We start from the raw sequence: 1051535 nt of genomic DNA, 5'->3' as shown, positions 1-1051535 counted from the left end.
TTTCTTTATTTATTTGTTATTTTAAATTTTCCAAAAATTCAATTACTTCCAGGATGGAGAGTCTCCTGCAAGTCGCTGGAAGTAAACTTAATGTGTTGACTAATGCAGTTTTCTGGCATATTCATCCGAGGAGAATTTTCTTTTTCAATACTTGGATAAAACGGCTGGGGCACATTAGTCTGTGTCACAGCATTCAAGCTAATAGAACCAAGGTATTCATAATTCTCTAGTTGTCGTGCTCCTACATTTAGGAATACGATTATTTTGAACCATAAAGGTGAAACAAGCTCACATTGAAGTATACTACCTTGACTTGATTGATCACTCATAAAAGAGCTTCCAAACATAGATGATGTTTGACTTTGGACAATTCCAAAACTGATATCCTTGTGCCTGTTGGCTGAGAATCCAACCCGATCTTGGGCATCTAACTCTTCCATGTTCGAAGGTAATCCTGATTCATGTTTTGCACCAAAGTGAAATGGAATCCCTACACAAAAAGAGATTGAGTGATGTTATAATATGTGCATCCTTGGCATCGTAGTTGGTTAACTCACCCTGAACTGGAGGATTTTTATGTATTAGAAGACGGTGGACACTCCTAACAAGTAACATGTTTTTGTAGTGAGAAATTGACTAGAGATTTTGCTTATACGTGTATTGGGTACTGTTTCAGTAACCTCGGTTTCCTTGCTTTATATACTGCGCACGTTTATGATCTATTTATAGTCTAATAACAGCTGCCAAAGAAATGTTTAGAAGAGACTGGTCAAGTTGGCCGTCGATTTTGTTTTCGACGCAACTTAAAAACGCCTGTTTCCTGTTGCTACCAGAAGAAAAAACGCCAAACTTCAGCTTTTAAGAAAGTTTATGTAACGCGTCGTAAAAAATGTTTACAGTGCTCTTTATTTTACCCGGGACGAAAACGAAATTCAACACCATTATTATGATAAGATAAAAACATTACTGACGAAAGTTCTTGTTGCCAAATATTATAATATAACCGATGAAATTGGTCAATTTTAATGGCTATTTATCTAAATTTAAACTGCTAAAAGAAACTTCTAGTGAAATTCGCTGTACATGTGATTTTTCTGTTCTTAGATATTTATATTATTAACTGTATGTGTATGACAGATTGGGTTATTTTTTAACGTAGCCAACTGGCTCAATGAAATGTTTTGAAAGCAAGTTCAAGGTAATTGTGAAAAAAGCATAAGAATTTATTGGTTATAACGCACTTATTGTTTCTGTATTCTAGAATTCATCGAAATTTATTGCAGACACTCACTTAAATGAGCTTGACAAGATTGAATAGATAGAAGTTCAAATACCAGCTTGTTACGAAGACTTTTTTCTTGTTTTCATCATTTACTTCTACAGAATCAGAAATCAAGTTCTGTTAAGAGATCAAATGTATTGGGTTCAAACCTAGTGTTGTGGTGAAATTAATGACAAAATGCTTATTTAAAAAATTATTTCAATCTATATATTATTTGTTGTGGACGGAATACGAGAATTCTGGCACGAAATACATTTACAAATTCAAAATAAAGAGCTACATTTTTTAGAGATGCGAGCTTATTTTTCAACGATTATGAGCCACGTTACCCCTGGCGTTCATAGCGGGATTTTTTGGAACCATCCCGATGTTAGAGGTAAGGGCTATTTTTTCACGATTATGGGTGACGTTACCCGTGGCGTTCGTAGCGGGATTTTTGGAACTACAGAAAACGCATGATATTACCCTTAGGCAGTAGTCATAACGTAGATTTTTTTATCATATAGAATAACCAATTGACGTTAAAAAAACGCAAAGTATAAATTAGAGAAATTTATTACAGGTTTACGCGAATTTTGTTGTGAAATACATTTTAAAGAACGAGACTGTTTTTTAGAGATACGGTCTTTTTTTTTACGACTATGGGGCACGTTACCCGTGGTGTTCGTAGCGGGAGTTTTTGGTACCATTCTAAAATTCATATTGCTTTTAGTCAGAAGTCAGCACATAGGTAGTCAGTCATAACCGATTGGTATTCAAATATACAAAGGATGAATTACATAAGCTTTACCTGAACAACCCGACAATTTGCCGTGAATCCTTCTTGTGATTGTGTGTCCTTAAAAGTAAGCACGACAGGCACATTGAGATAATGGTTATTGCTACCTTCTTGCTTTTTAAAAAAGGCATCAAGCCAAACTGCTCAACCATGCAGTTAGGCTTTGCACTTTTTTTAAAATTAGAATTAATGAAATAAAACAAAGCTTGTCATTTCAATCATTTCAGGATTGTGGAGACAAACATAGTGGTTCAGTGATTTCCTTAGTTACACAATTCGTTTAATAATGCTTGGTGTTACAACTATTTTTTTAATCAATTTTAATTAAAATTTTTTCATTCACGACATTTGCAGGTTCTGAGCTGCTGTTGATGTAGAGTTTTGTAACGGTGGACCCCTCAGTCTATGACAGAAACAAGTAGGACAGAAGATTCCATCTTCATCACTAACAAAAGAAAAAGGGAGGTTTGCATTTTAAGGTTAGGTTAGAAACAAAACAACAATAAAACCATTTGCTGATACTACCTTTCATACATTATCACAAATAGGAGCAGTACATATTGGCAGCCATGTAGCTTTGTAGTTGCTTCAAAGAATTTTTTTCCTTGTCTGGTAATTGGTTGGTAATGTTGCCCATTCTATTGTTAACTTTTTTCTCTAGTTCATGCTGTAAAACATTTATTTTAGAACTTTGAATACCTCCTATCCTTATAGCCATGGAACACTTGACATTGACTCCATTTACACTTGCAGAAACAATAACGAACATATTTGCAACAAGTATTTTTTTGTGACCATGAAACAAAAAATTGTGAATTTTTCTAAGTACCTATATTTAGAAGACATCTAGCGGAGGAATTGCTTGTTATTGAGTACTCTACTGAACTGTCAATTTGTTCGTTGTCAGGGGGCTATATCTAGTGTGGTTGCCATAATAATGGTTGCCTCGCGTATTGGAAATGCTTTGCCGAATCCCAGGATATCGCCAAGTGTGCCATATTGTCATAATCGTTTTTCTCTTTAGGATGGTTACCAATGTGCAGTTGAATTCTAAAAGGTAAAAGCACAAAATCTTGGTGAAAACTTGTTGTGCAGCATACCACACCATTAATAGCTTATTGAAAAGTTCTGGTTACTTTCTGCTTTGTTTCCAGCTTTTGTTTGATATGCTATATTTAAAGAACTGATGTTGGCATCAGCTTGATGGGAAAAAGTCATTTCCAATGTGGTAGGAGATTTATCTAGAACTGCATTAACCTTCTAATTAAACACGAGAAATTTTCTAGGGCACAAACTTGGATTTATTTGATGATAGAGTCGGATGGTTTTCCTGAAGTTGCAGTTTGAAATAACCTTTCAAAGCATAAACTCGTCTTCGTAGAAAGGGACTTGTAAGTAAACAAGAACTGTTTTCTGGTTTTTTGCTAACTATATCTAACCTACATAATTTTCTGTTCAATAGTTAATGTTGTTTTTGTTTTTTTAATAAAGGTGAAAAGTAACGCTGGCTCTGTAAATGTTCTTGGTTTGGGGCAAGATGTTGAATAAATTGCGATGATTGGATGGACAACATGGAATTCCTACACTTTATTCGTATTCCCCAAGCGGTATTTAAAATTCAAAAATTGAAGTGCATATCTGGGCTCCCTTCCTATCCGCAGCCCCGTTTCCCCTTGACTCGTAATAAGCCCGTAGGGGGTCATGCCCCTACTGTACGGTATATTAAAAAATAACATATACCGAGGTTTGGAGGGCTCTGGCCGGAAAGGGGACGTGGGGGTCCGCTTAGTCCGATGATGTGTTCACGGAGGGCGACGTGGCTACCCACAAATCCGAATTAAAGGTTAATCGCTCCAGTAAAAATGTTCCATATCTTCGGCTCTTCTTCCGGCTTGTCTTAGCCAATCACCGGGTAATCTCCCCGGTGGGTCAACAAGGCAGTGTCTCCCCCTGCCTGGGTTGACGGCAACTTTTGAAAGGGCTATTGTGCCTTTTTAAAGTTGCAAAATCATTTATAAGTGCAGAGAAATGTCAATACAATTTATTTTTTTTTAACAAAAAAAGCAAAACTCTTGTTTTTGACTTTATACTTACTGTTCGTTTTTTTTTCCTTGTTTTTTTATTCCACACATGTAGCCACAATGTATGTATTAACTTTGGCTATTGATACATACCTGATAGCCTTATTAGTTTTGATTGAGATTTCAATTTTGAATCATTGGGGAATCGAACCCTGGATGTTCAGCATACCGCGCCGATGCTCTACCAATGAGCCATGAATCATGTGCAGTTAATTTGGCTTTTTTCTTGTCACTTACGGACTTACATTTACACTTAATAAAGCATAAAATTGAAATATACTGCTGCAATATTCTTTCTGCAATTATTCTGATTCATTTTTCATACATCAACTGAGGTTTGAACCCAGGGTAACAGGTATCGCAGCTAAAGGCTCTACCACAGAGCTACGGACCTTATAAACACATGAGAAAGATAAACATTAAAATAAATTCAAGGTAAGTTCTTTACACTTGCAATAATAATTAATGTAACGCGAGTTAATCATTAAATCTCTTTAACACCAAGTAATTTATTACTTTTTCCACTACATTCGCGATTTGAACCCTGGCCATTCACCATACGTAGCCGACGCTCAACCATTGAGCCATGGTTCACATTTTTGTTTCTTACACAATATTTTTTTTACCATTTGAAGGATTAGTCGAACTTACATTAGAAATAATGAAGTGAAGGAAAACATATATGATGACTGGCCAAGTTCTACTAATCAACTAATTATTTATTGAATAAATTGAAGACATTGTTAGACTTGACTCTGTACGGGCTCGAACCATATAATTACGACATTCAAAGCCGACGCTCAACCATTATGCCATGAAACACATCACTTTTGTGGCAGGACCTGTATTAAAAACACTGATGTGAAGGAAATCGACAGTATGCATAGATTCACTTTTTCACTCAAGCGGGATTTGATCCTGAGATATAGCACTTAGCCACCCGATGCGTTACTTTTCAGCTATGGACTACGATGACGATGTTGTTAAATGAATGGTTTGATCACACAATCTTCGCTTTCTAATATAAAATTTTTTAATTTGTCGATTACATAACTCAAGTAAAACTACACTGAGATTTTAACCAAAGATCTTTGTTTTCTCTCGCTAACGCTTTACTGTTAACCTATCTATTCACATATTCAAAAGTGTTCTGCACGATGATAAATGGTCTGAATATTTTCGAGACATCTAGCGGACAAATAACAATTCATTTTCATGGCCTTCACAACTGTTCTGTCAGCTGTTCTGACAGCAGTTCCATTTCGCTTGGCGTTGGATCTCAGGATGGCAGCCAAAATGGACGTCTTCCTTCTTGATGTTTCACCACTGACTTCGTGTTTTTTTTTAAATCTGGGTTTTGTGAATGAAATCCAAGGAAACTTGTTAAAGGTATTATGGCAAATATTTACGTCAAGTGTTATAGCACTATTCATTAAAAATTACATAGAGAAGGAGGAGGAGCAAGGCTCGACTTTACCAGCACGTTTGTCATCTCCGTTTGGCCAATACGCCCACCTTTGTACCAAAGCTGCTACATAAAGAAAGCAGTTTTTTTAAATTCATTTGATAATCTAGATCTTCTAGATTCTTACAGGTTCAACTCAATTCTATCAGATGATGTTACAATTTATCGTTAACAATTTTAGTTATGTAACTATTTCTAGATCTTTGGGATGTACCTGGTGTGCAGCGTGGGATGCAGAGTTGGTCCGTGGCAGAAAGGAATGCTGTGAATGTTCGTTTTTTAGTGTAAATAAAAGATTTTCAGTTCAACATGATTTTAGTCTTCTCATTGTTCGGAACTGGCCGGTCAAATGTGTCACTTTGTGAAGGACACTGAAAATGTGAGTTTAGATAACTTCTTTTTCAATTGTGTGTTGAAGACTGACTCCTTTTTTTTTAACTTAACGTGGAACAGGTAGGTAGAAAAGTTAAGCTCTTCTGATTTTGAATAAGTGTTCAATAGCTGGTTTGTGAAGTGTTATAGGAGTTGGAACGTGTATCCCAGGTTTTTGATAATTTCTATAGTTAAATAAAATTCACCAAAAAAAGTAAATTGAAATGAATTGTTTTATTGTCCCTCCTCCACCCAACAATTCCACCACTATTTTACATATATAACAATATACAAATATATACATACATACAAATACAGAAACATACATACACTTAACTAAGTTAACCCATTGGCTGCCAGGCCATGCAACCTTTAGTTGCGTAAACTACAGTAGCTACGCGTGGCGTCGTAAGGATCGCCACCAAGTGGGACTTTGTCAGAAGACAAAGTCCGGGCTGGCACAGTGATAGAAACCTTTCCGGGAATGCACACCCCAGGTAAACTATCACTGTACCGACAAGGAGAGGCCCTGCTGGTGCATTGCCTACTATGCGCCTAAAGACACAAGGCCTTGTGCCTTTAGGCGCATTGGCGACTGTCCCACCCCATGGTATAGAAACCATGAGGCAGAACAGCGCCACGGTTCCCTAAAGCTACAAAAAAAATGGGACACAAGCGGGGTGGCAGCCAATGGGTTAACTTAAATACTACACACACAATACACTACAAAATAAAATACCAAGATGACGATCCACGATGAACGCCGCCATAGCCGCAAGCTGTCTGCTGAGCTACATCCTTTATCGGTCGATTTTTCCATGAGTGGCGACGGGGAAGACGGCGATGAGATAACGGCGAAGGCTTTGATGAGACGATGGCGATGGCGATGACGACGGCGATGGCGAAGACGATGGCGATGGCGAAGATGATGGCGATGGCGAAGATGATGGCGATGGCGAAGATGATGGCGATGGCGAAGATGATGGCGATGGCGAAGATGATGGCGATGGCGAAGATGATGGCGATGGCGAAGATGATGGCGATGGCGAAGATGATGGCGAAGGCGAAGATGATGGCGAAGGCGAAGATGATGGCGAAGATGATGGCGAAGATGATGGCGAAGATGATGGCGAAGACGATGGCGAAGGCGATGGCGATGGCGAAGGCGATGGCGATAGCGAAGACGATGGCGATGGCGAAGACGATGGCGATGGCGAAGACGATGGCGATGGCGAAGACGAAGGCGATGGCGATGGCGAGGCGAAGACGGCGACGAGACGATGGCAAAGGCGACAGCTGAGGCGACTACCAGGAAAATTGTTCTTATATGCCCTGGGAAACAGATGATAAACAAATCAGATTCGTAAACCACATGATACTTGATAAAAAAAGAGATCAAAGTACGGTTATGGCTAACTGGGGTGTCAAAATGGCACAAGTTTGAAAACAAAAATTAGCTCAGGTGATTTCCTGGATAATAGGACCGTAGTGATGAAATGAACTTAACATAGGGGGTACTACTTCTACGATATGTCCTTCTACACTTAAAAAAAGACACTGGCTGCATGGCAATCTTTTATCTTCAATCTCCTTTCAACAAGAACTGGACGCAAACAGTTGTGTTATAAAGCTATGCTTGTTGAATGAATGTTGAAGGAGTTCAAACAAGGAAATGCCTAGTGCACCCAGAAGTCACAAACATTGAAAACAAGGGTGAAAAAGGTTGATAAAACATTTCGTTCTCTAGATATACATGAAAAAAAAAGAGATATCTTAAACAGTAATAGCTCAACTAGTGGGCTTGAGCTTGAAATGATTCAGCCAATACTTTTGAGTCTACTTACAATTCTATTGAGAGGCTCATTGCAAATTAATACTCTTGCTTAAACTTTACCAATAACATTTCTGCTATTCTCCGAAAAAGAATTGGGGACATTTAACCCTAGAAAAAATCTGAAGATTGCATTTTCCAAAGCACAGTCTCAGCATTGACTTGCTAGCTTTCCATGCTCAAGTTGTCATAGCTTGTTAACATAACAGGCATCCACTTTCCAATTCTAATAATAATGCAATATTGTGACAGCTAAAAAGTAAAATGATCATATGGTACTTACTTGTTACTATAGATGCACAGAACCACGGGAAAACTTAAAAAATCAAGAGAGCAAAACGTTTTGCATGTTGACGTAGCTAATGGCAGACATAGCAGACGACGGTCGCATTCAATTTTCTAGGTTTTAATCCGACACGACAAAGGTTTGTTAAAACGTTATAAAATAGGTATTCGGAATATTTAGTCACCCTCAGATGGGTTGATTTTGTATTTGGACTTCCTTACTTCCTTTTATGCAAATTTTCCGGAAATAATTCGGAAGTAAGGAATAACTTGAGAATATGAACCACACAAAGAAAAGAATCAGACTAGTAGTTCATGTAAATCTGGTACACAGAACGAATGATTTTTACCTAATAACTTGAATTATGATCAGTTTTGTGAATTTTTTTCTAATACATGAGTTCTATCCCAAATTGTGTAAGAATCTCAAAATGTGGTTTTTTCGTTCTTGCAGAGACTTGCTGACAGGCACATAAGTCTGTTTGCCTGGATTTGAATATGACAAAAGATTGGACAATTTTTTTGTTTAACTATTGGCCTAGCAGGAGCGAAATGCTAATAGTGTGTAATACTACACAGAAAACAAGCGATGACAAGCTGTATACGTTCAGCGAGATTAAGTTTATTGCAAGATGTTAAACCTCGTATTAACTATTCTCATATATATACAGCCTACATATATTTTCTTTCAGGTGCAATTACTATTGCAGAAGATGCCAGGACTGCATTTCATTACAAACAGGCAATCCAATGTGGTGATCTGGTAATTTGTTTATGATTCCTGTCCTCTGGCTGTCCATCTTGGCTTCCAGCGATTGGTGTTCTTATCGTATACAACCAATAGTGCAATCAAAAGGAAAGAAAAATAAATAAATTTAAAAAGCAATGTCGAATGAGGGCAGTAAAAACATGATCAACTTAATATAGCATAGCCAAATAAAGTTCACTGCACTGGAAGACAAGAAGGATTCGCGGCAAATTATCGGATTGTTCAGGTAAAGCTTATGTAATTCATCCTTTGTATATTTGAATACCAATCGGTTATGACTGACTACCTATGTGCTGACTTCTGACTAAAAGCAATATGAATTTTAGAATGGTACCAAAAACTCCCGCTACGAGCACCACGGGTAACGTGCCCCATAGTCGTAAAAAAAGACCGTATCTCTAAAAAACAGTCTCGTTCTTTAAAATGTATTTCACAACAAAATTCGCGTAAACCTGTAATAAATTTCTCTAATTTATACTTTGCGTTTTTTTAACGTCAATTGGTTATTCTATATGATAAAAAATCTACGTTATGACTACTGCCTAACGGTAATATCATGCGTTTTCTGTAGTTCCAAAAATCCCGCTACGAACGCCACGGGTAACTTCGCCCATAATCCTGAAAAAATAACCCCGTATCTCTAATATCGGGAAGGTTCCAAAATATCCCACTATCAACGCCACGGGTAACGTGGCCCTTAACTGTGAAAAATAAGCCCGTTTCTCTATGATGTTTCGCATGGTTCCAAAAAATCCCGCTACGAACGCAACAGGTAACGTGCCCCATAATCGTAAAAAATAAGACCGTATCTCTAAAAAACAGTCTCGTTATTTTAAACATATTTCATGCCAAAATTCGCGTATTTTCCCAATTGTTTCGTTCTTAGCAAATGTACAGAGTAAATTTGTTAAAAAATTAGGCTGTTACCTAATAAGTGCGAGCCTCTTAACGGCGGCAGACGCATAAAAACAAACCGAAAAAAGTAATTGAAAAATGTATTATCTGATGACTGATGATTATCCGATGCTACCAACCGATTCTAATGTAATGAATTAGCAATATTTAACACCAATCAACCATGGTTTTCCAAAGGTTATATCGAAATGTAAGGGCAACCTTTACTTCAGTTACTTGATATCTATTCAGTTTAGGATGTTCTTGTCCTTCTGAAATACATTCATGTCACACACCAACTGTTATCAACTGACACTGCCCTTACCTGTCACCAAGCTTTCTGTTGCTCACAGGTTTAAGATAAAGATACAAAATCAAACCTAATCTATAAATGCATGATCACTCAATATGCAGTGATTCAGGTCCATTAGTTTCTTCAGATATTTGTATCCTTTCTAATTTAGTAATGATTGATCATAACTGATCTATTTATAAATACCTTGGACAGGTGAAGGAAAACTAACCGACCTTCACATTCTGATGCCAACAAGACCCAAACCTATGACATCGTTCAATTGATTGAACTACAAGCATGAAAAACCTTAACCCTGAAAAAAAATTTATTAAATGTTTGCTGTCACTGTGGTAATTAGATTGAAAATAAATTTTTTGGTGTTACCTTTGTCAACAAAGTAATAATCCAGTGGCTTTGATGGTATCCAATCTACTTTTGATGTTGCAAATTTCTGTAGGACTTCGATTAGCTTAGCAATGCTTCTGATGGATAGTGGTTCACTCAATCCTTTTAATAATGAACTTGGTTCAATTGTAATTGATTGATATTTCATTAGATAAATGCCTAACCTGTAATAATAGACTATTTTCTACTGTATAATGATCGGTTTTGATAGCAACACCATCTACAATTGATTTCTAGAAACATTAAAACAAATAAGGGGCTCTCAGCATCAAACTGAAAGCTACAATTTTAAGAATCTAAAAAGAAAGTAATGTTTTGGGCAATTTATCAGGGCAGTATTATTAAAACATTAGGTTATTACCTGATAAAAAGTGAACCTCTTATCCACATATGGGGTAAAGAATGTACAGGAGGTTGCAGTGAAATGTGTCAGGTTTGGCAAACAAAGCATAGGGAAAACCGCCACATTTTTCTGCAATATCCTGTACATAAGAAATAAAAGAAAACTGTTCTCGTCTGCTGCCTGGATTTGATACATAAATTGATTTTACTGTAACGGATTAAAGACACTTAATACCAACCAACTATTATTTTCAAAAGTGTTATTAAAATTTAAGGAGAAAGTTGAAGATTACTAACGTGATCATCTTTTTTGGGGCTTAAACTTTTCTTCTTGTCTACCTAAATACATTTATGTCACCTACCAACTGTTTGCAACCACCTTTCATATACTTTTCTAGGACTCACGGCATTAAGATTAAGACAAAACATGCTGATCAACTAGCAACTTACAGTGTTTTCTTTCTCCCTCTCTCTCTCTCTAGTTCTTAGGGTTCGTTATATACTTCAAATGTATGCACCTGTCTCTTGATACGCAATTAAATTGTTCGTGGCTCATCTATTCATACATACCTTAGACAAGGGATGGAAACTCAACAACGACCATCGTTTGAGGTTGTGAATATCACCTGTAAGTCTGTATACGTATTAGTCAAATACTAAACGAAATCATACAGAACTATTCTGCCTAAAACTTTAAACAGATAGTTATTTCCCTACGAGATTACAATTACTCACGTGAACTGTGGCAGAGGATCTCAACTCAAATTAACTAATTACGGTGCCACTCCTCTTATACTCCCCTCAGCAATGCACTATAGACGACAGTGGCATCGCGTGGTAGAAAAATCGCCACCTGTCGGGCATTTAAGAAAGCTTAGGTAGTTACTCTCAGTATTTTTGATCGATTTTGAATCTGTTGAAACTGTCTATATATATTCAGTCTCGCTTTTCTTATTACATTCATATTCCAAATTTTTAGTATATTTATGTGTAGATACTCAAAATCAAGTACATGACGGGGTTGAAATCTATTTTTGGCAAGTTATACCAGCATGTGGTTGTCAAAATGATCACATTTCTTTAGTAACATGCTTTTAAATCTACCGCTTAACTATAATGCATTCAGCTTTCAAGATGAGCCATTTCAACCTTACTTTTGTATGTAGATTAATGTAGACCATGGTAAATGGCGTTCAACTTTGTGATGAGATATTGCACTACTTTTCAAAATGATGTGAGGATCAATGTGTGCTTGCTCGTTTCAGGTACAATGTGTTGTGTAACATGTGGGACCAATACTTTATGGTGAAGCAGCATGGTGCCATGCTGTATACCGTTAGTTGATTTTACTACCTGTCACAGGTTGTATTCAAAAAGAAATTGTTTTTATTGTCCCATTTCTTTCCACAATTCCACCACTGTTTTACATATTTGGATTCGTTATGAAGTGATTAACTTCTGTAGAATACGCGGCTTAAAATGATAAAATGTAAATTGTGATGGAGCCATTTATATCCCCATTAAATAAAAACCTTTCTTCGACCAATAGTGGATTGTCTTTGTTTACCCATTGCGAAAACGAGTGAAATTGCGTACACTGTCCCATCCCTACCACCAATTCCACCACTGTTTTACATATTTCAAACCGTTCCTCAAGCGAATCGTTTTTGCCATAAAACATACGACATATAATAAGAATATGGCGATGCTTCCCTTTTTTTTAAATTAGATTCATATTCCAACTATTTAGTATATCTGTCTATAGATACCCAAATCAAGTACATGACGTGGTTGAAATGTATTTTTGGTAAGTTATACCAGCATGTGGTTGTCAAAATGATCACGTTTCTCTAGAAACGTGCTAATTAATTTCCCGTTTAACTGTAATACATCCAGCTTGCAAGATGAGCCATTTCAACCTTAAATTTGTAAGTAGATGAATGTAATCATAGTAAAGAGCGTTCATATCTGTGATGAGATAACGATCTAATTTTTAAAAATTATATTACGAGTGTTACTGTGTGCTTGCTCGTTTCAGGTGCAATATGTTGTGTAACATGTAGGACCAATACTTTATGGTGAAGCAGCATTGTGTCATGTTGTATACCGTTAGCTGATTTTACTTCATGCCACAGGTTGTATTCATAAAGGAATTGTTTTTATTGTCCCATTTCTTTCCACAATTCCACCACTGTTTTACATATTTCAAGCTATTCCTCAGGCGAATTCGCCATATGACATTTCATAAGATTGCCTTACATTCCATCATTTTGAATATATCTGCGCGTAGTTACTCAAAATCAGTACATGTCGCTGTCAAAATCTATTATTGTAAGTTATTATACCAGCATGTGGTTGGTAAATGGCGTTCATGTTTGTGAATAGAGTACTACTTTTTAAAACCCCTCAGTGTGCTTGTTCGTTTCAGGTACAATATGTTGTGTAACATGTAGGACCAATACTTTATGGTGAAGCAGCATGGTGCCATGCTGTATACCGTTAGCTGATTTTACTACCTGTCACAGGTTGTATTCAAAAAGAAATTGTTTTTATTGTCCCATTTCTTTCCACAATTCCACCACTGTTTTACATATTTCAAGTCGTTCCTCAGGCGAATCGCTTTCACTACCTAACGTACGACACATAAGATTTTGGTCAAAAACAAATAACAATTGTTCCTGTTGATTCCATCGGCTTCATCATTGCAATCTATTGCAATGAATCGATTTCCAACAAAATATTTCGCTACAAAAGCTTCATCTTTAAGGTATCCACTTAAAATAGTTTTGCATGTTTAAATGTTATAAATTTTTTCCTTTATGAAATCGTCTGTTTCATTCCTTTTGTTGTCCCTTTTGTTTTTTTGCCCCATCCCTATTTTCGTTTGAACGTTGCTACGTTAACGATTTAAAGTTATATTTTGGCTCGATAGCAATGTACGGGTATCGATGTGTTCATAAACTTTTAACCGTAAGACATTTGTCCTATCTTGATGAGACCGGTTTACGCCGTTTTTAATCCAAAGACATTTCAAAAGTCATTTCCGTTTGAAATGGTAAATCCTAAAAAAATTCGTCGACGATCTGACATTTTATAAAAATGTTAGCTTCAGATGGTTTCGAGTGTGGCAATTGCATCCCAAATTTGTCGAAACTTTCTACAGCTTTGAAATCTAAATTTCTTAACGCTCTTGCAAGGTATCGGTTTGTTAAAGACACTTTACATCGATATTGTATTTTATCTTGGTGAGACCAGCCAATGCCGTTTTGGTTCAAGTAACTTTCGAACTTAGGCATGGCACTATGTGGGGAACTTTTTGGTCTAATTTTGTAAGCAAATTCGGTGAAAAACAGCCTCATTTTGAAAATTCACGCATAAGAAGGCATGAATTTCTTCGAAAAATCTAATTTAGTACACCTCTTCTCGAAGAGGAAAAATTTCATGTATCTTGTTGTACATCATCAGTAGTCAATAGGTTGGAAGAACAGATATGAGTTCATCCAACCTATTTACTATTGTTGCTACAAAAAGATAAATAAAAATAGTAGGTATGAAGTTCTGGTGTTCGTCGGTAAGACTAACCCGCTCAATTTCTAAAAGCAGACTGACTAAGCATCTGTGAACGGCCACAGTTTTAAGGGGGAAGACCAAGGTCATCAACACAAACCAACGAAGATCATAGGACATTTGTTAGGCTGTAGCTTTCACTTCAAGGTTGCCATGGAAGTGGATGGGGATGACACCTGGGAACCAAATGATCATTATACATATGTGATACAAACTTCCATCATTAAGAAACACACGGGTTCCAGAAAAATGCCACGATGTCTCTCTGATAATTGTTTAACTTTAGTCGCTAGGGAATCCGTACCCTAGGAATGCAATCATATGGAGAATATCCATTTTATTGACAATAACACAATCCTCTGGGTATGGCATTTTGTTACTGCTCTCACATCCTGCAATAAACCCAACAAAAATATTTTTTAATGCTGTTAAAAGCAGCTAATGAAGTTCAAATTTATAACTTGCAAGTCATCTACCAACCTTTAAAACAAACTTTTTCTCCACACTGTTGCTTGTTCTTTCCATTAGGTTTACACAAGCCAATGGTTAGCTTGTTTAGAATGCAGGGCAATCACTTTTCGGGATGACAGAAACCCATTAATCCCAGAAAACCCCTAAATATCAGTGGGGACAAAATAGGAAGTTTTGCACCACTGATCATGAAACCAGCAACTTACACACTTGCATCAAATCCTATTTCATAATTTTTTTTTTTTGCAGTTTTCGCATCCAATAAGTTTCACATCTGGCATGGAAGAACAGAGTATTAAGTATTGATGAACCAATTACATTTTTACTGTAGAAAACACTTACGCTATGAAATCTCTGATCATGTTTAGAATAAGATTTCTACACTTGAATTGCTTCATTTCTTGTTTTGAATTTCTGTATTATGTTGAATATCCGCGAACAGACGCGAACAGGCGCCAGAAGCATCCCCAGAAAGTGACACCGCTATTGGCAATGCCCACCACTAAATAAATCGAATGCATGAATAAGAACGACCACGTCTGTGTTTTCGCATCGTATAAATATATTTTACCAAACACCGCTTAGGGAATTTTTCCTTGAATAAACTGCCTATTTTCCTGTTGAAGGCATGGCGACCAAAGTGAATGTATAAGAAGAAAGCAGACGGTTTTTGGGCGCTTCTTTCCAACGAAGTCGTGCAGCATTGCCATTATTAAATTTTGACGAATGTTCAAAATGGATGATCGTCAGGTCCAATGTCTGGCAACATCACCTAAAGGAATGCCAAAATGGAGCAGTGTCAAGTATAAATTTTATCCAAAATCAGTATCGCTAGGTTTTGCGTAACGGTGACTTAATTTACGGAGACCACCGAACTCGAAGTAAATCATATGCAAATTACAGATCTACGAAAGGCTTACCTATTATATTACTGGTCGCCGACATGGCCATCAGGGTGCATAGTGACGTGTGTGGATTACAACACATGCATTGGATCAGAATTAAGGCTATGGTATTCTAGAAATGCAGCCTTCATAATGAATAGTAAACCTCCCTCGCCTCAACAACTTATACTTTGATTTTGGAAATTAAAAGAGAACCAATCGCTTACCAGCTTGTATATCATAAGTCCTCTTGTCAGACTTTTAAAAACTGAAAAAGTAAACAAAATTGTTCCTTGCCTATCAATAAATGAAAAGATTGCGGAGATCGTGGAGCAGCAATACATTAGAATCAAAGATTGCTGTTTACCCCTCTACACTCTTTACTGGTAATAGTTTCAGAAATGAATGCATCTTCCAACACGCCATTTGGTAATAGCAAAACTCATCTTGAATGCCAATTCCAGCTGTGGCGGGGTGAGGGGTAACTGGTGTTCCTGGTTAAGATCTTTGGTCAAATTCGTCTAATACTTCTTTTCGCAATCGATTGCTACTGCTGGTCACTGGGTATCAGTCTGTCAACTTTGATCAACAATTCGGCGAATTTTACATATATGTCTGATGCCTTTCCAAACTTTCATTTGACGAGAGCGTTTAGTCTCAGTTGACCTTTCGTAGCACTCGATAACAACAAACACAGTCACACTACATATGCTTTTCTTTATAGGATTCCATTCTCGAAAACAGGTCAGCAGTGTTCAAGTGCAACACACACAGCAATAACAATAGCCTTAATTCCAGAAACGGGTAGAGCCCATTCTGAAACTGCCAAATAATTCAGAATTTGGGGGACGTAACAATAGCAAAAGAATTGGCAATCGGGAAGCCATGAAATTAGGCGCCATTACGACTTTAGCAGACGTCTTGCAGACGATGTGTTAGGCCAAAACAGATCCATCAAATCGACGAGGAAACTTGAATCCAATTTGCCCGAGCTGCAAACCCAAATTCAATCAGCTGATTGCGGCACACACATTCTGTTCGCGTGGACGTGATAAAAATGAAAAAGAACAAAAAAAAACTTTGTCTTCACGGCGTTTTCGTCGCTGCAATGGCCGTTACTAATTGAGGAGAAAGTTGCAGTTCAAAGTCTGTCCGTCTTGCTGTTAGTTTTCCCCCGCCACTCGAGCGTCCTGATAATTCCGCCGGATATAGACAGAGAGGAGACATGGAAAGAGAATTTTCTCTTTGTTCTAGCATTTTAGCTGTACGCATTTCTGCGAATTGTTTGGCGAGCATTAAACGGCCGTGTCCGACGACCTAATAGAAAAACTCCCCAGCTTTTTCATTCTCATTTTCCATAAGGAGAAAGGTAAAAGAGTTTATGACCAACAGCTTGTCTATACACTTGAGTTAGTTTCTTTTCTTCCAGGAACTTCAAAGATTAAATATCATGCTTATTGTTTTCATCCTCTGATATTGCCAGGATACAAGTCAAAGGCCACCAACAATGTTAAAACAAAAACGGTTAGTCTAAAGTGAGATTCAAAATAGGCTGTTAGAACTATTGAAACAAGACTAAATCTATTGTCGTTTTCGATGTAGATGTCAACGTTTGAAACCAGATGCGGGATATTCAACGAATCAGAATCTTGACAATCGAGCCTCAACTCGGTTTTCTATCGAAATACAGTCACTGTTTTTTATTGATACTACTGAAAAAACAAACCCAAACAATATAAGTACATATAGTTTGCATTTCCGACTCGTTAAACCGAAGTAGCAACAAACGTATTGGTTTTCGTGTTCTCCATAGATAGAAATAGCCTCGGTGATGCAAGACATAATGCCTGTGCAATGGAGAGAGAGCTATATGCACATTCACATAGCAACTCTTTTTGAAAGACAAATATCAAAGCCTGAAAAGCTGAAGTCTCCGATAGAATCCGGAAGAAAAGAAAAAAGAAAATCCAGTTACGGATGGATTCTCAAGTTTCAAGACAGTGTAGAAGAATGGTAAGAGACGTGAGTGCTTCCCTATTTTCAGCACCGGATATTGGGATAACAAGTGCAGAAAAATGCTATCCACTACTACTTTTCTATTTAATGAGGTGAAAACCTTTTATCCTTGCAGCGCTTCACATATATCGATTTCAAAGAGGAAAAGCCTTTCTTTTAAATTGAATAAGTCAAACGACTAATGAAAACAAAAAGCCTTTCTTTCTGCGAATTCCATTTTGCTTGAAGACGCCCACGACGTGCTTATATTTATCTCTGAGCAGCTCCTTTCATCCGCTCATGTATAACATCAGGTTAAGAAAAGCGGGGAGTTGTTGCTGCGAACGCCGTACACGCGGAGAGCCGGCAGGGGGTTCCATTCAATTACGTCGCCATTAATATTCGCCTCACGCACGGCAAAAGTGTAGCTTGAAGAAAAGACCATCCATCTGTGTCTGCTTCGATCCCGCTTCATCCGCAGGATATGGAGAATAATGTCGCCGTGAAGTGAAAGCCAATGTAATTGGTTGTAGGCAGTGCTATAATTTGGCTGGTCACGCAAAGTCGCGCGTAATTGACTTTGCCATGAAAGGGCTTCATAATATGGCAAGAAAAAATAAAAGATGTCTCATTTTGCCGGAAGCCAAACAACAACATCAACTCAAATTTGGTTTTGTTTTTATTTCCGTTTTTTTTCTGTTATCTTTAAGATAAAAAAAAAAATATGTTGATATAACGTTAGTTGTGCAATCGGTTACGATAGCGAATGTTTAAGGACTCGTGTAGAAGTGATACGAACTTTTGGATGGATCAATATTAGTTCCAAGTTGCGTGCAACAATTCGCTTGACAGTTGCTTTTAGCTTGATGGATGTCTAGGCACACACGGCCATTCTTCTTTTTCTTTTCTATCAACAATACAAGAGCCGTGCACGTCGCAAATGTCGAAAGGTAGAAGTTAATCTGGGGTAGCGTTAAAAGAAAAGGCTTCCATCACCGGCATCAACTGGAGGCTCCATAAGACGGATATGGTCTACGAGCGGAAGGTTGTTCAGTCGAATATAAAACAAAAGACCCATGGGTTTTGCTTCTCCTATTTTGTGGGCGTTTTCACTAACCTTGGATAAAGTTCAAGGTGAAAAAAGATCTAATGTATTTCGAATAGATCAATCAAGCCCGTCGTAGTTTTTAGTATTGAGTGGAAGGGGAGGGGGCTTTAACTCCATCAGCTAAAGCGACCTAGAAATTTTAGTTGATAGTGACCTCGTAGTCGGTTACACGTGCACATTCGCAGTGAAACAAATTTCATAAGATACAATTTTTTCTTCTTACTTAGATTGCAGGACATGTAAGTATTGCAATAGAATCGCAGTTGTCACGTTAGACTCATTTATCGCTTTAATTCTACGAGTTACGCAATCGTTCTTATCAAAAGTTACGCGCACCATTGGGCAATCATTTGCAGTGGTGGTTCACCAATTGGCCGTTTATAAAGACGCGAATCACGGTGTATAAGAAACCGAGCGTGTCTACACATAGCTAAAGAAAACAGCGTTGAAAAAAACTGGAACAAAAAAGGGGAAACTTGATATCACTGCAAACAATAGGAGAAAACTTGCCAAGATGGAGAGATCATTTAGCAAACATGCCTCCGAGAACTGCTTTTAATTCAAATAAGCATAACGTGGAATCAGCTTTTCATTTTGCAGACGTACCGCAAGAGGACATGACATTTATTGCTTTTTATTATCGTGCTCGACTTTCATTTTTCTTTTTTTTTTCGCATGCGCAATTATTGATCCGTGTTATATCAGCTATTTTTGTTTTCCTTCTTACATCCTATTGCCGCATTTTATTATTCCTTAAAAAAAAAAAAAAAATACTGAACTTGCCCAGCAACGGGTTATTCATCCGCTGCCCGTACTATTCCGCATCCGTACGTTTCACGCATCCGTCGCACACATTTTTTCCAAAATAGAAGGATCATATTTTTTTTTTTTAAGGGGAGCTTTCCGCCATTGAATTACGTTGTTTTCCTTGAGCAAAAGCAAAGTGATTAAATTCTGTTATTATGTAGATATCCATTATTGCTGATGGCTCTTGTTATTTCCCGTTCTACATCAAATTTGATATCAAATTATAAGCTTCTTTGACGGAAGTGATGTTTTTCTTTCTTTTTTCCTACCCGCTCCAAGTCTTTTCTTTTTTTTTGGTTTAATGCGTTAGCCATGACATAAAATAAAGGCAGCCACACCCCACCCAAACAATCTAATAACTCGCCGACAAGAAGTTTGAAAAGCTTTTTCAGAAGAGCGGGGGAGGGGGTTAGTATATTCTCTTCATCGGGAACGAGACTATAAATCCAGCGGAAGTAAAGTGCGGAGCTGATGGGGTATCTATTAATTCAAAAAATAAAAACAAAGCAACAAATCTCGTTTGGCTCATGTTTTTCAAAAAGTTCTTCCATCCCCATCAGTTGGCTATCTCTTAATATGCTGTGCGCAAAGTAATCAAAAGATGATTAAGGGGGGGACGACAAAAATAAACGCGTTTTTTATTTGGTATGTTTAAGATTATTACGACGCTCATCTGCCGTGTTTTGGACACCGAAAGGCTTGGCGTGTCGCTCACGCCCGTGTTACTCGGCCGATTGAACGAGTTGATCGTTTTCCCGCTGTCAGCGCGAATGAATGCTTACTCTACCGAAATGTGTGTATGGCCATCACAAACTCTTGGCCGTCTGGTGCTGATGGGTCAGTGCAAGTTCGTCCCTTATTTTTATTTAACCCTCGTATAGATATGTATAGTTCCTTGACATGCTTGGCGCTATCGTCAAGCGCATAGATCCCCTAAGGCGAATTATCCGCTTCCCTTTTTATTTTCAAAAGCCCCGCTATCCTTCCCTATTTTTTTTTTTTTTTTTGTTTAACGAACTGTCTGTCAGAGATGCTGGCCTTGGCCGTCTTCGATTCGCAAGGGAATGAAAAAATTGTAGAAGGGAGTTCACAAAATTCTGACAGGCTCGACACTTACCCCCTCAAAAATGACATTTTTTAGCTTCCAAGTTGAATAAATGCAGCGTTTCTTTAGTATGCTTACAACAGAGTATGTTTGTTTTTTTTAGAATGAAATACGTTATCGATCGCAACCACTTGGAGCAGTACTGACCGTGCCTAACTAAGAGAAGCCACTTGGACTTTTGAAGTTGGACTTTGTCTGATTAATTTCCCCTTTCTTCTTTGAAAATGCGTTGAAAACTTTTCTCTTTTCATCGATTCAACTTAACGTCATGTCACGAACAAAACATAACGCCATCACAATGCCAACTGAACTCGTACGCGATAGCCGAAAAAGCTTTTCGAATTGGACGGTAACATCAAGTCGATGCAATCGAGCTAAACGCGGATGGCGTTTGTTTATGCAAATCACTATGTGCACTAGCATTTGACGTCGTTGAGATTCGTGTGTGTTCACTCTTCAGTTTGCCTACGCCCACCCGCCCTTCAAGTACTTTGAAACTTCTTCGCGAATGCCGAGAGCCTTTAGATGTAACGAGGAACTCTGAAATTATTATTCAAATGCATTTCCAGACATTCCCCCCCCCTCCCTTTTTTTCAAGTTGATATGAAAAGAGTGCAAAAAGACATTTTCTTTTTCCTTTTATTTTCTTTTGAGCCGTGCAACAAAAGAATATGGGACACACGCCTTTTTTGGGAACACAAAAATATGCGCATTCCGGTCCATCCCACCGTGATTTTGATGCTACTCCTGCTTGTCTTTACATTTCTTTTCATCTCCGGCTGTTTGTTTTTTTTTCTTTCGCGAAGACGCCAATCTTCTCAAATTGGCCAACGCATCGTCGTTTGTGCAGAAATAAAAAATGGTAAAATGTCATCCCTAAAAGAGAAAAAAAAAAAAAATGTGCTTGTCAAACTACGATCGTGAGCTACTAGAATGATGAAGTCTCTTTTCAAAATGTCGAATCAAATCATTGAGATTCGACACGTGCGTGCCCTTTCACCCACCATTTCGGAAGGAGGATCTCCGGAATTGACACTATTCGTCAAGCCAAACGCATGTTTTTTTTTTAAAGTTGAATAAGAAAGTCGAACTTGATCTAATCCACTACGCTAAAACATCTTCGTTGATGGCTGATAGAATTTGGACGCTTTGGAAAACAGATGGCTCATTTGCATTCATTTGCAACGTTTATGAAAGACACATTTCATATACCTTTTATTGTGCATAATCAGCCGTATAATGAACCAAAGAAAAAAGAAAGAATTGCGCCTTTCATTGTGATAGGGGAAACAACGGTAATCTTCACGTTTGATTCATGTCGTGATTGAATAATACACGCTGAAAATTAGCATTCATTGTTGTTGTTTTTTGGGGGAGCGGGAGTCGCTTTGAACGCCCATGGCGACAAGTGTTGAACAACCGGTGCGTGATGTTTACGGCCGTTTAGCTTTGTCTCTCGTTCTCGTAGTTGATTGTACATTCGAATGCAATTTGCGAGTTCAACTCGGGTTCTGCACGCTTGCCAACGTCATGAATTACATGGGGAGGTAATTGAGTTGCATGTCGAAGCGTTAACCTGTGGGCTTCATTTCATGGTTTAATTGGAGGTGAGTTCTGATTGTTGTGTTCGTGAATGGAAGAGCTGCAACTGAACGAGCGTTGCCATAGCAAAGAGACAACGTTCAAGGTTTCCCTTAGCTTCGTGCAATTATTACAATGGGAACGGGGGATCTGAAATCAAATAGAAAAATATGTTACAGAGTTAAAGATAAATTAAAGAAAATTGCATTACAATGATGACCTAATCTCTTCGGGATAGGCACGTGTCATCCACAATCCGCAACGTGATTTGAATTTCACGCAGTTCTTTTTGCACTGCAAAAAAACCGCCTGCGGTATCCGCATCGGCTTCCCCCCCCCCTCCATCCAATGGCCTTCGGCGTGACTGTTATCATCATTTCTGTGTCCTCGAGCAATTTAATTTTTTTTTTCATCCGGGTTTTGGTTTAAAAGAAAAATAAGGCTGAGTAAGATTTCTGTTTTTCACGTAATATACGCCCATCATTTGCATAGCTACACGAGCTGACCAAACCCCCCAAAAAATTCGTGGAAACGAATGGATCATCAATTTGTGACCTTCACCTCCTTTTTTTGTTGTATCGTCCTCATCTTATCCTCCACTTCCTGTTCGTCATTTTGTCCAGGTATGGCGCAACCATTTCTATACCTACGTAGTCATGGCTGTGGCACCCAGACAGTACACACCTTTTCAAAGCACAACTCCAAAGGCCACACATTTATACTATTTCTCATCGTCATGCCGTCCAATCAGTGTCTTATCTTCGTGTAAGCCACAAAGTTGGGAAACTTTGTTCGCTTTTAAAAAGCATTCACAGTGATCGAGCCCATCATTTTTGTGTTTCTCATCGAACCCCGACGTGCACACCAAGGTACGTGTAAATATTGCACCATTCAACCAACGTTAATTTCTAGTTAACGGTGAGACTCTTTGATTTATTACAGGCTTTAAAATGGATGTCGTTTCTTTGTTGTTCTCACCTGTTACGTTGACGGTCACGGCCATATCTTGTTTATATTTCCTTTACTGGTAAAAACGAAATGCTGTTTTTTATGGTTATTGCGTTTTGTTTAAAGTGAAATTTATTTAAAAGGTATGGGACATCGACGTTCAGCTATTTTCGTGATCAAGGTATTACCGGCCCTAAGCCTGTACCTTATGTTGGTAACATATGGGGCTTGTGGAAAGAGGTTGGTTTTGGTTTTCAATTCAAGTGATTGTTAAATTCTAAGAATCTCGATGATAATCTTCGTTTGACTTTCAATAGAATCTACCGGAATACGACAAGAAAATGGTGAAGAAATACGGCAAGACGTTCGGGACTTTCGATGGCACGTTGCCGAACCTTTACACGATTGATGCCGACCTTATCAAGTCTATTTTCGTCAAAGACTTTGACCACTTTGTCAATCGTCGAGTAAAGTTCGATTTTATTTTGAGACACTTGCCGCCCATTGCTAATAAAAAATTACTGCAATCATTCATTTCGAACAGAACTTCGTCATAAAGCGCAAAATCTTTCGCAAGATGTTGTCTATCATCCAAAACAAGGAGTGGAAAGACGTTCGTTCATCCGTCACGCCCATTTTCACGACAGGAAAAATCAAACAAGTAATGCCCCACGATGTGGCCCAGATGGTTAATTACGTTCAAACATTATCTCTTTTAATTTGACAGATGTCGGTCATGATAACAGATTGTGCCAATCAACTTGTTCCTAAACTTCGAGCGATAGCCGAAGGCGAGGGGAAATTCGATGCTAAACTGTATGCTGAAACTCATTAACATTGTGGAATCAATTAATGATCGTTATTTTTTAAACAGACATTTCAGCGCTTTTACGGTGGACGTGATTGCCCGGTGTGCGTTCGGCATGACGATCGACAACCTGAACGGCAAAGATAACGAGTTTATGACGAAAGCCAAAGCAGTTTTCAGCCCACCGGCCAATAAGTCGCCTTTGATTATGATACCTTGTCAGTTTTTTCTTAACAATTTATTTTTTTATGCAATTAATTTAAGTTCTGGTATTGAAACAGTCACGTTCCCGAATCTGATGGCTACCTTTGCCGATCGCATTTTCTTCCCCAAAGAATTTGAATTCTTTACCAACTTGCTGACTGATCTGATCCAGCAAAGATCGAATTCGACGGAGGCAAGTCTTCTTTTTGTCTTGTTGCTGGACTCAAATTAATTCGATGTGAATGTCATTAGAAATATCACGATTTTGTGGAGGTGGCCACCAATGCCATCATGGAGTACACGAAAACAGTCAATGGCAAGGAGATGCCCATGTGGGACAGGGAGGAAGTGGATGAAATTGTCATTTCTCAGGTTCAGTTATTCAACATTAGTTTTTGTTGTTTTACACTGCTCATTGAAGTGATTGCTATGTTGCAGTCCATGTTGTTCTTATTGGCCGGTTTCGACACCACAGCCACTACACTGACGAATTCCGCTTTCTTGCTGGCCAGGAACCCTGGCGTTCAGGACCGATTGTACAAAGAAATCATCGAAAAGCACAAACACTTTGTAAGACCCAACATCCCTATTGTTATTTAATTTAAAAATCATACAAGACATGTTTAAATTCTGTACAGGGTGAAGTGAATCACGAGATGATTCTCGATTTTCCTTACGTGGATCACGTCATTCACGAGGTTCTGCGCATGTGTCCACCCGTCATTAGGTAAACATAATTATTAAGATTTTAATTTTGAAATAATATTGAATGTATGTGTTCATTCTTACAGGGTGGAAAGAGGTTGCAATAAAGAGGTCACCTACAAAGGCATTCACATCAAGAAGGGCATGGTCGTAACCGTTCCAGCCTTTCCTCTCCACTACAACGAAGAGTACTACCCCGATCCTTACAGGTTCAACCCCGACAGGTATAAACATTAACATCCTCTAATGTGGACTGATAAACAAATGGACGATGGATGCAGGTGGGCTCCTGACAGCGATATCAAGCCGAATCCTTACGCTTTCATGCCATTTGGAATGGGACCCCGCAATTGTGTCGGCATGCGATTCGCTATGGAAGAAATGAAAATTGCTTTGTGCACACTTGTCAAGAATTTCCGTTTCTTTCCTGTCGCTGAAACTCCGGTAAGTAACAGAAATGATATGTTGACATTACATTTGAAGATAACATGTACGTTTTTACAGGAGACGATGCAGTTTGAAGATGGATTTTTAGGAGTAGCCCAACCCATTGGTGCCACAGTTGGCATTGAATCACGTTAATTCCATCTGTTTTTAATTGATTTGTCTTTGAGATGTTTCCGGTGGTGCGTCGTATACATTTGGGTCTTCTTTTTTTTCAGTGTCGCAAAGTATATGCAAAGTTATACAATCAGCATTAGTGATCACCATCCATCTGAATGGCTGTCGGATTCCGGTTTATTTTACCTTTTGAATATTTTAAAACTTGATGTTCTCTTCAAGCAAAGCTTATGTGGCTTTGGTGATCCATTTGAATTTTTTAAATCGTAAGTATAATGGCTTTTAAATTTTGATGCATTCATTTCTTCCGTAAAGTAAGCTTAATCACTCGTGCGTCATTATGTGTGATGTCGTGTTGGTTTGTTCCTACAAACTGAATGGAGTTAAGTTTAACGCTTCCAATACGTTTCAAAACGTAATAATAACGAAGAGATTGGACTCTGCGTTAAAAATGATTTCATTTGATTGTTATAATAAAAAAAAAAAAGAATAGCTTCTATTCGTACGTAGTTGCAGAAAATGATGGCCTAGTTTGCAGGTAATGAATTCCTGTGCGAAACTAGTTGCGGTTAACCAAACTTGCTACACACCGGGCAAACTTTTGGGCAGGAATTTCTAAGTGAATGACGGCCGGGCGGCTATTATTTAAAGTTGAGCAAGCTTGTTTTGCCTGCGCGTCCGGGGCGCATTGACGTGAAAGTCCATCGCAACAAGTTACGCCATCTCGAGTGTTAAAAACTTTACGTACGCACCATGTCTTGTGATGCGGTTGGGTCCAGCCATTTCGCCCTTCAATCCATTACCCGAGCCAAAGTTTGCATCTCGCCATTCGGCTGACAGGACGAGGCTGAAACACTTGCGGTTTGTTTATCTCCAACGTGTGCACTTCAAATGAATATTTCCAGGATTTTAAAGAATGTTTGTCTCTATGCTATATGGTTTAACAAACCATGTTGTGCATAGTTTTGCATCTGGCGATTTCCGTCAACGTCCAATAGCGGACGCTTAATTTGTTTCGAGTTTTCTTCGAATGCGGAACGAACGGGCTGCATAATAAGTTGAAAAGCTGAAAGTTTGATGATTCAATTTTGAGTCGCCATAAAAACGTAGGCAATTTCAAATGCAAGTTTTGCAAGGTCATGATTTTGTCGGGTCCGTACTCAATTTCAATTCGTAGGGCGTGTCAAAGTGGTCGAGTTTAACGACATCATGGCCTCTCTATAGTGATACCTTAATTAAGTTCTACGTACGTATCAATTCTGTTGCTTTTCTTTTCATTTTTGGTTGAAATTGTTATTGTAAACACACTCTGTCGTACGCGATGAAGGGAAACTCAAAAATCAATAGACTAGATCTTGGCTAATTGGGCTATAGTCTCGTTTATGCGCAATCCTCACTTGCCCTGATTTTCGCCACGTGTATAGTTTGACGTCACTTCACGACGTAGAAAACCCTCATTAGTAATTAATCTGGAAAACGAAAAAAAAATGTTCTTTTTAAATATCTATGCATTTTCTTGTTTCCTAGAGGCGTATATCAAAGCTGCTTGTTACGAATCGAGCATTCAAACGAACTCGTTATTCAAATGAGTTGTTTCAAGTTGTACGCGATTGCATAGATTTAAGGATACGTGTCTGATTAAGGATACCGTTCTATAATTGATACGCATTAATTATTTACATTGGTCTAGTTTAAAAAAAAAAAAACGATTATCTTTGCACATTTGGTAAGACGGACGTGGTGCACGGACTGATTGAAGAAAGAAACGTGGGCATGATGCGGCGGACGTGATCAGTGAAACAATAAACGGTCGTGAAATAATTGAGATGGCTCGGCGAATGTGTGCGTCGGACTGCAACGCGCGTCATAGCGGGGCAATGGATAATAGACGTCACAATCTATTTCAATTCGGCAAACAATTAGTGGATGACGCTTGTGAAAAAAAAAAGAAAAGAAAAGCTGGAACACCATTTCAAACCCACTTTAGCGCAAGATTGAAACGCTTTTGTCCGGACATTATGAATCTCTATGATTCCCTACCGAAATGAAGCGAACCTCTAGGAAAAGGGGGGGGGGACGATTATCATGTTAGAAATTGACCACCCACATTTGAAAGTGAGCTTTGATATCAAACCGAACGCCCAACTGCACATGCAAAAATCGATACGGTGTAACTCGGTTACGCAACATCGCTTTACGCAAAGCAATCATGCAGAGATTGAAATTCCATGCGAATGAATGTTTCTTCCATGCGTGACATATTCCGAACCGTTTCGACACATTCCGATTTATTTTCTAAACTGTGACATGGCGTACATATCTCAGCGTTTTGATTATGCAAGCGCAACGATTCGATTCACGATTGCCCAGTTGAACGTCGCATCTTTCTGTTTGCGACACGTCAATAAATTTGTACTATGCCACCACCGCAATGTATTGGGTCTAGACAATAAATCATCAATAGCCACGGGTTATACACGAATTGTTATCCCAACCAAACCTCCCCTTTTTTAAATTAATTAAAAATCTATTGAGGTAGGGGTTCGTATTTCAAAGACGAGGAGCTAATGAATGGGGGCGTCTTTTTTTTTTCAAAAGGTAACCCCACACTTCTTTTTCTTTTTTTTTTTTTGGCGAGACATGTTTCATGATTCAGTGAGGTGTTGGAAAGAAAACACGTGTCACTCACGTCCTAGACAACCAGGAAATCGATCCAGTTGGAAATGGGTTGCCCGGAGCTGATTGCCCATCTTGTCTGTGTGTGTGTGTGTTCTTCTCTTCCGGGATTCTTTTCCTGCTTCGGTGAGTTTGTTTTAATTTCCTAATAGTTTTTTTTTTGTTATTCTATTTCTTGTTCGTTGTATATCCCGCCCCCCCACAATGTGCGATCGTTTCAAACAAAATGTTGTTTCTCTAATGAAATCCGTCCGACTAGCGCGCGCTTGTATCTGAAACGATTGCATCTGAATTATTCATTTTGATGGCAACCGGTGATGCTGAGATGTTATCAAACAGTTTTCAAATTACCTCGAGTTGTTGGAAGCGCAAGGGGATCCATACGCTCCATTGGCATCGAATCTGTTTTGCGTAGATTGATCAAGTTTCGTTCGCCCTTCAGATTGAAATGGGGCAAGGAAGATTGATGGCAGCAGGGAAATTCGCAAGTGTAAAGTGTGTTACGTAACGTGTTGAAACAAGAACGTTTGCACTTATCATCTATTTCAATTCCAATATAATGAACACATTTTTTCCAAAACTCTAATTGGCGTCACACTCGGGGAGGTAGGAGACACTGATCCCAATCCGGCCAGAATTTATCTTTCATTCTCTCGCAAAAGTTCTTTAAATTGATGAGTTCATCTATTATCAAGCAATTTGTCTTTAAAATCGGGAATAAACAGTTAGATGATTGTTTAAAAACATACCTTTCATGTACGGTTCGAACGGTGAGCCTTGCATGCCCCAAACGAACTGGGCCAGGATTCCAAACATTGCGCAATCCATTTCAGTTGGTGTATCCCCCATAAAATAAGGTTTAGTCCCTACAACAAAACACGCATAAATTAGCAATTGCACAAGTCTCGATTTTTTGTTTTCATCTATACCAAGATAGGCTGAGATGGCCCGCAAATCTTTCATGCCCATTTCAATGACTTCTTGTTCGCTGTGCCTGCCCAGGCCCTGGGCCGATGCTTGACCTTTCATTATTCTCACGGCGATAGGCATGACGTAACGCAACAATGCAGGTAAATTCATTTGAATGTTCGGCAGCGTTTTACCTTTGGTGTACACCCATCTCCACAGAACAACGACCCTGTTGCATTTCAAATTCTACATCACCTTGAAAATGAGCTATTTCTAAACGCATTTTTTACCAGTAGAGATGCTCTTCAGCCATGATTTGAAATGCCCGTCCGATGGCCCGTTCCTCGTCTGTTAAATGGGAGCTGAAATCTTTGCTAAATTTCGTGGCCAGCAATTCCAAACAAAGTTGTGAATCGCTAAAATCTTGTCCGTTCAGTGTCATCCAAGGTGTTTTGCCTTTAGGTCCCATCGGGTCTTTAAAATCGTTCTGCCAATTTGGAAATTCAATTAGACAGTTTTTTTCTTTTTCAAAATAATTTTCATTTTTAGGGGAAGTACCTCGTAAGAGATGTTGGCCATGCGTAAATAGGTTTCTAATTTTAAAGGGAATGGTGAGTTGCTCGGCGTGAATACGCCTCTCTCCAGTTGGTGAAGTAGCACGACATCTTTGCCGATTGAAACCTTTGCTTTTTTCATACATCCTGCCATATTCGTGTGTGAAACACGAACTGATTCAGATTGGATTTGAACCAACGTATCTTTTGTTTTTAAATCGTCGTAGACGTTGATCGCCGTAGATAAACCTCGTGACGACGAGTGGTACCTTCAGTTCTGTTTGCATCGTGACTTGCTATCGTTGTCCTACAAAGGCTTATTCAAAAACGGACTTTGATCTCATTTTACTATCTATACGATATTGATGATACCATACGGTTTAACACCATTAACTTTTAAATATCTTACGTTTGTAAACAAGCCGATTGACTTTCCCCAGCGTTTCGTGCAATGGCATTTCGTGAATACCTGTTTTGTAATATATCTCTGTCGTTTGCTTATCTCTTACGTGCAACGAATATCATAAGAGTTTCATCCTTGTTTCTTCTTATCGAGCTACAATGTTGACGATGATTCAAAATGCGCGTAATTAAATGCCAGTTTTTTTAAAACGAAGCAGAGAAATTCCGCCCTGGATAAAGCGGACCTTGAAAGTTCAGTAGATTGTGAAATCGTTCACATTTGAGACTTGCATTACTCATTATTGCAGACTATAAATGAATGCTTGGAATTGTTCAGTTGAAACTGCGTTTTCCTGGGCGTTTCGTCATTGGACGAGTGATGAGAAAGTCTCGTTATGATGGCATTCCTGGAACGTATTTTTCTTTTTCGGCTCTGATTCCCTCATACACATGCAATTTATCCTTTTAGAAAGTAGGCTGAGGAAAAAAAAAGAAGAGGGAAATCAGTCACAAATGTTGGTGTCTTGTTGCTGATTTGGCAGTTCACGAAGAACCAACTTGTTCAAGTCTGCAATCATATGGAGAAAGTAGTTGTGTCATCTTCTTCAAGTAGGCTTGATGAATCCATTCAAGTTAGGCTTTTCTATCTCCCTTTCCGAATCAAAACGAAGCGCTTGCGCGATTTGCCATTGGCATCAAGTTATCCTAGTTGTCTGTATAACTTTGATGGTGAGATTTAAGCCGGCCAACAGCCTCTAACTTTTTCATTTTCACTCACACATTTTTTCTTTGCTTCTTTAACGTTTACATGATTTTTTTTTTTTTTTTTTTAATTAAGTATCAATTGATGCTCCATTTCAAATGGACAAAACCATCCCTGGAACTCTTTGTTTTCGATAGAGAAAATCAGCAGCTCCGCGTATTTCTTTGATCTGCAAATAAATAAATTACAGCTTAAGGATTGGGGTGATGGGGTACAAGTCTAAAACTGTATATCATTACGTTTATGCTGGCTCGAGGGTTTTTGCTCCGCCTGCTGACGACAATAGAATTCCGAGTAGCGTCACAACGAACGCGAGTCTTCTACGGCCTGTACGTCATGAGCTTAAGACACGTGCCTGGGTTTTTCTTTCTTGCCCGTATCGAGCACTGCCTTAATGGAAACAACAGAGTAAACAAGGACGGAACATCAAATCAAAAAAATGCTGGGCTTCTCACGTTTCCATCCTGCTACGTCACACCCGTGTAGATGAACGACCCGCTTATTGGATTTCTTTTTTCTATAGCAAACGAAGGGCCAAAAGTTTTGTAATGAAGAATTCGAACAGCATGGCTGTTCCCTCTCGAGAAACAAGAGATGAACTTTTTTTTTTTTTTTTTTCAAGGATATATCGAACGCCATTTTCTTTTGTGTTTGGCACGCGCTACATAGTCACTCTATTGACTCAACGGCCCCAACCGTTAATTGATATTATTAGATCCACTCACCGGCTGGCCGTCTTGTTATGTCGTTAATCATCGATTATCTATCTGACGGCAACACCACTGCGCCGCTCTTTAAAAACCCCCCCAAAAATGTACGTCAAAACATTGGAACATCTGCGAGAAATGAACGAGGCCACCTTTAAGGAACGATCGTCTATCGTTGCCCAGCGTAGATGGCCACTCGTCTAACTGAAGAGATAGATTGCGTTAAAAAAAAAAAGAAAGAGGGTCTGTTGTATAGTGTCTGGACAGCCTCAAGAGCCAGTGGATTACGTGTGTGCACGTCTATCGCCGTGAAGTGGCCCGCTTCTACAGTGTTACATTAGCCCAGTGCAGGGGTCAGTCTGTCTATGTATAAAGAAACCCATTGTCTATTCTGTGTAGATGTAGAGCGATGGCGTCATCGATTTCCCAGCGTCCCTGTGTATCCTCGGTGTGATGCAGACAGTATAACTGAAAGCGCGCGTTAAATCCCGTGAAACTGGGCACGGCATTTATCAATCGGTAATTGGCAGTCTAATCAATTGCGCAGCCGGAGTAATTGCCATGCTTACTCCCAGCCCTGCCTGAGATGAATGATTCAAATCGAGGCACGTAACAATGATCCGAGCCGTTGCAAATAGCATTTCAGACTGGATTAATTGCGTTCGTTTGCTTTCTCATGTTGTTTGCTGTATAACAAACTCTCGTCTTTCCTGGAAGGCTACTGGAAAAAAAAAATGTATGGACGTCCCAATTGTCCGGCGTTCTTTTGATCGTCGTGAGCGGATGATTCTAGATCTATGCATCTTTGTACGGGATCGTGACGCAATCGCCTATAGTTCCCTGGGCAGTTTGCTGCTGGTGCATACACATATTGTAAGTCTTTTAAACGGGCAAGTCGAAGACGTTTTTTCTGTTGGATACACTGGGTTGTATTGCATCACATCCATTGGAATGGCTGACAGGCTTTTTTTTTTCTGTTCATTTATGCGGAATTCCCTCGTGAGGAAAGCGGCGGGGGGGGGGGGGCGCTTTTAAAAATATCCGCTGCACGTCAAATCAGCCGGGATAACGACCGCCCAAAGGGAAATGAAAAGAGAGACTGGCTCTATATCTAAATACTGTTCCACATAAACTACAATGCTAATTCAATTCATAGGCATTTCATACATTTTTGTTTCTATTTTCTGCGACCAGCCAGAATAGCTTCGCATTTCCCGATGTTTTTATTTCCTTATTTTTCACGCTAAAAAAAAAGATGGTCTTTACACGGTGCGGACATGACACGAGAGTGTGAATACGTGTTGACATGTTAAGTGCCCAAGAATTGCTTCAATAAAAAAAGCGGGGGGGGGGGGATCGACTGATGCATCAGTCGATGTGAATAGATTTTGATCTTGCACACTATATAAAAAAAAAAGGAGGGAAAGGGAGCGTGAACATCCACACACAAATGTTAATGGCATGCGACGTGAATGTCAACCGCTTGACCCAAAGCCTTTCACGATTGAACCTTCTCCTTCGTTCCCTGTCGGGAAAAGAAAAATGTAACGATCCTCTTGGCTCACTTTATTGGCTTTTGACGAATTTTTGCGGGGTCTTCCATAAAACTTCCAAGTCAATCTGGATTCCTTATTTATTTATTCTTTTTTTTTTTCTCTTCATTATTCTCGAGTTCACGGTAGAGCAAAGATAAATGAGCTGAAGGTTGTACCGTTTGCGGTATACATTAGACAAAATAAACGATAGCAGTTGTTGAATAAATTCACTTTCCTTTATCGGGAATAGGAGGATTTGTTCAGTAGTTTGCTATCGAAATGTTTGAATGGGTGGAATCAAGAGAGAGAAAGGGACATAACATAAAAGTCGCAAACTGAGTTCTAAGCAATCATATCGATTCGATTCACAAAGAAAAAAAAAGGGGGGGGGGGGGGAAAGAAAAGATCGTTTGAAAGAGCCACTGAGAGAACGATTCGGCTATAGAGCAAGATGCGTGCGTGTCGTTCAATTTATTCGATCAATCAAAAAAGAAAAGAAACGATTGCTGCAGTTGAAAATTCTTGGCACAAACTCCTCCCACTGATGGCAGACGTACATACTCGTTTTTTTAACTCAGTATACTATGATGGGAACCTTGTGTATCATAACGATAGAGACATTACGCAACATATTCTTTCAAATTTTACTTTTTGCTACTGTTCTATATGATTCTGTTCAATTGATGTTAGTTCCTCCTCCCCCGAATGGCCTATTTGCTCAGCTTACGGATGCTGTGAATCAAACAACTGCCGTTGGCCAGGGACGGCGGACCAGCACAGTTATCGTTTCCAATTGTTCTTCTGTAATAAAAAATTCAACGTCAAGTACATGGTGCAGTAAAATGTAACAGGCTCCCTCTCATCGTCTATAGAGTTGTAATGAATTTAAACAAAAAAAAAAAAAAAAAAAAGGATGGGGACGAATGGGTGCCATTCTCAACATATTCTCAGCTATACTACATCACTATAAAATGTAGACGAAAGTCTTTGATGTCGTTCCCTGTCTATTCTTTTTTTTTTTTTGCTTCTTCTTTTTTTTCGCATCTCTTTACTTTTTCTTTGATGTTATTTCTTTGTGCCATCGATTCGACATCAGCGGATGCCGTTTATGTCATGGCGTTCGCCGACACAAGCAGACGCCGTCTTAAACTTGCCCAACTATTATCCTCCAATTTTAATGCGTATTCTAAAAAATAAACAAACAAAAAGTCTTTTGAATTGGGGAGTTTGCTTTTAGGCTACATTTAAAATGAATTCAGCCACCGTCCATGGATTATTATTTTGTTCGAAAAGGTTCTCGTGTTTGTGGTTGTCACATGTTGTCAGGTGATGTTCGTTACGTCGTCTTTTCTAGTAGTAATCGTCGTTATCTATAGTAAGAAAAAGCTTCGCTAGATGGAGGAAAAAAAAATAAACGCCCATTACTTAGTTGACTTTCACCTATTAATTAAGCATGTCGATTCCCACTTTCTTCGAAACGTCTCAAGTTACTCGTTTAATTTCCACCTGTTCCTGCCCCAATTGAACGAGTTTTACGCATTTCCTGCAGATTATCGGATCTCTCACTTTCCCCCGAGACGCACTCGTTCTCTGTTACTAAAACTTATTCTAATTAGTTTTAAGATCTTCGCCATAAATGTCAACTCCCTTTGGTCGTTTCGTGTGCCATTCTCTGAATAAAGAACGCTTTCATTTAAAAGAAATCCCGGTGATAACCTGGCTCAGTAATTTCCTACCCGCCTTGTTCTTTGTCTTTCGTCGTGTAAATATCGTTTGCTGTTCGTCGTCCACCGACTTTTGCCCATGGCTGTCATTTCAAACTGTCGCAGTACACAATGTAACAAGATTGACCATTGGCCAGTCAATGTGTCTTCTCATGCGTCCATCATGAAAACGTGGCGCCATTCCTGCTGTGAAAAATAGACTGCACTCTTGAAAATTCATACATTTCTAGTTGCACGATGAATTATGACAACGTTTCGCGAGCTGTCAGTTCCGTGCCCAGTCCACTGGTGTACCATTTTTTCTTCGTACCTCTTGGTTCAGCTGTCCAGCGACTTCCCTGATGTGTCACACTAGATCAATGACAAACTTGATCAACAACTTCCGTGAATTCACACTTGGTTGCGTTGGAATATCATGAATGTTTTCTCGATCATCGTTTTCCAATTCGCACGTTCAGTGACATTCGTATCGATTTCGACAGATTCTCTTTCTAATGGATGAACATTTAGGATCTGGGTTGTGAAAGTGTAATGATTCGGGATTCTGATAATGTCGTAAGATTTTTGGCGTGGGGGGAAGTGGAAACGACACCATGCCGTCTCCCATAATGTAATCAGCACAAAAGTGGCGCCAGAAAAACGCTTGAACTGAGATCCAACTGAATTCCATCAGTTGATTGCATCTTAACGTGTACCATGTGTTCGAGACGGGATGAAAAAAAAAAATAATTACGCCGTCCAAAGAGAACATGTTTGATTTGCTTTTTTATTTTATCGGAATGGTATTCTTAATCATGGATGGCGACTACGGTGGGTCATTTCCGTTTCGCTTTTCGTTAGCCTTTCTGACGTCGACCAGCAAGGTTTGTCATTCTGCTCTATCAAATGAGGCAAAGAAGGTTCTTTTTTTCTTTTTGGTTTCATTGCTCGCATTTAATCGGAATAGCTTGAATGGCTGACGTAAAACGTATTTCCAGCACTATTCAGACAGCGTTCCCTCTGGTGAGACCACATGGTTTCAGGCGATTGTGGATCGAGTAGAATTACGTACATCCAACCAACTGGAAATTCAGCTTTTTTTCATGTCCTTCCAAGTGACGGAAGGAACTGAAATGACATTTCTGTTTTCCAAGTTCCAATATCAATTCGATTTTTATTTCGAAAGGATACGTCAACTTGGCGACGTCTTTTTTTTTGTTTGTCCCTGACTTCCTGTTTTTTACGGTTTGATGCGGCAACGTCGTTGTGTAATCGAATCTCGTGTTCGCAGTTTCAAAAGTGTATTCAGTCCTCGTTCATGGCTGTTCTTTTTTTGTATCGACATACATCCATCAAAATTTACGAACGTGCGTTTAAGTCAACAGACGTTTGCTGTGAAACAAAAGAATTGAGAAATAGTAAGTATAATTCATGTTTCTTTTGGTTTTGATTGTTGAAATGTTTGGCTGCCTGCCTAAAAAACGAGAAAGTTTCACGCGCCCACGCTGTTCATTGTCTTTGTCTTGTGCCGTGCAGCGTTAGAACATAATGGAGCGCGAATTTTGCATTCTCGCTTTGTTTAGTAAATCAGCAAAGATGGGTATGCCTCGGTTCTTTATCTCTGAAGTTTCAACATCTTAGTAGAAAACTCATGTGTGGTACTGATTGTCAGTTGTTAAAGGCAAAGAACAAGAATGGGCAAATAGCATTGCCAAAAAAATAGTTGCATGTGCTCGTTGAAAAGAAACATCCAACTACATGTGCTGGAAAGATATTTTGAAACTCTAGAGGAATTGATGGTGAATGAAATCAAGAGATTAGTTCTACCTTCTTAAATTTCATTGTTCTTTACATTGTTGAGCCTAAAAAGCAGCTTTACTTTATCTTTAATGAGGTTGAAAACTTTTTATCGTTACATGTTACAGGTTCCCCACACTTGGAAGCAATAAGAAGCAAGTCAATCCTATTGAAATGGATCAGTCAAAGTTTAAAAGTTTTAAAGCTCTGGTAAAAGTACTGTTTTTGTTATACTATTACAAAGAATATATTCTATCAACTCTTTTTATTTACGTAATAGTGGATTGAGCAAATAGTTCTGTTGCTGCGTCCCCTACAACATTACATCGCCAGTAACATCCAACGTTCGTGTTCAAAAGGTATGTGTAGAACCATCGATTCTCCGTAACAATACGAGTAGAATAATGTTACCGCGTGGTGAAACTTTCGAAATCTTTTTGATACGTTTGAATTGAATGTATTCGTCACAGGTTTAATTTTTAGGGGTTCGCCTACCAAAGGTAATGGCAATCTCTGGTGGATCAATATTTGGTCTATCTTCTTATTGTGTATGCAACAGTCGCTTGGCAGTGCTTTTAGGTTGATGGATGTGTACAGAGTAAACCCTTTTCTTCTTGCTAGACAATATGGCTGGTAACTTGTGTACCTTAGGCAGACGCGTACAGCCGATGTGCAAGAAAGGCTTTAGCCACGCCGTCTGTGTGGATTCACAATGCTATAATAGGGAAACAGGCAACTAAAAAGAAACGAGATGGAATGGAGCGTAAAACTCAACGGATCGAATAAAGAGCTTGTCAAAAAGTTGAGTTCTTCTAACAACATCCTTTGAGGACAAAAGAAGTCCAAGGGTTCGAAACGGCGAAATGTTTTCTGTCGGATAAACACAGCCAAACAGCCGTATTTCTTTATCGTGAAACAAGCATAAAAAAAAAAAGGCTAAACTAGTGTAGAATTAAAGCTTACGTACGTGAGATGTGTGAGGCAGTAGCAAAAAGAAGCGAAATTTGGCTGTTACCTAGGCGACTTTAGCGAAGGGATATCGTAGTCGAATGGATATAATTTTTTCCAATGATTTATAGACTCGACACATTTTGTAGTTTTCCTTTCTGTTTTTTTTTTGTGTGTCTGTGCAAACAGCATTTGGTAGTGTGGGCACATCCAAGAGTTCTAGGAGAACAAAGAGGGTCACAAGCTCCTTATATATTGGTTCTTTCCCTTATTTGTATTTATTTTATTTCATTTTCTAGAGCTTCTGTGTTCGGGCGCTCCTTATCAAAGTTGCTGGGGGCGACCCGCCCATCCTGCAGCCTAATAAGCCTCCTTGAGCTTCGAGTGGAAATTTACCCGGCCTTTCCCTACTTTTCCTTCTTTATTTATTGGGAATGGAACCGAAGAAGAAAGAACGAGGGGGAAAAAAAAAACGTCCAGTCGGCTTCTACAAGCAGAAAGGAGCCTTGAAGGATCGCTGATACAGATCCAAGTGGCGATGTATTTTCAGTTGTATACACAAGGCCATCCAGCCATTACAGCATACGAGATGCCGAGGAAATCGGAAACCCTATTACACACACACACACTGCGGAAAACCAACGGTACGTATAATCACACACGTTCGATAGTAGTCTAGAATCAACTTTCATTTCGAATCTTGCGCTCTGACTCTGTTGCGGTCAGCGCTAACTGGTGTGGACGATTTCCAATGAACGTATCCGTCTTTCACGTCTAAAAGGTCTCGATCCGGGTTTTGCTCTAGGATTGAAAGGATCTATCGATAGGCCGGGGGGTGTTTTTGCTGTTCAAACTCGAGGGATTTTTCACGTTTTGCAGGGGAAAACTATTAATCAAAATTTATTTTTTCTTCATCTCTTGGAAAAAAAAAAAATCTCGTCTTAATCGATCCCGAATTTGTTGTGGTTCACATCTTTTGCCTGCAATCTCGATTGAATTTATGGGATTGGCCTTGAGGCATTTCTCAAATGGCGTCTTGTTTGCTGATGGATGACGCATGAACTGATTCGCCATGAAATACGTCTCGTGGCTGTCATTTCGGATCAAGTTCACCATCAATTTTTCTTTCCTTCATCTTTTCTTTTTATGTATCCGTAGATGGTAGAGAATTCACAGATTTTTCCCAGTCTGATTGGATGCTCAGATGGGTATTTCATCAACCATAGCCTTGAGCGTTATTACTATTTTTTTTTTTTCTGGAGGGGCGTCTTTATTTTTTGCCTTTGCAATGTCACGGCGGAAGAACACGTTGTATATCCTTTCGTTTTTTTATTTTCTTCTCTTTTTTTTACCGCTCGATTGAACGACTTGATCGTTTCTGCCGTCAGCGAGCGCCAATGAACGAAAATGCTTACTCCTCCTTACGCTATTATCCGCCTGCCACATGTTTGTCGCGTTTCTTTTTTTGTTTTGTAGGACTAGAATTTTTTTCTGTTCCTGTTTTAGATCGACGTCTCCTGTTCGACGAGTTTATCGCTTCGTTATCGATATTTAAGCGGCTACAAAATGGCAGGTTTACTCTTTATTTCAAACTATTGGTTAGTTGTTTTATTCATTTATATCAGATAAATGATCGAAAGGGAAAAGGATCGTAGGAAATGCGAGTCGAATCTTGTTTTAGAGTCTTGATTTTTTTTAATGCGTGGCAAATAAATAATTCAGCTGAAGGAAGTGATCGAGTTTGTCTAGTCCTCACAGCGGCGTACGTATCGACTTTGAATTTATTCAATAAATAATCAAAACGCGTGCAGGCAAAACCAGTGGACCGTGTCCTCATCATTTCGTCTCTCGTATTTCTTCTTTGACTGTTGAAGCATTTTGTCTGACCCAGCTGGAGTGCTGCACATACTGGAGATTGAGACATGATCGATGCCGATTTTTGATGCAAAGAAATGCGCGGCCATATCAAATCTCGCGCCCGTTCGACGTGAAAGATGTACGAACTGAGAAGGCGATTCGTATTTTCCTCCATTTCTGTTATTCACTGGGAAATTGGATCGCAGCTTTTACTTATTTCGGTATGTTTAGAAATTGATCATTTCTTTTTCTGCGTTTCATTTAAAAAAAAAAAGAAAGAAAAGGGTTTGGGAAGGGAAGTAAAATAGAAATGCGTTGCCAATGGAATGAAGTAATGCGCCAAATAATAGAAGAGTCTCTACGATAAATCGATAGCTACGACATGATCAAATCGAATCCTTTTGGTTTTCCTTGTCCGTTCTTTTCTTGAAAAAAAAAAAAAAAAAACTCGTCCCTTATTCGAGAATAATATTGAAATTCCATTCCTTCGACAAACTCCTCACATTTCGGGTCGATTGCGGTGTAGTACAATTTTTTTTTTTTTTTTTCATCCGGAAGCTTTACCTTTTCATTTCCCAATTTTTTTTTTTTTTTTTTTTTAAGTAGACGGATCGCTGCCGGTTTGTGGGCGGTTGGATATAAATCAGCATTCCTTCCGCATCGTTGATTTTTCTTGTCTCTCGTTCGACTTTACATTTTTCTAACGTGTCACGCACCGCGATTAGTTTAAATTTTTTTTTTTTTATTTTTTGGCCAATGATTTTTAGAGCGAAAGAGAGAGAGGCTCTGAATTATTATTCAGTGGGTTGATCGAAAAAGAAGTTTTTGCTTTCCGTTCAGCAGCAAAAAAACGGCAACGCCGCCTAACACTTGGATGCCATCAACTATTCTCTTTGGTTCGATCAGGCTCAGTATAAATGCCTTTAAACTTATCGTTTTGTCCTTGAAGTTTTTTCAAAACTCGCCCTCCTCAAGCCAAGAAGTGACCCTGAATTTGAAGGAGAAAGTTGCTCACGGTCGTGCATCAGCCCTTTCGGCTGGACCATTAGCACTTTGACTCATCCAAAAGTTTTGCCTCTCGTTTTTTTTTTTCGTGTCTATGTCAGCCAACTGGGAAACAAAAACTAAATCGATAACGTCAACAAACCGCGTGACACGTCGAATCAACAACTTTGTACATGTCCACAGCGTTTACCAAAGAGTCCCGTCCCGAGATAAGGCAACCCGCTCATTAGTGAAATCTCCTTTTTTTTTTTATTGTTGTTGGCTTCTCGTCACACTTTTTTGCTTACATGTGTCCCTCAACTTGGCATTATTGATGCCTTCGTACCAATTTCCCTATGTGGGCTGTACACATCAAAGGAATCCCCCCCCCCCCGTCATTAACTCTTAACGTGTGGTGTTTGGCATCCACTTATCTCCGTTGACATCCACACACACCGTAACTTTGCGATTTCCTCGTTTTCTAAAAAAAAAAAAAACAGATTCTTGTTGCAGCAAGTTCGAATGCCAACGTGGTGTCATGTTTCTAATCAGCAGCAAATCACAAAGTGTGCGACTTGTACAGTCGGGCCTTTTAGACGCCATTTTGATTACGTTTTTAGAAACGAAAGGAGTTTGCTTTACGTCTTTTAATTTCAGATAGCTGTCTGTGAAAGTTTCACGTTGAATAATTATTGTTATCACATCTAAATCCCTCCTTTTTTATTTTCATTGTTTGTAGGGTGTTTTTTTGTGTGTGTGTGTTTGCGCAACGCGGGCGGACGGAAGGATTTCGACTGGAGTGTGAAAACCCCCCTCGCGTGTGTGGTCTCGGATGATGTGACGGCCGTTGATGCGTGACGATGTCAGCGGACACGACTAACAAGGGGCGGACAGGATGGTGTGTGCGCCAGATGAAAGCCCAGCAAATGAGAGGAAGGATCCTTAGGTATATATATATATATATATATTTATATGTACTCTTTTTGAGCCTATATTTTCTTCTTGCTTCCTCTCTATTCATGGGACGACGTCAACAAGCTTTTCAAAAAGAACAGGCTTGTGTTTGACGGGTCGATATAGATGTTGGGCGAACGGACATGACAGGTGATGATGCTGAAATCTTTCCCCTCTCTTTTTTTTTTTTCGGGAAGGAGGGGGGGGGGATCTTTATCGACACTTTTCTTTTCATCGGCCAATGTTCTTGGTGCGTCATCGCCTCCTCTCTCTGTACATACAGAAATAGAAACGAAACAAAAGGCCGGTCTCGTAGTCGACGCTCTCTAGATATGTATCTATCAGCTATTAAAAAACATTCGCCTCTACTACTTCGTTTTCGGTGAAACGTGTCAGTTCCGTCTCTACGACACGGTGAACAGTTTTTTTTTTTTTTTTTTTTTTTCAAAGTTGAAATTGGACGATTCTTAAAGGCCCCCCTTGCGTGTTGAATAGGACAAATATTTTACGCTTTACATTCGGTGACAATGCGCTTGACTCGGGGAAAAAGAAAACGTCGATGCGTTTCTCTCGTCGTGCGGGACAAGAATCTGTGCAACAAAGTGCGACGCTTTGCAGTTATTCTAAACATGTCACCCGTTATGTTTTTCTTTCTTTAAGCGAGTGTGCACGTTCACCGTCTTATTTCGTTTCGCCGCGGCTTCGCGTCCTATGGATTTGTAAAGCAATTGTGGCAACGAACAAGTTTTCTGCTGATGCCCTTATTGACCGTACGCTCTTTGCTCAATCGAATCACAAATTGAAACGACGACACAGATCTTCCCCCACCCCCTGACGTTGCCTTCGAACCCCCCCCCCCCCCACTTTTTTTTTTTCTTTATACAATTTGAGTTTGGGCTGCTAGATATATATCTATGCTGTGTCGTGGAGAGATGGTTTAGCCCTTACGTCAACAAAACCAATTCCTTGAAAAAAAAAACAAAAAACAAACAAATAATTTGTTTACTCTTTTCTTGCCAACGTGGAAGAACAAGGGAGGGGAAAAAAAAATGTTTTGACATTTGTGGCTGATTTTTTTTTTTGATTTCCTGCCGAGATCAGGAAATGATTTCATCAAGCGAATTGGGCTGCCGTCAATAACGTTGACCGTGTGTGTTTGAACTTGATTGTCTTTCTTCACACAAACACACACACACCTTTCTTTGTTTTTTTTTTTTTGTCGTTTGATTGGAACGCCGAGTCTTCGACGTGTGTATTAGCCGGCATACGAAATAAAATGAAGGAGACAGAATTTTCGCTGCGGGTCTTTTTTATTTTTTTTTTGTGTTTTTTTTTTTTTTTCTCACGTATTTGCCGAGATCTAAAGAAAAGCAGCTCGAATCAGCAATGCGAGCAGATCCTATTTCCTTCATTTGATCGACGGTGTGTCCTAGACGCTTAGAAAAGAAAAAAAAATGCCCTTTCTTTTTTCATCACTGGCCGTCGTCATTCGGTTCGATTCCCACATTCGATTTTTTTTTTTTTTCGCCTTCTGCATACGACGAGACACACACGCGCATTAATGGGAAACGAGATACAGGGAAACATTTCCGATGTGGAACGATCTCCCCCTTCTCTGATCAAATGAAATCATCTTTCTTTTTCGTATTCGACGGTGTTGGGACGTGCCATGATTCCCCGAGAACGTGAATTTGTTTTCGAAGAGAAGCGATTCGAAGGATATTTATAGAGGATGGGAAAAAAAAAAGAAATCAATGTAGGGAGGGGTGGGGGGGCGAATCTGATGAAATCGATCTCTTTGGAATTTTGTAATATAACTGTCCTCTCGTTTAAGGTGGGCGGTCGAATAAACGCCTTCTATGTCAAGTGGGCGCCGATGGTTACGTCAAGTGTCTAAAAGCGGAACTGTTTCCTAAAGCCATTTCAATTTCGATAACTTGCGTGTCTTTTTTTGTAAACACTTTTATTTATTATTGACTTTGACTTGAAAAAAAAAACAGTTGTTTACTTTTATTTGTTTTAGGTCGTTGGTGAAAGTGATTGCAAAAAGAAAAAATGTTTTCTTCCGGATCTGCGTCACGTGGGCAATAATCTTGGAAATCTTTCAACGTCAATGTAGTCTGGAAAACAAATTTTTATTTTTCGTTACAAACAGGGAATTTACATTTCCGGAAGCGACCCTCGCTACGCGCCGGAATATTTTTTATTCCATTTTCAAGTAAAGCGGAAGGGAAACGAAAGAAAAAAAAAAAAAAAAGAATATCGGCGCCGGCGCAGATGGCGACATCCTCCGTGCCCGAGTTGTGTTTCGTATCTCTCTTTCTCGGTTTCACAATGATGATATCCCGGCTCTATGTATGAAAAAAGAAAGGACGAATAGCGCGCAGCATCCAGCCAAGGAAATATCGGCGAGTGCACGCACCTTGTTAACGGGCAGTCGGTTGGCGTAAGGTGGGCCAGCAGGATCCTTCCTTTTGTCCTCCCACTCGACTTGTTTCTATCTCTCTCTCTCTCTAACCTCTTCCTTTTTCCTCCCCATTCGAAATTTCATCATCCGTTATCCATTTCCCTCATATTTTTTTTTTTTCAATTCCTAACCAACCCCATTATTATTTTTTTTTTAATGAATAATTTTTAATTCTTCTTTCAGCTGAAAAAATCGCGAGAAGAGAAACGTGTTTTTTAAGTGATCAGTGGTGAATTAACAATTAAACAAAAAAAAAAAAAAAAATTGTGAACGAATGACTGGGCAAAAGGGACGGCCGAAGCCATGAAGAAGAAACCGTGTCATCGTTGTTGGCTCTTACTATCGGTGTTGGTGATGGCCACATTGGCACGTTCGGTGTCCAGTCAACTGACGTTCACGTTTCAACAGCCGCAACGTGAAAGCGAATACGCGCACCATTTGATCCGCATTCCGGGCGACATCGTTTTCGGCGGATTGTTCCCCATGCACGAGCACCTTGTGCTCTCCGATCACGCGGCCACGGACGGAGCGTCGGGGAGCGGAGGCGCGGCCGGCAGCAGCAGCGGCGGAGGCGGACTGGAATTCCCGTGCGGGGCCATCAAGGAGGAGAAGGGCATCCAGCGGCTGGAAGCCATGCTCTACGCCCTGGATCTCATCAACGACGACCCCAACATTCTGCCCAACATCACCATCGGCGCCGTCATCCTGGACACTTGCTCCAGCGACACCCACGCTCTCGACCAGTCCATGGAGTTTGTCCGCTCCTACATGAACAAGGTACCTACCTACCTTTCAATTTCGTACTATCATCCGCCTGCGGCTATTTATAAAAAAAAAAAAATCCCCCGCTAACCTCTCCCCCCCCCCCCCCAAACGTTGCCGATGGTTTTTTTAAAATGTACACGATGGAAGCAAGATGTAAACAACATGGAACACATGTCGAAACATAAGCGCCGCAGGGAATCCGCCTTGTAGTTTGTTTGCCTGTGGGTTCGTACTGCCAAATTCTCTTTAAACGAAAACAATCATTTTTATTTCTTTAACATTTTTTTGCGAACCCATAAAGAAAAGAAAAAAAAAATGGAGTAAAGGTAAAGCTTCGAGTTAATGGCATTATGAGCTTCCTAACTGGAACGAACGGTCCAGTTTTCCGTGTGTGTGTGTGTGTATTAGTGTGGCAGAGCCACTAGATGGATATTATTTTTCTTATATGGCAGCGGGGGTGGGTGGGGGGGGGAGAGGATGTTGTGTTTTGGCCAGTCAAACTGTTGAGACGCTAGAGCTAAAAAAGAATTAGGAGCGCCCATTTAGCACGTCACTGACAGCCGTGCGTGTGTGTGTGTGTGTACGTACAGACACACACACATAATAATAGTACAGCCAAACGGCCGTAGGAAAAATAGGGAAGCTTTAAGGAGCTCTGACGTCGGGAATTGAGTCTTGACATAACGAGGAGAAATAGGGACGCGCCCTTTTTTTTTTTTTTCTTTTTTATTTCTCGTCGAATAAAAGAAATAAAAAGAACGTGTTGTTTACGCCGCTGTCGGGATGGATGACAATAAAAAAAAAAGAGATGAGCCCCCCCCCCCCCCTTTTTTTTTTAATGAAGGCAAAAGCTAATTTTGAAATGTCAATTTGCTTTGTTGTCGATTTGATTGCGGTCTGAGGGGGGGGGGGGGAGGGCGTTAGTCGCAGACATGCGAAACTTGGTATGTTCCTTCCCAATATCATTCCGTTGTTTATGACCGATACAGACACCCCCCCTCCCCCCTTGCTGAAAATGATTTACAGAGACAATCAAGTCGTGCGGGGCAGAAAAGAGAGAGAAACGCGTTGATGCGGGAAGAGAGGCTCGTCTTCGCGCCTCTTGTGGGAAACGTGGGCAAACTTGACAACTGGCCTATTGATATTACCAAACGATTTCTTCTCCGTTTCATTTCGTGCGTCTGATCCAGACGTAGCGGCGAATCTCATCAAGTAGCGCCGGGATTTCCCCAATTTGTTTGTCACACACACACACACACAAGAGTCCCATCCGATGGAAAATATTGGCTTCCTTTTATTTGTTTCATATTGCCCAACACACAATGTGTTTGCCTGGAGGCCTGTACAAAACATTTGCTCTGATAGCATCGAGAGCTTATGGCAATTGAATGACGAAAATTGACCCTTTTTAATCTTCTTTAATTAATTAATTTATTTTTTTAAAACATTCTTTATGGATGTGATGGAGGAACAAGGACGTGTGTGTCTCGTGGTGGGTTAGATAGCAACATGCGACGTGCTTTTCATCCGCCTGGCCAGCTCTAGACAACTCTCTCTCTCTCTCTCCATTGACACACTCTTAACTCTTAGATGAACTGGGAGGAGGGCTGGTGATTCTGGGGACTTTCTATCTACGCACGACAAAGAGCTGCTTCTTTCTTTTGCTATCAAAGTTTGCCATCATCGATCAGTTCACTCCTTCTCCATCTTTCAAGCGAACAAGATGAAGAGAGAGAGAGAGAAAAAAAAAAAAAACGCTTTCTATCAATATCTAATACACATTCGAGAGAGAGGCAAGGGGTTACCCAGTCCTGTGCATTATATATCCTGTCGTATGGAGGCTGGACCTTTGAAGAAAAAAAACAAAAAAAATAAAATCATTTTCTTTTTTTCTATCTCTCGAGAAAGAGAAGAAGAGAAAAAAATTGGAACGTCATCAATATGCGATCATGGCGCCCTCCCCCAACAGCAGCCGAATCAATCAGCTAATGGGTGTAGGAAGCGATCCCTTAACAAATAAGTTAGCATTTGAATTATTTTTTTTTTTTTTAACAACGTTAACATCTAATGTTTTGAAAGTAATTCTTTTGTTTTTTTTTAACAATGCAATTGTATTTGATCGCATAGTCCCACTAAACTATCGATCGTTAGCCTTGCGCTTATTTTTTTTTTCTTCCTTGTTATTATTTTTTTTTTTTTTTAACATGTGTCCTAAATCTATTCGGTTTGATTTCCATAGCTTTTTAAAGGGAATAAAAAAAAAACATCATTTTTTTTTTACATTGTGACGGAAGGGAGAGACTAGAGTGTTGCAGCCGGAAGGCGTCTGTTGTGCACACGCTAGACGAACGAAGAAGGGTAGCACAAAAGAGATGAACGTTGTCGTTCGACGATGATGGTGCATTGTGTATCTTTGCCCTCACCAATTCCTCTTTTGTCTGATTATTTTTTTTTTTTTTTTCCTGTTGTATATTTTTCAATCATCAAGTCCTTTTCCTGTAGGCAGAGTGTAGAAATGTTGACGACAACGAGAACGCGCATAAAGATTTGAACAAAAGGCATCGAACAAAATTGGAGGCACGCAATCCATCGATCGCCCCCCTCCCCGCCTTACCACTCGATCAGTTATCAAGATCACGAAAATATTCACAAGCGCTCACATGTTTTAGGACGATATATCTTTCGGCGTGCACGGCATTTGCAATTTATTATTAATTTTTTTTTTTTTTTGTGTGTTTCGATTGTCGAATTCCTTTTTTTTTTTTTGTTAAGGATCCAATAACTTTGCGGATGGAATAGCGCAGAAAATGACAGCCATGGAAATGGTGCATCATCTCGAAATGCCTTGCACACGGAAACGGGACGACGTGATGTGTGAGCTCACAATCAGTCCCGCAAACAACAGCAACCGCAGTTTTTTCTTTTCCGCTTTTGTTTTTTTTTTTTATTAGTTTCCATCTCGTTCCGAGTTTTCTCTTTTTTTTTTCCCCTCTCGTTGTTTTCCTATACTCGTCACGTCCACCATGACTTCCGTGAAACTTTGAGCACGGCCTCCCTTCTCGGGAAGAAACGGGTCGATTTGACTCTCGGCAGGAAAACTTCTTTCATTTTTTTTTTTCCCTCTTTAAAGAAAAGAAAGAAAAAAAAAAGAGAAGCAAATATGACACGCAAGCGATCGAAAATGGGGGAGGAAACGGGGGTTGGGGGGGGAGAAACTAAATAATAAGAGAAATGAAGATGTCGGATCGATGAGTTTCCGTCATGCATTTCAAGTGGGATAATATCCATTCATCACTCATCGGGATCAAAAAAAAAAAAAATGGTGGGGTTTGCTCGAGTTCTTGAACGTCAGCTGATGGCTGTCATTCACAACAAATAGGATTGTGTACGTGTGTGTGTGTTTTTTTTTTATTATTATGCTACGTGGATTTAATATCTCATTTGCTAGCATCCTTACTTGTAATGGCAATTCTCTAGCCCCTATCGTTTCATTCCATAGAAGATGCAATTAAATAATCATTTATTTCTTTTTCATGTGCTGCTGCTGGCGATCGAATTGGATTTTGCAGGATGCCTCCGAGTACCAGTGCGAGTCTGGCGAAGCGCCGCGCTACGTTCCGCACAAGCCCATCACGGGCGTCATCGGTGCCAGCTTCTCCACCGAGTCCATCATGGTGGCCAACATCCTTCGCCTCTTCAAGGTATTTTCCCCTTTTTCTTTTCTTTTTTATTTATTTATTCCAATTCCAGGCGACGCTTATCCGCATTAAGGTGATGGGTGACAAAACACAAGAAGACGCTATCAAACAAACTGCCTTTTCTTGAAACCTGACGAAATGAGAAAAAAAAAAAAAGAAGAAAATTGGAGCGAATCTAAAAAAATTGTTCTTTTGTTCACGCTGGAACGTTTTTCCTACATCAAAAGAAATCCCCCAACCCCCTTTTTTTTTCTTCCTCTTGGAGAGGGAGCAAAAAAGGAATGAAAAGACATGTTTACCATTGAAAACTACTGGCTAGCTGGGGAAAAAAAAGGGGGGGGTCATGAAAGAAACAAGATGAGCTGGGCGAAAAAAAAAAATGAGTGTGTGTGTGTGTCTCCACGTTTGATAACGGATCGATTGGATGGATGTTACTACACGCTACTACATCTAAAGTGTCGACTTGGTGTGTGTGTGTGTGTGCGTGTGTGTTGACACTGAACACGAAATGCAAATAAAACGAAGAGCATCATGGCGAATGCGGAGGATGCGTGAAAGAGTTCTTGTTGGCCGCGTCTGGCGATGATGGAGTGGCCCCCCCACAATTTCCATTTATCTATTTCAATGCGAACGCACGAGAGTCGACAGTTTCTTTTAACGACGCCGAGGAAAACGTGTCGGTTTAAATAACCTACTTGGCTTATCCCTGCCATTTATTTTTAAAATAAGAGGATTATTACATCATGGAGAGAAAAGCGCTCAATTTCGGCCGTGCGTGAAACAAAAAGCAAAGCGTGAAGTGCTTTTATGTATTTTTTTTTTTTGAAACGCCAATTATTAACGAGCATTGATGAAATTGGAAAAAAAAAATGGAGCTGCAAGGATTTATTAAGGTGGCTGAAGGGAAAGATTTAAACTAACAGGAATTGTGAAGAAAAATGGCCTCTCTTTTGCTACATAACTCATTAGATATTAGATTTGTATTCGTTTAACAAGAGTCTGCAAAGTTTTTCTCCTACGTCCATCAAAAGTTTTGTGTAACACCTCCCCAGAAAAAAAAAAAGGTGGGGGCCCATGTGCAATTTGAATAACAGAAATTGTCTCCTTTTGAAGTAGCAAGACGAACAAGTTTTCTTGTACTGTAAAGATGGAGACTTGTGTGAGTGCAGCAAAGTTTCGCAGACCAATTTTTGAGGCCTCACCGTTTCACCCCTTTCAAAGTTGAAACTACCTTGTAATTGAAAACTTACTTTCAAAACTAAATATTCTTTCGCAGACCAATTTTGAGGCCTCACCGTTTCACCCCTTTCAAAGTTGAAACTACCTTGTAATTGAAAACTTACTTTCAAACTAAATATTCTTTCTTAAAGCTTATTCAAATTTCGTAATCATTTAGAATTTCGATGATGAAAAAAATGAATTCAATGTTTGTTTTTGTTTTTGTTTTTACATAAACAGATACCGCAAATCAGCTACGCTTCGACCAGCGCCGAATTGTCGGACAAGTCGCGATTCGAGTATTTCAGCCGAGTCGTCCCGCCAGACAATTTCCAGGCTCAAGCGCTCGTGGAAATGGTCCGCCAACTCGGATGGAAGTACGTCTCTACCGTCGCCGTCGAAGGCGATTACGGCGAAAAGGTCAGTCAGCATTTCTTTTCAACTGAAACCGTTCACACAATTCAATGCAAAACGAAGACGATCCAATTCACTTGGAATACGAACGTCTTTACGCGTCTTCTATTTATTAAAAAAAAAAAAAAAAAATCGAGCGCTGGAAATGAAAGATGCTCACGTCTTCATTGTTCCAGGAAAACAAATGACATTGAGCCGACTGAAATAACAGAACTAAAGTTTCCTTCAACATCTTACGTGTGTGTGTGTGTGTGTGTGTCCACATACACACACACGTAAACAAAAGACAATAGGATTCTCTTCGTTTCGCTCTCGATCTTGTGTGTCTGCGCTTCGTGTTCTATTTTCTTAGCGCTAAGTGATGCGTTATGTTCGAACCGTTTTCGGGGACTTAATCTTAAGCAAATATTTGTAGATCCACATGCCCAAGTGTGCCTCTTATTGAGCCACCTCCTCTGCCGGCAGACAAGAGAAAACAAAAGATTGTCAGACTTAACTAGGATGTATGCACTCTTATCGCTGATTGGCTATAAATAATCGAATTATATCCAAAGTCTTTCCGGAAAATGTGCCTCACAGCCGCAAATATCAAAGAATTTCAGTCTACGTTAAGTTATCGTGTTGTTTTTTTCCAACTTGTCCATTAGATTCGTTCATCAGCGATCGAGTGCAAAACATAAAAAAAAAATGAAAACGTCGTCTCGTTTCAAAAATATTGAAAATAATCTTTTCATTTTTCTAAATAAATTATAGGGAATCGCTTCGTTCGTAACGTTGGCCGAATCGGCGGGCATTTGCATCGCCGTGTCGGAGAAGATTTTGCGACGGGCCGAAGACGCTGATTACGATCGCATCATCGAACGTCTGTCGCAAAAGTCCAGCGCTCGCGGCGTTGTCATGTTTGCCGACGAAGACGAAACCAGGTAACATCATCGACTTTCTTTCCCTCATAAAACTTAACGTAACGGCGACGGCCGTAAACATCTTTGGTGAATGATTTTGTTTTTTTTTTTGTTTTGTTTGCGGCTTTCGTGTCGTGAGTCTCTGATGAATGGTCTGCCGACGGCAATAACACACTGCATGACGGCACGATCCAAATCCTTCATAGAAAAATAACATGACGAAGTAGTGCGGCATCATCATCTACTACAATGGCAGGATTTCCGCCGACGGCGAGTTTATAAAAGCCTTGCGGAGATGGGAAGGGAAAGCTGGGAATAGAATACCAGATAATAATGGAGTCCCTCTGCGTGGGGGTAGGTGGGTGGGGTTTTTTTTTTTAGAAAAGAGGATGGAGGAATAATATATGCCACTCAAATGTTATCGTGTTGAGGCACACATTTTTCGAGACCCAAACTAAATGATGCACTATATATCATTTCACGCTTTACTTCGCTAACAAGAACGCAAATGATGGCTGATTATTTGATCAAATGTTTTGTCGCCATATTGCATTTTAGCTCCGCCAATCCAACGTTTTTTTTTTTTTTTTTTTTTTTAAATTTCTAATACCAAGTTCTTTTTAAATGAAGAATTAGATTTGGGGATAAAAGAAAAAAAAAGAGACATAAATAAATAATGGGATAACAAATAAAACAGGCGAATGCTGGCGGCGACGATGCGGCTCAACAAAACAGGTCAATTCCTTTGGGTTGGCAGTGACTCGTGGGGAGCCAAATTGCATCCGGTGCGGGATCAGGAGTTCGCTGCTGAAGGAGCCATTACCATCCTACCCAAAAGATCCTCATTGGCTGGTAAATATACTCTCTGCTTTTTACCCAACCTTTTTCTTTTTTTTTTTTTCTTCTTTCGTTTCCAACGTCATCCAGTTAACAGCTAAACAGTTTAGATTACACTCTTTGTAGCACGCACAAGTTAACCTTTCTATTTAAAACAAAACAAAAAAAAAAAAGAGAAACTTAAATCGAGTCCCTAGACGATTATGATCAAAGCACGCGGGAGTTAATCATTCAAAGTGCAGCGCAAAACACCTGATGTACGCCATCTTTTATGCCTATTTTAAGGGAATATATTCCGCTGCAATTAAATATTGAAAAAAAAAACGGGAACGTAAAAATCAATAAAAACAAAAAAGAAAATTTGTTTTGAATCACGAAAACAAAATTTGTTGGTAACGTTGTTGCCATGGATTCTGGGCTAACGACGTTCACTGTCAGCGCTCGGCAATCAACTGTGAAAAACGAATACGACGTGCATACAAAAAAAAAATGTTTTGAATTGAAAATTGGCCACGAAAATGAATTGCTATTAAATATTGAAATTTTGGTGTTATTCGGGTGCAGGTTTCGACACGTACTTTAAAGCGCTGCGACCAAAGACGGCGAAAGTGTGCGGCAGCGTTGGCGGTTTGGCTAATCACAATGGCGGTGGGTTGGCGGCAGGTGCGGCATCGTCGGCGGCCAACGCGACCGGCTTCGGAGAGAATCAATACTATCGCAACGCTGTCAAAGGCTCTCGCATTTACAACTGCCGCAATCCTTGGTTCCGCCAATTCTGGGAACAGCATTTCAAATGCAGGTTCAATACGAGCGCATCCGGCAGCGCAGGCGGAACGAATCTGCCCGAATGCAAAGGGGGAGATAAGCTCACTTATTACGAGCAAGAAGGTCTCGTGCCTTTTGTCGGTGAGTTGTTTTTGTTGTTGTCATCCCTCATTTGCATTTTTTTTCTTTTTCTTTTTTTTTTTTTCAATTTAAAAGAATTTTTTTTAGGGAAGAGGGTGGGGCGTTCTTGTTTCATTAAAGTTAGGGAAAGTTGTACTTCCTTGGGCGGTTGTGTGTTCTGACGAAACTTTACGTTCGCCGTACTACTAAGAAAGGGGAAGCGCGTCACTTTGATGAATTTCATAGCCGCGAATCGAGTGAAGACTCTTCATTTCCAAGAAAAACTTATTTCTGCGTGGAAAAATCTATTGTTGGGCCTCATTTTTTTTTTTTTAATGAGGGGGGGGGGGGTTGAATAGAAACGCGACTATGGGTTGTACGCAGGCCGGCTGATTAGGGTGACTTGCAGCCGTTAATTAGATTGCGATGGAGGAGATGTTAGAGGCGTACGCAACAATGCCTTTCATTTGATTCACTTTGGAATGAATTCGCATCCACGATTATGCCGTTCAATCATTTCCATTTTTAAAATGGATTCGTTTTTTTTTTTTTTTTTTTAAAAAGGCGGCAAACAAACGGCATTCATTATTATCTAGTCTTAGAAAATAAACCACGCACACACATAGTCCCTCTCGCAGTTTTGGCAAGGGCGTTAGCAGACAAGCACTTGGAACTTTTCACTCCCTTTTTCTTTTTTTTTTTTCTTACGTTGCTCGTGTTCTTGTATACGCGGCGACAATATCCAATCAGCTGAACGGGCAAGAGCTGTTTCCGTCGGATAAAGTTTTTCTTTTCTTTCGTGAGGAAAGAGAAACCCAGAAATAAAAAAAAAAGAATGAAAGAATCTCTAGAGATGTATTCATTTGCTATTCCGTGTGTTTGGCTTCTCTATTCCGCTTTTTAACGGCGAAATGTTTTTATTTATTTTTTTTTATGTATATATATATATATATTTTTGATACGTGCGGGACTCTCGAATCAATCAGACGATTGTAAGGACACGAGATGCGACAAGTTTTGCGCGAAATGCCTCCGAGAATTCGCTGGATGCGCGGGTCGAGAAAAAGAGAGGTGCGAAATTGCGAATGGACTCGTTCGACTCTTTTAAACGAGTTATTTTATTTGAGTGATTTCGCTGGAACTGGGTGAAAGTTGTAGTTGAGTAACTCTCTCCGCCTCTCAATCCTGAATCGTTCTCCAATTCAATCGGAAATTTCGTTATGCCCAACGAGCCATTATATGGCGGACGGATCGATACCGCCCCGCCGACTGTCCATTGTTTTCGTCCGTCTACGGTCAAAACATGGAGCAGCATCACGAGCCGAAAAGATCCATCTATAGTACTAATGAACTTGCCCTTTTTTAAGTGGGGAGGGTTTGCTGCATTTAAATATCGTGTCACATCTCACTGCAAAATGTCAAACTCTTTGATGTCGTTTTTCTTTTTCAAAAACCTTATTATTATTTTTTTTTGAATGTTGAATTTCTTTGATGTTTGTCGACGTCATCGGTTCACCCAGTGGATGCTGTTTACGCCATGGCGCACGCCGTTCACCGCATGATTACTGATGTGTGCGGACCCGATGCTCGTGAGCTTTGCGACGAACTCAAACCCGCACCGTCCGGCAGGAATTTGCTCAAGTACATCCGAAACGTCAATTTTATCGGTACATTTTTTTTCCCCCTTTACATTCAATCCATCGATAATATCCCCCCTCCCCCCCAAAAAATAAAATAAAATAACAATCATTCAATTTCACAATAGGTCCTCAGGGTCAGCCGGTCCGGTTCAACAAGGATGGCGACGCCTATGGTAGCTACAGCTTCTATCAGTATCAGCGTCACGGCGGCAAGTACGACTACGTGCGCATCGGTGATTGGAGCGCCTCGTGAGTATCGCATTTCATTTGTTTTTTTTTTTTTTCCGTTTTCCTACCCCCTCCCCACATCTAGTACCTTCTTTTATTGCACGTCCTCTGACGACGACACTTGACGTTTGATATCGTCGTGATACGTTTCGCGTGTAGTAAACGACACTTTCATTCGCCATGCCAAGAAAACATTCTTACGATATTTGGCGGCCAGCTACTGACACTTCCGTCCTTTTGTTTATGTTTTTTTTTTTTTGTATTTTTCTAGGTTGGTGCTTAATATGAGTATGCTGGCCTGGCCCAACAGCACCAGAGGCACCATACCCAGATCCATCTGCAGCGAGGCTTGCCCCAACGGATACATTCGAAACTTTCAGGTGAAATCCATTTTGAGCGAGAAGGACGATGATACTTTTATTTTATCTATAGAATTAAATCTAAGCAGACAAAAATAAAGAGGGAGAAGCAAATCTCTGTTATTGTTCCAGGAAAGCGGCCAATGAATATTGGGGCTCTATAACATTGATAGGCATCGAATTGAAAAATTCCTTTTGCATCAAAACATCTACAAGATGATGGTCTTTTATTTTGTCACCTGATTGTTGCCCATTTTATTGCGCGTGCAGCTTTTACGTCCAGCCAAAAATGGCGAAAAGAAAAGTTTATGGCTTTTCTTATTTTCCCTCTCTCAACGTTCTCCCCTTTTATTGGACGTAGCCAAACGTTCGCTGCGGGTATTCAATAAAAACAAAATTCCAGGGAAAAAAAAAAAAAACACAAATTGGCGGGGAGAAAATTGCGAATAAAAACACAAAAGTTCGTGCGGTACGTAAAAAAAAAAAGAAAAAAAAAACTAACGTCTATTTTTTATTTGTTGACGCAGGATCAGTGTTGTTGGAGTTGCGTTTCTTGTCGCGAAGACAGCTACTCTTTCAACGACACTTGCGTCGCCTGCGCTCCCGGTTACGCGCCCAATCTGGAGCACAACGGCTGCGACAAGATTCCGGCCGAACATTTGACCTGGGACAGCCCCTGGGCAATCGTTCCGCTTGTTTTCTCCGCCCTAGGCGTCACGGCCACGCTGTTCACGCTGACCGTCTTCTTGCGTTACAACAGGTTTGATTCATCATCTCTCTCTTTTGAAATTAGTCATGAATCATATTTTTAAAAAAATTTGAATAATGCTGCCAGCACGCCGGTGATAATGGCATCCGGACGGGAATTGTGCTACTTGCTGCTGACGGGCATCCTCATGTGCTACTTGATGGCCATCCCCATCCTGGCCAAGCCCAACATGTTCACTTGCAGCGTCCTGCGCGTCGGACTCGGCTTCGCCCTCTGCCTCTGCTACAGCTCCATCCTGACCAAGACGAACCGCATCTCGAGAATCTTCAACCGCGGATCCAAAGCGGGCATCAAGCGGCCGTCCTACACCTCGCCAAAGTCGCAAATCGTCATTTGCTGCGGCCTGGCGTCCGTGCAACTGGGCGGCAGCCTCTTGTGGCTCCTGATTGAACGTCCCAGCACCAAAGAAGTGCACCCGCAGCCGTTGACTGCCGTGCTCACCTGCGGCGTCAGTAACTTGTCGCTGGTGCTCTCGCTCCTCTACAACATGCTGCTCATTATCCTCTGCACCTTTTACGCCTTCAAAACGCGGAAAATACCCGAAAATTTCAACGAGGCTAAATATATCGGTTTCACCATGTACAGCACCTGCATCGTCTGGCTCGCCTTTGTCGCCATCTATTTCGGAACTTACAACGATTACAAGGTAAAAGTGGCATCATTTCTTTGTTTTCAAGTCCGTTTTCGCTAATTGTTTTTGAAATCCAACAGATTCAAACGGCAACGCTGTGCGTTTGCGTCAACATCAGCGCTTCCGTGGCCCTGGGTTGCCTCTTTGTTCCAAAAGTCTACATCGTTCTCTTCCAACCGTACAAAAACGTCCGTACGCCTGGCAGCGGGGTAAGAATAAAACGACATAATTTATTTTCTTTTAATTGAATTGAAAAAAAAAATAATAATAATTTTTTTTAATTCAAAGGTGCAACGAGGTGGGGATCACCACCGAGGATTGAATAAATTCAGTAGCAGTGGCGGTGTAGGCGTAGCAGGTATAGTAGGCGCGGCCACGCCGAGCCACAGCCAACAGCCGTTGGCGAGCAGCATTAGCCATCCGCCGGCCACGTTGAGTAGCGCTACTCAGTCGATGACTTCGCTGAGCCGCTTCGCCAATCCCACTACACCGACGGCCACGACGACGGCGGCCGCCAGCAGCCTCACGTCGTCGCACAAAGCCATTTCGACGATATCGTTTGGCAGCGCCACGGTGGCCGTGCAGGCCAACGGCTCCGACACGAATCAAAGCCGGTCCGAAGCCGAACGCGATGCCAATAATCTCAGCTAGGGAAGGTGCGAGGTGCTGCTTTAAATACTGAAAAAAAAAAAACCCACTTCTTTTTCTTTTTTGTTTAAGGGAAAAACAAAAAGGTGAGCCCAATTTTAATTCATTCACATTTTTTTTTTTTTTTTTTTGAATTGTTTAAATGACGAAAATCGAAACATTTGGCGCTATGAAATGTGTACTCAAAATGGCAGCACCTCGACTTTCAGCAGCGAATTTATTTATTTTTTTTTTTTAATTAAAGTAAGAAATTCCAATTTGCTTTGCTTTTCTTGGCCAAGAATTACGTTTCCTATTTGTTCTACTCCTGCATCCGTCCTCGTGCGATTTTTCTCAGTTCTTTTTTTTTTTTTTTTTTTTCTCAGCCCTTTTTCCTTATTACAGAAATTATTGAAAACGTTAAATTGTATCTCGGGATCTCTAAATTCGTTTAAGTTTTTAAATGATTAAAGTTCTTTCTTTGCCAAGTTAACCGGAAAAAGGTCATTTGGTGTGGGTAGGCCGCCACGAGTTTTGTTTTAAAATGAAAGATAATTATGTCATTGCTACGTCAGTTTTTAAGTGTTTCAATGGGCCGTGCGTCAAGTTACGTTTTTATATGGCTTCTTTGGATAATTCTGTCTCTGGCAATCGCGTCCCGCAATTCTCTTTTGATTTTCATCTGCGGAATTGATTCTGGAAATGCAACACCCCTACCCCCACAATCCTAGACGAAATTCAAAAGGGTTGCGGGATGACTGAGCCCCTTTTGTCGAGACAGAATCATCACAAACAAGTTAACGAGATAACATATAAAAATTAACAGGTTCTTCGTTCAACCCCCCTTTAATAATAATAATAATAAAAAATGAGAATTATCATTCCCAATGAAAAGAAATAATTAAATGGCCGACATGTTAGGTATGTATGTGTGTGTATATATTTTGATTATTATCAATCATTTTTTTATCCTATCGTTCACGATGTTATCCCAATCTCACCTCCACAGCACACTTCCACGCCCTACATATTTATTTGATAAACAAATTCAACTCCCCCCGGTCTTCGTCTCTTCTGTAATGTAAATATTTAAAAAAAAAAAAAAATGTCTTTTAAACATGTATTATATTGCTACATACAAAATATGAATAATAAAACAATTTTTATATTGAAAACAACAGGTCATCTTCCCCCAAGATTGCGCCCACCATCCATTAGCCAGTGATAGCCCTCAATAGAAAAACGAATAGCCTGTCCCTCAGCCATCCGGTCCGAATAGTTTTCCCACCCAAACCGGAAGGAGAAGGAAACTCATCTGGACTCGCTGGTGGCGGTTTTTCAATTTATGGCGACATGTATCGTCGCGTAAAAGCGGTAGTAGTGACATTGACGCTATTTTATGCTAGACATACAGTTAGAACTATAATTATTATACATAGATCCGCAAGCTGTGTCACTGTTGATAAACTGGCAATGACGTCGTCTCTTATTATTAGCCCGGGCCTCAATGGCGATGAGTAACAGCCCCCCGTGCACAAATGTCTACAAGCATATCTCACATTGGCCCCTTTTTTTATTCCTCCATTTCACCAACCCGAACCAAAAAAAAAAAGAGAATAGAAGAAGACGATTGTGGCCACTGTCGCATTTGATATAAAGAAAAAGAGGCTGCTGGGCTGCCGCTCCCTGGGTGTCACAAAGATATGAGCACAGTCGTAAGCGATGACGTTCCTCTCTTTTTTGTTTTTTTATCTGGCGAGAAAACGAGAGACTATGTAGACAAATGAATCTTTTACGTCAAAAGATTTCTTCTTTCTCCTTTCTGCTTTCCCCCCATTCGAGTTATACTCCCTGGTTGCCATTCCTATATGTAAAGTAACCTTATATAGCATTCAGAGATCATCTGCGTCGGCCCCTTTGGATAGTTGTCCCAAGACGATACAAACCAAAAGAGCGAGCGGGGGTAGATAAGTCTGTACAGCACATGTGCATCATTCATGACTGTGGCAAGCGACAAAGACGGAGAATGCAACATAACTGTGCTAGTCTACATTAATCACAAATTCTCTGTTTGTACCCAGTCAAAAATGAATCCGTCCAAATATTTCGGCTTCGGTAAGCAATTCAGTGTGATTCTTTATTATTTATTCATTCATTTATTTAGAATTCTGTGTCGTATGGACTACGAGAAGAACGTCACTTTCTGGCGCAAAGTGGAAGCGATCAAAGACAAGTTGAGTGCAAAAGATGGAGATGTGCAACTGGATTATTGAACGGAGGCTATTTATACCGAGGTAAACCTATCGGAAAGTGATTGCTCTTGCAGCACGCTCCATTCCTGTTTTTAATCTCATACAAAACACGAGTCCCCCCATAATAAGATGGATTGCATAGCGTAGGTTGAGCTCTTTACGCATCCATTTAGACGAGAGGTTTCTATTGAAGCAATTTCGCTGTAAAGTACATAGAAACCAAGCCATTGCAAATGGTTGAATACGTAGCTGACGGAAGCTTTTGTTTAATGGCGGATAAAGTGGATACCAATCGATAAAGAATTCAGCGTGGAACTAGGTACTCTGTTTCAAGTATTTATTCATTTTTAAATGGCCGTATATCCTGAGATAACATCAAAATACTTTTAAAGGGCAGTCTTCGTGTGTGTTTTAAATTCTGAATAGCAATTGCTCCGAAAAAGGTTTTTATTTATATATTCATATGCCGTTGAATAATCCAAGGTTTTAATTTGGTTTAATGTACCATTGTTATATTTCAAATCTGTTCGAAGAATTTTCCGCTAATAGGATATACGGTGAAGTAGAGGAGCACAGGAAATCAAGCTAATTAACCAATCCCATTAAGGCCCTGTTATTGTTGAAAATCAACAGAATTACAGCCGATCCTGTTAAGGATTTTCATGGCAAACTGATTGCAACGAGATTTTAATGAAATCGGGTGAGTGAATAAGCATGATGATTTCCACTGCTTGCCCTCAGCCTACAAATTGAGATAAAACTAATCTAATATTAGAGCAAAACATAAACACCCAATTCAAGAAACAAATCGTTCAAAGCGAAGAAATCTATTGCAACATTTTAACATGATTACAATGTACACAGGATTTCACGGAGGTTATATTTGACTGCAGATCGTGTGGTTAAGTATCTCAGCTGATTATAAACTACCTGAAAAACGACACTTGAAATGATATTTCAATTTATATTCTAGGAAATTAATAAACCTCAACGAATCAAGTGCCGATTTCTTCCGCGCCTCTTCGGGAGCTTTGAGAATCTACTTTGAACGGGCGCGCATCTTCCTGCGCTTTCGCTTCAGTCTACGCATTCGCTTTTTGCGCCACTATTCAGACAAGTTTTGTTATTTAATTACCACACCGAGTACACGTAAGCAATTCTAATTTTCTAGTACAGACATCCGAGGAACTAAACGAAAAATCTTTATGTTTTACCTTAGCTCTCATGTTGCAATCGGACTCTGGAATCTAATCCGAGATCACCCAACTATATTCGAGAAAATATTTAACGTGAGATGAAGTAGAATGGAAGCTGAGAAAGAAACACTTACCTGTTTCAGGCTGCTGGAGAGAATGATAAATGTAGACACATTGCAGTCACTAAGTTACCTTCGACCGTCCAGGCTTCCCAACCTTTTTCAAGATCTGAGATGAAAGAAAGGGAATCTCCATCTGCTAGACAAAGGATCTCATTGGAAGAACAGAAGAGGTAAAGACCAATATTGCGCTTAAATTGTAAAGGAAGGAGGGGGTGGGGCGGTGGTTCGAGTCAGATAGCTTACCTAACAAAGGGACCGGCGTTTGCTGTCATTTAAAACAAAAGCTTGATGACTATCGAATTATTTTATTTCATGGTGTTTAAAGACAAACGCTTATCTTTGATGTTTACGTTTTGATTTCATATCTGATAAAAGAACGTCGGGTTTCTTAAGATTTCTCTTTGGTTTGCCATGGCATATTGGCGCTGTGTTCAAATTTTCTGAGGACATGAATCATTAATTGGGAGATAGCACCTGGCGGACAAAATTTGAACTTCACTTAATTGTTTTAGGGCGCATTTTGGCGTCAACCTTTTGTTGAACCTTTTTAGTTCAACTTTTCGTCAAGGTTGACGCCAAAACGGAAGAGTTGAGAAAAAGTTGAGCAAGGGGAGGAGTTGCAGTTGGCGGACAAAACTGGCGTTTGCCAAAACTTCTAGTTGAACCATCTACCGGGCAGTTGACGCAAAAATACAAGTTCACTAAAAAAGTTGAACTAAAAGTAGACGCCAAAATGCGCCCTTAGTGTGCAGCCTGCTTTGTTCAGTACCACGTTTTCTTTGCTAGGCAGCCGGAAGTTTTCGCTGCTATCATCTGAATGAGTAAGTATTCAGATATAAATGTTATATTACTAATATTTAATATATAAATATTAAGATAAATATGCATATGCCTCGACCGTGTCATTAATTTATAACAATTTCTTTTCATGTGACTCAGTCAACACATAAGGTTGTCATTTCAATGGGCTAAAAAATCAACTGGATATCAGCACTAGCATGTGGAATAGTAATTTTCTGTGTAAAAGATGAATTTCCAGATCTCACCATTTCTGCAGTGTAAGTTTGACAAAACTTGGATATTGATATAGTTTGTTCTTTAATTCACAGATTGATAACCCAATTTCAATCAGCTCATCTGAGCAGTATCGTGACATGATTATGTTTTTCCTGTCCTCATTCGACATTGCTTTTAATTTATTTATTTTCCTTTTCTCCTTATGATTGCCCTAAAGGTTGTATGTGATAAGAACACCAATCGCTGGATGTCAAGATGGATAGCCAGACAACAGGAATCATAAACAAATGACCAGAACACCACATTGGAATGCCCATTCGTAAATGATGTTCAGTCCTGGCATCTTCTGCAATAGTAATTGCACCTTAAAGAAAATATGTGTAGGTTATATATATATGAGAATAGTTAATACGAGGTTTAACATCTTGCAATAAACTTAATCTCGCTGACTGTATACAGCTTGTCATCGCTTATTTTCAGTGTGGTATCACACACTATTAGCATTTCACTACTGCTAGGACCAATAGTTAAAGAAAACAAATTGTCCAAATCTTTCGTCATATTCAAATCCAGGCAAACAGACTTATTATGTGCCTTTTAGCAAGTCTCAGCAAGAAAGAAAGAACCACACTTTCAGGGTCTTACATAATTTGTGATAGAATTAGAACAGGAAAAAGATAATAAATTCACATATCTGATCATAATTCAAGTTATCAGGTAAAAATCATTCGTTCTGTATACCAGATTTACATGAACTACTACTCTGATTCTTTTCTTTGTGCGGTTCATGTTCTCAAGTTATTCCTTACTTCCGAATTATTTCCGGAAAATTTGCATTAAAGGAAGTAAGGAAGTCCAAGTACAAAATTAACTCATCTAAGGGTGTCTAAATATTCCGAATACCTATTTTATAAGGCTTTAACAAACCTTTGTCGTGTCGGATTAAAACCTAGAAAATTGAATGCAACCGTCGTCTGCTATGTCTGCCATTAGCTACGTCAACATGCAACACTTTTTGCTCTCTTGATTTTTTAAGTTTTCACGTGGTTTTGTGCATCTATAGTACCACGTAAGTACCATATGATCATTTTACTTTTTAGGTTGCACAATTTTGCTTTATTTTTATAATTGGAAAGTGGATGCTAGTTATGTTAACAAGCTATGACAACTTGAGCATGGAAAGCTCGCAAGTCAATGCTGAGACTGTGCTTTGGAAAATGCAATCTTCAGATTTTTCTAGGGTTAAATGTCTCCCAATTCTTTTTCAGAGAATAGCAGAAATGTTATTGGTAAAGCTTAAGCAAGAGTATTTATTTGCAATGAGCCTCTCAGTAGTATTGTATGTAGACTCAAAAGTATTGGCTGAATCGTTTCAAGCTCAAGCCCACTAGTTGAGCTATTACTGTTTAAGATATCTCCCTTTTGTCATGTATATCTAGAGAATTAAATGTGTTATTAACCTTTCTCACCTTTGTTTTCAATGTTTGTGACTTCTGGGTGCACTAGGCATTTCCTTGTTTGAACTCCTTCAACCTTCATTCAACAAGCATAGCTTTATAACACAACTATTTGTGCCCAGCTCTTGTTGAAAGGAGATTGAAGATAATAGATTGCCATGCAGCTGGTGTCATTTTTTAAGTATTGAAGGCCATGTCTTAGAAGTAGCACCCCCTACCTTAAGTCCATTTCATCAGTACGGTCCTATTAATCCAAGAAATCACCTGAGCTAGTTTTTGTTTTCAAACTTGTGCCATTTTGACACCCCAGTTAGCTATAACCGTACTTTGATCTCTTTTTTTAAACCAAATATCATGTGGTTCTCGAATCTGATTTGTTTATCATCTGTTTCCCAGGGCATATAAGAACAATTTTCCTGGTAGTCGCCTCATCTGTCGCCTTTGCCATCGTCTCGTTGCTGTCTTTGCCTTTGCCATCGTCCCGTTGCCGTTTTCGCCATCGTCCCGTTGCCGTCTTCGCCTTCATATCGTCTCGTCGCCGTCTTCGCCTTCATATCGTCTCGTCGCCGTCTTCGCCTTCGCCATCGTCTTGCCGCCATCTTCGCCATCGTCTTGCCGCCGTCTTCGCCTTCGCCATAGTCTTGCCGCCGTCTTCGCCTTCGCCATAGTCTTGCCGCCATCTTCGCCATCGTCTTGCCGCCGTCTTCGCCTTCGCCATCGTCTTGCCGCCGTCTTCGCCTTCGCCATCGTCTTGCCGCCGTCTTCGCCTTCGCCATCGTCTTGCCGCCGTCTTCGCCTTCGCCATCGTCTCATTAAAGCCTTCGCCGTCATCTCATCGCCGTCTTCCCCATCGCCCCTCATGGAAAAATCGACTGAAAAAGGATGTAGCTCAGCATACAGCCCGCGGCGATGGCGGCGTTCATCGTGGATCGTCATCTTGGTATTTTATTTTGTAGTGTATTGTGTGTGTAGTATTTAAGTTAACCCATTGGCTGCCACCCCGTTTGTGTCCCATTTTTTTTGTAGCTTTAGGGAACCGTGGCGCTGTTCTGCCTCATGGTTTCTATACCATGGGGTGGGACAGTCGCCAATGCGCCTAAAGGCACAAGGCCTTGTGTCTTTAGGCGCATAGTAGGCAATGCACCAGCAGGGCCTCTCTTTGTCGGTACAGTGATAGTTTACCTGGGGTGTGCATTCCCGGAAAGGTTTCTATCACTGTGCCAGCCCGGACTTTGTCTTCTGACAAAGTCCCACTTGGTGGCGATCCTTACGACGCCACGCGTAGCTACTGTAGTTTACGCAACTAAAGGTTGCATGGCCTGGCAGCCAATGGGTTAACTTAGTTAAGTGTATGTATGTTTGTGTATTTGTATGTATGTATATATTTGTATATTGTTATATATGTAAAATAGTGGTGGAATTGTTGGGTGGAGGAGGGACAATAAAACAATTCATTTCAATTTACTTTTTTCTGTGTATTTCATTTAACATTAATTGACTAGAAATTATCAAAAACTTGGAATACTCGTTCCACCACCTATAACATTTAACAACCCAGCTATCAAAGAGTTGTTCAAAATCAGAAGAGCGCTTAATTTTTCTACCTACCTGTTCCACGTAAAGCTTAAAAAAAAAGGAGTAAGAGTCTTCAATACACAATTGAAAAAGAAGTTTTCTAAACTCACATTTTTAGTGTCATTCACAATGTGACACATTTGACCAGCCAGTTACGAACAATAAGAAGACCAAAATCATGTTGAACTGAAAATCTTTTATTTACACTAAAAAAAGAACACTCGCAGCATTCCTTTCTGCCACAGACCAACTCTGCAGCCAACGCAGCACACCAGGTACGTTCCAAAGATCTAGAAATAGTTACATAACTAAAACTGTTAACGATAAATTGTAACATCTGATAGAATTGAGTTGAATCTGTTAGTCTCTAGAAGATACAGATCGTTAAGCATGTTTGGTACAAAGGTGGGCGTATTTGCCAAACGGAGATGACAAACGTGCTGGTAAAGTCGAGCCCTGCTCCTCCTCCTTCTCTATATAATTTTTAATGAATGGTGCAATAACACTTGACGTAAATATTTGCAATAATACCTTTACCAAATTTCCTTGGATTTCATTCACAACACTCAGATTTAAGAAAGACACGAAATCAGTCGTGAAATTTTCAAGAAGGAAGACGTCCATTTTAGCAGCCATCCTGAGATCCAACGCCACGCGAAATGGAACGGCTGACAGAACAGCTGACAGAACAGTTGTGAAGGCCATGAAAATGAATTGTTATTTCGCCGCTAGATGTCTCGAAAATATTCAGAACATTTATCGCTGTGCAGAACACTTCAGTGTATGTGAGTAGATAGGTTAATGGTAAAGCATTAGCGAGAGAAAGTAAAGTTCTGAGGTTCGAATCTCAGTGTCGATAAACAAAAATTTTATATTAGGAAGCGAAAATCGTGTAATGTAAGCATTAATTTAACTACCATTGCCATCGTAGTCCATAGCTGAAAAGTAAAGCATTGGGTGGCTAAGCGCTATATCTCAGCACAGGTCCTGTCACAAAATAAAAATAAAAATTTTTAAATACGTATTGAGATTCATGGCTCAGTGGTTGAGCGTCGGCTTAGAATGACGAAAGTATATGGTTCGGAACCTTGTAGAGTCAAGTTTAACAATGTAAACAGTTTATCAAAAATATAAATAGTTGAACTGTAGAATTTAGATAGTGATCATATGTTTTCCTTCACTTCATTATTTCTAATGTAAGTTCCTCTAGTCCTGGAAATTAAATATTGTGTAAGCAACAAATATGTGATTCACGGCTCAATGGTTGGGCGTCGGCGTATGATGCCGAAAGTATATGGTTCGGAACCTTATAGAATCAAGTATAACAACGTATGCAATTTATTCAAAAAATTAATAGTTGAATAATAGAGCTTGGATAGTTATCATATATGTTTTCCTTCACTTCATTTCTAACGTAAGTTCCACTAACCCTCCAAATGGGAAAACAAATATTGTGCAAGCAACAACCATGTGATTCACGGCTCAATGGTTGATCGTTGGCTAAGTATGCCGAATGGCCAGGGTTCAAATCTCTGCTGCAATAGAAATAGTAGTAAACTACCTGGTATACAAGCGATTTAATAATTAACTCGCAATATAAAAATTTGTTATTGCAAGTGTTAAGTAGTTACCTTGAATTTATTGGCAAACGCGTAAGGTTAAAAGTGTGACTCATGGCTCAACGGTTGAGCATCGGCGTGGTATGCCGAAGAATTGGTGTTCGATCCCCAAAAGAGTCAATTTACATTCTAATCTGATAACAAATTCATTCGTGAAAATTCCATCCATACATGAAACCTTGTATGAGTAAAATGAATGAGACTTACGCATAGGTGTGTAAAATCAACACCTGAAGTGTCTAACTTGATAAAAGCGAAACCATACAAATAAGACGAAGAAGATATAACACTATATGGACATATACAAATCCATTTATCAATTTGTTAAAATTGAAAGCAATATTTAGCAATATTATTTCCTCGCTTTACGTGAGATCACGTATTGTGATGTAACACTGTTATTGCAGATAGACTATTCTGGGATTTGAACACCAGTCATATAGCTTAGCCATCCAATGCTCTACCAATGAGCTACGATGGATATATCACAGAGATCCATATCTTCAAAACATTAAGGTAGCTATGACGACGAGTCAATAGAAAACCTAATCCCAATGGGGGGATATAGGGGGGCAAGTGCCAGAAAGGCAAGGCGTCCGCTTCCCAACTCGAAGGTTCCTGGTTCGATTCCAAGTCAGGTTTCCGATTCCACAGGTTTCCAATCTTCCCAGGTGTCGCGATTCCACGGGGCCAGTCGAGTTGGGAAACTTCGTGCGAAGCACGCGAACGGATATTTTGGTAACAGTTACTGCAGTAACTAGCAATAAATTTTAATAAATAAGTTAGTTTCTCTTTACTATATAAGTCCCATGTGACTATTTAGAAACTTATATATTTTTATATGGATTGATATATTTTACAACGGATTTTAACCGTAGGCGTTAAGTTCTTTTTAGATAGATCTGATGCACATCTATTCCAACATTTGGAAAATGTTTGCATGGTGCTTGATATATTTGAATGTATACAACTTTGTTGAAACTATTATATTTATTTGATTCGTTCGAGAGTTGAACCCTTAATCTTCGGCGTGCAATGCCGATGCTCAACCACTGAGCTATGAACCATACATTTATCTTGTCTGCATTTCTGAATCTATTAAGGACAACATATTTACACTTAGAATAATTTTTGTTGCATGGCTCCAGATAAATTTATATTAATTCACTCATTTTCGGGATATGTTCAGTTATGAGAAACATAAATGGAATTATTTCCTTCATGAGTTTGTCGTGTTGCACATTAGATTTGAACACAAGGCCTTTGAAACCATGGACCAATGCTTTACCACAGAGCTACGAGCCGCGAATGTTCCATATATGTTTTTTTAATGCGTTACAAAAAATGCCCTAACAAAATTTTATTATTATATTTCCTAGTAATAGTCATGTTTTGCATGTAATTCATAGCTCAATGGTTGAGCAGCGGTAATGTACGCCGAAGGTTCAGGTATCGATACCCGAATGAGTTCAACTACAAATCAAAACAAAAATCAAGTTTAGGTGATAAAGTAATATAATGGCTATCATTATATATAACTATGAACATCATCAAACATGGCCACAAGCAGAAAATAGCGTAGCCATAAAAGTATGGTACGAGTCATATTTTCTTTGCTAATTCCAACGAATTACAAAAACTTAAAGTAAAGCTCAGAGATCTTGTTAATTTTCCCCAGTTGTATATAATTATGCTGCATTTTTCTCAAACAAATAAACAAGTAGAAACAAACAGTAGTAAATATTCACTGTGAAGACTAGAAATTAGAGAATGACTTAACAGCTTAACAAGGACAGGAGATCAATTTATCTTTTGATATAAAATCATATCAAATAATGGTGGAATTAGCTGAGAGTACGTTCTAATCGAGTGTGTGTGTGTGTATGATTAACATGTACAGCTTTGATATTCATAAAACATTGTTAGCCTAAAAAAGTGACGTGGATCATAAGATTTCACAGGGAGTGTGCGGTGGAACACAAGGAACGTGAAAATGCTCTACATGGGGTGGTAGATGGTGCCCAGATCGATACGATCGATCAATAAAAACGCGAGAGCAGCAGTAACAGTGTAGCACAAGAGATTGGGAAGATGTCCTGTGGTATTTCCCGTTAAGGTTCAATCACGTGTGAATTTTACGCGGAGATGACACAGGGAACTGATGTAGCGGAGAAGAGACTTGGGGGTCACTTCAGTACACAGACAGTGCTGAGAGAACAAAGTTACAATTATTTGAAGGGACACTCGGCACAGTGAGCAAATAATCTCTCCTTGTTTGTTTTTTCTTCTTTTTTAAATCAAATATATAGAATTTGTTATTCATTATTATTAGAATTTATCAAATTTCGAATCTTACCTAAAATCTATTTATTTATTTAAAGATTTTATTTACTTATTTTTTCTTTGTTGAAAGAAATTATTTTCAGAGGAGTGTCACGTTCTCGTGGTCGTCCAGCATGAGGCCATCGGAAGACAGTCCAACGTGAACGACGTGCTGCCTCCGGTTGATTGCGGGCGTGTTGTTCTTGCTCGTGTCGTCGGCCGTCTCTTCGGCTGATTCATTGCACAATGATGAATTCTCCTGATCCACAGGAGCCACAATGACTCGAGCCACTGCAGAGATGGATTGCTTCTGCTGGTTTTGTTGCGTTACGACAGTTTGTTGCAGCTGCACTTTTTCGCCGCCAGTTGAGAATTCCTGTCCGCAATCGCAACAATATCCTACGGCTAACCAAAAGACGTTATTGTTTTGTCCTTGAATAAAGGTAAAGATGCGTACCCGAATGATGATTGGGTAATTTATGATTGGAATTATTGGCCGGCGGAGAGCTGGTTGCGGTACCCTGTCGGGTGGGCGCTTTCCGATAGGTGGCAGTCATGGTGAGTTTCCGGACGTTTTTATCCGGATGGAACACGATGATGTAGACTTTGGGCACGTAGAGACAGACGAGAGCCACCGTGGCGCTGAGACTGATCGTCAGACACATGGTCGTTATTTGAATCTGTTTCCAAAATGATCCAAAAATGATTGTTATTTAAAAAAAATTAATTTATGAAAATAATTTCACCTCGTTCGTGTTGGCCGTCCCGAAGTAAATGGGCAGGAACGCCAGCCAGATGATGCAAGTCGTGTACCTAAATACAACGACCCCCCCCCCCCAAAAAAAAGGATCGATCAATAAACATTTCAGAAAAATCAATTCAAAAAACTGTTTCGTTTTTCTTCTTTTTTTTTTTTTTCTTACATGGTGAATCCGATGAATTTGGATTCGTTGAAATTTTCGGGGATTTTGCGCGTCTTGACGGCGTAGACGGTGCAGACGGCGATGAGGAGGACGTTGAAGACTTGGCTGAGCAAGAAGGAAGAGTCCTCCATTCGGCACTTGAGGATGGTTTGGTCTCGTTGCGGGTAGGCGGCCCTCGTACCCGGCGGCTCCATCCACATCCAGAGGACCGTGCCCAAAAGCTAAAATACACAAAGTCGTTTGACATTTTCTTTCTTTATTTTTTTTTTTTTGCCAACATCAAAAACGAGCGGCTACAAACTAAACGAAAATATTTAACCTGAAATGAAATGATGCACGAAGTAATGACCATTTGAGATTTTGGGCTGATGAAACTTGGCCGCTTGGCTGAGCGTGAAGCCTAATCGTATTCCAGCCGAGGCCAAACGTTAATTAATTAGTTAATTAGGTGAAGAACATAAATAAAATATACATAAAAAAAAGCCCTCGCGCAAACTAGCAACGAAAAAATTACCGAGTCAAAGATGCGCGATATCCGGTTGGTTTTGGTAAAGAGGGCTCCGTAGACGATGGAGAATCCGGTGCCGACGCAGAGCCGCTGGATGGCGCACGTGAATATCATGGGCTTGGCCAGGAGGGTGAACGTGTTGAAGTAGCAGAGCAGGATGCCGCCCAGCAGCACAAAGCTCAACTCCCTTCCGGATGCCTTAGAAAAATAATAATTAAATACAATTTTAAATAAACAATTCTGCCCTTTTTCGATAGATGAAAGAAGAAATCATAAGAAAACATCGAATAGAATTTTTTAAAAAATCTATTTTCCAAGATCGACCCACGTCTAAATCGGTCCCGATTTGGCGGCATCTTATAGTTCCCATTGTAAATGTGTGTACACAGAGTGTCAATCTCGATGCCACCCACCCCCTCCGCTTTTCTGTCTCTCGGTAGATAATAGATGGGAAAGATTTGGGCCCCCCTCCCCTGTTTCTATCACAACATCAAGTGTCGCTGATGGCTTCCATTTCCGATCACCAAGAGTGTATCTTTTATAAAGCCATTCCGATTGGCTTCGCTCTCTACTGCGCAAACGACTTGGGATTTCCGAGAGGACTTTCTGTGAGTACACGTTAAGTGAAAATCAAAGCCAAAAAAAAAAAAAAAAAAAAAAAAGAAATGTTCCAGCTGCCAACGGCAGATTGTATACATTACAAAAAGCTTTCGATTATGATCTATGTGTAGTGGATTTTCCCATATTTACCTTGACGATGGGTGTCTCGCTGTGCCTGACGAAAATCGAAATGACCGTGACAGTGAGGAGGATGCCACAGCACGAGACGCAGATGGGAACGATGGCTAAAAGCGAGTCCCATCTCATGTACTGCATTTCCAGGTCGAAACAGCCTCTTTTGTCGTCGTAAGGCCAACGTCCCGGACCGCAGTCGGCGCACTTGAACTCGTTCTCGACGTATTCCCACGGGTCGCACCGATCGCAGCTCCAACAGCACGTATCGCCCTATCATAATAAAGACGTTGATTTTATTTTATTTTTTTAGATTTTATTGTTTTTTTTGTGTGTGTGTGTGTTTATATAGAAAGTGCACAGAAGATAAAAACAAACAAAAAACGCCCAGCTATCGTATTGATCCAATCAACGAGAGCTGACGAGGAAAGAGAAATTCGGTTCGCTTTTGTCCCAGACACGCGATCCTCGAATAATCGATAAATAAATAGGCAAGATCGGCGGAAGGGAGAATTCGAGAAAAACTGTCAAACTTAATGTGAACATGACGACATGAACACAAAATGACGCCCAAAATCGATAGATAATTTTCGCAATTGTGGCCAGTTACATTCGTCCGACACGGATGATCAGCTAATTATTAGAACCCCTAACGTCCGTTTCCCTTTGCAAGATGGCTTTAATAGCATTTCCCTTATCTTCCCTGTTTTCAATAGAAATTCGCTGCATCAACTTTATCCAGTTAAAGGGGCAGAAAAGAAAGGAAAAAAAAAAAAAAGAAAACGTTGCCATTCCCGTTTGCTGATTAGAAACTCGCTAAAGTCCATCACCGCACACAGAGACAGGCGGGACGTACACACATAAGAAAAGAAGAAATGGATAGCTGGCAGATATGGATGTGGACCTGGGACTTTTGATTGCCCGCAGCCGAATGTCCCGTAAGATCTTTGGGTATAGACGGGCTCAAGCTGATGTGCTAGGGGAACCAACGTATCACGATCTAATATCTATATCCATATTAGACAAGAGCCGTAGCATCTCTGATGAAAGCGGATAAATATCCGTCTGCCTTTGGAAAAAAAAAAATAAAAAATGATGTCCTATAAAAGATAAATAGATCAACATGTATCTATAAGAATTTTTTTTTAGGGGAAGAGAGGGTTAGATATAAAAAGAAAAATGGTCCGATACTGTGGTGCATTAGTTCCAGTCTCGCAAACCGGGCGATGATGATGAGCTATTAGAGACGCACAGAAGTGGAATAACAGTTACACACACTGACGCTGCGGGCGGGGCGAGGTGAAGAAAGGCAAAAAGAGCCAATTAACTTTGATGTCTCCCCGTTTTTATAGACAACCGACCTCCCCCACCCCTCGTGTAGATAAATACTGGAAAAAAAAAAAATAACATCAACTGCATCCAGCTCGTAATTTTTTTCCCCCGTTCTTTGATGATGCCATTTAGTAGGCAATTCTATCGTGTAATCGAACTTTTGAAGAATAGCGATCGATACGGTGTGCTGGAAGAGAAATAGAAGATGATTGGGGAATGAATGTTTTGATGACGACTAGTGGGAAAAAAGGGGAAGAAACTTATTGGCTTTCTTCCCTACTATTGTTGCGTCTACTTGCAGATGAAATGGCGTTTGCATATATTAAAAAGCTTTTCTTGTTATTTAGGGAAAAAGAAAGGGATAGATCCCGCGGCCGTGAATGAGAGAATAAGTCCTTTTCATGCACACACACAAATGCGAAGCACATGTGTATGGTGTAGTGCATAATAACTGAATTGGGGGGATTCTTTTTTTTTTTTTTTTTTTTTTATTAAATATGCAAAATAAAAGATATTGGGGATTGCGCATGGAAATCGATTGAATGCCTCCTGCCTTTTGTGTATATGTTTGCCTCCCCCAGTGAATCGATCCTCTACATCCCTTTTTTTTTCTCTCCATTTCTCCTGTGTTTGTTTATATCCCCGTGAATTTCATATGTGCTGACTTCCCCCATTTTGTTGTTTGTCTCCGTGATATATGGAGACGTTCCCAATGTCCCCAAGGCCTTCTTGTATATCTTTATGTTTAAGTTTGAGTTTGCTGAGCTTTTAAATGTGTGAGAGAGAATAAAAGAGGAAGTTTTAAAAGAATACGTTTCGTATTTACCTGCTGAGTGATTTTCACTTCACCGACGCCGCACGGTTGAGAACAGACGCTGGATGGGATTGCCGATTGTTTGCGGGTCCAGACGACGTCAGCCGGATCCATTTCCAGCTCGTTGTACCATTTGCCAACCTCCTGTCATTGAAAATTGAGATTACTTACTGCATAAACAGTGTTACCAAGGATTTTTCTTAATTACGTCTAACTGAGATACCACTTACACCTGTCAATACAGTTCTATTGAAAGATTAATTACCCATGATAGATCTTGGGTAAATTGGGAAAAAGGGGAGTGAGTTGAGTTTGAGATGGGCCACTATGTCACACGTGATTCCTTGAAAATCATTTTGCAACATTTAGTTGATCAATATCGTTAACTGCTGATAAACCTATCAATGGTACAATGAAATTAGCAAATTTGGCCAAAGTTTATGAAAACAAACTGGACATCTAAGTTAAGATACACTTTAAAAGTGACATGTTAAGAAGGAAAATCATTTCTGACTGCTTTGCACATGATTGTGTGTCATATAGTTCATAAAGGGAAAGAGGACAATGTATACCTTGTAATCGTAGCCGTTGTTAGCGCCGTTGGGAAGTCGACGATAATTCATAATAGTGTAGCGAGCCAGTCCATCTCCTCGGGCGTCAAATTTCACTTCGCTTCCGGCCGGATCTGAACAAAATAATCATCACAAATTACTTCCAACGTTTTACTGCAAATAGAGTGTGTCTCTCGTCCCTATTGAGTTGACTGATATGAGAAAACAAAAAGAAAGTACTATTATACACTTCTAACTAAGGCACTCTAATATAGTTGCTGCTTTTAAACGTACTGGACTGAAGGACTGTGTCTATGTGCATCTAAAACGTCATAAATATCATGTCGTAAATGCATGCAGCACAATGCTGCATCGTGCTGATATGTCACGCGGTTGGGCAAACTACGTCTGCTACTGAAAAGTAAAGAACGGCCATTAGTATTTATGGCGATAATGCCAAATCGCATTTTCAAAAGACAGAAAGCTTGGCAACTATGTTTTAAAAAAAACTTCTTTTCGAACCGCCTTTTTCTTTTTCTTTATTCGATATAAATTTGCATATAGGAAGAGCGATTTTTGCGTGTGTCCTGTTGAAACCAATTCTCTCACGTTGATCGCAGTAGACTTTGCACGATCCAAAGTTGGCCGATCGCAGTTGAATACAAAATCATGGAAAATTATGTATACAGGCTTTATATAAAGCTATTTTCTATACATATACAGCCAGGTGTGTCGCAAACGAATATAAATGATAGGCTCTGGTCAGTGCGACAAGCAACCGATCACGTCCAGGGACGATTGATCGATGAAGACGATGGATGGGGACCCCCCCCCCCCCCCCAAAAAAAAAAAAAAAAACACGCCAAAGTATCTAGGGATAGACCAACTGCTGTGCTTTATATTAGATATGCATTATGTATATCCTGGTTGGTCGAGAACAATATATCCGAAAATGTGTGTGGTTTTCTTTTTTTTAATACAATGCATAGACATGAGCTATTTAATCTCCGTATTTTTTGTTTTTTCTCCAGGTGGTTACTTTCCTATGATCAAACTCATGTTTTTTTTTGTTTTTGCTTGCGTACATCAATGCAAGGACGCTATTGACGTCTATCTAAGATGTACACAATGCGTATGTACTTTAGATGTATAAACGACGTGAAAGCGCAGCAACCCAAAATAGCCATAAAATCAATCGTTGTCGTGCGGGAGATGCACTTGTCTACATAGCCCCCGGGATTATTTTGTAATATATGCAAATGATGAAACGTGATGATATTCGAATACAAAGGAAAAAGTTTGTTTTGAAAAGTTCCTTTACGTGGTTATTAATGGTTTCAGCTTCATTTTCATCCTGAAGCCTTGTTCGCAGAATGAGCAGGAATTGCTAAATCTATATAGTTGTGATTGTTATTCTTTCTAATGATTTTCTCCAACTCTTGGTACGTAGATAGTAAACAACATTCACAAATTACAATTCTACATGATCAAAGGTCAAAATCCTCTGCAATCTAGAAAAGCTCTACTTTGATGTAAAAGTCTTTTTTTTTTTTTTTTCAAAGCGCAATTGAGTGTCATTCGACACTTGGCTGTAGCTTGGCAAATTCTATTTTTTCATGTTTGAATCAAATTTACTAAAGTAGCAGTGATTTTGAACAGTATGTCAAACTGAATGTGAATATTTTTGTCATCTCTGATAGAATAACACTCTCAACTTGTGTGTGAGTAAATACAGGCACAGTACATATCCGAATGATGGCATTTGCTTTGTTGCAACATTCTTGCTCTTTCATCTGTCACTTGCATGCGTTTGAAAGCCGCACAGTAACTCTCGCCTTTTGTCAATCTTCGTGTCTACTTTACATTCTCGTGAGAGCCAAACGATTTTGTAAATCGCTTGAACAACAATCACGAGAAAACATTCCCAAAACATTTGAATCATCTTTAAGCCGGATCCCAACTGACTCCGAAAGTCAATCTAATAAAAAAAAAAAAACAGTTTTTACGATAGTCTACAGATCAATAAACATCCAACCGTTTCTATATCAATCGTAGTCCTGAAAAGAATATCAATCGCACCGAAAATAAAAAAAAAAGAGAAGCCCTTAATAGTAAATGAATAGATCCTGTATATATACGCGCGCACACACACACACACACACACTATCTCTGTATGATAGATATGCCTTCAATGGCTGATGTATCGTCATATGAAAGGGGAAAAAAAAAAAATAAAAGTCATTTGCCTCTCTCTTCTCCGCCGTCCGAACGAAAATCGATTCGTTAAGAGGAAGAGACAAGTTGGTCGTTGTAAACTAATGGATCGAATCAGTACGCACAGGGGAGGACAACGTTCACACGCTGGCGATGTGGAAATATTTTTCCTAGAAAAAGTCGTTTGCGCTTCGAGATGACACTCGCCCCTAAAATATGATTACTCCATTACGAGGCTATAACATAGAAAATCGAGTCGCCCCCCCCCCCCCCCCCTCAAATATTTTATTCACACCGAGATCTTTTCTTCCCTATTACGAAGTTATCCAATACGGTAGAACAAAAGTATTTCCAGAATTGCATGTTTTTTCATAACTACCCCATTGTTATGAAAATACATGCAAATTCGTTCATGGCATTTGTCCGTCATTTACCATAAACGTCTTCATTTGCCCCGATTCCCTCCCCCCCCTTTATTAAACAAGAGAGACACGCCCTCTCGTCCCATCCCCGAAAGAAGACATGAAAATGAATAACTTAACATTAAAATTTCCTGAAAAAAAAAAATAGAAAATGGTCCTACCTAAGAATGAAACGTTGAGTAGATATTTCGTGTAGAAATCGCCGCCGTCGTAACTCAAAAGCTGCGGGCAGGCGCCGTAGACTGGGCGTCGGCCAGGGGCCGACGTCGCAGCGTTGCCGCAGACGTCGCGCTGCAGGGCCGATATGGCGTGAGCGAAAGCGTAGACGGCGTCGACGACAAACTGAATCTTCGAGTCTTGTTCGTAGCCGAGATGCGTGAGCCTCAAACCGGCCGGGCAAACGGAAACGTTGCCGATGGCCGGCTGATCATCGTGAGCGGACGTCGATTGCGGATGATGTTGATTGTGGGGCAGGACGCATCCGTGGACTTCCTGCCAGTAGTCGCCGTACCACGGGTTGCGCTGGTTGTTTCCGGGCGTCAGCGACAGCATGTAGTCGTCGAATCCCGGGACGCTCTTCGACTCGAGATCGACGGTCAGCGCACCTTCGGCCACATCTTCCAGGCCTTCGACCAACTTGTGCTGGCGTCCCCATCCGTCGCTGGCCACCCAGATGAAATGTGACGTAATCGACAGTCGTTTGGCCGCTGCTAACAGTCCCCTAATTTTTTTTTTTTCAATTGAAACTTGTTAATAGCCAAATATTTGCAAAACATTTTAGAAACACAAAATAGATGCGGCTGTTATTGTGTTGTTCGTATTGACATCGATCGATGGGGTATGGAGGGCAGAGAGACAAAATATCAGGGGGCCAAACAATGTTCCAGGGTGGGGCAATTGTCTCTCTCTATAACCACTATGTTTATGTCCTCCCCCCACTCTCTTTCGTGCACGTACTCGCCCCCGATAGTATGCACGCAACGTCACTAAAGGGACAATAAAAAAAAAATGATCTAATCCCATCGCCACATCCTTTATCAGATGATGCAACATTGCCATACGGAAGTACTTTTATTTTTTATTTTTTAAAAACCCGCAAACATTTTGGAGCTTCCAAAAAAATGGATATAGAAAAGTTTAACATACGGATGGGGCAGTAAAGGGCGGAATAGTAACAGGACAATGAACTCTATACTGTTTGTAATAGACGTACGAAACAGGACGGGCAAAAAAAAAAAAAAACGAGCTGGCCTGACAATAGACAGAGATAGAAGGCTCCCCCCCCCCCCCCTGCCATAAATGTGAACCACTCGAGAGAAAAGACTAGATCAAAAGGGGTTGGGTGCCGACGAGCATCAAATGCGAGCAGAGAGAGGCTCGCGCGGATGACAGAGCCCCAAGTCTAGCGAACGGGAATTATCATATCCATCTTTGCAAAATTTCGCATGCACGTAGCGCATTCACAAGCGTCCCATTTCTATTTTTAAAAAACGTAGCGTACGGGGCTGCATATGTAAATCAATCAGTTTCACGGTACCCCATTTTCATCCAGCTGTGCATCAAGTTGACGTATTTAAACTCTCATATCGATACGATTTCACATGAATGCAAATTAGACTTTTCAACAAAAAAAAAAAAAAATTTTTGTTTTCTCCTTTCTTAATTCCGGCACGCAGGGCCCCTCCCTTTTTATTTGACTCGGTGTAAAACAGGGGAGCATTGTGTGAGCGACGCTGGCACACAATCAAGCATGACGCATTGATCTATAAAGAACAATCGATATTAGAATTGCTGCTTGAATGGCTTGTCCTCTTCATTTCACTGAGTCTCAAAAAAAAAGAAAGCGGGTAGGGGGAGAACGGGCAAATAATCGATGCAAAAAAAAAATCAGTCCGTTGGACCGTCACAACGACGGGCACTAGCCAAGTTGAACGCACATGTAAAAAAAAAAAAAAAAAAAAAGACGATACTTTCGATACAAATTTCTTCGTGTTGATACCCGATAAAAAAAAAAAGAAACCCCCTCCCGGCCTTTACCTCTCGTATTATTATATTTTTCTATAAATATAAAGACTGCATCCATTGAGAATGGCATAGAGAGAGAGAGAGAGAGAGAGCTTTATAAAAGTCAACGAGAGCCTTTATAAATATAAATCTCCAATCTGGCGGTCCATTCAAACACATCACGCGCTATAAATTCGTTGGCTTTTCTTCTCCCTCTCTCTCTTTCTATCGAGTGCTTTTTTTTTTTCCTCACCCGAATTCTTATTTTTTTTTTTTTTTTTATTTATTCCCGTTGTTACGTCATCCGCCATTGAGGCAGAGTTAGTCGATTTGGACTGGACACGGTTAGGTTGTATCGACTTTGAAAGTTGGTCTTTCGTGATTCGTTCCAGACACGATATGAAGAAAAGAGTTTTCTTGTTTTGTTTTTTTTAACAAATGTTCAGTTTTAAGGGCGTGGCTGTATGGCCGACGAGATTCATTAAAACTCAATTTACCTGGCGTCGTCTGCTCGTGTGAAGAGGACGATGGCGCGAGCAAAGGGTTTCTTGTAGAGATTGCGGATGATGTTGTCGAAAACGCGTTCGTCGGCCGTCGAAGAGACGCGCTCGGCCAGCGCGATGCAAATGTTGCGCGCGCCCGCTTCGCGATGAAACACCTCGATGCCCGACTCTCCGTACGATCCTTCGCTGGCCACCGTAGAGACGTACGTCCAATTGAAACGCTCCACTAAATCCACCAACGTAATTGCCTGATAATCATCCGGCGGAACTACAAAGCATTTTTCACAAAAAAAAAAAAAAAAATCAAAATTTGCATATATGCAAATTTAAGAATAAAAGAATTAAAAAAAAAACCAGTTCGGGCGAAAAATTCGAATCGCGACTTGTCGCTGAGGACTTTGGCCGTCGAGGCGGGCGAGATTTGCGGAATGCGGAAGAGTCTCAAGAGATTGGCCACCTGAATGGAGACGGAACTGTAAGAGCCTCCGACGACGCCGAAAACGGGGCCGAATCCTTTCGTCTGCTGGCTGGGCGGCCGGCGATCCCTGGGCGTCGATCCGTCTCGACACTGGAAGGAAGCCGCGCCGGCCGTGGCCGCGCTGACGCTACTCGAATGGTCCATGGCGTTGAGAGAAGCTCGGATGAATTCCAGGGAGCGATTGAGAGCGTAGGTATCGCGCGAGCACGTGTCGACGACATTGACGCCGAGGCGGATGCCGGGCAAGAGCCGGCCCTCGCGGTTGATCTTGTCGACGGCGAAGAGCATCGCCTCCAGCCGCTGGATCCCGCGGTTGTAGACGGCGCTTCCGCAAGGCGTCCGCTCGCCCTTGACGTGCACCGGAAAGAGGCCGCCCAAAATGATGTCGCCCGCCAACTGGATCGACGATCCGGCAGAGTTCGAGGGCGACGTCGCGTGTTGCTGGCCCACCACACGCAACACGGCCAGCCACAGAAACGTCCAAGCGACGAACCAAAACGAACGCACCAACCATTTCGACGTCGAATTGCTCCGCCGCCTTCCACTTTCCCTCTTCACATCCGCCATTTTTTTTTTTTTTTTTTTCACGCACTAAAATCAATTTAAGGTAATAAAGGTGTCACTTTTTGTTTTCACCGACACGCCCACAAATTTCACTAAACGAAGCAAGTGTTGACTTTAATCATCTCCCCTTCTTTTTTTTTGAAAGGCCTCAAGTCAACCAATGGGGTTTCACTGGGACGCGTGTTGGGGGGATGGATCTGTTTGGATCATCACCTGCGGGCGAGAAGCCCTGAGGCGACGGCCAAGCAATCTACACTCTTGTTTATTAAACACAGAGAAGAGTCCTGCTCCTCTTCTTTTTTGATTGCTGTTGTTGTTGTTTTTGTTGTTAGATTGACTCGGATCAATGTCGTCCACCGGGAGCCGGCGGGAGTCGACGTCGCGGCGCTAATCATCGGTGCACGAGATGCAAGTCATCATCACGTCACAGGGACTTTTATTTTTTTCCATGTGTGTGTGTGTGTGTGTGTCGTGCAGCAGAGAGCAATTAAGTGCCGGTTTGTTTTCCTCGGCCGTCTGATGATTGCCCGTTCGTTATTTTGTCGGTGGCGCAGCGATGGTAGCTACCACCTGTCACGTTGTCATACCATCCGCGTGCAGCCACGGTTTCGTGTTCCGTCGCCCGCGGCAACACCCCTTCCGGATTCATTCTCTTCTCGACCTTATGTATCACCACTTGTTTTGTGTTTGGCACTAATTTTGGATGTTTAAATGACGTCACACTCGGCTAGCAACGATTGCACTTTCGTTCATTTCGTTTTTCACATTTTTTTTTTGTTTTTTTTTTTTTTGCACCGCCTGAAAAATGAAAAAGAAAGATCCAAACATGATCAAGTATAAAGCCTGAAACTTTCCTCTTCAATCAATCACAAAAAAAAGGGGGGAAAACAGTTAAAATTTAAACAACAAATGGAATATAAAAAAAAAGAAAGCGATGCCAGTTACTCTTTTATGGCAACAATACGTGCGACTCTTCTCTTATTTCTTTGGGTTTGAATAGCCCATGTCCACTCTGTTCATCCTCGTTCGAGGAACTGGACAGACCTTAGTTTTCCAAAGTGCATTTCAAGTCCTCAGAGTAGTCTATGATTGAGTTATTTGACTTTGTGATTAATAACTACCAACTCCTTTCCCTTAATCTTTATTTTTTTTTCAGTTACCATAGATCGATGGAAGGAAATCGCATTAAATTCCATTTACGTCCAATCATAACTGACATAATTTTTTTAAAAAAATCGAGGACGAAATGTGAAATGAAAATGTCAAGTTTCAAGACTTGCCAACTAATTAAAAAAAAAAAAAAAGTTTCCAAAACAAAAAAAAATTAAAAAAAAAATAGCCCCTCTCTTTTAGTTTTAATTATAATCCGTTGCGAATCGTCGACACGGCGGACGTTGTGAAGGTACAAGGCAAGACTTTTTGTATCACATCTATGTGGAATGCAGTCATTCGTGTAGGACACGCGAGAAGTACTGATTAAAAAAAAAAAAACAAGAGAAAGCGGCGAATGTTTTTCTCATTAACAACGGACCCCGTTTGCAACATGATGCGTGATGCACGCAGACAAGAATCTCTTCCATTCTTCTTTCACATTTCCTCTGCCATTTTCGTTTTCCACTTCCCTCCGTCTGCCCGATATCATAATGAAAACACACACCACCTTCTCCGCCTACGTTAATTTCATTTTTTTTTTTTGGCTGTCAGTCAACCAACCCTTCCCCCAAAAAGCTTTTCCCTTAAATCAAAACGCTTAAAAAAAATTAAAAAAAAAATCTAATAACATTTAGTTTTTCTAAATATAATAAAACTAACCTTTTCGTTTGGAAATAGAAACAAGTGCCCTCCTGTGTCTTTGCGCGGATATCCCCAATGGAACGATTTTGTTTGTTTGTTTTTTTCTCTCCAGGAACGGACGTCAAATCATTTTGTTTGTTTGTTTTTGGGATGGCACGTCCACGATGATTACACCGCCAGTGCGGGCCGAGACACACAGACGCACTGATGTATACGAACACACTTGCAAAGGCCTAAATCATAATCATAATAATAAAAAAAAAAAAAAAGACGGGAATTATTTTTTTGTTTTGTTCCGTCCCTCTCTCTCTCTCTCTCTCTCCGCACGGACGTCCTCCCTCAGGGTGGTAGCATCTCTTACCCAAGTTTAGAGCTATATAACCTTGCCTGAGGCTATCTGTCCGCGCTTGCTCCAAGCAAAGCGATACAATCCAGCGCGCCGGCTTGGATTCCACATGCGCAGCAGCTAAAAAAGAAAAAAAGATTTGTCGGGGTACATCCGCATCCGATGGACTAAAAAATATCGAATTCAAAAAGTCCATGTATTTGTGTGTGTGTGTGTGTGCTGACTATGTCTTTTCTTCGGCTCCATTTGACATACACACACACACACACACACACAGAGAGGAGAACTATATACTGCCGCAATAATTCTTTTGGCCTGATTTTTCGATCTTGACGGCCGGGAAATGACGGGAGTATAACTTTCTTTTGTTTCTTTATGTACACGGAAAGGAACATCGCTGTTTGGCCAGATGGTTTTTTCCCTTTTTTTTTTTCGTGAATATTTCTTCGTCTACCGTCGGCAGAAAAGAGCGCAGTTGATGTACGTGTGCGAGTAGAGAAGCCTAGATAAAAAAAAGAGGGGGTGGGGAGAAGTTGTGGCTATGAATAAAAAAAAAGCGGAAGAATATCACGTTCCTCTTTTTCCAGAGTTTTTTTTTTTTTTTTTGAGGGGGATAGATCCCTCTGTCTCTTTTTTTTGTGTGTGTGTGTGTGTGTGTGTTGGCCCGTCTCTCCTCTTTGCGTGTGTGACGACTCTGTTTGGCAGTCGATTTTCTTTTTCCCTTTCGGTCCGTTCGTGAGTCTCAGAGCAAATCGATGCTGCGAGATTGACCCCTCCTCGCTATCGCCTCCAAAAAAAAAAAACTATAGTCATCGATGCACAATCTCAATTCCGCCTAAAGCCATGTTTTCTTTCAAAAAAAAAAAAAAATGTCATTTAAATCATAAAAAAAAAACTTAAAAATTACCACATAAAAAATTGAATCCACATTTCCTTAGCGCATCCTGAAAAAAAAATAAAAGAAAAAGGGGAATGCGGATATGGCCGATTGCATTTATCTCCCTTGAAGCATCCGCATGCGATAACAATGGCAGTACTTACATGTAGATGTTCCTTTTTTTTTGCTTCTCTTCTCCTCTTGCCAGTCTATTTATGCGAATAACTTTTGCAATTCAGACATAAATGGGTAGAGACGTTGCTATTGTTGTGGCTCGATTGTCAGTGTGTTTCAGTTGCAATTGGATGCAAAGAAGGTGATGTTGCCACAGAGGCTAAACCAGGCAATCCCATCGGCTGTAGACATCGAGATCAAACAGCTCACATTTCGCCATCATTATATTCAAATTGCGTCTGAAAAACACGGGTCGCATTAAATGGGGAAGCTGCAAGTTTGCCGTGTTCCTCAACTGCCTAAGGCCAAAGAAAGAAAGAACTCACGGATTTTTTTTATAGATGGAGGTTTGAAAACTGTAGGCACCAAACTCAGACGATTGTGTCGCACGGATAAAGCCAAGTTTCTCGTTCACTAACTTGCTTTTAGAAGGGGACGGAGGAAGACTCCCACGTCGAGTTGCACAACACACACACACACATATGCAAAAGTCTTTCACGTACGTTGCACGTGCCGCACTAATAAAGGAGACGAGCATTTCTAGACGATCGGGCATTACAGTTCAAAACTCGATGAAACGATGCAGCTCATCCGTCTATGTTCGTACACGGCCAAAAGGAATCAAACTTTGAGCATTCCAATATTCAGAAATGTCACCTGAGAGACAATTGGCCTTCCCCATTCACCGACTTTCTGTAAAACACAAAATGAATGCATTAAGTCACACTTGCAATCGATACTCAATAATAAAAAAAAAAAGAAAGAAAATGTTTGACATTCACAATACATCCGTAATGTTCTTTCACGCGGCGGATCGAATAACCAGACAGAGCAGCAAACCGACATCCCTCTTTGAGGCGTGTGTGTTCCATGTATCCGCATTGCACATCCACACACTTGAAAAAAAAAAAGAGAGAAATCTTTTCATTTCCCTCGACGTGATTCCATCTTGTATGTGAATCATTACTATTAGAATGACATTTTACATGCGGGAGTGTGTGTGCGTTTTACGAGAGATGCTGTGATACTTAACTTTGTCTGGCAACAAAGGCGTCATCGCTGATGCTGAAAAAGATTTCCTGATTTCTTATTTCTTTAAAAAAGAAAAGTTGCAAAAAACTTTTCGTGTTTAGACGGCGAAACGTTAGAAAAACGGGATTCGCTAGTCACAGTTGAAGTTGTCAGACTTTTTCTGCTTGGCGATTCAAGTCCGGGCGTCGTGAGAAACGCGCTCCCGGAGCGCGTTAATGATTTTATCCGCATCGTACTTCCCACTCCTTTTTTTTTTTTTCCTCTCTGTCAAAAGCCATGTTTCAAAATAAAAAAAGTTTTAATTCAACAAATTTAAAATAAGTTGTAAATGCCACTAAAGTACGTTCCTTTGACACGTCTAATGACGTAATAGAATTTGACGATTGATTAGGTTAATACAAGGGGGAGGGAGCTTAACAGCCCGTCTTTGATGGGCCGTTGGACGCAGGACGTCCAGGAACCATTTTCAAGTGTTATGTCCACTGCAGGGCTGTCACACTTGTCATCTACCAAAAACAAAATAAATATGAAAAAACTCAGACTTTGCTTTTGTACGTCAGGCGCATTAAAAATAAATACAACCATATAACACGTCCGAGAGTGGGCCCTGCAGGCGAAATGTCGGTGCAAAACCAAGCACTTCAACTGGCCCCCCCCCCCTTTAAGCAGCTAGTGCTTCCTAAAAGAAGACAAATGTTTGACGTGCTATATAGACTTCCATCTGTCATCGAGCTTATTTAATGGCGAAGCAGTCGGAGTAAAAGACGCCTGCTCCTGAAGGTCTTTCATCATCATCTTAGGGGAGAGACACTCTGTACGCCGGATTAATTCGCAAAATTTCTTTTTTTTTTTCTTTTGACCCTCTTTCTAATTGACTTCGACGAGCCAAAATAAAAAATAAAAAAAAACCCTGACGCACTTGCCGGGTTGTGTTGATTACATAAATCAAACGCAACGCGCGCGACGCCAATTTCAAAGACTTTCACACGTAATTGCCCTGTTCATCGAAAACAAAAAAAAAAGGAAAGAAAATTAAAAAGAAAATCATAATTTGTGTGCAATTTCAAACCTTTTTCTTCGTAGCCAATGGCTAATATCATTAATAATGCTTCAACGTGAAATCAAAAACATATATAAATCTGAACGTATTTTCTTTTAAAGAGCTACATATCCCCGAGGCAACCCTTTGCTTACCAAAAACATCAAATGCCTTGCGCTCTCAGTGTGTCTCCATCACGACAGCTCCTAACATCCTCTTTTCTAAAGAAAAAACAAAGAGCTTTTTCTTAGAAGTCATCGTAGGCTCTTGTTCAACGATTAAAATAAATTGAGCCACCTGTCTCTCGTGAAAAACAAAAAACAAAAAATGGGGCGATTCATATGAAAAATAAAAGAAAAATGTTTTTGGTGCCGTTAAAACAAACCCGTTCGACATCAGATTGACATTGCGATGGGGCGACACCCTTTGGTGCAAACGCGCTGTGCCCCTTTAAGTGCTTTTTCCAGGCAAAGTTTTGTTTCCATGGCGTGTCCAGTGTACCTTACCGTCCATCCATTAGACACCACACCAATGTTTTCTCTTTCCCTCTCTCACTCGCGTTCTTCATTACCTATTCAAAGCTTTAAAAACAGCCGCGATACATGCATATAAAATTTTAAATCACAACAACAACCATCCTTTACATATTTGACCACACACTCCCCCCTTTTTTTTTTTCAAGCCCATATGCTCGCCTTTATTTAATACGTACCTTTCAAAGCTTGTCTTGGCGACGCATCGATGGCTGTTAACAATTCAAAAGTGTCTACTCCCATCGCAAAGTTCTTCTTCTAGCCGGACAACAACAACAAAAAAAAAATCGCGTGTCTTACTGAATAATAAATACGTCAAGAGTTACTACCCCCGCCTCTTCTCGTGTGTTGCACATTGGCAACGACGCCCATCGCAAGTCTTTCTATCGTGCAAATAAGCGATGATTCGCCCCCAAATGCGCCAGACAAAAAATCGTTCCAACCGCACGACACAAAAGAGATGGGCGGACAGGCGGGGGGGATAAAACAGCGCTCAACAAGATTATCACATACGTGAGGAGATAACTTTAAAATAAAAAAAAGATTAAACACATTACCAACATAAAAGAAAAAGAATTGAAAAAAAAATCAAAATTACCTATGTACCGAAAACGTGCAGTGCTGAAGCCAACTGGAAAAACATATGACGTACGCAATTGTATTTTTTTTTTTGTTTCTTCAATTTGTTTAATTATCATGAATGAATTTGTTTTTGCCTATCAAGGGAGGAAACGAAAAAAAAAAAATTATCGATGAGGTGACAGTGTTTCTCTTTTGAAAGATAAGGTTACACATCATGTCCTGCTAGAAACAAAAATATTAGGAAAAAAGACGTTTAAAAAAAAAAAAAAAATCATTTCTTTGTAGCAGCTGGACCAACGGCTGCTTGGGCCGTCTTTTTAGCTCGAACAAGTTCCACCAATTCCTAAACACACGGAAAAAAAAAAAAAATGATTCCCAAGAATGAACAGCAAAAAACTTTAAGCGGGCGAGGGATGTAAAAGAAAAAGTCACTACCCCTCCTACACCAATAAAGAAAAAAGAAAAAAAAAAAAGAAAACAAATATACCTTGTATCGCTTCATGCACTCTTTCTTCGATCGATTCGGAATGGCCTCGGCAATTCGGTCCCACCGATCTGTCACAGAAGCCGGATAGGTTTTCAGGGCCTGCTCCAACAAGCGCTGCTCTTCGGCCGACCATGGCGTTAAATTGATTCCTAGCTGTTCGGCCGGAGCTGCACCAAATAAAAGTATAAAAAAATAATAATGTTACATTGTTCGATGACCGATGGATCCATGACGTGTGCCCGTCATAAATCAAAAAGAAAGAGAATATTCAGACTTTTACTTTCGTAGCGTTCAGACGGAATCGATTCCTCGGAAGCGACTCCGGCCTTGGACTCCTTTTCAAACTTGTTGTAGGCCGCCTTGTTGGCCGCTTCTTTTAAAGCCGAACGGGAAAAGTCGCTTTGCTGGAGCTCTTTGGCTTGGGCCAAAACTTCTTTAGCCGACCGATTGCCGCCGTGGTGCTGGTTGATAAAGTTGGCCACCACTTCCCATCGCTGATTGGTGCCGGCCGGGAAGAGGTTGACGGCTTTGATAAGAAGATTCAGCTCTTCGGGGCTCCACTGGTTGGCGCCGCCTTTCTTCTTGCCGCTGCCTCCGCCAACGTTACCTACACCGGCCGATTGGCTGCTGACGCCGCCCTGCAAATGTTGTTGCTTCTCTTCGTCAATGCGACGATTCAATTCGGCCACGGCTTCATCAAATATGGGACGACCTTGATCGGACGAATCGACCGACAGACTCGCCATCTTTTTGTTGAGTTTATCCAACCTGAAGACAAAAAAAGGGGGAACAATTTTCAATTGAAAAAAAAAAAAATAATAAATAAAAAATATTCATCGATTTCCATTAAACAAAATGAATTTTGTACTCGTCAATGGTAAGCAGCTCACAGAGGCGATCAAGATCCGCCATCCGGTTGACGAGTTCCGCTTCATCCGCAGCAGTAGTCGTAGGGCGACCGACAAAGTAATTGAATTGCTTGCCGTAGTTCTGCAACTGTTTCCGTTCGCGTTTTAACGCCCGCTTGGCGTTCTCCTTCTCGCGCTTGGCCGCATCCTGCCGGGCCTTGGCCGCTTCTTCTGCTTCGCGCTTGATCCTCAGCTTATTCTCTTCTTCTTCTTTCCGTCTCTTTTTTTTTTTTTTGCCATCACAAGAAAGAGAAAAAAAAATGATCATATAGCAAAAAAATATATAAAAGAAATAGACAACCGGAGGCCGCTCGTTAAAAAAGAAGCTGTGCATCTACACACACACACGCAATGATGGAATACAACGAAGGGACAGCCCTGCGATTAGGATCTTTCCCTCTGCGTCACACATGGCCTGCAAACCGGTTAAGCAGAAAATGCCATTCTTCTTTTTTTTTGCTCATCCTCTCTATCAAAAAGTGATGATTTTCGTCGTTACGACACATACAAGACAGACCATACATAGTGAGAGAGAGAGACGAAGAAAAGGGGTAAAAGAGCGGATTGATTGCCAATAACGGCCGTAAGGCCAGTAAAGAAAAGCCCCCCCCCATGCCATCCGGGGTAAAGGATAAATGGTGACACGAAATCAATCAAAAGGCATTCCGGCAGCAAAACATACGGGCCACCCTCGAAGAAAAAGGACCTCCTGCCGAGCAGTAATCGGATTTACTACAACACGGAAATAAAAAAAAAAAAGAAGAATCCTCTTCTTCCTCCCCCTCCTCCTATACACACACACCCATGGGCAAAAGTACTTAATCAAACGCATTAGTACACATCATCATCGTGTCTCTCTCACGGACATTATGTGTCTAGTACCAACGACCCTCCCCCGGCATCAGAGTTGGGTAAAGAGAGAACGTGTTTATGTACCCTCTCCTCCTCCTCCTGCCGGGCTCGAACCGCATCTTGTTTAGCTTTTTTAGCGTCCAATTTCTTTTGTTTGTCCTCCTCTTTGAAACGCAGGATACGGGGATCGCAGGCGTAGGCGGCATCCACCAGCGAACGCAGTCGACTCATCTCCTCTTTTTTCCTCCGAGCTCGCTCCGCCTTGTTCTGCTTCTCGATCCATCGCCGCTCCTCGCGACTGGTGGCCGCACACATTGACAGTGAAAGGCGGGAAAAAAACAAATCAATAAAATAGTTCGTTTCTTTTTTTTTTAAATTAAAAGTTGCTTACTCTTGGCCTTTGTCTTTCTCCTCTTCGTCGAGGTAGGAAAATTCGCGCCACGATTCAAAATTGTACCAAAAATCGTAAAAGTTTTCAACGTGATCGCGCGATGAATTGATGTCGCCCAGTTGGGGGACGTTGCTCCTGACGGACCAACGCGCGTTCGCCGCTACGACGGGACCGAACACCTAAACAAAATAATAACACCATCTATCATACCAGCTCTAACCATCATTAGTCAATGTTCACTCTCTTTCCGCTACTTTGCGTGCGACTATTGAATTAATCAACGTCCCTCCGCCAACAAAAAGTAGATGTAGAAATTATTCATTCATTGTTATGGCGTTTTACCTCAAAGAAACGGGATTTGTTGGATGCGTTGCTAGATGGAACTTCGTCGTCGAATTCAGAATCGACTGAATCGTATGCGCGCCTCTTCGACGCTACACTCAGCGTTTCGTAAGCTTTAGTTATGCAAGTGAAATAATCGTCGTCGGCTCGAACCTCTTCTCCGGCTGCTTTCCGCTTGTCAGGGTGGTGGCGTAAAACTTTCTGCCGGTCTAGAAGAAGGGAAGAAAAAAATAAGTCCAGTGAAAGAAAAGGAGGGTACAAACAATGATACATCATTTGTAAGGACGTCTTTCTAGTAGTGCCATTCATCACTTACACGCTCGTTTGATGTCATCTTCTGTGGCGTTAATCCGAACTTTCTTCAGGCCCAGCACTGCATAGTGGTCTTGATCCTAATAATAAACACACGAGTGGGTTCACATCATGATAGATGGTGCCTGGTAATGCATGGGACAGGTTTTTAAAATATCAACTTACTTTCCATTCTTTAGGATCTAGACTTCTGAGGTAGTCAACATCATCTTCAATTTCAACAGTAGAACATTCTACCTCCTCATCAGATTGGCTTCCAGACTCTGCAAAAGAGAGCCCTTCACCTGAAAGAGTTCCATTTCTCTGATGGTGGTACCACCAAGCTCTGAACCAGCGACCAACTGGTTCGACATCTGTGTGGTAAGGACCTAGAAAAGATTATGGTGCTGCTTTGTAATTATTCATAGATTCAGTGCAACACAGGATCATTCTTATACAGCTAACTTGTCTCAACAAACAATTTCACTGTGTGAACCCCACTGAGATAACCTTTTCCAAAAGTGTTTAAATAACAGAATAGTTACAAGGTTTCTCATTGATGGTGAAATAATTTGGTAGATGATCAACCAATGTTCTTACGATTTAGTTTCACTTAGCTTAGCAATTTTCTCTCAGTTACGCTGACACACACTGCAACGATCACACCATTTTGAACAGAACATACAGTATTCTCTAGCTGGTGAAATATATAAAAGGTTTCAACCAACAAAATATCCGTATGCCAAAAAGAATTTGAAATGTGGTTTGCCAAAGTCAAGAAACAGGTAAAATTAGACATTTTACAATGGAATTTAAGAGAATAATTAGATACTTTCAAATGCTGCACTCACTGGATAATTTACGAAAGACTTCACTGTGCCCCACGGTCTGTATTTCTACCATTCTTTAAAATTTTATTTGATTCAAATTGTTTTTTCCGGCTTTCAAACACCTATAATGTGCCCAAGAACCGACAATCTTCCCGACTCAACTCAAAGCATGCCGTTGTAGCAGACAACTTATTCCAGCGTTGTCGGTTGCTAGAAATGTAGTCTCATATTCAAATTAAATGCGAAATTGCCAAATCGAACTTCACGCCTTTCATTGTCTAATATTTAAGCCCAGTAATCTAGAAGCATACACCGAAGCCCAATAAAAGTAACATCCAACTTTAGGCTACTCAATTATGCAGCCCATTTCAATGCAAGTTTCGAGTTGAGTAATGTATAAGGTGTCTCGATAGCAGAAGAAATAAGTGATACGGTTAGGGTCTAGTTCTAACCTTCTAACTTTTCATTTTAACAATGAGTTTGTGACCTTTCAAAGAATTGCACATTTTAAACTAAACCATGAAACAAACAGTTAACTAAAAATGTGAATAAAAACAAAGACTTACTGGTACAGAAAGTGCAGCGATGTTACCGGTTTCAAAGTCAAACTCGAATGAAGGTCGACTAGATGGACGAAAGAAAAAGAAACTGTACCCTAAACAGAAACTTTTCCCGCCAATGTACCAGATTTCTTTTTGAGGAAAAGTAAAGCTCAGGAATAATTTTCGACTTTTTATCAGAGAACCAAAGTTTTTCGCGGAAAAAGGAAGGGACTAGAAAAGCAACTCCAAAATGCCCTGTGGCCCTTTCTTCCAGGAATAAAAGGTTACAGAGTACGAACAGAAAACTTTGCTCAAAGGACTTTGCTCTTAGTTGTCATAATCAAGAACATTTATTCAAGTTAAGTACCTATCTTTGTACACGAACAAACAAAGGACAGTTAAAAGCCATTTTTTCATGAAATTATTGTGAATTTGCAGTATGGCTGTTCGCTGACTCATCATGAAAATCTCGGTCGATTTTTTTTATTTCTCTTGACGTCCACATGGCGCTTTCATTGACACACGAACGCATAGACACAACTCAGAAAAGAGAAATTGGCCCGACGCTTCCGACTCACGTTCTGCTCAATCCCATTAGGACTTTTACTGACGAAGCGCCTCTCAATTGTCTGCTGTGGCGTTCGCCAACTGGATGTAACGTTTCCAACTACTGCTCCACACACACACGTCTTTGCACTATATACAAACAAAAAAATAGGTGCAACCAAGAGAAAGAAACTGCTGAGTTTGCTTGGTTAAACACATACACACGTAGAGTGTGTATGTCGGCAATTATTCGTTGGTGGGTACAATAATATATATATATATATATATTTTTTAAAAAAAGGTCTTTTTAAACCGATTTTTAGGTAACTATGGAGTCGTTTGTGGTTATGGGGAAATCGGTTGGTTAGTGATGTTTAAACTCTTTGGAGCAGACTATTTTAATTGCATATTGTTCTATTCGACCTGTCGTTTATAAACATCAACAGGTTTGGGTGTCTCCGTTCACCTTGCACATGTTGTGATTGTTCAGCAAGTCTTCCGGAAGACATTTGAGCCAAGTGGTGGTTTCCTGCCAATTAAAATCGTTCTTTGTTGATTGAAAACGAGACAAAATCAGCATTCTGGATCTGAGCATTTCAACGGAAAAATGCAATCGATAATCGAAACTAAATGAGCCCATATATTTGACACACATCACATTCAATAAATGCGACCCAATTGGATTACGATTCTCTTGTGCGTACGTGATAGTCGATTGGAACGACAGTATAAATTGAATGCCTACCTTTGTCCAGTTAATTGAATCGTCTTTCATCGTGTGAAAGCCGTCCAGTCCATGCATTCGAACCTAATGACCCTAGATGAAATACGCAGGTAGAGTTAGATTTCGTCTTTGTGTTACAGTTGTTTTCTCTTTTATGCAGTCATCGTTGTTCAACATTTAAATCACCCAGTATTTCCATTACGTGACGAGACATTCCAGTTATAAAAACTGTGGATGAAGGAAATCCTGTTCAGAATGCACGACATTAAAATGGCCGACGACGCGTCGATTTCCCACAAACGATTTACAATTCTTGTTAAGGATTGTAAAGTGCTTAATGAATTTCTAGTATTTCAAAAGTGTTTTGAATATTCCACTTTCATGGGATGCGATAGATCGAATAACAAAGAATAAAAAAGGGAAAGTTGAAGAATTTGAGAATTTTCGTGCAGACGAGTTTCTAATTACAATGGATTGAACAATGTCCCGTCCAAAATGATGAGCGGAAGCCCTAATATTCGAAGAAAACAACTCTTCAAGCCATGAGGAAAAAGGCCATAATGAAAAAATTCAAATCAGATCGTTGAATAACATCTTGGGAAAAACCTTTTCCTGGAGAAAAAGGTTTAAATATAGAATATTTATTTATATCCACGACAACACACAATGTCTAGACTTATGTCATCTATATCGAAACAGAATCTCCCTTAAATTAAAAAAAGGCATCCACTCGGGATGTCTAGTTTATTTATAGAACCTATATAGATACGTGATCGTGGTAAGAAGCGACAAGAATCCAGTTCCTTCCTACAAAGAAAAATAATGATGCAACCTATTTTCGTCTGACCATTTTCATTCCCACCCTCTTCGTTATCTACGTAAAGCCATCACTTTCCCATTTTTCGAATAAAAGAAAACTGTCTTTTTTTTTAAACTGTCTCTCCACAGACAGACAGGTAGTTATTGAAATTGTTTTTTTTATCGATAACAATGATAGCCATACTGTTTGAACTCACAACAACTCACCGAAGGCAAAAGCGAAAATGACGAATGCCCATTTTTCGATGATGAATTCATACCCATCGTCTGTTACGTGTGTCATGATGTAACAATCCGGCCAACGAGTTCACCTTGAATTGGAGAAATTTAAATGTCAAAACATGTGAGTCAAGTTGAATACAACGAGAACTTTGATATCAAACCTGATGTGCATCACGAAATTAGAAAACGAACACTCCTGAACAACCTTTTCCAAAGTGCTTACTCCTGCAAATGTCACTTATTAATCAGTTTAAAAAATTAATCCATCATCGCCAATGAGATTGATTTGTTGACGCATTGCTCTTGAAAAAGAGCTTTTTGTTCTCTCAATCAATCTTCCACAATACGATGAATTGCAAATACCTTTCTCCTCATTGCCCACGTTTGTAATGGATTATGCAAATAGATTACCTCCATAGCAGAGCTCAATGTCATCATCACCTACACAACCGAATAATCACAAATACAAAAAGAAAAAAAAAAAAAGAAATACGCACACAAATTTCAATCATCTTTTGAAATACTGTACCACATAGCGTGTCTCTTTTCAAATTGTCCCTCCGGCCGGTTCGGCAACAGGAAATCTAGTTCCGTCATTTCCATCGACAGCTGTCGCTCGCGTTCGATTACCATCGAGCCAATACAAATCATCGTGAATTACGCAGACGGTTGCGTAGATGAAATCGATTGACCCGATGGCCAATATCCAAAATCATGTTCTCTCTTTGATAGAAAATAAAAATGAAAACCAATGTTTCGTTGTTGTCCAGAGTTCAGAGTGAGGTACCTTAGCGAGCAAACAGCTTTTTCCCAATCCATCGATCGCGGGGTCATCGTGAACGCCATCGAGAATTCCGGAGCAATGACATACAAAAAAAAATTACCTTTTCCTGTGTAATGTGTGTGTGTCGGAGTCGATCGTTGTCAGCTGTGGACAAGCGCTCGCTTGTATACAGACTTGGAACAATCCGTTTGCCAGCTTGGAAAGATTTGCGTCAATCGATCCTTTCGTCCAACATGATTGGAAATGAGATGGATACTTTCCTTCCGGATACTGTCGCGTAGAAGAGGGACTGCGCTAGTGTTGATTGTCACGCATCTATTGCGCGAAAACCCGAAATTGCGTTCTAAACAGAAAAAATGGATGTAATACGTTTCGAAATTTGGCAAACACGATGAAATAGTTTTCTCTTTCCCACCGGATAATGTTGGCTGGGCTTGGGTTAGTTAACCATCACCATCTTTTTGACAACTAAACGCCTCTGTAAAAAGAATGAACGCCCTTGAATTCATTTCAATTTTACAATTAACTCCAGAGGGTCTATGAACTTGATGCGAACGATTCAAACAGCACAACTCCCACCAATCCTATTCTGTGCCAATCACTTGCTCTGATGCAAACACTTCGTGAGTAGATCGTGCCTACGTGTCCGCTTTAGAAAAGACAGGTAAAAAAAAAAATTACATGGCTACGTGACAGCTTCCGTGATAGCCCCCTATATACAAAACGCAAGGAATTTTTATTTACATTTCGAATGTTGAAACTGGATTTTTTTGCCAAACCGTGAGAAACACCTGTAATTACCCTATGGGAACTATTTTTTCTTTTTAAATTAAAAACTTACGAGAGGTCAGCGACTGCTTTGCGTGCTAACCGTATTTTCAATCTGATGTCGGCAACGTATCCAGTTATTACGCCATCAAATGAATTCGTGAAGATGTGAAATCAGAGGAGATTGACAGCAACGGTAATCACGTCGGGATTGACGAGTGGCCTCCCAGATGTCAGTTCACTTTTTTTTTCTAATTTGAAGAGTTCAATAGTTTCGTTAGATGTTTTAATACGATGACGCTATATCAAGGATTTTCAATTTATTAAACATTTGAATGCAATTCAACTATTTGGGGGGAAAAAAATCTATGGATTTCAGAAATGAAACTGCTAACGGTTTTCAAGAAATGAATTATTACCAAGCAATCCCGAACGAAATGTCTGCATTATCCGCAAATTATATACCCGTTCAAAAATGCAAAATGCGAATAAATTCATTTAAAACGAACAATCAAAATAAACGAAAACCAGACGAAAAATAAGAATTATTTGTACCTGATGCCCTTCAGCTACTCGGGCGAAGGCCTCGACGGGGGCTCGCAAGATATAAAAGACGTTCGCCGAGGAAAGGCAACATCATCGTCCGAGGAACAAAACGAAAGAATGTGGTCAATCATATTCAGTGTCTGCGTGATCGCCTTCACGCCGACCAGCTCGATGGAAGTTAGCGAACCTTTCCCGATTAACTTCTACGGAAATCAAATAGGTCATTTACATCCGTTGGTTTTCCCGCATTACATGTCGACCTATAGGCGATCGGGAGACACCAACCAGTACAACTATCGCCAACAAGGTAAGCTCGAGTATATCCTGCAATTTGATAAAATTATTTATGTAAATGTATTCATTTATTTGTAGTTGGAAGACGTCACGAATACCAGCCTACGTATTATCCAATGTATCCACCTGTTGGTACGTTACGCCAAAACGACCTGCAACCGGTAGACCGGAGGCTGTTTGGGTATCAAGAGAACGAAGATCTCTACAGGGAAACACCAAGTATTTAAAAGCAATTGAATTATCAATAGAAAACGTTCCGAAACTTAACTCTGATTTTCTTTGAAGGCACCATCAGGTTCTTTAATGGCATAGCAAGAGGACCTGAAGGTAAAAGACATTTATTGTTTCTTTACATTCAAGATAGATTTGTATACTTAACTTTGTTCGGAATAAAGGCCCAACTGGTCTACCGGGACCAGCAGGTCCTGCCGGCCCTCCTGGAGCTCCCGGTCCTCAAGGACCTGCCGGGGCACCTGGACCTGCAGGTCCTGCCGGAAAGGACGGGGCTGACGGTCTGCCCGGAACGAACGGACTGCCCGGAAATGATGGAGCTCCTGGAGCTGATGGAACTCCCGGAGATCCTGGACCCGAAGGCCCACCAGGAGTTGATGGGACTCCAGGTGACCCCGGAGCAGATGGCACCCCCGGTAATCCAGGAGTAGATGGTACCCCAGGTAATCCAGGAGTAGATGGCACTCCCGGCACTAATGGAGATCCTGGAACTCCCGGTGAACAAGGACCACCTGGTGAGCAAGGTCTACAGGGGTTACCTGGTGAGCCAGGAACACCAGCTTGAAATGTTCCGTGTCTTGCAAAAAAAAAAATTTACGATACAAAATCATCATAACGATGACACATTAAAGCGTAGTTTCTTTGGGGTTCTGTTGGATGGCGGTTTCAATGCATTTCTTTTAATTGGATTGGTTTTTATATGGAAATACTAATTATTGCCCACTGCTTACTTTTGGGTATACTGCTGGAATTGAATCAAATAAAAATGGTTTTAGAATTATTGTCAAATTTTCTATCAATTGGGAAAGTCAATGACGAACGTTTCCTTAAAGAAAAGCAATTGAATGAATCACCGTACGTCAGAGTCATCAAGAACGCACAGAGTTAAATGAATTGGAAAGAAAAATACCTTGAATTCACTGCTGCATGCTAATGGAAAGAACGATTCATTCATTCAGAGGGCAGGATTTACGTTTAATGTCGTGGAAATTTCGTACGAATTCATATTGATTTGATGCCCCAACTCAATGAGATCGTCCTTCATCCTCTCAAAAACATCTTCCAAGGCAGACGCTGTCACCTTCCGGCCGGATGCTCCCCTTCCTAAAGGAAACAGGTGTAAACGACATATTAAAAACACACAAAAAAGGAAAATTAATTAAGTTTTTGTTCGTTCCACCTAGGACGGAAGAATCACGAATCTACACGTCACCAGCACCCGACATTGGATTTCGTACCGAGCCACTACATTTGTAAGCTTTTTTTTTAGTTTGCAAACTTTGTCGGATGAAAGCAAAACGTGTATCGGAATATGAGTCTGTGTCGGCTGTTTGCCGACTGCATTTTGCAAAAGAAAACAGAGAACATTCGCGAAAAAAATGAAAGTTTGATTAGCAAGTCTTTCAGAACTACACCGACCGTGATGTGAATGTCAACCGATCCGCAAATGGAACCTTTTTACATAAATTATTCACGACCCAGCGACCCCCGAAAGCCTATGGCCGATGGCCAATATGGCTCATTGATCATCTTTAAAAGCCCAGTTAAAAAAAAAAAGTGGCAGGTGCTGCGAACGTCCACGACGCATACCAAAACGTCAACGATAAAATCTTCATTGATATTTAACCGGCGTGATAATGTATAAACGCAATAGCAATCAGATTTAAATGCAGTTCAAAGACAAGCTCCATTGATTCGAACTTGACTTGGGATAAGTAGGTATCTACTTTCCATTAGTTTGTACAGTCATTAACTACTTAAAATAATCCCCTTTTTAATTTAAAGAATAAGAAAAAACGAAATAACTAATCGACGTTATCAAAAAGACTGTCTTAATAATGAGATCGTAAATGACTTACCACTGAAAATTGACGTCATTCTAGGTGAAACTCATCCCGACGTAGCATTATACCCTCGAGATTAGATTGCAGAGACGCCGACGTCACCAACAAACTGGTTTCAGTGCAACTAATACTCTGTCCCAAACAATCGTGGGGAATACCTGTCGATGAACGTTTAGCTGGTTAATTATAAAAGGAAGGTTTATCATCTAGATTACATGCTCCATTTCGTGTGGTGGAATACCCAACGTTGTTCATCGTGACGTCCGTTCATGTTGCACATAGTTCAACAGATTAACAGCCAGTCATTAGCCAAAATTGATTTCTATAGACGGTCGTTAGCCTTTTCATCGTAAAACTTGAGGACCATCAAGTCCAAAATGTAATTATCTGCATTTACTTTTGATGATTGAAAAAGAATTGAGCAATCATATTGAATTGCAAGAATTAAAACAAATACTTTTAAATCTGCAAATGAATTAAAACAAGTATGTTGAATTCTTACAAATTCACAAGTAACACATAAGGGTGAGATTTAGGAGAAAATTTCATACTTACAGACAACTTCCAGCCCAGCTAACATCGAGACAAACAGCTCGTTAGCTGCCCGTACGTAAGCAACTGTCAAATCACCCTTTCAACGCAGTCGTTTTTCACACGTGAACGCACTTTTACACGAACTTCTTATAATGCAACTGAATCTCAGACTGCACTGGTGAACGGAGTGTTAGTCTGAGGTAATGAGATCAGGTAGGTAGGGATACGAAACGTAATTTTTCGTTAAACGACTCTACGGCCATTGACAAGTGCAGACGAATTTGCAAAGAACACAGGTTAGAGGATGGACGATCATTTTGTAAGATGGAAAAGGGGGCGTTTAAAAGATCATTAAAAAACCATTCAAATGTTGAAATTAAGTTAGATTCAATACAATATGATGTCACACTCAATTATTCTTAAATTTGAAACCTCTTCTGCACCGTTGAGGACATTCACTCGGTCGTACGAAACACCTGATCTGCCATTGTGTGTCAATTGGCACAGCTAAACAAACTGTGGGGCTATCAAGCCTTAAGTATCGAGCTGTGCTTATCAGGAAATCGGTATCAAATGGCTACCTAACTAAAAAATATTGGTAGCACTGAATAATAATTTTTTTCTCTATTGATGACATGGTCATTCAACTTGATTTTTTCTGTGGATCAAACATATCGGAATAAAATCAGAGAAAACCACGACTCGTCAGTTTTATTGACATCACTTGACAAAATTTCGTGATCAATAACAGAGGCAAAAAAAAAAAAAACGTGTGTAGACAGAGGTCGTGTGAAACGTGAAAGTATAAAAAAAAGGGAGGATACACTTGGCCAGCCGAACACGAACAAAGAAATGTGACCCTCTTTGTTTTCACTTTCGGCGTCCGTCGGCCACGTCAGAACAAATCCAGTTAGCGGTCAATCCTTATTTATAAGCATTTTATCCGCTGTTGTTATCCAATCACCTCCCCTAGAGCCGGCCAGGGTGAGCCTAAAATCGTTGAAGTGATGGCCATCCCAACAAGGTAGTGCACAACTAAATGTCAGTTAAAGCTCGGCAAATCATAATGTTTAATTATTTCGAGAGAGGGACACTATCCGGATTTAATGCCTCATCACCACGTTCTCAACATTAATGATCCATCGTCTAATCCACCGGTTGATCCCCAGTACTTTTATCTTTTGAAGTTCTCCCTTTTTTCATTGGCCATTTGATTCAGCTCCATTAAGACCAATGAGCTAGAACTACCTGGTCTCCCCAGTTCGGTCTAGACCACCAGGTCCTCCTAGAAAAGATGGAGTTCAAGTTCCCTCTAGAGTAGATAGAGTTGATAGTGCTCCTATAGCGGACGGAAATGATAGAGCGGGCGTTGCTCCGGGAGGTCTAGCAATAGACGGAAATGTTCTCCCAGTCCCCTTTTCGTAGTGGCTTATGACGGCGTTGGCATTCAATTGCTATATTGAATCTTAATGAATTTTTGTTTTCATCATTCCTTTGAATAGGGAAGGTAAAAGGCGAGTCCATGCCTATTGAGCAGCAAGTAACTCGTGTAAGGCTTCTAATAAATCGTTGTGAAAAATCAACGTATAACAAGCGAAAGGAAACGAAGCTTCGTTTAACGATCGATACGTTACCATGTCGTGCCAAGGAAGAAACTATTGGGGCGTGCAGATTTCTCAGAAAAAAAGGGAAAAGACGTAAGGACTCAAGTTATTCGGATGGAACTTGCCTGTGACTATGACGGTATAAAACAAGTCGTTCAATTAGCCGACGTAAATTCCCTTTTAGAACGTGCAAAAGTAAATCGAGTTTTTTCTTTTCTCCTTTCTGGATCGATGACTTTGACATTTGCTCGTTTAGCAGACGTTTCACGTGAATGTCTGCACGCGGCATTAACTTTCGTTGAAACTCATCGTTAAGACGCAATGCGGAAGCTGATTCCCGGATGTTGTTCCAATTATCAGTCACAACCAGCAGCGAAATGTTGATAGTTAATAATTTTGCTTAATTGAATCTTACCAGCCAGTCGGTGAACGCGTGAATTCATTTGCACTCTGAATAAAACCGGACCTTTGTCGTCTTTCCATTAACAAGATGTCAACTCTGAAGCCACTGGATGAACAGCAAATCCTTGTGCGAAACGGTTTGCCCAGCATGTGTCACACGTGTGCATGCGAATCCATTTGTTAGCCAGCTTCGAAATTTGTTTTGTTAAGATGCACCAGAGAAAATCCTGTTCAGAGCTGACTGTTCAATTTTGCCAAGCCGTAGAGGCCAAATTTACGAGAGCACACGTTCCCAGCGTACGTGAGACACGGCCAACGCCTAGTTTTCGTGAGCTCAGAGTAGGTCAGGCTGTTGAGGATGGAAGCAAATGGGTTAGAGATTTTGTTGGATGACGAATAAATGAATGCTTGAATATTTATTCCTTCTGGCTTTTGAATTGTTCGACTACTTGAATAATGGTTTGATAGCCAAACTGCTAATTAGAACCTTCCACCGTAAAGATAAAACCACTGTTCAACTCCAAAAATAAAAATGGCTCGTATTCAAGAAGATAACCACCCAACTAAAAAAGGAAAACAGTTCGATTAAACACAATTTTGAAAATAAGCCTACGTATATTTTTTTTTTTCAAACTTGCAGCGCCGAATAACGATGGGCAATCAATTTCCCATTTCAATGCGTGTGTCCAGTCTTTACGATCGAACATGTCGTTCGAGAAGACTCAAAATTCGATCGCCGTAACGGAACACCAAACATCTTCGAATTTCTCTATTTGCCCAACATAAAACTCGGTTAAATCAGCAGCTGCTAAAAACCAATTGTAGCTTTAAATGAATATTTACTCTTGCGATACCTGGCAGAGCAATCGTAATAGCGATGGACGTACGATTGAAGAATTTGACGCGTCACTCGGAAATAATTAACGTTATCGCAATTTTCCGTCACCAGAGCCGAATGCAAAATCAAGCACATGGACGTTTCCACTTTGCCGGTTAACCTAACAAACGAATTAAACCGAGTGATTGATAACAGTAACATTTGGCTTACTGTTGCATGTTTTGAAGGCGGACGTAGTTCTCTGACGGGCAAAATCGAGATGATTCATACGCGTCGCGAATCATCAAATGCAAATGAGTAGAAAATATCATCAAAGTGCGATAAACTTCTTCCAGTTGGATCTGACCCTATTTCAATGATAACATATAATTATTGCAATCTATAAAATGGGGATGTTTGATTACCGTCGGTGAAACTATGAGATCCTCTTGTGGCAACGATTGCAATTGAAAACCTCCGCATTTATGTAAACCCTTTACAAAATTTAAGAATTCAATTGAGTTCAATTTAGGAAATGCAGATACAAAAGAAAACTAACCGACGGCGCGTAAATGCGGCGGATCAAATGCCCAGCTTCCGTGACGACGAGTTTCAATTCTTCCGTCAAGGAACGCTGGTCTTCACTGGAATATTTCACACCGGAATAGCGAGAGCCGTTTGGTGCCGATAGGACTTCGCGGAATGGAATGAGAAAGGCAAGACTCTGCTGGGCCAACGTCGATTCGCCGCTAAGGTCTAGCGTCCGCAGATTGCCCAGCGGAGCAGGTGTCGTCTCGTAGTGGTTCACATGTCGTTCCGTCAGCCAACTTTGTATAGTCGGGAAGGACGAATTTGAATTCAACGCAAATCCGCACGGATTGGCCAGAGAATGGATGAAAGGGAAACGCAGCAGCGGCTCCACCGTCTTCTTCTTCGCGTGGGATGCCATGGCGGGCAATTCAAATTGAGGCAGGTCCGTTGCCGATACAATTGGCCATGTCGAATAATTGCTGTAAAGGTAATCTGTTTAAAATCATGTTCAACGACCATTTTTATTTTTTAAAGAAAATACATGATTTTTGTTTTCCCTTTATTTTTGTTTTGTTTCAAATTAAGACAGCTTACTTAAAAAGACGAAAATTGTGAGTTTTGCGAACATTTAGGATGCAGCGCGGAAGCGATCCAGGCTTGTTACGATCGAACGAAATGTTGGCAGGTAAATGAGAAAAAAAAGGGTTAGGCACTTTGAGAAGGTATAGCGTGATTTAGAGACTGATGATGATACCGGGGTACGACCAGTTCTTTATAGGGACGGATTGATTAGAGGCGTCCGATAACTTTGAGGGGCCATGACTATACAGGGGGAGCCTGCGAGTTCATTGGAGTGCTAGTCCCTTTACAGGACCTGGCAATAATGTAGTTGTGAGTGTCGTTCGGTGATTGCTTAGATGTGTCACGTGGAAATCTACGCGATGCAGCCCAAATTTTCATTCAAATGAGGAACGCGTACTCACGTCTCTGGTGATTTGAGAAACGCTATAGTTATTAGGACTACCCAGCGCTGTAATCGGCTTGTCAAACGTGTTTTCTGTGTGCCGGCTTGTTCAAGTTCCTTCGACCCGTAAACACAGCCACTTTCAGAACTTTGAAGGCCATGTATTTTTGAAAAAGACTAAAAAAAGAACAGTTGGTCTGTGTACAGTCGGAGGGAGCAGGGTGACAGTCGGAGAGATCACGGCCTACTGATATGGTTAAAAGTTATTTTTGAAACACCGTGCATCAGTGATCTATAGACGAAGCAACAAGAGCTTCTAGGACAGGTTTGATGGATAACGGGCTTCCTTAAGACCAGCCTTTATAATAGGGAAGATGCGCTGGTCGGGTAATGCGATCAGGTTCCTTCTTTTTTTTCAAACTGCACAGCACGATTTCATCGACGAGTTTCTATTTCTACCTCAAAATACGGCTGCCCTATCGAACTCACGCTTTCTAGAAAACATTGTCCTTTACTTTAAGGAATTTGACAACCTCGATCTTAACGATTGATAAATACCGTTTGATTTAAACATTCGGAAATCTTAATGGAAAACTAATTTCTCTCGCATTTATAAAAATAACTTGCATCAGTTAAGTATTAATCAAATTTCTCGCAATTAAAATAAAAAAAGGGGCTAGGACGTAAATATCGACAGGATTTTTTCTATTTATTTTCTGGACGCCTTGCTGAAGACGATAAACCCAAGCTGTCCGACCATGTTAGTCACATGTTTATGTGACGGATTGTTATTGTTTTGTAGCGTGGCTGTCAACCGTTGGGATTTTATCTCTGGCTTACGGTGGCTGGTTTGTTTCAACAATGATTAGACTGACAGATGGAATTCCTCGGAAGGAGAAGCTGCAATTCAAAACCGCCCTCATTCTCTAACCATTGTTCCCAAGCAAAATTCTCATGTCAAGGGAGCGTCGCTATCGACAAATGTGCAGACTTCAATTCGGAAAAATCAATAATTATTTCTAGCTCCCTCAAATAATTAAAAATTCGTTGGATAAATACGAATGATGGTTCTTAAAACATTTCCATTTGATAAATGACCCGAATTAATAATTTGAAATGACATCATCGCTTTTGACTGCAGGCTAGTTCGTCTGTCAAACACAAGTCTGGCACGTTGAAGTACGTTAGCTCTTAAATAGAAAAACAAGTAAAGTATTGCTGTTTTTAATCAACAAGTTCCTATTGTTTTAATTGCCAAATCTTTTTCTTTTTCAGACCTTTAAATTCTTCAAGTTTTTCATGCGTAAAAAAACCTATTGTCGTGGTGCAAATCGAATGAAACAAATTTAGATTTTTAAACTCATTATTCTTGTTCAGTGCATCTAATGTGCCAATTTCAGTAACTGCCTGGCAGTTACAAGATGTCCAAATTGCGAGAACGTAATCGTCCACGTCTTTGTTTGTGGACAAAGCAACAAGAGGCTTTACGGGCCGGTCACGTTACGACACGTGAACCTAGGGGATCGTTACGACGTCAATCATGGGAAAGCGATTTCGAAGAATTACGAACGGACAGAATGCCTTTGAAAACGGTCAATCGGGATCCTTCGACGAAACGGACGAAAAAAGAAGAAACTAAAGTGACTCGACGATTGCACAAAATCACGGCCGAAATGCAAACCTTGATCGATTATGCCCTTGATAATTGTTTTGATGACGATCAAGTTCTGTGCAATGCTTTCAACATTTCCATCACTCGACGAGATATCAAAACACTCGCTGATTGCAATTGGATCAACGATCAGGTACATTGAAAATGGAACGTTAACCTTGATTGCCTTTCGATTTTTATGCCTACTTTTTTATAATAAGATTATCAACTTTTACTTATCTCTCATCGTGGAGCGAAGCCAACCAGACGAACGTCCTAAAGTATTTGCCTTCAACACACTCTTCTATCCAAAGTTGATGAGTTCCGGCTATGCTGCTCTCGAAAGGTGGACAAAAGCTGTGGATCTTTTCCAAAATGATGTCATTCTGATCCCCGTACATTCTGGTTGTCACTGGTCTCTGGCCACTATCTGTCCACAAGAAAAAACAATTCGATATTATGACAGCCAAGGACGAAATGACCAGACATGTCTTAACAATTTGAAAATGTACATAGAAGCAGAAGGTAAAGCGAAGAATAAAAGCGTGACGAGGGTGGGACAATGGAAACTAGAATGTGCAGAGAATATACCACAACAGGTGAATTTCTATGACTGTGGAATGTTCACCTTACGGGTATGCAAAGAATGTTGAAAATTTCGATTTTTTTAAAATTAATATTACGATTGCAATGTGTTTTCAAGTATGCCGAACATGTATCGCGTAAATGCAAGATGAGTTTCAAACAAAAGGACATGCCTTACTATCGTCGAAGAATGATGTACGAAATTATGACAAGGACGTTGATTTCTCCCTAAAGTTGTGTTACGATTGTTTTCTTTCCTTCACTATTGTTTCATTTATTTTATTTCGTTTCGTGATTTGCTGCCAGTTTAAATACTTCATTTTTCAAAGTGTACCGTTTTTGTATAGAATTCTTTAAAAAAAACTGAGTTGGATATTTGAATTTAGGCTTTAGCGCTTCTTGAATACGCCATCTACATTTTCTTCTGCTTGGGCTTTGGACTGTGACGTATTATTTTGATTTAAAAACTTAAAACTTAGTCTTTGAATTGAGGCTTTGTCAAATCTCTTCTAGTACCTCCAAAAATTTCCCTTTCTTGAGATGGGGGAAACAAAGCTACGTATTTTAGAACTTTATAGTGGAATTGGTGGCATGCATTATGCAGCTGAATGTAAGTTAATCTCAATGTAAATACCACAAATTTCAGCTCACATTTTTGCATCTTTCTTACAGTAGCAAATGTTGGAGCAGAAGTTGTTTTCTCTGTAGACATCAATACGTCCGCGAATGAAGTTTATCGACATAATTTCAAGCAAACTAATCAACAGTCACGAAACATTGAATCCCTTAATGCAAACGAAATCAACAAGTTAAAGCCCAACTTTATAATGATGAGCCCACCCTGCCAGCCATTTACCAGAGTTGGCTTGAAACTGGATGTAGAAGATTCCCGTTGTTCATCATTTCTTCACTTGTTAGATGTACTCCCACATTTAGAAACAATTTCATTTATTTTAATGGAAAATGTTGTGGGTTTTGAAACATCTGAAATGAGAAATGCATTTACCAAGGCATTGAAAAGCTGTGGTTTTTACTTTCGAGAATTCTTACTGTCTCCTGTGAGCTTGCAAATCCCCAACAGTAGAAATAGATACTATCTCATAGCCAAGAAATTTACCAACTTTGCATTTGGAACAGAAACAGATATTGTAAGTTACACTTAGTTTTACTGCCAAATAAATTACCTGTTGATATTCAGTGAATAATGTGTGTTTTCCACAGATGACAACCTTTCCAAGCAACAGTTGTGAGGTTACCATGCCAGTTGGACAAAAGACATTGGAGCCCTATCTGGAGAAGAGTTTTGCAGACGAAGAACTGGCGCGCTTTTTACTTCCCGCCAAAACTTTGATGAAGTACTGGCGGATTTTTGACGTGCGACAAAGATCCGACGTATCGTCTTGCTGTTTCACCAAAGCCTATTCTCACTATGCAGAAGGCACTGGATCTGTGCTGCAGCACGTTTCAAGTGAATCATTTCACGAAAAATTCGCTGAATTCGAAAAAGATGGAAACGTTGCACATCTGAAACTCTTGCAGCTCAGATATTTCACACCTCGAGAAATCGCCAATTTAATGGGCTTCCCTGCTCATTTTTCGTTTCCTGAAAACACTTCCCTCAAGACTCGATATCGACTCTTGGGAAATAGCTTAAATGTGCACGTTGTGTCCAGACTCTTAAAAATATTGTTGGAATGAAATAAACAATCACTTAAATATTTTTTTCGGTAATGTATAAAGAATAAACCAAATTAAGGGAACATGGCTAGCGTTAGAGTAGAGATTAACAGGCAGATGGATCTTATTTTCACTGTTGGCCAGGCGCCGATCCCTTGCCTCGATTGACGTCACTTATGCATACCCACTGCCCTTCAACTGTTTCTTTCCATAAACTGACTTTGTTGTCTCCACCTGAGACAGCCAGGATATTGCCCGTTACGGACCATGAGACGTGCCAAACAACGTCCTCGAAGGTGTGAAGAACCCTCTGGTTCCAACTGCTGGATACACCGTCGTTTGTCCATAAAATAACTCGTCGATCTTGAGAACAGCTGGCAATGACGGTACGAGAAAGTCCAATGGACGGAGCCCAAGCTGCATCACGAACCCAGTCCGAATGCCCTTCCAATTTGGCTTCCTCTACCCATTCTTTATCCTCCCTACAATTTTTCAAATCCTTCAATTATACGAAAATTTGTATTATGATCAGAAATACGGAGACTTACCGCCAGACTTTGACAAGGTTATCACAGCCGCCGCTAACAAACCGTTTGACGGGGGCAGATCGCACACCGGACGAGGAGTCGAAAGCTGCGTTGGGTCCAATAGCCGGGGCCCAGCTAACTGCATTGCATCCAATCTGTAATTCCATAAAATATTCTAGCTAACATCAAAACTTTTTAAAATCATAATAACTAATTTTACTGTGTGGGCATTGTTGATCTTCTTGGCTTCCCATCCCCCTGCAGCTGTAGCAGAAAGAATAGAGATGGATCCATCAGAACTTCCACAAGCAAGAATCAAGCCAAAGTCATGAGGTGCCCAGCAAACAGAGTTCACAGATGAATCATGGTTAGCATATTCATAAAACTTGACCCATTGCCCACTCATTTCTTTCCAGATAATGACTTTGCGATCATAGGAGCAGGAGGCAAGAATGTTTCCAAACTTGGGATGAGCCCAGGCAATTTGCCAGACCTGGTAAAGTAAATAGACTCATTATAATGTTGTACTAAAATGTGAAACATAAGTTTTTTATTAGCTTACTGGCCCTTCATGCCCTCTTAAGTCTGCTGCCAATGTCTGTGTACCGTTTTTCACATCATAGATCCTTACAGACCTATCAGAAGAGCATGTTGCAAGTCGGCAACCATAATAGTCCATCTGAGCATCATGCTATGAATTTAAAAAGTTTAAAAAATCAACATCTTACATCACTATTGCAAAAATAAATGCCATAACGTTTCAATACTCACAATCATGTCTTCGTGCCCAGTATCGACTGTGGATATGACAGATACCTAATAGAAACGGAATTTTGTATTTACACGATTTCTATACTGTAATATAGCTATTTAATACTATATAATACCATTTTTCGATAACTGGTAGTACGGACAGCCGGATAAAATATTCGGTTTAGTAAAAAAATACCGACAAAACTACACACTGAACGTCAGTTTCAGTCGACGTGTACTAGCAGTGTTGCCACATTTAAAATTCTCGAAATAAAATGATAAATGTCTTCGTAAGTTTTTTAATTTTCTCAAATACGCCAGTCAAAGATGGTCCAGTGTTAAATAAAAACAGAAATGGTGTTTGAAATTTTGTTTTCTTCTTACTGTTGAACAATACAACGATGAAAACATAACGGAAATCGAAAGAAAATTCAATTAACGCTGTCATCGTGAGGAAAGAAAGAGGAACGAACAAATTTGCGCGAACAATTAAATCAATAAACAAAAATTTTTCGGTCAAAATAATAAATAAGGTCAAAAAGAGTTACAATTTCATAAAATTTGAATAGGGGAAAAAGGAGAATAGTAAATATTTTCAAAAACATCTGTAATAGCAACTAATAGTTGAGTTTGGTGTTCATAAATAGTTTGGGTATAACTTTTTGATGTGATGGGTAACATTATTTGTTGATAAGTTTTTTGTTTGAATGCTAATAAGACTCAAAAACTTTAGGCTCAGTTAAATAACAAATGTGAAAGGAAAAGAGTTTTACAATTTCATAAAATTTCAACAGGGGAACAAAGAGAATGTTTCCCCATTAAAAAAAACTAGAATACCATCTAATAATTGAGTTTCGTGTTTTTTAAATGTGAAGGGCAACATTTTAATGTTTTGAGCGTAACATTGTTATCAGGTGCTGTTTCTTTTCCTGAATAAAATAAGAATCTAAAATTTTGTGGTCACTAAAAAGCAAATATAAAAGCCAAGCGAGTTTTCCAATTTCATAAAATTACAACAGGGGAACAAAGGGAATGGTATTTTCCCCAATAAAATCTAAAATAGCACCATTCGTTAAGTTCGAAAATTCAGGTACAGCATTTTTGTGTTCTGGGGATTACATTTATCTCGGACGCCTAGCTTTTTTTGATAATTTTGATGGAGTCAAAATTAAGAACGCAAAAGGGCCAGGGACCACATCATCGACGACTTCTTCTACTGGTATCTCGGTAGTTTCTGGCAGAACATGTGGTTCGTAGTGTCTTTCGATAAGATCAACCCCACCCGACGTGAAGAGACGAACGTGTAGGATTCCATCGACTTCCTTTAAAAATTTGATTGCGAAAATAGAACGTTTTACAAAACGTTTGACAAAGGAATCAGCATCTTCTTCCAACATAGATTCCGCTCCGACGAGGCAACATCTAAAGGCCTGTGCCGGCTGTTTAGTGTAATCGGACGGTAAGTTTCTTAAATGCCTCATTTTCACTGTGCGACTGTAACCGTAATCAAAGTAGTACACTCTGGCTTTGTCTCCATTAACTTCCTCAACAACTGCTCGATTCCAGCGGCCATCATCAGGAAAGAAAGAATCTTCATCTTGATAAAAGGCAAGGCAGGGCTTGCCAACGGAAGCAATAAAATTTTTTTGATTGATGAATTCGGGATGAAGAGCAAGCATTTCGAGACGTTCCGTAATAGCACCAACAGTCTTCGGTTCCAGCTGAACCCAAAATTCGGAAAGGGATTTTATGTAAGAAGCAACAGCCAGACGAGAGATCATTTCTTCTGGAGAAAAGTTGAAATTTTGGACTGCATGCATCAAGGGAAACTTAAATAACCGGCGCTGTACAAGCTCAACACCATCAGAGGAGTAAAGACGAACATGAAGAGTGTTATCGACGGTGTTGCAATATTTAACGCTGAAAGCCGACAGCTGAGTTAAATCGGTTTGGAAGGCTTCAGCAAATTCTTTGTAAAAATGCTCCGCTCCATTCAGGCAACATTTAAAAGCCAAGGGTGGTTGCTCAACCAAATCCAGTGGCAGTTCTTGTAAACAGCTATTCTCCACTACACAACTATTCCCGTAGTCAATGTAGCATATCGTGATGGCGTAGTGGTTCACATCTTCTATTAGAGCACGATACCAGCAGCCGTCTGATGCAAACAAAGCCAGGCAAGGTTTGCCAGCAGAGGCAACAAAATTATTCCGGCAAACGAAATCAGGATTATCCGCCAGTTTACTTATGCGTTTCGCTATGGTGCTGACCAAATCCGGTTCCAGCTGGACCCAAAATTCGGTAAGTGATTTGATGAATGGGGCGACAGCAGTAGTGGAAATAATTTGTTGTGCTGCAAATGTCTTTCTTTGCGGTGCATACGACAAAGAGGATTTTGACTCATTCTGACCAGAAATAGCTGTCTCCATCAGTACTGAAACATAGATTTAAAAAAAAAAAATACATTATTATCATTCTACTGTGAATTTTAGGAGCAAGAACTCACCGTTTTCCAAGCGAACAACTGCCGGTGAAGCTTCTTGCACAGGAATTTCGGAAGGATTCCTAGTAAATGCAAGCAGCGATGTTTTGGCAAGATTTGGAATGTTGTAAGATTCCGGCAAAATGTTGAGAACAGGCTTGAAATTTGCTGGATGCTCGTTTATAAAGTTACACATTTTTAGAGCCTTGTTGTATGTCATTGAAGCAATGCCCATTCTACGTTGAATCATGGTAGTGACAAACAGTTGGTAGGTAAAATCAAAGAGCCTCAGACATAGGTGCCCATCATATGTGCCAACTTTTACAGCTTTCCAAGTATGGTTTAACATGTGGGTCTTCACAAAAAACATAGCTGCCACACTCCATTGAGTGTCAGATCTGTTTTTTTCACATGGGAAACTTATGTCAGCAAGATTAAATTTGCTAGCAAGTGGAGGCCAGTTTCGAATATGCTCTGCCTCAGATCAAGGAAAATCTGCAATGCGCACAGATGCCAAAGGAACTGAATGTGTGTCTCCAAAATCAATGCAGAAAACTTCCAATGTTCCAGAAAAACTCAGTTTTAGTTTTGGTACTTTGGCCCGGTGCCATTGATCATTGATTAGCACACAGTAAATCTGCTTATTGTTTAGCTCTTTTACAGACAAAGGTGGGGCTCTGTATTTCAGCTTATCTTGAACAGAGACAATATAATTTTCCATGAGGAAATGTAAGCTCCAATCATGGGTCACACCCCAGAATTGTATAAATGGCTCTTGCTGGCCATGGGCAAAATCATCTACGTGGGTCACATGCACTAAGATACTACCCACCATCTTGATAAGTCCTAGTTAGGACTATCTGGTTTAGTTTAAAACTGAACGATGTTGATGTAAAATTTCTTAATTCAATTAAAATGCCTCGAGTGAGTCAGTAGGAAGTAAGAAGCTTTCAGTACATGAAGAGCTGAAGGATTAAAACCGAGACAAAGAAACCTACAGTTACAGCCACGTTAACGTCACAAATACACGACTATACTCTAGCAAGACTTGAATTCAAATGATGCAATTTCCGTTGAAAAATAAACGGTCAACTTGAAAATCCAGTGTTGCCGCTATGGGAAACTATTTTGCAAAGACAAAGAAACAAAAGGCGGTCTCGTAGTCTGCTACAACATACAATCTGTTTGCATTTTATTGTTTGACGAAAGATAAGATAATAAAAGAAAAGAAAGACATAATTTAATGTTTTAACGTTCAAGTAAACAACGGGGAAAAGATTAATGATCTAATTAATTTTTAGCTTCGAAAGCAACAAGTATTTTGGTATTTATTGAAGAAAATAAAGCTGACTCAGCCTTACTGACTGTCGGCACACTAAAAAAGTTCCAGCACAAATAAATTCATCCAATAATCAAAAAGAATTTCTATACTATAATATAGCTTTTTAATACTATATAATACCGTTCTTTCGAGAACCGGTGGTACAGACAGCGGGATAAAATATTCGGTTTAGTACAAAAAAAAAAATACCGATATCATCGAACGTAGGTTGTTTGTAAGCCTCCCCATGGCCACTAGGTTCATGGATGCCGGCAGCTAATCATCGGGATGTGTGACCCTCTTCGATACCAATGTTTTTGTTGGTACTTACCTTCGCTCCATACTAGGCAGGCTAGTACAACACCTAAATTACCTGATAACCAAGAACCAGGTTCAAATGTCTTTATTAGGAACGGTATGGGAATACAGATAAAAAGAGATGACAAACATTACAAAGAAAACAAACAAACATTTCCGGATAAGTAACGGTAAACAATAGAATCCACATCAATTTGACGTTCCAAACGATACCATGGAGGGGTTAAGGTTAGTTGTTGTAGTATGCATAACAACTTCTTTTTCCTAGACCGCTTCTACATCTGCATTTAGAAAATCTAAAACATTAGTTTCCCCAACAAACAACGAGTCAACGAAGATAACACCGTTCTCTTCTGCTCCAAAGAACGCTCGACATACTTTTTCTGAATCAAAACAAACGCCGTTAAACTTTTCCACTGTTGCTTGTGACCAGTCTTTTGGTGGTTTCTTTAAGCTGCATCGAGTTGCCAAAGGTGGAATACCTGCGCACTCGCTTGGCATTTCGCGGATGCTTTCCAAAGGAGTGGTTTGAGTATCACCATAGTCAACAAAATAAACTTCGGTAGTAGCCTCAGCTAAATTCTGAATTTGCGCACGAAACCAGCCAGCATAGATAGGATGATAAACTCCATAAATTCGACCGATAACTGGTTTCTCCATTATTTGAAAAGCGTCGGAGTCCTTTTCATAATATTCGACTAGAAGAGTTTGGATTTTTTGAAGCTTCATTTCATCCTGTTTGGATTGAAACCAGAATTCCATAGGAGATAGGCAGTAGACAATGTAGCCCTCCACATGTTGAGTGGTGGTAATTAGTTCTTTCTTAACCGACTCTACACATGTTTTTGACAAGACAGAATAATCTTGTGAATCACGAATAGAGGATTTTTCACGATATCCTTCCACCTGAGACGAAGTGGTGTTCCCAACAGTTGCATTACGTTCTCCGTCCACGATTGTAGTCGATGATGGTTGGGTGGCAGTATTTCCTGCATCACTTTCGACAGATGCTTCTGGCACCAAAACATCCGTGGGTTGTTCGCTGCATAGATCGCCAAGATCTGTCCCTTCAGGGTCGAAGATACGAACGTGTAATACTCCGTCGACTATATTTACGAACTTCACTGTCAAAGCAGTCATCTCTGCTATGACCTTCAAATAAATTTCAGTGACGTGTGCCAAATAACTTTCCGCTCCCTCTTGGCAACACTTGTATGCCAGGGCTGGAGTCTGAGCAAGATCGAACGGCAGTTCCCGCAAGTCGCAGCTTTTCACACTGCAACTGTTTCCATAATCGATGTATAAGACTGTTACTGAATCTTCGCTAATTGCCTCTACCACAGCACGGTACCAGCGCCCGTCCTCCATAAAGAACGCCAAACAGGGCTTGCCGATCGAAGCAGTAAAATTGTTTGTGTCGGCGAATTGAGGATCTATGGCCAATTTGTCGATCCGAGTCATAATGGCTTCAACGGATTCTGGTTCTAACTGTAGCCAGAACTCGGTAGGTGATTCAGCATAGGAAATGATGGCCTGGCTGGAAATAACTTGCGTTGGTGTAAAATTTACATTCTGGGAGACCAATTCTACTTCAGTGATTGAAGACATGCATTCCATGGATTTGAGTTGAGCCAAATATTGGGACACATTCCCTACATTGGGAAGGGTCAAATCCACCTCATGAACTTCATTGGAACTCTCTAAATTGTGGTACAAAAAATTATTCATAAGCATTTTTCGGAAGAAATAAGAGATTTAACCTGAACCAGAAGATGTGAACAACACAGAAAGCTTTTCTTTAGTCATAATGCACAAATCTATGGCTTTCTGAAGTTCAGCGCTGATAGGGCTGCTCGGCTTTCCTCCCTTTAGTTGGCACGACCACGTCTACAACAAAGCTGTTTAGTTATTTGCAATGTTATAAGCAAAAACTTGTATTTACCAATTGAGGGAACGTCATAAACAGAGGGATGATCCGTTTTAACTGCGACAACGGCGTATTTTGCTTCGTTCCATAGTCGACAAAAAGTATCTCTGCCACCTCATCGTGAATGGCTAGGACTTGCGAGCGGTGGTAACGTCCATCTTCAATAAAGCGAACCACGCAAGGTAATCCAACAGTTGGTTGGTCCTCTTGCAATTCATTTGGTGACAACGATGAATAGAAGTTTTCCAGTTCTTCCAACTGATTCTAATGAGGAATGTAATAAAGGAGTAAAAAAAAAATAGAGCAATTAGGTTTGCAAGCTGAAGCAAAACAACATTTAATATTACCTGATAACCTTTATCATCAAACGGTCTTAGATAAAACTGGTTAAGATCAGAACAACAAGTCAGGATAACATCCATTGATGTCTTAGAAATCGGAAGTTTCGTATACGCGGTAGACGGAGGTCCAACGGACGCCAAACTCAATTTTCTAAATACCCCATTAATGGTAACAGTACCACATTCACTTTTTTCTACCAAATGTATAGGGTATTTTGCTCCAGGATCTTGTTTGGCAAAAGTCGCTGAGAACACTTTCCCAATGCAGCAATTTTCGAATTTGCTCTTGTCATCAGATGTCCATGCTTGCAAGATATCAATTCCATCAAGCTTGCAGCGGAAGGCTAGCGGATTTAGTTTGACAAATTCTTCGTCAATAGCTTTAATTTGCTTTATTGGACAATGTTGAGTGTTGCCATAATCGACGAAGAACACGTTGGCCAACGGGACCGGTAAATGATGGTCACAAGAGCTCACGTATTGCCCGCGATACCATGCGTTATCTTCGTCATACTGAACAACACAAGCTGATCCAGGTGTGGGATTTTGTACAACTGGTTTGGATTCATCTTGGGAAAGAGAAAAGAAATAAAACGAAGTTCACGAAACATGATTATCAATAAAGGAAGCTTACCGGAATAAACTAAGTTCAACCTTTTAGCCAAGTCGTCGAGAGCGGCAAACGATTCCGAAAGCTGTACGTAAAAGTCTGTTGGATCGTTCACGGATACCACTTCCACATTCTTGACAAGTCCAGATAAACCTGGTTGTTGTGGATAAAAATACTGCTTCTGGATTTGGGACACTTCCAATTGTGGAATCTCATGCACCATTGCTGGTTTCTGAGGTTCCAAAGTTTCTGGCGAAATCTGTCGGTTCAATTCTTTTCGATTTTCTGAACTTTCAGTGCCATACGGAAGCAACTTTTGAAGTTGACTAGTAGAAGTAATGGGTGAACTTAACTTCGGTGTGCAAAACAAGTCCAGTTGTTCAGCTACAATTGCTTCTTTCACTGGGTTTTCTGTCGTACTGGCCTTGCGTTCCATGCGTACGGAGGCTTCGCAGAACCTAGAACTTACACTACCATTGCTTCTTGCATAAGTTTTTTCGTCTAATTTGAGACCATAAGAGGAACACGCATTTAACTTGTACAATAACTCTATGAAAATCTTTGAAAGTAAGCAACTCACCATTCGTTTCTGCAGAATTTTGTTTAGCGCATGGTCCATTTGAGAATGTAATCGAATAATTTCCACTGTCACTGCTTCTTATTTGTCGATAATCTTTATCGGCAAGCGGAGTTCGAGGGTGTACTAACTGAACAGACCCTGGCCGTGAGATTTCAGTACTTGAAGCGGTTTTGCTAACTAAATAGATTTTCATCAAATTCGTAGTACTATTAAATCGGAAAATGAATAATTTAACAATAATTTACCGTTTTCGACAAATTTGGATGAAGCACGCGCCCCGAGAATCTTGACAATTTCGCTATTACAGGGATCACTGGTAAACGTGACGGAGTAGGCCCCTTCGATACACGGGCCCATTTTAACCTTTATCCACTTATCGAGAATCAGGTTGTTCCATTTCGAGACCGGCAATGTAACATTAAGATCCAGTCGACAATCAACACCGTAAGGTGGTTGACGGAAACGAGTCAGATTTCCAAGCGGAGCCAGAATTTTCCTACGTGGCATGCAGACACTGTTTCCATAGTCGATAAATTGAACTTCGACATCGTTAGGGAGTTCTTTGGTAACGCGAACACGATAGTAAAGTTGATCCACTTCCCAATGAACAACGCCATGATGACCTAAGCGGCTCTCAACATCGACATAGAGATGAGGTGCGCTAGTTTCCGACGAGTAGGCTGTACTCAGCTCAATGGCCATTTCGTTTAGAGCCTTGGTTCCAAATTCAGTCTTTGAATCAGGTAGGCTTATTTTTTCAAGTTGTCCGTAAAAGTATCCAGGCTTCTCACTGAAACTTACGAAAAGGCTCTCCTCCGCAGCCAAATTAAGTGAAGGTATCTGAGAAACGAAATGCCAAGGTTCAATAAGTTTTGGTATTACTGATAAATATAATAATTAAAACAAAACACACACACCAATTATGTGATTGGATATTTACCTCAGCTACTGTCATGTACATCACATTACTAAATGGCGAGCTTGCGATGCCACGTGGAATATTTGTTGTCGTATTCTGGAGATTTGCAAAAATCGCGCCAAGAAGATCGCGTATGCTTCGGCCAGCTTCATCATAGAGATTAACTTCCTGTTTGTCGTCATCCACTACTTCGACCTGGAGGTTACTGGCCGAATTTACAAACGCGGTAAAAATTTGGATGAGGCCGCACAGCTTTGAAACTTCTTGTACACCAAATAGAGACACGCGATACGCACACAAAGGGGGTTCCAGAAGCTCATCCGGAATATCACAGATCAGGGAGATGTTAATTTGATTCTGACTACCGGTATCAACATAGTAGACGGTGCAACTACAGCCAGGAGTGCCATAATCTTTCACTGCCGTGATTAAACCACGATGAAACAGTTTATCAGCTGGAGAGATGGCCATACAAGGTGACCCAACGGGTGTGCCGTGAAAAGGAATGGGCGCTGCTGTGTTTAGTTTCTTGCGTATATTCACGAGAGTACTTGCCTCGCTTTTCATTTGGACGAAGAATTTGAAGGGTCCTTCCGACATGTGTGACACAGTTACATTATGACGACCTTTACTTGGTAAATTGTTGATCACGTATGCTCTCTGAGGCGCATGAAGATGTTCTTTCTGGGACAAAGGAATGGCGAAAGCGGGTCTGACTGGATTAGATAGAGCTGCCAGGTTGCATCCAGCAGGGAACAATTTCATGGCTGATGAAGTGTAAAAAGCAGGCTTCATGTAGGCTGGTTGTTTATTCATGACTTCACACATACTTAAAGCTTCATGGTAGGTCTGTGCTGCTACACCCAAGGATTGTTGAATCATAATAGTTGCTAAGAGTTGATTATTGGAATTTAACAGCCTCACACCCTGGTGAGTGCCATACATTCCCAATGGCACTGCTTTCCAAGTGTGATTCTCCACATGAATCTTCAAATACATAATGGCAAGCTCACTCCATTGTCGACTATAAGTCCCAGGTCCACACGGGGCAACTACATCAGCAAGAATGAACTTGGTGGCAAGGGGTGGGCATTCTCTGATGTTTTCTGCTTCATATCCAGAAATGTCTAATGTGCGCACAAGTGCCAAAGGAACTGTGTGTGTGTCGCCAGAATCAATACAGAATACTTCAATGGTTCCTGATTGGCTTAACTTCAATTCAGGAATTCTTGCTCGTTGCCATCTGTGGTTGATGAGCACACAGCAGACTTGCATATTTTCAAGCACACTAACGCTCAACGGTGGAAGCTTTGTTTCCAAACTATGCCGGATGGATTCCAGATACAGCTCCATTGTCAGATAGAAACTGCGATCATGAGTCATTCCCCAGAAATAAACACATGGCCCTTGGCGACCTCTGATGGAATCGTCTATGTGGGTCACATGCACCAACATGCTGGCTGCAGCCATTTGTGAACTATCTGGAGAGCTTGAAAAGATTGATACATATTCAATTGATTCTCAGAACTTCATTATTTCATATAATTAAAAAATAAACATACCAATTTTACAGATGAAAGTTGGTGGAACAGTGAAATTGCAAAACGCGTCTCGAACAATACCTTGAAAAGTTTAAACAATGCAAGTTTTAAAAAACAAATAGAAACAAAGTCGTATCCAGTTTCTTTTTATAACTTAATAATTTTTACTTTGAAACCATAAGTGACAAAAATATAGGTATATAAATCCGAAAACAATGCGAAGGTTTGAAAACATTTAACGGCAACAACACCATGTGATACTAACCTTCGATATCGCGTGGCTTTTTTAACTATGCCTTGCTCTGACGATTTATTTTTTTCTCAAACAACCATGGCGCCTACAGGATACTACGACGTTGTCAAATGTGTCTTTGAACTCCATTTTATAGAAGTTCTGTGGAGTTCTATGGGTCGGAGCTCTCCGGGTTACCCAGAACCAGAACCCACTCGATATCGACACCGACATAAACGACACACGGGCGGACAAGATAAAAAAAAAAATTAGAGAACAGTAAGAACGAATTTAACTTGTTTAAGGCAAGGTTTATAAATGAAATTAGTAAAAAAAAAGAAAAATAAAAAAAAAGGAAGCAGACATCCCACCCAATATCTCCCGGGGTATGGTACCATTCCTCCACCTGTTAAAAATAACGTGATAATTTCCCTAGTGATATAAATTGCTAAATCGCCATCGATTAATCTAATGTTTTTTTTTTTAATGTAACCTTGTTCTGCGAGTAGCCTATTTAGGGGAATGAATGCCACTGCCAAGTATTATTGAAATTTGGATATCTGTTTGTAATAAAGTGACCCTTCATCTGTTTCTCATAATTTCAATGAAAAAAACAAACAAAGGTGGGGTCACACAAACAATCATTATGAAGGCCGCTGAGTTCACCATAATGATTTTTCACCAAAAAGGAAACGCGTTAACTTTTCCCAGCATCCTCTTTCAACATCACTGTTCGATTGAAGACCAACTATAATGAGATAATTGGTAAAAAAAAAACCAGTGGGAACGAGGAAACACACACAAAAAAAAAAAAAATACCTTGTCTTTCGTGGAATCTGAATCAACAGAGAAGTATCCAACACGTTCAAATTGGAACTTGTCGTAAACTTTAGCTCCACTAATTGATTTGTCAGCAGCGGCGTTGACCACTGACAAAGAATGAGGATTAATGTCAGACAAGAAACCTCCTGGCACCTCGTTGATATCTTCAGGGTTTTGATGTTGAAATCTAATTTAAGAATCAAATTCATGGCTGTCTGAAACTTTTTGAATCCTGAATGAAACTTACAGTCGTTCGTAAACGCGAACTTCAACAAACATTGGATTTGACACCCAATGAATAAAGGCTTTGGGTTTTTCTTGGCAGTTAGCGGACGAGGTGCACTTGACCTCCAATTCCACAACTTGGCCACTTGCATTCTTTTTAACGTTCTCTAAACTAATAACCAGCCCAGCATAACGTAGGCCAACAGCTTGCCCCTTGGTAAGACGGCGGTAGCCTTTTTCTTCCACCTAGGATTAGATAAAATGTTAACGTTACAACTGCTGTTCGTAAAATGTTCTAAGAGTTGCACCTCTCTGAAGTCTGATCGGTCAATATAGATCACTCGATCAAGAGTCACTGAATGGGATCCACGTTGAACCTCCTTGGGAAAATCGGGGACCTCAATCGTTGTAGGTCCCTCAAATGGGAAGTTGGTGATGGTGACTTTCAATGGTGCAAGAACTACCATAGATCTTGGTGCAGTCACATCAAGCGTATCCTTCACAACGGCTTCAAGTTTTTGGGGATCAACACCCATTTGGGCACCTGTTACACCCATTCCCGCGCAGAAATTATTGATAGCTTCTGGAGGGAAACCACGGCGCCGAAGAGCCGTCAAGGTGAACAACCGTGGGTCATCCCAGTCTACAGTACACAGGAGCAATGTGGTAAATACAGGCTTGTCAATTGCTTACATCGACTTTCCACTACCATGAACAATCTTTTCGGTTATGAGTTTCGCAATTTTTCGCTTCGATACTACAGTGTAGTACACGTTCAATCGACCATATTCCCATTGAACAGGGCAGTAGATATCCAAAGCATTGCACAGCCAGTAATAGGATGAGCGTCTGCAATTGAAAACAAAATTTAACAATTTTGCAAGTGACGCGAAACTTTGTTGATAACTCGCCTTGACTGAAATTCTTTTGTGCACAGAGAGTGAGTAATCTGTTCAATAGAATCACAAAGGCAATGCGTATAATCATAGGTGGGATAGATGCACCATCGGTCTCCAGTGCGATGGTGGGCCACATACTTGATGCGATAGGCAACTGGATCCAGTTTGCCTTCTTCTAGCGTCACTTTCATTCTCAGCGTAGCGGCGCCTTCATCAAACATGCCATTTTTCATGTCCTAGACAGTTAAAACATAAAGTTAAAAAAATTCTCGTAATGACAGAAGGTTATTCTACTTCAAATAACTGAAGACTTTCGTCGATAGGGCGTTCTCTCCACGGAGAGGGGACGGGATTAAATCCCTTCATTTCCTCCGCTTTTTGATGGCAGACATAGGCAAGTCCTTTTTTAATAAGGACTTTAGCCCATTCATAAAGCTGATCAAAATTGTCGGAAGAGTGAGTAATTTGGTATGGCTTGTAACCTAGTCGATAATTGGGTAAGTAAGGCGTGCGCAATTGTTGAGCTAATGGCAAAACGAAAAAATTACCTAACCACTCCACCATGTCTTTGATACCAACGAAAAACTTCTCCTCCTCCTTTTCAGGGTTTGTATCATCATAACGAAGGAAGCACACACCATCATTAGCTGCAGCATAGCCGAAATTGATGTTGATTGCTTTGGCGTGCCCGATATGTAGAATACCGTTTGGTTCCGGGGGGAATCTGGTTCTTACCTAAAAATGCGTCAAGGCAGTGTGTTATGCTCGTATCCAAGAAACATTAGTGACGGCCATCTAGTTATAAATGATTCGTTTATGAAGTTACTTGGCCTCCTGTTATTTTCAAATGCTCTTTCAGTAGGTCCATGGTTTTCTCAGTGATGACATAGCCATCAGTTTTGAAGTTTTCGCCCGGTTTATGAAACTGGACCTTCTTCATCAACTCGGTTATCGTGGAAGCACTATCCGAATCGACTTCTGTAGAAAAAAAAAAAGAAAGGAATTCGATATTCAGCTTTGATTTATGGGTGTCGCTTTACCTAAATTTTCTTTATTGCTAGACGTTGGCTTAGCGACTTTAGGTTTTACAACTTTTTCCACCCTAGGAGGAGGAGCTAAATCTTCTTCAGTTTTTGGCCCCAAAAGGCTCAAAACCTGAATTTCGATTTCTGATTTTATCACTTTACCATCAGCCCATTTCAGGTTATTTCGCACTTCACTCATTAAGGGCCCAACATTGAATCGGTATCTATACAACAAATAAAAGCAAACTCACATTTAGTGTCTAACAGGAAAAAAACCATAAAAAAAGAACACACCTCTTTTCAACTAGTTCAGTCTGATGTTTTTTAATCACCTTTTCAACTTCCTGCTCAATTTGCTCTGGTGTCACAACAATTCCTACTCCACAAGATTCTTCAAATGCCTTCATGTCAACATCACCAAGCGGGTTGGAGATAAGGTAGTCCATTGCAGCTAGAATGACAATCAGAAAAGTTTTACTGTTAATATCGTTTCAAAGCTAGTTTTGACATACCATTCAATCTGAGTTCTGAGTCAATGTTTCCTTCGACCACATAACGCGAAAGAAGTGGGATTTGCATGCTAACCTGCGGTTTAATTTTTGTAGCAATGTGGTACAATAGCATACCATGAGCTTTTGAGATTTCAACAGATGAAACACTTGATGCCTAAACAACAATGCATTAGCCATGATTTTTTTACAGGAATGGTAAATAGAAGATGTCACCAGCAAAACGTGAGGTTTTTCTTACCGCATTAATGCAATTCTTGAGATTAGCAGATACATTCGAGTTCTTCGCAGTTTCTTTAGCTTTAACTTCGCCCAAGCCTATGCCAACGAATAGGTTCACTAGATCTGGGCCGTCCATTTTTATATCTGATGCAATTTTACAACAGACAGCGTTAAACTAGAGCAGTAGGAGCAAATGAAAATTCAAAAGTAAGGTTTGCAGACGACAGTAACAGTCACGAATGGCAACCACGGTATTGCATGTAGTTTTAATAAAGAATTCGTAATCTGACTACAATGCTACCTTGCAAATCGTCTCCTTTTTTTCTTAATTGTGATTTAGGCTAACTGAGCCGCAGTTTACTTTTATAACGGTAAAGGCATAGCAACTCATTTGGAAGTCACTAAGATCAGAGGTTCTAATTGTGAAACTGTATTCCGGGACTAAAATATGGCCGCCTTAGGAAGCCAAGGATTTAGTGAAAGACAACGGTGCCCCGATTGCACCAACCGACCGGAAATCCCGCCTTTTCTTTTCGGAAATAAGGTCAAGAAGAAACGCGCCGTCATTGAATATTTTCTCAAAAAAGAAATTAGCAACATTGTTTTCCAAGGCATCGTCTGAACATCCACTCAAATTATGCCGTATTTTCCTCTACTTGTAGGATAGAGTTTGCTTCGGACGCTACAGACTAGGGCAACTACTATTCAATTTCGGTTTTCATTGGTCGAGAGGGGCGAAAAGTCGAGCCAATCAGAATTCAGGAATACTGCTATATATTTCGCCTCTTACTCCCGCACAATGCAACACAACAACCACTGTAATCTCAATACTCACCATGACTGGTCGCGGCAAAGGAGGTAAAGGACTCGGTAAGGGAGGCGCCAAGCGTCATCGTAAAGTTTTGCGTGACAACATCCAGGGCATCACGAAGCCCGCCATCCGTCGTCTTGCTCGCCGTGGTGGTGTCAAGCGTATCTCTGGTTTGATCTACGAGGAAACTCGTGGTGTCCTGAAGGTTTTCCTTGAAAACGTCATCCGAGATGCTGTTACTTACACTGAGCACGCTAAACGCAAAACTGTAACTGCTATGGACGTCGTCTACGCACTGAAACGCCAGGGCCGCACCCTCTACGGTTTTGGTGGTTAAACCTACAGTCAAACTACAAAAAAAAGTTTTTCAAATCAACGGCTCTTTTGAGGGCCACCAAACTTAATGAAAAAGAAAGCTAACACTTTTTCTTCTTGGCTATGGAGTTCTTTATTCTGTCTGTAATTTGAGAAGACTGAGAATAAAAGCCATTCAAACGTGACGCATACCCTAAGGCACATAATAAACAATACAGCAGCAACGTATCTTGAATACGAGTTGTGTTTTTCTTCCTTAGCCGGAGGGGACAAGGTTCTGAGTAAGAAAGCACCCCAGGGTAACGTAATGAAAAAATGTAATGAATTACAAGTTTTCTCAAGGCTTGTAACACCCTTATTTCGTTGGGGAAACGAAGATGGTTGAAAATATTAACTAATCTTTTCCTCCAAGTTTTCTAGCACAAAATATTTAGACAAAAAAAAAGATACGGTTTCGAAGGTACGATTTATTTACGGTAAAACATTCAGGTAAAACGAGTACTTCAAATATCATACATAAATTATACATAATGGTAAGATCTGTGTCAGGTAAAAGACGACGTTGCTACGTTCCTTTCACAATTTTTAGTGGCCCTCACAAGAGCCGTGATGACGAATTTGGGAAAATTGAGGTTTCAGAAGTGAGACGAAACTTTCTACTTGGTGCTGGTATACTTGGTAACGGCTTTGGTTCCTTCAGATACGGCGTGCTTGGCCAACTCACCGGGCAAAAGCAGACGGACGGCCGTCTGGATTTCCCGGGATGTGATGGTCGACCGCTTGTTGTAGTGAGCCAATCGGGAAGACTCTCCGGCGATGCGCTCGAAAATGTCGTTGACGAAGCTGTTCATGATCGTCATGGCTTTGGAGGAGATGCCAGTGTCGGGGTGGACTTGCTTCAACACTTTGTAGATGTAAATGGCGTAGCTCTCCTTCCTCTTGCGTTTTTTCTTCTTATCACCTTTCGTGATGTTCTTCTGGGCTTTCCCAGCTTTCTTTGCGGCTTTCCCACTGACTTTGGGTGGCATGGTGAACAAAATCGATAATGCGACGTAGTTTTACTTCGACTCTCTGAGCGACCGGCTTTGTAAAATTAGGTTTTATATGCCGAGCTGGAAAACTAAGAGAGCCAAATACCTGCCTGATGGTAGCCAAACCCTCGTCTACATGGAGTTTCTAGAAATGGGAGCGACCGCTGGGGCGTGGTTACCCACAAAAGTTGGATTCTGATTGGCTGTCGTTTGGCTACCTCAAGCAAAAGCCACATAGCTATATAATGAAGAATTGCCTTTATTGTGTGCAATTGCGTTGTTGATTTTTGCTAGAAATTTCGTGCTAAATTAAACAGTATCATGTCAGGTCGCGGCAAAGGTGGTAAAGTCAAGGGAAAGTCAAAGACCCGTTCGAGCAGGGCCGGACTCCAGTTCCCCGTCGGTCGTATCCATCGTATGCTCCGTAAAGGATCGTACGCTGAGCGTGTCGGTGCCGGTGCCCCCGTGTACTTGGCCGCCGTCATGGAGTACTTGGCCGCTGAAGTCCTCGAGTTGGCCGGTAACGCCGCTCGTGACAACGAGAAGACCCGTATCATCTCCCGTCACTTGCAATTGATGGCCATCCGAAACGACGAAGAGTTGAACAAACTTCTCTCCGGAGTTACCATCGCTCAAGGTGGTGTCCTGCCCAACATCCAGGCCGTCTTGTTGCCCAAGAAGACCGACAAGCCCGCTAAAGCTTAAATTCTATGGAATTCTCATCTTGAACATTAATAAAACGGCTCTTCTCAGAGCCAACAATATAATTCGAATAGAGAATTTCTAACCTGTCTCACGTTACTTCACAATTGATTTAATTAGCAAAGGTGAAAATCTCTTAGGAACCGTGTCAAGCCACGTTACTGGCACTTCGTCTCACACGTGTTTTGTTTGCTAAGTCCTAAAGAAATTGTGCGTGATGCGAGCTGACGAAAGAATTGCGTGCAACTGAAATTCAGAAGTCGATCATCATTCACACAAGTGGAAAGGATGATTGCATGCAGTCCTTTGCTAGAAGGAGAAGGAACCAGCTGACGGTTATTTTCTTTGTTATTACATTACCCGTTGCTCCTGTTCGCTAATTATTACCCTAACAAAAGACGTAAATTCGTTATCGGCACCTGCAGCACAGACTGCATTGCAGATCCCACTTATCTCCTTTCTTTGAAGAAACACCCCCATGATTCTAAGACACAGGTGCAGCTTCATCCAAAAATTTAATCACAGGTCATTTACAATGATGTATAAAACCCATAAATTACAGTTATGCAGACCGTTGGCGACAAATAGATGCAATTTAAGTGAGAAGGTTCGTTCCCATCAAGTCGTAGATGTGGCTTTTTTCTTGTTCAATTCCTCAGGCGTAACTGAAACACGTTGTTGAAATGTTCTTGATTTAGATTCCTCAATATCAGCTTGATTGTCCTTAATCAACTGCTCAAACTTGTCACATGCTTCCCACGATATACGAGTTTTCTCAGGAAGAACAGCCGTAGGTGTAATAATCTCTCGCCTCTTGTAACCAAGTGGGACTAACGTCTTGTAATCGTGCTGATAGGTTGTTTCCAACGGGCCGTAACGCGCCGATCGATTCCACAATTCAGTCGATGGAGGTGGCCTGGCCTTGACCGGAGGCCCAATCATGATCGGTTTCCTATAGTCATGTTGATACGTACTTTCCATTGGTCCATAACGAATTGTTGGACACCAAAGTGCAGATGGACGACGCGTGTCGTACAGTCTGGGCAGTTTGTTGAAGAGAAAAGCATCTCTCCTCTGCGTGGAATCCATAACATTCGACGTGTTTCACAGCAGCATGGGTAAACGTTTGCCTTTTTTTCAATAATCCATGTTTCAGGTGTTTGTGAAAAACAGGGTGGATGCGGGTTTGCCTTTTAAAGTCGGTTGGGGACTTGTGCACGAGCGGATGTAACACTGTGCACTTAAAAATGTGTTTTGTCTTCAGATTTCTCTTTGTAATTGCAAACCTTTTCTTCACGTCTTGCTGTCTTTTTTGGGTGCAACAATTGACTGTTGAATGGAAGAAGGCAGGGCTTAGTCAACGTCATCCTAACGTTACACGTCAGAACAGTCACATGACGCAAAAGGAACTGAACCCAACAAAGGCGAGATGGTAACAATTTGTTCGAGTGACATACATTACGTTCCAGCATTCACCAGTTTCTGTTACGTTCACATCTGCCAATAGGATGGGTTTGTGGGACTCACTTGCTATTGATTATTGTGTTTACCTGAATTGTGAGATACTGCAGTCTTCGCACATCCAGCCGAAGACAACAGCTGAATATGAAAACCCGATCCGACACGCATCAGTAAACACAGGTAAAGAATATGCCATTCGCCTGATACCGGAATTGAAGATTGATTGCAGATGAACAATATCGGCGTGTGACCTGCATATGAATAATCATCTTTCGGGTTTTTGACCGCAGATAAAAGTGGCATAAAATTACGCAATCAATCACACATCTTTCCAGACTGTCTTCTGCTTTTGCCAAACTATTCATTTGGGTCTGAACACACATCAGGTTTCTTTTTTGTGTTTTTAGTACTGCAGACTGGGATTGGGTAGGTAAACTTGTCACTTTTTCTGCACATTGTGTGTCCCTAATGAAATGTAACATTCCAGGAATATGCCAATCTTGTAAGTTACAAATTTGAGCGAGGCAGGTATGACGAGAAGCTACAGGTTCGTTTGTTCGTTTGTACATTGTCCTTCAATAGTTTAAAACAATAACAGTCAGTTTCATTTCCTTCTCCTTTTTCCCTCTGCGACCCGAACGATGTTCTAATCCCGTTGTTAAACTTTCAGCTATAATTAAACTTGAATTACGTAATTTGCTTACCTTCTGTACATTTATAGCAGGGCCACGAGGATTTAAGAATTGTAAACACGAACACTTAGGTAACAGAATGCGATATTAAAGTGGCCTTCACTTTGTACAACTTCGGATATAAATACCTAAACACACTGTTTACCTAATTTATTTTCTTTTCCAGGAACAAATTAGTGTTTTTACAGGAAAAATTGCTACTATTTTACATTTACTGTAGGGATACACCTGCTTTTTTTGCAAGCGGGACATCTTTTGTTCTTACCGTGAGCCTTTCCCCCATTGGAATTAACGTCAATTGAAAAATTCCGTTTTCAAATCAGTCTTGTGTCGCAAAGCAGCGCTGTTGAACGTCCAGAAGACCAGGTGTAGTGAAAGTAAGAAAATAATTCCTCTTCGTTTTTGCTTTTCCCTAAGTTATTCTTTGCCTTAAATATTCAAGATGTGTTTTGTTTCGTGATCAAGCTAACTTTGTTTTTTATTCGATGTATAGATCTTAAACAAAGCTATCTGTGCTACATATCAAAGCCGCCACAATGTCTCTGGATGAAGTGAGTAGTAACTGTTGATTTTGCGTAGACGACTTGATTTCTATGTTTTACATTTTGCTAGAAATTCAACAAAGCCGCTGAAAGCATCAGGAACATGACCACCAGCCCTTCAGACGATGAAATGAAAGAGATTTATGCTCTTTACAAACAATCGACAGTCGGAGACGTTAACACTGGTAACTAGGATCTTTAAGTACAAACAAGTGATTTGATTTTAAACGCCATTACGTAGCTCGCCCAGGTATGCTTGACCTTAAAGGAAAAGCCAAGTGGGATTCATGGGAATCTAAGAAAGGCATGTCTGCCGATGAAGCCAAGGAAGCATACGTCACCAAAACGGAAGAATTGGTGGCCAAGTACAGTGCATCAAGTGCCTAGACAGCATTGGATATTTTCACGTTTGTTACTTACTGGTTGTTACGGGTTCGTTGTGCCACGCTGTTAATTGTTAAAACAGTTCATCTTTTGTTCATTACCTGAAGGTGCCTCTCAATACAGTTGTCTTGCATTCATATTTAATTCTAGCAGATAACCGAATTTCAATTCAGCTTGTAATAGGTGATTCTGTTCATCGCCGAAGATTCTTCGTTGCATCAGCATCAGTTAGTCAACAAAGCTGTTATCTCAGGGATGGTTGGCGTAATCGTTGGCTGATAAGCTAATGATTAGTTTCGACGCGTTATGTACCTGTATCCAGTCTAGGATATCACTAGTTTCATGCTTCGAAAGACCGTTTGCCAGTGAAATTGTATTAATTATTTTCTGAACTTGTACTTTATTTTCAATTTTCTTTAAAAAAACTTTGAAAACAATGTCTTTGGAAGAGGTGAGTATTGTAAATCTTACAGTGTATGTACCTGTAATTAACCCCTTTCTTGACAGAGGTTTAATAAAGCAGCAGAGAATATTAAAACGTTGACGGCCAGGCCCACTGACGATGAATTGAAAGAAATTTATGCCTTGTTTAAACAGGCCACTGTAGGAGATATTAATGTCGGTTAGTATACAATTATTTTCCAATATTTATAAGAAATTCCATTAACTAGTAACGGATTTTGTTTTCTCGGTTGTTTTAGCACGACCTGGAATGCTGGATTTCAAAGGCAAAGCTAAATGGGACGCTTGGAACTCTAAGAAAGGCATGTCTTCTGATGCTGCTAAAGAAGCCTATATTTCAAAAGCCGCCGAGTTGATGGCAAAGTACAAATAAATTGTAAGTCATGCCCTAGTGTGAAAACGAGAAATCTTTCTCATTTATCACGCAAACTTTAGCCCAATGAATTGTTATTAAAATTTTTCAAGACTGGCAGAAGTTTCAAATGAAATACACGACTGTTACCAAATAACAGACTCATCGTGAACGCGTGCACTGTCAAGGATATAAAACAATAAACTAGCCTTTTCTACGATTTTTCGAGTCACCCAATGTGTCAGACACCTGGGTATGCACGAGGTGAGGAATGGTTTGGAATCTGCTCCATTATGGCCGACAGGTTGCGAACCATTCCCCTCAGAACAGGTGAAATGCGTCATTGCAGGTAAAAGCTCTATAAAAATCTCACCCTTCCTTTAAAAACGGTGCAGCACATGAAGGTCATAAGAAACGAACAGCCACATAGACTTTTATACACTATTAAATTTGGGGAACGGCGTCAAAATAGATAGGTGGGGAATTAAGCTGTGCACTATCTATTCGGTATTCCATTACGACATCCTGTTCTATGGCTTGGGATTAGACAAGTTAGCGAAATGAATAAACGAAACAGTGGTTTCAGGAAAAATTCTTCGCGATATAGTCGGTACGTGCTGGTGCAATCACCATAAGGCTGCTGAATTAGGTCACTTACTTTCAATATGGTGAAGGAATAACGGCTTTTAAAGCAACCGTCGATAGCTCAGTTGGCAGAGCGGTGGACTGTAGAGTGAATTCACGAAATTTGTGAAAGTTGTTACACATTCAGAAGTTATCCATAGGTCGCTGGTTCAACTCCGGCTCGATGGAAAAATCCTTTTGCAACCTTTTTTTTCTTAAAGATGGGCCACATTTTACATCCCTCAAAAGCGGATTTCGAAGGGATCCGTCCCTGTCAATTTGATTATGAAGCACTGGATTGACATTCAGTCTAGGAATATGTTGCAATATAAACATCGAAACTTATATGATAAAAGCTTAACATAAGAGCATGCATGGAAGACCATTTTCAGAGTTAAAAGTACTAATTCAAAGACAGCCTTATCAATTTTTCACTTTTCAGATAATCGAATAGCATTTTACCTGTTTAAAGTCGTTCGATCAATTCGAGGTCATTTCTTCTGTTAATGATACACATGTCTGTAATCCAAGGTAATCAATTAGCCTTGACACTGATCAGGGTCGGGCCTTCACCTTTCGGTGGAGAGGGAAGAGTTCATAATTTGTGGGCGTTTCTGTATCAGGTATTCCCGCCGTCCGACTATATAAACTGCAGGTTGCAATCTCAGAATTCACACTTCGCCAACTCATCTTCAATTGATCGTTACCGTCTGAAGTTAGTCTTCCATCCTTACAATGGCTAATCGACTGGTTTTCGTAAGTTCATTTAATTCACTTTAATTGCAATGTTCCACCATTCTTAACCATTTCGTTGAATTGTAATAATCAGATTATCGCTGCCGTTGCTGTTTTTACCCTGTGTTGTAACGCTGCTCATTTAACACACGAACAACACAAGGAGCATGCCAAGGAAGCTATGGAACGCCACTGGAACAACACTGTTACTAAATGGGTAGCAGTCGGTTCTAAACTGGCCGACAAGGTAGAGGATGCCCTGAACAGGACGGCCGTCAGAGTGATGGACACTGCCCAAAAGATTGGTGGCATCAAGGAAGGTTTAGTAACGAATGTGGCTGCTGTTATTGCTCAAGGTTCCAACATGTGGAGTGAGCTGAGGAACAAATCTTCTGAAAAAATGGCTCGCACTCAGACTAAAATGGATGCTGCCAAGCAGAAGATGCACGATAAACTGGCGGCTGGCGCTGAAAATTTGGTAGAAAAGGGCAACAAGTTGGTCAATTTCACTGTAGGTGTCGTTGGTAAGGTCGTCAGTAAACTCGTCGAGAAATTCCAGCAAGCCAGGTCGAAGTTCCAGGAACACAAGGCCGAACACAATGCTAGGATTAGTGTTGTTCCATTGAATTCAAAGATGTCCACATTATCTGCTCGGATCATCACTTCTGCCAAGTCAGTAACTCCAGTTGCTGAGGTTTCAGTAAAAGAAGAGAGCACAACTAAATCTTCATCACCCCAGCCGACATACTCGTATTAAATTGACACGATTATCACTTTGTACATGATTTTGTTCATAACCCAGTTTGACTGTAACGCCCTTTTTTTTTAAATGTGAATATTACATTGACTAGTATTTTAACTCGGCAGTTTTTTGTGTGTATTAATGCTGACACATTCAAAATCTGTGGTGGTCGTGGAGTGTTGAACTTTTAGTGAGATTAGAGAAATGAATCCTTCAGGACGTGTCTTCTTCAGCCTGTTGGGGTTACTGAACTATTTTAGTGGACAGATTCTGGCCAGCGATGCCTTGTTTCGAAATGGTAATTATGTATAAAATTATTTTGCTATTCTGTTTTAATATTTTTTAATTATACCGGGAATTCAATTTCGTTCTGTTCGATGTTGGAACAAATCGTAATGGTGTCAAATCTCAAGTGCTGTGTAAAGTCCGTTTGAAAGTCGGACGAGAGTTTGTCAACAAGCAAAAATTGTTTTGATTTACAGGCGATGATCGAGTAGCTGACTCATCGAAAAGGGCTGCGTCATGGTTGTTGAACCGTCGTAATAGGCAATGGCATTGGGGTCGTTTGGTCAATTCTCAAGCTCTTTTAGCTCTTTCCAGATCTGAAGTCTTCAATTCATCTCTACCTGAATTTCAATTGGCCATTAAACAAGTAGAATTAGACTTTCTTCTAGATCGATTAAGGTAAAGAGAATTACTTAAGTTTTATTAAGATTCAGCTAATGTTTTATGTTTGAAGGCATGGAGAGTTGGAATTGTATTCAGACAGGTTAATTCCACTCGCTGTATCACTCACTTCACTTTGTCATAGTCCAACTCATTATTACGACTATGATTTGTTGGGTAAGTTGTCTATAATAAATTGATCATTTATTTGTGTTATAATTGTTTTGCTGTTGTTGACAGATGGACTATTGGACTACAGGAGAAAGACGAACAATTTTACGTTTGCTATGGAAATGCTGGCCGTTTGTGGTGGGGACGGAGTCATTCGACGGGTACACATCCGCCGATTAGTATGGCTACTCAATCCAAAAATGTGGACTAGTCCATCAATAAGTTTCGGTATGAAACCAAACTCTATTTTCATTTACTCAAATATTAATTCAAATGATTGAAAAGATACCTTGTCCATGGTGCTCATGGCAACTGGATGTATTGCTGAGCATTATGGTCATCCATACCTTTTGCCATTTGCGGATAAAATAGCAGAGGTCCTCATCAGCAAACAAGAACGCGACGGTTCGTTTGGCAATAGAAACATCATCTCCACTGCCATGGCCATCGAAGCCTTGCAAATTCGTGGATTGTCTGTTAACGTCGATCCAACAATTCGAGCTTCAATTGATTGGTTGATATCCAATCAAATGGAGGACGGTTCCTTCGATTCCGACTTGATGGCAACAAGTGAAGTTCTTCTAGCTTTGTCACCGAAGGGCGGTAGGTCCTATGTACACATAAACCAATGTCCACGAGAAGTAACGGCATCTAGGAATCCAATGCCCAATGACGTTCCAATTCAAATCCAAATTTGGATCGGAGAACAGCCTTCTGTAAAGCGCCAGACTTTTCATCTTCAAGTGCCTGTCAATTCAACCGTCTACGAAGCTCTTCTGATTGCCCAGGCTGATGGATTACTCCGGTAATGATCACCTTCTGAAATTATATTAATCCATGTTGTAATTCAAAATTTCAGTTTTGAAACGAGAGAGTATTCGTTTGGACATTACCTGCTATCGATAAACAACACGAGTGAAGTGTACGATGCTTCCAATGTCCACCAAGGCTGGGTGATCTATATCCTCCCATCAGCTGCTCAAGGTAAACCGGATGCTAAATATCAGATGAAGAAATCCATATCATCCTACAGGATCACGAGTGGAGATGGCATTTTGTTCTGGTACCGAAATCTAAACCGCGAGTAATTGGAGTGAATTGATGGGAATAAAAGAATTGAAACAAGAGACGTTGATTTTGTTTGTTCGCTGAACTTGAAAGGGCTGAAAGCTGTGTATTACAACAAAAGGCCAAGCAACAATCAGAAGGGGTATATAGGGGAGTAGAGAATGATTTCAAGAAGCGAGAAAGAGGATCTTTTCTTTTTTGTTTCTTGATTGTCTAAACATCGTCAATACCTGGGATTGAAACAATAATAAAAAAAAAAGGCCTGCACTGCAACAGACCAAAGAAAGAAGGGGGCAAGGAAATAAAGAAAGAACTTAATTAACCGACTCTTTGATTGCGCGCGATGATCATTATTTTTTGTTTCGTTTTTGTCTCAATACTCTCTCATATTACAGTGCGTGCGCCAAACTTTTTTTTTTATATAGCTATGACATTTTTTGGTTTTGTTTTTCAATTATTTTACGGATGCTCTTTCGATTCAAATGGTTCAACTCACATCAACAGCCATTTCTTTTCAATTTTCTTGTCTTCTCGCCTTTCGTCTTTTTCGATAAACTCGTTTGTGAAAAGTGCCCCGCCGCTTAGTTAGTCAAAAAAAAAATGTAGGGTTTTTTTTCTTTTCAGATGTGAAATTGGAACAACAAAAAAAATCCGCCTGGATCGAGTTTTCGTCAAACGAGGAGATTTGAAAGAAATCAAATCGAGTTGTCCATTGAAGTAGAGGATGAAACCAAACAATTTGAACCGGACTAGAAAACACACTCGCACACACTGAGGAGGGACAGGTGAAGGTAGGAAAGAGACTTGATATGACAGGGAAGAGAGAAGGAAACAAAATTCAGAAGAAGGAAGAAGGAACTTTTTTTTTTTTGGTTGGTTGTTGAAATGTCCATTGAGAGTTAATTGAATAACCAGCAGTGATTATTATTTACTATATCCGACACACACGCTGTTGAACACCTGTAGCCATGTTGGGTGGAGGTGGTTGGTGGAGATGGACCTTATTCAAAGTCCCTCTTGGGGCGGGGCTTCATCTGGGGCTGCATTTGCAAATATCATAATTTTAATAATAATTTAAAAGAAGAAAAAGAATATTCAAATGATATTTACGGGTGGTGAGAGTCGGGATGCGGATCCGCCACGGCCCTTTGCGCGCAGCTTGGAGACGGCCTGATCGGCCAATTCGGCGCGTTCATCGGCCTCCTCTAGCTCCTGTTGAGCTTTGCGGAATTTGGCCAGATTGAGGGCGGCAATCTCCTCGGCCTCCTCGATCTGTCGTTTGTATGTCTTGATCTTCTGCTGCAGTTTGTCAACCAGATCTTGCATCCTCTCGTGGTTCTTGCGGTCCTCCTCCGACTGGAAGGTGAGCTCCTTGATGCGGCGCTCCGACTTGCGCAAGTTCTTCTGGGCATCGGCGTGGCGGCGCTGTTCGCCGTCCAACTCCTGCTCCAATCCGCGCACCCTCTCTTCCAGTTTCTGGATGGCCTTCTTGCCTCCCTTGGCGGCGTTGTTCTCCGACTCGTCCAATCGGACTTGCAGTTCCTTCACCTGGACCTCGAGGGCCTTGCGCTGCTTCTCCTGTGCCTGGGCGTGATCCTGTTCGGCCCTCAGCTCGTCGGCAAGACGGGCGGCATCGACCATGGCCTTCTTGGCCTTCTCCTCGCTGTTCTTGGTCTCGTTGATCATGTCGTCCAAGTCGGCGTGCAGAGTCTGCAACTCGGTCTCCATCTTCCTCTTCAGAGTGCTGCTGGAAGCTGCCTGGGCAGACAAGTCGTGCAACTGCTCGTGAGCGTCAGCCAGCTCGGTCTCGGCTTGGCGTCTGGCACGGTCGGCCTGTTCCAAAAGCGTCCTGGATTCCTCCAGCTCGCCCTGGAGAGCGTTGGCACGGCGCTCGGAAATGCCGTACTGCTCGCGGAGGTCGTCGCGGTTCCTCTGCTCCTCCTCCAAAGCCGACTGGGTCTCCTTGATGTTCTGCTGGTAGCGCTTGATGCTCTTCTGGGCTTCGGCGTTGGCCTTGTTGGAGTGGTCCAAAGCGATCTCCAGCTCGTTGATGTCGGATTCGAGCTTCTTCTTCATGCGCAGTGCCTCGGCCTTACCCTTGGCCTCGGCTTCGAGACTGGCTTGCATCGAGTCGATGGCGCGTTGGTGGTTCTTGCGGGTGTTTTCGAATTCCTCTTCCTTCTCCTGGATGCGGCGGTCGATCTCCTGGCGCACCTGAGAAAGTTCCAGCTGAGCACGAAGCACCTGGGATCGAGAAATCGTTTTTTTTTAAAGAATTTTTCATTTCATCAATTAAAAGAAAATCGAAAATACCTTGTTTTCTTCCTGCTCGAGCGCGGATTCGGCTTCCTCGAGGGCGGCCTGGAGCTCTTCCTTCTCGACTTCCAAGCGCTTGCGCTGTTTGTCGATCTCGTGGACGTTTCGGCCACCTTCGCCGATCTGGTCCATCAGATCCTTGATCTCATCAGCCAAGTTCTTGTTCTCGCGGCGGACTGCCTCCAAGTGTTCCTGGCTCTCATCGTAGCCGGCCTTGAGGCGGAAGAGTTCGGTCGAGTAGTTGCGGCACTCCTTCTGGGAAGCGTCCAGCTCGGCGGCCAGGTCGTCAACCTTAGCCTTCCATTCGGAAACGACCTTGTCGAAGTTCTTGCCGCGTTTCTCCATCTGGTTGGCCAACAGGTGAGCGCGTTCGACCTCAACCTGCATGTCCTCCAGTTCGCCGGACAGACGCTGCTTGATCTTCTCCAAGGCGACGTTCTTCTGGTTCAGCGATTCGATGGCTTCCTCAGCCTCGCCTAAGCGGGCCTGCAACTTCCTCTTGGCATCTTCGAGTTCTTCGGCTTTGGCAACACCCTCGCTTTCGTATTTCGTGCGCCACATCTGGGCTTCGGCGTGGGATTTGGAGAGTTGGCGCTGAAGGTCGGCCTTGCCCTCCGACTCTTCTTCCAACTGCTCGCGCAGGCCGTCGATGTCGTGTTCGAGGTTGCGGAACTTGCCCAAAAGGGTAGCGCGCTCTCGGCCCTCCTCATCGGCCATCCTCTTGGTGTCCTCCAACTGGGTGGTCAGAGAGATCTTCAGCTTCTGCAGCTGAGACACCTGAGATTCAGCATCTTCCAACTGGCGGAGGTAGTCGCCGTTTTCAATGCTCAACTTCTTCTTGGCGGCGTCAAAGTCGTTCAATGATCGGTTGGCTTCGTCCAACTTGCTCTGGTTTTCGTTGAGCTGTTGCTGGAGAACCTTGGTCAACTTCTCGGCGGCGGCCTACATTCATTACGAAGGTGTAAATCAATTCATTAGTTTCAATTTGGAATTTTTTGTTTAAATATTGTTATGGGTTTTTAATTGTTTGAAATTAATCACTGGCAAGAAAAAAAATGAATAAAGAGAATTGTAAGTTGGTGAAGCAAAATGAAGCGCGTTATATACTCTACCTTCTCGGCGGTCATGTGGTCAGTAGCGGCCTTCATATCGTCGACCTGGTTTTTCATGGTCGAACGATCCTTCTCAGCCCTTTGTATTATTATTGTTGGTGGTGATGGTAGGCGAAGTTAAGTGTGTCAAGAAGAGATTATATCAGTTAATCGAGTGATCATATACACTTTTGTTTTTTTTTTCGCTGTTTCATGTGTGTGTGTGTGTGTGTGTGTAGAATAAGAAGATTCATTAGCTCATGCCACATGCAATAAAGTTAACCGTTCAGGCTCATTTTTTTTTAGATATGGCAGCCGTTTTTTTTTTCATTTCTTTTAGGTGTCGACCAAAATCACCTTCTCTCCGCTAACGTGATCCATGGCGGCGCGCAGGTCGTTGTTCTCACCGGCAAACTGGGAACGATCTTTCTCGGCTCTGCAGCGGATGTTTCACATCAAGCAATAAACATTTACCCATTGATTTCTCTAACAACTGGCTTCTCCCAAACCCGACAACAACAAACAACATCTACCACATCTGATACGAGTCTAAATAAAACATGTAGCCATTCTTTCTAAAAAGAATATGAAATTCTGTCAAAATAAAACGATTATTCGATTGGACTAGATCACAACCACATCGTCTGTAACGTGTTTCTCATTAAAACATCGTCTGCTTCTAGGATAAGAAACGTCACACTTACTTGGCCTTCATCTTGTTGAGCTGGTCGATTTGTTCGCTCATCTCGGCGACGGCATCGTTGTGCTTCTTGCGCAAGTTAGCCAAGACCGATTCGTGCTGGATGTTGGACTCTTCCAAGTCGCGGCGGAGTTTGCTCAACTCGGCCTCGCGTTTCTTGTTCAACTCGATCTGAGCAGCAGTGGCACCACCGGCTTCCTCCAAACGCTCACCCAATTCCTCGAGTTCGCGGGCCAAATCGGCGCGCTGCTTCTCGGCCTGAATGTCAAACAATCGAACGTGAGTGTTGAACTGCGATTTCAGAACCGGATCAAAATGTCGATAGAAGTACCTTGGCGCGAGCCTGGCGCTCAGCCTCGACTTCCTCCTCGAGCTCCTCAATGCGGGACTGGAGCTCCTTGATCTGTTTCTGGAGCTTGGCAACCAAGGACTGCTCATCTTCCAACTTGGCGTTCAAAGAGGCGATTTCCTTGTCCTTGCGCTGGATGGTCTGTTCCAGTTCCTTCTTGTTGCGTTCCAGATCGGCAACAGCCTCCTGGGTCAGCTTCAAGTCACCCTCAGTCTTGCGCTTGTTCTTCTCAATGTCGGCGCTGCATTGTTTGGATTAAATTCATTATTCAAATTCAAGAGAAAATCGAAATGATTTGAATGTATACCGGAGTTTCTTCTCGCGCTCCAAAGAGTCCTCCAACTCATCAAGGGTCTGCTCCAGCTTAGCCTTAACCTTGTTCAGGTGGTTGACTTTGTCTTCGGAGGCCTGGAGATCTTCGGCGGTCTTCTGGTTGACCTCCTGCATGTGTTTCTTCTCCTTGTTGAGCTTGTTGATGAGCTCATCCTGGTGGGCGATCTCATCGTTCAAGTTGCGGATCTGGTGGTCCTTGGTGGCCTTGTCTTGCTCGGTCTGTTCAAAAGAATATATCGTGTAGTCATCCGTTTCTATTTTAAATGTGTGATTCACCGTACCTTTTGGAGGGCCAATTCCAGGTCTTCAATGTCCTTCTTCAAGCCGGAGGCTTCCTGCTCGAGTTTCTTCTTGTTCTGGAAGAGCTGGTTGCGGGCATCTTCCTCCTGTTGCAGGCGCTCTTGGGTGTCCTGTTTTTATCATGGAACATTCAATTTTTGTTTTTTCTTTTTTTTTGCAGGATTTTGCACGCAAACACAAACAAGGAAAAGGTCGAAGGAGCATATAGAAAAAGGAAAACACATAAAACTAGAACCAGGACTATACCTGCAGGAGGTACTCTAGATCAGACATGGTATCTCTCTTTCAAAAACCCAGCCACACAACAAGAACAACACACAAACACACACAAAGTGGACTGTCACAGCAAGACAAATAAGGCCAAAATAATTCTACTCTCGGTTTCTAATCTCTTCGACTTATATATGGGGGTGTGTTGCTATTTGAAAAACCAAACTCAAATACGAGAGAATGACGACTTCAACTACTTCGTTGGATTGTCAGTTTCTCTCCAAGGAAAGCAACCAATAAAGCCAAAAAAACAAAATCAGAATAGGATGGATGATGATCCCTGGATTCAAAAGTGCCGTTGCTCGTTGGGGATGGTTCAAAACACTCAATGAAATGATTTCTTTTAAACAAAAATCCTGATATGGGAGAGCGTCGGATGTGTTTTCGATTCACAAGTGAAAAGGTTTCAAAACAAATTGAGAGAAGGACTGAACAGGACCGCCACGACCGATGGCTACGACTCGACTGGAGTTGCAGGATGTGGACAGCTGCAGCAACTGCACTCTAGCTGGATCATCCCGGCGACCCCGCCCCTCCCCGTGGCTCTGTATTGCACCCAACTTTGGAGCTGCCCAATCCTTCCCAAGTATTTCAGAAACGAAAAAATCCTGACATTTGTCGATAGACGCGTTCTTTAAAGAAGGTAAGCAAAAAAAAACTTGAGAATTCCTTTAGAGCTAAATTTAGAAACTCAACGTCTCTCACCTCGCCAAGCCAAACCCATCCAGCAGTCGATCCGTTTGTCAACACTGGCCTGATTTTGCGCTGTTTTTTTTTCCCCTTTCTGTTGTTGCCCTTTTTTGTTTTTTAAAACCCATCTTTACTTTTGTTTTTACCTCGTTGCGGGGCACTCCCTTATCCCAGCTGTCTTGTCTCTAGTCCGGCGCCAAACGGCCTGTCTCGCTCTATCACAATCTGGACAGATCCTTCCCACCTAAGGCTCGCCCCTTGGTAAAATCAACAAGACACCCACCCGGCCCGAACAAGCAAACATGCCACACCGATGGTGGATATAGAAGAGGCAGATCGTACCCGTGACTGGACATTTTTTTCCAAGAAGAGAGAAAAAAAAGAGCCCCCAATATGACACATCTAAAGGAAAGTGGTAGAGTGTGAATCAGCTTGGCTATTTTCAACCCCGACCTGCTTCACGCTGCATTTCATTCCCAATTTTAGCTCATTTCTCATTTTATTTTTCGAGGGGGAGGGCTTTAAATTCTGTGCGAGGGCAGGAAAGCTTCGCTGTTTTGACTTCGCCCACTTGCAGTCCGGAGATACCGTCGCAGCCCACCCCGCCACCGATGACAGTCACATCCTCCCTTTAGTAGCTCATCTCGGCTCTATTTTTATCGTTGCTAGTGATGCAACTCAAACATCTCCGATCGAATTGCAGGAAAATAGGTACTGCATGCAAGGGCCATCTAATCATTCCCCCTCAAAAAAGATGATGTGCAATAATGGCTATTAGAGGAAAGTATGTATACCGAAAGCTGGGCTTCCAGGTCGGCCTTTTGCGACATGAGCTTGTTCTGCTTGTCGTGGAAGTCGGCAACGGTGCCGGATTCGGCTTGCAGGCGGTTGAGGAGGTCGTTCTTCTCGGTGTTCAACTTGGCCAAAGCAGCCTCGAGCTCCTTGCGGAGTTTCTCTTCCTTCTCGAAGTTGGCTTGAGCCAAGGCGGCCTTGTCTTCAAGGGCCTTGATCTCATCCTCGACACGGGTGACGTTGAGCAGAGGCTTGACCTTCTGCCACAGACGGTACCAGGCCCAGGTGCGCATTTGCAAGTATTTGCGCAAGTTGCGCTGGACAACGCACAAGGCAACACTGCAATTGTAATTTTGATAATGAAGAACTGGTTCAAGTCTGTGAAAATGTTCAATTTGACTTACCGTTGGTCTTGCAATTGCTTGTACTGTTTGCGGGTGTGGTAACCACGGATAACGGATTGCAACCAGGTGATGATCTTGGCCAATTTGTCATCTCGCATCTCTTCGAGTTGACCCAAGACACCAGCCTTGAAGAAGACCTACATTTCGTTTTGTGTGTGTGGAGAGGTCACGGAGACACGTAAAACAGATCAAGAATTAACATCTGATTTTGTGAGCAACCGTCTGGAATAGGTGGAGGAAAATGAAAGGTAATGCAAGTGCTGGAGAAATAAGCAACATTAGCTGTGATTTTTTTTTTTTTTTTGCGAAGCTCAGTAGCGAAGATAAAAAGCAGCAGCATCGATGATCAGTTTTTTGTTTTGAGGCGTGAGGATTTGTTTTTTTTTTTGCAACTAGAACTAAAAGGATGCAATTACTTTTGTGACTTTTGCTCTAAATATTCAGCATCTATGTTTTGGAAGCAAACTTACCTGCACGATTTGCTAGACTATGCATTTCTATGTTTTGCAGCTCTTTCTGAAAAGTTAGTGGCCAACAAGTTACAGGCAAAAAGAATTGGTGTTAGGATTTGATGTTTCAAGGATAGCGTTGATCTGAAAGGCGGAATCGTTCCGGCTACCTTGTTGAAACCCAAACGGTAGACGGCTTCATCGAAACCCATTTTATCTAGGACCAGTTTGGCGATCTGTTCGCCGGTCATCGAATCCTTGATAAGTGACGGGCACAACAGCTTGTAACTAATGGCAAACAAATACAAGGTCGAAGAGGAAAGAAGAAGAAAATCGAGACATCAGACAAAATAGCATACAAACACACAGGGCACACACACAAGTAAGAGACCAGAACCTCACATCGTTCGCCTAAAAAAATGTGGTCGACTAAAAACATCATGTCTAATAACGCGTCGTCTGCTCGGTACCAGTCAAAGATGGCGGCTTCGGACGGTTCTAAACAGCTATAATTAAGGATTCCCGTACATCCGCCATCACGAATCGTTCTAAAATCTATTGAAAAGCAGCTTCTAAAAGAAATCTTTCGTTTTCTCTCTGTGGCATTTTACGTGTAGCTCTAAAAATGAACTGGCCCAATGCTCAAGTTTGTTCATTTTTTTTCGCAGGCGAAATAAGTCGCAGGCGAATAACAACAACGTGCCTTGGTGTGACCCAATCTGAACAAGCTCTCATCGAGCTTGGAGCAGTCCAACAGATTCGACGAGGCTTTCTTTTCGTCCATGGCGCTTCCATCTTTCTCCTTGGTTATGTTGGGGTTCAAGATGTTATACCTGGAGCATGGATATAGTGTCATGTGCAAATTCAGTGCCTTGTTTTCTTTCTGCTTTTCATGGACGGGGAGTTGCTTAAAAAACTCAAACCAAAATAGCTTAATAGTAATAGGTAAAAGAAGAGAAAATAAACAAAACTGTATCCAACAAATCAGTCTAGAGTGTTTGAGGACGTACAGATGAGACCACACGGTTTTCGTTTCAATCGCTTACCTTAGATGGAAGTATATCAGAATTTAACCCCTTTTTTGTTGTTGTTGTTGTTGTTCAATACTACCACACAGCACACACACACATAAGAGTTCAAACCAAGCTAAAGAGAAAGAGAGAGCGAAGTTTTGAAGTGAGAGAGTGGGATAGAGCAGAGATGAAAGAGCAACATCCCACACACTCATTTCCTTTTAGCTTTTTGTTTTGTTGGGATTCAAAAAAGAATGGGAGGACGTGGATATATGTATATATAGACATGCCTTGTTGTGGCCGAGACGGTAAAGCTCGGTGTCGAGCTGAATGGTCTCCAGAACGCCAGCTGACGATTTTTTGGGGTCAGGTTCCCGTTTGGCAACAGCCGGTGCTAGGATGGTGTAACTAATATCCATTTGGGGTCGATGGTTAATATGGTTTTTTTTAAATGGTGGAGGTCACATATTAGAATATAAGATAAAAGGTTCGTCTTCCAATCAGCAATCATCCGTATATCTAATAAGGATTCAAGCTGTGGACCTAATCTGCTAACATCAGGGACTACCATCTATCGAAGGAAATGGGAACTAAAAGACAACTAAATAGCAGTCTACCAAACTCACCTGTCGGATAGCTGCCCAAAACTAATTCATATAAAATAATCACTCTCTTTAAGTAAATACGAAGGAGTGGGGGGGGGGGAGCAGGGGGGAAAAAATTCAAAAATTTGAAATGGCACGTTCCATCTTCGACTCAAGATCGAGATTGATATTCGAGGGGGGGGGATAAAATCGAAAAAAATATCAAAAATTCTAGATACGGGGTCACCAAAAAATTCAAAGAAAAAAACGAAAGTGAGGGAGGGTGGAAGAAAAAAAAAACTGATGTTGGAAACTCCCGCTGCAATCGATGCTTTTGAAATCAAAATTTTGTCTCTTTATGTGAAGAAATGAAATGGAAAAGAAAACGAATGTTTTGTGTGCTATTGGAAATGGGGGAGAGTTCTTTTTGAGATATTACGTGCCTTGGTGTGACCGATGCGGTACCAGTCGGGATCGAGTTTGATGGTTTCGAGACAGACCTTGCCGGCCTTGCGCTCGTCGGGCTCGGCTTTCATTTCGTTGGGGGCCAGAATCATGTAACTAATTGGAATCGATTGGGCATTTTGATTGACCGATTAATTTTTTGGAGGATTCACGGAGGTTTCGGAGGGCAATTATTATATCGAACTTATACTTTTTCTATATGTCTTTCTTAACTAATTAATGAATAATAATAATATAAAATGAGATGGGGAGTCTTACCGATGCTTGAAGTCAGGGTAGACCATTCGGTTGGGGAAACCTTTACGGCAAATACGGATACCTTCAAGTACACCGTTACAAGTCAGCTGGTGCATAACCAAGTGAGAATCGATGACACCTGGGGGATGCATAAAAACACGAACATTAGTTCACCGGTTAATCGTGTGATTCAAAAAAAAAAAAGAAGAAGAAAGGTGCAAGAGGGAAAATGTTGGGGGTTGTGAGGTTTTGGACGTCGTCGATGTATAAATCTCCTCCTTTCGTCCTCCTCTGTGCCCGGATGTGCCGCCATCAGCAATCATTCGAGAGGTTTCTCATTGGCCAACACATTCTTACCGGGCGACTTGGTCTCGTTGGGGATGATACAACGGATGAAATGGGGCGCCGTGGAGCGGAGCGTCGACATCAAGTTATTCAATTGCTCCTTTTGTTTGTTTGTTTTGTTTTTCGCAACAAAAGCGACACAAAAAAATAATGTTTACGATTAGTTCTCGTCGCTAAAAGAACAGCAAGAACTGGGGCCCGGCAGAGGAGAATTTCTTTTTTTCGTTGGAGGAGATTCATCGGAGGGCTTCTCAAGAGAGAGAAAGAGAGATGGGAGGGTTTCGAATTTTTGAAAAATTGGGAAGATCTTTGTCTTGATACTGGAGAAAGAGAGAAGTGCGTTGTGCTGGGATTGGAGGGACTTGGGAGGGCCATCATTTACCAGGCTGCTTGAACTCGTTGGGGATGATACAACGGATGAAATGGGGTTGAGTCGAGTGCAAAGTCTTCATCAGACCGTTGAGCTGTTCCTGTAGTTTCCATATGTGTGTATGGCAACATAAGGAGAGAGAGAGAGACAGAGAGATTTGAGATTCTCGATCGGGAGGAAATTGTTTTGAAATGAAATTAAGAAAAAGAACTGGACTACTAAAAAAAGAAAGGGAGGAAAAAAAAAACTTGCAAAATGGACACTTGTCAATCGAGTGCTTTTTGTTTGTTGGGAGGGATTAAAAAATTGGGTTTCGTTCAATTCAAAATCTACTCTTTTTTGTTTGTTCATCTTCTTTCTTCTCTAATTTCTTGCAAAGAGAGAGAGATAGAGAGACGAAGGGAGGGATTTGTGGGAGTCATGCCTGCCATGGAGGATCAGTTTGGAGGGGACACAATCGACTGAATATTCTGGCCCCAACAGAACATCAGCCAACAACAACAACAACAAATCAATTCAGAAAAAAAATGTCAATTTGCAATGAAAAAATGTAAATATAACCACTGGAAAAAATACCACACCATCTTGTTCTTTTGGTTCAATTGAATTATTGTGAGTAAGATGTGACTGTTAGGAAGCGTTAAATGGGATCCAGCAACAGGTATCGTGCAGGCAACATATAAAACTGAAAAATAAAATATAAAAAATGCAAATGATAAATTAAAAAGAGCTTTTTTGGCCGAACCCTGTAAGCAGACGACACAGTAGCGAAGCCACCACCTTTGCCACGCTTGCCACCTGAATTTGTTTTTGTTGGGTCACGATGAGGAGGGAAAAGATATTTGTTGGGTCAACATTTGTGATTAAATAGAAACATGAAGCAATGTGTCAAACAAGCTCCTGACTTTTTTCCAAAAGAGAAATTAGCATCGTGAGCTGTTGCGCTATCATCATCAGAGATTCATTTGAGTTTGGAGGGTAGAGGTGTAGGGGAGATCATCATCGTGGATGTTGTTTTGCTAGTCATTAGTTTGGCTGAAAGCCTTTTTCTTGGACCGTCTGAACTTCTGCAAGCCATTTCTTTTTAAAAGTGTGTTAGTTTTGTTTTTGTTCTCTTTCATAGTGTGGTAGATATTCCATTCGATTTCTTTTTCAAAAAGATTACTGTACGTTTTTCATATCTTATTTTTTTTTTTTTTTTTTTTTTTGTAAACTAAAAAGAATATTTAAATTTACCCTGTAGAGGGCCGACACCGTCTGGAAGCCGGAACCCTTTGTTCGCTTGCCACCTGATGAGAACGGGTCAAGTGTAGTAAAGAGGTAAAGGGTTCAACAAGGTCCGCGCGCCAATCGCCGCAGATACACACACACATTTGGTAGGTAGGGTTACGATGGCAATGCTCGAATTTACTATTTTCTTTTTTTGTTTGGAATGAAATTTGTAAAGTCATTAAACGTGTGGGGGAGGGTTCGGGTCTCCATGTTGAAACCTCATTTTTGTTCCGAGGTTTTAGGGTTTGTTAAAAAAAAATTTTGTCAAACAATCTCATCCTTATGATAGCGCCACCTTTGATTTTGTTTTCTCAATGTGATAATAATAATAAAAAAAGTCCACTGTAATCCCCACCCGTTAAGAGGGGAACACATGGACCGTACCTTTGGCTTCCTCTTTGCCGCCGGATTGACCGGGGTGATCAGCGAAGATCTCCTGCACCAGTTTGTTGGAACCCTTCTTGAACTGGTCGACGACAGTGTCGTTCAAGGGATCCTTGTTCTTCTCGAGCCAGCCGGTAATGTTGTAGGGGACCTGGGGAAACGTCAAAGAGTTAAGGTGAGCGTGTCTGCCAATGTTAACTAAAATAGAAGAGGACGTACAGTTCCGGCGTAGTGGCCAATGGCGAAGTGAGCCTCCTGGCAACCGGGCTTGGGGGGCTTGGGCTTGACGAAGCAAGCAGATTTGCCCAAGTGGTTGTTGTTCAACTTGTCGGCGAAGGTCTTATCGGTGGCTTTGGGGAACATAGACTCTTCCTCCAAGATGGACAAGACACCCATGGGCTGTTTATAGGAAAGGTGTGAGTCAGCAAAGGCAATCAAGGTGGGCAACATTCTTTACTTTGTTTCTCGTTTAGCCAAATAAACCCCGTAATAATTAAAAGGGACCCATCTTAAAATTAAATTCACCAGTGTTCATACTTACCGCCATTTAACCATCCGGGTTCGTTTTTGGGTGGGGCAAGGAGGATTTCTTTTTTTTTTTTTTTAAATCTCTTTTACATATCATAGAAGTATGTGTTTGAAATGTAAAAAGAGATGGCACACACACACACACACCACTCAAAAAGGGCTTTTGTTTAAATCTCTCAAAATGAAAACCACACAAGAAAAAAAAACTGGATAAAAAAAAATCAAAAGTGAAATGGGCTGATTTTGTTTGTTTCAGCTTGAGGTACTGGAATAAACTACTAAATCTACTCAAGTAATTCGTCCAGGTACCGTTTTTTGTTCCATGGATGAATTGAACAAGGAATAATAAAGAAAAATACTGGAAGACACACGGGGGATACCTTTTCAAGGAGGTCGATGGTGTTTTGCAAGTCCATACCGAAATCGATGAAGACCCACTCGATACCTTCGCGCTTGTACTCTTCTTGCTCAAGAACGAACATGTGGTGGTTGAAAAATTGCTGCAACTTCTCGTTGGTGAAGTTGATGCAAAGTTGCTCGAAACCGTTGAACTGCGGTTTGATTGTTTTTTTTTCAACAAGGGGGTTTTTCACGGGTAAACAAACGCATGTGTAAAAAAAATCCACAGCAAAACAAACAAAGAGATGTGAAAATTTCAATTAGCCGATGTCATCTGAATCGGGTTCATAAGAAAAACACACGTGATTTGAGTCTCCCGCAGTCATTGTGTTGGCGCAGGTTGTGTGACATGCACAGGCATAGAAGTCGCATGCCTACTGCAGTTCACTCACCTGCAATTCTTCTTTTTTTTATATACAACGACCATCAAACAATTTCAATTAAAAAAAAAACAAATATTGGCCTAAATGTGGTGAAGAGAACCCCCCTGGCTTAGTGGCGCGAACGTACCTTCTCCATCAACTCAATGCAGGCTTGCAGATCCATACCGAAATCGATGAAGACCCAGTCGATACCTTCCTTCTTGTACTCTTCTTGCTCAAGAACGAACATGTGATGGTTGAAAAATTGCTGCAACTTCTCGTTGGTGAAGTTGATGCAAAGTTGCTCGAAACCGTTGAACTGTTTTTTTTTGTCACCGGTTTGTTCGTTGGTATTTCGAGAGCAAGAATGGAAGACAGAAGGTAAGGACACATCAAAACAAGACAAAGAAAGGCTCACATTATGTCAATCAAATGGCTTCCTTATCAAAAAAACAATGGCCGATCGTAGATCTGTCTCATCGGCTACCAAACGTTTTCGTCAAATGGGAAAACAATTTCAGAAGTAAAGAACCACATTCCAAAATTATGAAGAAAAAAATAATTTGGAAAAAATTGGTTGTCTTGAAAAATGTCGGTGATGGATCGGTTAAGCGCATGCAAAAATGCATGCATTCAAATCAGTTGATGAAAAAGAAAATGAATTTACCTGCATCCGATGTCATCCACTCGAACTGCCATTGATCCCCCCCCCCCGATCCCCAAAGAACAATAGCTGTCGTTTGTAACTAATAAAACACTGGCTAGTGTCAATGATCTAATTCAAATCCCCCGCTCGCCCATGGTTGGTATTTGTTTCTTGTTTCCCCCCCTGAAACGTACCTTCTCCATCAGCTCAATGCAGGCCTGGAGATCCATACCGAAATCCATGAAGACCCAGTCGATACCTTCCTTCTTGTACTCTTCTTGCTCAAGAACGAACATGTGATGGTTGAAAAATTGCTGCAACTTCTCGTTGGTGAAGTTGATGCAAAGTTGCTCGAATCCGTTGAACTGCACATGGCAAAGGCCAGCCAAATTTGAACTTCTTTTAATTCTGTTCTAATTCTGCGATAAGCCTTGTTAAAAGCCATGCAAATTTGTACGCTGCTAAATAGCATTTTGTCTTTTTCTTTTTCCAAATGGTAGTAGAAATGTGAAAGCGTCGTCAGCGTCCGTTCGTCATCACGTTGAAAATGATTAGATTAAACACTCGAATTGTTAGAAAGAATTCAAGGGCTGGTAGGAATAAATGTTTTTTTTTTTTAACGGGAATGAAATTCTGGTAATGGGTGAAGGGCAAGGATGGTCGTCTATACGTACGTCGAAGATCTCGAAACCAGCAATATCGAGTACACCAATGAACTGGACACGCTTCTGACCAGTTTCCAAAGTCTCGTTGACACGCTTGACCAGCCACTTGAACAGACGATCGAAAATGGCCTTAGCCATGGCACCGACCGAGTATACGACCTGTTTTCATTTTTTCAAGTTATATTTGAGATCATCTTTTACAATTGAAATAGAAAAAGAATATTACCTGGTTGACGTTACGACCCTGGGTGACGAACTCGTTACCGACCTTGATCTTGGGTTTCAACAAGTTCATGTACAGAGCGGGGCCATCAACACCCATCATCTTGGCGACCTTCTCACCTTCCTGTTAATTTTTAAAGCCAACGGGGAGATGGAGAAAGAAAGAAATGAATTAATTTGATGTGAAGAGCATCGTTTTTCTTGGACGTGCTGAATTTCTGTAAAAAAAACAAGGCGCAAGACAAGGTTAATTGAAAATTTGTAAGCATAAAAGCGAGAGAGGTGGTTAGTGAATTATTAATGAAATTTAAATGAAAAAAAAAATGTTGTGTATCATTCAGTTTTTTGTGGAGGGAAAGTCTTCGTTCATTCCTGACGAAGGTGCGTTCGCGTGGCTGAATTTTTTTTGGTGCAAAATTGTTTGAAAAAAAGCGTTCAAATTTTAAAAATCTGTAAATGAATAATTCTTTTTTTTTCTCTCTGTGGATCTCTAACGAAGCCAAAAAATAAAATTTGGAATTATGGTTGAGGACAATGCATAAAAAATTGAAGTTTAGTGCAGCTGGCAGCCTATGATTTTGTTCTCGTTCCTTTTACTTTTGAATATTAAAAAAAAAAAGCTAAAATAAAAAAAGAGAGAATTTTGCAAAAAGGAAAAGAATGGCGACAAGTTCTGTTTATCTTTCCTCTTTTCCTTCAGCTTCAGCCTGCTCTTCGCGACCCCTTTGCTTGAATTTCATCGAGCCAAGGTGCATGACGGCCGCAACAATTTGGTAGATGTTGTTCTTCTCATCTTGACTGAAGCCCAGAATGTCAAAGGCATCCTGGGTGTGGCCCCCGTCGTTGTTTAGGCGACGTGTGTCATTTGTGATTTTGTGTGTAAGTGAATGTGTTTTGTGTGTGTGTGTGTGTGATGGAAATAGGTGCGAGGTACAACCCGTTCCAGTCCATGGACACGGTCAGAAATGTTTTGGTCGTCGTCGAATAAATACCGTAGGCCGATATCAAATCGTTTGGTTTCAGAAGGGAAACAAAAAGAGAAAAACCGCACACCAAAGAAAAAAAGGGAAAAAACAAAAAAAAAAAGGTAGATTAGAAATCGTTGCCCTTTGACCACTCACCACAGTGCCGTCAGGTTCGGCCTGTTCTTCGCGACCCCTTTGCTTGAACTTCATCGTTCCAAAGTGCATGACGGCGGCCGTGATCCTCCAAATATCTTGTCTTTGTTCACCCATACCCAAGATCTCGAAAGCGTCCTACATGTTTTTCGTGTGCGACGCAAAGGCGGCAACAACAACACACAAGAAAATAGGCTCCCAGTTTTAGTCACGTTCGATAATCCAATTGGAAAAAATGAAAAGAAAGAGAAGAAGAGAAACCAGCGTGACACGTTACGTTGTTTAAGCCCTTGCCCCATTCTCTCTCACATTTTGGAATTTTTCTTTTTTTTTATATGAAGGATGTTGTTGCCGCCGTCGTCGTCGTCGATAATCATCGATGAACAAAAAATTCAAAGGAGAAACTAGAAACACTCTTGTTCGATTTGGCATTCGGGATCAGGGCCACTCATCAGCACACTCGGGTAAATGAAATGCTGAACCTGCTTTCGCTTTCATTGGTTCAATATCTGATATCACTAAAACATGCAATAAATATTTATAATTCAATCAAAAATCGAATTCTACTTTGTTTCTGTCTGTTCAAATGAAAAAACTTGGCATGCATGAAATCAAAATCTCAAAATCAAAAACGGAATTTGGAATTGAATTTGACCTGAAGCTCTTTTTGTTTTGGAAGTTTTAAAAAAATTGAATTGGAAAAAATTTGATTGTGGACGTCTAATGATTGAATTAATTCTTTTCTCATTGTTTAAGATCTTACGTCGGCCATTTGCATCTCCTCTGAGTCGTCGATGCTGGGAACGGTGACTTTGCCTTGGCTGACGAAGGGATAGTCGTAGATGTTGTCCGACAACGAGCACATGGCTGTACATGATTCAATACAAAGGTAATATTTTGATTTTTAAATAAAAAGGAAATTCAGAAAATGAACTGGTCCCGTTTCGCAAAGCAATTAGATAAAAATAATTTATCGATTAGGGTGGCTCTAACATGTGCGGCGCATTATCGGGAGATTAGGATTAGCCGGTGGGTCGCGGATAATCTCAAAAAATGAATGGAGGGGCAAGCGAGATCGAACCTATATATAAAAGAGTCAACTACTCAGATAAGCGATTTGGATGCCATGTCTTAAAGAGATACGGTTAAGGACAGGAGACTTTTCGTGACTTTCGAAAATGGGGAGCAACTGACACGCAAACTGAATGTCATGAACGAAATGTTTTTTGAAGAAATGACGATATATCAACGGACGAAGATGTAAAACGATTGGATCGAAAAAAAAAGTGAGAATGGAGAATGGAAGGCAAAACTCGTAAGGGTTTACGAGCTGGTCTCTCCACTAATTCGTAGTGAGTAGCTCTCCCTTACGTCAGTCAGCCCCATCTCTTCGCTGTCGTCCATACTGGGGATGGTGATTTTGCCTTGGCTGACAAAGTTGTACGTGTAGATGTCGTCCACCAAGCAACAATCCGCTATAAAGTTTGGAAATTGGCAAACAATTTGGGACGTTTAAAATCCTGTCTCCAAGCCCCAACATCCTACAATTAGCGCAATCGGCCCAAATTTCCTGTAAACATCGCATAGTGGTCCTGTTGCAAATGGTGGGATTGCCCAATTAAATGAATACAAATAAATAAATAAAAAAAAGGGGAAATGTGGAGGACAAGCAAAAGAATAAGAGACCCATGCTGTATCCCAATGGATTGCGAAGTATTAAGTACGATGCGATACGAGTTTCGTCGCTCTGTGTGCCTGAAATGGAAGAAGATAATGCTCGATTTGTTCGAGGGTGTCTTTGGAATAATACGAAGGAATGACAGACGACCGAATGTCATAGAGAGACATCTACCGAGAGGATTTTGCGTTTTCCCTTTTTTTGAAACGGAAATGGCTGACAAACGACTGGATGTCATGGCGAGATCGGAGGGTATTTCGAATGACTACATCAACGGACGATGATGTTGGCGAATGTTCCGATCGATTCAATTGTAACAAAAATTGAGAGTCCGGGAAAGCTGAGAACGTAAAGTGAGCTGGCCTCTAAGCAAAAAGGCTTTGGGATCAGCTCCTTACGTCAGTCAATGCCATTTCTTCGCTGTCATCCATACTGGGGATCGTGATTTTGCCTTGGCTGACAAAATTGTACGTGTAGATGTCGTCCACCAAACAACAATCCGCTGTGGAGGGAATCGTTTAAAACAAAATAATAATAAATAAATAATTCGACATGTAGAGCCTTTCGGGGATAGCGTGGCTGGGAATGTCCGGTAAGAGCTTTAATTATTCAGGTCCTGTATGCGAAAGGATAAAAACCCCTACGAGCCATTAACCCAAAGGGAAGGGATGAATCAAACCATGCAATTTCGGTGTGGTGAAAGGGGATTAATCAAATATAGATCAAAGAACACCTTAAGTAGCTATCCACACATAATCCAAGATTCAATTTGAAAGAAACGTTAAAAGTCAAAGGAGAAATTGGATAACGACGTGAGCTGACGGAAGTCATTTTTCAAAAATAAATTTAAGAGATCAAGAGAGAGATGTGAGGGTCAACGTAATGATGGTCAACTGGGCTCTTCACTGCGTTCTTTTCAAGTGAAAAGACTGTGAAAACAGCTCTTCCTTACGTCAGTGTTTGCCATTTCCTCGCTATCATCCATACTGGGGATGGTGATTTTGCCTTGGCTGACAAAGTTGTACGTGTAGATGTCGTCCACCAAGCAACAATCGGCTATTTATATGGGAATGGGTGGGGGGGGGGGGGAGTCATTAAAATTATTCATTAATATAGATATATAAGGCTCTATCGTTGACCCTGTTTGTCTTAACTAAATGTGAATGAGTCAAATTATGATATCAAAACTTTTGGTGAAAGCAAAAGTCCCTAAGAAAGATATACTGACCCTTGAGGGTGGGCAATCTTCCGGACATGATCTGGTAGAAAATGTGGTAAGAACGCTCCAAAGCCTGTTGGGAGATGACACGGGCTTTCTCGAGCAGGTCTTAAGATTTGAAAAGACATATGAGTTAGTATCATCATTGTGGTATTAGAGTTATCAAAAAAAGAAACTTACAGGTTTCAATGTCGGCACCAGCCAATTTGCCGGAGTTACCGAAGTGAATACGAATGAATTTACCCTGTATTGTAAGAAATAATTCATTATTATTTGTTATAGATGATTTAAAGTAAAAACAAATACTTACGAAACGGGAAGAGTTGTCGTTACGGGTGGTCTTGGCGTTACCAAAGGCTTCAAGGACAGGGTTAGTCTGGACGACTTGATCTTCCAAGTTACCCTAGAGCAAAGTGTCACGATTAACATCACATTTCTTTGAACGGGATTCGTCTCTCCCCCCATTAGCAAAAGGACAATAGCAAAACATGCTGATAATTGCTAAGTCGCATGCTTTCCGATTAGATCTTTTGTGCTATGACGGGTTGTAAAGGACAATTGAAAAAAAGGAAACGGCTGCAAATCCTCCGTTTTTCTCTCTTTTTTTTTTTGTTTGTACGTTTAGGGATTCGAACATACAATCGGTAGGTGTCAAAGACTGCCGATTTGATGACGAAAAGGAGTATACGTCTATTGGGGATGTGTGTGCATCAACTGGGGGTGTGCAAATTCTGATTTCGTTCCGTTTTCAGTTGCGGAATTTTGTTCAGACAAATCACACTCACTCACCACTTTCATAAACTGAAAAACAATAAAAAAAAATACAATAAAGAAAGTGAAAAACAAGTCGACAACATGATCTATGTCATATTGATCAATTGTCGACTAAACACCAAACTACTATGACTACCAACAAATATTTTTTTTTTTTTTAATGCTTTGCAAATTAAGGGTGTGTTTGTGAGCTGAAGAAATACCTTCTTGACTTCACCCTCCTTGGGCTTCTTGGTCGAGGCACCGACATTGGCAAAGTAGGCAATGACTTTCTTGGTGTTTTCAGTTTTTCCGGCACCAGACTCGCCACTGGGTATGATTTCGGGTGGATTACATTAAATGAGTCGACCGTGAGCAAACGTCACGAAACCTAATCACTTTGTCTATCTCTCATCAGAATTCGAAAAGTTTGTAAAAATGTATGAAGAAGTCGGTGCACGGCCATGGACGTATCGATTCAATAAAATCCGGAGGATTTGTCAATTGCTCGACAGGCAAAACCAAAATTTGTTAAAACGTTTGTTGCAGAAGAGAAATAATTTGAAAATTGTAAGCAAAAGCCAGAAGCAAAAAATTAAAATCTTTTGGCTGAAAGGTTCTTGTTTTGAACTTCCGGTTACTTTATAAGCAATCCATTAGCAAAAAGAAGAAGCTTATTTATGTTGATCATTTAGATTTCTTTTTGTTTGAATAAAATAGAAGTGTAGAAGGTACTGCCAGATTTCATCCCCCCCCCCCCCCCCCAGAAACAAAAAACTTACGCCGGATGAATAGGTTTGCTTGACGCCCTTGGTATCCTTGGCGATTTGGGCAAAGTACTGAATGACTTTCTTAGTGTTCTCCGTCTTGCCGGCACCGCTTTCACCACTATTTTTTTTATGTTCGATTCACATTTTTTAAACTTTCGTATTTTGTTGATCTCTTTCTTCTCAAATTTTTTCTACTCTTTAATATCTAATAGAGAAATCATACGTACGTAATCAACATGGACTGGTTTTCGTGATCTGGAATGAATCAAAAATAAAGAATTAGGCATTTGGTGCAAATGGCATTGGGTCTATTATGATGTTGGCTCGCGTGTCGAACATTATCGGCTATTGCTTTAATATTCTAGTGGACAAGAATATCAGAATAGCTGTAGCCAGAGCCCAGGCTCAGCCCAGGTTATAGCATTTCTAGAATTAAAAATAGACTGCTGCAACGCCGTGCCATGTGGCTTGGCAAAGGTAAATATATCACATTACGAGCAAAGCAGAAAAGAGCTAGCAAAATCCTCGAGGGTTTTGCTGCGCCCTGGGTCTGGCTGCATTCTTTTCTATAGCTCATACTAGTCCGGAAATAACCGGCCAGCATATGGGGCATACCATCGGACCAAGTTTGGTCTGACGACCGAACGCTGGCTGCCGATTGGTGGCATTCTTCCCGCGTGAGCTTTTTTTTTCAAAGGTAAACTTAAACACGATAGAGCCAACTCATTTTTTTTAAGGAAAAAATTTTGCAAGAGAAGATGATCAAACACTTACTGGTCAACATGTCCATGTAGGCACCGTCGGAGATGCAGAAAATGTGGGGCGGGACTTCATTACGACGCTTGCCAATGTACATCTTGATGACACGGTTGGTGTAGATGGGGAAGCGCTTGTAAGGGTTGATGGCCACGCAAAAGAGACCGGAGTAGGTCTATTGTTGTTGTTGTTATAGTTGTTGTTGTTTGTCCCAGGTTGGCCAGGAAGAAGGAATCAAAATAACAAACTCATTAGCATCGTTTTTTTTTTCTAGCACTTTTTGTGATGCTGTTGTTGTCATTCACATGGAAATCAAAACAACAACAACTGAAAAGAACACTAATATAAGGACACACAGACACCACACAACACTGGGACGGTTTTTTTTTGCAGAGAGCTCGTCTTTGACGCTTCTGGATCCGTCAACACTCGAAATCACACACAGCAAACAAAAGGAAAATATTCTACTCCAAAGGAATGGGATACCATTAGGAGATGGCTGATCGTTTAAAAGATCAAATAGGGATAGAGGTACGACGACATGGTCGAGATGAGGATAATCCTACTCGCAGTACGTTTGTTGTACTGGATGGTTAGGAAATTGTAGGGAGAAAAATGTCAGTTTGGCTAGAACTCTGATGTGGTTGGACTGGGTTATTTGGTAATATGGAAAGGCATGCAATCCTATGTAGCCTACCAATTCCCATTGTGGGTGCGTTCAGGAGATTCACACAGCAAAAGTGTTTGGTAAACAAGTGGAGGCTCCTAACTACAGCTGGAGCTAAGGAAAAGACTTTGCTTGCAAGGTTGGGTTACGTGAAAACTTTTACAGAGGTGGTTAGGTTGGGGCACAAGACACTTACGTAGATAAGCTGATTGACATAACGCGCTTTCAAGTTCCAAAGCACAGAGGCATCGTTAAGGTAGGTCAAGTTGGACATGTCTTCGGCTTTCTCGTATTTGGGGGGGTTCACTTGCTGCAGCTGGTCTTTCTTAAAGGTCTTCTCCTGATTTTTTCATTTTTGTGGGAATAGTTTCATCGTTTGGAGGATTTCCGTTGGGGAAAATGTGGAGGGTCAACGAATGGAGGATTATCGAGCCCATGGCGGTAAAATGTGTTGTATGGATAGAAAAAGAAAGAAACAAAACAAAAATTGATTAGTAATTTCTAGATCTTGGTTCACTTACGTAAATAAGTTTGTTGTAGTAGCGCTGTCTCAGATTGTGCAAGACGGCTGCGTCGTTGAGGTAAGTCAGATCGGCCATGTCTTCAACTTTTTCGAATTTCGGCGGATTGACCGGAAAGCACTGGTCTTTCTTGAACGTTTTTTCCCCCTATTTTGCCATTGTTAACCGCCAAATCATGACAAGGTTGCCCAATTTTTTATATTAAATTCCAAAGATCAAACAAGTTTTCCAAATTGAAAACATTATTACTCTTTAATCCCCATTGTAAATTACATTCTCCCATTTTAAATAATAAATGCCCTTTGTTTTGACCCAAATATTTCAGAAAATGTGTAAAAAAGTTGTACTTACTTCTCCACCGGCCAGCTTGACGACGACCAGGTCACCTTTGGTACCGGTGATTTCACCGAGGGCGTAGCTGTCCTTTTCGCACGGCACCCAGGTAGCCTTTTTACCATCGTAGGGCTTGGTCTGGTCCTGACGTTTCATTTCCAGGGAAACGAACAGGTATTGGGTTGGGTCGGGATCGGGTCCCAAATCCTTCTTTGCGGGGGCCATCTTTTTGTTTGATTTAGTGGTTTTGACGACGAAGACAAAAAATCAACAAGTGATGAGAGAAGAGGTTTGAGAGTGCTGGTGATAATTCGTGTGGGTTGGATTGGCGGATCTCCTTCACACACGGCGGCGGGGACAACACTTGCAGAACAGCCCTGGAGCGTGCTTTCCTGTGAGACAACAACATCATCATCAGCCAATAGGTAACAAAAAAAAAAACAAATAAACAACAAAATGTTTCAAGTTGAACATTGTAGACAAAAATCCATCGTCGAAAACTATCCGACATACTCGTTGTCACAACATTAAACTTTTTTTTTGCCTTCCTTATCTAATCAAGGAGGGTCTGTGTGGGATGGGTCAATTCTCTTTTCCGGGATTCACAATGTGTTGAAACACTTTTTTTTCAAACTAATTAGCAAATCTAATAACTGCTGGGGAATTTGTAAAAGACAATTTCAAGTACAAGAGAAAATCAAAAGGATTTTCTTTTGAAAAGTAGAATGAAACAATCTGATCAAAATTGAATCGAAAAGGCAGGTAGAGAGAGATAGAGAGAAGAGAGAGTAGTAGCTAGAGAGGAAATCCTCGTGTGCACACTTACGTTCGAAAGCTGTTCAACTGTCTTTCGGATCCAGCCAGGGCTCCTATTTAAACCCTAAAGACGACTCCGCCCTCTTTTGCAACAAACCTACTCTGGCTTATTGGTTCTATTTTTTCCTCTTCTCCTTTCCTTTCTTTAACATCCTTTACTTCCTTTTCTTCCTTCCTTCCTCTTCTTCTGGTTATTCTTCAGCAGCTCCTGCACGCAGAGCCAGCAGTCCGCCCTCGCAAGTATTTCGAGCCAAGCCAAAAGCGAAAAACGAACGAACGGTAGAAAGAGAATACCTCAAAGGAGCTTTAGCTGAGCGCAGAGGATAGCTTTGGCAAGTCTAAGGCGGCCCTATGCCTTTTTAAGGTGGCCCTCCCCCGTATATTCAGCATCAGCTTCTTTTGCTGTCGCGTCCATTCGCTTCATCGTTTTTTTTTTCCTTGTGCACACCGATCCTGAACGAACGACAAGCAGCCGCAATGGAATGCGAGCAGAGCTTTTCACGCAAAAAAAAAAAATAAATGCAAGAAGCAAATAGAAGATTTTGGCACTCAGTGAAAATGCATTTGAACGTTAATTTTTTTAACAGCTGTATTCTTTTTCATTACGTAACGACTGTATTTTTTCATTTATACTTTTTATAGGCGAATTTCAACCGACACGTATAGAGGAGGAGCTGTTACTTTTCCCCTTCAAAAATCAAAATTTGAAATGAAAATTGGCTTGACGTTGTTAATGGATGGATAGACATTGAGACCCAACCTCCAGGCGTCCAAAACAAATAGGTGACATTTAATAATTACATTATTATTAACTAGGAAAAAAAAATGAAAAGGAAGCAATAACGACAATTAAAAAGGAAAAGAAAAACCCAAAAAGAACTGGGCCATCTACAGTGTGATGCGTTTCGAGTTCCGCGCGGCGCCGTCTTTTTATAGACATAAGGTGACGGGATAAGACCTGCCGAAACCTACACGCTCCATTCGCTCTTCCCCCACAGCAACGTCTCGGGTTCATCATTGCTGTCAAATGATTTGCATCCGCATCGTTCGTTAGTTTAAGCAAGGCCAATCGAAAAACCTGGACACTGTCTTTATAAGGCTTAATCAAGAATAGTAGCCTAGCAGACGAAAAAACGATGTCAGGATCCAACTTGCAATGTCGGGCTTCCAGTTTGAGAAGAAGAGGAATGCGAGTCTAGTATAGAGAGTATAGACACAACGGAGTGTCTGCAAATGATTCCAACAGTGCCAGCAGGGGCTGCTTGCATTGCTCCTGTGATACGGATCCTAGAGCTGCCTCTTGTGCTTGAAAAACCCCGTCCCGTCTATTTTCGAAACTTCCACCGGCGGCAGAAACGCATAGCATATACGACTGCAGAGGTTGTGAGCGGTTGTATAGTGAGATCCAATTCGGAAACTCTCCGTTTGCTCCCTGTTCTGGGAGAGCAGCAGGACCATCGTAGAATAAACAAAGCAGAACGCTAGAGTAGAAATGCTCTCTCTCGCTAACGGCAGTCTTTTCCTATTATCCCGTTCTCTTTTCTAGATATTAGTAGCACCTCGCTGACTAATCGGCCTTTTTTTCACTGGTCAATCCTGGACGTCTGCCCCCAGGATCGGTCACTGATAACGATTCACATCCGGCAAGATGTCTTCTTGGGGGTCAGAATGTACCCTTAAGACGTTCGTCCAGATGATTCATCATGTCCATTCAAAAAGTTCAGTTTGTTTTAACATTGTTTATCTATATAATGAGGAAGGCAATATGCAAGGAATGTATTTTCGTTTATTCGGAAATGTACTTGCATTTTGAAATCTAATTAAGTAGGTAAACAATTATCTTTCGATATGAAAAAAAACAAACTAGACCAGGAAATGCAAAGTTAAGAGTTTTTCCCGTTGATGAGAGTTTCTGTTTCGAGAAACTCTTTTTCGGTTCAACCCGAGCCAACTCTTGAATTATAAATAGAGCAGACCTACTTCTTCTGGTCGTCGACGACTTTCGTTCTTTTCCCTCCTCCTTTTCCGACTTTTTTTTCTCATCACCTTTCCATCTTAATGAGCTTTTGTGTGTGTGTGTCGTCAAAGAATGGGCACTTGTCCCGCTTATTATCCTTTGCCATCACATTCCATTTGGCCTAGTCATATTCGTCAAGAAACTGATCATCGCCATTTTCTTTTCATTCACAATATTTTCTAGAAAAGATACCCTGGTGGCCGAAATTGACAACTTGTTTGAAGCAGAAGACGGTAAGTATAAGGGGTGACATTCTTTTTTCCCGGTTCAATTGTTCATTGTTCTTTTCTTGTCGATTGTGCCTAATTCTTTTCATGATATTAGATAAAATAACAGCACGAAAATGCGAGAAAATGAATTGGAAAGTGAAAATCATCGCACTCATGCTTTTGAATGGCGTTCAGACGACACGTGTCTTCTATGCCTAATTGAGATTATCCAAGCTGATTCCAGTACTAGTTTGAGGATCCATCGCCGTTTCGCCCTGGCTACACTCAACCATAGACTCAATCCTGACGTCATTCGACCGTCCCTGCAAGAAAGAAGCAGCAGCAGCCACAAGAATGTAGCCAGATTGTTGCAGAAAAATCGCAATGTTTCCTCACAAGTCCTCGACACACTGCTTGGTATTCCTGCCAGAAAGTGAAGCTCGGTCTCAGTTCTTGGACAGCCACCATGGCCTCATTCCACACATTGCTTCTAGTGTTATTGTTGATGTATTAATTCAGCTTTCATCAATTTCTAATTCTCTGTTTTTTTTCTGATTGCAGACAGTTTAAGTTTAATTGACGTTGTTGATTTGGCGATTGAAGCAGTCTACCGACTCTATCGTCACGTTCTACGAGATGAATTCGTCTTGGATCAAGTGCTGACGCACTGTATTCAGAAGGTAAATAAGCATAATCCTTATTTTTTGCTTGTTCCTCCCCTTTTCATAATCGCCTAGTTGTGTACAATGTTCCAGAGATTACGGCGCCACGTGTTCAGGGCTAAATCCAACTAAGAGGTCATTAATCCTAATCTCTTTTTCGTAACGTCGCATAGATTAACAATAGATTCAAAAATCAATGGCGCAGTTGGAATACGTGAAAGTCGGCTTAAAGGGCAAACGTCGTAGAAGACTTTAAATATGACTCAAGAAAAATGCCACACGTTTTCTTCAAAAGCGAGGAGATCGGATAGCACGACAGAGAGTTTGGCCTATTTCCATCGAGCATTCCAAGCTTTGGCAACGTCCCTTACGTTCTCGTTATCCCATCGTCTATCTTGCATCCGAAACACAGTTCAGGGTGGGCCGCAAAAAAGATATTTAGACATGGCGGCGGCTGTTGTCATTGAAATAACTTTTCGAATAATTTTTCTTGTTTTCTGTGTACATTTTTTTCCCCGCACATAATTTTTCTCCTCCATTTTTTCGTAGAGGCCGGAACCCGACAATTTTTCCATCCAAACATTTTCTTTTCGGCCGCATTTTAGACGCGGCATTGGCCTTTCGTCGACAAGTCGCTTGACATTCCGTGTACCGAAAGTGCGTCCAAACCAAACACAGTCGTGTAACACGGCCCCACTCATTTACCTCCACGCTAGTCTCTTTATCTAGTCCACACCGATATTTTAACTGATTATTAAAAATATTTTTTCATTTTCTTTTCGTTTTTTTTTGGGGGGGGGGGATTGCGGGGGCAAGTGAAGATCGCAAAATGGAAACGAAATTTGTGAGAAGTGGTGTTCGAAAGACGGAGAAAATAAAATGGGGGGAGGGGGCGTCCATATTTAGTATCTCACTTCTGTAGGGACCAGACCGTCGCCATCCAACAAACTCGCCCAGGTTTAAATTTAGACGAAAAAACTTGGCATCATCGAGGGGCCGCCTCCTTTTGTAAATGTCCCGCCCTCCTATTTCTCGACTGCCCTCTTTTCTTTTTTACCTTTGTCCTTACACAATGTGAGGCTGACGAATGAATAATTATTTATAAATGCGTCCGTATTCTATCCCAACATTTATTTTATACTTTGTTCCTCTATTTATTTAGATCTCTTTTTTTTTACGTCCATCATTTGCTATGAATTATTAAAAAGCATTTTTTATTTTTATTTCTTGCTTCTTGGAAATGGCCGAGACGGTGCCGAAACTCCTTTTGGTCGAACTCACGAAGGGTTTAGGATTTTTGTCCAGGGAGGGGAAAAGTAGGAGGCAAAGGGGTTGTGTGGAAAGAAAATTCGGCACACAGAGGCAAGACTTTATTTAGCCTGGGACCCAAGATCAGAGTTGGAGTAACCAAATTGGATGCATTGCCCACCACCGCCGTTTTGACGGGAGAGAGGGTTTCATGTTTGCTTTTGGACAGCCCTGACGATGCAGTCTGCATGAAATTTGCAATTCTAAAAGTATAATCTTTTTTCTTTCTCCCCTTTCTATGTATGTCAACATTGGAGCAGATTGGACAGAACCTGGACCAACCGGAAAAATGGGTGCCTTATCTGAGTGTCATGCAGCGTCTTGCGCATCTCAACCCATCTGCCATAGCATTGGCCATCAACCAAAACGGTATTAAAACCAAAATATTACTACTCAAAATTGAAAGCCATTTGGCGCATCGGTTAGTGTAATGTTACAAACAAAAGGATAGGAGGGCGTTAGGGCGTCTGGATGAAACAACTTGCGGAGGTGGTGCTGTCACCTGCTGTCGACTAAAACAACCTTCTGCCCTGATCTGTTTTTTAGAAAATGTTATGAGAACTTTTTACGTCGTCGCCTTTATTTATCTTTCTTTTCCCACTTAAAGACAAAAAAAAAAATAAAATTTATTTATTTATTTTTTAGCCAAGCTGAAAAACGAGATGGTGGAACACTTGAGCGATCACCTGACTGAGTTCGTCTCGTTACACGTCATCGCCTTGCTGGATCCCATCGTCAGGAACGACGGAGATGAAATTTTCATACGGCCAAGCAGACGGTCGATCCTGATGCTCCAATTGGCTCGCCTACTCGAAACAGCTCAATGCCAACAGTTAATCTGCGCCGTTTTGGGTATTAAAGCAGAAACATTCATTACCGCGTTCTATGCGAGAATTATTAGACTAAGTTTAGCCTTAGAAGAAAGGGAGCCTTATTAGTTCCGTCTGGCTGAAACGCAAACTTCTTTCCCTCTCTTTGGCCCAACGGCGATATGTAACAGGTTTCGCTCTAATGCTTTGGATCAAAGAGGATTTGCAACAGCTCGGTCATCAGCAGGACAATAGCGGCATGCCGAAAATTCAACAGCTGTTGCTAACCACGACCAACGGGCTGAAACGGATCGTACTTCAGAGCCAACCAGACATCCAGGTACAAGCTGGGAATACAGCACTACGATTACAGATGATTGACCGATACCTATCTTTATTTATATGTACCGTATTTCTCGTGTTTTTCTTTTCTTGATGATGGCCCGCCGATACGCAGGTGGCTGCTTTACAGGTGCTGGATGCCGTACTGCTCCAATGTCGCCAGCTGACGGACGGATCACGGATGATGGCCATCTTGATGGAACAACAAGATGTGGCCGAATTGATATACGATGTCCTTTACAGCAACCATCTGCCGTTATTGGAGTAAGCCCATCAAAAATAATTAGAACAATTTTTTTTTTGTTATTTTACGGACATTCTGTTACATCATTTGTGTGACAGGTTCGCTTTGCGTTGTTTGCATCACTTGTCCCGCTGTCCGCTTTTCTTCCAGCATCGATGCGTCATCTTGGGGGTGGAACCTTTGCTCCGAGTCATTCCTCACCTGGCTAGCAGCAACGCCAGCGCGTTGATCGTAGCCTACGCCGTCCACCTCCTCAGCGACATGTTGTCCAAGTAAACAAAACAAAACAAATAACAAGAGTTTTTCTTTCTTTTTCTCTTAATTGGGAGAAGGGAGGAAGACGACTGGTACATAACAATCAATTAATTGAGCCATCTTCAATGTGTGGCTCGAGGGCGAGTTGAGTCTCGAGTGGTCCTGACTTCTCGGGACTTTTATCGTTACACAAATAGGTTCCCCTCTTCCAACCCACTACTTGTTCAATAGCAGAACGAAACACTCGAGTGTTTCTGGCATGCCCATTGCGTGGATTAGTGCCGTGAAAAAAAAAAAAAAAACCAGGAGCAAAAAAGGGGAATCCCATATCTGTCCGCATCCATTGCACATCCTGTGATGTTCAAAAGAAGAAGCTTCACTTCTAATGTAGGCGAGCTGCTTCCTAGCGACAAGCTCAAAGGGAAATATTGAGATCTTTTAAATGAAAAAAATGTTCAAAGAAATGTACGTGTAAGAGCAGTCAGGGACAAAGAGAAGAATTGAAAACTTTTCCTATGGCCATGATCCATCAGCAAGTTTTGTGCGGCACAAGTTTGGTGAGAGAAAAAGTTTTCCCTTTTTTTTGGGGGGGGGGGGGGTCTCTTTAAGCTGTCGAGTAATACATACGAGCGGTCGGATCCATCCATCAAGCGACTCGTTTGGACACAGGACCCATAAAGGCAGGCAGCAGGTGCATCGTTCACATGTGCTACATTTAGATGTGTAGCATCGCGGTTATTATTAAATAATACGCCCTCTGTGTGCGACATGGCGCTTCGAAATTAGATGAGGGCGCGCCACTTACAATCCCCCCTTTTTTTTTCCTCTTTGTCGTTGCGTGTGTCGGAAATTCTTTTAAATTTTAATTCCCATAATAATTTTAAAGAAAAAAAAATATAAGGGAAACCAAATGAAATTTTTCTTTGGAAATTGGACGATATTAAAATTTTGTTTAAATGATTTTTCTTTTTTTTTTTTTTGAAAGGTACGACGGAGAAGAGTCTCTTCTGCAGCGTTGCATTTCTACGGATCGCTTGAACGACGGATTCTCCGCAGCTTGTCAAATCGCTTGCATGGCACTCAATTCGTGTGCTGTTCATCTGGAAACGGGCGGGGCTTGCTTGTTGGCCGCTCTGCTAGACAAGAAAAACTTGCCTGTTCCGATCCCGGTGGAGCGCGTCATGGAATTGATCCGATCCTGTCTCCATTCTTTGGCTCCTCCAGACAAAAAGTATTTACTCGTCATAGTTCCTCATTTCTTTTTTTTTTTTTACCTCATTCCTTTTTTATTTTATTTTGTCTGTTGGTGGAAGGTGGAAAAGTGAGACGGGCAGAATCCATCTGCAAGGATTGATCCAAATGTTTTCTTCTGCCATTGCGTACGTTTTTTCCAGGAAAAAAGGAAAAAACAAATCGTTGACGAAATTGAATTTGTAATTTTTTTGTCCCTCACCAAACGCTTCAATTCCATTTCAGATTGATTGGCTATTTGACGGACGACCCTTGCACACGTTTGAGCTCGTACGCGTCCACCAACAGCGACCAAGTGACGTCGCATCAAGAATCGTTCGATAAATTGATTGATTTCGTTGTCACTTCGATCGACCAGCTCATTACTGCGTTCCAGCAAGTAAAGCAATGCGAAAAAAAAAAAAAAAAAAAATCAGTTGCCCAAACAAAAAAAGGCTGGTATATATTAAAATCAATAATATCTTTGCCGCGCTTAGATCGATATAGATTCTCTTTGGTCTGAGCTGTTTCGCTTGCTGGCCCAATTAGCGTCCAGCTCAGACGCTGGTGCCATGTACGTCCATGGTGCTTTGAAGGCCGGCTTCTTGTTGAAACGATGCTGGACAGCGAGAGGAGGATCATCGGCATTAGAAAAGGAAGCAGCCGATGACCTGCTGACTTGGTTTCTGGTTGGCTCGCTCAACGGAAACCAGAATCCTGGCTCGGCATCGATGCGTGCCACTCTTCGCGGCTTGGTGCGATCCATCCCGTCCAGCGTAGCGCAATTGGGCGACTGGATATCGCACGGAGATAAGAGGTCCCCGTTCGGCGCCAAGTGCTCCGCCCTCGTCCTGCTTTATCAACTGGAACTATGCGAGACATCAAAGTAACGTCTTCTAAAAAAGAACATGTGGTTATGAAACTCGCTTTGGACATGAAATGTCTTTTCTCTCTTTGCACGTCATTGACGTTATAAAACCGGCAAACAGAGACGTCAGATTTGTCGGCGAGCATTCGGATGACATCCTCGCGGCCATTGCTGATCTCATGCTGACTCGTTCCCCTTGCGACATGGACGATCCCGATCTTCTACGCTCCGTCTGGTTCCTTATTGCTGTAAGGAATCTGATTCGATCTCGCTCGCATCTGATAAGCGTCTAACAAATGATTTTCTAATTGGCCGTGGCGGCTGTCACGTGGCCCTTTTCTTTTGTTGGAGCGCATATAGAGATACAGTGATGGATGCGTCCACGAAGCGTCCAAGGCTTTTGTCCATCTGGTGAAATGGTTCCAGCCCAATAGTTCGCTGCTGTTGCCCTGGCTCCGCCGCATTTACACGCCCCATCTGTGCTTGATGCGATGGGCCTTCGCCATCAAAGAGATCGCCGTCTACATCGGCTCGTACATGGTACGTATGTGTTCACCCCCATGTTAGACACTGACTTGGCCTTCCGTTTTTCACTGGTGCACGAGTACTGCTACTTCATTACTGCCAACGGCGGCGCCATATGGCGGGCTATGGTTCATCATCAAAGAGCTGCTCAGCGTCTCAGCTCCTTCTTTTCATCATGGCTAAAAAACCGTTTTTTTATTATGTCTTTCCTTCATCTATTTTCTTGTTTCGATCGGGTGTATGTTTTTAGATTCGCTTGTGGATCGATCGCGATGAAGATGCTAGACAAGCAGAAAGTCTTGTGGAACTGTGCTTGCAAAGGACCGACGACGTTTTACTCATGAGCGTTTTCGTAAGTGGTCCACTTCGAGCCATATCTTCCAAAAATTCATATGATTTTTTTTTTTGAAATTTTATGCTTTAAAATGCCAACAAAGGATTTGGCTTTTCACGAAGATGCCAACGTCAGCTGCTGCGCCGTGACCGTCCTGGAGCGAGTGGCCGATCGAAACGAGGCTATGCGTGTGGCCATTGGCCGTATGATCAAGTACAACATTCCACGATTCCTCCGGCTGACAGATGTCGCTGACGACAATTACAGTAACGCTATTTTCTTTGATTTAATCAAGTCGTCAAAGATTGTGAAGGTTTCATTTTTAAAAATAGGTCGATTGATAGGATCGTTGCGTTTGCTGTGTCGCTTGTCGTCATCGAATCATCAATGTTCAGGGCCGGCGGATGCCGTCGTTTTGCGAGATTCGATTTCATCTTGGAAAGATCCGGCCATCATCGCAGCGTTGGTCTCGTTCCTGCCTCGCACCATCCAATTTGGTGAGCACCAGGTGAAACACACTTTTGATTTTTCATTTTCATTCTCTCTGTCGTAGTCGAACGATTTACACCCAACTTTTGTTGAGATTTGATTGCCAACATATCAAATTGGATCCGCCCTGCCAAAAGAAATCGATTTCCACCTCGTCTATTATGTCGGCCGTGTTTGTTTTCTCTCTGTGTGTGTGTGCCAGTCTTTATCCCGCCCGTTTGTGTACAAATTGTGTGTGTCTATAATGTACAGCTTTATCGATTTTTCTCTACCAAAAATAGAGAATCGATTTGTTTTGTTTTTTCCATTTCCCCCCCTTTTTATGTCTTGCTCTCTTTAACTTGGAACAAAAGCCAAGTAGCCCCGGTAACTTGTTTGAATTATGGATTAATATTCAAGTTTTTTGTTTTCGCTCCTCATCGTCTAGTTGAAATTGGGCGCTATGGAACTGTGGTCGTGGAGTTGCCGTTACCTGACGTCCGTCTTCACTAGAACAGAAACGGATTTTTCTCTTCGTAATTACTGGATAATTATCATATTTTGTGTGTGTGTGGGTGGTTCTATATATCTAACAAGTCTGTCCCGTTTCTAAACATGCTCTAGTGCTCAGCCAAATTGTTCTGGAGAAACGTAACTTTCTCGAGTTTGTTGACGATATTTACCGTCGTGACGAGCTTCCAGTTTGGAAAAACGTGGTCCAGTTAGTTGCAGCCATGGCCGCTTTTCATCATCTCCACTGCTCAAAGGTAAGTTTTTATTTTATTTATTTTTTCCCTAGTAACTAGTTGAAAACGAAACAAAAACTTGTTCAATTCCATGGGATTCAAAATTGTTGACATCTTTTAAATCCCGTGAATTCATTTTTTCATGTTAAAGTTTCCAACTTGGATCACCAGAGGCTCTTTTATGTTCGCCTTCAAATCCCGTTCGTTTTGTTTCTTCTTAGCTGGTCTCGAAAACGCGCTGAATGTACAGATCGATAGTCTGGACCAAGTCTTTCAGCATAGCCCCCCCCCCCCCCACCCAGCAAGTTCTCCTCCTTTTTTTCCATCCTCTTCCGCTTTAACATCCCCTCCCCCCTGGAGGGTAGAGGCCATTGGAGAGGGGTTAGGATTTTCCGAGGGTGGTGAAAATTCTCTCGCGTGAACGAACATCTCATCGGTCGGGACGATGGGTTCCACTGTGCATAGGATTTTAAAAGAACAAGAAGAGAGGGGTGGGGTGAGGGTTAGTGTGTATGCTCATCGTCCGTCATAAGATGCCAACATACAATAGTTGTCTTCCGTCTTGGCTTTTCGCCCGGCTCGCTCTTTTTTTTTATTTTCTTTTTGCAAAAGTTTGATGGCGAGAGAAAAGGATCGAGTTGTGCACGTCCACACAGGATTACGAACGCCGACGCGTTCAATGACGTTCAAAACCACAGCCCACCGAAAAAAAAAAAAAACAAAAAACAAACATTCTGTGTACTTAATTCCAGTATTCACTGCCATGGAATATTTTCGTAAAGAAAAAAAAAATAATAAAGCACTTGAGAGTATTTTTAATTGCTTTGAAAATCCGATGAGAGCAGAGATGGACGTGTGTGTTTTCATGAGCTTTTTTTTTTCTTTTTGTTGATGATAGCGTCATCGATTTACCATGAAAATAAGAAGAGAGGGGGAGGTCTTTCCCTTTTTATTTTTCTGTGGGTTCCTACCGGGTCCAACGGTGCCAAAAACGGAGCTGAAAACATGTAGGGGAAAAAGAGAAAAAAAGAAAGAGAAACAGCCGTTACAATGCCAATAACAATTGGAGCGTGTACGTTTTCTGTATGTAGTTTTATTAGAGTGGGAACACTAACGCGAAATCATTGATCCGTGTTTTGTTTTCTTCCGTGTGCGAAACAAAAAACGAAATGATAATGTATTTTTTTTTTTTCTTTTTGTTTTCCATTTGAATAGGTCGTTTCGCCCATTCGCGTTTCCATGGTCCGGCTTAGTAGGAAACTGACGGCCGGGCTGGTTGGCAGGGACGTCGATGCTGACGAGACGTTAGACGTGATCCTCGAGCTGCTCGCGTGGCTGCTCGACGGCCATTCAAAGTCTCGTCTGGTTATCGATCCTTCGTTTGACGATGACTCGCGCACAATACAACACTGTTGCAGCCGAGAAAAGAACGCTTTGCTGGAACACTTGTGGGCCGTCTTGGTCAATTGGACGGCGCGTGCTGGCGATGCGTCGTCGACCCGCAATCGCCTCTTGGCCTGTCTGACGCAACTGATGCGCTCCTGTCAGCGATCCTTGCCGCCCGCTCAGTTCGGCTTGTTGGCTTCACAGCCGTGGAATTATACGCTTGTGCTCGATGCTCTCCGTTGCCCGTCTGGAGCAAGCCAAGAAGCCCTCGAGCTGGCCACCGCATTGATCCACTACTCCAAGACGACGACGACGATGAAATCTTGCGGTATTTCGTTTGTTTTTTTTTGTTCTCTTTTAAATCTAAACTGAGGAAATCAAAAATGTTTTGCATGTTGACCCATTCCCATGCGTGTAGGAGCTCACCCGTGGTCCATCCAACTGGAAGAAGCACTGAGTCGACATCCGCCATCACATTAACGGATTTTTGTTTTCTTTTTTCTTTTTGCGGGGGATGAAGATTACAGTGTCATAATTGTCACTTTTCATCGCCTGTTCCATTGCTCATTCCGGAATCTCCTAATGTTTTTCGCGTGTCTTTTTATGTTTTAGGTTGGTTGCCTTTTTTTTTTTTTTTTTTTTCATATATATATATATATACATATAATTTTAGTGGTGGAAATAGACAAGGCACACGCATACGGATACGTGCAATCTAACAAAGCCCCTGAAGCTAAAGCAGAGGCAACACACATTTCTTTTTATATATCTATTCTTTTACTTCCACAGGCTCTTTGTAAATGACCCTCTGCGGCGCAAGCGCGAGTATATGAAGGCGGCGGTTTACTCCCGAAAGGGAAGAAGAAAAGAGGAAGAATAAAAGAAGAAGAAGAAGAGGAGAAAGGAAAAGGGAAAATTTTACCGTTAGGTCGACCCTTTAAAAAAAAAAAAAAAAAGGAAAAAATAAAATGCAAGAGAGGGGAGGAGACATGGAAGGGAGGAGCTTATACATGTTGAACACGCACCCCAAACGGACTGTTCCAGAGGAGTCGGATGGCGAAACGGACGTGAATCGGTAGTCGAGTGTGTTGCTGCCAAGCCTGACGGACGTGTGTTACTTTTTTTGTTGTGAAAAAAAAAAAAAAATAGAAAAAACGTTGTGTTTCTTTTTAATTTTGCCATCACGTAAGGATATGTGTGTTACATCGCACGAAATATCTAGTTTTAGATATTTTTAGGAGCATCCCTGACTGGAACAGACTAACCGCCAAAGCGCCCGCGAGGACAGACGTGTGTGGGGGGGAACACACACAAAAGTGAGAGAAATTTTTTGAGTTTTTTATGATTTTTTTTTTTTTTTTTTTTGTGTTTTCTTGTACCACTGGTGTCGGCTGGGATCCGCAAGATTGGCCATGTGTGTTGTTACTACTTCCGCCCAACTGGAGTGTTAGTTGTGGAAAAAAATAATTTTTTCGAGGGCCACGTAGAAGGAAAATGTTTTTTTTTTTTTTTTTCTTCGTTATGTCATTAGAAAATTACAATTTCTAAAGTCTTTTGAAAAAAAAAGATGGAGGCTCTGTGTGAAACTCATCCAAGTAGGCATTACGAAACTGGTGTGTGCGTGTGTGGCGTCGACGCTGCGTGTCGAACACAACGACGCCGTCGGAGACGCCATTTCGATTCGTCGATACAACTGTCACACCCCGACGGTGGATATCGACAATCGATGCGATGATCATATCAACGTCAACTAGCCGCAAAAAAATAATATTCCACAAATGTCCGCCCCCTCTTGCGTAACACGCAGCGTACGAAAATCAATTAATTTCAACGCGTCAGCCAACGATTCAAAAAACGACGTTCCATTTGTAACACGTTTTTGGCCTTTTTATTGCGAACAGCACACCGATGCCTTTTGTGCGATATATTAAGACCCGGGTACGTTCACACAAGGCGAGGTAGTCCATTAACGTAATGATTTTGCTCTGCTTTCAATATGAAGCTGACGCTTGTTTGGGCTTTTCCTTCTCGTGTTATTTTATTTGATTTTCTTCTTCCATCCCCGTTGATGGTTTGCTCTGCTGCCTTTGGTCAACAACACGAACGAGAGTCGGTGCTCCTCTCGTTTTTGTTCGTGCGCTAGATTACATTCGACACACAGCGGAAAAGGGAAGCGCCCCTCTTTGTTACAATTTGAATGCCAATCTCTTTAAAAGCGAACGGGGAACACACAAAAAGTCAGCAAATTGATGGATCTGAAAAGCTCGAGCCAAATGAAAAAGAAAAAAAAAAATGTTAACTCGAAAATGAGTTACAATGTAAACCACCATTGCCCGTACCGCCATCATCATTAGGATGTATATGTATTTATAGCAGAGGGAAACATTCCACCCTTTTTTTTTTTCTTTTTTAGTTTCTTAACTTGTGCGGTTTCCCAAGACGAGGTCCCATTTCTAATCCGGCGTGTGCTCTCTGCTCCTGCGGTTTTTTTTTTTTTCCAGGATGAAAGTTTGTCTTGTTTTTTGTTTTGTTTTTTTCGACTGTCGTCACGCAGCACCGGGCGTCTTCACTGCCGACTGCACATGGTTGCACATACGCTATATTCAAAGTGTAGCTTACAAAATAAAAACGAAAAAAAAAAAACTTGCATTTGGAAAATGAAAATTCTATGGAACGAATTGAGTGCATTTTCAGCGTGTGGTTTTTGCGCAACACATTATTCACGAGGAAAAACATGACACATCTGAGTATAAAACCTTGTTTCCGTAGGAATGTGTGTGTTAGACCTAAGCCTGTTTTTGTGTTTGCATCTCTGAAAGAAAAAAGAAAAGATGGAGTGGGAAAGATTAGGAATGAAAAAAAAAAAAGGGCGTCACAGCGAACTAATTTTATCATTACTCGTCGTTTCCCTTCGGATGCGTCCGTCGCAATAATGTGTGCACCCAAAAGAAGACGAGCATGTGATGAATATATGCGAAAAGTCATTCGTGACGGGTGGCAAACTTGGTATTCGATCATCCAACTTTATTCCTAGATTACACAGCCCCATTTTCGTTCTTGGAAACACCAGTGTGTGTTCGTTATTTGAAAATGTACAAGTTGACGAAGAGTGAAATAGATTGTACTTTAATTTTATGAGAGGATTTTTTTTTTTTTTAGAGGGGGAATTTTGGTTATTAAACTCTCGGAATGGTTCCACACCCTGTGGATGTCCGGTATGTAACAGATTATGATCAATGTCAGTGAACCGTTGCTGATAATCTGACAGTCGGAATGGATTGGCCTAGAGCGCACAATCGCCATTGCCATCGGAATACTTTCGACTGCTGCTGCTGTTCCCCGTTTTCTTCAGTCTAACAGATATATTGGGCGTGTGCGTGTGTGAACGCACACACAAATAATAAATACCTCTATACGTCACCGTCTCGTTTTGCAAGTGTGTGAAACTGTCATGGCTGTTGGCCAATGAAATTCTGATGTTTCAACATTTTTTTCTTTTTTGTGTTTTTTGTTTTGTTTTTTTTTCCTTGAAGGCCATTAGAAGAGGAAGCCAAGCCAGACGACAGGAACAAGTAGCAGCCGACACACAGTCAACAGTCGACGCGGCTTCAGTTTGTCATTTGTTTTTGTTTTTTTTCTTTTTCTTCTGGGATTGGCGCCTTACACCATACCGCCCTAGTTACTGATACAGTTCCCTACAAACGTAAACATAACGTTCAGTTACCATCCGTGTTATTAGTGTGTGTCTTGAGTGTGTTTTTGGGGGGTGGTGGTGTGTGTGTGTGTGTGTGCAGATTGTATAATGGCGGCGTCCATAGCAGCTCTGCCTGCACCTCACAGTGTCAACAACAATGGTGGTAGTGTCATCACTAGCAACAATATGAGTGAAAAGGCACCGCAGGAACATTGTAGCGGTAGCGATACGGAGACGATGAGCATCTCTTTGCAACTGGATGATACTGCAAATAACGAATCGACTGGTAGCAATAGTGGCATCGTCAAGTCAGCCTCCATTGAGTCTCAACCAATCATCACGATTAGCGGCAGTTTTACTGACGGCAACTCGGTGAGTAAACACCAAAACTAAACAAACTTGTTTCATGTACAATTGTGTTTAAACAGAGAAACCTCACCTCCCTGTGTTCAGGGTGGGTGTGTGTGTGACGACAACTCAACTTCCCCACATGCAGCCCTTCTACGTAGAGTTTTTTATTTTCCTGCCTCCTTGTTTGTTTTCCTCCACGGTCCCAAGGCTAAGTCTCTCTCTCTCTCTCTATGTGTGATTACGGTTCATGGTGTTTGTTCAGGTCCCTCTGACTGGAACACACTTCAAACAAGAAAAGTGTGATTCTGTTTCACTTCTGAAAGCGGCAGCAGTTGAAGTGTGTTGTTTGAAAGCCCTCTCTTTATTTGTAGTGGAAACACATCAATTTGACTTGGCACGAGTACTCACACAGCCATTCACAAGTGTCTGATCCAAATGTGGGCAATCTATCTTAATATTCTATCCGACTACAAGTAAAGCTCCTCTACAAGTAAAGCCCCTCTCCAAGTCAGCTTCTCTCCGTCTCCAAATTGGAAGCTTGATGTTGATTGTTGACAGATCCCCTTTCAAAATGCATGGCGTTGACGATTCCAACATTTCTTACTTCAAGGCTGATTGACGTCAAGAATGACTTTCATTATGGCCGGGGATCTCGGCAGCATCTTGTTTCTTAGCCGTCCCTCGACGATTGCTCGTTTTATATATGAAACTTACGTCGATGTGTAATCAGATATCCGATTGCTTTGCGCGTCTCCAGCCACATAAGACATCGATCCTTCTTTTCTCAAGTTGGCCAAACCGCTAGGGAAATGTTGCTCCTAATAGTTTCATGTCTACAAACAGTAGGAACACCTACCTAAATATTGTTTGATTAATCATTTGCCTAATAATGTCGTCGTGGACACATTTCCAACCTTTTGATGTATTTAACAAAGTTTTAACGCCCCCCTTTCCAGTGATCAAGTCGCTGGCTTTTCCAATAGATTGTTACGTGACGTGTGTAACCCATAATATAAGGGACGGATCGATCGTCAACGAAGTGGGGAGGGGTTAGATGTTCCCTTTTTGTACGGTGTCGTCTTGGCCAAGGAGGCGCGTGTTTCCATGGTACCAAATCCCGACTATATGAGGTTGACACAAAAACTACGCTGAGCTAAGGGTTCAAAAAGAAAAACGGTTGGCGTCCGTCGTCGGAATCAAGCTCCGATGACGTCACACACCAAACAGTTAGCAGGAAGCCAGGCGTGTAGATGGATCGATCGTGATAAAAACAGAGGAAAGGAAGAAAACGCAGTCAAGAGTTTTGGCTACCAACTTTGTTACTCTATTGAACCATGCACATGTTCTTTTGTGTCTGCATTTCAAGTTGAGGACGAATGAAATGAGCCCCTCTGTTATTCCCATTTTGAAACAAACACCCCGATTTTTGATGCTCCCAAAAGTTTCGATAGCGTTGGAAATTTAAAATAGAAAAAGCCTCTTGGCCGTTCTTCCTTCATGGAATCTCCTGCCCGGCGGACACACGTACGAGGCCTTTCGGTGCGGGAAGGGGGCTCGTGTGTGTGTGGAAAAGACAACAGCTGGGGTCGGTCGGTTTTTTTTGTCATCGTCTTCTTTTCTCGCCCAGCTACTGCCTCTTTTCACGAGATGTGGGGTGGAGGAGGAAAAAAAAAAAAAGAGGTCACAGAGCGTCGTTTCATAAATCCCGGACGACGTAGACTTTATTTTCTCGTGAGGGGCCGCAGGGCGTAAGACAAAGATGGTTGGGTCTGTTGTTCTTCCTTCCCGAACAGCCATTTAAAAATGGACGTCCGCACAGAATTTTTGGTGTGTTGAATTCGGGATTCACGATGGTCAAGGCCGGCTAACTGTTTTTTTTGTTTTTTTCGTATTATGACTCGGCTGAATTTTGTATGTTGTTGCCACCTTGTCCGTGAATATTGACGTAAGCGTTCAAAATCGGGAGGAAAAGATCAGCTGGATTTTGTCGCTTGCTGGAAGTTTCTTGACACACAGAGAAAAATGCTGTGCTTGCAGCAACTATTCAGAAATAGAAGGACAAACCAGCGAGTCTACGATGACACGTTGCATTGTCTTCTTGTTTGAGTTGATGGATTTCTTTTTTCTCTTTTTTTTTTCTTTTTTTTTTTTGTTGATCATTTCGTTCTCTGTCACTCTCTTCGTAGAAAGTGATGAATACATTTTTAACGAGACGTGTTTATATCCGTGGCTCAATAAATATTGAATGTCACGTTATTCTTTTTGGCTGTACCTCACAGATATTTTCAAAATGGCGCTTGTAAACATTCAGATTTCTTTTTTTCAATCTTATTGATCGACAACTGTCATCCCATCATACCACAATTTCGTTTCCTACTTCTCCGGTGAAAATGCCATCTTTTCTCTAGATTTGAATAATCGAATCGGCTTTTCTCGTGAATTTTCACGTTTCGCGTTGTTCTCTCACACTTTGCTACTTGTGCGTGTTGTAGTTGTTTTGTTTGTTCACGCGCAACAATTCTCGGGAGAAACGATCTTCTTGTTTAGCAACAGTTAAAGATCATTGGGGGGCGGCCATCTTTGTTATCTGACGACAAAGCATGTTGTTCTAAAATGGCGGGGAAATTGGAACGAAAAAAAAAAATTGTTTTGCTCATGAATATTTAAATGACTTGTTTACTTAAAAAAAAAATATTTATCCAATCACGTTGTCCCTAGAGAGAGAACATCGATCATCGATCCATTTCAACCCATTAGCACCCACTTTCCCCCCCTCGCATTTCGGGAACGTTAATGACGAGAACGTGTAAATATTAAGGAAGGTTTTCCAACACGTTCGTTCGTGATTCACTCATTAAATTTGTACGCTTACTTTGTTTGATCGATGGATTTTTTATTTTCAATTTCAATAACAATTATCTCGGCACCACGTGCGAGAGTGACCAGAAATTTCGAAATGTTCGCCCGTTGTTCACCCACCTTCACCCCTTCTATACCCCTCTTTTGTATTTTTTTTGCCCTCAAATTGTGGACCAATCACAAGTGATTACATTGAATGGTCATTCGTTGGGCCGTTTGAAAAACAAACGTGATAGGGTGTTTTTTAAAAAAATGGAAAAGATCATAGAGATCAAAAAGCCAAAAGTTGTCTGTGGTCAGTGAATCTTCTGGCGAGGTGGTCGCCGCATTTGTTCGTTCTCTCCAATGTCGCCCTCGTCATCCGCTGCCACCGCCATGATGTCGACGACCACCACGTTGACCATGTTCGAAACGTGCTGCACGATGGACCGGTGGCAGCAAATCGGTTATTTTACATACAAAGCCAAGTTAAGACAGGATATCAATGATGATTGGATAGATATCAATCACGACATTTGGGTGAGTTTTAACGTAGTACCAGTTTTTTTTTTTTGGCGGGTTTTTTTCTTGGGGGGGGGGGGGGGGGGGGGGGTTATCGAATTCTCCCGATATGGAATTTCAATGCCCAAAAGGCATGCGTAGAGCACGTGCTTTCGTGTTATTGGATAAATTCCGCTTTTTCTTTTGGCATTTTTTCTCTTCGTTTCTACCACGTGTCTTTCGAAATCGTCGAATTTTATTGAATTCATTTGTTTTTTTCGATGTTCCCTGCCAGGAATTTTTAAAATGTGATTTCTCTACTTATTTTTTGAATAATTGATTTGAAATCGAGGAATGTGTCCTTTGTGGATTGAAATTTTTTCTCCCCCCCCCCCCCCCCCCCCCCCCCCAACATTCTATTTCTTTTGTTCGTCTTAGCTACACGTTTATTATTTTTTGCTTGTTTTTTTTTTGTCCGCATTATTTTAGCCATCTAGCGGTGCATTTTTTAAGTACAAAGAAGTAGTGTTACTTTGTACCGCTAGATGCTCTGCTAAACGGCCAATCGTTTGTTTTTGCGTTGCGGGGGTCTGCCTTGCTTCTTTTTGTCCGTGTGTGTGTGTCAAGTGTAATCGATCGAAGGCCGTTCAGCATGTCGACCAGCGCAACCTACTTGCCAATTTTTTGTTTTACGTCCTCCATAATGACCGATAGCCTTCTTGACTCAGCTAACATTCTGAAATGTGGGGGGGGGGGGCTTTTACGCAGCATCTGTTGTCTCTCGTATTTCCCGTTGAGCTCAGTCCTCTTAATCGCTTTTGATCGGGTCGTCCAATTGCGTTCAATTTGAAGAGAAAGGGGCTTTCCATTTATTTGACAACGGGTCTTTTATGCGTTTGGTTTATTTGCCTTTCTTTTGGAGGGGGATTCTGTACGAGAAATTCTACTTATCCTTGTGAAATCGAGATTGTCCTCTTGAGGGTCCGGGAGGATAAGAACCTTGTGGATCAATAACCGAAGTCATTACGCACCAAAACCACTGAACGTGTTGGCTTTGGAGTTTTCCTTAGAGTTTCTCTCATTTGTTTTCCATGAATCATTTGGGTTACATTAATATGTAGGACCGTCGTGCGTTAAATGATTTTAAGGAACTCTATTGTCAATTATTCGAACTTGACCTGGTTTTACTCCACCTTTTTTTTTTTTAAACATCAGTACTAAACCATTTTTATTCTTTCCCCCAAAGCTACCAGACAGTATCAGTTAGATCTACACATCTGTTTAGCTGATAGTTTTATGATTTCTATTCTTTTCTAAGAGTGAATTAAATTCTGAATTGGAATAAAGACGGTTGGGGGGGGGTGCAAGTTGTTGTTCGTGTGTTAATGACAGGCATCTGTTTTTTTATTATTATTATTTCTCTTGGGGAGGCCGTCCTTTTGAAGAAGTGGTGGTAAATGAGACCAGTGGGGGGGATGGAGGTCGTCCAAATTTGCACACATCCATTTTCTCACGTCTATGTCGGCCGCACAGTTTGCGTGGAGAAAGTTTTCATTTTGCAGACAATAGATGGCGTTGCTAGCATAGGGGGCTGATGAAGAAGAGGGATCCATACCAGCAATCGGCCGGTCGGAAGGAGGAGCTTGCGGGCCTGATGCGCTTGCGCTTTACTTGCCACCACATAGAAAGAAAGCCAACCCTCCCTCGATGGCACACAGAGTCGTAGTAGAGTTGAAGGTGGCTGGTTTAGGCAAAAAAGACATGTCCAATTGAGTGGTGCAGTGTTGTTTCGCCTTTGCTCTAGATTTTTATTTTTCGCTTTCCGTTTCATTGCCGCACATCTTATTCAATCTTTTGAAACCTTTTTTGTTTTAATTTCTCATCCCATTCATATTTTAAATCGAATTCATCGTTTGTGTTGACACGTTCGATTTGAATATTGTGGTGAATTCTAAGAAAAAACGTTCCTACTACTCAATTCGTGTTCGAGCCGTTCAGATACAACAAAAGTGCGAGTTTGTTAGTTTTTTTTTTTTTTCTGGAACAAAAAGCGAAACCCCCAAACAGCCGCCAAACTGTGGAGCGCCGGAGCATTCTTCCTTCCTCCGCAAGGAGTCTACTATCCGGTGAATTTCTTTTTGTTTTGTTTTTTTATTTTGGACTTTGATTTGTTTTTCTCTCGTCGTTCCAGCAATACCATTTTCTTATAGCGCTATTTTTAGAAGCTAAACTCTTTTTTTTTTTTCCTGTGTGTTTGCTTCATCTTGGGTCATGTCTGCGTATATACGTGGTGTCTGTACATCTGGAACGGTTCCAGTGGAACACTCTGGGGTCCTCTTCTAACACATACACACACACACACACAGAGAGAGAGAGAAGGAAAGAAGGAAAAAAAAAGGAGGAAAAATATATCCAGTAGCTTTTTGGTCAAAAGGAACCATGGAACGGGGGGCTGGGTAGGGGGGGGGTGCGCATAGAAAACATCTGCTCTGCTTACATTTTTATTTCCTTCCGTGCGTGTACGTTCGGAAATCTTTTTCCTTTCCCCCTTTTTTTTTCTTCTGGTTCATTGTATAAAAATAGTTTTAGGTTTGTACGTAAGTAAAAAAAAAAAAAAAATATGAGTTGGAACACGCGCTGGCTGGAATGAAGAGCATCGTTGTCATGGCGTCATCGGTCGTTTGACTTGAATCAATCGGTAGCTTCCTGCCCCTCTTTTTCTCCATGTGGGAGAGAGACTTATTGCGTTTTTCTTGGGTGAGCTGGGCGTGTGGTTATGTCCTGTGTTCCATAACGAACCAGATCCTGTGTAACGAGCCATTTTAAAATTTGTTGGGTAGTAGCACGAAGAAGCTCTGCTTCTTAACTCGTTTTAAAAATAGAAAATGTTTTTTTTCGAGGAGGGAGAGAGAGAGAGACTTGTGTTTAGACCTTTGCAACTCTCTTCGCTGCTCTCCCACACAGCCTCCCCCTTGTTGTCTTGTATTTCTGGACCAAAGAAAGAAAAAAAAAGAGAGAGATGAATAGCTAGTGTGTGTTCCAGATGTGGCCGTGTGTGCTACCGGAGACGATGGACCTCTCTTTCGTCTTCGGCTTAATTCGAAAAAGAAGAAGAAGGGGGGGATGGTTTTTACAGAGGGCTGGTGCATGTGTGTGTGTGTGTCTTTTTTAAATTTAGACCTCGTGTGTATGTGTGTGGGAGAGAGAAGATGGAACATACACACACGCCTTGACAAAAAAAAAAAGAAAAAAAAACACATCTGGAAGTCATCCAATAGAGAGAAACAGCCCAATGTACAACTTAGACTCACTGGCTCACTTTTCTTTTTCTTTTTCTTTTTTTGCCTTTTCCCCATCCGCCCCGTGAACTTTATTGATCCGCCGAAGTTGGTCGCCCTTCCTCCCCCGGCCGCCATTTTTTTTGTGTGTGTTCCTCTCTCTCTCTCTCTCTCTCTCTCTGTTCCCTTCCTCCCCTCATTCTCTTTGCAACGCAACCCCGTCGGTTTGATGACGGATGGATGGCTCATACACTCACACACACAGACACACACGCGGAGCTGGTTAGATGCGCCCGTTTGGTCCTGCCCCGGCAATGCGCCATAAAGGAATAAAAAAAAAAAAAAAGGGAATGGGGGGGGGGGGATGGATATGTTGTGTCGCTTTTAATTTAATTGTGAACAAGGACAGGCCTCCAGAAAAGCAAAAAAAAAAAAAAAAAAAGGGGGGGGGGTGATGTGTGTAGAGAAGTGAGGGAAGGAAGGATTTGAAGGAAAAAGAAGAAGAAGGAAAAAAAAATAAAGTCTAGCAAATGGTCGATCGATGCCAACCGAATAGAATTTCCCTTTTTTTGCTCCTGCCCGACCCACCCACGAGAATCCCGGGTCCAAAAGCCAATCCGACAGTTTTTCTTTTCAAACACGAGAAGTTGGCGACATGGCCATGCAACGCATCAATTTGTGACATTCCTTAAAAAAAAAAAAAAAATGTTTAAACTCAAATTTTATTAATAATAACATTGGACTATTTGTTTTTGATGACCTTTGACTAAAATTTGCATTGGGATTCTTTTGACACAGCACATGGTGCAGGCCGGACTGGCTCCGCCCTATGCCCAGTACGGACAGGGCGGAGGTGATGCAGCCGCTTTGGCCCAAGCGGCTGCCCAAGCGGCCGCTCAGGCAGCGGCGCAAGCAGCCGGTGTTGCCGTCCCGACCAGCGGACCCAACACGGTCGGCGTCGGAGGTGGACCCAATGGCGGCGGCCTCAAATTGGAGAAGGACGGCGACGCCAACGGTGCCGGATCTATGGCCATGACCATGGCCTCGACCAGCTCCTCCAACACTTCGACGTCCACCAGCTGCGTCCTATCGTCGGGCTCGGTGGGAGTGCCGTCGCTCGGCTCCCAGGCCGCCGTCGCCGCTGCCCTCGACAGCCTGTCCGGTGGCTCGGCCCTCGGTCTAGGAGGCATCGATCAATCTTCGCTCGCCGTAAGTGTTTTCGCTCCATTATTTTCCTTTCGTCTTGTTATTAATGTTGAACAATAAAAGATAGGAGGGTTTAAGACACAAGAAAAAGAAACGCGACTAATTGATGATCAAAGTCACGATGGACGGTCGGTGGCGCCATCTAGTAGCAATGGCCTAATTAAATCTTTTATTAATATTCTTTTTTTTGTTTGTTTAATCAAAGGCGGAATTGAATGCGGCGTTTGGATTGAACTTGTCTCATCAGCTGGGAGCTAGTCAACAACAGCAGCAGCAGCAACAACAACAACAGCAACAACAAGACGCGATGGCAGGTAATGATGTCGGTGGCGATCCTAGCGGTTGCGTGGCAGCCGCAGCGGCTGCGGCCCAAGCTGTGGCCGCCGCCACCAACACGGGCTGCTCGGTGTCATCGAGCAACACGACACCCACATCGGGAATGATCACCACCATCGATCTGTCGTCGGCCTCATCGTCAGTCGGCCTAGTAGGGCCCGGAGGCTCCGTCGTTGTTCAGACCAGCGGTGCCGGAAGCGTCGCCGGCGGATCATCGTCGCCCAAGGAGATGCCCAAACGGCTCCATGTCTCCAACATCCCGTTCCGCTTCAGGGATCCGGATCTCAGAGCCATGTTCGGGGTATGTACACAAACCTCCGGAACTAACATTCTCTTCTCTTTCCCTTTCCAAAAATAAATCAATACCTTTTTTTTTTTATTATTATTATTATTCCGGATTGGGCGGAAGAAGCCACTTCCCTCTTTTTTTCTTTCTTTCATGTTTGGCTTTTGGTTGGATTTGTCTTGACATAAAGATGATGGACGATACAATGGAGAAGGGGGGATTTATTGATCGATGGTCATCCTTGTGTGTAGTTGGGTTTCGTCTTGATTTTTTAATGGAAGTCGGAGTTAGAACATGATCGTTTCTGATTCAATTGATTGTGTGTGCAATTTGTTTCTTTCGATTTTCGTGTTTGTCTAATTTTAGTTTTTCTTTGTTTGATTGAAATAGCAATTTGGGCCCATTTTGGACGTGGAAATCATCTTTAACGAGCGCGGATCCAAGGTAAATTAGCAAAGCGAAAGAAAACGAATTTTCATTTTATTTTTATTTTTTTTTTTTTTAAGACAAAAAAAAAAACAAAATTCGTTTTCTTGTGTACTTCATTAGTGTAATAACCAGACATGATTATTGACTTTCTCATTCGCGATATTTTCCCTGGCGAACGAAAATGCAACACAAAGACACACACACTTTGAGTAATGAGAGAGGGAGAGACGCTCTCTTGATTTTCGTTCGTTTGTCTAATTCAATTTAGATTTTTCATCTTTTTTTTTTTTTTTTTTTTCATCGTCCAATCAAAAGAAGAGATTATGAATTGGTTTTTTCTTTTGGGGAAAAAAAAAAAGAAACAATTCCGTTTTTTTCTTTTCTTTCTGTATTGTATTATTTTATAGGCCCCCCAAGATTCTGCAAAAAATCTGTGAAGTGCCCCCTCCCAATTTAAAAAACAAAAAAAAAAAACCTCAAACAAAAAAGAAATTAAGAACGAGACACACACACAGACACACTCGACAGCTATAGGTCAGTTGTGGATAAACGACGTGATGTGTGTTTTGAACCGTACAGGTATTTTTGTTTTTCGATCTCCCCGTCATGGTGATATGAAACATTTTGGTGATGCACGGCTCTATCTCTCTCTGTCTTTTCTACTACTTTTTTTTTTTTAATTTCTTTAAAAAAAAAACAAACAAAGAAAAATTCCCTTTTCCTTTTCGTTTGTATTGTGGAAGAAGACAAGAATCAAGTTCTTTTTTTCTTTTTTTTTTCATTCTGTGTCCCTCCCCGTAAAAAGCCGCAATTTTAGTAGAGCGAAGCATTTTCTTCTTCTTTTTTTTTTTTTTTTTGAAAGAGAAAAACCAAAAAAACAGCATTTTTGATGAGCATTTGTCATGTGGTACATAACTGGGTAAAGAGAAAAACATATAACCCCCCCCCCCCCCTCTCTCTCTCTCTCCTCCAGCTACTTATTTGCTACTTGCTGCACTTTCAATTTTATTTATTTATTTTTATCCTCCATTTTTTGCTCAACTCTAATTATTAGCCAGAGTGTGCTGATTTACGTGTTATCGTCGTTAGTTTTGATTTCTTTATTTGGAACGACGGACCTCTTTTTTTTTTTTTAATTTAAATTGCTCAATCGAAAATAATCGCAATTCGGGATTGTACATTTTTTTTTTTTGTTCTAATTCCTTTGAAAAAAAAAAAACAAATGGGACGAGGATTTTAGTGGTGGCTTTATGTAGAAAAAAAAAACCCGTCAATGTTTTGAATATCGCAATGGATTTGGAATGCGTGAACGGGCGCGCATCAGAGAGAGACACCTGCTGGCCTGCCTTTCATTTAGTCGAGAGGAAACCTGCACTTTAACTTGCATTTTTCTTCTTCTTTCATTTTGGGTCTTTTTGGGCTGAGAAACAACACCGTGACGCTTCCCTTTATCGATCCTTTGTGTCTTCCTCCTTCAAACACAACGAAAACAACAACAAAAAAACAAAAAAAAAGGCTGGCCATCCATTCCGCTAGAACGGGGCGCATGCAAATGATCATCCCCTTGTATTGATTTTTTATTCCCTTCCTTTTTCAACACAAAAACCAACGAGTACCTTTTATTTATCGGGATTTGTTGTTACATTTAGTAGAATAGACGACGACACGTTTAAAAGGAGAGACGGAGAGAAAGACAACAACACGCAACAAAGAGCTTCAGTTGTTGTTGATGAAATTTTTTTTTTTTTTTTTTTTTTCAAACATAATTTGTTTATGTTTTAGAAAGGGAGGATTGTGGAAAGGGCATGTGATATGGTGCTCTGTGCCTGATGTAATTTATCATTTTTGATTTCCTCTCTCTCTCTCTCTCTCTCTCTCTCTGTCTCTATTGCGAATGGAACTCTTTATGATTTTCCTTGGAACACCAACCAAAACATTGCAAAACAAAGAACACACGAAATGTATTTTGATTTTTCCGACGCCTACTGGAAAAAGAGAAAAACAATTTCTTTTGGTATCTATTTCGAATGCTGGGCATTTATATACATATATATATATATATATATATCACTCTGCTGCTGCTGCTGTGCTACTTGACTGTTGGCCATCCATCGATATTTGTATGTGTGTGTGTCTGTGTGTTTTTTCTTTTTTTTTTTGGAAAGAAGGATACGAAGCAACAATTATCAACATTACCCTTTTTTTTTTACATATATATACCCATCCTCCTGGCCGAATTGAAACAAAAATATCTCTTTAATATTCATCTATCGGAGAACGATGCAATTATTCCTTTTTTTTTTTGTTTATTTTAGAATTTCATGTCATCGTAAAGAAAATCCTTTTTTAAATGTTCTTGAAAAAAGAAAAGGATGAAATTGCAACAAAGTTCTCTGATAAAAAAAAAAAAAAACGCGCGCTCTTGATTCTCTCCAATTTGATTTTTAATTTGATTGATTATCATTTTTTTTTTTTTTTGAAAAATTTTTTTTTCCTATTTTTTTTTTTTCTTTTTGTATTTTGTCTTGGCATGCAGGGGTTCGGTTTTGTAACGTTCGCAAGTAGTGCTGATGCGGACCGCGCACGAGAGAAGCTTCATGGCACCGTGGTTGAGGGACGCAAAATTGAGGTGTGCATGATCTTGATTTCCCTTTTTAAACAAACAAAACAAAAAAAAAAAAAAAGAAAAAAAATGACTTCAACAACTTTTGAAAACCCTTTTTTTTTTGACAACAACATACCTTACATTTCCTTTTTTTAATGTTTTCCCACCTTACATCCTGGCCTCCCCCCCACATCACCTGACTTTTATCGTTTTACGTTGTTAGTTAATCTCTGTATAACACATCCTTGATTTTTACTCTTCCTTGTCTTGATTTTTTTTTTTTTTTCTAACACCTTCGCTTCAGTTAATTTTTTTTTTTTAAGGAGGGGGTGAGGTAGTCTCGACATACAAAAAAAAAAAAAAAAAAAAATTAGTTCAACATTGATGTTGAACGTGCTGCCAGAAACACGAAAACATTTGTCTTGTTGCTGTGTGTGGGATGTCGTGATTCGAAGCCCAAATTCTGTGTGGTTTTCTTTTTTTTTTTTCATTCTCATTTAAAACAAAACAATTAGCAAGAAAGAACAGCTAGTGACATTGCACACACTCCCCTTCGTTTTCCATGCGTACCCCCCCCCTGATAGATGTCTTTCTTTTTCTTTCCCAATTCGGGTGATTTAATTTTGATTTGAATTGGTCAATGTCTATCCCGTCGTCAGATTTCATTGTTTTAGCCCTGGTGCTATTTTGTTCTTTTTTGCTAGCCATCCGCTGCCTTACCGTACCGCTGCTATCTAATTCAATTTTTGCTATTCATTCTTCTTCATTAAAAAACAAAACAAACAAACAAACAAAAACGACTACTACCAAACTACTACCACTTTGCTAGTGCGAAAGACGTGATTGGCCGATGTTTACGAGGCTCGGTTGTTGAATTTTCGTTATTTTGTGATATCGAAACACACGCACAGAAAAGAACCAAAAAAACAAATCCGAATGACAAAACCCATTTCGTTTCATTGTGCGTGTGATTTTATCTTTTCATTTCTTAAAAAAAAAAAAAAAAAATTCCAACATTTTTTTTTTTTTTTTTTTTTTCATCGTCTCGTTGTTTGCTATCCGAGTTCGTTCATTTACTTCCCGTCCCCTGGAACATCGAATTGTTTTGAAAACGTTTCTTTCTGTCGTCTTTAGATTCGTTTTGTTTTTCTTTTTTTTTTTTTATCACTGGCCACGTTTTGTGTGTCGCATTCGTAGTCAATTGTTCTCGCAAAAAAAACAAAACAAAAAATTTGTCCACACCCGTCCTCGAAATCAAAATGGAAGAGAGAAGTAAAAGCGTCAAGGAAAGAATTGAATTCTAATTGGAAAATGCGCGCGTAGTTCAAAAAAAAAAAAAAAAAATTCAAAGGGATGTTGCTAGGGCTAGAAATTGTAGGTTTGATCCTTTAACAGTTTATCATTTTTCCTGCCCTCCGTTTTCGGTTTGATTTGCATGTCGTGTCAAGAGAATTCTGATTTCATTTCACTTTAAAATGATTTGTTTTTTGTCTTCTTCCTTGCCCCGTTCTTCCCCCTTCGACAACCTTCTTCTTCTTCTTCTTCTCAATGTTTCTTTGTTTTGTTTCATTCCCTTGTATGACCAACCTTTCTCCTCACCTCACAATCTAAAAAAACAAACAAAACAAAATTCTTTCCTTTTTATTCAAAACTGTAATCGTAGAAAAAAAAAAACAAAAAAAAAACTTGTCTTGTGTGATTGTCAATCAGTGGCGATTGTAACGACGTTTGGCGCGAATGTGGTGGTCGCACCGGCTAATAATCTTTCCTTCCGTTTTTTTTGTTCCGTTTTTTTTTTTTTTTTTTTTTTTTTTTTCTTCGTCGCACCAAATTTTGCGTGGCTGTTGGCATTGCCTGATTATTTTTTTTTGGCCCGTCCATCAACTGCTCGCATTAGGTCAATAATGCCACCGCTCGAGTACAAACTAAAAAGCCCGCCACTCTTCCCACCGGTAAGACGCTAATTTGCATTACGTCATTATTGAATTTGGATTTAAATTGTTTTCTTTTTTTTTTTTTTTTTAATTCATCGCAGATGAGCAAGAATTCAAGTCATCCCAATTCCATTTAGGATTGGAAGCCGCCGCCGCTTTGCGAGGCGTCGCTCTACAGCGCGGAAGAGTGCGGGCAGCTGCGGCCGCATCCGCTTACCCGGCCGCTGCCGCAGCTGCAGCCGCAGCAGCTCTGGCTCGACCTCAACTCACTGCCGCTTCTCTCCAGTAAGTCTCAATTATTTGTTTGTTTGTTTTTTTTTAACTGTGCGTGTGAAGAAGATGGATGACATCTCATTTTGCCCTGTAGGGGTGCGTACTACGATAACCTGATGGCGCAGGTTCAAGCGCAAGCGCAAGCCCAGGCCACCGACGCCTACAGACTTCAGGTAAGCACCACACCATTTATTTATTTTTAAACGTTTTTTTTTTATTTTTATTTTTTCTACCTTTTATCTCTTTATAATTCGTGATATTTTGAAAAAACAAACAAACAAAATAATTATGAAAAAGAATAGTCGGGATATCGTTTTGCATTTTAACGAGTGGATGCATGCGTGTTTTGACGTCATTTGCTGTTGCGCACGTCAGTTTCGCAAATTTCGCCAGCGGCCTTTTAATTCGTATCCGAATGTGTGAAGCAGGAGGGGAAAAAATGCATGAAACTGGATGAACCAGTTGTTGTCTGACATTTGTCATTGTCGATTCAAATTTGTGTGTCTTATCTCAATGTGGGGTGTCGGGTCAAAAGCATCGATCATTTTAACATTGAATTCGTTTCGAGGGGCGTCAGCGGAACCTCCTTCCTCTTTTCTTTTTTAACGAAGCCGATTCGTATTGAAAAAGGAACTTGGTAGATGACTTCATTAGTTGCCAAGTGTGTCCGTCTGCTTTGTTGGTGGTTTGGGCCAGTTGCACCTTGGATACCCGACCAACTTTGTCCTTTAATTGACCACACCCTTTTTTCTTTTTGTCTAAAATTAATCATTTACAAATTAAGCCGTTAATTCTCTTTTTAAGAAATTATATTTAACTTTGTTGTTGTTGTTGTTGTGGCGACTGGCGTTGAATCACAATTTTTTTTTTTATTTCTTTTTTTTTTTTTAAATTTCTCCATCTACGCGCGCCATTTTGCCCTCTCTCTCTTTTGCTCCTCGTCGGTCCTTTTCGTTGTGTTGACGTGTGTTGCCGTCCGTCGTCTCGTCGTGCCCCCACCTTGCTCCTGTTCGTTTTTCTCGTGTCCGTCGTGCAGCAGCAACTGGCAGCAGCAGCCGCCGCGGCCGCCGCTACTCAGCGACCGCCCACTCTCTCGCCGCTTGCATCCGTACTGTCACGCAACTCCCAGTCCACAGTAAGTGGCTCCATAATTAAAAGCGACAACAACAACGAACATTTCAAACTACTAGCAGAGAGAGAAAGAGAGAGAGATTTCATTTTTCACGTCTCCATACCTCAAAAATTTGCATATCAAATTTTTGTTTGGATCTGAGCATGCGACATTCAAACCAAGACGATCCTCCTCTTTGTTTTATTTGACATGTGAACGTAGTCGATGTTGATTGGTTTAGATTTTATCCCATTCGTTGGAAGGGCATCGTCTTTGGTATGTTTCGAGATGAAAATCTATTCTTCTTTCATTCCTTCTTACCTTTACCCCCTTTTTTTTTTTTTTTTTTTTTTTTTTGTATGTGTTCGGTTTTCTTCTTTCATTTATTCAGGCATGTCGCAACATTCCTTTTATTTTTTTTTATTTTTTTTTCTCTCTCTTTTTTTCTTTTGGGTTCTTTTCCAATGTCTTTTGGTTTTCTTTACTCGTATCGCACCTTGCGTGTCTATCCTTCGAATCCTTTTTTTCGTTTTATATACGGACCCTCTTCTTTATTGTTATGGTTCGTGTACGTTGTTTAAAAGAGAAAACCCACCATTTTATGTGTTTCTCTCTTTTTCTTTTCTTTAAAAAAAAAAAAAAGAAACATTGCATGTCCACGGTCCTAACCAGAAAAATCCCAATTTTTTTATATATATATATATATATATATATATATATATTTTTTTTTTTTTTTTTAATTGATTTTTTGAAACACAAAATGTTGGGTTGAGAACATTTTCGGATGTCGTTTGTCGGTTCGATGCATTCATCTTTCATTTTGTTTTGTGTGTGTTCTCTTTGAATGTTCCGCGCAATGCGTTGACGTCGCAACAAATTCAGGCGGGTTATCTGAGCCAGGCGGCAGCTGCGGCCAATTACACGGCAGCGGCCAATGCGGCGGCACGAGCTTACGGCGCAGCAGCAGCCGCCCAACCTTCCACCATGGCCGCCTACGCTGCCGTCCCCGCTAGGTCAGTTTCTTTTTTTTTTTTTTTTTTTTTTTTTTTTAATTATTCTAATTCAAATCTGATTTTTGGAAAAATAAAAAAAAATTGCAGTTACGGAGCTGATCCTTATTTGGGGCACAGCATCGGTCCGATGCCCACGTACGGAATTAGTAACACTGCCGAGTTGCAATCCGTCAATAAATTGGTAATTTCAATTCAACGCGTTTTAATTAAATATTAATTTTGATTTAATTGTTTGTTGTTTTTTTTTTTTCGGCAGGCCGCCATGTACCGAAGTAGTTACAATAGATTCACACCGTATTAAGACAAACTCTTCTTATGGAAAGCAAACGATGTGGGGGAAGAGAAAATCACAAAAAAAAAAACGAGCCGGCCGACATTAAAATTGGCCCGTGGATTTAATGGTGCGTGAGTGGCTGTGACCAGTAGTCGTTTATTTCTTCCGTTCGGTCACACGAAAACGCCACCGCACGGCCCGTCTTCAAATTGAACAACAATTAAAACAAAAAATCCGAAACGCACAACAACATTCTCCCACGTTTGTTAGTGGTAAACCAAACAAACGACAAAGTAGCAACCTGCAATTTCAACTTTCTTCTTTTGTTTTGAAAAAAAAAAAGAAAAAAAAAGAAGAAGAATGAAGAAGCACAAAGTCGAATGGTTTCGTGAGTCCTCTGGTCGTCCCGTTTTCCCTTCCCCAGTCCTACCCCGCATTCTTTTTTCTTTCTTTTTTTTTTTAAATTAAATTCAAACTTTTTATTTTTTTTCAATTTGAATTTGAAAGAACAGTCAAAGTAATTGTGTCGTCCTCGCTCCTTTTATTCGAGGCTGGCAGCATCAAAAAAAAAAAAAAGAAGAAGAAAGAAAACAAAACGTATACCAAATAAGAGCCTAACGGACCTCGTTCTCCTCTTTATTCTATCGCACTATTTTCAAATCTCTTTGATGAGGCAAAGGCGATCGTTTCGCCCCGCCTCGTATTTGTACTCAGATGACGCCCGTTGTTGCGCACAAGTTTTTCAAAGAATCTTCAGCAGCAAAAAAAAAAGAAGAAGAAATACTCTCGAGAGTGATATAACTATTTGTAAAACATGCGCACCTGTATTTCTTCATTGACTCACACCAAACTCCTACGTTGACTTGAAGATAATTATTCATTCTTTTTTTTTTTAAACAGGGAAGATTTCTGATAAGTTTTAGCACAAAAAGTACCGTCTCCATTTTGGCTCAACGATCTTTTATTTTTCTGTTTCATTTCGTCATTCTGATTGGTTCCCTTTGCAGAAAATGACCTGCTCTTTTTTTTTTTAAATTCATTTCAAAATCGTTTAAGCAGAAGAAACGCACTCAAAGACAGCGCAATATTTCAAAATGATTCAAATGAAATACTCATCCCTCTGTTCCTCCTCCCCCCCGTTTTTATTTTTTTTTTTTTTTTGTGCCTGTCTTTTTATTTTTAAATGATTTTTTTTTTTGTCTTGCGTGTGTACCGCAGCTGGGTATCACTCTTTACTTCATCTTGCTGCTACTTTTATTATACTCATCACTTCGGGCTGATTTTCTATTCAAATCTTCTCGATATCCTTTTTTTTTTTTTTTTCAATTTTTATTATTCGGGATTTAAAAAAACAAACAAAAAAACAAATGGGCCTCTATTCAAACGAGGGGTCGAGCTTTGTTCAGAGCAGCAAATTGTTTATTGCAGTTTGATTCCTCAAACCCCCTTATTTTTTAATTATTAAAGAAAAGAAGTATGGGATTTTTTTTTTTTTAACTTAAAAAATGTTTGAAATTGTAGGCATAGTTTATATTCATTTTTTTTTTCTTCCGCCTCATTTTATGTAAGAAGAAGAAAAAAAAAAAAGGAGAACAACAAACATAAATTTTTTTTTTTTTTTGCGGAGGGGTTTCTATAATTTCCTTGAGTAAATCGCTAGTCGGTATCCCCTCTTCTTGTCTCTTATTTCTTATGAAAACATATTTCATATTCATCTCTTTGAAAAATCTTTCTCACACGTTCTCTCTATCTCCTTTTTTTTCCTAATTTTTTTTTTTTTTTTTTTGGAATTACAATATTATTTTGATGTGTATGTATGCGTGTGTGTGTATGTGTGTGGCTGTCTATCATAGTCCCCCACCCGAATGCTCCTCCTCAACAGGCCAGTTTTTACCAAACATTTCTTTCATTTCTTTAAATGTCCCCTAATGTTTTTTTTTGTTTGTTTTTTTCCTAGTTTCAAAACAATTGATTTTCAGTCCTGATTTTTTTATATGCAACTTGAAAAGAATTGCCTCTTCCTAGTTTTTTTCTTTTGTGTGTTACCCCCATCCTTTTATTGTCTGCCCGACAAAAAGAAAACCAAACAAAAAGTCTTCTTAAGCATATGATGAAATTTACCCCTCAATGTATGACTGTTTCTTTTTTTTTTTTTTTCTGTAGGTGTGTATGAACTTTGTGTATCGTTTCGATAAGAAGTTGATTTAAAAGGCAGAAGAAAACAAAATGTACGAGATAAGAAAAAAAAAAATCTAAACTCAATTGTCTGTTTTCTTTTATCGCGTGAAAAAGCTGCAATGTATTGATCGTGTGGCTCAGCTATTCCCACCGCTGTTTGTTCTTTTTATTTACCGCTCGAATGGGCCATCAGCCAAGATTCTTTTCGCTGAAATGTGGCAATGTCGCGACAGCCAAATAGCAGACGCATTTCTCATGCTTTGCTCTATGGAAATGAATGTGTGAAATCCGTTTTAATAATGTGCGCGTGCTGCTCGAACACACACGCACTTGTAGAGATAAATGATCCAATCTCGTTCGGTTGAATGCTTTGAAGTAAGTAAAGAACATTGGTGTGCAACCGCCTCACGAGAGTTTCCCGCAAGATTGCTGCATCTTGCCATTCTCAACTTAACTGCGTTGAGGTCGTGAGTTATAAGATCGATATCGGATAGCCCCACCTCGAAGGAATTGCAAAATAGAACGAGATAAAAGAAAATGTTTGTTTAGGGAATCTGAATCAATAAATCTGGGTATGTTTAGGTATTCATTATTCAGTCATAAATGAACGAGTGTGGCAACCCTGATCTTTTATTTTTCCTTTTATACGCCGGGAAAGCGAGGATTCTGAGCGGAAGTGATTCAGTCTGGTTCAATACTTTTCGTGCTTGACGGCTCGAAAACGAATAATAGTTGATACAATTCAATGTGATTTTCTGGATTGCCGATCCTGACGGTATGGCGAGTCATTACCGTCAGAAACATTCGATTTGATTGGCCAGTTCCTATAATAACTGAAAACACATCGAAAGTGGAGGAGGGGTTACAAAAATCCATGATGGCCGCTTCCTTTTCTCATCACCCAACCTCTACTTTTAAGAGACTACGGCTGAAAATGAACTAGTAATCACCAAAAGCAAACTATAACTTGTGCGTTACACACATTTAGCCTTGAAAAAAAAAAAAAAAGGAAAGTCTTTTAGGGCAGTTCGATTCTTCAGACAATTTCCTCCATGCCTGTCATCGCCACCGACTGAAATTTCTCAGCTCGTCAACCAAAGTGAAACAGAATTACCGCCTCGTGAGAACGTACCCCAGTGTGCACGTCCAGTGAAAATGGCTGAAATAAACTGGTCATTTGCTCTCAATGTGATGACTGAAAACAAATCGTTCTGAAACTACCGTCGTGCAACGTTCGTGCATCCAGCACTGAAAATTCAATGTCACATAGGCCATTTGTCAATTGGAGGGCAGCTGGTAAGGGAGAAACAAACAAAAATCGTTTTATAATCATTGTAAACGACTTTATAATTTCCGTTTTATGTTGTCAATCGGCTTGTTTCAGGTACACGATGACATGTCTTTTGAAAGACGAATGGCGAGTAACATCCTTGTTGAATCCAAAGGAAAAATGGCCTTTGTTTGAATATTAGGCCAATCTAAACAATCATAGACTGTTGATGCAGATGACGCACTTTGATCGTCATTCGCTAACTTTAAACATCGAAACGAAGAAGAAACTCTTTTGAAAAAAAAAAAAAACCGAGAATGGCGTGGCTTCACAAGTTTTATTCTCTCGTTTTTCAAAGTTGTCCTTGTTTAATGTTCACTTACTGATGGCTTCAAAGTTGGAAGTTAGGTTTGACGCGAAACTTTGTTCACATTTAACCTTAAATGGATTCAACTGACTGACAATCGCGTTAAACTCGTGTGCTATCGCAATTACAGCTCTACAACGAGGAAAGTTCAATTTTAAATGCAAGAAATCCTGAACGCAACGTGAAAGCAGAGGTAAATTTAACAAAACAGAATCGTGTGTTCCTAATCGTTTGATCACTGTCTGATCTTTTAGTTTCATTTTCGAGAATGCGGTCATCGTGCCCTAGCAGCCGTTGTCAGGGGATGTTTACGGCCGTCCAGGCAAGTTGAAATAAAAAGGTGCCAATGTTGGATCGATTCTACAAAACCAGTAGCGTTGATGTCTGTCCCTACACTGTGCTGCTTCCAACTTCTCGTAGATATAGAAAAATCAACTGTTTTGCTTCACCGTTGTCCTGTTTTTTGTTCTTTCACCGTTTTTACGTCTTCATAGACACCTGGCCTCAAACTAGCATCACTCCACCCCTCACAAAGAAATCGTTTGCTGGCCAACGATGGAAACGGGAGGAGCAAAGGAGACGGCCGAAGAGTTGTGCGCTGACAGCGGCCATCAATTGCAAACGATGTACGTCCAGGTGGAGCAACGTGCAACCTGCCCAGACAAGTCGAACGTAGCAGAACGATGCGATTCGCCGACTGCTACGGCTGGCCGCTACGTGGTCACAGTGAAGCTGGAATGCCCCGATTCTCAGGTCATCACTCAAGCCTGGACGCTGGCCACGTCCGCTGGTTCGCTCAAAGAGCGTCTCTCGCGGATGGTTGAACTGCCCGTCGCCACCCTACACCTGACTCACGCTGGTCGGGCCGTCCAGGATCACGTGACGCTCGGAGAGCTGGGCGGACGGGTCAACGAGACCATCTCTCTCTCGCTCCGATCCGCCGATCCCGTCTCTTTCCCCATCCGCATCAAGTCCATCCGACCCGAAGATCTCATGCCTCTGCCAGACGTCATCACCGTCCGCATTCACGCCAGTACACTTGTCTTTTGCTTAAACATTAAATCATCTGCGAATTTTCGTGTTCATTTCAAAATTTTTTAAACAATTGCAGAGAACGTTCCTGATAGAGATCTAGTGGTGGAAATTGAAAATCAAAGTGTTCGGCAAACGTTCCTCGGTGGTTGGCGCAAAAAGAATAACGGACTGTGTTACTACCATGCACAAACTCAAACGGATTACACCGTCGGCCCAGGTGATCGAATCCGCATCTTAACGCCAGGTAAAATTATCTTGGATATTCAAAAAAAAAAAAAAAAAAAAAAAAAAGACGAATTAAAATGAATTCGTACTTGATTGTTGTACTATTTTTTTAGATTAATGAGCTCATATGTTTGATCCATGATTGCTTATGAAGCAAACGTTACATTTCTATGAAACTCTTGTGTCGGTCGTACGTCAATCGGTCGCTAGCATGACGCCATATTTGTCAAGTCGACAACAAACAATTGGCTTTTGGCTAGCGAATAACTTGGAAACTTTTCCAGTGCCTTTCCACCCAACAGTCCCAAAATTCTCACGTTGTTCTTTTTAGCACCGGGTCGCACTCAGACGTCCTCGTATATTTTTATTGTTTATTTATTATTCAAAAGACATATTCCTTTATCTTTTTTGAAATAGAACCGAAGAGCAAAGATTGCCAGGTGGCTACCATACGCGACAATCACACGCAGAGTTCGTCTAGCGTCTCGTGCCAAGTGCGGGCCTTCGACTGGAACTTGTCGTCACGAGAAGATAATCTCAACGCGACCAGCCGATTCGTGACGGTCGATGACGACGAAAAATCGGTACGTTTCTGTTTGTTTTTTTCCCAGACGAAATAAAAAAATTTGAGAGAAGGAGGAGTTTCTAACTTTGTGAGGGGGGTTGGTCTACAGCGTCGATTTAAACGTCGGATGTCGGAAAGGGATCAGGACAATTCATCGAGACCTCCTTCCGTGACCAGTTCTCTATCGGAATCGATTGAAAATGATAAGCCAGCTATTGAACCGGTCGAAGCGCTCATCATCCGCTTCGGCGATGTCACCATCGAGAAGAACCGCTTCAATGACGTCGAAGATCAATTGGATAATCATCGCATCATTTTCCACGAAATTGAAATGCTCAATTCGACCAAGTCGTCGGCGGTCAAAGATCGAATACTTCGTCGTCTTTTGCATAGGGTAACCTTCTGTAATTAACAAATTGCATTTGCGAACGGATGAAATCATCTTCTAAATTTGGCAGATCTCGCAGCCGAAAGTGTGGAGATCTTCGACGGGGGCCGTCGTTGAGGTAGACACAGTCGAAATTGAATATCTACGTGAAATGCGGCTCATGTACGAAGCCGTTTGCAATTCAACTCTGACTGAGGATCGTGTTAGAGCGCTACATCTTTTAAAACGAACAGTGAGTACTTTTCTTTGTCATTCCAGGCTGATAGAATTCATGATTGCTATTATATTACGCAGCTTTGGAAGAAGAGCGGACCGTTGGTCAAGGAACTATTGCAATTGGCTGATCGTGAATTGGACCTGCTCGCCCGAGGGCTCATGTCGTCTGCATTGAGTGGACTCCAGTCGCGTCTTCGTGCGCTCTTGCGTCATTTCATCACTGACCAGCTTCCCCAACCGCCCTGCCTTTAACGACATCGACCTGCAATTTTTTGTTTTGGTCCTGTCTGGGCAAAACGATCACTTCGTTGGAACAACGTTAACTATGAATTAAACTTTAAGTACCACGAGAAAAGGTACGTTTTTTTTTTATTGACAAGGACATTCATTTTTCTTTTTGAATTTGATTGAACGATGGCTGTTGTCAAATGGTCGTTTGTCACCCGCACGCGTTGCAAAGCAATCAATAAAAAAGAAAAGGTGACGCCTTTCATGCAGCTATTAAAACTGTGGGTGTCGTGGTGAACGTTAACGTGCAATTTAAGATCGCTCGTGTCGCACGTAGCGGTTACGCTATTCATCCAGACCGCGTTCATTTGATTGCACGATCGTGCGGTTATGGCCAGTTTTTAACTGCAAAACCCCTCCCCCCCCCCCCCCCCCCAAAAAAAAAAAAATAATGGTTCGTACTATTTCATATTCTCGCTACAAGTAATAAATAAAAATATTGCCAACTGGTTTCTCTATTTAAGAAAATATGGGACATCAACAAGTATAGAACGCACATCAAAACTTCCTGCGGGAAACTGTCGATTTAAAGTTTTGACACGCGATCTGTAAAGAGTTGATTTTATTTTTTATCGTTCGCTATGTGAACTTTAGAAGGAAAGATAATGTTCTCACTTAAACGGTGCGTAGCAACAGTGATGCGCATGCGCATCACCTTCATCGATCTGACCTATTTCACGCGGCCATTTGAGAAATCGCATGTGATCACTTGGTACGCAGATTTAGGTGCGGTCTTCGATTTATTTTTAGCAAAAAGAACATCAGACTTGAATGATGGAAGCCAACAACAGATCTCGAGTGGCTGTGGTAAGTTTATTATTATTTGAATTGAATTTGAAAATGAAATAATAAAACCATTGCAAAAAACAGGTGACTGGAGCCAACAAAGGAATTGGCTACGCAGCTGTGATGGAACTGTGTGCCAAATTTGATGGGACTGTTTACTTGACATCCCGCGATGAAACACGGGGACGAAAAGCCATGGAAGACCTTGAGAAAATGGGACTGCGTCCGGCTTATCATCAATTAGACATTGATGACGAATCGAGCGTCTTGAAATTTCGTGATTTCCTCGTGCAAACTCACGGCGGATTGGATGTTTTAATCAACAACGCTGCCATTATCTTTCCGATGATGACACCTGCCGAATCGTTTGTCGAATCGATTCGAAAGACGATCGACACTAATTTCTATCACACGATGAGAGCGTGTAAGATCCTGTTTCCTATCCTTCGACCGCACGCAAGAGTCGTTCATTTGACAAGTGACGACGGCCATTTGCTGAAAATATCCGGCCGCGAGCCGGAAGCTTCCGTTTTGAGGAGCAAATTCTCTGCTCCTGATTTGACTGAACAAGAACTGTGTCAATTAATGGAAGACTTTGTCGAGTGAGTTTATTATCAATTGTCCAATCAATTCTTTATCTAAAATCAGTATATCAAAGGGCGGCTAAAAATGGCGATTACTTTGAACGAGGATGGCCAAACAGCGTTGGCGAAAGAGAAGACACTTGGCCTAACGAAGGCTATATTGTAAGCCAAATTGATTAATTGAATCTATTTTTATGAGCTGTAATTTATTCTTGAAAGGTTTCTAAAGTGGGTATCAGCGCATTGACACGAATTCATCAACGCCAATTCGATCAAGACCCGCGTGAAGATCTGGCTGTCAATTGCGTTCATCCCGGTTACGTCGTAACAGATGCGACGTTCCAAAAAGGAGAGAAAACGATCCAAGAAGGCAATTTAATTTTAATTTATGAAATTCATGATTTTGTAATGAAAATTGGGTTGGTATTTTTCAGGAGCGGAAGCGGCGTGTTGGTTGGCGATGCTTCCGCCATCTTCGCCGGAAAATGTTATTCCAAAAGGGGCGTACGTTTGGCACGATAAGCAACTCGTTGATTGGGTCAATGGACCTACCCCATCAGTTTATTAATATTCATTAATATGTAGGTAACGACTTTCATCGTTTAGTTTCTGTGTTTTTGCAAAATTTGTCTGTCTAACTTTTACAGTTCCATCTTCCCGGATTGTTCGTTTAGAAAAATTCATTCTAATAATATAGATGTTGTTTTTGCCGCTTAAATTTTAAATGTCACTTGGAAAGACATTGGGCAATCGTAAAAAAATGTTTCCGTCGAGCCGGAGTTGAACCAGCGACCTATGGATATCTTATCGTGAATGCAACTACTTTCACGACTTTCGTGAGTTGAATCTACAGTCCACCGCTCTGCCAACTGAGCTATCGACGGATGCAGTGAACACAACTAGGAAAAGGACAAGTTGCTGTACAGTGAAAGTCGTTAGAGCAACCAACCTAGACTTAGAGGTAGGGTACGATAAAATGCAATTTACGTAAACGGCAAAACGCAGGTGTTCTAAAGGGATGGGCTTGCATTTATCCACCACGATGCAACGCCTGCAGTACCTGTCCACTCCTCTTTACCTTCAGGTGTATTACATAACCTGAATCAAGGTCATTTTGCTTTCCAGTTGGTGTCGTCTGTTAGTTGTGTCATGGCAGCTCTGATGTATTCGCTTAAAGGCAACAGACTTCTGTGTATACAAATGTTTGTGGAACTATATCTCAAGCTTACAGAAGGCAGCTGTGTTTATTTTTGTTCCACGCGTGTGATCGTCCATCCGGATTGTATTCAAAGGATTGCCCGGCGTTTAAATGTATAGGTTTTGCACATTTGTTTTAATTTGCAATTTATTTAACGTTTAAATTTTGTGTTTGAGTGACGTGTATTTACCTTTTCATGCTCTAGAAAGCTAAGAGCCCTTGCCTTACTTTTCGTGGAAGCACAGACAATGTTTCCTTCGTCAAAAGAAAAATGTGCACGTCACAGGTACTCAACATTAAAATCAATTGAAAGGAAGACCGAGGACGACAGCCCAAACAACTCATTGTGGAATATTGAAACACTGTTTGGCGCACACGGTAACAGCCTTTTAATGTTAGTGCAATTTATTGATATCGTACCGGGCAAGCTACAAACGTAGTCAACAAAATAGACGAACTTAAAGTATAATCGAACGCAGGGGAAGTCGGATGTTATACCCAATCCTTCTAATAGGAAATGGCGGACAAATCAGACGTTATCCAATTGTGGAATCCCGTGATTTCCTTCTTTCGTTGTTACGCAATTATCCCTTTAAGACAATGTCATAAAGAGCCTCACTTTGAACGATGTCGCGGTTCGTTTTGCTGGTGTTTGCTAGTTGCCTTTGTTTATTTTTTCGCATTTATCATTTCGATCTTGCTCGTTATTGATACGTTTCATAGCTCGTCAAAGATGATTGCAGATGCGACGTTCTATTTAATTTACTATGCTCATTGCGAGATGACCGTAGTGTTTTTCGTATTTCGATCGTCGGACTTGTTGCACCTTCTTCAACACTGGATAGGAATTGAACGTCTACTCGAAGAGAATCAAATAGTTTTAGGAAAAGCTGTTAAATTTCAGTGTTGGTTCATTTTTATCGCTACTGTCATCATGTCCAATCTGGAGAATGGATTGTACATTACTGGCGCGGTATGTGCGGCAACCAAAACGAGTATATTAAGGCGATTTATCTTGATTTGGAATTTGATTTATTCACAGGTGATGGACGCTGAAAATGTGACCGACATCTTTTATTTACTGGTGAAGTTGGCGGGCAAAGAAACTGATTTAAATCCTTACTTTGGTGACTACAAGGACATCTATGGATTTGCTTTGATTTTTGTCGAATCGCTGAGCGAAGTCGCCTGGATTTCCGGTGATTTTATAATTGCGTTGGTCTCGATCATCTTGCGACGCTATTACGAGGTACACTGCGAGCAATTGCGATCGCAACACGACGTCTCTTTCCAACAATTGGAACGCCTGCGCCGAGTCCAGTTGGCGCTATCTACGTTGACCCACAAAGTGGCTGAGATTTTCTCGCCGTTGATTCTCATAACTATCGGATGCGACGTCATTTACATCCTGACGTTTTTGTACTCTGGACTGGACGCAGACATTTCTAGTCCTAGTCTGCTCGTTCGTTTCATTTTCACCTATTCGTTCGCTTACGTCATCCTGAGGCTGATGTTTTCTGTCCACCTGGCTAGTCGGCTAACAGAAATGGTAAGTCAGACTTATGGCACAAAATATGGTGTGGGCCCTTACGTTTTTATGGTAAAACAGCCAAAGAAGACGTTAGATTATTTGCATAGGCTGCCTTCTCTAGCTGGCCACAGTATGGAACAGCAAAGAAATAGGCTGATAAAGGTATTCATTTTTTTTTTTTCTTTTATCTAATATTAAAGAATTATTATCATTTTATTTCGATGTATTTAGATGAATTTGATAGCGCAAGAAATTCAAAATGAACCCACAGCACTTAGCGGAGGAGGTTTTTTTGTCTTGTCAAAGTCATCGGCCGCAAAGGTCAATTTGATACTTTCGGTTTATCGTTTGAATATAAAAAAGTCTTTAACGGATTTCCCTTTCTTAGCTATTCGGTTTGATCGTCACGTATGAAGTTGTTATGCTGCAATTACCGCGCTAAGACACTGTCACATACAACATCTGCTAATGTATGTTGCACGACATTACAATTACAAGAAAAATACTACAAGACAAAAATATACCAATATAAAATACTAAAGACAGAATATGTGTCTAGTGCAACCTTAAATCTTAATCGAAGAATAACGCTTTGTAGGTTAATTGGCGGTGAGAAGTAATGTCGTATAGAAAATAAAAAATTCCGAAGCTCCTGGAAGGCATCGTGGAGTAAAAAATACATGGCAATGGAAAAAATTTCCGTCGAGCCGGAGTTGAACCAGCGACCTATGGATGACTCGCGAAATTCACGATTTTCAACTATATCGTGAACAACTACTACAGTCCACCGCTCTACCAACTGAGCTATCGACGGATAAAGTTAAGAGAAATCAAATTGAAAGAGTTCTTGTTTTTCGGCAGGTAACTCCACCCCTCGTTCGTGACCTCTTAAAGTTTCAGCGCCTTTGGCATGAAAGTCGGAAAAAGACATAGCAAGCAAATCCCGTTATGTACAAAAGAGGTGCAAGGACCTGATGAATGAAAATTGCCTAATAGATATCAGTTTAAAGCTTCCTTACCATGGCTGTGGAGTACTGGCTATTCCTAAGGAATTTCTAAAACTTTTGCTGGTGCGTGTATACGTAGATTGTCATCCATGTTTCTACTAGGTTTCTGGTAACTTGCGAACAGATTTGTACTTCCTTGAAAGTAGAGTAGCAAATATTGTCAAATCCGAGTGAAACTGGGGAGAATTTTTCAATTCGAATCAAGTGCACTACACGTTTCTCACTAGGCAATTGGCCTTACTTGTGTACTGAACTATCAATGTCGTAAATGTATTCAGACCAAGCCAGTCCAGTGTCTATGTTAAACCAGAATAAACTTCCAAATTCTAATCACTGATGGCCAAGGTATTGAAATTAAAAGTAAAAAACTGAAAAAAAAAAGATAGCTTGTTTCATGATATTGCTCGGTAAATGTTTCAATGGCGTGTTAGGCGAACTCTGTCGGCTGCTGCAGTTCCTCACGAGAACACTGAACAGCGTGGACCATTGGCATGGACAGTATCAGCTGAATAAGTGAAGAGAAAAAAAGGTAAATAATTACTGTTCATATTTACATATATATTTTTCGTTTATAATAATGATTGCAACATACAATTTAAAATTATATAGATCTTGACGTAGATGTGCGATTTCGAAAAGAAGGGAGAAGTTGGGGATCAATCAGTGAATCAAGGAAAGGATCAGCGGCGTAGCCTAAGGTAGGATGTTTGACTCTCTGATCTTTAAGAATACAGAGAACTGTCTTCCCATTAGGTGCGGCTTTGTCAAGATATCCACCGGCATCCAACAAGGCTTGAAAAATGATGAAGTAAGACTCTGATGTCTCGTCTCTCGAATACTTTTCTGCCAAAAAGTGAAGTGGAGTTTTGCCGTGTTTGTCGACTGCGTTGGGATTGGCTCCAGCGTCCAACAGCAGTTGAATAATGGATACAGCATGACTTGTAGAATACAGTGACATGCCTCCATGGTAATCAACCATGGCGATCGCCACGTGTAGCAGACTAGTGACTCCGTTATTTTGATTGTAGAAATGGATGTAACGTGACAGGTATTCGGTTAACTGACGAATTTCGTCTTTGTTTAATCTTGGAAGCCAATTTGAAATGAAGAAGTAAGTTTTTTCGAGGATATCAAAGAGTTGCCTGTCGGGAAGAGTCACTGGTGGGACAGGTAACATATTGGCGAAAATTTCTAATCCGAATTTAGCGATTGCCAATAGGTTAGCAGACGATAATTCTTGTTTTAAAGTACCGTTGGTTGGCTGTCGTCGTTTCAAACAGACTAACATTAAATCAAATGTTTCTGCAAATATTTTGACACACTTAGGTGATGAGTTCGGGTTGAACCCTTTGGAATGTTCCAAGATTAGCAGACAAATGTTGGTGGCATGGATGTACTGTTGGTGAAATTTACAGTAGATTCCATAATGGAGTAAGTTTCCAAGATGGAAAGAGTTTGGGCCAGTTTCACTTGTTTTGTCTTGACTAAATATTCGTTTACTAACTAACAGAGCTTGAACTACAAGTGGTCCACAAAGAAGGTCCCAACCACCGATCGACCTGTGCATGGACGATTGCTCTACCAGCTCTTCCAGTTCATCTGGTGTCATAAATTCAGTAGCTTCCTCAAAGATGCTGCTGACAATCTCTGAGAAAACGTAAGGAATTTTAGGTATAGGTTCTTGTCCACCAGCTGTAGAGTAACGTAATGTTATTGCTTGTTTCCAGCAAAGCAATCCACGCCATGGCCCGTTATGGCATGGCGCTGTCTTGCACAATGACTTTCGTCGAGTGTGGAGAATCTGTTTGAAGATGAAGGCAGCACCCATCAATTCGAGAGCGATTATCTTCTCGTGTTTGGTAAGCGAGCTGGCCATAAACGAATTAAGAACGAAGTCCAACCAATATGCCTCGTCGTTGACTACGTCAATCAGGTATTCAATCAGTTTGATTAATGGGACGTGTTTACAAATGTCTGATATAACTGCAAATGTGCCTGCAGGTAAGACGAATGAGGGCAAAACTTGAGAACAATCCAATTTCTCCCATGAAAAAGGACATCTCTTCGGTTTGTTGTGTTTTCCGTGCGGGTACAGTTCTTGCAGGATGTGAAATTTCAACTGATGAACCAAAAACTCAACGACATAGAAGTGATTGTTCTTGACGGCGACTTGCAGGGAAGTCTCTTTTTCTTTGTTGCAATAACGCGTAGCTATAAATTCGATTGTTATTGATTTCCAGGTGTATTTGTCGCGAATGTCGATCAGCTCTGCTACTGACCCTTTGTTGACAGCTTGACTAAAGAGGCTAAACACGTCTGGAGTCATGGTTGTAGCGTTGTACAACTCTTACCTATTGTTCATACTGGTAAACAAACAAACACTTAGAAGTTTACTGTTGTGCTGAAAGCTGCGCGAGGAGTAAATTCGAATAATCAGGTAAGACACGACTTTGCATGACATACTCTGGATGAAGACTACCAGGTTTGGCTGTAGATGCTACAAAGGATACTCTTTTTATTGTGGGAAGATAAAGGATGGTTTCATCCTTCTTCCAAGTACTTGACTTTGCCCAAGGTCTATTTAGCAATCTATTTTTAGCTGCTGTCTTACATTAAAATGCAGTACAACGTAGGCGATCTAGGAATGGTTGAGGATTTATTTGTGCAAAGGCCTTAAACGCCCCTTTTATGGCCATATGTTGAAGGGTTTGATAGTAGTGCAAGTTTGAGGAACACTTTTGGGGATGGTTGATTCCGTTGGGAAGGCATTCCTCCGGAGTAGAAATGCACCAAATTTACACTCCAATGTGAATGCACTTTTATCTTTATGCATGGTCTATGCAGGATACTACTGGACGGTATCTATTTTTACGGGAGGTTGAAAATTTAACTTTGTTTCTTGGTAGGTCGTTGTTTCCATGGCAGATTAATCCCCATAGTTGATCGATTACTCTAGCAACAGTACCATAGACGATAAGAGTGTGGTATTCGTTTTGACCTCGACCGATATCTCTTCGCAAACTTCCAGGTAATTGGACTATTTTTGTGCTTAGTTTAAGCAGAAACCCAGAAGAACGACTTTTGATTTATTTTCGTTTTTGTAGCTATTTTAAGGATACGAAACTCTTTATGTGTCAAATTTCTGCAAGATATTTTCATTTGGGAGTTCATTGCCATTCTTTCTCAGAAAATGTTCTATTCATGTACTAAGTGGAATACCACGTTATTGTGTCACCAAGTAGACAGTTTGGCACCTGTTTTCTGTTATCTAATGGCTGATTGCAATTTTCTAGGTTTTTGGGTAATCTGTTGCTGGCCAAGAATATCGCAGCGTTGTTAACTAGATTTACGACGTTAATACATCATATTTATTGCAAGGTAACCTACCATCTGGTCTTGATGTTATCTAGATCGTGGGGGTGAGTTCCAAAGAATTCGTGGTGCAGTTAACTCTAATTCATGTTTTGCTTTATTTTGCATTACCTGCTATCCCGCAGCAACGTAAATGTTTTCTCCGCCAAAACAGCAGCCATTTTCCGATGACGGCTTTCTTTTATATTTTTAGGAAAGTCATCGTTCCACGGGGGACCAAACCTGAGGGACACAATGAAACTTTCCTGTTTAAGTGTTAGGTATACCAAATTCTATTTATTAGAAAGTTGTACAGTTTTCGGTGTCACCGTGGATTCAGCTGTATCGCTTTAATACTCTGCAGCCAGTGACTATTCATTAAAATTCTACAACAAAGAAGGTTAGTACCAATCAGCAGAAAGCTTCACAATTGCATTTATTCAAAGTTTACATTAAATTTACCGTTAAAAGTGCTGTGAAGAAGGTGCTTTGCAAATGGAATTTGAATTCAAATGTATTTTGTGCACAGCAACTGGCAAATTAGACGGACAGTGCTGTTAAATGAATGGATATTTGTTCAATATTGGAAGCTACCCGGTTAACTTGAGTATCAGCATCAACAAGAGCACAGAATAACATTTCGGAGTTACCTTCCTCGGATCAATTTCCATGCAGGTAATTTCTGTTGAACATGTCACATTAATAACCGTTAAGTGTTGGAACTTGCTGTTGTTTCACTTTTGGTTTCCAGTTTAACATTGGTATGTTAAGTCCCTTTTCTGGTTTCTGTTCTTTGAAAACAAACGTTTAGATGATCGAGAATGGTATTCCACATTTCATAGGTGACACAAAACTGATTCGCTATTCTTCGTCGAAGCTGTTCGAATGTAGTGGTCGTTTCACAGTCTAACGTGAAATGAAACGGTCAGGACAAACACGGAGGAGTATTTAGGCCGAGGTGTTCGCTCCAAATCTCCAAAGTTCCTGTGGGGTAAGTTGCGATTTGATAATTCGTTGGTTTCTCAGAATTACAGTAAACCCACAATCAAGATTTCTAGCTGAAGCTGAGATGGATGACATTTTGGCCAAAGACTCGCTGGATACGTGGAAATCTACGAGTTCCAAGGGAATGACGATGCCAACAGTCGGGCAGTTCGTTAGGGACAGCCGGAATCGTCAAAGAACTTTCTCTTACTGTCCCCCTATCGTTATTGATTCGATGATAAAAGAAAATTGTTTGAGCTGTCGAGAGAGTTGAGAGATTTTGAACAGATTGAATGAGACCTTGGAGGTAGTAGAACCAACGGACCAATCCGCCTCTTCCAATGTTATGTAAGTACGGTATTTTTCTTATTAAAGATACTGATTTATTTGTTTAAGATGAAAGCAGAACTTGTATGCCTGGGCGTTTCATTCCTTTTGTGTTAGGTAACAAACTTTTGTACTCCTTACCAATAGGCTTCACTGCAACAGTTTTCCTGAAATTGTGGATGCACGTGATCCGCACAGCTTGAAGAGAACGACGTGGAGTATTGAAGTAGATGTGGATGTTGGATGTCGGTTTCTTTTGCGTGAATTCCATCGCCATTTTTTGCGAATTGTCGCAGATCATTGCGTTCAATAACTCTTTTAATGAGGACAGTAGATAAAACAAGAAGAAAGTGAGCAAAGTTTCTCACCAAGGCCTTTTTTTATTTCGTCATTCATCTCTGAAATTGCCGTCGAACGGGTGAGTTAATTCGTGCACATGATTTTCAATGAATCAATTATTTACCTCATGGCAACCTTGTTTTGTTTTTTATTCTAGTATTTCGATTTACTGCGATCATTGACTACTTCGCAACTCTTGACGAGAAGGTGGTTTCTCTGCATCTGAAGAGCTTGTTGCGATCTGGTGTTTATATCATCCAAAGCCTAGAAATGCGGTAAGGCGATGTACTTTGAAGCACGGCCATCATTTGGGAGAAGGGCCAACGTCTTCGGGTGAGTCACACAAAATCTTTTCTTTCCGTTTTCGAATAGTTTATTTGTTACAATAGGGAATGCAATAGAGATTTGAAGTAATTCAAATGTGATGCAATATTCTAGTAAGATTGGCTAAGCAAAAGTGATGAAATCGTAGCAAAACTCGGTGATACACAAGAGAATAATAGTTCTAGAGCATTCTTTGTAATACGACCTAATGAACGTTCTTGGAAAACTGGGCCTGGGGCCCTATTTAGTATAAACTATTTTATATAACTGATCTTCTTCTCGAATCGTAGATCTACACTAGTAATGTGAGTGTATATTATGTAATTCTTAAAAAGACTGGCTATGCAGAGAATAGTTTTTTTTTTTTTTTAGTTGCTAACTCGGCAAAATGGATGTTGAGATAGGATAGGGTATAATGGATACTGTAATATACAATCTGATGGGAAATGTTGACGGAAAAGTGAAATGGTATTTCCCCTTTTTCTATGTTGCTTTTTTGCACGTTGGTTGTTTTCATAAGGGTTTATGATGTTATAAGGTTTATGTGCCTATCTATTCTGGGCTATTGTTCATATGCAATGTTCCATAGAGTGTCGTTTATTCAGCGTTTTTTTTTTTAATACTAATTATTCCTTTTTTATCTTTCAGGACAATCAAATCAAAAAGTTATTGTATCAAACATTGTAAAATACTAAGTTCGATATTCTTCGCAAGATCCATCAGTGGAATGCCCATCCTTACTGCCTTCAATGGACTGTTGCAGTTTTTGGCGATTTTCGAGAAGTAACAAAATGGTAAATTTTTTTGTAAAAAATCAGTAAATATTATTTCTTTCAAGTACAAAAACATTTTTATAGCATCGTGCTAAACAGTACAAAGACAATCGTATCCGGCTATCTGCTGAATTATCCATTTGGGGCTCTCGCGCTGCCGGTGGTCTTCGGAATATTGATCTTGCAATTCAAGAGAAAAGGCCATCACCTGAAAATGAAATAACTAAACAGGTAAAAGCAGAATAGATTATTAAAGTTTTTGAAATTGATTGATGTGAGCTTAAATTTACCTTTAAAAGCACAATGGCGACCAATCAATGATTGTATACTGGACGGAAGTTGATGTTCAAACGGAATTCTTGCTTGTCGTATGACTTGCGCGCAGATAAAGGAGAGAGGAGGTACGGTATTAATTGCTTGTTCCATGATTAGGTGATTATCTAACAGATACTTTGTTTTCTGTTCTTTTAAAATGGTGGTGAATGTTTTCTCATCCGGCGTCGTTTGATCAAGACGACCTCCAGCATCCAACAAGGCTTGAAAAACTGTTTCATACGATTTTAAATCCAGTCGAAACCATTCGTAATTCTCAGCCATAATGTGAAACGGAGTTTTGCCATTAGAATCCGTAGCTGTTGGATCAGCTCCGGTTTCAAGAAACAACTGGATAACAGGTACAATTTTACTTTGATATCCTTGTATGACGTCAATCTTCTTGATTGCCAGATGTAGGAGACTAGTGAAACTATATGCATTATTCGCGCCGAAATAGTTTGTTAGACAATCTTTCAGTTTTTGGATTTCCGGCTGGTTATGCGTAAGAATGCGATCTAATAGCAAGCGGTAAACGTTTTCCATGATGATGTGTTGCCAATAATCTATCGTCGTCCTCGTGACGGGCGATAATAGGGCAAGCTTATGTAAGATGGTTAAGCCGAATCTGAAAACAGTTAGGAGATCAGCGAAGGAAAGTCCCTTTTTCCGTTTACTGGTTGACTGTTGTTCCAAACATTCAAACATCAGGTCGAGAGCTCTAACGAAAATTCGGATACATTGAGGGGAAGAAGTCGATTGAAATCCATTCAGTTGTTCCAGAATTAGCTGCGAAATGTTAAACGCGCGATTGTAATCGTTTTCCTCGTAACAGCAACGATAACCGTAATGTATTAGATTTTCTAGATGAAATGAATTTGGACTCGTTTGTCCTTTGTTAAATTGATTCAAAATTCTTTCGCTAACTAATAGGCCCTGAACTTGCACGTCGACGTGCCTGTAATGACGTTGCCAAGTTTCTTTAAACTTCTGAAGCGATAATTCTGATGTAATTATTTGAAATTTATCCGTAAAAGCTTTTCTAGCAATTCCCGATAGAACGTAAGGAACATTAGGTATGGGTAAATTACCACTCGCTGTAGACTTACGAAGCATCATGGCCTGTTCCCAACATTGCAGCCCACGCCAAACATATTGTTTGTGCTTGAAAATAAACGCAGTGCCCATCAGTTCTAGCGCAACAATTTTGCTTGCTGATTGATCGAGCTTGAAACAAAAGAATTTAAAATAAATTCCAACCATTGGAAGGGTTCGTCATTGACTGGGTCAGTTAGATACTCAATCAACTTCTCGATGGGAACTTGGTGGGAAATGTCGCGAATTGTTTCCATTTCAAGTGACAGCGTTTTGAACGGCGGGAGAGGTTTGTTAAAATCTAAACTTGCCCATGAAAACGAACAGGCATAGTTAATTGTTTTCTTCCATTGCGGATAGACTTGATATTTTAATTCTGCAATCAGAAACTCGACTACGTTGTAGTGTCCGTTGTCAACGCCCACCTGAAGAGGCGTATTTCCTTCTTCGTTGTAGCACTTTACTATGAAGTTAACAGGTATCGCCATCCAGTTGTAATTTTTACGTATTTCGTTTAGTTCAGTAATGGAGCCTTTACGTGCGGCCTCCAAAATAAGATCGTCGACATTTGATGTCATTGTAATTCTGTCTGTTTTGTTTCCCAAAGCTTTCTTAGACGGCGACGAAGCACAGTCGTAACGATGATTCACCCGCCGCCAATGCGAACTTCTGACTCAAAATCGAGGAACTGAAGACCAATACAATATTGGATAGTTTGCGAAAAGAAATGCGACTTGTTACCACCGAGGTAAGAAATAGACTCAGAGCAGATTCGCGTCTTGTTACCTTCTTTAGGTTGTTTTTGTGGGTAATACCCCTGGTAAGGATTGGGTAATTCAGTCTAGTTCTGTGAATTAGCTGAAGTGAGACAATGTCGACCTCTGTGTAGCTTTCTTGTATTTTCTGGATAGAAAATACTGTTGCGTTACATAAGTGTTTGTAATTGCTGGAAGTAGTTGAGTAAGTGGATGTTTAGGCGTTATGTAAGCTATTCCCAAGTCACATTTGCCATAGATTTTCATCTAAATAGGAAGACAAAAGTGTCACGTTTTCTACGGCTGACAAGCTACTTGTTCGTGAGATTTCGCTAACGAGAAATGCAGTGGTTTGGGCAGCAAACGTAGAAAGGTAAAAATTTGATATTTCATGATACGATTACTTCAACTTAAGCTATTAGAGTAATTTTTCTAAGGCCATTTATTTTTTCTCTAATCATTTAACAGAGTATGGAATTTCTAGCCGACAATTAAATAAAATTACGTTACGGAATTACACAGCTGCAATCCATTCGTGAAGAACATTACGCGTTCAAGTCCACCTGCAGCGCTAGTAAGAACGTCATGTTAACCAAAATACTGGAGGCGACAATGTAAATAAACATCTTTACTTACTTGACGGTGAGTAATCAATGTTTATTTGCATCATTTATTAATGAAAAGTAATGGCCAAGTATTTTTATTCAATTTTTTAAGGAGAGTCGTGGAATTCCGAAAACAAAGTTTAATGAAACTTGGAATGAATATACTGGAAGAACAACAAAAATTGCCCATTTCAACGCGACTTGGAGACCGGAGGTTAGTTGTCAAAACACAAAACCTTGTACCCGCTGGGAAACCATGAAGTTCTTGTTGATTTTCCTGCAGAGGATGCTAAACAAGACGACAAAGAATCGTTAGTTGGTGTAAGACAAATTATTCACGGTGCTTTTTACTTTTACAGGCGCAATGCTGTTCAATGAATTGATGGACGCTCAGTGGAAGTTCATGCTCTTGTCCATCAATTTTGATGCTTTCTTTTCGTATGACTTGAGCGCAAGAACACTTCAAAGGTAACACACTTTTCGTCCACATATCAACTCTAGCATCAAAATTTTCGTTGGATTTGAGTTGTTTTTTCTTTACTCGTAAAATACTGAGAACAGTTTCTCCATCTGGCGCCGCCTGATCCAAGTGGCATCCAGCATCCAACAATGTCTGGAAAACGTTAAAAAACGATTCCTTCGAATGTGGAGTACACTGTTCGGCTAAGATGTGAAGAGGAGATTTTCCGTTTTCATCGACAACTTTAGGGTCGGCTCCAGTGGCAAGGTATTTTTGAATGATAATTATTTGCATTAGATGATCCGCATTGGTTGATAAAAACTTGTCAATTGCCAGGTGAAGAATACTGGAGAATCCGGAACGTAATTTTTCAATGCGAAAGAAATTTGCAAGGACAAGATTTAATCGATCGTCCTCGTCCCTGTCCAAGTTGAAAGTCGTCAACAGGATGATTATCAGTAAATGCATTTTCTTCATAACGGAATGCCGCCATTGGCCATGCTGAATGCTGACTGGAGGTAGTAATATCAAATGTGTTGCAATCATCGATCCAAATTCAATGGCAGCTAGGAGATTGGCGAACGTTAATTCTTCTGATCTCTCTGCAGAGTCGAACGGGCTGCGTTCCAGAACTATTAGGATGTCTGAGAAGAACAGAAAAGTTTCAATGAATACTTGGAAACATCTGGGAGAATCTGGTCGACTGAACTGTTCCATAAGAAGAAGGGAAATGTTGATGGCGTGCCTGTGATGCATCTGCGTATTTTGGATGACGTTTCCAGTCAACAAAAAGTGTTCCCCGAATTCTTGCAATGTTTTGAGGTGAAACAAGTTCGGCTCTGCTTCGTAAGGTTTTCTTTGTCCGAACGTCCGCTGAATCACGAGAAGAGCTTGGATAACAGTGTCGGATATGCCATTATGGCATTTTAGTTGTTGTTCCAATTCTTTCAGCTCTTTAAGTGTCGTAATTTCAACCGCATCGCCAATCGCCCTACGGGCAGTATCTGTCAGGACATATGGAATTTTCGGGATAGGCATCCGTCTATTGGCTGTCGAATTCCGGAGTTCTAACGCCCTCTTCCAGCATTTCAACCCACGCAAACCTACGGCAATTTCATCCGGCTCGAATTGCTCCGTTAAAGGTATTTTCAAAATGAAGGCAGCGCCCATTAATTCAAATGCTATAATCTTTTCAGGACGTGACATGTTGCTGGCCGCTATGGAGTTTAAAACAAACTCGAACCACGAAAGCTCGTCGTCGACAACGTCGATCAGATATTCCATGAGTTTGTAAATGGAAGTCTGTTCTGCGATGTCCCGGATAATGGCGACTTCGGGTGATGGCAGTACGAACGTTTGAGTGTATTCCTTGCCAAATTCTGCCGGACCAATCGAAAATTTATCCAAATCCACTCTATCCCACGAGAAAAGCGACATATGTTTCATTAATTTCGATCGTGGATGCTCGTCGATTTTGATGTTATCCTTGATGGCTTGCACCAAGAATTCGATAACTTCAAATTTTCTTTCTCTAATGGCCATTTGCAATGGCGTCTCACCTTGTTCGTTACGTTGACTCAATTTTTCCAACACTTTATTACTGTCTGTGTCAAGTATTTCACGTATACGACCTATAAGTCCCTGACGAACGGCGTCGAAAACAAAATAGTCACCTGGAGAAACCATTTCAAATTCTATTTTCGTATTTCTATTTTCAGGATTTTTCAAAAGTATTCGACTCACGACAGTCGTGCACTGCTGATTACGCTGCAACAAATAGTACATACAATGGCGACTGATACTATTTATACTGAAAATGGAAATCGACGTCATGCCGACGCCATAGTGAATCCTGCAGAAAGCGGCCCGAACTTCGCGGAAATGAATTTATAAATATACACATGGAAACGTTTTGGAATGTCTTCATAGAAGGTGACGTGAAGTAGACTATCTTTTCGGTCATTAACTTTGGAAACTTTGTTCAATAGTAGAAATTTCTCCATTTTGAGTTTCCCAACAATTGCGCCATGTTGGATTTACGACCGGTTATTTTTGGTAATAGCCGCCTCGGAATACGTGAATGTCGACGGCTTCAGTAATCAAATTGCTAAACTATTGAGCAACGGACAATTCCACAGAAATGTTACCTCGTCTCTTCTGTTAAAGAGATCAAATATTTTGGGTTTAAACCTAACGTTGTGGTGAAATTAATGACAAAATTCTTATTAAAAAAGTTGTATCACTCTATATAATATTTGTTGTGGACGGAATACGTGAATTCTGGCACGAAATACATTTACAAATTGAAAATAAAGAGCGACGTTTTTTAGAGATGCGAGCTTATTTTTTTAACGATTATGGGCCACGTTACCCGTGGCGTTCATAGCGGGATTTTTTGGAACCATGCGAAACATAGAGATACGGGCTTATTTTTTCACAATTATGGGCGACGTTACCCGTGGCGTTCGTAGCGGGAATTTTAGAACTACAGAAAAAGCATGATATTAACGTTAGGCAGTAGTCATAACGTAGGTTTTTTATCACATGGAATAACCAATTGACGTTAAAAAAACGCAAAGCATAAATTAAAAAATTCTCACTTTTTTAACTATGCAGTTCTGTAATAAAATACTGTTATATCAATTGTAATTTTGTAATTGATTTTCAACAAAAATATCAAGAAGTTTGGCATCGTTGTTTGACAAATTCAAATGGTTTGACATTTCGACGAGAGTGTATATAGTCACAGTCTAACTTTTGATAAAGCTGCATGGATAAGAGGTAGAGAATCTGCTTAACACTTCAATAGTCTTGAGTTGAAACCTTATTGTTGTGGTGAAGGTATTCAGAAAATGTTCTTTAAAAAATCCTGTTAGAAAGGCATTTTTCACAAGGAGGAGGCATTGGTGGCAGCAAGTGTTACAATGTAAATATCAATTGTATCTTCACAAAAATATTTTATGTTCCAGTGTTCATTGTTTTACCCCAGTGTCATGAAGCTGGCCACACCTCGAAAGGCTGCCAGAATCTATTCGGTGAATTGACGGAAGATGGAAAGCTGAGGGAAAAATACACAAGTGTTACAATGTAAATATCAGAAACTGTGACCCCAGTGTGATGAAAAGGAACTGAGATATAGGCATCGTCTGTAGAGATCACTTTAACAAGTTTGAGAAAGTCATGCTCCAGGTAAGCCATTTTTCGAACTGTATTGTGTGCTTTGAAAATATCTATTGGGTTTGCTTTAGGTTACAGGAAAAGATGTACCTCAATACATAACATCATTCTAAGGAGCCGGCCTGTGCCCAATACTACTTCAAAACATTAAGAATTCTGGTTACATAAAACCAACACCTGTACAGAAAGCTTCAGTTACAGTTATTCTTGCCTAAAGAGATTTGATTGCTTGCGCTGTCACGTACTCCGGCAAAACGACAATCCAATTAATTAACGCTGCGTAATTTTGAAACCTTGATGGCCTCGTACTGACTTGGTTCGAATGGGTCGGTATGAACTGGGTGAGTGGAAGATGGTAACTAAGATACTCAACAACCCCTTCGTGATATTCGTTGATTAAGTCATCTAAAATTTTACTTTTTTTCATGTAGGCGGCGTGCTTGGTACCGGTTATGAACATATTGTTAGAACAAGGTGTTGCTGGTGCGTCTCATGCCATGTTTCAAAAGCCAGAAGTTGTAATTGTCGCACCCATTCGTGAATTGGCCATTCAAATTCACCGGGTGGCGTGTAAATTCCCCTACAATTCGGTTTTCAAATCTGTGATTATCTATAGAGGAACTGTCACGAGCCATCAGCGGTCAAATCTTCAAGCTGGATGCAAAATACTCTTGTCGCGATCGCGGGGCGACTCAAGGATTTTCTCGACCGTGGAGTATTTGACTTCACCGGGGGTCAGGTTTTAAATTTTGGACGAAGCTGATCGAATGCTTGCAATGGGTTTCGGCCCCAATATTGAAAAAATTGTCAACCACCCAACGAAAGTATGTTCTCGGTGGCTTTTGAGTATGAGATTTTACTAATGTTGCTGCCCGTGGTTTAGGCAATAGTTTCTGCGTTCTTCGTATGTTTATTTACGTATTTGATGTTTGTATTGTTTTGTTTTTTTTCAGATATTGGCGGCGTAAACTATGTCGTAATTTATGACTTGCCAACTGATATTGAAGAGTATGTTCAATCGTGTTGATCGAATGGGCCGCGTGGTAAATGTTGGAAAACCAATAAGCTTCTTCGACGAAGAAAGAGATGACTGCTGGAAAGTTTGTGTCTTTGTTAACTAAGGTAAGAACCTACTCTAGTTTGACATCTAATTTTATTTCTCTGCCCTTGTGTTCGTTTTAATAATCCTACGTATTATTTTATTTATTTTATTATTTTTATTTATTTTTTTCCTCCAACGCCGATGTACCGCCATTCATGCAAGCGATGGTCTCAGGTGGGAATGGGTTACGACTTAAGCGCCCCTTCGACTCAAGGGGGCTTTGCTAGTCGATAAATGCGCCGAGTAAGTTTAGACCTAGGTAGTTTTTATTACTTGTAGATCTAATTTAATCTCTTCGCAGATCGGCGGTAGACCTGGATTTGTTGCCTTGCCTAATGAAGTTGAAGAAAGCTGTGATTAACTCAATGTCGTTCACCTGGTTGGCTTATTTCGAGTAATCCAAAACCAAAATTCTTTTCCAAGAACATCTTGGAACTTTCCTGCAATGCCTGCTTGCAAATTTGATGTGTTTATTTTGCTTACCAGATACTTGAATAAAAAACAAATTCATTATGTTTAAGGAAACAGGTAATGGGAAAAGTTTTATGTTGTACTCTTCCATTTCTAGCGAGATTTTTTTTTAAAATTTATCAAATAACTACATAGCTATCAAAATCTCAAACAGTATGTGTAAGGACAGTTATGGCATACCGGTAGCATGCTGTCCTACAGTGCGAAGGGTCTGTGGTTCGAATCCAAGAATGGTTAATATTGCTTGGCGCGGTCGTCCTAGAACGTTTCTGGAACGCTGGCGGCATCGTCCCAGAAAAATATCTGGGACGCTACCGATCGTCGAGAAGCTTGATTTTTTTCCCTTTTTTGCCATTTTTCGTTATTTTGACAGCTATGAAGAAAAAAACGTGCTTGGTGAATCTGAGCGTTGAACCCCAGACCTTCGGCTTCTGAAGCCGATGCTCTACCATTGAGCTATTTCATATATTTTAATACTACTAGTACTAATAGTATATTTAGGAATACGGTTTGGACTTGGAAAAAAAAAGCAAGTCTCCTTTTTGTTTCCTGACCATTCACTGGCTCAAAACATCGAACCCAAGACCCAGGCCACTTTTCTTTCCGAATACCATTACCTAAGATAGCCGATTACCCATTTTTTTCTCTGTCGGAAGTTTTTCTATCACACCATACGTTGTACATCGAAAACCATGATTTTTCTCCCATCGGTGACAGAACCGACTTCGTTTTTTTTTTCTTTTTCGGTTTTTCGTCCTGCAAGTTGCCTGTGGTGGCAATGACGCATTTAGCGTCGAAATAAACAATTGCAGTAATACAAAATAAAGTTCAGACAACGTTGTGTATTTGTGAAACGCAAAAAAAGAAAACAGGAATTTTTGAAATTTTTACAAAAGGACAAAACAAACATGGAAAAATCCGCCATTTTTATCTAACCCGAAAACCGTGCATCACAACATACGCAGACACGTTGCACGACAACAGAAATCTAAAACTTGTTTTTTTTCTTTGTTTTTTTTGCTGTTGTTTTTTTCTTTTCCCCATAGAAAATGAAAGAAAAATGAGAAATTCTCTTTACCGCTGCTGATGTTGCTGCAAAGGAATCAATGGCTGCCTGTCGTCATAGGATGGAGAAGATTCGTAGCTGATGTCATCGCTCTTCCGACGGTCGATCGTGTTGACCGAGCACTGAAAAAAAAACAGCTGTTCCACATCCAGATTGGTGCACCGACAATGCCTGTTGTGACGAATATGTAGTCTTCCATGTACGTCGCAGCCAGTTCTTGTACTTCATCTGGGAATGTAGCCGAAAACGTACAAGCATGACGGATTCCCTACAGAGAAACAAATAGTATTACATCAGTCAAATTTCATCACTCAAAAGCCATCGATTACATACTTTCGGATGCATCGTTGGATGGTTAACAATTTTTTCAACATTGGGGCTGAAACCTTCTTGTTTCGAAAGATGTTATGTATTGACGTACATCTTTTCTTGTAACCTAAAGCAAACCCAATAGGTATGTTTAAATTATAAAATACATTTTCGAGAAATGGCTTACCTGGAGGATGACTTTATCAAAATTGTTAAAGTGTTTCCCACAGACGATGCCCTTAAATAGTTCCTTTTCATCACATCACAGTTTCTGGAATGTATTTTTCATGCGGCTTTCCATCTTCTGTCAATTCACTGAATAGTTTGGCCAGCCTTTCGAGGTGTAGCCAGCTTCATGACACTACGGGTAAAACAATGAACACTGAAATATAAAATATTTTTGTGAAGATACAATTGATGTTTATATTGTAACAATTGCTGCCACCGTTGCATCCTCCTTGTGGAAAGTCCCTTGCTACATGGTCCTCTTCTTCGTAAAAATGTGCCCTAAAAATCTTGTTTTTTTGGTTTTTTGTTTACCTCATGGCAGGTACGACTTCCACTACCACCGCGGCCCCTCTCGTGGACAATCCTTCGAGATATGTCCCCTTCCCCATACTATGAAAAGCACCAAGAATTTAAGTTCGAACACCTTTTTCGATATTTTCATGTGTAGAAACACTGATGTGAACGAATATGACGGTACTCATAGATTCATTGTTTCACCCAAGCGGGATTTGATCCTAAGATATATCGCTTAGCCAACCAATACTTTACTTTTCAGCTATGGGCTACGATAGCAATGGTAGTTAAATGAATGCTTACATCACACAATTTTCACTTCTTAATATAAAATTTTTTGCTTGTCGATTATAACACTCAATTAAAGCTGCAATGAGATTTGAACACCAGAACTTTGTTTTGTCTCGCTGACGCTTTACCGTTAACCTACCTAGTCACATGTTCTGAAGTGTTCTGCACAGGGATAAATGTTCTGAATATTTTCGAGACATCTAGCGACGAAATAACAATTCATTTTCATGGCCTTCACAACTGTTCTGTCAGCTGTTCTGTCAGCCGTTCCATTTCGCGTGGCGTTGGATCTCAGGATGGCTGCTAAAATGGACGTCGTTCCTTCTTGAAAATTTCACGACTGATTTTGTGTCTTTCTTAAATCTGGGTTTTGTGAATAAAATCCAAGGAAACTTGTTAAAGGTATTATTGAAACTATTTACGTCAAGTGTTATTGCACCATTCATTAAAAATTATATAGAGAAGGAGGAGGAGCAGGGCTCGACTTTACCACGTTTGTCATCTCCGTTTGGCAAATACGCCCACTTTTGTTCCAAAGGTGCTTAACAATCTATATCTTCTAGATACTAACAGGTTCAACTCAATTCTATCAGATGTTACAATTTATCATTAACAGTTTTAACTATGTAACTATTTTTAGATCTTTGGGACTTACCTGGTGTGCTGTGTGGGCTGCAGAGTTGGCCCGTGGCAGAAAGGAATTCTGTGAATGTTCTTTGTTTAGTGTAAATAAAAGATTTTCAGTTCAACATAATTTTGGTCTTCTCATTGTTCGTAACTGGCCCGTCAAATGTGTCACATTGTGAAGGACACTGAAAATGTGAGTTTAGAAAACTTCTTTTTCAATTGTGTATTGAAGACTGATTCCTTTTTTATTAACTTTACGGGGAACAGGTAGGTAGAAAAAATTAAGCTTTCTTCTGATTTTGAACAACTCTTCGATAGCTGGTTGGTTAAGTGTTATAGGTGGTGGAACAAGTATTCCAAGTTTTTGATAATTTCTATAGTCAATTAATGTTAAATAAAATACACAGAAAAAAGTAAATTGAAATGAATTGTTTTATTGTCCCTCCTCCACCCAACAATTCCACCACTATTTTACATATATAACAATATACAAATATATACAGACATACAAATACACATACATACATGCACTTAAGTTAACCCATTGGCTGCCAGGCCATGCAACCTTGGGTTGCTTAAACTACAGTAACTACGCGTGACGTCATAAGGATCGCCACCAAGTGGAACCTTGTCCGAAGACAAAGTCCGGGCTGGCACAGTGATAGAAACCCTTCCGGGAATGCACACCCCAGGTAAACTATCACTGTACCGACAAAGAGAGGCCCTGCTGGTGCATTGCCTACTATGCGCCTAAAGACACAAGGCCTTGTGCCTTTAGGCGCATTGGCGACTGTCCCACCCCATGGTATAGAAACCATGAGGCAGAACAGCGCCACGGGTCCCTAAAGCTACAAAAAAAATGGGACACAAGCGGGGTGGCAGCCAATGGGTTAACTTACATACTACACACACAATACACAACAAAATAAAATACCAAGATGACGATCCACGATGAACGCCGCCATCGCCGCGGGCTGTCTGCTGAGCTACATCCTTTTTCGGTCGATTTTTCCATGAGGGGCGATGGGGAAGACGGCGATGAGATGACGGCAAGGCTTTAATGAGACGATGGCGAAGACGGCGACAAGACGATGACGATGGCGAAGACGGCGACAAGACGATGACGATGGCGATGGCGAAGGCGAAGACGGCGACAAGACGATGGCGATGGCGAAGGCGAAGACGGCGACAAGACGATGGCGATGGCGAAGGCGAAGACGGCGACAAGACGATGGCGATGGCGAAGACGGCGGCAAGACGATATGAAGGAGAAGGTGAAGACGGCGACGAGACGATATGACGGCGACAAGACGATGGCGAAGGCGAAAACGGCAACGGGACGATGGCAAAGGCAAAGACGGCAACGGGACGATGGCAAAGGCAAAGACGGCGACGAGACGATGGCAAAGGCGACAGATGAGGCGACTACCAGGAAAATTGTTCTTATATGTCCTGGGAAACAGATGATAAACAAATCAGATTCGAGAACCACATGATCTTTGATAAAAAAAAAAAGAGATCAAAGTATGGTTATGGTTAACTGGGGTGTCAAAATGGCAGAAGTTTGAAAACAAAAACTAGCTCAGGTGATTTCCTGGATTAATAGGACCATACTGATGAAATGGACTTAACGTAGGGGGTGCTACTTCTAAGACATGGCCTTCCATACTTAAAAAAAAGACACCGGCTGCATGGCAATCTTTTATCTTCAATCTACTTTCAACAAGAGCTGGACGCAAACAGTTGTGTTATAAAGCTATGCTTGTTGAATGAAGGTTGAAGGAGTTCAAACAAGGAAATGCCTAGCGCACCCAGAAGTCATAAACATTGAAAACAAAGGTGAAAAAAAGTTAATAAAACATTTAGTTCTCTAGATATACATGAAAAAAGAGATATATCTTAAAAAGTAATAGCTCAACTAGTGGGCTTGAGCTTGAAACGATTCAGCCAATACTTTTGAGTCTACTTACAATTCTACTGAGAGGTTCATTGCAAATTAATACTCTTGCTTACACTTTACCAATAACATTTCTGCTATTCTCTGAAAAAGAATTGGGAGACATTTAATCCTAGAAAAATCTGAAGATTGCATTTTCCAAAGCACAGTCTCAGCATTGACTTGCGAGCTTTCCATGCTCAAGTTGTCATAGCTTGTTAACATAACTAGCATCCACTTTCCAATTCTAATAATAAAGCGAAATTGTGACACCTAAAAAGCAAAATGATCATATGGTACTTACTTGGTACTATAGATGCACAAAACCACGTGAAAACTTAAAAAATCAAGAGAGCAAAAAGTTTTGCATGTTGACGTAGCTAATGACACACATAGCAGACGACGGTTGCATTCAATTTTCTAGGTTTTAATCCTACACGACAAATGTTTGTTAAAACCTTATTAAATAGGTATTCGGAATATTTCGACACCCTCAGATGAGTTGATTTTGTATTTGGACTTCCCTACTTCCTTTTGTGCAAATTTTCCGGAAATAATTCGGAAGTAAGGATTAACTTGAGAACATGAACCGCAAAAAGAAAAGAATCAGACTATTAGTTCATGTAAATCTGGTATACAGAACGAATGATTTTTACCTGATAACTTGAATTATGAGATATGTGAATTTTTTTGTCTTTTTCCTGATACATTCATTCTATCCCAAATTGTGTAAGACCGTGAAAATGTGGTTCTTTCTTTCTTGCAGAGACTTGCTAAAAGGCACATAAGTCTGTTTGCCTGGATTTGAATATGACGAAAGATTTGGACAATTTGTTTTCTTTAACTATTGGTCCTAGCAGAATCGACATGCTAATAGTGTGTGATACTACACAAGCAACGACAACACACAAGCAATGACAAGCTGTATACAGTCAGCGAAATTAAGTTTATTGCAAGATGTTAAACCTCGTATTAACTATTCTCATATAAATATAGCCTACACATATTTTCTTTAAGGTGCAATTACTATTGCAGAAGATGCCGGGACTGCATTTCATTTACGAATGGGCAATCCAATGTGGTGATCTGGTCATTTGTTTATGATTCCTGTTGTCTGGCTGTCCATCTTGGCATCCAGCGATTGCTGTTCTTATATCACATACAACCATTAGAGCAATCAAAGGAAAGAAAAGGAAAATAACTAAATTAAAAAGCAATGCTGAATGAGGACAGAAAAAACATCATCGTGTCATGACACTGCTCAGATGAACTGATTGCAACTGGGTTATCGATCTGTGAATTAAAGAATAAACTATATCTATATCATTTTTGTCAAACTTACACTGCAGAAATGATGAGATCTGGAAGTTCATCTTTTATCACAGAACATTACTATTCCACATGTTAGTGGTGATATTCAGTTGATTTTTTAGCCCATTGAAATGACAACCTTATGTGTTGACTGATAGTCACATGAAAAGAAATTGTTAAAAATTAATGACATGGTTGAGGTATATGCACATTTATCTTAATATTTATATATTATATTAAATATTGGTAATATAATATTTATACCTTATGCTTACTCATTTAGATGACAGCAGCGAAAACTTCCGGCTGCCTATCAAAGGAAAAGTGGTACTAAACAAAGCAGGATGCACATTAAAACAATTAAGTGAGGTTCAAATTTTGTCCGCCAGATGCTATCTCCTAATTAATGATTCATGCCCTCAGATAATTTGAACACAGCGCCAATACTGGCATGGCAAACCAAAGGGAAATCTTAAGAAACCCGACATTCTTTTCACAGGTATGAAATCAAAACGTAAACATCAAAGATAAGCCTTCGTTTTTAAACACCATGAAATAAAATAATTCGATAGTCATCAAGCTTTTGTTTTAAATGAATGCAAAAGCCGGTCCTTTTGTTAGGTAAGCTATCTGACTCGAACCACCGACCCCCCCCCCCCTTCCTTTACAATTTTAGCGCAATATTGGTCTTTACCTCTTCTGTTCTTCCAAGGTGATCCTTTGTCTAGCAGGTGGAGGTTCCCTTTCTTTCATCTCAGATCTTAAAAAAGGTTGGGAAGCCTGGACGGTCGAAAGTAACTTTGTGACAGCAATAATCATTCTCTCCAGCAGCCTGAAACAGGTAAGTGTTCCTTTCTCAACTTCCATTCTAATTCATCTCACGTTAAATATTTTCTCGAGTATAGTTGGGTGATCTCAGAGTCGATTCCCGAGCCCGACTACAACATGAGAGCTAAGGTAAAACTTAAAAATTTCTCGCTAAGTTCCTGGCATGTCTGAACTTGAAAATTAGCATTGCTTACGTGTACTTGGTGTGGTAATTAAATAACAAAACTTGTATGAATAGTGGCGCAAAAAGCGAATGCGTAGGCTGAAGCGAAAGCGCAGGAAGATGCGCGCCCGTTCAAAGTAGATTCTTTACACTTCTGAGGAGCGGAAGAAATCGGCACTTGATTCGTTGAGGTTTATTGATTTCCTAGAATTTAAGTAAAAATATCATTTTAATTGTCGTATTGCAGGTAGTTTTCAGTTAATTGAAATACTTTACCACACGATCTGCAATCAAATATAATCTCTGTGAAATAGTATGATTATTGTAATCATGTAAACATGTTGCAATAGATTTCTTTGCTTTGAATTATTTGTTTCTTTAAGTGTGCTGTGGTTTTTTGCCCTAATATTAGATTAATTTTATATCTCAATTTGTAGGCTAAGGGGAAGCAGTGGAATTCATCATGCTTATTTACTCACCGAATTCATTAAAGCCCCGTTGCAATCAGTTTGCCATAAAATCCGTAACAGAATCGGCTGTAGTTCTGTTGATTTTCAACAGTAACAGGACTTTAATGGTCTGGTTAATTACCTGGATTTCCTGTGCATTTCATTACTCGGCTCCTTCACCGTTTGTTCCATTGGCAGAAAATTTCCGATGATGAGGGACAGCTTAGGTTATCACAGACTAACGGTGGGCGCAATCATGGGTAAGATGACCTGTTGTTTTAAATATAAAATTGTTTTTTTTTTAAGTGTTTTGTATGTATAAATAAAGAAAAGATTGATGGGTCATTATCTGCTCTACATATTTGGAGATTTTGATTTTTTTGTAGGCGTACCTGTACTGGCAAATACATATCCATGTTCCGGTTTCGAAAATCGACTCTCCAATGCAATCTGGCCAATTTATGCAGTCAAGAAGATTTCCAGTCACATATGACTCTTCAGCATTCCATAGTCCACTAACTTAATATACAAGAAGCACAGATTACACTGCATAAAATCCAAATTAAATTCACTCTAAATTTGATCTATCATATCATTGATTTGAATGTATCTGCTGGTGCTATCTATCATTCATACCTATTTAACAAAACTTGTAAATAAACTTTGCTAGTGTTATCATATAATAGTCCTACCACAATTGTCCCTTTAGCTATGCATGTTTTATAGAAAGGAAAAAATTGTACATGTAAGTCAATCTACGATTGTTCTTGGGTTCATCATCCATAAAAAATCTGAAAATTCCAAATAATGGCATTAAAATACTTTATCCACTAACAATACACAGCAGACTACTTAAGTTTTTGTTTGAAGTCTGTCCCAGGTGATATAAAGGAATAGTCTACAATAAAGCTGCTACAAAGAATTCCTTGGCAGCCAAAAAATTTTGAGGTGTCACTTAAACTGGGGCAAACTTTCATCTACAAAACTGAAATGGGCTTGTTTGCTAATCAAAGGTTGCTGGCTGACACAAGCAACCATTAGGGATACATTTTAGTAAAATCGTTTGAGCCCTCTTTTGGATACAACTAATCAGCTCTTTTTGCAAGCCTCCACAGCCTAGTCACAAATGCCAGCCAGTTTTAGATACACATCAGCATTTTAAGAAATTAATTGACAAAACATAAGATTGTTATCTCCTTTTAGTATTTTTTACTCTAATGATTCTTCTTTATAACGAGGCAAGGCAGCTGCCTTGTGGTGCGAATAGGAATGCATTTATTGCATTTGGATTAACCATTGTCTTAAGGTATCTGCTTCACATTCTGCAGTGTTTTGCCTAATACACACACAAAAGATTAAAGTAATAAAATTATATAAACACAGTGCAAAGGCATTACCAGATGTAACATTTCCAATGCTGATGGAGAATCCTTGGTTGATCACATAGTAAGAAGCTTCAGCTACTGAGTTTCCATGGTTAGAGCGTCGAAAAGACGTATTACAAAAAACAGCTAGCACCCAGAATGAACTTTTCCCACTGTGGTTTGAATTTTTAATGCTTCACTTTGTACATTTAGATCATCACCCATGGATTAATTAATTTTCAAAATCATAAAGTAGATAAATGTGGGCATGTAGGAGCTACTCGGTTGAAAGACATTTTCATTTCTACATTTGCGAAGCGCGTACACTAAAGCTTATATCGCATCAAAATGGCCACCGTAGTACCTGTACTAGAATCTACGGTGTTCTGGTACCAAAACTTGCTATTGCCCCGTGGATACCAGGTGGCGCTGGTGTGGTGATTGTGCTGTATTGTATTAGGTATTCCGAAAGGTAAAATCTTAAAAAAATATCTGGATATAAATATGTGCACCACAGAGAATGAATGCAAAGCTTGGCAAATTTACAATTGAAAATCTATGATTGATCTTTAGAAACATTAAAATAAAATTCGCACAACCTACAAAATCGAATTTACAACAGTCCGTGAGAGCATCAGATCGGTGACAAAAAACATTTGAAAAAATTAATTACAAGCTATGCTAAGAAAATAATTTATACAGAACTAGAATTGTAATATTATTAATGAGACGAAAAACAATGTTAAATATGCCCGTCTCCAAGATTTAGTTTTCAAACTGAAAAAAAAAAAAGCAGGAACTCACCCATGGTCGTGTTGGTCCGAAGGAGGAAAATGATAACCCCCACGCAAATCAACCATGGAATCACTCACTGTTCCAGTAAGTATTATCCAGATTTATCTGAGATTTACCGAACGATTCAAAGAGAGATTTTTCAAGTGATTTTGCAAGCTATTTCAGTGCATTTCACCACCAAACTTCATTTTGTTTGGTATCCATCTGTTCATCCATTGAGTGAAAATGCCCGTGTTTGCACCACCAAAGCCTCTTCCTGGCAAGAAACGGCAGTTTCTCCATGTGCAAACTCGTGTGCGCAGTCACGTCGTTGCCGCCAAGCCGGCCAAGATCCAGTCCGCGTTATCTTCTGTGGCGACCATTAGCAACACAATTGCAGGCCAATTCGGATTCCATTCGCGAATTCCAGTCAGAAATCACACGGCGCCATTTAAACAGGAGAGCCTTGCTGATCCTCTTCCCAATTTGGCCTGTCACCAACAGCGATCCTTCTTGTCCCGTATTCCGGTGAGCGTGAATCGCATGTCCAAGGTTGCGAGGCAGCAGTTGGGTTTACGTGCAACCAAAAATGTCCCACAAAAAGACGCTGAAAAGTGTCGTGGTGTCCCAATTGACGAAACATGTGGTGATCACGAGCAACTCGTTCCCGATTGCCGGCCCGCAGCTTCGTTGGATGATTTCCTGTTGATTCCGGAGGATTGGATTGACATCGCATCTGACGACGGGCTTCTTGTCCAGTCGCAAAAGATCGTCATAATGTTGGACCCTGAAGAAGAGGAAGAACTGAGGCAGTTTGAAATAATCGAACATGACATTCGTAATGGATACCTTCCTGTCCTTGTGCGAGACCCCAAGAAAGAGGAGCAGCGAGAGTTTGAATTTCTTGAGAAATCCATCCTTCAAGACGAACTCTATCGCCATTCGCTCGTTTTCAAGGCGTCCGCACGAGTCAACAGCAAACGACGGTTCATTCCAACAATGGATGCTATTCCTGAAGAAACTGTCGATGAAGAACGGCGACGTGAGATCCGTAAGCGAAACAACAAAGCATTAAATGCCAGAAGGGCAAAGAAGAAGAAGGGTCAATACGAAGCGAAAAAGGCGCTGCAAGAGGGTCGAGACGTTTACTGGTTTCAGCTGGAAGATACTGAGTCTGATGGATTGCCTATTTCCACGCAAGAATGGATTGGATCACACGTCCCACTTATCCATCTTGCAAACCTAGACTCTTTGTCTGCATATCCAGTAACCAACGACGTCATATCTTATCCGCAAACGCCCCTCAAGAAGAACGGAGGTATCGCCCCTGCCGCACTTCATCCGCAGGGATCCAACTACCCCCCATTTGTCCCGTTCGTCTTCGTGAAGAATTGGACCCATCCTGTCTATTTCCTCTTCGAGTCGCGGAAAGACTGAGAACAGGATTGCAGTTTTACTATTTGACATCCCTTCGTCGACGCTTTCGATATCCACGATCCATTTCTGTTGGAAAATCAAATACTGACAGGCTCAAACATGTAATATGTAAATAGCTGTACATTCTTTCCTTTCCCATTTCGTTACTACTTTTGACATCTTCCACTGTAAATAGCAATTCCCACACCAACAAAATTTTTGTAAATTTTTCCTATCAGTTCAAACTTCTTCACTTTTTAACCTGTGGAAATATCGCTAAATTTTGTTTTCAAGTTTTTTTTATTACTACTCTTCCCACACTCCCTCTTGGCTTTTCCATGTACATACTACCCCCACACAATAAATTCTCATTTTATAAACTACAAACACGACTTTGTTTTTTATTTGACAATTTCCCCTTAGAAAAAAAAACTTATTAATTATCAAATTATTATGATAATTATTAAATTGGTAAATCAGCCAAATATCTTTTACGGAAAAACTTAACTCACAGGAACGACGGATTAAAGATCAAGAATGCAAATGCGTCAAGCTTTGAACGTCAAAACGTAAACCTAGTGAATTCTCTATCGTGACACGAAAATTTTCCCGCGCTTTTTTCACCAGCCATTGTTTGGCTATGAATAGAAAGTCTACAATTATCCTTTAATTGATCCCCACATATGTCTTTCGTTAATTATTATGTTCTTCGTTAATTCGCGTAGCGAATTAACATTTCGAGATAAGTAAACGACAGATGCACACCAAATAAAAATTAAAACAACTTAACTGTAAATGTGTGGTTTTGCCAAACATGCATATCACCAGCAAACACTGCCAACCACCTACCACAGGAAGCATAAAGCAGATATGAGCAAAGCAGATATCTGAGCAACTTGAAACAGTTTTAACTTTTTACCAAATAGCCCAGTAATTTCTACCAACTCAATTTCAACCGAAAGAACCATTTGTAGATGGTTTCCCAACGAACTCAGCCAACTTTATCTATGTCAGCAGAGATGCAGACAACATGTCTAACGCTCCCCCAAGTAACTAAAGTTGTTACATGCTTCTTATACAGTTGAAAACGCAAGTCCAAATTTTGCCCGCGAGATGCCGTGATCAGAAACACAGTTTCATTACTTTCGCGCCAATAGCTACCGGAATTTTATACATGCTTCAATACTTAAAGTTACATGATCAATAATTGAATTAATACATTAAATTACGATGTGACATTCCTTCTATTAAGACGGATCGAAAGAATACGGTAAGAACATTTAAAAAGTTAAAACAATATCCTAACGAAGGGCCTAAATATTTATACTTCTCGCTGGGTTTCCTTTCAGCCTCAACTTCAATCAACCTCAGCCATTAATTCTGGTGTCATGTCCGCCGTTTTAACAAACAAAATAATATCATAAGTATTTAATAATTTTAAAATCTTTTAATTCCTGCTTAAAATTTGACTCTTTTCATTGCTAGAGCTGTTTTTCTATGTTTTACAAATTGTAAATTACAATCCACTTGATGGCTAATATATGACCTAGCTTGGTGCCATGCCGTTTACTGTTAGCTGAACATCCTATAAGTTGAAGGTACCGTTTCCACCATCCACTGTTTATTCATCTTCCATATGCAATAGGTTGGAATGCATCTGTTGGACACTGGGCCAATTGAAACAAAATGCTATAACCCCCCGGATTCAGGAGGGCAATAGATTTTTCCTATTTATATGTCTCACTTGGTTTCCTTTCAGCCTCAACTTCAATCAACCTCAGCCATTAATTGTGGTGTCATGCCCACTGTTTTAAAAAACGAAATCATATCATAGGTATTTAATAATTTTAAAATCTTTTAATCCCTGCTTAAACTTTGACTCTTTTCATTGTTAGAGCTGTTTTTTTATGTTTTACAATCCACTTGATGGCTAATATAAGACATAGCAGCTTGGTGCAATGCCATTTACTGTTAGCTGAACATCCTACAAGTTAAGGGTACCGTTTCCACCATCCACTGTTTATTCATCTTCCATATGCAATAGGTTGGAATGCATCTGTTGGACACTGGGCCGATGAAACAAAAGTTAATAGGGCCAAGTGGTGCATATGAGCTCCAACAGAGCTTAAGGTGGCATTGCATTTAGCAGCAGCATCAGCCAGAACTATGACACAATATGAACTTTAAGGTAAGATCAAAGTGATAGATATTGAATTAAATGACTTCTGCATTGTTTCTTCATTTCACTGAAATAAGGAAAATCATTATAATTTGCGGGTGATTCAATCTCGACCGGAAAAATTATGGAAGGAAGTTAGAGATTCGGAAGTTCAACCTCAAATGCATTCGCCAACTTCCTTTTCCTTTACAATATCAACATTGGACTATGTTGCCACCATTTTCAACAAATTGTTTTAGTCCCGTGTTGGAAATTACAGTCACAACTGCGACTAATACCACAGGTTTCGGCTTAACCGTTTCTCGCATCACCAGTGCGAAGGAAAACAAAACAGGTAAAGATTGTAGGAAACATCAGGTGCTTTAAAATTTAAAAGTAGTGAAGAAAAAGGTTTGCGGGAAACCTTGCTTTATCTGTGATTGGCAAACGGCTGTGTTTTCCATTGCGTAACTATTCCAAGATAGACGCAAATGGAAATTCCGGTTCGCCGCCTAGTAACAGCCGAATAAAACATCAATAGGCGGAGATTTAGACAAAGGTGAAAGTTGTAAGACGTAGTATAGAATGAGTGCCACCTTTTCTGGCACATGCTTCAAAGCTAGCAACATAATCAAAGCACATCCAGACAGGTTGCGTTCGACATCGGTTCATTTTTAGTTCACATAACTTTGAAATATATCGTGTTCTCAATTATCGATTGTGCACTGGCTATGTTAAACTGTGATCGTTTGAAGACCGGGATTTTGTAGTAAATACGATTCTTTTTTCTTTAATTTCTAGACAGGTTACCAAGAAATGGTGCTTACATACGCTTTCACGTTGGCGTCTTTGTTATCTGCAATGTTTTGTTCAGTTGGTGGTAACGCAAAGGATTGGCATACCAGTGACAGTGGTTTCAAATGGTCCCCGAAATGCGACTTCCCAGGCAACGATATTGGCCAAATACTTAGCAGCTACGATACTAGACAACAGTGTGGAAAACTTTGCATTGCCAATCCAGAATGTACCCAGTTTGTCTATGGTGATCATGATTATTGTTACATGAAAAATTCATCGATAACGACTTCTCGTTACGAACTTCCCGACCATCCTACAGCACTATGCGGATTCGTTCCATGGAGAGATTCTTCTGAGAACGGTATTTATGACAATAATATCTTCAAATAATTATTAATCGTCACGGAAATTGATTTGGTAAACATTCTTTTTTTAAGTTCAAGTGAGAGATGATTGGAATACTACCGTAGAAGACGAAGCTACTTGTCGTTTTTATGGCAACAAAAGTGTGATATTCACAACGCCATGTCGCAAAGCCAAAGATTGTGGTATATGGTACAACAGCGTTGCAATGACTCCGGGTACCAAAACCTGCAAACGAATTGGCGGAAGGCGAGGTGTTTGTTGTCCGGATCTTCCTAAAGTGGAAATTACCGAAGGGGATATTCCTCCAAAACAGAAATTTTCCAAAGAAAGTACGCAACTATTTAACAAATTCCCTAGTTTTTTGCTGATTGTCACCTTCGTCCTTCTCTTCTAGGGCAGTGGCTGACCATGATTCCCGCAAAAAGTGAGGAAATAATCGATGCCAATACGACACTTACGATCACGTGCGTCTATGCATTTGAGGATGAATATCAAAGGGAAAATTTCAGAATTGCATGGGAATTACCAGATTACCTTTTAAAAAATGCAGAGGTAGAAAATTTCATATTTTTCATTTACTAATCGTTGTTTCACTGAATTCTTTCTATCTGTTTCTGTAACAGCTCACGGAAGTGGAACGCCGTCTTCGTAAGACATTTGGCAAAAATGTGACCCATATGACATCCTCAATGACTTTGACGAATACGAAAATCTTTGACACCGGCTACTTTGGGTGTAAGGGCATTCCGTATGGGATCCAACAAATAGCAATAGTATGGCAATACGTTTTTGTTTATGGGGAGTAAAAACTGAAATCACTACGGTAGATTTGTGAATTGTTAAACAAGTTTTTCTCTTTAGATGGTATCGAACTAGTCACCGTTGCAAAGAATGAATTCTATTTTCTTATTCCACATGGTCAAATAGATTTTGAAATTTCATGCAGGCCAACCCATCCAGATGTTGAAGTATATTTGATTCACAGGCATAAGTATACTGCTCGAGGCGAGAACTGGCTCGAATCCAAAGTAAAACAAAGAGAAAATAAGAGAACGAATAAAGAAATTTACCGCCGCCATTATAAGAATATAATTCCCATAATTGTTGTAGGTTAACATTTTAGAAGATCCTGATGCTAATTGGTCCTTCGAACCGAAAGTTGGATTGAAGCTTAAGAAAGCCACTATTGATGATACTGGTCATTATGAATGTGGTGGAAAGATGAACAATGAGGAACATTCCAGGAATATTTATGTGGAGGTACTAGGTACGAAGCGCATCCGATGAGCCAGTATTATATCGGATACATTTTCACACAGTACTTTTTTTTATACTATAACTAACAGGAATGGAGTTAACAAAATTTGTTGGTGAAGACGACCCATTGATAGGGAGTAATGTTACGTTAGTTTGCCGTGTTTTCTATGAAACCGACATGGCTAAACCCCCAACGTGGGCGTACCAGATCGGCAATAACGAAGCGATGCAACCTATGAATGAAACTGATCCTCCTGAAGGTAATAATTCTATGTACTTAAATAATTGTATTTGTTAGTCACTTGACCTAATTTAACGGGAATTGAAAACTTTAGGCACCCAGATCAAGACGGATTATTTCGATTACGAGGGAAGGACACTTTACGAAAGTCGATTAGATTTTGTGGCTACTGCACCGAGCAACTACGTCTTTCAATGCCAGGCAAATGAGATTCGCACCATTTCTTTCCGTGTCAAAGGTTTGGGTGTTAACATTCGAACATTTCTAATGAAAGGGTGATCAATTAAATCTTCCTTTTTTCATTTCAGAACCAATTAACAACAATCAGACGTTTATCTATATCCGATTGCAAAATGGAATATCACAAAATTTGACGTGTGTAGGAACGTCGACAAAAGAAACCTTCCAATGGTTTAAGGTGAACTGTGAGATTGGTTAATTCTTTAATAATGTAAAAATTGATGAACGTGTAATATTTTAGGATGGGCAACTCTATGCTGGCTTGTTACGCTTAGAAGGTATTTCTTCAATTCTGCTGCTTGAAGGAAAGAGAGAAGAACTCGGTACGTACACCTGTAGACAGACAAACCAATTGTTACCACGAAGATCAGAAAGAAGTTTTATTGTATCCTACGACGATGGGAGAAGGGACACGATCGTTATTGCAGTCTCGGTAGCAGCAGCAGTTTTATTTTTGGTCGGACTTGTTACCAGTGTTAAACTTTACGTAGATAGGGTAAGTGATAATGAAAAAGATATAAGGTTTCTGTATGATCTTATGACTGATTTTTACCTAACTTTTACATTTAATTGAGGTTAATAGAAAAAGATAGGAACTGCTGGTGCTTTTAACAGACTTCTTAACGGAAATGTTAATCAATTAAATACCCAGTTTCCAATCGAGGAGCAAGTTGAATTCCTCCCCTATGATAAACGGTGGGAATTTCCGAGGAACCGCCTAAAACTTGGTTTGTATTCCTTAAGATTCTGAATAACGCCATAAAATTACTAATGCAATAACCCGTTTGAAAAATCTAGGAGTTGTGCTAGGATCTGGATGCTTTGGTCGAATTCTGAAAGCCGAGGCTATAGGAATAAAAGACTCCGATAAAGCTGTGAAAACAGTGGCCGTGAAAATGGTTAAATCGGATACAGATGTCGCCGCTATGGAAGCACTCATCAGCGAATTGAAAATTCTTGCATATCTAGGATCTCACCTCAATGTTGTAAATTTATTGGGAGCCTGCACTAAGCAAATGGATAAAGGTATTTTATGAAAGACTTCCGTATATGTGTGTCAAGGTTTGATACAGTATCTCTTTTAATTACAGGTGATTTATTGGTAATCGTTGAATACTGCCGATTTGGCAATTTACAAACTTACCTGATCAAGCATAGAAACTCATTTATCAATCAAGTAGACGAATTTGGTAATTTAAAATCGGTTGGCGAATTAGATAATAATGATACCATAAGGTAATAACAATAATAATGTTAACCCCATACAGATTGTCAAATTATTAATTGAAATGATTAATGTTTCAAGTACACACACGGACAATATTGTAGTGGATTATGATAAACTTCATTCAAACACATCCTTCCAGATAAATTCGCCCACCGAATTTTTGAACGGATCCGCTTTCAACATTTCATGTGAACCAAATAGCACAAGTATGTTTCCATTTGCCAGAATTTGCATTTCCTTTGAATGGCTCATTTCATTCCCTGATGTTGTCAGTTGCCAAATCGACAGCTGATCCAGAAGACTCTAAACCTTTTTGGCAATACCAGCAAGATCCTTCTGCAACTTCGGATGGGTCCATGTCAACACGAGACTTAATCTCTTGGGCTTTCCAAATAACTCGAGGAATGGACTACTTAGTTAGTAGAAAGGTAATTGATACAGCATATTGTTACTTCATTCAACTACCTATTCACGTTTTAATGTAATCCGCAGGTTCTCCATGGTGATCTTGCCGCTCGTAACATTCTGCTCGCTGATGACGGACTTGCCAAGGTGGCTGATTTCGGCATGTCTAGGAAGCTGTATTATGATGAAAACTATGAGAAAAAAGGGCAGGTATCATAACTAGTAGTAATTAATTAAATTCAATGGCATTAAACAAAAAAGAACGATCTGTTCATGGGCAGGGACTGATGCCTGTCAAATGGATGGCCATTGAATCTCTTGTTGATCGAAACTTTACCAGCCAATCGGATGTCTGGTCGTATGGAGTTCTCCTTTGGGAAATCTTTTCCCTTGGCAAAATTCCATATCCAGGTTAGGATAAACTAATCCAACCGTTTCGTGTATATTATTCAACCATTTAATTTTGACTCAATGTCTATCGCAGGTATGGATGTTGCTCACATACTTATTAAGGAAATTCTTCGAGGATATCGCATGGATAAGCCAAATTTTACGCCAAATTTCATTGCCGATATGATGGCCAACTGTTGGAACATGGAGCCGAAAGGAAGACCAACGTTTAGTCAAATAGAAGAAATTATTTGTAGTCACATGGAGTCAGCCGTCAGCTCTAGTTACCTTAATATGAATGAACCGTACGTTAAGCTTAATGAAGAAAGAAACAACGGAAAGCCTGCAGACCTTTATGGTCTTGCAAAGATGTTACAAGAACAAGCCTCTTCAATGCCAAAAGAAAATTCCAAACGATACTTGAACTTTCCTGTGCGATTCTCCACAATCTCCAACAATGACGAATAACTTCTCCACAAGAATTTCCGTTCGGAATACAATTTTGTTATCAATAATGTTTCCTTCCCGCATAGCGATGACTGATGAAAAAGCTTTCTTCACCCGCCAAACGTAAAAAGTATTATTTGTGTCCTTACCAACGAAGTTCCTCGAAGATATTACGTGGACAAATCACGTTTTGCTCTCTGTTTTGCTTCAGATGTAATAGGTATTTGTTTAAACGAATAGCCAAAAGAGCTCAACATTTTCGTCAGCTGAGAGAAATTGTTTCAAGCTAAATTGTATTCGGTTATCAGCTCTAGAGATCTTCTTACCGGCAAGGCGTATGAAACTCGGTGGAAACTGATGACTATTCAAAAATCCTAAAACAAGAGAACGCGGTAAGTTCAAGGTATGTTCGTTTGTTTGTTACTACCGTGTTTCGCTGTTTACGTCTCGCACAAATGAATGTCTAGTATTCCCCCTCCTTCGTTATTTCGCACTTGCGGTAGGTCGGTATACGTGTTAGACACAAAACGAATTAAGACGTACGTCATGGTAAGATCAAGGGTATATTTTAATTATATGACTGCACTGTTGTTTTTTGTTTCAGCATTTTGACAAATCGGGACTGACAACCTCAATCTGAAAAAATATCCATGGAATTTCATGGAATGGAAGTGCGGAAGTTCAACCTCGAACGCATTTACCGACAATCTACCTAGGGGTAAATTATGTTATTAACGAAGTAAATCTCGTGTATGTACATGATGATTTTTATTTAATTTTTAGCGTCTGGTGCGTAAGAAGTTTGGCAAAGTTGAATTGCTATTCCCATCATTAAAACAGAAGACATTCGCCATACTTCTGGCAAAAGGCTAAATTTCCTATTACAGGTGACAATAATTGTTTAGTTGTTTTATTTGTACCTGTTTTCTTCAACACCTCTTACCCTCCTTCATACTGCTGTGAATTTATATCCTGAACAACACGAACGTTTCGTTAAGACATTTAGTCGATTGGGTAAGACTTAATTATGTGTAAATTGCAAGATTTCGATGAAAATCACGTCCAAGTCCTTGATCTTCTTAGATATTTCGAGTGTTGTGAAAATATTCGAACCTTTCAAGTGGTATGCTTGTAATGATGGTGCGCTTATTTGTTTGGTGAGGAATTTGCATAATTGGACGTCTATTACCACAGCATTTGGCAATATTTATGCCCGTGCCCCTAATGTTTTTTTGGCTTGTCACCAATATGGTATTGCCAGGTTCACAACTCGCTATGCGGGTGCTAAATATTTCAATTTTAATAGTTGGCTATAAATAAGAAGTAAAATAGACCCGCAGTTTTAAAAGCGTTTTGTAATTGGAAATCTTACTCAACGGCGTTTGCCAAAAGAGAGCTTAAGCGCCCGATGACACACCTGAAGAGAAAAAACAACCTAAGACACAACGCAAGACCAAATCCCAATTTCCCATACCATCCAAGCAATTCAACAAGCGGAGCCCCGGTAATCATTAGGCTAGCCGAGGAACCATACTCGTTTCGAGCAATGAACCTCACTACGAAGAAGAACTTCATTACAGCACTCATCGACACAATAGGCCAAGTAATACCGGGAACGAAATGGACTCAACGTGGAGAGCTGTACATCTACCCATCCACGCATATACAGAAAACCACCCTACTCAACACGAAACTAGTGAACGATCATGCAATCTCGTGCTCGCTCTGCAAATCCGAACAAGAAGTTAGAGGTGTGATATATAATGTTCCGACAAACAACAGTGAAGAAGAACTATTAGTTATTATCTGACCAAAGTGTAATCAAAGTTAAAAGGTTTACATCCCGTGACACAAACAACACACTAACTAACTTACCTCTGGTCACACTATACTTCAGCAGCAGTACGCTACCACGCGAAGTCACCATTGCCCACGAAATTTTCACGGTGAAACGATACATACCTAGACCGTCTTTATGCCGGAAATGCTGGCAATTTGGTCACCCTGAAGAAATATGCTCCAACGATACAGCTTGCAGATCCTGCTCCAGCGCCCACGACACGTACAGCCAATGCACAAATCCACCAAAATGTCCGACTTGCTACAAATCTGACCATGCAGCAGGAACAGCAAAATGCCCTATATTTGCTAACAAACAAAAAATAATTAAGTACGCTTACGACCATAACCTCTCGGTAATAGAAGCCGGCAGAATCCATTCCAGTACAGCACAAGTAATCAAGGAACCTATAAAAAAGACAAACATAAACACGGAAGAACATAGGATGAATATAGACATAACACTTAAGCAAGAAATTGACCAGCTCAAAGCGAAAGTAGTCGAACTCCAGCTAGCGGCAGAAAACCCAAGTATACCAAGTTCAATCGATAACAGGCTGAAAGAAGTTGAAAAAGAAATCAATACAATAAAACAACTAATAGAACCGATCCTAAAATTAGAAACACAGATGACAACCGGATTCACTAGCCTCGACAACCGCATGACACTAATATACAAAATGTTTGTCCAGGACAGGAACGACAGGATAGCTCGAAAAAAAGAAAAAGTCTTGCAAAATGAGACTAGACATCAGTCGAATGACACAACAAGGAACCAGGGAAAAAGAACACAACCAACAGCCTTAAACAAATCCGGAACTGAACCATCAAGGAAAAAACAGCCAAACCATGACCACCCCACTAAGAATTATCAAATGGAACGCTAGGGAACCCCACAGACCAAGGCTAAAAGAATTCAAAAATCAACTACGATAACACAACCCACATATTGGAGGAATAGTAGCCATACTGGCCAAGATAAACATCCAAGCAACAGTAATAGAAATCAATCCCTAAACACACTCGAGGAAATAGCGCGATACCTCGCAGCCATCCCAATGGAAACAATAATCAAATGAAAGAATGTAGTTACCCGCAGTGCGAAGTGTATATTTCCCTCCCTCCTACTTGTTTACTCATTGCTATTTCCCTATATAAATGTTTACCTTTCCTCACAAAAAATTCAATAAACCGAAGCGAAGGTGTGTAAGGGCGCCCATGGCGACCCGTAAACTGTCACCAGTGGCAACCAGCCATGGCCAGTGGCACCTATTTGTTAAAAGAAAAGAAAAGTGTGATTACTTTAATATGGTTTTGTTTAACAGTGCCGAGAAGGACATTTTGCCAGAGAGTGTCCACGAGCTGGTGGGGGTGGTGGCAGTGGTCCGTTGACGTCACAAACTAAGATGAAAATATCGAAAAAGATGTGCAAACTTAACTTCTTGATGCTTTTTATAGTATGGGGAAGGGGACATTTCTCGAAGGATTGTCCACGAGGGGGCCATGGTGGTGGTGGAAGTCGTACCTGCCATGAGGTAAAAAAAAAACAACAGAAAAACATTTTTAGTGTTCATTTTTAACGAAGAAGAGGGCCATGTAGCAAGGGATTTTCCACTAGGAGGAGGCATTGGTGTCGGCAAGTGTTACATCATAAACATCAATTGTATCTTCACAAAAATATTTTATGTTCCAGTGTTCATTGTTTTACCCCAGTGTCATGAAGCTGGCCACACCTCGAAAGGCTGGACGAATCTATTCAGTGAATTGACGGAAGATGGAAATCCTCATGAACAATACATTCCGGGAGCTGTGACATGCGATGAAAAGGAACTGATTAAGGGCCTCGTCTGTAGGGAATGCTGTAACAATTTTGATAAAGTCATCCTCCATGTAAGCCATTTCTCGAAACTGTATTTTATGATTTAAAAATATCTATTGGGTTTGCTTTAGGTTGCAGGAAAAGATGTACCTCAATACATAACATCATTCGAAAAAGCCGGCCTGCACCCGCTACTACTTCAAAACATTAAGAATTCTGGGTACATAAAACCAACACCTGTACAGAAACCTTCAGTTGCCAAAACAGATTTGATTGCTTGTGCTGTCATGGGCTCCGGCAAAACGGTAATCCAATTAATTAACGCTGTGTAATTTTGAAACCTTGATGCCCTCGTACTAACTTGATTCGAATGGGTCGGTATGAACAGGTTAAGTTAAGGTAAAAGTAGTTTTGAGTGGGCACGTCGAATGATGGGCGCTGATCGAATGCTTTATTGGTTTCGATCCCGATATTGAAAAAATTGTCAACCATCCAAGGATGCCTCCGGAAGTATGTTCTCGATAGATTTTGAATATGATATTTGACTGATGTAATGCTATTTGTTTCTCTGTAGAGAATCCGTCGTGTTTGTACATTTACGGTTTCACTGGCGCCCAAGTCGGAAAATTGCCTTGTCTGGAAATTTCGCAAAGTGTGACGGCTTTTGGCAGAACTATGATTGAGAAAACAAGAGAGGAAGTGGAGTCTAAATTTTGCGTCAAAAATGGCTATGTCCATGACGCTATAGTAATATCCCTGGATTGTGAATAATTATTTGCAGAAGTACTGACTAATGGATTTTCTTTTATTTAACGTCACGTCAGGTAATTTATTGTAACACAGATTCCGTAACAGTGAAATTCGGTGTACCCACGGTGGCCGAAGCCATGGAATTAGGCTGAGAAGCTGCCGCATTTGTGTCGGCAAAATTTGTCAAACCCATTTATTTGGAATTGGAAAAGGTCTATTACCCCTATTTATTGATCAACAAAAAGAGGTAATTACGGTTCTGATTTATAAAGACTTGTTAGATGAGATACCAGTTGTACTGACTGTTTCTGTCTTCACAGGTATGCAGGATTGCATTGGACCAAACCTGAAAAGTTTGACAAAATGAATTGTAAGGGTATAGAAACCGTTCGTCGTGATAATTGTCAACTCGTTGCCAATCTTATCAATAGCTGTCTGCAGAAAATTTTGATGGAGCGGTAATCAAAAAGTCGTCAATTTTAGTATTCGAAGTTTGAGGGTTTGATATTTTCTCTTAGAGAACCGGATGGAGCCTTAGAATACGCCAAACAAACAATTTCCGACTTGCAGTGCAACAAAGGCGATATCTCACTTCTGGTGATTACCAAGGTAGAGCGTAACTATGTTTTGGAATACTGTGATTTTATCACAAAATTAGGGGTTCGAGTTCCGTATGTCATTATAGCAGCTGCTAAAAATACACCAGCCTACCTCAAGGTTCGTCTTTGGATTTCAAATTTCTCATGAACTATTAAGTTTTCACACAGTCTTCTTTAGGCGGAAGACTTGATTTTTGTCCTGGAACACAGCGTACCTATTGATGCCCAATACTATTTGGAAAATCAGCTTTCAAAACCCCTTGTTCGGATTTTTGAACCCATACTTGGATCTAAAGCGGAATCATTGTTGCTACGTAAACACGGACTCATCGCTTTTATTTGCTTGACATAATTGAACCGTTTGTATTCCGTATTGTAGATGGTTACCATACCCGGACGCCTTCAGTTGTTACTTCAAAAATTGGTGGATTGGCTAGCTTTACCACACGCAAATCCACCTGTGTTGGATGCAGAATCGTCCTTCCAGACGATAGGGCTGTATGCAAGTAAGTCTAATTTCTGCCTAATTCGGCGATGTTTGTTAAAATTACTGTTCCAATTAAACAGATTTTGCAAGCCGAAAGAATCGGAGTTCTACCAGAGGGAAATTGGCCAATTTTATGCTCTCAAAGAGAAGTTTAATCGTTTATGGACAGAATGTCAACGGTGCCAGGGAAGTCTCAACGAAGAGATTCTTTGTTCCGAGTAAATAGTTTGAGTGATATCATAATCATGTTTCATACTTAATACTAATCATTTGTCACATTTAGCCGAAATTGTCCCATCTTTTATATGAGTACAAAAGTTAGAAAAGATCTCACGGAACAGGATAAACTTATGAAAAGATTCGGCCTGCCCTGACAACCTGCCGCTCTCTTCAATGATGGTGCATACAGGTAATGGCTTGGCTTCTGTAGAATAGATTGAAAACAATAAATTACACGACTCATTGTTCAGTAAGTTCCCCACAACCAAAAGATTTTAATAAAAATTGTGTATAGCGTCGTAAGAGTCTCGGAGTTAGTAGGCGGTAAAATGCGTGACGTCATGTAATTCCGTATTTTGAAAAACGAATGTTGATGGCATTAGAAACGTCACGTCGTTGTGAATGATCCAGTAGGCGAAACATCGTACGAACTAACGCACATTGAATTAATTAGATTAAGTTCTTAGTCTTTCTGTTTTTTGTTTTTTTGTGGTTTATTTCAATATCTAGATTTTTTTCTTCCCATCCCATTTTAAAAGTTTTTTTCACTGGCAACAAATTTTACTTCCATTTATTTATTTTTTTTTCTTTCCTTTTTTTCTTTTGGTTACTGCCACCCGCGAAAGATGTAGCAAATTTGCAATAGACTAAATTCATTAATTTATTTTTTCAAATTCAGTAATTGATTCATTTGTAATTTAATTTAACTTTTTAGGAAAGGCTAATTTATACTAACTCATTATTCTTAACGCCCAATTAAAGTCTTATTTGTCAAACAAAATATTTGCTTTAGTCTCGTAGGGGGCTAGTCGCTAGGTGGCCCAGTTGCTGTGCTGAGCTGAGCTGCTGATGGCCACATTTAACATGGCGTTGTAGCGACAGGTTGTATCACGGCAGCCGAACGTGGCAGACCTTCCTTTCTGTAAATGAAATTCAAGGGAGGAACTGCAAATGTTCGGCGCCATCTTGTACGAACGATGTGGTCTGGCGAACGCCTTGCCAAGATGACCATGCATTACCTTCGAGTGTATTTAAGGTATACCATTTACTTGCTTTGTAAAAGCTAGGTTTTTAACTTGTGCATCGTAACGATTTTGAATTGTGTAAGTTGCAAGTCGATAGATTTGCTCCGCATTTTCCCCGATACCAGCACCCTGCTTCGCGAGAACTACTCTACGTTGTTCTGGGGGACTTAGACGAACATCTGAATCCGATTTTGAAGAACTCTTGAATCGATGGACACTAACAAAATATAGGTGAAATAGCTAATTTTTTTATTAGCAAGGTTCATTTGTGTTCCAATTCATTTTTCCTCTTCACTTGTGATAATTCTGCAGCGCGTCATGCAGATACTGTGATCAGCAGAAAAGGTTGGAAGTGCGCTGCCCGGAGAGCAAATTTGGGTAAAAGAAAAAAACTTATTCCAACTAGTAAGCCATTTCCTAATTCAACCAACAAAAAGGTACACAGTGAAATTTGCTTAACAATTATGTTTCTTTAATTGATTTTAAATTGGGAAACGGTGGAAAGAAAAACTTTGTTCTCTGGTAGTTTTTTAGCTACAATCCTTTTTGTTCAAATTAATTTTTGACATTGTTTACTTCATTTTCGAATGGTTCCGTTCACATTTGTTGTTCATGTGAAATGTTATATTTACCGGTTACTGCATTATACTTACCACTATTGCAAGATGTTTGTCGAGGAATTACTACTGTTATATTTATACGGAATGTTGTGTGGGAGTCCATCAGGAATTGCTGGTCTGCAGTAAATTTGTCAGGTATATGTTAACTTTCATCAGCAAAATGTTCTGCACTAATTGTGTTTGGTTTTCTTGGTATAAGCTAGGTGATGAAGATCAATGAATCAGAAAATGTTTTGCATTGGTGGTAAATGTTCTGACAGTTTGAATAGTTGTGATGTGGTGTATTTCACTTCCACACATCATGGTATTTTTATCTATCAGTTGAATTGTGGGGTTAATTTACTGTTCGTGTAACCACATTTCCTCTTGACTCATCTAGTAGAAGTTGGTGACCTGAAACAATGAACATGGAAAAATCACCTGTGCCCACGCTGACGATGATACCTGTACTGAAGTGCTGGAAACTAAAATTAATTTTCTTTACAATTTGGTTTCAGGCCATCTTTATAATTTTTTAATAGTTTTGCCTTTATTGATGAGTCTGCAAGCTCTTAGGTGATCTACTCCTTTAGATACCGCCTGTCGACGATTTGACAGCCTCACACAATTAAAGAACGTATGCCAAAAAGTAATTGATCCAATCTAATGTATGCAATGTATACTAATTACACCATTCAAATAATAGTCCAGGCCAAAGTGAGCTCTTCCGAGCAGAAAAGTGGCGGCGTATCCATTTAATTGAAAATAGGCACAAGATAACGCACAATTGGCGTCCTTGTCTCAATGGGGAAATTTTTCCGTGGATCTTATGACCGAAATGCCATTGTAGCTGTTCAAAAAAAGAAAATTGTATTATCATACAGATGTTGACTAGCTAACAATCCAGAGATAGTTCAACTTGCGAAATTTCTAGATGTGTGTGAAGCGCAATCAGCATCCTTGTTGAACTGTGAACCCAAATCATGTATTTTCCTAGAAATATCTAGGTTTTTGGATAAATAAACAAAAGACAGTGAAAAAAATCGGGCTTAAAAACATGTTAAATCGCTATATTTTAAAAATGTCTTTCGTGGGTTTGGTCGCTGTATTTGTTAAAATAAAATTGAAATGGTAGTAGCCAATATGGGGGTGGGTGGGGAGGGATTCACGCTCCAAAAGTATGTTTATAGAGTTAACATCAGTGCAGTTCCCGTATCGAAAAAGCAAGGTTTTCAATTTTTATGAATCTTTCGTTTGTTAATTTTAAAACAAGATGACGCTGCTGTGCCTCTATTTACTTGCTGACTATGAGGGAGCGGTCAAAGCTGTGTTCGAAAGTTTCTGTTAAATGTCATATTCCAATGGAAAACTTAAGAAAATCTAATGATGCCTCTGTACGTTTTCATCCCTGAGTGTGTTTTGGAAGTGAAGCCCACAGAATGTTTGGTGTTTATGGTATATGTCTTTTAATCACCTATGTCAGCTGTCAAACCAAAAAACTATTAGCAACCTACTACGTTGCATTCATCAAACTATAGCAGTGCTCATTGAGAGGTATAAGACTAATGTTTTGTTATCAGAATCTCATTGACGGATTTTGTTTTCAAGGTTTAGCTCATGAAACTTCATTTGTAAAGAATACTTCCCGTTGAGAAATGTCACCAAAGATGCAAATCCTATGGGTAGGAATACCATAGTATCGTTCTTCTACTCTTTAACCACTCATGGTCTCCTGTCAATCGTGATCTGAGTGGTGCACCATATTCATCTTCATTGCAGTGTCAACTGTAATGACAGTCATTTTGGCAGTTGTAATGTCTACTTAGTCTACCAACGGACACAGACATGTACCTCAACACAATTTCTACTGAATTTTTCTTATGCCTCTTATAGTTTGCTTTTTTATTTAAATTGAACATTCAACCATAGAATTGCCAACTCTTAGCCGCCTGCTGCCTATTTGCTGGCCCTACAGTCTTTCTAGCCATCGGACAGCAGAAGTAAGTCAAATTGCTTTCAACGTTTGGTTACAACAACAATCTTATATTTCCCACTAACTAGTTCTTTTTCTTTACTTTTGTGATTTAGAACAAAGCCTTCTTCGTCTTCGCCACGCCCGTCGTCACCTCGCCCGTCATCCCGTCTTCGCTTCGGCCGTCGTCCCGTCATCGCTTCGCCCGTCATCCCGACTTTGCATCGCCCGTCATCCCGACTTTGCATCGCCCGTCGTCCCGTCTACGCATCCGTCGCCCCTTCTTCGCCTCGTGGTCGCGCCGTCTTCACCTCGCCCGTCGCCCCTTCTTCGCCTCGCCCGTCGTCCCATCTTCGCCTCGCCCGTCGTCCCGTCTTCGCCTCGCCCGTCGTCCCGTCTTCGCCTCGTGGCCACGCCGTCTTCGCCTCCCCTATCGCCCCTTCGTCACCTCGTGGTCGCCTCGTCTTCGTGGTATGGTTGTGTTTTGTTTTATGTTGTATTGTTTTGCAAATTAACCCGTTGGCTGCCACCCACCCACTTTGATCCCCTTTTTTTTGTAGCTTGACAGGGACGGGCCGCGCTGTTCTGCTCCATGGTCTATCTGCCATGGGGTGGAGCAGCGCCACTGCCCAAGATTGGCCGAATGGCCCCAGGCAATGCACCACAGGGTATCCCTTGATCGAGACGGCGATGTAGACCTGGGATGTGCATTTCCGTAAAGGTCTTATCGCCGTCTCAGCCCGGCCCACCCGGCCCCCTTGGTCGCTATCCCTTTGATAGCGACAGTAGCTATTGTAGATAGGTGGCGTGGCAGCCAACGGGTTAGTTTTAAGTGTATTTGTGTATGTATTGTATGTTGTGTATTGTACTTTGAAACGTATGTTAAAGTGGTGGATATGTGGGTGGAAGGAGGGACAATAAAAAAGATTTTACACTATTTACTTTTGTATTGATTATTTAGCTATATAAACTAGACATAGTATATTAGACTGGGACTTAAACCACAGACTACTTACATACAGGGATAGAACCCTGGATATTCGGTATACCGCGCCGATGCTCTACCAATGAGCCATGAATCATATGATGTCAAGTTGGCTTTTTTCTAGCCACTTGCGGACTTGCATTTACACTTAGAATAAAACTGAAATGCAATACTGCAATATTCTTTTCTATATTTATTCTGCTCCATTTATATACATCTACTGAGGTTCGAACCCAGGATAACATGTATCGCAGCTAAAGACTCTACCACAGAGCTATCGACTTTATGCAAACTGTAGAAAGATAAACATATAGTTGTGAAAGACAGCATAAGCATCCTAGACGATAACATATGATATGCGATAATAAAAATCTTTGATGTATCTCGTGGCTCAAAGTTAGAGCATCGGTGTTGCACGCTGAATGTCTGGGGATCGGTTCCCATACGAGTAAAACAAAATACAAATACAAAATTACTTCAGAAAATATCCAGGTATTACACGTTATTCCTTGAATCTAAATTGAAGAATCCAAAGAGTGTAAATAATAATTGAATACTTACAAATAAATGATAAACCAAACAATGGAAAACAATGCTTACAATGCTTACCATCAAAGGTGGCAAAAACAATGAAGAATGATGAATTGAACATTAAAAGAAAAAGTTGATGAATATAATGTGCGCAGACAATGAATGAAACAGTTAATGCAAAAATTAGTTAAAAAATTTTTTTTTATTGACGAATCTCTGCACAGCAGATTTATTTTTGCAACTTTAAAAAGGCACAGTAGCCCTTTCAAAAGTTGCCGTCAACCCAGGCAGGGGGAGACACTGCCTTGTTGACCCACCGGGGAGATTACCCGGTGATTGGCTAAGAGAAGCCGGAAGAAAAGCCGAAGATTTGGAACATTTTTACTGGAGCGATTAACCTTTAGTTCGGATTTGTGGGTAGCCACGTCGCCCTCCGTGAACACATCATCGGACTAAGCAGACCCCCACGTCCCCTTTCCGGCCAGAGCCCTCCAAACCTCGGTATATGTTGTTTTTATATATACCGTACAGTAGGGGCATGACCCCCTACGGGCTTATTACGAGTCAAGGGGAAACGGGGCTACGGAAAGGAAGGGAGCCCAGATATGCACTTCAATTTTTGAATTTTAAATACCGTTTGGGGAATATGAATTAAGTGTAGAACTTCCATGTAGTGTATCCAAACATAATAATTTATTCAGGACCTTGCCCCAAACAAGAAACCTTTTCAGATCAAAAGTTATTGTTCATCTATAATAAGACAGTAAAACACAATTAGGCATAAAAACTCCTAATTCACATACATAGTTCATACCTTACATGATTCGTGAGTTGATTGCGAGCATATTCTTCTGTCAGAAGCTTCGGAAGAGACATTTACGATTTTTGTTTACGATCTCCATGGATGCTGGTAGACTAGACATTTAAAGTTAAGACACTTTGCCCAATTCCAACAGTTTTGATTCTTACTTGTAGGTTCTTATTGCACAAGAATGCAGCGACGAAATCAGTGGTCTTTTTGTTGTCGATAAAAACGATACTCTTGGCATCACCGAGATCTTGTAAAACTTCAATCAGCTTAGCTCTCTTATCTCTTTTCGAACACTGAAAAAACAGCTGTTCAACATCCGGATTGTTGCCACTGACAATGCCTGTTGTGACGAATATGTAGTCTTCCATGTACGTCGCAGCCAGCGCTTGCACTTCGTCTGGGAATGTAGCCGAAAACATACAAACACGACGGATTCCCTACATAGAAACAAATAGTATTACATCAGTCAAATCTCATACAAAGCCATCTAGAACATACTTTCGGATGCATCGTTGGATGATTGACAATTTTTTCAACATTGGGACCGAAACCCATATCAAGCATTCGATCAGCTTCATCCAAAATTTAAAACCTGACTCCCGAGATGTCAAATACTCCACGGCCGAGAAAATCCTTGAATCGCCCCGCGATCGCGACAAGAATATTGCACCCAGCTTGGAGATTTGACCGCTGATGGCTGGTTACAATCCCTCCATATATAATCAGAGATTTAAAAACCAAACTGTAGGAGAATTTTACACGCCTCGCGGTGAATCCAAATGACCAATTCACGAGTGGTGCGACAATTACAATTTCTGGCTTTTGCCCCATGGCATGAGACGCACCAGCAACACCTTGTTCCAACAATATGTTCAAAATCGGTATTAAGTACGCCGCCTGCCTGAAAAAAATGTAAAATTTTAGATGACTTAATCAACGAATATCAAAAAGGGTTTGTTGAGTATCTTAGATGCAATTGGACCTTTTAGTAGTCGCAATTACTGGCGTGCCCACTCAAAATTACTTTTACTTCACCTTACTCAGTTCAACCGACCCATTCGTATCAAGTCAGTACGAGGGCATCAAGGTTTCAAAATTACACAGTGTTAATTAATTGGATTACCGTTTTGCCGGAGCCTGTGACAGCACAAGCAATTAAATCTCTTTTGGCAAGAATAACTGCAACTGAAGCTTTCTGAACAGGTGTTGGTTTTATGTAGCCAGAATTCTTAATGTTTTGACGTAGTAGTTGGCGCAGGCCGGCTTCTTCGAATGATGTTATGTATTGAGGTACATCTTTTCCTGTAACCTGAAGCAAACCCAATAGATATTTTTAAATCATAAAATACAGTTTCGAGAAATGGCTTACCTGGAGGACGACTTTATCAAGATTGTTAAAGCGTACCCAAAGACGATGCCCTTAAACAGTTCCTTTTCATAGCATATCACAGCTTCCAGATTGTATTGATCATGAGGCTTTCCATCTTCCGTCAAGCTGCAACATCAGGATCCTATGTATCCTACACAACATACTTTTTCGTCAAATTGAAATAACAGAGCTCAATAAGATCCCTGAACAGTATAAAAAAAAAGGTAGATTTAAATGATCATGACTTGTCAATCATAGATTAGTACCACCAGCCAATTACGCAGACAGCGACAGCGTTGCCGTTTTGTAAATAAAAATATCAATTTGATTTAATGATCTGCTTTGTTTGCATCAGTTGTTCACCGATAATTGGAAGATAGCTCATTAAATGTTTCATCCACTTCTGTTTTTTTGCTGTTGTTTGTAGATTCACAAGATCTTTCTTCTCTCACTTCTCTGTCGGCTAATAGACAAACATTCCTTTCATACCTAAAGAGTCCATGTATGATGTTCATCTCTGCAATGGCAGCAAAGTAAAACATCTTTAGGGCCATTTAAGTACCCAGTTTCACCAACACTCTGAATGTAAAGGACAAGTTGTTCTTTAGCCAGAGAAGCAGAATTATTTGAGGCTTCTAGCTGTGACAGAACTATAAAGGATTGCTGTTGTAACAGATTCATTAACACAAGATGGCACTTCTCATTAGACTATTTGCATACTCTATTACTTTACCTCATACCTTGATGGTAATGCACTTTCAGTGTTTTTTCAACTGTAGGCTCACTCTTCCATCCTGTAACACTTCCAGACTTGACTTGATCCCCTGCTAAAATTCTCTGAATGCAAAATAATAGCATTAAAAATACTTTTTCGATAGACAAAAAACCGAAAAGTACCTAATCCATGTTTTATGTTGAACTTGTGCCATTTCTGGGTTTCCGTACCACACCCACTTTCAGCCCAAATATGGTCCCACAATTGTTCAGTTCCTTCGCTGCATGGACTTATTACTAACGATTATTTTAGTGCAGCACTAACATAGTTTAAATTTAACACACTGTCAGGTAGTGGACTGAATCACTAAACAGTAAATAATTTTTTGTTAAAATTCTATACTTATTTTGAATTCTTATTTGGAAAGTTTAGGTACCTGACTGTGTTCACCTAATGCCAACTCATCCTCACGTTCAGTTAGGGATGAGTTTGGAAAAACCTCCTTCTTTGTTTGGAAAGTGTCCCGTTCTAGTTTTTTTTTCCAGTAACTGAGAATGTAGACTCAAAATTTGAGCTAAAAAATACAAATACAATCAATACGTATTACCATCCTTTGTTTTGTTGTTATCTAATATTCTGTGCTGCTGCAATAATTGAGCCTGCAGGTTCATAATTTGATCTAATAAACAATAATTAATAATTGAAAACCAATATGATAATCTTTATACTTAACATTCTTATCTTTTATTATCTTATCCATTTTTAAACTTTTTTTCTCCAGCCACCCTACTCAACTCACTGCCATTGGGATCCAATGGACTCAAATTGCCTACATGCCTGTAATAACGAGTCTCACCGGTAGATGGCTACGGGGAGAAAAAAAAGAAAAAAATGTGTTTTCTTTTTTTTTTTTTGGGTAAAACGGATTGCCATACCTATTAAGAAAATAACAACATAACAATTTGCGTAATAAAAGTTTTTATTAAAAATTTTCCACACTTAACAATGACTTGCAATTTTTGAAGGACAAAAAAATCCCTTCAAAACATGGCTGGTGGTGGTTTTCACGTTCCTCATCCAATATTAAAACTTACTGTAACAGGATATTCAAACGTAAGACATTTCCACGATTTAAGTCCTTTAGACACGTAGTGTACCGCTGAATCATTCGTTAAATACAATCTTCATTTTCTAAAGATGTTTTGTGGGATTCAGACCAAGCCAAGACTAGATCTAATTTTCGGAAAATTCTTCCCAATTTGTCCAATGTAGGCGTACAATTTTCCCGCCGGATGAGACTATTTTTTCTAAAACCATTTCCTATAGGAGAAACAGCACTTTGAACTGTGCGCGGAAACGTGGTAATTGAAAACCCCTGTGTGTCGCTATCAGCTTGGTTGAATTCCAAAAGAGTAAAACAACAATCAGAACTTAACGAACATACTGCTACAATGTGATTGCTGGGGTGGAATGCGACAGCCATGATGGGATGAGCTCTAGATGTATGCAAACTAGCTACGGCTACCAAATCTCCCCGCTCCAAGTCAAACCAATGAACAGAGCCATCCTCGCTACCGGATACCACGAAACCCCCACATGGGCTAATGCTGCTTATCAGTCTAAGTCTGCGGACGAAAATTGCTATTAGTTGCATTTATAACAAGTGAACTTAGCCACATAATACCTTGGATTGTAAATGCCAGTGTATGAAACTAAATGACGACCAGCCTTTGGGTCTAGAAGGCATATTTTATTTCCTCTATAATGGACTAGCAACCTGCCCCCAGACGGATGAAAACTAAGGCAGTTTATAGGGGTCTGATTGCAATATTCATCAGTGCTTTCATTGAGAACCCTGTTGATTAAAAGAAGTTCGTAATCAATTATATTTGAGAATTATTAAAAATGCAATACCGTTCAAAGCGTAAACCAGAATGATCAAAATTCCATATACAAATGGATCCTATTGCGTCGGCGCTAAATAGTCGTCCGTCGGAATCCCAGCAGAGGCTGTTAATTGGTGCTGCATGCTGCATATAAGTACCTATCAGTTGGGGAGATAACGAATTTAATTCCCATAATCGTATTATCTGATCAAAACATCCTGTGACAATGCGATCTGAATCTCCGAAGCGGGCACAATACACATAAGCAGGATGAGGCAGAACTACGTCATTTGTATCGTTCCAAACTCGAGCAGTACAATCAGAACCGCATGACAGCAAGCGCCAACCCTGTCCACGATCATTCGTATTCCAGTGCAAATCGTAGACGTTGCCGTGGTGTCCCTTAAGATATAAAGATATCGTCGAGTTTTGATAGATCAGGATATCTCCGTTTGTCAAAGCGATGGCTAAAAATGATCCATCGGATCTGTAGCAAGCCATTAGGGCCCCTGCTGAGGCCTCGTATGTAAAACTTCGCCTGGTCGGTAGCTTAAATGCCTGTCCGCTTAGTCGGCCTCCTCGCAGTGGGCTCGCTACACTGAATCGATTTTCTTCTTTTATAGCTGGAAAATCAGAAGTTTTAGAAGACACCAGTGTGACGTATAATGTAGCGGGATATTTCTCTTTTTGCGTGCTGCTGAACCAATTAAATAGGTCAGAGATATTCGGTCTTGATGGCTGATGAAATAGCCGACGGAATGGTACTTTATACAACTGCAGTTGAATTTTTTTGTTCAAATGTTTGACGCCGATCCTAGATATGGGCCGCAAGAAACCCCAAGCCAGTAGCGAACTCACGTTCGTATTGGGTTCATTCAATAACTCGAACAAAAAAATCATTTCTGATAAATGTTTGTCCGCATCTAATTCAAAAGTCATTTCTTGATTCCACTCAGGAAGCGTGTTTGAACTGAATGCTTGATGAATCCAGGCTCCCGTAAACTGGGGAGGAATAGGCACTTTATTGTTTAAGACGTAACGGCCTGTTTTGCAACTGACAGCATGGACTACAACCAACGGTTGGCTTGTTGGTTGATCTAAAATTAATCTTTCACACTGGTGAACAATTAATTTCAATACACTGTGCACTGATGGCAAAGACCCAACTGTTGGCTCACAATCACTCATCACTTCTGTGTCAGGATGATTCAATGATGAACATGGGCTTTCACCTATAGGATGTTGTGGTGTTTGTTGAGTTTTCTGGCTTTTTCCCTTTGCGTAACTTTTTACAGAAGAAGATGATAAAAGTGAAGTTCTTGACTGAGATGCAGCTGTTGCAACACTTAATATCTGTTCACTATTTTCATTATCACTGCTTACATCATTTGAGATAGGACTGTCATTTTTGGCTACTTCTCCAGGATTTCTGGATGACTGTACCATTATCGGAGAAGTAACATGACATTTCACTTCTGTTACATTGTCTGATTTTGTAGGGGATGAAGAGCTGGAGTTACTGCTCCTTTCATGCTGTTGTTCATCTTCATACCAAAAGGCTGGGTTGTTGTGAGATGATTTGACTTGCACAATGCCCTGCTGAGCACTTTCTTTTGCTTTGTGTTGTCTTGAAGGAAGCTCATGTAGTTCCACATGTTCTTTTACACTGTTGCAGTGTTTTGCCTGTTTCTTGAATCGTTGCCGTCTAGTTTGATTTCTTTGTTTGGCTTGTTTCACCTCATCTTCTTCACTTGACGAATTTGTACTTACAAGCAGGGCTTCGAAGTCTTTACGAGTACTTTCCAACACCGAAATAGGTGACGGAGATGAACTTTTAAATTTATCGTCGGATTTCATTATGCATTAAACAATAAAATATGATGAACTGTTAACATTAAAGTGCTGTCTAGAAACCTTCGAATGTCGGCGCACTTATTTGTTGTTGTAACAATTACGTGGGTTGCTACTGGCAACGCCATATGGGCCCCCTGCCACAGTAACAGATGAAATTCGACGCTTCCGCCCGGCCGCCAGACCAAACTATAAGCAATTTCATATCATATATTGCAACTCTATATCACACAAAGCAAAATTAAATTTTATATTAACGTTCAGGGGATAGCGTATCATAAGTTAATCCATACTATTTCCAGAAGCGCAACGGAAAACAAACGAAACATCTTCAAGCGCCGATTCCAAACAGACGTCCTGCGAAATTTTTTTCAATGGTAAATTTCAATAGACAAAAACGGAGGCATCTGTTACACAATTGTTTTTAAATTATACCTCAAAACTTCCTGAAGAGAAAGGTACCCCAAAATGCTCCCAATCCATAAGCTGGTCGACGGTTTTATGCAGTTCATTTCTTTTGCTTGATCGAGCACCGAGCTGGCATTCCCTTTCATCGTCAATGTCATAGTCGTCTAAACCAGGGGATGTTTGATTCGGTCCTTCCTGTGTGCAATGGCAATCGATCAGATCATGGGTGTCACAATTAGTATCTTCCCGAAGCGTGAACAGATCCTAAATATGATTGTCCATCAATGATATAATCACGAATATGTGTTACGATCATACGTAGTCGGCTCAAACCTTAAGTTCTTCTTTCGTGAAATGGCCTTGCGTGGAGTCACGAGTATCAACAATGGTACCGCTTAATCCTTGCTTGAGAATTTGACGTTGAAAGATTTTCTCCTCAATTGTGCCTGTTGTGAGCAATCTAAAACGAATGAAATTGCAATGAAAAAAAAATAATAATAATAAAAATTTACAATTACATTTGCAACTAGTCATAGTGGTTATTATACCTATAAATTTTTACTTTTCTCTTCTGCCCTTCTCGCCAAACTCGAGCCATTGCTTGCATATCATTGGCCGGATTCCAATCGATATCATAAAGAATTAGCCGAGAAGCTCCGATCAAATTCAAGCCAACACCACCAGCCTTTGAGCTCAACAAAAATATACCTAGAAAACGAACAAAATGAAACAAAAATGTATATCACTTGTAAGGCAAGCCGAATTACGTTCAGTTCCATGAGGGTCATTAAATCGATCAACTAGTCCCATTCGTGAACTGGTTGGCGTGCTGCCGTCCAATCTGAGAAAGCTATAACTTCGCTCAGTGCAAGCCTCGCCAAATAGGTCTAGCATCTGCAATCAGTAAAATGGCAAGGATGGAAGATATTGTCTACTTGCAAATTGGGAGGGATACCTTTGTTGAGTAGGACACCAAAATTATTTTTTCTTTGGTATTTTTCATCACTGAATCTACTATGGCATAGGTAACTATAAATTTTCCTGATGCCTCACGGGATTGTATTTGTAGATTTTTCTCTTTGCAATTAGCCTGCAATAAGTTAGAGCACTCAAAATCTTCATTGTCCGACTCCTCATCCTCTTTCTTTGACACCTGTTACAAGCATTAACTTTAATTTTGCATAACTGGCAATAAGTAAACTTGGGCATACCTCTGATTGTTTAGTTGTTATAGTGAACAATGTAGGGTGATTGCAAAGTTTACGTAACGCCAGTATAAAGGACAACTGATCATTCCCGCAGTGTGTTGAAGACAGAATCGATCGAACAGCTGACGAATCTAGCAAAGAGCGATACAACTCAATCTAAAATTGGACAAAACATGAAATCTTGAGTGTAAAATAAACGATTCAAATAAACCACTTCAGTAAAATCCGTTACTTGAATATATGTTGGTTTACAAAAGATGACACTCTCGACTTTCGGCGGAAGGTGAGCGTTCATGACATCCTGTGTGCGACGTAGAACGAACTGCGATGTTAAGTGAGCTAGCTCAGATGCACAGCTTTCACCTATTTCTCTTGTATCTTCGTCGCATTCAGGTTGCTGAAGAGCAACGATTGGTTCTTCATAGATTCGTCGGAATGCTGAAACAAAATAGATAACAAAAATAATTCGGAAATGTAGTCGATATGCTTAGTTCTCTCAAACTTAGTACCAGACAGGCTTCCTAAAATGCCAGGATTGACAAAATCGGCTAGAGTGAAAAACTCTTTCAAATCATTCTGGACAGGAGTTCCAGTCAATAGGACTTTCCTGTTCGTGTCTAGTTGCGACAACAACTAAGATAAGGAATAAAGTTAATTGCATAAAACCAAAAATGGTAATTGGAATTCAACTTACTGACGACGTTTTGTTGCCCGCATTTTTCAGTCTATGTCCTTCATCGCAGACTACAAGATCAAAATTAACTTGCTGTATTTCATCAAAGCAGCGGACTAGCATTTCGTACGAGACCACCATGACTGGACAAAGCGGCCGTTTTAAAAATTCTATTGGCCGAGTTTGCTGCAATGAAACATATTGGTGAAATTCCATAGTTCAACAAATGCAATCGAATACCTGATCGGCAGTAAAAACGTTTATCCTTTCTCTGCCTAACCAACGACGAAATTCCTTTTCCCAGTTCTTTACTAGGCTTGACGGCGTAACGATTAAAACACGCTGAATGGTTGGACGTCCATTGTAAGGGCCTTGCTGAAGTAGAATCCTATTGACATAAATATTCATTAATTTGAGCAGGTAATAGGCAAAAGTAATATAAGATGGTATTACCATATGAGTGTGATGCACTGCAATGTTTTCCCCAGTCCCATTTCATCAGCTAAAATTGCTCCATACATGTTAGGTGTTTTAAAACCCATTACGCATTCGTACAAGAAAACTACACCATCACGCTGATGCGGGCGCAGACTCTTGCTTAACAAAGGATCCACAACGACGTCGACGATGACCGTACCTCGCTGCGATTCTTTCCACTAAGAAGAAGTTAAAAATGAGAAATTCGAGAAAACGGAAGACTTTCATTCGGAAACGAACCTGGATATCGGCGGGAGGTCTCGGCATTATCAGGGCTGAAGGGTGGGAAGGGTTATATCTGGGTTTGATTTCGTTTGATGTAGAATTGAACTTGGGGGCTTTGTTTCCGGTTTTAAGGAAAGGTGATACAAATTCTTTGTTTTGAGGACGAGAATTTGCTAACGACGGTACCCCATCAGATTGTAACTGGGTTCCACATGACATTTGACTAGAATAATTTTCACTGATCTTCGCGGAGTCAATAATTTGATTTTGGATCTTCAAAAAATAATAAGTAAACATAAAAATAAGAAAGGTTAATAAGGAGATTTTTAAATTACAAAGAAAACTTACAAAAACTTCGCGGCCGCCAACTTTTAATATGCTCCCGTGTTCGAGTTCTTGTAGCTGGGCACATTTGAATCCTGTTGCTTGACTTATTTCTTTGCCTTCCATGCTCTGAATGGTAAATGCGATGGTATTAACCAGAATAATCGACCAACATGAAATTCGAATACCTTAAGAATTACTCCTCTGCCTCTCACAATTAAAATACCTTCTTCTTCCCAATTCTTATGTTTTTTAGCTGAAGCTTTACACCAAAATATGTTATACTGCCTGCAAAAAAATAAATAAAATAACACAAAATAAAACAAAATAAAAATAAATAAACAAATTTGATTAAAAATACAAGTAGTCTTTTAAAATTCAAGTCAAATATTGATTGAGAATACTTTAAAGCTTCCAGTGGTGGTGGCTCAATTGCACATTGGATTGGATACGAAGAATTTTCTGCAGGACTACATTTGCGTGACAAACTGGTATTAGCATTCTGCTGATTATTATCTAAAAGATCCAGAACATCTTGTGAACTTCTCAGTTTCGGTGGGCGTTCTAATTCCAGAGGTACACCCTGACTTCTAATTAATATTTGATGAGTTAAATTTCACAAATTTTTCCTTATTAGAACAAAAGTGTTAAAAGTAATTGTGTACTTCTGTATCCGAGCTTTTTTGAATGGGGGATAATTTGAGGTACTGGACGACTTTACATCTATTTTTGGGCTGATTACGGTGCAATTTTTACCAACATTCGTCTCAGATAAAATCAAAGATTCTAAAATTTGATCTTGAATCTACACAGACAACAAAATGAGCGAGAAATTTTGATTTAACTAGTGAAAGTGCTTACCAGAACTTCACGGCCGCCAACTTTAAGAATAGTTCCATATTCAAGGTTTTGAAGCTGCGTAAGTTTGTATCCTGCTGCTTTGCCAATTTCTTTTCCATCCATGTTCTTAACGAAAAACAAATTTTTATCATCATAGAATTCAAATTACGTCCCCAGATGATTAATGGTAACGTGATTATCTATGCACCTTCAGAATCACTAATCTGTCCTTAACAACCAAAACAGCTTCTTCTTCCCAATTCTTATTTTTCTTTGTTGAAGCTTGGCACCAAAACACACTGTACTGTCTGGTTGATGAGAACAGAATGATAAAAATGCTGACCTGCTCTGAATTAGTTAGTTTAGAATCACATACTTTACTGACTCCACAGATGCTGGCTTATCTGCGCTGAGTTCAATAAACATCGATTGGCTATTGTTCTTTTGATAGCTGCTGTTTGACATACTTTTGTCAACATTTTTATTATTATTTTCCAGAAGTTCCAAAACACTCTGTGAAGATCTTGTTGTACAGTCTACTTTTTCCAATTCAATATTTCCAGACTTGGTAACATTAAGTGAAGCTCCTGGGACATCATCTACGTTGAGAGCAAGGATTAAGAAAGAGTTACCAAAGTATGTTAAGATTATATTTGTAAAATTTGCATACTTATCCTGCATCGCTTTGCTGCTGGTCTAGCACCAAGTTGTGAAGGAGCCTGTGATCTTCTCATGTTAAAAATATACCTTATTTTTTATTTCCAAAATAAAGCATGACTTCTGAATCAGGTTTAGCTGAAGATGGGAATCAGATGATTAACCTGCCTGGTTAGACCATAGGTTCCCTTGAACTATTGAAAGCTTTATTCCCTGTTGTCTATAACTCTACAATACTTCGGGATTCCAAAAACTAGTGCAAACCAAACGTGGACGAAATTTCTCAGTCAGTTTTTTCAACTTTACATTCTGTTTGGTTTCAGCATATGGTTTACAGTCGGAGTATATCCCGATTGCTACTTCCTTTTTTCGAAGTTGATGGTATTTTTGGCTGATTTCGCGCTCGCCTGCTTTTTTGTTAGAAGCGACATCTATTGTTCAAACTATTTAAAACGGAAATTAGTTGTGCCATCTGTGATTTGCATTTACTTAAGCTGAAAAACAAAAGGTGATCGATTATATGAAACGATTAGTGTAAAGTAAAGTAAACTAGCTTCACTACAAAAATTTTAATATATGATTTTTAATGTTTCTTAACTTCTTCGGTAAGTTTTCGATTCATTTACGGAGTTTTACAGAGGTACACGCAATGATTTGTCATACAGTTGGTGGCACCTCAGTTGATGGAGCAATAGCCAAAATTCTTCTGATGTGATTGGCTGCATGACTTCGTTTGAATTGTGAAAGAAAACAGTTGGGAAAGTTGCAGAAGAAGACTGAATAGTTTTCAAGAATATTAACAACATTCTAAAGCTAAATGACTACTGAATTAACATTAAAATTAGGAGACATTAATGTCAATGTATTAGCGGAAATGGTATATGAAGAAAATCGTTTACAAACCTTTCTTAAACATGGGCAATGGCCTTTCCTAAAAGATTGCAACTGCACACCTGAAAAGGTAAATACAAAACTAAATAAACTGGAATACAATTTATATATTTAGTGCCCTTGGTTGAACAGATGGCCACAGCTGGCTTCTTTTGGTGTGGATCTGACGATCAGCCAGATTTAGTAAGGTGCTTTGTTTGCCTGAAAGACTTTGAAGGCTGGGAGCCCGATGATATCCCAAAGTATTAAAGGAAGCAAATTATATTTGTCTGTTAATAAACTTACATTTTTGTCCAGGGATGAACATAAAAGGCTCTGCCCACAGTGTCCCTATGTCACCTTGGGGAAGGTTCAAGATAACTGCACAGTCAGAGAAGTGATGGAATTATGCCAAAAAAGCTTAACAAACTTTATTGTGAGCACTGTTCATGTCATTAGAAATTCTGGAGGTACTTAATGCTTTTTTTTGCTTTAGGAAAAAGTATCAAACCATCAAGTGGAGCAATATAAAGCTCAAGCTAAAGAAACTTGCAAAAGGCTTGATGAGCTTTTTGGGGAACATACTAACCTTGATATATCTGATTAAATGTCGTATTTGTGCACGTCTTACGAATAATAAATATAATCTGTACGTTATGCTTTAAATGTGACTTGTTTTGGGGCAAACAATTTCTCATTTTTAAAAATTATTATTATTTATTATTATTAGTTTTACAAGTCGCACTCGTAGACACTTGTTCTTTATTTGCCATTTCGGGTTCCTGAAAATCAGCAGATCCTCCATGTCGATTGTACTATATACTTATGCATTCATTTTAACAGAGCAAAACTAGTTGAAAGCTAAGAATTTAAAACTAGACCATGACATAATAATTTCTAGATTTTTAAAACAAAACAACAGGCTCTTTTTGCGGGAAAACATATTATGTCCAACGAAAGCTTTTTTTTGCCAGTATGACATACATTTGGATTAAGTGGACTTGACATCCATAGTTACAAATGATGCAACGAACTAGGTCGGAAGTTTACAGTTCAAGCAGTTATGATTAGTTTACCAAAAGAGTGGGTCAATGAACGAAACTTCATAAAAAATTCCAGCCACGCCAATACACTATCATTCGTTAGTTCCTTGTCACATTTACAACATATCAATGAACGTTTGTCCTTGGCTGTTACAGACTCGCCTCTACACAGACATGGCGACAAGTCCATGAACGCAGATTGCACAAGTTCCACACACCTAAAAATGCTTTTCATAATGGATTTTAAATGCTGTTATTATTAGATGTATTTCCTTAAGCTTTTTATAAGATGACCGTGGATATTTCAAGGCCGCAACATACTAAAAATCAAATAGGCACTTGTAGTTCAATCTTTTTACCTAACAATCGGCAATTTATGGTTTCCTTAACAGATGTAATATAAATAATTTACGATAGGAAAAGCAGCAGACAACGCACTACATCCTTGTCTAACCTCATCTCATTCGAGAAATTTAGAAACCAGGACACGTCTCAGAACTTCCCACCACTCCAAAATATTGAGGTTATTAGAAAATGCTGACTTATTTAAAACACTTCCATTTCCATAACCGGTTGGGATGGGTACAGAAACTGCGGTAAAAGGCAAGCCATTAAAACATATTATATCTGCACGCCTAGAGCCAAGAAAAAAAAATCCAATTGCAATCTCAAGGACGTGTATGCCAAATGATGCCATACAGAAGCTCGAGTATCCTCCCTTCCGCAACGCCCCAAACATTAATCATTTTCCTAGAACTGATATCTATTCAGGGAGATGATCTCGGCTGAGAGGTTTGCCCCTCTACATGTTTTCGCTTAACCTAGTTTCAGAGAAACTTGTAGGACAGTAGCATCATGCCCACCGTGATTCAAAACAAAAGATCAGAGAAGGATTCGTGCTTGAGCATTGTAAGTCTAAAATTTCTTTGTTACTTGTACTGCAGTTGATTCAATTGTAAAGAAAAATGCAATGACCCATTGTGAATGTACTCGTGATACAAAACGATCACTTTCACACTAAACGAGAAGGAGGAGTTTCACAAAAACCACACAGCTGTTGCAAGTGTGAAAGCAACAAATTCATGTACGTTACCTTAGTCTACCTATGCCTAACAATTCGTATCTAGATAGTCTACGACCAAATTTGAAACAAGTTCATTGGAAATGTCGTGTTTCGTAAGTGCAAAACTTGTTCAAGATGGATCACGCGTTTTTTTTTGTCAAGTTAGCCCTGTGCTAATTTCAATTGATTGTAGCCTACCACAAAGAACCTTTGCCTAAAATGAACTTGACGGACGTTATTTGTGGGCGATTCGTGTCAGCTACGTAACAAAAAGCTGCGCAGCTTGAGAGACTCTAATAGAAGGACACTTAAATCACTAGTCACGTTTTAAAGCGAGGTGATCAAAGCGGAAAGTTTGATAACTTACTGCCGTTGAGCTTCCGTGATTTTACGTCGAATTAACCGCTGACGAAATTCATCACGCTAGGTTTTTGACATGCAAGTTTTGGTTCTCTTTGCAGTTTTTCCTGGAAACAAAAGGCGACTTTAAACTGTCAAAAAGAAAATGGCTACACGGAATGATAAACAAAAAGCACGACCCTGGAGAAAAGGCGGCTAGGGAACGGGGAGTTAGACAGAGGCCATTGTTACCTGGTTCTTTTTTTTTGCATTCATCCTCAAGGTTAGTGTAAACAATCTGGCTCGAGACAAAGGTAGGTAGCTTGATGATAATGGCACGTCACTTGGGATGGTAATCGACACTGGAGACGGACCAATGCCCGACACGCAGACAATACAGGTTTTGAGTTCGAGTTCATCAAGGGAAAGAGATGGGTTTCGAATTGTGGGGAAAGGCGGAGACGGTGGAGGTAGAAAGAAGTGGAAGGTACGGGGGAGGCTAGCAATAGCAGGTTGGATTCAGTCGGGCCGAGACTGCCTCGCAAGCTACATCATCCCCCACGTCTGTGTCTCTTGTTTGTTTTTGTGTTGGGTCCGCCAAGGTTTGTCTGTTCGGTGCCGTGTGTGAAGAGTAAACACAACTTTGTGGATTCATCAAAAAGCTGTGAAAACCACTGAATCTGTGAGACTGTCCTTCCAGCTTGTTGGACTACGAGAGGACGATCGAGAAGCTCTCGAGGTGATTCAGACATCCGTTTAGACAAGCCTCGTTTTTTTTTTATCTTTTACTGACTGCATTTTGGATGAGTTGTAAGTGAGGTTTGTTTCCAGCCATCCGGTGGGCTCACAATAAATGGACGCAAGCGGATGCGCGCCTTCCAAGGTCACTGGCTATAATAGAACTAAAAGCCAGAGAAAATGTGGATTTATTAGATTTAACCGGTTTTAACCGAACCTGCAGTTTAGTGCCTTTCATTCAGCACATGTAGGTTTAGTCTAGATACATCTTTCGGGATGTAGTTTTGTTTCACAGTTGAAGATGCTCCTTTCTCTATTAGGAATGGGGTCAAGAACAGATAAATTGTAGACATGTATGACCTCCCAACCTATTAAAAGAAAGAAAGAAAAAATCATTTATTATTTTAAATGAAGACACAAAAGAGCTTTCTTCCTGCCTTTGGCCCTTTCTTCTTAGGTTTGCGGGCTGAAGCAGGTACGGGCACGTGAATATACAGGTCAGAATTGAACCATGCGGCGATATCACGAAAGTGAAAGTATGTGTTGATGGTATTTTTGACCGAAGAAGGGTGTTTTTTTTTTCTTCATTTTTTTTTCAGGCATTATTTTCTCTTTTCGAAAATGGGAGGCGTTCTATTCCCGTCCTCTAGGGAAAATTGTCTAGAGAAAACCGGGGAGACTTGATGGGTCTGAAAAAAAAAATAGAAAATTATCTTTGCACTATTTAATCAGGTGGAGAAAGTCCAGACTTGTTTATTTGCTTTCTAGTCTTCAAATATCGTCTAATATCTTACTGCCTCTCATAAAACTGATATCGCTGATCCTACTTAAGATATCAACACGCAGTGCACAATAGACGTGTTACTAATTCTCGAATTTTTGGGTACGTCAAGGGCTTATTGGAAGACGCGCCGGCAAACCAGGATTCAGCCGTCCATAGCACCAGTGGCTATCAAAACCGCCGTCATCGCCGCTTCCTTGTCATATTCGTTACAGCCATGGGTTTGCTCGGAGTCGCTGTCGCCATTGTTTTGGCCACCGTTTACGGTAGTGCTTTCACCGAGGCTAAACCCTCGGCGAGACAATTGGAGGGTTTTACTTTGGACGAAGTTCTGACTGGAAAGTTTTACGCCGAATCCTTCAACGGAACGTGGATTTCAGGTTCACTTTGAAACAAATCTCAGGTCCTATAAACTTTAATGCTTATTAAGATCTTTTCTCGTGCAGATCACGAATTTGGCTACAGAACTGCACAGTACGGCATCAATATTTACGACGTCAAAACTTCAACGGCGACGGTGATGGTGAAACCAGAAATAGTGGTAAGGTTTTAGAAAATATTACTCAATTTGCGGGAGCTTCTTAAATTGTGTTTCATTCGTCAGGCGCAATTGGGGGCAGTTACCTACAAGTTTTCGTATGATCGAAAATACGTGCTCTACGGTTTCGACATTAAATCGGTATGGTTACTTTTAATGGGCAATTAAGTGGAATTGCCACATAAAATGACGCAATATGTTTACAGTCTTACCGGTATTCGAGTTTGGCTCGCTATTCCATCATCGACTTGGAAAAAGAAATTGTTTATCCGCTGAAACCTCGTCCAGACGAACCTCAGCCGCAAATGCGTTACGCCACATGGAACAAGAAAGAAAATAATATTATTTATGTGTACGCCAACGATATCTATTTCCGGCAGACGCCAGACTCTGCAGTACCTGATGTTCGCCTCACCACTGATGGTGAACACGAGGCCGTCTTCAATGGCGTCCCTGATTGGGTTTATGAAGGTTAGTCGTGCAGGTTTCTTTTTTATTTGCATTTTTTATATATATACTTTTACATTGTTTGTTACCCTTTCGTGAATCGCAGAGGAGGTATTGAGTCAAGACAACGCTATTTGGATTGCCGATAGCGGAGCTCGCATGGTATTTGCTTCTTTTGATGATCGTCAAGTCGACCACATGGAATTTTCTGTTTATGGAGAGGCTGGTTCAATAAAAGACCAGTATCCAGTTACCAATGCCATTCGCTATCCTAAGGTATGGTTGAATATTTCCTTTCCTATTTTTCCATAAAAATTTTAAGACAAGGGCAGCAGGAGACGTGAGGAAGACAAAAAATTAGTTTTTATCACGTCCTTACAATATGCTCGACATGTTCAGCCCGGTCGTCCTAATCCAACAGTGGCCGTATGGAGCGTCGATCTGCATAAGGATGGATCCGTCCATAGCGGACCGCATTTCAGCAAGGGTCTCATTCCCATTCCTGAAGAGTTCAGGCAAAAGTTAGTTAAAACACTGCAAAGTTGAATTTCTGCTGGCTAACGGACATTGGGATGGAAACGGAATTTTAACATTCACATAATGAAGCTTGTGTTCACTTACTTTAATTACCTCACACTTTTATTTGAATGGTTGAGGGGTGATGGTTTTTATAACTTTTGGTTTTCGCCTATATCTAATTCACGCAGGCCGGACGCACCAATCCCAACGTAACCCTTTCGGTTATGAATATATCCTCGACTACTCTGACTATTCAAACGCTGAATCCACCTGATAGCCTGGCCACCACGTTAGTGTCGACATCGTTCTAACAGACTAGCATGACTTTTAATGATTTTAAAAGACAGTTTAGTTAAAAACGAGACTTACAGATGTTCTCGTTTTCCATTGAAATAGGGATCATTATTTTACCACTGTTGCTTGGGCTACAGACGATGAGGTGATGATTGCCTGGTTAAATCGTCATCAAAATGTATCCCTCCTTTCCTTTTGCAACATCACGGCAGGAATTTGCCAAACGGTAAAGCCTAATAAAAACAATATTTAAATTTTCTGCCAAACACCTTTGCTTTAACAGGAATACGAGATTAGCGAACCCAAAGGATGGGTCGATCAATACTCACCTCCGAAATTTTCAGCCGATGGCCGAAATTTCCTGATTATTCTACCAGTTGATCAGATGAATGATGTGGGTAATTTCAAACACTTGGTCCTTTACGACCGTGACACGAAGCAATCACGCGCTCTTTCCAGTGGTCGGTGGGAAGTAACGGAGATCCTTGGTTGGGATGAACCAAACCACACGGCGTAAACGCAAATTCTTCTAAAGTCTTAAACTCTGCTATAGTTTTGTGTTGCATTCATAGGTACTTCATTGGCACAGCAACAGACAAGCCAGCAGTCCGCCATATGTACAAAGTGAGCACTAGTGCAGTTGGCGACGTTGTATGCGTCACTTGTGGCACTTTTAATGCTGATTTGAAGGAGTGCACGTACAATACGATCGAATTCAGTACCGATATGGGTTATTACGTCCACGGTTGCGACGGCCCTAATGCTCCTAGGTCTGTCATCAAAGAGGCAGCTGTAAGACATATTGAATAATATTGGAATGAAATGCTAATGTCTAATTTTCTAAATACCTCTTTTCCACTTAACAGACGAACCGGGAAGTTTTTCTTGTGTCGAACAACGATGTTCTACGCGATAGACTTGCACAGAAATCTCTTCCAAGACCACTGACTATGCAAGTGCCGCTGGACGGTAATTACTTTGCTCAAGTCAAGCTGTTGCTACCTCCGTCACTTAACAGGAACAGAGCTTCCCAATATCCTATGCTAGTTTATGTGTAAGTCTTTAAGATTCTGAGGTGCCATCCTGTCAAAGCATCTAATGAAAATATTATGTATAGGTATGGGGGTCCGAATTCGCAACAAGTCTCAGATCGTTACCGTGTTGATTGGGGCTATCATCTGTCCACCTCTAGGGGAGTCATTTATGCGTTGATTGATGGTAGAGGATCTGGTTACCAAGGAGATAAAATGCTTCACGAAATTTATCGGCGTATGGGTACTGTCGAAATTCAGGATCAAATTAAAGTGACAAAGTAAGAGATGCATTATATTATCATTATTGATAGTTTGTTCTAACACTTTGTTTTCTGTTTGATAAGGTTCTTGAAGGAAAATTTGCCATTTGTTGATGGAAATCAGACGGCTATCTGGGGATGGAGTTACGGTGGATTTGCCACGGCTTCCGCACTAGTTCAAGACACGGAGGACGTCTTTAAGTGCGGCATGTCAGTGGCTCCAGTAACCAACTGGATATATTATGGTAGTTTGTTTAACACTGGTATCTAAACGAATTACCACACAATTAATTAACATACTTGCCAATAGATTCTATCTATACTGAAAGATACATGGGTCTTCCCACTGCCGAAGACAACTTAAAAGCTTACCAAGATGGTGATGTATGCAAGTATCCAGAAAACTTCAGAGGAAAGCAGTTTTATCTGATACACGGAACAGCAGATGATAATGTTCATTACCAACAGTCCCTGATGTTAGCAAAATCCCTTGAAGGTGCTGATATTCTTTTTAGGCAACAGGTAAGAAATCCAGAAAATTTTTGACATAAAAGCTGCAAAATTACCTTCTTTATCCCAACAGAGCTATACAGATGAAAACCACAGCATCAACACCTTCAAGAAGCACCTTTACCATTCATTAGGAACATTCCTTATGACTGACTGTTTTGAGATCGAGAATGAAGTATGGGGTTAAAATATTTTCTTTTATCTTTGAACCCCGCGATCAATGTCATTTATTCCCGGGTATAACTACTCTTCTTTTGTTTGTACAATCAGCATAATACACAAAACTTTGAAGTTTTTCACATATCATGTCTGGTATTTATTTATATTTATTATATATTAATTAATTGTATAATTATATTAATTATAAAATTATAATTATTAATTATTATATAAAATTATTGGTTATAGAATTATTGTCATTAATTATTATACATTAATTTTATTTATACTACAATCTTGAATTGTATTCTTTGCACTATCCTTTGTTGTTGTTGTTGACTTTCGTAACAACAAATTCGTCAAACTTGTGAAGAGTTAGTAAAACTATATAGAAAATCTACACCAACCAAGCAATTTTCTACAGACAACCAAGTATGTAAAAACTAGAACCAAAGGGTGACTAAACAAATAGCCAACGTGACGTGATTGTGCAGTGAACCTGTACTGTACGAATTCATGGTGAGATGGCCGTAAACCCTACTAGAGGTAAACAAAGTAAGGATAAGGAGTTAGGGACACATCTGAAATACACAATTCACAACGAACGCAATGAAAGTAAGAAAATGCCGATTCGGCAATACTTAACCGTACCATCTTCTTTTCTTCCCAGAGCAAAGGGGCGTAGATCTCGGTTGGCTGCGGTGACGATCTTGTAGCTCTCACGACGATCCTCGTTGAGTCTCTTCGGTTCCTTGGTTGGCCATCCTAGATACATAAAATACAAAAAAAAACACAGTTATTACACTTTAATTTATCAATGATACCTGTTTGGCGACGCTCGCTAGTTTCTCCCACGATGCTCTTGTAGCTCCCACGACGATCCTCGTTGAGCCTCTTCGGTTCCTTGGCTGGCCAATCTAAATACACCAAATACATCAAATACAAAAAGCACAGTTATTACACTTTAATATCAATGATACCTGCTTGGCGACGATCTAGTTGCTCCCACGATGCTCTTGTAGCTCCCACGACGCTCTTGTAGCTCCCACGACGCTCTTGTAGCCCCCACGACGATCCCCGGTGAGCCTCTTCGGTTCCTTGGTTGGCCAATCTAAATACATAAAATACATAAAATACATAAAATACATAAAATACATAAAATACATAAAATGCAGTTAGTATACTTTAATTTATCAATGATACCTGTTTGGCGAATATCTAGTTGCTTCCACGACGATCCCCGTTGAGCCTCTTCGGTTCCTTGGTTGGCCAATCTAAATACATCAAATATATAAAATACAAAAAAAAAACAGTTAGTATAATTTAATTTATCAATGATACCTCTTTGGCGAATATCTAGTTGCTCCTACGGCGCGCTTGTAGCTCCCACGAAGATCCTCGTTGAGCCTCTTCGGTTCCTTGGCTGGCCAACCTAGATACATAAAATACAAAAAAACACAGTTAGTACACTTTAATTTATCACTGATACCTTACTGGCGACGATCTAGCTCCTCCCACGACGTTCTTGTAGCTCCCACGACGATCCTCGTTGAGCCTCTTCAGTTCCTTGGCTGGCCAATCTAAATACATAAAATACATAAAATACAAAAAACGCAGTTAGTATACTTTAATTTATCAATGAGACCTGTTTGGCGACAATCTAGTTGTTCCCACGGCGTTCTTGTAGCTCCCACGACGATCCCCGTTGAGCCTCTTCGGTTCCTTGGTTGGCCAATCTAAATAAATAAAATAAATAAAATACATAAAATACATAAAATACCAAAAACGCAGTTAGTACTCTTTAATTTATCAATGATACCTGTTTGGCGACAATCTAGTTGCTCCCACGGCGTTCTTGTAGCTCCCACGACGATCCCCGTTGAGCCTCTTCGTTTCCTTGGCTGGCCAATCTAAATACAAAAAAACGCAGTTAGTACACTTTAATTTATCAATGATACCTGTTTGGCGACGATCTAGTTGCTCCCACGGCGCTCTTGTAGCTGCTGCGACGATTCTCGTTGGGCCTTTTCGGAGGAGTGGCCATCCTAGATACAAAAAATACAAAAAACAGAGTTAGTACACTTTTAACTTATCAATGATACCTTTTCTTGGTGGTGACGATCTTCGGCGACGATCCTCGATGTCCTGCTGGCCACGGTGACGCCCAAAGATTGCCCTCCTAATATATCGTGAAAGAAAAACAGAAAAGAAAAAAAAATTGCTTTTGGTTAATCAAAAACAACAAAGTTCTGCTTAACACTAACATACATCAAGTACAAGATTGACAAACAGGATTTTACACAAAGGTCCTGAAAAATAACTTTCGTTAATGATGAATGGTTAGCTTTGTCGTTTGATCGTTATTTTGTTAACGTTAATGGTAAATTGCGTATTGTGGTTAGGAGTTTGTGATGGCAAAAATGCAATGGGAAAATACGAGATGCATTGAGTGCAGGCAGTGTAGTGCAAAAGCAACGTGTGAGGTAGCCTATGTACGTTTTTCTAATCTATCTATGCTAAACTAGACTAGACTAGTGCGAATGCAAAACCTAGTGCTTATGTGAGGCTTCCGTAGTGCGTGATTTGTGTATCCATAAATTAAGTAACCAATAACAGGTGAACGATATTCTAAGCCATGTGTGGAGGCGTGAAACACTACTACTAAAATACCAGAAGTGGTTTCTACACTAGTGTACACAGTGAAGGTGAGTGAACTACTGAATTGGTAAGTGAAATTGAATTTTTGTTTTTCAAACTGAAAAGCCTGAGGTAATTCGAGTTCAAGGTCATTGCTGACGGGTAGGTCAATAGAGGTGAAACTAGCCTTTTCTCAGGTTATGTCAAAATATCTTTAAACGGCTATTGGCCGTAAGATTTATCTTACCTCTACCCCAGTTTCTTTCGGGAAAGCCAGGTGGGTTCCATATAAACCATGTGATATTTTTTTACCATGCGTAGTTTTTCTCTTCATTTCAGCCAAAACATAGATTTACTATTAGTGTTGTTTTTTTTTACTAGTTATTAATGAAAATATACGGAGTCAAACGTAAAAGTCGACGAAAAAAGGTGAAAAGATACTAGCGCCATTTGCATTTGACAACAGCGGTAGAGCAAATTTGATATCTTCTCGTCTGCTCAGTGTAGTTATTCGTAACGTTAAACACGCGTTTTGTTTTTTGTGTGATTTACCGGTAAATATTTAATAAGATATAAGGTAGCTAGAATTATTCATTTAATTTTTTATATTGGGGACTAGAAAATTTTGGGGTTTGTAAGTTATAAAGGAACAAAATCGCGTAAAGTTTTCCACATTTTAAAAGTCTTATGTAATAAATGTTAAAACTAGCCAAATTGTTAAAATCTAAGTTGCATTTTAAATCGCACTTTAATAATTATCGCTGACTTCGTTCTCCTAGGATAATGCCTACTGCTATTAGGTTTTAGTGCAACAATGGATACTAAGGATCACATGCCAAAACTTGATGTCTCCAGCGACAGGCTAAAACTTTCACAAGCACAGCTAGATTATATGAAAATTCTTGAAAAACAAAACATTGACAGAGTCGCCAAGCTTAAACGATTAAGACGCAACAATATCCTTACAGGAGTTGCCCTCCTTGGAGGTGTTTTGAGCATATATAGCTATTCAATCTTTGCTGTCAAGCAAGAGAAATTTCTTGATGAATTAGATACCTCAAAGTAATAAGTAGAAAATGTCGACCCCCCTGATTTCTCGTTTACCCCCACTCCCTGCTGTACGTGACCTCCTTAATTTGTACCGCCTTCAAGCTGTGAAGCAACTGTCCCAAAACTTTTTGTTAGATCCCAAATTGACCAGCAAATTAGTGTCGGCCGCGGGAAACATTTCCGAGGGTTATGTTTGTGAAGTCGGTCCAGGTGCCGGCTCCCTCACCCGAACAATCTTATCTCGCAATGTCAAAAAGCTAGTTGTCGTGGAAAAGGATACGCGTTTTCATCCTCCTTTGGAGATGCTAGCAGAGGCCAGTGATAATAGAATGTCAATCATCTGGGGTGACGTTCTTAGTCACAACTTAAGAAACACCTTCCCTCAAGAATCAAGCCGTGACTGGAAAGACGTGACTCCTAACATTCACATTATCGGTAACTTACCCTTCAACATCGCCACGCCGCTTATAATTAAATGGTTATGTGCCATTTCAGAACGGTACGTACGTCTTCCAAGAGTTTACACTGTGAGGACTTAACACAAAGGTTTTTCTATCTCTATTTTACAGGTCAGATGCATGGGCCCATGGAAGAGTTCCTTTAACTCTAACCTTCCAGAAAGAAGTGGCAGAGAGGATGGTGGCACCTATTGGTACTCCAGAACGCTGTAGGCTCTCGGTTATGGTGCAACATCTTTGCCATGTGCAGCACAAATTCACAATTCCTGGTACGAATTTCAATTCAAGTCTCCTTACTCTTCAATGGATGTCATCGATCTAATCACCAAAATTCTCATCCATCAATTTAGGAAGAGCATTTGTTCCAAAGCCAAACGTGGACGTGGGTGTTGTGCATTTCACACCACTCATTGTTCCCAAGATTAAAGCACCCTTCAGTTTGGTTGAAAAAGTTGCCCGGACTACCTTCTCGTTTCGACAGAAATACTGTCGGCGTGGTTTGGAGATGCTTTTCCCTACATCGATGAGAGCTGAACAGGTCCAAACACTTTTGCGGCTAGCCGACGTCGACGGAACACTGAGGCCTTTCGAACTGAGTATCGAAGAGTTTGACCGCCTTTGCCAGTCTTACAGCGTTATTCTTGAAAAGTTTCCATCCCTTGCGCGATACAATTCGCGTTCCACAGAAGGCATTGAAGATATCCTGTTTGCTGATCAGTTGTGATGGTACAATTTTGTGGAGGTTTCCAGTTAAAAAATATAGTCAAGTAATTGATACTGTAATAACGTCCATTTCCCTCGTTCTATCAACAGAAATATTTTTTTTACAATTTGTCCACCACCTGTGACGCTTAGTGTAACGTTCAATATTGTGCAACAAACAGGCAGCCAGGAAGAGCAGGCAAAGGTGTAGGACCAACTGATGTGAGATGAACTTTTACAAAGAACTCACAACGTCGGCCTTTGTAAACAGAAAAGGCAAAACAGGCGTATATTAAATACTTAGCGGTATAACATAAGATCGGGGCTTTGGTAAAGGCACATATAGGCATCGGAAAATATACGGCGGACATAGTCCGGGAGACCTACGCCAGAAGGGTTACTTGAGGAAGAGGAGGATGAAGGATCCAAGCCGTTTGACAGAAGCTGCTTGTCCCACTCGTCTGAAAGCCAGCGGGGCAAATCGGGACATGCGATCACTTCGGGTATGTTGAACCCATTCTGTTCACCTTTACGGTCAGCCATCGAGTCAAAGAAACACCAAGGGGCATCGGGCCCCGGTCCGCACTTGACGAATGCAACATAATGGCTTGTAGCAATACAAACTACGGCGAACAGTTCCATGTACATGCGTGGTATAACACAGTGCTCCTGCAAGGCAGCAAAATCTGCCGGCACTTGCAACCGCTGGGCCTGATGCGTCGTTCGTTTTTTATGACTGTGGACCTGGAACAAAGTAATAATATAATAGTTATGGCAAGTACATGGTTAAAGCCTAACGGAATAAACGTAAATACTTTATAAAGACACGGTTCGCAAAAAGCGATGCTTTCGAGACCGGTACCACATTGACCAAGACATTGCTGACATTCCATTTCAGCCAAATGTCCGCAAACGATGCATTGTCGTGGAGCTGGAGGAAAATAAATAAAAGAGCTTTTTCAATTATTTTCTAGGAAAAAGAGACAGTCACGTGTATACGACGTACAGTTTTCTAACACGTCCGTAATGTCCAGAAGCGAGGATGGAAGAACATAAGGATACATTTTGTAGGATTTCCCGAATCGGGGCATTTGAATTATGAGTACTGGCGGAACCTAACATAGAAAAGTTAACCAATACAGCAATTTAATAATATTTTTATAGCTACAGACGAATTTGTAAATAAATACTTCTTTTAGCTTAATGCCACTGGAAAGGAAGCTTTGCTCAAAGAGCTGCTGGACTGTTGGCATGACGAGTTTGTCGTCTTTTTCAACAAAAAGCTGATGATGGTAAGCTTCTTGCCCAGAGCTCAATTTCAAAAATGGTTCCGCTTTAAGCGTTTGTGATAGCAGACAATGAAGGAACTCTTCGGGATCTGATAAGAAGTTTTTGTTTTATCCTATTTTCTATCGTAAATGTCCTGACAACTCACCTTTTTCTTCGTTGGTTAGACCTTTGACAGATCCTAGTTTTTGAAGAAGACGGCGGAGTTTCATAACTTTATCAGCCCGCACATAGTAGTGCTGGCGTAAAGGATTTACTATTTCTTCTTTCAATATTCTTTGCACTTCTTCGTATTGTGGTATATCGTTACGCGTTGGTGGTCGATAAAGAAGACCATCAAAAATGCTAGCATAAAGAAAAACATTTAATAAAAATTATGCTGTCTTATACACGAGTTAATAACACGTTTTACCTGGTGAAGGTGAACATGCTGAATAAGGTTGCATCCAGGTAACAAGAATTGTGATGACCCTGAATACCACGGAATTTACCAGTCAGCTTACTCCAATCACCAAACTGGCCGACAGGCGGCACTTCACCAATCACTGATGGGCACTCTGGTCCTCCATATTCTAAATGAACGACTAAATTATTGGTTTATTGTAAAGAAAAGAATTTGCAAAGTTAATACCTAGTTCGGAAGAAGCTTCATAATTTCTTCCAAAAGTTGTTGGTTTCGTGACATCGAAGGAACTACTGAACCTGGAGTCGGGTCTGCAGTGCCTAAACGGGACAAATACACCCCTACCAGGAGAACAACGAAAGAACTGTTGACCTAGGTAGCTTCCATCTGAGCCTTCATCAATATCACACTCCTGAAATAATAAATATTGATGTTAACTTCCATTAAGTGGAACTTTTTACTATGGAAATGTTACCAATTCAACTCCGACTAGACCTTGCTCCGACTTGTTTCTAGGCTTCCCACACCAGCGCACCACACCGTACAGCTGTCTTCCGCCTAAAAACACTTCTACTAAGGAGCCTACTTCCATCCCATCATGCAGATCACTCGCTAATTGGGAGAACTCTTGTGCCAAAGAGTCACTGTTGACTGAAGATGAACTTTCAGGTGTCGCCCTAGTAGCTTTGGTAGAAAAAAGTAGAAATTAAGGGATGCAGAAAATTCAAGTTGTTGATGAAGCCAAGTTACTCTCGTACTGACTATATTTAGAACTCAAGCCCTAGCTTCATTCAGCTAAAAATAGGACAGTTGGGGGGAACTGGTGAGCACCATGATTTAGGAAGAAATAAATAAAATGTAAAAGTGCCATGATCTCAATTCAGAGCCATATCAGTATGGCATGGAGAAGAGGAGTAATATCGAAATGTAAAACAGGTATAAATTTGTTTTCCACAAATAAGCCTTGTGCTTAAATCAATTATGGAAATCAACTTTAGGATTATTTACCAGGAACAGCATAATGATATGCTTGATGAGAATCTGTTGGTGATTTCAGAGGGCTATGCGGAGGTGATCCAAATTCAATCAAGTTTGTTTGAGGGTTGCTTCCTTTTAGCTTATGAGAATGTGATTTCCTTGATTCAAGACTCGACGAATAGTTACTGACACCTGTTTCTGGGCTAGAAGCAAATTCTAAATGTACTTTGGGGTGGTATTTGTGAGGAGCAGCTCTAGAAGTTTGATCACTAGTAGTATAGTAAGGTTGGTTTGCCTCTGTTGAAAAACTATGCCTGTCCATTGAATGACTTCCATATGACTGCATGAAATGGGATTTGTTTTGAACACTCGTGCTATTTGCACTTGATTTCGGCAAATCAGCGAGAACGAACGTGAAGGAGGAATCGTCTGAGGATGTTACGAAAACATTTTGGGTTGATAACTGTTGTGGGTAATGATTCGAGGAGAGTGGCCCAGGACCACAAAAACTTCTGGCGTTTCGCTGTCTGTAAGCTGCGGACTCCAATATTTCTAAATCCTGGAATTTCGCCATATTAAAAATGAAGAGGCAGTAAAACACCTCATGTCGTTACTCACGGAACAGTCATAATGACGATAACTGTAAATGTTTTGGGTACGGTTTTGACACAAGATTGCTATTTATCGGACTTTGACACAGATGTCTAGTTGGACGTTGCCAGATATAGAATTCCTGCTGAGGTTCGTGTTTTAATACTAATATGGTTTTTTCCGATTCCGATTTCTAATTACAATTCAACAACATTGATTCACAGATCATGATCTTAGAAAGATACGTCCATATAAATCTTACGTATTCAACAGAAGATTCAATCAGAACATTTTAGATAGCGCATCTTTTTGCTTAAAAGATACATTCCCTATCTGTACGGAGAACAACTAGTTTGTATTGATACTGCTATCAGCTGGTCCAACAGAAATAAACTTTCACGATTTGTAGTATTCTAGTAATTGTTCATCCTCAGGTTCAAAGATTTTCTTGTCTTTCATGTTGACTAACCATCCAGGGTTGAGACCAAAAAAGATCTGTCGAGGGTCTTTACGTTCAAGCATCATGGGCAGAAGTTCCGAATCTTTCTTTAAATCTGGAAGCTCATAACCATATTTCTGTGCAAGCTTGAATCGCTCCAATGCGATTAAGTCCGGGTCTGCTAGGTATCCTCGATTTTTTGGGTCAGTATAATATTCGACTGCATTTTCAGGTGGCATTTGTCTTTTTGGTATAGGGGTTCCTAATAAAAATGAATAACTTTAAGGAGCTAGTAACGCTAAAAAGCAATGAATGCTTCGTACCACTGGCGAAGAACTTCATGGGATCCCGCATGGCTATTAAGGATGGGGCATCATAAAAGGCAGTTGTTATGACTCCACCATTCCTTTCGATGGCTGCAATCACTTGCTCCGGAGCGTACTGGACTTCGATGTTTATCCTACCTTTGAAATTGTCAAGGCCTTCATCGGTGAGTTGAAACCCATATTGATTTTCAATTGGAGATAGTTGAAAAAGCTTTGTGTTGCATAATGCAGCCAAATCGATGGGTTTGGAGGTATCCAGCCTTCCTGTGTCAATCAAGGTCTGCAGCTGCATAAGGGAGATAGGTGGATATTCTCGTCTCATGCTACAATAGAGATCGGCACGTGGCAGAAAATTGTTGAATAAATTCTTTAATTTCATGGAGTTACTGATGTCCTTTGTAGTAAGGTTCTTTAGGAACTCGCAAGTAGAAAGGATTATTTCCTGTTTCATAACCAAGCCTCATGAAATTCTGTCTTTGGCCTGATCCTTTATTTCCTGCACCATGTTTCATGCCTCCATGTTCTCCTCTGCCACGTTTGTTCTGACGAAAAGATTAGGATGAACTAGTCTATTTTAATTTTTCTCTGGTTATGTTGAGTGTGATACCCGTTTGAACGCCTTTGGGTTACTCCTGATATTTGACAGAGAAAGTCGAGGTAACTCGCGAAGAAGGTCGAGGGCCCTATTGGTACCAGCTAACACTCGATTTCCCACACCGGCCATGTTATGCAGAAATTACTTTTAAAAAGAAATTAAATAGCCTTGCAATGAAGGTTACAAGATATAAAAGTTACTTTCTGTTTTATTAAACATAAATTTGCATAGGTCTTTTCACGGGTAATAGCCACACTTTGGCATGAGTCGTCTGCTTGTTACTATTCAACGACATCTAGCGAACAAGATTTCATTTTTGAAAATAAACTGTCCAGCAGCCAGCAGTGTTACGTATTAATGAAACAATAAATTTAACCTAACAACTAGTAGGTTGAGTTTTAAGGTTTCATAAAATTAAAAGAGCATTTATATGGAATTGAAAAAAAACTAGTTGTGCGTCTGTTTCATAGATGGCGAGCAAATATGAAAATAAATTCACAATTGCGGCATGTAAAATTAAATGAATAGGAAGTACTAATTGGTGTACGGTTATCACATTCTAACTGGTAAAACTATAGACGATCTTATGATCTCTTTTTAAACTCGACATTGAGAGCCTTATCTGATAGGTATTACTGACACGAGTAATAAATTCAGAATGTTTCACATGGCCATGTCGTGATGAGGCTATCTATTTTTTTTTTTTTCACTTTCTTTTCTGAAAGCATCGTTCCTTTCATTGCATTTTTTCTGAAAATACAGTGGCCATCAGATTATGTGGTTACGGTTGATGCATTTGGTTTTCAGGACCATTGCCTATTGGTACCGAATTCCCAACTTTTTCTGAGGCTAAATTGATTCGTAAATCAGCCTTTGCTTGTGACTTGTATTCCAATATCATTCGTAACATTCCTCGACAACGAAAGGCACAACATTTCTTTCTTGATGGCTATAACAAAAACAAAAACAAAAAATTAAGAAAACAACGACTTTTCTAATCAAACATAATTGCATTGCTGTCGGTTTCACCCGGAAAACATCGTCGCTTTTCTTTCTGCTTCAACACTAACGGCAAAGGATCCACCTGGATGACACCAGAAAAAAACATTCAATATTAAAACAGGGCTAACGATCGACAATTTATTGTTTTTCCCCGCTCGCAATCACCAGGCTAACTCATTCAAAAACGAGAAATTCCAATAACTTGCTGCAAACACATGAAATGTGCGTTTTGCTTCCAAAGTGCCAGCATTTCGCACATTGACACACTAGAACGTACGCAGGGGCAACGGTAAAAATTCGAAAGAAACTTTCAAAATGAGAAGCTGAAAGTAATTGATGAAACTGGTTTACAAAGGAGGGGAAAAAAAAACAAACTAAAAACTAAAAATTCAGGTTGAAAATTGCAACGACAAAGAGCGATCCGTTTCCCCGGCCATCGTTGGCTGTTTGAAAAAAAGTACGGGCGAGTTTTGAAGCGTGTATACCTTTTTGGAGCGAAGTGCTTCAAAATCAAAGTGATGATAGAAAGCGTGATTTTTCAGCGTCCGTAGACTGCGGACTCGTTTCAGTGGATCGACGGTCAGCAGGCCCCGAATGAGCCGCCGGGCGGATTCACTGCCCGACCACCCGCCATTCACGTCATCCTCCGAGAAGTCTAGCGCAGTCTCTTGAGCAGCTGGGACCTCCGAGTTGCCAAAAAAGGGGAACTATATAACAAAATAATAATAATAATGATGCACAACAAATAAGGTTACCATATACTGCACAATTCGGCATGGGGCGAAAGCGACCTAAAAGCGCCCAGTAACGTCCTTGGGACATTTTCCGATTTCACGCGATAATTATGACTTGCTGCTCTCTCAACACTATGCGCAAGAAGCCTCAACCTCTCTCTCTCTCTCTCTCTCTCTCTCTCTCTCTCTCTCTCTTACCTTCGTTTTTTTTGTGTGTGTACCGCGTACGTTTCTACGAGTCGATTGGGACCCTACATTGAGAACGCGTGACGTAAAGTTTGTCGTCCACTTGGCCCGTTCATTCGACTTTCGCTGAATCAAAAGTCAACAGTCTCACATATCAGATAAGAAAAAAAAACAAAAAAAAAAAACAAAAAAAAAAACAAACAAGACATTTGAAAGTTCAGACACGGAGGTCTTCATTTGCAAATTTAAACAATGAGAATTCTAAACGACATTTTTTCTATTCCCGTATTCTATCAACTGCCTTTTTTTTTGGAGGGGGAGGGGTGTTAAACATACGAGTACGTAGTAAATCAAGAACCAAAAAAACAAACAGGGGGGGGGGTTTAGGATAAAATACAATCACTTTGTCGTTTTTGCCGGTGCATACCGAAAAAAAAAAAAGAACCGCCACTTTTCACCTGGAGTACTACCTACTACTAGAGTCTACGCCCACCCCTTGGACGTGAGCTAGAGCGAGAACCAATCAGTTGCCACGCACTGGCGTTTGTAGAAACTTGCGTCTATAAAAGGCATACGACGAATGTTGGACTAACGTCAGTCGCTAAAAGCCCGAACCGGGACTGCACGAGTTGTTGTGTTTTGTTTGTTTTCTTTTCGGAAATACACACCAGTGGAAACATACACCAATCAAGCATAAACGCTTAACACAGGTACATCTTACGTACGTAATTTAAAAAAAAAACAAAAAAAAACATTTCATTTTTAATTGCTTTCTAAACGGTCGGCATTTCAAATTTTAAGTTCGAGGTTCGTGTGAAGTGAAAATCGGTTTAAAAAAAAAAAACCCGCCAATTATCAATTTTAAAATGAGATAAAATCTTAGACTTTCAATTTTTCTGCTTCAATGAAACTGGACGACTCAGCCACACACCTGTACAATTTGGAAAGGGGGATATTGAACGTTGTAGACGATCGATCAGCCAATACGGATGGCTAACCACGAGTTGCCAAAAGCATTTTTTTTTTCGCGTGATCACCTTTTTGGCAAAGAAAAAAAAAATAAATAATAAGAGGGGTCCGGTTAAGATGGTATGGTAACATCTGGGGCTGGAAACACTAGTAGTGGTGCCTGCCACGAAGGTCACATGCTCAGAGCAAAGAAGTGAAAGGAACAAAAAATAGCTCCGCAGCTGGGCAAATTCTTACGTGTGTGTCTTTTATACGTTCTCGTTTGTTTTTTTTTTCAATTATTTGTTCTTAAAAGACCCCATTGCGATTTCGTATCGAAGGTAATCCGCATGAATACGTACAATCGTCTCGATGACTAAGGCCAAATCGAACGCGATTTCTGACCTGAATTCAAACATCTTTTTTTGTTTCCCCTTACAATCTTTCAACAGGTTGGAAAAACAGCATTTAAAAAACAAAAAAAAACAAAAAAACAAAAATGACAATCTTCGAGGCTAGGACAATCTTAATTTGTTTGGCTATGGTCTCCGTTATCGCGACGTACCCTGTTGGCAACCCACAAACAGCCGAGAACAAAGGCCGAGGCAGATCGTTCCCATTGATCATCAGCCACTACTCGAACGTTCGGAATTCCAAATACAATTCACCGCCGGCCACGGAAGCTCCTACGACGACGACGGCATCGGCCGTCCTGGCAGAGTCCGACGACCTCATCAAACCAAAGGTGGACGAGGACGACGACGACGTCCGCAGCGCACCGGCTGCCAGCGACGATGCGAAGAAGAACGAAGAAGAAGAAGAAAAAGCCGATGAAAAAGTGCAAGACGAAGCAAAGGATGAAAAGAGCGAGAAACACGACGCAGCGGCGGTGCCCGATATGGCAAAGGCTGACTCAGCAGCACCGGTGAACGTTGCCCAAAACGAAAGTATTTCAGTCGCGACGCCAGCTGTTGAGGCACACACTCCCGAGGATTCTCTTCAAGTTTCGAAGGTCAGTTTTAAAGCGGCAAACCAAACACAAAAAATTTCATTTTGAATAATAATCAAAACGATAGACGTCTTGTCCCCTTTCTTAAAAAAAAAAAAAAAATATTTCAAAACCTGTTCTTTTCTCAAAAAAAAAAAAAAATAATAATAAATAAATAAATAAATACTATGGGAACAGGCTGAAGTTGAAGCGGTGCCCTCCAACGAGAAAACAGAGGTCGTCGAAAAAACGCAAGAGCCAAAAGTGGGCGAGGGATCGGCCAACGCGGCTGTCAAAGAATCCGCTGCAACTGGAACAACGTTGACTCACGTCCAGGAGGAAGTGCAGCCGACACAGACAACCAGTTCAATCGAGGCTGACAAACCGGCTGCCCTTGGAGAAAGCGAAAAAACAGACCAGCAAGTAAAGGGCAATCCCGAAATGGACATTCCAAACACGACGAACGCCGCCGCCACCGTCGCCGCGGCAGACAGCGTTGCCAAAATTGAAGAAGCGGCCAATGAAGAAGTGAAGCCATCGGAAACCATCGCGGCTCCAGCTGAAACGGCCAAGGCGGTCGAATTCACGACCGAACAAGTGAAGGTAGAAGAAGCTGCTGTTGCGCCTTCGGCTGAGGTGAAGGTAACACCTGAATCGACTCCAGTCGAAAGCTCCAGGACTGCGGTATTGGCCACGGAGAAAGAGAAAGTGAGTCGTTTTCATTCACGTCCTCCAACTTCCAATTCAAATTTTTTTTTTGGAAATTTCAATTCACTTTTGTTTGTACGCGGGGTTCTCAGACTAGCGAATTCTTTGAAGAGGATCGTTCGTTCAAGGACAGGCCAGATCCCGAGCTGATTTTGGCCGCCATCCGTCAGAGCGCTGCTGCTGCATTGGGTGTCGGCGAGGAGCAGAAAGTGCTGCCCGCGCAGATCGACGACGTGGCCAACGAAGGCATCCGCTTGCAACGCGATGATAACAAAAAGACGGCCGAGAAGAAAGAGAAAGAGAAGGAGAAATACTCGGCCAAGCCGACGAAAGAAAAGAAGCCCGTCAAACCGACGCAGAGCAACGATCCAGTTCAAGAGTACGACGACATCGTCACACGATCGGGCAAATCCAAGGACGACGCTGAGTCCACCACAGACACGACAGTTGACGTGAGACATTTTCCTTTTTTAAATTACCCTGATCTTCAGCTATTGACAATCATTTTTCCCTGCAACGGCCATCAAACTAAACAGAAAGCTGTGACATCAGATGAGCCCGTCACTGTTGGTCACGTGCCCACCAACTACCCAGTCGTTTTACCGGACGGAGGGTCCACACTCAGTCATCAAATTGCATCAGCGGTATTTAAAAAAAAAAAAAAAAAATGAATAAAAATGAATCTTCATTGTTTAAAATGTGAACGAAAACAGGAATCGCCAAAAGAAGTCATTAAGACGCCAGATGAGGCAAGCACGACAAGCTTGACGCCCACCAATTACCCAGTGATTTTACCCAGCGGAGAGTCTACCCTAAGCGACAAAATTGCGCAAGACGACACGGTATAAAAAAATTAAAAAAAAAAAACCATGAAAAACGTTATTAGCTAAAAGAAAAAAAAAAAAAAAAAGTTAATTCTTTAATTGTTTTTATGGTGGGGATGGTAGAAGTCTGCAGCGTCGGAAGAGCCCGTTATTATTAGCCTGGTGCCAAGCAATTACCCAGTGGTTTTGCCGAGCGGAGAATCAACTTTAAGTGATAAAGTGAAACCAGAAGATTTGGTAACAGCCATGCCTTTTTTTTTTTTTTTTTTAAAGAAGTGAACGATCACGTTCTTTTTTAAAATAATACTTTCTCTTTTGATAGGAATCACCTAAAACAACAACTGGAGAAAACTAATCGGTCCGCAATAAATCGCAATCAACTGAGGTCGTTAACGATATAATAATGCTCGCTAATTCCAAAGAGTTGCGAGATAAATGATGTGTGGAATAATCGATCGAATATGTGTGTTACTATAGTTTCAAACACTATCAAAAACAAAAAAAAAAAAGCTTCCATTTACCTTAAAAAAACAAAAAAAAAACAAAATCATATGAAGTCCGCAATCGTAACTTGCAGAAATCAACGTTTCAAAACGACTACAGTTGAGAGGTTTCAAATATTGCGGAAAGAAAACCTAGCTTCTATCTTATTATGTCATTACGAATTTTAGCAAAAAAAATAAATCATACGAGCCGTTAAAAGTCATCGGATTTTTCAGACTGGCAAAAATATACTGAATGTGAAATATATAATTACCAAAAAGAAAAAAAAAAAAGCTTTTTCCCGCGTGATTGATTGTTGGCTCATTCCTCTTAAAGCTATTTGAACGACGCCTCACCAAGAATGTCAAGGATACGAAAGGCCGCAAACTACACGCACGTCGACATTGCGAATACACAGAAATAAGTGGAATTGTTTTTTTTTGCCATTACCTTGCCTTGAAGCAGAGCGTAAAACAGAACGCCGAGCGACCACCAATCAACGGCGTGCGTGTACGGTACCAGCCGCAACATTTCTGGAGCTTCAAGCCATCAACGATTGAGCACGAAAACGAGGAAAAATATAAAATAAATTAGGCGAACACTGAGAAACAAAAATGAAATGAAGGTGAATTACCCATGTACTGTTGAGTGCCGCATAAGGTATTGCATCGATCTCCATGGGAGAGCCATTTCGATAGCCCGAAATCAATCAATTCTTGGAATTAGAAAGGGAAAAATTTAATTATTTAAAAAATTGTATCAAAGATTATGTTATTCATACTTAAATGACCGTTTGCGTCGATCAAGAGATTTTCCATTTTCAGATCTCTATAAATAATGCCGGCATTGTGGAGGAAATCTATTGTAAAAATAATAGTCAGTTTATGTTTATTGACTGCAATTGACTGTTCCCCCATTTACCTAATACTAAGGCTACTTCGGCTACGTAAATTTTGATCAAGTCTTCGTGGAAACATCCGGTTTCTTGCCAGAGTTGATGCACATCGCCGCCTTCGATGAATTCCGTCACTTTACGATGCAAACCAATCGAAAAGCAAAGTAAAATTGAGTCAGGTAATAAGCCCCGAAATAGAAAACAGCGTAAAAACGAAACGTCTAAAACGTCAGCGAGTGACCTTGTGCCTAATAAAGTGATGGATAATCTAGTGATTCGAACGTCAAGAATTTCACGATCACCTCTCCAGGACATTTGCATTTTTACTGAGCTGCTATTGCTTACGGAAAGAACATACGCGGAAACGGGCAATTGCCTATTTTAGTTTAACACACACACACACACACACACACAAAAAAGGGCACCTGAAGACAGAACCCAATTGAATAAGACCTTGACTCCCGCCCCTTTCATTCTAGACATCATAGTTTTGGATCTCCATTGAACTTGAGTTTTTGCATGATTGAACGGATAAAAGGAACCTGCGTGGAATAAATTAATACCTATAAAAAGATTCCTTTTGTTCTGCCAACGAAAGGGGCCACGCACGAGGAATGGGTGGTGATCACACATGACTTGAATTTGAGCTTCAACTTTGACTTGTTGGACGAGGTTTTCTTTAAATATCTGAATCAGGAAATCTAAAATTATTTAAGCTTTAAGGATAAAAGGGATCATGGTTTAACATACCATATTTTTTGACAAAACCTTCATGGCGTAGTTCTTTGCTTCTCCTTTATGGACAACATGGAGAACTTTTCCATAGGCACCTGATGAAACAACCGATATCACCTACACAGTTTCAGGAAAGGAGGTCAAATCATTATTTGACAATTGAATACTAAGGCAACTTGATGACATACATTGAAAGAATGCTCTGACGTCACAGATTTGATTGGGAATTCTGGAAAAAAGGGAAGTTCATGGTTGGGAAGGGGCCAAACTGTTTTCGCTTTTGAGTAGCAGGTTTTCTTCAAGCTCTTTATTGGCGCTCCATTATTCACTCTGAAGCTTGCGAGAGGATCGTACACGAAGGCTGGCCCTTTGCTTTCATATGTATCACGACAAACAGCCTGCATAACAATGGAAAATAGATCAGATGTTGCACAACATTTAAGATTTTGAACTTTAAAGACTGATAAGAAGAAGAATGACTCACGTCACATGTTTCCTGATGAGTAGCTCGGTTTCCCATTTTAAACGACACAGGTCCTGAAAGGTTTCATTTGATCATGCTGACAAACCATATCAAAGTTTGGTCAAGGAAATCGTCTGGCTCTCTGGAAATGGGAGGATTTTGAAAACAACAGCTGTTGCTACAACGTCCTGTAAAACAAACGGTGAAAGGAACCACTTTCGTCACGATTGACTCATCATCCGGGTGAGTCAAAAAATCAACAGTCGTGTCTACAAGGGACTGGATATTTTACATTATGCCAAAAATTTATGTTGTCACCTCTCAGGCGAATCCCAAATACATCACTTGAATAGATGACACACTTTGAATGACAATACAAATATGTACAGGACGGGCGCCAAAAACGTTGGAAATGTCAATTAAAAAAAAAAAAAAAAAGGACCCAAACACTTTAGTTAAATTTTAAAGCGCGCCAATTCGTCTGCTTTTGCATGCAGCTTCGCCATCTAGGGGCAACACGAGAATTCACGTCGTCTATTAAAAAAAAAAAAACGGTCATGTTTTTAGCATTACAATAATCCCGATGTGATCGCATATTTTGGAAAGACAACAATAGGTCTAAAGAAAAGCAGGAAAAAAAAAAAAAAAAAAAAAAAAGCACACGCTTGGAGAGCGACAAATGGCCGTGGGTGCAACCGCAATGAATGGAGAGACCGCCCGGTTGTGTTCTTTTCACATTTTTTTAGTGCTCACGTGTTAGCTGCTGCTATCAACTTCCATCACATTTATTATTATTATTATTTTATTTTATTTTTTTTTGCATCTACGTCATGACCATCTGGCCATTGATTGTGCGTATACGGATGGTGTGCGCTACCCGTTGTTGCACATGTCGTCCAACACGTCCCTTAATACACATAGTATCCTACACCACTACGTCTAATGAAAAAAATTTCGTCCAGCTGTCGATATCCAACTAGCGAAAAAAAAAAAAAACGAGTCCAGCCCAGTATGGTATATGATCTACATATGGCACTCATTCCTCGTTTGGCGGTTAGAAAATAAAAAAATAAAAAAAAAAATCAATTTGAAAACTGAAAAAAAAAAAAAAAAAAAAACTTAATTGGTTCCCTTGGACTATAAAGACCAAAGAAAATATGTCGAGGGCCTACGAATTAAAGTCAATTAAAAAAAAAAAAAAAAAAAAAGGGAATTTTCCCTCCTTGTTTTCACAATGTCAGCAGGAACCGATCGAGACTCTGCTGATTCGTGACTTCTGCAGATGGTCATCCTGCCGACAGTCCCGAAATTCTCGTTTCCCCCCCCCCCGTCCGCCATTTGAAATCCCACAGATGGCGCCAAAAATGATAAGAATTCGATTTTGTTTGGGTTATTTTAGATCCCGTCTCAAAGTGTCCACATCGAAATCAAACAACATATTCGCCCCCCCCCCCCCAGTCCACCATCCCAATTTACAAGACCAACCCCACCTCCCTTTGAAAATAAAATTATTTTGCATATCATTTTCATAAAGATTGGTGAAACAAAAGACGATGCATTTTGAGCTGCCGGCGCCGGCCAATGCGTATGGCCCAACCGTTTGATTTTCGCCAACGGTTACGCGATGATGATGCGCGAGCACGACAGATGCCATAGCCGCGATAAAGGAGAGGAGGGGGGATTTCAATCGAATCAGATGTCGCTTCTCCCATTTGCCATGAGGAGAGGGGCCATTGAGAGATTTGATTTTTCCTCTTTTTTTTTTTTTTTTTTTTTTTGTCCGTTGGCTGCCGCCAGTGGGGAGGAAAAAATCGGTTGAGTTTCATAACACCACCTGGGTGGCTGCCTCGTTCTTTCTATTAAAAAACAAAAAAAAAAAATAGAGAGAGACTGTGAGTGTTTATTTTTGCCGGCTAATTTGTGTTCGCTTTCTATCTGAATATTCAACCGCACGCGGGAAATTTGAAATCCAAAAAGAAAAAAACAAAGTTCATTGTTTTTGTTTTTTTATTCTTTCCTTTTTCAAATGAAAAATCGTTCAATAAATTGGTGCGCACGTGACACCTGGCATGACGACGATAAACACGTTCACGGAGAACTCATTTGCATGTTTAACCCTCGCACTTCTTTTTTTTTTTTTTTTTTTACTAAAACATCTCGAAAACGTCAATAAGAAAACGATCCAATCGCGCTCACATTTTTTTTTTTTAAATTCAAACCTCCCCCCCCCCCCATCTCAAGAAAATGATGAATAGCAAACGGGACACAATAGTTAGCCATCTCCTTCTTATTTAGCTAAACGAAGAGTATCGGATGTATAAGACGTTTAAAAAAAAAAAATAAAAAAAAAAATATGTCTTCTTATTCCCTCCGACTGTTTTTTTTTTTTTTTTTATTTCTTGTGGGTGCCAAGTGTTTCACCAGAAACTCTCCCGCCCACTGAACACAGACGCGTATCCATGTCCGCCATTGGAATAATAAAAAATACCGGCTCCTTTTTCCTTCTTCTTCTCCTCCTCCTACTCCCCCCCGTCTCTCTCTGCATAGGATATATATATATATATATATATATATATATAATGGGAGAAGAAGAAAATGGAGAGAGAGAAACTTGGCGCTCCGTGTGTGTGTATGTGCCGAGGCTGGCGACACTATGTCTGGCCTGCACCTGCAAACTAGCGACCTCCTTTAAATTCCTCTTTTTTTTTTTTTCGTTCTTGATGGCGGCAGCGTTTTTTTTGTTTTTTTTTTGCGTCTTACAATTAAATTTTTTTTTTTTTTTTTTTGAGGAAAAAAAAAAAAAAATATTTTTGAATAATTCAATTCACGAGGAGACAATGAAAATAGATCATCAATAGCGTGAAAATGTTTTTCTAAATAAAAAAAAAAAAGAAAAAAAAAAAAAGAGTTTTGAGGCTTTTGTTTTGATTTTTGTGGGTTGGATGCGGGGCGGGGGCATGTTGGCAAGTGTCCAGCCATCTCTTGTTGTTAGTGACAAGTCGTAAAAGAAAGAGAGAGAGAAAAAAAAAGAGGTGGATAAGAATAGCATCACGTCTGTCGTTCTTTCGGATGTAACGAAAACAAAAGACACCACTAGAAAAAAAAAAAAAAAATAGACGAAAAACAACAAAATGTAAAGCGAATTTCTTTTTTCCGGTTCGGGAAAACTGGAACACCTGATTCTTTTCTTTCTGTACGGTAAAAAAAAAAAAAAAATGTCGTGAATGTTGCATTTCAAGTAGAAAATGTTCGTCTGCTACAAAGTGTGTCGACCGAGATATCGGGAGGTCATTTCCAAATAACCCCCCCCCCTCCCAAAAAAAAAAAAAAAAAATGAAATCATTTCAAAAAATAAAAATAAATCATGTGGCGAAGAAGATGTAATCATCCACTGTATACACAAGATTTCGTGACCTTTGACATCAGCCGCTTTATTTAAAAAAATAAATAAATAAAATGTGCGTGTTAAACAGTCGCTAAGAGAAAAAAAAAAAAAAAAAAATCTGAGAGCAGTTCCAGTTGACGTCCTGGAGTTCAAAAGTCTATCGTCGTCTCCATTTACACAAGGGCTCATTTCCCCCCCCCCCCCCCCCAAAAAAAAAAAAAAAGAAAAGAAAAGAAAAGGAGGAACTTGGGCTGGTGGGAGACTTGAGCGGTGGCGACACACTGTCGGCTGTACACCTGCATGTGCCGGGGGGGTAGCGCTCAGGTTAGATGTGCGCGCACCGTCTACGTAGACATAGGGGAAAGAGAGAGAGAGAGAGGTAGAGAGAGAGATACACAGAGAGGATCAAGCTGGCGCCACATTGTCTGAGAATGTTTATGTATACACAAACCCCATGGAGAGTTTGGCTTTCATGCGCTCCTAGAGAGCCTCTCTTTTTTTTCTTTTTTTTTTTTTTTCATTTCTACCTGATGATGATGATGACGCGCGCGCGTTTTTTTTTTTTTCTTTCTTTCTTATACCTGGAACACGACACACAAATGGTGGATATGGAATAAAAAGGAAAATGTGACACCTTTTCTGTAATAAGGCGCCAGTAGTCTGGATGCGCACGCATTTCTTTACAGCTCCTGATCGTAGCCAAAAGGCTCACAGGTGTCTTTTCATTTCGTCTCGCTTTTTTTTTTTTTTTAAATAAAAAAAAAAAAAAAAACCAATCAGAGAAAATTGAATAAAACAACAACAACAAAAAAAAAAACACAAAATAGATAGACGATTACCAAATCAGGTATTACAATAAGAAGAACAAAAACTCGTGTTGAAAAACAAAACAAGTGCCGTGTTTGGACGTGCGGATGGATCGAGTGCGCCGTATCCCGCAGTGAAAACCAAAAAAAAAAAAAATTCATTCGAGTGGCCCAGGCAAACGCCACGGGTTTTGCGCTACCTGGGCGCTTTGAAATAAATAAAAATATAAAAAGAAAAAGAGGAGCCTTGAGGGAAATCAGGTGTTCGCCAGTCGGGCTGTCGCCACCAACTTTTTTTTTTTTTTTTTTTTTTTTTTTTGTTCCAAAACAACAAGAGAGAAAAAAAAAAAAAAAAAAGGTCTTCGTGATCTTTTCAAAGAGAGAGAGAGAAAAAAAAAATTTACATTTAAAAAAAGAAAAGAAAAAAACAATTCATCGTTGTTATGTAAGTTCATTAAAAAAAATAAAAATAAAAGGCTGACATACGAAAAAACATAATCGTGACTGTTCAACTATGCCCAGGTATTTATATTAAAACAAAAAAAAAAAAAAACGAAATTCAAAATGCCTATGAAAATAAATTCCAGTAGAAGACAACGTAATGATTGGTGCAAGTGAACGTTGCGTGGCCAATGACAGGTGCGTGTTCCGCACGGCAAAACGGCGAACGCGTCCACACGATACGGTGTGTGTGTGTGTGTGTGCCACAGGTGTTCAAGAGCTCTCAACGAAATAAGACTTGGATTATTTCATTTTCTTTTTCCTTCTTTTGGAAAATGCATCTTTTTTTATTTTTTTTATTTTTATGAATGGTTCCGCACAACGACGAGCAAAATGCACACCTGCACAGGACCGATAAAAAAAAAAAAGAAGAAGAAAAGGGTCCTATAACGGTTGGTGTCTATGTGTAGCATAATAGATTTATACACACACACACACACACACACACACACATAGAGAGAGAGAGAGAAAGATATAGGTTCGACAAAAGGCGAGTTAAGAGGTCGACGAAGCCGACTTCCTCGTCTCACGGATCAGTAAATATACACCACACATACGGGTGAAAACACATTCCAGTGGTGCTCCACCTCAAACAACACCTGGGCGCATTTCTCGTATTTGGGAGTAGGGGAGGGCCGTTTTTTTTTTCAAGAATAGAAATGTCGCGCAGTCGAACGACGGATGTCCGGTCCTGTGACGTCACAATGCAATATAATAAAGAGACCCTTTTCTTTCTTGCTAAAAAAAAAAAAAAGATTGGGGTTTCTCACGGCCACCTGGGCTTACACGACGTCTTATCAAAAAAAAAAAAAAAAAAAAAAGGAGAATTCCTTCGTTTTTTTTCTACCTGGTGAACCATTTGTGCTCATAAAGTTCCCTCGTTTCAATGCGCAGCTTTTCATCATTGAACACCTGCACAATCATGTAGCGAGGTCTCGGTAGAAGGCCATTGTGTAGACGCCATCTCTCTCTCTCTCTCTTTCTTTATAACGGTGCCTGTGTGTGTGTGTGTGCCCATCAAAAAAGAACACGTGCAATGCCTCTGGCTATTGTGGCGTCTCGAAAAACACGGACCTTCTCACGCAAACGCAATCGGAGAAAACGGGATTCTTAAAGATGCTCAAAGATTCTTATAACGACCTCCTACGAATTTAAAAAAAAAAAAAAAAAAATTCGTTTGTAGGTAAATGATATGTGTTTGTTTGTTTGTTCTGTATTCTTTCGCAGAGACAATCAAGAATCGAAAAAAAAAAAACAACAACAAATGAACGCGTGAAAAATTGCGAAGGGAATTTAAAAAAAAAAAAAAAAAGAATATATAAAGTAGATATGCTGTTTGTTCGTAGTAGGATGTGTATGTACAAGCTGATCGGATGATGAGGTAGTTATCACAGGTGGATGAATCCGCCGCTCTTTTTTTTTTTTTTTTTTTTTTTTGCCGAAGACGATGATGAGGTAGAGACGCAAAACAAAAATGAGATTCTTCTTTTGTTTGTATTGCCGCCGCTGCTGCTAACAGGTGGGGCAATCAGCCGAAGAGGACGTCTCCATGACGATGGGCAAGGCGCAGCTGTTGCCGTTCACGACGGCCAGGCTGTTGTTGTTGTTGTTGTTGCTGATGACGGAGGCCGGGTGCTGGTGCAACTGATCGAGCAGCGCCGTCTGGAGGTCGCAGATGTAGTCGATGACGTTGTTGATGACTTCCACCTTGGAGACTTTGCGGTTCTTGGGCATGTTGGGCACCAATTCGCGGAGTTTGCTCAGGTACATCTGGATCTCCACTTGCTCGTGATCGGGAGACTTGCGAACTTTGCCTTCCATCACCGACGACGTGTTGGACACTGATTTACGTTGGATAGCCTTCACCATTTTCCAATTGTTTTCAGTTGAACTTGTTTTCGTAGAAAATAAAACGTAGAAGACTCGAAAAACGGAGGTTCACTCTCTGAAAGTTAAGATGTGAACGAGTCGACGGTTGGTCGAGTTCTGTGCTCAAACCGGACCGATGGGCCGGCCTTTTATAGCTCGGTGGGGGCATGGACTTGCGGCAGGAGCACCCAACCCCACACGCAGCTGTCTCTTTCTCCCACGGGTGTCTCTCCCTACCCCCCCCTCCTTTTTTCCCACCTCCCTCTTCAAACTGTATAACCCAAACTCGATGGGAGCTTTTTGCTTTTCTCTCGGTCACGGGGATTTTCCACGAAAAACACACACACACACATTGATGCAAAAAAAGAAAAAAAAAAAAAAACAAAAGGGTGGAATGATGAAAACGATTGAATTGAGTTACATAGCAAAGATATATATATTCCCCTAAGAGTTCTGATGATGTTCAGGTGTTTTTTTTTTGTTTAATTAAGTAAAAAAAAAAAAAATGAGGGTAGATTTGAAAACTTTCTTTTCGTAAGCGCAAAAAAAAAAAAAAAATAGAGGGCGTGGGAGGGAGATTGGATAAGAGAGAGAGAGAGAGAGAGCAGAACCCATATGACGGTTATGGACTTGTAAGGGTTTGTCTTTTTCCCACGGACACCCCCCCCCCTAACACATAACATACGGTTTGTGTAAGCCAACTCCAACTGTCTATAGAAAGAACCGTAAGGCGTGCGAAAAAAAAAAGAAATATATATATATATATATCAACCTCAAACACAACCGGATGGTGTGCCGTACGGAACTCTCTATCGGGACAGATGCCCTTTTTTTTTTTTTACATTTTTAAAGTTAAAATATCAAAGAAAAAAAAAAAAAAAAGCGAAACAACGTGCGGATAGAACGTAGGCAATTGTTTTTCATCAAACAATGCGCAACGTCTTTTTAGAGAAAAAAAAAAAAAAAGAGCCACACAATTTTCGGAGAAGGAGAAATGGGATCAGATGCTGGCGCCCACTTGGTGCGTCAAGTGGCGCATTTTCAAGACATTTCTCTTATCAAAAAGAAACGTCAAAAAAAAAAAAAAGGAAGAAGGTTATAGTCGTGCCCTATCCTTTTTTTTTTTTTTCTTTCCTTCTTGCTATAGAAAAAAAAAAACAAGTCAAAAGAAAAAAGGTAAGAAAAAAAACAAAACAAAACAAGTCTGGCTTTGGCTGGCGACAGCCAGTCGCGCGCACACCTGTGTTGTCTGTGCAGCCAGCCAGCGGCGGCGGTTCTAGCCTTCGCCTTCGCCTTCCCTCCTCCCCCCCCCCTTCACTTCTTCTTCTTCTTACCTTTTCTTTTCAAAAAAAAAAAAAAAAAAAAAAAGACTGTATATGTACTTCTTGCTCACCAAAGACCCCCATATACAGTGTAGACAACTTTGAACTAGACGTTTGTATTGATTTATTTTTAAATACGCAATTTTTTATTATTATTTTATTTATTTTTTTTATTTTTTTTTTTTAAAATAAATGAACAAGTGCGAAATCATGTTGGGGATGGATGCACGCGCGGGGGGGGGGGGGGGGACTGCGAATGTCGTGACACGATCTACGGGGCCACCTAGCGTGGAAGAAATCATCGTGTTTCACAAACGTTTTCCGCTTCGGCATCATTATGCGTTTCTGATTGGGAAGAAGAAGAAGAAGGACCCCTCACTTTTCATTTTTTTTTTTTTTTGTGTTGTTCCCACGTTGGTGTATCCGTGACGAGCGCCTTTGCTCGCACACCTGTGCGTGTGTAACCTTCTTACACAGACACACACAAAACTTATCCAGCAAAAGAAAGACTTACACACACACATACCAGCGTTTTCTCGTCTCTCTTTTTCCCTTTAGTGGTGGCAAACACAGGTGTACTAGACACACACACGGACATGATTGTGTACCTTCCATACTCGTCACGAACAACCTTTTCCTCTCACACCCTCTTTCATTCACCTCCCTTTCCTTTCCTTTTTTTTCTGTACACACACACACACACACACAAACGGAAGAAAGAAAAAGAAAAAGAAAAAGAAAAAAAAAAAAAAAAAAACGGCACAACCAACACATTCTCAGACTATCCGGCGCCTTACCGAGCTCCTCCCCCGCGTCCACCTGGGTTTTCTTTTTTTTTTTTTTTAACTGTCAGTATTTTTTTTTGTTTCCATTTTCCTTCGTCATCATTAACAAACTGACACACACACACACACACACACACACAATAAGAGGAGATTGGGAAAAGGTGAATAGAAAGAAACAAAGAAATAATTTGAATGTTTCCCAGTCGCATCATGAACCAACGCTAATGATTCTTTTCAAGATTCTTCAGAGATGCTCAAAGAATCTTTCGAAGATTCTTCATTCGAGTTTTTGCCAACTGTATCGATTACTCCCACCAAAATAAAAAAAATAAAAAAAGGTCATCCCTCTCCAACTGCTCTCTCTCCCCCCCCCCCCCCTATCTATTTGTTTAGTTAGATAAGAATAAAAAAAAACAAAAAAACAAAAAAAAAACTGCAGAGTACTGGTGGGGTACGGGTAGCGTGGGAAAGACGTTGTCATCGAGCTCTACTAACTACGCGCACACGGTTTGCATGTCGTGTGTGTGTGTGTTCCAGTACGCGCGCATATCGCTCCGAAGAAGAGAAAAACACGTACTTACACACACACACACACACACACACACACACACCCTTTGGCCCAGCTGTTGACCACCTGCACCACCACACAGTGGAGGAAACCCACACACACAAGAAAAGAAAGAAAGAAAAACCCGTTGGGCTTCACATCTCTTATTTCATACACCATTTAAGGATTTCTTTCAGGAAAAAAAAGGCCCCACCAGCCTCTCTCTCTCTCTATTATTCGTATTGTTGTTTTGGAAATCCTCGCAATCTCTCTCTCTCTCTCTCCGATTATTATTATTATTTTTTTTTTTTTTTTCGCTTGGCAATGGAAATGGGAAATAGTTGTGCATGTGCTAACGGCCTTGAATCGGTACGGGATCAGATTATTTATTTATTTTTTTTTTTCCCCTTTAAAAATAAGAGAAACGGAATAAGGTGAGAACGTGTGGCAAAGATGGCACAGATGGTTGATGCTTCGAGGTCCTTGAGGCCAGATTATTTCTTCTTCTTAGAAAGACACACAGAACAATCAAGTGCGAAACATTCTGTTCATGAATGATGGGCACACAGTCGTAGAAAACAACAAACATCTGTTGCGTCTTAATGTTCCAGTCTTTCAAGAATTTATCACTTTCCCCTTCTGATTAAAACACGACGCCCTAGAGAATTTTAATGGGATTTTTTTTTTGTTCACCTTCTTTTTTTTTTGTTTTATTTTTTTTTCCTTTTAATATTCGAAATAATTTGGCACGTTCCATGTTTCACATTCGTTCAAATGTGAACGACATGTTCCAAAAATAATACGAGTGCATTGACACACACACACACACAGAGGAGAAGAGGCCATTAGGGGTGTGTGTGTGTGTGTGTAGATTACACACCCGGCCAAAGGGTACGTGTGTGGGAAAAGGAAGGTAACGTCGTTCACATCCCGAAAGGGCGTCGGTCGGCCCGTTCGCCCCCATTCAAAAAGAAAGAGAAGGGGGGGGGAGTAGGGGGGCAGATGGGGGTAGTTAGTGGCTTCTCCTTTTTTTTTTTTTTTTTTTTTTTTTTTTGATGATGTATAGATCAAAAACGATTCCCACAGAAACGTACAAACAGCTGAGATACTTTTCAAAACACACTCCCCCCCCCTCCTCCGTACACGCCGAAAAGAAAAATGGCGGCTTGATGAAGAGAAGACAGAGAAAAAAAAAAAAAAAAAAAGTGTTGATATTTTCCAACGATAAATCATTCAAAGTAGAAAGATTTGAATCTAATCATCATTCCATTATTTCCTTTGATGCATTTAAAGAGAAAACACCTGTGTTATACCTTGGAACATCCCCCTCCCGCTTTCTGGCCCTTTTTTTTTTTTTTCAAATAGATTCATCATCTTCTTCTTCTCGTTTTTTGTTTCTTCTGTGGTCTGTTAGAGGGAAATACAATTTCGACCCCCTTAAAAAGAAACGACCACCCCCTCGTCAACGTCCTTGCGTACACACACACAGACCAAAAAAAGAAAAAAAAAAAAAAAAAAGAATTTTTCTTTGCCTAATTTGAATATTACACGTAGGCATTACTAAAGACGGCAATACACAGGTGGTACACATACTTTGTTTGATCCATGTACCAACCAAATCCCCTGCCCCCCCAAAAAAGGGGACTGTGATGGAACAACAATTTTTATATGTTAAATGCGATTTATCCTCACAGAGAAATTCTTGTGTTCCAAAAGGGGGAAAAAAAAAAAAAAAATTCCAAAATAGGGAAAGAAAGAAGTCAATAGCATGTGTGTTCCAGACGTGTCTGTCGAACAAGACTCCAAAAACAGAAACAAGACAGATGTGTGTGTGTGTGTGTGTCTTATGGTATTGGTATACATATACACTCACACACACACACACACACGAAAGAAGCCCAAGTACAAAAAAAAAAATGTTCCAGAAGAAACTGAGACTTTAAAAGTCAATTTTTGATTTTGAAATGTGCACGACGGTCACTTAAAAAAAAAAAGGCGGCATGCGACAGAAAAAAACAAAAAAGAAAACAAATGATGACCCCCAGAAGACCAGATGATCTTCGGACAATTAGCATCTGGTCAAATAGAAAACGTATCACATAACGCGCACACATTTGTAAGAACAAGAGAAACGTGTTTTTTTTTGTTTTTTTTTGGTTTTTTTTTTGAAACGCGCCAAATTCAAAAATAAAATCGACGCACCAACGCCCATCATCAATATCGTCCCTCTCTCCTTTTTGTTAGAACGCGTGTGTCGTTTACAATAGCCAACACACAAAGCAACGGAATGCGGATGAAGAGGAGAAAATAAAAAAAAAAATGAAAAAATTCTTTGGCTTTTAAAAAAAAAAAAAAAAAAAGAGAGCGCATTGTATTGCGCCCCTCTATTTATTAGATGTAGGGGAGAACATGCGCACAGGCTCACAGGGCGCCCTCTTTCTTATAAAGCGCATCAAATGCGTGCGCGTACTGTACGTTATCCAAGTATTTATAAAAAAAAAAAGAAAAAAAAAAAGAAAAAGAAAATGTGTTTTAACAATAGCATTCCCGAACAACCCTCGGCGTCTCCTCGCTTGCCTATCGTTAGTCATGTGTCAATGTGTGATTGTCGTAACATTCCATAAAAACGTTGATTCCTCCCCCCCAAAAAAAAAATTTGCATATAAAATTGAGAATTTTAAAAAATGATTTCGAGAAAAAGAAAAATCAAAGGTGTCATTTAATTGGAGGTGCTAAAAAAAAAAAAAAAAAAAATTGTGTTTTGTTGACACGTGGGGGAGGTTGAATGAGGTGGACACAAGTTCCAGTGACTTTGAAAAAAAATGGAACATCTTCTTTTGTTATGGCACACAAAAAACCGTTAACTATTATCATTTTTTTTTTCTTTCCTACTTATTTCTAGTAAGTAAGACCCCCGTCTTTTCCTTCCTCATTTATTGTAGACATCAAAACTATTGTCAGTTTTTCGACAAACCTTTTTTTTCTTTTTTTTTTCTTTTTTGAAATCACAAAATAAAAAAAAAATAAAAAAAAATTAAAATGTTTGGCGCCAGACACTCGACGGGGTTTCGTCGCCTTCGCTTTTCTTTTTGTACAAGAAAAAAGAGGATCAGGAGGTTGTGTATATACATAGGTAGAAATAAATACAACACCCCGACCTTTTTAAAAAAAAAAAAAAAAAGGGGTGGAAGGGACCCCCCCGTGGACGAATCAAAATTCCCCCGACGTGAAAATGAGCAGAGGACAATTGGTTATTAAAAGGTGCTGAACATTTTTGTTTTCCATTTTTCTTAAGAGATTTCTTTCTTCACTCTTAAAGAAATTAAAAAAAAAAAAAAAAAAAAAAAAAAAAAAAATTTCTATTTGAAAAAAAAAAAAATGGACGTCTAGACTTTTTGGCTTTTCGATTGTTTTTACCTCTTTGTCATTTCACATTGAATAAAAAAAAAAAAAAAAAAAAAAAAGGAAGGGGGATGGATTGTGTCGTCGGCCATGACGTTCGAAAAAAACAAAAAAAAAACAGGAAGGGTTGGACCAAGTTTCAATTGTTACGTTCTACCAATTTTGATGTTGCTGGAAAAATACGGATGCGCCAACAGGATATGCATTTTTACAGGCAAATAGGGTGGGGCTCTTTTTCCTCTTTCAAAAAAAAAAAAAAAAAAAAAAAAAAAAAAGGGTGTGGCTTGTTTGAACGAGAGTTTCTCCCGAAATGTCTTTACTATCTTCCGCTAAATTTCAAAAAGAAAAAGGGGGTTTATTTCCTATGAACCAGGAAAAGATTTCAATTCTTCCGCTATCAATCAAGAATTTATTTTTTAACCTTTTTCTTATCTTTCATATAAAAAAAAAAAAAAAAAGAAAAAAAGAAAAGAAAAGGAAAAATTCCCGGACGGATGCGGATGGCGCCAGCGCTAAAGACAATGCATTTTTTTCTTCTTTTTAATTCAAGGGTTTTTCTTTCAAATTTTTATCGCAAGATAATATATATATATATAAAAACAAGTTTTTTTTCTTTCTTGAAAATGAATGTTTTACACCTTTGCTGATGGAAATGAATTTTGAATTTAAATTCTTAATTTTCAATGAAATCAAAATGAAACAGGTGGGGGGGTTCGTTTGTTTACGATAAGGGCGTTGCTGTACAGGTCAGAATGACGTGAATGTGTGTGTACGTGTATAATTAGAGGTGATTGTCTCTTCCCCGCTACGAGGTGTTTGCATATCATTTCCCGTGTCGTCATCCTATCGACAGAAACACCTCACATTCACGGATTCCCCTCCCCCCTTTCTGAAATCCGGATGTTCCTACTTTTCATTTCCTTCCGGAGTCAATCGGCCAGATTGTTTTTTTTTTTTTTACGACTTCCATCAACTAAAAAAAAAAAAAAAAACCTTTCCCCACATAATTATAGTGGTACGCTGTGTCTTCCTTAAAATATAAATTGACGTGACTCGCATCCGTGTTAATAGACTGTCAACATCCAAAAACAAAATAAACATTCAAATTTAATTAAAAAAAAAAAAAAAAAAATGCAAATGATTTTTTTTTATTTGTAAATCAAAAGGAGGAAAAAGAAAGATCGAAATCAAGCACACCTGTGCACATAATGCGTCATTTGAGGCACCTGACGTAAGATGCGTGTGTAATCTACGGTTCAACAAGAGAAATGACACAAAGGAAAGAAATAAATCTTGGGGGACAAAAAAAATAAAAAATAAAAAGGAGTCGGGACGTGCCGATAACGTGTGAAATGGCGTTCAAAAAAAAATATCAAAAAGATAAAAATAAGAAAAAAAAATATTGTACGTCCCCCCCAACAGGAAAAAAAAAAAAAACGAAATTTCACTCTCTTACGTATGTGTGTGTGCCAAGAGAAACTGGGTCTGACTGTGCGTCCATCCCCCCCCCCCCCCCGCGAAATGCACCTGCTCAATTCTCCCACGTTTCGTCAACCGCATTTCTTATCAAAACACGACTCGGACAATAACAGTACACAAATCGTGAGTTTGCCATCGACGTGCACTCGTTTCTCTCATTTCATTCAAAACAAAAAAAAAAAAAAACCGATTTCAACGTCAAATAGAAAAAAATTTCATTCAAGAGGTTTCACCTGATTCTCAAATACGTGAGACAAACCATTTTCATTTTTTTTTAAATAAAGAAGAAAAAAAGAAAAAAAAAAACTGAACGAGCCGTACAATGCAGTGGGTGAGAATCGTGAAAAATAAAAAGAAGGGGGGGGGGGGGGGGCATCCCTTTTTTTTTTTTATTTTTGACAGTCAATGCCGCCAGAGTGGGCGGAGCTTGTGGGCCTTTCGTTTCTATAAGAAGGGGCGATGCAAGCGCACGGGACCGTCATTCAGAGTCAGTTCGGGAGTGAGACACAACACAATTTTCGTTTCGTTTTATAAAAAGGAAAAAAAAAAAAAGCCTCAACACATCGCAAAAAAACCCAACGGATTAAACAAGTGAAAACTCAAATTAGAAAAAAAAAGAAAAAAAATGGTGAAAGCTCATCGTCACGCGATTTCATCGTCCACATCAACGTCATCGACTGCGGCTGTGCAGCAAACGGATCCGCTGCGCGGCGTGATGGCGACCAAAGAGCAAGTGGAGATCCAGATGTACCTGTCGAAATTGAAGGAACTGGTGCCGCACATGCCCAAGAACCGCAAAGTCTCCAAGTTGGAAGTGATCCAGCACGTCATCGACTACATTTGCGACTTGCAGAGCGAGCTGGAACAGAACCATCCGGCCAGCCTCAACCGCAATCGGAGGAAACAGGCGAGACGGGCCACCACAGACGCTTCGTCGGCCGCCTCCATTTTGATGCAACATCGGCAACCTCTCGGTCTCCTCGCCTCCATTCCCAACAAATCGATCGAGGTATATCAACTCAATCCGCACAGAACATCCATTTTTTTTTTTTTTTTTTTTTTTTTTAACATCAATCCATGTTCCAGAATATGTTCGTCTAAATTTTAATTTTTTTTTTGTTCCATTTTGGTAATGGCCTCAGGTGAATAACACGACGGGAGAGAACAAGAACATCAGTGACGTCATCGTTCCTTGTTAGGATTCCCCCCCCCCCTCAACTTCCAGTGTGTGTGTGTGTGTGTGTAAGGTGTGCGGCAGCCCGAAGAAAAATATTCTAAACTGCGCCAATGTTTTCAAGTGGACAAAAACGAAAGGCAACACACAACAGCAACACCACTAGTCCTCGATTTCTCCCTTCTTCTTTTGTTTTTCTTCATTTGTTTATCAAAGTAAAGAAAACATCAATCACACCAAACACCTATTGGCTATGTGGAGACACGCAATTTTGTTTTTTTTGTTTGTTTTTTTCAAACACCTCCACTTTGCTATTTAAAAACAAAAAGAAAAAAAAAAATATGCTAAATATATTCTATTATATATTGTTTCGTCTGTGATACCTTTTAAACCCCCCCCCCCTCTCTCATCTTCCTCATTTTTTGGTAGATAGTTTAGGAACGAATACGAAATGGACCCACCAACCCACCTCTCCCTACTTACTTTGTGTATATTATTTACAAAACAAAACATAGTCGACACACACACACACAGACACACCCACACGTTTATTTTTTTTTACATCATCAATTCATCTCATCCCCCACCCCCCTCCAAATGTGAAATACGTGTCTGATTTTTTCAACCCCGATGGTTACGGGTATTTGAAATCAATTTGAAATCATTTGTTTTCGTCTTCTTTTAAAATTCGCCCTTTTTTTTTTTAAATCGTTTTTTTTTTTGTCTTTTTCAAAACGAAAAAAAAAAAAAAAAAAATGACGACATTCACCAATACAAAAAAAAAAATTCAAAATGTGGAACAAAAAATGAATTTTTCTTTAATTTTGAGGTGGTGTTAGATCGATATCCAACCCAGGGTGCTGGATGGGTTTTTGGGTGCCTAACAGCTGTGTTACATCCCCCCCCCCCTTCCCACCTGGACATATCTTCAAAGAAAACTTCCTCCAACTCGGCCCTAAACCCACAATGTTTTTCTTCTTCTCATTCTCGAAAAAAAAAAACAACAACCAAACAATCGAAATAAAGAAAACATGTGGCGCAATTTTCCTACAAGGTGCGATAACGAATTCCTTCGCCCTCCTTAAAAAAAAAAAAAATAAATAAATAAATAATCACGAAGAAAAAAAAAAGGGGCAGAACTTTCCTTCGTCTGTTCATTAAAATAAAGGGAAATTGATCGATATGTATCAGGGCATCCGGATTAACTACCTCATTCAATTTTTTTTTTATTTTTTTTTACACGATTTCAATAACAGGTTTTTACATAAAACCACCGGAACTTGATAAACATCCGTTTTCACGTCAAAAAAAAGAAAAAAAAAGAAAAATAGAAAATCAAAGAAATAAAAAGAAAAATTGACATTTAAAATGGCTGGTGGTATTGGGAGTGCATTACACACGGTTGCAGGTAAAAATAACGCGTGTTATTCTTGCCCTACAACAACAGGCGGTCATTGGGTATGCATTTGACTATCTCGCAAGCTGCAAACAATAGAAAGAAAAAAAAAACCCAAAAGAATAAACTCAAATCTTTTAATCTCTTTTGAAAGGAGCCGATAAGAAACGAAATTCTGCAACGACAATATCCGGCCAACGACTTTTTCCTTTCAAATCATTCCTTAAAAAAAAAAAAAAAAAAAAAAAAAAAACGAAATAAAACGTGCCAGTTGTCCACTTTGACGCATTTCCAAAAAATGAAAAAGGAGAGAAAAAAACGCAATTCGACTTCGAGTTGGCCAGGTAAAAAAAAAAGAAGAAGAAAAAGAGAGACACATCATTCTCACCAGGTGACCATCTACAGAAAGGCGCTCTCAATAACCCGAATAAGTCAACACACCTGACGAAAAAAAACAAAACAGAAACGGATTACCTTTACAGGCACAAAATTCCCTACCACCTTCAAAAGAAATCATTTGTTCCAGTCACGTAAAATAAGAAAACAAATCAAATCGTCACAGGATTCCGCGAAAAAAAAAAAAGAAAGAAGACAACAAGGCAAATGCACGCAATTCAGTCAAAGTTGTTATCGCCAATAAAATTCAAATCTGATTACCTTCCCCACCCTTTTTTTTTTTTTTTTTTTTTTTTAAATTTCTAATGTATTCATCGAATGTGTTTTTGTTTTTTTTTGGCTATCCTTAAAAGCCCATTTTTGTAATTCTTCCCCATAAACACAATGAAACATTTTAATTTATAAGAAAAAACAAAAAAAAAAAGGGGGAGGGGATAGAAATGAATTCAAGTCACGTCGGTTAGGTTAGCGCAAAGACGTTTACAACAACACAATTCATTTCACTGACGAGTTTGATGACTTGTTTAAAAAAAAAAACAAAAAAAACAAAACAAAATCGGCTGCCTGCCTTCGCCCCCCGTTTTCCAAACGAGAAATGCGTTTGGTTGATGACGAAATGATGGCCGCCATCCCATTCGTCTTTGCTCCCGTAAATGGACGCGCATTGTTTGTTTTGTTTTTTTTTTTCAGCAGCGCTCTCGTTCGAAAATCACAACATGTTTTTTCAATCGCAATTTCTCAGCAAAAGACAAATCCCATTTTGGCCACCCCCCAAACATTTTTCTTCTTCTTAATTTAGGGCAGCGCATACGCACACCTGGCCAGACCCTTTTCTTTTATGTTCATAACCAAATGCGAAGCAGTTACAAAAAGTCGGTTTTTAAGACATTTACAAAAAAAAAAAAAAAAAAAAAAAAATGTTTTTAAGGCGAAAAAACGCACGTGCGTTTTTCCTTTAACAGCCGTTTCCTCAAGACGAATATACAACAAACATTCCTATCCCCCTCTTGAAATCTGCCTATCCCTTTCCTAGCCGCCTTATCGTTTTCAACGGGAGCAGGAAACCCCCTCTCCCCACACACAGCCGGTCTTCCCTTCCCCCTTATTTTTACTTCTTCTTCCGGCCGGATCACCTGGTCTATGTCTGTTTAAGAAAAAAAAAAAAAAGCCATTTCCTAATTTTTGTTTTTCCTTGATCGAACAAATGCGATTAGCAAAAAAAAAAAAAAAAAAAAAAAAAAAAAATAACGAGGTAATTTCAAAGAAATTCAGAAACAAAAAATTCGTTCACATTTTGTGGGAAAGGCGTTCGGTTAAACCAAAAAAGGGAAAAAAAAAAAAAAAGTTTTCCCATTTTTGAGAAGCCGGAAAAAAAAAGAAAAAGAAAAAGAAAATTGAACTCATTTCAAACAGCTGCGTTAGAGCACGTGCTGGAGGAGGTAACCGAACAACACAACAACAAAAAAGGAACCCGCATATCCGGAAGTTTTTCACGCGTTCCTTTTTTTTTTTTTTTTTTTTTTTCCTTCTCCCCCTCCCCTTCCTTCAAAGCTCCGTCTGTGACAATCAACGTGTATACATGTATAAATACACACACACACACACACACACACACGGGGTGAAAAAGAAAAGAAAAGAAAACGCAACTGCATATATACTATATATACTCTGTTGAGCAGATGACGGGCATGCGGCCGGCTGTGATTCTTGGCCCCACCCCATTGCGTTCAAACATTTCACACAATTGTCTTGTCTGTCCTCTCTCTCTCTCTACCTCGAAATTTAAATCCCCTCTTTAAAAATGAAACGTTATCAAAATGGCAGACGACAATCATGGCAACCGTTGCAGAAAATGTCCCAAAAATGATTGGAGAAAAGGTGCAAACGCCAGCTGGCAGCGGAAGATGATGTGCCATTTTCTTTTCGATTTCCTGTCTCCCCCCCCCCTCCTTCCTTCTTCCTAATTTCAAATGTTCACACACACACACACACACACACAGAGGGAGGGCAGATGCGCAAAAGTATGTCTTCGATCACATAATCTGCCGAGTCAGTCAATAAACAACAAATGAAAAACGTCGTGTTACAACATGCGGATTGATAAGAAAATATGTCAATGCCTCCCTTCGCTAAATCGTTTTCTTCAGAGATCCTTCCATTTGGAAAAACGAATTTTGACACGCAAAATTGTGGACTAAACAGCTGTTTTACTCGAACGAAAAGCGTATAATTGTCAGATCGCATTGACAAAAAAAAAAAAAAAAAAAAGTGTCAACATGTAAGAAAAAAAAAAAAATTTAGGAATCGAATGAATTTTTCATAGGGAGTGCGACAGATGTTAAGCAATCGCCGCTAAAAGGTTACACACGTACAAGAGTTGGCTTGACAGACGGCTATGGCCTCTCCCTCCCCCTACTACCCCTTAAAAAAAAGGAGGAGGATCAATCTCTCTCTCTCTCTCTCTCTCTTTTCTCACGATGTATAGATATTACAGATTGCAAATTAAAAAAAAAAAAAATAAAAAAAGAGGAGCCGTTCATCTATCGGACCAAAACGCATGTCGATATAAAACCAAAGACGAACAAAATTTTTCCTCCACTAAATTTAATTTTTAAAAATTCCCCCCCCCCCCCCAAAAAAAAAAACACAAAAAAAAAAAAAAAAAAAAAAAAAAAAAAAAAAAAAGGACCGGTGCAAGAATTCCCCAATCGGTTTGTGTGTTGTCTGTGCGCGATGGGTGTGCGGGACAGATGGCCGACACAGCAATCCGCACACACGGCGTGCACAGGCCGTTGCCGCACGGGCCCCCACACCATTTGTGTCCTCCTATTTGGGGAAAAGAGAGAAGCCCACACCCCTCCTTCTGCAGCAGGAGCAGAAGGGCTGCAACGCCACACACATTCAAGAGAGCTACGAATGAAAAGGCAACACAGAACCTGGAACAGCAGAAGGTTTCCTTTTTTTTTTTTTTTTTTTTTTTCTTTTCCTTCTTACCCTCGTCTGATTGAAGGGGAGGTATACAAAACACACACGGTTAGGGAGTGTGCGCTAAAACTTACTGACGAGACTCTCACAGGACGATATGGATTGTTGCAGATGGCAGAGATCCGTTGACTGTTGTTTAGGACATACACACATAAAAAAAAAAAAAAAAGCCCATTGATTTCCCAACTGAATTAGATCAGCACGTCCCTGGCATTTTTACAATCGCGCTTGATGAATTGGATCGATTCGAAAAAAAAAAAGATGGAGGGGTGCAATCGCGTCCGAACGAGAGATGAAGACCTTCAAGTATTGAGACATGTCGCTTCATTTGCATCGATAAAAGAACAGAGAACTTGAATGGGTTACACAGAACGTCGATTTCTTATAGACCTCGAGGCTATGAAAAGCCGACATTGACGTGAGTCACGACCACACACAAAGCCAAAACGAAGGCGAGGATCGATGACGAAGGATCACGAGAAGCGCAGGCGCGGACTCCATCCCTGCCCAAGAAAAAGACCTAAAACCCAAGAAAACAACACATTTCTAGCTCCTCGTTTTCTCTATGAATATTAAGAGAATCCCCCCCCCTCTCCGCCCGACATTACATCCAACAAACATCCCCCTCCCTTACATTTATGGTGTGGTTACACACAGATCATCACCCGCCATCATTTTTTTTTTTTCTTTTTTCCCACGTACCAATAGACGCGTGTGCTCCGTTCGGTCCATTAAATCAGCCGATACAGCAGCGGTGGCGGCGGTAACTACATCTCATCGATTATTATTTTTTTTTTCCCCATTTCTCCTCAAACAATCGACATGAAAAAAAAAAAAAAATGTATCGTACTCTGTGTGAATTAGGTGAAGGGAATTTAAAAAAAAAAAAAGAAAAAAAGAAACGCACGATTTAATATTTTTTTTTTCGCATAAAATGACGCAATAAAGATTGCGCTGGTCCGTGAGAGAAAAGAAAAATGAGGACATTTGAGGAGTGGTTGACCATTTTTCTTTTTCCAGGGTGGGGTCGGTCCCGATATGGAAGAGAAACGATCCACTAGGATAGGGGTGTTTCCTAGCCGATCGTTGTTACCATGACGACGTAAAAGTCAAAACACGGAGACGAATAAAGGAGATGTTCTCTACATCGCAGCAGCTCTCCTCTGCCAACTGATTGCTGGAATGTCTAATATTACATCGCCCCCCCCCCCTTCATCCACGTTTCAAATAGGAATGTTTTCATATGCGACGCTTTCTAATAACGCGGGCAAAATACAGTTGAACGCGGGAATTTATATCGTTCGGAAAAACAAAGATGCCCCCCCCCTTGTTATGTTGCGGGATCGTTCAAGTTTGGCATGGCTCATCTCCGTCATCATCGACAGTCTCGAGAGGTACAAGTTGATAGCGACCGGCTGTCCTTTTCTCTGTGTGTGTGTGTGTGTGTCTACTGTCTGGTACACAAGTCCCAAAAAGCACTTTCTCTAACAGACGCCCATACTCCACGATAGAAAAAAAAAATCAGGCCGGAACTTCGAATCAATACGTAAACAAACCAAGTTAAAAACTCTGGCGATCCATTGTGAGAAGAAAAAAAAAAAAAAAAAGTTTGGTGACTCACTGGTATCGATCCCACAAAGAAGAAGTAAGGACGGGGGGGGGGGGATGTACGTATAATCTAATATCATCAAATGTTGTGTGTACGCAAGGGGAGTTGGGTACGAGAAGCAAATGAAAATTGGAGGGAGAAGAAAATATTAAAGGAGTACGCCAAGCCACGTGACCCATGGACGCTCTCGTGTTCCGGAGTTAAGCCATCCGCATATTATAATGGCCCCGGAAGTAGAGGAGCTGGCGGTGTATAGAGGAACTATCCTTCACTTCTTCCTATCCTTTTTTTTTTTCGTTTGCTCGTTGAGAAAATATAATACAACGCGAGGGGGTACAAGAATAAAAGAGAGCAATGGATGAAAACGTATTTTCTAAATAAAAAAAAAAAAAAAAAATTCATTTAATTGGTCCAAGACACGTGACTTGTATCACCTCCCCCTCTCTTTTTGGCCATCGGTTCTGTAAGCTCACCATAGTGAGAGCAACGAAAAACGAACGAGTGGGGAAAACACAAGTTTTCGGCTGTTTAATGAGACCTTTAATCCGGTTGCACGGAGATGGGTATATAAAAAAAAAAAAAAAAAGGGCACGTGCCCACCCCTATTCTTGAATTGCAATCAACTTTAATTCATTTCCCCGTTATAAATTCGACGCCAGAAAAGTGAACAAATGCCTTTTTTATTGGATATAATAAAAAAATAAAATAAGAAAGGCATTTGATTAAATAAAAAGAAAAAATAAATGAAAAATAAAATAAGAAAGACATTTGTTGGATTGCGATGTTTCCGAATCGGTTGCCATGACGACAGATTTGTTTTGAAAAGACAAAAAACAGAAATGCTCGGTAGCAAACTTCACACAGTTTTCGAGTGCCGGCCGCTGCGCCCATCCTTTGTGTGTGTGTGTGTCCCTCGTTGGCTGCTGGACATCGTCTGCACAGAGTCGCGTTTAGTAAACAGTGCGGAATAGTTTCCATTAGCAAAGCTTACACAGAAGCGAACGAACGAAAAAAAAGGAGCCCATCGACTTTGCAGATGGAAGACCAGATACAAACACTCGACGCACGACCCGATACGGTACATGTTGCCCAACCGCTTTTCCCTATTTAGACGTGCTGTCTTCTTCTTCTTCTTAGTGCTCTAATACTTGATCCAATTTCCGATTTTTTTTTTTCTTTCCCAAAAGGAAGAAGGAAGCGCCACGCCCTCCATAACTTCAAGCTCGGCCAGAAAACAGAAATGGCAACGTCTCATCGCCAGCATCCGACGTCAGGTTTTTATTCCCATTCCACATTCATCCATTTCAAATCAATAAGCCAACAACAAAAGTTCATTGTCTTTAGCCACCAATTTTCAAAAAAGAAAATAAAAAAAAAAATAAAGAAAATTCGTCAGTTGAATGAACGAAAAGAAAAAAAAAAAAAAAAAAAAAAAAAAGGCCATGTGTTGCAGCGTGTGTTTGAACGGTCCGTTGAATCGCCCAGACGACACAGCCGGCCAGTTTGATCTGTTTTCTTGCCCACCTTACTTTTTTTTTATTTTTCATGTGTGTGTGTGTGTGTGTGTTAGGGATAAAAAGACAAAATAGCCTACAACTCGGACGTGCATTCTCCTTCCATCGTTGACTAATCAAGAGACACCTGCGTCCACGCAAGGCTGCCGTACCGTAGAGTTTGATATAAGGAAGAAGAAGAAGCGCACATGGAACGAGTCAAGTGTGCGGAGAGAGGGGGGGGGGGGGTTTCACGTATGCAGAACAAGGTCTTCTTTAGCATCTCCATTTTGTTTTTTCTTTTCTTTGAAAAGGTAGTGGGGGGGGGGGTCTATAACGGAAAGGTAAAACACATCACGCAATAGGACGAAAGTAAAAGAAAGAAAAAGGCAGCTGTGTGTGAGATCCGTTTGGAACAGGCGCGTTTTTCTTGATGGGCGGTGGCAATCGATAGCAGATATCGGCCGTCTCTAATTGTCGGAAGCAGTCGACTGTCTCCCCACCCACAAACGATGACGAACACATCTGCCCATTTACTTTTTTTCTTGAACATTTTCGTTTTCTTTTACCGATGATGACCGAATTCATTTTCTTTTTTTTTTTTTTTGTTGGCTTGGTACAAATTGGTTTTGTGTGAGGGGGTAGGGGGAGTCGGTCGGGAAGGAAAAGGTGTTGGAAGAGCAGAAGGACCGGAAGAAAAAAAAAAAAAAAAAAACATAGAAAGAAAACGGCTGTCGATGGAGTTATGCCGAGCGGATCAGAAAAAAAAAAAAAAACAACACGCGGATGGTGGTGGCAGGTGGGTGCGCTGGGCACATCGGGCCGGCTGCAGCAGTAACTTAACATTTAAGACACGAAAAATAGTGGGGGAGGGGGGGCTGTGTTTTGCTTTATTTCTTTTGAATCGCAATTTATGAAAGACAACTTGATCGGGAAAGAATTTTCGCGCCTTAATTTTGAATAGAGTGAAACACTCAAAGAGAATTGAATTATTTCGCGATAACAGTTAGAATTTACAATCGTCGAATTGTGTGCTGCTAAAAAGTCTACGAAACGATGTCACGGACAGGGAAAAAAAAAAAAAAAAAAAAAAAAAAAAAAAAAAAAGAAACCCGTTTGTTTTGTTTTTCATCACATCGCCGTGATGTTGCGGTTGGCTGATTTCTTTTTTTTTTTTTTCTTCTTTCCATTCGCCACTTCATTCATTGCTCAAACATTAAAAAAAAAAGAAAAAAGGGGGAAGCCTCTCTCTCTCTTTCGTGAGAAAACAGTCTATATAGACCAATAGAATTGTACTACTCTATCTGACACGACTATAAAAGAAATGAAGATTAAAAAAAAAAAAAAAGAAACGAGTAGAGGACAACCGGGCGTGACTTGATAGACCGGAAGTCACGAAAAAGAAACGGGAGAAAACGAAAGAAACGACCGATTGTTCGACGTTTCGATATAGTTGTTTTGATTTGCCCAATAAAAAGCACAGCGCTATTTCGAAAAAAGAATAAATAAAAATGTTCCAAGTCGATAATGATTGGCATTCTTTTTGCGTGATTGCAGCCATCGACCGCAGACGCCATCCACTTCTTCAATTCGCCGGCAGGTCTTCATTATTCAGACGATGACGGTGAGTTCAATAATTCAATTGTCTCCACAAATTTCAAGAAAACAATTTTCAGCAATTTAAAATTCCCGCATTTTTTGTTTCTTGTTCTTTTACTTATTTAAACAAACAAACAAACAAACAAAAAAAATGGTGTGGTTGTCTATTGGTCGTGTTAGAAGCTTCGCTTGGTCAGTCAGACGACAATAATGTCCGTCTTAGTACGACCGACTCAATTCATCACTACAGTTACTACCAGCCGGCATTTTACTATCCGGCCAGCTGGACGGGCCTGGTCACCATCACGTCACAAATTCCAGGTGCGGACATATATTCCCCCCCCCCCTTTTTTTTTTCTTTTAAATATCTTCCCCAACGACTTGGGTGTTTCTTTAATATCATTCAAAAAAAAAAAAAAAAATTGAAGAATAAGTCAATCGGAATTTACAAAAAAAAAAAAAATAAAAAATAAAAAAAAATGTCCAGTGAGCCTGGATGAAAAAGTGGAGGACGTAACGCAGTTGTGGTCGCCGGAAGAAGACGGCCTTTACGTCGGCTCACCACCCAAATGTTGCCGTCGCAGGTGGCGGCTTCTCGAACGGCGTCTGGTGATGAGTCAGCCGCAACAAGAGCAACAACAGCCGGCCAGTCATGGGCCGCCAGAGGCCGGCCGACCAACCGCCAAGACAAGAAAAACTAAATGGTTCCACTCGGATGCAACATTGGCCGTTCTACCTGATCCATTACGTCCCTATCTCATCCGCAACATCATACCGCGGCTGGATCCGTCAACGATCGGCTTTCATCCAGTTTATCTTCCAGTTAATTGATGCCCTTTTTTTTTTCTTTTTTAAAAATCAAAAATTGCAAACGAAACATTTTCTCTCACGCACGTCTTTGTTATTTTCACGGGAACATTCACGGATGTTCCATTCAGAACGGAAAATCGATGGCAAACGATGAGAGAATGGCTAGAAATGCACCTGATCGACAAGTTCATCCGCTGCACGTGTTCGTCAGCGCCATCGAGTTCCATCACCACTGGCTCTTCGGTCCAGAAAGCGTTTTAGCGGCGCGGCTGGCCAGCCAATGGGCCACATATTCATCGAGCGATCGCTCAGCCGATTCAACCGACATCGCCACCGCTCACATGGACGTCCTGGGCCGCAAGTTGCGAGCGCTCTACCAAGCGCACGACGAGGCCGTCGATCTGCTCGACCGGCTCCAATTCAACGGAGCCGATGCGGCCGTTATGACCGCCCAGCTTCAACGCATCGCTTCATACCGGTTTGTTTCTTTTTTTTCTCGGTTCATTACCCCCGCATTTCTTTTGCAAACAATTCCGTTTTTATGAGCTGTGATTTAAACAAAATAAAAAATAAAAAAGAGAGGCCATTGGTTGGACCCGAGGGGACTACTACGCGGCCAGTCGTCGACGCATTGCATTAGTGCGGTCGATGATGGCCGATTGGAAGCGATTGAAAGACGTGCGCAAAAGCCAGGGATTTGCCTGCACCAGATGTCGATTGTCGGTGCTCGGCGACAACGCAAAGGCCAACAAGAGTCGAAGAAAGAACAAGGAGGAGGAGACGAAGATGACAAGTGGCGGTGCGGCCGGTCAACACGAACCGCTCGATTGGGATGAAGAGATCGAGCGCCAGATGGACGAATCCCGTCGACTCTTCAAAGAGCACGTCCGTGCCGACACTGATCGATACAAGCGTCACAAGGCGCAGTGGAGGCGAAAAAAACGTGGAGACGGCAACGAGAAAAGGAGAAAAGTATAAACATTCCGAGTTGAGTCGGTTCCATTAGAAAGTGGGAGGCCCAAAAAGAAAAAAAAATGGGATGATGGAAATCTTGATTTCTTTCTCGTTGCATTCAGGACGTGACGAAGCAACTTGCAACGCAACGATCCAGTTCGTCTGAATCGAAAGATCAAAAAGACGATGGAAAGAGCGGGGACGAAAGTGAAGGTGAGCCGGAAGCGCCGCCGGATCGTGAATTCGACGAGGAACAGACGCGGGCGGATATTGTCAAAGCGATGGAAGAATCCCTCATGCCACCTGGCGAGACCATTCCCAACCTTTTATGGATTCCTGACGGCCTGAAAAACGCTCCTAGTGCCATCAGCGACCGGTAGATGGCAACTTTTGAATTTTTATTTTATTTTGGCGTAAAAATTTGAAAATGCTACAAATGTATTTTCGAAACGACAGGGAACAGCTCAGAAGAGACGCTATTAAGAAATGCGTGTACCAGTTCAAGATTTTAATCAATCAAGAAGAGATTGCCACATCGGACGTCTTCCACATCGACGAAGACTTTACGGGGGATGAGATTCAACAAGCCTTTCATTTGTGGGTCAGAGACAAGCCGCGAAACATTTTCATTCAATTGTTCTACAAAAGCAGACAGAATCAGAAAAAATGGATTTTACTCGCCGTTGTAAATGTTCCCATCCCATCAGCGTAAGTAAAACATTTCCTGTAAGCGCAAATAAAAATAAATAATCAAAACAAAAATCTGCCAATTGTTCGGGCAGGAATGCAAGTTTCGCCAAACAGCCTGAAAGACATTTAAAATTCCAAAGCGCTTTGGTTCAGCAACCGATGGAGGAGCTCGGAACCGTCGGCTGCGGATGGAAGCAACCAGGACGAGAAAACGAGCAAGACGAAAGAGAAAAATGGACAAATGGAACGTTGGTAGTCAAAATAGGATGGGGCACAGACAATCAAGGCAACATTAAAGCGCCCATCAACATGGACGATCCGCCAACAGCTCATGCTGGGGCGTCGGTATGGATAAATACAAAAACGCAACTGGATCCCAACGATCCAGCCAATGCGGAGACGCTAGAACAAATGGAGGTCTGGCAAAGTTTAAACAAATTTGTTTGAAAAATGACCACAAAAATTTGAATTGTCTAGAAAATGAAACGGCTGGAATGGAGGGCCGGTAAAAGTGACAACGAAATCGCCAAGAATGACGACGATCAAACGTTTTGTTCGGCAGAGCAATTCGACTCCAACGTGCGTTTCCAACTGCTTCGACGACGGGCAGACGAAACGAAACCTTTTGCCCATTTAACCATGATTCCTAGTCGACCAGACGAAATACCCCACCATCTGATCCACGTATGTTTTAAAATCCCTCCCGCTCCCCATTCAATCATAAATTTTTAGAAAACAAAAACAAGCAATTTCATTAAAAAAAAAATAATAAAAAAAAATTCCCTTTTCAGTTGTTAGATGGCAGTGTGAACAAGGGATCGTCTTTCGACCAAACAGAAGAGGATGATTCAATCAATCTACTGGATGCCTTACGGCGACGAGGGCAGCGCAAATGGTTAGAACTTTATCCAGCAGTAGCCGACCGGCTCTCAAGTTCCAGCCAGAAGAGGCTTCAATTAGCCGATCTGGTCATAGAAGATCACATCTCAGATATAAGGTATTTTGAAAAACAAAATACGAGTTTTTTTTAACGTAACCCAAAAGAAATCGGTATCAACTAAAACTTAAAAAAATAAATAAATAATCAATCGGACAGCACTTTTGGCGGGCAACTGATGCCCGTATTCTTCAAGGCACATCGGCCGTTGCGTCCAGAAAGAAAAGAGCGCAATCCAATGCCACTGCTGGCCGGATTGGCCATCCATACAACAGAACAAGCCACGTTGAGAGTCAACGTCATCCGAGCGCTCAATTTGCCACATAAAATCGAAAGTAATAATCGACAATTGATTTTGCTCAAACATTCAAATTGTAAACCCTGCGACAAACAGAAGGATCGATGGTCCATCCGTTCGTCGAAGTGTCTTTCCAAAAATGCAGCGCACGCACAACAGCGGGAAACGGTACGAGCCCGACCTGGAATCAAGAACTGTCCCTTCCAGTGCAGTATGAAACGGACAACTTTATCAAAAGATAATTGAATTGAAATTCAACCCCAAATTTCGACAGGTTTTCAGACGGAGTTCGATCACTCGCCTATTTGCAATCCATTCGAGACGATTTATTCATTCAACTTTTCGATGAGGTACGCCCAAAAATGACGTAAAGAGCAAAACAAATTCAAAAATAAAAGAAAAACGAAAAATGCTGAAAAGGTTGTGGTCGACATTTTAGACGACGATCGTCAGAGAGATGTTAGCGTTCATCAAAGGTACGAGCGACATTGGCTCGGTGGTTTCAAAATCCCATTTCAAGTCGTCTACAAGTGGAGCAAGGTATTTTTTTTTTTTTCAATTTCAAAATAATGAAAAGAACGTTGACTCTAAACTCTTTTTAATTGTTACATCACGACGATACAAAGATCGACGGCACTTTCACGCTGAATACGCCAATGGTGCCCATCGGTTACGAATACAATCACTATAATCACGACGGACCCTTATTGACGGTTCTCATTTCAATTCATCCGGCCGTCAGTCCCCCCAGAATCAATCAGGTAAACGGGGTGTAAAAACTTTAAATAATTCAATTAAATGCAATCAAACTCGTTTTTAAAACAAAACAAAAAAAGGTCAACGGGCCGAGTATGGAAGACGAGATGTTGGTGGAATACGTGAACGGATGGAAGAACAGCCTCTTTAAAGAATTCCCCCATTTAGACGGCCTTATCGATCCCCTAGTGGTCAATGAAAAGGCCATGACCGTCTACATCGGCCGCTATTTGACGCCATTCGAACCCCCCGAGCAATTGCAAGGATCCAGTGACGACGAGACTTTGAAAAACCTTTGCCAATTCGTAGCTGCAATTCCATCGCCACCCAACAATCAACCCATTTTGACAAGGAGGATTTGGCTCACGTCTCAAGTAAATGTCAAAATAAGTTTGGGATTGAAGCAACAATCTACGTTTTAACGATTCAAACAGACAGTGTTGGAATGGCTAGTCGGTGGGGACGAAGAAAGAGCCGTTTTGCTACACAATTACATGGCGGCACTCCATTACGAGGTGTACATCCTGCTGGGCATGGCCGTGCCCGAGGGAGAGACGGCCTTTGTTCTTTATCGAAACAAGACAAACCAAACAATGCGAATGATTAGTCCGACAACAGGAATGAGCAAAAACGTTGCCGATCCCACGTGTGCTTTACAGCAAGTGTGGGTTTTATTTAATCAAGATAACGTAAGTATTTCTCAACAATAAAAAATTTAAAAGAATTTCTTCCGTAAAAAAACAAAAACAAATTTGAAATCATTGAAAACAGTTCTGGGTCAACACCCACTTTAAAATTCACCCGAGTCAATTGCAATATCAAGTCAGCAAAGAAGCCGATTGGCGCCCTCTGTTCGCAAGAAGATTCCCCAATCCAAGATTGAATACGATTCAAACACCAGAAAATTTGGTCTATCCAGCGACAAGCGCGAAAGACGTACGCCAATTGGAGGAAGCCATAATCAACCATCTCAAACAGTCTTTTATGAAATGGAGGAAGACAACAAGGTATCAAATTGGCGCTAAAATGTAGAAATTTTGATTGAATGGTCATTCAAAACCATTGTTTCTTCAAGGACAAAATGGAATAGACATGCAAGCCAAATCTTTCGTGACATTCTGATTCAAACTGCTGACGGAGACTTAAAGCCCACGTCGAACAATTTGGAACAGCTGCTCGAAACTTATAAAGTATAACAACAATTTTTGAAGTGTGGAATAATAATTAAATTGATTTCAATTAAGGTTTTTGGGGTCCCAATCAAGACGGCCTATGTGAACATGGAAAGTCTCAGCGACATGCTTTACGCTACAGGTCTGCACCGCCATCACGGCTTTGATTTTGCCCTATCGACTTTCATCAAGTCGTATCCTAACCATCTGAATCACGTTTTCATTTTTGGCGCCTACTTGGAAAATCTCTAAGCCAATTACGCCCTATCACATAAGAATTTACAAAAATTTTGCGTTTTGAAACGGATGCGGAAAAAACTTGACAATTTCAATTGGTTGACCATTAAATCAAGTAGCCTATGGTGGCAATTAAAAACTTCATTTCAAAAGGGAAATGAAGCTATTGCCAACACAACATGGACCGAACTATCCCCAGGAAAAAGTTACAACAAATACACCCTTCATGTTGTTCAGTGAAATATAAAAATATAATACTACCACTGAAGCTGTACATGAAGACATTAGGTTGGACAATAGAAGTTTCCAAATGATGGGTTCCTACCTTAAGACGGAGTTGCTAGAAGCTAGTTGCCTGAAGAGTTGATATTATTTGCCTCCCTTCATTTCTGGCAAGAAATGTTCAAGAGCAGCACATTTCTGGTGGTGGCTTCCACAATCTGAAGGGATGTTATGCTGAGCAGGATTCATCAGTGTCCACTACAATATAGAATGAAGAATTTGGTCATTGAACTTGTATGGGCTAAAATTTGTGCAAATGAAACAGTGATAAAAATTGCTCACTTGTGTTCGAATCAAATCACCTGATATTTTTCACGTAGTTGCAACTCTTGCTTCACGTTCTCACCAAACAAAAGTTAAAGATTTCACAACAGAACATTTTATACTAAACTTTCCTGTATAAATTATCCCGCCAATTAGGACTCAGACCCAACCATGGTGACTTCACATGTGGCACGGCTATTAACGATTGCTCAAGGGGCATTTCATTTGTCCAGGGCGTTACGTACCATTTGCGGACGCGCCAAAAACTTGGGATAAAATTGCCAAATTTATTTAATATTTTTTTATTTTTACTTAAAAACTATTAAAATGATATAAACATATTGTGGACCAAGTGTTAAAATCCGTTTATGTTATCCTTCAATTTAAACTATATATGAATGTAATGAATGTAAAATTAATAGTTAAAACTTAAAAAAAAATTAGAGAAAATTGTGAACAAGAATGGCAACAGTGAATGGGTGTCTTTCTTTTTCCGGTTACCGCTTACTCTAGGAACATTGATCTTGTCGTTCTTTGTCTGCGTGGTAGGTAAGTTTTGTTCGCGGTTCTTTAATTGATAAAGCTAAGTATATTTGGGCGTAACCAAATGGAATTTTCCCGAAATCATTTGTCCATCAAAAAATGCTTTTTGAAACTCCATATTGTCATGCTGTACGAAATTTTTACCGGTTTTAACTTATTACTACGTAAATATTTATTTTTAGTAGAAACCTAATACGGGCTTTCGTGCTAGTTAATGTCTGTTTTAATGTTTTACTGTTTAAAGTAGCCAAAAGAAATCTATACTTCTTATATAAGGATGGAATGTGGCCACCAAAACAATATTAAAAATATCATTCTTGTACTTGTGTGGTTACAAAATAATTAAGCACTCCTTTCTTACACTTTGTCATTTTACAGGTCAACATCAGCAGCATATTATTCATCAATGTCAGATCTGAAGTTTGTACCATGCCTTGCTGATTTCACTAAAGGATATTATCTATGCAACCCAATTGGAATTACAAAGGCTTTCCGTGACTTCACAAACTGCCATGTCAACCTGACATGGCAATAGATTTTTCATTCACAAAAGCCAAGTAATATGTGCAATACATGATCTGTAGGATGGGAAAAAAATTGTGAACTAACATGGAACTGTCTCTGATTTCAGATTGCTTCTTATTTAGGACCGTGAGTCCGAAAGGTATTTTTCTACGGTTCACAAATAGCCTACACAAGACATATTTGAGGTTAACTGTTAAAAACTTTCTGTTACAATTAATTAGATATTCTATATTAGAGTCTGTGGCCATGTGGTGGGAGGCCAATATATCCTTCTGGTTAAGGTATTTTGTTAACTTGTATAGAACAAGCTAATGTGTTTGTGTATTTAAGCATTTCGTATTTGATAAATAGAAGGTCGGTAGGTGCATTTCCTGCAGTGGATGTTGATGAGAAGCCTGGTGTATCGTGAGTGGAACATAGTTACCTAGGAATTGAAGCAAAGAGCAATTGCGCTACAACTGGCACGCTTAGATCCTGAGCACATGACTTCATCCATTGGTGGATGGTATCAATCGGGGTACAATCCCAAAGTGGAGTGAGGTAATACGAATTTTTATAATATAATAATATAATAATATATAATATATTATAATATAATAATCGTTCGGTATAATATGCAGTTTCTCAGATATTGACAGCATGAATCGTAAGAAATATTCGCATTTCTCGTCTGTAGTGTTAGGGGTGTAACATATCTGGGGGAGGAAAGACCAATTGTGTCCATCTGACATGGCTAGATGTTGGGCAGAAGACTTCATCCATAAGTGAACTAAATAGGTAAGTGATATATTCTCAGTTTTCCTTTAGCTGTGGGATATTATGATCTGTGAGACTAGGCTAAAAGGAAAATATTATGTTTTATGTGAACAATTGTTTGATTTTCTCAGATATCAACTTGTTTATTGATTGGCACCTAGGTCTGAAAGGTATTCTTATGGTATAGGGCATAGGTATTCTTCTGTTTTCCAAAATGAGCCTTAATAAGTTTGTATGTCTTAATTAGGTTATTTGTGGGTGGAAATCGTCTTGACAGCAGTGGCCATAGGACATGAAATAGAAAATGTGAACCATTCGATGAAACAGCAAAATGATCAAGTTAATCTGCATGAAACTATATGGAAGTATATAAACAATAAAAAAAAATTGTATTAGGAACTATTAATGCAGGACAAATTACTGAGGAATTGTCTGGATAAGAAAATAATCTGTTCGAACCGTAATTTACATCATGGATTGTTGATATCAATAAGGAACATGGATAATGCAACCTAGTTAAATGGATTGTATGCATATCATACCATGGATATTGAAGTCGATTTTGGTTTGCATCAAATTTCCCTACGAATGGGGAGAGCAGCATTAACCTGTACGCGGCTGGTGGTTTGCAGAAAACGTAATGGTAGATATCTTTCATCAACATATTTTACATCAATATATTGATAATGAAATATACTGGTATTAAAGTGGGGTGATGTAATTTATGCATGGATAGGTTGATTGTTATTAATTTAGGTTAATCTTTGAAAGTGAACATGTTTGAATTGTTAATGTTCATAATTGATTCTTTAGGTAAAAAAACCTAAAAGGTAAAAAACTGATTGTTTAGTGTTTATATGTATACGTTGTTGTAATCTCTGTTCGGTGTTTCCATTTAACTGCTATTCTAGAGAAAAGTGTGGCGTCTTAAACCAATATCTAGTAACACGTGAACATTTAAAAACATAAATTTTGTATATAGCACCGACTGGTAAAGGTTCACCAGTACTGCATCATTAAGGTAATATAATTTTAATTGCATATATGTGCAATCATACTACAATTACCAATATGGTATGGTAAGTATACAATGACGTTTACATGTACATCAATATGGCTAAGTAGGTAACAAAAAAATGAACAGAAAAATGAAGCTTATATGATATATTAACAAATTATAAACTAGTAGAAAAATGCATGTCAAATATGCCGAAATTGTTGAGGGGAAAAAAAGATAAGTAAATTTAGAAAAATTCTTCCAAAACATGCAATGTTCATGATTTAAAATGAACTAATTAGCTTAAAAGTCTGACCCTATACTGGTACGCACACGCAGAAAAAAACATTGTGCGGAGCAAATCTAAGCAGAACGACGTCCTTTGACAGGCAGTCGAACGTAATGTCTGATCCTGAAAAGAGGTCGAACAATCTGAATTTACATTTTAATTCTTGATCAATATTAAATACGCCGCGTGATTAGAATTTTGCAGCTTCTTTACCTAACCGCTCTTTGCCTTGTGAGGAATCCTTTGTAATGTTAGCTGTGTAATGGGCAGAAAGAAAAGAAATCTTTGAAAAGTGTAAGTTAGGTTATATATTGTTTCTTACCTGCTCTCATGTAGTTTTTCTCATCTTTGAATATAGGACAGATATAAGATGAGAAATATGGTGATAAACAAGCAACAATACATCTTACATTTGATAACATGCTAATCGTTGAAAAACATTTTTCTAGACAGATTGTGCCATTGCTCCACATGAGTTGCAGTGAAGAGCTTCCTGTGTTCATTTGCAGTTTAAAGTGATAACAGGGAAAAGGGCAGTGAAAGTGTCAGAATAAGTATTTTGCAGGGATGTAAAATGTGTTGGGAACCCTTCTGATTTTTTCAGTCTCAAAGAACGCCATTTAAACAGTCTTTTTTCTTTTCAGAAGGGCAAATTCATTTTTTAAGTACTCTAAATTGAAAACAAGTAAGGGTACTATTGCAATCATATAGTGTCTGCTCGGCAGAGCAAAGCTCAAAGGTTGAAATCACACAATGATTTTAGTATGTATTGTTTGTTTAGCAATTCTAAATGTTTATATATTTCAGCAGAGGTGCAATAACAAATATCAACCAAACAATGGGAACTGTCCACAGGGTTCCTTAATCCATTGTCATATATAGTCAGCTAAGTGATCTTTCAAATATGCTAAGTCCAAAAACTGCTCTCAAAATGACTTGATACTAAAAAATGAATCATTATTGTTATTTGTAGCTCAATGGTAGACCGCCAGCTTGTTAAACCGGAGTTCTGTGGTTCGATTCCTGAAACAGGTGATTGCAAACTGCTAAGTAATTTATTTCACTGAATTTATTGTAGACAGTGCCTGAAATGTACACGAAAATAAATTAATCATTACGTGAGAACTCATAGCTCAATGGTTGAGCATCAGCATTGAATGCTGAAGGTTTAGGGAACGATTCCCAATTGAGTTAAATAATAATAAAAAGTCTATGGATCTGAAAAAGAAAAGTATAATTTGACCGTTAAAAAGATTCTGCTCTCTTGAACATCTCCGATAGAGTGAGATTAAGTACATCCTTAAGGGATAAAAGTGCATAGTGATAGCCAAGAAAAAATTTGTAAGTTCATTTGAAATATATTTTCCGTTACATAATAGAGTGTTTCTTGGAATACCACTTGCACCACAATTACATGTTACATGGGATTCGAACCTCAGGCTCCAATTATGCCAAGCCAGCATCCTACAGATAAGGCATGGACTGCCTTCATACGTACATATAAATATTTTGTAGCCTATCGACCTATGCAATGCGAACAAGGTTATTTAGCAATGCATGGCGACATATATACATCAGAGATGGCTGATCGGTAAAGCGTCGGATTGCCATGCTATAGGTCTTGGGTTCGATTCCCAACTAAGTTGTAATACGAAACATAATTAAACACATCATTGAAATACGTTTCAGATATTTTATTGTCCCTCCATCCACCCACAATTCCACCACTATTTATACATTTTACATAACAATACAAAGCATACACAAAAACACTTAACTAACCTGTTGGCTGCCACGCCACTAAAACTACGCTAGCTACATCGGGATCAGAGAGATCCCGACCAAAGGGGACTTGTCCGCCGACAGTCCGGGCTGACGCGATGATGAGACCTTTACGTAAATGCACATACCCGGTCTACATCATCGCACCGATCAAGGGATTCCCTTTGGTGCATTGCCTAAAGCGCCATACGGCGAATCTTGGGCAGTTGCTACTGCTCCACCCCATGGCAGATAAACCATGGAGCAGAACAGCGCGGCCCGTCCCTAACAAGCTATAAAAAAAGGGGATAAACGTGGGTGGCAGCCAACAGGTTAGTTAGAATGACAAAATACATCGATACCACAACGACAGATGATGACGAGGCGACCACGAGGCGTAGAAGGGGCAATCACGAAGCGACCAGGAAGGGCGAGGCGAAGAGGAGACGATGGTCGATGCGAAGAGGGCACGAGGGGCGAGGCGAAGACGGATGACGGGCGCGGTGACGGCGGGGCGAAGACGGATGACGGGCGCGGTAACAGCGGGGCGAAGACGGGCGAGGCGAGGCGACGACGGGCAAGGCGAGGCGAGGACGTGTTGGCTGCAAAAATAGAAAATGAAAAGGGAGGCTTTTAAAATGATGGTTGTAAATAATTGGCAACAAAAATTAGAGAAACAGACTGATTTAACCTGACTGAATCTTACATGAGATGATGAGCCGGCCAGGAATATAAGAAAAACAAGACTTGATGACTTGACGATTTCAAACAAACATATTTTTCAGCAGTGGTATCCTTCCTTCAGGCTTAGCGTCCTTTGCACTTTCTGTTCCACAGACTAGAAATAAAAGCAGAACCATGCCAATCTGATACAGACTGACAAAACATGAGTGTAATACCTCATCACTCAACACAACATCCTGCCACTTGACAGCATCGGTAGAAATGCCAACAGAATTGCTCAAATGGTGATGTTTAATGGTTGACAACCCAATATACGGTGCACTTGCCAGATCTGAACTGACATGACAACGAGTAGCAGAACGAGAAGATGAAATTGCAATCTATAGCATTTGTGACATTCATAGCCTTTCTCCAGTTAGCTTTCTTAGCAATTTAGGTTCCACGAGCTACTTGTAAAAGCAGAAACATGGCTATTGGAATCAGATTGCCCAACTATAAACTGAATACCTCTCAATCGGCAAAATTAAGGTTGCAAGTTTGTTGATTTGACAGCTGGCATATCCGATCACAAGATCACTTCAAAAACAAAGAAACGGATAACAACACTTTATAGCTGATGGCACACGATTTGAAAAGCTTAAACTTTTTATTGGAACGTAACAGTCAACAGATATCGCACACGGGTTACACGTATCAGAAGGTGAGAAAAAAAATAACAGGCGCAGCAGCGACATCTAGTTTTGTCATTTATAAACAAAAAACGTAAGTTTTAAAAGCGAAGAGCGAAGAAAGGGAAAAAAATTTAAAAAAAAGAGATGACATTGAAATTTTTCGTTGATGCGGTATACGATATAATGACCATACATGAATGCAATGATAAGCGTGTTGTCACCCATTTTAGCTGCTACTAGTCTTGGCAGTATTTCTTTCCTGGATTTGGCGCATATATACGTTTTGGCACATAACAGTGGTTGACCTAAAATCATTTCAAGTTAATAGTCAGGTAAAAAAATATGAAGGCAATCTAACTAAATTTGACTATTTTTGTGTGTGATAATCTGCCTAAATACCTTTTGCATACTTCGTGCTGAGATTTTTCTCGCGTTCACCTCTAAACTGGTTCCTTTTTAAAATATATAATCCACCTTAAGTTTACTTTGATCTGCAGGTGTCAGTTGCTATTTTTCAAGAATTCCGAATGTCATGTGGAACTGTTAATGATACAAAATATATTTAACTAGTTAGTGAACTGATTCAGGGAAAGAATGTCATTTTACCTAGGGAATCTTAGCTAAAATGATATTTGGCTAACTTGTGCTGTCAGGTAGAATTCCACCTCAGATGACAGATCAGCAATCCATGGTCTACACCCGAAAAATAAAAGAAATATAAATTTATTTATGCAGTTTTTGATCAATCAAATTACCTTTTGGGCTATTGGCCTCCTGTCTACAAGGAAGTTAATACCACCAAACAAGTAAGTTCCCAAATAGTTCAAGCACTAACACAACACCATTATTTTCCATCAACTGTTTTTTTAAAATTTGTATCTGTTATCTGAACAAATATTGAGTATTGAAAATTCCTGAAATTAGATACCTGGAAGATAATAAATAATTATATAATGAAGCAAAGACTTCCTCTACTGTCTTACGTGTGCGTGTCACCATCACTCAAATGTTGGGCTTTAAAATTTTTGATATAACTATTTTCACTTATGTACCGACTTACCATCTGGTACATCCGAGCTATCTGCTTCTATCCCTCTACAAAAGAAATCTACTACGCTTATGTTTTGCAACCACCATCTCGTAGAAGTACAAACGATTTTCTAAATAGCCGTTGTTGGATGTTGGGAAAAACACCAACCTGAATGTTGAATATTCAGTGGATGGTTATTACCAAAATTATTGCTCATAAAACTTACATTAATTCTTTACAGAACACGTCTCCCAATAACTTCCGCCAGGTCTCCCTAACTTCCAATCCAAGTATTGCATCATATTGACGGCCAATAAGAATTTCCTGAAGGAATTGCAAAACAGAAAAAAACAAAAAAAAAGTCAGTTGCAAACTCAGACTATCAAGTTTAACTGAGGAAGTAACACTTCCCATGTAAGCTTAAAGGTTGAACATCAACTAAACAGTCAGGACAACCCAAGATTGGTTACAATTGATCCAGAATAATAAAATGATGCTATAGAAATACACTAGCAATATAGAGATGCCCAATATTTGCACTCATTTATGGAGATGCTAATTTGGTTTGAAAAGTAGAAATGCAATCAGCCAACAAGTTGGTAGCTCCTCCTTGAATGCAAAAATCCTAAGCTAGCAATAGAAATTCACATCTACACCTTGCATCCCTGTAACAATGATATTATTTTTAAAATATGAAATACAAGACCTCATATACCAAAAGTAAATTAATATCGACTCAATAGATAAGAGGTCGAAAAGCAAGGCCAGAAGTGCTCATTCACAATACAGACCCTTCTTTCCTATCCATACCATGTCCCCCCATAAAAGTAGTAGCCACCTGATGTAAACTTAAAGAATAGCAGAATTAGTGAAACACCTGAATGATCAACAGTCAAAAATCAGCAATTGCATTTTGATTTTTGGAACTTCTCACTCATAATTTAGGGGATGACACCTGCCATGTTTATAATTAAGCTTTGGAAAATAAAAGAGAAGGATTTCAGCTTCCAGAGGTACTAGATTAAACTGGAGTTAATTATCTTCAAATTTACCAATATGCTTCAGAACTGCGAGCTCCACTGACCAACAGTTTTCTTCTAAATTTTGAATATCCAGTTTGATAAAGTAAACAATTCTAAAGAAAGAAATATTTTAACAAAAATAAAAGCATTTAAATGGAAAATGAACATCACCGTCCACAATTTTGTGTAAAACGTTTCTTTCAAATTTCCTAAAAGTAAGAAAAGATATCCTTTCACAATTACTTGAAGGCTCTGCAATGAAACTGTTGTACGTGTTTAGGATGAATAAGTTATCAGTCATACGTCACATTAGAATTGGTGAAACTAATTAACTAAAATTCCCTCCTTTTACCTAAACAATACCTTTAGTGCTCTTACCACAATCAGTTATGTTGAGTAACCAACTTTACCACGACCAGTCATTTTGAGTAACTTGTCACATTCTAAATCAATAATCGATTCTTTGCATATGTGGTACTTGTCTCCGACCCGCTTCTCCAGCGCCATTTTCAGTGTCAACAAAGAGCGTTCCTTTTCCTCCTTTTTTTTTTCTTTGAACCAATAACAGCTTTTACGTGCTCTGTTCTTGAACGTCCGCATTTTCTAATAATATTTAAGTAATTCATATCATTTTCATCGTATTTTCACTTGATCAACATTGTCTATATGGCTCGTACCAAGCAAACAGGTCCTCAACCTATGGGAGCGAACAGGTACGGCAAATAAACAGTTGCCGACCAGAATTGATCAGAAAAATACCCCGGATACTTGAGGTATTAAAAACATCCATCTTACACGTCCTGGCACAGTCGCTCTTCGTGAGATCCATCGGTATCAAAGGACAACAGAGCTTTTAATCCGCAAGTTGTCATTCCAACGATTGGCCAGAGAAATCGCTCAAGATTTCAAGACAAGACTTGTGTTTCTGAAGCCCGGCTGTAATGGCTTTACAGACGGAGAGTGAAATTGGTTGGTCCGTTTGAGGACACTAGCTTGTGCGCCAGGCGAATAACGATCATGTCCAAAGACATCCATCCAGACGAGTAGCCCTGAAATTGTCAGATAACACTGTTTAGGATATTAGTCAAGTTCTTCTTCGCAACTTAGAAAACTTACAGACTGGTCAGGATAAATTTTAAATTTGTTATTAGCGGTTATAACAGGAACGGGTATCGTAACGTGGCAGGTTGAGGACCGAATACAAGTCGGTTAATAGCGAATCACCACAGTGTACAATATAAATTCGATACGCGCATTCCATACGTACAAGGAGTTTATGAACTTGAAATCAGGAATGTGGTCGATCGACAGGGTGCCATTTATGCTAATACATTTGCTATTTATTTTACATCATAACAAAATCTTACTATCCTTACGGCAATAATGGGAAGCAATTAAAAGGCTTTTGAACTACATGTTTTATTACGAGACATTTCGAGATCATAAAAATTGACATAAATGGGTCGCTCTTATTCCACATTCTTTTTTTCCTCTCTTTTTTAAGGTTAAGATTGCTGCCAATGAACTGATTTCCCAATAATCAGCAAAAGAAAATTCAAACGCCCTTAAAAAAAAGACTTAATCTTTGGATTTATTTTGGACCGTTTTCTACGTCATCGTTTTGGATCAGGGAAACGCTTCCAAAGACTTCATCTCATTTTTATAGCCTATTGACCGTATTGCTAAGGCATTCTGCCGAATCGTTGCCGACAGAGGACTAAATTTGATGGCACGACCGTCGTCCCTCAACGTCTTGTTATAACAACGAGCAATGTAATTCCTTTAAATACATAGCCATAAATTAAAGAGAATTATTGACAGCCGGAGCGGCCAATGTAACACGCCCGCATTGATGGGAATAGGCCATTTTCGGTCAGTGGCGGAGGGTCAGGATGCTTGATTTCACAAGCGAGGACAACTGCAAGCGCAATAAGGTGAGCAACCCGGAAAACATATTGAACGAACGGTAACGATCTCGGTCCCGAACACGTTCACTCCTACTCTATTGGGTCTGCATATATAAGACCCTACAAGCCGGATGATCTATCTAGTCTCCGATACGACTCCGTAGAACACATCTTTCACGAGGAGTTCTGGACTTTAGCAAATTAAAAAAAACAAACAAAAGTAACATGACGAAAAAAGTTTGCCTAATCCTTGCGGTAGTATTGATGTCACAGGCCAGCCGAGCATGTGACGACAACAAAGAAGAGGAATTGGCAATACAGCAATCAGACGAATATTTTGCAAGAGCCTACGGATTCACACCTGAAACTTGGAACACTCTTTACCACAAGCCCAGCTCAAGTCTTCAGGGTAAGTAAACAACGATACTAAAAGAACGTTAAGGTGCAAATCGAGTATTCAATTTCACGTTACTTCGCAGACGCACTTGACGTAAGTCCTTATGAAGGACGAACGTTATTCAAAAGGCCGCAATCGAGCAATAACTCATTCAAGAAATACTTCAACCGAGGTGAGAAACATGACTTTATACGGAAAAACATACCACAAAATAGAAAATGCAACAATAATTTGAAACTTCTACGGAAAAATGTAACATTTTCAAAACAATACAGACCAAGAGGATCACGAAAACCACGGTCGATTTGCGTTCGCTGGTTTGGGTGCCAACATAGTCAACACCGGCCTGTTCAACAACAGGTACACACCCGCCAATACGTGGAGGCCGTTGATCACCCTAGCCAAGAGAATACCGATTTCAGTGAATCCCAATTTCAACAACCCACTGGGCAGCTTCGATCCCTGCAATTCGAACGGTGGCGAATCGGGAATCTGCACTTCGGGATCAGTCTGTTCCTTGTTCGGTGGACGCCCTAGCGGCCCTTGCGACCAAGGACAAGTCTGTTGTATCAGTAAGTCATAATTTTTGCCCGATGAAATAGGATATGAAAGTAAAGGTTAAGTATTGTCGTTCAACAGATGTGATTAATTCTTGCGGGAGCATTGTCACGCTCAACAATACCTACTGGCAAACGCCACCTACTGCCCTACGCAGCCCTTGTACGTTAACTGTCAGAATGGACCCCAAGTTTATTGAACAAAAAAACAACCCCATTTGCCAAATTCGGTAAGTTTTTTCTTTCCACAACGCACTGGACAAAAAAAAAATGTTTTTACATTACTTCATTCTTTGCTAAACGTCAAGTTTGGATTTCGTGTCGTTCACGACATCCCAGCCGACCGCCGGAACATGTACGGATACATTTCAAGTTGGTGGAGTGTCTAACGAGGTTCCTACGATTTGTGGTGACAACAGAGGCCAACATAGTAAGCCAATACGAATAATAAAAATGGCAAGATAACAAAGCAATTCCCTGGACAAAATATCAACTGATTGTTATTGTACTAGTGTATCTTCACGTCCCATTGTCATCCAACAATCCCACCGATGTTCAACTCTTATTCAATTTCGCGTCTGGTACGACCATCAGCCGTTCGTGGAACATCAAAATTGCAATGCTGCCGTGCGGCGCCACGTACCTCGGTAACACGACAGGCCCATTTCAAAGTTTTCTTTGGTTTTTACTATCAAAAATCCTATTAAAGCTTTAATTTGATTGATTGATTCTCACAGCTCCCATTGATTGCCTCCAGTATTTCACCTCTACCAGAGGGAGAGTCAGTTCGTTCAACTGGCAAGACGTCGCTGGGGCTCGTCAACTCAATAATCAAAATTACAACATCTGTTTCAGAACTGAACTCATTTCCTCACAGGTTAAAAACCGTTTTATTGTTATTAACAGTCTTGCGGCCATAATGACGATAAAAGCAATTTTGTTTTTTAAATTTTAAACTCTGAAATAACGAAAACCAGAAAGCGACCCGGATGTGCATGTCGGTTTGTTCCGCAACGGATGGCGACGCTTTCTCTATTACGACCCCTCCCGCTGTCCTCCTAGTGGCTTCCGCGAACACCGGATTTGCTTCAGCTGTCACCACCGACGCAATGGAAGCAGCACAAAACTCAGCTGTAGGTGCGACATACACCGACCAAAGTCGAGCCAACGGGATAACTGTTGCAACCTGCTTGTACGATTATTTACTTATACCGGGCGGACGTGACGCCAATAACGTCGAAGCGGATCGCTATTGTGGCAACAAATTGAACCCATCACCAGGTTCTGTAAAATTCCAAAATGTATGTACAAACCTATTTCAACAGCGAGTTTTCATATCTGGGACAGACACCAATGTGCAAGTCTGCAGTAAGTTTATCAAAATGTGTTGGGGGAAAGAAAATCGAGACTAATATCGAATATCTTTTTAAGCTCCGATTAGACCTTTCAAATTGACCTATCAAACGGATGGTCAAGAAACGGCGGTGGATGCAGTTCCAGCAACAAATACTATTCAGGCATTGGCTGATGTGAGCAATACTGGATTTTGTTTGGAGTTTCAAGAAAACTAAGACGTTCCAAACAAAACCTTTTGAACGAAAAGTGGTCTATTTGTGCTCCAGTGTTAAAGCTGAATGCAACTTCATCGTAACTTGTCTCTGCGAAACATTTAGTTATTGTAGCTGCTTATTAATAGTCCAATGAAAAAGAACTAATCGTGCTTCGTAATCTCTTCCAAAGGAAATTTTAAAAACGTATTTATTTAATGGCGGCCCAAAATGGAAAAGAAACACAACATGCCTAACTAGGCAGGGGCCAAATTGCTCCTGCCATGTAACAAAAGCAATGTTCAAAAATAAACAACTAAACGCAAAGTTCCTTTTGTATCTATGGTAACGGTTCGCTACTTTAAAACACCGTGAAGAAACTTGCTGTTATACAAAGAAATCTTTGATCTTGACAAGAAATGTGAATCAGCAGTACCATGTGATTTAGACTGGCCAGCCCAGCTGATGGTAAAAAATTCATGTCAGCATGGTTGACATAAAACAAACAATGAGATCAAGTTTTCTTTGTAAGCAAGCAAAATCATGGGAAAACTACATTACTTGAAGTTGAAGAAGCAATATTGTAAAAAAACCTACGGCTTGCTGTCAGACGAGCATGCCTTCTGTCCTACAAGAACTTCATACCAGGTCCCTTCCCCACCCTCATTCCATAACTAATTTGCTAATCTGAAAATGGCTTTAGTACATTTTCCATCTTTTAGACATTCCATGCTAAATATACACATTATTAATATATCCCTATGATTTGGATGAAAAAGATTTCTATGAGAAGTATAACTTCAAGTATAGCAAATGATAAGCTTACCTTAGCACGCTGCTCACAGGCTGATGATTAAAACATGATTTACATTCCAGGTTCTGTTTAACTCCTAAATATAAAAAAAATTAGTTTAAGCTATTTTATTCTGTCACGAGTGTATCACCATAGGAGCATCTCTCCTCTGTGAACCCAAGTAGGTGATTTCTAGAGGAAAATGGTTGGACTTAACTTTTACATAATCCACTATTAGAATACTTCTCCACCCTAGTCGACACTGCCATGACGGACGAAAGATATCTCTTACTAATAGCTTTCCAATTAACAACGTGCAATTCTTCTCGAATAATGTAATGGTTTAGAACTTCGGATGAAAAGTAAAACGTGTGTGTCAATGACAAGGTAAGCGCCATCATTAACCGTAGTTGCTGACGTCACTGTTGCCACATTTCGCCAATTCGTGCAAAACTACTTAAATTTCAAATTCAATTCGAGAAAGTTTATTAAGCATGATCTCGAAAGTTCCACAAATGCTTTCTCAAGTTACATAACAATAACCCTCAGGTAAATTTTCAATCTTTTAAAAAGCAGAAACATAAAAAAGAAACACACTGAACCTTGATGAGATTTTGATAGTTGGGTTCCATTTTTCTCTCCTCTTAGCCTATTCGTGACTAACTGGAATGTTAATGGATCCCTTACCAGTTTCTTGCTCGGTTTTCTGGGTCACAGGAGCTGTCTGCTGTGGCTGCTGTTGTTGCTGCTGAGATTGTGGTGGCAGCTGCTTGACTTCAATTGTTCTCTCATTTCCCTGCACACACACACAATTACCACAAAAGCCATAACAAATACTGAAAACAATTATTCAAGAATAACTTTTAGCCCTTTTCATTACTTACCGGTTCTATCGGCTTCTTTGTGGCACACACCACCAAAGTTCCATTATCCGACAACGTGGCGTTTAGATGTTCAAAGTCAACATTACGGGGTAGAATGTAACGGCGTCTTATATTACGAGAGATATGGCCAGTTTCGTCCGGCTTCTCCTTGTGCTCAGCACAGATTTCCAATGCCCGATCAACTAATTTAACGTTGATCTCGTTGGATTTAAAGTCACCAAGATTCAAGGTCACCTAAATGGAATAGAATTAACTTCAATTAAACCAACAAATACTGAAAAGATAGGAGGATTTTATACCTGATACTTATCTTTGTCACTAATGACTTCTCTGTTCTGCTGTTGGCGCCTCGTCACAACAGTTGGTATGATGTAGAGATCCGGTGTCAAGAGCGAGGAAAGGGGCGGTTCTCCCCAACGGGAAAAAGGATCCATCCGAGAGAATCCCCATGGATCCATACTACGGGGCGTGCCCATCGAGAAGAAGTCTGAGAAAGGATCGTAATTCCAAAGAGCCATGGTTAAAGCACGAAAAACGAATTTCAGAAGAGTTGCACAGTTGCAAATACCAATCAATCAACTGAAGCTCATCGTCTCTTCGAGTCCCTTATAAAGGGATGCGTACAATTCTCGCAGGATGTAAATTGCAGAACAACGTTGATACTGCCATTTTTCGAGTGAATTTTTCTTTGATTGCAACGACCAGCTACGTTAACCGCCGAAGGACAATACGTCTGATTCAAGAGAAGGATTGGGAATTCCGTGAACAGGCAAAATCGTTCATTGTGATTCTCTTGGGTTCCAAAAATGCTGGACGAATCTTGGTGGCTGGCGCTGCTAAATTGATGTACACAGTAAGCAAAAACAAGGGTTTACTTTTGTTTTTTTTTTACCTGCCAGTAGGATATTTTGCGCTATTTCTTCTTGGTGCAATTTTTTCCTCTCGTCGTTTTGGGCTCGTTAAACAATTAAACAAAGTAACGTTTTCTTCAGGTAGTTTTTACGAACGTTTTCCCGCATCGATACATGTACGTCGAGATCTAACGTCGTGCTCTCGTCATTGTCAAATGATGCATAAATAGACCCCGACATGAATAATTGCTAATCAGTAGTCCACTATCGACGCGAGCTGGTCGTCAATCAATCATCTGTGAAATTGTAAAACATTTCAGTTCATTTTCTGCATTGTAGATAATAACTGTACTCTTTCCCAAGTTTCAGATCCCATAAGTTATCGAATGGCACTTACACCTTTCACCGGTTTAGATACGATGCTGGATCCGTTTGAGTCGTCTGATCCGTTCGACGTTTTTGAACCATTCGAATCGTTTGAACCGCTGCAAACGTACGAACCGTTGTACGAGCCTTACAGGTACACCAGGTATCGTCATCACGTGAGACGGTCAAGACGGCGAACGGTAAGGACAACGGTGCGCCGTATGGATCGTGAACTCGGGAAATTGGTATCGGCTATCAAGGAAGATGATAAATCATTTCAGGTAATTCGTTTATACTAGAAATTGTTACCTAATTCATTCTTATTTCGTGATAGGTTATGGTGGATGTCACGGACTTTGAGCCAAACGAAATCACTGTGAAAACCACCGATAAAGACATCATCGTTCATGGTATTTCGGTTGAATAATTGCGCAAGTTGTTCGTTAATTGTAAATATCTGTTTAAAATAGCCAAACATGATGAGCGCAAAGATCCAAATGGAAGTATTTCGCGGGAGTAAGATATTTTCCAACTAATCGAATTAATGGTAGAATATTTGTAAGTTATTACTTTCTGTTGATTTCCTGAGGTTCCGCCGTCGGATTACGATTCCCTCCGGTGTCAAACAGGAGTCCATTACGTCCACAATGTCGCCTGAAGGCCTCTTGACTATTATGGCTCCAAAAACGACTTCAGAAGGTATACTGCGTATCCTAAGATTGGGCAAAAAGAGAAGATTCATTTGCTTGTTTGGCACAGGTTCCAATGAGCGAGTTATTCCAATTACAATGGCACCTGTAGCGGGAGCCATCAATCCACCACCAGCTCAAGGAAAATAGATTGCAGTAAATCTATCAATTCCCCCCCCCCCCCCAAAAAAAAAAAATGAAAAATAAAAATTTATACCAACTGTGAAATGATTTTTTTTTTGGCCTTTGCTAATCGTACCGTTTGTTCGATGTCGCTCATACTATGTCCTATGTTAACCTTGAGCTTGCAATACAAATAGTCTTGCATTCATGACATGTTTTCTTCCGTGCATTATTACGTGCGGCAGTTGCAAAGATAACAGTAGAAAGCAAATTCGTAAGGCGTTAATAAATAAAAAGGACACTCACGTTCATCCGGAAATGGTGAACCAACGATGAATAACGACTTGTTGCATTGCAGAATATCCCAAGTAATAACTGATACGGTTGAAGGTTAGTAAACACGAATTTGGTTTTCCTAAACAAGAGAAAAATTTCAATTAAAATAGATAAGTAGCCTAAAGATGTACTACTGAAACTAGTTAATTTTAACCACATCTAACTAATGCCACTAACCAGTGGATGACGCACAGAATAAATCGGAACCCTATTGGCAGATCGGCAAATTTATCCTACAAAAAATGTTTTAAGAAAAGAAAACCGGAATTAGTTTTCATCCTTTCCCAGAATTTGTTTCATCTAAACGTTTTCATCTGTTTTCAAATTATCGATTAAAAGACGTCTTAAAAGAACGTTGAAATTCCGTTTTAGCAATTACTTATATAAGCCACCATGTCATACTAGGCAATGAACCAGTCTTGTACGTACGTTTTGAGAAGCAGTCAGTTCTGTGTCCAGTCAAGTTCCAAACAATCAGGTAGGTGCTTCCTTATCCAAGTTCCACCCTACCTGCTCTGTCAGCTGATGCTTTTAAACATTTTTTTTTTCGTTGTAGGCAATCATGTCTCTGATGCCGTATTCAGATTTTCATACGATGATGGATCCGTTCGAACCATACGACACGTTTGATCCGTACAGCCAGTTACAAACATTCGATCCTTATGCGTTCGGTAGCAATATTATGCCACGATCGATGAGAAGGGCAATGCGCCGTATGGATCACGAACTTGGGAAATTGTTATCTAGCGTGAAAGAAGACGATAAATCGTTTCAGGTTAGTAAATTGTTAAGTTTAACTATCATACCTCACGTTGTAACTTGGCGTTCAATTGCAGATAACGGTTGATGTTTCCCACTTCGATCCTAGTGAAATTACCGTCAAGACAACCGATAACAACATCATAGTCCATGGTAAGTACAGCATCACATCCCTAGTAAAAATAAGTATTAAATAAATAATTATCACGCAGGAAAACACGAGGAGCGCAAGGATAGGTATAGCACAGTTTCACGGGAGTAAGATTAAGAATTTTTTTTAATTAGTTCAAACAATTTCTAAAGCTCTTTACGATGATAAGATTCCGTCGTCGGGTGACTATCCCTAGAGGAGTTAATCCCGAGCAAGTAACTTCCACCATGTCGCCGGATGGAGTTTTGACCATCATGGCCCCGAAAATGATGGTGGAAGGTATTTGGCTGTGTAAATTGTGTATGGTAAGCAGTTATAATGAGTTTCGTGTAAATCGCAGGTTCGAACGAACGAGTTATTCCTATTACAATGGGATCATCAGGGAGACTGAGTAATCCGCCCGTCGCAGCTCAATGAAAATAGTTGCTAATATGAATGTTGTTACGATAATTAATGATTGCCTCTTTCTGTACTGTATAGCTTTTTTTTTTGAACACTTTACATTTTTGTTTATTCAACCTTTGTTCCACTTCGGTAATCCTCGACGTGAGAAATACAGTAACGTGAAAGGTAATACTATACGAATACGGTTTTTGTTTAGTGATTATATCGAATCTTTTAAACGGTAATGGGAATGAGAGCCATCGGTGTATACTGGTTTATAGATCCTATAAAACAAGGTACTGACTGTATAAAAGGTTAACTGGTTCCAGATAGATTTCGATCCCCGTACATCCACATTGACGATGTTCTGCTCATACATTGAAAAACAAATAGTAGAATACCGACCGGAAAATTAACACTAATTGCGCATTAACTACAGCAAAAAAGAGTGCGTCAGCCGGGAGTCGAACCCGGGTCTATTGCTTGGAAGGCAACAATGCTAACCGCTATACCACTGACGCGTACCACAATTTCTTATAAGCAAGATCTGATGGGAAACGCATAGAAAATCAGCTTTTCTCAATAAGAATCCCAGCAGAAGAGAAGGGAGGGGTACCTAAGAAGTGACTAAGGATCATTTTCGCTTAAAGTCTTTTAAAGTTTCGGATTTACGCAGGTGGTTGTAGCAAACATTACGGAAAAAAAGGAGTGCGTTGGCCGGGAGTCGAACCCGGGTCTATTGCTTGGAAGGCAACAATGCTAACCGCTATACCACCAACGCTTACTAAGAAGTTGTAACGTTATCAATATATCTGGGGGCTGAAATATGGGAAAGCCTACGGAATCAGTCTCTGTTGATAAGACCTATCCCATCAAACAACCCAAAACCAACCAAAAGATCCGGTCTAATATCTTATTAGAAATCGGATTACTCTTACTACTAAGTTACATCAGTTTATTGTCTGATGACCCCAATAAAACAATCTTGCTATTCTATCTAAGTAGGATATTGAAAAAAAACAAAAAAACAACTCCACTTGAAGTGGTCTCACCGTGGTACCAGCCGATCTGGACGCGACTCCTCTTTGTACTTGTTTACTTCTTCTCCGTCTCGCGTGTCACAGGAATATTCACGCCTGCTTGCTTTGCCTTCTCAGATGTCTGCGATTCTTGTTGCAATGATTGTTGAGTCTTTTGTGCTGGAAGATGTTTGATCTCAATGTTGCGTTCTTTTCCCTGCAAATAAGCAATCACCAAAAATTACCAAGTAAAAGTCTCATTTTTTTAAGATCGCTACTAACCGGCCCTATAGCCTTCTTTCCGGCCGAAACGATTAGAGTTCCATCGTCAGAAAAAGTGGCATTGATCTTATCACAGTCGACGTTATTAGGGAGAAAATATCGACGCTTAATCTTGCGATAAATGCGACCAGAATCATCGGGTTTTTCTTCATGCTCAGCGCAAACACATAATGTTTGGTCGATTACTTTTACGTTGACTTCGTTGGACTTGAAGTTTTTTAGGTTTAGAGTCACCTGAGAAAGAAAGGGGTTTCCATATTAAACCATTAACTCTTCACCCGAAGACAAATGTAGAGAATAATACCTGGAACTTATCCTGGTTATTGACTACTTCACTGACGGTGCGCTGTGAGACTCCTGGTACGGGACAGATCCCACTTCGGCGAAGGTAAGGAAATGGTGTTTCAGCCCAAGCGGTCAACGTATCACGAGGGACTATTTTCCAAGGATCTCGAGTAAAAGGAAGACCAACGAAACAGAGATCACCAAATGGATCACACTGCAAAAGAGCCATGATTAAATCAGAAAAGGTTTTCTATGTGACTTATTCAAGAATAATGCCAATTGCCTAATGAGTTGACTTGGCTTCTCTCGAGTAAGATTTTATACAGGCGATTAGTGGTCTTTTGGGGAATAAGTACACGCAACAAACGTTTGTCTTTTTGAATGAATTGATATAAACGTCCATTGCACGAAATAGATAAATTTGATCAAACATTCCACGAATAATTACGTTTTTAAAATGGAAGCAATCACTTTTCAGTTCGTATCTTTCCAAGAATAATTTTTTAACATTTTGTAGTTTATAAATATCACTAGAAAAATATTGCGTTCTTTTTTTCAACGTGTAAAACAAGTGTATGCAGTAAAGTATTCCATTTACAAAACAAAAATCGGACAAACAGGATGCAAAAACAATGTTGTTGTTTTTTCTACATGGACTGACTTTCAACGCAAAGGCAGGGAGAGAAAACAATTTCTCATTTTTAGGAAAACGAGACCAAGAGGGAAAATGGCCTTCGGGTACTATCCAGTACACACGTGCAGGACAAAAGAACGGCTTATTTTGGTGACTAGCAAGGGGAAACTCAAAACGGATTCTGCTATTAAATAGTTAATTTTGCTATTGCTTAATATTAGTTGCCATTACTGTGCTTAAAAAATACCTCAGGAAAACTAAATACGAACAGTAGTTGAAAGAGAATGATAATGTGAAAAATTGGAATGATGTTAAAATTGTTATTACTGAATGGTCCTTAACAATTACTTACATGACGCTTTTCGAAATTGATATAGTTTCATATTTATCAGAATTGCAGTTCCAATCCACTTGCACAGCCTGTATAAACTTGTGACGCACTTACGTTAGAGAAGAATACTAGCTCCTTTTTCGTTTTCCCCCCAATGCAACCATTTTGCATAAGTCACACGTTGCCATTTCACGAGAACTCGTAAATTCGCCATTTTCAAGAAAGATATAAATGTTGATTTACACCCTAACTAATACGTAACATACACTATCATAAAAATGACTGACTTTGTCAAATGTAACATTTCCATAATAGAACAAATAAACAGTTTAATAAATTTATGATTATTAGTGTGATCGTAATAACATAATAACAATCGATATATATTCGATACGGATTTTCCATGTCCTGCAGATTTATCACGAGATAATCTGCAGGCATCAATCGCGGAAAGCAAGGTTCGATATGGTCATTGAATATTCGTTTTATTAGACGAAATGCTTAACATATCCAAGAACGTATAATCAATTTTAAACAAGAAAAATATTGGCAAAATACGACTTCAGACTTGTTCAACTCTTGCTTATCTCGTGGCTAACAGGTATGTTAATCATACCTCTGCCTTTTTCCTGTTCAGTCTTCTCAGACACGTATGATGAGGGTTGCGATTTCGATTGTGATGATGGCAACTGTTTAACTTCAATGCTACGTTGTCTCACCTGTTTCAACACAATAATAAAATCAATTACAGTTGTTGGGATAAACTATGGGCTCGTTGCTTACCCCTTCTAATGGCTTTTTTTGTGCACAGACAACCAGAGTTCCATCGTCAGACATAGTCGCATTGACATGGTCGAAATCCACGTTTTGCGGAAGGAAATATCGGCGTTTAATGCAACGAGAAACATGACCAGATTCATCCTGCTTTTCTTCGTGCTTGGCACAGATTTCCAACTCACGGTCAAGCAGTTTCACGTTGATCTCGTTCGGTGTGAAGTCTCCAAGGTTTATCATCACCTTCGAAAGTGCAATAACAAAAGTTCAGAATGATCAACAACTTCAGGTAATACCAAATTGATATACCTGATATTTATCCTTATCACTAACAACTTCTCTGGCAACATTAGCGGGCAGTGCCCTAGGGAAGATGCCGTGAGATAAAAGTGAATGAACAAGAGAAGATTCCGGCAAAAGCGTCAATGGTTCAGCTTCTAGAAATCTCCAGCGGTGTCTCGGACAAGGTAAACCCATGCAGGAAAAGTCCATCAACGGATCGTAAGCCCACAGAGCCATACTTATAGCACCTTAAGAATTAAGCCGTAAATGACGATGTTTTGTCTTGAGATATCAACGATTAGACTGAGATCTACGCTAAAAAAAGAATATGTTTTATAGCTCAGGGAAGTTCTCAAGAAAACGTTGATGTCGACAATTGCCGTAATTTATGCTTTAAGTCATCGTAAACCCAACGTTAATTGCGTTAGTTCCTACCTTCGTTGTAATCTGTATTATTCCGTGAACAGGAAATACGATACACCCATCCCTATAGGTTCTTCCTGTGAAAGATATCCTCATCCTCGGAGGTGCCTAACCGTCACAATCAAACACGAGAAAATTCTGTGCATTGTGTGAAAACGAGTCTACATTTTGGCCTGCTAATCAAATGTAGAAGGAGGCCCAATGTGGCCTTTATTCAAAGTTTTTCCAGGAAACACTTCTTCATGTTTTCGCGATCGTCTGTTTCCGATTAAAGAACGTTGAGCTCTCGTCCCATTCAGACTCAATATAAAAGAGAGTATTGTCTCGTGATTTCGTTAGTAAGCTGCTTCTCGGTGTAGTCATTTCATCTACGTCTAAACTTTCCTACCTGTAAGTTAATTTCCCTTTTGTGGACTGGATGATTTGTATTTAATTACATTTTGTTTACTGATTTAACGTTTGTTATTTTTCCTTTGACACTTAGGTAATCATGTCTCTTCTACCTTTTACTGATTTCGACAACCTGATAGATCCTTTCCAATCATTTGGACCGCTCCAAACATTCGATCCGTTCGTCGGCAGGTACAACATAGTCCCGCGGTCAATGAGACAATCGATGAACCGCATGAATCAGGAACTTGGAAGATTGCTATCCAGCGTCAAGGAAGACGATAAATCATTCCAGGTATAGCAACTTCATTAACCGTTATGTCGGTTTTGCCTTGATGCCTCTTTTGTTTAGGTCATGGTCGATGTGTCTCAGTTTCAGCCAAACGAAATCACGGTAAAAACGACCGACAATAACATTATTGTTCACGGTAATTTCGGTTATTGTAGAATTGTGTTTGTCAGTGCTTTCAATCCATTTTTGTTGTACAGGTAAGCACGAAGAACGTAACGATCAGTTCGGCACCGTTTCACGAGAGTAAGTTCGAAAGTTTTGAATCAAATTTAACTAAAAACTAAAACAAATTTTTATTTCCCAAGATTCCGTCGCCGGATTACTATACCGCAGGGAGTTAATCCTGAATCGGTAACTTCAACTATGTCTCCTGAAGGCATTCTGACTGTCATGGCCCCGAAGATGATGTTAGAAGGTAAAGAATGTGAAGCGACAAATTAAGAACTACCCTAATACTAGAAATCATTGCGTGACAGGTTCGAAAGAGCGAGTTATCCCTATAACAATGGCTCCGCAAGCTGGATCAAGCGCTCAACCAACTCCAGCAGTTCAAGGATAACTTTCTTGGAAGAAACGGACAAATATAGTTGCGAATAGATTTAAGTGAACAGTACCTTTGCCCCATATTTCTATTAAAAGTTGAATTGTGCTCCAAAATTGAGTACACTTTCGGAATACAAAATTTATTCAGTATTTCAGCCTGGTATTTTCTCACGAGTGATCGAAGAAATGCTGTCGATATTAAGTTGGGGGACAGATGTCGCTCAGATGGAATTTAAGATTCCTTTACGACTCGTGACATTACAAGTATCGTCTGTCAAAACGAAATGTTATCGGTACCAGCAATCTTTTCAGTAATGTAATGGTGGCCCTCAAAAGGGCCGTTTAAATTAAGACGGAAAAGCAAAATGTTTAAGCTTTGGCTGGCTTGTCAGTCTTTTTGGGCAAAAGGACTGCTTGGATGTTAGGCAATACACCGCCCTGGGCAATAGTAACTCCAGAGAGAAGCTTGTTCAACTCTTCGTCATTTCTGATGGCCAACTGTAAATGTCGAGGAATAATACGGGTCTTCTTGTTGTCACGGGCAGCGTTACCGGCCAACTCAAGAACTTCAGCGGCCAAGTACTCCATAACTGCGGCCAAGTAGACAGGCGCACCGGCACCAACACGTTCAGCGTACGAGCCCTTTCGTAGCATTCGGTGAATACGACCGACCGGGAATTGAAGTCCAGCCCTGCTGGAACGGGTCTTTGACTTTCCCTTAACTTTGCCTCCTTTACCACGTCCAGACATTTTGAAAAAATGTTGTAATTCGAAGTTGTTTCAACAGCAAATGCAGAATGAAAAGATTAGAAAATCTGTCGCTTATATAGATCTACGTGGGTTGTAAACATCATACTGGTAGCCAATTTTGTGAAATTCGTTTACATGTCAAAGTCTTCTTACACTCTAAGCTCCTCCCCCCACCCAATTCTTGTACTCCCATTGGCTGTTCCGTGCGCGTTTTCGTCATGGCATGGCTACCATCAGGTAAAAGAGAAATTAGCTTGGTATAAATTTGACCAAAGCGTATTAGTTCGGCACTAAATTTTCTTAGTACACATCCAACGTCTTTAAAATGCCCCCCAAAGTTAGTGGAAAGGCCGCGAAGAAGGCCGGTAAGGCCCAGAAAAACATCGCCAAGGGAGACAAGAAGAAGAAGCGCAAGAGGAAGGAGAGCTACGCCATTTACATCTACAAAGTGTTGAAGCAGGTCCACCCCGACACTGGCATCTCCTCTAAAGCCATGACGATCATGAACAGCTTCGTCAACGACATTTTCGAGCGCATCGCCGGAGAATCTTCTCGTTTGGCCCACTACAACAAGCGTTCCACCATCACATCCCGGGAAATCCAGACGGCCGTCCGTCTGCTTTTGCCCGGTGAGTTGGCCAAGCACGCCGTGTCTGAAGGCACAAAGGCCGTCACAAAGTACACCAGCACCAAGTAGATTCCACTAAGTTTTCACAACCCAACGGCCCTTTTCAGGGCCAACAAACTCTAAAGTAACGAGATGCTATGCTGCTTTGAAAACCTACATGTTCTTATTGTTTTCCTAATGCCCACGATTTCAATTTCGCAACCTAGGTATAAAATGCCAGCTGAATAAGCTACATGTGCATTCAGGTCTTCTAATTTTTTTTTGTTACACAGCAGAGCGAACATTGATTGAGGTACAGTTGTGTTAAACCTCATTCATGAATTATTTTAAACATTTAACCTTCGTTAAAACATACTTTTAGCAATTGGTGAGAATTGCTGGCGGATAATGATTTTGGTTGTTTTCAATTGACTACAACGTAACAAAATTCCATAAACCTTGGCCTTACCCTAATATAACGGCCTCCATCTTTGGGCGAGACAGTGGGGGAAGAGCTTTTAGTTTTTTTTTAAGCTCGTTTTAAAACAAACGGAATTCTTTTAATTTAATGAAAAGAGTAGGTTATCACTGTAAAAATTTTGTTTATCGAATTTTGACTTTAGAAAAATTGTTTTACATCCAAACGCCTTTTTTTCAACGCCAACAGACTATCAGCATGCTCAAGAAATATAACAAAGTCAGTGCAACTCGTTTCTTAAACCTTTGATGGCCCTGAAAAGGGCCGATGGTGCAAGATGGTAGTCTGGATCAGTTTTGAATATTTAACCACCGAAACCGTACAGAGTGCGGCCCTGGCGTTTCAGAGCGTAGACGACATCCATGGCGGTGACCGTCTTTCTCTTGGCGTGTTCCGTGTAGGTGACGGCATCACGGATGACGTTCTCAAGGAATACCTTAAGGACACCACGAGTTTCCTCGTAGATCAAACCAGAGATACGCTTGACACCACCACGGCGAGCAAGACGACGGATGGCGGGCTTCGTGATACCCTGGATGTTGTCACGCAAAACTTTCCGATGACGCTTGGCGCCTCCCTTGCCGAGTCCTTTACCACCTTTACCACGTCCAGTCATGTTGAACTAGTTCAACAAAATCGGAGAATATTGAATGAAGTGATGAAGCATTTCTCTTCCATATATACTCCCTTCCTTTTCGCTGATTGGCTCTATCGAAATGGTTGTTATCACAAATAGAGTACTGCCATCTGCTTTTTCCCTAACAAAACTTCAACCAATAGTAAGCGAGAGATTACTTTTTTTCTCAAGCGTTCGTAATCTAGCTTTATACAAGGTCTGCACCGCCATGCTACACTCAAGTTTTCGGCTTTTCAAAATGGCTCGTACCAAGCAAACCGCTCGCAAATCCACTGGTGGCAAGGCACCCCGTAAACAGCTGGCCACCAAGGCTGCTCGTAAGAGTGCCCCGGCTACTGGCGGTGTCAAGAAACCCCATCGTTACCGCCCCGGTACCGTCGCTCTTCGTGAGATCCGTCGTTACCAGAAATCGACTGAGCTTTTGATCCGCAAGTTGCCGTTCCAGCGCCTGGTCAGAGAAATCGCCCAGGACTTCAAGACCGACTTGCGTTTCCAGAGCTCCGCCGTGATGGCCCTTCAGGAGGCCAGCGAGGCTTACTTGGTGGGTCTTTTCGAAGACACCAACTTGTGCGCCATCCACGCCAAGCGAGTTACCATCATGCCCAAGGACATCCAACTTGCCCGTCGTATCCGTGGTGAACGCGCTTAAACTTATTTTAATTTCCGTTACCCACAAAACGGCCCTTTTAAGGGCCACCACAAGTTTTTGAAAAGTTATTGGTTAAAACTGCTTGTTTCCGGCGAGATTTTCTATTTGTTAGGTCCGTTCTGTTCACAATACTTTATTCCACCTGTCTAGCCAAAATATAAAATTAAAGGACAGGGGCTTCCTCAGTTTTTTTTTTCTAGCGAAAGACGAAAATTTAAAAACGTCAACGTCGTTGGCTCAGAGAATATTACACTGAAACCGTCGAATTTTTCCAATACGATGGTCATACAGAAGACTGAGCTCTGAATCGACTCCGAAGAGTAAGATTTTTGTTCATAATTTGAGTTTTTTTTCGGAAATCAGCATTCTAAAAGTAGCAACTAATACAAATAGCCTTTGTTACGTAAAGAGTAATCCCGCCTTTTAAACATGTGAATAACGCCATCTTTGGGAGAACGTAAAAAGCTCGAAGTGACGCCCCTCTCCCCCCCCCCACAAAGCACGAAATATTTCACTTATAATTAAGCACAACTCCAGGTTAATGAAGTTAATGTGACTTCAAATTTCTAAAATTCAGCACAAGGAAATCGCAAAATAACTATAACAACACAGCAAAGCTTTCCTACCTTGATATCAATGGAGCATGGAGAATCACATCAATTCCAAGTTGATCACCGATCCTCTGCAATAATAGTTCTGTGGTGCTTGAAAGTGAAAAACCGGACCAATCGTTGAAACCTTCAAGAAAAGTAACGGTGAATCTGTAAATGCAATAAAACTTTACCATTACAATGGATATAGTACAAGAGCTCATCAGTTCAACATAATGTAACAAAATCCGTTTTTTTTAAAGAACCCATGACATGTTAACGGTTTTTTCCTTTTTAGCAAACCCCTAAACGAGGCAAATGGCTTACCTGGTCTGCCTTTTACTTTTTTTGAAGTCTTAATTGTTACGGCATTGAAATGGACGAATTATCTGGATGTAACAGTGTAGGCAACCCACCGGTTCTTTTACCACGTGTACAATATATTTAAAATAATGTTCCCAACCATTAAATCATTTCCAATGCAAAGTGACAAAAGTAAAGTTTACTCACCGTGATGTATAGCTGAGATATTTCAATCGTGATTTGCCGTCAAACACAACAGATTTATTCACTTTCACTGCTAATAATCCCAAAAGACACAACTGAACAGATGCTTACGTCACGTCGTACTTGTTATAGGGATTCGATTCGACTGAATAATTGAAGAGGAGGTACGGGCTCAAAAGTTTGGAAGAAGTGAAGTATCCTCTGACATTCAGAATTGAGTGATCTGATTAACATAAGATCAAAAAGAAAATTTGGACGTGAAATTTTGAGCACCTAAAATTCTGCAGGAGATATATCATGAGTCATTTTTCAGTGTTTCTCCGCCAGATTTCTGTTCAGTTTTCGTACCAACAAAAAGTTACATAAGCTAGTCAAGGAGTGGGCAAACAACAAAGCTTTAAACCTAATGCAGCAATTGCAACGCATAGCAAATACACTTACTTTGTTTCACAAGCAGATTGAGAATGACATGTTTTTCTAGTTTGTCCTTAGGAACCACAAACACTAAATACACATTCGACTCTACTCAACCTTAACGTCGCCATTTTCGAAGACTACCTGCATCTTGTAAGTACATTACGGTATTGCTATTAATAGGGGCCTGTTTACGTATTTTTATCTAACAGCAAAGTGAGACTAGAAAACAAAAAAATGGTTTAAATTCGTGTTTGATACGCCAACAATGGAGAAATTTTACGTAGTTGCCACCTGTTAAACTCTGCAACGCCCAAGTATTTAAACATAAAAAAAACGTGAATGTCTTACGTGTGAAATGGATAGATAACATGGAAACGAATAGCTTAATTTTTTTTGCAGAGAGACAGATCGAAATCGACCATCTCTTGATTGACGGGACCGAAAATGAGAGCGACGCTGAGCACAGTGTCTGCTGACCATTCACGCGGTATTCGAGGATAAAGGGCATCGTGTGCACAGCAAGGAAAAAGACCAACGCGATCAAGAAGGTAGAGAAATGTTTCTGAACGTAGAGCGGATGCTTCTACTTCTGTCCAAGGAACTATCGGGCACGACATGTTCATCTGAAGACTCAGACACGTGATAGGGTGGCGAAATTCTTGGCCGGCGTAGGTGCCTAATCGAGCTGAACAAGCTGTCAGTAACGATGATCGAATCCAATCCAATTGTTTTCGGAATCCTATTACCGTTGAAGAAAGAAGTTGTTAGCACATTTGTCGGATGGCTTGTAAATAAAATTGTACCTGAATCGATCAGCTGAGCGATCAATAGTTCCGTTTTCGTGGTATGTACTTCTGTGACCGTTGCGTCGTTTTTGACGGAGCTATGTCCCGTCTCCACTATACGGTACAATTTTGAAGTTTCAAAATGCTCGGATTCGCCTGACAACGAATCCTGAGGATACCAGGGTCCATTTGAGCGGTTGCTAGGAGAACCCATATGGAAATGGCCGCTTGTTTGATAGTTACGCAAAAATTTCCCGAATAACATATTCAATCAGGTCTTTCCAATCATCACATATCTAAGAATGAAGTACAAGAAAAAAATTTCAAGTAATGCTGTTACCAAGTTATTTCGAAGAACAAAAATAAAACAGCTTACGTTCAGATCTTCTTCCCAAATGTCACGAAATGAACGCAAAATCCCCTGTTCACAGAGGAGGTCAACACGATCTAAATCTACCCCTACGTGATGCAATAAAGTGAGGATGCAATCATTCACGAAAGTACTGTTCGTCCTGAAATCTTCCAGCGCAATGCCGTATCGATTCACAATCGTTTCAGTGCAGAATTGATCCAAGTGCTGATGCAAATCAAAGTTCTTCGCCACGAGTGGTGATTGCTTCGCAGCTCTTTCAAGCTCCAACAGTAAAATATGATTAGTTGCGATTACATTACGGAGATGCTGTCGGTTTTGAATGGTGGGATTAAAATGACGTAACTGAAGCAGGAAGAGTTGCCGAAGATCCCGAACAGCAGGTAGATAACTACGTAAATCAAAAAGAAATTTTTCTCCGCGGTTTCCCAACTGCAGTTCATTAATTGGGGTAGAACCCTTTTTGGCAGAGGAATATACTTTGAAGATTTGCAAATATTCGCATATAGCCTTCACGCCTAAGTGCAAACGTCGCAGGCAAGGCTCCACGTCTTTTGTGGGCTGCATGGAATTCATTTCAAATACCTCCTCCTGGTGAACAACCTCCCACGTCAGGAAGCATAGGAGATCAATAGTAAAGACGTTCGTAAACCGTCCGACATCCAGTTTCAATTTTGAAATGAAAGGTAGGAAGTAGGAGATTAACCAGAGAAAAGGAGCCTCCTCCAACAATGACGGGGCGTCTTTCTGTTGTAGTAATTGCTGATGAAGGTGGCCCACCAAGGTATTATAGCCTTTCAACCGAAATGAAATTTTGTAGACGTTATTTCTATTATGTGCTTCTTTGTTATTACCGTTGAGTAGAAAATCAATGAGAAAGTCTGCTAGTAGATGCGAAATGTCCTCTTTGGTTGGCATGTGCTGCAATACTTTCATCTTTATAAATCGTCCCGTTTCCCGGTTGCATTTGCAGCTCTTCCAAGAAAGTTCTTCCGCCGCTTCCGTATCATCTTTCCTTCTCCATGAGCAGGATAGAAAATAGGTATTTATGTTGTTAAATATACCGGTTTAGTAAACATGAAACTTTTAACATGATACCTCATTATGTACGTTTCTGCATTTTGTTTGGCTGATCCAGGAATGGATAAAGCAGCCGGAACAATATTGCTTTTAAATGTTTTGTCGGATTTTTCACTGTTGCCTTGACGACGAAGCCCCAAATATTTCCTTTTACGAGAATGCGTCATCCAACGGTTTCCCTGTTTGCATCGAGCGTCACTCAAAAACAATTTGCTGGATGTGTTAGATTGGCTGTAATGCTCTGATTTATCTACATTTAAAATGAAAAGTTAGAGTACAAAAAAATGGAGGTTAAGAAAAAGATAAATAGTTCGTTGCGACTTTATTCCGTGCCGGTTCTCACCCACTTGATCGTTTGCCGTGTAGTGATGAGGTTACGGTGGACAAACACTCGGTTTCTCCGGAAACCTTGTGACGTTTATTACATCCGGTTTTCCTCGTCACCGGATCCCGTATCGTTGGCGACAGGATCATCGTTGGTTGCAATCCACGTGTGAGGGCAGCACAGCTTTTACCTACTGATTAAATAAAGGGAAGGTTAAACTGGTCGTTTACAACAGTGCTTTCAAAGTTACTTAGACAAGGTTGGTCACACGGAAAATTCAGAAACTGTTGACTGTTGAAGGAGTCGATCTATGTCAGGTCAATAAGAACTTATTATTCAGTTCCAAAAAAATAGATTTATACATTTGTTAGGTACCAGAAGTGGTCTATCGTTGGAGTCACCGTCAGGCTCAGCTTCTTTGTATGTCAGAATACAAGTATCCACCAATTTTTCCATTTCTTCCATGTAATGATCTTTGTAAATGAAGGACATCAGCCGCACGATATTCGCGATCCAGTCGTTCTGCATGTATGTTGTAACAAAATAAATAAACAATTACGTAAATTTTAGAGCAAATAAGTAATGTGCATAACTGTTAGAGAAATAAGCCAAATACAATCGCCATTATAAGAGACGCCCAGCAAGTATTCAATTATCCACACGGAAATTTCTGAACGGAAGGGACGTCACGTTGCAGATGAGGCTGTTGCCTCGTGCCCTTAAACTTTTCCTATCCCTAGCGATGGGGTAAGTAACAACGGTAATACAAATCCGTAAGTTTTTTTTAATAGATAGAGAAAAATAAGATAAATAAATAAATAATAATGCCGCTCGTTCTTCAACAATGTGGTACTCTGTATGAAGATATCATTAGCAAATAAAAAGATCTAATAAATTCATTTCCCAGCTTTGAAATAATTACAAATCAAGACTTAAATCCCCCTCTCCCCATATATCAAAGCATTCCTTAAAAGCTTCTTAGCAAGCACTCTGTATAAAACCATACTACTACTCGTCCATACAAATTCACGATCTTTTTAACTTTTAATACGCCGAGCAAAAGAATGCGTTTTTAAAGAACTTGAGAAAATGTGCATCTAAAATGTTACCAAGTAAGCTGCAGAATCTAACGTATTACTATTACATTCCTCACATGCGTTCTATCCCCTTCTGCCATGATAAGAAGTTTACGGTTAAAATCAAGAGGCGGCTTACACGATAGCTGCAAAAATTAAACGGCCTGACAACGCAAATCCCTTTACATATTAATATGGGCGGCGACACTTACATTTAATAACAATTTTAGTTTTTTACCTTTTCAGATTTCGTCAGCGAAGTGATTAGAATACGATCCAATCCTTGTGTAAATAAGTTCCACATTAATCGACTTTGTCGCCCACCAATCCCGTAACTTTTGCCGTTCGAGTGCAGTTGATGAAGACGCGATGAAATGCTTCCTGTTGGTTGCTGGGCTACCGTCTCACCAGTTGCCTCCACACCAGCTGCCTTAACATTACTGTGCTCGTTAGTATGTCGTTCAGGCACGTGAAGAACATTGTAAATCAGGGCCAGCGAATCATTTAAACATTTGTTTTCATCGCTCGACAACGTTCGCTAAGAAAAACTTATGAGTTATTGGTGGAATAACAGGGACAATGATGTGTTACCTGTTCTAAAAGATGATGAAGATGACGGAGCACAGCGAGAGTAGCCCTACCATCCAAAAATGCTTCCTTGGCACTGTAGAGGAGCTGTTCTATTTCGTGAATGACAATATTCTTTGATGCGGTCCGTTTAGACGTCTCCGTGCAAATGAGGCCTTCGATAGGAACGGTAAGTTCCACTAACAGTCTTGAGAAACAGAAATATAATATTTCAGCAACAAAAAAATGAGAAATCCAGCCATTACTTGATTGTTGAATAAAAGATTTCAGGCTGATCCTTGTTGCCTACTAAAATAGGGATTAGATCCTGAAACAAAATATAAATTAAGTATTAACATTCAGTTTTGTTCTGTTGGATGACTCTATAGACCTTGTTTAGAACATCTAAAAAGCCGATGGCACGTCGAAATGGGCGAGTATTTGGATCCTCGCTACGTAACTTGTTGCAGATTTCGTTAAGGTTAACTGTTGCGGAAAAAGCGAGTATTTTGTGAAATTTTCGTACAAAGGGAAAAAGCAACTTATTCCGAAATAAATTAAACGCTATTTCAGAATGGTCTTAATATCGACATAAAAACAATTATACTTACTCAAGCATTCATCGTTGATGTAGTACCTGTTGTTGTGAAAAGATCCAAGTGGATTGAGTGACAGACACGGGACACTACCACTTAATTTCATCAAGTGCTCCATACTGAATCAATAAGCTAGTCAACAGCATTTCAGTCTAATGAGATGAACCTCAACTTCCCACGATCGCTTGTCGTTAAACCGCAATCAAACCACTAGCATAAACGCCATTTAAAAGCAAGATTTTCTGAATTGAATAGAATATTATTTGTTTTGTTTTTTCTTCTTTTGTCTTCTAAGCGATTTGCTTTTGTTTACCTGCGGTGTGGATGAGGTAATATGACCCCGACGATCAGCAAACAGAACTGGTCTTAAAATGGCAAAGGAGGCAGCTATCTGTAAGCCTTTCTCGGCGAACTTGGGATTCACAACTGTTTTGGAGAAGGCATAGATCGACCTCTCAAGCATTTTCTTCGCGCATGCCCGCATCAGCCACTTAAAACAATCTTTACCAAGGACTACTAACTGTCTTTTAGAGATTGTTAGTAGAGCGTGATACGTTCGGTGGAATACGGTGCCATACATCTTGTGAATAATATTTATCGCCGTTCGACACATGTAACATAAACTGTAAATTACATAAAAAACACAATCCGAATGGAAATAGTTTCATAAAAAAAAGTTCCTCACCACGATTGCTGGTACTTTAATGTGTTCTAAAGCTTTTTGATGCTCTATTACTCTAAATAACAAGCAAACATGTTCCCCTTTTCTTTGTATGGTAGTATAAAACCTAACATAAAATAAAACAAGTTTTTTTAAGACTTAAAGTAGCAGACAAGAAAGGAGTGTTGAACGACCACAGATGCAAGACAAATGTGTTAATTCTATGTTATAAATTTGAATGCAGTAACCAAACCATAGTTACCTGAATAAAATTCATCTGAGCCCAAGTATCATTTCGTTTTGTACTCCTTTAAAACACCTTTTTAAAAAATACTGGCTTTTGAAGAGGGTAGAAATTCAACCCAGACATGGACACGTGCGCCTGAAGCAGACGAAAATTAATCACTGATGACAACGTGCACATGACGACATGGAATGAGGATGGGTGGCGGTGTGCAAATGATTGAGAAAAGAAATTTTAGAAGTCTAAGGATTATTTATAACATTTCACGAATTTTCCTGAGACACCTTTTGTTTCAAGGTTGGTTACAAATGGGTAAGTTGAAGAAACCATATTGGTAGAATAAACTGAAAACGTTAAAATTACGAAATGGAAGTATGGAATCCTCTTGTAGACAAACAACAAACGCAAAAAGTTATTTCCTGGAGGTAAAACAATTTCATTAACAAAGAAAATTCGATGGATTTACTACAGAACTAGACAGAATCTGTGTAGTTTAATTCTAGCTTTTAAAGAAAACGGTGAATTGCATGAAGCTAATCAAAATTAAGCTTTTCGTGAGAGCATGACGAAACTGATAGCTTTTTCATATGTTTGCTAGATTCATCGCCATGCAGCCGCCATTTTGGGAATGAAAATGACAAAATATGCTTCAATTACTCGCAAGCCTGATAAAGAGACCTAACTAATTGGACAAAATTGAATAAGAGAAAGTAAGCAAATATCAAGTTAAAATGCACAACCGTGTAACACCGTTATTGCTTAGGAATCACTTAGTACAAAACGACGTCACTCCACGCACTCTGCCGACTAACTGAATGTTGCTATGGTCTCCATACCAATTAATAAAGTTTTGGAATTCCATTTGTCTTTTTATAATCGTGAACTGGGTATACTCCTATCGTTTCTTGAAAACAAGGACCTTAATTTTCGCTCTGTACTGTATCGGCTTCAACTGAACAATGTGGAATTTACCGAAACACGGCAACAGAAAATATTTAAGAATGTAAAAAACAAAATTTCATGGCAGCGGCGAGATTCGAACTCGCGCCTCCGAAGAGACTGGTGCCTTAAACCAGCGCCTTAGACCGCTCGGCCACGCTACCCGTGATGAAAAGTTTATTAAGGAACCGTATAAGCCATCGTTCAGTGAATGATAAGTTTCATGTTGGTAAAAAAACTAAACGAAGTCCTGCCTTTCTGATCACGATTACCTTTTAGGTGTTTCAACGCAAGAACTCAATCGTCTTGCTTCAGAAGATCCTGTGGTTAATACTGTGAAGCCTATTTTTTCTAAATAATTAAAAAACTGGGAAGTTAAGTTCATTTTTAAGATGAAACAATCCTGTTGCGCATATATCTCTGTTCTTAACAATTACAGAAGAACATTCTTAACAGAGAAGGCAGTGGATTCTTATTATCTTCACAAAGTTTGATTCAACTGCTACAAATATGCAACATTAAGTTGAGCACAAACAAAAAAATTAAAAAAATTTGAAAATAAAGTAATGGCAGCGGCGAGATTCGAACTCGCGCCTCCGAAGAGACTGGTGCCTTAAACCAGCGCCTTAGACCGCTCGGCCACGCTACCTATCATATTCTTTCGAAGGGAGAAAATTGGTCGGTATCAAGAGAAAGCTATAAGAGAAACAGCTGTGGCTTATGGATATTGTACATTTACGAAATTTTTCGACCTAACTCCAATGTTGCTGGAAATCCTAAACAAAATAATCGTTTTAGTGATCTATTTCACAGGTCTGGTTGTTTCCGTCAAACTGATTCCACTTTGAAGGACGTAAACGTAATGTTTGAGGCCAAATAATTAAAAAAATAATTCGACACCTTTCTCGCACCAAACATAAATCATGAATACCAGTTTTTAAGAAGTCAATAAAAAAAAAAAGGAATGTTGTAACGACAACTCCTAGTGTTGCCTACTAGGGGCCATATAGTTACTAGGCGACAGGATGCTAATTTTCTTTATATTTGGTGGCCCTGAAAAGGGCCGTTTGCGTACAAGCAGAAGAGAAATTAAGCCTTAGCCGGTTTGTCAGTCTTCTTGGGCAACAGAACAGCTTGAATGTTGGGCAACACACCACCCTGAGCAATAGTAACTCCAGAGAGAAGCTTGTTCAACTCTTCGTCATTTCTGATGGCCAACTGTAAATGACGAGGAATAATACGGGTCTTCTTGTTGTCTCTGGCAGCGTTACCGGCCAACTCGAGAACCTCAGCGGCCAGGTACTCCATAACTGCGGCCAAGTAGACAGGCGCACCGGCACCAACACGTTCAGCGTACGAGCCCTTTCGTAGCATTCGGTGAATACGACCGACCGGGAATTGAAGTCCAGCCCTGCTGGAACGGGTCTTTGACTTTCCCTTAACTTTGCCTCCTTTACCACGTCCAGACATGATGGTAGTAATATCAGTAGTCTAACTTTCTAAGACAAGTGATGAATGTTAAAATGTTTAAAGTATTTTTTATAGCTTTCCGGGTCAGAAGGGCGGATACTGGTAGCCGGAAGGGTGCATACTGGTAGCCATAAACTCAACCACGTTGAGCTTCCTCTGCATTGCTTTTTGGTTGTCCAACTACGAATGATCCTTTTTCTACTAAAGATAGCTCCTCCCTTTTCGTCAAACTTCTCTGCCTAAGCGCAAGAGTTGGCTACCATCAGGTATAAGGAAGGGCATACGTTTTGTATAAATTGCTTGAATGGTGAGTATGGAAAGAAAAAAAATTTACCTGTAGTCTGTGAAATCGAGTTTCAAAATGCCACCTAAAGTTAGCGGAAAGGCAGCGAAAAAGGCCGGTAAGGCCCAGAAAAATATTGCGAAGGGAGACAAGAAGAAGAAGCGCAAGAGGAAGGAGAGCTACGCCATTTACATCTACAAAGTGTTGAAGCAGGTCCACCCCGACACTGGCATCTCCTCCAAAGCCATGACGATCATGAACAGCTTCGTCAACGACATTTTCGAGCGCATCGCCGGAGAATCTTCTCGTTTGGCCCACTACAACAAGCGTTCCACCATCACATCCCGGGAAATCCAGACGGCCGTCCGTCTGCTTTTGCCCGGTGAGTTGGCCAAGCACGCCGTGTCTGAAGGCACAAAGGCCGTCACCAAGTACACCAGTAACAAGTAAATGATTCCAATTCTATGAAACAAACGGTCCTTCTCAGGGCCACCAAATATTAAAGAAATAAAGAATTAAACCGCACATTTCCAGTAGCTGTTACGATTTATACAAATCCAACGAGTTTGCTTATTGTTTAACTGTCGTTTCATTTCACCACAGCTGGTAGTACCAAAAACAAACTGAAAACTAAGCTATTTGAAAACACTAATTGAGTTGAATTGAGACACCTGTCAATGTTCAGTCTTACAAGATTAAGCAAAATGCACAAGTACCGAAGGTGCTTAGAGACTGCGTTGCGTTACGATGTTTTTTTTTTTGGTATGTTTGCAGAATCAACTTTTCAACAAAACATTCTAAATTTGGATAGATTGTTGTTTCTCAATTTCAACTTGATATCTGGAATAAATTAGATTCGGTATCACCATATAGGGGTAATCATTACTTACAACATTGGTGCAAGAAACCAGAACATACTAACTGACGAAATTAAATATAAAACCCTGCACTTTAAATAATTTTTTATCCACATAACTTACTATGTAGTATGCAAGATGGTGGAGCGGGTAACACTTTGTCAGTAACTTGACGTGCCTGCAGTTTTCTTTCGCTAATTAACGCTTCATTTTCTTTAAATTTTTGGTGGCCCTGAAAAGGGCCGATTGGATCAATAGTTCATCGAATCAACATACTCATTTTAACCGCCGAAACCATATAGGGTACGGCCTTGACGTTTCAATGCATACACAACATCCATGGCCGTCACCGTCTTTCTCTTGGCGTGTTCTGTGTAGGTGACGGCATCACGGATTACGTTCTCAAGGAAGACCTTAAGGACACCACGAGTTTCCTCGTAGATCAAACCAGAGATACGCTTGACACCACCACGACGAGCAAGACGACGGATGGCGGGCTTCGTGATGCCCTGGATGTTGTCACGCAAAACTTTGCGATGACGCTTGGCGCCTCCCTTGCCAAGGCCTTTGCCACCTTTACCACGACCAGTCATTGTATTACCTTTAGGGAATTAGAAAATAAACAGAATAACGAGAAAAAATCCGTCAACCGAACTTATACCCGATTCTGTCTTCGCTCATTGGCTGATACATCTTAGGGATAGCACTAAGAAAGAAAGGACTCTTCTCATTGGTCTTGATTTGCAAACCAATGCGGAAAAGTAATGCTGATATACTCTTAAGCGTCCGTATTCAAGCGATAAAATGATATTCTGTTTCACGTTTCTCTATTGTTAGATTACTGTATTGAAATGGCTCGTACTAAGCAAACCGCTCGCAAATCCACCGGTGGCAAGGCGCCCCGTAAACAGTTGGCCACCAAGGCTGCTCGTAAGAGTGCCCCAGCAACTGGCGGTGTTAAAAAGCCCCATCGTTACCGCCCTGGCACCGTTGCCCTTCGTGAGATTCGCCGTTACCAAAAGTCTACTGAACTACTGATACGCAAGTTGCCATTCCAGCGCTTGGTTAGGGAAATCGCCCAGGACTTCAAGACGGACTTGCGTTTCCAGAGCTCCGCTGTGATGGCCCTTCAGGAGGCTAGCGAGGCTTACTTGGTGGGTCTTTTCGAAGACACCAACTTGTGCGCCATCCACGCCAAGCGAGTTACCATCATGCCCAAGGACATCCAACTTGCCCGTCGTATCCGCGGTGAACGTGCCTAAGAGACCATCTTTTCGTCATACCAATCGGCCCTTTTCAGGGCCACTAAATAATATTGAAAAGTATTACTATACCGGTTAATTTCCTGAATGACGTCCATTTGTTATAAATTTTAATAATTCCAGTCAGTGATAAATCTCATGCAACGATGCGTACCTCCCATCGATTGAAAGACTTTCAAATCCATTTTTTAGTTATTGAATTAAATTTTAAATTTATTGAATCAATTTAAAATGGATGTAAAATACAACAACAAAAATTTTGCAGGATAAAGAGTTAGAAAGAATTGCAAGACTGAGACAGTTTTTTATGACAAGAAAAACAGATACAAACTACTGTTTTAATACGAAGAAAGCCAAAAAAAAACAGTGGCCTACATTGGCATTCTAGTTGTTTTTTTGGCACAATAATTTTTCAGTCCTGAAAAACAAAAAATCCTTATTTCCCATTATGATGGCTCTTACGCCTTATCAGCAATGATCTATGAGGATGCAACATATTAGGCGCGTAAGTACTGATGTAACCGGAGCCAAAATCATCGCATCTATATGCTTCCCGCCGTTTAAGTGGTGGACGTGCTTGACCGATTATTCCTTTCCAGCAGAGCGTAGTGTCAGGTATCGGACAACGTGCGCCCAGAGATCACGAACACGAGATGGTTTGCTACGTGCAGAGCGACCTTGGTGCCAATATTATGGAGCTGAACGAAGAACGGTTTCCGCCTAGAGAAAAACGAGTATGATGATCACGTGAAAGGATTACGCCAGACTCTTCCCTTTCAGTCCCTGGACAATTAATAAAAAAACAAAACAAAACAAACCTCGTTCCAGAAGGAGACGCGTCTTTTTCCAACATGGGGGCTACAATATAAAAGTCGTGATCGGTCGGACAGCAAGGCAATTCTTTGGCAGCAATCGTTCAAGTCAAACCAACGATGGAAGGGCTTGCAGCAACTACTAAAACGAGTTTGTGTGACGGAACAATGAAATTTATATGTGCAAAATTACATTTTTGGTCGATCGCAGAACAGAAGAAGGCGGCCAATCAAGCTGATAATCTTGACAAGAAAGAGTCAAATGGAGTTCCTGTCATCTCCGATTCTGCGGACAGCACAGGAGCCGAAATCCAGTCAAATCCTCCACTTACATATCCCAATTGTGATTTGAATATTTGGTTGAGGACCTGTCAAACGGAAATTATCACACCACTCGAAGGCGTTTCCACCGGAGCTATTCCTACTTGGATCAATGGTAACTCCTCTAGCTATTAAACATTATGCAGTTGTACTACTATAGTTCAATGAATACCTTTGCAGGCAGTTTGTACAGAAACGGACCTGGAAAACAAAATTTTGGCCATCAAACCGTCAATCACCTTTTTGACGCTTCTGGTCTATTGCATCTGTACGTACGCCTAATCAATTAAATCTACAAAGTTTTTTTCAATACGTTGTTATACATTTAAAGGTTTAAAGTCCGGGATGGACGCGTAACATACCAGACGCGCTATGTCAACTCTACGTCTTACGTACAAAACACTGCTGCACAGAAGTTGTTAGTCCCCGAATTTACAACTCCCGCGGCTCCCGATCCCTGTAAAACAATATTCCACAGGTAGAGTTAGCTGTTACACTAAACTTTAACTTGATCGTTACTATACCTTCATCTGCTTTCATCGAAATCAACAGGATTAGCTCGCTATTCGTTTTGGATCAAGTGGTTTCGGATAACGCAATGATTAGTGTTTACCCATTGGGGGACGAACTATACGCTTTCGCTGAAACGCCTTTTATTCACCGAATTGACCCTATAACTCTTGAAACTACAGGGCGTGTTAGTTGTTGAAAAATATTCATTTACGATCAATAGGTTAACAGTAACGCAAAAATCTTTTCCGTGTTATTTGATACAGGAAAACCTTCACGACAGGATGAAAGTCATTAATCAATCGTCTCATCCGCATTTTACAAAGAACGGGGAAGCTTTCCAGCTTGGCCAGAAAATTGGATCAAAGGGGCCTAACTATGCCATCATCCATTATCCACCAGTCGCAGACAACGAGAAAGGGATTTTGAATGCTGTCGAAAGGGCACGCATTGTTGCAACTATTCCGTGCCGTTCAGCTAAAGAGCCAAGTTACATGCACAGTTTCTCCATCACGAGTTCCTACTTTATTCTGATCGAACAGCCATTGACCGTCTCTTTTAAGACGATTTTGGGTAGTTTACTGAAAGGGAAACCAATCGTTCACGCATTAAAATGGCGACCGGAGAAGGTACAAAACGTCAATTGCATACGTTAGAAAGAACAACTAATTTGTCTAGCTAATTGTCTACACGTTCTATAGAAAACGAGAATTCGCGTAATATCTCGCACAACTGGAATGGAAATACAGACGCAGTACGTGACGGAAGCTTTTTTCTTTCTACATACAGTCAATGCCTTCGAAGCCGACAATCACCTCATTATTGACATTTGCTGTTATGCAAACGCCGAAATGTTGGATTGTATGTACATCGAAGCCTTGAAGGTAAGTTTAAGTACTTTAAATATTCACAGCTTCATTACTATTTGTGGCCGATAAAACTCAAGTCTATCAGAAAGTACATTTCAAAATAGAACGCCCAAAGTGACCCAAACTACGCTTCAATGTTCAGAGGCAGACCGAAACGGTTTGTTCTGCCGCTGAGCCCAAAACAAGGAATCAAAGGGAATTTGAATACGTACGCAGATTCATTGTCGGAAGCTCACTGGATCAATGACGATTCGGCAGTGTACGTTCAGTCAGACGAACTTTGCTCCTTGGGATGCGAAACACCCACCATCAACTACAATGTTTATAATGGTGTTGTTCAACTGAAAAGCTTCACCTAACGCGCAATTTACAACAATTTTCTTGAATAGGAAAATCATATCGTTACTTTTACGCTATTTCATCCGACGTCGATGCGGATAATCCAGGCACTGTAAGATGATTTCCCATTTTCTCAATTCCATTTTATTTGCGCCATTAATCTCTTTAATTCCCTTATTAATCATTAAAAAGCTGATCAAAGTGGATACCATTGAGAAGAAATGTCGGACTTGGGGTAAGTTACTAAAACAAAGTTGCAATTCACTATTAATTAATTTAACGGTAATGACAAATAGCGGAACCTAACGTTTACGCTTCGGAGCCCATATTTATCCCACATCCTGAAGCTAAGGTAAATTGGAAAAATTGCTACAATTGCGTTTCTATTAACCCTTCGATGATACTAACAGGCGGAAGACGATGGAGTTCTTTTGTCGTCACTGATATGGGGCGGGAATAACGAAAATCGTACAGGTCTTCTAGTGCTCGACGCAGCTACGTTCACTGAAATGGGGCGAACGGAATTTCAGGCTCCTAGCCCTGTTCCAAAATGTCTTCATGGTTATTTCGCAGCCACAAAATGAGTCCAAATTTCCATCACTATTGACAGCAGACAGCCATTTTGATCGAAATGGCTATGCTCATTCTATTTTAGTTTTAATTCTGAAGCCGACATCCTTTATCGCGATTTTTTAAAGCAAACTTGTTTCAATTTTAGTGCCATTGCATTGCCAGAGCACGATAGTTAGTGTACGAAGTTACTTTACATCTCAATAGACAGAGTTCAACGTTGAACAAGACAAAAAAAAAGCTTTTACTCAAATAACCTAATCTGAAAAAGTTCTTAACAAGTATGGAGCACTCATCGTCACTGACCTCAAAAGATTTAAAAAACAAATTGTGGATTAAATGCAAGCACTTTAAGGCAAATAACAGCTGTGGCAGCAAACGACAACGATTCACTGAGATTCGCAATCACCCAAACACGAGACGATGAGTATAAAAACGGATTTCAAAATAAAATGTCAAACGCACAAGCTAGATGTTCTACAAACGATAAAAAAAAAGGAAATCGACGGTCAAACTAGATTTTGGAACGCAAAAAGAAAAATGGAAAACCAAATAAGCGGCGCATTAAACAGTAAAATGGCGTTTAAAGGCATTTACGTTCCTGGTGAGGCGATCCTAAATATGTTGACTCAACGATAATCTGACTACCACCTCAGCTTAGAATGGGATCACTGACGAAACATCAGGATTTCAGCGAACAGCTTCTAGTGTGATTTTAAGATAAAATATGTCGTAAGTGGCCCTACCTTATTAACAATCCTCTTTATCTGCAGAAAAGCTGCTGACACACTTGACATTGGAAAGAGCACAAACACTGTTCAGGCTACCAATGATATTCCAACAGCCTATTATGCCAAAAATAATAAAATCATGTTGAAATACTCTAAAGATAACCAATTTACCTTGTTGATTGATTGTCTCTATCTTGCCTGACTTCTGTTCCTATCCCTCTATCTATCCCATATACTTGTGAAGTGTTCTATCCAAGCTTTGATCCAAGCCACTGGTACTATCCGACAGTTCAGCAGAAGTTCCACCAGCCATGCCTCTTAAAGAAACAACAAACTTTTAAACGTTAGCTATAGTAGGGGTGTGGGTATCGACGATAATATATATTTATATATGAGATAAATATTATAATAGATAAATAGAATATTAATCAATCAAAAATATAATTAATTGTAGGTTCGAATACGATTCTAATCTAGCAAGTTGGACAGCTACATATATATATCAGAATACAAGTGACAATAAAAATTGATGAAAGTCCTAAAGCTAGGTTACTTTACTAAGCTATCTTAAATGCTCAACAGATGGCGAAAACCGGCTCTTTTTTTTTTTTTTTTACCACGCGATGACACTGTCGTCGAAAGCGTTCAGACGAGGAGAGCTTATATAGCGAGTGGCACCATGATGCAACGACCTTTTGAAATTTGGTTCTCGTCCATGGTAGAAGTAAGTATTTTTTTCCCATTTGGGTATAATTTGTGCATGTGTGGTAACAATATTTAAGCACTCCATGTTTACCTTTTTGTCATTCTACAAGTCAACATCAGCAGCATATTATTCATCAATGTCAGAACTGAAGTTCACACCATGTCTTGCTGATTTCATTAAAGGAAATTCTCTACACAACCTAGTTGAAATTACAAAGGCTTCCCATGACTGCACAATAGCCAAGTAATGTGGTGAATACCCAGCATTTCTTCTGACTCAGGTATACTGTTAACTTTTATTGAATAACCTAGATTTTCCCATGGGTATTTTGCATGATCTGTAGGACTGGGTAAAACTGAAAATATTGATTTAGCATTTGATGTGAACTTATGTAGAAGTTTGACTGATACCAGATTGTTTCTTGGTTGGGGCTGGTAGTCGAATAGGTATTATTTTACAAACCTAAAATAGTCTAAATAAATGTTTATTTCTTAGTATTAGGTGCTTTACCATGTAATTTTGGTTGGAAATTTTGAAGATTGCATTGCTTTACTTCAGGTCAGCACTTCTGTTATTGGGTGTGGTATTCTCGACAGGAAAGTTCAACTAGATGGTTTATATTGGACAAATAACTTGAGGTTGATAATTTGTGAACAAAGTTCTGCAATCAAGACGAACTCCAGGTAAAGTGTTTAGCTTTAAAAATTGCCTAGTTGTATTAATTTTTACATTAGATGTTAACAATGTATTAGATGTCAGCATGCTGTCATTCTTGTAAGTCCTGATTTATATAGTTACATTCTTTAAAAACAAGAATGGTAGTGGTCTATCATTCTTAGTTGGTTGGTTACATAGTTTTCTTCGTTTATTTCCAAATTTCGTTATTCTACAATTCAATAGCAGTGGCTTCTCGTTTATCACCACCAGATATCATGTTCATACATATGTTGCTGGTTTTGAAGAGGGATATCAAACCAAAAAAAAATCATGTTTTACTTAATGGTTTATATTTACAAAATAACCTGAGGTTGACAATGTGTGAAAAAAGTTCTGCAATCAAGACTAACTCGAGGTTAAGCTGTGGTGTTTTAGATTGGTGTTAATTAGTTAATTTTTTGATATTACATTTATACACAACTTCAAGTGCTATTTTTATTTCTCTGCAGTTCACCAGATATCGACAGCATGAATTGCATGAAGTAATCCACCTTGTCTCTGGGTTGCAGCAAAATATTGACCTATGGAAATTGAAGACCACTTTTGCCCATCTGGTATGATAAAAGCCTGAGCAGCAGACATTATCCATTGGTAATTAGATAAAAATAGGAGATGATAGTTTTTCGTATTTTTCCCTTTAGGTGTGCAACAATATTATCTGTAAGATGGGTGAAAAAATTGTGAACTAGGATGCAATGATTTCAGATTGCTTTTTAATTGGAACTGAGTCCAAAAGGTATTTTTCTATGGTTCAAAAATAGCCTATACAAGACATTTGAGGGTGACTGTTAGAAACTAAATTTCTGTTGACAATTAGTTAGATATTTATATTAGAATCTGTGGACAGGTGGTGGGAGATTATTATATCCTTCTCGTTTAGGTGTTTTGTTAATGTGTATAGAACAAATGAGTGTTTTCCGTGTATTTAAGCATTTCGTATTTGATAAATAGAAGGTCGGTAGGTGCATTTCCTGCAGTGGATGTTAACGAGTAGCCTGGTGTATCGCGGATGAAGTATAGTTCCCTAGTAATTGAAGCAAAGAGCAATTGCGCTACAACTGGTATGCTTAGATCGTGAGCAGATGACTCCATCCGTTGGTGGATGGTATTAATCGCGATACAATGCCAGAATGGAGTGAGGTAATACGAAATTTATTGGCTGAGTCGTTTGGTTTAATATGCGGTTTCTCAGATATTGACAGTATGAAGCAGATTTCTCGTCCGTGAAGCGTTTGGGGTGTAACACATCTGAAGAATGAGTCCAATTGTGCCCATCTGACATGGCTAGATGCTGGGCAGAAAACTTAATCCATGAGTAAACTAAACAGGTAAATGATATGTTCTCATAGTTTTCCTTTCGGTATGGGACATCATTATCTGTATGATTAAGTTAAGGTGAAAATATTATTAGATGTTTAATGTAAATTGTTTGATTTTTTCAGATAACCACTTGTTTATTGATTGTTACTAAGGTATGAAGGGTATTTTTCTGATTTCTTAAATGAGCCTAAATAAGTTTTTATGTCTTTATTAGGTTATTTGTGGATGGAAATTAACTTGACAACAGTGGCCAAAGGAAATGAGATGTAAAATGTGAACCATATGATGATACAAGAATAGACAAGGTAATCTGCTTGAAATACATGTAAATATGTAAAAAATTAAAAGTTTTATATTAGGAACTGTTGATGTATGACAAATTACTGAGGAATTGTCTGGATAAGAAAATCTGTTTGAACCGTAATTTACATTACGGATTGTTGATATCAATAAGGAACATGGATAATGCAACCTAGTTAAATGAATTGTATGCATAGCATACCATGGAAGTCGATTTTGATTTGCATCAAATTTCCCTACGGATGGGGAGAGCAGCATTAACCTGTACGCGGCTGGTGGTTTGCAGAAAACGTAATGGTAGTTATCTTTCATCAACATATTTCATCAATATATTGATAATGAAATATACTGGTGTTAAAGTGGGGTGATGTAATTTATGTATGGATAGGTTGATTGTTATTAATTTAGGTTAATTTTTGAAAGGGAACATATTTGAGTTGTTAATATTCATAATTGATTCTTTAGGTAAAAAACCTAACAAGGTAAAAATCTGATTGTTTAGTGTTTATATGTATAAGTTGTTGTAATCTTTGTTCGGTGTTTCTATTTAACTGCTATTCTAGCGAAAAGTATGGTGTCTTAAACCAGTTTCTAGTAACGCGTGAACATTTAAAAACATAAATTTTGTATATAGCACGGACTGGTAAAGGTTTACCAGTACTGCATCATTAAAGTAATAATATAATTTTAATTGCATATAGGTGCAATCATACTACAATTGCCAATATGGTATGGTAAGTATACAATGACGTACATCAATATGGCTAAGTAGGTAACAAACAAATGAACAGTAAAATAATGATTGTATGATATATCAACAAATTATAAACTAGTAGAAAATGGACAATAGTAACAATGCATGTTAAATATGCTAAAATTGTTGAGGAAAAATGATGATTCTTCCAAAACATGTAATGATTTAAAATGAACTAATTAGCTTAAGGGTCTGACTATATACTGCTACGCACACGCAGAAAAAACATTGTGCGGAGCAAGTCTAAGCAGAACAAGGTCCTTTAGCAGGCAGTCGAACGTAATGTCAGTGATTCTGAAGAGAGGTCGAACCATCTGAATTTACATTTTAATTCTTGATCAATATTAAATACGCCGCGTGATTAAAATTTTGCAGCTTCTTTACCTAACCGCTATTTGCCTTGTGAGATATCATTTGTAATGTTAGCCGTGCAATGGGCAGAAAGTAAAGAAATCTTTGAAAAGTGTAAGTTAGGTTATATATTGTTTCTTACCTGCTCTCATGTAGTTTTTTTCATCTTTGAATATAGGACAGATATAAGATGACGAATATGGTCATAAACAAGCAACAATTCATCTTACATTTGATAACATGCTAATCGTTGAAAAACATTTTTTTCTAGACAAATTGTGCCATTGCTCCACATGAGTTGCAGTGAAGAGCTTCATGTGTTCATTTGCAGTTTAAAGTGATAACAGGGAAAAGGGCAGTGAAAGTGTCAGAATAAGTATTTTGCAGGGATGTAAAATGTGTTGGGTACCCTTCTCATTTTTTCAGTTTCAAGAATGCCGTTTAAACCGTCTTTTTCTTTTCAGAAGGGCAAATTCATTTTTTAAGTACCCTAAATTGAAAACAAGTAAGGGTACTATTGCAATCATATAGTGTCTGCTCGGCAGAGCAAAGCTCAAAGGTTGAAATCACACCATGATTCTAGTATGTATTGTTTGTTTAGCAATTATAAATGTTTATATATTTCAGCAGAGGTGCAATAACAAATATCAACCAAACAATGGGAACTGTCCACAGGGTTCCTCAATCCATTGTCATATATAGTCAGCTAAGTGATCTTTCAAATATGCTAAGTCCAAAAACTGCTCTCAAAATGACTTGATACTAAAAATGAATCATTAGTATTATTTGTAGCTCAATGGTAGACCGCCAGCTTGTTAAACCGGAGTTCTGTGGTTCGATTCCTGAAACAGGCGATTTCAAACTGCTAAGTAATTTATTTCACTGAATTTATTGTAGACAGTGCCTTAAATGTACACGGAAATAAATAAATCATTACGTGAGAACTCATAGCTCAATGGTTGAGCATCAGCATAGAATGCTGAAGGTTTAGGGAACGATTCCCAATCGAGTCAAATAATAATAAAAAGTCTATGGATCTGAAAAAGAAAAGTATAATTTGACCATTAAAAAGATTCTGCTCTCTTGAACATCTCCGATAGAGTGAGATTAAGTACATCCTTAAGGGATAAAAGCCTAAAATGCATAGTGATAGCCAAAAAAAAAATTTGTAAATTCATTTGAAATATATTTTCCGTTACACAATAGAGAGTTTCTTGGAATACCACTTGCACCACAATTACATGTTACCTGGTATTCGAACCTCAGGCTCCAATTATGCCAAGCCAGCATCCTACAGATAGGGCATGAATTGCCTTCATACGCATATATAAATATTTTGTAGCCTATCGACCTATGCAATGCGAACAAGGTTATTTTAGCAATGCATGGCGACATATATATATCAGAGATGGCTGATCGGTAAAGCGTCGGATTGCCATGCTATAGGTCTTGGGTTCGATTCCCAACTAAGTTGTGATACGAAACATAATTAAACACATCATTGAAATACGTTTCAGATATTTTATTGTCCCTCCATCCACCCACAATTCCACCACTATTTATACATTTTACATAACAATACAAAGCATACACAAAAACACTTAACTAACCTGTTGGCTGCCACGCCACTAAAACTACGCTAGCTACATCGGGATCAGAGAGATCCCGACCAAAGGGGACTTGTCCGCCGACAGTCCGGGCTGACGCGATGATGAGACCTTTACGTAAATGCACATACCCGGTCTACATCATCGCACCGATCAAGGGATTCCCTTTGGTGCATTGCCTAAAGCGCCATACGGCGAATCTTGGGCAGTTGCTACTGCTCCACCCCATGGCAGATAAACCATGGAGCAGAACAGCGCGGCCCGTCCCTAACAAGCTATAAAAAAAAGGGGATAAACGTGGGTGGCAGCCAACAGGTTAGTTAGAATGACAAAATACATCGATACCACAACGACAGATGATGACGAGGCGACCACGAGGCGTAGAAGGGGCAATCACGAAGCGACCAGGAAGGGCGAGGCGAAGATGGCACGACGAGCGAGGCGAAGAGGGGACGATGGTCGATGCGAAGAGGGCACGAGGGGCGAGGCGAAGACGGATGACGGGCGCGGTGACGGCGGGGCGAAGACGGATGACGGGCGCGGTAACAGCGGGGCGAAGACGGGCGAGGCGAGGCGACGACGGGCAAGGCGAGGCGAGGACGTGTTGGCTGCAAAATTAGAAAATGAAAAGGGAGGCTTTTAAAATGATGGTTGTAAATAATTGGCAACAAAAATTAGAGAAACAGACTGATTTAACCTGACTGAATCTTACATGAGATGATGAGCCGGCCAGGAATATAAGAAAAACAAGACTTGATGACTTGACGATTTCAAACAAACATATTTTTCAGCAGTGGTATCCTTCCTTCAGGCTTAGCGTCCTTTGCACTTTCTGTTCCACAGACTAGAAATAAAAGCAGAACCATGCCAATCTGATACAGACTGACAAAACATGAGTGTAATACCTCATCACTCAACACAACATCCTGCCACTTGACAGCATCGGTAGAAATGCCAACAGAATTGCTCAAATGGTGATGTTTAATGGTTGACAACCCAATATACGGTGCACTTGCCAGATCTGAACTGACATGACGAGTAGCAGAACGAGAAGATGAAATTGCAATCTATAGCATTTGTGACATTCATAGCCTTTCTCCAGTTAGCTTCCTTAGCAATTTAGGTTCCACGAGCTACTTGTAAAAGCAGAAACATGGCTATTGGAATCAGATTGCCCAACTATAAACTGAATACCTCTCAATCGGCAAAATTAAGGTTGCAAATTTTTTGATTTGACAGCTGGCATATCCGATCACAAGATCACTTCAAAAACAAAGAAACGGATAACAACACTTTATAGCTGATGGCACACGATTTGAAAAGCTTAAACTTTTTATTGGAACGTAACAGTCAAGAGATATCGCACACGGGTTACACGTACCAGAAGGTGAGAAAAAAATAACAGGCGCAGCAGCGACATCTAGTTGTCAAACAAAAAACGTAAGTTTTAAAAGCGAAGAAAGGGAAAAAAAAAAAAAAAAGAGATGACATTGAAATTTTTCGTTGATGCGGCATACGATATAATGACCATACATGAATGCAATGATAAGCGTGTTGTCACCCATTTTAGCTGCTACTAGTCTTGGCAGTATTTCTTTCCTGGATTTGGCGCATATATACGTTTTGGCACATAACAGTGGTTGACCTAAAATCATTTCAAGTTAATAGTCAGGTAGAAAAATATGAAGGCAATCTAACTAAATTTGACTATTTTTGTGTGCGATAATCTGCCTAAATACCTTTTGCATACTTCGTGCTGAGATTTTTCTCGCGTTCACCTCTAAACTGGTTCCTTTTTAAAATATATAATCCACCTTAAGTTTACTTTGATCTGCAGGTGTCAGTTGCTATTTTTCAAGAATTCCGAATGTCATGTGGAACTGTTAATGATACAAAATATATTTAACTAGTTAGTGAACTGATTCAGGGAAAGAATAATGTCATTTTACCTAGGGAATCTTAGCTAAAATGATATTTGGCTAACTTGTGCTGTCAGGTAGAATTCCACCTCAGATGACAGATCAGCAATCCATGGTCTACACCCGAAAAATAAAAGAAATATAAATTTATTTATGCAGTTTTTGATCAATCAAATTACCTTTTGGGCTATTGGCCTCCTGTCTACAAGGAAGTTAATAGCACGGAACAAGTAAGTTCCCAAATAGTTCAAGCACTAACACAACACCATTATTTTCCATCAACTGTTTTTTAAATTTGTATCTGTTATCTGAACAAATATTGAGTATTGAAAATTCCTGAAATTAGATACCTGGAAGATAATAAATAATTATACAATGAAGCAAAGACTTCCTCTACTGTCTTACGCGTGCGTGTCACCATCACTCAAATGTTGGGCTTTAAAATTTTTGATATAACTATTTTCACTTATGTACCAACTTACCATCTGGTACATCCGAGCTATCTGCTTCTATCCCTCTACAAAAGAAATCTGCTACGCTTATGTTTTGCAACCACCATCTCGTAGAAGTACAAACGATTTTCTAAATAGCCGTTGTTGGATGTTGGGAAAAACACCAACCTGAATGTTGAATATTCAGTGGATGGTTATTACCAAAATTATTGCTCATAAAACTTACATTAAAAAAATTCTTTACAGAACACGTCTCCCAATAACTTCCGCCAGGTCTCCCTAACTTCCAATCCAAGTATTGCATCATATTGACGGTTAATAAGAATTTCCTGAAGGAATTGCAGAAAAGAAAAAAGAAAAAAAAGTCAGTTGCAAACTCAGACTATCAAGTTTAACTGAGGAAGGAACACTTCCCATGTAAGCTTAAAGGTTGAACATCAACTAAACAGTCAGGACAACCCAAGATTGGTTACAATTGATCCAGAATAATAAAATGAAGCTATAGAAATACACAAGCAATATAGAGATGCCCAATATTTGCACTCATTTATGGAGATGCTAATTTGGTTTGAAACGTAGAAATGCAATCAGCCAACAAGTTGGCAGCTCCTCCTAGAATGCAAAAATCCTAAGCTAGCAATAGAAATTCACATCTACACCTTGCATCCCTGTAACAATATTATTTTTTAAATATGAAATACTAGACCTCATATTCCAAAAGCAAATTAATATTGATTCAATAGATAAGAGGTTGAAAAGCAAGGCCAGAAGTGCTCGTTCCTATCCAGACCATGTCCCCCCATAAAAGTAGTAGCCACCTGACGCAAACTTAAAGAATAGCAGAATTAGTGAAACGCCTGAATGATCTACAGTCAAAAATCAGCAATTGCATTTTGATTTTTGGAACTTCTCACTCATAATTTAGGGGATGACTCCTTCCCTGTTAATAATTAGGTTTTGGAAAAAAAAAGAAGGATTTCAGCTTCCAGAGGTACTAGATTAAACTGGAGTTAGTTATCTTCAAATTTACCAATATGCTTCAGAACTGCAAGCTCCACTGACTAACAATTTTCTTCTAAATTTTGAATATCCAGTTTGATAAAGTAAACAATTCTAAAGAAAGAAATATTTTAACAAAAATAAAAGCATTTAAATGGAAAATGAATATCACCATCCACAATTTTGTGTAAAACGTTTCTTTCAAATTTCCTAAAAGTAAGAAAAGATATCCTTTCACAATTACTTGAAGGCTCTGCAATGAAACTGTTGTACGTGTTTAGGATGAATAAGTTATCAGTCATACGTCACATTAGGATTAGTGAAACTAATTAATTAAAATTCCCTCCTTTTACCTAAACAATACCTTTAGTGCTCTTACCACAATCAGTTATGTTGAGTAACCAACTTTACCATGACCAGCCATTTTGAGTAACTTGTCACATTCTAAATCAATAATCGATTTTTCGCGTATATGGCACTTGTCTCCGACCCGCTTCTCCAGCGCCATTTTCCGTGTCAACAAAGAACGTTCCTTTTCCTCCTTTTTTTTTTCTTTGAACCTGAAATCCTGAAATTTTTTGTTTGCAAAAATGTTTCCTGGATTTTTTTTTTTAGAAAAAATTATTTTTGGCTGTAAATTTTGGATTTTCTTCAAATTTACCCATTTTTTCACAAAATGGTCATCAAAATCAGTACTACGTCCATGGGTGATTCAAACTTTAGACCTCTGACTTACCATGCCGCCGCTTTACCATTGAGCTACGACTGATATAATACTTTCGATCAGCTACATAACACAAAATCTCTGTTAACACTTAGAAAATTCTCAAACTGTCGTTTATATAATAGAGGGCTAGTCATGGCTCAACAGACGAGCGATGGCCTGGGAAGTTGGCAATCTATCCCCCGGATCTGGCTTTGTATGCCACTTCTAATGGCCACGTGGTGGTCCACGGAACAAGCCTCAGTTGCCTTGGAAGCTCGACGGTGTATCGCTTGCATCACTTCCAGGTACCCCACGCCTAGTGGCTGTGTACCCCATGACATATACCACGCTATGGGATATACCGTCAGATAGGCTACCCCTCTCCTAGTGGTCACATAGTAGTCCGGGCAACCAGGCTCACTTGCTCTATTGGATGTCACACCCATTACTGCCATGTGATAGAAAATTTTATCACAATATTAGAACGAAACGCAACTGGGCTGAGTGTTCACAGTATTATGCCATGAGTGACAAAATACTAAACGCCATATTTTCGTATCATTTAAAGACAACCTTTGACACTTAGAAATATTTTGTAGCAAGGTTCAATGTAAATTCATATTTCGCTTCAGATTCCGTCCCAATAAATTCAATAAAGTGCAATAGTTTTTTAACAAGCCTTTAGCCAGAACCTTCCCTACAACATGAGGTTTCCATTTTCTTTCACTTTAAGCAACCACTGAGAAACAAAGATCGCTATGTCAACCAGGAAAAAACTACAGTGGGTTATCTTTACTTCCAACACATCTGACATGTATTGTCTAGTAATGAAATAAAGAAATAAAATGTAAGAAGGTAAGAACACAGGAAAAGTGACAAAAAACAACAAAAAAACCTTTACAGGTGCCGTCAACTCTAAAAAAACAAAACATCTTCAGCTTACCCCACCATAATGGATGTTCTCGAAATTCCGAGTTCCCAACACCTTAACTTTTGCCTGTTTCGCGTGTAACTGGTATATTAACATTCCCCTGCTCCGCCTTTTGAGTCACTTGCGGAGTAGACTGTGAAGTTTGTTGCGGCGGCAATTGCTTCACTTCGATCTCACGCTCCTTCCCCTAAACAAGATTGTTACAAATTAAAATAAACCAGCAGCAACTTCTAAGTATCTACTAACCGCTTCGATGGCCTTCTTTTGTGCAGATACGACTAGTGTACCATTATCTGACAAAGTGGCGTTTAAGTTGTCAACGTCGACATTCGGTGGGAGGAGATATCGGCGTCTAATATGACGATAAATACGGCCATAGTCATCAGGCTTTTCTTCGTGTTCTGCACAGACCATCAGATTTCTGTCCACCAACTTCACCTTGATCTCGTTCGATTTGAAATCTCCAAGGTTTAAGCTCACCTAATGAGAAAAATGATTACGTGTATCTAACAAAACGTTAAACAACTATATACCTGATATTTATCCTTGTCACTGACGACTTCTCTGGCTTGTTGGAAGGGCCTCGTCGTCATGGGGGGCATGTTGAACAAATCTCTCGGCCAGAACGAAGAAAACGGCGAATCCACCCAACGGGACACTGGATCTTGTTGAAGAAGAGACCACGTATCACGAGGATAAGGGGTAGAATAGTAGTCGGAGAAAGGATCGTAACTCCAGAGAGCCATGATTAGTGTAAGAAGACGGGAATGTTTCTTCTCTAAAAACTGTTGATTCAATCTGCCAATCTTCTCGACTGAGGCTCAGATGGTTTTCAAGGGGTTTTATAGCGGAACCAGAACAATACTCGTGGGATATCGAAACATCGAAACAAAACGAAACGTCGAATTTTCCAGAAAAGGATCGCAAATCAAACGTTAATTGTTAATCCACGCTAACTTAGGCGGTTTGTTGGAAATGGCATTTGCTGTACAACGAAATTCACATGGGAGATCCTTTTTCTTGACGGTTTGATCCGTTTAGTTAGAGCGTGATTTATGTGATAACGAAGAGGGTGGAATGGTTGGATACTAATACTAGAACTTGCTTGATCAAGCTAAAAAAAAAAACTCAAGCAATTTCTAGAATTATTGCTATAGTAAAAAGCGTTGGGGTTCTACAACTTGTTAGGGGTGGGAAAGGAAGGCGATAATTAAGTCTCCAATTCACTGGAACGCTTTTTTTGCTTTCCAGGAAAACATTCGTTGGAGTTTTTGCAACCATACAGCACGCAAGGTGACGTCGAACCCTCGCAGGCTGGACGGTTGAACGTATAAATAAGCCATGAACATACTAGACAGTCAGTGAGTTGTTTGGTACTAGTCTTAGCTGATCATCTGTATCTTTTCTACGTAAAAGTTCACTCCGGCTTTTTTTAACGATAGATTTCGGTGCTTTCATTTTCTGAGATTGTGCAACGACGTTTTCCTAATTACTTTCCATGTTTCTACGTTTAGAGAAAAATGTCGCTCTTACCATTTACCGATTTCGATACGGTGGACCCGTTCCAGTCACTTCAAACGTTCGATCCCTTCTTTAATAGACGAAATATTATTCCGCGGTCGATGAGACAAACGTTCCGTCGTATGGATCGGGAACTTGGAAGGCTGCTGTCTAGTGTCAAAGAAGACGACAAATCGTTTCAGGTTATGCCATTAATGATGTAAAAAATTTTTTTTCTTACTGACCTGTCTTTCTCGTGCAGGTTATGGTTGATGTATCTCACTTCGATCCCAGTGAAATTTCCGTCAAGACAACTGACAATAACATCATCGTTCATGGTAAGTTGGTCTCCTTGGCACATTGAAATGTGGAAATCTCGTAACTTATGATTATTTTTCCTTTTCATATAGCTAAACATGAAGAACGCAACGACCAATATGGCACTGTTTCGCGAGAGTATGTTCGTTAAAGTATTGTTTGGAAACAAACTGAATTTCACTTACGATTCAGGTTCCGCCGCCGAGTCTCCATTCCTCGAGGAGTCAATGCCGACTCCGTAACTTCCACCATGTCTCCTGATGGTATTTTGACCATTATGGCACCGAAAATGATGCTGGAAGGTAAGTTTGTGTAGTAAATAACTTCAAAAAGCATAGAAATAATGCTGATTACCTTGCTGACATTGCAGGGTCTAATGAACGCGTTATTCCGATTACCATGACCGGTAGTGCTGGGTCGGCCAATCCACCAACCCCAACTCCCCAAAGGACTTAGAATCCCAACAGAGCTGCAGCCAATCTACATACTCGAGAAACGATACTGGAAGATGTACAGATAATCGTTCCTAGATTTCTCCTTCTTCCTTTTCCACTTGAACCTTGATTCTTTTCTTTTTTGTTAACCATTCCGCGTAACTCCTTCTACTTTCGTGTGTTGGGCTGATGTTCGTGTAAGACGTAAACCGAATGTGAGCTTGAAATACAAACTACCTTGACGACCGGAATTATGCCTAAGCCTTAACAAGCACGCGTAACATCTTGGGTTTGTTTTACAGCAGCGAAGGGATGTTAGAAACCCATTCTTGTACCTGTTTTCAATTTCTGGAGAAAAGATGCAAGTGGAACTTTTAACTACCTTTAAGCACATCGGCCATCCGACGAGACATAAGCGGTAGGCTTTGGTGGGGTAGCCACTATCGGAAGTTGTTTGACTCTCCAATCAACACTAAAAGAATTTAGTTTGGATGTTGGGCTAACGGAAGGCAGACAAACAATCAAAAACAGCATCATTTTTTAACTGAATTTAAAAATCGCGTGATTTTCAAAGGAGCTTCTTCGTTACCTGAAGTGGAAAACGTTAAGTTAACCTTATAAATAAAAATAGTTACATGCTGTAATTTGATGAAAAACCGGAAACCAACGGTACGGACGGAATAGTGTGTTTTCTTTTGCAATGATTAATACAGTCGAAATCATTACGGGAGTAATAGAAACGGTACGTTCCATTTCTGAGATCTGAGACACAGGCGATATAGATATCTGGACGGATTAAAAATCTTAACATGTTATGTGGGCATTAGCAGTATTAAATAGAAGAGTGGCAAAGAGGGCAAGAATTTCTCGTTAGAACGTCGTGCTCTGCGGCGCTGTGCTTGCAAACTCGGCAACTCCAAATCAACGAAGTATCCATTAGAGGCCTTCCAGTCGCCACACAACTTGCGAATCGATTGTTACATTCTGGGCAACTGTTCGACCTAAGGAAAATGAAATTGACTAACATGGAAATTATCTACTTATTTATCTTTGGTTTACCAATCTTGGATATCCGTACTGCAGTGTGGGCACTCAATCTTGCTAGACCGGCCATCTTTTGGTGGGTATTTCGTAAAAATCTCCAATGCTAGAAGGCTATAGTTTTCACGGTCGGCAGGATTAAGCTAATAAAACAGCGTCTAAAGATTAGTTTTGGAAATGCTGCTTTCTATCACAACTTACGGTAGGAATAGATTCCAGGCAAGTAAAAGCTTTAGAACAGACGTTGAAACACTTGTTGAGGGCGCTAGCCAACGCCAACATGGAGAACACAGCCTCTTCATCGAGGATATCGGTATAATCTTGCAATTTGATGGTAGTGGCCATAACAGCGACAAGTTTGCCTTGTTGAAACTGTTGCTGAGCTAATATAAAGTAATGCCAAGCTTCTGCAGGACGCCATGGCGCATCTAGAAATTTAGAAACTCGTTCCATAGTGAGCGAGTTTTGTGTCGTAACGTTTTTGGCTTCTTCAGTGAGTAGGGCAGCCAAAACGAACAATTTTTTAATTTTTAAAGGGTCATTCCACTTTTTTATTGCTTGTTCCCCAACCTGTAAAATACAAAAAGTCATTAAACTTTACTGTAAAAATTAAAAGAAAGCAAAGAATTACTTGAAACAGTAAGTTGGCAGCCTCTCTGTGGCAGTTGGCTTTGCGGAAGAGTTCTACGGCATCCGAAATCTTCCCGTGCTCTAAAAGTCGATCAGCATGAGAGACTAAACGAGAAGCAATTTCCGGAATTTGAATCTGCCGCGAGAGTTCCACTGCCAAATTCCATTGATGCAGAGCGACGCAAGTATCCAACGCTGCTTTCATTTGGTTACACTAATGATCATACGTAGGAAAAACAAAATAGGATATAAAAGATAAACAAAGTTGATTGAGACAACTTACTTTCAGGTAGCACTGAACAGCCTGTTGGCAAAGTCCAACCGAAGTGAACATAGAGGCAACTTTCGGTATAAGAGGATCTCTCTCGTCTAACAAATCTATCAGTTTCTCCAAATTTTCATAGTCTTCCATGTTGTAGTAGCAATCGACCAGCTTTTCGTTGTTTTCCGCCAGCTTGTAGTAGCGAGCGGCTTGCGCGTACTGATGTCTATCACAGAAGAAGTTGCCCATTTGATTGTAAGTAGACTTGTTCTCCAAATCAGTCGTAGTAGCTGCATTTTGCAACTCGGAAACTCGAGCCCAATCTCCCAGTTTGCGTCGGAGAGCCATAGCCAAATCCCTATAAATTCAATCGTATGAAACTACTTGTCTTTTAGAATCAAATCCCAATGTACCTTCTATCATTTTCCAAGTAGATGTTTTCAGCATCGTCAAATTTGTGAAAGTAAGCAGCTACTTCTGCTTTGATTATTCCCGATCCAACGGGAAGATTTTTTAAGCGATGCAACAATTGTAACGATGCAAAATCAGCGCATCGGACGAAAGCAGATTCAGCTGCTTGTAAATCTTTAAATAAAAAGAGTAAATAGCGATTAAATAAAATTGCCTAATAGTAAACGAGTTAATGAATCTAACCATATTGCTGAAGAGCCGATTCAGCAAGTAGCCTCCATAATCGCGGATGTGAATTTTCTTCGACGAACTGATAGGCTTCATTGGTTCCAACCTTTTCTAACAGGTGACGAGTATCCCTTAAAGATTTAGTTTCCATTGCTACCAAGTCTGTTTTCGATGGATTTTCAGGGTCTTTCAGTACATCACCGAGAGAGACGGCAAAAATTTCTAAATCCTATGAGATATAAAAGAAACAAAACGATCATTCAAAAGACTTTTGACAATAGACGCTCGTGGAATTACTCACCTTGAAATGGCAAAGATGTGCGGAGCAAACAACAGGCTCTTCTGGCTCCAAATTACGAAATATGTACATGCGTGTCTTTTCCATCAACGCAAACAATTCGGGGTTATCCATCGCCCAACACAAGTCCCAAACATCTCGGCGTTCAAACCTGAAAAACACGATTACAGATTAGATGGTACTGCAAATTCGAGTATTTTCGAGAACGCCTACGACAAAATACTGCCAAGTGTGAACGAGGCTCCATCGACTTCAAGCTGAAGTATGTGCAAAACCCCATTGTGATCTAGAATTGCCAATTTCCTGTAGTGTTTTAAAAGTTACGTGTTATCTGTGTTCATTAAATTGTTTTATGTAATTAAATGAAAAGTATGCCATACGTGCAGTTCGAATTGAGAGACATCTTTGTCGGTTCAAAGCTAAGTTGAAAATCACCAACGTATTGAACAGCTGAGGAACTAAGATTAAATCCAAGTAGATTGCGAGAGTCTGTTCCAAAAATTAACACATTATCCCGTGCTGTGAGGCAGGATAGCGAATGTTCACCGCTCAAAAAGGTTTCTATACTATAGATTTTCTCCTTGCTTTCTCGCTTAATTCCTAGAACAGTATTTAGGCTGTAATTTTTTAAAAATCATAGATTGAATCCGCTTAATATGAACTAACCTGCAATATCAATTGTAGTTTGAGATCGAGGTGTTCGATAATGCCAGAGCATGAAACTCTTCCCAGAAGCCGTGACGACGTGGCTGGACGTCATGGCCACTAAGCGTGGTTCCAAGCTTACATACTTGCTGTCCACTGGAGTTCCTAAAGCATTGCAAAGAATAAGTCCAAAGTCACATTGAGTGCTTATTTGGATCTCTTCGTCATCAAGTCTGGTAGCTAGAACACAATGGTCTCCACAGGAAGCAGTCCCAATAAATTGTCGAACTTGTTTCACGTAACGCTGCAACACGAATGTAAAAAAAATAATATTGTATCACTTTTGCATGAAGAAAAACGAAGAAACCAGTTTCCAAATACCTCATTATTTTTAGTATCCCAGAACATGACGTAGCTTTCTGGTTTATTCCGCTTGTGAAAATGATAGACGAGCGTGTTGGAAAAGCAGGTCCACATGTAGTCGTGTTTGACCTGAGCGAGGTAGATGAAGGAATCGATAGCAAAGGCCAAACGAAGAGAGAATCCTTCCCAGCTTAAACCAGTGATTTGGTGTCCTGGCAATTTCATGGTTCGTATCAATTTTCCTAGTGGTGAGTAGAAATTGATGGTGTTTTGGGTTGGGCTAGGATTTGTATCTGAAGAATGGCCAGCAATAGCCAGAATGGTGCCATCATGATTCCACTGGCAGTCTACTGGTTTTAGTTGGGTTTCAACTATGATTGGGTTCTCATCTTGGTCACTTTTCATCAATTGTAGTTTTCCATTACTGAATAGTATAGCCAGAGATGGATTTTCTGGATAGATTGAATATTTGAACCATTTCAAGGCAATCAGGCTGCATGGTGCTTCCAGATTTAGTTTCATCTATGAATCAGGGTGAAACAAAAAGATATTAGCTATATTACATCACTATGTTTAAAGGAAATACATACTATGAATGTTCCTCCGCTGTCATATATATGGACTTCTCCATTTGTCAAGCCAAACAATATCATTTTCGAGTCTGGTGACCAGTCAACTTGGCTTAGCTGAGCATTCTTCAGGTCACGTCCCCACAAACGGTTGCCATCAACACTGCCAACAATAACAGCTCCATCATCATAGACAATGCAGATTTTTTGCCCATCACCATTCCATGTCATTCCAGTTACCACAGACTTATTTCTGTTGTTGATCATCTCTTCGTGCCAGGTCCCTTTTCAAACAAAAATAAGCCATCTGTATACTTCCATATTTTCAAATCTATTTCACTATGAAGCCTAACCTTTAAAAAATACCCAGACAATGATCAATCCATTTTGATCACTGGTTGTTAATTTTTGACTGGTTTCATTCCATACTGCTATGCTAACAGATCCATTATGGCCCTCCAATGTTTGATTGGCGGACAGGTTGGATTGGGCCTGGCCACCTGAATTGACCGCATTTTGATTCGATTCCAATCGAACAATTTTTAGAAGGCCGTCATCGCCACCACATGCTAAATAGCCATTTTCTTTATCCCATGCAATACATTTTAAGGGAATGCCATTTGGTATGGCTATTTTTTTACTAAGGTAGACAAACATCTTCTTGTACTTTACAAGCTTCCGTTTGAATACAATAGTCACTTGTTCGTTAAGGAGCAGTAACCATGGAGATGTGATCAAACATGCATGTACAGTTGTCCTAATCATGAAAAATAAATCGTGAATCCAGCATGACAACTCGACGATTTTTGAAACACAAAAATAATTTGAAAACCAATCCTTTCATTCTGTATTGTATCGAGATTGCAAGAAAAAAACGAAAACAGAGAATATAAAGAAAAACAGCTAAAGTTGAAGACATGGAGTATTGGGTAGTTGATTAATGTGAAGTATGCATATTATGGAAGCTTTTAAAGGGCGGTAACGCGGAATTTTCTCTTGTCTTCCGTTTCGGCACTAGAAGAGTTTGGGACATCAAAGCCTGGTGATGGGGGAGTAGGAAGGGTAGGAGTAGTTGGCGTACTCGACTGGCTGCTGGATCGTCCAAAACGAGGAAGCCGGAAAGGAAGCCTACTCGGTGGGGATCTCTTATCACTAGACGGGCTATTGACAGTGACCGGTGAGATAACCGGCACCTGCTGAGTATTGGAGAAGGAACTCAATTTCTCGAACGTTCCACTTGACACGATGGGTCTTGGCGTTTGATCGGGACTGCACCCGGTGCCAACAGATTTATCTTCTGTACTTGGCTTGGCACTATCTCCCCTGCTGATCCATTTCCTCACATCCGGCTGTTCCGCTTTCTGCTTGCTGCGGCTCTCTTCCACTTGCTTCCACAAACTAGCGATTTTGCTGGTCACGACTTTCTTCGGTGGAGTTCGTTTCAGTGGGGGCGTCGAGGACGTTTGATCATCCATGCCACTCCAAGTCGTCGTGGCCGATGTGGAATCGGAACCGATGCTGGCGCTGCTAACCGAACGCCTACTCAAAGCTGGACTGCCTTTAGACCGTGGCGAAGAGAGTGGACTCGGGCCGTTATTGAATCGACTGGGCTTCTTCGGTAGAGCTGGTTTGGCTACTTGAGTGATCTTCGGTTTTGGCGGAACCTTTGGAGGAATTTTGATCGATTGTTCTTCTTCTTTAGCAGCTACGCTTTCCGGGGATGTTGACTTCTCTTTCGTGAATGTTCCCTGTTTGCCCAGACTTGATAGAGGTGGATGTTGGGGATCAATGACGGGCACACTCTCCGATTTGGGTGGGGTTAATTTCAAGGAAGCGACGGAAGCCTTTGAAGCCATCTCTAACGAGCGTCTCTTGAGCTGCTTTGCATCTTGCTCTACCACTGGAAGCTGCCGAGGACTGCAGGGCGCACTGCTGACACGTGGACTTTTGCTATTTGATCGCATTCGGACTTGTGACTCGAGAACAGGAACTGAAGGATATTTTGATTTTTGCGTAGTATTCTGGCGCAATGCTGAGGTCCGATTAGGACGGACTGGACTTGGACTAGCTGGACTGGCGCTTCGACCACGAGACTGAGCTGCTCGTGAGACGGGGGTAGTTTTGCTTCCATTGATTTTTGCTGGAGAAATGATGGATGTTGTTTGTTGTTGTTGCGGAGGTGACGTATTCACCACTGGCCTATTGGGCCCATTAATCGGAATGACACGGACTGGGCACAAGACTCGTCGACGGCCACGAATTCCTTTGATTGCCATTGGATCTTCCAAGAATTTCTGATCTTCCGGTCGGACGATCTTGGTCTTCCTTACATCTCCTCCTTCATTGTTCTCCAGTCCTTCTTGATGCAATGCCATCTGCTTCACTCGAAGACATAGGGATCTAGGAATTTAAATTTTTAATTAAATAAATTTCATTTCTTTGTAAAATTTGATGTACCTATCCGATTCTGATTCGTTGGATACTAGACTCAGAGTTTCGCAATCCAGCATGCATTCTTCACTAATCAATTCAGAAGAATTGCTATTCTTCCGGCTGAGTTTCACCTCTTCTTTCAAGGTACGAATCACGGCTTTGGCATCCATTTCTAAGGCGGACAATTCTGAGGCACTCATACTCTTCTGATTTTCAACATCCGTCTTTCCAACATCCCCATCAGTGGTGGAAATAGTTTGCGTCATGAAACGTTCACGTTCCGACGACCGACGTTGCTTGGCCGTCTTCTTCGTTTCTTCACAATTATTCTGCACGGCATTGCTAAACCCGTTTTCGACACTCTCTTCCATCGAATTCGCGTTGAGAGTGTACGTCTGATAACGTTCTTTCTCGGTCTGACGTCTATCACGAGGGGTTAATTTCCTCCTCTCTCCCGTTGGTGAGGAAGAGACGCTATCGTCCGTGTTGGCATTTTCATCGACCGTGTGTTCCATAATGGCCAGCTGAGTTAGCAATCCTTCTCGACGTTGTTCATCGTCAAAATAGGTGGGATCTAAGACACTGCAAGTTAAACTGGCAAATGAATCTGTCACCCTAGATGTCAGCAGTTCTGCAGGTGGTTTAGTATTTTCGATCCGGAAGGATGTCGAGGCACTCATGTTGGACTGTTCCGTTGATATCACCAAGCCCGATGAAAGAGCTTGTTTTAACAGAGGATTAGCTCCATTAACTGGAGTACGTCCTCGATTGATGTCCGTTTGATTAGCTAAAGATTTTCTTGTCAAAGAAGGTGATTTCTTTGATGTATCTGTCCAGCTTGCAGCTCCATCGATGAAACTTGATGTTAAAGACGGGAAGTGTTCGAGATCGTTGGACTGTGACGATCCATCCAAAGAATCTTGATTTTGTATCTGGGCCGCAATCTGATTGGCTTCCAGCCGAATCAGTGACGAATGGGTCATGGATGGAGAGCTGTTGGGATCCGGCTCTTCCAATTTGACCACAATATCTGACGGATCGATTACATTTCCCATACAATTTCCAGCCGATGAAGAGAAAGCAGAAAATGAACTGCTGGTAGTGACAGTTACAGTTGATGGGGAGGCACTGGCTTGGCCATCACCAGCCCTTCTTATCCCACCCGTCCAGCTTTGACTGGTCGGAATCTTGGCCCCTGAAGTTTTGGTCGATTTCGATTTCTTATTTTGATCTGTGCGGCCATCAAGATAATCGCTTTTCGATTTCGGCATACCCCAGCTAATGCAACTGTCCAACAGAGCTTGATCTTCGGCCGATGGTTCTTCATCGTTGGAATTCACGCTGAGTGAACTTAACGAGCTGTTGCGTGAAAACGTGACAGGTGTATCTTCAACCTTGTAAGAATAGCGATAATCCAAATCTACGCTCGTGTTATTGCTACATCCGCTTGCTCCCATGCGACTAGAGCCTTGACTTGAATGTCGAGAACGACGACCAGACGGCCGGGGAACATCGGAAGTGCTTTTAACCCGCATTGCCATTTGCCGGACATTGGAAAACGGGCCATGAAGAGGTGGCACTCTCTGAAAACAAAAAATCAAATGAATTTTTGCCATTAAAATTTTGATAATTGAATTATACTTCTTTAGAGGATGATGATTTAGGGAGTTCCATTGGCGGGCGAGATGGCCGGCTCTTTTGAACGCCATTAGACGTTAATGGCGCAGGCACTGTTGATTTAGCCGATATGCTCGATGTTCTTGGAGGAGGCACAGGTTTGGCTGTTGGTTTAGCTGACCTGATACATGCGTAGAGCATTTCATCATCATCATCATCATCGTCGTCTTCGATATCACTCCCAGTGTCACGGATGTTAGCTTTAGACAGGGACGAATCGATGCTCTGGCTCGCCGGGATGCCCGACACACGATTGGGCTCAGAGATATCCTGAACGCTAACCGATTTCGAAATAGATGGACGGACTTCAGAAGGTACTTCCGGCACTGGAGGTTTACTGGATTTCGGTGTTTGGGGTACAGGTTGCCGACTTGTTGGTTTTCCTTGCGTGATAATTTCTAATAGCAAATCATCTTCGCTGCCACTCTCTTCGCTCCATTCGTTAGACTCAATTGGGACAGGGTCGGAAGCCGCGGCCATTGAAACCACTTCAACTTTAACTGTTTGTTCCGATTTTCTTTCAGTTAAGTGCGCAGAATTTAAATTACCAACTCCGTGACTCAATGGCAATAATTTGGCCGTGCTAATCACTTCGCCATCAATGTGCAACGAGCTCAAACTTGTCCATCTCGTAAGAGCCGGACTGTCTTCTTCATTGAAACGTCGAGGCTAAATTAGATGAACATTATTAAATAATTCAAAACCAAATTCATAATTTATTTATACCTCATCGTAATCGAATGTACTGCGGAAATTGACTTCAGACGCAGATCGAACAACCCGGTTAAACGTAGGATTAACGAGCTGGGCAGTTGATGGCGCAGTGGCTTGCACAGATGATGGAAGAGGCAACGGAGGTCGAGTTGCTGTAACCACTGGGGGAGGTGGAGGAGGCATCGGAGTCGGGTCTGTTGGTGAAGAAGGTTCATCTTCGAAAGACAGCTGACTGAGCGGGCTGGCCGCCCTAGTGAAAGCGGGAGTGCCTTCCATTCCAAAATTATTTGTCGAGTCATCAAACACACCATCAACACGTTGAATAGGTTTCGGCAATTGCTTTTGCTGATCTTGCTGAGCTTGCGTTCGACGTGGACTCGAAGGCATCGTTTGGCCCGGCGAATCGGGTAATTCACTGGGCGAAACGGCTCGACTTGTCAGACGACTAAACTCGCTGACAACCGAGCCCTCGTCGTGACAGTTTTGGTGCTGGTCCAAACTGTCGAGCGATTCCAAAGAGCTGGAACGCGAGAACATCAACGGCGTTTGCTGCTCCGAGTAGTTGATCTCGCAGTCGGCCGTCGTGTTGAACGTCACCGTTTTGCTCTCTTTATTGGCCGGCTGTGAACGACGTGGCATCGGCGGTGTTTTCCCTTCGACTTTATCAACTTCTTCTTCGTCTTCCTCTTTAGGTTTGTTTTCAAGTCCTGTGATTTTTTCGGCCGTGTCATCTTGCTCCATCTTGGGGCTCTCGAGTCCAGCTTCACGGAGATCAGTCAGAGACGCAGCGCTGGAGCGGGTGAATGGAGTTTCATATGGCGTGCCCTCCATGCAATAAGTTTGCATGGTATCGTTATCTGCGGCGTAGTCTTCGTCTTCATCGGGATAGCGCAAACTAAAGTCCGTCGGACGTTCGGGTTCATCCAGATCCGTTTCGCGGTACGCAGACAGGACCATGGCTTTCTTCACGGTGCTCGAATCCATTTGATCTGCTGTCTGAAGTACCGAATCCGATCCTTCGGGATTGTTATCTCCATCTACGAGAGGTTTAGGTGGCCTGGATGGTGTCCAGTGAGCTGCCACGGGGACGGAAACCACTTCTTCAGTATATTTTAAACTGTAATTAACGGGTTGATCATCTTCTTCGTAATTCAATGATGTATAACTAATTTCATTCTCGTGCGAATGCCAAACAGTTCGAGTTGCTTGTAAACGAGATCCCATTGCTGGGCTGGCCGATGAGGGTGCGGCTATTGTTCTTGGGCGGGCCGTACTACCAATAATGTCTCCGGTTGCATTCTTGCGCTCTAAGCTAGATGAACGGGCAGGTCGGATGGGTGTCGATCCGCTTTTTGGTACCAACGTCGGTGCTGTGGATGACCTTCCATAAAGGCTGGTTGTATTGTGGCCACCCAGAGAGCGATACATGCGCCTGTCGAAGGGACTCACGCCACTAGGTTCATCTAGAGGGCTGAGTGGATCGATGTTGTCACACATTTCCGTTAGCGTTTGATCAATCTCTTGTTCCAGGGCTTTCTGCTTGCGCGCTTGCAGTGAAGTGTTATGGCTCGTTGCGTTTCCGCTATTACTCAGAGAGCCATTGCTACTCCCGAATCCGGCCGATTCCAGGTTTTTCAGGGCAGCGGATGATGCTGTCGCAATCATCTTGTGTCTCGAATGGACTAAACTGCGCAACATGGGAATCGCGCCCAGATCTCGTAGCGTCGTTTGATCTTCTTTGCAACGTGCGGACAAGTTCCAAAGAGTCCCGCAGGCATTGCTCACTACAGTCAAACTAGGCGAACGTAAGTGATGCAGCAGAATTTGGAAACATCCGTGACGTCGTAATGAAGCTCGGTAATCATCACGAGTCGCGATGTGACTTGAGATGTTTCTTACAATGCCTCCGCCAGATTCGACAATGGACAAGGTTTTCGACTCTGATTTGTACGTCAGCGTACGGACAAGGAATTCCAAAGATCCCGGAGTGGCGCAAATGGTGGCCTTGTTGCAGCTAGAGTGCGACGACAGGTTCCACAAGGCCGACAGCATCGATTTGAGCGTAGACTCTCGATGCGTCTCCATCGACATGGTGATGAGCGATTGGACGACATTCGTCTGCTGTAGAGCCTCTTTGCTGGCACTGTCGGCCCGCCAAGAAAGATTGCGCAACACGCTGGCCGTCACCTAGACAAATACATAATTATGTACTATTCTTAAATTTAAAAGCCGAAAATGAATTACTTGTCTCAAATCGTCGTTAGGCGAGGCTAACTGGTGAGAAAGGACGGCGAGGAGCGGTCGCGTAGAGCAGAGCAGGGTCTTGTTGGGTCCGTGACCAAAGGTGAGGTTGGTCAGCGTCATGCTGGCGTAGCGTCGCAACGTGGTGCACTGTGCATCGTCACACAGGGACCCGTGCGCCAGCTGGTCCAGATGAAGCAACTCGGACAGACCCTGAAGCGCTCCCAAATGACTCATGGCTTGGCGGTGGTCGTCATCGAACGACAGTTTCATCAAATTGGTCACAACATTGCACGGATGGCTGTCCATGTCATCTAAAAAAACGAAATTTATTATTTATTACAAGCTAAAAACTTAAGTAGAATGTATACCATCCAAGAGCAACGGAAGACGGTTATCAATTTCCTGGTCGTGGTGGTGTAACTGGTGCATGATGGCATCTCGGAGCCGGTCGGCGTAGGAACGAATGAGCTCGAGGAGTTTGAGGATCCTGATTTCGCTTTTGACTTTACGATCATCAGTGCTGTTGTACACTAAATTATGAAGGGCTTGCGCTGCACTTGCTCGAGTTTCTTTATCAGCTTCTGTCAACATCCAGCTATTAGCTGTAACATTGCCAGGGTTGGCCCTATCTTGATTATTCGATTCACCTCCACCATCCTGATTATAAATAAGCTGAACCAGCAGCGGAATACAGCCTGTGCAAATACACGTCAAAACAATGTAACTATGTCGAATGTAATGTCAACTCACCGACTTGATGGAGGGTACTCCTCGTTTCGGGATTGGCCGACATGTGCAAGAGCTTTTGGCTAACGTTATGCCGGTCGTGAGAGAAGAGCATTGTTAGCAGGTTATAGACTACTTCTACTTTTGGACCCATCGGAGGTTTCTGGCCCCTTTCAGAGAGCAAACCGCCGCTGCCGCCGCTACCCGAAATCCCGTGACTCGAATGGATGCTCGAGGTAAAGCTCATGACACTCGCCGTATCCTTAGAAACAACGTCTGTGTAAGCTGGACAAGTTCCAAAACGTAATTGAATTACCGAATGTCCGTTTTTTTCTTCGTGATGAAGATCGAGACTGGAGCCGCTGAGCCAAATGTCTTTGTCGTTGGTCCAATCTCCGGGCAAAGCCGGCGAAGTCGACGTCGTGTGACAGAGATCGCTTGCGGCCGCTTCGCTTTTGCCAACGTGATTGACTATGAGGGTGTTAATTTCGGCCAGCTTCTGATCCAGCTTTCTCAGATGGAGGATGCGCTCTTCGCGACGTCGCACCACTTCACTGGTGGGCCCGAGCGTCTTCAGCATTCGATCCTGCATCCGTTGGGTCTCCAACTCGAGTCTCGTCCGCTCTAGTTCGTATTCTAGCGTTGGCTGCAGGCCCACACAAACGCATAAAATAAAAAAGAATATCGTAGTGTGTTAACGCGTAGGAGCTCTAAATCAATGATCGATGGTATACCGAGTCGGTTGGTAGAGGCAGTTCCCTCATTTGCCGGGCCAAGTGCTCCAACTGTGTGAAGTAACTGTGACGATCTTTGTCTTCGTGCTTCAAATGACAGAGCACTTCATTCCTTAGCAAAAAGAAAAAGAAAATTAGTGTCAAAAAAAGACATAGGATTGAGAATCGAGAAACGTACTTTTGGCGTTGGATTTCTTGGGCAATTGACTGGAGATCGCTTAGGCTCCGAGGCGTGTCAATCGACGGAAGGTTGAGATTCAATTTTAACTGAGCCCGATTGAACGCCCGTTCTGCTTCCGCATTGTTGGCACCGGCTGCCATGGTCCTTTCCTCAATATTTTGTCCTTGTTTTAGCACGATCTATGGGCGAGACTCACAAGTCAGCTACTGCACTTGGTCACAACAACAGAATGAAACCCTACATGACGGTAAGGGTGGGGTTCATGAAAAAAACAGAGGGGAAAAAATTTATAGATATTAATGGGGGAAAAAATAGAGTCGTGAGAGGAGGGAGTGTTACGGGAATGTACAGATGAGGGTGGAGTGAAATGGTGTGCATAGGGCAGGCGCATCGTCGTCCCCACTAGGCGATCAATACTTGGCAAGGGTTGATGGGTTACAAACTGAAGGGGATTAGGAACAATAGTTTTCCCTTATCTATTACAGATAACTTGATTAACCTCAAAGCATATCTAGTTTCACAGAAAAAGAGAATTAACTGCTAAAACGGAAAGAAGGAATCTGTTGTAACAGGGAAATCGAAACAGGATTCAGCTAACCAGTGATCAAAACAAAGTTAACATGCCATCAAATAATATAAAGAGGATTCATTCTGAAATATGAAGATGGCAACTGGATCTGAACGAAGCAGTTGAATACGTTTTAAGTATGACAATAAGCCTACTGAAATAAAAAAATATACACCTTTTCATAACCGCAAGCAATTGCAGCCAGTATGGTTATAGTTTGATTGGAACTAAAACATCTCACAAGGTAGAAGAAATAAAGTTGGCAAGCAGATTTACCTTAGGACAATCATTTAAAAATCTCTTGGAAAACGGTGAGTTTCATTTCCACCAGATCTTCATGACAACTGGGTCTCCAAGTATTTGTGGTTTAATAAGATTTACAACACTGGATGACGGACACTAACTTCTTAAATGGCCGTCACGATTGACAAAGTAATTAAGGGGGAAAATTGTAGTAATACTTTACAGTTTAAAAACTAGTACAAGACAGTGTTAAACAACATCAGATAGGAACTTTAATCCCACACATTTAGACCGTGCTTTCTTCCCTATTTTGAAACGAATTTGGAAAGTGTTAAGGTTTAAAATAGAGAAACTGAATATGCGTGTGTTGCGAAAGGAATGACTTATTCGACTGCTAGGCCGACTTAAGATTTGGTTTGATAGATGGCGGTAGGTAGCGTACTACCTAAGGGCGTGTTTCGAAAAAAACAAACAAAAGATAAACGTGGAAATGAGAAGAGTAGGATTCGCTCTAGTTTACACAACCTAATTTTCAATCAAGTATTGTCACAACATAGTCAGCTGTGAAACATTTTCAGAATAATACAGTGAAATTTCGTGGAAGAAACGTCACGTTTACCTTTTTTCCTTTAGACGTGCGCCAAGCACACAGACGAGAACAATGGACGTCTTCCACTTACAGAGTACGTCGCCATTGCTTTCCTTTCTGCCTCTCTACACACTCAGCTTTCTTTCAGAAATATTCATTTCTCTTCGTTTCACGGACACTTGCTTTTCACACCGACACATTGGCCGGTGATGGAAGCATTCCAAATTTAGCCCAGGTTCCAAAACCTAGCCTCAAATTCGAAAGGAATGCGACTGTTTTGACTAAACTATGTCGAATAGGATTGGCATCTCTCTCGTTAAAAGGACAAGCCATTCATGCACAACGAGGAATTTTTAAAAAATAAATACGTAGCCGACAGCACTAAAAAAACGCTTCAAAAACGGAAATGATGTATTTAAAAGATCTAGATTCAACAGAGAATTGGAACGAAAAAAGTTCAAAAAGGAATCACAATGAGAATAAACATCATACCTTTTACTTTACAAAATGAACATAAAACTTCTCTAGGTATTCATTTTTCACAGCCCTCTTTGCTGTTTGCTAGGAAACGATGGAAAACTAGAACACACAAAAAGAACTTATTATAAAAAATAAGTTTGCCATTTAAGTTGCATCGAATAATGAGAAACTTACTTGCGAAACCCGCCTGCAGTTCCTGATTGAGGCGCGGACGACGAAATCAAATTATAAAGGAGATTTCCCACATTAACGCCCTTTGCAAATAGCGATTCGATGCAGTGAATGCCTTGGGCCGGCTGTGGCCCACTGAAAACAGCCTGGCAAACAACACCTTCTGTTGCATCACTAAAAGCCTTCTGTATCTCTTCGCAATACTGATCCGGATAGACAGGAGTTCGGAACGTACATTCATTTGCCATCGGTGGAATGTACTTTAAAATTGCAGGACACGAACGGACGCTGGACAGAGGAACCCAGTCTGTATAACCAATGTCCAAGAAAAATACTTCAACCATCTGGCCATTAACTTTGTTGGCTCGAGCGCGGAAGAAACGATTATATTCCGGATGCATAACTGCGTAAAGGGCATTTTCTTTTACGTTGATGGGTGGAACATTGGGGGCATTGTTGGAGTCTAGTGGCCGGAGGTTATCTCTGATTTGTTCAATTTCTTCGATGTTGCTCTCGTATTGGATCCAAAACATTCCGGCTGACTTGACGTAAGACACTCTCACATCTACTGCACCGGGAATGACTCCATCGTGAGATTGAATTGAATTGCTCGCCTGATTGCCCACATTCGTAGGTGCAGCGACTGAGGCAGGTAGACCGAGCTTCTCGTTTATGTCATTTCCAGCTGTATCTCGTAATCTTACAAAAATATGTTTCTCCGTTTTCTCAATAAATGTAACGTGCAGTGTTTGATCGAAGATAACAGACTGGCATTTGCTGGTACTTGGCAATTCGTTGGGACATCTTTCAACTCCATCTAGTGCACATTTCAAAGCCAACGCAGGTTGAGCTACTAGAGATGATGGCAGAGGTCGGAGTAGATCCAGACCTATCGTAGACGAATTTCCATAATCGACATAATTAACGACAGCCACATTTCGATCGACATTTTCAATTATAGCGCGGTACCAACGCTGATCATCGGGAAACAAAGCCAGACAGGAAAGTCCGACGAGTGGCTCAACTGGTCGAGTTTTGGAGAATTCCGGACTCTTGACGTGTTGTTGAATAGATTCCATTAGTGTGTTAGCTGTTGAAGGATCTAAGTGAAGCCAAACAGCAGTGGGTGACGTCAGGCAAACAGAAACAGCTTTGGAAGAAATCAATTGGCCAGGAACGCAATTTAATTCCTTGATCAACTCTGCACTCGAACGAATTACTGGATGTGATTCAATTTGCTTGTAGGATTTAGAAACTGAGTCCAGCAATTCTAAAACTCTTCCAGTGTCTTCTAATAAAGATTGTTTGATTTTTGAGTTCAGTATTTCAATGACGTTCTCTGTAGGAGTTTCCATGCAATCAATTTGCTGAACGTTGCCATTTTTAGTCCCGAATTTCACACGAAAGACGACCTCTGGTGAGCAGATAGAGCTGAAATATTTTAAAGCCTGTTCAGGCCAGTGTTTCGGTCTTGATTGAAAATTCAAACAAGATTCAATTGCCATCGATGGATAATCTTTCAGGCTGTTGGGCAAATGCCGGAAATCGGACAATGAAACTTTGTGGCGGTCTCCATAATCGATAAACTGAACTTCGGCCATTCTCGAATGGCCATCGACATGCTCCACTTGAGCTCTGTACCAGGTGTGATAGATGGGATGATTTACGGCGTAAATTGGCCCAGGAACCGGATGTCCTTGCATTCGGTAAGAACCTGCGTTCGCCCCTTCCAGTTCTCGGTACATTAGATCCTGAATCTCAGCCAATTTGCTCTCGTCTTCCTTCCGCTGGATCCAGAAATTGTCTGGAGAAATAGAATACGCGACGTAAACTTCCAATTCAACCGGTTTGATAAGTAGGCCTATCTTCTCTGTCAAATCCTTCTTGTCAGCCGTGTTGGACAGACGGACATGCAAAACTCCGTTGACGATTTTGATACATTTCACGGTGGCTACAAAGTCTAATACTTGACCCAGAAAAGATGCCGTAACCTCCGTCGAAACGGGGGATTCTATCCCATCCAAACAGCATTTGAAAGCCATGGCAGGTTTGTCCGCAAGTGAGACTGGAAGAGCTCGAAGATGATCCAGAGCTACAGCACAGGAATTTCCGTAGTCGATGTAATTGACAACGACACGATTTGGTTCAACTGTTTCTACAATGGCTCGACACCAACGTCTATCGTCAGAAAAGAAAGCCAGGCAGAATACCCCCGGAACTGGAACAAAACTCGTTTTGTCGTTAAGGAACTCTGGTTGAGTGACAATTGTATCCGACTTCTCCATTAGGACATCGACCGAGTTTGGGTCTAACTGGATCCAGAATTCCATTGGCGTTTTAGCGAAAGACACGAAGGCACCCGTAGAGATAATTTTATCTGGAACAAAGTCGAGATTCTGTGGCGGTACTTTCACTTCTTTTCCAGAACAGATGTTGTGAAAACAAAGAATCTTGTTTTTCACTAGATATTGCGCGACGTCTCCAATTTCCGGCACGCTCAAATCAACATTATAAATGCCATCTACAAAATAAATACGTTAATCAATGCGAATTCATCTAATTAATACATGTGAACCTGTGGGCGGGTAAAATCTGGCTCTAAGAATTTGCCCATGTGGAAAGCAAGTGTTGATGTGCATTTTCAAATCTTGTGAGTAATGGATTTCAGAATCAGGCATTATGACATTTTTCAACCTGCATTGCCAAGTCTATATACAGATAAAAACAAAATTAAATGCGAAAACAAAGAAATTGCAAAGCAGATATACCAGTTGAGGGCATTTCAAGAAGCGAGGGTGGATGCGTTTCAGATCCTTCAGAGGAGTCTCTTGTTCATTGCCATAATCTACAAAGAGCACTTGTGCAAAGTTCCCACAAATAGCCAATATCTGAGAACGATAAAAACGGTCATCGGCCTTGAACCGCACAACGCAGGGTAAACCGACGCATGGTGAATCTTCAATCAATTCGGTACTAGATAAGGCGGTGTAGTACTCTCCTAATTTGTCTAGTTCTTTCTAGAATTAAAAAATAAACTAGAATTACAAACATAATTCTAAATTAGGAGATAAGATACCTGATATGGAGCAAGATTGACAGGCGTGAGGAAGAATTTGCCAATATTATGAAACCAAGCCACGTTGACTTCGGTTGAATCAAAAGAAATTGGCAGGGCTGGGTAGTTGGCAACATCAGGCACCGGCAGAATTTTGCGGGTCGGGGCAAAAAGGTCGTTGATTACGACAGGCAAAGCACCAGGCTGCCCTAGTGCCTCCATCACCAACAATAAACGAACTGGGTATTTATCATTTTCGCATCGTTCAGAAAATGTAGCCGTGACACGTTTGCCCATGCCAACTTGTTCGAACCGGGCCTTATCTTCAGAAGTCCAAGAACGCGTCGAATCTTGAACGCCGGCCAAGGAACAATGATAAGCCTGGGGCGGCAATTTCACAAATTCTTCATGAATATCCTTTACTAAACTCGTAGGAGTCCGTTGTTTATTGCCATAGTCTACAAATAGCACTTCGACTTCGCTTCCTTCCACGTTTAAAACTTGGCCACGGTACCAGCCACCATCATCGGTATATTGAGCGACGCAGGCTACACCTACACTCACGCTTTTAATAGATTCTTTTGACGCATCTGAAAAAACAAATAAAACGCTATGGAACAGATCAAGGATTTAAACTGTACGTTTACTTCTAATACCTGTGTAGGCTCTGGCCAATTTGTCCATCAAGTCTTCAAGAAGTGGGCCCGTCTCGACCAGATGGCAATAAAAGCTGTTGGGATTGTCGACAAAAACAATTTCGACGGTCGTGGTTGTACCTTCCAATCCTTTTTGAGGTGGATAGAAAAGTCGAGTAGGAAGAGATATTGGTATAACCCGTTTAGTGAGTTCAGCAGGCTGAGATATCGGCTGGCTGGGAAACTGTTTGGATTCAATGCTTTCCCAATCCATTTGCTCTACTTGGCTTTGACTAGCATTTGAGCTCATCGAAGAAATGCTCTGCGTCTTTTGTCTGTTTGGTACCTTACCATCAGCCTTGGGAGGAGCCCACGAATCATCCAGCTCATCATTAAGAATGGCAGCCTGATCAAAGGCAATATTGGGTATTGCATTTCTAACAAATCCTGATTCTTGGGGTGCATCAAATTCGAGTTTACGATTCGTCATTGGTTTGACAGCATCAACTATAAAACGAAGATTACGTTAATCTTGTACTCTTAATACCAGTTATCGATTCACCTGAAGGGCCCCGTTTCTCTGTCACTGGTGATTGATTCGAGCATGCACTCAACGGCCTATTAATGTCATTTGTGATAGGATTGTCGAATGTAGCAGGATAAACTCCATTAATGGGTTGGCCGAGCTTCACGCGGACTGACTTGTCACTGACTTGTAGCTTCCATTCATTTTCGGGTACTTTAATTCCGGAAACGCAGCAATAAATGCCAAAAGGTTGTATGGAAAACAACTCGAGGCTTTTCATTGGAGCCCATATTTCTTGGCGGGAAATTTTAATACTGTTCCCGTAGTCTACAAAGGAAACGGACACCTAGACAAATATAGGATTAATACAAATTTTTCATCGGCTCAAAAACACAACTTACATCATTGCCATATTCGTTAATAACTTTAACTCGATAAAGAAGTTTGTCGGTTGCCCATCTAATTACGGCATAGTCTCCAACGTGGCTTTTGAGGTCGGAATAGAGCAAGGGAACTTGAGCAATCTGTCCCGGAATGCCACAGCTAGAATAGGCAGATCGAAGTTCGTTTTTCAAAGCTTCCAGCTCACTTACAGGTCTTCTTTCAAACTGGCCGAAGAACTGTCCAGGAGGGCCAGCGTAAGTAACGAAAAGATTTTCTTCGTCCTGCACCTCAACTGCAGCAATCTACAAAAAAGGGCAGAAAATTAATGTGAAAATTAATACTTTTAATTATTAGAAACATGTTAATACTTTAATATTTGCACCAGGAAGTATGGGTGAGAGTGAAGTTGTTTTGAGTAGTTCTGATACATTCAGGGCTTTCTGAGATTCTACCAAGGCTGCTAAGACTAAATCCTTGACGCTCCGTCCGGCCTCGTCCACAAGAATTACTGACTGTGGTATTGTTTCTCCTGATACGTGGCATTTAAAGCTTCGATACAAAACCAGTCGCGTGAAGGCCTCGGAAATTCCGTCGTGCGTCATCAAGGCAGCCGATTCTTCGAGCGTAACGCGGAAAGCTAGAAGGTTAATGGCGACCAACTCAGATGGAATTTCGTACATTGAACGAAGGTCAACTAATTCCGTATAGCCATAGTCGACAAAGTACACTTGAGCGAATTTGATATCTTCTACCTGTGTTACGACGCCACGATGGAACAATTTATCTCGACAGGAGATGGCAATACAAGCGTCACCACGTTCAGGCTTGGCCAGTGTTTTGGAGTTGCGAGCCACATAACTGGACAATTGCCGAGAAATATCGTTCAGTTTTCGCACTGCTTCTGGAGAGTTGCATTGAACGACAAACTTCTGAGGTCCATTTTGCACAAAGGTCACCATGACTGAATGAGCCACATTCACTTCCAGATAAGACGCTGTATAGAATTTTACGGGATTTGGCTTGTTTTGTGATGAGACAGTTGGCAACGTGTTGCTGATTGGTTTTGTCGCATGTCCAAAGCTAGAGACCCCACCATTCTTCACCATTGATGGAGGTGAGAGGGAAGCTACAGAGAAATAGCGTTGAGTGGGAACTGGTTCTTTGAGAGCATCAAAATATGTTGTGGCTGAGGTTCCCAGGTGTTTTTCCACCAACAGCTTCGCCAAAAGCTGATCATTCAAATAGACTCTTACTCCTTCAAAGTCATTATGAATACCCAATGCCACTGCTTTGACATTCTTGTTTTCCACATTTCTTTTCAAGTATTGAAGTACTGGTTCCTTTCCTCGTGGTCCTTTCTGAATCACTACATCTGCTAAAAGAAATTTTGTGGCCAATGGATGGCAGCTGCCGATGTAGGTTGAACTAGCCGGGACAACTTTAATGCAAGCCATGGGAACCATGACAGTGTAGCCATAATCTATGCAGCATACTTCAAGTTCCCCATTCCTATCTACAGCGTAATCACTGATCGTTGCTCTCAGCCAACCATTGTTCACTGGCACACAGAAAACCTTTTCTTTCTTAAGGTCACTCATCATAGGCCGAGGGCAGGAATCAAACTTGCATGCAATAATCTGTTCTTCCATTTTAGTTGCTAAGATGCGATCTTTCTGACCCCAGAAGATTAAATTGCAGTAGTTGGGTTTCTCTTGGCAGTCTATGACCTCAACCACGTGCGTCACGTAGACGTTGAAATAATTCGACGTCATTTTCTTAAGAGAAAAGAAATTCTAAACAAGAAAGAATAACAGAAAAGCAAATTATAATGATTTTTTAAGCTATACCAGAAGCGGTGTAATAAATCCAATAATATTTTGGCAAAAAATTATTTTAAAGACGTTGCAACGTGAACAAGCAGACGAGATAAAATTAAACGAATGAGAAGCAAATCTTTTTCAATGGCAGAGATCAGCTCAGTTCAGACGATTCAAGCTACGTTGCCATCTGATATTTGCCATCATCAATTTGGCAAACACAGATTCGATGGGTTTGCATTTTGCAAAGATTTATTCGTTTTTATTTTCTATTTTCATTTAAATCAGCATTAAAAACCGGAATCTACAGCATTCTGTATTTTTCGTCGAAAAATGATGATTGATCATTAATTACGGTGTCATTATTTACCACCACGGTTTTTGGTAGAAACGTTCACGATCGAATACACAAGTCAAGAAGACAAATTATTTTCTATTCTTAACATAATAGGTACAAGATTAAAACGGGAAAATGAAAAAGATAAAGCATCATATGGCAACCATGGAAATGACACTAAAATGCAGGCGTACAATACAAACTCGCAAAAAAAGTAGTATTGCTTAACAAGAAATTAATCAGCAAGAACAAATAACAAAATAACATTAAGTTTTTAAAGATTTCCTTTTCTGAATTAAGCTTTCGAGTTACGCCATCTTGATGATTGGCATACAAAAAAGATAGCTTATCACCTGTAGTCGCTTTGGCTGCACCTGCACCGCCTACACGTTTCCATGGAAACTTTGACAGATTTTGTCTGCTGAATTGCTGCAATAGGGGTGAGGTGTTTGGGGCTTGTGAGTTTAAAAAGAAGGCACTGGTAATTTACTGCCTTTATCATTTGGTAATAATTCACTTATGTTTACGGATTTTCGATCAGTTTAGTGTAAATATTCAATTCGGTCGATGATGTCAAGATTTTTTCCAGCTGTTTACAAAAAAAAAAAGGCTTTGTGTATGTTTGTTTCCGAAATGTCTGGTGACTCATTGATTACAAGCTATAGGCCCCACAGTCGGATATCCGCTGGGTTTCGTGTTATTCACGCTACGGAAGTCCTTGAGGCGTGCAGCTTGTACTTTTCTTTCCCATAACTTCTAATAGCCTTTGTCACTTCAGAGCCCAAACAGGATATTGTTTCACACCATAGAAAGCAGCAACACCCAAAATCATGCCTACTACAGGGAGGCATTTGTATGGTAGGCAGGCCAGCTCAAGGAGTGAACATAGTGATAACCAGCTGTACCCCAGTTTAGCTGGAACGGACATCGAAATGAGCAATCTCGGGGAAGATGCGGTAGGGTTCTTTAAGAAATAATTGTTTACCAAAATACAATGTTTTTTTTAATACACTCAGGCTTTATTGCTGAAATGGAAACCCATTTTTGACCAAGTAAGTAACTATTTATCCTCCGCTGTAATTATCCAACGTCTTAACATGTTGTTATTCTTCTACTTGTAGTTTGATTCAGACAACGATGGTGCCATTCCATTAGGAGAGTTGGCTAGTGTATTAAAACGAGCTGACACCAGCATTCCATCGTCGGTGATCAACGAGATCGTTTCCATGGCCGACAGAGATCGTAACGGGAAATTGGATTTTCGTGAGTTTATGACTCTTGTCCGTAACCACGATTTGGCCATGCTCTACCCGAAGCTAAATATGATGATGAGGACTGCTGCGTACGTCGTTGTGCCAAGAGGCGAGCGAAATGACGTTGTAAAAAGCGGTTTAGAAGAATACAAATGCTGCCCACCGCCTTTGCTGATGCCGCTACTTAGCCTTATCGAAGTAAATTCATCTTGAAATGTCTTCTTCATCATTCCTCAACATCTTCACTGAACATCTTTTGTCATTCCCAAATCCAGTTAGGTGTCTTTATCTACTACGCTGTTGAAATGGGCGGTGTTGGACCGAATGGACCTGTTCCGTTCAAATCTCCTCTCATATACGACCCGTACAAGAGATACGAAGCATGGCGTTTCCTTTCCTATATGCTCATACATTCAGGGTACGTCAAGATATTCCGCAAATTTAAGATATTAATTCATTAAGCATTGAAAATCCCACAGATTTATCCATATTGGTACCAACATACTGGTTCAAGTAGTTCTCGGGATCCCCCTGGAAATGGTCCATTCGTGGTGGAGAGTGCTCATTATTTACGTGGCTGGCGTAATTGCGGGTTCACTCGGCACTTCCGTAGTCGATCCAACCGTTTATCTTGCTGGTGCTTCTGGAGGGGTCTACGCTTTACTGCTTGCCCATTTGGCTAGCCTCATTTTGGTATGTATCTCTTCATCTAGGTTTGTTAGCAGTCATCAATCACGTCCAATCTTTCATTCTCTGCATCTTCTTTTTCGTGACCAACCAAACAGAATTGGAAGGAGATGGAATTCGCCATTTGGCGCTTGCTGTTTATCGTCATACTGGTGGGCGTCGACGTGGGCACGGCAGTTTACTATCGCTATGTCGAGAACGTGGACACTAAGGTGGGTTACGCCGCCCATTTCGCCGGTGCCATTGCCGGCCTCCTCGTCGGCGTCAACGTCCTGCGTAATTTGCAAGTCGAAAGATGGGAGAAGGTCGTGCGGTGGATCTGTTTCGCCATGTACGTCGCCCTCATGGCCGCTCTTATCGCCATCAACTTCCTCTGGGTCGAACACTTCCCACCGCCACGCTGAATGGAGAAAAAAAAAGAAAATCCATCAACTTCTTAAAACCAAGAAAAGCCAATCAACCATTGGCAACTATCCTTTTTTTTTTTTTTTAACTTGTCTTTTTTGAACGGCCACAAAACCAATCTGTCTAAGCCACTGCCCGCCAACCCGGAATTTAACGGACAACAAGACACGAGTTTATTGCCCCAAACCAACATGTGCCTCTCTATTACCTACTGTATTATCCATCCTGCCTAGTACCATGACATTTGAGTGATTGAGTTTGTTCTTTAAAAATACCTTAAAACAAAAAAAAAAATTATGCAAATTTGAAAATTTATGTGCAAGAAACAGTGCAAATACCTTTTCCCTCTATTTTTGGACTTGCCCGTTTTTTAAAATTCATTCGTCTAAGTTCGATCGTTCCCTTCCTGTTTTAAGCATAATAAAAGAACATTTATAAATCATCAGTGAGATTAAAAAATCAATAAAACAAAATACTTCAAATCTTTCAGTAAATTTATAAACTAGTCACGTTTTCTTTTGAACGATGGTCTTCTTTCATTCCAAACATTTCGTCCAAAAACATTTGCATCCATTTATCCGTATTCATCACACGGGACAACAAACAAATGCATAACGTATACAAGCACTACACCAAGCGAACCAACCAACTAAAATGTATACTTTAATACCTAGTGGGAGAGAGAGAGGGCCAATGCCGACTGTTCACCCGACGGCCTGGAGGTCGTTTGCCTTTTCCCAAAGTTTTTTGCTTGCGTTCTTTTTCCTTCTTGCCTCGCGGGAATATTTTCAAATCACATTGTCCAACGATTCATCTGGTATGCATTAAATTACCGAAAATGGTAATTGTTTTGATTTGTTTGATTAGAAGTTTTGAGAAATTGATTTGAAATGCAAATATTTGTCTACTTAAATTATTGCTTAAAGAGTTAAGTGAAATTTCAACCGAAGAATGCAACTAAATATTAAGAAATTCTCGTAATCATTAATATCCAATTAAAAATCGAAAATGTTAATTATCTTTAAAAAAATTTAAACTATAGCTCTACTAATGAAGGGAAATAATGATGTCATAGGGAGGGGGTCTGGAAAAATACCGGAACTTGCTGTATGGTTAATTAAGGTCATTATTTCTTTTCTAAATAGAAGAAAATCGCGACGCCTTGTAACTGGACATAACGAGTTTAAAAGAACTTCACGAAAAGGCTTTTTTTTTTAACGGGACATATGGCGCGCGTGTTGTTTGTTATTATTATTAAAAATTATTTCTTAAAAGGAAAGAAAACAAAGCCGCTTACCCACATGTGTACATCATGAATGCACATACGGTAGTGGAGTAAGTTGGGTGATTATATGGTGATAACCGATGTGCTTCCCTGTCGTCGAACCCGAGCTATTCGGCCGTGTGATGGTGTAATTTTTGCCCAAGTTCCAACGGGGTAGTCAACCGTTTGTGTACAGTACTTGTACGCACCTGTAAATAAAATTTAAAAAAAAATGTATACATTTGTTTACGTACGCATGTCTCGCTCACATTTTACGGTCACGTTCCCGGTAGTTGAAATGCAACCCAAAAAAAATATGATGGACATTGTGCCCGAACAAACTGGCTGTTACGTTTACTGTACTTACACACGGGCATATTATTATTATTGAATTGATAACGATGAGAAAAAATCTTGTCATTTTTTTTATTTTCTTCTTCCTATTTTGTTGGAAAAATGTGAGCGTGCGTGTCGTGTGAATGAACGCCCGGTCACGTCCCCGGCCGCCATCTCACCGCAATATGCGTTCAAGAGTTCAAAAGACGAATACAGAAGGTAGGGAAACAAAATCGTGTTGGGTCGAGTCAGTTTTTTTGGCAGAATCTCTACGCATCCTTTTTCTTTCTCTCTTCCGTCCGTAAATTACTACAAGTTTTATTGCTATCTTTGTTTATCATTGAATTGCATCAGCACGAAATTCAATCAACCCTCGGCAAAAGAAAACGGAAAACGTATTGGCAATCAGATTGATTTCGAGTTCAATGCGCTTTGGCTACTATTTTAGGAAGACAATGAGACCAGTCATTCCGGGGGTATGATACCCCCACTCATTTTGGAACTAAAAAAATTGTTTTCCTTTCATTTGAAACTGTCGGGGTAGCTGACTGGATTCGGTCATGAGCGGTCGGTAGCCGAGTGCAATGAAATGAAATAATCGTATCTAACTCTACATCTTTGATAGAATAGAAAAACGGTACCGTGGATCGGTCACATAATCATGAAGGCAGGACTGAACGGTACAGTTCTATCAAACTTGGATAGAGTTGCTTATACACACAGCATGCCTGTACGTGTGTATATAACAGTCTAACCAAAATGTATACCGACCAGTTCGGTCGATGTCCTATCGGCCACTTTCGCTGCTGACGAACTCTTGGAAACTGTTGTTTCTTCTTTTTCTCCGCCCACTTTCCGAGTTCCTTTGAACCGCGTGTGTTTGCCTATCGTCTCTTCTGTCCTAGCCGTATATAGCGATGGAGACCGAGTCACTGATCTTTCAGTCGCCTCCGGTCGGCCGACATCGCCCGTTGCTGCTCTCAGAGTGCAAAACACGTTCATCAGCTTTTCTACGCAACACGTTTTTTTCGCTGCTATTGTTTGTGTTTTCTCGTGGTTCTTCGATTTCAAAAACTTCACTTGGAAATCAATCTGCTTAATTTGCAAGTGTAGTTTTAATTTTTGAAGCGAGTGAAATTGTGAAATCGAGTGAATTTGGAAAAATCGCAAAAACAAAAACACTAACAGAATGCACGTCAAGAATGATTTCGGCCACAGGTACTGTTTAAGGCTACTTTAAACTTAAAGATAAATTCCTCAGCTTATTGAATGTACGATACGAAAAACGTCGATGTTAGAATTCGTGATTGAGGAAGAAGAATCACGAGCGTCATAAGAATCTCGGGCATTGGACGACCTGATAAAAAAGAAGATGGTCAATGAACGCGCGTGCGCTCGTCTACATTCGACGTAGTATGTACAGTGTGTATATAGTAGCGCGTCATAGGCAACGAACCATCCGTGACGTCATCAACGACGTGTTTGGTTGCGTACCTGTGGGGAGGAGCTATTCTTACATAACACTAGAGGAACAACATACCTCGCAGCGAGAAAGAGAAAAAAAATTGTCGAGCAGCAACATTCCGTTAGGCGCATTGTACTTCTCTCTTTGAAGCCAAAGAGAGAAGAAAAATCACTGCTCAACAATTTTTTCGGGAGGCTAATGACACGACGTTCGTGCGTTCGTCGTGTCGAACACCTTAACGCTGTTGGGTGTTGATTTTTTAAAACTTACCCAATTGTCCTGTGTAGCATGTAACAACGTGTAACGACCAATCTTCACGCGCAACCATAATAAGACGGAAGGACGATGACCGGATGTTGATCTAGCACATGCAAATCAGGAAACTGGCTAAATTTTTAAAAACAAATATTTCTCTAAATTCAAGTTACCGTTAGATTTCCTCTCCTTGTTTTACATAATCGCAGGAATCCATTAGACGAAGCTTTGAAAATGACCTCTTTCCGGTTCACATTGAACCGGTTTTCTTAATCCGGCGGAGAATATAATTAACGTCGTTTTTCATTTCTTGAAATAGAGACGGTGATCGATACGCCACTTTGGAAAAGCTTCAATTGGTGTTGGCGTTGGAATCGAGCACGGCTACTAAACCCATCGGTGCATCAGACGGTGATGGTAGTGCATCGACCGATGACGCCGTCATTTCAGCTGGAGAATTACATTCGTGTTGCTGTTTGCTGCCGTGCCCGCCCGAATGTTCCAGGAATCGAACCAAATCGCAGACGGGCAGTTCTAGTAGCACCAATAATCTCTCGGCTTTACACGCAGCTCTTCTTGGTAAATTACTTGCTTCTCACCCTCTACAAAAAAAACATAACAAAATCTACTAGTGGCCTGTTGTTAAACGGTAAAAAAATCGAGCAATTAATACCTTCTCTTGTTCGCTGTGGAGAATGGAAAAAGAACCCCCCGATCGGGCTCGGGTCATCGTCATTTACAGTCATTAGATTCGAACACACACACACACACACAGAGTTGAATGAACTGGGTCTTTTCAACCAACATCTCGCTGACACACAGAGAGCAAACTGTTGTCCACACATATCTTTTTGCAGTAGTGTTAGGGATTTTGCCCTACAATGCAGGCTGTATCGATTTGTCGAGTCATTGACCTCACTATCTTCCTATCTTTTGGCCTTTGATGTTGTCCACATATTTCCGTCGAGTCATCAAACTCATCAATGCTTGTCCTCTTTCTTGCTACAAACAGAAGCCGCTGACCGACATGCAGACGAACAGCGGGCGGCTATTATACTAGTCGCTCGGATCGATGATATCCTGCGCAGTGGGATTGACGTCAATGTGACGGACGAGAGGGGCGAAACAGCTCTTTCTTACGTCAAAATTCTATTAAGAAAAGGATGCTTCCGGTTGGCCCATGAAATTGCGTCCCACCTGCTGGATCATGGCGCTCTAATCGACGCGGAAGACAACGGCCAACAAACTTTATTGTCGCATTCCGTGGCAGCCCTGGATGGAGCCTCCGATTTAACGCGTTTGCTGCTTAACCGCGGGGCGGATGTTTGGCACCGCAACGCAACCGGGGGCGACAGCCCGTTTGGTTCTTTCTTGCAGGCCATTGTGAGATGTCGATGCGTTACTGGGGCGACAATCACAGCCGATTTACTCGGTCGCACCATGGGCAGCCGGCCGGAAGCCTTCAAGGCTCTCGTTCTGCGCTCCATGCTCCGTCACGGACGCTGCATCCGCGTCCTCGGTCCTGTTTTCGTCCAGCTCAAGTCCCTCCTATCGCCCTACTGGAGACAGCCGCAACCGTTACGCTACGCCGCCTGGACGGTTATACGTCGGCATTCGTCGCCGGCCAAGAGCTGGGCCAGAGAACTTCAGCAGATGGGACTTCCACCGTCCATCCTACGTTACCTCACTATGGAGGATTGATATACAAAATAAATAATTATTACTTGTTTACGTATTGAGTTCAAGAAACTTGAGCTCCGCTTGTGTTTGTTGGTCGGTATTTTCTTGTACAGAAGTAACAAAACGTTATTTGTAAATAGCCGTTATATGTATGAAATAAAGAAATGAAAAATTGCACTGGACAATTAATCCATTTCTCTGGCTTCCTTCCTTGCCAAGTATCGTTGAATGGCCTCTTCAAGCAGCTGGCCGGTGGTGCGCTTTTTCCATATGTCTATTTTGATTTTCGGTGGGGCGGTGACCTCTTCGGGGGGCGGTGAATGGCTCGAACGTTTTTCACTGTCATTATCCGATTCAGAGTCTTCCTCCTCTTTAATGTTTGAATGGTGGGAAGAGACAATAGGTTCTGCCATCGCATCGGACGAAGCGGTTTTCTCCGCAGCGCGATCAGCTGCGGCGGCGCGGTCAGTGGCAGCGGCCGAAAGCAGAGAAGCGGACGCAGCAGGTCTGCGGTCTATGTGAGATTTATTGTCGGGTATTTTCTCGTCATCGGATGTTTCTGGTTCAACTTGTTCCGTCCCCTGTTCGGGTGAAGGTACTTCTTCTTCTTCCTCTTCCCTTCGTGAACGGTACTGGCGCCGAGCCTTTGAATCCGATTCGACGGGTTCTTTCTTGAATGTTACGGGTTCTTCCGGTTTCTCGATTTTCTTGGGCTGGTCTTCTGAGAAAGTCTGTTTGTATAGATGGCGGTAAAAGCCACTGAGATCCCGCTGTTTGGTCACGTCTAAATTAGCTATAATTCGAGAAAAGAAAATATGTCATACTGAAATAATAAGATTAATTCTAAACACAGTGTGTATGCATGCGACATTTACCTTCACTGAGTTCACGTAATCTTTCTTCTTCTTCCAATTTCTTCAGCTCAGCTAATTTGGCTCGATAAGCAGGCGTTACGAAAGCTTCTTTATCGTTGAACATGTCGCCCTCTGTTTCTCTCTCCTTTTGTACCTTTCGCTCTACTCTTCTTTCTAGTTCTACCTTGCGTAATTCAGCTGTCTTCAAGAGATTGGCGATGTACTTCGGCTATAGAGAAATGAAGTTAAATGTGGGCTGATTAAAGGTACCATTTTCAAGTTTAAACATAAATAATATTTACCTTTCTTTCTTCCTTTGGTGGTTTGCTTTCTTCTCTTTTCTGCTGCATTTCATCATATACCTCGTCATATTGATACACAGTAGGATCCTCTGCTAGTGCTTTGAGTGCTACTTGTCTGGCTTGATTTCGCTGCATGCTCTTTTCTGCCGCTTTCTGATGAAAACAAAAATTCCGTTTTGGTTTAAATACCATGTTTTTTATGCAAAATAAATTGAATAAACTTACAGCAACTGCACGACTTCTCCAGTCCAAGACTTTGCTTCCCTCGTCCTCATCTTCTTCAAGATTGTCCTCACTTGAGCTACCAGCACCTTCAAAGACTTTGCCAGGTCTTTTCAACTCATTTACGTTCGACAAAAAGGAAGATTTTATTCCCTTATTTTTGGATGGAATAATCAAACCATATCTAAAATAACAGGTTCAACAAAATTAATTAACTACGACTTTGACTGTGTAAACATGTAAGATCTACTGCAACAAAATCTTTTGTTGCACAAAAACCATGCTCCCTCTCAGAAACAGCATGAGCGATTTTAATTTCTCAAGTTATTCGCATAGGAAAAAGTTCACTCATTGACACTGCATTAAACAAAGTATATCAGGGTGTTTTAAAGGGAAAAAAATGCTACGTCGGTTAATCAGGAGAGCGAAATATTGAGTTTCATACTTCTTATTGTTGGGATCCATGATATACTTGAGGGAACTGTTACGATACACGTGCAACTGCTCTGCGAGCTGCGACTATCAACGGTATGACGAGAATATCTAACAGATAAGAATAAATTTCGTGTAATTAGCGCGCCAAAAATGTAGAGCTAAAGTTGCGGCGGGAAAACGTTCCTAAAAATGGTTGGAATCGGAAAGTGTTGTTTTTTAGAGACTGACAAAGCTTTCCCACATTATGGGTGTAGTGGTCTGCTAGAGATCCGCTGTTGCCATATTATACAACATCGCCTACCATTCTGAATAGTTTAAATGACATTCATTAAATCATTTGCATCTAAGATTAGTCTCAATTTCACATATAAATGGAACATCTGAGATACTATTACCTGAAACTTTAAATCTTGTTCCTGGTAGGTCTTTAAAAGCTGAAGGGTTCAATTCTAAGTGAACAATGTGGGAAACCATTTCAATACTCGAAACCCCTACCATTCGCCATTTTTTGTGTGCAAATATGGTCGATGTGAAAGACAAAAATACGCTATACTTGTTTGCCAATTGATGAAGTCACTGATAATTCTACATGATGATGTTATCGTACAAATTGAAGTAATAACCACCTTCAACAAAAACCGAATAATGGGATTTGTTAAATCTTTTTTTCAAATCTTGCAAGAAAGCCTTCCTTAAACTCTTCCGTTCTATGAAAAACAAAAGGTCAAACGCAGATGATGACCGTCAAAAGCCGAACGCTGACCAATCGCCTAAGCCTCCAAATCCAAAAGAATTTCTAAACAAGGTCTTGGGTGTTCGTAACGATGCAACTGTCAGAGAAATCAGAGAAGGGTTATATGAGAAAAACCTTAGAGCATCGCCCCGATCGGCATAGCGGTGCATCCGACGAGGTAAAAAAATGGCACGAAAAGAAATTCAAGTTGGTAGTGGACGCCTACAACATTCTGTTAATGGAGGCAAAAAAGGTCAGGAGAAATAAGAAAAAAAAAGGAATACCAAGCGTACCAAACGTCAAATGAACCACTGCAATTAAACATGACTATCATTGATGGATACCTAGAAGAACCTGAATCACGAGAAATTTCTCCAAACACTGTTCTCACAGCGAAATCATGAACATGAGCTAACGAAAAGTTTGATTAAAAAACGAATATATACCAAACAGCTTTTAACATTTCATTCCTTTCTAAACCTTTTTCTTGTCTCTTTGCTTTTCCATCCAAACAAAGTCTTCAATAAATTTCGCTGATCAAAATAATTTGCATTTTCTTATTAACCTAAAAAAATTTCGTGAATTACCAATACAAATAATGTATTAAGACGATACCTATGTACACCTCTCATAAAATAGCATATAGGGGCTTGACTTGAGAACTTCATCGAATGTGGCCGTCCTTGTGAACGTGTCGGAGGTGTAGAACCACCTTGTGCGGCCATCGACGATATTACGCCTAAAGGTTACAAAATGACCAGAATCGGCCATTCCCAGGTGTTCCACAACGGCCCGTAATCGGTAGGTAACGGGTTTGAAGTTTCCGGAAATTCGATTGGTGTAAACAAATTTACCAACATTTAATTCTTCATTAAATTTGACTAAATCTTGACGTTTTGTCAATTGGCCTGTAATGGTCCAGTCGCAACGCTGAATGTGTAGACATAGACATTGAGGGAGCTTATATTTCAATAGATACAAGATTTCTTTTTAAATTTCTTTTAGAATGTCAGCATTTTAAAGTGAGTCATACCTTGCCGAGGCTAAGCTGCTTCAGGAATACGCTCTTTCCGTTCTTCAACGAACAGCTATCACATTGTACTTCACCCACAGTTTCTGCAGCCAGAAACTGTTTTAACAAACCTTCCACATTAAGCATTGTGAAAGCGTTTCGCATATCTAACTTTGGCAACGGAATTGACAAACATTCGAATGCATCGTAACGGACAGACTAGATTGAAACATTCGTTAAGTTAGTTGCATGATAACAAATTCTATAAAGTTCTTACTTTGTGGCCACATGATAAACAGCAAAGCTGACTAGCCAAATAGCCTCTAAATGGTGAGGAAGAGTTTGGTTGACAAACACTGGTAGTTGCTTGTTCATCAATCGATATGCCTTTAGTAGTTTTATTGTTCTTGTTAATTTCTTCTTCTATAGTAGTGGATAACATGTTGAAAAACTCATGTGCATCTTGTTCTTCTGACTTTAGGTTCCATCCATGTTTCTCCAATGACTGAATGAGCTGTCTTGTATTATAGGGATGGGCATCAATAGTTGGGTGCTGATTGTTTATAACTAAAAAATAAATTGAAATGATTTTGGGTACTAAAATGGAAAAAAGCTAACTTACCAGCCATTGTCAAGTTAAGACTGCAGGTGGTTCTGAGATAATGTTCAGTAACATCTGATGTCTTTTTTGTCAAGACAGAATTGATCCAGTTAAAGAAGATGGGACATGATGCCAACGCCTGCAAGGTGGCATTGATAAAGCAGGTATTTCCTTCATTTATTAGACCTGACAATTTGTTTTTTGATTTGTTCTTCGGAATTGTCTGGGATTTCCCATCATCTGGCTCTCCTGCGGCAACAAAATATGCCGCTGATGCAACCACTGCTACTGTAGCCGCCCCAGTAAACCAATAATGTTTTAAAACTGATTTTAACATTTCCGGAATGAAGACATTTTATATCAGCACGTGTGCCATCGGTTTCTACAAAGTGACTACGGGCAGTTATTTCCACAGAGAGATATAATCATGAGCACTTAAAATATTAGAAAACGTTACAATATACTTAATCGGAAAAGTTAACAAAGGCAACGTGCATGATTAGCAACACATGAATAAATCGTAAATAAAGTCTGACAATCAATAAATCGCCTACCTATTTCAACGATACTAAATATCGATAGCTAATGTTTCGATACGATTTTGAAAGTTTGTAGTCGTAAAGCCAGAAAAAGCACAGCTGTGAAAATTTAGCGCGTATGTATACATTCATATCCTGCACCCCGTTGTAAGTTTAGGCAAAGACACAGTTTTCCTATTTTATCAGGGAAAAAGAATTTACCGTCTGAAGATATTGTGTACGGTGGTTTTCGTGAGCTGTAGAAATCACAGGTCTTGTTGAACGATCAACAAAGAAGACGTTTGTTTCATAGTGAGGACTAAAGACTGTTATGGGCGAAATGGCTTACGTGGGGTCTCCATCTCGGGGATCGTCCAGTTTCCCCTACAGTCGCACAGCTCCAAGTCTCGTTGAAGAAATCAGTGCTGCACAGTTTTCAAATTCAAATGTTAGAGGTATAGAAGAAGATTTGGCTCTTATCAGACAAGGAGAGAGAGCACAACAGCAACCACCAAGTGATGAAGGTGAGTCCAAACCTCTGTTTCCTTTATTATTTCTTCATAATGTAGGCCATGTTTATGATTTTAGATACAGAAGATGCCAGTGAAACAGATCAGCAGAAAAAGGAAGATGAATACACTGAAATGCGAGAACAGTAGGTTTTCAGTTTACTTGTTCTAATGAAGACTTGCTATTATTCCCTTGCATTTGTAGGATCTATCGGGACAAGTTGGCCTATTTAAAACAACAATTGGAACAGCTAGAACAAGGACTTCATCCTGATTACCAAAGAAAACTGAAAAAGCTAGAGACTGTCTACAAAGATAGGTAAATGATCCACTAAGTACACATCACTTCTGTAATGATTACTCAATCTTTTGGATAAAAATATAGACTACTACTAAATGAAGTATGGAAGGACTATGAAATGCAACGAGCAGAAGAAGAATATATCAACGAAAAGCAATCAGCTTCAAGAGAACTAGAGGAGAAAAAGATCGAATTACAAGAAAATCTCATTTCTGAGTTGGAAGAGAAGAAACGCCACGTGGAAACCGAACGTGTTACTATAGAACTCACTGGAGATTCCATGGAGGTAAGTTTTTGACTCGTGATGATATTTCCAATTTGATTTTTTATCGATCCCAAACGCAGATTAAAGCACCAACAACAAGAAAACTGCGCCGTCGTCCCAATGATCCCATCAACGTCAACTCCTCAACAGGCTCTTCTGACAAAAGAAGAAAAATGGCCCCAGCTCAGCTGGCTTACCTGCTTGATGAGAACGATGTTGTTGATGATTTAAGAGCTATTGAACGTGGGGCATCTGGCCCTCCGCCAACTAAACCCTCGGGAGGCACTGGTCCGTCGGCTATTCGAGGTTCCAATAATGGCATCCAGAATCGCCGGAGCAACTACAGTTCCCCAGCAAGACAGTCAGACCAGTCACCATCCAGGTAATCGAACTGACCATCTACTTTGAAAACTGTATAACTTAATAGTTTCAAATAGATCCCCAGTCCAAGGCCAGTCTTACGGTTATTCTGGTTGGAATAGTGGAGAGACCCAAGCGACATTTGAAGCTCGAGTAGAAGATGGCAAACTGTTTTATGAAAAACGATGGTAACTCGCTCCATTGCTGTTCTTCTAGTTTCCTAATTCAATAAACCCGTTATTTTTTAACAGGTATCATCGGGGGCAGACAGTCCAAGTGGAGGGAAAGAAGGCCCGCTTTGCAGGAGTTATTTCCGCAATCGGCACCGAGGCGGTAAAAATGTTTCCATTTAGTTTTTCATTCTTCACAGATTTAACTAACTTCTTATGTTTATCTTGTTCCTTAGGTTTGGGTGCGTCGCCCAGCTGACGGCGGCAAAGTCAAAATTTCCATTTGGCAGCTTTGCCGAGGTAAATACACACTCGGCCGTAAAGCTCCATGAAACAATTAAGAATTATCGTCGATTATTTGTTTTCCGCGCGTACGTATGTGAATTGTTAATCGTGACATAATTTCTTCCTTACGAATAGACAGTGTTCCGTTTCTTCGGTAGATTCCGACGATGACAACCAGCTCGTATTCATAATTTATTTTCATTCACTCGTCCTACACCATATTAAGACTAGGGCGTTTTGTGGTCCCTTCGATGTGTTGTGATTAAACGGAATAATTATTTTTATACATGCATTTTATAAGTAGGCGTCGGTAAGTCCGGAAGGCAGTTGTGATCTAGGCGGAATGAAAGAAAATGGAAGGCACGTTTTCCGGGTAATAAAACGAGCTCGGACCTTTTTTTTTAAAAAAAAATCAAGAAAATTAGCGAATAATTAATAGAGAATTAAAGATTTAAACGTTAGCATACCGTCGGAGGCCGTCGTATCGAGATGACTCCAACGTTGTAAAAGAAACTGGTGCGGGAAAGTTGTAAGGAGATTAGATTCGGCGATTGGGTCAATTTGGCACAATTATTGTTTTCTGCCCACTTGGGGCTGACTTGTAACTTAACATCGTGGTCACAACTTTCATCTGCAACAACTTGAGCGACAGATTCTGTAGAAGGCAAAGAAATTTGAGCACTTTTTTGCCTGATAGCTCTAACATGGGTTAGCCAGCGACGGACGGTTCGTTGAAGGATGCGGACGGATACACATATCTGGCGGACTTTGGAAAGGATTTGGGCAGTGGAACGCTTCCTCTTCCACCAACGCTTCACTCTATTTACTGCACGCGTCCGAACGACTGTTCGCCACCAATTTTGCAGTGTCACGGCAGCTTTTTGTCTACGCAGTTTTTCACGCCACCAGCGCTGTACTACGATGGCCGCCTGATGACGAATGCGAAACTTCCATCGTTCGGTCAGCTCAATCCCTTTCTCCGTGGCATACATTTGAGATTTTCCTACGCGTATTTCATTGGCCAACTGTATATAAGATCCTGTAATTTCACGGCATATCTCAATGGCTTCGAAAGATTCCTTTGGTCGTTTGGTAGATAGATATTTATAACGAGTGGCAAATTCCTCGTGACTCATTCTAGAAGTTGAAAATAATCCACGATTATCTCTAAATCGAGTCTTTAATGGTAGAAATTAAACCCACCTGATTGGAAAGCCGAAGGACGATACTTTAATCGTATCAATAACACCACAAGCATTTAACTGAGCATCGACGTAATCCTCGTCCCATCGTTGACTAGGCGACGAGGTATAATAGGGAGCGCTCAGTGATGGCCGGATGCAACGGATGTAATGAACATCACAGACATTAAGAATCCTCATCAAGTTGTCCAAGGAATTCTGTCATTTGAAGGCAGTAATGGAGTTATCCGTTCCAGTAACTGTTTGATTTTTATGTTAGTTACTTTGAATTTAGCTAGAACGGTGTGTCTTCGGCCATTCATCGTATGCGTTGCATTGACTATTAACGCGTCCTTCCCCAATAAAAGTTTGACAAAATAATTCCTGCTTTTGGAGAGTACAGACACCATCTCTGTAGGAATCTATAAAACAAAACAATGAATATCATAAATAATAGGTAAACATAAATGGAAACGAAATTGCTTTTACGTAATCGCGATTTTTATCCAACATTGCGACAGTGGAATACGATACGAGCCCAGCATAATGACCGATGGCAAATTCGACGGGCGGTGCTTTTATCTTTGACGAGCGAGGCATACGCGGGCTCGGCGGCATGCTTTTGATCCCTCTAGTTCTTTCATTCAAACTTGACTGAATCCTGATGCACACTTGCGAGTCATCGCATCCCCGATTAAGATAACACTCCTGCTCGTGGGGAAGTAATTCTATAGTATGCTTCTATATAATTACAAACGTTAGTTTATACTTCGTTTAGGACTCCAAAGACAGAAACTGGCCCATCGAGGAAGCTTATTAAATTTTGCTTATCCAAAGCGTTCTCGTCCAAGTCGATTGCTGTCAGACCTAATCCATTAAAACAAAGTATAATTAAACTTAATGGATAACTGGTTTTGGCTTATTTTATTTACCTTCATTAGCTAAATGTAGCTGTTGTTCTTTCAGATAGTTGACAGTGAAATAGTACTGCAATCTTTCGTTAGCATAATTAATGCAAAGCTGCTCCAGACTATTGCCATATTCGAACGACTCAAAGCCGTACAAGTCCAAAATACCTGTTACAGAAAACATGTAGTAAAATGAAAAGCACTAAATAGGAATAAGTTATTACAGAGATATTTTGGTATAGTAAATGCCGAATCTATGGCGTGTTCAAGTTTTCGATTTATGTTTTCAAGCACCGTGTCGAACGTCATACGGTACAAGAGTTTGATTAACGTATCGCGACGAGTTGCACATTCATTTTGAGAGTTGCAAGGCCGCACAACAGCAGGTGATTTGCTTCCGGCTTGAAAGTGCCGCACTGTAAACAGTTGAAATAGTTCGTTGCTGTTCAGACCAAGAAGACGAGCGGCAGATTCTAAATGATTTTGCTGATCCGTCGTCCAACTGTTGGCCCCTTTGTTGACTACGAATTCGACGTTACCCAAATGTAACAAAGCTGCCAAAACTTTCCACAGCTGTTGCGTTGTGTCATCAAGACTCAATTGCTCCAAAGCTGCCACTGTTGCGTGAAAATGAGCTTCATCCATTGCATTACAATCTCTTTGGGATGCAATCGACCATTTCAGAACATTTTGTAGATCCAGTTCTGCTTTTGTGCTCTCTGGTAAGCCAGCAAGCATCTAAAACATCAATGAAATGTTAGCAATTTGTTTGGCATGTAGTGTTTATGTTTGTAATTCAACCTGATAAAAGATGTGAAAATTTCTCTCTCCAGCTGCCTGTCGAGCAACCCGGGTAGACTCCAACAGGTAGGTTTCGATGTGAGCACTTACTAGCTGCGTGTTAGCACCTTCGCCGATATACACCAATCGAATCAACTTGCCAAAACGGCTACTGTTTTCGTTTCTTAGAGTTTGAGCATTTCCCAGAGCTTCTAGCAATGGATTAGATCTGCAAAGCAGCACCTCAATATTATCTGAATTTGGTACTTCGTTATTGTTGGTCTCCATCACAGCAAAGAAGGACAGTAGGTAAAGTGCATTACATGTCTACAAATGAAAAGCTTTTAGGACAAATGTCAAATTAAGCATACTTCAGTGATTTCATTACCTTTCCGGCACCACTCTCACCATTGACAACAATAGCTTGGTGTGTTTTACCTAATCCCCATTGCAAGTGTCTCAAAGTACGCTGGCCAAGTGCAAAGACATGCGGTGTTTTGTAAGTAAATGATTCGTGGGCAAATAACTCCATCATTCTTTTTGAATAAAGCCCTGGCACATCCTTTAGAGGATTTAGTGCTACTAAAGTTGGCCCTGCCCATGTATAAAACTGTTTCTGTTTGTAGCGTGATCGTAGGCATTGTAGGACTAAAAGCAAACAATGTTTTACGACAACTGCACAATTTCGGTGAAAGTTTTTAGTCGTGTTTCATGCAGATAACGTACCTGTGCTCGTTTCTAGTTTCTGTAGGTGTGTCAAGTCTTCAATGTTTTCGTGCATTTTACGCACTGTGAAAGGCACTAATTCTCACTGTTGAATACAACACAAATCTAGATGAGGGAGTAAATAAATTATAGTCAAAGGGGAATCAAAAAAGGGTAGGGCAAACTAGAGTATATCGCACGTCTAGAGTCCAAACGGTCATATGTTTTGAATTATCTAGGACCCCAAGGTACTGATCATATGTTTCTTCCACAAAGAAATAAGGCTAAACAGTACCTGGAAATGTATGCAAGATAATGAAAAATTCGTGACATGAAACACGTAGGCATAAATCCTCTTATTTCATAAACCACCTTCATACCCGAAAAAAAAAACAAATAGGATTGACCCTTCCCAAAAGGATTTGCTGCTTTCAAAGTTGCGTTTCGTTGTTTACAATACAGTCTAAGCAAATCTGCAGTACGAAACTCACGTCAACTGTGCGTCTTACGTGCTCGTGACCAAAATGATCCAAAAGCTCAGTGCATAAATGAATAAACCAGATGGGAATGACAAAGCTATTAATAAATTTGACAAATACCATGCCACATTTGGGCCTGACGCACACAGAAAGAAATCTATTAGGTTTTGGTGTAATCCTCCTAGAAAGCCGAGCACCGATCGCGTAACTAAAAGTTCTCGGTAACTACACAATTTCAGAAGGCAATGATTAACTAGTAAGTTAATTGGGACTCAATTACTATTAGCAACACGTATCATGCCTGAGTGGCAATCCAGTTTAATGAGGATTTTGCCGACATGAAAGATACACCATCGTATCACGAGAATAATTTCCCTTTGTTACGATCAAAAACTAAACCAGCTGGGTCAAGATTAAAGGTACGTTTAGTTCGAATTACTGTTTACTTAAGATCTAACCTGAAAACCGTCAAGCCAATGACTAACATGCGTTACGTAATCAAAAAGAACACGAATACCAATAACTGTGTGTAATCAGTTTCCTTTTACGTTGGTCGACTTTGCAATATTTTATGGATTGATTCTGTTCAACATGGCGATGATTTCCATCGCAGCTTGCTTGCTCTCCAAAGTGATGTTAAATTCGACTCGATTTTTGAAAAAGAATGACGTTATCTCTGTCGCATTTAACAGGAAATACTCCAAAACACCCACTGCATGTTGGAGTGCATCTTTTCCATACCACGTCGCTTCTTCTGGCCAATAATTCCGACTCATATAATGGAACAAACATGTCTTCAAGACATACGACGTCAAGCTAGATTTCCTCGGAATTTCTCGTTCGATGTTATCTTTGCTGTGATGAAGGGCTGCCAGAAATTTGAGTAATTGATAGACACGACCAACTGAAGCATCTGCACGCAGTAACATATCCCTCTCTAACGTGGGATATGTAGGACGCCATTGAATCCCGGCATCAGGACGTTGGGGGACAAGTATGACATCATTGTTGCTATTATCTTTCATGAACCAAATTTCAAGTGGCTGTTGAACAATCATAACGCCAATTGATAAATCGACGCTGATTTTCATAGGGTCCAAAGGATATCTTCCACCGTGAATGAAATAGATGGTGACACCAGTTCTACCCAGAATGATCTTGGGGAACGATAAGATATCGCTCTGGACAAGTTCCACTGCTTCGAAGATGCACTTCTTAAAGAGATTTAATAATTCACTGGCGTTAACTGCTCCATTTGCATCTTTTAGAACAACTGGATCACTGCCAATGTAAATAACTTCGTTGGGATCTGACGGCGTTTGACTGAAATACTTCAAAATGGCTATATAATCGAATTCACTAGCTAGAAAAATGTTGGTCTTTTCAGCTGAACTACCAGTGTGGACTAACTGACTGATTGCAAATAACGGGCATAGCTCTGCTACGTTGTCCATCAACAGTTCCAGGTACTCTTCGACATCTTTTCCAACACGACACCAATTGCAAGTGGTTGGTGATGCATCGCATTGCTCGCGTGAGTGCGAATGTTTCTCCAGGTAACGAAAAATTAACGGGCCAAGAATGTTGTTGCTCTTTTCTTGACAATGCCAAGCTGCGTGAAGACGTTTCCACTCATCAAAATCGGGTAAACAAATGTTTTTTTCTGTCGTGTTGAAATTACAGAGATCCAATTCTTCAGTTTCGTTCGTTATCATTAATCTTTTGCTTTTCAGTGGTTCTTCGTTCCATTCTTTCTCCAAGTACGTTGTTGGGTAGCTTTTTCCTTGATTGTTTGTAGTGTCCACTAGTATGGCATCGATGGGAAAGACTAGCAAGACAATCGCTAACATCAGCACCTAAAAATGTAGAACAATTTAGATTGAGGGTGTAGTTAAGTGTAACATATTATACTTTATTACCTTCATGTTGTTAAAGTAAAACTTCAAGTAGAAATTTGTCTTCAGCGTTTTTGGAAACACGTCAATCGTTGTCGGATAACATGCACACATTCAAGGACTTGAACAGGCTGACGTCACTTTGTACGTGACAACTTAAGAACAACGCAAATGTAAAACTACACTTGCATTCTTATTTCATTACACGTTTAGCCATTTTCGTGAGTAGTCCATGATTTACTGGTAATATGTAAATCTTAAACTTTGATTAAACCAATCCGAGTTGCATTTACTAGGATCATTGGTCTATTTGATAAGCAAACAGACAACACAGTCAATCTGAGATTAAAATTCACACGAAAATATACAAGCATATAAACACTATACGATATTTCGCACTGTGCGTCAGCGTATTAGTGCATAATAAACTCGTTTAAGTACTTAACAAAAGTATCAAAGGTAAACAATATAATTATTACACCAATTTATTTAAGACAGAAATGATTTCTGCGACAGCTTTCCTACTCTTCGGCGTGACGTTGAACACAACAATCTCTTTGTTGAAATACGACGTCATCTCACACGAATGAATAGGAAATTGACGCAAAATGCCCACGGCGTGACGGAGGGCGTCTTCCGGCTGCCACGGAGGAGGTTGGTAGTTATGGCGCATGTAACGGAACAAGCAAGTCTTCAAGGCGTATGACGACAGACTGGATTTCCTCGGTATTTCGCGCTTAAAATTCCCCTTGGAGTGATGGAGAGCTGCCAAGAACTTCAGCAACTGATACACTCGCGAAACTTGTTCACCTGCGTGAAGTAGCATGTCCCGCTCTAAAGTCGGATAAGATAGACGCCATTGGCTGCCGACGCCACGTCGATGGGGTACTAAAAGGACGACACCTTCGACGTCGTCTGAAACAAACCAGCCGTTAGAGATCATGGCCGGTTGTTCGGCCGCTTTGACAGCGATCGTGATGTCGACGCTAACTTTCACCGCGGCCGAAGGATGTCTTCCACGATAGAGGAAATAAATTGTGACGCACGTTTCACCGTAGGCAACTGTCGGTGCGAAAACGTGGACACTGTGAACACGTTCCACAGCGTCCGTGATCGTGTTCATGAATAAAAAGAGTAGGACACTTGAATTGATTGGAGATTCGCCGTCTTTGAAGGCCACGAAAGCCGGATCGTTGCCCGTGTAGACGATCTGATTAGGATCAGATGAAGACTGGCGGAAATTTTTCAAAACGACACCTCGGTCGAACTCACTAGCTCGGAAAATGTTGGTTTTCTCCGCCGAACTTCCGTAATGGATCAGTCGTTCGGCTGCGAAAAGGGAACACAGTTCTTCAACCTTGTCCATCAACCTGTTGAGGTACTCATCGACATCAGATCCAACACGACACCAATCGCAATTGCCTGCCGATTTTTCGCACAATTCACGCCGATGTGAATGGTTGTCCAGGTAACTAAAAATGAGCTGATCAAGTTGTCCGGCAACGACTTCTGGGCAGTGCCACGCAACGTGAATTGTTTGCCAGTCTCTGAAAGCTGGAAGAAAAATGCTGTTTTCTCTCATGTTAAAACTTAACAATCCAGATTCATCAACGTAATCGATCTGATGATTGTAGATCATCCGTCGATGTAACGGCGAATGGATTTTAACGTGCACGGTTGGCCGACACGATTTCAAAATGGATTTCAATTGGCACTTTTCAGTACGTGAATTGATGACATCACCGTCTAATTTAAATAAAATAGTTTTCACATCTTCTGCTACGTTGCCGTTCCCGGAATCACAATCTAGACGAACGTTTTCAATGCCGTGGTTTATGAGCGTCCGAATTCGGTTAATTATATCACTGACGCCATTGCGAAGCAGCTGGACAAGTGCGTCACAAATCCGCGAAGAGATACAGTCGTGTTGAACGAGTGTTTGAATCAAGTTAATCACATTATCAATGTCGTAACGACAAAGAAATGAAACTGATGCAGATCCCGTGCTGGCGTGATGAATTTCAACACCAGATTGAGCGAAGAATCCGATCAGTTCGATGAGTTGGTCGTACGTGTAATGACGGCACAACATAAAAATGGCGTTTGGAACACCGTTCGGATCTGCAGAATTTTCCAAGAGGATTTCGAAGGAAGCGTAGACGCGATACTTGCAGTTTGAACGAATAGAAGACACTTCGCTTTTGCTGCGATGACGTGAACGTTCGATTCGATCTTCAATCACGGCGGGATTGGCGCACAATGCAACACATTCCTGGCATCCCTAATTTAGAAAAATAAAATAAAAGTGAAATACGAAGACGAGGTAAAGTTTCGTTACTAACCTCAGATGCGTAAACGAATTCCAGTGACATTGAGGGTAAAAGAAAATTTCTGAAATGGATGCAGACATCGCATACATTCCAACACCCAACGAGACTGCGAACAAAAATGAAACCGAAACAACAACACACAAATAAAACTGGGCCCTATTTCAACAGACAGAACATGAATTAATAGGATTAATGTTATCTCTAGGACTGTACATGATAAGAGATATAACACCAACTCTAAGCATAGACCACCTATCAACAGGTATACATAAAACACTGGGCAGAAAGGAGAACCGACAAACAAGTTCAAATATTCATAAAACACAAAGTGTTATCCGTACATGTGACAAGTGGAGAAAATTATGTAAATAGAAACAATATCTTTAACAAACAAATTGAATCCGTTTAGCATCAATGACGCTAGGTTGGACGCTGCGATTTCGACATGGAATTTCCAATTTTTTAGTCCCAACCCAAAGATTAATCTTAAGGAATATTAGATTGTCAGGATCACACTGGAAATTTCAGGGGACATACAATTCTCTGGCTTGTATCCAGGGGATGGTGTAACTCCCCAACAACGAAAATTTTGCCCATTTTCTGGGCATCTTCACAATATCACACTGAGATTAGGTCGAGTCCTTTGACTAGATTAAAAATGTAACAACGATCTGAACAGCCATGGTCCTTACTGGTACACAATGAGAGAATGACAATCAGTTGTGATGTTCTGCTGTACCCATGCAACTGAAATAGGAAGGGTATTGCATTTTGTGTGTCCGTATCCATCTTTACATGGGCTTTTTTTTTTTTTTTTTTACTTTCCAAACCCTCTCGACTTAATTAAGGAAATAAACTTGGGGAGGGAAGAGGGAGGAACAACTTTGGATTCATTTTGCTATACTTCTGCCAATGTTAACGTAAATATTGTGTAAAACTAAAACTTGGGTTGTTATTTAGCTGCATGAAAATCGTGTTCCATAACCTGCTGAATGCTAGCTTTTCCGGATGTTCTCATGAATGACGCCATGCCCTATGGTAACTGTAGGCGGTGTGCTCATCAATATATCCAACCTCCAATGCTTCTGCATTTAAAACTACATTGAACAAGCAGCATTCAGTTTAGAAAAAAATTTTACATTTCTTACCATTAACAAAACTTTATTTCAAAACTTTGTTCAGAAGTTTCCGGAAGAACCCGTGCCTTGTATTATGCGTTAAGCCACGGCCCATCTCTAGGGGCAAGTTGTGTAAGCTTCTTATTATAAATGATTTAAAGCGTCTTGGAGATCGAGGGATGTTCTTTCCATCTTAACACACGTGAATAAGCTCAGGTGAATTTTCTAAACAAAAACGTAGGCCAAAGTAAGTCACGTAGACATAAAAGTTTTTTTCAGATTACCAGGAGTTTCAGGTGTTGATAACAACTACGGCAATAGTTGTCTGTGAAACTACAACTTGATCACATTCTACAATGTCACGAGAACGATCTCTGGTGTCAGTGGACGTTTCAGGTTCGTTTCCAATTAGATCCTGGGTTGTGCACCTGAAGCTTACACCTGACATAGCAGAGACAATATCCATCATCTAGAGATTAAATGGGCTGTGTATACCAGGATTGAAATAGAATGGATAAGATTAAAGCTTTAAACTTCAATTTGGAATGACCTTCGCAGGCTGTCTGCAACACATTCTCAAAAATGAATGGTTGATGTAGAGCGAAGGTCATATACAAACAGCCAAACAAAAAAGGATTTGCACATACTTATTCTTAATTCACACACTCTTTTGAAAGTTAAAACATTCAACCTACTATCTTTAAAATAAAATTGGAGTTAAATTGCATTCAGGTATATACTTTTGACCACACATGCAAAGTATTGTTCTGAGGATTATAGTTGAAACTCTTAAGTTCCAACTTGGTATAATTGGCATAGTTGAATATCACCTGAACCAAACTTGAAAAATAGAAAAAGTTGAGCTTACCTATTGTTTTACTCGACGTGTGTAGTCAAGAGATTTTTTTTGGCGCCCACTCCTTTTCCGGAGTTTTTCGTTATGTAAAAAATGGCCGACTAAACCCTTACCTCCTTTGTATACGCTCAAACAAACTTTCCCCATCCATGCCCAGTACACAAAAGGGTCACTCTGTGTATATACACATAAGAAAAATCCAAACTACAACATGGCAAAGAAAGAAGCAGATCAATAACTTTTAAAAAACATTTCTACCTTTTTTTTCACGTTGCCTTTTTGAGATAATCTTGCACTGACGCGTATTTTTCATTTAAAAAAAAAAGGGGGACAGTTACGCAGTGGGCGTATATCAACAATTTCATATGACATTTTGCTGGAGTTTGAGGAGAAAATGCAGAACGTTCGAGGAAAGTAGTCAAGTTCAATTATAGCAATCATAGCAGACTGTCAACTCTATTGAAAAAAATATGTTAGCAAACCGATTGTTGTCATGACAATGAGCCAAACATTATCCGAATAGATCTGATCAAAGCCCACAAAGTTTGCCGGAGATTGTCATGTCTGATAATCATTTCCGATTTCGCCCAAAAAAATACTTTTGTAAGAGTATGTTAAATAATTTTGTTTGGCAAAAATCAGCAACCCGTGAATCGTTTTAAGAAGCTGATTATTGTTGTCGTCTGAAACCTGAATTGCACAGGAACGACTTTGTGAGCATCACTAAAGAATGAAAGAATTTTCTTCGAAAATCGCGTAGGGTTTGGTTTAGATAAAACGTCTTGGTAGACGAGTATTGATTTCTGTCGCTATTTTAACAGCCCAATGTTTTTCTAGTCTACTTGCAGTGGGTGTTTTGAACTAGGTTCTACCAAGGCCACTGATGATGGAAGTCATAAACACTCATCAAATAGGCCCTTAAAACATCTCATTCGAAATGGGATGAGCATATGAATATGAAAATAAAACGGATATGCTATAGACGTGAATCAAAGAAAAGCAATAGCCTTGGCTTTTTTTTTTTTGTCTAATTCAAAATGTCGTCGTGCTCGGCTGCTACGGCAAATTACTTCTTAAAATTTAATATCGGAATACCTTTCAATAAACATCACGACAACTGTTGCAGAGTGCAATCCAACTAGTTACATCGACATGGATTCCACACAAAAAGCAATTTGGAAAAATTAACAAAAGAATTTATAAAAGACGCCGTTGAAGTCATCAAACTTGTTAAGTAATAGATGAAAGGAGAAAGCTAGAAAAATGAGGTCTTTGAAGATATTATAATAGGCAGTAATTATAATACAATCTTGTCGGGGCTCTTATTAATCCTATTACAACCCACCAAAATGAAACTTACTTGAAAACGTTCGCCAGACGTTATAGATTGGTGCGCAGGTTCAAACTTGGACGCAAGTTCCGGTTCACAGGTCCACACCAGTTGCAATCACGATGTTGCGAAGAACAGATTAACTTTCTGTTTATTGCTCCTCTACATCACAAATACGACATTCTAAACCATGGATAAAGAAACTAACCACTTTGCTTGGTGAGATTCGTGTGTGATATTGGTGAACATCTTAACATCGTCTGCAAACACCTTTGCATATCGATCGATTACGTTTTAAAAACATCGTTTGTATTTTTTTCTCCCGCTTGGTGCGTGCTACACGAAAATATATAAAAGCAAGACACAAAAAAATTGTTGTTTGATTTTTGTGGCGTTTGTTATAGACGCTACTACACGTTTTTTGTAACAAGCATCAAAATAATATGCCATCGGAGGTGGGCAGCGTAACGCTCATCGTTTTGATGAGTTTCGTCCTGTGCGTTGGTAGCATGAACCAGAAGACTTCCGTAACAGAATCCGACTACGTGCCACGTCATCATTTCATTATTGTTACGACTAGCAACATCTCCGACGGTCTGATGACCGTCTCCGGCCTTCAATTAATGCCCATCTGGGCTTATAAGGCATCGGCCGCTTATTTGTTTTTCATTAGCGTTCTCGGAGTGAGTCTCAATATCATCGTCATCATCGTACTTTTAAATGATCCAAAGGTATTTTTTACATACCATTTTCTTTTATTTAAATCTTTTGTCGCGTTATCTTTTGTTTGTTTGTTTTTAAATTTATTCGTACGGAATGCATCACAGAAAATGACGCCCTTAAATTGGATGCTCCTTAACATGGCTTGCGCTGATGGCATCATCGCAGGCTTCGGGTGGTTTTATTTTTCTTTAATATAAAAAAAAAACCTTACAGTTGTTATTGATTGATTTGTAACGGTCATTTTTCTTTTGTGGGGCGGGAAAAAAATAATACAATCAACGATAGTGCGCCCGTCTCTATTGCCGCTGCCCTACATTCAGGATGGCCTTTCGGTAAAGAATTATGCACGGCCTACGCTATGATTACATCGACAGCAGGTATATATATATCAGAAAAACACATATTGCAAAGACAAATTGATGGCTTAATCATGTCCAGGTATTGGATCAATTACAACGCTATCGGCATTGGCCATTTTTCGATGCAAACTGGTCGTTCAAAAACATCTGCATCCACCGAACCGAGTTAGCGCTTTTACTAATCGTAGTGCCCGTCTTGGCCATCGTCAAGCTGCTCTTCTTTTAACCAGCATTTGGATGTACGCATTGGCCGTCACTTGCCCACCGTTGCTCGGCTGGGGCCATTACGGCCGTGAAGCCGCCCACATCAGGTAAATCATAAACTGTCTCCATTTAAAATCTATTAAAAACAAAAAAATGTGTATGGAAATTAGCTGTTCAGTCAATTGGGAATTAAAGATGGACGGCAATCGGTCCTACATTTTCTACATGTTCACAATGGGATTATTTCTTCCGATGGTGGCCATTATCACCTCCTATTCGAGCATCTTACGCGTCGTGCGCAAAGTGAAACGAGAAATCAATCAGAGAGCTCGTATGCAAATTCGCGTTCAACCGCAAAAAGAGAAAAATCGTCGAAGCGACGCGGCCGAAAAACGATCGACTGTCATGGTGGCCGTCATGATTGGTGCCTTCATGGTAGCCTGGACACCCTACGCTATATTGGCCCTCGTTGAGGTGTTTAGCGGTAGACGTAACGATAGCGTAACAAGCTCACCTGCTTTAGCAACTATACCTTGCCTCTTTGCCAAAACATCAGCTGTTCTCAACCCAATTATTTACGGGTTTTTAAACACTCAGGTATGGCATTGTTGCACCTTACGATTTTAGAATTTGATTTTGAATTTTTTGAACAGTTTCGAATGGCCTGGGAGAAATTTTCGGTACGATTTCTTGGGAGGCAAAGAGATGCTTACAATCATGGGATGGTGGCTGGAACATCAAGTAACGAACAACCGAGAGAACTGCTGGACTTGTCGGCTGCTGGCCAGCTGAGCAAAATGATGAGCTTACCATCTGACTCTAGTCAACAGACTACGTGTCCAGTAGAAACGATCGTCAGCGATGTGAAAGAATGCCCCGTTGTTCCAGAAACAAGAATCCAATCGAATAATTTAACTCCAGGACAAGAAGAGCCCGTTTCCTTGGAGATTGTAAGGTTTCTCCACAATTCGGGCGTTCATCGGATCCACTTGTTACGTCTACCAGAATAAAAAAAAAAAACAATTACGGTTAAATCCCCGAATTCAAAGAAAAAATCTGTTTTAATACAGAAACGACATCATTGAAAAAATGTCTTCTTTTTTTATTTTGACGTGGAGGAAATTGCGTTTTGCTGGGTAACAGCGTGTGCCGGTTTACATAATGCACATAAACCTGTCGACTCGCTTAGCAACAGCGTACCGACCGCATGAAAAGCGCTTTATCGATTTCAATTTCCTACACACACGAGCATTCTCGTTTGAGGCATCATTGTGTGTTGATGTTGCACTGTCTATATAATGTGTACACGTTTAACTCACCGTCTATTTGGGCCCTAGTGAATTAATGTGCATCCAAAAGCTCGAACAAGTAAATCTGATCACGTCCTGGCATCCTCCCGAGTTGACAGTGTTATTTTCTGAAATCGTTTAACATGCTGTGCAGCGAATGTTTCGATGTCATGAATACACGACATGTGTAACCATTTCTTTAAGTTTTCAACTTAATGATGAGAATTCCAGATGGTTCTTTCTTTTTCAATATCTATCGAGTTTCAAAGCGATCAGATGTTCCCTACGCCTGCACAACTTGTTTAATACTCCCTGCGCAGTTCAAGCTTTTTTTTTTTGTAGACATTGTCTTTTGAAAAATGTGTTACACATCGATGATTCGAACAGAGTCTCACTCGAATCCACTTCAGACGTCAGTTCAATCCGTTGTTTAATGAGGACTCGAGATATAGGCTAGCCAATGAATAGGATGACGTTCGACAAAGCACCGTCTATTACGATTACATTCGTATCCCATGACGTGATTTGAATATCATTGATCTCATTACCGTCTATTTTACTTGTAATCTTTGGGTCCTGAAAAAGGTACACGGTAAATCAGATAATGACGTAAAGGGAAATAATAGGAAGGTATATACGATTAGCCTCTTGTCCACCTCAGCAAGAAACGGGGGTGCGTATCGTGTACAGTAGGAGGCGTGCAGAAGAAGACAAACAACTGGAAAATGATAAATCAGACTAGATATGCATCCCACGTCTTGCTGCGATCCAACTGATTTCCTTGGTTGAATAATGTCGAATCGAACAGGGTCTTCTGTATCGATCAATTAGGAATGGGGTCATGACGTAAGAAGAACGTAAAGCCTTGTGAGATTTGCACCGTTTATTCATTGAAAAGAAATTCAAAATGATGATTTGATACATGCTTACTATAAGATAACACCTATCCCTCAAAAGCCCATTCACATTTAACATAATACCGATAACCGAAAATCAACGCGGAGAACATGCTCGTTTGCCATTAGGTTAAGTTGAACTAAAAGGTTAACGGCCAGCAGGTCCTGCGGGACCTGCTGGACCGGCGGGACCTGCTGGGCCAGCGGGACCTGCAGGGCCAGGAGGACCAGCTGGGCCTGGAGGGCCGTCAGCACCAGCAGGGCCAGCTGGACCGGGAGGACCGTCAGCACCAGCTGGACCTGGTGGGCCTGCTACACCAACTGCACCAGCAGGGCCGGGTGGTCCTGGAGGTCCAGGAGGGCCAACATTAGTCGGAGCTGGAGCGGGTGCAGGAGCCGGAGCAGGAGCTGGAGCAGGTGCCGGAGTCACACCGCCAGGAGGGCCAGGAGGGCCTGGTGGACCTCTCAAAGCAGACAGCAACAAATGTTTCTTAATTCCAAAGAATCGGGGCTCCGATCCTGAACGAAAGAAATCAGCTTCAGTTTCATCTGCTGGTTGGTTCGTTGGCGACATAATCTGCGCTTGATTGGGACGGTAGAAATCGTATTGCGGTGCTGATGGATACACTGGACCGTAGGCCGTTGGATAATAAAACGCAGGTCTCACATAAGTCCGTGCTGCATCCAAAAACAACAACAACAATTTTTAAAAAATCATAAAGAAACAAGTTTCAAACATTAAGATTACCGTAGTTGGGATATTTGATCTGGTACTGGCTTTCGGCCGGATAGAATTCCGGATTGCCGGTCAGCAGTGCCAACAGAGCGGCTGTGTATGGCTCTAGCGGGGCATCGGTGCTGACCGAACCAATGGTCAAGAGTGCGACCAAACAACTGCAGACGACGAGTGAACTGACCATGTTGATTGTTGGTTGCTGTCTGATGTTCTTCTGTCGATGATGTGCCTCCTTTTATACTTCAATTGTGTATAGGTGTGTTGCGGGGCAATAGCGGGATGACATTGACACGCTGTGAGGAAGCGCATTACACAAGAATGATTTTATCTTGATTTGCAAAGCGTTTTGTTTCAGCATCGGTTGTGTTGCCCATTTACATACCAAAGGCATAGTGGCGTCTTTGATTTCCTTTCTTTAATGGTTCGTGGGTGTTCTTTGACGATGACGGATCATTCACGGGAGAGTACGTAATCTTCTTATTCATGTATTGCTCGATTCACGCAGACCGTATACCATGCCCTGTACAATGACCGTCTGCCGTGATGGACACTATAGAAAAGAATTAGATTGGCTATTAAAGATACGATAAGAATAAGAAACAGCCTCGCTGGAAATTCATTTAACTGTTTGCGCGATGATTGAATTCAACCCCTTCCATCATGCAAATATCGAAGGTGATCTAAACACGAATTTTCCGGTTAACCTAACCTAATCTGAAAGTCAAGAAAATTTTCGTGTTAAAGTTTAGCCTGCAACACAAGTTTGACGCAAGTGATTGAACGGACTCTCCCACACAAACGTCTAACCCAGCGTGATGTCCATTTCAGCCTATCCAAAAAGGCGGATAGGATGTTTTGTTTTTAGACCGGGATATAGCATTTCGTATGGTTCGACCTGTACAATCAAAGAATCACGGCCGTGTATCAATCTCTTGTGTAACGAATGGGGCCCTTTTTACATGCATACCCTTGAAACAAACTATGGAAAACGATTGGAGAGCTTTGAACCGGTGGAAGGCTAAAACGAAAGCGGATGTTGACCTTTAGCCGATCGATTCCAGCCGACGTTCCAAGGGCAGCTTATTTTTGGATGTAGCTTTCAAAAATTGCTCGAAAGGGTTAAGGCCCTGCATCGTTTGTTTTTCTAGCCAAGGCCGTCCAGCTCTCAAATAGATCAATGTTAAATCATTTCAGTTGTGCAGTTTTCTCACTCATTCATTGGGATATGGAACACGCGTTGGGATTTTTAACAATGAATTAAGAAATAAAGTCAAGTGCTGGACGCTGATGGAGTGTTCCATGCGCTTTCGAGGATGGAAGAGTTTTAGTAGGAGGAATTGTTTGCACACCTGTCGGCAAAAACACGAGTTGATGGGAGAGGTCTTTATTGTCTGAATAGCCGTCCACCTTCGTGAACGTGCCAAAGATAAACACCGCCTTTGTTTTTTTGCCGACACTTAATCACGCTGTGCGGGCAAATTTGAATTTCTAATCTTGTCGTATTATTCGTACACAAATCAAAGCCTTTTGCAAGACGATAGAAACATCAAGTACTGAATTATCGTTTATTCAATTCCAATGCAACATGTTCAGCAAATACAATACTTTATTTTTATGGTTAATAAACCCAATGTCTAGAAGATTCTTCTCTAATCCCGAAAACCCCAATCACTAGCCCTTTATTTGATTAATTAACATTTCATTTGATTAAAAACATTTTTCTTAAAGAGCTGGAGGTCCGGCTGGACCTGCTGGGCCTGCTGGACCTGCTGGACCTGCAGGACCAGCTGGGCCAGGTGGTCCAGCAGGGCCAGGAGGGCCATCAGCACCTGCAGGGCCTGCTGGGCCGGCAGGTCCGGGGGGACCATCAGCGCCTGCGGGACCTGCGGGGCCAACTGCACCGGCTGGACCAGCTGGGCCAGCTGGGCCTGGAGGGCCTGGAGGACCTGGTGGAGGTGATGGAGTTCCAGCAGGGCCTGGAGGACCTACGCAAACCAAATTGATTAGAAAAACATAAGAAATGAATGAATATAAACAAATTACCTGGGGGTCCTCTCAGTGCCGATAAGAGTCCCGAAATTGGGACTTTCTTGCCAAAGAAACGGGGCGCAGATCCAGAACGAAATGAATTCATTTCAGATTCATCATCTTGTACAATACGTTGATCAAACGTTTGCGGATAACTCAAGAAATCCGCATCAGGTGGATAAGCCGGATAATAACGCGGATAGTGGGCGATGACGTTCGAATAGTAAGGTCGTCCTGTTCAACATCCATACACATGAAAATCAGAGTGAAATCAAAACATTCGAATGATTACCTTGTTGAGGAATCCTCCTCTGATATTGGTTTATAGCCGGATAGAATTCCGGATTGCCAGTGAGCAGCGCCAACAGTGCGGCCGTGTAAGGCTCTACATGACCATCGGTGCTGACCGAACCAATGGTCAAGAGAGCGACCAAACAACTGCAGACGACGAGTGAAGTGACCATGTTGATTGTTTGTTGCTTTCTGATGTTCTTTGGTCCATGATGTGCCTCCTTTTATACTCATACCTTGAAAGTGAGGACGTGCAACATGGACACGTAGGTCATTGGCGCCTTTCGATCCCCCGTGATGATCGTCTTTTGTTTTACCGTAGAATTCCGACAGTGGTTGGCTTGTCGTGTGCCGTGAATTTAAATTCATAAAAAGAACATTATGGGTGCGTCGTTTCCGTATTCATGAGGATCGCGTTTGACGGTGATGAATCGTTCACTTGATCGTTGCAGACGGCTGGTGGTTTCGCCACTCGAACACGAAAGAACAAAGCGAATGTTTTCAAATGCATTTATACAATTCAAGGTAATTCGATTACGAGTGCACCGACATATCCAATTTCTCTTTTTATTAAAACGTTTTTTAAAGAGCTTTTCAATCCTTAATGAAGGCTTCATTTTACCTTTGCACAGGTAAAACTATCTTGTAAATGAATACCCGGTATGTCGTTCAAACAAAACACCATTTCAATTAGGCTCGTATCGATACGACAGAACAACGTCGTACAGTGTCTTACGTATCAGTTTAACTTTTGTGTTTTGATCTTTTTTCAACAACCAAAACATTACGAGAAGAAATTTGATAGAAATGACGTCTATGAATTCATCGGAGAGTATCATATAATGAGTACGAAAGCGAATAGGACGAAAGTTCATTAGCAATTCAACTATAGCAATTGCGTGTTGTGGAATGTCTTTCAACGATACACTTTAAATTGAATTAATAGAGACGAAGAAAACATTTGCGTTGCTCTGTTTATTCATTGTAATTACACATTTTCTAATGGATACAAAATTGAAACTAATTTTTCATTTAAGAATTCGCCATTCCCTTAAGAGCCCATTCACGCAGAACCAAAAACCGACGAGGCCATTAGGTTGGGTCAATTTAATGTTTAACGGCCAGTAGGTCCTGCGGGGCCTGCAGGACCAGCGGGACCAGCAGGGCCAGCGGGACCTGCAGGACCAGCGGGGCCAGGGGGGCCTGCTGGACCAATAGCACCAGCAGGGCCGGCTGGACCGGGAGGACCATCAGCACCAGCTGGGCCTGGTGGGCCAGCTGAACCAACTGCACCAGCAGGGCCGGGAGGACCTGGTGGTCCAGGAGGCCCAACATTAGTCGGAGCTGGAGCGGGTGCAGGAGCCGGAGCAGGAGTCGGAGCAGGAGCCGGAGCAGGAGTCGGAGCAGGAGCCGGAGCAGGAGCAGGTGCAGGAGTCACACCGCCAGGGGGGCCAGGAGGGCCTGGTGGACCTCTCAAAGCAGACATCAATAAATGTTTCTTGATTCCAAAGAATCGGGGCTCAGCTCCCGAACGAAAGAAATCAACTTCAGTTTCGTCTGCTGGTTGGTTCGTTGGACTATAGACATCGTATGGACCGTAAGCAGCTGGATAATTAAATGCAGGCCTGGCACTGTAAATTCGTGCTGCATACAAAACATCCAAACTGAGTACATTAATCAAATATAGACTTTGAATGTTTAAGAACTTACCGTGACTCTCAACAGGCTCAGCATTGCCGGCCAGCAGGGCCAACAGATTGCCGTATGTCGTGTAATCCATTCGGCTTTGGACATGGCCGATGGTCATCAAAGCGATGAAACAACTGCACAAAAGTAGAGGAGAGAACATCTTTGCTGTTGGTTCGTTTCTGATGTTCTACGTCCATCGTCCACCACCTTTTATACGTTGTTCAAACGTTGCCTTAGTTTATGCTGCTCGATGGCTGGCCATTATTCGTAGTGCACGTTTTAAATTGATGAAGACGTTAAAGGTGCGCCATCGTTCCACAGATGTTGACGATGACTGATTAAATGATTGGAGTTATAAGGTCAATTCGTTAGAATAACTTTGGCCAGTTGAGGCCAATTCTTCGGAAAAGGAAGGCAGTTTTTTTGAAAATAGATTTGGTCAAGGTTTCGTATTTTATGTTTTATTTTGTGTGCAAGTTTAAATTTTCTCTAAAAAAATAATATAAATAATATAATAATAAAGAAAATAATAAAATAATATAATTAATAATTAATAATTATTAAAGAAAATAATAAAATAATATAATTAATAATTAATAATTATTAAAGAAAATAATAAAATAATAATAAATAATATAATAACAAAGATTCGAACCCGTGATAACAGCATGGCAGCCGCGATCTATACTACAGCGGCATGCGTCACTCATTTGTTTTATACATACGATACCTATTTATACCTGATGATATCAAAAGCAAAGCAAAGTTAGGTTGGGATGTGCGGTCCTGGCACAGTGGTTATCACCCACGCTTTGTATTCTGTCGGCCCCGGGTTCAAGTCCCGACAACTCCAAATTTCCAAGCCCTCCCTCCCACTCCTCCCACCACCCTCCCTCCCACCCACCATTCAAGATTCATCACAACGCAAGATTCTTCACATCGGATTCTCAAGACAACGCAAGATTCTTCAAATCAAATTCTCAAGATTCTTCAACTCATCGCTTCGGACATCAAATGACTACGATAGAATGAAGATATGAAAAATGAAGAAGAAAGATAAAAGAAGAGCCATGCCTACTTAATGGGGCTAAAAATGGCACAAAAAAAGCCTTGCCAGGCTAAAAATGGCACAAAAAAACGATCTGTAGTACCGTTCACTACACGTTAAAGATCGACCCAAAAAACAGAGGTAGAGAAGAGGTGATCGTAGAACGTAGGTTGTTCGTAAGCCTCCCCATGGCCACTAGGTTCATGGATGCCGGCAGCTAATCATCGGGACATGTGACCTTCTTCGATACCAATGTTTTTGTTGGTCCTTCTACCTATACAGCAGGCTTATAATAAACAAGAGGAATAAATAGGAAGCGATGAAGATGAATGAAGATGACCTTGTATAGATTAAGTCAATAAGCGATTTGAATAATATGAATTTTGAAAGTTTAAAAAAATGAATAAATCAAAAGATAAACAGCGATTGGCGGAATTGACCACGGCGGGGCATCGTCTGGCCTTAAAAGAAAGCAGGTTAAGGTAATTCTGTGACGAATTGGTGTGTATTGCAATATAGATATACATAGTGACACGAAAGAGAAGGTTATGTGGTGGTGGTGTCATAGCTGTTTGTCGCATACATCAATTGTTTTTTGTGTTACAATCTTCCACCTTTCAAATTTACCCACATTTTTGAAAAACAAAAGTCTTGGTGTGGCGGGTTTGTATCTGTTTTTTTTTACACACAATCATAAATGGATAACACACACACACACACACACTGCGGTACGTGAAACAAACTAGCCAATCAAGACAACGATTGGTAAATTAAAAGGAGAGCCACAGCAAAAAAGGGGGGGACACACACACACACGTGACGGATTAAAAAATAAAGAGAATTTTTAATGACATTCTGGGCGATAAGCGACGATTCACACGTGTGAAAAAAAATTGAGTTTACCTTTCGTTTGCGACTCGGTGCGAGCCAACAAAGTTTGGGTATGAAAATCAATCATTCTCTTTGCTTTACACTTTTAAATAAATGCTCTCTTAAAATTGTTTTTCTTTTCTCCAATCTTTCGTTCGTTATTTGCGCAGAATAAATAAATCTCTCTCTCCTAAGCTACGCACCTGTAAGCACAAAGAATTTGTGGCCCCCCTCGGTCTGTAGCCTATTGGGTTCGCATTTTTTCTACACAAGTACACGTCACAAACGAATCTAATGTCTTCCGAAAAAAATGTTATTCCCTACGTGAAAAATTTCTCCTTGAAAGATGATTAAAAAAAGAGACTTCTTTCACCCTTTAAAAAAAAAAAAATGAGTGAATTCCTTGTGACTGAACCACCTAGAACTGAAGAGCTTTCCCCCCAACGAAGAGAACACTGGAACTCCCGAAATACAAACTTTTTTTTAAGTTGATAAAAAAAAGAAACAATTAAAAATTCAGCCCAAGCAAAACGCATTAAAGAAAAACAAATATACTTAACCAAAAAGGGAACACACACACACACACCTGGCTAAATAATATCTCCTTGCTTTTTATCCTGTTCGTGGATCCAATTTCTAATGTTAAACACGGAGGTGGATGGGACCACAAATTAGCGCAGGGTTACACACACACACACACAAAAGATAGCGGTAAGGGTAGTAAACAAAAGACACACACAACAACTCGTTACTTAAGAAACAAACAAAAAAAATTCTTCTTACTATGAAAAGAAGATAGAAAAATTCACACACGATACGACCACAATCAAACTTCAGTCAGTCTACTCATCAATCAATTCGCAGGGCGGCCATGACACGTACTTTAATTTATCTCGCACAAATCAGATTTCACGATCACATTTTTGGCGCGCATTTTCAAAAATTCCCTTTCCTTTTATTCGCACTGTGTTTTTTTGGTTTTTCCTTTCCCCGACCTGCTCAAAATGGCCGCATCATCAAAAAAACAAATTCATTCAAAAATAATAAAATGTTTGACTTACTGTCACGACTTAATTGTATTTCATGGTGTAGGGAGGTCCTTTAGGACCGGGGTCTTCCTGCTGTTGTCTCTGGCCCCATGGAGCCTGTTGCTGTTGCTGCTGTTGTTGTTGCGATTGGGGAGTGCCCGTCTGTTGGGGCTGCTGTTGTTGTTGCACGCCACTTGCCGTCGCCACTGTCACCGGACCGGGACTTTCCCCCCATCCTAAAAGTCCCGAAGCTCCTCCTCCCGGTCCGTTGTTCGGAGCTGGTAACGGCATGCCCACCGAAGCCATGGCTTGATGTTGTTGATGTTGTTGGGCCGCTGTCGGGTAACTACCGGGACCTCCAGATCCATCTTGCGGCTGCTGTTGTTGCTGTTGTTGTTGCGGAGGCGGGGCTTGCGGTCCTTGCAAGCTACTGAACAATCCGCCCCATCCGGCCTGGTTCAAAGCGGCCGCTACTAAAGCTGATCCAACTGGAAGGGCTCCCAAGTTCAGGGCGCCCATGCTCGTCAATTGCGCAGCACCTGGTGGAGCCGGACTGCCCGCCGTGGCTGCCGTCAGGCCTAAAGACGATCCCAGTGCGGCTAAATTAGGCAGGTCCGTGTGTGGACGATTGCTGTGTTGATGCGGAGGCGGCTGACCCGACCAAGCCCCTCCCACTGACGACGGTTGGTATGGAGATGGTCCACCTCCACCTGTAATGAGAAATGCCTCAGGTGAATTGAATTAAAAAATAGAACAAGAGGAATGTAAACTACTCGAATGCCACCAGTCCGAGTTAGTACCGGGTGCAGCACCTTGGTGGAAAGGATTTGGTCCCTGGTGGTGGTATGGATTGGCCGTTGCTCCGGCCGATGCACCACCCGGACCCCCAGCTGCACCCCAAGGCCCGCCTTTGGAAGTCATTCCATCCCCTCCAAGACCTGTAAAATAAGAGACAACACAGAAAGAAAACAACCAAGAAAGCAAAGAGAAAAAAAAAGAATAAAAATTTATGTGACGCTTTAAATGATAATCATTCTAATAAAATTTGTTTTCGTAAAAATCAAAATGAAAAAAAAAAAAACTTAATAAAAATAGAAAGAGAAAAGGCGTTAACAGTGCCCAAAAAAACAACTTTATTTCGGCTCCACGAAAAACGGGAAAGGGGAGGAGAGAAATCATAATTCTACTAGAAAAAAAAAATAATAATTAATTATTTTAAAAAAATTTACAACTTTCTGAATTATCTCTACCGATGTCAGAACTATATCAGAACTCAAATGGCCACCATTCTCAGATACACAGCCAAACACACAATCACACTCGCACTCACTCCCCACGTCACACCAAAGAAAAAAAAAAGGAGGTAGGGTTAACTAATTTAAAAGAAAAAGATACCCCTTCCTTCTTCTTTTATTTCTAAATTTTGGTTTGTTACTGTTTTTTTTTTTTGCGTTTTTTTTTACGATGGATATCCCTGACCTGGGCCGCGGAGTACTCCTGTGTATGGAATAGCCGGCGGTCCTCTAGACGGACCTGGTGGGCCCATTCCGTGACTGTGTGGCGGAGTGTGATGTTGCTGGTGCTGGTGACCGTACTGCTGTTGTTGCTGGGCGTGATGGTGGTGATGATGGTGATGCTGCTGCTGGGCGTGATGGTGTTGCTGCTGCTGATGCTGATGATGGTGGTGCTGCTGTTGCTGCTGGTGGTGATGGTGGTGGTGAGCTGGAGGTTGCTGGTAAGTCGTGTAACGAGAAGAGATGTCCGTCTTGGGTGCGGCGTTGCTTACGTGCACCGACGTACCTGCTCGGAAACGAATGGAATCACAGAGAGATATTCAAGCACGGTCGTCTTTGGGCTAACATCAAAAATCGTAATGCACATCTACTACCTTTGATGATATGATCCTCCCCGCATAGCGACTGGGCAACTTCGGGATCCAAGAAGGTGACAAACGAAAATGCCCGGAACGGTTTCGGGATAAATACGTCTGTCACTTCTCCGAACTTGCAAAAATAATCGCGTAGATCATCTGCGGTGATATCTTCAGTGCAACGGCCAACGAATACTTTACACGGTACTTGTGGGGTGCCTCCCTTTTGTTAAGATAAAACAATTTTATTGTCCACATTTAAAATGTTTCCCTATTTGTATGTGATCTACCGCTTTCGAGTTGGGAATTTTGACGTCACACCATCGACCGTCAATAAGATGCCGCTGAGATAGAACGCGGACTTGAGAATCGTAGTTGGCGAATCGGATAAAACCGAAACCTTTGCTTTGGCCAGTTTTTGCATCCTTTTTGACCTGTGCACACATAAACATTATACAAGAGATGCAGATAAAGATTGTGTTTGGAACATACCTGTGCCATCAAAAGTTCACCAAAGTTTTCAAAATACACCCTTAGGTCTTGTTCAGATGTTTTCCATGGTAATCCAAGTACAATGAGGTCAGAACACTTTAGCCTCATCTCCATCCGTTTGGTTTTGGCTGTAGAGTTTTCAGGGTGGTCATCTGACTTTCGTTTGTTTTCTATTTTGAACAAGTAGGAGATTCTATAGGTGTGATGAAAACACGAATGCAATTGGCAATATTACCTTTGGGGAACACACAGATGTAGACGTGGTTTCCCCAGCCATCCTCTGGTGGTTGAAACCTTCCTTCAAGAAGCCTGACTCCTCTCATTGAGCGAGACTCTGGAGCCCTGTACTTGAGGCCCGAAACCCCTGGAAATTGGGCAGCCAGGGTACTGAGCAATAGGGCACTGTCATCCTCAGTGGGCAGTTCTATGGGCTCTTCAGTTTCATCCTCAGCAACTTGAATGTAGCTGCAGCTCATTTTCAGGCGGGTAAATTAACCGACGAGGTACTAACAACTCTTACAATGATCGATCGTACGGATAAATAATCATCGCAAACGGGGAATGAAATGCTGTCGTTTCCATCGACGGTGACTCGAGCTGTACACAACTGGAAAGAGGGAGAAGGAGCCGATCTTTACACTCGGAAAGAAACACACACACACTCTCAATCCCACACTTTTCACACCCTCTAAATACAAAAGCTGACTCTAGAGTTCATCACATACAACCATTTACAGCCAAACGTCTCTCTCAGGCATCAAACTTGCACGGCCAACCCAACACAGCCATCCAATTCATCCATACGAAAGTTAAGCAGACGCCATTCTGGATTTCTTTCCCCTTCCCCCTACCCCCCTTAAGACCCGGAACGCAAAACGTCACAGACCTCCCACAGTCTCTCGCTATCGTTGTAATCATATGCGTCTTGTTATGTTTGAAAAGGCTGCTCGTGGGCGGATGAATACAGAAAGTTTGACATAGTTCAATCTAAAGAAAATGCCACCTATTTGAATTAGTAAATTTGGTGGAAACAGCCATCTGTTGTAAACAGAACCAAGAATGGTCATTTGCATATACAACGCATAAGCTAGTTGATGACAATCGTGACACTTCTTCCTTTTTGCAATGTTTTTGAAAAATTTCGATTCCACGAAATCGATGATTTTTCTAGTGTTTTCTGAACGATATGCTCCACAAATTACAACAAATGGTTGGCTAATATAGATTGTGAAAAACCAAAACGGCGATCGCGCAATGTCGCTTTTTGCACGAGAAGGAAAGAATAAAAATTTTGCCTCTTGTTTGTATGCTTTGATCAAAGTCTCGATTACAGCCATAGTGAAATTTGGGACATACATCATTAAGGGAGAGGAAAATAAAACTATTGTACTCACTGTCATAAGTTTCATAGTTAATTGTTACAAGCTTTCGCCATGGGTGTTCCCAAATTTTACAGATGGATTAGCGAACGCTATCCTTGCCTCAGCGAGACAGTAAAAGAATATCAGGCAAGTTTACCTGTAGAATTTTTTTCCTATTTTGATTTAACATCTTTGTCATATTTAGATACCTGAGTTTGACAATTTATATTTGGACATGAATGGAATTATTCACAACTGCTCTCATCCAAACGATGAAGATGTTCACTTTAGGATTTCTGAGGAAAAGATTTTTTCAGACATTTTCCACTATTTAGAGGTAATATTTCATGCAATCTCTTAATGACATCTTCACGTAAAACTTGCTTTTAGGTACTATTTCGACTAATCAGGCCTCAGAAAGTGTTCTTTATGGCTATTGATGGTGTTGCTCCCCGTGCCAAAATGAATCAGCAACGTGGTAGAAGATTTCGTTCAGCTAAAGAAGCAGAAGATAAAGAGAAGGAAGCCCTCAGAAAAGTACAAATATTCATTAGCACCTAAAGACAGATATAAAATAATTAAATATATCTAGGGAGAGGTTTTGCCAGAGGAAAAAAGATTTGATTCTAATTGCATCACTCCTGGAACAGAATTTATGGACAGCCTTCAGAAACAATTGCAATTTTTTGTCACAAATAAAGTATCCACTGATCCCCTCTGGCAGAATACTCAAGTTATTTTGTCAGGCCATCAGGTAATTTTTAACAAATTTTCTTGATTTGAAAACGACATAACCCATGGCAATTTGACAGGTTCCTGGAGAAGGAGAGCACAAAATTATGGAGTTTATCCGTTTTCAAAGAAGTCAGCCCGATTATAACGCCGAGACACGTCACTGTCTCTACGGGTTGGATGCTGATCTCATGATGCTGGGTTTGTGTTCCCACGAACCGTATTTCTCCTTACTCCGAGAAGAAGTAACACTTTTTATCTTTAACGTGTGGTATATTTATGCTAATTTAAACATAACCTACCAAACTAGGTCAGATTCGGTGGAAAGAAAAATGAGAAGAGAATCACTACGCCAGAAGAGACCACTTTTCACCTGCTGCATTTATCATTGTTTCGAGAATATTTAGATCTAGAATTCGCCTCTGTGAAAACTAAACTGAAATTCCCCTATGACCTAGAACATATTATTGATGATTGGGTGAGTTCAACAGACCAAGCAATTTTATTAATGGTATATACCTCAGAAAATAATTAACTTGTCTTTTTTTTTTTTTAAGGTTCTGATGGGTTTTTTGGTCGGGAATGATTTCATTCCTAATCTTCCTCATTTCCACATCAACAAAGGAGCATTACCGTTGCTTTATTCAGCTTATATAGAAGTGTTACCTACACTGGATGGGTACATAAATGAAAACGGCCTGCTGAACTTGCCTCGTTTTGAAAAGTTCATGGAACGCCTGACTTTGATCGACTATGAGCATTTTAATGATATTTATGCGGACGTGAAATGGCTGGAGAGTCGACACGGTCGCAAGAAACTAGTCGAGGTACGTTATTTCCTGCACCCTTAAATTCTATTAGTTTTGTTGGATTACGTTCTATATTGCACTTAGACTGAATTTGACATGAAGCCTCTTGCTCCTGCACCAGCCTCTGACACGGCAAGCTTTTTACTTGCCAAGGCTGCCGAAGTGGAAGACATGTTGCGCGAAGAAAGCGCCGATTCCGATGAAAACGGTGTCGATAAGCTGCTGAGTACACCGCTTGGCGTTATAAAAATCGGAGAAGACACAGAACCTGATATCGACGATGGGGAAGGAGAGGATGACGAAGAAGGAGAAAGCTACGTTTCAGATGGTGACGATTACACTTCTTCCGACGAAGATAAGCAGTTTCAACTTGAATTTAAGGCCCATAAAAGGAACTATTATATGGAGAAAATGGAGTATAGTGAAGTTGACAGGTACCCCTGATTTATAAAAAATATATATTGTTTAAGATGTTAAAAACTTCGGTTCTTTATAGCGGTGTCCTTCGTGATCAAGCCGAAGGCTATGTTCTTGCCATACAATGGATCCTGCATTATTACTACAATGGTGTGTGTTCGTGGTCGTGGTATTATCCTCATCACTATGCACCTTACGTATCGGATGTCCGAAATTTCGCCCATCTCGAATTAAAATACGACCTCGGTCAGCCTTTCCTGCCCTACGAGCAGCTGTTAGGTGTGCTACCTGCCGCTAGCAAAGCCCTTCTTCCTGTCGCACATCACAGCCTTATGTCGTCGGTCGACAGTCCGATTATTGATTATTACCCGTCTAATTTTCAAGTACGTACTACTATAAAAATTAATCCAATATTATGTATCAAGTTGTTCAAATATTGAACTAATGACCGATTTCTTGCAATATGACAGACGGACAAGAATGGAAAGCAACAAGAATGGGAGGCGGTGGTGTTGATTCCTTTTATTGACGAGAAGAGGCTTATTTCTGCCATGAAAGATTGCGATTCACGATTGTCCGAAGAAGAAAGAAATCGTAATCGACACGGCCCTATGCAAGTCTATATACACACAGAAGAAGATCTTGGTAAGCAACGCATTATTTTAAATAAATGTTCATAACGTTACCTTCGTTTTTTATACAGGCGAGTATAAAGCACCCGCGTATTTTCCTCCTATTGCCCACAACCACGCATTATGCAAAGAGATAACGCGAGATGCATTCGTAATGCCGCCTGAGCGACTTGTGAAGGCTCTTCATCCTCGCTTTAACCCAGATCGTTTTATTCCCGGATTCCCTTCCATGAAAAATTTACCTTTCACGGTAAGATAGACGTTCATAATCTGCATCCTTCTTCAATAAGTTCGATTTTAAAATGCTATATGCCTCTTATCTATGCAGGCAACCTTGAAAAAGTCTTCCATCTGTGTGTTTAACATGAACACTCTAAACGAATCGATGGTACTAACGCTGTTGCAAGATTCGGTTCCTGACATCCATGATACTGGCAAACGCTATTGTGGGAATACGGTTTTCGTTAGTTGGCCTCATTTACAAGAGGCTCGCGTTGTGGCTGTAGCCAGTACGGAGTGCAAGTACAGTTTCGAAATCGAATCTTTTGGCGAAGGTGGTAGTGTCAACTATAAGCTCGATGGAGAAGTCCAGAAAATGCCCATGACTCCGAGAGATGTTGATGAATGGCATTTACAAGAAAAAGAAATTGGGACACGGTATGCCCCTCAACTAACATAACTATCATATAATTGCATTGCTTAATTTTTTTAAAAATTCTGATAGATACGCCAACCGTTGGGGTGTTGATATAGGCACTACACATATTTTAGTTTATGCCGCTCCTATCACTGGACGAAAATATGTTTGCACTCAAAATGGCCGTGTCACTTTAGAAAAACAGTGGAGCCCAATACCCATTCCGTATGCCCTACAAGCCACTGTAAAAGAATTGCAAGTGAAAGAGTCGTGTGTTCACCAGTTTTCTACCCTGGCCGAGGTTTTCCCACCACAGTCTACGTGTTTCATGCTCGGACACCCTGGCTACGGTCTCAAAGGCCGTGTCTTGTCAACCGATAAAAACTTTAGAGGGAGAATCCGTATTGAATTTGATAATATTCATGAGCTAGATGACGAAGAAGCAAAGAAACGTTCATCCCAGTGTCAGTACTTACCAGGCTACGTTGGGGCAAAGCGGCTTGGTATCAGCACTCACTTGATTTCGCGCATCACTGGAACCATCTACCTTCTTTTAAGTCCAACGGAGGAAGAACAGAATTCAAGTAAACCTCGTAGACCAAAGAAAGTTAATGTTGGCCTCAGTCTAAAGTTCAACAAGTCAAAGGAAGAGATTCCCGGATGGTCCAAGAAAGCTGACAGCGGCTGGCTCTACTCTATGAACACTGTCAAAGTCTTGGAGCGATACATCAACGAGTTCCCCGACTTCTTTGACTTCTTGGCGCAGCATTCTGGCTCGGATGACTTCACAGACCAACAGGTTTTTGGCGAAGGTGGAACAGAAAAAGCCCATAAACTTTATGAATTCGTGCAGACACTCGCATGTACAAACGCTGAGCGAAGGGTAAATTAATTTGATTTTTGTCGATGATTGTTTTGTAAAAATTTATTTCATTAATTTTTTATTGTAATTTAGGGTTGGGGATCAGATGGCATTGACAGCACCACATTATCGTACCTGGTGAGACAAGGACCACCCAAGGTTATGAAACTAAAGCCTTTAGTCATGCAAGTGCGCCCCCATCTGCTTTACAAACCGGATTTGATGTCTGGTTCTACTCCGCCAGATTCCAGTGCCATTTATCAACTTTTAGATCGAGTTGTTAATGTTCGGCAAGGTTACTCTGTGCCACTAGGCCTTCGTGGTACTGTCATTGGCATAAAGAACGCTACGAAACTGATGGATATCATCTACGAAATTCTTTTTGACGAAGAATTTTCTGGTGCGTTGCCAATTAAAGGAATCCAGGATGCACCCAACAGGATCTACCATCTACCTGTATGGGCCATGATCAACTTAACCCATGGTGTACGACAACGTACGGAACGTGAAAGACAAGGCAAGCCGACAGCGGTTGTCCGTCCTTCTGGAAGCGGTTTGAATAAACAATCTCAGGCCGCCGAAGGTCCCAGCAGAAACCAACCGAAGCAAAATTATAGTTCGTACAAAGCTTCATTGGAACATCAGCCAGGTCAGCCCAGACAGGTTCCCCAACCGAAACTGCTGACGAGAAAGAAAGTAGAAAATCCTCCTGCACCGGCTCCTGGAAGTAAATCCGCTTCATCAGGCAATCGCATTCCAGTCAAATCGGCCCCAAGCCCTTCCAGTCTTCCCTCTCCATTCATGGACATATGGAATTCCCTGGTTCAACAACATGAGACGCAGCAACAACAACAACAGCAACAACAAGGTTCAGCTACCACGCATGTAGTGAATACTCAGGAAACGCCCAAACAGAAACCGCAGTTTCAATCCAAGAAAAGAGAACCCGCCGTTCCAGTGGCGCCAAAATTACCTTCGTTACAGGAGGCGGCAAGAAACCTTCCAAAGATCACCAATTTACCGAAGGGGCCCTCTGCAGCCCCGCCTATTCCATTAGAACAACCGATAAATCCACATGAAGTTGTCGTACAAGCGATACCACCAGCTGAAGCTGCCTTACAGACCATACCTCCTCCGCCACTCCCAACCGGAATCTCTGTTCCCGTTGGACCTTCGCTCTCTGTGCAACAGCTGTTTGATATGGCCAGTCAATCCGCCATTACCAGTCATGTTGTACCACGCCAACCGCCGCCTCCCGTCTTCAGCTTTTGCCTCCAACTAATGGACGTTATGCAACAAAAAGGTACATAGGACCGTAATTTGAATCCGTTGGAAATTGTAGGCAAATCTTTATCTTGCAACAGGGTTTGGTCTTCCTGTTTACAACTATCTCCTACTTCAAGATGGCAGTGTAATGGCAGAGGTATCTGTCCTACCTCTAGGAGTAGTAGGAAGATGTGCTGCAAAGTCAAAGAACGAGGTGAAAATTGTTGTTACAGCTAAAATCGATTAATTTTACCTACATCCTGTACTTCTGCTTTTAACAGGCCGCTGAGCAAGCAGCTGCAATGGCATTGCACAACCCCATTGTTATGCAACCCATGGTAGTTCCACCCGCTGTTCGTCATCCTGGTAATGTTATGTTTGTCCCTCATCCGCCTACAATGCCGTTTGGAGCGGTTCGAGGACCAGTTCCTAACAGTTTTGTGCCAATGCAAGTTACTCGCCACTCCGTTCAGCATCAACCTCGGGCACAAACTCATCCACTTACACCTGCATCTACCTGTTCTTCGGAAAAGAAAGAGATGAAAGAAGTGCCAAAGACTCAAGTAGAGCAAGTTTCTCCGGTTGACAAGGACGAACAGTTTGGATCTGTTGCTTCAACTGAAACTACGGGACGTGCCCCAGTTCAAAACCGACCCATCTCTTCGTCTAAACCTCCAGGATCCCGTTTGGCTATTCGTTTCAATGGACCGTAAAAATTATTTTGCGATTTTAAGATCTTCACACCTTGACTTGTTAAAAACATGCCGACTTTTAAATTTCAATGCGCACGGATCTTACTCTAGTACAACAGCTGTATGGTTATTTGTGGTATTTTTTTTTTTTGTATTTTTGATTCAATAAAATAGAAATAGTAAAACTTGGGACAAGTTAATTCATTTGAGAAACACTATGTTTGAGCAGAGGCAGGGTTACCTAGTTGAAGGTTTTGCACCTCATCCCTGAATTTCTGAATGGTTTCCTTTGCTAACTGGAGGCGGTCTTTCAATTCTGTGAGTTCATTTTTCACTTTTGTTTTTGCTTTTACTATGCTATCCAATGTGGTGACCTTCTTTTCTTCAACTAATAAAATTAAATATAAATCACCTTTTTTTTATGAAATGAATTTGAAAATGTGCCTTACAGTCTGAATCATGTTTGACTGGAGAAGTTGTAAGTTGTGGGATATTAGTCAACAACTGTTGCATCATTGCAGTAGGTTCTTGAAAAACAATCTCTTCATAAAACTCTGAGACAACAGGCTTCTTTCCCACTACTATTTCAGGGGAATTTTGGAAGAGCTTTAATATGTGGTAGAAGGTGACCTGTAAAGAAAATTTCTAGAAGTTATGATGTCACAGAACTATCTGAAAATGGGTTTTACTTACAGGTCTCTCATTAGGATCTTGAAAGTAAATTTTTATGACTATTTCAAATTCACCCCATCCTGTTTCTGTGACTTCATAAGGAGGTTTGGTGAGCACTCTGTTTTGGTTGGCATAGCTGTCATGGAGCTTGAAATTGATCTTTTTCACATAAGTTGACATGTCTTCATTTTCATAAGGGCGAACATAGACCGTCCAAAAAACAAGAGATAAATTAACTTGGCAACAGCTGTAAGAAAAACCTTTCTCATTACCATTGATGTGTATGACCATCTTCTTCTCTTTTCTTGCCAAAATATTTGGCTACATTTCCATACACTATTGGTTTTATTATGATACCCTTTTATAACAAAAAAAAAAACACAATTAAAAACTACATTACATAATGTGCCTTTTCTTCTTGTAGTGTAAACAAGGCAAGCATTCACACTACACTACACTACAGGTACGATTGATGCACAGGAATATTTAGATCTCAAACGGTGAGTTAACCTTAATATAACAGTGCTATATTTTTTTCCCTTTCTATTTTTAGGTCATTCCTTTGCCACTATAACAGCTAAGGCTTTGGAACTACAAATTGTTTGGGCTAATTTCTAACAACTTAACTTTAAGGTTTCAAATTAATTAGCTGCTTACTTTGGTCCGACCACCTGAATCTGGTCCATATTCAAAAGTTGACATTATATGTTTGCTTTAATTTTAGGTCATGAAATGTATCTGTTTTCCGCCAAAGTTTCTGGATTGAATTCGAAGAGATATCTTGTGACATTGGCGACATAAACAACTGAAATGCCACATTGCCAGTTCATTTTCACAAGCCATTTTAACTGTTAAGATACGTAAGAAAATTCCGGATTCCGATATTCGTAATTATTTTACAATTCATGACTTCATAGGAAACGTGTGTATTCAGGCAATCTTCACCACATAAAACGTTGGGGCAAAGGTGAATCAGCCCAAAAGAATGGACGAGTGATAAAAAGATAGATGGTGGCAGCATTCACAGCAAAGTAAATAGCAAATTCGACGAACAGGGATATCCATGAACGAGGTGGAATATGCAGTCGTACAAACAAGAATGGAATCAAGAAATAGCGTATTTCTAGTAGTCGTTGCGGTACTAGGGCGACAAAACAACAAATAACAAAAGCAAAAGCAAAGATAAAACTTTTTGCTGTTGACATAGTCCGGAAGGTTGCAAATGCACCAAAGAGGTACAGTGGAATAACGACATACCGTCCCCAAGGCTGATATTCAAATACTCTTTTCCAGATATAGAATGTATAATGACGATTATCAGCCAATAGGTATGGATGTACCAGAGTGTTATATCGGATAACTAGTCCAACTAGTCCCATGGTAATTAAAATTAAAAACCATTTTTTAAGGCAGGTTTTGCAAAATGGAAGCAAAAAGGGAATCCAATGTGGTGCGGCAAATACTGTGACTAGGCCAAACAAATAGAAAAGTTGTGGAACATGAATCGTGGCCTGATGAGCAGCACGATCACCGACAACCAGACCGTCATTGATTACCACGAAGGCGACAAAAATAAGTCCCACTATAATGTACGGAAACAGTTTTCTAATGAGCTGGCTAATAATTTGAAATTTCCTAGAGGCAGGGGCCAAATGGAAGAAGTTTTTCAATATCACCTGTAAAAATAAGTCAAGGTAATTTATTTGCTCCACCTATTTACTATTATATAATTCCTTTACTTGGACCTGATGCCAACTTGATAGGGTATGACGTTTACGTTCTTTAGCTTTCAGTAGGAGGTGCTGTAAACCTAGATCAAAGCACCCAACTGCAACTAAGATTACCCAGACAATAGATGTTTGCCTAACCGTCACGGCTGCAACTCCTTTGAGAAAACAAACAAACAAAACAAAGCGAAAATAGATAAAATCTGAAGAAGAATTATTTACTTTAAGCACTCAGAGTATTACCCGCAATAGCCGCAAATATGTTATTTCCCCGCATATGGAGGCCATACATTAAAAAGACAAGGAAGGCTGCAGCCACATCAGTGTAGTACAGGAATGAAAAAAAGAAGAGTGGTGGGAAGATAGCAAGATTTAGTGCAGATGCTATACTCTTCCAAGTGCCACACTCCTAGATAATAGAATTTAGATAAATTTGGTTTCAAACAAATGTGCATATAAATGTTCTTACTCTGGAACTTTGATGAATGTTTTTCGTTAACCAAACATATACAAGGAAACTACTTAAACTGAGTGCAGCATTGGTGAGTCGTAGGTGGTGAGTTTCACAGAAGTTCTCACCGAACCATTTGGATAGTGGTGTTATGACACCCACAGAGATTAAATACAATCCAGGTAGAGTGGTGATCCTGTTATCCCACTATATAGATGTTCGTGACAAAGGTTGATGAAAATCTTATAAAAACTAATTGAAGTTATTACACCTTACATATGTAAAATTTCCATTGCAATATTCTTGTGCTTGTGGAACATGATAGATCTCATCAAGGTATGGGGTAGGTTGGATTTCATTAATGTGATTAGAGATTATCAACAGGTTTCCAGCATACACAGCAACTATACAAACGAGTGCGGAAAGGACATAACTATCAAACCTTTTATTCATGTTTCACAAATGGCAATTGGATAAGATGCCTTCGAATTTGTTAACTATTGCAATAACAAGCAATGACGCAAAATCATGAGAAAGGCGGCAAGAAAACCGAAATTTCCCAAACAGAACTCTAGCAGAAATAACTTTGAATTTTTACAACGTTGTCTTTTGACATTAATGCGGTACACCCTCTTCCATAAATATCGACCCCTCCAAGTGGCGGGAAAATTTTTGTGCCGCTGCTGCGTTTGCAAAGAGTTGTTTCTTACCCTCTTAGCTCTCGCCTGCTAACAAGAAAAATTTGTTTTTCTCCAATCCGTTGCAGTAATAGTAGCCGTAAACAAAAATTACAGCGGTTTGAAGAAGAAGAAGAAGCGTTTCCCGCCATTTGGTTGAGTCTGACTTCCGATATTTGCGGAGACCATTGCACTAAGGATCGAGCGCCATGTGAGAACAGACGTGTCGACACAGCAGATGAAGAAAAAGGAGAGAATAAGTTATCACTTACCCAAGGTATTTAATCCTAATCGCACGAAATTTTTTAATATAGATGAAATAGAAATAGGTGAAACACATTTTCTCCACTTTACTTTCAAATTCAATTCATTATTGGACTAAGATCTCAATTCGTCACAGATCCACCTTTGACCTTCTCAAGTAGTCATCAAGCCAGTGGCTTGATTTTAAAACGATAGCAGTAATAGCAATGGACATATGATTTTGCAGATGATGGAAGTATCTCCAATAGATATATATATACTGTATACAGATATACTATATTAAAGTTTGAAAGAAATGATTACCTGTAAATTGAAAACCTGTTCAAAATCTGATTGTTTTTCTAGTTACGTTGGAAATGCATATAATGTGGAAAAGTTTGCAAAGCTGAGAAGATATTCAGGCTAACTTCGAAGAAAAACAGGAAGAACTACCATTTAGCCAACTTGGTTGTTTGACGTAAGGAATTTTTACCTGGAAAATTGCTACTTCATGTTTGACCAATGTTAAAACTGATTAATTTAAGTCCTGTAGACCTGTTATCCCTTTAGGTCATTTAACACAAATTCCATATTCAAAACATAGTGAAGCGTCACTGTTGCTTGTAAACAAGAAACTATGGGAACACCAAGGACATTTTTAAGGTCCAGGTGGTCCTTCAGGACAGATATTGCCATTGCGACCCAGAGCACCATCAAGCCCGGATTTACTGTCGTGACCAGGAACACCGCAGGACCGCGAGCGCCAGCAGCAACTCGAGGGCCTGGACAACTTGCTGGCATTGCTGACAGAATTGGAGGACTAGAATATTGTTTGATTTTGTTTATTGGTAAATACTAATGATCACAACTTCATGTTTGACCAAAATTTAAATTGATTAATATTGGTTCATTTACCCATTTTAACCTCTTAACAGACATTCCGTAACCAAACCAGGGTGCCTAATTACCGTTGTTAATTACCTGCAAAGTTCTTGGAAACACTTTGGACATTTTAAACTCTAACTGCTGTCAGTGCTGGTGCGGGAGCACCATCAGGACCGGGATTACCATCGGGGCCGGGGTTACCGTCAGGACCGGGATTACCATCAGGACCAGGATTACCGTCAGGACCTGGATTACCATCGGGGCCTTGAGCGCCATCGGGGCCAGTAGCACCATCGGGACCAGGAGCACCATCAGGGCCAGGAGCGCCATCAGGACCAGGAGGGCCTGGGGGACCTGGGGGACCTGCTGGACCTGCTGGAATTGGTGCCGGAGCTGGAGGACCAGGGGGACCTACAACAGAACAAAGAATGATAACGTAAAATTATCGCTTTTCTTTTTGGGATATCAAAGAAATTGAATAACGATCTATTTACCAGGTGGTCCTCGCAAGGATGTAAGCAATCCTTTTATTGCATTGGCTTTCAATCCGAGAAAACGAGAATCCGAATCAGAGCGTAAGAATTGAGCTTCTGGGTCTTCCGGATGAAACCTTCGTTCGAATAGTTGTTGGCGAAACATTTCAGGGTATGGTTGCGGCGGATACACTGGGTAATACGAGGAATAATCAGCGACAGGTTTGGTATAGTAAGGTCGTACTGAAATGCCAAAACAAGGCTTAATTATTTTTTCGTTGTTGGATGATTGCAGGAATTATCTTAGAATTCGGAAATCGTGCAAGTTATGGTCTAGCATTGTGAAATTGCTAATTTCAACTCATAACCAATCATAAATAAAACGGATGAAATCAACTTACCTGGCGATGGAAGTCTTCTTATGTATGGGCTTTCAACAGCCGATGGATCGGCATTTCCGGTGAGAAGGGCCAACAGGGTGGAATACGGAGTGTAGTCTACTTGATCCTGGCTGCTGGAGCCGACGGACAGGAAGGCGATGAAACAACTGCAGAAAAGCAAAGAAGAGAACATGTTGCTTGTTGGTAGATCTCTGCTTTTCCTTTCAATTTTGCAACTCCTTTTATACTTCCTCGTCCCTGTTGGCAACACTGGCACGCAGCACTGACACATAAGGACACTGCTAGTTCGTTCAGGTCAGTAACCACTGCGATTTTAACATAATTCAAATTTTTGTCTGTCTTGCTACTGGTTAACCTGTAACGAATTGTAAAGTATTTTTTTTTCTTTTTTCTTTTTTGTACCGAATGAACCGACTTTTACATTGAAAGCTATTGGGTGCGGTTCAAGGGCAACACTACTCTCCCATTCCATAGGAGAAGAAATGTATAGACGGCCGTTGACGATGACGGATCTGCGCCACAGGAATCTTTATATTCACAAGTACTGCATGGATTCACCGTAGTCACATGAACTTAATAAAAAATGTCAGTTACTCTTCCGTTGTAATGAATAGGGAAAAGGTTAGAGAACGGATTTGGCTCCAAGGAAGATGCTACCAAGTGCGCTTTTCTCACCTACTATTTAAAAATCATATTTTTTCCACGTCTTCCGTCATTGTCACTTCAAATGGGAAAACTGCAATCCGCACATTCAGGTATGTTAGCTTATTTCATAAATTTTTTTTACATGATTTTTTTTTTACATTGTTTTCGTTTTGATTTTACTTGTTCTATGAACGGACTCGTACTTTTAGGTATATCTAACGTATTTGGGAAGTTAGCCATATAATTCAGGAAAAAGGTGCAATTGCTGTAAGGGTACGTGACGAAAGACCAACAAATAGTATGGCACACCTACAACAAACATCCTTGGCAATGACGAAATGATGGATCACTCTAAACATCCACATGCCTCGCCTGTCTTGGCTACCAAAGCATTGTTTCTTACTGGACGTTTTCGAAACCCATTTACGAGTCCTTGCCGAGTATTGATCGAAAACGGTTTTACCTAATTTATTTATTAATTTGTTATTTTCAATTTCCCGCAGATGTCAATGATTGCAGTGAAACGATATCCCATGTCTGGAAAAACTTAGTCATGACATGGAAGCCAGCTGGTTAACTTGGTTGAAAAAAAATAAGAAAGGTAAATTTCAAATCAGAAAATATTAAAATCAGTTCTTTGTAGCACAGTCCAGGGACTACTTTGTTAACGAGTATTCCCATTTTATGAAATAATCGACGTTTCGCTATTCTGCTTATTCAGATACAACCAACTTAAATCTTAATATCACCGGGATGGATGAAATGGCAATTTATGTGCGAGGTGAAATTGGTAGTAAATGAAAACATTTGAAAATTCGCTAACGAAGTGTATCACCTCTAACAACGAGAGCCCTTGCAGAAAAAGGGACTGGCATTTCAAAATCTCGGTTATTTGACATTGATTCCTCTAAGATGAAGCCTGAATTTTAAAGATATCTTGCATAGTAATTATTAACTTGAGTAAAACATTGAAATAACTAATCTTTGTGTTCTTGTTTTGTTTGCGAAGGTATTTCGTGTGCTGCGGGCATAGCGGTAGTTTTTCCTGCCAACAAATATAGCTACACACATTTTTTAAAATCAACACATCATCGAAAAAGATAATAGGTGCGAAATGACTAATACTTTTAAATCGACGATCTTATACAGTAATCTCTTCATTATTGCAATTTAGTGCCAAGGAAACGGTAACACCTTCCTTCTCCTACCGCTTCAGTGTCTACTTCTTCAAAAGTTTTTGCATGCTGACCTTGCTGAAAGAGGAGAAATCAACGTCTGCTTATAGGATAATCCATCATATCACTCAGATTGAATAACCCGCCAGACAACAACCAGGATAGCTTCCCGTTTACCATAACAAAACAAAAAAAACAAAAAAACTGATGGTAAAAAAATACGATTGGCAACAAAAGCAAAGGTAAATCCTGAACCGATTATTACCTTGGCACGAATGATCGATCAAACGGCAACATTTGCACGAAGCTCAGTTAATCCATTTTCAGATAGTATATTGACCCTTACATTTTCTCGAATAGGCTTTCACGCTCTCCAATAGCGAGATCCTTGACAACTGCTCACATTTTGTTTTTAGCTAATTCTTACATAATCAAAAATTAGTTATATTTAATTTTTGAACGTTAGTTATTAGTCATTGAAAAAGGGCATGAAGTTACGACACCAAGCATTTTACGTTTACTCTAGGTAGCGTGAGCACAACAAGGTTTGATTTGAAATTTTAAAAGGTCACTGTATAGTAAAAGTTCAACGCTCTTGATGAGAAACACTTGTTTGTGCTGAAAGCTTATATCCAGTTTTGATTGGTAAAACAAGCTTGCTAACGTCTCATTAAAGTCCGTAGCAAGTGTAAAAAACAGAAAGCCTTCTTAGTTTCTTTTTTCCTTTTTGCAATTTTCTTACCAACGGACGTCTGCTGGATTTTTTTTTTTTTTTTTTTTTGCAACGGGTTGAACTTTTTTCAGTTTTCTTAATTCTTACTTTGCTGCAGAATTTACGGCTAATAGTGCCCTGTGTTTCATTAAATTAAATTTAAAATCAATTCAAACACTGCTATTTAAAGCTTTATTTTTTAAATAAAGCTTTAATTTTTATTATTATTTGTCTTGGGTTTTAAAGCTTTGTCCATCAGTGAACCCTTGAATTCAGAATACTAGTTTGCTGTAAATTGGTCGTTTTAGATCGGTTTATGCCCAGCATGAGTTAGAAGCGTGTCCATAGATAAAGACTTCCGCTTAATCAATAATGCATTGTAAAGTGGCTTCTGTTTACACTCAGAGTTTCAATTCATCCCACATCTTTATAAACCAAGACGTGAACGTTACGAAGCATTTGATTTTTAATTCATCTTTATATTTAATAACGCTATTTTTCTTTTTTTTTTCAGATCACTGTCATTGCTCAACTTCAATCCAGAGTGGACTGTTAGAAATGGAAATATTGTGGATAGAACTTTTTTTTTTATCCTACCAACCGATTCTTAGATTTGTAAAATTGAAAAAAAAAAAAACACTATGTAACTTGTAGGGAGAGTGTGAAGAACAATCAGCTGCAGAACATGTTGTTTGACATCGTTTATTGGTAAATACTGAAAAGTTACAACTTCATGTTCGATAAAAATTGAAGTTGACTAATATTGGTTCACTTGTCCCTTTTAATATCTTAACAGAAATTCCATAACCTAACCAGGCCGCCCCATTACCGTTGTTAGTTAACTGCAAAGTTCTTAGGAAGACTTTAGACATTTTAAACTCTAACTGCTGTCAGTGCTGGTGCGGGAGCACCATCAGGACCGGGATTACCATCGGGGCCGGGGTTACCGTCAGGACCGGGATTACCATCAGGACCAGGATTGCCGTCAGGACCTGGATTACCATCGGGTCCTTGAGCGCCATCGGGGCCAGTAGCACCATCGGGACCAGGAGCACCATCAGGGCCAGGAGCGCCATCAGGACCAGGAGGGCCTGGGGGACCTGGGGGACCTGCTGGACCTGCTGGAATTGGTGCCGGAGCTGGAGGACCAGGGGGACCTACAACAAAACAAAGAATGATAACGTAAAATTATCGCTTTTCTTTTTGGGATATCAAAGAAATTGAATAACGATCTATTTACCAGGTGGTCCTCGCAAGGATGTAAGCAATCCTTTTATTGCATTGGCTTTCAATCCGAGAAAACGAGAATCCGAATCAGAGCGTAAGAATTGAGCTTCTGGGTCTTCCGGATGAAACCTTCGTTCGAATAGTTGTTGGCGAAACATTTCAGGGTATGGTTGCGGCGGATACACTGGGTAATACGAGGAATAATCAGCGACAGGTTTGGTATAGTAAGGTCGTACTGAAATGCCAAAACAAGGCTTAATTATTTTTTCGTTGTTGGATGATTGCAGGAATTATCTTAGAATTCGGAAATCGTGCAAGTTATGGTCTAGCATTGTGAAATTGCTAATTTCAACTCATAACCAATCATAAATAAAACGGATGAAATCAACTTACCTGGCGATGGAAGTCTTCTTATGTATGGGCTTTCAACAGCCGATGGATCGGCATTTCCGGTGAGAAGGGCCAACAGGGTGGAATATGGAGTGTAGTCTACTTGATCCTGGCTGCTGGAGCCGACGGACAGGAAGGCGATGAAACAACTGCAGAAAAGCAAAGAAGAGAACATGTTGCTTGCTGGTAGATCTCTGCCTTTCTTCTCGACTTGCAGCTCCTTTTATACTTCTCCGTTTCTGTTTCAAAAAGCTGTTTTAGTTTATGCAGTGGCTTAACATGGGCAAACACCGATGACACATAAGGACACAGCCAGCGTCGTTCAGGTGAGAATGCCCTTATAATTTAAACATTTTTCCCATTTTTTCTTCTTAGCCATTGGTTGGCACGCAATGCACCATGCGTTCCCGCACCGTCTGTACCAATTGATGCATGCAAAGCTAGCGGGTGAGGTTCAAGGACAGCACTATGGTTTCCCTTCTCTGCTGTTAGAAAAAAAAACAATTTAGACATTCGTTAACGCTGACGGATCCACACCATAGGCAATTTGAATATTCATAAGTACTTGAGTAGTGCATGAATTCACCAACAGCCACATGGACGTTACGAATAATTTTAGGTACCTCTCCATTGCAATCTATGTGGGGAAAAATTGAAAACCTGTGGAAGAAGATGTGACTAAGTGCTGTTTTCTCACCTTTTATTTGGAAATTAGTTTTTTTTTTCTTCGTCTTCCTGCGTTGCCATGTCAACGGGGAAAACAGCACTACACAAATCATACGTGAGTTTACTCATTTTTAATTATTTTCCATCTCTCTTTTGTTATTTTTTAACTTGTTTTACTTAAAACAATTCTGATTTTAGTTATTTCTACCGTCTTATAACAGTTTCCATTCAAATCTGATGTAGAAAACAACAGCCATGTAGTACGTGATGAAAGACCAACGAATAATATGACACACCTTCAACAAACATCCTTGGCAATGACGAACTGATGGATTACACCAAACATCCAAATATTCCGTCAGTCTTGACTACCGAAGGCCTTGTGTTTCGTCTGAGGTTTTCGTATTTCATTTACTTGTCCAGTAAAGATCAAATGTTTTCTTTCTGTCTGGCAATTTGCCGTATTTGGCAACGATTGCAGGAAAACGACCCCCCATGTGGATATAGGCTCCGGTCAACTAGCAATCTTGTTAAGAGAAAATCTTGGCAAGTTAACTACGCAAAAAAATTCAGTATATGATTCCACAATCAAGCCAATTTTTTAAAATGAAGTGCTTTTGAATGGTAATTAACTATTTAAAACAAAGCAGTCAATTATCTTTATTTATTTATTATTTTTTTTTGTTAGTCATGATTCCTCTATTTCATATGCTGTTGAAGATATGGCGGCAGTTTCTCCTGCCAAGAAAGAGTTGCAAGAATTGAAAACTAGTGAAACAGCGATACGCATGACAGGTGCGACATGGCAAATGTTTCTAAGGTAATGATCTAATTTATTAATGAATGCATTAGTGCCAAGGAAACGGTACCGCCTTCCTCCTCCTATCGCATTAGTTTTTCATTCAAGAGATTTTGGATATTGGCCTTGCTGAAAAGAGGAGAAATCAACGTCTGCTTATAGGGTAATCCATCACATCGCTCAGATGAAAAAAGCCGCCAGACAACAACTAGAAGGGCTGCCCCTTCTCCCTTTTGCCACAACAAAAAACAAGACTGATGGTAAAAAATAGCCACAACAAAAGCAAAGATAAATCGTAAGCAGGTTATTACCTTGGGGATGATCGATCAAACGACAACATTTGCATGAATTTCAGTTGATCTATATCCAGATGGTTTATTGACCCTTACATATTCGCAGTTCATTCTCTTATGCTCTTTAAAAGCGAGATCGTAGACAGTTGATCCCTCACAAGTTGTTTTTAGTGCAAAAATGCAATTTTTGCATAATCAGAAAGTAGTTTGGTCATAAAACTGCGTGACGTAATGAATCCAAGTTCGACACGCTTACGCCAGGTAGAGTGAGACTGAAATTGTTTGAATGTCGCATACCGTAGACGTTGAATGTTCACTTCTTGATGAGAACTATTTCGTAATTCTGTGCTGAAAACTTTTTTCTAGCTTTAAGCGTTAATCTAAGCGTTAATCTAAGCTTCCTAACGTAAAGTTAGGCTTATATCTTTGGCACGTCGTTTTGTTTTTCCCTCTTCCCATTATCAAGATTTTGCATGACTTCTAAATTCCTTGCAAACGATTGAACTGTGTAGACAGTATCCCTAATCGTTGCTAATAAGATTCTATTTATTCCCAGCAGACGGAGTAAACGTAATAGAAAAGGATCATTGTCGTACAATCGGCTGCATCGAACGTCGATGTTGTGCTGCATATCATCATGAACAGCAGTTTCATTTACCGGACCCAGTATTGGTATGTGACTAACAATCAGCTGCAGAAGAGGTTGCGTTATATCGTGTATTGGTAAATATTGAAACATTACAACTTCATCTTTGACCACAATTGAAATTTATTCATATTGGTTCATTAATCCCTTTTAACATCTTAACAGATATTCCATAACCCAACCATGGCGCCTTATTACCAGTCTAAGTTAACCACAACGTTTCTGAAAATATTTTGGATCATTTTAACCTCTAGCTGCTGGTGCGGGAGCACCATCAGGACCGGGATTACCATCGGGGCCGGGGTTACCGTCAGGACCGGGATTACCATCAGGACCAGGATTACCGTCAGGACCTGGATTACCATCGGGGCCTTGAGCGCCATCGGGGCCAGTAGCACCATCGGGACCAGGAGCACCATCAGGGCCAGGAGCGCCATCAGGACCAGGAGGGCCTGGGGGGCCTGGGGGACCTGGGGGACCTGCTGGAATTGGTGCCGGAGCTGGAGGACCAGGGGGACCTACAACAAAACAAAGAATGATAACGTAAAATTACCGCTTTTATTTTTTGGATCCTCAAAGACATTGAATAACGGACGCTTTACCAGGTGGTCCTCGCAAGGATGTAAGCAACCCATTTAATGCATTGGCTTTCAATCCAAGGAAACGAGAATCAGAATCAGAGCGGAAGAATTGAGCGTCTGAGTCTTCCGGATGGAATCTTCGATCGAATACTTGTTGGCGAAACATTTCGGGATATGGTTGTGGCGGATACACTGGGTAATACGAGGAGTAATCAGCAATAGGTTTGGCATGGTAAAGCCGTGCTGAAATGCCAAAACAATGCTTAATTATTTTTTTTTGTATGAAAGTTAACAGGAATTATCTTTATAATTTTGCAGTGATACAAGTTATCGTCTGGTGTTTTGAATCCCAAAATTTCGACTCATAACCAACGATAACTAAATTGGATGAATTCAAATTACCTGGCGATGAAAGTCTTCTCATGTATGGGCTTTCAACAGCTGATGGGTCGGCATTTCCGGTCAGAAGGGCCAACAAGGTGGAATACGGGGTGTAGTCTACTGGACCCTGGCTACTGGAGCCGATGGACAAGAAGGCGATGAAACAACTGCAGAAAAGAAAAGAAGAGAACATGTTGCTTGCTGGTAGATCTCTGCTTTTCTTCTCGATGTTCAGCTCTTTTTATACTTCTCTGTTTCTGTTTTGAAGGTGCTTATGCAGTGGCTGATTAACTCCGGTACATGACGGCAGTGCTTCTTTCATTCAGGTAAGAAAACACTTCCAACATATCTTGTGTTTATTCTTCATCGCTACTGTTTTGCCTGTAATGAATCATACCGTGCTTGTCTTTTTTTTTCTGCTACGTGAGCCACATTTGCATACAAAGCTATTGGGTGCGTCTCAAGGGCAACACAACCATATCCTTTGCAAAACAAAAAATGAAAAGACATTTTGTTGACGATGACGGATTAATTACATTATCAGACAATTTTCATATTCATAAGCGTTATCATGGCCAGGAAACAGTCACATGGGCCAAAAAAAAAATGTCAGTTGCAGTTCCATTGTAATGAATATGAAATAGGTTCAACGATCTGCATTGACTGCAAACAAGACTACTCAGTGCTGGTTTTCTCACCTGCTATTTAGCAAACTTTTTTTGTTTCGTCTTCCGTCATTGTCACTTCTACGAGGGGGAAGCTACGCATTTGTTTTCAATCACATCCATAAATATTTTTATTCGCATGCAAACCAACAATAATATGTCCGTCTTGTGCACCGCGTTTAGGTTGGTAAAAGTGCAATGCCACTCTGTAGTTCACTGACCTAGACACTGACCTTGCCTCGTACATTTCGCTTGTCAGTTTGAAATACGGATTCATGCGTGTGAGAAATCCTGCTGTGAAATGGACCGATCTGTCCTGTTGTGAAGTCCTTAAGTTAATCACAATCGCATAAATTTTGATTATTGTATTATGTTTTTTTACGATTATTCTTTCTATTTTGACCCTACAGATTGCAAGAACTGAAGACTTATGAAGCGGTTCCATGCTGGTGATTCGAATTCAAATATCCATGTGAAAAGCCTAAAGTTTTACAAAGGAATATTTAGTTTTTATGTTTACGTTGCGTAGCCTACTACCCATCTATAATTATCTAATTAAATGTTATTTTATTTTTAGATTTCGCTACAGACTGGCTATTTTGGCATCATTCGCGTACCAGAATCTGAATGGTCCTTCCTTTAAATATTCGAAATTAAATTCTTGCAGAATGATAGATTACTGCATATCTCTGCTGACGTCGCAAGTCTTTTTTTGCTATTGAAGGTCTTGTCTTAAGCGCATAATTCCAAAGTTTGTATCATTTGCGTGAAGGTCAAAAGGCTCGTATCTCCATGGTAACTGGCCTCAAATGGCAATGACCACCAGAGAATTATTCAAGTATGGCAGAAGACTCCCATCTCTTCGTGAACTTGGTAATCTTTGTTTCATAATCGTCTTTAATTCGTTTAAACATGCCAAATCACTGTGTTCATTTAGTCTTACTTTTCGCCGAAAACCAGCCTACAAATTCAGGACAAGAATTGGAATGTAATCAAATGGAACCTTGACGGTAAGAAACCAGATAAGTATTCACAGCTCAGTTCGTAGTCCAAGTTTAGTTGTAGGCAAGTTTAGTATGAAATGTTCTGTTGTGAAATCTTTGACTTTTGTTTGTTGAGAACCTGAAGCAACAGATGCAACTACGTGAAAAATATCAGGTGATTTGATTCAAACACACATGAGCAAATTTTATCACTAACTGTTACATTTGCACAAATTTTAGCACAACGAGTTCAGTGGCCAAATTCTTCATTCTATATTAATGTTGTTGTAGTGGACACTGCTGAATCCTGCATGAGCCTAATATCCCTTCAGACTGTGGAAGCAACCATCAGAAATGTGCTGCTCTTGAACATTTCTTGCCAGAAATGAAGGGATTCAAATAATATCAACTCTTCAGGCAACTAGCTACTAGCAACTCTGTCTTAAGGTAGGAACCCATCATTTGGAAACTTCTATTGTCAAACCTAATGTCTTTGTCTACAACATTAGTGGTAGTGTTATATTTTTATATTACGGTGAACAACATGGAGTGTGTATTTGTTGTTCATTTTTCCTGGAGCTAGTTTGCTCCATATTGTGTTGGCAGTACCTTCATTTCTCTTTTGAAATGAATTTCTTAATTGGTACTGTGGGCTACTTCAATGGTCAACCAATTGAAAAAGAAACTAGATGGTCTCTTGGCTTGTAGGCAAATTTTTCTAGAATTTTTTCCCGCATCCGTTTCAAAACGCAAGATTATTTGCAAATTGCTATTATGATTGGGCGAAATTGGCCTAGAGATTTTCTTGATTGACCAGGCAATTGCTTGAAAAATCCACGTATTGGAATAATGCTGTCCCAGCCTATCGGTGTTTCAGACAGGAATTTATTTAAAATCTTTTGGTATGCGTTATTTGCTAGGCGTTGTCTTAACTGTTCTTGGTCTGCTTATGCTACAGCAGCTATCATGGCGTCCAAAGTATCTGTATAACCTCTTAATGCGACCCATTGTGACCGTTGTCACTGAGGACGAGCTTTTCGACCGTCTGTTTGTTTGAATTTTGTATTGCTCTTGCACAAGCCACGGACGAACTTTTCCCAAACGCTAATCAAAACTTTAAATTTATTTCCATTTTCACCAACTAGCCCTCTGTTTTTCCTGTGCACTTTGCTGCAGGTTCTTTATGAACATGAGGCTTTCTGGTGGAGGTTAAAACACGTCAGGCGCAACGGAAAAAATTCCAGGACAATGATCTTTAGCCAGGGCGGTGTAGATCTGTGTAGAATTCTTGAGAATAGGCTGGTTTTTGCTCAAATTATTGTAGGTGTGCACACCGATAACGTTCGACTTGAGCCAGATGGGCTTTGCCAACGTCTCATTAGCCAATCGCTGGGCAAAAAATTCTTTGGCGTTCGAATAATGTACAGGCTGAAACGATGATTTAGGAAGTACATTGAATCCTCGGCAGGTGACGTAGTTCATCGACTGCAGATTTTCAACCTCGCACCAGTTTTTCAGTACGCGTAAAAGTAAATGAGGTCCATTATGTCCCCATATATCTGATCTGTAATGGATATTGAAATTGAAAGCAAATTCGGTCGAAAAAAAAATTGGCTGTGTTTCTCTTATATCGATTTTAGAATGATACATGAGGACGCGATTCGTTCACATGTATGATTTTAGACTAACCTGTATTTGCTGACAAATTCTTTCACTGCTAAAGTGATGACCGCATTCCCAAAGTCTGCGTGAATCACACCACTAGCGACGTATTGACCATCAGCAGCGGCACCGACAAAGTTACGGTAGTACGTCACTGGCTGCACAACTATCACATCGAGATCAAAATAATAGCCCCCATATTTTGATAGTGTCAGGAAACGGAGAGCATCACTCAAGTGAGAGACGTGATATGGCCCTTTTTTCCATTCGGTGCAGTGATACCAATGTTCTAGCAGAGTTCCAGCAACGTACTCGTCTAAACTGATGCTGACAAGTCGAATGTTGCTGTATTTTTCTCTTAGCTTCAACAAAGTGATAGCACTGTTGCTGATTGGCGACGAAAAGTACGTTGACAGTTAGATTCGGATTGTGCAGGGCGAGGGACTCCACCGAGCAGGCCTGTCGGAAGTTCAATTCAACAAGGATTTGCCTCTCCACTTGCTTCAAGTCAGGAATGTTTGGTTGATGTGACTAGAGTTTTATTGCTATAATGAGGGTGGGATTTTGGAAATTGATAGGCAATGCTAGATCACCTGTACATAAGAGTTTTGCGTCCACTAGTAGGTCCAGTAGAAATAATCCAACGGTACCGATTGAACGTAAGGAACTTGGCAATCTAATGGTAGCTTTAGGACTTGAAACATCTTGAAAAACGATACGTTTGCGCTTTCCCTATACACTATGTAACCTTCTTAATTTTATGTTGTCCAAAGCACAGCTCGTTCGGCGAGCTAGAGACGACACTACCGTGATGATACTCGTTACGTTGGTGATGTCTCTATTGACGGAGTGCGTGTGTACTAGCGTTGCCACTTTTGAAATCATCTTTCTTTGAAAGAAAAATTGAAGAAGCCTTAAAGACCTTGAAACAGAGTCACAGGAAAAGTTAATGAAGCTATGAGACACACCCCCTAAGGCTTTGTCACCAGTTCTTCCACTTTCTAGAAAAACATTAAAGGGGAAAACCTGAAAAACTGTAGATATTTCTTTAAACCTCCGCTGAAATTTTTTTGAACTATCGTATTTAACAACAACAAAATTATGTTGGCTAATTTATTAATAATAAATTATGTTTACTAATTTTTTTTTAAAGACAATTATTTTAGCGTCAACTTTCCAGTGAACTTGTATTTTTGGGTGGGGATCAAGATCGTTTGCCACAACTGTAACGTAAGATTGAAATGAAAAATCTGAATCTTTTTGACGTAGTTCAATTCAGTTCAGCTTCAACCTTTTCTTTCTTCAATTTTTTTTGTTCACCTATCACAACCATTTTTTCGTCAACTTCTACTAAAAGTTGAACAAATAGCTGACTCCAGAATGCGCCCTTAGCAACAGTGACATTGGCAGTTCGCAGTTCGTTACAAAACCTGTTCAGACTTGTTTTTCTACTGAACTGGGAAATGTATTTGCCAGCGTTTTCCATTCACAATAAAAAGAACATTATACGTACGTACAAGCAAGCGAAAACACCGCAACACATTTTCGTCAAGGATTTTCACGAAACGTTTTTTAGAATAATAATCTAGTCACAGCCAACTTGTCACGTGGAATACCTCCCCCCCCCCCTCCAAAAAAGTGCTACACGTTGCAAAAATCCGTGCGGATGCTCAACAGTAGTTTTATGTGTTATTAACGACGGCAGTGTTGAAAATCAGTTGGGAAATGGGGATTCATTTGAAACTAAAGTATCGATCGACGCTGGCTATGATTTGCACGGTTATGTTTGGCATTCTGCTTTTTGTTTTCATTTGCTCATCCAGTGAAAGTAGGATATACCAAAGAGCTGCAGGAGAAATTGGAGATGCTCAAGATTTCGCTGCCGTACAAACGTATGTTCTCTAATAGCATCCTTTATTAAACCCATGTTTTTAATGACTTATACTCTTGATTTTGCTGTTTTCTAGGGATCAAACGAAATTACCCATTTGCAAAGGAAATTTACTTGATCAAACGGAAATCCATTACGACAAAGAAACACATGGATTTGTCCATAGTAGTCCTGTATTGTCGGAAACAAGACCATGTAGGCTAAGGCAATATGCAGCAGAAGATGTAGTTACCTGTTTGGACGGCCTTGTGTCCAACCAAGACCGGTTTCCTCAAAGGGGTAAAGAACCCATCCTCAGCAGTCATCAGAAATTGCATTTCGTATTTCTAGGTGATTCAAGAATAAGACAACAATTTCTAAACTTCATAAAGGTAAAACGGCGGTAACTTGTGAATTATTAGTCGTTAAAGTACGTAAAAACCAGTACATTTTCAAATGTTTGTTTTCTTCACTATTCACTAATGATAACTATCACTATTCAGTTAATTCCAGAATATGATAGAGTTAAAGCTTTATCCGAGTTCGGACAGTCATCCGCAGCATCGCAACATCGATGTTACCAGCAACATCCTTAAAGTGCGAGTGTCCTTCAAATGGCTTCCCCTTGTAAACGATACGGTTGTGAAGACGATACGTCAGTGGACAACCACGGACTCATCTGAACGGCCTTACTGGATTTTTTTAAGTAAAAATTCTTGCAATTTTGCCGGATTGCAATTCTTAACTCTTTACTTGAAATGCAAGGCATGACATTGTGGCATATGCATAACGAGCACGAAGCCAACTACCGACTTTATCAGAGCAAGCTAAGTGAACTCGCTCCTCATCTTGGTCAGTTAGCAAATGTGAGCCAAGTAATTTGGCTACACCAGTACACATCCCTAGATTTCTACGGAGGTATACGAGCTTCCAACACGGCAATATTTGCGGAGAAAATTGACAGCTATAACAAAATTACTCGCCGCATTATGAAGTGAGTTGTTTATACATTAGCTATGAATTTTTATTGTTTCCAAATTTATTATGATCTTTCATTATGCAAACCCCTAAATTAAAAAAGAAACATAAGGCACAATTCTTCTTATAAGCCGCATTTTAACGTGAATTCAAATTCGTTAACAATTTAGGAGTTTACATAGTGGGATTCGCGTATGGGATTCAAGCAACGCTTTGGTAGAGGAATACATTCGGAGTTGCACGATAATCAAACGCGATGAAAAAGAGAAGAAAATATATCCTATTGGACCTCATCACGCTTACGCGTATTTCAGTTGTCTCGATTGTGTACATACAGGTTATGCAGCTCTTTCGCAAGCTACCCAACTTCTTTTTAACGACATTTGCAATCGCCAAATGGAAGAGGCCCTACTGTAACTATTATTGTTATAATTGTTATATTTAAAATGTTCATTTTGTAAAGGAAAAAAACAAGTGACCGCAAATTTAAATTTATTTCCGAAGTCAACGGCTAAGCCCTACGGTAGATAATGAAGAATTTATTTTTATAACTTATGTGTTACTTAAGAGCTTCGAGTTCTAAGAACGTTGAAGCGGTCGGTGAGTTTTTAATTTTTTAATTTTAACAGTTACTTTGAATAACCTTAAACAAAAGACATGGACGTATAGAAAAATCCTGAATTTTTTGTAAGCCGAACTTTCCCATGAATGGGTAAAAACAAACTGTGGAAGTAGAAACATTGCGTCTAGGTGGCCCGTCGCTTTAAGTGCTCTTTGCACTGCCCACTTGCTAGTGTCAGAAATTTCCAATCACGTTCCCAATGCATCCTTGCCCAACTGCATTTTTCCTACCAATTTCTTGGGATCCAATCCCAGACACTTGCATTTGTTCTCGAGCTCTTTAACGTTCGAACAACATCTCTTTCAGGCTTCTTAATTCTCTAGTGGCAAGGAGCTTATCATACAGTAACCAAAGCTGCTGGATGAGCAAATTCAAATTCCGCCATGATGCGTCGCTCATGATGGAAGCCTTCGTCACATCTCACAAGCGTAAGGAAAAATTTGCCAAAGTACTCATTTATGTTACTGTACATTGCTTTTCAACAGCGTTAATGCGACGCGCGATTATTAATACCTGAATTATTTTATCGTGGTTAGAAGGCGTTTGGAACATTACGAAGTGGAACTTTATCTGATAGGCACCACGCGATACGAACACGAGAACTTGATAAGGACATTGGCTTGGATGACGAAAGCCGAGGTAATTTAGCTGCAATTAAAATTCCGTTGACAAATAGTAATGAAATAAAACATTGTAGTTTGTAGGCAATTCCTAAAACCGAAAATTAGGAGGCAGAGGCTAAAACTCGGCTAGTAAAAGTGACGCCCTTTTAAAAAAATGTAGGTATAGGTTACAAATATTGTTACCATTCCTCATAATCATGGCTGCGCTCTCTGAAAGGTAACCACTCCCTCATGTTGCAGCGAACCCATTACCTTTTGTCGGCGTGGTTCGTCGGCTTGTTGCAGTATAGCTTCTAGAATGTGCTGCGATCTAAACGTGTGACCAGTTCAATTTCGTTACGACAGGTAATTTCGTTAGTTACGCAATTCAACCTACTTTGTTTCTAACGTTTTGCTGATTGCTTTTTTTTTTTGTTTAGCTGTGAACGGGCATGTTATTGTCTCCTTTGCAGCGCGTGCTTCTTTCGGTGAGTTAGGCATTTTTTATTTATTCTATTTACGTTTATTTCAAATCAAATAAGACAAAGGCGGGCATGGGAAGTGGTAGATAACTTTTGATCAAACATTTTATTGTTGTGTTCCCATTGACGAGATCAAACGATTGGTCTAATTTGCTAATACTGCTGCTACGTGTTAAAATCTTGGCCACTTAATCATGCCTCTTAAAAGTGTAACCTTCAGATTAGTCAGTCAGTTAGTTTTCAATTCTAAACGTATTTGTGTAGTAATTTCTAATATCTGTATTCTAGCGTCGGTTTTATGGAATTCTTCGTAAAATCCTGGAACGTAATCGTGCTAAGGAATTTTAATTTCCTTAACTTCTAGCAATTCCTCAATGGCTTTAGCGTCGAGGACGTTTTCTTCGTTACCTTTTTCAACTAGATTTCGAACAGTACGATGCATTCCTTGAAATGATATTTCCTTATCTAGTATCTTGTTCTTGCAGCTTTCACTTAATTCTGAGAATTTGCATGCGTCTGGTATTCCATCGCCATTGCGACATAAAATGATCACTTTTTTATTCGAGGTTTGCGTTTGAGAGACCCCGATTAGGTTTTCGTAGTAACTGTCATTTTCAGCATCACCGCCCTCGCAGACGACAACGAAAAGTTGACAAGTTTGTGATTTAAACGCATTTTTATATTTTGCAGATGTTGCTTCAACATTTTTGGCTGATGCCATCAAGTAGCTATCGTATTTTTCGAATTTTTTGATTTTTTCGATGTTTTCGATTTTCTTTAGCGCTGCGTTTACTTTAACTGCAGTGCTTTTAGGGTACTTAGTTATAATTCGCTTGTTTTCGTTTGATAGAAGCAACAGCTTCTCCAAGTTTATTGTCATTTTCGTAATTGCATTCTCATTGAATTCGATCGTTTCTTGCAGTTCCATTTGGTAATCGATTGAAGCAGACGTCACACATAAAGATTCGATTTTTTCATCACAGTCTGAGAATATCTTGTTTGCTTCCTCCGATGGCATGAATTCAGATTCTTTCGTTTTGAACCAATCCAATATGTTTCTAAGAAGGAAATCCGACTGTAAATCTGCTTCGTTTAGATTGCAACGATTTCTGATTTTTTCTGTAATTAATTTTCCCAACACGACTTCGTTGGGCGTTTGGACAAAAACGAGTTTATTGAGGAAATCCATAACGTCTTGGTTCGTTGCATATCTGTCTATCTCTGTATCAGGATCTTTAATCTTAATTTTTCGACATTTTTCATAAAATTCCATCCCAACGCGATGATTTTCTGTTACTTTGATCTTGTAACGGTGGGCAACTGGGAGTGTTGGAAACTCGAATACTTTATCACTTTCTTTGATAGCTTCCAATTCTATTCCGTATTTTTGGCAATTCCCCTCGTTGAAGCCAATATTGGTACATATATTGCAGTCTTCGAGGTACTCCTTGATTACATTGTTTAATAGCATAGCTCGTATTGTGGCATACGAGCTGAAATATTTCAGCAGACTGAAATCGCCATTAGTTTCCTTGATCAACTGACTTGCTGTTATTTGTTTCTTCTTTTCCTTTCCGTTTATTTTTTCGTATTCGCTCTGCCTGTGCTTAGCTTGCGCGTATCTGTAAACTGTGCGTCTACCATCGTCTTCGTAGTCATCATATTTGAAAATTATATCATCAAATTTACCTCCGAGATCTTCCCTTTCGGTGGCCAATTGGAATTCGTACTTAGCATCGATTCCGCGTACCAAGAAAAGCATCAAAAGCTTTAATTGGTAAATAGTGCCATGCAAGGCTGATTTCAATCCTAGAGTTCCTCCCTTAGATGACGACTTGCCGGCCTGTGATTTAGGTTGAAGTTCGTCATTGTTTGCAGGTGTTTTCCCCGATTTCTTGTTAGACGAGCCAGCCTCAACATCCACTGATGTTTTTAATCCTTCAGCTATTCCCGTAGATGACGATGGGCCGGCCAGCGATGGAGGTGCAGGAGAACCACTGTTTGCAAGGGCTTCCATAGATTTCTTGTTAAGTGAGCCAGCTTCAACATCCACTGATTTTTTCACTGTTTTAGCTACTCCCGTAGATGACGACGTGCCGGGCAGTGATGGATCTTGAGGTTGACCACTGTTTGCAAGTTTTTTCCGAGATTTCTTGTTAGGTGAGCCACGCCCAACATCTTCCTTTGAATTGTTTCTCTTGTTCGTCATTTTCGGGTGATATTCAACTACCCTAACTTTTCAGTTAAATTTTTATTCTACTTATTTTTCAGTACTAAACCGCGATTCTTTAATTTCTATTTCACTAATTCAAAAGTTTTCTCTTAAAAACCGAGATTCAATTACTGAACTGCTGGCCTACGAAACAACGACCATTCTGATAGTGAGACGTGAACTGTTTTTGCGCAATACTCTACATCTTATCATCCGTACAGCAAATCACGTGACTTGTGCTGATTACAGTTTCAATTGTTGTCCTCTTATCGTTATAGTGTCGATGCTTTGCTGTATATTCTGTTTGTTGCCTATGCTCATGCAACAGTGAAATTTTCCATGACGTCGTACTTCAGTGGGAAACTAATCAAACATTTTTGGGTGTCGATTGTTTGTAGGGCTGCTAATTTGGCCTTCAAAATTTCTGTATAACGTTACAATGTAACCTATTCAACGAATCTTTGACAGCATTTTCACACAATTGTCTCGCAATGCAATTTTTAATTATTTAAAAAAACAGGTTGCATCCAATTGTTCAATCCTTCGGCGAAGTCAACTCAAGAGGATGATGTGCATCAAGATGTTGCAGTGCGTCGTGGAAGAACAAGTCGTTCAAAGCCGACAACTTGTTTAGTAAAGGTGACGTCCTTAGTTACAAATCGAATTTAAATTGATAACATTTAAATTAATAATTACTGTTGGTGTAGGTTTTTTTGCTAATTAATCTTGCAGCTCAACAGTGTAATCTTCACCTTAAATGCAGGTGACAGGCATCATATTTTAAAACATTCTCTCCCCTTAACCTACTTATAATCTATAAAGACTTCATCCACTACCGAATATTCTATAGAGGGAAGGCGCTATATTGCCACAGAAATAGCACCGAATTGTTTAAACTTTTTGGATGTCCAGGTACACGTTGCCTATGTTTGATCAACTGTCATCACTTGCAATACCTGTTCCTTCTCTTTCAACCCAATCGGCTGGGCAGAATGGCTAGCAACCACGACTCAGTTTTTCAACCGTTCGTATCAGTTTTTGTGGTTGGATAAGCTCGTCACTTTCAGATAGCCTTACATTACCAAATATTCAGTTTTTTTTTCGCTCTAATTTTCTTTTTTAAGATTCTGTTTGCCTCTGAGAAACGCATTCACTGAGCCTTGCTTTAATTTCTTGTAAAACTGACGACGAAGCTTTAACTTGACTATTTGATTATGCTTTATCATTTCACAGGATGTGGGCTGTTTATCGCGATGGAGGTTGGATGTATGTGCATCATATTTAAAAACATTTTTCAGCTAAACCTATTTATGTTCTATAAATACTTTGTCCATCACCGTATTTGCTGTAGAGGGAATGCGCTATATTGCCACAAAAATAGCACCGAATTATTTAAATACTTTTTGTATGTCCAGGTACACGTTGCCAATGTTTGATCAACTGTCAAAAGATTGCACGCAACTCAATTGAAAATTACTTTTCCTCTATCGTCCTATAGCGCACATTTGTTGTCATTTGCAACACCTGTTCCTTCTCGTTCAAACCAATCGGCTGGGCAGAATTGTTAGCAACCACGACTCGGTTGCTGTTGAATGCATTTATAAGGAGACTACCAACACCACTTCTCATTCTACAAACATACCACGTCATCGGTATTGCAAGGTAATATGCTTCAAAAATAGAAATGATTAAGCAGTTTTCTTAATTGTTTTTTTTTATTTTAAAAATGCATATTGTTCCAGGTATACAGCAGTAGTACAGTATTTCTCTGTTAACTTCGACAAAGCGGTAGCACTGCTGATAATTGGCGCGTCCACGTACAGTACGTTGACAGTTAAATTTGGGTTGTGCAGGGCGAGGGACTCTATCGAGCAGGTCTGGCGGAAGTTCAATTTTTCTTGATAGTAGTATTTGTTTATTTTATCCAGCCTGTTGAAAAGTTCTGGAACTTGCTTTGTTTCCAACTATCTACTGATTATTTACTTTGTTTGTCTACCATTACAGATGGATGTCCTGCTCTCTCCATTGTGGCCCATACCAGATGTTTCGGTGAGTAAAGCATTCTTTCCATGAGTATGGTGGATTTTATTCAAGTCCTATTGAATCATAAGTGTGGTAGACGAATTTCGTTGCATTGTTGTTGAAACGAAGGAGGAAGAGTGGAATCATTAACCACTGTGTGCCAATTATCTTTCAGTTGTTGACCATAGCGTTCGACATCTGTATGGGATGGAAGTGATGCGACCAAATGGCGAACTCTATCGCGGCCTTCATCGTCTAAATGGGCAAACATGCCAATACATATGTCCGACCTACTCTTCCGCATTGCGTAAATCATGACGACGTCTAGTTCATTGTTGTCTTTGTGCAATACCAATTTTTTCACTGCGTTCGTGCCCAGCTTCTGGGAGACACATTCGAGAAACTCGTTGATAGTGTCGTCAGTTGTTAACGTGAGTAGGCTTGCGGCTCCCCACAAGCTACGTTTGGCGCTCCCGACGTAACATATGGTTGTGATGGTTTCTAGAAATTGCGCTAATTGCTCTTCGTTTCCACTGTGCAGGTAAAACTGCAAAAGATATATCGAATACTTCCGACCTCGTTGGCGCATTTTTGCTATCAGCGTTTCCGTGCTTTTCAGGTAAAACATTTTGTGAATAATTTGAGGTCCATTGTTTTTCAAATAGATGTTGAACGGCTCTCGCACATTTGCTGGTAAACAGTCTATCATTTCCCAGGCGAAGCGAACCCCTTCCCAAAGGATAAGTCGAAGAAAGAAGGAACCTTTACCTATGTCGTCGTGAAGCATAAGTATTTTAATGTCATCTACATCCAGTTTCTCCGCCATAAATTCAATGATCTCCCTTATGTCTCTATGAAAGCTAGCTTCATTGGTAAAAATTGTGTCGTTGAAGGTATTCCAAATACTAAATTTCTTCCCTTGGATTTCGTAGACGAGCATGGCAGATTTGGCAAATTTTGACAATTGTTCTTTGCTGCCATTTTTCAGGCAATAGTGTATTAGCTTGACGGTGTCGGAATAACACTGAGGCCTGTCCCCGCCTGTCGGGACATCAGATAGGAATTTCTCGAACCTCTCTTGGTGTTTGTTATTCGCTAGACGTTGTCTTAACATCTCTTGTTTTGCTGTTGGTAATCCAGCCAACATGGCTTCCAAAAGCTCTGTGTATCCTCGTAGTGCAACCCATTCGACCGTGGAAACGTTGTCACTGAAGATGAGCTCTTCGACAGCCTGTTCGCCCAACTTTTTCCAGATGTCATTGAACATGTTTTTAAAAAAACCTATGCTATGATCAGAACTTGAATTTATGTATTTGTTGCCTTTGCAGAAGCCACGGACGAGCTTTGCCCATACGCTAATTGATCTTGCCGACTGATCTAAATTTGAAATGATCGCTGTTAGAAAACACCGAAGCTCTTCGTTATTGAATTTCACAAGAAGACCCTCTTCTAGTGAAGAGATAAAGTCGTCAGGAACTTTTATTGCGGCACCCAAGAAGCGTTTCATCCAATTTTCGCGTCCGTTGACAGACATCAACCCAGAAAGATGTTGTGCATCGAGAGACTTCAGTGAGATAATGTTTCTTTCGTCGTGGAAGATCAAATCGTGGAAGTATTTATAACCGTCAGGATTATTCTCAATCATTGTTTTAGCCAGGATATTAATGAAATCGGGGAATGCAGGAACAAATTCCGATCCAACAACAACCTCTCCCACTCCAAAAACAATTCCCAAACGCTTGGATTTGACGAGGTTCAATTGTGAGTCTGGTCCCATAATTTCTTTAACAGCCTTCATGATTAACTGTAACATTTCAATTTTCCCATATAAAATAGAGTCCCAGAAGGCACCGTGAAGAAATCCATTTTTGCTGATTAACGCAGTTTGCAGCTTGTCATTAGGAAGAACTCTGTTCACGAATCGTAGCATGACACGAAACATGTCATCTTGGCCGAAAACTGCTGCTCGGTAAGCTAACGTGTAAGGATTAGTTCCGCATCTGAACGTCATGTAATGAACAATTTCCTCCGCCACTTTTTTCGTTTCACGATCGTTGGAATTCAAATCTTCAGAGACTTTTTCAAGTATACATTCAACAGCTGTTGTCTCATCTGCAAACACCATTGTTTGCAACTGGGTCATCACGTCCGAATCATATTCAGGTAGCCATATCCTTCTGTCACATTGTTGGTGATAATTGTAAACGCATTGAAATGGCCCGGGTGCCAAACCGATCATTTCCCGTGGTAATCGAGCTAAAATATCAGTTCTTTCCATTTCTATTAAGACATTAGACAGTCTCTCAACCGCCGCACGTTCGAAAACATCTTTGTGATTTGTAAACGTCTCTTCAACAACGTACACTAACGTGCTGTCATCAGTTGTTTGTAAAACAAGTCGCACGACCGGTTCCAAAAGACTGTCGTAGTATTCGTAGCGAAGAAAAGATTTCAGCACTAGGTGCCAGTCGGCAAATAGGCTGCGATATTGTTTGGGCCACCGTGTAATGTATTTTTCCACAGTGCTCCGGTTTTGAATCATGAACTCAAGTAATTGGGAACAAAATTCTTTCTGCGTTTTTGGCCCCTTTTCTGATTGGGGGTCTTCAAGGTTGAGGTACGGTGCGTACACATATATTGCTTTTGCGATGAGACTTGTGTAATAGTCGTTTTTTTGAAAGCCAAAGACTTCTTGATGCCAAGCAAGAAGTCGATGGAATCCATCCAATTTCCTTTCCAAAAAGAAAGCTAGCAAGTTACGCTTAGCTGGCGTCCATTGCATTGCCCAATCCACGTTGCTGAAAAGAGGCATCATCAGTTGTAGAATTTGTTTTTTTGAAAGCGTCAAATCGGCAAATGTGCATAACAATTCAAATATGTTGGCGTGGTATCGTTCAACAGACACCGCCAAAGCATTGTTAATACGTTTTTGTATGCACACGCTATACAATTCTTTTGTGAAATCAGTGAATTGAGTGGGGAAATTGGAATTTGAACTTGGATCGGTTTGCACACGCCACATGAGATGCCATTCTTTACGATTGACTATCTCATGCAGCATGCAATCCATAAAAAGCTGTACACCTTGGTATTGCAAACCAACCAAGATTTCTGAACCGATCAACTCTCTGGTTCGTTTTTCATCCAGCAGCTTGTTGCGAAGATCTTCTTCAAGACGAAATCCTCCGTACAGGTAATTGGCCATCAGGTACTCGGCGTAGGTTCCATGCAAAAATTGATATTCACCTTTCCTGTTAAGCGTTAACAAGCCAAAACAAACGCTACCTTCTTCTCGTTCTTTATGTTGTTGTTCGATTGTGGCTGCCGACTCAATAGATTTACCCAAAAGACAATCAATGTGCGTCTGATCGGAGACGATTGTCTTTACAGCCAAGTATCTTAGGTAAATCTCTAAACATTCCATTTGAACTTCTAGAGAATTATGAAGAATGTGATTGTCCACTTGCTGCACTTTGGCTTTTTCTTCTCGATAAATTTCACGCTTTTTCTTGAACAGTCGCTTGTATAACGTGTCCAGGTTTAAACTGGAGTCGATATCTTGAAGAAGTGGTTCTAAATTGCATCCGTTTTGAATGATGTCGTCAACTTGCGACTCGAAGCAGTCTGCTACAATGTGGCACTGTAACGGGATTCCGATAAAAGATCTCTCCTTGCCCTTTAAGCTTTTCGACAAACTATCAACTATGGATGTTGCAATGAACCTTACTTTTGTATCCTCATCCATTTTCAATTGTCTCTTCCAATATCCAGAAAGGTAATTGATTTGATCTTCTTGACTGAAATCTCTCAAAGTATAGGCAAGCTGGAACGACGAATCTTGGAGTGCTTCGTTCGAGTGTGGTCGGGTAGTTATGTAAAGTGCATTAAATTTCGTTAATCTGATTGCTTTGATCAAGGAAATGCATTTGGCCTGGCATTGGCTGTCGATCTCGTCAAATCCGTCCAACATGAGAACAATCCTATCTCCCGTCTTCAACCTGTGCCTCAGCAAAGACTGGGCAAAGGAACTCTCTCTCACATTAGGTATATTTGCGATAAAAAATTTGATTGCATCTAACTGCTGATCAACCTCGTCCGATTTAAACTGGTGCAGGGCTCCAATATGATCAACTAAATCCATCTTGATAATCCAGTTATCCGGTTTCTCGTTTCTCATTTTTCTGTAGTAGTTCGTTAACAAGGTGGATTTACCAGTTCCAGCAATATCCGATACAACGACTACCCGATTCTCCCACTCTTCTGACAGTGTTAAGTCTTTTTCGGGTAGTCTGCTAGCCAGCCATGCAGTGTCAGCTGATTGGCGTCTGTTCCTCCAAATTTGTTTGATTTTATCCCATAACTCTTGTTTTTCTTCGTTTTCGACGAACCATTCGATGTTGTTTCGCACGGTGATCTTCAACTTTTTCAGCAGATCATCTCTGGTGCAGTAGGTTTCAACTCCTAGTTCGTCAAAAAACGTATCGTCGAACGGTAAGATGATGTCTCTTTCGATGTAGAGTTCTTCGTCAAATGGTGGGACGAAATCATGTAAAGGAATGTTGACAACTTTCTTACCTACTAGCAATTCCTCTATGGAATTATCGTCGATGACCTCGTCTCCGTTACCTTTTCCAATTAGATTACGAACAGTTTGAACTGTTCCTTGAAACTAAACTTGCTTGTCAAGTAATTTCTCCATGCAGTTGTGACTTAAGTCTGTGAACTTGAGATCGTCTGGTGTTGCAATGCCATTGCCACATAAAATGATCACTTTTTTATTTGTTAGTTGATTGTCCCCGATTAAGTTTTCGTCACTGTCATTTTCCGAATGACCGTCTTCGCAAACGACAACGAGAAGTTGATGACAAGTTTCTAATTTTAATGCATCCTTGACGTTTGTAAAATTTGTTTTTAAGCCTTTGGATGATGACATCAAGTAGCTATCTGTGAAAGGTAAGAATTTTTCGATTTTCTTTAGAGCTGCGCTTACTTTAACTGCAGTGAGTTTGGGGAATGCAGTTTTGATTCGCTCGATTTTGTTTGGTGAATCCAACAGCATCTTCAATTTTTCTTTCATTTCATCAATTGCAACAGCATTGAATTCTATCGTTTCTTGCAGTTTCATTTGGTAATTGATTGAAACAGACGACGTACGTAAAGCATTTAATTTTTGTTTGCCTTCTTGAAATATATCCTCTCCATCTTCTGATGTCAAAAATTTAGATTCTTTCTTTTTGAACCAATCCAACATGTTTCTAAGAATGAAATCCGATTGGAAATCTGCTTCGTTCACTTCGTAATATTTTCCGACTTCTTCTGTAAGTATCTTTCCCAATTCGACTTCGTTGGGCATGTTGACGACAAAGACGAGCTTGTCTAAGAAACAGTCAATCTCGTCATCGGTTGCATTCCTTTTCAACTTTCTATTAGCAGGATTTTCAAAGTTAACTTCTCGCAATTTTCCGAAAAAGGTATGACCTGAATCGATTTTGATTCTGTAACGGGCAACTGGGTGTGTTCTAAACTTGAACATTTCATCTTCAGTGCTGACACGTATCAATTGAATTCCGTTTTTTAGTAGATTGTTCGAGTTGAAGCCAATGTTGGTGCATATAATGCAATCCTGGATGTTATCCCCTCGTGATAGTATGCCGCAATAAGAGCTGAAGTATTTCAAGAGGCTGAAATCACCTTCTGTTACGTTGAACAACTGCCCTGCCGTTATTTTCGTCGACTCGTTTTGTTTGTGTTTTGCTTGTAGGTATCTGTTAACTTCGCGTTTGCCACCATCGACTTTATATCGGAAAATTATATCATCAAATTTACCTCCGATACGTTCCATTTCGGTGCCCAGGTGGAAGGCGTAGCCGGCCTGGATTCCTCGTATCAAGAAGAGCATCAAAAGCTTCAATTGAAAAATGATACCGTGATTGGTTTTTCTCAATCCCTGAGCAACTACCGGGGCCACCTCTGGAGGAGAAGCGACAGACGACGATGTGCTGGCCAACGACAACGGCGGCGGAGCACTGGGTGCTTGATTTTTCCTAGGATTCTTGGCAGGTGAGCCGCGCCCTGTATCTGGGTTTGAATGATCTCTTTTATTCGTCATTTTCAGGTGGTATTTAGTACAGCAAACTTTTCACTTTAGTTTTCACTACTCTACTTATTATTCTTTCTCAAACCGCGATTTTCTCTATTACACTAACTTAGAATTTTTCTCTGCAATTGACGAAGGTTCCGAACTGTTGGCGTTTCAAAAAACGATTGTCCTGAAAGGGAAACTCGAACTGATATTTCGTGATAGTGTTGGTCGTCACGGTCAGGGCACGGGCCGTCACTTGGCCTGATAAGATCTTGCTTGGCAGAACCGTTTCAACTTTATTATCACGAAACGTTCGTATCCGTTTTTGTTATTGGATAAGCTCGTCACTTTCAGATAGCCTAAGATTACCAAATATTCATTTATTTCCCCCTATACTTTTCCCTTTTAAGATTCTGATTGCCTCGTAGAAACACATTCACTGATTTTTTCTTTAATTTCTTTAAAAAATGACTACGAATCTTTAACTTAAACATTTACTTATGCTTCATCATTTCACAGGATGTGGGCTGTTTACTTTTCATTATCTTTCTACAAACATACCACGTCATCGTTATTGCAAGGTAATATGCTTCAAAAATAGAAATGATTAAGCAGTTTTCTTAATTGTTTTTTTTTTTATTTAAAAAATGCAGATTGTTCCAGGTATTCAGCAGTAGTACAGTATTTATCTTTTAACTTCGACAAAGCGGTAGCACTGCTGATAATTGGCGCGTCCACGTACAGTACGTTGACAGTTAAATTTGGGTTGTGCAGGGCGAGGGACTCCGTCGAGCAGGTCTGGCGGAAGTTCAATTTTTCTTGATAGTAGTAATTTTTTATTTTATTTTATCCAGCCTGTTGAAAAGTTTTGGAACTTGCTTTGTTTCCAACTATCTACTGATTATTTGCTTTGTTTGTCTACCATTACAGATGCATGTCCTGCTCTCTCCATTGTGGCCCATACCTGATGTTTCGGTGAGTAAAGCATTCTTTCCATGAGTATGGTGGGTTTTATTCAAGTCCTAATTGGATCATATGCGACGGGGAAGTGGTACACAAATTTCATTGCATTGTTGTTGAAATGAAGGAGGAAGAGGGGAATCATTAACCACTGTGTGCCAATTTTCTTTCAATTGATAACCGTAGCTTTCGACATCCGTATGGGATGGAAGTGATGCGACCAAATGACGAACTCTATCGCGACCTTCATCGTCCAAATGGGTAAACATGCCAATGCATCTTTCCGGCCAACTCTTCCGCAATGCGTAAATCATGACGACGTCTAGCTCATTGTTGTCTTTGTGCAACACCAATTTTTTCACTGCTTTCTTGCTCAGCTTCTGGGAAATACATTCGAGAAACTCGTTGATAGTGTCGTCGATTGTCAACATGTGTAGGCTTGCGGCACCCCACAAACTACGTTTGGCGCTCCCAACGTAACGTATGGATGTGATGGTTTCCATAAATTGCGCTAATTGCGCTTGGTTTCCATTATCCAGGTAGAACTGCAAAATATTTACCGAATACTGCCGACCTCGTTTGCGCATTTTTGCTATCAGCGTTTCCGTGCTTTTCGAGAAAAACATTTTGTGAATAATTTGAGGTCCATTGTTTTTCAAATAGATGTTGAACGGCTCTCGCACATTTGCTGGTAAACAGTCTATCATTTCCCAGGCGAAGCGAACCCCTTCCCAAAGGATAAGTCGAAGAAAGAAGGAACCTTTACCTATGTCGTCGTGAAGCATAAGTATTTTAATGTCATCTACATCCAGTTTCTCCGCCATAAATTCAATGATCTCCCTTATGTCTCTATGAAAGCTAGCTTCATTGGTAAAAATTGTGTCGTTGAAGGTATTCCAAATACTAAATTTCTTCCCTTGGATTTCGTAGACGAGCGTGGCAGATTTGGCAAATTTTGACAATTGTTCTTTGCTGCCTTTTTCTAGGCAATACCGTATTACCTTGACCGTATTGGAATAACACTGAGGCCTGTCCCCGCCTGTCGGGACATCGGATAGGAATTTCTCGAACCCCTCTTGGTGTTTGTTATTCGCTAGACGTTGTCTTAACATCTCTTGTTTTGCTGTTGGTAATCCAGCCAACATGGATTCCAAAAGCTCTGTGTATCCTCGTAGTGCGACCCATTCGACCGTGGAATCGTTGTCAATGAGGATGAGCTCTTCGATAGCCTGTTCGCCTAACTTTTCCGGGATGTATTTGAACATTTTATTAAAACAAAGTACGCAACTATCATATGCTGGGCTCTTGCACAAGCCACGGACGAGCTTTGCCCATACGCTAATCGATATTGCCGACTGATCTAAATTTGAAGTGATCGCTGTCAGAAAACACCGAAGCTCTTCGTTATTGAATTTGACCAGAAGACCGCCTTCTAGTGAAGAGATAAAGACGTCGGGGACTTTTATTGCGGCATCCAAGAAACGTTTCATCCAATTTTCGCGTCCGTTGACAGACATCAACCCAGAAAGATGTTGTGCATCGAGAGACTTCAGTGAGATAATGTTTCTTTCGTCGTGGAAGATCAAATCGTGCAAGTATTTGTAACCGTCAGGATTATTCTCAATTATTGTCTTAGCCAGGATATTAATGAAATTGGGGAATGCAGGAACAAATTCCGATCCAACAAGAACCTCTCTCACTCCAAGAGCAATTCCCAAACGCTTGGATTTGACGAGGTTCAATTGTGAGTCTGGTCCCATAATTTCTTTAACAGCCTTCATGATTAACTGTAACGTTTCAATTGTCCCATATAAAATAGAGTCCCAGAAGGCACCGTGAAGAAATCCATTTTTGCTGATTAACGCAGTTTGCAGCTTGTCATTAGGAACAACGTTGTTCACGAATCGCAGCATGACACGAAACATTTCATCTTGGCCGCAAACTGCTGCTCGGTAAGCCAACGTGTAAGGATTAGTTCCGCACCTGTACGTCATGTAATGAACAATTTCATCCGCCACTTTTTTCGTTTCACGATCGTTGGAATTCAAATCTTCAGAGACTTTTTCAAGTATACGTTGAACAGCTGTTGTCTCACCTGCAAACACCATTGTTTGCAACTGGGTCATTACGTCCGAATCATATTCCGGTAGCCATATCCTTCTGTCACATTGTTGGTGATAATTGTAAACGCATTGAAATACCTCGCGGACCAAACCGATCATTTCCCGTGGCAATCGAGCTAAAATATCAGTTCGTTCCATTTCTATTAAGATATTAGACAGTCTCTCAACTTTCGCACGTTCGAAAACATCTTTGTGTTTTGTAAACGTCTCGTTAAGAATGAACACTAACGCGCTGTCATCAGTTGTTTGTAACATAAATCGCACCAGCGGTTCCAAAAGGCTGTCGTAGTACTCGTAGCGAAGGAAAGATTTCAGCACTAGATGCCATTCGAAAAATAGGCCGTCAGTGTTTTGCTGTACCCGTGTAATGTGTTTTTCCACAGTGCTCCGGTTTTGAATCATGAACTCAAGTAACTGGGTACAAAATTCCTTCTGCTTTTTTTGGCCCTTTTCTGATTGGGTGTCTTGAAAGTTCAGTTTTGGTGCGTACATATATATTGATTTTGCGATGAGAATTGTGTAATACGCTTGAGTGCGCTTGTTTAAGGCGCTTAGGCCTTGGTACCAACCAAGAAGTCGCTGGAATCCATCCAATTTCCGTTCCCAAAAGAAAGTTAGCAAGTTATGCTTTTGATAAAATTGGGCTAATTGCTTGCTCTGGTTGTCTTTCAAATGGTAGAAAAGAGGGTTCATCAGTCCTAGAATTTGTCCTTTTTCCAGCGCCAAATCGGCAAATGTGCTTAACAATTCAAATATGTTGGCGTGGTATCTGACAACAGACACCGCCAAAGCGTTGGGAGTACCTTTCTGCATCCACACGCGATACAAGTCTTTTGTGAAATAAGTAAATTGAGTGGGGAAACTGTTGAAATTTGAACTTGGATCGGTTTGCACACGCCACATGAGATGCCAATCTTTACGATTGACTATCTCGTGCAGCATGCAATCCATAAAAAGCTGTACACCTTGGTATTGCGAATCAACCAAGATTTCTGAACTGATCAACTCTCTGGTTCGTGTTTCATCCAGCAGCTTGTTGCGAAGATCTTCTTCAAGACGAAATCCTTCGTACAAGTAATTGGCCATCAGGTACTCGGCGTAGGTTCCATGCAAAAATTGATATTCACCTTTCCTGTTAAGCGTTAACAAGCCAAAACGAACGCTACCTTTTTCTCGTTCTTTATGTTGTTGTTCGATTGTGGCTGCCGACTCAATAGATTTACCCAAAAGACAATCGATGTGCGTCTGATCGGTGACGATTGTCTTTACAGCTAAGTATCTTAGGTAAATCTCTAAACATTCCATTGTAACTTTTACAGATTTATGAAGAATGTGATTGTGCACTTGCTGCACTTTGGCTTTTTCTTCTCGATAAATTTCACGCTTTTTCTTGAACAGTCGCTTGTACAAAGTGTCCAGCTTTAAATTGGAGTCGATATCTTGAAGAAGTGGTTCTAAATTGCATCCGTTTTGAATGATGTCGTCAACTTGCGACTCGAAGCAGTCTGCGACAATGTGGCACTGTAACGGGATTCCGATAAAAGATCTCTCGTTGCCTTTTAAGCTTTTCGACAAACTATCAACTATGGATGTTGCAATGGACCTTACTTTTGTATCCTCATCCATTTTCAATTGTCTCTTCCAATATCCAGAAAGGTAATTGATTTGATCTTCTTGACTGAAATCTCTCAAGGTATAGGCAAGCTGGAACGACGAATCTTGGAGTGCTTCGTTCGAGTGTGGTCGGGTAGTTATGTAAAGCGCATTAAATTTCGTTAATCTGATTGCTTTGATCAAGGAAATGCATTTGGCCTGGCATTGGCTGTCGATCTCGTCAAATCCGTCCAACATGAGAACAATCCTATCTCCCGTCTTCAACCTGTGCCTCAGCAAAGACTGGGCAAAGGAACTTTCTCTCACATTAGGTATATTTGCGATAAAAAATTGGATTGCATCTAACGGCTGGACAATCTCGTCCGATTTAAACTGATGCAGGGCTCCAATATGATCAACCAAATCCATCTTAATAATCCAGTTATCCGGTTTCTCGTTTCTCATTTTTTTGTAGTAGCTCGTTAACAAGGTGGATTTACCAGTTCCGGCAATATCCGATACAACGACTACCCGATTCTCCCACTCTTCTGACGGTGTTAAGTCTTTTTCGAGTAGTCTGCTAGCCAGCCATGCAGTGTCAGCTGATTGACGTCTGTTCCCCCAAATCTTTTTGATTTTATCCCATAACTCTTGTTTTTCTTCGTTTTCGACGAACCATTCGATGTTGTTTCGCACGGTGATCTTCAACTTTTTCAGCAGATCGTCTCGGGTGCAGTAGGTTTCAACTCCTAGTTCGTCAAAAAACGTATCGTCGAACGGTAAGATGATGTCTCTTTCGATGTAGAGTTCTTCGTCAAATGGTGGGACGAAATCATGTAAAGGAATGTTGACAACTTTCTTACCTACTAGCAATTCCTCTATGGAATTATCGTCGATGACCTCGTCTCCGTTACCTTTTCCAATTAGATTACGAACAGTTTGAACTGTTCCTTGAAACTAAACTTGCTTGTCAAGTAATTTCTCCATGCAGTTGTGACTTAAGTCTGTGAACTTGAGATCGTCTGGTGTTGCAATGCCATTGCCACATAAAATGATCACTTTTTTATTTGTTAGTTGATTGTCCCCGATTAAGTTTTCGTCACTGTCATTTTCCGAATGACCGTCTTCGCAAACGACAACGAGAAGTTGATGACAAGTTTCTAATTTTAATGCATCCTTGACGTTTGTAAAATTTGTTTTTAAGCCTTTGGATGATGACATCAAGTAGCTATCTGTGAAAGGTAAGAATTTTTCGATTTTCTTTAGAGCTGCGCTTACTTTAACTGCAGTGAGTTTGGGGAATGCAGTTTTGATTCGCTCGATTTTGTTTGGTGAATCCAACAGCATCTTCAATTTTTCTTTCATTTCATCAATTGCAACAGCATTGAATTCTATCGTTTCTTGCAGTTTCATTTGGTAATTGATTGAAACAGACGTTGTACGTAAAGCATTTAATTTTTGTTTGCCTTGTTGTAATATCTCTTCTCCTTGTTCTGATGTCAAAAATTCAGATTTTTTCAGCTTGAACCAATCCCACATGTTTCTAAGAATGAAATCCGATTGGAAATCTGCTTCGTTCACTTCGTAGTATTTTCCGACTTCTTCTGTAAGTATCTTTCCCAATTCGACTTCGTTGGGCATGTTGACGACAAAGACGAGCTTGTCTAAAAAACCGTCAATCTCGTCATCGGTTGCATTCCTTTTCGACTTTGTAGCAGGATCTTCAAAGTTAACTTCTCGCAATTTTCCCAAGAAGGTATGACCTAGATCGATTTTGATTTTATAACGGGCAACTCGGTGTCTTCTAAACTTGAACATTTCATCGTCAGTGCTGACACGTATCAATTGAATTCCTTTTTTTAGTAGATTGTTCGAGTTGAAGCCAATGTTGGTGCCTATAATGCAGTCCTGGATGTCATCCCCTCGTGATAGTATGCCGCAATACGAGCTGAAGTATTTCAACAGGCTGAAATCGCCTTCTGTTTCGTTGAACAACTGTCCTGCCGTTATTTTCACCGACCCGTTTTGTTTGTGTTTTGCTTGCAGGTATCTGTTAACTTGACGTTTGCCACCATCGTCGACTTCATATTGGAAAATTATATCATCAAATTTACCTCCGAGATCTTCCATTTCGGTACCCAGTCGGAAGGCGTAGCCGGCTTGGATTCCTCGTATCAAGAAGAGCATCAAAAGCTTCAGTTGGAAACTAATACCATGATTGGTTTTTCTCAATCCCTGAGCAACTTCCGTGGCCTCTTCTGGAACAGAAACGACAGACGACGACGCGCCGGCCAACGGTGGAGTTTGAGCAATGGTTGCAAGGTTTTTTCGGGTCTTCTTGGCAGGTGCGTCACGCCCTTTAACTTTGTTTAAATGATCTCTTTTATTCGTCATTTTCAGGTGGTAATTAGTGACCCAAACTTTTCACTTAAGTTTTCACTACTCTACTTATTATTCTTCCTTAAACCGCGATTTTCTCTATTACACTAACTCGGAATTTTTCTCTTAAATTGACGAAGGTTCCGAACTGTTGGCGTTTAAAAAAACGATTGTCCTGATAGGGAAACTCGAACTGATATTTCGTGCTAGTGTTGGTCGTCACAGTCAGTGCACGGGCCATCACTTGGCCTGATAAGAGCTTGCTTGGCAGAACCGATTCAACTCTATTATCACGAAACGTTCGTGTCAGTTTTTGTGGTTGGATAAGCTCGTCACTTTCAGATAGCACTAGATTACCATTCACTTTTTTTTCATTTGTATTCACCAATTTATTCTTTAATTTTTTTGAAAAACTGACTACGAAATTAGAGCTTGAATATTTGTTTCTGCTTCATCAGTTCACAGGATGCGGGTTGTTTATCGCGATGGAGGCTGGATTTATGTGCATCATATTTTAAATCGTTTTTCAGCTAAACCTATTTATGTTCTATAAACCCTTCGTCCACTACTGTATTTGCTATTGAGGGAAGGCGCTATATTGCCACAGAATAGCACCAAATTGTTTAAATAATTGTTGGATATCCAGGTACACGTTGCCTATGTTTGATCAACTGTCAAAAGATTACCCGCAACTCAATTGAAAATTACTTTTCCTCTATATCGTCCTATAGCGCACGTCTGTTGTCATTTGCAACACCTGTTCATTCTCGTTCAACCCAATCGGCTGGGCAGAATGGCTAGCAACCAGGACTCGGTTGCTGTTGAATGCATTTATAAGGAGGCTACCAACACCACTTCTCATTCTACAAACATAGCTCGTCATTGGTTTTGCAAGGTAATAGACTTCAAAAATAAAGATTTTTAAGCAGCTGTTGATTGTTTTTTTTTGTATTTTCAAGAGGCATATTGTTGGAGGTAAATGATGGCAATTTTAACGTTTGTGAGCGCAGTTTTGCTTACAGTGGCAGGTGTTAGCCAAGCACAGAATTCCTACTGTCGCATAAGTAGTTGCCGTGTGCCTAGAGAAAACACTCTGTGCAAGTTTTCGGTAACGTATTCTCAAAATAATAACAATTGACATTTTCTATAATAAAGTAAGCGACTTTGTTGTCATTCGAATTAGAATACTAGTTGGGGAGCTGCTTGCCAGCCGGCATATCCAATTAAATCCACCATTAGTGCAGCTGAAATCACCACAATCTTGAACGCGCATAACAATTACAGACGCCAGGTAGCAAAGGGACTCGAGGCTCGTGGGAATCCAGGTCCTCAACCACCAGCTTCCAATATGAGACAATTGGTACTTAAATTTCCCAATATGACTTAAGATCTGCATGCCATTTATCTCTCGTTTTTGATCTCCTTTGTTCGATAGAAATGGGACAACGAGCTCGCCGTTATGGCCCAAACGCACGCCCAACAATGTGTCTACAAGCATGACGCTTGCAGAAATGTTGGTAAGCATTATAGTGCATCACGAAGCTTGGGAAATGGTTCACAATTGACGTGATCAAATTATAAAGTCACCGACTTTCCATTACTTGTTTAGTACGCTTCGTTGTTGGCCAAAATCTTTACATTTCTGGATCTTCCATTGATAATTTGGGAACGTCTGACTGGAACACGGCCGTCAAGGCGTGGTACGATGAAGTGCTTTACATGAAAAGCGCTTACGTTAAAAACTTCCCGTAAGTAAAACAGCTAATTATGTATATCAAGTGCTCGTTAAATGTTTATTAATGTTTTTTTTTTTAAATTCAGGTTGAGCCCTAATCCACCGATACCGAACCCTCCAGGTGCTATTGGTCACTATACGCAAGTTGTATGGGCAAATACCTACACCGTTGGGTGTGGAGTCGCCTACTACAAATCCACGGCTGTAAAAAACGAAATATTACAATTTCCGTTGACGTGTGAACTTAATTCATTTATTATTGGTTTCAGCTTTTTGGGCCAAAGCTTCCCTACAATAAATTTTACGTCTGCAATTATGGGCCTTCGGGAAATTTTATCAATGGGCCTGTCTATGCCCAAGGATCGGCTGGATCTGCCTGCCCAGCAGGGACCAAAAACAATGACGGATTATGCGCTTGAGCAGAAAAGATCCGTTTCCTTACGGTCATGTTAATGTGGTACTAATGAATTTATTTTATTTGTATCAAGACCGTCCACTGAAATGTTCATGTGAAAGGAAACAGTACACGAATAAGAATAAATTATAATTGGTATGGTTTCATCTAGTTCAAACAAATATGGAGTACAGTAAAAACAAATTACTTTGTGAGCTATTAGCCCTTTTTTTTGTTTCGCACAAATTTTTTTACGCATTTAACAAGTACCCGGCATAGACAAACACATTTCTAGATAATGTCGCCCAATTGCTTCATCCGGAAGAAATCTTTCAGGTTTGAAAATCAAAACAAAAGAACTAGAGTAGCATTTGGCGACAGCTTAGGTACTTGAAATGCCTCATTTTTTAATTGAACATCTATATTCGAAATGGTAATGGACAGAAAACGATCCTCAAAGTGCAAACCAGGTAGCATTCGAACTCATTAGCAGACGAATGTTATGCAGTGGCGGCATCGTCGGCGCGCAATCGGCTGTTGTGGCTTGCTCAAGTTTGTGAACCTGTGTTTCTCTATTTATTGTGTTATGGGAAAAACTATAATGAATCATTGATTGCCTGAGAGTTTGATAGAAAATGGATAAAAAAATACCCAAAATCAAACGAGAAAAGGTGCCAGAAAGAGACAACGATGTATCCAATTCGAGCTCTCTTAGCGTTTCTGGGCCGACAATTCCTCAACGGCCTTACAAATTAGGTATTTGAAACCACTTATTTATTGTATTTAAATAAAATTATCACATGTTACCCTCTTTTTGCAGCCCATCAAATATTGAGCTTAACAGGAATCAATCTTCAAACAAAGAGTGTTATTGTATGTTGAACGGTAAATTCTATTGGTTTCTCTTTGCTGATTTTTGTTTCTCTTAGGGCTTTGTTGAATTGACACTACTCCCACAGAAAGAATTCCGTCAAGTATTTCTAAATGTAAAACAATGTAGAATATATAAAATCACCCTGAATGACAATCTAGAGTTGCAGTTTCAGTATTTTGATCCAACCCAAGAAATCTGTTCAGATACCTCAACGTAAGTTGCCAGCTTCAAACCTTGCACTGAACACATACTAAACATCCTATCTTTATTTTGTTAACAAAAGAAAAAGTCTTGAAGTTTTTACACCTGCACATCAGGAAGCTGTTTCTTCTACCGATCCTGATGCAAACTTGGGTGAACTTGTTATCAGAATACCTTCAGAAGCACAGCATTTGATGACAGAAGGCCGTTCTCTAAGAATTGGTATAGAATTTTCTTTGGAGCAACCTGCAGGTGGACTTCATTTTGTTGTGCCTCCTGGGGAGGGAACATTGGCAGAGGTATTTGAATGATTCATTGCACAAATAAAAAAAATTATTCCAGCGTATCTGTAATAGCGATGTGCTCACATGTTTTCCTACGGATGGGAAAATTCGGCACGCCTATGGTTTCCTTGCATCGACTCATTCTCAGAGGTCAGTAGATGCTTCACTTAAAAATCACAAGCCTTTTGTTATACCATGGTTGTCATACACAAACCAGGTCTGCACTTGGAAACTTGAATTCACCGTTGATGCCTCCATGACGGCTGTCTCGTGTGGTGACTTAACAGAGGTAGTTTACACGCAAGACCTTCGACGCAAAACGTTTCACTATGTACTTTCCATGCCAACAGCGGCACCTAACATTGGATTAGCTGTCGGGTAACTATGGATTTAATTATCCTTTAATAAGAATCAATCTTACATTCACATTTATGCTAGGCCGTTTGAAATTTTGGTGGATCCCTACATGCAAGAGTTGACTCATTTTTGCCTTCCTCCACTGATGCCTTTACTACGTGCGACAGCCCGTTACGTCCATGAAACTTTTGAGTTCTACGAAGAGCTTCTCGGTACCCGATACCCTTATTCATTCTGTAAGACAGTATATGTCGACGTGGCCTCCAAGTAAGGAACCAAAAACACACGTGCTTTACTTTTATTTCAGTCACCAAACAAATATGGTTTGCCTCGCAGAGATTGCAGTTCGTTTTCCACCCTATCGATCATGAACATGGAACTTTTGCAGTCAACTCCCTACCTGGAACAGACGTACGCCTCACGAAATGTGATCTCAATTGCTGTTGCAGAACAGTTCTATACTTGTTTCCTATCCCGCCAGGGTTGGAATGATGCTTGGCTAACACAAGGTATCTCGTCTTACTTATCCGGCCTTCATATGAAGAAACTCTTTGGTAACAATGAATACCGACACTGGATTCATCAGGTAAAGTGTATTTGTCTTTAGAATTTACTATTTACTGGCAACTAAACGTTTCGATTTGATAGGAACTGGATGAAGTCATTCGTTATGAGGAAGAAGTTGGCGGAATCATTCTTGACGCCAGCAAGCCTCCTGGAAGTGCTGTTCCCACTTCAGGCGGTGGTCAACAACCTATCCGCAGTCCAGATTCGTTTCACTTTTGGCCACATTCCGCTCACACGGTGACACCCCGCCACGCAAAAATAATGCGCAAGAAGGCTCACTTGGTTTTACGGATGCTGGAATTGCGAATCGGTCAACCGCTTCTAATCCAGGTCTGTTGGAACATTACCCATTTTCTTCAGAAATGTGTACCAACATTTTTCATTAGGTGTTCAACAAACAACTGTCACTTGCAGTACAGGCATCACAACAAAAATGCCAAGCCAACCAATGGGGAGCCATGTTGATATCGACTGCCACATTTGCAAAAGCTATTTTTACTGTAACCGGAAAAGACATTGGCGTCTTTGTTGATACTTGGGTCCGCCAAGGAGGTCACGCTCGGTTTCAGCTGAGCTTTGTCTTCAACCGTAAAAGGTCCGTAACGAGTACCAATTGTTTGTAATGCATTTGTTTATTTTACAACATTCGATTTGAACGTAGGAACACGGTGGAATTAGAGATTCGACAAGACGCAGCTAGCGGAGCGCAACCAGCTCGCGGTTTGCGACGGTACGTCGGTCCCCTTGTCGTGGCGTTACAAGAACTTGACGGTACGTTCCGTCACACGTTACAAATCGAATCATCTGTGGCCAAAAATGACCTCACGTGCCACTCGAAATCTCGTCGCAACAAGAAGAAAAAGATTCCATTATGCACTGGAGAAGAAGTCGATATGGATCTTTCTGCCATGGAGTTAGTTTTCTGTTTTATTCATTTTCAATTCTAAACGTATTCGTGTAAGTAATTTCTAATCTACTTGTATTCTAGTGCCGATTCTCCTGTTTTGTGGATACGTCTCGATCCCGACATGTCCCTGCTCAGAGCCGTTGAGATCTCACAACCCGACTATCAGTGGCAGTACCAGCTCCGACATGAAAGAGATGTGACAGCACAGGTTTGGAACTCATGAATGTTTTGTCTACTAAGAAGTATTCAAACATTTTTTGTTATTATTTATATTGCAAAATAGATGGAAGCTGTGACAGCACTGGAACGTTTTGCTACCCCAGCCACTCGTTTGGCACTGACAGACATAATCGAAAATGAAAATTGTTTTTACAAAGTTCGCTGTGATGCTGCATTCTGTCTGGCCAAAGTAAATTCTATTATTAAAATTATCGTTTCCATATCTCTTCATTTGTTGGGTGTCGTGTTTTGTGACAGGTAGCAAATGGAATGGTGTCGAGTTGGGCAGGCCCGCCTGCTATGTTGATGATTTTTAGGAAACTCTTCGGTTCGTTTTCATGCCAACACATTGTCCGCCAGAACAACTTTGCCAACTTTCAGCACTACTTTTTACAAAAAGTATTATCAGATCTCGATATATTTATTTTAGATAAGAAATCATAAACTATTCCTTTATAACGGATAGACTATCCCTGTGGCGATGGCACAACTCAGAAATGCATTGGGTGTCTGCCCACAGGAAGTCTTGCGTTTCCTTTTAGATTTGTTCAAGTACAACGACAACACGAAAAATCGCCTGTCGGACTGCTGGTACCGAGCTGCTCTAATTGAAGCTTTGGGAAACACGGCCTCGCCTGTTGTTGCCTTTGTCGCACAGTCAGCGTAAGAATTGCAAACATTCCGAAATGGCATTCTTAGAATTTCATCGTTTGATAATATTGATTCGTAGGGCTTCGCTGACGCCAGAATCTGTGACGAAAGAAACACACCAAGTTTTGGAAGAAGTCGCCCGCGCGTTGAACTTGGAAAAACTTTTGCCCACCTACAAGTTTGCAGTGACTGTCGGGTGTTTGCGCACCATCCGTAAACTTCAAAAGTGCGGACAACTACCTAGCAAGTCGGACTTGTTTAAAAGCTATGCACAATACGGACAATTTCATGGTACTATTTATTTTAATTTGTTCATTTGATAGACTAAATTCTATAAACAAAAATCATCAGATGTCCGCGTCTCAGCCCTGGAAGCTTTGGTAGAAGTTGTCCAAGCCGATTCTCGCATGTCGGATTGGGAATTTCTTCTCGATATTATCGAAAACGATCCAGAGCCTAGAGTGAGACACGAGTTGTTAACAATGCTGGCCAGCAATCCACCATTCGAACGTGGTAGAGGTAGTCGTTTGGACACGATACCCGTCATGGAGCGATTATGGAAACTTATGAAGTATTTACCTTCGTGCTACGACTTTATTTTTTAATAACTATTAATAAATTATGATATTGTTTTTTAGCACTGAATTATCACACGATGCTATGCTTCGTAATGATATCGTTGACCTTTATAATTGCCTGTACGGCCGTCGAAAGCCACCGTGCCTGTCAGGTGCCATGTACCAAAGAGTGGCCGAGGCTCCACCAACGGCCTTGGAGAGTGCCGAAATACCTGGATTGACCCATCGCGTAAGATTCTTTAAACATACTGATATACTTGTGGCAATCCATTAAAAGTGAAAGTGTATTATTTTGGTCACAACAGGATAGCTTATCTCATATGGATATGGAAGTTAGTGTTCCAGGTTCGGGATTTGGTGAAGACGGAATGTCTGTCGCGTCTGTGGAAGTTGTGGCGGGCATAACTAAGGTTCGAGTGACAGCTTTAATTAATTTTTTTAATCAGTATGCTAACAGTTGTTCAATATACATTCCAACACAGGAAGTCTTGGTTCAACAAACAGTTACCGACACAGAGTCCACTACGCTGGATATTGGCGGCTTTTCAGACACATCTCAATCTCTGCCTGGATTGGGTGTTGATAGCCTTAAAAAGGTATTTTCACTTTTAATGGCATTTAAAAATAATAACTGGTTATCTCATAATAAACTGGTTTAATTATTCTACAGTTGAAGCGAAAGAAGGAGAAGAAAAAGCACAAGCATAAACACAAACATAAGCACCATCGCGAGAAAAAAGAAAAAGAAAAAGCCGACAAGGACCGACAGAAGGAAGATGTGACGGCGTTGAGCTCCGATAGTTCAGCTCCTCCTTCGCCCGACATGGGGCTTACTTTTTAAATCGTGCCCTTTGTTTACGTTTTTTTTTTTATTCAAATATATTTTTTTTATCGTGATGTGTTGAATAAAAATAAATTTTGATGAGGAAATACCAAAAACTGGCTCAATTTTAATATAATAATGCATTTGTATGCATATCATTCGTTATTCTTCTGCCTCAAGGCACTGCTAAGGCGAAGCTAGACGAGCGCCGGAGCGCGTCGTGGCGTCTGCTATTGCATTTCCCAGAAGGAGACGCTGCCAGATTTGTTTGGTCCGAATTGGCAACGTTGGTTAGATTTAGCTTTTTGGACGCCATTCGCGCTAAGCAGTAAACATAAAAAAGATCCCGGCTTTTCATTCAAAGTGAAACGTCTTACCATTTTATTAACAGGTATGCCATTATTTTACTGTATTATTTTGTACCTTAACTCACTGGCTATTAATATAAATAATTTGGACACCACCATTGCCATTTTCCATACAAAAACATGTGTTGATTCAACTTGTCATATTTTTGAAAATCAGAATCGAAATGAGTTTTCGGCGTGGACGTGGTGTGGGCAATGGAAGATTTTCCGGCGGACGAGAAATGGACAGTGGACGAGGACGAGGTGGTGCCAGGGATAGTGGCCCACCAAGAGGAGGAGACAGACTTTCAAATCACACTTCTGACGCATCCATGGCCAGTGCACGTATTTTTGTGGGAAACCTTCCCACCAATGACCCAAGACTCACCAAAGAGTTGCTAGAGGAGAATTTCAGCACATTTGGACACATTATGGGTAAGATCTTGGGTGTTTGATTTGTCTGTTCATGTTAGATTATGCATGTCATCTTTCGACTTAGGCATATCCATTCTGAAAGGCTTTGGATTCATTCAGTATGCTGATGAAATCAGTGCAGAGAACGCCATTAGGGGAGCCCAGAATATGGAAATCTTGGCTCACCGAATGGGTAAGTTGCAGTCGAGAGTGTAAACATGTTAGCGTAGTTGCATCTTACTTAGCATATGTTTGTCTTAGATGTGAAAAATGTAAAATCTGGGAAAGATGGACTTCCCATGCCTGGCAATGCTGGGGGTGGTGGAGGCGGAAGCGTTGGAGGTGGCCCCGATCCTGGCAATTATCGAGATCGTTCGCCCATCAGACGAAGAGAATTTGATATGCCCATGCGTGGTAGGGAGCCAGATATGCCTCCCAGAGGACGAGATCCCGAAATGCTTATGCGTGGAGGTCCTCCCCACCGTGATTTGGATCGCCCATCTCGCGACTTTGACGGGAGAGAACAACGTGATTGGGGCAGAGACCAAATGGACATGATGGATCCCTACCATGGAGACCCCTATGGCATGGAACGTGAGCGAGATATGCATCCCAGAGACTCGTTTATTCCTCCACCAGGAGATCACCGAGGAAATTTCGGGTACGTACAAAAAACCTTGAATTTGAATCCTCTTTTTTCACACTCGTTTTTTTCATTTCAATTGACAGTGGCGGCCCGGGACCGAAACCTAGCGGAATGAACATGGCCAACGAAGTAGAAATCGTTGTCACTTCCAAAACCGGTCCTCTAAGGCAGTACGCCGAACGAATTGAGAGCCGCATTCGTGCTCAAGGCTTGGCTGTCGACGTCCTCTTCCCTCACGAAGAAATTCCCATCCGTCAGGTGCTAGGGGATTTGTCGTCTCGGGGCACACTTTACGGTATCGTCTTGTCTCCCCTCAATCAAGAGCACGGCAGCATCACCCTCAACATCCTCTTTGGCCAACCAGAAGGTAAGTCATGTTTTTTATATTCTACTTCCATCTTTTTCCTACCATCGATTTTTCTCAGGGATCGTTTTTCCTTTAAATAATTCTTTGTTGATCGAACACACGATTTGTTTGGCATATGAAAATAGGGTGGCGTTTACTACCGAACTTTTCTTATGGTTGTTAGACGTTTTTGACGGTTGAGGTCATCAGGTTAAGCGTTATGTGCAACTTACAGACGCCTGCGAATGATGTGAACTGTTTTTGAAAGAGCGAAAAAGGCTTTTTTCTTTTACGAGAGGGGTTGACGTTTGTTCAAATGATTCGAGTGTTTTGTTTTTGTGACTGTACTTATTCCCTCTCAGTATTGCTGGGATTTAATCTGCTCTCTGGTCAGGCCAGAGATATTCGAGACCTCGGGTCATTTTCCCCCACTAAATGGGGGCCAGAGTTTTTATTTTTTCGGGTCGTGTTTCATCGTCGTTTTTTCCTTCTTTTCACGGCTCAAATGAGCCGTACGTCGTTTTTCCACAAATTTTTTCGTTTTTTGAAAACAATCGCGAGGGTTTTTTTAGAAACAATTTTTTGGCTTTTTGTGTGAGCGAAATTTAAGTTTTTTTTCTGAAAAAAAAAACCCAAAGCTTTTTTGAAACCAAATAAAAATGTGTGCGTGGGGATGTATCAGAGCACCGGAACATTCCGGTGGAGGATGCTTTCGCCCTGTTGTCGTCGTCCTTGCAGCGTTATCAACAGCAGCAACAGGGTGGAGGAGGCCGAGGTGGTGGCCTCGGCGGAGTGGAACAACGCGGAGGTTTGATGGACTCGGTGGCCTCCGATTCCAGAGGCAGAGGCGGAATGCAGATGCAGGCCGGACTAGAGCCCCATCATTCCAACATGCAAACGCTCATCAATTTGTTGCAGGAGAATCGACCCTTAACCATCGTCGAATACGACCGTCTCATCCGCTATTTGAGCGACAGACGCGACCGACAGATGGCAGAAGAAGCCCGTGCTGGCGGTGGTGGTGGTCTGGCCGGTAGCCAACCGGCTTATCTCCTCGGTATGTCATTGTTGTTTTGCTTCTCGCGTACGAGCGACATCTAATCATTTGGTCGAAATTGATTCATCAGGCGGATACTCTTCCGGTGGAGCTGCGCCGGGCGTTGGCGGCCAAGACAATCCAATGGAGTTGCAACAGAGGATACTTAGCATTCTCAATTCTAGCGCGGGCGGGGTCGGGGCTGGCATTGTGGGCGCAGGCCCAGTCCCTGCCCCCGTTCCGGCTCCTCATCTCAACTCGTCGGCGTTGAACGCGTCGTGGAACGCGGCCGGAGAAGTCGGCTCGTCCGGACAGCAGCAACAGCGATCGGGCAACGATATTTCTGCCGGACATTCGGACGGACCGAAAGGCGGTGGTGGCCTGGCCGACGGCCTCTTACCAACGGGCCCCAACATGATGAAACACTACCAGTCTGGACCGGGAGGCGCCAGGCAACAACAAGACTCTTCCCACCGGCCAATGCAGCCACAACAACAGCCGGGCGGTTATTACGGCATGGGCAAACGCTTTTAAAACAAGAACATTTTCCAAAAGAAAAACGAAAAGCATTCAAAAAAAAAACAAAAAAACAAATGACGATGAGGGGGAAGGGAAACGATACATAAAAACACACACACAAACAAACAACTTAAAAGAAAAGGAGCTATTTAAAAACGGAATGAGAACAAGACATTAAAATTTAGTCTTTTTTTTTTTTTTTTTTTAAATGCCCGGAGATTCTTCAACATGACAACCAAAGGAAGACATTAGGCCGATGTTTTTTTCTTTTTTCGTTCATAATTTTTTGCATTTTTTCTTCCATCTCTTTCCTTAAAAATTATGCGGTAGGTTCGAATTCGTCGATTTACCCCCAAACTTTTTTTTTGCTCGTCTTGTCATCGTCGTTTTTCTTTCCTGACTTGAAGTCGCGAATTTTTTTTTAATGGTGTCAAGTAACAAAAAAAAAACAATTTGATTATTATTTTCTTCAACCCAATTCTATCAAACAAGGAGCCACATTCAGACCGAATAAGTTAGAGGTTTTTCTTTTTCACCTACTGCAGTCCTTTCATGCTGATTTCTTTTGCCCCTCACACATAAAAAACAAAACAAAATAATTTTTGATTATCCATTCGTGTTTTTGATCACATTTTCGTATTTTTTTTTTTTAATCGACATAAAACTGTGCACGACGTGCGTCCTTTTTTTTCCAAATTTTTTTTCTTTTTTTTTTCCACGCGACATCACCAACATACACAAACGTCACCAGGTAAAACAATGAACGTATGAACAACAGTAAGACAATAATTAAATAAGATTTTAGTTTAGTTTTCTTCTTCTTCGATCGTCTGTTTTTAAAAAAAAATGTTTCTGTTTTTTTTTTTTTTGAAGATATGACTGGGTTTTTTTCAAGTCCTCGTTTCGTATTTGAACTGGAGGATGAAACTTCACGTGTTGGTGTAATGGTGGACGGGCAGGTCCGGCAGGGTTTGAAGGTATTCGACGTTAGGGTCGGGTTGATCGATGTCGTCGTCGTGTCTCAAATGGACGTAAGTGACGGCCGATGGTGTCCAAGTTTCGTTTGAACGCGCGCGACGCTTCAACTTGGAATGGATCTCGGCGAATGTGAGCCGATCCGCCGGCTGCGTTTTCCAGCAGCCGTTGAGTAGCTGGCAGATGAGCGGCGGCGCCAAGTTGGGAGGCGTCAATAGGATCCCCTGGAGGATCAATTTGACCACCTGTTTTCATTTTTTTTTTTTTTAATTAATCGATTTTCGCTCTTCAATTGTTTTTTTTCTTTCATTTTTTTACCTGTTCGTTTGAATGGCCGTAATAGGGCTGAACTCCTAGGGCAAACATTTCCCACAGAACAACACCGAAACTCCAGACATCCGATTCAATTGTGAATTTGCCGTAAAGGATTGCTTCTGGGGGCATCCAGCGGACTGGCAGCATCCGCGAACCTCCGATCTAATTTGATTGAGTTTTTATGTTAAGGATAATTTATGTTTAAATAAGAATATGAGGGGGGTGTGTGTTTACCTTGTAATAATCGCAAGTGTAGACGTCGCGACTCATGCCAAAGTCTGATATTTTGACGGCCAGGCCGCCCCCTTGAGGTCTTTCGCCGACAAGGCAATTGCGACAGGCCAGGTCACGATGAACAAAATGCTGGGATGAGAGATAAGCCATACCGTCCGCAATTTGTCCGGCAATGGAGTGCAAGTCGTCCTGTATCGATCCGTTTTTATTTTCAAAATGTTGAAATCCACCTCAAATATTCGATTTGAGGAGAACATGTTGGAACGGAAAGATCTTTTACCTGATTCAACGAATAGGCCGTCTTGGTTTTAGCAAAGAGATTGCCATTGGCGGATCGCAGTAGCTGCGCCAAATCTCCCAGCGCCATGTACTCGAACACGAGCCACGGTCCAATATTTGGTTCTGTAAATCCAACAACACGTGACGTTATTTGAAAAGATTTTTTAAATGTTTTTTTTTTTTTTTTTGATGTTTTGTGTAAAGAAATGGGGCGTGTGTATGGAGAGATGTTTAAAACATTTTGTTTTACCGTTGATGACGATGCCTTTGAGTGAGAGGATGTTTGGATGAGAAAAGGAAATCATAATTTCGGCTTCCTGAAGCAAATCTTCCTGGCCGGTGGGTCCAGCTGCGGCTTTTAAGACTTTGACAGCCACCGCTTCATCATTGGGACCTTGGTGCGGCTGGCCGTTTGGCCGCCTCAGCGAGCCGCGGAAGACTTTGCCGAAGCAGCCCTCGCCAATTTCCTGTTTCAATTCGATCCATTCCGGTCGGATGATGACAAACGATTTGAACTGATCGTTGGCGGCCGACTCGAGCAAGTGGCTCGTGTCTGCCCCACTTCCCGTCGAGCCGCGGTCCGCGTTCCAGTCGTATTCCGGGTTGTTGGTGAAGCGCTCCTGATGCAGGACGTTCTTGGTCAGGCAGACGGGCATCTCTGCGACTGTCACTAATTGCGCCGGTTTGCCCATCGAGGGCGGGTAGTGAGCGTCTCGAGTCTCTGCGATGGCCGTCGATGAGCTCGGCCGTCTCGATTTCTTTTTATGGCGCATCCGACGTCTCAGCCACGCGACGATCGTCAAGACCATGGCGATGCCGAGTGCTGGAACGAGCCACGTCATGGCCGTCGTTGACGCGCTGACGGATGTTTCCAATTCGCTATCCATCGCTGGAAGTGACTGTTCCCAATTGGAATATGCAAATTTTTTGGTTAGGTTGGTTTTCTTTTTTGCATTTGAGATTTAAGAATTTTTTTTTTATTACTCCAGGTATTGTGGGAATTAAATTGGGATGTCGATCGATAAGCGGCTGTTGTGTGTAATGTCCCGTCTGGTTGATTGCGGCGGATTTGCGCTGGATGCTAATCAACGTCTTTCGGTTTGGCGTCGGGTGATGTTGTCCCGTCACTATAACAAATCACGAGGAAACGTTTTTTCAATTGGCAATATCATTCCGTGTCACGCGAAGGAATGTTAGGAATGTAACGAGAGCTTAGAGGCTAACGAGATGATTGCCATCGTCGAAATGTTTATCGTTTGATTACCGTTAAAGTCTTTGATTTTTGGCTAGCACGAAACGACCCCAACAGCAGGCTGATGGAAGAATAGAAAGGGGCCGTATTTGATTCAATATTGAGTCGTCAAAAAATGTATAGTCCGATAAGAAAATCGGAATTTTATTCGTGTGGCCGCGAGGCGAATTGTAAAGAAAGTTTTTGTATCAGCCCCTGTCAAAGTGTCAATTATCGAATAGCGATCTTATCTTATCCGGAAAAAATAAAAGAAATGCGAAGGGGGGAATAACTTAAAGAAAATACCCTTTTCGATTTGAATGACAGACTGTACTAATGTGTTCCGCGCGAGCGTGCGCTCGCACACATTGTGATGGAAGGAAAGAGATAGGAGCGAGCCATCACGTTGTGAACATGTTCATTATCTACTTCTCTTTTTTAAAAGAAAGGAAAGATTTTTTTTTTTTTTTTTTGTTTGTGTTCGCTCCGTTTGTTCGAAATGAAAAAAAAAAAAAACTGACCGACAAAGCGAGGGCAAGATCCATCCGGCCTTTGGAGCGACAGGTCGTGAGTGCAGATGCAAATAAAATAGCCGTCGGGACCCTTTCGGCAGCCGGCGTCAATCCCGCAACGAGCCGAGTCGCAATCTTTAGCACCTGTTCTTTCTTTGGCACCTATTTTTGTACAAAAGAAAATAAGTTTGTTATTTTTGATTTGCATACCAATAGAAAACGCATTTGAAACAAGGGCAAGAGAAAAATAGATCATCTTTGGTTTTCCCCCTTTTTTTTTGATTTTTTTTTTTTTTTTTTTTTAGAAAATCACGTTAAGAAAGACGCCCAATTTTGCGGGGGTGTGTCGTTTAAAAACATTCAAACCCCTGACATACATCAGGTCGTAACTCGGACGCCTTTAACATAACAATATGGAAAAACAAGTTTCGGTCAATTTACGTATTGTAATAACGAGCTTTTTTATTATTATTATTTAAATGTTTCAAACAAAAAAGAGAAAAGGTTTTGCCCTCGTTGTGTGTATTATAATGTTCTACGTGTGTGTGTGTGTGTGTGTGCGTATTGGCACCGACTAATTACGTTACGGGGCGTAACTTGTCATTTATTAATGGTCGCCCAGCTGTAAAAATGTATATCGGCTCGTTAGGTTTCTCTCTCTCTCCCCTTCTCTTTCCTCAAAAGAAATGTATAGCGACTGGAACAAATAAGGGTAAAGCTTTTTGAGCTGGCGGCGAACGCGTGTTAGCGCTCACGAACCGGTCACGCTTGTGATGTGTGTGTGTACAGATTGACGGTCTCATGATGACTCTATGTATACGTAGCCTCGGGACTGACCAGATGAAAGAAAGAGAACTTACGAAAGAGGGGCTCGTGTTTCGTTTTTGGGAAATGAAAGGTTCGAAATAGTTCGTTTTTTTTTTCCTACTCAATTTCGAAGGCGTTATGCAAATGTGAACTCGTTTTTTACCTGTTGCATCGGCCTGCTGTGGCGCCATGCTAAAAAAAAAATTCACGCAGGGCACACTAAACAGGAGCAACGATGAAAACTCTCACCACACGAACGTCTTTTTTGGATTCAAATTTCCTTTAATCGAGTTCTATAATTTCACTTTGAACTGTTTTTTTTTTCCCCGTCCCCCACTTAAAAACTGATGTGTCCGACTCGGCAGAACGGGCAAGACTGGCGGTACGCGCTGTTCTTTGCGATAGTTTTATGGCCGTAGTGCTGTATGTATACAACGTCTACTACTCTCTGTGTGTGTGTGTGTGAGGAGGCGGAGTGTATAGGGCGACGCCAGGATCTTGTTAAAAAACTTCTGAGAGCGAATAAGACAAGTTCTCTCGGCAGCTGGGAACATGTGGCCAGCTCGTTGTTAAAGATTTTCTTTTCTTTCTTTTTTTTTTTTATTTTTTGAAGTTGTTGTTATACTAGTCAAACGCCAATCTCCGTGGACCACTTTGGAAGCGGATTTCTTCCATCGGCAGATGACCAAATAACGTGTTTAACGTTTAACTGTGTCGTACCTCGAATTTCATTAGACATGTTTTACGAGCGTGGAAGGGGGAGTACTGAGATCAATCGATTGTGCCGAAGCCAAATAATTAAGAGCCAATGAGTGTTTTATTTATTGCGCGTTTTCGAAACGACAATCATTTCGAAATGAGTTTCTTTTTTTCTTTTGAAAAATAAAAGAAGGTCGTTATTGCTTTTGCTTGTTGTGCGACGAAGCGAAGACGAGTTTTTTTTTTTCAGAGAGATGCGTGCGTGTTATAATGCCTTGTTTTTCGACAGAGTACGTCACTCTACGCATTTGAATATTTTCGTTTGTTTTTGTTTTGTTTTGTTTTTTCGGGAGAGAAGAACATCGGAGTTTCACACCGTGTGTGTCTAGTGTAGATTTTTTATTTAGTTTTAACAAGGCGATGTTGTTGTGTTTGTACTTTACGGGGCTGGAGAGGGGGGCCTTTCTTTTATGACGTTTTTCTTCCCCGCGCTCTTGTCTTTTTGAATTTGCGCCTTATTTTTATTATTATTACTATTATATTCTGGGGCTGGCGCGACTTGCCGATGGCCTTATTTATTTATTGATAGACTATACAACAGCATCCCAATGCTCCATTTTTTTATTTTCGCGGTTCTGTCCCCCTAAAGTCTTGTTCAAAAACAAGAGGGCCGACGACGAGTCTCGCAAAACATAACGGAGAAGGCGGAATATAAAAAAGGGACGGCTGTATAATTTGTAATTTTTTTTTTTTTTTGGCGCAGCTCTTTGATAAAAACCAGCTGTTTTTTTGCGAATTTATTTAGGGGGTTGTTTTTGTGTGTGTGTGTGTGTGTGTTTGTTTGTGTTTGTGTGTGCATCAATGGCGGACGTTCTTCTTTTTGTGGGACACATCCTGTTTCCGATTTTGTTGGTACTATTTTGTGGGATTTAAAAAAAAATTCATTTTGGGTGGGAAGAAGATGTTCCGGACACTCCCGATGTTCATATCCCTTGTTAAAATGAGAGGGGGGGGGGAGACCTTTTTAACACTTGGGGTATTAGCGCTTCTCTTCCGAGAGGAAGTAGAGCCAAAAAGAAAGGTCATCATGCCCAGCTGACTTTTTTCTTTGACTTGTCTACCGAACACACACACACACACACACACAAAAAAACATTCCAAGAATTCTGTAAAATCCGAACGTATTTGAATCCGATTACTTTTCTCATTTACAAATCAAACCAAAGGGCATTGCATTCCGAATGAGTAACACGCAAATCGATTATCGTGAAAGAATGTGGACAGCCACAAAAACTAACCCAAAAGGCCTTTTTTTTCTTTTTTTTTTTTTTTTGTATGTATTGAGAAAGACAACCCAAAAAAAAAAAATAAAAAGAAAGAAGAAGAATAACAGGTTGTTACAGCTTGTGATGTTGAGAGGAAGACTGTGGGGGCACCGCGGCTTGTCGCCCGGCTGTAAAACAAAATAAAGAGACGGAAGCTAACGGACAAGAAGATTTTTTTTTTTTCGAAGAGATGGGAGGGAAAACACGGGTTAAGAACCAACGTCTTTGGGGAGGGGGATTGGTTAGGGTTGGTGGCTATCAAAACACCGCTGTTATATTTCGAGCGGGACGGGCCCAGCTGTTGACAGCTGGTTCCATCAGCGTCCTCCCCTTCTTTTCTTTCTTTGACAACATAACACGAAAAGAGTGGCCGTGTCTCTTTTTTCTTTTTCTTTTCTGGAGAAGTGTGAGAGTCACGACATATTTCTGTGTTCGGGACCTTGTGAGAACACCAATCAGTCGGGGAAATAGGCACTAAAAGAAAATGAATCTATGAGCTTTTTTTTTTTTTTTTTTAAATTTATTACTTGCATTGTGGGTTAGTGGTGGCTGATTAAACATCAAGTACATGTCGGGATAAAGTTTCAGATTGAATGAATCATAGAGTCGTGCGTGAGTGTGTTTACCCAAACTCGCCAGCTGGACGTTTGAGCGAAACTTAATCTTACAAAGGAAATAAAAAGAACTACTTGAGGATAAGTTTGTTTTCTCGAGTGTCAATCAAGGCAATTTTTATCGTGTTGCGTCAAAGCTAGAAAGAAAGGGGATTTTGCGGTTATCACGATGGTACCCCACTCTGCTGATTGATTTGCTGGGCGTCGTATGGGAAATGTCGTCTGCTAGCAGACGAAACTGAACTTGAAAGGTGCGAGATGTAATCGTCGTAATTTAGTTTCGTACTGTGATTAATTATTTTAGCCTTTATTGTGTTTACGACGGTGCCATCTGTAAATGGTAAGTGCAAAGCTAATGTTTGTTTAAAGGATTCACGGCCTGAAACGTATTGATTTCTGCGTGTTAAACTTCAGTGGGGCCTCCCTTGACATGCATAGGTCAAACGTGACGTTGCGACGTTATGAAATCATCGGTGTTAAATCAAATCCATGTAGCCGAGTGGTGAGGGGATATACTGGTAAGTGGGGCAGAACAAAATATGTCGCCCATAGATCGCTTGAACTTGTTCAAGTTCTTTTACTAAGAATTTATTATTATTCTGTTTATTTGGCTGAACTGGAACTGTGTACTGATACTCTGGTTTCACGCTGACGAGATGGCGTGGGTTTCTTCTACCCACTCGCCTTTTTGCTGTGACGTCGTAATACGTTCGTACCAATGCCCATCGGGAGTTTGTTTTCTTGTTTTGAGCATTCGCTCGTGTTACCACTTTGTTCAGGGGGGCGTTGAGAAACTAACACAATCTTGACACAAGGATAATATAGAAGGAGAATTATATACGTTACTTACGACGACGCATACTCACCTTCACAGCATCGAGCAAAGAAGATTTGCAGCCAAGAGGTCGGTCTCACACGACATTGTAATCACTTGCACTGCCAACTGGAACACAAGTCGACTGTTTGTTTTTTCTGGGCTTTACCGGCTTCTAATCCGTTTCAGTGTGCAAGGCCTTGGAGAGTTCAACTTTTATTCTCGTCCACCTTTCCGCATTGGCAAGCGTTCGTTCAGATATCAGCATGACAGTAAGTTGTTTTCGCTTCTTATCCTTGTGTTATTAAAGGTAAGTAGACAAATGGTTTAATCCCATGGCCATTGTTTCAGATCTAGTTTGACTTAAATATAAGAAAACATTTTATATTATTTTTCATTTATAGTTGAAGTTGTGAATTATGGTTGTTATTGGTTTTAAATACACCGATTTCCCTTTTAACCTAGTTTGGTTTTCTATTTTAAATCGGTTATCAACACCTGGTACGTATCGTAGACACTAGATGGAAATGGCGTCTTGGCAACACGCGTGCGTCTGCTAGAAAAGAAAACGTGGTTATGACTTTTGAAGCAGAATTTGTAACATTTTTTTTTTTACTCTTGTAAAAGTGTGACGTTTAATTGAATTTCGTAGTTCTCGGCATCGCGTGTTGTGTTTCTTTAAAAAAAATGGATAGAAATCTTTTTAGAATTCACAGTACGAGATTCTATGATGTTGAACCCAAAGCGATACACAGCATGGCTTTCGAGTCGAACCGGCTAGCTCTTTCCAGGTATTATGGAGTAATATTTAACGCTTTGCCAGTTTCATTCCTTTCTCTCCTAAATTTGATTAGATCAGACAATAGCATAGAAATATGGAATATGACACATTCACCTCACATTGAAAAGTTAATACCTGGTTCCACGGAAGGCTCTATCGAAGCACTCGTGTGGTCGAAGGGCAGGTTGTTTTCCACGGGTCTACATGGTTTTGTGGTTGAGTATGACCTGATTGCACTTTCACCTAAAGCCAGCTATGCTGTCACATCAGGCTCTGCATGGTGTCTGGCAGTCAATAAGGCCCATACACACTTGGCGGCAAGTTACTGTTAAGTGCCACTTACTTCTTTACATAACTTACAATGTCATATCACTATAGGCTGGAACTGAAGAAGGATATGTCTGCTTGTTTGAAATTTATGAGGAAAGCTTAATGTTCTTTAAAACGATGGACAAACAAGAAGGTGAGCAGATCCTTGTTAATCAGTTCATTTACTTTTGTGTAGCTAGTGCTAATGTTTGGCATAACTCAAATTATTAGGTCGCATCCTCTCTTTATCGTGGCACAGTTCTGGCGACTTTATCGTCACTGGAAGCTCCAATGCGATACGAGTGTGGAACGTACAGACTGGTCACGCCGTCAATCGCCTATCTCTTGGCCGAGTCGACCATTTCAAGGTAAATTCTTAACACATTCGGCACGGGCTAGATAAAGGGTAACTTTTGTCTGTCTTGTTTTGTAATAGGAAACGCTTGTTTGGTGCATTGCGATCACCGACGATTTCGTCATCATCACTGGCGATTCAAGAGGAATGACATCCTTTTGGAACGGCAAATTGGGCACTCTGATAGACGAAGTCAACGCTCACAAAGCCGATGTGCTCTGCCTTTGCCTGTCTGACGACCAAAAGACTTTGTACTCTGCCGGTAAATTGAAACTTACCTTGCACTTTCAGTTTTGGAACTGGAAGTTAACTTTGAAAAGCGTGACAACGATTCATTTGAAATTACATTTACAGGAGTCGACCCGGTAATAGTGCTTTTTGCTCGTGTAAGTGCTGGAGGTCGAGATCAATGGATTCGATCTGTGCAACGTGCCATTCACACACACGATGTTCGCAGCTTGGCCCTAGCCGGTCCCAAATTATTATCCGGAGGTATGTGAAAACGATCGTTTTTTAAATGTTCAGACACGTTTGAAACACACATTCCGTCTTCTCGTTTCTTTTAAGGCGTGGATGCGTATCTTTGCATCTCATCATATCCTCCAAAGGCGTTAAGTAGATACCCGCCCTTACCTCAGGTACCTTTAAAGAAAAAGAAAAAAAGTGTTGTTTTTCAAAAAGTAAAATTTGACTTTGCTTGAATAATGATGGCTCACGGTTGTTGTTGTTATTTCGGGATACGTACAGGCGCCGTGCGTGCAGATGGCTCACGGCAAACGACAGCTGCTGCTACGCTACCCGACGTCGTTGGACGTGTGGCAGCTGGGCGCGGCCGCCCCGAGCGCCCACCAGCTCAGCGCCAATACATTTTTGAAACTATCTCAAGAGCCTGCCCGTCTGCTGCAGCTGAAGGCTAAAGATGACGAATGGATCGTCTGCGCTACCGTGTCACCCGCTGGCGATTACGTGGCCTACGCCACCGAGTCCAACGTCTACATTTATCATTTCATTCAGGTATTTATTTTGTCTTCTTGGTTGTTCCCCTTTTTCACGTCCGTTGACGTGGACAAATGTGAAACATGTTTTGTTTGTTTGTTTGCCATTTGTTTTTATTTGTTGCCCTTCTATTTTCGAAAACAAAAAAACAGTCTGCAGGGACATTACAATTGAAGAAGTTGTTGCCACCGGAAGAAGTCAGCACCTGCCACCGGATGATGTTCATCCATCAATCGGGGTCCAACTCGGCCCGGCTACTATTAGCTACACCGAAATTGACGTTGCAGTTGGTCGATGTTTCGAGCACAGAGCCGATGAAACTCGTCCACACGTTCAACAAGGAGACGACCAATGGCAAATTCGTCATGGAAGACTGCATCCATTTGATGGACTGTTCGAGCGATGGCCGTTTTGCCGCCGTGGCCGATCACAAGAGCAACGTTGTCGTGCTCGATGTGCAATCGTTCAAAATCTACGTGACGTTGCCCCGCTATCAGAGTCATCCGACTGCTTTGGCCTTCAACCCGTCGTGCGACCTTATGGTCGTGGCCTACGCCGATCACAAGATCGTCGAATACGACGTTGCCAATCGTCAGTACACAAGCTTTTCCAAGAAATTATCGGAACATCTGCCGGTTCAATGGCTGAACCGATCGTGCGCCGTCCGCCACATCACATTCGATGTCCGACACCCGGACGTCATTATCCTACACGACGACAGCGTCATCTACACAATTGACAAGAACAAGGTAAAAACGAGACAAAATGAAAAGAAAACAAATGTGATGTGTGTCGTGTCGCATCCTAAACATGTTGTCGTTGACGCGTGTCGTCGTTGTTTTTCTCGGAAAAACTTGAGAAGTTGATGACCGCTTGTATGTTTCGTTCTCGTTGACCCTGGGCGGGCGCTCTTTTAGTTCAACATTTTTCTTTTTTCTGTCGATAGGAATTTTCTGAGCCGGATGCCAAGATCACCAAATTCGATACGGGCACCGAGGACAGCCTGGACGCTCCGCCCGTCGCTTTCAAAGCGCCTTCAGCAGCCCAGCAACAGAAAATGTCGACGGCTGGTGGCGGATCATCTTCTTCGTGCTTTGGCATGTCGAAGAAATACAAACATCTGGCCTACTTTGGTGCCCTTGATGTAGGCGGGGAATTGGTGGCCGTCGAAGTCAGCCCGTTGGCGCTGGAGAAACACCTGCCGCCGGCCCTCTACAAGAAACGCTTCGGTGTTTAAAGACAATGTTCCCACACTAAAACAAAATCTCTCCTCCCAATTATGATTTCATTTAAACAGCAAAATCCGTTGGTTTCACGTCTTAAAAACAATAATAAAAAAAAAAAAAAATTAAATAAAAAATAAAACTCCAAAGTCTATGTTCGCCGCTAGATGTCAGCGCTGTTCAACTTTTCTGTTTTCTTTTTTTTTTATTTTTTTTATTACAGAAGACATTTTGTGCAGTGATGGACTGGCTTCGAGTCATTTTGAAACGGCGTTTTAAATTTTTCGGGAATGAAAAAAGAAAAACGTGGGTGGTGAGGGGGTGGTGGCCGTGTGTGTCTGTATGTGATTCTATTTCGAGCTTTTTCTTCTTGTCGCCATTAGTGAACTGTAGAAAATATATAAGACGAGTAGTTTATTTTTTTGTTGGTAGACAACCAAAAAGACATGGTTGGAGGCATCGAATGGCCATGAGGTGCAATGCCTGCGGCCACCTAAAAGTCTCCAGTCTCTCTCTCTCTCTCTCTCCTATCTTGACTCTTGAGAGGAGTTTGAAATTTAGTGGGGTTTCTTGACTTGCAGCAAAAGGCTCTCGCCAGCAGCCACGACTCCGAAAATAAAACAACGGCTACGCCCGTCTTTTTCTTGGTATTTGCGCTGGGCCGTCTGCTTCAAACTGTACACGTCAACCCGATTTTCCGGGCTCTCTCTCCATAACAGACATACTAGACGTTCTTTCTTTTCGTTTTCTCTATGTCGCACACACACACGCAGGTTTTCCCGTTTTTATTGTACATATTTTTTTAATGCCAATTCTTTTTTTTTTTTGTTCTCGTGCCGCCGCCATATTGTCTGGTCTTGTGTGTGAACAGTTTTTCATCCGGTCCCCCCCCCCCCCCTTCCCTTCATTTCTATTTTTCCCCTTATCAATATCCTCCGTTTTTGTTTAAAGACGAGGGGAGGTTTTGTTGACAGTTTGATTCATTTCCTGCACGTTCTTTTTCCCTCTGAATTGCTTATTCCCTAGCCTTTTTTTTTTGGGTTATTTTGTGGAGGAGATGAATGGCCGTTAGATTCACGAGACCGGACAACATCCATCAAGTCCGTCCATGTATAAAAAAAAAAGGGAAAAAAAAGAAGTCAAATTGGTAGTAGACTAGTAATGTTGTGTCCTGAATTTTTTTTTTTTTTTTTTTACGGTGAGAGACTTTCTCTCGTGGCTGTAATATTTTTTTGACTGTGTCCTCTCGCTGTCATACTCACCTGGATGTCCATCAAATTTCGTTTCCGGTGATTATGTAACGAGACAATGTGTGAAATTTCACATCCAACAGCAGTTACAATAACACAGTGTCTGTTGGTGAGCTTTTGTTGTGATTGACGACGTATCATCAAATGGAGGGAAAAAAGGAGTCCCCACCAGATGTCATGCAATTCTTTGGAGTGATTCATAATGTACGCCAAATGCAAAAATTTTTTTTTTATATTTTGCCAGTGAGGGAGTTGCAGGTGATATCTGAAGAAAATGAAAGAATAAAAAAAAAGAGACATTTCTGTGATTATTTTGTCTCATGTTGGGCGACGACAGAGACAGAACAAGGTCGTCTGCTTGTCTACACAGACAGGACAAATAACCAAAATAACAATAAAAGAAAAAGGCCGAAAGGGAATTTAAAAAAGGAACTGCTAAGCTAGGTAGTAAAGTAAAGTGGTCAAAGACTTGTAGACTTGTCTAGTTTGGTGAGTTAGGAACACTTTTTCTTTTTTTTTTTTTATCATTATTTAATAGAATGGCAACGTTGGAATTGAAACGAGTCTAACGAGGCCGGTGGAATACAAGATTGTACGCCATTGCTTCCGCGGCGTGTGTCTGGGTTTCCCAGTGCTCTGTGTGTTACGTGGTACTAGGAAGAAATAAGTCAGCCATGTCGTAGTAGACAGGCCCGAGATCCGCGGATCAGTAATCCGCCGACCCACACAGGGTTTTATAGCTCAGACATTGTGTCGAGATTTTCCCTTTTTTTGTTTTTTTTTTTCTTCTTTTTTGTTTTATTGGTTACGAAGCATGTCTGTCTGTCTGTCTGTCCCCCACTGCTATATACATGAACGCACCACGTGATGATTGCAGACGACGCGATCAAGACAAAAGAGAAGGACGATGAGCCGTCTAGTCTGCATGTCTGAGAAAGTCATTGATCGGACCTTCCTCCCTCTGGTCGCGAATGTCTGATCTTGTTTCACCGGTCCTTTATGGCAGTGTCGCCATTGGCATCAAATGTTTGAACCCAAAATTTCCCTCTCGTGTTTTTTTCTTGTTGGTGTCTTTTCAGTCACTCACCTGGTCCTCGACACGCTGTAGTGGAGTTTTCCTTTTGCTATTCGAATTTGTAATCGAACCACCTTTCCCCCCTCCCAACTTTTTTGTTTTGAGAAGGTGAAAGAACACATTTTTTTGGTGGGAATTTTATTTTCGGTGGCGAGAGTTCATATGCCGAGACGACATTCTATGCTTGCATACGAAAATAATTAGTTAAAATCAAGAAGACATGTTTTGATTGTTTTCTTAGAATTTCCCCGTCAAAAATGTGGCAGTCCTTTATGATGTGATATGTTCCTGATTCAGACACACACACGAAATGCCGAATGACAGGCGAACAAAAACTACACACACGCACACAAAAAGAAGGGAAACAAATAATAGGATACAAAACGTGTTATGTGTTGCGTTAATGTCACATGGAATTTCGTTGGTGGGGTCTTAGGGATCCTCCCTTTTGGCTGCTTGGGCATATCAGACAGGAATGTCATATTGGCACAGTGATGTGATTTCTTTCAAAAGGGAGGAGGGGAACTTGGTCTATTTCGAGGTATTTACCCACACACTGCATCACCTTCGGCCATTTTTTTTTTCCTCATTTCCTCGGCCGTCTTTGGGCTCTTTTTTTTTTTTCTCCGCTTCACCTCGCTAGTCACTTTAGATATGTGAAAAACGATTGGAATAGGCACATGTTTCCAGAATTGCGAAATTGTGTAAAATGAACTTAAAAAACATTAGTCGTGCTCTGTAAAAGCGAAAATCTGAACAGCACGCGACCCGCGGAAACGTAATTTCCGAACAATGTTGCAACTAGGATTCGTACTGTATTATATCTTGATACAGCTGGTACCGCAGTCTAGACGACATGGTCGAATTTGACTTGCCTCGCGGCTCCTAATGTGTGTGTTGTCTGTATATATTTGTAAATTCAGTCAAAAAGAAGAAAAGAAAATAGATGTATACAAAAAAAAAAAAAAAAGAAAGGGGGCCGGGATGATTTAGTTAGGTTCGTTGTGTACGAACGTGTCGTTAGACATAAGGACTTAAGGATAGGTAGGACGGGCCTAGACGAAGGCACACCACAACGGCCCAAAGTTTGTCTCTCCTTTATTCCTCTGCCCAAAAGAAAGAAATAAAACCATGTCGTAAAAAAGAGGTGAGAGACCGAGACAAAACCATTGGGCTCTCTCCATTTTGGTTGCGTTGTTTGAAAGCAGGGGGAGGCCATCTTATAATCTGGGTACCAAGGAGAGTCAACAGAGCCACTCAGACTAAAAGGAGCTGAAGAAGTTGAAAAGAGAAAAACATGGACGACGTCATGACGTCGTCACGATTCGTTTTTTTCTTTTTATTTTTTTGTACGTGTGTGCAGACCTTTTCTTTTATGCGTAGAAATCGCTTTTTGCCATTTCGGTGTGCACAGAAAATTTTTTTTTTGCTTATTTTAGCAGTTGATTCACAAGAACATGAGGGTGATTAGTTTTTTTTTTGCGGCGAACAAAAAAGGAAGTCTGAAAAAAAAGTATGTCAATATTTGCCGCTAGATGGCCCATTAGGAGGGGCTACCTCGTGTTGAATTGGTGGCGGCGCTAGCAAACGCACAAAAGAAAAAAAAAAAACAGGGAATTATAAAGAAAAGAGCCAGACACACTCTTCATAGTGGAGTTCGTCTCGGCCGGCGAAAAATTTCGTGTTCATTCGTGAGAGAACCTTTGGGTCGTGTAGACGCCCATTCCTCGTTGTGGCCAAAAAGAAAAAGAAGGAAAAGAAAGATTTTGTTTCTTTTTCGTGTAACTTCTACGCGTTACGATGTGTGTGTGTAATTGTGCCAGTGCGTGGTGTGTGTGAATGTGTGATTGTTTCTCCCAAACCAAAAATAAAAGTTCCATGTTTCATCTCACGAGAGTCTGAAAGAAAAGCAGCTGCCGCCATTCGAAAGCCAAAAAAGAACTTTAGTATTTAATTTTTTTTTTTTTTTGTGTGTGTGTTCCTAAAATTTCGAGATTGTGTGTGTGTGTGGTTTCTTTCCTGGAAAACGTGCATCGTGATTGTAAGTGGTTTTTCATTTTATTCTGTTTTTCTTTTTTTGTTCGATGGGATGATTCAGATTTTCTAGAACACGTGGTCGTTTTTTCTTGTGTTCGATGGGTGGAAGAAGGGAATTTTTGGGGGGATAGAAGGTCAGAGCCTTGTGCGAAAACAAAAACAAAAATGGCGTGAAACTGTGCAAAGTCTAGCATATATTGGGTGTGTTATTCATAGAGGATAGAAAATAAAGGAACGGACACAACCTTGCCGAAGGATAAAAGTTCCTTTTATAGGTTTGCGGTTCAAAATTTGTGTCCATGTTTTTTTTTTTTCTGTTTTCAACAAAATGGCGCCCAAAAAAATTCGGTTCGATGGCCGTCTCGACGCAGGCCGTGGCTATTATCACCTGCTTTTCTTTCTTTTTTTCTTTATTAGTTTCTTCTTCTTCTGGTAGTCGTTTGGAACAAGAAAACATGTTGGGTAATATAAAAGAACTAGGGTTCGGTCGCGTACCCAAAGACCCTCGAATGAAATGGGGGCCCGTTTAGATTGCCCAGAAAGAAAACCCCATAAAATTATGACCACAATTTGGGGAAAAAGAAAAAAAAAAAAATGAAAAGAAAGTTTTTCTTTTTTTTTTTTTTAATAATAACAGTAACTTTTTTTTTTGTGCTGGCCAAAAAGGAGTGGGTGGTAGGATTCAAGGTTTTTTTAATATCTTTCTGCTTTATGGGTCGAAGAGAAGCTATTGGGATTTGTTGGTCTGAATTCCGTTCTGACATTGTCTGCATTTTATTTATTTATTTATTTTTTTTTTTACGTTCAGGAATTTCCAGGACCAAATTGCACCGCAAAAAAAAGTTTCTTTTTTTTTTTTGCTTTATTTGTTTTTCAAAAAAGCAAATCGAAAAAGATCATGGTCTTTGTGGCCCAACGTGTCGTCAACCTGGACACTACAACACGATCACATCATGGCTCCTGAGGAGCACAACTTCAACAACAACATTTTGGTAATGATCAATGCATTTCAAATCGAATTTTGATGAACAACTATTTTAGTACATAAAGGAAACACACACAGAAAAATGTTAAAGGGTTGGTTATTTCCAGTTTTATCCGGCGGAAAAAAAAAAAAAAAAAGACAAACATAGACACAGACATTCTGTATGTGTGTGTGCTGGAGGCATTGGAGGCGCGTGCGCTCCTTTGAGAAAAAGAGAGAGAGAGGGTCTCCTTATAGTGTGTGTGTGTGTGTGTGTGTGTGTGTGTGTGTGTGTGTGTGTGTGTGTATTGACGGCCGAGTGTCTAGACGGTCACGGCCGGATGACGTCACGGCGCATTCAGCCGCACCCACACACACACGCCTAACCAACCGAAACTAACCAAGCAGAGTCACAAATAACATCCATAAAAACGGGGGCTCCTCCTGGCGGGATTTTTCTCCAACTATTTTTCATCAATAATAATAATAATTTCTTTTTTTTTTTTTTTTTTAGTTTCTTCTCCCATTCTTTTTACGTTTTCAAAATAATATAAAACACACAGCCCGTTGTGCCGTTGTTTAGGGGGAGCGAGTACACACACACACTATTTTATCGATCAGCTGTTTAGGACAACATCCCCCTCTCTTCCATACATATCCAATGATGCCAGACATACGCCTCTTTTTTTTTTTTTTTTCGTGTCCGATAGAGAGAGAGACAAAGACGGGCACACGAGTATCGATCCAGTCACGGAGAGAGCGTGAATTTTGTTTAGCTTTTTTCTGTTTGTCTTTAAATGTATAACAAAGCAAGTTTCAAATGCCTCGATTATTTATTTATTTATTTTTTTCAATTCACGTGAATAAGTAATTTCGTTTAGCAGGTATGCGGATGTGACCAGAAGGTGAAAGAAAAAAAAAAAAAGAGAAAAACCTGGTTGTTGTTAATGTTGCCCTCCGGTCGGTATAGACAAGGACCGCCGTACTCCGTGCCTTTTTTAATCATGCACAGAGAGAGAGTCTGCGTGCGTGTACTGTATTTTGTTTCCACCTTACAGCGGTGCCAATTTTTCCAATGCATTCCCCTAATGAAAATGAATTTTTTTTTTTAAGGTGAGGGGGAGGGGGACAGTTTTTTTTTTTTGCGTTAAAAAGAAAACATTGAAAGGTAAATTTTTTAAAGGGGAGGGGGGGTTGTCGCCGTCGGTCCCGCCCTCCATCCAAAAGTCGTCACACACACACACAGACACACTTGAAAGAATGTGAATGCGTTCGTGTGTGTCCTGGACGAGTTCCAGTGGATTCGATTCGACACAAAACAGCTGATCTTCTTTTACGACGACGACTAACATCAACAAAAAAAAAAAAAAATAAAGGTGGGAGAGAAGGGGAATGAAACGACGCCTTCTGTCTTTTCCCTTAAAAAAAAAAATTATTTGTAAAAAAAAAAAAAAATAAATAAATTCTTTGCTTGTGACGAAAACACCAAACGTGAAACGACTCACGAAGAGGTTGGGGTGTTTTAAAAATACACATTGGCTCTCTTCGGCCGTTCTCCTAAATAGTTAACAGTCCACTGCCCCCCCCTTTGATTTCTAATATTCCCGAAACAATTTGCAAAATTTGAATTCGAATGGGGCGGATGCAGAGTTCAAATCACGTCACGTTTGAACAAAAAAACAAACAAAAAAAAAAAAACAGCTGTTTTTATTTGTTTTTCAAGTGTGTACGTGGAATGCGTATGTGCAGGGCGAAAGTGGCCCCGCGTCTCTGAGTTATTTCCGAACCCTGAAGGTCTTTTCACGCAGAGCATTTTGATTTCCTTAATTTGTTTTTTTTTTCTCTTCAATTTGATTTATTCATTTAACACACTTTGTATATTTTTTTTTTTTTGTTGGGAAAAATATCCAAAACTTATTTTTCTTTTGGGACAACGCGAAACATTTGACAGGTGTTGATGATTCATCCATGAGATCATTTGCCGGGGGTAGGAAGTAGCAAATTTCATTCGATTTTTTTTTTTTTTTTTTTTTATCCAATAGAAAAAATTATTTTACGAAAATAGGGTGGGAATTAAAAACAAAATCCCTAATAATTTTTTATTTTATTTTATTTTTTTTTTGGCCCGTTTCTTCGTTTTGTGTGTCTATATTTAGTCAGCGAAAAGTACGGCAGATCTGGGTAGTAAGGGGGACGAAAAAAAAAAAATTGAAAATGAAGGGGAAAAAAGAACGAGGGCCAGTTACGAGCGCGTGCGGCCATCAGCTCGCCTTCAAACAGCCTTGTGTGTATATATGTGTTTCGACGGGCGGCCTTGGCCCGTCTCTCTTTTTCTTCCACCGATTTTCATTCTCTTCTTTTCCCATCTCCGCCCACCATTCCCAACCCCCCGATTTTTTTGTTTTTTTTTGCCAACAAAAAAAAAACAAAAACAAAACAAGAAGAGAGCGTGAATTTTCTCTGGCACGTTAAAACGTACCACTGGCGTTATTCAAATTAGACACGAAAAAATAAGAAATGATGACAACCTGTGTCCCATGTCTTGAAAAACAAAAAAAAAATTATTAAATGTCTGGCCCCACCGAAATCTAATGATGCATGTTTTGTTGTCTGTCAGGATTGGCAGGTTGCAGAAGGGCTCCTCCTCCTCCTGGTGGTGCAAGTTGATCGAACGTTGATGTTATCATCGTCCGTCAATTGGATGAAGAACGAATCGCAAAAAAAAAAGGAGAAAGAAAGAAAGAAAGAAAACCCCAAAAGGCAAAGGAATCGAATAGGAGATGGGGGCCCGATCGTGGTCGTCATCCGCCCCTTCAGTTCCGTCATCTCATCACCACCAATCGTCGACATCGACAACAACGGCAACAACAACAACAACAACAGCAGCGGCGGCGGGCTCGTTCTTTTCATCGTCTTCGTCTTCGCTCTCATCGTCTCCCTCCTCGTCTCCGCCTTCGTCTTCGTCGCCGTCGCCCACCGGCGCCAAGAAACACCACCGTCACAACCACCACTACAACCACTTGCAACAACTCTTACCCAAACAGACGCCAAAAGACGAGCGTCACGCTTTCTTTCGGGTAAGTTCTATCGTCTTTTGTTGTTGTTGTTGTTGCTTGCCCTGACCTTGCCTACACCTTTACCGGCGGACCCCGGTGTGTGCGCGGGGCGACACCTACCAGCCATGTTAGACAACAAGAATAAATAGACCCTCTTTGTTTTTTTTTCTTTTCTAGTTGATTAAAAAAAAAAATAATAATAATAAAATCCGTGTGTGTGTGTGTGTGTGTGTGTGCGCGTCCGCCCGGTTTTTTTTTTTTTTAAATGCCGCCGTCGACGGCTGGGAATGTCTAGACGTTTGGGGAGGGGCGTTGGCTTTTACTCCTCCCACCTTTTTTTTTTTTTTTGTTGTTCTCCCCCTGAAGGGGCGATGTCGGGTCCCGCCGAACGTCTAAATATTAGACATTTTCTATCCTTTTTTTTTTTTTTTAATTTCTCTTTTTTTTTGTGTGTTCCAAAATACCCGTCTCGTATTTGAAAAAGACGCATTTTTAATCGATGATTTTTAATATGAAAAAAAAAAAAGGATGACGTCGTCGTCTACCGACGCTCTACTGGCCAATATTTCATTTGGAAAAAAAAAAAAAAAAGGAAACGAAAAATTCTCCCTACCCCCGTTTTTTTTTTTTTTTGAGCTGGTGGGTGGGTGGTTGGTCCACCCAACCCAGCAAAAACCCAGCCGTCTAGGTACTATGTCTGTGTCTGTCTGAGTCTGTGTCTGGAACCGGCCAGAGAGTAGGAAAAAAAAAAAAAGAAAGAAAAGAAAGAAAAGAGAGACTCTTATACACAGCAGCCCCAACACACACACACACACACAGACACACACACATATATAAGAAAAAGTACACGTGCATTGACTGCCCTCCCCTACCCCCTTGCTACACTCACAGACATGCAAGTGTCTGTATTGACGTCGCCGATCCGTCCTCTCCCCTCCCTTGGCCAGACGAGCAAATTCCAGAATGGTACAAAATCAAAAGAAAGAAAGACGCAGAGACGGGAAATAAAGTGGGAGGAGGAGGCCTGGGCAAGGCTGGCCAGGATCGAAAGGTCGTCGTCGTCACTTGTACTCTCAACTTGACGCACTTATCGCCCGCAGACGGGGGGCCTCGTGTGTGTGTGTGTGTCTGTGTCTGTGTAATAACCACATTGTGTGTGTGTGTGTGTGTGTTTCATAGCAAAAAAAAGGTGCATACACACACACACACAGACACTGTCGAGACGGGCAGACGAACGGACGTGTCTGAACGTTTTTCCTGTACAACATTTATTTTTTTTTTTTCCGTTTCGTTCCTTTGTTTTTTAACGATTTGTTTTTGTTTGGCGTTGGGGTGGGGCGAACGGAACTGAAAGGAAGTGAAATGCGAGTGGTGACGTCATTGGAATTCGGGGGCGCAAGGATCTTGCAGGAATTTTGGATGACCGTTTTAAAAGTGTTGTCGCGTAACAAGAAGAAGAAGGAGCCCAACGAACAAGGACGCCAATCAAGGCCGGCTAATAATAAACGCAATCATTTTTTAATGAAGAAGAATTTAAAGCACAAGAGATTTCAGCCTTTCCTTCCGGTTAGATCCCGACTTCCTCCCTCTCTCTGCTCATCCATTATTGATTTTTCTTTTTAAAAATTCAATTTCGAAGAATGAAAATTTCAATTTAATGTTGTAGATTCCAGTGACTGGAGAAGGCAAGAAAAAGCCATTGGACCTTACGGCGGAATCGGTGGCGACGACCAAGGCGGCCCTGGCCGCTGCGGCCCAACGGGCCGAAAGGAACCTGTCGGTCAAACGGGATTTGGCTCTCGACTTGCCCACGTGTCCCACCTTACCCGATGGCGAGGAGAAACCTTACGGATCGTCCGCTCGACTCCGCATCCGCGACCACGATCAGGTTTTGCATTTTGCATTTGCATTTCTTATGCTAATTGTGCCCGTCTTAATTGGATTTTTCTATAAAAAAAAAAAAAAACCCCAAAAAATTCAATCATTAGGAGAGTGAAATTTATCAGGAGTGCATCCGGCCGCCACCCAACCGGACGGTGCACGAAACTCCCACCAGCTTTCCACCATTCCGCTGCAATTCAGAAAGCATCCTGACGGATCCTGCGTCCGGTTCCGGTCGTGCCGGCCATTCGAAAACGGCCGGTCCGTCGTGCTCGTCGTCTACCAATTCGCAATCGTCTTCATCGTCCTCGTCGTCCATCATGGCCGTCTATTGCTGCACGTCGGCGTCGTACAGCAGTTCCACCAGCTCCCTGTCGTCCAGCAGTTACGGGAGCAGCGGTGGTGGCTACGCCTACAGGCATTTAGCCGGCCGTCCGCATCACCACCAACCACAGCAACAACAACAACAACCACAACAACAACAACCACAACAAAAAGAACAACACAGTGTCGAGAGTAAAAAGGATTTGTTTTCGATTCCGACGGCCACGGCCAGCAGCACGCGATTACTCCTGGACATTCACGGCCAGCCGATCGTCACCCGGAGTAAGAGTATGAGCACGGGCAGCAGTCTCCAGCAGCCGCCGCCGGACGCGGCTTCGTGTCCGGCTGGTTCGTCGTCCTCGTGCAACATGTTGGCCGTCATGGTGCCGCTTCCGCCTCCGTTGCCGTCTCATCAGCACCAACATCAACAGTTTTCTATTCCTCCTCCTCCTGCTGCAGTGGCGGCCTGCTCTGCCGCTGCTGGTGCTGCCGCCACCACCACCACCACCAACACGAAAACGTTGGAGTCGGCCGTCAAGTCGTGCGTGCGTTCGTTTCGCGATCGAGTCCACCCGTCGAGTCCCAAGACGTCGTCTGCTACGGCGGCTGCCATCAGCTGTTCGAGTCAGACGGCCACGGCCGGCGGTGGAGGAGGAGGAGTGGACAACGCGGGATTTGTTGAATCCACCAGTGGCGGTAGGTGGGCGAGTGCGACGCTGGCCGAACGTCAACAACACCACCAGGACAACAGTACCAATAACAATAACAATTATCCGCTGTCGACAGGCGAGCCATCTAGCGGCACCAGTCGGAGTAAACTCGCCAGTCTGCCGGTTGTACCCTGCGCCTCCGCCTCTACCACTTATTCTTCATCATCTTCTAATACGTCGAGTCAAACCAGACGGGACCTCTAAAAGAAAAAAGAAAAAAACAATCATTTAAAAAAAAAAAAAAAAAAAAAAAAAAAATTAATGAATATATACATAAAAAAAATAATAATAAATTTAAATGAAAAAAAAAAAAAGAAAAAGAACCAACAGGCAGAACGAACAATATTGGTGGATTTGAAAAAGGAAATTTTTGGCGGATGGGACGGAAGTGTTGTGTGTGTGGTTTTGCGCTTATAGGGACAAATAACAACAAGACAAGTTCTTCAATTTTGGGTGGCTTTAAGGGGATGGGTAAACCGGAAGCTGATCGGAGAGTATCTCAAAGTCTTTCATTGTGCGTGTGTCCAAAGTATTGGTTAGCTGGAAAAGGAATTATTATTATTGTTTTGTTTTTTTCTCTCTCTCTCTCTCTCTCTCTCATACGAAACGCCTACACACGTTACACACCCATTTTGTGCTTTCTTTCTTCGTTTTTTTCTTTCGCCTTTTTTTTTTTTCTGGGCCAATATAATTTTTCTTTTTTTTTTTCCGTTTCCGAACTGCCCATTTTCGTGGCTCTCCCCAGTGCTGAAGAATATTGCGTCGCAAAAAAAAAAAAAAAAAAAAAAAAAAAGTGGTGAACTAAAAATAAATTTAAAAATTGATGCTGGACAGTTGGTGACATCCGCCTCATCCACACAACACGACCTGTTTGGTGTGAGAAGAAGAAAAACAAAATTAGGCCTCTATTTCTATTATAATTATATTACTGTATACCTTCGGGCTTTCTATACCAATTTTTACGTCTTCTCGCCCCTCCCCCTTTTTGTTTGATTTCGATCGTTTTTGTTATTATTATTATTTTTTTTTAAATTGACTTTTTTTGTTTTGTCCTCCGTGAATACGCATCTTCACAATATGCCCCCCCCCCCCTATCGCCTCTCACTTCATTTGTTTTATCACATTAATATTATGTTTAAAAAGGTCGGCTTCTCCGCCACGCCCTACCATATGATTTGTTTTTTTGTTTTTTTGTTTTTGTTTTCTGATTTGAAAGAAAAAACAAAAAACAAAAAATGAAAAATTCATCAAATGAAAAATGGAAGACGATAAAAAAAACAAGCAGCTCGGGACCAGCCGTGATTGCAAGCGTGATTGTGTGTACGTGTGTGTATATATATATATCAAGTGAGGAACCTAAAAAAAAACAAAAACGAAAAGAAACGAGTGTGAACGCCAAGTGCATGTGTTTATGCTTCTCCAGAAAAGGGGAAGAAAATCAAGAGGATACATAAAGTCTTTGTCCTCACCCGCCCTCCTCCTTAATGTATGTATTTTATATTTTATTTTATTTTATTTTTTTTTTCGTTTCATGTTTCACTTCACGAAAATGTTCTCCACAATCTTGTACGTCGTTATTTAATCAGTTTCTTTTCTTTTCTTTTTTTTTAAAAAAGAGAAATTTTTTGGGGGTTTTTCACGATTGTTTGGGAGGGTGGGGGGTCTCTCCCTCCTCGCATTTTGGCGTGATAATCCAAACGTCATGTTTTTTGTTTTTTTTTTTAATAAAAGAAAGTTAACGAAAAAAAAAAAAAATCTAGATTTTTGGGGTGGGATTTAATGTAAATTAAAAGAGACAGACTGGAAAGATGGGGCTTCATGAATATCGTTGTTTTGTCATCGTTTGTCATTTGTCCAGTGTCTGTGTTCCGTCCGGAGACGTTGGAAACGCTAAAACAAAAAAAAAAAAAACATTGAAAATAGAACACACACCAAAAAAAAAAAAGAGATGAAAATCAATTTACATAGATTGTGGAGAGATTCGTTTTGTGCAAGTTTTTTTTTTTTTTTTTTTTTTTTTTTTTTAAATTACGATGTTGGAAATTGAATTTTTTTTTTTTTTAAATCCCATGTTTTTTAATTCGATGAGACCATCCAGAGAGCTGCTGCTGTTGCGCTAAAAAAAAAAAATTACTGGATCATTTGTTGTGATAAATATCGACTCCCCCTACCCCCTTCCCATCTCTCTGCTGTCCTCCCCCATTTTAAAATTTGTGTCGATTTCATTTTTTGTTCCGTTGTTGTTGAAAAAAAAAAAAACAATACCAATTTTTTTTTTTCGGAAAAATGTATACACACACACGTACCCGTGTTTTGTTTTAAAACAAATGTTTCCTATATAAATAAAACAACCCCGCCCTCATCTTCGAATTGGACCCGCCATGCCTGTCCCCCCATCTTCTACACCTACCATTTGTAATCATGGTAATCTCTTACTTGTTTTCGTCTCTGCTTCAACAAAACTTCTTATTGCGCTCACCGAAAATCAATAAAAAAAAAAGGAAAATTTAAAAAAAAAGGCAAAAAGAAATTCGGAATAATAATAATACAATCCGCACTCGTGAAATGTGATTTATTACTTATAATTTTTCACCGTACCATGCCCAAATTGACCCCCCTCCCCCTCTTCATCTGAATCTTTTAACTATAAAATAGATTTATCCTCCTTTCCAAACAGACAAGAAACCTCAACCCCCCCCCCCCAACGCAAGGAAAAATTTAACAAAAACAAAACAAAAAATTCAAATCACTTCTAAAACAACCACAACATTTATGGCAAAAGTAATGTATAATTGTGTGTGCCTGTGTGTGTGTAGACCAGCAGCCGATATCAAAGTTTCTTTTATTATTATTATTTTCTCCATAATTTCTCTCTCCTTTTTGTCTTCTTTGTACACGAAACAAAAACAAAAAAAAACAAACAAAAAAAAACAACAACAACCAAACAAAAAATACAAATGTTCAATTTGAAAAGAAAAACTTAGAAAATAATTCTTTTTTGTTTCAATGGCGAAATCCCAGCAAATTCAAAAAAAAAAAACGATTGAATTTTTTTCGAGAATTTTTGTCAGGAAAAAAAGAAAAACAAATGACGAATAAAAGTGTGTGTGCGTACATACATTTATAGATATCTAATATATACATATGTGTGTACTGTAATGGTTCATGTGATAATAAACACCGGATGCAAGTCAGACACATTATTTAAACACGTACGGCTACGTACGAACGTTGTGTGTGTTTCCATGGAAGGTTTTTTGATCCCTTGATTACAAAGTGCCCAGCCTTTTTTCATCGATCGTTTTTCTTCCTTGGCCGTTGCCATGGCTCTCACGTAACGTTTTTCCTCATTTATTAAAAAACAAAAATAAATAAAATAGAGACAGGACAAGTTTGTTGAATCGATGCTCAACTTTTATTAGATCCATGCTCCCGTTATTAACCGTTAAGATTCGTTTAGTCTTTCAGCGTCGTCTGCGGAATGTGGTCTAGGACATAACAAAATCCTAGAATTTATCAATTCCGCAGTTGTTTGTGTTTCCTTTTGGCATTGGCTTTCGCAATTGGCATTATAAATTCAGCTGCTCATTAAATTATTATGGATTACGAAGAAGATCAACTGATAGAACAGACTCGACTCTGTCAACTGGACGAATTGGCATCTGACAGGTAGGGAAAAAGAAGAAAGACAGATATATTGTTTCTGATATCGTTCGAGCTTGTGCGGAATTATAATGAGGGACTCGTATCGTTCATTGCCCCACTTTTATTCATTAGATGGCTGTCTCATCATCAAGCAGTGGTCCAGTTATCGCTCAAGGCTGTCTCGCAGACGGCTCAACTCAAAGAAGAGACTGTCTACTCTAAATTAATGGTTGCAGAGAAAGTATGTGCAACACATTTTAACAGATAACGTTTTAAACTCAATTTCATGTCACCGTCAAATTGGTCTTAATGGCGCCCTATTGGATCGATAGCAGAAATTTGCCTCATTACATCGTCTGCTCCCTAGTTTGTTGACAATGTTATTATATATATATATACCTCACCCTTCGTGCAGTCGCTGTTGAGACAAAAACCAGACAAAACATCAGCAATCGCTACGTCAACGCAGTCTAAACAAATTCTTCTCCGTCAGACATGACGAAATGGGAGGCTTTTTTTTTTCTTTCCACCACTATTTCTTTAGTACCCCGCCCACTGACGGATGACGTAAATAATATGCCGGATTTCCTAGCAAAAAAAAAAAAAAGAATAGCTAAAGGAAGAAATTGAATGACCTGTTTTGCAATCGTCTGACCCACACTGTCTCTTTCTTCAACAAACCTCCCCGCGTTTTCTAGGAAACGATTGATGTATAGTTGTAGATAATTATGAATGTGTGTTTTTCCTTGTTCGCATGATCAATCCCTTTACGTGTTAGGTGAGAAACATTTTTGAATGGCTTGCCATATTCAAACAACAAACATAATAACGATTTCACTTCTTTTCTTTTTTTCCTCCCCACTTTGTCACCACACAAAACAGGTATCCCTGCTGGTCTACGATGCCATTCTGATTGAAATATGGAGGGAGGAAATCTTGCCTCACTTGCTCAAGACAGAGACTTCCCTTTCACCTCTGATGATTTACACGGTGGTGAGTCGTCATAGAATAACAATAACGAAGAGAGCCTCCTCACTCTTATGATTGCCTGTGTGTCCGAAAACAAAAGCCTTGTAAAACGAGCAAAAGAAAAGGAAAGAGACAAAAGCCTTTCTCACATGCAAGACAATTCCCCTTTTACCTTATTGTTTTGGCAGCTGTACCACGAAGGAGCAGTCATTAGCTTGCTGGAGCTATTGCTGTACCATTCGGCCGCATGCGAAGCCCTGGGCGACTCGATCGTCGACTTGATCGACTATTGCCACCGCACGCTCTTGCGTTCGGCCGCGACGGCAGCGCCGAGGAACCCGTCCTTGGCCGACAGCCCGCTCCTCAAGCACCTGGACGTCAGCCACTTGGAGGCCAACATCGCCATCCGCTGCATCGCCATTCTGCGCTTTCTCGCCGGTCATGCAGACAAGTAATAATCCGCCACTTAAAATAAATCATGGATAATGAGCGGGGAAGTCCTCTTTCTCTATGTCATTTTCTCTCGACTTGGGTCATTATAAAATTCACTGGGTTTTTCAGTACGCCGCCCATGTGAATATTATAAAGACACAAGGCGCCAGCATTACTGTATATATTTTTTTTTTTTTCCTTTTTTTTGTGTGTGTGTGTTTTGCGTTTCGAAACAAATCGCGTGTGAATGACATAGTAGGTAGCCATTTGGGAAAGAAAAGCCGACAAAGTCCGATGCAGAGAAAGGGTTGTGGAAACAACACAATGCCGCCCTACTAATGAGTAATCAGATAAAGCTTTTATAATGAAGACAATCTGATTGCGATTTAACGAGCTTTGAGTGTCCCTGACGCGAGAATCTGGACTATGAATCAATATGGTCTGTCCGTCAGACTATTTGTTATCAGTGCCAATCTGCGTCTGGGTCTCGTGACGCATAAAAAAAAATGTAGACAGAAAACATGTATTTATTTAGTTTTTTTTTTTTTTTGCCGTGGGTTGAGATTGCTCAATTAAATTATACGACTCATTGTCAACAGCCATGTAGAACGTTAGCCAGTCTCGTCAGCTCCCGGAAGTCAAGTTAGACCGGGTCTCGTTAGTACCTGGATGGGTGACCGCTGGGGAATACGAGATGCTGTTGGCGGGTGAACTTTATTTTACTTTATCATTTAAAAATTCTGTTTTTTTCTTTTCTAAATTTAGTTTCTTTTTTTTTTTTTTTCTTGAAAACTAGTCCATCTCATCCTTTATTTTTGTAAGATTAGCGATTGTTTTTACCTGCGTTTGATGTTGGCAAGTGCAACGGCCTGTTAGCTCAGTTGGTTAGAGCGCCGTGCTAATAACGCGGAGGTCATGAGTTCGATCCTCTTACGGGCCATCCTTTTCTTTTTCTTTCCTCCCCAAACTTTTTATGTCGCTACAAGGACGCATTTCCAAAAACCTGTTACTATGCACTATAACTGATAACATCAATTTAAATTTTTGCTTTCGTCCCTTTTTTTTTTTTTACTCTTTTTTTCTTTACGCAAGTCGTTGAACACCGGTTCCGTGACGTTGCAGACAATCGAATGAAGGAATGGCGCACTAAATCTCACTTGAAAGCGGATATTTTTGAGATAGTATAATAATAAAAAAACAAGTTCCTCGACATATACTAACTGTATTGTATCTATTTTTTTGTTTTAATGACGTTTGATACTATGTGTGTATTTTTGGATGCCAAGTTTGTCTGAAATAGTAACATCCCGGATGCTTACAACGACGGACGTGCCCCTGCTGGCGGTCCAGCTGATGGACCAGCAACCGTGGATCCGGCAGGAAAAACGACGACGTATGGGCAGCGATGACAGCGGAAGTCGAGACGACGACGAAAGAGCCGAAATCTACGATAACGGTCAATGGCGCCCATGCACTGACGACGAAGCATCCGGCTCAAACGTAGGGCAACTTCATCCAGTAGCTGCTCACCTCTGGCTCCTCCTTTTGTCGCTTCTGATGAGTCCCGTAGCTCCGCGCAAGTACGAACTCAACGACTTCCGTTGCCAGCAATTGCTCAAAGTTAGATTTCGATTTTTTTTTTGTAAATAACTTTATCTTTGATTGGTCTCATCGTCTTTATGTTTTTTTTTTTTTTTGCTTTGCGCAATGAACAGTTGCGTTCCAGTTTGAATAATTACGTCATCGATCAAATTCCACCGCTGGCCGATTTTGAACAGTGGCTGGTGCAGCTTTCGGTTGTCGGCGCCCATCAAGTTTGGCGTCATTCAGGCCCCACCCAGAAGCCTTTCATCCTAGAACTTGTGGCCGAAATGAGACAGCTCTTGCTCAAGCAGCTGGCCGTCAAATGGACAGCCATCCTTGATGGACAGCGACAGTTTCTCAGTGACGAATCACCCGAAACCGTTCAAAGGTATTTTTTTTTTTCAGCTATTTTTAAATCTATCTCTGCCGTCATCGTATTTCATTCGCTGCTAATGATGTACCGTTTGCATATATTTTTCACGAAAAAAAAAACAAAAAAAACAAGGTTGGCGGCTATTTATGATCCGGAAAACCTGGAAACAACGTTCAACCATTGCACTGCTAAGGCAACTGTGCCAACAACATCATCAGCAACTGAAATCAATCGCCGAACGTGTACGACCGCCACTTCGACCTGCACGCTGTGCAACAAACAGGCCCAACATCGTTGCTCACGTTGCCGATGTCAGCATTATTGCAGCAAGTAAGGCGGGAAAAAGAAAACGTTTTCTTTTGCTCCCGTTTGCTTGATTGAATCGATTTATTTTTTTTTTTCCACCAATGTCTACAGGGAATGCCAAGTAGCGGATTGGCCGACGCACAAATCGGATTGCAAGCCAGCGCTGAAAGGCCTGACTCGGCGCGAAGGAAACCACCTCCTTCTTCTCCAACAGTGACACACACACACACACAATCGTCGTATTAACTTCCAGGCTACATAGCAGCTGTTACGAGTTCCAAAGACCGCGTTTTTTTTTTCTTTCCCGTTCTTATCGTAAAAAAAAAAAAAAAACGAAGAGAGCACAAATATTAAGAGTCAAGGGTGCGTGTTTCTTTTGAAACCCGGGCAATCTGATTTGGCACGTTTATATTGCGTCTGTCGTTTCTCTTTACGTTTTTCTTTTGGCGTCTAAAATCCAATGTCCTTTTTTTTTTTTTCTGGACTTTTACCCCTCCGCAAAGATTAAATGACACGTTGTGTGTACCCTGTCTCGCTTTGCTGTTAGCCAATATTTGCTCGGTGAAAAGAATTTTTTTTGGACCCAGTATCAATGGCCAACAGCGCAGTCCAGCACCGGATATTTGATGTTTTGTTTCCCCATTTTTTATTTGCCTACCGCAGTGTATCACATACTATTGGCTTTTTGTTTTTTCTTCTCCAATATGTTTCGTTTTATTGACTATCCTCTAAAGCAAACGTGAGAACAGACGCTTATTGCCCGCGTCCATTTCTGCCGGGATTTCCTAATCTCTCACTTTGGTGTCAGTCACACGGAGAGCAAACTACTTTTTTTTTCTGAACACGCATCGTAGCATTTGTACTTATTGGTTATTTATCTTTGTTATACCTTTGCCTCTCGTCGGATGCAGTAATCAAAAAGAATTTTCACGGCGCACACACGTTTCACTTCTGGCCAAGGACATTTGTGTGTTTCTGGTCGTATTCCACGCTGCGTTTTTAAGTTCTTATCTCTTGAAAAATTAGGTCAAAGTTTACATATACGAGTGATACTTAATCTGCAATGTTTCTATGTATTTGAAGAATAATACATAGAAATGTTTTAAACATTTACACTGATCTTGTTTAGGGTTTGACATATGCTAGCAGACGATATCTTGTTTTCTGTTTCGCCATTTGCAACGGACAAACAAGAGAGAACAAGATAATTTGTTGTACGTGACATTATAAAAAATGGGTTTCGATGTACCCTATGAACTTGCAGCTGTTTTCACGTATTATTCATCGATTTCTTTCGATGATGTCTTGCTTGTACTACTTTCACCATTTCGATGACCCACGAGGGCGATTCACCGACCCTTCGGTGTGTTGGTAAGACCTATCCTATTAGCAGGTTCTTTGTCACCAAACTCGTTGTAATTCAAAGAATGGAATACGGATTTCTTTTTGATGTATCCGAAGCAGTCTTAGTAAACATGCTTTTTATGGGCCTGAGTTTCTAAATCAAAAGACACTCAAGTTCAGGAATTGTGTATTAAACATATCCTTTGTGTCCTTGTTCCATTTCTTTGTGTACCTTAGTAATATTTCATTTTCTTCCCTGTTTATTTTTGTTTGGCATCTGATATGACTTATATGTACTTCTCTATATTCAACTTTAGGCGATATACATCAAAGGGTATTTGTGGACTTGTCATATCCAGGTATGGCTAACTTTTCTTTTTGGACATGCTGATTACATCTAGGATCTGCTTTAGTTATTCAATGAGTTTTCAAAGATGGTCATCTTTAATTAATGAGGTTTCCCCTTGCTGCACATGAAATCATCATCGAGCAGTCATCACCCAAAAAACAGGTAGCCATTTTTGTTTTGGATCTGAAAAACACTTTCAGCTTAGCCTTGTATCTGCCTTTTTCTTTTGAATGGATAGAACTTTGCAGACCTGGAGGACTTCTTTGATGGTTTGACGTTTCGTGAATTCACCGTTTGTATATACCGTCAAACGCTTTCTGGCCAAAAAAGCAGCCGCGAGGTTTCTTTTGTTCACCCGGATGCGAGGTTTCGCAATAAGCAACCCAGCGCTCCTTTTAGACGAGTTCTTCTTCTTCTTCCTTAAAAAAAAAAAAAAAAAGAAAAGGTAAGAAAAAGTCTTTTTTAAAAATGGGGCTAAGATTTCTTTCATAAGGCTGCTCGTTCTCCTCCTACCTGTTATATAACGGATAGGTCTATAACAGAAGAGTCATGGAACTTGTGTACGAACGAGGCTATTCAAACGACTATCCTTTTACGTCCAACTTTAAAAGGATTCGTGGCCGGCCGGCAACCGGCACTTTTGAAAGACACGCTTTCCCAGGTGCGCCAAATCCTTTCCGTACAGAAATTTTTCTTTTTTTTTTTTTTTTTTTTCGTAATAGTTTTAGCACAGAAGAGAGCACACGAAATTCTATTCCAAAAAATTATTCAAATGATACCATATTTAGTGTATCTGTCTCCCTTCCCCCTTTTTCCTGCTGTTCCTTTTGCTTTTCGGGTTCAGTTGAAAAGTTTTTAGATTTTTCTCACGTTCTTCTTTTTTTTTTCAATCCCGGAATTTATTTTTTCTCAGCTCGGCAACAGAGTCGCCATCTCCTATCGAAAACATCGTCATCTCGTCATTATGTCGTAAAACCTTTTGCAAAAATAGTAGAAAATCTGCCTTTACTTTCCGTTGTAATTACGTTCGTTTTAAAAGCCTTCCTCTTATCGTACTTAAATAATTTTACCATCGTGCTCAATTTTTTTTTTCCTTTAGAAAGGATGGCGAGGATTCCAGCGAAGCTGCAACGAAAATTTATCGGCAGCCGCCGTACTCAAATATAGACACAGAAAACCACGCAATAATTCGAAAGGACGGACCAAATGCATTTTTTCAATGGCACGGTTGGACGTGACGTAACGATGATTTCACGATTCTATTATGTAAATATTCTCGTTGTCATCATTTCGTAACTTAAAAAGTATGTGGCCTTCCGTTTACGGTATTGCGTTGAGATGCCTCACGTGGTGAACTTAAATTTTGCAATGTCTTTCTGAATTTCTAAGAAAGCCTCGCTTAATTGATTGTAATGTATCGTACATTTAAATTCCTGCTGGATGCAAAACCTGCTTTTCCACGTGAACATCAACGCAATACTTTAAAAACCTTTTCTTGCTAAACAAATTTAATTCTATTATTTAACTTTTAATCTATCCGTTACGCTGATAAATCTCCTGTTTCGCATTTTTTTCTAAACAATTGTCCGTTACATTTCACGACCCCCGTCCATTTCTTCAATGTTACGTCGACATTGGAAGAGTGTGTCCGGATGACGTTATCAGTAGACGAAAGACTTCAACTACAACACGCATCTACGGTTGTCAATGTAACATTTAAGGAGTTGATGACAGCGTCCGTTCCAACTCGCACACTGGATGCTAAGAGAACGGCCAGTGTCGTCATCCACTCCGTTACGGGCCAATGAAAGCGGATACATCCCATCAGATGGCAATTCCTATACGTTTCAAGGCAGTGATCACGATAATAACAACAAAGTTAGCACGTTCACAACGTCGTTGATGGCCGTCCATTTTGCACGTCTCGTCCAACGGTTCCTCATTTCTATTTTTTCCTCCGCTTTTCTTTTTATTGTCAGATTTATAGCCGTGCCATGTCTCTGCGACGTCCGTCGCCAATCAATGTCCAATACCTTCTCATCTCGTTGCAAAGTAAGTATTTTTTATGTTATTTACAACTATATTTGTTCGCCCATTTATCAGCTTTTTTTTTATTTGACATTGGATCCGGATGGAACACAGTAGCGCTACTATCGCTCTCGGCTACAGCTGATGGCGTCATTACTATCACGCCATCTGGCCCTGCGGCAGGTTTCGTCGAAGAGGATTCCTTCAACCTGACGTGCACATCTGATCAGTCAGTTAATGTCACGTGGGCTTTGCCCATTCTCCCCAGCGATGAACTGGATAACATCCAGAGCAAGGTCAAAAGGAAACCGTTCGATTAACTAATGCCCTGTTAATTAATTTCGGCTATTTTTAGGAGCCGAATGATTTGCCCCAACGGGCTCACGTAACGGCTGATAGAGAGGGCGATGTATTTATTGCTGTGCTAGTCGTTTTGAAAGCCAAGAGATCGGATACAGGACGTTACACTTGTCACCCAGTTGGCGCCGATCCAATCGAATTGACGACGCAATTTGAATCCGTCCCATCTATCCACATCTTTATTTCGTGTATTTATCTTTTGATCCGATTTCCAACGAGGAAACACTTGATGACGTCACGTTTACAGGGGAAGGAGTGATTGGCGTGCAAATGAATCCGTTGAAAAGCGTTTACATCGTCAGCAACAATCCTTCTCAGCAGGTTTTTGTAGTGCCGTGTTTCAACTATCTCCCTAATCATCACATTTCCATGGTGGATCTAGCCTTGCAAAAGAGATCGTCGATCGACAAAGACACTTCATGGGAATCGGTACGCGTGATCACTTTCTTTTGTACCCACAGTCTTTCAAGTGAAACTCTTAACTGCGTCTTAACAGGTTGATCTATCGGCAAGAAAATACCTCAATTGGTCGTTTGCTGATTTCAAAGGCATAGCTATTCATCATCCAAAGAGTGGAGAATACAGGTGTGGAGCTTTGACGTTCAATGGCACTTGTTCATGGCCAAAATGGTCGCTCTATAGTTTCTTTATCGTTCGAGGTAATCTTTTCAAGGCTTTGTTGGTTAAAATTCAATAACCGTGTTTTTTTTGTTTTTTTTTATAGAAACCGTAGAGAAAGAAGCCCCGCAAGATGGCAAAGATCAATGGCCGAGGATTCGACCGACTTCAGATCCGTTTATGATCTTTCCTTCTGGTTCTACGTTTAGTTTATCGTGTAAAACTGGAGCTGCGGCCGCTCACCAGTGGAATGTCAATTGGCGATTACCATTCGGTTTTCAGAATGGCGACTATGATTTGGCCAAAGTGAGCAATCTTGGCCAGCGTGTCGTTGCGACTTTGGCCAAAGGCAACGGAAACAACTCACACTCGGATTATTCCGTGTTGACAATTGCTAACGCGAGCCACTTAGACACTGGCTATTATACTTGCCATAGATCGGATAATGATAGTATTGCAGTTAGGCAATACGTCTTCATTCAAGGTAATTTTAATATGTAATTAATTATATAATATTAAATAAGAACTATTTTCTTGGTGATTTTGTAAGATTGGAGTGCACTAGTTGCTGCGCCATTGAAAAAGTATTTAGATTTTGGGCAAAAGGAAGCTCTAATTGACTGTAAGGCAACTCATCCGTCGGTTGAAATTTCTCTCAGGCGGATTAAAGATGATGGAACTGCCGTTATGGTGAGGAAATATTATCCTACTATTTCACTTTTTAAAATAATTGATAAAATAATTTAATACCATTGCAGGTTTACCCGTCGAGGAAGCATGGTGAAAAGGAAGGCGACTGGTCGTATAACCCATTGGAAGGGTTCAAAAATACTAAAATTGTTTCGTGGGAAATGGAAGGAACTTATCTGTGTGTCGGATGTAAAAAATATCTAGAAGGATCGTCCAGACACCGATCTGAAGCCGTTACTCATGAATTGAATGTTGAAATTCGCGGTATAAGTAAGTTGGAAGAAAAATTATGACCGTTGCAAATTATATTCTGTTGGCTTAATTTTTTGTTTAAAAAAAAAGGTATTGAACTGACGGTGATCTCGGGTAAGAAGATGGGAACAGTGTTCGAAGGAGATGACATTCAATTAACTTGCAAGAGTAAAGGATTATTTGTGCACGAAGACATGACATCAGACATGCTAAGCTGGCATTGGACCTCAATTGAAAATGAGTCAGTCACCCTGGAATTGGGAAGCCATCTAGTTCCATCCGGAGTAAAAATTGTAAAACAGGCAAAACGGAGTTTTAACGGTTATAGTTTCGGTCTTTTGACCTGGCAAAACATTTCAGCCGAAGCAGCTGGAACTTATAAGTGCTGTCACGAACAATCGCCTGTCTCTGCTTCCTACATATTGGTCATCTCATGTATGTAAAAAAAAAAAAAAAAAACTTAAAATTTGTGGAAACAATAAATAAATATTAATGATGTTTTTTGTTTCTAGCCTCGAGCAATGGAGTGCAACAAAAAAACTGTGAAAATCGGTTGGTTTGCGGTAGAGAGAAATTACTCAGCGCCGAATGCATGTGGTTCGTAATTTACGTCGGACTATTGTTGATAATTTATTAGTCAGCTCATTAACGTCCGGCTGGTTATTTACTGATCGAAAAGAACCCCGATATGTTTTCTCCTCCCTCTACTGTATTATGTACTATCTGTCATTTTTTTTTTCTTTTAGTTCAACAAACGATATCCTTACGTCTTGTCATTTACGACAATAATAAAACCGTTTACCACAGCTTTTTCCCTTTAGTTTATGGCTTGGGGAAGTGGCAGTCAACATCTCTTTTGAAAATCTGAACATAATATCGGCAATCCATCCATCCAAAAAATCCATCGGCAATACAGCTACCATCACGTCACGATTCGAGAAATACGCAGAATCTAGCGTGAAATAGATTTTAAAATTTTAAATAAAGAGACATATTCTAGAGGTACGGGCTTATTTTTTTACGATTATGGGCCACGTTACTCGTGGCGTTCGTAGCGGAATTTTTGGTACCATACTAAACGGATAACAGATACGGGCGTACTGGCGCTTGGGCTTATTTTTTCGGGTTAAAAATTTTTTTGGCACAAACTGACACTCGTCGGAATTGGTTGAATATCACAGGATATACTCAAAATTGAATGCTGATTCCGGTAAAATTTAAATTTTTTGTCATTAAGTTAATCGTTTTTGAAATACACCGAGTATTTGACGGAATGCTAGCGCGCCAGTACGCTGCAGCGCTAGTGCGATGCTTATTTTGTCGGGCTTATTTTAAAACCTGGCCAAACAGTATTTCCACTAGATGGCGTTGCAGATTCATCAGCCTCTAGCGTGTGAAATGGAACTTTGTGTTACTTTTTGTTGTCATGTGATTCTCATTGTTCACTTTGTTTTTACGTTGACAACGTGTATTTGAGTTTCCCTCGTCTGAACGGTATCGTTATTTCTGTTTTCTTTGTTGTTTTTACCTCCACCCCTATATCGATGTGCAAATATTGCACTGCTTCATTACCTAAACGAAATGTCAACCGTTGCACTTGGGCTTAGAATGAGGTAATATTAACATACTTTTGGAAATAACCATATCTGTTCCACTATCCCCTTAATTCTGATGGCTGCAAAATTAAGGGGATGGTTTTAAAACATTTGCTTCGATTATTATGTGTGTGGTAGTGATTTGAAGTGGTATACAGGTCGTACCTGAAAACTGAACTTTAAGAACATTGAAAGGCCATGTTATTTTTAATTAACATTTACTATAGTTTACGTTTGAAACTACGCAGATCTTTTGTAACTTGTGAAGGAGAACATAGTTCATTTTTTAAATTTTCGAAATTTTAATTTTCAGTACAACTTCCGGTTTGAAAATGCCTAATAACTCACTATTTGTTGGTCTGAATGAAAAAAGAATCACATTTTCGTAATCCTCGTGAAGTTTGGGGTCGAATCCATGTGTCAGTAGGAAATACCCGAAAATCGCGATTTTGGCCAAATTAGACTTTTCGCCAAAAACAGGTCAAAATAGGTCAGACACACCTTAAATTTTACGAGGATCACGAAAATCATATTCGTTTTGTTGTGGGCCCACTATTTCTGGAGATATAGTCTACTTCCGGTCACTTCCGGCAAATTTTTTTTCAACTTCGCAAAAACTAAAAAATGAACATTAATATGCCAAACATTTTAAGCATTTTGATCATATATGAAATGGTGTAGTGGCTTCTTTCGTGCTTGTTTTGTTATTTTACTGTTGGTTGATCGCGCGAATTGATATACTTATGACACTACTTCGTTAACGGAGACTACTAGCATTATGTATCACGCTAATTGGAAGGTATACCTGGTAAATATAGATCATAGCATGAAGATATACCACATACTATTATTATAACCTTATCACGCACGGCCATCTGATGTATAGTCAGGTTAGCTAGCCTTTTTTCTGTTTTACTGCTATCGCCATCTAACGGTCAGATTTCTAGTTAATTCTCTACATACATTGACATAATATTTCTGCTGCGTCGCGCGGCTCCTAATATGGTGTGGTTGCAAGGATTTCCTTCAGTGAAAATGAGTAATGCCAGTAGAAACTCTTCATTTCTTCACAAAAAAGTTTGGCTTAAGAAAAATTAATTATTAAATTGAATTATTAAAATTCAAAATGTTCTGCACTAATTGTGTTTGGTTTTCTTTGTATAGGCTAGGTGATGAAGATCAATGAATCAGAAAATGTTTTGCATTGGTGGTGAATGTTCTGACAGTTTGAATAGTTGTGATGTGGTGTATTTCACTTCCACACATCATGGTATTTTGATCTATCAGTTGAGTTGTGTGGTTAATTTACTGTTCGTGTAACCACATTTCTTCTTGACTCATCTAGTAGAAGTTGGTGACCTGAAACAATGAACATGGAATAATCACCTGTGCCCACGCTGACGATGATACCTGTACTGAAGTGCTGGAAACTAAAATTAATTTTCTTTACAATTTGGTTTCAAGCCATCTTTATAATTTTTTAATAGTTTTGCGTTTATTGATGAGTCTGCAAGCTCTTAGGTGATCTACTCCTTTAGATACCGCCTGTCGACGATTTGACAGCCTCACACAATTAAAGAATGTATGCCAAAAAGTAATTGATCCAATCTAATGTATGCAATGTATACTAATTACACCATTCAAATAGTCCAGGCCAAAGTGAGCTCTTCCGAGCAGAAAAGTGGCGGCGTATCCATTTAATTGAAAATAGGCACAAGATAACGCACAATTGGCGTCCTTGTCTCAATGGGGAAATTTTTCCGTGGATCTTATGACCGAAACGCCATTGTAGCTGTTCAAAAAAAGAAAATTGTATTATCATACAGATGTTGACTAGCTAACAATCCAGAGATAGGTCAACTTGCGAAATTTCTAGATGTGTGTGAAGCGCAATTAGCATCCTTGTTGAACTGTGAACCCAAATCATGTATTTTCCTAGAAATGTCTAGGTTTTTGGATAAATAAACAAAAGACAGTGAAAAAAATCGGGCTCAAAAACATGTTAAATCGCTATATTTTAAAAATGCCGTTCGTGGTTTTGGTCGCTGTATTTGTTAAAATAAAATTGAAATGGTAGTAGCCAATATGGGGGTGGGTGGGGAGGGATTCACGCTCCAAAAGTATGTTTATGGAGTTCACATCAGTGCAGTTCCCGTATCGAAAAAGCAAGATTTTCAATTTTTATGAATCTTTCGTTTGTTAATTTTAAAACAAGATGACGCTGCTGTGCCTCTATTTACTTGCTGACTGTGGGAGCGGTCAAAGCTGTGTTCGAAAGTTTCTGTTAAATATGTCATATTCCAATGGAAAACTTAAGAAAATCTAATGGTGCCTCTGTACGTTTTCATCCCTGAGTGTGTTTTGGAAGTGAAGCCCACAGAATGTTTGGTGTTTATGGTACATGTCTTTTAATCACCTATGTCAGCTGTCAAACCAAAAAACTATTAGCAACCTACTATGTTGCATTCATCAAACTATACCAGTGCTCATTGAGAGGTATAAGACTAATGTTTTGTTATCAGAATCTCATTGACGGATTTTGTTTTTAAGGTTTAGCTCATGAAACTTCATTTGTAAAGAATACTTCCCGTTGAGAAATGTCACCAAAGATGCAAATCGTATGGGTAGGAATACCATAGTATCGTTCTTCTACCCTTTAACCACTCATGGTCTCCTGTCAATCGTGATCTGAGTGGTGCACCATATTCATCTTCATTGCAGTGTCAACTGTAATGACAGTCATTTTGGCAGTTGTAATGTCTACTTAATCTACCAACGGACACAGGCATGTACCTCAACACAATTTCTACTGGTATTTTGAATTTCTCTTCTGCCTCTTATAGTTTGCTTTTTTATTTAAATTGAACATTCAACCATAGAATTGCCAACTCTTAGCCGCCTGCTGCCTATTTGCTGGCCCTACAGTCTTTCTAGCCATCGGACAGCAGAAGTAAGTCAAATTGCTTTCAAGATTTGGTTACAACAACAATCTTATATTTCCCACTAACTAGTTCTTTTTCTTTACTTTTGTGATTTAGAACAAAGCCTTCTTCGTCTTCGCCACGCCCGTCGTCACCTCGCCCGTCATCCCGTCTTCGCTTCGGCCGTCGTCCCGTCATCGCTTCGCCCGTCATCCCGACTTTGCATCGCCCGTCGTCCCGTCTACGCATCCGTCGCCCCTTCTTCGCCTCGTGGTCGCGCCGTCTTCACCTCGCCCGTCGCCCCTTCTTCGCCTCGCCCGTCGTCCCGTCTTCGCCTCGTGGCCACGCCGTCTTCGCCTCCCCTATCGCCCCTTCGTCACCTCGTTGTCGCCTCGTCTTCATGGTATGGTTGTGTTTTGTTTCATGTTGTATTGTTTTGCAAATTAACCCGTTGGCTGCCACCCACCCACTTTGATCCCCTTTTTTTTGTAGCTTGACAGGGACGGGCCGCGCTGTTCTGCTCCATGGTCTATCTGCCATGGGGTGGAGCAGCGCCACTGCCCAAGATTGGCCGAATGGCCCCAGGCAATGCACCACAGGGAATCCCTTGATCGAGACGGCGATGTAGACCTGGGATGTGCATTTCCGTAAAGGTCTTATCGCCGTCTCAGCCCGGCCCACCCGGCCCCTTGGTCGCTATCCCTTTGATAGCGACAGTAGCTATTGTAGATAGGTGGCGTGGCAGCCAACGGGTTAGTTTTAAGTGTATTTGTGTATGTATTGTATGTTGTGTATTGTACTTTGAAACGTATGTTAAAGTGGTGGATATGTGGGTGGAAGGAGGGACAATAAAAATGGTTTTACACTATATACTTTTGTATTTTATTATTCAGCTATATATGCTTTACTAGACTGGGATTTGAACCACAGACTTCTTACCTCGAACCCTGGCTGTTCGGCATACCGCGCCGATGCTCTATCAATGAGCCATGAATCATATGATGTGAAGTTGGCTTTTTTCTAGTCACTTGCGGACTTGCATTTACACTTAGAATAAAACTTAAATGCAATATTCTTTTCTACATATATTGTGCTTCATCTTTATACATCTACTGAGGTTTGAACCCAGGGTAACATGTACCGCAGCTAAAGGCTCTACCACAGAGCTATAGACCTTATGAAAGCAATAGAAAGATAAGCATATAGTTGTGAAAGACTGCATAAACATCCTAGACGATTACACATGATATGCGATCACAAAGTACTTAGATATATCTCGTGGCTCAATGTTAGAGCATCGGCGTGGCACGCTGAATGTCTGGGGATCGATTCCCATACGAGTAGAATAAAATACAAATACAAAATAACTTCAGAAAATATCCAGGTATTACACGTTATTCCTTGAAACTAAACTGAAAAATCCAAAGAATTGGATTATAAAAGAATTGATTAATAATTGAATACTTACAACTAAATGATAAACCAATGGAAACAATGCTTACAATCAAAGGTGGCAACAACAATGAAGAAAGATGAATTGAACGTAAAAAGAAGTTGATGAATGTAATGTGCGTATACAATGAATACAGACAATGAATAAAACAATTATTGCAAAAATTATTTTAAAAAAAAATTTTTATTGACGAATCTCTGCACAGTAGATTTATTTATGCAACTTTAAAAAGGCACAGTAGCCCTTTCAAAAGTTGCCGTCAACCCAGGCAGGGGGAGACACTGCCTTGTTGACCCACCGGGGAGATTACCCGGTGATTGGCTAAGAGAAGCCGGAAGAAGAGCTGAAGATTTGGAACATTTTTACAGGAGCGATTAACCTTTAGTTCGGATTTGTGGGTAGCCACATCGCCCTCCGTGAACACATCATCGGACTAAGAGGCACCCCACGTCCCCTTTCCGGCCAGAGCCCTCCAAACCTCGGTATATGTTGTTTTTATATATACCGTACAGTAGGGGCATGACCCCCTACGGGCTTATTATGAGTCAAGGGGAAACGGGGCTACGGAAAGGAAGGGAGCCCAGATATGCACTTCAATTTTTTAAATATTAATACTGTTTTTAAATGAGAATGTGAATAACGTATGGAAATTCCATGTAGTGTATCCAATCATAATACTTCATTCAGTAAGTTGCCCCAAACAAGGAACCTTTTCAGATCAAAATTTATTATTAATCTATAATAAGATAGTAAAACTCCATTAAGCATAAAAACTCTTGTTTCATATACATATTTCATACCTTATATGATTCTTGAATTGATTACTTAGCATATTCTTCTGAGAGTAGCTTCAGAAGAGACAACTGGAAATGATAACATACTTGATATATACACGTACAACATACGACACGTCCCATTGGAGCTTCCATCGTTGATACGTTCCCAGAATGAACAAAATCCTTTCCTATTGAATAGGAAAGAGTTACGTAGATAATACATAATTATATAAAAGCTTCATTTTTACTTACAAGTAAATTTTAAGAAGAAGAAATTGGTCCTTGAAATGTTGTGAAAGAAATGAAGTGAATAAGAACCTAATCAATTAATGTAACACCTGCAACATCAAACCTGAATCCCAGTCAAGAACTACAATTCCAATAAGACAACCTAATAGCAAACTCAGAACAAATACGGATAAAATTGGCTGTGTCGTGTATGTGAAAGTGTTACGTTTAAAGTAAACTTGACATGCAGGATACTGTATAAAATTATAGTAAAGATGGTACCAAATGCTGAGTTACTAGAAATTTTGCCTGGAAAATCTCCAACTAACATGTGAAACATAAGTCAGCTCTTCTGCATTTGCAAATCCAGTGTTCAAGTAACCACATTATCCAATCCATGTCTGCCATGTCTTGGTGTCACATAAAAAAATCGTAAAAATTGTTTTAAAAAAAGAGTATTTTTTATCGATAGTGAGTTTTATTAATATCTAAGTAACGAAAGTCATATGTATACTCACAGATCTATCATTTTTCAATCCAAAGAAGTCTTATTTTTTTCTTAAGCCAAACTTTTTTGTGAAGAAATGAAGAGTTTCTACTGGCATTACTCATTTTCACTGAAGGAAATCCTTGCAACCACACCATATTAGGAGCCGCGCGACGCAGCAGAAATATTATGTCAATGTATGTAGAGAATTAACTAGAAATCTGACCGTTAGATGGCGATAGCAGTAAAACAGAAAAAAGGCTAGCTAACCTGACATCAGATGGCCGTGCGTGATAAGGTTATAATAATAGTATGTGGTATATCTTCATGCTATGATCTATATTTACCAGGTATACCTTCCAATTAGCGTGATACATAATGCTAGTAGTCTCCGTTAACGAAGTAGTGTCATAAGTATATCAATTCGCGCGATCAACCAACAGTAAAATAACAAAACAAGCACGAAAGAAGCCACTACACCATTTCATATATGATCAAAATGCTTAAAATGTTTGGCATATTAATGTTCATTTTTTAGTTTTTGCGAAGTTGAAAAAAAATTTGCCGGAAGTGACCGGAAGTAGACTATATTTCCAGAAATAGTGGGCCCACAACAAAACGAATATGATTTTCGTGATCCGCGTAAAATTTAAGGTGTGTCTGACCTATTTTGACCTGTTTTTGGCGAAAAGTCCAATTTGGCCAAAATCGCGATTTTCGGGTATTTCCTACTGACACATGGATTCGACCCCAAATTTCACGAGGATTACGAAAATGTGATTCTTTTTTCATTCAGACCAACAAATAGTGAGTTATTAGGCATTTTCAAACCGGAAGTTGTACTGAAAATTAAAATTTCGAAAATTTAAAAAATGAACTATGTTCTCCTTCACAAGTTACAAAAGATCTGCGTAGTTTCAAACGTAAACTATAGTAAATGTTAATTAAAAATAACATGGCCTTTCAATGTTCTTAAAGTTCAGTTTTCAGGTACGACCTGTATACCACTTCAAATCACTACCACACACATAATAATCGAAGCAAATGTTTTAAAACCATCCCCTTAATTTTGCAGCCATCAGAATTAAGGGGATAGTGGAACAGATATGGTTATTTCCAAAAGTATGTTAATATTACCTCATTCTAAGCCCAAGTGCAACGGTTGACATTTCGTTTAGGTAATGAAGCAGTGCAATATTTGCACATCGATATAGGGGTGGAGGTAAAAACAACAAAGAAAACAGAAATAACGATACCGTTCAGACGAGGGAAACTCAAATACACGTTGTCAACGTAAAAACAAAGTGAACAATGAGAATCACATGACAACAAAAAGTAACAAAAGTTCCATTTCACACGCTAGAGGCTGATGAATCTGCAACGCCATCTAGTGGAAATACTGTTTGGCCAGGTTTTAAAATAAGCCCGACAAAATAAGCATCGCACTAGCGCTGCAGCGTACTGGCGCGCTAGCATTCCGTCAAATACTCGGTGTATTTCAAAAACGATTAACTTAATGACAAAAAATTTAAATTTTACCGGAATCAGCATTCAATTTTGAGTATATCCTGTGATATTCAACCAATTCCGACGAGTGTCAGTTTGTGCCAAAAAAATTTTTAACCCGAAAAAATAAGCCCAAGCGCCAGTACGCCCGTATCTGTTATCCGTTTAGTATGGTACCAAAAATCCCGCTACGAACGCCACGAGTAACGTGCCCCATAATCGTGACGTATAGGATGGTTCCAAAACATCCCGCTACGAACGCCACGAGTAACGTGGCCCATAATCGTAAAAAAATAAGCCCGTACCTCTAGAATATGTCTCTTTATTTAAAATTTTAAAATCTATTTCACGCTAGATTCTGCGTATTTCTCGAATCGTGACGTGATGGTAGCTGTATTGCCGATGGATTTTTTGGATGGATGGATTGCCGATATTATGTTCAGATTTTCAAAAGAGATGTTGACTGCCACTTCCCCAAGCCATAAACTAAAGGGAAAAAGCTGTGGTAAACGGTTTTATTATTGTCGTAAATGACAAGACGTAAGGATATCGTTTGTTGAACTAAAAGAAAAAAAAAATGACAGATAGTACATAATACAGTAGAGGGAGGAGAAAACATATCGGGGTTCTTTTCGATCAGTAAATAACCAGCCGGACGTTAATGAGCTGACTAATAAATTATCAACAATAGTCCGACGTAAATTACGAACCACATGCATTCGGCGCTGAGTAATTTCTCTCTACCGCAAACCAACCGATTTTCACAGTTTTTTTGTTGCACTCCATTGCTCGAGGCTAGAAACAAAAAACATCATTAATATTTATTTATTGTTTCCACAAATTTTAAGTTTTTTTTTTTTGTTTTACATACATGAGATGACCAATATGTAGGAAGCAGAGACGGGCGATTGTTCGTGACTGCACTTATAAGTTCCAGCTGCTTCGGCTGAAATGTTTTGCCAGGTCAAAAGACCGAAACTATAACCGTTAAAACTCCGTTTTGCCTGTTTTACAATTTTTACTCCGGATGGAACTAGATGGCTTCCCAATTCCAGGGTGACTGACTCATTTTCAATTGAGGTCCAATGCCAGCTTAGCATGTCTGATGTCATGTCTTCGTGCACAAATAATCCTTTACTCTTGCAAGTTAATTGAATGTCATCTCCTTCGAACACTGTTCCCATCTTCTTACCCGAGATCACCGTCAGTTCAATACCTTTTTTTTTAAACAAAAAATTAAGCCAACAGAATATAATTTGCAACGGTCATAATTTTTCTTCCAACTTACTTATACCGCGAATTTCAACATTCAATTCATGAGTAACGGCTTCAGATCGGTGTCTGGACGATCCTTCTAGATATTTTTTACATCCGACACACAGATAAGTTCCTTCCATTTCCCACGAAACAATTTTAGTATTTTTGAACCCTTCCAATGGGTTATACGACCAGTCGCCTTCCTTTTCACCATGCTTCCTCAACGGGTAAACCTGCAATGGTATTAAATTATTTTATTAATTATTTTAAAAAGTGAAATAGTAGGATAATATTTCCTCACCATAACGGCAGTTCCATCATCTTTAATCCGCCTGAGAGAAATTTCAACCGACGGATGAGTTGCCTTACAGTCAATTAGAGCTTCCTTTTGCCCAAAATCTAAATACTTTTTCAATGGCGCAGCAACTAGTGCACTCCAATCTTACAAAATCACCAAGAAAATAGTTCTTATTTAATATTATATAATTAATTACATATTAAAATTACCTTGAATGAAGACATATTGCCTAACTGCAATACTATCATTATCCGATCTATGGCAAGTATAATAGCCAGTGTCTAAGTGGCTCGCGTTAGCAATTGTCAACACGGAATAATCCGAGTGTGAGTTGTTTCCGTTGCCTTTGGCCAAAGTCGCAACGACACGCTGGCCAAGATTGCTCACTTTGGCCAAATCATAGTCGCCATTCTGAAAACCGAATGGTAATCGCCAATTGACATTCCACTGGTGAGCGGCCGCAGCTCCAGTTTTACACGATAAACTAAACGTAGAACCAGAAGGAAAGATCATAAACGGATCTGAAGTCGGTCGAATCCTCGGCCATTGATCTTTGCCATCTTGAGGCGCTTCTTTCTCTACGGTTGCTATAAAAACAAAAACAAACACGGTTATTGAATTTTAACCAACAAAGCCTTGAAAAGATTACCTCGAACGATAAAGAAACTACAGAGCGACCATTTTGGCCATGAACAAGTGCCATTGAGATATACTTCGTCCACAAACGTAAATGCCTTCTTGACGGTGTGCCCGTTACAGGTACCAGAGGCACCAACGAGGTCTCGAGGGGAACTGCCAGTATACCACGTGGTTCATCGTACATGAGCCCGAGCTTGGAGATGACCCTAGTAATGGTCCTGGAGTTAAGCCCGTAACGACATAGCTACCAAAGTGACGGATAATTCGTCTTCTTGGTCCCCTGAAATAGATTAACACTGGGTTAACATTCAAAATAGTACAAAGAAATTCCTCATGGGCATTGCATACCTTTAACATCTTAACAGCGACCAATTATTCCATTAGTAAAAACAGAATAGTACAAAATCTTTAGTTGGCCCATAACACAGAACATGGCACAGTGTAGCATCGTTCACTGGCTCCAATCTAAAATCCAATCACATTGCCAATTCATTTTCTGTCCAATGATTGTTTTCTCGCCATTTTGTTGGGAACCAATACCAAAGAAACACATGCTTTGGTTCTCGAACTCTTCAACGTCCGGTCTACATCTCATATAGCATAGGAAGCAACCATGGGTGTCGGTTTATAAATTTATCCGCCATGATACTGTCGCTCCTCTCCTCGTGGCCTTGTGGCCTCTCACCCTTGGCATCTCAAATTTACAATGCTACCACTGGTCTAATTACGATTACTTCTTCTGAAACAAAACTTTGGTCGAAGATTGAAACCCTGTAAACAAAAATTATGTAACGATATAAAGCCGAAATTTTTATTTTACCTTTTTTTAGATTTCACGCGTAAATCAGGAACAACGTAACTGAATATAACACCAGGAGCGTGGCACAACACATTATTTTGTGATTTGGCCCGTACAGCGAAGCTATATCTGCCCTGAAATTGTTTTCCCACGTTGCCAAACATCATTCAGGTAATAAAAATAAAATTTATTTATTAGTTTTTTTAGCTATGAAAAAAATGTATTCTTAAGTAAACATTAAAAAAATAGTTTAGCCAGAGTTAACTGTTCACGAGGTTCTGAAGTATTGTGGCTGTCAATCAAAGATTGATCATAATTTTCTGAAATAACGGTACGGTATTGCTCCACTCTTGACGAGTGACGTTTAAAAACATCTTACTAATTCGCACCTTTTTTCTCTTTTCCCTTTAGTTCAGTATTATATTTATATTCGATGGATTTAGAGAAAGAAAAAAGACCGAATGTTTCACACATCGTACTCCAGAAAACACTACATTTCTTCACAGCCTAACTTGCGGCTAGTTTTATCGCTACGCTTTCCAGAGACCTATAACCATTTAATATCCTCACCAGCTGCCGAATACTTTCTATTCGCCTTGCCTCTCTCCATGACGAGGATGAAGAAGAAAAAGAGAAAGCGAGAGCGTCTCTCCTAAACTTTCTCTCGTCAATTTAAGCCTGAGGGTAAGGCTACTCGAAGGGCCGTTCAATTCTTGTGCTATCACTTGTATTCTGAGTGGTCTTCTAGTAGGACGTGCATACGCCAAGCCTTCAGAAATGGGTTGTTGTAGCAATATCTTCGTCGATATTTTTATGTTTGTTAAAATGTTAATCCTTAGCACGAAGTTCCTTCTTTCGGAGGCTTGCAGTTCCATTCGACCATTGGAAGGTACTGTGTTTTGTTTTTTTGCCGTTATTTCGTTGGTTTAGGCAACACTCTTCTAAACCGTTGTAAGGAGCTTTCCCTACTCCGGCTCGACAGTAATTACTAAAGAGACATCTAGTTTATTCTACACTGGTAGCCGAGAAAATTCGCTACACTAGGCTATACTGTGATATGTGGAGTTTTTCCAACGAAACCTTCGAGGAATTCCAGTACAGACCAGAATATCGGGGAAAGTTTCTTGGGTGAAGCAACGACGTGTCAGTTGCAGAACCCGATTAACAATGTGTCAAAAAAAATATATTATGCATATCCGTAAACATTTCTATTTAACATTGTGTACTATCACCTTTTGTTGCAGACCCCTTGAAAAGAGAAAAGGAATATGCCGTCATCACCGGTGGCAATCGCGGCATCGGATGGTATACAGTTAAGGGGTTAGTCGAAAATGGCATGAAAGTGATTGTTGGTAAGTGTACTATAATTTTGTTGTTAAATAACTACATACCATACTGTGACAGGTTGCAGAGATGGTGCAAGCAAAGAACTGCTACTTAAATCAGTTGAGAAAGCTGGCCTGCCATCTGGTTCTGTAGAATGGATCAATCTGGATATGTCATCTATGGATTCTGTCCGTTCCTTTGGACAGGCCATCCTTGACAAAAATGTGCCCATCAGCCTTTTGATCAATAATGGTTTGATCACTTTAAGAATCAAATGCAATTTCTGGAGAATTAACAGTGTTCTTACTGTTCCAGCTGGAATCATGTTTACACCATACACTCTGACCAAAGATGGCTTCGAATCACAATTTGCTGTCAATTACCTTGGTCACTTCCTGTTGACTCATCTACTTATGCCACGCCTCTTGGCTGCTGGAACTAAAGATCAACCAGCTAGAATTATCAACTTGTCCTCAACAGCTCATGCTTTTGGGCATTTTGAGATCAATGATCTTCAAGCAAAGTAAATTATTCACCCATAGATTTTGGTCCAACATGATCTACTTATGCAGAGCTAACAACTTGCTTATTTTACTTCAGGTCTCATTACAACAAAGTAGGTGCTTATTCACAATCAAAAGCTGCTCAAATTATGTTTACCAAGGTGTTGGATGAGCGGTTATCTAGCGAAAACAAGCCAGTGAAAGTCTATGCTGTTCACCCAGGCTTTATTAGATCAAATTTGTATACACAAACATGGTACACGAAACTTGTTTCCCTCACAATGGGTTTCATGTTCAAGGTAAAGAAAACTTTAATGTTCACCTGGAATTCTTAAGGCATAGACAATAACACAATTGTCATAATCTTTTCAATGCAGACTGAAGAACAAGGTGCCCAACGTGTTTTGTACTTTTCCTTGTCGCCGCAAGTAGAAGACTTAAATGGCGAATATTTCGAAAACTGCGAAGTAGTCAAACCGATAGCGCTGGTTCGCAACCGAGAGACCCAACAAAAATTGTGGGAGATGTCGTGTCAGTTACTTGATATCTCTAAATTTGGGGGTTTGTAATTTTCTTTATTTCTCTTATTAATCCTGTGATCAATAACAAGGATTTTATTTGGTGCTGATATAATCTAATGGTAAATGAATAAATGGAATCATCTTATCCAACTGCTATACTTAAATTAAGCAAGGAAAATTTACTTATGATTTACAATATTTATGTCGAGCTGCAGCAACTATTTTTGCTTCCCAATTACTTCAATTGCCGACGGTAGTACAGTTGCACTACCTGTTGCCGTTTAATTCCAAAGCATGAAAATTGTCGAGAAAATATCCCAGAATTGCGAAGTGTTTCGATAGAACCCTACTGCTACTTAAAAAAAAAATAGTTTCCCGTTCCCCTGTTAATGTTAACTACTGATTGTTTTAACCACCATCAATGAAACTTTGTGTTTCAAGATATTCGCACACAATTCGGTCAGAATTGGGCAAGACTAGCAATGACTAGTAAACAAACAAAAAAACTGGTTATTCTACATATAAGGTTTCAGACAAAAAACAAGAACAATGCCCTTGAGCGGGAAATTCAATGGTTCAATTTCGTTTTGGATCCACCTTTGACAGCAAGACCGGTTTTTGATTTTGTTTCTTGAACTACCATCGTCACCTCAAGCTCAGCAAATTCGAAATTCACGAACTGAGGGTTGGAAACAAACATAATTCGATACCACTTCCCAGAGGCAAAGCCCTGTCGACCAGTCGTGCTCCAAGTAGTGGGGTCGAATAGTTGCTGGACCGATCTCGCAGTTCGTCAAATTTGTAATAAATGGCTTCCTGGAGAAACTATTTCTTGGATATCTACCTAATTGTTAGAGCGATTATTCAAGGCTACTATCACCTATATTTTGAAATTCGGAGTTCCATTCGACCGCTGGAGGGTAAAATACTCTACAATGTGATGTCCAGCAAAGTGAATTGCTAACTACGACTCTCTTAACTTCCTGCCTTACAGATCCCTTAACAAGAAAAAACGAATATGCTGTGATCACTGGTGGAAATCGTGGAATTGGATGGGAAACGGCTAAAATTCTAGCGGAATCTGGGATGAAAGTAATTATTGGTAGGTACTGTTAAGTCACTATCGCCATACCTTATGCTCCAAACAGGTTTTCATTACTAGGTTGCAGGGACGGTCCGAGTAGAGAACAGTTATTTAAATCAATCCAGGAGGCTAAACTTCCATCTGGATCAATAGAATGGATCAATCTGGATATGTCATCTATGGATTCTGTCCGTTCCTTTGCGCAGGCCATTCTTGATAAAGATGTTCCTATCAGCCTTTTGATCAATAACGGTGTTAATAAAAAAGTTTTGCACGAATTCAGTTACAAATATTTGATGAACGTGCTTTCTACTGCTTACTTCAGCTGGTAAAGGTAGTTCCCCCTACTCCGAGACTGCAGATGGTTTCGAATCGCTATTTGCTACAAATTACCTGGGCCATTTCTTGTTGGCTCATTTGCTTATGCCACGACTCTTGGCTGCTGGAAAACCTGGCCAATCAGCGAGAATTGTCAACGTTTCTTCAAAGGCACAGGCGTTAGGGTGGTTCAACATTAATGATCTTCAATCCAAGTATTACCTTTATTGAGTAACATATAATTCTTTTGATACCTAAGTTTCCACTTGATCCAGGTCTTTCTACAACCCAATGTATGCCTATTCACGTTCAAAACTTGCTCTAATTATGTTCACTAAAATTCTGGATGAGCATCTTTCTCGTAACAACAAAAGCGTGAAACCTTATGCTGTTCACCCTGGAATTATATATACTAGTATATGGGATTCGTATTGGTTAACGCACTACGTCTACCGCGCCACCGGTTTCCTATTCAAGGCAAGTTAACGAGCAATCTAATGAAAGAATCAAGTGAGATTATTCATTTCCTACATTTGCCTTACCTCTTGGCTACACAGACCGCAGAAGAAGGCGCTCAGCGCATCGTATATGCTGCCTTATCTCAAGGCATCGAAGATTTGAGTGGAAATTATTTTGAAGATTCCAACGTGACCAAGCCAGCAGCAGTTGCTTGCAATCGCAAAATTCAGGAAATGTTATGGGAAAAGTCTTGCCAACTGCTTGACATTTCTAATTTTGGCGGTTTGAACTGAGTGCTTTTCCATATGTGGATTTTACCTTTGGCTAGTTAACATTTAATCATTTAGACTCTTTTAAATGTTAGATACAATAAATGGGAAAAAAATTATCTGTTTTTTTAAACGTATTCCTATTTACCACAAGATAACCGATGTGGCAAAAATTTATATCTTCGTTACTCTTTGCGCTATCAATTCCAAGCCGGCCGGATTCTGGTAAACTTGCTCAGACGCAATCCAGGTCGAAACGACGTTGAGTTCGTGATCAAGCATTACTAAATCTGCATCACGTCCAAAAAGAAGGGAGCCTTTACGACCCTCAATGCCTAAAGCGCAGGCTGGATGAAGAGTGGCTGCTTCAAGAGCTTCCACTGTTGAACACTCTAAAAATGTTTAAAAAAATAGATATTTTAGTTCTATTTGGGTTAGCACGATTTCAAAATCGAAACACCTGTGGCCCGTTTCAAATGGCGAACACATTTGTCCATCGAAGCAATTGCCCCACACAGCGTTGTGGTTCCAGATAGCATAGCACAATTCTCTTTCACTTCAACGTCCTGGTAACCGAGCTTGTATTGGCCAGGTTCCAGCCCAAGCGCTGATATGGCATCCGTTACTAGAACAAGTCCTGAATTCATTAGGTAACAGAAAATTAATGAATTTGCAACGAAACGATTTTAAGTTGTATGAACCTTTTGGATGGGTTCTGTATGCGATGCGAAGCGCAGCAGGATGGGTGTGAATACCGTCGGCTATGATGCCGTAGTAAACGGTTTTGCCGATTGGAACTTTAGATGATGCCAGCAAGCCGATAAGGCCTGGATCTCGGTGATGGAACTTGGTCGATTAAACAAGTAAAATTTAAATTGACTACCAGAAGATGTGGCACATGTTAGATTTGAATTTACGGGTAGCATGGCGTTAAAAAGGTGTGTGATGAAGGAAGCACCGTTCCTCACTGCTTCTTCACCCTGAACTAGGCTGCCCATCGAATGTCCTGGATTTCAAAAGTAAAAAGTCTCATTTATACAGCGGTGAAACTATGAAAAAGCAACTAACCCAAGGAAACAGTTACGCCATTGCCAGTCAAATGTTTAATAGCCTCTGTTGAATTTTCCAACTCCGGTGCAAGCGTAACCATTGAAATATTTCTCCAATCCTTTCCATACACTTCTTCAATAGAATTGGCCCCCTATTTTAAAGTACAGAAGGTTGGTTACGGGTAGGTGAAATCCAAGCTGTAAAATGAATAACTTACATGATCAAACTTGTGAATGAATTTTTTCTCATGTGCACCCTTCTTGTCATTATTGATAAATGGTCCCTCAACATGTATGCCAAGGATCTCTGCCCCCTTCGAGCTTCCTGGAGTTTTCTTTATTTTCCCTACAACCTAGAAATTGTTTATAATTACATTTGTCATAAGGAATACTAGGCATGGGACAAAATTGCCTGATGATAAAACTCAGGAGATGAGGTGACAAGTGTTGGGCAAAATGACGTAGTCCCATACGCCAAAAGCCCTTTAGCTACCACTTCCAAGCCTTGTTCTATCGTTTCACTATCTCGTGAAAAGTCAACTCCAAAGCCACCTGCCCAAAAAAAATAGGACATTAAAACTCACACCTTAAAATGAAACTATGATATAATAATGTTACCATTGACTTGTAAATCAATATACCCAGGGGCAATCAAAAGTCCATGACAGTCAATTTTTATGTCAGCATAGTCTTTCTTGTCGAAGAAAATAGGCTCTGGATCTACAATTTTTCCTTCGCAGGTCCACAAATCCTCTTTAATAATTTGCCCATCACGCAAAATAAAGCAATTGTGAAATTGGATAATATCACTTTTCATACTAGTAAAAAAGAATTTGCAAATATTCAAAATTCAATGGATAATGAATTTTCCCCTTACCTGTTTGCTCTTGGGTGACTGGATAACAATCAAAATGAACCCAAAAGCATGGATTGTTTGGTGTCTTATGTTTCTATGACAGTATCAGAGAATGACCTATTCGTGCCGTTTTTGAACGAGAAGCCAAATACAGAGAGTAGGACAGCTATAGAAAGTTAGGCAGTTTCAGTTCTGCAGTTTCTGCATGTTTTGCAGGGCAAATGGAAATTCAAGTCTTTCTATGAGAAAGCAGTGTTTCACGAAATATTGCTCACTATAGCGATAGAGGAAAAGGACTTTGAGATGTACTCATTTTCCGTTCCCATTGTAGGAACCATTTAACCAGTTTTATCCGGCCAAATCGCGGTTGCTAACCTAAACTTTCGTGAACTCTCGAGCGAACGAACAGCAGTCGACGAGTGCCGATTGTCGTGTTAACAACAACAAATATAGCTTTCGATAGCAGGGTCGCCGTTTATTTGTTTTCTTTATTCCATCAAAAGGGCCGCATTGTCTTTTTTCCGTATCATTGTTAACTCTAAACATTTAAAACAAGAAAAAATGCGTTTGGTAATTCAAGAGAATTCCGACCTGGTAACCGACTGGGCCGCTCGTTATGTCTTGAAACGGGTGAAAGATTTCAATCCAGGACCTGACAATTTTTTCGTGCTTGGTCTGCCAACTGGTAATCATCCTATCTAATTCACCTGAAAATAGGCTTATACCATTTGATATCTTCTCATTAAATTTTTTTTGTTTTCCTGCTTGATGATATCTTATTTTCAGAAATGCCTAAGCTTTACCATGAAGTGTAACAATGACCTGTTTAACTGGTTTTTTCTGGCTTTAAGGATGATATTAAAGAATATTCTTTGTTTTCACTTTGTTTAATCACCATGGCTACAGGAAGTACTCCTCTGGGCATGTACCGCAAGCTGATCGAGTTCCACAAGCAAGGTCGTATCTCGTTCCGGTACGTCAAGACTTTCAACATGGATGAATACGTGAACCTTCCACGCGAACACCCAGAATCCTACCACTACTTCATGTGGAATAATTTCTTCAAACACATTGATATTCTACCAGAAAACGTTCACATTTTGGACGGTAACGCAGCTGACCTGCAAGCCGAATGCCTTGCGTATGAAGAGAAAATTAAAGAAGCTGGTGGAGTCCACCTGTTCGTCGGAGGTGATCATCTGTTGTCCAATCAAATTTTAAAACTAATCATTCATTTCCATCTCGTTGGGTTACTCAAAAACTTGCAGGCATCGGCCCCGATGGACACATAGCTTTCAATGAACCGGGTTCTTCGCTCGTATCCAGGTATGCATCGTACCAAATGGCGTGTGCTCATTAATACTACGGAAAGATTGCTCACTTTTAACACCGTTGTTCGTCCTACTTTTTTTAACCCTCCCGAATGGCAGGACTCGCCTGAAGACTTTGGCACAAGATACGATCATTGCCAATGCTAGATTTTTTAACAACGATCTGTCTAAAGTTCCCAAACAAGCTCTGACGGTTGGTGTAGGTACCGTCATGGACGCCAATGAGGTACGTTCACTTGTATGAAAACTGTTCTCTAGCCTGCAGGCACGATAAAACATTTTGCCATTCAGGTTATGGTGCTAATTACCGGTGCCCATAAAGCCCTGGCGCTCTACAAGGCCGTCGAGGAAGGAGTAAATCACATGTGGACCGTCTCGGCTATCCAGCAGCATCCTCGTGCTCTCCTCATTTGCGATGAGGACGCCACTCTGGAACTGAAAGTCAAAACGGTTAAATACTTCAAGGTAAAAAATGAATTAAGGTAACAGACATTAAACTAGAAGGTTCTGGGAACCGCAGTTTTGTTTCTTTTCACTTTTGAAATATTTCATTGACCTTGGTTTTCATTCGGTCGTTTACGTTGGGGGGAATGCATTTAAAACATTATGATTTCCTATTGTCATCGTTCCAAAGGATCTGTGGGAAGTTCATAATGAGCTAGTGGAAGATATCCAGCAGCAATCTTGATCTTCTTCCTTCTTTAGGGTAAAAGAACAAAACAAAAAAACAAGGTACCATTAAGTGGTCGGAGAGCATGTCTTGTTCCCTCCCCATTTCACGCATCGACTGACTTGTTTTGGGGGAAAAAAAAAAAGGGAAACCACCTTTAATTTGGGGAGACTAACACGCAAACACACTGATCACTTATCTGTCTGCTGGAAACTGCCCAAATAACAACACTTAACACTTTCCTCTGTCGCGTGATGTCTCTGTTTCGAAATGCAAGTCGTCCAGCCGTCCTGTCTGTTTTTTTTTTCTTTCCATATTGTCACTAAACAGGTTTTTTTTTCCACATTTTTAAACTTTTTGTTTTGAAATTGTGTAGAATTTATGGGACGTTCACAGCAAACTGGTCGACCCTTTAGATGACATCAAATCTCAAGATGGAGCCGATGTTTAAGATGACAAACAAAAACAAACGCTGTCCTTAAAAAAAGAAAGTTCCCTCGTTGCCGCCCGAATTTTTTGTTTGTTTTGAAGTAGAGAAAAAGAAAAATTATATGAAATATATATCGAGGACAGCCTTTTGGTGTGCTTATGTGCGAAGTGTCCCTGTGTTCGCACCGTATCACTATCACACAATTTTTTTTTTGATCGATTTCCTTCTGAAATATTTACCTAAAATACTTTTAATTGGTTGGTGTTTAGAGAAGATTTAAAAACAACAGTTGAAATGGACTCTTTTCTTTTATATGTCGTTCTATTATTTTCTCTTCGTTTTTGGGAGTTTCATCCAATAAAAAAAAAGATACAAGACATTCAAAAAAAAAAAACATCGAAATTTCCGCCAAGCAAATAATGGTTGTCGCTTAATTATGTATAAAATATATAGAAAAAAAAATGGGGTATTCGCCCTCCATTGTCCTTCTCAATCCCCAATCTCCCCGGCACGAGTTCAGGAAAGACAAAAGGAAATTGGAAAGATAAGAAACAAAACAAAACATTGAAAGACAGAAAAGAAACATTCAACTTTTCAAGTTTCTTTTTTTTTTTTTTTTCTCTCTCCCCTCGTCAAAAACAACTTTGAAAAGAGTTTTAAGGCACGTTATTTTCTTTCCTGACAACATTTTTAAGGACATCGGGCCAATCGAAGAGAAAAACAAAAGCAGTACGGAAAGCGGTAGCAGCGGCTCAACAGCAAGTGATCCGCCATTTTTTTTTTCGAAAACCCTCCCCACATTTGGTAAATATTTTTTCTTAAACATCGGTAACAACATTTTTGTTTTTGTTTTTCAAGAGACTTGTGTGTGTGTGTAGTTAAAAACTAAATGAAGACGTGAGAGAGAGAGAGAAATGACCCAACAGAGAAAAAAAATTTAGAGAAAAGCAGACGACAGCGAAAATGTAAACAACGTTGCCTGTGCGACATCGTTTTTTAAAAATATTGGAAATTGAAAAGAAATGCAAAATTGCCGTAAATATAAAATGGATAAAAACCCAATAATAATAATAGTAATTTTTTCGAGTGAAAAATAAAAAGGGAGAGATAAAATGAAAGCAGATAAAAAGGGGAGGAGGGGATTGAGATCGCCGTTATTTAACAACCGTTACAAATTCAGGACGTAGGAGAAAGACGAGAAAGATTTAGAAAAAAAAGCACGAAGAATCAAGTTGAAAAAAATTTTAAAAAAAATAAGAAAAGACGTTTTTCCAAATCGTCCCACGCCACGAAAACTGTACAAATATAAAGGGGTAGAAGGGAAACGGAACAGAAAAACGTTGCAAATTCCGGCCAAACCCACCGAATGATAAAAGATTGATCACCAATGTTTGTTTTGTTGTTTTTTTTTTTCATGCGAATTATTTAAAAAAAAAAAAAAAAAAAAAAAAAAAGGAATTCATGTTGGGGAACACAACAAATTTTTACAAGTATAGACACACACAAAGGAAAACAAAAAACAAAAAAAAAAAAAAAAAGATTGATGGAGAGCAACAAAAAAGGATCGTGAAGACGACGGATAAACGAATGTCGGTCACAGTTGACGGTAGGCCAACAACAAAATGTCCAGCCTTTTAGTGAATATCCAGCGACCAGAGTAAAAAAAAACAAAACAAGAAGAACGTAAGAAAATTGAATGATTCAATTATCTTTTTGACTTGAAAGGAACAAAATAATATTTTGCAAACAAAGAAAAAGAAATGAAGCCATACATGAAAATTTCCATCATCATTTTTTTCGTTTGTCTCAAACCTCTTTAGACTCTGGGTCGAAGGTGGAGCGTTTCTCTGAGAGCGACCAGCTGCTCGTCGCCCAGCTTGATCTTCTCGTCGATTTCACGTTGGTCGATAACCAGTTTGGCTTTCATCGTCACAAAGTGGCTGTAGTCGGCAAACTCTTCTTCAGTCAAGTATTTCGAGAGGAGACCCGACACTTGACGCGATCGCCGATCGATATTCTCCTTGAGCCGTTTAGCCTCTTCCAGCTGCTCCAGCAATTTATCTCGTTTGCCCTCCAGCACCATCTAGCGTCAGAAAATAAAGACAATCAATTTAAACGCATGTACAAACAAAATTTAGTTGGATCTTCAGGGGGGTGGTTGTATTTACCTTTTCTTGGGCTTCAATTTCATTGGGCAACGAAAGGAGGGCGTTTTGGGCTCGGGCCAACCGCCCGGCTAGTGCCAAGAGTAAGGCCGTGATCTTGTCCACTTCAGCGACGTGCAAGAAGACCTTGTTGGTCTCGGCCGGCGTGGCGACACAAGCCACTCGGCTCGTCACCGACCGTCCCAGTAATTCGTTGGCTTCCACCTCCTCCTGGATGGCCTCGCGCTCCGATCGGAGTACATCCAGCTTGCGAGCCAAACGGGACACTAGCTCCTCCTGGCGATCGATAAAATAACTCTTAATTGCTTTTTTCCATCGAATTTAAAATCAATTTTTAAGCGCGTTTACCTTTTTCTTGATGAGCAACTCGGAATCGACGGGTTCTCCATTTCTCCCGCACTGCATTCCAGCGGCGGATGCGTTGCCATCGAGGCCGTTTAAAATGTGGTTGCTATGGTAACGCGTTAGCAATTTCGCCCTCGGTTCCGACGTCGTGAAATAGGCCGAGGTGGCCGGCAAAGGCGCACAACTGTTGGATCTATCGCAAAAAATATTAAATCGATACATGAAAAGCCAATATGAATAGGACACTTAATGATGCCCTTGCCCCCCTCGTTTCTTTTCATTGAAAAAAGAAAACACGTCTTATATACTTGATGTCAACAAAGATATGACAGTTGCCGTTAGACGAAGAGGACACAGAAGTCCAGCTGCTGGCAACCGAGGAGAACGAGACGATTGAATGGCAATCGTCCGATAAATCCGTCGGGTCCATCTCACACGCAACAGCACTAACTTAACTCGCAACGTCTAACAGACTGAGTTGTGCGCAACAGCCGAAAGCGCCCCCCCTCCCCGGAAGTGAATTGAAAAATAAATAAATCTGCGCACCACGACGGATTGAACATGAAAAGACACACTCTGGCCGTCACTAGGCAACTGGAGCGCGTCAACCGTTTTGAAAATTGAATAATAATAAAAAAAAAAAAAAAAAGGGGGGATTTAAAGAGAAACCCCACAACACCGTGACCCGCCATTTTGTTCTTACGACAACAAAAACATCCGTGAATAAATAAATGGTGAAACGGGAAGCCAAAAGAGAAAAAAAAACCCGGAACTTTTTTTTTTTTTTTTTTTATTGAAAATCGACTTACTTTGGTGAGGTGGATGAGGTCGTCTGTGACGTCAGCGGAGGCTGCGGCGAGGCGGCGGATGAATGATTGGGAGAAGTTGGAGTCGTGGCTGGAGTGGGAGTGACTTGAAGGGAGACGGGCGAAGCGGCGGGCGGAGTCACTTCCAATAGTCCTTCGGTGCGGAGACAGGCGGCCGCTTGGGCCGGATCGGGGACGCTGAGCAAAGCGTGGAGCCGCGAATCGGATGGGAGTAGGTGATTGATAAGATCTTTGCTCAGCTGATCGCATTCCACCTCTTCCGGGCGCTTGGGTCGCGGAGGAGGAGCCACTTTGGGAGGCACTGGAGGCTTGGGCGGCTGGATCGAGGCCGATGCCGACGACGGGCTATCACTATCCGAATGGCTCCTTTGGTGGACTCCGGCGGCCGCTCGCGACAGGTTCAAATCCATTAGCGACTTGGGCGGACCCGGGTCGGACAATTTCGAATTGCCCGTCGACGACGTGGACGTTGATGCATGTGGCCGGCCTTCGCTCACCTGACGCAGGTAATTGAAGCGCTCGGCTTTGGCGTTCATCAACGAGCGGTACGTGTGCTGCGGCGTGGTGGGACGAGCGTCCGGTTGCTGGGCAACTGAAAGCGTCTCCGTCTGCGGCACGGCCGACGTCTGGATCGTCAGCTCCGATATGTACGTCGATTTCGACTCGACGGGCGGACTCGCAGAAGTCGATTTACTCGACTCTTGAACCGAACTTTCGGCCGGCTGGATGTGAAGGGCTTCCGCCGACGAGAAAATCAACGTCGTGGCGGCCGAACTTCCTTGCCGGACATTGTAATGCTTCTCCCAAGCTATAATAATACAATTTTTTTGTTTTGATTAGATTTAAAAAAAAAAAATAATAATAATAATTGAAATGATGTCAATGCGTGTACCGTGTGAGGTCATGGAGGATTCCAGGAGATTGTCGGCCGATCGTCTGTGATATCCGCCGTTGGGGCTGTGGTGGCTCTTCCGGTGGGCCATGTAAGACTCGTGATGATACATGGTGGGCGTAGGCAACTGGGGCACGGCAAGGAGAGCCGTCGGTGTAGGTGATGCTTCATCGAACGACGTCTCCGTCGTAGACGGACGCTCGTCCAGCAAAACAACGTGCGGAGGTGGAGGCGGAGGTAGCGGATCTTCACAGTCGGCCACTTCCTCATCGGCACGTTCCATGGCCGGCGGAGGAGGAGGCGGCGGTAGGTCGGGACTGGCGCTCCGCGCCGATGGGATGTCTGCCACAGGACTGACGGCGGGACCGGACGGCCTCTGAGGCGGGGACATGGGCGGATCAGGAGCCGGGGGTTTCCTGGTGGTCGGAAGTGGAGGTGGTGGAACAACTTGTCTTGGCTGTTGTTGTTGTTGTTGTTGATTTAAGGTCATCAGTTCTTGAACAGAGGCTTCAATGCGGCGCATCTCCTGATCGGGACTGATGCCGCCCGTGCTCCCGCCGGCCCTCAAATGAGGTTTTTTGGGTGGCCGTTCCGGCGGGATCAATCCCCTTTCGGGACGATTGTTGTTGTTGTTGTTGTTCGGTACAACAACCACTTCGTTTAGGTGACTCTTCCTGGATGCAGCCGGAGGCAGCAAACCACCGGATTCAACCGCCACCAACGCCGCATTCGAACTTTTTTTTTAAAAACAAAAGACGAACGTTATTTTTTTTTTTTTTTTTTTAGAAAATTCCAGTTTATCAAATGGATGTGTAATCAAAGTGAAGCTTTTCAAGGTTAATGATGTGGTCGTTATTTTTTATTATTTTTTTTCTTTTCAAGAGAGAAGACAGCCAGAAAAAATACATAATTCATGTCGGCGTCGGTGAGAGCCTTAATTATTCAAAGTCTTCGTGTCACCACTATGATTGCCAAAAAGGAAAAAAAAAAAATTACTCAGCATGGATCCAGTTTGTGACGCAAATGAGCCAAAATGGCAACCATCAAACACGGATAGAAAAAATAAATGCAACGCCGCCGCTTTGGCGCCTAGCCCATGATTTAAAACTTTGTTTCAATTTTTTTTTTAAGAAAAAAGAAAAATAGAAAATGTATACTTTGACCTCTGTATATAAAGAATCTAATGTATATATATATATATATATATGAAAAGCCTTTCACCGAAGAAAAAAAACAGACGGGTTCTAAAATTAGCGAAAGAGGCGAAGCGTAACAGCGACAACCCCGCATTCCTCTGCAACACAGCGCGGCTCGCTTCTAATCTCGATGCAGCTGCCACTCACCATGGTGGCGCCGTATCGAGATAAAAATCCAACCCAATTTTCTTTTTCGATTCTCCCCCCCCCCCCCCCTCTCAGCCAAACTGCCTTTTTTTCTTTTGCTTTTCTTAATAATAAGAAGAAGAAAAAAAAGGGCCAATTCATCGTTCAATCAGGACGTGTGACTCGCCGTCAAACGTTATCTCCCAACTGGCCACTACAAAGTGAAAGTGAGAGCCATCTGTTGGAATTTCCGCTGATCACAATAAATCAAAAAAAAATAAAAAAAAAAAAAAAAAAGGTGGAGGGGACGATTTTTAGAAACCTGCACATGTAGAGTGGATTTTGGGCCATATCGTTGACGCACGTCAACGGCCGGCGTCGTTGGTTGACGGCGACATGAGGAGACGATGAATAAGACAGACGTGCCGGTTGGGGCGGAAGGGCGGCACGAGGGCGGACGGATGGCGGAGGTCGAGGAAAAGGTTTCGGCGGTGGAATTGGTTTGGCACCCAGCGCCGGCCTCGGTCTACTACCGCCGTTGTTCACGTTGTTGTTGTTGACCACCATATCCGGCCGGATCGGCACCATCGCCCTCACACCGTGAATTCGACTATAATCAGAACCGGACTGCTGTTGCGGCTGCAACATTTTCGATGACACCCCAAATTGCAGTTGGGATAAACAAATCACAAACCCAACACTTTCACAAGCCCCCCCCCCCAAAAAAACAAAAAAACAATTCGTCTTTAAAAAAAAAAAAAATCAAAGACAATCAGCTGATGAGGCCTTCACTTTGTTTGAAGAAGGAAAAGATGGAATTCCTGGCTAATTACAAGCGCCACTGCGACTCGTTGTATCGTCGTTATCCTTTCGAAATTCACCCCTCCCCCCCCCAACACACGAGAACTCTGATGGCGACAGACAACACACACGAGCGATCAGATGCTCTTACTGGAGCCAACTCCCGGCCGGACCGGCGCGCCTTTACACAGCGTCTCTTTTTGAAAATCAACACACACACACACACGCACACACAGATAGAAGGGGGGGGGGGGGGGGGAGAACGAAAAAAAAAAAAGAGCTTGTTTGGGCTGCCGTTGTGACTCTTTGTCTGATATCGTTCGCTTTTCGACCGTGCATTGAGTAAGGGTTTTTCGGTAGGAGGAGGAGGTTAGTGGGAGGCGTTTACAACATCGGGGCGGATTTGGACAGCCGCCACACACGACACGAGATGCGAACTACGGCCATTGGGAGATTTCTCGTTTCTAAACAGGGTGTGTTCTTATTTGAATACAAACAAAAAATTGGAAGGCAGACCGTTATGATCAAATAGCCAATAGCGCAACATTTAAGAAAAAATAAGCGAGTCACCATCAACTGACGATGATTAAAAAAAAAAAAAAAACAGCATCTCGTTTTTGTTTCTAACTTCATTTCATAAATATTTCTTTCACACCTGTAGTTTTGGACCAAAAAAAAAGCAGCTGCACGAACTGCTAGTAAGTAGGTCACAAGTGCATCTTAAAGTAAAAATCCCTTCCTTTTAAACAAATTTGCATAGCAAGAAAAGGACGAGCGTGTGTGTACGTTATTCGAGTATGATGCATGTCATTTGGGCAATGAGCGGCGCCCCCATGACGGCATACTGGTCCAGCTGCTGGTAAAATCCCTGACAGAATCCAAAATGGCGTCCCTTCTTTTAAATCAAATCACGAACGAACGCATTTGAGCTTAGCCCTTTCGGAAAATAAACAAGTGTCTTGTTCTAGCAAATGACGTCACCACGTCATTATCGGAGACACGTACACTCTGGCACTGGGATTTTTTTTCAAAATGAACGAGACTGGGCAGGGAACTGTCCAACAGCTTTAGACAGACCCAGCCCTTTTCGTGACGCCACACACCAACAACATTCCGGATGTGTTGCACGAAAGGGGAAAGGCGATGTTCATTTCGAATTTCCATCGTTTTTTTTTTCTATTTTATGTTGTTTACCTTGGGTTCTGCGTGCGTTAACGTTTGCCAACATTCCGAACGGAGGAAATTGCGCAAAATTGAAAGTTTTATTTGCTATTTGTCTTTTTTTTTCACTTGACACGTTCAAGTGATGAACTTTCCCTCCCCCGCCCTTTTTTAAAATAATTTATTCTTTTGAAAAAAAAAAAAAAAAAAGGGTCAAGACAAAATATATCGTCCGTCCGAAAAATCCCGCAGCGCATTTTCAAGAAAACAGATGCGTTCATTCCGGATGGAAGTAAAAAAAAAAAAAGTGAAAGACCGGATGGGTCGGGACCACAGGAATACACACACTGCTTTCTTTGTATATGTGTGTGTAACTTTTGACTAGAAGCCCACACGTCTCTGTGTAGATTTAATCATCAAAACAAACTCGGGGGGTGACGCACACAACCGAAATGGTGAAAGGTGAAAAGAAGGAGGAGGGGAAGCTTATTTTTTCTTTTTTTTTTTTGGCTAAAATATGATCCAAGTATTTGGAACGAGGCTTTAAAAAGACAGCTGCTATGCGTGAAAACGAAATTATTCCCCCCCCCCTTTGTATTTTTCGTAACACAAAAAATCAGTCCCGCCGACATCTTTTTTTTTTATCGTTCAAACCCCCCCCCCAAAAAAAATGAGGGTTATATGATAACGAGATTTTGACATCGTTATCGGGCCTCGCTTACAACACAAGGATCGCGTAAAGAAGACGAAGGAAATTAGTAACTACCCCCCCCCCCCCTCACAAAAAAGTTCGGGTGTGTACACCAACCGTGCGGAATCCGATTACTTACGCTATCCGTTTTCGTGCCGAATTTTTGTTCACAACAACAAGGAAAGAAAAGCGTAGAAAATATGAAACATTTTTGCTCAGAAGGATCCGGTTGGGAAAAAGGAAGAACAAAAATTTAAATAAAATAATTCAGAAAAAAAAGAAAGAAATTTAGAGGCTTCAAATGACGGCTGGCTTTCGAAACGGTTGTTTGTAATCATATTCGAAACTCGAGACTCTTCAACTTTTTTCAGAAAACAACCGAAAAAAAAGTGACATTTCAAACTTTTTTTTTTTTAAGGTCGTTTAGGTTTTCAACCAACAGACCGTGGAATTGTGAAAAAAGTATTTAAAGAAAGAAACGCGTCAGTCACTTTCAGACACGTCCAGTCATCTCTTCATAAGTTACAACAATAGGAGGCGGAGGTGAACGTTCAAAAAGAAAAATTCTTAGGCCGGGAGGATGAAAGTTCTCACGACACGCTGGAATTTAGAATTTGAGAACCAACTCAGACCATTTAATTTAATTTTTCTTCTTTAAAAAAAAAATGATCTCACTGTGAAAGCTAAAACGAGCCGGGGGGGTTATCAGCGCCATCTGAACACCACTAACGTAACCCATATCATTATCCTTTGCAAAACCCAAAACAATTCATCATCTTTTCATTTTCTCGAAAGAATCATTGCGAAACGTTGCTTTGATTTCATTCAATTTAGAGCAAGAGGAAGCAGGTGAGAAAATAGGATTTGATTTGATGCTTACCCAACAAGTTCAGACGAGTTTGGAGAATTGTTGACGCTCCCAGCTGGTTGCACGTCATTCTAGATGATGAGATAAAAACACAGAAAGAAAAAAGTAAGTCATTATCTTCTTTGAATTGTCAGCTAATCCATCATAAAAACTCAAGTGCTGAGAAAAGGAGAGGAGAAAAAAAAACAACTAAAAACACAGAAGAGGAAGACAACAAAATGAATGGGAACACGAACAGAAAATGTGTCAAGTGGAGGAATACTTTATTCGGGACAATGCTTATTTTAATAGGGACTGTTCAGATGGAATAATTTGACACATGCAGACTTCGAAGAGATGAAGACTGACGAGCTATGGAATTGGAAAGAGGACTCGAGCACCAGTCTGCCACAAACACATTTCTGCTTTGACAGTGTGACCGGTTTTGCTGCATAACTGGGACCGTTGCCAAGAGACCCAAAGCTTGAAAAATGCAAAAAGGAGTTGTGACTTTGCCATTTCACTTGTGTTCCTCTCACACATGGCTGAACGAGCAAAAATCTTGTGTTTCCCTCACACACTCTGGTGGACGGTTTCAACTGCGACTAATTCAAGAACTTGAGAAATATCCAAAAAAGAAAGAAAACAAACTCCATCAACACAAAATCCCTCCCCGCATGCCAAAGCTCATAATAATCTTGTTTCCTTGCTCTGCCTCTCAGTTATTTCCATAAAGAATCACTATGAGGAAAGCTCCACGTTCCTCGGGGGTGTTCAACCTTGGATTTGGGAGCAAAGGACCTGTTGATCAACGACTTAGATTGGGACACCTCGCAACGAGCCATTGTTGTTTGCCTACTTCTCTCAAGTTTATTTTTAACCATTAAAAAGAAACCTAATTCTATAGATACAATGCAAAGACGAGAGGGGCAAACAAAAGAGAAGCACAGCTACTGCTCGGATTTTTCAAGGACGTGTTCCTTCTATGAACGGACTTTCTCTTCCTTCCCAAACTGTTTATTTTTTTGTACTAGACAGAGCCGACACTCACGAATCTTCGATAGAAGCTTTGGCTGTTGATGAGGTAATGGTGGCACTGACGGACCAGCCAGCTGATGGGCGATCGGATGGCCGTCCACCACGAACGCCATCCGTTCACCATGTCCGGATAAACACAAAATTCAAACGCAAAGGGGAAAAAACGAATAAATAACAACTCAAAAATAAGCGGAGAGTAAAGCAGAACGCGCACCGTGATTCAACAACGTCAACTCGCCAAATGACCTGATCGGGGAAGAAACGCCATGGGGGACGTTGATGGAATGGAAAAAAAAACTAAGGAATGGGGCCATTCGCTAATTATAGATTTTTTCTTGGACGTCTCCACACACACACACACACATGAAAAAGAGTTCCAGTCTTCCAAAAGAAAAAAAAAGGGTGGTCCCTTGCATATATACGCAGTCGTAACCAAAAATCACGCAGAGCATTGAAGAAAAAAAAATTTGGGGTACATGACCCCTCTGTCGCCGAGTCCCGAAACTGCACGATCACGACACAAAGTCGACGGCTTTGATTGGCCCAGCGGGTGGGAGGAGGGAAAACAAAGCAAAAGGTTAAAAGAAAAAAAAAAAAGAAACATGGATCGCACGATAGAAAAACGAATTCCGGGATATGTAAATATATTTTTTAAAAAAATCTTGGATTACCTTGGCCGGATGTGTTGGCGAAACGGAAGCGGAGGCCATGGTCCTGGGCAGAGCTGGCGGCGGTGGAGACTTGGATGCGTTGCTGGAACGGCCGGCGTGTCGTTCGTAATAGGACAAGAGCGCCTGTTTTTGAATGGCTTTCAACGTCGGATCGGCCACACGCATCCGCTTATCCGGATCGAGGTAAGTGAACTTGCGCAACGGATCACTCGCGTCCTTCTCGGGCGACGCAACGCCGACGGCACTACAACTACTCGAACTTGAACTCGAACTCGTGCTGCTGCTACTACTCCGACTGCCTCCGGTAGATGGAGAAAGCGGGTCGCAGCTATTGGTTAACAGCGCAAGACCCGTGGGGCGGGTTGGCGCCCCACCACTCGCTGTCGCCCCGGAATGGCAGGTGAGGCGTTGCGGGGAATCCAATCCTTTGGATAGATTGGGCACGGAACGAGACTGCCATTCCAGCTGATGGATCCTCTCGGCCACCGAGAGCGGGGCCGACATTGCGTCCGGCGCGGACGAGAGGCACGTGGACGAAACGGAAGATTCTTCCGGCAGGGCGGCCGACGTTTGTTTACAACCCGATTGCACAGCGTTCCACTGGTTCTTGCGCTCGACTCTCTGACTCCACCCGCCCATCCGGTTGATGGTTTTGGCCAACGTTGGCGGACACGCCACCGGAGTGGCTGATCCGGCGACGGCGGCCGCGGCCGTCTGCTCGTAATAGAGGACACTCTCGGAATTATGTCTCTGCGGCGCCTGGACCTTGGCACTGTGGACCACAAGGGCGGCCGCTGCGGCCGCTTCGCTCTGATGGTGCCGGCCTCCGGCCGAGCTGAGGACGCTGATGTCGCTATACGATCCGTGCCAGCGGAGGGTCTCGTTCGAGCTGTTGGAACTGCTGTGAGTGACGACAGTCGAAACGGAATCCCGTCCGCCGCTCTGCTGGGCCTCTTTGAACGCACCTATCTGAGCTCCAGCTCCTCCTGCGCTCTCGTGGCTGCGATCGTCACTATCGCAACGCCGCAGCTGGTCCAGCAACGGCGTCCCACTGACGCTGACGTAGCTCGACTCGGACGGGACGTAGCTGGAATAGCCTTCAGAGTGCGAGTACTGCTGGATGTCGTCGTATTTGGCGTAATCACCCGCTCCCGACCCGTCCGACGTCGACCCGGGTCTATCCGTCACCCCACCTGCCCCGCTGGCGTTGGCCGCGTTGTACAGCGTCAACCGAGGGCCGCTGATGTCGCGCTCGGGCGGCGACGGGATCGTGTAGTCCTTGTCGTCGATGTTGCGCCCGTCGCAGTCGTACGACGGCAGGATGTAGCCGGCCCTGGGGTCCATCATGTGGTGATCGCTTCCGGCCGCCGTCGCCTGATAAACTTCGGGCGGGATGCGCTCGCAGTTCTCCATGACCGTTTTCAGCTGTTGGCTGTAGGCCGGACGGACGGATGGCACCGGACGGGCGTAAGAAGCGGCCGGCTCTTTGGGGTAGTCCGTCTGTTCCGTCCACGATTTACTCCGCTGACTACCGGCCTGTTGCGGGCCGGCTTGTTGTGGATGATTGGCCGCCATGCCACTGTTGTTGGGCATCGGCCACGACGGATGCTTCTCGTGGCCCGGCCCGTACTTGACGTACTTCAAACTAGAAGCGTCACGTACTGGCGGCAGCGGAGGAGGCGGCGAACTCGACGGATGGCCGGCCGTCGCGTTGCTGTTATAACTGCCGTAACATCCGCCCACGTCCGCGTACGTCTCGTAACCGGACTCGCAGGCTGGACCGCTACTCGGAGCGTAACGATTGATGGCCGCCGCGGACGGAATGCCCAGCGTTGCAACCGAAGCAGACGGTTCGGTGGGCGAGCGGAATTCGTCCGAGTAGGACGAGAAGGTGGACGAGGCGTTGGAGGCCGTCGACGATTGGCGGATGTGTCCGTGCAAGAGGGCGGCCATGGAGGAGCGCAGCTGCGAGGCGTAGTGAGTCTCCTCATCGTCTGCTTGCGCCTGGGCTGCGGCCGAACTCGTGGCGCTAGTGTCGGGCCATTGCCACGAAGGCGAAGACATGGACAAGCTCTGCATCGGACTGACGGGGTAATGTTGTTGTTGTTGTTGGTCTTCTACCAACATGGCCGCCTCGGGCAACGGAGCCGGAGGCCTCGAGTAAGGCACGTAACCGGGGCTAGTGTTGTTGCTAGTGCTGGTACCGGAAGCGGCCGGAAAGTGTTGCATGTTGACGTAGCTATTGGTCGGCGAAACTGGAGAGTAGAGCGATCGATCCGCCGGCTGGGCATCTCTGCATCCCACGCGTCCAGGTGTCAATCCAGCTGGATACGGCGAATCCTTGCAGCGCAATCCCTGCTGCTGCACTTCCGTCGATCCGCTGCTTTTTAATGAAATGGGAAAAATGCAAGAATTTAAGGCTGGTTACAGATTTACATTTAAAACAGATTGAATTTCTATCAGGTTTTTTGAGGACGCCATTTTGATTCACCTCGAGGGGGGGTTTAATGTCTCGTTTTGTGCTTACGTCACGGGCACTGAATCATTTGAAAGACGAGAGTTCAAAAGGAACTTGCGGACACCGGCAAAATCATTTTGAAGAAAAAAAAAATGATTGGAGATGGCTATTAGCGAATGTTTTTAAGTGCACATAAGGATAAGGAGATCCGAAAAAAAAAGGAAGGGGGTTTCTAATTTAAATTGGATGAAACAACAAGTTTTTATATTTTCGTTGTAGGGCGTTGTCTGGACATTGCGGAACCGGCGGCGAAACTGCTTTTTTCATAGAAATTGTCTTGCATTGTTATTATCATCATCATCAAAAAATGATGACGAAAGCAAAAAAAAACTATTTTCCGATCAAGGTCGGTCACATTTTTTTTTCGGAAATGCTAATTGAATTCTGCAACTTGAATTTTCGAAGCAGACGACGCACCAGGTGCAAATACAAATGACCCTCTTCTTTTTATTTAACGTTCTAATGGTAGCACACATCGTCCATCTGCCGGCGTGTTCCAGCTGCAACTCAACAAAGAAACTGCTTTGAAATATTAGCCTTTTTTAAAGCTTCTACTGGAACGTGAGCTTCTCCCATCCATATTTGATTACACTATTGCACAATCACTCAACAACATTTCCCTTTTTTTTTTTTTCATTACTCTGTGTGGTCTGGCGCCATTTTTTTTTTGCTCCGGAAATCGGATCGTCCAAGGAAAAATTGAAGGACTTTTACCACTTTCAAAAAAAAAATAATGGTATTGTTCTTCAAGGAAGTCCGACATACCTCTTGAAATGGGGGGGTGAGGAAGGGGGCCGGAAGAAGGTGGACAACCCCCCCCTCCTCTTGACTACAGTCTAACCAAAAGAAAAGAACACGACCACCACTTTACACAATTAGTTTGCTTTAGTGGTGGTTCAACAGCGTGCATTGCACTTCCTCCTGCTGGGCAGTCCAGCAGCGATTTATTTCAAAAAAAAAAAATTTGTAATTTCCTTTTTTTTTTAACGATCTTCCCGTTAAGTTTAAAAACATCTTGTGTCTTATGTTTTCTTTAGTGGTAAAGAAAAAACCCAAAAGGAAGGTTAGTTCCCCCCCCCCATTCGTGAATAGAATCACGCCTAAGGCGCAATTTTGGGTTTCGTGAGAGATGGGGATTCACGATGTCGTCCTATTCTTTTTTTTTTTTGAAAACCTTGTCTCGTTTCAATCCTCACCAACATTTTCTTTTATTTAACTTTTAATTGAGAGTTGCAATGGCTACCACCACTTCCCTTATTGCCATCCTTCGCATTTGTTAACTCCTTAAACGGCCATGGAAAAACTCCTCCAATATATTTTTTTTTCAAATCTTAAAATTATCCGAATTAAATTAACTACAATTAAATATCAGACCACCCGAATTTTGAAAGTGCGCTCTGTCAATGATCCATCCGGAGTATTAACGACTCATTTAAAAGAAAAAGAGGAACTCTGCATCGTTTTTAATTTGCTCAGTTAACAAACTGGAACGAATCACGCCAGTGCCTCACGACACGTCCATAAGAAGAAATAAAAGAGTAAACATGTGTAGTCATAATCGTAAACGTCAAAAGATGACGCCATTACCGGGGATTTTCTTTAAACAAAAAATGATATTTGAAAGAAAAAAAAATGAAATGGGTCAATGTCTGTTCCATATCCTCTCGCAAGCAGATGCTGCAGCGGGTCACGAAGCTCCCAAAAATGGGCATCTCACCAAAGAGGCGTACAAAAAAAAAATGTGATAAAAACAATGAGAATGATTCCGCTAGCGGAACAAGAAAAAAAAAGTTGAATGACCAAAAAAAAAAAAAAGGAGAGAGAAGAACGTGATCTCGAGAGGTTACAAGTTCGCAGCCACTCCCGGCCAATTTCGAATTTGGGAAAAATGCCCATAGCCCCCGCAGAAAAAAAAAATCGTTTCGAGGGAAAGGTGAGAAAGAACCGTTGGGACAGACGTGGCCACAGATTCTTTTTGACGACACGTTTAAAAAGGGTCATGGAACACTTGCAAAAAAAAAAAAAAAAAAAAAACTCCCTCAAAATGTTTTCATTGGCGAAAATCAAAACATTATTTTGTGTATCTCGGATTTTATATGTTTTTGAATGGAGTCTGGCAGCACGGCTTTCAAAAAAAAAAAGAATATTCTCCAGTGTGTACACCCTGGAGGAATTCCACATTTTCCTCCTTTCTATAAATATAGGAGGAGGGGGATGTCTTTTTCTTTTCTTCCAGGTTTTCATCATTTCCATTTCTTTCTCTCACCTTTTCCTTCTCTCTCTCTGGCACACACCAGGTGCCATCTGCAAAGGGGACCATCCTCCCTTCAGATGTGAGATCACAAAGACAACACTCCCCTTCCCCCTCTCAAAAATATGATGTTTTTTTTTTTTATGACCAATCAACGCAAAAAATGTCCCTCTGTCGTATTCGAAATAAAGGCCAATGACAGAAAAGAACAAAAACAAGTCAAAGGTCACCGCTCTATTTTACAGACTTTGGTGACGGTTAATGATCCCCCCTTCTTTTTTTTTTTAAATTCCAAATCAAAGTTAACTGCCCCCGGGTTCGCTACAAACTATGACCTGATGACCCTGATATTTTGTTTTTTCTTACAAATTTGATAAGAAAAAAATGTGATTGGTTGGTACGCACTTTTTTTTTTCAAAGGAAAATGGACAATTTGTGTCGAGTCACGACCCATCCCGCGTGAATTGGCAACTTATCTTTATCGTTAAGTATTTGAATCATTTAAATGTTAGAGTGGAATTTCATGTCTTGTTGAAAAAAAAACGAATAAGAGGTTTCACGCCAACTCGTGTGGGCAAGTCTAGACACGTCTGCGCCAAACATTTCAATCAAATCACAAAAATAAAAACTCACCACACTAATGGGATGGTGTCATGATTGAAAACACGAAAGCCATCTTCTCTCACCCCTCTTCCAAGCCGAGAAGGAGAGAAACAAATGACGATCAAATCCCGGTCTTTTTTTTTTTTTTTTTTTTTTGCACGTCACAAAAAGAATTCAACAAATCACGTCCCTTGGTTTCACTATTCACTTAACACAGACATGATACGCGAAATTCAAATCAAACAACAAACAAACGAATGTGAAAAATGGACGCCAGAGATTGGCCGCGATGTGGCCGTCCTCGTGGTCAACTGCGAACTGAAACCAACCACCACGAAAAACCCTGAGCCAACTGAGGGCAACGCTGTTTGGCGGGGAAGAGAACCCTGAGGGGTCTTTGAATATCAAAGAGAGAGGGAGAGGCCATAATAATATATACATATGTATACACACACACACAGGGAAAAAGAATTAAGAAGAGGAGGAAGAAGAAGAGGAGGAATAAAAAAGCCTCGAGGCTTCAGACTGGACACACAAGGTCGTCCAATGCTTGTGGGGTTCCACCCTCGGCAATCCCCCCCCCCACCCTTCCGAAATGAACGGCTTTTTTTTTCGCTTGTTTAGAAATTGTTATCAACATTTTCAAGAAAAACTTAAATTTGATATTAAAAATGATGAAATTTATAAAAAAGTTCACGACATTTTTTTCATTGGTTGACCCGTCCTCTTTGATTGGAAAGAAAGGGCACCAATGGGGGCAGACTAAACAAAAATGAAGCCACCACCCATCGCGAGAGCGCACGCGCGTAATCGTTTCCTTCCAGGGCCTGTTTTTTCTATTTTCATTTTACTTCTTCTGATTTTCGTCAAAACGCACACGAATTTAAGAACAAAAATCAAAATGAGAAAACGAAGAAAAAGTTAGGAAGAGGGGGGGGGGGAGATGTTAATCACAATTTACTGCCTTTAGCGCCCGGAATGAATCAGGATCTAATGTCTTCTCTCTCTTTCTCCCGTTAAGAAAAAGTTGGACATGTTTACACAACTATCGCTGCTGATCATCACAGCTGATTTCTACGACGTGTCTGTGCATGTGTGACTTTTTTTTTTTTCGAAATCAGCTAGAAAAAATCATTTAAGCGCCATTTTGTTTTTTCTTTTCGTTTTAAATAAATATTATTTTTTTTGAATTTACTAACAGTTTTATACACGTCGTGATCGTGTCACGTTGCTGGAGCGAAGCGGGCTGGGGAATCTAGAAGAAACTAAGGGAGGATCTTAAAAACGTGACCCGTCTCATAAATCTTTCGACTCTCGAGAAAGAAAAATAAAGAGTTTAACGATGAACAGTTGAAGCACTGCCTAAAAAAGATTGTTCGTTTTCATTTTTTTTTTTTTTTTTTTTGAAAAACTAACAGTACGTTTCACAAGCTTGAAAGAAAACAGGAAATTATTAATGAAATAAACAAAAGCTGCGAGTACGTCCCTTAAATTCGAATGAAATCTTTGAAATTCATTTAGAAAATGTTAGCAATGACGTCAGGATCCGGATCAATATTTGAACACACTACGACATTTTTTGGAAACAAAAGGGAAAAAAAGGAGAAATGCAAACAAGCTCAAAAAAAAAACATGAACAAGATGCATGACGTCATAACACATACGGGTGTGTGTGTGTGTGTGAGTTAAAAAAAAACAAACATCAATGAATCATCGGCCACAAGTGACACGTACCACAAAGGACCTTATTTTCGTTTCTAAACACAAAACACAAAAAATGAGCTAATTTTCGTGCGTGCGGAATTGACCAATCGTGACTTGATGAAGGTGCTCCTCTATTCTTCTTTTTTTGGAAACATTCTTTTGTGTTTTTTTTTTTTTTGGGGGGGGGGGGGGGGGTTGCGAGACTCGACGTCATCTGCATATGATAAGAGTTCATTATACGAGCAATGTCCGCCTACCCCGACTCTTTGTGGCTTTCGCTTGTTTTCTTTTTTTTTTTCCAGGGATTGCAGCAAAAGATATTCGTTTGGGAAAACAAAAGAAACGAAAATCTGAATTGCAAATTTTTCCCTTCCTCTCCCCTCCTCCTCCTTCGTCATTGAGTGTAGCCTTATCAAAAAGGTTTTAAACGTACATCAAGGATAGTTTAAGTTTACTATTTGAATTTTGTTTTTGTTTTTTTTTCGCTTTTCGCATACCGACATTTCTCAATCCACTTGAAAACTATAAAAAAAAAAAAAACAAGAAACAAGACCCTCATTTATCAAGTAGCTCTTGAGAAACAGAAACCGAATTCCTTTTCACTTGCATGAGGGACTTGACATATTTTTAAATCGAAAAAATGCAAACATTTTTCTCCTAGCCCAGACTAAATAAATAAATAAAAAAAAAAAAGAAATTTCAATGTTCTTACCTGGCGGGATGAACGCGGTTGCTATGGCGATGAGGCGACTGGTTGGCGATGAAAGGCGCGTTGTTGCCGTGTTGTTTCGATGGGCCGTTTGAATGGACGGGAGTCGCTACCGTCGACGCGCACTGTTGTTGCTGGTAGGGCAAATTGCGGATGAGGTCCGGTTCCAGCTGTTTTTGATGGCCCGACCAACTGCCGCTAAACTGATGCGACGCAAACATTTCATAGTTGACGTAATCGGCATCGGCACCACCTCCCGGCGACGCGTAATAACTCACTCGACTGGCAACGGCCGTCGTTGGCTGCGCCTTGCCGTTACTGTAGATCGGCTCAGACGGGCTGCTCGCCTGATGGCCGGCCAGATACTCTTGCTGCAACTGGACGTGAACGCCAGACGTACGGCCATCGACGACCGTGCTGCTGCTTGAATCGTGCATTGTTGTAGTCGATGGTGGTTTCTTGGAAGGGCTTTTGTTATTGAAATGGCCGCCAGGGAGGTGGTGGAGTTGGCTCCAATTGTTAACTGCCGCCGGCGGGTTGCTGTTGCACGGAGACGTCGTTTCCGATGAATGATTGTCTTGGCCACCGCTAGATGGCGTTGCTGTAGTTCGCGTTAACGTCGTCTGCGACGTTTCGGCGTTTAGAGACTTGCAAGTGTCGCCACCTTTTGACGATACTTCGGACGACGATGAAGATGCTTTCGACGATTTGCTGCTGAAACGCCAGCGGAACGATTCCCGCATGCCGGAAGCTTCTTTGAAAGCGGTGCGGGCTGCTGCGGCCACTACGCCGGATGCATCCGGTTCGCTGAAACTGTGACTCCTTTGCGGCGCGTTGGCATTGGCCGCTGGCTTTTGCTGACCTGTGGCCGGATCGTTGGCCGACGGAGTCGATCCGACGGCCGGATTGTCGCCGTTGGTCGTCAACTGGCGCTCCGACGTCCAGTTGCGCCTCTTCCGCAATCCTTTCCCTTCGCTGTGATACGCCGGATTGTTGCGGTCCGGCCGGAAGTGTTTGAGAAATCTGGAAGCCGACGATTCCCTCCGCTGGACCGGATTGATCATGGCGTCTCTGACTTCGGCGTCGTCGCCATTTTGGCTCATCACCGCTTTCCTATTATTTTTTTTTTTTAAAGAGGGAAACAAAAAAAAACAAACAAAAAAACAAATTAGAATTGTGAATTGTATTCAGCAAGACACTGTAACGCATAAGAAATTCATTCATTTTTGCTAAGCGTGATACTAAAAAAAAACAGTCACGTGCACAGACTTAATTACTCCTTCCAAAACTAGAAAATTCATTCAAAAAAAAAAAGAAAAGAAAAGAAAAGGGCGAGGCACTGGGAAATGATTTTCCTTTCTCTTCCATTCTCTTTTTATCGCATTGTTTGTTTTTTTTTGTTTTTTATCAAAGAAAAAAAAAAGTTGTGGATCTCGGAAGAATCGCATTAAGAAAGAAGCCATTAAAACTTAAGTGAGTTTTTTTTTCTTGTTTTCCTCATTCCAGCCTCTTTTCTTAATTTCAAATAGAAATCTGTAATTCCCACTTTTTCAAAATTTGACACACATTTTTCTCGTTCAAACTCACCATACCTGATTTGCATATCAGGTACATAGGGGCGGGAAAATGTACGTTTCTTTCTTTTCTGTTCAAACAGAAAAAAAAAAGGATCGCTCTACATACGAAATAGCTTTCGTATCATAAAAGACCACACCCCTTCCGATCAATGGTGCGTCACGCCATTTCACGAAAGCAAAATACATCGTGCGGAAGAATACGAAATGAATAAAAACAAAATGCAACGTCTAATAGAATCACGGTGATATTTGAAGGGAAAAAAAAATGAACACACACACACGCCATCGAGTCTCGAACCGTGAACTTAAAAATATTTGATGGTGACGACCCCATAGCAATGAAAAAGAAAAAAACGGGTGATAATGATGAATGATGATGACTATAAATTGCGAGCCCACAAGTCACTTCTTTCTTTCTTTTTTTTTTTTCCACACCCAAAAAATTGTTTGGTGATGCCCCCTGGTGTTCGGACATTTCGGGAGGAAAGAAAAAAAAAAAAAAAAGATGATGAATCTTACGACCCCAAAAGGGCAAATCAAAAAAAAAAAAAGATGAAAAGGGGTCACTGAATGATTTGCTTCTAGTTTTGCATAAGTAGCTCAAAGAGAAGCCGATAGGGGGGGGGAATGGCCCAGGTGTTGGCGTGAGCAATAATAACTCGCCCAGGCCACAAACAGTAATTTCTCATTAAAAAGAAAAAAAAAAAAAAAAAAGTCATCAGCTCAACTATAATTATGAAATCCTTTTTTTTTTTTTTTTTAGTTTAAAGCAAAAACAAAATCTAACGGTTCTTGGATACGCTCACGATGACTGCGTGACACGGGAAACCATCACGAATTTTTCTTTTCTTTTGTGGACGTGTGTACGTCTATAAATCACGACATCCTTCTCCATAAAAACCCATTCGCAATTGATTGAATAAGATTCACGTTCTCTCGACCAAGTGGGACCCTTAACAAAAAAGAGAGGCCCAGATCAAAAAGAGCCATTTGCAGTGATAATTGGCTCATTACGTCAGAGACACAAAGAAGCAGGTCGACTCATTTTTGTTCCGTCCTCCTCTTTTTTTTTTTTGTCTGTGTCTGTGAAATAAATATTTCCCTAACGAGAAAAAAAGTCGATCGTTGATGTCCATTTAATTTTTTATGTTTGAAACAAAAGAAAAAAAGGAAATCTCAAATTGCCCTTTTTTAGTTTCAAAAATAAAAGGAGCCATTTCCATTTAAGGTGATCGACTTCTTAACATTATCACGTTTGATTTAAAGAAGACCGTCTGCTAGACAGTCCCAAACTGAAAGTGAAATCCGAAATTTCTTTTTTTTTTTTTTATATTTTCAACCCAACGTCACACAGGTAAGAAAAAGAAAAAAGGGGCAGAGAGAAAGACCCTCAGGCATTTTTTGTTTTAAATCCCATACGATCACGAACGATAAGCCTCACCTTATATGTACATTTCTTTTTGTTTAGGGGTAACCCTACAACAACAAAAAAAAAAGAAATATTTTCTTTTAAAAAGAAAATCAGAGGCCTCAGGGCATTTTAAGAGACGTCTATATGATACATTTAAATCCCCCCCCCCCCCCAACATTTTTGGAACACGTTTTCTCTATAGAAATGAACACACACACACACACAAAAAAATGGCGAATCAAAACGAGTCATTAAAAAGGGTGGAACAGGGTTGTTTCTAATTAACCTGTCCAAAATGTTTAACCGGTTTAAATGGGGGCTGGAAAGTCTTTTTAAGAGGAAACAACCGATTTCGATTAAATAACCCACCCACCAATAATTATCAGGGAGAAAACATGATCGATTAAGGACAACAAAAAAAAAAATGGTTCCAATAATTTCTTGAAAAAAAAAAAAAGAAACAGGACGCGCATTTGAAAAAGATATCCGGTTAAAAGGAAGTTAAATTTTTTAAAAAACCGGATTTTTCTTGAGCGACATGATCGAGACAGATGACTCGGAATGAAGCCAATGCGTTCAACATGTCCAGCCACACAATAATTGGACGCTTGTCATCCTCTTTAGAGTTCGTTAAACGTCGTGAAAGGATAGAAATCATCACGCCCAGTCATCCCGCAGGCGAAAACAATTGAAATAATAGTTTGTTGCTCCTGTCACGCTATTCTGATCAGAACGTCCTTGACAAGGTGACAAGTCTTGCACTCACTCTGATGACATCAACATTTTTCTCTTTGTAAAAACACATTTTTTTTTTTTTTCTTTTTCATTTCTCATCAAAAGAAGAAGATACTTGGAAACTATTGGCCTCTGCATGACTGGACATTTTCAATGGGCCATCAGATGCAGCCGTTTAATTCTTTTTCAAGGGCGGAGAAGAGAAGTGTATATATAATTAAAAGGAAAAGAAAAAAAAAATCTAAATAAATTAAAAAACTGAATGTTATTCAAAGTAGAAGAAAAGAAGAAAAAAAAAATTTTTTTTGTCGGGGGTAAGAATCGATCAAACGTTCCACAAAGAGCCGGTGATGGATCGTTGGTCTCCACCCCGACTTATTAACAATACAAATATATCCAAACAACGAATGTAAAAAAAAAAAAAAAAAATAGACCCCAGGAACAACAGAAAATATATCTGCATTCAAAACAGCTGCAGTTCGAAAAAAAAAAAAAAATGTTGCATAACATTATGTACATAATAAAATAAAATGCGGTGGTCAAAGACACTCGCATTTAGGTCGTGCATCTCTATCGAAGGGCATTGCCAGATATATATTATTATTTTTTTTTAAAGCGTGATCATTGGCCAGAAGGCATTCACAATAAAAAAAAAGTGGGGGGGGGGGGGGGGACATATGGAAAGATAAGAGGGGACCTTCTTCTGACTTATTTAACCTTAAACTTGAAAAAAAAATCTTCTCTATTTGGGTAAAGGAAAAATAAAGGGGAGAAACAAGATGGCTCACAAAACTAGCCGCAGGGGTTATTGATTTAAAGACAAAAAAAGGGGGGAGAGAACAAGAAAACAGTAATAAAAATCATTTCGATATCAATTCCAGGTTTGTTTGTTTATTTTTGTCATTGATGACTTAGTTTTAATCTTTTTTTTTCCAAATGGATTATTTTTACGGTCCCCCCCCCCATTTCCCCCTATCGTCGTTTGTTTTACCCGCTCGTTTACGTGTTCAATTGAGCGCGTAACCAAACTCTAAAAAAAAAAAAAAAAAAATGTTTTCTTTTTTCCTACACGCGTATGTCCTTTTTTTTTTTTTTTATACATTTGAATTAAATAAAAAATTTACATCTCAAAATTCAGCTCTCTCTTTGCATAGAAAACGGAGAGGGTTAGATGAGCCGGAAGATTTTTTTTTTTTTTCTTCCCCGAGTTCGTGAGAGGTGTTTTCTTCTATACGTGTTTCACCTTGCCCGCGGGCATATATCGGGATGATGCTCTCGGGCAAACTACACGTATGTATTCATCATTTGGGAGGGGAGTGAGATGGTGGAGCGGGAAAAAAAAAAAAAGAGGTTTTGGAATAAAAAAAAGTGGGAGAGAGAGAGAATGCAAAGAGAAGGAAGAACAATCAACGGGAGAAGGCGAAAAGGTCACGAACGAGAAAAAAAAAAAGAAACCCACACAAGAGCTTATTTTTTTTTTTCAAACCACAAAACGACCCTAAAAGAAACTTAAGGGGGATAACGTTATTTTTACATATATTACATCATCGAGGTAAAAAAAAAAAAAAAAAATAACAACGAATGTCCCTAGTTAAAGAGGGTGGAAATCAATTTAAAGCCCATTGAAGGGACTTTCATTTTTTTTTTTTCACGACTTTCACGGGGAAGATCATTTTTCTAACACGTGCAAAGAATATTTTTAATAGAAAAACAAAAAAAACGGAAAGTGAGAATCATTCAAAAAGAAAATGAGGTTAAAACCTTGGAATTTATTTTGTCATCACCTGACCATCTCGCGAAATTTTTTTTTAAATCCTTGAATCAAAAGAGGGAGGAGTCGTTTTTTTTTTTTCAATGTCAATCGATTCAATTACATGATAATCGAAAAAAAAAAGTAATCTTTCATGTTTCGACATTGAAAGTACAAGGGGAAACGGTCAGATTTGTTTCGAATTTGCATCGCTAAATAGCCAAAACAAAAAGAAAACTGACAATACAAATAAAAAGATTGTTTTCGCAGAAATGCCGACCCAACCCAAAGCACAAAAAAAAACGTGAAATCAAAAAAAGGGGGGGGGGAGATGAATTGACAAGCTCAAGGTTCTTTCGTCGACCAGTTTTTTTTATTTCCAATCTTTTTTAGCGAGAGGTTTTAATTAAAATCTACTTTGATTCAAACCTGTCTGCGTTGGCATTTTGTTTCTTTCGCGATAACTTTGAATTTATTAGAAAACATCTTTCCCACCTGAATTTATTTTTTTTTTTTTCTAACCCCAAAACGACCACGCAATAATGTCAGGAATGTTGTTATTGATGATGGAAAAGAAGATCTGTTCATTAAAAAAAATAAAAATGGGGGTTGCCGCTCCGACCTCCCCCCCCCCTCATCCCTCTAATAACCTCATAAAGAAGGTTTGCCGCTATGTTTAAAGGAAAAATTCTTTTCAAAATACAAGATGAGGGTGTCTATACCCTTTTAACGAAAAAGGGAGGTAGGGAAAATAGTTTTGGGGAAGATGAAGTTAAAAAAAAAAGAAATGTCGGTAAAAATGTTTCAAGAGCGTGCGAAACTAATAGATGCTCAACGTCTTCATTTTTAAAGAAAGGCCACCCTGGGTTTTAATTGCAATAAGAAAAAATTCGTCTATTTTTGTAGAGTTTAAAAATGAATCGAATTTTGTAGGGGGTTTTAACGACAGGAAGCTCGGAATCAACATTTTAAATAATTGTGGATGCTGATTAGCCCTTATTAATGAGCTGTGAACTTTTTTTTTTTTTTTTGAGATCAACCTGAAGGTTATCATCCGTCCCCCTCCCCTTTTCATTGGAGCGTATCCGGCCGCAACTGATTGAAAGAGGACAAAGACCGCGACCGGTTCACGAACGACAAACCCCTCAAGGGGGGAGGGCGAGTTGCTAACAGAAAAAAAGTGAAACGTGTAAAGTTCTTTCTTTTTTTTTTTTTTTTTCTTTTTAGTGCCAAAAATAAGAAACAAAAGAGAAGCAGGGAGAGAGAGGTTCAAGGGCGATGATTCTGCTGCAAACGATACAAAATGGCGGCGTCGAAACGCTGCCATTTTTTCTTCCCACGGAAGTTTTTCTTTTTTTTTTTTTTACTTTAATTCTTTCATGATAAAAAAATTAAGTAAGGCGAGTTTGATGCCCTGTAGGGCAGACAATAATCATCAATCACGAATTTCAAAAAGTTTTTATTTACTTTAAGTAGATGAATGGATTGTTTTCAGGGGGGGGGGGACCAGAAGTTGCCGCTAGGGGGCCACAAACTTTTTCGGTCAGAACGTCATTGACCGATCATTGTGTTGTTAAAAAAAAAAACGCGGGAGGTTTATTGGATTGAAGGCTCAAAACGAAACCCCTCCCCCCTTAAAAAATTGGAACATTTTCGAAATTCGAAACGGTTCAAAAAAAAAAAATACTAATAATTTAGCACGACTTGTTGCATTGGAAAACATGGAAACTGAAGATGTTTTTCTTGAAAATGCAATGAAAAAAAAAAAACAAGAAGCTAAAAAATTAAAAGAAAAAAACTGGTTCTCCCCCCCCCCTCCATCTAACTACCATCAAAATGGAGGAACACACAAAAAGGAGATTGAGGTTGACGTGTCACGTCTTCCTAATTCCAACTCAGGGTTTGAGACACACACACACACACAATCAGATCAAACATCAACTCTTCAAATGAATATCAAATAGACCCACCTGTACTGCTGGACATCTTTCTTGATGCTGCCCTTGGGTTTGATGAAGGGGAAGGCCGTCTTGCGATCGCGTTTCGTCGCCATGGTGACAATGACCCACACAACGTGTCCGTGACTTTTTTTTCCCCCCTTTGTGCAGAGAAACCCCCCCCCCCCTCCAAAAATAAAATTTTTCCCAAACTGATGAACTGGAAAACGCCTCAACAAATGACGGACCCGCCCATCGTCGACTCTTTCGTGAAAATGTGTGCACGACTCGCACAGCTTTTTTTTTTTTTTTTTTCAGAGGCTCGAGACGCAGTAATGGCTTTTCGGTTGAAATGTATTAGCCATCATGTGACGCCATATTTCTTTTCTCTTTCAAAGGCGCAAACGTGATGCCGCATTAAATAGCAAAATTTTAATTTCAACGAGATGGTGAAATTCTGTTTCAGCCGATTAACGATTGAAAAGCATCAGATGATGGCATTCCATCATTTTAATTGCACACTTAGAGATACACTATCACACAAGACACACACACGCTTGCACAGGGGAGGTACCACGAGGCGACCACGTTGAACACCACACACAGAAATCACCGGTATATTTCACACTCAATCAATCGTTTTCAATTTGCCATTTTCTATCAAATAGAAAACTGAATCAAATTTGGTAAATTGTTACTTTCGTGTGGTGGAGAATTGTTTAAAATCAAATAGTTTAACAAAACGAGAGACGGCGATTCCTCCCCAACCGCTCGTCTTGGTGGCCGAGCCTCGACTGACTTGGAATAGTCGGGCGATGGGTGGTAGGTGGTTCGAAAAGAGGGAGAATAAATATGGGAGGGAACAGAGTTAGAGAGAGAGTTTTCCCTCCCTCTGAAAGAAAAAAAAGTTCTTTTTCTCATAGAACTTGTCTATTAAACTCGTAAAAAAGAAAAAAGAATCAAGATGGCGGTTTCACCTTCGGGCGCGCACCAAAAAAAAAAGCGTCTGCTACACGTTGCCATTGTCGGCGGTCAAAATAAAAAAAATCTTTTTGAACAGCCAAAAAAAAAAAAAACGGAGTTTAATGAGCTTTGTGAATGTCCTCGTCATCTTGGAGGTCCCCCCACCATTCGTTCACACGACGTTTCTTTCTCTGTGTTAGGGACAAAATATTATATTAAAAAAAAAAGAAGATTTCAAGTCATTAGTGGATCTTTTCTTTTGGGGCAGGATGGTCGTGACGGAAGTGGATCGTGTGGGAGACCCCCCCTCCTCACACACAAAAAAAAAAAACTAAAATTAAAGAAATAAGAAGCAAACATTATGGACATGTTTTCGGGTAGGATATGATAATGTTACGTAGAAAGAAAAGGGCTTTAGGCAAAGAGTCCATATAAAACACCTGGACCAGCTGGCCTACTAAAAGACTTGACTCGTTTTTTTAGAACCTTCCCAGTTTCAAGAAAATAGAAACAATTTTTGTTTTGATAATAACTGAATGTTTTTTTTTCGCAGGATGAAAAAAAAAATGGCTAGAGTTAAAAAAAAAAAAATGATAATGAAAGGATTTACATAGAGCTATGAAAGAATGCTGAAAAAGACTGTAATTCAGACGACGGCCATCTTTGTGATTACACGCAGTGCTGGGGGAATTATGTGCACGTTTTGATGTCATTTTTCTTCAAAATCTGTACACATTCCTCCCACTCTGATTATATTGTATAAAAAGAGCATCTTCTTTGTACGTTTTTTTTTTGGAGGTTATTTTTAGACGACCACACGATCGTTCATCAAACTGAGACATTCACGGTCGGCTGAGTAAACGTCCGTGATAAATTTCGTGTCTTTCACAAAAAGTTCGAGTTGGAAACACTTTTTTCTTTCGAAACATCACGAAATTTAATTAGTGGAAACACAGAAATACGCCAAGGTTATATGCGAACGAATTGGTTTTAATCCACAGGGTGTCGCCACCCCCCTCCACACACATTTTACTTCATTCGTCCGCCAAAAACAGTATTGCCAAATTGAAGTGAATGGTCAAAGATAAAAAAAAGAAGAAAAGAACGGCCAATTGGCAACGTGTTCGAGATTTGATTCGATTCTTTCTCGAAATGCTGATGCAAGTTAACCTTAACATTGTTTCATTAGGAATTAAGAAATAATCGAGGAATGCCAACTGCAGTTATATACTGAAACTATCTGCCTCACTCATCGGCAAATCCTTTCGAATAACGGACGATTGCGATTTCAAGAAAGAAAAATGATAACAATTTTTTTTTCTATTTTTATCAAGACAAAATCTTATTTCCGGACATGTGTACGTACCGTACAATAGCATTTAAATTCTATTTTCCGATCTGAAAGAAACATTTCTTATTTTTTTTATTTTACAAGCCACTAGAGGAATGTCTTGAAAAATTCCATATTTCCTTCATTTGACAGGTATCCATTTTTCATTGAGAAAAAAAAAAAAAATAGAGATAGGATATATAAACATAAGACACAAGAAAAAAAAAAAGGAAAACATAAGGACGGAAAAAAATATCTCTCCCACGGCTAAAAAATAAAAAAAAAATAAAGGGTCGTAGCTTTTCCGGTGCTCGCACATGTTCTTCACCCTCATTCAAATTGCTCTTTGTCTCTTCTTTTTCGAGGAAATATCATCAAGCCAAAGACGACTAGAGGAATTAAAATGTTCGCCCTTTTTTTTTTTTTTTTACAAGTTTATTTCATCACGTGTCTGAATTTAAATGTATCAGATATATTACAGGTTCCCTTCTTGTATTCAATACGTAGAAGGTGACGTCCAGCAGCTGATGAGCCCCCCCTCCCCATAGTCGAAATGAGAGGAAACGAAAGAAAAAAAAGGGGCATTGGAAGGTCTTCTTTCCCTTTTTTGGTGATTTCCTCAATTTCTGTAGTCAAAGAAGGGGAAGAAAAAAAAAAGGAAGAAGCCTGGAGTGAGAGAGAGAGTCAATTATCGGTTAGTTGTATATATTTTGTGTGTAATGCAGGTGGAAGCATCGGAAAACCGTGAGACCGACCAAACGGCGAAAACTTGTAACGTGAAAAAAGATGTTGCCTTCGTGAAAATGGCGCTGTCTTGCTGCTCATTTGAATATGAGCACATTTTCGGACACACACACACACAGACACAAGAAATAAAAATACATTTCTTTCGTGATATTATAATCATCGTAATAAAGTACATACTATAATAGGAAACTTTTCATCTGCATAAAGATAACGGGGTTTATCATCAGGAAGCGCCATATTTTATATTTGTCTTGAACAGGAGGCAGCTGTTGCTGCCATCACGATGGCCAATCGCTGATTGGGCAAAATGAAAACAATTCTCTATGTGTGTAAGCTCCCCCGCAAGACACGTCGTTTATCAACTCGATAACAATTGAAATACATCAAAAGGAATTACATTTCTGATGCATAAAGTGGTGACTTTAATGTTTGACGTCCAGTCATGATTTCCTGTGAAGCTAATAAGCTCTCCGGAATTTTTTATTTCAATCATTTTAATTGTCTTGTTTCATTGTTAGCCGTTCATCGAGATTCCAATTGGGTCAGTTAACTATAGAGTCTAATTTAAAGAAAAAAAAAAAAAATAGAAAATATTCAAATTTTTTTAAAGCCCACAATAATCATGAAATCCCGTTCTTCGGTGATCGACCGACTCACGAATATTTCTTTCTAATCATTGCCGATATAAAAAAAAAAAAAAAAAGATGCACACAACATGGCAATTTTCTTCGATGGGGCGTTTGCGCATATTCTCATCTCTCTCTCTTTATTTTCCAATAATAATAATAGAGGCAACTTTGAATTTTTCTTTGTTAGTTTTTCAAAATCACATTTTTTAAAAAATTTAAATATTTATTCTACATCCCACCCATTTCTGTACAGATGCAAGAAAATTATTTTTATTTAAAAAAAAAAAATGTAAATCGATTGGCTTTGTAAAAAAAAAAAGGTCGCGAACTTCCTTTTCCCTTTAAGTTTCGTGATTGTCGCCTGGTTAAATGACGTCATAGTCGAGTCATTGGGGATATTGTCGACACACTCGAACAGATTTTGGTCGTCACACGGCTTCGCTTCTATACACAGACACACCTACAAAATGGAAAACTTGAATCCAATTGTTATCCCCCCCCCTCCCTACCTTTTGCAACACAACCCCAAAATAAACAAAGGCCTTTTTTTTTTTTTTGGAGCCCACATTGTTCACGAATCGCTGACAATTTTCGATAATGTTCAAAAAATTGAAAACAAATCATTTCTTCTCCAACGAAAAAACAAATTTGTAAAACATAACGGGGCAAAAACATTTTCTCTTCTCTATTATTAAAAATCATCCCATCATCACTTTCTCTTTCGCGATAAACAAATGAGGATCACGGCTGTCGTGAAAGTACAACACCACACCACGCCCAATAAGCATATATACCTTATTAGTTTTATTTTATTTTTTTTTTTTGTGAAAACGAGTCGACCTCACTACTTTCTATTTTTTTTTTCTCTCTCTAAGGAAGGGAGGAGGGGGGGATGTGTTGCACGAAATGCGTTTTTCGTGCGAGATAAAAGGCGCCCAGGATGCCACACGACATCTCTTATATGATGTCCGCTAGACACTTTCTCTCTTCATATATATCGCGAGCAAATGTTCACGATCTCACTGGGATTCTTGTACAATGGCCGAAGAGACCATGTTGGATGTTTTCCCGAAGATAACAACTATCGATCTCTCTCTCACGAATTGCAGTGTTGCATTTATTGAAGCGTATCGTTTGGAAAATGGCGTCCTTTTTTTTTTTAATTCAAAATATATTTAAAAAAAAAAAAAGAATTTTCTTCGAAAAATGTTCGAGATCACTAGCCTTAACGAGAAAAATGTAAAAAAACAAAAGAACGTGTCAACGAACCCTGCCAGATATTTAAATTGGCCGGGGTACAATTTCTTTTTGAAAAAAAAAAAAATCAATCAACACGATTGAGATGTTGTAAGGCACTTGAAACATTTCAAGTGGTTTTCCCTTTCACATAAAAAGAAAGAGATGATGGTCTCTTTTGTTTCTCAAAGGATCCTAGAGTTGCGTGCCAACGCGCATGTAATTAATGGAGCGTCTATATGGCGGCAATTTCAAAAAAAAAAAAAAAAAAAATGTTTCCATTTTCAGTCACATCGATTCAAGATGGAGGTTTTCTGTATAAAATGTGAACATTTTTGTTTTCTTGGGAGCTGCTATTAACGTGTCTATGTCATCTAATGACGGTCATTATAAAATGTAAAGCAGCAGCAACAGGGGGGGACTGTAAGATGACTCCATTTCAAGACCTGACCGATGAACGTCACAAAAATATATACATACAGCCATTAATGGAAAGGTAATGACAATGAACCCAACCGTCCCCCTTTTTTTCTATTTTCTACCTGTAATAAATGCATCGTTTTTTTTATGGAATCATCTTTTATTTTCTTTCGTATAAAAATGGATGTTTTTTTTTTTCGAATTGGCGGTCGCATTTTTCACGGACTGTTGTGCCGCAGGCGATGTAGATTGTACACACAATCTGAAAAATGAGGCTCTTTCACGTCGATCGAAACATCACGCACTTGACCTTTTTTTCGCAGCTCACGCGAACATGTTGATGATGATCAACAACGCGGCTCCCGTTTTTTTTTTCTTTCTCGTTGCTACTTTTTATTTCTCGACACATTGTCGCAATTTAAATATATGTGAAAAACAAAACAAAAAAAGAACGTACCTTTTCTTTTTGTTGGGATGCAAAAGACGGACAGTGCTGTGCATGAACGCCCACATGACGTTGTTTTTTTTTAAATATATATATTCCGAATTATTTCAAAAGAGTCCCGACGGTTTTTCCCCCGTTGGCGATGAACGCGTGCAACCGACTGGAGCGCACCCACTAAACTGTTCGGACAGCTCCAATATCAAGTTCCGTTTCTTTGAAGCCCCAAAGACTTCAAAAACATAACAAAAAAAAAATGGTCCGGTGCGGTACGTCCAGTTTCCTGAATCTCTTTTTTTTTTTTTAAGGGGGGGGGGGAGGGTATCCTTGTAGGAGGAGGAATGGGGGGATATAAAATGCTGGACAAACTATATAGGATTAGATATGCCTAACTTTTTTATTTATTTTTTTTCTACCGCCCCCTTTTTTTTTTGGCAAGGGAAGACCGTGCAACGTTGAAATCACGATCTTCTTGTTTTGTTTCGGGACCTTTAAAAAAAAAGAAGAATATTTAAATTTTTGAATAAAAGTAAAAGTTGATTTTTGAAGTTGGAGAGTCTGTTGCTTTTAATAATACTAAGGTAGTTTAGAAACAGCTCCTTTTGTCCATCGAATTTTCACCATCGGTGCTGCTCCTCATTTCTTATTTGAAAAAAAAAAGGCAAATGAAAAAAGAAAAAAAAAACGAAGAGTCACGATTCCTTTATATATATTTAGAGGAATGAGCTCTTTCAATTCTTATCGGCTCTTTTCTCTCCGTGCATCAACAATGCTGTTGTTCCAGTTGACCGAGTGCTACATCATATCTAAAACGCTTTGTGGTGTTGGTAAATAGCTCTCCTCTTTTTTTTTTCCCCTCCATTTTAGCGAGAAAACCAACTCAAAATTTTCACTTTTTTTTTTCATATTATTGTATCAATCCTCCCCTTATTTTTATATCATAAAAAAAAAAAATTTCATCAACATCCGACATGTAAATGGGGAATGCTAAGTGGCAGATACACAAGAACTGTAGACGATGGGGGAGAACATTGAAAGAGTTCCTTTTGATTCGTTTTAAAAGGGTGTATATAAAAAAAAAAATAACAGACGGACATACTCACCCTTGGTTGACTGGCACAGATTGATTCCTTTTTTTCTCGAGTCATATAAGGACATTTTTGAAAAAATTTGGAAAAAGACCTGCTGGACACATAACTAAAGGAAGGGGGGTGAACGCCACATGTCTATATATACGTGACATTGATCCCTGCTGGAAGGCTTATTTTATTTTAAAAAGAACAGTTTGCTTCTCTTGAACAGGTAGAATAACATTCCTTCTACCATTATTCCCGCCCTCCAACCGGATTATTCCCGAAAGAGTCTACTTTACTCGTTTATCTCTTCCATTTGAAAGACATTCAATTGTTTTCTTTCCAAAAAAAAAAAAAAATAAAAAAACCTTTTTGCTATTAGAGTGATCGAGTTGAACAATTGCCGCCAACACGAACGTTTTTTAAAAGCAATATTCAAATGTTTGGCGGCTTTGGAATCGATACGAACGCCCTTTTAAGTTCATTTACACTTGACTTAAAAAAAAACAAAAAAAACAGGAATTTGATTTTGCACTGTTAGTTTTTATTTTATGTAAGGTAAAAAAATATCAAAGATCGAGCTGTGTGTGTGTTCGAAACAGGTGTTGATGAACACTGCAAAAAACTAGAAACGTAAAATCTGATTGCGTCGTTTCTTTTATCAGACAGTTTTCCCCCCGCCAAAATGAGAAGCCATTTTTGTTTATTATTATTTTTCAAGCGAATTGAATAAATCAGATATACATTATAATGACGCCCTTGGAAAATAATAATAATGAAAATTAAAAAGAAAGAATGCCTCTTGACGAAGAAAAAGTTGAGATTTTCTTTTTTTTTTTTTGTTGGTTGAAAAGAACGGTCCAAGGCATTTGAATAAAAGGGTCTAAACAGGAACAGAGCTGCCACCGATGGCTTCCAATGGCGAGACGTCGTTGTGCAAGAGCGAGTTCTTCAGACTACACGCTCCAAGTGTTCTTTTATTCAGTTGTAATACACAAAAGAAACGAACGAAAAAGAGAAGTAAAGACCTTCCTCTTGAAAGACGTCGCCCTGTTTCTCCTCCATTTTCGTCAGAAATTTGTTTTTTGTTGAAAATAATGACCGAATAAAACATTCACTTTTCCTTAAATGTCGAATGGTTTCACAGAATTGTCTGTTGATTTTCAGTCTTCTAATAACGTGTTGTAAATGAAATCCCTGAAATTGCTCTTTTCTCCGTCAACATTTTGTATTGAACTCGAATTAAAGATGGCGGCTGACGGCGTCATCAGGAAAACGTCGAAAAACTCGAATGCCAAAAAATGCTTAGGGTTCTTTTTGCCTGAGAACATCTTTCTTGAAGGAATGTTTATAGTTCTGCATCCAGGTGGCAGTGTAATTGCATTTCTTTTAGCCGACCCCGTGAGGTGACAAAGACTTGTCAAAAATACCTTTTTTTTCTGTTTTGTTTGGATGGTTTTAAGTAATAACAATTTTATTTTGGGGGTTTTCGGTACATCGTAAATAGTTTCTCAGAAAGGGTGATAACAAAAAAAGAAGTAGAAGCTCCATTTGGCTGCTAGACAGTGCTCCCTGCTGTAGCCGTCCAGTCTAAATAAATCCCGTTTTGGCCGACGGGATTCTCTTGTTTTAAAGGCATCTTTTCTTTAAAGGAAAAAAGGTTGAATCATCTAGACACCAGGTATGTAGCCTTGATCATTTGCTTTATCCCGGTTCTCCAAGTCGAGGAGATTCATGCCTGCAACAATGGCACATTAACTGTTTCCCTATTTTTTTCTTGACTGATGGTTGTATGAACGCCATCTTGTATCCGAAATGTGAAATGCGTTGACATTTGTTGTTTTTCAGAAAAGAAAACATGAACGTCACACAGACCTTTCTTCTTCTTCATTCTCTGTTTTTAATTACATTACCGAAATCCAATACAGAAACATTCCATATTCAAAGCCGAGAAAAAAAGGAAAAAAAAAAAAAACCGATGACTCGGTATGCAAATGTATCGATTGAAAGAAGCTTTAGGATGAGGAAGAGACTTGAAACATAAAAAAGAGTAGAGATTTACACGGCGAACATGGGTGGACCTTACACGAAAGTATGAACACGCTGTGGACAAGGCTCATCGTCGACAGTGTATTTCCATACTCGAGACTTTATCGGATTTCAACGGTGTAAAACGACGACCTGAGAGAGGGCACTGTGTGACGTCACACACCTTTGCCGTATCATTTCGTTCCTCCCCTCCTCTCTCTCTCTCTCTCAACAGCGTTCCATTACACGAGGAATCAGTTAGGGTGGAAGACTAGACAACGACCGGTTAAAAAAAAAAGAAGAAAAAAAAATGGCCGTATCGCATTTCAGATCTCCATTCGACACGCACACACGTCGATTGCAAGATGACGGGACCCGTTGTGTTGTCTGCTAAACAATGCCGTGCGAGATGCACATCACGCTATCGTCGAATCGTAATTCTTCTTTTTGTTACCGACTATATACATATTTTTTGTTTCTTTGTTTTTTCTTACTCTCCACTAGTTCTTCGTGTCGATTCCAAACAACATTCATATCGTCTCAGTTGAGAGGGTTTTTTTTTCATTATTTCGTCACAGTTTTAAAAATTCTTGTTAAGAGATTCCACCAGGGCGGCGCTGTTACAGATGGCCCTGAGGGTCCCTCTCCCTCCCTCTACTATCCCATCCTGCATCAACTCGGCCGCATGGTTTTTACTTTTGTACGGCAGGTCGTCGTCGAGAGGCACAAACATTCGAGTGAAGCGAAACGAACAACTCGTGACTCTGTTATTTTGTTTTCGGAAAGACGACAGCACACTACTGTTACCGTCAGTCGACATTGCACGCCGTTTTGCATCTCTACACAGAAAAAAGGTACGGTACTAAGACAATTTTGATGTTGTTTTTGATGGACGATTGAAGACATCGTGGAGAAAGGGGGGGAGGGGAGAAAGAGAAACGGGCAAATTCTTTTTCTCTGAGGGGTGAGAATTCCATTGGCGCGCAAACAAGTGGTCGTCTGCTATCGATTTTTCTAGTTCTTTTTCTTAAACTGTTCGTAGATTGTGTACAGTAAAGGATCGATGCGAGATATATCTTTTCATTTTTCCAAAAGCAAGTGTTGAATTTTGAAATTGTGAACGTTTGAAAACGTGTGTCTGGGACTTGATCACCTTGTGTTGTATTTTGATCACGTGACAAAAAAGAGGAACTTACATGTCTGCTAGAATCGACAACACTTTTGCTGCGCTCTGCAAGTGTGTGAGGGAAAAATGGTAAACCACTGATGTCGTGTTCTGTTTTCATAATTGAGTACGACACACACCACATGTCGTTAGTCCTGTTCGGAAAATAACAAAATTTCGTGGAGAAAGGTTGAACTGTGTATGTCGTGCGCCTTACTGTTGTGCAATACTCTCTCTAATCCAATTGAATGTCGTGACGGGAAATCTCGGGTCACGGTGCTTGATCTCATTACCGGTTGCCTTCACTCGGCATAGCGTTCGTGAGCTGATGTTTGATGAAATCTGTTTCTCTGTCTCATGTAGCCCCAACCAATTTCTTGGAGGAAAAGACAATCAAACTCATTGTGTTCTTTTTTAGTCGAAGGATGTTGTGTTTTCTGTTCCTGTCCTGAATGGAAAGCAAAGGGAAAAGGCGAGGCTGTTTTTTTTTCTCAGTGTGTGTATGTAATTTTTATTGTTGTTAACTAGACTGTGAAATGTTTGGAACGCCATCACTACCGGATGTGTGTGTGTTAAATATGGACGAATGTTTATCGTCATTATGGAGAGTTTGAAACGAAAAATGACTGATGTACTCATCTTGAATGACAATCTCCTAACATATTTTTCTTTCTAACTGTTTTCATTTAGGAATTTGCTGCATTCGTAAACATCAATGTGCGAAAGACGGCCGTCATTTTAAAGACATTACGAGAAACGTTTTTTTGATTTTGAACGAAGACAAAAAAAAAAAAAACGAGGAAGATGCCCGGCATTTGTCCTCGTTGCAAAAAGAATGTCTACTTTGCTGAAGAGAAGATGGCCCTTGGCAAATCGTTCCACAAGATGTGCTTCGCTTGCGGTAAAAACAAGAAAAAAAATTCTAACATGTTTTTATTTATTAAAAAATATTTGATTAACGGTTTCTCCTGTTTTTGTTCCATGTGACAACGTTCGACGACAAACGTACAGCCAACTGCAAGAAGATGCTGGACAGCACGAACGCGACCGAGCACGACGACGAGCTCTTCTGTCGGTCCTGTTACGGCAAAAAATTCGGGCCCAAAGGTTACGGTTACGGCGGCGGAGCTGGAGTGCTGAGCATGGATGACGGAACCGGATACATTGTATAAATATTTACTGTACTTCCCTTTTTTTTTCAAATTCTTTTCCTTTATTTTGTTAGAAAATTTCTGTTTAAATATTTTCCTGTGGTGAATCACACACTTGAAAAACATGACGAATCACTAATGAATATCTTTTTTTTCTGTTGTGTTTTTAGAACGGCCCTCCAACTTCGAATATACCGCAATTGGCACAGGCTCATGTGGCCCCACTTTTAGCTAACGGAGGAACAAATGTACGACAGACCAACGGAAATGGTTACAGCAAATTCGGATCCAAGATTGACTGTCGTCGATGCGGTAAAAACGTTTTCAGATGAGAGGGGAATTGAATTTTAAATAATCGTGATTTTTCTTTCGTGTTTGGATTCTAGGCAAAGTGGTTTTTATGGCCGAAAAAATGATGGGCGGAGGTTCGTGTTGGCACAAGAGTTGCTTTACCTGTTTGTCATGCAATAAACGACTCGAATCGACGTCATTGTGTGAACGTGAGGGCGAAATCTATTGCAAAAGTATATTTCTTGCATTTCTATTTCATTTCGTAATTAACAAATTGATCATAGAAAGTGATAAATTAAGCAATGCGCATTAAATATTTCCAGGCTGTTATGGAAAACAATTTGGACCGAAAGGCTACGGATTCGGACTAGGAGCTGGAGTCTTGCAAATGTCTGAATAAGCTTTTGTTTTGCTGAGAGACAGCTACGGACGTGCAGGTAAATTCATTTTCTTACTGCTATTCATGTAGGGCGTTCAGAGAACAAAAGAAATTGCGTAGAATGTAGGCCGTTTCGCCTTTGAGTCGCAGTGCGTGTGCCTTTTTTGTTTTTGCGTTCAAATTTTTTTTTTATTTCGAGAGATAGATGAATGACATATCCGATATCATTTTTGGCACCATAATGAAGAGACGTGGAATTAGAGAACTTTCAGTTTGATTTCGTATCGTGCCGTGAATATTGAATTTCTCGACAGACATCTTTTTATTTATTTTTTTTTATTCTCTGCGTGCACATTATCGTCCTTTCCACTTTCGTATCATTGCTCCGAATCGCGCGGCCTCAATTTTCGTAGTTTTTTTTTTTTTTTAGTTTATCATTTGTTTTTTATTTGTCTCGTGATGAGGATGAAATGAAAGGGTGGCGGCGCTTAAGTGCGCCGACCTCGATCGTCTCGACGTCGTGACGCGTATCAAAGTGTGCGTGTGTCTGCATGGACGCGCATCGCGTTATTTTCTTTGTTTGTGTTTGCGGATATTTTCTTTGTTTTCAGATTTTTTAAAATGTTCATCAGCTACTTGGAAACGACATTTCTCACGGTTTGGTTGGCCCTTTTTTCTTTGTTATTTTCAAGTTACCCGGTTTATCAAGTATTTTGAGTGTAATGAGGATGTGGCCACAAGATGGCGTTGGCCACCTATCGGCAAACTTGTAAAAACTTTTTTTATTGGGTGGTTTGACAAGATCTTTTTTTGTTCATTAGCGCCAATGTTTTGAGCTTTTCGACTCGATTTCAAGTTCATTGATTATATTATTAAATGTTAGCGATTTAATTGGACTTGTTAGCGGCCGCGTTTCTATAATAGCCAACGTGTTAATGGTCATCGGTCCCTTTTCGTACCCCCTTCGACAGGGGTCCTATTTTATTAGAATTTTTCTCGTAGAATAATCCCGCCCTTCGTAAAAAAAAAAAAAAAATAAAGTATACACCCAAAAAACAGCCCTTTTTTTTGTAGGATTGTTATTGTTGTTATTAGCATACGAGGGCTACAAAAAAATTGGAAATAATGGCATTTTCCCAACCGTTACCACCCTCACACCCCTCACCATTTTTTTTTTTTTTTTTTTTTGAGGGAGAAAAGGGTGTTTTCGACACTTTTTTTTCGATCCAAATTTTCACAGCTCGTGTGACACGCCCAACTTTGGATTTCCAGTAAACCATGCAAAAAAAATATATATATATATTCCCAGATAGGGGGGATATCAAAAAGGCTAATCCTCTTGTTGGAGCTAATATTACCCAACATTTCATTATAAATGTTTTTTTTTTTATATTACATAAAAATCATTTTTTTTTTTTTTTTTTATGGACCAACAACAAAGTGACAGAGCGTGTAACAGACCTAACACCAAAGCGCGTGTCGGTCGTCATTTTTTTTCCATCCGTTATTATTTGTTGATTTGTTTAACTCTGCGGTCTAACGTTCCAGAAGGGATGTCCCCTTTTTGTCGTTTTTGATTTGTCGTCGTAGAAAGAAAAAAAAACAACAACAACAAACCAACCGTTTCTTTTTATGTTTTCGACTGTACATAGAGATTTGAACGCGTGAAATAGGCTTTTGTCTAAACGCACAATGAACAAAAAGGGGCCAGTGAGAGACACTGCAGATGCGCCCAGTGTGTGTACACAGTGCGCCCTTTGCTACCGCAATTCCAACAGGGGGGTCGATCTTTTGATTTACGAGTTGTTTTTTTTTTTTCTTTTTCTTTTCAACGTGTATTTGTATTTGATTATATGTTAAACGATTCTTTTATCTTTATGCAGATTTGAATGACACAGCCTGAATTTTGGATCCAGAGCCCACCGCTGAACGACGCGCGGGGATACAGTGAAATCTGTTTTACTCTTTTTGTTGCTAAGTATATCTTTAAAAAAACCTAAGCTGCCTTCTTATGTAAGTCTACAAACAATTTTTTTTTTTCTTTCTTGATTATTTCCATCGAGTCGACATCCGCATAAACATTCCCTCCGTTTTTCTCCCCTCTTTTTTTTTATGTTTTTTTTTTTTTGTTATTAAATTTCCTAATTGCATTTTTCTTAGTGAAAAACGCGCCGTTTCCAAGACCATCGACGCGTTAATTCTCTTTTTTGTTCCTCTTAATTCCTTTTTTTTTTTTTGCCTGATAATTTGGACTCGATAAAAAAAAAAGTGTCTTATCATATCGTAAATTTCGGTGCCAATATACTATTCTAATTGCATTGGAAAATATTGACATTTTCTACGTTCGAATTCTGGGGTATGTATTACATTTCAAATTGAACTTTTTATCTAACTTTATTTCTATTTTTAAATTTCAGGCTTTTCATTTCGACGAGTTACAACATATTTTGGAACTTTCAAAGGTTTTTTGTTTCTGCGCATTTTTAAACATAAATTACAAACTCGCATTTGATTTATTTAATTTCTATTGCATGTAACACGCTGAGGACGATTTGCCTATTAATGTCCGTATACCGGCTGTGCTTTGCTCACTTGAGCCGTGTTTTATTCGTTTCTGGAACGGTCCGCGCTACCCTTTTTATTCTAGTAAGTAAGTGAGTCTGTACAATATAGGAAGCTCCGCCCTCACAGCTTCTGCTCCGGATGCTGCACAGGAGCTCCTCCTTTTTCTTCTCTTGAATAACAAATCACTCTCCTTCGCCACCCCAACCCACCTTTTTTATATATATATATATATATTCCTTTTCTTTTCTTTTTTTTTCGTTTTTGCTTTTCGCTTCTCCCCAACTTTTATGATAGATATATAGTTGATAGATATAGACTCCGTTGAGCCTAGATCCTATCCAGAAAGGTTAGCACACACACATGTAATATTGGTCCAGTGTCAAATGTGTTTATTGCAATCTTTGTTTAGACTGTGATTTCCCTTTTTTGAAGTTGTGTCATTTTCAAACTTTCCCGCCGTTCGAATTGATTTACTTTTTTTTTCGGTTTAGATAAAAAAAAAACGTGGACAGATCATCAAAAAAAAATTTATTCAAACCTGGAGAATAATCGAGTGCGTCGGTATCATGTTGGACGTGACAAAAGAGGATGCGGAACAATTGAACGCGGATGATTCCGTCAAGTGCGAACCGATGGTGGGATCATCGGATCGTCATCGCGAAACGGCAATCATCAAACCTTATTTGAAATTCGGTGTCAGCGCTATTCTCGGACTGGACATTCATCACGAACGTCAATCGCCAGCGCAAGATGTTGTTAGATCGTCTCCTGTGCCACTCGGGCCGGAAGAGTTTGCCCAGCAATTGAAAGCCGTTCAACCTCATCACGCGTCATCTTTGGTTAGCGAGCAAAACGACACGTCCAAAAATGTCTCGTTTCATCCCGTCTATCATCTGCACTCGTATTTTCATCCGCTCATCCAACAGCAAACGGCCAACAAGCCGAATTTTTCAGGTAAAAATCATCAAATCTAATTTTATTTTTATTAGAAATCTTAGTGCTTATTCCCTACGATTCGATTCAAAGTTTTTCCCCCTTTTTTTTTTTTAATTCTTAATGAGCTCATCAATTCGTTTAGCAACGAGGTTATCGTATTCGTTCCCATAGAACAACTTGAAAAAAAAAAAAAACTTTTTGCTTCAATGTCGTTCGACTCAAGTTATATCACCTTTTTTTCTTAGTTACAATCAACGATGGGCAAAATTTATATTTTCATCATTACGCTAGTCGCTTCTTTTAATGAGCTCATTTGTGATGTTCTCGCCGGCGGGGGGGGGGGGGGGGGCCGAACTGTCGTGTTTTCAAAATCATTAAAATAAAAAAAATCGTAGTCCTTTATTTGTTAATCGGTTAACAATCATTTATCCATCGTCTGTAGCTGATTGATTTGTTTGAGGTTAACACAAGATAAATAGAAGAGAGAAAAGGGGGGGAGGGCTTAAATATTGAGTCGTTGGGGTTGGGTGGGCCGCTCGGGAAAGCAGCGGGAAATCTGAAACTGCTGAACAAACAGAAAGAAGAAGGGGAGAGAGAAAAATGTTTGGTTTTGACCGGAAAAAAAGGACTGGAATAGACACACTGAGAGTGAGTTTATTAGGTTTATTATATCTATATGTCTACTAGTGTATACATATGTATACAGTTACTGCTGGAAAAAAAAATGGGCCCTCTTGTCCTAGTATCATCCCATTTTTTGTAGTTCCCCATATAAAGGTGGGGGAGGTTAGAAGAGCAAACACGTTCCAAAATGGACTGTGTGTACTTAAGGATATAAAGATTTTCGTGTGTGTAAATTGCCACTTAACCGCCATTGTCCTCTGTGTATGTACTATAAAAAAAAAAAAAAAGGGAGCGGATTGGGTTACGTGTGTAACTTTAGTTTATTATTATTCTATCTAACAAAAATTAAAAAAATTGAATTGATTGTTAAACAGATCGACTCGCAGGAGAAATCAGGGCCGGATTGAATGCGGATATCTCTGGACGTCAACACAATTCGAATTTGGCGGGTTCATCTTCGTCGACGTATCCGTGGCTACAAGCGGCCGCCGCTGCGGCCGCTTGTGTTACCAATCAAATGGCTAATTCCGTCTACAATACGTCGATGGTCCAGCAGCATCCACCACCCACGTCGGGATTGAGTCAATCATCGTCGTATTACAATTTTAATGTCGTCAATTTGGCTGCGGCCGCTACGTCCAGCAATAGCGGGGCTGGCCCAGCCAACAATTCCGCCAACCGGCCCAGAGCCCGTCGAGGTATTTTTTTTTTTTTTTTTTTTTTTTTTTAAAGAAATTGTCTTTAAACCGTGGGAATTGAATTTGCAATTGTTTATTTGACAGGAATGATGAGACGGGCAGTCTTTTCGGAACTGCAGCGGCGCGGACTTGAACGCCGCTTCCAAATACAAAAATACATTTCCAAACCGGAACGTAAGAAGCTGGCCGAGAAATTAGGCCTCAAAGATTCTCAGGTAAAACATCATTTTATTTCTTTTTTTTTTCGCCCGTCTCTTTTTCATTTCGACTTGATTGGATTGGTCTCCCCTCCACTTACTACCTTACAAGACGGCCTGTTCGTGTTTATCCATTTTTTTTTTTGACATTCATTGTCCAGCCGTACAATTTCCGACAATGGACAAAAAGCTTGTTCAGATTTCGTGATTAAAAACCAGGCACCCAGAACTCAGACGGCCTGTCCCCCCCCCCCCTTGCGCGCTCATCTTCTTTTCAAGGCCCATCCCCACGTGTATGTTAAGAGCGTTGAAGTAAGGCCCTTTCTTTTTTCTTGAGCCCATGTCCTAGATGTGTATGACTGATAATATATATATATATCTCTTTATATATATATATATATTATATTGCATACATAATATGAGAAGAAAAAGGGGTGTGGGAACATCGCGGTGCTGCCAGTGACGTGATTTGATGATGGGAGGGGTGCCGAGAGTCAAGATTTTTTTATTTTATTTTTTTTTTGCGTTCGTTCTTCCCTTTTGACGACGTCGGCCTATATAAAAAGGGGGAGGGCACAAGTCCGGGACGGACGGACCGAAAGAGGGAGGGGGGATAGATGTCTAGCCCAGCTGGTGCCAGCCCAGCCGTTGCCTGCCTCTTCGTTTTTTTATTTTTCCCTTTTTTTTTTCATTCCTCTCTTCTTCCCCCCTTCTATTATTATTATTATTATTATTATTATTATTATTATATGACGTCGCGTGCGGAATCGGGAGTATTTAGAACATCATCAAATCCTTTGAGTTTTTTTCTTATTAGTCATCCAGGAGAAACCGAAGAGGGAAAAGAAATCATTAACGATTCACAATGATTTCTTTTTTTTTTTGAAAATAACTTTTCGTTTGAATCTATGGAGAAAGGAAAGGTACGCAAGGCTTCGTTGTCGTGTGCAAGCCAATTAGCGATCGTAATTTTCAATAATTAAAGAAAGAGGGGGGGATAACTGTTACTTAACAACGAGCGTGAAATGCAATCAGAAGCTTTTTTTTTCTTTCTTTTCAAAACTTGGGCCTTTTCAAATATTTTTATTTTTTCTTTCGAAATAAATAAAAGAAAAGCAAAGAGAGAGATATGAAATACTAGGAAGCCCCTGTTGCATTCGCTTCGAAAAGAAAAAAAAAACAACAAAAATTGCAAGCTGTTACCCGAGCGACAGCGGCACATTTATATACATTTGATTTGTTATTATTATTATTATTACTATTATTATATAAATCTTATTATTGGTTTTGTGTGTTGGCGTCGTAGCTTCGCCCCCCCCCCTCACCATCCACTAGCGAACAGTCTGACGGTCATACAATTTCAACGGCAATAGAGATGACGCTCCGTGCAAAGCGTCCCGTCACGTTGCGCCACTTTATTGGCCGCCATCAAGCGTGAAACAAACAAACAAATGCTCGCCCGTCTTTTGTGTGTATGAGACTAACGTTAGTTAACACGTTTTTCTTTTCTAAACGACATCAATCAGATCATTTTATGTGGCGGGAATCAGCGGTAGGAGAAAGCCAATCCAAAACATGTTTAGGCATGAATGGTTGATTGGACAACGATGATAAAAGATTTTTTGGAAAAAAAAGGAAATATGGAAGAATGTCAAAAGAAAAAAGGGAAGACGAGTCGTAGGAGGGGATCGAAGAGCAATTTCATTTCTTTGCAAGTGAGAAAAGCAGAAGGCGCTGGGTGTAAAGAGCCGGGCTGGGTGGGAGGAAGAGGGGGTCTATAATAATCGCCATCAGCTGTCGTCAGCAGATGTCACCTTGTTTTTGGCAGTGCGGAAGATGTGTTCCTTTTTTTTTTTTTTTTCTTTCCATCCTTTTCTATCGTGAAGCATCTAACGTCGGAGTAAAAACTAATGAATAAACACGTTTCGGGGGATGGGGGGAAGGAGAGTGTAGGAGAAAGGGGACAGATACGGCAAACGGCCAAACCTCTTGATCTCGATTTTCTTTCGGCAGTTTCCAAGAAAAACCCTCCTCCATTTTTGCACAGGGCCTTCTCATCATGTGTAATAATAATAATAATAATAATAATAATAATAATATATTCGACTCGATCTTTTTCCTAACATGCACTGCCGGGCAAGTTCTGCATGTGACAAGTCGCCATTTTATTATTATTTTTTTTTTTTTTTTTTTTTCGTGATAAGGAAAGGGATCTTTTGACGTACGTTGGGTGATGTATAAAAATCAAGAGGAAGGAAAGGGGAAGTGAAAAAAATCGTTCAATCACAGCACAGCGGGAGAACTTTGCGAAAAAAAACACATACACGAAATATGCGCGGCTGCTCACGGTAGGCGGTGTGGGTGGGACAATATGGGAGGGGGGGCGAGGTGGTGAGGCTATGAGACGTTGATGGTTGCAACGACGCCGCCTGTTCGTGAGAGTTTGAAAGATGATTGGATCCGCCCATGCAGTCGCGCCATCTCTTATTACAATAAACACATTTTCGTATATATATATATATACGTTTTTTTTTCCTCGTGTCTGTCGTGATATGACAAGTACGTAATCCATCGTGATTTGTCGTTGTTTGTAAAAATGGGTTCATCGACAATGAATTGATTTATTCAACGTGCGATTGCGATTTATTGAAGGTTTGGTTTGCTACTGACGGTGGGCTTGTTTTTTTGCTGGTGGTTGATTGATTGAGTATGAAACGTTAATTATCACGACGTGAAACAATATGTTGCCGATTGACTTTTCAAACGATCAGAGAAAATTAACTTTTTCCTTTTCGGTTTTTTTTTTCTTTTCTTAATGTGTGAAAAGGATTTTTTTTTTTTTTATGAGCCATGAATGTCGTCGTCTATTTGCCACAGTTCGTTTATCCTCTTTATTTTATATTGAGCTCCTTTTTTTTTTATTTTCCCGGTCGGTTTGTAACAAAGCTTTGCGACGACAAAAGGAAGAGGTTTCGGTTGTAAAATTAGGCGCTTAAAAATGATTGTAATGAGTTAACAAGCTCGTAAAAAAAAAAGAATTCTTTTTCTTTCTCTTCACCCTTTTTATTTGATGTGGTCATGCGGTTTTATTAATGTCTTCCGCTACGTGGAGCCACCTAGCGGTCGCAGTAAGAACTACCTTGATGGATATGGGGAAAAATCGCGCAAATGATGACAAATCGTTTCCTAATTTCCACGGGACTTATCGTGCGAACGTGCAGCTGTCATAGTTTCGTCATAGCGAGGGGAAAAACGTGAACTTTTGTTGTTGTTTTTTTTTTTTTTCGCAAAAAAAAAATGTTGCACCACAATAGAAAATAACCGGGAGATTTTTCTTTTATCGATATTGTGAAATAAAACAAAAGCTTAGCACATCCGTTGCAATTCTTCTCCTTCCTCCTGCGTTTTTTTGTATTTTATTTTATTTTATTTTTTTTTGTTTTTACCTTATTGTTGTTCACCCCCTATCCTCCCACACCCCCATTCTTTACGGGAAAGAAAAAAAAGGGAATGAGTCGATAGCGTGAACAGTGAAACCTGCCCAATGCGCAATAGAACACCCCCCCCCCCCCTCTTCCAAAAAAAGACAAAAAAGGGGAAGATTTTTATTTACTTTCGTGACCGAATAATTGGCTACTCGGCACAACTTTTTTTTCTCTCCCTCTCTTTTATTTGTTTTTTTTTGTTTTTTTACCTGCTATGCAATATAATATACATATCCCCACCATTGTTTCCCTCAAACTATTTCTTGCTACCCCCTCCCCCCCCTCTTCACGGGGTGAACATACAATCGCCAGTAGCTAGAATAAAACAATTGCTGTCTGTTATGTTGAAGGGGGTGGGGGAACAAAAAAAAAAACACAGCAGCCAGCAATTTCGCGTGACTCGATTTTTGTTTTGTATTTTTCGTGCGTAACCTCGTTTCGATATCAAACAAAAACGAACGCACGACAATGTCGCATCAATTGGGTTGACTACGTGTCGACGATGGGGTAGATATTCCCCCCCTCCCTTTAAAAAAAAAGGGAAAGAAAATATTAAAAAGACAAACAATCTAGAATAGTTGTATTGCGATCATAGTTTCTAATTCCGCCGTCGGATGGCGCTGCCGTCGTCTAACCCCCCTGAAACTTGCACGATCTTCGTTTAATCAACAACAATATTCTCGTGAGCCCCTCTCTCTACCCCCCCCCTTAGGCAAGCGAGACACGTATTGACGCAACGTCGTCATCGAGTCCAATTTCTTTTCTCCGATTGCATCGTCGTGAATGACGGGTGGCTCAAAAAAAAACAAACAAAAAAAAAAACAGACGCAGTAAAACAAACCCGTTTCTCTCTGAAACCCCCAAAAAAAAAAAAAAAAGGGCGAAAATGACGTGACACTAAATGCTGACTCGATTGGCCATGTGGCGTCGGTTAGCGTCACCTGGGTTTGCAAAGCTGCCCGAAGGCTATCCCCCTCCTCCCCTTTCTTTCTTTTTCAAGTTTTGCTCCGCCGATCGTGCGGCCATTGACGTCAACCTTGTAGAGAGCAAGAAAAGGAGGGGAGAGCGACTATAGAAAAAAAAAAAGACGCAAAAAGTCTCTTGAAATCGTGACGACATTTTGCAGCCAGTCGCTTTGCAATAACGTTCAAGGTCGTAGACGGCCGTCAGCATATAGACGCTCACGCAGCCAATAGTGCGGTTTTTTTTTGTGTCTTGGCCGTGACTTGGACTCGTATACGCGTTGCGCAACCGATGCCAATGGCACTCTACGCTACTACTACACGCTCGTAGTACACACCGCCAAAATCCGTGGGAGTAAACTCGTCCATAAAGAGAATCTCTTTTTTTTTCTTTTTGCTTGTTTCCTTCGCAGTAGGTAGCAATTAAATGGATATTTATAGAAATAGTTAATTTGATTTTTAGTGATAAGGAAAACTCCGTTTTTCTTCTGAAAAATAATGACGCGAATTGCAGATGGCTTGTAACATTCGTGAAATGTGACGGGTCTATAGGCAAGTTATCACCCGTTAATTAAAAACATTTTTTTTTTTTGTGTAACGATTATTATTCAAACTTTTGCATAATGGCTTCCGTCGCTACTCACGGGGGGCCAACTTGATTTGACAGCATTTTGAATAGATGGCGAGGAATCTCATTTTCGAAAGCTCTCTGTTCGTGCTTCATTAATGTGGTAGGCACAACTTTGTATGAGGAGGCGGAATCTTTTACAGTGTCGTTTATCGATTTCGAACATTGAAATCTGTTTTTAAAAAACACACATTTAAAAAGGCCCTTTTAAAAAAAAAAAAAAATGTAATCTATTTATCTTTTACCACCTGCCGGTCACACCTGCAGGGAAATGAATGATGGCCTTCCCCAATCGGATTATATTTTTGATTGTGGTTTTACGGGCTGTTGATTGGATATCGAAAATTGTAAAGAGACACACACACACACACGTACGGATACCGCTTCATTATTACGGTTTTTACTTGATTCTAGCCGTAGGAAGTAAATATAACTTTGATGTCGAGGCTCCATTTACCGTACGTGTGCACACTGTCGACGGGATTTGTTTATCTTCTCAAAATGTTAATTGCGAAACATTAAAAAAACAAAATCCAATTTAATCAGCAGAATGCGTAGTTTCAGAATTTCGCCGCATTTTTATTTTATTTTATCTGCCTAATTTATGCGTACATATTGCGAAAGTCGATCACCTTGAAATTCAAACTTCTCCTTTCGCTGCAATTGCCTTTTTTTCTTTAAAAATGATCCTTTGCAAAACAAAAATGGACATTTGGATGAGCTCCATTTTGTTTTTTCGTTTCCCTCCCCCTTCCCTCAAAGAAAAAGCCAGGTACACTAAAAAAAAATAAATAAATAACAACAAACAAGTGCGCAACAGCTTGCGGATGTACACAGGAATGAATATTGACATCGCCATTAAAAAAATAGAAGGGAATGGGAGGGTATGGCCTGGATGAAAATTGGCAACCCAAATGTGCTGTTTTTCTTTTCAAAAATACATGTGTGTTTTTCGTATAGCCTGGGAACTGCGTTGTAACTGTACACGAGAACAGGTGCGTTGTAGATGACGTATGTAGGTCATGTAAGCGGCCCCATCATCGGACAAAGTCAATGTGTCATACTCGCTTACAAAACTTGCCATTTCGCAACATTTCCACTTTGCGTTGGGCCATTCGAAATTCAGTTTGGTTGTTTTTCTTGTTTTTCGGAATTTTTTTTTTTTATCATTTAGGTGAAAATATGGTTCCAAAACCGGCGTATGAAATGGCGCAATTCGAAAGAGCGCGAATTGTTGGCCAATGGTGGGTCGAGATCGCAGACATTGCCAACCAAGAACAATCCGCATCCAGATTTGAGCGATTCGGAAATTGAAAGAGCCGCCCGCCATACGTCGTTCCATCATTTGAAATCGAGCAACCAATCGGCGCCAACCAATGAATCGATTAGCGCCACCTGTTGTCTCGATGAAATTCGTTGAAAAAAAAATAATGCCATTTTTTTTTTTTTTATTTACTTTTTCTTTTATTTGAAATGAACACGACACGTATTTTGTTGTCCCATTCCTCGCTACCATGTGCTATTATTTATTCATAATATTTAAAAAAATAATTTAAGAATCGATCTCAAAGTCAAATGTAACCATTTTCTCGATTTCACTCGCTTCCATGTTTTGATTTCATTTCGTTTATAAAATCCCAAAATCTTACCCTTTTTTGAAAAAAAAAAACATTTTCATTGTCAATGTGTGCCAAATAATTGTCTGTTGATAATAAATCAACAATAACAAAAAGGGAGGATAAATAAAAGTCATGATCGAAATGATTCAACCGATTGAAACGTTTTATTGCTGCCTTAGACGTCCATTTCATTTTCATAGAAAATAATATATGGACAATGGAGGGAGATGATGATCCGGTCATGGGAACACACCAACCTGCCACGTGCGACAAAAAAGAAATACATTTTATTTTTTTCTTTCAAAACAAAAAAGAAAAATGGAAATGGATTTTATTTTATTACTGTTTTCATGGCGTTCAAGGTCGACTGCTTTTTTTTCACCGGTCCGGTTATTTTTCTTTTTGTCCTGTCTGGGGTCTTCTTGATGGTGAACGCATGTCAGTTATCAAAAATAAAATAAACTTGTTTGTGTGACGTTGGGGCTAAATTTATAATTTATGTACGACCGTTGGAAGAGTAAGAAGTACAGACAGAAAAAAAAAATAACAAATGAAATCATTCACGCCGAGCACGTCGTGATTCCCTCCACAAATGAATGGACAAATCAATTAGCAATTAAATTTAACTGTCTGAAAATTGCTCGTTAAAAAACGAAAGAATCGGCAATTTTTTATTGTTAATTGATTCAATACGAATTTCGGGGGTAAATATATATACTTTAATTACGTCAATTTTTGTTTCACGTAAAGAATAACTTGTCTCGTCGATGATGATACCGAAACGATAACACATCCATTTATCCCGTGGTTTTTTTTTTCGATTTTAAGGGGGGAGGGAGAGAAAAATGGAGAAAAGACGAAAACCAAAAAAAACAAAACACAAGCGGCGGGGTTTTCGACGATAAGCGCAAGGGCAAAAAAAAAAAAGTAGGGGAATGGAAAAAAGGAAAGGGAAGAAGGCGAAGGTGGGCGGAGCTATACGCTCTATAGAATCCCCCTATCCTTTTTACGCTGCCTCACCACCACTACGGTCGTGAAACGGCGAAACGGTAGACCCCTACCTCCCCATTCCACCTCCTTCTTCCCTACCCTACCCCCTCTCTTCGGAAGGAAAAGAGAAAAAAAACGCCGACGCCCGTCAACGTTTCGTTCACTAAGCCAACAGACGGCCGCGTGTAATGATGTAAGACAGTGACACCTGGTGGTAGATTTTTTTTTATTTTTCAAAAAAAACAAAAAAAAAAACAAACAAAAACAAGTCTCGAAACAAATTCGGAAGAGTAACACAGAAAGAAAACGAACTTTGAAGTACAAGTGACAATCTATGCCTGGTGTATCGTGAGTGTCTCTCGTGTATCTTGGCCGCGGCCATTATTCGAAGAAAACTTGAAATTTCGCCTACCCCTTCATTTTCGTTTCTACAAATATCATCTTTATTTTTGAAATTGAAAGAAAGAAAAAGATATTCGGTCTCTGCCGAAACGATGACATCCGCATGTCTGCTACTCGAACGCTGATGTACGACAGCAGACAGCACTGCGCGCCACCTTACGACAACGTGCACGACGCCACATCTGCTGCCCGGTTGTTGAATCGCCAATCCGACAAAAGGTAAATAAAACTCGTGTTTTCAATGGAAACATTTTCTTCAGACTTTTTCCTCTGCTTTCCTTTTTTTTATGTCTTTGATATGTTACTTATTCGTTCATCTAAAATAACGTGCACGAGAAAGTTGTTTCAAATGGGAAAAACTGCGCACGACTTGACCGTGACATTTGGGCCAGAGTTCGTTAAGCTCTCGATTCGCAGAATTCCTACACACAAAGTTGAAACCTGATTCCCGTCTGAAACATGTTCGTTTTTCCTCCCCTTCTTTTTTTTTTGCTTTTCTTTTAATTGGATCAAAAAGTGTGTAGAGAAAACAAAAATTGCCGCTTTATCTATACAGCATTTTTCTTATTCTTTTGGAAAGAGGGTGTAACGTCGCCAAGGCAACCAACCGTAGGGGGCTAGGGTGTTTTTATTTTTCCTCATTTTTTTTTTTTTTTTAATATTTTCGATCATTTTCATATAATAATTCCACCTGGGGAGAACGAGCAAAGTTCCCCTTGGTTTTTCGGGGCACCGCACTCACCTTTCATTATTCATCCGAAAATCCGACTTCTTTTTCCCTTCCATCCCCCCTTCTTCTATCCACTCTATCGTGATATTCTCACTTTCTAGCTGCAAGCTTCTTATCCCCCCCCCTCATTCGAAAAAATTCCGTCGTTCGTCGTCGACTTGCGCAAATGTAGGCCGTTGGGCCTACCAAGGGTGAAGTGGGCGGAGTCTAGTCGATCATCCACCTACCGAATGGTGTTTTTTTTCACCCTCCTCATCCTTGACCAGGAAAAAAAGGAGGTAGGCCTCGCCACGTGGAGAACCCCCCAAAGGTAACGTAACACACGCACGAGGGGATTAGCAAAGTTCTTTTTCACCCTCTTTTCTTCTTCTTCACCCTCAGGGCACCAAGACACCAGTTTTTTTTGGGACCCTATCTTACCCTCCCTACAAAAAAAGATCCATGTCATTGCCGATTGATTTCTTTTTTTTTTTTATAACCTGTTTTTTTTTTAAGGGGGGGGGGGGGGTGAATCAGGTCGTTCATCTGCGGTCAGCCATATATTTTTTTTTTGTTGTATTCAAATAAGTTTGAGAAACTTGTCCTTTTTTTTTTTTTTTTACTTGTGTTTTTTTTTCTTACCCAGGTGGTGGGTAGGGTAAGATTTTCCTTATTTGGTGTAATCCCAAGGGTGGGGTTGGGAAAAATATAGCTGACAAGATTATGCAAAGCGTTGTTTTTTTTTTACATATGCTGTCATGGCGAATTCGAAAAAGCGACCAATAAAATAAACGTTTTGTGGTTAGATTATTTAAATAGTTAGGAAACGAGGAGGAGGGGGGATAAAAATGCCTATGACAAAAAGGGAAGAAACGGCACAGGTGATTGGTGCAAAAAAAATATGGCGTAGTACTTGTTTCAATGTTACGCCAACCCCTCTAGTGGCGAACGTTTTTTTTTCCGTAGTTCAGTTCGTTGGCCTCGCCACCGCCCCGTTTCATATTTGATTGCTGAATTTTTATCTTTCGTGTTTCATCGACAAACAACAGTCACTGCCGTCATTTTGGTTCACGAGCTCTGCAAAATAGTGTATCGAGTGCAAAGTTCATTTTTCATAATCTTTGTAGATGAAATCGTTGACGAAAGAAAGAGAAAAGAATGGGAAAAAAACAAGTATTTCAGACTAGTGTTTTTGGTATGGCAAATCCTGCAAATTGCATAGCGTGTTTTACTTGGAGCTTTTATAGGGGACGGGGGGGGGAGGCGGTGGGCGTCACGAGTGGGTGGTTCGTAGAAGACATTCACGTGGCCTTTCTATACAAGAAGGTAGGGTGGCTTGTAATAGAGGAAATGGCGCGTTGCACTGCTGCGGAACTCGTAGACCGTCCAGAGACAAAAAAAACCGCCATTTGTTCTTTTTGTTCTACGTTTGGTCGCCATCTTTTGTTTTTCCCTCTTTCATTCCGTTTGGTTGATTACGTAACTTTAGGGTTGTTGTTGTGAAAGTCTCGATTCGCTAATCAAGCAGCTGTTTCAACTAAATAAAGATTCCCTTTTCTTTTTCGTTAAACAAACTGTAACGACCGAGAATCGAATGGCAACCATTTAAAAAAAAAAAAAAAAAACAAGCTCCGCCCTTCAGTCCAGACGACCAGGTTCGTTGGGGTTGTTGACCACACACACACACACAACGGGGTCCCTAAAAAAAAAAAACGCCAAAAAAACTTGGGTTTTTATTATTTTTCCAACTTGACTAAAGTCTAAAAAAAAAAAAAATCAACCAATTCAAATGTTTTTATCGTTTTATTTTTGCTACCGAAGGTATCGATCGGAGCTTAACAAACATTATATTTGTGGTTGATGTACACCTCTTCCCGAGAGATTTTTCTCATGGTCAGGTTTATTTCCCCATACCTTTTAGGTGTATGTAACAGACTAAATGGGATGGGGATACAAATATATATTTTTTGCACGCAACGTGGTACATTTGCTACTTTAGTACCATGACGGCCTTCTCTTTTCTTTACGATCGACCGCGGATGGCGCCATTAAAAAATTGAAAGAATCAAGACCTTCCAATTTTTTTTGGTTGGTTAGCTCCACAATTTTTGCGTGATCATCACGGCGATATACACGGGAAAAAAACAACGTGGTTTTATATTTTCTTCTCATTTTTTTTTTTTTTTCGCCAGATGTGTCCTTTTTTTTTCGTTTATTTTTTTCTAAGCCTCGGGAGCCATTGTGCCTGTAAAAAGAATTTTTCTCACGTATATTTAAGGTGCGGAAATGTTAGAAGGAGGCGGGGTGGATGTATTTTTTTTGTAGGGGGTACTTTTCTCCCGCCGCTAGGGGCATTGACGTACCTTTTTTTTTTCTTGAAAGCTATGGAAAAAATTTTTTTTTGTTTTGCACACACACGTGAATCAGCGCCATCAGGCGGGCGCCAAAGTCGTCGGACGACAAAATTCTTTTCTTTTTTTTTTTTTTTTTTTCTCCCGCTTTTACCCTCCTCTCTCATTCTCCCTGTTTTCGGAATAACATGTAGGGGGCGCTGCTGTGACTTAATATTTTAGCCCCATAGGCCCAAAGTTTCTCGACTCCTCTCTGGGGGAGGAGTATAGAATTTGTGTGTGTGTGTGTGTGTGTGTAGGGGCGAAAAGTAAGGGGGAGGAGAGAGACTCGTGTGCCCTGGCCACAGTGCGTTTTCATACACGTCGGGGCGCAGTGCGTGCTAAAATTCTTTTCCGGCCGAGGGGCTTTTCGACTCGGGTCGATGTGAAATCGAAATTTAAGTTGCCCTTCCCCTCCCTTTCCCCCGTGTGTCTGTGTTCGTCTCGTGTTTGTGTATATTTTGTGCCTAGTGTAATGTGTACGACACGTTAATTTTTTTAACAAAAAAAAAGGGTGAGTGGATTTTATCTTAATTTTAATGTTAATTCTAAATAACCAACCCCCATAAGCCAATTGTCAATCATTTCCTAACCATCAATTCGCGTGTGTGTCGGCGGTGGCGCTGACAGCCGTCTTTCGCAATGGGAAAACTTTATTGACCAGCTCATCGATTTTGTAGGGCCCATAGAGAAAAAGTTGGCAAATGCGTAAGTCGCGAAAGGGAAACTAAAAAAAAAACAAACAAAATGTAGACGCTGAGGCCGTCGCAGTGTATTTGCCCTCCCGTACGGTCGCGCGTGTGTGTGTGTCGGCACGGGGAGAACGTGTATTGCGTTCGTGCTGCCATCTTTCTAGTGCCATTTTTAGGAGCAAGTATGGGGTAAACGCTTATCATCTATATACTGTTAAAGGACACGCTGTGTCAGACCTTTTTTTTTCAATAGATAAACACTCGCCAATATTTTTACCAGTGGTAAAGGTCGCGGTTTTGTTGACTTGTCGTAAAAATCGGCCATCTTTTTTTTTTCGTACACCGACAACCAGGAAAGGTTAGGGTAGATAAATGAGGGGGGGAGAGACGCCATTGGGCACATTGATCGCGGCGGTGGCGCTAGCATCTCGTCGTGCAAAGTGTGGTGTGTGTGTGGGGGTGGCGCAATAGGCCTGCTGCGGGTAGGATACAGGAGGGTGGTGAGGGTGGAAAAAAAACCACCACTACCCACCCTGCCTGGCTGCCAACAAGAAAAACTGGAAAAAAGAAAAGGGACCGACCAATGAGAACGTCCGGTCCCGAAACTAGGCCTATACACGTGTCTTTTTTATGAAGGGCTTTTTCGCCAAAGGCAGCAGCGTGCAGTCAAAGTGTGTGAGCGGCCACCGAACCCACCCCTCCTCCCCTAACCTTCTCATCTCTTCACGTCGTCGGTCGGTCGGTCGTCCGTCTCTCTTTCTCCCATCTTCGGTTTTTCTTTTTTTTTTATTATCATTTCCTTCTTATTTTTCCACCCTCACATAGGGGTAGTGTGTAGGCCATGCGGGTTACGCTTTTACGTAAGAGGGTGGGTGTGTGTGTGTGTGGGGGGGGGTTCATCATGAAGGCTATCTTTTTTTTTTTCGTTTTTCTCTCATTCTCCCCGGATTCCGAGTTTTTCGGGTGAGTGAGGGGCATTGCGAATGAACCCGCTAAAGGGAGAAGAGCTGATGAAAAGTCCAAAAAAGAGGATTAGGATAGAGAAAAAAAAATATATATAAGGCCTAGAAATACGCAATACCCTGAGATTGGGGGGGGGGGAGAAACCCTGGAGGCTAAGGGGGGGAGTGAGGCACTAGCGTGAGGATCTGCCTGGGCTATATATTCACATTGTCGAAAAAAAAAAATTGGGGGGTGGCGGTTGGATACAGGGAGAAAAAAAAAGATAAATACGCAACGAAAAGAAGAAAAAATTCTTTTGAAGCTATTTTTTTTTCTCAAGGTGAGATTTCATCCGTCTTTCAACCCCCATTTTTTTTGTTGTTACGACAGACGGTTTCCCTTGGATGAAAAAAAAATTTCTCTTTTTTCTACCCTCTTGCGATTATGATGACCTTCCTCCCTACAAATCTTTACGAGTTTTATGGCTGGAAATGATGTAGAAACTCGTAAATAAAATGATAACTTCCGCCATTTTTTTTTTTTGATAAAGTGAACTTTGTTCTCATCATTGTCGCAATCAAAGTTCATTTAACCAATTTTGGCTAGATTGTCATTTTGGACATTTTTCGATTTATTTTTTTGTTCATTGACTAAGAAAAGAAAATCACAAGGAGCATTTCTCTCTCGTTTTTCTCTCACAAAAACGCTAAATTCAAACACATCGGAATGTGTTTCCTTCAACTTACAGTGCTGAGCCTCTCTCTCCCCCCATCTAATCTCCCGGGTGTGTGTGTAAAAAGCTTCGGGTTTTCAAAAAAAGTTGCGACACACATTGGGGGAAGGGAAGACGAAGAAGAGGAAGAAAAAAAAAAAAAAGTTTCGTCTCGGTTTTCTCCATCTCCAGACAACACTCAATAGGCCCGGCCTTTCTGTTTTTATCATTTTCAAACGAGTCGAATAACTTGAGGATCTTTTTTTTTTTTTTTTTTTTCAATTTTTATTTCCAAAAACTTGTTTTTCGTCTTCGTTTTTATTTTTTGTATTTTTTCTTTACGTGGTGGTGGTGGTGAACTTTTATCGTCTAGAACACAACTCACCCCCCTCCCCATTTCCATTTATTGAAAATTGGGATATTTATCTTCTCTATTTTGTGTTGTGTGTATCAATCAGAAAATGTTTTAGTAAGAAAAGACAAAAGACAAAAAATGTGTTCGAAAATGGCGTGGCCCCTTCGTCCCGGCGTTTCAATGTCCGATCTCTTATCTTTTGAGTTGACTTTGTAAAAGATTGTTTCGTACTACGTTTATTTTTTTGCCCGTTCGAAGATAAGACGCGTATTTGAACAAAGTAGAGAAACTCTAGGATATTGTAAAGAAAGCAAAGAAAATCGGGATTCAAGAAAAAAAAAAAAAAAAAACGGTTGGCAAACTTTTTTTTTTTTTTTGCTTACCCCGATTTTTTTGCTCTGCCATCTCACGGCAAAAATGTGAAACTCAAGAGAAAAAAAAACGAATGAAAAATGGTTATAGTTTTCACCTGAGAAACGTATGAAACGTAACATGTGGAGATTCGATGACATAAAACACTTGCATTTTTTATAATCGTTATCGTTTGTCGTAAACAGGTTCCCACATGAATTTTCCTTTTTTCTTTTTAAATACTTTGCATATAGTTTTTTTTTTGTTAGTGGATGCAAACCAGCGTGCATGCCATGTTTGCATAACTGGTTACGTGTTTGTCTGTTTTTTTTTGTTTTTTTTCAAACCAATTTTCCCGATAAAATGTTTGGCTGCTCTCGGAAAAAGTGGGCGGGATAAACAGAATGGGATAATTGTTACTATGTGGCTACTACCAACTAAAATGTATTCAATTTTTTTTCGAAATCTTTTCTGGAATCACAATTAATGTGCCAATTCGGGGCAAAAAAACAAAACAAACAAAATTGATTTCTGTGTATTTTAGATATATTCCCGTGCTTGCAGGTTTCTTATTGTTTCCCAAGAAACACGAAATGAGTTTGCGGTTTTTTTTCGATTTCAAACTGTAGTCAAGTAAACTAAAAAAAAAAATGATAACGTTTCGTGTAAACAGGAAATGCAATGAAATGTTTCGGCAATGTTGCGAAATTCTTTCGCCATATTTCTGCCTTTCTTTTTTGTTAGTTTCCTTTCATACACACTATGTGTGTGACACATCCTGCCCGCCATTTTTGATTATGATTTTTTTTTTTCGGTTGTTTGTCCCTGATTCTCTTTTTTTTCCCCGTCCATGAGAAAAGCTGTTGAATTTTCCCGGAATTCACGAAAATAGGGTGCGATGGCAGCGCGCCCCGGCGTCTTAACACGACAATTCGATTAGCAATCAGAAATGACGTGTTTCTTTTTTTCATTTAAAAAAAGAAGAAAAATTATCGGGAGTGGGACGGGTTCTTGTAGACTCGTTTTCACATTATTCACGACACTTGGTTGTCTTCCTCGCAATCGTTCAGATATTCAAAACGAATGTATTTGTTGTTGTCTTTTCTCGGAATTTTTTTGATTGTCATTGATGACACGTGCGCCCTCACCTTTTAAAGTAATGGAGGGTATAAAACGAGATTGAAAAGAAAAATGCAAAATGTTTCATTTTTTTTTTTTTTCATAGCAGGAACGTTCTACTTGAAGGAGTGACGACGGACGAGGGAGAAGAGGAGGCTGGTGGATCGACGTCTCGGCCTGAAAACGACGATTACTCGTATCGTTTGCAACAGCCGGAAAAGAGGCAATTGTGGAGTGGCGGTCACAGCGGCAGTGGCAGCCAGCGCCGCCGCCTTGCGGTTCATCAACGACAAGCAGACGATCCTCAAGCAGAAGACGATAGAGCCGCAGAGAGGGGGATCGCGGGTGGCGGGCAGGCCGCCGCTAAGGTGAATCCACCATCACCACCGGTCGTTCCACCTGCCGCCAACATGTCCACCAAGAGTATGGGTGGTGGCGGCGTTGGTGGCCGGACCGGCAGCAACAATAACAACAACAACAACAGTAACGCGGCCGGCTCGTCTGCGCTGGCCGACGACAGCCAGCAGTACTGTCTCCGCTGGAACAATCACCGCTCCAATTTGCTGACGGTTTTCGAGCAGTTGCTCCAAACGGAAGCCTTTACGGACGTGACGCTGGCCGTCGGCGGCACTTCGATCAAGTGCCACAAGATGGTGTTGGCCGCCTGTTCCTCTTACTTCCAGTCGCTGTTCCTGGAGAATGCCTGCCCGCATCCCATCGTCGTCTTCAAAGACATCCAGTACGCCGAGATCCGCGCCATTCTCGAGTACATGTACCGCGGTGAGGTCAATGTCGCCCAGGAGCAGCTTCCGTCGCTCCTCAAAGTGGCTGAAGCCTTGCGAGTCAAGGGCCTCTTTGAGGACGATTCGCTCAATGCATCCAGCAGTGGCGGCGACAGGGAGACGCCCTATCAAGCTCCGGCATCTTCGGGCCTCCTGTCCAGCACGTCGGTCAACGTCACCCCGGGCGGTGGTGGCGTCGTCGGACCCAGCAGTCACGGAGGTAGCAGTTCAGGATCTCCTCCGTCTACCTCAATCAACGCTCATCCGCCAATCATCCGATCTACCTCAGGTCACGCCCTTTCAGGTCACCACTTGCCCGTCTCTTCCTCGTCGAACGCCGACCGCTCCACACCGTCGCACCGCTACGCCGACAGGGCGTCGGGGGGTTCGGCCGATCACAACCACCACCACAATCACCACCACCACCTTCACAACCGCAACAAGAGTCCCAGCCCGACCAGCCCGCCGGAACGCTCTGGCGGACACATTCGAGGCGATCCCGAATCTGGAGCCGGATCGTATTCGCGTCACGCGTCCTCCTCTTACCTCTACAAGTCGCCCATGTTGAGCCCGCAGGGCAGCGAGCAGGGCGGAGACCGTCGCGATGGCAGCGCCACTCGCGGCGATAGGGATAGTGCCGGAAGCGCGGGCAATCCGTTGAGCATGTGGCCGCCGCTCGTCATGCCGCTCCATCTCGGTGCCTTTGAGACGGCCCTGCGCGAACGCGAACAGGCTCTGGCTCTTTACGGAGCCATCCAGCGCGGAGGATCCAACGCTTCGGCCGATGATAGAGAGCCATCTAGCGGCAACGGACGCAACAGCGATCATCATTTCGATCGGCACGGAGACAACAACGGCGGCGGAGGCGCATCCAAACGCAAACGTCTGTCCATCGCGTCGGCTGATAGCGACCAGACGCCGTCGCTACTCCGCACCGTCCTCGGACCTCATCACGGATCATCGAAGCATCACCATCACGCCGACATCCCTGGACTCTTTCCTTTCCGTTTGAGCGCTGCCGCCGCGGCTGCAGCCGCCGAAGGATCGGGTTCGGCCGATGATCGCAATCACCTCAGCAGTTATTTACCGATGGCCATGGCTTACGCCGAGGTAATATATAAAACCCTCCTTCCTTCCCAACATAAAAATGAATTCAAATCAATCATTAAAATAATAATAATTAAAAGATGTGTATAAAAAAAAAAAAAAATAATCCAATGTTCCGGTTGGAATTCTCTTGCTACCCTAACTTACTCTTCCCTTACCCCCGTTCGCCCTTACCCTATAGATTCCAACTCACGGTCACTGGATCGTGTGTCTTGTTTTTCGTCGGGTTGCCAATGGCTTCCGAGTTCATGCACCCCTCTCTCTCTCTCATCCCCCTTCTCGTTGACTTGCACGAGCGCAGAGAATGAGAGACAGGGATGGGTAAAAAAGATTGGCTCCACGTGTCGTGAAATAGACAGAGAGTAGAATTGTTGGGGGTTGGTGGTGTGCGCTTATCGCCACCACCACCAGCACCACCCTCCTCCCTACAAGGGCAAAAGAAAAAACCTACCCGACCAGTTTCCTCTTCTTCTCCCTATAGATCCTTTTTTTTTTTATTTTTTTTGCTCGTGCAGCAGCGCGCCCCTTCTGTCTGTTATTATTCCGGGAATAGGGAGGGGGGTGGGTAGAGAGTGGGAAGGGCGAATAGTAGAGAGAGACGTAGAAAGAAATACGTCAATGACATTAGAACGCAGACATTGTAGACACGCACGCTCACGATATTATTAGCCCTGCCAGGGAATGCGTGGGTATTTTTTTTTTCTACGTTTAAGCCTCTTGATTACTTTGTTTGCCATCTAGCGGTAGCGTTTGGGATTACATAATTTTTTTTTTTTTTGACTTAAAAGTTTTTGAAAAAAAAAAAAAAATGCTAATTAATTCATGATTGTTGTGTATTGTAGAGACAAGCAGGCCGTGATCGAGATCGTGGAGATGACGATTGGAATCAGAACCCGGATTTGAATTCTGAAGACGACCCCAGCGAGATTGTAAGCAAATGAATCTTTCACATGTCATCCATTTACAAAACAAAACAAAAAAAGAAGCTGATGATTCTTATTATTCATTATTTATTTTTCCACATTCTTTGTATTCATATAAGAGCGGTGAATATGGACATCCTGTACCGTCGTCGCCCCTGTCTGATAAACGAGGTGAGTTGTTTTCGTGTTTTCGTTGATGGTGCAATTTGCCTCTATCGGATTTGCCTCGTGAGTGCGCGCGCGCGCGTGTGGCTAACCTTGACTCGATCGCGACAGTTTGTGTTATCTGCGATGATGCCAACATTTGCCGTCTGATTGAAAATGGCGCAAACGCGAATGCGTGCAAAGGTCGTCTTGTTTTTGTGACGCAAAATCGAAAGGCAAATGAAAATCACCAAGGCTATGCGTCTATGTCGTAGGGCTCCCGTCCTTATCAAAAGTCGCACATCAGCCTCTTGAAAAAAAATTTCAAGGTCTCGCATTTTGTGTGTCTGCGCATTTTTTTTTTTTTTTCTTGTCCTAATCAGCACTTCCGGATTACGAAATATTTGTGCGTCTTTTGGCCATGAACGTCTCATTTGTAAAATTTTGTTTTTCTTGGGCTTCTTATTTGGTATTTATGTTGAATACATTTGATGATTTCATAGTGGACGCCTCGGGAGCTCGGATCGCGGCCTACGTGCCGACGCAGAAATTGGAATGGAAGCGCTACAAGCAGTACACCAACAGCGATATCACGGCCGCCATTGAGGCGGTCAAGAGCGGCATGAGCGCACTCCAGGCTTCGCGCAAATTTAAAGTGCCGTCGCGCACTTTGTACGACAAGGTCAAGAAACTGGGCATCGCTACGACTCGTCCCTACAGCCGCGTCTCGTCGTCGACGTCGTCGTCGGCCGCGGCCGCAGCCAGCGCCGCGGCCAACTCTGCGGCGGCACAGGCGGCGGCGGCCGCCGCTGCGGCCGCCATGAACGCGGCCAATCAAAACAATTTCGCCGCTTCGACTGCGGCCCTGACATCGGCCATGGCCGCTGCGGCCTTGTCGCTGGTGAAACGAGAGCGCGGACCCGTCATCCAGGTAGCCGGCAGCAGTCGCCACGAGGCAGCGGCTGTTGTGGCCGCCACCAACTCGGCCGGCCAGGAGGATTTGCCCGAGTCTTGCGGCCCGGCCGACTACAGCGAGGACAGCCGTCAGGAGAGCCCTGAAAATTTGACGATTGGCTCGTCCAACTTGTCGACGTCGTCGCCAGGATCGCACGGATCGGCCGCCGCGCCCGACGCCGTCGTCCAACGGTAAGGACATCAAAAAAGAGACGCCCGATTCGACTCCGACGCCTCCGCCGGCGCCCCAGACGCCTCCGCCGCGCCAGAGCAGCAAATTTAGCGCTGGAGCTCGCGTCGGCGGCGCTTATTTCGCCGTCCGTGACGATCTCAATTCGACGACATCGTCGATAGCCGAAGTGGTCATGGACGATCGCGGCGGAAGCGCCAGTCCCAATCCCAGTACGACGTGAACACACACCTGTTTCATCAAAAAGGCGAAAGGCAAAAGCAAATTTTTGGGTTTTTAGTTTGTCGCGTCTCCGTTAGATGGGGTGGTTAGGAGCGCGGGAAAAAAAAATCTAAAAATTGTTTTTTTTTTTTTCCTTTTCATTATTTTTTTTTTCTAAACGGGTTCTCTGATAAAATCCTATTTCGCTAAGAAAAAAACAAATGATCCAGTCCCGACGGAAGTAAAAAAAAAAAAAACTCAGGTTTCGTGTGTCTTCGTCACGCACGTATCATATGTGTATGTCTCTGTGTGCGAGAGGGGAACGAAAGAGAAATGTTTTTATGTGTGTGTGCGCGCGCGTGTGTAACTGACACACCGTCGATCCCACCCCCTCAACAAGCCCAGTTAACTAACCCCGCATTCGAACGACTCTACCTCAGAACCAACATTTGTTTTCCGTTTCAAAACAATTGACGTTAGGTCAATGCAAATTTTTTGCTGATTGATCCCATCCCTCCCCCCCCCGCCTGTTGTTACACATTTTTTAAATTACGTGCGGGTTCCAAGTTTCAAAGATTATTTCCCACCCATTTTTCATATTTTTTGGATGGCACCGGTGATTCATCCTCCCCGCCCCACTTCCTACCCAGGCAAACTTCGATTTTTTTCCAACCCCCCCCGCCCAACCCGTTGATTTATAATTAGACTATTATTATCATTGATTGGTAGAAAAGACACAGACAAAATCAAACCAGTGACTCTTTACCAGAAAACCAATGGAATTGAGGAATGAAACAAAAGAAACCAGTTAAACATTTTTTTGGAACCCAAACCCGGTTTTCTCAAAAACATTTTCTTTTTTTTTTTATTGGGATATCAAAATTCATAATTTTTTTTTTTTTCTAAATTTCCTCCGGTGGTCCCTTTTCATTTGCTTTTCGGACGCTATTATTTTAGAATTGATTCATTTTTCTTTTGTTTTGGTCTTTTGATTATCCCCAACCCCCGTGAATTCATTTAGTAAGAACTATTTTAGAATATGTGTGTGTGTGCAATACGAGGTTTTGACGTTCTTTTTGTCAACTTTGGCGATGAAAAAAAAAAAAAATTCAAGCGAATTTCTTTTCGAAGGCAAAAAGGAAGGATGTTGTCCTTAACAATGTACGAGTGTGATTGCATCAACTTCTTTTTCTTCCCGTTTATTCATCTCTTTTTTAATGATTCAAATCCTGATGTGTTTCGGGATTGGACGCGTCAGGCTTGTTGAATTTTGTTTTTTTCAAAATATGGAATTTTTTGTGTTTTTCTTTTTTTTTTTGCGCCCATTGGCGAAAACAAACCATTTTGAATTGGATTCGAAAATGTGATGGCAATGGTGACGTTTTTCTTTTTGCTAAAAAAAGAAAGAAGCCTATCTTTGTCAACACTCTTTTACACACAAGGTAATCGGATAGATTCCGATTTTTTTTTTTTGCATGCAAAAAATTCGTTTTTTAAACAAAGGACCCCCCGAAATAAGGAACCCATTTTTAAAAAAAAACTTTAGTTTAGATCTTTTCAATGAGCGAAATTCAAAATGTCAAAGAACATTTTGAAAAGAAGAATTCGTGTGGGTCTTTTTTAATTGTTATTATTATTAACTCTGAATTCCACACACACACACACACACACACAAAACAATCGTCGCCTTAATGTGGTTTTTATTTTCTCCTCTTTTAATGTTCAGAATCTGTTGGGTTATTTTTTTTTTCCCTTTTCAATTCTTCCGTGTGCGTGTTTTGTATGCGTGTTATTGTCCAGCGTGTTAATTTTTTATTTCAAATCTTCCTCTTTTTTTTTTTTTTAAGATTTCTGATAAGCAAAACTTTCTCGCGTCGATGTGTTTCGGGGGTTTCTAAAGTTTTTCATTTTTCTCCTTAATTTTTTTTCTTTTTTTTTCTCAAAGACTATATATTATAAATAACCGTCAATCAAATCATCGTGGGTGATGATTCGTTTTTTTTTTTTTAATTTTTAATTAAATGAAAGTAACAATTTCCAAAGTATTGTTGGGTATCGAAAACAAACACTAATATTATTTTTATTTTATTTTATTTGAAATACCGCCAATGACGTACACTAAAAAAAAAAAAACACAACACCGAATTTCCGGCCAATCTCTTGGGAATATGTTTGAATCGAGTCAATCATTTAACTCGTTTGGAAATATTATTTTTTTTTTTCCACTTTTTTTTTTTTTTTTAACGTGGTGCCTTGTTACACAAGTCATTGACAGCAACCAGTTACCTCTATCGTTGACTGTCAATTTCCTCCTCCCCTTTTTAATACGAGAAAGAAAAACATCTTTTCAAATCATTCGGCACTAAATTATTTTGTTTTAAAATTAAATTTCAAGATAATTCAATTCAAAGCTCAGGTGGCATTTTTTTTTTTTGCTCGCCCTCCGGCCACAGTCAAAATCACACAAACCTTTTGGGTCCATTTAAAAAATTCAAACATAACAAACATAGCATTTGAAAAGAAACAAATGTCATCTTTCTCTTAATGTAATTAAACAAACATCTTGTCTTGTTTGTTTGTTCTTTTTTTTTCAATTTTTTAAATAATTATGATAATGATTAGATAATGTCTTCATAATAATCTTAGGGATTTGCGCGCTGGTGCGTATATGTTTGTTGTAATTGCACTGCGGGTGATTGCTCTGCTGTTGCTGCTCTAATTTGACGCTCTGGGACATTCAAATCGAGACAATGAAAGGACGAATTTTTTCATTTTTCAATTATTATCATTATTTAGTTTTTTTTTTTCAATTATTATTATTATTATTATTATTATCGCAGAAAGAAAAGAGGGCATGTTAACGACTATGGAAGCACCTCTTTGCTCATGGCTACCTCAGGAAAATTGATTTCCAACTGTTGCTCCTCTCTTTTTTTTTTTTTTTTTTTTTTTTTTCATTGTGCGCGCCTCTCATTTTCTCGAAAAGTTGAGTTATTTTTCGCAAGTTTGTTTCAAATCTCGCGCCAAACCAAGACATCGACATCTTTCTACAACATCAATTTGATTTTTTTCCCCCTCTATCGTTTAAAAGTCCCGCTGTTTGAATGACCTTTCCGCGCCACCTATGGGTACTTTGGCCAACTGCTCATTCAATTCTTTTTCCTTTTTGATATCACAAAGACCCTCATCCTATTAAGAAAAAAAAAAAACCAGTGAAACAGTTAAAAATAGTTCCCTATAAATTACATTTTTTTTTTTTTCAACAACCGAAAAATCCACATTAATCTAAAGTTGTATAGAAAAAAATCCACAACAAAAAAAAAAGCGCTAGACTCAGGGTAAAAACAAACATCAACTGTCCGTCGAAAATTATATACCTCCCATCAGTTCTTGAAGTCGGGTATATTAGCAATCAATGAAAAAAAAATCTTTATTTTTTTAATTTTGACTTCATTTGAAAATGCAGATTTTAATTACACATATTATAAGAAAGTGAAAACGAAAAAATAACAAAAAAACGTTGCAATGAAGATGGTCCAAAACATGATGATGTTGCACACAGTTCCTAACGTAGCCGATTTGTTTCTTCTTTGCCTTTTTCCTCCCTCCCTTCAATTGAAAACCTTTTAACCTAACCGTCAAAAACAGGAAACGAAACAAAAACAAAATCCAATCAACCATCCATAATAGAACTCGGCCATATACAAGTAAAACAAAAAACTCTATTTGATGAAATATCTCCATCCGTTATCCGCTTATCTCCGAATCAATCTACAAGTATCTATAATAACAGTAATAATAATAATAATAATAATAATAATAATAACGAAAACATTTTATATTTTTAAAGAAAAAAAAACACATCTATATTTGACACATATATTCGTAAGAACTATCTCAGGTGCAAAACTCAATCCAACATTGAATTCGTCTGTTTTTTTTTCTTTATTGTTATTATTATTCATATTTTTTTTTTTTGAATGATCCCCCTCGTTTTTTTTTTCACGCAGGCGTCAACAACCCCTCCCCCCCTCTTCTATTTAAATGAATTGTTTGTTAAAGCGCATCAACATCCGACACAACCCATTTCACGTTACAAAAAAATAGCAAAGCAGACAAGCAAATGACCCCGCCCCAAATGAGAAAGAGACGACAAAGAGAAAAATTTCATTTTAACAATCGAATAAGAATTGTAGAGTGAACACATGAGACAAAAGAGAAACAAAACAAAATAGCCCTCAAAATTCGTACAGATCAAGATTTGGTCGTTTCAAACTTGTTTATACGTAAAGCAGACCAATGATTGCTAATTTGTAATGACAGAAATCAAGAGAGAAAGAAAAAAAAAAAACGAAACAAAATACCCGAAATACGCGACCCGTTGAAAATAAATTCCTTCTCTCCCCTCCCCCCCCCCCTCCCTCTTACTTTTTTCCCCCTTCGCATCTAATTGATAAACATATTTTTTTTTTTTTTTTTGTTCTTGTTGTGTATGTGGCGAGTACGTCAAAAACAAATTATTACCTCCGAGTGTTTTCGAGTTTGTTTGATGACAAGCCGAAATGTTTTGAAAAAGAAAAGGCGTGTTTTGTTTTTATATTTTTTTTTCTTGAAATTCCCGATTGAATTTTTTTTTATTACTTTACTTTATTTAAGAATATGATGATTGTGCTACACTATTATTCACACATGTTTCGTGTTCTTTCTCCTCCCTCCCTTCAATTGGATGCTTGTTTGTTTCAAAATTGTTTGTTTTTTTTTTTGAATTTTCTGATTGGCTTGAAAAAGAAAAAAAAATTGCTTTTTTTTTTTTCTTTTTGTTTGTTTGTTTTCACACACAACATTTTCCGACCCGGTTTCAAATTTGATTTCTTCTTATTCGGATTGCATAACTAGAAACACAAAGAAAAAAAGAAAGAAAAAGTTACAAAAAAAAAAAAAATGATTAAAATTATGCATTGGCGTTTTAAAAAAAATCCCTCCCCGGTAAACATGTCTCGGTTTCGAAAATTTTTCACACATTTTTTTGGTTTGTTCCCCCCCCCCCCTTCCTTTTTCAACACTATTTTGTTTACCCTCTTTTCAATTAACTTTTTTTTTTTCCTTTCCCTTTTATTCAAATTGTTCCCCACCCCCTCCTCCCGCAGCCCAACAAATTTCCGGTAGTTGAAAAAAAAGAAAGAAAAACACACAGACTTTTAAAAGAAACAAAAAAAAAAAATGTCGCTCTTCAATCGTCTCTCTCTTTCGCGTCTGCACCTCATCAAATTCTCGTTGGATTTATTTTTTATTTTTTTTTTTCTATTCGTCTCTTTTTGTTATTTCGTCCTATTTCTTTCATTTCACGATGCGAGAGTTAGAGAAAACTTGTTTTGTTTTTTGTTGTGTGTGTGCAGAACGTCGTGAAATTTGCAAAAAAAAAAACAAAAACGATAAAACAAAAATGATTCATTATCGTTTTGTTCAAGTATCGAATCGATTTCACGAAACTGGCAAAAACAAAAAAAAGTTTTCGATTTTTTATTTCCCTCCTCCAAAACTTCAAAACACCTTTTTTTTTTTTTATTCTCTACCCAATCCAATTTGTAGTTGCTTGACTGTTGACGTAAACAAAAATACACCCTTTTTTTGATGTGATATTCTCGTCTTTTTTTGTTTTTATTCATTCAATTTCGATGAATCAAAAGTATGGCAACCCCGCATTTTGGCACGTGTGATACAGTCTTCATTATGTTTCTGCAAGTTCATCGTGCGTCATCTGCTCTAGTGATGGTGGAAAAAAAAAAAAATGAGAGGAAGCGTCGTGGAACTTCGTTAACGTCTCATCACCCAGGGAGATGTTTTTCAACGATCATCTAATCTAATCAGGTAAATGTGCTCGTGTGTTTCCTTGTTACGAACAGTTTCCCCAAAATCTTTTGGCAAACGTGGGGCGGCTTCTCGAACAATGTGAAAAGAACAAAGAAACTTTGTCGCGTAGCTCATTAGCGATCCAGGACGAAAAGTTGTTCAATTTGTTGAGTAACTTGTCGGAAATAAGATCCGAAATTTCGGCAGGGTCGTCTTGCAATGTGCTGTAGACAATCGACAGTTTTGAATGTCGACTTTGGCGTTTCCTCACTTGGAAAGACGACAAATCAATGTGTAGAGGAAATGGCTCGCGCCCTCCATTTTTTTTTTGTCTCTCTCTCTCTGTGTGTGTATGTTGAAAAGTAAAAGTGGAGACATCAGTTCACTGTTGCGTTTGTAATAGTCTGTAGAGCCATCCTCCTTTTCAAGGGAAAAAAAAAAAATATATTGCATTTTAACTGCTCGGGAGAGAAAGAGAGAGAGAGAGAGAGAGAAAAAAAAAAGCCATTAGTTTCGCCCACAAGTTTCATCCCAATGGGATATTCCGGAATGGTTTTACAACTGGTCATTGCGCGCGGCCATTTTTTTTCGAATTGCCTATGGGTTGTGCCCCTGCAGCGCAGCAAAAGTCATATAACACGCAATAGAGAATCGCCCCTCACATGCCTTTCAGCAATGTGACGTCAACCCGGGGCTGCTGATATACATTCGTTTGATTGACGTCTGATGTTGAGCATATCGACATTTTCGTACAATGAACTTTGTGTGGAATCGTTCAATCTTCAAAGTTCATCGAGTGCATTTTTTTTTTCGTTATTTCGAATTTCGTGTTGCAATTGTTGCAAGTTCTTTTTCTTTTTAGTCTTCTTTCTTGGAAAGAATTCGTTTTTCGCCACCAGGGCTGCTCTGGTTGAAGGGACAGTTACGGTGAAGGTTGAACCTTTTTTTCTTTTTTTTTTCTTTACGGTCAATTACAGTTTGTCTGCTAAGAGAAGAGAGGGGGGGGGCTCTGTGTTATCTTATTTTATTGCAACCCTTTTGCCCTGCTGAACTTGCAACCGATTTTTTTTTCTTTTCACGGTATTTTTTTTACTCTCACTGTTGTTTTTTTTTGGTACGTTTCGTAACTGTTGGGAAAAAAAAATGGCATTAGATGTGGAGGGTTAAAGGCGTACAATAAAACTAACGCGGGGCCTTATACGATGGAATGCGTGTTACACATACACCACCATTGGTTTAGTCTGTGCAGCAATAACTTGACCAAAAAAAAGTGACCCCCTTCATAAAAATTTTTTTTTTCTCACAACTCTTTTTTTTTTTTCACATGGAACATCCTGTTCGAAAAAAATAGTGGTAGGGTTAAAAAAAAAAATTTTTCCATTCTGATAATCAGTACCTCGAGTTATTCCGAATAACCAAAAGGGTTAACACTCCCCATTTCAAAGAAAAAAAAAAAAACAGCAAAAAAAATTTTGTTACGAGATCCATTTTCACCGTGTAACCAGGTAGTGTAACACAGTAGTTCTTTAGTCCGTAACAATTTTTTTTTTTGCTCAACAGCAGTTCTTTATTCCGTGACGTTTTTTTTTTTTGCTTCGAAAAAAAAAAAGGGACAGGCCTTTTTTTTTTTTTTTTTTTTTGCATTCGTGATGTGTTGGTTAACGTCATTAAACAGTTAGCCCACCCAGTAGCTTTAGACATGACGAAACAAAGGGTCGTTCAACTCCTGCATAGAAACGTCAATAATTTGATTATTTTTTCGTTTTGTGCTTCATTTGCATACAGATCTGAAGAAGATGAAACGAAATTGAAAATGACGTTAAACATTTAACGCGTCCCTTATTCGATTGTGAAAACTTAAGAAGAAACGTAGTGTCGCCGGTGAAATGTAACACACACACAAAAAAAAAGACATTTCGCTCGCGTTAAAGCGTTACGACGTTTAAAGTGACCAAAAAATGGTGTTTTATGTCTTGTTTTTTGTCGAAACATTTCAGCAGCCGAACATGTACCCATTTTTTTTTTTTTTTTTATTTAGCTTCTGCTGCACTATTGTCATTTTTTTTTTTCTCTTCTTGTTCAAATTGCCCGGCTGCCTCCAAAGTACGCGGGCGTGCGCCACAACTGCCTCTTCTGCGGACCCAATAATCGTTAAGTCGTCTCTCTCTCTCTCTACGTGTGTAGGGGGGGGGGGGGGACATTTGTGAAGACGTTTCGAGAGCAAATGGTCTGAAAATTGAATAACACAGAGGCCGTTAAATAAAAAAAAAAAAAAACACCAAATAGACTAGCAGAAAGAGAAAGGTCTTTTTAAAAAATCTTATTGCGACTAGCGTAGCTATAAAAAAAAATGGCGCGCGCGAGAGCGACAGGTATCCAGTGAGACAAAAAAAAATAAGGTGAAAAAATACAAAGGTACGGAACATCACACGGCAAAAAAAAAAGGTTGTCAAGTGAAACTTGTTTTGTGTTTTTTTTTTTTTTTTCGCCGCAATTGACCGTTTTTTTTTTATACATTTATAATGTCGCCTTTAAGAAAAGTCGGCCTTGATCGAAACGACTTTGTTTTTTGGCACGACCTGATTCTTTTTTTTACTTGTTTGTGTTTTTTATACGGGGGATACCAAGAGTACCGATAGAATAAAATATCTATCTAGGTCTTTGAGGCTCGCCATCAGGGAATAAAAATTGATTGTATGTGCGTGTGGGCAAGCGATTTTGATGATTGAAATTTAGCAACAAATTTTGGAAATAGGTCAGCAATGATACGGGATTTTGAAAAAAAAAAAAAAATAGAAAATAAGGAAGGGAAATTCAATTTTTGGATTTGAACAAATCAATGCGTGTTATCATGTTTAGCCAAATTTCTCTTATAAAATTCAATTTCGGATAGTGTGACGTCATTGGCTTTCGGTTTTATCTTTGATCCAAATGCCCCCCCCCCCCGTCCTTTTATGCCGCCTCCGATTTTTTATTTGAAATTGAATGTGCAGTCGAGTGTCTTTTAAACGAACCTGACATTGATCCACATCGTCAAAAGCAGCGGCGGAAATTCAAACCCAATTCCGACCTTTCTTTTTTTTTTTTCCAATTCTAAAAACGAATTAAAGATTGTCCTCTTCATTACTATCCAATTTCAATTTGAACAAAAACACAAGGAAAGAAAAAGAAAAAAAAATATCCCCGATTTATTTCAAATGACGTCAAGATATCCCTCCATTTTTCAATACCTTTTAATACGTGCCCTAATTTTTTTTTTTTTTTTTATAAAAACAGATGCGCAAAAAACAAAAAAAAAACAACAAGCGATATTGTCGCCTAGGTGATGGGTCACTATGATTTTTTATATGACGGACGTCTGCCGCTCTCTCTAAAAAAAAAAAAATAGGCCAAAACGGACATTATATTTAATGGTCGAAATTGTTATGAAGGCTTAACAACAACACAAAAAAAAAAGGCCGCGCAGTGATCTTCATAAAAAAAAAAAAAAACAACAATCCGCGGTGTCTGCGGATGCATCCCAAACAAAAGAATCAGTCGCTTAAGATGCTGGAGGGTCTCAAAAAAAAAAAAAAAAAGGGAAGGTGCAATAAAAATTTAGTATGGCGAAAGAGACGCGTTATTTCGCGACTGGCGGTTTCTTTTCTAGCCTCTACCCACACCGATCTTTTGGACGTTAGAAATAGAAGAGACCGCAAAAGGGGGGGGGGGGGCGCGCAAAAAACACATCAGCTACGGAGGGAGAAGAGCTCGCACGCGAGCAGCGCCAAAAAAAAAAAAATAAAACAAAAAACAACATCGAAATAAATATAACACAGCTTGCGAAATTGGGTGGCGGAGGGGCGAACATGGAAGAGCTTTCGCTATAACTCTAATAATGTTTATGTGTGGCGAAATCAAGTGGCCCCGCAGAGGATTTTTTAAGAGCTCAAAAGAGACACCGCTCATCCCCCCCCCCCCTACTATGGGAGAGACACTTGTTTCTTGCGGACGGATGAGTGGGGGAGTCTTTTATTTTTTATTTTTTGCATCATCAAAGTGGCTTCTTTCGATTGACATTGAAAATGGCTTTTGCTTTGCATAAAAGAAAAACTGGTTGAAAAAAGTAAAACGAGGGCAATTTTACTGTCACGCATAACATGAAAGAAAAACGAGTTTCCCGATGATGCAACGCCAACGGGTTCCATCCGGTTTTCGTATCCCCCTCTCCCCTCGTTTTTCTAGTTAAATTAACCCGTAAGTAAGGTATTGCAATGCGCATTAATCTACGTAACATCATCACGATAATAAAATTTAAAAAATGAAATTGTTAATAAAAAAAAACTAATTTTTTTTTTCTTTGTGCGTCATCCTTTGTAGATAGATATAACAGGACGTCCATTTTGTATTCCGGCAGCCGAACGGAGAAAAAAAAAGAAACAAACAGGAAATGGAAAGAAATAAAAATCAGCGTCATATACGTACACCGCAATATAAAGTTTGGCCTACATTTTCACCTTACGTGGCTGCGTATGGCGTCATCATTCGGCATATGTTTCCTTTCTCCACACACTAAGGAAGAAGGCCCAGGTATATATATATGTACATGCCTATAGAGCGAGTAACTATATAATATCTAACGACAGGTAGTTAGCCTATCAGAGAGTACGTCGGTGACATGTGCATCGGCTCTTTTTTTTTTTCGCCGCTCTGTATAGAGATTAAATTACGTGCTGCCCCTCTACAATTTTTTTTTAGAGGGAGGCCTGTTTTCTCTCCCCCTCTCTGATATGGTGAATAATATCAAGTTTGTTTCCTCTTTTCTTATATATATATTCTTTTTTTTTTTTTTATTCTGATATTATTGTTAGAAAGTAGGCCGTGAGAAAGTCGAGCCATGGCGGCTCTGACCTGTGAAATGCAACAAACGGAAAAAATTGCAATAAAAAATAAAAAATGGACAGCGCAAGGCGAGCTGTGAAATGTCTTTAATCCCCTTCCGCTCAAAGGTAAAGAAATTTAATTACAAATGCAATTTTTTTAATAAAAAAAAAAAAAAAAAAAAAAAACAAATTCAACAGATATTGCACCGTCTTGATTTATTTCACCGAACTACGTGCGCGCTATCGCAAGTCCTCAAAAATAAAAAAATAAGAATCAACTTATTTTCTTCGAGAGGGAGGAAAAATAAAAAAAAGGTCTACCGCGCAAAGGACGTAACCGAAGAAGAAAGCGGACACACAGAGACGTTTTCTACTTGCATTGTAAAAAATAAATAAGATCGGAGGGTTGACATTGCACCCTCCTCCATCAGCAAAAAAAAAAAGGAAGAAGAAAAAACATACTGTGACCTGGAACCTTTTTTTCAGCCCTCCTATTCCATATGGAAAGAAAAGTTTTTTTTTTTTTTTTTTACAACATCATCTTAAAGAAACCTCCCTCTCCACCCTGTTATTGCCGAAAAAAAAAGAGCCGGTGTCAGCGAGGGTTTGGAGGGTGGAACCCACCCGAGATGGATGGTTACAAAAGGAGCCATCCACCCGTTGATTGGCGTTCAGTTGCACAAGTGAAGCGATCGCGGAGAGACCTCTCTTACCATTTGGCCTCCCTTCTTTTCGAAAAAAAAAACACAAATTCCAATTCAAACTTTTTCAGTTTCTTTTTTTTTTTTTGTTCTTAAGTTTTGATTATTTTTTATTTTTGCTGGAACAAAAAAAAAAATGGGAGGATCGGGAAGCCCGCAACAGCAGTATTGCCTGCGATGGAATCAGCATCGTTCCAACCTGCTCAGCGCGTTCGATCAATTGCTGCAGACGGAAGCGCTGACGGACGTCACCTTGTCGTGCGGTGGAGCTTCAATCAAGTGCCATCGGATCGTCTTGGCAGCTTGCTCCGGCTATTTCCAGTCGTTATTCGTCAACGATAACGTCTACCTCGGCGCGCCGCAACAGCATCCGATCGTCGTCTTCAAAGACATCCAATTGGCCGAATTGAAGGCCATTCTCGAGTTCATCTACCGCGGCGAGGTGAGCGTCGCGCAAGAGCAGGTCGGCGCCCTACTCAAGGCCGCAGAATCCCTCAAAGTCAAAGGTCTCTATTCCGAGGACGGAGCCGGAAGTCCGGCCGGATTGTCCGGTCTCAGTTTCGAACCGACTTCGGGTCACACGGTTAATTCCGGATTCCTTCCGCAGTTGCGTGCGCAGACGACGACACCTGTCCAGCCTCAGCCTGCCCAGCATCTACCGGCCAGTCTTCTTCAAATGCCCTTGTTCAAACGTTCACCTGCCAAGACCCCCGAGGTGAGATTTGCAAATTTGTTGTGCAATGTTTCAGGTTTAAATTTAATTTCGTGACGTTTTTGTTCGTTTTTTTTTTTTTTTTTTTTTGCAGAGGACTAACAGCAGTTTGGATAAGGAACGCGATGGATCGTCCAGTTCGGAAACCAACCCACCTGAAGATGATCGTGACGAGCCCATGGTAATCACTTAAATTCACAATTAAATTTAATCAAGAATTAATTAAAAATTTAATTCTTAGGTGACGGATAGAATAAAATCGAGCCGATCCCCAGTCTTTGATCACGTCAAAGGTACACGCATTCATTATTATTTTAAATTGAACGATTGTCGTTGAACGGGAATTTGAATTTTTTTTTAGATTTGGCGCCAGCGTCTTCCCTCTCTTCCTATCACGGCGAAAACGGCAAAAACAATGGCAACAGCAATCGACCGGAATTGAAACGCTACCGACAGTACACTCGGCACGATATTGCCGCCGCCATCGAGGCCGTCCGTAGCGGCCAAAGTGCCCTGCAGGCATCGCGGCTCTACGGCGTTCCATCCCGTACGCTCTACGATAAGGTTCGTTTTTTTTTTTTTGCGCCCGACGTTGCGAAATGTTCAGCGCATTCCTCCGTTTCCGTTCGTTTCTTTACCTTTCCCCATTGTTACATTACACAGGTGAAGAAATTGGGAATCGTGACTGGACGGCCCTACCGCCAATCCATTGCCGTGGCCGTGTCTTTAGCCCAAGGCGGAAATCTCTCGTCGGTTTCGGCCGGATCTCCTGGCTCTCGCGTCAACGGCGGAGTCGGTGGCAACGCGGTCGACGATGACTCGATGGACGTGCATCATCACTTGCATCATCACAGCAACGGCCATTTTAGGCGGCTCCCCAACAGCCTGGAAGAGTTGAGCCTTTATTTTGCCGCTTCTCCGGCTGCGGCGGCCGCCGCCGCAGCCGAACTGGCGCTCAGCCAGCACGTCCACGCGGCCCAAACGGCCCGCGGCGGTGCCATCCCTCCGTCGACGACGGACGAAGATGACAACAACAGTAACGGTGCTGGAGTGATTCATCCAGCGCCCATCGATTTGTCGCAAAACTACGAGCGCATGATGCGCATAGCGGCCGGCGACGTGGATCCGACCCAGACGAGAGATGTGGTCGCGGTAGACACGTCCAATAAAACCACCGAATTGCTGGTCGAAAAAAGCGCCTGAAACGCCATCTCTTGCCGGTCTCATTTTTTCTTTTTGCGGAAATGAGAAATATTTCTCACACTTGTATACGAAAAAAAAAAAATCAGATGAAAACAAAATGCGTTCAAGTCAAGAGATTTTTTTTAAAGAAGACACTCGGAACAATAAAAAAAAAAATCTTTGGAGTTGTGACGATTGAACGAAATATTTGCTCAGGAGACGGATTCATTTTGCAAAATGTTTTTTAAAATTTGTTTATTTTTTGTACCATTGTGTTACTTTGATAATTATTTGGTCTCGATTAATTTGCCTATAGCAGGGTATGCATCCAATACCGATACCATGTCGACGTAACTACCTCCCACGAACTCTCATCGATTTGATGTGTCCATTCGCTCAACACAAACGTATACGAACGAGTTCTTCCGCGGAATTAGTCACAATTCAAGAGTTTTTGCTCATTTGTTCTGTATAAAAATATATTTTGCCCAATTCTTACAATCCCCCTCAATGATAATACATGTGAATAAAATGAATGCGCCGTCAATTCTAGAAGAAAACGAGAGACAATGTCAGCAGTGATGACATGCGGTGTATTAGTTGTGTCGGATTTCTGAACTGGTTCTACAGGTATCAGAATGACTTGTTTAAAAGCAACCCTGCAGCAAAGGAATGCATCTTTAATCAACGGATCACTATGCCTAAAGGATGATTTTGATTTGATCGTTTTCTTAAGTATTTCATTGCCTTCAAACTCATCGGCAATACAGGTATGATGACGTCATGATTGGAAACATGCGAATTGTGGCATGAAACACAGAATTTAAAATAAAGAGACATTTTTTGGAGATAGGGGATTATTTTTTTAGATTATGGGCCACGTTACCCGTGGCGTTCGTAGCGGGACTTTTGGAACTATCCTAGTAAAGAGATACGGACTTATTTTTTCACGGTTATGGACCACGTTACCAGTGGCGTTCGTAGCGGGACTTTTGGAACTATCCTGGTAAGGAGATACGGACTTAATTTTTCACGGTTATGGACCACGTTACCCGTGGCGTTCGTAGCGGGACATTTGGAACTATCCTGGTAAAGAGATACGGACTTATTTTTTCACGGTTATGGACCACGTTACCAGTGGCGTTCGTAGCGGGACGTTTTAGAACCATCCTAAATGCAGTATTTATAACGTAGGTTTTTTGCCACACAGTCACAACCGATTGATGTAAAAAAAAATGTAAATTATGAATTAGAGAAATTCACGTTTTTCTGAATAATGCAGTTCATTAATAAAATACATATAAATTGTAATTTTGTAATTGATTTTCAAACAGAAATCTAAAGAAGTTTGGCATCGTGGTTTGACAAGTTCAAATGTTTTGACATATTTACGACGATAAATAGAACGAGTTGTTTTGCAGTAATCAAAAAGACGGGTCGACTAAATGTTCCGTTATTTTCAATCTCTTTCTAATGCAGGTCAGGTGATAAATAGTTGGACTTCAAAACCATCGGTTGCGAGGTTTTTGACAACCATTAATCAAATGGGAAAGCCAAAGGTTCTTGTTACACGAGAAGATATACCGAAGAGTGCTCTAAGCATACTAGAAGAGAAGTAAAACTTAAGTTTTTGTCTGTCTTTATTTTAAAATAAGTGTTTCTGTAAATATGATGTCTGCTTATTCATTCAGATGTGAGATTGAGGTGATGCCGAACAAGTCCCCTATTTCCAGAACAGATCTTTTAAACAAGATTTCTGGGAAGCATGGAATTTTTTGCTTTCTTACTGACAAGATTGACAAAGAAGTGCTTGATCACGCAGGTAGTATTTCTCTTCACGTTTTTTCCTAAGAATTTACATATAGAAGTTTCACGTCTTTATTCATAGGACCACAACTGAAAGTAATTGGAACGATGTCAGTTGGCTATGACCACTTGGACATCAATGAAATCAAGAAGAGAAATATTTCTGTAGGCTATACACCTAATGTCCTGACAGCTGCTACAGCTGAATTAACTGTTGCGCTCACATTAGCAACAACAAGGAGATTGTTTGAAGCCCATGATGAAATTGCCAAGTAAACCTTTCAAAAAAACAAACAAAAAAGAATAGGTAATAGTTGGTTCATTTGTTGCACTCTGAATGTTTTGGAAACAGTGGTGGATGGGCCAAATGTTCATGGGGACCTCTATGGATGTGTGGAAGTGGACTTGTTGGAGCGAAAGTAGGCATTGTAGGTCTTGGCAGTATTGGTCTGGCAGTCGCGAAACGGTTACTTCCTTTTGAGGTGGCGAAAATTATGTACTGTGGCAGACATGAAAAACCAGAAGGTATGCCTTTCTTTCTTCTTGTTCAATAGAGTTCTTAACAAAATTTCTTGCATGTATATAATTAAGCCGCTGCCCAAGTGTCAGGAGAATACGTCACGTTCAACCAACTTCTTCAAGAATCCGATGTGGTTATCATAACGTGCCCTTTGAACGATACAACAAGGAATATGTTTGGGCCAACGCAATTCACATTGATGAAATCTAACGCTGTACTTATCAACACCAGCAGAGGAGGTTTTCGTTATTTTACCATTTCCGCTGGAAAATTGAAATAAATAATTTTTGTGTACTCACAGGCGTTGTCGATCAAGATGCTTTAGTAAATGCCCTGAAAACGGGACAGATAACTGCTGCAGGACTTGACGTGATGACACCTGAACCCTTACCAGTTGACCATGAACTGACAAAACTGAAAAATTGCGGTAAGTAAATTATTCGTGTATTTCCAATGAACATACCACAATGCTATAACTATAATGTCTCTGAAAAATGTTTTAATACTTCTGGTTATCTCAGTTCTGATCCCACATATTGGAAGCGCAACGCTACAAACAAGAACTACTATGGCAACCATGACCGCGCAAAATATTGTCAATGCAATGGAAGGAAAGCCCATGCCGGCTCAGTTATGTTGAAGACGAAAAAAACAAATGGTTAACATTGCAAAACGCCGAGGATTAGTATATAAAGGAATGAATATGTAAATGCTTAAACATAAATGGTAGGAACTAAACAGCCTATTTAAAAGAGTGAAAAACTGTCCCGGTAAGTGTAAAACCTTAAAAAGAAAGAAAATATTTAACGTAAACCGGGCAGATTATGTGACTTGAGCTTAGCTCGCAATTCATTTGTTAAAATTTTAGAATCAGTAATTTTCACACCGGTTGGGCGTGCAGGAAGGGGTTGACAATACCTAGCCGCGTCAAATCTCCAACTTTCATCGTAATTCTCCTTGTCTTTAAGTAAGTGTTTTGGCATTTCAAATCGGCTATGACTCTCACCAGTGTGTGATTTACACATTCGACTCTTTAGAGCCGAAATAGGAATAGATTTCTCTTCCATAAAGATGTAATCAGTTTCGAGTTTTCCATTCATTTTAGGGGGTAGAACTGGCGGTGGAGATTGCGTAATGTGATGTTTCTTCCTCTTCATTTCAAGCCAGTGGAGTCGCTGCTCTGCGAATAAATTTGACGCGCTCTCACTCCGCGTGCGACTATTGTCATTTTCTGATTGCTGGAAACGTACGTGTCGATCCGTCTGATACCGAGAGAAGGGATTTGCTATTTTTGATGGCTCCATTCGAACCGCAGTAGGTTCCAGGATGGAATCGCTAGGGTAAGCACTGACCGTGCTATCCATATCGGTCTCTACTCCACTGCTCTCGTTGGTCGAGTGCTGTTGGGTGTATGAAGTTCGACTGAAACTGGATCGATTCAAAGTGCCACATTGTTTGACCATTTCTTTGATCTGAGTCTCCCATAAATGGAGCCGCTTCTCTTTATGAGCCAGTTCCTGTTCCTTTTCTTCCAGCATTTTGGCCCAACGTTGCAAATGAAGTTCCGTTTGGCACAATTCTGTGGCTTTTCGAGTCACTTGGGAGTTTTCTAACGAAGATCTTGGGCGTCTAATTGATCCACCGAACTTCTTACTAATCGGAGATGGTAACGGACTGACATGCAGAACGCTAGAAGTAGCCTTGGGGTAAGCTGTTCCATTTTCAATGGATTGAATGTCCACGTCATCAATATATGTCGTCGAAGCTTCTTGATCACCCATCATCGATAGGTATTGGTTGAGGGATAGGTCAGAACAATCCGCCGTTGAAACTTCAAGTGAATCTTCAGCAATAACGGTGAGGTTTTCCTTAGAGGAGAGAGGGAAATCAGTTTCCAGGACCCCCGATCCGCCATCTGCAGATTTTAAACCTCCCTTTCTGGCTTTGACTATTGGGTGATAGAGAACCATGAGAGGAGAGGGTCTAGTGTCTTCATCTGGAGTCAAAATAAAACGTAAAATGGAGGAAAGGTCACGGGAGTATATCTTCGGTACATTTTCAAGTCTAGTGTAGATTGAATAAAGTTGTTAATTGTTAGCCAACCACAACTCAACACAATAAAATACCGTACTTCCAATCTGTTATTTGATTCTTATTGTTTTCTGCTGTTTGAAACGGTGACTTTAAGCTGCACATTTCGTAAACAATGCATCCCATTGACCAAACATCAGATTTTTCATTGCACAAGCCCAATTTTTGTAGTTCCTGAAAAGATAAATTTTCTTAAATGAAACTATATCTATGAACGACACAGAAAAATTATGCTTACAGGGCACATATAATAGGGCTTAGAGATCAGGCCAAGTCCAAAATCACCAATTTTTATCTTTTGTGTCTGAAAGTTGAAATAAACACTTGATGGTTTCAAGCAACGATGGAAGATTTGGCTTCTATATGGATTTTGCACTACAGAGAGTGAATGCAAAGCTTGGCAAAACTGTGATAAAACATTCCAAATCAAATCTTCTTTAATGAATGTTCTTGACCTATATGTGGTTTAGCAATTAGCATGCAAAAGGCAAAGATTCTGTATTCATTCAATTACCTTTTGTGGTAATCAATCAGCGTCTGTAAGCTATCACTTCCACCGATTTCTGTAATCAAATAAAGTGTGCAAGTTTTTCTTTCAACGATGGCATCTTCGTGGTTGATAATATTTGGATGTCTTAATTTCTTTAAATTATTGATTTCATAAATCACCATCTTGACAAAATACCAATATATTGTTAGCCCGTAAATTTTATCAAGTCATTTGAAAACAAAATACCTCTTTAAGGGCATCATCCATGTGTTTGTAACTAAGTTGTCGTCGTTCAAATAAGCGACCATCAGAACGAGATATTCTTTGTCGTAGACCATATTTGCTGTCATTTAGTGTTTCTAATACTTGGTAATCATCCAATTTGCAAGACATTTTAAAAGTTGCACGAGGCCCGAATGTCGGCGATAATTGTGAGAATAATTTGACAGATAATTTGATTAGAATAGAAAAACTTACTACATGTACAGCGTTTTGACAACTTATGACTAACCCTGACTCTGAAAGCTTGTTTTTGAAGTTTGAACGGTTAAAGCCAATGCCAAAGCCATGATGATTGCGGTGGCGCCAAAAACGACATGAGAAGCCATAGTAAACTGTTAATTTTGTAACGGTTTTTATATTCTGTTTGATAACTGTAGAATTTTTTACAGAGTTCTTTTGCTGTACAATTTTTTTTATTTCAAGAATTGCAAAAATGATATAAACAACTACGCTCGATAACGAAACAAGTTTCTTTCCAACACAAAGTAATGTCGGCTGCTTTTATTTTTTGCCCCGCCAAAAAAAATAGACGTCCTTGGATTGTCTCTATCAATTGCCTTTTCTCAGCTTTAGAATTAGAATTTCCAATTCGAAAAAACAGAGAAAATAAAGTGCTTGAACTAAAAATAACAAAGTATGAACGATCAACAAACAGAAGAAACATCGTGATTGCTTTCAGTCATCTTCATTTTCTTCAACTGGACAGAAAACAATTCTGCTGTGGCAAATTAAGGTGCGTTTCTAGAATTTCAACCTCATTAGTCAATAGAATTTCGTAATAGAATTTCGTATTCATTATTGTTTGCAACTACGTCGTTACTTTTTCTCTTTTTGTCTTAACTCGAATCTCCCACCCCTCCCGATACAAATTCTGAAACGTTGAATTGCGTAACTATTCCTATCAATCACTTCTCTTATCCCTGAGTTAGCAGATTATTATTTTTTCCCTAACTGCATCCCGTTTGCAATTTCGACAATAGTGTGGCAATTATAAAACGTGTTTTTGTTAATTTTTTATTCAAATCAGTTCGAAATGCCAGACGTTATGCAGATTTTTTGGCACTTGTATTTATGCTGATCGGTTTTGAATCCGCGTAAATTAATCATTGTCGAGCAGGTATAATATACAAACTTTAATGTCAGGCTTCGTGGAGGGTCTAAGTTAAGTTGAAATTTTACATAATCACTAGACATTGCGTAGAAACAAGACGTTGGTTATAGAACACACTGATACAAACTGTTTTGCTTTGAATTCTTTACAACTAAAGCTTTTTACTTGAGAGGGTGGCAATCCCTGTTTACACAGTTCCTTCTATCATGCTAACTTTCATCGTCCAATAATGATAGCTCCGAAGGAGGGAAATCAATGCAATCAGAAAGAACCCGATGTAGGCAACGTAGATCCCTCCATTGAAAGATTCTGCAGCTTGAGGGGTACTGCAAGCAAGTGCAACACCAACAGTAAATAGGGCAGCGCTTAACATCAAGAAAATCATGGCCCATTTCCTGGCAAGATCACGTCCACCTACTACTGAAACTCTCTTGCAGTAATGACGAGGGCATTTCACTGAATTAGATACGTTTAAAGAGTCTTGGGGAATATCGAATCTAAATGGGCTGCTACAATAGGCGCAGATGAAAACTGGGACTTTGTCGTATGCTATTGAAGAAATTAAGCTGATGGTCTTCTTGCAGTTGGGTCTAGGACAGGAAACTCTTAAGGCAGCATCACGACATACCAGTAGACATTTGCAACCACATCGGATGTATCTCTTTCCTTTCGGTGCATTGCGTATTGGCGTAGCTTCGTGGCATTCGTTGCACTTGACAACATACTGATGTCGTTTCCCAATGATGTCGATGTACGATTGGCATACCTTGCACGTAACACAGGAGGATGTCAACGGTAATTGGTATGTTGTAACAGTGGTCGATAGTCTTGCGTATCCCAGACTTCCGTAATCGGGAAACTGTTTTGTGGCTTTGCGTCCATTTTTCTCGTGAGAGTTAGTCTTGAAATTAGAATGTCGTTAGACTTAGTCTATTATCCAATGCGGAATGGTACTAGGCTGATTTACCTTAATCACCTGGCGATCCGGCGAGCTGAGAATCGACTAGGACGAACGGCTAGCAATTATTAACTTAAGTTTTGAAAATCTAAAGCGAGTTGAATATATATGTGGTAATGAGTAAACTAGTATTTTGCATTTGCCTGAATTCCGTAACCCTACACAGCCATTTATTTCCTTTTCTGAACCATGTGGACAGTGGTTTACCTGTTGTACATCCATCCAACCTGACCTAGATTTCTGATTGGACAGAGAGGCAACTAAAATTTATTGCTCCACCCCTATTCTTAACCAGAAAATAATTATTTCCTGGCGAAGAAGGGTGGGGGGTTGCTGAGGAAAGGGGTACCCCACAAACATTGATGACTCAGCAAATTTAAAAAGAAATCGAAAATTTACCATTCTTGGAATAAGAATATTATTTTTAATGTGGGATTAGTAATCCTCTGGAGTTCTTATTCAATACGTGCGCTGTAAATTAGTACAACCAGTTAAATTGTAATCCTTTTATTCCAGGAAACGCTTATGGACGCGCATTTAAATTATCGAGTTGGTGGATATTACGCAGAAAAAGGAGAGATCATTAGGACCCTAATAAGAGACGCCAAAAGGTCATCTGTATCATCGCCTTATCTTACTAGGTAAAAGTTGTTTTGCACTGGCTCATCCTAAAAGGTAACGTCAATACTCTTGTACGCATTTAATATCCTATTGCGCGAATTCTTGTACTAAACTGCCCTTTTTCGTTCAGTAGAAGAAGCTGTCGTATAAACGTGCCCGAGTCCAATTAGATGTAATCTAACTAATTCAACTCAAAGCATTTCGTGTGAATTTGAATTTGGTTTTCCGTTTGTCAATGGAATTTTCTCATCTGTCAAACTTGGACAACGTTGAGATTAGATCTCTTATCCCTCACGTAGTCAAAACTGGCAAGAAGTTTTTGTTGCTCAAGATGCAGTTGAAGCTCGAGAGGGAATTTTCGAAAGGTCAAGTTTTGTTTAAATAAGTTGGAAGAGTTAGTTTATTCTTTTGAAACCAGTTTCTTCTTTTATTCAACGCCCATGGATAAAGCAGGTCCCCTTCAGCTGCTTACTTTAATTGTGCTGGTTGCGAGAATGTCGATTAGCGTTTGGTTGCATCGAAACAGGTTGCTCATGTGAAAATCGAACAGCACCCACTTGTACATGAGGAAATGATGCTTTGATAACAATGAACATTACATTTAGTTTTCCTCCTGGCTATAAAGATTGCACAGTTAAGCTATTAAGTATTTATTAACTCTGAAACCTTTACTTGTTTTATGATTTGGCAGGTGAAAGAGACAAATCTCCTAACGCGAGTTGATTTACTCAAATTCACACTTGATGATGTAGGGGACATCTTTGATCTGATCTACCGCACACTCATTGTCTTAGCTCATACCTTTGCGTCGCTAACAACCGAAAATGTTGACCGGTAACGCAGGTAAACAAGTTTTTTTTTTATTGCAAAAAAAAAAAAAATACCCGTTTATTACTTCAGGACATTAACATATGAAAATGTAACACGGTTTCCTCAGAACCCATTCACGGGAATGGCAAGACAACAAACGGAGAGATTCAATCTTTGCAAAAAGGTAAAACACAAATTTCAACATTCAATTTTTGGCTTTTTCAACGGTGCTATTCCATCGTCTTCGCTTTCTTCTTCGTCTTCATCGCTGTCGTCTTCATCGCTGTCGTCTTCTTCGTCGTCGCTATCTATATCACTCGCATCGTAATCGGAATCTTCAATTTCGTCTTCCGAATTCTCAGAAAGTCTGCTCGTCATCATATGACACACAGTTTTAACGTCTTCGAGTTTTTCCTCAAATTTTTCCTGATTTGCAAGATGATTGTCATCTATCCATTTGATGGTTTCGAAGCATTTATCTAATAACGTTTTTTTCTCGGATTCGGCGACCACATTTTTCTGATTTTCAATAGCGTCAATCATTTTAAGGCAATAAGACTCAAGCGAGTTCTTAGCCAACAATCGTTCGCGCCACAGTTCATCCATGTCACGCTGATACGCAGCATCCTTAACTAACTTTTCAATTTCTTCGCCCGACAAACGAGTTTCGTCATGTTTAACAGCACATTTCTCTAGATGACCAGTTGTGTTTTCCATGGCGGTTATGCCAAGTGTACCGTTGGCATCAATTTCGAAAATAATGTCGGTTTTTACAACACCAAATGTAGCAAGGGGGAGGCCAGTTAAGTTGAATTCCCTCCGATATTCACCTTTGGCTGAAGGCTCTTCTCCCTCGTATACCATCATTGCGAACTCGTTTGAAGATTTAGAAGTACGTGTGACGGAGATTTGCATATGTCTTGGAATCTTGCTGTTCTTTTTTACAATGGAAGACGTGGCCTTAATGACCCCATCGTCGATGAGGATATCCCAGGATAGTGGAGCAATGTCCGATATCTGGAGATCTTGTATAGCATCTGACGTATCATGGTGTAGAATTGCAGCTTGGACGGCAGCGCCACAAGCGACAGCTTCATGAGAATCTTCAAAACTATACAATTCCCTTCTGTTGAAAAAATCGCTTAAAAGTTTTCGAATCTTTGGGATGCGAGTCGAACCTCCTATCACTATAATCTCATCCATCATGTCTTTAGTCATTCCTGCGTCGTTCAAAGCTTTTTGCACGATATCCAACGTACTTTGGAAAAGATCTGCGCAGAGGTATTCGAAACGAACCCTGGTGATGCACGAACTGAAATCGATGCCGTCGTGGAGTGCAACTATTGCAATCGATGCCTGATTGGCGTAAGAAAGAGTTCGTTTGGCTTGATCACAAGCTAAACGAAGACGATATAAAGCTTTTGGGTCAGACATTAGATCTTTCTGATGTTTGCTGTAAAACTCTTGGGCAAAATGGTCAACCATTCGATCATCGAAATCGATGCCTCCCAATTTGGTATTGCCAGCTGTCGATTTGACACTGATTATTCTTCTGGTGTTAAACTTTCCTACGGTGACGACAGAAACGTCAAACGTACCACCACCGAGGTCAAAAATCAAAACAGTTTCTTCGCCTTCCATTTTCTTTTCAACACCTAATTTAAAATATATTTATTGATATATTTATACTTTTAAATTATAATTAATAGTTTAAAATAATTTACCATAGGCAATGGCTGCTGCTGTGGGCTCATTCAAGATACGCAGAACATTGAAACCAGCAATAGTTCCTGCGTCACGCGTTGCTTGGCGCTGCGAGTCGTTAAAATTAGCAGGAACTGTGATGACTGCGTCTGTTACCTCTGTCCCCAAGTGAGCTTCAGCAATTTGCTTCATCTTTAAAAGAATCACTGCGCTCATTTCCTCAACGTAAAATGCCTTTCTTTCGTCTTTATAGTTGACTTCAACTTTCGGTTTTCCACCGTCAGCCACAAAGTCGAAAGGCCAGTGCTTCTGATCGACATCTTTGAGTTGACGTCCAAGTAGGCGCTTGGTATCTGGTAAGTCGATTTTAGTTTTTAATTTAAAATATAGAACGAAAGATAGCCTTTAGATAGTCTTACCAAAAACGGTGTTTAATGGATTTATGGCTGATTGATTTTCGACGTCATCGCCAATCAAACGTTGAGCATCGCCAAAGGCAATGCACGACGATGTTGTGCGATTACCCTGCTCGTTTGTTATGATTTCTGCTTGTCCATAGCGATACACAGCTACACGAGCATAGGCTGTACCCAGGTCAATGCCAATGCACAGTGGCTTGCCTTTTGTCAATGAAAAAACGAAGGGATTGCAATTCCACTTAAAATGTCGAGTATTCTATACCACATTTCCGACACGATTGTCAAATGCAACAGCGTAGGAGATGATGCCTCCTTTACGGTAAATAATTTAAATCCTTACCTTTTACGCGTTTGGCTAATCTAGGCGATTTTCTGACACCATTAATAGATTGAGATGAAGTGGGATGAGTGACCACATCAAGAGCTGGGGAGGGTTTGCGTCTAGTCATCCTGGTGCTAGGCACTTTGAAATACTGAGTGTCTCGGAGTTATCGACAGTACTAGATCGTCATATAGGAAATGAGATTCGTAGTGGCTTGGAGGTTCTTTGCGGACGTTTACCTTACAACAGAGGGAATCGAGGAATTGAAACGTTTTCGCCATCCCTTGGGTTCACACTTCTTAAATAGAACTAACTGTATTTATTCAATGAGACTTGCCTGTTACGAAGAAGTCGATTTACCTTTTCTTTTTGGTTTCATCTTTATTAGTGTTATTATTATTTTTGTTTTGTTTTTATTTCGTTACACAGGTTTTCGACCTTTTTGTTATCGTCTTGCAACGCCCTTTCGTTCAGGAAAGAGACGCCACATTTGGAACTCCATATAAGATGGTAAGTACCGGTTTCAGTTAGAATCTCTAAAAGTAGTTCTATAAACAAATTAGGATAATAGTGTGCGTGGAAATCTATTACACTTCATGGCTGCCTTTGTGGAAGTACCAACTCACTGGGCAGCCATTTTGTGAACTTTCTGCAATGTTGTTAGAAACGGAATAACGGTGGTAGCACCCTTCCGTGGAGTTAATTTAAATCTAATTTAATTGCCAAAGCCTTTCTTGTTTTAATCAAAATTTTAAATCCTGTTCAATGGATTGTTGCTTTTTCAGTTGTGTGACCTTGATAGTAAAGACATGCCAAATGCAACTATAAAAGTTATATTAAAGCAATCGTAACAGTTATTATAACAGTGTTAAATAAAAATGTTAACGAAAACGTGGCGCACAACGTCATGTTTCAACAGCTCCGGTAAATGGTTTGCAGGATCAGAAAAGTGAAGTTTTCTCGTTCACCAGTAGGAATTTGAGCTCCGATTATCCCTTTTTTTTCCTCTACATAATTAAATTTGTGATTAAAATCGAGTGTTCCCTCAGCAAAAAAACGTAAAAAAAAAAACAAACAAACAACAAAAGTACGATTTTATGTCTACTTACCACAGTAATGAGGCTTGATTGCACGCCTTTATATATTTGATTATACCTTACGACCACGGTAGCCCTGTAGAAATAAAAATGAGTATGCGGGTTTACATTCCTTTAGAGCAAAGTAATCTAATTCGTAAAACTAACATCATAACGACTTGTCCTTTGAAATTAGCAGGTGGAGTCCATAGAAACGTCTCGGAAGTTTTATCAGTACGGCTAGTATGAGTCACGGCGTTCTAAAAAAAAAAAAAATCATTGGAGGTATATTACAGATAGCGTTCTTTTTTAAAATTCTTATTTAAAATATCCCACCTTAATACCGCCAGGGCAGTTGATTGTTTTACCAGTATTTGATTGGCCGTCGGCAGTGAAAGTGCCAACAGCTTGGATATTTTTACCTGACCGAGCTTGAATCAAATAGCCTTTGAAAGCCGGCCCACCACTATTGGCTTTCAAAGTGACTGCACAACGATAAATTAAAATAGAATATATTAAAATTAAGTGAAGAAGATAATAATTTATGCACGTCTTAACAACGGTATCTTTTAACACAAATATTTGGTAGAAATAGTTTTATTCACCTGTTATAGGGGATTGCGGACTGGCTGTCTGGCTGCTGAGTGTTATACTAAAAGGAGCAACACCTTGTTGGACAAAGAGAAATGGAATATGGAAAGGCATCATAGTTGAACAAGAACTAACAGGGGCGCCACTTGGCAGTGCCTCTATCTGAGCCGCAAAAAATGCGCTCAAAATGACGAACGAAGTTGCCAACATCCTAAATGTTTGTAGCGGTTTGTTGTTACTTAAATTTGAATATTTTGAGCGGTTTCAAAATGAGAAAACTCGTGCAGTACCTCGTAGTTTGCAGATTGAAAAGGACAAAAGAGGTGCAAAAGCTCCACTGTTTTTTTTTTTTTTTTTTTTCGAAGCGACTCGACCGACCAACGAGTCGGTAACTAAAGACAAACTGAAGCTCGGTGGAGCTTCTATTAGTATTGTGAGACTAAGAGTTATATAAAAATAACGGATTACTGGATTCTCCAGTGAATCTTCGGTTAGAAAGATTGAACTCTGTGTCGCAGTGAACGAAACACCGAGGGGCATCGAAGCCGGTTTCTTCTTTTTCCGGATAACTCAAAGGACACGTAAGAATAAAAATGCAAATACAAAAAAATAGTGGATGAATTTTAAAGCAGTTTGACCTGCGGGCTGCCCTGTAAACTTGTAACGGAGAAAATTCGATGACAAACTTTAAAAGATATTTCCCTCTTTTTTATTATTTATTTAGATTAATCTGAAACCAACTCCTTTTATTTGAAAACTTGTTTCTTTGTATTTTATCCATAGATTTTCAACAAATCGAGGAAAAGAAAAAAAAATGGCTACATTCAGCGAGAAACTGGTAAAACAACTATTTTATCATCAAATACGCTTTGCCTTTTAGATCAATGAACTCAAATAACTTAATGAAAATTATATATAGGGAGTCCGGAACAAAAAGAATTGCAAACGTGTCAACTGTTTTCACATTGGGGCCTTTGTCATCGTTTTTCTGTGGTAAAAGTATCTTATATGCCGGTTGTATAATTTTCATTTTGTCTGTTATGATCCTTTTAGGTAATTAGGAAGGGAAAATAGGAGGTTGTCTCAGAGGAAGCGCTAAATGTCACGAACAGTTGACGGATAGAAGAAAATATCTTTTGCCATTTTCTGTAAGTAGTCCTACGAATTCGTTTCGTGCAATCATCATTTATCGTTGCCTGCGCTTGAGGTCATCAACGTCTTCACCCAACTATTATTGCGGTCGTCTAAGACAACTTGCCTTTTTAGAACTGGAAGTTTTTCATCGCTCGTAAATATTCTTGGAAATCATGTGACTTGATCGGGCAGATCGGCAGATGTACAATGACTGCGATTTCTTTTTTTCGAGGTAAATCTAATTTTATGTTGCTGCTTAAACTGAACATTTGCATGCAATGTCTAATGTTTTTTTTTTGTATGTAGTTCATTGGTATCGCAAGAAAACTAGGTGTATTTGGTTTCATGTACGGTGAGAACCACCAGCTTGAAAATTGAGTTTACCATCACATCGTGGACTCGGTGATAAATCGCTCGTATGGCTTGCCTCGCAATAACTAACAGAGTAAGTAAGAAAATTTCAATTTGCATTTGGTATATAACAGAATTTTGTCGATCAAGTTCCAAAGTCTCTTAGAAGTTTAGTGTGATTCATGGCATCACACAGGTAAACTCCCGCGCCCATTCTTAACGTGGCAAGGGATTCACGAAGTGTTGCATTAAGTGACCGCTGCTCGAGGTGCCGATTTAACTAATATTGTCATTTAAAAAATTTGTTTCGGCTTAACATTTTCCTTTGTTTAATGGTGTGGAAGAATGAGCTTCCTTTACTGACAGCGGAATGCTTTGCACCAACTTCAAAATCCTGATTTTTAATCTCAGTATCAAAGACTTCTGAAAAACATTGCCAATTGGGGCCATTGATTACAGGCGGTTTGACCAGTTAAAAATTCCCATTTGCATAGCTTTTGCACTAACCTTCTCTGTATGCATTTTTTTTCTTTACGACTCCTGGTGCATGATTTCTTTTTTGTTCGTTAGAGGCATTCATTCTGATTGCCCACCCCCACCCCCCCACATATTATTAAGGTATTTGAAAACCTAAGCTGTATTTTATGCAAATTGTCATGCTGGTTTTTTATTCAAATGGGTTGGTATGAACTGGGTAAGATGAAGTAAAAGTAATTTTGGTTGGGCACGCCGGTAATTGCGACTGCTAAAAGGTCCAGTTGCATCTAAGATACTCAACAAACCATTCGTGATATTCGTTGTTTAAGTCATCTAAAATTTTACATTTTTCATGCAGGTGGCGTACTTGGTACCGATTTTAAACATATTGTTAGAACTAGGTGTTGCTGGTGCGTCTCATGCCATGGGGCAAAAGTCAGAAATTGTAATTCTTAGAGCAAATGAACGTAGCCTTTTTAAACTTTATTAAACTGTTGATATTAAGAATCTGAATAAAATAACGGAACTCTCATCACTATCACTTAATATATCCAAAGAATATGCTTTAAAATGTTCTAACGTCATTGCACACCTATGGCAATCCGTTTTACCCAAAATAAAAATAAAAAATATTGGCCTTTTTTCTGTTTTACCGATCGCCATCTATCGGTCACGTTTCTAGTTAATTCATCAGCCTCTAGCGTGTGAAATGGAACTATTGTTATTTTTTGTTGTCATGTGATTCTCATTGTTCACTTTGTTTTTACGTTGACAACGTGTATTTGAGTTTCCCTCGTCTGAACGGTATCGTTATTTCTGTTTTTTATTGTTGTTTTTACCTCCACCCCTATATCGATTTGCAAATATTGCACTGCTTCACTACCTAAACGAAATGTCAGCCGTTGCACTTGGGCTTAGAATGACGTAATATTAACATACTTTTGGAAATAACCATATCTGTTCCACTATCCCCTTAATTCTGATGGCTGCAAAATTAAGGGGATGGTTTTAAAACATTTGCTTCGATTATTATGTGTGTGGTAGTGATTTAAAGTGGTATACACATCGTACCTGAAAACTGAACTTTAAGAACATTGAAAGGCCATGTTATTTTTAATTAACATTTACTATAGTTTACGTTTGAAACTACGCAGATCTTTTGTAACTTGTGAAGTAGAACATAGTTCATTTTTTAAATTTTCGAAATTTTAATTTTCAGTACAACTTCCGGTTTGAAAATGCCTAATACCTCACTATTTGTTGGTCTGAATGAAAAAAGAACCATATTTTCCTAATCCTCGTGAAATTTGGGGTCGAATCCATGTGTCAGTAGGAAATACCCGAAAATCGCGATTTGGGCCAAATTGGACTTTTCGCCAAAAACAGGTCAAAATAGGTCAGACACACCTTAAATTTTACTAGGATCACGAAAATCATATTCGTTTTGTTGTGGGCCCACTATTTCTGGAGATATAGTCTACTTCTGGTCACTTCCGGCAAATTTTTTTTCAACTTCGCAAAAACTAAAAAATGAACATTAATATGCCAAACATTTTAAGCATTTTGATCATATATGAAATGGTGTAGTGGCTTCTTTCGTGCTTGTTTTGTTATTTTACTGTTGGTTGATCGCGCGAATTGATATACTTATGACACTACTTCGTTAACGGAGACTACTAGCATTATGTATCACGCTAATTGGAAGGTATACCTGGTAAATATAGATCATAGCATGAAGATATACCACATACTATTATTATAACCTTATCACGCACGGCCATCTGATGTATAGTCAGGTTAGCTAGCTTTTTTTCTGTTTTACTGCTATCGCCATCTAACGGTCAGATTTCTAGTTAATTCTCTACATACATTGACATAATATTTCTGCTGCGTCGCGCGGCTCCTAATATGGTGTGGTTGCAAGGATTTCCTTCAGTGAAAATGAGTAATGCCAGTAGAAACTCTTCATTTCTTCACAAAAAAGTTTGGCTTAAGAAAAATTAATTATTAAATTGAATTATTAAAATTCAAAATGTTCTGCACTAATTGTGTTTGGTTTTCTTGGTATAGGCTAGGTGATGAAGATCAATGAATCAGAAAATGTTTTGCATTGGTGGTGAATGTTCTGACAGTTTGAATAGTTGTGATGTGGTGTATTTCACTTCCACACATCATGGTATTTTTATCTATCAGTTGAATTGTGTGGTTAATTTACTGTTCGTGTAACCACATTTCTTCTTGACTCATCTAGTAGAAGTTGGTGACCTGAAACAATGAACATGGAAAAATCACCTGTGCCCACGCTGACGATGATACCTGTACTGAAGTGCTGGAAACTAAAATTAATTTTCTTTACAATTTGGTTTCAGGCCATCTTTATAATTTTTTAATAGTTTTGCGTTTATTGATGAGTCTGCAAGCTCTTAGGTGATCTACTCCTTTATATACCACCTGTCGACGATTTGACAGCCTCACACAATTAAAGAATGTATGCCAAAAAGTAATTGATCCAATCTAATGTATGCAATGTATATTAATTACACCATTCAAATAGTCCAGGCCAAAGTGAGCTCTTCCGAGCAGAAAAGTGGCGGCGTATCCATTTAATTGAAAATAGGCACAAGATAACGCACAATTGGCGTCCTTGTCTCAATGGGGAAATTTTTCCGTGGATCTTATGACCGAAATGCCATTGTAGCTGTTCAAAAAAAGAAAATTGTATTATCATACAGATGTTGACTAGCTAACAATCCAGAGATAGGTCAACTTGCGAAATTTCTAGATGTGTGTGAAGCGCAATCAGCATCCTTGTTGAACTGTGAACCCAAATCATGTATTTTCCTAGAAATGTCTAGGTTTTTGGATAAATAAACAAAAGACAGTGAAAAAAATCGGGCTCAAAAACATGTTAAATCGCTATATTTTAAAAATGCCGTTCGTGGTTTTGGTCGCTGTATTTGTTAAAATAAAATTGAAATGGTAGTAGCCAATATGGGGGTGGGTGGGGAGGGATTCACGCTCCAAAAGTATGTTTATGGAGTTCACATCAGTGCAGTTCCCGTATCGAAAAAGCAAGATTTTCAATTTTTATGAATCTTTCGTTTGTTAATTTTAAAACAAGATGACGCTGCTGTGCCTCTATTTACTTGCTGACTATGTGGGAGCGGTCAAAGCTGTGTTCGAAAGTTTCTGTTAAATATGTCATATTCCAATGGAAAACTTAAGAAAATCTAATGGTGCCTCTGTACGTTTTCATCCCTGAGTGTGTTTTGGAAGTGAAGCCCACAGAATGTTTGGTGTTTATGGTACATGTCTTTTAATCACCTATGTCAGCTGTCAAACCAAAAAACTATTAGCAACCTACTATGTTGCATTCATCAAACTATACCAGTGCTCATTGAGAGGTATAAGACTAATGTTTTGTTATCAGAATCTCATTGACGGATTTTGTTTTTAAGGTTTAGCTCATGAAACTTCATTTGTAAAGAATACTTCCCGTTGAGAAATGTCACCAAAGATGCAAATCCTCTTGGTAGGAATACCATAGTATCGTTCTTCTACCCTTTAACCACTCATGGTCTCCTGTCAATCGTGATCTGAGTGGTGCACCATATTCATCTTCATTGCAGTGTCAACTGTAATGACAGTCATTTTGGCAGTTGTAATGTCTACTTAATCTACCAACGGACACAGGCATGTACCTCAACACAATTTCTACTGGTATTTTGAATTTCTCTTATGCCTCTTATAGTTTGCTTTTTTATTTAAATTGAACATTCAACCATAGAATTGCCAACTCTTAGCCGCCTGCTGCCTATTTGCTGGCCCTACAGTCTTTCTAGCCATCGGACAGCAGAAGTAAGTCAAATTGCTTTCAAGATTTGGTTACAACAACAATCTTATATTTCCCACTAACTAGTTCTTTTTCTTTACTTTTGTGATTTAGAACAAAGCCTTCTTCGTCTTCGCCACGCCCGTCGTCACCTCGCCCGTCATCCCGTCTTCGCTTCGGCCGTCGTCCCGTCATCGCTTCGCCCGTCATCCCGACTTTGCATCGCCCGTCGTCCCGTCTACGCATCCGTCGCCCCTTCTTCGCCTCGTGGTCGCGCCGTCTTCACCTCGCCCGTCGCCCCTTCTTCGCCTCGCCCGTCGTCCCGTCTTCGCCTCCCCTATCGCCCCTTCGTCACCTCGTGGTCGCCTCGTCTTCATGGTATGGTTGTGTTTTGTTTCATGTTGTATTGTTTTGCAAATTAACCCGTTGGCTGCCACCCACCCACTTTGATCCCCTTTTTTTTTGTAGCTTGACAGGGACGGGCCGCGCTGTTCTGCTCCATGGTCTATCTGCCATGGGGTGGAGCAGCGCCACTGCCCAAGATTGGCCGAATGGCCCCAGGCAATGCACCACAGGGAATCCCTTGATCGAGACGGCGATGTAGACCTGGGATGTGCATTTCCGTAAAGGTCTTATCGCCGTCTCAGCCCGGCCCACCCGGCCCCTTGGTCGCTATCCCTTTGATAGCGACAGTAGCTATTGTAGATAGGTGGCGTGGCAGCCAACGGGTTAGTTTTAAGTGTATTTGTGTATGTATTGTATGTTGTGTATTGTACTTTGAAACGTATGTTAAAGTGGTGGATATGTGGGTGGAAGGAGGGACAATAAAAATGGTCTTACACTATATACTTTTGTATTTTATTATTCAGCTATATATACTATACTAGACTGGGATTTGAACCACAGACTTCTTACCTCGAACCCTGGCTGTTCGGCATACCGCGCCGATGCTCTACCAATGAGCCATGAATCATATGATGTGAAGTTGGCTTTTTTCTAGTCACTTGCGGACTTGCATTTACACTTAGAATAAAACTGAAATGCAATATTCTTTTCTACATATATTGTGCTTCATCTTTATACATCTACTGAGGTTTGAACCCAGGGTAACATGTACCGCAGCTAAAGGCTCTACCACAGAGCTATAGACCTTATGAAAGCAATAGAAAGATAAACATATAGTTGTGAAAGACTGCATAAACATCCTAGACGATTACACATGATATGCGATCACAAAGTACTTAGATATATCTCGTGGCTCAATGTTAGAGCATCGGCGTGGCACGCTAAATGTCTGGGGATCGATTCCCATACGAGTAGAACAAAATACAAATACAAAATAACTTCAGAAAATATCCAGGTATTACACGTTATTCCTTAAAACTAAACTGAAGAATCCAAAGAATGTAAATAATAATTGAATACTTACAACTAAATGATAAACCAATGGAAACAATGCTTACCATCAAAGGTGGCAACAACAATGAAGAAAGATGAATTGAACATAAAAAGAAGTTGATGAATGTAATGTGCGTATACAATGAATACAGACAATGAATAAAACAATTATTGCAAAAATTATTTTTAAAAAAAATTTTTATTGACGAATCTCTGCACAGTAGATTTATTTATGCAACTTTAAAAAGGCACAGTAGCCCTTTCAAAAGTTGCCGTCAACCCAGGCAGGGGGAGACACTGCCTTGTTGACCCACCGGGGAGATTACCCGGTGATTGGCTAAGAGAAGCCGGAAGAAGAGCTGAAGATTTGGAACATTTTTACTGGAGCGATTAACCTTTAGTTCGGATTTGTGGGTAGCCACGTCGCCCTCCGTGAACACATCATCGGACTAAGCGGCCAGCCCACGTCCCCTTTCCGGCCAGAGCCCTCCAAACCTCGGTATATGTTATTTTTATATATACCGTACAGTAGGGGCATGACCCCCTACGGGCTTATTATGAGTCAAGGGGAAACGGGGCTACGGAAAGGAAGGGAGCCCAGATATGCACTTCAATTTTTTAAATATTAATACCGTTTTTAAATGAGAATGTGAATAACGTATGGAAATTCCATGTAGTGTATCCAATCATAATACTTAATTCAGTAAGTTGCCCCAAACAAGGAACCTTTTCAGATCAAAATTTATTATTAATCTATAATAAGATAGTAAAACTCCATTAAGCATAAAAACTCTTGTTTCATATACATATTTCATACCTTATATGATTCTTGAATTGATTGCTTAGCATATTCTTCTGAGAGTAGCTTCAGAAGAGACAACTGGAAATGATAACATACTTGATATATACACGTACAACATACGACACATCCCATTGGAGCTTCCATCGTTGATACGTTCCCAGAATGAACAAAATCCTTTCCTATTGAATAGGAAAGAGTTACGTAGATAATACATAATTATATAAAACCTTCATTTTTACTTACAAGTAGATTTTAAGAAGAAGAAATTGGTCCTTGAAATGTTGTGAAAGAAATGAAGTGAATAAGAACCTAATCAATTAATGTAACACCTGCAACATCAAACCCGAATCCCAGTCAAGAACTACAATTCCAATAAGACAACCTAATAGCAAACTCAGAACAAATACGGATAAAATTGGCTGTGTCATGTATGTGAAAGTGTTACGTTTAAAGTAAACTTGACATGCAGGATACTGTATAAAATTATAGTAAAGATGGTACCAAATGCTGATTTACTAGAAATTTTGCCTGTAAAATCTCCAACTGACATGTGAAACATAAGTCAGCTGTTCTGCATTTGCAAATCCAGTGTTCAAGTAACCACATTATCCAATCCATGTCTGCCATGTCTTGGTGTCACATAAAAAAATCGTAAAAATTGTTTTAAAAAAAGAGTATTTTTTTTCGATAGTGAGTTTTATTAATATCTAAGTAACGAAAGTCATATGTATACTCACAGATCTATCATTTTTGAATCCAAAGAAGTCTTATTTTTTTCTTAAGCCAAACTTTTTTGTGAAGAAATGAAGAGTTTCTACTGGCATTACTCATTTTCACTGAAGGAAATCCTTGCAACCACACCATATTAGGAGCCGCGCGACGCAGCAGAAATATTAGGTCAATGTATGTAGAGAATTAACTAGAAATCTGACCGTTAGATGGCGATAGCAGTAAAACAGAAAAAAGGCTAGCTAACCTGACTATACATCAGATGGCCGTGCGTGATAAGGTTATAATAATAGTATGTGGTATATCTTCATGCTATGATCTATATTTACCAGGTATACCTTCCAATTAGCGTGATACATAATGCTAGTAGTCTCCGTTAACGAAGTAGTGTCATAAGTATATCAATTCGCGCGATCAACCAACAGTAAAATAACAAAACAAGCACGAAAGAAGCCACTACACCATTTCATATATGATCAAAATGCTTAAAATGTTTGGCATATTAATGTTCATTTTTTAGTTTTTGCGAAGTTGAAAAAAAATTTGCCGGAAGTGACCGGAAGTAGACTATATCTCCAGAAATAGTGGGCCCACAACAAAACGAATATGATTTTCGTGATCCTCGTAAAATTTAAGGTGTGTCTGACCTATTTTGACCTGTTTTTGGCGAAAAGTCCAATTTGGCCAAAATCGCGATTTTTCCTGAACTATAGTTCAGGGAAATTTGCGATTTTTGACGATTTTCGGGTATTTCCTACTGACACATGGATTCGACCCCAAATTTCACGAGGATTACGAAAATATGGTTCTTTTTTCATTCAGACCAACAAATAGTGAGTTATTAGGCATTTTCAAACCGGAAGTTGTACTAAAAATTTAAATTTCGAAAATTTAAAAAATGAACTATGTTCTCCTTCACAAGTTACAAAAGATCTGCGTAGTTTCAAACGTAAACTATAGTAAATGAATATAACATGGTCTTTCAAAGTTCGTAAAGTTCAGTTGTCAGGTACGACCTGTATAACACTTCAAAGCACTACCGCACACGTAATAATCGAAGCAAATGTTTCAAAACCATCCCCTTAATTTGATAGCCATCAAAATTAAGGCGATAGTGGAACAGATACGGCTATGACCAGAAAAAAGTAAACAGGAGATCCAATTCTTGCGGAATATTTATAGCAAATAGCACACCTTGTTAGAAGTTCTTGAAGGTTTATTTCAATTACTTTCAACTTACATTTTGTGTTGGTAACAAGCAGCGTAAAATTTGCACATCAATAGTAGGGGTGGAGTTAAAAACAACAAGCTATTCCGACGAAGTAAACTCAAATACACGCTTTCAACGTAACAACAAAGTAAACAATAAGAATCATATGTCAAAAAATAGTTTTGATTTCAGCCGCTAGAGGCTGGTGAACTTGCAGCGCCGTCCGCTGGAAATTATGTTCGGCCAGCGTTCAAAATAAGCCCAACAAACAGACTAAATAAGCACGACTAAATAAGCACGATTTTCCGTCCGAGTGTATGCAGAGAATTAACCAAAAATCTGACCGCTAGATGGCATAGCAGTAAAACAAAAAAAAGGCCGTTTTTTTGGTAAAGTGGATTGCCATACATCATTGCCATATCTAAAATACTCCGATAATTAATTGCTGTTCTGACGTTCTCGGTAAAATACTGGCAGAAGTCAATTAAGCATTTTCAACAAAAAATACTGAATTTCTAGGAAGTCCGAGTAGCCTGTTTGTACCGTTTTTGTTTAGTTTTGAAGTCCGTTAAATGGATCTGTGATATTTACAATGAATCAAAACAGCTGTAAGACAAAATGAAATTAATTAGCAGTAAAAATGATGTAGGATCATTAAACTACTATTTATTTTTACAGTGCTAGGAGCCAACTTAAGAAGAACTTTGATGTTGTCACCTGGTCAGCAAGAAATCCCTCCCAAAGTTACTCAAGGGGCAGGAGGCCGTGGTGAGATGGATCTAGGTGTCAGTGAGAAGGAAAAAACAGATCAGGCCTTCATGAAAGTGTCTTTTGAGAGATACATCTCACAGATCCTATCTTCCACAGAACTAGAAGCTCATGAAGAAAGACTGAAAAAAATTAACGAAGTGGCTCGAAATCTTTCCAAAGATGAGTGGATGTATCCTTCAATTGAAAAGCTTCTTGGTAACTGGAATCAGTAATTAAAATCTGAACAAGTTTATTTTTCACCTACATCATACAATATCAAACCTCCTTGTCATAAACAACCAATGTATACTCAATTTTTGAACTTGGAACTTTAACATTTTGATCCAATATTCTTCCATCTATGTGTAACCCTTGAACTAGACTATAGGCACCAGGTCTTGAAACTGCTATAGCTAAGTGAACCGCTTCCGGTGTATCTCTCACATGAATATTCCCTTGCACACGACCTATCCATAATAGTGGTGAAGCTGCTTCAGGCATGTACAATTGAGAAGCGCGTGGAGTTTTCCTGAGAATAATAAGCATCTATATCTGAGTCTGCAACAAATAGACCAACTTAAATATATATAAAGCTTACCCTATATTGAAATTGGCAGAATAAGAAACATCAATTTCTTTCTGACAGCAGTTGTAAAGATAAAGAATGACTGGTATTACACACAACCTAAAAGGAAATTCAATGTCATCGGTGAAAGTGATTATACATTTCAATACATTTTGTAAAAAAAGCAACTACCTTTGCTTGTTGAAATCGTGATACACCTTTGGTGAATATTCCATTGAGTATGAAACCAACTGCTGTGGTAGCTTAAAGCTAGTGTCTGGTGAACTTGAGCTAAAAAAAATTAATTTTTGGTAAAAAGGTCATACACACATTATAACAAAATAATAGGTCTCAAACTTGGCTATATCATGTGAATTCCACCCAAAGTAATGTTGACCTTCTATGATTAGAGTACCAAATCCATCTTCAGAAGCCTGTGTAGCCTACATTGAGTGGAAAAGAATAAATAATTTTTTTTTCACGTTAGTTAGATTGATCATGTTGTAGTCAGCTACCGTCCAGCAGACAACCAAAGTTGTATTTGGCGTATCCCTCTGAAATTCTCTGACAAATGTTCTGTAAGGTCCCTGTTTGAAATCGACAGCTCGTCCATGGCTTGGTAGTTTTAGTGTAGCGCTTTCACAATACTCTATATTTTCCTTTCCACGAATAGCCAACAGTACACCAATGAGACTTTCCTGAGGATGAAGGACTCCACCTAGAACAAGTATATTAAAATTTTTTTTCCTGAGTTTGAAGTATTTAAAAAATCGCACCCGGAATTGTTGACTGCTGAGGACGCAACAGCCAGCGGTTGCTAAGAAGAGCCACCTGAGAAATCTCAATTCCACTGAGGGATGTGTCATCCGCCTGTTTATAAAACGTTATAAAATTAGTTATTGTTTCATCGTACGTTTCGACTCAGAGACTTTAAAAAAATTATGTTATTTAAAACTACATTACATCTCTAAGATTCCGAACTTGGAGTTGCGCAGCTAAAGTCTCGGTGCGATCCTCTCCACTAGGAACTCTTTGAACCCAAGCAGCCAGGCTTAAAGACGACGAGACGAAAATTTTTGAACAATGGCGAAGAAGCCGGTATCTTCTTGAGGGAAATATATTACAAGTATTTATTAATTATATATACAAAACCTACAATACCTGGCTTTTACGGCTGGATTAGTGGAGAAAAACATGAGATCCAATGACGTCAATCCGACGTTTTCCGTTCCTTTCAACCATATGGTAGTTGACTTTTGAGAAGGATCCCAGCGGTAGAGCGCAACTTGATCGTGGCGAATATTGATGTTGTCAATGCGTGGTACGTCGAAAGCGACGTGCAAAGGATCATTAGAAGCAATCATAATATTGGAAATGGGTATGTTAGGACAAAGATTGGAAAGTTCAACCACGACCGGTCGGATTTCACCGCTAAACATAAATTCCGGTAGCGAGCGGAATAGCACTTGCAATTTAGGCATGCGGGGCCCGACTTGTATTGAGAGTCGTTTGTCGGTAGCATATACTTTGCCTTGACGCTCTTGTTGTGTCGTATTCAACCTTGGCCCTCGTAAACTAAACATTACCCGACCTAAGAATACATTTTTGTTCATTATTTAGTATGAATTTAAAAAAAAGTACATAAATAGAATACATGTTCCCTTGCCTGGCACAGATGACACTAATCCAACTACCGCTGCAGACGGTTCAACATTGACCGGTCGAAGATCGAAAGCGACTCCTTCGATAGTCAATATTCCCTCGGCTTTGGGTTTCACGTTCAAGATTATCTGATTTTTTAATTTAACAGTAAAATTTCGTCTCATGTTATGGGTAATTTCTGAAATGCATGCCTTATGGGAAGAAGAAGGATTCAGCACGATCCTAGGTAAGATGTAAGTGGTCACCAAGGGATTCTCGGTCGCCGTGAGTAGATTTGATAGGTTACCATCACCTCCCGCGAAATTCCACACTAGACGAACGTCGCACAACTGGACAGGGATGCGCAAAGGGTTGGTCAGTGGTAGTTCAAAACTAACGAGGTCTTCGAATGAAATGTAGAAAAAAATAGATTAGGGTAACGACCAAATCTGCACTTTTGAATTACTCACCATCACAATTCGTTTGTGGATGAACCATATTGTTGGTCGTATGAGAAAAAATAAGATTGGTAGGTCGGAAGACAGCATGCGTTGTGCCAAATGCCGAATTCACCAGTTTCTCCTCCATATTCGTCCACCTTTAAAAATAGTTTAAATATAAAAATTTACGATCGTACGCATTAAAAATCCAATACTGTAGTATAAACAGTACTTTGCATGATGAACTTCGTCGTCGTTGAAGGTGACGTGCGTGGCTTCCGACACAGGTGGAAACATATTTTCCGTAGGTTCTTTTGTGTCAACTAATACTCTGATCTGGTTGCTATCGATCACAGGCAGAGGCAATATGGGAAGAGTATACGATGTATTGGTTTCGCTCTCTCGGTGTTTGTTTAGTAACTGTTTTCGGTAAAGGAATAAGCTAACACATTAAAATGTGAAAAATACGATTCCAATACCTGATGCACGTGGATAAATTCATTAAGATAGGCCGTTTGTTGGGCAGCAGTTTGCATAGAATCTGGTTTCAAAAGAGCAGCCAATGCATGACAAGCTGCTTCAATTTGTTGCCTATTCAGACACTGGCGTCCTACTGTGTAGTGTATGTGATCTTCAGCTAGGCTCCATCCATGCCCTTTGTACACCTAAAAAATGAATATTTTTCCAATAGAGATCTAGAAGTATTTTAAGTAAAGCGACTTAAAAGGGTATACTTGCAAGGCAAGCTGATAAGCGCGAGCAGCATGGCGTTTCTGTCCAGATTTGCCGAACCGGTGACCGGCAAGTATCATGTGGAAGGCGTATTTCCGAATTAGTGGTACCATGTTAGGCTTCGCTGCATCTAAATTTAGGGGGAAATTACTTCGGGAATTATCCTGTAAGAAACCCCAAGCTTGGATTTAAATTATTACCCGCTGAGGAGTTGGGCTTGACGGCAGACCGAAGAAAACAAAGGGCAGCCTGTTCAAGCAAGATGGCACTTCGTAAGTCAGCGTCTTCACTGGTTAGTCGAATTAGTTGCAGTGCAGCGTCACTATACTGATTAGTAGCTTTAAGGCACTCGGAAGCCAACACTGCACAGCGCGTTGCCCAATATGGCATTCTAGAAATATGAAAATTACTAAGGTGTAGGTGATTTGATTTGAAAAGGTAAGAAAAACTGACTTGCAAGTCTGTAGATATGTAGTCAACGACTTGTCAAAATAATGAAAAGGGACGTTCCGACTTTGGCCATTTTGTAAAAACACGGAGAGAGCAGCCATTTCCATAGCCCCAGCGTAATGGAGCCAAGCTTGATCTGCTTCAAAATCCTTTTTGGCCGAATGGTAGGAATGGTAGGCCAAATCGTAGTGCCCTACAAGAAACGCCAAATCACCTAAGCGACGAACCTGCAGCTGAACTGATTCAGGATGGTAGCTGTAAAAAGTAAAAAAAAAATTTGACTTTTTGTTCAGTGCATTTTCCCTAATTTATCGTCCATGCTGTTTACCTCACAGCTACAGTTTGGGGTGTCTGAACACCGCCAGGTCGATTACTACCGAACCAGCGTTTGGTGGCACTTAGCAACGATCGATGAGTACTTTTCCGTGATGAAGCCTGGAATGTCCCACATAATTGTAAGTCATTCCTTCATTAGCAAAAAAATGTGCTCTTTATTAGACCTAAACTTACAGATTCGTTTAGCAGTCTCATTTGTCGTTCTATGTGAGGAAGAAGACTTTTAAGACAAAAATCGTTGATTAAGCTCTGGATGCGATCCAAATCTTCTGTTGTAAGGCATCCGCCATGAAGCTCGCTGGTAATACTTGAAGCGAGAATGGGACCGGTTCCATCTGCTTCATCCAACGAAACGCGCGTAGCCGTACTCCCAAGTACGGCATTGAGAGGGTCATCTTTGATCTATTATAAATGTAGATTTTTCTGTATGAAAACATATGCACAGCAAATACATAAGATACTACCTCCACGGCACTTCTCTGGCTCAACCCTAGGTTGTTTTGAGTACTTATTTTGTCATCTCGAGTCAGCGAAGAGAGGGCCGAAGTCGACGCAGAAGGAGCTAAAACGGAATTTATGTTGATTTCTTGCATGGCTTCTTGCAGTGCATCCATTAGCGGTATTTTAGGTAGAGAACCCAACGACTGTGGATTTGTTCCTTCCACGACTTTCACTGGAAAATCCATTTCTCCCGTCTCTACTCCATCTACGGTCGATTCTCCCTCAGTAGAAACGTCCAACTGCAAAATAATAACTAGCGTTAATACCGTTCAATTGTGGCATAGTTTTTTTTACCTTCTTCCAAATGGAACGCTTTAACAAAGTTATATGCAATGTGAATTTTGCACAAAAGCAAAAACTATATAAAAGGTTATTACTTTGCTGGCTTTTCTTGGAAGAAATCGAAGCCAAGGGTCGGGTGCTGGTAGTCCTGATTCTATTATTGATCCTTTCTTCGGTTTCGAGTTAATTACTAACAGTTGGCAGCCATGGGATCCATAAGCATTTCTCATAGTTTGCAACAATTCCTCTGCTCTAAAAATTTTCAGATATTAGTTAAAGGTATGTTGATATCATCAATAATTTGTTCTTTACTTAAACGCATCTCCATCGCACGCATCATGGACAAGAACGTGATAGCGTAAAGACATCATGTTGAACCACCTAGGTCCATCAGCTGTACCATTGCTTGACTACATGAAAAAAAGAAATAGAAAAGCTGTAATAAAAAAAAAAAACAATCTTCATTACCATTAACTGTGTGAGCTGGTCATTTAGTTGCTGAAACTGTTCCAAGGGATTAGGATGAGAAGAGGATACAACAAGTAGTGTAGCCAGGTAGTGCCGAGCAAAATCATGGTCAGTCATATCTAAACAACTCCACAGTGTTTCTCTCCATGAGTCATACCATGGTGTATGAGGGTTTATCTCAATAGGGTCTGCACCTGTAGCCAATTTTTGAAAGTTTTCAAATTCAACAAATAAAAGACGTCAATTATTTTACCTCCAATGACAGCAACCTTGTTTTCATTGACTGGAAAATTGGTAACAGCTTCTGAAAGCAAACGCCTCGCCAAAACTGAAGAGGCAGGTCTCCATGTAATGTCTCTGACACTTAACCTGAAGTGGGTAACAGAGTGCAGGGCCTGATTCACATCTCTTATTTGGCCTAAGAATATATAATTCCTGAAGTTCATGTTATATTTTTATATGATGACATTTTATACCTTCGACAGAGAGTCGACTAAACGGCTGCAGAAGTTCCACGAACGTAAGTCGGTTTTTGCTGCATACTACATCAACATCGGGTGAGGCTAGAACGGCAATAGCTGGATTAAATGCTTGTTGAATCACTTCTGCGGCACTAGGTCCTCCAACTGCGTTGATCGGCATCATCATTTTCTTGTAACGATTGATATCAGCATTTCATTGCAAATTTTCAGCTGTCATTTTTTGTGACAAGCAGAAGTAAACTGAAAGCCATCTAGTATCCAAATTGAACATCATTAATTAAATTTCATCCGATTGACAAAATAATAGCAACAAAATAATTTTCAAAAACGTTTTTTTCAGCATTCTTAAATTTTGGTGACTTATTTTAAAAACAATATCAAACAAAGCTGTATAATTTTATACGATTTATTAATAGACGCGAGATGGCCACCAAGTACTTCGCTGTCACATGACAAACCTAGTCAGCTGACTCGAGACAAGAGTTTTCGTTCATTTGTGCAAAGTGCTGTCAGCTACAACACACTTCTCAAATTCTAGACTTTTTAAGTCAAGTTTCAAGTTTGACTATATTTCCTATCTTATTTGAAACCGTCTGAAACAACAAAATGGCACTCACAGATAGCGATGTTCAAAAACAGGTGAAACGCTTTTATTCTATTTACCTACGAATAATGGCTTTAACGCGAATAACTTAACAGATCAAGCAAATGATGGGCTTCATCGAGCAAGAAGCCAACGAAAAAGTCGAAGAAATCGACGCAAAGGCTGAAGAAGAGTTCAATATTGAAAAGGGTCGTTTGGTCCAACAGCAACGTCTCAAGATCATGGAGTTCTATGAACGAAAGGAAAAACAGGTTGAGCTCCAAAAAAAAATGTGAGTATCCAGGTTAGAAACCAAAAAATTAGCAATGTTTCACTACAGGTTGGTTTTCTTGCCCTTTCTAGCCAATCATCCAATTTGCTGAATCAGGCACGGTTGAAGGTTCTGCAAGCTCAACAACAGCACATTCAGAATCTTTTGGCTGAATCTCGGACAAGGCTTGCTAAATCTAGTGCTGATCACAGCAATTACACCCGGGTCATCCGTGATCTGATTATTCAAGCATTGTTCCAGGTATTGAAAAAACAAAATGCATGAAGTATCCCAATTGAACCAAAAGTATTATAATTGGTTTAGATTATGGAGCCTGTAGTAACCATCAGGTGTCGTCAAGTTGACCTGGAACTGGTAGAAAGTGTACTGCCTGAAGCGATTGCAAAATACAGCGAGGCTATGCATAAACCATGCCAGATTAATGTTGCCAAAGATAACTTCCTTCCAGCTGATACGTAAGATATTACATTAGCGATAAGAATTTCATGTTTGTATTTGAAGTTCTAATGTCTTACAGTTGTGGAGGAGTTGAACTTGCGCGTTCCACGGACGTATTCGGGTCAATAACACATTGGAAAATCGTTTGGAGATGATTGCTGGTCAAATGTTGCCTGAGATGCGCACTAAGCTGTTTAACGCCAATCCCAACCGCAAATTTTTCGATTAATTTCACCATCTGGACATTTTTCCTCCTTTTTTTCTTCCTACGGATGTTAAGACTTTTTGCTCTACATCCATTCTATCGAACCAGTAGTAATTTGTTTTTTGTCTTTCTTTCTATGCATGCACATTTCATCCATTTGAAATAGGAGCATAAAGACGAAAAAAAGGGCCGGAAGAAATTGAATAACATTCCTCTGTTTGTCTAGATGTTTATCGTGGTTGTTTTGGTTAATACATTGTATATTAGAGATCATTCGCACCGTATGCAGCTCAATGAGGACTAACCCAACACGCATAATCGTAACAGCGTTTTACATACTTACCCAGAAGCTAAAACCATTTTGGGAAAATAATTGCTACGTCAGAGAAGCATTTTTTGTTTTTACTTAGCTCATACCATTTCCAGTCTTGGGTGATTGGCTGCTAAATTTTCTACTTCGTTCAAGAGTTTCATGCAAGAGAAAATTTCCACACCAATATCCTGTAAGTTTTCGATGAAATGCAAAATCATTAACATCAAGTCACCAAATCCATTAGACCGTTTGGTATGACCTAAAGACGATATTCATAAATAGGGACAATAAACATGTTCTATGCTTGCGCAGTAGAGTCAAGCAGCCCATCATTTGCACTTCAATTGCCTCCAGTAAAAAAACACAAGTAAATCCTTTTTATTTCCGGAAATATGAGTTATCCTTCTCTTCCGGACGTTGACGATTAATATCTTTTCTCAAAATCGTGATTATAAACTTCTAAATTACGAATATTGTTACGTGGTTTTGTGGTTATGGTACAGGAAACCTCTGAACTGTGTTCAGCCATCTATACTTCTCTTGTTCACAGTACTTCATAACAGACTGCCACTCCTTGTGCTAAAGCTACATTGCTAGGCGGTATTTTCACTTTTGAGATGGTGTTAATTTAACAGCTCTCCAACTTCTAAATGCTTTGAAAAACGAATTGGAAAACAGAATAGTGAGCTGATTTGCAAATTCCTCTCCTTCAGCGCGACGCCTGCAAAGCTGATAACGTAAGAACGTATTTCTATCACTTACATACATGTCAAACTAGAATCTAGTAACATAATATGTACCTTTTTAGTAGAGTAATGATGACAATGATGGTGCTTTTTGGATCGAAGAATTTGCTCGCTTGTGTTGTAAATTAAGCAACAAAATGCAAACACCAGAAACACCACCCACTTTACCACCAAAAGGCCATCTCCGGACGGCTCAAGCAGCTCTAAACGAATCTAGTACACCGATACCGTTTGCCAGTGAGCTGGGCTTAAGCGAAGCAGAATGGTATTGGGGAAGCGCTAGTCGGGAAAAAATTGCAGATCTCATGAAAGATACTCCTGACGGAACGTTTCTCGTCCGTGACGCTTCCTCGAAAGCCGGAGAATATACGCTGACATTGCGTAAAGGTGGACGTAATAAGCTGGTCAAGATTTCCCGCGATCGTTATGGCCGTTACGGGTTTTCCGAAACCTATCGCTTTAACTCCATACCAGAACTTGTCCAATATTACAAATCCGTCTCGCTCGAACAGTATAACCCAATGCTGAAAGTTAAATTACTTTATCCGGTCTCGCGACTTCAAAATGTAAGTATAGTTAGATATAGTTACCAAGATTTGATTTATTCATGTTTGTGCGTTTCATTAAGGCGGAAGAAGTGGAAGCCAGCAACAACGACGACCTGGGAAAAATGAGAAAGGAATTAGAAAGCGCTCATCTTGAATACTTAAAACGGTCTCGCCTGTACAATCTGTATCACGACGATTATTCCCGGTGTTTGCAGGAGATTCAATTCAGGAAACAGGCATCGGATGCCTTTGACGTCGCTGTTCTCATGTTTGACGAACAGCTCCTCCTGCACGATAAGTTTAAACGCGAGGCTCACCGTCACGAGATTTACTGCCTAAAAGAAAATCATACATTCCTCAAATCCCAGACGAGCAAGCTGAAGCAGTCACGCCAAGAATTGCAAGAGAATCTACGTGTGCAGGTGGTTTTAAGCCGGAATCTAGACCGTGAGATAAATGTCCTAAAACCGGAATTGATTCAGCTGTGTAAAACCAGAGATTTCCTACAAACGAAATTTCTATCAACAGTCATAGCTTACATACAACAGAACCCATCGAGTGTTCATGCCGACAGTCAACAATGGTTACTCCCTGACTGCTCGCGTTCGACTGCTGAGTCTCTCTTGGCTGGAAAAGCAGATGGAACATTTTTAATCCGACGTAGTGCAGGCGCTCCATTTGCTTTGACGATTGCTTGCCGCGCTGTGGAAGAAGGTTTTGGTCACATCTTGATTTATCGGTCCGAGAGAGGCTTCGGTTTCACAGAGCCGTACCTTTTCTTCCCAACGCTAAACGATTTAGTTGTCTATTATGCCGGCCATTCGCTCGAAGAACTCAATCCTAAGATGAACACCACTCTGGCCTATCCGCTGCACGGACCCCAACCAACTGAAACCAATCAGTCATCTTCTCTCTGTCAAGGAATCGCAGGCAACACTTTGGATTAATATGTGTCGTACAATACTGCGGTCCCTGTTATCTCAGGGAGACTGAACAGCTCGTCAGTTTAACGTTCAAAACCAGATAACAACCACCATTTACTACCATTTTTGTTAGTAACATTGTCTATGGTCTATGATTTCGCCAAACGGAAATTTTCACCTACCTCAATTCAGTTCGATGGTACCAACTACGATTAGAAGAAGTTTTTCTTTGTCCCAGATTTTATGCCAAGTCTGGCTCCTGCCAGTTATAGGTTAGTCGACCTGTGTCCAGATCCATTTCCTTTTCCCATTTCGTAGTCGTTTTCCCAAAACTTGAAACATTGAAAAAGTATACTGGAACCAAACGTTCTACGAATTGTGGCTATTGATATCCAAGGTAGTAATAGGGATATGTCCAAAGATGTGTCCTTTCGAAATCCTGAGCTACAGAATGATGAATTTTATTCTAAATTTTTTTTAAATAAATGGTAGTACATATTCCGACATTAGCATGCACAGATCTTACTTTGAATAAATGTGTTCTGGAGAAAAACACTATATAAACAGGTTTTTCGGCAACAAAACCTAAATGTAAACAGGATCCGAGTGTGCTTCGAAAATTCTGTGCTAATTGTTGTCCAATTTTATTTGTTTTTTCCTCTCGAACTATGCGACTAGATATTTTATTCTGTAACAAACACAAAAAACTGGAGCTGGCACTCGGTTGCTAGATTTAGTGGAATGATTTCGAAGGAAAAATGTTTACCTTGTCATCTACGGGTATCTGGCCGGCCGAGGACTGCGACGATATGGATTAACGGGATGTACGGCGTTGGGCAGATGATAACCGTCAAAGTTATATTCGTCGTAGTGCCTCTGGGGTGAGGTCTGTATTTGCATCTCTCGAGTCGTATATGTCCTTGATGGGTCGGTAAATGGAAGTTCACTTGAATCCTGTAGATAGCTCGATATCAGTTGATGGTTATACGATTGCTGTTGAACAGGTCGTGGGCTGTAGCTGGATAAGGGATAATTAGCTGATTCCTGAGTGAACAGTTCATCTGGATCCGGGTAAACAGTGATTGCTGGCAAGCCGTAAGACGTAGAGCTCAAAAGAGGTTGAAATCCACGTTTGCATAACGCCTGTTGCTGATAGTCATTAGGATACGGAGAGGCACCAGCTCGATTTTCGCAATGCTTCACCAATACATTTTCCCCTCTGCCGCTGGACGAAACATCATGCATTCTTGGTTCTCGCTGGTCAAACTGCCGCAATACAGTATTATTAGCTTTTTCTGACTGTGTATCGGTAGATATCACAAGATGAACTCCATCGTTCTGTAATACGGAAAATGTGTCATTGTAGCAATGTTTGTCTGGGAATGGTTTGGGATAAATTCAAAAGCTTTACAAAGCCTATCTTTTATTATGCTAGCAATGCTTCCTTGCTCTTGAAATAGAATCAATTTATTTGTTTTGAATACCTTTCCACTCAGCGTATCTTGAGGTGTATCCAGTTCATCAAGCAAATGGAGAACTTGGTCACGGATGCAAGCCAATTCTTTTCTGATAGTAGAAACCTGACATGCAACAAATTCTTGATCATGTTTCTTGATATCTTCAGCTGACTCTTGGGCTTGAAAATTTAAAAAGATCATAAGCTTTAATGTGTGGTGGCTGCTGCTTTCTAGGGCATCTTCCAAATCTGAGGTGTCAAAAATGGTGACCAAATCTCCATCTAAAAATAAAAAATGACAATTTGAAGCCAAAGAACTGTGTAGCTGCTAGAAATTTAAATTTTGTGGACAACCATGTAAATTTTTTCTTGAAACAGGTACATTTGTATGGTAAATGAAAACAAATCTATCCTAACTTTATTCATATAGATTTGCCTTATATGTTTCCTTCGTGCATTTTCCTACCTTTCACACATGCATAAACTTTAGGCATGTACAAAATGATGGAAAACTTTTTCTACATATTGAATACAAATGGTCGAAATACATAATAGAACTACCTTCATCTTTATATTTTAGAAGCAGTTCATCACTTCTTGAAATCTTCCCATTGAAAAGCTGCTGCATCACCCGAACAAGATGATCATATGTAACATCTTTGTTGTGGATTTGAATACGCCGTATATCATCATGAAGTTGCACCTAATAACGTATTGAGTTTTCTACCTGTAGAATTATGTACGTTTTACACTCTTTACCTTGATGTCCAACTTTTCCTTTAAATCCCACTCGGAGTTCATTTTTACTGGTGGTCCAGGTGCAAAAGTCCAGGAGTTCATTTAAGTCTGAATTCAACACGTGTGCAACACCCCAAACCAACTTTGACTGACAAGGAAAGATTTCTTGCTAGCATTCGAAAAAAAATGCGCCATTGCCAAATCGAAATTATACGCTATGTTGCTGTTGCGGTATTGCCAAGTTGCCAGGCCTTGCGGATTTAATAGAATTAAATCTGAAATTTAGGATTAGATTAAGATCCAAATAACTTAGATAGTTCCACTAAGCGTACCTAAGAAGAAAGAAGATAATAAATAGATGTTCAACCTTAACTTTGTAATTTGTAAGCAACATTTAACAACAGAAGGGGACTTGCAACGAAATGTAAGAGAGGAAGAATGGAAACTTTAGCTATGCCTAATTTAGTTTCTTTCTGGCGCACTGTGAGGAGAAACGAGAGCACAGTTCAAATTTAAGAACAAACCTCGATACGAGAAAATAACACAAAAATGACTAGAGGCGAAAGGGTTAGAGTTCCTACAGATCAATTGAGCTGGCCAAGAAATTGGGCACGGAACATCCGTACAGGACCAAACGGAACTTCAGATGAAACAGTTAGAGCAAGTATCATTTGGACGTTATTAGCGATCGGTTGCAGTCTATGCGCTCCAGGAGCACGGATGGTTGTTTCGTGCTGGAACTGCAGAATGCCTCTCCATACGTAGACATAAACGTTGTCAACACCACTACTTTGAAGAACCATCAGGGCTAAGCGTCCATCAGGTAAGCGAGCAAATTTAGCGTCAATTGGTTCAGAAAACGCGATTCGCTGTAACCTGGTGGGTGGTCCCACGTCATTTAGCCTGGGGAAAAATTGACAAGGCGATTAGATCCCAATACCCATTTCCATTTAGATGTCTTCCATTACCTCCAAATAATGACTTGTCCTGGAATCGCAGCCGGTTTAGATGGTGCCACAGTTACCAGAAGGCATTGGGCTTCATTGCAAATGCAATCCAAGGCGATAATCTGGAGAGTAACTATCGTTTTCCATGGCTCAAATTCTTGGCTCGTAACATTGAAATTCCAGATGGTAATGTAGCCGTATCCTCGCTGCCCGACAGTTGCAATGCTTAGTAGGGGTAAGCCAGATTTATAATGGTAGCCAACAGTGACCTAAAAGAAAAAAAACATATTAATTGGTTTTTCAATTTCAAATCGAAGCGTTACCCACCAATCGGGCGTCTACAATCGGTAGACGCTGGATCAAGGTGTAGTTTCCATTAGAGCTCAAAGGTCGGCAATAAATTGGAGTTTTGGAAGTTTTTTCGAGGAAAAGATAACAGGAACTATTTACAAGCAAGAATGCTGTAGCCCCAATCGGAAAATCTGTAGGGATGATTTGAATATCAAGCTTGTCCGAAAGTAGAGGTGAAAAGATGAACGAATCGTGCTTCCGTTTCGTACTGCGATCCAAAGCGGCCACAGCAAAACCTTCCGCAGATCTCAGTGAGGCAACACCCGTTACTTCAACATCCTTTAATAACGGTGAACTCGACGAGCCATAGAATAGCGTTCCTTCTTTTTCAACGTAGGAGCATAATTCGATTTCACCAGCAGCTGTTTCCCAAGCGAAAGTGTCATCCACGACAGGTGGTAAACTTTGGGGAACTGCCATCTCCTCGAAGAATCTGAGTTCCACAGTTTGACGTGAAACGACACGTTTCATATTCTGCACCATGGAGGATAATGAACGCTGACGTATTTCTTGTTGAATAACTGGACTAGCAGCCACGTGATGAGAAACGTTCAAAGGTAGTTCAATGATATCGCGGATTGTGGAATTAACTGACAAATCCTGTAAATTGTTCGTCACCAGACTCGACAAAACCACCGGTTCAGAAAACTTCACGTCAATGTCCCGGCGAACCTGTAAATGGATCCATTACTACCTAGTGCATTACATATCTATATTTCGATGTAACTTACTGCTTGATCGTAAAAGTGTCGTAAAGAAATGCCATCATACAATCCGTTAACCTGAAGATTGGTGAAACGAGCAGCCACGCTAAATTCTTCGGTTGCTTGTTGATAAACACGTCCTTGTTCACTTGAATACAATATTTCATCAGGAAGAAGTGAAGAAATTGATAGACGCCCATTAAATTCTTGCTGGTCGGAGAGAGTAAGCACAAGATCTCGGCTTAAAGTCACGTTGTTAAGCGTACCCTTCAGATTTAAAGGCTGCTGGAACACAAGCGATTCGAATTTGGCTCCGGAAAGTGTGAAGTTGCCTTTGCGAAGTACAGCTCTAGACGCCCAGTTTGAAATATCATATGTTCCAACAGAGCAGTTGTCACACATCTCTAGGACCTCTTGCACTTGGAGTGTCATTACAGATTTTCTGCCTGTTATGACATTGTCCCGATCATTGCGCATCACCGATGTGCTGACATCCACGCCATTCAGCAACCCATCAACAGTAACGTCTATTGTTAAAAACAAAGGAATTTGTTATTCGAAATCAGAAAGTTTTAAAATTGTTGTTGAAAACTAATACTTGATACAACCACATCTTGAAACATGATGCGATTTGTAATGTTCTGCTCAGTATCCCGGAGAAGCACTGAGCTGGTAATTTGACTGATATCAATTTTGTTTATACTGGAACTATTTAACGATTCGACCGCCAAGAAACCTCTAGTCTCTATAGATGCGAACTCGTGGAATGCGGTTACGTTTTGATCAGCCGACGATGACAACTTCACTGCTCGCCGATTCAAGTCCGATAAACTCACGTTGCTAATTACTTTCTGTAGAACAATTTACAATTACAGCCTTCTTGAATCTGCAAAACTGTTAGACGTGTAAGAAATACCTCTGGCAGAATACCCTTTACAATCACATTCGTGAAATTCTGTGTCGGCTTGATGTCAATGTTGGCTTCTTTCAGCCAAAGATGATGCATGGTTTCATTCAACATGCGGTCATTGATCTTAGACGCATTCAGTTTTGCGCCTCGCTTAAAGAGCACATTACCTGAAACAAACTCGCGTTAGATTGCACACTAGGAGTTGTTATGAAGTGGTGTTACCAAATACAATCCAATTTGATGTCTGTGGAGGGATTGGCGTCTCACAAACATGTTTTGGATCAACGCCATTGATGTCTTTAACCACGCGAAGAGAATCCGATACGAGGGGACCTGAAAACGATTTCAGACCTAAAATGGGTTGACGGTCTTTGCCGGAGTGTTTGCGAACGAGTTCTTTGGTGACATTATGCCCTTGAATGAAACCTCCAACAACTAAATTATCTATTACCAAATGACCTGGGAAAAAAACAAAAGAATATAGCGCTAATAATTTGAACATTCTGGGGTAAATTTACGTTTCCTACCGAATTCAATTGATGAAAAGTTTCTAGAGTCATCGGTGCGAACTGCCTCTTTAAGAAGGAGGTTCAAGTCAACACCGTTCACCACCCAGGAATTTTGTCGAAAATCAGCGACGTCCAAGGTTTCCCGAATTTTCAGACTACCGGGTATTGTTTGATTTCCTTCATAGCAAAGCCAGTTCAATGGGGCATTACTATGCACTCCGTCGATGGTCCCTGTATTTAAATTCAAACCATTGTATTTATGATGTGCAACTATTCAAGAGTGAAGACACTTACCGCTCACGACTACTTTCTCGCTGGAAAACGTTCCATTGATGATGACATCAGAATGAATTATAATAGGTTCGTCGATTAGAACTACATCTAGGAATTGCTTAACATCAAGGTCGTCTACTGCGGCAGCTTCAACATCTTTAACTTTCAATGAAATGAGGCTTTTCTGTGACGTAATTGTTTGATGTTTTCCTATAAAAAAAAAAGGGCAACTGATAAATGTGGAAGGAATCGAAGAAGAGGGTTGCTTACCAGTTTTAAGGATAGTATCCCTCGGCCATGAGCTAACGTCCACGTCGTTAAATAGACCTGCTATTTCTAATGCATCAACAAACCAATCTTTTTCGATGGTCAAGTTTCGGAAGTGCTTACTGCCAGCCACCGGAATAGGTGAATTCAGCGAAACAAGTTGTGATTTCTGGGCCTTGAGTCTACGAAAGATAATTCAATTACAAATGAAGAAGTAGATATCATATCGCGTGCGAATTACTTGACCACGTCGACATCGTTCTTTATAAGTAAGGAACCAGAAAGCATCTGATCGCCTTCAATTTTCAAAGACTGCTTCCACAAATGTCGCAGGTCAAAGCCATTAAGGGTATAGAGAAGAGTGAAAGTATGGTTCAGAGATACGGAATTGTTGAACTCTTTTCGACCATTAAAAGTGATGGGAGTTTTTCTGTCTCTTGTAAAGAAGTCCCCACTTGGTACTCCATTTAATTTCACCGTGGAAAGATCTCGTTTTACCTAAAGGAATCGATTAAACAATCTTAGCTTTATTTCGCAAAATACAGGGCTATGTCAGCTTTTACCATAACATTGCTCGCCACAGTTAGTGACCTTGTTGGAGGGAAATCCTTGGTTGATAATAAGATACCCCTTTCCTCCAGCATTTTAATGCCCACTCCTTCTGTGTCACTAACAGAAAGAGGTTTTTCGAATATAACATCTCCCTCAACAGCTATCGAATCTGTAGTCAAAAACCAAAAATTCATGAGCATATCTAACTGGTTAAATTTTTGGAATAAATACCGTAGATTAATAAATTTCCCGGCTGTCCGTAAAGGCTGCTAGTGGTATTAAAAACATCCATTGGGAGCTGATTGATGGTCTTGGATAACACGTTGCTCTTTGATTTGAGATTTTCAAACCTTTTCTTGCCAGTGACCAGCTAATCGACATAAATGCTTTTACATCAATTAAAAGAAAATCGTTTCGAACATTTTTTCTACCTGTAACTCGTTGCTTGATTTGTTGAACAAGTTAGTACCCCACCGACCTTTTGTCACAGGATTGCCGGCTATGTTATCAGTGACTGTTAAGCGTTTTAACTTGGTGTCGTGCGTTAGCTTCAATGTATTTAGCTTCAGCTCGTTGTTTTCCTTAATAGAGATGAAATCTGTAGGGAACTGTTTTCCATTGAAAGAACCGTTTAGGACGGTTCGACCAAGATGGGCAGCAGTGTATTGATGGAGGCCTGTAACAACGACGTGAAACAAGAATTTTTTAAAAGTTGGGAATGACTACGTTCACCAAAAACCTACCATTAACGACGTGATTGCCATTCAGTTTCATTGAATTCTTGTCCAAATTCGTCAGATTTACTTTGTTAACCAATCCATTAAGCTGAAGCTTAGAAACGGCAAGCGACGAGAAGAGCTTTGATTGAGGAAAAGTGAAATTCGTCGTGTTTGAAATGGCCTTTTGGTATAAATAACTAATGTTTCTTCCATTTATAAGCTGGGTTTTCAACGTTTTGAGACGCACGTCATTGACTTTTAGCGTCCCTAGACGGTGATTAATAAAACATGTTACTGAATTTGCTGTTCTTGTGGGAGCAAGTAATTAAACAACTTACAGTTTAAATGCTGATTGCCTTGTCGAAGAAGTAGAGTATTAGGAGAAATACTGTACCCATCAACTTGACCTTTGCAATTGATGTGACCATTCACCAGTAAATTGCCTTCAATTTTGGTTCTGTTCTGAAATTTAAGATCGTCGTCCATTGTAAGGTAATCTTTGATGTCATGGCCGGATAAAGATGTAGTGTTGATCGGTAGGCTTCGGAGAACTTCGAGCTTTCTAGTTTTAAGAGACGGAATTGACTTATCTGTTTGCATAACGGTCTGTTGATAAGCATCCGCAATATCTACAGAATTCACAGTTTTCGCTCTGACATTTTCCAATATGCAAGGTCTGCCTTTACAATTGCTAACTAGAGCATCGAAATGGACCCGTCCTTCAAAATAAACATGAAAGAAAGTTAGATTTGAGGTTAAGTAAATTTAGAACATTAGCACTGTTTACCATGGATTGCGTAATCCCCGCTTTTTCTTATTGCTAGCTTAACTCGTGTGCTCAGTGCTTGTAGTTTTTTACTTATGTCACCCATTTTAATGGCAAACTTTTTCAGTTGAAGGATTTGCGTAGCTCCCAAGGTTGATCCATTTGATTTGAGTTCCACCTAATAAACAGAACACGATTAATGGCGTTTCAGTTTAAATATCGTAAGCATTGACGAGCAAGGCACCTCATTGGTCCACACGCGATCAGCAGACAAAGTTTTCAAGTTGACATTGCCTAATTGAATAACACTATCATTCTTTTTAACGGCCTGAGGATACAGTTCTAGTATAAGCTTCGATGGATCCACTTCTAGTTCGGTAATCATTTCACGACAGGATAACAAACTGTTCTTGTAAATGGTAGATAATGTAGAGTTCAACTGACGTGAGAAAAATGGTAAGAACAAGTTGTCCCTGTCAGATGTTTCTGGATTTGCATTTGCGACAGCTGAAATTGGTTCCGAAGAAATCATTACGACACACGTATTAGTTGAAATGTTTAAAAATATCAATATTTCAAAGAATAATTACTTATAAATGTTTCTCCGTTCATTTGTAATGTTCCAAGGCGAGTGATTCCTGTACCAAGAGCAAATTCAGAATACTTTAGGACACTTATGAAACGCCATCCGTTATATTGGTAAACTTCTGCCCCCCACGACAAGGAAAACACGACAGCAGATTTATCGTCATCCATCTAAAAGATTTAATTCTTAAAAGCAACGCCATTATAAACTTTACTTATAATCGAATTACCTGAAATGCAAGACAGCCAGCCTTTTTACTATTGAGCTGGATGGATTGAAATGGTTCAAATTTTTCGCCAACGAATTTGTAGATATGCGAAATTGCATTGTTATTTGGCGCCCCTGTTGAATCTACGATTAAGAACTTTGATAACATGTGTATCTATCATTACACTGCATTTTTCTTACTGAAGGCAAGTTGGTTGACAACAACCAGGAAGTGCATGGTGTTCAACCCCGTACCGATTTTTAAGAAACAAATATCGGTTGCACCTTTAGTTGGTAACAGCTGCAATTGTTGATACATTTTCGATCTCAAATCGTATCGAAGAATTTCTGTAGGCACATCTTCAGCCGCTAAAATTGGAGCAATAAATTATCAAGATTTTTTTAGTTTTGAAAGTTATCAAGATATACCCGTTTCATTTGGATAATTTGCAACAGCTAAATAGTGCTTGGAAAATATGCGAAAATGTCGGATTGCCTTCGGAAAATGAGTTTCAAATTCACTGCATTGGTCGAAATAGCTTCCTCTAGCACAATATATATAAGATTTTGTCCAGTCACTGTCGATCCCCCTGGAGTCCCGGTTCTTCCCGTTGCAAATAACAACATATGGAATTCCAAATTGCTCCCTGAGAAAAAAACAGTTTTTATGAAATAGATTCAGATATGGCGAGAGCTACGATTTTACCAAGAAGTGATGCAAGTTGGCTCTTCATTACGAAGCACTTGGCTGCGGATGGCGCTTAGTGTCAGATCGGTTGCAAAGGTAAGAATGTAGACAGATGAGCCACTCCTTTTGTGTGGGTATACGAGTGGATTTTTCTCTAAGACGATGATGCGAAAAACGTTGTTAGTGAGGACGATTTCAAAATCAAATGCCAACCGAGTCGGCAATGTTTCCAGTAGTTTTTCGCATCCCCGTTGCTGTCATAGACAAGAGATTAAGTTTAGTCAAGGTTGAAATGATAAACAATGTTACCAACCGCAGTAAATGAGTAAATTTCGGTATTGTTCTCCGCTGCGTTTGTAGCGATAACGGCGTACCACACTGCGGAATTTCGGAAAACCTTAAACTGATGAACAGCTCTTGGGCAGCCTCGCCAATTCTTGAATCCCTGCACAACCCAAACATCTATCGAAAAAATTTATAAGAGCAGTGTTTAAAACAGATTGTTTAAAGCTGGCAACAGTGCTTTAACGTCAAAAGAAAGGTAAACAAAAAGAAACTTCATGGATTTAAACAATCATGTAGAAAATTGTGTAGAGCTCCAACTTTCCGAGTTTGAAATGCTGGGATCTATGTTTCCAAACAAGGGAGAACTTGAGCTCATTGATCCCGGAGTTATTTCCGATTTACAAGACTTTTTAGCGGAGAGACTGCCAAGAGATAAGATATCAAAGCTTGAGTATAACATCAATCTCACTATAATGGAGGTAGGAATCTTTACAAAACCATTAATCATTTTTTGAAAACCTCCTTGAATATATAGGCAAAAGTTATCATAAGTGTAGCACTTCCTGACACATACCCGAATACCCCAGCCCAAATATCTGTGCACAGTGGGCATCTAGGAAGAACTAAGCACAGTGAGATAAACTTGGACCTGAGAAATTTCCAACAAACAATGGACCCAGGCACAATTTACATTGGCTCAATAGTAGAGTGGGTACAGGAGAAATTTCCAGATTACTTGTCTTTCATAGAGGCAAATGTTTTGGCCCCTCTTATGGAAACTGAAGATAAGAGAACTTTCCGCATGTGGATACATTCTCATCACATCTACAGTAAGACAAAGATGAAAAATATAGAAGAATGGGCCAGAGAGCTGAATCTCAATGGATTTTTCCTGCCTGGAAAGCCTGGTTTCATTTGTGTTGAAGGCCTTGAAAAAAATTGCAATATCTGGTGGCAAAGGGTAATACCAAAGAGAATTATGTGTAGCATGAACTACAATCTTCTTAACTCTAGGTCAGAGCTATGAATTGGCAGAAGATATCCTGCAAGCTTGAAGAACATGATGAAGTTCAGAAATTTCGAAGTTTTTCTAATATTGCAAGTATCAAAGCTGCATCTGACTCATCAGGAATGAAAGCATTTATAAATTACTTGGAGGAACACCATAGCTCACATGTTTTCAAAGACTACTTTGGGTTTGATGGCAAATAAATATCTTGTCTCTAAGTACTCACCACTATGATCTTGTTGTAGTTTCCCAAAATCAATTTGCCTATGGGTTCGGGTATGGTGCAGTTTCTTCACTTGTTCTGCCACTGATGGAAAGGAAAAAGTGCCAAATTTTTCAGAACCTATAAATTAAAAAGAGACCATTTGACTTGGTATAAAAATTGCCCATTTCCTATACAAGGTAACACCAGGAAATACCTTTAATTGCATCACTTGGACTTCGCCTTAGATGGCTTTGACTTAAGCATGACACAATACAACAAAAAATAGGTAGTGTAGAATAAAGCAATGCCTTGGAAAAGGCTTTGACCATGTTGAGACCACTTCCCTGTTATTAGGCAGTACAATTTCATTAGTCAGACAACCATGACACTGATACTGTATTGACAAGAGTGAATAATTAAAACACCCACTTTTTGTAAATTTTTCCTCAGCCGTCAGCTGCCGAAACCTGTATCGAAGTGAAGATGGCAGGTAACTGACAAAAAATTTCGAGAGGGCGAGTTTTTTCTACTGAATACGACCAGACACGAGTCGTGACACGTTTTGACACCCACCCCCCGTCCCTTCATCTACTCCATTTTTTCCCCTTCCTCCTGAGCAGTTTGACTTGTGTAAATGGAATTAAATTTAACTTGGCAATGTAATTACAATGTTATCATAACCTAAAAATATGCCCGGAGCTAAATTAGATCATTCATTGCTTACGGCTCATCTTTAGGTTGATTCCAACACAAAGCGGTGTGAGTAAGTAGATGATAGAAGAATGAATTGGGATCCAACATGAGGTGGAACTCGAAGGTAAAAATTTACATTTTTCAACCAGTAACATTGACAAGCTAAGCTAAACGATAATTATCGATATATGTCTACGAAACTGATGTTCTAGGGTTTTCGGAAACAACTTTATTTCCCCAGCCAAATGGTGTTCCTTACTGCTGCCTTCTTGGTGTGACTTTCAGCTCAACAGAAATTATCGACCTCTCGTTAAGAGTCAGCGTATAAATTTTCTTGCGGGTAAATTTTTTTTTTTCACTTATTTTATTGTTTTCATTCAAAAATTTTTAAGATACGGAAATGATCCTCTGAAGAAAAAGAAAGCTTGGCTTAACCAGACAAATGAAACCAAAATAACTGCTTTTTGCTTCCATTTGGCATTGTTTTCCGTACTTGAAATCATCTTATCGAACCCAATGCCCCTCTGGAAATTCAATATGTATTCATTATTCTCCAGAGGGTTCTTTATCTGATATTTTAAAAATACGTGTAACTGGTTTGCGTTTCTAGATCAGCTCCCCAAAAATAATCGGACAGTATATAAGGTCACGATATACTCGGCTGATTCGACCAACAACTGGTTACGAAAACAGAGGTTTTAATTCAGAATGTTTGAGAATCCGTCAGCGTACGCTGTATTTTCAATAATTATCTAGGTTACACGCTAACGATGGCAAACATCGAAAATGCGTGCGTGCATGTATGGCATTGCTCCAAAACGGTGGCCTTATTCTTCTTCTTATAAAAGAGCTCGTTGCAGACATGAACTCAGTATAGATTCATAAAGGCTGTTTCCCTGTGTGCATCAGTTCTGGTTTATTTTAACCATTTAACTGGTAAACATTAACGTGATAATTTCTGTCAAAAGGAAACATAATTTATTTTTTTGTTTTCGTGCTATGTGAACACTGCTGATGATTTTGGATTTGGACAGGATTTTTACTATTAAAAAATGCAACTCCCTTTTACTCTGGCTGTTTTTGCGATGGTCTTTACCGTCATCAACTGCTATACCGATGAAGAGGCCTGGAACGATTACAAAGTGAGTCTAAAAATAAACAGAACAATGACTTTTTAATTCTGCTGATAAAAAACTACTGGTAACCGGAAGAGGTGTTTCATTCCAACCACTAATTGAATATTTTAACTTGAAAAGAAAAAACATGGAAAAAATTACAGGTTTCCTTTTGACGGAGGACGCCAAGATCGAATACGGAGAGCCCTTTTCCAAATCAGAAGTGCTGAAATCAATAAACATAACAGCGAAAATAGTGACACCTACAGGCTTGAAGTGAACAAGTTTACCGACATGGTAAGAGGCAGTGAAGTTTTTAAACATTTATATGACAGTAAACTAGGATTGGACGTAAGCAAATCTGACTGTTTTTTTCTTTTTTTTTTTCTTATGTTCTAGGCACCCATAGAGTTGGATGACTTTCTCGGTATCAAAGCTGGGTCTGTTCCTCGCAACCACTTTGTAGAAGCAAATGCCGATAACGTAGAGAGTCGGCAAATTCCTACTAGCGTAAGTACAATTAATAGAAAACAACAACATTAGTTTGCAAATTCCAATATTATCTAAGTTTTTAATGTGCACACTCGTTGCTTGTCTGTGAAATTAATAGCTGGATTATCGTTACAACAAGTGTTTGCCAGCAATCAAGAACCAAGGACAGGTAATAATAATGAGAAATAATTCCTCGTGATTTCATTCTAATTGAAAATACCTCATCTTCATTTATTCAAAGTGTGGAAGTTGCTGGGCTTTTAGCGCAATTGCTCCTCTCGAATTCGCCAAATGCAAGAAAACTGGAACTGCCGTTGTTCTAAGGTAAGTTAACTTACGTTTGATTTTTGCAGAGTATTCTGTAATCAAGAAAAACAAATTATTAGCGTGATGTGTTCTTGACAGTGCAAAGTAGTTCTCCCTATTTACCAATAAATTCTTAAATTTCAGCGAACAACAACTAGTGGATTGCGATCGGTCAAATGGTGGATGTAGTGGTGGTTGGTACGTGGATGCTTGGAATTACACCAAAAGAGCTGGCGGATCTGCGAGAAAATCCTCTTACGATTATACTGCCACTGTAAATTTTGATTTGATTCTTTGGTACCATACGTTGGATAAAACTTTTTTTTTGCTAACTAAAAATTTGTTTATCACATAGGTTGGCACATGCAAATTCAGCTCGTGGATGGTAGGAGCCAACGTTTCTTCGTTCGGCTATGTTGCGTCCAAAAATGAGGCGGCAATGCAATCAGCTCTGGTTAAATATGGTCCTCTTCCTGTGGCCATGAATGTCGTCCCCTCGCTCTATTCCTATGCGTAAGTACCGAATCATTATTGATTTTCGTCGTCATATTTGTAACAGCCCAATTGTAATTACCTTACGAAAGCAGTTAACTGTCGATTTTGTTGTTTCAACTCTGATATTTTGTTCGGCAAATTTGCAGGAGTGGAGTGTATTCCGATACCGCTTGCGATGGACCTAATGTGAATCATGGTGTCGTTGTTGTTGGCTGGGGTGTGCTCAATGGAAAGAAATTCTGGATGGTGCGTAACTCATGGGGAACCAATTGGGGCCTGGCTGGCTACTTCCGCATCCAGCGTGGTGTCAACAAATGCAACATCGAAACTTATCCTGCTTACGTTGTACCAGTTTAATTATTTAACTGCCAATGGCTGACGAATTTTAATATTTAATTTAATCTGTTTTTTTTTAATTTTTGCTTCTGTATTATGCTATTTGACATTTTCCAATACATGTAAACTGAAATGAGATGGAAAATGGTGAAAGATAGGTTAGTGTCACGGAAGTAAACCAAAAATAAAAATACCTTCTGAGAAATAGGAGCATCTTCGAATTTTGTAAAGTCAGTCACACTTGGCAGATGGCCGTAACTAGGATTCAAACGGCCGATCCAAAGAAACACGAAACGATGGTAGTAGGTGACCTTATTTTCCGGGATTTGTCCAGCTTTCAAATGCAACGTAGATCGCAAAGGGATAGTTGAACCTACGTAGATGTGGCAGATTGAAAAGGGCCTGTCGAATCTGCGTAGTTATAGTTTCCTGATAATAATTTAAAAAAAAAGCCTATTAGTCTTAGATTTAGATGGCATTTCTTAAGAATAAAGCTGACTAACCATCGGCTAAGCACCGTTGTGTTCGCAACACTTCCAAAACCAGTTTCCTTAGTGAAAACGAACAGCTTGAACTTTTTAAGCCAGCAAACACACGTTTGAGGTTTTTTCGTTGCAGCCCCTTGGCATCACGTTATCAGCATGAAAGAAATCAATCCTGAGGAAATGCAAATCTATATCAATCTGACTGAATTGCTATATATAGAGAGTAGGCTTTGAAACAGCTTTGATGATGCTGCATTGATTAACTACGATGTCATTGTTATTCACGCATGCGGCGTTTCAAGGATGGCGTGAGGGGCGTTTCTCATTCAATGACTGCAAAATGAAACAGGAAACAAGAAATCCGTTGTTGCATCTAGAAAATGATTGCCATAAAAGACATAAAACAAAAATAATAGCATTAAGAAACGTTTACATTCCGATTTCATTCAGCAGAAGAAGCAAAATGAAGGATCTTGTATTCCTTTGACTACCTGCCAATCAGTCAGTGATCAGCGATTACCTCCGGGTTATCGTAATCATGTTACCCCGATTCTTCCTACTTATAAAAAAGCAAACTGAATTCCACCGGTGCTCGCCATCTGTTTTACAGTTACTTTGCAAAGACACCTATAAGAATGAGTCATTCAGAGGTCGTTGGGATCGTCCTTCGACACCAGAAAAAGCCGGCCATACAGCCACTGTTAAACCGGATCATACACCCCGAATAAACGGACGATCGTTAAGGGCGGGTCTACCCCTCCTGTTTCACCATGAAAACAGGATCCCTTTGCTTGATCGCCATTCCGTCGACGTAAATGCAAACATGGCAACAACGAAATAGCTGCTGGTTTCGAAATATAAAACAAGAAACTAAAAACAAGGCCTTTTTCTATTTAAAGGAAGAAAATTAGACATCTGCATGTGACACGGGCCATAGCAAAGTATACACACAACAAGATTTAAGATAATATTCCACGAAACCGACCGCTGTAAACGTATACGGAAACGGAAAAGAAGCATCAAACAACCTGCCAGCCACTAGACATGGGCATACCACGCCATGCCATAGATATGCATTAGTGTGTAGGGCAGAACCCGAATGGGGTATAGTGTCTGGTACGATGCAACCAGTTTACACAGACGCCTGTGCAACACAACCAACTTGTGAATATTATAATCTAACAGATAGCCCGTGCGTGCCTGAGGGGTAGCCTCCCATCTATATCAAGGGTTATGGACATGAGACGTGCACTGCTCATCTGAACATCATTTTGTACAGCATCACAATTCCTTGGGTAAAGTTAGAGAATGAAGTTCATTAGTGTGTTGGCTGGTTTCGCAATGACTCTAACTGTCATCTACTGTTCTGCTGATTCTGACGCTTGGGAGAACTACAAGGTACGCGCAATTCGATATTGAAAGGATCCCTTAGTTAAGCAATTCGCACGTACGTTACGTTTGTGTTCCAGAAAAAACACGGGAAGGATTACAACATAGCCGCGGATGGTGGGAAGCAGGATGCAATGCGTAAGGAATTGTTTCTCGACAAAACTCGGATAATCGAACAACACAACAGTGAAAAATTTACGTCATTCAAGCAAGAAATCAACAAATTTTCTGATTTGGTAAATGAACATTTCACGACCCATCAATCACGACGAATATTGACGCACGTTTTTCAATTCTAGTTGCCGGCAGAAATGGCGAAATACCTCGGCGTCAAAGCTTCTCTTGCTCCCCCCATTTCGATGATGGGCTCTATGAGCAGCGATCTGTACAATCACAGGCGACCTCCTAATGCCGTGAGTGTTTATTCTAACTAAATTAACTCCTAAACGCGGTTTTTAAAAATTTGGGTCCAAGAGGTTACCCGAAATTCAACGCCATTTCCTTTTCCTTTTTTTTTTTTGAGCAGTTGGACTATCGTAATCACATTTGCATGCCGACAGTAAAAGACCAAGGACAAGTAAATACTGAACATTACCACCCGATTTCTAGAGAAAAATGCAATTTAATTGTAATAATGTACTTGCACAGTGCGGAAGTTGCTGGGCATTCGCTGCCATCACTCCGCTCGAATTTGCTAAATGTATGAAATTTGGACGACCGGTTCGTTTGAGGTGAGTTCAATCGGGCACTTCAACGCAAGTTAAATTTGAGCACGTAATCGACGGATTGTCAATTTCTTTAACTCAAGTGAGCAGCAACTTGTCGATTGCGACAAACTCAATGGCGGATGCGACGGCGGTTGGTACACCTTGGCTTGGATTTCCATTTGGAGGGCATGGGGATCTGCTCACGAATCGTTTTACCCTTACAACGCCCAGGTAAATTTCGGCCGTTACGTTCGCTGAATAAATTCACTTTCATTCTCTGTTCTCGTTAGAAAAACACGTGCTCATATTCTTGGTTCATGGCGCGTGCCAACGTGTTCACGTATCGCTACGTTCCGGCCAACAACATGTTGGCTATGCAGCAAGCTATTCAGAAGTACGGACCTATTGCAACAGCTTTCACAGCTGTCGATCCATTCAGTTCTTACGCGTACGTAGCCGGGTTTTACTCTTTATTCAATGCTTTTAATGTTAATGTTTGTCCTCATTGGTTCTGCGTCGATTAACAGGGATGGCGTATACGACGACAGCGCGTGTGATACGCAGCCTGTTAATCACGCAGTCGTCATCGTCGGCTGGGACACGCTCAACGGAGTGGACTATTGGATTGCACGCAATTCGTGGGGCCCCAATTGGGGCAAAAACGGATACATTTACGTGCAACGCGGCGTCAACAAATGCAACATTGAAAGTTATCCTGCTTATGTTTTGGCGTTCTGAGTGTCCTTTGCAAAAAAAAACAAACAATGACGTTAACCTATTTAAAGCTCAATTTCTGTCTATGTTTATACCTCAAGATACACCAATCATTGCCTGACAACGTGTTCTAAACAAAATCTAGTCTTTCTTGATAGTTACGAATTTAAAAAAACCAAAACAAAGTACTATACGCACGTTTCGATTTACTGCCCCAATTACCACCCGGAAATTGAAGATCGAGTGCCAGAAACGCTCACCCCATTTCGCACTTACCATAATGCCAATTTCGTGTTATCGCATGCTACTATAAGACTTACGACTCGTTAAGAACAAGATGTCCTCGCGGGGTTTTCTTCGTCGGATAACGCAGTTTCAGTTCAGTTGACAAGTTGAAACTCTTCGAGCGTGGTTGACGCAAATACACACACGGAATGATCGTGAATCATATGGCGATTCACGATCATACGGCCACGTTCAGCTCTAACTAAAAATCTATCGGTGAAGAACATTTGTGGAAACAACGTAAGTCTTCCTATGGATTGCACATATAACTTAAAATTTATGCTGTAAAATAACAATTATTTTACATGTCCTAACAGGTTCTCTGCGGCTGAAATTTAAACAAAAGCCATCTGCTTGAATATCATATCGAGCTGCATAATTTTTGAAAAAAATGGGAGTGGTGTCAATGTGATGCATCACACAGTCGCCACAGGTGACATGATTGACAAGGTGGACCTACAGTTTAAAGTGGTTGGACGAGGAGCGAAAAAAAAGGGCCTCAGGTGTGTTTCCCAGGTCAATGAAACAGTTATCGTCGAGCACTCGAGGCAATCGGAATAAAATTACTCGCAAACCAGTTATTTGAAAAGCGTGCCACTGGAGCAGACGCCAGACATACCAACGGAAAGACACTGTACCAATTATAGAAAATGAAAATCTTTTGAAAAAAGATTAGCCGATATTGACTAGGTTTCGAATGAGGTTACAACTTTCAGCCATACCTCAAACGAACAAGGAATGGAACTAGAAACCGACGTGATGACATCAACATGACTTCATTACAAACAGCCTTCTCTTCCAATTCGGTCACCTCTTCGTCTATTTAAAGGGTCATCGCTGCGTTTGCGGGACTAAAAGTCCATTGATTGAGCAACGGTGAAGGCTAAAGGACATTCTAACTGGTCCCTATTTCTTACGGTAAGTTTTGAATTTCTAACACCTAAAACACTTAAGCCTTTTCGGTAACTAACAAGGGGATTAAATGAATCGTTTCCTACCTTCTCATCCTCGGCAGTGTAGCGAAAAATGAAGTTTCTGGATGTGATTGTTGTTTTCGCGATGGCCGTCAGCGTGATTGATGGCCAATCTGACGACGAAGCCTGGAACGAATACAAAGTGAGTGTTATTTAATTGTGTGTTACATAATTATTTTAATTTCATTTAAATTTTAAAAAAAAAGATGAATTAATTGAAATCGATTGTTGTAGAAAGAGCATGGAAAAAATTACTGGTTCTATATCGACGGTGGGCTACGAGACAGAATGCGCAAGCGCATTTTTCTCTACAGAAATGCGGAAATCAAACGGCACAATAGCGGGAAATTCTCAACATACACTCAAGCGCACAACTACTTCTCAGACATGGTGAAATTACAGTTGAAAAACTGTTAAAACTAAAATCACATTGGACCTAAATTTTTTTTTTTACAGAGGCCATCGGAATGGCAAAGGTATCTCGGCGCTAACCCAACCAAGATCCCTTCCAACATTTTTTCGGAGGAAACAAACACCATTGACACACAAAGACGACAGTCTCTTCCCGAGAACGTGAGCCATTCTTATTTGTTAGCATTCAGTTCGTGATCTTAATTTTTGTGCCCCCAACATTTTATCGGCTCTTTCTGACCTATTTTGATTTCTACTTTTGAATTTCTTCTGGGAGCAGCTCGACTATAGAAACGACCCTTGTATGCCGGAAGTGAAAAACCAAGCAGCGGTAAAATCTCGCATTAAATGAATTCCACGGCAAAAGATTAAATTTTTTTGTTTTAAAATAAATCAAGTGTGGAAGTTGTTGGGCTTTCGCTGCTACCAATCCGCTGGAATTTGCCCACTGCAAGAAATCGAATGCCCCAGTTATTTTAAGGTAATGAAAAAAAAATGTTATTTGATAATTCGGCGATGCAATCACGTTTTTTGTTTACTTTCTAGTGAGAAACAGCTGGTCGATTGCGACAGAGTTAACGCCGGATGCAACGGCGGATGGTACACGGACGCATGGGACTACATCGAAAAAGCCGGAGGATCTGCGCAAACGTCGCTGTACGCCCGCTACAATGCCCGAGTAAGTCTATTCTTGTCTGATACGAGAAAGCAAAATTATTGCATTCACCTGTTTTTATAGAGAGGCATTTGCAGATTCAGAAAAAGGATGATTGGCGCAAAGGTGTCGTCATTCAGCTACGTTAAAGCGAATGACGTTGTGGCTATGCAAGAGGCTATGCAGACATATGGTCCCCTCGCAGTTGCCATGACCGTGGTCAACTCCTTCGCGTCCTACGGGTAATGTTAATTAACGTTCTCTTCTTTTCGCGTTTGATGTCAACGTCATTGATTCAGGAGCGGAATATACGACGATGCGGCGTGCGATAACAGAGAAGTCAATCACGCGGTTGTTCTTGTCGGTTGGGACACGGTCGACGGGGTGGACTACTGGATCGGTCGCAACTCGTGGGGACCCAAATGGGGAGAAAATGGCTACTTCAGGATCAAACGTGGTGTCAACAAATGTAAAATTGAAAATTACGCCGCCTACGTTGTGCCAGTTTAGTGAAATTAATCCTATTTAATGTGAATTGAATATTGCAATTATTTAAATAAAGTAAGAGCTATCATGAATATTTGAATGTGAAAGGGTATGCCATTTAAAAGTTAGTCAGCAAAAAAATTCGTCAATCTAAATTAAATTTGAAGAGGAACGATGTTTACGTATCCGACCACACGGCCTTGTTAATTGACAGGGAATGACAATGTTGCGACATGTTTCGAAATGTATGCCCACCCCAAGTCGACATAAAATATTAAGGCCCTAATATTTAACGTTGATCTTAAGCTACTGATGTGTAAATTAAGTTATAATTACCTAAATATTGAGGACGGCATTTGCAAAGAAGCTGTCTCCAACTGACCACACTGACGTAATAGGAACCTACTGACAAGTAAAGATTTAAGAAGGCTATTTTTAGGAAATCAAGTTTGTGTCAACAACAGAAGCGATATATCGTATTCTGCACACGTCTTAACGTCAACGACGATAAGACAAAAAAGGAATGAAGAGAAAAACATTCCTGTCCTCCCCTTTCTACGAGGGAGGAGGGAGAGTACGATAGCAAATCTGCATTTAAAAATAAAACATGCTTATAGAAGGAATGAAGGACAAGGTAAGATACCTGGGGAATGTGCCTGTAGCATGCCACATCCAAGTCGTATGGGATATGGTGCTTTAATGAAGATGTCACGTCAATCGAGATTGTTTATCGGGAAACACGCACATGGAAACGGACAATGGAAACAAAAGTTTAGTCCGGCAATATCTAATGTAAACGCCCCAACTATCGTCCTGAAGAGGAAAAAAAGGGATTATATGTAATCAAAATGCTAGATGTTTAATATTTGTTTACCTTCAATAACATTTCAGGAGTGGTATATACAAACGACAGGGCGCGCCGCGTGTCCAACAGGAAACTCTACCGGATTGTTCGTTCAGCCGACGACGTGGAGCTTTTAATTTCCCATTTACATGCAGATGGTAGAAATTACGATCCAAGAATTAGTCTGAAAAGAAACAGACAGAAACCAATTAAAATTTAAAAAATTTTAACAACTAAAGTAAGTTGAAGCTGTACACCGAAAGTGTTCGCTTATAAGGATTGCGAACAAAGTAATTTCACAATATTTAGCGCGTTCTAACTGTCGTCATTGCTAGCAGCTGCTACAAATTTGAATCCGGTTCAGTTAACTACAGACGCTGATGAAAGATATGAGCGCAACAAACAATTTCAAAATAAAACTGCTATGACGTCAGGAGCACACATGCGATCTCGTTTTCTTTGGTAGGTTTGTAATTTAAAATCCTGTAGACTTAATGTCATAGAAGTGACAGAAAGTCGCTTAAGTGTTCTCGGGTAAAATGAAATTGTTGCTCGTCTTTCTTGTTTCGCTTTTCGTAATTGGTATCTTCTGCGAAGATAAGGCTTCTAGTTGGAATGAATACAAGGTAAGCCTAAAACCAATTGCTACCACTTAAAAGTTGTAATCGTTGAATAGCAAGTTTTAAACGGATTAGGTCTGATTAGCAATTACCAGTAGGAACTCGATTTTTGTTTCTTTTTTCGCAGAGGTTGCACAACAAAGATTACAACGAGAAACTTGATGCTGGAAAACAAGAAAATGTACGTAAGGCAATTTTCTTCCAAAGAGATGCAAAAATTAAAGTACACAATAGCAGAAAATTTTCCTTTCGACTTGGACACAACGAATTCTCTGACAGGGTAAAGACAGGGTTTTCCTTTCTAAATTGGCTTCTTAATTGGTAAAGACTCCACCGTAAAATTTAATGAATTCAACGGGTTCTACATTTAATAGACGGACAAAGAATTGGCTGTATTGCTTGGTATCAAATCACCTCCTAGTCCTAAATTGCAGAAGTCGATGACCGTTTTCCCAAAACGCCAGACACGTCTACCTGATATCGTATGTGTCTAGAATGTTTTTCTGCATTTCAGCTAAAAAAACAAAACAAAGCACGTTCCATGCATAGATCACAAAATTATTCAAATTAATTTATTGTTTTAATCCTTTTTTTTATTGACGAGTACAGCTGAATTACCGTCACAGCTACTGCTTGCCGCCAATAAAAAGGCAAGGATCGGTAAGGATCGCATCCCCAGTTTGTACTGTATCTCTTTAGTGAAATGATTTTAAACTTTTAAAATTAAAATTCAGTGCGGAAGTTGCTGGGCTTTTACAGCTATAACCCCACTCGAGTTTGACAGATGTAGGAAAAAAAGATCTTACTCTATTCTGAGGTAATCATATAAACCTTTGGTTTTCGTAATTAAATTTACCCATTCCATTTGTTTCACTTCTACAGTGAGCAGCAATTAGTCGACTGTGATACTAATAGCACTAATTATGGCTGCCAAGGTGGTTGGTATGTGACAGCATGGTCTTACATACAAGCAGTTAATGGATCTGCAACAGGATTTTGTTACCCCTATGAGGGTACTGTAAGTCCCAGTTTCACTGCCGCTTTAACTTACAATGGTTCTTTTTAATGCCACAAAATTCTTACACTTACTTTTTTGGAGATTTTTGCAATTCTCTTGTTGTGGAGAAATGGCACTATAGTGCCATTTCTATATAAAACCATATATGGTTTTATACTACTTCTCGACAATTGGTATGTTTCACTTGCTATTTAGAGAAACACATGCAAATTCTGTCCAGAATGCAAGTCAATGGTAGGAGCCAAAGTCTCTTCATTTGGATATGTTCAAAGCAAGAATGCCACTGCTATGCAACTTGCCCTTCAGGAATATGGTCCACTTGCAACTGCAATGGCCGTCGTTGGCAGTTTTTACTACTACACGTAACCAAAACGATTATAATTCTTTTTCTCTTATACTTTTGTATACATCTTTTAATTGAACAGTGATGGCGTGTACGATGATGAGGCTTGTGATAATTTACCTGTCAACCACGGTGTTGTCATTGTCGGTTATGGGAGGTTCAACGACACAATCGATCACTGGGTCGTTCGCAATACGTGGGGAACCACTTGGGGAGATCAAGGCTACATTCTGATACAGCGTGGTGTCAACAAATGCAGCATTGAAACATATCCAGCTTTTGTTGTTTCCCTTTAATTAATATCCGTTTATTGCAATTTTTATGTTTGGTAAATATTTTACAGGATTTAGATATGTTATGTGTTATGTTATAACTTCTAATATAATTGGCGTTGGTAAATACCTATACATCATCTCTCTCGTTTATCGACCGATTACTAAGACAACAAAGTTAACCGTTAACCATGCCAAAGTGTATTGTGTAGATATATATTTTAAAATCTTCGTTAATCTATCAAACTATAGCAAAAAGATTTTCGTTTTACCAGATTCTTCAGTTTACCAACTGTATGAAATCAAGGGATTGCATTTGTCTTAAAGTACATCGACGTAAGCAGTCCATGACTCAATGTTGCACATATTGACTCCACGTTTGATAGCCATGTAACCTTGATTTCCCCAGGTAGTACCCCAAGAATTACGGACAATCCAGTAAGGAATGGCAGGGGTGGTGGTAGTAGTTCCGTAGCCGACGATAACGACAGCGTGATCCACCAGATTTTCGTCGGTGAGAATGCAAGCGGAATCGCTGTAAACTCCAGTCCTTATTAGAACCGGAAAACCATACAAGGAGAATTAGAAAATGGATTTTTATAAAACCAATATGCAGTGTTACTTGTATTGGTAAAGAGAATCAAGGACCCTCATGGCACTGGGCAGGGGTCCATTAGATTGCAAATACTGCATGGACACAGTGGCGTTGGGGTATGGCATTGTCCAGCCGTACGACGAAACACGGGCGGCAATTGAAGAAGAACTGAACTTGCAAGTACCTTTCTAATATCCATAGTAATTTAATGAAAATCATAATTTTAAAAAAAATTTACACTAAGCGATGAGCAGGTACTAGTCAACTTCTTACGGTTTGAGTGGCCCCGGAAACGTAAGGATATGACGAATTTATCATGATTCCTCCCTTCTCCTTGATAAATTGCCAAGCCTGGGTGTAATCTCCGCCGTTGCAACCATGGTTGTAGGGATCGCAATCAACCAACATTTGTTCGCTATCAAACGAGATGCTATTAGCTATTAGCTAAAGAAGAGAAAGAATTGGAGGTTACCTGAGTGCAACGGGAGTTCCAGTTTTCTTGCAGGTGTTGAACTCAAGAGGAACGACGGTTGCGAACGACCAGCAACTTCCACAGCTAGCTGTTGTAAACAAATTATGAAACTTTTGGTAAGTTACGTTATGTGTAAAGGGCGAAAAAATCACCTTGATCTTTTACGGGTTGCATACACTTGTCACTTCTATAATCGATCTAAAAGCGCCAATGGGTTTTAATTTGGTAGCCGATAACTGGAAGGGAATATTAATGCTTACGGAAATTGGAAGAGCACGATCCTCAATAGGGTAACCAGGATTGAAAGATCTTTCCTTGCGAATATCAGGTTTGGCTCCTAATATCGCTCGTCTCTCTTCATCAGTCTTAGTGAATATAAAAAAAAAAAAAAAAAAAAAAATTGACGGGGGCAATCACAATTTTGTTGGCGAGTCAAAAACTTTACCATGTCGGAGAACTGGTTGTTTCCCATTTCCCATTCCTTATTTTCCTTGTTGTGTTTCTCAATTTGTCGTTGCCTTTTAATGAAATTCGCCTTTCTGCGAGCTTCGTCCTTTGAATGGTGCTTCTTCTGGAACTTCGCCTATAAGTAAACAAATATTATTGAAAATTTTGATTTTATTTAATTTTAATTAATGGTACCTTGTAGGATTGCCAGTTGAGTTCATCTTCTAAATCGCCAGCAGCGGCAAACACAATGGCCGTCAACAACAGAACAATGGCACAGAAGAATTTCATTATTGGGTTTCTGTTTTACAAGATAAATCAATTAGAAATAATTATAAAAAGATTTACTTCAGATGTGACAGTACAGTAACATACCTTTGGTCCTTTGCCAATGAATGTCTTTCAAAGTTTGTACCAGTCCATTTATATACTGTTTTAGTTCTACAGCTCAAACTGGGCTGGCTGGTAAATGGTTTCGTGAACGTCACATACTCTCCCTAATTTTACACAGCACAATTCATTTATGTAAAATGTATTTTTGGGCCAACTGTGTTTGATGAGAAGACCTGTGTGCCTCTTTGTGGTTACATCTTTTTTTTTATGCGTTTCAGATCATTTAGGACTTTGTGCGACGATAGGGGAGCATTGATCCTTTTGGATAGCTGTTAAAAAAAAGACGTACACTGATAGTGCAGAATAAAAGAACAGCTGCCTGTGGTTTTTATACATTTGGAATACCGTTGAACACTTGGTTTATGTGGTTTAGAATGACGCCATATACTAACGTGGGGGACACACTTCACAGAATTGCACGTTGACAAATTTGAGGCTGCAGTCTGTCGTAACCTTTCTAAGGTAAAAGTTTAGTCTGCTAATTTACCAACTGTCATGGCGACTCGCAGAATAAAAATTCATAGAAACAATAGCAACCACTGAACACTGCGTTAGAGCCAAAAGTCAGTATGTTTTACGTAAAATGAAGATTACCGAGAATTTGGGACAGGAAAGGCAGTAGATAACAAATGCATCATGCTAAACAAAGGAAATGTATTGAATGTCAATAGCCATTATGTATGACACTCATTGTAGCCCGTTAGTCTTATATAGCAATAGTGAAATATACTGCTGATTATAAAGGAGTTCAGGATCCAGTCAACTAACAAGTCTTGCAATTGTACAATTTCTTTAGTTTTTGAAGATCCAGCTGTTTGGGAGTGGCATGATAAACAAAAAGCAATTTACTATGTTAGTGAATGAAATGAAATGCAGAACTAAATCATACCGTGCTAAATCCCTTTCTTTGCCCAAGAACAGGACTTCCAATAAGTGCTTTAATAACTGGAATGCTACGGTCTATTGCAAAAGCCCCTGCTGGATAATGCATGACTGAGCCTGAAGAAGTGAAAAGGTATTTTTTTTTCGTTAATACTATGAGCGTATGTAAAAGTAACCTGACGATTGATTTTATACCGTAATCGTAGGCAAGTCCGAGCGTAGTGACTTGGGTTGTCGACATCTTTTGAAAATTTCCTCGGTATTCTACATTTGCAAAATACGAATGGTATTCACAATACGCAAAGAACTATAGGAAGCAATATGAACTTACCTTGCCTGACGTTATTCAAATTGATGGAAACGTACTTGTCACGATCGGGACGCATGTGTTCGTGCCAGAATCCAGCCGTATGCATAAGTTCGTGCATAACTACTCCGGGTGCCCAGCTGGCAATGCATCCGTCATCCAGGCTTACATCTTGTGCTCCGCCTATCCGCCCAACGTAGCTCCAGCAGCTTTTGACGGAAACGGACGCTGTTTAAATGTCCCTATATCAAAATCAACAAATCAGAAAATACCCTTGACCGCTTTTTCGGATCCTGATGTAGTTGGTTTGAGTGGTTCGTGGAACAAAACGAAGGCAAGTTTTGTTTTGGTAGGTGTTCATGGCAAAAGCGATGATTTGCCGCTGCGCGGATGCTAAGTGGACAACGATCAAGGTATAATAGAAGAAGGAACAAAATAATATCTTTAATTTATCAAACTGTAGGCTGATGAAAGGACGTATGGAATAGTCGCGCTTGGCCATAGCCCACCGGTGCCCAGGATGGCATTCTTGCCTGAGGCGAGCATGACATCACCTTCGTGTAGCTCAGGATGTTGATTATCCCATAGACTTGATTCATCTAACTCCATTTCTAAAATTTGTAAGAAAATTATTACTTATTAATTAAATAGATTAGTAATAACATAAAACTGGCAATTCTTAATCTTTACAAGGATTTTTCTAAGGACTTGTAGAAATAGAACAGATTTCTGAAATCATTTCAAAACAGTCGCATTTCTATAATCCTGTTGGATAGAAATCAAATCTGAAAGAAAAGGTAAGCTTTAATATATATTACCGCCACTTTTGCTAGATATATCACTATGGAATTCTTCTTCAGTCAGTGGATTCCCAGCCTCGAAACTGTCGTGCAAGAGAGGAGGGCGTGGCGGGCGTATCGGATAGTAGTCACCCGCCGAAGAGGGCATCCCGGAAACAAATCCACCGGCGATAACTCCCGCACAAATAATCATAGGTATTAGAAACTTGTGCGCCATTTTCAAGACAAGATTGACTGCAATAACTAAAAATTTATGTTAAAAGGTAAAATCCAAGCCTTATCTTCAAACAAAGAGATCAAATTACCTTTATATTCAGATGGAAAGGAGCTAGCCGCTGAACAAGAACCACCGCAAGCAAAGGAAGCTGCTCTGTAATTAGTCTAGTTGCCCAATTTATACAATTTACTTGAGCGCTAAACCAGAAGTGAACCTAATTGAGATTCAGGTGGTTTTATTTGCATTGTGCTAGAGTTTGATCAGTTCCAATCGAGGCCGTCGACTCCGTGCAAATAGAACCATTTTTTTTTTTGGCTTAGACGACAGTAAAGCTTTCGATATTAATTTTGTCCAGCTGTTAACATATCTGTTATCAGGCACAGCCAATGTCAATGCTAATTTGTTGACTCCAGGCGTAATTGAACTGTTCTTCGTACGTTTAATTAGACAATATTCAAATGTATTCAGTTCTTTTTCGATACGACTGATAAATAATAAGTAGTAAAATTTGCCCAAATAATATTGATGTATATTTTAAATTACAAATTAAATCCCATCACAAATTAAATCATTCCACTCAGCGTATACCGCACGAGTTAACAATAATTCGAAAACAAAGTATTCAAAATTGAAATTGTTAATACAAATTTTTTTTTGCCAATTTTTTCAATTCTGAAGATTTCTTAACCCGATCCACAACTGGATGATGCGCAGTTGTACAATTTGTTGAGTTTTTGAACGTCCAACTATAACGTAAAACGGAAAAAGACAATTACAGATCTTTACTAATTTAAATGAAAAATAATTTGCATACCGTGCTGAATCCTGCTCGTTGTCCTATGACAGGAGTGCCGATCAAAGCTGTGATGACAGGAATGCTAGGGTCAATAGCAAACGCTCCCTTCGGATAATGCATTACAGATCCTGAATGCATCAGATGCCTTTTTAAAATCACATTACAACCAATTAACTAGCATATGTTACCATAATCGTAAGACAGTCCTAGAATTGTAACCTGTGTTGTTGAAAGCTTATCGAAATTGCCTCGATATCCTGCAATGTCAAACAAATAAAATTGCCATTAAAAGCCCCGAAGTTGCTACACATTTTTGATAACGGAATTGCATTGAAATAACTTACGTTCAAGAACATTATTCAAGTTGATTGAAACGTATGTATCGCGATCGGGACGCATGTGTTCGTGCCAGAATCCAGCCGTGTGCATCAGCTCGTGCATAACGACTCCAGGTGCCCAACTAACAACGCAACCATCATCCAAACTCACACCTTGAGCGCCATTGTTGATCATACCCACGTAGCTCCAGCAGCTTATTTATCCCAATAAAAAAAAATAAACGCTAATTAAATTCAACTATTTTTCTAAACAAGATTTTATAAATATACCCTTGTCCACTCTTGAAGATCGAGATGTAATTTGTTTCGGTAGTTCGTGGAACAAAGCGAATGCATGTTTTGTTGTGATAGGTACTCATGGCAAACGCAATGATATTTCGCTGCTCAGCCGCTTTTTGTGATATACAAGATAACATTAATCGAATAAAGTTAACGAAGTTCCATAAATTAGTATGCTTACTAAAAGTTGTTGCGATGACGTAAGGAATGACTTTATTTGGCCACAGAGCATTCTGGTTAAGAATAGCATTTTTGCTTCCCGATATCATAATGTCACCTTCAAGCAGCTCAGGATGTTGTTTCTCCCATGGAATAAATCCATCACCAGCCATTTCTTGATTTAGATCACAAACAGGAATGATTGAAAGGCTATATATTTTAAATGTTGAATATTTACCTCGAGCTAGGCTGGAAAAATCGCTTTGCAATTCTTCTTCAGTTAACGGTTCACCTGCTACGAAACCCTCCAACTACAATAAATATTAAGTAAATATTATTAATAACATGAATAATTTAACTAATGAGATAAAAGTCTTACCCAGTTGTCGGCATTACGAGTTATAACAGGCGTTGCTGTAATTGATGACATCATCGATGCCACAAGTACCATCACGAACATGAATGTCATTTTTGCTAAAAAAAAAAAAAATTAAAGATTATACAATATGTAAATTTAACAAGAAGAAACAGTAGAGCTACCTTAACTGCCGACCGGTTTCCACTTAACGAAGCGCCTACGAGCGAAACTACAAAAACCAAACATTTTTGGGTGCTTATTTATACGCGAATGTCATTGAGCGCTATTGGCTTTAATCGTGTCGGCGTAAACATGAACGCGGATGCAGCAGGTGTTAAAAAAAAACCTTGTTCGGATTTAGGTAGTCCCAACAGGTACAGTGTCAACGCAGTACCAACTGATTTTCACCGATAAATTAGTTGACATAAGATACTATTTACTTCGCCCAGCTGCTTGCCACAATGACGTCAAACGTGTTTTTCACCACAAAAATACATTTCACCGCCAGATAGATCAGAAAAATGAACTTGATCACGCACAACTTGTGGGCTACGCAAAACATAACCCTAAAAAACCCTGTTCGCTTAGACAGAAAGTTCAGAGAGAAACGTAGATTTGTTAAGCTAGCATAAAAATAACCGCAATGTTTAGTTTAAAACAATAATTTGCAATCATTTCAAACGTGAAAGTTAAATCCTAAATACGCTACATTTCCGCTATTTAACCAATCATTTTCACCCAGCTGCACATATGGAGGGGAGGAGCCATACGTTGCAAATACCGCACACATTCCTATTCGTTTGAAAAAATTCAGTGAATGATCCAGAATCTTCCTGAAAATAACTTGCAATGAAATTATGTGCCGGACTAGGGTCTAAATTAACTATTAAAACGTGACGTTAGAATAAAAAGGTTAATTCCATCTACCGTATTGTAATATATTCTGCTTATGACCTTCAAAACATTTCTGTTAAATGACAAACGCAGAAGCATTTGCTTATTCGTAGAAGACGAAAGTATTTACGCAACACGAACGTAAGCAGTCCATGATTCAATGTTGCACATATTAACGCCTCTCTTAATCATGAAGTAACCAGACAGACCCCAGCCAGTACCCCAAGAATTACGGACAATCCAGTATGGAGTAGCGGGGTAGTTGAAGTGGCCGTGGTTGTACCATAACCGACGATCGTAATGGCGTGATCGACATCATTCTCGTCAGTAACGATGCAAGCGGGATCGCTATACACCCCAGAACTTTATAACATAAAGGAATTAGCATAATTAAACAACAAAACTTCTTTTCTCATCATACGCATAATTGTAGAAGGATTTGAGGATCTTAATAGCACTGGGAAGTGGTCCTTCAGCTTGAAGAAAATTCATGGATACAGTTGCATTAGGGTAGGGCATAGTCCAGTCGAAAGCCGTAACTTTAGCGCCTACTGCAGTGCTGTTGAACTTGCACGTAGTGCCTGCCTGCCATTACCAAATCATCAAATGGAAAACAGCCATTTTTGAAGTTCAACATAAGTGTTAAAATTCGAATTTGTTTACAAGTCCAGTAGATCCAGATGTGTAGGTGTATGCAGAACTTTTCATGATACCTCCCTTCTCACTGATGTACTTCCAAGCGTTCGTGTACATTCCACCATTGCAACCATGATCGTAAGGATCGCAGTCGACCAACATTTGCTCGCTGAAATGTTATATGCCAGTAAATTACCGAATCAAGAAGAAAACAAGAAATGATTTAATACCTGAATGCGACTGCTGTGCCAGTTTTCTTGCATGAATTGAATTCTATAGGAACCACGGTGGCAAATGACCAACAACTTCCGCAGCTGCCTGTAATTCAACATAAAAGTTGGACGAATTCTTTACATTTTCTATAAGGAATTACCTTGATCCTTGACTGGTTGCATGCATTTGTCGGTACGGTAATCAATCTGATCGATCCAAAAAAGAAAAAGGTCTATAAATTAATCTAATTCACCATATCATTTATGAAATGTTACAGAAGCTGGCAATTGACGATCCATAACGGGGTAAGAAACACCAGTGACAGACCTCTCGCGACGAATAGTCGGTTTGGCTCCGAGCACACTTAGTTTCTCTTCTTCAGACTGGAAGAAACGGTTTAAGGATCAATGACTCAATTATATCACGACAGAAAATTTCGAGACTAAACTCACCATGTCAGAGAATTTGTTGTGTGCCATCTGCCACTCCTTGTTTTCTCGGTTATGTTTTTCAATAACTCTGTCCCTAGCAAGGAAATTCTGTTTTCTGATGGCATCTTCCTGTGGCGAATGAGCCTTGCCGAATTGGAACTAGTTGAAAAAGCCCCAAAGCTAACTTGTCACCGTATTTTATTGCAATAATCATAACATCTAAAAATACCTTGTAAAAGTTCCAGGCATCCTCGTCACGATCAGCCATGGCTACAGCCACAGTCAACAGGATAATGGTGGACAGAAATTTCATTTTTCCTCCTATACCACTTTTCTGTATCAAAATGAAAATTTAATGTCGATATCAATCATCAAAGCTAGGGGCGATTGAACTTACCGTGGAAGAAGCTCTACCCGTCGGATGAATGTGAGCTTATGTCTTCCATCACGTTCCTTATAAGCAGTCAAATTCTATGCCCGCGGAGCACAGAGAACGGCACTCGTGTTTGAACAGAACATCCGCTTACGTAGTTTCCATACTGACGTACTGTTCTTGAATTGAAAACGAACGTTCTGGTGTAAACTACCAGGTGTCCTGTGGTTTACACCATAGACGATGGGAGAAAATATTCACGAAGGAGCTTGCGAGGTTTGGATTACGCACCTGTTTTCCCAATGAAAATTATTGTAACTTCCAACCAATCCCCGTCACTAAAAAAAATTCATATTAGTATTTCAAATAAAAATTTTTATATGTGATCCAACTATGCCATACCGAAAAAGTTGTAACATCCTGGAATCATTCGTCCGCCCCTATACCTATCTCCCCCCATCTAGTAAAACCAAGCGGAAAGGTTAACGGGGCAAAATATTCTGGCACCGAATAGTCATACAACACTTACTTACTGACGTAAAAGTACCGTGTGTAAATACTTTGTTTGGGAAAACACACTGTCAACAAACATCCAACCACGCTATGCATTCGTTCTCAACTACACCGCGTTTACGAATATATCTGTGACCCCCTTTTGTCAACAAAGTGTCAGATACACAACGAGACATCGTTGACTCACATTTGTTAACTTTAAAAAGCCCTAGAAATGTAGCCTTACTTGGAACAAAAACTTACCTCTAATCCAAATTAAATTAAACTATATTCCGTAAATCAAAAAGATTATAACATGTTATAAAAATGTGACAGCATAAGTATTATAGTTCAGAGTTAAAATTAAAATTTAGAATAAAAGTGGACTGGCCTGCGAAATCCCCAGCGTTTGATAGGCTTACCACCACTGAAACCGTACAACCCCGAAGCCTTGCAGTAGAAACGGTTTAGTTTTTTGAGGTCCAGCTGTTGATCAACCAAAAACGTATGAAATGAACTTCCCGGCAAACACAGACTCGTTCTGACAATACCCCAATTGCGTCTTGCCAATGTAAAACGAACTTACTGCGCTAAAAGCTCTCCGTTGACCTAAAGCAGGCTTCCCACGGAGCGGTTTGATGACTGGGATAGTTGGATCCTTGGCAAAAGCATCCGATGGATAATGCATTAACGACCCTTATGGGAAAAAATATTTTGTTTAAACTTCACTCCACTACAATACAGTACGAACGTATGGCTTTACTATACGATGCAATCACAGTAAACTTACCATAGTCATAAGAAAATCTTGTAGTTGTCAGGTCCCACATCTTTGTCTTTTGAAAGTAATCTCTATTTCCTAGGGGAAGAAGAGATAATCATGTTGATCTTGTGATGTCAGTTAATCTTTATCTTTTTTAATTGAACACTTACTCCTTTCAATGTTATCGAAATTGATCGACACATATTTGTCACGATCTGGACGTTGATGTTCGTGATAGAACCCAAGTACATGCATCAATTCATGCATGACAAGTCCAGGTCTGGAAAACAAAACGCAATGATCGTCCAGGCTCACTTTTTGTCTACCGCCAACCATGCCCACATCACTCCAGCATCTAGATGGAAAACTCCAGCAAGATAAAATATACAGACAAATAAAATTCTATAAAATTACACACCCCTGTCCAGTTTTCGAGATCCTGACGTAGTTATCCTCAACAGTTCGGGGAACAAAACGGATACAAGTATGCGTGTGATAGGCTTTTATAGCTGAAGCGATAATTTCCCGCTGCCTGGATGCTAATTTCAACCAAAGAAGAGTCATAACATGTGTAAGACAGGTTTTTTAAAATAACGACTTACTATAAGATGCCGAGATTACATAAGGAATTTCTGCATTTGGCCAACGATTCGACGAGGTGAGAAGAACATTTTTCCTACCCATGAGCGTAATATCATTGCCACACTGGATGTGCTACCCGCTCCGTTCGCCAACTTCGTTTAGCTCGTAGTCTTAATAAAGATATTGATTAAAAGTAGAATTTTGTAATTTATTTTTTTAACTTTACCTTCCTTTTTTATGCTGAAAGATTTGAATTCCTCTTCAGTGAATGGCTTCCCAGTTTCAAAATCGTCCTACAAAGGACAAAAATGCAATAAATTTACAACCAGTTCGTTAAATCAATATATAAAGCCACCGAATACTTTTCCAACAACGCTTACCTGAATGTTGACTTCCGTAGCGTTTTTCAACGCGGATTTTGCTGGAAAAAACGAAATGAAACCAAGTCGCACAGATGCAATTGCCGAAATAGCCAGAACTTTAAACAATGCTGCAGCTATCATTCCCAGTTATTGTTACATGGAACCTACACATTAAAAATTTTTAAACAATTAATCAGACAAACATAAGCTGATTTAGATGTAACATACTTTCGTAATGTTGAAGCTTTCCCAAGCTGTTTAACTTTTGCAGTGTAAATTCGAGTCGTTGTTCGCATCGAATTCTAGAGCTGAACTGCTACGAATAAGCCCAAGCTCACCACATAAAGCGTCTTAAAAGCAGTAAAACGAAAAAAAGTTTAATTCTAAATGTGTTACGCACCAGTCATTTTTAGTTGTTTCGTCGGCATAGAAAACCACCTAATTTCTTCCATCGCAAACTCGTATGATGTACCCAGTGACACTATTAAAAGCGGTGCACTTCGGAGATATCGGGATTCCTCATAACTTTCCCCCTGAAGTGGAACAAAAGAATAAATGTCAGGCATTAACAAAACGGGAAAAGTGATTAGCACTGTTCCGGTTTCTGTGGATTGTTAGAAGCGTAGTGCAGGAGAAAAAACAAAGAATTAGGTTAACCACTTAATTATCTCGAAACAGTACAAATGACATATATAGCTATTGTACATGGTTCTTCATTGTAACAAGGACACCTATTTTTAGATTCCTTCTATCGTATGTAACTCATTGCGAATTAGGATTAGAATAAATAGCAACATTTATTTAGAAGGAAAATAGGCTAATGTTTTAAGCAGTAGACCATCATTGAACTTTAAAAGAAGCACTATAATCAACATACTGGTAGAAGAGAATACAGTTTCTTTTGTATAACACCAAACAATCTAAAAATAGCTGCTAAAATTGTTCGAAATAGACGAGTCAATACAAACCCATAACTAAAATGAAACCGTCATTACAGGGCTAAAAGTTCAACAGTCTCAGATAGCACAACCTTGAAGACTGATCAAAGGTGAAAAATTCTTACCCATATAAGCCCTAGGTCAATGACGTAACAGGGAACCAATCGTTGGCGGAAGGAGAAAGAGATCGAAAACAACGACCTTTTTTACGTAATTTCTTACCATACCCCCACATTTTGGTCATCGAAAAGGTATTTACAAGGTCAGAACAGAAAACGATAGGGATAGGTATTTGTAACATTTCGAAAACAGAACAGATATAACTTTTAATGATAAAAGTAAAGACTTTAATGTCTTAACGAATTCAATTTACGTTACCCAAACTCCGACAAGTGAAGAATGATCTGCCATAGCAGACGATTAGTTCGGTGAATTGCAGTACACGCTGTTCAATTTCACAATATCCGTCTTTGAGTCAACCAAAGTTTTCAAATTAAATATTTGAATACAAGCTTACAAATTGATGCTACGTACTGGGCTAAATCCTTCCCGATTTGCTATAAATGGTGGTCCTTGTAGCCGTGTAATAACTCGAATTGTAGGATCTTTGGCAAAGGCATTCGAAGGGTAATGCATAACAGAGCCTAAAATTTTCAAAGAAAACTTTAACAAATGTCTTGACTGCTTTGCTTTTTTTCCCAAGACTTGAAAAGAACAAATTTACCGTAATCATAAGAATATCTCACGGTTAGCAAGTCCCACATGTTCATTTTTTTAAAGTAGCCTCTGTTTTCTAAAGAAAAATCAATAAAAAATGAAATGCTCAGCATACAATCAAAATGCCAGGTGATCGATAAAAGATTTACTCGGTTCAACGTTTTCCAAATTGATGAACACGTAATTGTCACGATCTGGCCGCTGATGTTCGTGATAGAATCCCAGCGTGTGCATCAACTCGTGAACGATAAGTCCTGGTATGCTTCTTAAAATGCACCGGTCGTCCAAACTCACAGTTTGCCTTTGTCCTATCTTGCCCACATCACTCCAGCAACTGTTTATACCAACGTCAAATCAGCATAGTTAATGTTTATTTTATTTTATTATACCCTTGTCCAGTTTTTGTGATTCTGACGTAATTCTTCTCGGTGGTTCGACGGATGAAACGAATACACGTGTTGTTATGATAAGCATTGATGGCTGAAGCAATTATTTCACGCTGTCGTGGTGCTTTTTTCGAATTAAACGTAAAACATTATAAACTAATGTGACAAATTGTTTATCTTAACAAGAAAAACGTATATACTGTAACTGGATGAGATCACGTAAGGAATTTTCGCATTCGGCCAACGTTCCCTGGAAGTTAAGACACCATGTTTACGCCCCGTTGGCACAATATCACCACCAAAGAGTTCGGGATCTTGTTTATCCCATGCAATAGATTCTACTGTTTCATATTCTAAACCTAAAATATGAAATAATTCGTCAATAGAACTGTGAGGAAATAAAGACATCTAACCTTCACCATCAATAACTTTGTTGAAAATATTACTATTGAATTCTTCTTCAGTGAGGGGCTCTCCCATTTGAAAATCGTCAGTCTATGATGTTATCCATCTCAGGAATTGTTATTCGCAACCAGATAAATTAAACAGAAAATAAGTCTTACTTGATCATCATTGCTGTCTGAAATGTGCTGGGCCGAGACGTGTTCAGGGCGAATGCAGACGACAATCGCCATAACTTTGATTAAAGTTCGTGTCATCATTTTCTATAAATTATCTTCGTTTTACAAGTATTATTATTCGTTTGTAAAAGATATTGATTTGACTGGAACGGTAACAAATGCGTCTATCGAAATTCAGGTTCACGAAACGTATGACAAACACCACGAATGAGATCCAGTGCTGTTCGCAACCAGTTCCCAGTTTAAAATGCCTCACGTTCTCGTTTGTTTAGCTCTTTAAGAACTAGCTATAAACTTTATCAGCCTATAGCATTTTCCTCAATAAAACTCTTTAACTTGAGACTGAGGTGTGATTTCTACATAAAAGACGTCGAAGACAAAGTAGGACAAAACTATTAATGCAGTTCTAAACAAAAGGAAAGAATTTAAACAAGAGAAAGTACTGCAAACTGGAGAAAATATTCTTTGATCAAAATGTCTTTTCGAGGATATAGGGAACGGAGAAAGCAAAAACTGTGCCATCGTTGTGAGAATCGCCTTTGCAAAAACAATCGCAAATTTTCAAGCAGTCAAATGTATAATTTTCGGTACATCTTTTTCAGGAAATAAGTTAGAAATAAATAGAAAGTATCAATAAGAATGCGAAGCCAGAAACCGACTAGAAATACTACGTAATAGCAGATAGCAAATCTGGAATGATATATTTTATGAAAAATATTCAATCCTTTTAAGCAGCTCTAACGAAAGCAGTCCACGATTCAATGTTGCACATGTTGACTCCTCGTCTGATGAAAAAATAACCTCTATTACCCCAATCAATACTCCACGAATTGCGAACAATCCAGTATGGAATGGCAGGTGAGGTGGTCGTGGACGGTACAGTACCATAACCGACAATAACTACAGCATGATTGACGTCGTATTCATCAGAAACAATGCACGCAGGATCACTGTAGACTCCCGATCTACGAACATCAACTGTTCTTAACACATGAATGTCATCGCACTTTGATTGACGGTAATCGATACATACGTGTAGTAAAAAAAGGAGTCGAGAACTTTAATGGCACTTGGAAGAGGTCCTTCCGTTTGCAGATAACTCATGATGAGGGTAACATTGGGGTATGGTAGTACCCAGTCAAAATAACCCACTCGAGCGACAACAGCATTGCTTCCTGATTTGCATGTGCCACTCTGAAATAATTTTATGCTTTTAAAACCGTTATTTTTTGAGGATTTCTTTACAACTCACTGTTTGGGTAGTTCCTGAAACGTATGGATAGGTTGTGCCATTCACGGCTCCTCCGTAATCCAGGAGGTATTGCCAAGCTTGCGTGAAATCTCCACCGTTACAACCAGAGTTGTACGTGTCGCAGTCGACCAACATTTGCTCGCTATCGTTCATTTTGAAGTTTGGGGTGATTTGAAATAAAAGGATTTTGATTTATTTTGTTTACCTTAGTGGACCACGAGCGCCAGTTTTCTTGCAATAGTTGAATTCAAGAGCCGTAATGGCTGCAAAAGCCCAGCAACTTCCACATTCACCTGAAAAGTAGGTCAGTATTATAACATTTAAAATATTGAGATACGCTAAAGAGCTACCCACCTTGATCTTCCACAGGTTGGAGGCATCTGTTGCTTCGGTAATCAATCTAAATGGATTTTTGAAAAAAAATATATAGGTAAACTCCAACGAGAGATTAGCTTTTCTGGAAAATACTAACAGATGTTGGAAGAGCACGTTCAATTATGGAGTAGCTAGGCTCACTCTCCGTCTTAACACGACGTTTCACCATTTTCGTTCCACGAAGAACATTGGTTTCTTCGTCCGTCTTTGGATTCATTATCAGGTTATTAGTTTAAAAACTTAGGACTTTAGTTCAATTAATTTATCTTTACCATGTCGGAAAACTTGTTGTGTCCCATTTTCCATTCTTTGTTTTCTCGGTTGTGAGCTTGAATGGCTCTATGTTTTTTAATGAAGTTCCGTTTTCTGTTGGCATCCTCTTTTGACGAATGGTTTTTATTGTATTTTTTCTATAAAAAAAATATCGTCACAATTATTTAAATAAAATTTGTATATCTCACAAGAAAGTCATACCTTGAAGGATTTCCACATATCATCTTCCTCCTTGTCAGCAATGACCACAGCCAAGATCACAAGAAGAATAGCTAAATAGAATTTCATTTTTTATGTTTACCTTCCAAAAACTGGTGGACGAATGGATAAACGATGTAGAAATTCAGCTGTTTATATAGGTGTTAGACGCATCCATTCGTGACATGTTTTCCACTTTACGTTATAATGATCCTATGGTGGTAGGCTCTGCAAAGAGCCGATACTATAAAATAAAAAAGGGATACGGGCAGCTCCCTGTAGAACTTAGACATTACAGCCGTGCTCATTTTAGTAAAGAGTCCAGTAGGTGAACTAATAAAAACATTTAAATCAGCATTTTGACTTCGATCCACCAAGAGTACTGTTATTTCAGGGAATATAGGGTAATCTAGAAAAGAAAAACCGATACAAACCGGTTCTTCTTCTTTCTTGGCTCAAATTAAAATGTCAGTCTTTTTGTTTTTAATGGTCTACCATCGAATTTGAATCATTTCAATTTGGCTGCTAAATATCAAAGCGCTAATTTATGGAATCAAGTCAGAGTTCTTCACACTTGTAAAGTACCATTGCGTGATCTGAAGATTCAGCCGGGATGTACCAGCACATTTGTGACACTGATTTGAATACCATAAAACTGCAGTTGAGAGCAGAAGTTTCACGTCTTTGCAGTAGAATCGAATGTTATGCTGGGTAATTTAAGTAAACGAGCCATTTGAATGCTGGCACATTTGCATAAACTATGAAAAGACGCAACAAGCACTGACTGAATATTACAAGTCTCGAGACACTCCAGAGTTTTAAAAAGTACAACTATATAAATACTACCAGCAAAACTATTGACTCCAACTTATTGTAAAGTTATAGTTCAATATTTTTGAAAAAGTACAAGTGAATTTCTTTTTCTCTGTTTTTTCTTGATTTTCTGTAGAATGCTAATGCTCTTTAATTACCTTATGTTACCTTTCAGCTGTCGGAACTAGGTCAGTAGAAGTAACTGTAAATGCCGTTTAATCGTTATGTAACCTAATACAAAACGAAATGAGATAGAATTTTGAAAATTCGTAAGTTTGGCTGTATACAGTAAAAAAATACATCCCAGCTCTTATCAGTGATAAGCTTTCGCCAACTATAAGCCCAATTAAATAGGTGATTTGCAGTACAGTTTGTTTAGTTTCTCGAGATCCAGCTGAAAAAGAAAATCACCGTTTTAGTTACGCGCGGCCCATAACATTATGAGTTCAGGAATATTAAAGCAGAAAAATTACCTCGCTAAATGCTTTACGGTTTCCTAACTTAGGCGTATCTTCTTCTAGTGGTGTTATGACTGGAATTCTGAGATCTTTAGCAAACGCATCCGATGGGTAATGCATTACAGAACCTATGTTACAAATGAACCTTCATGAAAGTAATTCAAAATGAAATTATGAAACTAACCATAGTCATAAGAATGTCCAATGATATTGAAATGTGATGTCCTCATTTTTTGGAAATAAATCTTGTTCTCTTTAAACACAACGTGTTTTAGTTAAGTTATAGTAAGAATAATTTCTGCTTTTAAAAAACTAAATTACTTGGTTCAACATTATCCAAGTTGACTGACACATATTTGTCACGATCAGGGCGCTGATGTTCATGATAGAATCCTAATACGTGCATCAGTTCATGCATGACAAGTCCAGGTCTAGAATATAAGATGCATTTATCGTCAAGGCTTACGGTTTGTCTCCTTCCGATCCTGCCTACGAAACTCCAACAACTATTTTTATTCAAAGTTACTATAACGGTCCAGTAATTGGGTACATAATTAATAGATCAATTACCCATCTCCTGTTTTCTTTATCCTGATGTAATTCCTTTCAGTTGTTCGCGGAACGAAACGAATGCACGTATTGTTATGGTAAGCACTGATCGCTCTAGCGATTATTTCCCGCTGTCTCTGTGCTTTAAATCAATCAAAACAGCCATTAAAACAACGTAAGAAAGAGATTAAGTTTAAAATATTTTTCTTTTTAACATTTACTGTAGTTTGATGAAAGAACGTAAGGAATTTGGGCGGTTGGCCATCGCGCTCTAGAACTCATGAGAGCATTTTTGCGGTCCGTTAGCATAATATCACCACCAAAGAGGCCCGGATGTTGGCCATTCCATTCAATAAGCTCTTCAGACTCTTGTTCTAAAAAGAAAAATGGAATAGGTAATTATCACGAACGAAATCCAGTTGAGAATTTGTGTACCATTCGCTTTTATGGATATAGGGGTATTTAATTCTTCTTCAGTCAGTGGTTCCCCAATATCAAAATCTTCCGTCTATGTCAAACGCAGATTCAGCGGCGTGTAAAAAAGAAAATTATAATAATTAGAGAATTAATTATTTAATAATTAGAAATAAGGTATAGTTACCTGATCGTCGTATTCTCCATTCGTTGCCAAGATAGGCTTTGCTTTGACAGATTCAAACAACACGCATAGTACCACTATAATACCTTTACGTAACATTTACGGTGTGATGCTATAATAGAAGTTACTCAGAAGCTTTTGCAAACGATGTGACGGAATTCTAAAAGGCTTATTTATTAAGAAAACGTTTGAACCGTGTTGTTCGTCGTTTGATTCTCAACTGTGACTGACTGTTTAGACTCAAGCTAACCCTACAACACAAAAGTAGAATATGCACCCATAAAACTCAGTGGTATGAACTATTCTTCTGTTAGCAACTTAAACGGACAAAGGCGTTACAGTAAACTATCCCGTTTTGCGCGACAGTTACTAACAAACGAAGGAAAAGAGAAGACACAGTACTCACTATTTTTACCATTACATTTAAAAATTCCCGTTTACGCTAAAGGAAACTGTTAACGTAAACAGGGAAGGAATTCCAAACATAAAATTTCAGTTTTACGAGTGTTATAAAGACTGTTACGTTGCTGAAAGCGATTGTGAATTCGGGCCAATTTAGGTTTAGTATTCGAAAATATCTTACGTATACTTAGCAATCGTTATAATCAGAAGTTTCTCCTAATCAGGCAGTATTAAGTTTCATGCAATAAACTCAAAGTTTATTTACTAACTAGTGTTTTCAACGTTCGAAATGTGATAGGGTTGTTTTCATTTGATAGCATCATTGCTAAACAACTCTTACGTAAGCTGTCCATGATTCAATATTACACATATTAACGCCCCGCTTTATCAAGAAATAACCACCGATACCCCACCCGGAGCCCCAAGAATTGCGAACGATCCAAAAACGAGTGGCAGGTAAAGTTTTTGTGGCAGTGGTTGTACCGTAACCCACGATAACAACGGCGTGATCGACATCATTTTCATCAGCACCAATGCATGCAGGGTCGCTATAGACTCCCGATCTTTGAATTGAAGACGTTTTTGAAATCCATAATTTTAGGGAATCAATTATTTGATAATAAACATCCTATACATACGCGTAGTCGTAAAAGGAATCTGGAACTTTCATGGAAGTCGCTAGAGGTCCTTCACTTTGCAGGTACGCCATCGAAACAGTTTCGTTTGGGTAGGGCATTGTCCAATCGTAAGACGAAACTCTTGCGGCGACTGAAGTACTTCTGAATTTACAGGTGCCATTCTACGTGTCAATTCAACACAAAAGAATCATCATTGCTATTCTCTACAACATTAATATAATAACGAGTCACCTTGAGAGTAGTACCAGAGACATATGGATAATCTGAAGATCTCACAGCTCCGCCTTTCTCCTTGATAAATCGCCAAGCTTCGGTGTAATCTCCACCATTACAAGCGTTATTGTACGGATCGCAGTCGATCAACATCTGTTCACTGTTCTCAGTTAATTGTAAGGCGTCGGTTGTATAAAATTATTTCAATCATTAACTACCTCAATGAAACTCGGTTGCCTGTTTTCCTGCACCTGTTGAATTCGATCGGCAAGATGGCTGCGTAAGTCCAGCAACTGCCACATTCACCTAATAGTTTGCAAGTCACAAATTTTGATAAAAACCGAACTAATATACAAACTGAGTTAGTCACCTTGGTCCACTTTTATGGGTGACATACATCTATGTCTCCTGTAATCAATCTAAATATTAAGGAAAAAATTGCAAGTTTTCGTAGAAATAAAAAGTGGGTATTTCTGAATTTTGTAGAGCAGATACCATAGTTGGAAGGGCGCGGTCAAGAAACGGATAGACGGTTCCGGCTTCAGCCGACCTTACACGATTTTTTATCATTTTCGCTCCACGGAATGCCTTTTTTTTTTCTTCCGGCTACGAAGTTTCATGTTGCGAACAATGAAAATAAATATTTTCAATTTAGTTTTTAAAGCAATCTTGCGCCTACCATATCGGTAAACCTGTTATTTCCCATTTTCCATTCCTTGTTCTCGCGATTGTGTTTCTCAATGGTCCGCTGTTTTTGAATGAAATCCTGCTTCCGCTTAGCTTCTTTCTCGGGCGAATGTTTTTTTCCAAACTTTTGCTGATAAAAAAACAAAAATAAATGCATTACAAAATAAATGAAAACATTTTAGTTTTTATCCTATTATTGCACTAATATACCTTGTAAGATTTCCATAGGTTCTCGTCTTCTTTATCTTTGTTTGCAAGAGCCACAGCTAAGACCACAAGAATAAATATCAAGCAGAGCTTCATTTTTTTTTTTGCTTTTCTTTCGGGAGGTAACCAGCGAATGCGTGAGGGACGCATTTGACTGTTTTTATAGGCCTATCTGTTCCACGTTGAAGGGCATTAAAATTTTATTGTTTTACGTACATATACTGGTAGAACGTACTAAAGTTAAACGACAGAAATATGCTGGTACGTTAACTCTTCATTTAATTAAACAAACACGGTTGTTACGGGAAGTGCAGTTATTACGATACTATCTAACCAATAAAATTACTATGCAACCCACTTGACATTCATCCAGGGGTTGTAGTAGGAAGAGGAAACAGTGAGCTATCCAATGTACCAGTATATCTACAATTTAAGCTGACTTTTTTTTTTTTTTTTTTACAATTACAGCTGTATCGCAATAAAGAATGGCAAAACTACTTATTTTGGATGATTTAACTAAAGAAGCAATTTCTATGCTGTCAGATGTTTCTTACAGCTGTATCCTGAGTTGGGTGTCAGACAGGAAATAAGAAGTTCATGCATCGTGGAAGTATTGAAATGCTTTTGCTTACCAAATACTTGTATGTGTTAGCCATGCACAATCCGGTTGTCATGTAGTGCATCCATGAAGCACATTAGACACTTCTCATGGATACCATTTTGGCTCATTAACGTCTAGCAGTGAATGAGTAATACATCCCTAATGGTGGGAATTTAACAAGTTTCCTCAATTTCACATGGTTAAATGAGGGGCTAAAATGATCTTACCAATTTGTGAATTTTGCTTCAAAGCACTTACCAATAACCTAAGGGATAAACATAGGTGAATCACCTAGGATTATTACAAAAATTGCAAGTCATGGACATAAGTTACTGAATTCTTAGCTGTACCATTTAAGCATGCCAATATATTTTCATTGTTTTAAGCTGTCATTGCAGAGGCATGATGAAGAGAAATAGAAGGATAATTTCCATTTTAAATTAAACACAATACGTCACATAATTGTAATGCTTTAAACCTAAATGGTTAACTCATTTTCCACAAAGCTCACTTCCACAGCTCTACGCCTATTCCACCAAACCACGTGACCAGCTGGCCAACTCGCGAGGTCGTGGTCGCCATTTGCCGCGTCGCCAAGTCGGTCGATTGATGAGGCTGCCTCTTGCTATTTCGGAATATTGGTGCCACTGGATGTTTTTTAGCATTATAGAATTTGAACAAACGAAAGTGTGGAGGTTAACGAGGGAAAAGCAAACCGTTTAAAATATTTAGAATCTATGCTCCGACATAAACCTGTTTTGCGTTCTTTTACTATGGCTCTAGAAAAATGGTATTTATTATCATATGAAGTACTCTAGCCATTACCTTATACGGAAACATTTGCCCCTTAACCCATTGGCTTCTTAACCCAGGTTTGTAAATTTAGTTGTTGCTCAAACAAAAACATGTTCTTAAAAGAATTATCATTTAAATGTTTTCTGATTAACTGTAGGCTGTGATTACCACAGAGATGCCTAAAAACAAGCTTTGTTTCGAAGCACTAACCCTTAGAAGGTCACCAAGACACCAAAAGAAGTGTGGCACTTCTAATGACCAGCAGCCACCTGTTACGAGGCCAGCATCAGTTTCTAGAGAATTGTTGGGAACAAAGTCCACTGATTGGGATGAAGATCTGAAACCTGATAAACAGACAATGGCATCAGATAATCCTGCCATTAGTGTAACACCCAATTCATGTAAAGAAGAGTCAGCACAAAAAACCAGAGGTTTTTGGATGTGGAGTGGATCTGTGCGTATAAGAGTCGATGTTCCTGACGAATTTCGAGACATTACGGATGACGCAGAAACACCAAATTCTACTTCTTCTGCATCTAAGCTATCTCTCCCAAAAAATCCTGCCAGCGTCGAGCTTGATGCACAAATAAAAATTAAGCTAGAAAAGAATGACGAAGTACTTCTGTTGGACAAGAACATTTTTGACTATTTTGAAATGTTTAGTGCCCTCAATCTCCCTTTTAACCCAGAATAGTTTTGAAATTTCCTACATCAATTGTTGTATTGAAATAGTTTTGCGTCAGTTATGATTGTACAGTTTGGCCGCCATGCTACTCATGATTCCATTCCACGTTATTTGAATATGTTATTTACCAAAATTCGTTGTTGCCTATGAATGTATATTGTTGTTTTCTATTCGTTATCCGCATTTCTTTTCAACACCTATATATTCTGGCATGATGTTTTGTTATTGAAATTGAAAGACAAAAATATTTGTTTTTTTAAAATTGCAACGCAAAAAGAAATAAACGACTAGGCAACGGATAGACCTAGAGATTGAAGAGTAAACACTTCTTAACGCGCCATTCTTGACATCGTGTAAGATCGGCAAATTCGCAGTTTTGCAACGTACAGTTTAGTTCTTTAACCTTGTGGTTAAGATAATAAACCAAAATTTCTTTCCCTTCAATCGTTTGCTCGTTAACTTCCCAAGTGCTGATTCCAGCATTCGTTTACGTTGTTTTGACACACAGATAAAACAGATCCCGAAGATGTCTGATAGTGAAGATGACGAAGGCCATGGACCAGTTACCACGAGTAGCATAAGGCTGAGTGAAGATGAAATTATAAGCAGGCGTAAGACGAGTTAATCATATTTTAATACCTAATGGTACATGTTCTTTTTCTCGTTTTAAAGTACTAACCACATCAACAGTTAGCCTAAAAACCTTAATACCCAGCAGCTCTATAAAATCTGAGAATGCCCTAAAAGTAGCAGTTTGGATTCTTACAAGTCATGCAAAGAAAAGGCCACCTAACCACATATTACAGCGGATTAAGTGGTTGACAGCCATTGTTCAATATGGCATAATTGATTCACTAAATGGTATTGAAAAGCTGTTCAACCCCTTCATACAGTTGATTTTTATCACTCAATATGTACGGTTATATACTTTGCTCCTATTGTTGTTCTGGAAATGTTAACATTTTTGTTTACTTTAGCAAGCTTCCATTTGCCACCTGCTCTACATGATTGCAACCCCCAGTTTCCAAAAGTTTCAAGTGGAACGTATCATGAGAAATGCGAACATTACTGGACTAATGAAACCTCTGGGTAAGCAATTATGTTGTTTTCATATTGACATTAAACTACCACCACTGCATACCTTCCAATTTTCTGCAAACAGTTGGTCTTTTGGGACGTTTGAAATCTCTTCGTCCAGATTTGGTTCCCCAGGCTGTCCCGTATCAAAGCAATGCTGTTTCTTTCCCTAAAGCGCCACCTACAATCCGTAGTGGCCTTTACGATCTCGCGGAACATATGAGGCAACAAAATGAATTACCCAATCAGTTTACTTTCACAATCGAAAGTGAAGAGCAAAAGGTAACATATTTAACATGGAAACTAAAAAATTTGAACTATGCCTAATCCTACAGTTGGAAAACAGGCAAACAAAAAGATGAGGATGGATATCATACCGCGAGTACAGCACATCAACTTAAAATCCTCATTCGAAATCGATTTGCAGAGAATGGTGATTCCAGAACAATTTAAGACGTACATATTTTCCATTAGGTTGAAATAGATCTTCACTTGTTAAATTAAATTTATATTTTTCTAGGTTCAACGACTTGGTGGGGAAAATTACTGTAGTTCAATTGCCCAATCATGTGGGTTCATTATTGAGCAAGAGAGAATACCATTACATATTGTACGCAAACTGGACTCCGCGCTTGGAAGCCCTTCTATCACAGTGGCTATACTTAACCCTGTATCACGGTTTGTTTTATCGCATTATTCCTTTTTTTTTTTTGAGGGTGTGATTCGATTAATTGCAAATTGTGTCAGAGTTTATTGAAAGACGTCAGGGTGATTGCCGAGATGCAAAAACATTACTGCTACAAAGAGTCATAGAATTCCAGGAATCAACAGGTCGAAAGCTGATGGTACAGAGCCATTCAAAGGTTTCAAATTACTTAGGTGCTATAGTTAATTTTTTCTTTTTCGTTTGAAGGTTGTTTATGATTTTCTTTCGGAATATCTTCGCATATGGGATGGAATCCAATATCGTGAACACATTTTTCAACTTTTATCTGCCCTTCCCGTTCTACCATACTCGGGTACGTTGAAAATATTTGAAAACTACTTACACCCTCTTTTCAGATAATGTTTGTTATTTAGATCTCTATGAAAATTTCTTGCGGTTATTTGAAAACATGTTTCAATATAGCCCTACTCCCTTTAAACTACAAATGATTAACTCTTGCCGGAAGCTGATTCATAATTTGGTATGGTAATTATGTTATTCAATGTCTATTCATTTATCAATTCTTACTTGACATTAATCGTAGCTGGTAGCAAAGTTTGGGCCTCCCGATCGTCTCCAAGTGTTATGCCACAGCTCAAATACGACTTCAACTGCAGGTAAGTTTCAAACGAGGTGTACGATAAATTATCTTTTCAATGATTTAAATTGTATTTCATTGGGTTCTTTCAGTAGAAAAAACTGAACTAGTGGAAGGGATCTACATCATTAGCGAAGTCATTCGCTTTATTGTTCGCCTCTACAATACAGCCCTTACGTCCACCACTGACATCAGAGTCCTTCTAAGTTCTCTTGATTTCCATTTGTGGGTAAATCGTTATTCGAAAGCTACATTTAAATTAAAGCTATTATTCTCGATCGTAGCTCGTTGATGTGGAATCGCAGTTTCATTTGCCATTCCGAACGTTGTGTCAACCCATCACCGTTTATGCTGCTTTATTTTCACCGGTTCCAGCTGCCGTATCCCTTTTGTGTATACTGTTTTGCAAGTAATTGATATCCTAATTTTTCTGAATCATCGTCTAATTAAATTAATGCCTAGGTTCAAAGAAAATGGATTAACTCATCTGATGACCATCTCCACCATTCCGGAATTAAAAGATTTCCATAAAGCGTCGTTGGATGACGCTTCCATGTTGAGTCGTTACATTATCGATATCTCAAACTGTTTAATTTACCAAAAAGTATAATCTTAATGCATTTTCTTTTTATTGTCATTACGTTGAGGTTTTATAACCATTGACAGGCCTTGGTGTCCGATTCGGCTTCTTTGTTATCTCGACTACCTCGAAGGAATATTCGAAAATTGCTGGAATTGGGTGATTATAAAGGAGCCTTTGATATAAAGAGACACCCGGCTTTTATGGGTGATACACGGTACAATAAAGACAAGTTCTTAATTTAACTTTCACGATCTTTTTATGTCTGCAGGAATTGCTCGTCAATGGATCAAATCCAATCCCAACTATTCCGCTGAAGGAGCTCTCGATGTTTTTAAAGAAATCGAAGCCGATGGGGTCAGTATAATTCGTTAAAGTGATTGCTAATTACATTACTATTGGTAAAATTATATTATTTAAATTCCAGGAAGGCTTTTTCCGATTTTTATTTAGTCATTTTCCTGCCATTCGGAATTATATGCAAGAGTTTCATAGCGATTAAGTGAAGAGAAGCACGTCTCGTATGATTGGTCAAGTTCAGGTAAATATTACTTAACGCGTCCTTAGCTTTTATTGCCAGTATAAAATAATAATAAAATGTTTTTTTTTTGCTGTAACCGCAAACGTTTAGGACATGCCTGAACGAACGCTATCGGGACAAACCGTTGGTTAGCCTGCTAACGGTAAATTACAGCGAAGTGTAGTTACATAAACCACGTGTTAGATAATCGGAAACCAACAATCACCAATGGCAAAATTAATTTTAATTTTACAATCCAGACTTTATTTACACGAAATGTATTGATTCCAACAACCACAAAAAAAAACGGGGAAAAAAACAACAAATAGCACTTGGATAGTTGATTTCTCGTTTTCTTTAATCTCCGTCAAGAATATTAATTTGTTTTTCATCGATAAACACAAGTTCACAAACAAGACCCCCAAAACAGAACGGCATAAAGTGTTGTTTCTTCTCTCTACACACCTTTGCCGTGTCGTCAACAAATAATTTGAATTCCATATTCAGAAAAAAAACACATTTTTGAATATCTTCAAGAAATAGAAAAAAAGATGCATAACTTTGAACTGAATAATTGAACGGGTTGGATTTTCTTTTAAAAGGGGGAGCCACTATAACTCTGAAGCATGTTCCAGTATGAACAGGGAAGGCAATAATTGTTTTCCAGCTCTACAAAATTACAATTCGTTATTGCCATGGATAGGGAATTTAAAAAAAAAAAATGGGGGGAAACACAAAAATTACGAATATTCCGACGTCACACAATGTTTACGTTGGGGAAGAGCATTTTACCTTAACAATAGTTGGGGGAGGGTACACGTTTGCGTCCGAATCTTCCAAAACCATTATCTAAATTTTCTTTTTTTCTTCGTTGCACGAGAGTGTTGAATCCAAAACAATTTTATGAACAATATCACCTCGAAATTACAATGGGGATGGTGTGGGGTGAGTTAAAGTGGGATGCAGGGGGGGGGAATGAACAAAAAAAGAGGGTCCGACATTTTGTTTCACTAAAAAAAAAATGCAAAACAAACAAATGTAATCAACATTTTTGTTTTGGAAGTCGATGATATCGTTCACATCACAGGATTGGGCAAAAAACAATTCTTTTCTTCTATTCTTCCATCATTATAATAATAGAATCGAGGAGCAGGGACTGGGGCAGGTTTTACAATCAAGTGTGAGTTCTGTCTTTAAAGAGTCTGAGCAGGGCAATTGAGGAGATACACAAAAGGGTTGAATAATAATATTTATAACATTATCGACACACACGCAAAATATGAAACTCGAGAGAAAAAGAAATCCATTTTTTTTTTAAGATTTTTGTTGTGTTTTTTTTTCTTTCTAATTTTACTTTGAAGATGTTTTTAAACGAATGGATGAAACGAAAGTCGATCTTCGTAATGAAAACCTACTCACGCCACTGGCACGTCGTTGGTCAAAATGCTGAACTCAATAAATCCTCGAAAATCTGATGATTTCTTTCTTTTTCTTCTTCAAACAAATGAAACATAGACGCCTTTTTCTCCTGAGGGGTCTCTCCCAAACCTTTTGGAATATCATAAATGGTAAATTATTTTTTAAACGAAGGTCTTTTGTTGCTTCGCTGGCCGTCTCGAGTTAAGGCACTGTGATTGCACACGCTAGTTTTCCTACAGCCTTTTAGAACGTGATCACGACGCCATGTTTTCTGTTTTGATGGTCGTTAGGTACGGATTGGTACCGTTGAGACCGCGTCGTTCACAGCTGTCCATGCTCAAGTCGGTGGGCATGTCGCAGTCGTTGTCCTCGGGATCCTGTTCGTTGTTGTTGTTGCTGGCGAAGCGAGACGTCCTCGGTTCGGCGTCGAAATCCTGATCGGGAGCATTGCAACTGCTCGATGGAGAGTAACGTTCCAAAGAAGCGTCCGTGCTGTCGGCCATCTTACCGCTGGACGTTGTGGACGACGAGCCCGAAGAGCCCGTCGCCGTCGTAGCGCTGGAGGTAGTAGTCGTCGTAGCGGCCGCAGCCGCCGCAGCTGCCATCTGGTGGCGAAGCAACGAAATGTTTTTGATGCTCTTCAATTCAATGGGATTCCGCAAAAATCTTTAAAAAAAAAAAAAAAAAAGGCGAAAAATTAAAATAGAAAACTTAAACGTTTGAAATTTGTTAAATGAAAACTTACTGGTAGCAATGACGCTCCCCTTGCACTTTACGCAAGATATTGACGCGGTAATAATAGCGCAAGGCTCGCGACATCTTGTCATAATTCATGGACGGGTGATTCTTCTGAATGCCCCAGAGACGGGCAAGTCCGGCAGGGTCGGTAATCTTGAAAACGCCCGTTTCTCGGTTCTTCCAGGCGATGTAGTGCGAGTAGCGCTGCGACGGATCATTGAGCAGCTGTTGAAGGAAATCCCAAAGTAGTCGACCATTCGATCCGGAATCCAATCCATCGCCTCCTCCTCCTCGGTCAGAAAGCGGAGTTGTGGCCAGCGGGTCTTTATCCATCGATTTGGACGACGCGGCTGAGCTGAAGGTGGTGGCAAGAGGAGACATGGGCGGCGGCACCAGGTGGATCGGTGTCGACGGAGCCGGTGATCGAGACGGGCTGTTGTCCTGAACGCTGTCGTTCTCTTCCGAATCAGACTGCGAGCCGGAATTGGATCCAGCCTGAGCGCTATTGGCCGCCGCTTGAGCCTGGTTGTGCGCCTGGGCAAGAGCTTGCGTGTAGAAGTTGATGTGAGCCTGAGCGGCAAGAGCGGCGGCTGCGGCGGCCGCAGCGGCAGATTGTTCCGCGTGAGACGGACTACCTCCCTGGCTGTTACCACTACCGTCCGAGACGGACGGCGCTGGGCTGAGTGTCACCGAGTTGGTCTGCTGGATCAAGTGGCCCAGGCTGTGGAAATCGGCCGAAGAGAACAGCTGATTAGCCGAAGGCCATCCAGAGGCTGACGTCGGCGTTCGGGCGGAATTGGGTGGCGAGAGCAAATGGCTGCCTCCGCCATTATTGCCGCTAGAATTCGCGCCGGAAGACGAGGAATTCTGTTGCTGTTGTTGCTGCTGCTGTTGCTGATGGTGGTGAGCAGCGGCGGCGGCAAGGGCGTGCGAAAGCAAATGCTGTTGATGAGCCGTGTGGGGATGAGGAGTCAACGGGCTGCTGGGCACTCGGCCGGTGTAGGGAGCGTCACGTAAAAGCAACTGCAACGCATTATGCACCACGTCTCCAGATCCTGGCGCTCGCTCGGCAATGTCGGATTTATTTAGTAAACACAACGCTTTACCTGTTTGTTTTAAACGAAATAATAGAAAAGAGAAATTCATTTATAATTCAGTTTGCTCATTTGACCGCTAGATGGCTCTGCCGTCATATACATCTGATTTTATTCCTTATTTGGAAAGGAACAGCCCCCTTTCCATATCAGTGGGTGGCTATCATTTCTCGGTAGTCAAATGTGAGTTGCGTTATTCAAAAAAAAAAAAAAAAAAAAAAAAAAATAAGAAATAAGAAATGCCACGTACCGTTCATCTGGAATTTATCGAGATCGAGACCGGGCAGGTCAAATTCACGTTCGCACCAGCGCAGGAAGGTGAGGACATCTTCGCGGCCCCAAGTGCGGGGATCGGGACCTATTTTGAATTGATCAAACAGAAAACAATTTCAAGCATTTCCTTTTAAATTTAACCAAATGTAAATGAATACCTAGAGCACCAGGCAAATGAGTTTTGACATCGAGATGAGGTGAAGAAGGTTGTTGCGAGTGGTGAGAGTGGTGGTGTCCAGCCGAGGATGAATTGCCTCCGCCAGAGGCGGGTGACGACGACGTCAGAGCTGAAAATTGGGTCGGATAACGCCAGAGAATATCCGGGCTAAACGGCAACGTCAAATGTGGAAGACGATCCGCCATGCTAGCTGCCAGGCCGGAAGGAGAGAGCGGAACGGTCGGTCCGCCACCGTATCCAGACAACGGCTGCATCGTATACATTTTTTTAAAACTCAAATTTAACACGAATATTTTTAAAAAATAAAATAAATAATTACCGGAAGGGATTTCAGAGGCGGTGGTTTAACGGGCACTTTCATAGGAGAGCCAGTGCTAGTGCCGTTGTTAGTGGTTGTACTAGTCGCACTGTTGTTATTGTGCTGCTGATGATGGCCGTGCGAAGCTGTTCCAGCCGGAGGCGGAGCCAAGATGAAAGGCGTATGTACGGAAGAAGAAGCGGAGGTCGGTGTCCAAAGAGATGACCCGTTGCTACCGTTCTGGATTTCATAGGAAAAAAGAAAAATGCGTTAAAGATGGCGCTGAGAATTACGGAGAAATCTCATCATCTAAAAAAAAAAACAAGTGACACTCGTCAGTGCATATATTGATACACTTTTTGTTATTTTCCTTTTTAAGGCAGATGGAACTCGTTTTCCAGCAAACATTTTCATTTAAAAAATAAATAAATAAAGACGACATTCTTTTTTGTCGGTTCGTCGCATTTCGTCTCTTTCTTAAAACATCAAAAGTTAAAAGAATTATTTCTATTTTGTTTCCCTATAACAAACTTCCATATAAGAACACTATTGTAGGAGGTGGTCTAATAAACCTGTTCCAAGGCGTTTTTTTTTTCTTCAAACGTGTTACGTCGTGTGTGATTGGTTTGTTATATAAAATGTTGCATTTTTTTTTTGTAAACCGGAACTACACGCGCACACGCATCTCCTTGAACTTTTACTTAGACATAAAAGGAGATTCGAAATGCTTTAGATCTTAAAGAAGAAAAAAAAAATGGCGGATGCAAAGAAATGTTTTCCCCCCAAGAAAGTAAAGAAAAGGATGAAGGTTGCCCTCCGGCTTCCGAGTTCCGATGCTATTACTACCTGAAAAAAAAAAAAGAGTGCAGGGATGGGAAGGAAAAGGTGAAAGAGCAACACAGACAAAAAAAAAATGTCCTTAAGTTAAAAAAAAAAATAATTTTGATTTCATTAAAAACTAAACATACACGGATGTTTTTTTTTTCTTTATAAAATATTCAAAAAAACAAATAAACCGGTTGGCATCAAACGACGTTCAAAAAAAAAAAAAATTTCCATCCTCTTTTTTTTTTTTTTTTGCCTTTTTTTTATGATTGCGGATGTATCCGCGGGGCTTTTTTTCTTGAGATAGAGGGGAGGGGATGTCAGACACAGTTGAAAAAAAAACATTTCCTCCCCTCCTCTCTCTCTCATCCGCCTTTTGGCCTCCGGTTCTTCTTTCGAGACAACAACAAAAAAAAACGTAGATTTTCAATCTACCTTGAAATTAATTTAAAAAGAACAAAACTAACCTGTTGAATTAAACTTAAAAAAAAAAATGATGAAGCGCACGCGACAGGTGAGACGATACAACTAAAGAACCAACCAATCAGATGACAATTAAATCAAAACTAATCGTATTTTCTAGTGTCTCCCTTACAAGTTCCGTCTTTTTTTTTTTTGCTCTCCCTTACCCCAGCTGCATTTTTTGAAGGTCTTCCTCTCTTGTTGCCTTGCCGCCTTCCTCTCCCAATTGGGCAAGGGGAAGGTTAGAAAGAGATTCTTTTTTTTTTCTCGTTTGCTTAGAAAGACACCTGCGGGCGGACACGGACCAAATCTGGGCATGTGGAGGAAGGGGACGCAAAAATATTGTCCCCCCCACTATATAATTTTCTATCGACAAAAAAATTCAACTGAAATCAAAGTGAAGTCATCAACTTTCGAAAATGACAACGCTGTTAAATATGTACAAAAGAATTAAATTTCAGAAAAGGAGAGAGAGACAGGAAGTGGATAACATTCCTTGTTTGAACCTCTCACACCGAAAAAAAAACAAATTTCTTTTAAATGCCCCGAGGCGGATCAACTTCCACCTCCTCCTCCTGACCAGAAAGAAGTAAAAAGAGCGCCAAGAAACAAAAAGGGCAAGGTCAACATTTGAAACAAGACCCGCCACTGTTGCCACTTAGCCTAAAGGGAAGTTCTTTTTCTTTCCAACAAACGAAAGAAAAAAAAATGAGGGAATCAAATACGAAAAGGCAAACCCAAATATGGAGAAGCGAGAGAGAGGAAATGAGTGTTTCTTCCTTCATCCGACAACAACCGACGAGGTCAGGTCAGTGAACGCGTCTTCCCAACGTGAAATAAATCCGATCACACACACACTGCAGGGCGTACCACCTGTAACACCGTAAGGTGTACAGTTGGCACACACACACACACACAGCATCCAGAAATGTTTCTCTTCCGTGTTGCACACACCATTTCGTATTAATTCTTTTCAAATTTAAATAAGCAAGGCTATCCAGTTAGTTTTGGCCGTGAGGTATATGGAGACCCCAAAGAAACGGGTTTCCGGCGTATGATCTCGTTATCCAGAGTTGCCGTCTATTTCACACCTGACGCTATATAAGAAAAACAGCTTCTTCCGCGTGAAGATGTGACCGCAGATGGTACGCAGAGAAAACGGGCAAAAAGTACCGCGTGAGTTTTTAAACTTCTCACTTGGTTGAAGAAGCTGGACCCCTTCGAGCTATATCTATCCCTGTGGACATATGAGTCCAATGACGCGACCCACTTTGGAAAAAAAAAAAAAAAGCCACAAAAAAAGAAGAAGTTCGTTCGGGCGGAAGCAACGGATTCTGGAGCGAACCGCGAGATGCAACATCTGTTGCACTGGATTTTTTTCCCGATATTTTTTTTTTTTTAAGAAATTCCGGAAGTACGAAGACAAACAAAAGATCCCGGAAATGGAAATCACTTCCGGGTTCCGTATTTTGACGAACGTTTCGGTTGAGAAGAGTAAAGATGCGTGAAATCGTGAACTTACGAAAAAAAACGGGGTACGATGCGGAAGCCGGAAATGTTACGGGAAAAAACACAGCGATATGGTACGCAAAAGATACCGTTTCACACACACACATCTGCTAAACGCGTGTGTACTGAACCGGATCCAATTGTTTGCCAATAATTTTCCGTTTTTTTTATCAAGTAGGAAAAAAATGTTATTTTGAAAAGACAAGTAAACAAGTCTGATGCGTCATAACACGTAATCAGATGATAATCACACGCAGACACACGAATGCGTAATGCGGATGAAAAAATACATAATCTTTAAGAAGAGGAGGGGGGAATTCAGAGTCTCCAAGTTGCATCACTTCCGCCATTGCCCACACACGTGAATACCAACAAGTGCATCCGACATTTTTTTCCCTCAGCCAAAACATCAAAATGAAACTTACCAAAAAAATCAAGTCGCAATTTCAAAAATCGATCACGTGCACTTTGAAAAAAAAAAAAAATGTTTCTTTAAATGTTTTTTCTAACGCACAGTCACACATCCACATCGAATGCACACAATCCACACACACACACGTCCAAGCACACACGGAACCGACGAGCACAAAAACTTCTAACTTTGACGACGTCTGCTTCCCTTCTGTGTTTCTTGGTCTTGGACTTATCCGTGTGGATGTGAAAGGGGGAGGAAAAATATAAAAAAAAAAAATGTGTAAAAAGGAAGGGCGCCCACGGTGGTGGTGGGTGGTTGAAGGAGTTTTTCTTTATTTCTACACACACACGCGAGAGAGAGAAAAAAAAAGAAGTGAGAGGAAACGGGAGATTCCTCTATTTCGACATGTAGAGAGAGGACAAGCAAACGCACATTTGGGCAGTGCTTTAGAGAGAGCCATCTAGCGGATAAAATGAATTAAAGGAGGAAAAAAGAAAATGGGAGGAGCTTAAAGCAAGATGGCGATGATGACGTCAGCATCGCTACACATTGAGATCCTGTGTATTTCCGTCTCGGGACTAAGGAAGATCTTTCTTTTTTTTTTATGTGTGTGTGTGTGTACAAGATTCTTTTCCAACACAATCTTCTTTTCAATCTTCGCTAAATGCAAATATTTCTTCTAAAAATTTAGAAGTTTCGTTATTTAAATATCGACTTCCTGTAAGCCAAATAAAAATAAAGGCAGGAAGGGGGCCGTAGTCATATCAAAGGTCAAAAACAAAAAAAAAAAAAAAGGACTTTTTATGAAATGTTCGACATCACGCGTACATCCTTAGCAGACGAAACAAAACAAAAGGAGAGAGAGGAAGTTCGGGAAAGAAGCCAACATTTTGTGGGTTAGGACGGGGGGTACGCAAAAGGATTTAGAAAAAAAAAAAAATAATATAGAAACTGGGCAAACAGTCGTTTTGCGTCACGGAGCTTTTAATAATCATCCGCTTTAGTTTCACCACGTTGCCAATAGAGAAAGAAAAGATGTCTCTCTGAAAAATTTTCAAGGGCGTCATTGAGAAAATCACAAGAAGAAATGACATCAATTGTTTTCCGAATAATTTAAAACTGATTTTTTAAAAGTAACAATGTCCTCAATCAAGTTGTGAATAATCCCCAAAGCTGATTCATACTTGTTTCATTTTTTTTTTTTTTTTTTTGGTCTGATGAACTTCTTATAAGAGTTTTAAAGAGAAAAAAAAAAAGAATCCGTTCGACGAACCCCAACAAACCGTGATGACTTATTCCTCCCATTTTATCGCGCGCATATGTTAATTTTTCGTTTCTTTTTCTAATGGAACTTCCGAACATGGCCGGTGGCTCAACCGGTTCATATCTCTCTTAAATATCTCTACGAGTTTTTTTTTTTTTCATTTTAAGTTTCTATAGCACGAGCTTATGCAGACAACAAGAACATGTTTTCTCGTACTACTTGTTCCTGTTGCTTTTTTTTAATGCATTTCTTTATTTTATTTTACAGCGGGATATTTTATTACAAGAAGAGTTCAAAAAACCCTTTCCTGGATGAAGATTCTGTGTGAGAGAATGGTCGAATCAGCGTCCGCGTCGAGACGCAAGGAATGTAGCGGATGTATGGGAAATTGTGGCGTCCGCCAAAAACAAAACAAAAAAATGTTATAGAAAAAAATAGGGAAGATTCTGTTTGGGACTACCGATAGACCCATAGCCAACGGGCATACGAAGCGGGAAAAAAAATGGATGACTACTGAACTGAAACGGAACGGACCAAAGATGCACGCACAACGGATTTATTGGCCCGTGACGTTAAAAAAAAAAAAAAACTCCCGAAAAGACTCAAAATGTCGTATCGTTCACAAGTGTTATAAATATCCTTTTTCTTTAAAGACGAGGAAAGAAATTTTTAAAAACAACGTTATCTTTCTAAAGATCTCGAGTCAACAAGGACCCGGATTATATGGATGGTGAAACGTAAGGCTTCTTACGTATCTTTATTATTGAACAGTCTTATCGCATCAATTTAATTTAAAACCGGAAATAACAACCTGTTTTGACGCGAGTGTAGGGGGAGCCATATGCTTATCACTGCCAATAGATGGCGTTAATAAGAAATAGCGAAGCGCAAAAAAAAAAAATCAAAGTGGAGATGGACGTGCCGAAAATATGTTGGCACATTTTGTTTTTTCTCCTCTTCATTTTGCCCTATGTATGTGTGTATTTTTGTAGATTATTTCGGGAGTCACTAGCATCTTGGGTGTTAACACATCGTGTCTGGCTATTTTTAATCCCCCCGAAAAAAGACAAAAAAGAATTTGAAAAACTAAACACAAGTATAGAAATACAGATCTAAAAAGAGTTGCACACCATAGGGGGGAGGGGAACAACACAAGAAGAATAGTTGGCAGAAAATCCGGACTATGTCTTTTCATGTGTAAAAATAAGAAAAACCTTTGAAATGGAACCTTGTTTGGCCGCTAGTCATTCTTTGCATATTTAAAAGTGTCTCAGTCTTTTGTTTTCTTTCTGAATATATATCAAAAGCTCGTTAGGATTTTTATGTAGACATAAAAGACTAATTATAATGAGCGTAGTTTGAATATTTAAAAACAAAACAATGATTTCGTTTAGCCCTCTAGCGGAACGTTTTCTCCCAATTCCACGTATCTCAATTTCTTTCCCATTTTCACAACACCTACTTCTTCATTTTAAAAAAATCGACTCCATCGCTAGATAAACATGTGAAATTTAAAATAAAACGGAATGATGTCTCTTGCCTCGTAATTTATCGTTACGGGCCACGCCGCCAAACGGCACTAGTAACAACAATTACTTTCAAACACGTTGGATATGTGCCCAAAACACACACACCACGTGTCTAATATCATAATAAGCATAAATATTTACCCCAAAATAGAATTTGGTTGTAATTAAATTTCAAAAAAAAATAAAGTTCTTAAAAAAAAAGAAAGGATTTGGTAACGAACCGGATGGGACACCCTCTTCCTTGAACTTGTTGTTGGAGGAAACGAGAAAGTAGAAAAAAAAAAACAAGAAAATATTTTTCAAAAAAAAAAGGAGACCGGAAATCCGTTGTCGCTCCCGCGCGCGTGATCCGCACATACACACACCGGAAGCGTAATTTCTTGAGTTCTTTCTCAATTCCGATGAGTACGCAAGAAGGGCAGAGAGGAAGTATGATGAAATAAAAAAAAAGAACTTACCACGCGGTTGAAAGCTGAAACAGGCATGTCGTTGTTCATTTCTTGAAATCCCAAATTTTTGGCTTAACAAATGAAATGCAGTTTTTTCAATTATCTTCTCCACAGATGTCACTCTTAGCACGTGGTTCGATTTCACATTTACACTCAAATAATTTCAATAAACTGTCCCGATGATTGCAAAAAACTGAGTACTGAAACAAGTGGAACAAAATGAACTTTGGAGGAGCGACGTCAACAGGCGTCGAGACGCTATGGACGCGCCAAAGCAAATGATCCTTTCGTTTCCCTCCAATTCTTCCTTTTGCTCCTTTTTTTTTCTATTCCCTTCCTCTTCTTCAAGTTTCCCACCAACCCACCCTCGTGTCTTGTTTTGTCCAGACATGTGACCCGGGTAAAGAGAAGAGGGGGGACCACCACCACCTTCTGTACAAAATATTGAAAAGAGGGAAATGGCGACCGTGCGATGATTGGAGGAGCAACAGGCGGTTCCCTGGTATCCGCCCCCTACCACCCCACATGTACATTACTTTATTTTTTACTCCATTTTTCTTTTACCACCCTCTTCCGTCTCTCATCATCAACCCCCACTTCTTTTTTTTTTGGCGCCCTTTTTATCCGGTAGGGGCATAAACCGCGCTAAACGGAAACACCGAACGTTGCAAATTTTATTTTTATCTGAAAAACAAATTGAATTGAAAATTAATCAAAATTACCATAATAAAAAAGATTTCCACGTGGTTTAATGTTCCACCTGTCTACTCTCCCCCCTTTCATATTTCAAGAAATATAAGAATTCCAAAACCCCCTACCCAAAAAAAAAAAAGAAAATTCAATCTGGGCTTCCATCTTGTTTTGTTTTAGGTGGGGAAAAATGAACTCTTCATTGACCGCCAAAATGCCGCTGCGGTAGCATCAAGAAATCTGAAACTCCCACATCAGGTGCTCTCTTCGACGTCGTGATCCATACACAACATAATGACTAACAAAAAAAAAAAAAGAATTTTTTTCTAAGGTAATCGGATATCTTTTTCTCTCAAATTCTTTCTCCCCCCCCCTTTCTTTTTACATTATTAACGAATGGCGTATTCTTCCTCCAGTGTTTCCTAGCAGACGAGTCAATCACACAGCGTTAACTTTCTCTGCAGCGTCCCGACGCCTCCCTTTTTTCTTCTTCTTAAAACGAAAAAAAAAAAAGGAAGAGGGAATAACACACCCTACAGTTGGAAGATCCTGTTACACACCTTACGAGCAACACAGTGTAAAATTCTTTTTTTCTTTTCGTTGTCAACGTTAGGGAGATAGCAATCGGCACCCCCTCCTTTAATGTACCACACAGATTTTTTTCGTCTGTTCAGAAAAAGATGGTGGTAGGGGGGTTCTCTTTTCCCCCTACCACCTTGTGTGTGTGTGTTAAAAATGTGAACAAGTGGCTCTGCCCCTGCTTTTGTGTGTGTGTGCAATGAAAGACGATACCGACGATGGTTGACATTCAAGATGCTGCCGGTTTCTTTTTTCGGGGGTTCTCAAACCGTTGGCTGGGCGCCATTTTCCTTTTTTTTTTTTTCAGATATAAATCTGTCAAACGTGAAAAACATATTCTATACATTTTAAAGGTTTAAAAAGACGAGGGTACGTATTATTATTTTTACTTGTTGCGTGTATTTAAATGTTTGGTCCAGAAAACAACAAAAATTAACCAGTTTTTTTTTGTGTGTGTGTCGTTAGACCAGGCGTGATTTCCTTCGTGATGAAAAAAAAAGGCAACATGTTTAGGCAGCCATCTTGTTTTCATAGCCGGCGGCACTAATTAAAAGGTATAACAATAGGAAGCTTCTTTTTTTTTTTCTTTTTCGAAGAGGGTGTGAATATAAAATACGTTCCCTTTCTCTACCCCTCAACCCCCTGCAGGGGTCAGTTAAAAAATCCTGAGGTTTTTCGTCTTTTTCTTTATACAATCTTGTAGCCCTGGAGACATAGAACGCCCGCAAGCTTCTTCCTCTAGTCATCATCATCATCTTCTTCATATATATATATACTGCTGGACAATGACTGCCAAATGATGGTGCTTGGCTATATAACATCCGCGACCTCTAGGCTTGACCCCCCCTCCCCCGGCCCTAGGGCAACTCATCTTTTTCTTTTTTGTGAGTCAACTTATATATATTTTTTTTTCTATTCGAGGCTATATACCCTTAAAAGAAACTACTGTATGCCTCTTTTTATGTAAATGACCCCTTCGTGAATTACCTCCACTCTGCGGCTTTACCGGAGCTTCTTCTTCCCAGTGGGTTTTCTTTTCTTTTACTGCCCAAGCAGCACCTGCAGGCCATGATGGCACCAACAACGGACATGACGAAGTTCTTTTTATTTTATTTTTTTTCTTGAAATAAGAGGATAACCGATTCACCTATTCCGGAGCAATCATCTTTTTTTTTTTAAACTCCGCCCAGTTAATTACACACGTTCAGGCCATCTAAGATTTTTGTTCTTCCTCTACCTTTTTTCTTTTACAACCTGAAGCAGATCGTTTTCAAGGGTAGAAAAAAAAAGACTATTTTAAAACACTTCGAAATTTACATTTTTTTAAGGGTAAAATAACAAAACGAGAATTTCGATCATTGTCGAATTTGTTTGTCAAGTTTGCCCAATTTCACGCCAAAAAAAAAAAATCGTTTGTTGAAACAAGCGTTTCTGTGATTGGTCGAACAAAGTCAACAGGTCACCCCCATCTTAAACAAGTGTCACACAAGGAATTGAAAAGAAGATAGATAACTCTTTAACCCGTGCAAAAAAATATCTTGATATATTCCTGTTTCTTCTTCTTCTGCCAAAAGAGTTAGCCAAGCAGAAGAAGATGGAGGACACACACAAAGGGAAATAGAAAACCCCAAAAACTCTTCGACGCCAGTTTGAGAAAGAAAATAAAATTGGAGAATGAAAGGAAGAAGAGTAGAGGGGAAGGTTTGTAGAGAGAGAACTCGATGAGTTAGACGAGATGGTATTTCCGGCCTGGGGACCCCGACTAGATGGCCATAGTACAAAAAAAAAAAAGAGGGGATTTTTTTTTTTTTGTTTGTCTGTAATAAGACAAGAAAGAGAGAGAGGGGAGAGAAAACCCCAAGTTGCTGGCCTCGACTCGCCCTTTTTTTCCTCTTTTGCGTGTGTGTGTGTATGTAAAGGAAGAAGAAAAAAGAGAGCCCCTTCAACCCAACAGGTCGTTTCGCCTTTAAAAGGAGAGAGGGGAGGACGAAACAAAGAGGAAGTTGGCAACCACTGCCATCCTCTTCTTACTCCGAACGACCCACACACACACACCCCAGAAATCCTAGGTTAAAATGCATTTTCGATTTGTTTTTTTCAAGATTTTGAAATCAAGTACATCAAGAATGGGATAGTGTAAAAATCTAATTGAATTATAGAGAGTGTGTGTGTAGTAAATACATAGTTGAGAGGATGCACGATAACCCCATGAACGTTAAGCAAAAGAGGCCGGAAGGGAATGATTACAGTTTTCCGTCCTGTTTCTCTCTCTCTCTTGACTCTTCAAGAGCTTTTTTTTTTTCTTTGTGTGTGTGTTGTTCTGGAGGGGACAGAAATTTAAGAGATAAAAAACATGACTACACATAAAAACTATTTTTTTTCTTTAAAAAAAAAAAATGAATTCAGAATTAGAAAAAATTGAAATCGGAAAATGACGTTTGCAACCGATGCGGATAACGAGAAGCGGATACAATGGATTCGATAACTGCTTGTCGAGCGGTTGATTGTGTTTTTGTTTATTTTCGACTAACTAACGCATCCTTTATCCGGCACCGTGGAGAAGAAAAGGAAAATCTGAAGCCTTCTCCGACACAATAGCTTTGAAAGCGGATGCCGGATATTGATAACACACTCAACCGCCATCCGAGAGATGAGGATACATAAGAACATCACACACACACAAAGAAGAACAAAAATATATATAACGGGCAGTAAATGCTAGTTTTGAAAACGTTGTCGACATCTGAAAGGAAGAAGGAAGCATCCCCCTCCTCTTTGCTCATAATGCGCCGAATGAACGCCCCTTTTCCGTTTCCCATTCGGTTATAAGATATCGACTTCCTCGAGAGAAAAAAAATAATAAACGGCCAGAAACGTTTTCCCCTATAAACAGTTAAAGATTTTGTTGTCAACACCCAGAAAGAAAAAACTACTCTGAAAAAAAAAAAAGAGATCGAAATACGCCCACATCATCGTCTCATCGGCGAATCGTAGCCTCCTCTTCCTCTCGTACGGGACTTGTGAAGCCCAAACTTGTCGAAAACGGAGATTTGTATTTCTTGCGTGTAATGGACACGAAAATAAAAATGGGATCCGTGTTACAAAACAAGACGAGAGTTGGAAATAAACGCAAGTTTTTTCTAATCTAATTTAGAAACAAATGAAACTACGTATCGTAGCGCTTCTTCAAATCGCGGATAAATTCCGATTTCAGGGCTTCGGAGCACCTGCGAAATGCATCAACATTTTGAAAAAAACATTCATCGCTTCCCACCCAAAAAAAAAAAAGAAAATTGAAATAGCGTGGGACTTACTTTCGATATTGGGCCGAGCTCCGGTATTTCAATATGTCGACGCTGGGCGAATGAGGTTGGTGGACGATAAAAGCGTTGGGCAAGACTTGAAACTCGTAGTTCTGGGCGTGCAGCTCCATAGAATGCGAGACCTTGTTCCAGCCGAATCCCAGGAATCGCGGATCGTAGCGCGTTACATCCCGCCGGACGACCATGTACGGCTCGAAATTCGGTTCCCATTTAATCTAATCAAATTATCATTCGAAGAAAAAATTCTTAATATATAAATCTGGTTTGTTTAGGCAGCTCTAGACACAATGTGGTGCAATGTTTTTAAAAGATAAAAACAGTAAAGTTTTGGTTTTATCTGACAGAGGGAGCTGTTCGATAGCCGAACAAATAGAAATGGTATTCTGGGTCCACGCAATTAAAAACTAAGAGATAGAAACAAGAAAGAAGTTGTACTTTGTAAGGGATGGTGGCCGTCCTCCACATGGGGAAATTTGTGGGAGCGTGTCCACGGGGCCAGTCGTGGTAGCGGAAGGTGAACAGGTCGCCCATGTCCAGCGCGGAGATCACCTCGGCTTTGGAACGGGGCACTTTGGTCTGATACCGTTGGCTCTCGAATGCTGGAACCACCAAAGCCTAGTTGGAAAAACATCATTAAAAGTTAAAAAGAAAAAAAGAAAAGAAAACTTCTTTACTTTTACTTGTTTCTTTAATTAAAGTTTCACATTTAAGGAATAAAAACTACTCTTTCGAAAGCAACGCCATCTATGAAAGACGTGGCAAATTAAGTACCTTATTTTCATTTGCCAGTTTGAGCGATTGAACGGCTTTCTTCAATGTGGAATAGAGATTCGGCATCGGCAGGAAGTCAATGTCGCTGAGAAAGACGAACGGAGTGCTGACTTGTTCTAGAGCCACATTCCTCAGCAAGTTGATGGGATACAAACTCTAGGAGAAGAAGAGAAAACGTTAACACAACACGCAATACGGATCAAATCAAATTTCATCCTTTATACTCCTTGTTTGTAAACAACGTGGTAGCCAATGTTGGTCCTGGAACTTAGGTAATGCGAGTCCGTGACAAACGAATGGAACTGATCGGCTTCCATATCAGACAAATAGAGGGCAAGACTTATGGGCCCTGGAGACAAATTGTTTTTGAAAAGAATAAATCAAATGGGAAACGGACATTTCGAAATGATACCTTCCCACAAGCGGCAAAGGGGTTCAATCATTTGCAACCTATCGAGCGACAGCTGAGCCACCCAAGTGATGTCATGTTCGTCTATCTTTCCGGCGTCGTAGGTCAAATAAAAGAGATGCGTTCGGTACTTGGCATCACGAGCTTTGTGCAGTTCATAACAAGCATCGTCTTCCACCTTGTAAAGAACTAATTAAAATATATTTGATACTGAATGAAATATAATGATTTACCGGAAGATCGTCAACGGGTGACTGACTCATATCAGACTCGTTGCAATGGAAAAGCTGCCTTCTAAGTAAATTTCCGTCGAATCCTACAAAAGTGTAGTACAAATTACGAAAAAAATCGCTGTGTTTGTTCTTGACTTTGAGTTTCTTTGGAGAATTCCAGTGAATAATCTATAGTTGGAAGATAGACAATTAGAAACAAATTAAATATGGTACATTGAAGAGAATAGCGACGAACCTTCAAATCGGCGACTTCACTGTAACACGATTCTGATCTTGTGTTATCGGATAGCTGGACATTGTACTGGCAAGGCAGGCGATAGACGAGGTAAGGCTCTTGGAAAAGTACAGCATTGAAAACATCCTGATCAGCAAGTGATGTGAAATAGTGACTGACTAGATCCTTTTCAGCCGTCAGAAGCCAAAGCTGACTCCAGTTAATCGAACGTAATTTGTCCAAATCCATCGCTATCACACCAGTATTGAATCTGTTTAGAAAAATGTAAATATTATAAGAATAAAAGCAAAGTTTCTGGTGTTATTTTACCCTCTGCCTAATGCTGGCCATGGCTCATAATTCTTCCACAGTTTCCCCAAGTACCAATCACTCTGATTCTCTACAAGTCCAATTGCCTGTCAGAAAAAGAAACTACAAACATTGGGTTATCCTCATTTATGAATGTAGGTGTACCTGATTGGCTGAAAACAACAAGAAAACTGACCAGAGATCTGCAACGTCAGCTGAGAAAGTGACATCACAATCAAAAACTAAAACTTTTTCTACAGACTGAGGCAGAACTTTTGGTAGTGTTAGCTTCAGGAGTCCATAAACACCAGAATAGTGTTTGTTTGGGATCCAAGACACATCGCTAGTCAAGTTATCAGCAGAATAGAAACTGAAGTTAACTACAATAAACAAAAACAAGATAAGTTTGTACTCTCCATTATTAATAAAAGATAACCTATACCATGAGGAATATCCCATGAATGAAACAATGTGTTTAGAATTTTATGGGCTATACCGTCAGCTACAAAATGAAGATGAATAGGGTTCTTCCGATAAAAAAGCAAGGATTTGATTAGTGTTGAGACTGCTCTTGTGGCATCATAGCCAGCACATACAATAGCAACATGTATAGTTTCACAGCGTTTGAATAGAATGGTATCATCCTGTGGAAATAAAAGAAAAAAAGATAAATAATGAAGCACTACTACAATAAAGAATGAGGGATAAAAATGGTAAAAAAATACATACTTTGGCACATGGTTTAATTTGATCACTGGGTATACTGGCATCTAAATTAATTTCTGGCGGAAAATGCTCCTTTTGTTTCTCAATCTGGACTTTAAGCTCGAGATTTTCATTTTTCATTTGAAGTAATGCATGTTTCATATCCAGGTAGGACTCTTTAGTAACAGCTTTATTTTCAACATCTATCAAGTGCTCGTGTTATTAACTTGTAGGTAGATGCATAGTCAAGACCACCTTACCTCGGTTTGAAGCAATTGAGATTACCCCAATCAAAAGCGCTGTTCCGAATAATAACGCTACAACTAAAAGTCTACTCCATCTCCGTGTCATTTTTAATAATACTATAGTACTTAAACATTGTTGTAAGTTAACGAATAATATCCAGCATATTAATTAATGCATGGAAGGTGCCAGACTACACCCAGTCGAGCAGCAAGCATGCAGCACGAACAAATATGTAAATAGTGACGACTAAACATTTTGGCGGGAAACACAGAGGGCGACTGTATTCGGCGAGATTTCAGATAAATTTTGAATAATTTTATTTATTTTTCATTTAAAATAACCTAATAAGATATGAAACTATTTCATATAATATTTTATTACGAACTTTGACAACCTTAGCCGAAATATCTTGTACCAGAAAACATGACACTGTTGCAGAATGATGGATTTTTTTTGCAAAATAGCCTGGTTTTCTACTCTCTTCAATTTCTATAACTGAAATAAGACCTACAAAAGCAACGATAATGCTTCAATTGAATACCAATCTGTATTTTTTTTGCCATGCAAGAGGGAAATAACAACTTAACAGCAAACCAAAACAGCGTGTTTATACGCAAGTCAAATTTGTAATGAAGGCAACAAAATAGTCACAGGTTTATAAAACGTTGGGGCTTTCCAAAATGAGAGCAAAAAATAAAATAGCTGCGTGCAAAACAGTCAAAAAAGAATTCTGTGTCACAAGTAAAAAGTGGGAAACACGTGAAGCAAACATAACGACTTTTTAGACAGGAACACGTCGTTAGTTACGCAACATCAAGTCGACGACGAGGTAAATTTATTTGCGTAATTCTAGTTTTAAAAAAACATTAAGTATATACGTTGTCACAGGAATCGTTTCAACACGTACCTCTGATGGCATTCAACATGATTTTTCTGGCACCAAACGATGATATCCCGATGCTGATCAAGTCCTCGTCCTTTAACGTGGAAAACATTGCCAGGTCGACTTCGTTTTGAACAAATAGATCTATTCAAGATATAACCCAAAATTGAGTGAACAACCACATTAAAAAGTAAAGGATAATAGAAAAAAAAACAAGGTATGCATACTTGAATAGTGGGACAGTCCGACATTTTCCAGGAGTTGAGAGAGAAGACGTGATGAATTCTCATCGAATCGGGAGGCTGCCAATGATGCTGGAATGCAGGATTCAATTGCAGCTCCTAAAATATGTTTGTTAACATTGGCTCACAATTTAAATGAATAGAGAATAGTATAACGAAACTTACGAGGTGAAGAAAGTCTCGAATTGTTTGACCTGCACAACTCCGAAACATCACTCAAGATCGCACTTGCTGGTTGCTGAGAACTGCTTTGGGTTGTAGATGACAAAAAACTCAAAAGCTTAGCCGAAGAAAGAACTGGAGAAATGAAAAAGTAAATAATTGAATACATTTGCCAAAAACTTACTGAACAAAGTTAACTTACTGAAATTATTGCAGGTCATTTCTGCAAGTGCTAACCACGCTTCTGGCAAACTTGGCAGAACTCTCTGATCATAAGGCAGAGCAAGGCATCGTCTCATCAAATCAAATAAGTTATCTAGGTAAACAACGTTTCATGAAGTTCATAAATTAGGTAATAGGTAATGAGAAACATACGTGCATTCCATTCGTATGAAGCTAGTCGTATTGTCATAGTGTTCGAAAGGGAGCGTTCCACCCTAAGCAAGATGTCAGCTGTTTTCGCCTCTTCCAAAAAACAGGGATTGAAACGTTCTGATTCCGTCTGAACCAACAACTGCATTGGAAGAAGTCCCTATTCAAATGAATAAGCAAAACTCTAAGGTAAAAATAGCCAAAGAATGTGATAATACGATGATTGAACCTTACATTAAGCATAGAAGTGGCCATGTAAACTTGATCTAGAGAACCACGTATCCAAATGCAGTACTTTTTCGGTAATTCCGTCGCGATGGACACATCCGGGCAACGTATGCCGGCACCTGTTGCAGCTACAATTTTGTCTACGTGGTCACGAACAAGCCAAACGTGATCGAATGATGTCTCCATCTTCACCACCACAGATTCCTGCATTGTGGATGAAATACTACAACTATTTGTTTTTTTCAAGCAGTGGTAAGTCTAACTACTTACGATAGACGTATGCACCAGGCGTCCAAAATACGCAACAGATTCTTTTAAGTGTTGGACACGATTCTGGTGCCCGCGGATGTTCACCTGGCAATTGACGCCGTCGATCTTCGGGTAGAAACGCAACAAGACGCCAAATGTCGTGGAGAAGTAGTGAATCAGTGATGACTGGCCGATGGAATTGATACGTTCAAGGCTGCAGTCTACAATGAATTCGACCGGGATATCCGCCTAGACGTTTGAAATGATGAGCATGTCTCAAACTAAAAAAACTGAAAGGATAACGACTTACCCGAATACGTTGACGAGCCGTTTCAAGACCAGCAAGTTGACCCCGAATGATGACGCTGTTACTCTTTGACTCTCCAGCGATACGATTGCGATCTGGGAAATGAATTCGAGTTCCAGTATCCTCCATTATGCGATTAATATTCCGTCCAGATCTGCCGATCAGATGAGAATGAAACGGATAACTCACTTCGATGGAAAGTGTAGGTAAATCCTAAAAATTGAAAATAGATTACATACTATTAATCAAAATTGTTTTTATTAATAGGATGAAAAGCAACCCGTTTATTTAATGAAAAGGACAAACAGTTTACCTTCATTTGCTGCGAGACTGTTGAAGAGCGACTGAGAGAGAGCATGTTGTTGAGTAAACAGAGAATGCAAAGAGACTGATGACTCCTCCGTAGCAGCACTGGAGATATAAGTAGGGTCACTTGCTAGCCATTCGAGGTCAAAGGGGTAGGGTTCATGGTTCCTCCACTGTCTCACCTTCCCTCCAGTTGTCGGTGCTTTGGAAGAAGCGGACGGCGTCGGTGTTTTTGTTTATGATGTAACAAGCCTCTAAGTGACTGTTAACAAGAAAGGAACGCGCAATAACAACTTTGTTTGAAACCAAAAACAAAGCGCCATTAACTTCTCTAGAAGAAAAAAAGAGAGATACTGCAGGCGTGTGCCAAACGTTTGTCCAATGTTGCCGAGTAAGGCAAGAAGCTAAGAAAATACGTAATAGAACTCGGTCTTTACAACCTGAAAGTGCAAAAATGAAAAATGCATGTGCAAATTCTCATGTAGGGAATAGGAATTGTTTTTTATTCGACTTCTCGAAACATAAACACATTTTTTTTTTCAAAAATAAGAGCATCAATGTTGCTGGGTTTCGATCGCATTTACACATTTTTACTTATTTACATCGTTTTTCTGCATTCAACCTGCCGTTACATTTCAAATAAAACGTGATTTCCTCCTCTTGTTCATTAACTTGCTTTCTACCCCGCAACAATGAAAGTTCGTCTAATTAATGCACAACATCAATAACGAACACGTAAATAAAGATTCAAGGGTTGGTAACATTGCGGCGAGTCTTCCTCCGTAAAGACCATTCTTTCAATCGTGTTTTTCTCAGCCTGCGTTGCGTCCGTGACAAGTTTGAGCGATTCCATAAGAAAGTGGCAGATGGTTTGTTGGTGGGTGACAGGGCCCCTACCTCTTCAGAAGGAACGTTTTCAGTCTCAGACAAAATCAGACAATCTTCGTCTTCTGAACTCGAAATGCAAACAACGTCAGCTACCCCCGAATTTCTTAATGAAGAGCTAGGACTGATTCCACTTGTTTCGCCTGAGGCTAAAACGTTACGCGAATTCTCGACATCAGACAGAATCAGACAATCTTCATCATCGGAACTCTGAATACAAATAACATCGGGCGGTCTTTCTATTGTAACACGACTGCGGTTTGACGTTGGAACGTTATTTGATGTGTGATAATTCTGAATTTCTGTAGGAGAAAGAGACAATTCCATAGCGATGTGCCTCTGTCTCTGACTGGCTAGTAGGTTCCATTTTATTTTCTTTGAATTTTTCTTGATTCTAAAGAGGGAAATGACAATTACATAATCGAAAGGTCTGTGAGAAAAGCATTTAAACAAAAATAATCATACCTTTGCTGTAGTTGAATTGGTGGCTGCGGAATTTGGTAACGGGGAGGTGGCTGTAACGGCGGCAACTCTTCACTTCCAATCGCTGCTCTTCCTTTGCGAACCTTAGCTTCCACAGGTTGGCTTCTTCCTTGTAAACTCTTTCCAAGTCCATGCCCCGGTTTATAACCCATCTATAAGTTTAATATGTTTAGATTTTCAAGTCTGGCGTGGCAGATAAAATATAAACAAACCTTCAATAGAAGCTTTGCTCCGATGCCTTTCGTGTGTTTCTCCCATTCGCCAAATTCCCCCAATGGATTCGTTCGTGGTTCACTCGACGCATTTTCGGCACTAGGAATTTGCAATAAAAATTTTTAAGTATGGGTAATGAAATTATACAAGAACGAATATACCTCGTAGAGGAGGAAACTGGATTGTTATTTATTTCGATAATTTCTCCGCCTTCTAATTGTTGTTGAACACCACCTTTCACAAAGCCAACTGGTTGGGTACAACCTTCTTTACCTGTAAAATGAATATTTAATTACAAAGGTTAATAGTCATACCTAACAATATCCTTACTTGACTGAATTGGATTAAAACGTTGTATTCTTTCTAATGCTTCTTTTCTTTTTGCAGTTGGGCTTTTTGTAGCAGTAGCTGGTGATTGCATCCGTTCCACAATAAATTTAGATGTAGATGGCATGACTCTATCTTCACATATCCAGTGAATAGAAAATTTCTTTTCCTAATTGGTGACACCAAAAATATGCTGTATGATGTAACACAGATGATCTAAGCAGACAACTGCTATCTACAAAAATGTAAACACTAACATTATTAATCTGCAAAAATGGCTAAGACAGATTACAATGCAGCAAACAATAATTAGCAAAAATAGTTGTGACACAGATGAATAACTGAAAAATTTTGTGGCAAATATGTAAATTTGGTAAGTTTGAAATTTTAACTTTTTTGTTTCTTTCCCTGTGCTGACACTGCAACTGGGGTCTTCTGGGCTATGCAAACCAAAACTATTTGTAAGAAAAACTGAAAATTTGTGTTCCACAATGTCTGAATCAGATTTATCCCTGTGGAATATTAGTTATTTTCTCCCCCAAGAAACCTTTAATAGGAATCATAAAATTAAAATGGAAAAACCATATGCAAAGGTCTGATTTTCCGATTAACAAACGTAACTGCAAAACAAGCGATGGAAAAAAAAAGCCAATCACTTTTCCTTACTGGTGGCTAACAAGATGTTTAAGAAGCCGTTAAATTCAATACTTGTTGCCACTTGAACGGCGTTAAGTCCAAATACCGTGAGAAATAACGAACTGTACACCAACGCAATGACGAAAACAAACTGATGACTACAGCCAAAATTCGTCTGCTTCCATGCTTTCAAAAATTGTGTGAAAATTAAACAACATAAATAAAATGTTATAAAACGGCGTCCAACTGAAACTGATTGTAAGGCAGATTTTAAAATGCCAATCGTGGAGTTTAAGCTTTTCCTAAGAACCCATAAATTGAAAAACAATGATTCCCGTGTCAGCGACATGTTCGGTTGTTTGCAATGGCGGGAATGGTAACTAAGGGCCGGTAACTAAGCTTAATCACGTGATTAGAACTTTGGTCAAGTAGCCGGAGGTAATGGGGACACTAATGGACAGTATACAGGGCTTTCAACGAAAAATGGCGATTTTTTCGCCATAAAATACACACAGAAAGATTGCGTTTAAAATGATGACAGCGACAATGCTTGTACACTACATAATATAGAATTAGAATACATAAATTATAAGGCCGTATGAAGTTGAATAATATTCAAACGATTAACTTAAAACAGGGACTATTTTGATAATTTAAACATTTAAAAAACTATACTTAGAAATAAGCTACGTTAATAATTTTTACATAGAAAAATTCAGCGTAAAATTCTGATTGGATATCTCTTAACAAAAAAATAAAATATTCATAAATAAAAGATTTTGGTTTTTGAGAACAAAAGTTTTTTTCGGACGCAATCCAAGCAGTGGTTGTATGGAAAGTAACCGACTTTCGAACGACAAAAACTTAAAGTCTTTATTTTTTATTTATGAATAAAAAAGTATTCTAATTAGTGCGTTCCTGATCAGAATTTTACGCTGAATTTTTTTGTGTAAAAATTATTTGTTTATTGTATTTACAAGTACGTTTTTTTTGCTGTTGAAATTCCTTTAAGTGCCTATGTTTAAAATTAACTATCTGTATATAATTAAACCACATACAGTATTTATATTTGTATATTATAATTATGTATTGAATAGTGCATGGATACATGCTACTGCCAGTATTTTAAAAGCCCTAATTCTATCCGTATTTCATGGAGAAAAGTTAATATTTTTTTCATTGGAAGTCTATATGATTCTCAGTTAGCCGTCGTCTGCTTGACCCAAGCTAAAACCACGTGACTTAACTTAGTTACCAATTTGTTCCTTGGTTACTGCCTCAGCCATTGCCCATTTGCAACCAGCTAAGCATGGCGCCAAAATAAAGAATCGCTGCGAAAACTTGAAATCGATTCTTAGGAATAGCCATAGCTCCCTTAACAGAGCACTGACCAGCATGTTCTCTGCACGTTCGGAAGTCGTTCTCTTGTTGCAAACAGCTAGTGGTTTAATTCATTGCATTCCTTGGTGTATTACTTAACTCAGTTGATATCTTTGAACTCAAACAGTGCAATTACTTTGTTCTTACGGAATAAAGGACAACTTACCCTTTTGCCAATGTGATATCTCAATGGGCGTGAATGTTGAAAGCCGTTATGGTGCACAGTTATCAGTTCTCTTTCAACACACTTTTTCCTTTGGTGGTAAAAGTGGAAAAGTAACGAAATGTTTCGGAATCATGGCTGCCTTTGTCGACAAGAAATGCCGCAATCGAGATGATGCTTATCATTTCACATGTTCTACTAGCTTTCGTTCAAGGTAATGCATTTTCCATTATCACATTTCACTTCTTGTCTGGTGCTACTGTAGCCCAGAATTTGTTTTCGAACCACTTTTTTGGAAATAGGAATAAATTTGAATTCAGCTATTTCTTTTCAGCAATTTTAGTATCAAAACTAGTTGCATGTTGCCCCGAGTTCTTAGCTTACGTAACAAAGAACAATCACAAAAGCATTGAATCGTTTTGCGTAGAATATTTTTATTTGTGCACACCTCAGATAGAAATATGGCATCCACTTATATAGACTGATGTCATTGTCTTATATATAGTATTTTCATTGTAATAATTTAATAGCGAGAGCTGGGGGCGGAGTAAGTGTTGGCGGAGTAAGAGTTACCACCATAGCCTAGACCAGTGCGGGAGTAGGGAAGAGCTGGGGCAACGGGGATCTCGTACTCATGAACGGGAGCAACTGGGAGCTCGTAAACATGGACGGGAGCAACGGGCAAGTGGTCACCTTTGGGCTGGAATCCGTTCTCATCAGCGACCCAGGTCAATGTGACTTTCTGGCCTTCAGGAGAAACCCAGTAGGAAGATCCTCTGTTGGTGTTGCCCAAAACATCCTCGTAAGTGGCCTTTCCGTAAGAATCGTAGCTGGTTCCTTGAAGTCTCTTCTGGACTTGGGACTCCTCACGGGTGGTGTAGTCAGATCCAGCGTAGCTGTAACCACATCCAGTACACGGATATTACAAACAATTTCGGATAATATAATGATAGGGAATATACCTCCACTTGCTGCTTCCATCGAGATTGCGCTCATCAGATTGGCTGGTGATGGTGATACCGCCGTACTTGTTGTCCTTGTAGCCGGAAGATCCATAGCTAGACGGGGCATAGCCGGAAGGGGCGTAGCTAGGAGTTGAGTAGCTGGAAGGAGCGGCGGCAGCAACGGCCAAGAGAGCGGCAATAACGAACTAAGAAAACAATTTGAATCAATGACTGAAGTCGTTTTTGAATATTGTTTTTTTTTCTTACCAGCTTCATGTTGAATTCGGTTGATTTGAACAACTGATACTCTTGGCTCTGCACACCCGAGCTTTTATTGATCGATGAACGGGTGAAAGGCTAACTATGACCAGTTTTGGATATCCAAAATCCGCGATAGCGTTTCGCACCAATTAGGTCATGTTCTATTTGCTAAAGGCAGTTATTACTTTTGTTAACTGAGGTAATAGTGAAGCATTCTCTTTTTTTTTAAATCCTGTTTACCTAAAATACAGCGTGGAGAATGTTAGTAAATGAACTAGCGCATTCATCGCTATTGCCTCATCCCAAGCGAATGCAGTTCAGAATGCGCTTGATTTACTTTCATATGTAGGTCATTGGATTTTTATGGTATTAACAGAATTATTAAATCGCAATCTCTTATCCATCCCAATCATTGCCATATACGGAGGGGTTGGGTATAGAATTCTCCTAAATACTTTCGTCCAAATTGATCTTGTTGCGAAATTAACGCATTGTGAAATTAAACGTAGAAAAGACCTTATGCAATAAACTTCTCTATGCGATGAAGAAATACAACTGATAAAATATTTTCAATCAAAACGCCTGCGTAAGATTGCAAACAAAGTGCGACAAGCAATAACTTATTCCCTTTTGCTCTGACAGTTTAAAAGCTCGTATAAGTAATATAAGATTTCATATTATTTTTACACATCTCAGTTGCTTTGAGATTTATGGGTTTTCAATCCTACCATGTTAGGGTGTGAAAATTCATACCACACAATCTCTTATTTTGTATCGAAATACATTAGTCAAAATGAGAACAGGTTGGAGGGCGGGTCAATAATTAATTCAGATAAATTATTTTTAATGTTTACTTTTTTTTATTTACACCAAATGAATAACATGTTCAGTCGATACAACAATAATTTACTAGATCTTGTAGACTATACTGTTAAAGGGCATTCGAACGGGGATTTCGTATGCGGCGGTAACGGGCATGTGATCACCTTGGGGCTGGGATCCGGCCTCACTGGTGTTCCAGGTCAATGTAAATATCTGGCCTTCGGTTGAAACCTAGTAGGAAGATCCCTATTTGTGTTGTTCAGGTTTACCTGTTATACGTACCAATTTCATGTTGACTTTGTTGATTAACTTGAACAACTGAGCCACTCGACTTGTATCGCTGGTTTCTTATAGTTGCGTGAAGGACAAATGACCTAGTTGAACGAAAAAGAAGGTGATCTCTGTTGGCTGTGTTATCCTGTGTTAAGTTTTATCGAGTTTGACAAAATATTTGAAAGTAAATATAATCTTTCAGGTATGGTTTGCCGGGAGCAATCACGGCAAATCACGCCATCTCAACCTGGAACATGTTAAGGGCTTATCGAGGACATACCAGTGAAATGGTCATCAATGCAAAACTGGATCAACAAACTTAAAATGTCATAACAGTACACGCCCTTTGGTGACTATTTAAAGTCCCTTTCAAACAATCTTTGGACATCAGTTCTCTGAGTAATCTTCCAAAGCCAACATGAAATTGGTAAGAAAAAACATTATCTCAGCATTATACTTTTAAACAAATTCATCAGCAATTGATTTCTAATTTCTTTATTAGTTTGTCATTGCCGCTCTCTTGGCCGTTGCTGCCGCTGCTCCTTCCAGCTACGCTACTCCTAGCTACGCCCCTTCCGGCTATGCCCCGTCTAGCTATGGATCTTCCGGCTACAAGGACAACAAGTACGGCGGTATCACCATCACCAGCCAATCTGATGAGCGCAATCTCGATGGAAGCAGCAAGTGGAGGTATATTCCCTATCATTATATTATCCGAAATTGTTTGTAATATCCGTGTACTGGATGTGGTTACAGCTACGCTGGATCTGACTACACCACCCGTGAGGAGTCCCAAGTCCAGAAGAGACTTCAAGGAACCAGCTACGATTCTTACGGAAAGGCCACTTACGAGGATGTTTTGGGCAACACCAACAGAGGATCTTCCTACTGGGTTTCTCCTGAAGGCCAGAAAGTCACATTGACTTGGGTCGCTGATGAGAACGGATTCCAGCCCAAAGGTGACCACTTGCCCGTTGCTCCCGTCCATGTTTACGAGCTCCCAGTTGCTCCCGTTCATGAGTACGAGATCCCCGTTGCCCCAGCTCTTCCCTACTCCCGCACTGGTCTAGGCTATGGTGGTAACTCTTACTCCGCCAACACTTACTCCGCCCCCAGCTCTCGCTATTAAATTATTTCAATGAAAAGTCTATATGTATAAGACAATTACATCAGTCTATATAAGTGGATGCCATACGATGTTATATCTGCGGTGTGCACAAATAAAAAGATTCTACGCATAACGATTCAGTTCTTTTTTTGTTAAGTAAATCCGGTTACAAATTATCGAGAAGTCTTGAAAAGTTAAACATTTGTTGACGTTACATAATGGCACGATTTAAGCAGTAAAAAATCTATGAGAGTATTGATTCATTTGTGAAAAGCAGATTATTTTCTTGTGTAACCGGAATAATTAAGTGGGATTTAGAACTTCATTTCAACCACAACGAAACTAGACCAGTTTTACTATCCAAAATTCCCCTAAAATTTTTGGCGATCAAGGGAAAGTGGTTTAAGACTACACACGCATTAGCGTCCAATGTTTTGAGACGAAAAATTCCCCGTGCCAACAATGGAAACCTTTCTCTTTATCTGTTCGTCTATGATCCGTAAAAAATAGAAAATCTAAACAGGCCACCGTCCGGTTTTGTTTCTGTCCTCGAAGATATGCTGGCAAGGATCCTGTTTTGGTGATTTAGCTGGCAACGTCGCTTTCCATCAGCAAATAGATTCAATTTCCGAAGGTTCCATAATGGCAGAATTAAAGCGATTCGCAATAATGAAATGCTAATTTCATAGTGAAAGGTTTTTAGAGAAGTCTATGTCGCAGCCCGTCCTTCGCCGTCACCCACTTTCGTTACGTCCTTCTACTTAAAATAAAACATTCTTATATAGATCAAAATCAGATGTTCCTGCATACACACAAAAAAAGTATTTAATTTTGCTGAGTCCCGATACAATTTCTTCAACCAAAATACGAAAGAGTCTAGAAATATTTTTGCAAAGGTTCGCCAAGCATATTTTCCATATTGGCAATGGTTGTCTGGGCTGCTACTTCCACTTCGTGAACATCGTCTTCAAGCAGTTCGGCCAAGAACGGAATAGCTTCCGGCAATAAGGCCAGGTAATCCTCTCCTAGTTTCTCAACTAAAGCAGACAACGCACTAAGCGAACCCAAGCGGACGTGAGGTGAATTACTCCTGGTCTTCAGCAGCAATTGATAATGCAATGCCTTCCATAGATAGTCATCACTAGCAGCAACGGCCATTTGGGCCAGCAAGGGAACGAGTAGATCCTTGACTCTTCGTCGTACGACATCTTCATTTCCAAGCTGATTGTCCAGTTGATCAACCAATGGTTCCATCAATGTTTCGAATCGTTCCTTGTTGATGAAATTCTCATTGTCGTGCAAACAAACGCGGTACAGGCATCTCAGCACGTATTCCAGCAGCATCACGGTATTGCCTTCGGCATGTGGGCCAGTGAATGGCAACGATCCCTTTTGCGTGTAATTCGTATCCGCAATCACCTGTGCTGCATTCCGGATGAAATGTCCAGCAAAGACGACAAAGAGGCCCTTCAATTTTTCAGCAATTTGCATCGTTATGTTGTAAAATGAAACGAGACGTTCCTTGCGCATATCAGTGATCCTCGTAGCCCATTCGTACAGCTGGAAAAACAACGGACGGAAACTGGCTTCCGAGAGCTTCAGTACCAAAGATACTAACGCAGAAACAACAGGTTCTTCGGCCGCATTCATTTGCTCAATCGTTGCTTGCTGGACGCTCAGTAACGAACGAGCATCTAATGCCTTAATGAAGAAGCTCGTTAAAGCAGGTAATTGGATAGTCAATTCTTCTGAGCTCATGGCGGCAAAGCTTTCCGATAGGATGGACATCAACGGGCCGATAGATGGCGATGGAACGAATGTTCCACTTTCAATCATTGACACTTCGGCGTAGACTTGTGTTACTCCATTAATTAATGAACGAGGTACGCTGGCCGTTGCCAACGAATGTCGAATATTCTGAAGACGTGATTGCAATTGCGATGGTTTCTCATTAACAGGTTGTTTGGCCGACAGGTAACAGATCTAAAAATTTCAAAAATCAGATAAAATATCAAAATTGCTTTAAAACGCATTACCTGTTTTAGAATGGGAGGCAGATAGGGCACGAGGAATTGTGGCAACGTTTCTACCAACTTGCACACGGCTGTCACTACACTCAGCAATAATAGATCGTGGTTTTCGATGCTGGATATGTCTCCTAAACGGGCTACTAGGTTAGCACCGTAACGTGGAAGATGTGGTAGGGATTGGACGCCCATGTTTTGAATAAGCTCAGCCAAGCAGAGGAATGCCGATGCCAAGACGGTGGTTGAACTTGATTTTTCAGGTGAAATCGTATCAACTACGACATCCAAAACCGGACGGAACGAAGTGCTGGCCGATGGTCCCAAACAACGGCATAACAATTTGAGGGTAAAGAAAGCCGTTTGCTGATTAAGAGCAGCTTCCTCGTTCGATCCCTGGCCATTAGCAATGGCAGTCAATGAAGGAATCAATTCCAGCAGGACGGATTCATCCAGAGGCAGAGAGAAAAAGTTGGATTGATGTTGAAGTTTAGCACTCAGTAATTCCATGGCACGGCGTCGGATCGATGGTAATGAATGCGATAACAAAGAGTGCACCACTGAGATGAACATGGCTCGAGGAAGCAAGCTATTAACTCTGTAAAAACGAATAACAATTTAATAATTACAACAGTTTAAATCTGATTGAGCAAGTTACCTGTCAATGACGTCATAAGAACGATGAAGCAAAGCTCGCCAAAATTTGGGGTTTGGACCCTGTTCGGCTGAAGTGACTTTCAATGGTAGATCCACTTGACGTGAAATTGATTGGGTATATTCTAAAGCTGTTTCAACTAATTTCTGATAAAGCTTCTCCAGCGAAGGTTTTTCTGCTTCTTCCAGCTCCACCAGTTGCTCAACCAGTCGGTTAGACGATAAAAGTGTAGATATGAAATTGACCATTAGCAATTTAAAGTGGCACAATTGTCGGGTACTGTGAAGATCAAGACTAAAAGGTGAGCTTCCCTCCGTCATGTCTTTATTTTCCGTGCTTGCCACTCGACGCCTTTCGTCTTTCTCTACCGGCACCAACTGCAAGTACTCAATCATCCTGGTGCAGGCATTGAGTTGCACTTGCGGCTTGTATAGATGACAAACATTCAAAGAAAACTCGACATCAGGAGCGATACGATCCTTCTCTTCCTCTTTAACCAACCCCCTCCCAAGCCGGGGTCCTTGTGTGGCCATATTCGGTAGGATGAGTGTAGGAGCAAGCCAAAAGTAAATTTCAGGATCTAACGTTGTCAATAATCTGTCGAAAACGGGGATCCTACGATGTTCAGGCACTTCAGGAAGAGCATCGGCAAAAACATGAATAACGGTCGTCACGACTGGTTCTACAGCCGTTTTCATTGAAGCTTCGATTAACGTCGGAATGACGGACTCGAGTGTCTTGGCAATCACTTGGAAACTGTAAGCGTCGTCCTGACGCAGAACAGATGTGCCCATAAAAGTGAAAATGGCCATAATGTTGTGCAACACGTGACTGGAGAAAAGTTGAGCAGCCAGGGATAGCAGAAGTAGAGCCTGGTGGTGTGTTTGCGGATTGTTCGAGACGCGGATGCATTGTACAATCAATCCTGTGTTGAATTCCGAGGCTAGTTTCACGCTATCTCCTATTTGAAGAAAGGAAAATGATTACTTAAATTTTATTTAAAAATAAAGAAGTGGAATTAACCTTGAGGAAGTTTTTGACAACAGCTCAATAGACAAGAGAGGATCAACTGTTTTGAATACTCTAGTGGGGCCTGTTCTTCTTCATCCAGGCAAATCTTCAGCAAGTCGAAGAGAGGGGCAATCAGTAAATGAATACTGGCAATTTCTTTTTTGATTTGGAGCATTTCCAAAACGGCCAAGATCCTGTTCCAAAGAAGACACTGACTCGGCTTAAGTGATTGCTGACGTTGACGACGTCCTCTCAATTCGCTCACTTTAATATCCACCTTCTGTAAGACAAACGTTATTAAACAAAATAATTGAAATCGGGAAATTAAATATAAATTACCGATTCAATTGGCTGGGACTTGAATTCAAGTTGTTTCATCAACAAAGCCGCATCATATGAAATTCTTTTTAACGCACGTCGTGCCTGCCTGGCCGTCACTGTCTTGTCCGTATCGATGATGATTTCCAACAACTCATCGAAAATTTTGAGCTTAATGGACTCGGTGGGTAGAACTCGGAAGAAATCTTTGGTGATGACTTCAATTACGATATCCTGAGGTGAGAGAACAACTAGTTGTTCTCCAGTCACGATGGCATTATTAGATGAACGTAGTGCCTAATCAATTTAAAATTTAATTAACTGCTCTTTCAAGAACAAAATATGAAACTTTTACTTTTTGGAAACAGTTCCAGCCTTCGGGTTTGGTGATTATAGAAGCAGACTCAGGAGAGAACCTTTCCAAGAGCATGGTCAAGATATTTGATTGGATTGCTGAGAGTGAAACGTCCGTTTTACTGATGAATTCCTCAATCAACGGCAATAATCGCGTCAAGATTGCTGCTGAATTCACTTGTTCAAGAGCCTTCAGAAGTCCTTGTTTTACACAATCTGGAACATCATTTAAGATAAGCAATTCGAACAAAGCTGCGGACGTAGGGGAGGCAACCTTCTTAGATAAATATCTAGCCAAGACTACTTTGACTTGTTCCTCGTCAATTTTTAATTCTTCAGCAGCTTGATGGATATCGACTATGAGAGTGCCGTATGTTTTCGAAGAAGTTGAAAACGAGGACCCCAATACTTTGAAGACGGCCAACGCGTGCTGACGAATAACTGGATTAGTGGATGTCAAACAGCAAAGAAGTTGAGGAACAACAGAAGAGCTGTACTGGATAGCCCAAGTATTTCTTGCAGCAGCTTGTTCCAGGTACAACGAACCCATTTTAAGAGCTACTATCTTCAAAGAATCAGGAGCTTCCGGGTTGTTCCATACGAGGCTGAGAAATAATAATTTCGTTTCCGCTTCTTTCATACGGTCAAAAAAGATTTGCAGAGATGTCTGGAACGATGTGGTAGATTTCGAAGTCAGTCCCAATACAAGGAAACGAAATAGACCCAGCAAAAACAGCACGCTGGTATCGTTGGGATCATCAACGTTAGTCAGGGTCATCCACTGCCTTTTAAACATTTTGATACAATCAATTGGAAGGCCCTGGAACACCTCCATTGCTCCATAAAGAAGAGCATCATGGGCAACAACACCTTTTTCACGGGCTTGAAGTAGATACGCACGAATGCGATTCTTCCCTTTGTCCTCCGCACGCGGATTCGCCTTTAAAATACAATTAAAGCTTACCGAATTTTATTAATATTCTAATTAGTTGTTTGAATTACCTTGGCGGTTTTAAGCATTCCAAATAAAACATCAACAAATTGAGTAGCCATTTTGGTAGCTACTAATGCATTCGATTCGCCTTGGATAAGCGCTGCCATAACCAAAATGGCCGGTACAGAAAGAGATGGGTGTGTTAAAGGATCTTGAATACATCCTAGGATTCTTTCGCCAAGTTTCACGTTCAATTGTTCACTTGAAAATGGCTTGACCTGGCGCATGACTTCATGTAAATTGTATGTGATCATTTCATCATTTTTCCATTCTTTCGCAATTTGTGCATTTTCTTTGCGGCGTCCAATTTCTATTTTAAACAAAACAGTAGTTAATAGCTTGCTTCACTTAATAAAAATGACTTATATACCTTGGGCGAGAACTTGAAGCATTGGAGAGTGTTTTTGCAATTCGGAGACAGCGATTTGCATCGTTAATTCCAATCCCGCCTTACCAATAGCAACAAGGAAAGGTAGCAGAGCCAAAAAGAGTTCAACTAACTCGTCCTCATTGAGTTTATCGATATAAGTTTTGCTGCAAAGTAATTTGATCAAACTTAGCCGGACCTTTGAGGAACAAAACAAAATTATTAGTTAATTCGAGAATTTCATGGTTAGTAATAATTTGCTTACAGGATTCCAGATTTCACTATCTCCTGGCAGACCACTGCCCAGGGCAGCCCGCAATATTGCAAACTGTCTGTCATTTGGAAGAATAGTTAACAGGTTTTCACCAAGGCGAAGTACTTCACTGACAACTAGGGCGTCAGTGTCAGTAAGTCGTTCAATAATGCTGGACACGGCAAAGCTCATGTTGCGTACCTGACGAACAAAATCAATAATTGTAGTAGAAATCATTTAAAGTGTCGTTCACACCTTTCCCTGCTGCACAGCTTGAACAACTGATCGAATTGCATCTAGTCTGACTTCAGCAGAGCTATGATTCAATTTCAAAAAGAGCGAGGTATGATCCACATCCCAATTCGCTCCGAGCAATTTACGCATTTCTTCCTTGCGTTCAACGCTGATGGCATGATCAACCGTCGATAGATGAATAGCTTTCTCAAAATCGACAGGATATTGTTTCTCCAGACGATCCAGAATTGAAACGATTACTATTTGCAGCTTGTTCTTAGAAGCTACGTCCATCTTTTCGATTGCTTCTAAATATCCGTAAATAAAAGACCTAACGCCAAAAATAATTATATGTACAGCTACAAAAGCACGAACAGGCATGTATAGTACTTACTTGACGACAACTGTTGAATCTTCCCCGATGAAACGCACTTCTTCAATCATATTTGTCAAAAAAGTTTGAATTTTTTTGAAGCGTAAGATCTTAGTGTTCTGCCCTAGCTCCAAAACGAAGCCCTGTATCAATGCCGATATGAATGACGAAACCTGGTGACAGGATGCAAGGGTGCCAATTGATGGAAGAAGTTCCTCACTCAAAAGGAGAGATTTGATGGATTTTTGCATTTGGGCGACACCAAATGTATGCTTTTCTTGCCGATCACACAATACAATAAGTAACGTGACAGCTTCTAATGTCAATGAAGGAATCATTCCCTGTAACGAGAAATGTTTAATTAGTAAACAGAAACAATATACTTTTCTTTTTCAGAAATACTTTTATTGTTGATACAACCAAATCTTCTGCAACCCGTGGACTCAGGTTTGCTTTTCTATTCAACTGTGCGACGATCATGTAACATCCAGCAACAAGATCAGGAAATTTGCTGACGAGACCGTTAAGAATGGATGGGAGAAGAATAGCCAATTGCTCTTCGCTTACTCCATTAGAGCGCTCCACCATTCCGATGATTGTCGAGGTGAAAAATGCGATGAAAACATTCAACACAGATGGTTTTTCTGAATGAATTTTTGTGGCTTTATCTAAATTTGCACAAATGAGTTTGATGAGTCCAACATCCTTTGCACAACAATTGAGAAGTGTGTTCTTTGGTAGAGGAATTCCAGGCTTTTGGAGAGGACGGAGCCAATCCCATTGACCAAATTGGTTTCTCAATGCAATAAGTTGAATAGCTCGCACAAAAATTTTTGTGTCATGGAACGGTAGGATGCACATGATAAAGGCATCTGTGTTGAACTGGTGAATATGGAACCGATTCACAAGCCATTCCAATGCTTTTTGGGAGCTTCTTAACGTAAAATATGGAGATAACAAAATGAGGAATCTTTCAATTTCTTCATCGATTTTCGTATTGACTTCCACTGTATGAACAGATCGTTCAAACTGTTTTGATGTAAGTGAATAAAGAGAATTGCGAAACTCGCTAAATCGTACGTCAAGTTTCTCCAGATCTTCAAGACCCGACAAACCTGCAAATAAAAGTTTTTAGTCACTGTTTCGAAACCTCACATACAACAAAACCTACCGATTTCGAAAACTGCATCTCTGTCTAAATTCGCTGCTTCTAGCGGGTCAAAGAGGAGGGAAGGCTTCTTTTTGTCAAGTTTTAGTAAAGAAGTTTGGGGCGCTGCAAGTTTTTTAAGTTGACGTGATAAACTTGTCATTTTAAATAATGCTAATAGCTTCACATCAGTAGGAAAATGTATGCTTGATTCGGAAACCACGTGTAACACACCGAGCAGACTACTATTGAAAAAAATCGTTGTTCTTTTGTTTTTTTGGGATAAGGCCCAAAATTCTCGCTAGAGGAACAACAGTTCTAGCAGGCGGGAAAGATATGAGAAAGGCAATGCAAAATAGTTTGAGGTTCAGTGTAATATTTTGCATAATCATGGTTGTGGTCTAGTGAATCCCCATAATAGTTGTTCCCCTAAAGCACAACTGGGAAAAGTTTTCACATTCTGTCTACCAATAGAGCTATTCAAACTTATCTTTAAAAATGAACCGAAATAACGTGTCGAGGAAAAGGGCCACGATGATGTTGGATTCCGATGATGAAGACGATGATGTATTGGGAGCGTTGCCACCACCTAAAACGAAAAAGAGAAAAGCAGAAGATATTGATAATCTAGCTAATGGTCCTGCTGATTTCATAAAGACACTGACAGAAGCTGGGTTTTATCCAAGAACGGGAAACCTGCCTAACCTGCTGAGTTTGTTTTGTACACTATCAGTTTATATAACATGTAGATAATTGCTAATTTTCACCAGGTGTTCAACCATTTGAGTTCCAACAGAGCTTAAGAGAACACCTAACAACTAGTGTTCACTATCCAAGAAGCATTGAATTTTTCGTTTCTGAGTGTGATACTTTCTTCAATAACAGAGACAATTTCATAAAGGCATTACATTTAACAGAGGTAAACATTCCTTTATTTTACAGAAAACTTTTCATTTCAGAATCATTTGAGTTTAGAATTCAGGAGGCGAAGAAACCAGCAATGCGATAACTTTACCTCAGGATTCCCTTGTAAGGTTATTGCTGCAAATTGATGAAATCCAACCAAAGCTGATGGCTACCATTTTGAAAAGATTCACAAAGGCAGCCAATGAGGAAAGGCCATTAGCTACGGGAGTCAATCTTCCCTCTTTGATTCTTTCCCAAATTGCGTGGTTAAATCGGATAGTGGATCCTGTGCATGTCGTCGATACGCTATTGGATCTTCTAAACTCTTCCTCTTCAACGATAAGAAAGGAAATTATTTCTTGTTTACCCAGCGTAGTGGGCGACAAGGAGAACATTCGCGTGGCATTCGTTCTTTGTGGCATGCTGGAGGAAACAAATAACTCCTTGACCGCCGCAATCCTAGATGTCCTAGGTGATCTTAGCCTTCCCGTAGATGAAGCCGCTGAAATTCGGCGAAAAGTTGTAAAGAGACTACCGACTGTACCTCTCGAAACCGTCCCCGTTCTCCTAACCTTTGTGTTCAAACGGATAAAACCAGATGAAACCACCTGTATTATAAAAGAGGTTGGATTGCACTTCGACAAGATCTTCAAAAAGCGTCATGAACGTGTATCGAAGGAAACTATTAACGATTGCATTTCCTTATCAACAGAATCAATTCAGAACTCTATGATAGGATCAAAATCTTTGGCAGATACCTGGCTAAAAGGTATTCTGATAGTTTTTACATTTCTTTAAACCTTTTTTAAACAGCATATGTTTGTTACACAGAGATCCAGTCGAAAACGGAACTCACTTGCATCGATCTGCTTGTATTAGTGATTCAGCACAAGTTAAGTGGACGGCGTCTCGAAGTTGAGCTGACGATTCGAAAGAAAATACGCTCAGAGACATTAACGACTGAGCTAGTGAAAGAAACATTCAAGCTGTACGACTGTGTTCTTAAAAACCACTTTGAGCAATTGTGTGCAATTGCTGACAGCTTGATCTTGACCTCTGATCCTTTGCTGGCTTTGCATGGTTCTGTCTGCTTTCAAGAAATGTTCGTCCATTTTGACGAATTCTATCAACAAGAGGTAGTACAAGCATTAATCCAATACGTCAGTTGTGCAGGGCACAAATCGTCATCCGATAATAGCCCTGCGACAGCTGCCTTGATTGTTCTACAAGAGCTTGCTGATGCAAATTGGAACCATTTGGTTCGATTTTCGGCCTTCATCGTCTCCCTGTTGGAATATATAGAATATATGGCGCTGCCACAGGTAAAAAGAGTTATGGAACTCTTAGCCAAAATGGCTTATGGCTTTTCAATGACCGATGAAACGAAAGTGAGGTAACTAGCCTTTAGAAAAATAATCATAATTTTTGGCCACGGAATTGGCATTTCTGCAATTTTTGAATTTACTGCAGGTTAGCTTCCTTCAGTGCTTCAATCCAAAGTGAGCTGTTGATGATTATTAAGAAGCAGCTTGCAGGGAAACAAGTGGAATATCAACGAATGGGAATCCTGGGTTCTGTTGCCCTTATCCACGTTCTAGCTAATCCAGAGCTAGTGGGCGAATTGAGTGGGGATGGCCAGTTTAGTCAGTCAAGTTCGTCGTTGACTATTACAGATTCAAGCCGTAGTGGAATTCTTCAAAGTGACCAGCGTCTAATTCAAGCCAAAGCCATCATCGATCTTGTTAACGCTTCCACAAAACACGTCCCAGAAGTTACCGCCCTCTTCATGGACGAGATGGCTAGCACTTCGTTGGTCCATGACATCCATCCTTCTCTTCATAGCTATCTTTATGACGGCGTTTCCGAAAAATTTCAGGTATAACCCTGTACTGATTAAGGTTTTTTAGAATGTTATTATTTCATATTTTGGATTGTTCAGGAACATTTTGTGGTGGACGAAACCGAACAACAGATCGATAATTTCCAGATTCCCCTGTCTCTGCAGTATGGCTTGGACACTGTTGAAGAAGATACGCCGTCCGTCTCAATGGTTTTTCTGAACATCGCTCCTATGGTAATAAAAGAACAAAATCGCAAGGATAAAAGAGATCGTGAGAATGCAAATCAACCATCTCTTACAACACTTATGTCACATTTTCGGCTCCTCCGCAATACCATCGATTCCTTTGAAGAGGTTCGTCTACTATTTCTTGAACCACATTTCTATATGCATGTGTGACTCCGTAATTTTTTGTTTTTATCAGGCAAACCTTGAAGATATCGATGCACTATTGGGGTGTGCTCTCTGTCTTCCAACTGACGAAGGGATGGACGATTTCGAACGCATGCCTCAAACTGACAAAGATATAGTGTGTCGTTGCTATTTTTACGGCACCAATTGGTGTATCGAGGTCATTAATACGTTTGCCCGTTCGAAACCAATGCGAGCCAAAGTTATACAACGGCTACGAGATGTGGTAGAACTCAAAAAGAAGTTCTACCGAGCTTTGGCTAAAAATTCTTCTTTCATGCCACCTCCATCGGTGTTTTTGGGAGAACCCCCTCGTGCTTTTAAAGAAAAGGGTAAAAGTGGTGCAAAGAAGAAGGCAGCTGCACCAAAGAAAGATGGAACGAAAGGCAAAGGTGCCAATAAAGTAAATAATCAGAATGACACAACCCTAGCCACACCAAATAAGGTACAAGTCCATAAAAATGCTTGCAAGATTTACTCAATAAAAATAATCGTTGCTCTTCTAGTCTATTTTACATAGCACACCTCGTGAATCGGTTTCCGAAGTTTCGAAATTCGACTTTGTCGCATCGCAGCCTGGAAAAGTTGGTGAACCAGACATGGTTGTTTCGACTTATCCCATTCATTTCCGCGAGCTTGATTTATCCGCGTTTGTTTTACTTTCTTCCACACTGGACCTGACTGAGAACGATGCGACCACCTCCTTAAAGGTATGGCAAAGCATAACATTATAAGTTTGTTGAAGAAAATTCTATCGAATTCTCTTATAGCCAACAGATCTCGAGTTGCTGTTGGGCGATTTGGCAGCCAAGTTAGAGCATAAATTATTAACTGCGGCACCTAAGCGACGCTTTCCTCTAAAACAAGAATCCGATTATGACTCTTTCTTGATGCTGGACCTCTACATACCGTTGGAAGTAGCGAAGCGGAGTGTGTCACTCATTAGACGATTAACTACCCACCTGGAAGCTATTTCAGGCTATTTTCAGCAACTGATTGAAATGAGTGATGGGATGCTAGACGGACCGGAAATGTTTACTGAGCTGGCCCAACGACTCGGCAACAGCTACACGTTGATTTTTCGCATTCTCAATCGTATTTTTTCATGGCATGAGTTCCAGAAGTCAACGGGAGCTCCGTTACTTGAAGATGCCCTAAGATTTATAGCCGGGCGTGTACGTGAAGATGCCAAAACAGCTAATCTTGAAGAACTTCAGGCTTCTTCCTTCGATTATATAGAAAAATTTTCTAGTTCTATTACTTCGTTTTCTTGTGCCGTTGAGCACGTACAGTTGCTGGTCAGTCTTTACAATCACCGTCCTGATCCGGAACTATCCGAACGGTAAAACCCTTTGAAAAAATAGGAGTTTATCATTATTAAATATTTTCTGTTTATTCCCTGCAGTTTGGCGATGGTCGCCGAAGGATATTTGAAGCGCAGCTGGAACACAGCTGACGGGGAATCGAACAAAGGATCAAAATTCAATCGAGATATAGAGAATATGATTCAAGTAAGTTATGATAGAAAAATAATGAAGTCTAAGCTAATATATTCTTTTATTAGGTTTATCTACTTCATGGCTCTAACGTATTTGGAAAATTAGAAGACATTATTACAAATGCCATGGCTGAGGTAATCCAATCGGATGGTTCTGAGTCGGAGTCCTTCCGTACATGTAACAACGCAACATTCACCTTCTACTTTCGTGCTGCATTTGTCGCTTTGGTCGAAAATGTCAAAAAGATTCCCGGTCCAGGTGCCAGTCCAACATCTCTAAGAGAAACCTTTAAAACTTGGGAGAAAGTGGTCTTTCTGCTGAACCAACTAGTAGAAACAGTCAAAACGAATGACAAACGAAGCATCCTCATTTCTTGCCTAAAGCACGGCCGCTTAGTAATTGAATTTTTTTACAAATTGGCTATGCCTCTTCTAGACAAACAGTTCAAGAACATTAAGGAAGAATCGCAAGAATTATTGAAAAATTTACAAAAAAGCACGCGGATGCTGCAGAACGTGTGCAATCATGCCAAGATATCAAGCGATCAAACGCTAGCCGCTAATATTCCAGCTATGACTAGGATTCGAGAAGCGATATTTTACCGCGTTAAACACATGCTGGCAGCCCATGGATGCGCGGGAGCGTTTTGGATCGGAAACCTCAAAAATAAAAACCTGAAAGGTCAAGAGATTCTTAGTCAAACAAGTATTGCAGAATCTGATGATGGCGGACAGTCGCGGAACGCGTCATCGGAAGAAGATGATACTGAAGAAGAGGATGATGATGTAACCGTATTGAGAGAAAATATTGCAGAACCAAGTGATTCTGATTCTCGCAGCCGTGAGTACTAGCCTGCCGTGATTTGCATAATGCAGGTTTTCAGGTTCTTTTTTTTCAGTATTTTTATGAATTCAGAAGTTTCTTTATATTCTTCTTTACACAGGAATTTTCGGAATTTTTCATTTAAATAAAAATATGTAATCAATGTTTCTTGCATGGCAGCTTATTAATTATCACTCTGATTCCTAGGCGGTCTGACTACATTATTACGTTTTACACACTGGACAAGCCATTTGATTCCTTCATCCACACCGTCCCTGAAAGAAGTCAGAAGATGAAGTAGTTGATTAACAACTATTTGGAATATCCTTACCCATTCAATGCAGAGACAGGCATTACCATGCAATCTCTTTGACCTATAAGGTGGGCATTTTGGTTAAATATGGGCTTCACTTCACGGACACCCATACTATCTTGAAGATCTTGTTTGTTTGCAAGTACAAGTAGAGGAATACCTTTCAGCAGTTCACTTGCAATCATCTTATCTGTGAAAATATCGCAGTAAGTACATGTTGCATGTGATGAAAATTTGATTGAAGTTACCAAACACAGCCTTGGATTCTTCAATTCTATCACGGGCAAATGCATCAACCTAAATCAATATTTATTTTAGCTTGATACGACTACAGGTAAGTATATTTAAGTTACCACATAGATTACTGCATGTGACTCAGCATAATACTATATAGAGTTAAATAAAGTTAGGCAAATAGTTTTAAAAAGCCCATTGTTAAGATACTACCTTGTCCCAGAGGGACTGCAATTCTTCTTGGCCACCCAAATCCCAGAAATTCAAACTGCACCCATCGGTTTCAATGACTCCTATGTTTAACCCCACTGTTGAGGTAATTTTGTTTGGATTCAGTGCTTTGTAATTTTTCGTGAAGTGAGTCTTTGCCGCCTCCAGATATGTCTATAAAAATTCTAGGGGTTAATTGGCATAATGCTCTATTTAGAAAACTTATATTACCGATTTTCCAGCGTTATCAAGGCCCAAAATTAGAACGTAATATTCATCTAACTGAAATAAATACTTGTAAAAGCCTGATAAAAGATGATACATTTTGACAATTTGAAATTTTACACGTTGTTTATTTTGACAGTAGGACATCCGGAGTCCTAGCAGTTGCAACAAGACGTTGCCAAAGTAATACCTATTCTTTAGCAAAAAAAATAAAATCTATGTAGCTTACTAATTTATACTCTTATAAAAATATAGAATTAAAAATAATTTTTATTTAGGTGTAAAGTGGCTCTGCCTTTTTGTCGATCACATTACTTTTGACGTTGCAACGGTTGACTTTGGACAGAAATTCTAGATGCGTCATGGCCGACGAATATTGCAATATCTTTTTTGTGGTCGATTAATTTGTAAACATGTCTGATACTAAGCTTCCAAACCCAAACTCTGAAGACGTTGTTGAAGAAGAGCTGAGAAGGTTACACCTACCAAACGAAACAGAAACTATTCCTGCCGAATCTCTGTCGAAGTAGGTTACAATAAAAACTGCCTTTGAATGGCCTTGTATATTACCAAACCATTGTGCATTATTTGCAGGCAAGAATCTGCTGAGGAGTTGTGCGAAATATGGAATCGGTGCTTGGTAACGCCGCCCCAAAGCCGTGTAACATCATCCCCTGTTTTTAAGACAATAACCTCTGTGTACAAAACAAGTTCTTTAAAATCACGACACTCGAGTACCAAACCTTTGTTGAGGAAAGCCCGATTGCAAATTGTGAAGAAGTCAAAGTACCTAAGGAAACCCAAGCTTAACTTCATAAAGTTCAAAGATCAAGGGGCCTTCATTGCATCTGATGATGCCTTCAGAGAAAGTGACACCAGGAATCAAAACTCGCCTGTAGTTCAGTCATCGTGTTCTCAGCAAGCACTACACCCATGCCCTCATGAAGATGACACAACCATAGAAGAATTGGCAGCCTATTTTGAATGCATCGTTTACATCCCCAGAAAGATGTCACAAATGGCTGAGATGATGTATACATAGTTTTGTGTCTAAACTATATGGATGCAAGTGTGAAGCTACTCGTCATGTATGTTATTGCAGGGTAAAATGGTTCTGGCTGTTTCTCATCCATTTGTGAAAATTGTTCATTTGCAGAATATTTTATGAAAATGATTTCATTCAAAATTGAAATACATGTATCAACATTTTTCTTTACATTTATTTCTCATTAATCTTCAGCCGGTCTTTTGAATCCTCTCTTGAGAGATTGTTTAGAAAATTTCCTCGAAATTGTCTTTGTGAGTGAAAGGGTTTGTGCAACCTCAGTAGCTGTCACATCAGCATATTTTTCATTCTGCAATAAAGAATCTTCTTTGGGTGGTTGTGGTGATATAAACCTTCTCATTATCTTTTCAATTTCTGGATTGGCCCCTTTGAAGCTCATCCTCCCAAATGTTAGTTTTTCACATGCAGCATAACTAGACTCCATCAGAAATTTACTCCTTGATAAAAAACATTGTTATAAATACTATGTGGCATCTGGTGAATATGTAAGTGTACCAATTGCGACCTACCCGTGAGACAACATAGCTGAAGTGATTTCATTGGCAAAAGTTGCTTGTCTTTCTTCATCTTCAAGTTCTTTTTCTGTTTTCTCTTTGGTTCTTTTCATAAACTACATTAGACAGTTTGGTGAGATGTGCATGCCCATAAAGCTAATTAATAATTATATACCTTCATTTCAAGAAGATTTTTTGACAGGAGCAATCTCTTCCTTTGAGGGCCCATATTTTACCTAATCCCAGAACGGACGATGAAGTGCCGAAAAATAAGCTGATTTGTTTATTTTGATAATCCTCAAACTGGCATACAATGAAAACTTTAAGAACGCAGTATGGGAGTAATGGGGCAACGTTTCCCAAACATAACACGTGTGGCAGACAACTAAAAGAAAGGCAACAATGGCTAATGCCACTGAAATGTGGCTGTACTAAAATACTTTAGTTTATCCAAGCCGCAATGGCGGCATAGCCTATGGCGCAATCTGCAATCTGTTCACTGTGCTGACAGCAGTTTAGTCTACTTCAAGTTGCACTTACCCACGAGAAAACCCAACGTTGATTATGTCGCAATTTAACAGCTCAGTTTTAATAAACCCTACATCGAACTCAGTTTTTAATAACGGTAATCTGAGGTTATATCAGAATGATCTGAGCAAATTGTAACTAGAAAGTGCAGCAACCATTACAATTTCAAGCGTCACCAAGTTTCAGCTTGACGAAAATTTTCCTATTTCAACAAAGGCCTTCTGCATGCGTTTCTTTCTTTTTTCGTTATTTGGTTTTTTCTTTGGACCATTCCCACGGGCCAATTGTCCATTTAAAAGAAAAACAGATCTTGCTATCGATTTTCCTAAAAATTGCAAAGCTAGAAAGTAAAAGTCCAAGTAATTTAAACTTTTAATAGATAAATGTGAACATTTGGAAGGAGGGGAGAGAAGTTACACAACTTACCTTGATTTTGTATTCAAAAATTTACTTATTTTGCTAATTGTTTTCGTTCTTTTTTTTTTTTAGAAGAAAACGTTGTACCCCAGTACTCCTGTATTCCTCAGCAACGACGAAATGCCGACTATTACGCAGTAAGTAATATTGGCCATTATAGCAGAACAGATAGGAAATCACGTTGCACTCACCCTCGCCCCACTATTTTCCAGGGTTTTGCCGATTGTGTATATGTTATTTTACGTTTTTTTCATGTGTTGGTCGATCAGCTGTTTGGCAGTTAGCCATGACGTCACACGCTTCACAACAAAGCCACGTTACACACGCTGCGATGTTAGTCAACACAGGCAAAGTCGGGGATACCAACTTGCTCCTGCGTCAGACAAAGACCTGAGCTCGAGAACCACAGTTGTGCTCCTGGCTGCTCCGAAAAAACTTCAAAAGAAAAGTAATTTTTGTTGCTATTCAAGTTGCAAAAATTCTTTGACGTTGAATTTTTCGTGCTACGTTAAGCACAATGCCTTTCTATGCAAAAGACTGGCGTTCACCTGGTGAATCGTGGATCAAAACCGAAGATGGCTGGGAAAAGCTGAAAGTATTGGAAACTAATCGAAAAAGATTAAATTCTGAGAATGGTGTTTTCCACAGGTTAGTCTAATTTTACATTTATGTTCTTTTCTTTGTTATTGTACTTGCTGTTGCTATGACGTTTACTCGCTACATTGGTGTTTGCGTGTTTTACCTGTCCAGCCAATGACATCAAGGCCAATGGCGAACCTCTCTAGTTCGTGATGCAATGATCACGACTTCATGCAAAAAAAAGCAAAGCCAAAAAGTGAACTACGTCTTATGCACTTTCAGGGTCGTCGATTTTTCTTTTGTTTTTGTCTGCATGACAAAAATAACCGGATGTGAACGTTTTCTAAGCCTTGCGTTCCTTCGTGAATTTTCTCTTGTATTTTCGATTTCTTCATTCGGGGTTTGTGACGAACTTACAACAGTTTGTGATAAAATTCTTTGGCTCTTGGCCAGTTTCATTACGTCTTCCAACTAGTCGATGGGGTTAACGGCTTGTTTATACACACGACCGTGAGCCAAAACGCTATTACGCCGTATCGAGGAATAGTTTCACGCCGAGTTGATTGATAATCAATAATCGGACTTTAATGGTTTCTTTTGCGATTGGAATAAGATACTACACTGGACAAGCTCGAGCTGTACGCTAGGTCGTAGTGTTTTCCTCTGGTGTAGGGAAAATCAATAGAGCGTCCTGGGAAACGTTGCCGTTATGTTTTCACCATTTTCTTTTTTTTTTTTTCCTAGCATCAAGCATCGTCTGTTATGATCGAAATTGTGGAATTGAGGGCACAACAACAAGCCATCCGAAATGGCGAAAAATAAATAAATATTTCGAGCGAAACTTGTATTAAATTGGGGGTACAGATATACTCACGAGGGGAAAGTTTTATGCCTTTCTTCGCCCGTGAGAATGGTTACGATGATCGGTTGACTGCCTATGCGTGTCCTTCAAAAACTAGAGGGAAATGAACGAACAATGTCGTGTGGTCAACTCCAGTCATTTTCTATAGCGTATCACGCCAACCAATTTATCGAGTAATTACGTCAGATCACGTGAAAAAAAATTGAATGTACATTGTGTATTTTTTTTAATCGTCAAATCCAGGCCAGCAGATGACGATAAAGAAAACTGCGCACTGGATAACGGTCAGGAAGGACTCGATAAGACAAAAGGTGAACTTTCGATGTGACTCAGCAGTACAAATATGGCTCATACGAAATTGCATTGAAAACTCGCACGTTGTTTTTGTTTATTCATCAGGTAGCGTCCCGCCGCACTGTCAGATCACATTGAAATGCACAAAAGAGGTACGTGTTTTTTTTTTTTTTCCTTTCTGTTGGGGGGTCATTATTGATATGATCTGCACGCCGAGAAAGAGTCACGAGAGCTGATGGTTCTGATGACATTTTAGGTGGCTGGATTCAACGGGTTGAGCGACGCTCTGCGTCGTTTGGATTTCCGATCCGCAGTCCACGATCACAGAAGATTTCCCTACACGGCTAAGCTGCTGGAATTGTTGCTTTCTCAGCACAGAATTACCAACCTGTCCGGCTGTGCTCAAAAATCTGTTCTCAATGTCCTGGAGGAGATCGCAGTCCAAGGTATAATCGGTCCCTACATAAATCTCTAATGACGTGAAAGTCTAAAATTATTAGGTGCTGATCAAATTATTCTACCGTTCTTTTCTGTTCTATAGCCCAAGGAAGCCAGCAGAACGTGCATGTTCTAGTCAAATTACTAACCGATTTGCGTACAATTGTGCGCGGGGATTCGTGGTGGGGTACACCGTTAGGCTCTTCGCAATTGTGGGGTAAACACGTCCGTACTATCGATCGTATAGGAGCCATCGCTTCAAGCATTCGCCATGCTGAGGTATACATATTTTTCTTAAACAATCTACCTTACTTTCGCTCAAATGACAACTGCTGCTGACAGAGAAAGTTGTTTTGGCAGAACCTTGCGATTGTGCATTTAATAACCTTCTCGTTTGGTTTACATTAATTAATTACAGTCGGCTCCTGGCAATAATGGAGGAGAAGACAAACCTAAATTTGAGGATTTGCCTGAAGAGTGTGTCAGAGAAATCCTATTTCGCTTGGCTGATCATAGGGACTTGTTGTCAGCTGCGGAGGCGTGCGGAGTAGCCCAGAAACTTAGCGCCGAGCAACGTTTGTGGAAGCGTCTTTGTCGCTTTCACTTCTCGCCAGTACAAATCAGCTTTGCACTGAGCGAAATACAAAAAGACCGAGAGAAACCTCCCGTGAACATGACATTGAACAAGAATAATCGTAGTAGTCGAACGCCTCATCCATATCTCAACACGAGGCGCAGTCCCGTCCGTAGTCATGATTCAGAATCTTCTAAACCGGAAGAGGTAACTTTACAGTAGACTTGTTACTATTTTTAGATCCTAAATATTGAAGCATGTGATTTTCTCTCCCCCAGTTACTGGATAATGCTTCATCGACAGACACGCGCGGTCGTGTTTCCAGTGCTTTCCACGAGCATTTGAAACGCTACCGTGAAACTCTATTAGGTCTGCAAAAGGAGAAACAAGAGTCAAACCATCTGCAATCAGTCGGCAATGCCAATCATGATCGATTGTTAAGCTTCCAGGACGTCAGGAACCATTTCGATCAACGAGGAATGCTTGATAATGAACCCAACAGCCCCCAGAGTACGCCCCGAATGAGTCAGCTTCCGCCTAGGAGGAAAAATAACGAGATGGATGATGGCACTTCTAATAATCAGACTACTCTGGAAACAGACTGGGAGGATGTCTTCCATCGTGCGCGCAGGTGAACATCTGTTTTGTGGAAGGAAGCTGAAGTAACCTTTAAAAAAAAATTATGTATTCTAAAATTATTCTTTAGGCTATTTGGACTGCGTGAAGACTATGCCGAAATTCTCCATCTGTGTCGCAACTGCCGTTGCCTATTTTGGAAAACGTACGGACATCCTTGCATAGTCGATCATCAGCCGACAGATAACAAGTCAGACGAACCCAGCTGCAACCCGGAAACATTTTATGTGCCCATCCCGCCTCAAGCTTTCCTCAAATTTTTTTCTCTCTGAAATGTGACAGCTTTTCTACGTACAAGGTTAAAGGAGACTCTTTTTTTGACACACATGCCGGAAGAATTTCTATTTTTCCCGTTTAGGTTATAGGTTCGCATATCAACCATCCGCATTCTCTTACTCGGTATATGGCGTAAACTATTTTTATTTTGGGAAACGCGTAATGATGTGGGCTCATGGAAACAAAAAGAAATGCTTAAAGAAGATATTAAATCCTCAAGGATCAATCTAATGATTTTTTAGCTGTAGTCTCATGTCCAGTTTATACAATCATTTTATTGTGTCGACATTTTAACTGTGATAGTTTTGTTTGTAGTGATCGATGGACCTGCAATCGATCTTTATTTCCCCTTTTTTTGTCATGCATGGCTCGAGTCTTTTCTTTCATATTGATGTAGTATTTTTGACTTACCACTTCGAGCGTCTAGAAGAGATTGCAACATCACTCTGCTGTCTTGCACTTCAATTTTTAGAGCTTAGGGCAGTCATTGATCATTGAGTTTGTATCTTTAGGAATCAGATTTTTACATATCTATAATAGAATAAATGGTTCTCGGAGAGTCTTGCGAAGTGCCTCATTTTATGTGATCTTTTCGGCAGATGTTACCCTATACGTGGTATACCAACCATCCTTCTCTCTAAAACATTGAACATAATAAGCACTTGAGCTGAGATACTGAGATATAAACTGTTTAGAGAAGGATGTGTAGCGTTCAAGGGTCAACAAGATTGCCAGACACACCATGCAGGCAAGTTTGGTGTATTGAAAAACGGAACACGATTCAAAGCTGTGTCTAAGAGAATTCAGAAAAAGAAAATTAACCTGAGGTAATAATTAAAAGTACAATTAACCACAAGTGCGTTTCTGGAGAAGCGAAATGAAACGCAAAAAAAAACGTGAATGCCAATTGAGAAATTATTGGCTGTTGGATAAAAGCCAACGTTACAATAACACGTCTTACCGTTTTGGCTATTAGATGGCTGGTTTCAAGCTATGATTGGCTTAGAATTTTATCTGAATGTTCTCCATTCTGTCACGCAGAGATTCTTTGACTGCTTTTGGACAATTACAGAGTAGGATCCTTCCTGTCGTAGCTTCGGTAGCTTCTCCAACTAATGACATTCATATGTGTTTGTGAGACGGTTTGCACAGGGTAGTGCGTGAGCAATTAGATTTTGGCAGCTTTCCTTAAACCAACTGCCTTTGTGATCGGAGTCACGTATACAAAGATACATATATAGCTTTGCAGATGGGGCCCGCAACAATTAAATTAATGTCTTGAAACAGAATCTTAAATATTTCCTCAAGTTGTAATTTAGCTGAAGGTAAGTATATAAAGTAAACTGATCACGATATAGCAATCGGCTATTTATTCGATACTTGGGAAATCGATATCCACATTTGTTTACAAAAATGACACGACATAGCCAACGTTTAGACGAAGGCGAAAGTTGCCCGACCACTTGTTCATTTCATTTCATAATCTACTAGGAAGTAGACGGATATTTTTGGCATGCCTAGCACAGATTTCTTAACTTATGGCTATGCAGCCCTCGTTGCCACAGGAGGAATTATTGGATACGTTAAAGCCGGTATTTATTCTACAATTGTATTTTTTAAATTTCTGTCTGTCGGTGAAACGATTTCTCCACTGAAATAGAACTTTCTGTTCTGCAACATGTATGCCATAGAGTACTAAGAATGAATTACTAGTTATTATTATATTTCATGGTCAGAATTACTTTTCGTTTACAATTTGCAAAGTTGATTACAGCAATATTATTCATGCTTTCAGGAAGTATTCCATCTCTGGGGATGGGTCTCCTCTTTGGTTCTCTTATTGGCTTAGGAGCCTACCAAACCTCAAACAATCCAAACAACTACTACACAGCGCTTGGCACCAGCATTGCATTGGGAGGTTTCATGGGGAAGCGATTCTTGGATAGTGGCAAGATGATGCCTGCTGGTCTTATAGCAGCAGTAAGGTAAACAGAAAAGACTTGTTTGTGTTTGTACTTCTTCGAATTATTATTGATCTAACTTACAAATACCTGTCTTATAGTTTGTTGATGGTCGCTCGTTTCGGGGCAAGAGCGCTCGGCTTAGTTTCAATTAAAAACGACTAACGCAAGCGTTATGAAAAAAATTCTCCTCAACATGAAGAAGAAAGATTCTTTATTGCTGCATACATAGTTGGGATAAAGTTATAAACAATACATCACCTTCATGTTCTCTTGCACATCAGCATCACACATCTGTGTATTTTAGGTTAGTGGCAACCGAGTGATTGATCATCATTACGTCGTTCTTTTCAGAGATGTCCACTTCTAGGCGATCAAACGAGATCGTTTTTAGTCGTTGGCTACCTTTTTCCTGGAAAGAGAAGACTAGGTATGCATCTACACAACTCCTAGGAGTGGAATGGACGTCATTCTACCTCACGAAAATGAAGATTCGAGACGAAAATTGCCACACTTATGAGGTAATGTAAAAAACCCTTTGTTTTGTTTCTTAATTTGCTATCCACTGCAAAATGTTGCTGATTGCATTCTGTAGATGCATACTTAAATTTTAAAAATATTATAAGGTAAAAAGTGACGGCATTTGGACGAGAATTTTGAAGCAATTTACAATTAAGGAATTAAAATATAATAAACCTTTAATGGATTTTCGAAGCAAATTTAAAAGAACGTTTAACGGAAGTCACACCTGTACAGAAAAAGAAGAGAAAGAAAAGTTTTACGGGTTAAGTTGATAACAACCACCTCATTATATCATGGAAAACGAGGACTACCGATTTTTACAGGCAGCAGTCATCATTTCCCCAGTGAAAAACTTTTACTAGGCACCGTTAATTGGCCACCAGCCGTAGAAATTGACAGAACTGAGAGTGAGAGATAGAGAAAGTCGTCAATAAAAATTTTTAAAAAAATTATTGTTTACATAACTTTTCTCGGTCGGGCTTAAAATTTTTTTCTGCAAAAACTGACACCCGTGGGAATTGGTTGGATATCACAGATATACTAAAAAAATGGATGTTAATTCCGGAAAATAGCTACTTTTTTCATTAAGTTAATCGTTTTTGAAATAAACTGAATACTTGACTCAATGCTAGCGCGCCAGTACGCTACAGCTAGCGCTGATGCAGGACAAATATTCGGTGAGTGTCTGTAGAGCATTAACTGGTAACCGGTAGGTGGTGATAGCAGTAAAACAGCAAAAAATGCCGATATTTTTATTTTTTTTATGGGTAAAACGGATTGCCATAACTGACAACATTGACAAAGAAGTGCTTGATTATGGCAATCCGTTTTACCCAAAAAAAAAAATATACAAGCCTTTTTTCTGTTTTATTGCTATCGCCATCTAACGGTCAGATTTCTAGTTAATTCTCTACATACATTATCCTAATATTTCTGCTGCGTCGCGCTGTTTCTAATATGGTGTGTCTGCAAGGATTTCCTTCAGTGAAAATGGGTAATGCCAGTAGAAAATCTTCATTTCCTTACAAAAAAGTTTGGCTTCAGAAAAAAATAAGACTTCTTTGGATTGAAAAATGATACATCTGTGAGTATACATCACTATCGAAAAAAATATACTCTTTTTTTAAAACAATACTTACGATTTTCTATGTGACACCAAGACATGGCAGACATGGATTGGATAATATGGTTACTTGAACACTGGATTTGCAAATGCAGAACAGCTGACTTATGTTTCACATGTCAGTTGGAGATTTTCTGGGCAAAATTTCTAGTAACTCAGCATTTGGTACCATCTTTACTATAATTTTATACAGTACCCTGCATGTCTAATTCATAAAGATTTAAATCCTTTTATAGATTGACACATCAGTGAGGAAGGTTCATTTTAGTTCGTCATATTGTAGTTTCACCCCATCTGTCATTTGTACCAATTCTAGATATTGTCCATAACAAGTCTTCATGTTTACATTCTTGCCAATGGTGCTGATACTTTTTTTGTCACAACCACTTGTTTCAGCTGTTCCAAGTATTGAAGCATTACTTATGCAAGTACTTAGAGAGGGCTGCCCTTTACAAAAGAAGAGCTTATCACGGTATGTTATGAAATGAATAGATTTTTAAAGAAAGAAAACTTTTAACCTCTCCTGGTCCTCATAGTTGCTGTGATGGTATGTTTGCAAAACTGGAAAAAATTCTGTCCTATGGTGGCCTTAAGTATGTGCTCAACATTTTGAAAAATGTGAACAGCAAAAACAGTTGGTCAGAATTTCAAACGTCAAAAGTACTTATTTCTGGAAAATCAGTTAATCTACATGCTGATTTTCTGCTGTTCCATCAGTCACTATGCAGTGTGTTTGGACAACCTAAGCATTCTTGAATCAGACTGCTTCAGCTTATAACGAAGATGTATTGCTTGTCATGCCCGGTGACCAACTTCACAGGACTATGTTGTAAGTTAGTATCACTTTACAAAGCCAAATAGGTGTAACAAAATGCAATTTTGTAAATTTTTTATACAGAATTATTTTACTGCTTTGTTTTTTGTTGTATATTGTACAGCAAATTTAGATTACAGGCCTAGTATGAAAGAGATCAAGTATATTACCGAAATTGGCTATCTCAATTCGCGACTTCCGAACTCATCCTCAGTCTGTCATTCTGATGCAGGGGTCCTGAAAGAAGTTGGAACGTTTTGAACCGTCTCAGCCAATAAGTCTGTCTCTTTTTTTGTGCCTGGAAACCCATGATTATAACTAATTAAAATGCCATTTATTGTGTTATTTGCATAGGTATTAGAAAATAGGTAGTCGCTTAATGATTAGTTTCTTCGCTGCCCGTCAACTTACCATCCAAGCAAGCACTATGTCTGTCAAACCATTAGCTGAATACAGTTAATACCAGTAGTTAACCAAAAGAAGAGGTAAAGAAGTATTGCACTGATCGTTATTGAATATATATTGATAGGCAAACGTTTAAAAATTGATTCATGTTTCGTTTTCTTTAAATAGGTTAAGAATCATACTGAATCAAAAGAGGTACCTAGTCGAACCAAATTTCATAATGATAACGGTTGGAAGCCCGAAGGAATTTTTGAAAAATGCTTCCTGCCCATTACCTTCAGTCGTTGCTGCGCCCCGAAAACAAAGTATTAAAATTTGTATAAATTGAAGTGCATATCTGGGCTCCCTTCTTTTCTGTGGCCCCGTTTCCCTTTGATTTTTAATAAGCCCGTAGGGGGTCATGCCCCTACTGTGATCAGCAGTAACGGTTGTGAGTGCGCTGTCTGGAAAGGGGACGTGGGGGTCCTCATGGTCCGATGATATCATTGGAGGGCTGTGGGGCTACCCAAAAATCCGAATTAACAGTTAATCGCTCACGTAAAAGCTTGTCCGCAACCTTCGCTCTTCTTCCGGCTTCTCTTAGCCACGCACCGGGTAATCTCCCCGGTGAGTCAACTGAGGTAGTGTCTCCCCCTACCTTGGTTGACAGCAACTTTGAAATCGGCTATTTTGCCATTTCAAAGTTGCAAGTTTTTTAAAATACAAATTCTTTAAAAAAATTTGTATAGATGTTGTCTTTTTTATTATCTTGCTGTTGCTGCACTGTTTACTGATGTGAACATTTCCTTATTTATTATTCCTTATTATTATATCTGTATTTTCAATTTTTGCTGTTTCCAACTAGTGGAGTATATTTCGTTTATGGACGACTTCATTGTTTATGGAACGATGCAGTTTAATCTCACTTCATGGAGATTCTACAACTTTTACTGCATTAAGGTTATTGAATTGTATACATGCATTGTATATCTAATTTGACATTTTGAGTTATATATATTTATTTAATTTCATTTTGACTCTTTAGGGGATTGAACCCTTGATTTCTGGCGTGCGACGCCGATGCTCAACCATAGAGCCATGAGTCTTATAAAATGTTTAACTATTTTTCCATGTCTTTTGAAGGAAACCTATTTTCACTTGTAATAATATTGTTGTGCGTCCCAACGCAATTTAATATTTCCGTCTCGGAATGTCACCTATAAATACAATAGTGATTCATTTTTCGTACAAAGAAATATTGTCTACAGTGGGAATCGTAACTCAATCCTCTGGCACATAGTATCCTGACGTGACTCGAACTCTTGACTTTCGATTCCCGGAATCAGACGCTCTACCTCAGAGCTATTAGTATTACATAATTTCCCGTAGCGTGCGAATACGATACAGCGTAACGTAAAATAAGAAAAAGTCGGGCTTATTTTTAAACCTGACTATACATCAGATAGCCGTGCATGATAAGGTTCGAATAATAGTATGTGGTATATCTTCATGCCATGATCTATATTTACCAGGTATACCTTCCCATTAGCGTGATACATAATGCTAGTAGTCTCTGTTAGCGAAGTAGTGTCATAAGTATATCAATTCGCGCGATCAACCAACAGTAAAATAAAAAAACAAGCACGAAAGAAGCCACTACACCATTTCATATATGATCAAAATGCTTAAAATGTTTGGCATATTAATGTTCATTTTTTAGTTTTTGCGAAGTTGAAAAAAAAAATTACCGGAAGTGACCGGAAGTAGACTATATCTCCAGAAATACTGGGCCCACAACAAAACGAATATGGTTTTCGTGATCCTCGTGAAATTTAAGGTGTGTCTGATCTATTTTGACCTGTTTTTGGCGAAAAGTCTAATTTGGCCAAAATCGCGATTTTTCCTGAACTATAGTTCAGGGAAATTTGCGATTTTTGACGATTTTCGGGTATTTCCTACTGACACCTGGATTCGACCCCAAATTTCACGAGGATTACGAAAATGTGGTTCTTTTTTCATTCAGACCAACAAATAGTGAGTTATTAGGCATTTTCAAACCGGAAGTTGTACTGAAAATTAAAATTTCGAAAATTTAAAAAATGAACTATGTTCTCCTTCACAAGTTACAAAAGATCTGCGTAGTTTCAAACGTAAACTCTAGTAAATGAACATAACATGGCCTTTTAAAGTTCTTAAAGTTCAGTTTTCAGGTACGACCTGTATACCAATTCAAATCACTACCACACACATAATAATCAAATCAAATGTTTTAAAACCATTCCCTTAATTTTGTAGCCATCAGAATTAAGGGGATAGTTGAACAGATATGGTTATTACCAGACAGAAGTAAATGGGTGATCCTATTCTTGCAGAATATTAGCAAATAGCACATCTTCAAGAATGTCTGTTAAATAAGTTACAATTGATTCACAAAGTAATAAAATCATGCAACAAACCACAATATGTACAAAGTACACAACAGAACACATCTGTTACTTGCAACTCCACTACTGAATATGTTTACTAATAAAGAAGAATAAGATTAACATGTTGCAAATGTAAAAGTAGTAAATTATCATCTTAATAATCAGTGCAATATTTGCACATCGATAATAGGGGTGGAGGTAAAAAGAACAAAAACAAACAGAAATAACGATACCGTTCAGACGAGGGAAACTCAAATACACGTTGTCAACATAAAAACAAAGTAAGCACTGAGAATCACATGACAACAAAAATAACAATAGTTCCATTTCACACGCTAGAGGCTGATGAATCTGCAGCGCCATCTAGTGGAAATAGTGTTTGGCCAGGTTTTAAAATAAGTATCGAACTAGCGCTGTAGCGTACTGGCGCGCTAGCATTGCCTCAAATACTCGGTGTATTTCAAAAACAATTAACTTCATAAAAAAAATAGCAATTTATTCGGAATCAGTATTGAATTTTGAGTATACCCTGATATTCAACCAATTCCGATGAGTGTCAGTGTTCAGAAAAAAAATTTAAGCCCGACCGAGAAAAATCGGGCTTATTTAGTCTGGCTTAAAAATTTTTTTCGGTCAGTGTATGTAGAGAATTAACTAGAAACGTGACCGGTAGATGGCGACAGCAGTAAAACAGCAAAAAGGTCAATATTTTTAATTTTTATTTTGGGTAGAACGGATTGCCATATTTGATCACGCAGGTAATATTTTCGGTTTATGTGCTTATCTAAGAACTTAGTGAAGTTTCTCATTTTTTTCATAGGGCCACAGCTGAAAGTAATTGGAACAATATTTCTCGATCGAAATCGAATAAGAATTTAAACAAGTATATTCAGACATTATATTTTCATCAACATAATTATACATACCATTTACAATTCGCATTATCGAAAAATACATTCAAAGAGTAACGAAAAAAAAAATGTAACAAACAAAACACGCAATTATGATTCCTAAAAAACCCGTTACGACCGCCACCGTAAGGCCATCAATCGTGAAAAATAACCATTTGTGTTCATATTTATATATGGTTACTATAAGTCCCGTTACGAACGCCACGGGACAGCAACCGTAGGAAATAAGCCCCTTTCTGTAAAAAAAAATAATTGTGTTCAGTTAAAATTTTTAAATGTATTTCATACCAGAATTCTTGCATTTCTCCAATTGTGACGTCACTTAGTGGCCTAGGAGAAACGCCTAGCCACCCAGGTGACGAAGTTGCAGATGAATTGATTCCTGGTGATAGCTGTAAAACGAAATATTTTTTACCTTTTCTTCAGTGTATTTTACCTAATTCATCTCCATGCTGGTTACCTTAGCTAATAAGTAATGAAGCCAAGCTTGATCCGCTTCAAAATTCTTTTTAGCCGAATGATACGAACAGTATACCAGGTGAGTGCCCTAGGAGAAACGCCATGTCACCTAACCGGCGTTTCTGCGATGAAGCAATCATTCAACAAAAAACTTTCACTTTCATTAAAGCAAAACTTACAGATTCGTACAAATACGAGACCTTACCACACCCCCCATCCCTCTATTTGGGATGATGAATTTTGAGAATAAATACACCATCAATGTGCGACAAGGTTATCTTGAAAACCTATGTCAACCTGAAATATATTAAAACTATGTAAAAACATAAATTTTATAAACTAGTATACAAAACTTTAAAAACATTTAATACTTAAGAGCGAACGTTAAAGAAACCATTTTTGATGGTAAACGAACCTCCAGTTAGCAGCCACGGCCAAAAAGTACTGGTAAATATCTAAGCAATTGTCCTTCCCGACGGCCTTTCTAGCTGAATGGTAGGTTAGCTCGTAGTGGCCTAGGAGAAACGCCTAGTCACGAATGCGACGAAGCTGCAGCTGAACTGATTCGGGATGGTTGCTGTAAAACGTTAAAAATTTGAAACTTTTGTTAAGTGTATTTGAACTAATACATCGTCTATACTGCTTACCTCACAGCTCACAGCGAAAACCGCCAGGTCGATTACTACCGAACAAACGTTTGGTGGCATTTAGCAACGAACGATGAGTACTTTCTCCACGACGAAGTCTGGGTTGATACACATAATTGTAAATCATTCTTCCAATAGCAAGGACACTTGTAGCCTACTATATAAAAGATAAACATAAAGCTTCGTTAAGCAGTGTCATCTGTATTCCTATGTGACAAGACTAAGCAAAATGTGTTAACTAAACCCTGAATGTGGTCGAAGTCTTACTTTGCTGACTTTTCTTAGAAGAAATAGAACCCAAGAGTCAGGTGCTGACAGTACTGATTTTATTATTTACCACTTGTTTGGTTTTGAGTTAATTATAAAGCAACGGCAGCCATGGGATCCATAAGCATTTCTCAGTTGCCAACAAATCCTCTTCCCTAAAAACTTTTAAATGTTAGGCAAAGGTATGTTGACAATAACTTTATTTACTTACAAACATCACCGACACAAACATTGTGGACAAGATCTTGATAACGCAAAGGCAACATATTGAACCACCTTGGTCCTTTCACAGTTCCATTGCTAGACTTCATCAAAACAAGAAACAGAAAATGCAACCAAGGCATTTAGTACCTTTACCATGATGTACACACATCTAACACTACACAACTTCATCAGGGGTGCTTCACCACAAAGTATTTAGCCATCTTACCACACAACACACTGCATCATGAACATGCTAAAATCCCCTTTACAACATCACTTCAAATCTTTATTAAAATGTGATTTCAAATAGAACTAATCTAAAGAGATGACAGATACAAAGCCATATATATAACAAACACACTTTTAACAAATAAACGAACTATGAAACACAACATAAAAAGAATCCCAAAATGAACATTCACCTACTTACATGTCTTCCCGGCGAGGACCGAAATTTAAAAAGGGTTGAGTTCCATGGTGGCACTCTTTATATAGGCTCTCCTGATCTAAGCACTGTCGATGACAGTGTCATCGCGTGGCAGAAAAACCCAGCTGGTTCTTTCCACCTGTCGGTCTTCTACGATAACTTAGGTAAGGAAGTTTACTAGTTACATTCTTTACCGTTATTTGATCGTTGACTGTTTTTTTTCCCGATATGGCAACGCTACACGGAAGGCACCTAAGCTAACACAAAAAACAAAAAAAAAATAATTTTAGCCGAAAATGGCTTACTAACAGGAACACATGTATGTGATAACGGTATCAACCATCTCAATCTTTTTTTCCGCTAAACGAGATTCACGTAACAACACTGAAAAATGTAAAGATAATATTCAATACAGAAAACTTCGGGCCAGAATGAGATGGTAATGGCACTGATGATGGCGTGGGATTGTTTATCGGCCAGTCTTTCTTGTTAGTTATCTACAAAAAAACTAGCAATTTACTCACGATAGTGGGGGTATATTGGAGTATTTTTTTCTATTTTCCTTATTGATTCTTTTCTTTTTCTGGTTTTTCGTGTTTGTATTTGATACACAATAACCTAGTATCCATCCACCTGCATTTTGGTAGTTAATCCAATTTGTTGTAAGAATGGCTAATGCAATGCATTTATATTAACAAGATGGAAAAACCTTCTAATGGAACAGGATTCCTCAACAATAATAACATATAAATTCAAATGGTGCACATTTCAATTTTAAACTGTTTTCTCTAAAAAGTAATAGTAATAGCCTTTGCAATATCCATGATTCATTCATTTTATCTAGAGCATCTTTGCAAAAAAGATATTTGGCCAATTTGTGCTGTAAGCTAGAATTCCACCCTCGGATGACAGATCAGTAATCTATGGTATACCCCATATAAATATAAGATATATAAATAATTCATGTAGTTTTTGGTCAATCAAAATTATGGTTTGGGCTATTGGCCTCTTGTCTAGAAGAAAGTTGGCACAACCAAACTAGTTCACTACCTGTTCAAGCACTAGCACACCACCATAATTTTTTACCAACTGTTCCTTTAATTTGTGCCTGCATTCAAAGCTCCTGAAAAAGCCTTTTAATTACCTCTTATAACATTAGAATCATTAATACTTGCTGACAAGAGTTATGTCGACGCGAAAAAGAATTGAATGCAGAAATCCTAAGCTGGTAATAAAATCCAGATACGATCATCTCAACCTTGCATTCTTATAACAATGTTATTATCCAAACCAAATAAAATATAAGAACTGATATTCTAATAGTAAAGTAATATTGATTCAATAGATAAGAATATGTTGAATATTAGCACAACTGCTCATTCACAATACAGACCTTCCTTTCGTATCCAGACCATGTGCCCCACAAACATAGTAGCCATCACCTGAACTAAGCTTAATGAATGGCAGGATTATAATGAAATTCCTTAAAAATCAACAGTTTAATGACAAACAATTGCATTTCAATTCAAGGAACTTCTGCCTCATAATTTTGGGGTGACACCTTCACTGGTTATAATTGGACTTTCAAAAAATGAGAAGGAAGGCAACTTCAACAGGTGCTAAATTAAACAAAGGTTAATTAACTTCACACTTACCAATATGTTTAAAAACTGCTAGCTCCACCAACTGACAATTTCCTCTCATTTTGAATATTCAACCAGGTACAGTAGTCTTGGAGTTCAGCACATTTAAAAACAAAACAAAAATAAAATGTTGAAAACAGTTTGCCTTGTCTTTGCAGTAGTATTGGTGTCACGGGCCTGCCAAGCATGTGATGACAATAAAGAAGATGCAATTCAGCAATCAGAGAAATGTTTTGCAAGAGCCAATGGATTCATACCTGAAACTTGGAACACTCTTCACCATATGCCCAGCTTAAGTTTTCATCCAGGCAAGTAAACAACACTAAAAGAACACTGAAGTGCATATTGAGTACATGAACTAATTCAGAAAGCCTGTCATTTCACCTAAGTCTTCTTTGCTAAATGGATATTTGGCCAATTTGTGGTATCAGGTAGAATTCCACCCGCAGATGACAGATCAATCCAGTCTACACTTTAAAAATGTAAGAATTATGCATTTATTTATGTAGTTTCTGATCAATCAAAATTACCCTTTGAGATATTGACTTCCTAGCAGAATGTTACCAAAGGCTTCAGAAACTTTCACACATAGCTTGTTATTAAATTCATGTGATATGTTGCCAAGATTGCAGATAGTTAAGGTTAAAAATCTAACCTTTTGCTCAACTGCTTCGATAAAATTTCAGAACCCAGAATTTACAGTCGTTTTAGCCATCGCTATACATCACCTTGTGATGCAAATGATGGTTAAGATGAGCATTCAGTCTACTTTGCCTTGCAAAAAATGTAATCATACTGGTTATTTAGCCGACTTGAATTGATATATGGCGGTGCCAAAGGTCACACTAGACCAGCTGATGGGTTTTCACTACATGTAAGACAAGAGAACTTACTCCAATTTGTTTTCACTACATCTAGGAAGAGACCAATTAATTCCAATACAGTTTAAGAACAAAGTAGCAGACGAAAAACAAGTGTTTCCAATAGTTACCAATAAGACTTGATTGGAAAATTTACAGGAGAATTCGAAGTTGTTGTCGAATCAACATAGCCTATGGAAGAGTTATTGTCTCAGAACTTCTACAGAGACGAGCATGTTGACGTCACTAGTCACGTCATAACATTAACTCACCAAATAGAATCTCCATCAGCAACGTTGATTTTGTGGTCTCCAAAGGCACAACAATTTTGTCACACAGTATTTTGCAAACTTATGATTAGCCACAATTTGTATATAACCTACAGTAAATTACGCATAGTTGAACTAACGTAGAGGAACATGTCTTAAATCCTATAACACAAAAGACTGATCGAAAAAGAAATCATTATTGTTGCTAACTGATTCAGATTCTTTAACTTGTGGTGGCCCTATAAAGGGCCGTTTGTTTAACACGATCGCGTAATTTTGCGATCTTCAAGGCTCTAAAAAGAACCATTTGTTCCTAAACAAAGCGCAATTAGCGATTCATATGGTCCCAAAAAGGTCCGATTGTTTCAAACTAAAGCGCCATCAGCGATTCTCATGGACATTGAAAGGCCCGATTGTTAAGTAAGGTTGCGTTTTTAGCGATTCTTGCGGACCTGAAAAGGACCGATTGTTTAACTGGTAAGCGTAAGTAGTGATTCTTATGGACCTGAAAAGGCCCGATTGTTAAGTAAGGTTGCGTTTTTAGCGATTCTTGCGGACCTGAAAAGGACCGATTGTTTAACTGGTAAGCGTAAGTAGTGATTCTTATGGACCTGAAAAGGACCGATTGACCTGAAAAGGACCGATTGTTTAACTGGTAAACGTAAGTAGTGATTCTTATGGACCTGAAAAGGACCGATTGTTTAACTGGTGAGCATAAGTAGTGATTCTTATGGACCTGAAAAGGACCGATTATTAAACACGAAGGCGTAAGCGGCGATTATGGTGGACCTGAGAAGGACCGATTTTTTAACAGTTGAGCGTAATTAACGATCGTTATGGACCTGAAAAGGTCCGGTTGTTTAAGAGGAGGGCGTAATTAGCGATTCGTGTGGGCCTGAAAAGGACCCATGTAGCTTTACCACACGTATTGAGGCAATTAGAAGATTTGGTGGTCCTCAAAAGGACCGATTCCGTTGTGTACATCAAGGCCCGGATCGATTCGTGAGGTTAATCGCGTGAACAGGATGCCGTTGATGTTTCAATCCGTATACGACGTTCACCATCGTAACTGCCTTCCTCGTGGAATGCTCGTTTAAGGTGCAAGTGGTACCAAAGTTATTCTCGAGGGGAATTGCCAGTATGCCACGTGGTTTCTCGTAGATGAGCTTGAAGCAGCCACGGTTAGCTAGGTGACGGATGATGAGTCTTCAGGGTCTTCTAAAATTAAGTAATACTCAGATAACACGCACAAAATAACATAACTACTCCCATGTCATGCTTACCTTCAACACTTGAACAACGACCACTTCTTCCATCACTAAAGACAATAGAACTGAAAGGTTTATTACATCTGTCGCTTAGACTATATAGCGCAGTGATGTATTGCTCACTGGCTACCGTCAAGTATTTCCAATCACGTTGCTTAAACATTTTCTGTCCAATGGTCGTTTTTCCCACCATTTTCTTGGAAACCAATCTCTGACAAGCATATGCCTTTGTTCTCGGTCTCTTCAACGTTTGATTGACAGCTGCTTCACAGTCCTTAATTCCCTAGTGACATGGCTCTTGTCAAATTGGCAAACAATAAGAGCTGGTTGCGAAATCTCCTGTTTCCCGCCATGGTGTTGTTTGTCCTTGAGTTGAACATGTTCAGGCCTGTCCGACACTTAACGAATTTTTTTGTTCTGTTACAGGACAAAATTAATTGTAAACTTCCGGTAGGACGCACTAATTGCAATTCGATGGTTACGTAACACCAACAGTCAATAACGTACGAATATACATGCAGGGGAAAAAGACAAAAAGATTAGTGCAACTAATGCAAACACCGATTGATCTAGTTTAAAGATGAAACTAATCATAGGCACATGCAAACTGCTATGCTAAAATTTAGCAAATGGATGTCATTTCTGCGTAGAGGGAGTGGTTACCTTCTAAGAAAGGCAGCCATGATTGTTTAGGGAAAGGTAACAATTTTCGTATTTCCGCTTTGTTTTTTCAAGCGTAGAGGTTGATTAAAGATGGTGCTTACAACCACTATAATAAGTGTCCGAAAAATTCACAATAGCTTGAATTGAAAGTTTAATTTCTTATGGCGAATCTTGTTCGTCCATTGCATTTCATTCGCAACCACATTAACTTGACTTTTCTTGTCAAGTTCTCGTCTCGGTCTTGCCATTAAAATTCGATTGCCTCTTTGTGTTACCATTTATGAAAAATCCATGGCTTCCACTCGAGCTCCTGGTGACAGAGACAAACGGTTGGGTATGGGGCCGAGCTAGACAGACAGCTTTCGAAACGATAACAGTATCACACACAACACGTTACTGGATGGACCTGTCATAACTCCAATCTATAAAAATATTTTCAATAGGTAAGCGATTAGAAAAAGATAGGAAGTACCATCCGCTGGATAGTGGTATATAGTCGATCGGTAGAAAATAATGCAAAACATACCTATATATATATTTGCCTAAAAACTATTTGATCGAAATGATGCAAATTCTGTCGAAGCTCTCTTACTAATTCTAAAATGCGCTGTTTCGATATATCATCTACGTAATGACGTGTGCATTGAAAAGGAGTGGGGAAAATGTCATCCATTTTGTGGACGTGCGCGAACAAAACAATCATACGAAACCAGAAACACAGAAAATTCAAAAAAGGTTCACTGCACATAAACTGGAACAAGTTTCAGAACCTAATGTGCAAGAGAACTGGTAAGAAAATGAAAAAGCAAATGACAATGGAATTGCTCATAGAAGGACTGTAGAGGTAGGTAGGTGTTTTGTCGGGCGCGAGGAAGTGGTTACCATTTTAGAAGCACTGCCATGATAGGTGGAAAAGGTAGTCTAAAAGTGTTCAAATTTCCTGTTTCTTTTTTATATCATAATGGATGGTAACAGGCAATGTGTAAAATCAACTAAATTTTATTCATTTTCTGACAACAATAATTCAATACGTCTCTATCTTGTGATGGATGGAATTTCGTTAAATCTATCGTCCTTTTCCGATTTCCAGTTTGCGTTGCCCTTTTAAACTGGGGTGTGGACGGAAAAATCCTTGATAGCCACCCTAGTTAGGCCCTTCCTAAATGATACTTATCTTTCAAAGGCCGTCTAACCATTACCTTTGTTAATTAAACGGATGGAAAACAGGTTAAGCCGGGTTAAGCAAGATGTCGGATGGAACACAGGTTTATAACTTGAACTTCAGCAGTTATCGCTAGATGGCGTGAGAATGTTCGTGCCAATACAAGTCAGTGCCCGCCAAAACATTTAACTTTGGCGCGCTTGCAAGAATGAAATATGAGCTTTACTCATAGGTGTCGGAGCCAATCCTGTCGTCTAAATCAAATCGTTACCACGTTTCGTAAGCAAAAATTCAAACGTGAACGCATATTCTAACTTTATTTATCTCTATTTTAAAAATTTCAGATTCTGTTTCATTTGACCCATTCTTCACCAAAATCCTCAGTATGTGATTGTGCCATACTCTCTGGTCTTCAGTGTGTTTGGAAAATGGCCACTTCCAATCTGGAGAAGAAAATGACAACACATAAAACGTGAGTGATTTAAAAAAATATATTTTAGAATAGGTTAATTATTTAGTTTCATATGTCACCACACATAAGCAAATTCTTCGATTGAGTTGCACTTAAATTTCATAATGAAATGACAAAGGTCGATCAGACAGCAAAAAATAATAGGTGAACAGACAGAATTTGTCCACATGACCGGATTGACAATATCATTTGTACAGAAGACTCATTTGAGTAGGTTGAACACCCAAAAACAGGGTTCAACATTGTTGTACTGAAAGAGCTTTAGGTTTTCTTGCTATTCTTGGGATTAGGTGGTAAAGGGCAGCGAGAACACTCCAGAATTAAAATCCCCAAAGAATGTGTGTAGAATCTGTTGTTTAGTACTCCATTGTTGTTCAGACAGCAGAAAGAAAATCTATAGCTCAATGCTATTGTGGAATTCAGTTGTATTCTTTTCCTTTTATTATTTCTTGAGGAATAATGGCAAGCAATGTTTTTTTGAACATTTGGCTTGTGTAGGTTATTTCATGTTTCACCGCTTGACAGAATTTACTTCTTCTAAACAGTACAAGTTTATTAGTTCTTAGAGAATGATGACTGTGATGATCTTCCTCAACGAACTTCTACAGCCTTTGTTTCAAATTGAACACCTATTTAACAAGGGTGAGGGGCAAATTCGTCTTGACAGCGTACGCTCATTGTTGCTTCATTTTTCTAAATCCCAAAATAGCTGAGAGATATTGGCTTTATTGCATGACTCTTTTTCAGCTTCAAGTCAAGTAAGGCTCACCAAGAACTGGGAAAGGAAACAGATTTCTTATTTCTCCTTTTTTTGTTCGTGTCTTTCTCCATTTTTGTTGAACTGTGAACGTTAAATCGCCAGATCGTCACTGATTTAAAATTCTTTTACCCTCAACCCTCTTGTGATGCTAAGGATTCATCGTGCAATTACCATTTTTAATATACACATTCTTCTTTTCCATTGACAGATGTTAAAACTAGGACAGAAAGATCTGTTTTCAGAGTTGAAACCACTACGTTTTCTCAACGTTGGTAGATCTAACCGAATGCAACGTCACACGCATCCTCACCTTCTTGTTCTCGTGATTAGTGGTCGACGTGTGTACGCCATTGCATTCGCGTTCGATTCATCTTTGTTGCCTCGTCATTCCTAAAGTTTCTTCCTCTTTCTAACTAATCGCTTAACTAGACAGGCTAAACGGAACGAAATGCGGAGAGCGAGCGAGCGTAATTTTATTTAAAAGAGCAGCCTGGTAGTCAATTTCAATCGTAATTGGATTAACGTAGAATGCAAATCTAAACTAGTAGCTCTAGGCTTTCCATGTAATTGGCAGCAAAAAAAAATTTGAAATATAAAACAACGTCAATCGTTGTCGTGTATTGAGCATAGTACCGAAATCAATACAACAAAAATTAAAATCTCTATAATATTCACAAGTTTCAATGAGCCGATCGCACCTGGCCAATCAGCATGTAGCGAACAATATCAAACATAATCACGATAGGAGTTGAAGACTAAATGTTTCGTATACAAATTGAAATTATTGGTTTCAGGCTTTTGAGGCAGAAGATGAAAAGGCGTGGTACGTGGAACTTGGCGGGTAGATGGACTCGGTGCCGACAGTTGCCGAGCGGATTTTCACGCAGAGCAAGGCCGTCATGACGCACGACACGACCAGGATGATGAGAATCACAACGAGGCCGACGACGAAGCTGCTGAGGGACATGCACACGTCCTCGTGGTTCGTCAGACGATTGCCTGTGCGAAACGAACGATCATTTATGGCAATATAGGCGTGTTGTTTTGTGCGACTCGTATTCTGATTGACTGATTGTTTCGATAGAAAATGAACATGTTTTTTTTTATTGTTGCCACACGTGTGGCTTTTATTTATTGACCACTTTAACTGTAATATCGTTTTGGTATTCTGTTGATTCACAGTACTAAGAAATTAAAGTGAATCGAATTGATCCAATTGCAAATGATGAGACAATTCGTTTTTTTTATTGTAAAAAATGGAATTCGAATGCGCAGTTTGGCGAACATTAGCTAAAGGTAAAGGCGTTGGTTAATATGCTTGGGATGGATTACAATTGCGATTAGGTGGTAGAAAAAAATAGAAAGTCCACTTCTTTTTCAAGATAGACATGATATCGAAAAGACATTTACGATATGTCACATAATACTGGTACAAAAAATACTGGCCGTTATAATGCGTTTCGAATCGTCTTTCGTTTATCATCGAAAAACAATCAGTCAATCAGTCAACTCTTCTTTTTAAAAAAATATTCCTTTTTTTTTTTTTTTTTAAATTGTTTGTGTGTGCGGAAGCAAAGGTGACATGAATTGAGACAACGTGCGCTTTGCTGTTTGTTTTTTACTCACCTGTGGTGAGAGTCACGACGGAATGCGAATCTGGTTTGTAAGCAATATCCTCGTTAGAGATGACGCGAAGCGATCGGCGCAAACGGACGTCCGATACTTCGGCCGTTGAGTTGTTGACGCTACGGCGATTGCGACTGCGGATGTCAAACTGCGGGACAAACGAAAAAAACATTAAACATCCGTTTTCGATTTGATTCATGTGTTGTATAATTACGAGACTGGCGTCATCGGGGCAGACATCGCATCCGTTCTTGCAGAGTTCGACGTTGCATTCGAGGAAGACTTCCATTTGATCGGGGAATTTGAAAGCCTGGAAGAAGGAGAAGGCGACGAGAGACACGCCGGGCCGGCCGGTTTGGCTGCTCTTTTGCCAAGGTCCCATCAGTTTCTTCTTGAGGACGCAGCCGCGTTTGTCGGTCAGCGTCACAGCGTTGGCTCGGTCGCCGTCGTGAGCGATACACTCCTGCACCTGGACATCGAAACCTGGGTCGCCTTCGATGGCGATGACCATCGTCAAAGTATCGCCAATCTTGACCAGTCCGTTGACGCTCGGAGCGAACGGTCCCTTGCCAATCTGGATGTCCATGCTGGCAGTCGCCGAATCGCCGCTGAAGCTGACGATCTGAGTGTCCAGCATGTCGATGTTGAAGGCGTAAGTGACCGTCTTCTCCAGGGAACCTTCCCAGAAGCAGCGGATTGAGCGGGAAGTGTCCCAGATCTAAGCAGAATTTCAATTTCAAATTTTTGTTTTTTTAAAAATGTTTTGGGATCGCACCTCTTGAATGCCCGGCTCGTTTTGAATGATGATGACGTTTTCTAGATAAGCTTGTCCGCCACTGGCCAAAGCGTCGACCCATTGCGATCCGCACGAATCCAAACGGATGGTGAACACATACGAATCGCGGTTGGTTCCGTAACGCACGTGATGGCAATCCAAGTTGCTATGGAAACCCTATTCAGTTGTCAAAATTTGCATTTTAAACTTAAGCTCTTTTGACGTGGGGGGCCTAGTGAGTGTGGCGATACCTTGGAGTAGATAAGACCGCCGAAAGCGCGATCGAATTTGATTTTGACGACCATGGACTCTTTAGCGCAATCGACATCCAACGAGACGATTTGGGCCATTTGGACGGTGGGCAATTGCGGCATCAGAGCCATGTTCATCGCTGGCGGTTCGACAACAACCGGGCCGACGGTCGGACGAGGTATGAACGATAGGATGGACGGTTGGGTGACGCTAACGGGCGGCACAGTGATCGGAGCCGTTGTGGCTGGAGCGATGAAGGCCGGGATGGTCACAGGTCGGATGGGTTCGACGATGATGACCTCTGGCGGAGGCGGGGCAGCCGTCGTGGGCGCACTGGTAGGCGGCAGGTAAGCCGTCGTCGGATAGGTCGGAGCTAACGTCGGCGGAGGTGCGGTCGATGCTGGAACTAATTGTTGGGGTAGCGTCACTGCCGTTTGTACTGTGGGATCATTTAACGTCATTTTTCTTGAAATAGAATTCGTTTTTTTTGTGTAATGAATTGCGAGATGTTAAGGGAGCAGGTGAAAGTCGCCGGCAGGCGAGAAAAAAAATAAAAAGGAGAAGCAATCAAAATGTTTTTTTTCTTGGGTTTCGCCGCGTCAGGCTCGATGAATGAGGCAACGACCTCATTTCTCTTCTTTCTGTCGGGCTCGATGACGACACGGTACGGTTCCAACATGAAACCAGCGGCGGGGAAAATCTCGGATTATGTAGAAACAAGTTAATACTCTCTCTCTCTCTCCACCCTAGCTCCCATTTTTCAAACACATCCATCATTTTATTTATTTTTTTTTTCGAGTCACGACTTGAAAAAAAAAAAAAAAGTTGTCCGACATAACACCACACGGCCCATCCAATGCTAGAGTGTTTTGAGGGGATTTTTTTTCAAGAAAAATGATGGTACTATATAGACTAGGTCTCGTGAATCACGACAACATCGAAATTCAAAAGACGCACGATTGTTTTTTTCTTTTCCGGCGTGATAGGTTGACTTCCGGCCCGCGATGTGTTCACTCACACTGTTCTGGATTATTAAGGCTTGTCTATTCTAGAGTACCGAGATTTTTTTCTGAAAATGTTCGTGCATAAATAGAAAGTATTGCCTCCCTCTGTTTAACGAAATCAAAATCAGCCGCTAGCCGTTTTTTTGAACATCTCTCAATCGAGGTCACGCATTCTTGATTTTGATATTGCGAGATTGTAAGAATGCAAATGAAAATTGAACCAAAAACGTACCCGCATAGAAAAATAGTCAATGTTGTTTACCTGAATTGCTGGCTTGTGTGGGAAGGAAGAAGGAAGGGGTCGGCTGTGGGTACTGATAGCCAGCCGGTTGTTGACGCAGAATGCGGATGCCGGAACCCGGAACATTGGGCGTCTTTTGCTGGACCACAATCGGATGTAGTCTCTCGTGATGTTTCAATTTATCCGCGTTGATTTGAGCCGACAACTGGCCGTGCGGAAGTCCCGCCAATGCGTGCTATCCCCACAAAAATTTCAATTCAGCATTTCAATTATATTTAAATTTAGCGAAAGGAAAATGATAGAACTTACCCCTAAGATGAAGAGAGCTAAGAAAATCCTCATGATGTGTTTAACAATAAATTTCTTCTTGTTTTGCAGGGAAAAACAAACGAGACGCACACGACCTGCTGGAGAACAAAACGAACCGAACAGCTTGTCATTAGCATCACAACTGAAAAAAAAGGTAGGAAACAACATTCTCTCCTTCTTGCGTATCGTTCGAGGCCTATATAACACAGTAGCTACTAGAAACTCTCTGTTTCTTTACTCCACCACCTCCCCACCCCCTTCCATAAAAAAAAAGGAGGAAGAAGAAGTCTCGTCAAAATGGGAGGAACAGACGAAAGGCTGACCTACATTTGCGCTCACTCCCGATTCTTACCGCACAGTCACGAACTCGATGGCAACGTCTTTTGCTTCGAACTCTCTTTTTTTTTTTCGCGAAAGATAGGGGAGGGCTGTTGTTTTGTTTTCGTGCAGACGTTAAAGACGTTCTGCTTTGTTTTTTACGCATCTTGATGGCATTCGATTTTCGGATAGAGCGCGTGAATCAAAAGAGATTCGGCGGGTTTCGGTTAACCGCCATCGAAGTAACCGGTTGCGATTGTGTGGTCTTACCACACGTATCTGTCAGCTATGCATTTGGGGGGGGGGGAGGTTAAGATAATTTTTTTTGTGAATCGATTTAAATGACAAGACGATGCGGGATTGTTAGGGGAAATCCTAGAATGCCCGAGGCAATGGGTCAGTAAAGGCGTTGGATGGAACAACACGCAAAAAAAATTCTGAAATATTTAATCCTGTTGTGTCGCCACCTGGAACAAATGACTTTTGTTTTTGACGTGAAAAATAATTGCACGGGTCCCACGTGAGAAAATTTCAGAACATAAATAAGGACATACTCACACGTAATAATAGATTGAAATTCTAGTAGATGATAATGAATTGCAGTATTTTTTTTTTTTTAAGAATAAGATCTTGGAGGGTGATATGTGCGTGTTGAGGAACTCGGAGCCGGTGAGGTTCTGAGTTGCCGGCTAAGAGATGTTGGTAGCTTTTTATAGGCGAAAGGAGGCCAGCCTTCCTCAGTGCATTACACATGTAAGAAGAGCAAGTTTCATCCCGCCCCCTCTCTCTCTCTCTCTTTGTTTAGTCCTTTTTTTTTCCACATCTCTCAAAAAATAGTTTTCACTTGTCCTGCCATACATCGTATTAAAAAAAAAATAAAACATAATCATGGCTCTCTTGTGTAACCCTACACACAGCAGCAGCTTTGTTCCGTCCCATTCGTCGAGGTCGCCTACGTCAATTCACTTCGGTCGTAGGTGACACTCGTTTTGACACACACTCGAATTGTATCTAGTTAACTAAGTCCGAGAGAGAGAGAGAGAGGCTATTTTAATGTCCTTTCTCTATTCACTTGTGGTGTGATGAGTTGCGTATTGCAAATGTCCCCATTCGGACTGTCGTGTCCTTGTATGATTGAATGAATTGTACAAACAATTGCGTAAATTCCGTACACAGGCTAAAAAAAATTTTTATCTTGGTGTGAAAAAAATGACAGACGTTAGTGAAATTTAATTTTTTTTTTTTTAAAGAGAATTTTTGGTCCATGGACTGTCCTGTTATTTGCGGTCCAATGCAAGTGGACGTTTGCAATCATGCGCCAGACATTTTCACTTGTTTTATAGCCATTTGAAATTGTTTTGAAGTTACGCGTGGCAGACTGACTCACTTTAGCTTTTCGCATTTATTAACGTTAAAAGCTTTTAACTCTATGACATTTCTAACAAAAAGAATGAGGACGCGGGCCCTTTTTTTTTTTTAATTGTTTTAACGATGACGTCGTGATTACGATATGAAAAGGCGAGTACGTCTCTCCCAAGCATCGCACCAGATCTAAATTAACGTCCCCCTTCCCCTCATTTTTTAGTCTTTCCCCAACCAATCTCGAGTCACGGATTCTCACTTGAGCGTGAGGGACATCGTGATGCTCTCACTTGTACCTCATTAACGTAATGCGCGCGATTGTTTGATTCACTTGTCGTTTGCTGATTGACAGGACTCGAAAAAATCAGATGCCACAATTTTTCTTATGTTATTCCGGCTTATGTTGTACGTGTCGACGATGCGCCAGATTGGCCGTGCCGCTTCGCCCATTGTGAGAGAGTCAAAATAGAAAATGAAAGTGGGATCGAATTCGCGGCTTTCCCTAATCATCTTTCAAACCACGGCATGTGTCTGTGTGTTTAACCATCCTACATAGTAAGGCACCCATCGCAACTGACGAAATTGTTTGCCGGTCATCAGATGCGCACGTCGTACGCGTGCGCACTTTTACCTGATTTTCTATTTTTGATAAAGCAATTATTTTTCCCCTTTAATATTTACCTGATTTTTTCGAGCCAGTCGAAGAGAAATCCAAAGTCTAGTGTCACATCCCTCCTGGCTATTCTTGCGCAAACGCATAAGGAAATGCTTGAAAAAATCTGTCCGTCTCATTGATGTTTGCGCACGGACCTCGCACGTTGCATTTGTTTAGATCAAATGAAAATAAAAAAAATTAGGTAAAGAAGAATAACAAAACTCTTTGTCGCTATTCTTTCTACTGTTTTCATTTGATTTCTCTATTAAGAAAAATCGCGTTCGTAGAAGGTCATTGTAACATCACGTCCCATCGACGTTTCTCTTCTCAAGTGCGCGTCCTCAACGAACTGTTTCGTTCAAAGAAATCAAAAATGGCCAGTGTTGTTTCGCTTTCGGGACGGCGTGACACGGCAAATGAATTTTCGGGTGACATTATCGCGTGAATGAAGGAGAAGAGAAAAGAGGGTCCGTTCATTTTCGCTCTCAGCTGGCGATGTAATAAGGCTGTCGCTAGTGAGAACAAGTGATTCATCGTTTTGAGATTCACATATAGCGCTTCCCATGAAAGAAAAAGGAAATCCCGAAATGCTCACGTGAAAGTCTGCTTGTTTGTTTACAGTGAAACTGTTTGTATTGCGCTGCGGAGAAAACACGTTCAGAAAAAACTTAAAATCTTAGGTACAATAATAAAAAAAAAGAGGCAGCGATGGGGGCTCACCCGTGGTCCCCTTTAAAATAGACGGACGAGTGGCGGAAGTAACCGCGTGAGAACGAAAAATGTGTCAACTTTAAAAGAAAATGCCGACTGTCTCACCAGCGTGAGTGCTGTCATCCTTTTTGAAAAGAAAATGTAGCGACCCCAGAAATAAAGATGAATTAAGTTATGATATCCTGATATATACACACACAGACCAGCTATAAGAGAATATGTATTTCTCATAGCAGACGAAAGTTTGTGATGGACGACTGTGTTCATTTATTATACGGTCCATCCTCTGTGTGTGTGTGTATATTAACGAGATAGCCATCTTTCTACATACGAGTAAGCTGTGCGAGACATATATTTTCTCCTTCTCGAGATAATTTCGTTTTTTTTTTATTATTACCAGGAGAAAATGTTTTCCCAGCATTTTCTCTCGAGCCAAAGTTCAAAACCTTCAAATGAATAAAGGTTATGCTGACATATAGTGCTTACACTATGAATGTATATCTCTCTTTGAAATGCCCAAAGCCGTAAGGGTTAATTTTGTTGTGTATGCTATTACGAAAAACGTAAAGGGAGGCTTTCTATTCATGTTCCAGCAAACACTTCTTAACGAGAGAGGGGGAGGGTTTAACATTTAATGATGTCACACACTTTCCATTCGAACTAGATCGAATCCAACTTCGCACGTGTGATCTGAGAGAGAGAGCATCTTCTTCTCAGATTCGAAACAATTGCTACGTAACGAAGAATCTTATTTTTTTTTATCCGGTCACGTTAGAAAGTTCGAATAATATGCCCTTTTTTTTTCTATTTGTCTTCATTTTCGTTAGTACTATCCTACAGAAAAAAGGATTCTCCCCCTAAAGCATTTTTCGTATATGGCTGTCAAAAAAAAGGGGGGGGGGGATTCTCTTTTCAAAAAAAGAATTTTATTTTTTAAAAGGTACGAAAAAACGTGACGTGACATAAATTGACCATCGTTACACGCGTTTACTTACTCTCTCTGGAATCGCACCGAGTAAAAATCATTTCTCGTCTTGAATTTCGTAATTAAATAAAGTCAACTTTAGTGCACTTTCATCGTCGCAAGAGGAGAAAGCTTTCGAGTGTTGTCGGAGGGAGTGGGGGGGAGGGAAAGGGTCTTCCTTTTTTCACGCCGAAAGATGACGTAAAATCAAACATCGCCCCGCGTATCATCCGGAGATGCGATACATTTCTCTATTTAAAAAATATATCGATTGTTGTGCGTACATCGTGACTACACGTTTTGTAACACTTTTTTTTTTTCTGGGGGGAGTTGATCTCATTCAATAGCGAACGAGATTGAAATCTTTCATCGTCATTATGTGCTCATTACATTCCCGCGTGCCAATGTTTCCCCCTCTCGGGGCAGATTCTATCAGCCACCTGGCCCAAGAAAACGTTTGTTCGACATGAACAGGAATTTTATTGAGCTATTCTTTTTTTTTTTTTTTAAAGAGAAGAGAAAGGCGAGCAAATTGCAACTCTCTCGCCAATTGCTCGTAATATTCACGTACGCGTATAAACGTTGTGCTGCAGTGTCGCCAACCCGTTTGGATTTTGAATGGGCGCAAATCACGCAGTTGCGGTCGATATTGTTGTACTAACAACTGCCATTTTGCAGTCCACTTATTTTTTAAAAAAATGATTAGACTGTCGTTGAACAAAAAGAAAATTGCCAACGTAATTTTGAAAAAAAAAAAAAGAATATTCTGATTCAAGAAAATGAAACGTCAGTTGTTGTAGCACAGAAAAAGCTGGAAGAAAATATGGCCGTCGCCATCATGTCACAGTGCCGGAAATCGTCCGTGACTTCCTCTTCAATGTGTTACTTGTCGGACAGGACAGGCGAAAGAGAAACTCGGTTATTGCGACTTCTCATCAAGTCTTTTTCAGTAGATATAGCTTTCCACAATTTGACAAGACGAATGGGGTACTTATTAAAAGAAAGAAAGAAGTCCGCGTATTTATGTGTTTTGATGATTTCAAGGAAACAACAGGTTTTCCTTCATCTATTGACTGTCTCTCTTCCCTTTTTTTTTTTTTTTTTGCAGAGATAATAACGTCCATAGACGGTGCGTTTATTGTCTTCCGTTTATGTTGGTTGACACAAATTCTTAATAGTATTTAAGTTTGGTGAGCCGAAATTACATGTAGGACTTGAAAGAAAAGCAAGCGGGGGGGAATGAGTGTTTTGTCCTCTGATGCATTGCTAATTCGGCTTTTGCGCACAAAGTGGACTTTCCCGCACTGTTCCGCTCCCGCAGCTTCGTCGGGGATTAGTCCCGTGCGTCACACACTGATTCTCCCTCCCTTCCTTAATGCTATGAACTATTTCATAGAAAAATTACGAACTGAATAGCCATTTAAAATTTAAGTTTAATGCCGAATGTCTCTGAAATCGCGTCTGCTTGTTCCAGGATGCTTATTTCCCAGTGGGTCATTGTTTAAAAGAAAGTGACAACTTTTCTTTATGATCCTCTCTTCTATAAAGTAAAAAAAAAAGAAGAGTAGTTATTAAAATAGTTACGAATAGCTCGAGGAGACGCTCCCAGTGAGTTAAGGTGATTCCGTTTTTTATATCACCCATTCATCTTACTGCGTAATAAAAAGAATTCCAGGAGAATATTGTACATGTGCTGGAGGCAAGATGCTTTTTTTGGGGGGGGGGGAGAGTTCTTTATATTGGCAGCTTAATGAAAGAGAAACAAATGATTGCGTTATTCTTTGCTAAATATCATTAAAAGACAAGCGACAATAATTCGGCCCAAGTTGCTTCATTTAGTTTTGCGCAATTGCCTGCTGTTCCACGGCTGATGCTAGAGTAAAGCTGATGAGATTCATTTAGCTGTTTATTATACTGCGAGCTAAAATTAAAAAATGTAGGCCATCATTTACATGGCCGTCTCAGCAATATCATGCGCTACTTGGTAAAGAAAGGAAAGGTGAATCGAGACTCTTTTAATTATGGAATGCATTACTGGAATACATTCATTTTGGCTCGCAATGAAGCTGACGAATTACGTTTTGATGGGCAAAAAGAGAAATTCGCCATCGTTTCGAAGGCGCTTTCCACAATCTCTGTCAAGGCGAATAGGAAATCTTTGCAAATCCCACCACATAATATCTAGTGAATAGCAGGCCAATGTTCGGCGTGCATTGCCGAGGGTTTTTGAAAGCTAAACGAGTTTACCGCCTCATTTTACACGTATGTAGGCTATTCAGGAGATCGGGCAATGCTGCAGCGTGTACAGTCAACAAAAGGTACCGTCAACAAAAAAAAAAAACACCAAAAAATGGCGAATCATTATGAGATTCCGAGTTGGTAACTATTTTTAATAAGAAATCTGCTTAATGTAGCAATGTAACCTGATTTCTTTTCTCAAGGGCTGGTAAACCAACAACTGGACTGCACCTTGATGTGACTAAAGATGGGAAACTTATCCAGGTAAGACGACCGCCTCGTTTGTTAATTTTTCTACTGTTGTTGATGCTCTCTATTACCGGTTTAACGTATTTTCGTTGGTCATTCTTTTCCTATAGAAACTGATGATTGATCAGAAAAAATGCTACCTCTTCGGACGAAATCCTCAAATGTGTGACTTTTGTATAGATCATGCATCATGCTCGAGGGTATGTTTCTATGAATTCATGTTTGCTTTTAGTATATTTCCTTCTATCTATTTATAAATCACAGGTCCACTCGGCACTTGTCTGGCACAAGCACTTGAATCGTGCATTCCTTGTTGACCTTGGAAGCAGTGAGTTTAGCTTTTTTTTTAAGACAGGTTTTTAAAAACTAAATTTAAAATTTTTTAAAAAAATTTTCTAGCCCATGGAACATTTATTGGCTCAATGAGGATTGAGAGCGAAAAACCTACTCAACTTCCAGTGGATAGTACCTTTCACTTTGGTGCTTCAACTAGGTATTACGTTTTGAGGGAACGGCCACAAAACGCCCCCAGACCAATTTTGGAAGAGTTGGAGGAAGAGGCCAAAAGTGTGCATCAAGATGGAGGAAAGCTTGGACTCCCCGAATCAGAAATGGAATTAGATGTAAAACACTTTCTGTTTATGACAACAGCTAAATTCGAACTAAAAAATTTAACATTTATTCCAGAACTTGACAGAATTCAATACAGCACACAACCGGCGGATCTCTATGTTGGGTATTGCAGACGACGATGGCGATAATAGAAATCCAGGTGGCAAAAGAAAAAAGAGATCCATCACATTCAATGACGAAGAGGAAGTCATCAACCCGGAAGATATTGATCCGAATGTGGGAAGATTCCGTAATCTGGTCCACACGTCTCTCGTCATCCCTACAAAAGTAATTAGAATATACCCATAGAACTTTTCAAGCCACTATATCAACTAAGGTTTCTTTTCCATTGGCACTACTAAAGCGGATTAAAAATGAAACGTTGGCCAGTGGAGGAGCATCTTCGAGAGAACACCAGTTCCACCGTTCTCTGGCATCCTCGTCGGGCGTAGAGGGACTGTATGGAGGCCTACCACCTGAGATGGGCGAATCATCTGCGTCTCATTTGACTTCTCAATCAGCGTCTGCCGGCCTCTTCTCATCGACTCTAGCTTCTAAGTTGGGACTGCCATTGATGCCTAACCCTGCCCCTGATGTCGACTTGTCCGCCCCATTAGAACCGGCTGCAGCACCGGTGTCTTCCCGAGTCAATGTCGAGTTCGCCCAACCTCCTGCGGTAGAATCGGAATCTTCATCCGGCTTACCCAAGAGAAAGAAATATGCCAAAGAGGCATGGCCGGGTAAAAAGCCGGCACCCTCACTTCTTATGTAACAATTCTCAGTTCCCCCAACTTGTCATTTTCATCACGATTTTCTTTTTTTTTTTTAAATAAAAACAAAACACAAAAAAAAAGAGAAATTTGGATAGGAAAAAAATGAACCGATTGTAAGGATTCTTAGGAGTCGTACAAGTTGGTTATTTTTAGCCTGTTAAAAAAACTTTGACGCACGAGAATTGGTCAACTTTTAGGGATTCGCTGACCGGATATAAGGGGACATTCAAGGTATACCTACGTCCTGGGTATGTCTCTTTAATCAGCATGGGTCCGTCCGAGACTGACGTTGATTTGCGCGTCTGGTTATTAGTGAATTTCATTGTCTGATTTCGTTGAAAAATTAAAAAGAAAAAGAAAAGTGCCATCAATCCAAGAGGTGAGTCCCTATTGTCTTGATCCAGCGGATTGGCTAGGCTACACCGACATTTGCAGTAATGACGGACGTGAAGATGGAGGATAAGAAACAATGGGATTTCGACGATTTACTGCCGTACGTCGGAGAATTCGGTCGCTATCAAAAGTTATTGGTGTGGCTGGTTTGCCTGCCGGCTTGCATTCCTTGCGGATTTCACGCTTTCAATCAGCTCTTCATGGCAAACGTTCCAGACCACTGGTGCAAAACTCCGCCGGATCTGGAACAACAAAATTGGACCTTAATTGAAAGAAAAATGGCCACGATTCCTTACACGGTATTCAATTTCAAACGTTCCAAAGTTTCGAATTTTAATTTTGATCAACATTGACAGGTGAATCAAGGAGTAATGGAGTTCAGCAAATGTACAATGTTTAACAGTTCGGAAGAAACCGACGGCAATAATATTACCCATTGCCTATACGGATGGGAGTTTGACAATTCAACGGTGTCTTCGTCGATCGTTATTGATGTAAAGTATAAATTGAATGTAATTTTTATGGGGACTCTTCCTAAAAACATTTCTGGTTTATTTATTTTTTTAGTTTGAATTGGTTTGCAGTCGCAGTCTGTACCCAACCATTGGGCTTTCATTGTTAAACGTCGGAGGCATTATTGGTGTTTACATCTTTGGCGTAATTAGTGACAGGTATTATATAAGATTCCAATATAATACGCCAATGAAAATTAAATTAAATATTCGTGTAATATGATTAGGGTCGGAAGGAAGATCTCGTTTTTCCTATGTCTGAGTGTCGAACTCGTTGGAGGCTTCCTCACAGCCCTTGCACCGAATTTTTGGTTATGGGCCGCATGTAGATTTGTAGTAGGGCTAACGATCCCGGCCATCTATCAAATTCCATTCATCATAGGTGATTATTATACAGAGATTTTGCACTATAAAGGATTCGTAAATAGTGATCCAATTATTATCGGGATTTTCCCTTTAGCTCTGGAATTGGTGGGACCCACTTATAGAACCTTCATCACCGTCATGACGTGTCTCTTCTACACCTTGGGCATGTTACTTTTATCAGGAGTAGCTTACGTCGTACGCGATTGGACCCATCTTTGCTACGCCACCACTCTGCCATTCCTCGTCTTCTTCATCTATTTAGTGTAAACAATTGACAACAAAGAAACTGCTTCATCATTTTTTTTTTTTACAATAGTCACGTTTGACGTGAATTGCACAGGTATCTGCCAGAGTCTCCTCGCTGGCTGATGTCACAAGGTCGATTCGCTGAAGTGAAATCTATAATGAAAACATGCGCCAAGATCAATGGAAAAGAATTCCCCGAACATTTGTTGCCACAGTTAGAAGTAAAGGGCATTATTCAGATTGAGGACATGGTTATAACAAATTTCTGCAATTCACCACACAAACTTTCTTGTTGCAGAGAAAAATGACGGAGAACCGCAATTCGAGCCTGTCACGACGGTCGGCCCCAAAAGAACCCCACAAGGTCGTAGGCGTGTCTAGCCTGTTCCGCACGCCGAACATGCGGCTCAAGACCATTCTCATCACTTTCAATTGGTATGTAAACAAGGATGCTAAAATCATTTTCATTGTTCAACACGTAATGACGTTTTACGTTCAGGTTTGCAAACAACACGGTTTATGTCGGGTTGAGTTACTACGGACCCGTGATGGGCACCGACGAATATTTTTCATTCTTTCTCTCCGGATTGGTGGAAATTCCGGGCTATCTCTTTTGCTGGGCCGTCATGGATCGTTGGGGTAGACGTTGGCCACTCTGCATGCTAATGGTGGTCGGTGGATTGTTTTGCGTGGCCACTGTCCTCATGCCTACAGGTCTCTTTCTATTCTTAGCTAATCATTTTTTAAAATATCCAATAACTGGGCTTGTTTGCTCATACAGATGCGGTCAACGAGACCTTAATTCTTTATTTGATCGCCAAATTCGCAATCGCTGCAAGCTTTCTCATTTTGTATCCCTTTGCTGGGGAGCTGTATCCGACAGAAGTGAGAGGCATTGGTATCGGCTTCACCGCTTATTTGGGCGGTCTCGGTTTAGCAGTCATTCCGTTCGTCAATTATTTAGTAATTATTCCATAAATTTCTGAATTGATCTGATGCGCGTGTGATGATGTTGAACTTACGTTATTAGGGTTCGGAAATGCTCGTTCTGCCTTTGGTTGTCATGGGTTTCATCTCGGCTATTGGAGGAGTCGTCGGACTACGTCTTCCCGAAACTCTTTTCAAAAAGCTACCACAAACGATGGAAGAAGGCGAAGAATTCGGCAAGGATTTTGGCATGAAAGAATGCCTGCAATGCATTCCAGAAAAGTAATGTACATGCAGCTGCTGTTTAGTTGTGCTGTCTGTATCGATAGTATTTCCCTCTTTTCCCGTCTTCAATTCAACAATTTGTTTTCCAATAAAGGCCGGAGGAGTCTATTGAAATGCATGAAATTGCGGGGCAAGTCGACAATGAAGAGACGCCTCTCCGAGTGGAAAATACTACACCATTGTCAACGCCTCTGGCACACCGAAAATCAATGCGCAAGATATTAGTTCATCGAATGAGTTCGCTCGAGCTGCCAGTTGACAAATCCGGATTAGTTAAGTTACACTACTGGTATTGAAAAACAAATCCATTTTCAAAGTGATCTGTAACGATATCACTTTATTGCCAGTCTTTTAAGGTTAAAGTACAAAACATTTAGTCAATTGCAACGGCAATGTTCACGTTACTCACTTGAAAGTATTCACGAAGAATCGTCTCCGCTTGCTGTCGTGCAGATGGACCCAGTTGCGTAACTTTGGCTTGAAATCTTTTGCCTTTAGCAGCGCCTTTGCCCGCCAGACAACTGCAAATCCTAGTGAGTTATTTAAATTTTATTCTTTTTTTTGTCGTTAAGCTTGTTAAAAGATCGCGAAAGGGCATACTTAGGACCGAGGGTGCCGATCACTTCCTCTTGTCCAACAAGCGTCATCTGTCCATTGTTGTCTTCTCCTATGGTAATAAGTAAAGTGACATCCTACGCAGGGAATACAATGAACGGTCACTGACAAAAATAATAAGATATATACACTCATGTACCTCAGAAGCAAGCTCAGCTATCAGAGCGCTTGCAAAATCAGCATCTCCGTCTTTGCGGTGAACTACGGCAAATTTCGGTTTCTCTACTTTAATTTTCTCTGCCTGAACGACAGCTAATTCCTTCATCAAAGCTTGCAAAGTCTAGCGTTTTGACAACGTAAAATCAAACAAAAATCATTAGGAATTAATATGAAATCAGAGAGTACGAAAACGGGCACTTTACTTTTTGAAAAACCTTAACTGAGGTTTGTAATTTCGTTGCTAAATCAACGTGATCTTCCGGGCCATTTCTGGAATAAGAATAGAAAACTTTAAATCTGGTTTATGCAAAAGAATCCTTGGAAATGATTAATACTTGAAAATTTTGGTCAACTGCCTCTCCCTTTCAAGTGATCGATTCATGAAAGCTTGTACTCGGTTGCCACAGATGAAGAAGAGGTTCGTCTTGTTCTTTTTACCCTTTTCCGTATGAAGCAATTTAATAAACTAAATAAATTAAACAAAGGTCAAAATGATTGCTTAAGAGTGGCTTAACAAACTCTGTTGAAGTTAAGTTTTATCTAAGTAAAATTCTACCTGCAAGTGACTTAGATTTGAAACATGGGTCCCGCAACACATGTTACTGTCAACGCCTGTAATTGTAACGACACGAACAGGTCCAGTATGATCATCAGGAAGACCCCTTGAACGTACCTAACAATAATGCTTTCTTGATTGAAATAAGGTATAGAATGATTGAATTTAGATTCATACTTGTTGTGGTATAGCATCCCCCTCATATTCTTCCACTTCTACAGAGGTTGCTTCTCTAATTTTTTCATTCACTTTGTTTTCAATGATTTGGAGTTGGATATCATTTACATTGGCAGTGTCTGAAAACAAAGGAAATGAATTCAAATGTTAGTACTCAAAAATCAAAAGATGGATTTTACCAAGTTCAATATGGGACACAAACTCCCCAAGCCACCAAGATGTTGTTTTGTAACCAAACAAAGTATCAACTATTGCAGTGATTAGATGCTGTCCAGAATGCTGTTGCATATGGTCCCATCTTCTTTCCCAATCAATGACCCCTACTGCCTGCGCTCCAACATCTAGGCACTCTGGTAGAAAGTGAACTGCATCCTTTCCTCGTCTTTTCACATGCAAGACAGGAATGCCATTCAAGACACCTCTATCATCTGGCTAAAAGAATTGATTATTAGGACCCTATGATAACATCAGCATGAATAACTTGACAGACATCATTACCTGTCCTCCACCTTCAGGAAAGAAAATTGTATCCTCCAATATAACTTCAAATGCTGGTATTTTTTCTTTTTTACCCAGGACCAGCCTCTCAATTTGAGATGGCTCGCAAGAGACAACAGTGCTTGTGAACTATGAACCATCAGTTAAATCACAGCACAAAAATTTGTGGTTTTAAAGGCAATATTTACCTCTCTTTTATATGGTGATTTCTGGCATTCAAAAACCATTTTAATTATCTTACCATTACTCTGAATTTGATTGCTTGATAGCAAATACTAAACAGGATTTGTTTTGCACATTTGCATATATTAGCAGACGAATTATACGACCATCTAGTGGCGAAACTTTCATGGAAAAACTCTGTTGACTATACTGGCAACGGTGTCCCTAAGCCAAGATGGTGACTTATTAGAAAGACTTGGACTTGTTTTTTGTGTTTCCTGCGATAGTTTTATCCCACTCTACAGGAAATACAATCGAAGCTTCTAATCTTACCACTTTTGAGCCATATATTTAGGTCTGTTGACTATCTGTGAGAAATTTTTTTTCTTTTAGTCAAATGTTCAACCTTGTCTTTTGGTGTTTTTTTTTGGCTGTTTTCTCTTTTAGAGTGACATTCTAGAGGTTGCAGCCTACTTGTTATCATAGAAAAAAATTTATTTCTGCGATTCGGGAACGTCTTTTATATTCCATGTAACTTATGGAATATGGTAGTTTTGAGTAAGTAAACCTTATCAGTTTTGATATCAATGATTGAGACTACCCTTATCTCCAACACTTTGTTGCAGGTTCCTGGTCTGATTATGGCATTTGAGAATATTGGGAACACCAGTACATTTTAGTGACTGGTGTAGTACTGAGTGGCAGCAAATTCCTACATCCTGGTTTGCATGAAATGGCAGAAAGTGTTGTGGCAGCAGCTACAACCAGCTCTGGCAGCTCAAGCTCTAGGAACAATAATCAACCTCTTTTTCATCAGCTTAATCTCTCAGGTACAAAAGTGGTTTACCTTAACCTAGGTTGCAGATATACCTAATCTTGTTTGCAAACTCAGTTCTAAAGGCCACAGTTGATCCTGTTTGCATAACAAAAAAGCCTTCACCATATGTTGAAGTATTAGTTGATGGAAAAGTGGTTCGGAAAACCGAAGCTGTTAAGAACTCCCACGAACCCACCTGGTCTAATGAAACTTTCACTGTGTAAGTTTTATTAGCAACATGATTTGGCATATTTTTTCAAGTCTTATCTTTGTATTGGCAGGCTTGTAACAATTTCATCAAAATGCCTCTTGAGGCTCTACAGTCATTCAACTTTCAAGAGAGATTTAGTCTTAGGAGAAGGCAGAGTTGATATCCACAAACAGTTAGTACGGGAGCAGGGGAAATTTGATAAAACCAACCTTGTTCTTGACATAAAGGTAAGCCTGTGTCAAAGACAAAATAGGGTAGAATATGATATAAAACATAATTTCTGCCTGTAGGGGGAAGTGAAAAATGGCATTAATGCCGTGTCACCCACACCAGCTGCTAATGGACGCAGTACCAGAGTGAAAATAGGAGAAGTCTTTATCGTAATGGACGGAATGAGAGTAGATCCTAAATTGTTAACAGGCAGCCGAAGCGTGGCGAGGTAGAAGAATGACAGAATTAATAAATAATACAAAATTATAATTTTATATATCGCTCCTTCAATTAGGGTGAACGGCGAGACAGGTGAGTCAAGCTCCACATCCGAGATCCGGACGAACGGTGCAGCAGTGGTCCCTGCTACGAGTAATAATTCGGCCATAAACGAAAACGGGGGTGGAGCTCGTCCTCGTACCCGATCGAATGATGTGGAAACTGCCCCCATTCCAGCAACAACTAGTGCTCCAGCGAGGACACCCAACGGAACTCCGCAGCAAACGCCATTAAGGACCCCGAACGGTACCGCTGCAGCACCCGCTCCTAGGACCGAAACTACTCCAGCAGCACCAGCGGCTGCGCCGGTAGCGGCACCACCTGGCCCAGAAGAACCTCTTCCACCAGGGTAAGACGTTTTTCTTTTAAGCCAATTTTATTGATCAGAGGTACATTAATTATCGGTTGTTTGAAATATAGCTGGGAAGTCCGCTTCGATAAATATAGTCGGCGCTATTACGTCGATCACAATACGCGGAGTACCACTTGGGAACGCCCGCAGCCTCTTCCTGCTGGGTGGGAGATGAGGAGAGACCCCCGGGGGCGAGTCTACTACGTTGATCACAACACGCGCTCGTAAGTCTTCGCAACTAAATCTTGTTAGTTTTATCATGGGCCTAAAAACGTGTTCATTCGAATTCAGGACGACGTGGCAAAGGCCGAACGTGGAACGCCTGCAACATTACGAACAGTGGCAAGGCCAAAGAGCGCATGTCGTCCAACAGTGTAGCCAGAGATTCCTATTTCCACAGGTAGGCCAGAAACAGACTCGTTGCCAAATGACGTCAGATCATGTGATAGCGGTCGTTATCTTAATTAGGGCGGTGGAGTCAGCACCGGAACGGCAGTGGTGACGGGCACGGAGGAAAGTGATCCGCTCGGGCCGTTGCCCGAAGGCTGGGAGAAGCGGGTGGAGCCCAATGGCAGGGTCTACTTCGTCAACCACAAGAACCGCACGACGCAGTGGGAGGACCCCAGAACTCAAGGGTGTGTCACCTGTTGTCAATCCGCCCAACGTCTTAATCATTTCATTATCGCCCTTTTTTTTTCTCTCCTCCAGGATGAACCAGGAGGATCCCTTGCCTCCGGGATGGGAAATGCGAATTACCGACGATGGTGTTCATTACTTTGTCGACCACAACACCCGGACGACCACGTTCCAAGATCCTAGACCAGGGGCTACCAAAGGGTAAGTTTTGATTACACTGTCACGGACATGTCTCGAAACTTCCCCTTCTTATCTCTGACGTGTTTTAATTGATTGCTTTTGTTGTACAGACCTAAAGGTGCCTACGGTGTTCCCATAGCGTACGAACGGTCTTTCCGCTGGAAGCTATCTCAGTTCCGCTACTTGTGCCAGAGTAATGCCTTGCCCTCGCACATCAAGATCACTCTCAACCGGCAGACGCTGTTTGAAGATTCGCACCACCAGATCATGCGCCTGCCCGCCTACGAACTACGCAGACGGTTGTACGTCATCTTCCGCGGCGAGGAAGGCCTTGATTACGGTGGAGTGGCTAGGTATTGTTTTCACGTTGCTTGATAAGATAAGTCAAAGACATTTCCCTTATTATTTATTTTACTTTACAGGGAATGGTTCCTCCTGCTGTCGCACGAAGTCCTAAACCCCATGTACTGCCTGTTCGAGTACGCAAACAAGAACAATTACAGCCTTCAAATCAACCCAGCGTCGCACGTCAATCCGGATCACTTGCACTATTTCAAGTTTATCGGTCGATTCATCGCCATGGTATGTTAGCGATCAAACAAGCATATCGATTCAATCAGTAATTTGTTTTTTGGAAATTCAGGCTCTATATCACGGCCGCTTCATCTACTCGGCTTTCACGCTGCCGTTCTACAAGCGGATGTTGAACAAGAAGCTGACGACCAAAGATATCGAGTCGGTCGACCCGGAATTTTTCAATTCGCTCATGTGGGTCAAAGACAACAATTTGGAAGAGTGCGGCTTGGAGCTCTACTTCTCGGCCGATTTCGAGGTGCTGGGCCAGTTGACGCATCACGAGCTGAAGCCCGGCGGCGACAACGTGCGCGTCAACGAGGAGAATAAGGAGGAATACCTGAGGTGCGTAACTAGGTCGAAAAATGGATTCCCTTTGATCATTTTTTGAATGATGTCCTTTCTTTTTCAAATAGGTTGATGACTGATTGGAGGATGAACCGCGGCATTGAGGAGCAAACGAAAGCCTTCTTGGACGGATTCAACGAAGTGGTTCCACTTGAATGGCTTCATTACTTTGACGAGCGGGAGCTGGAATTGATGTTGTGCGGCATGCAGGAGATCGACATCGATGATTGGCAACGCAACACGGTCTACCGCCACTATACCCGCAATTCCAAGCAGGTTCAATGGTTCTGGCAGGTAAATTCGCATTTTTTTTTTTAACACGTGACGCGTATTTCTTATCGCGGTCGTTTAATTCCCTGAATATCATTCGCCTGTTAGTTTGTACGCGCCATGGACAACGAGAAGCGAGCCCGTTTGCTGCAGTTCGTCTGCGGTACATGCAAAGTGCCCGTCGGAGGATTCGCCGAGCTCATGGGTAAAGAAATAACGATAAATTTTCACTCATTTCGTTTTTATTGTCCAGAAGAACAACACATTGTACGAGATTCGAATTCTCTCCCCCCCCCCCCCCTTTTTTTTTTATTTACTTCCGCCCTGATTTCCCTTACGGTGTGAACCGTCTTGCGTGTCGTTGCGGTTACGTCAAAAACCGTACACCACGCGCCCATCTGTCGATCCGCATCATTGCTGTGGTGGAATGAATCGTTCGTTTCCGAGCCATTTTCCCGGCTCGTTGACTTCTTTCTTTCCTCGTTGCTTTGTTTTCCTTTGGTACTTTTGATTGTTTAATCATCCTTTGAAATGTATGTTTTCTTTTTTTCTAAATCCCTTCATTCAGGGAGCAATGGACCTCAGCGTTTCTGCATCGAGAAAGTCGGCAAGGAGACTTGGCTGCCTCGTTCGCATACGTGCTTTAACCGGCTCGACTTGCCGCCCTACAAGAGCTACGAGCAGCTCGTCGAGAAGATGACGTTCGCCATCGAAGAAACCGAAGGCTTCGGTCAAGAATGAGATTGAGAAGGTGAAAAAAAAAACTAAGCTAAGCTAACAACACAAGGGATAAACTTGCTACGAATTAAATATCAGAAAGGTAGGAGAAAATGGGTGGAAGAATAGGCTGACCTTTTTCCTTTAATTGTACAATAGATTTTGCATATAATATATATATGCCAGTACTTCCCTTCTTCACATTAGTACCTTTCCGTCGGCCTCGTTTGTTTACCACTTCCGATTCCCGTTTTTAGCATATAATAATTTCTTTTAGCGTAACAGTGCGTCGACCCATTTTTTTTTCTGTTTTTTGTAAAACGGCGTTTGTTCTGCGCGAATGTGCGATAAGAACTGAGTGCGTGTGTTTTGGTGTTCAATCAGTAATGATGTGTTGGTTGTTTACGTCCTAAGTACGCAATCTTTTTTTTAGATTTAAAACCAAAAAAAAAGAAAAGAAACAAAAAAATCGATAGAGTTTATTAACTTTTTTTTGTGGGAGGGGGGTGTGCGTTTTTCACGCGTTTCCGTCATGTATAATCCCCAACAGCCGAGACGACGCTGGACGTATTTTTTTGTCCGTTCGACTTTATTTCTATCATTCTGAACGATGTACTATTTTCTGTTGAATTTTTTTAAAATTTGCATATCGCACTGAGTGAATAAAAAATAAACTTCTACCATAAGCGAACAAATTTTTGTTTTATTATTATTGTGCTTATTCGATTAAATTTTGATTCTGCGTTGACAAGAACTAGATGGCGCTAAAGACGAATGAAGCTTGATTCGACCGCTAGATGGCTCAGAGTTCGTCTGTATTTTTTTGGAAGCAGGCGTGAGTATATTTTCGCGCTGTATTGGTCTAGGATGCGTGTCTGATTTGAGCATCAACCAGTTTACAGATCCTTCCCCATGTTATTAGAAGATTTGAAACAACTAACGGCACCGTTTCGTCTTGTTCCACCCAAGCACCGCCTGTAGCGAGCACGTAAGTCGATTCATCTTCTTGTTATAAACTGGCGTAGTTGAGTTATCATTAGGTGTATCACGCTATGTAAAACGATCATCGTTCCCCTCAAACATACTGCTAGTAAGTCTTCAAGTGGACCAACATAAAATGGGAAGGATTTATTTGCATGTTGTTACCCAACTCGGATGAAGCCCAAGGTTGCTATTAATTGTAAACAGATTTTCTCTTCATGTTGACTTATCGAGCCCTCATGAGTTTTTCATTAGCCCAGTTTTCGAGCTGTGTTGGCCACAAGTTCTAGGAGAAGGCCGTGCCTCATCAAGTATTAATGGTTGCGAAAACAGATTTCCATGGAGGAGGGACAGAAGGGCAGAGAGAGAAGTGGATCAATTTTAAGCAAGCAAAGCATGCTCACGCGGGAGGGGTCGATCGATTGGTTTCTCTCTGGAGAGGGAGCAAAGAGAGAATGAGAATGAAGAGTAGGAGAGGGAGAGAAGACTGGAGACAAGTTTTGTTGGAAAAGAGGGGGGAGAAGAGAGGAGGACGAGGGCTGTGCGTTTGGAACGCTTGAGGGGAACGAAAACTTTGTGAATTTGCTTTTGAAATTTAGTCCTTTGCACATCGAATTCGCCGATGTGGTCCAAGTTGCAACTTTTTAGCCCACACTGAGGCCAAGAGTTGTTGAAACATTGAGCATATTCAATCAAAGCCTTTAAAGAAGGACTCGCAAAGATTATTGATTTCTTTTTTATTATTTTGACGTTCTTTTCTTATTCGTAAAAAACACACACTCTACCCTCTGTGTGTCTGACGCACTTGTTTGAGTCGATGAAACTTTCATGAATAGAGAGCAGATTGGATTGGTTCAGGAGAACCCCTCCCCCCTCTTTTCCACCACCCATCTCTTTACACAGTTTCGTTTGAAGTTTTCCAAAAAAAAAAAAAATAAATAAATATAATAATAAAGGCAGGCGGAAAAGGGGATTAAAAAAGACACACACACACAGAGCAGCGCTCAGAATAGGCAATGCAATTCATTAATGTGAAATTAGTCTGATGGGATTCTGTTGTTCTCCCTGGTTCCTCCCCCGACTAGTATTGTCGGTGTAGGAAGAATAGGAGAACTACATATATATGTTTTAAAGGTATTTTATTTTCTTCTTTTTTTCCCCCCATTTTACCGACTTAAATCAGCTGTTAATCAGCGTTGCACTGCTTTTCATTCTCTCCCCCCCTTCGGATGGCGGGACTTTAATTGGAATTAGCAGCTTTGGGGAAAGAGATTGGGTGGAGGGGTAGGAGGTGGGTTTTTTTTTTATTAAGGAGTGGCTGAAGGGATTTAAAAGAGCTCTCTCTTATATAATGATATGGCTTTTGGTTAACTCATTTCTGAAATTCAGCTCTTTTGAAGTCTCTTTTTTTAAATATCCAAAAATGTAACAGCGATTGCCATGTTCTTTTTCTTCGTGAAATGGGAAACACAATTCGATTTGGGTTTTCTTTTTTGTTGTTTTAAATTCCCCTTTCCTCTGCGTGACATGAAGAAGAATGACATCGATATTCTAATCAAGTCCCCCCTGGGCTTTTTCCTCTGTAGCTCTCGGATGTATATGTCTAAGTCGAAGGGATATATTATACGAGCAAGCCCAAAAGGATAACAAAATGCAATTCCCGACTATCTCTCGATCCGACCATTGAATCATTTTGTACAAGCACACACACACACCGACTGTATAGACTCGTATGTGTGCAATAGTCTCGTCATTATACTTTCTCGGCAGGGGGGGGGGGGTGCTGGATAGCCCCAAAAGAACAAAATTGGATCGATATTTCCCTCTTTAGTAGCTCCTACTTTCCTCCTTACTTTGTCCTCCATTTTTATTTTTCGATATTGATTGCACTAATAGTGTATGTACATGTGCTGTATGTCCTTGGGTTTTGATGTTTCTTCAATCATTTAACCAGCAGAGCTTCCACAAATTTCAATTGGAGTTTTTTCTTATTTGATTCGGTGTCGGGGTAGTGAGAAGGAAGTCTCTGCTAAAGTCGTTTAGAAATTCCAAGGATTTCGAATTATCTTCTTCTGTTTTTTTTTTCTTTCGTGCGAGTAGACGACCTCTAAAAAAGAAGAGATGCGGTTGAACGAAGACGAGTTGTTGTGGTTACGTGAGCGTTGAAAGATGATGAGTTTTGATGCGTCGGCATTGACACCGTGAGCCAAAGATTCACGACGGCCTCCCCCCCCCCCCCCGATGTGGAAAACAAAAAATGACGAATGATTTTTATTTTTCTTTTGTTGTTGTTGTTTTCTTCTTTTTTTTTTAAATTGAAACCAACTTCCAGGAGGTTCGTCGTGATGTACCGTTTTTTTTTTAAGGGAATGTCGCATAATAGCGTGTATCCGTTTTGGTTATTAGACGTTGAGGGCCAGGAGGGGGGGGGGATTTGTTGGAATGTTTGTGGCGTGACTCTTGTGTTGCGAACGAGGTTGCTGGACCCTATCCAGGGGTTAGGAATGTTTGGAACATGGCTGGGTTTTTTAAAATTGTATTTTTCAAAAACGTTCGGGAGAAAAAAGGGGAGGAGCTTAACGGCTAAACAACAACAACATGGAAGGGAGAAAAAGAGTTGTGACCCCGTGAGCCATTTGACCCTTAAACAAAAATCCTTTTTTTTTTTTTTTTAAATAAATATTTTTTTTTTTTTTTGGGGCCACGGTGGAAGAAGGATGGAAAATGAAAGAAAAGAAGAAAAACAGTGGAGTTTTTGTTTTTCTTCTTTGACGTTTGTTTTCGTTCTGACTTTTCTTTCATTCTCTTGCTCTTCATCGCTTCCAGCGTCATTCGGGCAACAGGTGGTCCAGCACAGATGTGTAGCTTTCTCTGTCTCTCTCTCACCCCCCCCCCCCTTCTCTACCTCTCAATTCCTCAACTTCTTCTAGTTTAGAAAAAAAAAAAGAACAAAAAAAAATATAGGGGGGGTAAAAATGATGATGATGATGGGAGGGGGGTGACTTTAAAGGAAGGTAAAAGATAATTGAAAGTTAGAAGAAAAGAAAAAAATCATTTTTATAAGAAACCTAAGACGTTGGTGAGGGAAGAAAGAAATGGTAAGGGGGGGGTAAGGGGGTCAAAGCGTCAGGTGCGTGAGTTGGGGGCTGGATCTGACCTGTCGCGCCCTTTTCAGTCGGTTATATTTTTTTTTCCTTTTGGTTAAACTGATTATTATTTTCTTTTTCCTGAAACTCCGATGAAAAATTTAGAAATGATGATGATCAGGTAATGGCATTGTTTCATTGCCATCCGTGTGTGTGTGTGTGTGTGAGTTTTATTGCATCAAAGGGGGGGGGGAGAAAAAATGACATCCGGCCGCCAAACTTTTTGTGTTATTCGTTTCCCGAAGTGGACGTAGTCGTTCTTCTCATCTTATTTTTTATTTCTAAAGTTTAAATGACCATGAACATATAAAGTTTAGATGTATTTAAAAAAGAAAATGGAAGTGGGGCGAGTTATTTTCATAATGAAAATGATTTAAAATGAGTCGATTCATAATGAACATTCTCTCTCTCTGCCTTCTTTTAGTTTGCACAATGTCGTTAGGAAATTTCATCGTCATCACGTCGACGAACGATATTGAAATCCCGAACGAACAAGCAGAAGGGAAGGGGGTAATGAATTCCGCGTGACGTCGGGCGTGGGGGACTCGATCGACATAAAAACGGAGAGAGGGGAAAACCTAATCGATCAGATCATTTCATTTTCTTGCATATTTTCTCCTCTCTTCTTAAATAGTGAAAGTTATTAGATTTTCATAAACTTTTTCTTGTTCGTGTTCTTCTTTCGCTGTCCCCCGAAATGACTCGAATGTCTTGCGTGTAGGAGGGGGTCGGGTGCAAGATTGGGTTCTTCTCATTAGGATTTTCCGAGTATCACAAAATAATAATAAAATACGATGGGATTGTTCATGAGAGCGAACCACAAGGAATTGAGGGCGCATTTTCTTATATGATTAACAATTTCATTTGCTTATCTCTCTCTTATTTTTTTGTGTGTAAGTAAACGCATGCAGCGTTTATAAGAAATAAAACCGCGTCCGTAGATGTTGTTGTTGTCTTCGGCGTATTATAAAAGAACAGAAGGGAAAGCTATGGGAGGGGGGGGGGGAAGAAAATGTTTTCAAAAGAAAAAAAAAGGGGGGCGGAGTAAGGGGGGAAAGGTTGTGTTTAAAGAGGGGGGAAATATATATATATATAAAAGAAATATAGATTAAGTTCAAGAAAATGTTGAGGGGGAGAGAGAGACAGATGGTAAAAGGTCGACAGTTGAAATAAAAATAACTGTTCTTGTTTTTTCGTGGAGAAATTTCGGCGTTTTTAATCATTTCAAAGTGTATGCGTATCTTAAATGCTAAATTTTTATTAAATCAAATGAAATCGTGTGTGTAAAAGGGTGGAGGTGGGGAATGTGGTAGCAGTGTGTGTAGTAGCACAAGAGGAACCGGTTCTTCATTTTCTGTGTTTACGGTTTATTTCAAAACACAAATCGAATGGGAAATGTGGTCGTGTGAAAAACGATAATTTCAGATAAATTTAAAAGAATAGGAGGGATTTTTGTTTTGTTTTAAAAGATTATTTTTGCTGTTTTTTTTTTTCAAATGTCAAAAGTCGATCCATCATCAGGTTGTCGACTACCTCTTATTATTATTATTGTACACGCCCGTCGAAGAAGGAAATCATTCACTACGCGGCAACCCTGTTATTTGGTTAAAACTATTCCAAGACAAAAAGAAAAACCTCTTCTTGCTGGAATTTTCTTTGTTTTTGTTTTCGTTCATTCTTTTAAGTTGAAAAAGACCTAATTAGTTGGTGTGTACAGGCATTTGTTTTTTTCTATTATAATTTAATTTAAGAGGAAACGTGAAACATGGAAGGAACTCGTTTCGTGTTGATTGTGGGCAGGAGAAACCGGCAGATCATTCGATAGTCACGTGCGTTTTTTTTTCATCTCTCTCCCATTTTAACGACTGACGTCACAACCTTGAAAAGCGTTTACCAATCAGCTGATTAATTATTCAGCCATGTTTTTTTGTTTGTGTCTGTCTAAAAATAACACACGTCGAAGAATGTGTTTTCTTTTCGATCATCTTTTTTTGACGACAGGTGGCGCTGATTGAAGTTTTTCGGGATATTCACATTCCGCCATCTATATATACATTTTTTAATGATTACAACAACAACACATAACTTTGAAAAGAATTTATGTACTTTTTTTTTCCAAACAATTTCATTTAAACACACACATTCGATTGGGATTTTTTCAGTTTCTTTGAAACGAAGGAAAAGAAAGAGGAGAAAAGACAAGATTGCCCGCGGGACATTTGTCGAAAGAAGTAGGGTGGGCATGAAGGAAAAAAAAAATAAAATAAAAAGTTTTTTTTTTTTTCTTTTTTTTAAATTTTATTTTGTTTGAAATAAGCCCACCCATGGACCTCGTTCTTCTTTCTTTTTTCTATTTATTCCCCTTTTCTCTTTTCTGCTTAGCTTTCGTGGTCAAAAACTCTTGGGCGTGTGTGTCTATGCACGGCGTGGTGGTGGTGGGGGACTACCAACTGCATTCGGTTTCGTTTTCAGTCTGGGCTTCGTCCTCGTTCGAGATTGTTGCCACACCAACTGTTTCCTTGAATTTTTGTCGTGTTTTCATCTTGAAATTCCTTATCGTTTCGTCGTGGGTGTTTAATAGTTTCGAAGAAAACGATTTTTTTAATTTTCTAGTGTGGTACTCGTTTTTTTGTTTTTGGCGAAATGTTGTGAAACTTGTGGATTTGGAGCCAAAACATTTTTGCCACGCCGTACACAACAGCGGCCATTGCGCAGGACCGTGTTGTTCCCGCGTGGTTGTGTTCGAAACTGTTTTGCTTTTAAATCGGTGTCGAGTTGTGTTTGCGTGTTTGTTGGTTTTTCTCGAGAAATTCAAATCTGATATTTTTTTATTTTGCTGCTCTTCTCTATTTCTGTTATCTCTTTTTGCAAAAGAAAAAAAAAGATAACCGGAAAAAAGAAGAACTCGAGTGCTGTGCTTTTCGTCTGCTGTTCTCTCGCAACCAAACGACACACAAAAACAAATGAATTTTCAATGTTTCCAAAACTTTGAAACTAGAAACTAGTCGTATCAGTGTGTGTGTGTGTGTGTGTGAAACTAAAAGGATAGAGATAAGAAAAGAAAAGAAAAAAAAAGAGATAATTGGAAAGAAAAAGAAACAAAGTTTTTTATCTCGTTCCCCTCCCTACCCCCTCAACAACTATTTCCTACTTCCTCATCCGGGAACACACAGAGATTCGAAGGGAACTTTTGAAATAGTATCCCGAGAAAAAGAAGAAAATCAAACATGGTCAGTAAATATTCTTTATCTTTATTGAATATTTCATGCATGTCAAAAAAGTTGAGAGAATTTCATTTCCGTTTGGAATTGTTTTTCTAATAGAATCAAAGATGGCGGGGCTAGGATGATAGATGTTTACTTATTATCGCTGCAGCTCATTTTCTTTTTTTATTTTCTAAATGTTTTTTAAAGGGATGGATTTCTGATGTTAACGGCTTCCCCCTGTCCTGTTTGTATGTTCCACATTGGTTTGTTTGTTTTATTCGTTTCCCCTCCCACCCTCCCGGTTCCTTGCAAACGAAATAAAAGTGGGTGGGTGGGGAGGGCAATGTTGTTGCTGTGGCCTCAATCTGATTTCTCCCCCTCCTCCTTTTCTCTCGTGTGTCTGACATTTGGGTTAAATAAATGGGAAAGTGAGTGTGTAACACACACACACACACACACTGAGGAACCATGTTTGTTGGGTGTGGTCCCTCCCGTTTTTCACTGTGGAAAGAAAAAAAAAGTGGGAAGAATTTCTCTCTGCCAACCTCCTCCTCCCCCCCCCCACTCTTAAAAAGAAAATCAATAACATCAAAACGGGGTGGGGTGGTGCCTTTCGACATATTTTTTTTTTTTTTTTTGAATTCTCAAATTTGATTTCCCCATACCCTCCCCCCTTTTTTTGCGTCACTCTTTGATATTTGTTTTTTTTTTCTTTTAATACTGAAATTACCTAATCTTTTATTCCGGGAAAAAAAAAGAAGAGGGAATTATTAAATAATGCAAGTTGAAAAGGGAAGGGAAGAATCTAGTTAACATGTGAAAGTTTATTGTTGCCGTTTTCAACACACACACAAAAAAAGAAATAATACTGGGAATGATAATTACTGTCTCACGCGTGATTGTAAATGATTTCTCTTTTTTTCCTCTGTGTCGTTAATCACCCGGTCCTTTTAATTCTTTCCTTTATTATCATTTTCTTTTTCAACGTTACCGAAAATAATAATCAAGTCTCTCTCTCATCGTTGCACGAACTTTAAGTTTTCGATTCAATTTCAATAACGGTTGATTTTGTTTGTTCAAACTCAAAAGACGATTGACGTCATTTTGATCTTTTTTTTTTTTTTTTTAAGGAGAAGGGAGGGATTCGCTTTGTTTTATTCTTTGCCATGTGATCGAGTTATGCAATCGATATGCAACCCGGTCGTCTAATACCTTAACCAAAGAGAGGAGAGAATCTCGCAGAGTTTGGTTCTTAATTGGATCGCAAGCGCTCCCCCCCTCCCCGTTTCTATCTAATATGTACATACTAACATGGCGTTTGTGCTTCGGTTGTGTTCGCTTTGATTGAATTAGTTGAAAACGGAACAACAACAAAAAACAAAAAGTTTTTCTCTCTCTTTTTTTTTTTTTTTGATTATTTTCCAGCGTTGCCATCATTTCGGAGATCGAAAATGAAGATGCTCATTTTCGTACGGGGGTAAAGGAAAGGCCAAGGAGAAAGACCGCACTAATGATTCGGTGGGGTGTTTAGATTGCATTAGATATTTAACTATAGGCCGTGCACGGCTGATTATTGATTGCGTTCCAGCCTCTCTCTCGTATGTGACGGGGGATTGAAAAAAAAAAAGGGAAAATGTCGTTCACGTACGGCAACATCAATTTTAAAATGATTTCCTTTTTCTTTAAAAAAAAAAAATATATATATGCATGGAAAATGTGCGGAGAAAAGTGAATAATGATGTTGGGCGGGGTAAAAAGGAATTGCGTTCGTTTTCTTCACGGTGGGGTGTTGGAGAAAATGGCGAGATATGGTAATAATAATGGAAGAGACGCTTGAATTGATGGGTTGGGTTGTTGTGTGTTGTATGCCATTTGTTGTACTCCCCGCTTTTGCTCTTGTTGTCCTCCAATGGGATGTCCTCGTTCACCGTTGGCTGCCTCTCCCGATCTTGCGCATTGAACGCGTTTATGAATTTGCTTTTTTTTTTATTATTCGTTTTCGGTTTGTTTCTTCTTTTTTTTTTTAGGGGGTGAAACAAAAATTTCGATTCCCGTGGGCAACGTAGAAACATGTCGGGAATTTTTAAATTGAACGAAATCTTTCAGTTTCCCCCCCCCCCCCCCCCCCCCCAAGTTAATGTATTTGTTCATATTTAATTTTTGGAAAAGGGGAAACATTTTTTTTTTTTCGTTTGAATATTAGGATAACAAAAAAAAAATAAATGAAAAGAAAATGATTTGATGTTGCGTAAGTCGGGCCACTTTGAGTAGACGGGAAGGAGATGCGCGGTTCACGACATTTTTAGAGCAAGTCCCGCGCACAGCGCCACTCTGCTGGGAGGCCCCTGGACGCGTGTGTGTGTGCGGAGCCCCCCCTTCTTCGTAACACGCGCAGAGAGACACGACATCGTCCCGTCTGTGGAAAAACGTGAGGGTTTTTTTTTTTTTTTTTTTTCGCCCTTCTAGGAACAGAGGGGGGGGGGGGGGGGGGGTGCGCGCGCCAGGAGCGCGCATAGGAGCCCCATTTCGGGGCTGTTCCATGTTCCGTGGAGCCTTGTCTTTTAACAAAGCCACAAGTTCCGATCAATCGCTCCTGAACGGATCGTTTTGTTTTCGCTTCCCTCCTTTTTCTTTACTTGACCGTGTTTCTCTTTTTTTTTCTCTCTCTCTCCTGTCGTGCGTGCGTGTGCGAGCGTGCAGTTTGTTTTTGTTTTCTCGGGTCGCTGGATCGAATCCAGGCAAAGGCTTAAAAATTTTTTTTTTTTTTTCGACGATATTTCAAAGCAAAATGGACGGATTAGTTTGTAGTTCGGTTGTTACCGACTTGCACGATATCTTCACCGATCCCGTTTGGTTCAAGGTAATGACCCCTTTGGTATTTCCTTTTTTTTTTTTCGAGGTTTTTTTTTTTTTTTTTTAAATTTAGTTTGGTGCATAGATGGAAAGATGAGCCAACGAACCGAGGGGAAAAAGAATAATAATAACCCGGAGAAGTTGATGAGATTTTAAGTGTTTTTGATTTCCCGTTCTTTTTTTTTTTCTAACTCTTTTGCCACAAAAAAAATGAACGGACTGTTGTGGATGAGAACCGAAACAATTGACTGCTGTTCTTTTATTATTGTTATTATTATTATTATTATTAGTCAATCGGAAATGTTGAGAATTTCAACAGGTTCTTGACATTTATTTATCTCATTGAATTTTTTTTTTTTTTTTTTTCGATTTTGGGAAGAAAATATTTAAAAAATGACAAACACGCGGCGATGAAATCATTTCCCGTCGTGTGGTTTTGTTTTTTTCCTTTCAAAAATGCTGGGAAATTTGCCGGTTAATTGTCTCTCTATTTTTTTTTTCCCGTTGCGAGGCGTCAATTTTTATTATTTTTTCAACTAAAAATAAAAATAATATATTTGAGGATCGGTCACTCGCACCAAGTTTCATTTGCGGTTCTTAACGGATTTTTAAATCACAAAAGAAAAAAAAAATCACGCTGGACTCCCGTTTCCCCCTTTTTTTTTGTACTTCCCGGTTGTGTGTGTTTGTACGATACGCTACTCAACACAAGAAAATGTGCCTTCGGCCATTACACCGAATGGCGTTCAGATGGAACCTCCAAAAAAAAAAAAAAAAAAATCTTGAGCGTGAAAACGAGCGTGAAAAAATGCACCCCGCGTGAGGTGGTGGAAAGCTCAGATCAGTCGACTGTATCATTTTTAATTATTAATTATTTTCTGGTATTTACATTAATATTCATTTAAAAAAAAAAAAGAAAAAAATGCCCTTTTGTTTTGTACCGTTATAGCGAAAACAGGAGAGATCGTGAGTCCATTAAATGAAACACAAGCTGGGGAGGGGGAAAAAAAAGATGGAAGGATATTAATAGGAATTAATAAGAAGAAGAAGGTCGTCCGTAGGACCAATGACGTTGCAGCTCTTTTTCTCTTCTCTATGTGTACAGCTTAACGAAATTAGGAATTTTGATTTATTCTACTAGCGCGCACACACATACGCGGGACCGTATAAATACATTCCGCAGCGCCCCTTATAAACTTCTCTTTTCTCTTTTGGAGCTTGAAGATGAAGGGGGGGGACGGGTATGTTGGGAAAAACAAAACAAAATAAAAAAAGGTTTTTTTATTTTATATTTTATAAGGTTCCTCCTCCCTTTTGCTGCTGCGCAAAGAGGTTTGTGTGTGCGGGAGAGAAAACTTGGAGGGGTCTCGATCGATTAGTTTCTTCAGTGTGTGTGTGTGTGTGTGCTTTTTGCTTATGTGTGTATCTCATTCTCTCACTTTTCATTAGATATTCTCTCATTCCATCCGTTTTCTTCTTTTTTTTTTTTACTCTTCCGGAGAAGGAAACAAAATTCAAAAGAGGCAGTCGATCTCTCTTGCCCTCAAGGCGAACAAATATGTGAAATCAATTGAATTTAAGAAAGAAAAAAAAAGAAGTTTGCGTTTGAAATTGTTTTACAATTAAAAAGAAACGAAAATATTCTTGCCAAAATGAGGAGATCTAATCATTTTTTACTCATTTCATTAAAATATTAAAAGAAATTGATTTTTCTCAAGGCTGGAATTAGATCTCTCTGCGTTGTTTTTATAGAAAAAAAAAAAAGAAAACTTTCCTATATATATTGTGTTAGACGTGCCCTACTTTTACCCCTCCCAACTCCAATACAATTTACTCGTCTCAACTCTCTCTTTTTTTTAAAATGTATTTTCATACGTGTACAGAGATATCTTTTGCAATGTTCACCTACGTGTCGAAATTCCCTCTTTTTTTTTTTTTTTAAATCGCATTGCGTCATTTTTAGCTGGGCAGATTGCAATCTGTTTGGAGGAAACTAGTAGCCGGGCACAACTGATGAAATGAAAAAGGTCCGCTGGACTTTTTTGTTTTCGGATGGACGAGGGGGGAGGGGCAACTGTTAAATAGACGGTCTAAACTCGTCCATTGCGTTTGTCGCTTGTTTATCTTTTTAGTTTAAGAGAAATTGTGTTATTCAGTTAACTTGTTTGTTCAACCATATTGTCCAAAGTTAACTTTTGCCTTCGTTTCGCCAAGTTTTAAAAGTTTCAAAAAAAAAAAAAAAAAACTAATTTCTGATTGAATTTTCAGAATTCCGAATTGGTGGCGTCGTCTGCTCATCCCCTCCAGCAGCAACATCTTCACGTGCATCACCAGCAACAACAACCGCAACATCACCAACAGCAACAGATTCAACAGCAACAATCGGGCCATCATCAGATCCATCCCGACTACAGCAACACTCATCGATATAACATGGCCGATCAGGTATGTGTCTGCGTGTATTATTCCAACCCCCCCCCCCCCCCCATGCTCATACGCCATCATCAAAGATGGCCGCTTTTTGATGTTGGTCGTTTGTTACGTCCCCCTTCTCTTCCCCCGTTCTTCTTCTCCTCTTCTCTTTTCTCTATTCTATCCCTCCCCTGACTAATCAATACAACCCCTCGTTTTCAAAGTGGCAACAGTAGTGCACACGCACCATTCCCGGTCGTATGCAAATGAGATTAGTTTTAATTATTCAAGAAAAAAAAATGGAATTTCATTTCATTTCTTTTGAATTCAAAACATAAAAGTTTCAGCCGCACACGCCGAGCTTTGGTGACGATGAGTTCGATATGGGATCCCTGGGCCTGATGGGCGGAGTGCCGATTGCCGAGCAACAGCATCACATCCATCCGCACCAGCAACAGCCGCAACAGACGCAACAACAGCAGCAGCAACAGCCGCAGCAGGGCATGTACCACGGCAACCCTTCGGCCGGAGGTGACATGTCGTCGCACTATCCGCTCTACAATCCGCACGCCATGTCCGATGGAGGAGGTTACACGCTGCAGACGTTGGGGTCGCCACCGGCCAACAATCCGATGGCCTCCGTCAACAGGTACTCGCCCCAGCAGCAGCAGCAACAACAACAGCAACAGCAGCAGCAACAACAGCAGCAGCAAGTCGGCCGGATCACCGTAGAGTGCCGGCCACTGCAGACCGAAGCGGACATGCACAGGATCTCTGCCACGACGATGGCACCACCTAACTGGACAGGCCCGGCTATGATGCCCGGAGTCAATACCTCGCCGCTAGGCTCCAACGTTTCGGCCACTCCGCCCAGCGGCGATACTAGCGAGGAAAGTGGCGACGATTGCCATTCCATCACACAGGTTCGTTTTTTTTTTATTCAATTTGATGTGATTTTTAATTGGATTCAAATTTTTAATAAAAAAAAAAAATGATGTGATAGATTAATGCCAATAAACGCCCGTCTCCTGAGCCCATTGAGACGAATAGCGGCCGTGCGGGAGGTGGCCAAGCTGCTGCCAAGAAAGCCAAAGTCACTGCGGCCAAAAAGAAGAAGAGGAGGGATCCTCACGAGCCTCAAAAGTAATTTGCATTTCTTTCACGAAATGAGTTTCATTTAATTTCATTAAAAAATTTCATTTTTTTTTTAGGCCCGTTTCAGCGTACGCCCTGTTTTTCCGAGACACTCAGGCCGCCATCAAAGGCCAGAATCCCAACGCGTCGTTTGGCGAAGTCTCCAAAATTGTCGCTTCCATGTGGGACGCCCTGGACGCGGAATCCAAGAACGTACGTGGTTTTTGTTTTTAAATGTTGTGGATGAATAGATTTTTAAAAAATTTTAAATGAAACAGGTGTACAAAAAGAAAACGGAAGCGGCCAAAAAGGAATATTTGAAAGCGTTGGCCGCTTATAGGGCCAGCGTCGTGTCGAAGGAGGGCAACAACGGCCCAGGCAACAACGAAAGTGTTCCAATGTTCCAGGCTACGAACAATGCGCCGACGGCGCAGCAACAACAGCAGAACGTGGCGGCGCAGAACTTTGCCAATTATCAGAGCAATTACAACATGCCACCTCAGCAACAACAGCAGCAACCGCAGTACACGGCGACGATGGCCGTCACTTCTGCGCCGATGCCCCAACAACCCGTCTCCCCCATGTCGAAGAAGCCATCGCCATTGTTGAACTCCCTCATGGTCGATCAGCAACAACAACAGCAGCAGCAGCAACAGCAGCAACTTCATCTACACCAACAACAAATGCAGCAACAACACCAACAGCAGCAGCAACAGAACATGTTGAATTATCCAATGCAGAACAATCGACCGGCTTACATGAATCAACAGCCGCAAATGATTCAAAAGACTGCACCTCATCAGGTCCAGCAGGCCGGAATGAATTATTCACCTCACATTATGCAACAACAACAACCTAATCAGCAACAGTCTCAGCAGCAGCAGCAACAACAACCGCAAAGAGTACAACATTTAAATCAGGTCACAGGTACCGGCAAACCTGGCCCTGGTACCAACGTACACCCACACTGCATCCGCTCCGGCTGTCCCAACGCGGCCATCTCCAGTCCCGACTGGGAGAACGAGTACTGCAGCAACGAGTGCGTCGTCAGCCATTGCAGGTATAAACATTTAATTATTATTTAAATTTGTTATCTTAAATGTTTATCTGGATTTTGAAATGTATTGATTAGGGATGTTTTCTCTGCGTGGGTGGCTTCCGGCCAAGGTGCCCCACCCGGTTATCCACCTCCGGTCAAGTAAAAATGAATATTTGAATTGACATCATAATTTCATAGGAATCATCAAACATTTGAGGGCGGAGAACATTAAAATATATGAAGAGGATCATGAAAATTAGAAAAAGAAATAATAAATCGTGAATACTTAAAAAATCAAGCGAATGACGAGAAAAAGCTTTTACACATTAAGAAAAAAAAAAGATCAATTTTTTTTTTCCTGTTTTCCTCTTTAAAATTTTTTGAAAAATGAAATTCCTTTTTGCCAACCGTTGATTGTATAATTTCTGCTCCATGTAATAATAATTAATAATAATTAATTAAATAATGATCATAATAAAATAATAAAAAGTAAAAAAAAAAGAAGGAACAACACATGACACGTTGATGTTAAAAAAAAAAATAATAAGTTCAATTTGTGCCACTGTTCAAAAAATTAAATCCTAAATTCAATCCCATCCCCTCCTTGCTATTTGGCCCCTCGTTTGTAATTTCTTACTTAAACTTGGAGGATGGGGAAAAAAATTGAATTTCAAAACGGAGAGTTTAAAGATCTTCGTAATGGACATTTAAAATTTTTTTTTAAGTGAAACATGAAAAGAAAAAAAATACCAGTTTCCTCTCATATTATGTCATCAAATGATGCGCGCGCAGTTATATATTTTCAATGCCATATGTTTGTTTGATTTTTGATTAAGCAACATTTCCCTCTTTTATTTGGAGTAGAGTTGAACTTGTTTTTGTTTTTTTGTCAAATGGGCAAAACAAAAAATTGATTTTCTTTTTAGAGCGAAATGATTTTTTTTTTTTTTTCCAAATTCTGTTGGTCGCTCGAAAGATTTGCTATTGAAAAGTTGAAATGATGGTGGCGAAAAAAAAAAAATTAAATATACCTCTTTGTGTTTCATGATGTCGACTTGTGATTTATTCCCGAAAACAAATGACTGCAGAATGTTTAAAAAAATTAATTCTGCACTCTGTTGCAAGATTTTCCTAAATTAAAATACTGAAAAGCACAAAGGACATTACACTCCCCCCTAATAATTAAAAAAGAAAAAAAAGCTTTAAAAACAATTCTATTTTTAAACCTGGAATTATGTCCATATGGCATGTTACTGTCTGGACATAATTAGAACATCGGGAGACGGCCAATGGAGCTGGAAAATGATTGCTTGGATTTGTACCTACATCAAGTACAATAAACCCCCTAAAAAGAAATGAGCCAAGAATGAAGACAGTTGGCATATTTATGTCGACGGGGCCATTAATTATTCCTGATTATAATTTTGGACAAAGGCCGACATATCCGGCGTTGCCTTAATTTTCTAAAACAGCTGTCAAAGAGGGAGGCCCCCCTCCTTTCCACGTACGTCTGCTTTACATATGTTTACTGTGGCGTTGTAGCTCAGTTAACAGGCAAAAGTGTTTCTTATTTCATGAGCCTACAAGTTCAGTTATCTAGCAGTGATTGATCAAGACGTACGGGCGAATAATTGACGGCGAATTGTAACTTGACTATTAGATTCTAGGCACGTTGGATTCAAGTTTCAGGTAGATTGGGACATCTTTACTTCCCCATTAAAATCAGTAGGTAACAAATAACTCAGTTGATGACGTCCTTACACGATTCTTAAATTAGTCGAGTTCTAGTGTTTGTCAAGGTCTTTGAGTATGTTTCTGTTTTTAAATTGTAAATGGACCTATGAACTCTGTTCGGATCGATACCAGAATTCAGTTAGTTATAATGAGCAGCAATGGCGTTTTACTAAGAAATGTGTTTGACGTCAATCAAAGGTCACGTGATATACGGTTCGGCAACCACGGCTATCAGACGACTATTTCTGATGGAATTTGAAACCGTACTTCTTTTTTCCGATAAGAGATGGCGGCGTTGTATGTATGTGTTTTTTTTACAAAAAAAAAAATGCGCCAAATTTTAAGGCCCCCTTTCAATTCCAAGCACGAACGTAGTCCTGAAGTTGAATACGATAAGTGGACGGATGACAGAAAGATTTAAATCACGAACCCTATTATTTACGGAGTTTTTAAACTTTGTCAGTTAATCAAGGTTTACAGGAACGTAGGCCACAGGGGATGCTACTTGGTGACGGGTCGATAAATGCTATCCTTTACAGCAATTGTGATGCCACATGCATTGGAATTATGTGAAACGCGTTTTGCTCAACTTTCGAAGGTTTTACAGGGAAAACTCGTATGAATTCCTGGGATGATTAATTATAAATGAATCATAAGCTTTGTTGCGTAAGGCTGAAGTATGCGAGTTGTCGTCAAGAACATTGTTGTTTCAGGTTTGAACTGGTATTGATCCACAACTCATTACAGGAAATGCTGATTATCTTACCAGGAAAAGTATTGACGTGCCCGTACGCAACGAATAAATCTGTTCTCTTTTTTTGTAAATTGTTTGGACGTGTTTAATCAAAGATATTTACCTTTTTTTCTTCGTACTTTAATGACTCCTCACGTGAAACGTCGATATTCGTGTGCAGGTCATGGCATTTCCGCTGAACTCGAGTTGTCTCGTTCACCCAAACTTTACAACAGAAACGATAATCGGAAAACTCAATTAAGAGCTGACATTTGACGTTATTCATACTTGCTCAAAAACATCGAGAAGGACTCCATCAGAGCAATATGCTTTTGGCGGGCTTGGTTATTTTGTAATTGAATCATTAACGACGTCTCGAGAAAAAAATGAATAATGAAATCAGGTATGATGTAATTTTACCATGGAAGCCCCAATGGGTGTAGATATGCACTCATTTTAATAATTTGATGCTCGAAGAAACAATTTCTTCATTGCTAATAGTCTGGGGCAACTAGTGATGCGCGAAAACATATTAACTTGGCACAGAGCCTCGCTAATTGTCAAAGGAAGTCGGCCATACTATAGGCCAAACTAATGGCGCTAGTGAGTACATTTTCTCATTTTTAGTTTCACTCTTTATCATTGTGTTGTTAGTATAGAATTATGAGCTTGAGATCGAATACACAAATTGGGGTTTGTCTTACATCGTTAAGAGCTTTTTAACGCATTTAATCGTTATCAAGCCAATCGTATCAAACTAAGATCTGAATTCTAAACGTGACGCAGCAAAATTTTTAATGGCTGCGCTAATCAGTTGAGATGCTGCGCACGCTGCCACCATTCACGATCTATAAATTGAAATTTAATTTGATTGATTTATTGTAGGTATTTAAACTACGGGCTCTAATTATATTTTTAATTACTGCCCATGGGTGCCCTTTATAACTCTTAATTTTTATTACTCGATGAAGTAGGCAATTACGAAAGCTGACGGCTTTGCCTTGCTGACGAGGTCTTGCTCAATTTGATAGAAGTTCAATTTAAAGGCGTCATCGTCTGAGATATCAAATAATTTAACCAGATTTGGTGAACATACTAAAGCTTCAGGTATATTATCTGTTAATCATTTACGTATGTGTAAATTGTACCTTGTTCTTGACAAAACAAGTTAAAAGAAAGTGGAATGTGTACGATCATGTGCAAGATTATGAAACGTCATAGTTCTCGTATACTGCCAATCCTCAGTTGAATGCATATCAGTTATGACATTTAAAACAAATACCCAGTTGGCCGTCGATTCGTCTGAACATATATGTGATATATGTTCTGCTTTATGAGTTCCATCATGCTTGGCTGCATCCAACTCCTGTCACTTTCATATTTGGCCTGTCGTGTCAAAAACAAAAAGTAAGTGGAACTTTCATCTCTATCGTAATCCCAACAGTGTCAGGCTGTCTAATGCTTTACCATGTAGATGGCCCTAAGCAACTTGGGTGGCAAACTGAGAAATTATTTAAACAGAAAAGATAATCTTAATGATTTTGAGAATTACTGGACAAGTTTGCTATTTCAAAATTCAGCTTTCATTGAAAGGCTTGAAAAGGTTTTAAAAGAAAGAGCAGGCAAATCTAAAGCTTTTCTTTTTAAACAATTTTCATCCATGTTGTGCACATGGAAAAAGATGAAAAGATTTTTGCAGTATCAGAAGTTTGGATTCTTGGCATCATTGTTGTAGCGGACGTTACCGTTTTTCCCTTAATAATTTAAACTCGTAAGCATTTCCTTGTTTTTATTCGTTAGTTGTTAAAGTTGGTGTATAAACCATGCAGTATTTTAACTTGTTATACGTCTTTCGTCTCTCCTCAAACAGGTCGTCCTACTAACAAGCCTCGAATCTTTGTTTTCGTTCTAATCTCTAATCATTTTAATATGCTTGTTTGCTTAAGGGTCACTCGTAACGCTGATTGGAAATCACTGTAGCAAAGTCAGTTGGGGGAAAGCCTAACAAGATACGAAGTCGATAAGACCGATAATAATTTGCTTCAAAGCTTTTAATGCTCATATTTTGTTTTGAAAACATTAGGCTGTCTCAATGGAAGTCCAAACAAATCTGAGATTGTGCACCTATCATTATCGTAAAACAACATTCAATCTGTCAATCATGTTTTTTGTTTGTCCCTTAAGCAAAACAAGCACTCGAGTCGATAAATTAATATAAATATTTATAGATTATCCAAGATATAATTAGAAGAATAACGATGGGAGAAAAACATTTGACGCGATTTAAACGTGTTGATGTAAACATTTTGAACAAATAGTTGAGTAACCTGTTAAATAGTTGGAAAAACTTTTCGACAATTAGATTTGGCTGAAATTGAATTATTCTGTTGCTTTACATCTACACATCCAACTCATCGCGTTCGATAGCGTCGTATTGTGAATTGGGCGGGGCTGGCGGAATGTGCGTGTTGCTGACTTCTTGTTTCGCCAGTGCCAATGCATTTTGCGAGTAACTAGAAACCATTTCTTTCGTGCTGGATCGTTGGATAATGGCCAACGAGTTAGATCTCCCAGCATAGTTGAATAATCTCCGTAAATAATTACTACGTCCTTCGTGACTTGCACACTTGCGCTTTTTATGGCGATGTTTCCTTCGACAGATGAACTGTAATGAAAATTTCTTCCAAGCCGAGCGGAACTGTTTCAAACAATTCATGTTTAAAAAAAATTAAAAGCGCTAATAAAAATGAATGTGATTGATAAATACCTGCGTGTTTAGAAGTCCGTAAATAAGGGGATTGAGTACAGCAGACGTTTTTGCGAACAATGAAGGTATTGTTGCCAAAGGGGGTGAAACAGCTCCATTGTAAAAGAAATTTTCATCGCTATTAATGAGTGTCGTATTTGAATAATTGGCAATGTTTGCCGTGTCGCTAATGAGCGTTTCGATAAGAGCCAGGATCGAGTATGGAGTCCAGGCGATTACAAAAGCTCCAATCATGACAGCTACCATCACGGTCACTTTTTTCTCCACTGGATCGCTGCTGTTGTCATTCTGTTGCCCGGCAGAAGCCAATTGAAGCGTCGACTTTAATTTTCTTCTCATTTTGCTCGTCTGTTTGTCGTGAAGGAGAAAAAGATTTATTTTCCAAATTGTAGGGATCGATTCGAATATGTCGGGATATTATTTAAGCTAACCTTTTGAATGAAGACTAGGATGCTGGTGTAGGAGATGGTGATGGCCACTAGCGGCACGAACAATCCCATTGCGAACATGTAGAAAATGTAGGATCGATTGTTGTCCATTTTCGATTCCCAATTCACCGAACAGCTGTGATACGATTTTCTTTTTCTTGGTATTTAATTCAATGTTTTTAAAATTAATTTTATGTTACCTGAGATGAGCTGCTTCTCGATCGTAACGGCCCCATCCGAAGAGTGGCGGACATGTGATGGCCAGCGTATAAGCCCAGATGAGCGTTAAAAGAAAAGCTCCCTGGCGAAATCCAAGTCGTCCATTGTGATCAGTAAAAGGTCCATTGCGCTTAGCTGAGTACCAGATGACATGATGACATCGCCATAGAGCTAATACTGTTAGAGTTGTAATGGATCCTATACCTTAAAACGTAAATTCTTGGTAATTATAATTATTTTGAAACAGTAATTTGATTTATTTAACTCTTGTTTTACTCTCACAACCTGCAGTGGACATAATCATGGCGTAGGCTACGCACAGCTCGTGACTAAAAGGCCAAGTAAATTGCCAAGCAGCGACCGTTGACACTGGTGTCCTAATCAACCCATTAGAAAAATCAAGTTAAGAAAGATGTTTTCTTTTGTTTCGCTAATTTGTTTACCCAAAACCGGCAATGGCACCGTCGGAGCACGCCAAATTGAGAAGCATCCAATTCAAGGGCGTCATTTTCTTAGGGCCCCCATTAGGTTGTTAGAAAATTGAGCAGCGCAATCAACATGATAATTTAGTCCATTTTGATACTGTTCTGATCCTAATTTACTGTTGCTATGTCATTCTTAAATACGCGACTTTCTATAGCCACAGACCTCCACTTAAAGAATCCATGCAAATTCAAACATTCAGACTATTGTGTGCTGTTGCGGGTAATTTCGTTTTTACAATTAAAACACGATCAATAGATTTCCAATTATTATTCATTTTCATAGGCACAGTGAACGTGGCTCTACCAGCCGAATCCCCCTAACAAACGTGGTTTTACCATCATCAAATTAAAGATACGTAATTGATTCTATCAATTATTCCCTACCAATCCAATATACATATAATGGGATTCCCTAGGATGCCATTGTTAATTACCTGCGGGTCATTCAAGATGATGATGATGACTACAATGTTCATAATCAAACCGATGGCACTAATGAATAACAAATAGGCGCCTGCTGACAAGTAAACCCATTCGGGCATGAGTAGACCTGTACTGCTAGCAGAGATATTTCCAGTTATGACAGACCATCCGCTACCGTTAAGTGCAAAACCACCGGCATGCCCTTGCGTTCCATTATCCACTTCACCAAGATACAAAGTCTCCGAAATATTTGGGGCCGATCCAACACATCCACAAAGAAATAGGAAACAGAAACATAAAAATGCAGTACGATATGCCATTGTTTTGTATGAAAGACTAAAAGTGACCTCCGGTTGCACTCTATTTTTCAGGTATCATGTGTACTGAAATTAGTCCTGAGAGTATGAGCGTCTTTTATACTTTGCGACGAGGGATCTTCAGCGCAGATGCGCAAGATGTTCCTACCCCGTCAGTAGTGCGTTATGTTTTTCTCATTGGAAATATCTGTCGTTCGCAACTCCCAGAAATTTTAGGAGGGACGGCTAAGCTGAAATGAAAAAGACTTGATTTAGGAACCAATTTGAAAAGCGAACACGGGTATCGATCTCACAGGAATGAAAAGAGGATTATAAATTTTTGTATGACCTAAGTTCAGATTCATTTGCCATATCTTATGTTCTTAATGCAAATTTGTGAAAAAATTAGGAATATTAGAAAGTTTAAACGCCGCTGATGACGCAAGTTACCAGGCTAGACAAGTTTCAGGAACTTATTCAGGAAACTATAAGAAACGTAAACTTTCGGATAACATTATTATACGTACGTCCCAATGTGTACTCTTATCATTAGCTAATTTTTTCCCTCCTGTGCCAGTTGAATTTAATTTTCACGTAAAGTCTTTAAATGAAGAAAAATAGCCAGACATGATACTCGTAATTACTCGTTCTTGATACTATGAAAACAAAAGTGACTGCCAACAAGTTCATTCTGTTCCACGCAGTTAACTAGTCCTGGGTTATTCGCCATGTAGGATCTGTCAAAAACATCACTTGTCAAGTTTAAATAACAATAACAAGCATAAAAAAAATGTCAGCGAAGACGTAGGATCATCTTAGTTGAACCCTTGAAATATTTTGATAATGACCCATGTTTTCGATCGCGGAAACAAATGGTTTTCGCGTTAATTTTTATTTTTTAATAAATAAAACAGTCAGATCTCCACATCAGATTTTTACATGGCAACCGTGACTGTACAGTTTATCGACTGCTTCGGTGCATTTCTGCGAACCTCATGTTTTTCTGCTTGAATAAAAGTTGAAAATCGTGTCGACGGTTTATGTAAGTACACGAGCCTACTAAATTAAAATATTATTTGTATAGTTTGTTTACGATTCGCAGAAGTATAGGACGTGTTCACGTGGTACAAAAACGTTGTCCTCGTGAACGTTTCGTTATACAATCGGTTGGCATGTGTTGCACGTCACGAGGGCGTTACATAATTTAAAAAGGGAACTGCACTATTTTATTTTTTTCAATATTGAAGTAGAGTCAAACCACGTGCCAGTTTAACGTGATAAAGAATGCCTTAGTATGATTTATTTATGGCTGAAGACTAGGAAGTTTTTGAAAGTTGTATAACACAGACAACCTAAAGTCACATGTTTCTGTGGTGAAAAGCAATTAATTCAACAGATTCCAGAATGTTCTTTATGCTCCAAGCTGGAAACCACAGTCTCAAGTAAAGTTAAATATTTTAATCAAACTTGGGAAGGGCCATAATGACAGAATAATCATTAAAAAAATGGTTTTATTTAAATAGGATTTGTTTTCGTAGGTCACTGCCCAAATTACATTGTCTCCAAAACCACAGCAAAAGATATTGATTTCTCCAAAAAAGGTATCTGTGCAATCTGGGGCATACAACAACTCTGTACCTGCTGCAATCAACAAATCCACAATGAATTAACCACATGTAAATCCATACCAATACAGTAATGGATACGTTTTTATTAATTTTTTTTTGTCCAGATTCGAACTTTTTATGATCAAACACAGCGACAAGTAACATCTGCAATCCCATAAAAGGCGTGGAAATCAAAACAAGTAAGTTAACTACAGATATCTTGTTTAATGAACTACCAAAGTTGTTAACCACCAGACCTTTTACCGCTTCACATGCTGAAGTTCTAAATGGCATTAGTCAAACGAACCGTATTGTTTAAGAAAGTTCAGTCGAAGAGCTATGTCCGTCAAATAGTTTGGCTCGTTACAATGTTAAAACAATGGTAAAGGTTTCTACTAGACGTTAAGCTCCCAGTTTCATGATATTCAGCCAATTTTTCACGTTATGAAATGATGTATTGCCCTTTTTGTACCGCTGTATATTCGCAGGTCCCGCAGCAATCCGATCAATGGAAAACTAGAACTTTATTCGCCCCTTAAATTTCTGGTGAAATTCAAAATAGGCTGCTCGAACTTACGCAAAGCATCTTTTGCAATATAACAAGTAAGCATTATGCCGTTGTGTTCAAAGTTCTGTTTTGTGAAAATCTCGTCAAGTCAGTATTATGTACGCAACCTTAGATTACCCTTAGCTTCAGCAGTTGGTAAAAATATAGATAACAATTTTATTAACTAACAATTAAATGATACAGAATGCTATTATTTCCTATACAGTAAATGTGAAAAGGTATAGTTTCTCTTGAGTAGGAAACTCATGTGTATAGAAGTACGAGACATTGATCTCCATTCTAGGAAAATTGATTTTTCATTGGTAGGCCAAAACTTTAATTATTAGCATATCCCCCGTATGCAGCGATGTTGAATCTTAAGGTAATTAAATTCACCTTTTGTTTGACATTTCTATTGTCCGCACAGTTCATATACTTCTCGTGTGTGGAGCCCGGCACATTCCGAACATCTCTAGCATCAAGGCCAGCATGGAACAACCTTTCCCTTTTTGATGTTTGTACACAACAAAAAGACGTCATGTCTGCAAAACGGTAATGTTTCTTATTACTTTTACTGCAGTCAGCAGCAAATTCGATTTTTCATTCACCTAGGTATTCAGATAGAGGACGCCCAATTCCTGTATATCCGTGAATTCTTCCATGCTGTTGCAGCACATCCCCTGAGTATCAGCTTGTCATCTTACATTTTTCTGCGCGGAAGAGCATGAAGTTACGAAGTAGCGGGGGTATAGAGTTGCAAGGTTTGTTTTCGTTTTAGATAAAGCACTGCAGGAAAAGAAAGGAAACAGCTTTTAACATATTTTGCCATGCAAAACAGCCAGGAATACATTTACAGGCAGCAATGTTTGTCTGTCATGTGGAAAAATTGGGGTATCATCCGTTACATAAGCGATGTGAACTCAAAATCGATTTGGAATTTCATGACGAGCTGTTGCAAACATCCTAATCGATGTATCTTCCCTATGAAGTGCCATCTAAGGTCGGTCCTGGTGAGAGTTGCTTTGGATTGTGAGATGTGAATCTCTCATTTACGAAATCGAAGGTAAACATACTATTTGCACCAATTGCAGAGAGTCAATAGTGACGTCTCATGTTACGGAGGTAAATTTGAAATTAATCGTAACTACATATTTCAGGAGTCAAGCTTGTAATGATCAAAAGTGAAGTGGTCATATATACAAGTATCATGAAGAGGTCCAGGGAAATGATCAACGCAAGAAAAATAATTCTGAGTCCGAAGGTTGACAGTGACGTGTGAGTGAAACAGGAAGAAACACAAAATAAGTCTAAATCAGTTGACAATGAAGAAAACGACGTGAACATCAGCGACGCAGTTCTACAAATGAATGTCTGTCAATATCAATTTAAAAGATTAAAACGAGTAATTAACGTATACCTTGAATGACATTTAACAAGATTTTCCTGGCACCGAACGAGACGATCCCAATAGTGATCAAATCGTCGTCTTTCAAAGTCGTAAACATCGCCAGATCAACTTCGTTCTGCTTAAAGAGATCTGACAGACGCAAAAGGTCAAATAAGAAGTTTGGGTGAATAAAAATTTAATATTTACCTGAATAATGAAACAGCCCGACCGTCTCGAGGAGCTGTGATAGATGTCGAGATGAATCCAGGTCAAATCGAGAAGCTGCAAGTGATGGTTGGTTGTAAGTCTCGTTTACTAAAGCAGGCGAAACGAGAATTTAAATCAGTTTTTAATTAGTCAAGAACTTTAATTTACTTGGAGATGGCAAGCTTGTGCTGCTGGAAGTTTGATCGGAAAGACCGGACGATTGGGGCATATCAATCACCATTGCACTGAATTGTTGAGCACAACTGCTGTCATTTGAAGACAAAAAGTTTGACAACTTTTGGGAAGCTGAAACTATGGAGAAAATGGAATCATATGAATAACCACACAAAGATGGATGTGAGCAGAGTAACTTACTGAAAGTGTTACGAGTTATATCGGCAATTCCTAACCAATTCGACGGTAAATTAGGCATGACGGCCTGAATGCTGGGTTGATCCAGGCAGCGTTGTAGCAAATCAAACAAATTTCCTGATACAAGTCCATAAGGATAATGAACACCATAAAACTTAAATGATTTACAATTTACATACGTGCATTCCATTCGTAAGAAGTAAGTCGGATTGTCAAAGTATCCACGGAGCGTTCTAAACGGGCGAAAACATCGACGTCCTTCGCTTCAACCAGAAAACTGCAACCAACACGATTCGGTGGAACTTGAACTATCAGCTGCATTGGCAACAATCCCTACAAAAAAAGTAAGTTGTAAGTCTTAAACTTTACAAATGAGCACAAAACACATACGTGTAGCATCGAGCTGGCCAAGTAAACTTGGTCGAAAGAACCACGGATCCAAACGCAATACTTTTTAGGTAGATCTTTCAAAACAGAAACATCGGGGCAACGAATGCCAGCCCCTGTTGCTGCCACAATTTTGTTTATATGGTCCCGAATAAGCCAAACGTGGTCGAAGGATGTCTCTACCTTCATTACAACGGTGTCCTGTGTTTAATTCAACATTAAAACAAGGTCGGAGGAAATTGGAAATTCTCGTACCAGGTTATTATGCATTAGTCGTCTAAAGTAGGTTACGGAGTCTTTCAGCTCTTTGATACCATTCTGATGTCCACGAATGTTAACCTGGCAGTTGACACCATCAACCTTTGGATAGAAACGCAACACAACGCCAAATGTAGTTGAAAAGTATTGCAGGAGCGACGACTGGCCAACGACATTTATCCGTTCAAAACTGCAATCTACAATGAATTCGACCGGTATATCCGCCTGGACAATTCAAAACATATGTAAGGTAAATTGAAAAGATCTGGCTATAAAATAATGATTTACCCGAATTCGTTGGCGAGCATTTTCAAGATTAGCTGGTTCACCCCGAATCATTACGCTATTACTCTTGACTTCGTTGCTGATGCGATTGCGATCTGGGAAGTGAATGCGGGTTCCAGTTTCTTTCATCGTGCGATTGATGTTCTGCCCTGATCTGCCGATAAGATGCGAATGGAATGGATAGCTGACTTCTATCGATAAAGTAGCTAATGATGGACCCTATGAAGTAAAAGTAAGCAACCTTTATTACTCAGTGTAATTCGAATAGGTATTAGAATTAAACGGATCAAGATTAATTGTCTTACCAGAGAGTGCTGAGGAATACCTAGAGGAGTAGAGTTGACAGAGAACATGGTAGGACATTGATGGAAATGCGAATGATGGTTGTTCGTGGGAAGCACTGAGGGTATTTAAGGCCACTCGAGGTCAAACAACCTGAGTTCATGGTCTCACTTCATCTCTTCTTTCTCCAAACAGAGCCGCTTTTCTGCAGAAGAGGGGAAGGCGTTGCTTGTCGCTTAAGTACTGGATTATCCCCAAGGAGGGCGTTAACAGCAAACGGTGCCGGCTCCATTCTTTTCATTTGAACTGTTTCTTTGGAATCAAAACTACCGGGAAAAAAACAAAAAAAACATGGTGTGTGTTGAAAAGTTTGCCCGCTTTCGCGCTGAAGTATTATGTTATCGTGACTTTGGGAATGGCTCTCTTTAACGAAGGGATAAATGCCGACTACCTGCTCAAGAATGACTCTACAAGCTGTCCAATCATTGGGACACCATTTACGGCAAAAATTAATGTAGTTCGTCGTTAATTCCAGTATCAAAACCCCATAAGTAAGTTAAATCCGCTTGAACGGTTTCGAACGTTCCAAAAGCTAGCAGACGCATCAGCCATCAAAGTACAGAGAAAGGAAAGAAGCACAATTAGGTTTGATACATTTATTTTTTGTCATTCTTTGTCTCATTTTTCCTTCGTGCTTTTCCATTAGTATTAAACAGTCTTGGGTATGCATTTTTAAAAGTCATATTACGAATTTTTCTGAGTTTGTAGAAAGCAATGGCGGTCGTCAGTGTGAAGATGCACAGTCCTACTACAGTGGCGTCATCTGATAATGTGCCACAGCCTGACAGCCATTCATTGTCCATTTTTGCTTGTTAGAGAACGATGTTTACGTTTGTGTTTCATGTTTTGTATGTGTTTGCACCGAACAGGCAGGTACGTTTAATGAAAATTTCATCAAGCAGGATGAATAGCATAACTTTAAATCTAATTTAATCCGATCATATTTCAGATGGATAAAGAAAAAGGCCATATTGATAGCTATCTGGTGAGTTTACTTTAACAATATACAGTTTTGAGATAGAAATGCGTAAGGTAGTTCGTTTCATGAGTATAAATCTTTTACAGGTCAGTGACAGGATAATGATTCGTCAAAGTATCTACCCCAACGAAAACTTGTTTTAGTGGATGCTGTGACATCTTGAATGTTCAATAAAACAGAAATTGTGATGCAACTTTGGGCCAATGATACCTGTTGGAACAATGAGCTTGAAACAACATGAGAAAGTAAACCCAATTATGCAGAACTGTTTCAGGTGAAACATTCTTTCTTTAAAATGTTCTAATTTGTTTCCTGAACAAGCCCACATCACAATTTTCACTAACAAGAATGGAGTGCCACCGAAGAAAATGAACCATGCTAGTATCCCTTTATAAGAAGTAAAACTTATTCAAATCGGATGTGGGAGAAAATCAACAGGTATTTCAGCATACAATTCCAATCATGCTCCATGAATACTGTCAATTGTTTTATGATTGGATGTGTATTTCCTAATTACTTTCTAGGGACAAGAACATAGAGAGCGGTGTCCATTATCGCGTAAGAAAGTTCATGATGATAGCAATCATATTATTCGTGGCGTCACTTTCTGTTTGATTGTAAAGAAAGTAAAAAGATCCACATCCCACATAGCACATCTCTGCCGTCGGATGTCCGACTGGGATCCGAACATCCGTTAGATATCCTGTGCCATATCGGGTTGTTCCATGGATGTCCGTCGGCTATTAGAATTTGAAGCCCGGTGGAGGTTCCAAAACAAGATCCTGAGGACGTCCCTACAACAGCAAATAGGAGTTCAAATATTTTTTCTTTTTTCTAAATAAACGTTGTTAAAAAACATTTAAACCATGTTTTAAATCGTTTTCGAAAAGGATTTAATATATAATGTAATAAAAATGTCCGTTATAAAATTGAACTCTCGTAGAAAAAATTTTTTTATTAAAAATTAGACCACGGCAAATGACATGATAAAATGTTAAACACATTACGTAACACATTGTTTTTGATCGGATTGCTGCATACTAGCCTGTTAATTTATTGACAAAATAATAATTGTTAAGTTAGTATTATTACTGTAAGAATTAGTTGCTTTTTTTAGTTTCTTTTTTCAATGCGTTGGGATGCAATGGATTAAACTCATTAAAAATATAGAGAATGAAAAAAAGAGTAAATCAAGAGTTGAGCAGGAGAGAGAGCGGCTGACTGGACTAGGGGATCTTCAGTATAGGTGCGTTGATTCACATGCCTTGTGGTAAAGCGACAGACTGCTGCCCATCGGCCACATCCTGGACCAGTCGATTCAATTCGGGAGCTTCTTTCAAAGCTACCAGAGTTGCGGCCAAATCTTCTGGATCAAACAATCCCGGTAGTGTCACGGAATCGCTCAACTCCGACAAAGGGTAGCCATCGCCATTGTCCGAACAACTGAACGAAAGATCGGAATCCATATTGGTTACGGCTGCATTCAAAATAAATTAATTACAATAACACTTCCAATCCAAAGAAGGTCAGATAAACGTACCAGAATTAGATCCTTGAAAATTAATTTGGGAAAAATTGGCGGAAGAAGGATCTTGTAAAGCTTCCGCACCTAATCTATCGAGGCACGGAGCCAATTCCTGATGATTGTTGGCGTAGACTTCGCTAATGATCTCGTGGAAGTTTTCCAACTCCTGTTGGGCAGCATCGAGTTGAACGAAGCCCTCCGTTCCTGCATCGCCTTTGGGTACAAGAGGATCAGTTACGTAAAAAAAAAAATACAATTCTCTTTGATTTGATTTCACCATTGTTGGCATTCGAATTGAAATCGTTCCATTCGGCGGGTACGGGCGTGGCCGTGTAGCTGTACGGGCTGCTGATGGCGGATGCGTTGTACGTGAAATTCCTGCTGCCGCAAGCGAAGGGCGTGCTGGGTTGCGACGCGGTCGCATAGCCTTGTCCAACTACCATACGACCGTATGAGACATGACTTACAGTTGGGTTGCGATCAGTTTCATATCTGGTGATACCTTGAGACTGGAATTGCTGGAACATGCGGTGAGGCGGGACAGACTGTGAGCGATTCATGACCGAGTCAGCGATTGACAATGCTCGGAGCTGAATCTAGAAGACCCTCGATCTCTTGGGCAAGTGGGTAGCTACCCCATAGATGTGGCACAGCATTGTTAAGCGTGGTCTGGACTAGGCCGGAAGCGGATATTTGGTGAGGACTCAAACCCAGAACTACGCTGGCCGAAACATGGCGTTGACGCAAATCTTGGCAGATGCGCTCACTTCCTCTTGGTTCCGTCTAATATGTGGGGGAGCAATTTTAGGTATGACGTCATATATGAATAAACGTGTTTTGTTTTTTTTACCTGTTGCGGGAAGGATTGAACGAGAAGCGACAGAGGCGCGGATCGAAGCAATGAAGGTGATCCACAGGAACTGTGACGTGAGCGCACAGAGGCATTAAACAGTCCATCTTGACCGTGATTCATCAGAGAAGGCGTTGCATATGGCGCGTGACGGACTGTAATTGAGGCTCCGGATCAGTGACGAACTCGATTGACCAGCAGATTAGAGGCTGAATTATGGCGCGATCGGTTAACCGATACCGGCGTATTGAGCGGCGATACAAAAGCCGAATCGTTGCTGACGCTACTGGCCTCTGTAATGAAAGAAGTCGGGGTGTCCATGGTCATGGCCTAAAATTCCTTTTTTTAACGTTTTTCTTTCTTTTTCTAGCTGAAATCGGATAGCGGATAGCGCCGTAAATAATCAGTAAGTTCTTATGCTGATATTTGCTAAAAGCGTAGACAACCGTTTCCAGAATAAAGCCCAAGTAAGGTACTAATTCTGTGCATGCTTCTTCCTCAAGAGTGGAAAAAGCTGAACAAGCTGCCTGTTTAACTTGCTTGTTGCCATTCAGGATCCGTTTCAGCAACTGTAGAATATTTTAAAAATTTAAAGGATAAAACTAGAGAAATTTTTTATTAATTGTAGCAACCTCAGTCATTAGCGGTTTTACACAGTGATCGTGTGGTTGTTTGAGTTGTTCCAAGAATTGTTTGAGTTGTTTGATGAAAACGAGGAATATTAGGTAACCATTTACCACCAAGAATCCCATCGATACCTTAAAAAAGAACAAGTAAGTATTTACTGAAACGTATATGTTAATGAAACTGTTCGTTGAACTCACCAATTGTGTGGAGTGCAAATTTCTGCTTCATTTTGGGATTATTTTGGCTCGGGGAGCCACAACATCAATAATAGGAATACAAAATATCTTTTGGGCCCTAATTAAACCAAACAGCTTTAAAAGGTATTTTAAAATGATATTAATACAGGCATATTGAATGGAACGTTACCTCCAAATAATGCACAATGTTTAAAAATACTTTTTCAATGACAATTCTGAAGTGAACTTCTTCATCATTTGGAAGATAGTAGTGGTAAATAATCCCATTCATCTCTAAGTATAAATTGTCGATCTCTGATATCTAAATATAAGAAAAAATGTAATATTAACCAAAATAAACTACAGTAAATGTAAACTTGCCTGATTCTGGTGTCTCACTCGAGCAGACGTCAACTGAATTGGAATTTAGCATTAAGCATTAGTAACACAATGTGTGCCAGATTTTTTTTGCTGTTTTTTAAATAATTCAAAATTATTATTTAAACGGGCTTTAAAAACTTACAATAATGTTTAAACTATATACTTGTAAAAAAACGCAATACTCAAGCTTCAATAATCAAAGTTATTATATAAAAGGATATTTTAGATGTAACCATTCCCTGGTGTTTAGGGAAAGAGAGCTGAAATAATAAAAAATGGTAGTTCTGACTTTCCAAATTTTCGCATGCTGATTCAGCGTTTTTGCCAGTCGTCGTTTAGTTGTTGACGGAACAGGTTATTGTTTGTGCTGTGTCTGGTCTGCGTTTCCGTGCAAACTAACCAAAAACTAAACTAACTAGTGAATTTGGCGTTTGTGACTTTCTTCGTTAACAGTGCTTCTATTAGTGCTTCTCTTACTCTGTGTGCTGTGCCGTTCCGGAATACTTTCAGTGCTGTAAAAAAAGTGCTTTTCTCGATCCTGTCCAGCGGCCCGCTCTGTTCCTGTCCAGCGGCCCGCTCTGTTCCTGTCCAGCGGCCCGCTCTGTTCCTGTCCAGCGGCCCGCTCTGTTCCTGTCCAGCGGCCCCCTCTGTTGCTGCCCAGCGGACCGCTGTGTTTCTGCCCAGCTGCGTAGTCTTCCTACTATTTTGGATAAAAATGGATTCGCAAACCGTAAGTCAATTTTTCATTTAACTAGTGCTGGGCCGCTCCCGGACACAGTGTATCAGGCTCGGAACGGATAGGCAACGGTTCGAGTGCTGGCATTGTTACTATAAGTTTAAGGGCATTGAGACTTGTCACCTCAATGGGCACAGGTATCGGGATTGGTTTCACAGTGTCGTCGTGAAACCAATTGTCTGGCCATGGTCAGTGGACCTTCAGTTAGATGAATATCTTAGTCGGGACATAGGCCGACTAGGATTAGAAATAATTGCGTTAGTCCTTTAATTATATATGGAAATTTTTTATGCTACTTTTTCAAATGCAATGAATTGCCTTCTTTCTTCACACAACTTTCACTTTCTTTTTATGGTTTTTCAACTGGACTTTACTTACGTCTTACTAATTAAATTTTTTCTTTTCTTTTTCTTCTTTGTTGATTTTGGCAGGGGGCTTTGCCTGGCAATTTTTTAAACTGTTTCCTCAGGCCGTTCTAATGCTTAAGTTCTTTCTTCATTTTTTTTGTCCTTATTCTTTACTTAAATTTCTTTTTTTTTTTCGCGAGTGCTGGTAGTGCGCTTTAACAACGAAATTTTTAACAGTTTTTTTGGCGCTTGAAAAGCTTTTCCGTTTTTTATCACTCTTTTGGCAAATGATTTTGCTTTTGCGTGATAAGCACATTTTTGAAACTTTTTTTTCCGGCGGCTTCATATCTTTGCCGTTTATACTACTTTTTTGGCAATTGATGTTTGCTTATGCAAGATCAATTAATCATTTTTGGCCTTATTCGTTACTTAAGTTTCTTTTATTTCGCGAGTGATGGTAGGGCGCTTTATACAACGAAGTTTTTAACCGTTTTTTATGGCGCTTGAACAGCTTTTCCGTTTTTTATCACTCTTTTGGCAATAAGCTTTTGCTTTTGCGTGATAAGATTATTTTTTTTTCTTTCCTTTTCTTTTCGTTTTCACGTTTTTGAACCTTTTTTTCTGACGGCTTCATATCTTTGCCGTTTATTACTACTTTTTTGGCAATTGATTTGCTTATGCAAGATCGGTTAATCATTTTCTTTTCTTTTTTTTTGCGGGTGTTCTCACGGTGTTTTTTCAAGCGACTTTTCTTCTTTTTCTTCGATCCGAAGGAAAAACGCAGTAGGAGCGCCAGGAAAGTTAAACACATTTTTGATAATAGCAGTTTAGCCCGAACAAAACCCTCATTGAAAAAAACTTCCGTTCAAATTTTGAGTGATGAGTCGGAAGACGAGTCCCCACCACCTCCTCCTCCTCCATCTTCATTGTTCCTTTCGTCTTCTATTGGTAATTACAAATTTAAATTCACATAACAGAGAAAACAAAAAAACTTTTTAATCCATATTCCTACCAATTCCTCTTCAGTCTTAAACTTACTTTGTTTTTTTTAATAAGGCACACCAGTTCGTCGATCTGCATCCTCATTAAGCGAGTTTCCACCTTTAATAATTGATGGTAATGAAAAGAATTTCTATAGCAGCCACGAAAAAGAGTTGAGAAAGAAAAAAGGTAATATTAACTATTCTAACTTTAACATTCTGTTTTTATTTTGGAATTTCAATTTTTGTTTTGTTGTTTATTTTGTAGGCTACAGGGGAAATGAAAATTCATCAGATAATTTGACAAACAGCCCCTTGTTGGTGTCGACTGGGAACGGAGCAAATAACAGACGCCACAGAATTTCTAAACATCACGGTGGTATGTGTTTTTCTGTTTTTTTATTTCTGTCTTTAACTTAAAAGCCATTTTTTTGTAATGTAGAATCCCCCGATGAATTTGTACATCGAGGGATAGTGTCTCTTTCCCATGAATTACGGACCAAAGCTCTCTAGGAATCGCCGTGCTTGACCGACTACATAACATCGAGTCGGCTATCAAACAAAAGGATGTGGAAAACGATCAAAACGAAGAATTTTTGGAATCTCTTCCTCTCACAACAATGGAGGATTTTAAGAATTTTAACGAAGAACTGAAAAAACCTTGGATTAAAAAATGCTTGGTAAATATTTTTCTAATACTTATTAATACGTTCGTTTAATTATTGCAAATTTATGTTTTAGAACAATCATCTAATCGGAATTGGTGGTCACGAACCAAAAACCATCATTCGGCTCATTACACGGCGAGTGTTCACTAAGGATGTAGGGAGGCATTTTAGCTGGTTTGGACAGAGAGGAAATGAGTGCCTCTCCGAGACGAACATCGGAAAATCCATCATAAGTAGGAGAAATAAAAGTAATTAATTTTTATAGTATGTAATATTTTCCATTTTAGTGGCCGCTAAAAGGACTCAACCAATAATTACCGAGCAAGATGCCATCAAGGTGATCCAGGCTTTGCTGCGCCATTGCAAGGATAAAGAAAAAAATAATAATGTAAGGGGGATTTAATGTAATAATGATTTTTTTTTATTTGTCTTCCAAACTACCAAGAGACCTGTTGAATGTTATTGTTGTGTATGTTAATACAAAGAAATTTCTCACCTGAATTCCATCGTTGTGTTACGTTATTTATTATTTATTTTTTACTTAAGCCAAGAACGGTTAAACAAAGAAATTTTCATAATTATCACTTGTTCATGGCTTGTCCTTTTCCCGCCCAGCAGGACGTCCCTCGGATATCCATCGGCATATTCCCGGGAGGTCTTCCAATATTCAGTCGGTATCCGATGGACATCCAACTCGGAGGTCAGGCAGTTCCACGGATGTCCGTAAGATGTCACCGTTATCCAAATAGGATATACCACGGATGTCCGTGGGACCGAATTGTGGAACTCCTACCCTCTGTACAATTGGCTGGAGCTTTTGAGTAACATAGGATGGGGAGAATTTATATGTGCGTGTAATCACCAAAACAAGTAGAAGAATTACGAAACGGGGATATAATCGAACATTTAATAAATTTCGGGGATGTGGGTCATTCCAGGAACGAAGTAAGCGTAAAATTGCTTGCATTGTAAGACGCAGAAATAAGAAAGTAGTAAGTCTAAGAGACCAACAGCACGGTTTTTTTTCGTCTTCTATGGCTCGCCTACGGTATTGTCCGTGGACAAGGAGGTCAAGTCGGCGACTGTGCAACTGATCGTGGGTTTAACATATATTGGGCCAAACTCAATGGTAAGTGGAACTGGACTAAAAGGACAATCAGCAATTAGAATGCGTAGAGTACCGACATTTATCTTCAAATCCCACGCCTCATTATTTGAAAGCTTCGCTACAGTCATTTTTAAAATTTTTGTAACCTTGCTTTTGACAAGATTAAGACGAGAACGGATTTCCTTGTGGACACGCTGGCCTAGTAAAGATCGTTCTTTTTTGGGGATGGGAAAACATTTTCTAATTTGGCCTACAATTTCATGTTTGTAAACGCACTCTGTAGGCATAATGGTGACCATCAAACGATGTTTCCAGTCACCATCAGGCGGATATTTTTCATACTCCTTATTGAAAATAATGTTAATTAAATCACTGTTTCTAAGGATTATATAGGATTAACTTACGAAATCAAAATGCGGTGCCTCATCCTCTGGATTTGCAGAACTTTGGAAAAATTTAGTTATGCGGTCGCATAAGGAAACGTTCTTGACGATGACATGCAGTTTAATCCAACCAATTTTCGGATGTGCTTTCCAAACGTCGACAAGGATTTCACGCAATTCGAGTTTCACGAGAAGATTAGACGGCTGGTAAGTTTCAATGCTCTTAGGGCAGACAGACAAGCGAAAACAGCCATGTTTCAAGGCAAAGCTAAATTGAATAGGAAGCAGGTCTTCCTTTCGAATCAAATTATCTTTTCTGGCCTCTTGCAGCATTTCGAGGATCTCGTGGTCAGTTGTGTTGTTAATAACTGACTCGTTATTTGCCGCGTACATCCAGTTTCCTTCTGCATACCACCATGTCATGAAGTCGTCGTACCAGCAATTGAAAATATTTCGGCTTCTGGAAATTTGTCGCATAACAATAGACCGTAACATCATTAGTTCTTCTAATTCAAATTCGGATTCAATTCTTTCACGTTCTAGTTCGAATTTTGCGGCTGCAGAGGAATTCATCAAGTGTTCCTTATAAGAACGAACGTAGAGAAGAACATCTTGAACGCGACGAATCAGAAAGGGCCAGTTCTCGATCTTCTTTCTTTCATGGATTGCAGCAATGATACGCTCCCCGGCATACTTCCATTGACGCCTGGGATTGAATTTGTGGTTACTACGACGAGATAGCATTTCAAGAACTTTGCAGCATTGGTAATATTGGGCATCACGAAATTCAATGTCGACTTGGTCGAGTACGAAATCACACTTAACGCGTGGTTGCTCGAGGGATTGCAGGGAAGTAGTAGTACGGTTCCTCTTAATGTAGGCATAGCCATGAGTAGGAGTTAAAATGAACGCATCTTGCTTCATCGAACAGCATTTCATTTTCTTGCACAGGTCACTAAGGGGCAGGTCCCAGAAGGCGTTAGCATCTGTGTCCCAATACACTGCCAATCCGTTGAGTTCCAGCAGCTTATACATGAACTCTGGATTATAGTACAGGAATTCAGACGTTTTCCTTTTTTCGTCGCACGTCTGAGCAGTGAATGACTTGAGATGTAAGCCACATGCGATAACTTTACCAGGGCATGATATACCACCATCTTCAAACCGGATGTGGACCTTTGTCATTTTAAGCTGAAATCTAAGATAGTAACACAATATTGTAGTAAAACACAGCATTTCACAAGGCTTACCTCAATGTTTTGCACAATATGAGTCACCAGACTAGTTAAATGGCTTATCCAAGATGAACATGTTGAATTGTACAACATTAATGCTAATCCATGAAACCCCAGATCTGATTTCCATTCAGCTTCCATCAAGTCCAAAGCAGCTCTTTTGAATTGATGAGACTCCAAATCTTCATTTTTTTCCTTTTGTGTCTTATGAGGCTAAAAGTTCATAAGCTTTGTTGGAATGAAAATGAAGCGAGAAACAACAATGAAAGCTATCCTTACCATAGTGTTTGTCTTGGGACCAGCTATCACATATATTTGATCGAAGGATATAACCCATGGCTGACTGCTTATTCGTGTAAGTGGTATGTCAATGCAAATTTTTCCCACAAATCCGCCATGAATACAAAATGGCAAATTAAGATTTTCAAAAGCAGTTTTTTTTATAGACAAGTTTTGCAATTCAGCCTTCCCTGTAATAAACATCAAGCATTATGTTTCCGTTCGATCTTTATGCGTTAATCAGGGTAGACCTTTTAGGAGAGAAAACGAAAGTTGATTCTTGTCTAGATTTTCCAGATATTGCCCCAGGTAGGCGTTACAGAAACGAACAACTAGGCTGGTTAGCATATTGATCATAGAATTCTCTGGCAGCTTGGACGGAGTGATTCGTTTTAGATGAAATGGAAAAGATACAAACAGCTACGTAATTTACCCGCCAAATTGTAAGCTAAACAAGGCAAAGGTAAGCAAACAGAGCTCATTTTAATCCAAGACCACGCTGCCGAGTTTCACCGTTTTTCTAGAAAATATAAAAGCTGTATTGTATTTGAAGATGTAAAGATTCCAAGAATTGTTTAAAGATAAAATAGTTTTAATGTTAAGAGGAGAAAGAATATGCTGTTTTTTTATGTAATCTTTTCTTGAGACTTTTCTGATGGCAACGTCTTCAGTCCGATTCAGAGTGATTACTGATTAAGTTCTAGTTGGCGGTGATAACGAAAAGGAACACAGCAAATGTACTTTCGTAGTTGCATTCTAGTCTTCCAACACGTGGCAGTTTAGTAGTGCATTTCAATAGCTTCGTATTTGATAAAATTAGCGTACACAAGTTGGTGAATCATTTTACGTATACTCAGCCAGGATATCCACAAGTGGGTAACATGTGAACCTGTAACCTGTGAAAGGTCACAGAAACCATTGCCTAGATAGATTTACACCCTTATTTCAATTTGACCAATGCCCTGACAATGCACACATAGGGTTCATAGTGAAGTTCTGTTTTTATGTAGCTCCTGGTGCAAATGTTTCAACCAAAAAAAATTCAGGAAGCGAAGTGGAGTGGACTTCCACAAAAAGTTTACTGAGCGAAGTGTTTAGCAGTTTTCATTCTTTCTTGTTATTTATATTTTTTTAACAGTTCCTGTTGTGATTCTATAGCAATAATTTCGCATTCTGGAACTTGCTGAATATGTTAAAGGAACATGTCACATTGCATACAGTCATTTCTGCCTTACCATATGAAAACATTGCAGACTATATCCGATTCTGTTCCCACCATTCAGGATAAGATTAAGGTAACTTGAATCAGAAATTATTTACACATTATTAGGTTTTTGTTAGACCTGTTGCCCCAAACCACATATTAGGACTTAAGAGACTTGAAGAATAACTCTCACATCAGCTATGATACGCTATGAGAAAAGTTTCTGAAAATTCTGCTGATAATTTCGTATCGGTAGTTAGCTTTCCTAGCAGTTGTGAGGTATCTGTTTATTCATGTGAAGTTACATACTTTCTTCTCCCTAATAAAAGCAATGGCACACATGAATTTAGGTCTTTACCCATCAGGAGTGGCAATATTTTATATTCCTGTACATGTGAAATCAAGTATTAAACATATTTTTAGGTGTGCTGTAGAAGTAAGTAAAGAAAATAAAACTTTAAGTTTGTATTTGTTTATAAAGTTGGATCAACTAATGAATGGTTTTATTCCCTAAAGGTGACAATGGAATGAAAACATTGGTGTTACCCGCATATTTCTTTTTCTCCATTATTGGAAAAGAAAAGTGCTGAATGTTTTCTTCAAGGCTGGATTTATTGTCGAAAACCTCGTTTAACTACCACTCGAAAACTCATTGTACAACGTCTGGGACGTTATGAACAAGCGAAAACTTGTTCTACTTAGAGCGAGGTGAGATAGAATTTTTGTATTAATTATTATACGTGAAGCTATATTATTTAAACTTCATTGCTCTTTAGTCTTGGACAAGGAGAATCAGTTACCAAGAAGGACTCCTAACCATACTAAAAATTTGATACGAGTGCTTTCCTCAACGTGTTTGCATCGAGGTCTGAAGCCACGCTGAAAAACATACTAGGGGGGGGGGGAATACTTCACCGCTTGGAAAGCTTAAAGGTAAGCGAGCGAGTTTGACGTCACCTACGCTGTGTAGAGTAATTATTGGTATAATTTTTATTGGTACAGTGTGTCGGTAGCGACTGTGCACAGAATTAAGATTTACCAAGTTTTACTTGCTTATTGGCTTTTGTATTCCGCGTCAAATCCGTTCGAATATTTTTGCATAAGTTAAACTGCGGCTATAATTTTACGTATAAATTCAACAACACCACTTTTCAGTTTTATAGCACGAGTTTCCAAGATGGGCGCGGCATGTTTTGTACAATATAGGGGATTGGATTGCTTAAGTCATGCGTAAGATATGATGTTACTTGGGGTAATGCAGCTAGCTAATATCGAAGAGTAAATAAGATTGAAGTATTGTAGGAATCTCGAGTAAAGGTATTTTAAGATGAATGTTAGGTTGCAATTGTTGGCGCAGGTAGAATCGACATTGTTGTTGAAGAGAAAGGGGTTGCGTGGCGAGGTCAAGAATAATTTGTTTAAAATCCGGAGGAACGTTATTCAGGCGTTTAAGCATGACATTGTCAAAACTTTCTGCTGCTTCCATCACATTTAAAAAGACTCGCGGATGTCGTGCTAAAATAGGTAAGATGGAGTACAATCCCAGTGGATGACGGTGTTGTGTCTTGAGTACCACCTAGGGAACACGTTGATTTTTGTTTAACTTAATTTTCCTTTTTGCAATGCAGGTGAGGTTCATACCTGTGCTCCGTGACGGAGCAGCAACTCGACAACTTCGTGATCAAGCTTATCCTTGTTGCCATTGGATGTAATATATTCAGCTAATATGGAAGGATGTGGTAATCCTTCGTCGCTTCTGGCTGCTATGTTAGGATTAGCGCCATTTTCTAACAAAAGCCGGACAATTTCCGCCCTATTTGCTACATTGTCGGCACAGGCCACGTGTAACGCCGAACCCAAAATCGATGAAGTATTGTTGACATCAGCTCCTTAAGCAAAAATGCAATTAAAGTTCATTACGAGATGTGTGATTTCTAGAAATCTTCATACCGGCTTCAATGAGCATCCTGACCAGTTCGACGTCACCCTTAAGAACGGCTAAATCCAACACCGAAGGCTTGGATAATGCTGGATCACCTGGTGGTGGCCGAAGTCGTGCTCCTTGTTTCAGTAAGAGACTCACCATGGAACGATTACCTGAAAGGACTGCATAATGAAGTACTGATCGGTAATCGTTCCGCTCGTCTGCTTGGGCATTCACGTCTGCTCCATAGGAAATCAATTTCAGAACGGTTTCTGTAGCCTATCAACAACGGGTAAGTTTAATAACAAATTTATAAGTGACATTTATTTCTTTTTAACTAACCTGTGGATTCCGACATGCTTTCATTAGAGGAGTTAATCCACTACGATCTCTTGAATCCGGATAGGCCCCATACATCAATAAAAGTTCCATGGCTTCTGGGTTAAGTGCTGAAATAAGGCTAATTTCACAGCCGAAAAAATAACGTGTGTTCACGTTAGCTCCGTTTTCGAGCAAAATGCGAGCCGCTTCATAGTGACCGTTCTTGATGGCCAAATGCAAAGGTTCGTCGCATAGATTAGGTTTGCCGGCATCTGCTTTTTCTTCGCCCACCTTGTCGGAAAAGTTCACTTTGGCCTATCACAATAATATGCTGGTAAGTTTAACTGTTTTTGCTCTTTTAAATTTTAAAAATACTTACTTGATATTCAAGTAAAAGACTCATTATCTCTGTGTAGCCGTGCTCGGCACTCAAGTGTAGAGCAGTATATCCACAGTCATCCCTAGCATTGACGTCGCTTCCACGAACTAGTAAAAATTGGACAGCCTCGAGGTAACGCTGCCAAACCGCGTAATGGAGCGGACGCAAACCTTAACGTATATTAATATCCATTATATTTATTTTCTTTTTTTAATTTCCATAGAACGTACCTTGTGTTACTGGGTCATTGGGACTGGCTCCACACGCAATGAGTATCCTTAAATCATCCTAGAAAACAAAGGAATCAACTGAACTTCTCCATCGTAGCTCGGTATGTTTGTGCATCCTTTTGATTACTTACCAATGGGGAGAACCTGATGATACTGTCAGCCAATTCCCGTTGAAGAGGGTTGGCGGTACATTCAGTAGGCATCTTGATTTCGTACATGGTAAAGTTTTAAAGTTAGTTAGTTATCTTTGACAAACGAATTTTTTTTTTGCTTAAAACCACAACGCACACGCGAGACGAAAAACTGTTACTTGGCAGTGAAACTAAGTCAACTTAGTAAAGGCTATTTTTAGTTGGTTGCACAGCGCATGACTACGCCAACAGTAGTGTGGCGGGTAAAAGAAGATCAACAATAATAACCCTCACATGTTGGTGAAAGCCAAGTCAATGAACCGGCCAGTGAACTTACATTTGAATGTATTACGTTGTCAACTTGAAGTATTTGCGAACAGCGCACAAATTTCTGCGTCAAGAGAACTGATGAAATCAAGAGTTAAATCCTTTGTTTAGTTTTCTGATAAACTGTTGTTAGAGGGAAGTGTTCCAGTTACTATGGTTGTAGGTTTTCGATTGCGACGTGACTGCCGTTTCCGCGGATTTTATACTGCAAAAACAGGGCAGTGAGTGTGTGTTTATGTTTCTTTGGCAACTTGCCAAACTAAGATACGCGTGAAAACCCATCGCCTTTTTTCTTTGTGGGGCAAATGACGTCGTCGTCTTTGTTGTCGAGACATCCGCAGTGTACAATTCCTCACTGAATCTGCGCATACACAGCTACGCTGCGTTTATCCTGCCTAACGGTTATCAACGCCCCCCGTGACTTTGCACTTGCCTTACGCGTGACATGGAACTCGTCTTTTTTTTTTTTTTTTTTTCGACGCTTTAGTTAAAACCGCGTCGCAGTTTTTGGAAAGCAAAAAACGCTATAAATCCATGAAAGACTAATTTACGATGCAGCTTTAAATTAAAAGCCGAGAAAGAGCACGAGTTTCATGTCACGGTAGATATCGATTTACACATTGGGGAAGATTTAAAAAATAGATATGACTTTTGAATTTAATTACATTTTGTATTGGAAACTATAAGACGGGTTCTGCAAAAAAAAAAAATATTGGTATATCTCGATGACGTGGTAAACAAAACATTTTTCTCTTATTATTTTGGAAGGTTGGCATTTCTCCGTCGCAACATCATTGGAAGCGGTGCCCAGAGACAGCAGCACATGATGCAGACACCGCCGACGATGTGAAAACAAACAGCAAAACTTTGCGTTAACACCTGAATATAGCCTGCAACCGGTTGGATAAGTAAAATGTTTTGTTTACTCTTGATTTTTTTTTTTGGTTGGTAAAAGTAACGTACCGATGATGATAATTCCTGGGAAAACGATTAGTCCACCAATGAAAAGGTTAAGACCGAAAGCGGCTGCTAGTTTATCCATACCAAGTGTTTGGACAATCACCACCACTTGCATACCAGTGATTCCTCCAACTCCAATGCCGTAGATAACGCAGCTTATTACCATGCCAACGAAATCAGTGGAAAATGCCAGAGCTAAAAGGTACAATGATAGGTAATTTAATTACAACATTTCTCAATTAGTATGTCTTACCAAAACTGCCTACACCACAGATGGCAAATTCGATTAAAAAGACGGTGAGAGTCGTAATATATTTGGAAAATTTTCCAGCCAGAATGGGAATAGCAAGACGGGCAACAGTATCTGACGCTGCTAGAATGGTAACCAAAGATGCAGCCGCTGTTGGTGGAACCCCCACACTTTGAGCAAATGACGGGACCAGGACGTTGAACTGCTGGTAGCTCAGACGGCCCAAAGCCATCACGACAGACATGACGATGAAGAAAGGATCTTTCATAAGATTTAAATCGAGGATGCTAGCAGCCGGTGGACAACGAGGCATGAATTGGAGCCATTTTGGTCGTTCGTCAGTTTGCGTGCGAGTCTTCAACTGTTTTTGCATCTGCGCTAGCGACATAGTAACTGGCATCTCATGGACGGTGGCTAGTTCCAAGGAAACTAAAGAGCCAACGCTACCCAAATAATTAAGGACATGCATAGATGTAGTCCTGGAATCTGGGCCCGCCTCCGAATCGTGAGTACTACCACGACCGCTTGCTACTGATCGAGATCGCATCCTGTTCTGTAAATGTCAGTTGATGAGTTTTACACTTTTTTTTTACATGAATGTTTTCATTTCAAGTTTACAATGTCGCCGTCCATTTGCTGGACTCGGCGGATGTCGGCTGATGCCTTGATGAAAGCGTTACCAGTCCAGCTGGTGGGTCGGCTCTTACCAACAGCTGAAAGCGTTTCAACATCCCGAATCATCGGCGTTGGCTCCGGTTGCTTTTCCAGCAATTCAACTTCAACGTTTGGGGTGTCTTCTAGTTTCCAGTGCCATCTGGATGGCTGAAGTAGGAGGGCAGCCACGAGCCCTTGCAGCACGACAGCCGAGTAGATCAGCAATCCACCGCGCAATCCAAAACCATCAAACAAGCTCTGCATGATCAAGGGAATGAGCATCTGACCAATTGATCCTCCGGCCATAGCGATACCTTTGCATTAGAAAATAAAAGCTCAATGATATAATCAGGTAAGTTGAAAATACCAAATCAATACCATTAGCCATATGTCGTCGCTTTAGGAAATACTCTTGCAAAAGCAAGAGACCCATGACACCACTAAGGCTGCAGCCAAAGCCGAGCAAAAGTCCGTAAGACGCATACCAAATTAGCATGCTTCCGGCGAATGCGGAAAAAATGATGGCAACGACCATTGTTACGGAACCAATAGATGCCAGACGTCGATGAGAGTAAATCTTCAACATGGCCGACACCCAGGGACCTATAATTTTTAACATCAGTAATTTTATGCTTTTGTTTAATTATGAAGCAACTCATCAGCTTCATACCTGTTAAGTTCAGGACGGCCACAGCTATTCCTGGAATCCATGAGACGCCAGCAATGTTGGCTGAATCGTACTCGCGAATGATAAATGGCACTAGAACACCGAAACAAGTTACAGTTGTTGGAAGCACCATCTGTCAAACGGTTGGTTTATGTGATAAAGATAAATTATTGATCGTACCATATTAATCTACGGTAACTGTGTTTTTTTTTCTACTATGACTAAGCAAAACGGACTTTGAATTACCAAAACTATACTAGTTTATATTAAAAAGGTAATTAATTATTGCTAATATCCATTTTAATTCTAGCAATTTAAAAAAACCTTACCGCCTTTTCTAAACGATAAGGAAGACTTTACTGCCTTGAAAGTTATAAAATGTTGACACAAACCGTTGCTTCAAGTGATTAGTAACTTTATGACTAACCATATCTTTGTGTATAGTGAAATAGGTAATTAACTTGCCGACCCCTATCATAAAATAGTTTAAAGTCGAAAAGTTCACTATTGATCATTTGTAAAGCGTGGCCCGTTTGCATCACCGCCAAAAGAACGGTAAAAAACATGCAGCACATGTTTCAAATATATTACAATTGTTTTATTGTTCAAATTTTGGAAAGGTTTGAAGAAAGTTTAAGTATAGAATTATTTTCTTATTTTAAATCTAACAACTGAAGATTAATACTTTTCTTGTTTTCGAAACTGTTTTGATTACAACTGACCAGGTTGATGCTTGTAGCTAGGATGATGACCCATCCCCATCCACCGTCCGGAGGTACCAGTTTCACGTTTTTCGGTTTCACTGTGAGTGGAGATGCTGCCAGTTTCGTGGTGTCTTTGCTAATCGCACTTTTTTTTTCTTTAGCCATTTTTCGTTAAAGAGAATTATTGAACTAAGTGCACGCACATGCATCAACTGTGGCGATTGAAGATGTACTGCCATGAAGTGCTACAATACTCCGGACACTCATAAACTTAGCAAAATATTAATAGTCATGCGTTCGCTGAGCTACAAACACTGGTTCTAGTCATATCTCAAAATCCGACCGCTTTTGTTGGAGAGCTTAGCACAACATAATGTTAATCCTTAAATGATGGGCCTTGTAAAGGTATGAAACAAAAACTGGTTATTTCCTAATTTAAATTTTTTCGGTTCGGACGGTCGTCATTCGGGTGCTTTATAGTTCTTGAATTTCACAACTCCCTGGACTTTGATTGCTTGTTAGCCATAAAGTTAATAACGAAATGTTTTGTGTTTATTTGTATTTCTTTGTGTGACTTGCGTTTTTTCTAAGGCATTCACCATAGAGCTCGCATAATTTTACCTTTGTCCGTGGTTGTAAATTTGTCAGTCATTGTTATCAATTTGTAGTTTCCCGATGGGGCCGTTTGTCGATTTAACTGGTGGTGATATGATAGAAACAATTGTGCAAAAAATATTGTATTCAGTTTGTCGACACGTCTGGCAAGCTGCGACTTCGTTGGCCACGTTGGCTTCCTCTATGCCAGCGTCACAGGTTTTTTGAAGAATTTGAAAAAGGCCATAAACAAATGTTTGACGAATCAAGCCTCTTCTCATCTGTCATGTTTTTTTGGAGATGAACGTGTGCCATCTATCGGGTAATTTCCTATCCTTCCAAAGATTTCCATTTATTCTTAATAATTTAAAAAATGAATCTTTAGATCCTGACAAATTTAGTGTTTCGTGTAAATTGATAACAATACCTGAACTATCCTTTGATTTTTATCCAAAGATGATTTTTAAAATAAAGATTTTTATGTAGCACATAGGTAGCGCTGTTTGTAGCGTGGACGTGGAAGGCCTATGAAGTAGTTTACCAAACTCCATCGTAGTCCAAAACTCTGTACTTTGGAAGAGTTCTAGGGTGAGAAAAACAACGTCTGAAGAAAAGCCGGACGTGGCTCTAAATGGAAGTTATTTTTCAATGAGTTTCATTTAGTTTTGAGTTAGTGTAACCCCTGCCGTTTGCCAAATTCTTCAAAAGCATTTGTAAATAACAAGTATCATAGCTCGAAATTTAAGTTAAAGCATGGGTGGACAGAAGTTTCAGTACGACGAGAGTGGTTCGACCTTCGTGTACTTCCTTCTTTCATTTTTGGCGCTCATATTGGTCCCGTGCACATATTATTGCATCTTTAAAAAGAAGGAAGAAAGTGAGTGTTTTCAATTAATGTAGAAGTTGCCTGTGAAAAAGAAAAATACGTTTGGTGCATTCGAATTATTCATTCGGATATCCTAGAAAAATACCGTTGTGTTAGCAGGAGTCGATGAACTTTACCCATTGGGCTTTCTTGAATACCATATTCTTTTGGCAAAATCCTTGTTGGTCACGCTTCAATTTTGTTTTTTTCATTTATAGAAAAACTAAATAAAGAACAGCTAAGTACATTCCAGCCCTGCAAGAACAAATGGGCAAGGCTGGAACGGAAGGATCCTGGAGAGACAGTTAAGAAGATTGTCATGTAAGTTTGGATTTTTGCTTCACACAATTTTAATCATGTCAATTTTTTATGGTACGTCATAAGGACACACATGAACCCATACATGAAGTTGTATTGATACAGTTGAATTGTTATGAAATCTTGTAGTGTGAAATCTAAATGTTGGAATATTTGATTAATTCTGATTGTTCTCATTTCAGAAAATTAGCAATCATCCTAGGATGGGTGCTTTTCTGCTATGTAGCATATAAAACTTCACAGTATGACTATGAATATGCTAACTTTGATCCATATGAAATTCTGCAAGTGGAAGTTGGTGCCTCCCCGGCAGTGGTTAAGAGTGCCTATCGCAAACTTTCCCTCATCTACCATCCTGACAAGAAAACTGGTGACGAGAAAACTTTCATGAAAATTACAAGAGCTCACCAGGTAAAAACTTCATCTGTTTCAAACGAAGTTGGCGTTTACTATGTTGTTTTTAAAGGCTTTGACAGATGAAACAGCCAGAAGAAACTGGGAAATGTACGGAAATCCCGATGGACCGGGAGCAATCAGTTTTGGAATTGCTCTCCCGTCCTGGATTGTAGAAAAAGAAAACTCGATTTGGGTTCTAGGACTTTATGCATTATTGTTCATGGTAGCCTTACCCGTCAGCGTTGGAACGTGGTGGTATCGCTCTATTCGCTACTCTGGTGATCAAGTACTTCTCGATACGACCCAGATGTACTACTACTTTTTCCACAAGACACCCCATATGGCCATCAAGCGAGTGCTGATGATCCTCGGAGCTTCGGCCGAGTTCCACCGAAGAAACAATCCCGAAATTCAGGAGCGTCGCAGTGACAATGTAGAAGTACCTCAACTGATGAAACGATTGCCACAGCTCAACGAAAAGAACAAGGAACGGCCGTTGTGTTTCATGTATTCCATCAAATCACGCACGCTTTTACATGCTCATCTCTCCCGGTTAGATCTGCCGCAGTCGACGTTGGAAGAAGATCGTTGCGCTGTGGTATGCATTCTTTGGTTCCAAGCGTTCAATATTTTTAAATTCCTTTCCTATTTACTAACAGATCAAGAAGTGCCCCGCTTTGATTCAAGAGATGGTTGTCTGTGTTTCTCAGCTTATCATGCTGGCCCACGCAGGACGATTGAGCCGCATGCCATCCTTGGTTACCTTGGAAGGTTGTATGAAATTGTCAGCCATGGTCGTACAAGGGCTTTGGGAATGTAAAAGTCCGCTTTTACAATTGCCGCATATCACTGACGACAATCTAAAGTATTTTTCTAGCAAGCGACATCAGGTAATAATTATATAATCGTCGTACGTACTGTGAAAATAACAAGTATGTTTGTCGCATTAGATCCGCACACTGGAACAACTCGCCCGGCTAAAAGATGAAGACCGAAGGGCTTGTTTACACCACCTTGACGACAACCAATACAATGATTTAGTTCTAGCACTTGGAGGAATGCCTTATGTGGATATGAGTATCAAATATGAAGTTGTTGATGACGAGGCCACCACAGTGTATACGGCTGGTGCGATCGTCACGGTAAAATTAACGTGACATAGTAATAGTGATCGATCATTAAATCTTGTTTTTAATTAGGTAACTGTTGCCTTGGCAAGAAGAGATCTGAGCGTTCTATTTGCCAACGAAAAAGATACATCCAACGAGTTCGTTGAAAATGGTGAAGTGATACCAGAAGAAGAAGAAAAGCAGGAACCCAAAAAGAAGACGCTACCTTGGCAGAAAAACAAAGGGAAGAGAGCAAATAACAAGAAAAGTGGCAAAAAAACATCATTCAAGAAGGAAACAGATGAGAAAAAGAAGGTTACAGCCAGATCAAGTAAGGCTGCCACCAAAACAAAAGAAGAAGAATCCGAGAGTTGCAGTGAAGATGATGTAGAAGACGAAGTTGAAGTTGACGACTATGACGAGGGTGAGGCTGAAGCTGAAGAAAAATCAGCGAACAACGATAGCTCCGAGCCAGAAAAAGATGACGATCAATTAGAAAAGCTTCAAAGCGACGTTGCAATGAGGCGGCAGAGATTGTTGGAAGGTAAAAGTCAGTTCTCGCATTCCGTGTATTGTCCGTTTTTCCCTGAAGATAAACAAGAGTATTGGTGGGCTTACATCACGGACCGAAAACAACAAATGCTATTGACAGCACCGTACCACATCACCAATCTGGTAGAGCATGAAGAAATCCAGCTTAAATTTACAGCTCCTTTCAAACCAGGTTTCTACACCTTTGCTGTGTGTTTACGCTCCGATTCGTACTTTGGTTTCGATCAAATGAAGGATATCAAGGTATAACAGATGAGCAGTTTTTGTTGTTAAAAGACGGTATCTAATCAACCGTTGGTGGCTTTTGCAGATGGATGTTAAAGAAGCCGCAGAGATTCCAACAGAACATCCGCAGTGGGACATCTCCGATGACGAGGACGAAGAAGATAAAAATTCTGGCGGATCCGAATCTGAATTTGCCACTGACGACGACGATGAAGAGAGCGGCAAAGATTAATATCTTGGAAACGACACATTGTTTTGTTTGCCAGACTTCAACATTCTTTTCATCGGATACAAGAATCCGCTTGTAAAGGCTTAAATCTTGAAAATTTATTTCTAGTGGGCATCTTTTCTGGCTTTATTTTCATCGGCTATACATGTGGTATTTATCACTCCAGGTACACCTTCTGCCGGTAACACTAAACTTGTTTAGACCCTCACTTGGTGGAGCACGGGAAATTGCAATATTTTATTATCATAACGGACGGACGAACTTAGAGTCATCTTAGACTTATCAATTTTCTATCTGTAGAACAGTATTTTAAATATTTTATTTTAGATAATGAACCGTTTCAATTCTATTTTACATATTTAACTAGATGTCCATAATAGGAACCAAATGTCATCAATTTCGCTACTAGCATAGCGAAAAGAAAGATACACTCTTCTTTTTGATTCTAGGCGACAATCGAAGGCAGTCGTTACAGGTTAAAAGATGTCCAAATTATCCGAACCAGTGACTTCCCATGCACTCCCTCGTCCACTCAGTCTGGCAAACCCAGCACCAATGGAACCCGCACTGTTGGCGCGTACAAATCATATGCATACAACCTCCTGTAAAACCCAAAATTAATACCTTTTTCTAAAACAAAGAATACTATTTTAATTGAACCATCGCGTTCAGTTGGCGTTCTGCCTTTGGGCACGGCTTTGAAGTGACACGGATAGTAACGCGACTGTCTGCATCCCACATGGCCTAATTATTTCAAGATTTACATAAGAAAAGACCAGCAGTGAGAAACATCGTTAATTTTAGTAACCTGTGCAGCTCGTCTAGGATCAACAACATACTCGGTGGTAGTCAACATGGATTGAAAATTACCGTCTCCATTTGGTTGACATTCGTCAATATGATAACCTTGTAAACAATCGCGGCAAAAAACAAACTGCAATTATGCGAAATTAATATTGGCGAAACCTGAAGTTGCAATAACTAATGATATGCGTTTACCTCACATCCTCCTCTGCACTGAATCCGTCTACAAGAAGGGTCTGCAAGTAAGCCCATGCCACATCCGGGTTGTGGACAAAGCACACCACCTACTGACATAACGTATTCCTCTGCCCCAAAGTGCAGAAGGCGCTGGTACTGCTCAACTCCAAGTATTTTGAAATGTTGGGTTCCATCAATCAATGAGTTTTCGCATCCAGCTGGGCAGGGTAGGGTGTAACCGATATTTGAATTGAAAACAAAGCGTCTCTCGTTCAACCGAGATATACAGTACTGTTGAAAGCAGTCTAAACATATCACATGGGAACTGGAACACTGGAAAACCAACACAGGATCACTATATCAAGTAAGAGAAATAAATATACTAAACAGTCAATGACGAAAAAGAAAATACAACTACCTAACATCCATACAGGCCAGACATTGGACCTGTTTGAAATTCGATTTGACCAGATAGAGTGGAAGGGTAGAATCCATCTCTCCTTGTGAAGGATGGTGTGCACATTTGAAGTAGAATTCGGCCCACGAATGATCACAACCTTCTATTTGGCAAGTGCCGCTTACTTGTTCTGGTCGCAAGACATCATCCCAGCAGCACGGATCTCGGTCTACTGTAAAGGCACCGGCTTTGCAAAGGCTGCAACGGACCCGCAGTTTACCATTCTGGACTGACTTGCAGGGAGATTCACAATAAACGTAGAAATGAGCCTTCTTCTGTTTATATTCTGGAGAGCTGCAGCCTATCTTAGGCGGAGGCAAATACTGTAGTTTTCAAGTGAAAAGAAAAAAGAACTATTAGTTTACCAAGTGATTTGTGCAGTAACTTTTGTTCTTCTTCTGTCAATTGCAGGTCAAGCAGTGTTTCACATAAAGGCTTATCCTGGTGAAACGGTGTGACTCCTGGCTTCTTTTCATTAGAAGGTATTGCATCATCTTTTTTTACCACCTTAAGTTTGACAGCATTAAGAATGCTATTGTGACCAAGATCACATTCCTTGCAGATAACAAAACAAAATTTGTCTCTCAGAAATTAAATAGTAAATATTAAATTACCTCTAGTAGGAGATCATCTGCAAGACTTTTACCAGCAAGGATAATGCTGATGTCTTCGACTTTTAGGCCAAGTTTTGGAGCTATAAACTTCTTTATCCGAGCCACGTCCCATTCCCGACTCATTTCAATAAGAAATGTTTTCCCCCCCGCAGCTTTTATGTAAACAGGTAGAGTAAATTCACTTGTGTCTTTGGGCCAAAAAAAATTCACAATCCTGTCCAATATTGAACGAATGAGAGACAACAGCCACTTTATCATTCTGATGCTTATGTAAAACTTTCTTCAGAAGGCAACATCATAAACGTTATACGGCTATTACTAAAAATATGCCCAGAAGTTTTCCACAATTTCTAATTGTTACCAGAAGCAAATGCCGGTACTGGAAAGTAAATAAACTGGTTACGTGACAACAACAGAAAACGTCGTCTGTCGTCGGATTAGATCAACATAATTTCGACAACAATCACCGCCACACTTGAAATTGAACAGACGATAGTGAAGACGATATGGACAGTGAAAGAAACCGAGGAAAACCGAGAAGACATACAAGAAGACAAGTAAGCCTAAAGTTATGCTGAATTTAAGTTTTTAGGATTTTAACTAGGAAAAATCTATTGCCCCCCAGAATCCGGGGGGTAATAGCATTTTGTCTATTGCCCCCCGGAATCCAGATGGCGCTGGCAACGGATACCTGTGCGCCTTTTCTTTTGTAGAATGCGTTGCAGAAAGTGATAATAAATAATTTTTTTATAATAGGCTAAGGAAGGTTAGGTTAGGTTAGGTTAGGTTAGATAAGTTAAGTTAATTAGGTTAAGTTAGGTGAGGTTTGGTTGGGTTAGGTAAGTTAAATTAAGTTAAGTTAATTAGGTTAGGTTAGGCTAGGGGTTTTGTCGTTAAAATAGCCTCGCCAGCAGTGCCATCTTTCCGGGGGCAATAGCAATTGCCCCCGGAATCTGTGGGGCAATAGGCGTCACCTTTTAACTATCCTAGATGGGAGCTTTTATTAGAACTACAGAAAATTTCGTGCAGATTGTTTTTGCAGGAGCTTTGGAAGAACCTTATGTAACGTTATAAAGCAGCAAGTTGGTTACCTTTTGAATATCTCAATTTTATTGTTCTTGGCATGCTAGTCAGTAGGATTACCATTGGAAGTCGAAGCAGTGTTTCAGCTCTTTCCAGAAGTTTTTGCAAGTTCCCGTCATTAGCCAAATCATTGTATTGTATGGAGTATTGCCATTACAAATTTTCTTAAACAAATTGTTTGGGAAAACCAATTTTTCTTTGTGTTTATACTCTGCATCTCTAACCTTTCGCACACTGCATCATTTGCTTCTGGACAGTGAAAGATCAAGTTCTGTTAAGATGAAGATGTCCATTACTTGAAGGTCTGTATCTTGCAATGAGAGTTCTGAGTTTACTTTGATCTTTTATATTCCATTCACAGATTGAATATCTTTCTATTAACTTGCACATTCGTTTCATCTTTTTTGAGATTGCAAGCCATCATTAATACTGTTAAGGCTTTTTTCATGGTATTTCAGTTGATTCCACCAATAAAACAAGATACATGTATATGAGGTAGAGCCTTTGCTTAACATTTCAAAAGTCCTGTATTCAAACCTCAAGATGTAGAGAAGGCAATGAAATCATGACAATTAAAAAAACTGTTTATTATTGAATTTATTGTATACGGACTTTGAAGCAAAATGTTAACTTATCTTGAACGATGCTACAAAATATGCTACAAGTGTAAGACAGTTGTCTTTAAATGATGAGAAAAAATGATGTCTGATATTCTGTTTTTCATGGCTCTAATCTCACTATTTCTAGAAATATAATAATAAATTTTTATTAAGGTAATTTTTGTGAGCTCGTAAAAAAAAATTATGTGAACCGCATGCATTCGACGTATGTGGTTTAAAGCTCTGTGGTTGCCCCAGCTAGGACCAATAGTTAAACAAAACAAATTGTCCAAATCCTTTGTCATATTCAAATCCAGACAAGTAGACTTATGTGCCTGTCAGAAAGTCTCTGCAAGAAATTCCCAGTCAGGTTTCCGATTCCACAGGCTTCCTACCTTTCCCAGGTGTCACGGGGCCAGTCGAGTTGGGTAACTTCGTGCGAAGCACGCGAACGGATATTTTAGCAAAAATTTCTATAATTACCAGTAATAAATTTGTAATAAACAAGTTAAGTTTCTCTTTATTGAGTATTTAGAATACTAGTATATCTATACCACAGGTAGTATACAACAATTTTAACCGTAGCCATTAAAGGTCTTCCTAGATAGATCGTAGTGATGCTCATCTATTCCAATATTTGGAAAACGTTTGCATTGGTACTTCACATTATTGAATGTATAAACCATTATTTACGTATTGTTTAATTAAAACCATTTTATTCAAGCGTTTTGTTTATGAGTGGAACCCTTAACCTCCGGCGTACAATACCGATGCTCAACCACTGAGCCACATATCATACATTTACTTTGTCTGTTTTTCAGAAAGTATTAAGGACAACATATTTCCAATTAGGATAATTTTTTAAATTTTAACAAATTTTACTTCCATTTATTTTATTTTTTTTTTCTTTCCTTTTTTTCTTTTTATTACTGCCACCCGCGAAAGATGTTGCAAATTTGCAATAGACTAAATTCATTAATTTCTTTTTTAATTCAGTAATTAATTCATTTGTAGTTTAATTTACTTTTTAGGAAGTGCTAATTTATACAAACTCATTATTCTTAACGCCCAATTAAAATCGTATTTGTCAAACAAAATATTTGCTTTAGTCTCGTAGGGGGCTAGTCGCTAGGTGGCCCAGGTGATGTGCTGAGCTGAGCTGCTGATGGTAACATTTAACATGGCGTCGTAGCGGCTGGTTATATCACGGCAGCCGAACGTGGCAGACCTTCCTTTTTGTAGCTTTTTTTATTAGCAAGGTTCATTTGTGTTCCAACTCATTTTATTTTACAGGAAGCTGCACATGAATGTTGGGTATTTTATCATAAGTAGAATACAGAAAAATTCTGCAGTAGTAGGTCTCTTTAGTTGGGTATTGAAATTGGCTTTAGTGTGTCTGGGGTCAGATGAGGTCTCAGTTGCATTTGATCCTACTCGTTATCTATCACTGCCAATGCCAGTCGAAAAGGAAGTACCAGTTGACCTGTATCTGGCTTACATGGACCTTTCAGCAGAAAATTTTCTGCTTTCAAGGGATTTGAAGAGTTTGCAAAATATTATGTCTCTAGGATTCCACAGTTTTACGTAATTCAATTGAAAAGAAATTTATACTGATTCTTGTTTTATTTTTCTAAAGGCAGATTCGTAATTATAAAGAATTCGGAAAGAAAATTGACGGAGGCTCAGTGCCAAAAAAATTATGGTAGTTGGAGTGATGACCGAAGCTCCTCGGATTCGTTTATTTCACGCGTTATGGTATTTAAAGAAAATTAACGTGTACCTGGGCCCCTTTGTATCTGTGACCCGATTTCCTCTTCACTTGTGATAATTCTACAGTGGGTCATGCAGATACTGTGATCAGCAGAGAAGTGCGCTGCCAGGAAAGCAAATTTGGGGTAAAAGAAGAAAACTTATTCCAACTAGTAAGCCATTTCCAAATTCAACCAACAAAAAGGTACACAGTGAGATTTGCTTAACAATTATGTTTCTTTAATTGATCTTAAAATTAGGAAAAGGTGGAAGGAAAAACTTTGTTCTCTGGTAGTTTTTTAGTTCAAATTCTTTTTGTGCAAATTCATTCTTGAAACTGTTTACCTCATTTTCGAAGGGTTCCGTTCACGTTTGTTATTCATGTGCGATGTCATATTTACCAGTTACTGCATTATATTTACCACTATTGCAAGACTGCTATTGCACTATTGCAAAGTTTAGGAATTACTACTGTTTTGTTTATCTGGAACGTTGTGTGGGAGTCCAAATGGAATTGCTGGTCTGCAGTAAATTTCTTAGGTATCTGTTAACTTTCATCAGCAAAATGTTCTGCACTAATTGTGTTTGGTTTTCTTGGTATAGGCTAGATGATGAAGATCAATGAATCAGAAAATGTTTTGCATGGGTGGTGAATGTTCTGACAGTTTTAACAGTTGCGATGTGGTGTGTTTCACTTCCACACATCATGGTATTTTTATCTATCAGTTGGTTTGTATGTTTAATTTTCTGTTCGTGTTACCTCATTTCCTCTTGACTCATCTAGTAGAAGTTGGTGACCTGATACAATGAACATGGAAAAATCACCTGTGCACACGTTGACGATCATACCTGTACCGAAGTGCTGGAAACTAAAATTAATTTTCTTTATAATTTGGTTTCAGGCTATCTTTATAATTTTTTCATAGTTTTGCGTTTATTGATGAGTCCGCAAGCTCTTAGCTGATTTCCTCCTTTCGATACCGCCTGTCGACGATTTGACAGCCTCACACAATTAAAGAACGTATGCCAAAAAGTAATTTATTCTAATGTATGCAATGTATACTAATTACACCATTCGAAACATTATTCCAGGCCAAAGTGAGCTCTTCCGAGCAGAAAAGTGACGGCGTACCCATTTAATTAAAAATAGGCACAAGATAACGCACAATTGGCGTCCTTGTCTCAATGGAGAAATTTTGCCGTGGAACTTTATAACCGTAATACCATTGCAGCTGTTCAAAAAAAGGAAATGTGTATTATCACATAGATGTTGACTAGCTAACAATCCAGAGATACGTCAACTTACGAAATTTATAGATGTGTGTGAAGCGAAATCAGCACCCTTGTTGAACTGTAAACCCAAATCATGTATTTTCTTAGAAATATCTAGGTTTTTGAATAAATAAATAAAAGACAGTGAAAAAATCGGGCTCAAAAACATGTTAAATCGCTATATTTTAAAAATGACGTTCGTGGTTTTGGTCGCTGTATTTGTTAAAATAAAATTGAAATGGTAGTAGCCAATATGGGGGTGGGTGGGGAGGGATTCACGCTCCAAACGTATCTTTATAGAGTTCACATCAGTGCAGTTCCCGTATCGAAAAAGCAAGATTTTCAATTTTCATGAATCTTTCGCTTGTTAATTTTAAAACAAGATGACGCTGCTGTGCCTCTATTTACTTGCTGACTATGTGGGAGCGGTCAAAGCTGTGTTCGAAAGTTTCTGTTAAATATGTCATATTCCAATGGAAAACTTAAGAAAATCTAATGGTGCCTTTGTACGTTTTCATCCCTGAGTGTGTTTTGAAAGTGAAGCCCACAGAATGTTTGGTGTTTATGGTACATGTCTTTTAATCACCTATGTTAGCTGTCAAACCAAAAAACTATTAGCAACCTACTATGTTGCATTCATCAAACTATACCAGTGCTCATTGAGAGGTATAAGACTAATGTTTTGTTATCAGAATCTCATTTATGGATTTTGCTTTTAAGGTTTAGCTCATGAAACTTCATTTGTAAAGAATACTTCCTGTTGAGAAATGTCACCAAAGATACAAATCCTATGGGTAGGAATACCATAGTATCGTTCTTCTACTCTTTAACCACTCATGGTCTCCTGTCAATCGTGATCTGAGTGGTGCACCATATTCATCTTCATTGCAGTGTCAATTGTAATTACAGTCATTTTGGCAGTTGTAATCTCTACTTAGTCTACCAACGGACACAGACATGTACCTCAACACAATTTCTACTGGTATTTTGAATTTTTCTTATGCCTCTTATAGTTTGCTTTTTTATTTAAATTGAATATTCAACCATAGAATTGCCAACTCTTAGTCGTCTGCTGCCTATTTGCTGGCCCTACAGTCTTTCTAGCCATCGGACAGCAGAAGTAAGTCAAATTGCTTTCAAGATTTGGTTACAACAACAATCTTATATTTCCCACTAACTAGTTCTTTTTCTTTACTTTTGTGATTTTTCTTCGTCTTCGCCACGCCCGTCGTCACCTCGCCCGTCATCCCGTCTTCGCTTCGGCCGTCGTCCCGTCTTCGCTTCGCCCTTCATCCCGACTTTGCATCGCCCTTCATCCCGACTTTGCATCGCCCGTCGTCCCGTCTTCGCATCGCCCGTCGTCCCGGCTTCGCCTCGCCAGTCGCCCCGGCTTCGTCTCGCCAGTCCCCCCGTCTTCGCCTCGCCCGTCGCCCCTTCTTCGCCTCGTGGTCGCGCCGTCTTCACCTCGCCCGTCGCCCCTTCTTCGCCTCGCCCGTCGTCCCGTCTCCGCCTCGCCCATCGCCCCGTCTTCGCCTCGTCTTCGTGGTATGGTTGTGTTTTGTTTTATGTTGTATTATGTTTTGCAAATTAACCCGTTGGCTGCCACCCACCCACTTTGATCCCCTTTTTTTTGTAGCTTGACAGGGACGGGCCGCGCTGTTCTGCTCCATGGTCTATCTGCCATGGGGTGGAGCAGCGCCACTGCCCAAGATTGGCCGATGGCCCCAAAGGCAATGCACCACAGGGAATCCCTTGATCGAGACGGCGATGTAGACCTGGGATGTGCATTTCCGTAAAGGTCTTATCGCCGTCTCAGCCCGGCCCACCCGGCCCCCTTGGTCGCTATCCCTTTGATAGCGACAGTAGCTATTGTAGATAGGTGGCGTGGCAGCCAACGGGTTAGTTTTAAGTGTATTTGTGTATGTATTGTATGTTATGTACTGTATTTTGAAATGTATGTAAAAGTGGTGGATATGTGGGTGGAAGGAGGGACAATAAAAATGATTTTCTACTATTTACTTTTGTATTTATTATTTAGCTTTACATTAACTGACATGGGGATCGAACCCTAGTAATCTAGCGTGACAACCACACGCTTTACTATTATTCCAACTATGAACTTATAAAGATTTAAAGTGCATTCAATAATAAGCTAATGTGAATCGCATATCTATATAGGTATCACAATCCTAATCATTATTAGCAAGAGGAGCTAAGGCATAACAGTAGCAAGCTGGCCTGTGAAGCAAGAAGTCTGTGGTTCGATCCCCTTACCAGTTAATGTATAAAGTGATATAAACAATAAAGGTGAATTGACCCAGCTAAATAAAAAAAAACTGATTAATGTCATGTGTGGATACTGCGAACACAGACAATGAAAGAAACAAATTTTGGAGAAAAAAATTTATAAAAAAAATTTTATTGACAATTCTCTGCACATCAGAATTATTTTTGCAACTTTAAAAAGGCACAATAGCCCTTTCAAAAGTTGCCGTCAACCCAGGCAGGGGGAGACACTGCCTTGTTGACCCACCGGGGAGATTACCCGGTGATTGGCTAAGAGAAGCCGGAAGAAGAGCTGAAGATTTGGAACATTTTTACAGGAGCGATTAACCTTTAGTTCGGATTTGTGGGTAGCCACGTCGCCCTCCGTGAACACATCATCGGACTAAGCGGCACCCCACGTCCCCTTTCCGGCCAGAGCCCTCCAAACCTCGGTATATGTTGTTTTTATATATACCGTACAGTAGGGGCATGACCCCCTACGGGCTTATTACGAGTCAAGGGGAAACGGGGCTACGGAAAGGAAGGGAGCCCAGATATGCACTTCAATTTTTTAAATATAAAATACCGTCTCGGGAATCCAAATTAAGTATAGAAATGTCATGTCATCCATTCAATCATACAATTTATTCAGTGTCTTGCCCCAACCAAGAATCTTTTCAGATCCAATGTTACTATTAACCTATGCTGAGAAAAGAAAAACAACACCATTAAGCATCTCAATTGTTGCTCATGTGACTTACATGACTCATAGATTCAACTTCTGGCAGAAGCTTGGGAAAGGCCATAGAAATTGCAGATGAAAATCATTGTACAAGGCTCTTGAATGATAAAATAACACCCATAGAATGTTGCATTGTTAATAGTAGTGTTCCCAGTATGCTGAAAATCCTTTCCTATTGGATGTTTGGAATTTTAGTATTGGAAGTTTTTTTTTTTGTTGATTGACATTGTGGGCAAAAAGGAGGAGAAATACTTCGTCATAAATTCAAAATTTTTTCAAGAAAATTCCTTTCATACCTAAAGAGTCCATGTATGATGTTCATCGCTGCAATGCCAGCAAAGTGAAACATCTTTAGGGCCATTTAAGTATCCAGCTTCACCAACACTCTGAATGTAAAGGACAAGTTGTTCTTTAGCCAGAGAAGCAGAATTATTAGAGGCTTCTAGCTGTGACAGAACTATGAAGGATTCTATGAGGATTGTACCAGATTTATTAACACAAGATGATACTTCTCATTATACAATTTGCATTACTCTATTACTTTACCTCATACCTTAACAGTAATGCACTCTCAGTGTTTTTTCAACTACAGGGCAACTCTTCCATCCTGTAACACTTCCAGATTTGACTTGATTCCTGCTAAAATTCTGTGAATGCAAAATAATAGCATTAAAAATACTTTTTCGATAGACAAAAAACCGATAAGTACCTAATCCATGTTTGATGTTGAACTCATGCCATTTCTGGGTTTCTGTACCACACCCATTTTCAGCAGTCTTTATGGTAATATTAATCAAAGCCACATGTACCACTATGAAATGGGTGTTGAAAAGCAAATAAAAACCTGTTGAGATGGATACCAGGAGAATCAGAATAGATCTCAAGCAACTTCAGTTATTCTTTTCCCTATAGTGCTTAGTGACATAGCATAATAGATATACCTGCCTCAATTCAGAACCATAGACCAACAGAAAAGAACACAGAAATGTAGCTGCTGTGAAAGCAGATCACTTTAGAACACATGATCAGGTATAGATCATCTAAGAGGAAACCTAACATGCAAAAGACAAAAATATTGGGCATAATTGCAGTTTACCAAACATAGTAGCAAAATAAAATAATTGTCCAAGAAAGACATATGCACACTTGGGTTGGCGAATGGGTAAGTCGGATGCAATGTATGGCAACCCGTTTTTCTCAAACCTTCCTTTTGTTTGCCATACGACCGAGGAAGTCGGGCTTATTTAGTCGGGCGTTCACCATCTGTTGAGGGAAAATTGCATTAAAAGAGGTCTGTTGCTGCCATGCCGACGAAATTGAAAAGAGAATCCAAACAACAACTAGCTGCATTCATAGAGGAAAAGGACACATAACTGCCAATAGTGCCAAAATGACTGATGAAAAATATAAAATGGTGAACAACATTCCTGCAGATATATCTGTGGCTCGATTTGCTACTGTAAGAGCTCAAGAAATTGTTGCACTTACCACAATGATAGGTGAACTTCTTCGTCTTATGTTTCTGTTTTAAGTAAATGTTTAAACTAATTCATTTCCAGAAAATCCTCAAACCACAAAGTTAATTTTTCAAAAACTGCCATGTCATATGAGAAGGAGAGCTATGAGCCATAATCCAAATAGGATGCCCAGAGCTTTGAGAGAGGCACACAAGGCTCAAGTATGTCACAAATTCAAAAATTTAGTTATTTTCTTAGAAAACAGTAATTTCCTTTAAGATGGCAAAAAGTGGTCCAGCTTTAAAGCCAAAAAGACCTAGAAGGAAATATCGACGGAGACCAAGCAGACTCCTTGAAGAGTATAAGAAACGATCTAACAAAATTTCTTGGCTTGAAACACACTTGTGGCATGCCAAAAGGTTAGTGCTTTGCCATTTGCATTGCTTTTATAATAGAACAACTTATAAATCTCTATTTGTTATAATAAGGTTTCATATGACTGCCAAATGGGGCTATCGACTTCCTGAAAAGTCTTGTGCTCGTGGTCACAGATTTTGCTACCGTTCTGTAGCTGAGCATTGCATACTTCTGGTATGCAACTAACAATTATGTCAATAAAATAATGCAAATGAACAATTTTTTTTCTCTTTACTAGGATATATCTTACTTGTGTTGCATTGAAATACAAGGGCCACAGAATGCAATCATTGATGGTCTTGCCCCGCTTTGTGATCCTAAAACTGGCACCACCTTTGGCGCTTCTTCTTTGCTAAATGGAACTCGGGAAGGTCGAGTTACGGTTTTTCAAAGAAATAGCTTCTCGCGAGGTCCTATAGGCTTGGTGAATTTTTTGTGGCGACACGGAGAAACAGCTGATATGCGGACCTTGTGGATATGGTGCCACCCAGCATTCTATGAACAGTTTTTGGTGGAGCTCAAATCTGGTTATGGATCAGACCCTGATTCAAAAATTCAGCAAACCAAGATTAACATCACTTTGAACAAAGGGAAGTTAAATCGGTTTAGATTGCGAGGACCCTCCGCACATTCTGTCTTATCAAATCTACTAGATAAAGACATCCGGAAGGTTTTTATTGCATCACAGACCCCTGGATTTGTCACCGGTGTAGACGTCCGAGATCCTCGTATGATTCTTCCACAATCTCGGGTTAAGGAGTACACTTCCATGCCAGCCCAATGTGAAACCGTAATGACGAGCGGTAGTAGATTATGGGATGCCAGCGTTCGAGATCAAATTGCCCAGAGGCGAACTTCGTTCCCTGACTATGTTGTCAATAACCGGCGCAGTCAGTTACTGGTTCCTGGATCTGAGCTGCCCATTCAACCAGAAGAGATTCCCATACCACTATTACTTGTGAATGCATCTTACGAGAGTTGCGGTAACTGATCACGACTTTAAATGTTTTCATACATTTTTTTTCGTACCGTAAATTTTTTTTCTATTGTTAGATTTCGTTCCTGGTTGTGACGTTATTATCCCGGCTGGATGGGCTACAGCTTTCTGGCTTGCACTGACATATAGTGGAGGGCATGCGGGAGGCCTGAAAGATGTGGAAAGCATGAATTTTGAATATCGAATTTGTCGTGATCTATGCCTAGAGGTCGATAGCGACGCTGGAAAGATTGCGGCCGCTGAACAGAAAATCAAACTAATGGAAGAATACTTTCGTAGACCACCTAAAACGAGAATCAACTTCATAAAATTAGGGACTCCGTTCCCCTTCAGTATTGACTGGAATCGTCTCTTAATAGACTGGGATTATCAAGTGGAACACAGTTTCACTGTGCTACGTGATAAGAAGCTACTGAATACGTTATTGTTGAAAAAGCAAAATTTACTATCAGAGCTTTTCTTCTCTCACTCGCACTTGGTGGCTGTGACAATTCGATTGACACATGGTTCACCTGGTGATTTCGCAATGATCTGCCTACCAAAAACGGATGACAAATTCAACTCAACAATAAATGAACCTATTCATCAGGATCCAGGTGCCAAAGAACGGAAGATATTACGTCAGCAGCACAGCGCACTGTTAAAAAATCTTGCCAAGAAGAGAAAAGAATGTCGAAGGTCAGATGACAATGTTACAGATTTTTCCAGTGCCGCAGTAATTGCTATTCATAAGGAAAAAATGCGTTCGTTATGGTTACCAATGTCTTGCAATTTGAAGACTTCTTATGCACGGCCGGTAATAGGATTCGTTACCCAGGGAGATTTCGGCCTCAGTGAAGGAAAAGGTATTGGTCGTGGATACATAGTCATTAGTTCCGTTTCACAGATTTCTGCATCACTTGTGTTGGTTCGAAATCCTGGAACAAGCTTGTATATGTGGGCCGAAATTGCATTCTGTTAAATACATTGAAACCTTCAACTGAATCAAGGCGTTATGCATGTTTCATGGTATTTCTGAATTGTATAAGTTGTCACGTATGTTCCTTTATTTGAGATTTATAAGCCTATGTAGGATGAAAAAAGAAAAACTTTAATTTCATTTCTTTGAGACCCTTCCTTTCTTGCTTCTTTGAGGCAACACTTCGTCCTCTTCACTATCATCATTGCTTTCGTTTTTCTCTTTCCTTTTACTAGTGCTTCGTTTCTTGGATGTTTTACCTCCGTACTTAGCCTCAAGCGCACTGAAAAAATTGTTTGCTGAGGCGGCTCTATCCATGTTCCTCTTTTGAATTAAGGATCGGAGACTGTCTTCACTTCTAGAAAATCGACAAATGGTAATGTGATGATACGTGGAAACTTAACTTTGAAGGAAGAATAAAAAAACAATAGGGTACCCATCTAGGGAATTCTTAAGGCCCAATTCTTCGGCCATTTTTTCCGCCATTTTGGCTTCGCGTTCGCCTTTCTTTTTTCGAGCGTCTCGCTTTTTCTTCGGTTCAGAAGTAAAAGCTTTGTAGCTAGGTATCTCAGTATTATCTACCATCTTTTGAATAATTTCTCGTATTCTAGGCTCATCATCAGTAGTTGCACACAATACTGAGCTCATAATCTTGTCCATATCTCCCTAAAATTAGTTTAAAATAGTGATGGCATTCATGTTATTGTAAAAGTTCACTATTTAAACCAAAAGGTAGGTGACATTACCTTGTAACGCTCATACAGTTGTTTAACATCTAAAGTTTCTTCTTCAGACCCTTTGTATTTGTTTTCAAATTCTGTAATATCTTGCTCTGTTACTTTTTTGAAAAGAAGTCTCCAATAATCTTCCCAGTTCATGTCAGCCTTCACGAAATCATCATCGTCAACACATCCTGTAAATGAACCCTAATTATAGGAGTTTGGCCAGCTTCATTGAGAAGTTTTAACTCACCTGTTTCGTCATAAATTTTTCGTTTTTCCTGATCACTCAAGATTGAATAGACTTTGCCAAGAGTTTGAAACTTTTCAGTTGCATTTTCTTTCTCCTCTTCACCAACTCTGTCTGGGTGAACTTTTAGTGATTGCTTGTAATATGCTCTTTTCACTAAATAAACAGAAGTGTGAATCAAACAAATCAGTTTACAATTTGGCACAGATATAACTATTTACATTTGTTAATGCATACCTGCTGCATCATCAACATCTTTGTCTACTCCTAACACATCATACAGGGAAGTGCTATTAAAATGCTTATCACACAGTTCAGTTAACCTTTTCATGGTTTTGTGATAATCTCAGTGCCAAATACTGTAAATAAGATTTTAAAATTTTTAATTGAACTAATCTTTACCACAAGAGACTTTTCTACATCTTACATCTCGTCAAACAATTGAACACCGCCAAATGTACCGGCATTGCCAGACGTAACGGGTTTTGTTTAGCACGATAGGACAACAGGGTTCCCGTAGGACTTGGCGTGGAATTTGTGCGTGGAAACCCGGGTTGCTCACGGATCGTCGCAAAATATAGTCGAAATTACGTCACCCAAGTGAAACATGGGTATGTAGTAGGCACAAAGAATAAGAAAGGTTAGCCACAAAATCCAATGTTTAAGCCGAGAAGACCTACCTATTCACCCATTGTACGTGGGGCCGAACCCTAGCTCCCCGTAGAGGTCGGGCTCGAGCCAATCGGGGCCAATTGCTAGTTTCCCGCACCGTCACGTAAAAGCCAATTCGGAAACAAACGGAGGACCATCTCAATTACCATGGCGTGGCAAAAAATCAAGAGGAGCCCCCGAAGCCCCAGCGCCATTTTCAAAGATTGTGACTGTAACGGTTTCGGGGTAGAAATTGGAGTACGCGAGTGAAAATTCGCATAATCGGGGTTAGGTTAGACATCAGAGAAGTCAGGGCGATCTACTCGACCGAAAATATTTTTGAGTTAATCAATTGATTATAATTGGGGTTGCATCTCAAACGAAAAATTTAACACTGAACGTCGAAAGCCACGCCCCGAAATGTCTACATCGAATGAATAAAAAAACGTACGATTTGTTCGGGGCCGATCCCTACTCGGCACGAACTCGTGCATTTTTAATCTAAAAAAAAAAGACAGGCAAGAATAGTGGTGATTGCCATGCCAAAAATGGTTCCAGACAAATCGAAATTCAGTGACAACCGCGCCCAATTCTCTGCGGAGTATCATCCCCAGGCGAATCGTCTGGCCTTTTTATGCAAAGCTCAAGTTTCAAATAAATAATACAAAAAAAAAATTATTAAAATTCGTAGACTATGTTGATCGGAACGTGTTTCGTTCTCCGGACATGTCGAATTAATGTAATGCTATGTCGACGTTTTTTTATTTATTTGCCTATCTGAAATTGCGATTGGAGTAATTCAAATAGTAAGATAAAATAAATGAAATAATATAAAAGAATTTACCACAATTATATGATGGAGTGGCTCTTCTTCAGAGCTCTCTATGCCTCTTTTTTTGGGGGTTTTCCTCACTGACAGCATTACGTTTGACAGACTTTTTCTCTTTTGCAGTGTTCTTTAAAATACAGCTGGGAGTATGGTTTACTGGATATGGGTTATGTGCACTAACTATAAACTGAACAATGTCCTGGATCCTTTTTTCATCTTCTCGAGTACTACACAGGACTAAATTCATTATTTTTTGAATATTGCCTTTGTAGAGCCTAAAAAGTTGCTTGATATCGGCAGTTTCCTCTTGAGAACCTCGATACTTATTCAGAAAAGAAACAATGGCTTCATAATTTGCTTTCTTAAAGGTGAGCCTCCAGTGACCAACCCAATCAAAATCATGTCCCAAAAGTTCTTCATCTAGCCAGACACAACCTGAACAAACCAACAACAAAAGGATTTATTACATATTGAAAATGTAGAATCAATCAATATTTTTACCTGTTTTATCATACACCCATTTCCTTTCATTATCACTTAAAATGGAGTATATTTTAAAAAGGGTTTTAAACTTTTCTGAAGCTTCGTGGTCAGTTTGGCTTCTCTCACTCACAATTAAAAGGCCAGGATAATATCTCAGAGAGCGTTTGAAGTATGCTTTCTTTACTACAAAAAAAAGAAAGAACATAGAAAATTTGCACATACATGAAAATCAAGGTACAAGAAGAGGAATAGTTATACATGATCTTCTATCTGCGTTTTTATCAATTCCGAAAAGGTCATAGAGATTGGAGCAGTGAAAATATTTGTCACATATTTTTGTGAGCTCCATTGGGAACTTGTGCTAGGATGGCAAAATATTACGAAGTATCAACAACTGAAGGACGGAATATTTCACACTTGAAGAACTACGACATTATTTTCGATTAAACTCTGAAAGAATTTTTAAAAACTTGGTGCTTTCGTTCTGAACGTATGGCAATGCACATTCACAACATTGTCTGCTACGGGAGATATACTATTTAGAATGAGTGTGACTCTAGTGGGCTGTATAGCACACTCTGAAACTTTGCACTGTACCCAGCGTTTGTGAGTGCTATAGAACGTGGCAACCCCATCAACCCCCAGCCGTTCTTTGCTCTTTTTTACGTGCGCTAAACATTATTGAGAATCTGGTCAACAGTTGTTCAAGACAGAAACGTACTTCTCGTCCACTGAGTCCGTCCTCCATAGCTCCTATTTGTTATCCCTATTGTGAAAATGAAATTGAATTATGTATCCTTCTACAACATTTTCTTGTACTGTATCTACTTTGTAACATAAACTTGGTAGTCTTCTATGATCTTCGCCAACTGAAGAAGAGTACGAGTATGAAGATTTTTTGAGCAACGAGTCAAATAACTCGTCAACCATAATCGAAGTCCCCTCCTGATATTCTTTGATAAAAATTTTTGGTCTTCATTAACTGACAACGTTATTCTGTTTAATCCGGACTTCACTCTTACATGGGGCTCTCTCTGCTGCAACATAATTGTTGCGTCTTGAACCAAGACGTTTGTAAGCGACATATAGTGGCATTGAGAAACGAATGGGCCGTCACCCTATTCCTTTTATCAACGGCTTCCGATGGAAGTGGGTGTGACGAAATGGAAATCCTAATTGGTTTAGCATTTTGGTTGACTTATTTTAACCATGCGTGTTATGGCCTTCTTTCACTTGCTCCCATGGGTGTCGCCGTTGGTATAAGTTTTTCCATGCTTCGACGTCCAGACGACTTGGATGTTAATTGGTTTTCCTACTTCTGTTCGTTGATTCAGCTTCAATGATCCTTATTGACATGCCCAACAGCTGATAGATAGGATAAATCGGTTTCATTAATGACGCCGAGATGGACATAAATATTGTCGCCGTATCGTGTTGAATAGTTCGAATGGTTGAACGGCGTTGAATGGTTCTGCGTCATCCTTTGCTGCTTTTACGGTCGTAAATCGAATACAAATTTACGGACTGTAAGGTGTTACTATACTATGGAATTCTAAAACATGGACTTCCCGCGGATGGACTTCGCCAGATGGCATTGCCAGGTTTGGTTAGGCACGCAACGCCATCTGTTGAACTTCTTTTCTTCTATTCGTACTTCCACGTAGTTATTTGAATATGGAAAGTATTTTGGTATACAGAAGTAATGATTTTTGTCAATTTATAATTACGATAAAAAATGTTTGACTATAAAGTATCCGAGCAACGACACAATGTGGCCTTCAATTAAAACCGGCTGCTGGACGAAGGAAGTCAAGGGTTTTAAAACAACATGCCCATTTCCTCAGATCAGTTGCAAATATGGTGACGAAACCCGTTTGTCTCATACAAGACGTTGCATATTATATGAATTCCATTACTGAAAATAAATGTTTAATGACAAAATAAAGATTGATGTTGTTGATTTGATGATTTGTCATTTTGCCCGTCTGGGCGTTTTGGGAACCATTATAATGTTTTACAATTTGAGTTATTAATATAAATCTTACCAGATGAAAGCTACGATCTAAATGCATGTTCAATGACGGTGGGGAAATTTTAACCCCAACGGCGAGCTAAGGTAGTCCCTGACAGATGTGCTAATGCCAATGTCACCTGACCCTATAGACAATGAAAACATATAAGAAAAGAAAAATGTGCAAGATTTCTATTTGAATTTTTCTATGCCTTATTGATACAAACTCTTAAATGCAGGATATTAGAAATGCTCAAGAATGCAGCTTTTGCGAACGTTTTCTAGGTCATAGATAGCATTTTTGTAATTCGACGATGCATTCTAAAACAAAAAAAAAATTAATTATTTTGTATAATATTTATGGTAGGCCGGAACACAATTTGAAACGAGCTTCAGGTTATTCATCATCAACAGAAGAGTAATGAAGGCGTCGTTTTCAGAGGGAGTCGGATATGACTTTAAGATGGCGCCGTGACGTCATATGGATTTCGAGGGTCTAGAGAACAATACATGCCGAACTACCGTCTAACCGAGTGTCATCCGTTTCTTTATCATTTGTTCATTGGACAGTGGTAGATCCGGTGATAGTGCCCTTTGAGGTCGATACTATATGACAAAACCTCATTGCCGACTGTCAAAAAGTTCCATGATGTACTGTGCAGCAATAACCCATATCGGATTTCGAGCAGAGATGGCAGAACGGGATAATCTTGTTAATCAAACGACTGTCTGGTAACTATCTGAAATCTGATCAAGGAAATCACGATAGCTTCTGACTTACCAAACAATTGTTCTCCCAGATATTAAATGGTTTCCACGGCGGTGAACAGGCCATCAAATAATCGCAACAAAATAAAGGTGATCTCTCCCTTGTCGAGACATTGAAGAAGTGAAGATACTAAACAGAAAGGTCAGTACTGTACCTGTTGCATTTTCTAACCACGCCTCTTGACGACATCTTGGCGGTCTGCTAGAACAGCGTGGACTTTGCACACCATTTACAAACACGTATTTAAACCCATGTTCAACGAACTACGAAGTTTCTCGTGATCACGCTAACTTTATTGACGAGTCTTGCCTTTCTGTTGTTTTGGTTTGCCCCCTGTCATGTCAGAGTATACGTTTTTCGTGAAAGATGGAAACTTTTCACAGAATATCTAATGTTAAAGTCGGTAAGAAGATACTTTCTAACTTTCCCAGAACTTGGTCTGATTTTCACCTATGCCTTATGGCGTTAAGTACTGCATTTCACTGTTATGTTTTAAGGTGTCCCCAAAAAACAGCAACTTGGAGAAAGAGGTATGTCCGTGGACTTTAAATCGCGTAGACTTATGCTGACTATACAAGTGCGATATTTAGATTTGCTTTTCCAACCGGCTGATTTTTCACTGTTGTGGAATGAAAAACCGTAAACAGTGAGGGCCATCAAACAAGCTATATGGAGAAAAAGGTCTTTTTGCTGGCAATGGGGAAAAACTAACCTGATACATCCCAAAAAGCATCACGCCGTAGTCTGTGCTGAAATGTCAAGTAAAAACTGCTTCCCTTGAATTGCATTTTTATGAAATAGGGGTCTGAAAACCTTACGTATATGTCGATTTATAGCCAACTACAGGATGAAAGATCAAAATACCGTTCAAACAGAACGTGTCAGCGGTCCAGTTTACGGGTGACACAAATAGGTGATTGCTGGTAAAAACGAGACGTGTGTCACTCAACTATCTCGTTCAGTAATAAACGTCAACCTTCACAGCAACTGTTAATCAATCAAAGTCATCTTGATCGTATTATGTGTCGACAAAACTGAATTGAAACTTCTTTCCATTTTTCTCTTGCTTCTACTGTAAGGCATTTCAACGAATCTTAATTTGCAGAAAATGGTTGTATGTCACGTTCTATTTATTATTCATTAGATTATTCGTGACAGGAGGTGACTGTCATCAACATCCCTTTCTTGACAAAAACTTCTCCATTACGCAGTACTATATGCGTATCCTTTTGTCGATTGTAAATAAGAAGAATCTGCCAGTCCTACGTCATCACCCCTTGTTGACTCAATCGGCACGTTTTCTACAGCACGCCCAACATCTATTATATGTTTAATCGTAATCCGTCCCCTTTCACGGAATATATGAAAAAAAACATGTTCAAACAGTGTAAAGTTTCCGACCAAACAATCCGAGTCTTTTGTACAATAATCCTTAACAATATTACTTTCGGCAGGTTTTCTATTGACAATCAAAAACTTCAAAGTCGTGGGATGGGAAGTGATACTGGGAACATATGCTACACCAAGATCATTCGGGATTTTAACGGATATCGATTGAGAAAAAAAAAAACGTCGAATCCATTTACGGTACAAGAAATATAAAATCGAAACGTAAATCCTTTTGCTAATTCAATGTCATGTTTGTGTTACATCCATAGGATTGTGGGCGTGGGTGTAACTGACTCACAGGATCGCATTGAACAGAACTAAACGCGTCGCACGAGAGTAAGAACATGCAATTTTATACTTTGAAAATTTATGCCTTCTCGGCATGCGTGATGCAGCGGTTCGGCCACCGGCAATTAAGTGTTGAAGCTATCTGTAAGGCGTTTGATGCGCAGGTTGAAACTCGAAGGGATATCTTTTAGGCGGAGGCGTAGCTTCGCTATGACAAGACCCTCGGTATAAAAGACGGATGTGGGCATTGAGCAACCGAGTCGCTAGCCGGAGCAACCATACAACAAACCTCTAGACCGCAACGCGTGACAAGTTAAAGAATTCGGCATCATCCATCAACCGCTAAAAAGTGATTCTAATCGCCTGTCCTGGTCGTGTCATCAAGTTTTTTGGTAAGACTAACACCTTTTGACTTGGTCGCGTACATGATCGTTTACATAAGATAAATTAACGTCGCACTTCAGACAAGCGAGTTTTTGATTGCGACCTTTCAGACTTCTCAAGAAAAACAATCACGATGTTAACAATATCGTTCATTTATAACAAGGAAAAAAGAATCTTGTTTTGACGCTATACGTGTGTCCGTCAAGAAGATATTGATGATGTCTATGCTTCTCATTAGTGGTCGGAACAAACTCGTTTGTCTTTGATGACTAAGGACGCATGACCGGAGTTTTTCTCTGGTGGGCGACAATTTATTTTAGTTTAACGCTATAAGGATTCCCTAAATTATAGCACATTATCATTCTCTGCCACCCGTCTAAGCCCGAATAAGATAGACAAATCTCAGAAATCATAGCAGTACGTTTCGTTTTCCATACAGATTCCATTGAATGCGACCAAAATACGAAATGTTCTCCTTATCAACCGCGCTGTTTCTGCTACTGGCATTCTTTCAGTCGTCACAATGCACGGACATTAATAACGATTCTACAGTAATGGAAACGGTAGGCGATGACTCACTAGATAAAGCTGGCACCATCGTCGCTGAAAGTATGGTCAGTACCGAGGACGGACAAGGCAAGCCATCGGATTTGGCACTTGATGGAAAGGCAACACGTTCTCGCTACTTCAAATCCTTCGGTGGCGCAGCAGATCCCAATTTGAACATCTATTCTTTCGGTTTGGGCAAACGAACAAGCAGGAGCAACTCGATCAATCCTTATTCATTTGGACTTGGTAAACGAGGAGGCGGTAACGTCAAGAATTATCCCCAGAATCCGTATTCATTCGGACTGGGCAAACGTAATCCCATGTACAATTTCGGATTGGGAAAACGTGCCGACCGGTATCTAGTTTCAGCTTTGATACCTCACTGTCAAATGATACTAATAAATACGACATTTGTTTACTTTGACTAGGGACAACGAAGTCTGGAAAAGGAATGCTAATCGATTCGGCTTTGGTTTGGGCAAACGAAACCTGAAAGATGAAGATTTGAGCCAATGGTTGAACGAAGAAGAATATTCGCAATTCGATGATACTGAAGAAGATGATGAAGTTGAAGAAAAAGAAGATGATTCTCGCGAGTACATGGAGGCCAGTAAACGATCTTCCGGAATACCAATGGGACAGGCTTTTTTCCCAAGTCATTTGCAAACGGCTTTCTACGGTGGGCCTTTATTGCCAACTTTGGTGAAGAGCAACCAAAGGACAATTTCAGGACTTGGCAAGTCACGCACTTTTAACCACCAGGCAACTAATGAGATCCCAAACCTCGGTAAACGGCTTCCGGTTTACAATTTCGGGCTTGGCAAGTAAAGGTGCAGCGCGAAAGGCCGCTCCAAAAAAAAAAGGGAATAACGAAAAGATTTTAAAAAGGAATGTTGGCCGTATCCTAAATTATTATGCATTTTCTCTTTACCTGTAAACTGATTTCAAAAAATTTTTACATATTGAAAAGCTTGCTCCTAAACATTTCTTGAATTGCGTAATATCTGCCGACTTTCAACATACGAAATATTGAAATCATTCAATGTGAGAGCGAGTCTTACTTAATACATATCCGACGTCAATGTTGAAACCATTTTAAAATTCTTCTTTCTCAAATTTTCACGCTCTTGACTTTACCGTTACTGAAGTGTTCTGACTTTTAATAGACTGAACTGATTGACCACTCATCCTACCACTAATTGCTCACATTCGGACAAGTAACTAATTAACTTTGGCTATTGGAACAAACCATTACAATGCCAAAGATTTGGCGGTTGTAATTAGAGTGTTTAGCTCTTATAGGTCTCGTCGTCATATACCCAGTGACCACCTGAAGAATTTCAATACGTTTAGGAAAGTTTCGTCATTGTCACTACGGTTCCTTTCAACCCTTGTGCACGATTCTTGAGAGCTATTCATGAATAGGTCATCACCGTGAAAAATGTCACTAAGTGATTTGCATTGATGACGCAAGTTTCCAGTACGTGCCGAAACTCCAGTCTGGTCTACTGTGTTCGAATGCGGGTCGATAAAAAGAACTTCCACTTAAAACTAGCGCTTCCTAATAACTAAAGACGACCACTAATACCAGTAAAGGCGCTTTTGTCTCCACAATTTAGCTCTTTGAATGAGACTTCCTTGTCGCAATGCAAATGATTTATCCACTGTGTTATATAAAAACAAATAGCAATATGCATTGAGAAGGAGGTGTCTTTCCAATCAAGGAACGATGATTGTGGGATTTAAGAGTACCATAAATGACGAGAGAAAGTCGTAAAAAAAAATTCCCTGGCTGACCTTAATTGCGTGATTTCTTCGACCATTTCTCAAACAACTCGGATCATTAATTCCTGTAGACGGAGAAAAAGAAAGTACGGATTTAACACGCTACGAATTCATTTGTATTGATAGACCTGAGAGAACTAAACCCGCTAAGATTCCTCCGGTGTCGTGGAAGTGCTACCAAGAATGCTGTTAAGCTTCTGTTGTTGTCGTTCATCGAGCTTTAGTTGCTCACGGGCTTGTTTCGCCATACTAGAAGACTCGTCGTATCCCATTTCGATGGCATAGTCAATCGCCATCTATTTTTCAGAATGAAATTAATAGCATGGAGAAAATGCTTATTGTGTAGAAACGTACCAAAGCCATTGTAGAATCCTGGCGTTCAATGCACGATTCATAAAACTTGGTTAAAGTTGCCACAGGGAAAAATGAGGACAATTGATTCTTTAACGTGTTCACTTTAATCATAATTGCATTAGCCGAAGCTATGTCGCCATATTGTAGAAATAGTTTTGCCAGATTTCCAAGCATCGAGCCAGTCCACCTTTATGAGCCAAATGAAATATTTAAAAGTTATCGTGTTAACTGCACAATATGTGAATCACGCATACCGTAAAGAAGTCGGTCTGTGCTTTTCTTCAGCAACCTTCAGGAAATTATCCACATGAACAGTGATTGCTCTAGCGGTGGCTAATACTGGATCAACATCGTCCTTGTCTGAAACGGCCTTGGTGTCAGGTCCTGAACCGCTTGCCAGAGCCTCTAAAAGAACCTCTAGAATTGACTCTCTTTCACCCATATCCATGTAAACAGCATCACTCCAAAGTTCGGGTACGTACTGTACAGCCGAACATTCAGCTACTGACTTGACAACAGCCTATGGAAGAGGGAAAAATAAAAAATTTTAACAAAAATGTTACACATAGTGCAGGAAGAAGATTGATTTCTCACCTCGAATACGCTTTGTTCTGGGGTATAGATGTTGGGTACGAGATGCCGGTACATCTCCATTAAAGCATCTGGGCCTTCAGCTCGGGTAAGAAGCAACAAGAAGCAGCGACTAGATGGAATAAAAATGAAGAAATTGTTGCATTAAACAGGCATAGATATATAATTTCTAAAACTTAAAATTCCTACTAGTAAATCGATTCTTTGTACGAATCTCCAATGAAAGCTTGGTTTTGAGGTAAGCAAAGGAGGTCGTGGAGTCTTTTCGCCAATTGCACATCTTCTAGATGATAATTACAGACCCTCATAGCTTCAGCGAAAAACGCGACATCATGTAGATCCTGGCAGATATAAAATAAAATTTAGAATGGTGTTGATTACTCTATTAGATTCGATTGCTCACCTGAAGCGGTGGCATTTCAAATTCAAGTCTGTTAACAATGCCGACGAGAATGTTGTTAATTGGTCCCTCTATTTCAATACGCAAAATGAGAAAACGTCTAAGATGAAATTATTTGCGTTTTACTTTCTCGGCAGAAGATTTTGAGTAGAAAGTAGTAAGAGCCTAAAGAGGGTTTCACTCCGATAGACTTAAAATCTGACAGCACTTGCAAGGACTTTTCCCGGGCTACTCGGTATATAGGTATGCGAGATATCGATTCCAAAATGGAATTCAATGTACGCACATTTGGCTTTATTCCAGCGTGAACCATGTTTCTCAATGTTTCCTGCAGAAAAGAAAATTTTAGTTAGCTGTAATTAGGTATACTCAAAGAACAACTCACGTCAATTAATCTGATTTGATGTTCTGCGTCCTCCCTGACAATCCCCGCGATTTTAAATATGCTATTATAGGTTGTCAAGTTCGGCGCAAAACCTTCAGCTGCAACGAAGACAATAAAATGTGAATATTATTATTAACATTGTTTCCCCTCTATTAATGATTACCTAACATTTGGTTATAGTACTCCCAAGCACCAACAGCTTTTCCATGCTTTGCCATACCACAAATTAAAGCACAATAAGCTTCGGCGGTTTTTCTTTCCATACTATTAAAAACTGCCTCAGCTAAGCCATTGTTCCTAGTTAAAGTTTTTTAGTGGTTATTCTTTATTTCTCTTTCACACTGTAGAACGCTAAGTGCTACTCACTTCCACGTTTGTCTTATTTGGTCCTTGCCTTTCATCCCACTTTTAAACCATCTCTCTTCAATTAAATCTTCATTTAGCTGATCATCTTCATTATAAAATGCAACAAACTCCAAAAACGATTGCCTAGTTTCGCGACTTATGGCTACATGAAGAAAAAAATTTTAAATATTAGATTCCATGTTACATGTTTAAATAACTACCTGCGGAATCTAGCTTTCCATAGACATGGATGGCATTTGCAACTTGAGAAGTGTGAATATAATTTTTTAGTAAGTCTTCAGTCATTGGTGTAGATTCTGTAAGCTTTTCGATTGGAGCAAAAGCTTGTATAAATGGTTCAGCATTTCTATGTTGGAATAATTCAGCATGTTCCTGTTTTATCCAGTTTGCTGCTTTCCTACCCGCTTCTTGAGCAAGTGCATAAGTACGCTTAGCATGATTGGATGCAGGAATTAGGTAAGGATCATCATGGAATTTGTAGTGGGGGGCGGTAGGATCTCTTTTCACGGTTGTTGCCAATGCCTAGTTTTAAAGATGCATAGGTGTGAAAATAAAACACTTTGAGGGGTAAATGTGTGAAATACCTCTAATATGTCCGTTGGACCCCGAGGAATATATTTAGGAATTGCAATCTCTTTTGCTTCAGTACTGAACGAATTGCCATTTGGGACTATCGGTCTCCCAGATTTCCATACAGACTGTAGCCTTCTAGTTAACAGGGAGAGTAACATAAGCTACTAAGGACAAAATAGAAAAGCTAAAGTTCTCTTACCTTGCATTCCGAAATAAATGCTGCCAAACTAATGCATTTAGATTTGGACAAGACATCATCCCAAATTTCAACGTCTCCTGAAATTGTATTGACAATAGCAGACAGACTAATTAGCAGACAACAGCCGGTGATCCCACGTGAATGGCAGACGAAGTAATTCGAACGTTTTGATCCCAGTTTTTCAAAATAAATATTCTTCATGAAACACGATAAAAATGCAAAAGAATCTAGAGATTCCGTGCAGATTGCATTTGATTTTAATGGAGAGCGTCCATCGTGTGATCATGGTATACCTGTAACAATATTTCTGCTTTCCCTGGTCTACTTTGAACATTAACACTGACTTGTTTTCTGAAAACTTCTATAGGACCAATGCTTCTATTTGAAAGACAATCAATGATTGGCAAGAGATTTTTTGCCTGCTCAGCCTATCGAGATCGGAAGCTATGCCACGCATACGTTTTGGAATCAGTGTGGGAACAAGGGAAAAGCAAGAGAAAGAAAATGGCAATTCAGCCAGCTAACCAACTTCTCCTGAGGTCACATCAACTAAACGAGATTAGAGAAAATATTGTGATGAGGCATGATCTAAAATTGAAAGATAAAAGCTTTTGTCATTCATGTGGGGAAATGTTTGTAACCATGGGACAACATGTGAATCATAGAATCACTACAGTAATCAGTGATAATTTACTAGATGAACCCTCTAAGGTAAAGATAAATTATACTCATATTCTCAACATATAACCAAAGGAATTTTTTGACAGATTTTAGATCCCTTAGAACATTCCAAAAAGGAAGCACAATATTTTTTCTCTGAGAATTCTATAAATGTTATACTGGGGCTGCTTCAAGATGCAAAAGTTAGCCATGTCCTTTGCATTTCCTGCCCAACTATCTTCGAAAAATTAAAAAAGGATAGCTCTATGAAATGCTTGATGCTTGATCTGGATGTTAGATTTGTAGGTTGCCCTTTATCAAATTTAATATGGCAGTATTAACTATTCTTACTCTTCTACCCATTTCTGGTTATAGCGTCAATTTTACAGTCCGCAAGAATATCTGTTATACAATATGTTCAACCATCACTTTTTTGATAGGTCTGAAAGTGTTTCAGTCTATGAACAGTTTTTGATAGAAGGCAAAAATAATTTGGCTATAGTGATGGATCCCCCATTTGGAGGTAAAGTGGAAATTATTTCACATACTCTACAGATAATCGATAACGAGTACAGGCATCTAAATGGGCAGAACGCTTCAGATATTTCAAGTATTTGACTTACTTATTATTGTTTTTAAAAATTAAATTCAACTTAACATTTTTCCTTGCGCAGAATTTTGGATATTTCCATATTTTATGGAATCCCAGATTGTATCTCATCTACCTGCATTTGCCATGGTCGACTACAAAGTTGAGTATACAAACCACAGCCAATTTCAAAAAGGTACATGTCAGTGGCTAAATAACCGATGAATTTGTTAACGTTTTACCCATGTCGTCTGTTAATAGGACCTCAAGGAAGAAAACAAGGGTCCCCAGTCAGAATATTTACTAATGTTAGCCTCCAGAAACTTAAGTTACCTGCCAGAGAAGGATATAAATACTGCACCTTCTGCAAAAAATGGATAAGTCCAGAGAATAAGCATTGTTTGATGTGCAATTCTTGTACATCCAAGGTGTTTAATTTCTTATAGTTACACAAAGAAATGCTTAAATTTTCTAATTCAAAAATTATGAGACTAGGACGGAAGAACTTACGTGCATTGCGATCAATGCAAAAGATGTGTGAAGCCAACCTGGGTACACTGTTTAAAATGTAAACGATGTGCATTGGCTGAGCACCCGTGTATGCTATTTCAAGAACGATCTAAAGAGACTGCAACTGCGAAGGTTGAACTTACACAATGTTATACTGGAACCTCTATTTAATAACATTTTACTGCAGAAAAGGAAAGCCAGCACCCTAGTTCCCGCGTCCGCAAAATCGACGTTTGATAACTGGATTGTAACAGATTGTAGAAAATAGAAATACATAAACAGAACGTTACTCGTCGTTCCTGTTTTCTTCTTTAAGCGTACAATCTCTTGCTAATATTGGTAAATGGAAGCCAAAAATATGTTATATGATATCCACAATGCCAAACAGCACCATTCTGCCACAAATTATCATCCGCAAAAAGTTTAAGTTGTGATTAACAGCAACGAAAAGGACGGTTTCCTCGCAATATGCGTTTTGGTATACCACGATTCGCAGGGAATGTACTAAACACCATCCACGTTGTAATAAAATGGTGGCCAAAGTTTACAGTTTCCGATGTAGTTACTTAATTCTTCTTCTTCTGATCTTGTTTGTTACTTTCTTGTTTGTATTGTATAGTACTCCGTTTTAAAGGATCTTATGTACAATTCAGTGTTGTAAGAAAATATTATTGCATTTGGAAAACATTAGCTTTTGGTCTTTTTCTTTGGTTGTTGAGTTTTAGGTTTAGTGGCCGCAGTTGGACTTGCCTTCTTCTTTTGAAGCTGCGTAACTACTCCAGATTTTGGTGATTGATGCTGAACCTTCTTTCTGTTCTTGCTTTGTTTTTTCGATTGGGATTTGGGCGAAGATTGCTTTGATTCTTCTTCTTCATTTTCCTCCTCGTCATCTTCTTCCACCTTGGGTTTCTTTTGAGTTTTTGCACTATTCCTCGCAGGTTGGGGTCGTTTAACAGCTTTAGTTCCCTTGGTTGCAGTGAGATCGTTTACTTTCACTTCTTCAACCACGTTTTCTTCCTTCTCCTTGACAATCACGTCGTCTACGCTTTTCCCATTGTCCGAAGCATTTTCTGGAGCACCCTCTGTTGTGGCATTCTCGGCAAGCTGTTTCGGAGACGCTTTACTACCTGCTGATTTACGAGACCTATGCTTGGTACGAGCCATGTCGAGAGATTGAGAATTGAAACTACTTAATGTAAATGGAAGTGTTCTAGTTTTATAGAATATGGAGAGGCATGAAATCATGGAATACAGCTTTGCTATTAGTCACGGAGCGACATAGGAAAAACAACGACAATCTCATGGTGAAGCCCACTAGGGGCGTACCTAAGAAAACCTGCAGCAGAGACGTCTAGCCAATGAGGGTGGGCCTGCTGGATATAAATAGAGGCACTCAGCCCGCAGTACTAACATTCAGCTATTTCTCATTCTCTCAACTTATTCACCATGACTGGTCGCGGCAAAGGAGGTAAAGGACTCGGCAAGGGAGGCGCCAAGCGTCATCGCAAAGTTTTGCGTGACAACATCCAGGGCATCACGAAGCCCGCCATCCGTCGTCTTGCTCGTCGTGGTGGTGTCAAGCGTATCTCTGGTTTGATCTACGAGGAAACTCGTGGTGTTCTTAAGGTTTTCCTCGAGAACGTCATTCGTGACGCTGTTACCTACACTGAACATGCAAAGAGGAAAACGGTGACGGCTATGGATGTCGTGTATGCTTTGAAACGCCAGGGTCGCACTCTGTACGGTTTTGGCGGCTAAGCTTGAAAAACTTAGATCATTACAAAATCATTGGCCCTTTTCAGGGCCACCAAATATCTAATGAAAAAGATTGCTCCTGCTTCTTAAAGAGTCCTTCAGAAAGATAAACTTTCCCAACAGATGTACACATAATATTTTTTAAATTACATATTCAGACGGAAGCTCTAGTTAGCAGTGGAACTGCCGTTAAAAGCTAATTTAGAAAATTCTAATGGCTGTAATTTACAAAAAAGAGGACAGTTAGAATAAATAGGCTTGATCTTGATTTGTGGATTGTTCCTGTTGTCAATCTAATTTTGCACCCTAAGCTCTTAAGTAAGTCTGGAACGAGCGTCTACGTAATACAATTACCTCGTCTTTTTTTGGTTAGTGTATATTCCGTCAGTTTCACTGAAAATCCTTTGCCTTGAAACTTTTCACGTAGTGTTGACACCACGTAATTTCTATGGAGACTTCTAAAACCTGTTTGTCGTATCCCCATTGTTTTCTACTGTACATGTATCGTATCCTGTCCCTTGCCTCATTACAGCATTGCCATACTTCCCAAAGTGGGCCTAATCAAAAAATTTGGTACAAATACGACTAAATATTAAGTTGGCTTTGTAAGTTTGCCTCAGGCGCCTCAGGTGTAACATAGGATATGGGTGGGACATATCATCTCATTATATTGTGGAAATGAGTTTTAAATACAAATTCAGGAGAAAAAATTACTATAACAGCTAATGAAACATACGACGTGCACAAGCTAGCATTTTCTATCTCGTTAATCAATTTGTGGCCCTGAAAAGGGCCGTTTGGGTGTAGAGAAATACCAAGATATGAATCTACTTGGTGCTGGTGTACTTGGTGACGGCCTTGGTGCCTTCAGACACGGCGTGCTTGGCCAACTCACCGGGCAAGAGCAGACGGACGGCCGTCTGGATTTCCCGGGATGTGATGGTCGACCGCTTGTTGTAGTGGGCCAATCGGGAAGATTCTCCGGCGATGCGCTCGAAGATGTCGTTGACGAAGCTGTTCATGATCGTCATGGCTTTGGAGGAGATGCCAGTGTCGGGGTGGACCTGCTTCAACACTTTGTAGATGTAAATGGCGTAGCTCTCCTTCCTCTTGCGCTTCTTTTTCTTGTCTCCCTTCGCAATGTTTTTCTGGGCCTTACCGGCCTTCTTCGCTGCTTTTCCACTAACTTTGGGGGGCATTTCTGTTGTCGTTTAGTGTAAGACTACGAAATTGTAGAATGACAACCTAAAATTTTCGACCTAATTTATATACGGTGCCAAAAACTTCTTTACCTGATAGTAGCCAATTGTGGCGCTTGGGACCAATGGTAGGTAGCACACTATGGCAGTTATTCCGAGAACAAAGAGCCTAGGGAAAAACCTTTCCATGGGGAACATGAAAGCGTAATAACAAACGAACAAAGGAATGAATGCCGGGAAAAACCTAAATGTTTGCCCATTGGTTAAAAAGATTCGACGACCGGTTCAGCAACCCATTCACTCTGCTATATATACCATATTTTCGATTTAAAATTTTAGACAAGTTCCTCTTTTGAAGGAACTATTTCACCTCTCAACCCAACTCAACATGTCTGGTCGCGGTAAAGGTGGTAAAGTAAAGGGAAAGTCAAAGACCCGTTCGAGCAGGGCCGGACTCCAGTTCCCCGTCGGTCGTATCCATCGTATGCTCCGTAAAGGATCGTACGCTGAGCGTGTCGGTGCCGGTGCCCCCGTGTACTTGGCCGCCGTCATGGAGTACTTGGCCGCTGAAGTCCTCGAGTTGGCCGGTAACGCCGCTCGTGACAACAAGAAGACCCGTATCATCCCCCGTCACTTGCAGTTGGCCATCCGTAACGACGAAGAGTTGAACAAACTTCTCTCCGGAGTTACCATCGCTCAAGGTGGTGTCCTGCCCAACATCCAGGCCGTCTTGTTGCCCAAGAAGACCGACAAGCCCGCCAAGGCTTAATTTCTTCACTTACCCCGTGTTTAAACCAAACGGCCCTTTTCAGGGCCACCAATATTCGTTTTGAAATTTGTATCGCCAACTGTAGTGCGTTATTTTCATAGCTAAACTTTGGCATTATGTTTAACATACAAGATGCAAGACAAGGTACGACAAAAATGAAGAAATATCTTTTTTCTCACGATTTTAAAAATTATTTCGAAGAAAACAGTATAGCTATTGATGTTTCATTTGTTGTCCATTACTGTCTTCGTAGAAAATGGAAACAACGGACGACGAAAAATGTAATAACTGGTGCATATAGTTCAGCAATACTTATCGGGGTAATGATAGAAATATGGCATTAGCGCTTGGCATTGGAATCGCTTTTGGAAATTAAGAAACTTCGTTTGGTTAGATGATTTTTACTTACTTGGTAGCCGATATTACCAAATCTGATGGCAACAGAACGAAGCAAAATCAAGCTTTACCATTGTGATGTTCTACTTTTTACTAGCATTGAGTAACTTACTGTTCCATTTTCTCTAAAAATTTTCAGACGTTTTCAAGAAAAAGATACAAATATTTGTCGATTGTGATAGGAATGTTACCAGTTGTCATTGTACCTGAGCTTTAGCAAGGAGGAATATGGTACAAGTTTAGGGTGAAAAATGTTACAGTTAAAACTGAAGAGGTTTCGATATCTTTAACTGAATTTGTTGTGGCCCTGAAAAGGGCCGTTTGGGAAAAAAAGGATCGCAAATGCACTTAAGCGCGTTCACCACGGATACGACGGGCAAGTTGGATGTCCTTGGGCATGATGGTGACTCGCTTGGCGTGGATAGCGCACAAGTTGGTGTCTTCGAAAAGACCCACCAAGTAAGCCTCGCTGGCCTCCTGAAGGGCCATCACGGCGGAGCTCTGGAAACGCAAGTCGGTCTTGAAGTCCTGGGCGATTTCTCTGACCAGGCGCTGGAACGGCAACTTGCGGATCAGAAGCTCAGTCGACTTTTGGTAGCGACGGATCTCACGAAGGGCAACAGTACCGGGGCGATAACGATGAGGTTTCTTAACGCCGCCAGTAGCCGGGGCACTCTTACGAGCAGCCTTGGTGGCCAGCTGTTTACGAGGCGCCTTGCCACCAGTGGATTTGCGAGCAGTCTGCTTGGTACGAGCCATGGTTTGAGTTTGAAATCGTGTGATGGTTAGATGCACAAGAACGTTCAGTTTATATAGGGTGCGTGGATTCAGGAAAGCATATCCTCTCGTGCCATTGGTTAGAAAAAAAAGGGAGGGAAGACGGGCAGAGAACATAATACAAAGCACCATGCGCTCGGTATACCTTATAGTCCGTGCCATGGTAGAGCCTGACCAATAGGAAGAGTTCTGGTGGGTATATATAGGAGCACAGAAAATAACTTCAAACATTCAGTATTGGGCAAATTTTAGAACTCACTCGAAATGACAGGACGTGGCAAAGGAGGTAAAGGATTGGGAAAAGGAGGCGCCAAGCGGCATCGCAAAGTTCTGCGCGACAACATTCAAGGTATCACCAAGCCGGCCATTCGTCGTCTGGCCCGTCGTGGTGGCGTCAAGCGTATCTCCGGCCTCATCTACGAAGAGACTCGAGGTGTACTGAAGGTGTTCCTGGAGAACGTCATTCGAGATGCTGTTACCTACACTGAACACGCCAAAAGAAAAACGGTGACGGCCATGGACGTCGTCTACGCTCTTAAACGTCAGGGCCGCACCCTTTACGGATTCGGCGGCTAAATATTGCTGTTGGCATCTTTTTTGAACCAAACGGCCCTTTTCAGGGCCACCATTCTTTTAAAGGAAGATTACGTTAATATCCGCTTTTTACATTTGTTCCTGCTGATTAATACTGTCTAATTTGCCAGAAAACAAGTGAATTGTTTTCACCTATAACATTTGCAACCATTTTAAGTTATTCAAAGATTCATCATGTTTAGAAATGTAAATGGCAAAATGAGTAAGGGTAAGATAGGAAATGAGAATAGGGCAATTGGTGTTATTGCTTGCTGCAAAACTGGGAATTCTCCAATACCCAATGTAGCCAATGAACTTGTTTTATTCGATCCGTTTATCTATTTGGACAAAGGAAACATTGTAAAAATGAGAGCTAAAAGTTCTTTTAGAATTAACGTAATTGTTTTTATACAAGTCAATTCTAACTTTCGTTTTACCAGCAACATTTTAGAGAACATAAAAATTTGACGCTGCATATTGGCTACTAATTTTAAAGGTTTAGTAGGAATATATCCATTTACCTATTTGCGTTCAACATGAGTAAGCAATTCTTGTTTCACTAAGATTTTGGTGGCCCTGAAAAGGGCCGTTTGAATTGAAAAGAACACCAGAATCAGATCTACTTGGTGCTGGTGTACTTGGTGACGGCCTTGGTGCCTTCAGACACGGCGTGCTTGGCCAACTCACCGGGCAAAAGCAGACGGACGGCCGTCTGGATTTCCCGGGATGTGATGGTCGACCGCTTGTTGTAGTGAGCCAAACGGGAAGACTCTCCGGCGATGCGCTCGAAAATGTCGTTGACGAAGCTGTTCATGATGGTCATGGCTTTGGAGGAGATGCCAGTGTCGGGGTGGACCTGCTTCAACACTTTGTAGATGTAAATGGCGTAGCTCTCCTTCCTCTTGCGCTTCTTCTTCTTGTCTCCCTTGGCGATGTTCTTCTGGGCCTTACCAGCTTTTTTGGCTGCTTTACCGCTGACCTTAGGTGGCATTCTCAACTGAAAAAACTAAATTACTTGCGATAATCAAGTAACACTGGTAAAGTTGTAAACAATATTTATATGAAATCTCTATCCCCATATTTCCTGATAGTAGCCAATTCTATCGATCTGAGACCAATGGCGCAGCAGGATAAGAGAGATCGTTTAGGCACACACACACACATGGGGTGGAGCTTCCCCAAGCGAACGGCAAATGGAATCGCCTTACTTATCGTATAGAAAGAGAAATTTGGCGGGACATTGTATCTGCTGCGTGATTGGTTAACATAGTTTTAGCTCACGTTTTCGTATTCCCATCCTTTAATGTATATAAGCCACAGCTTTAAGAAACAATATTCATACTTGTGTTCCTCGATTGAAGGAACCTGTTCAGTTTACCTACTAATTCATCATGTCTGGTCGCGGCAAAGGTGGTAAAGTAAAGGGAAAGTCAAAGACCCGTTCGAGCAGGGCCGGACTCCAGTTCCCCGTCGGTCGTATCCATCGTATGCTCCGTAAAGGTTCATACGCCGAACGTGTCGGTGCCGGTGCCCCCGTGTACTTGGCCGCCGTCATGGAGTACTTGGCCGCTGAAGTCCTCGAGTTAGCCGGTAACGCCGCTCGTGACAACAAGAAGACCCGTATCATCCCCCGTCACTTGCAGTTGGCCATCCGTAACGACGAAGAGTTGAACAAACTTCTCTCCGGAGTTACCATCGCTCAAGGTGGAGTCCTTCCTAACATCCAGGCTGTTCTCTTGCCTAAGAAGACTGACAAGCCAGCCAAAGCTTAAGGATGAACGCATGTGTCTTACTAAATCGGCCCTTTTTAGGGCCACCAAATATTTTTTGGAAAGGACTCGCAGAACTCGTAAATTTTAGACATTTCGGTTAACATTTGACTAACTTCCCTGCTGATGGATTCCTTTGTGATGCATGCACATTAAGAAATGTTTCATTTAAACAGCATGAAAAAGTGACTAGTTTAACAAACCTGCAAAGCAATCGTATTGATTGTCACAGATATGTTAAATATAATTCTAAATGCCTTTGATTGAAACGTATGAAACTTTGTACAAACTCCAATGAGTATTTTCTCATTCTGCCTATGCAAAATAGACATTTGAAGTTCGCTGAATTCATTTTATGAAAAGGATCAATGGAAAAGCCATTGATCCCAAATCATTGTGCGCGACATTTATTGACATGCATACATGGGTTTTACTAAAGCAAAATGAGATTTTGTTTGTTCTACGGAGTTCGTAACCTTTTTCCTAAATAATAAATACGAAGCAATAAATATTGATTATTAAAAAGTGATCAAAATAGGAATGGGGTTTCTGATTTGAACAGAATTTTAAAGCTTGGCAAAGTGAAGATTGGCAGCGTCTGCATTTTAAATTAGGAAATGTTAAAGGAATGATGGCGGTGCCGCTAATCTACAGCATTGTCTAGGAATACATCCGATTGATCAGAAATTGGTAATGGTCTTGGATGTTTTTTCGCTTCAATTTGAAAGCAGCCGTCACAAGGCCCTAAGATCATAACCGTTACTTAGATTTTCAGTTACATAAGGTTGTAAGAAGTTAACTTAATTTACCGTATCCGGCGTCCAAATATCAGAAAGAAGTGTTAGAGCTTGTGGTACTTCAAATTTTTGAAGTCGACATTTCACTGCGTGTTTTTGTAATTCTTTTAGAACTAGCTGTTCCATCTGTTGTCTTCGTGGATGATTGCTTACATCTTCAATGGTTTCCAATTCAATTCCACCTATATGTTCAAAATTCAAATATTGAATTATCATGAGGACAATAACAAAGAATATTTACTTTTCTCGGCTAGATTCTTCAGTTGATCAAAATTTGGTACCAACAATGCAACAGGGAACATCTTTGTAGGGTCTGCATAAATGCAGATATTGTCGACCAATGAATTTATCTTCAATTCGGATTCCACCTTACCCAGGGAAACGTATTCCCCATGCTGTAGCTTGACTAGATCTTTTTGACGATCAATAACCTAACGAAACAAGCGAACACATGACAAGCCCGTTCAACAAAACGCTTTTATAGAACTTACTTTGAGAAATCCTTCTTGTGTAAATTCACCAATGTCACCAGTACGGAACCAACGTCTTCCGTTCTCTTCATAAAACGCCTTTAATGTTTTCTCGGGCTGTTTAAAATACCCAACTGCAACGTTCGATCCACCAATATGAATCTCTCCACGCGGATTGGGCCAATCTTTGATTCTGTAATCTCCTTCCACCCACGAAACTAGCTTGATGTCACAACATGTTAATGGTCCTCCGGTTGTACCTTAAAGAGGAAACGTCTCTTTTGAAATATGACACATTACAAAAAGCATTTGCATAATGAGATACCCCATGAGTTGTCATCGAAATCCATGAGGGTAGTTGCGGCGCATGTTTCCGTCAGACCGTACCCTTGTAAGACAGGACAGCAAAGGGTCATTTTCATAAATTTGTGCGTTTCGGGTGCCAAAGGAGCTCCACCAGACAACACGAACCTAATGCGACCTCCGAGGAATGCTCGAATGGGTTTAAACAGGGTCCTGAAAAGGGAAAATAATGACACTATTTTGACTGTACATTGAGAATATCTTAGCGGTAGGCCTACGCATTAAGTATTGGAGTATTATAGCCGTGACAAATCCATTCATTTTTGTACTCCATCGCCAAGTTGAAGATTGCCCTTTTAAAGGCAGGACCTCCTTCTATTTTCTCTTTGATCTTTTTTTGGATACGATCAAGAACGAGGGGTACGCAAGCGATGATTGTAGGGCGGAGAACAGATGCATCCCCCTGACTGCCTCGTTTAATTTTGCTAGACTTATCTGTCATTGTAAGTGGAGTCGAATAGCCAATTGGAATTCCAAACAACATCCATATGCTTTCTGTATAAAAAGGAATGCAAATGAAAACTATACGAATTAAGAAAGGTTATAAAACAGGTGACACACCTGAAATGAACTCCAATACATGAGCTAGTGGGAGGAATGCCATGTACACGTCATTTTTGTACAGAGGACCTACGTCAGTATAACTCAGCATAGCATTGACTATATTCTGATGACTCATAATGACTCCCTTTGGCGCACCTGAAGAAAACACCATAATTCAGTACGACATCAATTCTAAAAAATTTTTGAGCAAACGTTACCTGTGGATCCGCTTGTATACATTATGATAGCCGTGTCTCCAGGCTTTGGTAAATGAAACGCACCCGAGAACAACCCCTTTTTGCCCGCGTCATCACCAAGACGGATCACTTCCTGGTAGGAGCGTAATCTGACCGTAGTTCCGTAACCTTCCAATTCTAAAGGTTTGAGGGCATCTTCCATCACAATCTATAGGAATGTGAATACATTTAGGAAGTCATTAAAATAAACTCTGAATCAAAGAGGAAAAAAAATCTAGTACCAGTAAGTTAACATTAGTGGTGCTTGGTAGGATATTTTTGAATTTCTCAAGTAGTTGTTGAGAAGTGACAATGCATGATACATCTGTTTCATTGATGCCATGGATCAGTGCATCATCACCCAAAGATGCATATAGAGTTACAATTGGCATATTTTGTTTCATGCACCCAATAGCAGCTATAAGCCATTCAGCTCTTGTTTCTGCAAAGATCACAACATTCTCAAATGGTTTCAAACCCAACTCTCTCAATCCACGTCCAAAGTTTTCTGCTTCAGTATTCATTTGAGTATAGGTGCGCCATTGAAAACCACCCAAAAGAAACTGTATGAAGTAAATTAGTACAAACATGTCAGGTATTAAAAGATTAACAGAAATTTACCTTTTTAAAGATTTTCCCATCAGGTTGCAATTCATCCTCTTCTGATAGTATGACTCTTGTTCCCAATGCAGGTTTATTCCTGTGCTGACTGACTGCTGAACAAAACACCTTTTCCATTGTGTCAACTTTATCTTGTATAAACTTGGCATGGACATCACTGATCGTAGTAACACTTCTATACACAATGAAATCATCTTCTCCTTGGTTCAAAGGTTTAGCCTATAAAACCATTAAAAAATCAATATGTGTTAGTCAAATTCTTTTTTACACACGCAAGCGCTACAAATTTACCCTTAGTTTGGTGTAGTTTTCTTTAACTTTCCATGGTTTCTGGATGACATAATACAATGGCAACGTTATGAAAGTGTAGCTGCTAACAATGCATCGAATTATCAGCACAAATGCTTCCGACGCCCAAGACCAAGAACTAAATGATTTAAAATACGTTTAATCAATTGTAATTTCAAAGATAAATGTCGTAACATTAAATACCTTTTCATGACTAGATTATTTGTTGAAGCCTTTCACGTAACGGAAAACTGCAGGCCGCTGGAATCAGCAGCTGTTCAACCAAAAACTGAACCCTTCAACCAATGTCATAAACCAGCATTGCCAGTTTTACCAGATATTTTATTGATGGGCGGGGCTGAAACGGGGAGGGAAAGGAATGAGGCGGGGCTACGCATCCGCATCGATCGGGGCTGGGCGGGTTGGGTCCGACGGGGTACGGATTTTTTGACCCGTGGGTTACAATCGGGTTGCCAGGTTGGTATGTGTAACCCGAACCCAAGCAATGTTTATAAATGAAGATTGATTCGAGACATTAATCCCTTATTCCATAAGGGAAAATTTAACTTATTTATTATTAATTTCTTTTCCTGAACGCAATTAGTGCCAGTAAATCAATCCCAACCGAAGACTAAGCGTAATGCCAATGAGGAGAGTTACACTACCTAAGCACAAGCCCCTACCTGGTGCATTAAAGCTAACACAAAGCATATGAGAACCGTGAAATAAGCGTGTGGTGAAGTTACGTGCTCAGTGCAAGGATGAAACAATAAACCATAATAAAGGGAAACTAAAGGAAAGGATGAAGGAATAGGATAAAGGAATACTGGCACATTTGTAAAACACACTAATCACAATCACAATCACAATCATAATCACGGAATAAAGTAAGCGAATGCCGATTAGGCAATACTCAACCGTACCATCTTTGTTTTTTTCCTAATCTTCATGGGCGTGAATCTCGGGGCTGGGCGGCGATCCTCGATGTCCGGCGGCGATCTTAAATGTCCATTGGTCCTCTTCAGTGCTGCTGGGACCCTCCTAAATGCATAAAAAAACATGGATAGACACTTAAATTTATATAACATATACCTGACATATCCATGGCGACGATCTAGTTGCTCCCGCTATGATCCCCAATGTCCAGTGGTCCTCTTCGGTGTTGCTGGGGCCCTCCTAATACATTTTTAAGAAATATGGTTTGACACTTAAACTTATAAAACATATACCTGGCATATCCGTGGCGACGATCTAGTTGCTCCCGCGATGATCCCCGATGTCCAGTGGTCCTCTTTGGTGTTGCTGGGGCCCTTCTAAATACATTTTTTAAAAATATGGTTTGACACTTAAATTTATAAAACATATACCTGGCATATCGGTGGCGACGATCTAATTGCTCCCGCGATGATCCCCGATGTCCAGTGGTCCTCTTCGGTGCTGCTGGGACCCTCCTAAATACATAAAAAAAAACATGTTTAGACACTTAAATTTATAAAACATATACCTGGCATATCCGTGGCGACGATCTAGTTACTCCCGCGATGATCCCCGATGTCCAGTGGTCCTCTTCGGTGTTGCTGGGGCCCTCCTAAATACATTTTTAAAAAATATGGTTTGACGCTTAAATTTATAAAACATATACCTGACATATACCTGACATATCCGTGGCGACGATCTAGTTGCTCCCGCGATGATCCCCGATATCCAGTGGTCCTCTTCGGTGCTGCTAGGACCCTCCTAAATACATTTAAAAAAAACCATGTTTAGACACTTAAATTTATAAAACATATACCTGGCATATCCGTGGCGACGATCTAGTTACTCCCGCGATGATCCCCGATGTCCAGTGGTCCTCTTCGGTGTTGCTGGGGCCCTCCTAAATACATTTTTTAAAAATATGGTTTGACACTTAAATTTATAAAACATATACCTGACATATCCGTGGCGACGATCTAGTTGCTCCCGCGATGATCCCCGATGTCCAGTGGTCCTCTTCGGTGCTGCTAGGACCCTCCTAAATACATTTTTTAAAAAACCATGTTTAGACACTTAAATTTATAAAACATATACCTGACATATCCGTGGCGACGATCCTCGGTGTCCAGCGTCCTCTTTGGCCACCAGAGATTGCCCTCCTGATGACACAGAAACGAGAACAAAACAAAAAAAACGGAGGGCTTTTAAATTATTATGCAACAACAAGTTGCAACTTAACTCTAGCATAGATCATATACAGAGATAACAATCACATTTGATTAAAAATTCCTGAAAAGAAAATTGTTTATTATTGATTATTCATTTGTTAGTGGTCGGTAGGATTTACAGGGCGTTTGGAAGTTGTGTGAAAAAGAGGTTGCAACATAGAATTGATGGCACAGAAATGGTTTCCTATTGACAACTACATCTAGATCTGTCTAAATTTGCTATTCTATCTAGGCTTATGTTACTACCCAACAAAATACTGCTTAGATTATGCAACTAAACTAAACCAGTGCACGACTAAGTGCTGATGCAGTGCTATTTTATTGGGTGATTAGGGAATCTACAAATTGTGAAACATATCCAGTTGTGAACGAAAAACTATGTCAATGTGCGAAAGCTGTGCAAGTCTCTACACCGTGAACCAACGCGAAATGTCGACACTAGCTAGTGCATATTGTGCAGGTGAGTGAGCTACTGAGCCGCAAAATACGAAAATGGGTTTCAACTCTTCATTACTGAATTGCCTAAGGTTATTCATCTGTTAGGCCATTGCCCGAGATGGGGTCAGTCGAGGAGGAACGGCAATATCCTCGAGCCAATGACCCCAGGTCGATATGGAAATTTACCCTTCAACATCTATCGACCTTCAGAATTTTGTTTTCTCTACCCTCAACTTTTTTCCGTTAAGGGCACGATGTGGAACGTGTCGCCGTGTATATAAGACGGTAGACAGTAGTTTCATCCACAGTCACGCAAGGGTCTTTCATTGCAAATGTTCTGCTGCCCCATCATCGTCGTAGGACGTTAATCTCGTCCTGGTAAGTAGATTTATATAGTAGTAGTAGTAGTATGTGTAATGTTACTGTGTTGAATAGAATTTAAAAGTCTATGTGAACGAAAGCCTTAGATAAACTTTTTCATACTATAAGTTTGTCTAGAGTTATATTGAAAAGACAAGTGTATGCTGAGTTCTGTCAAATGAATCATGTTGAATGAATATGGCAAACAGTGCCAGCGAGGCTGCCATATGCAAACAGTTGATTGAAACGTTACACTGTATGTGTTAAACTTGTTACTTGTCCCAATCAATTTTTATACTGGGCAATGGAGCTAGTTATCAATTGTGTTTTCTAACGTTTTTTTTTACCATGTGTCTAGTGTGGAGCGAAGTGGAGATCTGTTCTGTCGAATGGGTAAATATGGTCGGTTTTTAAAGTTGTCATCTTCATAATTTATTTCGTTGGTTATCTCGTTGTCTACAGGTTTTTTCGGCTCAGATTTTCGCACCCAAACCTTGAGGAACTTGCTGTTCAATCTTTGCCGTGAAAAGGGTTCTTTTTTAATGTCCTATTTAATGAAGTTATTTGAGTAAGTTGAAATTAATTTGTTGCCCGTTTATATGGTAGGAATTACGTCAGTGGAATTTTCCTTAGGATCAAATTATGATGACTTGCCATAATGACCGGTAGATGGTTCCAACGCCATCTGTACGTGTGATTAAGAACAAATACCTTTTCCGATAAGGAATCGTCTGCTCCGCCATTTCGCTTTGATCCGTCGCACGTGGAAATATGGTATTGGGCGGTGCATTAAATTTGTTAACCGTGATGATTTCTTCAGATGTGGTGCTTGACATACTTATGTTGTGTTATAGGTAGACAGCATTTTCGGAAACATGGAGCTGTTAAAAGATGGTTAGTTTTAAACGCCGTTACCACCACAAGCTGGGAGTTTAGGTCATTAAGTTCATTTGTTAGAACCCCACGTTTTCTCCCGTTGGTGACAGCGGTTATGTTTGTTCCACGCCATTTCGGATACACCCATCCTATCTAATTAATCGTCTTTTTTTCTACGGGGAATTGATTTTCAGGAAAAATATGATGGAAAATAACAATGTGATTATCATGTTAAGTAAAAGAATCTGTTTATCACAAATGATGCTAATGTTGCTGCGTAAGTGAATGGATCTGTAGCTGTTCGGCTTCCGGCGGTAGTAAAATTTTTTTTTTTTCTTATGCTTTACTCTACAAAGTTAATGATTGTATTCTATTCCGCAGAGCAGCCGGGTACGCTAGAAATTCTCCGACGTCCAACACGATTTGAAATGTTAACGGCAAAGCGGATGGTGGAATAATAGGCTTGTGCAGTTTGCAGGAACTTCGTCTTTCATTGTTGTGCAGCCTTTTCAGTCACCATTAGCCACGGAGTAGAAAAGAACGAAGTTTTTCTTTCCCTTTTTTAATTCATCGTGTTATCTATTTCAGCCACCAGGCGTGTCTAATGCGTGGGGTTTTTTTTCGTTTCTTTCCTTTTAGTGATGGAGGTTTTTCTCTCTGGACGGGCTGACGCTGATTTGGCCAATTGTTTTCGGAATTCGTACGCCAATCAACCGTCAAGCGCCACGCCTTTTTTTCCGGCCATTCTTTACACTTCGATGGAATAAAAAAGAAAACGGTAAATTACAAATGATTCTTCTACAAGAAAAGGGAGATTGTATTATTTTTTCTGTTGGAATCAAAGGGAGAACAGGAACGTGATGCGAAGCGCAAGAAAGAGGATCGCCGCGCGGGCGCGTCGCTCTCCTCCCTTATAGGTAGGTTATCTACTGAGAAGATATCCGCATCCAGCAGTCGACGTTCCGTCTCCCTCGTGGGTGGAAGAACGTGAAATATTTCAGAGCGGTGTGTGCTGGACCATTGGTTAAAAACTCTGTCCAATTTTTAAACTTTCGATATCAAGAGCGGAAAGAAAAGAGGATCAGTTGCGTGTTTGCTTTGTTTTGTTACATTCTGTGGTCTTCAGACACAAGAAAGGTAAATTCAATTTCATCTTCCTTTTAAGTAGCATTTCTAATACGATGTTTAGCGAGATGTCTACGAAAACAAAAATGCGTGCACGGACGATTGAGCCGTCTTTCTCGCTGTCCATGTTTTTTTTTTTAAAGCCGCCTGGAAGTAGCCGATAGGAAAATTTCAGTAAACCTTGTTTCCCTTGGCTACCGGGGAAAAAAATACCTCCTCAATCCAGTCAGATAGGAAAAACCCAAAAGTTCGTGACTAGAAATTCAATCACGTTTGAAACCCTTTTCTTTTTACTTTTTATTTTTTATTTTATTTTATTTTATTTTTCTACGATAAGAAAACGGAGGAAAGAAAAAGAAGATCCACTTGCTTGCGGGAGCGTGCCAATTCAATATTACCCGCCCTTTGGCTGTTTCAATCCCACCCTCTTTATCAATTGTAGAGGATAAGGGTTGAAGTTTCGACTATTACTACTCGTCTAGGACTTTTTTTTTTACCTGAACGATTTGATCTTCAAAAAACAAGGGAAAATGACATTTTGCTTCAATCGATACGTAACCGCGGAATTTGAAAGAGTGTTCTCAAGGTTCGTTTCGATTTGCGGCTTTTTTTTTTCAATTTCCACCCTTCCGTGATTGAAGTAGACGGGCGTTGATGATGTCTCCAAATCATTATCAACCAGCCGGATATCCAGGAAGAAACGGGGGGGGGGGGGGTGGTGGTAGGGGGGAGGTTTGCTGCTGATGGTGTGTAGTGACTTCTGGATCCGCAATGCAATTACATGATAGAACCTTTTAACTCTTTCTCTCCTTATACACATCTAATATACGGCGATGTTTCGGTCTCGGGCCCCTATTTTTTTTTATGTACGCCATCATCGATTGAGTGTAACCCAATTACGACGACTTTTCGCTTCCGTTTTTTTTTTTTTTTTCGTCGACTGACGTCTGGACTTTTTTCAATATTTATCTTGAATTTTTCTGTGTATTTTCTTTTGACATTTTCTTTTCATCTATTCTTCTTGTTGCTGATTGTGTTGAAATACGAAATGTCAGGAACGTCTGACATCGAGCGACTTGGCATCAATCAATTCAATTCCTCTCCGCATTGATTCTGTCTCTGGCATATATTCCTTGTCTCCTATATTATTATTTTTTTTCCAAATCCTATTATTTGAAAATCTATTGTTTCCATTATAAAAAAAAAGAAGCTTCTTTATGTTTGCAATAATAGTCTTTGGAATGTTGCAATTACTTTTAGGGAATTGTACAGTGTCAGCTAGCCCTGACTAATACGTAATAGCCAGTGAGTGTATAATCATGGAGCACCAAGCGCTATCAAATTATTCAAGAATCTTATGTAGCCTCTGCCATAAATAGCAAGCCGGTTTAGTTCTTGTTACGAACGAAATATCGAATAATATTCAAATAGGTTTTTAAACAACCTTGCATGATGTATCGTCCTGATTATGTCATGTTATCTTTTTATTTTCGTCTCGAATTTCAGTTCCAAATGGCTATTTAGGAAAGAGAATACCCCCACCCCCGTATGGAACGTTGCCCAGTGGCAGAGGATCCCAGGACATCCTTAGATGTAGAAAAGAATACGCAACTTGACTTTTTGTGAACAAGAACAAAGATTGATCTGATCGTCACGTTTCAATATTTTATTTAAACAATTGAAATGGCCAAAAAGAACCGCCCAAGCGAATTTTTACTAGCCTATTTAATATGAGTATTAGCCTTCAACTTCTGATTTCTGTAAATGTGTATTTGGCGTTGGCGACATGCTTCGTGCTCTCGTTGATGGACTTTGGGAGAAAAAGAGTTCGTGAAATGACAAGTTTCTTCACCACATGTAGGCTTGTACGACAGCTTTTCTGCTCTGATGTAGGGGATTTGAGATTCTTTAATGTTTGCATACGAAATTTTTTTTTCTTTTACCCCCTTTTTCATGCTTGGGATGGTAGGAGGAGACGTCAACTCAAGAGAGTTTGCCTCTTATCTTTCCGGCCGCGACTTACGTCGATTTCGTGTTCTGAAAAGAAAGACGAGAGACAGCGAGAAATATGCGAGTTTTTTTTTGTTGAAAGAATGGAAAATCCTTTCTTCCACAAAATGTTCCCAACCACTTAGTATCAGCTCCTTATATTTTTTTTACGAGAGCAAGGGCGGGTTTTTCACAGAATATACCGCCCACAAGGGTTATGTCATCATATAGTAAAGTCTTTGTGGGTGCTGTGTCGGCAAACGACCTCCCAGAGTCATATATTTTATTGTAACTGCGCGTTGAATAAACATACGGTGCTCATTTTCGAAATCATCTACACGACGCGATGCCCAGGCTTTCGCTGCCATCTTTGCGTCTGCAGACGACACAAAAGAAGTGTTACATTCGTCAGCTGCGTCTGAAAATACAGTGGATTTATGAAAATTTCACGTTCTAATCTCCTTAAGTGCAGCATTTTTTGTTTGTGTTACTTTTGCAAGCTTGTGTGCAAGATGTAAAGCGTTCTCTTTTTTGGCGTTTGTGTGAAAAATAGATTTGGGCGTGATGGATGACGAACTAGTGGCTCAGAGCCTAGTGGGTAACAGTTCCGTATTATGTGTGAAAATCTTGTAAAATTCCAGAGATCTCTTTGACATTTTCAAACCACAGAGAAATATTTGTCCTTATTTAATAATTCGTGAAACTCTGGCGAATCAGAAATTTTTTATTAGGATTTTTTTTTGTGTTTTCGTGGAATATTTGAAATCTGTCAACGTTTTTTTTTTTTACCACGCGGGAAGGTTGCGAAAGATTTAGTAGGATGGGTAAGGAAAAACGAATGGCCTTGAAGGTTTCTTTGTTCGATTTGCTGATCTGGCTCAGTACAAGATTTGTCTTAGTAGTGGTAAGGTTGGTCACGACCATGCCGATCAAAGCGAGACACGCGATCAACTTCATTTTTAGACCGTAAAACATTAGTTTTATCGATTGTGCGTGAATAATCACAATAATAAAAACGTTTTTCTCCTTTACGATGAATTAGGTGGCCACGGGAAGCAATAGCCGGATGGATGGAGCGTGATAATTGATCCATCGACATAATGGAGATCAACCGACTGTTTCTCACCATCCAATTGCTGTTCATCCTCTACAATCGTAAGTTGTTTTATCTTTTTAACCCACTGACGGAAAATGATTTCCACTTGATCACGAACACAATTAATAGTTAAAAATTGAAAGCACACACTGGAAACAAGCTTTTTTCGAGTGGTCTTCTCTCCCCTTTTTTTGTCAAAGATTTTTGTAGGCACGTTTTTCTATTTGAGGAGGAAAAAAAAAGCATTAGTTAAGCTGGATTATGAGTGGTACCAAGATGAACACAAAAAGTAGTTGAAGTGGAAAAAGAGCAGAGTAGACGGGCAAATCCTTCACATCAACTGCTGAAAAGAAACTCCCTCTTGATTGGGTTGCCCGCCTCGCAAAATGCCGTCTCTCGTGCATGTTTAGCAGTGAACGTATGTTTTAGGCCAACAGCAAATAGCTTCGTGAAATCATTCTCAACATGTGAGGCAAGCAATCTGGCGCTATACGCCTTCGCGGAGATTGCAAATCTTTTAAACAGGGAATGGCTAGGGACATTGACGGAATATCTGACGAGATGTTAATGCATTTAGGTCACGTGGGACATGAAAAATGTAAAGAGATCAGGTCGCAAAAAAGAAATCATTTCGGTGGCCGCCATCTTGAATTTCAAAACAAACAGTGCCGTTCAAGAGATTAATTTTTCGATTAAAATTGTGTGTTTTTCTTTTGTTAAAAAACACCTTTGGAAATCCGTACCCGAAAGGGACGACGATCTTGGCTGATTGTTTTCTTCGTTATAACAAGTTTTGCTTAGTAGAAAGGGCGCCTGGTTTGAAATCAACTCTCTTTTGTTACGTGCTAACAGGAAGAGCGGTGAGGATGTAGCCGTAAATCAATGGCCGATTTATATCGCGAAACGATCGATGGTTCTCGTTTTACCCGTCGACACGTTTATATTTTGTTTTCGTTGATAAACTTTCAACAACAAAAAAAAAAGTTAATATTTGAGTTTATCGACGAGGACAGTGTTGTTGCCGTCATCAAATTTGATTCTTGTTCACGATCGAAATTGGTCTGCACGCGGTGTGGTTGTGGTTTCCTATTTCAGACAGTTTGCCTCCATTTATTATTTATTTATTTGACTCGTTATTCGGAAGAGAGCGCAACGTTCCTTGGTGACTGGACGATGATTGGGTTCATTCCGTCGGCATCAGCTTTCCCCTTCTCTTTTTTTTTTTCTTTTTGAGGAAGAGCAAGAAGGGACGATCGATCGAGCGGACCGGCATCGTCGTTTATATATATAAAGTGTCTGTATGTTTAAGGGAGAAGAGATACGAGGCTCGTGTACGATTGACGTAACGGATTCTTATATAGATTTTCTTTGCTCGAGGGTAGAGTTAGGCGTCGAAAATCTCATCCGCCTTCACATCCGCACGTCACTCTTTCTCGCTCTGATAAGGGAGTCAGGTCCGTGGCAATAACATTATTTCTACCGTCTGTCTACACATAAAATGTAGCGGGTACGCACTTGAAAAAAAGAATGCGGCTACTTTCCGTGCGCGTTGCCGAACCCATTTGGGGCTTGTCCTCGACTTAAGCTGCTTACCGACAGTGGTGCACACCAGTTGGACAGCCAGCATTGAACGAACTGTTTTTCTCAAGTACCGCGTGAAACAAAAAAAAAAAAAAAAAAAATCATTTCTTTTTATTATTTTGTTGTTTTTCTTGAACTTGTTTTCGATCCTTTTGTTTTGGTCGTGATTTTTTTACTGTTGGGTTACATGACGGCTGTACGTATCTCGTGCGTGTAGCAAGAAAAAACGGTTCGATTGATAATGCCTAGCAACTGCTAACTGCCTGGATTTGTTTGGTCTGTACTTTTTTTTTTTTTGAAAAGACGAACGAGAGACAAAGAAAAAATCGTAAATGATGAGGATGTTTTATCTGGATGGGCTTTTGTACGAGGCTTCGACTACACACCGCCGTATGCATATTGCAAAATGCTTTGTGATGAGCGGGCCTTTTGATGCATGTCTAACATGCCGTCGTTTTCCATATTAGAAACTAATAAAAATCTATGCATTCGTAAAGGGAATCAAAGTGGGGGGGGGGGGGGGGGGAGAGACTTGCGTTACTTATGGCGGACATCCATTTTCTCGTGTAGGGCTACCTCGTCATTTCTGTTTTGCTCAAATGACACACCCCTTTTCTCCCTCCCAATGTCTGGACCATCAACACGGTCATTTCTATCGTCTCAGTCGATCGAATTTTCTTCATTCTCCGCCCTGTTTATTATTGGCTTTTATGCGTCCCATATAAAACGCCATCCCCCCCCCCTTTCCTTCACTACCCCACCTTTTTTTTTTCACGGTATTCTGGACCATTTGGCTCCGTACCTCATATCGATTCTTTGATTTTTTTTTTTTTCCTTTTTTTTTTTTTTTTTTTTTTTCATTCGGACTCAACGGTGCAATCGTCCGTGGAACACTATTACTTGTCCGCTACACAAGTGGATATTGCACCGTCGAGCCCCGTGTCCCCTATACGGCTGTTTATGTATATCTACCTAATACTTTTGACGCCGAATTGAAAAAAAAGAGGTCCTCGTCCAAGCACGGGGATATATGTATTGTGAAAAGATTACGCACACCGCTGAAATTGCTTCTTTTCTATTCCTCCCGCTCCTCTTTTTTTTTCTTTCTCAAGTTTCCACTCGACTGGGTTTTAAACCCGGTGTAAATTTATGGTTCGTTTCTTTTGTGAGGCTGGCCGATGTTGAGGAACAACACGATCGACAAGACATGTACACACGTAACGTGTGTAAGCCTTCCACACAGAGGTTTGCCTCAAGCGATCAATACGCTAATGCCTTTCCTTTAGGATCTCGTTGCTGTCCATTGCCGCGAAAATAGAAAATGCGTAGACTAAAGCAAAGTTATACTGAGGCCAATTTCCTCTTCCCCTCTTAAAAAAAAAAAAAAAAAAAAAAGTTTTTGGATTAAAAAAAAAAAAAAGAGTTGGAAATAGACCCTGCGGAATAGGCCTCAAATAAGAAGGATCGATCCTCGACTCCCCATCAGGCAGATTTTTAGAGCTTTTTCTTTTTAGATGGTTCAATGATTTGTGTTTTGATCGTCCACTATATATAGGGCCCAGTCAAATGCAATTATTGCACGTTTTTTCTTTGTTCTTTGTTTAATATTAGCGAAGACGTGCAGTGATTGGATGTATGCGGGGAGGAACGTGCGAAAACGTCGGAGGAGGGGGAGGGGTAGATTTGGAAATCGAAAAATATTGATTGCTTTTCCATGCATATATTTCTGGGGTAAGGCCATCTAGATGTATATATCTTCATGTGTATAGATATTCTAGTATTATGAGAGGCTGGGCATTCTGGCCAGTTCCATCTCCGGCTGTACTCCATCATGAATACGAAACGAGACATATTTATAGCCCTCCTTTTTTGTGTGTGTGTGTGTATGTGTGGCTGCTGATGCGCCCATCGTTATTCGTGTGCGTGTGTGTGTGTCTATGCGTCCGTACTGACGTAGATGGGGATTGTGCCAAACATGTCCAAGACTCGAAATCCCGCTGACCTTTTCGCCTTTGCGTTTGCTCGATTTTTTTTCTTCTCTTCTCCCTTTAGAAAATGTCGGATTTCATTTGAAATTAGCATTTGCTTACAACGGCCCAACGTGTGTACACATAGATTGACTGGTATTGACAAACGCTGTCCCTTTCCGACGAGTCGATCTACATAATCCCTTGGTCAGCTTATTAAACAAATAAAACCAAATTCATTTCAAAATGAATAACGAAAATATCGTTAAAAAAAAAAAAAGATATTTACGTCTGCTCGATAATCTTTTGTAGTTGACGTCAATACGATTTGACGTACTGTAGCACCTCCTGTACAAACTCTTATCGCCTCAGGGGTCCACCGTCGTAAGCAGCCATCTTGATAGAGTCCTATTGAATAAAAATGCGCATGAAAAAAAATAGAGGAATGGCCGAATTTTTTTTTTTTAAAGGGGAGATTCTGACGAGCCCCTTGAATGACGATAAAGCCGGACATGATCCGCCACAACATCTATTCTTTAGGCTAAACCCCCAGTACACGCCGGCCAGCTGCTATGTATGCGCGTCTTGGCTCATCGAATTAAAAGCTTTAAGCTTAGCATTTATTTTTTTTTTGGTTGGACATGATGTGTGTGTAGAAAAGGGCCGTTGCTCCAATTACGGGCCCAAGCTTGGCGGGATCTCGTTGTAACAAAAGAAAAGACTTAAGTCCGTCGTGATGAACGTCACGCGCGATATGTGTCAGCCTCGAATGATTACCGTTTTGCATGATTTGATTGTGTGCGCCCGTCATCAGACAAATCTGGGCGCATGTAATGAAGGATCACACACACATTTCCATTTTTGATTTCGTTGACAACGTGACAGAGGTGGGTATGTTAACTGTGTACTGACTGCTCTAAATCATTGAGAAGCAGTTTAGTGTGATTGGATTTATATCATTTATTTTTTTTTTTTTTTTCTGGGGGATGGGGGTCTCGTTCTGGACGCCTCGTATGGCCAGCGAGATTTCATCGGATCAGACGATAAAGGGGGAACGGCCGACACATCAAAGGCATTTGTGATGAGATTCACACAGAGAGTCGATCGATGTGTTTGTAGACACATGAACGAGAAAACGTTCAATGTCCGGTCTTTTATTTCCCATCTGGATCTGCGCCGGCCAAAGCCACAGAAACCCGGGCCAAGGAGGGGAGACTTTAGCAAAGTCAACCGGAAAGTTGTCGTTTCCATCGGAAAGTTTGTTGGCCAGCAGCTGCCGAGTTCACAGCAGAGCAGAGAGAAAGTTTGGAATAGAAAAGTTGGGTTCCGTCAAACAGACGGGCAAGGCCAGCTTTTTTTTTTCCCTCTTTATTATGTTATTATTATTATCAGGGAATTGTGCGCGTAGAGTTAGATGACTGGACGACCTTATTTTTCTTTTCTACGGCCGGTAATTGAATGTCATTCAGGACCAATGTGTTTACCTTATCAATGAAATCCTCTTCTTCAACCAACTTTTTTGGCCCGTCTTGATCTGATTATTTATTTTCTTTTGGTATAGGATCTTCTGCTGGAGTAGTCGAAACGTCGGACACTCTGGCGATTGATGGACCGCATTTCATTACGGAACCGCCGGCCTGGCTCGAATTTACCAATCAAACGGGGGCGAGCGTCTGGTGCGCCGCTGCTGGACATCCTCAACCCACTGTCACGTGGATAACCGTTTCCGAGATGTCCACTTCATCCGCGACGGCCGGTGTAGTCGAAATTGCTGGCCTGCGTCGCATCGCGACCCATGCCGGACATAACGTGTCATTAATCTTCCCGCCATTCGCAGCCACGGCTTATCGTCCCGATGTTCATTCGACGGCCTACCGTTGCCGGGCTAGTAGTCCAGCTGGAACAATTTTAAGCCGCGAAATGAGGCTCAGAAGTGGTAAAACAAAAAAAAAAGGCAATCCATTTCCTAAAAAATGAATGGTTTTTTTGAAATTTGTATTTGATTAGTGTTGGTCCAGTCATACGAGACGCAGGCTGTGGCCGGCTCGGCTGTGAAAGGCGGAATAGCCGTCCTGCGTTGCGCCATACCGCCGGCCATCAAGAACGATATCAAAGTAACGGCCTGGATTCAAGAATTCACCGGCCTGACCATCTTTCCATCTCTGCAAGGCGGTAAAGGTTTCACGCGTTCATGACGTGACTCTTCGTCCGCCTGATTTATTGTGCCGTCTAAGATGTCAAGGTGGGGTGGGGGGGTGGGGGGCAAATGATTACCTTTCTGATGAATCAGTATTTTGTTTTCCTTGCTCCGGTCCAAAAGACGGGCACCGGATGTAATAGCAATCACGCATTTTGACACGAGTCCGTTAATCAAAAACAAGGTAGCAGTCTGGCGTTCAATTTGGGGTGTGATGAACGATACCTAATACCCCCCGCCCCTCTCCGTTTAATATCTCTTGCCATTACTTCAAAATGAATGTCGGATGTTTTTTTTGTTTTTTTTTTCCCTCCTGGGCGAACGAAAAGCTTTTATTGAACATTACACGCAAGTGAAGAGGGGAAGAAAAAGAAAGTTTGACTGAGATGGCCGGGCATTTTGAGACGTGATAAACGATCTTGACTTTAGGGAACATGTCGTTTTAAGATTGGATCGATAATGGGCCATGTATAAAACGGCGGAGATAGAGCCTATGATTGTTTGGGATGTTGAGGGGTAGACAGCTGGACATGAAGACTTTTCCATTAAAGGCAAAGAAAAGGACAAGATACTCCTGTCGTGAAAAAATTGGTTTGGCTTGCGATGAGGAAAAACTTACATGTGTTTTTGTCTTGTTTTGTTTGTGCATGTGTTGGTGGAACACACACACGCACACAAAAAAAAAAAAAAATGTATTTTAGATGGAAAACACCATATGTTGCCTGGATCAGGCGATCTCTATCTGTACGGTGTCGACAAAAGTGACATCCGGGCCGCTTATCGGTGCCGGACGCAGCATAGATTGCACGCAGCGGGCTTCCATCAACAGCTTAGTGCCAACACGGCCACCATCGCTGTATCCGGTAAACGATTCTTTTTTTTTTTGTTTTTTTTTTATTCCATTCATATTTCGTGCCATTTAATTTTATATTCAATTTGGAAATCGCAAATAAATAGAACCTTCGAGTGTTGTCGGGCCGACGGTGAACGTCAAAACGTCGAGCATTCAAGTGACATTGAACGAGAACATTGCCATTCCGTGCGTAGCTCAAGGCTACCCCATTCCGGAAATCAGGTGAATCAATTGCAACCCAATTTTTATTTATTATTATTATTTGAAATTTGGAAAAGAAAAAACAAAAATACTCATTAGATTTGCCGAGTCGTATACTTAGCGTACGTATAAAGGTCGATGTAGCTTGATTGGGACCAACGATTTGTCTTACATTTACGACCTTTTGCTACGTCAAGGATCTCTCCATCCTTTGATGTCTCTCATGAATAATTGCGTCTATGCTTTATCAAATGTCTATCCACCCCTTTTTAGATTCCCGATCGCTTCGACGATTTCGACTAGAAAAAAACTAAAAAAAAAGAGACAAATCTTGGGAAAAAAAAAAACAAGTTAGTGCAAACTCGAAAAAGCAAAAGATCTAAGAAACCGTCCGTTCTTTTCTTTCCAAGTTCCGTCTCTCTTTTTCTTTTTCCTGTGCGTATGGACCTCGCTGACTATGATCGTAACAAATCCCAGTTTTAAATCCTCTAAAAATAAGAAGAGTCTCTTTCGCTAGTTCCCCCCCAAAACTAATCGATAAAACACGCGAGCTTGGTGAATGTGTTCATCCATACATGGCACGATGCAGAATGCATCGTTAGACATTTCCCTCGCATCTCTCTTTTTTTCTTATGGCACAAACCACGTACACGTAGCCAAACTCTGTATGCTTGGACGGCGCGTAATATATATCGCTGAGTCCTGTGCTTCTTTTTTTTTTTTTTTCAATCCTTGACTTTGATTGGCTAGCCGGCCCTCGTCAAGCAGTCTGCGCGCTGCGAGCTTAATCAGACAAGTCCATAGAGGAGAACACAGACATAGTCCACCGCGTTAGAGTTGTTTATGGAATCAATGTTTGATTGACGACCGACCGTCTAGCGGGCGAAACTGGCGAATTTTTTTTTTTTTTATTGAGCGATATTCATTTGTTTTATTTTCAAATTTCCCGCATTTAAATAAAATGTTTTTTTTTTTTTTGGGGGGGGGGGGGTTAATTAGGTGGTATCGATTGGAAAGTGATGGACCGCCTACTGCGATGGACGAATCGACGGCTAGTTTCGGTGTTTTGGTGCTGGAGAATGTCCAGCCGGAAGACGGAGCGACTTATCGTTGCACGGCGGCCAATAGCGTCGGCCAGAGTTTGCCCTACGACGTCCGTCTTGAAGTGGTGGAACCTCTGAAAGCCAAGCTTCGACCCGACAAGGCCGTTTTGCGGATTAATCAGGGTCAGACGGGCCAAATCGAATGCGCCTTCCAGCTGGATCAGCAGAATCATCATTATCGCAACATCAACGGATTAGCCGGACATTCGTCCACCGTCCGGCCGATCATCAAATGGCTGAAGGATGGGCTGACCATCACCACGTCGACCGTGGTAGCCGACGCCAACCCGAGCAGCAGTTCCAAATATCAGCAATCGGCCGTCTTGATCTCGCGAGCTTCCACATCCGCACAACAGGAGCAAATCTGGTCGTTGCGCATCAGCAATTTTCAACGAGCCGACGAAGGCATTTACCAGTGTTTTGTCTACACGGACAAGGAGTCAGCCCAGTCATCTGTCCGTCTCTTGCTCGGAGGTAATGTTACTCTCATTTTTTTTTTTTTTTTGTGTTTTTTTTTTTTCCAGCGCTGGATCGATAAATGTTAAGCGATTCGATTTTTATTTATTTAGAAGCGGCTCCTCAAATGGTGCACACCTTCAATGAACAGACGCTCGTTCCAGGTCCGTTTGTGACTCTACGATGCACGGCTATCGGGAATCCACCGCCGGACATGACGTGGTTGCTGGATAAACAACCTCTATCCTTCCAGCCACAACAACAGCTGATCAATAGCGCCAGGTGAGTTCATTTCATTTGAAATTCTTCTGAAATATTTTGGATTGATGGAGTCGATCGTGTTGTGTGTAGGATATCGCAGAGTCAAATCGTATCAGCAGGAGGGGAGACGACGGGCCATCTGAACATTAGCAGCGCTCAAGTGGAAGACGGTGGTGAGTACACGTGCGTAGCGAAGAATGCGGCCGGCGAGGCATCGCATTCGTCCCGGCTCAACATTTACGGACTGCCGTACATCCGCAATATGCCCAAAATGACGGCCGTGGCTGAAGCGGATGTCTCCATCAAATGCCCAGTTGCCGGATATCCAATTATGGAAATCAGCTGGAGCAGAGGTAAAACATTTCAACTGAAATTCTGTTTAATTATTAGAATTTTTTTTAATTGTTTTTTTTTTGGGTTTTTTTTTTTTTTTTTTGTTTTAGGGGAAGAAGTTTTGAGATCTGGCAACAAGTACACGCTGGATCATCAGACGGGCATTCTCAACATTAAATCGGTGAGTCAAGCTGGAGATAAGGGCGTCTACACGTGCACAGTCCGCGACCGACAGGGCCACACTGCCCGTCGTGATTTCACCCTCGACGTTGTCGGTAAGTTTCAAATCATTTCATTTTAATTTTGAAGGCTCTTCGAGAAAAAAAAAAAAGCAATCCAGAAGAAGATTTATTTAAATAAATAAGAGCTAATTAGAAGACGAACGAGCAAAAAAAAAAAAGGAAAATTGAAAGCGTTTAAGTCGAAAATGTTGGGATAGTTGCGCCCAAGATGACGCCGTTCCAGCAGATGGACCCGAGCGGCCTGAAACTGGGCGAACGGCTGACGCTGACGTGCTCGGTCACCAAAGGCGACCTGCCGCTGTCTTTCAGCTGGACGGTCAACGATCGCCAGATTAGCTCGGCCAGCGGGGCGGTTAAAACCGTTCAGATCGATCCTTACACGAACCTGCTGAGCGTCGACTCGCTCCAGCCGGCCCACAGCGGCAATTATACGTGCTCGGTTGACAATCTGGCCATCACGACGACATCAGCCAGTCACACGCGACAGCACCAATCTCAATTGGTCCTCATCCAGGGTATACAGATCACTTGAACACGCAGAAAATCGTTAAGTCATGTCACATCGCACAACCAAAAAATTTCCACACACTTTTTTTTTTTTTTTTTTTTTTTTTTGTTTCTTTTATGCACTTTGCTGGAATTTTTACGTTTGTCCTGAGCTTCATTTTTTTATTTTTAAAACGCACATGTCTAGTGGCGTTGAGTTTTGCCATCTTTTGTTTAGCGCACAAGCAATTGCAGAAAATAAGGTGAACTGATGAATCGATTCTAGCGCCATCTAAATTTCAATTCAATCGTTAAGTTTCGAATTCCGGGCCAAGTGAGTTGAAAGTTTTGAAGGGAAGAAAAAAGGAAACTCGGCAGTTAGTGTAGACAACGAGCGCAAAGTGAAACCGACCATATCCGTCTTCATTTTGCGAAACTTTGCCATTAGTCGTTATTTTAGTCATGTCGACGTTCACTGCGGGAAAAAAACAAAACAAAGTAAACAAAATAAAACGGTAGGGAAAATGAAAATGGAAAAAGGCGGTTGCGTTTTTTTTTTTTTTTTGGTGTAAAAAAAAAAAAAAAAAAAAAAAATACCTGCCCGGTATGTGCGTGTAGTTCCGCCCAGGATGGACGCATTCGGCCATCGTGAAGAAGAGCAGATATTGAAACAAGGAATCCGGACGCGTTTGCTGTGCGGAGTCAGCCAGGGCGACAAGCCGTTGGAATTCAGCTGGACGAAAGACGGCCACCCGCTCTCGTTTGGTAGCGGAGCAGGTGCCGGACTTGCGGCCGTCAACGTCCGCGAAGTGGACGCCGACTCTAGCGCGCTCACCTTCACCAACTTGAGCGCCATCCACTCGGGACGGTACGAGTGCGTGGCACGCAACGCCGCAGGCGTCGCACGTCAAAGCACTCGCTTGTTCGTTCAAGGTATTTGACGATTTTCAAATCCCCATCCGCAAACACTGACAACCGCCCCAATTAAATAACCCCTCCCCCCATCCCTTAATTAATTCATTAATTATTATTTAATGCGATTACTAAAATGAATTTTCAATATTTCATTTTTAAAATGTCTACCCCCCCCCGGCGTGCTAATTATTATATCGAATTTTAACTTCTACCTTCTTCGGAAATTCAATTCAAATTAAAATGAATTAGCGCGAAAATGATCCGTCCCCATTGCGCCTGGTTTCCCAATTTAGGGCGAGGTTGTATAAAAAAAAAAGCGTCCACACTTTTTTTAAACGCTATTTTTTTTTTCCAGCACCAATTTGCACTGAATGAAACGAGCACACAATTTTGTATCGTCACATATACCACATAATAATTCACTTTTGCATCCTATTTATTTTGAAAAACTTCTATTACTTTTGCAATGCTTATACAGTATATATACACACATATCTTAACGACGAATTGCGCCGTTCGTAGAATGCCACCGTGCACGATAGCACACCATTGACACACATGTTTTTCAATCACTTTCCATTCACTTCCGTTTTTGTTTTGTTTTTGATTCTTCTTTCATCGTTTAGTTTCAATTTGTCTTGCGGCCTTTCTTTCTTTTTCTTCTTCGCTCAATACTTTTATGCAAACAGAGCCAGGGCAATCGACTTGTCAAAATGGCTGTTTTGCATATTGGAATTTGACTGCGAATAACAATGTCCTATTTTTTTTTTTTTTTTTTTGAATGTAAGCCGCACACACCAAATTCGATAACGAGGCGACTGATCATTTTTTTTTTTTGTAGTGCCGCCATTTTGGATTGTCGAGCCGAGAGATGTCAGTGTCTTAGCTGGCCAACCACTTATCGTTCATTGCCAAGCTGATGGATATCCGAAACCGAACGTGACCTGGACGTGGACACCTACGACCGCGTTCAGTAAAAAGTCAACGTGCCAACGTTGCCAAATTTATTTTGAAAAATGATTTTCGATTTTCTATTTTTTTTTTTTTTTTGTTTTTTGAAGTGGGTTCGAGTTCATCTTCGAATCAAGAGACGACGGCTTCATCTTCTCACGTGCTAACAAACCGGACGTCGCCCGCCTTCCTCAGAGTAATGGAGAACGGGACGCTAATTATCCGCTCTGCCCGCAAAAGCCTACAGGGTCGATATTCATGTCGTGCTGTCAACAGGATCGGTCAGGATCTTACAGCCACAATTACAATCACCGTTCACGGTAAATGCACACCCTTCCCCCCGTCCCTTTTGATCAACGAAATTTAAATTAATAGATCTAAAAAAGAAGATGAGAAAAGATTGGGTTACCTCGCGTTCGAGAATAAAGATCAAAAGATAACGGGTCCGTCTGGTGAATTAGACTGGGCCTTTGTGTTTCACGAAATTCGAGCTCGTGCATCCGTGAAAGCTCGTTATGCATATACAAACGCAATATGCTTTGCCACAATCTCCTGGCCGGCTGCAAGTTATCGACGGATGGGCAGAAGGGCGGAATCAGTCAGACGAATTGATGTGTGGCTCGTCATCACTTTGATGGCGCGAGTTGCAAGTTGCGGCTTTGTCTTTTCAACATTCGCTCCAACTGTTTCAGCTTTCCATCATTTTGGATAATGATGATTTGGGGATGCGAACTGTTGTTTAGTTGATTGACGTTTAACTAAACTTTTCCATTTTTTTCGATGGATGTTTTTAGTTGGGCCGAGATTTCGCGACTCGCTGACCAGGTTGGCCGTCAAACGAGACGCCCAGGCATCGTTGCATTGTCGGGTCGAAGGTGACAGTCCTCTTCATTTGGCCTGGAGGCGAAGCTCTTCATCAACTTCGCTTCTTTCTTCTAATTACAGGTATGTTTTTCATTTGCGTGAAATGTTTTAAATATGAAGTTCATTTCAAATAATGATGATTGGTTATTATGTTTATGGTCAGACTACGCATCCAGGAGAAGGAAGCGCCGCCCAACGGTTTAGTTTCTACGTTGACTATTATTGGAACGCAAGTGGAAGACGTGAGTAACATGTTTTTGTTTGTCTCTTTGCTCCCTGTTCATTTCATGTGATTAATGGCTAATTGGGACGATTTGAATAGACGGGCATTTACATCTGCATTGCGTCCAACAGCCACGGCCAAGTAGAACGCGATTTCCAGCTGACTGTTTTAGGTTAGCCAAAAACCTTTTTTAAAAAAACATATTTCTTCGACTAAAATTCTCCATAATCGTATGAAATCATTTGAATTTAGAACCACCCGAACAGCCTCGCCATCTGCAAGTTCAGGTCTTTCTCCCTTCAAACAAATCGAGTAAAGAGTAAATAAATAAATGCTTTCTAAATAGGAGACGTCCAGTCGTCGAGTAATGCTCTCGTGGTTAGCGCCATCTACCGTTAATACTTATAATCCTCTTATCGCTTACATCGTTCAATACCGAGAGACCAAACGTAAGTTAACATATGCTACGCCATTTAGAGTTGGCTAAAATAATATTTAAAAAAAAAAAAAAATGTGAACTGCATTGAAATTTGTATTCAGATGGCGGCACGTGGCAAGAGACGGACAACATGTCCGCCTACAGTACCAATTACAGTCTGGAAGGTCTCCAACCGTCCACGTCATATCAAGCAAGAGTAGTGGTAATGATTATCATCAATATGCAATAATGTAGACGAATTTATTCCGGGAGGGTAATCTTTTTTCTAGGCGGAGACGAGCGCTGGAAGAGGACCACCGTCCGACCCTGTTGGTAAAATTATTCCAACGATCGAGCTATTAAATGTTTGATGACAACATGTGCATCATTTTTAACATTTCAAGTTATTTTTTTATGTTTGCCTTGATCTTTTATTTATTTCTTTTGATCTCTTTTCATATAAAGTTGTAACAACTTATGGCGAACCTCCGGGAGCTTGTCCGTCCGACTTGCGCGCAGTGCCTGTTTCCTCATCGAGTATCCGGTTGACGTGGACGGCAATCAACGGCAACAGCTGGCATAGCAACTTGATAGGCTACCATTTGGGCTTTCGCCAGGACAAGTTAGTTACAACTACTTTGCCATGACAGTCTGAATCAGAGAGAAACAAACTTTTCTTTTTCCTTTTTTTTTTCTATGTTCGCTCTCCTATTCAGCGCCATGTCGTACAACTTTACGACAGTGCCGCTGATGGACCAGCAATCGAACGGCCAGCTGGAACTGACACTCAGCCAGCTCCGCAAAGCCACCAAATTTCTGATCGTTGTCAGGGCTTTCAATCGCTACGGAGAAGGACCTTTATCCGCACCTTCGTCGGCCGCCACGTTCGAAGATGGTCAGTCCATTTTCTTTTCCTTTTTCATTCGTTTAATGTTAAATTCTTTTTTCCAATTAATAAATTGATCAGTTCCATCTGCGGGACCGCAATCGTTACGATGTTCCACATCGTCGTGGCAGAGCATTGAAGTGACGTGGCAGGCACCTCCAGCGTCCGAACACAACGGAATTATCCAGCATTATCGATTGCATTACGAAATTATGGCACCTCCACCTTTAACGGATGAGGGCGCAGTCGTCAGCGCCGCAAGTGGACCGCAAGTGAAAACGGTGGATGGGATCTATGCTACACTGACTGGATTATCAGCCCACTCGGCGTATCGCATACGAATTGAAGCCGTTACTCGGATAGGTGCTGGACCATTTTCCGCCTCGGTTACTTGTTTAACTGATGAAAATGGTATTTGAATTATTATTATTTTTTTTTTTTTTTTATGAATATTATTCGATAAAAGTTTCTTTGTTAACATGGGTTGTCCACAGTTCCGAAAGCTCCGACCGATGTCAAGGCTTTTAGTAGCGGTACCCATTCGGCTGACGTTTGCTGGGCAGTTCCTCCCCAAACGAATGGCCAAATACTGCACTACACAGTGAACATCAAGTAAATTGAAATTATTTTCTTATTCCGGCCCGTCTTTTTTGTGTGAAGGTCAATGACAAGCGGGGAGTTTTGCGTCCACGTGCCAGTCAGCATCCTAATTATATGCCGTATTCTTAATTATTGATTTGTTTCATTACAATTGTAGCAAATTTGACAGGGACGGACAAGAGACGGAGCGCTACTAATTAATCAACATCTCCATTTGCTTTCCTAATGAAGGGATTCAATCCGCACTGTACCATTAAATAGGAAGAAAGAGAAAGAAGAAGGATCTAGTTGTGTATGTACACTAGACAGTGAATACGTGTGGTCGCTAGGGGGAACAAAAGCGCAGACATTGATTTAACGTTATTCGACTCCCTGTTCTTGGCTCAAGGTTCGTTGTGGACGGCGGGCAAGAGACGCATGCCGTGTGAATTCAATTCCGCTGATAGAGTACATTCCCCTCCATTGCGCAAATGCTCCAAGTGACACAGGGACTTATTGGATATTCCGGAAATTAAGCATTCCTTTCGCTCGGAATCCTGTTTCGAGGTTAATTTTCAGTTAGTATGTGCCCCGTCGTTTAACATCCGCACACGCCATTGCTTTCATCGTTGCCTTTTAAAGCAACGTTTTTAATTCATTTTATTTTTTTGTTTTCGTGGTGGAACAGAGCTGGTGGCCACGGCATGTCCAATTCAAACGTCCAGCGCCACACAGTGCCCGGATCGCAGACTTACTATCAGGTGGACGCGTTGCACACGTCTTCGACACAACCTGCTTTCTACGAGATCTGGGTGACGGCCACCAACAGGGCCGGCATTGGAGATAAATCAAAAATCATCCGTTTTTCACCCAATCACAAAGGTTTAAAAAACACTAACTAGATGGCGTTACTGTACAGCATGTTGAATTCATTTGGATTTTGTTTTAGCCAACAATTTAGCCGTTTGTTCATTTGGACGTCGTGTGGTCCAGCTATGGAGATCTAGTATTGATCTGCCCTGTCATGTTGTTGGCAATCCGGTCCAGTTAAACTGGACATACAACGGGAAATTGATGGAACATAAATCAACGGATAATCAGAAGGAGTTGACCGTTAAAAACAAGACGAACGGTTACACAAGTTTAACGGACTTGAAGAGAAGTGACACGGGCAATTATACCTGTTCGGTCACAACCGGATTCGTCAGTGATTCCATTACTTATCAACTAGTTGTTCTAGGTAATAAATTTTAACTCAAATATTTCGAAATGCGTACCTTAATGTTTTATTAAATATCTGTGGTGTCTAGTTCCTCCGGCTCCTCCGGTGCTTCACGTGTTTCAAACAAATGCGCAACAAATTCAAATGCAGTGGAAAGTGGAAGATGATGGCGGGAGTCCCGTCCGTGGATATTTGCTCCATTGGCGACTCGCTGAAAGCGGAGATTGGGAAGAACGTGAACTGGATAGATTAGCAACATCCACACAGCTCGATGTAAAAAGAAATAGATTCAATTATTTTTTTGCAATTAAATAATGCATTGTGTGTTTTGAAAATCAGAATTTACGGTGCGGAACGCGGTATCAGATTTACGTGACCAGTCATAACGCGGTGGGAACAAGTGGTCCTAGTAATTCAGTGACTGCGAGGACTAAAGGAGATGTGCCTCTAGTCCCTTCTTCGACATCTGCTGCGCTAAGTGTCAATTCCTCGCACATTACCGTCTTTTTAAACGGTTGGCAAGAGCGCGGATGTCGCGTACGTTCGTTTGGAGTTGATTTCAAAATGGATGGAGAAGCGTACTGGACAACAGTATCGGACGACATTCAAAATCTGCCCGTTATCTTTATCGAAGACGTTCAACCATCGACGGCGTATCACCTGAAAGTGAGGGCTAAAACAAGCGCTGGAGTCGTGACGATGGAATATGATTTAGTCACGTTGGATCATATGGGCATTGCACCGACCCCCGATCGAATCAACCGGGCCGGGCGTCAGCTTTTACCGCCTACTGGTAGCAACAAATCGATGGATAGCGGTCACGTTATTTTGCCATGGTGGCTCATCGGTGCCGTCAGGTTTTTCAAAACAAAAAAAAAAAAATTTGCTTTTTATCCCGCAAAATTATGTTAACATATTTTATGGTTTGATTTTTTATTTTAGCGCGGTGGGAACGGCTTCGCTTCTGGGCTTGGTTGTGGCTTGCTCGTGCTTGTACAAAAGTAAACATTTTTAAAAATATGTAAATTTTTAGCTACGTACGCTAAAATGAGATTATTTCGATTTACAGCGCGAAGTGAAAGTAGACGGCTCGTTGCTTCGGCATTACCATCAGAATCTACTCTAGCCGAAGGCATGAATAATGCTAATAACACGTGGAACAAGAGCCACAAGTCCGGATCAACACCGGCCGATCGCAACAGCTCTAAACGCAGTTCCACGTACGAACTTCAAAGTATGACCGATAAAATGTCCAGTAAGACAAATCCCGATTGTTTTGTGAATTCGCTTATCTTTAAACGAAAATGTTGAAATCAGGTTATTCTGGCGATCAACACGACGATATTTATCCGTACGCCACGTTCGAATTGCATCGAGATCATCATCCACGCTCTCCTGTCAAAATGCTGGACAACGCCCCCGTAAGTTATTTATTAAGTATTTTTCAATTGCAATTATTTCTAATCATTTTTGATCACACGGTTCCTTGTTTGCTCGTAAACCGCAGGATTTCACACGTCTAAACAAGTACGGTCATCACGGTGGCATTGGAACTCATATAAAATTGCCGCTGCGGCCGCCCCCGACCTGGTCGGAGTTGAGCACCATTGAAATCGAGCGACACTTTCAAGGCTCTCCGACCGTCTCTGATTCGTACAGGCGGTCTACTAATTTATTATTTTATAGAAACCATGTGATTTTCCTTTTATTTTAATGCCTTTTTTTTTTTTTTTTAACTCCATTTCCCAAAATCGTTCTCACGGGAAACCGCCAACCATAAAAGGGATTTGGAAAGTTTACCTGTACCGCCGGACTACGCCCACGATCGCGGACAACAGGGTAGGCCTGCACGTCAAGGAGTGAACAGTAGCTTCGCGAACGGCCCGGGCCTGAAAGACTACGCTTCAAAGTCATCGCTCAAACGCTTCAGTAACAGTCTTTCATCATGATTTCGTCTCTGACAAGCGTGTGTGTATGATCGGCCAAAAGATAACCATCTCGTGACAAAAATCAAATAAACAGGCGCCATCAGCAAAGAGGCTTCGTATTACTCGTCTTCTACGGAATTCTCACCAATTACCGGAGAGCTATCGCAACGTGGTGGATTGCTGGACAAACAACATCAAAGACCTAGGTATAAAAATTCATCACGTTAGCGAAATAATAATCTTACAAAAAATAATTCTTTTTGTTTTGTTTTTGTTTTGTTTTCTAAACGATGCAAGTCATCCAGTGCCAAAAAAGTCTGTGCCTCTACTGCGACTGGTGGATCAGTCCAATCTATGGAGCGGTCTGCAGTATAATCCCAAGGATCAGATGAGCGTTTCGTCTGCTAGTTGGACGACTAAGCCATTCGTGACACCGGAATCGACGCTGTCGGATATCGGCCGCACTGGCATCGTTCACCGGCCCAAAGCCAGCAGAAACGGCGGCCCACCTCAGCCTCCCGACGGCGGCAACAACGTTAAACAAGGGCACCAGCAGCATTCCGAATCGTCGCCTCTAGATCATTCAATAGCCGTCTAATCTATCGTGGACACATTTCCCTTTGCGTCGAAAATCCTCTTTTGTGTCTCTCCTTTTCTGCCACACATAATGCTGTATATGTCCTTTTGAAAATTGAAATCGATTTATTGCTGTTGTCACGAGGCCGGATTATATAGACGTTAAATACATACCATGATGGACTTACTGTATGCAACGCTGTTAGAAAAGAGAGAGAGAGAGCTTGTAAAAGAAGGGAGGAATATTCTAGCCGTTTTTCTTACATGCATGGCCAAGTGGGAAGAAAAGCCTGAAGTTTTCTGATATTCGTGCAATAACTTTTGCTTCAGGCGATATAAAGAAAAAACGAAGAAAAATTGCTGAGTGGGTGCGTTCTCTTAAGCTTTGATGCGACTGTTATACAGTGTCAGGAAGTTTGGAGGACGATACACGCTTAGATGGGCTTGCACGAAAAGCGCAGTTAGTTGGGAGGAAAAAAGCAAAGGGACAAGCCAGACAAGAAGGAAAAAAAGAAGGTGGGGTGGGGGGAGTGCTAACGAGATTAGACACGGAGGTGATTTGTGCAGTCCTGTGTATGACAACGTCGGAGTCGAAAGGAATGCGGGACGTACCTGTCTTCTATTTCAGGCCACCTTTTTGTTTATCAGTTTAGTGGCCTTCTGTGCTGTCATCTTGTGGAAGATATTGGTACCACATTCATTTGAAGTATTTCTTTCCATAAAATCTAATAAAATTACCATAAATCTTCAAAATAAAATGATGATAAATTATTCAAATAGATTCATGTTAATTAAATATACACTTAGGTTGAACATTATGTCTGAACATTAAACACTATGCATGTTAATTATGAAAAGCTTATCAAATAGCTTCAAAGAATTCCGCTGCAACGAATTAGAGCGCTGTGTAAATATGCGCAGATAGGAATTCCTTTTGTCTGGCCTGTGGCTTAGAATACGAAAACAGGTGCATTTTTTCATTCACTCCCGTGTGTTGGCTTTTTTTGGGAGGGCGCCCGAACTCTTATGTTGAATTAACGTTGTTTTTTTTTGTTTTTTTCTTTTATTTCTTTTGTCACTTTTTTACGTTTCGTTTTCAGTTCGATTCGTTGTGAGGTACGTTATCTGTTATAGTAGAAAACGTGTGTACGTCGTTATTTAATTGTAGTATAATTCTCTCTTCAAGGCTTCACGAAGGTGAATAGCCGCGTGTATTGAAACGCTGTGGGAATGCCCGTAACATCAGGTGATTTGAGCGATTACTCCATCCGCAGATAGAATCCACTAGCATTTTATTGGTTTTCTCTTTGACTGTAGATGCCAAACGGGCCCTTGCTCTTCTTGAGCGAGTCCAACAAAGGGTTGCAGCCAACGACGAAGGAAATGGTGTGGCCTCTCAAGTTCAAGCCGACTTGGATCTGCTCACCAGCCTTCTACAGAACCCTGTACTGAGGAACATCTTAAAGCTGGAAGATTCTCTTGAGGAATTGAATCAACATCTTGTGCATCACCCATCCCTTCTGCCTAGTGACTTTGATATTGACAAGACAGGCACCCTTGTTGTCAACCAAAACATCCTCCAAACTCACCGTAGGATCTCGTCTAAAACAAAAGGAGGAAAGTCAAGCCCTGCTCTGAGTAATGCAAGTTCATCCAAGCAGTCAACAGTATCCCCAGAAACCCACAAAAGAGAAGTGGCTAAAACCGCGGCCGCCTTTCAACAGTCTATATTGCAAGCGGCCGCAAAGAGAGAAATCATCGCAATTCAGGTAAATAAAATACGGTACATCGACAGAGCATTTCGATGCCTTTTGACCAGCCATTTCTCCTATTCGTCAAACTCAAGTCTTGAAAGTTCGAGTGCCCCCCTCTTCTACAAGCGCTCTGTCGAGGAGTTGCGAAGATAATATTCATAAATCGTGATGCATGTAATCTCCTTTCTGGCGGTTTCGTAAAGGAGGAGCGTGCTTTTTGGCCCGGAACATTGATCAGCAGAATTTGATTGAAAACAGCGTGTGTAATTTGGTCTTTTGACGTGATGCGTGAAAAGAGTCCGAGAGTTTGAAGTTTAAATGAAGTGCTCTCTACGAGTCCCCAAAGTCCTCAACTCGCCTTCGTTCCAGTTGAATCAATAAGTCTTTCTTCCCTTTCGATCTCCCCTTTGTTCCATTTCTATTTTTTTTTTTTATATTTAAAGGGAGAAAAACTACAGTTTGTTACTTTTTTTCTTTTAGCTGAACAAGCCGGAAGGACAAAGCCTCGGATTCAGCGTCGTTGGATTGAGATCGGATCACAAAGGCGACTTGGGTATCTTCGTGCAGGAGATCCAACCCACAGGAATTGCGGGAAGGTAGGATACCACACCCTTCAATATTTTGTGTGTACGAACATTTCGAGCGCATTCTTTTCATCCGACGTCGTTGGCAACGACAAACTACGTCTTTCACATGCCCTTCTTTTTCTTTTTACAATGGAAATCCGTCCGCACATTGAAGAGTCCCTACTCCTTTTGTTGGCTTGCATTCCCCCCCCCCTTTTTTTTTTCTCTCCATTCGCCCAAAAAAAAGTAAACAAGACGTTGTCTTATTTATTATTTTCGGCCAGCGAGATCGTTTGTTGACAAAGAGCGTTGAGATCGCGCATGTTTCGTGCACGTGAAAGCCCAGGATCTTTGAAAAAGAAAATCCCACTCGTAGACATCGAGTTTGAAAACGTCCAACGTGAGGCGCTGAGGTCGCCGATGCAGAAACGCAGTCAAATGTCGTGCCGTGAAGAAGCGAATGTTTTGCGCAAACTCGTAGGATAGCAGCCATCGGGGCTGTCGGGCGCAGTCGAGCTCCAAGTCCTTGAGCGATCGGGGTCTGTGATAGCGTCGACATGCCGACGCCCGTCGACGTCCTCGCACCGCCCATACCTCACGGATTGTTCCCTGTGTGATTCTACATTTCTGTTTTGTTTTTGTTTTTTTTTCCTTTTTTCAATTTTTATTTCCTCCAATGGCGTCTCGTTTCGTTTCGATGCGGGTTTTTCTAGTGCGCTAAAAAAAACAAAAACAAAAGGAATTGAGAAGAGACAAACAAAGAAGTGTGTGGAGGGCCTCTTTCGATAGGCAATCATCTTGACTCTCTTTAGTGACCAGACGTGTGTGTGTGTGCCCATTCATTTGGAGCTTCGATAGGGGCTTTTAAAAAAAAAAAAAAATTTCTTTGGTGTTTCACGGACGTGTACGTGTCGTTTTTTGTGCGTGTGTGTTTTCGCCCCCGCTGATGGCTGCGCCAAATGTTCCACACAACCTCATCTCGTTCATCTATTGATCTCGCGCACGACTATTTTCTCTTTCGTCCACGGTCAATGGCGTTGAGAGAACATCGCGGGCCGTCGCCCTTGTAGCGGCCACTTCCACCTTTCTTTTCTCGCACAAAGACTAAAAAACAGATCGGCAAATTTGAAGGAAATATTAAAGAAGCTCATCCAGGGGGGGGGGAGGGAGGGGGAACCGTGGGAAAAAAAAAGTTGAACAGCACTCGCTCCTCGTGCTTCTTTTCAAATCCGCGCCGGCTAAATCCGATCCGTGTTATCATCGTCCACAAGAAAAATAAAAATTGAAGTGAAAAGAGTAGAGAAAAAACAAAAAAAAACACGTGATTTTTGTTTTCTTTTTTCTCATTTGAATTGAGAAAATTTAAATCGAGTGTTTTTTTGTTTTGTTTTTTTTTCTGTGCCCATCACCTACCTCCCCCGAACAACAACTGGTGGAAAAAGCCGGCGCACGAGCAAACCGATCGATAGGTATTTATTTATTTATTTTTTTTTTTCCCCTCTTCCAGTGAGGACCAGCTTATTGTTATCTCGTTTTCTTTGATTTTCTTGCAATAATAACAAAAAAAAAAAAAAAAAATCGTAGTACATTTGGTTGGCCAAGTTTCTCGTGGTGGCCGGGAGGTTAAAAGCTTCATAAGCTGTGCGTGTGTATCCCTAACAGTTTGCCATCCGTTGCTTTTTTATTGTTGTTATTTTTCGCGTGGCAGCGCAATGTTGCGGCGCGCTCGTGACGACAGTTGCCGTTCTCGCCGAACACACGAGCCACAACTGGCGAACGAACGCAGGCGCAAAAAAGGAAACAAAACAGCGCCGACACGAACCATCAGCTTTTTTGAAAAGTGGTGGCGTTTTGCTGCTGCTGTTTTTTTTTTCTATTGTCGTTGCACAAAAAAAAAAAAGAAAATCCGAACGAAAATATTTAACACATCTAAATAGATAAATAGCCCGGACTCGGTCTGCAAGGGTTCTGCAACCTCACTCAGCCTATCCCTTTTTTTTTTTTTTTTGAAAAAGTCTCACGAACACGTTGCTATTCAAATTCAAAAATGGCTGTTTTGGATAGTTTTTATGCTGGATTGCCTCGTTGTACCATCGGCCATGGTGTGGGCATTCCATTACGTGCGCTCATAATCTGTACGCTTTTCCTGTTATCGAAGGACGGCGGGGGGGGGGAATGCGGGGTTGAACGGGAGTGTAGACCGGGATTTTTTTTTGGGGGGGGGGGGGGGAGCGTTGACTTTGTGTCGTGGGAAGAAGCGTCTCGGGGTAAAAAGACGCTCGTTTCCGCAGTCGGCGCTACAAGTTGAATCGATTTGTTATGTCCTACATGGATACCGGTCTCTGCCCAGTGACCGTTGTTTGTTTGTTTTTTTTGTTTGTTTTTTTTATTATTTAATTTTGAAATCAATTTTCTTTGGATCCGTCGAGGTTCTAAATTGAAGATTTTTTTTTTTTTTTTTTTTGTGGGGGGGGGGGGGAATGAAATGAATTCAAGTTGATGATTAGCACAAAAAGAATTTGAAACTGGAAGTTGGTCAATGGAAGCAGAAGGAGGAATAATAAAAGACCAAAGGCGGTTTTGGATTTTTTTTTTTTTTTTTTTTTGGGATGTCGTTATTGATTCTTATCTCTTCTTCTTTTTCCTCCTCCGTGCCCTTCGTTCTTTTCTTTTTTTTTTTTCGCTCAACCCGGATGGTTCACATTTGCTTGAAGCGAACGCAGTGAACTGGTAAAAAGCCAAACGGACAATGCCCTCACGATGAACTCAACGGGCGGAAATGATAGAAAAAAAAAGAAGAAGAGAGAAATAGAAAGAATAGAAGCCAACATTTGCGTTGCTAACGAATTTCAAAGCGGTCTGCAATGCGAATCGTTGGGGCTAAAGAAAAAGGAAAGGAGGGGGGGGGGGATACCATCCATGTCTGGCTTGACTGAAATGATCCAGCAATTCCGTTTGCTTGATCAATAAACTCCGGTTGATGTGACCTCGTTCCATTTTTTGTGGGTTTTTTTTTTTTTTTTTTTTTTTTGTTTTTTTTTTTTTGGGGGGGGGGGGGGGGGGGAGGATTCGTTCAAAAGTTGCAGCGTTCGTTGTCTCGTGGTAATAACGCAAAGAGAATTTTTTTTTTAATGAATATTCATATGTTAAGCAAAATGCTTTTGTTATTCTGCCAAGTGGGGGAGGGGGAGGAGGGTCGAGCAAAATGGCCGCCGTTCGTTTTTTTTTTTTTTTTTTTTTTGTTGCGCTCTGTTTTTCCACTGGAATCGAATTACACTTGGAAAATTAGATTTGGTGCGCACGCTATCCCATCCCCCTTCCTCTTTTTTTTTTTATTGTATAGACACAAAGAGAGATTGCCGACAATGTTATTACCTTGCTGGATGGCGACGCTGGGACAGAAGAGATTGTCCATAGGAAAGCGGGGGAGACGCGACTAAAAAGAAAATGTTTTTGATCGTCGTTATCTTTTAGCCGGAAAGGCCTTTTATAGTTGCGCCATCACGTGCTGTCTGATGTTAGAAAACGTTTTGTTTTTCTTCTTCTTCTCTTCGATTTTTCAATTTTTGCTTCGATTGGATTTAAAATTTGGGATTATGGTCGACTTGATTATCGCTAGAAATTGGCTATTCGGAAACAGGAAGTGAAAGATACGGGCAGTTGCGATTTATTAGGCGGATCCATTTCTTATTTTCTTGGAAAAGAAAGAAAAAAAAATTTTAATTTCGTTTGCCTTTTTTTTTTTTTTGCATCTGTCGTATTTCTTTTCTGTTGGATAATAACTAGCTAGCTGCCGCTCCTCTTTTGCCTCTCTTCTTGTAGACTTAATGTTTGCGCTTGCTCCTTCCCTCTTTTTTTTTTTTTTTTTTTTTTTTTTTTTTTTATGTTGACTCCTCTTGTGTAATGCTCCGCATCGTTGTAGATCGATATTGTGCCTCTCTCTTTTTTCGAGTTCCTCCCTTTTTTTTTTGCTTTGGAGAATGGCATAAACTCGCCACAAAGAAAGAAAGAAAGAAAAATTGGAAGGGAAATTAGTTTAAAAAAGAGAAAAAAAGGGAGATCAAAGTAAATAATAATAATAATTTAAAAAAAAGAACGAGGAAGAAAAATAAGAGATGAACTCGTGTTGAAGGAGCTGCAAGATCTTTGGCCGTTCGTGGTCGTCGCCTATTTTATGTCTGGTACAAAAAAGCAGGAACAATAATGGATTGGAGAAGGGTAACTCGGTTCTGTCTGGAGGCTACCACTCTGACAGAACCACTCGTGTTCCATGTAGTTCTGTTCCATGTAGTTTCTCTACCACCGCGTTTTAATTGGATTTCGCGAGAGAGAGAGAGAGAGAAGGACGTGAGACGAGAGACCCCCCCCCCCCCGTCCGTTTCTTTGCGTCCAATTACGGTGAAGCTGGAATAATCCATTATTCGAACATTCCACCTGGATTTTCGAGAGGTTTGTTTTCGTTTTGCAATGGGGGAGGGGCAGGGCCTTTTCTATTTTCAAACCGGAGGGGGGGGGGGGCGGGTTTCGTACTTGTGCACTTCGTCCATATGGACTAAGGCTAAACAGTCGCCATTTGCCCCCATCTCTCTCTCTATGTCTGTGTGTGTGTGTGTAGGAAATATCGATCGCGTTGCGTGGTGGAGTAAGGAGCTACCGCAATGAATCGATCCAGCCGTAGCGTCCCTTTTTCAGTCCTGGATAAAGAAAAAAAAACAACAAAAAGAATCTACAATTCCAACCCTCCCACTTACTGATTAAAAACTACGCCATTATTTTTATTTTGTCCATCGTCATAACTCATTGTTTACCTTTTTTTTTTCTTTTTCTCCCTCCCTGCTTTTTTTTTATTTATTTATTTATTTTTTTTTTATTATTTTGTGAGGATGGATGGGAGGAGAAGAGAGAGTGCGCGGAGGCATGTGGACTGGGAAAAGATGGATGACTGGTCCGGCCGACAGAGACTGTGTGTTATTGTTGTTGGATTGGTTACCGGGGCCTCATGATTTCCCTCCCCCTACCTTTATTTTATTTTTATTTTTATTTATTTTTTTTATCGATGAGTTAAGAAAGGATAAACACAATGTTTGCTTGTTCTTTCTTCTTGTAAATTTTTTTTTTTTTTTTTTTTTTTTGTTTTGTTTTTTTTTAATTCTGCGTTGTTCTTCGTTGCCAGTATGGACTCTCCCCCCCCCCCCCTCGCTGTCTTTGTGTTTGGTCTCTTCTTTGCGGGGGAGGGTTAACAGCATTTCCACTCACCTCATTCCACAGGGGCCTTGCTTATTACATAATTTCATGACATAATGTTTTTGCTTAAGTAGCGTAGTGAAAAAAAAAAAAAAAAACGGAACAAGTTATTTCCCATGTCTGTACCGCAAAACACGATGAGAATCATCATCATTCTTTCTGCTTGGCTATATCCGCCATGTTTGTTTCCAATTTTCTTGTTTCTTTTTATGGAGTAAGGAAAAGGCAAAAAAAAAAAAAAAAAAAACGAAACGGGGAGTGTGACACGATGCGATTTGCCAAGGATCCGTCACGTCCGAAACGGCGGGGGGGGGGGGGGGGGAATGTAATGTATAGGCCCTATTTCTGCCTCCCATCAATTGCGATGTGTGGCGGGACTTTCTCGTCGGTAGACTTCGTTGGTGCTCCCCCCTGCAAAAAAATGGAAAGCCGAAAACGAAAATTGGTCTGTGAATGCTTTTTGTTGCCTTGAATTTCGTGGCTTTTCGTCAAAGAAGATGCAGCCTTTTTTTTTCTCTTGGTTTTTTTTTTTTTTTCCCTGCGTACATACCCATCGAGGATGGGAGACGCAACATCAACAACAACAACAACACACTCTACGTTGCGTATGTATCTATCGTTTTGCCTTCGCTCTCTTTACCCGAATCAGAAAAACAAAAACAAAACAAGGAAAGGAAAGGAAAGGGAAGGGAAGAAAGAGAAGAGAAGAAAGGAAAAGTGGGAAGGATCGATAGGCCGCCAGGGAGTGTCGAAAGAGGTTTTTTCGTGAGCAGAGAAAGAGAAGAGAAGAGGTTGGTGTATTGCCTTTCGCTACGAAAAGATGGAAGAATATTTTACATGATGCGCCATTTGCCCTCGTTTCTTTTTCTTTATTATTTATTATTTATTTATTTAAAATGTACACGCATTTTGCAGTTAATTCTGTTTCGTTTGATGTGGCATTGGCGAGAGTTTGTTTTCATTCATTTGTTTGGCTCGTGACAGAGATGGTAGACTGGCCGAGGGCGATCAAATTCTGGCGATTGACGGACAAGTGCTGGAAGCGGCCATATCGCACCAAGCGGCCATCGGGATCTTGCAGAGGGCTCGCGGCGTCGTCGACTTGGTAGTGGCTCGCGGTGTCAACCCGGAGGTGCCGCACATCCCGCTCATCGCTCTACAGCAACAGCAGCAACAACAACAACAGCCTTCGTCCATTATCGAATTGGCACACCAGCAGCAGCAACAGTTGCAGCCGGAACGAGGAGAGGACGGGACACAAGAGGACGTTGAAAAGCATCAGCAATCGACGAAGGGAGGGCAGCAGCAGCAGCAGCAGCAGCTGTCGCCGGACAGCGACAGCACGCGCAGCCCGAGTAGTCAGAGTAGCCAGCGCAGTGCTGCCGGCGGCTCGTCGCGGTCCGTTTCGCCCCAGCAACAGCCGGCCGCCGACGTCGCAGCAGACGCAATCAAGAACACGAACGGTGTCGACGTGGTCGAGATCATCACACCGACTCATCTAGCAGCCACTTTGCTTGGCCGTTCGCCATCCGCCCTGAGTGACGCATCCAAGACTGGAGCCGATATGGTGGTGTGCAATACTACTCTTCTTCCTTTCCCTTTTCTTCTTCTTTCATTTTATTTTTTTTATTTGAAGTTTAAATATTTTGGATTTTTTTTTTTTTTTTTAAGGAAGGTAGTTTGGCTCCCCACCTCCTTTTTTTTTTTTTTTTTTTTTTTTTTAGTTGCACGGTGTAGGAAAGAAAAGGTGACGTGAGGCTATTAAAAAAAAAAAAAAAAATATGCGGACTGGAGTGTGTCGATGTTTTAACAGTGTCAGCTCGTTAGCTAATGAGCGGCAAGCGCCAATTCCTTAATTGGATGTTTAACTTTTGGGCCGCGTTAGAAAAATGCCTTGGAAAACAATTTGCACTCGAGCGCGGAAATGAAACGCATCCATCGGATGGCATTTTGGCCATCAGCAAGGAGAAAGTTTGGCGAAAGGGTCATGGTTATGCCGAATGAAGTCCGGCTGCTGGCCCAGGAACATCGTACATTATTTTTGCTTTAAAAAAAAAAATAATAGAGAAATAAGAAACGAATTTGAATTTGAATTTGAATTTGAATTTGAATGGCCCTTGCGTCTAACGCATACGCCGTTCTGTCCGTGTCTCGATGGTGGGCAACCCCTTCCACTTTCGAGTCACTTGTGCCAACCGGGCAGATTAGACACGATTCATTGCACTTCGTCTCCTTATCTCCCCCCCCCCCCTCCCCTTTATTATTTACTTTCTTATTTTTTTTTTTTTTTTTTAAATCTTATTGTGAGGAAGCGTTTCGATATTGTGAAACTGGGACTCGACTTACAAGGGCCCCACTTCTAACTCCCCGCACGTGATTGTATTTTTGGTTGTGGTGGTGGCTGTTCGGGGTTCTCTTTTATCTTGTTCTCCAAAGCGTCACATGGTCTAATTGATTTTCTTCCTCTTGTCGTCTTGTTTTTTTTTTTTTTTTTTTATTTGAATTTAAAACAGCTGAACACGGAATGGGCCCAGGTGGAAGTGGTCGATCTAATCAACGATGGATCCGGACTCGGTTTCGGCATCATCGGTGGCCGAAGTACGGGCGTTGTGGTCAAAACCATCGTGCCCGGTGGAGTCTCCGATCGAGTATACATTTCAATTCATTTCTTTTTGAAAAATGAATTTCTTCTCATTTTGATTTGATTTGTCTTGTCAGGATGGACGTCTGCAGAGCGGAGATCACATCCTTCAGATTGGCGAAGTCAGTTTACGCGGAATGGGATCTGAGCAAGTGGCGGCCGTTTTGCGCCAGTCGGGCACTCAGGTCCGTCTGGTGGTTGCCCGGCCTATTGAACCCTCATCGCCCGATTATCAGGTATACCTTGTCTTTTTGTTGCCTTTCTCATTTTTTTTTTTTAATTTTCTGTTTTCAAAAGAGGGAAAGAAAAGAAAATTAAATGAGAATTGCTGAAGGACATTTTTGGGTCAGTTGCCAAAATTGGAAAGAAAAAAAAAATAAAAAAAAAAAAAAGAAAACGATGAAACGGCGACAATCTTCCGAGCGGAGATGATTCGACCTTTTAAGAGACGGGGAACGGGGGGCTATCCATTTCCGGTGTTCTTCTCGAATAGCGTTTCTTTTAGTTCCTCGTAATGGCCCGCTTCCAAGAAAAGCCTATTCAAAATTTCGCTTTGAATCGTTTTATTGTCGCTACGCATTTTACGCTGCAAACGTTTCCGATGGAAATGTTTTTTGTTCGTTTTTGCTTAAAGAAAGATGTTCCAAAAATTCAGATTTAATTTCACGTAGTTGATTAAAAAAAAAAGAAAAAAAAATTTAATAAGTGGAGCCATCTAGTAACAGGAAAAGGAAGGAGGATTATTTATTGATGCTCCATTCGTAATGTTAAACATTTTCAATGTTTGCGTACAATTGCAGGGCATGAGCAGCAGTGCGCCGATCGTGCCCACCAAAGTGCTGGGCGATCCAGAAGAGCTGGAACGGCATCTGGCCATGCATCAGAACGGCGCCTTCCAAGTTGTAGACCCGTTCATTGCAAACGCCACCGATTTGGACGAGAACGCGGCCATTCTGGCCATCGACGGATTTGATGATCGTTTCATTTTCACACCTGCCACCCTGGAATTGCAGCATTCGGACGTCCAGCTTCATGTAAACATGTTTTGTTTTTTTTCTTGCTCCATTTATTTTTAACCGTCCACATAATTGTTGAAAAATGTGCGTGCGTCTCATCTTGAAAAATCAGGCGGCGTCCAATGCGCCTCGAAGTGAAGCTGTCATCCAGTTCAGTGGCTCGCACTTGAGCGCCTCTACGACGGAAGAAACCCTAGAAATTGACACGGAGTCGTCCGACGTCTGCCAAACGCTGGGCATGGCCGCCGACGTCAACCTCGACTATTTGCCCGAAGTGGAGAATTTCGACGTCCAGCTAAAGAAGGATAGCCAAGGGCTGGGCATCACCATCGCCGGATACGTCTGCGAAAGAGGTAAAAATTCCCATTATAACATTCATTTTTTTTTTTTTTAAATCATCTTTAATTTTAATTGCGTTTAAAAAAAAAAAAAAATTTTTAATTCAGAGGAGCTGTCGGGCATTTTCGTGAAAAGTATCAACCCGGGCAGCGTGGCGGACCTTTCCGGCCGGATTCAGATCAACGATCAGATCGTTGAGGTGGACGGACAGTCTCTGAGGGGTTTCAACAACCACCAAGCGGTGGAAGTGTTGCGCAGTACCGGCCAGGTTGTCTGTCTGACGCTGGCCCGTTACCTGCGCGGACCAAAATACGACCAACTCCAGCAGGCGATGGCCGAGAGCACGGTGGCTTCCGTCACGCCCACCGTTCCATCGTACCGGCCGCCGTCTCCACCGCCGCCATCGCCTCCGGCGGTGCCACGATCTCCCCCGCCCGCGCTGCCCGTCGCCTTTCAAGAAGCCAAAGCGGACGTCCCTTCCGTCTTCCTGAACGGCCAGCAGGACGACGACGAGGAGGAACAGCAACTGCAAGAGCAGCTGAACGAAAGCGCCGACAGTATCGACGCCAGCCCTCGCCTACCCCAAGTGCCTGTGCGTAGATGCCAAATCGATAATATTATTATTATGATTTTCCATATGGGCTATCGTCATTTTGATGCAATTGTTAATGGAAATTTTATATTTTGTTGTGTGATGTAGGAACCCGAGTCTGACCAATTGATGGATCTGGATCGATTCGACCCCCTTGCCTCGCCAAATAACGCTCTGGATTATTCGTCGCTGTCGCCGGAAGAGCTTGACAAGCTCATCGATCACGTCTACTCGGCCAAGCTCTCGCCACAATGCGAGGCCGCCATTATCGGTGACTTGATTTGTTTTGTTTTGTTTTGTTTGTTTGTTTGTTTTCTCTCTCTCTCTCTCTCTCTCTCGTCTTTTCAATGATTTCCATGTCCTGTGACCGTCGTCATAACTTTTTATTGAAATTAAAAACGAAAACAAATGAATAGCGAAATGGCGATCAATGGTGGAGGAGGACGTGGACATTGTCGTGGCTCAGTTGTCCAAGTTCCAGCCTTCCGGAGGACTGGGCATCAGCTTGGAGGGCACTGTGGACGTGGAGGAGGGTCGCGAAGTTCGACCTCATCATTACATCCGCTCGATCCTGCCCGAAGGCCCCGTCGGCTCGAACGGGATCCTCCACAGCGGCGACGAGCTCCTCGAAGTCAACGGACGGAAATTGCTCGGCCTCAGCCACGTCGAAGTGGTGTCGATCCTCAAAGACCTTCCGCAGTCGGTCCGCATGGTTTGCGCCCGTCGCCAGACCCACCTGCTGCCCACCCAGCTGCCTTCACGGCCAATCGATGCGACGCAAGATCGAGCGGCCTTCGCCTCTAGGGTAAGCCCCGATCGTCCCCCCTTTATTTTTTTTTTTATTGTTATATATTATTATTTATTATTACTTATTATTATAATTTATTCATTTTTTTGTTTTTTTTTTTTTTTTTTGGGGGGGGGGGGGGGGGTTTGAACAGAATATCCTTGGAGGTAGCCTGCAGAGCCTCATTCCGCCGGGCGACCGATTGGTCAAAGCTAAATCGGACGGTTCGCTGGCTTCCACGTCGGTGTCGCCGGCCGCCGATTCTCCGCTCTCAAAGAGCCATCGATCGCGCAGCCTGGAGCCGCTCAGCGGCCTGGCCACGTGGAGCTCTGAACCGCAGGTCATCGAACTCGTCAAGGGAGATCGTGGACTCGGTTTCTCCATTCTCGACTATCAGGTACAAATTTATTTATTTTTTTTCGTTCTAACATCATAAGCACGTCTTCCTAAGTACCTTAACGTCCAACGTTCCCCACTTTCTTATCGACGTTTTATCTTCTTCTTCTTTTCCTTTTTTTTTTTTTTTTCCTTTTTTGCTGTGACGTCGTAAAAAAAAAAAAAAAAAAAAAAAAAAAAAAAAAAGGATCCCATGAATCCGAGCGAGACAATCATCGTCATCCGCAGCCTGGTGCCGGGTGGCGTAGCCCAGCAGGACGGACGTCTCATACCCGGCGACCGGCTCCTCTTCGTCAACGACATCAACTTGGAGAACGCGTCCTTGGACGAGGCCGTCCAGGTCTTGAAGGGCGCTCCGAGAGGCCTCGTCCAGATCGGCGTCGCCAAGCCGCATCCCGTCTCGCTCAACGAGAGCGGCGCCTCCAATGGCGCTAGCGGCCCAGGGGCTTCCGAGATGCAGGCAAGTTGATCCTCCTACCCCTCCCCCCCCTCCATCAACCTTCCTCCTCCTGCCCCTCCACTCTCCCAAAAATTCCGGTTGAAACAAAGAAAACAAAACAAAAAAAATGCATTAACTTTTATTCTCGCCGCTAGAGGTCACCACTTGTCGCGGAATTTTTTCTTCCGGCTCCCTTCCTACCCCCCCGGTACAGGCTAATATGTTGTGCGTAGTTTCTAAGTCGATGTGTGCCCGTCCCCCTGTAGGTATTGTTACGCGCGCTAGCACAAGGTGTAGTAAACAAATACCGACTACTGCTACTACTACTACTACTGCTACTACTACTACTACTACATCCAGCAAAACAAAAGCATCCATTATGAATGTTTGATTTTTATTTGTTTTCGTTTCCATTTTGCCTCGCTGAAACCCACACACACGTTCATCAAATGAAATTGCGATTGTTGTTCAACTTGTCGTCACCCCCTCGCAGATCATTGACGAAGTGGAGCTGATGGAAGAAGAAGAAGAAGAAGAAGAAGAAGAAGACATTGTCGAAGATGAAGCCAATCCCGGCCGTGATGAAGACGATGATGAGGATGAGGATGATGAATTGTTGGTGCCGAAGAGTCCCGTTCAGGACGAGTTTTGTTCGTTTGACGACACGGACGGCGAAGACCTGGAAACGGATGGCACTATGAAGCAAGTCTTTGCCTCCTGCGTCCTCAACGTCGACGACCAAGAAGAGTCTCAGGAGGACGATGATGAACCGCCGTCCCTCCCGCCCACCTTACCCCCCACGCTGATTGTGACGGATGAAGTCGACGTGGCGGCTCCGTCGCCCGTCGGCCGCCCGTTGGCCGGCACGAGCGTTTTGCTGCCCTCTTTAGTCTACGCCCCACGTCCTTACTCTGCCCCCAAAACTATCTCGCCCTTCTGAAAAAAAAAGAAAAAAAAAGGGGGATTCGCCTTTATTCAATAATCGTAGCAAAACAATCAAGAGCGCCATTTGGCTCGACCTATATCTCTATCTCATTATTAATAATCATAGTTTGAAAGGACGTTTACGTTTGTTTGATTGTTTTATTATTATTATTATTATTTTTTTAAATCTCTTAATCGCGTGGAAAACAAGCAAAGAATATTGAGAATGCAAGAGATTCGTATGTGTGGGCCGGATGCAAATGAGTGGAAGACAAACAAAAGCAGCCAAAAAAAAAAATAAAAAATAAATAAAAAATACGAAAGGAAATGAAATGCGAAGACTCGTGAGAGATGTGTGTGGGGATTGATGCGGAAATTGCATTCTTCTCCGCCCATCATTGTTGAATTTTTTTTTTTTTTTTTTTTTACCTTGATAACATCCGCCTTATTGTAAAAACATGACGCGGAATGATCGTGGAAAAAAAAAAAAAAAAGAAAGAAAAAAATTCAAATTTTGAATCCCGTCCTGTTTTCGAAATGAACGGTTCGTATTCAAGAATGAATCGGCACAAAATCTTTGATTCAAAGTCGTTTGAACTAATCCTCGATTCTTACTTACCTCTCGACTCGTTTGGCCAATTATTTTTTATTACCCCCCCCCCCCCCCCCCCGCGAAAAGCAAAGAAAAAAAAAGAAAAAAAGAAACGAGAAGAGAAACGCAGAACATGTTCCAGTGTATTTCCATCGTTTCTAATTGAATGAGATTTGAATTTGATCGCCTTTCCTATTTGGGGTCGATTAGATTGATTAATTCTGCTTTTTTATTTCTCCCTATTTAGAGACACGATATGAACCGTTCTTCCAGTAGTAGGAGTAGTGAAAGTAGTTCGAGCAGCAACAGCAGCGAAGACGAGTACCTCTATCAAGTCCAGGTGAGCTCATTCATTTTCTCTTTCTCTTTATTGTTATTATTTACCTTCCCTTTCCGTTCGCATTGCGATCGAAGCGCTCGTTATCCTTGACGATTTCCGTTGTGAACCTATTATTATTATTATTATTATTATCTCTTTCTCTTTTTTTTTTCTTTTGATTGCGATGGAATCAACGAAAGTCGCGGATGTCACGAGTGTTCTCGGTCGCCGTACATCCAATTTCCCGTAATTTTTCACGTTCCCGTTTTGGCCGTTAGAATCCTGTTAGAAAGAAAAAGCTTTGACTTTCACCCTAATTGTAACAGGAAAAGACGAGAATAGATTAGGAAAAAAATAAAGGTTTAAAATAGAAACACGAAAAATAAGGTCAGGGGGGGAGGGAGAGGGTGGAAGCCGTAACACTGCCGTTTCCTCTTTAACACAGTCGTTCGTTATTTTTCTTTTGTTTTTGTTTTTTTTGGGGGGGGGGGGGGGGGGAGGGTTACAATTTCATAAATGTAATGAATCACGATGATCGAGGCAAACCTAAATGATTTTAGTTTTTGTTTTTCCTGTCGGTGACTGAAAGACGGACAGAACGAGAAATGAAGTGGGCAATGGAATTCGATCTTACCGGCCAATCGGCTGTTGTTTCTTCGTTTGTTGTTCTTTGGCCGCCAGTCAAACCAGAAATGAAACACGAGCGTGGGAATGAGGGATAATTGGGAAATCAAACAATTGCCATTGGCTCCTTTCCTTTTTTTTTTTTTCCTTCGATTGCAGATGCACTGGGACCCATCGTGCCCAGTCAATGTTCTCTCTTATCACTCCCCGTTTCGTTTCCAATTGAAATGGACAACATTTTATCGAATCACCTCCCAACAGAGTTTTAAAAAAAACAAAAACACTCAAATTGAGAATGAACGAACGTTTGTTTGTTTTTTTTATTACCTGATTTTCGTAAGCCGCTGTTGCATTCGCGCGTCCGTCCCGCACCACGTTCCAACTGGCCACTGCAACCTTCCAAACAAAACGTACACATACGAAGAATTTCACTTTAGTTTCCGGGGGGGGGGGGGTGAGGGGTGGGAGGGAAGAGTCTTTAGGTGACGAATCCCTATGACGGTACAACACCCGCATCTGTCGGTAACGAACGATACAATGGGCCAACAAGCGTAGGCCATATGGAACTTGAACCGATGGGGGGAGGGCGTTAGCCGAAAACAAGACAGGTAAATCCTCCCTCCAGGCCCGTGTGTGTGTCCGGCTTTTGAGAGCCCACGTCTGGGAACAAATGTCGGTTGGTATTATGAGAGAAACACGGCCGAATGTCCGTCTTCTTCTTTTTTTTTTTTTTTTTAAATAGCGGGAATGAGTTGAGCTTCCGCTAGGAGATTTCGGGAGCTATTCACGTTGTCAAATCAACGATGACGCAAACGTTCCAGGCGCAGTTAGACTGTTGGTCATGGGAAACGTCGAAATTGTTTGCGATGATTGAGACGTCGTTTTCTTCTTGATGTATCTAATCTGGCCGTTTCTCTGCTCTTTGCGCCCGCCATCAGTTTCCCCATCTGTGCCGAGAATGTCCCGTAGAAATTGCTTTAAAAAACAAAAAAAAAAAAAAAAATGGGATTCTTATTGTTGTGTGTGGAAATATTCTTTGGAACTCGTTCGATGTGTGGGAAAGCATTCAACGCCAGCTGCTGTCCAATCCCGGCCCCCCCCCCCTTTTTTTTTTGTGTGTGTGTGTGGCGCTTGATGACGTCCGTACAACACGATGATTTGTTTCTTTTTTTTTTTTTTTTTTGCGAGTCCGTCTTCGGTTCGCTTGTCGCCGGCGGCAATCAAAATAAATGGCCGGCCAGCGCTTCCATCTGTCACTGTTGGAAGTGGTCGGTTAACGGACAGCGAGTCCACAGAGTGAACTATATGAGTAGGGATTGAAGTCACGGAACAAAGACTCGTGAAAAAAAAAAAAAAAATGTATGCGAATTCATTTGACTTGAATGATTTTTTTTGTAATACAAGGATACGTCGATGTCGATGTTTCTTCCGCCGCCTCCTTTGCCGCAGACGGAGCCTCCTGATACGGATTCGTCTGAATCCGAAATGCCTAATCCGCTTTTGGTGAACGTGTCGACGGAACGATCGTCTTCGCTGTCGGGTGTCGGATCCGACCGTCATTACCATCCGGACGGTGGCGTTGGCGTAGCGGAGTTGGCGGCTGCGCCGCTGCCCACAGCGCTAGAACGTACCGTTCGCATCAAGAAAGGCGGCGATCCGCTCGGCATTAACGTCGAAGTGGTGGACGGTGGCGCCAGCGGAGTGCTGGTCACGTCGGTGGCCAAGAGCGGGGCCGTCCACCGGGACGGTCGCATCCGAACGGGCGATTTCCTCGTCTCTGTCAATCACGAAACGATGAGATGCGCCACCAACGCACAGGCCCGGGCCATCCTCCGCCGTACACAGCTCGTCAGCACCGATGTCAGGTAAAAATTGCAATTAATTATTATTTCATTTTTTTTTTTTTTTTAAATTAGTGTGAAGTGTTGTTTAAAACAAAAAAAAAAAGAAAACAAAAAAATTTGAATTACGTAACAGTATCGTGTACATCCCGGCCGGCGACGCGGCCATCTACCGACAAACAGCCCTAATGACGCAGCTCGCACAAGACATGGATAGTAATGCCTCTGTTGTCAAACCCTCTTCCTCTTCCTCCACCACCATGACCACCACTGCGACTAGGTAATCAAAACAATCCTCAAAACGGAACATTTCATTAACTAGACTACTTCGTATTGCTTACTTACTTACTTACTTACTTACTTACTACTACTATACACTTTACTCTTGACCACTTTCGTGTGAGACAATCACATTCATTTTCGGGAAACGATGGCGAAAAAAAAAAAAAAAAAAAAAAAAAAAAAAGAGAGAAAAAAAGAAAACACAACGAATCTTCAAATACTTGCAATTTTAAAAAAGAATAATATGCACCGCCGTCGGAGCCTTCTTTAAACATTGCCCTCTTCTTTTTTTTTTTTTCTCCAGTATTATGTCAAATGCAATTTCTTTTTCTTAATGTTACTAGATTGCACAAAATTGTCTTTCATCTCTTTCTCTTTTTTTTTTTTTCTTTCACGAAAAAAAAAAAAAAAAACGAGAAAAACAACAGTCGAAAACAAATGACGATTGTGTGTTTCTCTTGCGATTCTTAATGATCAAGAGAGTAGAAAACAAATAGGCCAACAATTGGAATCGAACTCGCAGACATAAAGAAAAAAAAAAAAAAAAAAAAAAGAGGTGTTGAAACTGGTCGTTTGAATTTGTTGTTATCCCGTCAAGTCACGCGTGAATGTGTCCTCTCGTTTGGTGATCTTGTCAGGGGGTTCATCTTTTTTTTTTCTTTTTTTTTTTTTTTTTCTCCTTTTTCTCTTTCCTTTTCTCTTCTTTCTGTTACATCGGAACACGAAAAAAAAAAAAAAAAAACGATGGCAAAAACGATGTTGTGCCCGAAATGATTGCATTTCCATCCGCCTCTCGCAATTTAAAAAGGATATATCCCCAATATTATCGGTAAGAATTTGCCCTTCCCCCCTTCTTCCCCATCCCCCCACTTGAACATTTAAGAATCCGTAGTGTTGTGTTTCCGCATCTTTACTTTTTGGAATGTGTTGTCTTCAATTTCTTTTTATCTCGTTTCACGGTGTGTCGCGCATGTTGTCCTCTAACCCCATTTGCATGTCCCCTTCTATTTTTGTGTCCGCCAGTCGCGTGTCACGATGTCAACAACAAAAAAAAAAAAAGAAAAATTGCGTGAAACTCGACTTAAAAGGTTAAAACGGTCCTTCACATTTGATTTTATTTTCTTTGTTATTTGGGAGGAGGGGGGCACGCGCTTGCGCTCAATTGTACGGATAACACGTAAGAGTACACAAACCCATACACACACAATTCAATTAAGGAGCAAAAACAAAACGAAAAGGGGGGGGGGAGAGCCCTTAAAAAGGTAGTGGAGAGAGAGAGAGAGAGAGGAAACCTGGTGAAAAAGAACAGAAGGCCCAGCAGTGTGTGTGTGTGTGTGTGTGTATGTGTATGTGAATGTTTGCCATTTGGAAAGGAAAGGGGGGGCGAACCGTTGGTGTGTATCATAGCCGTCCATTTTGTTTGGCTGGCCGTTTGGCGACGGACACGGCTCTTCCCCCTGCACTGCCAGTAACTCTCTTTTTTTTTTTTTTTTCCCGGCCCGTTTCATTCCTCTGCTAAAGTTTCAATGTGCATGTCATTGGCCGCCTCATTTTTGTTCATGTTTCTTCTATTTCTCATTTGAAACAAAAGAAGTTCTTTGGTTCTTCCTTGCATCCACGTCTATCTGCGCGTGTGTGTGTGTCTGTGCGTGTGCGTGTGTGTCAGTGTGTTGAAAAACATCCGACTTTTGGAAGGCCTACGCTGTCAGCGGAAAGGGGAGAGTGAGCCCTTCAGGCTGCCGAAAAAAAAAACAAAAAAAAACACGACACAGGTGAAGTCTCTGATGGCCCAGGGAATCCATCCAACTTTCTTTCTCCCTTTAATTGATTTAATTTCGTTATTTCGTTTGTTGAATTTTGATGCATTGTTGCTTTGGCGAGCCAATCAAAAAAATTTTTTGCTTTCCTTTTCGTGATATCGTGTATTGAAAAAAAAAAAAAAAAAAAATCATTTGCATACGCTTGGAAATTCCATTTTCTCCTCATTACCCCCCCCGCTCTACCACCCTCCATTCCCTCGGCGTTACGCTTCACGGAGGGGGGGGGAGGGGGGATCGAGATGACGGAATCCCCTTTGTAATCCAGTTACCTTTCATTAAAAGAAATCCTGTCCTAGACATGGAAACGAAGCAAGAAAAAAAAAAAAAAAAAAAAAAAAGAAGAAGCCTTTTTTTTTTCGTGAAATTTCTCCTCATCTCCTACCCCGCCCACCCATCATTGGCTTGATTTGTAAGGATTGTTATCGATTTCTTGACACGGCTTTTTTTTTTCTCTTGTTTTTATGTGTAATTCGTTTTACGCTGTACAATTTTAGTTTGAAATTTCGCGCACTTTTGCCACCGACCGCTCCTACCTACTCAAACTTCAACTATCACCTCTGGCCCCTATCTCCTATCGGCTTCTCCTCTTTCTCTCTCTCTCTCTTTCTCTGTGTGTGTGTGTGTGTATGATTTACTTCAAAAAAAAAAAAAAAAAAAAAAAAAGAAAAGAAAGAAGAAGAAAAAAAAAAAAAATTTTACAATGATGTGCGTGTTGTTTTCCAACTCTTTTCTTTTCCAAACACGGGTCCTCTCTGTTCAGCTCGCCTTCGGTGACGGTGCAGCCACGGCCCATTTCGCCGCCGCCGCACGTGCAACACGTCCAAGCCGAGGAGGTGCCGACGACGCAAGCGGAAGGTGAAACAACAAGAACAACGACGAGGACGGAGGAGGGAGACGATCAACAAGAGGAATTGGCGGCCGTGTCGGGTGTCCCGCCGCGGGTCACGAACGAACAGGATCTAGAACGAGGAGGAGAAAGTCTTGCAGCCGCTTGGCAAAGAGCCGAAACGCCGCAGTTGGCCATCGATCCGTCAGTCCAGTCGCAACCGTCGTCTGCTCTCAACTCGACGGCAATCACACAGGTACTCCCCCTGCCTCTTCTTCTTCTTTTTCTTATTTATTATTTGTAAAACACAATGTCGAATTTTGAAATGATTGGCTGGCAAAAATGAAAGCAGGTGGCTCATTCGAACGCAAGCGCCAAAGGCAGCGGGAGCGTGTCTGCAACGAACGGAACGAGCGGAATGATGGCCATTTACTCACGTCATTGGGGCCCCGAGCGCAGCGTCCAAATTGTGCGCGACCCCACCAAAAGTCTTGGCATCAGCATCGTCGGTGGAAAGGTTCCCCCCAAAATTTCGTTTTTCACTCTCGTTTCGTTTTGGTTTTTTTCTTTCTTTTTTTTTTTTTTTTTTAACAATTTCATGTGAAAAATGAATTTCGATTACGTTCGTTTTGTCGGGATGATTAGGTGGACGTGGCCTCGGGCAGTGGAGCGCCCATAACCGGTATCTTCATCAAGAATGTCCTTCCTGAAAGTCCAGCCGGTCGAACTGGACAGTTACGGGTACGTCTGTCGTCTGTCACACTACACCCGCCTACACTCTATTGATTTTTTTTTTTTTTTTTTTTTATTGTTAAATCAATAGACTGGAGACCGGATTTTAGACGTGGACGGCGAAAACTTGCGTGAAGCCAGTCACGAAAGAGCCGTCGAAGTCATCCGCAAAGCTGGAAATCGTGTCACTTTCCTCGTTCAATCTCTCGTCGACTTCGTAAGTTTCCCTTTTTTTTTTTTATTATTATTGTTGTTGTTCCAAAAAAAAAATTTAAACGTTCCATATTTGAAAAAAAAAAAAAAAGGAACAAGAGCCGAATGGGCCGACTGGTTCTTTGGCACCATCGGTCAGCTCTCGCCACCAAACGGATGGAGCTGTTACGCCCGTGACGGATGCCGAGCACATGACACCGTTGCCATCGCTCCTCAATGGCGACGTGAGCCAAACGAACACGATCGAATTGCCCAAGGTGGCGCCGTACGGCCTCCAGCCCAGCGAGACACCTGTGCCCGAAGTCATCCAGGTACTTCAATTTTTAAAATTTCATATAGTTTGTTTTTTTTCAGCTTCAAACGATGACGTCATTCTTCCGTATGTTCGCAATAAAAAAAAAAAAAAAAAAAGACTGGCGTTGTAGAGAAACCGGTGGTCATTCGCCAAAAGACGGAAGACGATGAGGATGAAGAAGACGATGACGATAGCGGAGATCTCCAAGGACGGATGTTTACAGCAGCTGGAACGGAGGTTGGGGCTTTTCATTTTCAAACTTTGTTGTTATTCAGATTTTTTTTTTTTTTTTAATATGAACCATTTTCAAAAACATGTACGCAGATTGAACGGGCAAGTGCGGGCAACGCCAAACTGACGGCGGCCGAAAAAGCGTCTAATCCGGAGCAGCCGGACGAGTTTGGCTACACGCAAAGTAAGTCACGTCACGCTATTCTACACATGTCGTTTGCCTTTGTTTGGAGGGCGTGGTTAAAAAAAAAAAAAAAAAAAAAGGGGGGGGGGGGGGGGGAAAGGGAAGATGGCTTTTTAGGATGATACGAAGAAGGAAGGAAGATCAAAAGAGAGTGCGCATGCGTCGGCTTTTCAAACCGTTTGGGCCCCATAGAACACGTACAATCTTGACGTTCAATACCGGAACGGGGTAAAAGCCTGCTGGAACGAGGGGGGTGGGGGGGTTCGGCCAGCAGCTGTGTCTTATTCACACCGATTCTCTCTCTCTCTCTCTCTCTCTATCTCGTGTCTTTCGTGTTCAGCTGCTCATCCGTAGGGGGAGTCCAACCCAGTCAGTTGGTTGGACTCGATCCCGCCGTGCGGATGCCGAATCATCCTCCGCACATTGACATTACGTGAATCGTATCGCATTTTGTTTTGTTTTGTTTTGTTTTTTTCCTTCCCGTTTAATGCAATTGGGATGATTACAGTGCGAATCAGGTGATGTGCGTTTCAGTGACGTGTTTGTTGCAAATGAGTTGATTTGAATATTCCCGTCAGGGGCCGGCAGACCTTTTTTTGTTTGTTTGTTTGAAGCCAAAACAAGAAAACAAAAGAGCAGGTGCGATTTAATGAAATGAATTAAAGAAAATGCGCCAATGTTTGTGATTGGCATTGGAGGCCGTTCCAGCGTGTCTGTTGCGTGTTCAATCTCGTCATGGAAACTATTTTCGAAGCACCCGAACGTGACACAGGTACATTCGCTTTCAAATCACATCCTTCCTTCTTCATTTTTATACGTTCCAAAAATCTGAAGCCAATTGGTGGGGGGGGGGGGCGGGACTAACATCGTTACAAAGTGCCAATGCGGCTAGACGTGAAGATGCCCAACACGTTTCGAACAGATTGGCCAATGGTAGAAAACAAAAAGAGAGATATCTGTGATCGATATTGTCTCTCTCACATCCATTGGTATGCACCGACCTCACTGAGAGACCATCCTAAATGTTTGATTGCATTATCTCCGCTCAGCAATAAGAATTCAAAATTGTGCACGACTCCCTCTTTTTTTTGGAGGGGGGTTTGGCTGGTCTTCCGGGTCCCGATCGTAATCATCACCTCCGGTAGAAAAAAAAAAAAAAAAAAGCGGGGGGGGGGGGGGGGGGAGCTGTGTGTGTGTGTGTGTGTCTATGTTGCACATCCAATCTTGACACGGACCTTCCGTCTTGTACTCGATTGTCGCCAGTATTTTTTATTTTTATTCTTTTGAAGGGGAGTAGAAAAACGTGATGGCGTTTCGTGAACGATAGCTCCTCCCACTCACGCGATTTACACGTCCGGAAGAAGAGGAGGAGGAGGGAGGGTTGTCGTCATTGTAAAGCTTTGCTGCCCCCCCCCCCCCCCCCCCCCTTAAAAAAAAAACAACGGGCGTCCTCGCTTGTTTCTATTCGATAGAACGCTCTTGAACTTGTTTTTCAGACGTTGCCAAATTCTTATCCTCCATCGTGAAAAATAGTTTGCTTGTTTTGTTTTGTTTTCTATGAGAGTTGGGTGGAATAAGGGAGGGGAAAAAGGGGTGAGATGGCCATATTTTTTTTTTTTTTTTCCGCCGTGTTTTATGAAGGGCTTTCGGGCCGCCTCGTTATTCATTGGCGAGGAGCGCAAACGACGACGACAGCAAAAAAAAAAAAAAAAGAACGGCCGACCTCGTTGACTTTTCTCTTTCCTTTCCTACTTTTTTTTTTTTTTTTTTCATTTGATTTTGTTTATTTCCTTTTTATTTGAATTGTATTGATATGCACACACACACGCACAAAATACGATGGCAATGAAACGAAAAAACGTTCGGGAGGGGGGGGTTTCTCTTTTTTTTTTTTTTTTTTTTTATCATTCATTCTTGCCATCGCAACTCACGATGATTAGATTTCCCGTTCGCTGTTGCTGCGTGCGTTTGTACTGGTCCAATCGGCCGCCGTGAACTGGACCAAATTTCATTTTTCAAAAGAAAAAAACAAAACAAAAACAGTTTTAAAAAAAAAACAAAAATTTCTGCACAAAATTTTCTTTCAGTGCAAAATCACGTTTGATGTCATTTTCATGTCGGGATCATCATGTCCCTCAAAAAAAAAAAAAAAAAAAAAAAAAGACGCGTCGGGGCCGAGATGTGCCAGATATCAACACACGGACCGGAAATGTTTTTTCCATTTCGTTTGTTTTCCTTTCCCTTCTTTTCTTTTTTTTTTGCTTATTATTATTGGAATTTGAGAGACGGCAGTATATTGACTCTTGACAAAAAGGGATTTTTTTCAAAGCTATATAAAAGTTTTTCTTCTTCAAGGGGGCGGCGGGGGGGGGGCGTTTTTTTTTTTTGAGTTGAATCGAAAAAAAAAAGAACGAGAATTGCACGACGTTTGTTTGCTGATGCCCAATCCTACGCGAAAAGCCAACAGCAATAACAAGCGAGTCACAAACAAAAAAAAACTTGTGTGGTTGTCTACTTGACGTTCACTCCAAGAATCAAATCAAACTGAAATATAAAACGAAGGCACCGCCTTTTTTTTTTTTTTTTTTTTTTTCTGTCCTACGTTTTTTCGTTTTCCTGTTTGCGCTTGCAATCTTTTCGAAGCTTTAAAAAAAAAAAAAAATGAATGTCGCTTGTCGTACGGATCGATGTAGCGTTAAGTTCCGGGCTTCATTTAACTACTGGAAAAAAAAAATGTACCATGGCAGTTCCAGTTTTGTGTGTGTGCGTCCCTGGATGAAAGTATATCTAAAGCCTCTTCGTCGTACATATTGATGAAAAAAAAAAAAATGAAGAAGGAAGGGTATTCCTTTTGTGTGTGCACAGACAAGAACGAAGACACACACACACACACAAAATAATAATCATAAATCGATAATCGACAAGGGGTTCAATGATGTCTTCTTCTTCTTTGGCCGTCTTGCCAACTCGTTTCTTGATGTTATATCTTCCTTTTTCTTGACTGGGCAATTTGTCTCAGTCCAGTAACTACAACTGATCCTCACAAACACATCCGACATCTTTTTTTTTTTTTTCCTTTAAAAAAAAAAAAAAAAAAAAAAAAAAATGAAATGACTTGAGAATTTCTTTTAATTTAAGATTACATATTGCTCAATGGCCTGTAGAGTGCTTGCGACCAGCTGGGCCAAAAAAAAAAAAAAAAAAAAGAGAACGGCCCTCTCCTTCCATTTATTTGTACGCTGCAGGACCATTTTTTTTTTTTTTTTTTTGTGCATTGTGCATTGTTCTCTTGTTGTCGTGAGTTTCGTTTGATGTAACACTGATTTATTCTATCCATTTTCCTTTTTTCTTCTTTTCTTCTTTGAACAGAGAAAATCCATAAAAGATGGGGCGACCTGAAAGGCGACATTGTTCGCGTGGATCTGGACCGAGCGGGTCCCGGCGGGAGCAGTCTGTCGACGACGAGCCTTGGCCTGAGTCTTGCCGGACACAAGGACCGTGCCGTGATGGCCGTATTCATATGCGGCCTCAATCCGAGCGGCATCGCCTACAAGGACGGCCGTCTCCAGGTAGGGGACGAGCTGGTCGAAGTCAACGGCAACGTCATTCACGGCCGGTGTCATCTGAACGCCTCGGCCATCATCAAATCGATCGGCGGCGCCCGCGTCACCATTATTGCCTTGAGGAGAGAAGGCGCCCTACAAGAAGTGGCCGTCCCGCCAATCACTCGATTCCCCATCACTCTGGAAGAGCTGCCGCCCGAAGAGCGCTACTCTCGTTTCAAAAACTTGCGCATCATCACTCTCAAAAAGGTTCAACAAAAACATTTATTTTTTTTTTTTTTTGAACATTTTCAAACGTTCCATTCCCCGCTATTTTTTGTAGGGCTCGGCTGGACTGGGCATTATGATCATCGAAGGTCGGCACGCCGACGTTGGCAGCGGCATCTTCATTTCGGATATTCAGCGGGATAGCGTTGCGGAAGAAGTAAGTACCCACCTCTTTGTATTTTTATTTTTATTATTTTTTTTTTGAATTTTGCAAATGATTTCATTTCGATCGAATGAATTTTAAAAAAAAGGCCGGACTCGCTGTCGGTGATATGATCCTCTGCGTCAACAAGGACGAGCTGCTAGGCGCTGATTACGATACGGTACGTCTTTCACTGGCAAGAGATGACTATCGTTCCACATTATGTTTTTGGAACATTTGCTTTTTTTTTTGTTTTTGTTTTTTTTGTTTTGATTCGTGATTACATTGTCACGTAATTTGTTTTGTTTTGTCTGCAGGCGGCGTCGGTACTCAAGAAATCGGAGGGTATCCTGACCATCGTCGTATCCAATCCGAAATCCAGCGAACCGGCCAAAAAGGAAGATGCCAAGCCAAGTAAGTCCATTCCATTTCATTTCATTTCCTTTTTTTTTTTTTTTTTTTTTTTTTTCTTGCTGGAACAAACAAAAACAAATGTTTTCGAATGGGTGTGGTCCCGATTAACCATTATCCCCACTCTTCTATCGCATGCTAATGTTGTTTTTCATCGTGCACCATCTCTTTTTTCAAACCATCTGTCTCATCAAAACGAAACCGAACGATGCCCGTCTTCAACAAATTTGTGCACGAGCTCTATTTTTTTTTTTTTTTTTTCCGTGTGTACCGAGAATGCTGGGTCTGGTTGGGGGCCGTTCGTCGTTTTTCACTTCATTCTTTCAAAGCTCATCTGCATGTGAGTATTGCGAAATGTTTGGTTCCGGTTTTTAAATCTTTTTCGAATGCTTGCCTTGCTCTCCTTCTGCCTTGTTCGCATGATAACATTTTATTTCTTGGTTAATTCACATTTCTGTGATGGCTTCTCTCTCTTTTTTTTTTGGTGGGGTTCCTTAATTACTTTTCTTTTTTATTATCGTTATTCTTTCCCTCCCACTCGGTTTTTTTTTTGTTTTTCTTCTTCCTTCTTGCACTCTCGGTGGCCTTTTGCTTGATTTATTTATTTTTGTGGGGTGCTGGGAGAGAGGCTGTTTGTAATGAAAGATACAACTAGGGCGCACATCATGCGCATGTTGCTTACGATGCACTCTCCTCGTTAAGCATTCAACCGTAAAAATAATTTTTAAAAAAGGCCAGCGAGATCTCATGTAACGCCATCTACCCGCAGTTTTATTAACTAAATTAGATTTCGCCACTTGAAATGCGAAATGAATTTTGGATTAATTCATTTTTTTGTTTTAAATTTAAATTCCAAAAAAAAAAAAAAAAAAAAAAAAAAACAGAATTGCCGCCGAAACCGGCGATCGCACCGAAACCGTCGTCCGTCTCGGCCGGCCGTCTGTTGAATTCGAGTTCGGCGTTGCACAATGTGTCTTCGACGTCGTTGCCATCGACGGCCGTAACGATGGGCCTGGACGTGCATTTGGCGACGTCGGCCAGCCAATCGGCTCCGCAGTCGCCATTGAACGCCTCGGGCGTTTCGTCTGGCCGTCCCGTTTCCTCCTACACGCCCTCGCAGTCGCCCTCGCCTTCGATGGCGGCCATTTCGGCCACGTCGCTCGACGCGGCCGTCGTCAGCGATTCGCTGACGTCCACCGTGGCCACGGCCACGCCCGTCGATCCTCTCCCTTCCTTGTCCGCTTCCTCGTCCTCTTCCTCTTTCCTACCGTCCGCCTCGGCGGCCGCTCCGGCCGTCCCCTCCGCAAGGGCGGGCTCAGTGGCGGCCACTTCGGCCGGCTTTAAAAGCGGGCCGACGGCGGCCGCCGGTAGCACCGCAGGCGGCCCTGGCGGCCATCAGGGCAAAGCGGTGCTCAGGCAGCACGGCGGCCCGTCTTCGCATTCTAAAGGTTCTCTCGGTGGCAATTTAGCTAAAGCTCCCGACGAGCCGCTTCCCGATCCGGCCATTTGCGAGGTCAAGCCGGGCAAGGAGACGACCATCGAGGTCAACAAGGACAAACTGGGACTCGGACTGAGTATCGTCGGCGGATCAGACACGCTTTTGGTACGTGCCGGCTTTTTTTTTTTTTTTTTTTTTTCTTTACTTTTTCAATTGATTTTGGAACTCAAATTTGGACGAAATTAAAAAAAAAATAATAATAAAATAAAATGTTGACCTGGAACACGCCAGGGAGCCATTCTGATTCACGAAGTGTACCCGGACGGCGCGGCCGCTAGAGACAAGCGGCTCAAGCCCGGAGACCAAATCCTGGAGGTCAACGGCGAGAGCTTCCGTAACATCACCCACAGTCGGGCGTTGGCCGTTTTGAGGCAAACGCCGGCCAAAGTCCGGATGATGGTCTATCGCGACGAGACTTCCCTCAAAGACGACGACATGCTCGATATCATCGAAGTGGAACTGTTGAAGAAACCCGGCCGTGGTCTCGGTCTCAGCATCGTCGGCCGTCGCAACGGTCCCGGCGTCTACATTTCCGACGTGGTAATAACATTCGAAACCATTTTGAATGCTGGAAATGTAATTCGAAATCGGGGTGGCATTAGGTGAAAGGCGGAGCCGCAGAAGCTGATGGCCGGCTCATGCAAGGCGATCAGATCCTGACCGTCAATGGCAACGACTTGCGAACAGCGTCGCAGGTAAGACGGGCAAATTTTTCTTTCGATTGGGTCGTCTTCTTGTATTTGAAACGATTTTGAACGATTTGTTGCAGGAACAAGCGGCAGCCATCTTGAAGACGGCCATGGGCAAGATCGATCTGAAGGTGGGCCGTCTCAAAGCCGGAGCCGCCAGTCCTCGTTCAGCCACTTCCGCCGAATCGTAAGTTTCCACCCAATCATCCTTGGTATCTTTTTTTTTTTTTTTCCTCGTGTAATCTCGTTGCCCCTATCCCTTTTTTTTTTCCATCGATCGTTAACGAACTCGGTCCCCCTTCACACGAGCCGTTCGGCTGCGATAAGGGACGGGTTTGGTTGGGGGGGGGGGGGGACAAGGGAAGAAGAGTAACCAACAAATAACAAGCGATCCTAGATTGGATTTCTTGATTGATCCCATCAACGTGATTGTCTTATTTGATTGTTGTACTTATTTCATTCTCTTTGTTTTTCACTTTCATTCTTATCGCTGCTCATCTTTTCGTCCAGGATTCATAAATAAGTCTTCAACTCTCTCTCTCTCTCACGGCCAGGTAAAAAACAAAAAAAGAGTGACGTTAAATATCAGCGCATGGTTCGTGAAAAGTACAACGCTCGGCTTGTGTTCATTTATTGAATGTTGATTTGACTTGATTGTGTTTTAGCCCCAAACGTCATCCCCGTTGCACGAAAAAAAACAAAAAAACACACCCCAATTTAGCCGCTAATTAGTTACTTTACTCTCCTTTTGTTTCCAGCTGACGTTGCGCAATCGGGCAAAGAAAAAGGAGGACGTATTTTGTCCCTACACCTACGCACACAGAGATAGCGATCGAACGACGTTGTATTATGTCGCTTGTTAGCGTATCGATGCGATAAGAAAGAGCTTTTTGTTTAGTCGTTTGCGTGTGTGTGTGTGTGTGCCCGTCTGTTTGCCCTTTTTGGGGGCTAATTGCCAACGTTCCTCCTAATTGTTCGTTCTTCTTTTGTTTTTTTTCTTCGACAGAAGTCCCGCCCCGTCTCACCTGCTGCCGCCAGCGCCACCTATCCGCGAAGACAGTCTTCCCTTGATGTTGAACCATTCGGCCGCCTCGTCGGCCAACGACCCGCCGTTGGTACCTACCCCTACTACCCCTCCACCGCCGCCCTTACCTCCCGTGCCGGCGTTGCCCGCCGCCTCGCTGCACGCCGACACGGCCGTCGCTCCCATAGCGGCGGCTGTTTCGACGGCTGTGACGCCAACCTCGTCGACGTCAGCGCCCACCTACACTCGCATCGTTTTGGAGCGAGGAGCCGACGGACTGGGTTTCAGCATCGTCGGCGGACTCGGCAACCCACAGGGCGACCTCCCCATCTTCGTCAAGACGGTCTTTGAGCGAGGAGCGGCCGCCCAGTCGAAACTGCGGCCGGGCGACCAGATCCACGCTGTCGATTCGACGCTCCTTGAGGGCAAGACTCACCAAGAGGCTGTCGCTCTGCTCAAGAACGCCAAGGGAACTGTCACTCTGACCATCGTCTCTTGAATCCATTTTTTTTTTGTAATTTTTTTTTTTTTTTTTTTTTTTGTAATTGTAAAGATCCGCTTCGTGAATTCATTTGGAACCTACGCACCGTTTTGAATGGATGGTCTTGTTATTTTGAAAAAACTTCAGTCCCCGCTCAACGTCATATCAAACAAAGAAAGGGAAGAACAAAACATAAAACGAACCACTTTGAAGACAATGTTGAATACGGTTGATGAAGACCTTCCATGATCTAAATTTTTTTTTTCGTTCAAAATTCATTCGTGGGGCAACGTGGCACATTTTCTTTTTTTTTTTTTATTCCCATCGATTTATTTATTATTATTTTTTTTTGGATTTTGCGTTTTGACCTGCTGGATCAGAAGTGGATGAACGGCGTTGGCGGTTGTGTTTCTTTTGTTTCTCCATTTGCAATTTTTGTTTTGAGATACAATGTCGACGAGTGTTTTGCTCTGCCTCGTTCTTTTTCATTAAGAAAAAACGATACCCATTCGGAAAATGTGCATTTTCAACTGTCAGTTATGACGATGATTCATGACCTCTCCTATCTTCCCTCACTGTTTTTGTTTTTTTGTGGTCCATGTCACACGTGTTACTGCAACAATAAGTGCGTGAGTGTGTATGCGCGTGAGTTGGGCATCCCTCATTTCGATGATGACCGTTCTTTCCTTTTGCGTTTCTATCTCTTAATTGGGGACGTCTGGTCCATTCCTTTTGTCCATCTGATCGATTATCGTAGGTTGTTTTTGTCTTAGACTTGCGATGCATCCAGTCGATTCTAATTGAAACATTTGTCTTGTCATTGTTAGACGAAAACAAAAATATGTTGAAAGCGTCCCTTGAAAATGATAGAGAGAAAAAAAAAAAATACGAGAGCAAAAGAAAACTATGATCAAGTTTAAGGAAAACAAAATTTTGATTTGATATTTTGAAAATACGCGGAGAAATTCGACGAAAAAGCATTTGTCTATCATGGACAAATCTATGCAAAAGTGCCCCCCTCCCCTCTCCTTTTTCCTTATTATAATGATGTTCCCGTGTCTCTTTTTATTTTCCAAAAAAAAAAATTGTTTGTATTGCTCCTCATGATACCCGCACTCTCTACACTTTAGAAAGAAAAAAATTCAATTCTTCCTTGTCTGCCTGTTTCATTCCTTTCCCTGTTAACCATTTGTAAAAGAATCCTTGTTTGTATCTCTGGAAAAAAAAAAAAAATGTTTCTTGATCTGCCCTGCAGGTGAGTTCCCTCCCCGATCGGCAGGAAGATCATAAGAAGACAACAAAAAAAAAAGAATGATGTATGATCCAAAAGATTACGCTGCAAATTTCGTTTTCATGTGTGTATGCAGCTCGGCGAAATTTGGATGAATCGAACCATGACAAAAATGATTGCTTTAAACCACCATTTAATTTTCTTGATTATATATATACATATAGCAATTGCTCTCGTTATTTTGTCCTCGCAGTCTTTCCTCTCCTCCTTTTTTTTTTTTCCCTCTATCTCTCTATGAATTGACCTATTCATTTGATACCTTTACTCATTGACACTACCGTGCATCCTCACTGTAGCCTGTTAAAGAAATATATTTGCAATAACAAGACGCCTTTTATGGCACCCTTTTTTTTTTGTTACGTTTTCAAGTGGCTTGGAAAGAAGAAGAATTTATCCTTTTTTTTTTTTTTTTTTTTTTTTTTTTCATAATACAGGGAAGGACCCACTTCCGTCATCGGCCCAAGGAAATGCCGTGCCCATAGGGAAGGGCGTTGCGACTGAGTAGACCTTTGTCTAAATTCCCGAAAGGTTTTTATTGATTGGCTGTGAAGCTAAAAGAAAAAAAAAAAGCGAGAAAACAAGCATCTAATATGACAGTCCATCACGCTGAAGATGGATCGGATTACGGCCTATTTTGCGTCCATTCTCATCTCACACTGAGCAAGACACACAACCCCGAAAAAAATGCAGAGAAACGAAACAAATCTCGTGATGGAGAGAAGTCGAACGTCTGAATTATTCGGTTTCTATGTATTCCCCTTCCTACGAATCGATACATCCCCCCTTTGATCCACCAATTTCCGCGGTGAAAGAAGAGACTATCGTTTTTTATGAAGTGCCCGCAAAAGATCCGGCGAGATGAACAACCAGCCAATAGAGTGACCAATCACGACGACCCTTCGCTTTGCACCATCACGGAATAAATGGAACCGATCACGAGAGATGCCTGTTTGGTGAAATTCCCCTTTGATTAGATGGTCCCACAGATATTGCTTTACTTCCCATGCACCTAAAAAGAAAACAAAGGAAAGAAGAAATCCAATTGAAAGATTCCCAGGACGCCGTTAACGACTGTCAGGATTTTCATCTTCGTTTTTTTTTTTTTCTTTTGCGTTTAATCCTGGTGTTCGTTACTTGAAGCTTAAGGCCATTTAATTGGGTGCCCGAACGTAGATCAGCATGCCGAACGGGATTACGCGTGAAACAAGAAAACAAAGATGGGAAGAAACACAAAATCGAATGGATAAAATTGAATCGCACTCGTTAGACATCGTTCAATCTCGTATCTGAAAAAGAAAAGAGGAGTCATCAAGCGTCATAATAGACCAGCCTTTCATTTTGACTATTTTGACCCTATTCACCAGGTTTCCTTGTGCGTGCCTGTAACAATATCAATCTCTTTGAAATTGTGTCGACTTTCAAAAGGCACACCAACTCCACAATCATTTATTTGCCTTGAAAAGTCAAGTAGAAGAAATCGGCCGATCGTTAGGGGGTGGTGACTGTTGACGAGAAACGAACGCGTTTGATCTAGGCAAAAAATTCTATTCACGTCTTTTTACCATCATCGTATCATGCGTCACATCTCGACGTTTGTATGCGTCGTCGTGCCGTCGTCATGGCCAAACGATATTCCTCCTTTTTTTTTTTATTCCCCTGCCTTCTCAATCAAGATCTGCAATCACCTAATGATGAATTGAGTTTGGTCTGAAAACGAGTCAAATGTAAAAGAAAAAAAGGGTGATCAATACTCCCGTTGGAACTATCGAGGAAAAGAGCCACGAATGAGTAGAGGCTTGAGCAGGAAAAGAAAAAAAAATGGATGCGGATGTTTAGGAGAAAGCATTGAACGTACACACATCGTCGGATGGATCAAAAGGATCGATCCGGTCGACGTGGACCGCGTGTCTTTTGCCCTTTCTCATCACGACTGCATTAATGTAGGGCCTTTTCGTGCCGACGGGATATTTACTCGATATATAAACTGAAACGAGAAGAAGTAAAAACAAAATAAATTTACAAACATAACTAAAAAGAAAGACACTTCTCTGTGATTGAGTTGGATGTTGTGGTTCAACTTAAGTTTCTTCTTTGATGTGGTATCTTTTTTCTCAAACAAGAGCTGTGTGATGTGCCATCAATCAATGCACGTTTGGGGGGGGGAAATAATAGAACACGACACAATAGGAAATAAAAACAAGGATGAGGCAACCGGATCTTACTGTGCTGGCTCAGATGTTGACGCTGCAAGAGTGTTGTAATTCAATCGGACGTTTCGTTCGGTGGCACGCAACTCCCTCACGACCGCCCAGCTGCAAAAGTCTGCTACGTACGTGTTCTACTCTTTTCTAACGAAAAAAAAAAAAGGATAAACAAAAGAGCTGGGAAAAAAAAAAACGGTTTCGGGATCTTAATGGACTGCACGTCACGAACCTTACTCTCCATGGGCTTTAGATGTCACCTGATCATTTAAAATGCCTTTGCTCCAGAGAAGAATCATCTCTGCTTTACTGTAATTCTACTGCTCTTTGAAGAACAAGTGACAACATGATTTAGGTTGATGGATAAGCTCGCTTTACATTCTCAAAATTGCCATTTCTGTCAGCTTTAACCATCAATTCTGAGAAGAAGTGAAGGGGCAACCAGAAACAAAGAATTGTCTGGAATCCTTTTCGGTGAAATGGTACCATACGTTTTTCTTAGGGCTAAGCAGCTACCTGAAGTATTTTAATAAGAAGAACATTAGTTGTAGTTTTTGAGTACTTTTAATGGTTTTTAAATTTTTAAATAAAAATAAATTTTAACTTAAAATTCTAGACAAATAAAAATAGAATTTGAACTGGCAAAAGGACATAGAATGTTAACGATTTGATAGCATGTAGAATTCACGTCCAAAAACGTAACGTGTATGTAAATTTTTCTCCCTTTGTTATCTAATAGTCGATTAAAACTTTCAGAAGAATGAAAATCTAAAAAAAAAAGGGTTGCTATGGTACCCGACGCCTGGTGAAAATGCTGTGCGAAATGCGTTCGTTGCTATTGAAGTTAGGCACCGTTGCTATATGCAAATCGATCGTCAGCGGACAATTTTGAGAAGGAGCCAAAGGAATTCGAATGAATCCTTAAGTCAGGCAGCAATATACGGTTTTATATGTTTGACTTTTAGCAGTGTTTTCGGCCCCTAGTTAATATTAATGTTTTATCCTTCCCGAACCAGTTTGTTTGCCTTTGTTGTCCTCGTTGCTGGTCTATACTTCGTCGATCGTGTATGGACCTTTCCCCACTTTCCATGAGCTTTTTGAGACTGCTGTGACAAGAATTCACTCAAGTAATTTGTTTTATATTTCAGAACACAATGGAAGAAGACAAGTTTGCTATCAATGTGGAGTGGTATGATGAAATATCTTCACTTGTGCGTCCATTCATGCTGTTTTACTTCCCTTCCGACAGAACTGTTGAAATGGTAATTAACATCCGCTACAGTTCAAAATACCTAAATAATACTATGTCTTAATTAAAAGTATGACAGTAAACAGAAGAAAACCTTCTTGAAGAGATCGTTCTGCGAAACAGTTTCAGAAATGGATTTGTATATTGGAAACAAAGTTTCCGTGTTCGGAAGGGAATTGAAAGTTATTGAATACCTTGACGAAGCAACTCGAAATGAGTTGACACGGAAATCTGAAAGGTATGTTATCTGGAGTTGTCCATAATGTAGCGTAGAAAACTAATTTAAGATAAAATTCTTGTTAAACTGGTTACTTTCATTACTGTTTCCTAGGACTTACGCCATGCTCAAACCAGAAGTCATCCCAAAGATGGGAAATATTTTATCATTTATTGAAGGAAAGGGATTCAAGTTCAACAGAATGATGCTGACAAAAATCAGTGCCACAAGGGCAGCAGAATTCTACAAAGAACACCTTGGTCGTCCATTTTATGAGTAAGAATGAAATTCCTTTACATTTGGATTCAGCCAACTTAACCATTTTATTCTGTTTATCAAATCAGAAAACTTGTCAATTACATTTCTTCTGGCCCTGTGCTCGCCATGGAGCTTTTAGCACCATCAGCCGTAAGATATTGGCGAGTAAATTTGGGACCTACTGATCCTGCTGTGGCCCGCAGCGATGCCCCTAATACAGTGCGAGGCTTGTTTGGTACAGATACCACATATAATGCGGCCCATGGTTCAGATTCTCCAGAAGCTGCTGCCAGGGTAAGTTGCTCATCCTAAACCAGCCTGCTTTTAGTACCCATATCTAAAATTTTTCCAGGAACTTAATTTGATATTCAACAATCTGAGTAGCCACTACGAGCCTTCGTATATAAAAACTCTGTGCCTTGTAAAGCCCCACGTTCTTCAAGAAGGTATCAATATCCTGATCTGCTGTCAAAATGTCAATTTTACATGTTTGTTTATCGTTGGCTTATAGGGAAACTAGGTGCTCTCATTACTGCCATCCAAGAAAATAACTTCAGAATATCTAGTCTAAAGCTACAGAGAATGCCCTTAGCTGATGCTGATCAGTTCTTTCTGGCTTACAAAGGAGTTTGGGATGATTATCCGGTATCTTACATCAGAGGAATTTCACTGTTTCTTCCGTAATCTTACCTTTTCTTTTAATACTTTCAGGCGCAAATCAAACATTACAGTTCAGGTCCATCTGTGGCATTGAGTATTGACTCCGACGTGAATACTTTTCGAGAGTTTGTTGGTTCATTTGATCCGGTATGTTCAGAACAAGCAATTTTCAAATTTGCTTTTTCATTCAGTTTATCTCTCTCTTTAGAATACTGCAGGAAAATTGCAGCCTTCATCTTTGCGTGCACGTTTTGGCTATGACACGATTCACAACGCCATTCATTGCACTGATCTCCCTGACGATGGAGTTCGAGAGGTAATGATACTTTCAGGACAGTGTATGATCTTTAAAAAAATGTCTGCTATTTCAACTTCAAACAGGTTGAGTTCTTTTTCAAGGATGGGGGCAGTTTCCAGTAGAAGAAAACCCGAAAATACATTTTTAAAAAAAGAAGAAAATAAAAAACCAGCATCATAAATGGGTTGACCACAGCAGACCTTACTCGTGAAGGGTAACGAGGAAATGATTCTATGGCTCTTGAACATCTACGTGGGTATTGGATTCATCCTATAAAAAAAGGGGGACATAAAAATACAGCTTCGGTGAAAAAAACGCCAATATTCAATTTCTTTTTTTGCGGCATTGTTTAGGCTGTTGGCGTGCATTGTGTTTTACGAAGCGGCCATCGAGAAATAGAAAAGTGCATGATCAGGGATTATTTGGAGATGTTAAGAAACAAGAAAAAGTAGGACGTCAAAGCCCCGCGACCGTTTTATTAGTGATTTTGCTGGTGCGCCCATCACCCTCACACAGCCTACCGGACCAGCGACAAAAGGGAACCTCTTCGATCTCGCATCATGGGCCATAAATATTTGTAAGCAGCAAACCCCAAACCAGTGAAGAGCAGTGTCAAAAAGATGGTCACTGTAGGGTAAGAATAGATTACTGTAATTTCTGTTATTCTGATATAGCAATGGGGCGTTTGCAACTTACGAAATACGGTGCCCGTCACATTAGTGCTCGGACAATCCTTTGCAGGATCAGTTTTAATGAATTTGATCCTCCCTTCATTCCCGTAAGTCAAAGGTGTGAAAAGTTTGATGTACCCCTTGAGAACGGTTTCGTCACGGACACCTTATGTTGCAATTGAAATCTTAGGGCCTTCCTCTTTTAAATTAGGTAATAATTATTTTAAAAAGCGTGAAACTAACCAGTATTGTTTTTCGGGACGGTTTCCATGAAGGCGTAACGACTGCCTCCGTTGGCAATGAACGAAGGCATACCAATTTGGTACAAGACATCGAGTCGTATTGGGTCCATCCCTCCGTAGATGTTGTACGTGTTACGGATATAGATGTTTGCCACACGCGAACCACCTGGCTTCGACAAATCATATTCGACTCGCAAACCTGAAAATTTTAAAACCACATTATAGTTCCCGCTGGTGTTACGTTCATCTTTAAAGAACAATACCTGAAACGTGAAGAAATTCGCCACGATTGGGCGATGTGGTATCGTTGTAGTACCTGACGGATTCCTCGAACAAATTTTTAACTTGAAGACCGTACATCCAAGTCCTTACGATGACATTGGCGTAAGGGAACATGGTCAAAATATCGCCGAAAGTGATAGGACCTGAAAAGCAATGGTAGCCATTGTACTTTGTATCCGGACATTTCCGAAGGCTGTTTACCTGCCCCGAGGTCGAGATCGGTGTCGGATAGGGCTCCTCCGTGCCAAACAGTTGCTGCAACTGTGTTGGACCATTCATTGCTACTAGTTGTGTACTTTTCCAAGAACCACCGAGCCGCATCGGCCATTAGGGCTGCACCCGTACATTCCTCGTACCAGCAAATTTTGCGATCGCTAATAATTGGAATTTTGCTGTAACCGATCGTTTCGTTCGATTGGGTCAAGACTTGGCGTTCCCATTCATCGACTTTTCCTTGCAGTTGGGGATCTGTGCGATTTTTTTTAAATGATCAGTTTCAATGGAAATGTGAATGGAAAATTAGTCAAGCGAACCTTGCGCCACACTAGGATCCAAAAGGATGGGATTTGTAGTCGAATAATCGATAATTCTTCCTTCATCGTGAAGATTCATTTCGATTTTCCCCAGGTATTTTCCATACCGAGATGTTTGGACGAAAAGTCTCTTTATACTTTGGCTGGAATCCACGATCGGGTAAGGTCCTGCAATCTTCTCGTTTAATGGGCCGACATTAGCACCTGCCAAGTCATAAAATTTCCAGTTATTAACAATTGAAATGCTTGGATTAAAAAAAAAAAAAATACAGGACGATCGTGTGTACCGTTGTAGAGGAAAGTATTGCTGCCACCATTGACGAACAAGTCGACATTGTAGAGCTTGCTCATCCATTCGACGCCTGAAAACCCAGCACTGCCCAGTGCGATGATGAAAAAAGCACCTTGAGCAAGTAATGCTGTGACTTCATTCTCAATGGCCACCTGTGGATCTGTAAAGATGAGCTTCCCCGTATCAGCTAAATACTACAAATAGAAATATGTCAGATTCGATTGGTTGGTTGCCATTAATTATCGTTTTGTCTTAGGAAGCAAGAAAAGGCCAACTTACGTCCGCGTCTTGGCCAATGTAACCGATGATGCCGATTTTCCTGCCGGAAATGTTTATAACCATTGATTTCTTGAAAAGATCTTTCATCGTCGGTTCATTGCTAACATCCATATTGGCACACAGTACCGTAACGTTAGCATTTTTAAGTGCCTTCAAGTATTCCACAGTTGCAGGAACACCTTCTTCGAAATCTCGGTAACCCAATGCCTTAGTTTGTGTTAAAAATTAAAAAAAAAGATAATGACACCATGGTGAAAAATGTTGCAATTGACCATTAAGCGGGAAAGAGGGCTTTAAGGAAAAGCTAACTATCTTTGTTGATTATTTTTTGTTTTGTTTAAACAAACAGAAGGAGAGCTGTTACGAAAGGTACTGATATATCGGCACAGCTCTGTTTAAGATAACATCGCTATTTGAAAATGCAAAAGATAAGAAGAGCTTGTAACAATACCACTGCGTTGTAGCCGAGCATCTTGATAGATTCGACAGCCGGGCCGGCCCCCAGGATTGGATACCAAATGTAACCTCCCAACATTCCACCAGCGTTCAAATGTAAGAAAACTTTGCCTTTCGATTCGCTTTCATTCTTCAGCTCTAATGCTTTGGTCAGATGACGAGACACCCCACCGTAGCATGTTTGGAATTCTTTCGAATTGCCTGTATACCAAAAATACTCTTTAATATTTGAAAATTGCATTGACTGGGTGTCTGTTCCCTTAACAGATAATCGAGAACATATCGAATTAAAGCAGTAAATAGTTGTGGATGAAAAAGCCATGACACCACAAGACGTTAAGCATGCAATTTTTCTTACCTGCATATTATTACTTAGTTTCCTTTACTCACTTGGCTTTAAGGTTGTAGTGCTAATAGTGCTAGTTGTTAATGTCTCGTTTTCATGTGGAGAAGTAGAGTTGGATTTATCCTTAAAATTTGGGACAGTCGAGGTCAATGTTTCTGGGGAATCTGTAGTTGTTGAATTGAATGAATCGGCAAAATACGGGATTTCAGGACTAACTGTCTGTTGAATTGTGTTCCAGGATTGATTGGTTGGGCCAACTGCCAAGTTTGTTTGACGGTGTTTACGGATATTTGTGCGAGATGATGTCGTTGGACTTGACGTCAAAGCTGTGCCTGTGGAAGACATTTTGAAAGCTAGCAACAGACTAGGACAAGGGATATGGACGAATAACAAGGTACACGTACTTTGATCAAGGATCAACGGGACCATAAACGCAATAGACTGTTATAATCAACAAAGCAGCGAATAATGGTAAGAGTAATAGACGTACGTGAAATTGATCTTTTTTTGACAGATCCTTCAATCTCTGGTGAATCTCGTGATGATGATGTTTCTGGTGATGTTTCTGATGATGTTTCTGGTGATGTTTCTGATGATGTTTCTGGTGATGTTTCTGGTGATTGTGCTGTTGTCGTTGGGGTTGTCGTTGGTGTTGTAGTCGTCGTTGGTGTTGTAGTCGTCGTTGGTGTTGTAGTCGTCGTTGGTGTTGTAGTCGTCGTTGGTGTTGTAGTCGTTGTTGTAGTCGTAGTCGTTGTGGTTATTATGGTTGTCGCTGGTGTTGTTGTTGGAGTTACAGTAGTTGATGGGGTTGTCGGTTGTGTCGTAAGTGGTGGCAGATCCACATAACATGGACTGTTGTCACCTTGAATTTCGTCTAATTGATACCACAAATCATTGGAGTGCGTCACAACTAAAGTCCAGTCCGCCGTACTACGTAACGGTGCCTGCAGCATCATGAAGGCTAAAGTGATGCTCCACCATTGCGCCATTTTTAGCCACTAATCCTTGTTCTGTTCGAATAACACACACATTAAAAGATTTTAATTCGCAGTGCTACTTTTCCTTTTACCAAGAAATGGTTTGACACAAACATCCTTGGATTAAAACAATGTAACTAATTTACGTACCTCTAACAGTAGTAGATTGTTTAGCCTAATTTTACTTCGGGTAAAGAATTTAATTCGCCTCGTACCGGGACTTTGCAACGCTTCTGAAATGACTTGGTTCAACCGGTGTCGTTGATCGACTGTTACCTGAGCGTTTTCAGTAGACTGTTGCAACGATGTGATAGGCGAGCTGACGGCTCAGTTCGCCCTTTGCCTGGTGACACATATCGTGGTGCATATGTTATCTGTACACACACGTCTGTTCTATCAATTTGTATTTGATACAATTGTATGTATTTTTCTCTCTCTTTCACACTAACTTTTATTTTCCTTCTTATACCCATCTTTCCCCCTATCAATTTCACACTAGCTATTGATGCGTATTTTAAACTATGTGTGCGTGACTGTTGGTTATATGCATGGAAAAATGCATTGAAGTAATTCATTGTTTATTCCCTTGAGCAACTTTGTTTCGTTCGGTTGCAGTAAAAAGAATGTTCTGAGTTTGAAAAAAAAAATTATTATCAATTGAATGTATTCAGTGTAAAGGCCCACTTGTTTGTTTCTTTAGGGAATAGGAGTAACTTCTACAGCGATCGATTCGATACCGCATTCGTCCACACCTAAGGAATCAACAGATTAATGTAAATTATCTTAGGTAATATACAATATTTCTGATTCAATAACGTACCACGACGGATGCGGAAAAATCCATTCTCACCCCATTTCGTACCCCAACTGTTTTTGACAATCCAATAGTCCTCTTCGGTTTGTGCATCGGTGCCGTATCCGACCAGAAGAACGGCGTGATTGGTTAGCTGCACGAATGTGAGGAACGCAATAGGTAAGCATTATATAATCTAACTTTTATAGAATAGTTTATTACCTCAAACGGGTCGTATTTGTTAACTTGATTGAAGAGTTCCCCTGTGCGATGATAAACTCCGCCGGCATAATGCATAAAGTCAGGATAAACCTCGAAGGAAACCGACAATGGACCCGATTCAACGAGCGATATTTTCATCAGCTCTTCGTTGCAAGCGCCATAATAGCCACCAACGTAACGATATTTAGCCACGTACGTGCGTCCACATTTCTTAGCGGCACTGCATGTAGAATCGCGACCGGTGTAGGGATAGCATTCTTCAGCAACAACGCCATGATCTTGAGCGTATTTTCCAGCAACCAAATAAGGAAAACCACCCTCGCAACCTTGACTGTAGGCCGAGCAGCTGACAATGTCTTGTGGAGAGAGGTTCACCTGAAGTTGATTCTTTGTGGCAACTCGCAGACGTGACTCAAGCATGCCCATAGACGAGAAAGCATAACAACTTCCACAACTTCCTTGGTTCCTAAGTTTGTTATAAGTCTGACAGCTCCTGTAAAATTCCCAGTTTATCATATGATCGATCTTACTTGACAGCAGGGACGTAGTTCACTCCACTGACATTACGCCAGTCCCATTCGTCTGGGAGGAATTCCGCTTGGCGGCGCACAAGTGGAGAAGCCGGTGCAACTGGTGGGCGGGAATGGATTTTGGACTTGATTCCTCCACGCATTTTCAGCAGGTTTTCATGACTCATCTGCGAAAATTATCGTGCCAATTATCTTATCATTTTGTCCGATTAGCATGGGGTCAACTTACGCCCTCCATCCATGAATACGCCTTAGCTGTCCAAGAATTCTGTTTCTTGTTGATACTATTGATCATTTCAGTGTTGCTGACATAAATTCCATTCTATAAGATAAAACAATTTTTTTACATTAGCACAGAGCTCTTGTTGCAAAATATGCAATAGACATACCAGATTTTTGGTGAAGCTCTGGGAATGAATTTTTGGTGCTCTTTGTGCCATATGCTTGCCTTGAAAGCAGGCCCAATTGTGAGTCATAGTATCATGTGACCATCCAGCTAATGTTTTATCGCAAAAGCTTAACACTTCAGAACCGTTTTGGGCATAACTTGAGAATGCAAAGTAAATACGCTGATTAACTGTTATTTCAAAGCCCTGGTTATAGATCAAGGTCCAATGGCCCCTGTTCCCATATTGGTCAACAGCTACATTTGGCTTCAGTAACTGTAACTGCACTTTATTGACAGCATTTTCCTCTAAACAAAAAGAATGGTGTTATTTCCTTCGAATTTAATCACATAGGAGTTTACAACTATGAGATACAGTAAAGATTGCATGTCAATCTACTTGCATTATGCTTATTATCAATAATATGCAATAATTTTACAGTCAAGGTCAAATTTGAGAGATGACAACCCCTCCTCAAACATAGGTAACGGCATCCTTTTATTATGAAGTAATTTCAATACTTACTGTTATTTAAACAGTCCAACGTATGGTCACCGTTCCTTGGCGTTTCGTACAAAACCCAGCTTCCCACAATGTCTTCAAAGGTGCAGTTTGCTGGGGTATCAGATCGTACTAATTGCGTAAGAAGGCCAAAAACGAAGGCGAAAAAAACTGCCCTCATAGGCAATACATCACGAAGTTCTGCCATCGTAGCTTTGAACTCTATGAAGGCCAGAATTACTATGTTGAAAATAAAAAAAGGAAGCTCTGAAGCTAACTCGCATAAAGCTAGGGGGAGGGATTTCAAGAATCATAACAATCAAAACAAAACAAAAACGGCTGTAGATTTTACAAATAAATCTTTCTGTTAAGCCATATTCCTGTCGTCTGCTAGCATAACCAATCTTACTAGAATGATTTTAATAAAAGTTTTACTGGTTGGCCATTTCGTGCTAGGTAAGGTTAAGTTGCTCACAAGTTAAATGAATCACTATTATTTTATTACTGTACGGGCAGAGCTATTAGTCCCGAGTTCGTTATCTGAACAAGTCCAAAATAGTTCCGAATCTTCCAGTTTCCATGACAGTGTTTCACAGCCAAGAGAGGAAACTTCAGATGATAACTTAATAAAATCGCCACTTCTTAACAACCCCGTTGATGGTTCATCAAATGGAAATGATTCTATTACCAACGATACAGTGATATCTAATGCCACTCAAATAAAAAAATTCTCCTGTCTTCTTGATGAAACACAGGAAAATAATCCAACATTTCAGGTTACCATTTTCGAAGCATTATCAATCCAAAAATAATTGTCTCAATTATTTAAATAGATAGTGAATGGTACTACCCTGTTATCTGTACTAAAGCAAAATCAAAATGTTACATCTCGGACTCAACCAGCGACATGCCACGTTGTTGTTTTTTTCACTTCATGGTGCCCTTTCAGTGTACAGGCTGCGCCACACTTAAATGCCCTACCAAGAGGATTTCCAATGATGTCTTTTTATGCTATTGATGCCTATTCTCATAACAGGTTGGTGCCAAACTCTGTGCATTCTTTATCCTTCTATATGAGAAATATTTTTAGAGAAAAAAAATCTAATGTAATATTTGTATCTATATAGCTTAAGCACAATGCAAGGAGTAATGGCAATCCCAAGTTTGTTCTTGTTTCACAATGGCAAAGCAGCAGCAAGGTATAATGAAACAGAATACAAAGTGGATTTGTTTGCCAGTTTCATTACTCGTTATACAGGTAGGCAATTTTCATTTTCCGTTCTGTAAACAAAGTAACGCATAAAAACATAATAAAAATAAATACTTGATAACTTTTTTTTTTTTAATTTCAGGTATACAGCCAATAGGCGTTCTAAATCGCACTACCGCTGATTATCAAGGTCCTTTGCCTACCAGTGTAATAGAGCAGACGGACCAATGGCTCATCCTTGCCTGGGTTGTGCTTTTCCTCTCGTTGGTTTATTGGTTCACTAGATCTAACCTCTTCTGGACATTAATGGAAAACATCCGAAATACATGGAGAGAAGCAGAAGCACAACATCAACATGTTGATTAGCCCCATTTTCAGAAAGATCTCGGTGAGCCATAAACCATTTCTGTTTGTTTCATTTTTTCTTGCATTTTTTTATTCTGTCCATATAATATAGATTCATAATGTAGAGGAATCACCAATAACATGCGATCGGAAAGAAAAATTTCCCTTTGCTTCTGGGCAGTGACGGATTTATACAAAGTGGCTAGCAGAGAAGTGTATTTTCAATGCTGCACTAATTCTGAAAATGTAAAAAGAAAACGGTGAAATATTTTAAAATTGCATAATTATTCAGTTCGAACAATTTTTGCCTCATTACTTCCTATTTGTGGCGTGTCTGAAAATTTGCAATGTCCACGTTTTTTTTTTTTTTTTTTTTTTTTTCGCTTTAGGGAAACGGTAGTCGTTTGTAGATGAGTTCTTGTATGGGGACTTAATTCTATATTTAAACGCAGGTAAAGAAAGGCGTTCAGTTCAGTACACTAGATACACTAGATAACAAGGCTTTTCCGAACTAGGCAAACGCGACACCTGAGAGTGGAGGGAATAGCATAGCTTGAGCTTCAACTGAAACAAAGGAAACAAAAACAGAATCGAATTCAACACAACGCCATTTGATCTACTATTTCATAGGCAGCTCTGCTCCCTGGTCTACCATTTAGTTCGGTAACGTGACATAGATAGGCCTACTCATCATATGATAGCTTTTTAGCTTGTTTATAGCTATGTTTTTTTTTGTTGTTTAACGGTCGTACGTCGAATGTACTTTTGTACAGTCAAAGATCAAGTTCTGTTAAGATAGAGATGTGCATTACTTCTTAGTTCCCTTTATGCAATCAAAATTAGAAAAGCACGCGAATTGTGGCATGAAATACATTTACAAATTTTAAATCAAGAGGTATTTTACACATACGGCCTTCTTTTTTTATGATTATGGGCCACGTTACCCGTGGCGTTCGTAGCGGGATTTTTTGGAACCATCATAAAGGGTAAGATATGGGCTTATTTTTTTAAGATTATGGGCCACGTTACTTGTGGCGTTCATAGCGGGATCTTTTAGAAACATCCCGGTGTAGAAATAAACGGCCTATTTTTTTTTTCACGAGTATGGGCCATATTACCCGTGGCGTTCGTAGCGGGAGTTTTTGAAACCCCGTCTCTAGAAGTCTCTTGGACCCCCTTGTCTCTAGAAAGTAACAAAGTAGACATAACGTAGGTTTTTCTGACATAACGTAGGCTTTTATCATACAGTCATAACCGATTGATGTTAAAAATGCAAACGATAAATTACAGAAACGCTTTATGGAACAATCATTGAATTCGATTCACCTTTTTTCTCAACAATGCAGTTCAGTAACAAAATACTTTTGTATCGATTGTAATTTTGTAATTGATTTTCAAAAAAGTTTGAAGAAGTATGGCATCGTTGTTTGACAAGTTCAAATGTTTTTGACATTTTGCGACGACGAAAAAAACGAATTGTTTTTCAGTAATCGAAAAGCCGGGTCGACACAATGTTTCGTTATTTTCAAACTCTTTTTAATACAGGTCAGGTCAACAGGTGAGGTTGAGGTGTGCCGAACAAGTCCCATATTAACTTTTAACATTATTAATACATCCCCCATATTTGGGTGGTTTGCAAACTTATGTTAATTATTGTTGTTATTTCAGATTTTGTTTCTTGCGTCATAGACCATCCCTACACATCTGTTTTCATTGTTGAATTTGAGTGAAGTTTTAAAATACTGTTGTATTCCGTGCTTGGATTGCATTATGAATGGTATATAATGCCAGCTATGATAAATGGCTTCTTGTTTGGGCATATTAAACTACAAAATGAACTGGATTTAAATGATTCCCTTTTTTGTAGTAATAGGTGTTGGCTGCTGTGACTTTACTCCTTTCTTACACAGTGCTTGATAAAATGGACTGATACTTTATGGAGGAGCAGCCTGGTGCCATTTTGTATAATATTAGCTGAGCTTACTACACTAAAGGTGCTATATGCATTACCAATATTCCCATCATATTATAATTTTGGGTTTTTTCAAACAACGAATATTTCATACACATCTATTTTCCTTGTAGAATTTTTAAATAAGCACTAAAAAAATTTCATTTCAGGTCATACCATTCTGGAATGACTTGCAGGGAGATTCACAATAAATATGGAACGAGTCTTCTTCTGTTCGTGTTCTGAAGAGCTGCAGCCTATCTTAGCGTGAGGCAAATATTGTAGTTTTCAAGTGAAAAGAAAAAAAAATTTACTGTTAATTTACCAAGTGATTTGTGCATTAACTTTTGTTCAGTTGCAGGTCAAGCAGTTTTACGCTTTACCCATTTATTTTATTTTTTTTCTTTCCTTTTTTTCTTTTCATTACTGCCACCCGCGAAAGATGTCGTAGCAAATTTGCAATAGACTAAATTCATTAATTATTTTTTTAATTCAGTAATTAATTCATTTGTAATTTAATTTAATTTTTTAGGAAGTGCTAATTTATACAAACTCATTATTCTTAACGCCCAATTAAAGTCTTATTTGTCAAAGAAAATATTTGCTTTAGTCTTGTAGTGGGCTAGTCGCTAGGTGGCCCAGGTGCTGTGCTGAGCTGAGCTGAGCTGCTGATGGCCACGTTTAACATGGCGTCGTAGCGGCTGGTTATATCACAGCAGCCGAACGTGGCAGACCTTTTTTGTAGGTGAAATTCAAGAGAAAAACTGCAAATGCTCGGCGCCATCTTGTACGAACGATGTGGTCTGGCGAACAGCTTGCCAAGGTGACCATGCAGTACCTTTGAATGTATTTAAGGTATACCATTTACTTGCTTTGTAAAAGCTAGGTTTTTAACTTGTGCATCATAACGATTTTAAATAGGGTAAGTTGCAAGTCGGTAGATTTGCTCCGCAGTTTACCGGATACCAGCACGCTGCTTCGCGAGAACTACTCTACGTTGTTCTGGGGGACTTAGACGAACATCTGAATCCGATTTTGAAGAAGTCTTGCATCGATGGACACTGACAAAATATAGGTGAAATAGCTAACTTTTTTTATTAGCAAGATTCATTTGTGTTCCAACTCATTTTATTGTACAGGAAGCTGCACATGAATGTTGGGTATTTTATCATAAGTAGAATACAGAAAAATTCTGCAGTAGTAGGTCTCTTTAGTTGGGTATTGAAATTGGCTTTAGTGTGTCTGGGGTCAGATGAGGTCTGAGTTGCATTTGATTCTACTCGTTATCTATCACTGCCAATGCCAGTCGAAAAGGAAGTACCAGTTGACCTGTATCTGGCTTACATGGAACTTTTAGCAGAAAATTTTCTGCTTTGAAGGGATTCGAAGAGTTTGCAAAATATTATGTCTCTAGGATTCCACAGTTTTATGTAATTCAATTGAAAAGAAATTTATACTGATTCTTGTTTTATTTTTCTAAAGGCAGATTCGTAATTATAAAGAATTAGGAAAGAAAATTGACGGAGGCTCAGTGCCAAAAAAAAATTATGGTAGTTGGAATGATGACCGAAGCTCCTCGGATTCGTTTATTTCACGCGTTATGGTATTTAAAGAAAATAAATGTGTATCTGGGCCCCTTTGTTTCTGTGACCCGATTTCCTCTTCACTTGTGATAATTCTGCAGGGGGTCATGCAGATGCTGTAATCAGCAGAGAAGGTTGGAAGTGCGCTGCCCGGGAAGCAAATTTGGGGTAAAAGAAAAAAACCTATTCCAACTAGTAAGCGATTTCCAAATTCAACCAACAAAAAGGTACACAGGGAGATTTGCTTAACGATTACGTTTCTTTAATTGATTTTTAAATTAGGAAAAGGTAGAAGGAAAAAATTCGTTCTCAGGTAGTTTTTTAGTTAAAATCCTTTTTGTGCAAACTCATTTTTGAAATTGTTTACTTCAAGTTCGAATGGTTCCGTTCACATTTGTTGTTCATGTGAGATGTTATATTTACCAGTTACTGCATTATATTTACCACTATTGCAAGTCTGTTTAGGAATTACTGTTTTGTTTATCTGGAATGTTGTGTGGGAGTCCATCAGGAATTGCTGATCTGCAGTAAATTTGTCAGGTATATGTTAACTTTCATCAGCAAAATGTTCTGCACTACTTGTGCTTGGTTTTCTTGGTATAGGCTAGGTGATGAAGATTAATGAATCAGAAAATGTTTTGCATGGGTGGTGAATGTTCTGACAGTTTTAACAGTTGTGATGTGGTGTTTTCACTTCCACACATCATGGTACTTTTATCTATCAGTTGAATTATATGGTTAATTTTCTGTTCATGTAACCTCATTTCCTCTTGACTCATCTAGTAGAAGTTGGTGACCTGATACAATGAACATGGAAAAATCACCTGTGCACACGTTGACGATGATACCTGTACCGAAGTGCTGGAAACTAAAATTAATTTTCTTTATAATTTGGTTTCAGGCTATCTTTATAATTTTTTAATAGTTTTGCGTTTATTGATGAGTCCGCAAGCTCTTAGCTGATTTCCTCCTTTGGATACCGCCTGTCGACGATTTGACAGCCTCACACAATTAAAGAACGTATGCCAAAAAGGAATAGATCCAATCTAATGTATGCGATGTATACTAATTACACCATTCAAAATATTCCAGGCCAAAGTGAGCTCTTCCGAGCAGAAAAGTGACGGCGTATCCATTTAATTGAAAATAGGCACAAGATAACGCACAATTGGCGTCCTTGTCTCAATGGAGAAATTTTTCCATGGAACTTATTACCGAAAAACCATTGCAGCTGTTCAAAAAAAAAAAGAAAATTGTATTATCATACAGATGTTGACTAGCTAACAATCTAGAGATACGTCAACGTGCGAAATTTCAAGATGTGTGTGAAGCGCACTCAACATCCTTGTTGAACTGTGAACCCAAATCATGTATTTTCCTAGAAATATCTAGGTTTTTGGATAAATAAATAAAAGCCGGTGAAAAGATCAGGCTCAAAAACATGTTAAATCGCTATATTTAAAAAATGCCGTTCGTCGTATTGGTCGCTGCATTTGTTAAAATAAAATTGAAATGGTAGTAGCCAAATATAGGACTGAGTGGGGAAGCGGGATTCACGCTCTAAAAGTATGTTTAAAGATTTCATATCAGTACAGTTCCCGTCCAAAAAAAAGCAAGATTTTCAATTTTTCTGAATTTTTCGATTGTTAATTGGAAAACAAGATGACGCTGCTGAGCCACTATTTACTTGCTGACTATGTGGGAGCGGTGAAAGCTGTATTCAAAAGTTTCTGTTAAATATGTCATATTCCAATGGAAAACTTAAGAAAATCTAATGGTGCTTCTGTACGGTTTCATCCCTGAGTGTGTTTTGGAAGTGAAGCCCACAGAATGCTTGGTGTTTATGTTACGTGTCTTTTAATCACCTATGTCAGCTGTCAAACAAAAAACTATTAGCAACCTACTACGTTGCATTCATCAAACTATACTAGTGCTCATTGAAAGGTATAAGACTAATGTTTTGTTATCAGAATCTCATTGACGGATTTTGCTTTTAATGTTTAGCTCATGTAACTTCATTTGTAAAGAATACTTCCCGTTGAGGAATGTCACCAAAGATGCAAATCCTATTGGTAGGAATACCATAATATCATTCTTCTACTCTTAAACCAGTCATGGTCTCCTGTCAATCATGATATGAGTGGTGCACCATATCCATCTTTGTTGCAGTGTCAACTGTAATGACAGTAATTTTGGCAGTTGTAATCTCTACTTAGTCTACCAACGGACACAGACATGTACCTCAACACAATTTCTATTGGTATTTTAAATTTTTCTTATGCATCATATAGTTTGCTTTTTTATTTAAATTGACCATTCAACCATAGAATTGCCAACTCTTAGCCGTCTGCTGCCTATTTGCTGGCCCTACAGTCTTTCTAGCCATCGGACAGCAGAAGTAAGTCAAATTGCTTTCAACGTTTGATTACAACAACAATCTTATATTTCACCACTAACTAGTTCTTTTTCTTTACTTTTACGATTTAGAATAAAGCCTTCTTTGTCTTCGCCACGCCCGTCGTCACCTGGCCGGTCATCCCGTCTTCGCTTCGCCCGTCGTCCCGACTTCGCATCGCCCGTCGTCCCGACTTCGCATCGCCCGACGTCCCGACTTCGCATCGCCCGTCGTCCCGTCTTCGCATCGCCCGTCGTCCCGTCTACGCATCGCCCGTCGTCCCGACTTCGCCTCGCCAGTCGCCCCGTCTTCGCCTCGCCCGTCGCCCCTTCTTCGCCTCGTGCTCGTCCCGTCTTCGCCTCACCCGTCGTCCCGACTTCGCCTCGCCCATCGCCCCGTCTTCGCCGCGTGGCCACGCCGTCTTCGCCTCCCCTATCGCCCCTTCGTCACCTCGTGGTCGCCTCGTCTTCGTGGTATGGTTGTGTTTTATTTTATGTTGTATTATGTCTTGCAAATTAACCCGTTGGCTGCCACCCACCCACTTTTATCCCCTTTTTTTTGTAGCTTGACAGGGACGGGCCGCGCTGTTCTGCTCCATGGTCTATCTGCCATAGGGTGGAGCAGCGCCACTGCCCAAGATTGGCCGAATGGCCCCAAAGGCAATGCACCACAGGGAATCCCTTGATCGAGACGGCGATGTAGACCTAGGATGTGCATTTCCGTAAAGGTCTCATCGCCGTCTCAGCCCGGCCCACCCGGCCCCCTTGGTCGCTATCCCTTTGATAGCGACAGTAGCTATTGTAGATAGGTGGCGTGGCAGCCAACGGGTTAGTTTTAAGTGTATTTGTGTATGTATTGTATGTTGTGTACTGTATTTTGAATTGTATGTAAAAGTGGTGGATATGTGGGTGGAAGGAGGGACAATAAAAACGATTTTACACTATTTACTTCTGTATTTATTATTCAGCTATACCTATTAGACATACTATACTAGACTGGGATTTGAAACTCAGACTTCTTACATCACATGCCAGTATGCTACAGTTATGCCATGGCTGTACTTATTCATAGTCTCTAAGATTGTGATACATATGTAGATATGCCATTCACATTAGCTTATTATTGAATGCATATTAGTTGTTCATAAGTTCATGGTTGGAATTAAGGTAAAGCGTGTGGCGGTCACGGTAGAATGCTAGGGTTCGATCCCCATGTCAGCTAGTGAATAGCTAAATAATAAATACTGCAGAGCAACACTACGATAGTACAAAATACAACACAATTTTTTTTATTTTAAGAATTTGTATTGTCTAAACTCTGTACAGTTCAAAGACTTGCAACTTTGAAAGGGCAAAACAGACGCTTTCAAAATTGCTGCCAACCAAGGTAGGGGGAGACACTACCTCAGTTGACTCACCGGGGAGATTACCCGGTGCGTGGCTAAGAGAAGCCGGAAGAAGAGCGAAGGTTGCGGACAAGCTTTTACGTGAGCGATTAACTGTTAATTCGGATTTTTGAGTAGCCTCACAGCCCTCCAATGATATCATCGGACCATGAGGACCCCCACGTCCCCTTTCCAGACAGCGCACTCACAACCGTTACTGCTGATCACAGTAGGGGCATGACCCCCTACGGGCTTATTAAAAATCAAGGGGAAACGGGGCCACAGAAAAGAAGGGAGCCCAGATATGCACTTCAATTTATATAATTTGTAGTACTTTGTTTTCGGGGCGCAGCAACGACTGAAGGTAATGGGCAGGAAGCATTTTTCAAAAATTCCTTCGGGCTTCCAACCGTTATCATTATGAAATTTGGTTCGAATAGATACCTCTTTTGATTCGGTATGGTTCTTAACCTATTTAAAGAAAACGAAACATGAAGCAATTTTTAAACGTTTGCCTATCAATATTTATTCAATAAGGATCGATGCAATCCTTCTTTACCTCTTGTTTTGGCGAACTACTGGAATTAACTGTATTCAGCTAATGGTTTGAAAGACATAGTGCTTGCTTGGATGGTAAGTTGACGGGCAGCGAAGAAACTAATCATTAAGCGACTACCTATTTTCTAATACCTATGCAAATAACACAATAAATGGCATTTAGTTAGTTATAATCATGGGTTTCCAGTCACAAAAAAAGAGACAGACTTTTAGGCTGAGACGGTTCAAAACGTTCCAACTTCTTTCAGGACCCCTGCATCAGAATGGCAGTGTGAGGAGATCAGAAGTCGCGAATTGAGATAGCCAATTTCGGAAATATACTTGATCTCTTTCATACTAGGCATGTAATCTAAATTTGCTGTACAATGAAACATAGCATTAAAACAATTTCGTAAAAAAAAAATTACAAAATTGCATTTTGTTACACCTATTTGGCTTTGTAAAGTGATACTAACTTACAACATAGTCTGTGAAGTTGGTCACAGGGCATGACAAGCAATACATCTTCTATATAAACTGAAGCAGTCTGATTCAAGAATGCTTCCATTGTCCAAACATACTGCATAGTGACTGATGGAACAGCAGAAATTAAGGATGTTAATTAACTGATTTTCCAGAAATAAGTACTTTTGACGTTTGGAATTCTGGCAAATTAACCTATTCATTAAGAATTTTGAATACCAACTGTTTTTGCTGTTCATAATTTTCAAAATGTTGAGCTCGTACTTAGGGCCACCATAGCACAGGATTTTTTCCAGTTTTGCAAACATACCATCACATCATCTACAAGGAACAAGAGAGGTTAAAAGTTTCCTTTCTTTAAAAATCTATTTATTTCATAACATACCGTGGTGAGCTCTTCTTTTGTAATGGGCAGCCCTCTCTGAGTACTTGCATAAGTAATGCTTCAATACTTGGAACAGCTGAAACAAGCGGTTGTGATAAAAAAAAAGTATCAGCACCACTGGCAAGAATGTAAACATGAAGACTTGTTATGGACAATATCTACAATTGGTACAAATGACAGATGGGGTGAAACTACAATATGATGAACTAAACTGAGCCTTCCTCACTAATGTGTCAATCTATAAAAGGATTTAAATCTTTATTAATGAGACATGCAGGATACTGTATAAAATTATAGTAAAGATCGTACCAAATGCTGAGTTACTAGAAATTTTGCCTGGAAAATCTCCAACTGATATGTGAAACATAAGTCAGCTGTTCTGCATTTGCAAATCCAGTGTTCACGTAACCATATTATCCAATCCATGTCTCCCATGTCTTGGTGTCACGTGGAAAATCGTAAAAATTGTTTTAAAAAAAGAGTATATTTTTTTTCGATATTAAGTTTTATTAATATCTAAACAACGAAAGTCATATGCATACTCACAGATCTATCATTTTTCAATCCAAAGAAGTCTTATTTTTTTCTGAAGCCAAACTTTTTTATGAAGAAATGAAGAGTTTCTACTGGCATTGCTCATTTTCGCTGAAGGAAATCCTTGCAAACACACCATAGTAGGAGCAGCGCAACGCAGCAGAAATATTAGGTCAATGTATGTAGAGAATTAATTAGAAATCTGACCGTTAGATGGCGAAAGCAGTAAAACAGAAAAAAGGCTTATATTGTTTTTTTTGGGGTAAAACGGATTGCCATACCTATCTAGTAAAGTTAAAATATGGCAATCCGTTTTACATAAAAAAAAAAAAAAAAATGGCGGAAAAAAAAAAAAAAAAAACGCACTTTTTTCTCTTTTTTCTACCCGTAGCCATCTATCAGTCGGTTTCGTTATTACAGGCATGTAAGCAATTTCAGTTAATTGTATCCCATTAGCAGTTAATTGAGTAGCGTGGCTGGAGAACAACGCGTGGCTGGAGGAACAATTGAAAAATGGATAAGATAATAAAACAAAAAAATGGTAAGTATAAACATTATTATATTGGTTTTCAATTATTAATTATTGTTTATTAGATCAAATTATGAAGCTGCAGGCCCAATTATTGGAACAACACAAAAAAATAAATAACAGCAAAGCTTAGGATGGTAAGGCCTAATATGTAATGATTCTATTTATTTGCTTTTATTCATTTGTGTTTTGTAGCTCAAATTTTGAGTCTACATGCTCAGTTATTGGAAAATAAAAAAATTAGAATGGGACACTTTCCAAACAGTGAAGGAGGTTTTTCCAAACTCATCCCTAACTGAATGTGAGCATGAGTTGGCGTTAGGCGAACACAGTCAGGTACCTAAACTTTTCAAATAAGAATTCAAAATAAGTATAGAATTTTAACAAACAATTATTTATTGTTAAGTTATTCAGTCTACCACCTGACAGTGTGTTAAAGTTAAATTCTGTTAGTGCTGCACTAAAAGAATTGTTAGTAATAAGTCCATGCAGCGAAGGAAGTGAACAATTGTGGGACCTTATTTGGGCTGAAAATGGGTGTGGTACGGAAACCCAGAAATAGCACGTGTTCAACATAAAACATGAATTAGGTACTTTTCAGTTTTTTGTCTATCGAAAAAGTATTTTTAATGCTATTATTTTGCATTCACAGAATTTTAGTGGGGGATCAAGTCAAGTCTGGAAGTGTTACAGGATGGAAGAGTGAGCCTACAGTTGAAAAACACTGAAAGTGCATTACCCTTAAGGTATGAGGTAAAGTAATAGAGTATGCACATTGTCTAATGAGAAGTACCATCTTGTGTGAATGAATCCTGTATAACAGCAATCTTTTATAGTTCTGTCACACCTAGAAGCCTCAAATAATTCTGCTTCTCTTGCTAAAGAACAACTTGTCCTTTACGTTCAGAGTGTTGGTGAAGCTGGGTACTTAAATGGTCCTAAAGATGTCATTGGCATTGCAGCGATGAACATCATACATGGGCTTTTTAGGTATGAAAGGAATTTTCTTGAAAATTTTTTGAATTTATGACAAAGCATTTCTCCTGCTTTTTGCCAACCATGTCTAATCTAAAAAAAAATTTATCCAATAGGAAAGGATTTTCATGTACTGGGAACACAACTATCAACAATGCAACATTCTACAGGTGCTAGTTTATCATTCAAGAGCCTTATACAATGAAGTTAATCTGCAATTTGTATGTCCTTTCCCAAGCTTCCACCAGAAGTTGAATCTATGAGTCATGTAAGTTCCATGATCAACAATTGATGTGTTTAACGGTGTTTTTTTTCTTTTCTCAATATAGGTTAATAGTAACATTGGATCTGAAAAGATTCTTGGTTGGGGCAAGACACTGAATAAATTGTATTGATTGGATGGATGACATGACATTGCTATACTTAATTCGGATTCCCCAGACGGTATTTGATATTAAAAAAATTGAAGTGCATATCTGGGCTCCCTTCTTTTCTGAAGCCCCGTTTCCCCTTGACTCATAATAAGCCCGTAGGGGGTCATGCCCCTACTGTACGGTATATATAAAAACAACATATACCGAGGTTTGGAGGGCTCTGGCCGGAAAGGGGACGTGGGGTGCCGCTTCGTCCGATGATGTGTTCACGGAGGGTGACGTGGCTGCCCACAAATCCGAACTAAAGGTTAATCGCTCCTGTAAAAATGTTCCAAATCTTCAGCTCTTCTTCCGGCTTCTCTTAGCCATCCCATCTCTTAGCCATTCTCTTAGATTTTCCAGGCAAAATTTCTAGTAACTCAGCATTTGGTACGATCTTTACTATAATTTTATACAGTATCCTGCATGTCTCATTAATAAAGATTTAAATCCTTTTATAGATTGACACATTAGTGAGGAAGGCTCAGTTTAGTTCATCATATTGTAGTTTCACCCCATCTGTCATTTGTACCAATTGTAGATATTGTCCATAACAAGTCTTCATGTTTACATTCTTGCCAGTGGTGCTGATACTTTTTTTTTATCACAACCGCTTGTTTCAGCTGTTCCAAGTATTGAAGCATTACTTATGCAAGTACTTAGAGAGGGCTGCCCATTACAAAAGAAGAACACATCACGGTATGTTATGAAATGAATAGATTTTTAAAGAAAGAAAACTTTTAACCTCTCCTGTTCCTCATAGATGCTGTGATGGTATGTTTGCAAAACTGGAAAAAATTCTGTGCTATGGTGGCCTTAAGTACGTGCTCAACAATTTGAAAAATGTGAACATCAAAAACAGTTGGTCAGAATTTCAAACGTCAAAAGTACTTATTTCTGGAAAATCAGTTAATCTACATGCTGATTTTCTGCTGTTCCATCAGTCACTATGCAGTGTGTTTGGACAACCTAAGCATTCTTGAATCGGACTGCTTCAGTTTACATCGAAGTTGTATTGCTTGTCATGCCCGGTGACCAACTTCACAGGACTATGTTGTAAGTTAGTATCACTTTACAAAGCCAAATAGGTGTAACAAAGTGCAACTCTGTAAATTTTTTATTCGGAATTATTTTATTGCTTTGTTTTTTGTTGTACATTGTACAGCAAATTTAGATTACATGCCTAGTATGAAAGAGATCAAGTATATTTCCGAAATTGGCTATCTCAATTCGCGACTTCCGAACTCATCCTCAGTCTATCATTCTGATGCAGGGGTCCTGAAAGAAGTTGGAACGTTTTGAACCGTCTCAGCCAATAAGTCTGTCTCTTTTTTTGTGACTGGAAACCCATGATTATAACTAATTAGAATGCCATTTATTGTGTTATTTGCATAGGTATTAGAAAATAGGTAGTCGCTTAATGATTACTTTCTTCGCTGCCCGTCAACTTACCATCCAAGCAAGCACTATGTCTGTCAAACCATTAGCTGAATACGGTTAATACCAGTAGTTCGCCAAAACAAGAGGTAAAGAAGGATTGCACCGATCCTTATTGTATATATATTGATAGGCAAACGTTTAAAAATTGCTTCATGTTTCGTTTTCTTTAAATAGGTTAAGAATCGTACTGAATCAAAAGAGGTATTTATTCGAACCAAATTTCATAATGATAACGGTTGGAAGCCCGAAGGAATTTTTGAAAAATGCTTCCTGCCCATTACCTTCAGTCGTTGCTGCGCCCCGAAAACAAAGTATTAACAGTTATATAAATTGAAGTGCATATCTGGGCTCCCTTCTTTTCTGTGGCCCCGTTTCCCCTTGATTTTTAATAAGCCCGTAGGGGGTCATGCCCCTACTGTGATCAGCAGTAACGGTTGTGAGTGCGCTGTCTGGAAAGGGGACGTGGGGGTCCTCATGGTCCGATGATATCATTGGAGGGCTGTGAGGCTACTCAAAAATCCGAATTAACAGTTAATCGCTCACGTAAAAGCTTGTCCGCAACCTTCGCTCTTCTTCCGGCTTCTCTTAGCCACGCACCGGGTAATCTCCCCGGTGAGTCAACTGAGGTAGTGTCTCCCCCTACCTTGGTTGACAGCAACTTTGAAATCGGCTATTTTGCCATTTCAAAGTTACTAGTCTTTAAATTGTGCAGAATATTGTCAATACAAATTCTTTAAAAAAAAATTTGCTTTTATTATCTTTTTTACTGTCGTACTGTTGCTCTGCACTGTTCACTAATGTGAACATTGCCTTATTTATGTCCCAACGTCATTTTATGGACGTCTACGTTATATTTTCAATTTATGCTGTTCCAAATCTTCCCAGTATTTCGTCGTTAGATGATTTCATTGTTTATGGACAATGTACTTTAATCTCACTTCATAGAGATTCTACAACTTTAAGTGCTTTTATGATATTGAATAGCATTCATGCATTGTATATCAATATTTGACATTTTGAGTTATATGTATTTATTTCATTTCATTTTGACTCTTTAGAGGGTTGAACTCTCGATTTATGACGTGCGACGCCGATGCTCAACCATAGAGCCATGAGACTTATAAATTTGTTAACTATTTTTCCATGTCTTTTGAAGGAAACCTATTTGCACTTGTAATAATATTGTTGCGCCTCCCAACGCAATTTAATATTTCCGTCTCGTAATGTCACCTAGAAATACAATAGAGTGATTAATTTTTTGGACAAAGAAATATTGTCTACAGTGGGAAACGTAACTCAATCCGCTGGCACATAGGATCCATACGTGACTCGAACTCTTGACTTTCGATTCCCGTAGTCAAACGCTCTACCACAGAGCTATTAGTATTACGTAATTTCCCGTAGCGTGCTAATACGATACAGCGTAACGTAAAATAAGAAACAGTCGGGCTTATTTTTAAATCTGACTGTACATCAGATGGCGGTGCATGATAAGGTTATAATAATAGTATATGGTATATCTTCATGCTATGATCTATATTTACCAGGTACACCTTCCCATTAGCGTGATACATAATGCTAGTAGTCTCTGTTAACGAAGTAGTGTCAAAGTATATCAATTCGCGCGATCAACCAACAGTAAAATAACAAAACAAGAACGAAAGAAGCCACTAAACCATTTCACATATGATTAAAATGCTTAAAATGTTTGGCATATTAATGTTCATTTTTTAGTTTTTGCGAAGTTGGAAAAAAAAATTACCGGAAGTGACCGGAAGTAGACTATATCTCCAGAAATACTGGGCCCACAACAAAACGAATATGGTTTTCGTGATCCTCGTGAAATTTAAGGTGTGTCTGACCTATTTTGACCTGTTTTTGGCGAAAAGTCCAATTTGGCCAAAATCGCGATTTTTCCTGAACTATAGTTCAGGGAAATTTGCGATTTTTGACGATTTTCGGGTATTTCCTACTGACACATGGATTCGACCCCAAATTTCACGAGGATTACGAAAATGTGGTTCTTTTTTCATTCAAACCAACAGATAGTGAGTTATTAGGCATTTTCAAACCGGAAGTTGTACTGAAAGTTAAAATTTCGAAAATTTAAAAAATAAACTATGTTCTCCTTGACAAGTTACAAAAGATGTGCGTAGTTTCAAACGTAAACTATAGTAAATGACCATAACATGGCCTTTCAAAGTTCTTAAAGTTCAGTTTTCAGGTACGACCTGTATACCACTTCAAATCACTACTACACACATAATAATCGAAGTAGAATGCCAGAACAAATAATAATAATAAGGCTGTGTGGTGTATGTGTACACAAACACACACAAACAACAAAAAACAAACAGAAATAACGATACCGTTCAGACGAGGGAAACTCAAATACACGTTGTCAACCTAAAAACCAAGTAAACAATGTGAATCACATGACAACAAAAAATAACAATAGTTCCATTTCACACGCTAGAGGCTGATGAATCTGCAGCGCCATCTAGTGGAAATACTGTTTGGCCAGGTTTTAAAATAAGCCCGACAAAATAAGCATCGCACTAGCGCTGTAGCGTACTGGCGCGCTAGCATTGCGTCAAATACTCGGTGTATTTCAAAAACAATTAACGTAATGAAAAAAAAAATAGCAATTTTTCCCGGAATTAGCATTCAATTTTGAGTATACCCTGTGATTTTTAAACAATTCCAATGAGTGACAGTTTTTTCGGAAAATTTTTTAAAGCCCGACCGAGAAATGTCGGGCTTATTTAAAAAAAAAAAAAATAAGTATGTTTATTGCTACACCGGCATGGTTCCAAAAAGATCCCGCTATGAACGCCACAGGTAACGTGGCCCATAATCGTAAAAAAAGAAGCCAGTATGTCTAAAATATCTCTTGATTTAAAATTTGTAACTATTTTTCATGCCAGAATTCGCGTGTTTTTCTAATTTTGGTTGGATAAAGGGAACTAAAAATAGTAGCTGGCTAAGCAAAAAATCATGCAAGGTGAGTGGGTCAACTCGTCGAAAAGGATCGGGCTAAACGTAATACCGTGCGGGATTTCCCAATTCATATTAATGTTGGAGTGGTTGATCGTTAAGACTTTGGTATGAAACAAACGTCTGTACTGGGCAGCTATGCGCACAAACGTTACGAAACCCAAACCAACGTCAGACTCTAAACTCATTTGAATCTAGCAAACTAGATTTCAAATAATGACGGTGGCAAATTGTCGTTTCTGCAGTGTGTGGTGGCCCTGAGAAGGGCCGTTTATCAACAACACAAGTAAAGGAGGAATTAAGCCTTGGCGGGCTTGTCGGTCTTCTTGGGCAACAAGACGGCCTGGATGTTGGGCAGAACACCACCTTGAGCGATGTATGGTAACTCCGGAGAGAAGTTTGTTCAACTCTTCGTCGTTACAGATGGCCAATTGCAAGTGACGGGGGATGCTACGGGTCTTCTTGTAGTCACGAGAGGCGTTACCGGCCAACTCAAGTACCTCAGCTGCCAAGTACTCCATGACAGCAGCCAAATATACAGGGGCACCGGCACCAACACGCTCAGCGTACGATCCTTTACGGAGCATACGATGGATACGACCGACGGGGAACTGGAGTCCGGCCCTGCTTGAACGGGTCTTTGACTTTCCCTTTACTTTACCACCTTTGCCGCGACCAGACATGACAAGTATGTTCGTTAGATCAGCTAGTTCCTACACAGAGGAAATTGTTAATAATAGTAGGCTTGAAACTGCTTTTATATACCCAGTTGGACGGTAAATGGAAAAAGGCACTAAATCTTTTTAGCCAATGGCCAAACTTCTTCTTCAAAATTCCTACTTGTTTGGCATAGAATATGCTACAACGCCTTCTGTTTCCAATGAAAAGCTCCCCATTGGGTCTTAACTACTGAAACATCTGCTTTAATCTGCTACCCTCACTGGTCCTAGCTACAGGAAATTGGCTACCTTCAGGTAGACGGCTGTTTGACTTCTGATACAAATACAACCAAAAGACTTACGGTTATTACTACAATTTTACAAGTACGAGGATTGACACCAATTTACATTAAGTAGTAAGGAAAATGCCCCCCAAGGTTAGTGGAAAAGCTGCGAAAAAGGCTGGCAAAGCTCAGAAGAACATTGTTAAAGGAGATAAGAAGAAGAAGCGCAAGAGGAAGGAGAGCTACGCCATTTACATCTACAAAGTGTTGAAGCAGGTCCACCCCGACACTGGCATCTCCTCCAAAGCCATGACGATCATGAACAGCTTCGTCAACGACATTTTCGAGCGCATCGCCGGAGAATCTTCTCGTCTCGCTAACTACAACAAAAGGTCTACAATCACGAGCCGCGAAATTCAAACGGCAGTCCGTTTGCTATTGCCGGGAGAGTTAGCCAAACACGCCGTGTCCGAAGGCACCAAAGCTGTGACCAAATATACTAGTACCAAGTAGATCATTTCTCCTGGCTATTTTGGTACCAAACGGCCCTTTGCAGGGCCACCAACTTGTTAAAGAGCTGGAATATGCTACGCTTCTCTTTAAAGCCTTCTAGTTTTTTTTTTGCTATGGTTGTGGTGTGACCATTTCTATACGGCTGGAAGGCGTTTTATTGGCAGATTTGACAAATCGTTTTAATAGACGATAATGTTACTAGGAATTAAAAAATAGAATACAAAAATGGGTTCCTATTGACTTATATCGTTAATGTTTACCTAGTTTACATGTATGTACTGTCGGCCTTGTCCTTATAAAGAAGGGTAGAATTTCAAGTTCATGTTTGCATCCTCCCAAGCAAAGCCCGACAAATTAGGACGTCAGGTCAGGTGGAGGAATCGTCAGCGAACATATTTTTGCGTTTTATTCCTCAGAATTTATTGCGAAATGACTACCCAATGCAAGAACTTTCAAGGGCAGCGATACCCAGGAAAATTCCGAAATGGAGGGAAGGTGCGGAACAAAAAAATGAATGTTAACAACCACTGTTACGTAAATGGTCCAACGCATAATTAATAAAAATGCTAGATAAACAACTGCAATTTAAATTCATTGTCTAATATTCTTCAAACATTGTTTCATTCGTATTCTTTAAACATTCTCGAGGCGTAGGTGGTACCCCTACCCATACACTCTTGCTCTTTACTTCACGGTGATTAAAGTTTGAAAGCAGTCAGAAATTTTCTTCTTTGCGAAATGGTGGCCCTGAAAAGGGCCGATGAGTCCAGAAGCGGTAAAACAGTTTGAAATTTAACCGCCGAAACCGTAGAGAGTGCGGCCCTGGCGTTTCAGAGCGTAGACGACATCCATGGCGGTGACCGTCTTTCTCTTGGCGTGTTCCGTGTAGGTGACGGCATCACGGATGACGTTCTCAAGGAACACCTTCAGAACACCACGAGTTTCCTCGTAGATCAAACCAGAGATACGCTTGACACCACCACGGCGAGCAAGACGACGGATGGCGGGCTTCGTGATGCCCTGGATGTTGTCACGCAAAACTTTACGATGACGCTTGGCGCCTCCCTTGCCGAGTCCTTTACCTCCTTTACCGCGACCAGTCATGGTGAGAATGTTTTAGAGTCTTAAAAAGTACTGAATGATAACTTTTTGATCTGGCTTCTGCCTTATAAACCTACTAGCCCCACTCTCATTGGCCAGCACCTGCTTTGCCCTACGGACTCTACCCCCACCTCATATGTACCGAGAGGCTTTGTGTTGCTGTACCCTATTGGTTTTTAAATCTGACCAATGGCGTGAAAGGACCAAGGTTTTAGGCACCAACTCATCCTATATAAGTTCAACATCCTCTCTGAGTTTTGAATTCCTAACAACTATTCTCCACTATGGCTCGTACTAAGCAGACCATTCGCAAATCCACCCGGTGGCAAGGCACTCCCGTAAACAGTTGGCCACCAAGGCTGCTCGTAAGAGTGCCCCGGCCAGCACTGGTGGTGTCAAGAAACCCCATCGATACCGCCCGTACCGTCGCTCTTCGTGAGATCCGTCGCTACCAGAAATCGATTGAACTTTTGATGATTAAGTTGCCGTTCCAGCGCTTAGTACGTGAAATTGCACAAGACTTCAAAACGGATTTGCGTTTTCAAAGCTCAGCAGTCATGGCTTTACAAGAGGCAAGCGAGGCATACCTAGTAGGTCTTTTCGAAGACACCAACTTGTGCGCCATCCACGCCAAGCGAGTCACCATCATGCCTAAGGACATCCAACTTGCCCGCCGTATCCGTGGTGAACGTGCATAGGTGACATCTGTAATGCGCTAGACAAAACGGCCCTTTTCAGGGCCATCATAATTTTGTGAAAAGCCAACGCAAACGCCAATATTTTGCTGCTTACGACATACTTTTAATTTACAGTCCAGAACATTCAAATGACTAAGGAGCCAAGTTTCATTTAAACTTTGTATAAATATCCAAAAAGAGATCAGGTGTATGGCTATTGTAACAATCCATTGCTGTGGACTTTATCATTGTCGTCTACAAATGTAACTGAATGTGTTTACGTCACAATGTCAATGACGAAGGCAAAGCTAGTAGTCTTGCAAAATCACAGCGCCTACTGTTCGTCGATTCAACTTTTCACAAATGGCTACTGATAGTCATCAAATATTTTCAGAAGTAAGACTTACCAATTTGTTGTTTGATGTGCACACAGCAACCCGTTGATCATGAAGAGTGATCTCGTTGGTCTTTTCACAAACATCCCCATTTTATTTTCGCACAATGGTATAGAATCACCTCTATGCAAGGACTCGTAGACAGAGTCTACCTAACATCTAGCACAACCACAATTTAGGCTACACCTTACAGAAGCTACAAATCTCAACTTGGGTTGCAGAGTTGCCAATAGATACCTTTACAGATCAACCACTGAATGTTTTATTTGCATTTTGACATTTCAAACCCTCAAAACAACCAGTGGACTCTTGATTGTTGCTGTCGTCTTCTTTTAAAATTTTTTCAGATGCGATTGAACAACACATACATAATAATAAACCACAACTGTAAGAAAGCTATGTTATAATCGGGTCACTTGTGAAACTTATCGGGTTTTTATCGTTAGTTATGGAACCTCTGATATTGCAACACTACTAACCACGATAGTTGAACACGCTCCTCAATTGGCGACAGTCAAAAAGTGCTGGCTACTTTCATCTGCTATTCCTGCTAGCGGTCAGTCCGTCACTTGTATGTCACTATCACACTGGTATATCACGTCGCAATAGTCGCTGTTTTTTTGTTTTTTTCGGCTGCAATTTCGCGATGTACTCACACAACGCCATCTATACAAGCGTCGGTAACAACCGCCTCATATACTACGTTTTTGGTTTGCTTCTCGCTAGATGGCAGGCGATTCGATTCAAAACAAACCATCGGCAATAACACTCACGTAAAAAAAAAGTGGGTATAAAGTTGCACACGGTCGCTAATTGATTGACTTGCTTTCTGGCTTCTGCCCCCACGAGTTTATTTATTCATTTATTCCTTTTTTGTTCTTTGTCGAGATGGCGACGTCACATGCCACGAAGCCTGCATTATTGAATGGATTCCTTTCCATGTAGATGTGTGCAACCTTTCAAGTCACCACGCCATCAACTTGGACCCGCATCGAACGAGAATTATGACAGACTGGGTAGAAGGGCAGAGACACAACCACAATCAAAGTTTCAGGCCAAGAGACCCCACCGCTATTGATGAAAAATTGTTCGTGCTCTTTTCTCACGACCGTTAAACAACAACAACAAAAAAACAAAAACAAACCCAAACAACAAAAACAAACAAATCTATAAACAAGCTATACAGCTATAATATAAGCACCGATGAGCTAGATGCAGTCATCGACCTGTAATACGATCGGGAAATTAGAAAGACAAAAGAAACGGGCCTCGCTCCAGGCGGCGGATAAACGAAGCTGTCAACCGTTGAACGTGACCGACCCATACTACTTAAGCCCCAGCACAGTATATATTTATATGTATAAATGTACTGCCATTGTGCCAGCGGACAGCAGAAAGGCAACGATAACAACAGCGAAAAAAAACAATAACAAATAATTTCAAGAAAATGAATCAAGCGAGGTGCTGCGCACTGTTCGTCGTGATCCCGAAAAGAAAAAAAAAAAAAATGAAGCCATAAATCGCTGGCGGCCACAGCAACGAAGGAAGACGAGAGCTAAACTAAGGAAAGGGGAAAAAAAAAAAAAATAAAATAAAATAAAAAGGGAACGAAAAGAGTGTGTGTGTGTGTGTTAAAGTGCTTGGTTAGCTGAAGGTTAAATGGCTCGGCTAATGGAATGGCTGGCACAACGTCAACACGGCTCTATGGGTTCTCCCCCCCCCCCCCCCCCTTGTTCTCTCTACATTCTTCCTACACCCAAAAAGCTCCCGGCTCGTCCTTTTTTTTTTTTTTTTTTGTCCATGGGACGTAATCATTTCTTATGCCTTACGTTAGACCCTTTTGTTTTTCATCTGGTTCGTTTTTTTTTGTACCCCTATAAAAACTAGTAGATTATTACAAACTATTCCATTTGGGTTCAATCGCCCGAAACGACCGGTCCTTTCAAATCCTCGCTATAACTGAATTTTTTTAGACGACTTCATTTCTTTTTTTCTTTTTTTTTTTTTTTTTCTCTAACTATTTATGACATTGGGCTGCAAAGTCTTACAAGCGCTATTTGTCTCCCTATCTCTCTCTTCCCTTCCTGGGTCTATGGAACTATGAATAAGGTGGGAGGGCATACAACGAAGGGGCTATAAATATACATATAGATTTCAACCGCCGGGCCACCTCTGTTTGACTTCCCCCCCCTTCTCCAAAAGTCTTGTTCCCGGACATTTTTTTTCTTTTTGTTTTCTTTTCTTCTTCTTCTTCTTCTTTTATATGCAAAGGAGTTTACATAAGGAATATGGCACCATCGGTGCACCGGCCTCCACACCCAAAAGTGCAATTAACCTTTTTTTTTTTTTTTTTTTTTTTGTAATCCCATAAGGGCCCAATTTTCTTCTTTCCCTCTCCAAATATTTGACAAAATCCTAAAGAATTGAAATATTTACACAGGCAGTTTGATGTTCGCGTATTTCAATTTTAAAATGCATTTCTTTTTTTTTTTTTTTTTTTTTAGATCCTCAAAATGATGGGTGTGGTTATGCAATCATTGCCAAAAGCTACAGCCCGCAGTTAATTCATCCTATTTTAGGGCTCCGTTCATGGCCGAGATACATCCAACAAAAAAGATGTTGACTGTCAACGAGCTTGCGCATGTACCTCATCGAATTTCTATGTTACACATATGCAGAATAGAGTAGAGAGAGGGGGGGGGGATCTCTATTTCATTCTCCCTTTTTGCCGTACACTCTGTCTACATGACATTGTCAGTCGTTTTTGAATAGATCGATGGGTGGAGTCGTTCTACGGTAGTGGCTCTCTCTGTTTCTCTCTCCAAAAAAGGACGTCAAAAGGAAAAAAAGGAATGATTTTTATTATTAGATTTAAGCTATATGTATATATATATATATATATACTTATTTTATAAGCATACACATATGTATATATGTGTGTGTGGAGGTGGAGAGAGAGGGAGAGAGAGAGAGAGAGAGAGGTCCGCTAGAAGAAACACATGATAATACTGGATCCAATTAGTTTGGCTGAACATGCCAGTCACATGACCTGCCTCCCTTTCCCCCCATTGCGCAGTACACACACACACACACACTGTATAACGCAGGGACGGGATAACACGGGCGAAATAGGAATCAAAATAAGAGAACACGAAAAAAGAGAAGAGAGAAAAGAATGAAAGAGTATATGGAATATATCAAGAGCAAAGAGAGAGAGAGAGAGAGAGAGAGGCGGGTTCCATCAATACCCCGAGCTGCAGCAGCAGCAGCCAAAAAAAAAAATAAAAATAAAATAAAATCCGCACGCGGGACTAAATGTACAGAGGCCGCGAACGTGCTGCTCTCGCTGTATGTTGCACACACACACACACACACGAAAAGCCAAGTTGAGTAGGGCGTGGATATGGATGACCTCTTTGTCGACCCCATCACTAAATAGAGTGGATCGATGATGACGGCACAGTGTATATACATCAGATAGACTAGATATAGGATAGAGATAGATCTGCTCCATTATATCCCTCGCCCTTCTTTTCTCTGACTTGGCTAGCACATTCACAAGAGCAACTTCCCCCCTCCTGTTCCACTATCTCCGTGTGTGTGTGTGTGTGTGTGTGTCTCTCTCTACCCTTTTGTCATGTGTGCGTGTATAGAAACGGTTCGGATATATTACACATTGTCTACCATTTTTTTTTTTTTTCTTCATCTTTTCTTCTCTCGGTTTAAGTGGTTTAAAGATTTCTCAGCGAATTGTCGTGTGTGTGTGTGTGTGTGTGTTTTTTTCACCCTGGAAAATGATGTGGGCCCATATTGGATGCATACGATTCGGGATGCTCTATTCAAATGTGGCCCTCGTCGAGTGTCTGTCCGTGCTTTCGGCTGCCGAGTCTCGTACAACGCACATTTATTATGGCGTATCGTATGCATAAAGCTGGCCATCTCTCATCTCCGATAAATCAATGAGCTGTCGCCAATCGAACAAAATCAAAAAAAAAAAAAAAAAAAAAAAAAAGGAAGAATAACCTTCTTAAGGACGTCATTTCGAGCTAAAAGCAATTGGCTTAGCAGCCAGTGCGCATGTTCGCTGGCAAGGTCGTCTATTATACAGAGAGAACAGACATAATCAGAAAAAAAAAAAAAAAAAAAAAGCTCATTGTATCGACGAGTTAATGCGAATGGATGTCGATAGTTTTGAGGGCGATACGTTTTCACTACGCGTTAGGATTCTAATTTTTTGTTTTGTTGTTTTTAGGAGGATTGCGATAGGCGATTAAGAGAGAGAAAGGCATTGCGCTCGCAGTCTGCAATTCATTGGAATCGATGACGCTGTTTAGACCGCATCGTCAATTTCGGAAAATTCGGAGAAACAAAAGAAATAAATAAAAACTAGTTTCGACACGACCACTGAACTGAATTGGCAATAGAAACAAAACGTAAACGCTTTCTCTGTCCCTTCCCCCTCCCCCCCCCCGTCTCCTTCCCGCACACAAGAAATGAGGGGTGTAGGCGTTTAAAAGGGTAAGGCAAGACGTTTGTAGAATAAGCCAGAATTGCACCCGCAAAAAAATACGGTGAGTGTAGTAACATCCGGTTGCATCACAAACGCGTGTCGATCCAAGAATAACGAAAAAAATAAAATAAAAAAAAAATTTCTAAAAGAAATAATAAAAAAAAAAACCCGCTTCACTCCATTTTGATTACATGGCCAGCGTTGCGATATATACACACACACACACACACACACACACAGAGAAAAACCCGGATGTTACTCACGCACCATATCTATAGCGAATGATACCCTATTGTGTATATAAACACACCAACCTCTCGAAACACGATTGATGACCTGATTTTTCTCGTACGTCATTTGCATGTGTTTTACATACATCTCTCCCCTCCTTCAAAACTCGAATCTACTGCCACGATAACACTTTGAATCCCGCACTACAAATTAGTACGCACATAGTATTAAACGAAGAAAAAGGGTGAAAGGTCAATCCCGAATTTAAGAAAAACTAGAACAGCACGAAATAAAAAAAAAAAAAAAAAAAAAAAAAAAAGGCTTTTCTTTTTGCCGAATAACTTGTATGTGTGTGTGTGTGTGTGTGTAAAGCTCAATAATATACAGTAGGAGAGAGAGAGAGAGAGCGAGCGCGCGCACGCACACATAGAGCCAGAGCTGCAAGGAGCAGCGGCTATTTAGAAATGATAGCGGCGCAGATGGCTCGGTGCCCTGCTATTCATCTATCATTACGTCAGTGAGTTGTTTTTGGATGGAAACGCTCTAGAGCAGCAGCTTCTTCTCCTCGGTTCGCCCTTTTTTTTTTTTTTTTTTTTTTTCTTTCTTTTTGCCCTTTTGTGCTTAGCTTTTACAGATAGCAAAAAAAAAAAAAAAAAAAAAAATGTGTAACTCTTTTCGGCTATTGCAAATGACTTATAAAAAAAAACAAAAAAAAACAATCGAAATATAAATGAACTATTAAAAAATAATAATAATAAGTAAACAAACAAGGGACAAAACAATCGGCTGACATTTTTCAAATCGCAAATGTGTCAACATCTTTTTTTTTTTTTTTTTTCCCCCGGTGTGCACGACATTTAACGCGAACGGGGGGGAGGAGTGTAGTCGCTCAACGGGAAGACGGACAAGAGTTCCCTAGTGTTAGGATTTTTTTTTTTCTTCTTAAAAAGAACAAACAAACAAAAAATAAATTGGCTCAGTCGATAGAGAGCCCCCAAACCATTGAAAAACAGCGGCCATGCATCCTTATACAAGGCACACAAGCATAGTAAAAATATATCTATATTAATATAAGTACGTACATAGATATTATGATTTCCCAGCTCCCCTTTTGTGTGTGTGTGTGTGTGGAGTTCTCTTATACGAGTCACACGCAGACTGGCAAGGATACGAATGGGTCTGGCTTCTTTTGTTTCAATCACGAACTCTACGCGCACACAATGTAAGACCCTTCTTGTGCTTACAACAACAAAAGCAGGGAGCTAGAAGAACAAGTCTTCTTCTTTTCAAAAAAAAACAAAAAAAAACACACACAAACGTTTTTGTGTCATCGTCACATGATGAAGGTAAAGAAAAAGAAAAAAAAACGGGAGGAAATAATCATCGTGATAATAATGTGCCCGATGAAACTAGAGTATGGGGGGTGGGGGGTTGGGTTGGGTGGGAAAAAGGAGGGGGATCGGGACAACCATCTACTGAATAAAAAAAAAAAAAAAAAGGTTTCGAGTGCGCCCCTGGTGAACTGTCTCGGAGAGAAGGGTGGGGAGGATTGCCATGCCGGTTTGGAGATAGGAAATAAAGGGCGGAGCTTGTGACTTCTCTTCCGTTTTCTCTTCCTCGGCTATGGGGGATTGATATATCTATATTACGCAGCATTGATATCGATGGGATATGTAATGTAACGTAAATGTAATAATATATATAGAGAAAAAGGGAAAAAAAAAAAAAAAGGGGGAGGCGATGGATACACACACACACACACAGGGTACACCGAAAACACACAAAAAAAAGGGGGGGAATGGATCATATCCCGCGCCCAGTCACGAAAAATAAAAGAGGGAAGTTCTTCTTCTTTTTCTCTTTCATGTTGCTCTTTTTTTTCTCTCTCTCTCTCTCTCTCTCTTTCTCTCTCAATCCCGATCGAATCAGCTTTTTTTTTTTTTGCCTTCCCTATTTTCTGCTGCTGTTTCTTATATGACAGTCTAAAAAACAGAATCAACGTGTCAGCCGCCATCGGCCCTTTTTTTTTCTTCTTCTATAAGACAGAAAATAAAACAGAGGCAAAAAAAAAAAAAAAAAAAAGGAAAACCTCCATTGCTGTGTCTATTCCCCGTTTCCATGACACTCGAGATGAGGAAGAAAACAAAAGAGGTGATCCATCTCACCGGAGACTATTACAAAAGATTGTAACAATAATGAAACTATATCCCATTCCTCTTTTTTTTTTTTTTTTTTTTTTTTTCCTTGCCCTCAAAAAAAAAAAAAAAAAAAAAGAAATAAATAAGAAAAAAAAAAAACTAATTCCCCCTTAACCCCCCCCCCCCCCCAAAAAAAAAAAAAGCTAACTCGTTTTTTTTTTTTCATTCAAAAAAAAAAAAAAAAAAAAAAAAAAAACAAGAAGAAAAGAAAAAGAAATTGGGGATATGTAAAAATGTTACTCTTGTTTTGGCTACTAATCGGGAGTCTCTCTTAACAAGGATATAAGAGAGCTAACAGAGAGCGCGAGAGAACTCGGTGCGCACCATTGCCAAGTTGCCTAATGGGGCCATGAAAAAAAAAAAAAAAAGCTTCTCTCTCTCTCTCTCTCTCTTTCTCTGTGTGTGTGTGTGTGTGTGTGTGTGTGTGTCTGCGTCCGCGACTTCTCCTCGTTGACTCGTCGCTTTTATAGACCCGCTCATACGCCAGTTGTATCGCCATCAGTCGCGGCAGAGTCACGCGCCCGCTCGCATCTCACGCGCGCAAAAAAAAAAACAAAAAACAATCGCCCGTTTTTGATTTTGCTTTTCTTCTTTCGTCATCGAAGAAAAGAAAAATCGCAAACAAAAACAGTGTGGTCCCAATTCATCCTTCCTACTTGTGCAAAAAAAAAAAAAAAAAAAAAAAATTCAAAATTAACGTTCTGAAAATTTTTGGTTGGCGGAACAAAAATTCAAAAAAAAAAAAAAACTGTGCGGATCAAACTACTGCGCTGGTGTGTTTGGTTTCATCATCTGCGGGCAAACAAACGCGTGTACAATTTCTCGTAATCGTGACTCGGCAGGAAATTCCCCATTTCTATTCATTCGTGGTGAAATAACAAAAGAGTTCCGCGCTCGTCCTAAAACCCGCAAATTAGCCAGTGAAATTCTCCTTCCTCCGCCACCCCCCGTTCGATCGTGAATAAATCGGGGAAAAAAAAAAAAGAGAGTGCCAGTTTGTGTGTGTGTGTGTGTATTCCGTGTGTGCGAATTGTTTAAGAAAAAAAAAAAAAAAAAAAAAAAAAAGATCTGCGCCGAGACGGCTGACCGCCGCCGTCTCCAGTGACATCATCATCCAATTACACAACCAAAAAAAAACCATTGAAAATCCCCCCCCCCCACCTCCCGCTTCCCTCTCTGCCTTCCTTGCCCAAAGTCTCTTACCTTAACCAAAAGGAAACAAGAAAAGGTGAGTCAACCTGACGTGTTTTGGCAGTTTGTATGTGTGTGTGTGTGTGTGGGTTTTTAGAACCTCCCCCCCCCTTTCTCTGAATAAGATCCTTGCAAATCGCTTGCGCAATCGATTTCCCATTACAAATCGGAAATGTTTTAAACGATCGTTCGCCAAACGGGAGTATAATGGCGATCGAGTCGTTAACGTTATTAATCCAAAAATTAAATCGAACGCCGCCCAGAGGCTGTTTAAAAAAAAAAACAACAAGGAAATGCGTTCGTTCCGAATTAATTAACATAAATAAAAAAAAAGCGGGACTGGACATTAGAAAATAAATAGGAATGGAAGAGGGTAGAAAAAGATTGTGTTGTACAAGTTCTTCTTCTTCTATTTCGAAAGCACTATTATGGCTGTGTTTATACCCCCTGCAGCTGTTTCTATAAACTTGACACGAAGTCTTGATTCTCTCCTTTATAGTTCACGGATTTCGTTCTCATAAAAAACAAAAAAAAAAAAAAAAAAAAAAGAAAAACCCCAACTTGTGCTACTACTCCTATAACAACAACAAGAAACTATTGCTTTATAGGATAGCTCTCTTCTCGGCCATCATCATCTCGTTTGTCTGCATTCCAATCTCGTTTTTTTAACCTCCTCGTTTTTGGGAATGAGAAGAAAAAAAAAGAAAAGAAAACGGTCGAAATCTTTGTTCATTTCGTGCGCAGCCAGTTCATTTGCGTATTAGTGAAAAATAAGGCAGAGAATCAAGTCGTCAGCTACCGGATCATTTTTTTTTTTCTTTTTAAAGGAAAAAAAAAAAAAAATGAATTTGTTCGAGTCGAAATAGATTGGAAAAAATTCACGCAGTCAACCATAAAATTTCGAAACGGAAAAAGATTCTTTTTTTTTTTTTTTTTTTCTTTCTTGATTTGTTGAAGGTCAGTTAGAGAAGAAGAAGAAAAAAAAAAGAGAAAAAGAAAAAGAGGAACGGGTTGAGATGCGTGATCGTATAATACGCGTAACCAGGAAAAGAATAATTTTTTTTTTCTTTTTGGTTGATATTTATACAAGAGACAGACGTCGTCTTGTGGGTGTTGGAAATTATTTATTCATAACGCGATCGTCGAGTTTATTTTTGCCCGTCAGAGAGCGCGCGCCAGCCATCATCAGATTCGATCGTTCCGAAATACAAAGCAGAAAACAGTTGCCTAACAACGACGACAAAAAAATAGATTTTTAAAACTATACCGCACGCTCATCCTAACGATGAATCAAACGCATTTAAAATTATGCGGCATTGATTTAAAAAAAAAAAAATACAAAAAAAAAGCCACTGGTTAGAATTACTTCTTTTTTTTTTTTTTTAATTAAAAAAAAAAAAAAAAAAAATTCCTTTTGATTGTACGCATCGGATTTGGTTTTTGACGACCAACTTTTTGTATCTCACCCGCCCACCTAAAAAAAAAAATTCCCCAAAAAAGGATCGAAAACGCGCGGCCCTCATCTTTTTTTTTTTTTTCTTTTCGCCCCACCACCACCACTCGTCCCACTTGCAAGACCCCCTAAAGAACTCGTGAATATTACCATCATGAACGCTCTATCATTTCATCCGTTTTCGTATTCATTTTGTGTGTGTGTGTGTGTGTGTGTCCCGCACGCACGAAAATCAGCTGGCGATCCGGTCACGAAAGAAAAGGGGAATTTGACATTTTTTTTTTTTTTTTTTTTTCTTTTTGGCTAAGAAGCAAAAAAAAAAAAAAAAAAAAAAAAAAAGGGACCAATTCTCAAACTGTTATTTTTAATTGGACGGCAGGGAATGACGAACGTGAAATTCGAAACGTTCTTTTTCTTTCCCCTTCGCTTGGCTGTGTGTGTGTGTGCGTGTCTGTGTGTGTGTGTGTGTCTGTGTGTGCGTTACGTAAAACCCACACAGACATGCCACAAAAGCCACAGCCAAAAACTGAAAAAACGTATCCCACTTTGAGTGTGCGTGCGTGTTCAAGCAACGACCCAAAGTTTTTCTTTGAAAACAAAAAATGACATTTCATCGATTAGAAAACTTCCATTTTCCTACCGAATTTTCGGCTCTTAATTACGTACGAAAGATTCGATCTTTCCGAAAAAAAAAAAAGGGGGCGATACGATTGAAAATATTCCATTTTCTTTTCTTAAAAAAAAAAAAATTCCCCCATTCATTCCAAGAAAACGCACTTTCAATATCCCCCCCCCTTTCTTTCTCCGAAGTCTAAATTAGACCTCCTTAATTTCAATCAAAAAACACTGATTAATCGAAATCCCCCCCCCTTCCCGCAACGTCATTATCCTAAGTAATTAACAACACTGACATGCACCACTTCATTTAAAAAAAAAATAAATAAATAAATATTTCCAATCAACAAATCAAAAACAATGTCCTTTTCCAACATGATTTAGTTTCGCTTCGCTAACTGTCTCTAGAAAAAAAAAAAAAAAAAAAAAAAATAGCGTACCGTATGACGTACCGTATATGATCAATAGCAGCAAAAAGGGGCGCGCGCATACACAGTTCGTAATCAGCCAAATGGGCGAGATAGCGCTACATCATTGTTGGCCTTTCTCTCTCTCTTATTCTTATTTCAAAACCGTTTCTTTTCTTTTTTTTTTTTTTGAATATTCCTATGACGATCTAACCCCTCCCACTTTGACGTGCACCGGGCAATGAGCTTCCCTATGAGCAATGGTTATTTGATAGTCACATAGGGGAAATCTCTAAACACACACACACACAAAACCAAAAAACGTTAACCCACATGTTTTTTTGTGTGTGTGTGTGTGTGTGTGTCTATCTCTGATTCGTCTGTCAAATGGGAAACCGATCATGTCGCGACGATGTGAAGCTTCTAAATTGTAGTGAAGGAGGGGGGGAGTGGGGGAATAGAAAGGGGTTATGTGTCTGATGATTTGTGATGACTCAACTCTTCGTGTACGAAACCCGCAAAAAACAAAAAACGAGTGGGGAAAGAAAGAAAACAAAAAAAAAAAACTTAATCAACGACAAAAAGGGCAGAGCCAACGGGTTTTCGTTTGGTGGTTGCTGTACTGACCTTATTTGGTGTATAACTTTGATGAGATAACGCAAACGGCGGGGAGGAAGGGTAGACGGAGCTGCTATTGCACCGCACCATCCGGCTGTGTGTGTGTGTGTGTGTGCGCGTCGCCCACATCTCGGTTCGAACGCGAGTCGTCAACCAAATATGAAACGGATGCGTCACTTTGTATGCACCCAATAGAGGCCACACTTCTTTCTTGTCCCGTTCTATCCAATCAAAATCAAAAATCAATTAAAAATTAGAAAATGATTGCCATATGATGAATAAAAATATTTTTCATTGTTTTTTTTTTTTTTTTTTTTTTTCTCTCAAAAAAAAACAAAAACAGAAAGAAATAAAATTCGAGTGTCTCACCTGTTCACAACGAAAAGCCGCAAAACGTTTTTTTTTTTTTTTTTTCGAAGAATCCAAAAACAAAAGAAACTCGGCGGCGTTGTTCGACTGGCGCAGTGTGTGTGTGTGTGTGTGTTTTCCAATTCTCACATGGCCGGTGTTCCGTTGCCGTTGACGAGCAATGACGACGTGGTGTCGGCCGGACCGAGCTTCTTCTGCTTTAAATCTTCGTTCGTCGTCGTGCGTGTCGTCTGCCGGCTCGGTGGCCGCCCTTCCGTCCAGCATTGCCAACAGTAAGCGCAATCATCATCATCATCATCATCGTCATCACCATCACGTTCGCTACTCGCATCCCGCTCGCCGGCCAAGTGATTCATCGGCGTGCAGCAGCGATCGCCTGCAGACAGCGGCCGCGTCGCGTCATTCCATCGCCGACATCCTCGGCTGGAAAAGCCATCCGGCCGATCATCACACGGCCTCCAACGCCATTGGCTCCGGCATTTGCAAAATCGAGCGCGCCGACGGCCACCCGTTCGAGCCGTTCGTCTTAGGTGAGCGACGTCGTTACGACGAAGGCGCTAGCCGAGAGGAGGGGGAGGAGGAAGAAGAGGACGAAGAAGACGACGGAATGGCTTCCGAGTGCGTGGATGTGGCCGATATGGTGATCAGTGACGAGCCGTTGGATTTGAGCCTGGACAAGAGCAAGTGTCGGCGTGAAAGGGAGCGAGAGAGTTCCGGCACGCCCATCAAACGCGCCAAAGTGGTCGTCGACGCTATCGAGCCGGCCAGCGATGGCGGGACGGACGAGGGAGATATGGACGTCGGGCCGTGGGGTAGTGTCCAGCCGCATTTGCAAATGGCCGCCAATTTCTCGACTGTGCTCCAGTACTATTTGACGGCGGCCCGTCTATGGCAAACGAGTGAAGTGATCCGATGTCAGGAATCGCAGCAGAGGGCCGGCGGCGAGACCGACAGCGAGGCCAACGACGACGGTCACGCGTCCGACACCAACACGGCCGCTGCGGCGGCCGTCGTAGCGGCCGCCGTGGCCGCCGCCGGAAGCGATCCAGCCGGCATCGTCTTCCCCGTCCAGTCACAGCAGCAGCAGCAAGTCCAGTCGAACAACAGCGGCGGTGGCGGCGGCGGCGGCGGCAACAAGCGCAGGAAGAACAAGGACGGCCATCACCACCAGAACATGGTGACCGTGGCCGACCTGGTCCATTCCGGCGGCGGTGGCGATCCGGCCAACGGGCAATCGAGGCCGCGCAAAACCCGCACCACCTTCACCGGCAAACAGCTCTTCGAACTGGAACGGATTTTCGAACAGAAAAAGTACCTGTCGTCCAACGAGCGCCAGGAAGTTGCCCGTCTGCTCAACGTCACTGGCTCTCAGGTACATTGCCCATTTTTCATTTTCCAAAATCTGCGTGGGGTGCGTCTTGTGCAAAAATTTTTTTAAAAATACCAAATTTTGGCTGCGGGTTAGATCAAAATTTGGTTCCAAAATCGGCGCACCAAATGGAAGAAGCAGGATCCCAACACGGCGGCCGAGCTGGCCCAGCTCAAGTCGGCCAGCCGTAGTTCTCAACAGGGCACCTCAACATCGTCGTCGTCGGCGGCCGCCGCCGCCGCTGCCAAAGGTAAAAACGGCGACGATCAGCCGGCATCGGCCAACGCAAACGACGATATCGCCAGCGCTGGCGAGAACGACGACATCAATAGCGACGACGCTTCATCCCCACCGGCGCCACGATCGCCTTCTTCCGTCTAAACAAAATTTTAAAAAAAAAAAACAAAAAAAACAAGTGAATTATTTAAGTAAACAAAATAAACATACAACAACAAAACATCTCAAGCAAAACAATCTAAAAAAAAAACAAGAAAAGAAAAATGCATTAGAGAGGAGTTCTAAATTTTTTTTAGGTTTAAATTTCCTTTTGTTTTCCCCGCCAAATTTTGAACCAAGTGTATGAGGAAATAAAACTTTGAATTAGAAAAAAAAAAAAAAAACTTTTTTTTTTTTTTTTTTTTTAGAGCCCCGTTTTCGATGTTGTAACATTTGAATTGAAAAGGAATGAAAAAAAAAAAAAAAAAAAAAAAAGGACAAACATTTTGATTGCGATGTTTTCTGTTTGATGTGTATACGGGTCTTACTCGTTGTGTACCTGACGACATCAACGAGTTTACCCTGCGTGTGACGTGTACAAAACAAGTGAAGGAAGACAAAACTCTTTTTTTTTTTTTTTTTTTCTTATTTCGTGTTCACATCTCAACCTGCAGTCCGTTTTTTTTTCTTCTTTTAATGTCCCCCCCCCCCCCCTTTAGCAGTTGCCTCTTTCTCGAGTGTGTTTCGTGTCCATTTCGAAGAGAAACGACGACAGTGACAAGTGCCTTGTGATAATAACTGATGTGTGCGTGTGTTAGTTCGACATCTTCTTTTTTCTTTTCGTTTTGTTTCCTGTCCCTCCGCCATTGGGTTGCGTGGCAAGTTTGTTTTCTCTTTTTTTTTTTTTTTTTTCAAACTGAAAACGATTTCCTTTTGGTTTCAACAAAAGACACACTTACGTCAACACCATTCATCGTGCGAAGACATGGAAAAAGAACAAGGACGGACGAAAGGGAAAATGTTTTGTTTACCTGTGTGCGACGCGTACCACTTGCAATGATGTCTCATTTTTCCTTATGTTACGTCTCTTCTATTTATCTGTTCACAGAGGAAGAAACAAAAAAAAAAAAAAAAATGACGTTAGAATAGAATTAGCAAGGAAATTGAAACACCTCTGATTTTTTTTTTTTGTTTCCCTCCTCTCCCCCAATTAAAACAAATTGTATTTATTTATTACCGTATGTTTCTTTTTTCCTGAGGGGGGTTCTTCTGTTTGTTTTGTATTGTTTTGTTTTTTTTTCCGTTATGAACGAAGTATCCTGGAAGTAAAACCGGATCAACATTCTTTTTCGAAGAACTAGGAAAAAAGAAAAAAAAAAAAAGAAAGAAAACTGTCAAAGTGTCACACAGATTCCCTCCCTCCAGGCCCTCCCGCTGATCTCTCTTATCTTCCTCTCTCCATTCGATGCCCCCCCCCTCTTCTCGGTGTGCTGCATCTCTTTAGTTTTTTTTTTCACGAAAGTTTTATTATAGATACACGGCGGATGTAACACACACACACACACACAGATACACTCACAACGTCCAACACGGTGGCACAGGATGGAAGTAATTATAGCCTCACCTCGGATATTATTTTGATCGATTCGGCCGTAGCTGCTGAGAAAAAAAAAATAAAAGCAAGAATTAGAATAAAATAAAAATAAAACTTATATTAGAAAAAAAAAAAAAAAGAAAAGAAAGGGGAAAAAAAAAAAAAAAGAAACGGGCGGGCCCCGTGTGTGGATCGCTATTTTGGAACTTTTCCGGCTGTTCTTTTTCATTTTCAGTTTTTGTCGCTCCTGGGTCGTCGGTTGCTATTTGCTTGTTTGGTACACCGGTTACTATAGCTTATCCCTTGTCCGTTTCCAGCGGCGACGTCGCTTCAAGCGTTTCTGGCAATTTGACTTGACGGGATAGTGGCAAGCAGCAGCAGCAGCAGCAGCATAGCAACTTGGCTCGATTTTCATCCACTTTTTTTTTTCTTTTCCTCCTCCCTCCTCGTCTTGCAACCGAAGCAGCAGTAATATTAGTGACCGTTTCGACTCATACCGGGCGTTGTTGGTGGGCTCATCGTCACCATCCGAGAAGAGGAGAAGAGAAGACTGGGCTGCTGCTGCTGGGCCTCGTCTCTCTGCGGCTGGTTGCCGCTAGAAAAAGAGACGGCGTTCCTCTTTAAAAGATCAATCCGGCTCAGAATCTCGCCGTCGTCGGGTCCTTGAAATGTTGCCAAGAGCAGCGACGAAGAGTCTCCTTCCCCTCGGTCAACGTCTATAAAAACCAGAAGACGACATACACACACACCCAAAAAAAGAAAAGAAAAAAAAAGAAAAGGGAAAGAAAAAGGAATAATCCAACCTTAATTGAATCGTTTTCAAATCGACAAATACCTCCACGTTTTTCTGGGCGAATCATCTGCTGGGACTTGTTCATCTTATGCAGGTCTCCTTCATCATTGCTCCTCCCCATTTTGACCTGTTCACAGTTAGGCAAGATATAACAATACACATAACATGTAGACACACACACACACACACACGACAACAACAAAAAAAAACATTTAAAAACAGGGATACATAACTCTAGTTGAATTGGTGATGGTTGATGAAATCCTGCTGGTATGCAGATGTTCAATGCTTTGTGTGTGTGTGTGTGAGTGCAAGTTTGGAGATGTTTGAATAAAATGCCAAATGCTATTACCATATCAGGATCGTGAGTGATTGCCTGATGCAGCCAATCAAGTCGACACATCCAAAGAGAAGATCCAGATTTCAGCTTCTCAAAGTGGTGAAGGCAGTCACCTAGAGATGATTTACACTTCCTTCTGTCCCACTCCATTTCATCAAGTGCAGCTGACATTGAGGTCACTAGCTGGTTCATCGTCTGTATTTCATCAGCCTCCAGCCACTCTGCAGCACCTTATCACATTGATCAATATAATTCAAGGAAAATAATAAGTGACAAAAAAGCAAAGAAAAAATTTGGAACACAAAATACACAAATGTAGTTATTAAGAGTTTCATGGGTATTCTCATCACCACATGGGCGGAAATAACGTATACTAATCAGGTCAGCCATGAGGGCGGAAATGGGCGAACTTTTACCAGCCAACATGGACGATGAAGTTGGCAGCAGCTGGTGCTGGTTATCGAGTTTCTCAAGTTCTCCATGCTCGTCCTCTGCGTTTGCATTATTGAAGAGACTTTCTATGGTTCCATCCAGCATGTGGTCCCAATTTCCATTATCTGATTCTGTTCCATACATGGTCGATCGTTTCTGGCTATATAAACCCGATTAATATATGTATATATCAAGTTCAACACCCAGTTCTCTCCAGACAACAAAAAAAACAACCGACCGTTCAACTTCAAAATGTCCTTCGGTCAATAGCACTAGCTGGGAGACATTGCCAAACTCGTTTATTTTGTCTGCTAAACAGTTCAAATAACCCTTTTATTGTTTTATTAGTTTTTAAACAAACGGGTTCTCCTTTTCCTTTAAAGACTGCACAGAAAAACAACATTCCATTTAAAATTTGTTGATAATCAAAATCACGAGATGGTTTTGCTGATAAAAACAATTTATTTGCGCGTCTGTCAGGAGCTAAATAGAGGTAAAAATTGTCGGACGAAGAGGTTATTTCCTTATATATAAAGATGTGGCAACAGTAGCCTATATGGATAATAAAGCAGTCAATCATTACGACATGCAATGCAATTTTCAAAATAAAAAGATCGATAAAATGAGATTATTGACTTTCACACATAAAAAAAAAAACTACTTTAAAAAATGAACAGTCATAGAGAATAGGGTGGAGGTGGGTCCCCGTGAACCACCAATGGAGGAGATTCAACTGTGTCGACGAGCATAAGGCGGCTGTCGCGCAATCGGGAAGACCGCGAGCGTCGGTGTCGAGATCGTGATCTGCGTCGTTCTGGTCCACCCATTCTTTTGAACAAGGCGCTCGCTGTGGCCAATAAAGCTGTTGCACCTGTAGAACGAGAAAATTTAACAACTGACCTCATCAATTATTTTTTGATGCAAAATAACCTGCAGATGAGAGGGTGAAAAAGCCATAATCGAAGGACACTTCTAGAAAATAAGAATGGCGATTTTCCTTTTCCAGAAGAACAGTTATGTAGTATGCAAGACTGACTACTCCAGCACAAATTAAAACTGTACACACATATTTTTGAAAGTCAATCAAAGGGACATTAAAAAAAAAAATTAGTAATAATTAAATACCAATTGGAATGGTTAGGAGACCATTAGATCTCACTGTCAAAGAAAGACGGCTCTTAGTTCCCAAAACGTCCAACAGGAAACCAATGAAACACAAAATGATGGCAAATATCACCAACATCAGTATCACTTTAAACATGTTAACAATAGCTGGAGTGAGACACGCCATTGCTGAAACAAGGAAAAAATTTTACATAGAAACAGAGGTTTGAAAGGAAACTGAACCTTGTACTTACTCCCAGCGGCAGAGTGGTAGTAAAGCCTTACAGGTGTTACAATAATTGTAGAATTTCTAGAGTCCCCAGTCTCAAAATAGCCATAATCAAAGAATTGGTATCTAGAACATAATGAAATTTTAACACCAATAATTTAATAATTCAATTTGTTAAGTCTAACAGAGTAAGATGTTTAGGACATCCTCCGCCTGATCTGGAAGTGGACGTAGGTGTCCTGGTTGTGAGTGATAGCCATGATGGTTGGGCTAAAGATGTGCATAAAAGGGCAATCGTCATCATCTGGAAAAAGGCCGCCCCATAATTTCTATTATGGGGATTGTGAGAGGATGAAGAACCTCGGCTATTTCCACGACTGGAACTCGACGGGTTTTGGGACAACGGGAACATCGTTCGGCTAGTCGATCACTTCACGGCAAGAAGCATCACATTCAAATTGCTCCTCTGCTAAAACAGAACTGGCAATCAAATGAGTGGGACGGTAAAATATTCAGTTTCCTTATTGTGGCCTTGTTAGTTTACAGAGGGATTAAAGAAAGGCGTCGAAGTAACACTACTTTGACGTCCTACCTCCTTCTGCCCAACAATAATCCTAGCAGACGAAGGCCACCTTTACCAGCGCAGCAAGGCCAAATTTCTTACTACGAACAGAACAAATATTGTTGCTAGATGCTGAACAGAAAACAAGATTTTGTGCAACCTTGAGCTTGACTGAACGTTTCTTTTTGTTTTCACGGTTATCCTTTGTCTACGTTTTTTCCCGTAACAATACCTAAATCATGATTGGCTAATTTAGAAAACATGTTCCAAGACTTCTCCAAGTTTTATCAAGAATTCACATTGAAAATCCCCTTAGGTGATTATTTCGATACAATTTGGTTGTATCTAAGATTTTGAGAATCTTTCATTTTTTTTATTTAGATTTTCAAGCCAACGATAACGAAAAGTTGTCCCTTGTTTTTGGAAACTGAACTTCTGCACGATCCTAATGCGGAGTGTTCATTTCTTCACAATTTGAATTACCTTGAAACGAAAGAAAAAAAAAGTTAGAAACATATCAGCGAAAAAGAAAACAATATAAACGCACATCTTCATCGTGCACTATATGGTGTGCACCGACTCGTTGTGGATTAAACTTTGCGCTTGTTCCCTATGTTAAAGAAAAACACAGAAACAATAAATTAATACAAGTGGACTAACGCAATCTTAAAACCTTCGTAAATAACAGGAATCTGTTTACCCAAACTAGCGCGTATTTCAAAACTTGAGCCAAGGTGCGGTGAATCGAATGACACACATGTTCCACAGTAACGCCACGCCTTAGAATTAAGCAGTCGTTGAAATCTGGCGGCTGACCAGGTTTCTTCGTGTAAACTCGAATGAACGCCAAGTACTCCCAGAGCGTCTCCAGTAAGAAGTCGAGGTTCAGCTTCATGTTACAGCTGACTACGACTGAATGAGGTGACCGTGCAATCCTGTTGACTTCTTCCAAAGAAATCTGATCGATTTTGTTATAGACGTAAAGGCAAGACAGATAGATCCGATTGCCAGATATCACATCAATCAGATCGTCCGCCGAGCAATCTTCACGGAACAAGACCTTTACGTGATAGCGGCGTAAAAATTAATCAAAAAATAAAAAAAGTAAAATCAGGTTTTCCACTTTAAGAAAGATATACTTACTTCGGCATTGAAAATTTTATATTCATGCAAAATTAGTTGAACCAGTTTTTCATCCACTTTAGTCAACGGACAAACGGCATTAAAAGCGATACCTCCACCTTTTTTGTGCTGGAAAAAATTCAGTTTTCGCATTAGACATACAGTGAAAATTTACTCCACATTAAACAGTTTTTACCTTGAAATAGATGTTAGGTTTTTTTGTATTCAATCTGATACCTACACTTTCCAATTCTTTTTGAAGTAATGTTTTTTGCACGTCTCCTTTAGTAGCATCAAGCATCATCAATACTAAATCAGCTGTTCTCGCAACAGCAATAACCTACAAAATTTTTTTACAATAAGAACTGTAGAGGAATTTCAATTTAAGAACTTTAGGAATACCTGCTTTCCTCTGCCTTTTCCCTGTGAAGCTCCTTCAATGATACCAGGCAGATCCAATAATTGGATGTTGGCTCCTTTATACTCGATAACTCCAGGAATACAAGTTAATGTAGTAAACTCATAGGATGCTGCTTCACTTTGGGTCTTGGTTAACGTTGAAAGAAGGGTAGACTAGGAATAAAAGAAAAGATAAGAAAAAATTAATATTTCAAAGCAAATTCTTACTTTCTTGGTCCCACCTTGCCGACTGATGGGAATCCAATCAATGCCACTCTGGCATCTCCTGACTTGAGTACATCAAAACCCTCTCCTTTCTCTCCAGCCTTTTTTGATGGTTCCAAAAGTTGAGAGCGATATTTGGCTAATTTAGCCTTTAGCAAACCCAAATGGTATTCAGTAGCTACATTCGGCACACGGAGTTGTATTAATAAACAATACATTTGTGACGAATAAAATAAACTATAACAACCTTTGTTTTTCTGAGTGCGTGCGATCTCCTTCTCAATCTCGGAAATTTTTTCCAGAATTCCCATTTTCGTTCACAGAAATTTTGGAAAACAAAACACCGGAAAACCAAATATTAAATGTGACAGCAGACCACCTTAAGGGTCGTCAGCATGGAAGAAGCGGCGTTGTCATTCGGTTAAAACTAAATGGGGAAAACAAAGTGGCAAATAAGACATATTTACAAAAATGGCAATGGGTAAATGGCGCTAATATTTACGCGGGAAATTTCAGCCATAGGCGTAATATAAACAAGACTTCTGCTAGTAAGAGCAACAAAACAAACCAGCATGCGTTCAATATTTACTCTTTATTCTTCTGAAATATTTATTAATGTACACAACGTCCGGAATTTCACGTGCTTTGCACCTTTACATCGTAATTTTACTCTAAGATGCCCGTTTTTCAGTATGTAATGCCTAATCGACTCTAAATGTCTGCTTTAGTGTCTTTTTCATATGACTTCACAGGAAGGAAAGAAAAGTGATGTTTGTCATCTGAAAATGAATAGACTCCTTATGTAAGTTCATAAGATCTATATCACTACAGAAACTCTTGACAATCCTAAAAAATCCTCGAAAGCAGATGGAAATGACATATATTGTATTATCTACTTTTATATTCTATTTTCTACTCTTATCACATTTTCAGACATAGAGAACGAAAGAAGGAAGAAACAGATAATATGATTTAGGTATGTGCTGAATCATTCTTTCTCTGACGACGACGAAACGTTTAACGAAGTTCTTCATTTACAGCACGATGAAGCTTTACAAATACAGCTTGCTGCACATTTGCAGTTGGTTCCACATGTGCAATGTTCTACATCCATTCAAAAAAGCAATAAGTTTTTAATTATTACACAGCTTTTAATATCAAATTTCACCTGGGCTTAGGCATTTGCATGTTTCCCCTTGCGACGACGGCGTGGGACATTTGACGCAATTTGTTCCACACTTGCAGTTCTCCCCGCACGTACAACCACCTATGAAAAAGAATGAAACCTTTAGGACACACGAGTAGCTGCTAAATAATTGAAAACACGGAGAGCAGACAGAAACTCAAGAGCAGAAACAAAAAGATCGAAAGCACAGGTAAAAAATAATAATAAAGGAAATTTAATTTTAAAGCTAAATATAGTAATTTACCTTGGCAACGAGAGCACTCCTTAGGCATAATGTCTTTGGTCTTATCAGTTCGACACGAGCTGATCGAATAGATCTCATTCAGAGGTATCACAAACGACGTTAACAAGTGGCTTCTTCTAGAAATTGGAGTGCCGTGCTGATAAGTGCAACGTTGCTTTAGTCTTGCTCTTTGATACACGCCCGGCAGTCGACAAATCTCATGACGTCATGCCCTTCAGCTAGTTCCAATAGAGTACAGCTTTGGGCGCATACGACGTTGATCTTGTTTTATGGTGCGCAAGTACCAACCTGATACCCAAAAAAGAAACGAGATGTAGTCGTTGAGTCAGGTGCTAAATCATTCGATTCGTGGAATGGCTGGAAGAAGCCATATGTCGCTGCTGTTTCGGCAAAAATCAAAAGTGGTATCCTCAAGTGTCGAAAAAAATGAGAACGACTTTCCGGCTGCATCGTCTCCGGCCAAGGTACTTCATCCTCTTTTGAAAACGCCGGAAAGCTACTCGGACATATCCTTTGCGGTCGCCCGTCCCAGTTATACCAAATTATCGGAAGGATTGCGAAAAAAGACACCTGCGGCCATCGTTTGCCGTGCTTTCTGCGGCGGCAGTAAATGCCGATATGACACGTATGATCGGTGGTCCGCGGAAGATATGGCCGTCGATGGAATTTTTTCCCATTGGTACGTATATCCTGTTCGATGAGGATGTTCCACTAACTGCAAAATCGATTACTCGTATGAACGTGTGCCACAAGTATGAAAACAGAAAGTTACACTTTGGGAAATGTGTTTCTATTCCCACAGCTCCATTATTTTATGGTTGATCCTGTAAAGTAAAAGCGGATTAAAATACGTGGTTGGTCCATTGACGTGTAACCGCTGGGGGAGGAATCGATTGACCACGGCAACGCGATCAGTTGCCACCAACAATACCAGCACGCACGTGGAATAGACAACTACTGGATATCTTTTAAATATTCACGAAAGGGGAGACGTGTTGTAGTGAGGTGGTTTGAAAAGGGGGGGGGGAGAATAGTACGAAACAAAGCGTACACGAAAAACAATCAAATATTGACTGAATCGATTGCTGACGAGTCGAATAACAATTCGCCATGATGTTCATCGAATCTTCCATTTTAATCTTTTCCATGTAAGGGTGACTGATAAGATCTTGGCGATGGCACGTCCGAACTCGAACCTTATTGAGAAAAAAGACATCGTCGGCCAGTTCATTCGGTACAAAATGTCATGTCCAGTTACGTCGTTACATTTTTTTTTTCGCCTTTAAGTAGTGATTCTTTGATTAGATTGGGAATCAAGACGATCATCAATCTGCAAACCGCAGGCGAGCACGCACATTGTGGCCCACCACTTACACCATCCGGCTTCTCCTACCTGCCAGAAATCTTCATGGATAAAGACAGTACGACAATGTTTTGACAATATTTTTAAACTTACATAATGTTTGCGTGATTGTACGTTGAACAACACATGCAATAGTATACTACTACAACTTTGGATGGAAGGATTATGACCACGGTTCGCTGGAGGGCTTACTGGACGCCGTGAAGGTGTTGTCTTTCGCCGTAAACCAAGGAAAAGCAGCTGTTCATTGTCACGCAGGTGATGCCTTTTTTAAAAATAAAAATTAATTCTTTTTTCATTGTGGATAAGAATGCAGGATTGGGTCGAACTGGTGTGTTGCTCTGCTGCTATCTAATCTACACTCTTCGATGGCGATCCGTTGAAGCCATACGATACGTACGACAGAAGAGACCCAATGCTGTCCAAACATCCAGCCAAATGATGGTGATGAATTCCTAGCTTTAAATGTTTGGAATGGGCATTTTTCATTCATATTTTTTTTTCCTCTTCTTCAAATCTGTGTGTTCAAGCAGATGATTCAGGAATTTGAACAGTTCCTCATAAACTGCTCCAGCGTGTTTAGCCTCAGGTATTCTATTCTATTATTGACGTCATTTTGTTGAAAAAAAGAAACTTTCACAAATATTTAGCAAAGCTGATGCTAAGACTACGAGTGCCAAACAACCCTTCACTCTTTTGCAACACTTGGATGATCAGAAGGAGGTCCTCCACGGCTACGAAGCGAGAGCTTTGCGTTACATTCCAAAGGTAAGTTATCGATCTGGCGAGATAAAGTAACCGACATCAACTTACCTTCATCGTCGTAGGTTATATACGTGATATGCGAGCGGTTGTTGTTCCTTTGCCGGGTCGATCCGTTTCCTACGCTCAACTATTGGTTAGACGAAAGTCGACCGCCTTTTAGCCGCTCGTTCTTTTGTTTCGTTGACAATCCGAAACAACTGACGTACCAAGCGTCTGGACATGAACGTAAAAACAAGTCATTAAAGTTGTCCCTTACCTTGTAATGTATTGCCAGTTCTTGGAAAACTAAAAAGGATGGGGAACTGTGGAGAATTTGAGATTAGCCGAAGAACCAAATGGATCGGATAGTATCCTGTCGACCGGACAAGGAAGTTTTGGCTCCGCTTTCAACTGTGATAATACCCAGGCAAAGAATTCAAAAAGTTCCAATTCTAATCCGGTCTCCTAAATTCTGATCTTACATTGGGGAACAAAAAAAAAAAAATAGGTTATTTTTGAAGAAGTAATTAACAGCCTATTGGCTAACCCGCCAGCAGATTTGTTGGCCCATCCAACAGTTCGAGACTATTGTCTGACATTGGACGGAGGCCAATCTGGCTGGAAATGTTTGTCATCCGAGAAAGAGCCTAAAGTCTTGGCCAGGCTACTTTGGCATTGGCTCCTGCACCTGAAACAACCTATTTTCACCAACGAGGAATTGAGTAATGTAGTAGTCTACGCCGACAAGCCAGCCATCTGCCTATCTCGTTTCCATCTTGTAAAATTTTCATTACTCACCAAGTCGTTTAAAAAAACATCATTGCAACATAATACTCATGACCTGTTTTTTTCACTAGGCTACTCGCTACACCGTTGAATATTTGTTACGTTTCACGCAGCGATTATGTCCAACATCGACTAATGCTCGGCTCGATCTGACTCGTCGTCTGGCCAGCGTTCTGACGCAACAGGCTGTTGAGATCCGTGGAATTTATTTTCCGAATGACGGCCGGAAGAGATTGGGCCAAGGAACGTTGACCCAGCTGCTGCATTTCCTCACATCAGCAATAGACTTATTCGCTGAAGCTGCCACGATATCAGATGATTCAGCTAGTGCAGTTCAAGAGTGATGGTTTGTATTATTTCTCCAGAATCAAACTGTCAATTAAAATAATAAAAAAAAAGGTAATACGTAAACAGACAGCATTAGTGGAGTACTACCAAATACAGCAGTTGTCTGCTAGAGGTCGGGTGATAAACATCATTGATCGGCCGGCGGCACGAAATATTGCCATGTCTTAATAATAAACTAAATATGATGCAATCGCTATTATGATTCCTAGATTTGTGGTAGGAGGAGGTTTGTTACTGGGTACCGTCCACACGAATCTACTCGCCTCTTTCCTAACTTTTAAAAATCTAAATTCTGTACTTTACAAAGGAAAACGGATTTCAACTAGAAATTCGGAGAAAGAAAAGGAACGTCACCTACGTAAAGTTTTTTGGGGGGTTTTTGTGGGTTTTTTTCAATAAAAGAATTGGGATTGTCGGTCGACACATTCGCCCAGCATAGAACATATTCGTTTGGGTCCCACCATCGAATGAGAGAAGAGTATTCGGTTTCAGACAGGGACTAAAAGAATACTAAAGCAACGCTGATGTCTACCCTTTCGCCGTAACATCGAAAATGAAAACGCAAAAAATTATGGAGACAAATTGGAGAAGATTAGCCCTAGAGACCTAACGACGCAAGCTCATTCAATCCGTCTGATACCGGTGACTTTCAACTGAGGTTGCCAGTATGTGCGAACTCTCTTCGTCTGACGGGTACTGGACGGTTAGAATGGGCGTCAGAGGAGAGTTAAGCGTTGAAGGTGTAAACGGTAGCGATGAGGCTGACGTGACCGTATATGACCCATCTTCGGGGTAAGCTACTTCTGCAAATTCGGCAAATGTGAAGGCAGAAGGCGGGCCGCCATTAACTTCATTGTCCAAATGAACCATGGAATGGGTATCTTTCAGTCCGTGAACACCACGGAGGCAGCAAGGACACTCGGCAATTTGCGATTTCATCGAGTTCCCAATTTTCTGAAAGTTCCATAATTTAATAAATAGGGAATGATTAATGTTTTTTTTTTTTACCCGCGTCTCTATACCTGAAAGATAGATTTTCCATTAGCTTGCGAAATGGCAACAATGCCAAAAAGCGGAACAGGTACGAGGATAAAAGCCAAGACGGACCAGCCTAGGATAGCCGTCCATTCGGGAAAGACGTATGTACCGTGATGGTAGACTAGCCCTTTAAGGTCACATAAATGGAAAATGCACACCCCCTAAAAGGGTAACATTTTTCAATTACTAGATGCAAAAAATAATTATCATAATATTCGCTTCACCAGAATAGTTAAGGGCGTTAAAGCCAACCAGCAAATGATCAAGAGTGGAGATGGACTGTGGGCTGTCATTTCTCTTATGTTACGAGCCAAACGGCTGGCGCCGTAAAGGACGCCGGTTGCAAACGCCACAACCAGTGCTAGCAAAATAACAGCCACGGTTGCTACATAATAATCTGTCAGGTGCATCAGATAGATTCCGCCCTGTAAGCAAAAAAAAAAAACAAAGCAATTTCGAATAATCGTCAGACAAATCCGAGACGTTTTGCTTAAGAGAGAAACGCACCTGCGTGATGTAAGGAAGGGCTCCGACGAAGCACGCCATGCACATGCCAACCACAACGAGGTCAGGCATCAAAACCGCTTTCTTGTTACAAAATTGCTTGGTGAAGCGGTGTAATGTCAAAAGAACTACTTCCACTGTGGCGAACTATTGCGAAACCATGTTATAAAAATTAGAAAACATAGTAATTGGTATTCCAAATGAGTATTGTAGTACCTGGGTATCCAATCCGAGGAAAATAAACATGACAAACAGAAAGACGCTCCAAAATTGGGGGAATGGCATTTGTGATACCACAGTTGAATACATCACCAGCGATAAGCTCAAACCTGTGAAGAAAAAACATAACAATAAAAAAAACTTGATTTCGACACTAAAGCGACCTTGCTGCGTTGAATCGCATCAGCCCACATAAAGGGCATTTCGATTGAGATGCTGCCAGGAATGCATTATCGTTAATTTAAACATTACCCAAGATTTAAAGGATCGTTACCGTCAGTGGCGGCCTCATCGATCGGCATGTTGTACACAAGGGCGGTGTGACCAAGGGCGGCAAAAACGATGATGCCGGCTATTAACGACGTTAATGAGTTCAGAACGCTCAGGCATAGGGCGTCGCGAATCAAGGGATTGTGGAAGCGGTTATAACTGGCGAAAGCCATTAAGCATCCATAAGCGATGCCCATCGACATGAAAGCCTGTGCAAGAGCGTTTACCCAAACCTAGTCAATGTGACGGTACACAGTTTAAAAACACCGGGTTGGATTTCAAAACGATTACGAAACAGGGTTTTTTACCTCCGAGCTGAGCAGGATTGACCAATCTGGATGAAAGAAGTAACGCAATCCATCGTCAGCTCCATCCAAAGTTAATGCTCTGCCAGTCAGTGCCAATAACAAAAAGTATGGGAGGGTGGCCGTGACGTAAACCGCTTTACCTGCATAATTGTAACCGAAAAGCTCGTTAGACAAAAGAAGGTTAAACAACGACCTCTGCCATAATACCTGACCAACGGACACTTTTACGAATTGTTACGAAAAGTAAGACCCATGCGACCAGCAAGCAGATTGCCAACTCCAGATGGACCTCACCCATATCGGTCACCTTGTCCGTCATTTGCAGAATTCTACGGCTGCAATGTAAAGAAACGGATTGTATACTAAGACCACAATGTTTCTTATTTAAGCTGCTTACTCGAAGAATTCTTGGCCGGGAGTCCTCATGAGAGTTGAACTGTTGACAAACTCCATGGCTATAAGCCGTTGGACTCCAGTGACGTTTTCGTTCGAACGGGCAGAAACAGACAGTGAACCTGCTTTTTTTTGTCAAAACAATAACAACGGAAAGGCTGTAATAGCTTTACGCTTTGTAACTGGGTTTTACACAACGATCGTCGATGAGGCGGCATGACGCACCTTGGCGACAGAATTCCGTGTTCCAAGTGTTGTTGCAATGGGTCCATGGAAGCTGTGAAGTGAAAGACGAGCCAAGGTAGAGCATGGCCCATGACATCACCACACTGTAGTATGAGCTAAGCAGCATGCTAAAGAGTACCATGCCGATTCCAACACCTGTAAAACCCGAAATCCATTGCCATCCAATAAACAAAAATTAAGAAAAACGTGTATAACGACATTAATATTCTTTAAAAGACCTGAGAAAAGTGGGCAAATGTTTCTCATAGCTTCGACGGGGCCCTCCCGCGTATACTGGCCGACCGCCAACTCTAATATCTGCATTGGGATTCCACACAGGAAGACCTGATTGAATCCAATCCATCATCAATTAGTCTTCAAAACGACAATAACGAAGGATAAAATAAATTGAAGATAATGAGTTCAGAATACCATGATGCAGTAAGGAATGAGAAACGCTCCTGAAAGATAATGTGAAACATGTTAGTCAATATTCAACACGCGATCGATTACTACGTTTGAAATACAAATTACCTCCTCCGCTTTTGAAGGCGGTATAAGGGAACCGCCAAATATTGCTAAGGCCGGCTGAAAAACCAACACAGGCCAGCAGAAATTCCACCTTAGAGCCCCATGTCTGGCCAGTGTAGCGATCCGTTCGTAAACTATGGCGACGTCTTCTGACTCGTAATTTATTCTTGTTTTTCCTCGTGTCGGAATAAGATTCATCACTGCTTGATCCGTCTTCCACTGGCCCATCCAGCATCCCACTCATGTTCTTTCTGTTGATTTAAAAAACGTCGGTAGATGACTATGAAATTTCTAATAATTCCACACCATCAAGCGGAAAATATACAAAATCAGCCAATCGGAATATACTCAGAAAACCAATGAACTCGGATATTAGCAATGGCGTAGATCAGAAAAATTCAAAATAAAAATATTTTAAAATACCAATTCCATTGGCAGACAAAGCTCCCCAAAGGTTTAGCAATCTTGCCATTGTGAAAAGCCAAATTAAAAGCAATTCACGTTCAATCAGTTGTGGACGTCGACGGCCGCGAGCAGAATTTCCAATACAATGTCTTTCCTTCCCGACAAGAACCAAAGGAAGAAAGGAAAAAAAAATTGGCTTACGTAACAAGGACGTCCCTTATTGACAGTCTTTGAGATGTTCAGTCATACGACCTATAAATTTTTGATCAAACTTTCTCCTGGGGCCTAAATAGGGAAATCGGTTCTGTATATATCCCTCATTGAATGTTTCCTTCCTCTTGTTTTCCATGTAACATTCATTATCACGAACGGTGTTGAAGGACGTGCTCCAAGGTTGGCAAACTTGAACACCGTGACCGACATTTTCGAAGCGGCTTTCTACCGGAGCGACAACATGTCTTTTACATTGAGGAAACAAAATACAGAAACTCCTAAATTTGGCTTGACTTTCCATGTTATTCTTTCAGAACATGACAAATCGATCCAGCACAAGGACAGCTGACCAAAACTAACGGTAGTATCTGCTACTGAATAATTTGAAGGTCTCTAAGTGGAAATTCAACTAGAAAAAGGCTCGTTTTATCTCAAAATTCCTGTCACTGCCTCTACTTCCGGAATTTGATCAGTAAGCACGTATCACGTAAATATTCTGCTAACGAGCTTTGGAATATTCAGCTAGACGCCCCATAAACAGAGGTAGTTGGAATCATAGTGTTAACACAAGGGGTGATAAAAAAAAAACGCCAAGATTGCTTAAAGGACACTTACGTTATAGTTGGAAAGGTCCACGGTGTCTGGATAGTTTCGCCATTAGGACAAAGTAAAAGTGGAGATACCAAATCAGCGCCCGTAGTATGGACCCTACGTAGGTGGATTTTTCTGCCATTTGAAGAACCTAACCCGATAGAAGCCATCGACCGGACCGTCAACTGAGCTTGGGGATCAGAACCCCAATAATCTGAAAACGAAATTCACCAATAAATGAAGCATAATATGCTGGAAAACTATGAAAACATCAATTTACTGTAATGTCCATTGATGTCATCTGCAGACACATCGGCACCAGGGAAGGTAAAGGAGTTGGCTGAAAGATAATGGTGTTTGTTTTCTTCTTCTGGTCCATTATCTGCTTTACCAATACTGTCCTCTGGTACTGGTTGAACCACAAAGCGAACATTGCCAGGAAATTTCCCTTGTTGATTCTGACTGTTGATGAAACCAGCAGTTTGGCAAACACCTTCCAATGAAAGTAATGGCTTTGGGGGTTCTTTCGTATCAGCAATGGAGGAACTGCTAATAGAATTCTCAGCTTTTGCTGAATGATCTCCATCAAAGTGAACTGTAGTAGTTTGAGAAAAATTGTTCACGTTTGTTATACAATGAATCTTGGCGGGCTCCACCGCTGATGCGTCTTCGACCGACACCATCAAGAATTGAGAATGTCGGGTTTTATCGTCCCGGAAAGGTTTTATCAGACTGTGGCGACAGCCTTCACAACACTTGGCTAGAAAATAATGACAACACTTTTCCTGGTTTCTAAAAGGAAGCAAACAGAGTTTACTACAAGAAACTGGAACATACAAACTTAAAAGAAAGCTTTCTCGATAAAAAATGCAGTTAAGAGAGAACAATACTTTCTAGCCTAGCAACTCAAAGCGGGAGGCAACAAGTGGTTGTGAAACGAATCCCGCACAGCAACCCCATGAGGACAATTAAAGTTTTGGAAGAAAAATAGAAGCCACCACAGCCATCTGGTGGTATGCTAGCAAACAAAAACTGTAGAAACAACCTTCACAACTTATGTTCCTATGCTTTGTGGTTACGTTTCCGGTTATTGAACAGATCTCTAGTGTGGATTAAACAACCATGTAACGCTTTACGCACCACCCTTGTTCCTTGTTTAAAGTTTCACGCGTAAGTGCTTTCTATTAGCGAAAATTCTTTTCGCAAGGAAAATGACGCTATAACCGTTCACGGTGAACCCAATGGATTGCACGAATGCGGAACTAAATTCAACACAGAAACGAAAGACAATGTCGCAGCCTTTCTCTTTAGGATGAATATCTTGAATATCTTTGACAGGAAAAGGTTTCAAGCAAACCACGGCTTAAGGATAAATAACACTACCTAATTAAAGGCAACGAATTAAATGAATAACGAAGAAGACATTCAGAAATTGAGTGTGCAAAGCAGAACGTAAGAATTTGTCTACCTATGCTCACCTTATCTTACAAAGGTTAGTCTTAATTATGTAGATAGAGATTAATCCTTTCTGATCGTATTAGTGGCCCTGAAAAGGGCCGTTTGGTTGGAGTGAAAACGAAAGAATTTTAAGCCTTGGCGGGCTTATCGGTTTTCTTGGGTAAGAGAACAGCCTGGATATTGGGCAAGACACCTCCTTGAGCGATGGTAACTCCGGAGAGAAGTTTGTTCAACTCTTCGTCGTTACGGATGGCCAACTGCAAGTGACGGGGGATGATACGGGTCTTCTTGTTGTCACGAGCGGCGTTACCGGCCAACTCGAGGACTTCAGCGGCCAAGTACTCCATGACGGCGGCCAAGTACACGGGGGCACCGGCACCGACACGCTCAGCGTACGATCCTTTACGGAGCATACGATGGATACGACCGACGGGGAACTGGAGTCCGGCCCTGCTCGAACGGGTCTTTGACTTTCCCTTGACTTTACCACCTTTACCGCGACCAGACATGATAAGCTTGATGGGTAGCTGAAGAAATTACAGAGTTCGAGAAACCGAAAGATATATTTGTTGTATCGACAACCGCAGATTATATACCCTAGTAGATGGGATGCAAAACTCGACCTAAACTTTGGTAGCCAATAGTAGTGCAGATAGATTTTCCCGCCACTGCTATCTTTGTACCAACATTGTAAGCATTTCATTGGTTGGTCGCCTAAGATACCCGCCGTATTGTTTGTCTGGAACATATGCCCCTTTCTTCTTGACCATCAAACCATGGAATTGGCTACTATCAGGAGAAAAAGGGGTGCACATTTCATATATAAAATTTCTCCTGCAATTTGTGAAGTTATCAGTTGTTTCTGAGTAATCCCATTCGAGTATCAAAATGCCACCAAAGGTTAGCGGAAAGGCAGCGAAGAAGGCCGGTAAGGCCCAGAAGAACATCGCCAAGGGAGACAAGAAGAAGAAGCGCAAGAGGAAGGAGAGCTACGCCATTTACATCTACAAAGTGTTGAAGCAGGTCCACCCCGACACTGGCATCTCCTCCAAAGCCATGACGATCATGAACAGCTTCGTCAACGACATTTTCGAGCGCATCGCCGGAGAATCTTCCCGTTTGGCCCACTACAACAAGCGTTCGACCATCACAAGTCGCGAAATTCAGACAGCTGTTCGTCTTCTGTTGCCCGGAGAGTTGGCTAAGCACGCTGTGTCTGAAGGAACAAAGGCTGTGACCAAGTACACCAGCACTAAGTAAATGGTACCCATTTCCGTAAACCAATCGGCCCTTTTCAGGGCCACCAGAAATCAAAGAATGAGAAATGTTGCTTCTTTCTACTCCTTTCAATTCATTGCCTACTCGATAAGCTTTAGCTTCTACTGGCATACGATCAGCTGTTTAACAACAAATATTGGATATAATCAGATGGAAAGTTTATGCGTTTCTACCAATGGCAACTTAGTTACAGAGAAGTATTGCAATTTCACTTGGTCAGCGCAAGTGTTGAACAAGGAAATATGGATTCAACCGCCAAAAATGTTCATAAAAAAACAAACATACAAATATTCAACTGAATTCCAAACTGATAAAAATTGCATATTGGCATTAGTTTAACGCAACATTATTTCCATTCTGCTGCCCTTCGACTATTGGATTGTACTTCTAAAGAAAGTTCTCAGCTTCAAATCAACAGAAGCTAGCAAGAAAAATTTTCTATTTCGAGATTCCAGATGTATACAAATGTCAAACGATTGTAGAAACACTGTTACAATTTTGTTGTACAAAGAGGAAAATACGTTCCGTGATAATACTAAAGTTGGAACATAAGATCAGCTGCCAACGAGTTCAGTTTCTTTTAATTTTGGTGGCCCTGAAAAGGGCCGGTTATATTTTGATTAGACCGAATCAAACGAGATTTAACCGCCAAAACCGTACAGAGTGCGGCCCTGGCGTTTAAGTGCGTAGACGACATCCATGGCAGTGACCGTCTTTCTCTTGGCGTGTTCCGTGTAGGTGACGGCATCACGGATGACGTTCTCAAGGAAAACCTTTAGAACACCACGAGTTTCCTCGTAGATCAAACCAGAGATACGCTTGACACCACCGCGGCGAGCAAGACGACGGATGGCGGGCTTCGTGATTCCCTGGATGTTATCACGCAAAACTTTGCGATGACGTTTGGCGCCTCCCTTGCCGAGTCCTTTACCTCCTTTGCCGCGACCAGTCATGGTGAATTCGTAATAGCTTCGAGAAAATCGATGAAGTCCCTTTATATACCCAATAGTGTAATCCCATTGGCTAGAGCCATGGGTTCCTCAACGGACACACCACCTCAGATGAACAAAAAAGATGTGTTTTTGGCCCCGCCCACTTTCCAAATATTCTGACCAATAGAAGGAAGTTTTTTTGTTCACTGCCGTTCTGAGCACTATATAAGCCGGACATGCCACTTTGTTTCACTACATCAAATCTTCATTCAATCGCAATGGCTCGTACCAAGCAGACCGCTCGCAAATCCACCGGTGGCAAGGCGCCCCGTAAACAGTTGGCCACCAAGGCTGCTCGTAAGAGTGCCCCGGCTACTGGTGGTGTCAAGAAACCCCATCGTTACCGCCCCGGTACCGTCGCTCTTCGTGAGATCCGTCGCTACCAGAAATCGACTGAGCTTCTGATCCGCAAGTTGCCGTTCCAGCGCCTGGTCAGAGAAATCGCCCAGGATTTTAAAACCGCCTTGCGTTTTTCCAGAGCTCTGCCGTGATGGCGCTCCAAGAGGCTAGTGAGGCTTACTTAGTGGGTCTTTTCGAGGACACCAACTTGTGTGCCATCCATGCCAAGAGGGTTACTATCATGCCAAAGGATATTCAGTTGGCTCGTCGTATCCGAGGAGAACGTGCTTAAACCTACCACTTAATCCACAAACGGCTCTTTTCAGAGCCACAAATATTCTCACTGAAAAGTCGTTAACACTTCAGTTCTAAAACCTTTAGTACCACTTGCTTTTTCTTCGTCCCTCTAGGTGGACTTGCGCTGAGCTAACAACATGACGCTGAAACAAAAAAATATCAAAACAGATGGAACACTAGGGAAGCTTGGCAAAGGTAGTGTCTTTTGAAAAAAAAAAAAACGAAATTTAATTTCTGTTCAATAACGTTTGGGTTTTCAAAATAATGAAAAGTACTTGTCTAATATATTTCAGTAGAGACTCGATCGTTCAAAACCCATGCCCTTTTCTCGTTTCTTTTCCCTACATGTTGGCTACCTTCAGGCAACTAGGAAGTTTCGATGCATCAACAAAATCTTTGTGGTCAGAAGATATACAGTTCCGCAGAATTGGTGTTCTACAACCCAAAAATGTCTCGTTACGGATATTTCAGATAAGTTGACAAAGAAGCATTATAGGGTTGAACGCCAGAAAAAAAATGAACCACAAAATGAAAATAAATCATTATTTGCACAGATTTGCAGTTCTACCTCCACCCCCCGATGCCGGCATTCTACAAGACAACAGAACAGAAATAACTAGCACTTACCTCTGATTTCACAGATAATTGTCTTATTTCCGTGTTATCTTTTTAGTTGAAAAACTCGTGGAAGTAATTTAATTCCCACTATAACTGTCGAACATTAGACAAGCAAGAGCATTCTTTTTTCCTTCAAGTAAATGGTGGCCCTGAAAAGGGCCGATTGATTTAGGCTGACCTGCGAAATTTAACCACCAAAACCGTACAGAGTGCGACCCTGTCGTTTCAAAGCGTAAACAACATCCATTGCCGTAACTGTCTTCCTCTTGGCGTGTTCAGTGTAGGTAACCGCGTCACGAATGACGTTTTCAAGAAAAACTTTAAGAACTCCACGAGTCTCTTCATAAATGAGTCCAGAAATACGCTTGACACCTCCACGACGTGCAAGGCGGCGAATGGCCGGCTTTGTAATACCCTGAATGTTGTCACGCAAAACTTTGCGATGGCGTTTAGCACCACCTTTTCCAAGTCCTTTGCCTCCTTTGCCACGACCAGTCATTTTAGAACCTTTCCAGAGTACGAGATAATACTGAATGCTGCATGCAAGAAATTGTGCCCGTTATATACCCTATGGCTCAATCATCATTGGCTAGCCTTTGCTCTTTTCAAAGAACGCTTGATCAACTTGGTTTTGCAACGAGGCTTTCTGTTCTGTACCCTTCCCTCTCTCCCTTCCTCCTTTTTTCGACCAATGGTGTGCAAGAACTTGTACCTCCCTGTATCCCCGCGCCTATATAGTTCAAGAATTTTTCAAATGCAGGATATTTATATTTCCATTTTCCCAGCAGAGAATCATGGCTCGTACCAAGCAGACTGCTCGCAAATCCACTGGTGGCAAGGCGCCTCGTAAACAGCTGGCCACCAAGGCTGCTCGTAAGAGTGCCCCGGCTACTGGTGGTGTCAAGAAACCCCATCGTTACCGCCCCGGTACCGTCGCTCTTCGTGAGATCCGTCGTTACCAAAAGTCAACAGAACTCCTGATCCGCAAGTTGCCGTTCCAGCGCCTGGTCAGAGAAATTGCCCAAGATTTCAAGACCGACTTGCGTTTCCAGAGCTCAGCTGTCATGGCGCTCCAGGAGGCAAGTGAGGCCTATTTGGTAGGTTTATTCGAAGACACCAACTTGTGCGCCATCCACGCCAAACGAGTCACCATCATGCCCAAGGACATCCAGCTTGCCCGCCGTATCCGTGGTGAACGTGCTTAATTGCATCTGTAAACAGTCGATATCCAAACGGCCCTTTTCAGGGCCATCAAATATGAATTGAAACGTGAATCTCAACTTTTGCAACTATTTATAGACTTCGCATTCTGTGCAAGCAAGTCAGGATTTCACCAAAGAGTATTTGAAATGGAATTTCCTGTTACAACTGTGAGGCTAGTTGATCAGTCCGTAGGTCCTGAAATAAATTTATCTTTGTACTGTTTTTGTTCCATTCATTATTGGTGTCTGTAAGACCTACGACTTAACAGTGTTGAACTTGCCAGTGCCACATGAGTAGATCGTCGTCGACTATTTACAAGGCGCTATAGTTCTTACGAATTATCCAGATATGCTATTGTCTTCTGTGAAATCGAACTACTAGTAAGATAAATATACCGGTAATCGCGCTACAAATTCTATTGCGAGCACCTCATACACCCAGTTTTCCTATCGCTGAAAGACCGGATCAAGTATTGCAAAAGACGACCTTAACCATGCGATTGGGACATCGACATAGTTGAAATAATCCCTTAAAGGATATTTTTCGTTTCCTATAACTGTTGCAACTTTTTAGCAACTGCCTGCTAAAATTGCTATTCTAAAAAATAAACAAAAACAATTCCGGTTAAATTTTTAATTACATGTTTGTCCACAAACTCTAATGTTGTTGTTGTATATCATTGTTTCGGGAAGGTTCGTTGATAACGTTTAATTTATCATTCCTAGGAAATTCATGTACATGGTCGTTAACTGTCAAACACTTTGAGAAGATTTTTTCTTTTTTTTCCTTTTAGGTTCTTCACCAATTTGTTCCACAGATTCTTCTAACAGGAGATGGTGTGATTCACTTTCATAGTTCTTGGATTTTTTCTTTTTCTTGGGGGGTTCTTGACTGATTTCTTCTATGGGTTCAGACAATAAGTTTTCATCATTGCCATTTCGATATTTGTCGGCCTTCTTCTTTTGTCTTTTCTCAGCTTTATTATGAACAAGGTCTTTTTCATGAACTGATATCAGAGCATTTTCACATATATCTGATTCACCCACTTCACATTCTGTTTCTTTCCTTGATTTCTTCTTCTTCTTGAGTTTGGTTAATTTTTCACACAGATTTATATTCTCAACACAGGATACAAGTGTACCACATTCACTAGGTGTCTGGTTCACATTTTCATCCTTGCTGCATTTTGCTGATTTTTTTTTTTTCTTCTTTGTTTCTGGTTGGTGAGGTATCTTGTTGTCATTGGCATTCATACTTGCTAGCAATGCAGCTTCTTGCATAGCTATTCTTGCTAGTTTTCCCCTAGCTGTGAGCCCATGTCTGGCACCTCTATAGAAAAAATTAAATTAAATAGCATTAGAGGTTATGCGTATAAAAGCAACCATATTTGTCTTTAATTTTTACTTATGTGCAGTTAATCCATTGCAAAGCTTGAAAAGCTCCTCATCACTCAACTTAAGGGAGTAGTCAGTTTCCTCTTTCAGCTCGACACTGTTTTCCTTGGACTCTATTATACCATTGTGTAATGTTCCAGTTTTATGGAAGACTCCATATGCTAAATCAGCCTGATTTACGTTTGAACTTCCTTTTTTTGTTTTGATTTTTCCTACAGTCTTCGTCTTTTCAACAATAGCTCCTTGGTCATCTGTGACTTTGATATCAAATGCTTGAGCAGCTTTGTTGAATGCATGATCCCACCACTGAAAGTCATTATAAGTCTTGTGGCCAATTCCAGACAGGTCAAATTTGGCAGATGGCTTGATAGCTTCTGTAATCCCATTTTCATTCAGTCCCAGTCCACTGCCTTACAAAAATATAAATAGTGAGCACAACAAAATTCAAATGATTAATGTCGCTAATTATCTTTTTAATTATCTACTAGTACCTTCAGACCATCCAAGCTTTTCCAACATTTTTCTGGCATTTTGCATCCCCTTCGACTCCATGATGAACTAACTGTGAATTTAAAATACTAATTAAAGCACCGGTATTTTACAAAGAGACCTTTGCCAGTATTACAGTGAGCACGTTGTTCGACAAACAGCCCGTCATTCACGTGGATGCTGCCATTGCAGACAACTGCTAACTGTCATAGGTATTGATGGTTGCACTAGTACTATAATAATCTTTGAAGTATACTTGGAAATTGGAAAAGAATACAAAAGGTAGTAGAAAACTTTTATCAATTATAATTGCAACAATACCCGATAAATTTCGTTCATTCAACAATTTAAATGCTTTTAATAAATTCATTTTTATTTAGTACATGTTAAATTAAGTGGCTTCCTTCCCCTTTCGGTGTTAACTTTTTATATTTCATGAAGGCTAAGAATTGGGTAGGCACTTCAGCAAGAAGAGCCCTAGCTAGTTCACGAGAAGCCCAAACCGAGTCAGCCCCATTTGAGAAATCACGAAACGCAACAAACTGCACAATGTCACGGCTGGCAAATTTGCCATTTAAATTCAATCTGCGATTGTCGCCATCTAATTCCATCATCGACGAAAAATCTGCATTTCCGATTCCGACAATGATGATGGAGATCGGTAAGTGGGACGCAACGATGATGGCCTGTAAAATTTCAAGCACAGAAAATAATTGTCAATAATTATTTATGTTTCACAACATTTATAATTATTAATTCACTTTTCTACCTCCTTAGTATCATGCATATCAGAAATGGCTCCATCCGTCAGAATAAGAAGAATGAAATAATGATCCCCATTAGGGTACGTAGAGGCAAAGCGTGTGACGTGGTTGATTACCGGAGCAAAGTTTGTGGGTCCATGCAACTGAACAACTGGCAGACAATTTCTATAAGCCTCGATTACGCCTATGCCATATTCGTTTTAAACGTTGAAAAAATAATAATTAAATAAATACTTCGTAAAAAATTGAAATAGTAAAACGAATCTAACTAACCTTCAACGCCCGTGCAATATGGATTTGAAGACATGTTGACGAAAAATTCATGAGACAAGGAACCATTGGGCGGTACTTTTGCTCCAAAACCTAGTACCGGAAGCTGTTTATCACTGTCATAATCTTGGATGATCGAGACGACGGACTGTAGCGCTTGCTCGTACGGTGTAGGAGATGGTCCCATGTAATGTAAAGATCCCACAGTGTTTGGACTGCCATTTGAAGCTGAATATATGTTACGGTTGTTTTCTTGATTACATGTACTATGACGGTATGCAAATTTAGAGAGCGAGTTTACCTGTAAAATCAATTGAGATTGTACAGTTCAATTGAGTGCCTCCCATGACGTAGTCGAGAAAAGAGTACGTTCGTTTGGGGACAGCCTCTTTCACGTAAAGTTTTCCGGAGATTTTACCCTGCGTCAATCATACCTTGTCTCAATCAAACTGCAAAGTTTGAAGTTTTTGCAGTTTTACCTTATTCATAAGATTAAATGTCTGTGGAGCATTACAAATACCATTTCTGGTAACGTCGATTTCCCCAAGTAGTTTATGGTTTCCATTCTTGTTGTAATTCCAGGACCGAAGTAAAAGCTTGACATCTTGGCCATTTTTAGCGCACAGCGCTCGCATCGGTACAGTAAATTTCGGCCATTGCGGATTGCAATTGTTCTTAATGAACGTCGTGCGATGGATTAAGGTGTCTTCTCTGAAAATTTCTAAAAACGGGTCTGGTTTGCTGAATAAACCGCTTTTCTTGAATCCCTCAGCACTGAAAATGAATTCAACCTCTTCTTTACGTGAGTCGCCGACTTCTTCAGCACGAATGCACAACTGTCCCTTGCTCTTGAAACTGGGATGGCGAAGTGCTGTTATAAAATTTACAGAAGAGACAATCTGACCCAGTGAACATTCAGCCTCTCCTAGGAAATCATGATCATCCAACACAGGACTGGAACCATCCATGTCATAGATTTTAAATTTTAGCTTCTGTTGTTCTTCAAAGCGATAGCCGATAATAATCTTGGTAGCAAATTCTGGATTGCAGTTATTCTTTATGACTTCGGTTCTACCGTGTTCTTGCCATGTTGAGTTATTTTGGGGCTGGATGTAAACAAGACAAATGGGGTCTGACTTGGAGAGAACATCTTTGTTTAGCAAAGACCTACATGAACATAAAAGTATCAATAATAGCAGATTCAGGCAGCATAAAAATAACAGATATATTACTTAGCTGAGATGGTCAACTCGATTTCCACTACGAGATCCTGAGACGATGTATGGGCAAAGTTTGGCAGCATGTTTTTTACTCGACACACAAGTATCGATTTTTAGGCAGCAGTACTCGATACAGGTGGTTGACAAACCGTTGCACTAGCTTTTCGAAATTCTTAAACGGGGATTTACACTCTTCGTTTTTCTTCACAAGAATACACAGTGCACGAACAAATCAAAACCCCTGAAAAAAAAGAACTGAGGAACGTAGTTAACAGATTTTTCAGCCGTAACATTCGGTTTTGCACAGACAAGGTGCTTCGAACGAAAAATGTATTATAGCTGTATTTAATAGCGAATATGCAAGAAAAATAAACCAATTCACTTCAAGGCGTGAGCGCATGAACGAGAAATACAAAAGCACTAGCTTTTCACTGAACTGACGTCTAGCTAACGGAACAACGTACAAATCGACCTGTTCTACTTTCCCACACAAGGCCGATTATGTCTGTGACGTCATTGACTCTAAATGTGTTCCGACGCAAGTCGAGATGTGGTTCTTTTTGTCGGATTTCCTTTTTACGATGCGGCATTCGTTTCCGGGCTGTAGGGTAAAATTAAAGCTGAAATAGGATTTTTTAGTTTAATTCTAATTATACGCTTGACGGATTTTTTTGCTTTTTACGATTCAAGAAAGAATGAAACAAGAAAAAACAAACGTGCGCATTCCAATTATACAGAATAAGCCCATATTTGATTAGTAGTTCAGACTATTGTTACACGTACTTTGTTTAACTTATTAGAGCACTTTGTTTTAACTATTTCTAACGACTGGGAAAGACAATCTAATTTAGGGTTCTCAACCTAACAATCGATACCGCGACAGATGTTACAGCTGTGTCCCTATTCTCCGTTTAATGTCAGTTGCTAGCCATGATACATTACAAATGGGGGAGTTCAATTATGTCAAATTACAGATACGAGAAAGCCATGCGACTAAAGCCTATATTTCGTTACGCAGGTACCGTCATAAAATTGTAGTTTGTTATATGTATGTATTCGCATAATTGAATTCAACTGGATAAGTGCCGAGAGTGAAGAACCCCAACGAACCACGAAGAAGAAATGAAGCAAAAAAATAAATCCCGGGTAAGCTAAAAGTGTAACTTGCGGGTCTGTTATTGGAAGCTAATATTAGAATGGCGTTTTCGGTGTCAGTTTTTTTAGTTTCATGAAAGCGACTAGTTGGTTTGGAACTTCCGCAAGCAATGCGCTAGCTAACTCTACAGAGGCGCGGTTTGGATCTGCTTGATGTAAGAAATCGCGAAACGATACAAACTGAACTATGTCGCGAACGGCAGAATGCCCGTTAGCCGTTAAATGGCCGTTGTCGCTGTCAAGTTCTTTCATAGATGAAAAATCGGCAGGACCAATTCCAACGATTATGATAGACATAGGCAAATGTGATGCCGATATAATTGCCTTGGAAAATAAACTTACATTTTAGTAAAGGCGTCGGCTGGAGGTTACAGCTCAAAATCCCACTTACCTGCTTTGTCTCTGGAAAATCGCAGATCTCTCCATCAGTAAGAATGAGGAGAATGAAATACTGGTCGCCATTAGAGTGGGCTGCGGCAAAACGCGCGACGTGGTTAATCACCGGAGCAAAATTGGTTGGCCCGTACAGCTGAATCAAAGGCAAACATCGTCGATAAGCATCTATCACTCCTGAAAAAAATCATTATGAATTACGAAAATGTAAGAAAGGTAAAGTTGCTAATTTAGGGATCATACCACCGACTCCAAAGCAGTGTGGGTTTGCAGTCATATTGACAAAAAATTCATGAGATAAATTTCCGTTTGGAGGCACCTTGGCACCGAATCCCAAAACTGGAAAATGCTTATCACTATCATAGTCCTGAATGATTGTGACGACAGACAACAACGCTTGTTCATAGAGTGTGGGTGTCGGACCCATGTAATGCAGGGAGGTGGGCATGCTAGGAGTTCCATTCGAAGCTTTCGTCGCAATATAAGAAATGTAGAAACACCAATTAGTAACGGACAGGCAAGTAAACTATTGAACGGGATTACCAGTGAAATCGATGGCTATGGTGCAATTAATTTGGGTACCTCCAGTGACGTAATCCAAGAAAGAGTGGGTTTTCGTTACCTTAGACTCATGTAAAGACAGTTTTCCTACGCTTTTTCCCGTTTTCTGTCAAACAAAACAGTTGCTAATAATAATTTTTACAAACACATGATTATCCATTTACCTTATCGTTCAGAGAGAAAGTTTTGGGTGCACTTAGAATTTCTTGTGTAGTAACTTGAACTTCCCCCATTAGTTTGTGGCTTCCATCTCCGTTCCAATTCCAGCATTGAAGCAATAGGGAAACGCTATTTTCGTCTTTCGTACGTAGGAATCGCATAGGTAGAACGAACCTTGGCCATTCTGGGTTGCAGTTATCTTTAATGAATGGCGTGCGATGCACTAAAGTGCTCTCTTTGTAAATGGCTAAGAAAGGGTCAGGTTTGCTGAGGAGACCGCTCTTTTTGAAACCCTGTGCGCTAAACAATAATTCAACGTCTTCTTTGATTGACCCAATTTCTTCGGCTTTAATGCACAATTGGCCCGTGTTTTTGTTTTTCGAATGATTAAGTGCTGTAACAAAGTTTCGTGCAGAAACAATTTCACCAAGGGAGCACTCAGCTTCTCCCAAGAAATCATGCTTATCCAGGGCTGTGCTTTTACTATCAATATCATAAATTTTGAACTTCAGTTTCTGTAGTTCTTCAAAACGGTAGCCAATCACAATTTTGGTGGTGTACTCTGGATTCAGTGTGTTGCAGATTTGCTCTGTTCTGCCATGTTCTACCCAGGAATGATCCAAGTGACGAACATAAACCACACATATGGGGTCAGACTTAGAAAGGACATCTTTATTCACCAAATTCCTGTTGATTCAAATCATATTTTGGTATGGTGTAAGACAACAATCAGTAGTTCAATTATTTACTTGGCCGAAATTGTGAGCTCCACATCATTCTTCATATCCTGGCTAGCCGTCCCTGGGACAAAGTTCTGGTGAGCCATTTTGCTTCATAGGTCTGTGTTACACTATTAGGTAAAAACAATTAGGTAGAGTATAGTTAATGGGAACTGAAGTGCTTGTTATCTCTGCTAGCAAGCTGAGCTAGCTGGTTTGATAAGAATGTGAAGTGTATTGAACGAGAAAAAATATGATGACTCATCAAGTAACTTATATATCCTTTGCTTACTGATAATGTTGGTGGAATCTATTGCACCGAAATCTTTCGTTGCAATAAGAGCTTTTTTCACTATTGCACCGAAATTTTTCGTTGCACTAAGTGGCCTTATTCGCTATTGCAACGAAAGATTTCCTTGCACTTACAAGTTGTTTCTACATTCTACCCTATCATAACTAAAAATTAACACCTCTATTACTAAGAACTATATTAATTAATTGTTTACTTCTTAAAGTTATTAAATTTTAATAATAAAGACGTATTCGTATTGCTGTGTGTATTGCAATGTGTATTGTGTGTATTGCAATACGGACAATCGTTACAATACGTACACTCCACCGATAATGCTTGCCTAGGCAGTGTGCATAAGTGTAATCATTTTAGCAACCCTAAAGCTAATTTGGCATTTAATGCATTAAGTGGTGAGGTATTGTTACTACTTTTCAACTTTAAAGTAACCTATTGAATTATGAAACACGTACTTCGTTTTCAAGCCATTTCTGATAAAGTAGGCTACTACCTGTTTATCGTTGAAAGATTACTTCCCGCTCTCGTGATTTCCACATTTATTTATTTATTTGTCAATAGTTCGAAACGTCATCGTCAGATGGCTGCGATAATTTTTGTCGACGATGCCGATGTCGTCATTTTTAGAGGTTGTGCATTATGTTGTGCATTGTAATTTGTAAATACTTTAATTCAACGATCGCATCTACTGTAAATATTTAGGGATTTATAAAAATACTTGTGCCAAGTTTTAAATATTTTAACAGCGTTAAGAAATTTTTACTGCAACTGTTAAAGTGACAGCCTAATCTGCCAGCTGCCCTGAGGGCATAGCTAGTAACCATATTTTTGGTAAACCAGCTGTAACCAACCAGTGGTAACAACGGGACGTTCTAAGACTCGGATTTTGGTGCTTTCCAAGAAAAGTTTGGGGAAAACTAGTGTGAAAATGGCGACGAGAAGGTCTACCTCCTCGATAAACACCGCCATAGATTTACTTGCAGCCAGTCCTTGTGATCCCCTTCGTGAACTATTTGAAGCTTGTCGAAACGGCGAGGTTTCTAAAGTCAAAAAGTTGGTAACTACACAAAATGTTAACGCCCGTGATACAGCTGGAAGAAAGTCGTCTCCTCTCCACTTCGCCGCAGGTGAATTACTGTGGGATCTAACTTTCAACTCTCTATCTCTCAAGCTTTCATTTTCACAACCTGATCTGCCCCTAAATTTCTTGGTTTCATAGAATTGAGTTGTTAGTTTCTTTTAGTTTATACTGGTTTTTCATTCTATGCCTTATAACTTCCTTTTCACTTTTGAAGTGCTGTGTGATAGCATTGTTTGTTGTGACACGCAGCAGAACGCTATATTTGCTTTCACACAAAATTGATTTCGGTTTCATGGTTTCAATTTACAGGTTTTGGTAGAAGAGATGTGGTGGAACATTTAATTGCCACCGGAGCCAATGTACATGCCAGAGATGATGGAGGCTTGATTCCCCTTCACAATGCCTGCTCTTTTGGCCACGCTGAAGTTGTTCAACTTCTACTGAGTGCAGGCGCAGACCCAAACGCCAGAGACAATTGGAGTTACACACCCCTACACGAGGCTGCAATCAAGGGGAAAATTGATGTGTGCATTGTTCTTCTGCAGCACGGTGCTGATCACACTGTTCGCAATGCTGAAGGTAATGATAAAGAGCTTTTAAACACCTATCAGTTCGTGGGCTATCTTTATTTATATGTTTTGTTTGTTTGAATAGGAAAAATTCCACTTGATGTAGCTGATGCCACAACACGACCTGTATTAACTGGCGACTATCGCAAAGAGGAACTTTTAGAAGCAGCTCGCAGCGGAAACGAAGACAAAATCCTTTCACTCTTGACGCCTTTGAATGTTAACTGCCATGCCAGTGACGGTCGCAAATCCACTCCATTACACTTGGCCGCTGGTTATAACCGAACACAAATCGTTCAGCGGCTGTTGCAGCACGGTGCCGACGTCCAGGCCAAAGACAAGGGTGGTTTAGTTCCATTACACAACGCCTGTTCGTACGGGCATCACGAAGTGACGGAGCTACTCGTACGTGCCGGTGCCAACGTTAACGCCACGGATCTGTGGCAGTTCACCCCCCTGCACGAAGCGGCCTCAAAGGGCCGTCGTGAAGTTTGTTCATTGCTTCTGGCCCACGGTGCCGACCCGACGTTATTGAACTGCCACGCCAAATCCGCCCTGGACGTCGCTCCGTCTCGGGAACTGCAAGATCTGCTCTCTTACGAGTTCAAAGGGCATAGCTTATTGGAAGCGGCTCGCCAGGCAGATCCCACTCGCCTCAAGAAATTCCTTTCAGTGGATGTGATCGGCTTTAAGCACCCTTACACAGGAGACACTGCCCTGCATTGTGCCGTCGCAACCACCGGAGTCAAAAGGAAGCATGTCATAGAGATCCTGCTGAAGAAAGGAGCCGCTCCCAACGAGAAGAACAAAGAGCTCCACGCGCCGCTACACATAGCAGCTGACAAGGAACACCTGGACGTTTTGGAGGCTCTATTACGTCACGGGGCCAAAGTCAACGTGCTTGACGGCCTTGGTCAGACGGCCTTACATCGCTGTAGTCGAGAAGGTCAGGTAGCCGTGTGCCGACTGCTACTGTCTTACGGCGCCGATCCCACGGTCGTCTCTCTTCAGGGTTACACTGCCGCTCAGGTCGCCACCGAATCTGTACAGAAGCTGTTTGCCGAAGAGCCAACTTTCAATGTCGCTCCTCCACCTGCCGATCTCGAATACCAGTTGCTGGAAGCAGCCAAAGCGGGCGATTTGGACAATGTTCGGCGCATCTTGGGCGTCAATCCATCGCCGCAGCTAGTCAACTGCCGCGACCTAGATGGGCGCCATTCCACTCCGCTTCACTTCGCGGCCGGTTACAACCGCCTCGCGGTCGTCGAGTTTCTCCTCCAGCACGGAGCCGACGTCCAGGTGAGAGCGTAACATTGATTCCCATACGGCGTGAGGATATGTTTAATGTAATTACTTTGTTTTTGGTTTCTTATTTCAGGCCAAGGATAAAGGTGGTCTGGTTCCGCTTCACAATGCGTGCTCATACGGGCATTACGAAGTAACCGAGTTGTTGGTACGTGCGGGGGCCAGTGTCAACGTCTCTGATTTGTGGAAGTTTACCCCGTTACACGAAGCGGCCGCCAAGGGCAAATACGACATCGTCAAATTGTTATTGAAGCACGGCGCCGATGCGACCAAGAAAAACCGTGACGGTCACACGCCACTGGACCTTGTACGTGACGGCGATCAAGATATTGCCGACCTTCTACGTGGCGATGCGGCGTTGCTCGACGCGGCCAAGAAAGGTCACCTAGCCCGCGTTCATAAACTTGTCACGAGTCAAAACATCAACTGCCGCGACTCGCAGGGCCGCAATTCAACTCCGCTCCACCTGGCGGCCGGCTACAACAATCTGGACGTTGCTGAATACTTGCTGGAACACGGCGCCGACGTCAATGCCCAAGACAAAGGTGGACTCATTCCGCTACACAATGCCTCTTCCTACGGCCATTTGGACGTGGCCGCCCTTCTCATCCGTTTCAACACGGAAGTGAACGCGACGGATCGCTGGGGTTTCACGCCTCTACACGAAGCGGCGCAGAAGGGCCGGACGCAGCTCTGCGCCTTGCTCCTAGCTCATGGAGCCGACCCACACATGAAAAATCAGGAAGGACAAACGCCACTGGATTTATCGACGGCCGAGGACGTCAAGTGTTTATTGCAAGATGCTATGACCCAGCACCTTCCTCCCACAGCTAGCTCGTTGCCCGTTTCGCCCGTCTTCAATCCGTCACCTCGTGGATCGTCCATCGCCACCGGCTGCTCGTCTGGAAGCAGCGGCAACACTGCCACCACCTCTACCAGTCCGCCAACCAGTTCAGATACCCTAGTCCTGCCTTCCGGAAATGCGGTCGTTATAGCACCTCCGTGTCCGTCGCCTGGCCTAGCCCCTTTACCTCTGCTAATGTTGGGTCCGGATTCGCCCAGCTTGGCTGCCGCCTCATCTACCTCTGTGCCTGTTTCATCCAGCGGAGCTCAGATCGGCGATGGCTGCTCTGACAGTGACGTTCCCGAACAGCTTCAGTCCACAACGAGCACCGCGTCTGCCTCCACCATCGTCTCGTTCCTGTCCAGCCTTGGACTTGAACACTTGCGAGAAATTTTCGAACGCGAACAAGTGACGATCGATATTCTACTCGAAATGGGTCACGAGGAGCTCAAACAAATTGGAGTTCACGCCTACGGGCACAGACACAGACTCCTCAAAGGTATTTTTAAATTTTACTCGAGTGATTTGGATTGAATGATATTAAATCTGTTAAAAATCTTGAACGTTAGGTGTGGAAAAGTTCTACAGCCACTTGGCCGTTTCGGCCTCGAATCCCGGCAGCGGTTGGAATTCGGCTGGATTAGGACCGACACCTGGGAGCTCGTCCTCGTCGTCCCAGACGACGGGCACGATGCTGATTGATTTAAGCCCAGAAGATCAGGAATATCTAACGGTTGAGGAGGAACTTCAAAGCACCATACGCGAACACAAGGACAACGGCCATGCTGGCGGAGTTTTCTCTCGCTACAACGTTTTGAAGGTTTGAATTTAATTGTGCTATTCGTTGCAATTGAATCTTACAATTCTCATTTTGGATGTTGGTTTAGATCCAAAAAGTTCGCAATCGAAGATTGTGGGAACGATATTGCCACCGTCGTCGCGAGGTAGCTGATGAGAACGGTGGGCAAAGCAACGAACGACTTCTCTTCCACGGATCTCCATTTGTTCACGCTATCGTGCAAAAGGGATTCGACGAACGACACGCTTATATTGGAGGAATGTTTGGAGCAGGTCAGCTGAGTCTTAACCGTATTCCCCCTGGCCAGGTTTTGAATGTACCATTCGTTTTTTCTAGGTATCTATTTTGCTGAGAATTCGTCGAAAAGCAATCAGTACGTCTACGGAATCGGCGGTGGGACCGGGTGTCCGTCACACAAGGATCGGTCTTGCTATTCGTGTCATCGCCAGTTGCTCCTCTGCCGAGTTACCATTGGCAAATCCTTTTTGCAGTTTAGTGCCATGCGTATGGCTCACGCTCCTCCGGGTCATCATTCGATTGTCGGCCGGCCTAGCACTGGAGGCCTTACTTATCCGGAATACGTTGTTTATCGAGGCGAGCAGGTGATTTCCTACTTCCTGTTTGGTTATCACTGAGATTTTATAATCCGTGTTTTTCTTACACGATTTTGTAGGCTTATCCGGAATACTTAATATCATACCAGATAGTCCGTCCGCCGGAAGAGCTCACTGATAAAAATTAATTAACCCGAAAAGCTTTTGCTGACCGTTTCATTTAATTAATTATATTTTGCAAAATTTTTTTTCACACTTAATCTTTCCCCATTTTCAGAAAAGAAAACGTTCTATATCGACCAAAACTTTAGTGTACATTTATCGATCTTTTATTAAAACCGGGTTGGGAAAAAAAGAAAAAAAAATACTTTGCTGTGATATTGTGTAACAATGGCGACTTCATTTTTCCCTGCCGTTTTGCTTGTTTATGTGGGAAGGGCTCTTTCTGTAGACTTCTTCTGTTTTGGCTATATCCAATGCTTTTATTTTCACCCCACGCGTGTGAGTGCAACAAGCAAACAAAATAATATTTAGAAAAAAAATAACATTAGTAGCAAATGTGAAATTGAGCAAAGTTGAAAACAAAAAATGTAATAACCAAATTTTTGAAGCACCATTGTTTCTGTTTGACATTGCTGTTGTATTTGAATCTCTTTGATTGGAGTTTGAAGGGCGCGATATTGCTTGATGTATGTGTCGAACTTTGATCACATTTCTTTTATCTGTTCCACTCATTTTTCTTCCGTTTGACTGAAGTTTCTTTTCGCGCTATTGTTTTCCCATATATGTCTTTTTTTCTCACGATGTTTGCCTCTTGTGCGAGTGAAGCAAAGGTTTTTCTTTTTATTATTATTCATATTATTATTCGGTTGGGCTTCTAGGTTGGATCGATCAATAAACCCATGTGGAATCCTCTCTAGCTAACTTTGCTATTGCGCTAGTTTTCTTTTTTCTTCTTTTTTTTTTTCGTATCCAACGGGAATGAGAAGGTACAATACGAACGAAAAACCTTCATCCGCAGCGAAAACATTGGAAGGATGCTGACTGTTATTGATTGAAGTCCTGTCTGGAAGGATCGACGAAAAGAATGGTTGGACGGTGCTGCTCTCTGGCCAGTCACTAGGGGAAACAGATGAACCACCATCGAATCTCGCAGCAACGCAGACTCCGACATCCAGCTGCGCGATCAGTCGACGAGGACGTAAGCTCACCTTCTGTTACACTTGTACTTTACCATTAGTGTTTGCCATTAGTACAGTACGGTTGGTAGTTGAAGCGAATTGCGAAAACAAACGAAGAAAAATGCAATTCCATCGCCTTCTGCTTCGCTTTTTTGTGTGTTTCGCCTCTTTCCATCTTTCCGGTAAGATATCTCACAGCGATTTCATTTGGTTATCTTTAGATGAAATTTGTTTCTTGTGTTCAAAGTGGGGACTCTCGGCTTCGCCAACATGTACGCCAAACGTCTCTACGATGATTTGCTCAGTAATTACAACCGACTCATCAGACCAGTTAACAACAGTACGGACAAGCTGACAGTGTGGTTAAATCTTAAACTATCACAGCTGATTGAAGTGGTAATAACAATAACAAATTTGAATCCTTTGAATCATCAAATCTTGTCTTTTTGTAGAGTCTAAGAAATCAGGTCATGACCACTTCAATGTGGCTGGAACAGGTAAACGTAGAAAATGCTAAGAAAATCGATTAAAGTTACTCACTTTACATTGGATACGCGCAGAAATGGACAGACTATCGTCTGGTGTGGGATCCAGCCGACTACGAAGATGTGGAAATGCTGTACGTACCAGCTGAAAACATCTGGTTGCCCGACATTGTCTTGTACAACAAGTGAGTCGTTCACCTTTCCTGTCCTCACAACATATTGACGTTATCTCAAATTCTATAAACTAGTGCCGACGGTAACTACGAGGTTACCCTGCTGACCAAAGCAACTGTCCATCACACGGGCGTGGTCAATTGGAATCCGCCGGCCATCTACAAGTCCAGTTGCGAGATGGACGTCGAATGGTTCCCCTTCGACAAACAAAGTTGCCTCATGAAGTTCGGATCGTGGACCTACGACGGTCACGAGGTAATGTCCTGGATTCCTGTTTAAGAACTATCAATTAACCATTCTATATTTAGGTTGACCTGATGCACATGATGCAAGAAGGAGATAGTGGAATCGACGTCGTCTCGGCCAATATCGTTACTGGTATCAATTTAACAGAATTTTACCCATCAGTTGAATGGGACATTCTCGATGTTCCAGCCAGGAAGAATGAAGAAAGATATCCTTGCTGCGAAGAACCTTACCCAGGCAAGTAGTTCAAATGCCTGGAAACAGAAGAAACGTTTAATGATTGTAATTTTGTAATCACTATCATTTAGATATCACTTTCAACGTGACGATGCGTCGGAAAACGCTGTTTTACACCGTCAACCTGATCATTCCCTGCGTTGGCATTACGTTTTTGACGATTTTGGTGTTTTACCTGCCGTCGGATTCCGGTGAAAAAGTGACGCTCTGCATTTCCATCCTCGTGTCACTGACCGTGTTCTTCCTGCTACTGGCCGAGATCATCCCGCCGACTTCGCTGGCCGTCCCTTTACTTGGCAAATATCTACTCTTCACCATGATCCTGGTGACGGTTTCGATTATCGTCACCGTCTGCGTCCTCAACGTTCATTTCCGGTATGTTTTCACAACCCAAGTTGAAACATCAAAAGCTGTCTGCTATCGATTTTCTTTCTCTTTCCTGGGCGGGGTTTCCAGGTCGCCTGCTACGCATCACATGTCACCCTGGGTCAAGAAAGTATTTACAGTCATCATGCCACGACTGTTGCTCATGAGTCGACCCATTTACCTTTGCCAGGGAAGTTGTGGTGATGAAAGAAAGAAGAAGAATCAATTCTACAACGGTATCGACTTCGGCAGGTACACGTCAATTGGCTTATTTTCAATTGCTTCAATCGTTTAGTGTCGTCTGCTAAAAACAGGAACGATTCGACACCGTACATTTACGCTCATACTTATCGTAAGAATCCTTCATGCCCGTCGGAGATCCCTGGAGAAACTATTCCAACTAACGATATCACGGCAACGTTTGAACTTCGTTCCTCCACCTATGGCAGTTACGCTTCAAGCAATCAACCCAGGCAACCGATATATCACAGTAGGAATCGAGTTTTTTTTTTTCATTCTCTGCTTTAAAAACGTGAATTGGATTTCTGGTGTGTTGCAGATTTCGGGCCGTTAACTTACGGCGATGACGATCTACTGCCGCCGGATGTCAGCTGCGCTCTGCGGAGCATCCAGTTCATTGCCAAACACACGAAAGACACGGACAGGGAGATCGAAGTCATCGAGGACTGGAAATTCGTGGCCATGGTGCTGGACCGTTTCTTCCTGTGGATCTTCATCGTCGCCTGTTTCGTCGGCACGGCGGCCATCATTCTGGAGGCGCCGTCGCTCTACGACCAGACGGTTCCTTTGGATCAGCTCTCGCACGCTTACTTCCCCATAGCGCCGACGGCAACTAAATTGTCAATTTGAAAAAATGCAGCATACATTTTTATTCTTTCGATCTTCTTGCCAGGCAATCCAAAACTCAGTTGATCCAGCGTTTTCTTCTGTTATGTACACACCCCATTTTTACTTCGTATACATCGACTTTTTATTTCTTTTCGGTTGATCTTTTTGTTGTTCAATGGCGTTCTTTTTGTCCTTCAACGGTAAAAGACATCCAACCTTTCTGTTCGTTCCAGCCAATCGTTTCTTTTTCCTGGTAAAAAGAACAAATCCAATCTGCCGCCTCGGTTCTATTCACGATACATCCTTCCTTTTTATTATTTTTTTTTTCTTGAAATTTCTGTTTTTTCCCTCTTCTCGATTTTTTTGTTGTTTCTTAACTTTCTATTGTTGTTCAATCGCTTTTTTCGCCTGGAGAAATAATAAACAATACTGTGAGAAACAGACGGAGCGAGTCTGAAGAAAAAGAAAAACTTTGTCGTCGGGGTCCTGCTGCTAAGCATCCTGTCTATCTCCGCCCAGTTTCTGACGGTATTATCCTTCACGACTTATCTATGGTAAAAAAAAAAAACGAAACAAAAAATAAAAAACCTTTGCTGTTTATATTTTATGTATGAGGAGTCCACGGTGTACTATTTTTATACGTTGCGGGCATTAAACAAGTTATGCCGTCCCTTCATGCATAAAATATTGCCCAGCTCTGCGATAAAAACCTAAAAAAAAAAAGAAAAAAAGAAATCAAAAGAAACTAAAAATCGACAGCAGTTTTAAAGCTAAAGCCATCAAACTAAAGCACATTTACTTTCCTATGTATAGAACGTCTTGAAAGTCCGACTTTTCTTTTGGAAATAGAACGGCCAAAAAAAAAATATACTTTCGAGGATAAGCTCAAAAGGATCGAATAACAGCGTTCCAGTCACGAACCGTATTGCTCTAACCTTCGCGTAGTCTATACGAATTAAAATGAATGAGGAAAGGAACACTTTAGATACAGCAACATAAAAAAAACAAAAAAACAATACGAAAAGATCATGCCTCTTTGCGGCACGTACTGTTAAGACTCTTAAGACTTTTCGTGTGCTGCTCTGTGAGAAATGAACGACTCATCCATTACGGAATGCAAGAACAGAGTGTCAGTTTTGTTGTTTCCTTCGCCTTAAAAAAAAAGGTCTAGTTAAATATAATTAGAAGCATTACCTTTTTTGGGAGGGTGGGCTATTTGTTTTCATTTACACCGGTCAAACTTCCAAGCTTTTACTCGACCTGGCCATGATGAGGTTCTAAACTGAAAGTTAAATGTGTTACCCTTAATGCGTCTATATTGACAACATTGTACACCGAAGAAGAGCGTGACGTACCCCCCATAAAAAAAAAAACAGGAATTGAAAAGTGTACAGAAAGATTCATCCATGGTGAAAATCGTTTAGGAAACTATACAATCATGGTAATTGTATAACTATAAAAAAAAAACATACACGGTATGAAAGTTAGTTTTCGCTATGGATTTGGACACAAACACACACATGTAAATGTTTAAATGAAAAAACTAGCCTATGTGTGTGTGTGTGTGTAGGATAGCCTATTAAATGTATGTATATACATAATAGAAATAAGACTATAACTTTGAGTGATTATCGTAGTTTAAAACATTGAGATTTTTCTTTATACGAATGATTGAAATAAAAGACTTTGAAAAAAGAAATGTGCTAGCGCTGTCTTGATTGGATGATTGGTTGTTCCAGACAAAATAGCAAAAAAAAAAAAAAAAAAAAATGAAAGTAATTACCTAAGTTAAATTGAGAATTTCCAAGAACGACACACGAGAGAAAGACTATTCGAAAGTCGAGTCGCACATCAAAAGTTTGCCCTGTTCTTTTTTTTTCTTGGCCTGTTTTTGTTGAAGGTAGGAAGACTTTTCTGGTCACAAAAACAAAACTAAATTAGAAAACTAAAAAAAACAAAAAACAAAAAATAAAATATCCCAAAGTTACCAGTTGGGGATTATAACAGTAGGTTTGATGGCAACACATGAAAAGTGTTGGGACGCAATATATATTTATATTAAAGCTAATTAATTAAATGGTGAAACGAGAACGACTTGAAGATGGTTTTTGACTTTGATTGCGAGTCTTTCCTGCTAAAATATACGACATCGTCTGGGCGAGACGTGCTTTTTTTTGGCGTGAGGATGGAAGTCATTGTCGGCTAAGAGGCGGCCATTCAGAAATCTGGAATGCCGTAGAGCTGCTGGGCGACGAGCGAGTACTTGATGGCCATATCGCTCGAGTCATCGTAAAGTGCGGGAGCGGTGAGCAAGATGACGAAGGACCCGATGACCGAAGCGATCGTGTACATCCACAGAAAGAGCCGATCCAGCACCATGGCGATAAAGCCCCAATCTTTATCCTCCTGTTATTAAAAATATAATAATAAATAAATAAAAACATAACAAAAGGGATATTTAAGAGATCGGCCAGCAGCAGCACCGACCATACACAGCACATAATGAGATAACGTTCCAAGAAGCTTCATCTTTCCGTTTAATAATAGCCAGAGGTTATTAAGGAAGAGACACTTTTTGCGTACTGGGTTCCAGCCCAACAACAAACGAAAGGACATCAATGTTAATGCACGTCTTTTCTTTTTTTGTTGGAAGGATCAATTTTTTTTTTGATTAGAAAAATTTCTTTTTACCGCATCGTATTCGTCACGTCGTTTCATGTGATTGCGTATAAACTGGACGTCTCGAACAGCCTTTTGGAGCTCTAGCGGATAGCGTTTGCGACGTCCTAATTGTCCCATGTCACGCAAGTTGGCAGGAACGGGCGGTGGTGGAGGAGGCGGAGGGGGAGGCGATGGTGGCGGCGGAAGATTGTTGAAGTTGATGATTTCGCAAAGCAATTGCGAACCGTAGTTGACTCGCCTTGACCACCTCCTGCCATCCTTTGAATTTAATCGCCTATTGGCGATGTACTGCAATTCAATCAAAACGTAAATCTAACGTCCATCAGCATTTTTCAACATCATTTGTTGTTATCGATACATTTTAGAATAGGATATCGATCAACAGTTTGGACAAATGATGGCCATAAAAGTTAGCGCAAGTTCGGGTGCAGACATGTGGAACAATGAAAGCTCATAGCGCAAAACAAGTTGCTTCACACTTTTCATGTTACATTGAAGCAAACGATGATAACTAGCCAATTTGCGAATATGACAGCGTAGTCAGCAGACCAGCATAGAACCGATGACGACTTTTGTTGTAAATCAAAGAGACCCCACCCACGTCTTGCGTGCCTTCTGTAATCGAAACATGGGCCATAACGAGCTGTATACACATCGATCTGTCGACTGCAAATGGTCAACAGTGTGTAAGAGAAAATATTCTCTTCTACTTGGTCCCCTGATATCAATTCACGTTCACTAGTATTATGTTAACAACTTCAAAAAGAAGACGGATATCAATTGGCTTTGATGGTTCTTTTCGCGGGGCGTCTTACATCTGAGAGCGCTGACGTGGCTAATGATTGGAATCTACGCAGGACTTCATTTAATCACAATTAAATTCCACATTTTTCGCACACAGATTTTTTTTAACATTTAAACACAAAGAAAAAAATGTATCCCCCCATTTACCTACACTGTTCAATTCATTGGCGTTCAAATTCTATAATCACAGTATTAAAAAAAAAAAAACCAAACTCATAAATCCAAGTTAAAGTTGCATCCTGACGCTCTTTGTTTCCTCCTGCTACTCCATTATTTAAAAAAACAAAACATTGAGCCCATAAGAAAAACTCTCTGCCCCCCCTTCTCAATAAAGTATCAATAGATCTTTTTCCCGTACTGCTTTTCCGAAAGGATAACTCAACGGAAGGGCGGAAGGAATGTTTTCGTTTTGACTCCCAAACTCTTATCGGATGCCAAAGTCGATCTATTTGAACCTCTTCAACAATTTTTTTGTTTTATTTTCCCCAAACAAAAACAGATCCCTCCTTGAAAACGTTCCACACACACACACAAATAGATGCCTAAAGCGATCTTCTATTCCTCTCTTCCGCCATAATCATCGGATCCCTCTCCCTTTTTCTATACATTACATCTAAATATGCTTTACCGAGTTTCTGAGATTCTGCCGTGCACAACGTTGCCGATAGATGCGATAAAAGGCTTATACGTTCCCCCCGCTTCGAACAATAGAAGAAATATCAATAGTTGGTAACCATACAAGACAGACGTGCACACACATGTAATATCGAAAAGAAAGCGGAACACAGTAGATTGACGAAGTTAGATAAATAGAAATGAACGTAAAGGATAAAGAAAACGCCAATTCGGGTGAATGACGAGGGTGCACCGCCAAAGGCTAAACACGGAGAAGATATTGCTTGTCATTTCACGCTTCATTTGGTGCGCATATATTGCGATTCCTGCTGCTAGTCATCTCGAAGCCATCGACTCATCCATCCACGACCGAATAATTTAGCACAGCTCACATGATATAAATACACGAGCCGAAAAAGAGGGCCAACGCTCTTCGCTTATTATTGTCGGCTCACCACACATTCTTCTCCCTCTCGCCCTTGTAACCCTTTTTCGCTTGATCCTTCTTTAAAAAACATCGTCCTACGGTATAGTATATAATCAGTATATACACATTTCTTTTTCGTGCCCCACTCCTTAAAGAAATCGAAAGAAAAAAAAAATAGTCCCCCCCCCCCCCGCGCTTGGCTGCATTCTCGAACAGCCCAGCTTGATTTATTCATGTCACGTTTACTGGCCGAGGAGGGTCGTCAACTCGCTCTAAAGAACCCTATGATATATATATGTATACCCAAGCTGGCCAAGTGCTAAAAAAAAAAAAAAAAAAGTGGTATGGTATCATAGCTGCAGGCTATATAACCTATACATCAACCTTTGTATCTTATCTCAATCTATCGCTCGCAAAAATTAAATAAGAAAATGTTACGGACCTTCATGCGCTCCTCGACTTCCTCGTTGACGCGCTTGGGCACCCGCATGAGGAGGATCTTTGGCAGCCGGTGGATGAAGATGCGCCGTACCCAGGGCGCCATCTTGTGCGTGGACGGTTTGCGGTAGTGCATGTTGAGGATGACGATGGTGATGAGGACGGACAGGCCGACCAGGAACATGGTGAAGAGGAGGTACTTGCCGAGCAAAGGGACGGCCAGCGACGTGGACGGGATGATCTCCGATATCAGCAAGAAGAACATGGTCTGCGAGAGTAGGATGGAAATGCAGAGCGCCACCTTCTCGCCAGAGTCGGCCGGCAGGTAGAAAACCAGGATAGAGAGACACGATATGCCGACGCACGGGATGATCAAGTTGACGGTATAAAACAGCGTCTTCCGGCGCAGAGTCATGTTGAAGAAGATGTCTATAGAGAAACAAAAATGAGCCAATGATTTATTTGTTTTGTAGACATGTTTTCGGTTTTCTTTTTTTTTTTTTGTGCCCATCCAGAACTCATTCGTTACTGTCCAATCCAGTAAAGGCACTCAAACTTGATGGGGATCACGTGCATTTAGAGGGGGGAGACAGGACCGAACGGATAAGACATGAAAAACACACGGATCGTGTGATCTTGACTGATCGTTTTGTATAGGAGTAGGCACAAACAGATCTCTCCCATCCGGATATCTTTTCTTACTTACGTACTTTATTCTTTAATCCCCCTGTGTAGTTCTCGTTTTGTTTACTTATATTTTTTAAAGGTGAAGTCAAAATTTACCAGGATAAAACTCGTTGGGACAGCATTCGTAATATCTCTGGTGACGTTCGGCCGGCACGCTGATGATGTCCCATTCGACGCTGGGGTAGTAGTCCTTCAAGTTGATTCCAATCTCCACTAGATTGTCGGAAGAGTTGATGTGTCTCAAATCCATCTGAATAAAATGTCAGAAACATTGGACTGTTAATGGACATTTGGCCAAATGCAAAAAAACCAAGGAAACGAGATGCAAATCAAAATTAGTTGCACGTCATTCTTAATATCTAAATTATTTAAATATCAATCCTCATTTTATTACCCTCGCATACCAAACAAATACGTGACAACAAAAAAAAAAAAAAAAAAGGAAGAACGCGAATTTCGCTAGCGTCGTTATATTCGGGCCGCCAGCCAACTCGGATCCATCAGAACTGACAGCCATGTAAAAGAGAAGTCCTTCTTCTGCGCTCCAACACACTTACACACACACACACACGTGGGACAACTACATAGAGGATACGGAATGACGAACCCAAAAGAATCTTTTCATTTCTTTGAAGACTAACCCCTCCCTGATAAAAAATAAAAAGATAACACACACAAAAATTGGGAAGTCTATCTGACAAGATGAAAGGCAAAAAAAAATAAAAAGGCGGAAGTGTTGGATTTGCCAAAGAAAAGGTCTAGCTAGCTTAGCACTTATGGCCACAGAAAATGAACGTTGTTCTTTTTAAGACGCGAGCTTTTGCTACTATATAGTTGATTAGAAATTAGGAAGAAGAAAAAAAGAGGCCTAGACGCAGAGGCGGCACCATGTCTCTCCCCTTTTTTCTTGGTAATAGAGAACTATCCAGCAGAGTGGTGAAGCGAATGCCGCAAAGGCCTTCTCTCCCAGTGTGTGTGTGTGTGTGTGTGTGTGTAACGATCATTTCCCTGGTGGCAGCCGGCCCATTAGCTCCTCTATTCAACACACCTCCCGTCCGCCTTTCCAGTTTATCGCCTATTTTCTCATCTTCGACCTCCACGACTACACATCTCCTAACGATAACACATTTCCATCTGAAAAAGAAAATTCTCTGACAACTTTTTCTTTTGTTTGACAAAGAAAAAAAGAGGCTTGCAATTAACCGCAATACTTGTTAGTGCCAGTAGGGAGAATGCGACCCCAACACACTGTCACTCGCCCTACCCCCCGCTAAAAGTTTAGTAGTTATCGAATGAACAATTGAATATCGGACACACTATGGAGGTTCTTTTTATTATACCTGTAGACCGTTGTGAGTCCAGGGACCAAACTTCAAGAAGCATGTCTGCGTGTCAAAGGGGAACCACTCGACGTCAATTTCGCAATAGGATTTAAAAATAGCTGGAGGGTTCCTATGTAGTGCAAAGAACCAATTCATTAATGGGGTATACAAAAATATAAAATTAGAATTTAAAAAAAAAAGTGAAGTTTCGAGTATACCATTTGACGCGGCCGTCATAGTGAAGTTTCGCTTTGGTCATGGTAGTCACGACGTATTCTCCATCGGCGCTGTATCAAACAAACCAATAACAGCATGTCACATACTACTCACATCATTCTTTCAGTATTTGTAACGTTCTTTGGAATTTTTCTGTGAGACAGGTTATGATTCGCAACTTTAAATAAATAACAGTACATTCAACAAAACATGAAATTTACTTGTTATAGAGAAGAATATCTGGTAGCCATAAGAGTTCCGATGGGACGATCAATTGCTCCACACCGCCATATTCGTCCGGATCCCAATTCAATTTCGAATCCATCCAATCCTGAAACACACAACAAAAAATCAATAGGATTAAACATAAGAAATAAGCTGTAAATACTTTAAAACACGAATTGTTCCATTGAACGAATAAAATAAAATAAAAGCATAGCGGGTTTTTTTTTTCGTGAAATATCAATCACAAATTGCCTGAGGCTGTCCAAGTCAATAACAGTCGATCGAAGCTGACGCAGCCCGTCTGTTATTCGAAACATCTAAAGAAATTTTTACATCCTCCCTATCCTAGAAAAAAAAATCCAGGGAGGAGGAGAAGTAAATAGTTGGATAGTGAAAAGAGAACATAAACTAAGTGATGTTGAATCTCGCGCAATGTCTTATACATAAATACCATATGAAAACGGTGAATATGTGTGTGTGTGTGTGTGTGGTGTGGGTGTTTTGATAATACAAATAAAAATAAACGAGCAAGCGTGTGCGGCACTACGCCCAGCAAATATCTGGGAACTCCGGAGGGGATAGGAGGGTTTATTTTCCTTTTGGCGGCCCAGCACTTTGCCATTATTGATCCCAATTGGAAGCTGCTGCAAAGGCTAATGCAGCTGCCGCTTTACTTTACAGAAAACTATGGGTAAAAAGAAAGAAAAGGGGGACCCACTTTAGATATATCGACTGGGGCGTATCTATGTATTACGCCTACAGGGCAAAAACATAAAAACTTAGTCACGCCTCAAAGATCTACATAAAATACTTGTTCGGTATCAGACAACAAAGACGGGGGATAAAAGAAACCTTTTGGCCTTTAAGTTTTCTTTCCTTTTGGCATTTGCAAGACCCTTTTTTTTGTACTTTTCGGGGGCGAATAGGTGCATCACATTTGGAAATCTTCGTTTGAAAAAGATCGATTCACTTTCTAAAGCCGAACAAGTCTTTCCCTATTTCCTTTGAAACAGGACCAAAGGAGAACTACCTCACATAACTTAATCAAGCACGTCGTTAATTCAGCTATAGAAAAAGGAAAAAGACGAAGGGTGGGTTGCACATACGTTATATAATCAAATCAAAACAAGAAAATTCCATCGACTTTACCCTAAACCTCCTCCCTACCATTTTGATGGATGACGTCGATACCCACCCTATAGAATATTTTTTTTATCGTGTTGGAATAAGTTACGATGTTTTTTTTCTTTTAACTCATCATTATGCCATTATTTTTCAAAGTTTTGTTTTCCTATTCTCCCTGTTTCCCGTCGTTTTTCCACCGGGAATTTGCTTCATCCGGATCGTACATCTTGATTTATCAATGCCCCGGTTCGCTGCTATGCTATCTGATATTACATTGCTACATCTATCTTTGCTATTTCTGCATGTTAGGGTCGTCTAAAAACGGGGAAAAAAATAGATGATGTAAATATTTATCCTTTGTGTAGTATAATATTTTTTTCTTCTTCTATGTTCCACCACTTGACAACGGCATCTCATTTTATTTTTCGGATGTAACAAGCTCGGGTGGTAAGGGGAGGAGCAGCTAAATGTCTAAAATAACAAATGTAAAAGAAAGAAAAAGGAAATGGGAATAGGCTCGTTTCTTTCCTTTCCGACCCTTCCGAGTTATAATAACACATCCCTTCTTAACCCATTCGCGTCCCCTTTATTTTCTTTGTCCCCTCGCTTTCCACTTTCATTCAGATTTGTGTCAAGACCATTTCCCTCCCCCAACCCCACAAAAAGGACACAAGTCTGAGCAATCTACAGCTACCCTAAGCAAAACATGTAAGAAAGTGCAAAGCAGATCTCCCTTTTAATCAACATGTCTTTAATTTCATTTTCAGCTCCATCGCAAGACCTGTAATATCATGGATTGATTTACATGAGGCAACAAAGATGGACCACCTGAACTCCCTCGACTAGCACACAGCAAACAACAACAAAGTGTTGGAGTTTCTGAATAGATGAAACACATCTAAACTAAAAATGTTGCAAAGCTGACTAAACATGAAGCAAAGAATAAGATATGTATTTACTTACATGTTCAACCCAAACATTGGTAGTGAGAATTTGGTTCTTCAGGTCCTGCATGTTTTGAATAAAGAAAAGATTTGATTTTAATAAGTGCATGTGAAATACATTGGATTGAATGCTCAATATCAAGACATGTGCTCACAAGGGAAATACAATAACCTGTTATGCATCGAAATAGCGTTCCTTTGAGCAGCTTTTTTCCTAGCCATATTTTACTCGCAAGTGTCAGTGGCAGGCACGTTGACAACTCTTTACAAGTTTGGATGTCGTCTGCATCGCCACGCATAGTAGTAGTCAATAAATAAAAATGTCGTTCTAAAGAAAGCTGGAAACTGAAAAATCTCATATACAACTTTACAACAATTTCTAGGATTCTTTTTTTTTTTTAACTTTTGTTATTTTAGTCACGTATATTTAACCCTAGCTTATTCGAATTAATTGTTACTCACGATTTTGCAATAATGGCACGTACCAACGAATTTCATTTGCACTTTAAATCCCCTAAGCCCATCAGCACGTCCTATCTTTCTTTTCTCTGCATCGCTTTCAACAAAATGGCGGTTGCAACTCGTCAACGATGTGACTGAATGTTCTCACTTCTATACAAACGCACTGACCCTGAACTTAACAGATGTACCCCGGGCACCCTTTTTTTGCAAGAATTACATCACACTCGAGTCACGATTTCGCCAGTTCCAATCCACATCGTAAAAAAAGTTCGCAATATCGGGGAATTCAAACAACGTTCTTTCGAGCCTTGCTGGCTTGGTGCCTGCTTTACAAAACGCTAGTGGAATGCCATGGTCATAAAACCATTGCATGTAATAGACGTGAGATTTTAGTCCACAGGGTTCATCCAAACACATAAATTCGAGCAATGGGTAAACTTGTTTGAAAAGATTTTCGAATCAATAAACTAAATCTCTTGGCCAACTGATGTCAAGTCATTGCACTTTTCAAGTCTGAGAAAAATACGTGAGAAATGGCGCCAAAAATTATATGAACAGCTGATGCTACACCGTATGAGGGTGGCATCGGCTGGAACCAAAAACAACTTTCCTAATTAAAACTAATACAAAATTGTTACGTGATTAAACAAGTTGAACATTGTCTTTGATTTTCAAAGAACTGAACTCAGTTCTACTATTCTAGAACCAATCTTCTAATTAAAGGCAAAACCAATTAATTTGCTTTTCTAGTGCCAACGCAGTTATCAAAGACAAGTTTAGAATTCACATACAGCAGTTCGTCCAGGTGCAAGAATAAATTTACTTTTAATTACGAATCTGAAGAAATTTTAATCGCAGTGCAAAGATAAATACCATAAAGGGTACGTACTAACCAGTAAAATAATGTTAATACGATTAACAATAGCTCCTAGTAAAGATGTAATTATTGCTGATGTTGTCCTAGATTGCACAAGCAGCCTTCACGTATCAGACTCGCTGCTTGACCGTAAATTGTCCTAATGACGATAGCCTTTCATCTAACGAATTAAGATGGCTACCAAAGCTGTTGCCAAGTGGTTGGCGGGACCCTAAATAGTTAACCTCCATTGAAATATAATGGGGGATTGTTCGTTGTACAGAAAAAAGATTGTAAAATTTAAAATGACATGAAAAAAAAAATGCTCGTAATGCAAATATAAGCCTGATTTGATTTTCAACACGTTCTAAATGGGATGCTCTATAATTATGGCAATGTTGTATGCCAAATCAGCAGTAACTTCGTTCTAGAAAAATCTTTCTTTTCTCACACACGTGTGAGATTTGCGTCATCTCTCATTAGTGAGCGCTCGCTCGTTCCATAGTTTTGAGAACCTAGTTTGTGAAACTTTTCTCTCTGGCAAACACTCCCAACACTTGAATTGAAGTATGCGTCCCCTTTAAGGCAAGTTGTACTTCTACGTAAATATAACAATCCTATTTGTAAGTGGTATTAAATTTTTGTTTTCGTGACTTTTGACTGGAACGTTTTTAGAGATAGAAACATGTGTTTGTCTATGTATCAACAGGTGTTTTATCTCTAAACATCTTGAGAAATGCTTCTTTGATCTGCCAAATGTGTCCTTTAATTTGACCCTCACATCATTTTCTTAAATGTTGACTACTTTGAAGTTGTTGCAGGAATTCTTTGCATATTTGATTGGAAGCTATGGAACATGCCTTTTGTCCATCTTTTGCAATGAAGGAGCTCTTATAATTTAAACAGTTGCTTCCCCAAGACAAAAAGGTACTACTTGTTTCAGCTTTTCAATCTCTATGCTAATCTAAAAGTCAAACATGTAGAATCTCTTCCCTGAACGAAAAAGGTTTCAAGTAAACTTGACTTTTCTCTTGTTACTTGTCTTTCAGCCAGAAACTGCACAAGAAACAAAAATTATCATTCAGCATTAGCCATTAATCAAAGGCTTTTGTTTCAATGCTAATTTTTTTCTGTTCAAATGACCTAACATGAAACTCAAATGATGTGAATGGTTGTCATTTAGTGTCCATGTATGAGAATGGTTGTGTACATCGAATTCATGACATCAAATGTGTTTAAGTTTAAGCACTTCCTTCTAGTGAATATTTAATAGATTTTCAGTAAAAGACTATAAGCTCGCAACAAAAAATTATTGGGCTGGGGACATGAGCTAGACCCATAAAAACCTGGGGTTTTATGACACTTCGCTTTACATTGCAGCGTTAAACAACAAAACATTTTCTTTCGCGAGTCGGCGAAATGTCAGCAGCAGTGCTTTTTTTTTATTAAATGCCCCTTTCACGAGCTTCGTCCAATTGTATTCGTTCTGTGTATGTATAGAGCCCCACACAATCCCCATCCCTTCGTAACAGCTAGGATTCATCATCGCCCAGTTCTCATATCTTTGGGTCCATCATCGCTTTTGCGCAGCCTAGTGATGAATTATTACACATGTGATGATGCTGCTGTGGCTAAAGCTGTTTTGTCGTGAGGAAGTGGGGTTGGGTAGGCTCTTTATTGTTATTGGCCTATCAGTCGTTTGTGTCTGTTGCTGCTGTTAATATTATTTAGGTCATCCTGTTTTGTGCCTCTGTTGGATTTCGCTTTTCATTTCAGCACCAGTAGAATTATATGTTTATGTACACAGAGTGGGCTCGTCCATCACGACACGCGGCTGCAACAGAAGCGGCAATCCAATTTCCCGTCGTCTGTTTGTGTGGCAACGTCCTTTTTTTTTTTCGCTGTAATAGTTTGGCTATAGACTTGATGTAGGAAATAGGAATCCCCAGCAGTGAACTCACGAGCTCTCGAGATATACGCACTATATTATTTTGACTGTATAGAGACGTTATATAGCAATTGGTATTGGAGTCTTGAAGACGAGAAAAGAAATGTACTTTTTTTTTCTTTTTGCTTGAACGTTTATACAGGGAAAAGCACTCGAGTTTGATTGCGCTAGAAAGAGCTGAGCAAGCGGGAGCTATACATGGGGGGGGGGCGATTTCGGTTATATAAAAGGAGACAAAGTCGATAAATAAAATAGTTACTTTTCTTGAAAATCCAATCCAAGAATGACGCAACAACCACAGCCGACGAGCAGTCTATAGAAATCATCCACACGCGGAGTTAAAATTACGGAGAATATTTTTATTTGCTGAAAATGTAACGTTCAGGACTTTATATTTTCCTTCTAACATTTGATTGTGGGTCCATTTCCTGCAGAAGGGATCCTATATACAACGCAGAGATGTCGTAAAAATAAAGCTGACGTTGTTTTTGTTGTGCCTTTCTCTATAGCCCGCGGTCGAACCTTTTCTAAACAGTATCCCAGCTGGTCAATTGTTGATCCAACGTACACACGCAAAGTCCCCTGTTTCCTTTTAAAAGAGTAGCAAGACCAGCAAGTTTATATATTATATGTACAGAGGAGAGTTATATCAAATGTTCCAGTCAACTGGAATCTTTTTTATAGAGCGAAAGGGAGGGGTTGCTTTATCAATGTTGATCCAGGATGGCATTCTATGGAGACATTTGGCGTTGATTGACTAGACAAGAGGATAGAAGAGATTCTCAAATGTTATGCAGTAAATGTAATATAGTGTGTACGTAAAGCCTCGGGATGTTTACGCTCTTGAAAAAAGAAAGACACGAGGAAATCAGATTTTTCCTCTCCTGTCTGCCTTTTTCATATTTTCATTCTGATCCTTCAATTCCTTTTATACCGTGCGCAGAAAGAACATTGAAAACTGTTGAATCGAGAAAAAGCTTTACCACAAAACGATTTCCGCAAAGTAGGGGTCGTTTGGTTTGTGGTAAATGGTGGGACAAAGTCGTGAGGAAAACCTTCAATCCTTTCTTTCAATTTGCTAATTCGAGTGCCGTTGTATGTCTGCCGGTCCAGCATAGACCTTGACCATTTTAGTTCTTTTTAACTATTTCTTGTTTCTGTTGTATTATGTAGACATATTCCTTTGGAGGCTTTCTACCCGTGTTCTTGACGTCTTCACCCATTGTTATAGCATCCAATTCAAGGAAGACGAACAAGTTTAGCCTTCACGACCAGAAAGAAAAGACGTCTTCAAATTGGCAATTTTGGTATTCTGTTTGTTACTTATTCGTTTTCCTAAAGGGAACGTTTTTTTTTTTTACCCCCCTTTTATTTTATTGATTTTCCTTCGTCTGCGTACGTCTACAATCCTCGTACTATCCAGGAAGGAACAAGCAGCGTTGCCGTCAACGTCCAAGGTTCCCGTGATGAATATACAATGAAATCTCGTACAGTTGACGGGATTACCCTAGAAAGAACAAAACTATCACACGCCTTGGCCAACGATCCATAACGTTTCAAAAACAGGTTTATCCCTAGCTCCATGACAACGTAGGAGAAAGGTAACTGTCGCCATCTTGGCAAAAAGAAATGCCGACAGAATGTCTAACCAAGTCACGTAGAACAACAACGTGGTTTGACTCTTTTGTTTTTATATATCGAATAGTGTGCAGTCCTGTGTGTATTCGCTCGTGCTACTCGCAGGACTTTGGAATTCCGGCGAAATTGGGAAAAAGGAAAACTCACCAAATCGATCAGCTGTGACAGATGGAGACCAAGGCGGACGGTGACGACTTCGCTATTATTACTGACAGGTCGAGTAAGCCGATTGTAATGACTCAAAAGATCATCGTAGAGTCTTTTGGCATCAGGATTGGCTGCACATGGCCTGATGACGGCCACACTAACGAGCAGGGTCGTCACTATCAACTGGCTGAAGGCAACAACGGTCCGGCAACTCTGTCTGTCCAACAACATGTCGACCGAGCTTTTCCACCCTGCACTCGCTCTTGTTTTGGTCGTCTGTTATTGTCTTGTGCGTGGATTGTCTTGTTGTATTCTTCTATTCTCCCCCCTTTAGTTGTAGGAAACGCTCAACAGGCCGGTTTCTCTTGTTCGGCGTTGATCTTGGGGTCAACAAAGGTGGACGTATGTGGTCCCACTGCTCAAAACACTGAGGGGAGGAGCCGACGACCGTATCTTGAACCAAAGAGAATAATAATGGCCGACCGAGTTCTATTGGGCGAACTCTACACTGAAGGAGCACGATAGCATTCGGCTTCCTCGGTACGTAATTTCATTTGCAGTCGATTAACTTTGTAAAGATTTCTACTCACTGTTTTTGTACGGTACTTTTTTCTAGTCGGTCACTTGAAGAGTTCTGTTGTCAACACAATCTGGGACGAAAACACACAGGTTGCACCAACTGATGGAAAAATTTTGCTGGATGCTGGGTAGACACGTCAGGTGGCATCAGTATGGAACGGATGAAACAGCCGCCATGGCCGCCGCCATGGACGAACGAGGCGCACGCACACACTCGCTACACACACACAGAGAGAGAGAGCAAAGCTTCACGCACACACAGAGGCAAAAATGTGGCATAAAAGGGGGGAGGCTGTGTGGGACGTCAGAAGCTCCTGGGATGGTTAGATCTCAGGAGAAAAAGACTAAACTAGTAGCTGGAACGTCGATGGTGGCGCTATCGTTTGCGACTTGCGCAATTGATGGCATTGGTCTCGATATGGTACTAAACAATTCTGGCTATCCCTCGTTTAATGTCAACTTCTGCAGGGCAAATCAATCAATTTCCTTATTGATTGGGGTTGGGTCCTCATAAGGGGAATTTTAAAAAAAATTTCTTTTATTCTTCAATACCATCAGGATGAAATCTTCGGTTTTCACGACGGTCATTGGGTATACTGTAAATGTGGGTATGGATTAGTCTTGGTATAAGATGATTGTGCATATTTTTGGTAAACGATTGCAAGGCTGATACGCGCTGACGGGCAAGGCTGTTTTGTAAATCAATCAATCGAGTTTTGCTTGATTGCGTAAACCTCCTTTCTATAGGCGAACCACTCGAAGCGAAAAGGGGGGGGGGGTCTGCAAATAGAAGCACCCGGGAGCCAAAGAGCTTTCGCTACATCTGTATCAATAGATACATAACGCAATGCGGTCTAATTCGATTTCCATTGAAAATCAATTACAATCTCCTACTTAATCAGAAGGACAACGTCGTGATCCATATATGTTTTATAGCGCTCTCCAGACCGTACACTATATCACATCAAGATCATTGATTGGTGTGAATGCATAGGGAAGTATACACATTCGATCTTCTGTAATTATAAGAACAACGAGCTGTCTGATGTGAGATCGATACAACTTTTTAAAACAGACTCGTGAAAGATAATTATGCGATGCCAAGGAAGTGTGGGATGGTAACCGGAGAAATAAGAACAAAATCTACCCGAGTGTCTTGGAATGCTGATCGTTTGAATGACGAGATGAAGTCAAACGTGTAAGTATAACTATCCCTGTTATCGACATCCTTTCTCATTTGCATGTGTAGTTTGTGTGTGGATTTACATTTTTAGCTTAATTAGTTGCATCACTTAAAAAAAAACTAGTGTTGCCAATGTTGAGTGTCATGTTAATTTCTATTATGCTCGTTGTTGGTCCATGCAATTTACTTTCTTTTCATCTGGTGTTCAATGAGGCGCTTAGAAAGGTAGAGTAGGAGAGAAAGAAATCTATAAAAGTGTCTAGATATTGAGGTACTTGGTATTGTTGGGAACATGAAGCAGGGACCGAAACTAGTAATAAAGTCGAGTTCATTCGCAACACGCCGGTCTACAATGGCCAAATAGAAAGGGAAAAGAAGCCATTTGTCAACGTGGGACTTTTAAGAGTTTCTTTTCTGCGATGTGCAGGAAACATTGATTGCTTCAACAATGGCTCCTTGCCATACATTCTTAAATTAGCTAGTGTATGTCTCATGCCTGCTCATGGCCACATTCAAATAGTCTTATTTCCATAAAAAAAAAAAGAGAGGTATATACTTATTGTCTGTGTTGAGACGTTGTCCATAGCGTAGCAGACGAATTGAAACAATTCGCGAACTCGAAAATGATTTGCCTATGCATAATTGCACGCCACAACCCTTAATGCACAGTCTTTTGGCTGAAATTTTTGCATCTTAAAAGAGCCAGCGTCTCATTACGATTGTCTTTGCGAATAGAGACTGAAGCTATAGAGCGACTTGTGTAATGGTATGGAATGCACATCTGCATAAAGGATTTTACATTTGTGACAGGAAATTCACAGAGGGATGCTGTGTATCATATAAAAAGAATGTATGTAAAAGTTCTTTTTGTTTTTTGGGTGCTACATAGTTCAAGCGGGGCAATCCACTCAGGAGCGCGTGCCATCATTAAAGCGAGCGAGATGCTTTATAGCTGCTACGAGTGTTTTCAAGTGTATACAGTCGACGCTCCGTCTAATTATATGGAGAACGCCAGAGGGGAGCATGCCCGGAGGAGTGCAAGCCGCCTCGCTGTTCTATGAACGGCTTCGGTTTATAATGTATGTTCACCCAAAAACGTCATAGATCTCTGTTGTGTATATTTTATACACGTTTGCTATAATAGCAGATAGAAACTAATGCATCTATGGCCTCTGTATGTATGTATTTGACGCACTGTTGCCAACCTTCTCTATGTTAGTTTGTATTGATTTTCATAACGTGTAGAGACGAACAGCAAAAACCAACACGATAGATCTGAGTTTTTTTTAGTTCTTCGAGACAGAGTGGCTCGTGACGCAAAGAGAGTTTGTCAGAGACAAGTGTTTGAACTTTATCAGCCAATATTTTCTTTCTACCTTTTATGCCACCTCACTTTTGAAGTGTGTCAATTGTATACGTTGACAATTCTTGCTGTCAAAAATAGACTGAAATTCGATTTTGATATGCAACATCAATTTTCTTTCATCAAAAATTCCACGGGAAGCATTTGGAATGTTTCCTAAGAATCTGGGGATGTTTGCTTTATATAGCATTTTAATAGAAAGAAATGTCAAGTGTGAGATTTCTTTTTCTTGTTTTGGTCCTTCACATTTTCCATTTAGATCACGTAAGTGAGTATGCTGTTTTTTTGGTGGTCGGCGTGTATACATACACATCGATGTCGCATGCGCCCAGCTTATGTGTTCGTCATTGAGAATGCATCACGCGTTCATAACACGGTCCTTATTATATTCCCCTTCTTTTTTTCTTCCGCATCTCACATCTTGATGGTCATACCAAAAGAAATCGTATCTTCCCTATTTATTTCCAATTTTCTCGCTTGTAATAAAATAAACAATCCGATACTTTTCGTTTAAAAAAAAATCTAACTTAAAATTCTAAGAAAATTTTTTGATTAAACTGTAATGTATGAGCAGATGTCACAGAGCCTATCTGTAAGCCCCAGCTAGGGGCCACCACATATCTATATACTATATCGATTGATGATGGTGGCGCCCCCTTTGCATCGTGTCCCGGACTTGAAACCGCACGGGGCGCGGCCTTCACTCGCAAACCCTGGCGAGGTTGTTCTTTGTATATACACAAGGCCTACCCATTTCTCTCAGTGCAGAAAACATGAAAATGAAATCGATCGTGCAACACGGTTGGCACTGCAGCTATAGAGTTCTTGGATGAAAAATGCCCCGGCAACACGCGCAGAGGTGCCAGAAATATCTTAAGTGTGGAATTAGTCAAGAGGAAACTTGCTTACGTTTCATGCACACTATGCATGGACTATTCTTGAAGCAGCTGGTTGAACCAATTATCTCGATCGCAAATGTTTTTTTTAGATAGAAAAGTCCATTAGCTTTAAATCACTTTTGGCCAATTCAATTTGAAACATTGTCGTCTTTCTTTACTTTGGCTCTTCGATTTTTCATAGAGCCGCTTTAATTGGGGGCGTACAAGATCTAATGGTATTGTATTTAAATACGTTTAACAATATGCTGTGTTGCTCTTTGAAGTTGTTAATAACGAATGTCAAGACGGTTGAGCGCTTTCACCAAGGAGATACGTTTTTTTTTTTTTACTCCATTCGTCAAATTTCAATGTTGAATAGCGCGCTACAGTGATCGGTTGCCATGCGACCGACTCGCCGTTAGTTCCATTTAAAAACAAGCAGACGATATTAGATAACTCTCACCATTTCTTATTGATTTTTCTCAGATACAGCGTTACGCAATTGACGTTGTCCGGATTTAAATGAATCCTTGATTATAACTTCTTTCCGCACATAGAAATGAAGGAGAAAAATATAAGAAAAAAGTTTGATGAGGAGGGCACGACTCGGATGTTAGTGTCAGTCATGTGGAAGGTGAGTGGGACGACACACTCGGCGTCGTCGCATAATGATCCACAGCATCCGCACTTATATTCTCTTCTGTTTTCTCTCGAGACGAGTCTATATAACACGTAAATATGTTTTTGAGATCTATTTTAAAATACGATGTATTTTAAATCAATGTACCGCATTCGAGTGTTTGTGACCAGTTTATTGACTCGGCCCATTTCTCTGCGCAGATTTCAAGTAAACACGTCAAATGGTAAATAAAAGATTTAAAGAAAAAATGCTAAGTTTCTCAGTGTACTGTATACTCGGTAAACACATGTACACGATCAATACGGATGCCGACGACGATCATATGCAAGTCTTCCACTGGATTTCCGATTGCATATCAATGAAAATGGGTTCCTTTTCTGACACTGATGGCTTTTCACTTCATTACGCATGGAGGATAATAAATTACGAAGCAATTCTAATTTAAATGTTAATCTATTCATAAAAATGTGTGGCATAAGCCGATTGACTAATAGTCCGTTCCATGTTGAATGCACCATTGTTGACTTATTGCCCGCAGATGTTCCACGACAACTAAAAATCGGTTAAACTTTGGTGTAACATAAGAAATTGGAGATTCTATTCTGTTGTTCTGGAGCTATTTATATATATCAGTTCCACAACAGGCGTGAAAGTCAATCCGGCATTGTATACTCTCTTTATGCGCTACATCTATTACGTTGCATATCATTGAAAGACACTATATTCTGGATAACGTAAGACGATATCTTCTTGCTTGGCTTTACAGCTCGATAATGGATCGTTTGATCAAGCCCGAGTTCACCCATTTAAGTCAATTGAAATGTGACGCTGATGCCAACAAATGCCTGTGATTAAATTTATTTGAAAAGTGTGTAAAAACCATTTATTTAATTAGATTAAATGAATATGCATTTCTTTTATTCTGTTTACTAATTGTTATCGATTTATGCAAAATTCTCATTTTGTTATATGATTTTTTTTTTCAGTGACCTTGGTGATTTACATATTGTTTTCGTCGTTTTTTGAACTTTCATTTTTCTTCCTTCTTGAATTACCATAAAAAGAACTGTCCTTGAACCTTTTCTTTGTGTTGGACATGTCGAGATCCATTCCCAAGGGAGTGCCATGCAAAATGTTTTTTTTTTGTTTCCCTTGCCTTTGGTTTGCCACGAGTGCTTTCTTACTCTACCTCCTTTTGAAGAATCGCCCACCTAAAGACGAATACGTGGGGCCTTTTCGATTTTCTTTTCAGAATATAATTAGGTTTAAAGCAATTAGTAGCATTTTACGCCAACGAAAAATTAAACATTCGGCAGCCATTTTCCTCGCTGTTCACGGTCGCAGTGAAAAGCCATTAATTTCATCCATATCTTTTTGACTGTAACTCATCTAATGGAACGAGCATTTCTAATACGACATTCTATCTCCATTCAGTTTAATCAAATACAGATTATTATTCGTAGATTTATTCGAAAATAAAAGAAAGGGATCATGAGCTTCCTATGTGGATAGCAATCTGCTCTTTAGCAATCCATACACACACTTCTATGTGGAAGCATTGCAGTGATGAAATCAGATCTAATATATTTCCCCTCTACTTCTTAAATTTTTTTTTTGGCCCTCTGCGTGAGTGTGTCTTTCCTTTTTTTTTTATTTCTTGTATCTACATTTTCTGTGCAGCGCGTTGAACTGAGCTGATACGCCGTCAGAGTCTCGGGATTTTGATGTCCACCCTTTTGTGTGTGTATCCTCACGGTCTTCGTGAAAAAAAAAAGAGACTGCAGCTCCTTGCCTTTGGCTCAGTCGTCTGCCAGTTGCCACAGGAGAAGGACGCTCCACTTGGGCTTGTCTTCCATCACATTACCATACACTCTCCACCTTTTTTGTTTTAGGGATTTGTTTGTTTGTTCTAGCAGACTACTCTTTGATGTAGTTTCGATTGAAAAAAACCAACATTATTCTTGTTTGCTGAAAGGAAACAAAAAGGAGTTTTTTGTGTGATGGCTGACTGATAAGAATTGGCCACGTTTTTTTGTGCACATGCCTGGTCGTGTTTTTTTTTTAGTGATCGTGTCTTATATTCGTTACTTAAATCATCATAATGATCTGTCGTGTCGGTCGATCGTCGTGTGTTTTGAAGGAATTTCAGTCAATCAGGAATTAAAAACGCTGTACTGTTTTTAAAAACAAATCTATTTTGATTGGACTGTTGCAAAGAAAAATAACACAAAGAACTCCATCACCATTAATTGTTGGTGGACATCGAGGGAGGAGCGTTGGGTAAGTCATCTCTATTTTGGCATTGATTGTCGTTTGAAAAATTTTCGCCATCATTAGTGTGTGTGTGCAACAAAAGGGGAAGAACAATAGCACAGTCCCCTATTTATCCCTCCCTACATAAATGATGAAAGGAATCATGATTCTATATATCCTACACATAAAAGGACTTAAAAAAGAGGCTTTGAGGTCATAAAGTTCATTCTATACTTCCCTCTATTGAGCTCTACAGGTAGTTGGCCATCGAAAGAAAAATCCCTTCACATTGAATCTCTTTCATTGATTTTTTTTTTTAAATCGACAACATGAAAAATGTATTATCATTAAAATAACATTCTCGAATTCTTGTATGACATGAAAAGAAAAAGTCGGCAACATATGGTGTCAATTCGTGACACGCCGACAGCAGTTTAGATCGACTAATGAGATTTCCTCTAGCGGCCATTGCTCGAACGTTTTCCCAATGTAATATCCCGTTCTCCTTATCTTTTATGAGCAGCTATATTTTGTTGACCGCACAAAAGTAGGTAAGAGTCAACACGAGCCAGTAGATAAATAGATCTTTAAGCTTATTTGTCACGCAGCTTTTTATGGTCAGCCCACTTGTCTATTGTTCGTGCGGCCCGAGCGATTAGACGGTCTGCAACAAACATTGAGACAAATAAAAATAGAGAATTTCCCTTTATTGTAAACACGTCTTTTACGTTATCGGCGTAATGCCACAGGTCCTCGAAGAAAAGAACAAACACGTCGTCGACTGTGGCATATGAATCTAACCTATTACATGTCATTTCTATCGATCTGACAATGTTGTAGATATCTAAACAATGTTCAACGAACATCCCCAGTCAAATGACATTCCTAATCGTTTTAATTAAAAAATACCACGAAACGTTTTGTGTTTTTCTAAACCAAAAATGAAACAAAAAAGTGTTTTTTTAATTGTGTAGGTAGGTTTTGTTCCCCCCACCCGGTGGAATTGATCCTCGGCCATGACAGAGAAGCGCTGGCGGTTAGCAGCAGCAACAGCAGCGGCAGCTGGCAACGGGAAATTCTTTAGAAGAGAGAAAGCAAAGCGGGCGAAAAGGAGACAATCACAACACCAGCCAAGAACAGCGGCATGTCGGCTATGTATTCAACGTGCGTACAAGGCCGTCGGCGGCGGAGGCACCGTGCCGGACGAGATGGATCGATCGGCCAAGAGCCAGCACAGCCGAGTAAGAATTTTCCTAATTAATCGTATTAACCTTTTGCTTTCTCTAGAGGGCGGATAGTAAATCGAGTATTTAACATTTAAACCGGTTAAAAAAAAAGGATAAGCCACGATGTTGCCGTGAATATTAAACTCAATTTGAATCAAATGCGCTTGGCTATTCAAATGGCGAATCGCCTTCCTGAAAATGGTTGCAGAAAGGCAAAAAAAAAAACAAAAAAAGAATGGAACACGAGCTAGAAAACAGACGCACGCAGCGTATACGCACAATTAAGCTTCCATTAACAAGACTTGCAGCTGCTCACCCCTCGTGCAGCTTTATGCTCAGGAGGGCCCCATCTATAATTGCCAAGCTGTCTTTTTTTCCTCGCGTGTTTACACTTTCCGATCTTAAAAAAAAAAATGTATAAATCAAACGGAAGGATATAGTATCAAAAGACTGCGATATGGACATCATTATGCGTTCTTTGACATCAGGCTAAAGAATAGGACACTTTGATCGTGTAATATGCCTTTTTTTTTATCGATGGAATATTCGATAGAAAACACAAGCAATTTCGATGTTTTAAAAGGTTGTGTCACGTGTTCGAAAGGGGAAAAAAAAGATGACGGAATGGTGTGTGTGGGCGCCGAAGAAAACCCTGCACTGCCGAACAACTCTCCGGGGTCTATGCTGCGTCTGTCTCTCAACTGGCGGATCAATAAAAGACGGGCCGAGATCTTTTTTTTTTTCCCGCAGTCTCTATCGTATCTCTCACTCGCTCCGACAGCCTCTCTTTTCTAGTATATATACGGTCTCAAAAAAAAAAAAAAAAAAATGTGTGTAGCCGATATATACTTATAAGGCCCTTTGCGCTACATCATTTATTCCTATCGCGACGGCTCATTTTTTTTTTTTGTTTTTCACATTTAAAAGATGTAAATGCCACGAATTTTTTTTTTTTCATGATCAAGTTTTGATTGCTACCGTTTGGGCTAGCAATGGTAATAACAATACATTGATTGGCAGAAGTTTTTTTCCGCCCTCCTTGTTTAGGAAGAATGTCTTAGGGGAAAGTTGAGAACGTACACAAGTATGTGTACCCAAACAATGTTTTGATTTGCTCGGCGTTGCCTATTCATTTGTTGTCAAACTGTTTTCGAAGAAATCACAAGTTTCTTTTAGCATATTTAATGTTTTGGGTTGGCTGTAAGATCAATAAGCAAAAGTCGTGTTATTGGCCATCAAACTTTTTGGCACGCGCAGAAACAGCATTGAAGAGAGAGTCCGTAGTTTGTCTAGTCCTTTATTTAAGTTGGCTCTTGACGCCGGCCAATCGGTGGTGACGTGATGATGGAATACGTTGGCTCATTCCCGTTTTGTTTATTATAGGCCAAGCAGCGATACAACGACCAGCCGTTGGCTTATCATTAGCTGACCAGCAGAACAGACGGCCGAGTCGATTTTCATGGTCGTGTAGCGGACTGGCCCAACTTGTTTTACCGCCACTGCTCATCTTGCTTTCTATTGGCTGCCCGGCTGCGGCCGATCAGGACGCCAAGCGGCTCTACGAGGATCTGCTCACCGACTACAACCGGCTCATCCGCCCGGTCGGCAACAACTCGGATCGGCTCACCGTCAAACTCGGTCTCAAACTCTCGCAGCTCATCGATGTCGTGAGTTTTATTTTTATTTTGATCTTCTTTTAGTCTTGTTTTTTTTTTAAAAATTGAATTTGTAAATAGAATTTGAAGAATCAAATTATGACGACCAACATGTGGGTGGAACAGGTACAGAATTTATTATTTATTATTTTTTAAAGAATTATGTTGTGAAAAGCGTGTTATTCCAGGAATGGTTCGACTACAAGCTAAAATGGGACCCGGAGGAATACGGCGGCGTTAAGACGCTCCACGTCCCGTCCGAGAACATCTGGCTGCCCGATATCGTCCTCTACAACAAGTCAGTATTTCTTTTTTATTGTCTAATCAAATGGGAAATCAATGTTTCATTTTGTGGAAACGAACAAAAGCGCCGACGGCAACTACGAAGTGACCATCATGACCAAAGCCATTCTGCGCCACGACGGGACGGTGACGTGGAAGCCGCCGGCCATCTACAAGTCTTTCTGCGAGATCGACGTCGAGTATTTCCCTTTCGACGAGCAGACTTGCTACATGAAATTCGGATCGTGGACTTCCGACGGAAACACGGTAATTCCCCCCAATTGGCAACGTAGCAAATAGATACATTTTTTTTTAATCAGAAAAAAACGGACGCCATATTTTTCGTGATTTTTTTCACGCGTCCTTTAATCGATACTTAACACAACAGCCAAACTAGCCCTAGTGTATTGTTATCAACTGGCAACCACGCGCGAATACCGACACGCCTGCCCTTTGATTTGCGCTTCCCAAAAATAGAACGGGACAGCGTTACGTAATAAATAAAAACAAAAGACGAACCCCCCCCCCCCTTATTTTATAAATTTCCGCTAATTCAAATTTCAAATGGAATTTATTTCGTATCACGTTCAGGTGGATTTGCAACATTTACACCAGACGCCCGACTCTAACGTGATTCAGGTGGGCATCGACCTTCGCGAGTACTACTTGAGCGTCGAGTGGGACATTATGGAGGTGCCGGCCCAGCGCAACGAGAAATACTACAGCTGCTGCGGCGACACGCCGTTCCCCGACATCTTCTTCAACATCACGCTGAGACGGAAGACGTTGTTCTACACGGTCAATTTGATCATCCCTTGCGTCGGCATTTCGTGCCTCTCGGTGCTCGTTTTCTACCTGCCGGCCGACTCTGGCGAGAAGATGTCGCTCTGTGTCTCCATTTTACTCTCGCTGACCGTGTTCTTCCTGCTGCTGGCCGAGATCATCCCGCCGACGTCGCTGACGGTCCCCTTACTCGGCAAATACCTCCTCTTCACCATGATACTAGTGACGCTCTCCGTCCTGGTGACGATCATTGTGCTCAACGTCAACTTCCGCTCGCCGTCGACGCACCGGATGGCGCCCTGGGTCAAGCGCGTCTTTATCGGATTCCTGCCGAAACTGCTGTGCATCACCAGGCCGCCCAGGACGCAGCAGCTCAGCGAGTGGGAGCTCAACGCTCTGCCGACCCGCGGCACCGAGATCTCCATCATCCCCGTCGGCCAGCAGCAGCAGCAGCTGCGAAGCGGATGCGGAGATTCTTCATGGCCGCTCAATTGCTCGTCTACGACGGCCGTTCCGGCCCCCACTTCGGGTGGAGGTACGTCGTCTTCCATTGACATGGAAATGCCGTACAGACAAACGCCGGTCAAGCAAGGCCAGCAAAGCTGCGGTGGCACGGCTTCCGCTTCCCGAAACGGCCGTTCCAGTCAGTTATCCGGGCCGCCGCCGCCGCTGGCCGCCGCTGTGGCGGCAGCCGAGAATGGCGCTGCCTGTCAACAGCACGGATGTAATAACAGCGGAGTCATACAGCGGACGTCCATCCATCAGCAGCCGGCCCTGCCCGTCGAGATGGAACACTCTATCGAAGACGTGCGCTTCATCGCTCAACACATGAGGAACAAGGATCGCTTCGACAGCGTAAGCTTATTTTTGTTTTTTATTTCTTTTTTCTCTTCTTTCCCTCCCATCTGAAAATCTCATTCGAATATACAATCCCTTTCTTTCCGCGCTGGATATCCCCTCACGCTTGAGCGCCCTTTCGAGTCAGATCAACTGGAACGTTTCAGTATTTAAGACGAAAGCAGCAGAGTTAAACACACAGAAAAATTTGGGGGGGGGGGGGGATTTTATTAGACACTCTAAAGGATAAAAACAATCTCCCTAGTTTTAATTCGGGTAACATTTGTTTGGCAACCCTGGCTGCTATCCGGATAAAAAACAAAAAAAACAAAATGTATTTAAGCTTAAGAGTCTTTTTGGCTCAATTGTTCCACAGCGGCCAAGTGGATCCGACGTCAATCTCATTCGATTGAAGACGGCCATCCCGCCTTAGTCGAGTGTGTAACTTGTCAATAGCAACTGAGTTGTCATCACTGACGGACATTCGACACACACACGCTTCTCCTATCGCAGAGCAAATGTTGATCTAAACAGTAGACACGGAAGGGAGGCACTTGCGAAGCAGTTGAACCGCTACATCCCTGAAATTCGATTAAATGTTTCCTTTTTTTGTTGTTTTTTTTTAGATTTCTGAGAAAGAAAAAAAAAACAGAAATTTTTTATTGGTACAAGGACATCGTTTTATTGATTTAGAGCAAACGAAATGAAAAGTTTTGTTCGGTTGGAACATTTTATATTTCCAGGTTATCGAAGATTGGAAGTTTGTGGCCATGGTGCTCGACCGCTTCTTCCTCTGGTTGTTCTTTGTGGCCTGCGTCGCCGGCATGGCCATCATCATCCTACAGGCGCCCTCCCTTTACGACACCACCCAACCCATCGACATCAAATATTCCAAAATCGCCCAGAAGAAGCTCAAACTCAAGAACATGGATCACGATTTTGCGTTCACCTAATACGAAGACAAGCTCAGTGGTTACCTAAAGCTGTAACAGCAAAAAAAAAAAAAAAAAAAAAAAAACAAGTAATAAAGATAAATGAAACTGTGAGGGGAAAACAAACGAACAAAATTTATAAAATTATATCTGAAAAAAAAGTGTGGATTTTTGGTTTACAGCGGTGGCGCTAGTGTTGCTCCTCCACATTGTTATTTTTGACAGTGTTCAAAACCATCGGCATGCTATCAACTCGCAATAACAATGGAGAAGCCAATTTCACTCATAGATAGCTAAAAAAAAAAAAATTATAATCAACAAACGAAAGCCAAAAACAAAACCAAATCCCCATTGATCGAAATCGACACAAAATGTGAAGAATCTCTGTGCTGCTTAAATCATGTTACATACTTATCTATCACGTTTTTCTTGTTTATTTGTTTTTGAATCTTTTTTCTTGTTGTGTATACACTATCATGTTTTCCGGTTCTTCAACAAATTCTACAAAGCATATCTGCGAAACGCCCTTTTTCTTTTAATCAATCTCTTTTTAAGGACTGCTGGCATCCTACAAATTTGCTCATCGATTCTTAAGGATAGAATGCTGCTTGTTTTCGCCCCTCCCCTATCGGCTCGTATCCAATACCCTAAAGGAAAGTGTGTTAACCTGATAGCTCGTTGACACACAAAGTTGAATCTCTCTCTCCAACGTGCAGGCAAAAGAGCCTGTTTTTCTGCGGATCCTTCAGGAAATAAGCTGATGTCCGCTCCGGTCCGGCGTTGACTGATGATGTGCAGGCATCCGTAAAAGAAAAAAAGATTAGAAAAAAAGAAAAGAGAAGGAAATCTAGTTAACATGTTATGCAAAAAAAAAAAACCTTCGTTGTTGGTGAACTTGTCAACAATGACACGCAACGGCCGTCGCAGGTGGACAGATGTGTCACAATACAACGATAAGATCTGACTGGCCAAACTAAGGGCTGGTGCACGTGATTTCTATTTAAAAAAAACAAAAAACATTTAAACTTAATCTAATACATTTTCATATATTCTAGAATACCGAAGACAAGTAGACGAATTCCCCTTCGTGAGGTAATACATTCTCCTGCAGCATCTTCCACACGTTGGCCGGTAATTTCAACCAGGAACGACAGCAATCTCCACTGAAAAAGATGACAGCTTGGCCAGTTCCATCTTCCACCGTGCACCTATCCAACAACAAAATATAGAGGTGTGTATCATTAGTTTATAACAGCGGTCATGTAATCCATCCGCGATGATTTAATAACAGACGGGTCAGGAAATGAATACATCCACCCAATGGCGTACGAAAGAAAAGGGCTACGAAAGAGAGAGAGAACAACATAAGAGTAGAAAACAAGATAGAATGAGTTAGACGCTGCAGAGAGTGAGACTGCAGCGGCAAGATCCGGCTCTGTGTGTGTGTGTGTGTGTGCCGGAGGCGGAAATCAATAGCTCCGCGCTGAAGGCTTAGATACAACGCCAGGGTACACGACGGTGGGCGACACACACGACGTCTAAAGAAAAAGGAGGAGGAAGGGCGACACCACACAGACACACATTGGCTAATACTATTAGAATTGTGACTGGGTCTGGTACGTACCAAGCTTTCAGATCGACTTTGCAGCTTGGTTGGTTCCAGTGGCAGCCAACATAAGTGCAGGCTCCACGCGTGATGGTCGATCCGCAGCCGGAGCACACGCAGCTAATGGATAGTTTATGGATGTAGCGCACTGTCACGAGACTGCTGAAGACATCTTTGGGCCGGATGGTCTCCAATTGAGAGAAATAGCGCCGACCGACACAAGCCTCCTTCATCAACTCGATGCGCGGCTTAGTTGGCCTGCAATTTGGCAAACAAAAAAATTATTTATTTTGATTACATCTTAATTTTTTAGAAATTTCTTTTTTACATACCCGAAATTCCGGCCAATCTTTAATAATCGGATGGAGGTGAGTAAAGTGGACGTGCAATACAAACGGCCCGTTTTCGCGTCTTACGCAAGCAGAGCCACGTCAGTTCCACTTCGGTTCCTCTGTAGAGCCCCAACGGGTAGACCTGGCCTTCGCGCAGATTGAAATAGACGTCGATCTTGCTGCCGAAGCTCGATTCACGGTCGTCTCCGATTTTCAGGATCAATTTCTTGTTGCCTGTCGCCTGACAAACACGAGCCCACCACAAAAAAAAAAAAAGGAAAGGGAAATAAATGACAATTTGCACGGCTTCGGGGGGGGGGGGGGGTGGGTGGTGAATAGCGAAAGAAATTCAGTGAGGCGTGCAAGCTGACGCCGCCAGTGCTGACATCAAAGCACGTCTTTGTTTCCATCCGGAATAAGAATTGCCCTTCCCCCCAAAGAAATTATTTATTTTTTTTTTTAAACTTTGAACGCCGACCGTGTTGTTCCCGAGTTCTCTCTCTTTTGTGTTTGCGTGTCCTTGATACCCTCCCCCCATCGATTCATATTTCGCAAGGGGGATATATATAGACCTGGGTGAATAGGACCATGTTGAGAGAAATCGTATTGACGAAAAAGACAAGTGTTTTCCTTTCCGCCTTTCTTTTTTGGATCTAATCATGACCCGATCAACTGCACCTGAGCACCCCCCACCTCTTCCTATAGAATTCATTTAAAAAAAATCATTACCAGGAATGCCGAGCCAAGTTCCTCGATGAGTAGCATAATTTTGACCAGTTCGTTCGCTCGCAAAGCGCGGCTCCACATGCATCCGATCGACGATCCGGCCCCGTAGCGACACCGTTTGACCGATCTCGTCCAGGGACAGGCACTCCTCGGCCCTGATGAATATGCCAAAAAGAGAGAGATCTATAATGCACAACGACGCAGTGTGTGTACAAACGCCGTCGGCAACTCGAGGTCACGAGTTCCAGCAGCACCATTTCTCCCCCCGGATCTGTGTTTATATCGATCTCGCGTGTGTTTCGCCCATTAAATATTTACCTCAAAACGTCGCGGCGCATGTACGACTCGCTCTTTGGGAGGTTGTAGGCAACCGGGTAGATCGCCACATGATCGGGCACCAGATAAACGTGATTCTTCAAAGCATACTGCGGTACTTCTTTCAAAGCAGACAGGAAGATCCTCAAATAATGGAACAAAAAATTAAAAAAACAAAAGAAAGTTTAGTCCCCACGAATTCTGCAAGGGGATTATCTAATGAAAAAATACGGGTTGCTCAGCAATTTCCTTTTGTCCAGACGGATTTCGTAGACTCGACCTTCCACGAGAGCTGGATAGCTTAGAGTCGGATGATCGTGGCTCACGAGCAAAATGCAATTGGCCGGCCCTTCGGAGTCTGTTTCTGACATTAAATCCGTATGTTGATTCTTTCTGGGCCGTTTGCTGGGAGGACCGACGTCAACGAGCTGGGATTGGCAATGCAACGAAGCGACAACAAGGTAGCCAAACACGTGGCGGATGGCCGTATCGCTGGAGTAGACCATTTGCGGTATGCTTTTGCTTAATGCCAGAAATCGGACGCCATTGACTGAACTTATTTCGTCGATGTCGACGTCAGCTTTGGCTAGCGGTAAACTCGCAGCGTGAAATTCGTCAATGCTAACGTAGATCCTTGCGTGTGTCGAATCGCCGACTGCGAAGGATTCCCGATGGACGGCGAACTTTGAGGCAAAGACGCACCGGTCGCGAAATTGTTGGCAGTCGCGATCGACCGCGATGCACTCCACCGACCCGCTTCGATCCCGCAGCTCCCAACGCCCGTTGAGGAATGACAGGACGCCCATCAGTACACAGATGCGGTCAGAGCGGGAATCGATAGGAGCCACGTCGTGCTCCCAATAGAATGGCAGTGTCGGTGTTTTGTCATTTTCAGCATCGCCATTCACGTTAGACACCCACAAATCGCCAAGGTTACAACGCGTTTCTATTTGATGACGATCGAGAGGCCAAACATCAATTCTCCAGCAGGTTTCCTATTGACGTCATAAATTATTGTAGACATTGGGGGCGACGACAACCTTTGATAGAACTACACCTTGTTGCACGGAGCGCAACCATCACCGTGCGCAAGGAATTCTCGTGACAAAGATCGAGATTTGGGTTCGATATGTACCATAGATGATACATGATCCACTACCGCTGCAAGCACTCCTTTCTCATTGACACTGGCAAGTTTCCTATTGAAATTTCATTTTTCATTCGCGTGCACGGGTTTAATTTCATTTATAATTGGTACCTGGTAACGTTTTCGGGCGGCAAGATCCCCATCAGTTTGTCACACAGTGTTTTGCATAGCTCGTATAGACTAAATAACACTCCGATGCTGTAATTATTTTCTAGTGCCAAGTGCTGTAAAAAGTTCCGGTTATCTTCTTTTGCCGATTTCGGGAACAATCCTTCATTTTCTTTATGAGCAGTTCTAGAGTAATGGTGAAACAATAAGATTAAAGATTAAATTAAGATCAATCTCCAGCTCACTAAACTAAAAAATATTAGTCTATGCTTACCTATTGACTAGGTTTCCTCTACCACATATTAATATGAGGAAGTTCTCTTTGACACGTATTCTATGAACATCATGCATAACAATAGTATCCCCTTTGTTTATAATTGGGATACTAGTGACTAGTTTCATGTAAGTAAGGCACACAGTCAGACTCTTGTCAAGTTGATAAAAGCCTGAAGATCCAAAGGTATCATCTGTTACCCTACCCTATTAAAATTAAAGGTTAGAACAGACGATTTACGAAGCATGGGATAATCTTACTTCATAGTTGATCAGGTTGGATGATAAAGAATTTACAGATGCTTTCTCAATTACAGTTAGTTTTGAATTTTTTGTGGTTTCCAGTATAGAAATAGGTTTGCTCTTTGAATGCTATGCAAATGAATGATGATCAACCCATGAGGTTACGTTGGTATACTACAGGCTCAGAAAATGTCAATACTTACGCCAGAAATTGTTACCCTTTTCAGCTCATCAATCTTAACCCATTGTCTCATCAGTAAAATTTCTCTCCAGCTTATTAGATGGCTTCTGTTGGTGACGAGGATATTCCATCTCTGAGTATCCAATGATACTTCAAAAAAAAGGGTTTTGGGATTGATGCTGATGAAGGTGTCAACAAAACAAATATTGGTAAAAAGGAGAGGAATACACATATACGAACCGATTTCACTCACTATATAATATGGCTTATAGCCGTTATTTTTCCTTCGATGCTCTCCATTTTGCGATAAAACCTAGTTCTTATGATAAAAATCCCCAATTATGAATCTATAAACGTTTTCGAACTATTGTAAATAAGTAGCATATGGCATGGCTTGTTCCCGCCCAACGTAAAACAGCTGATCAGTGCCGAGAGTCGAGTTTCGGTTGCATTACAATTTCAGTTTTTGTCTTAGAAAGTCGACTTCGTAGTACTTAATTTCTAGTAGTCGACACAGTGTTTTGGTTTTTATGGGAAAGAGCCAGTGTTGAGTCAAGTCAACGAACCAACCCTCACCCATAACCCCAGTCCCGTTGGAAATTATGTGCACTTTGATCTGAAGATTTATTCATCATTTTGGTGTTTTGCAAATTGCTTCACATTTGCTGCAAAATTTGCATAGATTGACACAAAGTTGCTTCCACAGTTTGAGGACGAATTCTGAACTGCGCACACCACCCTAATTACATAAGAAAAATCCGTTGCAGTCTAACCGATTTCTATACAATCTCGGTAGTTCTGACCTTAGTTCATTTTGTTTAGCTGATTCAGAAATGCAACTAGAAGAATCCTCAGATGACAAAAAAGATGCTTCATTCATCTGTGGTGTTGTAGAAGGTATATGAAAAAAAAAAATGAATATGTGATGTAACATTTTTAAAAATCTACTTTTATCTTTTAAAGGCTTTTATGGGCGCCCATGGACACTAGATCAGAGAAAAGATCTGTTTGTTAAACTGCAAGAATGGGGAATGAATTCATATTTGTATGCCCCAAAAGATGATTACAAACATGTAATACTCTTCTATTAATAGTTCGTAAATAACTGGCATTCACATCATGTTGGACTTGATTTTAACTAAACTTTTCTTCTGTGGAAGAGGGCGTATTGGCGAGAATTGTACTCGGTTGAAGAAGCAGAGCATCTAACTATGCTTATTGCTGCCTCTAAAGAATGCAACATAAATTTCTTTTATGCCCTTTCACCTGGTCTGGATATTACCTATTCTTCAGCCAAAGAGATGGTGATCTTGAAAAGAAAGCTTGACCAAGTGGCTCAGTTCGGCTGTACGGCGTTTGCGCTACTCTTTGATGATATCGAAGCAGAAATGACCGAATCCGACAAGGAGGCGTTTCAGTCATTTGCACAGGCTCAGGTTATTATCACAAAGCTTTCTGCCTCTAAATTATCTTTTAATGTTAATTGACGAAACGAATATTAGGTGTCGGTAACCAATGAGGTTTATGAGCATTTAAACCAGCCAAAAGAATTTCTGTTCTGTCCGACACAGTATTGCGCTTCAAGAGCAGGTATTAAGAGCATGGCTAGGCAAATAATAAGCCATTACAATATTAAATGGTTTGATTCTTCTAGTACCTGACGTACCCAACTCGGAATATCTGAATACTGTGGGATCGAAATTGGCCCCCGGTATAGACGTGATGTGGACAGGCCCAAAAGTGATATCGCGTTTGATAACACCTGCATCAATTGATGAGCTAACGGAAGTTCTTCGACGCAAACCAGTTATTTGGGATAATCTTCATGCAAATGATTACGATCAAAAACGTATATTCCTTGGGCCTTATACTGGTCGACCTTCTGCCTTGCTAACAAAACTCAAAGGTGTTTTGACAAATCCTAATTGCGAATATGGAGCAAATTTCGTTGCAATCCATACAGTCGCCCAATGGAGTAAGTGCAGCATTGAACATGCGCACGATGAGAACCAAAGTAATGACGCCATCAGTGCCGTATCAGCTGATATTAAACTGGAACAGGAGAGCCGTAGTGGCCGTAGCGAAGATGAGGATCCCTCCCTACCTATGCACATCTACCAT

General features: G+C 40.4%; 197 protein-coding genes, 45 long non-coding RNA genes, 8 other non-coding genes and 6 pseudogenes across 333 annotated transcripts in view; 124 read left to right on the top strand and 132 right to left on the bottom strand.

Moving 5' to 3' along the window:
* The window catches only part of LOC130702522 (uncharacterized), a 1492-nt gene extending 633 nt beyond the window's left edge, over positions 1-859 (bottom strand). Inside the window, exons 1-3 of the mRNA XM_057524204.2 lie at positions 558-859; positions 308-490; positions 47-241 (exon numbers count right to left, since the gene is read on the bottom strand). Coding sequence (XP_057380187.1) covers positions 47-241; positions 308-490; positions 558-615 — 436 coding nt within the window. The 5' untranslated portion in view covers positions 616-859. The remainder of the gene's footprint in view (positions 1-46; positions 242-307; positions 491-557) is intronic.
* Positions 860-1997: 1138 nt separating this feature from the next.
* LOC130702556 (uncharacterized) lies at positions 1998-3661 on the top strand. Its single transcript, XR_009004343.2, has 6 exons — positions 1998-2127; positions 2415-2539; positions 2609-3117; positions 3215-3288; positions 3347-3451; positions 3552-3661. It is a non-coding gene; the product is annotated as an uncharacterized LOC130702556 (long non-coding RNA).
* A 1751-nt stretch (positions 3662-5412) lies between these two features.
* LOC130702557 (uncharacterized) lies at positions 5413-5914 on the top strand. 2 transcript variants are annotated; one of them, XR_009004345.1, is made up of 3 exons: positions 5413-5530; positions 5594-5735; positions 5806-5914. It is a non-coding gene; the product is annotated as an uncharacterized LOC130702557 (long non-coding RNA). The 2 variants fall into 2 exon arrangements; XR_009004344.1 differs by having other exon boundaries at positions 5589-5735.
* Positions 5915-6308: 394 nt separating this feature from the next.
* Positions 6309-11889, bottom strand: LOC130702444 (putative uncharacterized protein DDB_G0290521). Its single transcript, XM_059495762.1, has 3 exons — positions 11848-11889; positions 8093-8208; positions 6309-7310 (listed from the first exon to the last, which is right to left on the bottom strand). The coding sequence occupies exons 1-3, from the start codon at positions 11887-11889 to the stop codon at positions 6779-6781; spliced, it is 690 nt and encodes a 229-aa protein (XP_059351745.1). The 3' UTR covers positions 6309-6778.
* Positions 11890-13363: 1474 nt separating this feature from the next.
* LOC130702558 (uncharacterized) lies at positions 13364-15517 on the bottom strand. Its single transcript, XR_009004346.1, has 5 exons — positions 15409-15517; positions 15180-15339; positions 15044-15111; positions 14847-14980; positions 13364-14758 (listed from the first exon to the last, which is right to left on the bottom strand). It is a non-coding gene; the product is annotated as an uncharacterized LOC130702558 (long non-coding RNA).
* Positions 15518-23259: 7742 nt separating this feature from the next.
* LOC130702507 (cytochrome P450 3A41-like) lies at positions 23260-25629 on the top strand. Its single transcript, XM_057524185.2, has 13 exons — positions 23260-23344; positions 23409-23505; positions 23583-23732; positions 23810-23926; positions 23993-24081; positions 24140-24291; positions 24355-24470; positions 24530-24649; positions 24716-24847; positions 24916-25004; positions 25069-25206; positions 25264-25426; positions 25487-25629. Exons 1-13 carry the CDS (start codon positions 23268-23270, stop codon positions 25562-25564), a joined length of 1518 nt encoding a protein of 505 aa, XP_057380168.1. The 5' UTR covers positions 23260-23267; the 3' UTR covers positions 25565-25629.
* Positions 25630-28741: 3112 nt separating this feature from the next.
* On the bottom strand, positions 28742-29839 carry LOC130702527 (failed axon connections homolog). Its single transcript, XM_057524211.2, has 5 exons — positions 29687-29839; positions 29419-29615; positions 29149-29357; positions 28969-29085; positions 28742-28903 (listed from the first exon to the last, which is right to left on the bottom strand). The coding sequence occupies exons 1-5, from the start codon at positions 29834-29836 to the stop codon at positions 28812-28814; spliced, it is 765 nt and encodes a 254-aa protein (XP_057380194.1). The 5' UTR covers positions 29837-29839; the 3' UTR covers positions 28742-28811.
* Positions 29840-36092: 6253 nt separating this feature from the next.
* On the top strand, positions 36093-38166 carry LOC130702564 (uncharacterized). The gene is made up of 4 exons (XR_009004351.2): positions 36093-36210; positions 36718-36799; positions 36870-36948; positions 37837-38166. It is a non-coding gene; the product is annotated as an uncharacterized LOC130702564 (long non-coding RNA).
* Positions 38167-43971: 5805 nt separating this feature from the next.
* Positions 43972-57892, top strand: LOC130702546 (metabotropic glutamate receptor 8-like). Its single transcript, XM_057524231.2, has 13 exons — positions 43972-44576; positions 48134-48265; positions 49721-49900; positions 50648-50817; positions 51494-51648; positions 52198-52539; positions 54039-54185; positions 54284-54407; positions 54658-54766; positions 55273-55505; positions 55581-56160; positions 56226-56354; positions 56434-57892. The coding sequence occupies exons 1-13, from the start codon at positions 44103-44105 to the stop codon at positions 56794-56796; spliced, it is 3138 nt and encodes a 1045-aa protein (XP_057380214.1). The 5' UTR covers positions 43972-44102; the 3' UTR covers positions 56797-57892.
* A 1943-nt stretch (positions 57893-59835) lies between these two features.
* On the bottom strand, positions 59836-60455 carry LOC130702553 (uncharacterized). Its single transcript, XR_009004336.2, has 4 exons — positions 60355-60455; positions 60239-60290; positions 60011-60129; positions 59836-59954 (listed from the first exon to the last, which is right to left on the bottom strand). It is a non-coding gene; the product is annotated as an uncharacterized LOC130702553 (long non-coding RNA).
* A 572-nt stretch (positions 60456-61027) lies between these two features.
* Positions 61028-61813, top strand: LOC130702555 (uncharacterized). The gene is made up of 3 exons (XR_009004342.1): positions 61028-61163; positions 61282-61400; positions 61577-61813. It is a non-coding gene; the product is annotated as an uncharacterized LOC130702555 (long non-coding RNA).
* Positions 61814-68429: 6616 nt separating this feature from the next.
* LOC130702547 (metabotropic glutamate receptor-like) lies at positions 68430-81426 on the bottom strand. The gene is made up of 13 exons (XM_057524232.2): positions 81190-81426; positions 78690-80175; positions 78330-78603; positions 75990-76549; positions 73214-73326; positions 72654-72785; positions 70514-70768; positions 69770-69961; positions 69575-69655; positions 69256-69476; positions 69079-69145; positions 68790-69012; positions 68430-68737 (listed from the first exon to the last, which is right to left on the bottom strand). The coding sequence occupies exons 2-13, from the start codon at positions 79378-79380 to the stop codon at positions 68433-68435; spliced, it is 3114 nt and encodes a 1037-aa protein (XP_057380215.1). The 5' UTR covers positions 79381-80175; positions 81190-81426; the 3' UTR covers positions 68430-68432.
* A 4475-nt stretch (positions 81427-85901) lies between these two features.
* On the bottom strand, positions 85902-90054 carry LOC130702548 (dnaJ homolog subfamily C member 2-like). The gene is made up of 10 exons (XM_057524233.2): positions 89877-90054; positions 89212-89414; positions 89051-89126; positions 88735-88943; positions 88393-88571; positions 88086-88299; positions 87110-87369; positions 86522-87009; positions 86242-86408; positions 85902-86097 (listed from the first exon to the last, which is right to left on the bottom strand). Exons 1-10 carry the CDS (start codon positions 89926-89928, stop codon positions 86026-86028), a joined length of 1920 nt encoding a protein of 639 aa, XP_057380216.1. The 5' UTR covers positions 89929-90054; the 3' UTR covers positions 85902-86025.
* Positions 90055-94915: 4861 nt separating this feature from the next.
* LOC130702526 (collagen alpha-1(X) chain-like) lies at positions 94916-96073 on the top strand. Its single transcript, XM_057524210.1, has 4 exons — positions 94916-95113; positions 95179-95319; positions 95386-95427; positions 95496-96073. The coding sequence occupies exons 1-4, from the start codon at positions 94924-94926 to the stop codon at positions 95894-95896; spliced, it is 774 nt and encodes a 257-aa protein (XP_057380193.1). The 5' UTR covers positions 94916-94923; the 3' UTR covers positions 95897-96073.
* A 4262-nt stretch (positions 96074-100335) lies between these two features.
* Positions 100336-101572, bottom strand: LOC130702524 (uncharacterized). Its single transcript, XM_057524208.2, has 5 exons — positions 101092-101572; positions 100958-101026; positions 100764-100900; positions 100570-100713; positions 100336-100484 (listed from the first exon to the last, which is right to left on the bottom strand). The coding sequence occupies exons 1-5, from the start codon at positions 101479-101481 to the stop codon at positions 100409-100411; spliced, it is 816 nt and encodes a 271-aa protein (XP_057380191.1). The 5' UTR covers positions 101482-101572; the 3' UTR covers positions 100336-100408.
* A 1564-nt stretch (positions 101573-103136) lies between these two features.
* LOC130702521 (sentrin-specific protease 1-like) lies at positions 103137-104577 on the top strand. Its single transcript, XM_057524203.2, has 4 exons — positions 103137-103234; positions 103303-103832; positions 103900-104313; positions 104382-104577. Exons 2-4 carry the CDS (start codon positions 103449-103451, stop codon positions 104493-104495), a joined length of 912 nt encoding a protein of 303 aa, XP_057380186.1. The 5' UTR covers positions 103137-103234; positions 103303-103448; the 3' UTR covers positions 104496-104577.
* Positions 104578-104702: 125 nt separating this feature from the next.
* On the top strand, positions 104703-105997 carry LOC130702518 (tRNA (cytosine(38)-C(5))-methyltransferase-like). Its single transcript, XM_057524200.2, has 3 exons — positions 104703-104873; positions 104936-105411; positions 105485-105997. Exons 1-3 carry the CDS (start codon positions 104804-104806, stop codon positions 105959-105961), a joined length of 1023 nt encoding a protein of 340 aa, XP_057380183.1. The 5' UTR covers positions 104703-104803; the 3' UTR covers positions 105962-105997.
* LOC130702550 (protein SEC13 homolog) lies at positions 105980-107470 on the bottom strand. Its single transcript, XM_057524235.2, has 6 exons — positions 107355-107470; positions 107239-107283; positions 107030-107158; positions 106688-106960; positions 106489-106622; positions 105980-106422 (listed from the first exon to the last, which is right to left on the bottom strand). The coding sequence occupies exons 1-6, from the start codon at positions 107355-107357 to the stop codon at positions 106071-106073; spliced, it is 936 nt and encodes a 311-aa protein (XP_057380218.1). The 5' UTR covers positions 107358-107470; the 3' UTR covers positions 105980-106070.
* A 630-nt stretch (positions 107471-108100) lies between these two features.
* Positions 108101-110628, bottom strand: LOC130702505 (tudor domain-containing 6-like). The gene is made up of 2 exons (XM_057524178.2): positions 109724-110628; positions 108101-109651 (listed from the first exon to the last, which is right to left on the bottom strand). Exons 1-2 carry the CDS (start codon positions 110067-110069, stop codon positions 108342-108344), a joined length of 1656 nt encoding a protein of 551 aa, XP_057380161.1. The 5' UTR covers positions 110070-110628; the 3' UTR covers positions 108101-108341.
* Positions 110629-111602: 974 nt separating this feature from the next.
* Positions 111603-117316, bottom strand: LOC130702445 (tudor domain-containing protein 6-like). The gene is made up of 9 exons (XM_057524113.1): positions 117278-117316; positions 115737-117196; positions 115042-115636; positions 114797-114973; positions 114241-114717; positions 113613-114175; positions 113281-113529; positions 113099-113225; positions 111603-113038 (listed from the first exon to the last, which is right to left on the bottom strand). The coding sequence occupies exons 2-9, from the start codon at positions 117183-117185 to the stop codon at positions 111603-111605; spliced, it is 5073 nt and encodes a 1690-aa protein (XP_057380096.1). The 5' UTR covers positions 117186-117196; positions 117278-117316.
* LOC130702499 (myosin heavy chain, muscle-like) lies at positions 112559-155353 on the bottom strand. 21 transcript variants are annotated; one of them, XM_059495937.1, is made up of 31 exons: positions 154968-155353; positions 154292-154432; positions 153447-153603; positions 152900-152927; positions 152127-152232; positions 151939-151950; positions 151460-151552; positions 151330-151393; positions 151159-151257; positions 150883-150986; positions 148256-148390; positions 147139-147258; positions 146922-147071; positions 146442-146612; positions 144532-144711; positions 144313-144463; positions 143402-143454; positions 142669-142756; positions 141963-142080; positions 140346-140475; positions 139194-139330; positions 138792-139128; positions 137019-137147; positions 136712-136956; positions 136387-136645; positions 136060-136313; positions 135377-135455; positions 134262-135206; positions 133059-134192; positions 132942-132988; positions 112559-112568 (listed from the first exon to the last, which is right to left on the bottom strand). In XM_059495937.1, exons 1-30 carry the CDS (start codon positions 155172-155174, stop codon positions 132950-132952), a joined length of 5865 nt encoding a protein of 1954 aa, XP_059351920.1. In that variant the 5' UTR covers positions 155175-155353; the 3' UTR covers positions 112559-112568; positions 132942-132949. The 21 variants fall into 21 exon arrangements, with proteins under 21 accessions (XP_059351920.1, XP_057380148.2, XP_059351923.1 ...); XM_057524165.2 differs by lacking the exons at positions 112559-112568; positions 135377-135455; positions 140346-140475; positions 142669-142756; positions 143402-143454 and adding exons at positions 135713-135791; positions 141683-141800; positions 142299-142386; positions 143893-143945 and having other exon boundaries at positions 132916-132988; XM_059495940.1 differs by lacking the exons at positions 112559-112568; positions 140346-140475; positions 142669-142756; positions 143402-143454 and adding exons at positions 141683-141800; positions 142299-142386; positions 143893-143945 and having other exon boundaries at positions 132916-132988.
* On the bottom strand, positions 118031-121405 carry LOC130702501 (probable glutamine--tRNA ligase). The gene is made up of 13 exons (XM_057524174.2): positions 121210-121405; positions 120972-121125; positions 120754-120910; positions 120475-120683; positions 120261-120412; positions 119983-120169; positions 119729-119916; positions 119447-119670; positions 119245-119384; positions 118844-119178; positions 118558-118781; positions 118308-118497; positions 118031-118236 (listed from the first exon to the last, which is right to left on the bottom strand). The coding sequence occupies exons 1-13, from the start codon at positions 121324-121326 to the stop codon at positions 118186-118188; spliced, it is 2328 nt and encodes a 775-aa protein (XP_057380157.1). The 5' UTR covers positions 121327-121405; the 3' UTR covers positions 118031-118185.
* LOC130702542 (histone H4) lies at positions 122013-122501 on the top strand. Its single transcript, XM_057524226.2, has one exon. The coding sequence runs from the start codon at positions 122027-122029 to the stop codon at positions 122336-122338; it is 312 nt and encodes a 103-aa protein (XP_057380209.1). The 5' UTR covers positions 122013-122026; the 3' UTR covers positions 122339-122501.
* Positions 122764-123405, bottom strand: LOC130702538 (histone H2B.1/H2B.2). The gene has a single exon (XM_057524223.2). The coding sequence runs from the start codon at positions 123342-123344 to the stop codon at positions 122973-122975; it is 372 nt and encodes a 123-aa protein (XP_057380206.1). The 5' UTR covers positions 123345-123405; the 3' UTR covers positions 122764-122972.
* Positions 123644-124140, top strand: LOC130702537 (histone H2A-like). The gene has a single exon (XM_057524222.2). The coding sequence runs from the start codon at positions 123669-123671 to the stop codon at positions 124050-124052; it is 384 nt and encodes a 127-aa protein (XP_057380205.1). The 5' UTR covers positions 123644-123668; the 3' UTR covers positions 124053-124140.
* Positions 124994-126339, top strand: LOC130702541 (uncharacterized). The gene is made up of 4 exons (XM_059495594.1): positions 124994-125481; positions 125557-125690; positions 125801-125936; positions 125998-126339. The coding sequence occupies exons 1-4, from the start codon at positions 125228-125230 to the stop codon at positions 126014-126016; spliced, it is 543 nt and encodes a 180-aa protein (XP_059351577.1). The 5' UTR covers positions 124994-125227; the 3' UTR covers positions 126017-126339.
* On the top strand, positions 126477-127263 carry LOC130702543 (acyl-CoA-binding protein homolog). The gene is made up of 4 exons (XM_057524227.2): positions 126477-126579; positions 126696-126753; positions 126815-126929; positions 126986-127263. The coding sequence occupies exons 2-4, from the start codon at positions 126739-126741 to the stop codon at positions 127129-127131; spliced, it is 276 nt and encodes a 91-aa protein (XP_057380210.1). The 5' UTR covers positions 126477-126579; positions 126696-126738; the 3' UTR covers positions 127132-127263.
* Positions 127424-128099, top strand: LOC130702544 (acyl-CoA-binding domain-containing protein 7-like). The gene is made up of 3 exons (XM_057524229.2): positions 127424-127579; positions 127636-127750; positions 127830-128099. Exons 1-3 carry the CDS (start codon positions 127565-127567, stop codon positions 127961-127963), a joined length of 264 nt encoding a protein of 87 aa, XP_057380212.1. The 5' UTR covers positions 127424-127564; the 3' UTR covers positions 127964-128099.
* Positions 128638-128755, top strand: Trnay-gua (transfer RNA tyrosine (anticodon GUA)). The gene is made up of 2 exons: positions 128638-128674; positions 128720-128755. It is a non-coding gene; the product is annotated as a tRNA-Tyr (tRNA).
* Positions 129241-130160, top strand: LOC130702532 (uncharacterized). The gene is made up of 2 exons (XM_057524216.1): positions 129241-129322; positions 129396-130160. Exons 1-2 carry the CDS (start codon positions 129302-129304, stop codon positions 130056-130058), a joined length of 684 nt encoding a protein of 227 aa, XP_057380199.1. The 5' UTR covers positions 129241-129301; the 3' UTR covers positions 130059-130160.
* LOC130702514 (uncharacterized protein CG3556-like) lies at positions 130187-132005 on the top strand. Its single transcript, XM_057524196.2, has 6 exons — positions 130187-130341; positions 130526-130727; positions 130783-130886; positions 130950-131108; positions 131166-131685; positions 131740-132005. Exons 1-6 carry the CDS (start codon positions 130248-130250, stop codon positions 131966-131968), a joined length of 1308 nt encoding a protein of 435 aa, XP_057380179.1. The 5' UTR covers positions 130187-130247; the 3' UTR covers positions 131969-132005.
* Positions 155354-157625: 2272 nt separating the features above from the next.
* On the top strand, positions 157626-168364 carry LOC130702500 (uncharacterized). Of its 3 annotated transcripts, XM_057524172.2 has the most exons (22): positions 157626-158015; positions 158107-158408; positions 158553-158671; positions 160222-160330; positions 160607-160813; positions 160962-161110; positions 161228-161376; positions 161455-161628; positions 162597-162842; positions 162925-162990; positions 163088-163241; positions 163339-163727; positions 163831-163957; positions 164070-164249; positions 164485-164586; positions 164672-164834; positions 164901-165076; positions 165485-165572; positions 165661-165803; positions 166998-167496; positions 167587-167780; positions 167958-168364. In XM_057524172.2, the coding sequence occupies exons 2-21, from the start codon at positions 158126-158128 to the stop codon at positions 167646-167648; spliced, it is 3585 nt and encodes a 1194-aa protein (XP_057380155.1). In that variant the 5' UTR covers positions 157626-158015; positions 158107-158125; the 3' UTR covers positions 167649-167780; positions 167958-168364. The 3 variants fall into 3 exon arrangements, with proteins under 3 accessions (XP_057380155.1, XP_057380156.1, XP_059351931.1); XM_057524173.2 differs by lacking the exon at positions 167587-167780; XM_059495948.1 differs by lacking the exon at positions 157626-158015 and having other exon boundaries at positions 158037-158408.
* A 2464-nt stretch (positions 168365-170828) lies between these two features.
* LOC130702446 (RNA binding protein fox-1 homolog 2-like) lies at positions 170829-189559 on the top strand. Of its 3 annotated transcripts, none has more exons than XM_059495949.1 (12): positions 170829-171234; positions 178629-179039; positions 179242-179673; positions 180049-180102; positions 182624-182716; positions 184590-184644; positions 184728-184911; positions 184994-185072; positions 185936-186034; positions 186875-187023; positions 187111-187204; positions 187280-189559. In XM_059495949.1, the coding sequence occupies exons 1-12, from the start codon at positions 170971-170973 to the stop codon at positions 187322-187324; spliced, it is 1959 nt and encodes a 652-aa protein (XP_059351932.1). In that variant the 5' UTR covers positions 170829-170970; the 3' UTR covers positions 187325-189559. The 3 variants fall into 3 exon arrangements, with proteins under 3 accessions (XP_059351932.1, XP_059351933.1, XP_059351934.1); XM_059495950.1 differs by lacking the exon at positions 170829-171234 and adding an exon at positions 174398-174591; XM_059495951.1 differs by lacking the exon at positions 170829-171234 and adding an exon at positions 176459-176678.
* Positions 189560-191478: 1919 nt separating this feature from the next.
* On the top strand, positions 191479-194026 carry LOC130702417 (IQ and ubiquitin-like domain-containing protein). Its single transcript, XM_057524094.2, has 6 exons — positions 191479-192145; positions 192224-192391; positions 192790-192956; positions 193047-193331; positions 193396-193557; positions 193620-194026. Exons 1-6 carry the CDS (start codon positions 191668-191670, stop codon positions 193791-193793), a joined length of 1434 nt encoding a protein of 477 aa, XP_057380077.1. The 5' UTR covers positions 191479-191667; the 3' UTR covers positions 193794-194026.
* Positions 194027-194480: 454 nt separating this feature from the next.
* On the top strand, positions 194481-195873 carry LOC130702400 (carbonyl reductase [NADPH] 3-like). Its single transcript, XM_057524079.2, has 5 exons — positions 194481-194636; positions 194700-195217; positions 195274-195361; positions 195419-195569; positions 195634-195873. Exons 1-5 carry the CDS (start codon positions 194601-194603, stop codon positions 195765-195767), a joined length of 927 nt encoding a protein of 308 aa, XP_057380062.1. The 5' UTR covers positions 194481-194600; the 3' UTR covers positions 195768-195873.
* Positions 195874-195964: 91 nt separating this feature from the next.
* Trnay-gua (transfer RNA tyrosine (anticodon GUA)) lies at positions 195965-196083 on the bottom strand. Its single transcript has 2 exons — positions 196047-196083; positions 195965-196000 (listed from the first exon to the last, which is right to left on the bottom strand). It is a non-coding gene; the product is annotated as a tRNA-Tyr (tRNA).
* Positions 196008-198569, top strand: LOC130702398 (gustatory receptor for sugar taste 64e-like). The gene is made up of 5 exons (XM_057524078.2): positions 196008-197370; positions 197440-197946; positions 198007-198090; positions 198160-198249; positions 198317-198569. The coding sequence occupies exons 1-5, from the start codon at positions 196915-196917 to the stop codon at positions 198368-198370; spliced, it is 1191 nt and encodes a 396-aa protein (XP_057380061.1). The 5' UTR covers positions 196008-196914; the 3' UTR covers positions 198371-198569.
* A 57-nt stretch (positions 198570-198626) lies between these two features.
* Trnay-gua (transfer RNA tyrosine (anticodon GUA)) lies at positions 198627-198742 on the bottom strand. Its single transcript has 2 exons — positions 198706-198742; positions 198627-198662 (listed from the first exon to the last, which is right to left on the bottom strand). It is a non-coding gene; the product is annotated as a tRNA-Tyr (tRNA).
* A 736-nt stretch (positions 198743-199478) lies between these two features.
* On the bottom strand, positions 199479-201291 carry LOC130702636 (protein fem-1 homolog A-A-like). Its single transcript, XM_057524299.2, has one exon. The coding sequence runs from the start codon at positions 201259-201261 to the stop codon at positions 199537-199539; it is 1725 nt and encodes a 574-aa protein (XP_057380282.1). The 5' UTR covers positions 201262-201291; the 3' UTR covers positions 199479-199536.
* A 162-nt stretch (positions 201292-201453) lies between these two features.
* On the top strand, positions 201454-203357 carry LOC130702638 (uncharacterized). The gene is made up of 5 exons (XR_009004385.2): positions 201454-201963; positions 202229-202313; positions 202501-202686; positions 202816-202961; positions 203098-203357. It is a non-coding gene; the product is annotated as an uncharacterized LOC130702638 (long non-coding RNA).
* A 1864-nt stretch (positions 203358-205221) lies between these two features.
* On the bottom strand, positions 205222-207029 carry LOC130702447 (protein fem-1 homolog A-A-like). Its single transcript, XM_057524116.2, is given in 3 exon segments — positions 205222-205256; positions 205324-206559; positions 206562-207029. Coding segments are annotated over 3 exon segments (1728 nt in total). The 5' UTR covers positions 207019-207029.
* A 1102-nt stretch (positions 207030-208131) lies between these two features.
* Positions 208132-209946, bottom strand: LOC130702448 (protein fem-1 homolog A-like). Its single transcript, XM_057524117.1, has one exon. It carries the CDS (start codon positions 209944-209946, stop codon positions 208132-208134), a length of 1815 nt encoding a protein of 604 aa, XP_057380100.1.
* An 8742-nt stretch (positions 209947-218688) lies between these two features.
* LOC130702639 (uncharacterized) lies at positions 218689-219413 on the bottom strand. The gene is made up of 3 exons (XR_009004386.1): positions 219337-219413; positions 219104-219223; positions 218689-218905 (listed from the first exon to the last, which is right to left on the bottom strand). It is a non-coding gene; the product is annotated as an uncharacterized LOC130702639 (long non-coding RNA).
* Positions 219414-219831: 418 nt separating this feature from the next.
* Positions 219832-220430, top strand: LOC130702497 (uncharacterized). Its single transcript, XR_009004330.2, has 4 exons — positions 219832-219913; positions 219978-220029; positions 220139-220254; positions 220311-220430. It is a non-coding gene; the product is annotated as an uncharacterized LOC130702497 (long non-coding RNA).
* Positions 220194-221068, bottom strand: LOC130702498 (uncharacterized). The gene is made up of 4 exons (XR_009004332.2): positions 220905-221068; positions 220543-220782; positions 220340-220465; positions 220194-220267 (listed from the first exon to the last, which is right to left on the bottom strand). It is a non-coding gene; the product is annotated as an uncharacterized LOC130702498 (long non-coding RNA).
* A 4159-nt stretch (positions 221069-225227) lies between these two features.
* On the top strand, positions 225228-225682 carry LOC130702407 (uncharacterized). The gene is made up of 3 exons (XR_009004306.2): positions 225228-225336; positions 225416-225490; positions 225552-225682. It is a non-coding gene; the product is annotated as an uncharacterized LOC130702407 (long non-coding RNA).
* A 755-nt stretch (positions 225683-226437) lies between these two features.
* Positions 226438-231664, top strand: LOC130702449 (mast/stem cell growth factor receptor Kit-like). The gene is made up of 19 exons (XM_059495742.1): positions 226438-226579; positions 227026-227383; positions 227460-227717; positions 227783-227940; positions 228012-228173; positions 228237-228416; positions 228499-228655; positions 228735-228905; positions 228981-229124; positions 229195-229304; positions 229368-229622; positions 229710-229854; positions 229925-230152; positions 230218-230362; positions 230433-230560; positions 230628-230782; positions 230847-230969; positions 231041-231170; positions 231244-231664. Exons 2-19 carry the CDS (start codon positions 227041-227043, stop codon positions 231615-231617), a joined length of 3366 nt encoding a protein of 1121 aa, XP_059351725.1. The 5' UTR covers positions 226438-226579; positions 227026-227040; the 3' UTR covers positions 231618-231664.
* A 2217-nt stretch (positions 231665-233881) lies between these two features.
* LOC130702450 (DNA polymerase delta catalytic subunit-like) lies at positions 233882-237664 on the top strand (annotated as a pseudogene).
* A 442-nt stretch (positions 237665-238106) lies between these two features.
* LOC132087741 (uncharacterized) lies at positions 238107-239957 on the top strand. 4 transcript variants are annotated; one of them, XR_009421288.1, is made up of 6 exons: positions 238107-238345; positions 238418-238565; positions 238647-239089; positions 239158-239258; positions 239334-239582; positions 239640-239957. It is a non-coding gene; the product is annotated as an uncharacterized LOC132087741 (long non-coding RNA). The 4 variants fall into 4 exon arrangements; XR_009421287.1 differs by having other exon boundaries at positions 239154-239258; XR_009421289.1 differs by having other exon boundaries at positions 239158-239570.
* A 3289-nt stretch (positions 239958-243246) lies between these two features.
* LOC130702633 (probable ATP-dependent RNA helicase DDX4) lies at positions 243247-244123 on the bottom strand. The gene is made up of 3 exons (XM_057524296.2): positions 243731-244123; positions 243391-243669; positions 243247-243336 (listed from the first exon to the last, which is right to left on the bottom strand). The coding sequence occupies exons 1-3, from the start codon at positions 243794-243796 to the stop codon at positions 243298-243300; spliced, it is 384 nt and encodes a 127-aa protein (XP_057380279.1). The 5' UTR covers positions 243797-244123; the 3' UTR covers positions 243247-243297.
* Positions 244124-246328: 2205 nt separating this feature from the next.
* Positions 246329-249115, bottom strand: LOC130702577 (jouberin-like). The gene is made up of 3 exons (XM_057524247.2): positions 247231-249115; positions 247001-247171; positions 246329-246941 (listed from the first exon to the last, which is right to left on the bottom strand). The coding sequence occupies exons 1-3, from the start codon at positions 249057-249059 to the stop codon at positions 246488-246490; spliced, it is 2454 nt and encodes an 817-aa protein (XP_057380230.1). The 5' UTR covers positions 249060-249115; the 3' UTR covers positions 246329-246487.
* Positions 249116-249312: 197 nt separating this feature from the next.
* LOC130702574 (DNA repair and recombination protein RAD54B-like) lies at positions 249313-253957 on the bottom strand. Its single transcript, XM_057524243.2, has 21 exons — positions 253879-253957; positions 253585-253807; positions 253417-253516; positions 253230-253334; positions 253034-253173; positions 252773-252958; positions 252557-252656; positions 252393-252497; positions 252060-252317; positions 251796-251998; positions 251583-251730; positions 251364-251528; positions 251179-251302; positions 250902-251107; positions 250673-250825; positions 250417-250614; positions 250229-250355; positions 250010-250169; positions 249795-249921; positions 249489-249725; positions 249313-249410 (listed from the first exon to the last, which is right to left on the bottom strand). Exons 1-21 carry the CDS (start codon positions 253940-253942, stop codon positions 249336-249338), a joined length of 3204 nt encoding a protein of 1067 aa, XP_057380226.1. The 5' UTR covers positions 253943-253957; the 3' UTR covers positions 249313-249335.
* Positions 253958-254560: 603 nt separating this feature from the next.
* On the top strand, positions 254561-255401 carry LOC130702603 (baculoviral IAP repeat-containing protein 5-like). The gene is made up of 4 exons (XM_057524278.2): positions 254561-254826; positions 254889-254998; positions 255054-255171; positions 255232-255401. Exons 1-4 carry the CDS (start codon positions 254683-254685, stop codon positions 255340-255342), a joined length of 483 nt encoding a protein of 160 aa, XP_057380261.1. The 5' UTR covers positions 254561-254682; the 3' UTR covers positions 255343-255401.
* A 1148-nt stretch (positions 255402-256549) lies between these two features.
* LOC130702576 (venom dipeptidyl peptidase 4-like) lies at positions 256550-262605 on the top strand. 3 transcript variants are annotated; one of them, XM_059495743.1, is made up of 15 exons: positions 256550-256687; positions 258812-259079; positions 259146-259240; positions 259304-259378; positions 259444-259708; positions 259791-259960; positions 260392-260492; positions 260600-260723; positions 260781-261010; positions 261070-261289; positions 261364-261551; positions 261615-261809; positions 261876-262036; positions 262102-262313; positions 262375-262605. In XM_059495743.1, exons 1-15 carry the CDS (start codon positions 256634-256636, stop codon positions 262486-262488), a joined length of 2472 nt encoding a protein of 823 aa, XP_059351726.1. In that variant the 5' UTR covers positions 256550-256633; the 3' UTR covers positions 262489-262605. The 3 variants fall into 3 exon arrangements, with proteins under 3 accessions (XP_059351726.1, XP_057380229.1, XP_059351727.1); XM_057524246.2 differs by lacking the exon at positions 260392-260492 and adding an exon at positions 260084-260205; XM_059495744.1 differs by lacking the exons at positions 256550-256687; positions 260392-260492 and adding exons at positions 257695-257919; positions 260084-260205.
* Positions 257437-258282, bottom strand: LOC132088075 (uncharacterized). The gene is made up of 2 exons (XR_009421290.1): positions 258136-258282; positions 257437-258082 (listed from the first exon to the last, which is right to left on the bottom strand). It is a non-coding gene; the product is annotated as an uncharacterized LOC132088075 (long non-coding RNA).
* A 183-nt stretch (positions 262606-262788) lies between the features above and the next one.
* LOC132088065 (uncharacterized) lies at positions 262789-263408 on the top strand. Its single transcript, XR_009421222.1, has 2 exons — positions 262789-263006; positions 263131-263408. It is a non-coding gene; the product is annotated as an uncharacterized LOC132088065 (long non-coding RNA).
* Positions 263133-263841, bottom strand: LOC130702625 (uncharacterized). The gene is made up of 3 exons (XR_009421221.1): positions 263664-263841; positions 263441-263571; positions 263133-263377 (listed from the first exon to the last, which is right to left on the bottom strand). It is a non-coding gene; the product is annotated as an uncharacterized LOC130702625 (long non-coding RNA).
* Positions 263842-266158: 2317 nt separating this feature from the next.
* On the top strand, positions 266159-267391 carry LOC130702592 (dimethyladenosine transferase 1, mitochondrial-like). The gene is made up of 3 exons (XM_057524267.2): positions 266159-266646; positions 266717-266874; positions 266956-267391. The coding sequence occupies exons 1-3, from the start codon at positions 266174-266176 to the stop codon at positions 267327-267329; spliced, it is 1005 nt and encodes a 334-aa protein (XP_057380250.1). The 5' UTR covers positions 266159-266173; the 3' UTR covers positions 267330-267391.
* On the bottom strand, positions 267366-280307 carry LOC130702616 (uncharacterized). Its single transcript, XM_057524291.2, has 21 exons — positions 279914-280307; positions 279618-279827; positions 279445-279546; positions 279258-279381; positions 278721-278828; positions 278581-278658; positions 278434-278514; positions 278250-278338; positions 273390-273635; positions 271719-271873; positions 271329-271654; positions 270973-271267; positions 270006-270076; positions 269473-269681; positions 269226-269409; positions 269007-269166; positions 268743-268939; positions 268498-268685; positions 268314-268422; positions 268123-268238; positions 267366-268051 (listed from the first exon to the last, which is right to left on the bottom strand). Exons 1-21 carry the CDS (start codon positions 279947-279949, stop codon positions 267608-267610), a joined length of 3528 nt encoding a protein of 1175 aa, XP_057380274.1. The 5' UTR covers positions 279950-280307; the 3' UTR covers positions 267366-267607.
* LOC130702582 (uncharacterized) lies at positions 274447-278022 on the top strand. Of its 2 annotated transcripts, none has more exons than XM_057524258.1 (8): positions 274447-274558; positions 275249-275808; positions 275983-276492; positions 276585-276944; positions 277029-277136; positions 277206-277334; positions 277440-277553; positions 277639-278022. In XM_057524258.1, the coding sequence occupies exons 2-8, from the start codon at positions 275296-275298 to the stop codon at positions 277669-277671; spliced, it is 1767 nt and encodes a 588-aa protein (XP_057380241.1). In that variant the 5' UTR covers positions 274447-274558; positions 275249-275295; the 3' UTR covers positions 277672-278022. The 2 variants fall into 2 exon arrangements, with proteins under 2 accessions (XP_057380241.1, XP_059351728.1); XM_059495745.1 differs by having other exon boundaries at positions 274551-274569; positions 277443-277553.
* Positions 280308-285777: 5470 nt separating the features above from the next.
* Positions 285778-286563, bottom strand: LOC130702611 (protein extra-macrochaetae-like). Its single transcript, XM_057524286.1, has one exon. It carries the CDS (start codon positions 286451-286453, stop codon positions 286097-286099), a length of 357 nt encoding a protein of 118 aa, XP_057380269.1. The 5' UTR covers positions 286454-286563; the 3' UTR covers positions 285778-286096.
* Positions 286564-294476: 7913 nt separating this feature from the next.
* Positions 294477-295968, top strand: LOC130702604 (DNA-binding protein inhibitor ID-2-like). Its single transcript, XM_057524279.2, has 2 exons — positions 294477-294997; positions 295131-295968. Exons 1-2 carry the CDS (start codon positions 294614-294616, stop codon positions 295185-295187), a joined length of 441 nt encoding a protein of 146 aa, XP_057380262.1. The 5' UTR covers positions 294477-294613; the 3' UTR covers positions 295188-295968.
* A 4723-nt stretch (positions 295969-300691) lies between these two features.
* On the top strand, positions 300692-329095 carry LOC130702451 (alpha-crystallin A chain-like). The gene is made up of 7 exons (XM_057524119.2): positions 300692-300696; positions 328230-328246; positions 328325-328543; positions 328605-328680; positions 328740-328785; positions 328848-328957; positions 329019-329095. Exons 3-7 carry the CDS (start codon positions 328331-328333, stop codon positions 329093-329095), a joined length of 522 nt encoding a protein of 173 aa, XP_057380102.1. The 5' UTR covers positions 300692-300696; positions 328230-328246; positions 328325-328330.
* LOC130702572 (coiled-coil and C2 domain-containing protein 2A-like) lies at positions 302497-310964 on the top strand. Its single transcript, XM_057524241.2, has 22 exons — positions 302497-302626; positions 302736-302822; positions 304599-304665; positions 304821-304961; positions 305128-305462; positions 305579-305928; positions 306029-306422; positions 306527-306780; positions 306861-307112; positions 307187-307511; positions 307572-307778; positions 307886-308091; positions 308191-308366; positions 308426-308540; positions 308604-308679; positions 308750-308869; positions 308956-309090; positions 309166-309459; positions 309520-309774; positions 309857-310092; positions 310161-310275; positions 310330-310964. Exons 1-22 carry the CDS (start codon positions 302585-302587, stop codon positions 310507-310509), a joined length of 4362 nt encoding a protein of 1453 aa, XP_057380224.1. The 5' UTR covers positions 302497-302584; the 3' UTR covers positions 310510-310964.
* On the top strand, positions 308922-356564 carry LOC130702601 (alpha-crystallin A chain-like). 2 transcript variants are annotated; one of them, XM_059495567.1, is made up of 7 exons: positions 308922-308933; positions 333577-333777; positions 333835-333910; positions 333972-334017; positions 334080-334189; positions 334251-334330; positions 356552-356564. In XM_059495567.1, exons 2-7 carry the CDS (start codon positions 333583-333585, stop codon positions 356555-356557), a joined length of 513 nt encoding a protein of 170 aa, XP_059351550.1. In that variant the 5' UTR covers positions 308922-308933; positions 333577-333582; the 3' UTR covers positions 356558-356564. The 2 variants fall into 2 exon arrangements, with proteins under 2 accessions (XP_059351550.1, XP_057380259.1); XM_057524276.2 differs by lacking the exon at positions 308922-308933 and adding an exon at positions 333370-333482.
* Positions 311543-313570, top strand: LOC130702621 (uncharacterized). 3 transcript variants are annotated; one of them, XR_009004370.2, is made up of 9 exons: positions 311543-311589; positions 311962-312140; positions 312215-312247; positions 312330-312389; positions 312460-312648; positions 312729-312885; positions 312996-313034; positions 313112-313203; positions 313261-313570. It is a non-coding gene; the product is annotated as an uncharacterized LOC130702621 (long non-coding RNA). The 3 variants fall into 3 exon arrangements; XR_009004371.2 differs by having other exon boundaries at positions 312996-313045; XR_009004369.2 differs by having other exon boundaries at positions 312996-313203.
* On the top strand, positions 321418-323986 carry LOC130702583 (uncharacterized). Its single transcript, XM_057524260.2, has 9 exons — positions 321418-321634; positions 321705-321794; positions 321898-322194; positions 322262-322409; positions 322488-322609; positions 322692-322826; positions 322917-323056; positions 323157-323547; positions 323611-323986. The coding sequence occupies exons 1-9, from the start codon at positions 321451-321453 to the stop codon at positions 323748-323750; spliced, it is 1647 nt and encodes a 548-aa protein (XP_057380243.1). The 5' UTR covers positions 321418-321450; the 3' UTR covers positions 323751-323986.
* LOC130702598 (small heat shock protein OV25-1-like) lies at positions 325123-325977 on the bottom strand. The gene is made up of 3 exons (XM_057524272.2): positions 325703-325977; positions 325404-325637; positions 325123-325315 (listed from the first exon to the last, which is right to left on the bottom strand). The coding sequence occupies exons 1-3, from the start codon at positions 325919-325921 to the stop codon at positions 325169-325171; spliced, it is 600 nt and encodes a 199-aa protein (XP_057380255.1). The 5' UTR covers positions 325922-325977; the 3' UTR covers positions 325123-325168.
* Positions 326492-327481, top strand: LOC130702600 (alpha-crystallin A chain-like). Of its 2 annotated transcripts, none has more exons than XM_057524274.2 (6): positions 326492-326560; positions 326624-326901; positions 326955-327030; positions 327091-327136; positions 327210-327319; positions 327380-327481. In XM_057524274.2, exons 2-6 carry the CDS (start codon positions 326641-326643, stop codon positions 327457-327459), a joined length of 573 nt encoding a protein of 190 aa, XP_057380257.1. In that variant the 5' UTR covers positions 326492-326560; positions 326624-326640; the 3' UTR covers positions 327460-327481. The 2 variants fall into 2 exon arrangements, with proteins under 2 accessions (XP_057380257.1, XP_057380258.1); XM_057524275.2 differs by having other exon boundaries at positions 326533-326560; positions 326618-326901.
* Trnag-ucc (transfer RNA glycine (anticodon UCC)) lies at positions 329512-329583 on the bottom strand. The gene has a single exon. It is a non-coding gene; the product is annotated as a tRNA-Gly (tRNA).
* On the bottom strand, positions 329772-329843 carry Trnag-ucc (transfer RNA glycine (anticodon UCC)). Its single transcript has one exon. It is a non-coding gene; the product is annotated as a tRNA-Gly (tRNA).
* Positions 330132-365214, bottom strand: LOC130702599 (alpha-crystallin A chain-like). 3 transcript variants are annotated; one of them, XM_059495566.1, is made up of 3 exons: positions 364915-365214; positions 330364-330597; positions 330132-330298 (listed from the first exon to the last, which is right to left on the bottom strand). In XM_059495566.1, exons 1-3 carry the CDS (start codon positions 365125-365127, stop codon positions 330158-330160), a joined length of 588 nt encoding a protein of 195 aa, XP_059351549.1. In that variant the 5' UTR covers positions 365128-365214; the 3' UTR covers positions 330132-330157. The 3 variants fall into 3 exon arrangements, with proteins under 3 accessions (XP_059351549.1, XP_057380104.1, XP_057380256.1); XM_057524121.2 differs by lacking the exon at positions 364915-365214 and adding an exon at positions 330668-330925; XM_057524273.2 differs by lacking the exons at positions 330132-330298; positions 330364-330597 and adding exons at positions 364376-364568; positions 364628-364861 and having other exon boundaries at positions 364915-365181.
* Positions 332149-332947, bottom strand: LOC130702453 (alpha-crystallin A chain-like). Its single transcript, XM_057524122.2, has 3 exons — positions 332697-332947; positions 332397-332630; positions 332149-332332 (listed from the first exon to the last, which is right to left on the bottom strand). The coding sequence occupies exons 1-3, from the start codon at positions 332904-332906 to the stop codon at positions 332186-332188; spliced, it is 591 nt and encodes a 196-aa protein (XP_057380105.1). The 5' UTR covers positions 332907-332947; the 3' UTR covers positions 332149-332185.
* LOC130702606 (histone H2A) lies at positions 334664-335072 on the bottom strand. The gene has a single exon (XM_057524281.2). It carries the CDS (start codon positions 335065-335067, stop codon positions 334687-334689), a length of 381 nt encoding a protein of 126 aa, XP_057380264.1. The 5' UTR covers positions 335068-335072; the 3' UTR covers positions 334664-334686.
* LOC130702609 (histone H2B.3) lies at positions 335393-335764 on the top strand. Its single transcript, XM_057524283.1, has one exon. The coding sequence runs from the start codon at positions 335393-335395 to the stop codon at positions 335762-335764; it is 372 nt and encodes a 123-aa protein (XP_057380266.1).
* Positions 336456-336777, bottom strand: LOC130702613 (histone H4). The gene has a single exon (XM_057524288.2). It carries the CDS (start codon positions 336766-336768, stop codon positions 336457-336459), a length of 312 nt encoding a protein of 103 aa, XP_057380271.1. The 5' UTR covers positions 336769-336777; the 3' UTR covers position 336456.
* Positions 337010-337454, top strand: LOC130702614 (histone H3). The gene has a single exon (XM_057524289.2). The coding sequence runs from the start codon at positions 337028-337030 to the stop codon at positions 337436-337438; it is 411 nt and encodes a 136-aa protein (XP_057380272.1). The 5' UTR covers positions 337010-337027; the 3' UTR covers positions 337439-337454.
* On the bottom strand, positions 338610-344554 carry LOC130702578 (protein timeless-like). Its single transcript, XM_057524249.2, is given in 16 exon segments — positions 338610-339691; positions 339756-339990; positions 339992-340033; positions 340114-340901; positions 340962-341122; positions 341206-341437; positions 341535-341705; positions 341763-341820; positions 341888-342034; positions 342827-343126; positions 343180-343363; positions 343422-343483; positions 343547-343641; positions 343767-343993; positions 344065-344374; positions 344437-344554. Coding segments are annotated over 14 exon segments (2934 nt in total). The 5' UTR covers positions 343870-343993; positions 344065-344374; positions 344437-344554; the 3' UTR covers positions 338610-339335.
* Trnal-aag (transfer RNA leucine (anticodon AAG)) lies at positions 345678-345759 on the bottom strand. The gene has a single exon. It is a non-coding gene; the product is annotated as a tRNA-Leu (tRNA).
* Positions 346163-346244, bottom strand: Trnal-aag (transfer RNA leucine (anticodon AAG)). The gene has a single exon. It is a non-coding gene; the product is annotated as a tRNA-Leu (tRNA).
* Positions 346651-347068, bottom strand: LOC130702608 (histone H2A). Its single transcript, XM_057524282.2, has one exon. The coding sequence runs from the start codon at positions 347063-347065 to the stop codon at positions 346685-346687; it is 381 nt and encodes a 126-aa protein (XP_057380265.1). The 5' UTR covers positions 347066-347068; the 3' UTR covers positions 346651-346684.
* LOC130702610 (histone H2B.3-like) lies at positions 347419-347813 on the top strand. The gene has a single exon (XM_057524284.2). It carries the CDS (start codon positions 347427-347429, stop codon positions 347796-347798), a length of 372 nt encoding a protein of 123 aa, XP_057380267.1. The 5' UTR covers positions 347419-347426; the 3' UTR covers positions 347799-347813.
* LOC130702612 (histone H4) lies at positions 348487-348816 on the bottom strand. The gene has a single exon (XM_057524287.2). The coding sequence runs from the start codon at positions 348796-348798 to the stop codon at positions 348487-348489; it is 312 nt and encodes a 103-aa protein (XP_057380270.1). The 5' UTR covers positions 348799-348816.
* On the top strand, positions 349057-349505 carry LOC130702605 (histone H3). The gene has a single exon (XM_057524280.2). The coding sequence runs from the start codon at positions 349057-349059 to the stop codon at positions 349465-349467; it is 411 nt and encodes a 136-aa protein (XP_057380263.1). The 3' UTR covers positions 349468-349505.
* LOC130702581 (carotenoid isomerooxygenase-like) lies at positions 350355-353069 on the top strand. Of its 2 annotated transcripts, XM_057524257.2 has the most exons (12): positions 350355-350430; positions 350491-350715; positions 350781-350868; positions 350932-351078; positions 351153-351297; positions 351377-351739; positions 351812-351994; positions 352084-352309; positions 352369-352430; positions 352511-352553; positions 352615-352670; positions 352729-353069. In XM_057524257.2, the coding sequence occupies exons 1-12, from the start codon at positions 350400-350402 to the stop codon at positions 352900-352902; spliced, it is 1743 nt and encodes a 580-aa protein (XP_057380240.1). In that variant the 5' UTR covers positions 350355-350399; the 3' UTR covers positions 352903-353069. The 2 variants fall into 2 exon arrangements, with proteins under 2 accessions (XP_057380240.1, XP_057380239.1); XM_057524256.2 differs by having other exon boundaries at positions 350380-350715; positions 352729-353068.
* Positions 359914-360730, bottom strand: LOC130702627 (uncharacterized). Its single transcript, XR_009004377.2, has 4 exons — positions 360569-360730; positions 360280-360507; positions 360087-360218; positions 359914-359982 (listed from the first exon to the last, which is right to left on the bottom strand). It is a non-coding gene; the product is annotated as an uncharacterized LOC130702627 (long non-coding RNA).
* Positions 360784-362089, bottom strand: LOC130702622 (uncharacterized). The gene is made up of 6 exons (XR_009004372.1): positions 361972-362089; positions 361776-361913; positions 361473-361643; positions 361324-361410; positions 361114-361254; positions 360784-361019 (listed from the first exon to the last, which is right to left on the bottom strand). It is a non-coding gene; the product is annotated as an uncharacterized LOC130702622 (long non-coding RNA).
* On the bottom strand, positions 362452-363259 carry LOC130702624 (uncharacterized). The gene is made up of 4 exons (XR_009004374.2): positions 362917-363259; positions 362776-362858; positions 362660-362685; positions 362452-362573 (listed from the first exon to the last, which is right to left on the bottom strand). It is a non-coding gene; the product is annotated as an uncharacterized LOC130702624 (long non-coding RNA).
* Positions 365215-365892: 678 nt separating the features above from the next.
* LOC130702602 (heat shock protein 23-like) lies at positions 365893-366692 on the top strand. Its single transcript, XM_057524277.2, has 5 exons — positions 365893-366084; positions 366144-366219; positions 366292-366337; positions 366392-366501; positions 366570-366692. The coding sequence occupies exons 1-5, from the start codon at positions 365902-365904 to the stop codon at positions 366653-366655; spliced, it is 501 nt and encodes a 166-aa protein (XP_057380260.1). The 5' UTR covers positions 365893-365901; the 3' UTR covers positions 366656-366692.
* Positions 366693-367241: 549 nt separating this feature from the next.
* On the bottom strand, positions 367242-371813 carry LOC130702573 (WD repeat-containing protein 35-like). Its single transcript, XM_057524242.2, has 14 exons — positions 371434-371813; positions 371102-371364; positions 370530-371033; positions 370170-370452; positions 369884-370103; positions 369717-369806; positions 369507-369654; positions 369221-369434; positions 368980-369151; positions 368588-368924; positions 368306-368518; positions 367876-368244; positions 367693-367817; positions 367242-367634 (listed from the first exon to the last, which is right to left on the bottom strand). The coding sequence occupies exons 1-14, from the start codon at positions 371735-371737 to the stop codon at positions 367466-367468; spliced, it is 3411 nt and encodes a 1136-aa protein (XP_057380225.1). The 5' UTR covers positions 371738-371813; the 3' UTR covers positions 367242-367465.
* Positions 371814-371900: 87 nt separating this feature from the next.
* Positions 371901-381004, bottom strand: LOC130702615 (adenomatous polyposis coli protein-like). 2 transcript variants are annotated; one of them, XM_057524290.2, is made up of 11 exons: positions 380634-381004; positions 379787-379968; positions 379609-379720; positions 379191-379520; positions 378899-379136; positions 378517-378843; positions 378149-378459; positions 375917-378091; positions 375155-375859; positions 373538-375096; positions 371901-373480 (listed from the first exon to the last, which is right to left on the bottom strand). In XM_057524290.2, exons 2-11 carry the CDS (start codon positions 379927-379929, stop codon positions 372049-372051), a joined length of 7332 nt encoding a protein of 2443 aa, XP_057380273.1. In that variant the 5' UTR covers positions 379930-379968; positions 380634-381004; the 3' UTR covers positions 371901-372048. The 2 variants fall into 2 exon arrangements, with proteins under 2 accessions (XP_057380273.1, XP_059351547.1); XM_059495564.1 differs by lacking the exon at positions 380634-381004 and having other exon boundaries at positions 379787-380025.
* Positions 381005-381578: 574 nt separating this feature from the next.
* Positions 381579-388405, bottom strand: LOC130702570 (uncharacterized). Of its 2 annotated transcripts, none has more exons than XM_057524239.2 (10): positions 388288-388405; positions 386809-388233; positions 386458-386742; positions 386093-386402; positions 385552-386037; positions 384917-385485; positions 384609-384857; positions 384416-384548; positions 381844-384361; positions 381579-381787 (listed from the first exon to the last, which is right to left on the bottom strand). In XM_057524239.2, the coding sequence occupies exons 2-10, from the start codon at positions 388210-388212 to the stop codon at positions 381769-381771; spliced, it is 5973 nt and encodes a 1990-aa protein (XP_057380222.1). In that variant the 5' UTR covers positions 388213-388233; positions 388288-388405; the 3' UTR covers positions 381579-381768. The 2 variants fall into 2 exon arrangements, with proteins under 2 accessions (XP_057380222.1, XP_057380221.1); XM_057524238.2 differs by having other exon boundaries at positions 381579-381768.
* Positions 388406-389019: 614 nt separating this feature from the next.
* On the top strand, positions 389020-390941 carry LOC130702590 (rhomboid-related protein 2-like). Its single transcript, XM_057524265.2, has 7 exons — positions 389020-389099; positions 389373-389550; positions 389611-389646; positions 389716-390045; positions 390123-390265; positions 390327-390540; positions 390633-390941. The coding sequence occupies exons 2-7, from the start codon at positions 389425-389427 to the stop codon at positions 390936-390938; spliced, it is 1155 nt and encodes a 384-aa protein (XP_057380248.1). The 5' UTR covers positions 389020-389099; positions 389373-389424; the 3' UTR covers positions 390939-390941.
* Positions 390942-393596: 2655 nt separating this feature from the next.
* On the top strand, positions 393597-396114 carry LOC130702594 (uncharacterized). The gene is made up of 3 exons (XM_057524268.2): positions 393597-393757; positions 394579-394838; positions 395272-396114. The coding sequence occupies exons 1-3, from the start codon at positions 393729-393731 to the stop codon at positions 395958-395960; spliced, it is 978 nt and encodes a 325-aa protein (XP_057380251.1). The 5' UTR covers positions 393597-393728; the 3' UTR covers positions 395961-396114.
* On the bottom strand, positions 396021-397903 carry LOC130702586 (nuclear speckle splicing regulatory protein 1-like). Its single transcript, XM_057524263.2, has 5 exons — positions 397763-397903; positions 397321-397501; positions 397096-397248; positions 396815-397022; positions 396021-396732 (listed from the first exon to the last, which is right to left on the bottom strand). The coding sequence occupies exons 1-5, from the start codon at positions 397780-397782 to the stop codon at positions 396125-396127; spliced, it is 1170 nt and encodes a 389-aa protein (XP_057380246.1). The 5' UTR covers positions 397783-397903; the 3' UTR covers positions 396021-396124.
* Positions 397904-399068: 1165 nt separating this feature from the next.
* On the bottom strand, positions 399069-400609 carry LOC130702591 (ubiquitin carboxyl-terminal hydrolase 30 homolog). Its single transcript, XM_057524266.2, has 4 exons — positions 400120-400609; positions 399775-400064; positions 399519-399716; positions 399069-399445 (listed from the first exon to the last, which is right to left on the bottom strand). Exons 1-4 carry the CDS (start codon positions 400433-400435, stop codon positions 399101-399103), a joined length of 1149 nt encoding a protein of 382 aa, XP_057380249.1. The 5' UTR covers positions 400436-400609; the 3' UTR covers positions 399069-399100.
* A 272-nt stretch (positions 400610-400881) lies between these two features.
* On the top strand, positions 400882-402683 carry LOC130702587 (sin3 histone deacetylase corepressor complex component SDS3-like). Its single transcript, XM_057524264.2, has 8 exons — positions 400882-401140; positions 401205-401271; positions 401331-401444; positions 401511-401712; positions 401772-402073; positions 402129-402239; positions 402303-402384; positions 402458-402683. The coding sequence occupies exons 1-8, from the start codon at positions 400948-400950 to the stop codon at positions 402551-402553; spliced, it is 1167 nt and encodes a 388-aa protein (XP_057380247.1). The 5' UTR covers positions 400882-400947; the 3' UTR covers positions 402554-402683.
* Positions 402684-402687: 4 nt separating this feature from the next.
* On the bottom strand, positions 402688-406333 carry LOC130702575 (unconventional myosin-XIX-like). The gene is made up of 11 exons (XM_057524245.2): positions 406102-406333; positions 405764-406023; positions 405397-405702; positions 404820-405333; positions 404620-404763; positions 404457-404554; positions 404177-404395; positions 403972-404109; positions 403710-403906; positions 402974-403643; positions 402688-402899 (listed from the first exon to the last, which is right to left on the bottom strand). The coding sequence occupies exons 1-11, from the start codon at positions 406154-406156 to the stop codon at positions 402801-402803; spliced, it is 2700 nt and encodes an 899-aa protein (XP_057380228.1). The 5' UTR covers positions 406157-406333; the 3' UTR covers positions 402688-402800.
* A 737-nt stretch (positions 406334-407070) lies between these two features.
* LOC130702585 (uncharacterized) lies at positions 407071-408406 on the bottom strand. The gene has a single exon (XM_057524262.2). The coding sequence runs from the start codon at positions 408272-408274 to the stop codon at positions 407129-407131; it is 1146 nt and encodes a 381-aa protein (XP_057380245.2). The 5' UTR covers positions 408275-408406; the 3' UTR covers positions 407071-407128.
* A 476-nt stretch (positions 408407-408882) lies between these two features.
* Positions 408883-412439, bottom strand: LOC130702580 (uncharacterized). Its single transcript, XM_057524254.2, has 4 exons — positions 412187-412439; positions 411933-412127; positions 410797-411869; positions 408883-410735 (listed from the first exon to the last, which is right to left on the bottom strand). The coding sequence occupies exons 3-4, from the start codon at positions 410824-410826 to the stop codon at positions 408930-408932; spliced, it is 1836 nt and encodes a 611-aa protein (XP_057380237.1). The 5' UTR covers positions 410827-411869; positions 411933-412127; positions 412187-412439; the 3' UTR covers positions 408883-408929.
* A 1851-nt stretch (positions 412440-414290) lies between these two features.
* Positions 414291-416443, top strand: LOC130702584 (pinopsin-like). Its single transcript, XM_057524261.2, has 6 exons — positions 414291-414819; positions 414916-414983; positions 415097-415188; positions 415250-415481; positions 415545-415971; positions 416028-416443. Exons 1-6 carry the CDS (start codon positions 414532-414534, stop codon positions 416382-416384), a joined length of 1464 nt encoding a protein of 487 aa, XP_057380244.2. The 5' UTR covers positions 414291-414531; the 3' UTR covers positions 416385-416443.
* A 1234-nt stretch (positions 416444-417677) lies between these two features.
* On the bottom strand, positions 417678-418485 carry LOC130702595 (basic proline-rich protein-like). Its single transcript, XM_057524269.2, has 2 exons — positions 418308-418485; positions 417678-418237 (listed from the first exon to the last, which is right to left on the bottom strand). The coding sequence occupies exons 1-2, from the start codon at positions 418477-418479 to the stop codon at positions 417708-417710; spliced, it is 702 nt and encodes a 233-aa protein (XP_057380252.1). The 5' UTR covers positions 418480-418485; the 3' UTR covers positions 417678-417707.
* Positions 418486-419991: 1506 nt separating this feature from the next.
* On the bottom strand, positions 419992-420796 carry LOC130702596 (ectodysplasin-A-like). The gene is made up of 3 exons (XM_057524270.2): positions 420616-420796; positions 420339-420557; positions 419992-420280 (listed from the first exon to the last, which is right to left on the bottom strand). Exons 1-3 carry the CDS (start codon positions 420785-420787, stop codon positions 420018-420020), a joined length of 654 nt encoding a protein of 217 aa, XP_057380253.1. The 5' UTR covers positions 420788-420796; the 3' UTR covers positions 419992-420017.
* Positions 420797-421713: 917 nt separating this feature from the next.
* LOC130702597 (collagen alpha-2(I) chain-like) lies at positions 421714-422470 on the bottom strand. The gene is made up of 3 exons (XM_057524271.2): positions 422325-422470; positions 422022-422258; positions 421714-421967 (listed from the first exon to the last, which is right to left on the bottom strand). The coding sequence occupies exons 1-3, from the start codon at positions 422461-422463 to the stop codon at positions 421729-421731; spliced, it is 615 nt and encodes a 204-aa protein (XP_057380254.1). The 5' UTR covers positions 422464-422470; the 3' UTR covers positions 421714-421728.
* A 1394-nt stretch (positions 422471-423864) lies between these two features.
* Positions 423865-428666, bottom strand: LOC130702579 (tar DNA-binding protein homolog 1-like). The gene is made up of 8 exons (XM_057524251.2): positions 427847-428666; positions 427612-427781; positions 427410-427553; positions 427138-427342; positions 426729-427052; positions 426023-426187; positions 425283-425959; positions 423865-425216 (listed from the first exon to the last, which is right to left on the bottom strand). Exons 1-7 carry the CDS (start codon positions 428085-428087, stop codon positions 425292-425294), a joined length of 1917 nt encoding a protein of 638 aa, XP_057380234.1. The 5' UTR covers positions 428088-428666; the 3' UTR covers positions 423865-425216; positions 425283-425291.
* A 209-nt stretch (positions 428667-428875) lies between these two features.
* Positions 428876-435149, top strand: LOC130702571 (5'-3' exoribonuclease 1-like). Its single transcript, XM_057524240.2, has 16 exons — positions 428876-429119; positions 429178-429309; positions 429363-429509; positions 429565-429726; positions 429785-429949; positions 430015-430182; positions 430262-430531; positions 430598-430947; positions 431010-431313; positions 431401-431575; positions 431634-431812; positions 431891-432219; positions 432287-433082; positions 433155-434364; positions 434426-434541; positions 434609-435149. Exons 1-16 carry the CDS (start codon positions 429045-429047, stop codon positions 435038-435040), a joined length of 5010 nt encoding a protein of 1669 aa, XP_057380223.1. The 5' UTR covers positions 428876-429044; the 3' UTR covers positions 435041-435149.
* A 3-nt stretch (positions 435150-435152) lies between these two features.
* LOC130702617 (YEATS domain-containing protein 4-like) lies at positions 435153-436498 on the bottom strand. Its single transcript, XM_057524292.2, has 5 exons — positions 436349-436498; positions 435966-436049; positions 435713-435907; positions 435469-435649; positions 435153-435407 (listed from the first exon to the last, which is right to left on the bottom strand). Exons 1-5 carry the CDS (start codon positions 436391-436393, stop codon positions 435235-435237), a joined length of 678 nt encoding a protein of 225 aa, XP_057380275.1. The 5' UTR covers positions 436394-436498; the 3' UTR covers positions 435153-435234.
* A 103-nt stretch (positions 436499-436601) lies between these two features.
* On the bottom strand, positions 436602-438436 carry LOC130702339 (putative Dol-P-Glc:Glc(2)Man(9)GlcNAc(2)-PP-Dol alpha-1,2-glucosyltransferase). The gene is made up of 5 exons (XM_057524012.2): positions 438146-438436; positions 437888-438076; positions 437662-437827; positions 437431-437576; positions 436602-437367 (listed from the first exon to the last, which is right to left on the bottom strand). The coding sequence occupies exons 1-5, from the start codon at positions 438320-438322 to the stop codon at positions 436633-436635; spliced, it is 1413 nt and encodes a 470-aa protein (XP_057379995.1). The 5' UTR covers positions 438323-438436; the 3' UTR covers positions 436602-436632.
* A 1201-nt stretch (positions 438437-439637) lies between these two features.
* On the bottom strand, positions 439638-440761 carry LOC130702401 (collagen alpha-1(I) chain-like). Its single transcript, XM_057524080.2, has 3 exons — positions 440549-440761; positions 440169-440390; positions 439638-440085 (listed from the first exon to the last, which is right to left on the bottom strand). The coding sequence occupies exons 1-3, from the start codon at positions 440718-440720 to the stop codon at positions 439802-439804; spliced, it is 678 nt and encodes a 225-aa protein (XP_057380063.1). The 5' UTR covers positions 440721-440761; the 3' UTR covers positions 439638-439801.
* A 3007-nt stretch (positions 440762-443768) lies between these two features.
* Positions 443769-444937, bottom strand: LOC130702402 (collagen alpha-1(XVIII) chain-like). The gene is made up of 4 exons (XM_059495610.1): positions 444701-444937; positions 444321-444542; positions 444127-444237; positions 443769-444072 (listed from the first exon to the last, which is right to left on the bottom strand). The coding sequence occupies exons 1-4, from the start codon at positions 444870-444872 to the stop codon at positions 443954-443956; spliced, it is 624 nt and encodes a 207-aa protein (XP_059351593.1). The 5' UTR covers positions 444873-444937; the 3' UTR covers positions 443769-443953.
* A 2221-nt stretch (positions 444938-447158) lies between these two features.
* Positions 447159-448287, bottom strand: LOC130702403 (pre-mRNA 3' end processing protein WDR33-like). Its single transcript, XM_057524082.2, has 3 exons — positions 448085-448287; positions 447704-447925; positions 447159-447619 (listed from the first exon to the last, which is right to left on the bottom strand). Exons 1-3 carry the CDS (start codon positions 448254-448256, stop codon positions 447345-447347), a joined length of 669 nt encoding a protein of 222 aa, XP_057380065.1. The 5' UTR covers positions 448257-448287; the 3' UTR covers positions 447159-447344.
* A 1721-nt stretch (positions 448288-450008) lies between these two features.
* LOC130702455 (uncharacterized) lies at positions 450009-454736 on the top strand. Its single transcript, XM_057524123.2, has 7 exons — positions 450009-450158; positions 453197-453265; positions 453341-453635; positions 453747-453949; positions 454009-454237; positions 454392-454634; positions 454685-454736. The coding sequence occupies exons 4-7, from the start codon at positions 453760-453762 to the stop codon at positions 454734-454736; spliced, it is 714 nt and encodes a 237-aa protein (XP_057380106.1). The 5' UTR covers positions 450009-450158; positions 453197-453265; positions 453341-453635; positions 453747-453759.
* On the bottom strand, positions 450848-452077 carry LOC130702454 (lactosylceramide 4-alpha-galactosyltransferase-like; annotated as a pseudogene).
* A 5242-nt stretch (positions 454737-459978) lies between the features above and the next one.
* LOC132088020 (uncharacterized) lies at positions 459979-462119 on the bottom strand. The gene is made up of 2 exons (XM_059495565.1): positions 460313-462119; positions 459979-460235 (listed from the first exon to the last, which is right to left on the bottom strand). Exons 1-2 carry the CDS (start codon positions 462101-462103, stop codon positions 460119-460121), a joined length of 1908 nt encoding a protein of 635 aa, XP_059351548.1. The 5' UTR covers positions 462104-462119; the 3' UTR covers positions 459979-460118.
* Positions 462105-466270, bottom strand: LOC130702456 (uncharacterized). The gene is given in 2 exon segments (XM_059495761.1): positions 462105-462108; positions 462141-466270. Coding segments are annotated over 2 exon segments (4134 nt in total).
* Positions 466271-474066: 7796 nt separating this feature from the next.
* LOC130702246 (venom allergen 3 homolog) lies at positions 474067-475565 on the top strand. 2 transcript variants are annotated; one of them, XM_057523901.2, is made up of 7 exons: positions 474067-474193; positions 474258-474406; positions 474482-474658; positions 474734-474815; positions 474908-475046; positions 475120-475237; positions 475303-475565. In XM_057523901.2, exons 2-7 carry the CDS (start codon positions 474278-474280, stop codon positions 475450-475452), a joined length of 795 nt encoding a protein of 264 aa, XP_057379884.1. In that variant the 5' UTR covers positions 474067-474193; positions 474258-474277; the 3' UTR covers positions 475453-475565. The 2 variants fall into 2 exon arrangements, with proteins under 2 accessions (XP_057379884.1, XP_059351880.1); XM_059495897.1 differs by having other exon boundaries at positions 474144-474193; positions 474274-474406.
* Positions 475566-475950: 385 nt separating this feature from the next.
* Positions 475951-481004, top strand: LOC130702248 (transcription initiation factor TFIID subunit 2-like). The gene is made up of 21 exons (XM_057523904.2): positions 475951-476183; positions 476248-476300; positions 476357-476514; positions 476585-476801; positions 476859-476936; positions 477004-477164; positions 477225-477410; positions 477480-477729; positions 477792-478040; positions 478097-478305; positions 478372-478623; positions 478699-478825; positions 478901-479026; positions 479095-479235; positions 479303-479499; positions 479567-479778; positions 479839-480058; positions 480126-480294; positions 480371-480475; positions 480548-480661; positions 480736-481004. The coding sequence occupies exons 1-21, from the start codon at positions 476063-476065 to the stop codon at positions 480904-480906; spliced, it is 3516 nt and encodes a 1171-aa protein (XP_057379887.1). The 5' UTR covers positions 475951-476062; the 3' UTR covers positions 480907-481004.
* Positions 481005-481168: 164 nt separating this feature from the next.
* LOC130702249 (nuclear receptor coactivator 5-like) lies at positions 481169-484677 on the top strand. The gene is made up of 7 exons (XM_057523905.2): positions 481169-481279; positions 481414-481670; positions 481735-481842; positions 481911-482310; positions 482379-482662; positions 483324-483698; positions 483769-484677. Exons 2-7 carry the CDS (start codon positions 481421-481423, stop codon positions 484209-484211), a joined length of 1860 nt encoding a protein of 619 aa, XP_057379888.1. The 5' UTR covers positions 481169-481279; positions 481414-481420; the 3' UTR covers positions 484212-484677.
* A 331-nt stretch (positions 484678-485008) lies between these two features.
* LOC130702238 (tyrosine-protein kinase transmembrane receptor Ror-like) lies at positions 485009-488923 on the bottom strand. The gene is made up of 8 exons (XM_057523891.2): positions 488713-488923; positions 487752-487904; positions 486984-487126; positions 486250-486898; positions 486001-486122; positions 485721-485909; positions 485490-485648; positions 485009-485416 (listed from the first exon to the last, which is right to left on the bottom strand). Exons 1-8 carry the CDS (start codon positions 488738-488740, stop codon positions 485126-485128), a joined length of 1734 nt encoding a protein of 577 aa, XP_057379874.1. The 5' UTR covers positions 488741-488923; the 3' UTR covers positions 485009-485125.
* Positions 488924-492549: 3626 nt separating this feature from the next.
* On the top strand, positions 492550-495813 carry LOC130702236 (U3 small nucleolar RNA-associated protein 4 homolog). Its single transcript, XM_057523886.2, has 10 exons — positions 492550-492792; positions 492856-493099; positions 493161-493245; positions 493323-493459; positions 493528-493708; positions 493801-493938; positions 494014-494084; positions 494194-494460; positions 494595-495191; positions 495389-495813. The coding sequence occupies exons 1-10, from the start codon at positions 492689-492691 to the stop codon at positions 495677-495679; spliced, it is 2115 nt and encodes a 704-aa protein (XP_057379869.1). The 5' UTR covers positions 492550-492688; the 3' UTR covers positions 495680-495813.
* A 790-nt stretch (positions 495814-496603) lies between these two features.
* LOC132088121 (uncharacterized) lies at positions 496604-497082 on the bottom strand. Its single transcript, XR_009421358.1, has 2 exons — positions 496924-497082; positions 496604-496687 (listed from the first exon to the last, which is right to left on the bottom strand). It is a non-coding gene; the product is annotated as an uncharacterized LOC132088121 (long non-coding RNA).
* A 2521-nt stretch (positions 497083-499603) lies between these two features.
* On the top strand, positions 499604-508516 carry LOC130702239 (uncharacterized protein DDB_G0271670-like). The gene is made up of 5 exons (XM_057523892.2): positions 499604-500031; positions 500836-501019; positions 503609-504068; positions 505714-505935; positions 506036-508516. The coding sequence occupies exons 3-5, from the start codon at positions 503772-503774 to the stop codon at positions 507164-507166; spliced, it is 1650 nt and encodes a 549-aa protein (XP_057379875.1). The 5' UTR covers positions 499604-500031; positions 500836-501019; positions 503609-503771; the 3' UTR covers positions 507167-508516.
* A 1817-nt stretch (positions 508517-510333) lies between these two features.
* Positions 510334-511889, bottom strand: LOC130702253 (uncharacterized). Its single transcript, XR_009421361.1, has 2 exons — positions 511749-511889; positions 510334-511195 (listed from the first exon to the last, which is right to left on the bottom strand). It is a non-coding gene; the product is annotated as an uncharacterized LOC130702253 (long non-coding RNA).
* On the top strand, positions 510512-515530 carry LOC130702240 (zinc finger MYND domain-containing protein 10-like). Of its 2 annotated transcripts, XM_059495928.1 has the most exons (8): positions 510512-510631; positions 510740-510848; positions 511490-511600; positions 511765-512027; positions 513295-513628; positions 513724-513980; positions 514098-514295; positions 514383-515530. In XM_059495928.1, the coding sequence occupies exons 1-8, from the start codon at positions 510561-510563 to the stop codon at positions 514486-514488; spliced, it is 1449 nt and encodes a 482-aa protein (XP_059351911.1). In that variant the 5' UTR covers positions 510512-510560; the 3' UTR covers positions 514489-515530. The 2 variants fall into 2 exon arrangements, with proteins under 2 accessions (XP_059351911.1, XP_059351912.1); XM_059495929.1 differs by lacking the exons at positions 510512-510631; positions 510740-510848 and adding an exon at positions 511191-511385.
* On the top strand, positions 512875-512948 carry Trnai-aau (transfer RNA isoleucine (anticodon AAU)). The gene has a single exon. It is a non-coding gene; the product is annotated as a tRNA-Ile (tRNA).
* A 2023-nt stretch (positions 515531-517553) lies between the features above and the next one.
* LOC130702237 (uncharacterized) lies at positions 517554-520718 on the top strand. Of its 2 annotated transcripts, none has more exons than XM_057523890.2 (11): positions 517554-517842; positions 517944-518016; positions 518110-518288; positions 518348-518540; positions 518600-518781; positions 518849-519011; positions 519077-519454; positions 519521-519660; positions 519729-519930; positions 520003-520347; positions 520425-520718. In XM_057523890.2, exons 1-11 carry the CDS (start codon positions 517723-517725, stop codon positions 520547-520549), a joined length of 2100 nt encoding a protein of 699 aa, XP_057379873.1. In that variant the 5' UTR covers positions 517554-517722; the 3' UTR covers positions 520550-520718. The 2 variants fall into 2 exon arrangements, with proteins under 2 accessions (XP_057379873.1, XP_057379872.1); XM_057523889.2 differs by having other exon boundaries at positions 518107-518288.
* A 1956-nt stretch (positions 520719-522674) lies between these two features.
* LOC130702254 (uncharacterized) lies at positions 522675-523419 on the top strand. The gene is made up of 3 exons (XR_009004280.2): positions 522675-522777; positions 522853-523089; positions 523156-523419. It is a non-coding gene; the product is annotated as an uncharacterized LOC130702254 (long non-coding RNA).
* Positions 523420-526847: 3428 nt separating this feature from the next.
* LOC130702244 (dehydrogenase/reductase SDR family member on chromosome X-like) lies at positions 526848-536375 on the top strand. Of its 2 annotated transcripts, none has more exons than XM_057523897.2 (6): positions 526848-526857; positions 534992-535141; positions 535216-535323; positions 535384-535557; positions 535631-535838; positions 535899-536125. In XM_057523897.2, the coding sequence occupies exons 2-6, from the start codon at positions 535030-535032 to the stop codon at positions 536107-536109; spliced, it is 813 nt and encodes a 270-aa protein (XP_057379880.2). In that variant the 5' UTR covers positions 526848-526857; positions 534992-535029; the 3' UTR covers positions 536110-536125. The 2 variants fall into 2 exon arrangements, with proteins under 2 accessions (XP_057379880.2, XP_057379879.1); XM_057523896.2 differs by lacking the exon at positions 526848-526857 and adding an exon at positions 536181-536375 and having other exon boundaries at positions 534898-535141; positions 535899-536100.
* LOC130702242 (uncharacterized) lies at positions 529380-531429 on the bottom strand. The gene is made up of 8 exons (XM_059495760.1): positions 531421-531429; positions 531321-531352; positions 531083-531240; positions 530643-531020; positions 530437-530576; positions 530167-530368; positions 529750-530094; positions 529380-529673 (listed from the first exon to the last, which is right to left on the bottom strand). Exons 1-8 carry the CDS (start codon positions 531427-531429, stop codon positions 529549-529551), a joined length of 1389 nt encoding a protein of 462 aa, XP_059351743.1. The 3' UTR covers positions 529380-529548.
* LOC130702250 (retinol dehydrogenase 12-like) lies at positions 532414-534371 on the top strand. Its single transcript, XM_057523906.2, has 6 exons — positions 532414-532760; positions 533116-533223; positions 533276-533449; positions 533513-533720; positions 533798-533999; positions 534078-534371. The coding sequence occupies exons 1-6, from the start codon at positions 532649-532651 to the stop codon at positions 534267-534269; spliced, it is 996 nt and encodes a 331-aa protein (XP_057379889.1). The 5' UTR covers positions 532414-532648; the 3' UTR covers positions 534270-534371.
* Positions 536376-536453: 78 nt separating the features above from the next.
* Positions 536454-538430, bottom strand: LOC130702241 (N-acetylglucosamine-6-phosphate deacetylase-like). Its single transcript, XM_057523894.2, has 9 exons — positions 538278-538430; positions 538019-538218; positions 537813-537952; positions 537619-537753; positions 537420-537552; positions 537269-537357; positions 537053-537197; positions 536812-536988; positions 536454-536743 (listed from the first exon to the last, which is right to left on the bottom strand). The coding sequence occupies exons 2-9, from the start codon at positions 538215-538217 to the stop codon at positions 536526-536528; spliced, it is 1236 nt and encodes a 411-aa protein (XP_057379877.1). The 5' UTR covers position 538218; positions 538278-538430; the 3' UTR covers positions 536454-536525.
* A 124-nt stretch (positions 538431-538554) lies between these two features.
* LOC130702245 (glucosamine-6-phosphate isomerase-like) lies at positions 538555-541230 on the top strand. Of its 2 annotated transcripts, none has more exons than XM_057523899.2 (6): positions 538555-538941; positions 539163-539447; positions 539525-539582; positions 539687-539813; positions 539879-540052; positions 540222-540708. In XM_057523899.2, exons 1-6 carry the CDS (start codon positions 538818-538820, stop codon positions 540273-540275), a joined length of 822 nt encoding a protein of 273 aa, XP_057379882.1. In that variant the 5' UTR covers positions 538555-538817; the 3' UTR covers positions 540276-540708. The 2 variants fall into 2 exon arrangements, with proteins under 2 accessions (XP_057379882.1, XP_057379881.1); XM_057523898.2 differs by having other exon boundaries at positions 538566-538941; positions 540634-541230.
* A 1267-nt stretch (positions 541231-542497) lies between these two features.
* LOC130702235 (uncharacterized) lies at positions 542498-566792 on the bottom strand. 2 transcript variants are annotated; one of them, XM_057523884.2, is made up of 9 exons: positions 566676-566792; positions 559236-560345; positions 551448-553830; positions 549772-549830; positions 544917-545650; positions 544007-544832; positions 543201-543390; positions 542856-543128; positions 542498-542770 (listed from the first exon to the last, which is right to left on the bottom strand). In XM_057523884.2, exons 1-9 carry the CDS (start codon positions 566756-566758, stop codon positions 542504-542506), a joined length of 5925 nt encoding a protein of 1974 aa, XP_057379867.1. In that variant the 5' UTR covers positions 566759-566792; the 3' UTR covers positions 542498-542503. The 2 variants fall into 2 exon arrangements, with proteins under 2 accessions (XP_057379867.1, XP_057379868.1); XM_057523885.2 differs by having other exon boundaries at positions 551448-553827.
* A 9396-nt stretch (positions 566793-576188) lies between these two features.
* On the top strand, positions 576189-580515 carry LOC130702412 (cysteine and glycine-rich protein 1-like). Its single transcript, XM_057524091.2, has 7 exons — positions 576189-576364; positions 577366-577576; positions 577687-577841; positions 577997-578138; positions 578213-578350; positions 578441-578554; positions 580380-580515. Exons 2-6 carry the CDS (start codon positions 577480-577482, stop codon positions 578515-578517), a joined length of 609 nt encoding a protein of 202 aa, XP_057380074.1. The 5' UTR covers positions 576189-576364; positions 577366-577479; the 3' UTR covers positions 578518-578554; positions 580380-580515.
* Positions 580516-581017: 502 nt separating this feature from the next.
* LOC130702410 (homeobox protein DBX1-like) lies at positions 581018-590237 on the top strand. Its single transcript, XM_057524085.2, has 5 exons — positions 581018-581142; positions 581553-582015; positions 582996-583319; positions 583404-583534; positions 589766-590237. Exons 1-5 carry the CDS (start codon positions 581059-581061, stop codon positions 590009-590011), a joined length of 1248 nt encoding a protein of 415 aa, XP_057380068.1. The 5' UTR covers positions 581018-581058; the 3' UTR covers positions 590012-590237.
* Positions 590238-591663: 1426 nt separating this feature from the next.
* On the top strand, positions 591664-603210 carry LOC130702408 (broad-complex core protein isoforms 1/2/3/4/5-like). The gene is given in 6 exon segments (XM_057524083.2): positions 591664-591821; positions 598982-600764; positions 601604-601690; positions 601804-601855; positions 602332-602954; positions 602956-603210. Coding segments are annotated over 6 exon segments (2901 nt in total). The 5' UTR covers positions 591664-591705; the 3' UTR covers positions 603196-603210.
* Positions 603211-608914: 5704 nt separating this feature from the next.
* On the top strand, positions 608915-613956 carry LOC132088114 (uncharacterized). Of its 2 annotated transcripts, none has more exons than XR_009421346.1 (3): positions 608915-609041; positions 613383-613592; positions 613874-613956. It is a non-coding gene; the product is annotated as an uncharacterized LOC132088114 (long non-coding RNA). The 2 variants fall into 2 exon arrangements; XR_009421345.1 differs by having other exon boundaries at positions 608932-609041; positions 613387-613592.
* Positions 613957-614166: 210 nt separating this feature from the next.
* LOC130702414 (protein bric-a-brac 2-like) lies at positions 614167-616999 on the top strand. The gene is made up of 6 exons (XM_057524093.2): positions 614167-614618; positions 614716-615301; positions 615393-615479; positions 615540-615591; positions 615660-615862; positions 615962-616999. Exons 1-6 carry the CDS (start codon positions 614386-614388, stop codon positions 616499-616501), a joined length of 1701 nt encoding a protein of 566 aa, XP_057380076.1. The 5' UTR covers positions 614167-614385; the 3' UTR covers positions 616502-616999.
* Positions 617000-617871: 872 nt separating this feature from the next.
* On the top strand, positions 617872-619544 carry LOC130702411 (glyoxylate reductase/hydroxypyruvate reductase-like). The gene is made up of 7 exons (XM_057524088.2): positions 617872-618095; positions 618172-618302; positions 618369-618558; positions 618639-618811; positions 618878-619045; positions 619108-619233; positions 619328-619544. Exons 1-7 carry the CDS (start codon positions 617926-617928, stop codon positions 619444-619446), a joined length of 1077 nt encoding a protein of 358 aa, XP_057380071.1. The 5' UTR covers positions 617872-617925; the 3' UTR covers positions 619447-619544.
* On the bottom strand, positions 619229-621980 carry LOC130702409 (probable serine/threonine-protein kinase nek2). The gene is made up of 5 exons (XM_057524084.2): positions 621634-621980; positions 621412-621569; positions 621136-621352; positions 620938-621071; positions 619229-620870 (listed from the first exon to the last, which is right to left on the bottom strand). Exons 1-5 carry the CDS (start codon positions 621778-621780, stop codon positions 619610-619612), a joined length of 1917 nt encoding a protein of 638 aa, XP_057380067.1. The 5' UTR covers positions 621781-621980; the 3' UTR covers positions 619229-619609.
* A 2522-nt stretch (positions 621981-624502) lies between these two features.
* LOC132088057 (uncharacterized) lies at positions 624503-628124 on the top strand. The gene is made up of 5 exons (XR_009421204.1): positions 624503-625202; positions 625260-625353; positions 626899-627041; positions 627127-627229; positions 628044-628124. It is a non-coding gene; the product is annotated as an uncharacterized LOC132088057 (long non-coding RNA).
* LOC130702457 (heat shock 70 kDa protein II-like) lies at positions 625314-627789 on the bottom strand. Its single transcript, XM_057524125.2, has 4 exons — positions 627633-627789; positions 627293-627493; positions 626894-627226; positions 625314-626824 (listed from the first exon to the last, which is right to left on the bottom strand). The coding sequence occupies exons 1-4, from the start codon at positions 627739-627741 to the stop codon at positions 625368-625370; spliced, it is 2100 nt and encodes a 699-aa protein (XP_057380108.1). The 5' UTR covers positions 627742-627789; the 3' UTR covers positions 625314-625367.
* A 409-nt stretch (positions 628125-628533) lies between the features above and the next one.
* Positions 628534-629505, bottom strand: LOC130702413 (putative defense protein 3). Its single transcript, XM_059495899.1, has 5 exons — positions 629296-629505; positions 629027-629175; positions 628859-628950; positions 628727-628787; positions 628534-628621 (listed from the first exon to the last, which is right to left on the bottom strand). Exons 1-5 carry the CDS (start codon positions 629489-629491, stop codon positions 628604-628606), a joined length of 516 nt encoding a protein of 171 aa, XP_059351882.1. The 5' UTR covers positions 629492-629505; the 3' UTR covers positions 628534-628603.
* LOC130702416 (uncharacterized) lies at positions 629476-630278 on the top strand. The gene is made up of 3 exons (XR_009004311.2): positions 629476-629862; positions 630065-630119; positions 630201-630278. It is a non-coding gene; the product is annotated as an uncharacterized LOC130702416 (long non-coding RNA).
* A 72-nt stretch (positions 630279-630350) lies between these two features.
* LOC130702415 (uncharacterized) lies at positions 630351-631733 on the top strand. The gene is made up of 4 exons (XR_009004310.2): positions 630351-630429; positions 630489-630647; positions 630722-630860; positions 631602-631733. It is a non-coding gene; the product is annotated as an uncharacterized LOC130702415 (long non-coding RNA).
* Positions 631734-633318: 1585 nt separating this feature from the next.
* On the top strand, positions 633319-634115 carry LOC130702635 (uncharacterized). Its single transcript, XR_009004382.1, has 3 exons — positions 633319-633419; positions 633495-633731; positions 633798-634115. It is a non-coding gene; the product is annotated as an uncharacterized LOC130702635 (long non-coding RNA).
* Positions 634116-639722: 5607 nt separating this feature from the next.
* LOC130702492 (uncharacterized) lies at positions 639723-640217 on the top strand. The gene is made up of 2 exons (XM_057524157.2): positions 639723-639822; positions 639893-640217. Exons 1-2 carry the CDS (start codon positions 639807-639809, stop codon positions 640195-640197), a joined length of 321 nt encoding a protein of 106 aa, XP_057380140.1. The 5' UTR covers positions 639723-639806; the 3' UTR covers positions 640198-640217.
* LOC130702490 (trafficking protein particle complex subunit 8-like) lies at positions 640198-646103 on the bottom strand. Of its 2 annotated transcripts, none has more exons than XM_059495884.1 (24): positions 645856-646103; positions 645633-645797; positions 645380-645573; positions 645224-645321; positions 645007-645163; positions 644593-644868; positions 644303-644530; positions 644121-644227; positions 643796-644047; positions 643543-643733; positions 643345-643472; positions 643090-643275; positions 642843-643030; positions 642641-642768; positions 642383-642573; positions 642196-642319; positions 641691-642120; positions 641493-641634; positions 641306-641399; positions 641045-641247; positions 640887-640972; positions 640722-640820; positions 640563-640649; positions 640198-640493 (listed from the first exon to the last, which is right to left on the bottom strand). In XM_059495884.1, exons 1-24 carry the CDS (start codon positions 646025-646027, stop codon positions 640241-640243), a joined length of 4179 nt encoding a protein of 1392 aa, XP_059351867.1. In that variant the 5' UTR covers positions 646028-646103; the 3' UTR covers positions 640198-640240. The 2 variants fall into 2 exon arrangements, with proteins under 2 accessions (XP_059351867.1, XP_057380139.1); XM_057524156.2 differs by having other exon boundaries at positions 641493-641631; positions 645856-646102.
* Positions 646104-646345: 242 nt separating this feature from the next.
* On the top strand, positions 646346-649948 carry LOC130702121 (phosphatidylinositol 3-kinase regulatory subunit gamma-like). Its single transcript, XM_057523790.2, is given in 8 exon segments — positions 646346-646500; positions 646561-646736; positions 646808-646976; positions 647040-647191; positions 647254-647270; positions 647273-647342; positions 648569-649004; positions 649067-649948. Coding segments are annotated over 8 exon segments (1920 nt in total). The 5' UTR covers positions 646346-646467; the 3' UTR covers positions 649934-649948.
* A 392-nt stretch (positions 649949-650340) lies between these two features.
* Positions 650341-652252, bottom strand: LOC130702100 (protein TFG-like). Its single transcript, XM_057523767.2, has 5 exons — positions 652125-652252; positions 651927-652068; positions 651394-651647; positions 650676-651247; positions 650341-650597 (listed from the first exon to the last, which is right to left on the bottom strand). Exons 1-4 carry the CDS (start codon positions 652203-652205, stop codon positions 650684-650686), a joined length of 1041 nt encoding a protein of 346 aa, XP_057379750.1. The 5' UTR covers positions 652206-652252; the 3' UTR covers positions 650341-650597; positions 650676-650683.
* A 212-nt stretch (positions 652253-652464) lies between these two features.
* On the bottom strand, positions 652465-661663 carry LOC130702079 (uncharacterized). The gene is made up of 27 exons (XM_057523745.2): positions 661511-661663; positions 661296-661425; positions 661103-661219; positions 659896-660044; positions 659601-659836; positions 659324-659541; positions 659096-659263; positions 658917-659038; positions 658692-658857; positions 658346-658608; positions 658123-658279; positions 657674-658054; positions 657360-657602; positions 657048-657292; positions 656848-656986; positions 656628-656785; positions 656306-656562; positions 656068-656246; positions 655819-656007; positions 655543-655755; positions 655238-655474; positions 655022-655182; positions 654704-654956; positions 654133-654632; positions 653378-654073; positions 653072-653319; positions 652465-653006 (listed from the first exon to the last, which is right to left on the bottom strand). The coding sequence occupies exons 2-27, from the start codon at positions 661408-661410 to the stop codon at positions 652688-652690; spliced, it is 6129 nt and encodes a 2042-aa protein (XP_057379728.1). The 5' UTR covers positions 661411-661425; positions 661511-661663; the 3' UTR covers positions 652465-652687.
* LOC130702112 (RWD domain-containing protein 2A-like) lies at positions 660104-661256 on the top strand. The gene is made up of 3 exons (XM_057523782.2): positions 660104-660346; positions 660403-660828; positions 660882-661256. The coding sequence occupies exons 1-3, from the start codon at positions 660143-660145 to the stop codon at positions 661077-661079; spliced, it is 828 nt and encodes a 275-aa protein (XP_057379765.1). The 5' UTR covers positions 660104-660142; the 3' UTR covers positions 661080-661256.
* A 1011-nt stretch (positions 661664-662674) lies between the features above and the next one.
* LOC130702106 (uncharacterized) lies at positions 662675-664611 on the top strand. The gene is made up of 9 exons (XM_057523775.2): positions 662675-662710; positions 662809-662916; positions 663031-663186; positions 663289-663399; positions 663500-663550; positions 663623-663705; positions 663832-663961; positions 664043-664200; positions 664329-664611. The coding sequence occupies exons 2-9, from the start codon at positions 662827-662829 to the stop codon at positions 664537-664539; spliced, it is 990 nt and encodes a 329-aa protein (XP_057379758.1). The 5' UTR covers positions 662675-662710; positions 662809-662826; the 3' UTR covers positions 664540-664611.
* A 1700-nt stretch (positions 664612-666311) lies between these two features.
* Positions 666312-667846, top strand: LOC130702458 (uncharacterized). Its single transcript, XM_059495759.1, has 7 exons — positions 666312-666401; positions 666473-666628; positions 666692-666805; positions 667002-667123; positions 667201-667330; positions 667390-667547; positions 667627-667846. The coding sequence occupies exons 1-7, from the start codon at positions 666312-666314 to the stop codon at positions 667835-667837; spliced, it is 981 nt and encodes a 326-aa protein (XP_059351742.1). The 3' UTR covers positions 667838-667846.
* A 1152-nt stretch (positions 667847-668998) lies between these two features.
* LOC130702104 (uncharacterized) lies at positions 668999-670714 on the top strand. The gene is made up of 9 exons (XM_057523772.2): positions 668999-669016; positions 669114-669214; positions 669307-669462; positions 669529-669645; positions 669764-669814; positions 669882-669964; positions 670030-670162; positions 670223-670380; positions 670438-670714. Exons 2-9 carry the CDS (start codon positions 669125-669127, stop codon positions 670646-670648), a joined length of 999 nt encoding a protein of 332 aa, XP_057379755.1. The 5' UTR covers positions 668999-669016; positions 669114-669124; the 3' UTR covers positions 670649-670714.
* Positions 670715-670960: 246 nt separating this feature from the next.
* On the bottom strand, positions 670961-673313 carry LOC130702131 (uncharacterized). The gene is made up of 4 exons (XR_009004243.2): positions 673178-673313; positions 671499-671652; positions 671268-671437; positions 670961-671026 (listed from the first exon to the last, which is right to left on the bottom strand). It is a non-coding gene; the product is annotated as an uncharacterized LOC130702131 (long non-coding RNA).
* On the top strand, positions 671968-673843 carry LOC130702105 (uncharacterized). Its single transcript, XM_057523774.2, has 8 exons — positions 671968-672094; positions 672216-672368; positions 672463-672570; positions 672698-672748; positions 672823-672905; positions 672971-673106; positions 673302-673468; positions 673532-673843. Exons 1-8 carry the CDS (start codon positions 672008-672010, stop codon positions 673743-673745), a joined length of 999 nt encoding a protein of 332 aa, XP_057379757.1. The 5' UTR covers positions 671968-672007; the 3' UTR covers positions 673746-673843.
* Positions 673844-673899: 56 nt separating this feature from the next.
* On the bottom strand, positions 673900-675569 carry LOC130702116 (uncharacterized). Its single transcript, XM_057523786.2, has 8 exons — positions 675431-675569; positions 675234-675371; positions 675049-675153; positions 674941-674986; positions 674789-674876; positions 674590-674731; positions 674344-674504; positions 673900-674271 (listed from the first exon to the last, which is right to left on the bottom strand). The coding sequence occupies exons 1-8, from the start codon at positions 675524-675526 to the stop codon at positions 674043-674045; spliced, it is 1005 nt and encodes a 334-aa protein (XP_057379769.1). The 5' UTR covers positions 675527-675569; the 3' UTR covers positions 673900-674042.
* Positions 675570-675621: 52 nt separating this feature from the next.
* On the bottom strand, positions 675622-676043 carry LOC132088119 (uncharacterized). The gene is made up of 3 exons (XR_009421354.1): positions 675963-676043; positions 675802-675897; positions 675622-675732 (listed from the first exon to the last, which is right to left on the bottom strand). It is a non-coding gene; the product is annotated as an uncharacterized LOC132088119 (long non-coding RNA).
* A 219-nt stretch (positions 676044-676262) lies between these two features.
* On the bottom strand, positions 676263-678040 carry LOC130702107 (astacin-like). The gene is made up of 8 exons (XM_057523776.2): positions 677923-678040; positions 677636-677860; positions 677276-677428; positions 677090-677210; positions 676842-677026; positions 676706-676774; positions 676518-676627; positions 676263-676439 (listed from the first exon to the last, which is right to left on the bottom strand). The coding sequence occupies exons 2-8, from the start codon at positions 677832-677834 to the stop codon at positions 676392-676394; spliced, it is 885 nt and encodes a 294-aa protein (XP_057379759.1). The 5' UTR covers positions 677835-677860; positions 677923-678040; the 3' UTR covers positions 676263-676391.
* A 301-nt stretch (positions 678041-678341) lies between these two features.
* LOC130702110 (hatching enzyme 1.2-like) lies at positions 678342-682635 on the bottom strand. Of its 2 annotated transcripts, XM_057523778.2 has the most exons (9): positions 679947-680067; positions 679786-679880; positions 679645-679717; positions 679429-679581; positions 679239-679359; positions 678975-679162; positions 678819-678887; positions 678649-678758; positions 678342-678580 (listed from the first exon to the last, which is right to left on the bottom strand). In XM_057523778.2, the coding sequence occupies exons 2-9, from the start codon at positions 679873-679875 to the stop codon at positions 678518-678520; spliced, it is 867 nt and encodes a 288-aa protein (XP_057379761.1). In that variant the 5' UTR covers positions 679876-679880; positions 679947-680067; the 3' UTR covers positions 678342-678517. The 2 variants fall into 2 exon arrangements, with proteins under 2 accessions (XP_057379761.1, XP_059351876.1); XM_059495893.1 differs by lacking the exons at positions 679786-679880; positions 679947-680067 and adding an exon at positions 682631-682635 and having other exon boundaries at positions 679645-679711.
* LOC130702102 (procathepsin L-like) lies at positions 680678-682272 on the bottom strand. The gene is given in 9 exon segments (XM_057523770.2): positions 680678-680918; positions 680921-681021; positions 681080-681243; positions 681322-681463; positions 681525-681612; positions 681668-681713; positions 681783-681890; positions 681960-682097; positions 682168-682272. Coding segments are annotated over 9 exon segments (1005 nt in total). The 5' UTR covers positions 682252-682272; the 3' UTR covers positions 680678-680784.
* A 438-nt stretch (positions 682636-683073) lies between the features above and the next one.
* On the bottom strand, positions 683074-685064 carry LOC130702113 (zinc metalloproteinase nas-8-like). The gene is made up of 9 exons (XM_057523783.2): positions 684739-685064; positions 684529-684674; positions 684375-684441; positions 684169-684318; positions 683985-684105; positions 683737-683921; positions 683594-683662; positions 683390-683499; positions 683074-683289 (listed from the first exon to the last, which is right to left on the bottom strand). The coding sequence occupies exons 4-9, from the start codon at positions 684248-684250 to the stop codon at positions 683167-683169; spliced, it is 690 nt and encodes a 229-aa protein (XP_057379766.1). The 5' UTR covers positions 684251-684318; positions 684375-684441; positions 684529-684674; positions 684739-685064; the 3' UTR covers positions 683074-683166.
* A 129-nt stretch (positions 685065-685193) lies between these two features.
* On the bottom strand, positions 685194-687442 carry LOC130702108 (zinc metalloproteinase nas-8-like). Of its 2 annotated transcripts, none has more exons than XM_057523777.2 (8): positions 687115-687442; positions 686965-687046; positions 686752-686910; positions 686555-686675; positions 686315-686499; positions 686173-686241; positions 685983-686092; positions 685194-685916 (listed from the first exon to the last, which is right to left on the bottom strand). In XM_057523777.2, the coding sequence occupies exons 1-8, from the start codon at positions 687211-687213 to the stop codon at positions 685869-685871; spliced, it is 873 nt and encodes a 290-aa protein (XP_057379760.1). In that variant the 5' UTR covers positions 687214-687442; the 3' UTR covers positions 685194-685868. The 2 variants fall into 2 exon arrangements, with proteins under 2 accessions (XP_057379760.1, XP_059351875.1); XM_059495892.1 differs by having other exon boundaries at positions 686971-687046.
* Positions 687443-687575: 133 nt separating this feature from the next.
* On the bottom strand, positions 687576-689372 carry LOC130702103 (uncharacterized). Its single transcript, XM_057523771.2, has 8 exons — positions 689234-689372; positions 689032-689169; positions 688857-688964; positions 688739-688784; positions 688590-688677; positions 688385-688526; positions 688166-688326; positions 687576-688097 (listed from the first exon to the last, which is right to left on the bottom strand). The coding sequence occupies exons 1-8, from the start codon at positions 689318-689320 to the stop codon at positions 687860-687862; spliced, it is 1008 nt and encodes a 335-aa protein (XP_057379754.1). The 5' UTR covers positions 689321-689372; the 3' UTR covers positions 687576-687859.
* Positions 689373-690189: 817 nt separating this feature from the next.
* LOC130702111 (hatching enzyme 1.2-like) lies at positions 690190-691806 on the bottom strand. Its single transcript, XM_057523779.2, has 8 exons — positions 691652-691806; positions 691486-691558; positions 691272-691424; positions 691072-691192; positions 690823-691007; positions 690686-690754; positions 690517-690629; positions 690190-690437 (listed from the first exon to the last, which is right to left on the bottom strand). Exons 1-8 carry the CDS (start codon positions 691745-691747, stop codon positions 690390-690392), a joined length of 858 nt encoding a protein of 285 aa, XP_057379762.1. The 5' UTR covers positions 691748-691806; the 3' UTR covers positions 690190-690389.
* A 497-nt stretch (positions 691807-692303) lies between these two features.
* Positions 692304-693963, bottom strand: LOC130702099 (procathepsin L-like). Its single transcript, XM_057523766.2, has 8 exons — positions 693799-693963; positions 693581-693718; positions 693397-693507; positions 693272-693320; positions 693120-693207; positions 692920-693061; positions 692689-692849; positions 692304-692613 (listed from the first exon to the last, which is right to left on the bottom strand). Exons 1-8 carry the CDS (start codon positions 693943-693945, stop codon positions 692376-692378), a joined length of 1074 nt encoding a protein of 357 aa, XP_057379749.1. The 5' UTR covers positions 693946-693963; the 3' UTR covers positions 692304-692375.
* Positions 693964-696293: 2330 nt separating this feature from the next.
* Positions 696294-699609, top strand: LOC130702084 (uncharacterized). The gene is made up of 17 exons (XM_057523751.2): positions 696294-696487; positions 696549-696790; positions 696854-696965; positions 697039-697235; positions 697300-697409; positions 697474-697631; positions 697701-697798; positions 697867-697972; positions 698034-698140; positions 698204-698276; positions 698350-698486; positions 698542-698666; positions 698720-698861; positions 698924-699044; positions 699109-699194; positions 699265-699378; positions 699469-699609. The coding sequence occupies exons 1-16, from the start codon at positions 696403-696405 to the stop codon at positions 699337-699339; spliced, it is 1974 nt and encodes a 657-aa protein (XP_057379734.1). The 5' UTR covers positions 696294-696402; the 3' UTR covers positions 699340-699378; positions 699469-699609.
* A 1095-nt stretch (positions 699610-700704) lies between these two features.
* LOC130702083 (ets DNA-binding protein pokkuri-like) lies at positions 700705-710024 on the bottom strand. The gene is made up of 6 exons (XM_057523750.2): positions 709820-710024; positions 703379-703597; positions 703040-703307; positions 702859-702966; positions 701522-702620; positions 700705-701442 (listed from the first exon to the last, which is right to left on the bottom strand). Exons 1-6 carry the CDS (start codon positions 709856-709858, stop codon positions 701031-701033), a joined length of 2145 nt encoding a protein of 714 aa, XP_057379733.1. The 5' UTR covers positions 709859-710024; the 3' UTR covers positions 700705-701030.
* Positions 710025-711531: 1507 nt separating this feature from the next.
* On the top strand, positions 711532-712296 carry LOC130702126 (uncharacterized). Its single transcript, XR_009004238.1, has 2 exons — positions 711532-711633; positions 711783-712296. It is a non-coding gene; the product is annotated as an uncharacterized LOC130702126 (long non-coding RNA).
* A 1854-nt stretch (positions 712297-714150) lies between these two features.
* Positions 714151-717511, bottom strand: LOC130702459 (xylosyl- and glucuronyltransferase LARGE1-like). Its single transcript, XM_057524128.2, has 13 exons — positions 717304-717511; positions 717068-717246; positions 716781-716982; positions 716504-716718; positions 716360-716445; positions 716051-716300; positions 715816-715983; positions 715586-715760; positions 715398-715522; positions 715174-715329; positions 714838-715017; positions 714394-714617; positions 714151-714306 (listed from the first exon to the last, which is right to left on the bottom strand). Exons 1-13 carry the CDS (start codon positions 717392-717394, stop codon positions 714246-714248), a joined length of 2112 nt encoding a protein of 703 aa, XP_057380111.2. The 5' UTR covers positions 717395-717511; the 3' UTR covers positions 714151-714245.
* A 380-nt stretch (positions 717512-717891) lies between these two features.
* On the bottom strand, positions 717892-720090 carry LOC130702460 (protein bicaudal C homolog 1-like). The gene is made up of 10 exons (XM_057524129.2): positions 720046-720090; positions 719736-719945; positions 719447-719674; positions 719183-719380; positions 718952-719108; positions 718779-718892; positions 718580-718711; positions 718400-718513; positions 718197-718316; positions 717892-718138 (listed from the first exon to the last, which is right to left on the bottom strand). The coding sequence occupies exons 1-10, from the start codon at positions 720088-720090 to the stop codon at positions 718125-718127; spliced, it is 1332 nt and encodes a 443-aa protein (XP_057380112.1). The 3' UTR covers positions 717892-718124.
* A 430-nt stretch (positions 720091-720520) lies between these two features.
* Positions 720521-722742, bottom strand: LOC130702101 (uncharacterized). The gene is made up of 6 exons (XM_057523768.1): positions 722613-722742; positions 721950-722181; positions 721781-721892; positions 721619-721718; positions 721389-721558; positions 720521-721317 (listed from the first exon to the last, which is right to left on the bottom strand). The coding sequence occupies exons 2-6, from the start codon at positions 722071-722073 to the stop codon at positions 720786-720788; spliced, it is 1038 nt and encodes a 345-aa protein (XP_057379751.1). The 5' UTR covers positions 722074-722181; positions 722613-722742; the 3' UTR covers positions 720521-720785.
* A 1797-nt stretch (positions 722743-724539) lies between these two features.
* On the bottom strand, positions 724540-725468 carry LOC130702120 (endocuticle structural glycoprotein ABD-4-like). The gene is made up of 3 exons (XM_057523789.2): positions 725337-725468; positions 725088-725275; positions 724540-725021 (listed from the first exon to the last, which is right to left on the bottom strand). Exons 1-3 carry the CDS (start codon positions 725343-725345, stop codon positions 724649-724651), a joined length of 570 nt encoding a protein of 189 aa, XP_057379772.1. The 5' UTR covers positions 725346-725468; the 3' UTR covers positions 724540-724648.
* A 1264-nt stretch (positions 725469-726732) lies between these two features.
* On the top strand, positions 726733-727666 carry LOC130702114 (endocuticle structural glycoprotein ABD-4-like). The gene is made up of 3 exons (XM_057523784.2): positions 726733-726852; positions 726928-727115; positions 727182-727666. Exons 1-3 carry the CDS (start codon positions 726844-726846, stop codon positions 727552-727554), a joined length of 570 nt encoding a protein of 189 aa, XP_057379767.1. The 5' UTR covers positions 726733-726843; the 3' UTR covers positions 727555-727666.
* A 674-nt stretch (positions 727667-728340) lies between these two features.
* LOC130702078 (HEAT repeat-containing protein 1-like) lies at positions 728341-735514 on the bottom strand. Its single transcript, XM_057523744.2, has 13 exons — positions 735288-735514; positions 734519-735231; positions 734138-734457; positions 733765-734074; positions 733522-733710; positions 733260-733455; positions 732898-733199; positions 731897-732835; positions 731563-731838; positions 731236-731503; positions 730216-731173; positions 729570-730155; positions 728341-729516 (listed from the first exon to the last, which is right to left on the bottom strand). The coding sequence occupies exons 1-13, from the start codon at positions 735424-735426 to the stop codon at positions 728410-728412; spliced, it is 6303 nt and encodes a 2100-aa protein (XP_057379727.1). The 5' UTR covers positions 735427-735514; the 3' UTR covers positions 728341-728409.
* Positions 735515-735621: 107 nt separating this feature from the next.
* On the top strand, positions 735622-741374 carry LOC130702080 (Fanconi anemia group D2 protein-like). Its single transcript, XM_057523746.2, has 11 exons — positions 735622-735975; positions 736034-736182; positions 736239-736938; positions 737001-737562; positions 737640-738045; positions 738109-738363; positions 738434-738865; positions 738927-739130; positions 739191-739762; positions 739826-739931; positions 739985-741374. Exons 1-11 carry the CDS (start codon positions 735762-735764, stop codon positions 740768-740770), a joined length of 4386 nt encoding a protein of 1461 aa, XP_057379729.1. The 5' UTR covers positions 735622-735761; the 3' UTR covers positions 740771-741374.
* Positions 740881-741893, bottom strand: LOC130702118 (ADP-ribosylation factor-related protein 1-like). The gene is made up of 6 exons (XM_057523788.2): positions 741730-741893; positions 741502-741672; positions 741408-741440; positions 741303-741351; positions 741073-741244; positions 740881-741016 (listed from the first exon to the last, which is right to left on the bottom strand). The coding sequence occupies exons 1-6, from the start codon at positions 741868-741870 to the stop codon at positions 740926-740928; spliced, it is 657 nt and encodes a 218-aa protein (XP_057379771.1). The 5' UTR covers positions 741871-741893; the 3' UTR covers positions 740881-740925.
* Positions 741894-742050: 157 nt separating this feature from the next.
* LOC130702115 (uncharacterized) lies at positions 742051-742765 on the top strand. The gene is made up of 2 exons (XM_057523785.2): positions 742051-742249; positions 742318-742765. Exons 1-2 carry the CDS (start codon positions 742137-742139, stop codon positions 742763-742765), a joined length of 561 nt encoding a protein of 186 aa, XP_057379768.1. The 5' UTR covers positions 742051-742136.
* A 132-nt stretch (positions 742766-742897) lies between these two features.
* LOC130702122 (M-phase phosphoprotein 6-like) lies at positions 742898-744194 on the bottom strand. Its single transcript, XM_057523791.2, has 3 exons — positions 743459-744194; positions 743299-743399; positions 742898-743226 (listed from the first exon to the last, which is right to left on the bottom strand). Exons 1-3 carry the CDS (start codon positions 743510-743512, stop codon positions 742953-742955), a joined length of 429 nt encoding a protein of 142 aa, XP_057379774.1. The 5' UTR covers positions 743513-744194; the 3' UTR covers positions 742898-742952.
* A 406-nt stretch (positions 744195-744600) lies between these two features.
* On the top strand, positions 744601-748446 carry LOC130702090 (F-box only protein 32-like). Of its 2 annotated transcripts, XM_057523758.2 has the most exons (9): positions 744607-744876; positions 745913-745980; positions 746069-746115; positions 746220-746409; positions 746505-746680; positions 746820-747182; positions 747254-747606; positions 747682-747909; positions 747970-748446. In XM_057523758.2, the coding sequence occupies exons 1-8, from the start codon at positions 744746-744748 to the stop codon at positions 747881-747883; spliced, it is 1530 nt and encodes a 509-aa protein (XP_057379741.1). In that variant the 5' UTR covers positions 744607-744745; the 3' UTR covers positions 747884-747909; positions 747970-748446. The 2 variants fall into 2 exon arrangements, with proteins under 2 accessions (XP_057379740.1, XP_057379741.1); XM_057523757.2 differs by having other exon boundaries at positions 744601-744876; positions 747682-748446.
* An 867-nt stretch (positions 748447-749313) lies between these two features.
* LOC130702117 (transmembrane protein 14C-like) lies at positions 749314-750126 on the top strand. Its single transcript, XM_057523787.2, has 3 exons — positions 749314-749479; positions 749683-749872; positions 749950-750126. Exons 1-3 carry the CDS (start codon positions 749401-749403, stop codon positions 750011-750013), a joined length of 333 nt encoding a protein of 110 aa, XP_057379770.1. The 5' UTR covers positions 749314-749400; the 3' UTR covers positions 750014-750126.
* A 1206-nt stretch (positions 750127-751332) lies between these two features.
* On the top strand, positions 751333-752794 carry LOC130702125 (uncharacterized). Of its 2 annotated transcripts, XR_009004237.2 has the most exons (7): positions 751333-751454; positions 751531-751658; positions 751730-751965; positions 752030-752131; positions 752211-752322; positions 752432-752585; positions 752662-752794. It is a non-coding gene; the product is annotated as an uncharacterized LOC130702125 (long non-coding RNA). The 2 variants fall into 2 exon arrangements; XR_009004236.2 differs by having other exon boundaries at positions 752030-752322.
* A 3255-nt stretch (positions 752795-756049) lies between these two features.
* Positions 756050-758106, bottom strand: LOC130702124 (uncharacterized). Of its 4 annotated transcripts, XR_009004235.2 has the most exons (9): positions 758036-758106; positions 757613-757706; positions 757402-757556; positions 757135-757291; positions 756903-757064; positions 756693-756784; positions 756489-756609; positions 756317-756420; positions 756050-756264 (listed from the first exon to the last, which is right to left on the bottom strand). It is a non-coding gene; the product is annotated as an uncharacterized LOC130702124 (long non-coding RNA). The 4 variants fall into 4 exon arrangements; XR_009004233.2 differs by having other exon boundaries at positions 756050-756420; positions 756667-756784; XR_009004234.2 differs by having other exon boundaries at positions 756050-756443.
* Positions 758107-765713: 7607 nt separating this feature from the next.
* LOC130702087 (uncharacterized) lies at positions 765714-770330 on the bottom strand. Of its 2 annotated transcripts, none has more exons than XM_057523754.2 (8): positions 770213-770330; positions 769337-769434; positions 769049-769262; positions 767782-768221; positions 767531-767707; positions 766970-767473; positions 766756-766903; positions 765714-766128 (listed from the first exon to the last, which is right to left on the bottom strand). In XM_057523754.2, exons 2-8 carry the CDS (start codon positions 769367-769369, stop codon positions 765920-765922), a joined length of 1725 nt encoding a protein of 574 aa, XP_057379737.1. In that variant the 5' UTR covers positions 769370-769434; positions 770213-770330; the 3' UTR covers positions 765714-765919. The 2 variants fall into 2 exon arrangements, with proteins under 2 accessions (XP_057379737.1, XP_057379738.1); XM_057523755.2 differs by having other exon boundaries at positions 769337-769431; positions 770213-770307.
* LOC130702096 (nuclear inhibitor of protein phosphatase 1-like) lies at positions 769415-777298 on the top strand. The gene is made up of 8 exons (XM_057523765.2): positions 769415-769490; positions 775617-775725; positions 775788-775848; positions 775944-776033; positions 776098-776161; positions 776233-776456; positions 776521-776733; positions 776810-777298. Exons 2-8 carry the CDS (start codon positions 775637-775639, stop codon positions 777215-777217), a joined length of 1149 nt encoding a protein of 382 aa, XP_057379748.1. The 5' UTR covers positions 769415-769490; positions 775617-775636; the 3' UTR covers positions 777218-777298.
* A 119-nt stretch (positions 777299-777417) lies between these two features.
* Positions 777418-780264, top strand: LOC130702085 (carcinine transporter-like). The gene is made up of 11 exons (XM_057523752.2): positions 777418-777910; positions 777968-778105; positions 778179-778282; positions 778351-778505; positions 778584-778752; positions 778830-778956; positions 779034-779170; positions 779235-779449; positions 779517-779698; positions 779766-779944; positions 780042-780264. The coding sequence occupies exons 1-11, from the start codon at positions 777656-777658 to the stop codon at positions 780241-780243; spliced, it is 1863 nt and encodes a 620-aa protein (XP_057379735.1). The 5' UTR covers positions 777418-777655; the 3' UTR covers positions 780244-780264.
* A 5-nt stretch (positions 780265-780269) lies between these two features.
* On the bottom strand, positions 780270-782300 carry LOC130702094 (alanyl-tRNA editing protein Aarsd1-like). The gene is made up of 10 exons (XM_057523764.1): positions 782141-782300; positions 781953-782081; positions 781634-781886; positions 781455-781573; positions 781278-781394; positions 781057-781187; positions 780925-780991; positions 780702-780842; positions 780548-780639; positions 780270-780477 (listed from the first exon to the last, which is right to left on the bottom strand). The coding sequence occupies exons 1-10, from the start codon at positions 782177-782179 to the stop codon at positions 780321-780323; spliced, it is 1245 nt and encodes a 414-aa protein (XP_057379747.1). The 5' UTR covers positions 782180-782300; the 3' UTR covers positions 780270-780320.
* A 20-nt stretch (positions 782301-782320) lies between these two features.
* Positions 782321-787402, top strand: LOC130702081 (E3 ubiquitin-protein ligase Su(dx)-like). The gene is made up of 17 exons (XM_057523748.1): positions 782321-782469; positions 782562-782672; positions 782741-782944; positions 783007-783151; positions 783213-783369; positions 783433-783581; positions 783648-783980; positions 784052-784207; positions 784275-784383; positions 784452-784618; positions 784692-784820; positions 784910-785152; positions 785222-785381; positions 785443-785717; positions 785789-786014; positions 786099-786195; positions 786559-787402. The coding sequence occupies exons 3-17, from the start codon at positions 782848-782850 to the stop codon at positions 786729-786731; spliced, it is 2616 nt and encodes an 871-aa protein (XP_057379731.1). The 5' UTR covers positions 782321-782469; positions 782562-782672; positions 782741-782847; the 3' UTR covers positions 786732-787402.
* A 9381-nt stretch (positions 787403-796783) lies between these two features.
* On the top strand, positions 796784-801644 carry LOC130702089 (TOX high mobility group box family member 3-like). Its single transcript, XM_057523756.2, has 7 exons — positions 796784-796900; positions 799162-799338; positions 799647-800228; positions 800309-800448; positions 800517-800652; positions 800718-801499; positions 801572-801644. The coding sequence occupies exons 1-7, from the start codon at positions 796829-796831 to the stop codon at positions 801639-801641; spliced, it is 1959 nt and encodes a 652-aa protein (XP_057379739.1). The 5' UTR covers positions 796784-796828; the 3' UTR covers positions 801642-801644.
* A 1046-nt stretch (positions 801645-802690) lies between these two features.
* Positions 802691-804648, top strand: LOC130702127 (uncharacterized). The gene is made up of 2 exons (XR_009421350.1): positions 802691-803167; positions 804127-804648. It is a non-coding gene; the product is annotated as an uncharacterized LOC130702127 (long non-coding RNA).
* A 1480-nt stretch (positions 804649-806128) lies between these two features.
* On the bottom strand, positions 806129-808641 carry LOC130702461 (rhodopsin-like). The gene is made up of 7 exons (XM_057524130.2): positions 808279-808641; positions 807803-807870; positions 807645-807736; positions 807341-807563; positions 807144-807276; positions 806713-807060; positions 806129-806643 (listed from the first exon to the last, which is right to left on the bottom strand). Exons 1-7 carry the CDS (start codon positions 808585-808587, stop codon positions 806344-806346), a joined length of 1473 nt encoding a protein of 490 aa, XP_057380113.1. The 5' UTR covers positions 808588-808641; the 3' UTR covers positions 806129-806343.
* On the top strand, positions 807432-809365 carry LOC132088116 (uncharacterized). Its single transcript, XR_009421348.1, has 4 exons — positions 807432-807571; positions 807651-808064; positions 808128-808573; positions 808639-809365. It is a non-coding gene; the product is annotated as an uncharacterized LOC132088116 (long non-coding RNA).
* A 2607-nt stretch (positions 809366-811972) lies between these two features.
* On the bottom strand, positions 811973-813966 carry LOC130702093 (protein bicaudal C homolog 1-B-like). Its single transcript, XM_057523763.2, has 10 exons — positions 813919-813966; positions 813617-813832; positions 813326-813553; positions 813074-813271; positions 812863-813016; positions 812687-812800; positions 812480-812623; positions 812312-812419; positions 812135-812254; positions 811973-812074 (listed from the first exon to the last, which is right to left on the bottom strand). Exons 1-10 carry the CDS (start codon positions 813964-813966, stop codon positions 812061-812063), a joined length of 1344 nt encoding a protein of 447 aa, XP_057379746.1. The 3' UTR covers positions 811973-812060.
* A 2134-nt stretch (positions 813967-816100) lies between these two features.
* On the bottom strand, positions 816101-817636 carry LOC130702095 (uncharacterized; annotated as a pseudogene).
* Positions 817637-822248: 4612 nt separating this feature from the next.
* On the bottom strand, positions 822249-824577 carry LOC130702463 (intermembrane lipid transfer protein Vps13D-like). Its single transcript, XM_057524132.2, has 5 exons — positions 824481-824577; positions 824230-824420; positions 823966-824163; positions 822737-823906; positions 822249-822676 (listed from the first exon to the last, which is right to left on the bottom strand). Exons 1-5 carry the CDS (start codon positions 824575-824577, stop codon positions 822257-822259), a joined length of 2076 nt encoding a protein of 691 aa, XP_057380115.1. The 3' UTR covers positions 822249-822256.
* A 1899-nt stretch (positions 824578-826476) lies between these two features.
* LOC130702092 (putative ankyrin repeat protein RF_0381) lies at positions 826477-829024 on the bottom strand. Its single transcript, XM_057523762.2, has 8 exons — positions 828756-829024; positions 828419-828490; positions 828288-828345; positions 828058-828227; positions 827700-827993; positions 827384-827636; positions 827075-827322; positions 826477-827009 (listed from the first exon to the last, which is right to left on the bottom strand). Exons 2-8 carry the CDS (start codon positions 828488-828490, stop codon positions 826695-826697), a joined length of 1410 nt encoding a protein of 469 aa, XP_057379745.1. The 5' UTR covers positions 828756-829024; the 3' UTR covers positions 826477-826694.
* Positions 828258-830345, top strand: LOC130702123 (uncharacterized). Its single transcript, XR_009004231.2, has 5 exons — positions 828258-828388; positions 829514-829653; positions 829755-829919; positions 829979-830163; positions 830227-830345. It is a non-coding gene; the product is annotated as an uncharacterized LOC130702123 (long non-coding RNA).
* LOC130702086 (uncharacterized) lies at positions 829395-832262 on the bottom strand. Its single transcript, XM_057523753.2, has 7 exons — positions 831999-832262; positions 831280-831409; positions 830988-831212; positions 830574-830923; positions 829959-830508; positions 829709-829900; positions 829395-829635 (listed from the first exon to the last, which is right to left on the bottom strand). Exons 1-7 carry the CDS (start codon positions 832143-832145, stop codon positions 829502-829504), a joined length of 1728 nt encoding a protein of 575 aa, XP_057379736.1. The 5' UTR covers positions 832146-832262; the 3' UTR covers positions 829395-829501.
* An 866-nt stretch (positions 832263-833128) lies between these two features.
* Positions 833129-836885, top strand: LOC130702082 (translocation protein SEC63 homolog). Its single transcript, XM_057523749.2, has 8 exons — positions 833129-833451; positions 833658-833760; positions 833940-834168; positions 834224-834751; positions 834813-835043; positions 835104-835295; positions 835353-836057; positions 836125-836885. Exons 1-8 carry the CDS (start codon positions 833328-833330, stop codon positions 836269-836271), a joined length of 2259 nt encoding a protein of 752 aa, XP_057379732.1. The 5' UTR covers positions 833129-833327; the 3' UTR covers positions 836272-836885.
* On the bottom strand, positions 836379-838823 carry LOC130702091 (E3 ubiquitin-protein ligase parkin-like). Its single transcript, XM_059495930.1, is given in 8 exon segments — positions 836379-836870; positions 836929-836952; positions 836955-837012; positions 837077-837202; positions 837268-837604; positions 837668-837935; positions 838072-838261; positions 838321-838823. Coding segments are annotated over 8 exon segments (1371 nt in total). The 5' UTR covers positions 838579-838823; the 3' UTR covers positions 836379-836760.
* Positions 838824-839294: 471 nt separating this feature from the next.
* Positions 839295-840009, top strand: LOC130702129 (uncharacterized). Its single transcript, XR_009004242.1, has 4 exons — positions 839295-839382; positions 839451-839540; positions 839661-839705; positions 839765-840009. It is a non-coding gene; the product is annotated as an uncharacterized LOC130702129 (long non-coding RNA).
* A 2023-nt stretch (positions 840010-842032) lies between these two features.
* LOC130702128 (uncharacterized) lies at positions 842033-843052 on the top strand. The gene is made up of 3 exons (XR_009004240.2): positions 842033-842291; positions 842355-842772; positions 842844-843052. It is a non-coding gene; the product is annotated as an uncharacterized LOC130702128 (long non-coding RNA).
* Positions 843053-847315: 4263 nt separating this feature from the next.
* LOC130702493 (ribonucleases P/MRP protein subunit POP1-like) lies at positions 847316-849885 on the top strand. The gene is made up of 6 exons (XM_057524158.2): positions 847316-847529; positions 847590-847708; positions 847767-847906; positions 847976-848078; positions 848143-848887; positions 848958-849885. The coding sequence occupies exons 1-6, from the start codon at positions 847421-847423 to the stop codon at positions 849860-849862; spliced, it is 2121 nt and encodes a 706-aa protein (XP_057380141.1). The 5' UTR covers positions 847316-847420; the 3' UTR covers positions 849863-849885.
* LOC130702494 (dnaJ homolog subfamily C member 9-like) lies at positions 849594-851391 on the bottom strand. 2 transcript variants are annotated; one of them, XM_057524159.2, is made up of 6 exons: positions 851256-851391; positions 851066-851187; positions 850832-850984; positions 850606-850772; positions 850296-850525; positions 849594-850217 (listed from the first exon to the last, which is right to left on the bottom strand). In XM_057524159.2, exons 2-6 carry the CDS (start codon positions 851157-851159, stop codon positions 849998-850000), a joined length of 864 nt encoding a protein of 287 aa, XP_057380142.1. In that variant the 5' UTR covers positions 851160-851187; positions 851256-851391; the 3' UTR covers positions 849594-849997. The 2 variants fall into 2 exon arrangements, with proteins under 2 accessions (XP_057380142.1, XP_059351877.1); XM_059495894.1 differs by lacking the exon at positions 851256-851391 and having other exon boundaries at positions 851066-851239.
* A 640-nt stretch (positions 851392-852031) lies between these two features.
* On the bottom strand, positions 852032-853333 carry LOC130702495 (dnaJ homolog subfamily C member 9-like). The gene is made up of 4 exons (XM_057524161.2): positions 853050-853333; positions 852810-852974; positions 852324-852743; positions 852032-852256 (listed from the first exon to the last, which is right to left on the bottom strand). Exons 1-3 carry the CDS (start codon positions 853138-853140, stop codon positions 852352-852354), a joined length of 648 nt encoding a protein of 215 aa, XP_057380144.1. The 5' UTR covers positions 853141-853333; the 3' UTR covers positions 852032-852256; positions 852324-852351.
* A 4167-nt stretch (positions 853334-857500) lies between these two features.
* On the top strand, positions 857501-859274 carry LOC130702190 (allatostatins-like). The gene is made up of 3 exons (XM_057523859.2): positions 857501-857640; positions 858072-858536; positions 858610-859274. The coding sequence occupies exons 2-3, from the start codon at positions 858082-858084 to the stop codon at positions 859007-859009; spliced, it is 855 nt and encodes a 284-aa protein (XP_057379842.1). The 5' UTR covers positions 857501-857640; positions 858072-858081; the 3' UTR covers positions 859010-859274.
* LOC130702172 (small ribosomal subunit protein mS39-like) lies at positions 859187-862990 on the bottom strand. Of its 3 annotated transcripts, XM_057523834.2 has the most exons (14): positions 862835-862990; positions 862647-862770; positions 862263-862584; positions 862063-862204; positions 861860-861993; positions 861697-861794; positions 861438-861639; positions 861315-861382; positions 861101-861252; positions 860915-861023; positions 860575-860840; positions 860321-860507; positions 860110-860262; positions 859187-860031 (listed from the first exon to the last, which is right to left on the bottom strand). In XM_057523834.2, exons 1-13 carry the CDS (start codon positions 862891-862893, stop codon positions 860113-860115), a joined length of 2013 nt encoding a protein of 670 aa, XP_057379817.1. In that variant the 5' UTR covers positions 862894-862990; the 3' UTR covers positions 859187-860031; positions 860110-860112. The 3 variants fall into 3 exon arrangements, with proteins under 3 accessions (XP_057379817.1, XP_057379818.1, XP_057379819.1); XM_057523835.2 differs by lacking the exon at positions 859187-860031 and having other exon boundaries at positions 860060-860262; XM_057523836.2 differs by lacking the exon at positions 859187-860031 and having other exon boundaries at positions 860060-860262; positions 862647-862767; positions 862835-862984.
* LOC130702183 (rRNA N6-adenosine-methyltransferase ZCCHC4-like) lies at positions 862955-864882 on the top strand. Its single transcript, XM_057523849.2, has 8 exons — positions 862955-863121; positions 863202-863545; positions 863602-863796; positions 863870-864104; positions 864169-864279; positions 864345-864511; positions 864579-864725; positions 864781-864882. The coding sequence occupies exons 1-8, from the start codon at positions 863034-863036 to the stop codon at positions 864859-864861; spliced, it is 1368 nt and encodes a 455-aa protein (XP_057379832.1). The 5' UTR covers positions 862955-863033; the 3' UTR covers positions 864862-864882.
* A 1154-nt stretch (positions 864883-866036) lies between these two features.
* Positions 866037-866358, top strand: LOC130702215 (histone H4). The gene has a single exon (XM_057523880.2). The coding sequence runs from the start codon at positions 866040-866042 to the stop codon at positions 866349-866351; it is 312 nt and encodes a 103-aa protein (XP_057379863.1). The 5' UTR covers positions 866037-866039; the 3' UTR covers positions 866352-866358.
* Positions 866359-867175: 817 nt separating this feature from the next.
* On the bottom strand, positions 867176-867547 carry LOC130702206 (histone H2B.3). Its single transcript, XM_057523871.1, has one exon. The coding sequence runs from the start codon at positions 867545-867547 to the stop codon at positions 867176-867178; it is 372 nt and encodes a 123-aa protein (XP_057379854.1).
* Positions 867548-867932: 385 nt separating this feature from the next.
* On the top strand, positions 867933-868317 carry LOC130702199 (histone H2A). Its single transcript, XM_057523864.2, has one exon. The coding sequence runs from the start codon at positions 867936-867938 to the stop codon at positions 868314-868316; it is 381 nt and encodes a 126-aa protein (XP_057379847.1). The 5' UTR covers positions 867933-867935; the 3' UTR covers position 868317.
* Positions 868318-869022: 705 nt separating this feature from the next.
* LOC130702464 (histone H3) lies at positions 869023-869471 on the bottom strand. Its single transcript, XM_057524133.2, has one exon. It carries the CDS (start codon positions 869469-869471, stop codon positions 869061-869063), a length of 411 nt encoding a protein of 136 aa, XP_057380116.1. The 3' UTR covers positions 869023-869060.
* A 280-nt stretch (positions 869472-869751) lies between these two features.
* Positions 869752-870065, top strand: LOC130702211 (histone H4). Its single transcript, XM_057523875.2, has one exon. It carries the CDS (start codon positions 869754-869756, stop codon positions 870063-870065), a length of 312 nt encoding a protein of 103 aa, XP_057379858.1. The 5' UTR covers positions 869752-869753.
* Positions 870066-870681: 616 nt separating this feature from the next.
* Positions 870682-871053, bottom strand: LOC130702207 (histone H2B.3). The gene has a single exon (XM_057523872.1). It carries the CDS (start codon positions 871051-871053, stop codon positions 870682-870684), a length of 372 nt encoding a protein of 123 aa, XP_057379855.1.
* A 375-nt stretch (positions 871054-871428) lies between these two features.
* LOC130702201 (histone H2A) lies at positions 871429-872199 on the top strand. The gene has a single exon (XM_057523866.2). It carries the CDS (start codon positions 871454-871456, stop codon positions 871832-871834), a length of 381 nt encoding a protein of 126 aa, XP_057379849.1. The 5' UTR covers positions 871429-871453; the 3' UTR covers positions 871835-872199.
* An 87-nt stretch (positions 872200-872286) lies between these two features.
* On the bottom strand, positions 872287-875469 carry LOC130702170 (long-chain-fatty-acid--CoA ligase 4-like). Its single transcript, XM_057523833.2, has 12 exons — positions 875354-875469; positions 875153-875288; positions 874862-875080; positions 874483-874803; positions 874223-874409; positions 874023-874160; positions 873680-873956; positions 873424-873614; positions 873120-873358; positions 872870-873059; positions 872641-872810; positions 872287-872575 (listed from the first exon to the last, which is right to left on the bottom strand). Exons 1-12 carry the CDS (start codon positions 875359-875361, stop codon positions 872492-872494), a joined length of 2160 nt encoding a protein of 719 aa, XP_057379816.1. The 5' UTR covers positions 875362-875469; the 3' UTR covers positions 872287-872491.
* Positions 875470-876256: 787 nt separating this feature from the next.
* LOC132088117 (uncharacterized) lies at positions 876257-878759 on the bottom strand. The gene is made up of 7 exons (XR_009421349.1): positions 878499-878759; positions 877220-877284; positions 877080-877163; positions 876803-877025; positions 876517-876737; positions 876379-876462; positions 876257-876325 (listed from the first exon to the last, which is right to left on the bottom strand). It is a non-coding gene; the product is annotated as an uncharacterized LOC132088117 (long non-coding RNA).
* A 1378-nt stretch (positions 878760-880137) lies between these two features.
* LOC130702160 (cell adhesion molecule Dscam2-like) lies at positions 880138-901345 on the top strand. Of its 3 annotated transcripts, XR_009421343.1 has the most exons (34): positions 880138-880164; positions 883184-883296; positions 888347-888721; positions 888793-888957; positions 889684-889845; positions 889940-890057; positions 891036-891613; positions 891709-891877; positions 891947-892209; positions 892300-892464; positions 892629-892946; positions 894674-894805; positions 894894-895103; positions 895578-895728; positions 895811-895889; positions 895970-896042; positions 896123-896157; positions 896217-896319; positions 896411-896511; positions 896579-896621; positions 896754-896910; positions 897005-897183; positions 897256-897585; positions 897669-897786; positions 898442-898635; positions 898703-898993; positions 899064-899248; positions 899315-899832; positions 899918-899976; positions 900045-900230; positions 900293-900396; positions 900483-900628; positions 900759-901109; positions 901209-901345. XR_009421343.1 is itself a non-coding variant. In XM_059495882.1 (33 exons), exons 2-33 carry the CDS (start codon positions 883242-883244, stop codon positions 900922-900924), a joined length of 5925 nt encoding a protein of 1974 aa, XP_059351865.1. In that variant the 5' UTR covers positions 880138-880164; positions 883184-883241; the 3' UTR covers positions 900925-900931. The 3 variants fall into 3 exon arrangements, 2 of the variants coding, with proteins under 2 accessions (XP_059351865.1, XP_059351866.1); XM_059495882.1 differs by lacking the exons at positions 892629-892946; positions 901209-901345 and adding an exon at positions 893536-893850 and having other exon boundaries at positions 900759-900931; XM_059495883.1 differs by lacking the exon at positions 901209-901345 and having other exon boundaries at positions 900045-900209; positions 900759-900931.
* Positions 900925-902086, bottom strand: LOC132088115 (uncharacterized). The gene is made up of 2 exons (XR_009421347.1): positions 901650-902086; positions 900925-901553 (listed from the first exon to the last, which is right to left on the bottom strand). It is a non-coding gene; the product is annotated as an uncharacterized LOC132088115 (long non-coding RNA).
* A 359-nt stretch (positions 902087-902445) lies between these two features.
* On the top strand, positions 902446-933830 carry LOC130702216 (multiple PDZ domain protein-like). 6 transcript variants are annotated; one of them, XM_059495878.1, is made up of 34 exons: positions 902446-902595; positions 902666-902725; positions 902797-903248; positions 903714-903829; positions 910028-910610; positions 911557-911691; positions 911762-911920; positions 912485-912718; positions 912813-913053; positions 913147-913631; positions 913740-913902; positions 914048-914436; positions 914573-914815; positions 915002-915274; positions 917017-917109; positions 919117-919577; positions 919690-919833; positions 920644-920664; positions 922416-922737; positions 922831-922998; positions 923127-923222; positions 923305-923430; positions 923519-923737; positions 923839-923958; positions 924046-924136; positions 927506-927948; positions 928022-928123; positions 928218-928289; positions 928426-928522; positions 929404-930122; positions 930249-930557; positions 930620-930712; positions 930787-930893; positions 931713-933830. In XM_059495878.1, the coding sequence occupies exons 2-34, from the start codon at positions 902710-902712 to the stop codon at positions 932227-932229; spliced, it is 7809 nt and encodes a 2602-aa protein (XP_059351861.1). In that variant the 5' UTR covers positions 902446-902595; positions 902666-902709; the 3' UTR covers positions 932230-933830. The 6 variants fall into 6 exon arrangements, with proteins under 6 accessions (XP_059351861.1, XP_059351860.1, XP_059351864.1 ...); XM_059495877.1 differs by having other exon boundaries at positions 910028-910613; positions 922834-922998; XM_059495881.1 differs by having other exon boundaries at positions 910028-910613; positions 929989-930122.
* On the bottom strand, positions 916893-918153 carry LOC130702218 (uncharacterized). 2 transcript variants are annotated; one of them, XR_009004259.1, is made up of 4 exons: positions 918040-918153; positions 917723-917963; positions 917154-917370; positions 916893-917096 (listed from the first exon to the last, which is right to left on the bottom strand). It is a non-coding gene; the product is annotated as an uncharacterized LOC130702218 (long non-coding RNA). The 2 variants fall into 2 exon arrangements; XR_009004258.1 differs by having other exon boundaries at positions 917723-918089.
* Positions 933831-936535: 2705 nt separating the features above from the next.
* LOC130702184 (nucleoside diphosphate kinase 7-like) lies at positions 936536-938611 on the top strand. 3 transcript variants are annotated; one of them, XM_057523851.2, is made up of 11 exons: positions 936536-936628; positions 936720-936768; positions 936852-936965; positions 937024-937190; positions 937284-937445; positions 937514-937721; positions 937780-937873; positions 937939-938072; positions 938139-938234; positions 938296-938403; positions 938469-938611. In XM_057523851.2, exons 3-11 carry the CDS (start codon positions 936858-936860, stop codon positions 938505-938507), a joined length of 1116 nt encoding a protein of 371 aa, XP_057379834.1. In that variant the 5' UTR covers positions 936536-936628; positions 936720-936768; positions 936852-936857; the 3' UTR covers positions 938508-938611. The 3 variants fall into 3 exon arrangements, with proteins under 3 accessions (XP_057379834.1, XP_057379833.1, XP_057379835.1); XM_057523850.2 differs by having other exon boundaries at positions 936553-936768; XM_057523852.2 differs by lacking the exon at positions 936720-936768 and having other exon boundaries at positions 936557-936628.
* LOC130702169 (protein 5NUC-like) lies at positions 938411-942827 on the bottom strand. 3 transcript variants are annotated; one of them, XM_059495885.1, is made up of 13 exons: positions 942614-942827; positions 941977-942496; positions 941531-941818; positions 941136-941341; positions 940685-940891; positions 940401-940599; positions 940114-940317; positions 939782-940048; positions 939562-939723; positions 939300-939497; positions 939082-939222; positions 938907-939012; positions 938411-938655 (listed from the first exon to the last, which is right to left on the bottom strand). In XM_059495885.1, the coding sequence occupies exons 2-13, from the start codon at positions 942473-942475 to the stop codon at positions 938634-938636; spliced, it is 2499 nt and encodes an 832-aa protein (XP_059351868.1). In that variant the 5' UTR covers positions 942476-942496; positions 942614-942827; the 3' UTR covers positions 938411-938633. The 3 variants fall into 3 exon arrangements, with proteins under 3 accessions (XP_059351868.1, XP_059351869.1, XP_057379814.1); XM_059495886.1 differs by having other exon boundaries at positions 941977-942490; positions 942621-942827; XM_057523831.2 differs by lacking the exon at positions 941531-941818 and having other exon boundaries at positions 942614-942822.
* Positions 942828-943024: 197 nt separating this feature from the next.
* Positions 943025-945230, bottom strand: LOC130702182 (dipeptidyl peptidase 1-like). The gene is made up of 7 exons (XM_057523848.2): positions 944920-945230; positions 944398-944702; positions 944238-944330; positions 944009-944175; positions 943479-943944; positions 943284-943410; positions 943025-943215 (listed from the first exon to the last, which is right to left on the bottom strand). Exons 1-7 carry the CDS (start codon positions 945101-945103, stop codon positions 943160-943162), a joined length of 1398 nt encoding a protein of 465 aa, XP_057379831.1. The 5' UTR covers positions 945104-945230; the 3' UTR covers positions 943025-943159.
* LOC130702189 (thioredoxin domain-containing protein 15-like) lies at positions 945223-947342 on the top strand. Of its 4 annotated transcripts, none has more exons than XR_009004257.2 (8): positions 945223-945351; positions 945412-945671; positions 945729-945931; positions 946023-946153; positions 946248-946493; positions 946576-946696; positions 946840-946902; positions 946966-947342. XR_009004257.2 is itself a non-coding variant. In XM_057523857.2 (6 exons), the coding sequence occupies exons 1-5, from the start codon at positions 945309-945311 to the stop codon at positions 946469-946471; spliced, it is 861 nt and encodes a 286-aa protein (XP_057379840.1). In that variant the 5' UTR covers positions 945223-945308; the 3' UTR covers positions 946472-946493; positions 946576-946804. The 4 variants fall into 4 exon arrangements, 2 of the variants coding, with proteins under 2 accessions (XP_057379840.1, XP_057379839.1); XR_009004255.2 differs by having other exon boundaries at positions 946563-946696; XM_057523857.2 differs by lacking the exons at positions 946840-946902; positions 946966-947342 and having other exon boundaries at positions 946576-946804.
* A 1788-nt stretch (positions 947343-949130) lies between these two features.
* On the top strand, positions 949131-951341 carry LOC130702220 (uncharacterized). Of its 2 annotated transcripts, XR_009004260.2 has the most exons (8): positions 949131-949256; positions 949323-949476; positions 949884-950004; positions 950086-950211; positions 950267-950524; positions 950588-950692; positions 950768-951004; positions 951077-951341. It is a non-coding gene; the product is annotated as an uncharacterized LOC130702220 (long non-coding RNA). The 2 variants fall into 2 exon arrangements; XR_009421194.1 differs by having other exon boundaries at positions 950267-950692.
* A 2983-nt stretch (positions 951342-954324) lies between these two features.
* On the bottom strand, positions 954325-954955 carry LOC130702231 (uncharacterized). Its single transcript, XR_009004274.1, has 3 exons — positions 954781-954955; positions 954529-954679; positions 954325-954453 (listed from the first exon to the last, which is right to left on the bottom strand). It is a non-coding gene; the product is annotated as an uncharacterized LOC130702231 (long non-coding RNA).
* Positions 954956-956447: 1492 nt separating this feature from the next.
* Positions 956448-958115, top strand: LOC130702222 (uncharacterized). The gene is made up of 4 exons (XR_009421351.1): positions 956448-956567; positions 956638-956821; positions 956884-957221; positions 957323-958115. It is a non-coding gene; the product is annotated as an uncharacterized LOC130702222 (long non-coding RNA).
* Positions 958116-962354: 4239 nt separating this feature from the next.
* LOC130702198 (histone H2A-like) lies at positions 962355-962991 on the bottom strand (annotated as a pseudogene).
* Positions 962992-963113: 122 nt separating this feature from the next.
* On the top strand, positions 963114-963752 carry LOC130702203 (histone H2B.1/H2B.2-like). Its single transcript, XM_057523868.1, has one exon. It carries the CDS (start codon positions 963141-963143, stop codon positions 963510-963512), a length of 372 nt encoding a protein of 123 aa, XP_057379851.1. The 5' UTR covers positions 963114-963140; the 3' UTR covers positions 963513-963752.
* Positions 963753-964272: 520 nt separating this feature from the next.
* On the bottom strand, positions 964273-964626 carry LOC130702214 (histone H4). The gene has a single exon (XM_057523879.2). The coding sequence runs from the start codon at positions 964614-964616 to the stop codon at positions 964305-964307; it is 312 nt and encodes a 103-aa protein (XP_057379862.1). The 5' UTR covers positions 964617-964626; the 3' UTR covers positions 964273-964304.
* A 271-nt stretch (positions 964627-964897) lies between these two features.
* LOC130702193 (histone H3-like) lies at positions 964898-965311 on the top strand (annotated as a pseudogene).
* A 7790-nt stretch (positions 965312-973101) lies between these two features.
* On the top strand, positions 973102-979061 carry LOC130702180 (homeobox protein php-3-like). The gene is made up of 3 exons (XM_057523846.2): positions 973102-973852; positions 977252-978649; positions 978743-979061. Exons 2-3 carry the CDS (start codon positions 977438-977440, stop codon positions 979025-979027), a joined length of 1497 nt encoding a protein of 498 aa, XP_057379829.1. The 5' UTR covers positions 973102-973852; positions 977252-977437; the 3' UTR covers positions 979028-979061.
* Positions 979062-980674: 1613 nt separating this feature from the next.
* LOC130702192 (uncharacterized) lies at positions 980675-982280 on the bottom strand. Of its 2 annotated transcripts, none has more exons than XM_057523861.1 (4): positions 982000-982280; positions 981602-981810; positions 981292-981376; positions 980675-981172 (listed from the first exon to the last, which is right to left on the bottom strand). In XM_057523861.1, the coding sequence occupies exons 1-4, from the start codon at positions 982163-982165 to the stop codon at positions 980931-980933; spliced, it is 702 nt and encodes a 233-aa protein (XP_057379844.1). In that variant the 5' UTR covers positions 982166-982280; the 3' UTR covers positions 980675-980930. The 2 variants fall into 2 exon arrangements, with proteins under 2 accessions (XP_057379844.1, XP_057379845.1); XM_057523862.1 differs by having other exon boundaries at positions 982006-982280.
* Positions 982281-982463: 183 nt separating this feature from the next.
* On the bottom strand, positions 982464-983976 carry LOC130702191 (transmembrane protein 127-like). The gene is made up of 5 exons (XM_057523860.2): positions 983540-983976; positions 983380-983480; positions 983147-983314; positions 982952-983077; positions 982464-982892 (listed from the first exon to the last, which is right to left on the bottom strand). Exons 1-5 carry the CDS (start codon positions 983764-983766, stop codon positions 982699-982701), a joined length of 816 nt encoding a protein of 271 aa, XP_057379843.1. The 5' UTR covers positions 983767-983976; the 3' UTR covers positions 982464-982698.
* A 188-nt stretch (positions 983977-984164) lies between these two features.
* LOC130702186 (developmentally-regulated GTP-binding protein 2-like) lies at positions 984165-986071 on the bottom strand. The gene is made up of 8 exons (XM_057523854.2): positions 985910-986071; positions 985680-985840; positions 985441-985611; positions 985235-985378; positions 985060-985167; positions 984617-984976; positions 984464-984526; positions 984165-984399 (listed from the first exon to the last, which is right to left on the bottom strand). Exons 1-8 carry the CDS (start codon positions 985971-985973, stop codon positions 984376-984378), a joined length of 1095 nt encoding a protein of 364 aa, XP_057379837.1. The 5' UTR covers positions 985974-986071; the 3' UTR covers positions 984165-984375.
* A 1392-nt stretch (positions 986072-987463) lies between these two features.
* On the top strand, positions 987464-990339 carry LOC130702174 (uncharacterized). Its single transcript, XM_057523838.2, has 11 exons — positions 987464-987771; positions 988246-988326; positions 988398-988513; positions 988591-988713; positions 988772-988899; positions 988989-989044; positions 989106-989223; positions 989283-989445; positions 989514-989626; positions 989708-989977; positions 990057-990339. Exons 1-11 carry the CDS (start codon positions 987464-987466, stop codon positions 990327-990329), a joined length of 1749 nt encoding a protein of 582 aa, XP_057379821.2. The 3' UTR covers positions 990330-990339.
* Positions 987765-988774, bottom strand: LOC130702223 (uncharacterized). Its single transcript, XR_009004266.2, has 3 exons — positions 988549-988774; positions 988359-988485; positions 987765-988288 (listed from the first exon to the last, which is right to left on the bottom strand). It is a non-coding gene; the product is annotated as an uncharacterized LOC130702223 (long non-coding RNA).
* LOC130702166 (sodium- and chloride-dependent betaine transporter-like) lies at positions 990319-995977 on the bottom strand. 2 transcript variants are annotated; one of them, XM_057523826.2, is made up of 15 exons: positions 995311-995977; positions 995055-995244; positions 993825-994072; positions 993723-993751; positions 993530-993635; positions 993291-993446; positions 993070-993190; positions 992880-993007; positions 992673-992812; positions 992369-992597; positions 992092-992204; positions 991879-992022; positions 991596-991796; positions 991356-991532; positions 990319-991287 (listed from the first exon to the last, which is right to left on the bottom strand). In XM_057523826.2, exons 1-15 carry the CDS (start codon positions 995711-995713, stop codon positions 990958-990960), a joined length of 2715 nt encoding a protein of 904 aa, XP_057379809.1. In that variant the 5' UTR covers positions 995714-995977; the 3' UTR covers positions 990319-990957. The 2 variants fall into 2 exon arrangements, with proteins under 2 accessions (XP_057379809.1, XP_057379810.1); XM_057523827.2 differs by having other exon boundaries at positions 993070-993187.
* A 631-nt stretch (positions 995978-996608) lies between these two features.
* On the bottom strand, positions 996609-997002 carry LOC130702200 (histone H2A). The gene has a single exon (XM_057523865.2). The coding sequence runs from the start codon at positions 996995-996997 to the stop codon at positions 996617-996619; it is 381 nt and encodes a 126-aa protein (XP_057379848.1). The 5' UTR covers positions 996998-997002; the 3' UTR covers positions 996609-996616.
* Positions 997003-997370: 368 nt separating this feature from the next.
* LOC130702205 (histone H2B.3) lies at positions 997371-997774 on the top strand. Its single transcript, XM_057523870.2, has one exon. It carries the CDS (start codon positions 997377-997379, stop codon positions 997746-997748), a length of 372 nt encoding a protein of 123 aa, XP_057379853.1. The 5' UTR covers positions 997371-997376; the 3' UTR covers positions 997749-997774.
* Positions 997775-998398: 624 nt separating this feature from the next.
* On the bottom strand, positions 998399-998719 carry LOC130702465 (histone H4). Its single transcript, XM_057524134.2, has one exon. It carries the CDS (start codon positions 998717-998719, stop codon positions 998408-998410), a length of 312 nt encoding a protein of 103 aa, XP_057380117.1. The 3' UTR covers positions 998399-998407.
* A 232-nt stretch (positions 998720-998951) lies between these two features.
* On the top strand, positions 998952-999389 carry LOC130702195 (histone H3, embryonic-like; annotated as a pseudogene).
* An 805-nt stretch (positions 999390-1000194) lies between these two features.
* On the bottom strand, positions 1000195-1000511 carry LOC130702210 (histone H4). The gene has a single exon (XM_057523874.2). The coding sequence runs from the start codon at positions 1000509-1000511 to the stop codon at positions 1000200-1000202; it is 312 nt and encodes a 103-aa protein (XP_057379857.1). The 3' UTR covers positions 1000195-1000199.
* Positions 1000512-1000800: 289 nt separating this feature from the next.
* On the top strand, positions 1000801-1001325 carry LOC130702212 (histone H3). The gene has a single exon (XM_057523877.2). It carries the CDS (start codon positions 1000807-1000809, stop codon positions 1001215-1001217), a length of 411 nt encoding a protein of 136 aa, XP_057379860.1. The 5' UTR covers positions 1000801-1000806; the 3' UTR covers positions 1001218-1001325.
* A 583-nt stretch (positions 1001326-1001908) lies between these two features.
* On the bottom strand, positions 1001909-1003301 carry LOC130702187 (G patch domain-containing protein 4-like). The gene is made up of 3 exons (XM_057523855.2): positions 1003101-1003301; positions 1002620-1003019; positions 1001909-1002544 (listed from the first exon to the last, which is right to left on the bottom strand). Exons 1-3 carry the CDS (start codon positions 1003159-1003161, stop codon positions 1001968-1001970), a joined length of 1038 nt encoding a protein of 345 aa, XP_057379838.1. The 5' UTR covers positions 1003162-1003301; the 3' UTR covers positions 1001909-1001967.
* Positions 1003302-1003433: 132 nt separating this feature from the next.
* LOC130702177 (copine-8-like) lies at positions 1003434-1005588 on the bottom strand. The gene is made up of 6 exons (XM_057523844.2): positions 1005365-1005588; positions 1004612-1005299; positions 1004434-1004551; positions 1004136-1004360; positions 1003868-1004046; positions 1003434-1003784 (listed from the first exon to the last, which is right to left on the bottom strand). The coding sequence occupies exons 1-6, from the start codon at positions 1005433-1005435 to the stop codon at positions 1003485-1003487; spliced, it is 1581 nt and encodes a 526-aa protein (XP_057379827.1). The 5' UTR covers positions 1005436-1005588; the 3' UTR covers positions 1003434-1003484.
* Positions 1005589-1005678: 90 nt separating this feature from the next.
* On the bottom strand, positions 1005679-1008551 carry LOC130702179 (copine-8-like). The gene is made up of 6 exons (XM_057523845.2): positions 1008370-1008551; positions 1007626-1008307; positions 1007444-1007567; positions 1007144-1007368; positions 1006899-1007077; positions 1005679-1006831 (listed from the first exon to the last, which is right to left on the bottom strand). The coding sequence occupies exons 1-6, from the start codon at positions 1008444-1008446 to the stop codon at positions 1006544-1006546; spliced, it is 1575 nt and encodes a 524-aa protein (XP_057379828.1). The 5' UTR covers positions 1008447-1008551; the 3' UTR covers positions 1005679-1006543.
* Positions 1008552-1009238: 687 nt separating this feature from the next.
* LOC130702161 (poly [ADP-ribose] polymerase tankyrase-2-like) lies at positions 1009239-1014717 on the top strand. The gene is made up of 8 exons (XM_057523819.2): positions 1009239-1009773; positions 1010037-1010306; positions 1010382-1011595; positions 1011675-1012944; positions 1013015-1013265; positions 1013333-1013516; positions 1013581-1013846; positions 1013918-1014717. Exons 1-8 carry the CDS (start codon positions 1009575-1009577, stop codon positions 1013984-1013986), a joined length of 3723 nt encoding a protein of 1240 aa, XP_057379802.1. The 5' UTR covers positions 1009239-1009574; the 3' UTR covers positions 1013987-1014717.
* A 284-nt stretch (positions 1014718-1015001) lies between these two features.
* LOC130702175 (acetylcholine receptor subunit beta-like 2) lies at positions 1015002-1017524 on the top strand. The gene is made up of 10 exons (XM_057523839.2): positions 1015002-1015161; positions 1015227-1015375; positions 1015432-1015476; positions 1015540-1015649; positions 1015713-1015893; positions 1015947-1016121; positions 1016193-1016496; positions 1016578-1016739; positions 1016802-1016977; positions 1017047-1017524. The coding sequence occupies exons 1-10, from the start codon at positions 1015101-1015103 to the stop codon at positions 1017355-1017357; spliced, it is 1674 nt and encodes a 557-aa protein (XP_057379822.1). The 5' UTR covers positions 1015002-1015100; the 3' UTR covers positions 1017358-1017524.
* A 1212-nt stretch (positions 1017525-1018736) lies between these two features.
* Positions 1018737-1032103, bottom strand: LOC130702176 (acetylcholine receptor subunit alpha-L1-like). Of its 5 annotated transcripts, XM_057523841.2 has the most exons (10): positions 1027307-1027334; positions 1026977-1027104; positions 1026841-1026885; positions 1024749-1024858; positions 1024530-1024598; positions 1024330-1024441; positions 1023086-1023239; positions 1022307-1022731; positions 1020028-1020306; positions 1018737-1019742 (listed from the first exon to the last, which is right to left on the bottom strand). In XM_057523841.2, the coding sequence occupies exons 1-10, from the start codon at positions 1027317-1027319 to the stop codon at positions 1019554-1019556; spliced, it is 1524 nt and encodes a 507-aa protein (XP_057379824.1). In that variant the 5' UTR covers positions 1027320-1027334; the 3' UTR covers positions 1018737-1019553. The 5 variants fall into 5 exon arrangements, with proteins under 5 accessions (XP_057379824.1, XP_057379826.1, XP_059351874.1 ...); XM_057523843.2 differs by lacking the exons at positions 1026977-1027104; positions 1027307-1027334 and adding an exon at positions 1028197-1028305 and having other exon boundaries at positions 1018739-1019742; XM_059495891.1 differs by lacking the exons at positions 1026977-1027104; positions 1027307-1027334 and adding an exon at positions 1028177-1028236 and having other exon boundaries at positions 1018739-1019742.
* LOC130702226 (uncharacterized) lies at positions 1031544-1034984 on the top strand. The gene is made up of 4 exons (XR_009004269.2): positions 1031544-1031688; positions 1031793-1032412; positions 1032489-1033649; positions 1034524-1034984. It is a non-coding gene; the product is annotated as an uncharacterized LOC130702226 (long non-coding RNA).
* A 3360-nt stretch (positions 1034985-1038344) lies between these two features.
* On the top strand, positions 1038345-1044976 carry LOC130702173 (acetylcholine receptor subunit alpha-like 1). Of its 3 annotated transcripts, none has more exons than XM_059495888.1 (8): positions 1038345-1038795; positions 1039747-1040009; positions 1041378-1041661; positions 1041731-1041775; positions 1041838-1041947; positions 1042018-1042198; positions 1042523-1043569; positions 1044295-1044976. In XM_059495888.1, exons 2-8 carry the CDS (start codon positions 1039913-1039915, stop codon positions 1044502-1044504), a joined length of 1974 nt encoding a protein of 657 aa, XP_059351871.1. In that variant the 5' UTR covers positions 1038345-1038795; positions 1039747-1039912; the 3' UTR covers positions 1044505-1044976. The 3 variants fall into 3 exon arrangements, with proteins under 3 accessions (XP_059351871.1, XP_057379820.1, XP_059351872.1); XM_057523837.2 differs by having other exon boundaries at positions 1039743-1040009; XM_059495889.1 differs by having other exon boundaries at positions 1039743-1040021; positions 1041399-1041661.
* On the bottom strand, positions 1044288-1049809 carry LOC130702164 (uncharacterized). The gene is given in 16 exon segments (XM_057523821.2): positions 1044288-1044534; positions 1045151-1045267; positions 1045362-1045479; positions 1045544-1045691; positions 1046108-1046347; positions 1046422-1046497; positions 1046500-1046655; positions 1047151-1047302; positions 1047466-1047606; positions 1047694-1048457; positions 1048520-1048661; positions 1048721-1048903; positions 1048992-1049197; positions 1049252-1049362; positions 1049437-1049593; positions 1049668-1049809. Coding segments are annotated over 16 exon segments (2775 nt in total). The 5' UTR covers positions 1049715-1049809; the 3' UTR covers positions 1044288-1044517.
* A 339-nt stretch (positions 1049810-1050148) lies between these two features.
* The window catches only part of LOC130702466 (dynactin subunit 1-like), a 9490-nt gene continuing 8103 nt past the window's right edge, over positions 1050149-1051535 (top strand). Inside the window, exons 1-5 of the mRNA XM_059495901.1 lie at positions 1050149-1050311; positions 1050378-1050487; positions 1050575-1050850; positions 1050917-1051004; positions 1051069-1051535. The exon at positions 1051069-1051535 is cut by the window's right edge and continues 228 nt beyond it. Of these exons, the coding sequence (XP_059351884.1) occupies positions 1050248-1050311; positions 1050378-1050487; positions 1050575-1050850; positions 1050917-1051004; positions 1051069-1051535 (1005 nt within the window). The 5' untranslated portion in view covers positions 1050149-1050247. The remainder of the gene's footprint in view (positions 1050312-1050377; positions 1050488-1050574; positions 1050851-1050916; positions 1051005-1051068) is intronic.

This window comes from Daphnia carinata, chromosome 6, assembly GCF_022539665.2.
Source record: "Daphnia carinata strain CSIRO-1 chromosome 6, CSIRO_AGI_Dcar_HiC_V3, whole genome shotgun sequence".
Classification (NCBI taxonomy): Eukaryota; Metazoa; Arthropoda; class Branchiopoda; order Diplostraca; family Daphniidae; genus Daphnia; species Daphnia carinata.
The sequence above is the reverse complement of the archived record's forward strand: the minus strand, read 5'-3'. Positions and strand labels throughout refer to the sequence as shown.

Excerpts from the sequence above, each read along its gene's own strand:
- LOC130702190 (XM_057523859.2), top strand. The coding sequence starts at position 858,082 with ATGCGACCAAAATACGAAATGTTCTCCTTATCAACCGCGCTGTTTCTG. Across the intron at positions 858,537-858,609 it reads TTGGGAAAACGTGCCGACCG|GGACAACGAAGTCTGGAAAA; the intron begins GTATCTAGTTTC and ends TACTTTGACTAG.
- LOC130702210 (XM_057523874.2), bottom strand. The coding sequence starts at position 1,000,511 with ATGACTGGTCGTGGCAAAGGAGGCAAAGGACTTGGAAAAGGTGGTGCT.
- LOC130702586 (XM_057524263.2), bottom strand. The coding sequence starts at position 397,782 with ATGGATCCCAACAATAAGAA. Across the intron at positions 397,249-397,320 it reads GGAGAAGTCGTGCAGTTGCT|AAAGCGGCAGAAAAGAGCAT; the intron begins GTAAGTTTATTC and ends TGTTTTCATCAG. Across the intron at positions 396,733-396,814 it reads ATTACGTGAACTCAGTGAAG|CTAATTTAGACGTGACCAAA; the intron begins GTAAATGTCGCA and ends CTCGAATTATAG.
- LOC130702609 (XM_057524283.1), top strand. The coding sequence starts at position 335,393 with ATGCCCCCCAAAGTTAGTGGAAAGGCCGCGAAGAAGGCCGGTAAGGCC.
- LOC130702339 (XM_057524012.2), bottom strand. The coding sequence starts at position 438,322 with ATGAATAAAAGGTTTGATAGTTATGTCCTTTCCGCACTCGTTTGTATA. Across the intron at positions 438,077-438,145 it reads GCAATGGAAATTTTACATAT|TGGGATAACAGGATCACCAC; the intron begins GTAAGGTGTAAT and ends ACATCTATATAG. Across the intron at positions 437,368-437,430 it reads CAAGTTGGCATCAGGTCCAA|GTGATATTGAAAAACTTCTT; the intron begins GTAAAGGAATTA and ends TTATTTTTACAG.
- LOC130702585 (XM_057524262.2), bottom strand. The coding sequence starts at position 408,274 with ATGATAACGAACGAAACTGAAGAATTGGATCTCTGTAATTTCAACACG.
- LOC130702249 (XM_057523905.2), top strand. The coding sequence starts at position 481,421 with ATGAGTTTTCGGCGTGGACGTGGTGTGGGCAATGGAAGATTTTCCGGC. Across the intron at positions 481,671-481,734 it reads CACATTTGGACACATTATGG|GCATATCCATTCTGAAAGGC; the intron begins GTAAGATCTTGG and ends CTTTCGACTTAG. Across the intron at positions 483,699-483,768 it reads CCAACCGGCTTATCTCCTCG|GCGGATACTCTTCCGGTGGA; the intron begins GTATGTCATTGT and ends TTGATTCATCAG.
- LOC130702550 (XM_057524235.2), bottom strand. Across the intron at positions 106,623-106,687 it reads AGATCAACAATGCCCACACA|ATTGGATGCAATGCAGTTAG; the intron begins GTAAAATTAGTT and ends ATGGAATTACAG. Across the intron at positions 106,423-106,488 it reads AACCTTGTCAAAGTCTGGCG|GGAGGATAAAGAATGGGTAG; the intron begins GTAAGTCTCCGT and ends GAAAAATTGTAG.
- LOC130702400 (XM_057524079.2), top strand. The coding sequence starts at position 194,601 with ATGATGGAAGCCAACAACAGATCTCGAGTGGCTGTG. Across the intron at positions 194,637-194,699 it reads ACAGATCTCGAGTGGCTGTG|GTGACTGGAGCCAACAAAGG; the intron begins GTAAGTTTATTA and ends TGCAAAAAACAG. Across the intron at positions 195,570-195,633 it reads AGAGAAAACGATCCAAGAAG|GAGCGGAAGCGGCGTGTTGG; the intron begins GCAATTTAATTT and ends GGTATTTTTCAG.
- LOC130702617 (XM_057524292.2), bottom strand. The coding sequence starts at position 436,393 with ATGTCAACTTTTGAATATGGACCAGATTCAGGTGGTCGGACCAAA. Across the intron at positions 435,908-435,965 it reads AAGATGGTCATACACATCAA|TGGACGGTCTATGTTCGCCC; the intron begins TGGTAATGAGAA and ends TCTCTTGTTTTT. Across the intron at positions 435,408-435,468 it reads AGTCAAACATGATTCAGACT|TTGAAGAAAAGAAGGTCACC; the intron begins GTAAGGCACATT and ends TAATTTTATTAG.
- LOC130702500 (XM_057524172.2), top strand. The coding sequence starts at position 158,126 with ATGCGAGAAAATGAATTGGAAAGTGAAAATCATCGCACTCATGCTTTT. Across the intron at positions 161,629-162,596 it reads CTCAGCGACATGTTGTCCAA|GTACGACGGAGAAGAGTCTC; the intron begins GTAAACAAAACA and ends TTTTTTTGAAAG. Across the intron at positions 165,573-165,660 it reads AGAAACGGATTTTTCTCTTC|TGCTCAGCCAAATTGTTCTG; the intron begins GTAATTACTGGA and ends AACATGCTCTAG.
- LOC130702096 (XM_057523765.2), top strand. The coding sequence starts at position 775,637 with ATGCTGCAGCGTGTACAGTCAACAAAAGGTACCGTCAACAAAAAAAAA. Across the intron at positions 775,849-775,943 it reads AAGATGGGAAACTTATCCAG|AAACTGATGATTGATCAGAA; the intron begins GTAAGACGACCG and ends CTTTTCCTATAG. Across the intron at positions 776,457-776,520 it reads AATCAGAAATGGAATTAGAT|AACTTGACAGAATTCAATAC; the intron begins GTAAAACACTTT and ends CATTTATTCCAG.
- LOC130702579 (XM_057524251.2), bottom strand. The coding sequence starts at position 428,087 with ATGAGCTGCAGCTACATTCAAGTTGCTGAGGATGAAACTGAAGAGCCC. Across the intron at positions 427,343-427,409 it reads AAATTCCCAACTCGAAAGCG|GGAGGCACCCCACAAGTACC; the intron begins GTAGATCACATA and ends TCTTAACAAAAG. Across the intron at positions 427,053-427,137 it reads GGAGGATCATATCATCAAAG|CAGGTACGTCGGTGCACGTA; the intron begins GTAGTAGATGTG and ends TTCGTTTCCGAG.
- LOC130702246 (XM_057523901.2), top strand. The coding sequence starts at position 474,278 with ATGATGGCAATTTTAACGTTTGTGAGCGCAGTTTTGCTTACAGTGGCA. Across the intron at positions 474,407-474,481 it reads ACACTCTGTGCAAGTTTTCG|AATACTAGTTGGGGAGCTGC; the intron begins GTAACGTATTCT and ends CATTCGAATTAG. Across the intron at positions 474,816-474,907 it reads TGACGCTTGCAGAAATGTTG|TACGCTTCGTTGTTGGCCAA; the intron begins GTAAGCATTATA and ends TTACTTGTTTAG.
- LOC130702493 (XM_057524158.2), top strand. The coding sequence starts at position 847,421 with ATGACTGATGAAAAATATAAAATGGTGAACAACATTCCTGCAGATATA. Across the intron at positions 847,530-847,589 it reads TGCACTTACCACAATGATAG|AAAATCCTCAAACCACAAAG; the intron begins GTGAACTTCTTC and ends ATTCATTTCCAG. Across the intron at positions 848,079-848,142 it reads CTGAGCATTGCATACTTCTG|GATATATCTTACTTGTGTTG; the intron begins GTATGCAACTAA and ends TCTCTTTACTAG.
- LOC130702610 (XM_057524284.2), top strand. The coding sequence starts at position 347,427 with ATGCCACCTAAAGTTAGCGGAAAGGCAGCGAAAAAGGCCGGTAAGGCC.
- LOC130702636 (XM_057524299.2), bottom strand. The coding sequence starts at position 201,261 with ATGACTCCAGACGTGTTTAGCCTCTTTAGTCAAGCTGTCAACAAAGGG.
- LOC130702087 (XM_057523754.2), bottom strand. The coding sequence starts at position 769,369 with ATGAGGATTTTCTTAGCTCTCTTCATCTTAGGG. Across the intron at positions 769,263-769,336 it reads TAGCTCTCTTCATCTTAGGG|CACGCATTGGCGGGACTTCC; the intron begins GTAAGTTCTATC and ends TTGTGGGGATAG. Across the intron at positions 766,129-766,755 it reads CGTCGTGACTCTCACCACAG|GCAATCGTCTGACGAACCAC; the intron begins GTGAGTAAAAAA and ends CGTTTCGCACAG.
- LOC130702458 (XM_059495759.1), top strand. The coding sequence starts at position 666,312 with ATGAAGTTCATTAGTGTGTTGGCTGGTTTCGCAATGACTCTAACTGTC. Across the intron at positions 666,402-666,472 it reads ACGCTTGGGAGAACTACAAG|AAAAAACACGGGAAGGATTA; the intron begins GTACGCGCAATT and ends TTTGTGTTCCAG. Across the intron at positions 667,548-667,626 it reads GATCCATTCAGTTCTTACGC|GGATGGCGTATACGACGACA; the intron begins GTACGTAGCCGG and ends GTCGATTAACAG.
- LOC130702612 (XM_057524287.2), bottom strand. The coding sequence starts at position 348,798 with ATGACTGGTCGTGGTAAAGGTGGCAAAGGCCTTGGCAAGGGAGGCGCC.
- LOC130702543 (XM_057524227.2), top strand. Across the intron at positions 126,930-126,985 it reads AGTCGGAGACGTTAACACTG|CTCGCCCAGGTATGCTTGAC; the intron begins GTAACTAGGATC and ends GCCATTACGTAG.
- LOC130702120 (XM_057523789.2), bottom strand. Across the intron at positions 725,022-725,087 it reads GATGGAAGCAGCAAGTGGAG|CTACGCTGGATCTGACTACA; the intron begins GTATATTCCCTA and ends ATGTGGTTACAG.
- LOC130702417 (XM_057524094.2), top strand. The coding sequence starts at position 191,668 with ATGGAAACGGGAGGAGCAAAGGAGACGGCCGAAGAGTTGTGCGCTGAC. Across the intron at positions 192,146-192,223 it reads CACCGTCCGCATTCACGCCA|AGAACGTTCCTGATAGAGAT; the intron begins GTACACTTGTCT and ends AAACAATTGCAG. Across the intron at positions 193,332-193,395 it reads TTCGTCGTCTTTTGCATAGG|ATCTCGCAGCCGAAAGTGTG; the intron begins GTAACCTTCTGT and ends TAAATTTGGCAG.
- LOC130702173 (XM_059495888.1), top strand. The coding sequence starts at position 1,039,913 with ATGTCGGCTATGTATTCAACGTGCGTACAAGGCCGTCGGCGGCGGAGG. Across the intron at positions 1,041,662-1,041,730 it reads TCTCGCAGCTCATCGATGTC|AATTTGAAGAATCAAATTAT; the intron begins GTGAGTTTTATT and ends ATTTGTAAATAG. Across the intron at positions 1,043,570-1,044,294 it reads ACAAGGATCGCTTCGACAGC|GTTATCGAAGATTGGAAGTT; the intron begins GTAAGCTTATTT and ends TTATATTTCCAG.
- LOC130702409 (XM_057524084.2), bottom strand. The coding sequence starts at position 621,780 with ATGTCTTGCAAATTGGATGATTACCAAGTATTAGAAACACTAAATGAC. Across the intron at positions 621,570-621,633 it reads TGGATGATGCCCTTAAAGAG|ATGGTGATTTATGAAATCAA; the intron begins GTATTTTGTTTT and ends TATTTTGTCAAG. Across the intron at positions 621,072-621,135 it reads AGCCCTATTATATGTGCCCT|GAACTACAAAAATTGGGCTT; the intron begins GTAAGCATAATT and ends TTATCTTTTCAG.
- LOC130702602 (XM_057524277.2), top strand. The coding sequence starts at position 365,902 with ATGTCGCTCTTACCATTTACCGATTTCGATACGGTGGACCCGTTCCAG. Across the intron at positions 366,338-366,391 it reads TATGGCACTGTTTCGCGAGA|GTTCCGCCGCCGAGTCTCCA; the intron begins GTATGTTCGTTA and ends CTTACGATTCAG. Across the intron at positions 366,502-366,569 it reads ACCGAAAATGATGCTGGAAG|GGTCTAATGAACGCGTTATT; the intron begins GTAAGTTTGTGT and ends CTGACATTGCAG.
- LOC130702457 (XM_057524125.2), bottom strand. The coding sequence starts at position 627,741 with ATGACTAGACGCAAACCCTCCCCAGCTCTTGATGTGGTCACTCATCCC. Across the intron at positions 627,494-627,632 it reads ATTAGCCAAACGCGTAAAAG|GCAAGCCACTGTGCATTGGC; the intron begins GTAAGGATTTAA and ends CATTGACAAAAG. Across the intron at positions 626,825-626,893 it reads AGCAGCAGCCATTGCCTATG|GTGTTGAAAAGAAAATGGAA; the intron begins GTAAATTATTTT and ends ATTTTAAATTAG.
- LOC130702105 (XM_057523774.2), top strand. The coding sequence starts at position 672,008 with ATGAAATTGTTGCTCGTCTTTCTTGTTTCGCTTTTCGTAATTGGTATC. Across the intron at positions 672,571-672,697 it reads AGACACGTCTACCTGATATC|CTGAATTACCGTCACAGCTA; the intron begins GTATGTGTCTAG and ends TGACGAGTACAG. Across the intron at positions 673,469-673,531 it reads GGCAGTTTTTACTACTACAC|TGATGGCGTGTACGATGATG; the intron begins GTAACCAAAACG and ends TTAATTGAACAG.
- LOC130702581 (XM_057524256.2), top strand. The coding sequence starts at position 350,400 with ATGGAAGGGCTTGCAGCAACTACTAAAACGAGTTTGTGTGACGGAACA. Across the intron at positions 350,716-350,780 it reads TATTCCTACTTGGATCAATG|GCAGTTTGTACAGAAACGGA; the intron begins GTAACTCCTCTA and ends ATACCTTTGCAG. Across the intron at positions 352,671-352,728 it reads TCCCACATCCTGAAGCTAAG|GCGGAAGACGATGGAGTTCT; the intron begins GTAAATTGGAAA and ends TGATACTAACAG.
- LOC130702538 (XM_057524223.2), bottom strand. The coding sequence starts at position 123,344 with ATGCCACCCAAAGTCAGTGGGAAAGCCGCAAAGAAAGCTGGGAAAGCC.
- LOC130702160 (XM_059495882.1), top strand. The coding sequence starts at position 883,242 with ATGGAGATCAACCGACTGTTTCTCACCATCCAATTGCTGTTCATCCTC. Across the intron at positions 888,722-888,792 it reads CGAAATGAGGCTCAGAAGTG|TGTTGGTCCAGTCATACGAG; the intron begins GTAAAACAAAAA and ends GTATTTGATTAG. Across the intron at positions 898,994-899,063 it reads TTATCAACTAGTTGTTCTAG|TTCCTCCGGCTCCTCCGGTG; the intron begins GTAATAAATTTT and ends TGTGGTGTCTAG.
- LOC130702082 (XM_057523749.2), top strand. The coding sequence starts at position 833,328 with ATGGGTGGACAGAAGTTTCAGTACGACGAGAGTGGTTCGACCTTCGTG. Across the intron at positions 833,761-833,939 it reads ACAGTTAAGAAGATTGTCAT|AAAATTAGCAATCATCCTAG; the intron begins GTAAGTTTGGAT and ends TTCTCATTTCAG. Across the intron at positions 834,169-834,223 it reads AAATTACAAGAGCTCACCAG|GCTTTGACAGATGAAACAGC; the intron begins GTAAAAACTTCA and ends TTGTTTTTAAAG.
- LOC130702084 (XM_057523751.2), top strand. The coding sequence starts at position 696,403 with ATGTCTGATAGTGAAGATGACGAAGGCCATGGACCAGTTACCACGAGT. Across the intron at positions 698,487-698,541 it reads CTCTTGATTTCCATTTGTGG|CTCGTTGATGTGGAATCGCA; the intron begins GTAAATCGTTAT and ends TCTCGATCGTAG. Across the intron at positions 698,667-698,719 it reads TTGTGTATACTGTTTTGCAA|GTTCAAAGAAAATGGATTAA; the intron begins GTAATTGATATC and ends ATTAATGCCTAG.
- LOC130702176 (XM_057523840.2), bottom strand. The coding sequence starts at position 1,032,103 with ATGTTGTTGGACAGACAGAGTTGCCGGACCGTTGTTGCCTTCAGCCAG. Across the intron at positions 1,024,442-1,024,529 it reads TATGACGGCCGCGTCAAATG|GAACCCTCCAGCTATTTTTA; the intron begins GTATACTCGAAA and ends TGCACTACATAG. Across the intron at positions 1,023,240-1,024,329 it reads GGACTCACAACGGTCTACAG|ATGGATTTGAGACACATCAA; the intron begins GTATAATAAAAA and ends CATTTTATTCAG.
- LOC130702542 (XM_057524226.2), top strand. The coding sequence starts at position 122,027 with ATGACTGGTCGCGGCAAAGGAGGTAAAGGACTCGGTAAGGGAGGCGCC.
- LOC130702118 (XM_057523788.2), bottom strand. The coding sequence starts at position 741,870 with ATGTCCTACTGTCAAAATAAACAACGTGTAAAATTTCAAATTGTCAAA. Across the intron at positions 741,673-741,729 it reads TTGATAACGCTGGAAAATCG|ACATATCTGGAGGCGGCAAA; the intron begins GTAATATAAGTT and ends GAATTTTTATAG. Across the intron at positions 741,245-741,302 it reads AGAATCCAAGGCTGTGTTTG|ATAAGATGATTGCAAGTGAA; the intron begins GTAACTTCAATC and ends ATATTTTCACAG.
- LOC130702463 (XM_057524132.2), bottom strand. The coding sequence starts at position 824,577 with ATGCTAACCAGCCTAGTTGTTCGTTTCTGTAACGCCTACCTGGGGCAA. Across the intron at positions 824,164-824,229 it reads GTCCCAAGACAAACACTATG|CCTCATAAGACACAAAAGGA; the intron begins GTAAGGATAGCT and ends ATGAACTTTTAG. Across the intron at positions 822,677-822,736 it reads AGGCACCGCATTTTGATTTC|GAGTATGAAAAATATCCGCC; the intron begins GTAAGTTAATCC and ends ATTTTCAATAAG.
- LOC130702606 (XM_057524281.2), bottom strand. The coding sequence starts at position 335,067 with ATGTCTGGACGTGGTAAAGGAGGCAAAGTTAAGGGAAAGTCAAAGACC.
- LOC130702490 (XM_059495884.1), bottom strand. The coding sequence starts at position 646,027 with ATGATGATGCCGATCAACGCAGTTGGAGGACCTAGTGCCGCAGAAGTG. Across the intron at positions 642,769-642,842 it reads GACGAAGTTCATCATGCAAA|GTGGACGAATATGGAGGAGA; the intron begins GTACTGTTTATA and ends CTATTTTTAAAG. Across the intron at positions 640,973-641,044 it reads CTTTGGTTGTCTGCTGGACG|GCTACACAGGCTTCTGAAGA; the intron begins GTAGCTGACTAC and ends CACTCAATGTAG.
- LOC130702203 (XM_057523868.1), top strand. The coding sequence starts at position 963,141 with ATGCCCCCCAAGGTTAGTGGAAAAGCTGCGAAAAAGGCTGGCAAAGCT.
- LOC130702078 (XM_057523744.2), bottom strand. The coding sequence starts at position 735,426 with ATGACAAGTTTATCACGTCAACTTAAAAAACTTGCAGCGCCCCAAACT. Across the intron at positions 734,075-734,137 it reads GATTCAACAGTTGTCGTCAA|GTCTTTTATTTACGGATATT; the intron begins GTAAGTACTATA and ends TTTTGGCGTTAG. Across the intron at positions 731,504-731,562 it reads AGTCCCAGCCAATTGAATCG|AAGGTGGATATTAAAGTGAG; the intron begins GTAATTTATATT and ends TTTGTCTTACAG.
- LOC130702611 (XM_057524286.1), bottom strand. The coding sequence starts at position 286,453 with ATGGTGAAGGCTATCCAACGTAAATCAGTGTCCAACACGTCGTCGGTG.
- LOC130702177 (XM_057523844.2), bottom strand. The coding sequence starts at position 1,005,435 with ATGCTGCCAAACTTTGCCCATACATCGTCTCAGGATCTCGTAGTGGAA. Across the intron at positions 1,004,552-1,004,611 it reads CATTTAATCTTATGAATAAG|GGTAAAATCTCCGGAAAACT; the intron begins GTAAAACTGCAA and ends TGATTGACGCAG. Across the intron at positions 1,004,361-1,004,433 it reads AATCTCAATTGATTTTACAG|CTTCAAATGGCAGTCCAAAC; the intron begins GTAAACTCGCTC and ends ACATATATTCAG.
- LOC130702465 (XM_057524134.2), bottom strand. The coding sequence starts at position 998,719 with ATGACTGGTCGCGGCAAAGGAGGTAAAGGACTCGGCAAGGGAGGCGCC.
- LOC130702170 (XM_057523833.2), bottom strand. Across the intron at positions 874,804-874,861 it reads ATGGGAAAATCTTTAAAAAG|TTTCTTTTGGGTGGTTTTCA; the intron begins GTAAATTTCTGT and ends TACTTCATACAG. Across the intron at positions 873,615-873,679 it reads AATACTCCAATACTTAATGC|GACCCTGTTTAAACCCATTC; the intron begins GTAGGCCTACCG and ends TTCCCTTTTCAG.
- LOC130702574 (XM_057524243.2), bottom strand. The coding sequence starts at position 253,942 with ATGAGAAGATCACAGGCTCCTTCACAACTTGGTGCTAGACCAGCAGCA. Across the intron at positions 252,318-252,392 it reads TTGGCGGCCGCGAAGTTTTT|ATCCAAAATCAAATTATTGA; the intron begins GTAAGTTTTCTT and ends TATTTTTTGAAG. Across the intron at positions 250,615-250,672 it reads TAACAACTAAACAATCAGAG|GTGTCAAAGAAAGAGGATGA; the intron begins GTATGCCCAAGT and ends TGCTTGTAACAG.
- LOC130702576 (XM_057524246.2), top strand. The coding sequence starts at position 256,634 with ATGCCCACCGTGATTCAAAACAAAAGATCAGAGAAGGATTCGTGCTTG. Across the intron at positions 259,080-259,145 it reads CAACGGAACGTGGATTTCAG|ATCACGAATTTGGCTACAGA; the intron begins GTTCACTTTGAA and ends TTTCTCGTGCAG. Across the intron at positions 260,206-260,599 it reads CCTGAAGAGTTCAGGCAAAA|GGATCATTATTTTACCACTG; the intron begins GTTAGTTAAAAC and ends CCATTGAAATAG.
- LOC130702103 (XM_057523771.2), bottom strand. The coding sequence starts at position 689,320 with ATGAAATTCTATTTAGCTATTCTTCTTGTGATCTTGGCTGTGGTCATT. Across the intron at positions 688,965-689,031 it reads ACAACAAGTTTTCCGACATG|ACGGACGAAGAAACCAATGT; the intron begins GTAAAGATAAAT and ends ATGAATCCAAAG. Across the intron at positions 688,527-688,589 it reads GGCGCTCGTGGTCCACTAAG|CGAGCAAATGTTGGTCGACT; the intron begins GTAAACAAAATA and ends AATGAACGATAG.
- LOC130702445 (XM_057524113.1), bottom strand. The coding sequence starts at position 117,185 with ATGGCTGCAGCCAGCATGTTGGTGCATGTGACCCACATAGACGATTCC. Across the intron at positions 115,637-115,736 it reads TGTACATGACAGTAGCTGAG|ATACCTTCACTTAATTTGGC; the intron begins GTAAATATCCAA and ends TTCGTTTCTCAG. Across the intron at positions 114,974-115,041 it reads ATCCAAATTTGTCGAAAACG|TTAGCAAAACCGCTTCAAGT; the intron begins GTAAATTATTGT and ends AAATCTATTTAG.
- LOC130702207 (XM_057523872.1), bottom strand. The coding sequence starts at position 871,053 with ATGCCACCTAAGGTCAGCGGTAAAGCAGCCAAAAAAGCTGGTAAGGCC.
- LOC130702532 (XM_057524216.1), top strand. The coding sequence starts at position 129,302 with ATGGCTAATCGACTGGTTTTC. Across the intron at positions 129,323-129,395 it reads TGGCTAATCGACTGGTTTTC|ATTATCGCTGCCGTTGCTGT; the intron begins GTAAGTTCATTT and ends TGTAATAATCAG.
- LOC130702093 (XM_057523763.2), bottom strand. The coding sequence starts at position 813,966 with ATGTTCTCTGTCAACTCTACTCCTCTAGGTATTCCTCAGCACTCTCTG. Across the intron at positions 813,833-813,918 it reads GTATTCCTCAGCACTCTCTG|GGTCCATCATTAGCTACTTT; the intron begins GTAAGACAATTA and ends TTTACTTCATAG. Across the intron at positions 812,255-812,311 it reads CGGGCTGTTTCATTATTCAG|ATCTCTTTAAGCAGAACGAA; the intron begins GTAAATATTAAA and ends TGCGTCTGTCAG.
- LOC130702114 (XM_057523784.2), top strand. Across the intron at positions 727,116-727,181 it reads GATGGAAGCAGCAAGTGGAG|CTACGCTGGATCTGACTACA; the intron begins GTATATTCCCTA and ends ATGTGGTTACAG.
- LOC130702580 (XM_057524254.2), bottom strand. The coding sequence starts at position 410,826 with ATGTCACTGGAATTCGTTTACGCATCTGAG. Across the intron at positions 410,736-410,796 it reads AATTCGTTTACGCATCTGAG|GGATGCCAGGAATGTGTTGC; the intron begins GTTAGTAACGAA and ends TTTCTAAATTAG.
- LOC132088020 (XM_059495565.1), bottom strand. The coding sequence starts at position 462,103 with ATGTTTCGTGTCATGCTACGATTCGTGAACAGAGTTCTTCCTAATGAC. Across the intron at positions 460,236-460,312 it reads AAGATAATTGGCACACAGTG|GACTTGAATAAAATCCACCA; the intron begins GTTAATGATTCC and ends ATGATTCAATAG.
- LOC130702599 (XM_059495566.1), bottom strand. The coding sequence starts at position 365,127 with ATGGCTCTCTGGAGTTACGATCCTTTCTCCGACTACTATTCTACCCCT. Across the intron at positions 330,598-364,914 it reads GTGACAAGGATAAATATCAG|GTGACTCTAAACCTAAAAAA; the intron begins GTATATAGTTGT and ends TTTCTTTCTCAG. Across the intron at positions 330,299-330,363 it reads GAAAGAAGGCTATAGGGCCG|GGAAAAGAACGCAACATTGA; the intron begins GTTAGTAGCGAT and ends GCTTATTTGCAG.
- LOC130702094 (XM_057523764.1), bottom strand. The coding sequence starts at position 782,179 with ATGGTTTTTGAATGCCAGAAATCACCATATAAAAGAGAG. Across the intron at positions 781,395-781,454 it reads GGGATGCTATACCACAACAA|GTACGTTCAAGGGGTCTTCC; the intron begins GTATGAATCTAA and ends CATTATTGTTAG. Across the intron at positions 780,478-780,547 it reads ATCGGCACCCTCGGTCCTAA|GATTTGCAGTTGTCTGGCGG; the intron begins GTATGCCCTTTC and ends ATAACTCACTAG.
- LOC130702518 (XM_057524200.2), top strand. The coding sequence starts at position 104,804 with ATGGGGGAAACAAAGCTACGTATTTTAGAACTTTATAGTGGAATTGGT. Across the intron at positions 104,874-104,935 it reads CATGCATTATGCAGCTGAAT|TAGCAAATGTTGGAGCAGAA; the intron begins GTAAGTTAATCT and ends TCTTTCTTACAG. Across the intron at positions 105,412-105,484 it reads TTGGAACAGAAACAGATATT|ATGACAACCTTTCCAAGCAA; the intron begins GTAAGTTACACT and ends TGTTTTCCACAG.
- LOC130702448 (XM_057524117.1), bottom strand. The coding sequence starts at position 209,946 with ATGGTTTCTCCAGGTGACTATTTTGTTTTCGACGCCGTTCGTCAGGGA.
- LOC130702613 (XM_057524288.2), bottom strand. The coding sequence starts at position 336,768 with ATGACTGGACGTGGTAAAGGTGGTAAAGGACTCGGCAAGGGAGGCGCC.
- LOC130702414 (XM_057524093.2), top strand. The coding sequence starts at position 614,386 with ATGGAAAGAAAAGTTTTTTTTTTTTTTTTTTACAACATCATCTTAAAG. Across the intron at positions 615,302-615,392 it reads CACCTGCCAAGACCCCCGAG|AGGACTAACAGCAGTTTGGA; the intron begins GTGAGATTTGCA and ends TTTTTTTTGCAG. Across the intron at positions 615,863-615,961 it reads CCCGTACGCTCTACGATAAG|GTGAAGAAATTGGGAATCGT; the intron begins GTTCGTTTTTTT and ends TACATTACACAG.
- LOC130702614 (XM_057524289.2), top strand. The coding sequence starts at position 337,028 with ATGGCTCGTACCAAGCAAACCGCTCGCAAATCCACTGGTGGCAAGGCA.
- LOC130702526 (XM_057524210.1), top strand. The coding sequence starts at position 94,924 with ATGTGGTCAATCATATTCAGTGTCTGCGTGATCGCCTTCACGCCGACC. Across the intron at positions 95,320-95,385 it reads TCTCTACAGGGAAACACCAA|GCACCATCAGGTTCTTTAAT; the intron begins GTATTTAAAAGC and ends TTTTCTTTGAAG. Across the intron at positions 95,428-95,495 it reads CATAGCAAGAGGACCTGAAG|GCCCAACTGGTCTACCGGGA; the intron begins GTAAAAGACATT and ends TTCGGAATAAAG.
- LOC130702235 (XM_057523884.2), bottom strand. The coding sequence starts at position 566,758 with ATGGCGACGAAACGCGATCGCAAGACGGCCTTCCCCTTCATCAAACCC. Across the intron at positions 544,833-544,916 it reads ATCCTCCATGACCTCACACG|CTTGGGAGAAGCATTACAAT; the intron begins GTACACGCATTG and ends GTATTATTATAG. Across the intron at positions 543,391-544,006 it reads ACCTCATCCACCTCACCAAA|ATCCAACAGTTGTGCGCCTT; the intron begins GTAAGTCGATTT and ends TTTTTGCGATAG.
- LOC130702633 (XM_057524296.2), bottom strand. The coding sequence starts at position 243,796 with ATGCTTGATATGGGTTTCGGTCCCAATGTTGAAAAAATTGTCAATCAT. Across the intron at positions 243,670-243,730 it reads ATCCAACGATGCATCCGAAA|GGAATCCGTCGTGTTTGTAT; the intron begins GTATGTTCTAGA and ends GTTTCTATGTAG. Across the intron at positions 243,337-243,390 it reads TGTGCAATAAGAACCTACAA|TCTACCAGCATCCATGGAGA; the intron begins GTAAGAATCAAA and ends TTAAATGTCTAG.
- LOC130702182 (XM_057523848.2), bottom strand. The coding sequence starts at position 945,103 with ATGGCAGAACTTCGTGATGTATTGCCTATGAGGGCAGTTTTTTTCGCC. Across the intron at positions 944,176-944,237 it reads CGTATTCATGGATGGAGGGC|ATGAGTCATGAAAACCTGCT; the intron begins GTAAGTTGACCC and ends TAATTTTCGCAG. Across the intron at positions 943,411-943,478 it reads ACAAATACGACCCGTTTGAG|CTAACCAATCACGCCGTTCT; the intron begins GTAATAAACTAT and ends ACATTCGTGCAG.
- LOC130702460 (XM_057524129.2), bottom strand. The coding sequence starts at position 720,090 with ATGCTCTCTCTCAGTCGCTCTTCAACAGTCTCGCAGCAAATGAAG. Across the intron at positions 719,109-719,182 it reads TGGCCACTTCTATGCTTAAT|GGACTTCTTCCAATGCAGTT; the intron begins GTAAGGTTCAAT and ends TCATTTGAATAG. Across the intron at positions 718,712-718,778 it reads AATGACCTGCAATAATTTCA|TTCTTTCTTCGGCTAAGCTT; the intron begins GTAAGTTAACTT and ends TCATTTCTCCAG.
- LOC130702600 (XM_057524274.2), top strand. The coding sequence starts at position 326,641 with ATGGCACTTACACCTTTCACCGGTTTAGATACGATGCTGGATCCGTTT. Across the intron at positions 326,902-326,954 it reads AAGATGATAAATCATTTCAG|GTTATGGTGGATGTCACGGA; the intron begins GTAATTCGTTTA and ends ATTTCGTGATAG. Across the intron at positions 327,137-327,209 it reads AATGGAAGTATTTCGCGGGA|GTTCCGCCGTCGGATTACGA; the intron begins GTAAGATATTTT and ends TGATTTCCTGAG.
- LOC130702402 (XM_059495610.1), bottom strand. The coding sequence starts at position 444,872 with ATGTTCTCTTCTTTGCTTTTCTGCAGTTGTTTCATCGCCTTCCTGTCC. Across the intron at positions 444,543-444,700 it reads AAGAAGACTTCCATCGCCAG|TACGACCTTACTATACCAAA; the intron begins GTAAGTTGATTT and ends TTGGCATTTCAG. Across the intron at positions 444,073-444,126 it reads TGGCCCTGATGGTGCTCCTG|GTCCTGACGGCAATCCTGGT; the intron begins GTCCCGATGGTG and ends ATGGTAATCCAG.
- LOC130702237 (XM_057523889.2), top strand. The coding sequence starts at position 517,723 with ATGCTAAGAGAACGGCCAGTGTCGTCATCCACTCCGTTACGGGCCAAT. Across the intron at positions 519,661-519,728 it reads ATGATGGAACTGCCGTTATG|GTTTACCCGTCGAGGAAGCA; the intron begins GTGAGGAAATAT and ends ATACCATTGCAG. Across the intron at positions 519,931-520,002 it reads TGTTGAAATTCGCGGTATAA|GTATTGAACTGACGGTGATC; the intron begins GTAAGTTGGAAG and ends TTAAAAAAAAAG.
- LOC130702086 (XM_057523753.2), bottom strand. The coding sequence starts at position 832,145 with ATGGCTAAAGAAAAAAAAAGTGCGATTAGCAAAGACACCACGAAACTG. Across the intron at positions 831,213-831,279 it reads GGCCGTCCTGAACTTAACAG|GTCCCTGGGTGTCGGCCATG; the intron begins GTATGAAGCTGA and ends TAAAAATTATAG. Across the intron at positions 830,924-830,987 it reads GCGACGACATATGGCTAATG|GTATCGCTATGGCCGGAGGA; the intron begins GTATTGATTTGG and ends TCTAATGCAAAG.
- LOC130702514 (XM_057524196.2), top strand. The coding sequence starts at position 130,248 with ATGAATCCTTCAGGACGTGTCTTCTTCAGCCTGTTGGGGTTACTGAAC. Across the intron at positions 131,109-131,165 it reads TAGTCCATCAATAAGTTTCG|ATACCTTGTCCATGGTGCTC; the intron begins GTATGAAACCAA and ends ATGATTGAAAAG. Across the intron at positions 131,686-131,739 it reads CAGGCTGATGGATTACTCCG|TTTTGAAACGAGAGAGTATT; the intron begins GTAATGATCACC and ends TCAAAATTTCAG.
- LOC130702179 (XM_057523845.2), bottom strand. The coding sequence starts at position 1,008,446 with ATGGCTCACCAGAACTTTGTCCCAGGGACGGCTAGCCAGGATATGAAG. Across the intron at positions 1,008,308-1,008,369 it reads GAGCTCACAATTTCGGCCAA|GAATTTGGTGAATAAAGATG; the intron begins GTAAATAATTGA and ends TTGAATCAACAG. Across the intron at positions 1,006,832-1,006,898 it reads ATTTTCCAGAGACAAAGCAG|GCAATTATATCGGCATCACA; the intron begins GTAAGTGGGATT and ends TTATTTTCCAAG.
- LOC130702591 (XM_057524266.2), bottom strand. The coding sequence starts at position 400,435 with ATGTTAAAATCAGTTTTAAAACATTATTGGTTTACTGGGGCGGCTACA. Across the intron at positions 400,065-400,119 it reads TCTTAACTTGACAATGGCTG|TTATAAACAATCAGCACCCA; the intron begins GTAAGTTAGCTT and ends TTTATTTTTTAG. Across the intron at positions 399,446-399,518 it reads AGCAGCTTAGCCTCGGCAAG|CTCCCTCAATGTCTATGTCT; the intron begins GTATGACTCACT and ends TTGAAATATAAG.
- LOC130702455 (XM_057524123.2), top strand. The coding sequence starts at position 453,760 with ATGATAGAGTTAAAGCTTTATCCGAGTTCGGACAGTCATCCGCAGCAT. Across the intron at positions 453,950-454,008 it reads GCCTTACTGGATTTTTTTAA|GCATGACATTGTGGCATATG; the intron begins GTAAAAATTCTT and ends TTGAAATGCAAG. Across the intron at positions 454,635-454,684 it reads CAAATGGAAGAGGCCCTACT|GAAAAAAACAAGTGACCGCA; the intron begins GTAACTATTATT and ends CATTTTGTAAAG.
- LOC130702461 (XM_057524130.2), bottom strand. The coding sequence starts at position 808,587 with ATGGCATATCGTACTGCATTTTTATGTTTCTGTTTCCTATTTCTTTGT. Across the intron at positions 807,737-807,802 it reads GGTGCCATTGCCGGTTTTGG|GACACCAGTGTCAACGGTCG; the intron begins GTAAACAAATTA and ends TGGGTTGATTAG. Across the intron at positions 807,564-807,644 it reads CATGATTATGTCCACTGCAG|GTATAGGATCCATTACAACT; the intron begins GTTGTGAGAGTA and ends TTACGTTTTAAG.
- LOC130702248 (XM_057523904.2), top strand. The coding sequence starts at position 476,063 with ATGGATAAAAAAATACCCAAAATCAAACGAGAAAAGGTGCCAGAAAGA. Across the intron at positions 478,306-478,371 it reads TTTGTCTTCAACCGTAAAAG|GAACACGGTGGAATTAGAGA; the intron begins GTCCGTAACGAG and ends ATTTGAACGTAG. Across the intron at positions 479,236-479,302 it reads AGCACTACTTTTTACAAAAA|ACTATCCCTGTGGCGATGGC; the intron begins GTATTATCAGAT and ends TATAACGGATAG.
- LOC130702413 (XM_059495899.1), bottom strand. The coding sequence starts at position 629,491 with ATGTTGGCAACTTCGTTCGTCATTTTGAGCGCATTTTTTGCGGCTCAG. Across the intron at positions 629,176-629,295 it reads TCCGCAATCCCCTATAACAG|TCACTTTGAAAGCCAATAGT; the intron begins GTGAATAAAACT and ends ATCGTTGTGCAG. Across the intron at positions 628,788-628,858 it reads AAAGGACAAGTCGTTATGAT|GGCTACCGTGGTCGTAAGGT; the intron begins GTTAGTTTTACG and ends TTATTTCTACAG.
- LOC130702099 (XM_057523766.2), bottom strand. The coding sequence starts at position 693,945 with ATGCGTCCCTCACGCATTCGCTGGTTACCTCCCGAAAGAAAAGCAAAA. Across the intron at positions 693,719-693,798 it reads ACCTATGGAAATCTTACAAG|CAAAAGTTTGGAAAAAAACA; the intron begins GTATATTAGTGC and ends TTTTTTTATCAG. Across the intron at positions 692,614-692,688 it reads GATTCCTTTTACGACTACGC|ATCGGGAGTCTATAGCGACC; the intron begins GTATGTATAGGA and ends TTCAATTCAAAG.
- LOC130702547 (XM_057524232.2), bottom strand. The coding sequence starts at position 79,380 with ATGGCGGATGTGAAGAGGGAAAGTGGAAGGCGGCGGAGCAATTCGACG. Across the intron at positions 78,604-78,689 it reads CGAATTTTTCGCCCGAACTG|TTCCGCCGGATGATTATCAG; the intron begins GTTTTTTTTTTA and ends AATGCTTTGTAG. Across the intron at positions 69,477-69,574 it reads CGTGCATCATTTCATTTCAG|CTTTTGGGCACGGTCCTCTG; the intron begins GTTAAATATTTT and ends TGTGTATTTTAG.
- LOC130702117 (XM_057523787.2), top strand. The coding sequence starts at position 749,401 with ATGCCTAGCACAGATTTCTTAACTTATGGCTATGCAGCCCTCGTTGCC. Across the intron at positions 749,480-749,682 it reads TATTGGATACGTTAAAGCCG|GAAGTATTCCATCTCTGGGG; the intron begins GTATTTATTCTA and ends TCATGCTTTCAG. Across the intron at positions 749,873-749,949 it reads GGTCTTATAGCAGCAGTAAG|TTTGTTGATGGTCGCTCGTT; the intron begins GTAAACAGAAAA and ends CCTGTCTTATAG.
- LOC130702111 (XM_057523779.2), bottom strand. The coding sequence starts at position 691,747 with ATGTTACGTAAAGGTATTATAGTGGTACTATGCGTGTTGTTTGAATCT. Across the intron at positions 691,425-691,485 it reads TATATCCATAAAAGCGAATG|AACAAGAGTCTGAAGAGCTT; the intron begins GTACACAAATTC and ends TTTTCTTTTTAG. Across the intron at positions 690,630-690,685 it reads TGGACATTCTTATGACTATG|GTTCTGTAATGCATTACCCA; the intron begins GTTAGTTTCATA and ends TTTGTAACATAG.
- LOC130702451 (XM_057524119.2), top strand. The coding sequence starts at position 328,331 with ATGTCTCTGATGCCGTATTCAGATTTTCATACGATGATGGATCCGTTC. Across the intron at positions 328,544-328,604 it reads AAGACGATAAATCGTTTCAG|ATAACGGTTGATGTTTCCCA; the intron begins GTTAGTAAATTG and ends GTTCAATTGCAG. Across the intron at positions 328,681-328,739 it reads TAACAACATCATAGTCCATG|GAAAACACGAGGAGCGCAAG; the intron begins GTAAGTACAGCA and ends ATTATCACGCAG.
- LOC130702092 (XM_057523762.2), bottom strand. The coding sequence starts at position 828,490 with ATGCCTACTGAATGTACCGCCAACCCTCTTCAACGGGAATTGGCTGAC. Across the intron at positions 827,994-828,057 it reads GTCTTTTACTTGAATATCAA|GCCAAAGTGAACTTTTCCGA; the intron begins GTAAGTATTTTT and ends TTATTGTGATAG. Across the intron at positions 827,010-827,074 it reads TGCTCCGTCACGGAGCACAG|GTGGTACTCAAGACACAACA; the intron begins GTATGAACCTCA and ends CGTGTTCCCTAG.
- LOC130702592 (XM_057524267.2), top strand. The coding sequence starts at position 266,174 with ATGTCGACCCCCCTGATTTCTCGTTTACCCCCACTCCCTGCTGTACGT. Across the intron at positions 266,647-266,716 it reads TTATGTGCCATTTCAGAACG|GTCAGATGCATGGGCCCATG; the intron begins GTACGTACGTCT and ends TCTATTTTACAG. Across the intron at positions 266,875-266,955 it reads GCACAAATTCACAATTCCTG|GAAGAGCATTTGTTCCAAAG; the intron begins GTACGAATTTCA and ends CCATCAATTTAG.
- LOC130702546 (XM_057524231.2), top strand. The coding sequence starts at position 44,103 with ATGAAGAAGAAACCGTGTCATCGTTGTTGGCTCTTACTATCGGTGTTG. Across the intron at positions 48,266-49,720 it reads ACATCCTTCGCCTCTTCAAG|ATACCGCAAATCAGCTACGC; the intron begins GTATTTTCCCCT and ends TTACATAAACAG. Across the intron at positions 54,408-54,657 it reads ATCGGTGATTGGAGCGCCTC|GTTGGTGCTTAATATGAGTA; the intron begins GTGAGTATCGCA and ends GTATTTTTCTAG.
- LOC130702573 (XM_057524242.2), bottom strand. The coding sequence starts at position 371,737 with ATGTTTGTCTACCTTAGTAAAAAAATAGCCATACCAAATGGCATTCCC. Across the intron at positions 371,034-371,101 it reads ACAGCGGAGGAACATTCATA|ATGAAACTAAATCTGGAAGC; the intron begins GTATGTATTTCC and ends CCTGATTCATAG. Across the intron at positions 369,807-369,883 it reads TCTCTCAATTCGAACTGCAC|GAAATTGGCAATTCTAGATC; the intron begins GTATGGCATACT and ends AAAACACTACAG.
- LOC130702081 (XM_057523748.1), top strand. The coding sequence starts at position 782,848 with ATGGCAGAAAGTGTTGTGGCAGCAGCTACAACCAGCTCTGGCAGCTCA. Across the intron at positions 784,821-784,909 it reads AGACCAGGGGCTACCAAAGG|ACCTAAAGGTGCCTACGGTG; the intron begins GTAAGTTTTGAT and ends TTTGTTGTACAG. Across the intron at positions 785,153-785,221 it reads GATTACGGTGGAGTGGCTAG|GGAATGGTTCCTCCTGCTGT; the intron begins GTATTGTTTTCA and ends TTTACTTTACAG.
- LOC130702216 (XM_057523881.2), top strand. Across the intron at positions 913,054-913,146 it reads CGGATACGTCTGCGAAAGAG|AGGAGCTGTCGGGCATTTTC; the intron begins GTAAAAATTCCC and ends TTTTTAATTCAG. Across the intron at positions 928,290-928,425 it reads TAGGCGCTGATTACGATACG|GCGGCGTCGGTACTCAAGAA; the intron begins GTACGTCTTTCA and ends TTTTGTCTGCAG.
- LOC130702161 (XM_057523819.2), top strand. The coding sequence starts at position 1,009,575 with ATGGCGACGAGAAGGTCTACCTCCTCGATAAACACCGCCATAGATTTA. Across the intron at positions 1,013,266-1,013,332 it reads CTCGCTACAACGTTTTGAAG|ATCCAAAAAGTTCGCAATCG; the intron begins GTTTGAATTTAA and ends ATGTTGGTTTAG. Across the intron at positions 1,013,847-1,013,917 it reads TTGTTTATCGAGGCGAGCAG|GCTTATCCGGAATACTTAAT; the intron begins GTGATTTCCTAC and ends ACGATTTTGTAG.
- LOC130702180 (XM_057523846.2), top strand. The coding sequence starts at position 977,438 with ATGACGACGTGGTGTCGGCCGGACCGAGCTTCTTCTGCTTTAAATCTT. Across the intron at positions 978,650-978,742 it reads TCAACGTCACTGGCTCTCAG|ATCAAAATTTGGTTCCAAAA; the intron begins GTACATTGCCCA and ends GCTGCGGGTTAG.
- LOC130702206 (XM_057523871.1), bottom strand. The coding sequence starts at position 867,547 with ATGCCCCCCAAAGTTAGTGGAAAAGCAGCGAAGAAGGCCGGTAAGGCC.
- LOC130702214 (XM_057523879.2), bottom strand. The coding sequence starts at position 964,616 with ATGACTGGTCGCGGTAAAGGAGGTAAAGGACTCGGCAAGGGAGGCGCC.
- LOC130702186 (XM_057523854.2), bottom strand. The coding sequence starts at position 985,973 with ATGGGAATTCTGGAAAAAATTTCCGAGATTGAGAAGGAGATCGCACGC. Across the intron at positions 985,841-985,909 it reads ACGCACTCAGAAAAACAAAG|CTACTGAATACCATTTGGGT; the intron begins GTTGTTATAGTT and ends TGCCGAATGTAG. Across the intron at positions 985,379-985,440 it reads GAAAAGGCAGAGGAAAGCAG|GTTATTGCTGTTGCGAGAAC; the intron begins GTATTCCTAAAG and ends AAAATTTTGTAG.
- LOC130702100 (XM_057523767.2), bottom strand. The coding sequence starts at position 652,205 with ATGAACTCCTGGACTTTTGCACCTGGACCACCAGTAAAAATGAACTCC. Across the intron at positions 652,069-652,124 it reads AGGAAAAGTTGGACATCAAG|GTGCAACTTCATGATGATAT; the intron begins GTAAAGAGTGTA and ends ATACGTTATTAG. Across the intron at positions 651,248-651,393 it reads AAGATACGCTGAGTGGAAAG|AACGATGGAGTTCATCTTGT; the intron begins GTATTCAAAACA and ends TCCGTATTACAG.
- LOC130702524 (XM_057524208.2), bottom strand. The coding sequence starts at position 101,481 with ATGGCATCCCACGCGAAGAAGAAGACGGTGGAGCCGCTGCTGCGTTTC. Across the intron at positions 100,901-100,957 it reads ATCTCATAGTTTCACCGACG|GGTCAGATCCAACTGGAAGA; the intron begins GTAATCAAACAT and ends TCATTGAAATAG. Across the intron at positions 100,714-100,763 it reads CGCCTTCAAAACATGCAACA|GTTAACCGGCAAAGTGGAAA; the intron begins GTAAGCCAAATG and ends TTCGTTTGTTAG.
- LOC130702597 (XM_057524271.2), bottom strand. The coding sequence starts at position 422,463 with ATGTTCTCTCCTCTACTTTTGTGCAGTTGTTTCATCGCTTTGATGACC. Across the intron at positions 422,259-422,324 it reads TGAGCCTGTTGAGAGTCACG|CACGAATTTACAGTGCCAGG; the intron begins GTAAGTTCTTAA and ends TTTTGTATGCAG. Across the intron at positions 421,968-422,021 it reads ACCTGCTCCTGCTCCGGCTC|CCGCTCCAGCTCCGACTAAT; the intron begins CTGCTCCGACTC and ends CGGCTCCTGCAC.
- LOC130702604 (XM_057524279.2), top strand. The coding sequence starts at position 294,614 with ATGGTGAAAGCTCATCGTCACGCGATTTCATCGTCCACATCAACGTCA. Across the intron at positions 294,998-295,130 it reads TTCCCAACAAATCGATCGAG|GTGAATAACACGACGGGAGA; the intron begins GTATATCAACTC and ends TAATGGCCTCAG.
- LOC130702122 (XM_057523791.2), bottom strand. The coding sequence starts at position 743,512 with ATGGGCCCTCAAAGGAAGAGATTGCTCCTGTCAAAAAATCTTCTTGAA. Across the intron at positions 743,400-743,458 it reads AAAATCTTCTTGAAATGAAG|TTTATGAAAAGAACCAAAGA; the intron begins GTATATAATTAT and ends TGTCTAATGTAG. Across the intron at positions 743,227-743,298 it reads TCAGCTATGTTGTCTCACGG|GAGTAAATTTCTGATGGAGT; the intron begins GTAGGTCGCAAT and ends TTTTTTATCAAG.
- LOC130702110 (XM_057523778.2), bottom strand. The coding sequence starts at position 679,875 with ATGACATTCATGTTCGTGATGGTACTTGTGGCATCGATGATGTCATCA. Across the intron at positions 679,582-679,644 it reads TTTTTCCAGCCTAGCTCGAG|AAATGGCTGGTGATGGATTT; the intron begins GTAAATATTCAA and ends ATCTAAATCAAG. Across the intron at positions 679,163-679,238 it reads ATCTTCAAGAGTGGACAAGG|CTGCTGGAGCTACGTGGGTA; the intron begins GTATATTTATAA and ends GGGATAAATAAG.
- LOC130702112 (XM_057523782.2), top strand. The coding sequence starts at position 660,143 with ATGGATTTAAACAATCATGTAGAAAATTGTGTAGAGCTCCAACTTTCC. Across the intron at positions 660,347-660,402 it reads TCAATCTCACTATAATGGAG|GCAAAAGTTATCATAAGTGT; the intron begins GTAGGAATCTTT and ends TTGAATATATAG. Across the intron at positions 660,829-660,881 it reads GCAATATCTGGTGGCAAAGG|GTCAGAGCTATGAATTGGCA; the intron begins GTAATACCAAAG and ends TCTTAACTCTAG.
- LOC130702571 (XM_057524240.2), top strand. The coding sequence starts at position 429,045 with ATGGGTGTTCCCAAATTTTACAGATGGATTAGCGAACGCTATCCTTGC. Across the intron at positions 430,183-430,261 it reads AACATATTATTGATGATTGG|GTTCTGATGGGTTTTTTGGT; the intron begins GTGAGTTCAACA and ends TTTTTTTTTAAG. Across the intron at positions 433,083-433,154 it reads GTACAAACGCTGAGCGAAGG|GGTTGGGGATCAGATGGCAT; the intron begins GTAAATTAATTT and ends ATTGTAATTTAG.
- LOC130702521 (XM_057524203.2), top strand. The coding sequence starts at position 103,449 with ATGTCCAAATTGCGAGAACGTAATCGTCCACGTCTTTGTTTGTGGACA. Across the intron at positions 103,833-103,899 it reads GCAATTGGATCAACGATCAG|ATTATCAACTTTTACTTATC; the intron begins GTACATTGAAAA and ends TTTTATAATAAG. Across the intron at positions 104,314-104,381 it reads GTGGAATGTTCACCTTACGG|TATGCCGAACATGTATCGCG; the intron begins GTATGCAAAGAA and ends TGTGTTTTCAAG.
- LOC130702403 (XM_057524082.2), bottom strand. The coding sequence starts at position 448,256 with ATGTTCTCTTCTTTTCTTTTCTGCAGTTGTTTCATCGCCTTCTTGTCC. Across the intron at positions 447,926-448,084 it reads GAGAAGACTTTCATCGCCAG|CACGGCTTTACCATGCCAAA; the intron begins GTAATTTGAATT and ends TTGGCATTTCAG. Across the intron at positions 447,620-447,703 it reads ATCCTTGCGAGGACCACCTG|GTCCCCCTGGTCCTCCAGCT; the intron begins GTAAAGCGTCCG and ends GTTTTGTTGTAG.
- LOC130702184 (XM_057523850.2), top strand. The coding sequence starts at position 936,697 with ATGTTTTATCCTTCCCGAACCAGTTTGTTTGCCTTTGTTGTCCTCGTT. Across the intron at positions 936,966-937,023 it reads CCGACAGAACTGTTGAAATG|TATGACAGTAAACAGAAGAA; the intron begins GTAATTAACATC and ends CTTAATTAAAAG. Across the intron at positions 938,073-938,138 it reads GAGTTTGGGATGATTATCCG|GCGCAAATCAAACATTACAG; the intron begins GTATCTTACATC and ends TAATACTTTCAG.
- LOC130702499 (XM_059495937.1), bottom strand. The coding sequence starts at position 155,174 with ATGGCCCCCGCAAAGAAGGATTTGGGACCCGATCCCGACCCAACCCAA. Across the intron at positions 151,258-151,329 it reads TGGTGCCGACATTGAAACCT|ACCTGCTCGAGAAAGCCCGT; the intron begins GTAAGTTTCTTT and ends TCAAATCTTAAG. Across the intron at positions 148,391-150,882 it reads AGGAAATGGCAAACACTGAC|GACGCTTTCGAGATCTTGGG; the intron begins GTAAGGAAGAGC and ends AAAAACATGTAG.
- LOC130702494 (XM_057524159.2), bottom strand. The coding sequence starts at position 851,159 with ATGAAAAGGTTAACTGAACTGTGTGATAAGCATTTTAATAGCACTTCC. Across the intron at positions 850,773-850,831 it reads AAAAATTTATGACGAAACAG|GATGTGTTGACGATGATGAT; the intron begins GTGAGTTAAAAC and ends GTTCATTTACAG. Across the intron at positions 850,218-850,295 it reads CTTAAGAATTCCCTAGATGG|AAGTGAAGACAGTCTCCGAT; the intron begins GTACCCTATTGT and ends TCGATTTTCTAG.
- LOC130702507 (XM_057524185.2), top strand. The coding sequence starts at position 23,268 with ATGGATGTCGTTTCTTTGTTGTTCTCACCTGTTACGTTGACGGTCACG. Across the intron at positions 23,345-23,408 it reads TGTTTATATTTCCTTTACTG|GTATGGGACATCGACGTTCA; the intron begins GTAAAAACGAAA and ends TTTATTTAAAAG. Across the intron at positions 24,848-24,915 it reads TCGAAAAGCACAAACACTTT|GGTGAAGTGAATCACGAGAT; the intron begins GTAAGACCCAAC and ends AATTCTGTACAG.
- LOC130702244 (XM_057523896.2), top strand. The coding sequence starts at position 535,030 with ATGGCTTCCTGGAGAAACTATTTCTTGGATATCTACCTAATTGTTAGA. Across the intron at positions 535,324-535,383 it reads TGGGATGAAAGTAATTATTG|GTTGCAGGGACGGTCCGAGT; the intron begins GTAGGTACTGTT and ends TTTCATTACTAG. Across the intron at positions 535,839-535,898 it reads ATTAATGATCTTCAATCCAA|GTCTTTCTACAACCCAATGT; the intron begins GTATTACCTTTA and ends CACTTGATCCAG.
- LOC130702113 (XM_057523783.2), bottom strand. The coding sequence starts at position 684,250 with ATGGGTAGGAAAAATGTTCTTCTCACCTCGTCGAATCGTTGGCCAAAT. Across the intron at positions 683,500-683,593 it reads AAGATTTTCTTATGACTATG|GGTCGTTAATGCATTATCCA; the intron begins GTAAGTTTACTG and ends TTTTCCCATAAG. Across the intron at positions 683,290-683,389 it reads AACGGAGAGCTTTTAGCGCA|CTGGACCTCAAAAAACTAAA; the intron begins GTAAGTTCGTTT and ends GTTGATCAACAG.
- LOC130702548 (XM_057524233.2), bottom strand. The coding sequence starts at position 89,928 with ATGGTAGAAATACAGACCGTGGGGCACAGTGAAGTCTTTCGTAAATTA. Across the intron at positions 89,415-89,876 it reads AGTCTTTCGTAAATTATCCA|GTCCTTACCACACAGATGTC; the intron begins GTGAGTGCAGCA and ends AATCTTTTCTAG. Across the intron at positions 86,098-86,241 it reads AGTGCATGAAGCGATACAAG|GAATTGGTGGAACTTGTTCG; the intron begins GTATATTTGTTT and ends CCGTGTGTTTAG.
- LOC130702245 (XM_057523898.2), top strand. The coding sequence starts at position 538,818 with ATGCGTTTGGTAATTCAAGAGAATTCCGACCTGGTAACCGACTGGGCC. Across the intron at positions 539,448-539,524 it reads AGTCCACCTGTTCGTCGGAG|GCATCGGCCCCGATGGACAC; the intron begins GTGATCATCTGT and ends AAAAACTTGCAG. Across the intron at positions 539,814-539,878 it reads CCGTCATGGACGCCAATGAG|GTTATGGTGCTAATTACCGG; the intron begins GTACGTTCACTT and ends TTTGCCATTCAG.
- LOC130702410 (XM_057524085.2), top strand. The coding sequence starts at position 581,059 with ATGTCCGTATACCGGCTGTGCTTTGCTCACTTGAGCCGTGTTTTATTC. Across the intron at positions 583,320-583,403 it reads CCGGCCCAGAGCCCGTCGAG|GAATGATGAGACGGGCAGTC; the intron begins GTATTTTTTTTT and ends TTTATTTGACAG. Across the intron at positions 583,535-589,765 it reads TAGGCCTCAAAGATTCTCAG|GTGAAAATATGGTTCCAAAA; the intron begins GTAAAACATCAT and ends TTTATCATTTAG.
- LOC130702575 (XM_057524245.2), bottom strand. The coding sequence starts at position 406,156 with ATGCACGAAAACATTGAAGACTTGACACACCTACAGAAACTAGAAACG. Across the intron at positions 404,555-404,619 it reads GCTACATTTAGCTAATGAAG|GTCTGACAGCAATCGACTTG; the intron begins GTAAATAAAATA and ends TTAATGGATTAG. Across the intron at positions 404,110-404,176 it reads TGGATAAAAATCGCGATTAC|ATTCCTACAGAGATGGTGTC; the intron begins GTAAAAGCAATT and ends TTTGTTTTATAG.
- LOC130702577 (XM_057524247.2), bottom strand. The coding sequence starts at position 249,059 with ATGAAATCCGACGATAAATTTAAAAGTTCATCTCCGTCACCTATTTCG. Across the intron at positions 247,172-247,230 it reads TCTGGTTTACGCTTTGAACG|GGTTCTCAATGAAAGCACTG; the intron begins GTATTGCATTTT and ends TTTAATCAACAG. Across the intron at positions 246,942-247,000 it reads ACTGGCATTTACAATCCAAG|ACTTAGACTGATAAGCAGCA; the intron begins GTATTATGTGGC and ends TTTCGTCCGCAG.
- LOC130702449 (XM_059495742.1), top strand. The coding sequence starts at position 227,041 with ATGGTGCTTACATACGCTTTCACGTTGGCGTCTTTGTTATCTGCAATG. Across the intron at positions 228,417-228,498 it reads AGAACTGGCTCGAATCCAAA|GTTAACATTTTAGAAGATCC; the intron begins GTAAAACAAAGA and ends TAATTGTTGTAG. Across the intron at positions 230,970-231,040 it reads ACTATGAGAAAAAAGGGCAG|GGACTGATGCCTGTCAAATG; the intron begins GTATCATAACTA and ends GTTCATGGGCAG.
- LOC130702108 (XM_057523777.2), bottom strand. The coding sequence starts at position 687,213 with ATGATGACACGAACTTTAATCAAAGTTATGGCGATTGTCGTCTGCATT. Across the intron at positions 686,500-686,554 it reads ATCACAAAAACTGGACAAGG|TTGCTGGAGTGATGTGGGCA; the intron begins GTATAATAAAAT and ends TGGTATAAACAG. Across the intron at positions 686,093-686,172 it reads GAGATATTCTTATGATTACG|GCTCTGTTATGCATTACCCT; the intron begins GTAAATTTGTTC and ends TGAAAATTTTAG.
- LOC130702411 (XM_057524088.2), top strand. The coding sequence starts at position 617,926 with ATGTTCCGTTATTTTCAATCTCTTTCTAATGCAGGTCAGGTGATAAAT. Across the intron at positions 618,096-618,171 it reads CTAAGCATACTAGAAGAGAA|ATGTGAGATTGAGGTGATGC; the intron begins GTAAAACTTAAG and ends TTATTCATTCAG. Across the intron at positions 619,234-619,327 it reads GACAAAACTGAAAAATTGCG|TTCTGATCCCACATATTGGA; the intron begins GTAAGTAAATTA and ends TGGTTATCTCAG.
- LOC130702412 (XM_057524091.2), top strand. The coding sequence starts at position 577,480 with ATGCCCGGCATTTGTCCTCGTTGCAAAAAGAATGTCTACTTTGCTGAA. Across the intron at positions 578,139-578,212 it reads GATTGACTGTCGTCGATGCG|GCAAAGTGGTTTTTATGGCC; the intron begins GTAAAAACGTTT and ends TTTGGATTCTAG. Across the intron at positions 578,351-578,440 it reads GGGCGAAATCTATTGCAAAA|GCTGTTATGGAAAACAATTT; the intron begins GTATATTTCTTG and ends AAATATTTCCAG.
- LOC130702107 (XM_057523776.2), bottom strand. The coding sequence starts at position 677,834 with ATGGCGCACAAGTTTCTAATACCTATGATTATTTGTGCGGGAGTTATC. Across the intron at positions 677,211-677,275 it reads CGTCCTTTCATCAGCCTACA|CATCCGCGCAGCGGCAAATC; the intron begins GTTTGATAAATT and ends TTGTCCACTTAG. Across the intron at positions 676,775-676,841 it reads TTTGAATAACGTCAGGCAAG|AATACCGAGGAAATTTTCAA; the intron begins GTAAGTTCATAT and ends TTGCAAATGTAG.
- LOC130702079 (XM_057523745.2), bottom strand. The coding sequence starts at position 661,410 with ATGGTCAAAGCCTTTTCCAAGGCATTGCTTTATTCTACACTACCTATT. Across the intron at positions 659,264-659,323 it reads AAATTATCCAAATGAAACGG|CGGCTGAAGATGTGCCTACA; the intron begins GTATATCTTGAT and ends CTCCAATTTTAG. Across the intron at positions 656,786-656,847 it reads GGGAAATTTATTAATCTACG|ATTCGATAGCTGTTGAGGGA; the intron begins GTATTTATTCCA and ends TTTTGACTACAG.
- LOC130702212 (XM_057523877.2), top strand. The coding sequence starts at position 1,000,807 with ATGGCTCGTACCAAGCAGACTGCTCGCAAATCCACTGGTGGCAAGGCG.
- LOC130702596 (XM_057524270.2), bottom strand. The coding sequence starts at position 420,787 with ATGGTCACTTCACTCGTCGTCTGCAGTTGTTTGGTCGCTCTCTTGACC. Across the intron at positions 420,558-420,615 it reads GAGGAGGATTCCTCAACAAG|GACGACCTTACTATTCGAAC; the intron begins GTAATCATTCGA and ends GATGTTGAACAG. Across the intron at positions 420,281-420,338 it reads GGCACTGAGAGGACCCCCAG|GTCCTCCAGGCCCTGCTGGA; the intron begins GTAATTTGTTTA and ends TGGTTTGCGTAG.
- LOC130702166 (XM_057523826.2), bottom strand. The coding sequence starts at position 995,713 with ATGGTGTCGGTCGAAGACGCATCAGCGGTGGAGCCCGCCAAGATTCAT. Across the intron at positions 993,008-993,069 it reads CCCGGCCAAGAATTCTTCGA|CCGTAGAATTCTGCAAATGA; the intron begins GTAAGCAGCTTA and ends TTTACATTGCAG. Across the intron at positions 992,205-992,368 it reads CGATGAGGCCGCCACTGACG|GTTTGAGCTTATCGCTGGTG; the intron begins GTAACGATCCTT and ends TTTTCTTCACAG.
- LOC130702537 (XM_057524222.2), top strand. The coding sequence starts at position 123,669 with ATGTCAGGTCGCGGCAAAGGTGGTAAAGTCAAGGGAAAGTCAAAGACC.
- LOC130702250 (XM_057523906.2), top strand. The coding sequence starts at position 532,649 with ATGGGTTGTTGTAGCAATATCTTCGTCGATATTTTTATGTTTGTTAAA. Across the intron at positions 533,224-533,275 it reads TGGCATGAAAGTGATTGTTG|GTTGCAGAGATGGTGCAAGC; the intron begins GTAAGTGTACTA and ends ATACTGTGACAG. Across the intron at positions 533,450-533,512 it reads CAGCCTTTTGATCAATAATG|CTGGAATCATGTTTACACCA; the intron begins GTTTGATCACTT and ends TTACTGTTCCAG.
- LOC130702464 (XM_057524133.2), bottom strand. The coding sequence starts at position 869,471 with ATGGCTCGTACCAAGCAGACTGCTCGCAAATCCACTGGTGGCAAGGCG.
- LOC130702495 (XM_057524161.2), bottom strand. The coding sequence starts at position 853,140 with ATGGAGCTCACAAAAATATGTGACAAATATTTTCACTGCTCCAATCTC. Across the intron at positions 852,975-853,049 it reads AAACGCAGATAGAAGATCAT|TAAAGAAAGCATACTTCAAA; the intron begins GTATAACTATTC and ends TTTTTTTTGTAG. Across the intron at positions 852,744-852,809 it reads ATGGGTGTATGATAAAACAG|GTTGTGTCTGGCTAGATGAA; the intron begins GTAAAAATATTG and ends TGGTTTGTTCAG.
- LOC130702201 (XM_057523866.2), top strand. The coding sequence starts at position 871,454 with ATGTCTGGTCGCGGCAAAGGTGGTAAAGTAAAGGGAAAGTCAAAGACC.
- LOC130702541 (XM_059495594.1), top strand. The coding sequence starts at position 125,228 with ATGCGGGTTTGCCTTTTAAAGTCGGTTGGGGACTTGTGCACGAGCGGA. Across the intron at positions 125,482-125,556 it reads AACCCAACAAAGGCGAGATG|GATGGGTTTGTGGGACTCAC; the intron begins GTAACAATTTGT and ends ATCTGCCAATAG. Across the intron at positions 125,691-125,800 it reads ACACGCATCAGTAAACACAG|ATAAAAGTGGCATAAAATTA; the intron begins GTAAAGAATATG and ends TTTTGACCGCAG.
- LOC130702241 (XM_057523894.2), bottom strand. The coding sequence starts at position 538,217 with ATGAAAAGTGATATTATCCAATTTCACAATTGCTTTATTTTGCGTGAT. Across the intron at positions 537,953-538,018 it reads TATTGATTTACAAGTCAATG|GTGGCTTTGGAGTTGACTTT; the intron begins GTAACATTATTA and ends TTTTTTGGGCAG. Across the intron at positions 536,989-537,052 it reads ATACAGAACCCATCCAAAAG|GACTTGTTCTAGTAACGGAT; the intron begins GTTCATACAACT and ends TAATGAATTCAG.
- LOC130702191 (XM_057523860.2), bottom strand. The coding sequence starts at position 983,766 with ATGTTCCCGTTGTCCCAAAACCCGTCGAGTTCCAGTCGTGGAAATAGC. Across the intron at positions 983,481-983,539 it reads TGTCCTAAACATCTTACTCT|ATACCAATTCTTTGATTATG; the intron begins GTTAGACTTAAC and ends ATTATGTTCTAG. Across the intron at positions 983,315-983,379 it reads CTACCACTCTGCCGCTGGGA|CAATGGCGTGTCTCACTCCA; the intron begins GTAAGTACAAGG and ends TCCTTGTTTCAG.
- LOC130702115 (XM_057523785.2), top strand. The coding sequence starts at position 742,137 with ATGTCTGATACTAAGCTTCCAAACCCAAACTCTGAAGACGTTGTTGAA. Across the intron at positions 742,250-742,317 it reads CCTGCCGAATCTCTGTCGAA|GCAAGAATCTGCTGAGGAGT; the intron begins GTAGGTTACAAT and ends CATTATTTGCAG.
- LOC130702584 (XM_057524261.2), top strand. The coding sequence starts at position 414,532 with ATGCCATCGGAGGTGGGCAGCGTAACGCTCATCGTTTTGATGAGTTTC. Across the intron at positions 414,820-414,915 it reads TACTTTTAAATGATCCAAAG|AAAATGACGCCCTTAAATTG; the intron begins GTATTTTTTACA and ends AATGCATCACAG. Across the intron at positions 415,482-415,544 it reads CGTGAAGCCGCCCACATCAG|CTGTTCAGTCAATTGGGAAT; the intron begins GTAAATCATAAA and ends TATGGAAATTAG.
- LOC130702211 (XM_057523875.2), top strand. The coding sequence starts at position 869,754 with ATGACAGGACGTGGCAAAGGAGGTAAAGGATTGGGAAAAGGAGGCGCC.
- LOC130702572 (XM_057524241.2), top strand. The coding sequence starts at position 302,585 with ATGGAAGACCAGATACAAACACTCGACGCACGACCCGATACG. Across the intron at positions 305,463-305,578 it reads TTCATCCAGTTTATCTTCCA|AACGGAAAATCGATGGCAAA; the intron begins GTTAATTGATGC and ends TGTTCCATTCAG. Across the intron at positions 307,113-307,186 it reads AATGTTCCCATCCCATCAGC|GAATGCAAGTTTCGCCAAAC; the intron begins GTAAGTAAAACA and ends TTGTTCGGGCAG.
- LOC130702106 (XM_057523775.2), top strand. The coding sequence starts at position 662,827 with ATGCAACTCCCTTTTACTCTGGCTGTTTTTGCGATGGTCTTTACCGTC. Across the intron at positions 663,706-663,831 it reads GGAACTGCCGTTGTTCTAAG|CGAACAACAACTAGTGGATT; the intron begins GTAAGTTAACTT and ends CTTAAATTTCAG. Across the intron at positions 663,962-664,042 it reads CTTACGATTATACTGCCACT|GTTGGCACATGCAAATTCAG; the intron begins GTAAATTTTGAT and ends TTTATCACATAG.
- LOC130702189 (XM_057523857.2), top strand. The coding sequence starts at position 945,309 with ATGATTTTAATAAAAGTTTTACTGGTTGGCCATTTCGTGCTAG. Across the intron at positions 945,672-945,728 it reads AAAATAATCCAACATTTCAG|ATAGTGAATGGTACTACCCT; the intron begins GTTACCATTTTC and ends TTATTTAAATAG. Across the intron at positions 945,932-946,022 it reads GATGCCTATTCTCATAACAG|CTTAAGCACAATGCAAGGAG; the intron begins GTTGGTGCCAAA and ends GTATCTATATAG.
- LOC130702446 (XM_059495949.1), top strand. The coding sequence starts at position 170,971 with ATGGCGGCGTCCATAGCAGCTCTGCCTGCACCTCACAGTGTCAACAAC. Across the intron at positions 180,103-182,623 it reads TTAACGAGCGCGGATCCAAG|GGGTTCGGTTTTGTAACGTT; the intron begins GTAAATTAGCAA and ends CTTGGCATGCAG. Across the intron at positions 186,035-186,874 it reads CACGCAACTCCCAGTCCACA|ACGTCGCAACAAATTCAGGC; the intron begins GTAAGTGGCTCC and ends CGCAATGCGTTG.
- LOC130702398 (XM_057524078.2), top strand. The coding sequence starts at position 196,915 with ATGGCGGACAAATCAGACGTTATCCAATTGTGGAATCCCGTGATTTCC. Across the intron at positions 197,371-197,439 it reads GATTGTACATTACTGGCGCG|GTGATGGACGCTGAAAATGT; the intron begins GTATGTGCGGCA and ends ATTTATTCACAG. Across the intron at positions 197,947-198,006 it reads CTAGTCGGCTAACAGAAATG|CCAAAGAAGACGTTAGATTA; the intron begins GTAAGTCAGACT and ends ATGGTAAAACAG.
- LOC130702594 (XM_057524268.2), top strand. The coding sequence starts at position 393,729 with ATGCACGTCAAGAATGATTTCGGCCACAG. Across the intron at positions 393,758-394,578 it reads AAGAATGATTTCGGCCACAG|AGACGGTGATCGATACGCCA; the intron begins GTACTGTTTAAG and ends TTCTTGAAATAG. Across the intron at positions 394,839-395,271 it reads TTTACACGCAGCTCTTCTTG|AAGCCGCTGACCGACATGCA; the intron begins GTAAATTACTTG and ends TGCTACAAACAG.
- LOC130702240 (XM_059495928.1), top strand. The coding sequence starts at position 510,561 with ATGGATTACGAAGAAGATCAACTGATAGAACAGACTCGACTCTGTCAA. Across the intron at positions 511,601-511,764 it reads CTCTGATGATTTACACGGTG|CTGTACCACGAAGGAGCAGT; the intron begins GTGAGTCGTCAT and ends TTGTTTTGGCAG. Across the intron at positions 514,296-514,382 it reads TGTCAGCATTATTGCAGCAA|GGAATGCCAAGTAGCGGATT; the intron begins GTAAGGCGGGAA and ends CAATGTCTACAG.
- LOC130702085 (XM_057523752.2), top strand. The coding sequence starts at position 777,656 with ATGACGGACGTGAAGATGGAGGATAAGAAACAATGGGATTTCGACGAT. Across the intron at positions 778,283-778,350 it reads TTTGGCGTAATTAGTGACAG|GGTCGGAAGGAAGATCTCGT; the intron begins GTATTATATAAG and ends TAATATGATTAG. Across the intron at positions 778,957-779,033 it reads ATTTGTTGCCACAGTTAGAA|AGAAAAATGACGGAGAACCG; the intron begins GTAAAGGGCATT and ends TTCTTGTTGCAG.
- LOC130702083 (XM_057523750.2), bottom strand. The coding sequence starts at position 709,858 with ATGAACAACGACATGCCTGTTTCAGCTTTCAACCGCGTG. Across the intron at positions 703,308-703,378 it reads CGCCTCTGAAATCCCTTCCG|CCGTTGTCTGGATACGGTGG; the intron begins GTAATTATTTAT and ends TATACGATGCAG. Across the intron at positions 701,443-701,521 it reads GGGGAGCGTCATTGCTACCA|ATTTTTGCGGAATCCCATTG; the intron begins GTAAGTTTTCAT and ends TTTTTTTTAAAG.
- LOC130702505 (XM_057524178.2), bottom strand. The coding sequence starts at position 110,069 with ATGTTTTTTGTGAAGACCCACATGTTAAACCATACTTGGAAAGCTGTA. Across the intron at positions 109,652-109,723 it reads AGTTGTTCGCTTGGAAAACG|TACTGATGGAGACAGCTATT; the intron begins GTGAGTTCTTGC and ends TCTATGTTTCAG.
- LOC130702200 (XM_057523865.2), bottom strand. The coding sequence starts at position 996,997 with ATGTCTGGTCGCGGTAAAGGTGGTAAAGTCAAGGGAAAGTCAAAGACC.
- LOC130702453 (XM_057524122.2), bottom strand. The coding sequence starts at position 332,906 with ATGGCTCTGTGGGCTTACGATCCGTTGATGGACTTTTCCTGCATGGGT. Across the intron at positions 332,631-332,696 it reads GTGATAAGGATAAATATCAG|GTGATGATAAACCTTGGAGA; the intron begins GTATATCAATTT and ends GCACTTTCGAAG. Across the intron at positions 332,333-332,396 it reads AAAAAAAGCCATTAGAAGGG|GTGAGACAACGTAGCATTGA; the intron begins GTAAGCAACGAG and ends GTGTTGAAACAG.
- LOC130702236 (XM_057523886.2), top strand. The coding sequence starts at position 492,689 with ATGGATAGAAATCTTTTTAGAATTCACAGTACGAGATTCTATGATGTT. Across the intron at positions 493,100-493,160 it reads AGGCCCATACACACTTGGCG|GCTGGAACTGAAGAAGGATA; the intron begins GCAAGTTACTGT and ends ATATCACTATAG. Across the intron at positions 493,246-493,322 it reads AACGATGGACAAACAAGAAG|GTCGCATCCTCTCTTTATCG; the intron begins GTGAGCAGATCC and ends TCAAATTATTAG.
- LOC130702169 (XM_059495885.1), bottom strand. The coding sequence starts at position 942,475 with ATGGCGCAATGGTGGAGCATCACTTTAGCCTTCATGATGCTGCAGGCA. Across the intron at positions 940,600-940,684 it reads ACATTGGCCAAGACGCGGAC|TATTTAGCTGATACGGGGAA; the intron begins GTAAGTTGGCCT and ends TTCTATTTGTAG. Across the intron at positions 939,013-939,081 it reads TGTGACGGGCACCGTATTTC|TGACCATCTTTTTGACACTG; the intron begins GTAAGTTGCAAA and ends CTTACCCTACAG.
- LOC130702501 (XM_057524174.2), bottom strand. The coding sequence starts at position 121,326 with ATGGACGGCCCAGATCTAGTGAACCTATTCGTTGGCATAGGCTTGGGC. Across the intron at positions 120,911-120,971 it reads CTCAGAACTCAGATTGAATG|CTGCAATGGACTACCTTATC; the intron begins GTATGTCAAAAC and ends TTGTCATTCTAG. Across the intron at positions 119,671-119,728 it reads AAAGTCTTCAGTTATTTGAA|GACATGAAAAATGGCATGTT; the intron begins GTAGAATAACCT and ends TTAACTGTCTAG.
- LOC130702444 (XM_059495762.1), bottom strand. The coding sequence starts at position 11,889 with ATGTTACTAAAGAAATGTGATCATTTTGACAACCACATGCTG. Across the intron at positions 8,209-11,847 it reads ATTTTGACAACCACATGCTG|AAAATTGAATGCGACCGTCG; the intron begins GTATAACTTGCC and ends ATTAAAACCTAG. Across the intron at positions 7,311-8,092 it reads CTGTGCATCTATAGTAACAA|GGCATATAAGAACAATTTTC; the intron begins GTAAGTACCATA and ends TCTGTTTCCCAG.
- LOC130702192 (XM_057523861.1), bottom strand. The coding sequence starts at position 982,165 with ATGTATGGAACAGAATCAGATAATGGAAATTGGGACCACATGCTGGAT. Across the intron at positions 981,811-981,999 it reads GTCCATGTTGGCTGGTAAAA|AGTGGCTGGAGGCTGATGAA; the intron begins GTTCGCCCATTT and ends AAGGTGCTGCAG. Across the intron at positions 981,377-981,601 it reads TCACTCACGATCCTGATATG|GTCAAAATGGGGAGGAGCAA; the intron begins GTAATAGCATTT and ends AACTGTGAACAG.
- LOC130702199 (XM_057523864.2), top strand. The coding sequence starts at position 867,936 with ATGTCTGGTCGCGGTAAAGGTGGTAAAGTAAAGGGAAAGTCAAAGACC.
- LOC130702175 (XM_057523839.2), top strand. The coding sequence starts at position 1,015,101 with ATGCAATTCCATCGCCTTCTGCTTCGCTTTTTTGTGTGTTTCGCCTCT. Across the intron at positions 1,015,376-1,015,431 it reads TATCACAGCTGATTGAAGTG|AGTCTAAGAAATCAGGTCAT; the intron begins GTAATAACAATA and ends GTCTTTTTGTAG. Across the intron at positions 1,016,497-1,016,577 it reads GTCCTCAACGTTCATTTCCG|GTCGCCTGCTACGCATCACA; the intron begins GTATGTTTTCAC and ends CGGGGTTTCCAG.
- LOC130702172 (XM_057523834.2), bottom strand. The coding sequence starts at position 862,893 with ATGATGTCTTGTCCAAATCTAAATGCATTAGTTTGGCAGCATTTATTT. Across the intron at positions 861,795-861,859 it reads GTACTATAACCAAATGTTAG|CTGAAGGTTTTGCGCCGAAC; the intron begins GTAATCATTAAT and ends TCTTCGTTGCAG. Across the intron at positions 861,383-861,437 it reads CAAAATCTTCTGCCGAGAAA|AGGGACCAATTAACAACATT; the intron begins GTAAAACGCAAA and ends GTATTGAAATAG.
- LOC130702608 (XM_057524282.2), bottom strand. The coding sequence starts at position 347,065 with ATGTCTGGACGTGGTAAAGGAGGCAAAGTTAAGGGAAAGTCAAAGACC.
- LOC130702242 (XM_059495760.1), bottom strand. Across the intron at positions 531,021-531,082 it reads TAGTTTCTTTATCGTTCGAG|CAACCGTAGAGAAAGAAGCG; the intron begins GTAATCTTTTCA and ends TTGTTTTTATAG. Across the intron at positions 530,577-530,642 it reads GCAATATGTCTTCATTCAAG|ATTGGAGTGCACTAGTTGCT; the intron begins GTAATTTTAATA and ends TGATTTTGTAAG.
- LOC130702459 (XM_057524128.2), bottom strand. The coding sequence starts at position 717,394 with ATGACACGGAGATGGAGTAGACTTTTAGTTGTAGCGTTATTATTCGGA. Across the intron at positions 717,247-717,303 it reads CTCAATTGCTTCAAACCGAG|ATGTTGAAAATAAAGCTGTT; the intron begins GTAAGGTGGTCT and ends AGCACTTGATAG. Across the intron at positions 716,983-717,067 it reads AAATTAAACCATGTGCCAAA|GATGATACCATTCTATTCAA; the intron begins GTATGTATTTTT and ends TTATTTCCACAG.
- LOC130702595 (XM_057524269.2), bottom strand. The coding sequence starts at position 418,479 with ATGGTCAGTTCACTCGTCGTCTGCAGTTGTTTGGTCGCACTCTTGACC. Across the intron at positions 418,238-418,307 it reads GATCAAATATCCCAACTACG|CACGGACTTATGTGAGACCT; the intron begins GTAATCTTAATG and ends TTTTGGATGCAG.
- LOC130702587 (XM_057524264.2), top strand. The coding sequence starts at position 400,948 with ATGGGCGAAATGGCTTACGTGGGGTCTCCATCTCGGGGATCGTCCAGT. Across the intron at positions 401,272-401,330 it reads TACACTGAAATGCGAGAACA|GATCTATCGGGACAAGTTGG; the intron begins GTAGGTTTTCAG and ends TTGCATTTGTAG. Across the intron at positions 401,445-401,510 it reads GAGACTGTCTACAAAGATAG|ACTACTACTAAATGAAGTAT; the intron begins GTAAATGATCCA and ends ATAAAAATATAG.
- LOC130702570 (XM_057524238.2), bottom strand. The coding sequence starts at position 388,212 with ATGACGTCGAATTATTTCAACGTCTACGTGACGCACGTGGTTGAGGTC. Across the intron at positions 384,858-384,916 it reads TCAATCTTGCTCCATATCAG|AAAGAACTAGACAAATTAGG; the intron begins GTATCTTATCTC and ends TTTTAATTCTAG. Across the intron at positions 384,362-384,415 it reads CAGATTTTACCCGCCCACAG|ATGGCATTTATAATGTTGAT; the intron begins GTTCACATGTAT and ends TTTATTTTGTAG.
- LOC130702080 (XM_057523746.2), top strand. The coding sequence starts at position 735,762 with ATGAACCGAAATAACGTGTCGAGGAAAAGGGCCACGATGATGTTGGAT. Across the intron at positions 735,976-736,033 it reads AAACCTGCCTAACCTGCTGA|GTGTTCAACCATTTGAGTTC; the intron begins GTTTGTTTTGTA and ends AATTTTCACCAG. Across the intron at positions 739,932-739,984 it reads ATATAGAGAATATGATTCAA|GTTTATCTACTTCATGGCTC; the intron begins GTAAGTTATGAT and ends TTCTTTTATTAG.
- LOC130702615 (XM_057524290.2), bottom strand. The coding sequence starts at position 379,929 with ATGGCAGCCGGTGCCAACAATGCGGAAGCAGAACGGGCGTTCAATCGG. Across the intron at positions 378,460-378,516 it reads TCTTCCGTTGCTCTTGGATG|ATGACATGGACAGCCATCCG; the intron begins GTATACATTCTA and ends TCGTTTTTTTAG. Across the intron at positions 373,481-373,537 it reads AACGAATCAGAATCGGATAG|ATCCCTATGTCTTCGAGTGA; the intron begins GTACATCAAATT and ends TTAAATTCCTAG.
- LOC130702116 (XM_057523786.2), bottom strand. The coding sequence starts at position 675,526 with ATGAAATTCTTCTGTGCCATTGTTCTGTTGTTGACGGCCATTGTGTTT. Across the intron at positions 674,505-674,589 it reads TTTCCGGGGCCACTCAAACC|AAAGGTACTTGCAAGTTCAG; the intron begins GTAAGAAGTTGA and ends TATGGATATTAG. Across the intron at positions 674,272-674,343 it reads GATTCTCTTTACCAATACAA|GACTGGAGTTTACAGCGATT; the intron begins GTAACACTGCAT and ends GGTTCTAATAAG.
- LOC130702598 (XM_057524272.2), bottom strand. The coding sequence starts at position 325,921 with ATGGCTCTTTGGAATTACGATCCTTTCTCAGACTTCTTCTCGATGGGC. Across the intron at positions 325,638-325,702 it reads GTGACAAAGATAAGTATCAG|GTGACCTTGAATCTTGGTGA; the intron begins GTATAAAATCCT and ends TATTCCATTTAG. Across the intron at positions 325,316-325,403 it reads CAAAGAAGCCGATAGAACCG|GGAAATGAGAGAACAATTGA; the intron begins GTAAGTAATGAA and ends GTGTGTGTGCAG.
- LOC130702601 (XM_059495567.1), top strand. The coding sequence starts at position 333,583 with ATGTCTCTTCTACCTTTTACTGATTTCGACAACCTGATAGATCCTTTC. Across the intron at positions 334,018-334,079 it reads TTCGGCACCGTTTCACGAGA|ATTCCGTCGCCGGATTACTA; the intron begins GTAAGTTCGAAA and ends TTATTTCCCAAG. Across the intron at positions 334,190-334,250 it reads CCCGAAGATGATGTTAGAAG|GTTCGAAAGAGCGAGTTATC; the intron begins GTAAAGAATGTG and ends ATTGCGTGACAG.
- LOC130702583 (XM_057524260.2), top strand. The coding sequence starts at position 321,451 with ATGACGAAAAAAGTTTGCCTAATCCTTGCGGTAGTATTGATGTCACAG. Across the intron at positions 321,635-321,704 it reads GCCCAGCTCAAGTCTTCAGG|ACGCACTTGACGTAAGTCCT; the intron begins GTAAGTAAACAA and ends GTTACTTCGCAG. Across the intron at positions 322,195-322,261 it reads AGGACAAGTCTGTTGTATCA|ATGTGATTAATTCTTGCGGG; the intron begins GTAAGTCATAAT and ends GTCGTTCAACAG.
- LOC130702527 (XM_057524211.2), bottom strand. The coding sequence starts at position 29,836 with ATGGCAGGATGTATGAAAAAAGCAAAGGTTTCAATCGGCAAAGATGTC. Across the intron at positions 29,358-29,418 it reads GCTGAAGAGCATCTCTACTG|GGTCGTTGTTCTGTGGAGAT; the intron begins GTAAAAAATGCG and ends GAAATGCAACAG. Across the intron at positions 29,086-29,148 it reads GGCCATCTCAGCCTATCTTG|GGACTAAACCTTATTTTATG; the intron begins GTATAGATGAAA and ends GTTTTGTTGTAG.
- LOC130702101 (XM_057523768.1), bottom strand. The coding sequence starts at position 722,073 with ATGCCATCTACATCTAAATTTATTGTGGAACGGATGCAATCACCAGCT. Across the intron at positions 721,893-721,949 it reads TTTTAATCCAATTCAGTCAA|GTAAAGAAGGTTGTACCCAA; the intron begins GTAAGGATATTG and ends TTCATTTTACAG. Across the intron at positions 721,719-721,780 it reads CCAGTTTCCTCCTCTACGAG|TGCCGAAAATGCGTCGAGTG; the intron begins GTATATTCGTTC and ends GCAAATTCCTAG.
- LOC130702174 (XM_057523838.2), top strand. The coding sequence starts at position 987,464 with ATGTCGCTGCTGTTTCGGCAAAAATCAAAAGTGGTATCCTCAAGTGTC. Across the intron at positions 988,327-988,397 it reads ATCGTCGGCCAGTTCATTCG|ATTGGGAATCAAGACGATCA; the intron begins GTACAAAATGTC and ends TTCTTTGATTAG. Across the intron at positions 988,900-988,988 it reads AAACATCCAGCCAAATGATG|ATGATTCAGGAATTTGAACA; the intron begins GTGATGAATTCC and ends GTGTTCAAGCAG.
- LOC130702104 (XM_057523772.2), top strand. The coding sequence starts at position 669,125 with ATGAAGTTTCTGGATGTGATTGTTGTTTTCGCGATGGCCGTCAGCGTG. Across the intron at positions 669,965-670,029 it reads AATGCCCCAGTTATTTTAAG|TGAGAAACAGCTGGTCGATT; the intron begins GTAATGAAAAAA and ends TTTACTTTCTAG. Across the intron at positions 670,381-670,437 it reads AACTCCTTCGCGTCCTACGG|GAGCGGAATATACGACGATG; the intron begins GTAATGTTAATT and ends TCATTGATTCAG.
- LOC130702205 (XM_057523870.2), top strand. The coding sequence starts at position 997,377 with ATGCCACCAAAGGTTAGCGGAAAGGCAGCGAAGAAGGCCGGTAAGGCC.
- LOC130702090 (XM_057523757.2), top strand. The coding sequence starts at position 744,746 with ATGCCTTTCTATGCAAAAGACTGGCGTTCACCTGGTGAATCGTGGATC. Across the intron at positions 744,877-745,912 it reads GAGAATGGTGTTTTCCACAG|GCCAGCAGATGACGATAAAG; the intron begins GTTAGTCTAATT and ends CGTCAAATCCAG. Across the intron at positions 746,116-746,219 it reads CATTGAAATGCACAAAAGAG|GTGGCTGGATTCAACGGGTT; the intron begins GTACGTGTTTTT and ends ATGACATTTTAG.
- LOC130702215 (XM_057523880.2), top strand. The coding sequence starts at position 866,040 with ATGACTGGTCGCGGCAAAGGAGGTAAAGGACTCGGCAAGGGAGGCGCC.
- LOC130702605 (XM_057524280.2), top strand. The coding sequence starts at position 349,057 with ATGGCTCGTACTAAGCAAACCGCTCGCAAATCCACCGGTGGCAAGGCG.
- LOC130702183 (XM_057523849.2), top strand. The coding sequence starts at position 863,034 with ATGAAACACGATAAAAATGCAAAAGAATCTAGAGATTCCGTGCAGATT. Across the intron at positions 864,105-864,168 it reads GAACGCTTCAGATATTTCAA|AATTTTGGATATTTCCATAT; the intron begins GTATTTGACTTA and ends TTCCTTGCGCAG. Across the intron at positions 864,280-864,344 it reads CCACAGCCAATTTCAAAAAG|GACCTCAAGGAAGAAAACAA; the intron begins GTACATGTCAGT and ends GTCTGTTAATAG.
- LOC130702544 (XM_057524229.2), top strand. Across the intron at positions 127,751-127,829 it reads TGTAGGAGATATTAATGTCG|CACGACCTGGAATGCTGGAT; the intron begins GTTAGTATACAA and ends CGGTTGTTTTAG.
- LOC130702401 (XM_057524080.2), bottom strand. The coding sequence starts at position 440,720 with ATGTTCTCTTCTTTGCTTTTCTGCAGTTGTTTCATCGCCTTCCTGTCC. Across the intron at positions 440,391-440,548 it reads AAGAAGACTTCCATCGCCAG|TACGACCTTACTATACCAAA; the intron begins GTAAGTTGATTT and ends TTGGCATTTCAG. Across the intron at positions 440,086-440,168 it reads ATCCTTGCGAGGACCACCTG|GTCCCCCTGGTCCTCCAGCT; the intron begins GTAAATAGATCG and ends GTTCTGTTGTAG.
- LOC130702590 (XM_057524265.2), top strand. The coding sequence starts at position 389,425 with ATGCCTACTACAGGGAGGCATTTGTATGGTAGGCAGGCCAGCTCAAGG. Across the intron at positions 390,046-390,122 it reads CGCTACTTAGCCTTATCGAA|TTAGGTGTCTTTATCTACTA; the intron begins GTAAATTCATCT and ends TCCCAAATCCAG. Across the intron at positions 390,541-390,632 it reads ATTTGGCTAGCCTCATTTTG|AATTGGAAGGAGATGGAATT; the intron begins GTATGTATCTCT and ends CCAACCAAACAG.
- LOC130702616 (XM_057524291.2), bottom strand. The coding sequence starts at position 279,949 with ATGGGAAACCGAGCTACTCATCAGGAAACATGTGAC. Across the intron at positions 271,268-271,328 it reads CATGAAGTTCTTCGCCAGTG|GAACCCCTATACCAAAAAGA; the intron begins GTACGAAGCATT and ends CATTTTTATTAG. Across the intron at positions 268,940-269,006 it reads AGCATGTTCACCTTCACCAG|CATTTTTGATGGTCTTCTTT; the intron begins GTAAAACGTGTT and ends TCTTTATGCTAG.
- LOC130702187 (XM_057523855.2), bottom strand. The coding sequence starts at position 1,003,161 with ATGGAGTCGAAGGGGATGCAAAATGCCAGAAAAATGTTGGAAAAGCTT. Across the intron at positions 1,003,020-1,003,100 it reads AAAGCTTGGATGGTCTGAAG|GCAGTGGACTGGGACTGAAT; the intron begins GTACTAGTAGAT and ends TATTTTTGTAAG. Across the intron at positions 1,002,545-1,002,619 it reads AATGGATTAACTGCACATAA|AGGTGCCAGACATGGGCTCA; the intron begins GTAAAAATTAAA and ends TTTTTTCTATAG.
- LOC130702582 (XM_057524258.1), top strand. The coding sequence starts at position 275,296 with ATGACAATCTTCGAGGCTAGGACAATCTTAATTTGTTTGGCTATGGTC. Across the intron at positions 275,809-275,982 it reads ATTCTCTTCAAGTTTCGAAG|GCTGAAGTTGAAGCGGTGCC; the intron begins GTCAGTTTTAAA and ends CTATGGGAACAG. Across the intron at positions 277,137-277,205 it reads GTCATCAAATTGCATCAGCG|GAATCGCCAAAAGAAGTCAT; the intron begins GTATTTAAAAAA and ends GAACGAAAACAG.
- LOC130702239 (XM_057523892.2), top strand. The coding sequence starts at position 503,772 with ATGGGGGCCCGATCGTGGTCGTCATCCGCCCCTTCAGTTCCGTCATCT. Across the intron at positions 504,069-505,713 it reads AGCGTCACGCTTTCTTTCGG|ATTCCAGTGACTGGAGAAGG; the intron begins GTAAGTTCTATC and ends TTAATGTTGTAG. Across the intron at positions 505,936-506,035 it reads GCATCCGCGACCACGATCAG|GAGAGTGAAATTTATCAGGA; the intron begins GTTTTGCATTTT and ends TTCAATCATTAG.
- LOC130702603 (XM_057524278.2), top strand. The coding sequence starts at position 254,683 with ATGACTACTGAATTAACATTAAAATTAGGAGACATTAATGTCAATGTA. Across the intron at positions 254,999-255,053 it reads GAGCCCGATGATATCCCAAA|GGATGAACATAAAAGGCTCT; the intron begins GTATTAAAGGAA and ends ATTTTTGTCCAG. Across the intron at positions 255,172-255,231 it reads AAAGCTTAACAAACTTTATT|GAAAAAGTATCAAACCATCA; the intron begins GTGAGCACTGTT and ends TTTTTGCTTTAG.
- LOC130702238 (XM_057523891.2), bottom strand. The coding sequence starts at position 488,740 with ATGGCGCCACAGCAGGCCGATGCAACAG. Across the intron at positions 487,905-488,712 it reads ACAGCAGGCCGATGCAACAG|GTGCCAAAGAAAGAACAGGT; the intron begins GTAAAAAACGAG and ends GTACAAAAATAG. Across the intron at positions 486,899-486,983 it reads TAATTCCCACAATACCTGGA|TCACTTCCAGCGATGGATAG; the intron begins GTAATAAAAAAA and ends AATTGGGAACAG.
- LOC130702089 (XM_057523756.2), top strand. The coding sequence starts at position 796,829 with ATGGACGGATTAGTTTGTAGTTCGGTTGTTACCGACTTGCACGATATC. Across the intron at positions 796,901-799,161 it reads CCGATCCCGTTTGGTTCAAG|AATTCCGAATTGGTGGCGTC; the intron begins GTAATGACCCCT and ends TTGAATTTTCAG. Across the intron at positions 799,339-799,646 it reads GATATAACATGGCCGATCAG|TTTCAGCCGCACACGCCGAG; the intron begins GTATGTGTCTGC and ends AAAACATAAAAG.